The sequence below is a fragment of the Ambystoma mexicanum genome, chromosome 9 (assembly GCF_040938575.1).
Source record: "Ambystoma mexicanum isolate Mex_15411 chromosome 9, UKY_AmexF1_1, whole genome shotgun sequence".
Classification (NCBI taxonomy): Eukaryota; Metazoa; Chordata; class Amphibia; order Caudata; family Ambystomatidae; genus Ambystoma; species Ambystoma mexicanum.
Window position 1 is genome coordinate 582,352,820 of NC_090931.1, and position 1,103,312 is coordinate 583,456,131.

Here is a 1,103,312-nt window from a genome sequence, read left to right on the forward strand (position 1 = left end):
ATGACAGAGAAGGGATGAAAAACTGGCCATACATGCCAGGTGACTTTGAGATTGTATCAATGAGTAGGCATGTAGAAGGGTGTAACACGGCTCAGAAGTGGGTTGATGCAGTGCAGAACATGTGTATGTTACCCGCTATCTACATGAACAAGTACATTATGATGTTTATCAATAAACGTGAAGGCAGTGCAAGGGCAAATTCAGGCATCACGTGCAATGTGCATGCAATGGGTTGCATGGCTACAAGCAAACCCCCCTAAGTGAACATGCAGGGAGGCATTGTATGTCAGCGAAAGGGTGACCAGAGACCTGTGGATTGGCAGACAGTGTTGACTAGTGTCAATTGCATCATCTGAGTCAACTGACAACACAGCAGATGATGATGGGACAGTAAGCAGGACACATGATGAACCCTCAGTAGTACACCCATGTGTGCAGAAGCCACTACACCAGTTGAACAGAGTCAGTGGGCCTGAAACAGGGGAAGGCCTTTGCCCCACACAGACTGTGACACCCTAAACCTGTCTGTGATGCTGGACCTAGCCAGAGTGGGCATGGAATGGATGATCAAATGCCATGAAATGTAGCTCATCCTGGACACGTACTACAATGATCATCCTGTCAAGGACACATAGGGGCATGCATGGAATGCACATGGAGCATGAATGGGCTCATGTCCCTGCGGAGCATCTGCCATCTGCACAGTCCAAGTGAGACACCCTGCATGAAGGACAGAGGATGTACCCCACTGTATGTGTCTGGCAGGTTGGCTGGTGGACGTTTGCATGTACACAGGACCCTTGAACAGGCCATTGCAGTACGCCAACATGATGCACACCAGTGCCATGGTGAAATTGGGGGATGGGGGGATGGAGGGGTAAGGGAGCATGCCTACGTGGAGTACCCGCATGCAGGCAGAAGACACATGCATGTCAGTCATGCAATGACATAGTCCCAGTGCTGAGAGGAAAGACACCCCAGGCTACATGCAGAAGGGCCAGTGAGCTGGAACATGGACCGGAGGGGCAGCCGGGTGAGTAGCATGTGAATAGGGTGCAAGTGTGGCGATGTGGACAGTCCCTGTCTGCTACATGTCCAGCATCCTGCACAGCAGGCAAGCATCAGTGAAGCATTGCATGACTTGCACATGAGAACCATGTACACATGACATGTAGTGGCAGTCAAGCACAACACATCACACAAGCAAACCACACATGGCCTCGACAAACACGCAACAACACTCACTGGACGGGGCATCAAAGTCCAGCATCTCTCCCACTCCTTCGATCATTCCTGCCGGTATGAACTCTGCAGCGACCTGCTTGTGCGAAGTGAGGTCTTCCTCCTCAGGTAGTGGCCCACTGCCACTCACCAGAGTCATGTTGTAATTAGAGGCACGCTTCGCCTTAGTACTGCGTTTGAGGTCATCCCAACGCTTTTTGCACTTTTGAGCTGTGCGCACCTCATGGCCGAATGCACTCACACAATCCGCAACTTGCTTCCAGTGGGACATACGATGGGCAGCCGTACTTTGACAATTCGGCCCAACTAGCATATCATGGTTGTGGTCCCGCACGTTTTCCACAAGTCCACAAGGAAGTCTAGTTCCTGCTTGCAGAAAGGCTTCTTCCTCGACGTGCCGGAGGCCGGAGCTGTGTCTGGGGTCCCAGCCTCTACTGCAGGTGCAACCTCCTCCTCTTGGACAGTGGTCCAGACACTGGCTGGCAAATGCCGCCCTGATCAGTATGGGCTGTGGCGCTGGTGGATTGGACTGAGGGAGTGGCAGGTTTGTACAAGGACGGAAGCCCTGACTTGCGTCAGTGGCTGCTGGTTGCCCTGGAATGGACCCTGTGCAGCAACATCCACTGTACCAGGGTAATTGACCGGGACTGTCCTGGATGGTATACTCACAACCGGGATGGTGTCGGCTGCATCTGCCCATGCACTTGACAACACCCGGCTGGTCGGGGCAGCAAATGACATTACTGCCCAAGGGACAAGTGCCTCGGTCACGGCAGCCCTGCGTGCACTTACGGTGTGCCTCCTGACCTCCTGGAAATCTTCCAGGGACTCTTCAGGTGCCAACGCAGCCTGCGCTGGCAGACCCTGAGCCTGGATGGTGGAGTCCACAGCTGCACCTGCAGCTACCACTAGCCTTGGGCCCATGGCAGTCGATGAAACGGACAGCCGGGTCACATGGGCGCCAGTGCCAGATGCAAGAACTGCATCTCCCGGAGCTGCAGGGGGTGGTGGCATGACTGCAACAACATATGGCACAACATCGTGCCAAAGTGGCGCACCCCTGCCTCTTCCCCCTCTGCAGCCACCCTGGACACCCTGGAGTCCCCCTACTCCCTGGTCACCCCGGCCACATCCCTGACCATGCCTGCCACGTGAAGTATGCCGAGCTGAGGCGCCCCTCACCTTTCGTGGCCTCCCAGCCATGGCACCGATGTAGTAATACCGGCACAGATGTAGTAGTGCCAATGGGAGGTGTACACGACAAAAGTCCTGGGCAATTGGGGTGAAGATCATAACAGCACCCCTGTGCACCTGCAAGGCTGTATGTGACCCCGGTGATAAAGTGATAGGTCACGCAACGCTCAGGCACCGCAAAACTGCAGTAAAACTGTGTACGCAACCCCCGGTAGCCCACGTGTGTGGAATTAACCTCCCGCAGTACCCGGTGGCACCAAGGGACACGGAAAACACGTACGCGTGGGACACGCAGGCTACTATGACCTCAGAAATGGGTATGTGATACACAGGGGCATCCGCAGTGGGAAAAATAGCATGCGTGACTCACCGTCAGACTAGCGTGATAATGAAAAACATGCTAAGCCAATACCCCCGCCAAAAGAAGAGATACGTCCTTGATCCGCTTTTGAAGTTGTGATGGCGCGCGAAACAACACGAAGTAGCAACACACACGTCGGTCTCCACGAAAGGCACGTACAGCGAACTGCTGGACCCACTCACCTTTAACCCGTGCTGAGGGAAACGCCCGTGCGTGTCACTTCTCTTACACGCTTAGGCCCTTGCCTCAGATTACACGCATTAACAATCGTATGTGATTTTCTTGCACGTGCGGATGCCCCCGTGCTGAGGGAAACACCCGCGCGTATCACGTCACATAGGCGCTTACGCACTAAGGGCCTTTTTTCGTCAAATTACACACTGATGTGCACTTTTGTCACGTGCCAAATCACTCCGTATCAAGCTGGCCACGAGACAACACACGGAAGACCACGCTCCTGCCCAGAAGGCCATTTTCCTGCCCCCCCAGAGCCCTGAGCATGCTCTCACTTGCCATCTGCTGCTGCCTGCCTGTCTGCTGGCCACGTGCCCTGCTATTTGGTGCCTGCACGTCAGCCATCTGAAGGGGTCCAGTTGCTGTGCAGCCCAGCCCCATGACCCAGTTGCCCACCCACACCTGCCTCGGGGGTTGCCATGTCTGACACAACACCATCTGGCACCAGTGGCAACCCCCCAGCAGAGAGGCAGAGGGCTGCCAACTTCAGTGCCAATGAAGTTGGCATCCTGGTGGAGCAAGTCCTGGGGTATGATGATGCCCTCTTTGGAAGTTCACACGCCAACAATGAAGGATGGAAGGGGATCTGGAAGGACATTGTGGCTGCCATCAACGTGGAGTTGGTGGGAGCCCATGACATGCAACACGTCTGGAATCGCTGGGAGGACTTCAGGTCCAGGACCCTCAGCAAGGCCCGGCGCCTCTTGAATGCAGCAGATGCTGAGGGGTGCCAGGTCCGCCTTACCGACAACCAGATGAGAGTCCTGGAACGTATATGCCCAGCGCTCCACCTCCAGGTCCTTCAGAGGCAGACCCATCCGGAGTCGAGCGGTAAGTGTACATGCGTACTGATTGGACGCTGTGCATGTTGAGGTGTGCCAGGAGTGTGCAGGTTGGACATATGTCTTGAAAGGCCCATGTATGGATGTGTATGCACAGGGACATGAGCCTGCTGCATGTGAGTCCAGTCATGTGTGAGGCACATCAATGGTATATGTGTTCAAATGCATGGTGCCCAAATGCATGTGTGGGTGCACACATGTTTAGATTTCTGTGTATGTACTGTGGCATGGTTGTGGTGTGACATATGGATGCTGGTTCCACCTTCATGTATGTGCACAATGTACATGTGCGTGTGTGTGTATTTGACATGTGTGCCACTGTGATACACCATGGATGCATGTGACACCGACATGTAGGAGGCTGATTGGCAGATGTGACATGGATGCCGATGATTTCACTGCGACAGGTGGTGGAGATGTACAGATGCATGTAAGTCTGGTGGCATGTGTGCATGTGTTTGGCACTCCCCGTGTTGCATGTGACGTCAGACTAACCTTCGGATGCTCATGCTGTTGTACGTGTACGGATGGTGCTGCCTGCTGCAACATTCCTGTGAATTTGCGCATGTGTGTGGGTTCAAATGATATGTGTGTTGGGGAGTGTAATGCCATGTGTGAAGTTTGACAATGCCACTCATGTGCAACTGTCATGTGTGTATCAGACCATTGTACAGTGCCCTGATGCCTGTGTTCTGTCTCTCCCTGTCTGCAGCGTCAACTGATGAAGGGGGCAGAGATGGTGCTGTGGAGCACAGCGGCAGGGATCCCACCGCCAGTCGGAGACGCAAGGCCCAGCTCCCCTCCCAGGTTGTCATCTCGTCGGGGAGTGAGGAGTCTGGTGCTGCATGGCCGCAGCTGCCGAGGATAGGTCCAAGAGGCGGAGGTTGGAGGTGGACTCCTCGGCAGCAGAAGGGGCAGCTTAGACCCCACAGGGGCCTATGGAGGAAGATGGCACGGAGTCATCCAGGTCGGTGGGGGGTTTGGTTGAGGAGGAGGCTGTGGAAGGGCCACACACGGGGTCGGGAGGGGGGATTCTACTGGTGCTAGTGGTGCAGTCCAGGGGCAGGGACAGGAGGCAGCACAGGCAGCCGCGGAGGTGCCTGTGTGTAATCCTGTCCCCGATCCTGTGACTGCTTCATCCCACACCAGCAGGGAGGCCTTCGTCCAGACCCGTTTTCAAGGAGGGGATCCGCTAACAACAACTGGCCTTCCTCTCTCTGTGGACGTGGCAATCTGGGACTGTGCTGAGCCTGTCCTGGCTGGGGTGGTGTTGCGTCAACGTGGCATCCGGGATGACGTGCAGGGTTCTCGTGAGGACTCTGCACGTTTTTTCGTATGCCTCATTGACCATGTTGACCTACTAGGACGGGTCATCAGTGCTGGGTTCCTCCGTGTGCTTGACCTTCTACCGACGCCCTCCTCAACTGAACCCCCCATGCGCCAGTCGTCCTCCGTGCCATCTTCCTGGCCATGTATCACCTGGCCACCCTGTGGAGCTGACCCAGCGGCCATGCTGGTGGAGGACACATCCCTGCCACAGTCGGGAGTCGGAGGTCCAGCAGGGGTGGCTACCCCAACAACTGGACCCCAGCAGGAGGAGGACGTGCAGGCATCAACAGGCAGGGCACATGCAAGGCAGCAGCAGGCTCAAGGTGGGAGTGATGATGGCTCGGGGCCATCAACATCAGAGGGGCAGGCATCGGCCGTAGGGCAAGAGGACCCTGGATTGGGAGTGTCTTCCGTGTGGCAGCAGTTGGGCCAGCAAAAAGATGCAGAGCGGCGGCGGGCGGAAGAGGCATGGCTCACTATGGTCAGGGCGGAGAACTCCATGCGCAGGGCGTTGAGGCGGGCTGAGTGCCTCGAGGAAATTCGCAGGGAGCTGGAGGTGGACGTGGCTTTATCCCTGCAAGACCTTGGGGCCGGGGAACAGGCCCACCTCCAGGACATTGAACAGGAGTTCAATGATGCCCTGGCCCGGGAAATCAACAAGTGAGCCGTAGGACTTGCCCACCGCCATTGTATATAGTTCATTGTGTTAGGTTTCCTTTCTATTTTTCTTTCATTTGGGGCGCATGGACTATGCCCCACCTTTTTGTATATAGTTATTTATTAGGTAGGGTTTTTTGTAGGTTTCCTTTGGATTGTTGGGCTCATGGACCCTTGGATCTTTCTTTTGCAAATAGTTTTCGATGTGGATTTCATTTTCTTGGACCCATGGTGGAATACTTTGCTTTTTTTGAACTGTTATTTTTTTTATGGACAGTCCCATAGGAGCCATTTTACTTTGGATTTTATTTGTTTTTTTGGATCAATTTTGGAGTTCCAGACTTTGATTATTTCTTTTCATTATTGTGTGATTTGGTTTTATTCATTTCGTTGATTCTTCAATACACTTTTTTTCTTTACTTTACTTGTGTGGTCTTCTATCATTTGTTTTGTGCATGTCACAATGTTGTTTTCACAGTCATGTGTCACTGTTGTGTTGGTCTGAGGGACATGTATTCATGGGCATGCTGGTTATGTATTTTCTGTCATGACTTTGGGAATTCAATGTGGGGTGTTCGGACTGGGGTGGCCTGGGGTGGGATTTGGGTGGCCATAAGACCCATGGCTCTGGAGTGTGATGATGTGTCGGGTGGGGGGAACATGAGTCAGGGCCTGCTGGCAGGTGCCCGTCAATGGTGGGTGGGTGAGTGGGTGGGGGGACATGAGTCTGGGTCTGCTGGCAGGTGCCCGTCACCCCTGGGTGGGTGGGGGTGCAGGGGGAGATGAGTCAGGGCCTGCTGGTAGGTGTCCGTCACCCCTGGGTGGGTGGGGGTGCAGGGGGAGATGGGTCAGGGCCTGCTGGCAGGTGCCTGTCAATGGTGGGTGGGTGAGTGGGTGGGGGGACATGAGTTGGGGCCAGCTGGCAGGTGCCCCTCACTGCTGGGTGGGTGGGGGTCTAGGGGGACATGAGTCAGGGCCTGCTGGCAGGTGCCCGTCAATGGTGGGTGGGTGAGTGGGTGGGGGGACATGAGTCGGGGCCTGCTGGCAGGTGCCCGTCAATGGTGGGTGGGTGAGTGGGTGGGGGGACATGAGTTGGAGCCTGCTGGCAGGTGCCCATCACTAGTGGGCGGGTTGATGGGTGAGGGACATGAGTCGGGGCTCACAAGTGTGCTCACAAGTGCCTGGTGCCATGTGGGCTGCCTGCAGGGCATGGTGAGGGTTGTAGGGTAGTCCCCTGTGGTGTGGGCTGCCTGCAGGGCGTGGGGAGGGAGGAAACCGCACACCCGGGAGGGCCCATGATGCCAAATAGCATGTGAAACTCCCCGTGTACACCCCAAATACATGTACCTCGCTCGCACAGGGCCTATCGCGTGTGAAACTCCCTGCGTACCCCCCAAATACACGTACCCCATGCGCACAGGCCCTATCGCGTGTGAAACTCCCTGTGTACCCCCGAAATACACGTACCCTGCCCGCACAGTGCCTATCGCATGTGAAACTCCCTGCATACCCCCCAAATACACGTACCCTGCATGCGCCAGGCCCATCGCGTGTAAAACTCCCCGCGCATCCCTCGGAATACACGTACCCCGCTCGCATCAGGCCTATTGCATGTAAAACTCCCCGCGTACCCCCTAAATACACGTAGTCCGCTCGCACCAGGCCCATCGCGTGAAAAACTCCCCATGCACCCCTCAGAATACACGTACCCCGCTCGCACAGGCCTATCACGTGTGAAACTCCCCACGTACCTCCCAAATACACGTACCCCGCTCGAGCCAGGCCCATCGTGTGTAAATCCACCCTGCCCATGCCCCACAGGCAGCCCACACCACAGGGCGGACTTTTTCCATGCAATTTACCTGGCGCGAGCGGGGTACGTGTATTCTGAAGGGTGCGCAGGGAGTTTTACACACCTGACAGGCCTGGTGCGAGCGGGGTACGTGTATTCCGAGGGGTGCGCAGGGAGTTTTACATGCGATGGTCCTGGCGCGAGCGGGGTACGTGTATTCTGGGGCGTGTGCGGGGAGTTTTACACGTGTTTCCGTGGTTGGGGGGCTGTATGCTTGACAAGCAACCAATACAGACATTCATACCAAATTTTGCCGAGCCAGGTGCCAATTGGTATGTCCAGGGGTGATGTGATTTTAGACAGGTATTTTCCAAATCTCATCCTCTTCCTAGGTAATTCCTAATCCCAGGGTCATGGACACATTATACATATTAAATTCCCAAGCATTATCTCTTATTCTTTACCCGCAGCACTATGATGGTCTTCCACAGATGACTGTAAGGGAGGTATGGTATCACAAGTATGACACTGACACTGACACAAAAGTTACAAGTTTCAAAACCTTCATTGTATTCTTGGGGTTTCGAAATATAATGGGACTAGTTTCTATATCAAATAATAAAGAAAACACAGTCCTAGTGAGTTTATGTCAAATCAAAATGGCCTATACTAACAAAACCTAATGCCTGCCCTATCTCTTAAACAAAAAGTGTGTTAAGGTTAATGTGTATGCAAAGGAAAGTAAGTGGTATAACATAAAGGCTAAAGGTGGCTGAGTCAGCTCTCCTCCCCATGTTGGACAGCACAGAGTAAGGTGTCTCCCGTCAACATGATGACACACTCTTGCACATGTTATTTAAAAAAGGCAGTTCAAAACGTGGGACAAGGCCCGCTTAGCCTTCCATGTAAAGTCACTTATTCCAGTTTTCCAAAGGTTCTCTAACAGTTCAACAAAGGTTCATGTAGGTCTCCCTCTGTCGGGCTCGGACCTCTCAAGGCATCAATAGTTCACGTAGGTCTCCCTTGGTGGGGCTCGGACCTTTCAACCAAAATGTACCTGATTCAACATAGCTCTCCCCCAGCCAGGCTCGGACCTCACAATCACAGCACTTTTAGGGGTTCCCTTATCCAAGATTTATTCACAATTGTTAGGGGTTCCCTTCCCCCAACTTATTTAATGTTTCCAGTTTCCCTCAGTCGGGCTTGGACCTTTCACTGATTTCGAAGACTTTCGAATGTGCAAGGCTTTAATCAAAAACCTCTGCAAGACCACTTTGATTTCCAGTTCAGCTCTCCATTATGTTATTTGCCCCAGTGCCTCTTGGTATTGGTAGTTCTATACCACAATCAGAAAAGTTCAAAGAAATCTTCCTCTTAAAGCAATCACCTTTTAACTTCCCCTTTCATCTAATCAATTAATCTTGGCCATTGCGCATTTCAGAGTTTGTTCAATCTGCTACTTTATAACAAGACATCAAACATTTCGCTGAGACTTTCGAGTGGACTGGTTCCTTTCGTCAGACCACTCTGCTACTCCGTTTCACTGACTTCACAGTTATTGGTAACTTAAAGGTTCACTACCGGTTTGCTTTCTTTCATGCCTCATCAGCATGCACGCAACCGTCAATTGTGAGATACACTGTTGCGACTTCAATCTTTCCTTGACCCAAACTGGACTTTCATGTCTTTCACTAACTCCCTGGTTGTGTGCATTCCTTTCTTGTCTCTGCAGCTTTGATTCACGAGTCACGGTTGATACCACAGGCTTGGCTTCACCTCCCCAACTCTATTTTTCACCTGGGAGGGTCGCTGGCATCCTTGAAACACAATGCAGGTTTCTTTTTTTCTGGGACTTGGTTTTCTCCAAAAATTCTTCACGGTTTCCTGGAGGCAGCGACCTCCTGCAGGGATCTTCAGGGTTTTCCTACCCTTTGCTCTGGTCCCTCGATCGGTTGTCGTGCTCCAGTGGGTTCGCCTTAGCCCCAGAAAGATCTGCTCCTTCTTGTCTCTCACCTTGCTCAGAGTGTGTCTCTATGTACTGCCTTTTAGCCATGTGTGGGAGCTAATGGGTATCAGATGTATGTAATTAAGGTCAAGTGCCTGACTTTGCCTGATCTGATTAACGGGACACGTCCAATGAGATATGTAAGTGTTAGCCTCTTTACTCTCAGACGCCCTCTTCCTCACCCCAGTGTTTGTGTAAAAAGGGAGGGGAGTTGGGACGTTGGAGAATCCTATAAAATAGGATGTGGTATGGGCACGGAAAGAGGTGAATACTGCGTCTCACCATCGGTTGCCTCACCTCCCCTCCTGAAGATCCCTCACTGAGGTGATACTCCTGCACTGGTACACCCGAGGGTCTGGATCCAAAGGCGATGGCCGTGCCCTGGCCACCTGAGAGAGAGATCCCCAGGGACTAGCAAGTGAGACACTCTTTGGTTTCTCACATGACAAATTCTCTACAGCGTAAATTGAGCCCCCCATACAGCGGCAACATGGGGCCATTAAATTAAAAAAATGTGAACTCAAAAGAAAGGATTAACTTTAGGACCTGGATGTCCAGTGCTCGGGTCTCAATGATTTTAACCTTGTCATTCAACTAAATGTCAAAGTCCCCCACTAGGTCGCCCACACACCCCCTTGACATATGGGTCCTGGAAGGTAGTGTACACATGTTTATGGATTGAGGTCAATGACTAAGGGCCTCATTAAAAGTTTGGTGGCCTTTCAGAGATAAATCTGCTAAAATACCACCAAACGGATTTACCCTTGCTGCCACTTGGTCGAGCGGATTTACAGCTGGATTTCAAGTGGTGGTAGGTGGTGTTAGTCCTCATTTATTGGAGTCCATAAGACTCAATGGGGATTTCGGCGGAATTACCGCCAGTGGTAATTCTGTCAATTTTGTGAATTTTTGTCAGTAAAGCATGGGTTTACTTCCAGCTTTATGCTGGAGGTAAATCCTCCACTTCACCACCGAAGTTGTAGTAAAGCAGTGTGGTAATACGGCAGTAACAAAATGACGACACCGTTACCGACATTATTTGCTGCACCACCTACTTGTAATGAGCCCCTCCTGAGACTCTTGAAGACAAATTACAGGAGCATCCAGGAGAAACAATTGCGAGTCCGAATCCAAGATTTTGTTGGCAAGACCGTTATGTTCTGGGACATAATGTTTAAAACGGCAAGCCCTTACAGCAGGGGACCATTCAATAGGACAGCCCTCCCAACTACGACGAGGCTGGGGGTCAAGGATTGCAATACCAATTCGAGCCATCTTGTTACATTGGGACCTGCTACAACAGTTAAAGCTCCACACTCCTCAAATATAGCAGTATGCACAATAATAAGCTGCTAAGCTCTACGCAGGGGGCCTCATTATAAGTTTGCCGGTCCAGTAACAACGATGCCGGTAAGCTACCGGCACCGTTGTTACCGGACCGGAATACTCTTTGTTTTGTGAGCAGGTGCCTTTCCGTCCGCCAGGTCTGACCTTGCAGACCTTGACGGTAGCACCAGCACCATTAATGAATGGTGCCGGTGATAGAGTCCTCGCAATTCCCATTGAGTCCAATGGCACTCGAATGGGAATGGGGAGTAATTTTATCTGGCGCCCGGCAATGGGGAATTACCGGGACCGCCAGGGCTGTAATGCCCTAGTAAGTCCCCATTGCCGGGAGCAGGAAAAAAAATGACTCCGGCACGGCTGCCGTCGGAGTCATAATGAGGCCCAGGGTATCCAAAGCCATGGAAATGAAACTAGGTAAACAGTGTGAGTATAGGTGAAAGGAGTGCTTGCTAGGAGTCAGAAGTTGAAAGGAAGGGAAAAAAGAGGAAAGTTCGAGAGTTGAGGCATATCAATGTAACTGTAAGGGGGAAAGTACTAGTACGAACATGGCAACGGCCACATGTATCATGACTACTAAAAGAAAGCAAGACTCAGAAACCAAAAGAGAACGCAGGCAGTAGCTGAACAAAGCAGGTCTTTTTTATTATTTATTTATTTGTTTTATTTTTTTGTTGCAATTACTACTTTTCAAATACGAAAGTTTCTTTTAAAATTCAATGAGTTTTGTTTACAACAAATATTTTATGTTCAACCATAAAAACAAGCAGGTCTTCATTTTTATGAAATGAAGCAGGGAGATGGATTGGGCGATGAATAGGGGAATCCTGTTCCACAATGTGGGGGGAGGGATGTAGGGGTTAACGGGTTCCACCATGCAGAGGCGGCGACAGAGTATATTCTACCTCCCATCACAAAATGTCCGGAGCTGGAGACCTTGGCCAGAAGCTGGTCGGCAGATCGGGGATCTCTAGAGGGGCAATCCCGCTGAATCTTGGTCTCAAAGTCTCTGCACACTGGATCATGAGAAGATTTCAAAGCCAAACTACATCAAAATGGTGTGTGAAATGAAGGCCATTATTTTCCTGCACATTTCATCATTGAAGATCCAAATCCTTTCTTGCTACGGGGAGCGAATGTGAGCAAAGTACGCCAGGAGAAGTCAATGCACCTATTTACTGATGATGTATATGGTGCATGCTGAAATGCACAGATTGTGTGGAACACCGGCTGTGGGTGAGGCGTAGATTGCAACTACATCTGGTTTAGTGAGAGCCCTTAAGGTTAAATTGAATGCAACGGTGTCCTGGCAAAGGATTCCCTTCATGGCGCTTACTTGGAGATGGTAAGTAACGACATCCTGCTGCACCAACAGGCCGATGACACACAGCTATACCCCTCAACCGCATTGAAGACAGATCAAACACTCTCTTGCAACCTTTCAATCTTGGATGATGAGCCCATTCTAACAACGTATGACACCAAAAAATGTACTTTGTGCTCCTAGGCTATCCAGCCATACAACTGCACATCCTATCATGGCTATCCTGCATTAATCTTGTCTGGTTAACCCTGAAAATAGCTTGAGTGCAACATCTATTTTGATTTTGCAACCTCTCATTAAAAGAGTATATTGCCAAAAAAACAACACAACCTGGTGTCCACTATCTCTCTCACATGAGATACAAATCTTCCTCTCACTCCCTGACTTCAGTGCCACCATCCATTCCCTACTACTGTTGCACCTAGACAGAGCAGTGCACTCCTTTCAGGCATCTTGATCTCAACCTTTGTGCCACCCAAAGTAGTACAACCTGTCACACTAATCACCAGAATCAGAACGTTTGAGCAACTCTTTTTAGCTACCAGCTCCGACCATCTTCGAAACAGCCTGCATTACAATCAAGACAGTAATGACCCAAGCACGACCATACCTCGATAGAAAGCCCCCCATTTCCAAGGATCAGTGCAATTCTAGAAGTCACAGGGCCTCATTACGAGTTTGGAGGCAGTCATGGAGCTATTAGCTCCATGGCTGCCTCCATACCGGGCTCCAATACCGGGTTCCTGCAATGAGGAATTACCGGGTCATTCCGACATTGGAGGAACCGGTAATTCCTCCTTGCAGGAACCCATTCCCATTTGAGCCCCCATAGGGCTCAATGGGAATGGGGAGGGAGGTAATAACGGGCACATTACGAATGGCCCGTTATTAGCTCCCTCTTCCCCTCGCGGGACCCGCTAAGGAAACCTCGTAATCAGCGCTCCCTTAATGAAGGGTGCCGGTCCCGTACCGGCACCCTTCATTGCGGGAGCTCCAGGGTTATAATGAGGCCCACAATGTAGTCATGCGCTTTACCTGCACACCCCACGTTGGAAATCGGGTGTGCAGGCACACCTTAAATGACTCCTGCTGCCGATGGCCGCAGTGGCGTCTCTCTGAAAGCAGAGCCGGTCCATCCTTAGTCCCGTTCAGTGTCCTGCGCACTCATACCATGGGCGCTGCCATCTTGCCAGGAGGACAGCAGTACCGAGGTTCACTAGTGTGGCTCCGAGCATACGCAATGCAAGGCGTCCTAGCGTTGCTAGTACAACGCCCATTCGAGCCTTGTTCCCATGCCGCAGAATATTTAAGACGCTAGTGAAGCCTGCTCAGTGCGTCTCAATTTCTTCTGTTGTTCTGGATCTCTGTCAGTGGAGCGTTCCTCTGTTTACTACCGTTAGGAGTTATTTTCCGCCCTGACTTCTGTTGGTTCTCGTTTCCTTGAGACTCTTCTTGGGTTCTGTTTCCCCGTTGTCCAGACCTCTCTCCGTCTTTGTTTATCCGCCCTGCCATTCCACCTTCCATCTTGGCAACTCCTTCTCTTGCTCCCCTTCTGGGGTCCTGAATATTCAGTGGTTCTTCCAGCCAGTAACCATCTGGCTGTCAGCTGAGGTGTCCCAGTCCAGTGCTTTGCATTGTCTCTGAGCCACAGTAATCTACAGCATCGTGGTGTTATCCTGACCACCTTCACCAAGGATAGCAGGTTCAAGGTGCCAGCGTTCTGTAGTGCTGGACAGATTGAGGTGCCTACTCCCAACTTCTGAAACTGCAATGGAGGTGATACAAAAACTCCGGAATGAACTTCAGGTATTAACTTCGGATGTAGGTTATCTGCCCGTGAACGTTGTGTTCGCGGGTGGACTGCTCGCAGTGTAACTGCTCGGGTGCCCGTATTGACCGTTAAAAAAAAAACAGCGGCCTGAGCAATTTTTGTTCCCAATGTTATGGATGCGGGGGACACCCCTGCAACCCCCGAGGCCGAAGATACCGAACATGGGGAGCCGGGGACACCCCTGTAACCCACACTCTTCATGTTCAGTCATTTCAGACCCAAATTGATAGCAGAAATTCGAACTAATGGTAGTGACCGAATTCGGTCAAATCTGACATTCATTAAAATTGTTTCGATCAATTTGGGTAATACCTTAACTTTAGGTATTACGCCTAGATGCAGCAACATTAAAACAGGAGAACCAGACCCTGGGAGATACCATGTACCAGAACACTGTTGCTCCTTCATCAGAAGGTACTATCACTCATTATGGCACATTGAAGTATGGCAGAGACCTTCGTCTGGTGACAGAGTTATGCATTCATTGCCAAATCCAATGTGTGTTTGGCCTGTTGCATTTCTCCAGTGACACGGCCAAGAAAGGCTACATATTGAATAACATGGCAGGGAATACACTGGCATGGCTGGCCCCCTATGTGTCTATGGAGCACCCTGTTCTAGGCAATTCTGTTTGAAAAAGACTTTCTGGAGGCTTTTCAATCACCCAACTTGGCATCAAGTGGACAGAAGCGCCTGTTGGACATTTAGCAGGGGTCACAAGAAGTGATCCAATGTATTAGCTGATTCAGGTAACTGGGAGCCGAAACCCGCTGGACCAAAATACCTTGTTTAGATGCAGTCTTAGAGATAAAAACAAGGATGAGCTTTGTCCATGTCCCTGAGCCCGTTACTATACAGGCCATGATTGATATGGTTATCAAGATCAACCACATAGAGACGGGTGGAAAGACGCGCCTTGATTCCTCTAGTGCCAGGAACCAACCCCTACACTGCCTCCAGGGTCACCCTGGCAGATTGACCTAGTAGCCGAAGCCATGCAACTCGGGGCTGTTTGTAGTCACTTATCCAAAGGCGAGAAGTAGAGATGAAGAGCAAACTGATTGTGTTCATATTGTGGTGATTGCAGAAATTTCCTGAGTGACTGCCCTGTTCGATCCTCCACGCCAGGGGGAAACTAGTGGGCATGTTGTTCGATAGGAACTAGACAACAAGACAGCATGGTAAGGCTGTAGTTCCTGTAAGAGACCTACCATCCATGTCTCCACGTTTTCTGTTTGCTCACGGTTCACTGGCAAGCACAAAAGAGATATAAGAGCACACGGCTTTGATTGACTCTGGGGCATCTTTGGATGAGACCGACATCAAAAACACAGGGATTCCTCTTCATCAAAAGACACAAACCCCCTTGATCGAAAGTATTGATGGAACACCATTGGCCTCTACGGATATTCATCGTACCACAAGGTCTTTGCCCCTCCAGAAGACATTCCACTCTGCCCCCATCAACCATTCGATATCGAGATCTGCTAACAGCCCAATAAACCAGTTCCACGTGGCTGCATATACTCTTTAACTAACCAGGAGATGGAAGAATGGTGCAACTACACGCAGGATTGCCTATGCTGGGGGTACATATAAACCTTGCGATTGCCAGCCCATTTGGGGCTCCTCTCTTTTTCATTCCCAAAAAGGAGAGTGCATTAAGGCCATGCATTAATTATCGTCTCCTTAATGAGACAGATATCCTCGGCTCCTCATAAGGGACATATTAGACCACAGTCTATTTGGGAAGCAAGAATGTTTTCCAAGATTGACTTTTGATGGGCTTACCTTTTGATAGCTGTCCAGTTAAAGCATCAAATGAAAAAGGATCGAATGCAAAAGGATCGACACAATAGGGCCGAAAACAAAAGGATCAATTTTTTTTTTTATTATATATCTTTTTTTGGGTTTTCATATAGGTAAAAAATGGTTTTTACCAAAAAAACAGGGGTTGGGGGGGACCCCCCAAAAAACAAAAACAAATGTTACAAAAAAAAAAAAAAATCCGATCCTTTTGTTTTCAGTACTTTTGAGTCGATCCTTTGACCATTCGACCCTTTTTTTTGATCCGTTAACCTATAACCCTTTTGATACGCATCAAACATGTCTAAAGTGGCCAAGAATCCTCTCGGTTGGTCTCAGGCAAAACAAAAAGTGTACTCCATTTTACTGCATTGTAAGATGCATTGTACAACGATACAAAATTACCAAAAGTGATGACCAGTTACCAAAAGTGGCAACAAAGTGACAAGACTAGCGGAAACCGTGCTTCCCAACGGTGACGGCGTTGGGGACTTGACTGTTTCCCATGCAAATTGAGCAGAAGCCAGTGTAGTGAAGTTGAAGGCTTTGCTGCACTGTAAAAGGTTCAGGTCGAGATTCAGAAATAGAAGCAGGATGTTTGGGGGTCCATAAAAGTGGAGGGAAATGTGCTTTAAAGACATACTGCCATCATCTCTATAATAGCAAAATTGGCCCGCCCACTACCCGCCTACCTCCCACCCCGGTCAACTCTCTCTCCCAATGCAAACCTTCGCCTCCTTCTCATCGATCTCAGTCCAGGAGTTCCTCTCGCTCCTAGCACAAAGCTGCCCTTCAGGTTCACCGTGAGGACCGTTGCCCGCCAACTCTTCTCAAAAACATCCTAACATCAACCACTGTAGGCAGCACTGCATGCTCAATCCTTAAACAATCCCTCCATCGGGAATATTCCCGGAATCATTCAAAACCTCCTATATCAAACCCCTCCTCAAAGAACCCATGCTCAACCCTCTAGGTCCCTGAACTACAGAGGGCCAACAACTGTTTCATGGCCACACTCAAGGAATGAAACGCATACAAGCAACTTTGCAACTTCACCGAAACCAACAACCTTCTTGAGCCTGCCCAATCCAGATTCAGACCCCTCAGAGGAACTAAGTCCTCCCTGGTGTCCATCTGGGATTACTTAAAAAGAACAGCAGATGCAGAAGGATGCGCAGTATCTAATTCTCCTTGACCTTTCGGCCACCTTCGATACCATAGACCACAACATTCTCCTAGGTAGGCTACACTCTTCAGGAATAAAAGAAACTGCCCTCGCATGGATATCCTCCTTCATCTCTAATTGCTCACAAATCATGATCCTGCATCCTTTCCCCTCCCCATCCTGCCCAGTGCCGAAAGGGGTCCCTAAGGAGCATGCCTATCTCCCCTCCACTTCAATATCTATTTCATCCTACTTCCCGTACTCATTCGCTTCCACAACCTCACCTGCTACAATTATGCAGACGATACCCAGATCATCCACAAAATCCCAAAATCCCCAACCGTCCACATCTGTCATCATGCCTCTGGTGTATTGACCACTGGATGATGACCAACCACCTCATCCTCAACCCTGTGAAAACAGAAATGCTAGACTGTGGGAAAACAGTGCTCCATCCCCAACCTATTCCCTGGCTGCACTCTCTACGCCCTGCCCCTGCAACCTCCATTTCAGTGAAAAACCTTCGATGCACACTTGATCCAAATCTATCCCTTTCCCACCACATCAAATCTGTGTCCAGAACTTGGTTCATCCACCTAAGCATCCTCAGGCATATCTTCTATTAATTCACCTATCCACACTGAATCTCTGCCATCATCTGCATCATTCTCTCCCGATTAGACTATACAAACTGCCTCTATCTATGTGCACCAGTGTTCCAAGTTTGGAAACTCCAAAGAATCCAAATTACTGAGGGCCACCTGCTCATTGCCCTCCCTCTGAGAGAACACAACCTTACACTGAGAGTCCTTTACTGGCTCCCTATAGGTCGACAAACTACCTTTAAAGCCGTGTGCATTACTCATTGTGCTATCCAAAACTACGGTACAGAATTTCTCCAAGATAAACTTGCACACTACTGACCCTTCAGAACACTCAAATCCGAAGCAGCGTTTCTCCTAGTTATTGTTAGGCAGAGCTTGTATGCAGTACCCTTTGGGACCACTACACACAACTATGACTACAGGTGTAAGCAAAACCAACCTTTGGTATACGTCTGTACTACACAGTTTTTGGTAGGGAAGCTGAGCAGCCAGGCTTATATCAAGAGGGAATGTGAACTGTAAGGATGTTACACAGAGGTCTACAATCACACGTATTCAAATAAACTCTTATACTCAAGGTTTCTTGGTTAAACACTTATTAATTTATTCATCAGTCAGTTATAAAACATTCACTAGAAGGAGGCAATCTATATCACACAACAATATACTTCAGTACTTTACACGGTACAGGTCCGAGGCATTTATACTACTTTGAAGGAGGAGCAAAATGGCATTCAGAGTACTTTGAAGTAGGAGCAAAAAGGCATAGGTTAATAAAAACAAATATTACAGTTACTTTTAGACAGTGCAAATAGTTTTAGTTCACCAGAGGAGCCAATTCAATGCAATCGGTTAGGCCAAAGGCAATGGGCTAAAGTCTTGTATAGGATAAAGCAGTTCTGAAAGTTAAACAGAAAAGTCTTTGGCAAAGTTCTCAGAAGTAGTTCGGAAAAGAAAGACTGATATGTTGGGTCACAAGCTGTCTAGGCCTGCAAGTTGCAAAAGTTCCAAGCACTTTCGCAGTGAGAGTTAAGTTCTCTCAGTCGGGTTTTCACAGTACCTTACTATGAAGAAATAAATGCAGCTGAAGACTTCCGTTCCTGGCAGTTGCTGCAGATCTCGCTGTTCCTGAGCCCCAGTCGTGGGGACAAAAGGGAGGACGTCGGGGGACTCCTGCACTGCACTGGGACTGGTCAAAGCTGGCACTTGGCAAATCTTCAATTCCAGTAGCTGTAGTCAAGCACCCAAACTGGTGTCCCTCTCCCTGGTTATTCGGTTTCCTGCAGCACTCTCAGGAAAATACAATTGTCAGGCTCTGATGTAACTCCCTTCCCCTTCTCCTCACCTGCGAGATCTGAGGAATCGTCTTGGTACGTCTCTCTTGCCTCTCTGTGTTTATCTTCTTCCTGGTCTTTTTATCGTGCAAAAAGGGACGAGCTCCCTGGGATGCCACACTGTCGGTATATGATATAACCGGACAGGGGGGTCTCCCGGGAGCTGGTTCCGGAGCAGGGAAAAAGCCAAATGGCAGAAAAAACCCTGCTAGTTGGTTCCACGGTGTGTAGGTCGGTTGGAGGCGTATTCGGTTGAGTAGAGTCCGGATGAAAAGATACTTGGCATGCAGGAGATCTGGAGCTGATAATGGAGCAGATCCACGAGAGATTCCAACAAGAGAACTGAGAGGTAAGTTTGCCCAGAGAGGAGGAAACCCTGACCGGACAGCAAAAAGAGACGGGTAAGTAGCTGGGAAACACAGGAGGGGAAATACAAGATATCCGAGCGGGTAACAGGGCTGAAAGGAAGGGACGCGAGCAGCGTCAGGAGCAAGAGACTGAGAGACTCGGGAGAGAAGCAATAGCAGAAGGGAAGCGAAAACGAAGGATGAACAAACACAGAAGCGTTACCTTCGCGGAGCGTAGAAGGTGCAACGCGAGGAGGAAAGGATCGAACCTGCATAAATAGATGCGGCGGCCATCTTGGAGAACAACTAGAACGTTGAATCCGAACGGCCGCTGACGTAACGGAACCGCTAATGGCGCTTCCAGATGTCCCACAAACGCCGCCATGCGGAATGCATGACAACAATAAGCTCCGAGAATGGTATCCAGATGGCTTACGGGTCGAGTTAATTGGTCCCACCAACTCAAAGGGAGAAGTCGTCTTTGCAGGGCTTCTGTGTCAAGATGAATTTAGTGATTCGGACCTGCAGCAGGGCTTCACTGGGCAAACCAACTGTCCAGGAGTTGCAGCAGCCGTCCTCTTCAAGCTCGTCTTCGGTTCTTTCGTTCCAGTGGTCTGCCTTCCAAGCCAAGAGACCCGCCTTTTATCCAGTTTCCTCCCATTCATTCCAGCCTAGCTGCCAATCACCCAGCAGGGTGGCTGTCCTTGCCGGACAGTCAGCCAGCCAATCACACCAGAGTGCATTTGGGTCTCCTAGGAGACTACGCACAGGGAGTTTCGGGCACCTCCCTCACTTCCAGCCCACCCCAGACACTCGGGCGCCAGAGGCGGTCTTCAGTCCTGAAGCCCGCCAAAGGTGATGAAACAAAGGGACCAAACCTGGTTTGGCGCGCAGAGCAAAACTCTAGAAGGACCTGTCCACAAAGAAATGGTGAAAAAAGAAGACCGGGACCTGTTTAAACAAAGGGGGCTCAGGCGCCATCTTGAAAAACATAGCTCCCGCGATTTAACGCTAGCGGTGTTCGCAGTCGGGAAAAATCATGGTAGTTTGTTGTAAAAGCACTGCCACCAGCCATTTCAAGAGGAAAGGGTAGCATTTGACTGCTACATGAGTTTCTAGACACAGGGGATACTAGGTAACCCCTCCAGCATTCTATAGTAAAATAGGGTGTGCTGGGTCTAGGAATTTGATAAGACTAGTAAAGTCAAATTTACTTTACTTTCTCTGGGAAACAGTAGTTTATCCTGGAAGGCTTCCCTGTGCCACTGCACTGCCGCTGTGTGACACACATGAAAAGATGATGCCTATGGAGTTGGTTAGAGTCGATAACCAAAAGAAACAAACACAGAAAACACATAGAATTAAAAAGTACAAAGTCCCAAAGTTTATCAAAAGAGCTGGAGGGCTCTAAGGTGGGAGGAACTGGCACATTTTGAGAATTCTCTTTAACAGTTATCCCCGAATATAACTGCAGTGGCTGGGTGGATCCTCCTTCTCCCTCCAAGCTCCCACTATCTGGAACACTCTGCCTCTCCACATCTACAGCATCGACAACCACTTCACATTCACAAAGGCCTTCAAAACCTGGCCTTTACTTCCCGCTCTTGAAATTCATCTCCCATTCTATGCTTTGATTGCTCCTCGCACACAAGCACAAGCCCAGGCCCAACAAAACACCTACACCTTCATACCACTGCGGATGCTGGCAGCGTTCGCAGCAGCACACCATGATCGCACGTTGGATGGGGCCACTTTAAAGTGACTGGATGGAATGATCTTCCAGGTGGAGCACTAAAGGCAACAGCAACAGTGGGACCAATTGAATAAGGGACAGGCGTGGTCAGGTCATGCACTCAGTTGGATGGCTCTACCTAATTATTATGGGGCTTACCTAAACACTCAGAGCGCTCTACTCGTAGGTTTCACTAGGGGAGGAAGGGAAATGCACCAGCACAACTTGGGCTATTGGGCACAGAATGCACTTTAATGGCTTTGGGGGTAGGAATAGAGATGCACTAAAATGCACTTAGATGATTTTTTCTTTGGAGGACGTGAAACCATACCATTGATTTCAGGCCGAAGGTGTGAAGATCTATTTGATGCACTTACCTATTGCAATCCAGAATTCCACCAGCCAGGTCTGTCCAAAGGTAATATGTTAAGCCCACCAGAAGACACACTCGAACGACCAGTCTGTCGCCATGAGAGACCTAACAAAATTGACACTGCTGACAAATCCGTCTGAGTATAAGGTATATATGATCCACATCACATCCATGGAGACCTGCCACAAGCATGGCTCCCCATCCATCTCGGGAGGATAGCTCAGGGGCAACGTGCTCGCCTTGGAAGTAAGACAACACAGTGCACCACAGGTTCGAACCCCGGGTCCACGCTTAGAAACTTCTGGGTATTAAGCACGTTATAAATAACCTATCATATCATATCATATCCATGCACTCTAGAATGCAGATACGGCTATGACAAATCCAGTCTAACAGCTCACATAGCCGTCCGCACTAAAACCCCTTAAGTGCCTCAACACCCTTGCCATCAGTATACAGCGACAACCTATGTAAAAAATGTGGTCTAGCTAGGCACACATTGAATCACCTGCATTAGCACTCTATCTTAAACCACAAACAGCACTCACCCAGGTGCATGACCTCTGGGTTGCTTACCAGGTCTCAGCCAGGCCCCTAAATCCTAATCTGGCAGAATACAGACACGCATCTTAAAGTAAACTCTTAGAATGTTGACAACATGGACTTCTATCCCCCAGGGCGTTCCAACCACAAAGTGCATAGAGGACATACACATGTGGAAATGGCGCTATATAAATGACCAATACAATACAATGCTGACGACTGGAACACAGCATTCAAGACCCCACAGGGGGATTATGAGTATCTGATTAGGCCCTTTGCCCTTTATAATGCCCGAGGGGTACTCCAGCATTTCATGGATTCCGTATTCACTGACCTACTGTGGAAAACCATTTGGATCTATTTAGAGGACATCTGTCATGATGCCTACCCCCAGGCATCCGGACCAAGACCATCAGCCCCGGGAGCAGGCATCTAGACATTTAGTAAAACCTCAGCAGCCCCGGCTAGGGGCTATCTGGGTTCAGTCCTGGCGCATTAGACGCCAGGCTCATAGTAGAAATCAGTCTTGGCGCCTAAGGCGCCAGGCTCATAGTCATTACTTACCTCAGGCAGACCATGCTGCAAATGACTCCAATCCAACATGAAGCCTGAAAGGGACTATTTTTCTACAGGGACTATTTTTTACGCGGGTGTGGTTCTAGGGACTTCTTACCTGGGACTACTTTTGAGGCTATTTAAACCACGCCCAACCAGCAACACACGCTTCGCGTTATTCTGCATCCAGCAGCGTAATGCTCACTGTGCCTGCAGCCTGCATCCAGTCTTCTGCCACGCCCGCCTCGAATCCGGAGCTCCTAAAACAAAGAGGAAAGAAAGGGACAAGGTTAGAAAACTAACTTATTTCTATTCCACACCTGATTCTGGATCCATCTCGTCTCCGGACCTGTAAAGAACATCATTTCTGCACGCGCCACACCTCCAGCTGCAGCGCCGCGCCATACTCACCAGTCTTCACAGCATCCTTCGGGTCGGCGCTGCCGCCATCATTTCTTCGCCGAAGTTCGGCACCTAGGAGACAAAAGAAAACCACAAGGTTAGCCGAGGGAACCAACAAATATAATTCTCACCACCATAGACTTACCTGATTTACCACCGCAGGCATCCTTTTGTGACTCTCCATATTTTCACGTGCTGCATCTGTAAAGAGAGACAAAACAACACGTTTTCCACGTGCAACATTTACCGGACAGCGCCGGGTAATACAGACTCTTACCTGAGCGCCACCAGCTGCCACAAGAGCATCTTTTCACGAGCCAGCTGCAAGACAAGAAAGGAAGGGGGGAACAAGAGTGAACATCGGACATATTGAACTCTATGAACTTAATACTTACTGGTCCTCACCAGGAACCTTAGAGTCAATACTCTCCGGAACTCTCCTGAGCCTTCAAACCAGTGAAGTAACTGGAATCGACGCGCCCCTGCAAATCCACGCAGGATGGAGAGCTCATCTTTCAAGAATATAAGGAGAATATTTCTACGGGTTAAGCAGACAAGATTATGAGGGCAGATCCAGTCAGTGATCGCTACACTACGCTTCACGTGGGTGGAAACCGCAGCTGTCCGGGTCCGACCGACGCCCCTGTGGGAGCAAGGTGAGCGTAACAACATTCTGGTGTTCCCAGCCTGCCTCGAAGAAAATCAAAAACATGCATTGAAAGTGCTTGAAGGGCTCCTTTCCCACCATCTGTATGCCAAGAGTGAAGCATGTGAGTCTCCCAAGACTAGCAATGAATTTCTGGGATAACTAATAAGCAATGAATGGCTCCATATGGATTCAAAGAAGGTAATGGTGATTGAAGAATGGCCAAGTCCACATGATGTTAAATCTTTTCAATGCTTTCCAGGCTTTACCACTTTTTATTGACGTTTTATACCAAATTTTGCCCAGTTGCCAACCAACCTCACATATCTTTTACCCAAGGAACAGCATTCATCTGGGACAATCAAGAAGGAACTCCTGGAAGCCCCCATCCTCCAGCATCTGGATGAGACGCTGCCTTTAATCGCAGAAGATTCTGCATCTGCAGTCGGGGCTATTCTGTTGCAATTGGAGCCCTGCAAACCTCCAAGAACATCCTATTCTATAGTATTCCCCTCACTATGTACTAGTGAAAATTCACAATTACCGAGAAAGAATTACTAGCCGTAAAGGAACGGTCCCAAGAATGGAGACACCACCTCCTTGGCTGTGGCATCCTTTAGAGGTCCGGACAGATCACAGCACTCTTCACTTCATGCCATCCTTGACCTGCACCAGTAGCTGAAAGGCATGTTGGGCGCTCTTTTTCTCCAAGTTCCACCTTTTTTTATTTATTGAAGTGGGGCTTCTCTGCTGGTAGGCACGGTACAACGTTGTTACATCGACAGTCTTTTTTTATGGGTTTTTTTATCAAATTATTTTGGGCTTATTACAATGGGCTTGTGCCTAAACTCAGCGGACACTTCTGCGGTTTTCATGACCATCAGTTATCTAAAATGAGTATAGAGCGTAAGCATAAAAAAGGCAAAAGGAGCACGATTAACTTGTTCTAGCGTTGTTTTATATTTGTAGAGGAGCAGTTACATGCCTCTGCAGGAAATTCCGCCCCCCTGCCTCCTATATGTTGGAAGTCTTAGATCATGCCATGTTTGACACCAGCAGTTGTGCCAAAACCGCAGCGTATATTCGAAAAGAAGCTATCCATTGAGACAACCCTATCGAATGTATCCCCAAAGGGACGACAATCTGAGGGAGGAACTCCCCGAAGGAATCTGAAAAAGAGCAAAGAGAGAAGCTAGTGACGTCACAAGAGACATGTGTGACGTCCCGAAATATTGTCTGAAAAGGATGCATGGATCCTATAGAAACGAATGACGAAGTAAAGAGACAAGTGAACTTTTAAATACGAAGAACAAGATTACACGTGCACGAAGTGCTGCAGAGAATCAACCGTTCAATAATTATACAGACGTTGAAACACAAGGTAGAATTAGTCATCATATAAACTGGCTATGTGTAGTGAATAGAATGCAGGCGAAGCCGCCACTGTATAGAAGCTGGACATCGGTATCATGAATTTTAGTAAGCCAGGACCCATGAAGAAGAAAGGGAGAATTGTGTTGCAGCAAGAATAAGCTGAAATCGTGGAGTTGCATGGCGAGGCTGTCTGGCCTGGTATCACAACTGAAGTAGCCAAGGTCAGTTACCTATTCTTAAAAGGAGTAAACGTGCGAAGGATGAATCATATTTTGTTAAGGTGCAAGGAAAGAACATCAAGAGTGCCAAGATTTATTCATTTAAGACATTTGAAAACTGCAAAATTGACCAAATCGTGATCTCCTGTAAAAAAAAAAAAAAAAGGTGATGGCTGGAAGGTTTTGAATTAATCATAACCACGGGCAAAGCTCTCGGCAACCCTCCAGACCATCGTTTTTCAGCTTGCCAAGCCATTACAGAAGGGGAAAAACCATATGCAAATCAGGCTTGGTCCTACCCCAAAAGGGGCAGTCCATCCCGAACTGCTAGGTCATATCCCTTCTGCACAAGACCACAAGCATCCCCAGACATGTTTCAGCCTTGTTGGGCATCATCAGTGAGGAGTAGCTTGGGTCTCTAGGCCCGGCAGACTCGGGACCCAGGTCTGGGCATACCCGTGCCACTCGGGGTGACTTTAGCAAAACAGAAAGGTGATGGCTGGAAGGTTTTGAATTAATCATAACCACGGGCAAAGCTCTGGGCAACCCTCCAGACCATCGTTTTTCAGCCTGCCAAGCCATTACAGAAGGGGAAAAACCATATGCAAATCAGGCTTGGTCCTACCCCAAAAGGGGCAGTCCAGCCCAAACTGCTAGGTCACATCCCTTCTGCACGAGACCACAAGCATCCCCAGACATGTTTCAGCCTAGTTGTATATATTGTCCACCTGACAGTGGGCAGCCAATCACAATCCTAGTTCCTATGTAATGTATACTTAGATGTTCTGCTTAAGCCTATCACAATCCCTTGTAGGTTTTTCATTATTTGCCACGTAGTATGAAATCACCTTTGACGTATTTTTAGTATAAAGTCTATGTTTTGTGAAAAAATCGCTGAGAGAAATTGAGCGAACATCTGTTGATGTCTGTTGTAACTCCCTGTTTTAGATAATTGATAATAAAACAGTGCTTTGCCATCTTCCTGAGTTGGTTCGGTTATTTGTTGAGGGCATTGACTTTTGGCCATTTCCTAAGCACCCTTGTTAGTCACAGTGCATCTGTGGGCTATCACTAGCCTTGTGATCTCAGTCCTACACATGAAGTGGCCACAGGACATGGCCTGTGACCGTGACCCATGGCTGGGCATTCTAGTAACATTGGTGGGTCTGTAAGATACTAATAGCCCCTGGATGCAGTCTGAGATTTGTATGAGGGTTGTGAAGGGCGGGGGCAGTCTCTGGCCAAGTCTCAGACCTGGTCCTGCCCTGTGGGATGACCCATAGACCCACGGGCCATCCTATGGACCAGCAGGCTGAGCCACATATCCGCAAGCCGGGTCTGAGTACCCTACACAAGGTTTGCTGATTTTTCTTTTAATTAAGGGGAATATTGCACCCCCTTTTTGACCTCCTTGCTTTTGTCTAGGATTGGAGATAGTCCAGAGGACTACAAAAAGCCCCTTTTAAAATATATTGCAGCATGGGGTCAGCTGGACATTGCGAAAAGCCTGCAAAAAAGTGCCAGCCGTTGAAAAAAATGTTTTCTGGCTCCAAACCAATCTGAATTGTTGTTTTTCAATTTTCCAATCTAGTTTCTCCTTGTTAATATTTAAGGACTTTTTGCATGTTCACGAACACCATTTGGCCAATGAGGACCCTGAAAAGGGCCCTGTGGGTATTTTAGGCCAACCCTCATATCTCTATTGAGATTTTAGCAACTTTTGGCTACATTAAAAACAAACCGTTGAATAGATTTTCTCCAAACAAGCAAAAGCACGAATTTGGGTCCACTGCTCACGAAATTTTGGAGCAAATCTTACCAGTGGTTTTCGACTGCAGAATTTGTTCTGTGAAAAAATTGCTTGGGAAACACACGTTTTAGGACACCCTATACCTTTGCCCTCACAATATGCAATGTCACAAAACTTTCATAATATATAAGTAAAGGGGGATCTGGGAGTTTCTCGCTACCGCCCTATATCCAAGGTATGAGCCCAGGTATGATTCTCAACCAGAGTCTTTAGCTCACCATCCTTTCACAGAAGAGAAATTTCCACTACATATCAGTCTTTGTCCTGTCCATATTTCTCCTCTGTGAAAGATAGTGAGCTAAAGAATCTGGGTAAGACTCTCGTCACCGGGACTAATATCTGGCAGAGGGACTCCCAGGACCACCCTTGTTTTTTGCAAAACTTTCAAAAAACATTCAGATTTGGATGTATATTGCCTTTGGAAAGATTTGTGAGGGTGCATTAAATAGCACCAAGGATGTAAGCTTCTCAAAAAGTTATCTTACTATGGGGGGTGTAGGTTAACCTTAACGTGAAGGTCACTAAAGCGCACCGTGCCTGCTGGGCCTTGAGACCCAGGCTACTCCTCACTGATGAGGCCCAACAAGGCTGAAAAATGTCTGGGGATGCTTGTGGTCCCGTGCAGAAGGGATGTGCCCAAGCAGTTTGGGCGTGGCTGCCCCTCCTGGGGTGGGACCAAGCCTGATTTGCATTTGGTCTTTCCCCTTTTGTAATGGCTTGGCAGCCGAAGAACGATGGTCTGGATGGTTGCCCAGAGCTACGCCAGAGGTTAAGATGAATTCTAAACCATCCAGCCATCACCTCTTTGGTTTGCTGTAGTCACCCTGAGTGGGACGGGTATGCACAGACGTGGATCCCGTGCCTGCTTGGCTCTCAGACCCAAGCTACTCCTCACTGGTGAGGTCCTAGAAGGCTGAAACATGTCTGGGGATGCTTGTGGTCTTGCGCCTGAGGGAAGTGACCAAGCAGTTTTGGCTGGACTGCCCCTTTGGGGGTGGGACCAGGCCTGATTTGCATATGGTTTTTCCCCTTCTGTAATGGCTTGGCAGGCTGAAAAACGATGGTCTGAAGGGTTCCCCAGATCTTTGCCCGTGGTTATGATTAATTCAAAACCTTCCAACCATCACCTTTCTGTTTTGCTAAAGTCACCCCGAGTGGGACGGGTATGCCCAGACGTGGGTCCCGAGTCTGCGGGGCCTAGAGACCCAAGCTACTCCTCACTGATGACGCCCAACAAGGCTGAAACATGTCTGGGGATGCTTGTGGTCCCGTGCAGAAGGGATGTGACCAAGCAGTTCGGGCGTGGCTGCCCCTCCTGGGGTGGGACCAAGCCTGATTTACATATGGTCCTTCCCCTTTTGTAATGGCTTGGCAGGCGAAGGATGGTCTGAAGGGTTACCCAGAGCAATGCCAGAGGTTAAGATTAATTCTGAACCTTCCAGCCATCACCTCGTTGTTTTTTGCATAGCACCACAAGCCATGCCAAGCATACCTGACAGTGGGGACACTGAGCATGACCATGAATAGAGACACGGCACTAGATACATGGATGTAGGCGCAGCACAGTGCTGTGTGGGTTACATGTGATTTTAATGAATTCCAAAATAACCAATTCATTTTCTCGTTGTTTTTGAGGGGTGTCCCCCAAACCCCCTTTTTGTTTGCTCCTAATACTTTTCCCCCACCCCCAAAACCACTATTCCCACCCCTAACCCCTTTTTTAGTTTTTTCCAAATGTGTTATTTTGAAATTAGTTATTTTTGGTTGGTTGTAATGGGATTAGTTATTTTGTAATTCGTTATAATCACTGCCTACCGCCCGGGTGACATGCCATGGCACTGTGGGACGAGCAAGAGGCTGGGGGCATGGATGCAGGCCATGCAATGAATCCGTGTTCTGCCTTCAAGGTACTGTGGGCAGGAACACTGTCACTGAGCATGGCAGCTGGGACTTGCAGGCTGGTGTGCCCTGCTCTTTATATACTGTTGGCATGGCCATGCGCTGTGTGGGCACTGTGGGTATAGTGGGGAGGGTGTGTTAAATAGAGTGAATGATTTGATTTGAGTATGTATAGCAGTGAGTATGTGTAGCCACCTGAGGATTGCTAGATGTTTTGGACTGCAACTCCCATGATCTCTCTCGATTGACCATCCTGGCAAGGGTTGTTGGGAGTTGTAGTCCAAAACACCTGACGATCCAGTTGTTGCAGACCCCTGGTGTATAACGTGCAACAGTCGCCACATGCCCAATTGGCACAACTGTGCATATTTCCTGCAAAAATCTGGGCAGCCTTCCTGCTGGTCGAAACCTGTTTAGTACCGCAGGGTCCAAATGAAAGGCAAAGTGGTCTCGTAAAGCGCCCCGGGTCCATGTTGGCGGCCTTACTGCGTGTTCAGGCGCTAGACCAAATTTCTTCATCAATCAGAGGGATTTTTCTTTGCCCCGTGGAGGTTGATCTACCTAGAGGCGGAGGGCACGATGATGCGGGCACTTTGCGAACACTTTGCAGCCAGGCGGGTAGAGTACATTTCTAGCGCCGGGAGAATGCAGTGAACTCAGCGAGCGAAGTGGAGGGAGTGTGGGCAGGGGTTACGTGCTGGTCACTTGGTGGGAACGCATGGCACCCACGGGCATGGCTCCTGCGGGCAGGGGGCATCTTTGCCGGAAATCCTGTATGGGTCATGGCTGTTCTGGTCATTGGTGAAATCATGTGTGATGCACTTACTGGTGTCATTGATGATGTCATTGTTTATCTATAGGTCATAAGCAGTGATCTTCACGTGCTTTTTGGTTTTCTAGCATAGCCACAATGCCCTTCACCAGAAGATGCTTTTAGGGAAATGTGTACTCTTTCTATTAACTTAGCTTGTCATCAAAGCTTGGCAGAGGGCCTCAAATTCCCTTGACCAAAGATGTGTCATCCCCTTTCCTTACGAGTTCTATACATTGAATATTAGCGACGCCTGCTATTACAGCGCATAGAAGCGGGGAGCATCTGGCGCGGAGCCTTTATAGAGTACGCTGGTGAGTCCTCTCTCGCTCGCTCTCCTTTTCGCCCTACAATCAGCGCTTTCACTGAGCAGTGGCGCTTCTTGGCGGATCTTCTCGTGGTTGTTTGTCACCCTGCTCGTGCCTCCTCAGCTCCGCGTGCTGTGTCTCCCTGTAGCCGGCACAGCTCCGCGCCCAGCCGGACCCCCGCGGGTTCCACCGCGCTCCCCCGCTCCCCCCGTGGGCCATCTCATCACCAGCTGGTGGTGGGCATCCCCGCTTCTGGCAGGTGCGGATGCTGTCACCTGGGAGGAGAGCGCTGATTTAGTCTTCGCCCTTCCCGCGCGTGGGGTGATATCTGCGTGCTGGCGGCACTGGCGCTCTGCCGCCATTCGTGGGCACTGCCCTGTGCCTCGCTGCGCCCTGGCGTGATTCTCCAACTCCGCGCCCCTCGGGAGGGGTCCGGCTCCGCATTTCCTCTCTCTGTGACTTCTGGCTCTGCTCACAGGAGCGCTAGGATGTGCGGGAGGTGCGCGCCCCCCTTCCTGCCAGTGAGCACGCAGCAGAAGCAGCGGCGGCGGCAGCCTCCTGTATCCCGGCGCTCCACGCAGTGACTGCGCGGTCCCTGCGCGCCCCGCCGTGCGCCTTTCCCATGTGTGCGCATCCCTGAGCTCGCGGGGCTGCCGGGCTGTGCTGGGCATGCATGCCGGCGCCGGGGCCGGTACTAGTCGCCTGACCGCCGCAGCCTGGTGCCTGCACTCCCGGGCGCCGCGCGGCCGCCCCCTCTCCCCAGGATGCTGGGCTGCGTGGGCTGCTTCTGGGTGCTGCTCTCTTCCTGCCTGGTGGCCGTCTGCAGCTTCAGCTTCCTCTCCCCGGCCTGGATCGTGAAGGGGGGCAGCGCCCTGTACAACCGTGAGCCCGTCAGCTTCGGGCTGCTCTGGCACTGCCCCCACGGGCCCCTGGACCAGATCTACCACTGCTACACCTTCGGGGGGCTGGCCAGCTTCAACCGGATCCCGTCCAGCTCCTGGCAGGTAAGCCCTGGCTTCGGTGCGCTTTATTCTGGGTCCGAGCAGTGCTGAGAATGTGCATGGCCAAGTGCCAGTGATATTCGGAGAAGCGCGCAGTGCGCGTCCAGAGCTGAGTGCAAGCTCCGTTCACATACTACACGTGATATCCAGAGAGAATGTGAGAGCCGCAAGCCAGGCATGCAGATGGCATGTACAATGGGACATATGTGGAAAGAAACCTCTACATGTGTGGTGCTGAAGGACTGTGCGGTGGCGAGTGTCTGCCAACGTCTCAGGCATGTACAGAGAACCATACATGTACACTGCTATTCACCTTTACCTTGTCGAGCTTAACTGTGCCGAGTGCACGTGCAGCGTCAGTTCCATGCACAGCACCGAGCACCAGAGCGCAGGTACAGCGCCGATCACCAGTGCAGTGCTGAGCGCAGGTACAGCACCGGTCACCAGTGCAGTGCTGAGCGCAGGTACAGCACCGGTCACCAGTGCAGTGCTGAGCGCAGGTACAGCACCGGTCACCAGTGCAGTGCTGGGCGCAGGTACAGCGCCGAGTACCGGTGCAGCGCCGAGCACCCGTGCAGTGCAGAGCGCAGCTACAGTTTTAAAGATTAGCAGGTGTGCTGTAGCGCGGCGCATGCCAACGAACACCTGTGGGCGCTAAGGGGTCGATGGGGGCGGTGGGAGGATTGTGTTTTGTGGGTGATGGAAAAAAGGGGTACTATGGACAAGTAAGGAAGGAGTGAAGGGGCGGGGGATTACGCCCGTTCGCAGATACACTTCATCAGGTGCTGTGCCAAGTATACGTAGGCACCCTCGCCGAACCTGCCATTATCACGCACACCTTACACGGAAGCAGAAGTACGTACGCGTTACGCGGGCCCTGCCCTCATCATTCACACCTTGCACGCGTACATCAATGCCTTCCTCTGGGTTGGCGCACACGGGACGCGCGGAGCGCGCACTGATGGGAGAGTTGCTTCTCTGCCTTTCCGGGACGTTCGGCGCTGAGCACGTGCACAGCGCGGCATTAATGCGTACGCGGGTGCGTGTGCCATCCTGTACGGCCGTGGTGCGGTACTCCTTCAGTGCAGTGCCTTGGCGTGTGCAGAAAGTCAAAGCAGAAAAGGCGTGTAGAACTGCAATTCTACACTGCCGTGCTGTACACCGCTCGGCCGTGTACACTCCATTCATATACGTGTGAGTTTACATTGCCATGCTGGTGTATGCGCGAGACTGGGCAGTGCAGGGTATATGCACAGCACTTCAGAATGAACACTGCGTTATACTGCCCCCTGACCCCCATCTCCCGGCCAGCCCATGGGTACCTACCCATTGTTATATTCCAGTATGCACACACTGCTTCTGTAAGGTCAGGGGTGCAGCTTTAGCCGAGGCCAGGACACTAGAATCCCCCCCGCCCCCCCCCCTGTTCTTGGCGTATTCCCCAGTTGTACGTGCTGTGATGATGCGTCGGGGGTGTTACGCAATGCCATTTCCTAGTTACAACAAAGTGAACATGTACATGTGTTATAAATCGGCAGCGGCGATGAAAGGCGGAGCAATAGAAACCATCCGAAAATAGGATTTTCTTTCAGGTGAAGGGAAGCGTAAATCGAGCTACCAGAGGTGGTTTGCTAACGTGCGGAGCTGCCCCCTGTGCCCTGGGGCAGCACTGGCTCTTGTACATGGATTGTGCAGTGTAGTGTAGTGGGTGGGGTCTGGGGCAGCACTATTACATTGTGGATGTGATCTAGAGCTGCACTTTTACATGGTGGGTGTGGGCCAGGTTAGCACTTTAACACAGTGGGCGGAGTATAAGGAAGCACTTTCAAATGGTGGGTGCGGTCTAGGGCGGAAGGTTAACATTGTGTATGGGGACTAGGGCAGCATTTAACCATATTGGGCTTGATTTATGCAAAAGTGGGCATTTATCCCACAATTGCCATGTGTCGAGAACAGCCTGCGCACAGATAAAAAAATGCTCGTCCCACGTATTCATGGAATTAACTGTGCAAAGTAACCGTATCGCAAGTCGCTCCCGGAATGTCCCTGGCACGCCCCCACACAAAGCATAAACAGCCAGAACAGCAATTTTTGCATGCACTCCCAGGCGCGAATACAGGCACCCTTCAAAAAGTGTGTGGGGTGCTGGGGTCCCCCGCAAGCAGGCCTGCATCTCGGGGATCCTGCGCAGGGTCCCCCATAACTGGTGCCGGCCCCCTGACAACATGCGTATTCAAATTCATAACTCAGTTAAAACTCAGAAAATCTGAATGCAAACCCACTAAAACCGTTCCTGCACCATGCTACACTGCGTACACGCACACCTAAGTTAGATCGGAACCCCGATTGCGTACACGCACCCCTAAAACCCAAATTGCAACACACCTCCGCGCTCCGATTCCTATGCGCAAGTGTCTTTATTCCTGCCTTCCTGTGATGTAGAGATTGAGGGACTTGTGTGGCCATTTCCATGCCGGAAAGCTGCACGGGTGGTTCCATGAATACATGTAATTTGGCGCAATTGTAGGAGTGCAAGGGACTGCCTGCGGGCCGTCCCTCGACACGCCTACTTTTTTGCATTTTCTTCCCTATTTTCTGTGTTCTGCCCCCTTCCCAGCTCTCTGCACAAGCCACACCCACACTCTGCGTGGTGTCTCGTGCACAGGAACGCGATGGCTTGCAGAAACGTACTGAGCCTGCGCGAACTTCAAGCAAGTCTAGGAAAAGTCCTGCACATTCGATTCCATGAATCGACAAACAGGATTTCTCACGCAGTTTGGCGCGCATGTTCCCTATTTTCTGCACAATTAAGTCCAGGAATAGGGCCCATTGGGTGGAGTAGAACCTGCCCACCTGGTTGATGAAGAGCTGTTTTGCCTGCTTCACATGCTGTGTGTTGTCTAACAGGTGATATGGACTGTACTGCTACTTTTTAATGGTGGGTGTTCTCTATCCCACTTATTTTGACCCTCCTCATTGTATGCTGATGCCGCCACCAGTAACAGGAGCTTAGGCATACTGTATGTCTTTTCTAGCGCTTCTGTAACTATGATTTCTCACAAAGCACTTCTGTAACTAAGTAATCCTTCTTAACAGCGCGACGATGCCCGAGGGCAGCTGAGCGCTTTACAAATGTAAATAAATAAATAAATAGCGCAATACTGGTCCGTTTACATGGTGGGTCGGGTCTAGGGCAGCACTTTTCCATGTGGGTGTGGCCCATGTCAGCGCTTTAACATAGTGGATGCTGGCTAGGGCAGCCCTTCTACATGGTGTTTTCGGCCTAAGTCAGCAATTTAACATAGCGTGTGCGGTCTAGGGCAGCACTTTTGCATGGAGGTTGCGGTCTAGGGCAGCACTTTTAATATTATTTGTATTGTTATTATGTATATATAGCGCACACCTAGCTTGGGAGCAGCAGAGCACTGTACTGCAGGATTAGGGGGCTGCTAACAGGCAAGAGTGTTGAGGAGTAGTCAGTAACGCAGTACTATGTGGGTACACAACACAATTAACACAGTAGTGCGGTGTTGAGCTGCAGGCAGTCCCCCCATGTCTGGTGAGTAGCCCCGATGTCCAGGGTGTTACTCTAATAGCCAGGGTTTCTGCTTTTTCTGGAACAGGAGGGGGGCACTTTAACATAGTGTGTGTGGGGAGTCCCGGGTAACACTTTTACATGCTGTGTGCTGTCTACAGCAGCACTTTTACATGACGGGCAGAGTCTAGGGCAGAAATGTAACATAGTGGGTGGGGTCTGAGGCAGCCCCTATACATGGGGTTTGCGTACTAGGGTAGCACTTTTCAATGGTGGGTGCGCTGTAGGGCAGCACTTTAACATAGTGGGTGGGTTCTAGGGCAGCAGTTTCATATAGTGGGAGTGGTCTAAGGCTGCACTTGTACAAAGTGGGAGCTGTCTAGAGCAGCAATTTAACATGGTGGTTGGATTCTAAGGCAGCACTTATATATTGTGGTTGTTGTCTAAAGCAGCACTTTTACATGGTGGGCGTGGTCATGGTTAAAACGTAACATAGTGGGTGCAGTCTAGAGAAGAACGTTTACGAGGTGGTTTTGGTCTAGGGCAGCACTTTTACATTGTGGGTGATGTCTAGGGCAGCACTTTAACCTATGGAGTGGGGTCTAGGTCAGCAGTTTCATTTAGTAGGAGCGGTCTAGGGAAGCACTTTAACATAGTAGATGGGGTCGAGGGCACTTTTACAAAGTGGGCATGGTTAAAGTTAGCAGTTTAATGTAGAGGGTGCGGTCTAGAGAAGCACTTTTAAGTGGTAGTTTCAGTCTACATATCAACTTTACACGGTGGGTGTGGTCTATGGCAGCACTTTACCATAGTGGGTGGGGTCCAAGGGAGCATATTTCTATGAAGGTTGGGGACTAGGGAAGCACTTTTACATGGTAGGCGCGGTCTAGGTAAACATATTAACATAGTGGGAGGGGTTTAGGGCAGCACTTTTACGTAGAGAGGATGGCCTAATGCAGCACTTTCACATATCGGGTAGGGTCTAGGGGAGCACTTTCACATAATGATTGTGGTCTAGGGTAGCACTTTTACATGGTAAGCCGGGTCTAGGGCAGCACTTTCACACAGTAGGTGAACTCTAAGGCAGCAGTTTATGTAATGAGATTGGTCTAGGAAGGGACGTTTACATGGCCGGTGTGACCCTGTGCTGCACAGTTACATTATCATTATGGACTTGTCTATGGAAGGAATTGTATGTGGTGGGTTCACTTTAGTGTATTAGTTCTACTTTTAAACTCTTGGCGAGGCACAGTGAAGCACTTTTACATGGTGGGTGCTGTCTAGTGCCACACTTAACATGGTAAAAATTGACATGGCAGCTACGGTTTGGGGGCAGTATTGCTACTTTTAGTGTTAAGCCTTCCCTGCATCTTCTCTCTGCCTCCCTACTTTACACAGCAGGTGTAGTTTAGGGCAGTTTTGATACTTTTAGTGATGTGCCAAACTGTGCATCTTCTCTCCTCCTCCCTACTCTACATGGCAGTTTGGGGCAGTATTGCTGCTTTTAGTCTTGCGCATACCCCGCATCTTCTCTCCCCCTCCCTACTTTACATGGCAGTTGGGGGCAGTATTGCTATTTTTAGTCTTGGGCATACCTTGCATCTTCTCTCTCACCTCCATACTTTACATGGCAGTTGGGGGCAGTATTGCTATTTCTAGTCTTGGGCATACCCTGCATCTTCTCTCTCACCTCCTCACTACTTTACATGGCAGTTTGGGGCAGTATTGCTACTTTTAGTCTTGGGCATACCCTGCATCTTCTCTCATCCTCCCTACTTTATATGGCAGTTTGGGTCATTATTGCTATTTTTAATCTTGGGCATACCCTGCATCTTCTCTTCTCCTCCCTACTTTACATAGCAGGTGTAGTTTAGGGCAGTTTTGATACTTATAGTGATGTGCAAACTGTGCATCTTCTCTCGTCCTCCCTACTTTTCATGGTGGCTGCGGTTTAAGGCAGTATTGCTATTTTTAGTGATGTGCATACCCTGCATCTTCTCTCCTCCTCCCTACTTTACATGGCAGTTTGGGGCAGTATTGCCACTTTTGGTCTTGGGCATACCCTGCATCTTCTCTCCTCCTCACTACTTTACCTGTCAGTTTGTGGCAATATTGCTACTTTTAGTCCTCGGCATACCCAGCATCTTCTCTCCCCCTCCCTACTTTACATGGCAGTTTGTGGCAGTATTGCTACTTTTAGTCTTGGGCATACCCTGCATCTTCTCTCCTCCTCACTACTTTACATGGCAGATGTGTTCTATGGAAGTATTGCCACTTTTGGTGTTGGGCATGCCCCACTTCTTCTCTCCTCCTCACTACTTTACATGACAGTTTGGGGAAGTATTGCCACTTTTAGCGTTGCACATACTCTGCATCTTCTCTCCTCCTCACTACTTTATATGGTGGCTGCGGTTTAAGGCAGTATTGCTATTTTTAGTGATGTGCATACCCTGCATCTTCCCTCCTCCTCCCTACTTTACATGGCAGTTTGGGGCAGTATTGCTACTTTTAGTCTTGGGCATACCCTGCATCTTCTCTCCTCCTCACTACTGTACATGGCAGTTTGGGGCAGTATTGCTACATTCAGTCTTGGACATACCCTGCATCTTCTCTCCCCGTCACTACTTTACATGGCAGTTGGGGGCAGTATTGCTATTTTTAGTCTTGGGCATACCCTGCATCTTCTCTCTCACCTCCTCACTACTTTACATGGCAGTTTGGGGCAGTATTGCTACTTTTAGTGTTGGGCATACCCTGCATCTTCTCTCCTCCTCACTACTTTACATGGTAGTTCGGGGCAGTATTGCTATTATTCGTGATGTGCATACCCTGCATCTTCCCTCCTCCTCCCTACTTTACATGGCAGTTTGGGGCAGTATTGCTACTTTTAGTCTTGGGCATACCCTGCATCTTCTCTCCTCCTCACTACTTTACATGGCAGTTTGGGGCAGTATTGCTACATTTAGTCTTGGGCATACCATGCATCTTCTCTCCCCGTCACTACTTTACATTGCCAATGTGTTCTATGGCAGTATTGCCACTTTTGGTGTTGGACATATCCTGCTTCTTCTCTCGCCCTCCCTACTTTACATGGCAGTTGGGGGCAGTATTGTTATTTTTAGTCTTGGGCATACCCTGCATCTTCTCTCTCACCTCCTCACTACTTTACATGGCAGTTTGGGGCAGTATTGCTACTTTTAGTCTTGGGCATACCCTGCCTCTTCTCTCCTACTCCCTACTTTACATGGCAGTTTGGGTCATTATTGCTATTTTTAGTCTTGGGCATACCCTGCATCTTCTCTCCTCCTCCCTACTTTAAATAGCAGGTGTAGTTTAGGGCAGTTTTGATACTTATAGTGATGTGCAAACTGTGCATCTTCTCTCGTCCTCCCTACTTTTCATGGTGGCTGCGGTTTATGGCAGTATTGCTATTTTTAGTGATGTACATACCCTGCATCTTCTCTCCTCCTCCCTACTTTACATGGCAGTTTGGGGCAGTATTGCCACTTTTGGTCTTGGGCATACCCTGCATCTTCTCTCCTCCTCACTACTTTACATGGCAGTTTGGGGCAGTATTGCTACATTTAGTCTTGGGCATACCCTGCATCTTCTCTCCCCATCACTACTTTACATTGCTGATGTTTTCTATGGCAGTATTGCTCTTTTTGGTGTTGGACATACCCTGCATCTTCTCTCGCCCTCCCTACTTTACATGGCAGTTGGGGGCAGTATTGCTATTTTTAGTCTTGGGCATTCCCTGCATCTTCTCTCTCACCTCCTCACTACTTTACATGTCAGTTTTGGGCAGTATTGATACTTTTAGTGTTGGGCATACCATGCATCTTCTCTCCTTCTCACTACTTTGCATGGCAGTTTGGGGCAGTATTGCTACTTTTAGTCTTGGGCATACCCTGCATCTTCTCTCCTCCTCCCTACTTTACATGGCAGTTTGGGTCATTATTGCTACTTTTAGTCTTGGGCATACCCTGCATCTTCTCTCCCCCTCACTACTTTACATGGCAGTTTGGTGCAGTATTGCGACTTTTAGTCTTGGGCATACCCTGCATCTTCTCTCCTCACTACTTTACATGGCTGTTTGGGGCACTATTGTGACTTATAGTCTTGGGCATACCCTGCATCTTCTCTCCTCCTCACTACTTTACATGGCAGTTTGGGGCAATATTGCTACTTTTAGTCCTGGGCATGCCCTGCATCTTCTCTCCTCCTCCCTACTTTACATGGCTGTTTGGGGCAGTATTGCTACTTTTAGTGTTGGGCATACCCTGCATCTTCTCTCCTCCTCACTACTTTACATGGCAGTTTGGGGCAGTATTGCTATTTTTCGTGATGTGCATACCCTGCATCTTCCCTCCTCCTCCCTACTTTACATGGCAGTTTGGGGCAGTATTGCTACTTTTAGTCTTGGGCATACCCTGCATCTTCTCTCCTCCTCACTACTTTACATGGCAGCTTGGGGCAGTATTGCTACATTTAGTCTTGGGCATACCATGCATCTTCTCTCTCACCTCCTCACTACTTTACATTGCCAATGTGTTCTATGGCAGTATTGCCACTTTTGGTGTTGGACATACCCTGCATCTTCTCTCGCCCTCCCTACTTTACATGGCAGTTGGGGGCAGTATTGCTATTTTTAGTCTTGGGCATACCCTGCATCTTCTCTCTCACCTCCTCACTACTTTACATGGCAGTTTGGGGCAGTATTGCTACTTTTAGTCTTGGGCATACCCTGCATCTCCTCTCCTCCTCCCTACTTTACATGGCAGTTTGGGTCATTATTGCTATTTTTAGTCTTGGGCATACCCTGCATCTTCTCTCCTCCTCCCTACTTTAAATAGCAGGTGTAGTTTAGGGCAGTTTTGATACTTATAGTGATGTGCAAACTGTGCATCTTCTCTCGTCCTCCCTACTTTTCATAGTGGCTGCGGTTTATGGCAGTATTGCTATTTTTAGTGATGTGCATACCCTGCATCTTCTCTCCTCCTCCCTACTTTACATGGCAGTTTGGGGCAGTATTGCCACTTTTGGTCTTGGGCATACCCTGCATCTTCTCTCCTCCTCACTACTTTACATGGCAGTTTGGGGCAGTATTGCTACATTTAGTCTTGGGCATACCCTGCATCTTCTCTCCCCGTCACTACTTTACATTGCTGATGTGTTCTATGGCAGTATTGCCCTTTTTGGTGTTGGACATACCCTGCATCTTCTCTCGCCCTCCCTACTTTACATGGCAGTTGGGGGCAGTATTGCTATTTTTAGTCTTGGGCATTCCCTGCATCTTCTCTCCTCCTCCCTACTTTACATGGCAGTTTTGGGCAGTATTGATACTTTTAGTGTTGGGCATACCCTGCATCTCCTCTCCTCCTCACTACCTTGCATGGCAGTTTGGGGCAGTATTGCTACTTTTAGTCTTGGGCATACCCTGCATCTTCTCTCCTCCTCCCTACTTTACATGGCAGTTTGGGTCATTATTGCTACTTTTAGTCTTGGGCATACCCTGCATCTTCTCTCCTCCTCACTACTTTACATGGCAGTTTGGTGCAGTATTGCGACTTTTAGTCTTGGGCATACCCTGCATCTTCTCTCCTTCTCACTACTTTACATGGCTGTTTGGGGCACTATTGTGACTTATAGTCTTGGGCATACCCTGCATCTTCTCTCCTCCTCACTACTTTACATGGCAGTTTGGGGCAGTATTGCTACTTTTAGTCCTGGGCATGCCCTGCATCTTCTCTCCTCCTCCCTACTTTACATGGCAGTTTGGGGCAGTATTGCTACTTTTAGTCTTGGGTATACCCTGCATCTTCTCTCCCCATCCCTACTTTACATGGCAGTTTGGGGCAGTAGTGCTACCTTTAGTCTTGGGCATACCCTGGATCTTCTCTCCTCCTCACTACTTTACATTGCCGATGTGTTCTATGGCAGTATTGCCCTTTTTGGTGTTGGGCATACCCTGCATCTTCTCTCGCCCTCCCTACTTTACATGGCAGTTGGGGGCAGTATTGCTATTTCTATTCTTGGGCATACCCTGCATCTTCTCTCTCACCTCCTCACTACTTTACATGGCAGTTTTGGGCAGTATTGATACTTTTAGTGTTGGGCATACCCTGCATCTTCTCTCCTCCTCACTACTTTACATGGCAGTTTGGGGGCAGTATTGCTACTTTTAGTCTTGGGCATACCCTGCATCTTCTCTCCTCCTTACTACTTTACATGGCTGTTTGGGGCACTATTGTGACTTATCGTCTTGGGCATACCCTGCATCTTCTCTCCTCCTCACTACTTTACATGGCAGTTTGGGGCAGTATTGCTACTTTTAGTCCTGGGCATGCCCTGCATCTTCTCTCCTCCTCCCTACTTTACATGGCAGTTTGGGGCAGTATTGCTATTTTTAGTCTTGTGCATACCCTGCATCTTCTCTCCACCTCCCTACTTTACATGGAAGTTTGGAGCAGTATTGCTACTTTTAGTCTTGGGCATACCCTGCATCTTCTCTCCCCCTCCCTACTTTACATGGCAGTTTGGAGCAGTATTGCTACTTTTAGTCTTGGGCATACCCTGCATCTTCTCTCCCCTTCCCTACTTTACATGGCAGTTTGGAGCAGTATTGCTACTTTTAGTCTTGGGCATACCCTGCATCTTCTCTCCCCCTCCCTACTTTACATGGCAGTTTGGAGCAGTATTGCTACTTTTAGTCTTGGGCATACCCGGCATCTTCTCTCCCCCGCCCTACTTTACATGGCAGTTTGGGGCAGTATTGCGACTTTTAGTCTTGGGCATACCCTGCATCTTCTCTCCTCCTTACTACTTTACATGGCAGTTTGGGGCAGTATTGCTACTTTTAGTCCTGGGCATGCCCTGCATCTTCTCTCCTCCTCCCTACTTTACATGGCAGTTTGGGGCAGTATTGCTACTTTTAGTCTTGGGCGTACCCTGCATCTTCTCTCCCCCTCCCTACTTTACATGGCAGTTTGGGGCAGTAGTGCTACTTTTAGTCTTGGGCATACCCTGCATCTTCTCTCCTCCTCACTACTTTACATGGCAGTTTGGGGCAGTATTGCTACTTTTAGTCTTGCGCATACCCTGCATCTTCTCTCCTCCTCACTACTTTACTTTGCAGATGTGTTCTATGGCAGCATTGCCACTTTTGGTGTTGGGCATGCCCTGCTTCTTCTCTCCTCCTCACTACTTTACATGGTGGCTGCAGTTTAAGGCAGTATTGCTATTTTTAGTGATGTGCATACCCTGCATCTTCTCTCCTCCCTACTTTACATGGCAGTTTGGGGCAGTATTGCTACTTTTAGTCTTGGGCATACCCTGCATCTTCTTTCTTTCTCACTACTTTACATGGCAGTTTGGGTCATTATTGCTACTTTTAGTCTTGGGCATACCCTGCATCTTCTCTCCCCGTCACTACTTTACATTGCCGATGTGTTCTATGGCAGTATTGCCACTTTTAGTGTTGGGCATACCCTGCTTCTCTCTCCTACTCCCTAGCGTGCATTTACACGGGGCACATTTATACTAAAGATAATTATTTGACAATAGCCTGGGCATCGGCAAGGCCCCCTAAATGTTACCCTCATCTCCGCATGCAGAAACATCAATTTCTTTGCTCAATGGATAATGGAGGTAAGAAGCGGCAGCAAAACGTGCCCTGAAGCTGGCAGTCAGCAACACGTTTGGCACTACACAAAAATTCAAAATAATGAAACCACTGAAAAGCTTTTGGGCCGCATCACGAGTTGGGCGGTATCCCAGTGGTATTACCGCCGGGGCTAATAGTGTTACTGCCAAATACCCCGGCGCCATTAATGTCGGATCACGGGTTTGGAGCAATGGTAATTCCCTATTTCCCATTGGGCCCAATGTGGAATATTCGGCGCAACTACCGTCGGCGGTATTACTGCTCGGTAATTGCACCAAAAAACTGCAAATTCCCAGCGCATTTACCCCCAGCTCAGAGCTGGGGTTAAATGCAGCCAAATCCATGATTTGGCAGACCCTTAAATGCAGCGGTAATAGCGTTACCGCCTCATTTAAGGGTTACCTCCAAACTCGTGGGGTCAAGGCTTACATTGTGATGCTGCAAAGAGGCTGGGTGGCGATTCCCTGCAGGCAGCTTCCTTTCCGTGCGTGAGTGCAGTTGAGTGCAGGGTGTGGTCGGGCACGCAAATGCTGCCACAGGTTTCTGCTACACAATGTTCAAGCATGATTTCTCTGCTTTGGCCAAACCCACAGAATGAATTATGTGTGCTGGAGGATATTATATAAGCAATTATTAATGTTCAAAGTGTCACTGCAACTTCCCAGATCCACTCAGGGGTCCGTGAGGTGAGGGGGGCTGTGTGTGAATAGTTCTGAGGAATAGCAGGGCAGGACAGTGAAGCAGGGCCCCCAGAAACATTCGAACATTGGAATGCTGGCAGGCAGCTGGGAACAATGGGTCAGGAGAGGGCCTTAACTGCTGTTTTAGTCCTGGGCATGCCCCACATCTTCTCTCCTCCTCCCTACTTTACATGGCAGTTTGGGGCAGTATTGCTACTTTTAGTCTTGGGCATACCCTGCATCTTCTCTCCCCCTCCCTACTTTACATGGCAGTTTGGAGCAGTATTGCTACTTTTAGTCTTGGGCATACCCTGCATCTTCTCTCCCCCTCCCTACTTTACATGGCAGTTTGGAGCAGTATTGCTACTTTTAGTCTTGGGCATACCCGGCATCTTCTCTCCCCCTCCCTACTTTACATGGCAGTTTGGGGCAGTATTGCTACTTTTAGTCTTGGGCATACCCTGCATCTTCTCTCCACCTCCCTACTTTACATGGCAGTTTGGAGCAGTATTGCTACTTTTAGTCTTGGGCATACCCTGCATCTTCTCTCCCCCTCCCTACTTTACATGGCAGTTTGGAGCAGTATTGCTACTTTTAGTCTTGGGCATACCCTGCATCTTCTCTCCCCCTCCCTACTTTACATGGCAGTTTGGAGCAGTATTGCTACTTTTAGTCTTGGGCATACCCTGCATCTTCTCTCCCCCTCCCTACTTTACATGGCAGTTTGGAGCAGTATTGCTACTTTTAGTCTTGGGCATACCCGGCATCTTCTCTCCCCCTCCCTACTTTACATGGCAGTTTGGGGCAGTATTGCTACTTTTAGTCTTGGGCATACCCTGCATCTTCTCTCCACCTCCCTACTTTACATGGCAGTTTGGAGCAGTATTGCTACTTTTAGTCTTGGGCATACCCTGCATCTTCTCTCCCCCTCCCTACTTTACATGGCAGTTTGGAGCAGTATTGCTACTTTTAGTCTTGGGCATACCCTGCATCTTCTCTCCCCCTCCCTACTTTACATGGCAGTTTGGAGCAGTATTGCTACTTTTATTCTTGGGCATACCCGGCATCTTCTCTCCCCCTCCCTACTTTACATGGCAGTTTGGGGCAGTATTGCTACTTTTAGTCTTGGGCATACCCTGCATCTTTTCTCCCCGTCACTACTTTACCTTGCCGATGTGTTCTATGGCAGTATTGCCACTTTTAGTGTTGGGCATACCCTGCTTCTCTCTCCTACTCCCTAGGGTGCATTTACACGGGGCACATTTGTACTAAAGAGAATTATTTGACAATAGCCTGGGCATCGGCAAGGCCCCCTAAATGTTACCCTCATCTCCGCATGCAGAAACATCAATTTCTTTGCTCCATGGATAATGGAGGTAAGAGGCGGCAGCAAAACGTGCCCTGAAGCTGCCTGTCAGCAACACGTTTGGCACTATACAAATATTCAAAATAATGAAACCACTGAAAAGCTTTTGGGCCTCATCACGAGTTGGGCGGTATCCCAGCGGTATTACCGCTGGGGCTAATAGTGTTACTGCCAAATACCCTGGCGCTATTAATGTCGGATCACGGGTTTGGAGCAACGGTAATTCCCTATTCTCCATTGGGCCCAATGTGGAATATTCGGCGCAACTACCGTTGGCGGTATTACCGCTCGGTAATTGCACCAAAAAACTGCAAATTCCCAGCGCATTTACCCCCAGCTCAGAGCTGGGGGTAAATGCAGCCAAATACATGCTTTGGCAGACCCTTAAATGCAGCGGTAATAGCGTTACCACCCCATTTAAGGGTTACCGCCAAACTCGTGGGGTCAAGGCTTACATTGTGATGCTGCAAAGAGGCTGGGTGGGGATTCCCTGCAGGCAGCTTCCTTTCCGTGCGTGAGTGCAGTTGAGTGCAGGGTGTGGTCGGGCACACAAATGCTGCCACAGGTTTCTGCTACACAATGTTCAAGCATGATTTCGCTGTTTTGGCCAAACCCACAGAATGAATTATGTGTGCTGGAGGATATTATATAAGCAATTATTAAAGTTTAAAGTGTCACTGCAACTTCCCAGATCCACTCAGGGGTCCGTGAGGTGAGGGGGGCTGTGTGTGAATAGTTCTGAGGAATAGCAGGGCAGGACAGTGAAGCAGGGCCCCCAGAAACATTCGAACATTGGAATGCTGGCAGGCAGCTGGGAACAAAGGGTCAGGAGAGGGCCTTAACTGCTGTTATAAGGCCTGCTGTTTCTCTCCCAACATTCCACCTGAATTCTCAGTGTTTCCCTTAGTCAACAATCCACCTTAAAAATTCTCCCTCCAAAGCTCTAAGCACTTTCTTCACCTGTATTATTTAGTTTTTAACCTGTGCTTGCAATGAGAGCCCTGCTGGCACTTTGTGTGGGTGTGTGTGTGTGTGCGCGGAAGGGGTGGGGGTACTTGGGCCCAGAACTTGGGTGGGGGCTAATAACTCAGGTTACAGCTCAATTCTGAGCTGTAATGCCATGTTATTATAACTCTAGTCATCCCAGTCAAACCTGACCCACGGTTTCTTGTGCAGTGAAGATGCTAACAACAGCATTTAATGGTATATTTTTTTACAGAAACTTCAACTCCCATGACCACTTGTGCCTTGCTATGGTACCCACAGCCCCATCGCATGGGACTGTGTTTCTGAGGGCCTGGCAGCCTCTCCTGAACCCTGGAAGGTTGATTAACTCCAGTGTAGGGTCTCATCGGCATAAGGGGGGTGAAAGTTCATGACGTGTACACTGTGGTCCCACACAGCACAAACCACAGAGAATCCCCTTGCCACCCTGGATACAAGTCAACGTGCCCCCTGCCATTCTGGAAACATGAACTGAAACATGCGCACTGAACCCCCTGGACACAGAGGCAAAGCAGAAGCTACTACTTGGCTTGGTTTTAAAAGAGCTGCAACCTGTCCCTTGTTATTGAAATCATTTTTTTAAAGGGAAGGAAAAACTACAGGTGACCCCAAAAGCTGCGCCTCAAATAAGACTCTGCCGTGCTCCCAGTATCTTTCCCTCATCGACCCCCCTCGCCTACCGCACAACCCATGTTCCTCTCCTCGACCCCCTATCACTATTTCACTTGACCTCTAGAATGCACAATCTCTCTGCTACAAGTCTTCCTACACCACTGACCCCTTCATTAATTTTTCACTTTGTGTACCGTTTATGTTATTGTGTAAAGCGTTCTCGAAATACAAGTCATATACAAATACAAAATTCTTTGATTCTTATGACCCTCATCTTTCACTTCTTGCTGTCACAGAATCCTGGGTGTCTCCTCGTGACTCTGCTACATTAGCAGCTCTCCTCGCTGACCCTGGTACCTTCTCCCATGCTCCTCAACCGGGGATGTGAATACTATGCATCTTCTCTCCTGGATCTCCCCTCGTGACTTTGCTACATTAGCAGCTCTCCTCGCTGATCCTGGCACCTTCTCCCATGCTCCTTAAGCAGTTAGGAAGAGTAGCAGTGTGGGGTTCCTTATCACTAAGGCCCTCTACACTGCCCCTCTATCCGCCTTTGACATCAACTCTTCTGATTTTGAGTATGCCACTATTCAACTCCTCCCTCTCACACCTCTCACTGTTCTGGCTCTCTATCAACCACCTGGTCCTCTCAGCTTCTTTGTCACAGATCTGAACCTTCTCCTTGAGCTACTTCCCATCATGCCGAGGGACTTCACCCTGTGAAACCCTCTGCAACGACATGCCTCAAACCTAAATGCCTCCTATCCAACCACTCCTTCTACTCATTCCACACCAAAACTACCCACTCTCGTGAGAGCACTCTTGTCTTCCTCTCTAATTCACTCTCCTCCTCTGACCTCTCCATTGGCCCCTCTCCCTTTGATCACTCAATTGTTTGCTTTTAACATTTCAGTACCCCACCTTCTACTACTCATCTCCCCCGTTCAGTGACTAAGAATAAAGTCAGGCAGGACTTTCTTGCCCCTCACCTTGATAATGTGTGAGGACATCTCTGCTGTCTCTGACTCCATGCAGGCCTCTTGCATTGGCAGTGCTTTCTCTGACTTTCACTATGCACTTATGACTTAATTTGGCCAACACTTGCCTGCTCACAGATTCGCACCTATCTGTCCCCGTCTTAGCCTTAGATCACCTCTGAAATTCAGACCCTCAGAACAAACATGCGCCATGACCTACGATGCTGGCACAAATTACAAACACCTACCCTACTCCTAGCTTATACAAATTCCCTTGCTGCCCTAACCTCTGCACTGGTCTACTCCTCCTACTTCGTGAACCTAATCCCTTTGCAATAAGCCCCTGCAAACGTTCATCTACAATCCAACTTTGCTTGCACTTACCAAGCCAATACATATCTCTGCTTTTTCTTTCTCTCTCCTCGCTGCTTGTTTATACTTTAGTCTACAAATAAACATCAATGTATTTTTGCCTTGACAAAGCCCTAGCAGCGAAACCTACAACTAACCATTGTATTTGCTCTTGTGAAACATGATTAATCTAACTTGAAATGTTTGCTATTACACAATACCAGCACTTGCTTTCATGAACCATGTTTGTTGAGTACAATTAAGATCATACACAAAACTACTCAAATGTTGAAATTGAGTTTGTATCACACTTACGATATATAATTGAGCGATATAGACTGCCTATATCTTGTGAAGTAACCAGATTATTGAGTACGATTAAAAGACCTGTGAAATGTCTTAGGAAAACCACTACCAATGTTTGAATCAATTCAAGGAGTGATTTTAGGAGCACGTGCACTGGAATAGTGGTCTCCAATACCCAACTCTCCCTCCCTCTCTGCTAATGACTTTGTTCACTACTTTTCTTTTAAAACCTCTAAAATGTGTGACCCTCCTCTCTCTCAATCTCTCTCTCTCTCTCTCTCTCTCTCTCTCTCTCTCTCTCCCCAACCTGCCTTCGGTCCGCCACATCTCCTCTAGCTCTTCTTCCCTAACTCTCCTATTGAATTAGCACCCATCATCTGCAGTGCCAACCCATCATATGCTCCTATTGACCCTTTTGCTCCCCAAACATTCAAAGCCTTAGTCCCAATCACATACCCATATCTCTCTGAGGTCTTTAACTTCTCTCTGTCTGCTGGACTCTTCCCTGCCTCCTTCAAATGTGCAGCTTTCTTACCCCTATTGAAGAAACCCTCTGCTCACCCAAACGTCTCATAAAACTATCACCTGGTTTCCCTCCTTTCCTATTGTCCAAATGTTGCTGAGAGGATCGTCTTCGACCAGCTCACTAAATAGTTTTCAGGATAATGGCTTCGGATATCCACTTCAATGTGGCTTCTGTAGTAAGCACTCCAACAAGACTGCACTCATGCATGTCTCCAAATTCCTCTCTTATGCTCGCCACTCCAAACTCTCCTCTATACTCATTCTTTTGGGTTTTCTGACAGTTTCGACACTGTTGACCACTCCTCTCTCCTTCTCACTCTCCAGGACCTTGGGTTTTGCATATCTGCTCTTGACTGGATCACCTGGAAGGTCGATTCATTAAAATCTCTTGGGATTAGCAAACCTCTGACCTCACCCCTCCACCTGTCGGCATCCCCCAAAAATCAGTTCTGAGACCTCTGGTCTTCACCCTCTGTACCTCTGCCCTAGGAAGACTTACCTGATCCGTTGCCCTTCACTATCACATTTCTGCTGATGACGCTCGAATATTTTTCCTATTTCCCTCATTCACCCCCAGTCATCTTGGAATGGATTACGCACTGTCTCACTGCCATTCATCACTTGATGGCTCTCCGCTGCCTCATGCGGATCTCTTAAAAAATGGAAGTCATCTTTCTCCAGCTTCCAATGCCACCCCTACCCTAATCTCTCCAATCTGCTTCCCGCCTGACCTTCATGCATGCTCCCTCAGCCAAGGCTCGCAATCTCGAGGTCCTTTTTGATAGCGACACACAACTGCAACAATTCATCCCTACCACTGCCTCTGCTAACCTCCTCAACGTTGAGAAACTTGATCCTTTTGTCCCTAACCAAAGTCCTCAACTTTGCTACCTGCACTCTCTACAACCTACGCGGATCCTTCCCACGTCTTCCTACAGCCCACATGCTGGTTGGCTCTCCATGCACAGCCGCTCTCTTTTCAAGTTCCTTCTCCTAGTCTACAAAGCTATCAATGGTCTTGCCCCTCAGTACCTGTATGACTGTATCACATTGTACTCGCCATCTTGTTACCTCCGATCATCCTCCACACTCATCCTCACCACCACATACCCTGCCTGTGCTTCCTCTCACTTCCGCTCTTGCTCCCTTTTCACCCCGCTCTGCTGAAACCCATTGTCCATAACAATCAAAGCCAGCCCACCTCTGGATCTCATCAAAGCTCGGCTTAAACCTCACTTACATGCTAAAGAGGGAGCTCTCTCCTCCATCCAACTTACCTGACCCCATCACTGCCTCCAATTACGAGTAATAGTTTAACTTTGTACATTTAAATAGTACTCCTCTTTAGTTTGAGCCACTTGCCACCTTAGGGTAATGTTTCCTTATAATACTTATATTTTGTTGTTTGTTTTGTTTTGACTCTGGTATGTCCCACTTGTGTCACAGGTTTCCCCCATTCTCACCTGTTTTCGATGCTTGATGGACTCTTTAGGAGGAGTTTTCTTCCGTACGGTATGGGTCTTGTACAAGCCCGCTCGGCCGTCTTCGGCTTCCAGTGTTCGTTCAGCTTCAATGTCAGGGATCAATAGGAAACTCCAGGAAGTCCAGGATAAGGAGAAGGTGCACTCGGAGGCGGGTGCACGGAATCTGGGAAGAAGGCTGAATAAGAAGGAGAAAGGATAGTAGGGGAAAGCGGAGGATCCGGGAACCAGGAAACAACAGAGTTCCGCGAAGGCGAACTACGTAGCGCACGTCTAGCCACAGCTAACAGTAGTGTTGAGACGCGCAGGGCCGCAGGGGTGTGGCTAATTTATAGAACGTGCTGCATCGGACGTGAAGGCTGGTAAGCAGCGTTCTGTGCTTACGGCCATGTTGGAAGTACAACAGAGTGTAAGCCCCGATGCGTCAAGGACCAGGAGGCCCAGAAGGGGCGTGTCCGATGGTTCATGACAGCATGCCTCCTCCGAAAACCCGTCCCGCCGGGTTTGCTTGGGTGTATGAGATGGAACCTTCTGAGTAACCTGGGGGAATTTAAATTTGAGATAGGTTCCCACGTGCGTTCACTGTAAGGGTATCCTTTCCATCCTACCAAGTACTGGAGCTGACCACGTTTATATCTGGAGTCACATATCCTGGAGACTTCATATTCCAGTTGGTCATCGACAAGTACAGGATTGGGTCTGAGGTTAGTACGAGAGGTCTGGATGTATGGTTTCAGTAGAGACGTATCAAAAACTTGGTGAATTTTCTTCCATGAGTCTGGTAATTTGAGCCAAAAGGCCACTGGGTTAATGATTTCTTTAATGGGAAAAGGCCCATAATAACGGGGGGCCAGTTTATTTGGCCGTAGATGTCGGGGTGGTAGTTTCTAGGAGGGCCCTGGTCTTCTCTTGGAATCTGCATAATGCTTGCTATGAGTCTGTGCCCTTTCTAATTGTTCTTTTGCTTCTCTTTGAATATTGATGAGTGTTTCAATCCAGGAATCGACTGTAGGAACAGGTGTAGGATGTGGAAGGGTGGAAGGTAGCACTGAGGGATGAAATCCTTGACTGCAGAAAAAAGGGCTAGCCTTGACAGCCGAATGATCCGAATTGTGATAGGAGAATTCCGCCAGAGGTATCAGAAGCGACCAATCATCCTGGTCTTTGGTAGTGAAACAACGAAGATATTGTTCTAGGGTTTGATTTACACGTTCGGTAGCCCCATTAGTCTGTGGATGATACCCTGAAGAGAGGGCACGTTGTATTCCTAGTATTCGTCAAAGGTGTTTCCAAAATTGAGATATGTATTGCGGTCCTCTGTCTGATATGATCTTGGAAGGGAGTCCATGGAGTCTGAATATGTGTTCCAGGAAAATTCCAGCACGTTCTGAGGAAGAAGGTAGCTTGTATAATGGTGTGAAATGAGCCATATGAGTGAATACATCTATGCTGACCATTATAGTTGTATACCCCCTGGAAGGTGGTAGTTCTACAATGACATCCGTAGCAATAATTTCCCAGGGCCTCATTGGTAGTGTGGGCTGCAGTAGGAGCCCCGCCGGTCTCTTGTTATCATGTTTGTTTTGACTGCAAACTGCACAGGCTTGAATGTACAGTCGTACATCAGTCTTCATTCTCGGCCACCAAAACTGTCTTTGTATTAGATGAAGGGTGTTTGTGATGCCACGATGTCCGGAGTGAAGGGTATCGTGACAAAGGTTTATTATCCTTTGCTGTAGTTTCTGTGTGGTGATGACTAAACCTTTTTCCTTGAAAAGAAATCCATCCTTAGTTCTGAGATTCCATTGGTTCGTTCCTGAAAATTCTTTCCAAAGTTCAGAGGACTGTGTTTGTATCCGAACTTCGTCCAGGAGACTGATTGCTTGAGCTACGAATATCGTGTGTGGAAACATTTTAGGGAATGACTGGTCTTCAAGGGTTTTGTAGTCAGGACGTCGAGATAGGGCGTCTTTGTTCCAGGGACATGATGAATTTGGAACTGGTATTGGGCGAAGAAGAAGGCCCAACGGGCTTGACGGCTATTCCTACATTCCAGGGCCTGTAATACTTGAAGATTTCGATGGTCTGTGCAAACCTGGACAGGATGTTTTGCTCGAAGAAGTAAATGATGCAAATCTGTGAAGGCTTGACGGATGGCTAGCAGTTCCTTTTCTATAACAGAGTAATGGGTTTCACAGGGAGTTAATGTCCGTGAAAGATAAGCAATAGGATGTTCCAGCTTGTCGTCAAATTCCTGTTTTAGGACTTCTCCAATGGCATAGTTAGAGGTGTCTGTCTCCACTAGGAATGGCCGGTTAATGTCAGGTTGTGCCAGGATGGGAGCTTGTGTAAACCCTGTTTTTAACCGTTGGAAGGCCTCCTCTTGGGCTGATGTCCAATGAAAGGGAGTGTCTTTCTTCAACAAGGCAATGATCGGTTGGACTATCTCGGAAAAGGAAGGTATAAATTTCCTATAGAAGTTAGCCAAGCCCAGGAAAGACTGGATCTGTTTCACGGTGGTCAGACTTGGCCAAGATAGTATGGCCTTAACCTTGGATTGATCCATTCCAATACCTTCTGGGCTAAGGACGAATCCTAGATAGTGGATAGTAGAGACATGGAAAAGGAACTTCTCGGGTTTTGCCAGGAGCTTGTTTTCATATAGTCGCTGTAATGCTGCCTTAACATGTTCTTCATGCTTAAGAGGGTCCTTAGAGAATATTAAGATATCGTCCAGATACACGATAACGAAGAGGAACAGCCTGTCTGAAAACACCTGATCCATGAAGCGTTGGAAGACCGCTGGGGCATTTGCAAGTCCAAAGGGCAAGACCAAGTATTCAAAATGACCAAAGGGTGTTCTAAAGGCTGTCTTCCATTTGTCACCTTCTCTAATACGGATCAGATGGTAGGCACCTCTGAGATCCAATTTGGTGAATATTACGGCTCCTCTTACTGCTTCCAGGATATCTGAGATCAAGGGCAACGGATAGCGATCCTTAAGGGTGCACTGATTTAAACCTCGATAATCAAGACAAGGTCTGAGCTCATTGGTGTCTTTCTTAGGAACAAAAAACAGTGAGGCTCCCGCTGGGGATTTGGATGGTCCTATGGTGCCATTTTCAAGGTTAGTATCCAGATATTCACGGAGGGCCTTTTTCTCTGGTTCGGATAAAATGAACATTCTTCCAAAGGGAATCACAGCTGAAGGTTCGGTTTCAATAGCGCAGTCTTCTGGTCTATGAGGAGGTAAGGCTTGAACAATAGCAGAAGAGAACACATCAGAGTATTCCTGATAGACTTTAGGAACCCGGATGATGTTTGAGACTGTGAGTGGGCCTTGATGGTTTGCTGAAAGTCCTTCCGATGGTGTCGAAGCGTGGTCCAGGAGTAGGCAATGAGACATGCAATGCTCGGAACCCAGGAACAAGGAACATGCTGCCCAATTGATGTATGGATTGTGCCTTTGTAGCCAGGGCATTCCCAAAACCATTGGGTAATGGGTGGACTTTATGATGTCAAACTTTATCTTTTCTCGATGGTGGTTTATTGCGAGCTCAACTTCCTTGGTCTGAAGGGATATGGGTCCTGAAGAAAGAGGTCTCCCATCAATTGCTTCTTCAGGTTGCATAATATTCTGGGATTCGAAAGGAATATGGTGTTTAAAGACCCATTCTTGATCTATGAATATTACCATGGCCCCACAGTCCACCAACGCCAGAATGGGGTAGGTTTCCTTCTTGGATGGCGATAGAAGGGCCTGTAAAATGACCAGATTGTTTTGTCCAGGAGAGTTCAAGGATGGAATAGATGTGGAGCAAACATCTCTCTCCCGACACTGTGCTCCATCTAGGATCGGGAGCTGGCGTTTCCCGAACGCCGTGGAGGGGCTATAGGACACTCTCTCACTAAGTGTTTGTCCAAGGCACAATACATGCATAAGCCGATATGGATCCTTCGCAACCTTTCTTGAGGAGATATGGGTCCACGGAAGGCCCCTAGCTGCAAAGGTTCGGGTTTGTTACTAGGAACAGAAGCACATTCAGTTTTCGAGGAGGTCTCTATGGGGTTCTTCTGGAAGGGTAACTTGGTCTTCTTTTTCTCTGCCTTCCTTTCCTGGATGCGGAAATCAATCTGTACAGCGAGATCCATAAGGGGTTGGTATGAACTTGGGCGTGCCACTCTGACTAATTCATCCTTGATGTCTTCATTTAGTCCTCTTCGAAAGAGAGTGAAGCAGGCTTCAGAGGACCAGTCCGCTTCTTTAGCCAATTGCTTGAATCGTGTTACATACGTGAGCATGTCCTGGGAGCCCTGCTGGAAATCGAGTAAACGTTCCTGAGCACTATTGACCTGTTCTGGGTGGTCAAACATGGTTTTAAGGGCTGGAATGACTTTGTCGTAATGATCCGGGAGGGCATCTCCGGCATTAACTAATGGTGTGGCCCAGGTTAATGCATTCCCGGAAAGGTGCGAAATGATAAAGCCCATCTTAGCCCTGGGGGTAGAGAAATAATAGGGCTTAAAAGTAAAGTGGACCAAAGAGGAATCAAGGAATCCACAAAGGTTTTTTGCTGTCCCATCGTATTTGTCTACAATGCCGCCCAATAGTACACTTTCCTTCCTGGCAGAGTCGCGGGATAAGACTAATTGTTTTAACGAGGCATTCTCTGCCTTTAGGTTTTGTCCTTCGGTCGTTAGTTCTTGCATGCAGCGTACAAGTCCGCTCTGCCGTCTTCGGCTTCCAGTGTTCGTTTAGCTTCAATGTCCGGGATCAATAGGAAACTCCAGGAAGTCCAGGATAAGGAGAAGGTGCACTCGGAGGGGGGTGCACGGAATCCGGGAAGAAGGCTGAATAAGAAGGAGAAAGGATAGTAGGGGAAAGCGGAGGATCCGGGACCCAGGAAACAACAGAGTTCCGCGAAGGCGAACTACGTAGCACACGTCTAGCCACAGCTAACAGTAGCGTTGGGACGTGTGGGGCCGCGGGGGTGTGGCTAATTTATAGAACATGCTGCATCGGACGTGAAGGCTGGTAAGCAGCTTTCTGTGCTTACGGCCATGTTGGAAGTACAACAGAGTGTAAACCCCGACGCGTCAAGGACCAGGAGGCCCGGAGGCCCAGAAGGGGCGTGTCCAATGGTTCATGACAACTTGTTTACATCCTCATAAACTGACTCTCCACTTGCTCTCATCATTGTGCCAGGACACTGTGACCTTTTCTGCCGAGGAAATCCCATCTTGCCAGTTGTGAAAGAGCCCCTGTGACCCACCCACCACACGAGGCTGCCTAGGGCATGATATAATAGGTTATTTACAACGCGCTTAATACCCAGAGGTTTCTATGCGCGGACCCGGGGATCAAACCTGTGTTGCTCCATGTCGTTTTGCTTCCAAGTCAAGCACGTTGCCCCTGAGCTATCCTTCCACAGGGAGTCTGTAGTCTTTCCTAATGTCTCCTCTCGGTTTGGCTTTACAATTCTAACCGTAATAGGCGACCAAATAGGCCGTAGTGAACTCTGAAAAAGATGGGGCTTATTTAATCTCTTGGTTCGGGTTTAGTCCCCGAGTCCATTCATGGAAGGAGGCCAAGAGTGAGCTTAAGCAACGGTAGAGAGGTTGGTGGCACTGTGCGCCTCGACACGTGCCGCCACTTGGCTCCTGTTCCTTTATAACAATAGAAAAGGGACTGGAGCCCTCAGGACCTCAGACAGGACTTTCAAGTGGGAGTCATTTGCTCCCTATTTTTTGAAGGTGGGAGTAAAATGATTTGTCCCATCAAAAGAAGCAGAGTACACAGGGGCAGCTGGGGCACCTGCGTCCGCAGTGACGGGGCAGGAGTGGCTTTTTGCCCTCGTTGTGATCTGTTTGTTTTCATACACGTTTAAATAGTTTCATTGCAGTGCCATGCCATGAGACTATTCAAACGCTTACAAAAACAAACAAAAACTCGCATTGAACGCTGGCCGGCAGGGCTTTTGTTCCTCTCCTGCTGGGTGCAGGCAGGCTTCTGTTAGCAGGCCTCTTGCAAAATTAGCAATCGCTGCTCACTTCCAAGTGGGAAGGCTGCCTCTTCACCCCTTCAACCTTGATTGTGGGGACAGTGGACACGCCAATTTCCTAGCTTTGACATTTCGCATCTCACCTTATTTCCATTCTTACTTTCCGGACTTTTTTTTCTTTCTGAATCTTTTTTCTAGCCATCTCACCTGTCAACCATCCCTTTTTCTTTGCCTCTTTCATCTTCCTGCCAGCTCCCCACCGCCCCCATGATTTTGCTGCTGTTTCTCCTCGTTCTCATAAGCGGTTAGTTAGCCCACTATCTCCCGACTGTTTTAAACCAGAGGCCACTGATTTAAAGGCGAATAAGTTAGCTCTTCATGTTATGCACCTGCCGTGCAACGATGTGCGCAACCAGAAGGCGCCTAACAGAATGGCAGAGGATAATTAGAGAGAGAAATATGAGGAGGAGGGGAATGAAGGAAAGATGGGGAGGAAGGAAGAGAAAGACAGGGAGTGGGCAGGCGATAGAAATGTGTGGAGAGAGAGATGGGGGCAAGGGGGGAGGTGGAGACTGAGGGAATGTGAACCGGAGAGATGGAAGGAGCAAAGGGAAACTAAATTTAGTATTATAGGGATGGAGAGAGGGAGTGGCGAATGGGAAAAGATAGAGAGAGTTGCTACAAGGTATGCGATGGGAGGATGGAGGGATATTGGAAAGAGGAGTGAAACGGGGGAAGGGGTGAGTAATTTAGTAGATACTATGCCCCCATCCTATGCTGAGGCTGCAAGGATCCACCATCCAACCGGTGCAGCTGAACGGCGGGCCTTTGTAAACGCAAGGCCTCTCTGAGGCCCTCCTTGCAAGGAGGCTGAGAAAATGCCAAGCAATGGTTGTGCCGTTCACCCCAGCTCCCGAGGGACAGCCTCCCAGGGACAGCTTCACTGCCCTGCCATCTTTTCAGCTGAAATGGGCCCTGAGCCTTGGGGGGGTGGGAGTGGGAAGTTGCCACAAGCCCTCTGCCCCACGCCCAGTGTTTACAGAGCCTTGCTGCCGAGGAGGCACGTCAGGGGTGGACTACCACCCAAGTCTCCTCTAGCCTACAAACCGGCATCCTGGGGGGCACTGCACACACAGACCCCCGCTCCCCAGAGCGTCTAGACGGTTCGCGCAGAGGTCGGTAAGCTTGGCCGCCCTTCATGATCGCAGCACTTATTTCTAATCAGAAACCCAGTTAAATTATGTAAAGAGATGCAGGTCAATGCCTGGGGCTGGACGCACGGGCGGCTGTTTCTGAGTAATCATGCTCAGCGGTGGGAAGCTTGCACTGTGCAGGCTGGCTGAAGAAGGGCAGAGGGGCGGCGACCATGGTGTTCGCCCAGCCGGTGCCCTGCGTGCATGCATGCCTAGTGATGGCGCTCAGCCCGGCTAATACGCAGCGGAGCGCTGTACATGGAGGGAAGAGCGACCCAAGATTGTGCAAATGTCCCGTCTTTCTACACAGACCTCCCGCCCCCCTTCTCTCTCTCGCTCTCCAGAGACCCCCCTCCTCTCTCCTACGCGCTGTCTCTCCCCTTCTAGTTCTCTTTCTTTCTCTTTCTCTCTCTGTCCCACTCTGTCTCTCTCTTAATGTCGCACTCTAGAGACCTTCCACTCTCCCTCCCTCGGTCTCTCTCGTTGTCTCTCTCCATAGACCTCGTGATCTCTCTCCCTCCTGTCGTCTCACTTTGTACCTCTTCCTCTCTGTCTCCCTCTGCCCCTCTGTCTATCTCTCTGTCCCCCTCTGCACTCTCTCTCCCAGCTGCCTTTCTCTTCTCCTGTCTCTTTCTGTCTCTCTTCCCCTGCTCCCCTGCCTTACTCCCTCTCTCTGTTGCTTTTTGCCTGTCTGTTGCTCTGCCTATATCTCCCACTCCTGCTGTCTCTCTTCCTCTCTCTCTCTCTCTCTCTCTCTCGGTGTCTCTTCCTCTGTCTCTATGTGTCTCTCTTACTCTCTGTCTCCCCCCCTCTTTCTCCTTCTCTCTCTCTCTCTCTCTCTCTCTCTCTCTCTCTCTCTCTCTCTCTCTCTCTCTCTATCTCTCTCGCTCTCTCTCTCTCTCTCTCTCTCTCTCACTCCCACTGTCTCCCTCTGCCTCTATTCCTCTCGCTCTATCTACCTTTGTCTGCCTCTCTAGCTGTCTCTGTCCCCCCCCACTGTTCCCCCTCTCTCTCTTTCTCTCTCTCTCTCTCTCTCTCTCTCTTTCTCTCCCTCTTTCTTTCCCCCTCTTATTGCTGTAGTTGAAAGACACCTGGACCTGTGCCCTGTAGAATGGTATATCAGTTTTGAAACTCCTTGTAATTCAGAGCGAGCAATGTCATCAGTACAATTTCCTTGATTTTGGGTTACAAATATTAACATGGACAGAGTTGCTGCCTCCCAGCGCTTGCACACCGAGTCTCATAACTGAGTTATGCCCAAAGGTCAAAAGGGAAGAAACATTCACAAGGGGTTCCCATCAAATCTGCCCTGTGAGAGAACATGCAGCCTGTTCACCAGGCCTTCAAAGGCTCTCAGGGTGCTCAGGGTCCAGAGCTGGCCATGAGCCTCTGCGCCAGGGGGTTCTCGCCATGATAGCGTCCTTGATAGCGCCTAGTGCGCAGGCACTGGATTTCTTGCTTGACCTCAACTCCTCATTGACCTTCATGGTAAAGATGAGCACCAGTAGGTGGATCTCCAAACATCTGACCTATGTGCAGTGGTTAAGGTTCTTGGGTTGTCCACTTTGGCCACGCTACTCAATATGCTGCTACTAGATTGATCACTGGCACGCGTCGCTTGGACCCCATCGCACCGTCTGCCCATGGAAGCCAGGTGTATCTTCAAGGGGGCCTGCCTGTCTGCCATGGACAGCTGTCCATTTGAGCACCCCTCATGGGCAATACGATCTCTGGCAATTATGCGTTCACTGGCTGAGACGGCGAATTAGGAGCACGCACTCTTAAGAACTCTAACTTGACTTGACCCTCACCGTATTTTGGCAAGAGCTCAAAACCTTCATGTTCAAGAAATTGACTAGTGGTGAAGACTCCCCCACTCCCCCACTCAGTACCACTGGAAGAGATCTGTAGACATCTCTGAGTTAAGCTCCTCCTTCACAGCAAGGGCCATGCCGCCTCCACTCCCCATCAAAGCATCAAAGATGAGATTGGGTGATCACACCCCCCTTGTTTATTCTGCTAGTTGCTTGTAGATCCCTTACTGCCAAATTCCCCCCGCCCCCCACTACCTTGTATTGATCAGTTGCTTAGCCAAGCTAGGTCTGTGCTAAAAAAATACCCAAATCATTCTAATAATACAACCCTATTGCTGAGCACCCAGGTGCTCCTTGACTGACCGGTGGGCACCATTTATCCTCCGGTCCAGCATGTTTTATACCTCAAATTGGAATGAGCTTCTGAAGAGATCTCACCCGAGCACCTACATGTTATAAGAGATTTACATCGCACACTGCTGCCATTTTCATGATCTCAGGGCACTCCGGAGGATCTGAAAAGGAAGAAGGGATTGGGACGGTTAGTTAGTGGGATGGAGAGGGAGAGCGCAAGAGAGGTTTTGCCGTCGTGTTAGCCGCTTCCGTTCCGAAAAAATAGTTGCTGTGTGTTGGGATGGGTTTGGTATTCTTTGGGTGTGTGAGTGTGCCTGGGATTGGTAGCGTGTCTGTGGTGTAGTTTTCTGTGGAGGTTTAGTGTGTTGGGTTGAGTCGGGTGTTGTAGAGGGTGTGCAGTTTGCTGTGTGATTTCAAGTTCGTGCTGTGGTAGAGGTATAGTAGGGTTAGTGGTGGGAGTGGTTTGCACGTTCTTGTGGGTTATGTTGATTTGTCTAGGTTCAGATCCTTGTATGGTGCTTGCTGTTAATATGCTTTCCTTCGTCGAGCCAATCCAGATTGGGTTAGTTCTGCTTTGGTTGTTTTTGGTTGTTTTTGGCTTGTGGTGTCACTGGTAAGAATGCCAGAGTTTGAATGTGCGCTTAGCTCTCCAGGGACACAGGGGAGGAGGAGAACTGACCGGAAGGGGTGTTATGTTTCATGGATGAGTTTTGTTGGTGCTTCTGCTTGATGGTCAGTGTCTCACTGTTGAGACTTTGAAGAAAGAAGAAGCTACTAGTTTCAGTGTTCCCTACTGGCCTGCCCTCTGCTCCTCACAAACCCCATTACCATTCCCCCTCCCACGCATAATGCAAACCCTCAAACACATGCACCTGCTGTTTAAAAGAACGTTCAGTACACTGCCCTGAAGGGCACGTTTCAACTTCTTCCTACACTTTCATTTTAAAACTAAATAGATTTCTTTTTAAAATAATCATATAGGAACAGTAAAACCTAATTAAAAAAAGTAGAGGAGCACCGCTCCCAACCACTCCCGCCCACTTTGACCTCTGGTTATGGCAATTCAAAAAGTGAAATATCTTTAGGCAGGAAGCACCGCATACAACATAACCATCTAGACACCACACAGCCCCTCCACTGCCCTCACTCTAGAACATGACATTGGTGTGCTCTAGGAAGGTTACAGTTTACCCAATCAGCGTCATTACAGCGACTCCCATCCAAAAACGGTATCCAGTCTTCTGAACGTACCTTCATACATAGAATTCGAAAATAAAACCTCCTCATTTCCCCCCATCGCTCGAGATGTGGCCTGGTGCCAGGAGTTAAAAAATGAATTTGTCACCAAAACCACAGGCAATTGCCAATCGACAATCCTGCTGTAAAAGTACTCCTGCAGAAACCGAGGCATTGCACACCCCGATCACGGCCAATACCAATTTAACACTGCCTAAATTCGATTTCCAAACATGCTCAGAAGCTGAAATCCTCGCCGAGTTTCCCAACTCAAACCTACTTCGTGCTTAGGGGATATCTGCACTGCTAACATGTATAAGGAATCTTTAGACGTACTTGCCCCATGGATTACCAAGATGGTGAACATGTCCTTCAGGGATGGTGCAGTTCCATCCTCCCTGAAGGATGCTTGGATTATACCATTACTTGAGAGGATTACTCTGGACCCCTCACTGGTAAAAAAATTACCAGTCTATGACCAACGTCCCATTTCTTCTTAAAATCATAGACAGAGTGGCATACTTACAGCTGCAGGGATTCATAGAGAGTAACAAAATCCTAGGTACCCACAAATCGGGATTTAAAGCCCAGCATGGGACACAGACTGCATTATTGGACCTTAAATCCAACATAATCGACATTGTGGAAAAAGGTCATACATCACTCTTGATCTTATTGGACCTCTCAGCGGCCTTCAATCTCATTGATCATAACCTTCTGCAAGAGAGGCTGAAAGGCATTGCCAATTGTTCTCAGAGGGCCACCCAATGGATTGTATCATTCTTAGGCCAAATGGCTGTTGAAAATGCTCATGCCTCCCCTATTACCACCACCTGCAGAGTGCCACAGAGATAATGTCTCTCACCCACCTTGTTTAATGTCTACATCAGGCCTCTACATGACCTCCTGGACAACCTAGTTGTCCAATATTCAAATTATGCTGATGATGCCCAGGTGCTCCGGAAGTTGTCAGGTATTCATTCAGAAGACACCAAGGCCCTGAACAAGGTGTATACCGCAATTCCATCATGGATGACTTTAAACTCCCTGGCCCTTAACCAACGAAAAGACAGAGCTTCTCATCATTGCCTCCGGCCCTCTTCTAAAGAAATTAAACCCATCGTATACACACGCTCTCAGATTCCCGTAGCCGAATGAGTTAAGACACTGGGGGTGTTCCTGGACTCAGAACTATCCATGAAACAGCAGGTTTTGCACATATGTTTTTCTTGTGGCTATGTGACTAAACTACTACACCAAATCAGGCTCTACTTGTCAATTAACAACAGATCTTACTTGCTCATGGCCTCTTGAATTCCCGGCTCGACTATAGCAATAGTCTGCTTACTGGTACCTAACAAGCTAATCTACATCGCTTACAGACGACATAAAATGGACAATTAGAGCGATATATGGCCTGTCTAAACGAGACCATGTTACCTCGTTCAGAAAGACCTTGCATTGGTTGCCCATCAAACAGAGGATTACTCACAAGATACTGCCCCTAGCATATACATGCTTGAACATTGTTACTCTCCAATACCTGACCAATCGTTTTGTCATCATGCAGCCCACGCGTAAACTACGCTCTAATGACAATCATAAATTAGTACAACCACGTTTTAAACTGGCAAAATTTGTCAGTTTTGACGTATATGTACAACGGGAGTGTAACACCCTTCCTCTCTTCCTAAGGACATCCCAATCACTGACAGAATTCAAGAGAGCTACTAAAACGCACCTGCTCAACTCAGCTGACTGACACAGCTCCTCCACTTTTCTGCTTGCACCCATCTGACTGCGGAACCCCTGCTTGTGTTTGTTTTTTGTGTGCCCTGAGACCAGCGTGCATGTGGCCCGGTATACAAATTAAATAATAATAATAATAATAATAAAATAATATAATAATAATATAAAGTATGCACATCAGAAAGATCAAGTTGCAAAGATTTCTCTAAAACCTGCCCCCCTGCAATGTGACTCAGTGTCCCTGGGAACAAGGAAGTCGCTGCAGCAGGGAGTGGGCTTTAGGGATGGTAGTGCTATGCCTGGCCCTTTATTGGGTATCAGTGCGCATACCCAATAAAAGGGCTCGCCTGACGCACACCAAGCAGTGGACGAGCCGAGACCCAAGTAACAGCAACTGTGTCGCTATTTGGGTGTCGGGGGCACCGAGCAACACCGCAAACAATGGCGACGATGTGGTGAGATGCCTGTGTGCGACGCACAGCACGCCTGGCAACATTGTTGGCCTGATTGATCCACCTCAGCAGGCTGCTGTTTGGAGAGCGGTTGGGTGTTCGCCCCCCACCCGCAGAGCCGCGAGATGGCAGATCGAGGTCAGCAAGCCAGCGGTCATGCTGCAGGCGCAACGGTGAGTCTCCTGATGCCCTATTTGACTTGATTGAAAGCATTCAATGATCTGGATAGCCGGGGCTACTCCCCAGACTTTTTGGAAACTCCCAGACCACATTCACGTGGTCTGGCTTAAAAAAAACAAAGACAATAAGAAGAGGAAAAGGCCCTGATCAATCCACCTGTGCATAGTCTACTTTGCTTCAGGCTCATGTAGGGCCCAAGTGTCCTCGGCAGCAGCCCCAGTACCATAGATCTGGTCCAGGGAGATGGTCGCCGTCCCCTTCAACCGGGATCCCTTGTCCCATTCACGGAGTTCGACATCAGTGGGTCCCCGGCAAGTCTAGGGCCATGTGGTTGGAGCCGCTCAACATGTATTACGACGCAACTGGGGAACTGAGCAACCACGTGAAGAAGTCCACCCGCCTGTACTCAGCGAGCCCAGCAGTCCACAGAGTCTTTAAGACTCTCAGACCTGTAGATAAGATAACTCTTATGCAGCTGCCATGGGGGCGTTGGGTGAGTACTTCACCCCGATGGTTATCATCGACTACGAGAGGTTGGTTATGCCGTCAGCAAAGCAGAAGGAGGGTGAGAGTTTGGACAGTTTTCACTGGTGGATGTGACAGCTTGGTAATTTACTTCATTGAAATTACTTCGACAGCTTACTTCAAAATGTATTTTTTTTTATGGGTGTGGTCCCCCAAAAGTCCCCTTCCCGCTTCACAATAACCCTTACCCCAAACCCCTGTCCACCCCCTTTTTCCCCTTAATCCCCCCAAAAATTAATGTCGAAGTCAACTGTCGATGGAATTTCCTCGTAGTGACTTACTTCGGGGAAGCAACGCGACCGTACCTATATTTCAGGGCACCTTCGCTAGCGCTCCCTGGTTATGGAAACGAGGGAGCGCCAGCTCCGCCGTCTTTCAGTACTCGGCCCTTATGGTTTTCCTCTTTCTGAGACTGAGGCTAATCTTTTCACCACAATCGCTGAGAGGTTAATTAGTGTTCTGCATTCCCCCAAGCAGAGACTTCTCTCCTTCTTAAAGTGGCACTTTTTTTTCCCACAATGCCTATTTCCAATAATTGCCCCTCCCTACCCTCAGATAATGCGACGGTAACTTGGTTAGGATGCTGCATTTGTTTTACACTCATAGATTGATTACTTTGTTGATGGATGCACATACTTGGGAACTCCTAATAGGACTGATATGCACCCATGCTATCGCAGAGCACTCTTCCCCCACCGAACCCCACCTCCCCCCTTCCTCCCTGTGCTTGTAATATCTATTTCCTGCAATTCCATCCTCTTATCGCCCCCTCGCTCATTTTCTTTTCTCCAGCAGACTAAGGTCTGGGTACGCCTGGCAGAGGCACAATATGCCACTCTGCAGAGAACCCTAGGTGCTCTGACACCACACCACTAGTGGGGTGATTTAGCAGATTATAGAAGCATTTTAACATGACCTAAGATAGCATAAGCCTTTCCACAAGGGAAGATTGGTAACTGATCCCAAAATGAAGGCCCCATTCTGTCATAACAGATATAAAAGTGAAGAATATAAATATAATAAAATTAAGCATTAATACCCGATCCGGCAGGCTGGATCGCGTGGTAGCGGGCCGGGGCCCGAGTTAAATGCCTGAGCATAGCAAGGTCGCTTAATGAGGGCCACGAGCCGTTACCACCGGAACCAGTCCGCCGGAGAGGGTATTAATGCTATTAGCACCCCGGGCACCCAACCCGGTAACCCGGGGTGCTGATAGCATTGTATTTTGATTCAATGAACAGGACGCCTCACGGCGTCCCGGTCATTGAATCAAAATACTTCACTAAGATGGCCGCCATGGATCTGGAAGGCACGGTTACATGCGGCACTGAGATGAAGGGGTATATTGTGGCTCTCACATTGGCCAGGCGGGAAGCTGGGATGTAGAGACAACTCAGTCATTTTTCCACATCTCTTCCCTCGTGTTCAGGGGCCACCTGACAGAAAGGTTTCACAGGAATAAGTGCAATTGTACTTAGTATTAGCACCAGGACAAAAATAGGCCTAAGGAAAATAACTTGATAATTGAATGCATTTGTGTACCAGTGTAATGTTTGGCCTAGTGCTGAAAGGGAATTGTATTTGCACTAGGACAAACATTACACTGGGACAAAAAGTAAGTGAAAGAATATATATTTGCAGAAGGGCAATGTTTGCCCTAGTGGTAATACCATGCAAAGTTGCTCCTGCGCCGGTGCGCCAAGTTTCTGTTGGAAGGTCCCAATCTCACATGTAGCATGTATGGGCTATTCCTCCAGACTTTCACAGGTGGGCGTGATTCCCCATTTGGTCATACAGAAGTTCCTTGTGTGGCCCTCGGCCACCAGGACACATCTGAATGTAACTAGGGCAGCAGTGGTGATACATTGATCTCCCTTCTAGGCGCCCCGTTCATCGCTTGGGCTCATCCCCTAACATTTGACAAGCGACTCCCACCCAAGTGCAAGTCTTAACATTCGTGGAGTGCAATCAGAACAGGAGATGCACACCCCAGATTCCAAAACAATGTATATCAAGGTGGCATGGGACAGAATTCCACAAACTTGAAAGTGGCCCACCGATTTAGGGTGACTCAGTACGCTGAGGAACAGGCCTTCTTCTGTTGGGTAGCACTGCTGTTTAGTTTTGGGGCTTCTATAGAGAAAACATAATGATCTCTGAAGCCAGCACATGCCACACACATGTTCTCCATCACCACGAAGTTGAGTGGGGCTGACATTGATATATACAATTCTATCAGGAATATTTTATTACTTTAATGACAGCTAAGTGTCTTCTTGTAGGCCATTCCAATTTCTAGGACTATGTGTGCTTCACTCTTAGATGGAAACAACCCATTGTCTATAAGATTTGAGGAGTAAACGGATGAGGTTGCTGCTGCCGTGCCGCTCTTGGTGGGTTGGTGACTTAGAGGCAGAGAAAGGGATTTATTGGATCAACACGTTTTTAGTTTGTTTTGGGTATGAGAGTCGGTTGGTGGTAGTGCAGAGCCCCCCCATGGCAATCCTGTGTTTACGGGTAGATTTGGAGGACTGTGTAGTGTTCTTTTTTTGGTTTTAGTAGAATGAAGGTAGGGCTACTTGATGTGTGATGGACTAGACCTGCCAATGTGGTGTTTCTTGGCCAAGTACAGGGGGCGTCCTGTAGGAGTCCTTTCCAGACAACGAGGAGGGCATAGGTCTGAAGCATCTGGATCCCGTGCCACATAGACCAGCACGTCTGTCGCACAGAAGAAGCAGTTCGCTATGGTGGTGGGTTTGGAGTGTGTTGTTAGAGCGAGTCTTTTCAAGAACAGCCCCCAACAGACCATGTACAGTTCGTTTTTCAAGGGCCTGAAAGGAGTAGAAAAAACGAGCATACAGCTACAAACATGGCACTCCAACAGGCAAGCGCCAGGCAGACAGAGTGTTCATATCACTCTACGAACATACCATAATATGGAAACTTGTGATTGCGTGACCTAAGAGCCACTCTTTCCATGGTGGCCAGTGTTCCCATTTCAGGTAGCTAGTCTTCCATGTGGAGTGGCCACTTGCCTTTCTAGTTTCTTTGTACTGGTTTCCCAGTTGCCGAACCGTTGCCGATCCGCGTTCTATAGGCCTGGTACCTGAAGGCAGGTAAGGCCATAAGATAATTGAACGGGATTGTGTTCATGTCGAGACAAATGTATTTTCTGGGAACCAAGGTGATCCTATCCTTGATTTAACTGGAGAATATTTAATCTTAAAAAATCTTTAAAAAAAAATCTGAATTAAATATACCAGTGAAAGAGCTCGGTGTATTGGAAAGGTAACCCCTTTTTACCACAGTAGGATTCAGGATATATTTGTAAGTGGAAATCATTAAAAGGAACAGAGACTTGTAATTTTTTTGTTGTCAAATAAGCATGACTGTTCATACATTTAAAAAAAAGGATTTGGCATAGGTCTCTGAGAATTCTTTTGTTTAGAAGATATGCCAGTGGATTTAAATCCACCAAAACATTCAGTGGGTGTGGCTGCGATCGTACCCAGTACAAGCCTTGGGAAAGTGGCCGGAGCAAGGGGAGATGTCTTCACAACGCTGGATGCGGTCCCATCTCCAAAGACGGAGCTCAGATTCAAGGCCTAAAGATACTCTTCCGGAAAGCAGGTCATACACATGTCTGGCCATGTATGGAAAGCGATGTTGCTTCTACACCGAGGAGACCACTCGGCCACGGCACCCAGGAGAGTTGTTCCACAGCAGAAGCAGGTACATTCAGGTGACCATCTGAACATGGAGTGCCTGGTAAACGCTTAGGGTTTACAGCTTTGTGCCACAGGAGAAACAGTGCCTGGTTAAAAACATGCCTGTCACAAATTCTGTGTCAGGAGAAAATACTCCAGGTTTTAGAAACTACGCCAAAGAGAGATAATGACTATCAGATTTCCCTTACCAGGGAACTTGTCATCAGAATTCCCACCCTCCGAAACGAAATATAATTAGAATTGCTGCCAACATATGCCTGGGCAATGACGGCGTATGCCACGGTGAGGAAGATATGCATCTCGGTGCTGCTAATTATATGACTGTCCTCTTTCCTTATGCATGTGGGTCATTTTTATTGAGAGACATATTTTGCATACAACATGTCACACATACCATTAGGGAGCCAGTGTTTGGGCGAGAGAGGGAGCCCAAGAGTGGGAGCATAAGTACCAGGGAGGGAGGAAGGGAGGGCCCAGCCCACGGGAGGGATGCGGGGAAATGGAAGAGCAAGTCAGTGTGGAACAGGGAAGTAGCTGTCAAAAGAATCATCACATCAGAAATCTTTTAGTCCAAATTTGAAGCACCCTATGCCCCCTTTCGTTTTGTCTAAATGGGTATTATTTTATGTAACAAACACCCCGAATTCCCTGTGCCCACTGTGACTCAGTAGGTGATGTTCCCATGGCCTAAATGGCCTTGGTGGAGATTGACTATGCCCTGTGACTCTTCCCGTTATTGACTCTGGAGCAGCTCAGCCATGATTGTGACCAGTGGCTAGTCAATCATGCCCCTGTACAGCTTAAAAATGGGAACTGGCTTTGCACAATAGTGCCCAGTGGCTTTCCACCAATATTCTACTCCTCGGTGAGATGTACATCTCTGGAGCCGATTTTCGGCACGAGGCATCATGCCACAAGGAGGCATAGTCGACAGAACATAAATAATAGATTAATAAGAAAAGACCCACGTCTTAATCACTTCTGTGAATGAACAGTGGTCCCCTAGAGACTGAAGTAGAAGTGGGTTCCACAAAGTGTGGGCCAGAACTGAGAGGCCAGAAGTGAGACAGACAGACTGCTCTTGCATATCTAGGAATAGGAATTTCCACGAGGAGTAATCAGGTAGAATAACACCAGGGCCTACTGCCTGAGCATTCACACAAGAAGAGGAGGCGCCGGCCTCAAAGACTTTGCTAATGAGCGCTCCTGCTCCCGCTCCGTTATACTCAACGGCTCGCAGTTATGCCCAGTGGCTTAGGTCAATGATGCTATTGGCCTCTGATCAATTATGCCCTGGTGCAGCTCATGTATTCTCCACTGGAGCAATAGAAATCCCCACTCTGAGAGTTCTATTGCTATTAGTACCCCGGCACGTCGTACTGGGGTATTAATAGAATTTTTCCCAAGCTAAGAAACGGCGTTGAAACTCAACTTGAGAAAAAAAAGCTAGAAAAATGGCCGCCAGGGTTAGGGGAGAAAGGACTACTCATAGTTCCTTCTCCCTTTCCATGGCGGCGATTTAAACATTAGAGAAACATTTAAACAAACACAATGGCTGCTTTGGAACGGTATAAGGGACTACACATTACATTTCCATGGTGGCCGGGGGAGACAGGAAAAGAACTCTGTGGGACTCGGCGCTCCGAACAGTGAGTCTTTGCCTGCTAGGTAATAATGCTGTATAATCACTTCCCTATTTCAGTTATGGACAGTGGCGCAGTTATGGGCAGGTGCTTATCTTGTGCAGCTAAATTATGCCCATGGTCCTGCTATAATATACTGTGGTCCTCATTATGACCCTGGCGGAATGGGTTTAACGGCGCCGGTAGAGCCGCGGGTGCCGTTAAACCCATTGCGCCCTATTACGAGGTCCCCTTGCGGGACCCGCTTTGTACATGTGGTCAGACCAGATGTCCTTTGCGGGTCCCGCGAGGGGACCAGCATGCTAACAACGGGCCCGTCATTAACGGGCCTGTTGTTAGCATGTTCACCATTCCCATTGAGCCCTATGGGGGCTTGAATGGGAATGGGGATTGTCTGGGTCCAGGTTCCCTGAATGGGAAAATACCGGGCCCTCCAAAGTCGGAATGGCCTGGTATTTACCCATTCAGGGACCACGGATCCGGACCCGAGTTTGGAGGCAGCCATGGCCTTATTAAGGGCATGGCTGCCTCCAAACTCGTAATGAGGCCCTGTGTGTGTATGCTCAACTAGGCCCTTAGTGGGGCTTAGTTATAATCTTGAGGTCTACTCCATTATGCTCAGTGTCTCTGCTTAATAATGCTCTGTGGCTCTGCTCAGTTATGCCAAGTGTGTCTGCTTAATAGTGCTTGGCGGCTCTTCTCCATTATCCTCCAGATGAAATTGCAGCTGCCTGCACATGCTGAGGCCACCACCGCCAGAAGTCAGTGGCAGGCCTCACAGGGCTACTCTGTGCTCCACCTCGAAGTAGTCAGTATGAAGCTGCTCTGGAATCTTGGAGGATGGGGCAAGTGGTGGAAATGCTTCACAATGTGCCAGGAGGCCCATCCAATAGCCCTGACCGTCTAGCAATCTGTGCACAAACTGAAGTCTGCTGCGGCCGGTCAAGCAGAGCAAATCAGGGATCTGCAACCTTCGTCTCTCCAACTCTTTCACACTAGGATTCCCACGATCCCTCACCATACGTATGCTGAATACACCTGATGGGAGTTATAGCCCAAAACATCTGGTGAGCCAAAGATCGCAGACCCTTGCCCTAGGTTGTATTGGTTTGAGTTGCAGGCCGAGCCCAGCCACCCCCAGTTAACTACTAAAATCGAATGTGAACTAATTGATGCATACGTTTAAATGTAATTAGGGTGGACAGCAGCCCAAAAGCCACTGGGTACATTGACCTACTGAGAAATCTCCAGGTAGGGCTTAGTGCCAATCCAGGAACATTGAGGTCTTCCGACTGCAGATCTGTAGATGCTTTGAACTATGACTCCCATGATCCCTCACTATTGCCTATGCTGACTGGGGCTGATGGGATTTATTGCCCAATACATCTAGTATGATATGATATGGCATTTATAACGCACCTATACACAAGTGTTTCAAGGCATGACAAGGCAAGGGAGAGGAACAAAGGGAGGACAGACAGCAATCCTAATAGGCCAGGTTTCGCGCAAGTGCGGAAACACATTTGCAAACACTTGCACTAGGTTGTGTTAGTTAATTGGAGGCCTGGCCCTGGGCACACTCACTTTTTGGCAGCCCAGTCACTTCTTGTAATTTGATTTTAACTAACTGGCACGTCCGTTTAAATGTAATTAAGTTGGGCAGCAGTGCACCAGCTCCTTTGACCTACTGTGAAATCTCCCGTTATGTCAAACAGACAATCCAGGAACATGGGGGGTGTGCAAACTGCATCTCTCCAGATGTTTTGAACTATGATTCCCATGATGCCTCACCATTGACTATGCTGGCGAGGGTTAATGGGAACTGTAGGATCCAAACAAGAACCTGCACATTGCAGCCCCTATGTAGGAAGCCAGGCCTCCTGCTTTTACAGTCCATATCCTGATTACTTCAACAAAAATGGATGTTCCGTTAGTGAACATGCTTCTCCCTCACTGAACTCGCTCGGGCAGACAGTGGTACTGTTTTACGCACTCTGTTTAAGGGTCTTTAGATTTTGCCGAGAGATTCTGTCTAACTGCAATGTGATGCACATTTAAAGTGTTCTTATATAGCGCCCTTCTGCCAATAATGTGGGCCCTGCTGCACATGGCTCTGTAAGAAAGGATGGCAAGGTGCGTTAGTCGGATAGCACTTGTGGTGTGGATGAATGCAGGTAGGAAGTACCCAGTTACCTGTGTGCCGATATGAAAATCTCACTGTTGTCTGTGGTTGGTATGGACAGGGCAGGTTAGCCATACGAGCAGACCCCGGATTTTGAAGTGCAAATAATGACAGAATGGTTCTTTATAGAAGATGAATAAGGACTGAGCCTATTAAGTGCACTTGACCTGGTTGGTTGTCTAAAGGAGTGGGTAGTGTAAGGATGCAGGATTTTAGTGATGAAGAGTTCATTGAGGGATGAGAGGGAGTATTGGGGAGGAAGGGAGATAGGGTGTTGCTTCCTGGCTCCTGGTAGTAGATTTCACTGAGATTCAGGTGGGGACCAATGTTGCGCAGTATCCATCAATCCAACTGGATTCCCAATGATTGTAGTGCAAAGCCTTTTGCAATTGCTTGTCGAAAAAGTGGCCCATGTTTCTGGCCTCGAGCGTTCAGTAATCTGCAAGCAGGGTCTGCACTTCTCCCGAGTTGCTTGCGGCCATGTTTCCAGGGTTCTGCTTCACAGCTCGGGTGTTACATACAATGCTGTAAGTCTAGGCAGCTGCCAAAGGCACCACTAGCAGGAAGGGGCACATGGGGGGCAGGAACTAGAAACATGCACCAGACCTCTGCCCAGATGAAGGGACTGCCAGAATGGTTCTTCGCCTGGGATGGCATGAATCCTTGCACTTGTGGTGGTGCAAGCATGCTGTGTAACCATACAGACCTTCATCTTTCATTGGATGATGGTAGGGCAGGCAGAATGGCACCTCTCTGGATTTGTACGATAGGCTCTTCCAGTCTGCATGCTATAACTGTGTCTGCAAGACATTCCGCTGGCATTTTTAATATAATTTTGCAGGAGTTTGATGAAGGTGAAGACCATTGAGGTGCTGCTTATGAAGGATTGTACCGATGCAAGGGACTTGGCTGGTGTGAATGATTTGCCTAAGGCATTGTGTAAGAGTTACCATTTCTCTCTGACACAGGGGTGTTGTTATGTTACATTATGTTAATTAGAATCCATCAAGTGCATTGCTTGCCCCAATTTGAGGATCTGGGTGCAAGTATCCGTAGGCTAACAGGACAGCATTTGTTTAGATATATGACATGCACCATGTAGACAGGTGGGTCTTTTCTTCTGAAGATCAGATAGGTGGAAACAGTTCTATGTTTAGGTGGGATAGGGTTCCTGGTCATTTCTCCCAGGCAGTGCTTGATTCTACATCCTTCTGTGGTCGGGCTAGTTGTAGTACCAACGCAGTGCTTAGTTTTTAAATAAATAAGTGCAAGGGCCCAAATATTTTGCAGACCCTGAATGTGCCCGCATAGGGTCCCTGATGGCAGAGGCGCAGCAAACCCAGAGTCATACGGACACTGGCACATATGCATAGGCGTGCTAGCATACCCGCGGAACAAGTACGCTGCGCCGGCTAACTTGGCTGCCGGGCTTCTGCCCGAAACACATACCCAAACCACTCACCCTGCTCCCTCCGTGCTGCTAGTCGGTGAGGCTGGCTGGAGTACTTTCCTGGCATGAGCAGCCTGAGCTGTCACCTTCCAGCTCATTGTTATACATGAAACTGGACACCAAGCACAGCAGTACTGGGGAGGCTCACACTGTTGTTGTTTGTTGTGGAACTAAGACTGAATGAAATGTAAAAAAAGAAAGTTGCCAAAATACAATATCATAATTGATCTGAGTCTGAGACAACAAGTGCTGGTGCTCAGAAATAAGTGCTGGGGCTCAGCCCTGGCAAACACCCCCACAAATTAAGCACCGCCTCTAACCCACTAATGTGTGTGCTTGCCGCTGTCAGTTTGGCCCTCTTTGGGCAGGTGTCTCCAAGTTATCCAAAGTTTCCATGCCTGGAGACTGTAGTTCTTTGGCCAGTGATTGAAATTGCAGCAGAGAACTGTATCAGCTTTATCAAGTGTAGCCTAATTCTTGCGTGCATCCATTTTGAATACCAGATAGGTATTTCTAATAGAAGATTGCCTAATCAGCATCAACGAAACGCTGTTAGGATTTATTATTTGTGAATTTAAAAATATTATTTTTCTGTGTATTGGTTATGTAATAAGTGTTCTGTTTAGGTGTGTTTGTGATTTGCAAAGTCTACATTCCCTCCAGAGTGGTGTAGGTCCTTTCTGTTTGGTAGGGCAGTCCCTCTCATGTTGTAGCCTCTCCATGCAAATGACGCCTGTCTGCACTGGTTTGGCGCAGTGACTTTTTGTCATCTTGACTTGATTTCTTTGCTGCAAGTGTTCTCCTGGCTACCCTTGGATTGTCCATGAGGCTTCTAGATATGCAGCACAGATTCTCTTGGGGTATCTCTGTCCTGCACTGTACACTTGTGTAGCCTGCTTTCATTCCCTGAATGGGGTTGTGTTTTTAAGATCTTCTAGGACTCTGTCTGCCAGAGGTGTTGCTGGGGAGTGGGGGAGCTTGGGGGGCTATAGCCCTGGTTCTTTTGGCAGTAGCCCCGGATAGAAGCTCAGGGGCTACAATCAAAAGGCTAGCTAGTCCCGAGTCCCAACATTCCTGACATTGACGTAGCCCCAGATCTTTTCCAGACCTAGCAACACCCCTGTCTGCTGTGCTGCATGGTGACCTCCTGGTTATTTTAGCTTAGTTTCCTGGCTTGGTGGTTTCCTAAATGACTTTGATATGTCTGGGTATGAATGTCTACCTCATCCGAGTGTCACTTGGATGGACATTGGTTGGAATGCCACCATGTGGTTGTTTTGGCTTGGTTTCACACTTTGTTTTATGCTGAAGTCCTTTGAGTTCCTACAGTTGTTAGCTTTATTTTGGCTTTGTGTTTTCTTAGTGATATTGTTCTATTTTGGGCGGCTTTGTCACAGTTATGCCAGATGGGTTTGTGGTAGCTGTTCCACTGTGACTGCTGACCGATGGTTGTTTTAACAATAACTTATCTGCCTGGTTTGCATATGGAACTAGTGTTTCAAAATATAGCCTTAAAGATCAAGCAAGGGGTCATTATTGTGGGATAATGCCTGCAAATGTATGGCCTGAGACAAAGCTGATGGCCCTAAGTGGGGAAAGTGTCATTTTCCCAAGCAAAAATAAACCCTTCGCAAGGTCAAGGCGCTTAGCAGTAAAGGTTTTGCCGTTGTGGCGGTGAAGTAAATCATGTTAGTTCGATAATGGTTAAAGTACTCACAACATGTTAGTAAATTAAGTGTGGTTTCATTTTGTAATATTTAAATAACTAGGCTGTCCTTAGACAGTAAGCAATTTAAATGTACATTTGGTTGAACTGGAACAGTTTTAGCATGGGCTTGCATTAGATGCAATGTGAAAGTGATTGTTTTATCTTTCACTTGGTTGTGTTAAACTAGGCTGGCCTGTTTTATTGAAATACATCTTGCTAGGGAATTTCATTGCTGTTTCTTGAATGCAGAGAAATGCTTTATGTTGTTCTCTGACAGCTTCTGAAGTCACATGCCTGGACTGCAGTCAATACCAGTAGTTACTGACTGCATTTCGAACATTCAGATTAGTTGAGGGGAGATCAATAATGACTCCCATGTGCTAATGGGTTGTGTTTTTTCCATTACTCACGTCATCCACCAAGGGTTGTTGGTCGATGGCTGGACACTGCTTGGTACATTCTCAAAGGAAAAGAACTATGGCAAGGAAGGGGGACAAACTGGTAATGCCTTTTTCCCGACCCTACTGTGTGATGTATTTTCCACCAGTGTGTTGTTACTGTGCATCACCAAAAGGATTGTGGGTGATTGCTCATGTGCTTTATACTAATGGCAATGGGAGAGGTTACATTGTTATGTTAATTTAAAGGGCTCGTGAAGATGCCCTTACCCTTTCAAGTTAAGGAGTGTGACACGAAGAAGTTGGATTCGGAATAACACATCCTTATAGACTGAGGGAGGGGTCATTATCATAGGATAATGCCCTTCATCTTGTTCTCCTCGGGCCATGATTTTGGGAAGGGTAATTAGCCTAAGCTTTTCTTCTGCACTTATCAGACATACCCTGACTATTCTAGCACATGCCACTTGCTGGCTGCACGTCCACTGTTCATCACCTTTACTTATTTATTTTACTTATTATTTATTCTGTTTCTCTCCTCTGTTCCGCACTTCCCACTTCGCCCCCTTCCATGCACGTTCCCCCTTCTTCCCTTTTCCATGCACTTGCGCGTTCTCAATGTCGTTGGGCCTAGTAAGATCGTTGTTTTTGTTTCTCCCTTGTTCCCCTCCCTTTGCCTGGTCGCGCTCTGAAACACTTGTGTACGAGCGCGATACAAATAAAATATCATATCATATGCGATAATGAACGCTCCTGGATGTGGTTTTATTTTGTAGTATTTAAATAACCTGATAGTCTTAATAAGTTAAGCATTTTAATTGCAACTTGGGTGAACTGGAACAAGTTTAACATGAGCATGCATTAAGTGTCAGCTAAAAGTAAACCGTCTGTAAGAAAGTGAAAGCATTTTCCGAATGTTTTAGCTTTCTCTGTGTTAAATAGCATGCTGCAACACCAAAAAAGGTACTCCCAGAGAGGAAGAGCCTTGTTGAAAAATATCTTGCCTGGAAATTGCATTGCTGTTTTCATGTCTGCTCCTGAAGACAGAATGTTCAGAATGCAGGCAATATCAGAAGTTATTGACTGCACTGTAAAAATTCTGATTGACAGAGAGGAGGTCAATAATGATCACCATGTGCTAACAAGGATTATTGGTAAGAAATGAGAGCATCACAGTGAACACATTCTCTTGTATGTGTCGTTGGTGCTGTTTTGATAGAATTATGTTTACAGGTCTTTAGTTCCCTCTTGGCCTTAGTGCAAAGGCTTACAACCTATGACCCACAAGATGTTTGGGACTACAACTTCCCACCAGCCTTAGCCAGCATCGTACTTCCATCTTGAGAGTTACATGTTGAAAACCTCCGTGTGACCTCCTCGCGATCAGTGTTGGTGTCCTGCTCTCTGTTCTTCCATGGCTTGGAAGCTTGGCCCCTGCATTCCCAATCAGGCCATTATCAGGGGGAAACTGGAAAGTCTGACCTCAGCGGTGGCCGTGATGTATTATTACTGTCCATTTCCGGAGCAGAGTTCATGTCAGCCCTGGCACGCTCTGCGCGCGAGGCACGCAGGCCCTGCACGGATTCTCCTGCGCCACTGCTCTCACGCTCTATTTAACAATCCCTGCTCGGCTGCGAGCGCTGTGCAGGTGGTGTGTGGAGGGGGTGGGGGATCCTGGGAGCCGGGGGGGGGGGGGGGGGGCAGTGCTAGTGCACTGTGCATAGAAGTTACTGGCATTTAAATAAACACGTGCGCCGGAGAAGCAGAGGTGGGGTTGGATGAATTAAGAACAATATCGCCTCCGTTCCTACCACGTCAAGGGCCTGCTTGCTGCCACTCAGCCCTGCCTGCCGGTGACGTTCAATATTTCTTCACGCTGAACATGCTGACATTAGGCAGAAAAATAGCAAAATAGTGTGTTTGCTGCTTAACTGTGCTGGTCGGTGGGGAAACGGTGGTGGGTTGTTTGCAGAGAGCGATAACACCTGAAGTGCAAAAGAAAAGATAGGGGGGCAGGGGCGTATTGCACGAAATCTCTTTTGTGAGAGGTATTTTCCCCTAAAATGGAAGAAAATGGGGTAGAGGTCAGCAAAACTTTTGAACGTGTGTCAAAATTCGACGTAGTGAACGTGAATGCCCAGTGACATATTTAGGCTTTCTGTCGCCCTGGGTCCAAATAAGTGCATGTCCCTCAACCCCCAACTTTACTCCACCTGTGCCAAACTCTGCACCTTCACCAGATTCTGCCCCTCCAACAAACTCTGTCTGCGTTTCCAAACTACACTCTTTCACCCCCCTTCACTCACATTGTGTCCCCCGTTTTGGCTCTTGTAAAGTTATTGCTTCCTCTCAGTTAATAGAAGCCGGTCATCTTCTATGTGATGTTAGTTGAAAGAGTGTTTTTCAGTGGGCCTCATTAGGAGTGTTGCGGTAAGGCAACAACGGCGCCGGTAGTGCTACCGGTGCCGTTGTTACCTCACCGCAACATTCTGAGTATGCTCACGGTGCCACTCTGGACGCCCGGTCAGACCAGGTGTGCAGAGCAGCACCCGCGAGCAGACTAGGATGGTAGCAGCGGTACCGTTATTAACGGTACCGCTGCTACCATCCTCCCTATTCCCATTGAGCCCTATGGGGGCTCAAATGGGAATGGGGATGTACCGGGTCCGGGTCCCACGAATGGGAATTACCGGGCCCTCCAAGGTCGGAATTGCCCGGTAAATCCCCTTTTGCAGGAGACAGACCTGAGTTTGGGGGTAGCCATGCCCTTACTAAGGGCATGGCTACCTCCAAACTCGTAATCAGGCCCAGTGTGTCCTAAAGTGGAGTGCACTGGAGGTATTTGTTACGGCTCATTGTCTACATTCGGTTAAGTTCGAAAGCAATCTTTTAGAGGAAGCAATAAGAACATAAGCTGTCTGCCAACTGGACAAACGTGAGGGAAGGTTGGAATGAGGAATTCTGGTTTCAATGCTAATATCTGGTTTCTCTCACAAATTGCCTGCTGCCTATTTTTATTTTTTTATTTATTAAAGTGCGTTATTAGATGTCTTGCATCCTGTTTGCACTAACATATAGAAAACATGCATAAAATATACAAATTTAAAACACTTAACTCTATGAGAAGCACCGAGACTGGTCTGTAATATAAATGCAACATAACACAATTTCTACATCTGATCTTGTCAAATGTTAAAGTTTGCATATGAAATATATGCAAGTGGTACAGGCACATCTTATAAAAATGTTGAATAAAAAGAACTCAACCCGCTTCTAAAGGTTATAGCTCTGGTGTTAGCAGGGGGCGAAATGGAAATAAGGCATGTTACCTGCGGCAGCTGATGTACTGCCAATCCCTTGGGCTGGAACACCATTAAAATATGTCAACATCACAAGTGATCTTTGTAAACTCTGCCGGGCATACACACCTCAGTAGAGTAAAGACAGTTGGAAAGGGTTCTTGGAATCTTTGGCTGTGCTTTCTCATGGTGGAGTGATGGATAAGGGTGACCCTAAACCTTCATGTGTGGGAAGCAACAGCGTTTCTCGTAGCTGCACAATGCAGGCACCTTTTATGACAAATGAAGTGGTACATACTCTTTACATCGTTACTGTGTGTGTAATTGTTCAAAATACCCAACACTCCAAGAGCAAAACTGAGCAATGGATCTGGCGCTCTAGCACAATATTGCCTTTGTGGGTGTGGTTTAGGCTATGGGTCTTGCCAGCTTGCGTTTAAGGCAATTTAAAATGTTTCTTAACTCTGTGGAGTTGGTTGGACTGTACAATGCATAGGAACGCTTTGAGAAGTGTGGGTATACATATAGATGTGCTGCTGTCGTTTGAAGCACTGGTTCACAGTAAAATATAATTAATGTAAAGATGACATAAGCATCACAGTTATGCATTGTGTAACATACGTTGCAGTTGGTTCTCCCGGTAGTACTGAGCGTGTAGCAGAGTGCCATAAAAGACATATGATAAACCCAGAAGGGATGCCATTTGCCTGCTTAGCGCTGAGGCGCTTCTGTAAAGATGGCTGAATGGATATCTTTAGAGGACGTTTACAGCTGTGAAAGAGTGCATACCTTTGGCACACAGTTTTTGTTCTCACCCTTCTATGGCGTTGGGTATCCTTTCAGAGGTTTCTTGATGCACTTGTGCATTCAGATTTACTCTTCGCCATTTTAACTTCTTTATGATCTATTTCATGCTTGCAGCTTTTGGGCAGCCACAGACCTCTGAGATGTGGAGCCGGGGATGGAAATTAGTGCTTGCATCCGAACATCATTTTAGTGTCACCTGTGGGAACTCTGCGCTTGACTTAACCATAGGCATGCGTGTGATATTGTAAAATGGTGCTACATTTTTAGCCTTTACTTTTCTGAAGGGAAAACCCTAATTTTTTCAACTCTTTAAAAAATGCATGTTGTGTATTTGAATATAAAAGAGATTGCTTAACACATTGTATGTGTGTATTGATTAGAAAGAACTCCAAAGATAATGTGAATTGGCACCAATAAAACCAATGAGGTTTGGCTGATTTGCATATTAAAGAGCATTTTGGGACGATAAGAATGGCCAAAGAGCTTTATGTCAGTCATATAAGTCTGCGAGAGTTGTATGACTGAATCACAAAATACCTAAAGCATGCCTGGTTTGGTATGCTTTTCCTTTTGAATTTTCATTTAGATAAACAAAAGTCACCCTAACAATAAAGCTTTTCCAAATAACAACCATATATACAAGTTAGCTGTGAGATTAGAATGACTGCTAACAGTTCAAAATCACTCACAGTGTTGCATCAGCCAGACCTGGAGAAGGTTGTTCCTTTGGCAATATGCGACCCTAGGTCTGGGCCTAGTTGGCCTTGCTGTAAATACATCTATGGCCATGGATATTGGCAGCCTCTGGTGTTGTCTTGGAACAAACAGGCATTATGTGATTACCTCAGCATATTCTGTTCAACCCAGTTTTAAGACTCATTTATAGATTATTCCTGTTTAGATCAGTGTGGGTAACAGGTGTTATAATCAGCCCACTCAGTGGTCCTCGTTTAATGGTCCTCTGGTGGATAGAAGCTGCATTGGTCCTGTCAGAAGTTGACCTGTTCCATGTAGGATGCAGAAGGTACTTAACAGTGTTATTTGCATGCACTGGAAGATAACTTATCATTTAAGCTCTCTGTTTCTGCATTTGTGAGCAATTCTTGCCGGGGCGGTTCACTGCTTTATCTCTCTGAGTTTGATTTAAAAAGAAAACTATTATTGACACCTGATTATTCCGTCATGAGCCACAGCAGAACACTGCAATATCCTATATGTGTATACCTCAAACTCCAAGGGCATCTGCTCATTGGGGACTAGGCATGCACACAGCCCCATACAACCATGCTTCACCTCTGAGACCCTCCTTACTATTTGGGGGAAAGGCAATATTATCTCTGAAAACCCTGAAATGCTAATTCTGTGGCTCTTTGAATGAGTATATTTGGTTCATGGGTACAAAAACTTTTAAATTGGGATGAGTATTGTGAAAAATGACAGGAGATTAAGCCCCAGTGTGCATTATGTTGTTAGTGACTCAAGCTTATAACCATTTCATTGGAGACATATTTGTCATCTATATATCTCTGTGGTCATTCCTATGTTCCCAAAATGCTTTTTGACTTTATTCAAATCAGCAAACAACCCTCAATGGTGCATTTTGCCAAGTTACCCTTTTTCACTAGGTTTTTTCATGAGAGTATATTAGGAGTGTACCAAATGTACAATCTTGGAATGATAAACATAAAGCAAACATAATGTACAGTTATTCTAGGTTCTGATACTGTGATTTGCTCAGTAAGACAAGAGTAGCATTCATATTATGAGTACAGTATATACTGGAAGTGATCATTAGAAATGGACATTGCAAAGTTTTAAAAAGAGCCTGATAACAATGTTACTACAAGTAAACCATTTAATTTTGAATAGCTTCTATTACTGAGAATACACACCAAATGTCCTTCCTTCTTGGAAAGGTTTGCACTCAGATTAAAACCAATGAGCCGTTTCCTTCTGTGAGTTCCAAGTCAATGTTTCATTTTGCATGCCGGCTACTGATTGGATAGTGGTTATGCACTAACACTTATAATATACAAAAAGACAGAAAATAACAAACAGAATGTTCGACCCTGCAGCCTGGCCCACCCTGTCTCCTGCCCAAGTATATATGTACAATTTGCCCTCATTGTGATGATGGCATTCCTGATGGACACACAAAACATGAATATCTGTCTCCAAATGCCAGGCAGGATGCCCCTGTCACTGCTACTCTCATCCCATTTCAAACCACAAAAAAACACAGCAAATAATTCCCTCCCCATCCATCGGGATGTCTGTGTTATTTCTCAGGCTGCGTTGCTGTCAGGGAAGGCTGGGGTGACTCTAGCAAGTGGGAGAGAGAGAGAGATAGATAGAGAGAGAGAGAGAGAGAGAGAGAAAGAGAGAGAGAGAGAGAGAGAGAGAGAAAAGAAGAAGATACAGAAACAGACCTAGAGGCAGAGAAAGTGCGAGAAAGTGCAGAGAGCGAGCGAAAGAGAGCGAGAAGAGAAGAAGATACAGAAACAGACCTAGAGGGAGAGAAAGGGCGAGAAAGTGCAGAGAGCGAGCGAAAGAGTGTGAGAAGGAGAAGAGAGCGAGAGAGAGAGACAGACCATGAGGGAGAGAAAGTGTGAGAAAGTTAAGAGAGAGATGAAAGAGAGCGAGAAGAGAAGAAGATACAGAAACAGACCTAGAGGGAGAGAAAGGGCGAGAAAGTGCAGAGAGCGAGTGAAAGAGTGTGAGAAGGAGAAGAGAGCGAGAGAGACAGACCATGAGGGAGAGAAAGTTTAGAGAGAGATGAAAGAGAGCGAGAAGAGAAGAAGATACAGAAACAGACCTAGAGGGAGAGAAAGGGCGAGAAAGTGCAGAGAGCGAGCGAAAGAGTGTGAGAAGGAGAAGAGAGCGAGAGAGAGGGAGAGAAAGTGCAGAGAGAGATGAAAGAGAGCGAGAAGAAGAAAAGAGAGAGAGAGAGAGAGAGAGAGAGTGAGTGCTAGATCGGCATATGATACTCTGGGGACAGCTTGCCATTTTCTTTTATTTTCTAGCTCTGCAACCACATTTTGTGGAACCATGCCATCTGCCACCCACATAATAAGAGAGACCCCATGTAGAAGTGCAGCGCAACTACATTAACACACGTGGCATTCAGCTGACGAAGCAACCTCAACCTTGCAGCTTTTTGGGAAAAGCCCATGCTTCGGTGCAATTTTGGTTTAGTCCCTTGAGTGCACACACAGAGTTAACTCTTCGGACTCTTTTTAATGCAAGGACCCACGCGCAGTCCAAGAGGGAGTTTTTGGAAAGGAGTGGCTTCTGAAGATGCATTCCCACAAAAGTCTAGGAATTGCCTAAGGCCCTGCCTTCAAAACACCAGAAGAGAATTAGTAGAAGAGCTGAGATGGGGAGAGGTGGGGCGTACACAGGAAGTGATCATAGTGTTAGTGAAGACACGTTTCCTGGGAAGTCACTCTTCCATTTACCGGGGTTCTCCCATGTATACTGGGGGCTGATGATGCAACAGCTGGCAGTGGACTCGTTTGGGATCTGACAAATGAGAGTCCGTCCTCAAAAGAGTGCCCTTTGGGCCACCCAGCAATCTGGCCTACAGAACAGGAGGGTGTCCAGGGACTTTGGTCTTTTCAGGGGCTATTTCAGAGGCTCGCTTGGACCCAACTCTATCGCGATGCTCACTCTGTTTACTGCATGTGTCTGAAACGCACCTTTATCTGGCAGGGCCGCAGGATGTAGCACTTTCACAGTGCTTGGAAGTAGGGGGAAGTCAACATATTAGCGCTATGTAAACACCAAAGTAGACAGTCATTTACGAGCAGGAACTGTGCAGCGAGGTACATGTTCAGATATTTAAACTCCGTTTTGAAACATAATTGGACCTGTGGTCCCAATTCATGGAATATTTTGCATGGTGCTAAGTGACTTCGCACCTCTTTTGCACTAGTGCAAATAGACTTTTCACTGCAAAAATACACTTTGCACCGCTCTGTGAATCAGGTTGTTTGCTGGCAGTGCAAAGTCACTTTGCACCACGCTAAAATGTCCATGAATCGGGCCCTATATCTCACTTTTATTTTTGTAATTTGTGTCCCTTTGCTTTCGCATAATAAAAAAGTTTTAGGGGTTCAGAACTCATCTCTCTCTGCATAATGATCACCTTGTTCATTCTGTCACTGGAGAATACAATTATTTACTCAGTGCATCCCCACATCATGTAAAACCGGTTTGGGTCTATTTGACCTAAACCATTTGACCTAATGACATTTGATCTAATTTATTTGACCTTTTTTCGGTCTAAAATGTGGGGCAGACCCCGCAACCCTCACCCAACTTCCCCATAAACCTAATCTATACCCTACCGACCCATACATATTTTTAATTAAATTGACCAAAAAAAGGTAAAAACAATTCGATCAAATGTTTTAGGACAAATGTTTTTAGGTCAATTATGCTAATACCGTAAAACCAAATGGGTGGGTGAAAGGTTAACGATAACACTGCAGTGCTTTTTCACCCATGGTTATGAGATGCCCAGGTAAACACAAACTACGTTTAAGTGTGAATGCATAATACTTAACATACACTCCGCAGACAATTAAGAGGTTAACGGATGAGACATGGAGCACGAACCAGCCATGGGGATAGAAATAAAGAAAAGGACCGAGCTTGGGTCTCCTCTGCTGCAGAATATATTTGACCAGTGACCATAGATCTGTAAGCACTTTCCGCAAATCGCCAAGATATCTCTAGCAAGTGAATTGGGTGCTTAAGCGCTCCAAGGGGGAACCCATTCCAGCAGCCCAAACGTCAGTCACGCCACCTGGCCTGCAGCTTACCGGAACGGCCCCAGACAGGCCTTCAGAAGCATCGTGCACCTCGGGAGGATGCTCGAATACCCGATGGGCCAGTCCGCCACGGATCACAGTTGCACACACACAGGATCCCCAATTCCACAGGGGGCTGCAGGGTTGAGGATTCTCCTGGAAAACGAAACAGCGACGCGCAGCTGGAAAGAGAGTTCCACGGGGAGAGGTCTCCTTCATGTTCATAGAAGGACCCCTATACTGAAGGTGTGGACCCTTTACTCAAGGAGAGGACCCCTTTACTCAAGGAGAACCTGCTTCATATCACAGTTTCGTAACAGGTGAGGTATTCCTTTCATTAACCTCAGAAGAACCAAAGTTAGGGCCTTAGAACTCGTTAATGAGACACTACAACCAAGGCCGTAGCAGAAACCCCAGCAGCCTCTGCGGTTGAAGGGGCTCCCACTATAAAGGGCCACCCAAATAAGCCCAAGGCTTCTTCATGTCTTTGGGAGCCAGACACCCTTACATTTCACAGGTTCTATAACTGGGCAGCAGCTGAGACCAGATTATGTGGGATTGAAGGTGCAAGGGCATGGTTTGGAAATGCCTGAGCATTCATGATTTAGCTTATCAGGCTATTAGCTATGCATCCTCAAGGATGATTTCTGCCACTGATAGTACTCAGGTGCCACCCCAAAGCCTGAAACTCCTACGTGCTGATCAGTGAAGGCCCATCCACAGGCAGGACTCTGCCTGAATTGGTATGATTTGACCGCGGCATAATTGTTCCCAGCAGTTTTGACCATAGTCAATTTCGCGACAAACCCAATTTTGCAGCAGACAAAATCATACCAATCCATCCATGTCCCTCAATTCCTCCCCAATACATCCCCACCTCCCTCCCTCACCTCTCCCAATACATCCCCACCTACCTCCCCCACTTACCTTTCACCCACCGCTTTACATCTGAACCTGAGGCGTCAATTCCGTCCCAGCAGTGCAAGTCGGAACTCACACCACAGGGTCCCTTACTCTGCGTTTTTGTAAACACATTTTTTTAAAAGTCCCCCTCTTCCAATTTCCTGGAAGCGGGGGACTCCCCTAGCAACCCCTATTCCGCTTGTTTTGCTATAATGGAACTGTATGGCCTAAATTCGGTCAAATGGGCCGTATGGTCAAAAATAATCGTTCAAATTGACCACTATCCTCTACCCCACGCTGCAGGGAAAGTCTCCCTCTTCCTGGCATAACAAGCCATCCCAGAAAATGTGGCTGGCTCATTGGATCATGTAGTCTTGCTCACAACCAAACAGGAAGATTGGGAGCAGGCTCTGCTGCCAGTTGAGGCACTTAGTCCAATCTTCTCTTTTGATGTTTTTTTAGTTGCAATACTTCAGTTAAGGCACAACTGCTAAGTCTTCCGACTTTCTGGGTTATGAAATCTCTGCACTGTAGTCTGTCCCCATACTTATGTTTTTCTTTCTGTTTAGTCTTCTTTCAATTGAGTACTTGTAACCCCTTCCTGCAAAATACTTGGTGTGAGTTTTGTTTTATAGTTTTTGTTGGCATAAAAAAATACACTGAAAACAGGTACCAAGTTAAGAGAAGTTTGACTATTTCTGAATTCAACACATCTTTGCCACCATATCAGTTATTCTTTTTTAAACGCTTGTCAACAGTTTAATTTGAACTGCCAGCTAAACAGTGAGGGATGGTGAAGGGGGTGCATGGATGGGATAAGGTCCTGTCTGGTGGTCTGGTGTGTCAGAGGTTATGTGCACCTCAGCGTTGGGGTATCATTTGATGGGAGGAGGTGTGGGGAGTCTTTTGAGGGTCTGACTGTGTGTTCAGTGCAGTGATGCGCTATTTGGTTGCTTGTTGGCAGTTTGTTTGTTTGTTTGTTTATTATTTGTAATGCGCCAGAATACCCTAAGGTAACAGGGTGCAGCAGTTACATGAATTTGCGAAGCTTAGTTACAACCATAACGATATATACATACACAAGATCAATGTAATAAAAGCAGGTTTATATACATATATACAGGTTATCACAGGTGAATACAATATGTACAGAAGGCAAGAGTATGCAGGATTTAGGGACTCAGTATGTTAGAGAGCTTACGTCTTCAACCATGAAATAATCTTGGATCGGAAGTTTTGGTAAGGTAAGTCCATTCTGAGAGTTGGTGGTAGGGAGTTCCACAGTTTAGCTGCTTTCACTGGGAAGCTGTTGCCCCCTATAGCGGAGCGTTTGTAGTTGGGGACGGAGAGGCAGTCTCTATATGCTGTTCTTGTGGGTCTCAGGGAGGTCTGTCTATGAAATCTGTCGATCAGGTAAATAGGAGCAGCGTTATTGAGGGACTTGTAGGTAAGTGAAGCAGTTTTTAGGAGAATTTTGTCTTTAATAGGGAGCCAGTTGTTCTGTTGGCTGTATGCTGAGATATGATCTCTTCTGGAGATGCCCAGTGCTACTCTAAGAGCGTTATTTTGGAGAGTTTGTAATTTGCTAGTGGTGGCTTTGGAGGATCCAAGATAGAGGGCGTTGCAGTAGTCCAGACGGGACAGTATAAGGGCTCTGGCAAGGGTCAAGCAACTAGTGTCAGATAGAAAGGGTTTGGCTGCGCGGATCAATTTGCACGTGTAAGCCGTGGAAGAGGCTAATGAGTTCACCTGTCTATTGAAGGAGAAGTTAGAGTCCAAATAGAATCCCAATGGTTTGACTTCATGACCCACCCTGATACTGTTGCCATCGATCATGAAAGATGAATAGGCAGGGCTTAGTTTCTTTAGGCTGGCAGCAGTACCCAAGGTGATGAGTTCAGTTTTATCATCATTCAGGCATAGTCCATGTGTGGCCATCCATGCCTGGATGATGATGTACACTCTATTCACCAAGGCCAAATCCTTTCCATAATCTCCAGAAAGCGGAAGGAGGATCTGGGTATCATTTGCATAGTTAGTGTAGGTGATACCGAGATGATCCAAATCATCGAAAAGGGGCTTGGTAAATATATTGTACAGTGTGGGGGAGACACAGGATCCCTGTGGTATGCCACAGGTGATCCTGTGTCTGCTGCATCTGTAGGCGAAAAGACCCTCATGGTTCTGCCGTTAAGGAATGATCTGATCCATGTAATGGCCTCGGCAAAGAAGTAAGCTGATGTGTGTAGGTGTGTACATAGGACAGAGTGGTCAACCAGGTTGAATGCTGCAGAGAGGTCGAGGAGGAGGAGTAAGGCGGCTTGACCATTATCTCTGAGCAAGTCAATCTGTGTTTTAAGGTCAATGAGAGCCGTCTCAGTCCCATGTTGAGGACGGAAGCCTGACTGTCTGGCTCCTAGTAGATGATCTTCTTCCAAGTGTTTCTGTATTTGTACATAAGCAACCTTGTCCAAAACTTTTAGAAGGAATGGTATCGTCGTTATTGGTCTATAGTTTGTGGGAATGGCTGGGTCAAGTGTGTTTTTTTTTAGAAGAGGTAGTACCCAAGATTGTTTTAGATTGGTGGGGATGGAGCCGGTAGAAAAGGAGGCGTTGATTAACCTCGTGATGAAGGGGGAGAGGTCACGGGCGGCATCTTTAACGAGCTGTGCCGGGCACAAGTCTCCCTGACAGTTAGAGGGTTTCAAAGACAGGATGATTTTTTCAACTTCTAGTATGGTCACTTTGGAGAAATTGAAGCGGGTGGTTTCCCTTAAGGTCGGCTTTTCAGGTGGTTTGGACAGGTGGGGGTTGTTCAAGGAAGCTTTTTTGCCGGAGATTTTGTTTTGTAGTGTAGCAATCTTGTTAGCTAGGGCATTTTGGATTTCTGAACACCAATTCTTATTTTTAATGCAGGTATCTGGTGGTGCTATGGGGGTTTCTACTTCTTTAAGGATGGAGAATAATTCCTTCATGTTTGATTTGGCCTGGAAATACGGGAGTCAAAGGAAGTACATTTAGCTAGGAAGATTTCTTTTTGTACAGGGCCGCTAGTTTATTGAGTTCGATTTTATTGGCTAATGATGGGACATTTTTCCAAGTAGCCTCACAGTTTCTTTTTTGCTGTCTTAAGTTTTTAAGGAGTGGTGTATACCATTTGTTCAGGTGCATTTTGGGCTTGCTTGGTCTGAGTTTCAGAGGGGCAATTAGATCCAGTGAGGTGGACATAATATTATTGTATTCCTCGACCAAAGTCTCAGGATCCAGGTTGTCAGGGAGTGTGTTGAGTTTAGGGAGTAAGTTTGTGATAAGTCGCTCCACAGTGATACTCTTTTTGTTTATCGTGAGAGTGGGTGGAGCCCTACTGGTCGGCAAGGGTGGAGGTCTAGTGGTGGAAAGCGGTAATGATACCAGGTGGTGGTCAGTCCAGGCAAGTGGTGAGATGTCAGTAATGTTAGCTTGACAATTGTAGTCAGCTACCCAATCGAGTATTCTACCTTTAGCATGGGTGGATTCCATACTTCTTTGGGTAAACCCTAATTCTGTAAGAGTATTGAGCGTAGTGATGGAAAGTTGGTCTTCGGGGTCATTGAAACCCATGTTGAAGTCTCCAAGGGTGAGTACTTGAGTGGAGTTTTTAAGGTTGGTGGATAAGATGGTATTAATGTCCTCATCAAATGTCCCTATTGGGCCTGGAGGGCGATAGATCACATGGATGTTGAGAGTTTGGGCATTATTGAGGGGAACTTTGACTGAGAGTAGTTCGCAGGAGGGGACATTGATGGTGGCAGCTAATCTCATAGTAAGACTACATTTGTGGATAATGGCCAAACCTCCTCCTCTAGAGTTGGGTCGGTCTTGTCTCAGGATAGAATACTTTTCTGGGACTGCAAGCATGAGCATAGGGCCTGCTGCCGGATGAAGCCATGTCCCTGTGATAGCAAGGAGGTCAAGGTCTTCTTTAAGAATTAGGTCTGCAATTTCTGTTGTATGAGCTACTAATGATCTGGCGTTAATCAGGGCTCCCTTGATTTGGGGGCTCACTGTGGTTGTGGCAGTTATAGTGGGAGGGAATTCCTGTGTTATTTTGGTACTGCTCTGATTAGTGGGACTGTGTGGGGTTTAGGGTGGGAGTTTTTAGGTGAGCTAGGTTTAGGGGTATTTAGGCTGACAGTCGTGGATCTTAGTTTCTGTGCAGTAGGCAAAGAACGGGCGAGTGGCTCGTAGATTTTAGCTAGTCTAGCTCTAAGTCTTAAATTCCTGTCTATGGTGGGGCAGGGGGAACTAGTAGGTAGCACTAGATGTGGGTCATTTATAACTAAAGGTGAACTACTAGTGCAGTGGTTTAAGGGACATGGGAAATTGAGCCAGGATTCTTCAAGAGGGGGAGGCCTACAAGAGGCCGTTGCCTAAAGGGCAGTAGACCACACCCGCCAGGTATCCGTTTGCAGTGATCATCATTCTGCACCTCTTAGCTAAATCAATGTCTGGCAGGGGTCCACACTACACCTTTTTGTCCTGCATTGTGCTGCTCACCCCCACAAGGCATTACTTTAACTAAGAGATTCAGGGATCATGACCCTTAAACTCTGGGGGAGAGGGTGGTGATCCCTGCATCACTTTTTTGTTTATGGGATGCCTGGCGAGGGTTAACAACACCACCCCTTTTCTTCCTCAATGGTGGCACTGACCCCTGCCAGGTGTCCCTTTAACTAAGTGGTGCAGCAATGACTCCTGAGTGAGCGTTGCATCTCTTAGTAAACGGGACGCCTTGCAGAACCCATCACCACCATTATTTTTATTTTTTTAATTTATTTATAGCGTGCCGAAAGCCCGCAGGCATCAGGGCGCGCCAATTACACAATCATACAAATATAAAGGAACAGGACAATCAAGATCCCAGGAGGGCCCGGTGGAATTCTGGCAATCAATTACTTAAATAGAAATGTTTTTAATGCTCTGCGAAAAGACCTTGTGTTCTCGTCCAGTCTAAGCGCTAATGGAAGAGCATTCTAAAACTTAGCGGCACTGACTGGAAATGATCTACCTAATCCATTTGACCGTTTGTAACCAGGACAGTTGACCTGCGCCAGGTTAGAGGAGAGAAGTAACCTGTGAGGAGAATAGCGGGAGACTAAGGACTTTATATAGGGAGTGACTGTTCCGAAGAGACGACGATGCACAAGGGTGACGAACTTAAAGTCGTTGCGTTCTCACACCTCTAGCCAATGGAGCTCTCTCCTATGATTGGAGATATGATCTCTTCTCTGTATTCTGTTGATGATACACACGGCATCAATCTCGAATGTTTTGGCATTTTTTCAGACAGGAGTTAGAAGCACCAGTTAGCAAGGCGTTTCAATAATCCAGCCTTGAAAGCATAGTTGCTCGACCGATAGTGGCAGAGTTCTTTTCAGTGAGAAAGGTCTGTATGTTATTGAGCAGGGGAAGATAGTAATTCAAGTTCCTGCTAATCTGATTGACATAGACATCCACATTCAAGGAGGATTCCAAAAGGATGACCAGGGTTTTTAGCTTACTCCCACTGGGAGCCCGGAAATGAAAAACTCAGTTTTTCTACCATTGAGGCTTAACCAATTTCTGGTCATCCATGTCTCAATTTGATCAAAGGTGCCAAGAAGGTTGGTAAAGTCTAGAGCACGATCACCACTAATCTCTAGGACTAGCTGAGTGTCGTCAGCATAGTTTGTAAAAAATATACCTGAATCCTCAAGGAGTGTGCAGAGCGGTCTTAAATACAGGTTGAACAACACAGGGGAAAAGCAGGCCGCCTGAGGCACATCACAATTAATGGGGATGAGGGTGAGAAGGCTTCACCCTAATGAATTCTGGACACTCAGTCGGTGAGAAAGGACTGGATCCATCCAATAGCCTCCCTTGAGCAATTGCCCAGGTGTCCAAGTGTGCACAGGAGGTGATCGTGCAAATCGAATGCCACCGACAAATTTGAGTTAGACCAGAAAACCTGCTCTTCCACTATTCTTGATATTCAACATGTGGTTTGGAGACCGACCAGTGCCATTGCTGTGCTGTATGCTAGTCTGAACCCTGATTGCTTGTTGTGAAGGATGACATTCAATTCCATGAATGCTTGAAGTTGGGATGTAGCAAATGCATTGAGGAATTTTAAGAGAAAGTTGCAGTTTGTTATGGGCCTAAGGTTGATTGGGGCCCAGTACGGGCTTCGTAAGTAGGGGAGTTACCATAACCGCCTTGATTGAATTGGGAACAAAATTGTCCCGAAAGGATGAATTAAACAGGCACGTAAGGAATGGTGCAAATAGCTCCTTATGTTCCAGAATCATTTTGGGAGGGAGGATGCTTTCGGGACAGGAGGTAGGTTGCATGGTTGCTAGCATACTCCTCACGTCGCTAGTGGATATGGAGACAAAGGGCCTCATTAGGACCCTGGCAGACAGCCGTGCCTGTAATACTGGCTGCCACCAGAGTAGTTTTTTTTCTGGCGCCCTGGAATGGGCAATTACCAGGGTATTACAACCCCGGCAGACCCGGTAATTGCCCATTCCAGGGTGCCGGAAAAAAATTCTTCCCCGTTCCCATTTGAGCCCCATTGGGCTTAATGGGAATTTGGAAGCTGCTTGCACCAGCACCATTTGTGAATGGTGCCGGTGCATGCGTTATGCTGTGCTCGCGGGTGCCGCTCTGCCCGCCAGGTCCGACCTGGCAGGCAGAAAGACCACCGCGAGCACAACTCATAGTTTGCCGGTCTGGGAACTACGGTACTGGCAAGCTTACTCATTGAGTCCGGGTGCTTAAGGAAGTAAGCAAGTCAGCGTGTCTGGGAGATGTGAAGATACCAGCTTCTGCTGCTTGTTGTTTGGTTGTATCAGACTCGCCGTCTGTGATTTTGCTATGCTTTTGCTATTGCCAAGACTTAGATATGTTAGCCATAACAGAAACATGGTTGCATACTGCCTCTGGCCCTACTATCAGCCTAGCTGTACCGTCAGGTTACTCGATCTTAAGACAGGACAGATTAGCTAAAACAGGATGTGGGGTCGGACTCATTTTCAAAGATACCCTAGCCTTAAGACAGACTCCCACCACCGGGGAAGACACCACTGACATCCTCTCAGCCAAACGTACCCTCTCCCCTAAAGATACAGTAAACATTCATGTCATATATAGACCCCCAGGCCCTGTCAATAACATTGAAGGCATGGTCAACCATCTCCTTGGAAAAGACATCAAACAAACTTTTCAAAACACTGCTTCTAGGAGACCTAAACCTTGGATACAATGACAAACTTGACAAAGCAGCTACCACTCTTGCCAGAAACCTCAGAGATCTAGTATTCACACAGATAGCTACTGCCCCGACCCATAATAAAGGCTGTATCTTAGATTGGGTGGCAGATCACAACTGTGGCTCCACCATCAACTCCAACACAGCCCTCCCATGGTCTGATCACAACTGCCTTCAATTCTACATCCCCATATCCTTATACTCCAAACCACTTATACTCGCACCGGCCATGCTAGCCAGAAGTGCCAAAAAACTTACAGCAGACAATATACGTCCCTTTCTCAACAACCCCTGCCTAGCACCTCCTTTCTCCTCCGACCCCAACATTCTAGCAGAGATCTTCAACGACACCCTCACCCATGCCATCAACGCCGCAGCTCCTCTTGAAAACAAAAAAGAAAAAAAATTGTTTCACTCAAACTCATGGTTCACGGAGGACTTATTAAATCTACGCCAATGCAAGCGCCAAGCCCTCAAAACATAGCAGGCCAATCCCTGTGATGCCACCAAAGTAGACTTTCTTTATATTTCTAAAAAATACAAAAGTGCCATATTTAAGGCAAAGTCAGAAACCTACAATAAACGTATCATGGAAGCCAACTCCCACTCAAAAGAGCTTTTCACCATCTTTAAAGAGCTCACCGTCTCCCCAATCTGTACAGATGAGATTGTTAAGGATGAACCCTGGTGCAATAGCATCCAAACAGCGATGTTAAATAAAATAGACCTTCTTCAAAACAAAATAGCAGAACACATCAAGGCTATGCACCCCCAACAGACCCTCTCCATCAATACCTCTAAAGATAAGCACACCTCCAAATGTAATTTTTCACCAATCACCGAATCAGATGCTCTCCACATCCTCAAACAGCTAAAACCATCTCAATGCAAAGGCGATATATGCCCCCCCAACATCATTAAAGAGTGTGCGGCACCCCTCACACCGATCATCACAGCATTCATTAACACCTCATTCAAGACGGGCAAAGTCCCTGACAGCCTTAAAGAGGCGTGGGTGCGCCCGCTCTTAAAGAAACCAACCCTGGACCCTGCCCAACCTAACAACTACCGGCCCATTACAACGGTTCCATTTCTTCTAAAAATCTTAGATAAAGCTGCACACATGCAGATACAGTCCTACCTGGAAAACAACTCTGTCCTAGGTAAAAGGCAGTCCGGATTCCGCAAAGGTCATGGCACTGAAACCGCTTTACTAGATCTGAAGAACCAAATTACCCTAATTCTAGATAAAGGCAAGACGGTCTTCTGCTCCTCCTAGACCTCTCGGCGGAATTTGATTTAGTTGATCATGCCATCCTCACAAACCATCTAACTCAGGTCGCACATTTCTCCAAAGAAGCCACTAACTGGATCACCTCCTTTCTTGAAGCAAGAGTGATGAAAGTGTTTTCCAATATAGCTAACGCAGAGCCTACCACCATCAGGTATGGAGTCCCTCAGGGCTCATGCACGGCTCCTACCCTCTATAATCTTTTTACCAAACCTCTCTTTGATAAACTGGACGCACTTGGGATCACATACACCAACTATGCTGACGATACCCAAGTGCTCCTCCCGCTCACAGGACTCTACCATCAGGACGCAGCCACCCTCCAGAATATATACGCCACCATCCAAGTATGGATGGCCACGAACGGCCTATGTCTTAACGGAGATAAGACTGAATTCTCATCCTTGGTCAAAAATCCACTCTCACGACCCTCGACCCACTCTACACCAACTTCTGCATAGACAATTGTGTCATCCCAGTTCTACCTTCTGTTAAAACACTAGGAGTCCACATTGACGCCTCACTCTCCATGGACAAGCAAGTCAACTCCATTGTTTCTGCCTCCGCCATGAGCACTGAGCTCATTAATGCCATCAAACCTTTCCTAACCAAAGATAACTGCCTTTCTATTGCCTGAGCCACCATTGGAGCCAAACTAGATTATTGTAATGCGCTATTGGCTGGCACCTCCAACTCCAATCTCAATAAACTCCAAACAACACAGAATAATGCACTAAGAGCAGCTCTCAATATACCAAAAAGGGACCACATCGCGCAAGCCAGAAAGGCAGCACACTGGCTACCTGTCAAAGAGCGCATTACATTCAAAATACTTACCACCGCACACAAATCTATCAACCTGTCTGCACCCTCATATCTGTCTGATACGTTAGCCAGATCTCACTCCACCAGACCAACTAGGCAATGCCACACCAACCAACTTAGGGTCCCAGGCATCAAACGAGCTAGAGCAGGTGGAATAAGTTTCCCCTACATTGCCCCTAAGCTTTGGAACGCACTACCTAGCACGCTCAGAGCACAAACCTCTCTCACTGCCTTCCGAAAAAAAACTGAAAACCACCTTGTTTAACTAATTCTTCTTCCTTCGTGTCATTTACTCTCTTCTCCTCCTCTCCTGTAGCACCTACTCTTCTCTTGCAACTAAGTAATGACTTCACTGTATGTACAACAAGTCATTTTCATTTCTCTAACAAGCACCACGATGCCCTCCGGGCTGCCTGTGCGCTAAACAAATGCGAATAAATAAATAAATTTAGAAAATAAAATTCCTTGTGAGGACACTTGTGAGAATACTGTGACATCGTGAGGCCTGTGTGTCATTTGGCCTGCTGCCCTGTTAATCTGTGTACGGTGTACTGTGGAGATCCATTGGGTGGTGTTAATATACCCGCATCTCACTACCCGCATTATTAAGAACAGTTGGTGCCTTGGCATTTTGATTTTGATGCAAACCTCATATAGACTGCTTGCTGCTTGGTCCGTTGTACTTCCTTCTACTCAGGGGCGGTGAGATATGGGCAAGAGAAAAGATACCATGAGTCCTCCCCAGCCCGTGGGAGCAAGGCAGGGGGGTGCTAAAGAAGCTAAAAGGGAAGAGGATGAAGGAGAAGGGGGCACCCTCAGTGCTACTTTGGATTTTCTTTAACAGAAGGTAGCGGGGGAAGTGGATGAAAAAATCAAGACCACAGAAAGGGCCATATCATTGACATCATTGTCTTCCAGTGCTCCCCTGGTCTCCCACCCGCCCGACTACCAGAAATAGAAACCTGTTTGTTGGAGACTGTGGAAATAGTGGAGTCTGTGTTGACCTCTGCGGATAATCAGGGTGCTATTCTGGATCATAGTTCTATCTCTGATGACCTTCAGAATTCACGTAAGGCAGGTTGTGATGTTATTCCAAGTACCGGTGTATTCTCCCTGCTGGACTTTTGTGACTTGTCTTTTGGTCCCTCTGTTGGCCCAGATGCTGTAATGCCTGTGGGCCGAGGCGGGGAGGATGTGGTATATTAGAGGAGAACTGACCCGTTAGTGCCCTGAGTGAGTGATGGAGGAAGTGAAGTCAGTACAGATAGTACGGCCGTGGGGATGCCATTTTAGGGGGGTCGACCCAGATTAACGTTGCCCTTGGTGATCTATGAACGGGTCATGAAGACCTCTCCAAGAGTGTTAAGTGTGTGAGGGACTTTTGGGAACATTTTAAACCACATGTTTTTAATACATTGTCTATTCTGGATGACCATATGAGGTCACTTGCAAATGCTTTTAAGAAGGGTGCTGTGCAAGCGAGGGTGCCCATCCTGAAGCGTACCGAGACTGAGGGAGCCAATGGTTCTATCAGCCAGCGGGCCACTCAGCACACCTTAGTTACACCATTGGCCATCCTCCTCTTTATGCCAACTGTCCTGTCTTTTTGTTGTCTATTCGTGTATCTGTTCGCCCTGATGCTTGCGGGCTCCAGCATGGTATAAATCTATAAATAAATAATCAAATAATCTAAAGCCAACTGCTCTGTAAAGGTTGGTGTGATGGTCCATGATCCATCAATCTTATCAGGGCCCCCGGACAAGTGCTCTGAGAGCCATAAGAGCATGGGGCATAGCTCAGATCTGAAGGTGACTCAGACCGGTTTCAGCTGCTGCCTCTGGGGGCTTTACCTCTTGCCGCAGTCATTTTCAATGCTCCCTGGTTGCCAGCTGGTGTTCGTGAGGACTGCAGGTCTTTGATCGATAAATCAATTAATTGGATTAATTACAGTATATATGTTGGGCCTTGTAATACTCAATACTTGTTGATGGCCAGAAGGGTCCTCTGCGTGGGTGTTACCTGCAAACAGGTGGAAGGGGGCGGTATTGTTCTGACACTCGCCAAACCCTGTAGCTCAGGGCTAATTGTCTCTGGGAGATGCCGGGTATATGGAGGGTGTCAGTTCTGCATGAGCAGCGCGTCACGATTATTCTGTGAACCCTTCGTTATCGCTCAATAATCGCTTTGAGTGTCTGATGGAGATGGATGTATCGATTGACCATCACAATCCGTGTGTAGCTTGGGTAACACAATGTCAGGGGCTCATACCAGCTGCACTGCCCATCCTCCCGCTGATCTTTGCACAACCACAAACCTGGTGTTGCTCTCTCAGAACATAGCGGGGGCTGAGTTTCAGTTGGGCAATCCAGAGACTTTGACCCTTTTTGAGTCTGCTGGAGTGGTCGAAGTGTATGAAAAGAAGTAATGGAATCTATGTTCCCCACTGCATTGCCCTGCTCCCACAAACGCCATCGCCACACCCTCTGCCACGCTCAATACAACCCCCCCAAACAAATACGCTGCTGTTTAAGGGAACTTTTAGGGCAGTGCACTGAAGTGCAAGTTGCAACTGCTTCCTGCACTTTTCTTGTAAATCTAAACCATTCGGGAATGGTTACTTTTTTAAATCAAACTATAGGAACAGTAAAGTGTAATAAAACAAAGTAGAGGTGCGCTGTTCCAGACCGCTCCCACCCACTTCGACCACTGGTCTGCTGATATTATTCTATTGCAGGAAACCTGATCTTTGGATGATGTGATAATAGATTGGTTTGTCACTTATGGCGTTACAGCCCAGAAGAATTCCAGGGGCGTGGGTATGGTGGATTTGCAATTTTAGTGAAGACCAATTGGGTTAGTGCGTGGTATCCTTTGGAATGCTCATTCCCCTTTTTGCAGGTGGTCAGAATCCCTGGGAATGGTTGTGGTGATTTCTTGGTGATCCATTTTTACAACAGCCCGCATGCTCAGTTTGCTAGGGGCTGTTTGGAAGTCTTGTCGACTTTCTTGGGGGCTTTAGTTAAATTTGCTATGTTACATTCTCCCCCCTTTATATTAGGTGGAGATTTCAACGCTAAATTAGGGGGCGGACCGGATACTGGCTTGTATGATGTTCTGTAGGATGATATGGCTGGAATTCCATTACGATGCTGTCAGACCCCAGAGTGTGTTCTGAGGGACTAAGGTTTTGGCAACTCTTATATGATCATGGTTTTCGTTCTGCCAATGGCCGCTTTTCTGAGGACATACCAGGGAAATTCACCTTTTCCTCACCTGTGGGATGTTCAATGAATGATTACTTTTGTGTCTTGGTGAGATTCTGGGATTCAGGCATTGGATTCGGGGCGTGGGTGATATTTGTAGTGACTATTTCCCAATCAGGCTCATACTCACAGGCGGTAACAGTTGTAGGTTGTGAGGTAGGTCTTACCTCCCTGAATTTATTGTAGAAGGTCAGCAGCGTAGGTTGAAATGGCAGACCAATAATCATGACAAGTTTCTGAAAGACATAATTCGGGAGAATTGGCGTGAGTTGGATATACTGTTGGTAAAGCAGGATGCACAGGGACCAACTCTGTCAGCTTTTTCTACTGTAATGTCCAACCTGGCAGGTACTTGTACGACTATGGCTAGTGAATGGAGAAGACAGCCGCAGGAGACATGGTTTAATGCAGAAGGTACAAGAGCTAAATGCAATCTGCTTGCCAGATTGAAGGACCCTCTAGCTTCTACAAGGTATGTTGTTGGTGCTCAAAGACATTTCAAGATGGTTACTGGGGAAAGAAAATGTGAAATCGAAACAGAAGCCTGGGATGAATGTGTCGTTGCTTCTTCAAGGAATGATTCTAGACACTTTTGGGAGATCGCAAATAATGGTCGTTTCTAGAGATTTAAGCAGTATAGAGTGACTGTTACGGTCACAGACGAGGCATTGGTGGAGCATTTTAACTCCTTGTATAGTGCGGACCCTGAAGACATTCCCCATGAGTGGATCTTAGCTGGATTTGGGTGGAGCTCTTGGTGAATGGACCAATTTATCATTAGAGGAGATTCGAGCTGCCATAATCTGCCAGTCTATAAACAGGCCCAGGATCCAAGAATATTCCTGCTGACATGTTTTTTTGTGAGCCTGATCTTTGTGTCCCTCTTTTGACCGTGGGCTTTAATGCAATTTGTTCTGGGGTATGGTTCTGGTCTCTTGGTCCCAAGCTGTAATCCAACCGATCTATAAAAAGGGACCCAGGTCATCTCCAGCACCGTATAGGCCCATTTCTCTTATTGATTCGGTGTTCAAAATGTTTGGAATGGCCCTATTAAAGAGACTTGAAACCTGGGCCGAAAGTGTTAATATCCTTTCCCCAATCCAGCTTGCGTTTAGAAAGGAAGAGCCTATTTTGCTTGCCTTCATGGTTCTGGGCATGGTCAATCATGTGAAGCTTTGGCACATCCTCAGATCCTTGAATTAATTGTCCGATGGTTCTGATAGACTTGTTGGTTAAACTTCACAGTTCCACCAAGGCGTGTGTGATAAGTGCGGCACAAGGACGTTGCACAGAGCTTTTCTCTGTGGAGCAGGGGGTGCACTTGGTCTGTGTCCTTGCGCCCTTGTTATTCTGTTTGTATATTCATGGTTTGTATGTCCATTTGTTAAAATCAACCACAGACGTTGCAAGGGTCGGTAGTAGGGCACTTCCCCTGCTAGCAAATGTGGAAGACACAGTACTTCTGGCATGCACTCCTCATGCATTACAGCGGTTAATTGATGACTGTATCTCATTTATAGTTTTGCTAGATTTAAAAGCCAATATAGGTAATTTGGCAGTGATGATTTGCCATCGAGGAAGGTGTCCACCGCAGTTTCAATCTATTTGTAGCTGGGGAGAGCCGATACCTAGAGTTCACAGTATTTACTATCTTGGAGTGAGATTTGCCTCCAAAGTTAGCCCTGAACTGCATGTGTGTGTAAACAAACTTTGGAATTTAAGCAGGCCATTGGGGGAGTTGTTTCAGCAATGGGTATATTCAAGGTACAACCAGTTGATTTGACACTCAGAATTCATAATGGGAAGGCGGCCTCGGTCGCAAGATATGGTATGAACTTGTGGGGCTATGGAAATATAAATTCAATCCAGGTGGTCGGGAATGTTTTCTTCTAGAAGGTATTGGTACTTCTGGTTTCGGCAGCCAATTTTGTGGCTCATCTGGAATTGGGGTGTATGTTCATTAGCAACATAATTTCTTCCCAGACAGTATGCCATTGGCTCAGACTTTGGGGTAATGTAAATGCTGTTTTGACCCAGGAATTAATACAATTTCTGGAGAGCAAGGAATCTGAAAATCCCCTGGTTGAAGTTTGCTAAAGCCAAGTTGGCAGACGTCAACTTAGTTCATATGTTTCCCCCACCAGGTATTATTCCAGCTGACACTCTTGGAGTGCAAGCATCTGGTGGAGAAAAGAGAATCTGCAGAGATATTGAAAACAATCATTAGCACCCTGGCGGGCGGTGCCAGGCAATCAGGTGGCTAGGAACGTGGGCTTGAACCAATGTCTGCGTTCCTTGCTGCCTGACGGGCAGCTCACCCCACCGCCATCTTCCCCCCACCCTCCGCCCCCCTTTACATTTTTTTTACATCCTCCAACCCCCTACTTACCTTATTTTGGCAGCAGCAGGAGCCGCCGCATCCGCTCCTTCCCCTTGCCACCCACACGCCGCTATGGAAAATGAAGAGGGGCTCGTACGGAGCCCCCCTTTGCTTTCCATAGCGGGCATCTTGGTAAAGGATTGAACGAAGGAAAATCCTTTTTTTTTTTTCGCACCCCGGGTCACCGCTTAACTCACAGCCCTTGTTAATGAATCTTTGCTCGGGCTACTAACTTGGGCTGTGGGGCTGTTGCCCCCATTCCAGCCTTCGAACGGGGGCTTAACACCACAATAGAAGGCATATGTTTATTGCAGGGTCCGGACTTCAAAAGTATTTGTTATGTGCGGTAAACCCCTCTCGGTGCATTCTAATAACTAGGGCGTGTTTTAACTGTATTTTTCTGAGAGAGGTGGGGGCTGCCTGGTCCAATGATATCTTGAATCGCTCTTATCTGTTGTGTAACTCACCTAGAGAAGATCTGGCACGTTTCTTATTTTTTATCCTGCATATTCAAGATTCCGGGGGTCCACATGAAACCTGGTTTTGCGGAACCAGGGGTTTTTAGAGTTAGAACCTGCCCTCTTATATTTGCTGTGGGCTGACTCACCATGTGTGCGATGGGCACTTTTATCGCATTTAAAGAACGGTTTGAATTTGAGGAAGTGTATACTGAACTCATTGGAAATATGATCTATTATTCATTCAGTTTTATTTGTATATATGAACTTTGTTGTCATTTGTGTTTTATATCTGAAATGTATGTTTTTACTATTTAGGTTGTGATGCAAGTTTTTATGCAACAACATATGTTTTCGGAAAAAACATGAAAAATGGAAAAAAAACAATAGTAATTAAAAATTAGACAATAAAACTCAGTTAAAATCTTCACCCGCTGCCCCCCTAAGGTACAATTAGAACAGATGTGTTGACTTAGACCACATATCCATATTCATGGCCTCCCTTTCCCTATACCATGCATCTTATACAATCTCATTTTTTACGACTGCTTAAAAACTTTGCCCGGTGTATACAAATTGAGTATGGTTTTAACCATTCCTTCTCCTCCTAGTATTGCGGACAGATCAGGAGAAAGTGAGGCAGGCCCTCATCCACCCCCATGTGGCATTGGAATTTATGTGACATCTTCAGCCAGCTGGTCCTTTTAAGCAGGGGAAGTAAATTCAAACGGCCCAAATTACCAACTTCCTACCTGCAGGTGAGTTTAACTTAACAATAGGGCCTGGCCTTGCCTTAAAATTCTTCAGGTCTGTGTACATTGGAATAGATGGTAGAGATTAAATGTTTACTACATCAGACTTCAAGGTCTTTTTCCTAGTACAAGTTTGGATGTTTACCTTGGCTTCCTACAGAGTGCCCTTAACTGGGTTGTCCCTGTTCACTGTTATACACTCTACAAAAACAAAGAGGTGAAGCCTGGAAGGTTTAGAATTAATGTTAACCTCTGACATTGCTCTGGGCAACCCTCCAGACCATCGTTCTTCGCCTGCCAGGTCATTTCATAAGGGGAAAGACCACATGCAAATCAGGTTTGGTTTGACCCCAAAAAGGGCAGTCCAGTCCAAACTGCTAGGTCACATCCTTTCTCCAATGGACCACAAGCATCCCCAGACATGTGTTGGCCTTGTTGAGGGCACTGGACCCACATATGGGCAAACCCGTCCCACTCGGGGTGACAAAGCAAAAACAAAGAGGTGATGGCCTGAAGGTGTAGAATGGATCTTAACCTCTGGCATTGCTCTGGGCAACCCTCCAGACCATCGGTATATGCCTGCCAAGCCATTACAGAAGGGGAAAGACCATATGCAAATCATGGCTTGGTCCCACCCAAAACGGGAAGGCCAACCTGAACTGTTGGGTCACGTCCCTTCTGCAGGAGACCACAAGCATCCACAGCCATGTTTCGGCCTTGAACTCTGTGCCCCATGCAGGTGGTAGGATCTCAGAAGCCCTTATACCGCGAGCGCTGCCCTTTCGGCCTGATATTTGATGTGTATGGCCCATCTGCCATTCCTAAAGAACATGACGCCTAAATATAAGTAGGAATCTACTACCTTTATTCATACTCCTTTAATATTCCAGCCGCAGGATTTACATTGCCTGCCAAAAATCACAATTATTGTTTTATTTTTGTTTGTTCTTTTCTAGGAAGTTATTGGCATATGATAGTTCCTGCTTGAGACTACCAGGGGTTAATGCCAAAATCACTGCATCATCCGCATGCAATAGGGCACTGTACTCCACTTTCCCTAACCTGGGGAGGAGAAGCTTGCTGTCGGCCCTGCCGGGTCGAAGTCTGCCATAAACAGGATGAAGAACAATAGGGCTAAGGGAGGGCAAGTAATTAGATGCTTTATTTGGGCTATCAACTTTTGTGACATTAGCCCTAAAAGTCAGGGTAAGGAGGATTGAATTAGTATGATTGTAGAGTACATCAATGGAGATAAAGGTTCAAAACGCATCTGTATTTCCCATGACTTGGCATTGTAGGTGGTAATGCAATATGAATTAGCACACCGGAAGGGGCAGTTGGCCTCCCAGTCAATCAAGGAGAGTCAGTTGCTTCCCAGTCAATCATGGTAAAACCCAAATGGTAAAAACACTGACTGACCCCTTGTCTCCAATGCTTGAGGGGTGGATATCTCGTGCAGAAAACAGGAACATGTGCAACCTTTGGAGATGCAAATAGGTCCAACAGGAATTGATCAAACCTCATGCAGAGGTGATAGTATGTCTTTGGGTGAAGAGCCATCTCAGAAGATGGTGGACACAACCAAATTAGTTTATTTGCAGGTTATCTACTCCTTTGATGTAAACTTCAGTTACTCATAAGAGGTGCTCTTCCACCTAGATGTTTACGGTATGATACAATGATTGTGACCTGGATACCGTTGCTCCTTAGTGCTTTATGTCCACTATTGTAGTGTATTGTCTTTTTCGACTTTAATCAATTTTCCTTGAACCACTGATGAAAATGTTTGGAACTCCTGGAACACAGCCACCGATTCCTTCCAGTTCAATGATTTCTTGACATCTGTTGAAAGCCACATGTCCGCAATTGATTTCTCTTGAAAATACTGCCGTATCTGACACAAGCAGCAATGGGGATTGAGGGCACATCCTTGTTGCAGATTTTTCGGAATCACCCACAATTGAAGCTTGATCCTGAGTGGTTGGTGGATGTGGACTAACATCTTGAAACCATTCGGCTCTGTGATCCAATACCTGTGGAGGTGAACTCAGATCTGTTGGCCTTTCTTGATGAAAAGAGCATTCAAACGGCTTCTTATCTCAATGTTTGCTCCTTCGGAAGAATAACCATCCTTTATGCTATTGAAAGATAAACACCAGGTCTTGACGCAGGTTGATCTGTGACCATTTCCAGATGATGAGAAACCCTGATAACAAAAGTATGCAAAAAGTCCTTCTGTCATGTAATTGGATGCACCCGTGGGATGATAGGGTAAACTGCAATACGTCTTGGTGTAATGCATCTATCACCCTTGAGGCTGTCTTGTGGCCAAAGGATACAGCCATGAATTAAAAGTGATAACTGCCTACTGCAAATATTAGGTATTATTGCTGTAACCTCTTAATGGGAATATTGAAGTCTGCATCAACAAATCTAGGGAAGGCAACAAAATCCCACGCCCTTAAATTTTGATCCCGAATCAATTTGATTGTTATTAAGTGGTAATGCGATATTCATGTTAATTAATTCAAAATTGATGTATTTTCTGAGAATGTTTTTGTTAGTACGTCTGTGTTAGGCACCTTTTATCAATTTGTATTAATATTGTAATAACTATTTTTTATGTTTCTGAGGAATTTTGCCCTATTAACAATGACAATTGTCTAAGACTGTTATTAATATATTAACTGTAATTTTCACGAATTGTATTTTTGGTGGATTATAGCTATGATGATTTGTTTTTGTGTAAGGTTTACTCAGCTAAACCATTTAAAAAATACATTAAAAAAATTCCAGTTTGAGCTCATAAGTATGATTATTTGTAGAGATGCCATTTTATAATGAAATGTTGAGAAAAATGTGTTCACTTTGTTTCAATACAGCACCAGTCTAAAACTTCCTGAAGAAGATCTGGGGACAAAAATAATTATGGAATAATTATTTCCCATTCTTCTCTTAATGGCTCCTTTCACCTTAAGTTCTACGGCAATTTAAATAAAACTTGCCTTTTGTCTGAGTCTCTCAGCCACAAAGTTTCACTTGGAGGGGTGGAAAACTGGATTGTGTATACCAATATTAACAATAATTAAGAGCCATTGCACTGATCCTTAGCATAATCAGGATCTTTGATTCCTCGAATGTAGGTTGGCACTTTGTGGTGGCCTGTGCCATCCAATATTTTTCTATTGTCCTTAATTGGTTCCTCAATGGTAACTGAATGTGATGGTCTTGGTGTTATCCTGGTGGCGTATGTTCAAACACTCTATGCACCTATACTTCCAGCTGGTCCCCCAAACATGCAATGTCCAGCTCACAAAGTATAACCAAATGCATTCAGCGCTAATTATACTCGATGCTGTGTTTTGATTAATTGATTATTCAAAAGGATTGCCATGCTTATTGAACAATGAGTCTAACTACCCCGTTGGATTTCCGAGGCTTCCCTTTGATTTAATCCACACTATGGCAGCATTCCTGTGAACCATGGGTGTACACATGTGTTGCACATTAACACCACATTGACAAGCAACAACTGCAATACAGCAAGGGATGCTGAGAATTGAGACTAACAGTGTGCTTGAATGATTGATGTACACATATGTTGCACATTCGCACGAGGGGGGGAGTACTTTGCCAACCAGGTGAATGGCAACGCGGGCGAAAACTGCCATTCTCCCCATCCGCGTGCCTCCAGCCAAAAACGCACCATCTGCCGCCATTTTCTTCAAGGCCATGCCCCTCCTTGTCCTTTCCACCAGACCCCAAAACATCCAGTGCCACCTCTCCCCACCCACTTACTAGCTGGACTTGAGCGGCAGCTACAGTCCCAGTGCTCCATCCCTTCCTCAGCGCCTGCAACATACAAACGGAAAAGGGACTCTATTTACTACCGAGGGGCCCATCATGTTTTTTGTAATGGGATATTGGGCTCGCGCAATACGCATGGAGCCAATCTCCTGTAAAAATAAAAAACATATTTGCACCCCGGATGGAACCCCATGGAGAGAATTGCTATCGCCCCCTTGTCGGGGGGGAGTACCAGGCCCGAGCATTTGCTGAGGCCCTTGCTTCACTGTGGCATGCCTAAAGCTTAGGCTGGCGGGCCGTTACTGGCTTGGGTACGCCCCCCCACCCCTCGATGCGGGGTTCATTGCTATATTAACATCACATTGACAAGAAGTAAATGCATAATACAGCAAGTGACAGAGACAATTGAGTAACTATGTACTAGATTCCAATCATCTGTGACACATTATAGTAGGGAGGGAAGAGGTGCTTGGTGGTAGTCCACCGCTGTGCACATGTGAAAGGAAGTACAATTTACTCCATAATGTCTTCAAGTCTCAAGTGGGGGGGTGACTATGTTTAGGCATTGTCTAGCTAATGGCACAGGCTATCTTCAGGACAGACGCATTGTCTGTTTAAAGGTGTCGGCATGTTGAAAGACACTGATCAAACTAAACATTGGCCCTTCCGTTTGACCCATACCACAACACCCCAGAAGAATAGAATTTCACCTACAAGCCAAGGTGACACACGAGCTGCAGCTACTACTCGACAATGACATCATCGAGAGAGCAGAAGAACCCACCCCGTGGGTATCTCCACTAGTAGTTGTCCCCAAGGCGGACGGACGCCTCCGCGTCGACATGAGGATTCCGAACACAACCATGCAATGGGAGACACCCAGGACCAAACACAGAGGACATGCTGGTGAGACTCAATCAGGCCACCAGATTTTCGAAGTTTGATCTAAAGCAAGGCTACCACCAGCTTGTAATCAACCCTGAATCCAGACCCATAACAACATTTACGACACATGAAGGCCTCTTCTGCTATAAAAGACTGAATTTCGGAATTTCATCAGTGGCTGAAATTTTCCAAGAGACCATCCGAAGGCTGATCAGCCCAGAGACTAATGCCTTTAACTACAGCGACGACATCTTGGTCTTCGGGGTAACACAAGATCAACATGACGAAGCGCTGAAGCAGGTATGCCACATCCTCCAGGAACCCGGCCTTACATTCAACAGCCTCAAGTGTGAAGTCAACAAACGCAGCATGTGCTTCTTTGGGCACATTTTCTCAGACCAAGTCATCAGAACCGACCCTGACAAAATCAGCGCCATTGTCAACCTAACGAGCCCGAAAGACGTGCCCGAATTACGCTCATTCCTGGGCATGGCAGGATACTGTGCACAGTATCTCCTCCACTACGCGACACTCACCAGCCCCTTTACGACAACTGCTAAGGAAGGACCAACTGCTAAGGAAGGACCAACCATTCACCTGGGAGGAACAATGCCAACAAGCGATCTCTGCAATCAAGCAAGAACTGGTAACCAACCGCAGTGCTTCAATTAAAAATGTAAAGGTGTCTCTGTGCAGCCATTGACGCCCCCATGACCTATGCGGAAACTCTGTCTGCATCGAATACAAAGTCAAATACCAGCTCCTCCTGCTGGTTCATCTATTTGGGTACGGGCGAATCCCTATTACCTTTAATGGTGATATAAGGTTTTCTGAAATCTGCTAATACTGATTGTGTTATATATGAAGCATATGTTCTGGGAGATAGATGTGACCCTGCATAATTCTTCTATATGGTAGATTCTGACTTTTTATTCACTGGGCTCCTAACTGAGTCATCATCTGCAGACATAGAAAAGTGCCCTGTAAGGGTTGATACAATGGAATTCATTTGTAAAGCCTCTGACAAAGGCATAGCCTTACTCTGGTGGTGCTACACTACATTTGGACATGAAATGTGGCAACAAACACATTTTGTCTGGTACTCAAAATTACTTCTTGATGCCTTTAAGGAACATACCATCTTTCTAGGAGGGGTGCAATAACATGTTGTTAAATGGAGGCTTAATTCCACATGAAGTATGATGTTTTGAAGTAATTCACAAAGTAGCCTATTTTTACTATAATAACTGTGGAGGAACATAGCGCTCGTAACATCTTGATTTATAATGACCAATGCTCTTTACTATTCTAGATCCTATGCCCAACTTTGCCAATGAGATTGCTGACCCTATTCTAAGTAAGCTGGAATACAAATTGATCATCTCCATCCCAATTTAATTCAATGCCAAACATAAACAAATCTTCAATTGTAATTGGGAGAGCAATGTGCAGTCCTCATAGATTGAACATGGCAGAGCTTGCTGCCTGATCTTACAGAAAGGAATTCACTGTCAGCAAGTAGCAGGCTGACCGGCTGCCCTGGCATGCTCTGGAGGCAAACTAAAACACCAATTTGCCCACTTGATCTGTCTCTGAACTCTGAACTCACTAACTTTATTACTGCCTGATCCCCTCCCCACTGAAAGTCCCAGGTCTGCAAGCATCCTCCTTGTCAAATCTACACTTAGGGACTACTTTGCTCATGCGGATGACTCCATAGAAAGCTAGAGTATGAACAACCCTGAAAATAAATTATTCATGTCTGGACCTGCTGACCCAAGAGAGCCTATTTACTAAACCTAAAAATGTACCCACACCTAGAGCACTTCTTTGATCTTCCTATGAGTAAACTTAGATGACCATGAAGGGGCTCCTAAGTAGACTGCAAACAAATATTACCACCATAAGGTGCCCAGATCTATCGCTGTTATTCAAATATGTTATGCAAACGTTGATAGATTTGTGGGAAAGCACAGTGTGTGGTGTCAGAGAGCTGCACAATGGCAAGTATGCCCCATCGAAGTTCCCTATGGTCTTAGATAACAATGAAGTCCCCAAACGGTGTGGGAGAATGGCCACCAAGCTTCTACGGATCCATTAGGAACTCTGTCCTCTGTTTGCTTTCAGATGGAGAAGTCTGAAATCCTGCAACATGGATCAGCAGAATTGTTCCATACTCCAGGTAGATGATTAGGCATACAATCTTTCTCTCAAAAATATTAGGATCAAGAGGTTCAGCCGACACAATACCATTGAATAAAATACTCACTGATTGTTGATCATTTACACCATAGACATTAAAATACGCTCAACAGTTAATGGGGGTGGGGTGGGAAGCAGTGTGTTTGGGGGTGTACTGTGTTTCAGAGGGGGGTCAGAGGGGTGGGTTTGAGATAGTAAAGGAATGAGAGGTTGGGGCTCTAGGGCTCAAAAGAAGATGGAGGACACCCGGGGAGAGAGGGGGGAGCAGAGGCGTCCAAGAGAACACAGACAGCACTAATGTATTCCACTCGTGTTTCTGGCCATCTGATTGGTTCTATGCCCCCTTCCAGGAGAAGCAACATACCCTATGTGAGGCCTGTTACATTCCCACTGACGTTTGATTTTCACTGTTCGCTTCTTTGCTACATTTGTATGATGATTTGTGATGATGAACCACGACATGAGAAGATGTGCTTGTACTTCCACTAGGCAAGACTTCTGCTAGAGTCTTCTTATTAAAGGCCCAGCATTCCCCAGTCATTGTAATGTCCGCCAATGCTAACCAAAAAACTGATCAAGCTTTGTCCCAAAAGACATATGGCTCATCCACACATTAATCTCCTTGATAAACTGTGTATCATATTTCAACCATGCCTCATCTGAATATCTTTTGAATCTCCCCCCCCCCCAATAGAATATGGGTTTTGACCATACTTCTTCAGGACAACCCTTTTTGCATTTAAACTAGGATTGTTTACATTTGTATTTTATCCTCTACTCAATCCATATTCAGTTAGGAAAAGACATCGACATATTCATCCTTAGATTTCCTGTACTTTTCCTCAGTGTCACAGATGGCACAGAAGCACTACACGCTTTCATACAATCCAAGGGGTTTTATTATAGATGTTACAAAACTTTGTACACTATTGGTGCTAGTGTCGTCCCTCTCTCCTTCGTGACCCTTGGGATGTGGTCCATAGCCAAGATGTCTGTAACCCCTGGTTAGTACTACAGATCGGTAAACCCTACTGTCTGAACTCTTGATCTTAGCCTATACATGTTTTCCTTAAATGCAGGCTCACTGACTCCCTCAGGGACTTTCTCACCTTCCTTACTCTTGACACAGGTTAGTGTTCTAACGGCAAACAGGGATGTGTCTTGCAATTACTCTGTAAGATTTTCCTAGTCGCACACACGCCCATGGCCACCTGACCCTTCTAATCTTCCTACTTCCAATTCTTCTTGACTACTCCCCACCAACCTTCTGTCCTTCCGATCTTCCACTCTGCCTTCCTCTTGCCTCCACCCTTTCATGTTAACTCTTCTCCTCCCACTTCACTACAACTACTGCTCCTCCTCCTAACCCACTACCTCTCCTCCTTCTAAACCACTACCACTCCACCTCCTAAACCACTAATACTCCTCCTCCTACTATGACTCCTCTGCCTTCTAGTATCAATCCTCCTCCTACTATGACCACTCCTTCTCCTCTCACTAGTACTTCTCCTCCTCTCATGGCTACTACTACTCCTTCACTCACTACTACCACTACTCTCCTCCCACTATGACAGCTACTCCCCTCCACCCACTATTTCCCTTCCAATACTACTCTCCTCCTTTAACTACTACTCCCTTCTTCCCAGTCTACTACACAAACACCCTCCTTTCATCCAGTAACATTCACTTCACATCCACTCTTATACCAACTTCTATCCACATGCTACATAAACACACACACTCACTCTGCATGCAATACCCTTGCACTCACTAGGCCAATGGATCACCTTTCTTCAATAAACTCCTCCACCTTCTGCCGCTACTTCCTTCCTCCTGCTGCTCTCTTGGTCCACCTCAACTCCGCTGCTGATCTCACCTGGATACCCCATACTTACTGTTTCCTGCCCCCTGCTTAAATGTCCCACATCTATTCTGTTTGGCCAGCTCACCCTATGCAGTCCTGTTCTACTTTCATCCTGGGAGGTGTACGTGCAAGGGGTAGTCTTTACAAGGGGGCTAAGCCTGCCCGAAGGTGTTGTGGCTTAAAAAGTTGACTAAGCCCACATATTTTCTCTGTGCGGCTTGCTGCGTAAGAAAGGTAATCACAGGCCAGTACGGGCAATGATCAAGTTCGTAATTCAGGTTTTGCCTGTTAAGGAACATTTTCCATGGATGGTCAGTGTGAAAGACCAAAGAAATATCGAGGCTTAGTACCACAAAATGAAATACGCTAATCACGGGTCGAAAAGATACAAGTACCCTTTATTGTGTACAGATTCAAAGCAAACAGATCAAAACATTTCAGACGCGGTTTTCTGTGCAAGGCGAATGGGTTCAGGCCAATATTCATGGCAAGGCGGTATTATACGAATACAGTTTAACAAGTGTATGTTCCAACATTCCTTTGTGATCTAAGGTGCCAGCCCTGTGTGTGGGTGTCCACTGATGCTTCTGGGTGGCCCCACTCTGTTCCCATGAACGTCATATAGCCCTGTGGCTCTCTTTCTCCCTTCTCGGGCCACTCAGCATTGACTCAGCTGTGCTTGGGTCTCTTTGGTGCTGTGGCTGCCCCTGCTCGCCCAGGTTGCTGCCACATCTGGAATTTCGAGTTTCTTTTCTCCATTTTCTTGCATCTTGGTGGTCTCTGCAAATGGAAGAAAACACTGACGAGCATTTGAAGGTGGAGGCAAGACTGCAGACCATGGTCTGCAAACAGGCATACTGGTACCGGGATGGGGCAGGAGCTGGGGTTCTCTTGACTGCCATTTGCTCAGCCAGTCGTGGCTCTGGATTACTTTTTTGGTAGATCTTCGCCTTCCCCTCGTGACAAGGCCAGTCTATTGGCCTTGTGACACTCAGATTTAAAATACCTTGAGAAACGTCCATGTTTTTTGTATCTAACAAGGAAACTTCAAAAAGTTAAAAATGCAGTGGCAAGACTATTTCTCAAAATGAAGCGATTTGAACATATCACGCCATCAGTTTGTATTCTCCACTGGCTACAAATCAAAACGTGGTTAATTTGAAAACATTGTGCATTATCCATCATTCACAACATGGAGGGGGCCCTCTCTCCTTCAGAAGTAAATTTCAACACTACACTCCCTCCAGAAGACTAGGACTAGTCCATAACTTCAACAAGAAACAGCAACAACAATTCACTTTTTCCGTTCTGGACACAACACTGTGGAATGCCCTACCCAAATCTCTCCACCTGGAAGTGAACTACCTGACTTTCAGGAAAGAGCTGTAGACTTGGCTTTTTGGCCAACCACTCTGAAAGATATGAAAGATAATAGCAACCCAATGAAGATTCTACACCAGAAACTTGGACTACTTTAAGACAGACAATTTCAAAACTCTTCTCACTACAATCTGTGGGAATCCAATTTGATTGATGGAAACTCTGCTGCATGACATTGGTCTGCACCTAAATCTCAGTGAAATCTACCATCAGGAGCAGAAAGCAGACCGTAACTCTCCTCCTCCCCTACACTGCCTCTCATCCCTCAACTAACTTCACATAGCTAAAATCGTGCATCCTTCCATCACCCACACCTTTCAGATGACTGACCAGGCCTAGTGCACTTAACAGACTCAGACCCCATCCTATCTTCTATCAGCAACCATTCTGTCAATTTTTGCACTTCACAATCCGAGGGCTGCCCATATGGATAACCTGCCCGCTCTGTACCAACCACAAACAATATAGAGATTTTCATATTGGCACACAGGTAACAGGTATTTCCGACCGGCATCCATCAACACCACAGGTTTCTGCATCTGCCTTCCTCTATCCGACAAACACACCCTGCCCTCTTTTCTTACAGAGCCATGCACAGAGAGTCAAACAATGTTGGCAGAAGGGTGCTACGGAAGACCACTTTACATTTACATTTACTGTAATGGCATCGCAGTCAGAAAAGCATTGGTCTGGAGGTCTGCCCAGAGTAATGGCAGAGGTAATTATTAATTCAGAACCATCTAGCAATCAGCCTTCAGTTTTTGGAAATGTTTCAAATTGGTCTGTAAATGGAAGCAGAGGAGTGCCAGAAAAGGGAATTACCCAAAAAGACTGTATAAAAAATCCTGTATGGTAAATTGGTTCGAAATTTGGGCTGTATGAAAATCACATACAGCCTAAAAATATGAACATATTTACCATACAGTGCCATTGTAATGAACAAAGTGAGCATGAATTGCGGGGGTGCACCCTGCACTCTTATTCACTACAATGGCATCAGGGTTTGCCGGGGTGTCCCCTGCTTACCGATGAATAAAGTGAAAAAAGAAAAAGAAAAAACGGGACCCTGCGGGGCCGGTTCCCGTCAATGTAAGTGGAAGGAACAGGCATTGCAGGAGACCAGGCGATTTGGGGTTAAACAAGTGTACCCTTGTTCAACCTCCAACAGGAGACAGAGAGCGGCTTGGGAGAGCGTTGTGCATTAAATAATCTAAGTGTAGGGAGGTATAATTGGGAGATGGGGTAGGGGAGGTGTTCCCAAAATACATTTATGGGGAGAGGTGGCACACAGGCAAAATATATGTTTGCGGCAGAAATTATTTATTTAAATGTGTATTTTCAGTCAAAATGGTGGTTACAGTCATTTCGGCTGTGAACATTTCTGCCACAGTTAAACAAAAACAAATTCCCAGAAAAGTATATGGCATCACTGAGAAGAGCAGGTGGTGAGGCGTGTGTGCATCACAGTGTATATTACATAAGCTAATCTTCCTTGCTCGAAGTATTACTCTTTCTTGTCACATTTCTTACTTTAGAAGGCATCTGCCACCAAAACATTGGGCATCATTACGAGTCTGGCGGTAGCCGTGCCGGAAAAACTGACAGGCTGCTGCCGGTCCTGAAATACCATTCCGCCTCCGTGAATGCCGGAATCACCGGGGCATTACAACCCCGGTGACCCGGTAATTCCGGAGGCGGAATTCTGTAAATCCCCATTCCCATGGAGTCCCATAGGACTGCATGGGGATGGGGACAATGGAAACACTGGTTTCCGTCTATGACAGAGCCAGTGTTTCCATTTCCGCCTGCAGGCGGGTGGCGTTACTCCCACCAGGTCAGACCTGGCAGGAGTGACACTACCCGACAGCAGAACTCGGAATCAGCTGGTCTGGAAACAACGGTGGCAGCGGATTTATCGCCACCGTTGTTTCCGGACTGGCAGGGTCATGATGAGGCCCTTTGTGCTTTTTTCTAAGGAAATAACGTTTCCTAGTAGCTCTTCTTCCTTACTCTATAATTGGTGCTTTCTTCAACATCTCTTCTTGACCATACTACAGTCTATCGTGGCAGATTGATCAACTAAGAAATGTGGAGCTTGGGAAGCGTTGTAGGGATCTTACTATGTATGGGGGTTATAAAGTGCAAACCTGGCTGGCATGCAATGGAGTGTTGTACCAACAGGAAGGAGGCAGGGGGTTACAGGTAGGGTGCAGAGGTAGTAGAAGAGCGGGAAGGAATGTGGATCTTGGGAGGAGAGGGAGATTGCACAAAGGGAGAATTAGGGTTGAGCTGATCAATCAGCAATTGATAAGATGTTCTTTACAGAGTAAAATGGTCCGCTCCTTTCTGGAGTGTAGCATAGAGGGAGGCACTCGTAGTTGCATTGGTAACTTGTTTCGGAGACAGGGTGCATGACAAGAAAAAACCTGCTCCTTGATGTTTTCCCTCTTGCTTTTCTTTGTTTCCAGCCTGCTGATGTTGTGGATTTTGGTATTGTACTTGCCTCCGGAGATGGTGAGTTTTGCGGCCCAAGTGCTGTTTTGGTTGTGACTGCATTGTAGGTGATGCAGGCAGTCTTGAACATGATGGATGCTTGATGAGATAGCCAGTGCAGCTCTTTGATGATGTGGGGGGTGTGGTCAGGTTTTCTGAGTCCAGTGATGATGCGCGCTGCAGTCTGCTGGACAGGTTTCAAGAGGGGCTATGGTGGCATTCGGGGCTCCTGCGAGTAGGGTGTTGCCACCGGTGGGAAATGACCAGAGTGTGGTTGCTTGTTCTGAAACTCTGGGCAGCGATGGAAGGATTGACTTTGTGGACGTGGGTGCCATGCTGCTTGGGTATTCATGGTGAAGTGTGTCTGAATGAGGGGTCACAGGGAATAGGAAAGGCAAGGGATTTTGACTCAATGTGAGCCGAGGCATCAATCTGTCAAGCTTCATATTATTCAGCCAATTTTGGACGCGTGGCAACCTTGGTGGATTTTCCTAGGAGAATTAATTCACTCTTTGTAGATTTGAGCTTTAGGTAGGCATTTGACAACCGGCCTGGCGGAAGGGCAGACAGTGCTTGGGTCAATGGATGCCACTAATTCAATTGATCTTTAGGTCATGGTATGTGTCATCTGCATATTGCTGTATCTTGATGTTGGTGATGAGGAGCACTCCCCCCCCCCCATCTCCCAGAGGTTCCATACAGAGGTTGAAGATGGCACAGGACCAGATGGAACGGGTTACTGTGCGGTAATGAGATCTTTTGGGGGCCTATCTGGATGAGTTGGTCTCTGTTGGAGAAATATGAGGCAAACCACGGTTGAGGATATTAAGGAAGGCTTCCTTGTCAATGGTATCAAAAGCAGCAGAGAGTTCAAGGGGGCTGGGTAAGCAGTGGTCCCCGGTGTCCAGAATGTGTAGAGCACCATCAATAACTTGGACGGTGGTGGTGTCTGTGCTGCTTCGTTGTCGGAAACTACATTGGTATTGTGCTGAGTGATCCTTTCATGCATTTGGATGGTGGCAGTCTTCTCAGTCACTTTGCAGTGGGAGGGTAGACGCGTGATGGGCCAATAGTTGGCCAGGCCTTTCAGGTCGAGTGTAGGTTTCTTCAGCAGGGGGAGGATCTGTCCCATTTTCAGTGCATCTGGGACGGTCCCGTGTGCCAGGGATGTACTGATGATGTTAAGTAACGTGACTAGGAAGAGTAGGGCTTGGAGTAATGACAATTACCCCATTGAATTGGCGAATTAACCCCACTTCCCGCTGCCTTATTTACATTTGAAGGATTACCAAAATGTAGCTATAAACCAAACGGGCTCATCATGAAAAAAATTAGCCAGAAAGAGGAGTAGCATGCGAAGCACGCCACTTCACTACTGTAGAAAGTAATCTCCACTAAAATCTACAGATATTTCAAAACACAAAACAAAACCTTTTTGCCAAGCAAACCCAAAGGTCACTAGAGCTCCAAAGTTGCTCTGCGGAATTTGATCTGAATTGCTGCTGATCCTCACTCTATAATGCAAAACAAAAGTGTGAGCGGGAGACCACGTGTCTGGTTGACATGTATCTGGAAGCAAACCCCTACTTTCTCCTGTTCAGGAGGTAGCAACGCTATCCCTTACTAAAGGAGGAAAATACACTTCAGAGAGCAGGCGTGCATCTGATTAAGGACGCAGGGGATGGTCTCAAACTCTGTCTGGCAGATCCAAATGTCAGAAACAAAGACTCTGCCTTGAAGAGACACAATCTTAATAAAGCACAAGTGCCCATCTGACCTCCATTCTTGGGTCTCGGGAGGATAGCTCAGCAGGAACGTGCTCGCCTTGGAAGCAAGACGACAAGGAGCAACACTGGTTTGATCCCCAGGTCCGTGCTTAGAAACCTCTGTGTATTAAGCGCGTTATAAATAACCTATCATATCATATCATTATGCAGCCCATTCCCTCTGGATCACATCCTTAATATCGTGATCCATCAGCAGCCTGGAAAGTTTGGATCCCCAGTATTTATGTTGAATACTGGAAGTAGGTGGATCTCTCTGAGGGGGGGATTCTAGATTCTCCCTCAAGTGCTGTATGATGTCATTTAGCATGTATCTGCACCTCATCCCTTTACCATTTCCTAGTTCCTCATCTAAGGAAGAGAAGGACTATGATGATGATATTGAGGGAAACGATGATGAAGTGTCGGCATTCTAGAGTTCTGCTTTTTGTGAGCCCAGATCTCTGCAATCTGTCTTATCTAAAGTTTTGATCTTTTTGAAGGAGCTCTATGGGATCTTGTAGATCAACTCCCAGAATCCCTGGAGGCACGCGGCAAGCGCATGTCTCTTTTCAAGCATAAGATGGGACGGTGTGATGCTCTACCCCTTTACATTTTCCAAAGAAGGTCTGCATTTAAATTATACCGCAAAAGTTAGCAGAGAGGTGTTGCCAAACCATGTGCCATCACTGATGAGAACAGGTGCTGAGGCCATGCGTTGCTGAATAGACATATGGCCATGAGGCTTGCGTGCAGCTCACAGGTGTCGCAGAGTTGTGCTATTGTTGTCCTAGTCTACCAGGAAGAAAGGCACTGAACTATAACCCAGAGGGCCTTTTATAATTCTGACATCCTACCCAGCACCCTTAAGTCCTGCAGAACCCAAACTGCACTTACCACTTCTGCCTCTGCCAAACCTGGAAGCAGAGATGGCTCAATGGAGGTCAAAAGGGGCATGTTCTTTGGACCCGTGCATGAGGAGGGATCCCCCAAATGGTTGCGTGATCTAAAGAAGTCTGTGCCCATCTTTTACAAAACATAAATAACATGTAAGGATATATTATGGTACTGCTGGTACCTATACCTGCTGCCAGGCTATGGCAGACAAGTGCATTCTGCTCTGATCAATGCATCATGCAATGCTGTCAGTGGTGACTGTAGTACAAGCCGCTTGCGCGTTCAGTGTAGAGCAACTCCTGCAGCACCATCACATTTTGCGGTGCAGTAACCAAAGTTGAAATGCATTTTCATAAAGGTGAGTGACACAGTGGTTCAGAAGATAGCTCAGTGTGTTGAGCACTTATTAGAGAGCTCTGTGTTCAGATGTCAGATTATAGTACCACATTCTAGCAAGGCTGACTGAGCCTTTCTTATGTCTGAGGTTGATAATAAACCTGTGTGTACACATCCTTCAGTGATAGTAACATCTGGTGTGCTACACAACTGGATTCAGAGAACTCTAGTCATACAAAAATAGCATACCATCGGTATGGTGAAGGCCTAGTGCTCGGCTCGCCCAGGGAAGGGTTGCAAAAGCTGAGAAGCTATCCTCAAGGAAGAGTATACCGTAAGGTTGAGAAAATAATTAGGCGGCCTAAGCCAACACTGCAGAGCCAAAGTGATGCTTATATGCTGGCCTTGCCAGTGGACGATACAGTGATCCTGCACAAATCATCTAAGCTCGCTGTATCGTACTGTGTCATCAGTGAGAAGGTTTGTCTTCTCACATGCCAGTGGCATTGCATAGCCCATTGACTGATCTCTGTTTTTATGTAGGCTGCTTGATCAAATGTCACAGGCCTCTGGCGAGCATTGCGTCAGGTTGCTGATTTGACATTAAAACAATGGGGTTTTTTTTCATTCATTTTAAGGTCATATCAATTAACATTCTCTACTTGTGCACTTCCACTGATTTTTGGGACAATGAAGCTAGAATACTTCTCGCTTTGTATATCATGTTTCTGTAAATCATAAATAAGGCTTCCAGTATTAGGTTTCTACTGATTTCTACACATAAATACAGACAGAAATCAATCTGCTTTTGGTCAGTATTTATTTACAAAAATTGAAAAAAACGGAAAAACAGCTCTTTCTGTCTGGTTCTCTGTGATGTCACTCATACATTGCAGGCCAATTGCATAGCATATTGGCAGCAGGAAGAGTGTAAAAGTAGTAGAAAAAAAGTATTACAGTTCTTTAAATTGCTGACAGCATATATCTTAAGGCAGCAGCAGTCACAGGAGCAACCGTTTGTTCTTATGGAAAACATGCAGCTAGCATGTCTTTCCTACACGGCTGCATGTGTGCTTTAATAAATGCATTTTTATTGGAATAAATGCAGAAAAATACTGGTTGTGAATTATCTTTTTATAAGAAAAACATTAAATGTGGATAAATACAGATAAAAAGGGCAAAAAAGAAATGTGATAAATACAGATGGAAATGGCAGAAAAATAAATACCATAAAACCCGAAGCCTTAATCATAAATGACAATCGTGTGTGTGTGTGATGTTATTCAACACTTTAAAATACAATCGAAAAAGTTAAATGAGACCTTTTAAGGTCATATCAATTAACATTTTGTACTTGTGCACTTCCACTGATTTTTGGGACAATGAAGCTAGAATAATTCTCGCTTTATATATCATGCTTCTATAACGTTTTGTTTTTAAATATTGTCATATTGGATTATGTGATGTTTGTACTTTCCAAGTCAGTTCTACACAACAGTGTCATATTTTATCCATGAAAGTCCAACGCTCACACATATGTGCACCTTGCTGTGTGAAAAGGACCAGCAAGCAATGTGGGCAAGTGCAGAGATTGCAGATAGGTCTCAAATCCCAGCTTCACCTCTTAACCAACAAATGTGATCCTGGGCAAATCATTTCATCTCATAGTGCCTAACCTGTGAAAATTGCCAATCCCTGAACATGATGAGTTGTTTAGTTCTCTGGGTATGCTCTTCAAAAAAGGCCTTCCCTGCGATTGTACTGTGTATGGGGTTGCTTCACATATCACATGAGTGACCATTGACATATTGCACACACCACAAAGTCATGCGTGTCTTTACTCAACAATTGCAACCCAACTTGAAAATCATGCCCCCCTTGTAATCTCACTCTATGTCCAGGCAAGTACACCTTCCTGGTGGCTTCTAAACCATATGCACTATCTATGCCATGGTATGTGTGCCTTCCTCATAGCTTCCAATCTGTCTCCTGTAGCCATGTTTGAGCACTTTTACTTTCTGGGAGGCTGCTAATCAAACAGGTACTGTCTGTGCCCTGCAGCCTGTGTACTTTCCTTCCTCCTGACGGCTATTGTTAAAGCACAAGTCCCCTCGTGCTGGACTGCTAATATGGCCCCTGAAAGGCCCCTTTATTATTCTGATTCCAGCAAGTCTAAAGGGGGTAAGTCATACCTGCCTGTTCTCTGGTTTTATCCTGGCGACTCCAGGTTTTTGTGCTCTTCTCCGGGTCTCTAGGGAAGAGCGTTCCGGCCCTTCCAGTCACTATGGCCAAATCTCAATGTGATTGGCTACAAACAGACCGACAGTAGCCAATCAAATCGAGGTATGGGCAGATGAGCGTAAATCTCACTCCGATCGGTGAAATGTGTGCAGCACAGGTGGGCGGAGTCTTGGGGAAAAGGGGGCAGGGTGTCCGGTGACATCATCCTCCAGGTTTTTCTTTAGCAAATGTAGGCAGTTATGAGGCAAAGGGGCTCAAAGGGAGTACCCATGTTTATTTTGATTGGTGCAGGGCAGCATTCCAAGCTACAGGTTGTGATCGCAATGATTGGGGTGCCCCAAAATTCCTTAAGGTGGCCCATGCCTGGACGTTCTGCTTTCGAAAGTGATGCAACACTCGAAGCGGCGTGTGGAGGTTGTCCGACCAATTGCGCTCTTCCCTTGAACTACCCAGGGGTGGGGGCCGTCACATGAAGGTCACGTCAATGCTCCCAAATTGACATATCTGAACTGGTTTGCATTTGCATGCTGTGCAAAGCATGTGCGCGTCTGTGTCTGGCTGTGCCCCTCCTGACTGCCTGTGTGGATATGTGTGTGTGTGAATGCGTGCAGGTGTGCACACGTGAATGGGTGTGTGCTGGTGTGCACGCGGACGCGCACACGCACAGCTTATTATTACAGGTCTATGTACCAGTCGGGCTGCTTCCAACTCATGACGCTACGGATGCACCTGCAAAAGTGTGCGAAATGGGCACACGCTCAGACACGCATAATCGAGATATAGAAGTAGCACAGCTGTGCGAAATAGAAGTGATTTTGGCAGGACATTAAGCTGGAAATGTCGCCAAGGCGGGGGGTTGGAGGGGGGAGGGGTTGGCATGAGTGGATTTTTGATGTTAGACATGTCGCACCAAATGCAGCCCAGCTTTGGAGCACATCAAATGGGCCGACTCTCTCTTAAAAGGCTACCATTTGAGACTGGCCCAGTCGCTAAGTAGGCGAGCACAGCAGCATCTAATTAACATTTCATTAACCAAGGGTTTTACATCTCCTGATGGAGGCCAGGCTCGCGCCATTGATGTGCTAATTCTCGGCTTTCTCCCCTTTTTCCCTTCTCTTTCGCCTCCATCCATTACTGCATCATTAACGTCTGCTTCCTCCCCCCATTCCCAGACTTGGCCGCTCTGGAGAGCAACGCTGCCCCTCCTTTCTGATGCAGCCCAGCCCTTTGCCCCTCTCATCACTTCCTGGTAGAATTTGCTGTTTGTCTCTTCATAGAATAATTTCTTTTAGTTAAGGTAGCATGCGAGGATGGGGGTTGGCATCTGCGCCTCATTGTGTTACCAGTGTTGCCAGGTGCTGTAGTGTGCACTGGGGGACAGCACCCACTGCTTGTACAGAAGTGCGCTTTACTGGTACACACACACACACACACCTGCGATTTCTATCTTCAGGCTGAAAACAAAGGAGGTCACCCAATTAGTTGCACTCTCTGCCCAGGAAACCCAAGCCCATCCAAGCTGTACAGGTGCACAGCCACTAGACCCCAGCAGGGGCCTGTCAAATGCATCCTTCCTCTCAAACAATGACACCTCCAAACCTCTGCGGCAAGTTCTGGATCATACCTTCCCTGTAAAAACTAACCTGGGCTCGAATTTCAGGAAAGCAGGGATTTATGTTATGTTAAAGGTTCTTATACCGCGCACTGTTGCCACCTGAATGGTCTCTTGGCACTCTGGCGGATCTGTAAGGCAAGGAGGGAGGCAGCTAAGTTAGTAGGACTGAGCGGGAAAAAGACCAAGAGAGCTGTGATGTGCTGTTGACAGCTTCAGTTCGGTGACACCGCTCACTGAGCCTAGGTGTGTTTTTCGGATGGTAGCCGCCATGTGGTATTTGACGAGACTTAGGACCTGATTCACAGAAGCGTTTCATAATGTTGCAATCCCATAGAAAAACGCTCTGTAAATCAGGCTCTATGTGTTTGTTTCGTTGTGGTGTTTGAAAGCATTACCCACACGCATAGATCGAAAACTATCTTCTGACCATTGGCATTGTGGCATCTGCCAGTGCAGTGGCATAGACACTGCCTTCATCTAGATTGCCAACAGCCCGCTCCAAGCGAATGCCAGGAAGTGGGAAAAGAGGGGTTTGTGCTGTGCCAGCTACGCGCCTAGCGGTCTACCCTCTTTGAGCCGCGTCTATGTTGAATATTAGGCTCAGGCTGGGGGATAACCAAACTTGGGTCTGTGTTTGTGAAAAGTAAAGCAGAAAAAGGGACAAGAGAAGGTGGTATATGGTGGAATTGTAGCTGCAGGTAGAGCTGTGGGAGGGTGTGTAACTAGATCAGGAAGAGGGGGTGCATGGTTGTTCCTGCTTGCATGTGTGGGATCTCACAGGCAGTGGTTTGGGCGAGAGATGTTGGTGAAGAAGCAGGGCGACCTTGGTGAGCTACTGGTCTCGGTCACTGTTGGTCACACTTGCAGGTACTTGCTTGAAGTAAAAGGGGGATGCGTATACTTGCGAGATGGGCTCAAGATGTGCTCAAGTGATCCCTTGAAATGTGGAGGCCATTTTGCTATGGGATTGTATAGCTTTTTCCCCGACAATAAGCACAAGCTGTTACAGCCTGGGACTGCCATGAATGAAGCTGTTCATCCTGGCTGAGTCAAGAGTTGACTGTGTGAGTAGGTGAATAGTGGGAGAGGGAACATGGTGGCATTTCAACAATCCTTCACATGGCTGACAACGTGCGCGAACTGATCATTAGTGGCAAACCAGCCACTAACACATCACCGGCAACGTACTCCAACTGATCGACAATTGCAAACAGTGCCTTCTCCTTCTTGCTTCTTGGCATGTCTGCATAGACAATGTTAAGCTGGTAGTGCTGGACATCACAGCTAAATAAATGATCAAAAGCAAACTAGCCATCCAAGAAACTACTTACCCCATACTCCATACTCCAACTCACAGCAGTCCTAAGCCAGTCTTTATTGACATCACAGACAATCTTCTCCAAATGACAGACAACTGTAAACCAAACGTCATCATTAGCCTAGCCAATGACAAACTAGTACTTCTCCACATCACTGCCAATGTGCTTCCACTGATCATGAACGACAGCTAGGGCTTTAATTGGGCCGGGGAGCCTAGTAGTCTCCCAAAACTTTGATCAAGCCACGGTAGTGTTCCATTAGCTCCCACCACCCCTCAAGTAAGGAAAGCACCTTTCATTAGTTGTCCATACCGGGGATTCGAACCAAGCCCTGCCGGACATGTCAGTGTCAAGCACACTGTGCTATTCCGTTGCTGGAATTCTTTTCACATGCATCCTGTTACGGCTTTATGTTGTCAAGCAGTCTATTGAATGAAACAAAAGAAATCCTGCAACTACGAAATAGCACTGTGCTATTTCACAGGTGCTGGATTGATGTAACACTGGCTTGTCACTGGTGGGACTTAGGTTCGAATCTCCAGCACAGGCCAATAAAATAAAAAGTAACCCAACAGCCAGAAAAGCTCTTTTCTTTTTTTATTGTCACGTGGTGGGGACACTTCAGGCCACGCCCATCATTTAGGGCAAACGTCCTCTCTACAGCCACCCCTCGATTTCTCACTCCACTTAAAGCGCTGCCAACAGCCATCCTCAACACCATGACAACTTACTCCACCTTATCAATTTCAGCAAGTCAGTCCTCGTTGACATCAATTAAAACCTGCGACAGCTGACCAACAGCAACACGCTCTTCTCAACAACATAGGAACCTGTCTTGCTCACCCTCTGTCTGCAGCCTCTAGCATGCAATGAGCAAAGAAAATACCTGAAGACAGCAACACCCCCAAAATCATAACGGGGCACATTCTTTGCTCGCATATCGCAATTCCTACGTCTACAAAGGTAATGACGCATTTAATAAGTCATTGTGAGACCGCAGTGCACCCCATGTCTTTGTACGGCCAACAGCCCTGCTAAGAATCAGCAGACAAGACCTGGAAGTAATTCAAGGACACAAAGGGGTGAACTCGCCCTGCTGTAATGATGGCACCAAAAAGCATGAAGGTAGATTTAACAATACATGCCAGCATTATCAGTATAAAACACATACAGCCTCATTATGAGACCGGCGGTAGCCGTGCCGGTAAAACAGACATGGCTGCCGCCCGTATCATTTTTTTTCCAGCGCCGGGGAATAGGCATTATGGCCCCGGCCGACCCGCTAATTGCCCATTCCCGGGCGCCGGAAAATATTAGTCCCCATTCCCATTTGAGTCCCATTGGGCTCAATGGGAATGGGGAGGGCGGATGCACCGGCACTGTTCAGGAATGGTGCCAGTGCATCCGACATGGTCTGCTCGCGGGTGCCGGTCCGCCAGGTCAGACCTGGTGGGCGTAAAGGAAACTGCGAGCAGTACTCGTAATTTGCCGGTCCAGTAACAACGGTACCCGCAAGCTTAGCGCAACCATTCTTACTGGACCGGCAAACTCATAATGAAGCCCATAACCATGCTGCGTATGCTAGAAGAAAATCATGAAACTTGCCTGATGAACGTATGCCAGTTTAGCCAGAGTACAAAACATGTTCATGCTACTAGTGCCCAACATACATTATTCGGCCCGTCTCTATCATGCTGCTTATGCCCAAAGAAAACTATGAAGCTTGTCTCAAAATCATATGTCAGCATTGCCACCATGATACACGTTTTCATGCTGCTTGTTACTCCAGTTATGCCACATTTCACCCTCCCTGGCAAATCTCTGCTACCATTTTCCCATCACTGCCCAGTTCTACCCCTTTTGCCCACAATGCAGAGCTCTGTCCCAATGTGCACATCAGTGGTAAGTTCTGCTCCCGTGTTCTTGCATGGGCCAGTTGTGCCCAATTTGCCTCGCAGGCCCCCAGTAACTTGACCACTTGACAACTCGACATGCATCCCAAATCCTCTCACATGCGCATGTGCGCACACACACTCTTTTGTACATTTTTTTAAAAAAAGCTTACCTTTCTGCCTGGTCCCTTGACTCAACCTCACCTTTGGCTTATTCAGATCCAGGCCTGTTCTGGGAAACCTGAAACTGGGGAGTTGGGGAGTGGATTGACCACTTCCCTCTCTCTGTCCTGCTTCTATTGGTCCCCTAGGAGACTTTGAGAGCTCAGATTTAGAGACCCAACCTGTGCTTATGCTATCCAGTGATAATAGAAAATGCTATAACAGAAAAAAAACATCGGATATTTTTAAAAATAGATATGGGGTGGGTTAAGGGGGTAAAACGGGTGGGAATGAGTTTGGAGTTGGTTTGAGCACATAGAGAAACTGGGGGTTTGAGGGTTTCGATATTTTTTCACTGTTATTGTTTTCGCTGAAAATGCATCCTCTGTAATCACATAGAACCTTGAGCACCCAATACATGTTTGCCCTCCCACTGTGACACCACCATGCTCTTATGGTAGTTAAACGTACGTGTAAAGTCCATATGTGCTGCAAATTACACAGCTGTATACAGATTAAATCTGAAAAAAGTGAGTTTTTAACTAGCTCCTCAAATTGAAGACAGTCTTCAGTTTGCCGGATCGACTTTGTGTGCACATTCCCAAGGGAGGGGCCCAGCGATAAGAAGGCTCTGCCGCCTATCCTGCTTTGTTGGAAGCATTTGATAATTAACTTCCCAGTTTTTGAGAAATACTGGTATTTCTTGAAGAGGAATTCGAGGAATGCTGGCACAGTCTTGAAAGAGCTACAATACATTACATATGAGGTCATGAATGTAGAGTGCTACTCCGCTGGAAGCCTGTGTAAGGCACTCATGGCAGGTGATCTATGCCTATGTTTTAGAGGATTCAGTAGGACACCTGATGCAGACTCCTGAAGCCATTGAAGTCTTCTGAACAGATCTTGAAGACCAAGGTAAATCCCTTTGCTTTGCCTAGACATTATTGGCATCAGGTAATATCCCCACCAAAAATATTGCCGTATATATGGTAGTTTGGAACGGCAATAGGCGATATTTTTTGGGGTGATAACTTTTGGGGTTTTTGGGAGCGGGGGTTGCGGGGTGTCCGCCGCTCCTTTAAAAATAATGCAGAGGTTGCAGGGGTGCCCCCCGCAGGTTCCATGCCTTAATATTGCCGCAACAATATGGCGATGTTTTTGTATGGCGATATTTTTGCGGGGATATTAACACATGGAACCGACCTTATTGGTCTAGAGCCAATAACACTTTTACATGGAAGGCTTGAGACAAATAGGGAAAACATGTTTTATCATCTGGGAATGTAGAAAATAGAAAAGAAAAAAAAAACAGTCTTGACCACCACATGGGTGATCTTTGGGGAAAGAGAGAGATCACTACTCAGAACCATACCAAAGCTCTTTATTGGCGGAGATGTTAAAGGGCAATTGCCTAAGGTTAAATGCCAGAATAAGTTCAAATGTATCATAAACTCTGTTTTATGCGATTTGTCTTTAAAAAGATATCACCCATCAGGCCATCGGCAGTCATTTCAGCTGAGAACAGTGCTATCTCTAGGATAATCTGGGTTTCGTCCTTATGACTAAAAAAATGTCACAGTAAAATTTTGGGTCAGGGATACCAGGAGGTGAAGATAGATATAGTATATAAAGGGGGGAAAGGCAGATCCTTGGGGGGCAGTAGACTTCACCAGCGTGGGTTCCGAAGCATGGGAGCAAGCTGATCCTATGGTAAAAATTGGAAATAAAAGAAGTGACCCGTCAAGTACAGTGCCTTTAATTCCCAGATTTTTCATCTGGGTTGGGTGATCAAGGCTTAACGAATGACCATGTTGAAGGCCACTGCGAGGTCTACCAATACCTGGATTGCTTCTCAGCCTATATGAGCGATGGAGTACAGGGCATCCAAAGCTGCTATGAGCACTGATAAGTCCCTCTGCCGGGACGGAGCTTGGCCTGCTGAGAGTCCAGGAACTTGTTATTTTTCTGGGTAGGTTTAAAGTTTGGAAACCATTACAGATTCAAATATCTAAGCCTGAATCCTTGGCATCTAAAGAGGGCTTCTTCAATAGCGGAGTCAGAATACCTTCTTTTAATGCTTCCGGGAGAGTTGACTGATGCAGCGAAGAATTATTAAATGTTTGCTGGAGCTAGACTCAATGATGGCTCCTGCAGTAGTGGCAGATGTCTAGCACGAGGGGTGTCATTAGGCACACATGCAATGAACGGGCTGCAAAACAGCACAGTTCATCCACAAATGGAGACATAGACGTGCCTGCATGAGCTGTGATCTTAGCTTTCCTGTCCCCCTGACAATGGCACAGTCCAATTCCATTGAACAGACTGTATGCACAAGTACAGCATATTAGGAGAGACTGGAGACATGAGACAATGAATGCCCTGGAATCATCGCTCAAGTTTCTAAAATATCTCCTAATTATGAGTTGGTCTCACTTGGATTATTTACTGCATAGTTTTGCAAACATTGTTGGTCCATTTTATTTGTATTTGAATTTCTTTGACGCAATAAAATAATATATATATTTGTAATAACCGACTCTCAATCAGAAAATATTTTTTTATAAACTGGAATGTACCATTTCTCTGCAGGTAGAAATCTTTTTTGTTGTGTAGGTTATGAATCTAATAGAAGACATGGGGCCTCATTCTGATTCCGGCGGTAGCCGTGCCGGAAAAACCGGCAGGCTGCCGCCAGACCCGGAATGAATTACTGCCTCCAGACTTGCCGGATTTACCGGGGCATTGCAGCCCCGGTGGTCCGGTAATTCCGGAGGCGGAACAATGTTACTCCCAATTCCCATGGAGTTCCATAGGACTCCATGGGGATGGGGACCATGGAAACACCAGCACCGTAATTAACGGTGCCGGCGTTTCCATTTCCGTCTGCAGGCGGGTGGCGTTACTCTTGCCAGGTCAGACCTGGCTGGAGTAACACTACCCGCCTGCAGAACTCATAGTTAGCCGGTCCGGAAATGGTGCCGGTACGGTTTTACCAACACCGTTAAATCAGACCGGCTAACTTGTAATGAGGCCCATAGGCTTATAACAAGTTTGGCGGTGCAGGAAATAAAGTAGAGGTAATACCGTTTGCCTCAATGTTTCCCACAGCAAAAATCCCAGACTGCATAAAATGGGGATTTACATCATCAAACCACCACTTGTAATCTGGCAATATTACCGTTGAAGGTAATGCCTCCAGTGGTACTACCGCCTGACCAAGTGGCGGTATCGGTAATTCCATTTGCCGGTATTTCAGCAGATTTACTGCCAGAATACCAGCAAAATCGTGATGAGCCCCCATAGATACATCTATTCATTCAAAGAGTTAAATTGAGCACAGGTTTATCTCCCTATACCTAAATCTCATTTAATATTATTTACCGCTTGGAGTACATTCAAAGTACTGCACAGGGTAAACATGGGTTATTTACCATACACAGTGCAAACTATGTACCCCAGGTGGTTACTATTGCAATGTGAAGGCAACTCATAATTAGACCTCAATCAAGAAGCTAAAGTAGAGTCTCCTTGAAACAGGTAACAGGTCAAGGGGGGGTAGTGTAAAACACCTGTGATGGGGCTGTGGAATTTGAGCTCTGCCTGTGAATAGTCAGATGCCATTGGGCTGTGGGGTGTGAACACCCGGAGAGGGCTGGGAATAGGAGTGTGCCTCTCTCCCAAAGATAGGCAAGGAATGGCGCATAATGCAAGTCTATGCAAAAAGGATGAGCATACTCGTCCTTGGCACTTACGGGCTTAATTTCAGAGGCACAGGTGGGTGGGTGCCATTAGGCGTGTGGGAAGTTCCTGAATGGGAGGGTTCGAAGGCAATGGTTTTAGAGGGAGCGAAAAGGTTAATCATATTTTAACAGTGGAAGCCCGGTTGGCGGGGAGCCCATGAAGTGTTGGGGGACCAACAGAGTCTTCATGGGGGCTGCAGGGAGGTACCATCAGTGGACCATGAGGGGGTGGTGGGGACAAAGACCTACCGAGACACCCAGGGAAAGCTTTCTAGAAAACAAAGCAGCAAGAGATCTATGTCTACATATGCACCTTCACAAGAAGGACGACGCTGCTGCAGCGAACACCCGGCTGTATGCTAGATTCAGGATCATGGTGTCAGTCTCCCTTATGATTTTACCCATACAAGAAAAGCATCAAACAACACCCTAGAAGGGGGTCACAAAGACTAGACAGGGCCCAGCTTACTTAGCCCAATCATAGTTCTCCACTGGGGAGCAAAGGGAAAGGATCAAATCCCCTATCCCAGCAGTGGGGAAGGGCACAGCGAAGCAGTGTGGTGTAACCTGCTCTTTTCCTCATGTCTGTGCTGCGAGCATGTGAGCTGCTGGAATGCCTGTGGAATGTTGAGTTGTGGAATGTTGTTGTGTGATTCCCCGTGAGTGTTTCCTGGGCGTCAGTTGAGAGTTGAGCGGCCTGAGAGAGAGAGAGGGTGCCGATGGATGTCTCTGTATGTCTTTTACTTAATATACTTACCTGATACCTGTAACTTGGAAACTTGTAACTAGAACTGAAGTGATGAAGTTACTTACCCCAGAAACCAAGTGCAGTGTCATCTGTGGGGAAGCTGTCAATCAAACGTTGTACGACTGCCTGAGAGGTACTGGTGAGCATCCTGTGGCCACTTGGAGTTCCCCAATTGTGGCCGCAAGGCTTAAGGAACAGGACTTGCATTTGGGGGACAGGGGGTGGTGAGTGTCCAACGCTCCAACTACTCAAATGGCGACTGAAACACATAGCAAATTACAACAGATGAAGTCATTGTTAAAGTACACAACCAACAGAGGCCAATGCATGCACAAACCATCCCAGGCATTACACACCCATTCTCAAATAATGTGCATAGGAGAATCTTATACAGGCCTCGCATCACGTCACTTCGCACTACACATCACTGGAACCAACTGATATTTCATTTTAAATGGGTCAAGTTCTTGCAGGGACCCCCCAACGTCACCACCTGGACCCTCTATCACAGTCTGGCTGGCATGGAAGGACTTTAAAGTGGTTTCAGTGAGGATTGGTCCTGTTGAATATCACATTTGGGACAGTGAGGGGTTGTGTTCGTGGGAGTTCTTTCTCCTTGATTTGGTTTGGGATGGAGTGGTTGGTTTCAGTAATTTGTCTTGGTGAACTTAGAAATTCTGAAGTACTTATCTTCCTCTGTCTGTTTTGGTAAAGGTGGGATATATGTTGTAACCTGCTCTTTTCCTTATGTTTGTGCTGTGAGCATGTGCGCTGCTGGAATGCCTGTGGAATGTGGCGTTATGTACCTGTTCCACAGGCAACACAGGGGTTAACGGCCCGCAGCCACAGTGAACAGCCCGAGCAAAGCAGGTACATTAGGCCATTAGCATCCCGGGTTACCAAAGCGGCACCAGCGGTTCGAGCCCACATTCCTAGCCACCTGATTGGCTGACTACCCCACCTTGGGTGCTAATGTTGAGTTGTGGAAAGTTGTTGTGTGTTTCCCTGTGAGTGTTCCATGGGTGTCAGTTGAGGGTTGAGCTGCCTGAGAGAGAGAGGGTGCTGATGGGTGTCTTTGTATGTCTTTTACTTAATATACTTACCTGATACCTGTAACTTGGACATTTGGAACTAGAACTCAAGTGGAGAAGTTACTTACCCCAGCAACCAAGTGCAGTGTCATCTGTGAGAGATCCATCCCCTTTAACAGAGAGACAGCTCTATGGTGATAGAAAACAGGAGTGGTGTGGAGATAAAGGCAAAGGCCCACAATTTGGCAGCAGAAACTGAAGGAAGAGAATGGATGCTTGGGAAGAAAACACACGTAAAGGAGAAATTAATAATTTGAAATGTTCTAAAAAGAACTGGGCGTATTCCCTGGAAGCGTAACTTGGATGATCTTAACGTAGACTGGGCCTCCTGTTGCCTTAGTCTGATGTCCATGTCCCTTGTTGGCAATGCTGAAAGGTTACAGACATAACCAGTCATGTCGCTCCCAAGCCCTCTGAGCACGCTCCACAATTTGAGAAAAAAGTGACATCTGCAACAGCATACCCATCAGTCAAACTAAGACATTCATCACCAAGCAGCAACAATTCAAAAAAGCATGACAAGAGCCATTTCCCAAAGAGAAAACCCATACCATCTCGATGCATATGACTGCATGAGCTTCCTGTCCAAGCTAGCATCATCTACAAGACTCCGGTCTGTCTTTGACACTGGAACATTTACTCACTCCTACAGGTTCCGCACTTCGCTCCAGGACCATGTTCTCGCCCCCATTAGCATCCGGCAGGCGGGAGCCAGCCAATCAGTTGGCTAGAAACATAGACTTGAACCTTCGGTGTAAGCCCGCGTTCCAAGCCCCCTGAGGGCTAGCTCCCCTGCCACCACCTTCCCACCAACCCGTCCCATTTTTTTATTTGTAACCCCCCACTCGCAAACTTACCTTATTGTGGCTGCAGCGCCACTTGCAGACACAGACGGACCTTCCTCTATGCTCAGAACGGCCACCATGGAAAGGTAAGAGGGGCTCTGTACGGAGCCCCGCCTTCCCTTTTCATGGCACCCATGTTGGTAAAGGATTTTCCCTCGTACAACGGGACGCTGCGTGCGTCCCATTGTAGGAAGGAAAAACCTTTTTTTTAGCACCCCGGGTTGCCGCTTTGTTACGGTGCTAATGGCCTTAACACCCGATCCGGCCCACCGGATTGGGTGTTAACGCCACAGGAACTCAGGTGGTGGAATTCTATGAGCAACCCACACTAACAATCTCCAGGAAACAGTTTAAGCCCCACATATCCCTTCAGCCCTGAATAGCTAAAAAAGGATTTGAAAGGAAAGTCAAGTGTGTTTTTTCGATTTATTTTATTTGTTGGTAATTTAAAAGGCGCCAGCTGGGAACGCAGTCACTTGGTCGTGTCCATCTTGAATCTGTTTTGCTCCTGGGCGTGAGGCAGCTTAGGCAGGTAGTGTTTAGGCTGGGCAGGTGGAGTGCGGGGCCAGAGTTGCCACGGATATTTAGAACAGAACCTGCTTAAAGATGAAAATGATAAGCTATCAATTCTGTTGGTGTCCAACAGCGAGGATGATTTGGACTTGCTCGAGCATCGACAAGAAGTAGCGGGGATCACTGACAATTTCATTGGGGCGTTGATGGTTTTTCTCATTGGAGATACACTTGTTAACTACGCTGATGAGTTGCATAGCCCTCAGAGTACCCTTTCAGGGCACGCGCATGCGCAGTAGAGATGAACTACCTTCACTGACACATGCACCTGGATGTGTCGAGCCAAATGATAATGATACACCAGGACGTGTGGGCAAGGACAATTTGAGGTGTCGGGGTGGTCCAGTACCGGGGAGAGGAAAATTGGCTGCAATGAGATGCCACCTCCTTTCCTCCCTCGAATGAAATGTAATAACATAAAAACCTAGGTACCAGGTGGCACTCTGGCCTATCCATAACTAGCCAGGTCAATAGTTTGTAAAGCCATATAATGCCAACTGCACCAGCTAAAACCAATGGCACAGTTCATTGCTTGAGCTAATCAAGCTATGTGAGGGGTGGTCCAACATAACTCCGGGCCATGCTGTGCTTAGAGTCTATATGTGGCGACTACCAAACATGTGGCCTGTCTGCAAATTACTCTGAATGTAGCTGTTAAAATGAACTGAATTGCTCGCAGAGGCAATTTGCTGTCAGCACTGGAGCCCTCCAATGGCTGATGTCAGAATGGGAGCCCTCCAATGGCTGCTGTCAGTACTGGAGCCCTCCAATGGCTACTATTCAAGGCCAATCAATACAGGGTTTGCATTGGGATATCTCGCGTACAGATCCCGTGTCTGGTTCTGCACCTATGCGGCTGTCCTACAGCGAGATCGTCCACACCACACCCTACTCCCTCAAAGGATCCAAGCCAAGCGAGGTGGGGGGAAAAACCTGGGGCTTTATTGGGAAACTCAAGCAAAGGCCGTCATGTAAAGCCTAAACCATTTTCTATTTCCATAAGCTGTTGTTGTTTCTTGATTCTTTGCTCGTCGTGATCCCTGGGTTTTATGTTAGTTGGCCAGCCACACGTGACATGTCGCTGCGGAATGCAGTGCACTCTGTAAAGGCTCGCAGATGTGCGACAGAAAGTGAACACATTTAGGGGCTGATTCATGGAATTTGTGCGCCGAAAAACGGAGATTTGTGCGCCAATCTGCCCACAAATCCCCATTTCTTAAACAGGGATTTGCGGGCAGAATGGCGCACAAATCCCCGTTTTTCAGCGCACATTTAGGCAGAACGCAGCAGGCAGACATTGGGAGCAGGCAGCAGTAGTGCAAGAGACAAGCACACCTGAACAGAAGATGTACAGCAGCCACTTCCCTAAAATGTCTGCGCGTGGATAAGCCTTGTGCCCTGCCACGCCTCCCTGTGGCTATCAATGTGATCCAGTAGGCATTTAAAAAAAAAAAAGAAATGTTGTGGTATCTCTTTTATTTTGTTTGTTAAAGGTTACTTGTTAACCGAATAACAATAAAAACAAATTAAAATAAAAAAATTGAAAAATAAGGGAATGCACCAGGGGATGACAAAGCCGACTTCTGGCATGGCATGCTATCCAAATAGTATTCAAGTTCATTTATTTCCTATTGATTTCCATCTGTGACATTACAGGACACAATGTGTGGTCATTCTGGACACAGCTGAATCATTGGAACATTTAGTATGCCAGTGTCCTGCTCTGCATGAGGCAAGAACAACACACTTTGAAAACGCAACTCCAATTCTAAAACTTGTGGAACAGGATTTGTGCTGGTCTTTTCTAATATGTTCTGACAAAAGCACAATTCAGATAGCGCTGGTAAACATTTTGGAATCATTGAATTTAGGAAATGTCGCCACTTCTGGTGAAAAAATACAATAAACAAGAAGCATAGCATAAAGGTTAACAGTAAAAATTAAATCATGGACTGCTGTATTTTCAGCTAATTATAATATTGTATACATTGTCTTGTATGTGTTTTTTTATTTTGATTTGATGTATAAGTTGGCAACAATGAATTGTTTTCTAATAGGGCAATGATCATATAGAATGGAATGTTAGACACATAAATGTGTAATACACAGAATGGATTGTTAAATACATGTTGAAGTTTATTTCATATCATTCTATTTTATTAACTGCCTTTTCTGTTTTATGAATTGTACTTTTCCTTTTATAAATTGTATATTGAAACGCTGATTAATGTTAGCTAAATACAATTTAAAAAATGTGTGGTTTTATATTCACTTAATGCAATTTCCACCTGCTTTATGCAGTCACTTGTGCTATTATTAATCAATTTAATGATGGATGAAGGGCTGAGCAAATCCTGTCACGGGATTCGAACTGTTGAAGTACACTCTGGCCCCTTATCATAGGCAGAGAGCTTAACTCAGGCTGTCCAATTCCATGTCTGAGGGCCGGAATCCTGATGGGTTTTCAGGATATCCCTCATTAATATCCATGAGATAAATTTGTATACAATGATTCTAAATGTATGGAAACCTTTGCTCATGAATATTAATGGGAGATATCATGAATACCTGTTAGGATTTCAGCCCTCAAGGACTGGAGTTGGCATGAGCTAGCCATTGTAGTAAATAAAGAGACACAAATACATACCCACACAGAGAGACACCATACAATCAAACACACCACACATATATACAGAAAGCATCCTCAGAACTACACACAATCCCAGGCATGCCGGAAAATGGAGACGCTACGCACAAACGCAGATTGCCCACAAACATACACACACACACAGACCGCATCCAAGCCATGCACCACAGTATCATAAACACACGCTCCGCTGGCACAGGCGAAAGATACAGCACACACACAAGGACATACACGCGTAAGTAGACGCCCCTCTCTCCCTCTCTCTCTCTCCCTCTCTCGTTCTCTCTCTCCTTCACCCTCACACACACACACACATAAACAACATTTAGGGGAATTGTAAGTCTCCTATCTGTTTCATCACACTCTGGAAGACTTTATCTGTAGTTTTTCCCCTGACACACAGAATATCTTCAGGGAAATACAGACTTTTTCATTCCTGACTTTTTCTTCTTCAGAACATAAATTACTGAAACACTTGTCAGGAAGAAGAGTAGGGAGACACACATGAATTGTGAGTTCTTTGTGAATGTGCGTGGGTGCCTAGAGAGAAGTTAGAGTTAGGAAGGAAGAATGTATGAGAATCATGTTGCTTGTATATATAATAAGCACTAAATTGTAACAGCGTCACAAAGTCCAAGGCCGCATGTGCCCTTTATAAATGTAAAAAATAAATAATCAGACGAACTACATTTGACAAACATATCAGGTACTTTAACTTTTGCACTACTGTATCTGTCTAAATGTATGTTCATAGAGATGACGACATAGCGCCAAGAACTAGCATGGACCTGAACCTGATGCTGCGTGTTAGAGAGCAGAGCGGTCCCTAGTAGTATATCGATTTAAAGGGGCTGGATTTTGATAGTGCTGCTATCCCCCAGGGTGCCCCGATCTCAATGTTTAGGGTTTAGACGAGTTTGCTATATACACATCACTCCCCACCCCTCTGTCTGTATTAAAGTCGGCGGTCGCCACCCCTACAGTTAAGGTGAGTCGGAGTTACATACGAAATTGAAAAATTTGAATCGTATGATGGATTTGGCCAAAAATGTGCAGGCAGACAATTTTGTACGTCTGCCCCCGCACCTCCTCAAGACTGAAAAGTTTGGGAAAGATTATTTAAAAAATAAAAAAGTTAATAAGAAGACAAAAAAGGCACTTTCAGACTAGTCCCATTCATTTTCCCATAGACAAAAAAGTTACATTTTTCCTCGACCACACAACCAAAATCGCTGGATGGATTTGGACCAGGTTGGAAACAATTTGGACAAGAATCATTGACTCGCGATCCTTTTTTGGTTTGGGGCTATTTCGTCCAGTATTTTTTTTATTATTTGATGGCGAATGGTGTGCCCCTATCTAAATAATAAATAGCTTTATCAGCTGGGATGCATTGATTATCCGTGTGTTTAAACGGAAACAGCCACCATCTTATTTTTGCTCGATGCACATGATGGACGTAGTTATACTGCAGGGTATCGGAAAATAAAACGCAGAAAAAAGGGTTTTTCCCAAACCTTTTAAAACCGACCATAACTTTCTTGGTGTTGTGAAAACAAGACAGTTATGCTGATGAGTTAAAACAACATGGCGTTGGTACGCGGCCATTTTGGACACTAACTTTTAATCTGGCTAATAATGCATAGGCATTTGGCAGGCTTGGCGAGCTCAGCAGAATACGGGGACAACTTGGTAGTGAAGGCAGAGCAAGGTCACACAAATATTATTATCGAAGGAGCTCACTGCAGGGAATAGTTATGGTATTGTCCACTGAAGGACAAACTGGAAAGGGAGTCGGAGCACATTGCAGGTGCAGTGATAAGGAGTCCTGGGAATGAATGTGAGGAGAAGAGAGCTGGGGTTTTCCACTTCTGACTGTTTTTTTCCACTCTTTGCCACCTTCACTTATGATCTTCTCTTTGGCCGGGGGCAGCCATAAAGGAGGGAGGCGGGGAAAGGACCCCATAAGAATAAAGAGGCTTGTAAGCAGGAGAGCGGTCAGAACTTGGATCCCCGGGTGAAGTAGTCTTGCTGGAAGGGAGGATGCTCCCGTTATTGCACTTGATCTCTTTGCCTACCTGCTGTGGGACTAAGCAGTGTTGTAGTGGCCAAGATGAAGGTGTCTTCAGTAACAGCGCTGACAGTGACGTACATTCCTATCTATATTAAGTATACCAATGTATAGAGATATCTAAATTTGTCTCTGGTATAATAAATGGCCTATAACGAGCCTTTTATAATTATCTTCATTGTTTGTTATGAGTTTTATTTGTTGCCTATTTGAGTCCAATTGTTTATTGTGCGGTAATGGCCGGGAACTGGTAAGTCTGAGGTGTTTCTGAGGTGTCCCCAACGAGGGTCAGGTAAAAGCACAATAATGGCCAAATGCTCCAACCACAAGGCTGCCAGGACTATACTGCACTGATGATCCCTAATAAGGTTGAAACCAGGTACGTAGTTGCCCTGACAGCCTTGTAAATGTCTGTCTTGGGTTGATTAAGCTATGTATAAAGTAGCATTGCCCTCTAAGACAAAGACAATTTCATGAAGAAAAAGGTGTGCATTTGAGCTCATTTGCATACCCACAATGCCTTGGCGTTGTGGATCAGATCTGGAGGTGAACTTATAGCGATGGCTAGTTGTGGAATGTGTAACTTGCTTCAAATGGACTTTCCTACTTAAATATATATAAAACATATTTTTAAAGCTACAGTGATATCAGGGGTGAACCACGTTATAACCACGGATATCCCTGGGTAACGCAGGTTATCTGAAAACGTTTGAACTGTAACTCTGTCCTCTGACCAGCCCCAACACCCCACTTTCACATGGTGTCCTCTTGCCCCTCTCCACCTGTAGTCTGATACCATTTCATCCTTTTTCCTTCTTCAAATGGCTTTATTTGCACTTTTCATTTTCTGCTAATCCAGGTTACAACAGTGGTTATATCTCACATCGAGCAACAACAAAAAACGATGGCTTTTTAATTTATGTAAAGCCTTGCTCATGCACTGTGGGTCACATATATAGCTATCATTTTGGGAGAAGGGGATTTTCCCCTTCTCCGTCATATATTTTAGCAACTACTGGACAGAATAACCCCAGACCCCTCCCAGAAATTGGGTCAATGCTTTGCGCCCACGTTGTTTCGTACCTGGTCCAATTCTGTCTAGTATTAGGCCTTTTCTCCACAGGAAATGAATGGGAGTAGTTTTGCTTTCTTAATAACATTTTCATTTCACTTTGTTTAGTCCCTGTGTATGTGTGAGGGTAGTGTGTCCTGCATTCTCAGCACTTGAATTAAATCACTTAAACTGGATTTTTAACTTCTGTCGATGGCTCCACTTTGCTGTCATGATCAATACCTACAATGTTAGGATGCAAGGCAAACCAAACCAGATTAATGAGCAGGCAAACTGAACAATAACCTCACTTGAACTAAACTGTTTTTTGTTACAACTTTTTTTTATTGAATGTTCATATGGACATATACATAAAACGTCAAGGTGTGGGAACTGGGGGAAAAGTAACATGCACACAAGAAAAACGGAATACAATTCTAATAATCACATTATTATTATTTTTTTATTTATTATGCATGCTTAAAAAATAAACCTTTTACATTTCATTAAACATTAAATTACGTTTCATTATACATAGAATTACATTTCACATCATTTAGGTAACATAAAATAGATGACATGTAATCAAACAATCAATTATAATATTGAATTGGGCCTAAAGGAACTCTGGGCATTTAGTAATTCTTGTATAGATTATAAAGTGCGTGATGCACACAGTCTCCTAAATTTAGGGCGATTGTAGTTTACACAAAAATCCTAAAAAGAGTTAAGACAATTGGAACTTGTTTACCCTGCAGTATACATTGTCAGAATATTTCTCTTTCAATGGATAACAAGCAATATACTGTTGTTTAAACCCATGCGTTAAACAATTCAAGCTTACCCAGAAACCTAAGGACAGCTAAAACGACTGATAGCCGTTTACCCTCAAGAAACCTTTGCCAGAGGTTATATGATTCGACAAAGGACAAACTGTATACAAAGCTCTTAAAATGTAAAATACATAGAGGCATTAAAACCGGGAAGTACATGATCAAATGCTTGCGATTTTCAGTTTCGTTCAAATTGTTGCAAAACCGGCAGAAGACTAGGCGATTTGGCAATGGATTTTGTATGCACATAATTTCTTCAGTTTGTAATATGTTAAATCGAGATCTCATAAAGCTGGTACTTTGTTTAGTACGTGTTTCTGCTCAGTCCCGAAGTTACCGAAGAGTGAATATTTTTGTAGGGCAGAGCAGGTTACAATCCAATCATTCCAAATTAGGGAGTTTTAGCCCTTTTACGGTTGTGTAAGAGGACTTCAGTTGAGAGCTCTAGATCAGAAATCAGTTGCCTGCACTTATTTGCAAAAGCATAGACCATGTTGCCAGAAGTTTTAATAGCTATATAGAGTGCTAATATATATACAATGAATTAGGGTGAGGAAGTATAATTTTTCTATAAAGGAGCATTTGTTTCCATATGACCCTACTTTTCAGAGCCTGTAGTCCAAGTTCATGACATATAACCACTAGTGGTATGCAACTCAGTAAGAAAAGTGTTTTCCTCCAAATTAAAGCTTCCACATAGTCAGATTTTTCAAGGATTTAATGCGGCATGATTTCCAAGCCTTCAGAACCACTTTACCAATGAATACATTCATTGTTGGAAGCATAGAAAATTCGCTCGATTTCTTATTCTCTTTTATCATTTGGGTAGCTAGCATTACAGCTTTTCTTTTTAAATACTTCACCCCAGACCTTTTGTTTGGACGTGCAGTTAGCGGAAAACCCAAATACACCAGATTTTCCATGGTTTCAAGTTTGACGTTTCCTATTGAACACGTGTATTTTGTTTTTTTTAGTTCAAACGAGAAAACCTTATGATTTCTTTCTTTGTGGGTTGATACCTAAACATATTTTACCCATATAAGCACTAGAGGCATTAATCAGACACTGAGACCTATTGAAGTACAGTCACGCAAAATAAAGTCATCGGAGTAGGCCAACCAGGTAATTTTAACGTTACGAAGCTTGGGGGAAATACATGCTGCAATCTCTAAACACTCCTCAATTTCGGGGACATAAAGATCGAACAGTCAGGGGGCCAACATGCACCCCTGTCTTAGTCCTGTAAAGGTAGAGACTGTTTCTCTTACTACTGCCATATGACTCAAACTGACTTGAATTGTCGTACTGGAGTGCAAATGAATGATAATACTTAATAAGCCCTCTGGAATTCCCCATCTCGGTAACTTTGACCATAACAGGTGCCTGTGCTCCAAGTCAAATGCGGATGACAAATCTAGAGATACCATATTTGTTGGTAGTGAACCTCCAGACGGAGTTCTGTGAACAATTTATTATAAACTGGTTGCAACAGGTGCCTATGTTTCTACTTATTTTTGGACGACCAGTACTAAAGCTCCAGCTCTCAAGTTCCTTTAATGTCAAGGCCACAAAGATCTTACTGTCTGCATCTTTGACCGTGATTGGTCTACACATTTGTTCCCTTTTTTAAATATTGGAATGACATAGGAGAATTTCCGGGACAATGGTGTCCTATGATTAAAAAGAAGATAAAGAGTAGATGCCCAGATTTTAGGAGCCTGTTTGAATAGCTCATTTGATCATTAGTTGGGTTCCCCAGCTCCGTATCCACTAGGCTTGTTATTGATGTAGTCAATATCATCTAGCTCAAAATGTAGGCACCATTCATGATTCAAATTGACAGTATCATCCTTCTCTTACTTTCTTTACGCTCCATATAAATCTACAAAAAAGGTCAACCACACGTTATGGGATTCACTTGACTAATTACCTTCTGTTTCGCTAGAGCATTTATCAGTGTCTAGTTGGTCTCAGTTTTACCAGTAACATTTGATAACCTTGCCTCCCCATCTCTTTGCAGAAGCAAGTACCGATGTTGCTTACACCAACACTTATATTTTTGCTGCTCTTTCTTTACCAATACCTTTATGAAGGATGGATTGGCATGCCCACGCTTAGTGTTCCTAGTAGCCTTTCATAAATTCGTCTTATGTACATAAATGTCTTTGTCGAAAACATGAGGGTCCATGTGTAGACTTCATGATTCTAATGTTTTGCTCCACAACCTAGCATTCATTTTTTTCATGGTTTGAACCAAAGGTTCTTCAATTAATTGTCAGAGTCACAGTAAATAATTGTGTCTTGGACACAAGTTGAATTCAGATCGCTGGCAACTATTATATGTCTGGTTTAACCTCAGTATACCATTCTTTGAATAACATGGATATCTTATCCAAAAGTATATGACCCTGCTGCCAGTAGATGTTCAAGATCAGATATTATTCAACTGTAATGTTTTTGAAGGTTTGGGACAGAAAAACAACCATTGTACCCCCATCATTCTAAAACCACTCTTTTAATGCCCTACTCTTGATCCGCCCTGGCGACCCATCATTCTAGTAATCACATTATGAAAATGATGTAATATCCAGACTTCAATATCTAAATCCTGCCCATGTTTTCAGAATATCCACACATAATGCATTTTATTATAGTGAATTCTAATGGCAGTGATAAGACTGCCAGATGGTTACCCAACGGGCCCTTTTATCTCTGTCTTGAAAGCGACATAAAAGCCGTCAAAGCCTAGGCAAGTCGTGAGCCAGTTTTCTTGTAATAATATAAACATGTGGGGTTGTAAAAAGATACATAACTCAACATTATTAAGTAATTGCCTGTATCCACACGCATTCAAGAGTTACTTTTAACTTGCTCACAATTACTGAAGATGGCAAGAGTCCTGTGTCATATGGTACAAGTGAATGTAATCTACTATAAAAACAGGAACCACCACTGAATTAAATCAAGATGAGTGTGTAATACACAATGCTATCCTTAGTTCATATGCTATGTGGTCTTGTACCGTGCACTGTCGTCACTTGCATGGTCTTTTGGAGCTCTGGCGGAACTGCAATGGAAGGAGGGTTGTAAGGTTTGTTAGTTGGACTTAGAGGAAGGAGAGCAAGAGGGCTTTGGTGTGCTGTTGGCAGCTTCAGTTCGGAGAAAATTGGTCACTGAGCGTTGGTGCGTTATTTGGTTTGTAGCCGTCATGTGGTGTTGAGGTATGATTGTGCATGGGTGCTGTGTGTGTACTTGTGTTTGGTTTCGTGTTGGGTGTTGTGAAGTGTATGAGGTTTGTGGAGTGGTAGAGGTAGGGTTGTGTTTAGTTCCAAGTTTAGGGGTAAGTATGCAGAGTATTGAGCTTTTAGTGCATTTAATTAAGTGCAACACATCACATCTCCTATCCCCCTAACACAGTTAGTGTTCGGAAGGGGAGACGATAGTCCCAGACCCCAAACAGTTTTTTTATAATAACATATGTTTTATTGTTTTGCATATATAAGGTGAACAAATTACCGGACCTTAGGGTCAAACCTGGTCCTAAGTGACCATTTACGAACTTTCACGCGTGCACATAAAGCATAGGAACATAAAAGCAAAGCATAGAAATAACATACAAACATAAAGATTGGGTCTCGAAAAGTCTCTCATCTCTTATACCAGAGGTTGATCAGGCTTTCCCCTACGTTCAGTACTTTATGTCTCTCGCCTAAACAATTGCAGTACTCATTGCGCGTCTTCCCACCTCTGCCATATCTTATCAGCCTTCCTTGGATAACCTCTAGCGGTATATACTCTACGTTCCATCATAATGCACAAATTCACGTCTGTAATCTATTGTTTGTATTGAGGGACTATCGCTGAACCCACAGCCTCGCAATGTTCCTTTTGATTAGTGCTGTAGTCGTTGATAAAAACAGTTTCTCATATCTAGACAGATCTCCCCCCTCCTCCATCCCAAGCAGCAGTAGTTTTGGATCTCTGCATATCTCCCTCCCAAGTACACGTGAAAGTTCATTGCAGCATTGCTGCCAGTACCGTTGGATGTTGTCGCATTCCCATAATATATGAAAAAAGGTGCCTTCTTCCCTTTTGCATCGGATGCACTGCGGATCAGTAATTTTCCCCCACCTGTAGAGCGCCACTCTAGGGTAATATATCCTATGCAGTATTTTGAACTGTATAAGTCGGAGTCTGCCAGAGATTGTCACCTCCCGGGGGTACATGAGGGCCGTCACCCAGTCCTCTGATTGTATTGTTCCGAGATCTCTCTCCCATTTCAGTTTCAGGCTCGATAGTTTGGTCGTAGCAAAGGAGTTTATAACATTATGCATTGTGGATGCGATTTTAGTATCGATTCTTGCCTGAACTATGTTCCTCTCAAGAGGAGTGCTTTTAGGCATGTTTGCCAAATCTTGGAGATGAGCCCTCAATGCATGTTGTAATTGTGTATAGTGGTAGTGTTCGGTAAGTGGGAGGTGGAAAAGGGTTACTAGGGATTCAAAAGGCACCAGTTTACCTCCAGTGATGATGTCCCCTACTGTGTTGATCCCAAGAGTCGTCCAACTGTGCCATCTCAGAAGTTTGTTCACCTCAGGAAGATTCCTATTACCCCACAGCAGTTGTAGTGGGGTGATTATCGCCTCCCAGCCTACATATTTGTGCGCTGCTTTCCAGACCAGTGAGATATGTGACAGCATGGTTCGAGGGGATGTGAGGGTTGTTACATTGTAAAGGTGTTCAATCTGAGGCCTGCCTTGTTCTTCAGTGCTCAATGCTCTATTGTGTGGCAATGATTTGTCTCTGTGCAGCATATCGTTAACCACTGCCATTTTGCTGGCCCAGTAGTAGGACTGTAGGTGTGGAAGACCAATCCCTCCTTCCCACATGGAACGTTGGAGGGTACACAATGGAATACGGGGGTGTCCACTGCACCACAACAACCTTTTGAGTTTGCGTTCGATGTTTTGAAATTTCTTCTGGGGGATGTGTAACAGGGCATTTTGTAATATGTATAAGAAACGGGGCAGGGTCATCATTTTGAAGAGCGCTGATCTACCCAGCATGGTCAGCAGGAGGGAGACCCAGTGGCAGGTATCCTCTGTGAATCTAGCCGTGATCGGGTGAAGTTTTTTTTTCACATAGTCACTCAGGTTACTTGTGACTTGTATACCAAGGTACCGAAATTGATTTGTCACAATTCGATACAGACAGTTGTCTGGTACCACGATTTTTGATTTGTCGACTGGGAATAGTGTCGATTTGGACCAGTTGACCTGGAGTCCACTAAATGTCCCATATCTATTCAAGAGGTTCGTTGTCATAGTGCAGGAGTTATGCAGGTCTTTCAGGTAGATTAGTAGGTCATCCGCGTATGATATGATATTTTATTTTATTTATTTATTTTAGAAGGAGACCTTATCCTCCCAGGTGTCTGCCCAGCGGAAGCTGGTCCATGACGTTGATGTTTGCAACAACACCGTCAGGTGTTCACTAGCTAATGCAAATATTAATGCAGATAGGGGACACCCCTGTCTTGTCCCTTTTCCCAATTGAAAAGGCCTTGAGGGCCAACCATTAACCCTCATTTCTGCCTCAGGAGACTCATACAGCAATTGTACCCAACTCAGATATAGTGGTCGGAATCCCATGCGACATATTATTTCCCATATTGCCTCCCAGTGCACTGAATCAAATGCCTTTTCAAAATCTATTGCGAGTAACGCCAGGGGGCATTGTATGGTAGAAGCCTTTTCTAATGCTGAGTGTAGTCTATGGATGTTCATGAGGGTAGACCTCTTTGGCATACATCTGCATTGGTCAGGGTGAATCAGTGATGTTATAGTCTGTTGCAGTCTATTAGCAAGCACTTTTGCCAAGATTTTGGTCTCGCTATTAATAAGGGAGATTGGTCTATAAGAGCTGCAATGATCCGGCGGTTTGTCTGCTTTGGGAATCACTATTATTATGGCTCTTCGCAGGTCTGCAGGGAGGGCGCTCTGGGTTTTACAGTGTGAGAACATTCACAGCAGATGTGGAGCAATCACATTCGTTCCCAGTTTATGCCACATTTCTATTGGGAAGCCGTTTGGTCCAGGAGTTTTCTCGCTTTGAAGCTCCGACATGGCTGCTGCGATTTCCTCTTCTGTGATGTCTTTTTCTAAAAGGATCTGTTGTTCTATGCTGAGGGAGGGAAGTGTGACCCCATCCAGCACGAAACATCAATCAGTGTCGTAAGGGGTTGTATAAGTCTGCATAGTAGGAGGCGAAGACTTCTGCTATGTCACTGTCAGTTACCAGTGATTCTGAGTTTTCCGTTCTGATCATCCTTACTTGGCGACTACCCTCATCGCTCTTCTCCAACCATGCTAACATTTTGCCCGCTTTGTCACCCGTTTCATAGATTCTGGCTCTCGTCGTTCTATGGGCCTGCCTAGCACAGTCTAGTGCCACATTCTGGAGGTGTTTTTTGGGCTTGCATTAGTGTGCATTGGGTCTCAGTCTGGTCAAAGTTCAATTGATCTGTTTTGGCTCGTGTGACCGGTTGTTCCGCTTTGATCATGTTTTGCCGGTGTTTTTTCTTGTGTGCCGCAGTCCAAGAAATAATCTCACCCTGTAGTACCATTTTATATGCCTCCCACAGCACGCCCGGGTCGTCTACCGATCCGGTGTCCAGTTCAAAGTATGTCGTTGTAGCTAGTTGTACCTGTTCTATTAGCTCTGGGAAACCCAGATAGTAGTCATTTAGGCACCATGTGGGGGGAGGGCATGGTCTAGACGTGGTCGGCTCAATCATCAAAGGGGAATGACCTGATATACCTCGTGGTAGTAAGGTCGCCTTGGATGCCCTGTATATCTCTGGTGCTGGGAGGAAGAAGTAGTCCAGACGTGACAGTGAAGCATGCACCCTGGAGTGATATGAGTATTCCCTCACGCCCGGGTGAAGATCCCGCCACACATCACGTAGTCCTAATGCCGTGGCAAAAGTGGCTAATTTGGTGCAGATGGAGGGGTTTCTCCCCCTTAGGTGTGTACGGTCTGTTTCTACGTCCATAACTTTGTTGAAATCCCCACAGAAAATAATAGGGTCGGACTCATCTTCGGTGATTATGAGCGTAATATCCTCTGTTAGCGCAGGTAGTACTGCCGTGGTGGGTGTAGACCACTAGCATTAAAATAGTCTGGTTCCATAGTGACCCGGTGACATATGCAAATCTACCGCAAGTATCCTGTGTCAGTCCTGTAAGAATGAGGGGCAGTCTTTTATGTACCAGTACAAGGACGCCACGGGAACCCATGGTGAAGCCAGCATGTATTGCCTGTTTGTAATTGGTACATTTGAATAGATTACACATGGTACCGGCCAGGTGTGTCTCTGTCAGGAAGACTACATCCGGTGCGTGTCTATTTAAAAACTGTGTAACAAGTCGTCTTTTGATCCCCCCACCCAGCCCATTAACGTTCCAGGTCAGGATTCGGAGAGCTCTAGCTTCACTGTTTATGGGGACCATTCAATATGGTGAGTGGAACAGCGAGTATCTTCTTGCATACTGCACGAGGGTGCAGCCATGGTTGTTTTATCATGCCTAGGGTTCGTACAGTGTGCGTGAGAGCCTCTTTCCGGACCGAGAAGGTAACAAAACTATTAACCATTAACCAACCCATCCCCTGCCCTATACTCCACCCAACTAGAAGTATTTGTCGCCCGCATTATTCACAACAATTAATACCGGCCAAAGTGGCCAACAGCTAAACAAACCAGTTCTCCTCCTGGCGTGGCGTTCCTAGGACTCCACGTGGGGTGGGGGGGTGCACCTCCCTAGTGGCTGCCATAGTGTCTTCCGTCCTTGGGCAACTTGCAGCATTGTGTAATCTGTGCCAAATGAATGTCACTCAGTGTCACCCATCTTCTCGTCCTGTGGGTCCACCACTGGTTGCTGTGGCGGCAATGGGTCTCTCTCTAGTTGGGCTCGCGGGTTTCTTTGTCTGTTGTTTCTCAGAGTTCTCCAGTCTCCTTCAATGTAATTTTCTGCCCATCTCCAGGCCTCTTTTGGATCGGTGAAATGGACTGTTGTTCCATTATGATATATTTTAAGATGGGCCAGGAAGAGAAGGCCATATTTGACATTGAGGGCGTGCAGTTGTTTTTTTCAGGTGATCAAAAGTCTGCCTTGCTTTCTGGACCTCTCTTGTATACTCAGGGAAGAAAGCAATTCTGACGCCGTTGTACGTTAACGTACCCTTGGCTCTCGCTCTCCGAAGTAATGCGTCCCGATCTCTGTAATTAAGAAGTTTCGCTATGACAGTACGGGGAGGTGCCCCAGGGAACGGCTTTCTGGATTGGTATGCGGTGTGCCCTCTCGATCGAAAAAAACTTGGAGAAGGAGTCCGGTTAAAACATGTCCGTTAGCCACTGTTCAGGGAATATCTCCATGCTAGGCCCCTCTGTATTCTCAGGCAAGCCGAGGATCCAAACATTGTTGCGCCTAGATCGGCCTTTGCTTTCGTTCATTCTTTCAGTCAATGTTTTAAGTTCTGTTTTGACACAGGCGAGTTGTTGTTGCATTTCCCGTATACCATCTTCAGCATCGGAGATGTGCTGCTCTGCCTCCCCAGTGCGGGATGTCAGCTTTTGTAGGTTATGATGCAGGAGTGATGCGTCCATATGGTATATTGGTCCATCTTGTATTGTACAGCTTGCTTCTTAACTTTATCCTTGCCCATGGTAGCCGTGTTCACCATCCCTGTTACCAAGGTCGGGTAGTATTGATTGAAGCAGGTGCACCCAAGAGCACGCGCTCTTTCCCACAGCGCCCAGATCCCCATCGATATGCATGTTGGTTCAGAGTTGGTTGGACCTGCCAGTTATGTGTGGTAGAGCTGTTTCTTTATCTGGGATTGAGGATTTCCGGCAAGGTCATTTTCTCCAGGGTACTGGCGGGACAATTTTGTAGATCAGTAGACAATATTGTTCGAAGCAAGGTGGTCTTCTTGTGGTAGGCTGTACTCTGTAAGCTTTGTGGTCTCCTCCTGTCGGCCAACCTCTGCCAGATCTTTACATTGGTATCATTAACAGGAGCTTCGGCTGGGAGTAATCACACTGCTGTCGTGGGAGTGTGTTTGGTTAGGCTGTTAGGGTAGCGCTGGTTCTCATGTCGGCAACGGCTCCGTCAACAGCATGTGGCCTTTCCCGGTCCGGTACTTCCTCGGACTGCGGTGATCGCCGTGTCCGCAGTTCCTGGTCGCAGGTTTCAGGTAAGGTCTCAAGAGCCTGAGGCAGTGACGGTTCAGGTGGGTCCGGCACTTTCAGGGTGCAGGAATCAAATCTATGCCACGAGGGATGTGCAGCCAGGGCTAGAATCAGAGCATAGGCTCATAGCCCCTAAAGTTGCAATGGGTGTTGGGTAGCAGCGTCAAGTTGAATGTCTGTGGTACGACAGAGGCTACTTTCCGTGTTTCGAGCCAAGGCAGCAGTGTTCGGCCAGCGGATCCCGTATGGATTGGGGCCAGTTTGGCAGGTTCTTTTTGCGTTCTTGCGAGGTTAGGGCATCCAGGACCCACTCGGACCCGCCGACCACCGCAGAAGCTGCTGGAGTAATGGGGCTTTTGTGTCAGAGTTGGTTCCTTCTCCAGGCTATCCTGCGCTCTGTTTGGCTGGGTTCAATAGCAGGATGAGATATCGTTTCCTGCGCAAGGGTCTGTGCAGTTAGCTTGCTTTCTGGACAGGCTGTGGGGTTCCTGCAGACTGTTTATACTTTCCAGGTAAAATCTAGTGAGGCGTCTTTTGTAGCTCCACTATGTTCCTTCTCCCACACGTTTGCATACACAGTGCAGTGGGATCAGATTAGTTCTTCAGCGCTGGCACTAGTATTCACCGGAGCGCAGTGTTTGAAGCTGTGTCTTCCGCTTTGATGTTGGGGATGGTCTGTTGCCCGCTGCTGCCTTCCTCACTTGAAGGGAAGGGAGGAGGGGGTGCCTCTCTGGCAGCTCAGACCTGGGCCGCCCATGTCTAACTATCACAGGTGGCAGGGCAGCAGTCGAGTCGGCACAGCCGTGTGCGCAAACCCCCAGACAATCCCCCACGTCGCACTTGCCTTTAGTGTCCGTTCTCCGCCGTCGCACCTCCTCTTTTCCCTCTCGTTCTCCGCCGGTGCGGGTGTTGTCACCTGGGTGGAGGGCAGAAGGGGGCTCGGCTGGATCGAGTTCGTCTCCCCCTCTGGGCAGTCAGCCTCACCTCTGCAGCAGTTCTCTGCTGGAGCTCGGGGGCCAGCCGGCGGGGTTCCGAACACTGTGCGAGCTCACCGACTGACGTTTCCTCCAGTTGTGGTCATCAGACCTCCTATCCTGGGTCGATCCCGCGACAGGGTTAGATCTGATCTACAATGGATCAGTGGTCGCTCCACACCGGTACGAGCGCGTGTTCCAGTGCTCTGCCCATTAGGATGTATCTGCTTCGGGGCCGTCAGTTGTCTGCTACTCTCGGCTCGCCCCGTCCGCCATTTTGGTGGTTTGTGGTGTTTTCGGGCCAGAGCTTCCCACCAGCGAATCTCCCTCAGCAAAGCCGATCCTTCAGTTTCGGCTCAAGATCTGTCTCTATGCTTTATGCACCATCACTGCATGTGTTTCTTTACATAGTTTATGTTGCTTGGGCAGGATATTAAACAGGATGTTTAACGGCGGCCGCGGGAGCTCACAGACTTGACGTCCGCATTGTCTGCTAGCTGGTCAGGCCCCTCCCCCAAGCAGTTTTTAATGAGGCAAAGGCCCAGAAGTGTATGATAGGGGCTCAAAGTGGGTACAGGGGGAAGGGGTGGCAGCAGGGGCTATTGTGTGGGGAGGGTAGAGCATGTTGTGGGTTTAGAACACACAGGGAATTAGACACCATCTTAGGTATTAGCAGCCATATTGAAATAGAGGCCTAACGCTGCACTGCAGCCGGGACTGCAGACCTAGGCCACAAACATAGAAATAAGTGTAAAATAGGTGTTATTGTGGGCACTAGTGAGAAAAGCCAGAGCTGCAGAGATTCATAGACCTTTCATTGTTTCATGTTGCCAGCATTTCGTATCCAAGGAAGAATGTGCCCTGCAAGGCCCTGAGTGGGTTTAGAGCTCATTGCAAAAAGGTGATCACACGAAAAGGAGGGCACGATCTTCCGACCTCCCCCGTCTCAGCTCTAAGTAATAGCTCCCAGCTGCCCCGTCCCAAAATCTCAGCATTCCAAGGTACTAGTCGGTACCAAACCACCGACCATAAAGCTGTTAAGACCCCCCCAAAGAATGGACAGACTGCCTTCATCATGGGTCATGTGATTTGTGCTACAAGGCGCTGGGCGTTTAGGTGGTAAGCTTTGAAAGGGCGTCAACGTGTATTGAATCGAGTTAGGGTGTCCTCAATGTATCCTCTTAGCCCTTGCCTGCAGTACCTGGTGCACACTAGCTTAGAGATAATAAATGTATTGTTTTTCTTCACCTAAGGAGCAAGTAATTGTAGCCTCCCGCCTGATGAAGTAAAAGAAGAAGCCCATGTGGAAGAAGCTGGACAGACGGGGCTGGGACCAATGGCCTATTATCTCTTGAGGAGCAAGTAGCCTTTGTATAGGGTCACGCCAACCAGCCACTCGGATTTGTGCTGTATGTAACTACATCATTAATGATGCTGTATGCCTTCTTAAAGTATTGCTCATGCTGATTTTGCCAGAACGTTCTGCGGCAGCAGAGTGTTTTGCTGGTGCATCTCTATTTTTGTGGAAATAAACCTTGTTCTTCTTGCAAGAGGTGTGCTGGGCATTTTTCCCTAGTGAGTCGATATTTTTCTGGTGTGCGCGTTGAGGGGTTTCTCTACATTAGGTGCAACACTTTTCCTATCCCTAACAATCCATCTAAGTGCGACACATTTCCTATCCCCAGATATCCGTCTAAGTGCAACACCTTTCCTATCCCCAAAATACAGCTGGGGCTGACATGTTTCCTACCCCCCAACAATCCATCTTCGTGCTGCACATTTCCTACTCTCGGAATACAGCTAATTGCAACTAATTTTCTATCGCAGAAAATTCATAAGCGCAACACATTTCCTACCTGCAACAATCCATCTAAGTGCGACACATTTCCTAATTAAGCCTTTTAAAACGAAGGAGGGATCATTGTTGCAAGACCATACCCCCTCAAGATATTGCCTGATGCATAGCTGGGTGACATATATGGGGCATTACCTCAAGAGATAACGTTCAGCCTCATTATAAGTTGGGCTGTGAAGTAAAAATGCCGCAATAACACCGTTACTGCCTCATTACTGCATTGCCTTACAATGTGTTTGGGGGTAAGATGGTGGAAAAATCTCCAGCAAGAAGCTGGAAGTATTTCTGCCACCTTGCCACCCAAAATTGCGTTCTACGTTATTTTGCCGCAGGATTTTTCGTCGCAGGACTTTTCATCGCTGTTTTTTTATCGAAAAAAACTTGCTTTTAAATTTTTTTTGGGGGGGTTACACCCCAAACCCCCCCTTTTTTATTATTATTCCCTTTCACCCACAAATATTTATTTAATTTTTAAACCCCCCAAAAACAAAAAAAACGATTTTTTTTCGATAAAAAAACGGCGATGAAAAGTCCCGCAACGAAAAATCCTGCGGCAAAAGAACGGTATAACCCAAAATTGGACAATTTGGCGGCATTACCCCTGGTGAAATTCCCACTGGCGGTAGTACCGCAGAAATTCCCCATGGAGTGCTATGGACTCCAATTAATGGGGACTAAAACCGCCTACCACCACTTGTAATCCAGCGGTGATACCGCTGGACCAAGCGATGTTAACGGTAACACAGTTTGGTGGCATCTCAGTGGATTTACCACAGAGAAACCACCAAACCTATAATGAGGCCAAATGAAACCTGTCAAGGTCTAAAAGGCTTTTGATATTTAGTGGTAAAATAAAATAGTGTAAGGAATGTTGGCTGTTCGTCTGCTGCAAAAAGGAAATATTTGGAATAAAGTCACCAACAGAGATTATTCTTGACTGTATTCTGAGCATTCCCATTGGTTTAGAGAAGATCAGTAATGACGTTCATGTGGTAATAATGCATGCATTTAATGTAATATCCCACGTTTTGTCAGATATCCCCCACTCATGGCTAACACAGTAGTAAAGACATGATCAGTCAGGATACCACATGACTCATTTGGAGGTTATGAAGAAGGTTTGAGAAAAAAACACTAATTCATAAAGCAAAAGTTCACACATTAGACAAAAAATGTCAGTTAAGGAGTTTACAAAAATACAAATTCATTAATGATGCATAGGATTAACAATGTATGACAATTAGTGCTCAGGCTGGTCAAGCAGGTTGATCTACGGTGGCGGCGCCACTCTGTCTACCGGCGCAGCAGCGCATGGCTATAGCCACTCGTGTGGAGGGATGCAAATCTTGGCCAATCACACATGCGAGCCTGCAAGAACACAGTGCCTCAGGCAGGGGGTGGTGCTGGTAAGGCACAGCATATAGGAGGCTGCGGGGTGTTTTGCACGCAGAGCACCTGCATGTGACTTCTTGGGATCATCCCAATGGAGGAAGGACTCAGGAAGCACGGGGATTGACACCTTTCCTCCAACTTCATATTGGTTCATACCATGGAAGCCGAAAATAAGAAGCTACAGAAAGGACACAATTGAGGTCCAACGAAAAAAAGGTACGCGCGCGTGTGCGTGTGTGTCTGTGTGTGTGTGTGTGTCTGTGTGTGTCTGTGTGTGTGTCAATAAGAATGTATTTATTTGTTTATTTATTTCATTTCTTAAGCACACTAAGCCCGGAGGCATCAAGGAGCTGTTACAAGACCAGTTACACATACAAAAACAATCGTGAATTAAGGGTTAAGGGCATAGTCTAAGCATACGGTCATGTGCAGTTATGCAGTTATGCAAATAGCCACGTTTTCAGAGATTCCCCTAAAACCCAGTTTTCAGCACTCAAGACTGGGGGAGAGAGTTCCACTGCTTTGATGCAAAGGTCGGAAAGCTGGGGCTGCCAGCTTTGGATCATTTGTATTTCGGTTGCATATGTTTGTTGGGGTAGACTGCTCTGCGGGGTCTGTTGGAGTGATCTCTGGTGATTGTTTGGGCCAAGTATCAGGGAGAAGAGTTAGACAGACACCTATGTGTGATGGATAGTGTCTTGAAGATAATTTACTCTCTTATTGGGGGCCAGTGAACATTTTTGGGATATTGAAGATATTTGGGATAGTGAGAGCCACTCGGATAGCGTTGTACTGGATCACCTGTAGCTTTTCAATGGTACGGCAGGAGGTGCCTGCAAATAAGGTGTTACAATAATCAAACCTCCACTTGCACGTTCTGAATTCTCTAGTGTGTCTGCCTCTATCTTTCATTGTTGTATTTGCTTTTCATTCCCCTGTTCCCTCCGTGCTGCCCTGCGGGCGCTTTGAAACACAATTTACTTGATATATAAGCGCCTTACAAATGCACAATTTAAAAAAAAAAATAAAGCCTGGATCATATGATTGCACAAGCAATTGCAAAGGCAATTGTCCTTAGAGAGGAAGGATCTTGCAGCATTAATCCGTTTAGTCGTATGTATAGAGGAAGAGACAATAGCATTCACTTGGCACGTGAGTGAGAGGGTAGCATCTAGGGAAACACCAAGAGTTTTCACTGAAGATGAGAATGGTATTTGGAAGCCATCAATGCTCAAGGATGTGTATTGTACATTAAGATTCTTGATTAACGCTGGCGGCCCTACCAGGAGGAGATCATTCTTTTCATCATTTCAACAGAGGCGATGAGTGGCCATCGAGGTCTGGATTGTGGCATAGACATATTCTAGGTAGTTGCCGGACAAGGGGAAGTGGATTTGTGTGTCATCGGGAAGGTTGGTGTACAATATGCCAATAGGGTCCAGTAGATCGAAGAGGGAGTCTGTTGAATATGTTGTGAATGGTGGGAACACACAAGATCATTGGAGAACTCCGCAGAGGATAGGGGCAGGTGGGGCACAGCTATTCTCCGCAAAAACTCTCAAGGATCTTTCCTCAAGGAAAGATGCTATCCATGTGGTAGCTTCGGGTGAGAAATGTGCAGTGGCAGTCAGGTGTTGGCACAGGATCGGATAATCAGACAGGCCGAGAGAACAAGCAGGATGAGGAGGGCAGGTTTCCCCTCGTCTCTGATCTCGTCAAGCTGGTTCTTAAGGTCAAGCAGGGTGGATTCCATGCCATGGCCAGGCCGGAAGCCAGATTGTCGTGTGCCCAGGATGTGGTGGGCTTCCAGGAATTGTTGAATTTGGATGTATGCTGCTCTGTCCAGTATTTTTAATAAGAAAGACCAGTGGTGATAGGCCAATAGTTGTTAGGGGCTATAGGGTCGAGCAAAGGGTTTTTGATCAGAGGAAGAAACCATGCTTCTTTGTGGTTAGAACGGACTAGGCCAGAGGAGAAAGAGGCATTAATGGATTTCATGATGAACGGGATGAGTTCTTCTGCGCAGTCCTTAATGATGGATGCAGGGCAGATGTCGCCTTTACACCTGCAGGGTTTTAGGCTCTTTAGGATGGAGGCAGCTCCCATCTTGGAGACAGTACTGAAGTGAAACATAGAGCATTGGTTGGAGGTGTATGGAGCAATCACTGGAAGTTGGGTGGGCAAAGATACAGGGTGGATTTTTGTAGGATCTTTTTGTACAGGGTGTCGATTTTATTAGCATGGCTTTTTGGATGTTCAAGTACCAGACATCTTCATTGGTGATGATGGGGGGGTAGGGTGGGTAGCAGGGATATCTAATTCCCCCAGGATTGTGAAAATCTCTCTTGTATTGGATTTTGCACTGCCGATTCTCAAGTTATAGGAGGTCGATCTTGTCATTAGGATAGCTTGTCTATAGAGTTTCACAGCCATGGTGAATAGCATGTGTCTCTGGGTGTTTTGTTCTATCTAGCTTCAGTCAGGTGTTTATTTTTTCAAAGCTCATTGAGTTCAGGGGTGAACCAGGAATTAGAGTGTTTAGCCATTTTGGATTTTATGGGCACCAGTGGTGCGACAGTGTTCACTGCTGTGGTTAGAGTCCTACAGCATATGTTGGGGAGTATACTGGGATCGTAGGAATGAAGGTGTTGTGGTTGGAGTTCCTGTAGTAGAGGTGAAATACTATCCCTCATGAGTTAACGGGAGAGGCGGGCGGCCACTGGCAAGGCAGGCCGGACATGAGTGGTGAGTTTGGGGGGCAAAATGGTGCAGGACACAATGTGGTGGTCAGACCTGGGGCACAGGGAGTTTGCATGGATGGCCACCTGGCAATTAAGGTCTGCTACCCTGTCTAGTGTGTGACCCTTGATGTGTGTGGGGTTATGGACACAGTGTAGGAAGCCAAGGGCACTAAGTGAGTTGGCCAGGGTGGATGCGTTCAGGTCAGAAGGGTCATTCAGGCCAAGGTTCAGGCCCCCCAAAAGAATCGTTCTGAACGTAGGCTTGATATTGTTGCCCAGTATGTGCAGGAGATCCTCTTCAAATGTCTAGATCGGGTCAGGAGGTCGATAGACAATGAAGATGGTGATGGTGTCTGTGTGTGAAAGGGATAATGTGGCTGATAGTAGGCCGCAGTTCCCTGTCATAGGTACTGTAGTGATATAATGATGTTGAAACAATATGGAGGCAATGAAAGTGACACGTGGGAAAGACAGGAAGCAATTGGATAGCTCTAGGCAAATGAGACTGAAATGTGGGAAAACTGGGCTCAGTGTGGCAGTTATTGGGCCAAGAATAATTATAAAGGAGTAAAAACATGTGTACATTAGAGGGATTTGGGGTAAATGAGGTGGCAATGGGTAATTCTAGATTCAATGAGTGGCATGGAAAAACCTGGGGGAGGCAATGATGGTGACAAGAGGCAAATTAAGGGGAAATAGGGCCTTTTCTGGGGCAATGGGTTACATGGGACAGACAAGGCGCAATGAAAGTGATATGTGGGCAGGTCAGGGGGCACTGAGACAGGTTTGGGGGCAATGGGATAGCTATGGACAATTAGTGTGACATGGGGAACATTAAGAGCAACATGGCAGTTCCTGGGGCATGGAGTGTGATATGGGTAGACACTTGTAGTAAATTAAATGACATGGGACCAAAGAGAGGCATTGGGCAATACTGAGAACGACAGTGACATGGGGAAAAACAAGACAATGAGAGTATTATGGAGACAATGAGAAGATAATGGGCACTTTGTTGGGACAGTGAGAGTGACATGGTATGTCATGTTGTGTTATATTATTGGGGCAAAATGTGGGGTAATGAGCATACTATGTGGACAGATTGGCTGGCACTGGCACAGGCGCAGTTCTGAGGCAATAGCACAAAACTGAAGCAATAGGGCAGTTCTGGGGTCAATCAGTGTGACGTGGTGCAAAAATGGGCAATGAGAGAGACATGTAAGAAAGTTAGGTTTCAATGGGGCAGCTCTGGGGACAATGAGCAACATAGAGCCCAATTAGGAATACCGGACCGTAATGTGGCAATGAGGGTGACATGGTACAGAACCATGGACAGTTTATTTATTTATTTTTACTTTTGTAAAGCGCTCTACATCCATGGGCATCAAGGCACTGGTTACAAGATTAACAACAGAATGACGAACCAGGTGAAAGGTGAATTGGCTAGTGTCTTGAGGTGTTTACAGAAGGTCCAGTAAGATTGTTCTGATCTTAGTGTGGGAGGTAGTGAGTTCCATTTCTTGGTAGTGAGGACTGGGAAGCTCGTTCCTCCGGCTCTAGTTAGCCTGTACCTTGGTGTGATAAGACAGTGCGTGTGAGTACACTGGGTGGGTCTTGAAAATGTCACTTTTTTGATCTTTAGGGACAAGTAGATGGGGCAGAATTGGATTGGCATTTGTGGGTGATGGCTAGGCCTTTGAACAATGTGCTTATGTATGGGGAGCCAATGAGCATTTTTTCTGGCGGCAAATATGTGCTCTCACATTAGGATGTTTAAGGCAGCCCTGAGTGCATTGTTCTGAATGACCTGAAATTTGTTGATGCTGCGAGTGTAAGTCCCTGCCAATAGGTAGTTGAGTCTCGAACCGAGGAGCGTGCGGGTGATGTTGAGGCAGCTGCCGATGGAAAGGAAACAAAAGAAAAGGTCTACTGGCGTTAATTAGCTTTGTGGTGTGTGCAGCTGAGGAAGCAATGGCATTGGCACGCCGTGTTAGGGAAACGGTGGCATCTAGGTGCATGCTCATGGTCTTCACACTGCTGGATTCTGGAATAGAGAGGCCATTGATAGTGAAGGTGCTGTATGTCTTATCTAACTTGTTGAGTAGGGCTTGAGAGCCAACCAGGAGAATCTCAGTTTTGTTATCATTGAGGCAGAGGAGATGAGAGCCATCCGTGCCTGGACATGTTGGTATATTGTGTGCAGGGTGTCTGAGTCAGTAGCATAGTTTTCGGTCAGAGTGAGGAGGATCTCTGTGTCATCCATGTAATTGGCATAGGAGATGCCCAGGTCGTCCAGGTGGTCAAATAAATGCTTTGTAAAAATGTTGTAGAGTGATGGGAACACACGTGAGCTTTGGGGCATGCCGCAGATGACTTGGGATGGAGGGGCGGAGGAGTTACCTGCGAAGACTCTCATGGATCGTTCGGCCAGGGATATGGAGATCCAGGAGATAGCTTTTGGTGAGATGTTAGCCACCGAAGCAAGGTGCTGGCCCAAAATGTGGTGATCCACAAGGCGTTACATGAGGCCAATGAGGGGGCACAGGGATAGTTTTGGGAGCAGTGAGAGAGCCATATTTAAAATCCGACCACAGTGGTATGGGCATAGGGCAATTTTATGGGAAAGGAGAATGACGTCATGAATCAGGGTGCAGTGCGATGTTACATAGGGCAGTTCAAGGGCAATCAGGAGGCAATAGGACAGTTCTGGGGTAAAAGTAAACAACAGAGAGCAAACCAGGAGGCTGTGGGGAATGGCTCTGGACAGTTCTAGGCAACATGAGAGTGACATGGGGCAAATGAAGGAGCAATGTAATGTGACAAGGGGACATTCTGGAGGCAATGCACAGGTAACTTGACAAGGCGATTAACTGCAGTGAGCTTAACCCTGGAAAAACTGGTATGCCATTGTTGAGGCTGGCAACACTATTTTGTAGGGGTAGAATTATGCATTGCCCCAGAAACATATGATGTCGCTTTCAAAATCACCCCACCAGAGTTTCCCAATGAAAGTACATTATCATGCAGGCCTGATGATGTGTTTTGCTAGGGCAGCATCAGCGTAATTAAGAGTGGAATTAAACGTTTCAGGGCGCTGCGTAGATGCCAGCATGAGAATGTGTTCTCAGTAACCTTGGTTGCAAAATGCTTACTCCTAATTCTGATTGGTTTTTTAATATTCTGGCAGTACTGTTTTGTTGACTAGCACAGGAGCAGTGATATGCTTTGCACGATTACATGATACATCTCCTAGCACAATAGTTAAGAGAGATATGTTGTTTACTGCATTGTAATTTATGATTGCCGTTTATTCCAGTGTGGTAGAGGCACACCGTATCTGTCAATGCATCAGTTTCAAGGCGCACCATTTTCTGATTGGCATGCACATGATTTGCTGCAGTGGAATGCTGCTGTGCACTGTGGCATGAAGTATTGGAATACATCACCTGTTGCCCTACAGAACTGCCTGTAAATCCATTGGTTTTAAAAAATAAATAAATAATGTCACCAAAAATTGAGCTGGAAAATTGAACTGGAAAACATACCATTTCGCTCACTTAAAAAATCTTTGTGAGGACTACATCCCACAAATGCCACTGAGTGGGTCTGGACTTGTTCGCTCCAATTCATGGAACCATTTGCTCCCAGTACTTCAAAAATCAACAATCGAAACTGCCTCTTGACCAGAGATGTCCAACTACAGCCCTCGTGGCCTGGATCCATGTCAGATTTTCAGGATACCCCTCCTTAATATTCATGAGATAAATTTGCATACAAAGATTCTATTCTAAATGTATGCACATTTTGCTCATGAATATCAATGAGTGATATCCTGAAAACCTGTCAGGTTTCCGGCTTTCGTGGCCTGGAGTTGGATAAACCCTGCTCTAGACCCTGTGCTCCGATGTGCTTCCTCAAACACCTGATGCCCTTAAAAACATGCAATTTTTACATGTGCCTTTATATGTGTTTGGAATACCACGTTTGCCAGACAAAAACGCAAAAGGTGCAAAAGGTCCCCCGTGAGATCTTACATAGATGATAGTATTTTATGAAACTTATAATTTAGCCATATAGCGTCAAATTGGTCCCTTCCTCGGGCAGGCGCAGTGCAGCTGGAATAAAACCTTTATTTATAGGGAAGGGCACTGAGTGAAAAGTAAAAATGCATTGGGGGTACACAGGACACTAGGACACATGTTCCTCTGTGTGATGTACAGCTGATGTTTAGGGCAGGACGGTTTTAAGGGTCTTGTTAGAGTGCCGGGTCTTTGTTGGTTTCCTGATCTGGTGCTGATTGGTAGTGAGGTCGGATGGGTTGTGCTCTCCCTTGTGGGTCGGTAGGTGGTGGCAAAATGTGAAATTAGATTGTGAGCTGGACTTCAAATGAGTGCGGGAAGTGGTTGGAGATGTGGGGTGAAATGGAGGAAGCTTAAGAGACAGTCTTTCATGGAGGTGGAGTATAGAGATGGACGTCTGCAAGGTGAGGCAGGTAGAGGAAAGAAGATAGGTGAAGTCATTTATATAGTTATTGTATGACAGTGGTTAATGAGATGGCACAAGATGAGCGGGAGAGAGTGGGAGGTGTAGCAGTGGAGTGACCTTAGGTCTGGCATAATGTGTTCCATCATTCCAAGTCCAGCAAAAAGGAATTCTGCTGTGTTTTGGAAGTTTCTTAGTGAAAAAGTTCTGCATTCAGGACAAACCCAAATACATGATGGCAATTGATTTGTGGTTCTGGAGAAGGTCTATTGTCCCTAAGAATCTCAAGGCTTTTGACCACTTTGGATGTTTCCGGGCAAGCGCATATTTCTGTAAGCCAGGGTGTTGCTGCACATCCCTTCCATATGATATGATATATGATATGATATGGCATTTATAACGTGCCTATACACAAGTGTTTCAAGGTGCGACGAGGCAAGGGAGGGGAAACAGGGGGAAGACAGACAGCTGGGTGATGACTAGTTAGTTACTCGAAACAAAAGGAGAGCTGGGCAGTCCAGCCCTCCTTGTTTGAGTTCATAGAGATCAGGCAGCCCGCACTGCACGGTTACGCCTGCTGCTTGCAGCTGTCAGTACATCAGTTTAGAAAAAAGAACCCTCTACACGGGCTGCCTGAGGTGTTGGCTGGCTGGGGCTAGTCAGGGGTGGGCCCTGACTCGGGGGCCCTTTCTGGATATTGCCGGGGCTCAGCCCGGCTGGCCCCGGCCCACTTAAAGTCCTGCTCCTTCCTATAAATGTGATGTCTCTGTACAATGCAAGAGATCGCCATCACGTTTACCACTCCCCTTTCTCCCACACAGAGTCAGCAGTGCACCTCATCACTACTAACTGGGTTTGTTGTTGAGCCCCAATAGCTGTCGTTTCCTCTGTTCATGTCCCTCTCTGGCACAGCCTCTGCGCGACACTTCACACAGTCACATCGCCTCTCTTTGAATTATTCATAAACATTGAGAAGGGACTTCTCTTCTTCCCTGAACTTGACTGCTGTCATCGCCATGCTGGCTAGCTATCACGATAAGCCACAGAATGCCTCACTAGCTCTTCTGACCTGCAGCCCCTGAGAGATAGAAGCTTAAATGATGTGCCAGAAGGAAGCTCTGTTGATTCTTGTTTCTGTCGGACAAAAATATATAACATAAAGTGGTGCTAAATTTCACCAACACGGCAACATTTGCAGCTTTTATAGAACACGCCACTGGAGATCAATTTATCTCCACAGAGTGAGCTGTGGCGGTGTGTTCAGCACAAAGTAGAATTTGCCCGTGTTGCCTTCACCTCTGGCACACAATGCATCACGTTCATTGCACACAACCATTCTTCGCGTTGTGCGCCATTTTCTCCACGCATGGCTATTCCGCATGGCGCAGTGGCTGAAGCTGCGTTTTGCTTCACAGCTGCATCCTTGGGATATCACGGGAGGCCGAACGAGCTGAAATGGTGGAACGACACAGCATTAGGCTTTCTGGCCAACAGCAAAAGAAAAAGAGTGCCCCAAGTAACCACAGAATGGATGCCAGGCTAGTGAAGGTTGGTAAGGTTGCGCGGCTGCGGCAAGGTCAGTCATATGCCAGGTGGTTTTGCCACAGCCATGTGAGAGTCTGGATTACTGACTTGCAAGGAAGTCCCATTTCGGTGAAGGCCATTACTGTCAGCACACTGTCTACCTGGCTTAAAGATGCTCCCCGCCCCTTAGTCTGCAAAGTCTCTATTTAAAGGTGGCACCCCCTTCTAAGAATTCCCTTACCCATTTTGTGAGCAAAGAGAGACCTCTCCAGGGAATCAGAAAACGAGCGCCATGGGCTAGGCACGAACAGATGGACCCGGAAGGAGCTGCTCAGGCGACGCGCCTCGCGCAGTCAGCCCCAGATGGCGTGTGTCGCTTTAAAGTTTGTATTTCTCAGAAGCTGAAGCATGGTACACCCACCTATGTGCTGTCTGCCAAAAAAGTACAAAAATATGTGGTCCTGGGCCATCTGGATTTTGTTCTTCAATTACTTTTTATTTTTCCCAATCAAATCTTGGGAAAATGAAGACAGAACTGGTTTTGCTAAGCTGCAACTTCCGGCTATGCACAGATGCTTAGCACTTGCCCCAGGCCTAATCGAGTTTACATCACAAGGGGAAATGCAAAACAAAACACTAAGGCCTGATTCATGGAATTTTTAGCACGGTGCAAAGGGACTTTGCACTGCAAAAGTACGCTTTGCACCGCTCTGTGAATCAGGGTGTTTGTTGGCAGTGCAAAGACACTTTGGACCAGTTTAAAGTCACTTTGGACCAGTTTAAAGTCTCTTTGGACCAGTTTGCTCATATGAGAACTTCATTTGCGCATGAGCAATCCAGTCAGCACCAGTGCAGAATGAGGTGCATTTAATTTGCACTGCCGCTAATACCCTGAATCCATGAGGCAGTTTGTAATATTGGCACACAGCTGCCAATGGAGGACTGGCCTGTAGGGAACTCTGAAGATTTCACAGTAGGCCTCTGCACCATGGGCCTCTTTTGTGTTGTATTTCCAAATTTTTCCACAAGAAAAGGTTGTTGGGCTTGCTGAAAATGTGTAATCTGGGGCCACTTCGAAAATCATTTCCAGGGCCTCTTCTGGTTCCCAGTCCACCCCTGGCAGTGGCAGATGCACGAACCCGGTCACTGTCTGTCAGAGGCTGCTCGCTTCCATTTTCTGCCCCTGGCGGTCTCCACTTATGCTGTTAATGACCGTTTTTTGTCATGGGATTCAGTGCCTGAGGCCAGGGTCCGCCAACCTGATTGTGCCAGCCATCATTTGTATTCCTTTAGATCCTTCGCCACCATTTTCCTTTAACAACACAACCATTTTGTTGGGTTTGCTAGCTCGACGGGTTTCCATTTTGTTATGCTTGCTATCACTTAGACTGGCCAGGTTTTTGTAACTTGGAGAGGAGAACTTCTGATGAGCAGTTCCTCGGATTCACCAGTTGCCATAGTCAGAGTGTGTTCTTTCCTGACAAGTCACACCGACAATCGGGAAAGGCCTCCCCGAGCACCGGCCCAGTTGGTACCAGAGCCACCTCTTTTACTGAACAAAGCCCAAGTTACAACCTGGATAGTACGATTGTTCATCACGAGGTGCCAAGAGTCCCTAAATGTACTAGGGTGTACAAAGAGGTGCCTCTTCACTCTACCACAACCAGCTCCAAGTTTCTCTATTCTAAAGCTGCAGAGCGAGCCCTGAAGTGCTGACTGGAGAAACCTAAGACTGGAGAATACTGTCAGGTGACTGTCGGCTCTAAAACCGTTAGGAACTCCCATGTACTCTAGAAGCTTCCGGCTTCTGGCACACCTTGTCAGTGGATTATTTATGAAATTCTTGTGGATTTGTGTATTACTTATCCAATTACTCAGTTCTTTAATATAATTTCGTTTTCGATAAGAAGGTCGAAGAAATTGATTAATACGGTCTGTGACGCACCAGATAACAGCCGGCACTCAGCACAGTCTTCTCAGTTGGGTTGTCCTTGTCTCAAAGTTATGACCTTTCCCCAGGTCAAAGAGGAGCAAGACATGGCTGAAAAGCTCTTCTGATCCAGTGGCTTTAGTTGATGCCATGGCTGAAGTGGAAATGCATGCTGCTGTAACGACTCAACTTAACCAAATTTCCAACGAATAGAAAACCACATCACATTCAATTTAAGGAAATATTCAAATATCATATTACTGGGCTTAGGCATGGTGAGTTATATATATATATTTTTATTTTTATTTGATTTATTGTGTATTTAGTTATAAACCTTTACAGATAAATCCTTTATCATTATATCACATATATCAAAATACATTAAAACCAAATACAGAATATATCAGATACAATTTAAACATATCATATAACTACATACCATATTTCGTCTACCTTACTAAAAATACATGTCTTCATCATGAAATCCCTCATTTGCCCCTTACAACGAATCTATATTTAAAAATCCAATCAGAGTCTGCCACCCAAAATTGCCAATTGATTTCTAGCAGCTCACCATACTTGTATATCAGCTATCATCATCCCTCTACTATGGCCGGACACGCATCTCAACCAAAAGGCATCATACTTTATGTCTTCCAGCTGGGTCAGGAGTCGGGCATAATATTGCACATAGTAACATTCCATGGCTATACATGATGTTAAAAGATGTCTTATAGTTCCCACATAAGAGGTATCTCTACACAGGCGGCACACTCGATCTTCTTTCGGAACCCCATTCCACGCTCCAGTTATCGCTAATACTTTTAATCTGTTAGAATCATTGGGACCAATTTCTGTTTACAAACATTAAGAATTCCTAACAGACTATATCCAGCCGTACATTTTTCAAATGCTCTAATGGCTTTCATGGTAGAAAGGGCTTTTGTACATTTCTTACAGAAAACTATATCACAACAACCCTTCACTTCCACATCATACCCTAGATAGCAATAGTTCACCACTCTGTCTATGACACCTATACTACACTTAATCCCATGTCTATAAACACTCTTACGCCCAATTGCCATGAACTGTGTTTTTTTAGCATTCACTGTCGTTACGTTATTTTCTGCATACTCGATTGTGGCTTTGCACACTGACTTAAACCTGCATATGTGTTATCAAATATTATTAAGTCAACTGCATACCCAAGCCAGCCTATTTTACAGTTTCCTAGTTTAGGCTGCACTCCCCTTATCTCATCAACAGCATTTCCAAAATCTGAAAGACATAGGTTAAATCGGAGGGGGGCCACTTCACAACCTTTTCTGACTCCCCTCCGCATCGGTATAGGGTCTCTGACAGCTTGCCAAATTCATTTAATCTCACACAAGCCATATTATCCTCATGTAGCATTTGGCACACCGTTATCAGATGGCTGGGCGTTTCCATCTTCTGTCATTTGCGCCAAAGTTTATCTCTGCCTATCGTATCGAAGGCAGATGTAAAGTCTACATCCAAAATATAGAGCAGTAGATCATTCCTCATTTTTGCCTGCTCTATTAAAGTGTTAACAATTAATATATTGCTGTTGGTCGAACATCCCTTTCTAAAGCCGCATTGAAGACAGCTCAATATGCCATTGTCTTTAACCCAGTTATTTAGTTCATGTAAAATGAATGTAGCAAATATTTTACTAGCTGCGTCAGTCAGAGTCAGTAACCAATAATTAACCAGATAATTACGAGGTCCTTTTTTATATACAGATACTAGGTCTGCTATCTTCCAAAAATCAGGGATTTGTCCAACCTGCACAATTTGTTCAAAAGGGTAAATAAGATTTTTGCCCATAACGTAGGATTAGTATTTAATATTACATTAAAAAGACCGCCAAGTCCAGGGGCTCTTGATTGTTTTAACTTTTTTATTACATCTATGACAACATCATATCTGATTTCCACCCACAACTTCCTCTTTCCTTGATTAATGATATCTTCTCCACCCAACTTTGCAGATACATTTTTTTCCAAGTATCTTCATTTATACAATGTGCCATCTCCGGGTTTCATTTTTGTACGATAGCTTTATAGGTGGTGCGCAAATGCCTATTATCACCATCTATTAGTATCCTCACCATATTTTACCACGCCTTATTCTGGTCTGACGCCTTATATCTCTTAACCCAATTACTATAATATTTTTCACTCTCCTCCTATAAACCTGTTTCTCTTGCATATCACATTTGAAGGATGCTATATGGCTTATTTCACGTTGCATCTTTTCTTTTCTTCCCTAATCTTTCTATCAAAAATCTTCCCAGAATTTCTCCCATCTTTCAAGAATAGGCAATTCTTCATTGGTAGAACACGATATGAGATTATAGGCACGGGTAGTGTATCTCAGTGGCAGCGTGCTCATCTTTGAAGCAAGACGATGTAGAGCAACACAGGTTTGAATCCCGGGCCTGCGATTCGAAAATCTCTTCTGTATTAAGTGTGTTATAAAAGACCAATTATAATAATGAATATACAAGTCACTATTTAATTGGGGGCATTTAAGTCAAGATATTCATCATTGACTCTTACCATATATTTTTTTATTTCTTAGAGAATCACATCAGACCATCCCAATCTATTTTTCCTAGAATGTATGGCCACTCTACCAATATATCTTTTCACTTTATATTGCACTCATGTCTTCTACAAGATAAAGTCAATATGGCATGGTCACTAAAATCTGTGAAACCTACATTCAGTTTCTCCACATATAGCTTCATATACATATTCACATAGATGTAGTGTATAATAGAGGATCAGGCGCCACTACGCCATGTGTTAGCAGCTGGTATGTCACCGTTCATATTTCCATTTAGCCTTTTTAACTCCCAAGTCCTCAAAGAATTCCACCCATAACATTGCTTTCTTTGTTTTCTGGCATTGTTTAGTACATTCAGAGGGACTTTGATCATGATATCCACTTATCTTAGATTCCATAGAGGTCACATTTAGATCTCGTCCTATTAATAACCCATATTCCAAATTCGATTCATCCCAGTCACATACAACATTGTGAATCACATGTTGAATTTTCAACATTTCCTCTCATCCCGGAGGGTCATGCACATTCACCAACAAAATTCCTCCAAGTGATACATCTTCAACCTCTACTATCACAACATTATGGGGTTCCTTGGGGAGGTATATCTCTTTAGATTTTAGGCCATTTTTTACCATTATAGCCATACCACCAAAAGCTTGTCCCTTAACACCCTTCCTTGGATGCCTTAAATAGGAAGAATAACCATCCAGCCACGCATCTCGAACCAGCCAAGTCTCCTGAAGAATTAAGATATCAGCTTCTCATAGTAGTTCATTAGAACCATCACTCCGAATTAAATGTGCGTGGCCCCTTGTGTTCCAAGATTTTATGATTAAATTAGCTTAAGACTTTCTCATGATTGGTGGCAAGAAAGTGCAAAGCCAGTCTGAGCACAATTTCACAGTAGGATCACAACCTCCCATTTCCTGCTTATTGCATCCATTTGACTGAACCCAGTTTCCTTCATAGCAATATCAGAGCCCCCCCCTTTTTATCAATTATCACTAGCCCACTACTTCCTATATTTTTAACTGCTGGGCAATCAAGATCATATCCCCACTTCAGCAAAGATTTTGTATTAGATTGAATCAAACGGACCTCTTCTGACGAGCAGCAATGTGCTTGGGTCACCAATGGTGAACACTGTTTAACTTGCTTCACAAAGATGCAATCTTCACTTTTGATTACTCTTAGTACTGGGATGTGCCCCCAAAATATCCAGCAGACGACTGCGATTGATAGGTAACTTAGGATCACCAAAAAGGCTTATAATTGTGAATACCACAGGAGAGAAATTCACCAAAGGCCTACCGTCATTGTAATTCGTTATTTATAACGTGCTTAATACCCAGAGGTTTCTAAGCACGGACCTGGGCATCAAACCTGTGTTGCTCTGTGTCGTCTTGCTTTCAAAGTGAGCACGTTGCCCCTGAGCTATACACCCACCTATGCGCTTCCTTCATGGGATGTGATACAGTTTTTATTGACTCATGTTTATTTCTCTCACAAAGGGACTGTCATTCAAAAATTCCACTTACTCCATCTTGCATTTCCTCATTACTTATCTTATCCTCTCCAACTTTAGATTTAATTAACCAATTACCAATATTTCCATTTTTACCTGAATCCCTTTGTTCAATTCATGCTGCTCTTCTCCTTGCTTTTCTAGATCCTATGTGTTTTTTCCCATCATTTAATTTAAATTCACTTTTTCCTGAATATTCACTTCAACTAAGTTCTTCCGTTTTATTTGTTTTTGGTTTCTTTTTCTTTTTTTGTTGCAGAGTCATTCAAATCTCGCACCTCCCGTTCCTTTCATCCTTTGTTCTGCAGTGCTCCCATTTCCACAGAATTCACTATAGCCACATCCTGACTTAATACCACACAATTCCCAGCAGCATTGTCTGTTGTTTTTACTTTGATTCCTCTTATATAGATAATGTTTTGTAGCAACATCTTTAAAATAGTGGTGTGTTTCAGCACTTGTACATGTATTTTATGTGTCACTTAAAGTAAAAATGTTAACGCAAAGCTTGTGGTCGTATAGTGATCCTCCATGACATTCAAGGTATCACTACACGAAACTGCAGAACTTTGTTCATGTATGCTTCCAGTACGCAATACAGGACTACTAACTTTAGGGGTGTTTTGCGTATTTTCAACCAATCCAGATAAATGCGGCATACTAGATAATCTATCGTTGGCTATAAATTGAAGTTCCCCCAGCTCAATCACAGTTTTTTCACTTACAGGTGGTATACTTAAGATTTAGCAGGGAATTATTATTGTCAAGTACAGCCGTCGTACACCTAATAGGCCTTTTTAGATGTTAACAATAATAAGGGACAGAATGTACCAGAACCATATTAGGGACGGGAAAATAATCAGTAATCCTATCCTTTTTTAGCATCTAATACATTACAAACAATTGATTGTTCTTCTACTATTGTTGATTTATCCTTCGTCCCTACCACCTGCCTTTTCCCATTTTTCAACTTGTAATTTCTCTTACCAGATTTCCCAGACATTGTCACAAACTGGCTACAATAATACAATGGCCCTCATTACGAGGTGGGCGGTAAGGGATTACTGGCACCGGTAAGGGCACCGGTGCCGGTAATCCCTTACCGCGCTACTACGAGTTCCCTTTGCAGCTCCTCCCTTAACACCTGGTTTTTCCAGGCGTTAAGGACGGGACCCGCAAAGGGACTCTGGAGGTAATAACGGTACCGCAATTTGCGGTACCGTTAATAGTGCCTTCCCCATTCCCATTGAGCCCTATCGGGGCTCAAATGGTAATGGGGAAGGGCCCTGGTGAATGGGGAATTACCGGTCCCGCAAACATTGGAATGGACCGGTAATTGCTCCTTTCACCAGGGCGGAGTTCTGCAATAATTAACAAATCATCAAGAGTAGTTAACAGGTCTCGGGAGGATAGTTCAGGGGCAACATGCTTGCATTGGAAGCAAGATGACACAGAGCAACACAGGTTCGATCCCGGGTCCGCGCTTAGAAACCTCTGGGAATTAAGCGTGTTGTAAATAATCTATCATATCATATCACCATTCACAGACCCATGCTTAATAAGAAAGTAGTGTAATAACTGAATAATAGCTGAGTCAGAGATCTTCACTGTGGCAATTACTCCACATACTTTTCATATACCAACGGGTTCAAAATCCGACGCCCGCAGTCACCCCATGACAGGGACCTAACAGTCACCATATGCAGTAACCAAATCCTTGCACAAAGACATTTTTCTGCCAATATATTCCCAATGTCAGTTCGGCAATGCTGTTCTCCTTTATTTCCCTTTCACTGCTTTTAAATGAGCAATATTGACACTAAAGCCAAGATTTTCTCCATGGCAATAGCTCCGTAAACCTTTAGGTAAGTAAGGGTTTCAAAGGCCGAAGCTCACAGTCACCCCTGCAACGCGATCCTGACAATCTCTCCATACGGCAATCAAATCCCTACGTTGTAAAATTTCACTGATAGCACTCCCAATATCAGTCAGTTGGAACCTCTCCCATTTACAGTTATTTACTTTTCAGATTGAGAGTTGAGGTGTAAACACATCGTCACCCCTCTGCTTCCTTTTTTTCTTCAAAATTAAATACCAACGGCAATCAACAAGAGGCAGCTTCTGTACAAAAAGTGAGGCTTATTGAAGTTGCATACACTTACACAGAAGTGAGCCCCATAGCAGAGATATACAACTAGATAGCGGATACGGCAATGTGACCTATCCCCTTTCGACTCTCCACTTGTAAGCGCAGGTTCCACGGTCCGTCCCAGAAATGGTACACCTGCCCAAACTGATCCCAGCGGACCACAGCAGACCACACTCTGCTGCCTCACTCCATGTGGATTTGTTGTTTAAAAGCCTTATGATGCTCTGCCTCCTCTTTAGTAAACACGGTAGACAGACTCTCCAATGCTGCCAGCAGTCTGCAAGACACCACGGCAGTCCACAAACACTCTGCTGCCTCACTCCCTGCCACGCTCTGCGTGGATTTGCTGTTTAAAAGCCTCACAATGCTCCGCCTCCTTCTTAGTAAACATGGAAGTCAGACTCTCCAACGCCGCCAGCAGTCGGCAAGACACCACGGCAGACTAGACTCTGCTGCCTCACTCACTCCCTGCCTCCCTGCCACGCTCTGCGTGGATTTGCTGTTTAAAAGCCTCACAATGCTCCGCCTCCTTCTTAGTAAACATGGAAGTCAGACTCTCCAATGCCGCCAGCAGTCGGCAAGACACCACGGCAGACTAGACTCTGCTGCCTCACTCCGCGCCGCGCTCTGCGTGGATTTTCTGTTTAAAAGCCTTATGATACTCCGACTCCTCCTTATTAAACACGGTTGACAGACTCTCCAATGCCGCCAGCAGTCTGCAAGACACCATGCCAAGATTCGGTCAGGTGACCCACAACATCAACTGTGAAATGCAAATATCTGGTCACTTTGACCTGCAATTTACTCCGTCCTAGACTGAACAAACTAGGAATATAGGTCCACACAAACTGAAAGCATGGACAAACGGACCACATTACACACTTAGGGTCATTAATATAAATATGTGGGGTTTCATTGATCTGTTCATGTTTTCTGCAAATATCGAATGTCTAGTAGTCGAAATTCTGTCTTGAGTGTGCTGCACAGTTTACTAATTCCACTCGGCTCCTATTTGTTTTTAGGATTGTATATATGCAAAAAACAAGAGACTAATTTATGTTTTCCTTCAATTTGTTTGTTGATTATCAATGTTTTCTGTCACTGTATGTAAAAAAAAAATGAGGACAAAAACGATATCTCTCAGTACTAATTAAGAAAAAAAAAAGGAAAAAGGATTGAATAAAGAGAAAGGTAAAGACGGGCAAATAACAACCCTCCCCCTTGCCCCCCATAACATCTGTTTTGATAAAAGCTGGCGTGAGTATGCTTTTTCTTGCTGAGTTGAAAGTAAACATCCATTTACTGGCAATTATGTAAAATGATGCACCCTCGGTGCACAACAAATGAGTCTATTAGGACACCACACTTTTGTTATATAGACCACACTCTGCTGCCTCACTCTGTGCTGCACTCAGTGTGGATTTTCTGTTTAAAAGCCTTATGATGCTCTGCCTCCTTCTTAGTAAACATGGAAGTCAGACTCTCCAATGCCGCCAGCAGTCGGCAAGACACCACGGCAGACTAGACTCTGCTGCCTCACTCCGCGCCGCGCTCTGCGTGGATTTTCTGTTTAAAAGCCTTATGATACTCCGACTCCTCCTTATTAAACACGGTTGACAGACTCTCCAATGCCGCCAGCAGTCTGCAAGACACCATGCCAAGATTCGGTCAGGTGACCCACAACATCAACTGTGAAATGCAAATATCTGGTCACTTTGACCTGCAATTTACTCCGTCCTAGACTGAACAAACTAGGAATATAGGTCCACACAAACTGAAAGCATGGACAAACGGACCACATTACACACTTAGGGTCATTAATATAAATATGTGGGGTTTCATTGATCTGTTCATGTTTTCTGCACATATCGAATGTCTAGTAGTCGAAATTCTGTCTTGAGTGTGCTGCACAGTTTAGGAATTCAACTCGGCTCCTATTTGTTTTTAGGATTGTATATATGCAAAAAACAAGAGACTAATTTATGTTTTCCTTCAATTTGTTTGTTGATTATCAATGTTTTCTGTCACTGTATGTAAAAAAAAAATGAGGACAAAAACGATATCTCTCAGTACTAATTAAGAAAAAAAAAAGGAAAAAGGATTGAATAAAGAGAATGGTAAAGACGGGCAAATAACAACCCTCCCCCTTGCCCCCCATAACATCTGTTTTGATAAAAGCTGGCGTGAGTATGCTTTTTCTTGCTGAGTTGAAAGTAAACATCCATTTACTGGCAATTATGTAAAATGATGCACCCTCGGTGCACAACAAATGAGTCTATTAGGACACCACACTTTTGTTATATAGACCACACTCTGCTGCCTCACTCTGTGCGGCACTCAGTGTGGATTTTCTGTTTAAAAGCCTTATGATACTCCGCCTCATCCTTAGTAAACATGGTAGTCAGACTCTCCAACGCCGCCAGCAGTCTGCAAGACACCACGGCAGACCACACTCTGCTGCCTCACTCCACGTTATATTATCCAAGACTTTTTTGTGAACTTTACCTTTCCCCGGCATAGTAGTCTACCAATGGATCCAGAAATCATAAATCGGAATGAGTTAATACTTTATTGACTCGGATTTCTCCATTAAGTATTAATAATTAATAAAATCAAGAGCGTCACACATTAGACAAATTGATTTAAAAACATCACCCATTTAACAATCTTAAAATCAACCAAACCCACCCCCTACGATCAAAGCACAGCCCGTCTGCTTCCCACCCATATAACAGTGTCAAAACAACGTAGCCAAATTTAACTAAGTTGCCATATGTCTTGCACAGTGAAATAAGGCCGCTCTCACATAGTTACGCAGTTTGAAAATAAAATCCATGTCAGAGCAATTCACAATAAAGAACAAAGTCGCCTCAGAGTATGGGATATCATTTCTGATAAAAAAAAAGGGCTTTAACAGATCCTTCCGCAGGTGCAAATACCACTTGCAGATTATCAAGAAGTGGCACAAGTCCTCAGGCGCAGTCAATCCACAAAGACATTTTTTTAATGGGTCTCCCTTTCGCTGGTTAGTCCAAGCCGTTGGGGATGGACATTTAAACAAATCATTAAGTAAGTCTTTGACAGTCAGGTGATGGAATTTCACCCACACCTCCCCCAACTTCTGTGCTACCTCTCAATGAGGCAAACACACTCAGTGAACTCAGTGAGCGAGCTGCTCTCCAGTTCTCTTCCTGGTCCCCAGAGAGTGCTTTCCTTGTAAACACAGATTTTATCGCTAGCAAACTTGAATGATTCAGTGCACATGGAACCTCAACTCCACAGTTCCTCAATATTTTATAACCTTCGAAAAAACCACTTGTACTCAGGGCAAGGGGGTGATCTGACTAGTTCCTCTAAAATGTATTGCGTACTCGAGTTCTTGGGTTCTGCCTGGAAAATTTCAGAAAAAACCTAATTCTGGCCAGTGTCACAAATTTTGGCACCCCCAACTCCAAGCTAGGCGCACTGTTCAGCGTGCCCAGTGGGAGACCAGTTAACTTTTTTAGGATCCCATTCTGAATTACCTCCAATTTACCACACTTCAGGTGCCTCCAAAGTTCACTACCATACAACAAAACAGTCCTAACCTTGCTTTTGTACACCTCTAGGCACTTATTCAACATACGCCCGACGAACCTGTGGTCAAATCTAATCAAGCCGCCCAGCCTAATCCAGGTTTTCTCCTTGAACATATCCAGATGTTTCGTCCATTTCCCACTTCTTTCAAAGACTGCACCTCAATTTTCTGCCTGTTTAAAAACCAGGAATAGTTGATTTATTTTTACCTTTACCAAAGACCATGATTTTGGTTTTATTCATATTCATGTTTAGCTTATTAGTACTGAAATATTGTGTGGAGTAATCAAGACTATGCTGCAGCCCCCAGGTGTCTGATCTATTAGGGATTTCTCATCAGCAAATAATAAGGTTGCAAAGGGTATCTTTTCTAAATGTACGACCAGAGCAGTAAAGGGTTAAAATCTGCTTGAAATAAAATAAATAATAGTGGGGCCAAGCAACAGTCATGTTTTACACCTCAGTTTGTAGGGAACTCCTTTGTGGGAGGGCCCGCATTACTACCCCTGACTACTGCCACAGTGTTCGTGTAACTCTTTAAAATCAAGTTAAGAAGTTCAAGCAGGACCTTCATGTCCAGTCATTTCTGCCACACGCCCTCCCTGTTAACAGAGTTTAATGCTTTCTCCAAGTCCAGGAAGGCCAAGTATAACCTACCCCCACCCCATCAGCAGACAGTATTTCTCAATTAAAACATTTAAAATAAGACAATGATCATGGCTGAAAAACCACTCCTAAACCCAGCTTGCGCAGAGTGCAGCATATGATTAGAGCTCACCCATTCTTCCACTCTAGATTCAAGACATTTATTAAACATGTCCAACAATGAAATGGGGTGATAAAAGTGAGGATCATAAATAGAGTACAATTGTAGCATTTTTCCAGGAGAGCTGGATAACACCAGAACGAGAGATTGCATTAAAAAGTTTCACCAAAATATTTGTCCACCAATCAGGACCAATTAGAAATATTCTGGCTGCAGGCCATCCGGACCGGCAGCCTAACCTGCCGCAAGGGCCTTAACACATGGCAATATCTCCTCTTTGGAGAAAACAATGTGCCTCATTATAGGTTTGGCAGAAGCCTTGCCAGTAAAACCGGCAGGCTGCTGCTAAATTTGTGAACATTTCCGGCACCCATGAATGGACAATTACCGGGTCATTATGGCACTGCCAGAATCGGTAATTGCCCATTCGCGGGTGCCAGAATGAAATGATCCCAATTCCCATTGAGCCCAGTAGGGCTCAATGGGAATGGGGAGGACGGATGCACCAGCACCATTCAGAATGGTGCCGGTGCATCCGACATGCTCTGCTCGCGGGTGCCGATACGCCCGCCAGTTCAGACCTGGCGGGCGGGAAGGCACCCGCGAGCAGAACTCGTAGTTTGCCGGTCCGGGAACTACGGTACCGGCAAGCTTACCGGTACCGTAGTTCCCGGACCGGCAAACTTGTAATGACGCCCAATATCTGCTACACTGCCGTCTAAACTGGTGACGTCGCCCACAAAATCTGCAACAAACAGGATGCTAGAAAAATGAGACACCCACTTTTCATCGGGGATTACTCTTGTTGCATTTTCCTTCGGAGATTCAAATCCCTGAGCTACTAGCCTCCAAAAGAGGTTACAATATTTTGGGGAAATAGCTTTCTCCATCTGGTCTCATTGCTTCAGTGTGTGCACTCGCCCCTTCCGCATCAACAGTTTTTTATAATCATACTTGAGGGCATGTAACTGGCCCACACTTAAACCGCCACCCTTCACCCCATGGTATATTACCCCTTTCAGGTGCCTATATTCCTAATCAAACCATACTGCCCTTCTTGCTCCTTTCCTAGCATTATAGCTGTGTCTATGTTGACGGGTGTTACTTGTATTATTGCCAATGCTAACACTTTATAAATGTTAATTACATCCGTGCCACCCTCTGACAGAATGCTAAAGTCGGTAAGGACTGCCCCGATTCTAACTGAGGAGATAACATTGGCTCACTGCTCCTGCCTCAAGCGGCAAAAATACCCCTGGGCAGACACAATGCCCTCCCCTTCCTAGGTTAGAGGTTGGCGAGGATACTTGAACTCTTAGAGAAGTGGGAAGTGGTCACTATCCAACCGAGTGCCGACCTCAAAAATAGCATTCCAAGGAAACATGTAGCTATCAAACAAACAATAGTCAATTACTGATGTGCTCTTACCACATTGGAAGGTGTTCCTTGGTGGGCAATCTTCAGCACACCTTTCGTTCAGTTCCACAAGGTAAACTCCTTTCATTAGCTGATCCAGCGCCCTACCGCTACCATCAATTAGTTTATTTAGTTGCTTCCTAACTGGGATTACACACTGTTCTTCCAGCGGTTCTTCCTAGTCCTAGAATGTTTGCAATATTGGGCATGTAGATTTCACTAAATGGTCGACGACCATATCATTTACCAGTCCTAGCTCCCTTCTCAACAGATGTAGGCATTGCGAATGTTGTTTAATATATCCTGTTTTTGGTATTTGTGATGTAATGAGCTATGTCAGGGGTATTCAACTGTATTTAGGAAAAGCTTTAAAAATGTGGGCTATAATATATTAATTTATTCAGATTTGTAGACTGCGCAACAGCCCGACGGCATCGTGACGCATGTTACAGTGAGAGAACAGAGCTTAGTTACATGTAAAACAGACATAATTATTGTACATTTTATACAGGGCAGTTTACATAGGACGTATAGAGAGGTGAAAGCTGAGAAGGTGTGGGAGAGTTGTTAGTTGCAGATTTGTTAGTTTAAGAGGGCGGAAGCCTATCCCTCCTGCTTTAGCCCTGTTGATGCGTGGAACGGTGAGTTGATATTTATTTATAATGATTGTTTGCATTAAGGAGTTGGCTGCTGTTTATTTCGTTATATTGAAACTGGGCGGCTATGGACAGAGTTTATGGACAGGGTTCAGGCAGCTTTCCTTTTCTGCATTCACTGATGCATGGGGCCAGTCTGATTTCATTCCTATTTTGAAGGGTGCGGGGCGAATTTTTGGTCCAAAGTTCAGATGCTCCTGGAGAGGGTATCACTACATATTATCCCCACCAAAATATTGCCGTATATATGGTCGTCTGGAACGACCATAGGTGATATTTTTGGGAGGAATCATTTTTGGGGGTTTTGGGAACGGGGGTTGCGAGGGTTTCCCCGCTCCTTTAAAAATAATGCAGAGGTTGCAGGGGTGTCCCCCGCAGGTTCCATGCCTTAATATCGCCACAAAAATATGATGATATTTTTGTATGGCGATATTTTTGCAGGGATATTAACACATGGAACCCTTGAAAGGAGACCTTTCTTTAATTATAGAATCATACACACAGAGGTTCCCTGATTGCTAGTCTCATCAAAGAGCCCAGCAGAGGAAACCACCCTGTACCGTGATACAAGTCCCCCATGCCGCAGAGTGACATGCGTGGGAGACTGTATCTTCTCTGGGGATTTGACAGCTTCGGCCCCGGTACTGCTCTTCACCTTCACTACTGGTCCAGAAGATATCTTTGTGGCTGCAAGAGTTGTCCTCTTCCTGTGTCACCTTCACTCTTCGGGAAGGCCAAGCCCTTATGGGGCACCAGGTTTCAGCTACCACATTGCCATATCCAGCCAAAGCCTCAGATGCCAGTAGCCTGCAATAAAAGTATCCCTTTCAATATGATGATTAGGATGTCGCTGATCAACTTAGCGGCTATTGACATGTAGAGATGTTTCCAGAAGAATCAACACATAAACAAGACGTCACCACTGAAATGCATTACGTGTAATATTTTCTTACATGCTTCTTTTGTGGAAATCATGAACAGCTGATTTGATTTCATTTTTCGGTGGATTGACATGTCCAAACATAGTGATGAGGGACTCTTTCAAGTACCCCATTGAGCAGGTCCCCTCAGCCTGACTGCTCATGTTAGCTCTCACTCCAGCACCAGCCAGGACGGTTCTAACTCCAACACCGTTGGTGTCTACTGTGCCACATCACGCCACTCTCAAACCTATAACTATGTTGTATAATTCGGAGTCTCACCTGGAACCTGTTTCTCAGGGTCAGACTGATTAACAGGTGACTGGCTCCTTACCTAAGACCAGATTTTCCCACTCGATGCTAGATGATACGATGGTACTGATCATGGTTACTCAAAGTGTGGTCCTCCAGTTCTCTTAGACAACAACTCCCATGATCCTTCACCACTGACTTTGCTCGCTGGGGTGGATGCACGTTGAAGTGCAATCCATCTGGAGGGGCACATAATGGGCAACCATGGCATAGATGACACTTCTCTCTCTACTGCGATTGGGATCTGTGGTCCAGTTCTGCCCTTTCTTGTACCTCAGAGAACTGGAATACCTTTGGAGCAGAATGTGTGTAGGAGTGCGACTAAAAGCTGCAAAAAACATGTAATAATCATAATTTCCAATAGATTGTCAGGGTTTTGGAGAGCAAGGCACTGGAATGCGGGGAAAGATGCCCTACTCAAAATGGGATCCCATCAGGCGCACATGCTCTGGATAATCTTAGCCCAAATATTACTCTTCCTACTTTATCGAGCGAAATTATGCTAAATATTGTGGCACTTAAAGCCGGCAAACTCGCTCACCTCAGCATTTTAGCTAATTTGATTGCCATTCAATTTAACCAAGTTTGTTTTTAGCGCTTTGTTCCTCCTAGGAACAATATTCTTAGCTTTTTTGCCACACAATAGGGAATAAAGGAACACGCTTCAAGACACATCCAAATGTTCTTTTTATTAGTATGGAAATAAAAAAGGAATTTGTGATTTACCCTCATTTCTCTTTATTGACTAGGACATGTTCTAGGTATTTGGTTTGGATGTGTCTTTTTCTGGTATTTCATCTATCCAACAGTTTCAAGACACTCCTGTCTCAAGCCTCAGACAGCTTCTCATTATTGCAGTGATTTTCCTTTGCAAAATCTGTTTGGGGAACTACTCTTCTCTCAGCGCGGGCCCATGATTGTGATCTCTTCAGGCCAGGCACCTTCCTATACATTTCTTGGCATGAATGCCATTATTCTTACCTTCACATCCTTCCTCCCATTCTTCTGAGGCGGGGGTCTGCAACCTTTAGCTCTCCAGATGTTTTGGACATGCTCTGTAGGTATCCTCCCTTTCACTTCGCCTCGAATACTTCCCCTACACTTACTGAGTCTACCTTCACTTCGCCAGACATTTACTTTGTCATAAAGGCACTTTGTCATCCCTTCACTTCGTCTGCATATTCTCGTTGTGTAGGTGGCAACGCAATTGGTTAAGGTTGGCTAAAGGTTAGTGTTGGGGTCAACGGCTGGTGGGGAGTAGAATAAGGGGTAGAAAAGAAAGGACTGGGGAGGTACAGGGAGTCTCCCCCTGTAATGACAAAGCGAATGCTAGGAAAAGTGAAAGAGAGATGAAGTCTTGTAAATGTGACTAAGTGAACGCGTTGCAAAGTGAATGCGCACACACCCGCTAGATAAAGAGATACTGAAATGCGGCCGGTGGTAAAAATGCAATGATGGGTGACCCTCTGATTACCACTGGCGGATGGCAATTACGCCCGCAAGCAATTATGCAAAAAAATCTGCAGGGGCTGTAATGAGGCCCTTGGTGACTGGAATGAGCAGGGGTTCTTTCTCCAATAGAGGCGCCCACCTCCTCCGGGGGCTCCTGTCAGTGGAACGCTAGAAGTTGTTTCCGGCGGCTCCATTTTAGGCAACTGGTTCTTTGTTCTGTGCTAGCAGGTCCTCGCCTCTTTCTCCCATATTGGGGAGACCATTTTGTTTTTATCAGCTGGGGTTGGTTTACTGAGCATAGTCCCCTGGTTCCTGAGAAACTTGTCTATGGCCATGTGGAGGTGCTTAAAGCTGCTTTTGGCTCTAATAAGCTGTTTCCATTTGGAGACGTTGGTATGAAGTGTCCTTCTGAAGGGCTGCAGCATTTATTTTCTTCCGATTGGAAACTGCATCCATTGTGGGGGTATGAACATTGTTCCTTCTGTCCTGGCTCATTAGCTCTTTGAACCCAAGTCCACCAGCCACAGGAAAGGGGTAACTTGGCAGCCTGTCTACCTGACAGTGACTGTGCAGTGGATTAGTAAAACCCAGACTTTCTCTTCTTGCCCTTGTTGCACAGTTTTTCGTAAGGATAGTCTTCTTGGGCTCGATCATCCCTTTTTTCCTAAACGCCCTTCTGACCAATCAGAAGATATTTTTTGTACTCTCCGCCTTTCCCATTCGCTCCTCTGAAATATAGAGACCGTTTCATAATCTGGACCCCCATTGCGTCCCTCGATGTATACACCTGGACCACACAAAGTCTAGATTTTCCTCTAACAGCAGTGCGCCCCCATGGTGAATGCTCCCCTGTTAATCAAGCTTCGAAGGCGTCCATTGTTTCAAAATGGGTGCCTCGAATCAGGGAACGAGATACTGCGGCGTGTCTCTCTCACAGTCATTTGCAAGGAGGCATGGCCGCCATTTCAGGGAGTGGGTGGCAGCACGATGGGATGGGGTTCAGGGCTGCCAATCGGCTTTGGTCTCCCCTTGAGACATTTCTGTTTTGCTGTGAAAATACGGTCCACGGTCCTGCAAACACGGCATACCACGAGTTTTGAGCAACTGGGATTAAGCACTACCAGCACAACAGCCCAAGCAGTGAGCAAACCTTTTTTGTACAAGAAACGTGGGACTTATCACAGAAAATGGTGATCCCTACATCTACAAACCTACTGCCGGTTGGTGGAGACCACACTTGATTGGATCTTGTCGGCAATGGCCAGAGGCTCCTGCCGAAGAGGTGTCTGTTACTGGGAGGAGCTTCTGCCCCCCAAATGCCTGCAGACTGAGAGCAAGCTTCACATAACGCCAGGCTCAATCCCAGACTCTGCCATTTCCAGGTGCCAACTCAGAATTCTGTGGTTGGCAGTCATGTTAGAAAACACCCACCTTCAGTTTGTCAAAATATGGAGTTTCTTGCAGGGTTCGAGGGGGCAGTTTTCGCTGTTCACCGCAGGGGTGGACATAGATCTTGACTCCCAGGGGGCGGCCAGGCTTCCTCCAACCTACAGAGACCTTTCAATCTTGCGGTCCAGACCACCTGGCAGAAGTGACCAGGAGATGAGGGCTGGAACACAAAGCTCTTGAGCTGCCTTCCTTGCCAGCCTTGGCACCGTGGGATTACTTTCTGTAATCCCACTTCAGTCGAGCTACTACCCGGTGCCTCCATGCAGTGGATGGTAAATATTATGTGATAAAGTCTGGTATGTGACAGCACACATTGCCGATGTATACTATTTGGGAATGGAGTTTGCATATGTTAGGTTTATTTATACCACGCACCTCTACCACCATATACCAATGTTTGCCGCTTTTGAGGTATTTCCTCAACGATGTGAGGACTCCCTTTCTCATTGATAACACCACTGACCCTAAGTGGGCCCAAACTGAATCTCTTTGACTCGTGTTTGCAGATGGGCTGTCAGGATATGATTGTGCCCCTGCGTAATAAGGTATTACCCAAATTGGTTGTTCCAAATTGACCGTATGGTACAACTGGCCGAATTTGGCCAGTACCATTTGGTCGTTTTGAAACGACCAATTGGGGTAAACACTACCAAACATGGGGAGCAGGGGTTGCAGGGGTGTGGCATGCTCCCCATGTTTGGTAGTGATTGACTTTGGGGGTAGCTTCCGGAGGTCTGGAGATGGGGGACCAAAAAGAAAGAAAAACGGACCCTGCTGCCTCAGATCCAACCCGCGTAGGAGGGACGGATCCGACGCTGCAGGGTAACAACATCCCCGTATGGTGAAAAGGTAAGTAGGGGGTGGTTTTTTAAAATTAGGGCCATTTTGGCTGTGCGGCCGAATTTACCTCATTTACAAACAATTGTGCCACGGCCAAAACGTATACATCCTGTAATAATAATCTTCTTTTATATAGCGCTACGAACCCTCAGGCATCTGAGCGCTGCTTGTTACGAGCTCGGAAAGATGAAAGGCTGAGCGGGGCACTGCTTGGATTCAAACCTGGTTGGCAGGCTCTTCACAGATGTCAAAGTGAGCGTTCTCCTCGCTCTGCTACCTGACCGGCTGGTGCTGTAGATGCTGCTAGATACATCTACCCATCGCAGTGTTACCCACTTTAGATTCACAGATGGGTTAACATAGTAAAGTTGGTTAAGAGCCCACTGAAGAAGTCTTACCAGCCACAAGGTCACACTGTAGTGCAGTTGGCTTACCGTTTGAGGTAGATCCAACAATGAGTACAAGTGAGGCAACATAAGGGTTAAATACTGTTGCCTGTTACTAAGCAGCCAGAGCTTGGGCAGAAATGGGAGCTATATTTGGTCAGTATCTCACAATGCGTCCGATTCTCAAAAGATCACATCAAGATGCACTTTTTTCATTTGCATTAATTGCAGAAATGCACAGGTCACCTTATTCACAAAGGTAAGCTGCAAATTGCAGCGGGGGTGGACAGTAATGCAAAAATGCACCGGCGAGTCCCCTTACGTACATTGGCGGCGTGGCACATATTACTGGTTTCAAGCAATAACTCAGTTGCTGGGAGTGCATTTGAAAGAGTCACTGTGAAATGCACATTTCTATCACTGTTTGAGGGATAGAACATCAAGTGGGACAACGCTTTTCTTAAAAGAAAAATGTGCATGACACGGCCAGGAAAGACCCTGTCATGCAATGCTAATCTTCCTGCACCTGTTTTAAACAGGTGCAGGAGAAGGTCTATGTTTTCTGCACATTTTAAAGCACACCCCGGTTGTGAATTCGGGATGTGCTTTTAAACACACAGAAACGCCCCCTGATCTGTGCAAATGATTGAAAACGTGCATCTGGATACCCAGATGCCCTGAGTGGATTGGACTGCTGCTTTTTTGGTGCAAGGAAAGAAATGCATTGAGGCCAAGGAACATTTTGAGAATTTGGCCAGTATATCTGCATTGGATGAAAAGCAGATCTCACGCTCCACAGTGGAGGGACGTAGCACAGGCCAGATCTCACCCTCCTGTTTACTGTGGTTTCCCCGCTGGTGGAGGGAGGAGGTGCTGGGGCACGTGAACCCAAGGAGGTCATGTCTCTCACTGACTGATGAGCCATCAATTGCGAAGGTCACCAAGGTGGTTTTAATCAGTGTCCCGCAAATGGGGGCCCTGTCGAACAAGGGATGGGGAAGTCCGACATGAAGCTCAATTCTTTGGCTTCTAGTGAAATTGGGAGTTGCCTCATCAGGAATAGTGCACCTGTCACGTGACCGTTAGAGGCGCCAACGTACCAGGAAGCTTTGCAATTTCCTGATGGGAAGGCCATCCTTTACGTCACTGGCCTATGCAGCGAGGATTAGAATGTCCTGCACGCATTCGAGCCCCGTCAGAGGTGAGCAAGCCTGGAAGCCCATGCCACTGGTGGTGGTGGTGGGGGGAGGGTGGCTGCTTGAACATGCTTGCCCCTACCTGTCCGAGTGACCAGCTGTCACTCACTCTCCCATCGCATGCCTTGATAGGTGTCTTGCAGGTGAGCAATCCCTGGAAGGTATCTAAAAAAATAAAATAATGATTGCTAATGAACACATCTTTATTTTGATCACAAAATAAATGGAACACTGTCTTGATTCATTTTTTTTGTAAACAACTTTATTTCGGTGGCAGCATATGTAAACTGTTAAGCACATGAGACAATCCGTCCCTTATATAACATGGTATAAATTAGCAAACCCATTTCCCCTTCCATGCCCCATTTTCGGCTGCCCCCAGAAATCTGGAGTTCGAGGGCCATCACCGCCACTGGGCGAGGCGAGGGCCTCTCAGGTCCCAGGAATTTCGTCACTAACTGCGGTCTTCATTCATTTTTAATACTCGGATTTGGTTTTCTTCTAAAGCTGCAGCGACACCAAAAAAAGAATCGTAGCAAATGAAGCAATAGTCACAGCAAGTAAAAAGTACATGTTTGCGCTTCCGTCCCAACCTATTGCCAACAGGAGAAACATCGGCTAAAAGATCAGTTCATGTACTTGAAAATATAGAGATGTACCGCTATTGTTGTAAAAAACATAAGGAGACCATATTCCATCTTATGGTCGAATGTGCGGCTCTGAAAAGAATTAGAACGCGCTTTCTGAGCAGATTTTCTACAATGGGAAGGACAGACCTGGTTCTGGAAATTTGGTATAGGTTGCGTGGAGGCGATGAGGTTTTTCTGGCCGCAGCAGGACGAGCTTGGTTTGACGAACTCAAAGAAGTGATCGCCTTAAAGTTTCCCATCACTCGCCTCTTTTTTCCTCTTTTTTTTCCTTTTTTTTCTTTTTTTCTCTCTTCCTCTTTCCTTTTATAGATTTTTATATTATTATTAAATGATTATTTTATGGGTTGATATTATTTTGTTATTTTTGTAGAGATAATGAAGATGAAAGTATGATGTTTGCTTTAAAAATGATGAAAGTATTTAAGTTTTTTTAAATTATGTGATTGTTTATTATCTATGTTTTATTGCTGTTTTGTAATGGATATGTATAAATGTTCAAATATTGAACATAAACATAATAAAACAAATGATTTAAAAAAAAGTTCATATATTGATTTTTGTATCTAATGATTTCTATTTCCATCCTAAAAAAATCTAAATGCTGGGAGCCCAACTACCAAGAAGAGAAGTTGAGAAACAGTTAGCTCTGATTGTGGAAAGCAAATCCTGCTCTCACATCTTGCCAAACTCAGTATTGAGTAGAAAAAAAGTTTGCCCCTTATCCCCAAAAGTTTACAAACTTCAGAACGTTCACGTATCACAGAATGCAAATGAAACCCGGTAGGTGGCAAAGCACTTGCCTCTGACATGGGGTAAGCTTGAACCCTGGCAGGGCTGACCCTGCCCTTCTTCCGCTCTCTATAGTTGGGTATCAAGTTCCAGAGAAAATCCCAAAAATGAATTGCTAATAACTTTTGACTTGCATGACAGTTTAGGCTGAAGTTTGGTTTTAAATACAAATTTGTAAGGAAAGAGAATAAAGAAAAATGTGTCTTGACAGCTACAGTGAGGTGGAGGGTGGAAGGCCATGGTTTACAGGCCAGGGCCGAAGGTACAGGCTAGTTGGCCCGAAATAGATGGGGATCGTGTGCAGTGCCCATAATCGAAGACAATGGCTAGTGGCCCGGTAGTGTTTTCAAATATAGAGTGGGCACAGCGGAAGGCCGTGCTTAGTAGTGGGCTCAAAAGACATGGAAAGTGGCCACGGCCAAAGGTTATTGCGAGTGGGTTGGAAGTGTTTGAAAATATACAGTGGGCACGGCTGAAGGCCATGCTCAATGGCCAGGGCCTTTGGGCCCAAAAGAGAGGGGAAACATGTGAAGTGTCCATGGCTGAAGGCCATGGCTAGTGGCCCGGTAGTGTTTTAAAATATAGTTTTGGCATGGCCGAAGCTGTGCTCACTAGCCTAAAGGTCAAAGGCCCCCCTGGCTAGTGGGCTCCAAATGCATGGAAAGTTGGCCGTGGCCACCTAGTGGGTGTAAAATAAACCTATCGAGGGAACATATACAGTGGACCCGGCCGAAAGACATAGCTAGTGGCACATACAAAACAACTATGGTATAACAAAACCCTTGAAAGTCACTGAAAAAAGGTTAGTTAAAGTTTAGTTAAGCTGACCAGATTTATCGCAACAAAACCCCTGAAATTCAGCGGATGTGGGAAATTATGACAGGCTTAACTCGGCGCATTCTTGTTGCAAAGCTCATGAGCACATACATATTATAAGAGAAGGCAGTCATAATGAAATACAAATGACATTATGGGGGACATTAATGGGAACGTGCAGAGTATAGCCAGTCATAACTTCCCATATCCGCTGTACTAAAAGCGTTTTATTGCGATAAATCTGGTCAATTTAACTAAACTTTAATGTTTTTTCAGTGAATATATATAGACACAAACACACACACATTTAGAATGATAGATAGATAGATGGATAAAGAGAGAGAGCCCATTGAGACCAAATGTTTGGGGGGCTAATATATTTACATGAGGCCCCCTCCTTCCTTATAATCTCTGAGGCCTATTTTTGGGAGCCAGTGTATAATTGTAGTCATATAACACATGGGGCCAGTGACATTCTTCAAAAGCATGCTAGGATTTTAAGCCAAAAATGCACCTTTTTATTGGTAACTGTCAGCGCGGTAAGTCTGTGGCTGTGATTTGGTGTGTGGTTGGCTGCATCAGTTGCTATTGCATGGAGCATCTCTTTTTTCATTGCGTAATAATCCCATGTGAATTTGAGCGGTACTATGTTCGCAGTGTCTTTGAGGTGGAATTGGGCAGTGGGAACCTATAACATGAACTAGCCTAACATAAGATAATACAGCTTGAGGTAATTCATGGTTGTCATTTGCACTGTTGTGCAAGGTATGGCAAACATAACCATCTCAGATTCGTCTTACCTCCCACACTAACCCACATATCATCATGTCACACAACTCCAGCAATTAATAATTAATCAAACAATGCAGGTTTATATAATGGAAAGTAAACCGCCCCAAGACACGTGTCTACACTACTTTTCCCTAAACACTACACAAACACAACTCTTCACACTCTTCTTGAACACTGCTCTGCCAGACACCACAGAAAACCACACAATTTAGTGTATATTATTAACTTGGTGTGCACATTAACCACTACCCCAGGCAATTTGCTAAATAGCTAAAACATGCAATCCATTCAGAGCTCTGCCTTTTCAGATTTTCACACACCAACACTGCAACAAAGCATCATTGCCCTGCTCCCTTTACTCCTATGTCTGTCCCCTACCCCCCATCTCCTGCTCTTGCACATCCTGAAGCTGTAAGAGACAATGGGCCTCATTACGACTGTGGCGGCCACGGTATGAGCGTGCCGGTAAGGGACCCGCACCGTTCATACCGGGCCGCCGCATTACGAGTTCTGCAGCGGGTCCCGCTCTGTATGCCTGGCCAGACCAGACGTGCAGAGCGGCACCCGCTAGCAGAACAGGATGCTAACAACGTACCCGTAATTAACGGGTCCGTTGTTAGCATCCTCCTCATTCCTATTGAGACCTATGGGGGCTCAAATGGGAATGGGGACGTACCGGGTACGAGTCCCGCGAATGGGAATTACCGGGCCCGCAAAGGTCAGAATGGCCCGGTAATTCCCATTTTGCGGGACACAGACCCGAGTTTGGGGGTAGGCATGCCGCTAAAAACGGCATGGCTACCTCCAAACTCGTAATGAGGCCCAATGAAAATGGCAAAAATGGTGGTGGGCCTGAACCAAAAAAAATAGCATATGCCGGCGTAGCAAAAATGTGCAATCATTCTTTTATAGGACATACCCGGTGGTGACACTGACAAATGTTTATGGTAAACCGTCCTCTTCCCCAAAAATATAGAAAACGGGTACTTTTTACACTTACAAACGAGAAGATGTGATTCCTTGATTTTCAAGAAAAGGGGTGCTGTTTTTTCACCCTCTCCGTGTTTTTTGGTGTTTATGGTTAGGCAGACCTAAAGGCTTCCTGAGCTCTTTGCTGTCACCCCCCCTCCAAGCTGTAATTGGCCAGAGGAGGCGGCCTTCGCACCTTTTCCAGCGCTTTTTCCCTCGTTATGTGGGTTTGTCCCTTTAAGGCACATGAACCGGCACACTACCAGGGAAGGCTGCAAGGATCCTGTCTGGGTCTGCATCACTTCACCTCATCAAGGCTGAATAGAAGCCATGGGGCCTGAAACATTCCCCCCCCCGAACACCTACCAACACCGCAGGAGCAGCATGGACATCACAACACTGAAGGTAAGCCCTGATAGGCTTATAGCATGCCATTTATTAAACTGTTTTGAAAATCGTGCTACGATCACCCAGCAATTGCCAATGGACCTTTTATTTAAACATTTGCTGCAGCGAAATTGCCAAGCACTCTCTGCCAAAGGTGTTCATCCTTTGCAGAGGCAAGTTGTCGACTGAACACCAATTCCAGTTTGCCTTCTCCAAAATGGCTGCATCCTCCACGTGCAGTGTAGTCCATTTACTGCTGCTAAGCCCACCCAGCCAGCTGCCTCTTTGATTGGGCAGCCCAGCAAACAATACCCAATCTTGGGCGCCAGTAAGCGGATGCCAGCCTCCTCCACCAAGGCCCCTCTGTAAGGCTCCTGGACGGGTAACAGAGGGCCCCCACCTTAGTGCTCCTCCACAAACAATATTGCGGCCTCCTCTGCAGGTCCTGCTCTTGCTTGAACATGGAGCCCAGCACCTCCAGGCTCCCTTCTGCTGAAATGTGAGTGATGGCTGAACTGTCTTATTGCCTTCTCCACTTATCTCCTGGACCATAACTGTGCCAATCCTATTCTGCCTTTCTTTCTCGTCCCCTATTTTCTCTCACTTTACTCTGTGTACTGCAAAGGCAAATTCATTCAAGTTGTGCTTCTTCCTTTTCCATCTCGCATCCCTGTGTCCACCGTATTCATCTGTGTTCCTGTTTTAAAAACGTTAAAGCTGGGTGTGCTCTACATCTTGCATCCGTTTTGTGCACTGCATTGTGATTCTTTTAAAGTCATACCTAGGTGGGTGTGCGTTACATCTTGCATCCATTTTGTGCACTGCATTGGGACCCTTTTTAAAATCGTATCTATGTGGGTGTGCTTGTCACCTTGCATCCATTTTGTGCACTGCATTGTGATCCTTTTTAAAATCGTATCTAGGTGGGTGTGCTTTTCACCTTGCATCCATTTTGTGCACTGCATTGTTATCCTTTTTAAAATCGTATCTAGGTGGATGTGCTTTTCACCTTGCATTCATTGTGTGCCCTGCTGTGTGATCCTTTTTAAAATCATATCTAGGTGGCTGTGCTTTTAATCTTGCATCCGTTTTGTGCACTGCATTGTGATCCTTTTTTAAATTGTATCTAGGCGGGTGTGCTTTTCATCTTGCATACATTGTTTGCCTTGCATTGTGATCCTTTTTAATTCGTATCTAGGTGGGTGTGCTTTTAATCTTGCATCCGTTTTGTGCACTGCATTGTGATCCTTTTTAAAATTGTATCTAGGCGGGTGTGCTTTTCATCTTGCATTCATTGTGTACCTTGCATTGTGATCATTTTTAATTCGTATCTAGGTGGGTGTGCTTCTCATCTTGCATCGATTTTGTGCACTGCATTGTGATCCTTTTTAAAATTGAATCCTGCACCCCACCTACTGCTCTGCATTTGTACTTGTGCCCTCTTTAACTACTAGGCCACCTTGGAGTAAGTGCCAGGACTGTGCAGTGCAGCCCCCCCTTCTTTCCTTCTCTCATCTGTCCTCTCCCACTGAGATGGTGCTCTCCATCTCTCCTATCTTCTCTAACTGATACACTATCACCTATCTTCCCTCTCTCATGAAGTCTGGATGAAAAAAGCACAAAAAGGACATATTGGGTTCATATCCTGACCTTCCCATCACAGACACCTGCGTCAGCGCATCTTCCAGAGAGATCTTTACTGATATCCTCTTCTCTGTCCCCTCTCCAGACCTCTGGACTTCTCATCTTATCTCTACTTTCTCCCCTTTCTCATTCTCTCCCATGAATGGTGGCACCAAGTGGGAAGTCCTCATGGCGGTCTTCTTCCCATCATGCTGCATCATTAATATCTACCACACTGGCACTATACTGGTTCAGGGTCCTCAACCCAACCTCATACCCTTTGACCGGATCCTGCTGTCGCTCATTAAGTTTCTTCCTTCTCCTGCCTCTCTCCCTACCACTCTCTCTGCCCCTCAGCTCTGACTGGAGTACCACACCCCAGTACTCCACCTCAGAAAAACTTCAAAGGCAGAGACCGTCTCTACCTGGTGACTCTTAATGCCCACTCAGCCAACAAACACTCTGCTGAAATCTGCCTCCTTCTCGAAGACACTGACCTCGACATTCTCGCTCTCACCGAGACATGGTTCAGTGCTAGTGCAGTCATTGCACTTGGCTACCTGACGGCTTCAAGATGATTTCCAAGCAGCGACCTCACATCGCTGGCGATGGGGTTGCGTTAATCTTCCCGGAATGGGTGCCTTCTTCCATCTTATCCACCCAGCTCTACTCTTCCCTCCTCCACCTTGACCATTGCAACCATTTACCGTCTTCCAGACGGTACCTCCCTGTTCCTCTCTGAATGGGCTGATTTCTGCTCCTCCTTACTTTCAACCTCCTCCAATCTGCTCCTCTTGGGTGATTTCAACATCGAATTGGACTCTCCTTGCACAGTATCCACTCTTTTCATTGACCTCTGCACCTCTCTGTCACTCTCCATTCTCCCTTCTGGTTCAACCCACTCTGCTGGACACACGCTCATCCACTCTGACCGTCCTCTCTCATCTCCTCTGTTCTCCCTCTCTCTTGGTTAGACCACTCTCTTCTTTCCTCCCACCTGGGTTCCTTTGTGCCGCTGACAGCACCCCCTAAAGCCCGGCCAACCTCGTTCACGAACATCCGTCGGATGAAACACGATGGTCATATTCATTGATTAGTTGTTGTTTTGGAGTTGAAACAGTCCCATTCAAGAAAGGGAAGGAATGACCATCATGTGTATACACTATGCGATATATTTCACCTGTATAAAGGTCACACAAGTAACAAAAATGACTATGCAACAAATGTATCAGATTGAAATCCACTCATGTCACAATCACCCGTTTTTGTCACTTCTGCTATATGCAGTTCACTCCTCTCTACCACTGTAAAATTGTTAACTAAATCTACTGAGTTTAAGTTCATTTGCTTCACACCTATTCTATATTATTCAACTCTCGCATGCAATTCCCCCCGTATCTTTATGGGAAAGTGTTTATTCTGTTGCCGGGAGTTGACATTTTGATGTCAGTACCTGCGCTCGTTCCCACCTGCTACTATAACTTGCTAAAACACAGAACAGACTATCACTCAAGCTAGAAGGACACACTATTCTAATACTAGGTGAGAGCTAATGGGCAGACTGCTCGCCTTATACTTTTCACTTATCAACCTAATGTTCTAAAACCTAAGGCAGAACAGCTCATTACTTAAGCTAGTTACACAATCACATTTTCCTAATTATAGGTGAGAGATCTAGAAGTCGGTGTGCCTTGCATGGTAAGTGACATGTCTGACGCTGAACGCAATTCGATAAATTCGATTTATATATAAAAGAGTGCCACTTTCTGGGTAAGGCCTCCTTTTAAGTGCTGAGCATTTTGAGAATTCCCCGAACAAAATGGGTGTTGGAAAAAGACTACTTATTTATTTTCAGTTAAATAGCATGTTATTTATTATATGATATGTTTAAGTCTTGCCATGCTTTTACATTCTTAGCTGTATCAGAATATATGATAGGTAGGTATCTTTGGAGAGAGAGGGTTACAAATTGCTTCATCCTCCCAACCCTCTCACCAATCTCAATGCACGCACGCCTTCACGATTGTTAAAATGGTCTGGGAAGTTCCCAAAATTACACAGAGCATCTGGTGCCAGATAAAACCGGACACAATAACGAAAATTACAAAGTGCAAGGCAACACGCAGCTTTATTAACATCCAAAATAAAGCAGGGACAGCATGCAAGCATACAAATCCCGCGGCACTCTGAGCTCTCATACAAAACAGTGGTTTTTATGTTCAAAACACGTAATAACTGACATCATAACATAATCTTAGCGGCCAAAACCTATGGGCTGTGAGGATTGGTTAATAGGGAAGACTAACTATATATTTCTATAGGGGTTACATTTCTAAATTGGGTAATACTTGTCTGATTGCTCCACCTCTAAATTGATAACAGTAAAAACACAACATCATTATAATGATTTACTGGTTGGCATAATACATAATGGGCGGCATAGCATAGGGGTGTTGATTGGTTTCCAGGCTACTGACCAACCTTGGGCACCTGACAGGTCGTCAAGACATGAGCCAGACAGGAGTAATTGGGAGACGGGTCCACGGACTGCTTTCCTTTCAATTGAAGAAGATACCATCCCTCTTTTCTAGGCCATGAGCCAGAGTGACCCCTTTCTATTTAACCTTGTGAGGCGCCTCGTTTTTGGTAATATGTGTGAGGAGTGAGGCAAGTGTCTTATCTGTGTTTCTTGCTAATAAATAGACAGTGTTCTTAAATTATGGGTCATGTGTGATGAGACCACGTTTGGAAATATTTTACACTGCATTTATTAGTATTTTAGCTAATATTAGTTTTAATGTTTTGGTTTCGTTTACTACTGGGGATATGCTTGAGTTCTTCATGGAGTCTTTTTGACTTCTAATTCTCTCGTATCTGGCTGACAATAGTCGGTTTTGCTATTCTAGGCTTTTAATTAATTGGGGAGTAACTTTCTTACATCTTGGGAATCGTTATCTTGTGACATCTCTGTAGCGTTCAGACCCTCCCTAGTTTCTTGGTAACCTTGACTTGGGCTTTGAGCTACTGTCTGGACTCTTCACAGATCTGTATTGAAGCATTTTATATTCTCGTGTAACTTTGAGACCTTTAGTTTACTTAGAAGCCGTCTTGTGGCTTCCATTTTGGAAAAGATGGCTGCCCATTACTGTTGCGTTTCTATGTTAGTCAGCTATATTCGCTTATCGTTCATGTTGCATCCAGCTTATGCATTGTTTATATTAGTATTCTTCATGTTTTGTAGATGCTATGTTCATATTTTTCATGTATAAGTGCATATTTGACCTAATGTTCATTTTCTTCATGTTGATTTAATATTTCCTTCATGTCTAATGCATACACATGTATTGTTACATTGTGAGTTTGTTTATTCTCTACCTATTTAGCGCAGATTGGACTAATCTCCTGCTGTACGTGACTAGGATATGGGCGGTACAGAATCTTAAAGAAAAATTGGTGGCAATCTGCATTTTCAAGCATAAGGGTGTTGTAACAGACATTACTGGCTCCTTGTTTTCGGAAATAACGGAGGATAAAATTAAGTTTTAAAAACAAGGAAATGGGCGTTTTCAAAAAATGGGAAAAAGCATGGGTACAACTTTAGACTGAGAATGCCACCACCGGGAAGACAGCGCTCTGCCTGGCACAGGCACCTACAGCAGCAGGGGAGTAATTCAATGTTAGTTCATCTACAGTTAGTTTGCTATACAGAATTCGCTGGTGCCCTAACTTTCTGGTGAGAATATATATTCGTTTGTCAAATAGATTGATATGGAACGGAAGCAGGGTCAATGCTACGGGAATACTATTCTATGTGACTGCCCTCGTGCTACCAGCAGAACACTAGGGAACACCAAATTATCCCTAAAAATGTTAAAGCTGATCCATTGTTGGGGAGGCGTTTGTCAAAAATTGAAAACTGGATCACTGCTAGAGACTCATCATTTTTTAAGATAAAGCACCGTGCGATTACATTCTTTGCTAAAATCAGACCCTTTTGGTTAAGCAGTGAAGCCGGGATTGACATCACTCTGCAATTCAGGTACATAACCACATAACGTTTAAGTGCCAATTTATACAAATACTTGATTTTTGACTTTTAAGAACTACATTAGCACTTTTCTTATAAAACCTACTTGCAAAGTACACAGATCACATAGTGAGGAAGCCTGCCAATATGTGTAATGTTATATGTCTACAATTATGTGATAGTAATTTCCACTGAAAGCAGGGCAGTGAGCAGGTTATTCCTGGTGTAAGGAGTAGTGTGGTGGAGGAGGAGGGAGAGCCCACACAGTTATGCTATTCAATGCCAGCTTAAACCCTCGGTACCAGCACCTGAAGTGCATATTTGAGCCCCATGGCTGTTCCCACTGTACCCGTAGTTGCCTGGCTGCGAGGCTAGCCGGCTCACCTATAGTGTGGTAAATATGGACTCTAAACTGCAATAACTTGGCGAGTGCTCTACTATCCAAGTTGGAAATGGAAATGGAAACGTTTACAAATCCCTTACACATTTGTAGCATACTTGGTGCATTTATTGTCGTTTTGGCGATAGTGAAAAGAAAAGCAGCTTCTCCCCAAACTAGTACCCTTGTCTAGGGTAAGAAATGCAAGAGTGGTACACCCCATCTCCCTCCGAGCCCCAACGGCTCTGTTGCAGCACTGTCTGCCCAAACCTCCAAGTCACAGCCCAGCAGACTCTCAATACATTTTTGCGTGAGATGAAGGGCAAACGTGAACACAAAATGGAAATGGCTGAAATGGCTCTAAAAGAGACACAGCGTGATTTGTCTACCCTGTTGCTGGATATTTTAACAGCCAATTTGCTAGCAGAACCTTGCTCTGTGGTACCTTCAATTGCAAACTCTTTGAACGTGCCTTCTGAACACGATAGAGCTAACTCTACTGGCTCTATTTCCTTGGCAAAACAAAAGAGGTGATGGTTGGAAGGTTTTGAATTAATATGCACATCTGGAATTGCTCTGGGCAACCCAAGCTACTCCTCACTGATGAGGCCAAACAAGGCCGAAACATGTCTGGCGATGCTTGTGATATGATATGAGATGTAGGTTATTTATAACCGGTTAATACCCAGAGGATTCTAAGCGCGGACCCGGGGATCGAACCTGTGTTGCTTTGTGTCGTCTTGCTTCCAAGGCGAGCACATTGCTGCTGAGCTATCCTCCCGGGACCTTGTGGTCTTTTGCAGAAGGGATGTGACCTAGCAGTTCGGGCTGGACTGCCCCTTTTGGGGTGGGACCAAGCCTGATTTGCATATGGTCTTTCCCCTTCTGTAATGGCTTGGCAGGCGAGAAACGATGGGGTGGAGGGATGCCCAGAAGAATGCCAGAGGTTAAGTCATAGACTGAATACTCTAAACCTTCTAGCCATCCCCTCATTGTTTTTGCTCTATTTCCTTGGCAGCATCAATTATTGGAAACGTAACCCCTGCTACTGAGTCGATTTTGTGAACTACCCTCGTGCCAACTCTGGATCGAGCCTGCAAATCAACCTTTGATACAAAGAGTGGTGACTCCATCGAATGCAGAGGGCATAGTGGCTCATGAGATGAAACTGGACTCATGGAGAAATTACACAGCACAATGTCATTTCTACACGGCTTCGAGAAGTCTGTTTTAAATGTTTTGACCATTACGGATGACACTGTTAGAGGTGTATAAAAAGGAACATTGTCTCTGCTCAATTCCTATGGCTCACAATGTACTTTTTGAGGGCAAAGCTGTGGGGAAAGACGCTCCAAATCCAGTTGCCACTGCCAACCAGGTCCTTATGGCACCTTCTTAGTCCCTAGCCTCCACAGTCACTCAACACAGCCTCCCTCAAGGCTAACTGCGGCAGTGAGAGTCCATGGTTTTCCTCCTCATGATACCCTAACCCTGCCACCAGTGGCATTACCATTAGTTCGTGCCATTATTGGAGTGCCTCCAATCACAGAAAACCATCATTAATCGACTACTTCCTTAATCCACAAAACAACTCATTGGATTAATACCAGCCTGTTGGGTCAGCCTATTGGCTCAGGCTGTGATCATGGCACCTGGAGTGGGTTGGAAACTATGCCAAGAGTTGGGTTTGGGAGGGCGACTGCAGCGTGGTAACATTTTTCTGAGAACAGTGAGAAGGGAATGTGTCCAGGCAAAAGAAATTGCCCAGAACCCAACTACACTCTAAAGGAGAACCAAAAGGTTCACCATTTGCTTAAAAAACATCTGTTTCCTACAGTCACTGAGTGTGACAGAATCTTCCCTTTTTTGTTTATGTATTAAATGTGTATACAAATGTGCCTTGTGTTTGACATATGATTCTATTTTCACCTTTTAGTAAATTGTGAACCTTTTGTAAATACTTCATTGGATGCCGACTGTACAACAATTGAAACTAGGCATTCGTATTCAACTGTAATGGCTAATGTATCATCCTCGCTTCTCAAGCCAGTGCCTGCATTAACCCCTGATATTTCTAAGGGATGGTTTAATTAAGATTTTAGCCTAGCCAAGAGCAAAATATTGTGAGTTCTGAAAAACGAGCAGTAGCTTGATCAGCATATCAGAAAGATATGTTCCGCCATAAAAAGGAACAAGATAATATGGCCTGGCATGAACTCAAGCAAGCATCAGCAGAGCGCGACTCAAAAAGATTTCAGGAGTGGATATCCTGAGGTGCATGGAAGCCAATTGAGAGTTTTAGGGCTGCAGCCATATGGTCCCTGGGCTTGAGGCCAAGGATAAGTCTTGCCACCTTATTCTGGATTAGCTGGAGGGGTCATAGAGAGGAAGAGGGTAGATTCAGGAATAGGCTATTGCAGTAGTCTAGCCTAGCGAGAACCAGAGCTCTGCAGACATTGAGCTTCTGGGGAAAGTGAGAAAAGGGACATTTGTACTGCACTGTGGGCAAAGACAACATCATGAGTGTTCTTAAGTGGGGAAACTGACTACAAGTGTCTCAGACAGTATGAACATGTTTTCTTATGGGTAAAGCAAACATAGGTATGTGCTTAGATGGGGATACTGGCATGTGCAGCTAGCAGTGACATGTTCGGGTACAACCAGCATAAGCATGTTTACACTGGTTGAATACTGGCATATATTGTGGGCAAACGCATCATGAAAATGCTTTGAAAACTGTTACTGTAGACTATTGGTGACCTGGCTTCTATCAAATAGTTTCATGTGTTACCCTGCAAAACCGATTCTAAACTGTGTAGCTTTTTTACCCAATTTTCAAAGAAAGTGTAATGTAAAATTCATAATTTTAACCTATTGTTTTACAAATAAATTTAAAGGGGAGAACCCCTCCAAAGTTTCTTCTGAAGTTTGGGGCTCTCTTGATACACTGGCTCACTCATGTACATTATTGAGAAATGTTTACCCCCTTTGATTTAATCAGGCACGACTACTGTGTTGTGTATTGTGAAGGCACCATGAAGTAGACACAGACAACAGAGATGAAGTTTGGGCTCCAAATGTTTATTAAATGTAAAAAGGGTTGGAAAAGGGCATATCTTGCCCCCTGCTAAGGTGCAATTTCAACTACCTAAAGGAAAGTAAGGATAGTCTGTGTCAGGCAGTCCAAAGAAAACAGCTGACTTTGTCCAAATCCTACAATTGGCCTCACCTCTATTTACATACACTGTGTGGGATTCTCAACGTCAAAAGAAGAAGGACACGATTTATGGAATTTTTTGCACGATTCCAAGTGACTTTGCACTGCTGAAAAGTGACTTTGTACTGCCGACACAAACCCTGATTCATGGAAAGGTGCAGTGCAAAGTCAATGAAAAGTCATTATATAAGTCATTTTTGCAGTACAAAATGACTTTGCACTGACCTTGTACTGCAAAAATACACTTTGCACAGTTACATGAATTATGGTTTGTGTCAACAGTGCAAAGTGACTTTTCAGCAGTGCAAAGTCACCCTGAACCGTGCAAGAAATTCCATGAATCCGGCCCTAAGTGTTCAAAGTAAAAGTTCTGATCTTCTTACATCTCCTGGTTTTCCAAGGGGTTCCCTTCCCCGAGTCTAAAGCCTGTTCACAATGCCACGGGGCAGTTCCCTTGATCTAGCTTTCTGGTTCTTCTTCACAACACGATTTCCAGGGACACTTTCCTGCTCCTCTGAATTGGTTATTCTTCGCAAGTTTCACAACTACAGTGCCTTAATGCTTCACAGGTTTCTCAGCAAGTATTTTACATGTCTTTTCAATAGGTGGGTGTCCTCGGTCTATGCATAGTTGTTGGACCACACGGTCCACCCATTACAGGTTATGCAACTGATACACCTTACTTGTTTTGTCTTTACAATTGCTTGCTTGCCCACTTCTCATTTATTGCCACTTCATACACGTCTAGGGCTCTTCCCAACCTTTGGTTTCTCAAAGCACACAGTCCCAAATTACTATTGCCAATACTTTGTTCACACAGTTCCCAATTGCTCTTGCCAATGCTTGTTTCACACAGTTTCCAATGGCTCTTGCCAATGCTTGTTTCAGACAGTTCCCAATGGCTCTTGCCAATGCTTGTTTCACACAGTTTCCAATGGCTCTTCTCTGTGCTTGTTCTCTTAAATCACACAGTTTCAGAATGGCTCTTGTTAATGCTTGTTCACTTAGGTAAGACAGTTCCTTTATAACGTTATTTTCAGCAAAACCTCTTTCATTCATATCAGTATTTAAAAGTACTTGCTTTCACTCTCAAAGCGGTTACTTTTATCATCTTCTTGGCTTTCAATAACACTTTTGTAGTGTCAGCAATATCAGTAAAATAACTTTAACACTCTTCCAGCTCTGGCAATGCTGGTTCACATCTTCCACGTTGGTAACTTGCACATTATGCTGTCCCAACCTCTCCTTAGTCAACACATAATGTTCTCTTGCCTTTTACGGAAAAAAATTAAAGTCTTTCCTTCCTTTTATTTCCCAACAATGCTGGCATCAAAGATTCAGTCTTATTTTAAAGGAATGGTTCGTTCGCGAGCTCTCTTTCTACAGCAGAGCCATTTAACAATGTGTTGCCACTAGGTTGCTGTTCGTGTGTGAGTTCCTTTCTCTTGCAAATGTATTCAACAGTGTCACATTTACTCGTGTTTGTGTGCAAGACCACTCAGTGTTTCTTATGTCAGTGAAACTCACCAGTGCTGGCGCTTGCCTTTCAGGTCTACGCGAACCTTCCTGCACTCTTCTTCTGCCTTCGGGGTTCTTCAGCCTGCCCCATGGACACTCCGGCATTCCCACAATGCCCGGAGCTAATGAGCACTCTTCTTGGGGATCAATCGGATGGCTCTCTTTAGCCCTGCTTCCCGCTGCACCGACTGCATAACGGAGCTCCCGCTCCAGCGCCACTCATCGGACCCGACCCAACAAGCACAGGGGTCAGCGCCTCTGCGCGCCTTTCATCACAGAACGGTTTTTCACAGTTCCCTCTTCGCCACCCACTTTCTCGCCAGCTGCTTCCTTGCCAGCTACTTCCTCCATTTCTCTCTGCTTTAAGTGACCTCAGGTGTGAGTCATTTATTCCAATTGCCTGACTCTGGCCAAAGCTATTAGGTGGACTTGCCTGGTGGTTCCACCTGCATACCTCTTTATTCCTCTTCTTCGTCTCGGTACCAGAGTGTGTATGTATGAATGTCTATAGGAAAATAGGGGTCTGACCTACAGTACCCTGCAAAGACCTGGGGGATTGATGGAGCATCTTGAAAAGGAAATGGGGGATACAGCGTCTCACCCAAGGGTGCATCATCCCCACTCCCCAAGTCTCCTCCACCCAGGTGATCCTCCCTCGCATATCCACCCCAAGGGCAGGAACCAAAAGCGATGGCCTTTCCCGGGCCCCCTGGGAGGAGGCTACATGGGGGGAAAGAAGTGAGGACACCCTCAGATTCCTCACAGTATAAGGAAGAGATGTTTTCACCAGCTTTATAATTTTGCCACAAAACAGCAAGAGCATCCTCAAACTGAAGGGGATGTAAATATATGTATCTGTGTGAATTTGCATAGCACTATAACATAATGGTTATTAAGCATTCAGATTGTTCCATAGCACTATAGACAGAAAAGGTTGAAAGAGTGGTTGAGGAGTGAAACTGGAGCCATGATTTTGATGTTTATGCAGCTATGGCCATAAACATGTCTGCTCATAATTTTTCCTAAATTAATCCATCACCAAATAGATTATATATATAGTTTAACAGATAGCAATGTATAATTCCTGTTACCCTTTGCTGGCTTTCCCAGATGGCATAGCTGTCTTGTGATTTAAAGACTTTGGACTTCATCATAAATTGGGCAGTAATACAGCAGTAATTCAGCTGGGTGGAATTACTGTCACAGCTTTGGTGTCTGGCAGAATTTACAACTTGGCGGGAGCATGCACAGACCACTGGCCATAATGGTAATTCCGTCCAGCGGAATTACCACCCAAAAAGAGTTACCAATGGTAATTCTGCCTGGAATTGGTGGAATTACAGTTATCACTGCCAATTTTGGCAGTAATTCCACCAGCGGAATTACAGCTGGCGGAAATAGCATCATCACTGGAATGGGAAGCACAGTGGTGGCCATCTTGGAAAGTACAATCCACTGTGAATCTTCCATTTCCTATTGCCATCCAGACACCATACTCGTGAAAACTTGTAACAGAAGAGAAAGCTCAAGGTCCCTGAGATGAGGCTGCAAAAGTAGAAGTGTACGGTGGAGGAACGCCAGGTCTTAGTGAAGAAGGTAGTCTGTCACGGCGAGGAGTTATATGGCAGCAGGCAGCGCAGCACCTCTGGCCAGAGAAAGGCTGCCATCTGGTCCTCCATCAAAGACAAGGCGGTGGCAATGGGCATTGTCCCACGGGACTCTGAAGACTGTAGGAAGCGATGAAATGACCTAAAGGCCAGGATCTGCAGCCTCATTGCCAGACAGAGCAGAGAGATCCCAGCCACAGGAGGTGGCACTGAAGAGCCCCTCACCCAGACAAAGTGGGATGAGAAGGCCCACTCCATATTACACATGGAAGGGATTGAGGGAATTGGCAGTGCAGAAGTAAGAGCAGCACGTCAAGGGGATGGCGGTGAGTACATCAGTCCCCACCCCAATGTGAATGCACTGGACAAAGGCAGACATCCCCCAGCATAGAGGAGCACAATGGGCAGGAGAATGGGCAACCAGATGGCAATTAGTACAAAGGCACATTGACTACATGCATGTGCCAGGGAAGGTGGGATCATGTAGTAATGCACATGCCTTGTAGGGGAAATGTTCACATGAAGCCATGGAACCATGAGAAGCACCCATGTGTGCTGTGACAGTCCATGTTGCCAAGTGAACCTCCTGCACCACCACAAAACAGTCAATGTTGGCAGGCAAACAGGCAATGGCCACATGTATGCACTGTGTACACCCTCAACAGGCACTGCCAAGCAGTAGCTGTACTCATTGGCCTGAAAACAACCATGCCATCATACAAAAGGTGTGCAGGAAGTACAAACCTCATGTATGCAAGATGACTGACAGCATGTCATTATTCACTAAACAGGTGCACAATCGACTGAGGCTGAAGAGGCTGGGCCCTTCAGTGTCCAGGAAACCTCCACTGCAGGCAGTTCATTGACCTCCACCGATGCACAGGCCAGACGTGAGAGCAGAGGGACGAAGTGCAGGATAGAGGCAGCAAGGCGACACGAGAACACCACTGTGTCAGCTGTGCCAGGCGTGAAGACACCCACTGCCCCCACATTGGTGCCCAGTGGCCCATCCACCAGCCATGCAGATGGCGCAGCACATGCGGATGCAGGCGCACCCACAGCCACACCACAGCCGTCCTTTGTGGAGATTACCAAGGATGCCATACACATGCCAGCACCCATGGATCTGGTCCCTGACACCCACTCATCACCTGTGTGGGATGTACATCACCAGGGGCAGACACAGGCGGTGACTGCTCTCTGCATGAGGAGGAGGAAGACACAGGCTTCCTCTTGCCCTGCTTTAGGCCCATCCCTTCCGAGAGCCCACCACCAGTGCCACAGCACACTATGGCAGTGATACGAGTGAGGCTGGATGCCATGGAGCTGCGCCAGACTTCCATGGAACAACTGCAAAGGTGCAGCATCTGCAGGCAATGAGGGACTGCCTCTAGGGATCATACAGGAGGATTTCCAGCTCCCTCTGCCAGACCACTGCTGCCAGACACACTGAGATCATGTTAGCCTTTGCCGAGTCCCTGAGCTCCTGCATGCAGTTGACACTGGAGCACATCCAGGGCCTGGACTCTGAGCCCTCTACTTCTATCACTCCCATGGAGCGATCTGTGCCTAGCACCCCAAGGTGCTGCTCCATGCACCACCTGACATCAACAGTGCTTGAGCAGGCTGCCAAGGGCAAGAGGCCATGGAAGTAACATTACATGGCACTTTTTATAGATAGTCACAAGAGAGGTGGGTGGGGAGGGAAGGAGTGTTGGGGATGGTGTGTTGGGGACAGGGAGGTGGGTTGGGAGGGGGATTTGGGGATGGTGTGTTGGGGAGGGGGGAGGCGGGTGGGGAGGGAGTGTTGGCGATGGTGTGCTGGGGAGGGGGCGTTAGGTGGGAGGGAGTGTTGGGGATGGTGTGTTAGGGAGAGGGAACAGGTGGAGAAGGTGTGTTGGGAATGGTGTGTTGGGGAGGAGGGAGGAAGGTGGGGAGGGAGGTAGTGTTGGGGATTTAGGGGGTGGCTGGGAAGGGTGTGTTGAGGATAGTTTATTGAACACTTGAGTATTAAATTCTATTTCACTTGAAGCAATGCTAAGACATTCCTCGTTGTGTGCATGTGTTTTATTCATTACGTGGCTAAATACAGAGGTATGTAGCATGTGATTATCAATGTGATCAGTAAAAATTGTCTATTTGTTCTTGCCAAACCAGAGGTACATCCCTACCCTCCTCACGCTCACTGTGTGGCAACACTGCACCTCCAGGTAGTGAGTCTTCATCTTCTGGGGGTGGCATGTCCTCATCTGGGGGTAGGGGGACCTTTCGCCTGAGACAAATGTGCAGCATGGCACAGGCAACCTTCTCTGGCCTGTACATTAAGGTTTCTCTAGTCCAGTTTAGACACCGAAAACGGCCCTTCAACAGGCCAAAGGTCCGCCCAATCCACAACTTGGTCCTGACGTGTGCTTCAGTTGTAGGCCACCTCCTGTGGCGTACGTGGATTTCGCACAGGTGTCATCAGTATTGGTAGCTAGGGTTATCCAGAGTCACCTGCAAGGGCAAAAGGCTTAGGTGTCCGTCACAGTGCATTGTGGATGTGTTGCCTTTTCTAACTGCATGTTGATGGATACATGTGCATGCAGTTTTCAAGAATTGTCATACAACATGATTTACCATCACAGTACTTGAATGTGGAGTCATGCCCTATGGGGGAAAACATGCATTGTCGTGTTACACCATGAACACAGCTTACAGCCACCACTTTTCGCTTTAAGGGTCTGTAATTGGCATGGCAGAATGCATGTTGCCTGTGTGTTGCTATCACGCATGTGCCCTGATGTGTGATTAATTGTACTTCTGCAGGTTTGCATTGTCTGCCTCCGTTCCATTATGGCTTTGCATACTTGGTTACCAGAGTACATGGCATTGCCTTCTGCCAGTGTTCCATTGTCTTAGTGCAGTGTTGAACTGCGATATTCCATCTATAGGGATTTGTAATGTTGCAATGTTGCATTGTGGTTACCGTAGTCCTGTGTGTGTGTTGATTGCCTTTTGGGGCAATATGCATTGACAACCTACTACTGCATTGCCGGGCATGTCCTAGTACTGTGGATTGTTGGCTGTCATGTGCGGGGTGACAGGGCAGGTCCTGCATGTATGGGGCCTTCACAGGGCATACATTTTTCAGTTGTGGCAAGGTCCCCCCTCACATGTCTTTTCACTAGTGCTGCAAGATCAGTTTGTGTAATGGCACTTGTACTCACCTAATATCCATGTCTGTTCCCCTCTGTGCATCTCCATGCATGCAGGCAGTGTGCTGTTCCACAGGATCATGGCATTGTGTGTGGAACAGGGAAGCGGGCACAGCAGTGTACGATGACAAGTCCAGCAAAGGTCATTCATGGAGTGATACTGCTTCCAGTTGTGGTATACCTCTTAAAACCACCAACGCCACACGGGTGCAGTACAGAGTGGCAATTACGCTGGGCATGTGGGTTGCTGCATGGAAACTTGCCTTCGTGGCATTCACCTGTACCAGGGTGGTGGGCAAGGACATGTGCCAGGAGGCATGAAGCAGGAGTGCTTTCAGCACCTGCATGGGCCCATGTTAAAAAATGTGGGCTGGGACATGCCATGCAGCATGCCCACGGTGTGCTGGTAGGTGCCAGTTGCTAAGAAATGTAGGACCGACACAAGCTTCAGCAGTGGTGATTAGGTAGTTGTAATGTTTATCCTGCTCTGTGTCTGCATGGGTCGGGGTGACCAGCTCAGCAATGTTCTCGCTGCTCAGCCGGTACAGGATGATCAGCTGGTTATCAGTTAAGGCCCATGGTGAAGGCCTGACCCAGGCTATGTGCGCTCACCTTGCATGGCGTCTCCTGCTTCTCCTCCTGTCTGTGCCCTGTACCCTGTGCTGCTGTTCCAGCCTATGCAGCTCAATGTGCAGCAGGAGCAGCTGCATGTCCCAGTTCGCAACAGCTAGTGACAGCATGGTGTTGGAAAGTGTGTTTGGGGAAGGTGTGGGGCTTATGTACCCTTTCTGAGTGGATTGGGTGCACCTGTGGCTTAGTTTCCATCACCTGTATGCATTTACCTCAACCATTTAGGTAAAGGTTACTGCACTGTGTTTTTGGTGGAATTACCATGCATTTTCTGGCAGTATTTCAGGGGTATTTCAAGTTATAATAAAGCAGAGATACCGTTTTCAATCTTGCTGGTAATTCCGCTGGCGATATTTGCGCAAGGACTAATTCTGCCAGTTGTTGGTGTTAATTCCGCCAGTGGTATTTCCGCCAGGGCTAATTCCACAGGTTGAATTAACACAAACTCCTGATGCAGCGGTATCGTAAAAGGGGTGGTAATACCGTTACCGCCAACTTTACCGGATGCCATTGAACCCATAATAAGCTATTTATGATTTAACCTATGGAAATGGATTAAAATATGTATTTACTCTTTTTGTTTAATCCTCTCTTGGGCCAAATTGATAGAGCGTTTTCCAATGGGGTTTTGCCGTTATAAAAGGCTTCTGTGAATTAGGCCCAATGAGAGTTAATCTTGGGTTGTCTATGATGTCACTCAGAATTCAGATGTGAGATGCACCCCTTAGTTGACGTTTCCACTTACCTCACCCCAGAGCAACGAAAACATGAAAAATAAAATATGCTTTGCAGAGAAAATGTCATATCCCCGTGCTGTGATGGCATTGCAGTGGATTATGGATTCCACCTGCCTCTGCCATGACGTCACTGCAGGAGTTAGATGGCAGAAGACCCATTTCTCATAATGATTTTAGGTGTCTAAGGCTCTACTCGCATTGTCCAATGTCTGTGCAGATCTTGGAAAAACTGTGTGTGTATCACTTTGGAACCCTTCCCACTCACTGCAATTGCTGCAGTGTTTGATCAGCAGACTGCAAATGCCACGTGCATATGCAAATCAAATGTATGCAAAATCAGATCGCACGAGTAAATGGGTAGACGGGCTCTGAGCATTTTGTCGTTTAAAGCAATATTTGCTTTAATCCATCAGGAAAATCTGTTTGCTGCAATTATTCAAAGTTAAAAAGTGCTGGTCAGTAATCTGCAGGGGAGGATAATTACCAAAGGCATTGGTTCACACTGTCAGGAATGTGGGATGCGTGTTACGTTGTTGTGTAGGTTTCTTGCCCCTAGAACCACTGGAAGACATCATCTTCAAACATTAAAAAACATGACCTACTCAACATAATCTACAACCATTGGGAGCTATCCCCTATTGGAAAGCCTCTCCTAAAACCATTGATAGGCAACACCTACTATAACATCAATGAAATACATCAGCTACAACAAATGGAAGGCCTTGCCTATAACAGTTGGATGCATCTCCTACAACCACTTGAAGACATTGCATACCACCTAGGACATGTGACAAAGCCACCTCTGGAGAATACGTAGATTAGGACGAGGGAACTCCAAGAGCCAAGGAAAGCCACCTGCTTCGCAATGTGACCCCTGGCATTGTAATAGGGGGAATTCCTCGGAGCTGCTCCGGTCTCCCCACTGGCATGTTATCACCTGTCAAGACATTAATTTCATGAGGTTTTCGAGTGTACCTCAGTGCGCAAGCTCCAAAGTAGCTTGCGGAATGTCATCCAAAATGAAGCGGGAACTCACAAGAAAAGGAACATAAACAGAGCAGTCTGGTGCAACTTCGCTGTTAGCAAGTACAACAAATTGCAAAGGTACCATAGCACAATCATGCTTTGTCAGTCTAACAATTCTTCTTAACATATAGATAATCATTGCTTAGATTCACATTAGAAAAAGATCTTAAAAGACAAGATTGAAGATTGTCACCAAAATCCAATTCAATGATACCAATATTAAATAGTGTGATCTGATATTAAAACACCATTGTCAAATCCAGTCACTCATATGACAAACAATTGTTCCTAATTAGAACTAAAGTAAGTTCAATGTTATCCCAGCCAACGCATGTCTCGACCTCTGGGGTCTTTCTCAAGGCTGATTGTATTAGAAAGCCAAATATAATCATATATGTGGGAGGGGGAGCAAACATAGTACATTATACAAAAGCAACAGTGTTGTGCACATGTTACATTCATACCAAGATTATGTTGTATGATATTAGAGATCATTGCAGAAACAATAAATAATCCCATTTGCCAAAACGGATTAGAGGACCAAAATTAGAAAGGAAAGAAAGAGAAAGAAAAAAAGAAGCAAAAAAGGGATACATTATTACTGGTATTACCATTAAATAGCTAAGAGCAACAAACTCAGTAATTACCATAAGCCCTTCTTAGGTCTCTCTTACCCAACAAAAAAGTGTTGTGCTTCTTCTGTTTCAATTTGAAATTTTGTAGAAATGACACCGAATTATAATCCTGGTCTAGTGGCTTCTTGTGTAAACTTACTCTGTAAGAGGAAATTGGCAATGAGTTGTTGAATTGGGACATATGAATTTAGGTATTAACTAATCATGCTCTATTGTACAAGTAAAAGGTTCTTTAATTAACTATTGAATAGTGTTGAGCGCTTCTTAGAGAATAATATAGAAAATTGTAGTATAAATTCTTTCAGTCTTCAAGGTTATATCTAAAAGGGAGGCCAAGAAGTGACAATTGTTCAAAATCAGTGGCACCTTATTTGTTTGTTTGTTTTATTCGTATTTATATAGCGCACAACAGCCCGAGGACATCGTGGCACTTGTTACAGTACAAAACCTTAGTTTTTATCAATTAGTACAAAGGTTAGATAAAACTGTTGGGAGCTATCCCTTACCATTTATCTAGTGTTATGATCACTCAAGACTTCTTATTATAGCTGCACGGCGTAGAGTCTCCTGGACATATTTCAATAATTCAAGATCCAGTGATCTTATCTGGGAAAGAACCATAGAGAATTTGGGTTTCAGATTGAACCTTAACGATTGACTAAAGTAAGGTTACTGTACACTTACCTTATTTGGAAACTTACCAACAGCAAATAGGAGGATGGGTTCAGCCATGTCGTGCTCAGCTCAAACTGGTGTTCCGCGTGCAGGTTCGCGGACGCCATGTTTGTTTCAGGTTTATATTAGCGTAATAATGTCATGCGTGCATTGCAACATTGTTTTGATTCTAGTGCATAGTTCAATGTGTAAGGTCCCCCGAAAGTAACCCCACAATTATCATATTCGGTAGGTTGGATCCTTTATGGGTCATCCAACAAACATCAAGTCGTGGATGAAAAATAAGGCTCTGTTGTTTTATAGCACAGGTGTGCAGACTTCACCCCCAGGGTAATCTGCATGCTTATTGAGTGCTTGCCTGAATCTTATCAAGGAGAATTAAAGAGGGCCTCCTAGTTTGGCAACTCGTAATGGTTTCATGGCTTACCAGGAAAAGTGCTTCTTTTCCCTAAGATCTGTGTTGGCTCAAACAAAGTACCATAATGCACTGCTTCACTTGAAGCCCCAACACCAGGGAACATCATGGTGCTTCTCTGGGCCTCAGGGTGCACTCTTTTTCTCACACTCCCAGAATGCGATGAGTGCAGCCTGGGACGAAGTAGGCATATGTATTCCAAGTGTGATTTTTCTATCTATCTTACAGTGGAGTGAGGCTGGATTTGGCTTTTTGATATCCAATTTTTACTCACAGGAAACCTGACTGGGCAGACATGGGATGAAATCCATCTTTTTGTTTGCAGCCATGCCTGAATGTTTACTAACTACATGTCTTGGGGTCCAGCTGTTGTGAGAGACGCACTGCGAAGGGCGCATCCCAGTTGATACGTCGAGTGATAGTGCACCTCTGAAGACATTTCCCTATATATTACGTAGTGCCATTGATAGTCGCAATAGGGTACAATAAGGCCAATTCTCCTTGGCATCAATAGATTGATGCAACGAAATGCCACAATGCACTCTGTGTTTGAATAAGTTTTGTTCCAGGCTACCATCACTTTTACGCATTGTTTCCTCTGGGGGAAGCACCAGGGCACTTGAAGCCGCTCCCAACTCATGATATCACCAGGTTTGGCTGAAACAAAGAGGCTTTTTCAAAATTCCTCTTACTATTATGCAGAGAAAGAGTCAAGATGGTTTTTATTGATTCCCAGAATACTAATAAATGCAGGGTAGTCAGAAATATGAATAAATATATTGTAAGAAATATATTTAAGTGCAATTTTCAACGTATCCTCACAATGCAGGGCGGCTGGCTTTTGACTTGTATTAGGGAATGGTATATCCTGCCAACAGAGACATTACTTTCCTATCTGACTGCCAACAAGCTGTTCTGTTTTAGCAGGACTACAACTAAGTTCGTCATTTCTTCGTGAATATCACCTGACTGTAGTTCCAGCAGCGTAAAGCCCCCCGAACGGTGCCGCTACTGATAAGGTCCAGCGTCCTAACCTTCTATGTTTCAAACATAGTGCAGAAAACAGAGATTGCTTTGCCAATTGCATGGCACACAATGGATAGGGGATCACTGTTTGTGCCACCCAAGGGTACCAGGCAGATTCCACGTTTTGATGTTTTCGAATCCAATGCAGATGCAACGATGAGAGAGTATGTGTATCCAAGCTGGATGTATTGTAATACATATTTTGTGAAACCCAAGAGAAGCGCATTTACTCGGTGGTGTTATTGGTGGCATGTGTCTCATGGAACCATGCAGTGTTTGTGGGTATTGCCAGGGAGTTACATGTATGCTCAGTGGTATGCACCTGGATATCGTTCAAACATGTGTGTTTGTGTGTGTTGTGCTTCTTAGATACCTAGGAGCCGGGTCCTATATTCCACTTGGTTCTCTATGACCCCTTCTAGGCATCTAGTTCTAATGATCATAAAGGGATGGGTGGAACCAGGGAACTTAGCACAGACATGCAAGGGTGGGCAGTGACCACTATCAGGATTACAATGGTATGCCGTATCCTTTGGTTCCTGAAGACCTGCTTACTGGCCTTAGATGGATTGAGGGCCACAGAGGTGTAGCCCATTGCATCAATGACTTTGGGAAGGCCTGCAATGGTATGAGCTACCCTTTTGCACGTTTGATAGTGTAGGTAATGACAGTGGGAGTCAATGGGCTTCCAGTACTTGTCTATGCCCTAGCACTTGTAACACAAAATAGACAGTAGTTATGTAATTAGAACTAGTTATTCCTGGGTCTAAATCCCTATTAATAGTTTTCTAGCCCTATGTGTGAATATCTCATGCACCTGTACATGGTACAGTCATCCCTAGTTGGCGCTGGTGTGCCGCCTATAAGGGGTGTAGAGATTCTTGCCCTCAACTCTCTCACTACTTTTCTTACCCTAAAAAATATGTGCACATTGTATGGAGGTCAGTGTTCTTTTTTAATATAACTGCCCCAGTCTGTGTGTCTTATGCTCAAAAAAATCTTGGCAGGGTGGTCAAAGGTAAAAAATAGAAAATGATTTTCTATTAATCAGTGAATAGATTTCTACTGGTGAATGGAATTATAAAATGATGCATTGCTTACTCAAGCCCTCTCATCAGACGTATGTAGGGTCTCGGAGTTGTGGTCATCAGCCCTACAACTCTCAGTATGTCAACCGGTTTCGGCAGTGCTTATAAATGGCCGCCTTCTTCAGGACGGAGAATCTTGCATTCTCAGTAACAATATCATTTCTTCAAAAATCTCCACATCTTGGAGGCTTGGAGAGATTCTTCGGGATACCCACGGGCGTTCGAGCTTTTGTCTTGGTCCCTGTAGGGTTACAAAAGGTGAACAAAGGGGAACAGTGTAAGGGGAGTTTTTACTGGTTTAATGTTCTCTATGGGAACTTAACATACTCGGTGATGGTGGTGTTACCTCAGATATCACTCGGTGTGCTCCGAACGTATTGCTAATCTTGCTCGTTGCACCTATTCATTTGGTGACTTCCTGTATGGATCACCTATAAACAAGAGAATATGTGCTAATATGTAAAGCTCTGCGTCAGACTGTGTTGCAGATATAGCACAGATAGGGGCATACATATATATAGTTATTGCATTGCGGCACGTTACCTGTAGGGTAGAAATCCTTCCTAACAGGCTGTGTAGATGCTTGGTCTAAGTGCTGGGGTCAATTGTATCCAGTCCTTTTCTTTTCTGTGAAATGGAGACCATACAGGTCAGCTATTATATTTTTCAATATTCACAAAAAGAGGGTTTTAAATTTGCCATCTGGTTGTTGGCCAGCAAATAAATAAGTAAGTCATTCATGCACTTGCACTACTATGTAAAAATGATCTTAATTATTAGGATTTGGTGACCAAAACAACCCCTGTTGGTTCCTGGTGGCTATACAATATAGCCGTTCCCTACAGGTCTGCAGGGCCATGCTTATTACAGGATTATGATTCCGCGGTTAAGCATGCTGCAGACACTGTGCTGCATGCTCACAATCGTGTGCCTTTATGTGTTGCCAACAAGCGTATAGTAAACATCCTCATTTATGGACAAATAAAATGCCCCTGTTGTGTTACAAGGTTTGTGTAATGGTGCCCAAAGGGTCCTAGTTTTTCTTACCTCAGACTGCTTCGTAATCTGTCTCAACGGGCTCTCTCCGGATGGGCGATGTTTTGATTCGCCATCTTGGATTTCTAAGTTTACTTCCCGTGTCCTCGCGTGAACACATCTGGTGACGTGCAATGTGGGACTACACGTATTCTTGGACTTACTGGGAGTTGTAGTCAGCTAGTTCAATACATGATGATGTCATGGCTGTAGGACTACACAAACACTCAAGCATAATGGGGATTGTAGTTTGATGGTTGAATACATGGCGCTTTTAAGCCCTGTGTTGTTTACTTTGACACGAGATGCGTATTGCAATATAAAAACATTTTTTACGATGCATTGAGAAATCTGATGCTTTAATGGCAGGTACCAACACAGAGAAATCACATGGTCTCTCCCATATTGGATCGTGCGTGGATGTCACTGTCAGTTGCATATTCGTTCATCGCCTCTTGGAAATTGTAATTGGGAGAATTGTTCCTGTCCGTTACTGCAACTGATGATGTGCTCAGGGTCACATTTCACCTGGGAATGTGATGTGCACTTGCATAAATGAATGTGTCGCTATCAATTGTATATGAGCCCGGGGCTTGTTGGGAGTTGTAGTTGTAACAACTCTAGTGATGCCCTAGTCCTGACCGATACTACAATTAATGCTGCGCTCGAGGTTACGTTGGCTTGGGAGTGTGGTCTGCCAGGGTGCGTTGTAGGGTGGGTATAGTGGTGGTTATTCTGGAGGGAAGATGGCATAGTAAATAATTAATATTGCCCCTTCATGTGGATAATTGTGGTTCTTTCTTAATGGGCGCTGTTCGTGATTAGTGATGAGGAAACTGGTGCAGTCATAATATGTGCTGCTGGTTACTGTACAGCTAGGGTTTGCCAACAAATTTCTTCGTTCAGGCCATTTTTATGGCTTTGGAGTCTAAAAATCCACATTTGTTCCCTTCTTAACAGTAGTGCAGCTGTATTGCCTCCTCTTTTTGGGATGGTCACCTTTTCTAAAATTGTCCATGCTATTTCATTTTCTGAATGTCCCTTTGACAAGTAGTGCTCAACTAATGGAGCAGTACATCGTTTGGTTCTCATGTTTGATCTGTATTCACAGATCCGGGTTTTGATTGTTCTTGTCGTCATTCCAATGTACCTCATGTTGCACGGGCAATGGATCAAGTATACCACATTGGTGGTGTTGCAATTTGTAAAGGTCCTCTGTTCCCATGGGTATTTCCACCCAATATCTGCTGTTGTTGTACGCTTGGTCAGTTGGCATACGGAGCAGTTTCCACAGGCGGCATATCCCGACGTTCTCGGCATATTCCAGAGGGTGTTAGTCTCTGGTGGTTTCAATTCTTGATATGTGTGCACTAGGCTGAACTCACAGATTTGTCCTCCTTTTGATGGCAAAAAGTGGGGTTGATAGGTTGTTGTCATGTACATTTAACAGGTGCCATGCTTTTTGGATCTCTTTCTTCGGAAGGTTGACCACAGGAGAATGACTGAAGACTGCTGTGATGACATTCGCTTCCCTTTCCTTTCTCTCATGTTGTGTGAGGGTAATTTCTCTGGGTATATTCCTTGCCCTTTTGCAGGCTTGTCTTATGATTTTGTTAGGGTAGCGTCTTTCCCTCAAGTTGGATGTGAGTGTCTTCGCCTGTGTATCATATTCCATTTGGATTGTACAATTCCTCCTGAAATGCTGGAATTTTGTGCAAATGGGAGATTCTCCCTTAGAGTTCTTTGATGGAAACTGCAATATTCTATAAGGGAATTCCTGTCCGTGGCTTTTCGGAACACAGTCGTTTTGAAAGTGTGTCCTGTTCTTTTGATTTTGAGGTCAAGAAATGTAGCCTCAGTCTTACTTGCCTCATGGGTAAATTTCAGGAAAGGATCTAATACATTCACCCATCTGATGAAATCAGTTAAGGTATTTTCATCTCCTTCGAATAACATGAGGATGTCGTCTGTGTATCAACGCCAGCTTACAATGTTTTTCAAGTAGGGATTGTTTTCAGAGTATGTGTGTCTTTCCTCAAAGGAAGCAATATAAAGATTGGCCAGAGTGGGGACAAATGTTGCTCCCATAGCTGTCCCAGCTATTTTTTCATAATACGTGTCCTTTTTCAGGAATTTTTTTTGGGTTGCACGTCACCAGACTTGTTCACGCGAGGACACGGGAAATAAACTTAGAAATCCAAGATGGCGAATCAAAACATAGCCCATACGGAGACAGCCCGTTGAGACAGATTACGAAGCAGTCTGAGGTAAGAAAAAACTAGGACCCTTTGGGCACCGTTACACAAACCTTATAACACGGCAGGGGCATTTTATTTGTCCATAAATGAAGATGTTTACTATACGCTTGTTGCCAACACATAAAGGCACACGATTGTGAGCATGCGGCACACTATCTGCAGCATGCTTAACCGCGGAATCATAATCCTGTAATAAGCATGGCCCTGCAGACCTGTAGGGAACGGCTACATTGTAGAACCACTAGGAACCAACAGGGGTTGTTTTGGTCACCAAATCCTTATAATTAAGATCCCTTTTAGTTAGTAGTGCAAGTGCATGAAACTTAACAACCGCAACATGGAGAGACAGTGCGGAATCAGCATAATGAACCAGATTAGCAATCCATTCTCTCTCCTTATGAATGACTTACTTATTTATTTGCTGGCTAACAACCAGATGCCAAATTTAATACACTCTTTTTGTGAATATTGGAAAATATAATAGCTGACCTGTATGGTCTCCATTTCACAGAAAAGACCCAGAACAAAGAAGAGGACTGGATACAATTGACCCCAGCACTTAGACCAAGCATCTACACAGCCTGTTAGGAAGGATCCCTAACCTACAGGTAACGTGCCGCAATGCAATAACTATATATATGTATGCCCCTATCTGTGCTATATCTGCAACACAGTCTGACGCAGAGCTTTACATATTAGCACTTATTCTCTTGTTTATAGGTGGTCCATACAGGAAGTCAGCAAATGAATAGGTGTAACAAGCAAGATTAGCACTACGTTCGGAGCACACCGAGTGATATCCTTGGTAACACCACCATCACCGAGTATGCTAAGTTCCCATAGAGAAAATTGAACGAGTAAAAACTCCCTTAACACTATTCCCCTTTGTTCACCTTTTGTAACCCTATAGGGACCAAGACAAAAGCTGGAACGCCCGTGGGTATCCCAAAGAATCTCTCCAACCCTCCAAGATGTGGAGATTTTTGAAGAAATGATATTGTTACTGAGAATGCAAGATTCTCCGTCCTGAAGAAGGCGGCCATTTATAAGCACTGCCGAAACCGGTTGACATACTGAGAGTTGTAGGGTTGATGACCACAACTCCGAGACCCTACATACGTCTGATGAGAGGGCTCGAGTAAGCAATTCATCATTTTATAATTCCATCAATCAGTAGAAATCTATTCACTGATTAATATAAAATCCTTTTCTTTTTTTACCTTTGAGCACCCGGCCAAGATATTTTTAAGCATAAGACACACAGGGCCTCATCTCGAGTTGGGAGGTAATGCCGGCGCTATTAGCGCCGACGCTAATAGCCCTACCGCTAAACCCCCTGGCGCTATTAGCGCCGGATCACGGGTTTGGCGGAAGGGTTATTGCCCATTCCCCATTGGGCCCATTTGGGAATTCCTCAGTCCCCATTGGGCCCAATGGGGAAAATTCGCGCTATTACCGCCGGCGGTAATCGCGCCAAAAATCGGCAATTTTGCTGCGGATTGCCCCCAGCTCAGAGCTGGGGGGAAATCCGCCAAAGCCATGATCTGGCGGAACCTTAAATGCGACGGTAAAAGCGCTACCGCCGCATTTAAGGGTTACCACTAGACTCGTGATGAGGCTCACAGACTAGGGGCAGTAATATTAAAAAAGAACACTGACCTCCATGAAATGTGCACAGATTTTTTAAAGAAAGAAAAGTAGTGAGAGAGTTGACGGTTGATAGTGTGGCAATCATTTTGGAGGCATGTGTGATCCCATTTTCGATTTGGCATAGCATACTGCCTCACTATTTTACGGATAGTTGGCTTGGGGATGCCATGGGGACAGTGTTCTGAAAAGAAGTTTGTGTGTGGCACAAAAAAGGAACACTGTCATGAATTTTAGCAGAAGAGCAGGACCCGGCCGAAAGGAAAGCAAAGGGGAAATGTGCTAGTCTTTGAAACAAGACTACGCTGAGCAGCCGGGTTTGTTACCCAGTCCTAAGCTTAGGAGCTGGTCTCTGGCATCAAGTAGGTTGTAAGAAACCAATTTTACTAGGGCAGGGATTGCACTATATATTCTGATATTGGGCTCAAATTCCTTCCAGATAACTACACCAAGTCCTAGATGGTTGATATATCGAACCTGTAGGTGTTGAGTGCCTGTTAGTCATACTGACAGTAGGGGACAACCATGGTCTGGGTGCGATTGGGGCATTCGTTTCTGCTAAGTCTGTTTCTGGGCTACCTCATCCTCTTACTCTGCGTTCAGGACGAGTTTTGCAACTTAGTGGCCTCCTGTCGCATCCATGATGGGAATGGATTAGAGGACATTTCACCTTTTATTGTGCTAATGCATCTTTTTGCACTAGGGTGTAGGTGGTGTGTGCGGCTTTGCTTAGGCTGTTTGAATTATCCGTACTTCAGCATGCACAGTATAGTTTTTTCCTCACAATTACAGTAGATCTGCATGTGTCTTATTGTCTGTGGGCCCACGGTGTCTCCACATTCCCCCGGTGAATCGAGCACTGCTGCAGCAGGAAGGTGTTGATATTGAATTCCTGTTGTGTGTCCACCTGTGAGCCCGCATCAGCGGAATATGCAGAGGCAGAACCAGGACTGGACTGGGAACTAAAAGAGGCCCTGGAAATAAAGTTCAAAGTGGCCCTATATGACATATGTTCAGCAAGCCCAATGATTTTCCTATGAGAAAATTTGGAAATACCACAGAAAAGAGGCCCAGGGTGCAGAGGCTCTAAAAGGCCCTAAAGTTCCCTAAAGGCCAGTCCACCCCTGGGCAGAACACATCAAGATCTCTTGCCAAACCTGAACCGATTGGTGTCAGTTTCCCACTCTGTCTTTGCTCTTATCTTTTGATCAATTCACCTATTTGCCGTAGATGCTTTTACCTGTGTTCTTAATGGTGACCCTCACACCTTCTGTGGATGTCTGTTTCCGTGCATTTGATCGTTTACGAAAGAAACTGGGAGAGTAGAAGTGGGCAAGCGATTAAAGAGCTCACACTTTCTAGCTGAGCTCCAACAACACCCGCTCCTGACACTTGGAGTAAGAGGCAGACCAAATACACCATTGATGTACCCTTAATTCACATATGCGTAGAAAAAGAGGTGCTCAAATCCCAACTCCACGGAAGCGCTAGAAGCTGCGGGGTTCACAACCACCATTGCAATGCAATTAACCACAAGAACATGCGGGGTCAACACTGGGGTTTAAAGTAGCCTCAAACCTCTAAATGCAATGCACATTTACGTACATTGAACGTCAAACGAACACCATACAATCCTGGGTGAGCATGGGTGGTAGAATTACCAGGATATCTCTGGGCTTCCCAGGTTTGATTGGAATCACAATTTTGGGCAGAGTCCCAGAGGACTCTGCCAACCTGAAGGTGGGATTATATGTGGTTTAGGAGCGCAACTCTCACTGGTGGAAGCTGGTTATTACAAGCTTCACCCCAGCTCTATTCTCCGGTCTCTGATAGGGTCATGAGGAGCCTGGGCGAGGGCAGCTGTGAGTGGTTATAAAGCTTCAAGTGGAGATGCCATATCCTGAGAACAAAGCAGGTTCTGCAGTTCTGTGTCCATGTGGCCTGTCCCTCCTGATTTGCTCTTTGAATCTGACATTTTTGGAAATCAAGCGTCGCCACTCGTCAGCAGGCACTGACTGCAGGCGGAGTTCGTGTTTTTTCACTCTCTCAGATCAGCATTGGGACAAGTCATACTTGGTAAAGGGTAGAGGGTCCGACAAAAGTACCTGTGCGCTATAATGTTCACCTGAAGAAGTAGCTAAGGCATGGCCTGCTGTGGGTACACTTCCACAGAACCTACTCTAACAAGGTTCAGTTTTAGTATAATGCTCCAAATGGGTTGGGAGTGTAGTCAAACGCGCACTGCCATGAACATGTGTTACTACAAGGATTATAACGTGAAAGCTATAGTAACCGATACACCCATATTGTTTGCACAAATGTATTTGATCAAGTTCTGTAGAGCCGACACTTGTATCGACCAAACTGGTCGTTCTCAAGGCCCGATTTCTTGATAAAGTCGTGCGAAAAACATAGAGAAATGCTGTCACGCAAGGTGGAGTTACACGTCAATATATTTGCGAATAGCTATCGCAATTCAAAAGTACATCAGATTAGAATATCACATCTAATGTTGTGGTGTGTTGGAGATAAGTCAAAGTCTGAAATGAGATAAATCCCATCGGTAAAACAGTCCACTTGTAAGTTGCGCCGATCAGGGGGTCATGCCTCCAATGGCGTATTCCCTCGCATGGAAGTAAAAGGGATGAGCCCCACTGTCAAGGTTCCTGTGGGACTCATCCCTTTTACTTCCATTTATTTGAGAACGACCAGTTTCGTCGAAACACGTGTCGGCTGTACAGAACTTGATTAAATACATTTGTGCAAACAATATATGTGTATCAGTTACTATAGATTTCAGATTATAATCCTTGTAGCAACACATGTTCAGGGAAGTGCACGTTTGACTACACTCCCCGCCCATTTGGAGCATTGTGAGAAGTCATGGTGAAGAGTCTTGTGTTGGCTGGCAGAAAAGGTCAGAGTGGGAGAAATGTGGCACTGTAAAATGGGCCAACTCTGTCCTTGGATAGACGGGATACAATTGTTTTCCCTTGAACTTGTTCACTGTTACTCCTAGCCTTGTACTCAATCGCCGGCGAGGACAAGACAAGTCAAAGTGATCCCCCTTCCCAATAATACGTCCACCTCGGAACCATGTTCAAGAAGTGTAAGCTTAGGATGCCCTAAAGTAGTGGAAGGAATGGAACTTCCTGGGTGTGTCTTGGCCCCAAATCTACCATGCCACAGGTCCATAACATGGACATCCAGGCCTTGCTAAATGATAATAGGAACCATCATTATGACTAACATCCCTAACCTAGAGAAGAGGGAGCACCACAAGGCCCTCTAAAGCAGAGTTATGGAATGGCTAAATAAAAAACTGGGCCAAGGGATTATATAGGAACACAGGAGCTTGCACAGATTAAAAGGCTGGGAATACACGAATGGTTCCCTACAAAGGACGGCATCATCATAGGATGCAGGAACAGATGTTTGATTGATCTATTTTCTGAGGTGCAACAAAGTACCAAAATCTTGGATATATTATCCCTCCAAGACTTTGGACAACAATGTGGGTGACCAGTGTCGCCTGGCAATCTAGAGAGGTTCTAAAAGCCTCGTTTTTTTTACATTACCTATATTTTTGAGCTTTCTCACATTATTTTTACTTTGTTTTTAATTTTCTTTTATGCTGTCATGAAAGGGTCAAAGACCCAAAGGTGTGGATATAATCTAATCTAGGCAGAGTGGGAGGCAGTGTTGGTTTAGGAATAAAAAAAAACACGGGAAGGGGGAGGTGCTAAAATGCAACAACCTCCCAGAGAATTTAGGATTGCTGACCTTCATGTCCGGGCTCGGTGCAGAAAATGATTTGAACCCTGCGGGGCCAGTCTCAGTGAGTGCCTCTTGGAGCGCTGCACTCTTCCACACTGTCCCCGTTATCACTCTGTCTTTGAGTCCGATCTGCTGCCCTCTCTCCCACAGAATTATTCATTGATGTTGTCAAGACATTCCCCCCATTATTCTCCCACTCCCCTGCACATGGCTGACTGCATTTAAATGTTTAATAACATACTTTAGGCATTCACTTTAGGCCAGGGTCCTTCCCTGTTGGAAAGGAGGACGGGGTGGCGGGATTCAAGCCTGTGACGGCAGGTGGCAATCAGATCCCAGGGGTTAGCATGTAACCCCCAAATTCCCCACCAATGCCATTGATTCAAGAAAAGGTGTAAGTAAAAGAGACTATGATTATTGGGTTTTATGGACATCTTTTGTTGATTTATATGGTAATAGTTCATTGCCTGAATGATCAGCTAGTCTAGGTGAATACATATTTGTATTAGTGTTTGTCTTGTCTGCTGTAGTTAGTGAGTAGATGATTATTTGTTTAGTTATTGTGTTTGTTATTTATTATGTCTTGTTTCGTGTCAATATGTTGGGGAATTTGAATAATTGTTTTGTATAGGACTGATTATTATTAGAATATGCTTTATGACTCCATTGTATATAAGTTTCTTGACATTTTTTATGAGTATTTCATCAATTGATTACTTGGAGTATGGTGGTTTTTAATGGATGTATGTGTTAAGATATGCTATATTTCATGTTGATTTTGGTTGTATTACATCTGGCATGTACTTGTTTGAATAAGATAAATAAAGTTAATTTAAAAAAAAGAGACACTATGACCTTGTTAGTAAAGGAAACCAGTGGTGATGATGGAAATATGCTCTGTAAACCACCCCTGAATCCAGGACCGTATCAATATATTTCTCAGCCTGACCATTGCCAATATGGGTCTGGGCCTTCCAGGTGCCCTTGGTTCTCTTATGGTTGCCGGGATGCAGGTTTCCAAGCAAGATCGCCCTGGTCTGTGCCAATGCTGCCCCAAGGAGCGACGTGGACCTCTGGGAGAGCCGAACGTTAAGTGGGGTTTTAGGAGTTCAGCTGATGTTCCAGAAACACCTTCCCATTTGCCATCTGAGGGGGAGGGGCCACAGTGGACAAGACACAGTGGGCCTCATTGCGAATGTGGTGGAAAGGCAACAATGTCGCCGGTAGTGCTACCGGCGCCGTTGTTACTTCTCCGCCATATTACGAGTTCTACTTGCCGGTGCCGGACTGCACGCGTTATCTGACCAGGCGTGCAGACCGGCACCTGCGAGCAGAACTCGTGATTGCACCGGCACCGTTATTAACAGTGCCGGTGCAACCATGCTCCCGACCCCCATTCTTCCTTATGGAGCAGAATGGGGATCAGGAGGCCGGCCCTTACTTGCCCATGCATCTCGTAATGGGCCGGTAATAGCCGTTTCGCGGGTGCCGGGCCGGTAGCGAGTTTGGCGGTAGCCGTGCCCTTAATAAGGGCACGGCTACCACCAAGCATATAATGAGGCCCAGTGAATAAGCTACACAGATTGGTTGGGCGGATCTTGTGCCACACGTCTATTCTCCCACAGTCTCTTCTTCATTCTCCAATGCTTTCCATTAAGGGAACCCTGATAAGTAAGGAAGCTCTGAGGCACCACATCCTGTGTTAGGTTGTTTGTGTTTCATACTGTGCACATCACCAATGTAGTGGTTGTGAAGCGCTGAGCCATGTCTGTGTAGAGGCAAATTGTGACTCGGCCAGGGCGGCAGCCAGACTCTGATCCGTGGGGTGAAAAGGAAACGGGGCCAAGAAGATATAGGAAAGGGGAATAGTGAGAAAAGGCAGGGAATTAAAACTTACAGACTTAAAATCACAGCATGCAGAGAAACAATAAAATAAGGGTGGGTGATAGTGATCATTGGGATACAAGTATAGGTATTAGTGTTTTAAGCTGAAGAAAATGTAACCAGAAGCAGAGGCAAGTGCTTCCGTTATCGGCCAGAGCTTTCATGGGGGCCATTACTAGTGTGGTGGTGAAATTACGTTAAGTCATGTGCGCATATGTGTGGACCTTAAATGTGCTCAAGAGTTCTTAAGACAATTGAGTTTGAGTTATTGCACCTGTCTGTCTTTTCTGGCTCTCTTCTTGTGGTAGCTGAGTACGGTAGACCCTTAGAAGCTCATGTGATTCTGCACTTAAACGTGCTATTAGCATCCCACAATTGCTTAATAGCAACAATTCTAAAGAGAAATACAAGTGACTACTGGGTGCTCAAGTGCTGTGCCGCTCCTCTTTGCTGTGGTGTTTCACTTGTGTCTTTATTGGCAACCTGTGGCTCACCAGATGTTTTGGAATACAACTCTCATGATACCTCGCCATTGTAAATGCTGGCTCAGGATGATGGAAGTTGTAGTCCAAAACATCTGGCGAGCCAAGGTTGCAGACCTCGTAATGTATCAGGAAATGCCATACAGCACCCTGAATTGTGGTACTTGTAGGGTTCATTAACTCATTATAGACACGTGTAAGTGGAGATCTGTGGATCTGTTTGTATTTTTAGCTGTGTGGCTACGTTTGAGGTATTTAGATAAACACAGCTGTGACAGGCCGTGATTATGGGACTTGCTGTTCAGCCAGAGGAGACGTTTGCCCTCACTCAGCGCTCTCTCCAGCGATTTTATTTTGTATTATTATTTGCATTTTTTTTAAAGCGCCCACATAGCCAAGCGGGCATCGAGGCGCTGTTACGGGAATTGTTTTTTTTTTTTTTTTTGCATAATTGTTTTTGTCTTAGTTGCGTATTTATAACGTGCTTACCCAGAGGTTTCTAAGCGCGGACCCGGGGATCGAACCGTTGCTTCATGTCGTCTTGCCTCCAAGGCGAGCACGTTGCCAGCAGAACTCCTAGGATGGTGGTACGGTAGCAACGTTTGACGGTAGCGATACCAGCACCCATTGTTGCCTTACCGCCATACTTGTAACGAGGCCCAATTGACTATGCCATAAAACCATGGCCTGTAACGTGTGGCTGTCCAGATGTTTTGGACTACAACCCCCAATAGTCCCCAACATTGCATCTCACTGCAGAAGAATCATGGGCGTTATAGTTCAAAACATGCTTCGATCCACAGGTTCCAGACACCTGCCACAAAAATAAAGCTAAGCAAAAAAGTACTTGATGCATATAAGATGCAATGTAGGTCTGGAGCAAAAGAACAAGCCAATGCAATTTAGCACAACAATCCTAATTTACATCAATGTACACTAGCTCAAAGCAAAGTCACTTTTCACTGGTGTAAAGTGACTTTGCACTGCCAACAAACACCCTGGCCCTCATTAAAACACCAGCGCTAAACCATGGCGCTATTAGCACCATAGTTGGTGCCGGTGTTGTAACGGGTCCGCCATGGTTCAATGGGGAATTACCACCCCATTCCAAGGTTGGCGAGGCGGTAATTCCCCATTGAACCATTGCCCTTCCCCATTCCCATTTTCGCCCCATAGGGCTCTATGGGAATGGGGAAGGCGCTAAGTACGGTACCGTAAATTGCGGTACCATACTTAGCACCAAGGTCCCTTTGCGGGTCCCTAATTTAACGGCTGGTGTAGACCAGCCGTTAAGGTCGGGTCCCGCAAAGGGACCTCGTAATCAGGCGCTAATGGGTTAACGGCGCCGCAGCCTTTTACGGTGCCGTTAACCCATTAGCGCCAGGGTCGTAATGAGGCCCCCTGATTCAGAGAGCGGTGCAAAGTGTATTTTTGCAGTGCAAAGTGACTTTGTACTGACTGCACTGGTGCAAAGCCACTTTGCACTGCCAACAAACACCCTGATTCAGAGAGCGGTGCAACGTGTATTTTTGCAGTGCAACGTGACTTTATACTGACTGCACTGGTGCAAAGTCACTTTGCACTGAAAAAATACACTTTGCACTTGCATGAATCAGACCCAATAAGTAACTTGGCACTGGCAATTTCAGGGCCTTTCCATAATGGCAATCTACCACAGTGCAGGAACTTTACGCAAATGAATGGGGTGGACCGTGGACCCAAGACGTTCACCTTGCTGTAGGTGAACCCCCCACTTTCTATAACTACTAAGGGGCCAGATCTAAAGATAGCTGCCATCCCTCTGCCTCGCAAGCCCCTCTCATTCCAGGACCTGTCTTTGACTATCCATCCCCTCACTAACTTGCTCCCCATTCCTCTTCCTGTCTTACATTTCTGAGATCGACTGCCCACCCCAGACTGAAGCGGAACACCTACTAGTACCCGCCAACCTTTCTCCCCCCAACACCAGAACTCTTCACCTCTCCCAACAACCTACTTCTTAGGTCCACCAGCACCTGCTTACCCTTCCTCACTGCCAGGGCAGACATTGTTGGAAGAGGACTGTGCAGGATACTGTGGGGCTTCATCCCGGTTGCCCATACCCTAAGTGCTCTGATCACAATCACACCCAGAATCCAACTTTTTTTAAATTTATTTTTTTTAATGTTTATTTTATTGTGTTATGGTTCAAAAGCACCTCTCACAAATCAAACAAGTTTACACATAATCATCAGCAATCATAAATGTGCACACACGTACAAATACAGAGTTATAAAATCAATACATTCAAATATAATCAATTCATAAGCCTGAGAATTTATCGTCATCAAAAAGTTCATACAATCCCAAATAAGGTAACCATTTTTTTTTAAATCGTATTAAATTAATTTTATACACCCACATTTGCTCCCTCCAGTATTAGTTTCCGGGTTAACTTGGTATTTAAAATGATAAAGACCTCCAAATATTTACCCAAACACACTGACACAGAGAACATGGGCGGGTCCAATCTTTGCTCATCAACGCCTCTCATTTTGCATCTGGCTTCTCCCTCTTCCCCTAACTCCCCTCTTCTTTTCCAGAACCTAGCGTAGAGGCTACCAAAATGGCAGCATTTGCACTACCCAAGACCACAAAAGAAGATGGGCCTGATTCACAGAAGCGTTTTATAATGGTACACTTCCATTGGAAAACACTCTGTGAATCAGGCCCTATATTTTTTTTTCCTCTTTTTTTACTCCCACAATCTCTCAATGCCCTCTGTTTCCTCCACCTTCTGCGGTTCCCTCCCTTGCCAACTTTCCTTTCTTGCTTCCAAGCTCCTCACCCTGCCCACCTCCCAAGCCATATCAATCTGATGGTCAAAACATAGATCTGCCGGCTTATACGCCTGCTGCGGGCAACCGTAACCACGCCGGCTGCTGATTTTAATCCTAGTGAGGATGACTCCGCCTTTCATCCTTCTAATAGCTCTGCAAAAAGAGCATCAGAAGGCCCTGATATTATTGCACTTCTGTGTCTTTTAGACTCCCCGCTAAAGTCCCCAATTTTTGTAATTTTGTATTTGTACGAGTATTTATTTGAAGAACAGGGATGCCAATTTCGATCAGAAACGACTTACAATAACACATTTACAGGTGTCTGTGCAATAGCACAAAGATCAGAACAGGGGGTGAGCCCGTTTATGAGGGTGTAAAAACAAGTGGGGCATACCCGGGATCAAAACAAACAGAAAATAAATATATAATAAAAAAAGGTGACTTACAAAGTTAACATTAATCTAATTGGGCAAATGTTTCAATTTAAAGAGTACTATTTAAATATACAAAACTACATTATCAGTCATGACAGGAGGCAGTGTTGGGGTCAGGCTGCGAGGATGGGGGAGAGGGCAGAGGGAGTAGCCTCTTCAGCAAGTAGGGCTCCCTGTCTCCCCCACTCTTTCCTGAATGTTGTTGTGGGCAATGATGCAGGGCATCCCAAAAGCGAGGCAGGGTAACTGATGTTACCATCAGCAGCTGGGAGAGGGGCAGCCCCAACCTTATCTGTGCCTGCTCCTCTCCTCCCCCAGCTACAGAGACACGCAGTCTCTGCAGCACAAAGACATGGAAGGGTGAGGTGTGAACAGTCACATCACCCTTCCTCCAAACAGCAAGGTGCTAAGCACCATAAGGAAACCAACAGTCAGGCAGGGCCGAGGTTCAAAGACCTGCCCCCATCAGGGGGCCAGACAGTCGGCTATCCGGCCGGGGGCTGTGACAACAGCAGCCCCCACTACATACATAACCAAGACCCATGGCCTCCGTGGGTCCTATAAATAAGAGCAGCATGCTCTGAGCAAACACAATCTGTTTGTGGACCCTGAACGGGGACCCAAACAAACAGGAGGTTCACTGTTTACTCAGCGTCTTCCAAATCCTTTTTGCTTCTTTACCACAGAACCCTCCCACCCTCCAAAAAGGGAAGAACAAAAAGAAGTACAAGGCACTGTACGGTGCCCATAACAAGTCGTGGGACACAATAAGGCGCCACGGGTCAGAGGGAGTAACCTCAGTACCCGGTGCCCAAAAGTATGATACCATTATGATATGTGATATTGTGTATTGCCATAACCATATCTGTACAATAAAATCCTACGGCCTTTTATTGCCAACACTTGACACAAGTTGTGAGCCTTTTATTACGGGAGAGGGCATGGTGTTCGGCCAATACTAATGCATGCATATGGGTTCAGCAGTTATGTTTCTGTCTCACACCCACCGATGAACCGCACTTGAATGGCTCTCGTGTTGCACTTTTCCGCCCAGGCGCTACCCTCCCCTGTTTCTTTCATTTTTAAAAGATGTGATATCTCTCCAAGTGGGAGGGGAGTGGGCCAAAACGGGCCCCCTGATTGATCGCCTTAACGAGTGAAGTGGGAGACAAGGCTCCGGTCCTGGTGTCAGACCACAGAGCTAATAAAATAATTGATATAGGATTGTTGTTAATCTAAATTTATTGTGGGACGTAAAACGATATTTACTGCTCTGCAGTGAGACTATTAATTTGTTTGGGGATAAACAATTAATCTCTCTGGGAGTGGAAGCAGAAAATGCGACATATTTTATGCCCTTTCCTTCCTGGAATGGGTTGTCAGTGGCAGCGAAATCATTCTAAGTTACAGGAGAGCCGAGCAGTCACGATCAATAATGGCCTGTGGTGGAGGGCCTTAAGCGCTCTCGGGAGCTCCCTCTGCGTGGCTCCTTTCAATGGGGAATAGCATCTTTACTGCTCGTGTAGCAAATGCCACACACTAAGGGCCTAATTCATGGAAGTGTTTTATAATGGCGCGATGCCATAGGAAAACGTTCTGTGAATCAGGCCCTGAATTCTCCTTTGGCGCTTAAATAAATGCTAGAATTACCCTATAAAGGGCCTGATTCATGGAACTTTTAGCGCGGTGCAAATTGACTTTGCACTGCCAACAAACTGTTAATCAGGCTGTTGGTTGGCAGTGCAAAGTGACATTGCACAAGTGCAAAGTCACTTTGCACCAGGCAAAAAGTTCCATGAATCAGGCCCTTAATAGGGTAATTGAACAATGAACCTCCTGTTTGCCTGGGTCCCCGTTCAGGGTCCACAAACAGATTGTGTTTCCTCAGAGCATGCTGCTCTTATTTATAGGACCCATGGATGCCCTGGGTCTTTGTTATGTATGTAGTGGGGGTTGCTGTGTCCCAGCCCCCGGCCGGATAGCCGACTGTCTGGCCCCCTGATGGGGGCAGGTCTTTGAACCTGGGCTCTGCCTGACTGTTGGTTTCCTTATGGTGCTTAGCACCTTGCTGTTTGGAGGAAGGGTGAGGTGACTGTTCACACCTCACCCTTCCATGTCTTTTGTTTTTAATGACCCCAGCAGAATGCAAGGGATTGGCAGGCCTGCCAAAATCTAAACCTTACATCCTAACATTACTTGAAGGTTTTTGCAGTCACTCAACGTGCTGAGCTACCCTGTTAGCTGCTAAAGCATGGGAATATGGGAAGTAGGTCTATTGATTGTTTTTATTTTTATATTTTTTTATTCCTGAAATAACATTTTTGGGCCAAAAATTGTAGATGGTAAGTTGGGGCTAGGCAATATTGATGGGTGTGGAGTGGGTACAAAAACAATCACTAGACATACATCCGAAATATGTTGCAGGTGGCATTTATCATTTCTCTCAACTTATGGCACTGGCAAGTTTTCATCGTCTTTTGAATCGGATTCACACTCAAATCAAACCAAATGCCTTAGTAGCATTCAAAGGGAACACGCCCTCTTAAAAAATATCTGCATTGGTGTCTAAAAAATGCTTCACCACCAGGCGAAGGTGTTACCAGGTTGCGCTGTACACTTTTCTTAACATTTGTAAATCGGAAGCCCGCCAACCGTCGCCGTTCCCGAATGCTCCTGTCATCCGCGAGGGGACATGCTATACTGGCGCCTTCTCAGAGTTCAACATACAGGAGCCTCTCGATGGGCAGCCGCTGCTTCTGGAGGAATGCTCTTGTGGTTCTTCGGCCCCTCTGGAACTTTCTCAGGCCTCTCAGCAGCAGGGGGCTCTACGACTTTAATTGACACGCTATGGCGGCCGCACACCAGCAAATGTTCCTGTTCGCCCATTTACTGGATGCTGAAACCAGGCAATATGTTGTAACAATTCAAGCACTTAAGTAACCAACGCCGTGATACTCTCGGGTTTGGGTGCGTAACAAATACAATAAATAAATAAACAAATAAGACTGAAAGGAATTGCATGAGGAGGGAACTCAGCATTAATATGTCTGTCTGACAATTGGGAAACTTCCTGGTGGATCGCTCCAAGGTACATAACAATTATATGAGACAGTCTGTGAGAACAACATAACATCTACACTGGACCTCAAGTGAGATGTTCATGTAAAAGCTGCAAGCCTTTGACACATATGGGAAGTGCGGGAGACTGTCAGTTACTCTTAGCTAGTGAAGGAGAGTCTGGATTCTATTACTGGCATGGAGGCAAGTATTCTGCAACACCACTTTATTCTAAGCTTCACGGCAGTAAGAAAACATACACAAGTGCAAATCCCTGCGTTCCTCCTTTAGGGGCTGATTCTTGGAATTATTTGCGCCGAAAAACGGGGATTTGTGCGCCATTCTGCCACAAATCCCCATTTGTTAAACAGGGATTTGCGGGCAGAAAGGCGCACAAATCCCTGTTTTTCGGCACAAATAATTCCATGAATCAGCAGTCTTTTTTTCCAGTAACCAATCACCCAAGGTTTCCGCCTATAAGAACCTCCACCACCATAGTCCTTTTTTTCTCCTTCTTTAGAGACACCATCCAACGCTCTCCAGAGATGCCTACGGAAGTAAGAGCGGCAATGCCTGAACTGACCACCAGCATTGGCACCATTTTGAAGCACCACCTCCACCCTCAATAGAAGGATTGTCCACCCTAGAAACCGTCTGTCGAGAAAAAACAACATCATTGGCGTGAGCATAATCAGGGAGGGATAATACTTGCATCCATGCAAAAATTTGAATCCAGGCTCTCCATCACAAGCTAGGAGTAATCGAAGTTCTATGGCACGGCACAGAGGCTTCCTATTATGCACATACAAAACCCATCAGTCACAGCTCTGGCAGTGTGGAAAATAGGTTTTCAGTAAAAGCGATAGAAAGGGCCAGCATTAGATCAATCGGCTGCTGTAAGTATATCTTCTAGTCTAGCCCCTGCCCAAAAGGCCTTTAAGTCCACCCCCCAGCTGAATGTTCCCCAAAAAGGGGAAACATAACACCAGCTTTGTCCATGATCCAGCAAGCCCAAGGAGCCAGGGTGGGGGAGGATACTGGATGGAAGGGTTTCCTGAAAGAAAGAAACAATGGATCTGCAGACCCCCTAACCTCAAACGTCCTAGCCCCAAATACCCCGAGACACTAAACAAAGCATCATTGGGGAAAGTCTGTAAAAGAGATAACTCTCGAGCTAGGTTTAGTCTTGCAGTGAATATGAAACTACTCTCCCTCAGCGCAGAAGAATCGCCCTGAAATTCCCAAAGCACTGAGGTCCCAAAACCTCCTGAATGACACCAAACACACAAGCATGAACAATTTAGCTGCGAGTGCTTATGGGGATACATCCTTTTTGGGAGACATTCCCTAGACATGCAGAGCACCAGATTGACATTCCAAAGGCAAGAGCCTTTGAAGTGGGGGAGGAGGACAAAAGACCTGAATCCCCTTCAACAACCAGTAAACTAACTGGAAAGCCCTCCGCCAAAGCATGGCTGGGGGAAATAGCTGATCTGTAAGTGTGTATAGTGCCCAAACATAAGGGGTACCTGAATTTAATCCCTGGTCCTTCAGGTAATACCACAGAACAATATAACACAATGGACCAGTGGATAGAGGATGACACCAAACTCTCACTCACCAAATTCTTCACAACATTCTTTATATGTATTTTATTACAACCATTATTTTTTTTTCACATGATTCATTACAAAATTCACAAAGTTCAGAAATTTCTGCTCACATTCTTTCCCCCCTCATTCATTATCATTCAAAACTCACTTTGCAGCAATATGTCTTCATTTTACACAACCGACAGTATATCATCTGTCACTTTCCACAATTGTTTATTAACACAATATTTTGTTCCCTCTTTTCAATCTAGGTAACACAGTCTGTATGTTAATATTGCAACAGATTTTTCAGTTGACACGTGTTTTGGTTGTCAGGGCAGAACATCACCAATAATGTCCTTGTATTGATGCAACCTTCATCAGGACGAGAAACAAAGTAACAATTGTGTCTTGCTTCACATACACTGGGGTGAGCCACACCATCTAAAAAGATATGATAAAACCTGCGCCATCCATCGCTATACGTCACCCTCTCTGATTTTCTAATCACACTTAATGTGTCACAAAAGCAATTCTAATAAGTATTTGCCCCATCTGACTCACCTCCACATTTTATTCATGGGGGAGATCCAGATGAAGTGGACAAATCCCGACTCCATACAAAGAGTCAACCAATTTCTTGAGGTCTATCCTATAAAATAAGGAAAACTGGGTTATCTCATACGCAATACGTCTAGCTCAAATTTCTTAATCTCAATTGCAAAAAACTATTATACATAGCGTCCATTGCATACTCACTCTAGATCGAAACACACCCCCGTGACTATTACAGGTACACTTCTTCAATTATATTCTACATATAGCCGCACAATTCTCTCTCTTGGTGCGGTATGGGTTCCTTTTCTTCCCCTGCAATGTCAACATATCATCCTTACTATTTACTTCTTAGTATGGGAGTACCCTTATTGGCTTTTTAACCCCATTTGGTGTATGCTTATTGGTGTTAGTCAGAAAATGCCTGTCTTATTTTCTTGCAGATCAATCTTAAACATGTATGCTTCGCACACCAAATGTGCTGTCAATGCCGGGGACAAACGGGACAAAGTTCCTTGTCAGGCTCCAAAACCTTTTGTGCATGCCAAATCGAACGTTTCAAAATCTCCCGTGCACATTGTAGACTGCGCTATATGTCCCAAATATATGGACAACCCATGGTGGTCAATACAGCTATTCTGGATGCATATCACAACACTCATCAAATTTCCCGAATTGTTCGCCCTTCTTCATACACTACGGTGGTTCTCCCATCTGCATTGAATATGATAACACACCTTTGTGTACGGCACATCTATTCTATTCTAAACGCATATCAAGGTGCCGATAGACACAAGATTCTTTACAAATAATCCCCCCTTGTTTATTGCAGTGGCTCTCCCGCCTCCATTCAATAGATTAACTTCATCCCTCTAAATAGGAGATCACAATGTTTGATTCTCACACCCCTGAGTCTTCCCAGAGGCTCACACTCGTTCATATGTTTCAGCGGGATCCCCGCCCATATTACGTATACACATGTATAGAGTCACAGCGTTTTTCAAATAATTATGCCCGTCTACTGTACGCATGCTTTCTTTTATATTGGTTTTGTTACCTTATCACTGTGCTTCGTCATCTTCACTCGGTCGCGGGCGTGTTTACAACGCGTCCGCATCGCGTTTCTTCTACTTTAAATAAATGTCATGGTCATAGAAAGAGGACTTCTTTCTATTTGCTGTGATAGCACCAACACTCTTTCCTCGATCAGTCCTCCAGTGTACAAATCTTAAGTAAGAATTGCAAAAGCCACTGTTTTATAAATTAAGGCTACATATTTTGAATTGTACTTCGTTTTCTCATTTTTTCCAATTAATGTTAAATCAAAGGGCCGGCATGACTATACTCGTCATTCTTCTCCATCTTTATATTCGGTTTACTGTTTTACCTAGAGTTCTACTTGTCGGAAGAGAGGATAATTCCTATATTCAGCCTCCCACATACCAAAATTATATAGTATCCTCCCATTAGTTTGCCTATATTTCTCTCCCGATTCCCCAACTCATTCAGAAGACTCTGTAATTCAGAGGGGGCTCTACATTTCATACGTAATGATCTCATTCTCACATAATCCTCAGTGCCAGCTATTCCTGATCATGGAGCATCTTATCCTTTAATGATGAGCTGCTCAGTAAGTCCTCTATCTTTTCATAATAAGGTTGTTCCATTCCACAGAGATATTAAATCCCATTCGTACAGTGTCTTGGGTGTATATCCACCGTTGTTCTCTCTGATGTAATATTGTGGCCATATCACCTCCCCTGCTCAGTGGTCTAAAAGATTGTAACACAAACCACCTCAATTCTGTGTCTTTGTGACCAAGAAGTACAAAATGGTCTACCGAGGGCTAATCTGCCGCTCTGTTCCGTATACAGGATTGGTGCTCAGATATTCTTTGCCTCAACTCTCTGGTGGTTTTTCCTACGTACAATAAATCGCACGGGCACCTTATAATGTAGATCACATTTTTGGTGCTACATTTGGTATGATCTCTTAATTGCCATTTTATTTGTCCATAGTTAAACTCAGACCTTGTTTCCATGAGAGGGCAGGCCACACACTTCCCACATTTATGGTGGCCTAATATGGGTGGTAAGTCCCATTGATTAAGCACTGTTTGTTCTTTTGTGGTCTCTGGGTAAGTGTGGACTAATTTGTGTCTTAGATGTTGGCTTCTTTTAAAGGCAAACATGGGTTTTTTACAGAACTGACTGGTTGTTTTACTAAATTTCAATTCCGATTCACGATTTTTTTTTTTTTAACCTTTCTTTATTGGCATGGTGAGAGAACAGACAATCAACACAATGTACAGCATAAAAAGGGTATCAGATACATAGATGGTAATGCAATACATGGGAAATGCCAGCAAGGACAGATACACAATAGTTCAAATTTATGTGGCGCAACAATGGGTTAGTCTACTTCACTAGGAGGGGGGAGGATAGTAGTTCTAAGTCATCCTTGTTATTCAGATAGGTGCAAAATTCTGTCCATACATTCATGGGTCGAGAAGTCAGCGGGAGGGTATTGATATAGTCCTCCTCACACGCTTGAGTCCAGGTGAGGGCCCCCAACCACATCTCAAACGAAGGGGGGGATCGGCGCTTCCAACGTTGTAATATGCATTTTTTGGCTACTATGGTGGCAACATTCAGAAACCTAGACACCTTCCTCAATTCAGGGCTATCCCACAGGCCGAACAGTATAGCTAGGGGTTCTGGAGGGATATGGGACGCTGTAATGTCAGAGAAAACGTCAATTATGGCTTTCCAGTATGGGCCCAGTGCATCACAGGACCAGAACATATGAGTGTGATCTGCAGCAGGAGACTTGCATTTAGGGCAGGTGCGAGCCTGGGTATGTGCAAACCTATCAAGTCTTTGCGGTTTGTAGTATAATCTATTCAGGAGCTTGTATTGTATACACCTATGTCTGGCATTCAGAGAGGTGGTTCGGGTGTGTATGCACATTTTTTTTCCACACTGCGTCGGAGATGGGGAGGCCCAGCTCCTCACTCCACGTATCACGAGCCTTGAGTGGAACGTCCTTAGGGTCGGCCATCTGCAATTTGTACAGCGAGGACACTATCCCTCCAGCTCCAGCCGAGTTGGATATGTAGTGAATCTCAGGCGAGTCTGGGGGCTCATCAGGGTATGAGGGCCACCAGGCGCGGAACACCGCCCTCAACCTATAGTATTGTAGTAGTTCCAACGCAGTACCCAGGTGTCCGGGGTGCCACGTCTGCGGAGGGATTCAAGATTTTCTTAATCTCATTACTTATCGGATTAAAGGTTGTCACGCATACCAGTCGTTCCTCTTTGTTCTTTGTTCGAGGGGTCAAGCACACATCACCACTAGTGTTCGTGGCCCTCTAAAGGTTATCTTTCACTAATTTGTTCGGGTACCCCCTCTCCACTTATCTTTCGTTCAGGTGCAATGCATGTTTGCCAAACTTTTGCTTTTCAGTACAATTACGATGTATTCGTAAGAACTGCCTGTAGGGCACGTTTTGTCGTAACCCTACTGGGTGAAATCTCGAGTAATGCAAGAGCTTATTTTTGTTGGTGGGTTTCCTGCATAATGTGTCTCCAAATTATCTTCTATTTTTCTGATCAATAGATCTAGGAACCTCACCTCTGTCTTACTCCATTCAATGGTAAATTTAAATTGGTCATTACAGGTTCAACCATTCATGAAATTTCATCAGAGATTCGCGAGACGCCCTCCAGATGATGAAAACATCATCTATATATCTGTACCACCCCACCAGATGTTGACACAGTTCCAGATGTTGCTCTAGTTTATTGTTACTCCCAGATTTAAACTTTTCCTCGTAGTTAGCTATTAATAAATTCGCAGCATAGGGGGAAAATGACACCCCCATGCTGACTCCTCTCCGTTGTTTGTACAGCTGTTGTTTGTACAGGAAAACATTTTCAGTCATTGCTAACGGAGCACACTCAAGAATAAATCCTGTGGGTGGTATTAAAGGTATTGATCTTTTGTCCAAAAAGTCACCCAGTACTTCTAAGCACTCCATTTGTGGTATCGAAGTGTACAAGGATTCAACATCCATTGTAACTAGAATATCATCCAAGTTAACACTCATATTTTGTGTAATCCTTATCATGTTGGATGAATCTTTAACATAAGATGGCATCTGTCCCACAAACGGTTTTAAAAACTCCCACATACACAAATAATGGCTCAAACAGCGAGTCATTTGCAGAAACGATAGGTCTACCGGGGGGATTGAGTTTGTTTTTGTGAATTTATGGTAAAATATAGAAAGCCGCCTTCTTCGGATGCAATTTATTGAGGAACCAACCTTCTTCTTTACTAATCCACTCCTCATTCTTTGCATGATCGGTTAGGCTTTTGATTTCATCCAGGAGTCTCGAGATAGGGTGTCGGTCCAGTTTGATATATGACTCCCTGTCTCCCAATAACCACATGCATTCCTGTATGTCTTTACTTCCCAGCATCCACTTCTCCATACATTGACCTAGTCATTTTTACTTCTCTCCTCTTTAACGTCCCCTAGTATTCATTTCTTTATTAAAGGGTAGACCCCCTCTAACCCTTCTTTTTTAGCCCATATTCTATTCCCTGAGACCCTTGGCCCCAACCCTAAATTTTAGCTAACCTTAACCACATGCATTGCCACCTTCACAATGTGAAGATGCAGACAAAGTAGAGGCAAGAAGAAGTAAAAATGGTCCTACCATATCTCTTCATCGCCCTAAAAATCATCCTCCCAACCCAAAAATGACGTGCTTGCAGATCTTACCATGTACCTAGAAACGAAAAATGTACAAAACAGCAAACTGAGCGGTATACTCTACAAGGTCATTTACTCTAACAGCCTCCACCAAACGCTGCTTTACGTTGGAGCAACGCGCTCCCGTCACCAAGCAACACCCCGAGCAGTGTCTGCACGGTGCGGAAAATGTGTCTGGCTTTCTTACCATGGAGCAAACCGCTCCTGCAGCAAAGCGATTCCCCGGGCTGCAACAACCAAACGCAGAAAGGGTGTTTTATGCACACCAAGCATGAAGCTCAACCTGCACTTTTAAGCAAGTAATTATGCCCCAAAGACAGATACAAGGTAAGGCAAGCTACCTTCCAGAAGCCATGAATCAGTACGAAAAGAGGACAGACTATGGTAGAGCAGGTTGTAATAGGAGGGAAGCATGGGTGTTTGGATACTGGAACAAAGGACTAAAGGGGAATGCTGGGAATCGTAGTTTCGTACATTTTGTTACTTCTGTGGAGCATAGACTAAAGTGATGTTGCATAACAGGAAGCCTCTGAATCAATATACACTCAATATTATGTTTTCTCTTTCTGCTGTAAGATCCATTCCCGATGGAAAGAGATTTGTCACTAGTAGTAACTCTAACTCATATCAAGCAAGATGTATATGCAGTCCTGTTTAACCGTACACCAGAGAGTTTGCCTTTTCTCTGGGTCATGAACAATAGCTACACAAAGGTCTGGCTAGAGTACAGGCAGGTGAAGAGGTAAAGTTGGCCACTACATGGCCGGTGAGTTCTGGATCTCGGAAAATACCTCACCGTAGTTTCAAGAGGTGCAGAATAATATTTGTGAGGATTAGAATGAAGAGTTATTGAGCGCAAATGCCAATATCAAACATTGATTTCTGCACATGCTGCAATGCCTTCTGCATGCACACTGATACCTTGTCTGCTTGTGGGACAGGAGGGGATGGGGAGAACTGGATGGCCTGTGTAGGTTTATAGCTGATAAGAACTCCGAGGAGTCAAGGTGAACATGATTTCTTAGCTCCGGTTTAAGCGGGCCTTTCTCTGTTTTCCAAAGGTAGGATGGGTGGGTGGTTAGTGGTGAGAGTTGGTTCTTTTGATCCTAACAAGTTGCCAACAACTTTGATGTATCACTCTTCTTGGTGCTTTATGCATACATATAAATGCTTTACCTCCACTGGTTTCAGTGGAAGCACCCCTAAAAACAACTTCACTTCACCTACATTAAAGACCAAACTTTTTGAGAGGCATCCATTTTGACACCAAAAGTATAAGTTAAACCTAGACACAAAATAGGTATGAATGTGGAAGGCCAGTTTTTTTTATTTAGTGCTTAATTAATCTTTATAGACCTAGACAGAGGATGTACCGGAACTTGTGGGCCCTGAATGCTGAATTAAAGGCCTGAGTGCAGCAAGGATGTTTAATGAGATTCACATGGCAGTAACTCCTGGTTTGGTACGAAGGTGGCCCCATAAACCTATTATGTTCTGGGTTTTTGGTTTTATTTAAGACAGAAGGAAACAAGGTGGGAAATCTGCCTGGGGTCGTTGCTGGGAACTGGCTGGTTTGCGATGTGCTGAAGGGTGAGGGAGAGGTAAGTCTTGTTACACACCATGCCGGGCTGCGTCTGTCAGGCGCAGCCTGACATAGAAATGGAGCGGGGGCAGGAGCGTCAGTGTCAAGTTTGGTGCTGTGCCCAGTGGCAGATTTAAGGCAAAGGGCCCCGTGGGCAGCACCTGACAGGGTCCTAGGTGGGCGGGTCATGGAGGCGGAGCTTTCGGTGGGCGGAGTTAATTGTGGTAACAAGTGCACAATGGCAAACTTTAGGGACAAAAGCTATTTTTTATGAAGTTGTCTTTATTACAGTTACTTAGGGGTCAGTTACGCTCCAGTCGAGCTTTACCTTTCAGAAATTTGAATCTCTCTTGGACCCCTCCTGAAGCTCAAATGAATGACTTTCAACTTTGACCACAAACAGCAACATTTGAAAAAAGACAAAAGCAGATTTCTCTTTAGTTCATCAGTGTCCCGATTATGCTTCATTGGGGGGGGTGAAGGGTTGACAAAGCAGCAACCCACGGTATCAACTGCTGCACCGTGCGCATGATGCCTGTGTACACCCATTGAATCTCAACAGCAAGTTAGGGTGGCGAGTCACGTGTTTGATCCCTAAATAGTCACGTTTCACAGAGGCCCATCTATCCCCACAAGTCCACCCTTTCAGACACGGGTGTTGCTAGATTTGGAAAAGATCTGGGCTATGCTAATGTCGGGACTGTCTGGACTCGAGGCTAGCTAGCCTTTTGGTTGTAGCCTATGAGCTTCTACCTCTATGCAACAGATATATACGTGAGATGTGTTCTAGTTATATCAGGCGTGGCATTGCTTGTCTCGTGCCAATCATTTAAAACCAGATAGACTCAGCATATTGGTGCAAGATCCATGGTGGAAGAAAGGGGAGATGTGTTCTAGTTATATCAGGTATGGCATTGCCTGTCTTGTGCCAATCATTTCAAACCAGATTGGTGCAAGATCCATGGGGGAAGAAAGGGGAGGGGGCTGTGGAGTGAGGAGTGAAAGAGAGCAAGCTAGGTGGAAAGAAAAAGAAAAACAAACGGGGACAAAGAGTGCTTTTGAGGCGGATGGGAGGAGGGACGAGGGGAATACGATGAAAGGCGAGAGAGGTAATGATGGGTGCTAGAGAAGGGCGATGAGAAAGAGGAACAAGAGGGGCAAGTGAGAAGTGGGATGGAGGGATGAGAACAGAGGAGAAAGGAATAAGGAAAAACAGGGAGTCTAGGAGAGGAGTGAGAAAGATTATATAAAGTGAGTTAAGAGAAAGAAAGACAGAACATAGGATGGAAGAGGAAGTCGTGGGTAAAGGGGAAGGGCGATGGGGTGAGATAAGAATGCAGGTGAGAGGATTGTAGAGAAACAGATGAAAGAGATGGAGGGGAAGGGAGAAGAAGGCGGACAGGACGAGAAAGAAAGACAGAGAAACAAACACAGATAGAGAGACACAGAGGAAACAAGGTGGGCACCAGGTGGCTTCGCACTACTCTGGTCCATGAACTCCCCCTTTGAGCTGGGCCCAGAGCCTCTGACTCACTGTGCCAGGGACGGTCCCTGTGCCTGGCCACCGTTGGAACTGCCTCTGAATCAGGGCCGCAATAACCATAAGACAACTCTATAGAGTACTCTTCCCCAGCCAAGGCCTGGCCACGCAGCATATCAAACGGGCAGCCGTTACTACATCCAGCCCAGGGCACGCATTACAAATTAGACAACGAATCACAAAACTGACTGCGGAGGCCTTCCAGAAGTCACCGCACCAGGGGAGAGGCACCGAGAGGCCAAGCAGCGAATGGGTGGGAGGCCCTATGGCCGAGCACTGAGTAAGCAGAGAGGCTAGACTTCTCCCAGCGCCCCCAGAGAAGAAAGAACAATCACTGGATGGGCACTGACTGCACTGCTTTTAACACCTGGGCAAGCCCCATAGCTAAGCATCACCCACTGAAATCCGCTAATTCCGAAATTCCCCCACACAAAGAGGCCAAGTACGGAATGTGCGCGGTGGCTGCAGCTGCACACTTCCGTCAATAAAGAGGCCAAACACCTACGTGTCCCATTTGATCCCCACAGAAGTAGCTATCTCGAGGCCCAGCAAAGACAAACAGTCAAGGAGGCGGGCAGTTCAGGACACATCAGCCTAAACTCTACAATGAATTTAAAACGAAACGAAAACACACAGTTACACACCCCTTAGTTTGGGAAAGCACTGACGACATAAAAAATTGTAAATCTGCCATATCTCTCCTCCCTCTCAACCTGTCTCCCCTTCCACTCCTCATCCCTCCCTCCAGCACCATGAAACGGTTTACAGTGGCACAGCGCGGATTACACACCCCCTTTAAATAAATGCATCCATTTCCACGCAAAGGCCTGCAGACAAATGCTTAGAAACACTGGAAACAAAAAAAACACTGGAAATAAAAAAACACCATCCAGCCCCCAACCCACAATAGCCAAGCTTACCTGTTTTAGTAAGCAGCAGCAGCAGACCGCAAACACTGCTGGACGACAGCCTCCTTCGACTCGAGCAGCAGCACCTTCTCTTCTGCAGCTAGGCCCAGGCAATGGCGATTGGCGACTCCTTCCTCGTGGCACCACCACACCGGCACATAACACTGAGTCACCTGGCAGAGGCAGATCTAACGGTCTCCTTTCTTTCTCCCTTTCAATCCGGGCCAGTGTAGGGACGTCACGAGACGTGTCTACGTCACGGTTGTCTCTCAGGTACCACTACCTACACTGGCCCAGGATTGGAAGGGAGAAAGAAAGGAGACGGGACTCTGGAATGACGTCCAACAGAAAGGGCCCTGTGCTGCAAAGGGCCCCGTGCTGCGTGAAAGGGGCGGGGCCTGGCACTGGGGCCCGGTTGCCATTGGTCTGCCTGGCGCCCGTTAGATCCGCCTCTGGCTGTGCCTGGCAGATGCAGCCCCATGAACATTCAATGAAGCGGCTGGGTGGCGCAGTCATGTATACAGGTCACGTATGCCACGAGCATCCCGGGTTTAAGATAAGAAGAGGGGGTGGGCCAAGAATTTCAGGTGTGGCCCGGGCGAGCAGTTGAGTGGTGCTGGCAGCGGGGTCGCTGCAGCGCTCCAATGATGAGAGGGAGTACTGTGCTATGAATCCCACAGCCGCCCGGCATGGTAAGCGGCATAGCGGTACTGACAGCCGGGTTTGCAGGGGCACTCCTTTTGTAATGAGAGGAGTGTGCACTGTGAGCCCTGCTCTGACCATGGATCGGGACATGCTGCACTCTCCCCTGATTGAGCAATTTCCGGCTATACAAGTCTTCCGAGCCATGTCTCGGGAGCATAGCTCAGGGGCAACGTGCTCGCCTTGGAAGAAACAGAGCAACACAGATTCGATCCCGGGTCCGCGCTTAGAAACCTCTGGGTATTAAGGGCGTTATAAATAATCTATCATAACATCATGCTGTCTCGTATGACCCAGAAATTGTCTAATGGAGGGATGGCTTTCACTTCCCCAGAACGTAATACTCAGTATGGGCTCTCCCATTTTGGACCGACAAGGCAAATGTGGCCAAGGGCCAAAAGTCATCCATCAAGACTTATGGAAATTGCTCAGGTATGTAAGCTGAAAACATAGGTTTTTTAGTTTCATAAATTTCAACTTTCTCACTAGACCTCACTTTCTGTCGAAAACAGGAGGCACCTATGGTGCAAGTGTACAGTACTTGAAATTAACATTTGTATTATCAGCTGACAGTGTACCCTGAATCTCTGTGAACCACTACTCACAAATGTATTATTTTTTGTCATTGCCAATACGCCTAAAACCAAACTGCGCACCTCTAGAATCTTTCCATGGAGTCATTATACACAAGCACTGCATTGCCCAAGGTGTTATCCATTTCCAAAATGTTGCATTATTTACCAATGCCGTCCCCAACTAGGACAGGGGTGCAAGGAGAAATCAGAGTTACTGGAAACCCCTCATCCATGACAAAGGTCAGTGTTGGTATTTGGGAAACTGTCAAGGGTAATGCTGCCAAGGGAAGAGGTGTCATGGGAATTCAGTGGTCATGCTGGCTCGGGTGGGTGTTGAGGGGAGGAAGGAGGAAGTGTGGGGATGGCATCCATAGGCGTGCTCTTCTAATGAGCACTGGCAGTGCTCTTTGAGGGTGATAGTTGGAATTTATGGAAGGCAAGAGTAGAATGAAATTGAGTCAAAGCTACCCTAACCAAAGGCGTGACACAGGGTCACCAGGTTTGCAATGGAGCTAGATAGCTACTAGCTCAAATAGACAAAGAACAACCCTTAAGGATGCAGAAATGGCAAAAAGGTTTTTTTTTTATTTTACACTAACAGAGAACAGAACACAAAACAGTTCTACAAACTGCGCCTTGGCGCTGAAGATCTGCATTATTAGGCACATATTCTGGTCTGCATCTTTGTGAGTTAGTAGGCATAGTGACATACAGTGTATATTTCATGTATTGTTTTAAATGGCAATACATTTAACATTGTCTGAAAATTGTCGACACACAATTTTGTGTTTCTGGTTCGGTATAGATGGCTGAAAGCAGTGGCTGTATAAAATGGGGCAGCGCTGCTGTGAGATTATCGAACGGTCTTCAGGACAGTTGATTCAAGTCGGGTCAATGTAAAGGGAAAGGTCCACCTACAAGTAATAGGGGACTCAGTTCAAAGAGTGATGTCTGAGGAAGGATTTAAAAACTGCAAAAGTGGGGACCTACCATGTACAGGTAAGTGTGCGCCTTGGTCGTGGTTCTAGTGGTCCAGCAAGTTATTAGGCTGTCCGCAAAATTCAGAGGCCTGGAGCTGAATCGCGCGTATACAACGCATGCGCCACCGTAACAGTGACACCAGCACCTCCTAGATCACCCCCTGGCACTCACTTTATATTAGATCAAGTCTCTATCAGCACAACAACTTGTCACCACGCCAGATCTTCTTTTAACATTCTAACATTCAAATTGTCTTCCATCACTGTGGCCACCAGCCACCCCCTAATATAATTCTTATTTATTTATTGATTCAGCTCCAGGCCTCTGACTTTTGCAGACAGCCTTCCAGCCTAATAACTTGCTGGACCACTAGAACCACGACCAAGGCGCACACTTACCTGTACATGGTAGGTCCCCACTTTTGCAGTTTTTAAAACCTTCCTCAGACATCACTCATTGAACTGAGTCCCTTATTACTTAGGACATTTCCCTTTACATTGACCCGACTTGAATCAACTGTCCTGAAGACCGTTCGATAATCTCACAGCAGCGCTGCCCCATTTTATACAGCCACTGCTTTCAGCCATCTATACCGAACCAGAAACACAAAATTGTGTGTCGACAATTTTCAGACAATGTTAAATGTATTGCCATTTAAAACAATACATGAAATATACACTGTATGTCACTCTGCCTACTAACTCACAAAGATGCAGGCCAGAATATGTGCCTAATAATGCAGATCTTCAGCGCCAAGGCGCAGTTTGTAGAATTGTTTTGTGTTCTGTTCTCTGTTAGTGTAAAATAAAAAAAAACCTTTTTGCCATTTCTGCATCCTTAAGGGTTGTTTTTTGTCTATTTGAGCTAATAGCTATCTAGCTCCATTGCAAACCTGGTGACCCTGTGTCAGGCCTTTGGTTAGGGTAGCTTTGACTCAATTTCTCTCTCACTGTACCTCTCACCCTCTTGAGTGAAGCCCCCTTATAAAAAAAGAGGGTCCGCCCATTTATTTTCTCTCTTCCAGGCAAGAGTAGAAGTCATGGGTTGTTCTCCTGCCATTCTTCCTGGATGATGCAGTGTATGTGAAAAGATGTGACCCATGATATTGCCCCTGTGTTTCTCCCTGCTGCTTGATCCGTGCAACAAGTTCCTCCTGACTCTTCTGTACAGTTTATTTTAACAAGTGCACATTGTTCCTTTGACGACTCAAATGCTGCCTTTGGCTGCTGCACATATATCATTGACCATCCTCTGCATCCAGGTGCATGGAGGAAGACCTGAAGGCAGTGCTTAATTTGTAAATCCCTGGACGCTGAAGGCTTATCAGGAACCCTTATATTTGACATCAAAGGGTAGGAGAGAAAGAGGGTGGAGGTGTCCCAATCAGAAGGATCTCCGTCTTACTGGCATTATGGCAAAGATCGTTAGCTGCACACCATGCCTGGATGGCAGACAGTCAGGGATCAGGGAGGAGGAAGAGCAGGTTGTAGGGGGGAAGTGGGAAGGTACTCTGTGTGTCAACGGCATAACACTGGAAATGAGGGGAGAGGAGGAAATCAGGTGTGCAAGAGTGGCAACATAGATATTGAAGAGCCATGGTGATAGGATAGAGCCCTGGGGGATGCCACAGGTAGAGAGTGAGGTGATGGAGGAGAAAAGGCCCAATTGCAATGGGGAAGTTCGGTTAGCGAGGAAAGAGGTCAGCCAATCCAGTGTCCTTTCAGTGATGCCGATGAAGCTGGAATGGTTTACCGTATCAAGGGCAGAGGAGAGATCAAGGAGAATGAGAAATGCTGGAGAGTTGGAGTCGGAATTTGCAAGCATGGTTTCACCGGTGTTCAGGAGAGCGGTTTCTGTGCCTCTAGGTGCCCGGAATCCAGATTGGTGGTCATGAAGGCTATCAACAAGATAGGTATAGAGGGTCAGTTGGGGGGAGGACCAGCTTCTCCAAGAGTTTAAGCCGGAAGGGGGTAGTAAGGTAATAATTATCCAGGCAAAAGGGGTCAGCAGCTGGCTTTTTCTGGAGAGGGTGCACAAGGGAGTGCTTGAGGGATAGAGCGAAAAAGCCAGTGGCGAAGCAGTGGTTGCAGAAGTCAGCAAGAGCCGGGGTGAGAGAGGAGATGTTGTCCTTAATGGTTCTGTAGGAGCAACTTCATAGAGCCGACCACTTTAGAGACCTCATCAGGTGCAATGGGCAGGAGGGAGCAGAGTGAGGGGTGGAAGGAGAGGGGCCCAAGGAGGCAAGAGAGCGGATGGGTGAGTGGAGATGGGAGTGGAGGAGAGTGAGGACAAGATGTGCAGGGTTTATGATGTGAAATGGGAGGCCAAAGCGGTGCAGAGAGCCTGGGAATGAACGAGAGAGGTGGAGACTGCAGCAGGATAGGTGAGTTCCCTGCAGATTTTGAAAAGTTTGGCTGTGTTGTTAGTAGCTCCAGGGATGCAGGCTTGGATATGGGCCCACTTCTTGGAGCGGATAGAGAGGCAATATTGCCTTTGGAGCAGGCAGCAGGACAGTTTGTCAGAGGGTAAACAGAAGATCTGCCACTTCCGTTCAGCAACTCTGCACTTGCTTTTCAGAGATGCTAGATCAGAGTCGCACCAGCTGTTGTTCTTGGAGGTAGGTTTTAAGTGGCTCCTCGTGACAGGGGCAAGGGTGGCAAGGGGGTTGGAAATGGATATGTGCATGTTAGCAAGAACAGTATCGGAGGGAAAGTCATAAGGTGGGTTGGGGGATGAAGGTGGAGACGAAAGCAGCGACACATACGCTTCATAGGTCGGATGATGGTGAAGGAGGCTGGTAGTGCTGCAGGTGGCTCAGAGAGGGCCGAGGGAACCCAGGCGGGAGGAAAGAGACGTCAGACCAGGAAAAGGGGGTGGTGACTAGGTTAGAGATAGGGATGTCGCCAGAGATGAAGGCGTCCACAGTGTGACCAGCAGAGTAGTTTGGGTCGTAAGGAAGGAGAGAGAGAGGGAGCCACAGAGGACAGGAAACTGAGAGGTGGGTGATTCAAGGGAGTCGAGGTAGATGTTGAAGTCTCCAAGGAGGAGGAGTTTGGAGGAAGAGGTTGAGAGGCAGGAGGCAAGGCCGGCCCATTCAGAGAGGAAAAGGCGGAGAGAGGGTCAGGGGGCTTGTAGATAGTGGCGAGGATGAGAGAGAGAGAGAGAGAGAGAGAGAGAGAGAGAGAGAGAGAGAAAAGGCGAGACCCCAAGCCTACAGAGGAGGCATTCAAAAGAGGAGTAGGGTCAGTAGATATGATGGAGGCAGGGACCCACTCAGGGAAGATCAAGGCCACTCCACCTCCAGGCCTGTTGGGTGTGGGTTTGGAGAGGATTTTGTTGCCCTCAGGAAGGAGCGTGTCAAGAGCAGTGACAGAGCTGGCATTGAATCACGTCTCATTAAGGACAAGGACATCTAAGTCAAGTCTTTGAGAAGGATACAGATGTCAGAGGAATGTTTGAGACAGAATGAACATTCAGAGTAGCTAAGTGAAGCTGATTGCCACCTTTGAAGGATTTCCGGGGAAGGGTACACCCATGGGGTACTCCCATCAGTGGTATTGGAGAGGTGAGAGGAGAGGAAGAAGGAGTGGCAGGAGAAGGGAGGAAGCTCATGAAAGAGGGCAGGCGCCAGTCGAGAAAGAGAAGGGTAGGTTGAGAACCTTGGGCCATGATAGTGCCAATTTGATACACATTAATGATACAGCTAGAGGATGAGAAGTATGCCACAAATACTTCCGACCTAGTGCCACCATTAATGGGTGAGGAGGAGAAAGGGGAGAGAGTGGAGACCAGATGTGGGGGGGCTATAGGTCAGGAGAGGGGACAGAGAAGAGGATGTGCATAATATTCTTCCTGGAAGTGGCATTGACGTAGGTGTCAGCAATAAGTAGGCCTGGATTAGAGTCCAGGAAAGCTTTTTCAGTTTGTACCTTCTAGATTTTGTGAGAGAGGTAGGATAGGTGATGGAATAGCAGTTAGAATAGATGGGAGAGATAGAGAGTGCCATGGGAGTAGTGGAAGAGGGAGAGAGATAGACAGGGGAGCTGCACAAGGCATGAGAACTCACTAAGTGGCCAGGCAGCCGGGAAGGCACTGAGGTGTGCAATGGAAGACAATCAGTGCAAAAGCACAGATACAACAGAAAATGGAGGATGCACAGATTTAAAAGCGCACCTAAATTCGAATTTCCCCAGAAAGCACAGATACAGCACAAAATAGATGGTGCACAGATTTAAACGCGCACCTAAATTCCCAATTTCCCCAAAAAGCGCAGCTACAGCACAACATGGAGGATGCACATATTTAAAAGTGCACCTAAATTCGAATTTGCCACAAAGCACAGGTACCGCACAAAATGGAGGATGCACAGGTTTGAAGCAAACTTAGAGGGAAAATTTGAGTAAGGCACTAATAAGCAGCAGAAAGCAGGGAGTGCATTTACGGCAGATACACATATTAAGTGGTCAATAAGATCAGTATGCATTTAGGCTAGAGGGAAGGAAGGCAAGAATCAACATCAATCAGGCAGAGGGTTGTAGTGCAGGACAGTGTGGACCGGGGTGCTCACCGGTGCAAAGTAGAAGAAGATAGTTCATGGACATTTAATGTAAGGTAATGTAAGTTTGTTCGTTGGGCAATGTGGGCAAGTTTCTGGAGCGGCGGCATGGGCAGTGGCTCCGTCTAGCTCGAGACAGGGCCAGACAGGGGCCTTTATGTGGGCCTTCATGCTGGGGGCCAGCTCTCTCGCCTGCTGGCTCCCCGGTAGGCCCATATAGATACCGAGCTGGCCAATCAGGAGCGTTGTTGATCATACTCTATGGCAACCCTCAGAGGCACTCCAGTGCCGAGGATGAGGACGACCATTTCCAAAAGAAGAACGTGAGCCAAGGTGAATGAAGCCCACACGTGTGGCCGGCAGTGTAAAAGCAGGCAAACAACCAAATTGCTGCGCAACAAAACAAAGTGGTGTTCTGCTGCAGCAAGCACCTCAAAAGTCAACAAACACTGTGCCAGGTCCAAAAGGGCTTACCACCCGGGTGGGCACTTTGAAGTCCTCAAGCAGTCTGATGGCTCCGTTGGGTGTGTGAGGGAGAGGCAGCGACCACCATGCATCAGAAAAAGAAGAACAGTAAGGCTCAGAGACCAGACAGAGGCCTTTGTGTGGGCCTTCTTTAATCCTATTTGGATTATCACTGCGGCGAGGGAGATTTCTCCTGATGCACTCCTGATTCTTGAATCCTGGAATATCCTCCTATGATGAGGGAGATTACTCCTGAGGTTCTCTTGGCTTTTAGTTCTATTGTTATCACTTGTGTGATGAGAGAGATTACTCGAGAGGTTCTCTTCACTACAGGCAAGACAAATTAGAATAATAAATACATTTAAAACAATGCAGATAATACTAAAATGCTAGTGCATGGCATCTATGCAGCAACTATCATAAATCTGTTATAGCACGTGCATCACTTAATCCATACATGGAGGAGAGAAAAGTTCCAGAGGGGTCAACTCCTGAAGTGAGGCACGCTCAACTGCTAGGAGGACTGCCTTAGTCCACCTTCACAGTGGCGTACCGAGCAGGGGTTTCAGGGGGCAGCTTGCCCCCAAACCCCCCAGTGGCTCTTTTAAGGGCCAGGCGGGGCAATGAGGATGCCGAGCAGAAGCACAGTGTTCCTGCTCAGCACCCTAATTGTCCTGGCAAAAGGACACCTTGCCCCTTTGGGTGACAAATTGAGCGCCAGGCACACAGCGGCTCTCCAAGGGACCTGACACGTTGCTCTGTGTCAACAGAACATTAACATGGAAGCCATTAGGCAGTGATGGGAGGGAGGGGAGACTATTAGTAGGGACTTTAGTCCGTTAAGAAATGTGACTGGGGGTATTAACAGAAAATGTCTCTTTCATTGAACAACGTATTATTTAAACACATAAATTGCAAAGCAAAACCGTAATAAATATCTATATCAACTAAACCTGTGAAGATGTATTCAGTTGCTTAAATTGTCCACATGCTGGTTTCACCATTTAACCAAAGTGCGTGATCCTGGGAAAATCATTTAATTGCACTGTGTCTTATCTGCAGCTCTGTAAGTGATTCACTTCATACCTTATGTTAATATATCATGCTAGTATTCAAAATGCACACTGACTATAGAGTCACTCCATGTGTAAAAATAGTGCACTTTAGGTATTTTGCACCATATAGTTATTTGCAACTTGGTTTACCTATGGCTTACTTATGGCAACTTATTCTAAAGTCACTTCCATGGTGTCTCCAAGTATAAAAGACTGACAATGCTCCTTGCAATTACCTTTTCTGTGGAGTCACTTCTGTTGGTGTAATCAATTTGCAAATTAGGAGGTTTGCAAGTACATATGTGCTATTACTTGGCTAGACTGGCATTTTGGGGGCAGCCAGACTAGCTCTTTCTTACTGTGGCATGTTTTTTCTGGGCATCCCTTCTGGGAGAGCAGTGGTGCTGTGCACTCCTGCTCAGCCTGGCTGCCTGTACAACAGTGGTCTGGAGCAGGACACAGACAGCAGTGTGGCCATATACTCCTGCTCTGCACCCTCCATGCACAATGGGGTCAAAGCAGGAACCCACTCCAGGCCGTTGACTGCACTGCAGGCCCAATAAGAGGCAGAGCCAGATGTCCATGTCCCACTGTTATCTGAATGTTGCAGTGAGAGGGTATAGAGTCAAGTCATCATATGGGGTGCAGGAAAGATTGTGTGTCAGTTTAGCATTCATTTTCCAAAGTGCATTTGGGGGTTGGGGGGTAGTAGCAGGACTTTTTTTCATTGCTCGCCCCCCACTCTTGCAATGCTGGAAACTCCCCTGTCGTCTACCTCCCCTCGCTCTCAGAGTTCTCATGGATACCAGTTGGTTGAAGGAAATCCGAGGGGGTTTACTCTGGTTGACTCTGGAGACGAGGCACGCTCGACTACTCGTAGGACAGTCTTAGTCTGTCTCCCTCCCCTCACTCTAGAGGTAACTCGTCTTGACTCCAAGAACTTTTAATCAAACTGCCATGCTGAACACCAGGTACAAAAGGGTAAGAGTAGTCACTGGTAAATTGAAAAGACCCCAGGCATTGCCTGGCTTACCAGGGGCTCAGACCTTGTGCCAGGTCACAATCAAATTCCTCGTCCCATTAATTACTTCAAAAACACTCTTCTTCCTGCTGCGCAGAACGTTCCTTGCATCGCCTAACAGCCCTGCGGGACACACAACAGCTGCGCCCTTTGTCGTGTGCGGGGCTCACTGCTGTGGGCTCTCTACGCCCTCTTTGAGTCCAAGGGCCCGTGGCCTCAAAACGCCAGGACCGCAACACTCCAGCACAGGTCTTGGGGTGTACAACAGCCACACCCTTTGCTGTGCACAGGGTTCGACACTGCTGGCTCTATGCTCCCTCTGAGTCCAAAGGGGCGTGGCCTCAAAATCACGGGACCGCAACACTCCACCACGAGTCCTTCCGGTGGACAACAGCCACGCCTTTTGTCATGTGCAGGCCTTTCATGGTTGGCATCTCACATCACAGCACCACTCTATCAATGTGTTTTTTGCGTGGCATGGTCCACTTAGTGTAGAATGTTTTGGCCTCCATGTACGGATTAGTGCCTTAAACAGTGCAAGTCTTGATAAATTCCATGTTTAGTCCTTATCCAACAGTAATGTTGACACTTGAACTCACTCCCTGGGTTTTCAAGCACTACAAGGAGCATTGTTTACCTTGAGGACATTGGCTAAGAGCCCACAGCGGAGGAATTCCTTTCTACTTAGTGTGTAACGTAGGCACAGAATAAAGCCCTGGAAGGGTTTTCTGGAGCAACAAATAGAGAGAGGGGTTGAAGGTAAGCAGCAACCTTTACAGATGATGCAGTCAAGCAGTGACTCAGCATGCAATGGGGCAGTGGGGATTAGCACCTTCTAGAGCAGTCAATCAAAAATACCCTTGGTCGCTGCTGTGGGAGCGGGGAGGAAGAGCAGCGACGGGGTATGCTACTGCTGGCATCCACTGGAGAGAAGGAGCTGGGGGCAAAGACAGAAAAAACATCACAAGATGGTGGAGTTCCTGTGCAGGAGCCTGTAAAAAGGACCACCTTTCAACTTGCAACATACAGTCATGTACAATCACATACATGGCACGTACAGAACTATTTTCTGCATAGTGTTTATACGATTAGGGTCTACTGGAAAGTCAATGAAGTCAAGAGACTGTTGAAGTTGCAGAGCAGCAGGCAGTAGAAACAACCTGCACCTTACAAAGAATTATTAATAACGGGCCGAGGAGGCCGAACTTTTTGTTTCTAACCTAGTTTATTCAGTTTACAATACAAATACATAAGTTATAACTAGCAAACTTTCAAATATCGTCTTAAACAAACATTTATAAACACTGAACATTTTCAAGTAACCCCCCTCATTTTAAATGACCCCTGCAAAAAAAAGTATTAATAAAAAAACTATGGCCCTCATTATAACCCCAGATGTAGCCGTGCCTGTAAAACGCTGCAGTTGCTTTTTTTCCGCCACCCAGCAATGAGGAATTACCGGGCAATTCCGACAATGCCAGACCTGGTAATTCCTGCATTGCCGGGTGCCGGTGCCTTTCAGTCCCCATTCCCATTGAGCCCCATGGGATGGGGACGTCGGATGCACCGGCACCATTCAGAATGGTGCCGGTGCATCCGACATGCTGTGCTAGCGGTTGCCGCTCTGCCCGCCATGTGAGCACAGCTCGTAGTATGGCGGTCCGGGAACTACAGTACCGGCATGCTTACAATGAGGCCCCATTATTTGGAATTAATAATTTCAGTAAATCAGTGAAATAAACGTATCTCATCGTCCAGACTCCTCCAGTTGTTCTTTCCTTTAATTCTAATTCATTTCAAATCGTAATTCCGAAATCCGCTTAAAATGTAATCAAAAATATTTTGTTGCCATTGCAAGTTCATACCTACTCTTTCAACATTGCAAATGGAATACATTTCCTCTACACAGTTATCTCTAGATGGAATGATTGCCATTTTCCAGTTTTGCAGAATTATCCTTTTCGTCACCATCCAAGCTTTCAAGATCCAAGTTACTTGATGATACGGCAGATCCTCCACAAGTCAGTATCCTCGCCCAAAATTAGAGATCTAAAATCATGGTCTCTGTCTTCACCCATAACTTTATTCATCACCTCTGCAATCGCATGCCAAAATGCTTTTAATTTATAGCAATCCCATAGCATATGCTCAAGTGAACCTCTTGAATACCCACATCCCCAGCAAGTATCTGTCAGACCCAGACCTTGTCCGTGCATGTGTTCCGGTGTCCAATACACTCCATTTAGCAACTTCACCTGTCGGGCCATCTCACCAATGTTCAAGGACATCCTCCACAGGATAATTCTGCATAATCCCTCTCAACGAGTTGTCAACATTTCTTCCTGAAGGCAGAATGGTAAGAAGTGCCTTGCCATGAAGGCCGAACTTTAAAAGATGGCGTCCATTTCTTGCTGATGGAGGTACAATTTTTATCACTGGAGGGACTTAATTTTCTGAGTTTGTCAGTTCCCCTTAAAACCTTGGTTGCTTAGGATGAATCGAACAAGGGTACTGGGCAAATGTATGAGTGAGGCTATAGCTACAGCCACATCTCCTAGACCTAGACTACAGACTCCCTGCCCGAGCCATGCATCCGGTTTTAAGTACTTACTGTATACCTAGTATTTATTCTCGAAAAAAATCAATTTACGTGAATGAAGTCCTCATTTAATATCTCCAGGTGCTTGAGGTACAATTGGAGGCACATTTTTATCATTAATGTTTATGTTTTCTCGTGATGTGAAGCCATGTGGGTTTTTGGATTTTCTTAGTCAATCATCTAGTGAAACATAATTACTGAAAAAGTGAGAAGCTGTGAATAGTGCACAAAGAATGATTATAATTAAAACCAGAGAGAGGAAAAGGAATAATATTGAATAATGGATGATGTGGATTGAACCCGCAGCCCGCAAGTTGCTGAGTTTGCAGGCAAGTAGTCTAACCTCTGGTCCATCAATGCTCTGCAAGCGACTCTCGCCTGAGCCAATATGATCTACTTCCAGTCACAGAAGACTGCACACACTGTGGGCAGAGTATGCAAGTGCAGGCCTTGCTGGATGAAAAGGAGCCTCTTTGACTGACATGTAGGCACCCAGTAGTAAAAGGTTAAAAGCATCACTGCTGCATAAGCCATGCATCAGGGATATTTTGAGTCAAAATAGTAGTGATGTTTGTATTGTACATGAAATGGCTGTTTTGGGCAATAAAAAAAGCAATGTGTCCAAATGCCCCTCTCAATTTCATGATCCATTTATGGACAATATAAGTGCCGTTTCATGCAGGGAGGGGAAGCTGCTGGCCCAAGCAGTGGGAAATGGTCACCTGACCCCTATATCATAGATCCAGCGTAAGCGACAGAAAAAGGACATCAGGCACATCTTGGAGTTAAGAGCTCTCTTACACATGCATGCAGTGATGATCATTAATGTTGGTCATAACTGATTACTTGTGATCCCTCCGGACTCCACCTGCTCTTTCGTAATGCAAGATATCGGGCAGATCTGTGGGATCCTAGCCCCTTCACGCGCCTCTAAATTTGATGTGGGTAGAGACGCTGGCGGATCCTCCACAAGGAGTGGGGAAATGCACAGCGTTGATCTTCCACGCTGCGCTTCAGTCTGTGTAAGGAATCCACACAGAACTCACAGTTTGTCTTTGCAAGTGTTACCGTCGCCAGGCTAGTTTCGGCACTTCGCAAAAGGAGCAGGTTAGATTCACTGTATTCAAACACATTTGGTGTGGCTAGCCTGAAAACGTGAAGAGGATGCATCTTTTAAAGATTGGCATTTGAGAAGAGTGGCCTAAAAGGTTGTTCATTTCACCCACCTGACATGGTGGGATGTATTTGATTTCTTCGCAAATATTTCACCTAATGGAGATTTAAACAAATCCATTTCACTGAAAGACAAAATCTACTTTTTACTTTTTTAACGTTTTTTAAATAATGCATGGGGAGACCCCTGCAGCCCTCCCTAGCCTAACTTATACCCTTACTCCACACCATTATGCATTATAAATATACCATTTCCCCTACCATTTTTGGTGTAATAAATTTAGTGAAATCTCATTAGGTGAAATGGTATTCAAAGAAATCTACGGTAACAGGCATGGTGTAGGGTTTGCCCTGTTAGGAAGGAGGCCTAAATACAGGAGCAGATTTCACAGGAACGTCATTTAGGGATCGGCAGTGGTCTCCCTTGCGACCCCTGTGGTCTCCCTTGCTATTCCTATTTTTTTTTTAAAGGTTTTATAAAAAAAAATTAACAAATTGAAGCTCCTGTGCTGTAGACAAAGCCATGTGCCTCTTTTTTTCTAGAGTGGCTGGCTTTCTTGTTCAGGCTTCATTAAACAATACACAGGGTTCCACAAGTGTAACAATGTGACAAGTGTAGTCACACTAAATAAGAAAGAATAGGAATAACATACACTTTGTCTTTCTGGAATTGTATAGAGTCATTGCTGAACTCATTAAAGGTTTATTTCAGGCACACTTCAGGGGCGAGTACCTGATTTAGTTTGTTCTTAAACACTTCAAATTCAGAATGCAGGCAAAATACTCCAAAAAGCATTTAGAGTAGAATAAGCATTCATTCCTGACTATGTATTTTTCTTTTCGCAAGTTGCAGTTATAGCATGTTTTTTTCTCCCGATACATATGGTGATCCATTCTTGTATGAAATGTATAACACATTACAGTGATATTGTACCGATATTGTTCATAGTATCCTTAGAAACAATGCGATGTGTGACCACTTCCTGTTTTGTCAAGGGGTAAACGGTCCTGTTCCATCACTTCCCTCGATGTCACTTCAGGGTCGAGTAAAATGACACCACTTCCTGTGATGTCATCAAAGGTCAAGGGTCATGTGATGTCACTTCCGCTACGCATTTTGGTTAAATGACGTCCCTGTAATGCATTTATGTTCTAGACAGGGTATCTGTGTGCCATTGAGGACACCATGGGTACATTTAATAGCCAAACGCATGTGAGTCGTAGACTTTCCTTACCTTCTTTATCTAAAGTATCAGATTAAAGTGTCTTGTAAACAGAGAACCCAGGATGAAAGCATAGCACGGTTCCTATGGAGTCATACGATCACCATTAAAACAGAGTCATGGTTCACAGAGGACAGGCTGTGGTGGAGTTGACATGTAACACGAATGTCTTTAGGAATTTCCTGGATAGGCAGACATGATCTTCAAATGTGTGACATGAGCACAAGCAGAAGCTGAGGGATTGCACTGACGAGGAAAATGGCCAGAACACACCAACCTAATGCTACTAAGAGGCCAGGCAGTAACGGTGTCAACACACCAGGCCTGTTGCGTTCTCCCCCCTTGGATTTCTGATTGACTTTATTCCTGTTCTACACCCCTAGTCTCCCCCATCAAGGCCCAGAAGCCTAAAGTACAGGGCTATTGGAGATCTGGTTTGCCTGTCCGACGCTCTCCAAGGCATATTAATCTGCCATCGATGAAGCCATCACATTCGCGAGCACTGAACACGGATGCAGCCCGGGGATGATGCGCTCGAGGCTGGCAGGGCCCCCGCCCCTCGCCTGCCCGCTTCCCCCGTCATCTGTGCCAGCCGTTTAGCAAGGGCAGAGTGATGGATGCTTCATTTCCCTCAACATCTGGAGGGCGTTGCAGAGCCCGCAGCCCTGAGATGTTTCGGCTCCCAGCCAGTCGCAGTCCGGCTTTATTTGGGGCTAAGCTGATGTCGAGCAAATATCGGCTATTTTAATTCGATCAATCTTCACTTGTGTGTTTCTCTTGTTGGATATCTGAGTGTTTCCTGTGCCGTATCACATGTTGATGAAACGCTGCCTAAGACACCGTGAAAACACAGAATACAAACAACTACTCTGAATTTCGAAACATGCAGGAGAGAGTTGAGTAGGCACAGCGGAGCTATCCCCCTCTGTAACACACCACCTGGTGACATTTTCGTACCATTATTTTTACAATTAATTGCACAGACCATTTGATTATTTTGGAAGGAAATAGATCACTTTATTTAGAGTTAGCTTACGGGGGTGAGGGGCCCCAGCCTTGCCCTGGTGCTAAGCACATTTCCTCGTGGCCCTTTGCCCTTCCCCGGCTTCAACCAAACCGATGAACTGTCACTTCTGTTTAATGTCTGTCCGGGTGACCCAGTCACTTCCGGTTTTAGTTCTTCCGGGTCAAGCCCGTCTCTGGTAGCCTTTCTACCAGGATAACTCTCATACCCTTGTATGGAGCGAAAAAACCCTGGGCCACTGCAGTTGTTGAGGAGTCCAACTGTCCGCAAGGGTGTCAGTGTCCGTCGACCCCACCCTGGCTCCTGCAGCCAGCGGGTAATGCTCCCAGCAGCACCGAAGCGTGATTTCTCCCCAGCCAGGACCGCCCCATAACTCCACCCTGTGACAGCTAAAAGAAAACAATTAGGGACCATAGTACAACAAACCCTATACTGAAAGAAGAAAAAAACTGTTAATACAAAACATGCACAAACATGCAGACATCCTTTATTCTCTGGAGTGGGTGGGTGTCGTGTCCAGGCTGCCAAAGAGAGACCCCCTCTGTCGTGGCTGGGAATTTAAAGCCCCCCCAACCCCCAAGCCAGAATTTGGCCTCATCCGGCCTGTGAGGGAACACCATTTCCGTTTCCGGCTCCCTTGGAGGAGTGGAGGCGGAGCGGAAACAGGAAGACAGGGGGGCCACCCCGATATGCCTCCTTACCCTCTAGTGCCCCTGTGGGCTGGGGAATCTTCTTAGTGGAGCTAGCCCCCACTGTGGCCTCCCACCTCGTGACATTTTCATACCATTTGTTAGAAAATGTATTGCACAGACCATTCAGTTATTTTGGAAGAAAACCGATCACTTAATTCGGAGTCAGCTTATGGGTGGTTCCAGCCTCGCCCACGCCCAAAGGGGACCTAAGCAAATTTCCTGGTGGCCCTTTGCCATTTCTGGGCTTCAACCGAACCGGTGAACCCTCACTTCGGTTTAATGTCTTTCTGGGTGACCCAGTCACTTCTGGTTTTAGTTTTTCTGGGTCAAGCCCGCCTCTGGTAGCTCTTCTATCAGGATAACTCCCATACCTTGTCAGGAGTGAAACCCCCACGACGCTGCAATTGTTGAGGAGTCCAACTGTCCATGAGGGTGTCAGTGCCCGTCGACCCCACCCTGGCTCCTGCAGCCAGTGGGTAATGCTTGTGGCTAACATCCACAGCATGAGTCCTCCTCAGTCAGGACTGCCTTGTAACTCTGCCACGCTTTGGGGTGGCCCTCAAGTGACCCCCATTGCCATCACACCTTTAGCTTCCATATTCACCTTAGCCTCTTACTCACAAGCTGCTCTCTCCGAAGGGCCGCAAAAACATCTAGGAGAAAAACATTGTGGCCATGGTCTGATAAGTGCACCCCATCTTGTGCATCTATGGTGGTAACTCCCCCCACCCCCAGGTGGATCACCAAGACCCTGGGAGTCTCCGTCCTCCCCAAATGCCTTCGTACCACAGGCAGCAAGGCAGCCCATCGCATGCCTGGTACTCCCAGTCAAACCATCTCACTGTTCCTCAGCCCCACGTTGATGCCTCCCCAAGGCCATTGGTGAGCTCTTTTCTCTGCTCTTATGATAAAGGATTGCCTGATGAGCCAAACTTTACTGTTTTTTGGAGGCAATGAAACGTGTTAAACAACATCTAATATTGACAGGACATTTCACTTCCCCACATCGCCCTCAAACTTCCATCTCAACTGTAACGCACACATATTGCACACCTCTTGCGATATCGCGCAAGTCGTCATATTTACATCGCCATTATTCCTGTGAGACATCCCCTTGCTCCCAGCAGTAGCTTAACCAGCCTACCCCTGCGCCAAGGGTCACCCTTGTTTCTACACTACCCGGGCAAATATACAGTTTGCACCGGCCTGACCCCCATCTGCCCAACTTTTGTATTTCTGACACCAACATCCCTTGCTGAACGGCGGTCGTGGCTGCCACAATCCTAAATGAATGAGAAGACCAAACTTTCCCTTGAAACCCTGCCTTCTTTAAAGACGCTGCTAAGACTTTCCGGAACTGAAACAGGAGCCATCCTCATGGACTAATCGATATGGCCCTTTGGCCGGTCCACCCGCCAGGTTCTCGGAGAGCAGCTTGGGGGGCAACTATGCACATCCGTGGAACTGTTTGATGTTATATACTTCCCTTCCCCTTCCTGATTCGTCATGGACTTACTCACTGTGATCACCATTCTCTGGGTAGTGAAGCAAACATCGCCAAGCAACAGTGCCATCCCAGTCCTGTCCCCCTTACTGCACGCAACTAGCTCATTGAAAACGCCCCAGAAAAGGCAATTGCAAACTTTTCCCTGAACAGCACCACCTCAAAATCATTGTTATACACGTCGGGCATCACCCCCAGGAGCTTGGCCAATACCCTGAAAATATGGGCCGGTGGCCATTCCTTTTTGGCCACTCCAATTTCCCCCAGTCCTTGGGAGCCCGCCCCGCACCATGAAGCTTTTCGTGGTATCCTCCTGTCCACCTAGTTTGCTGTAAAAAGCCAATGCTGCCAGGTGAACTGCGGCCCAACTTCTGGCTTTATCCGTGTTGCCTGCCCATGACACAAACTCCTCCACCTGCGTTTCCAGTGAGTTAACTGTACACCCCCTCTCTGCAGATACCCCCAAGAAAGGACCATAGCTTTGCTGATACGTGGACCTTACTCCTGCAATGAACAAAAGCTCCCAGAGATCCCAGAATGTCTGGTCCATGACTCCAGTTGCCAACACTCCGCCCTCAACGATTCCCCTCTCTCCAGAGCCCGTGCGTGGACCTTCCGGAAACTTGTCCCACTGAAAATGAGAAAGAGCATCAGCAGTGGTGTTAGCAATCCCTTGAACATGCCGAGCCTAAAACTCAATGTTCTGATACAAGCATGTTTTTACCAATTTCCTCAGCAGACCCAAGACCACTAGACATGACCCGCTGTGCCAGCTGCCCCTCTAGGACCCCCTGCGTGGGTTTAGGCATCTGCTGATCATGCATCGAGCATTGAGGGCTGCAAATCGGTTTCTGAGCCGGTGTCAGATTAAAGCTCCCACCCATGACATTTCTCCTTCTGAGGTCGACAATGTGATCACCCGTAGATTGGGAAATATTAGCTATTACTGCATGACATGCTTAGAAGTGGGAGCCTAGGGCATGAAGAGCTTCATAAAATCATCTTTAATTGCATAATTGCATATAAAATGAGGGTATTACCCAAATTGTTCATTTACAATTGTTCGAATTATACAATTGTTCGAATAACAGGGGTCCGAATTGACCTTCTGCACAATTGACCATATGGTCATTTTTATATATATAATGGGTTGGGTTGGGTTGGGGTAATAGTAATATAAGGGGATCGGGTGGGGGGTTGCGCTGGGGGGATCCGGGAGGTTTCCCCCGCATATATATCCTAATTGACCATTTAAATTCGGTTAATTGTGCAGAAGGTCAATTGTTATTCGAACAATTGTCATTTGTGCAATTCGTAAACAATCAAAATGACAGCAGAGAGTCCAGCAGGGGCTTGACCTATTGCTGCAATCCCCCGCCCTTTCCGTTCCTCTCGGCCCTGTATCTTCCATTAGGAGTAAGTTAATAACTGTAAATGCATGGGGTACTTTAAATATCCACAATTGCCAAATACCTCCTAATTGTGAGTTTGAATCACGTGAGATGCTTACTAGGTGGGATACATGGAAAGTGCTGCATGGTGTAAATCAGTCTGCACACTTGTACATTTCCAGTGGAGGGGGATGAAATGTATGGCCTAATCTTTGATAATGTCAGGGGAAGTGGCATCACCTGGGGGGGGCATCATAGTGCCATGCCTGTGGGAGATGGTACTTGTTAGGCATTGCTTTTTAACGACACTCTGCTTTCCACCAAAACCAAAAAGAGATGGTTAGAAGGTTTTACGTTATGTTATTTGGCATTTATATAGCGCTCTATATATCATTGGTATGAACTCAATGCGCTTGTGGGTTGAACGCCCTCAGGGACCATAGTCCAAGTCAGTCGAGAGAGTAGGGTTTTATAGAGTGCTTGGGTGCACTCAATATTTGAGCAGCTGATGCGATTGCTTGATGGTAGCTACATCCTAACCGTAGGTGTGTTGGTATTGAGTAATCAGTTGAATGTGTGCAGTCTGGTGGTTGGTCTCTGAGACTGCATTAGGCCTGTGTAGGACGTTTATATGTGCACCTAGGCTGATTTTTTCGAGCGGTGTAGTTACGTTCTAGCAGGATTTAGAAGTGTTCATAGAGTAATGTTCCTATGTGAGCAGCTAGGCCAAAATTGATCGGGGTGTAGCTGTGCTCTATTGTGTGTTGGTGTAGAGTAAAGGGCGAGCATAGTGATAGGAGAGGTGAGTGTCTGGAATGGATGTTTTATTCTTACGAGTCCACTGTTCTGGATTACACTCATTCATTCAGGATAGCTGCGCTCAGTGGGAGATGGGACAGGGGGTAGATAGGCATGTGTAGTGGACTCAGGAAGCCGCTGGTTAGTGGTCCTATGTCTAGCGCCTGGGGGACGCTAAGGTTGTCATCAATGGTAACTGTTTTCTGATTCTGTCTTGGTGACATGTTAGTCACTTTCAGCGGTGTCATTGCTCAGTAACTTCTTGAACATTTGTCTGCAGGTTGTATTTACATTCTAATGTAATGATATTGAAATTGTGGTCCATGGTGTTGTAACATTTTAGCAGCCCTAGACAGTCTTAATCATGTTTACAGAAAGAGCCAGGCTTTTAGAGCTTTGCGGAAGGCCATGTAGTTTTGGGTGTGCCGAAATGTGTGGGGGGAGTGAGTTCCACAGTCTTGGTGCGTAGGTTGAGAAGGCGGATCCTCCAATCCTGGCTGAATTAGAGGTTGGAATCACTAGTAAGAGGGCAGTGCGTGATCCTAGGGTACATGAAGGGAGGTAGGGTTTAATCTTCTCTTGAAGGTAATTTGGGCCGGTCTTGTGCACTGCACGGTGGGTAACGCATAGGGTTTTGAAGGTCGCCCTTCGTCCTACAGGGAGCCAGTGAAGGATGCAGAGAGTGGGCGAGATGTGGTCTCTGTGTCCCAGGGCAAGAAGGAGTTTGGCAGCAGCGTTTTGGGTTCTTTGGAGTATGTTAAGTTGGTATGCCGCTGCTCCCAGGTATAAGGAGTTGGCATAGTCCAGTCACGACATAACAATGGACATTACAGCGGAGAGTCGGTTAGGGGAGGCGAGGTAAGGGAAAATGTGTCTAAGGAGTTTGAGGTGGAAGTGACAAGATTTTGATACATTATTGATCTGACGGGAGAGAGTTAGGTCTGAGTCTATACTGCAGCCAAGGCTTTTGACTGTTTTGGAGGGATGGGGGGTGCCAAGATAGGAGGGCCATGGGAGTGGTTGTGGGAGAAGGGCAGTTTTGCCGCACACCATGATTTCAGTTTTATCTGGGTTCAGAAGGAGGTGTTTGTTTTGTCACCCATCGGTCGATATCACTAAGGCAAGCTTCAAGGTCGATGCATGGGTTGGTGCTAGTTTTCAGAATTCTCAGGATAATTTGGGTATCATCGGCATAGTTGTAACAGAAGAGGTTGTGCGCACGGATGATTCCAGGCATTGTGGCCAGATAGAGGTTCAAAAGGAAAGCAGAGAGGCAGGCACCTTGGGGTACTCCAGTGTTCGTAGCACAAGCAGTTGAGACAACCGCAGAGAGGAAAGTGATTTGTTTGCTGTTGCTGAGGAAGGAGGCAATCAATTTGAATGCCAAACCACGGATTCCTAGGGAGTGGAGTTGGTCAAGGAAGGTAGAATGGTTAATGGTGTCAAAGGCTGCTGACAGATCAAGGAGAATCAGCGCTGAGTTTGCAGAGACCTTGAGATCATCCCAGATCAAGATTAGAGTGGTTTCTGTTCCTTGGCGCGGCTTGAAGCCTGATTGCGCAGGGTCGAGTAGGTTGTTGGATTATACAAAGTGGTAGAGCTGGGAGTATACAGCCCGATCAATGATTTTCACGAGAAATCTGGTGTTGGAGATCGGTCTGTAATTCTTAGTGTCAATGGGGTCGAGGGATGCCTCTTTTGGAAGGGGTTTAACGTGCGCTATTTTAATAGCCTCTGTAAAGGTGCCAGAGGTGAGGGAGTCCTTTAGTATGGACCTTGCAAGTTCTCCTGCATAAGTAGAGGAGAACATTTCTTTCAGAATTTCCTTCTCAAGCTATTCGCTCATCCACCTCCAACTCCATGCGGGTCAGACGCTTCTCCAAGCAACAAGTTGGTGTTAGATCTGTTTCTTCGGTCGGGGTCTCCCTCTGGAACAGCATCCCTGCATCCCTGAAATTTGAGGCGAAACATCTCCGGTTCTGGAAGCACCTCAAAACCTTTCTCTTTGCTTCTGCTTTTTCTCCTCCTCTCCCCTACTGACTTCCTGGCTGATACTGAAACTGCACTGGTTATCTGCCACCCTCTGATCTCGGGCCCATGTCCCCTCCCCTGCCAGATGCACTCCTGCACTACCTTCCTGGCAACCCCCGCACTTGGGGACTGTTGTTCTGTATCCCTACAGTCCCACAACCAGCACTTGACACCTGTTGTCTGCACTTACACTTGCACTTGCCTCCTGCTGGCCGTACTTTTACGTTATCTACCTTATTATCCCATGTATTGCACTGTCCGCTCCCTCCCCCCTCCGCACTTTCCTCCTCCCCTTCCCATGCACTTGCGTGATCTGAATGACACCTGGCCTAGTAGGATCGTTGTCTATCTTCCCTCTATTCCCCCTCCCTTGCCTCGTCGCGCCTTGAAACTCTAGTGTATAGGCACGTTATAAATGCCATATCATATCATATCATATCAGAAGAGAGGCAGGACAGGGGTTGAGGGGGGATCCAGAGGGTCTTCTGCCAGATAGTAGATCAAGGAACTTGTTTCTCGAGATCGGTTCCAAAAAGTCAAAGGGCCTCATTACAACCCAGGCGGTAAGTTCCGCCTGGGTTGAAAACTCTGTTTACACCATGGTGGATGGCGGATTTACCGCCCTATTCCAAGGTGAGTGGGGCGGTAAATCCCCATTCCCATTTACCCTTCCCCATTCCCATTTTTGCCCCATAGGGCATAATGGGAGTGGGGAAGCCGCTAATTACGGCACCGTAAATTACGGTGCCGTAATTAGCACCAAGGCGGGTTAGCGCCTTGCATTTTAACGCCTGCTAAAAGCAGGCGTTAAAATGGTAATCAGGTGTTCAGGGTTAACGGCGCCGATGGCGCCGTTAAACCCTTAACGCCTGGGTTGTAATGAGGCCCAAAGTGTGGCCTTGTGGCAGTCAGGTGACGGGATCAGGAGGGTTAGCGGGGAGCAGGGGGTGAGGGTGGAGAGTTTGGTTTTAAGGGTTGCCATCCTGTCAAGAGCAATGTTGTAGAAATGTTGTGTTTACGTGGGGGTGGTTTGAGTAGAGGTGCAAGTGGGTTTCACGAATTCGGATATGCTCTTGTGGAGTTCTTTGCTGCTGCTGCCACCATTCAGAATTCGTTTATTGTAATGAAGTTTATTATTTTAAATGAAGTCTAACAACTAGCATTGCTCTGAGCAACTTTTAAAACCACACACTGATGGCAGGATCAAGACGGGTGTGCAACGGGCCAGTTCCATTTTGTAACGTGGTAGACAGGCTATAAAATGATGGTATAGAAGGCTGCCCAGAGCAATGATAGTGGTCATGATTAATTCAAAGCTGTGCACCTATCACTTTTGCAGTGCCAAGAGGCAACTCGGATGGCGGAAATCATGCTATACGAAACCGAGTTACATTACATTGCGCTGCTCTTTGGTTTTACTCTATCTCCTTTAGAATTACAGTCCCCCTATACCAACTCTTGTTCATTCACCTATACATAAATAGGTAAGCCCACAGAATAGATCATTTCAATATAATTTGTAAGGTACCCCATTTGCTGCACCTACTGCAGCGATCTGTATGCAAGCTGTGGGTCACAAGCTTGCTTTCTGGATGAGCATTTAATGATGCTGAGGCTGGGAAAAGGAGTAACATGGAGTTCGCTCACACCCTCCTGTCTGGGGAGGGACAGGGAAGCAGCAAACAGCTCCCCTAAGGCATAAAGGTCACAGGGGAGCTTTCCCCATTCCCCCAGGAGGCACATGTTGTAACATCAGGCAGCATCCCCAGGTCCTGGATGGTAGGGGCACAGGGAGAAAAACTAAAGCAATGTATGAAAGGTAGCAAGCCTCAGGATCCTCAGAATTAGGCATGCACCCCCCAGGCCCAAGACCAGTGTGACCTCTCCACCAGCTCATTCACAAACTAATTAAATGTGACAGGAGCCTAAATGTCAGCACTTGCTGAGCTTCTCACAAGGATCAACTTGAGATGTCTGTAATATACATGTGTGATGACATCACCTACTCTTATTCATTGTTTAGAACAGTCATGAATCTCATTGATGTGCATGATGGAATTTAAAGTTACAGCCCCACAAAAATCTAAAGTTACTTCAACTAGTCTTTTTTTAAGTTTAGAGAGTGGTTTTACATTACAAATACGTCTTTTATCTATACGAGCTGGAATATTGTGTTATCAAGATGAACAGTGCAGCCTTTTGTTGAAGCATAAAGTAACAGAGGGCCTTTAACTATTACCCTATACCCTGAAACAGTCCTGCTTAAGCAAATAGTGTGTGACAGCTGGTGAGAATTTTACTCTGACACACTGATGTTCCTCCATCACACAGCTGGTGCTCCTGCTTTGTGTGCTCTCTGCTGAAATGTATCACTGTGGGCTGGGGCTAGAGAAAAACAGACAAAAGTTGAAGAACAACTATCCCTCTGCAAATACCTCCCACATCGAGCTCTCTGCTCCTCTACCTCCCCCAGGGTCAGTCGTTTCTCAAAGAAACAAGCTGGGAGTAGATCTCTGTCTTCGACTGGGACCCCTGTCTGGAACAGCCTCCCTGCCGCTCTAAAACTTGAGGAGAACCATCTCCAGTTCCGGAAGCACCTAAAGCCCTTTCGTCTTTGCTTCCGCCTTCACCCCCCCATTCCCCTTCTGATTCTGTTCTCCCTCGACACCATGCACCTGGCCACCCTCTGTTCTCCTGGCCCAGGTACCTGCTCACCCTGCCACCCTCATGCACTGCCTCCCGGCTACCCCTTGCACTGGGGTCTGTATCTTTACCCATACAGTCCCTCCCCCCATTTTCTTCCTGCACTTATCAGACCTACCCAGCCTGCTGCCTCAAACCCAGCACTTGCCACTTGCTGGCTGCACTACCATTGTTTGTTGCCTTTTTATTAATTAATTAATTATTTTTTAACCAAGGGGTGAACACATTTCATCCGACAGAAGAGACTTACACTGGCTGGTAGTGATTGAACAGATTACATTTAAGTCTATGTCTATCATCCACTGCTGCATCAGCGGGGTGGCTCCAGCTACCTGAAAGCTCTTATCTCCCAGTATGTACCAGGCAGACTTCTGCGCTCAGAAACTCTGGGTCAGATCACCTGCACAAGCTGCGGACGCTCTAATGGGCTGGGCAGATTCTTACCAGTAAGGGCTTCTAAAGTATGGAATGCTCTTCCAGTAGCTATTAAACTAGAAGGGCTATCTGTAAGTCCTTGAAGACCTCTCTTTTTAAATATATAGGCATTCTCCAGTAGGGGTTAAGCTTTCTGAGGCCATCATGTCCCATTAATACTTTTGTTTGTATACTGTCTATATGTTGTGTCCTGATGCCTGCAGGCTTCGGCGCATTACAAATAAATAAATAGATCTCATCATAATGCTCAAAGGTTAACACATTTCCAGATGTCCCTTCCTCCTTGGCAATGCAGCCTATTCTCCTAGAGAAGCATTTGGAATCTGAAGTGAGTGGACATACCTTACCAGTAATGATATTAATTGCATAGTAGCTTACGAGCTGTTGCCAGGTTCTCCTTCATTCGGACTCGAGATCCATGCTGTATGTTGTGTTCACAAAATCTCAGGTCTCTCCTGTGGTTATCGCTGTATCATCAGCAGGGGCACTGAATGCATGCTGTTTGTTCAGCTGGCTCCTGCTACTTGAGCAACAGTCCTGGGTGAACTTATTTGGTACAAACTCAAAATGCCTGCATTTCTGGGTGATGTAATTTCAAAACTTGCCCCACTGTCCTGCCCTTCCTCACATGGTCCTAAGTGATAATAATAAAAAGACCATGCTTTCAGGATCTCATTGAGGAAAAGTCAAAAGATGTTGTCTGGAGTTGCCCTAGTTCTTCATTTGTCATTCCCAAGGCAAAGGGGCTCCCAGCCCTTTTGGGTCCTGTGAGGTGCCAGAAGTAAGGCTCAGACACAAGGGTGGCATGTTTTTGGGTATAGACTTTTATTGATCAAAACAGATTGGGAAAAGGCCTCCCTATCAATCAATCTAAGAGGCGTTTCCCTGCCTCAAATGAAATAGTGAAAAATAGTCAGAATGTCCAAAATGAAAGTCTGTCCCAGTCATGTCCCCAAAAATCTATTTCTGTCCCTCACTCTATAAACTAACAAAATGGTGCAAGGGTGTTCTCACTCTAAAGAAAATAGAGTGTTTATTAAGCCAACATAAATGTTGGCAGCCAGTCACGTTTCCAAAAGCGTTCAAAACTATAATGTTCTAGAAATAATGTTCCATTGGTGGTTGCTCCTTTCCCCTATACTTCACAAGGATTACATGTCTTTTCTGTCTCTTTTCAGATAATACAAACCAGATTCACAGTTATCTTCCAGTTCCAGAGTTCTCAGACCATTTATGTCCAAACTCTCATGTAGGTGCAGGTCCCAGACTCATAATATACTGAAGCGCTTGGTTTACTCCCCTGCCAAGCAATTACTCCTTCACAGGCTGTCTTTCTTTCTCTCAATGTTGAACTGCTTGGTGTACTCTCCTGCCAATCAATAGGCCCTTCACAGGCTGTCTCTTTTTCTCGCATGGGGTCCCAGACTCTCTTATTCTAGATCTATTTAGGTTCTTGATTTTCGTATGGGTGCGGTCCCAGACACGCAGTAATGTCCCTTGATTATTTGGTTCACTTCACTGCCAAATGTACCACCTATTAATTCTGAGGGTCCCAGACCCTTATATCTTGCACTTTGTTTACATTTTCTAGCTCATCCCAGACCTCCAGCACCCCTTGAGCCGCCCACATACCTGACCATCTGGTCCATGTCTTCCAACTGGCGTTTCTCCAGTGCGAGGCCCAGGTGCTATTCGGGCTGCTTTCTTCGGTCGGCGCTGTCCCTAAAATCACTTCTTCTTGCTCAGGGTTTTGTCAGCACCAGCATTGCTTCTCTCGACGGCAGCTCCGCCAACAACACAGTGCCACTCAGGCTGCAGTCCCTGTGATATGCAGCTCCCAAGACCTTGCCAGACCTGGAGGGGTCCAAGGACAGCGGGTCCGACAGTCCCTCGTCCTTGGCCTGCCATCTTTCTTCTGTCCTCCTCCATGCACGGTGTCCCGCAGTTTGCCGGGTTGGCGTCTCTGCGGCTCAGCATTCCAGCTGACAGTTTCCAGTCTCTAGTCCAGTCTCTAGTCACAGCTACCTGGAGGGATTCTCCTCAGCCTATCAGATGTAGTTGATTTAAACTCCTGCGTTGGAATAGGGAATCCTCCTGGACCAATCGGATTCAATGTAGAACTAGACTGCTGTATAGCTGTGGCCTGGGCCCTCTAGCAGGCACCCCAATTATCAACAGAAAACACTTGGCCCATCAAAGACTCCCTGCTACAAGAACGGAAGACTCAGCCATGGGGCAAAGTTACTGCCTTTTATTAGCACAACAAAAGGACAGGGATTGCACCAGAAAAACAAGTATCCTCCGGAGCTCTCGTCTTCTAAGCATGTGTCACTCGCTGTTATCCCGGTCTGACACATACTGCGGTGTGAAGCATGTTCTTTGTGCCTATATGCAATAAATTAGTGCATGTTTGTGTAATCTTCATTAATGGATGAGTATGTACTTTATGTATAATGCGGCTGCATCGTGATATCAGTGATGCTGTCATTGATTTCTAGCTTTGCAGTCAATCGACTTGCTCGATCAATGTCACTTACACATCGTCCAAATCATTGATTGGGTATGGTCTGAACGGCTGTCTGACAGAATAACACTTCTCACACCTGCGATACATCGATGATTACGGTGATGGGCCTAAGAGTGAGTCACATCTGCCGTTTCTCTGCCTTCATGTTGAGAGTTGTGTGGGGTGCATGAAGGTAGGATTATGCCCACAACTACAATACCCCCACTGGTCGGCCTGTCGACCACACTACCTATACTACTCTCTTGGTTCATCTCACTGTAGAACGGTAATGGAGAAACACATACATACTAACCCTACTTAGAAGAATACCGTGTCCCTGTCTGTGGGAAAACTTTCCATAGGCGTCAGATGTTGTGCCGCCTATCTAGCAGGGATAGATGAGAAAGTACCCCTAACTGGCCTTCATTCATACAAATCAACTGTTAAAAAATAGTTATCAGATTAAGGTCAGTAAACATCACTCCTGTAGGGAGACACAAATACCAGGGGGGTCATTACGAGGTGGGCGGTAAGGGATTACCGGCACCAGTAAGGACGCCGGTAATCCCTTACCGCCCTACTACGAGGTCCCTTAGCGGGTTCCTTCCTTAACGCCTGCCTTTATCAGGCATTATGGAAGGGACCCATTAAGGGACTTCAGAGCTAATAACGGGCCCGCTAATAGCAGGCCCATTATTAGCTCCATCCCCATTCCCATTGAGCCCAATGGGAATGGAATGGTTCCTGGAATGGGGATTTACCGGGTCCTCCAAGGTCGGAATGATCCGGTAAGTTCCTATTCCGGGAACCCGGACCGGAATGCAGTAAGGGGGTAGCCATGGCGCTAATAGCGCCATAGCTACCTCCAACCTCGTAATGACCCCCCATATGTTCATGCCTCAAACTAAGCAACAGTGGCCTAACCTCATCACTGGACTTTCAGTCTAAGTTTTAATAGCCAGCTAGTTAGAGGTAGTGCCAATGACCTAAGACCTTATTCTGATTGAGGCAATAAAAGTTGCTCTGCTGTCAGAGCAATACAAGCTAGAAGCTAAAGAAACTATCTAGCTATAGAAAGAAGTTGTTTCGCTATAAGTGTCCTAATATTTTGTTTGTGGACATCTTCATGAACATGAGAGTCCTCATGTCAGGTGGGGTCGACCGGTTTCAACGATCAAGGTTGCTGTGATCATCTTCAACAGGACCCGTTGTATAATGTGTGTTGTCAATTCCGTCTGGAGACCAAAACTTGTTTATCCACAAGAAGAAAACGCCTATGTTTCCTAATGGGAAACATAAGGGTGAAAACACGGGATGAAACTATCCCCTGTTCCGTGCCACTAACAAAGTGGCTACGGTATTCATGTATGTGTACACCTTGCTTTATAATCAGTGCAATAATTGAAGGATGTCCAATATGTGTCGTTATAATAGCACTGTGTTCATGTTGGAAAGGAAAGGGGTGGGGCGTGGGGGGGATCTTTATCAATATATGGTCTAGTGTCCATGCTGCATGCAGTCACTACAGTCCTCTCTGCTGGTGGTGTTAACTTGCATGTCTTCAATTAGGCTGCCCGAGGACCAATGTTCCCTCTAATTATTTTTCTCTAAGTGCAGAACTGGTTGACTTTCATGCACACTTTATTTTCCATGTGAGCAACTCAGTAATGAGGTAAGCCACTTGTTGAGCATTTGTAGTTAGTGAGCTACCATCGCCGAAGTGAGTTTGGAATTGATTTCCCCTTCCCACCCACTGCATTTCTTCAGAAATCTATGTAAAAGGTGCATTTTACAACACATTTGTTCCAGACACATAGGCCAACAAAAATGTATATTTTATATGTAATTATCAAGAGAACATATCAACCTGTTCAAGACCTTAGGATCTCCCACAGTAGCTAGAAAAGCACTCCTGAGCAGAGAAAAATGTGCGCTTTATGGCATTGGAAAAACACTCATGTATATTACAAAAAAACAATATCGCTTTTCATGACTGACGTGGCTGTCAAAAAATCAGACAGGATACAATATTTGCAGATGCAATAATGGCGACAAAAAGGAATGTGTCAAAAACATGCCAGTAGGCATTCATGTGCCACTTCAATGAAGTAATTCAAGGGCCAGGAAAACATGCCTCTCATAATTTGTGTAAGGATGTTAATTGCACCGGAATAACTGCACCACAAAATATGACCATCAAAATTATGTGGCTTCTACTTAATATCCACATTACATTTCCTGTTAGTTATGACAACACTTACTCAGAACCAGCCTTACAGCAGTAGCATAGAAAGGAACGCTAATAATATATCTGCCCTATCTCAATAAACATTTGTAATATGCATAGAGTATCCCTGTTGGCAAAGCAAATTACTTTTGTACTTCCCGAAAAAAACATTTTACTGCAAGTAGGAAGCAAATTGTTATCAGAGCCTTGCTTGTAACCCCGACATAGGTAGTAAAATGGCAGGGCACATTATACAGCCTATAGTTTTGCCCTCCCTTCCTCACCACAACCTAGACACAATTCAACAAGAGCTTTACTGAGGTTTCTTATGGAGCCCTGTTGAAGAACATCATACACACGCCTTTTAGGTTAATATTATCAATGCCCACAGGAACAACAGCTTGAGTGCCTTATTCTGTAACTAGGGATCCTTCTGTAATTCATTGTTATCAGTTAAACAAGATGCAGGGGGATGCTAGAGCCAATAAATGCAGAACACATGTTTATATTGAAACTCCCTCAGTTGATAAGCATAGAAAGAAACAAAAGGTGCAGTTCTCTAGACTGATACTAAAGTTTCCTATCCTTTAGCAAAGAAACAACACATTTCCTTCACTGTACTGTACTGCCGAACAACTTTGAAAGTTACTGATTTGTTCATCACCGGCAAGGAGTGTTCTCCTGTGCCCTTGCACGCGTATCCCTCCCCAGCTCCTGTGCTAGCCTTCAATACTAATTGACAGAGCGCTGTAAAAAGTGAGGAAATGTAGCAGTAAAACAATCACTGGGATATTTGCATACCCATAATACTTTGCAATTATTTTGCAGTGCATACAAGATTGATTGCAACTTATCCCACCCTTATATATATTGTTAGATAGGATTATAAGACTGATAAGTGAAACTGCTTTGTATAGCGAGTGACAATATACTTTGTTACTGTCTATGCCCAATGCAACTCTTGGAAAGGATGCAGATTGTGTGAAAAGGATGCTATTATCTGAATATTTGTTGTCCTAATACTATAGACAAGTAAATGATACTTGCAGGCCAAGTAAATGATATTGCAACGTTGCGCTCACCTTATAGGGTAATGTTAGCAATGCTAAAGTTGGAGACGCTGAGCATGACATGTGTGCACTCGAAATCTGTAGCGAGCAAATTGATATTTGAGTTTTATAAGGCATTAGCTTGTAAGGGGACTATGTCAAAGCGCTTGCATGACATGTACTAAGACTAGGAAGCATGGGATGAGGTTACACATCCCAGTAGCCTGCTTACTTACAGTCAATGGCCCTCATTAGGACCCAGGCGTTAAGGGGTTTACGGCGCCGTAAACGGCGCCGACCCTTAACGCCTGATTCCAAGGTCCCTTTGCGGGATGGTGATTTTAACGCCTGCTTTTTGCAGGCGTTAAAACCCATGCCGCAAAGGGACCTTGTTGCTAATTACGCCACCGTAATTTACGGTGGCGTGATTAGCGCCTTTCCCCATTCCCATTATGCCCCATGGGGCAAAAATGGGAATGGGGAAGGGTAAAATGGGAAATGGGGATTTACCGCCCCACTCACCTTGGAATGGGGCGGTAAATCCGCCATCCACCATGGTGTAAACGTAGTTTACACCATGGTGGTAAGGGTACGACCCAGGCGGTAACTTACCGCCTGGGTCGTAATGAGGGCCAATATCTGATATTTTAGATGATAGTTGGGTTAATAGTGTGGGGATACTTTAATTATTATTATTATTAGATTATTTATTGAGTGCAGAACTAGCATCAGTAACTGAAGCGCTTTGCAATCATGGGGGGAAGAACACAGTGATGGAAGCAGAGAAAAAGGAAGTGGGAGCTAACAGAGGATGGCAAAGGCAGGCAATTTCCAGCAAGGGATCTACAAGCAACCAGGGCAGGAAACAGTGGGGAGCAGATCAGAGTCTCGGGTATGGTGGGAGTGGAGGGTGTATGGACCTATGTGTTACAAAGGAGCCTTTACTTGAAGAAGAGGAATGTCTGAAGCTCTTTCCTGAACTATAGCAGCAAAGGAGTGAGTTTGATGGTGGTTCTTCTCGTTCTCTCCTTCCAGCACTTTCGGAGTTCAAGTCTGCACATTTCCTTACTTCTGGTGGATCGCAGGCCTCCGGAGATGCTGTGTTCCTCAGTGAGGTAGCATGGACACCTTTGGGTTGTAGATGATGCAACAGGATTTGAAGTTGATACAGGCTTGCAGTGGGAGCCAGTGCAGTTAGAGGAGGGTTGGGTCGAATTTCCAGAGTCCTTTAATGAGTCATGCTGCAGCACGCAGGACACACCTCAGGGGTGCCAGGATAGTCGCTGGAAGGCCTCCAAAAGGGAACGTTTGATAGGGCAACATGAAAAACAGAAGGTCTGGTGCTTGAACATTATTAAAATTACAAACTACATAAAACAAGTGCATGTAGGTACAAGTCTAGTAACCTTTCACAGAGCTAAGAGAGGAAGAGTCCAGGTTCTCCAGTGATATCTAAATATGTTCTGGGTAGAGGTTAGAGTAAACGTGTGGTAAAGTAGAGTAATGGGTGGGGAGGGAACAGTATTTGGTTAATGTGTGCAACCATATCTTAGATTTTTCTGTTCATGAGCCACTTTTTCAGATTAGTTTTTACCTCTTATGGCTGCATTCGTTTTTTAGGTTTTAAATGTCACACTTGCATAGTAGGGTAATGGAAATGAGCTAAATCAGAATATCATGACTAGTTAGTTATTTTAAGAGAAAGTGTCAGGTAATGGCTGTGCCTTGTGCCTTACTAAATCTTTCTGCATAGGTGAAACTTGCCTATGTGCGCTTCTAAAAATCCTCTGAGTGGCATCCAGAAGGAAGCTGGGCAAGCGCACATGCACACAGCTTAGAGAGAACATTGCTGAGGACGTTTGTGAAGTGCTATTTTTGCCAAAGGTTATACCCAATACATCTCACATGCTAGCTGTGTTAGTCATAAAACAATAGGGTGATGCAGTGAAGCACTGTGTGGTCTGCATGAATCTGTTCTTGTGAATTAATAGTGATAATGGTGATGGTGAAAACGGCCTTCGACCTACCCGTGAGCCGATAGGCAGACTTCTGTCAGGAGGTGGCTGGTGTCAAGCAGAATGTTTTGAGACGCTGGTGCCATTGAATGGTATTTTTAAGGGATGCATGTAAAACAGACTGCTAAGTTTATGCATACAGTACCAGTCTAGATTATGATATATAGCTAATCTAGTCCTTACCTGCGTGTGTGAGCTTCACTCGTGCAGGGTAGTGAATACGCTTCTACGTTTGGTGCCTTCTATGTTCGCAGCCAGCTTGAATTGGATGGCCTGCTTGCCGTGCGGAGGACAGACTCCTACGGGCATAGTCAATAATTAGAATATGTCCCCAGAGTACTAAAGTGACTGCAAGTACTTTGAATCAGTGGTGTCGCAATGGAATCAGACCGTTACCTGGTATTGCCTTGAAAAGACAAGCCCATCATGTGATGGCCTCTGTCAGTGTCTGTCAGGATTTGTAGATTCAGGGATTAGGTTCACCTGTGTTCTCTTTCGTGGGGCTTTCTTGGAGTCCTTTCTTTTATGTGACTTCTGTTTGGTGCGGGTCTCATGAAGATAGGTGCAAGCCTCACTAGACGCCACCCTGCCTGAGAGAAGGACAATCAGGCAAGGTAACCCCAGGGAGACTGCCCAAATTGCAGGAAAACCCTCTGAGAGGGAATAAATACCTGCACCAGTAATGCGTGTGAGTCCTTTGTAGTAACGGGCAGCATCGTATCCAGAAGAGAGGAAGAATTACGACCACAACGAGGAGGCGTGATAAGTAATTCACCAAGAATTCAGACATGGACAGACCGGGGTCCAGGAAAGTGAGGAACAAGGAAGGAAGGGTGAGCAGGACAACAAAGCAAGGAAGAGAAGACTAGAGAGAGAGCAAAGCGCTGCGCAAGGTACTACTGCCGAACGCTGAGATGCATATTGCTCCGGTAACGCCGGCATTAGATCTGCAGTCAGCTGAAGAATTGCCGAGCGACTATACCACTCGACGCATATTGCATGGGAATAGGAGGCGGCCATGTTGCTGGTAAAAATGGCACCCACAAAGCGTGATTGAAGTCTCCAAGCAGACTAGAGAGACCTGGGGCAAAAAAGCATGACAGCGTCCTGTTGCCTCCATCATTGGCAAGAATTCATGTACAGGAAGAAGACACCATCATGGTGCAAACGCCTCCCTCCATGGCTGTGAGGAGGTCTAGAATGTATCTATTATGGAGGGCCATTAGTTTAACTGCTCTCAGTTCTCCCTTGATGGCGTTGAAACCCCTTGATGGATGATTTATTGTCTGCATCAGCTCCCAACGTGTAATCTGGAGCCATTTAGCATTTGTGCTTGTTTGTACTGCTGGAACGATAGATGCAAGAACATCTCAGTTTTGCTGAACAGCCTGTTCTCTGGTGGTATTGCATCCAATGCCGTTTCCATATCTGATGAGGCATAGTTCCCTCTTTTCACACTGGTCAACCCTACAGATCTCTTCTTTCTTTTGGTGGTATCCATTTTAGGAAAACCTTCAATTTATATGTGCTTCTGAGGCACTACTAATGCTGGGGTGTTCAGATGTACAAGTGAGCATATCCCCCACCAGTTGAGTGGCAGCTGCAAGCATGCCTTTGAACCGCAGGTCCAATAGTGGTCCATGAGCACTGCTGTTCTGACCTTTATGCTTGGTATCTTCAAAATCTGCTTGCATCTTTGACTTTCCCCAACCTCTATTTCACCATCATTGTGGAAACATAAAGCTGCTCCCTTGAGCGGTAAGATGGGTATGCGCCCTGCTTCATTTTCTACCCATGTGAGCAGTTTGGCACTTGATTCCCATTCCTTGAGGCACTTGTCATTTTCTTGCTGTACTACTTCCACTGGAACCATTATGAGAGCATGTGCTTTGCTCCCAACCACTCATTACTTGTCCATACACCAGCATCTGCAGTCTTTCCCAGCATCCGGGGATTCCTGCTATTTCTGTGGGTCTTGCTTTGGGACACTGTAACTCCCTCTGTGTCACTGTCTGTACTTCCCCCTTATGCGGACCCTCTGTGATATATTGTATACTTTTATCTGTATTACAGTATTGTCTAATATTTCCTCAGTCTTTATGCAGTTGTCTTTGTACGGGAATGTCTTCTTGGACATCCATCTCAGTGTAGCACGATTCCCTTGAAATCGTCCTTGTGCGGTGCAATACATGAGGCATTGTGCTGTTACTGCTAGAATTTCAGTTGCCACAAACATTCTGGATGCATTCATGGCATAGGGGATGAGCGAGCAGAAATAACAGCTCTTTTGTCATTTGTTTCCCCACTTTAGCCATGTGGTTTGGTATACAGGCCGAATCAGCTATATAGGTATTTACCTGGTTGAAATCTACTACTGTACTGCGCCTAACTGTTTTTACTTCCTTAGCAGTGCTTGTTGCCTGTCCAGATATGGCTTCCGTAACAGCATGAATCATGGTTATGTTAGTATGGGTCAGAGCTTGTGCTTGGGAAAACATCAACCTTCATAATACAGGGAGTGTAAGGAGGTAGAGAGAGCTGAAGGCACAAAACATTAACACAATATTACAAATTACATTTCCCATGTTGTTATCCTTGGCTGTTTCTTTGTGTTGGTCCAACAGGTTTGTGCAACTCACCTGAAAAGCCTGAGAAATGTGTTATTAACGTGGTAGTGCATGTTAGATTAAGCTCTACGCCTTTAATATTGGGTGAGTGCTGCGAATAGCAATCGCTCCCACACTATACGGATTCTTGAATCACCAAGCAGAGTAATAATAGACTGATTTCCACGTGTCAATAGTGGGTATGTATGTGCTACATAAAGCAGAGAGGCATAAAAAACACTTGTGGAGGAATCATACGTTCAGTTTATTTCTGTTTCACAAAGCGGATAAAGCATTCCTGAAATGAGTTACGTCTATTGAAGACCATATGGCACAGACAATTCTTACTTTCGCGACGAATACCTATTGTAAGAAAAAGAATGTGTGCCTAGGCAAGGTGTGCATATTGTCGTTCCCTAACTCTCTTACTCTGGACCATGTTATCCGCGGGTGTTGTTCTTCTTCTTTGCATTTATCTTCTTCTTGCATCAAATCATCTTCTTTTATACGGGAAGAGGTCATTTCAGCATGGCTTAGCGTTTCCAATGTAATTCCATGCTTTTTTTACCATTCAGTTTTACTGCATCGTCTGTGGCTTGCTCTACAGAATAGGGGCCCTCGAATCTCAGTTGAAACCAGGGCCTTACAAAATTTTGGAGTAGGACCGCATTCCAGGGATAAAGTGGTGGTTGCTTGAGGAGTATTTCACTTGTGACTGGGATGATATCTTCCTCACTGTTCTTTGACCTCTCCCCCTGCGCCTGCAGTTGACACAAAATAAAAAATGCATTAGCCATGAAAGAAGCCACATATTCGTACATTTCATTTCCAAGCACATTAGAGGTTGCACTTGCATCTTTCAATTCCTTAGTAGGAGGAGTCAGGGGTAGTCACATGTGCTGTCCTGTTACCACCTCATGGGGCGTTATGTGGTGGTTGGAACCGGAATGATTGCGCATTGCAAACAGAGCTAAGGGCAAACAGTAAATCCATCCCTTTTTAAAGTGGCTTTTATTTTTGAAATTTTTTTCTTTGAGCAGGGCATTGAGGTGTTCACACATTCCGTTCACTTGCAGGAGATAGGCACTGGCGAAATGTTGCTGTATCCCCAGTAGTGTTGTGATGTGCTCAAAAGTCTCATTCACAAAATGAATGCAGGACTTCACATACCACCCATCATGGGAATATCTCTCTAACAAGGATTTTTTCAGCCCTGAGGGCATCGGGGTATGAACAGAGACCAGCTTTGATCCATCAGGAGAAAGGGCACACAATCAGTATCATGTAGTATCGTCATAGTTGATGTGGAGGTGTTGGAGCGGCCCAATTAGATCAGGGTATAGCTCCTCTCACTAGACATAAAGTATGTCCTGCAGTGTACTTTTTAGAGGTAACACAGTTCTCCATAAACACAGCAATATGCTCTGCCATAATAGGACAGAACCAATCTTCCCCAAAGTGGGCAGAAAGTACCTTTTTACCCATGTGAGTAGGATAATGCAATTGTGTGAGTGCAATTTGCAATAATGCTGTTTGGAGTGCTAGCCTGCCTGTGCTTTCCTGTCACCAAAAAGCATCCATAGGGGATATTGAGCACCCCCTTCTTACCCATAATTCTTTCTCCTCTGTCAGAGCCCTTCCCTGAAACTCAATTATCTGTGTGACTGGTAACGTATTATAGCCTTCCCTTACAATCATATTGCGCACACAGATACATGTGTGATGGAGTATCGAAATCTGTTATTCCTGAAAAATATGCTGCACGCTTTGTTTCCGCATCTCCTGCTTCTTTGCCCCAGAAGACTGCATCCTAAAACCCTTGTGTGGGCGTGGCACGAGCGCTAGTGCTGCTGGGAGTTGATGCACATCTATGAGCCTGCCCAATAGGGGCATCTGCTGCACCAGTGTACCGCCAGCATGTCGTAAGCCCCTCCTCTGCCATTTGGACAACCCAGAGTGTACTGTAGATGTCACATAGGCTGAATTTGAATACACTGTACTTTCCTGATCCCTGTGCACTTCTAATGCCATTATGAGAGCCACTAATTCTGCTGCTTGCGCTGAGAAATGTGAAGGCAATCTCACACCGCTATTACTTCAGCTGTACCATCTGCTTTTAGTCACCACTGCCATCCCTGTATGCCTTTCCCCTGTTGTCTGATCTGTTGTTGATGACCCGTCAATATAGAGCACTTCACCCCCTCAAGTTACCTTTTCCCTCACCTTGGGACCATCATCATACTGTTCCATGTATGTAGTACAGTCATGTACATAGTCTACCTCTTCTACTGGTTCAGCAAAACATGTTGCTGGATTTACAGTCCTGCACCTCACTACCATGATTTTTGGATTTGAGATAATTACCTCATATCCAGTAGCTCTCTGCATAGTCAACATACTCATGGGTCTTTCGAGAATTGCAAACAGGGCATGCTCCATGTAAAGGGTGGTGCTACACCCCATAGTAATTCTCAGTGACTTCTCTACCGCGAATGCAGCAGCAGTCAGAGCTTGCTCACAGGGGTAATGTCCACTCACTACTGGGTCCAAACATCCACCATAAGAAGCTAATGGCTTGTGCCCTAAGGTGGTCCTCTGTGTGAGCACTACAGTCATCACTACTCCATTGGAGTGTGAGAACAAATAACATTCATCATAGTAGTATGTGATCCCTAGTACTGGAGCTGTGCATTTGCTTTCTTCAGCTATTCGAATACTTCCGTAATTTTGTTCATCCATACTAACTTACCATTCCCTCTCTGGGCCTCCCTCAGCCCACTTGACAAGTGTCTCGTATATGTGCTATAGTCAAACACCAAGGCTCTGCAGTAATTGCAAAGGCTCAAAAACTACTGCATTTCTCACACTGTCTATGGCATCAGCGTTCTACGGATCGCCTCAGACCTTTCTGGAGTCATGCTTTGCCCCTCTTGTGATATCAACTGCCCTATATATAGCACTTCCTTTTGGCAATATTCTAATTTTGCCTTGTTCACCTGGTAACCTTTTTCTGCCAACACTGTCAGCAAGTATACCAAGTCATTTTGATTTTGTTCCTCTGACTATGACTGTGTTCGCTATCTGTATATTTCCTAGGCCCTAGTGAAGATGGAAGGTGACTCACAGCACCCTTTTGGGGGCCTAGTGAATTTCCACTTCCGCTTTCTATATAGAAAAAGGGTAAAGTCCTGTGACTCTTCATGAAGTGGTATAGAAAAGAAGGCATTCTTCAAATCTACTACTGTGAAGTGTTTAGATTCCATTGGTATAGTGGACAGAATTGTCACTGGATTCAGAACTAGAGGAAATTCTGCCTCAACAATTTGGTTCATAGGACGTTAATCAGGATGAAACGCCATGATTCCTCTGTCGCCTTTTTCACTGAATTCACTGCGATGTTAAACTGCGATTCTGAAGGTAGAAAAATGCCTTGCTTCACTAATGTGGCGATCGTCTCATATATGCCCTCATCTACTTCCCACGATAGAGGATACTGTCTCGTCCTTGGTAAAATAGCTCCAGGTTTAAACTTTGGGCCTCATTACGAACCGGGCAGTAAGGGATTACTGGTACCGGTAAGGGCACCGGTACCGGTAATCCCTTACCGCCCTATTACGAGTTCCCTTTGCGGGTCCTCCCTTAACGCCTGGTTTTACCAGGCGTTAAGGACGGGACCCGCAAAGGGACTTTGGTGCTAATAATGGTACCGCAATTTGCGGTACCGTTATTAGCGCCTTCCCCATTCCCATTGAGCCCTATGGGGGCTCAAATGGGAATGGGGAAGGGCCCTGGTGAATGGGGAATTACCACCCCTGCCAACCTTGGAATGGGGCAGTAATAGCTCCATTCACCAGGGCGGAGTCGGTAAGGATTTGGAGGCAGCCATGGCACTAATAGCGCCATGGTTACCTCCAAACTCCTAATGAGGCCCTTTATCTTGACCGCTCCTATCGCTTTGAACAGACCCACGTCATAGCAACTATTGGTCCATAAAACACTGGGTAACCACCCTAAGTTTTCCTCGAGAAATGGTAGTGGCAGTTTTTGAAACACAGTCAATCTCTGTGCCACTTCCCTGTAATGTATTTCCAACAAATGTGTAATGCGCGTGTCAAACACCACTTTGCTATTTGATCAATCGCCTTCGAATAACTCTTCATCTGTAAAGTCAGTCAACCAGTATCCTTCCGCCACTGCAATTGCAGTCCTCCATGATCATCCTGTATCGTCAGTTTCATGCAAACCTATTCTCTTGTCTCTCACTATAACTGCCTTGAGTACTATTGGGATTACCTTTCCTTTTTTCTCATGTAAGGGAAATGCTGGTCTGAATAGGAAACCGTTGCGTATGCGTAGCAGCCTACACTGTATGCCTGGGAGCCATGCGATTAATACTTGCACCCTATATAAAAACAATTCAATGTTCACTGGCACCCCCACTGTACCATCTGGCAACAATAAGCTTGGATGTGTTCCCTCACATTCATCTAATGAATTCCTGTTGTCGTGCACATTATCCCTTGGTCTGTGAATGAAATGGTCATGTTAAGTCGACTCATCATGCCTCTACCCATTATATTCGCTGGTGTCTGTCGGGAATATAATAGTGGCATGGTCAGGCCATGTTCTCCTACAGAAAGTGGTAATTCATCAGTAAAAGGAATCAAATCGGTGGTCTCAGATGATCCCTGCGCAACCATTGCAATGCCTGACATTGGGTATCTCCCCTACCTAATACAGGACCTAGTTATCCCTGTTTCCACGAGAAAGGAAAAGGTCTTGTCACCTATAGTCACCCCTATACGTGGTTCCTCGGCCAGATTGGGTGTAACAGATAGGATTGAGCACATCAGGTCTGTCTGTGGGCTGTCTTATTGTGGATATAATAACATTCCCGTCCCAGTGAATGGGTTGCCCCCTACAAAAGTTTCTCCTCCCTTTCTCTGCATCAGTGTTCTTTAAAGAGCTGCTCGACTTTTAACCTCCTTTTTTCTTTCTATATCTGCAATTGCCTTTCTCGCTCTTATTCTGCTTTTCTCCTCGCTATGTCTCCTAGCTCTCTCTGTTTTCTTTTCTCTCTTTCTTCTTTCCCATGCTTCTGCTTGCTCCCTTTCTTTTCACAGTCTTTCACTCTCATCCTTTTCTTCCCTTTGCCTTCCATGCACTTCCTCCATGATCTCTGTCCATTCTTTAGCTTCCTCATCTGCGTCTTTGCTACTGGGTAATTCCTTCTCCACGTTCCCTGTCTCACTTGCTGTTTTCCCATCCAATTGAGCAATATCTGTGTGCCTATCCACTCGTTCAGTAGTATCAATTCTTGGCCTTCGATAAGCCATGTTATCCCCAAGTCATTCGTGTTTATCTCTGCTTGTATCTCGCTGCGCTCCCTACGTTCGCTTCTAATGTCTTGCGCTGCTTTACTAACTTGCCGTGCGCCATCAGGTGTGACTTCGCTGCTGTATTCTGGAGGTGCAAAAGTGGGATTGGTGTATCCTGCTGCTGCTTCATAGGGTAAACGGCCCTCTGTGTCGCGAGTCCATTCTGTCCTATACTTGCGTATTTTGTCTTGTTACCGGTGGAGGTTACTTGCACAAATTCTGAAGAGGTGTATCCCTCATTTTGTTACCTTTATATAACAATTTATCAATACTTACCTGACCTCAAATCGGGATTTTGATACATCCAGTTTTAATCAATACAATATAAAAAATATTTTCTTAGCCTCTCTGGCTCACCACCATAAACAGATGTGTGCTTCGTGCACCACACCTCTGCGGCTCTCCGCTCTAAAGACTTAACTCACAGCTGTACACGTAAGCTTCTCAAGCTCTGCCCAAATGGCACAACATTGCTTTGAAAACACAATCGGCAAACTATCCAAAAAGTTCTACCATGTTCTGTACACTTCAAATCCTATTAAACAACCTCACCAGTGACGTCACCAATACTGTAGAGGAAAAGGTTTCGAAACTCAATCTTTCCATAGATATATGTCCGCTTATAGACTGCGCCAAACACAACGTCAAACACAACATAACATATATACAGCCTCCTTCCTCTCTCCTAACAGGGAAATTCAATACATACTATGGTACTTTTTCTATAGTGTCGCCTTATAGAAATACACCTCTGTGAGGTAAATCAGGAAACCACCTTCTGCGATATAAGGTAGCTTCTTCCGCTAACCAATATACCCAGGTAAACCATTAAATAATCATCTATGAACCAAGCTAATTTGCCTAACTCACAGGGAAACCGTTATATATTTTTTCGGGGGGTTTTTCTTCAAGGTTTTTTCCTTTTTTCTTTTCTATCCACAATCTAAGCTGACTGTCTAAGCTGGCCACCAAAACTGACCGCCTAAAAAACAGGTATCCTTACATCAAACAAAAAACTTCAACAAGAGACACCAAGCAAACCTTTCCCCCCATTTGCAATATAGCTGAGCCTATACTTACACTCTGTGCTCCGCCGAGGTCTTTCGGATACCGACTCTCCCACAACCTGCCACTCTGCCGTCCGGTCTGGTAGGCTTCCCACGGGAAGCAGGCAGGAATTTTCCTCCAAAGGTGGCTCCTGTCGACATTCTCTTCATACACGCATGATTTTAGATATCAGCTACTGCGGGTCGCCACACAGCCCCTCAGGCATGCAGTGGGAAAAGACGCTTTCTCACTGAAAAATCCTAGTGGCCATTATGTGCTACCATTTTGTATATCTGTGGCTGGGGCCTTCTAGCAGCCACCCCAATTATCAGCCGAGAACACTTGGGTCCTCAAAGACTCCCCGCCACAATAACGGAAGACTCAGCCATGGGTCAAAGTTACTGCCTTTTATTAGCACAACAAAATGACATGGATCACACCAGAAAAACAAGTATCCTCTGGAGCTCTCATCTTCTAAGCATGTTTCACCCAGATTTATCGCGGTGTGATGCCACAAGTTCAGGTTCCATCCCAGAAACCTATCACACAAATACATTGGTCAGTTTGGGTAGGATTCATAGAGAAGATATACAGGTTAGTTCTACAATTGGATAGTCATATCTAGTGGCTCCTCCTAAGACCACCTCTACTAGTATCAATCTGCAATGTTGCAGGCCTCCAGAGTGACCATTGGCGCTTGCAACAAATTATATTCCCACATGAAAGGTGAAAACTGAATTGGGCAGAATGTGCCCTCCTATCCTTGGGACCCTGGACGGTTACCAGACTGAGTGTACCTTTTCAAAGCAATGGAAATTAACATGGAGGTGCAAAGCATTCCCTAATGTTGCCATCTCTGATCACCAAAGCCTGGGAGAGTGTGTTCAGTTAGCTGTTCGTGGGCAGCACTTGTAGCGTTTCCTCCTCTGGTTCTATGGGAACAGTCCTCTTCGTCTGCCTCAATTAAATGGGCATTGCCCTGTTTGGCTGGGTCACGTGTGTGGAGACCATGGAATGAAACTCTCCTGCTTGTACTTATGAGGATTTTAGCGATTTTATGCAGGTGGCTCATTGTCTTGGTAACTGGAACTTTTCTGTCTCCACTTGTCTTTGGTTGGGTGCCTTGTTTCTGCATGCCTCTGGCTGCGGCAATCCATTTCAGAGACACATAGCTTCCATATTATTCTTTATGGCTTCTTCATGTTAGTAACAGTCAAGCATGTGCAAGCTAAATATATGAATACTTTGCATATTGCAGTTTCAGTTTTGGAGAAGGAAGTAAATATAAAGAGATATGTATGTGTGCCCGTTTTCTTCCTATGTGAGTCATAAGCATGTGCTTCGTGCCTATATGCAATAAACTAATGCATGTTCGTGTAATCTTCATAAATGGATGAGTATGTACTTCATGTATAATGCGGCTATGCCATGATGTCAGTGATGACAGTGATGTCAGTGATGTCTCAATGTCACTGGGCCTAGTAAGATTGTTGTTTTTGTTTCTCCCCTGTACCCCCCCTCGCCTGGTTGCGCTCTGAAACACCTGTGAAACACCTGTGTACGAGCGCGATATAAATAAAATATAATATTATATCATATTGATTTATGGCTTTGCAGTCAGCCGACTTGCTCGATTGATGTAATTTCCACATCGTCCACATCATCGATTGAGTATGGTCTGAACGGCTGTCTGAGCGAATAACACTTCTCACACCCACGATACATTGATTATTAGAGTGATGGGCCTAAGAGTGAGGCACATCTGTCATTTATCTGCCTTTGTGATGAGAGTCATCTGGGGGGCATGAGGGTCAGATTTGGCCCCCCATCTACACTGTGCACCTCGGTTTTCTGGAGTGATCTTCATGCTCGCAGTGCTCTTTGTCGTCTCAGTACATTGTTTTAAAAATAATAAGTCTATGATGGTTTACTCTGCAGGAATGAGCTAGTTGGCTTGGGTCTACAATAACACATGATAATTGAATCAGGGAGGGGAACCTAATTCCTAAAAAGGGGTAAAAGGACTTACAGTGGACTTGTACTGTGTCTCCTGCAGATGATAGACCCCAGTCTTATAAGGGGATTCCCTTTCGAGAGTATGCCCCGCTGTGCACCACCCCTGGGGGATTATTGTACTGTGGCTGCACCACCTTGGCCACCTGGGAATGGTTTCCCCCTAAAGGAGAAGGGACAATATCCTCAGATTCACCACAGTCCCCACAAGGACCAGAAATCCAATAACCAGTGTTTTTAACCTACGGGTCCCTAATATCCACTTAGTTCTTCTATGTATGGGAATACACTTACGTTTGGTCCACTGCTCTTGTCCTGCTGTTATATTTTGGGAGTTTGTATGAATGCAACGGTTTCTCTATTGCACAAATATAGCTAGGAAGCTGTGAGTGATGAATGAGCAGGGGAAATTATGGTTGCATAAGGTTGGGGGAGGCCAGGGGTGGAGGGTCGACCGGGCCGAGTGATCAGAGACCGATCAGATGTTATTTGTAGAGTGTTGAGTTCCTTCCTTAAAAGCATGATAGAGGGAGCCATCCTGCTGTATATTGGTATGTTGTTCCAGAGTATATGTAGTATATGTAGCATGAGAAAGATTGATTCAATGTTCTCTTCTTCTATTTCTTATTTTACAGATCATCCATGTTGTTGCTTCTTGGGTTATATTGGACCATGGAGAAGATACGTTTCTCTGCCAGGTAGCAGACTTTCACATTGAAAGTTATGCAGCCTTGGTGGTATAGCCAGCGTTGCTCCACAAGGAGGTTCTAAAAAAATGTAGTCAGAAAAAGTAGTTTTAAAAATGTAGTCATTCTATACAAGCAATGTAAAGTGTGAAAATCTTTCAATAAACCAAAACAGCAGTAGGTCCACCCAAAGGTATTGCAAGCATTACAGACATAGCGTTTCAACTTAGCATGTTGGTTTTTGAAGTGTGGTTATTGAAAGATACCTGACCTTTTAGAAGGTACTGCTCAAAACATATGTACACAACAAAAATCACTTTATTCCAACAAAGTAATCACACATTAAAACACTTAAATTAAAGTGCTCATTGTGTTTCATCTGCATTTACAGCAAGTTTTTGAGATAGACACGCCCCTATATTGTTGTGTCTATGCAGTTGTCAAGGACAGATATGTGTACATGGTATAGAATATTTTGGCAATGACATCACATCTGTCCAAAATTCAGCACAGAGTCACATTCTTTGCGGTGGGGTATACGTCTCATCTCGATGGCTAATATGCCATCAACCATATATCAGCCAGTCAGCACACTGTGATTTGACCTTTTTATAGGGGACAGAATGGATGGTGTGTCCCGAATGTTCATTCTATGTATGCCCTTCATTTGGACAGAACAACATATTTAATATAATTAAATGAGTCCCCTTCTTAGCAATGTATTTGTTTGAATTTATTGGGACTGTAAATTGAATGTTTCATTTCCATTACATATTGGGCAATTCGTCCTCTGTTGTACTTTCAGCTTCTAGCTGTGGGAGCTCCTTGCTAATAACTGTGTCAAGAAATACCAATGAGCATAGGACACTGGGCCTCATTACACGGACGGCGGTGGACGAAGGTGCTATTAGCACCTTGGTCCATGCAGGTAAAATACCGGCACAGCCTTGGAGGAAAGGGGAATTACCGCCCTATTCCAAGGTTGGTGGGGCGGTAATTCCCCCTTCCCCCATTGCCCTCCCCATCCCCATTTTTGCCCCATACGGCATAATGGGAATGGGGAAGGTGCTAATTACGGCACCGCAAATTGCAGTACCGTAATTAGCTCCCTGGTCCCTTTGCGGGTTGATTTTTAATGCCTGCAAAAAGCAGGCGTTAAAGTCTCCAACCCGCAAAGGGACCTCGTAATCATGCGGTAAGGGTTAACGGTCACCGGTACCATTAACGGTGACCGTTAACCCTTACCGCCGTCCGTGTAATGAGGCCCACTGTCTTACCTATAGAACAATTGCATCAAAGGCTTCCTTCAACTCAAGCCTTGTCTGTCCTTTATTCAAACTTGGATGCCAAGCACCTACCCGAAGCTCAACACAACAGAAACAGAATACATTCCCCAATGACACCCCAACATGCAGTTGAAAGTGAAGAAATGGCCGAGTGGCATGAAGCGTGACGGATTCACATCTCAACTTTGCCATCAACTGTGACCTCTTGTTCAAAACATACATCGCCAAGAAGACCCAAAAAGCAGCTCACATTCATCTGCAAAGCCAAGCCTTTAATGTCTACCCTGCTCTTCCAAACACTTTTCTGAGCTCTGGTTATCTTCTGTGATGGATTGCCATTCGGCCAGGGCGTAGCAGCCCTGGCTGTTTTGATTGTTATTAATTTAATAAAATGATGCGGGTAATTCCATCTCTGAAAGGAAACTCTGCTCATCAGATTCCCCTTTCATAGTCACCATGCCAGCCGCATAGTGTGTACCTGTGCCCTCCTGCATCAGTATGCTGATCTGCAGTGCCTGCTCTACCAGTGGCACAGAGGAGGTCAGAGGTCACCATTGCCCTCTTGACTGCTGCAGTGGTAGCCAAGTCTCTGCAGCACAGGGGCTGCATGTAAGATATGCTGGAACAATGCTCTTCTGATCACAAAAGAATGTACAATAGATAAGAAATCAGATTTGGCAGGAAGCAGTGAGCTTCTTATAATGGTGTTAGTTTGAGGGACATCCTGACCGAGTTGTGGAGGAAAGTAAATGTAAGAGTCAGCGGGGACAATACTAATTGAACATACATAGATTAAGGACACCCAACATTGGACATTTTAAGTGAAGGTAGGCGGTACGGCCAGCTGTTCTCGGGATGTGACCATAATGGGTGAAGTGCTAGAGTGGAAGCAGAGGAAGTGAGGGACAGAGGCGGGTTAGAGGTGAGGGAAAAATATTAGCTAGCAGGCAGATGAGAGGTAGGTTAAGAGGATACCTCAGAGGCAAGAGCGTAGGCTTTTAGTCTAGTCTTGAATACATCTGTGTGGACTGTTTCTCTGATGTTTTGCGGAAGAGAATTCCATGAAAGTGGGGCAAGAAGAGAAAAAGAGCAAACGTGAGAGGAAGACAAGGGACGGCAAGGAGCCACAAGGGTAGTCAAGGAGGCAGAGCGGCGATTACAAGAAGGCTTGTAGATTTGGCTATAGGAGGATAGATGCAGAGGTGCCTTACCATGGATAGATTTGTGAACCAGAAGAAGACATTTAAATCTGGCCCTGTTTTGCCATTCAGCCATCCAGCCTGGTGACATTACGAGGATGTAGGTGTGAAGTGAAGGAGTTCAACTAGAGTCCTGGTAGCGAAGTTAATTATCTTGTCGAGAAGACAGAGTGCATAGTTGGGGAGACCAAAGAGGATACTGACACAGTAGTCCAGTTTAGAGAAGACAAGAGTGGTTAAGAGATGCTTGGCGGTCTTAAAATAAAGGAGGTGAATGATTTTCCGAATATTATAGTATATAGTAGAAGTAGTCCATGCAGGTGGCAGGATAAACCCCTAATATAAGTCATGCCTGAGTTAATGCATGGAGCATACCATTGGTCAAAAGAATTGCATCCACATCCAATTTGATATGACATTTGTCAGCAATGTAGGCCCAGTTCAGCTGTGCAAGGTTTATGTCTATTCTCCCAGACAAACTGGACCTTACCCTACTGGCAGGAATGTAGCCTGGGGAGATTGCCTCTCTTTGTTCCTTTGTAAGGGCAGTTACCATCCTTTCCCGGGGACAGCCACTCCAAACTGACCTTGGAACAGGAATCAAAGGGCACGCCCATTAACAAAAGGCTTGACCTCACACCAGGGTGCTGCATATTTAAAGGGCTTTGATCCCAGTGGGAAAGGGAAATGGCAGGATACTGTACAGGGAGAGCTCTGTACAGCTCAGGGAGATTTCCACCATCTTGTTTCCCTCTGCCTCTACTTCTTGTCCGCTCTACTTCCTCGAGGTGTGATGTCAGAAGGGAAACATCCACTTCTTTTAAGAACATGGATTGGACCCGTAAAGAGTGATAGCTTTTGTCAAATCACCTGTGGACTTTTACTTTTAAAAGAAGGGGTCTCACACCACTTCTTTGATACACTCTTGAACATAAACCTGATGAAGAATTCATTGGACCTCTGTTGGGAGAGTTGACCTCTCCAAAGTCCTCTGCCATTTAGGTGAAGACTGAGTGTTCAAAGAAGAGGTGAGCTCTGTCCCCTAACCACCTCCATGGACAATTGAGGATAACCTACTGCTGAGACAAGACCTGCCTCTCTGCCAGCCAGAACAGTGCCCAAGACCTCACCACGACGAAGGACTGCTGCGGTTATGGACCAGCCTCCCTATTGGAGAACGACAACAAAGACAAAAATGTATCCTTGAGCCCCTGGATTGACACTCACAGCATCCAGAGGACCTAGACAGACGGTAAACCTGCATTTTTTCCCATCAAATCCATTTGAGCCATGATTCGAGCCCGTTCGATGACTTCAAAACCTCCAGGGCCCTCAGAATCTGCTTTTTACACTATACCTCCTCAAATTGCCATCCCGCATGTTTGAACCTGATCACTTCCACACCATGCTAGCCGAGTACATTGTTGCCTCAGCTCGAACTACATGCTCATCATTTTATCTGCCACCTTCGAACCACCAGCATCTTCTCTGTGAAATACCATCGCTAGTCGAACCTACCCAGGTGGTTGATCGAGTCTTGATCATCGAACACATATTGACCAGCTCGAACCGAACAGCTTATCCGGTCTCTAGCATCTCCACCACCGAACCGACCGTCGAATCGACCCTGGTGGCCCTTATGATCTGCAGCTCCTCAAGATCTGATCGAAGCAATCCAGTGGAACAAAGCATCCAGTCTCCGGCATCCTAGCAGTCGAATCAGCTGTCGAACCAAGCTTGGTGACCCTTACAATTCATCCTTCTCAAACATCATGTTCGAAATGCAGCAAGCCCCTGTTCGAACCCAGCTCAACACCGTTCCATGTCTAGCACATTGTGACTGCTGCTCCCGAACCGCTGAACTGCACATTCGTACCAGTTTGGCGTCACACAGTGCCTGCTGAGCATGTCATTGCCCTGCTCGAATCTGAAGCTCGTTGTTGCACCCGCCGTCTTTCAACCTCCTCTTTGAACCACCAGTATCTTCACTGCAGATCTTCAGCAATTGACTATGGAGGATCCTTCGAACCTTGATCTTTGAATACCGTACTCGAGCCGTTCGACTTAAACCACACATCCACTCACCAGCAGCTTCACTGATGAACCAATACTGTAGCCCACCCAATCCACACCTCTTCGAACCACAAGCACTTCAGCTTGACCCCGCCTTGACACCTGCTCCCGGTCTGGAACACTGTTGTTGGCACAGTTAATCCCAATTTGAACTGTTGGAACAGCACCAACAAGCCTGGTTCAACGCTGTCAACCCACCTAGCAACCTAAGAAGGTCCTATTGACTCTTAACTGCCCCCTTGGTCCAGTTTTGTGCCCTAGAGATTGGTTAGGTAATTAATCCCTTTTTGCATCCAAGAAACATATATTTTTTAAAGAACTATGTGGTTTCTACTTGCCTTACACCTCTGATTCATTACTCAGAGCGCTGCATTGTGCTGTCTTTGCTTATTCTCTGTTCTTTCCTCGGGGGTGGGTTTTGTATAGTGTTTTTCTATTTTGTTATTTTGCAGATGTGTGTTTTATTAAAATATATTTTTATAGAACATTGTTTGGACATTCCTTGTATTTTGGACTGTTCTGATTTGCTGTTTGGGCCGCTACTGAATCACATTCACACGCTAATCACACACCTCTTAAGAGCATAGCCTTCCCTCTGCCCACGTTAGCACAAAAGGCAAAGGAGGTATATCTCTACACCATGCCTGTGTTATCTTTATGATTGTGTTGGTTCTTGGTTTGTAGCTGTGTGAGGGCTGAGTGGGCATTTTAGCCTCAAATCATCATTGAGCAGCTACACTGGCTAAACCTTCCTGCAGACATGATGTTCAAGGCAGCTTGCGTCACCCACAATGCTGACACAACCAAAACCCCACTCTACCTGACAGAGAAACTCACCATCTCTGGAGAACAATACAACACCATGCCCTAAACATAGCCAGGCCAGAAAGAAAGAACCGCAAGATGGAAAAACTAGTAAACATGCCTTTACCAAAGATTATAGCCCACTGTTGGTCTTTCCAATACCTGTCATTTGTAAAATTGTATGGCCTAGCACTATAATACGAGGTTGTTTGCATCAGAACATTGTGTAGCCCTTTGATTGGCCATTGATTAGTTTGGCCGTGCACCCATGGGTGCATGCAAAACGACGCACATTATGTTCAACTGACTTGCCAATAAAGTGCTTTGGTATACTGTCATGCAGCTTTGACACGGCTAGACGTGATGTAGGTTTGGGCTACGCTTGGAGTGGCCCATATGGCAATATTCAATGCTTAACCGGCTTAGCCATGCAAGTCTGTGCAGGCCAATTTTCGTTGCTAATAGTGGCTACTTTAATGATTTAGGGCCTCATTACGAGTCTGGTGCTGGTTTGTCGGTAAATCCGCAGAACTACAACCAAATTCAGTTACCATTACCGCCACTTGGTCCGGTGGAATTACCTATGGATTCCAAGTGGTGGTATGGCAGTGTTAGTCCCCATTTTTGGAGTCCATTGGACTCCACTGAGATTTCGACTGAATTTCTGCAGTCTGCAATTTCGCCTATTTGGCCAATTTTTTTCGGCAAGGCAGCAGAATTACATTCATCATTTTTCTGGTGTTTTTTCCTCTGCTTTACTACCAAAGTTGTAGTACAGTGGTGTGGTAATGCAGTAGTAACACTGTTTTTCCCGCACAACCGTACTTGTAATGAGGCTCTGTCCTGTTGATAGTTTTCATCAATGTAATTGGGCCATTTTGCCTTAAAATGCAACATTTCCAGAAACTCCCTAAACAAATGCGCCACTGGGTACCACCCAGTCGGCGATTTGTGTGAGTGGGCAGCTTTCTTTTGGTTGCCAGGGAACTATATTTTTGTGCCAGACCAACATTGGTCTCTTCTGTAGGCCTATGTGGTAGGGCCAACATTTCACAGTGTGTTCCCTCACAGTCCTGTCATGCAGCCTGCTTGCCCATGCTTTAAAACAGCAAGGCACTTGCAGCTCAGCATGATGTATCCATCATGCTACATAATTTACTCCCATTTGTTTGAACTGACAGCGGGGCTTCTGCACTAACTAAATTGAAGTAGAGAAAAGCTAGTTCTCACCTTTTCTGGTGCATGCTCCGTGATTAATCTTATGGGCTGCGGCCCCTGCCAGACACCCCCTTATTATTAATAAGCCGTCCGGAGCATCCATGCTCTCCGAGTGATCATCTCATCTCTGAACTGCCAGGGTGATGTATTATTTACTGCAAAGGAGAGAGCGGTTCTCCTCGCTTTAATCCCGCTGTGCTTTCCTTGTTTCGTCGGTCTCCCCTGAACGGTGGGAAGGGGGTGGTGAGCAAAGGTGGACTTAACATGGAGAGATTTCCAAGCAGGCGTGCCTGACATGTGACGGACCTTGCCCTGTTCCACTTCATCATGTATACGAAAACAACGGGTCGATACCTCGATTAGGCTAACAAAGTCATTTATTTTGCATATTTGCGAGCTTTCGTGGAATGTCTCCATTTCCTCAGGCAGAGATGAAATGAAGCATTTGAAAAACATCCCAGCATTGTACAAAGAACCATACCTGTCCTTTGTTGTGCCTGATTGACAGGGCGTCTCCAGAAGCAGAATCGCTATGAGTGACTGACTCTGCTCCAGCCCAATGGTTCTTTGAGAAGCACTGGCCTGTCACCATGGTTGTATCCAGTATTGCTGAAAAAGGGTTTGAGGCGTAAGGGGAATCGGAGAGGGGCAAAAAAAGTCCTGTTTTTTTTCTGATCGGGGAAATCAGTTCTCCCAATTTGTGGTCAAAGAACGTAGTAAAACCTAAGTAGCCATCTCAATGGGCGTCCATGTCCCAATCCAACAAAACCACTACAGTCTAGAGCAGTTGCAGGTGGGGAGTTTGTAAAATGGAGGGCTATAGAATATTTTCCTGAACTGAGTGCATGTGAACTAAACTAGTGAGGCTTTCGCCAGGTGTGCCCTATACACATTTTTGAAAATAATGGTTTGAAATCATGCATTTCACAGCAAAAATGTCATAAAAACTGTGTGACAGTTCACACTCTTCTCTGCAGGGGACACATGAAAAACTCCAATAGATGCCAGGCCACCAACTGCACTCAGAAGCACCTTGTAATGGGTGTTGATGCTGGCTGCCTCCCAAATCAAAACAGGAGGCCTCAACCCACAATATATGCTAGCAAAGAAGTTATCCCTAAACGAGGGCTGTTCCCCTTTCATACCTTTTGTGTGTGACAAAAGTAATGATGCACCATCATTGCCCCTGTAAAACACATTTTCACACTGCTAGTGCCCAAAAAAGGCCTGTCTCAACAATATATTCTCCCGCTGCCTTCCTTTCATGCTGCATGTGCCCAACTCAGACCCTGCAGTCTGACTTGATATATGCCCATGTTGACACAAGTCCTGCATCATGTCACTCACAGTACCCACAGACTGAACTTTAGCCCAGACACCTACATGCATCCACATATTTTCACAAGCACATCTGCACAAACACACAAGAAAACCGTTTTTTTTAAACATACCTTGTTTCTTTGTTATGAGTCTAAAAGTCAGGAATGATTAATAATGTCACACATCACATTGGAAAGCTTGATATCTCCTTAAACTGTCCAATACGTCTTAATAGGTTCAAGATTTAAGAAGAGCCCCAGAAGAGCATTTTGTGATAAACCAATCTGCTTGTAGTCATCGTTTGACAAAGGTATGAATAATGCACACAACATTTTCACATCAATCATCTGTAAAATTTAAGGAGTGCTGAGATTTCTTAGAGGAAAGGACTATGCCTGCATTGTTTGCTGTTTTATTTGCTAGTGACGCAGCTACACAAAAACATTGCGGGCAGAGATAGGCTGACGCCTCAAATGGTGTTTCTGTCTGTTGCTAGTTTATGGAGGATAGCATAGGGGCAACGCGCTGGTCTTGGAAGCAAGACCACGCAGAGCAACAGAGGTTCGAATCTCAGATCTGCGCTTAGAAACCGAACTCAGGTATGGTATTTGGCGCACTATAAAAAAAAGATTATATAAATAAATGAATGGTCCATGTCCATCTGCATTTACCATAACACCATGCAATATTGAGTGACACTACAATTGGAGTTTCTTTCAGGCGTCAGTGGGCAGCTAGAAGGGATGTCCTAGGCAACTGAATTGAAACCGTGGGTCCTGAATTTGTGCCATGTCACAGTGTCACCTGAAGTAGTATCAATTAGCCTAAAATCCTATAATATGGCACAACAAGGCATAACAGGTGGAGAAAGAATGTTTTTCATGGATATAAACAAATAATTGTAACCAACTGTGATGTTTCCAAAGCGAAAAAGTATGTCAATAGTTATTGGGTGGTTTGTTGGGGAAGACATGGAAACAATAACCACCTCAAAGTCATTCTACCTCCCACCCTAACAGACAACACATCTGGTAACAACTTCAACAATAAAACAACACAGATTTCACAATGCATACACCACTTGAAGACAAGCTTCTACACTAAACTTCCCTATGACCACATTAACCACAGATAGACCAGCAAATCTCTCTGCATTCCTGAAACACGACTCAGATAGATGCCACAGCCAACCAGAGAAACAATTGACATTAGCAACCGGGAATATACATTTACCATTGTTGCAGACAACTCTCAAAATGTCTACGTTTTCAGGCCTGAACATACTAACATTGCAACAAAGCAAACTTGCCTTGCTCCCCCTGGTCCTACATTGGTCCCCTACACCGCCTCTTGCAGATCATGAAGCTCCAATAAATTTGTCAAAATGGCAGATGTGTGATGCAAGACTAAGTAAGATACATGACAGGACACATAAAAGAGTTTCACTCATTCACTGATGGGGCAGTACTCTGGATGCCTCAAGCAGCTTTGGTTATTGGCAGCTACACAGGAGGGAATTAACATTGGTTCTGCTGCAGTCAGTCTGCTTCACTAGAATCTCTGGTGCACTGACTGGCTGCTGTATGCAGTGATATGGGACAGAGGGAGAGCCAATGCAAGAATAACACAAATCTAGGGGACTGTCTGAAGGGCCACAGACAGGGAAGCACAAGAATTGTATCCCTAAAATATTTAAGTCAGCCCAATCTTTTTCGGAGTATTGTGTACTTAATTACTTCTACGAACTCCAATTTGTTCAGTTATTGTGCAGTGATATTTAATCATTTGTCCCAGATCACCCATGTTGGTTAAGTAGAAAAGCCAGTTTTTTAACCCATGTTTTACTTGGTGCAAATATTTAAGTGTTGGCATTCAAGGACAGCAACAATTAATATTGTCTTTTAGTAATTACTTGCAAAATACACAGATCTCATAGTAAAGTGTAGAGAAGGAGCTAAGTACTCCCACCTCAACCATCTCGCCCACAGCACCTGTATGTTGGATGCCGGAGTGTGAAACACATGCAGTACCAGTGAAGATACTGATACCTAGGAGAATTTCGGAGGCAAGGTTCCCATTGAGAAAACCATACTTGCATACGAGACAATACAATGGTCATCTTTATGAAATTCCGGAAGAAACAGGATGGTTGAATGATGAAGAAGAATGGTGACATCACCACCACCATCATTTCGAGCAAAGTTGACGTATAGAGAAGAGATTCAGATACTAGAGAATGCAGACAATTCTATGAGGCATCAAGAAAGTATTGAGATAAATGACATTTTGGGACCAAGAAGAAGAAACTTATGCTGCAGACATAATGAAGATATCAAGCTATTTCACACATGTACACATGCAAAGAAACGCAAGCAGATGAAGTATTCTTAAAGGCTAGCTAAATAGTGAATAGATTGCGGCATGCGCCAATATGTACATATATATATTGGAGTCAGTAAAGGATGGATGTTCCCACTATGTACAATAGCAGTGCTGAGCAAAAGAAGGAAGGTCGCTTTTCCCAGTTTCCAAGCGTGGCACAGTTAGAAAACAAGTGAATTATAGGCAAAAACTCAGAAAGGCAAGGTTGGATGAGCCAAGAAACTAAGGCCATATCAGAATGGGGTGAGCTGACATTTGATACAAATCGTGTGAAAGAACGAAGCTCCTGTTCAGAAGGCATGGACAAAAACAAGCCATTAGAGGTCTATTAAAGAATAGTGTTTTAATACACTGAAAGCTCAATTTCATGGTCTTTATTCACGTGGGCAGAAGAAGTTGAACGAGCATGATGGTCACATCTAGGCACGAGGGCAGAGCGTGCCTTTACTCCCCTGAATTCCCCAGAGCAAAGAACATGTTCAAGGCCGAGTTAAAAGACCTAATTGACAGTGGACCACTGAGGTGATGATGGATGGATATGTTAATTGGTGGGAAGCTATGGTTAAGACTAGCTCATCGGCACCTGGACTCTCAGCCTGCGTACCGCCAACATAGGTTGGGAAGGGATTGACAGAGGTTGGAAAGTAACCAATGATAGAGGACCGCATGATCAAGGGTCCTATAGTTGTGTAGCCAATTGTCATATATTTAGTGACGTTCATAGTGACATATTTTAGGGAAGGGCTTAGTTGCCCCACCTGATGTTAAGAAATAAATCATTTTCTTCCACTGCCCTAAACAAGTATGGATCGTATACCTAGATGATCCTGGTAGAACCTATCACACTCACCATTAGGTTTTTGTAGTTTGCCACATAGGATGACGTTAGTAATATGCAGGTTAAACGTCACCTATGACAATTTTTTACTATAAAAATGTAATTTTTTATGAAATGCTTTTAGAAGTCTCGAGAGAGATTATGATGAGGGATGTCTGTTGATGTTCGTTGTACTCCCTGTTTTAGATAATTGAGATTAAAACAATATCTTCTGCCAACTACCTGAGTTGTTTCTATTATTGAGTTTTGAGTGAACTATGCATCCACCGTCCATCTCTAAGGTATTGCTAACCCATCTTAAAGGGCTGGGAGTAACCCCAGTTAGAAAGCCTCCTCAAAATATCTAAATCCTTATAGAAACATGTTAAGCCAAAGTATACAATTCAGGCTGTGTTTGCAAACTTTGAGTGGAAAACTACAAGTCCCAGAAAGAAAAATAATACAAGTCTATAAATAGCCTGTTTTACACAACTGTACATTTTGCACTTAAGACAAACACTAAGAACTTGTCTAATAAGTTCACAAGGTTATACAGATTGTCACAAATATCCAGCTTGCTGTTATGCATGGTGTAAAAAACATTGGACTATCCGCATAAAAGCAAACCCTTTTTGCGTATCAAGCTAGTGGATATCATACATATAATGTGTCTCTACAAGGAGCTCTATTGTATTACTAACTTTAATTGTGTTGGTAGCAGACACAGATCTCGGAAATGTCCCATCACTTTGCCAATTGACTAAATACACATGCCTAAGAATTGCCCTGCTGCCTAAAGAAACATTTTACATCAGTAATTGAGAGGCCGTTAAGAGAATTTCTCCTACTCATGGTGGCCCTGAAGGTGAGCAGATCCTTTCAACAAAGGCCCAAAATGGGACTGGAGTGGCTGTCCCATTATGTTAAACTGATGCCCATTAGCAGGGCGCTAGTCGAAACAAAGAAGTGTGAAGTCTGTGTTGCTCAAGACAGCACAGAACTATAAGGAATTGGCTGACACGGTGAGAGTTGTGATTTCTTTCAAGTTTATTACGGCCAGCCCGCCGGTACAGTCTCTCCCTCTGCCTCCGTCCTCTAACCGTAACTGCCGTCACTCGAACACTTTCGCTCTGGAACAATAACAAAGGGAAAATGTTCATGCGACGACGTTCTCATGAGCTTATATAATCTCTACACATCTTCCCCCGGTTCATAGACATAATTTCGAATACAAAATATTCGAAAGTCAAAAAGTCGAGAAAAAAAACGTCGAAAAAAAAAATGTCGAATTTTTTTTTAATGACGTTTTTTTTTCGAAATGGGGGGGTTCCCCCCCAACCCCCCCTTTTTTTATTTTTACCTATTTTTTTCACAGAAACTAGAGCCCAAAAAAAAATATCGAAAAAAAAAACAATTCGACATTTTTTTTTTCGACATTTTTGATTCGACTTTTTTGACTTTCGAAATTATGTTTTCGAAATTATGACTGGACACCATCTTCCCCCTTAGTAGAACCAACACAACATTTTATATTTAATTTAAACCTATGTGATTAGAATTAAATTTAAGATATATAGTTAATAACAATAGTTAATACAATTTCGAAAGAGAAATACTGATAACACACAGTAACAAATTTGAAAAGAATTGCTGATAACACAATAGAAAGTACTACATGCATAGGAAACACCAGTTCCTGAAACCCCTGCCCATGAGTATTGCACAAAGGAAAATTAGAAATCTTAAGACATATAGTCCTGACAGGCTTGGTCCTCGTTCTTTGGAGACAACTGAATCTATCACCTCCATACAATTTCTCACCCCAACCTCCGCTTTTATTCAACTCTCCTTTCTTCTCCACACCTTCACTCACACCATACGCCTTAGCAATTCTACCCTTTGACCACACTTCTCCACCTTCCAAAATCACCACACTCTTCCTTACAGCACTTATCCTTTTTGGCCCCATGTACTTACTTTCCAAACACGTGTTCACTAATCTAGGGTTTTTCCCATACACCATCTCACCAACTTTCCATTCACATTCCTTTACCTTTTCCCGAGCATCAAAACATTCCTTATTTTTCTCCTGGCTCATGCTGATAAGTCTCATGATCTGTTCTCTATCCACCCGAACCACTTTGGCCATCCCCAACCATCCCGGACACAATTTGGTCCCTGGTTCCCTTCCCTTCAGGGATGTGAACGGCGATACTCTGGTCACCGAATGCGGGGTAGTTATGTAATTCCAGGTCAACATGTTTAATATCTCTCTCCATGGCTGCTTCACTCTCATAGCCAATTGCAAACCCTCTTTCAAACATCAGTTGACCCTCCCCACAAGGCCATTGGCCCTAGGGTGATACAACACAATTTTGATATGTCTTATACCATAACTGCTAAGAAACCTCCTCATTGCTTCCAAAACAAATTGAACCCCATTATCCAAGGCAAGCTCAGTGGGCACGCCTTCTCTAAGGAATATTTTCTCCAAAAATGCAATTAGTTCTCTAGCTGTGACTTCCTTGACCGCTTCCCATTCGATCCATTTTGAATGGAAATCAACCAGCACAAACAGAAATCTCAAACCACTTCCCAAATCCATAATCGGACCCATGATGTCCACTGCAACTTTGGACCATGGTTGATCTGGAACTACATTGGGAACTAAAGGGGTCTCTCGTATTACTTTCGTTTTGTCACTTGTTTGAGAAACCATGCAGTCTTTCACCCATCTCTCAGCCATCTTGTCAATGCGTGGCCACCAATGGCTCTGACAAAGTTTTCTTTTAATTGCCCCTTCCTCTGGGTGTCCCTCATGGGCCAGTTCAATTAAACACGGTCTGATTGACTCTGGAGGAATTACACACCGCCCCCTCCTCAGTCTGTCCTTGTATATGTTTAACTCCTCCTTGACTTCCCACCATATATCAAACTTTCTATCCAAGTTCTTCTTTTGGGGCCATCCCTTCACCGTCCATTCTTTAATTAACTTTAGTTCTTCGTCAGCACGTTCTTCTTGCACCCACTTCTCCTGACTCACAGCACCTTCCACCTCCGCTACTACTGATTCATCCACTTCCATACCCTTGACGTTCGCAGTTTCTCTGATAGGCATCCTAGAAAGGCAATCTGCCACTACATTCTTTTTCCCAGGCAGAAAACTCAAATCAAAGTTATATCCCTGAAGACCTAGACCCCACGACTTATCCTAGGTGAGCCCAAGGCCCATCTCCCGCTCTCAAACAACTGCACTAGTGGTTTATGATATGAACGAATAACAAAACACCTGCCCCACAAAAAATACTTAAAGTGCATTGTGGCCCAGAACATGGCTAAGGTTTCCTTCTCAATAACTGAGTACTTAGACTTCGCCCCTCTTAAAGCCCTTGAAGCAAATGCAATAATTATTTCCTTGTTCTCTTTGTCATATTGCATTAAGGCTGCTCCCAGTCCCAACATGTTAGCATCCACTACCAAAACTGTTTTATCCATGGGATCAAATCTTCCAATAGAGGGCGCTTTACTTATAGCTTCTTAAATACTTTCAAAAGCCACACCACACTCCGGAGTCCACTCAAACTTGGACCCTTTTTTGAGTATCATTCTTATAGGAGAGGACACTATAGCAAAGTCTTTTACAAATCTATGGTTGTATTCGGCAAACCCAAGAAAGACCTCACTTGGTCTTTATCTGTCGGTACTGGTGCATCTTTTACTGCCTTCACTAAACTCCTCTTTGGTTTCACACCACACTCATCAATCTCATGTCCCAGATACTCCACTCGTCCAACCGCAATCTTACATGTATCTCTTCTCACCGTCAACCCAGCCTCAGACAATCTGCTCAACACTTGGGACAAAATCACATCATGTTCAGCTAAAGAACTCGCATAAATAAGCATGTCATCTTGGAATACCACAATATTTTCCACTCCCTCCATAACAGTGTCCAACACCCTTTGGAAAACAGCCACTGCCGAGGCAAGGCTGAACGGCATTCAACAATACTTAAAAGTACCAAAAGACGTTATAAATGCTGTGAGATGCTGGCAATCCTCCTTCAATGGAATCTGGTGATAGGCTTGAGAAAGGTCAATTACGGAGAACATCTTGGCATCCTTAAGCGTTGACAACTTGTCACCAATTATCGGCAAGGGATGTCTGTCTACGAGGATATTCCTATTGATGTCCCTCATGTCCACACAAAGCCTTATGCCCCCATTCGGTTTTGCTGCCACCACTACCAGCGACAACCATTCGGAGCTCTCACTTTCTTCTATGATCCCTTTCTGCAACAATGTTTCAATTTCTGTTTTTAGCTTTCCCCTCAAGTCATGAGTTATTGGTCTCAGTTTTTGCACCTTTGTAATTGCCCCTGCTTTCAAATGAATCTCATGTTCAAAACCTTTAAGCATCCCCAAGTCTCCTTGAAACACCATCGGAAATTCTTTCTCCCATTTGTCTTTAATCTCTGCAACTGAGACTGGTTCTTCCGCATTTGCTTGTATCCTAATTCCTAGTTTGCATTGTTCGCCCCACCCCAAAAGGGATGAGCCTTCTTGTGTCACATATACTTTTGAATCACAACTCCTACCTTTGTATTTGATAGCAGCTTGAAATTTCCCTAATACCTTGATCCTTACATTGCCATATGCATACGGTTCTATTGTGTACTCCTCCAATTCACCGAGTTCGCCTTGCAAACAGCCTTCATATGTTCTCCTTGACATCAGAGTCCAGGGTGAACAACTGTCTACCTTTAATGTCACCACCTTACCATTCATCAAAAACACATCGGTTGGCGCACTTCCCTTGTTGGATATCTCTGATATTTCCAATACATGCTTGTTCTGAGGACCATGGACAACTACTGAGCTCTCTTCTTGTTCTGGAATTCTTGCTCCAGACTCAATACTTTGTACTTGGCCTGATTCTCTACACACTCTTGCAAAATGTCCCTTCTTCTTGCATTTCAAACAAAAAATATTCCTTGCAGGACAAAATACACTCATGGAAATATGGTGATTGCTACCACATTTATAGCATTTAACCTCTTTATTTACATTCATTTTCTTGAATCCCCTCACTGCTGCCACTTCACCTTCTTGTCTATCGCCCTTCATGGTGGACATGTACTTTTGAGTCTGCTCCATGCCTCTGGCAGTCTCCACTGCCACCTCTAGAGACACATCTTCAGTCAGCAATCTTTCCTGTATCTTCATGTTATTTGTACAATGTACTAACTGGTCGCGTATAAGTGAATCAGTTAATGGTCCAAACTCACATGTATAACTCAGAGATCTCAAGGCTGCTATAAAGTTACCCACAGGCTCGTGGGAATCCTGTACCCTCTGAAAAAACTTGTGCTTTTCAAATGTTATGTTTTTCTTTGCCTCAAAGTGAATTTCTAACTTCCTTTCAGCTAGAGTATATTGGTCTATCTCTCCTTGACCCTCTTGTGGAGGTTGAGGTAATCCGTCATAGACACTACAACCTTCAGTGCCTAGATTGTGCAGGAATATTGCTTCTTTTCTTGCTGCAGCAAATTTGTCTCCACCAATTGCCACTAGGTAAATATCAAAGATTTTTTTCCATCTATCCCATCTTATAGGTGGAGCCCCTGGCTCAGAAAGGAAAGGTGGCGGCGGGGCCATGCTAGCGCAGCCATGATTAAGTTGCCAAATCACAGCTGCCAATGCTATGACAGATAATCCAGCATGCACAATTGTCAGAATTACTATTTCTACTTCAACAGTATTTGTGTCCACATGTGCCAATACTTCACTTGCTAGTGACTGAAGACAGTTCTTTTGAGACACTTCCTCACTCCTACACTATTTGTGTCTACTGGTGCCAATTCTTCAATTGCTTGTGACTGGAGACATTTCTTCTGAGACACTCTCTTAGAGCCTTATATTACTCTGGTTTGTTTACCTCCCGGGCTGATTGGCGGTAGGGCTTGTTTTTCCCTGTATAGGGGCTGAACCAATGAACTGTGTGGTATCAGCCTGACTAGAAGTCAGTTTCCCTTCCAGCGACACACTTGAGTGGACCGCCCCCCTTTAATGTCCATTTGCACACTCCTCGGCTCTCTGCCGCCCCTTCTCACCTTTATTGCTTGACACGATGAGGAGAGGATGAGCGGGTCTGAATGGTCGCAGCTACCAACGCTCACGTCGGTTGGGACAGGCGGACTGCTGGGGCCTTAGACAGCGTGCCTCACTCCGCCTCCTTTACTGCCGAGCCTGGGAGGACGGGAGACTCTGGAGCATACCGGTGGCCGTTAGCACGAAGTGCAGCTCACTACCGTTGCGGGCCCGCTCGGGGATCACCTCGTCACCATTATAAGGAATTGGCTGACACGGTGAGAGTTGTGATTTCTTTCAAGTTCATTATTATAATGTTCACAGTCTGGAAAAAATGCAGGTAATTCCGGGAAAACACAAGCTGGCCTGTGGGGGCAGTGATCGACCAGCAGGCCTGACCTGCTGGGAGTTCAGGCCCCTATTGGCAAATAAACGCTGAAACCACCGGCACCGGTGCTACCAGTGCTGGTAATTCTGGCAACCCGTTATTTCCAATGCCAGGATATCGAGCGGTTGAAATGGTAAGGTAGTTTTACCGGTATCCATCCCGGCAAAACTGTAATGACGGCCAGGGCCATAGTCTCAACTGTTTTGGCACTGGGAAACCAGCAGAACAGCCTTCTTTCTCAATAACAAACAAAGACATTGAATGCAGTCTGAAACTCATGTTCCCCAGATTTCAATCCTTCCTTTATTCCTCAGGTGGTAATTCCCGTTTAGTCACCACATATACACTTCGCACGCGAGTCCAGGGAGTAGCCCTGGCCTTGTAACACCACTCCCCAAGGGACAGCGTCAGAACCTTTCAACCTATTCCATTGAAATGGGCCCTGAGGTTCAAGGGGGCCCGAGCAGCTACCCCATGTTGGCGGTGTGATGACACAGAAACATATTCCTTTAATTCGAGACATTAAACGTGTGCAGCCAACATGTTACAGACTGTCTTTGATGGTGTCCTCAGGCCCTCAACTCTCTTTTGCAGTATCCAGCCAACGTACCTAGAACCTTGTCTTTTTATTCAGATTTTCCATTTTTATAGGCCACCAAACAAAAAGACAGATTTTGTTTGGCCAGTTATAGCCAGCCTACAACATTTTTCAAAATGGATTTCTTCAACCCCTACCCCTCTTGCAGGTTTTCTTCAGAATCAATACGTTTCCCCCCAAACCCTCCTGACTCAGCCCCGCTGCCTCCATCCCCACCCAAGACTCCCCTCAAGACTCCCCCTCAACTCAAACGCACACAAACACGAACACATAAAACACAAACACCCGTTTTGCCCCGTCGGCGCTTCCGGGTCCAGACCTGCCTGTCAGCTCCTTCGTGTGTGGCAGGGGCATAACAGTCTGATTTAGAAAGACCACTCTGTGCGCTCACAGAGTGGTCTTTATACGTCAGTCTTTTTGTCAATTGTTTTTTTAAAAACATTTATTTGACTTAAGACCGATTTCCTTCCATTAGCACCCTGCTGTCATAGAGCGAATAACAGCTTTTCAGCTGAGCTTTAGTTTTTGAGCCCCCTACTGGCTGACTGCCCCCATGATAATGTGCAGCTATTCATGACCCTGCTGCTTTCTTTTGCCTTTATTATAATGTAAACATCCCATTGCGCCTCCGACTGTTTGTCCCAGCTGTAAGCCAAGGGGGGCCCGAAAACATGTTCAAATGGGCTCCCACCAGCCCTTCCAAAATTATTATAACTGGCCATTGTATATTTTATAACTGAATAATTCTCCATTAATAACTCATCTCTGAACTTGGTCGATGGTCTGCTCTGGTGGCTCTCGATGGGTGGTGTCTGGGATGTTGTTGCTCACCTCCTGCTTCCTCCGAAGGAGTGTCCCTTACTTGCTTTCTCTCATCAGACATCATTCCGCTGGTCTCTGTGGGGTTATTGTTGTCGATGTTCAGCTCCTGTGCTCTATTTCCTATCTGCCCTGTGGGCACCAGCTGTACTTCCGGGTCCTGCTCCTCCTCCTGTTTGTTGTTGCTTGCAGTGTTCCCCTCTAGCCGTTTGAAGTCCGACACGTTCCCGGTCACCTGCGATTGGCCATTGAGGGCTGTGATCATTGATTCCTGTGCTTCCACCACTACCCATTGGTGAGTTTCGTATGGTAGCCATAGTATGAGCGGAGAATGTATATTACCTATCAAGACTTGATCGCCTGGTGTTAATGCCGCCGCCCCAGCTCCCCTCCTCACACTCTCTTCGGCATTGCCACATATCTGTTTCACTTGAGATCCTGGAACATCAACCTTTTGGGCAGGACGGATGTGAATGACTGCAGCCGGCCTTGGATGTAGCAACCCGTGAGCGCGTCTGCAGGTGCCACGGCCATTGAAGAGTGTTGTGTTGGTTTCATGTCATGTCGTCGACCCCCTTTTTTCCGACGGGTGTTTTGCCATGGGGGTCCCATCCAAAGCTCCTGTTAATTTAATTCTTTTTTAAATTTACCTTCCACCCAACCCTTTATTTAGCCTTTCCCAACCCCCTATCCCCAAAACATTTAGATGGGAATTTTTGGCAAAACTCCTCCGGCAAAACACCCGTCGAAAAAACAGGTGTTGGCAAAAGGACGCGATACCATGGTGTTTGACGATACTCATGTAGAAATGTGCTGTAGATTACCTGATGCCAGAGCAATGCAGAATCCTTTATTTTCTGTTCCCAGGAGCTTTTCAGATTCTCTGGGTTCACCGGCCCGTACTGGGGCCATTCTTTTGTGTTTAATGCCTCTGGCCTGTGTCAATGTTTAGAATTCGATTCCTTGAAATGTTGGGCCATTGTCTGACCTGGTGACCTTGGGGAGCCCATGGCATGCAAATATTTTGTCTAAGATTGGAAAGCAGTCTGTGCCACCGTTGATGACACAAATTCCACTTCTGGAAAGTGGAAAACCCGTTGATTAGAACTGTTGATCTGTGAGATTGCTACTGAAGTCTACACTGACGGCATGCCCTGGCGTCGCACTGTGGGCTGGTGGTTGTATGATTGGCTCTTTCATGAGTCTGTTGCCTGGCACCAAAGGCAATGTTTTACCATCTCATCTACTTTGGCTTCTAGGCTCGAAAGCCAAACCTTTTCGCGTGGTCAGGCTTTCACTTTAGGTGCCATGGTGGTTCCAATGGGCCTGTTAGAGAGCCTTATTGATGAGGAGAGGATGAGCGGGTCTGAATGGTCGCAGCTACCAACGCTCACGTCGGTTGGGACAGGCGGACTGCTGGGGCCTTAGACAGCGTGCCTCACTCCGCCTCCTTTACTGCCGAGCCTGGGAGGACGGGAGACTCTGGAGCATCCCGGTGGCCGTTAGCACGAAGTGCAGCTCACTACCGTTGCGGGCCCGCTCGGGGATCACCTCGTCACCATTATAAGGAATTGGCTGACACGGTGAGAGTTGTGATTTCTTTCAAGTTCATTATTATAATGTTCACAGTCTGGAAAAAATGCAGGAAATTCCGGGAAAACACAAGCTGGCCTGTGGGGGCAGTGATCGACCAGCAGGCCTGACCTGCTGGGAGTTCAGGCCCCTATTGGCAAATAAACGCTGAAACCACCGGCACCGGTGCTACCAGTGCTGGTAATTCTGGCAACCCGTTATTTCCAATGCCAGGATATCGAGCGGTTGAAATGGTAAGGTAGTTTTACCGGTATCCATCCCGGCAAAACTGTAATGACGGCCAGGGCCATAGTCTCAACTGTTTTGGCACTGGGAAACCAGCAGAACAGCCTTCTTTCTCAATAACAAACAAAGACATTGAATGCAGTCTGAAACTCATGTTCCCCAGATTTCAATCCTTCTTTTATTCCTCAGGTGGTAATTCCCGTTTAGTCACCACATATACACTTTGCACGCGAGTCCAGGGAGTAGCCCTGGCCTTGTAACACCACTCCCCAAGGGACAGCGTCAGAACCTTTCAACCTATTCCATTGAAATGGGCCCTGAGGTTCAAGGGGGCCCGAGCAGCTACCCCATGTTGGCGGTGTGATGACACAGAAACATATTCCTTTAATTCGAGACATTAAACGTGTGCAGCCAACATGTTACAGACTGTCTTTGATGGTGTCCTCAGGCCCTCAACTCTCTTTTGCAGTATCCAGCCAACGTACCTAGAACCTTGTCTTTTTATTCAGATTTTCCATTTTTATAGGCCACCAAACAAAAAGACAGATTTTGTTTGGCCAGTTATAGCCAGCCTACAACATTTTTCAAAATGGATTTCTTCAACCCCTACCCCTCTTGCAGGTTTTCTTCAGAATCAATACGTTTCCCCCCAAACCCTCCTGACTCAGCCCCGCTGCCTCCATCCCCACCCAAGACTCCCCTCAAGACTCCCCCTCAACTCAAACGCACACAAACACGAACACATAAAACACAAACACCCGTTTTGCCCCGTCGGCGCTTCCGGGTCCAGACCTGCCTGTCAGCTCCTTCGTGTGTGGCAGGGGCATAACAGTCTGATTTAGAAAGACCACTCTGTGCGCTCACAGAGTGGTCTTTATACGTCAGTCTTTTTGTCAATTGTTTTTTTAAAAACATTTATTTGACTTAAGACCGATTTCCCTCCATTAGCACCCTGCTGTCATAGAGCGAATAACAGCTTTTCAGCTGAGCTTTAGTTTTTGAGCCCCCTACTGGCTGACTGCCCCCATGATAATGTGCAGCTATTCATGACCCTGCTGCTTTCTTTTGCCTTTATTATAATGTAAACATCCCATTGCGCCTCCGACTGTTTGTCCCAGCTGTAAGCCAAGGGGGGCCCGAAAACATGTTCAAATGGGCTCCCACCAGCCCTTCCAAAATTATTATAACTGGCCATTGTATATTTTATAACTGAATAATTCTCCATTAATAACTCATCTCTGAACTTGGTCGATGGTCTGCTCTGGTGGCTCTCGATGGGTGGTGTCTGGGATGTTGTTGCTCACCTCCTGCTTCCTCCGAAGGAGTGTCCCTTACTTGCTTTCTCTCATCAGACATCATTCCGCTGGTCTCTGTGGGGTTATTGTTGTCGATGTTCAGCTCCTGTGCTCTATTTCCTATCTGCCCTGTGGGCACCAGCTGTACTTCCGGGTCCTGCTCCTCCTCCTGTTTGTTGTTGCTTGCAGTGTTCCCCTCTAGCCGTTTGAAGTCCGACACGTTCCCGGTCACCTGCGATTGGCCATTGAGGGCTGTGATCATTGATTCCTGTGCTTCCACCACTACCCATTGGTGAGTTTCGTATGGTAGCCATAGTATGAGCGGAGAATGTATATTACCTATCAAGACTTGATCGCCTGGTGTTAATGCCGCCGCCCCAGCTCCCCTCCTCACACTCTCTTCGGCATTGCCACATATCTGTTTCACTTGAGATCCTGGAACATCAACCTTTTGGGCAGGACGGATGTGAATGACTGCAGCCGGCCTTGGATGTAGCAACCCGTGAGCGCGTCTGCAGGTGCCACGGCCATTGAAGAGTGTTGTGTTGGTTTCATGTCATGTCGTCGACCCCCTTTTTTCCGACGGGTGTTTTGCCATGGGGGTCCCATCCAAAGCTCCTGTTAATTTAATTCTTTTTTAAATTTACCTTCCACCCAACCCTTTATTTAGCCTTTCCCAACCCCCTATCCCCAAAACATTTAGATGGGAATTTTTGGCAAAACTCCTCCGGCAAAACACCCGTCGAAAAAACAGGTGTTGGCAAAAGGACGCGATACCATGGTGTTTGACGATACTCATGTAGAAATGTGCTGTAGATTACCTGATGCCAGAGCAATGCAGAATCCTTTATTTTCTGTTCCCAGGAGCTTTTCAGATTCTCTGGGTTCACCGGCCCGTACTGGGGCCATTCTTTTGTGTTTAATGCCTCTGGCCTGTGTCAATGTTTAGAATTCGATTCCTTGAAATGTTGGGCCATTGTCTGACCTGGTGACCTTGGGGAGCCCATGGCATGCAAATATTTTGTCTAAGATTGGAAAGCAGTCTGTGCCACCGTTGATGACACAAATTCCACTTCTGGAAAGTGGAAAACCCGTTGATTAGAACTGTTGATCTGTGAGATTGCTACTGAAGTCTACACTGACGGCATGCCCTGGCGTCGCACTGTGGGCTGGTGGTTGTATGATTGGCTCTTTCATGAGTCTGTTGCCTGGCACCAAAGGCAATGTTTTACCATCTCATCTACTTTGGCTTCTAGGCTCGAAAGCCAAACCTTTTCGCGTGGTCAGGCTTTCACTTTAGGTGCCATGGTGGTTCCAATGGGCCTGTTAGAGAGCCTTATTGATGAGCACTACTGGTAATTCAATTTGTGAGTCTTGAGGCAAAAGGATTTCCAGGGCACATGTTGAGTCCTGGCGTATGCACACCCGGCATGTTTCTGTCGTGGCAGCCTCTGGGTTTAATGGGCATTGTTCTCTAGGCAGGCCACCTATTGTCCCAACAGCACTTCTTGTCGTGTTAGTTGTTGGCTGTCATCTCGTGCAGTGACTGCTACACTGAGATTGGTACAGTTGTGTTGGTGACGGCTTGCTTCTGCCATTTTTCCTCCGAACCGTCAACATGTATCTTAAAGAACGACAGGTGGCGGAGATAGCCTGCTGGGTTGCCACAGCCATGCTAGTAGCTCAGAATTATATCACAGGCCTGCAGCTGCAGTAGCCAGCTTTCTATTCTTACCCGTGGGCAGTGTGATGATCCTTGTTAATCAGTAACAGTGGATTGTGGTCTGTGGTTAAACGGGTCAGGCAAAGATGTGTATTGGGAAGTGTCCACACCCCCAGACCACTGCCAAAGCTTCCCTCTTGATTTCTGAGTGTTTATGTTCCATGGCCAGCAGGGCACGACTCGTGTAGACTATTGGTCATTATGGGGCTCATTACTAGTTTGGCGATATCCTGCTGTTCAATCTGCCGAGATACCACCAAACTGTATTACCACTACCGCCACTTGGTCTGGCAGAATTACCACTGCATTATAAGTGGCAGTGCCTGTGTTAGTCCTCCATTAATTTTGAGACAATAGGACTCTAAGGGGTATTACCACGGCAGTAATTCCGGAGCCAGTAATTGTGGCAAAATCAGCTCGAAAATTGACAGATTTACATACAGCTCATAGAGGTGAATCCTCCAACTTGCAAATTCTTAGTTGGCTGGTGTGATAATAGGCCGGTATACGTAAATGGCGGCAAGTTATTACCGCATCAGCCAACTATAACCTGTCATAGGCTTTGCTCTGACTTGCATCAGCTACTGTCATGGAATTTTATCTGGATCGAAAACACCATAATGGAGTTAGCCTTGGTTGCTTGGGACGCAGTATCTCCTGCACTGCACCTTTCAGTTATCAAAGGGTTGCCGTCAGTGTGGCCAGGGCTTGTATACATTGGGCCTCATTACGAGGTGGGCGGTAAGGGATTACCGGCACCGGTAAGGGCACCAGTGCCGGTAATCCCTTGCCGCCCTACTACGAGTTCCCTTTGCGGGTCCTTCCCTAACGCCTGGTTTTACCAGGAGTTAAGGACGGGACCCGCAAAGGGATACCGGGGTAAATAACGGTACCGCAATCTGCGGTACCGTTATTGCCGCCTTCCCCCTTCCCATTGAGCCCTATGGGGGCTCGAATGGGAATGGGGAATGGCTCTGGTGAATGGGGAATTACCGGTCCCTCCGACCTCGGAATGGACCAGTAATTGCTCCATCCACTAGACCGAAGTCGGTACAGTTCTAGAGGCAGCCATGGCACTAATGGCGCCATGGCTACCTCCAACCTCGTAATGAGGCCCATTGACTGCAAAGGTTGACCATGCTGATGAAGCTGTGAACTTCAAATTGATTCATCAGGGCTGGGGTGTCTTTTATATTTGTCACCTTGTGTGGGTCTTGAGAGCACCATTCAGCCTGGACACATGTCCAAAGAGTTCAAATTAGGTTCTTAGAAAAAGAAAATTCAAGAGGGTCACAGCTTGGTCTTTCAGTCCTTGGAGGATGTTTGTGACTCTCGACAGGAGTTCAGTGACCATGGCTGAGCACGGATCCTGGCGTGTTCTGAAGGCAACTGAACCAAGGAACAACAACAAAGATTACAAAGAAAAAAAGTACTTTGAATATTTTTGAAAAAGAGCATGAAAATAAGGGAAATAAATCTAAATAAAAGAAACATTGGAATTTAGAGAGATCTACACTCACAACAAGAAAGAATTCTAATTTATTATCTCTCCTGAAGAACCACGGGTACATACCATGGGGAAACACGTGTTGAGAGAAACAAAAGTGTATATAAGGAAGTCAATGGGCCTCATTACACGGATGGCGGAGAACCATGGCGCTATTAGCGCCATGGTTCATGCCGGTAAAATACCGGCACCGCCTTAGCGGAAAGGGGAATTACCGCCCCATTCCAAGGTTGGCGGGGCGGTAATCCCCCCTTCCACCATTGCCCTTCCCCATTCCCATTTTTGTCCCATAGGGCTCAATGGGAATGGGAAAGGCGCTAATTACGGTACGGCAAATTGCGGTACCGTAATTAGCTCCCTGGGTCCCTTTGCGGGTTGGTTTTTAACGTCTGCAAAAAGCAGGCGTTAAATCCCCCAACCCGCAAAGGGACCTCGTAGTAAGGCGGTAAGGATTTACCGGTACCGGTATTTTACCGGTACCGGTAAATCCTTACGCCATCCGTGTAATGAGGCCCAATGTATTGAAAGAAAAAATTGATAAATATGTGAATGGAAAATCAGAGTTGCATGAAAATTAATGCAAATGAGAAAATTCGAATTTGGACTTGCATGAAAGTCAATGCAATAGAGATAGAAATGGACAATTGTGTAATGAAAATATGAGCAAGAATACATGAAAAAATAAATAAAATGTGTTGAAAAACAACACATTTGTTATCCAAAAAAATGTTTTGTACCAGAAGCGCATCCCACAAAAGTGTTTTTTCAAAAAGAAAAGTGACCATGGCTGAGTAAACAAGAATATCGCTGCTTGCATTTATGTCACCTGAAAGGCAAGCCCCCACCCGTCAGATGATATGTTGATAATCTTTGCCAGGATGGGACACCCAAGGCACACCCCAAAGCCTCAGGCTTCTATATAGAAAGAGGCCGATGTGTGACAGAATCTGGTGGTACCCAGGTCTATTTTGGAGAGTAATTAAGCCCCCTGTAGATATGCACAAATACCCTCGAAGTTTGCCACTGGTTGGCATTCCCTACTTATGGCCTTGGTAGCTAGGCGCAAGTCGATGCATATTCTCACAGCCTATGGCTGCTTGGGCTTCTTCGTGATGACCATGGGTGCCATCCATGGCCTTGGACCGGACACCCGTTCAATGATTCCATCCCACTCCAGCTTGCGTTTCTCTAGTTACATTTGAGGACACACGTAATAAATCACTTGTTGGTGTTTGAGGACTACCAGTCGTAAGCTCTGGTTGTTGGAAGGAGCAGGTTTCAGATCTCCAATTCCTTTGACTAAGCAATTGAAGGTTATGAGTAGGGACACCACATCTACGTATGCTCCGTGGGCAAATGGTACCAGGTTTAATGTGTCCTTTCCAATGCTGTCACATAGAACTTTGCTAATTTTGATGACAACACACATGAGATGGGTGCTATAAACACACCTTTAAAAGGGAGGGGTGTCGTGCTTTCGGTGGTTGTAGTTTGGGCCTTGCTATAAATTTGGCAATGTTTATTTCAGACATTGCCATTTACTGATGCTCTGGTATCCACAATGACAGGCACGGGTGTACATCCCACCAGTATTTGGCAGCAAGATGGACGCGTTGTGGTAGTTGTAGCTCCGAAAACAGCAGAGACAAAGAATACTGCTTCCTCCTTGAGTTCTCCTATGCATCAATGACCAAGGGTGTGAGGACGATCTGGAGAGTGGCAACCCTGGCCGGCTGGATTCTGCCTCTGTTAACCTCGTGATGATGACCTGCACATGGCATCAGGGTGGTGAAGATGGTCACGTGTATTGCACACCATTCATTTCACCAGACAATCACCACTGTGGGGCCACGTAGCTCTGCATGAGCAACACACATTCATTTTATCCGCGTTGGCTTGGTGACAAATCACTTAATGACTAGAAATGACTTGAGAAGAGCCGTTAACAGCTGGCTCTCTACTTGTATTCCGATCAAGGTGATTTTCTTTTTGCTTTGAACAGGATTTGGGGAACAGAACAAACTAATCATGTCCCTGGTGCTTTCCTGCTCCGCTTCAATACAATTCATTTTTTAATGACAGAATGCATTATCATGCTGGTGTTAAACTAAAGGATTCCTATGGAATCTGCCTGACATTTCGCCTGGTAAAAGCAAGCATATTCCATGGCAAAACATGTTCAGGAATTTGGATATTGACAAAATGTCTGATTTCTAGTACTAAAACCAATATTGAACTCGCTAGGAGAAGATTGTGAAACAATATTTAAACAGAGGGAAGAATATTGTACGTTTAAGATTTTGAACTGCAGAGTTTGTTCCAATAATCCTTCTCCCAAAACAGGTAATATTTGTGGCATTGAACACAGGTGACTGGCTTTTAAATCTCTTTCAGATGTAGTACAATTCAAATCAGCCTAAGCATCTATAATGAAAACATTATTAAAGCAAATAAAGCGTCTCATATTCTGCATTTTCCTCTGCTGATAATATTTCCTAGTAATGTTTAAAAGAATTAGATGATGGGCATTGATTGAAAAGCTCTAATACGTTAATTGCGCCTTTATCTCTGCTTAACACACTGAAAACCTGTTAGCAATAAAACAGAGACTACCAAATTTGTACTTAGACTTGCTGGACTTACATTTTAGGAGTAATTAGAGCATCTTTATGGAAGGCCCTAAATGCCTACTCACCCATTTCCAATCAGAATGAGCAGAGATCATTTCAAAGTAAGGCTCACAAAAGGACCTGACCCTTCCTGAATGATCAAGTCCATTCTTCTTTTTCTTGCAAAGGATACTTCTTCTTTTATTAAAAGATCACTTCAGGTGTACTGCTCTTGTCACAAAAGCAGTCTGCAGTTCTTTCAATATTAGAAAAGAAAATTTAGAAATGGCAGACCTGGCCAGTTTTAGGTCCATTTCACACATATCATTCCTTGGGAAACTCATAGAATTTGTTGTGGCATATCAATTGCAATCCCATTTTGAATTGACCATTTTCTCTGCCCTGGGATGAGCACTGAGTCAGTTGTGCCCTTGGTGATCATGTCATTAAATGGATGGTCGATGGTGACAGGAGCAGACATTCTGGTTCTATTGGCCAACGGAGATGACTTTGATGCTGCAATCATGCCATCTCACTGGTTCGACTTCTTAGATACTTCGATTAGGCATCACTGGTCCCCTCTTAGGCTGGAGTCTTTCTTTTCCTTCAGATTGCACTCAGAGTAGAATTTTCAACATTTGAATGTTTGTTACATCAAGTTCCCTGCAGAGCAATATCTCCTCTACTCTTGAACCTGCACCTGTAGCCACTAGCTACACTGCTCCATTGCTATGACATTACATTTATATGTAATCAGATAAAACACAAACCATGCAATGCTGAAATGATATTGGACCCTCTACCTTTTCCAATGTTTCTCGCTGTATGTCCCAGCTACACCTGGATCCAAATTGACTCAAATGTAATGCTGTCAAACCTGTGCATTTAGCATCTTTTTCCAGAACCGGTCAACCAGGTCTGTAATCTTGGTATACTTATATACAAAAATACCACATGTAAATAAAGTAGGGGGCATGCGTTTTCTGCCACTAAGAAAAGCTATTATTTCTCTTCTCTGCATCAAGTCACTTTGGCAAACACATTTATCTCATCCACACTACATTTCTGAAACTCACCATACCACACACTTTAGGACATCCAACATACCATTCCCAAGATTTCACTGAAGCTACCAAGACATGCCCACACCAATCGTGCTCTTAAATACCTAGTGATTTCTCTCCAACCCCACTGACACCTTTCCAAATAACCAAAGTATGTGATGTGAAATGGGGCAAACAATCTTCCACTACACAAGCAGCCACCCTCAGGACCTCGGACCTATGCCTCACAGACTCTCCACAAGATAGATAAGCATTGCATAGTTTCAAAGCACCTTAAAAACCATTTTGTTACTTCATAAATCCCTATCCGTGAAATCATATCCTTTTAGCGGTTACAATCAGTCCAGTTGCTCCCAAGTGCCTCTTTGGTGGTGAAAGTCTGCCCTTTATAAGTTAATAAGATAGACAAATGGATAGACAAATAGATAGATAGATGGATAGATACATTATAGATAGATACATAGACAGTGGATTGAGTGATAATTTAAAACTGACATGCTTTATCTGAGGATTTACATTACATGCAGTGAGAACATTCGTCAGGGTTCAGAAAATATGCGGGCATTGGTACGTCATCCAAGAGGAGAGAACGTACAAGATGGCCGCCATAATAACACTGGACTAAGACAGACCATATAGTATAAGGACTTGAGTGATAATGGAACTATGGCTATTTATTAGCATCAAGGTGGGACTATGGGCCTCATTACACGGAAGGCGGTGAGCCATGGCGCTATTAGCGCCATGGCTCATGCCGGTAAAATACCGGCACCGCCTTGGCGGAAAGGGGATTTACCACCCCATTCCAAGGTTGGAGGGGCGGTAAATCCCCCTTCGGCCATTGCCCTTCCCCATTCCCATTTCTGCCCCATAGGGCTCTATGGGAATGGGGAAGGCGCTAATTACGGCACCGCAATTTTGCGGTGCCGTAATTAGCTCCGAGGTCCCTTAGCGGGTTGGTTTTTAACGCCTGCAAAAAGCAGGCGTTAAAGCACCAACCCGCTAAGGGACCTCGTAGTAAGGCGGTAATGGTTAACGGTCACCGTTACCATTAACGGTGGCCGTTAACCATTACCGCCTTCCGTGTAATGAGGCCCTATGTTTTAGAAGGTGGACATGAGGCAATGCCAATAAAGAAATAAGTTGGCTTTGATTAACACTGAGATATTTAATGTGTCAAATTGCCACTTTGCATACCTAATTGTATGTAGATATAAACTGAATTGAAAATTGATTGCAATTTATTTTTGTTTGCAGACTGTCTATTATACCTCGATAAAGGTCACAACACAAGTCTTTCCACATAATGTTGTGATGGACATAATGAGCAAGATTTGAAGTAGTGAACGCAGTGGTCAGCCATTTCATACGAGAGCAAGTATGGTAACCTAACAAGTTGAACGATAGGAGTGCAGGGAGCAACCCCATTGAAAGAATTCAGAATCTTGTCAGTGGGCATATTGATGGGCACCAGGTATTTCAAAAAAGTGATTTACTTTACATGGGATCTGTTAAATAATCTACACTTGAAGTTTTATTTTAAAAACACTGGATAGCCCATTGAAACAATTCCCCCTGGATCAAATTTCACTTTGAAAAAGTTGTCCTTCAAGGTCATAGCCAACTTCTGTCAATGAATGACCTGGCTTTTGTGGAAGCTCTGCAGCTGTTAAAGGACCTTCATTTGTCTTGGCAGGTTTGGAGTGCCTTCATAGCCTTACCATGCAGCTTCTGTGGTGGCTCAGCTGAAACTCCAGCCAATCAAATCACAGCTAACATTGATTAATATGACAGTGGCTTCTACTTACTGTGCTAGGTTTGGCCTGTATCTCTGGCTAATGTGCAAACAAGAGGGAGATGCATTGGTGATTCCCTACATATAAGGTACTCCCCTTCCTTAACTGGGGATTGCTTTCATTTACGATTTGAATAATTATGGGCTCCAAATAATGATTTCTAATGTGGCAATAAGCCACGAAACAGCGGCCCAATACCGCCCCAGGTAATTCCCCCGGGACCCATAGTTACAGACCTGAGCGTAGCGAGGGCCTTAACGAGGCCCTGGGGGCATTACCGCGGGTGGTATTGGGCCGCTCTCAAGGGGCTTATAGCCATTAGTACCCTGGCCCGTTAGACCGGGGTACTAATAGCATTTTCTCTGTTCCCAAACGCTGCTGCGTTTCGGAACAGAAATAAATAAATAAATAAATAAAGTCGAATAAAATGGCTGCCGGGAAAGGGAAAACATAGTCCATTTTCCCTTTCCATGGTGGCCATCGGGAGCAGACGCGCTGGGAACAGAAGTGTTCCCATCACGTTCGCTACTGTGAAAAGAAGAAAAAAGAAGGTAAGTGGGGTTGGGAGGGCGGGGGGGATAGTTTGCAGGGGATGGGGGTTGGAGGAAAAAAAAACGTACCTGAGTCCCCGGCAGGGGACGAAGGCAGCCTCCAGCCATGGGGAGGCTTGGAGCGGGGATTATAAAGAATAGTCTATGCAAATAACCCATACCTAGAAATGCCCGACTACCTACCTGGAAATTACGACACATCTAAAACACAGCGGAAAGACTCCTGTTCAGACTAGACAGGAGAGAACACATCACTCCAGCCCTGAGAAGACTGCACTGGCTTCCGGTAAAAAAAAATAATCAATGTCAAAGCTCTCCGCTTCGGCCATAGAGCATTAAACGGGCAGGAGGCTGAATTCCTTCAAACAACACCAGATACCAGCCAAGAAGAACTCTGAGATCAAGCAGCAACGTGTTCATAGAAACAAGCACTATGAGAAAACTAAATTCGGAGGAACAGCTTTCTCTATTCTGAGAGCCAAACTATGCCACTCGATTCCTAAATAAATCAGGATGACTGAGGACCATCTGATTTTTTGGAAACAGTTAACCACCTGGTTATTCAACACTACAGGGTAGAGGTGGACTAATAACAACCAGACAGCGACCACCCCTTTTGGGGGCATCACATCTCTTCCACAGAGGGCCCAAGCCAGTTGCCTGGGCATTTCAAACTTAAGTACTTATGATAGTGGATTCAGAGGACCTGTTTAATTAAATGCAGCAAGTGCTGTACCCCAGTTTATCAAGACAAATGCACAGCTTGAGAAAGATATGGATTTCCCAGACAACAATGTCTGCAATATCAGCTTTGCGCATCCTTTTTTCCACACCGGTACAAGCCCGACATTACCACACTATGTTCAGAAGCTGCACACTCCTCATGCCAGCGTGAAGGTGGGTGCCCCAACAAAGACGAATTACATATTTCCACTATGCCCAGTGGCTATCCACAACTAGATATCCCAAAACCCACGAACAATTTCCTACTCCAACACACACTGACCATACACGCCTCAGACAGCTAAAGAAAACCCACACACTAAAATGCGCCAAACCACACATCTCTCAAACCAACTCACAAACCCCCCTTCCCAACTAGCTAAAACACCTGGCATGTCAAACACTGGATGTCTCACATATGGCAACAATACGCTTCTGGTGTGTACACCCTTAGAAAACACACCCACATAATTGCCACTTACTACTGATTCTATACACATCAATAGCTGAGCACAACACCTGTCTTTTCCCCTCTCTCTGCCTTAACCAACCCACCCCGCTTTCCATTTCAGAACCACAGCAGTGTCTCGGATTATGTTATGTTATGTTGGTTTACACCAGTATAAATCAACATACCATAACATATTCCCAGCTGTCTTAATGTTAAGACTCAGGACATTGGAGATGTATGTAAATGCAAAGGGGCTAGGAAGTAATTCTTTCTCCACGATAAGTGTGTTGCAATGTCCATGGATGGTTAGCATGACAGGGTGATCCAGAGGTAGGTGGGGGGGCAGAAGAGCTTGTGTCAGTTGGCTTAGCTATCATGGTGGCAAGAGAGGAAATCAAACCTAGTGCATAGCCTTGAGCTTAGCTGGTGGGCAGGTAAATAGACAATAATTCACATTTGTTCTCCTCATTGCCTGCCTATTGTGATCTTGCAGTTAGTGTTTTCCACTCAAGCAGCTCTCCACGAGAAGTGCTGCTGCTGTGACTTCTCACTAGGAGCTCCTCTTTCTCATAGCTCATCAACAGCCTATCCTTGGGAAACAGAGCCCCAAAGCCTTTGTTGCAGCTCCATGTTACTCCAGAACTCGGCTTTAAGGCCTTGAACCTGCCCCTCATTTGATGGTTCTCTACACACTGCTAAGATCCAGATGACTGAAGCTTTGTTGATGATGCTATTTCCTATTCATTTCAATATTTTGTCTCCTGGGTATGGTGTACACACATATGGCTTTAAAATGGGCACAAGGAAAGGTTGTACTGTCCCCTTTCTAATTTAAAATAGGAAGAGTCAGAAAGGTGAAAATCTCTGTCGTTCGGACTGGCTCGCAGGGTGACAAACGTTGCACGCGTTACCTCAGTGGAATGGGAACATCATGCCAGAGAAGGGGAGGAAGAAGCTGTACCTCCTATCCCACTAATGGTCAGAGGAAGCAACCAAGCAGCTGTTCGAGTTGCCTCGGCTGAGAGAATGCAGCCAATGAATTTGGGTCACAAATGGGTAGGGGATAGTAGAAGGATGAGTGGAACACTCACCACAAATCACATAGGGCCTCATTACAAGTGTGCCGGTCTGGTAACAACGGTGCCGGTAAGCCTACCGGCACCGTTGTTACCAGACCGGCACACTAAGAGTCTGCAGGCGGGTGCCGTCCCGGCTGCCTGATCAGACCTGGTGGACGGGACGGTACCCGCTCGCAGACTTTTTTGGAAGCACCGGTGCTTCCATCTTCCCCATTCCCATTGAGTTCTATTGGACATAAATGGGAATGGAGATTAACATTTTTCCAGCGCCTGACTTCCAAGAACACCAGGGTCGTAATCCCCCAGTGTTTCCGGCAAGCCAGGCGCCGGAAAAATGTGCAAGTCCGGCAGCATCCTGCCGGTTTTACCGGCACGGCTACAGCCAACTTGTACTGAGGCCATGTGGGAAGCCATACCTAGGGGATCATTACAAGTTTGGAGGTAGCCATGGTGCTATTAGCGCCATGGCTGCCTCCAAACTCGTGTCCGGGTTCCTTGAATGGGGACTTACCGGGTCATTCCAACCTTGGAGTACCCAGTAAGTCCCCATTCAAAATACCCATCCCCATTCCCATTCGAGCCCCCATAGGGCTCAATGGGAATGGGGAGGGAGCTAATAATGGGCCAGTTAATAACAGGCCCGTTATTAGTTCCCTAGTCCCTTAGAGGCTCCCGCTAAGGGCGGCCAGTAAAAACCCGCTAAGGGACCTCGTAATGTGGCGGTAAGGGATTAACGGCACCGGCATCCTTACCGGTGCCGTTATCCCCTTACCGCGGCACTCGTAATGACCCCTTAGTCACTTGCAGCCTGAACTCCATCATCTCTTTTCTAGCTGCCATCACACAGGGTGCGATCAGAACCCTCTTGAGTACTTTGGGGGCAGCCGGCAAGTTTTGACATCGAATTCCAATGGAAGACAATTGTTAACTAGTTGATAGGCTTGAAACTGAGTGGAAATAGGTGTATCAGTAATGGAACAACTGTACAACCAATGGATCAAATTGTCCTAAGGTTACCAACAGTTTTGTGTTGTATTTTAGGTATTTATAAGGCCAATTCAACAAGGAATGGTATTCTTCTTGCAAATGAGATGCCACACACACTATGATGGCCTTTGCACATGGTTACTTTATTTGTGGTTTTAAGTGCAGTGTGCTGCTGTTTCAACCGACTCACGTGACACAAGAGTTAAGGTTCACAGATGTTTATTTGTTTGTCAGGATAGAGTTTTGGGAATGAGTGCCTCTAGGGTTTAGGGAATCGACTAAAATGAATCAGGATGTTCCCATTTGGGAGGTAAGGTGCAGGCTTGGCACAAAGCACGTAGAAGGTCCATGCTTGTCTCTAGGGCAGCGCCCAGCACACTCCTGGTCTCTTACATGGTCTCAGGGTATAACGCCTATCTGCTCCTTGGTTCTCCAACACAGTTTCAAGGGTGTAGAGCCTAGTTGCCTCTTGGTTCTCAAACATTTTCTGGGGTATAGTGCTTAGATGAGGAGGATAGCTTAGGGGCAACATGCTCGCCTTAGAAGCGAGACGACACGGAGCAACACAGGTTCGATCCCCTGGTCCGCACTTAGAAACCTCTGGGTATTAAGCACGTTATAAATAACCTATCATATCATATTATATCCAGTCACTATTTGTGATTAACTTAAAAGGTAGGTCATGATTACCTCCCACTGGTCTCCAGTCTTCAGGAATATAGTGCCCAGCCACCTGTATTAAATATCAAGACGCTTCCCATTCTGTATGGGATGCAGTGTCCCTCTCACTCTGTATAAGTGATATCCTACCCTTTTCAGTGTGTACAGCATATTTAGTTCCCCTCAGTGTGACCGCAAGTGCCTTCTACACAGGCAACAGCTTAACCTCTTTCCGCGTCCAAAGCTGCAATATGCTAGCCAGATGCGCGATCAACTGCCAGTGACGTGTTCCTCCAGGTACGTCCTCTTGCCAATGAGCCTTCCATCCTATATCCCCTGTCTGTTCCTGTCTGCTGCTCTTTCATTGTGATTTGCACTTCCTCATTTATAGGATTCTGGCTCTCGACTATATTTTGTGAACCTTGTGGATTAGGTAGTCTCCTTATCTTGATGCTTCCACATTTTCCATAGGTGGTTGTGGCGGGCTGACTTCATGCTGTACAGCAGCCCAGTCCCAAGTCTTTATATGCCTGGTCCCCCATCTTGGGACCAAGAGAAGGTTCCTGTCTCCATAATCAGGCTCTGCGGTCAGGCCTTGGCATTCTGCTTTTTGCTCCGCGATGCCTGCAGCTTCACTGAAATCCTCTGTCCACTGGCACATCTCCACACCTTTTCCTTCAGGTACACAGGATCCCACAGTGAGTGTTAGCTTTCTGCTTTTGTGTCCTGTAGCAATGCCTCTGCATTCCAGAATCCAGTAGGATCATGCAGGGGTCCCCTCCTCCATGCTGTGGTGCATCAGGGCTTCTTTGTTTCTTGTTCTTTTGAGTAAGGGTTTGTGTTTGGGCATCAGTCATCCACAAGGGTTCCTCCTGGCTGGATTGGTTTCCTCCTTCCAGGGTCCTGAGGTTTGATGACGTTGAAACCTAGTATCCTGCTTTTGGGTTGGCTGTCTCAGTGTCCACTCTTAGTTGAGGGGCATCTGTTACAATAACGTACTCTGTGAGATTTTGAATGAAGGGAAGGTATGCCTACTGGGGCTGCATTGACATTGAAGCATACAATCAGGACTAAAGTCCTAAAAAGAAAAGTAGGGGGACTCTGGCAAGCATTGGGAAGTGACGTCACAGTGCGTCAATGTGAAATATGCAAATTTCATTCAGTCTTGTCTTTCACGATAAAAAAAGAAACACACACATCAAAAGCATTTGCCAAGGTGACAGATTTTCATATTACCTTCTTGCTTGAGTATAAAGTGCATGCACCTTTTAAATCTGAGAATCTGTAACAAAACAAGTCTGTATCGAACGATGTCAATAGGAAACATTCTGCATCTTTACTGACAATGATTGTCGTGGTCTTGCTGGTAAGTGTCTCTGTTCAGAGGTGGGAGAACAGGGTTCAATTCCCGTCCAGAGTTAGAAACCCGACTGCAACCTGTTGTATTCTTTATTTATATAATTTCTTAAATACAAAGGGACGACAGTGTCCGCCCCCCTCTCAAAAAAGTGGGCGGACGACGTCCACCAGTGTGGTCCCTCGACTTGTGCATTGCATACAATCATGTACTAACAGGTGTTTTGTCTGAGTTTGTGGCAGAGGGTATTTCTGACATCATTAATCCAAGATGGCCGCTGTTACCATACTAATTTTGTTTTTGAGCTATAACTGCTTTCAGGGTAGTTCTATGAAAAATGTGCTAGGTAGGTTTTTGTTAAACATGATCTTGTAATGAAACTTTGTTCTACTTCTTCCTCTTCTTCATGGCTTGAGATAGATGGCTTTGGCTCACATAACTACACTCCATACAATCTTTTGCTTTGATCCATTGTTACCTTATGAATACATTGCTTGTAGCATTGTGAATGCCATGATGCTTTTTCATTTTTCAGTTCTTCAGGTTTTAAGTTGGCTAATCGCAGACTTATGTTCAAGTATGAATTATTGTTCCATTCAGATCTCTTCTTAATACACTCTAAAACATTTTCATAACATTTTGGATTAACCAGGGGAGATTTATTTCTTTGTTGACGTAAGATACACAAGGAAAATTCTGTTATCCATTTTCCTTTTTTGGTAGATGGTGGAAGTTCTACTTTTAAATGACTTTTGATATCTGGAGGTATTGACATTTTAAAAATATTGATTTTACTGGAAAATAGAATCAAATTTCACGCTTCAACTGCTCTTAAATAATTTTCAAATGTTCTTGCCAATTACCAGAACCTGTAACAAAATAGAAGGAAAAGTAAGTTAGAAATCATGAAAAACAAACTGCAAAAAAAGGAAACTTCTAAACAATAAGAGATATCAAATTCTTTTAAGGAATTTCTCAATTCAGTTTTTATGGTGAATAAAAAGGGCCTTAGAAATATGTGATAGGATACTCTGAAGGGAGTTATAGATCAAATTCTGATTCATAAATTGTAGCAGCGGCCATCTTGGATTAATGACGTCACACAGGTCTTCTGCCACAAATTCAGACAAAACACCTGGTAATAAATGATTATATGCTTCATTTGCAATTCTTCTGCGGTATACATAATTTCCCTTCATTCAAAATCAGACAGAATTACATATGCCCCTCAACTATCTTCTAAACCCATATTTAAAAAGGGAATAGCCCCAGGTGAACCACACTGATCCTGTTCTTCGTACTCTAACAGGAAAAGGGCCAGTGAGGGGATCTTTGGTTCCCCTACCCTGTGTTGCTTTGGGTATCTTGTGACTCAGGCCCGAAGGCTCTGGGTGGCCAGCTTCCCTGGACCACCACATTACTTCCATTGTTTGGAAAGAGGTCAAGTCTCCTACTTTGTCACAAGAGATACATGTGACATGCTTTGCTGCTTGACTAGCGTTGAAGCAAGAGATTGTACATTCATAATCTAAAGAACTTAATAAGTCATGATCTATCATGACGAACTACCTTTGATATCTACCAGACTCAGATGAAGGTGCAAGCTAAAATAAATGAACGATTCCCTGCAGTGCAATCATTCTACTTATGGCAGAACTCTGCCGGCCAATAACGCCTCCCATTCTGTGCTAGAGTACCCTGCAGTCTTTAATTAAGCCCCATGCTGGAATCCCCCAAAAGGCACAAGATCTCCCCATTTTACACTTGCTTCTAGTTCTAACCTTCACAGTGTGTCCCTTAGCCTCCTAGATGTGAATTTCTTAGTAGCTGAAACAATGTAGGACAGAAGCCAATGATGTTGAAGGGATCTGTTGTCACCATAATGAAGGTATTGACTGCATCATTAAACATAAAAATTACATACCAGCTGTGCCAAAAGGAGAAAAAAAAGGAAACGGAATGGCCCGGGGAAGCTCTTGTACACTGAAATATTTATTGCTGTGAATATTTTATAAAGAGGCTACCTCGGCAGGTCCATGGGCAGATTGCTAACTAGGCCACACGTCCCTTCCGGAGGAAAGTGAGGCGATGTCCGCGGTGTGAACATCACCGGCTGCAGCACATCTTTATATTGGCTGAGTGATTGATAAGTCTGCCATCAGTTAGATCAATGGATGGGAAGTCGCTGCCTTATGCGTTCGCTCCTGCCACGCGCATGGCCTGGTTTCCCTCATTTCTGGGTCACGGTGGGTTTGCTCGGATCCCTGGAGCTTTTTAGCTTGGGAGGGAGGTGTTGCTGTACGCGGAGCGGATCTGAAGGCCTAAGCGTATGTTTGTTTGTTGAGCGATGTCATTACCATAGCCATGAATTCTTGTCTACATGTAAAGCTACACTCCTTTAAAAAAGCAATGATGTGAAATTGAGTTGCTAAGTTGTATCAAACAAAAACACTGACAGAGATTGTAAATCTTTTGCATTCTTGAGCGTTCCTGTGATTTCGTTTTATTCTTTCTGACTTAATTGAGTACTTAATGATCAGACAAGGCTGGCCTGTTCCATAGGATCCAACAGTGCTGCGATTACCACCCGTGGGAGGATCCTATTACCTAAAGAATGAACAAACTTATATTACAAAGATGACAACTAAATGCCAAAAGGGTCGGCAGCCTTTCCATTAGAATACATTTAAAGCAGTTGGCTCTATACATTATCAATTCCTAGTGTTCCACATACAGGGGGAGTCTGCAGCCTGTGTCTCCCAAATGTTTTTTGACTATGACTCCCATGATCACTCTCCATTGACTGTTTTGGCTAAGGCTGATGGAAGTTGTGGTCCAAATCATCTGGAGAACCAAAGGTGGCACATTCTTCCTTTCCTAGTGTACCCACAGAAGGTGCTTGCCATTACCTCACTGGTGCTTTACCACTCGACTGCTCCAGTGGACTGCCTCAGACTAAATTTCCAAGACTGTAGTGAGATAGATCAAAACATGGCAGCCAGACCTGCCATTCATCGTCACCCATGGCATCACATCTCCCTAGCCTTGCACACACTGCACAGCTTCTTGTTGCCCCCAGGATCCAGTTCAAATCCCTCTGCATCACTCATTTAGACTTCCAGAGAAGTGGGCCTGAATACTTGAGCAAAACTCACTCAATATCAGTGAAGCCTCCATCGAAGAGCCGGCACAGCACGCCTACCCGCTGCACCACCTTTGAGGGAAAAACAAGCCGGGACAAACTGTTTCTTTCCAAGCTGCTGGGCTAAAAAACGAATTCCTCTTAGAATCCACAATATTCCTAGCCACTCGGTGTCTGAAAGGTTATCAAAATGTGTCTCTTTCTGAAGGAAGAAGGGCAACGTGAATTAGGAAGGCAGGCTACCAAAGAACCCAATACATAGAGTGCACATGACCTTCCTATAACAAGGCCATTTGGCCGGACAACCAGGATTGGTTTAAACACATTTTCTTACTTTACGTATTCACCCTACCAGAGAGAGGGGTGAACGGTTAAGCTCTCTGTCCTTGAGGTGTCATGAACTCTCCCTAGAAACGGCAGTACATCACCTATCTAAAAGAAACCACAAAATATATCTCCCCGTATGTGGTTACGCACTGAGATTCATGGCAGGAGCCCCTGCTCTGGCCACCAATTCACCCACTCAGAGACCGTGGACCAATGTACCACACACCCACTCAACACCATGACTGTTGTACCACCCACCCACTCAACACCATGACTGTTGTACCACCCACCCACTCAACACCATGACCGTTGTACCACCCACCCCGATTTTTCACTTCCACTTTGTCTATCTCCCAGGTGTCAACCTCCACCAGCCAATCACACAACTCTGTTACCCCACCTATAACTAATCACCCAATGTTTTTAGTGTCCCCACCATCAAATCACCCACCCCGTCTGTTGAACACCCAACCATATCTCATTCTCCCATCTACTCTTTGTTATCACTCACCTATCCCTTCTGTCATGCACACACCCCATCTGTTGCTCTCGTGCTCACCCACTCCCTTCCTGTTGTCCGACCCTCTGATTGGCTGCCCACAGCGTTTTTCACCCCTTACCACCCAATCACCCACCCCCCCATTGGTTGACCTGCCAACCCCACACCTGCCATCCATCCATCAACCACCTACCCTATCTGGTAGCCACCTTCCACATTTGTCTTCTCGTCACTCACCCGCTGCCTGCCTATGGCCCACATCCACCTGCCTGTTGTCCACCCAGCCTGTAACCCCTCACATCCATTTCTCCAACCTAATCTGTCACCGCACAGAAAACACTCATCCACACCATCAGTTGACCCACTAACCCCCTCTGTTTTGCCTCTATGCGTTTCCCCAGTGCCTACCCAACCCAACTTTGCTGCGATCATCATCCTACCCTATCGGTCACCATGCATACCTTTTTCTCTTAGACATCCTCACACCCACATCCACCTTCCCAATCTTTTTATCTCTCTTCTGTCACCCATCCATCCCAACTATCAATATCTGATTCCCCAATGTGTTGCCATCACCTACGCTCTGTCTGTTATGTCCAACCATCCAGTCACATATGTGGCATCAAATCTCCCCTGTCTGCTGCATCCAGATGCACACCTCGTCTGTCACTCCCACCCACCCGAACTACCAGTTGCCCTAATGACTCCTACTCCTACCACCCTTCCATCATGACGTTCCATTTCCATCACTAAACTGTTTCCCCACCCTCTGTCAGGCAGCCCACCCTCCCACTCCATTCCATGAGCTAGCCTACACAACCATACCTGCCACCTGCAAAACCACACCTGTCTCCCCACAACACAATCACCCACTCGCACATCTACCTTCTCCCACTCACACTACTTTGTTACCCCCACCCACCATTATGTCACCCATCGAAAAAACTGCTTCCCCATCCACCTATGCCATAGCCACCCTCATATTTATCACCACATCCCGTCAGTCACAACCCACTCCCATTAGTGACCACCACCACCCTCATCATCTCAGTTGCATTCAACCAATCATCGGTTGACTATCACATTCAACAATCCATGCATTTGTGTCCATCCACTTGGTTTACTGTGCTCCAACACACCATGTTAAGTCACCCACCCACCTCAATCAGCTGTTTCAAGCCACCTATCCAGTTATTTTCCCATACACTCCCTGTCTGTTGCCCTTGGTCTCCATAATTGCTGTTGCCCCAATGTCTGCCCAAACAACCCTTTGACAATTTCTGTAATTTTACCTACTCCCATCCTCTGTCTGTTGTTGCCTCTGTACCTTGTGTCTGGCTGCCCTTCAAATGTATCACTCACCCCAGTTGTCACACCCTCACCCAACCCCTCTCTATCACCTTACTTGCACATCCACCACTTGCCTCTGATAGGCAACAATCCATTGTCCCCACCCACCGCCTGTCAATTGCATTCTCCCACCATTTTCCAAGACAAATAGCATCTTTTTTTTAATACTTGATTCAACTATTTTAATAATTTTTACAAGTTTTGTGAGCCTTTTATGTTTGTTTTCCTCTCTTTGTTCTTTTAATTGGTTAAAAGTTTTTAGAAGGTCTTTCTCTGCTGAAGATGACATTTCCTTAAGTCTTGATTGATGTAGTTGTTCTGATTCCTATCCTCTTTCGGCAAGTTATTTGGTGTCCAGGTTGAGGCTTTCTATGAAATTTCCTACTGCAATCACCGGTTTGATGTCTTTTCCATTAATCAGGTACGTCCACCAGTATTCTTCGTCTAAGCTACAGAAGTACGTGAAAAGGTGACCGAGATGTGTTCTTCTGTTTGCCGATAGGTCTTGGCAGTTGAGAAGAAGATGTTTTAATGTTAGCATCATCTGTAGGCTCTGCGGACCAAACCACAAGGGGATAAAGCCAGGCCTGCCACTCCTTCAATCCAGGCACAGTGATCGGTACCATGTACAATATCTCACAGACTAGCACAACCAATCCAATGGTAATTCATCGCACTCAAAGTTATAAACAGTTTCCTGAGTGCTGGAATGGGTCTATGTGGTTAATTGCAGTGGCAATTGGGTATGTGCTTTATCTGGAGGGGAGAACTTAATAACCATTAGATGACAGCATTAGGATATCGGCGTAGCCGCTGGCATGGAGGGTGTGTGATAGAGTTAAGGATGTGAGCATTGGCAATGCTTAGTCACACTAATGTGGTACTAGGAGGCATGAAGATGCCATGTGGGGTGGGGTGTCAATGCATGTTGTGTATAGGTGTTCGGAGATGGGAGCCTGAATCGGTTACTTCGGAAAGGGGAGGGTGTTCGGGATTGATGAAGATATAAATTATTGGAGTTTAATGCTATACTGAGCTGTTTGAGTTTCAGTCTACAACTGATCTCGGAGTAGAGTTCATTGTTGTGTTGTTGCCCATCAGGACGTATCATGATTGTCGATTGATGTTGAGGTTTAATGGCTGAAGGGCAAGAGCACAGGAGACTGACCTAAGTCAGATCTGTATCACTCCATGACTCTGTGGCCGAAAATACCGAAGGCCAAAATACTGAATTTAAAATGCCACTTTTCGCTGCTTATATATGTGTGGGGTGGGTTAGGGTGATAATAAATATAGGGGGTATGGAGGAGGACTTTGGGGGGTCTTTTCCCAGGTATATGGGCAGCAAAATGGGCTTAAAGAAAATCAAATCAGCATTTTGGGCGTCGGCATTATTTTTCAAAGTGATCCAATAGATCTGGCAGATCTACCGAGTTTCTTGGTTGATTCTATGTGTGCAGTTGTAAGGAATGTGCTAGAGAAGCGGACCCAAAAGGATACCATCTCTGTTTCATACTGGTTTGTGAGGTCGATGTTCTCTTTGGTCTTTGCTCCTGTAGTTCTTTGGGGTCCAGGAATGTGGTGCTTATTTATGTTGTGAAATGCCAATGCGGTACGCCTTTTGAGGCGGCATCAGTGTTTATTGATATGATTGTTTCTGGGGGCTGTTTGTGTCTGATTTTAGGGCGGCTGTTGATTGAGATTGGCCTGAGCGATGTACCAGAAATCCGCAGCAATTTGCACGAGGCCACCCTAGGTGAGCAGATAGCAAGGTGACTATGCTGAGATGGCCGACAGGTGCACAATGTGAGACTTGAGCTTGCATACTACTTGGCATGGGAACACAGAAGGAGAGTCACTTGTTGCCTGAGCCAAGCTCAGATGGAAAAAACGAAAGTAAATCCAGGCAGAGGTGTAAACAGGGTAGGGCCTGAGCGGGCAAGGCCCATCCTAAATCAGTAGATGCCCACTCAGCAGTTCTGTGTGGGCATTTACAGATGTTTACGTCACGGCGGTGGGCCCAGCTACATTAGCTTCAGGCCCTACTAGTTAGACAATCCTGGCTACGCCTCTGAATTAAAGGGAATCATCCGCCCATTCCTTCAGTCATACTATTTTCAAAGCAGAGGAGGAAGGAAAGAGCAGGGGTCGATGAATAGATAAATCCCTGTTGCTCAGATGTGCTTATGCCTTCAACATGCAACTCACACCTAAATAAAATCGAATGATCTGGAACCGATTTGAGGGACCAGAAGTGATGTACCAACAGTAAACTGTTTTTGGCCACTGACGGGTTGGATCGGGGCTTATAACATACCCACCTCCCTCAGCTTTGCTCCGCATGACACCTAAGATGGCCACTGCCAGCCACCAATCACTGGTGCTGAAATTGAAGCACATGTGGTTTTCCAGACAGAGCCACAGCAGTGATGGTGGACAGAGCCAACAGTTTCATCGGCAAGGTCCATGGGACAAAAGAGACACCAACACAATACGACCACTGGTCCAGACACAGACCAGAAAGAACGGAACTGAAAGGATCACCTTATTGGTCTGGCGTGATTGGCGGCCTGTCCTGGCACAGTTGCCATCCAGTGGGGCGTCTAGTCGAGGAGCCCGATGACCAAAATGAGGCCTGAATATATGCTCGCACGGCGGAAACACGGTCCAGAGACAACAGGACTGGCTGCATCATCGTATCTATGCAGAGCGATTGGCAGACCAGTCCTGTTCCTGGCAACATTGAGTCGAGCGTGCAGTGAAGAAGACCTCTGCTGGACCCCAATACACCTAACAGGCTCAGACAGGCCCAGTTTTGAAAAAATGGGACTAGCTGGGTATTTTATCAGTGTGAAGCAATTGACAGATTTTCCCCGGATGTGGTGCCATCAAGTAGGGTAGGCAGTGGAGGAGCCCAGTGACCACAGTGAGGCCGGCGTCTTTGTCCACCTCGGCCCCAGCTGCAATACTTGTGAGCAGTCTGGGCCCTGTTTCGTAGATGGGCCATCATACTGGCTTGCAGGAGATGTGCTGGGAAAGTTGAAGTGCCCATACGCACCTGCCATTAATCTACTGAGATCGACGAACCTGAAGGCAAAGAAGCAGCCTCTAAATGGACTTTCAAAACAGTCAGGATATTGTACAAGTAACATATGAGCCATAGCAGACAGGCAGCCATACCTTTCTCAATCTGGCTGTCTACATTTCCTGTAACGGCAGTGGATTTGTAAGTGTGGCCTCACCATCTTGCATTCGTTTATTAGGCACAGCTAATATCATCTGCTGTCAATCACAGGGTCCTTCCATTGTCTGAAGCTAATTGGACCTGCTCCTTTCCGTTGGTGAGAGATCGATGTCAGCAACCAATCTCGGTTACAGCGCCGTAGGTTTTCCCCACACAAATCATCAAACCCACTTATGCCCTTCCTCAGATGAGGTGAAACGTGATTTTTGACAGTGCCCTGATAACCTACAATAAGCTTTGTTTGAGGTAACAGCCAGCGCCTTCCTTCAAAATGAAACCATCTAAAACCAAAGAATCAAACTCTTCCTACATACAAGAATTGCTGTATATGTCTAAAGAGGCCCAACATTACTCTGAAGGTATTCCAGGATTTCTTAAAAGCTTCTGATTTGGCTCACGCAACTAAAGGAGACATATCTAAAATGCTCCAGTAACTGAAACATGGCATCGTAACGGGAGGTTGGCTCCAGGCCAACGTGCTCGCCTTGGAAGCAAGACGACACGCAGCAACACAGTTTGATCCCCGGGTCCATGCTTAGAAACCTCTGGGTATTAAGTGTGTTATAAATACCCAATCATATCATATCATTGCAGCTTCTAAACAGGGACTTCAAGATTCCATTCGCTAATTGAAAAAAGAGTGGAATAATTGGAATCCACATTTTGAGAACACTCCTACACCGAATCAGAGTAGGAACAAAAGATTGGTCAATTGGAGGAAAGACCTCAGCAATCCAATGATCAGATGGAAGACAGCAAAAACAGAGGAGGGAAGGAGGGTATAAATTGACCAGTTTTATGCTGCAGGGATTAGGGAGAATGGAATTTTAAAATGGAATTTTAGAATCAGGCATTTAAGTTGGCATGTATATTGACACAGTTGACTAGGAATGGCGAATTTGTATTAATGTCAGTTGATGATGTTACATATGTAGTGGAGTATAGGAGTGGTTCTATGATGTATGTATGTTTTAGGACTACATTGTTTAGTACAGTTATTTAGTGCACCCTCTTTGTGTGATTTTGGGTGTAGTGAGTGCAGCATGTGGCACGTCGACGTGTGAGAAGTGAGTAGTACACCATGTGGGGTTGTTTCTGGGTGTAGCCATTGCACCAGTGCATGTTGTAAGCTTGTTGGGGTTGGAAGTGGTGTGCCATGTTGTATAGAAGCGGTTTGAGAATTAACATGTATTTTAATAATATTGTAATAATATTATACAGTATGCATTTTACTGTGCCCCTTTCCATTTTTAGGGGATGTCGTTTTTGGAGGAATTTGAAGTAGTGCCTGATCACCACTACTTTAAAATAAGTTTCATTTTCATGTAGAGTACATGGTTTTGGTATGGGAATGGCAGTGATGGGCGATGAATTGAAGTTGGAGTGATGGTAGTCGGTGTAGGGTGCCTATAACATGGTTGTGATATAGAGATGTATGTTGTGGAGTGTATGGATGTTGTGGAGTGAAGTATATTTTTATGTAATAGTTGACACCAGGTTAGGTATTTGTATGTTACTGCAGTAGTAATTATTACTTACACCCAGTAAGAGTAGGTGTTAAGTATATTGTTTGGGAGTTAATGACGTCAGGTAGTAGGTGTCTGTATGTTTTGTTGTAGTGGTTACTGACACCAGATAATGAGTTGGTGTTTGAGTTTTGTGGTTGTTGGACGTTCTTACATTTATTGGGCAGGAATTTAGACTTAGGAGCCCTTAAGTGTTTTGTAGTCGCAGATGCAGGACATTTAAGCAAGGTTGTGCAGGAGTAGTGTACTTGTAGTGACCCGTGCAGTAAATTAGTGTCATGGAGGTTTCTGCCATGTGGAGTTGTTTTGTCATGTGGAGGCTGTATTGTACTTCGGTGCATGGAGTTATCCCGTGTTTAGCTGTGGTGTTAGCACGGTTGTGGCAGATGGAGGAGGTGCACTGTAGTTTCGCCGGTTTATGGTTGCATCTGCTTATTCATAATAAGTATGGTTGTGTTGCCTGAACATGGAACTGACCACCTGTGTTTGAGTGACAGGTGAGGTTCCACGTGAACATGGGATTGGCCTCCTGTGTTGTGGTTTGACGTTGCTGATCTCTTGCAGTGGTGTTTGTGTTTTTTATGATCTGTGTGTAGTTAGTGATTTGTCTATGCTCTTTATTTTAATTGTTTCTCAGGGAAATGTGGTTGAGCTTTATTTATTTTATTTATTTATTTTAATTTTTGTAACGCGCCAACATGCCCGTGGGCCTCAGGGCGCACACAGAGACAAGACAAAGACAAACAGGCATGTAAGGCAGAAGGAGGAAAGAGTCAGAGGATTATTCCAAGTTGAAGAAGTGAGTTTTTATGGCACATTTCAACACTGTACAGCTCTGGATCTGCCGTATCCGGGCTGGAAGTGTGTTCCAAAGAAGAGGACCCTGAGCATCAAGAGTGGTACCTCCAAATTTGGCTGTCCTGAATTTGGGATGTTTGAGAATGATCACAGAGGAAGAGCGAAGGTTCCTCACATTAGGTTTAGTGCTAATACGGGCTGACAGATATGTGGGACTACTTATACTGAGGCATTTGTGGGTCGTAGTAAGCATCTTTAGGTTGTGGTGTGTGTGGTCTCCTGGTTGGTTTGTGGTTTGGTGGTTCTGTGGTTGTGGATGGTTGTGTTCTCAGGGCATTTAGTTGTTGGTGGCAACATGGCAGGATTTTGGTTTGTTGTTTGGTTGCTCAGTGTATTTGAGCAGGTTTGTGCTCAGGAGTGGCAGACCTGAGTCCCTGGTGTGGCAGGCCAGACCATAAGGATGTTATGTTTGGTTTTGATGGTTGTCAGTGTAGTTGAGGTTGCTGCTGTGTAGTAGTGTATACCCTTCTGTAGGTAGTACGTGCTTGGGTGCAGCAGACTCAAGGCCCTGGTGTGGCAGGCCAGGGCATAAGCAAGTATTAGTTTATTTTGGCTGTTACGTTTTCCTTTTGGGCAATATGTCAGTCTGGTTCTGAGTGGTTGTTAGGTTGAGTGTTGGATGGCCTTGTGTTGTTAGGGGAGGAGGTGTGTGGTATCATACATGCAAGTGAACTTGATGCTGCTGTGAGAATGTTGGATGGAATGTGGAATGTGTGTTGCTGGAGATTCCGGGAGTGACTGCTGGGCAGGACTTCAGCATGGGACTGTGAGCTGAGAAGATGCATACTCTTGTGTTCTGGTCTAAGCCTTAATTTGTAACTGAAGAATAAAATACATTTCCTGTTTTGTATTACCGTCTCCAGCCTAGTTCCTGTGTCCTAGTCCCATGCTGGATACTTAATTATCGAAGTGTGAAAACACCAAGGAATTCCAGCTGAGAAACCAGTTGATCGGATAGATTGAGAAAAGTCATGATGCATTTTGCACGTGGCTCCAAATGCATTACTTACATTTTTGCCAACTTTGTCCATCAACCCACAATGTTAAAGGTGAATGGCAGGGACGTCATTTCACCAAAATGCCAGGGGTGGTGGAAGTGACATCACACAACCCTCGACCTCTGATGACATCACAGGAAGTGATGTGATTTGATCCCACCCCGAAGTGATATCATGGGAAGCGATGGAAAACGACCTTTCACCCTACAACAAAACTACAAAAAATATGGTTACTATATCACTGTAAAGTGATATACATTTCATACAAGAATGGATCACCATATGTATCGTTAATATCACTGCGTATAGGCCCATATTCCCAAATCACTGTGAATGCAAGCAGACTTCTAAGGCCAAACGATAATGATGTGTTATTATATAGCACTTACGCTTAAGTGCTTCATAGATAACAATTATACATACAATATCACAAGATCATACAATATTATTATTATCACCCAAACTGTGTTGGTACTCATTTATCAACCTCATCAGGATGAAAGGCTGAGTTGACCTTGCTGGTAGTCGGACCTGCAACCTGCATATCAGATACACATTGCAGCAGACAGCGTTCAACCCACTGAGATATCTTACCAGCTACAGCCATCAGAAAACCAGTCACTCCAGAAAAAAAGAGCCACAAGCTGCTGGCCACAGCCCATCAAACTCAAGGTAAAAAAAAAAAGAAAATCCTTTAGAGGTAGCAAGGAAGACCACAGGGGTAGCAAGGGAGACCACAGGGGTCGCAGTTGCGACCCCTGGCGACCCCTAAATGACGTCCATGGTGAATGGCCTTCTATCCAGTCTGGTTCCCTTTCTAGAAGCATGAGGCAAAGATGTCTGTTATCCACATCAGTATTTCCATAGAGCCACTGGTTCAATCGGTCTACTTCAACAGGGAAATCCAGGTATCCTTAACTAACACTTCACAACATACAATAGCATTACTTGCCGATGACCTTCTGCTCCTTATCCAGAACACTACAGCTATGCTATCCCACAATGTTACCCCACTGGAGATCTTTGGCCAGGTTTCTGGTTTTAAATTTACTTACAAAATTCCATAATATTAACAAAGTCAGAGTTCTGTTAAGTTCACATGGGAATGCCATAAACTACAATAGTTGGGAAATGGCCTTGCTAAATGAAATTGGCTATTATATCAACATGATAGCCCTGAGATCTTAAAAACAATGAAAAAGGATTTCCGCTGATGGGCTGATCGAGAAGTGTCCTGGCGGGGTAGAATTCGAGCTGAAAATATGACTTTCTTACCAAACGTACTTTACTTATTTCATGTGATAGTCATTGAATTCCCAAAGTGAAGTATCCAAACTATACGAAAGCAGATGCTCCAGTAGGTGTGGGCAAGTACTCTCCCTACAGCCCTGAAGAAGACGTCATTGGCGACACAGGCCAATGGGGGACTGGTATGTCAAAAGTGACCTTATTTAGCCCAGTTACCATGGGCGCTTGACCGGTCGCTCATCCCTGTGGGACAAGCAGTGTATGGACTGTTAGGCAGAAACTTGTGCAGTTCCCTTAGGGACCACTGCAAAAAGTTTAAGACTACAGGTGTTAGCAGTAAACCCAATTGGTAGCAGTCTGTACCACCCAGATTTACCTGGTAGCTGCGGCTGAGCAGTCAGACTTCTCTCAAGAAGAGTTAGGCAGTACATAGAGCATACACAATAGGGCTAAAAATACAGTAGTACAAGCAAACACTGACCAGAGCTTTGGTATAAAAGTATATAGATTATTTATTTAAAAACACACTTGTAAAAATACACTGGCACTAATATGTCAAGCAAGTTCAAACACAGTCACTAGAAATATATACACATCCCTAATTAATTATTTGACAAGTCTAGGTTAGTACACCACTTATTTAGCAAAACAGAGGTGAGCGCGTAACCATAGATGGCCCTCCAATAATTATTTAAAAAGGAGAGAAAAGGCAGAAATAGGAAAAACACACAATACCAACACTTTTAAAGAACCTCAGCAAGTCAAGAAAGGCAGGGTCTACTGTAGCGCAAAAAGTTCATCTGCCAGGCCCACTCTTGGAGAGAGCAAGGCGGAATGTGCCCAAGATCACACAGTGGAAATGCACTAAAAGTCTTTGCAGTAAAGTCAAAAAGAGGTCGGATCAAGATAGACAGGTAATGTTAACGGGTCCGAGGTCACCCCAGGATAGAGAGTCAAGGATGTACGGGACACCTTGAACGGTCTGTTGCAAGGGAGACCAGGCGGGACACAGTACCTGAAATGGTGAGAAAGCTCCAGCGGGGGAAGTTGTTCCTGGCAGCGGGTGCAAGTCGGTGCTTCATCCAGGGGAAGAGAAGATCTCGACGTGGAGGAAAGCTGGAGATCGTTGCACTGCCAGGGAAGAAACCAGCCGTGGAGTTTCCCGGTTAAAAGGTACTACCCTTTTATTCGCGGTAGTGGTGAAGCGTGGCTATCCGGCCGCGAGGTGCTTGGCACGGGCGATTCGACCACGAGACGATACAGGAAGGCGAAAAAGGCGAACTGGTTGGTCCCACCAGCTCAAAGGGAAGAAGACTCTCCTGGAAGAAGATCTTCTCTGTCGTCGGGAAAGTGGTGAGTTTCATACAGCAGGGCTCCACCGGTGGTGTCGTCATTGTAGATGGCTCAGCTTCTCCCCTCTTCAGATTCTTTAGGTCCTGTGGCGACTTCTGAAGTTCCAGTCCCCAAAGCCCTGCTTTTATGCAGCAAAACCCCCATTCACCAGCCTAGCTGTCAATCAAACATGCTAAGTGGTGAGCCGGGCGGCTCACCACTGGGCCAATCACACAAGAGTGCGACTTGAGTTGCCAAGGCAACTCAGTCCAGGGTGCCTATTCCCCCCTCCCACACATCCTCTAGAGCCAGACACAGTGGGACCACTTTTGGAGGCTTCTGTGCAGAAGCCCGCCACAAGTGGAACAAAGGGCTCGACTTGGCTTGAAGTTACAGAGGCAAACACAAAAGCCATTTTAAAACCGAGTCCTGGCAAAAAGACCCAACCGGGGAATAAATATTAAATAAATAACCCGGCGGTATCTTTAAAATTGCACCAAAAAAGTGGTGCGTTTAAAATGAATGGGAAAATCCCATAGGAAATATTCCGGTGGAATATTTCGCGTGGTAACCACTGCCACCAGCCAGAAACTCGACAAGGGGGGACTGGACAGTGCCCCCTTGAAAAACATACCCAGGGGCAATCGAATTACCCCTACCAGTACTTCCACAATATGATGGTTTGTACTGGTTCTGTTCACAATTTAAGACTAGTAAAGTCAATGGTGACTTTACATGCCCTGGGAGACAGTAGTCAGTCCCAGCTATGGAGTCTATGTTTGGGGATCACTATGACACCCCTGTGTTACTGCACTGAAGGTGCTGTGTAACACACTTACCAAAAACACATGAAGCCCTATGGAGTAAAAGACCCCATAGCCCATAAAACACATTACAGTCAAAGGACATTCTCAAATCATGCCTAAGAGTGGGAGAAAAAGAGTCTCACTCTTAGCAGGAGGAAAAATTAAACCCCAAAAAATCCAGCAAAGCTGCTGGGGGACTCACTAGGTTTGGGAAATTAGCCTTTACGTACTTTACTTATTTCATGTGATAGTCATTGAATTCCCAAAGGGAAGTATCCAAACTATACGAAAGCAGATGCTCCAGTAGGTGAGGGCAAGTACTCTCCCTACAGTCCTGAAGAAGACGTCATTGGCGACACAGGCCAATGGGGGACTGGGATGTCAAAAGTTACCTTATTTAGCCCAGTTACCATGGGCGCTTGACCGGTCGCTCATCCCCGTGGGACAAGCAGTGTATGGACCTAGGGAAACCCTATTTGGTTTCTCCTTTAAAAGTTGTGCTGCCGGTCTCCAATAAATGGTTTTGACTTGTGCTGATCCACTTCCCTCGGCATTCTCTACCCTGAAATATGTGCATAAGGCAGCCAAGGACTACAACACCGCAACCATTACTTCCCCACCTGCCCCAATGTTAGGAAATGTAGACTTCACATCAGGGCTATTTCCAGCTGTCAGGCTCAAGTCCCACGCCACATTCAGACTTCTGCACATGGAGGGATTTCTTCTATCCCGCTGGGGTCATAACAGCTTTGTCTTTTCCAGCAATGGAATACCGTCTTCGAACACAGTCTGTTTGGTGGAAAGTGCAGGCGCGCCAGACTACCGGTCCATGTGGCACTGTCGCACATACATCATGAAATTAAATGAAATTAAATGATATTTTATTTATATCGCACTCGTACACAAGTGTTTCAGAGCATGACCAGGCAAAGGGAGTGGAACAAGGGAGAACAAAAACAACGATCATACTAGGCCCAGTGACATTGAGAACGCGCAAGTGCATGGAAAAGGGAAGAGGGGGAAAGTGCATGGAAGGGCGGAGAAGTGGAAAGTGCGGAACTGAGGAGAGAACGGAATAAATAATAAGTAAATTAAATAAATAAATAAAGGCGATAAACAGTGGTAGTGCAGTCAGCAGGTGGCATGTTCTAGGTTAGTCAGATAGGGTATATCCGATAAGTGCAGAAGAAAAGTGGGGGGGGCTGTATGGGTACAGATACAGGCCCCAGTGCAAGGGGTGGCCTGGAGATAGTGCAGGAGGGTGGCAGGGTGAGCAGGTACCTGGGCCCGAAGGAGAGAGGGTGGCCAGGTGCACAGTACCGAGAGAGAAAACAGATCAGTGGGGGAGAAGTGGGGCAAAGGCAGAAGCGAAGAGGAAGGTCTTGAGGTGCTCCCGGAACCAGGCTGTTCCAAAGGGAGGCCCCAGCTGAAGACAGAGATCTACCCCCAGCTCGTTTCTTTGTAAAACAACTGACCCTGTGGTAGTTAGAAGTGGAGGAGCGAAGGGCTCGAGAGGGGATGTATTTACAGAGGGATAGTTGAAGGTATTTTGGACCCAGGCCCCAGAAAGCCTTGTGGACAATGCAGAGGGTTTAAAATGTAATCCTTGCATCCACTGGGAGCCAATGAAGGGATTTCAGAGCTGGAGAGATACGATCCCAGGGCTTGAGGCCAAAGACAAGTCTCGCAGTCCTGTTCTGGCAAAAGAACATAGCTGCTCCTTATTCCCCATTTGAAGGGAGAAGTTCCAGGGTTGCGTCTTGCTACTGTTCCTCATGGCGGAGGCCCAACGTTTCTCTCCACAGATATTTCCAGTTCCTACAGTCTGAGTCTTCTCACCCAGCGCCATGTTCCGTGGAATGTTGTTGTTTCTCCGTTACTCTGTAGTGTTGGTTTGCCACCCCTTTTGGCTTGCAGTTTCACACTACCCACAATGCTCTGGAGCTGAGCGTCTAATGCTTTCCTCCCCTCAGCAGCCTGGCGCCTACCGCCCCTCTCTTGTTGGACATTTGGATTGGTATTGCCACGTCCTTGTCCAATGCCACTACTGCACCTACACACAGGGGGCCGAACTCTTTATATGCTGTACTGACTTCAATAAAACAAGTCCTTAACAAGTCTGGCATTCACCGTGCCTCTATGGAGAGCTGCAACATTGTTTTCTCCTGTCAGATAATCAAAAACAGCTTCAAAATATGCTTTCGGTGTTATCGCACTGCTTCAAGACGGATCGAGATGTTTGCCAGTGCACTTTCCTTCTGTTGGAGATGCTCTTTGGCCCAGGAAGCATTCTTCCACCGCATTTGGTGGATCGGTTACATGAGTCAGCCATTTTGGAAGGAAATCCTCTCCCACGTAAAAAAGGATTACTGGCGCGCATCCTTCCTTTGATGCGCAGACCATCCGCCTGGCAAATTAAGGCCCGGGTGGTGTCAATAACTCACCTTTTGGAAATGAGTCGTCTTATTATAGACCACATTGGAAAATACCCAGGGTTCCAGAGTCTGGAAAGGTGGGCTGGAGTTTGGCGTACGCTGGCCATTGATATCAGCCAGATTGAGGTGGCAAAATACATTTGGACTTGGAACCCCTTTATCGAATATGTGCTAAGTAATGACTTTTACCGGCAACGTCCCAAACCACCTCCTTTTATTCGTTTTTACTGCTGTAATTTAGATGAAGTCCCTGCAATTGAACCCCACTTTCTTAACTTGAATCACTTATGTAATGCAGTAAAGCTAGCCTAGTTCCTAAGAAATTATTGTAGTAATTAGGTCACATCTTTAGCTACTCTGTTACTGTTCCACTCTATTTTATTTTATGAATTCTATCGTTTTGTAGCTGTATATTATGAATTAAAATAACTGTCCAAAGTCTTGATGCTGGAATTTATTCTTCAAAAAATATAAAATACAAATACTTTAAACAGAGGCTTTTCACAAACATAACAATTGTGCAATGTAACTACATCAGATGCTGCCCCTGGCTGGGAGTCTCCTGTTGAGTATAGCTTTCATAAGCTTACATGCTCATTAGCACCCTGGTTTGAGCAGGGGCACCGGCCAATCCGATTCCCTTGAACGCAGACAAGAATCCACGGTGTTATTCTTCCGTGGCGGGCCGGTGCTTCTCCCCCTCTGTCATCTTCTTTTTCTCCTCAGTCACAGGCCCTGCTTTTCCTATTCTCTACCCCTCAAACTCTGCCCCCCACACCTACCCCAGCCTCACTTGCCAGACCTCCAACTCCTTCCTTTCTGGCTCTGCATTGCGGCCACGCACCATGGAACTAGAAAGGGGACAATGTCCCTTTTCTATTTTCGAGGCGTCTATTTTGGTATTGGTCCGTTTTTATGTGAAAGCGGTTTACCTATTAGCACCCTGTAGGGCGCCCACAGTGCTAATAGCTATCACTAACTTGCTTGCTGATGGACAGGGGAATATCCACCGCGAACACAGGGTGATAGCATGGGAATCTCCCGTAGATTAACATGGGTGCTGCCAGTATATGATGGTGCCATATTCAACGTGCCAAATTTGATGGGCCCTATTCAGCTTAATGACAGCACCACTTCAGGAACGAAGTATGGGTGCAAATGAAGACTGAGAGAACCACTCAGGGGTGGCCCTACCTACTCTCCAATAATTATGCTGGTGTGAGGTTAAGAGAGTTCTTTGGGTAGGAAAGTGTGTCTGAGTGCCAGAGTTGTCATGAAACGAGCGCTCCAGTGGTAGTGTACTTCCTTCCTCTCAAGAGCATTTTCTTTCTGCCTGTTTTGGCCCATACTGTCATTTAAACCAGGGTCATCTTTTTAAGCCCATAAATCTTTTCATTGGAGATGAGTAAATGTTTCCCACAAATGTGCGCGAGCAACTGAGCATAGCGGAGGAGCCCTAACCAACCAAGGAGGCTAAAAATCCATACAGTTTGCAATCCATTTTTACGCGTGAAAAAACCCACCGGATGCTAGGTCATCACAGGGCACAAGAGCATTTTCCAATGCATGTTCATTGTGAATTTGTCCAAAATATATGCCAGTGTAAGGAGACATGTTCATTCTGCATGTGCACGCATTATACGGCAAAAGAGGGCTCCACCTTAACACCTAGGTTCACAGCCCCTCCACCTCCCATCCAAGCTCAGACTGGGCAGTCTGCTCCCCTCCGTTTCATCCGCTTGTTGCTAATAGATCCCTTGCTGGCAAATTGCCCTCCTCGCCCTCCCTGCCCGGCCTGCTCTCCGTGCCCTCCCCTGTTGTCAGCTCCCGGTGCTCTTGCATTGAAACCTTTTGATCTGTTTCCCTCACAGTGTGCTTCCCCCTATGACATGTAAAACACTCTGTTGGTATCCGAATCTAGGGTTGCGCTAAGAAAATACCATCATAATCATAATCATAATATACTAGTATTGGAAGACAAGTCCATGCTGGCTGGACAATATCTGCCAGTCTGGCCATGTGAGAACACATGCATGATGGTTTTACCAATAATACCACTGTAAGAAGACCTGTCCATGCAAGCTGTGCTAATTTATGCCAGTGTTGCTATGTTAGAACACCCGTAGGTTCTTTTTGTTCATGATACCGGTAATTCTACAATAACATAATGTGTCCATTCTGGCTGTGCCAATATATGTATTCCTGTGTAAGAACACCCACATGTTTGTTTTGGTCATGAATTTGGAGGAACCACATTCTCATGTCTAATTGCCAATCTATGGAACAGAATCCCGAAGGAGATAAGAGCGACAGCTGACCACCTCACCTTTAGAAAATGTCTGAAATCCTGGCTATTCAACTTACAATGATTAGCATAAACCGGACACTGCCAGCAAAACCAACGGGGACCCGAGATAACCCAATAACAGTAGAAATTCCTGGTTCTACAAGCATCAACAGAAAAGCACAACCTCTAGCCTACTCCCTCTTCCCTTACTAACCTACCCAACCCACTCTCTTACAGAACCACATGAGCGCCAGGAGACCATGCCAATGGTGCGCGGTACAAGACATCTTAACATAACGTAACAAAGCAATGCTATTGCAAGAAAAAATGTCCATGCTGACGAAGCCAAATTCTACAAGGACCCATTTCTATTCAGCCAGCTGTTTAATGTCATTGCAAAGTGTGTATGTTATGCATCCGACCTGCAGCCCACTTCAACACCGTAAGACCTTACAGCTAAAGACATAACCATCATCACGTGCAGCAAATAATGAAGCCTACGTTAGTCTACTAGACAAATCGATGCGGCAGGGTTGCTTATCCGTAGTATGTCTGTACTGCCCATTACATGCGTTTCCTGACACTGGGGGGTGGGTGGGTCTAACAGGCAGCAGTTGATGGCAAATGACTCGTGAGCATACATGTATATTCAGTGTACCCTTATATAGTTACCTTGGCCCACACCTGCCCCGCCTGCTCGTCCTAATCTGTTTTGTTCCTATATGTGTGTCCTTGTGCTCTAATGCACACAGGCCTTGTCAACGCACATTATAAATAAAATTAAATAAATAAATACATACATTCAAAATATTTGCCAAAAATGCAAAAGCTCACGTTAACACTTTGATGGGCCAAAAGTATTTTACCCATGAATCCCACCACATACCATGGTTGATTGCTTATTTTGTGAATAAAAAATTAAACTAAATACTTAAAAATATGCTCAAGACTGTCTTCTTCTTTGGCAAGCAACAGAACGTGTTTTTTTAGCCACCATTTTTATCCACATGATGCTTAACAACAAGATGCATGGCTGTTTCAAACAATGAAAAAAGTGCCAGGCAATTATGCAAGTCTATGCAAAAAGGACAAGCATATTCGTCCTTGGCACGTAAGGGTTTAACGCAAGGGACTTTTCCTTCATGAGGTGACCCGAAGGAGAGCTCACAGGCACCTCAACTGGCCCTGTGCCACATATGAATAGTACATTATGCCTGCCTCCTTTCCCTCCATTCTGCAACCTGCAGTCCAACGTTATTTTTTTAATGATACATTTATTGATTTTACAACAAAAAGAAAAAAAACAGCCTAATAACCGAGGAGACCAGAACCAACAGCGACACACCATCATCTTGATACATGATTTGGAGGCATTGTACAAACCAACAGAGTCAGTAGATACTCAAGCGCAGCTTAATTAATCCTAGGCATTAAGCAAATATTGTACATGTGACGCCCACACCTCCGGAGGCGAGGGTACATTACTGATGAATGCTGTCTCCATGTCCTGGCAGTATATAGGCCTTGTCTGATGTCACGTGGCCTCAGCCCATCCAGTACATATTGTTTTCTATGCATTATGCTAGCTATCGCTCTGCTCGGCATAAGCTTCAATTACAGGTAAAGGATGCCAAAAAACAAACAATGCAGGACGAGCCACTGACACCGGGCATGGTAAGTAGGTAGTAGAAGGAAAGCAGCTGGCAAGTGGCCAATCTTTGCACAATTTTGGGATGTTAGGATTTTTAGTTCTTAACCCGTGGGAAACCAGAAAAAGTACAAGTCTCAGAATGCAAAGCTCTTTGCTCGCTATAATTCCAGAGCTGCATGGAATTGACAGACATAACATGAAAGTGTTGTCAAAACAAAAGGGGGCTAACATTTCGAGAAGTGAGGTGAAATTGATGAATTTCGCCTTATATTTCGCTCTTATTCATCCTTCATATAAACAGACTTCCAATTGACAAGAATGGAGCATGGAAAGCCTGAACATTTTTAATTTCCTGCACAATTGTTTTTTACTATTTGCAGCAAAATTACGAATATTTTGCAGTGAGAACTGGAATTATGGGTTAGGGCAAAATTCATGAATTTGATTGACTTTCCAATGCATTTCCTCAAATGTATTGCAGACTGGATTTCTTGGATTTCACCCACACCTACTTCCCAATCCTTACAGTCTTTTTGGAATTTCTTCACCTTTCTTTCAGGCTGCTCTAAGTGAAAGGTGAGCTACTCCACCAGCCCAGGCCTACATGCCCACATCACACTGAAAATACACTACTTGTAGTCCTACATTTGGAATGGAGATATTAAGCTTCACTTCTGAATAAGAAAGTAAGGTGATATGAGTCAAAACAATCTACTGAGGCAGAACATCTGAATCTGACATGGGATGAAGCAGGGGTGCAGCTCACCTGCATCTTCTTCAGAAGTTAATGTAAATGAAGAAGTGGTGTAATTGACTAAATGGGTCAGTATTGTGTTGACAAGACCAGCTTTGTTGGCCTTTAAAATGCTTTGACTCAGCATTTACATTACACGCAGAATGCTATTGTGTGGCTAATTAACCTGAGTTATATACCGCTGGCCAACATTACTAATTGGGAATTCGGATCATAATCACACCCACAAAGTCCCTGAATAAGATATGTCCCTGACAGGAGTTAACCATCCAATATACAGGCATTTGCAGTGTTTTGTTCCCCATATGCATATCGTGTTTTATCCCACTGGCTTATTTATAAGTATCACAGTGTTATACTTATCCTCTTGGTGGTGTTGGAGCGGGGTTAGGTGGGCGCTATCTAAGGTTTCTCTGGGCATTTCTTTTTCCAGAGAGGTTGGGAAACTGTGCAGGTTTTGTGCTGTCTTTTTGTTGGGGGTTCATGGCTGTTCCAGTGGACTTGTTCTTGTGCTATGTTGGATCTATTGGCGGACCTTGTTTCCTGGAAGTGGCATGATTGGTTTTTGGTGATGAGGACGGTCTTGGCATTCTGGCTGGCCTCTGATGCTTTGGGTGGTTAGATAGGGATGGTGGGCATTTTTTTGCAGTCCATTTTGTAAGTGAGACAGAAGGCCTAGAGGTGCATGTGCTTCTCTGTGTGGAGCCATTTTACTGTTTTAGTGCTGAAGGGACATGATACAACCAATTAACCCCAAACCTTTGTAGTTTGTGGAAAGTACGTTATGTATGGGTGCATCATGTCAGAATGTGTTCCCATTATAAGTAGGGCCAATTGACCTACAGATATTACACACACACACACACACACACACACACACACACACCCTCCACCCCCAGCAGCAGACACTGAATCCATTCACTGATTGTGGCACTGTGGTTTCCCTTCCTTGCATTTAGCATTGTACTGTATATTTTATCTGCATACTTCGCTGGATTGTCTTGCACTAATTGTGCAGATATGTATTTTCTATTGTCCTTTTGTGACCTTTAAGCGTGACTCATACTTACTTTGTCGAAGGGGTTCCTATGAAGATTTCCTATGCATTGCCAAATCGATTTGACATATGGTTTGGCACTTTGCAGATTCGTTTTCTAAAACACAGAATACTAGTTCCCTTTCGAAAGACAAGCAGGCAGAAAGATTAGCAAGCTTGTTTAAAAATAAAAGTGCCTAGATTGCAAACTGTTGACACATGCTCAAATCCTAGCTTCCCCAATCAACCAAGCACTGTGATCCTGGGCAAATCACTTGCATCATAGATTTGCTTTGTTATCCTTAGTTGCCAAAATTGGGATCACTTATAAGTGATTTGTGTAAATGTGCACAGCACAAAAAGACTCACCCATGCTTGGTTTAACAGACTTCAGTTTGGTTTCATAAGTAATAATATTGCATGTTTAATACAGTCTTAACACCCCCTAAATTACCTCTTTACCGAACTCATAACAATGTCAAATGTTACACATGGTTGTCTCTTCACATATTAGGGAATTAAATGACACTTAAATATCTGGTGTGTGGATGGAGTTGGTGGGAAAGAGGTTCTTGGAAAGTGGTGAGCTGAATTCTGGGTAGCTGGCATGAAAGAATATGATTAAGACTATGGGTATGTCATGCAAATTCTGGGAAAGGGAATGGAATATATGAAGTAACAGCAATCACAGTGATACATTGCCAGTGTTCCATTTTAATATATCTAATCAAGTGCTTTTTCCCAGCTCGCATGTTTTCCTTTTACGTTGAGAACACACAGTCCTATAGATAAGAGGTAAACAAGCCACTTTTACTCCCTAAAAGCTGGAATAGACTCATCAAATATAGGAAGCAAAACTATTCCTAAAATGGAATGGCAAAGAAAGGACAAGTATGAGTCAGCCACTTGTTTCCTCCCACACAGCTGCACAGGTATGTCTGGATCAGTGATGCAAGAAGAGCAGTGACACAGGAAGGAACCCTCATGTTACTAACACCTGACCGGAAGAGGAAGAATGTGAAGGTAAAATGGCATATCTTAACTTACAGGAAATGCTGGTATTGCCCTAATTGGTAGTTTCCAATTGACCCTATGGTAAATCTGGCCGAAATCGGCCAGTACCATTTAATCGTTTGGAAACGAACAATTTGGGAAATCACTACCAAACACAGGGAGAGGGGATTCCGGGGGTGTCCCCCGCTCCCCATGTTTGGTATTGATGGCCTTTGGTGGTAGCGGGGGTGTCCCCCGTTTCTGGAGATCTGGAGGCAGGGAAGGGGAAAAATAACAGAAAGAAAAGCGGACCCTGCAGCGTCAGATCCAACCCACGTAGGAGGGACAGATCTGATGCTGCAGGGTCAGAAACAAAGCAGATGGTGAAAAGGTAAGCAGGGGGTGCATGGGGGTGTATGAGGTTGTTGGGGGGGCTTGAGTTTTGGCAGATTTGGCCACGGCAAATTTGGTTTTGCGGCCGAATTGACCACGGACAATTCGGCCGCAAATAATTGTGTCACGGCCAAACCGTATACAACCGAAATTCTAGTTCCATAGAAGTATGGATGACAAAATTATATCTATTGTAGTCTTCAAATAGGTTTCACTTGATGATAGGATAACCCCATTGGAAGTGGGTATTGCTTTTTGTACTTGCTAAAAAATAATGTAACTCTCATCTTCAAAAAAAGGGAGAAAAACACTTGAACTCAAAATCTTATCTGGAACCCTACTACACAGCATTGAAATTGAAATTGGCAATTACCCTTCACGCCCACTAATATTACTAACTAGCTAAGTGCCCGGCGGATTGGGGATCTAATCATGCAAAATCACAGGAACTTCCCTACCAGTCCAGTGATAAACACTAAAGGTAGTTTGTTTTGTGGGAATCTTCCAGGGTCAGAGCCTGACTGCTGCAAGATGGCTGTTGTCTGCTGCATAAAGATGGACAGTCTATAGGGAAAACAGACCATCTGCAGACAGTTCCTCTGAAAGACTCCTTTGCAGAGACGTCTTTATGGGAGGCCAAAAGGGGCGCGTCACCCCCCACATGGATACCTGATGCAAAGACGTCTTTGCCCATTTTATTTAAATAATAAATAACATGCATGTCAGGATATTTCATAATGCGCTGCCAAGACTATACAGGCCGATTCATGGAATAAATGTGCGCCGAAAATCCCGGCGCAGAGGGGCCAATACGTGCGCTGCGCCGAAAATTAGCGAAAAGCGCAGGGAAACCAGCGCACGTCGATTCATGGAAGTCCGTGCGCAAGAAAAGCAGAGGACGTGCGCCGAAAAAGCGCGCGGCGCAGGCCGGCGCACAGGTCAACCAACGTCGTGCGCCACGGCCACTGCGCTATCACTCCGAGCGCAGCGCACAGCTCTAAAGTAGGCGGAACACAGGGCGGGACACTCGGAATGGGGAATAAAATGGGGCACAACACTCGGAATGGGGAAGAATGTGGGCGGCACGGGAAAGTATAGGAGGCAAGTGCGCGGAACGCCCACACGCTCGCATACAACACGTATTCATGGAATAGAATAGGGCAAAAAAGCGCACGCTCAAAGCAGCGCACAGGCACAAACAGGCACAAACACGACCGCCACAAGAAAGCAGGCGGTAGCGTCTCTGCGCCTGCAAGAAATGTGCGCTAAAAGGTGCGCCAACAAATAGCACCTATATACAGACATGATCAATGTCCAATACTGTGGCCCTCCAGGACAAATGACGTACAAAGGGGTACCCACAAACACAGACACGCGCTGAGAGAAAAAATAAACGTGTGCGTGCATACCGGGGTGCGCGGGAAGTTGCACACGCGATATGGCCGGGTACGTGGATTACAGGGGTGCGCGGGAAGTTCCACACGCGATATGGCCGGGTACGTGGATTGCAGGGGTGCGCGGGAAGTTCCACACGCGATATGGCCGGGTACGTGGATTTCAGGGGTGCGCGGGAAGTTCCACACGCGATATGGCCGGGTACGTGGATTACAGGGGTGCGCGGGAAGTTCCACACGCGATATGGCCGGGTACGTGGATTTCAGGGGTGCGCGGGAAGTTCCACACGCGATATGGCCGGGTACGTGGATTGCAGGGGTGCGCGGGAAGTTCCACACGCGATATGGCCGGGTACGTGGATTTCAGGGGTGCGCGGGAAGTTCCACACGCGATATGGCCGTGTACGTGGATTTCAGGGGTGCGCGGGAAGTTCCACACGCGATATGGCCGGGTACGTGGATTGCAGGGGTGCGCGGGAAGTCCCACACGCGATATGGCCGGGTACGTTGATTTCAGGGGTGCGCGGGAAGTTCCACACGCGATATGGCCGGGTACGTGGATTGCAGGGGTGCGCGGGAAGTTCCACACGCGATATGGCCGGGTACGTGGATTTCAGGGGTGCGCGGGAAGTTCCACACGCGATATGGCCGTGTACGTGGATTTCAGGGGTGCGCGGGAAGTTCCACACGCGATATGGCCGGGTACGTGGATTGCAGGGGTGCGCGGGAAGTCCCACACGCGATATGGCCGGGTACGTGGATTTCAGGGGTGCGCGGGAAGTTCCACACGCGATATGGCCGGGTACGTGGATTGCAGGGGTGCGCGGGAAGTCCCACACGCGATATGGCCGGGTACGTTGATTTCAGGGGTGCGCAGGAAGTTCCACACGCGATATGGCCGGGTACGTGGATTGCAGGGGTGCGCGGGAAGTTCCACACGCGATATGGCCGGGTACGTGGATTTCAGGGGTGCGCGGGAAGTTCCACACGCGATATGGCCGTGTACGTGGATTTCAGGGGTGCGCGGGAAGTTCCACACGCGATATGGCCGGGTACGTGGATTGCAGGGGTGCGCGGGAAGTCCCACACGCGATATGGCCGGGTACGTGGATTTCAGGGGTGCGCGGGAAGTTCCACACGCGATATGGCCGGGTACGTGGATTGCAGGGGTGCGCGGGAAGTTCCACACGCGATATGGCCGGGTACGTGGATTGCAGGGGTGCGCGGGAAGTTCCACACGCGATATGGCCGGGTACGTGGATTGCAGGGGTGCGCGGGAAGTTCCACACGCGATATGGCCGGGTACGTGGATTACAGGGGTGCGCGGGAAGTTCCACACGCGATATGGCCGGGTACGTGGATTTCAGGGGTGCGCGGGAAGTTCCACACGCGATATGGCCGGGTACGTGGATTGCAGGGGTGCGCGGGAAGTTCCACACGCGATATGGCCGGGTACGTGGATTTCAGGGGTGCGCGGGAAGTTCCACACGCGATATGGCCGTGTATGTGGATTTCAGGGGTGCGCGGGAAGTTCCACACGCGATATGGCCGGGTACGTGGATTGCAGGGGTGCGCGGGAAGTTCCACACGCGATATGGCCGGGTACGTTGATTTCAGGGGTGCGCGGGAAGTTCCACACGCGATATGGCCGGGTACGTGGATTGCAGGGGTGCGCGGGAAGTTCCACACGCGATATGGCCGGGTACGTGGATTTCAGGGGTGCGCGGGAAGTTCCACACGCGATATGGCCGTGTACGTGGATTTCAGGGGTGCGCGGGAAGTTCCACACGCGATATGGCCGGGTACGTGGATTTCAGGGGTGCGCGGGAAGTTCCACACGCGATATGGCCGGGTACGTGGATTACAGGGGTGCGCGGGAAGTTCCACACGCGATATGGCCGGGTACGTGGATTTCAGGGGTGCGCGGGAAGTTCCACACGCGATATGGCCGGGTACGTGGATTGCAGGGGTGCGCGGGAAGTTCCACACGCGATATGGCCGGGTACGTGGATTTCAGGGGTGCGCGGGAAGTTCCACACGCGATATGGCCGGGTACGTGGATTTCAGGGGTGCGCGGGAAGTTCCACACGCGATATGGCCGGGTACGTGGATTACAGGGGTGCGCGGGAAGTTCCACACGCGATATGGCCGGGTACGTGGATTTCAGGGGTGCGCGGGAAGTTCCACACGCGATATGGCCGGGTACGTGGATTGCAGGGGTGCGCGGGAAGTTCCACACGTGATATGGCCGGGTACGTGGATTTCAGGGGTGCGCGGGAAGTTCCACACGCGATATGGCCGTGTACGTGGATTTCAGGGGTGCGCGGGAAGTTCCACACGCGATATGGCCGGGTACGTGGATTGCAGGGGTGCGCGGGAAGTCCCACACGCGATATGGCCGGGTACGTTGATTTCAGGGGTGCGCGGGAAGTTCCACACGCGATATGGCCGGGTACGTGGATTGCAGGGGTGCGCGGGAAGTTCCACACGCGATATGGCCGGGTACGTGGATTTCAGGGGTGCGCGGGAAGTTCCACACGCGATATGGCCGTGTACGTGGATTGCAGGGGTGCGCGGGAAGTTCCACACGCGATATGGCCGGGTACGTGGATTGCAGGGGTGCGCGGGAAGTTCCACACGCGATATGGCCGGGTACGTGGATTGCAGGGGTGCGCGGGAAGTCCCACACGCGATATGGCTGTGTGCTCCCAGGCATTACCTGTACACCCTCCACGGCCCCTGCAGGCAGCACACACCACAGGGAACTACCCTGCACACCTGCTCATGTCTCCCACCACCCCCACCCCCCATCCACCAGGGACACCCTCCACCAGGCCCCCACCCATGTCTCCCACCACCCCCACCCCCCATCCACCAGGGACACCCTCCACCAGGCCCCCACCTATGTCTCCCACCACCCCCAGCACTGTGGGGAACCTGCCAGCAGGCCCCCACCCATGTCCAACCCATGTCTCCCACCACCCCCACCCCCAGCACTGTGGGGAACCTGCCAGCAGGCCCCCACCCATGTCCAACCCATGTCTCCCACCCCCCCCACCCCCAGCACTGTGGGGAACCTGCCAGCAGGCCCCCACCCATGTCCAACCCATGTCTCCCACCACCCCCACCCCCAGCACTGTGGGGAACCTGCCAGCAGGCCCCCACCCATGTCCAACCCATGTCTCCCACCACCCCCACCCCCAGCACTGTGGGGAACCTGCCAGCAGGCCCCCACCCATGTCCAACCCATGTCTCCCACCACCCCCACCCCCCATCCACCAGGGACACCCTCCACCAGGCCCCCACCCATGTCTCCCACCACCCCCAGCACTGTGGGGAACCTGCCAGCAGGCCCCCACCCATGTCCAACCCATGTCTCCCACCCCCCCCACCCCCAGCACTGTGGGGAACCTGCCAGCAGGCCCCCACCCATGTCCAACCCATGTCTCCCACCACCCCCAGCACTGTGGGGAACCTGCCAGCAGGCCCCCACCCATTTCCCCCTGGCCCCAGGTCCTGACGATACACAATCATGGCAGTAATGGCCAGCATACCCAGCACAAACACCCAGGCAAGGATTGCATGCACCCACATAGTGAATGCAATCACATGACACAACCCCAAAGGCAAGTATGCAAAAGAACACATGTCTGTCACACACACATACACAATGGGTGCAAGTGAATGTCAAAACCCATATCATGACATGTAAGAAACCAAAGAGAAAATAACACAAGTGTAAGATAATATAAAAATGTATTAAAAACACAAATCAAGTAAACCAATAAAACTTACAACTATGTGGCAAAGTAAATAAAAGGTCCATGTCCGAGAACAAAAATGATAAACCAAAAAACAAAGGATGAAAAAATAAATATAATTTGTCCAAAGCAAAACCATGTAGTAGGAAATCAAAGAAAAACCATTACGTCATGGTGTAAACAATAAAAAATTTAAAAAATGTATCTCCCAAAATAGATCAATATATACAGGAATGTTCCAGGGTCCATGAGCCCAACAGCACAAATGAAACCTAATACTAACTAATAAAATAAATATGTACAAAAAAGTGGCCATTGTCCGAGCGGTCCAAAATAATAAAAATAAATAAAGGAAACCTAGCACTAACTAACTACAAAACTATATACAAAGGCAGCGGGCTAGTCCTGCGGCTCACTTGGTGATGCTGGCCAGGGCATCCTCGAACTCCATGTCAATGTCCTGGAGGCGGGACTCTGTCCTGGCCCCGAGGTCTCGCAGGGACAACCCCATGTGCTCACCAAAATCCCTGCGAGCCTCCTCGAGGCACTCAGCCCGCCTCAATGCCCGATGCATGGAGATCTCCGCCCTGGCCATGGCGAGCCGCTCCTCTTCCGCCCGCTGCCGCTCCGCACCTATCCGCTGGCCAAACTCCTCCCACACGGAACACACCGCCATGCCAGGGTTGCCCTGCCCTCCGGCCGATGCCTGCCCCTCTGATCTTGATGGCCCTGAGCCATGATGCCTCCCACGTCGAGCCCGCTGCTGCCTCCGACGCCACTGCCTCTGCCAGCACGATGGCATCCAGGCTGATGGTAACCACCGACGCCGTCGTGCACGTGCCCTGCCCGATGATGCCGGCACATCTTCCATCTGCTGGGGTCCACTTGCTGTGTCGTCCACCCCTGCTGGACCTCCGACTCCCAACTGTGGCAGGGATGGGATCCCCACCGAGCTGGCTGCATTGGTCGGGGCAGGTCCACAGGGGGCCATGGTGGCATCTGGGCCGGAAGACGGCAAGGAGAACGACCGTTGGATAGCCTGCACAGAGGAGGAGAGGGCCGTCAGATTGGCCAACACATGCAGGAACCCCCCGAACATGGCCGATCCCAATTGGGCCACGTCGGCACGGTGCACTTCGTGATGACGTGCGTGCTCCTCCCGGGAAGCACGCACGTCATCACGAATCACAGCCGTGCGCATCGCGACCCCAATCAGGACCTGCTCCACGCGGCCAGGGGTTCCCACGGCCGCAGGTGGAGGGGAGTCAGTTGACATGGACATCCCCACTACCTGCGGACGGGCCTGGGACGGGGCATCCCTGCTGGTGCATGGTGGTGCACTCACAGGGTCAGGGACAGCGACATGCACAGGCACCTCCACGGTGACCTGTGCTGCCTCCTGCCCCTGGCCCTGGACTGCACCACTTGCACCAGCAGGGATGCTCCCACCAGGCCCCATGTGTGCACCAGTGTCGGCCTCCTCCTCCTCTGTGCAAACCACCAACCTGGATGGCTCCTCACCGTCTCCCGCCGTAGCAGGCCCCTGTGGGGGCTCACCCACCCCTTCCGCTGCAGCCGTGGGGGCATCCCCGCCGCCTTGCTCCACAGCGCCGTCTCCGCCCTCTTCTTCACTAGCCGCTGCGTAGAGGGAGACAAAGGACACAAGCATCAGGCTACTGTAAAATGGTCCCCTAGACAGGAAGCAATAGCAGATGAGCACCCCTGTCAAAGTACACTTCCATCATGTCCCTCCACAACACATGGGTCAGTCCAGGCAAAACACACACAGTAACAGGCATGGTGCATGCCATGCACATTTCCATGCATGTCCAATTGACTCTTGAAACATTCAATGATATGTGACTCACATGCATCATGGCTCATGCATATCACATGCACACACTTCACCTCAGTCACATCCATCTGGCCCCAAACACAACGAACACAGGCGAAACAAGGGTTAGTTGGGTGCGTCACAGAATCTGTGCATTGTCACACACATGTGTCATGCATCCATGGCATGCACAAGTCACAGACACGCAGGTCAGGCACACAGACATGGCTACCATATATGTACCTGGCATCAGCACCCATCCTTCACCCCCATCCATGTCCAGGTACAGAGACTGGCATGCTCTCATGTCCTAAATCTGCATAGGGCTCCCCATGCCACATTTCAACACATGCAACAACCATGTGGGTCACACATCACTGGTCGCACATGCATTACCATGATGTCCCTGCACACATACATGCATACATGGCCCATGGCACACATACAGGCAAGTATCATAGAACCAGCACACCGCAACATGCCCTGTCTCACACAGTAATGCTTGCACACTTACCGCTCAACTCCAGACGGGCCTCCCTCTCAAGGACCTGGGCGTGGAGCGCTGGGCGTACGCGTTCCAGGACCCTCTTCTGGATGGAACTCATGCGGCCCCGGCCCCCCTCCACGAGGCGCCGGGCCTTCACAAGGGTCCTGGACCTCAAGTCCTCCCAGCGCTTCTTGATCTTCTGGACGTTGCGGGTTGCCACCCCCTCCGCGTTGATGGCAACCACACAGTCGGCCCAGATCCTCTCCCGTCCTTCCTTGCTGGCGCGGGACGATCCAAAGAGGGCATCATACTGCCCCAGGACATGCTCCACCAGGACACCAAATTCGGTGGCAGTGAAGCTGGTGCCCCTCTGCCCCTCTGGCCTGGGGTTGCCACTGGTGCCAGATGTCGAAGTGCCCGACATGGAAACCCCAGAGGCAGGTGTGGGTGGGCAACTGGGTCCTGGGGCTGGGCTGTGGAGCGATGTAATCCCAGTTGGGAGTCTTCAGTTCCAGCAGGGGTGGACACAGCAACTGGACCCCTGCAGATGGCTGATGTGCAGGCACCAAATGGCAGGGCACGGTGGCAGCAGGCAGGCAGGCAGGCAGGCAGCAGCAGATAGCACGTGGGAGGCTGCTCAGGGCACTGGGGGGGCAGTAACTCGGCCTTCTGGGCAGGAGCGTGGTGTTCCGTGTGTTTTCGGGTGGCCAGCTTGATACGGAGTGATTTGGCACGTGAAATTCCTGCACGTCAGCGTGAAATCCGAGGAAAGGGCCTTAGCGCGTAAGTGCATCAGCACGCATACGCGATTCTATTGGACCAGAGTCCCTCACCGCGTAAGCGTAAGCGCGTCTGACGTGATCCGCACGGGCGTTCCCCACTCAGCACGTGATGACGGAGCACACGTGGAAATACTGCACGTCAGAGTGTCATCGCGTGTAATTGGCCAAAAGTGCGCGTACACGCGATTGGCCAATGTACGTGTATTACATCGCGTGTAATTGGCCAAAAGTGCGCGTACACGCGATTGGCCAATGTACGTGTATTACAGGGGTGCGCGGGCACTTACACACGCAAGTACGTCTGCGCACCTGTATGCCTGCTGCGTGGGAATTTCCACACGCTATTGGAGTGGGAACTAGATTCCAGGGGTGCGAGGGTCACACGCTCGCCTAGAACACGCACAAGGCATTAATTTGCGCACTTATCAATGAACAAGCCAGATGCCAGGATGAACATACCGTTCCTAGCAGCAGTGGCAGTGGGCTACCAAAGGAGGAGGAGGAGGAGAGTCAGGGCCAGAATATTCACACCCAGAACCAGCCTATTCGGGATGCCTGATGACCAGGTGTATGGGAGGTACAGGTTTCCAGCACACATCATACTGGACCTGGTCAGTGAGTGGGAGGATGACCTCACATCACCCACCCTGTGCTCCCAAGCACTCAGCCCCCTGCAGAAGGTCCTGAATGTACTGCACTTCTTGGCCACTGGATCCTTTCAGCGGACAAGTGCCATAGTGGGTGGTGTGTCACAGGCCACGCAGTCACGCTGCCTACACCAGGTCTTGAACATCATCACTGCACGGCCATCAGTCCGCAGGCACATATATCTCCCCAGGACTCATGCAGAAAGGCGGACGTGCATCCAGGAATTCTATGGTGTGGCTCAATTCCCCAAAGTGCTTGGTGCAATTGACTGCACACATGTGGCTCTACGTCCACCCAGGGCAACATAGCACATCTATAGAAACCGCAAGCACTGGCATTCCATCAACGTGCAAGTTGTATGCAATGCCAAGGGAATAATCACATCAGTATATGCCAACTATCCCGGGTCCACCCACGACAGCTTCATCTACAGAATGTCTACACTATGCCGGGACCTGGAGGCTGGCCAGCATGGAGATACATGGCTGCTTGGTGAGCATGAATGCCACTGCACATGCATGCATGTCAGATACTGGGTCATGACACAACACCACTAATGATACCCATCACCACCTCCGCAGGGGACAGTGCCTACCCTATCAGCCCCCACATGATGACCCCAATCCGGAACCCCACCACGCCACCCGAGGTAAGGTACAACACAGCCCACATTGCAACACGGGGCATAGTGGAGCGCACATTCGGAGTGCTGAAGTCACGCTTTCGCTCCCTTGACCGTTCTGGCGGGCAGCTGTTATATGCTCCCCGAATAGTGTGCAGGATCATAGTGGCAGCATGTGTCCTGCACAACGTTGCAACACGCCGGGGCCTGCCCGTGGACATGGTGGTGCCCCCACATCCACAACCACATGCACGCCCGCTGCGCATGGGAGGGGAAAGGGCACGGGGGTGGCAGCCCGTACGCAACTGGTGGCCAACTTCTTCACCTAGGAATCACAGTGCTGGCTAGTGCACACTGCTCTGGCACATACCATCGGACAATCAATGATGACACTACCTGACAATGTCACTAAATTACTCGACAATAAACTGTCAGATACACATCAGCCTGAGATTGTTAACATGGAAGTGTCACTATGTGTGCACCCCTACCTACACATACACCAGCAATGCATCACAACGAGAAGACACAACTCCATCAATCAAATATGCATTGCCACAGGCAATTCACTACATGACAACATTGCCATGTCAGCCATCCCCTTCACAGTCCCGCCACTGAGGACACCATGTCATGGTATGTGAGAGCAAACAAACTGGCCATCACAACATGACACCGGTGTCACAAATAGCAGTGCCCCAAATGGAACATAGCCGCACTTGAACAGCTAACCGCGCTGGAGCCACTGCTACACACCTGTGTAAGAGTAATTTCAATCAAATTACACACCAACCCACCCTGAAGCCCACCCAAACAAGACACAATGCATGTAATCAATGGTAGTCTCATTACCTGATTCTGCTGGTATGTCCTCACCGTCCAGATGTACAGTGATGGCGCCACGCAAAAGTGTCAGTGCACATCTACCGACATGTAGTCTGACTCCAGAGAGTATGCCCGTGTGAAGAACTGTGTGAAATACCTGCAAAACATGAGCAACATATGTAAGTAGAGGCACATATCAAACCATCATGCATAGTTAGGTGCAACAACAATGTACACTATGAATGTCTACACAGTATTGACTATGGACTGGCCAACAGCTCATGGGAGTCCAATGTCACCGTGTAATTTGCTGTCACTTGGGCACACCCTTTGCAAGCCCATGGAAAGGGAAGCAGGAGGGGTGTGGATGTCTGCTACCCAAGCATCGAAACCAAACTCAGGACAAGCCTGCATGTGCCCAGCCACAATACAGTGTATGCCCAGGTACCCACACAAGGCAACACTCTTGGAAAAGAAAAAAGAAAATTGAGAAAAAATGGCCATGAAAGGGCCGGCGGGGGGGGGGGCACCTATGAGGTCCGAGGACAGGATGCACGCCACAATCCACCTGTGTGGATCATGGGAAACTAAAACACCCCATAGGCTCGTGGCCCACACGGCTACTCTGTTGTGGGAGATGAGTCGCTATCGCTCTGGCCAGACCCTGCAGCTGACTCAGGAGGTGGGGGAGCTGCCTCAGAAGATGGTGTGACAATGGGAGGCAGCCCACGCAAAGCACGAGTTTGCTCCTCCATGGCTGCAAGCAGGCGGGTCTGGTAGTTCTGGTTCTGGGTTATAATCATGCGGAGGTCCCCATGCAGTAACTCCCGGGATGACCTGACCTCCGCACGAGTTGCCTGCATCTCGGCCGAGAGCGTCCGTGTCAGACGCTCCAGCTGCTCCTCTGTCCTTCTATGGGATGAAGCCTCAAGCTCTAACAGGGTCGACCTGAGGTGACGGAATTCTTCCCTCAGGCCTTCCCTGTGGCGCTGGGACTCCATGGAAAGTGATTCCCGCAGAGTCGCCAGTGCCGCCCGCCTGTCCTTGTTGGACGCCAACATATCCTCCCTGTGTGCCTGGCTGATGGACTCTGTAGCCTGCTCCAGTCGCTCCATCAGCCTTTCTGGGGGGACAATGGAAGTGGCCACCCTATCCATGGCCTGTGCAATCATCTCGGATGATGCTGCCTGTTGGTTGGCCATACCGTAGATGGATTGCTCCCAAGCGGTATTGCCAGGTGGCATACGGCCACCACGTTGACGGGCACCACACCTGCCTGGGGCAAGGCGGACTGCGCCTTGCTGTGCCGGCAAGGCCTCAGGCTGCAGGACTGCATTCCCTCTCTGATCTGCAGCCCCAGGAACAGGATCAGAGATTGTGTGGTGTGGCCCTGCATCCGTAACCACCGGAGGCTGAGCTGCCGACACTGACATCCCCATTGAGGGCAATGGCCCGGCTGCAGGTGGGTCGGACAGAGGAGATTCTCTCCCAAGAACACTCACCTGCGACTGCACATAGGTGTCATCCTCCGAGTCTACACCTGAATACTGCTCGGGGGAGGAACCCCCAGAGACACCCCTCGACAGCACGACCTGCAGCACTTGTGGGTTTTCACCCACAAACACACCACGTCCCTCACTTGTGGAAGGTCGGCCCGGGTTGCCCTCCTGGGACGGCTCAACCACCACATCCCCAGCATCAACAAGTGCTTCGTCCCCTGCAAAGACATGAAAGAGAAAAATGGAAACAGGCATTAGCACCATGGCATGCAACAAGGGCTGATGAACAACAGAGGCAGTAGTTCTACGACACATGTCCCACATGACTGGGAGACCTCCTATGCATTCACCATCACTGGGTCTGTAGGGGAGGCTCAGGGCATACAATGTACAGATTGGAGAGCAACGCCTGCTCACCATGCTGCCTAGCACTGCCATCACACATTGGCCGGTGATTGCCATGTCAAAGGCACATGCCATCACACACATGGCATGTGACATAGCAACCAAGTGAAGAGGGAGAGGAGGGCAACTTTTTTGGATTTCTACCACTCTGGTCCTGACATTGCATCATCACATCAATAAGTTGACATGTTGTACATGGATCTGCTAGTCCAAATTGGCCACGATGCACAGTGCCTTGTCTACATCAACAAAATGCAGTAAACAATGAGATTCCACCTCCCCATCACCTGTAAAGGAATCATATAGCATTCGTGAAGCACCGGTCCAGAAATGTATGAAGGTACAGCGGAGCACTGAGGGGTGGTGGGGCAGTAGGGGATGCCAGTCAACAATCCTACTGGTGCTGGTGTCATTCATGTCACGCAAGTGCAGGGGTGGGTGGCACAATGATGTGCAAGGGGAAGTGGCGGCTGGAAGTGCTGTACAAGGTAAGTAGGACTTAACGTCAAGGGCAGATGGTGTTAGGCGCAGACAAGTGCTGGGGGGGGTGGCCTATAGGGGTACAGAGACAATCATGCAGTGCTGTGGGCTCGGAGGGGACAGGGGAGGTACACACTGCATCTGGCTCGGCAAGGTCCTTGCAGATTTCTATCTGTCCTGCAGAGTTGTCACATGCCGCAGATATGTGCCCTTGGATTGGGGATCTCATCTTGGTGAAAAGGGTGAGGCGCTATTGCCTTTGGAGCATGTGGCAGGCCAGTTTGCCAGAGGATGAGCATGATGCAGGACATTCCCTCTCTGCCACCCGGCACCTGTGGTCTGGGTTCACATGATCCGAGTCATGCCAGGACTCTGCATTGGCATGGGGCTTCAGACAGGTGGTCATGACCGTGGCAAAGACATCCAGTGTACCTGACATAGAGTGGAGCATGGAGTGGGCCCTGTCAGGATGGGAGTGAGCCTAAGGGGGAGCTGGATGGGGGGGAGATTTTGGCAGCATGAGCCTCGACTGACACACACTTCATGGGTTGGAATACCAAGAAGGTGTGTGACAGTGGTGAGGGAGGCTTTGCCTCTGGTGTGGTGAGGGTGAGCTGGGAGGAGAGGAGAATGTGATCACTCCAGGAGAGAGGAGTGCAGAGATGGACGGAGAGGGGAAAGTCAGATGAGATCAGAGCATCAAGAGTGTGCCCTGCAGAATGAGTAGGGACAGACGGGAGTCTAGAGGGTGAGAGGGAGTTGCTGAGGTCACAGAAAGGTCACGTGGGGGGGTCAACAAGCATGCAGGTGGATGCGTACAGCAACAAGGAAGAGGATTTCTGTGTCTGGGGACATGAGTGAGGAGGAGAGGTGAGGACACTCAGAAAGGAAGTAGTACATTTGACCAGTTTTCCCAGACACAGTACGCACAGTTTGTGAATGTCAAGGTGTGGTAGAGGGAGACGTCACACAAGCCATTCCAGAGTGGAGTAGGTCTAAGTAGGAGTGACAGTGGCAGGAATACCCTCAGGGAAGCCAAGGGCACACCCCCCCTGCACAGTAGTGGCGGGCAAAGGAGAGGGTCTCCTGAACATCAGGTAGGAGTGTGTGAAGGATGCAGACAGAGCTGGCCGTCAGACATGTTTCCATGAGACCAAGGATGTCAAGGTGCATAACCTCATGTAAGTGACAGATATCGGAGGAATGCCTGATGCAGCCGCAGTGAAAGGAGTGTAATTGTGGAGGAGGTTGACAGCCTTGGAGGACTTACGGGGAGTGCTAGAGATCAGAGGTGCAGCATGTGTAGGAGTTGGAGTGGGAGGCGGAGAAGGATCATGGGAGGGTGCAGGGAGGCAGTGCAGGATTGATGAGGAGAAAGGAGGGGGGACAGCAGGAGAGGTAAGGAAGTTGATGAGATGTGGCTAGCATTTCTCAAGGAGAATGAGGTTGGCCTAAGGGCCTTGGACTGAGATGCTCCCATTACCATGCACATCAATTGTGGCCTCTGAGGATTGGAAGGAGGCCAGGAGTACACCCCAACGGGTCCCACCATTGATGGTGGAAGAGGAGCAAGGAGAGAGGACAGGGACCATGTGAAGGGTCTATGGGACAGGCAAAGGCATGTATGAGCAGATGTCAGTGAGAGTTGGCTTTGAGTAGGCTCAGATGCACTTGTCAGCAATAGGGTGGGTCGCATTGGAGGGCAGGGTGCCCTCATTTGACTGTTAGCAAGCAGGTGTCGTGAGTAGGGCACGATGGTCTGAACTGTAGAAGTCAGGGAAGATAGACCATGAAGAGCAGCATGGAGTGTGAGGGAATGGGGCTCGAAACCAGACGGTACCAAAGCACACAGGTAGGAGGTGGATGTCAAGGCAACATCCACAGTATGACAGCATGTTGGTTGGCATTTATATACAGAGGACGCATTAGCATGTGGTATCATTGCATGTCAGGCATGTGAAGATGAAACTTGATTGGCTGGGGGAAAGTATAGGAATGGTATGTAAGACATCAGATGAATAGACAGGGGAGTATGAGCAACAATGTAGTGACAAAATGACAATTCAAGGGCAACTTCCATGGTGTAGGGCCATATGTGCACTGTTGCCAGTTGGGATAGTGCTGTGGGCAGATGGTGTTGCACTGAACATACTGGATGAGGCACATGGGTGCCACTATCTACTCTGCCACACACCCCCTTGACAGGCACCCAACATGGATGCTTCACACACACACCATGCACATGGATAATACACACATGCATGTGCACTCACCGGATGATGCCTCGTAATCAGGGAGATCTCCCACACCTTGGAGTTGTCCCTCGGTGACGTAGGATCCAGCTACGGACTCGTGTGGTGTGAGTTCTATTTCCTGTGCTGGGGACCCACCTCCAGTCACCAAGGTTGCGGCATGACTTGAGGCCAGCTTATCCTTTGCCCTGCGCTTAAGGTCATTCCAGCGCTTCTGGCAATCACTAGCTGTGCGCCTCACTACTCCAAGGGCACTTATTCTGTCAGCAATGGTCTGCCAGTGTGCCTGGCGTCTGGCATGTGTGGTCTTGGACCCTGCAACGATGACCATTTCCCTATCATGATCTGACACATACTGAACAAGTGCATTCAGTTCGGCGTCTGTGAAGCTTGGCTTCCTTGATGGGCCGGACTGTGCAGCCGTGCCTGGGGAATCAGCCTGTGCCGGACGTGCACTCTTCCTCTTGCGCTTGGAAGGGGGTGGGGATCCAGAGTGTCCTACGCCGCTGTGGACACTAGGGGCAGGAGCCGTGGTGGACTCAGTACTGGGTGTGTGGGATTGCACACTCAGCATGGGAGTAGGTGCAGGCATTGGGGGTAGTGGGATGGGGTCAGGCCTGATCTGAGGTGCATGAACTAGGACCGACACAGTCTTGGCAGGGTGTATGAGAGGTGGGGTGGATGGAGCCACACCCTGGATACGGGGGCCAGCAGATGACCTATCTGGCATAGATGCGCGTGCCCTGATGACACCAATGTGCACCGGTGCACGTGCAGTGGACCTGCTGACCTGGATGTCAGCGATGGGATCACCCTCGGACAGGTCTGCTGCCACAATGGGCTGGTCCAACAAGGGCTGATCAGGGTTGGTATCAGCCACATGACCCTCAACTGGGGGGGGGGCATGGGTGTCCCTGACTGGTCCTCCAGACTGGGGGGGACAGGGGCACCCTGCAAGTCACAACCACGTCCCCTAGTGGATCCTCCACGGCCACCACGTGTGGCTCGGCCACCTTTGCCACCCTTACGGCTTGCACGCCTCCCAACCATGGCACTGATGTTATTGTGCGTATGGGAGTCGGTGTGCACAATTGTCCTGGGCAATTGGGTGTCAAAGGGGTTGGGTACCAGATGGTATTCGTACCCTAGTGCAGTGGCAAGGCTATATGACACCCCTGGGGAAAGATGACGGGTCACGCAACGCACAGGCACCCCAGAAAAGTTAAGGAACGTGCACAATACCCCTCCTAGACCACGTGTGCTGATGGAAAACCCTGCACTACGCTGTGGCATCCAGTAACACAATGAACGTATGCGTGTCACACGCAGCCTAGAATGACCTCTGAAGGGGTAGGCTACACACGGGGCAAGCACAGAAGTTAGATACGTGCGTGACTCACCGTCTGCCAGGTAAAAGAGCGTGAAAAATGAGCGCGTTTGGTTGGCAACACCCCCGCCAAAAGAAGATGTGTACGCTGTCTGAGGAGACAGGACAACAGTAGAAGGGGACACTGTTTGAGGGAACAGGCCCAGGTAAACCAGTACAAGAGGAAAAAGAGAAAAAGCTGTCAGAGGTAACAGGGAGTACGAACTGGAAACGCCGTGAAGTAAATCGCGTGTGAAACGACAAGAAGTACAGAATTCACCCACTCGCTCTCCACGAAAAGCACGTACAAGGAAATGGTGTTCAACACTACCTTATATACAGGCCCACACGTACAGCGTCACTTACGGCGTGTACGTGCTTGGCCCATGTTCACCAATCACACGCTTTGTCACTTCTGCGTGTGGATCCTTTTTCACCAATCACACGCTTTGACACTCCTGCGTGTAGCTCACTTTTCACCAATCACACGCTTTGTCACTCCTGCGTGTAGATCAATTTTCACCAATCACACGCTTTGTCACTCCTGCGTGTAGATCCATTTTCACCAATAACACGCTTTGACACTGCACGTGCAGGTAACTATAGACGCACATATGCTGGTGACGGGTTTTCGCGCGATTCGCTGAGTGTGGGGTTTTCACGTGCTAAATCACTCCCTATCAGGCTGTCCACGCGTCCAAACACGAAAGACCACGCTCCTGGCCAGGAGGCCGAATTACAGTCCCCCAGAGCCCTGAGCACGCTCCCACCTGCCATCTGCTGCTGCCTGACTGCCTGCTGGCCACGTGCCCCACAGTGCTGGTGGGTGGGGGTGGTGGGAGACATGGGTGGGGGCCTGGTGGAGGGTGCCCCTGGTGGATGGGGGGTGGGGGTGGTGGGAGACATGGGTGGGGGCCTGATGGCAGGTGCCCCTGCACTGCTGGGGGGTGGGGGTGGTGGGAGACATGGGTGGGGGCCTGGTGGAGGGTGCCCCTGGTGGATGGGGGTGCAGGGGGACATGATCAGGTGTGCAGGGTAGTCCCCTGTTTTGTGGGCTGCCTGCAGGGGCCGTGGAGGGTGTACAGGGTACACCTGTGAGGGCCCACCCAGCCTATTCGCGTGTGATAATTCCCACGCACCCCTGTGATACACGTACCCTGGCCAATCGCGTGTTCTACTTCACGCGTACCCCTGTAATACACGTTCCCTGGCCAATCGCGTGTTGAACTTCCCGCTACCCCTGTAATACACGCACCCTGGCTGTTCGCGTGTGATAATTCCCGCGTACCCCTGTGATACACGTTCCCTGGCCTATCGCGTGTTCTACTTCACGCGTACCCCTGTAATACACGTTCCCTGGCCAATCGCGTGTTGAACTTCCCGCTACCCCTGTTATACACGCACCCTGGCTGTTCGCGTGTGATAATTCCCGCGTACCCCTGTAATACACGTTCCCTGGCCTATCGCGTGTTCTACTTCACGCGTACCCCTGTAATACACGTACCCTGGCCAATCGCGTGTTGAACTTCCCGCTACCCCTGTAATACACGCACCCTGGCTGTTCGCGTGTGATGATTCCCGCGTACCCCTGTGATACACGTTCCCTGGCCTATCGCGTGTTCTACTTCACGCGTACCCCTGTAATACACGTTCCCTGGCTAATCGCGTGTTGAACTTCCCGCGTACCCCTGTAATACACGTACCCTGGCTAATCGCATGTTAAACTTCCCGCATACCCCTGTAATACACGTACCCTGGCTAATCGCGTGTATAACTTCACGCGTACCCCTGATATGCACGTTACCCGCTTTGCGTTCCTTGTTTGGCAGCCCTGTAAACTGGTCCAGGGTTAGCGCAGCCCTTTGCGATGATTTAGCGATTTTGATGGCTTTTCCTTGCGCGAGGGCGTTCTTGGGGGCGTTACTGGCGCTGCTGCAGGGTCGCTGCGATACTCTGCGCCACGGCTGGTTTGGGTGCCTAAAATCCATGAATACGCTGTGCGCCGGATTCGGTTTTGGCGCACGCGGCTGGCGCAGACTATCGCACGCGCACGCTGTGCGCCAGCCGCGTGCGCTACTTGTGCGCTGAATTCTATGAATTACCCTGTATAAAGTTGCTGCCTGGCTGTTGTTGACAAGCACAATTGTGCAAAACAAAAGAGGTGATGGCTGGAAGGTTTGGAATTAATCCTAACCGCTGGCATTGCTCTGGGCAACCCTCCAGACCATCGTTCTTTGCCTGCCAAGCCATTACAAAAGGGGAAAGACCATATGCAAATCAGGCATGGTCCCAATCCCAAAAGAGGCAAGCAAGCCCGAACTGCTTGGTCACATCCCTTCTACACGAGACCACAAGCATCCCCAAACACGGTCCGGCCTTGTTGGGCCTCATCAGTGAGGAGTAGATTGGGCCTCTAGGCCCACACGATCGGGGACCCATGTCTGGGCATACCCGTACCAGTCGGGGTGATTTAGGCAAAACAAAAAGAAACAAAAGAGGTGATGGCTGTAAGGTTAGGAATTAATCCTATCTGGGCGACCCTCCAGACCATCATCTTTCAGCCTACCAAGCCATTACAGACGGGGAAAGATCATATGCAATGGTCTGACAGTTGCCAGAGGTTTAAGATTAATTGTAAACCCTATAGACATCACCTCTTTACTTTGCATTGACAAGTACATTCCAATAATCATGTAATGCTTTCTTTGTATTTCCATGTCAGGTCTGCAAAATAGTGGGCCTCATTACAAGTCCTGATGTAACCGTGCCAGTAAAACTGGCAGGTTGCCGCCGGACTTGAAAATTTTATCGGCGCCTGGCTTGCTGAAAACACTGGGGCATTACAGCTCTGGCGGTCCAGGAAAATGTTAATCCCCATTCCCATAGAATCCAATAGGACTGGGAGTGGGGAACACAGAAGCACCGGCACCGTTAATAACTGTGCCGGTGCTTCTGTGTAACTGTGCGGGCGGGACGGCACCCATCTACAGACTAGTAGTGTGCCAGTCCGGTAACAAGCACACTTGTAATGAGGCCTGTGTATTATTTTAGTAGAAAGTCAAACATTCACAAATATTTGCACCTTCCTACAGGACAAGCACTGGAAATCAGTTTGGTCATGGGCAGAACCTGCACACCGGTCTCAAATCCCAGATTCACTCTGTAATTATGACCCTGGGCAACTCCATGTCACATCTGCAAGTCCCTAAATATTTCAAAATTGTCAGCCTCTAAGAGTGATTTATTTCTCAGGACACTCGCAAAAAATCATTTGCTCATAGTTTCACTGGCTGTAGTGTTGTTTCATACCCAACAGTGACCATTGATGTATCACACACAACAAAGTTATGTGTTTCTTTGCTCCCTATCAGCAACACCAGTGGAAAAACCATGTCCCTCTTCAAATCTCAGTCTATGCTATGGCATGTGCTCCTTCCTGGTAACTTCTCATCTGTATCAGCATCTTTGATATGGTATGTGTACCTTTCACGTTGCTTCTGATCTGTCTCCGGTATCTATGGTTGAACACCTCTATATTCTGTGAGGCTGCTAATCCAAGCTCTGTGTGCATGCTGGGGTATGCCTTCCTTTCTCATGCAGCTACTGATCTGTGCCCTGCATTTATACTATGGCCGGTCTACCTTCCTGGTGGCTGCTATTGTTCAACGTGCCCTGTACCTCTGCTAATACACCAGTACCCTGGTCGCGAAATGCCAATGCTGCCCTTGAAATGCCACCTGTTTATTGTTCTAATTCCAATAAGGATGAAGAGGACAGGGGGTCTTTAAGGGAATACCGTTGTTTATGCAGTGAAAAGTGATTATGCATCCCTTAATGAGTTTAGTTTGAGGGGACCCCCAATGCTGTCTGTGTTCCAGGCCCCAAAATTCCATAACTTGCTGGGTCTGACATTCACATGTCTAGCTGGGCACTGACTGACACGTGGATGCCCTTTCACTGTTGCATTTTAAGAGCCACCAGCCTGTAAGGGAATTTCCAGATTTTCTTACAGGCCATTCTGGCTGTGCTTCTCGTTATTCAGTTTTTGAGGAGGTGGATTTTGGTATCTAGAGGCAATCAGGGTCAGTGTATGCCAGCATTCGCCTCCAGGGCAAACTCTAATGCAGCCCCTGTGCGATTGCTGGGACCCTAGGAGGAGCCTGTGACCCCAGGGAGGGCACCCCCCCAACCCTCTATCCCTGGGAGCTATCACTATAAAACCGAGGCATTCTCTGAACCTGTTTGTGAATCCAGAAATGGGAACCAGAACTTTTTTGACAGAGTGGTTGGAAATTTGTATTATTTTTTATGTCAATGTTGTTTTGTATAGTGCTACAATGTGAGCTTCAAAGCACGTGGTGCTCGGGAATGGCTACAGAGTCAGTAGGGAACTGAACGTGACCCACATGAAGCAGATGGCCTTCAATATTTCCTCGCAACATTGTCTATACTTGGTACTGATCATTATGGGCCCGATTAATGGAACTTTTAGCGCGGTGCAAAGTGACTTGGCAGTGGTGCACACACACCCTGATTCACAGATGGGTGCAAAGTGTATTTCTGCAGTGCACTAGTGCAAAAATGGTGCAAAGTGACTTTGCACTGGTGCACACACACCCTGATTCACAGAGTGGTGCAAAGTGTATTTCTGCAATGCACTGGTGCAAAGTCACTTTGCGCTGCAAAAGTACACTTTGCACAGCTTTGTGAATCAGGATGTACGTTGGCAGTGCAGAGTCACTTTGCACAGCGCTAAATGTTCCATGAATCGGGCCCTATACCTCACAGAGGTACATGTGATGTGCGGGGACCCAGGAAGGCTACTGTGACATGTTGGGGAGCCTTACGTGCTATCAAGGAAAGGCCTCTATACATTGAATTACCTGGTTACCTGCGAGAACACTTAGGTGAGACGTTGGGGGGTTCAGGTCAATTGTAAATGAATGTCAGTGAGAAACCCATCTTTCCTTCTGATCTTCATGGGGGTGCCACTTCAACTACTTAGCCCTTCCCACTGAAGAATACATTTCTTCACCGAGAGTTACCAGAGGGTTAGGGTGTTCACACCCGGAGTGGATGCTTCAGATGGTAACGTAGCTCTGTGGGATAATGCGCCTGTGTATGATCTACATAACACAGGGTTTTGTCTCGGCGGAACCACTCAACCTTTAATCCTTCCAAGGTCGACAAAATGAGTGCCATTAATGTGAGCAGTAGTTGGGGATGGTGCTTTGGGCCATGGCATGTATACAAAAGTGTATTCTTGTCATAAAGCTCCCCCAAGATATGAAACCTTTCTGTGCCCTATGGGTGCCTTGGAGATTTATGATGTATTTCCCATGAATACCTGAGAAATTGAAAGAAAAAAAACATATTTTCATTATTTGTAAATATGGGGGCTCAAGAAAAGTATGTGTTACAACAAAATACCAGGTTATTTGAAGTCCAATGTTTTTGACTTGCCTAAATATACCACAGTTGGCATTGAGAGGTACTTTTTTACTCTCTGGAAAATCCTTTTTCTGCGAAGTTCCAAAAGTAGGGAGTAAAATACTCCCACGTGAAAATCGCCACTTGAAGCCCTGGACATAGTTATTAAATAGATCCGCGTCCTGGCTCCTTATCTGCCGCAGAACTCATGTTCATCGATATATGTAAAGCAACCACAAAACACAAATATGCCTGAATATAGCGACGCGAAAAGCTTAGGTGTACAAGATGTATGCCTTTTTCAGATCAGGTAAAACAATACAGCAGTATTGTGTAGCGCGCTTCCACCATTTTTGTAGGCCTCGCTTTGCATAATAGTAGAGCTCCTATGTGTGGCATCTCGTGCAGAGGGTGTGATCTGCACACATCAACAGACTGATAGGTGATTGTCGGTCTCTATATAGCCATGCACAGGGTCAGACTGGGACAAGAAATAGGGCCAGTCACCCAAAAAAAAGTGGCTCACCCACCGCCTCAAAAAAGTGGCCCACCACCCCTCGCCTCACGACCCTTGACCTCTGATGACATCACCAGAAGTGATGTCATTTGACTACAGCCCAAAGTGACATCCCGGAAAGCAATGAAACATGACCTTATACCCCTCGACAAAACAGGAAGTGGCATCAAATAGCATTGTTCCTAAGTGCACTAAATGACTGTGAATCCAAGGCCAAATGATAATATGTTATTGTATATCACTTACGCTTAAGCTCTTTTTTATAGAACAAATATGCATACAATATCACCCAACCTGGGTTGGTACGCATTTATCGACCTAAGAAGGATGAAAGGATTTTTGAAAAAAAAAACAATGACAAAAAATGTTTTTATTTCTCCCAAACTGGCCCAGGCATGGCCAGAAACCGGCCCCTACTCCCCAGGGACGATTTCGGCCCGGCCACGGGCCGAAAGGCAGAGGAGACAATCTGACCCTGGCCATGCAGCCACTGACCTCCACGTAACATGGATCAGTCAGGAACTAAATAAATAATACAAAATACGAAATATTACAGATTACCAGTGAAACCATACATTTGAAAACATACATTTGAAAACATACATATCAACACAGCACTGCAGGGGGCAGCAAGGAGCAGACCCCTGCTTATCCATCCCTCCTGCTATTATTTTCTTTTTTTGCTGGGACTAGTTGGTATGACGCTTATTTGCAGGAAAGACTTTGCCATTCTATTTTACTAAAAATGCTCGGAAACAATATTTTCCCCATTATTTCAAAAGTATATGTTCAAAGTAGGTGAAACATATTCACTAGGAAAAATACCTGTTTTCCCACTAACGTCGTTCCCCAATCCTACGTAAATCTAATGATCAGCCTGAAGTCCATTATTTTTCGGGTGGGAGTTCCCCACACCCCCACTGTCACAACTTCACCCAAGACGCCCTTCTTTTTTCAGCTTGGTTTCTCCCTCTCAGGCTTCTTTGTACACCTGTCACGTGACGGCACACGTACAACTCAAACTTATTGCGTTTATTGCAGCTTGGTTTACTTTGTCAATAAAGTTGTCTTTATTCAAATTCTTCCCGTTCCCAATTCCTGCAATCATTGTCCAAGAATTTAAAGCGAGGTGCTCCAATAGGATATTTTTGTACTGCAATACATGCTTGTGTTTTGTAAGACTAGTTCTGTCACTTTTCATTTCTATGTCTTTTGGAACCATAAGAAAGGACTGGTTTCAAAGTATTTTTACAGAGTGATGAAATACCCCCTACAGACACAACTAAGAAGTCTAAATGGCTCAGGATCACTCCACCACAGCCACAAATGTAGCTATAAGGCCACATGCCTTTTCCAAATGCAAACTCTATTATACAGAGTTCACTCTCTGAAAGGCACTACATGAATAGACACTCGTATAAATGTAGCCATCTTATTTCATTCTGAGTCTGCACAGTGGGGATAAAGGGACTCTCAGAGTACCATTCCAGCTGGAAGAGCCGTGGCCTGTGGTGCAGGCCTTTGCCCAGTCTCAGCTTGCCTTATAGTGGACACGGGTCCTTCAGTGCAGATGTGTCACGGTCTGGTTTGGTTTAGCTGGAGGAGCCGTGGCCCGTGGTGCAGGCCTTTGCCCAGTCTCAGCTCCCCTGTGTCATGGACACCGGTCCTTCAGTGCAGATGTGTCACGGTCTGGTTTGGCTTAGCTGGAGGAGCCCTGGCCCGTGGTGCAGGCCTTTGCCCAGTCTCAGATCCCCTGTGTCATGGACAACAGTCCTTCAATGCAGATGTGTCACGGTCTGGTTTGGCTTAGCTGGAGGAGCCATGGCCCGTGGTGCAGGCCTTTGCCCAGTCTCAGCTCCCCTGTGTCATGGACACCGGTCCTTCAGTGCAGATTTGTCACAGTCTGGTTTGGCTTAGCTGGAATAGCCGTGGCCTGTAGTGCAGGCCTTTGCCCAGTCTCAGCCCCAGGTGTCGTGGACACCGTTCCTTCAGTGCAGACTTGTCACGGTATGGTTTGGCTTAGCTTGAAGAGCCATGGCTTATGGTGCAGGCCTTTGCCCAGTATCAGCTCCCCTGTGTCATGGACACCGGTCCTTCAGTGCAGATGTGTCACGGTCTGGTTTGGCTTGGCTGGAGGAGCCATGGCCCGTGGTGCAGGCCTTTGCCCAGTCTCAGTTCCCCTGTGTCATGGACACCGGTCCTTCAGTGCAGATGTGTCACAGTCTGGTTTTGCTTAGCTGGAATAACCGTGGCCTGTGGTGCAGGCCTTTGCCCAGTCTCAGCCCCAGGTGTTGTGGACACCGTTCCTTCAGTGCAGACTTGTCACGGTATGGTTTGGCTTAGCTTGAAGAGCCATGGTTTATGGTGCAGGCCTTTGCCCAGTATCAGCTCCCCTGTGTCATGGACACCGGAACTTCAGTGCAGATGTGTCACGGTCTGGTTTGGCTTAGCTGGAGGAGCCATGGCCCGAGGTTCAGGCCTTTTCCCAGTCTCAGCTCCCCTGTATCATGGACAGCGGTCCTTCAGTACAGATTTGTCACAGTCTGGTTTTTACTTAGCTGGAAGATCCATGGCCAGAGGTGCAGGCATTTGCCCAGTCTCAGCTCTCTTGTATCTTGGACACTGGTCCTTCACTGCAGACCTGTCACGGTCTGGCTTGGCTTAGCTGCAAGCTCTGTGGCCACTGTTGCAGGTCTTTGCCCAGTCTCAGCTCCCCTGTATCATGGACACCGGTCCTTCACTGCAGATCTGTCACGGCCTGGCTTGGCCACTGTTGCAGGCCTTTGCCCAGTCTCAGCTCCCCTGTATCATGGACACCGGTCCTTCACTGCAGATCTGTCACGGCCTGGCTTGGCCACTGTTGCAGGCCTTTGCCCAGTCTCAGCTCCCCTGTATCATGGACACCGGTCCTTCACTGCAGATCTGTCACAGCCTGGCTTGGCTTAGCTGCAAGCTCTGTGGCCACTGTTGCAGGTCTTTGCCCAGTCTCAGCTCCCCTGTATCATGGACACCGGTCCTTCACTGCAGATCTGTCACGGTCTGGCTTGGCTTAGCTGCAAGCTCTGTGGCCACTGTTGCAGGCCTTTGCCCAGTCTCAGCTCCCATGTGTCATGGACACCGGCCCTTCACTGCAGATCTGTCACGGTCTGGCTTGGCTTAGCTGCAAGCTCTGTGGCCACTGTTGCAAGCCTTTGCCCAGTCTCAGCTCCCCTGTATCATGGGCACTGGTCTTTGAGTGTAGATTTGTCATGGTCTGGCTTGGCCACTGTTGCAGGCCTTTGCCCAGTCTCAGCTCCCCTGTGTCATGGGCACTGGTCTTTGAGTGTAGATTTGTCACGGTCTGGCTTGGCCACTGTTGCAGGCCTTTGCCCAGTCTCAGCTCCCCTGTATCATGGACACCGGTCATTGGCTTAGCTGGAAGAGCCGTAGCCCGTGGTGCAGGCCTTTGCCCAGTCTCAGCCCCAGGTGTCGTGGACACCGTTCCTTCAGTGCAGACTTGTCACGGTATGGTTTGACTTAGCTGGAAGATCCATGGCCAGAGGTGCAGGCATTTGCCCAGTCTCAGCTCTCCTGTATCATGGACACCGGTCATTGGCTTAGCTGGAAGAGCCGTGGCCCGTGGTGCAGGCCTTTGCCCAGTCTCAGCCCCAGGTGTCGTGGACACCGTTCCTTCAGTGCAGACGTGTCACGGTATGGTTTGGCTTAGCTGGAAGAGCCATGGCCCGTGGTGCAGGCCTTTGCCCAGTCTCAGCTCCTCTGTGTCATGGGCACTGGTCTTTGAGTGTAGATTTGTGACGGTCTGGCTTGGCTTGGTTTTAACTCGTTCACTTGTGCGTGCTCAGCCCTGATTCTCACTGGTCCTTGAGTTTGATGGCTTCTCCCCGACTTCGTCTGCTCTTATGATGGTATTTTATTCGAATCTTGATTTATAGCCCGGTCCTAGGAGAGGATTTTTTATTGGGTTGGTTTCTATGGCAACTGTAGTTGCCCATAAAGTAGATCTGAAAAAAAGAGAACAGATGTATTCGAGTGGTGGATTTTTAAGTAGCCCTGACATCCTGCTCGAAATCGCCCGGAACAGCTGAAAGCGACTGTAGAACACCCAAGTGACGCGTCTGGAGGACATGTGCCTGGCCAAGAAACCTCCCTTCCTTAAGCTTGCTCAGCAACACAGTGCTGAACATGGGGGAGGCTAGGGGGCGCATTTCAGAAATCCCCCCACTGACTGTAAAGGCCTTGCACTTGTGGATTGTGTCACCGCAGGTTGGTGCCATCTCGAAGGTGGTGTCTCCAAGGTGGAGGGCGTTGTTTCACATGTGAAATTGGAAGGAATTAGCCGGTCCCAAGTCTGGCATGTTACGAAAATCCTCGACATTGTGCTTGGCATATGTGGCTCAACCAGTGACCCTCTGGCAGCCAGAATTTTTAATTGAATTTATTGGTTATTTATAACGCGCTTAATACCCAGAGGTCTCTAAGTACTGACCCGAGGCTCGAACCCGTGTTGCTCTGTGTCCTCTTGGGTCCAAGGCAAGCACGTTGCCTCTGAGCTATCCTCTCGAAACTGTCCCTCAGGGAGGTATGCAGGGCTTTAAGTGGGGTAAGAAATCGAGGGGGGCTCATTTGGGGAGCGTGGCTTGTGGGAGGGGCGTGGCCTAAAATAGTACGCAAACCGTAAGATATGCACACAAATATATATAAATGTTATATATTTGTGTGCGTACCTTGCTATGGTTTGTGTACTTTGCAGGCCATCTTTTATAAATATCAGTTAAAATGATGGCTTGCAAAGTACACAAACCATAGTAAGGTACGCACACCAATATATAACATTTATATATATTTGTGTGCCTACCTTACGGTTTGCATAGTTTTCAGGTCATCTTTTTAAACATTTCGGGGTTTATAAAAGATGACTTGAAAATTCAAGCCATCTTTTATGAACCTCGAAATATTTAAAGGAATCCCCAGGTTCGCCGAGGGTTAAAGACGCCTCGGCGACCTGGGGAAACAAAGGGACAGTAACTGCCTCTGGTGACCCCTCGCGCGAGGGTTCACCAGAGGCAGGGTCGGATTGGCCCATAGGCCTTTCGGCCACACCTGGGGAGTGGGGGCGGGTTTCTGGCCATATCTGGGCCGGTTTAGAAGAAAAAAATTGAAAAGAAAAGACATTTTATTTTTCATTCTTTTTTTTTTCAAAAAGCCTTTCATCCCACTTAGGTCGATAAATGAGTACCAGCATAAGTTGGGTGATATTGTATGCATATTTGTTGTATAAAAAAGAGCTTAAGCGTAAGAGCTAAACAATAACATTATAATTTGGCCTTGGACGTCTGCTTGGATTCACAGTAATTTAGTGTACTTAGGAACAATGCTATTTGATGCCACTTCCTGTTTTGTCATAGGTTGTGTTTCATCGCTTCCCGGGATGTCACTTTGGGGTGGGGTCAAATGGCATCACTTCCGGTGATGTCATCAGAGGTCAAGGGTCGTGAGGCAAGGGGTGGGCCACTTTTTTGAGGCGAGGGGTGGGCCACTTTTATTTGGGTGACCGGGCCTATTTCTTGTCCCAGTCCGACCCTGACCAGAGGCAGTTAGCTTGACTGACGTAAGTGGCAGCCAGTCACAGCGTCAATGACTTCATGGCGGGCGCATCTCCCGTCTTGGCTGCGGCGGAATAATGTGTCCCGCCAATGTTGTTGCGGTGGGACCGGGGCCCCGGCAGGGCCCCAGCTCAGCCCCATTTTCGGCAGGCCCCGGACCACTTAAAGCACTGGAGGTATCTCAACAGTCTCCCCCTCACCCCTCAACATACTCTCAAACAGCCCTCAACAGACCTTAGTATAGCCACCAATAAACCAGTCATGTCGCCCTCACCCAACCTTCATCCAGCCCTCAAGAAGCACTCACGTTAACCACAACATTGAGGGGCAGCAGGCTGCCAAGACTTATTGTCATCTGAGTCTCGCATAATTCCCACAAGACCTCGGGGTCGCGAGGAGCTCTTCCCCGCACTCTCCTCCTCTCAGAACCACATGACACACCAGGTAAAGACAGGAGTTCCTTCTGTGAACCTTTATGTACAAATGGACTCAGTATCTGATTTCCCGCCTTCCCCAGCGCCACAGCTGCAATATTCACATTCCTGTATTGCTTCTTCATTAAACTCTGCCATCGAGGCCTGTATTTTTATTGGAGCTGGGCAAGCCCGGCGGGGCTCGGGCCGGCGTGAGCCCGCCTAGGGCTCAGACCTGACCCCCACTCGGGCCAGTGCCTGTCCAAAGCAGGAGCCGACCAAGAGCCCCACCGGGCGCTGACGCACTCGGATTAAAAAAATAAAAAAAAATAAAGAAGCGCTCGCCACTGTTACATCGCAGGCTGAAGGGGTGAGGCTGCGCAAGGGCCTCCCGCTAAACCCCTCCCAGCACAGCAAATAATGGGCTACTAAATCCCAAAAGGCACTGCATGCTAAAGATATGGCTTTGTCGACTGAATGTAGATTCTGTAAACTTGAGAATCATCCTGAGACTAGTGCTCATTTAATCTCGGAATGTATTTGTTTGGTAGACCTGGGAAAGAATTATTTTTTAACTATTTCAAAGAAAGACCTTTGCTAACAAAAGAACAACTGTGGCACGAGATTTTTAATGCTTCGTCCGTCTCATTGGTAATTGCAACTGTTAATTTTATTTTAAAACTGAATTTATGACAAATTAGTCTTGGTTGGTTTTTTAGTAACTGAATTTTAATCTAATTGTTGTAATTGATGTTTATATTCTGTGTTACTGAGTGTTTTTGTTAAAAGTTTCCTACTAATCCTATTTTACTTCTGAGGAAGTGCTTTGATGCTGAAACGGTATCATAATGCTTTATGTTAATTTAAGATAATATTGAAAAAGTTGATGTATCAACTAACACAATATGTTTCAATAAATAAAAAAAAGGCATTTTGCCTCTAGTGCACAGTCACGCCAACGGGCCGATACTTAAGTGTGCATGGCAATCACCTGGAGACAAAGCACCCTTGATTTGCAATCGGTCAAAAGGTGCCATGCGGGAGGCTGGAAACAACGTCCCAGTACCCCACTCTCTTCCTTTTTTTGGGCATTTCTTACCATTTTGCCTGCTCAGGCAAAATGAATAGAAATGCACAAAAACGAAAAAAAAATGAATGCAGCTCGGGTGGCCAGAGAGCAGCGGGCCGCGTTTATTTGTTTTAATTTTTGGCCATTTCTTTCCATTTTTGCCCAACTATGAAGAAAAAAAAATGCGACACTGATGGCGGCTTGGGTGCGCTTTGATCGTTGTCTGCATACAGCTGACATGCTGGCATTTACCTGGGCATAGGATCATGTTTAAGGTATACAGTAATATGGAGAGGAGAGGGTGAAGATCAGTGAGGTCTATGCCATAACATGCCTATTAACATTGAATTCTCCCAACACATACCAACTTTTATATAGAGATAACTTGCTACAGGCCAAGGCCTGGTAGGTTTCACAGCCAAAGTATTAATAGTTTTCTGCCTGATCAAAGAAAGGTTCAGTATTAGATGCATTAGAGCACAAAATGAAGGGGCAAGGTTTGACTGAGCGAAGAGAGAAGGGGTTGGGTAGTGTGACATTAGCATACGGGGTCTCCCACGGGATATTTACTTATCGCTCTGGGCTCGGCCCCTTGTGGACTCCTAGGGCCAGGCCTGACCCCCACGATCGGCCCTACTCATGGGTAGGTCCGATCCTGGGGCCCTACCCATGGGTAGGGCCCCCAGGATCAACTGACTGCGTGTCAAAGGTCAGTTGAGAAATGATCTCCCTGGACTGCGCTGTGGGGGGCTGAGAGAAAGGGGACCTGAGGGGATATCAGAAACTGCCAGGGAAGGGGAGGAAACAGGCGTTTCCATTCTCAGGAACACATCCACAGGAACGGATAAGTCCATAAGGACACGAGAAATAAGGATGAGAGATTCAATGGCGTCCTACTAACCGAGCAGCGTGTTTCAAGGACCAACAGGGCTGTCACGAGGGAGGGTGGGGTGGAGTGGGTGCATAAACCACCCCAAGTCTCACGCCCCCATTGGTCTCGCAGGGGGACCTACTGCCACGACTTTGTCAGCAAAGTTAATTCATTCACACTTACCTCTGAATATATGTGTGCTTTAATTTAAGGGGTGGGGGGCATTGCTGGCACCCTTAGGCTGGTATCCACTCCCTCGGCCATGAGCTCCTCTATTAACCTCCAGCAGCGCCATGGCAGGGTTCAGGCTGGCTACAAAAGCAGAGTAACTGCAGGTCCCATGATGCCCCTTCCTCAGCTGTGCCCTCTCGCCTCCTTTTCACCTGGACACTCGGCGGCCTGCGGCGCGCTTGCCCGACATGGACGGCCAGCTTCCTTCATTACCTCTGGCCTCATTCCTGTGGCCCCGCCCCCACCAACTACCTTGCCCATCTTTCAGGAGGAAGTGCCCTCAGAGGAGTTATTTTGTAGGTTAATGGCCAACAGATGGGTATGGTGGCAGAAGAGGGCATACAAGATTTATTTGGACAGGAGGGTACCTATAGTCTACACTATATACATATATGTATACATGTGCAAAACCAATATAAAGATTGGTATGGTGCAAGCAAGCTGCGTTAAAGCCACGTGATCATTGGCAATTAATTCATACCCCTGTCTCATTCTGATTCAGACATGCTAGTCTGAAGTAAGGTCTGTTCATATGTCAAGGAAGCAAAGCAGCATTTGGATGTGATCTTTTATACAGGCATGTCTGCAGTTGAATAAGAGTCAGAAGTCACACTTAAAGCAACACTAATTTAAGACAATGACATTATTCTTAGCCTGTTGTTGCCCCTTTCTCCCGACCCTGGTTCAAGCAAGGTTGCGCCCCTCTCGCCCTGAACCAGGGACAGTCCCCATGGGAACCACCACCCTCAACCTCCAGGGCGCGTGGATTGGGAGGGGCGTTCCACCTCGAAGCAAAATTGCTGATAAAGGAAAATGGGCTGCACCCTAAGTTCATAGATCACTAAGGGACACAGACACAAGAGGGAACTTTATAGGGATCCCAAAGGGGACCAAATAAAACTCTTCCTTTAACCTGTTCACCGGCTCTAGGATTCCCCTGACATGAGCACCCACTGACTGGGAACCTGCTACATCAGCTCACCTTTCCTCGGAGGGTCTCGGGGACGCTCAGGGTGAACCTGATGCAACAGACCCCTTACCTAACTCAGGTACCATCCAGATGGAATATGCGGCCAGGGGATGGCCTCTGTGGGTGGTTCCATCTCGCTAGGCAGCCTCGGGCAGGCCACCGCACTACCCTGCTATTTTATGCCACAGTACTTCCCCTCTAACCCCCCGTCTCAAGTTAACATTTATATAACTTTTTAATATCTTACCCTACTTAACACTTAACCCCTACTTAGCATTCTCGCCTGACACTTACCCCAAGTACTACGCTCCCCCTACATAACTGTTACCCTACATAACCGTAACTATATATATCCACATAGAACTACACATACACGCATTCACATACCACATAAATGCTATGTCACAATAGGCTGACTGCAGTGGCCAGTCAACCCCTTCACAGTTCCCTAAAGTCTGTCTCTGGTGCTGGCACACTGATGGCAGGTGGTAAGCTGGTGGACGAGCTAGCTGTGCAGAGCTGGAAGATAGTGCTGGTTTCAGGATAGCTGGGGCTCTGTCCTCCGGTGGCAACATGGCTGGGGCCTGGCCCCACTGTTCACTCTTCTGGTTGGCCCCGTCCTCCACATAGGAGCACCCACGATCACTGTGCTCCCCGCGCTCTCTAGAAGTCCTTGGTAGCCCTGTGCGAGTACGGCGGCCCGCCATGCTCACCGCTGGACCCCGCAATCCTGTATCATCTTCAGGGTGGGCCCCGTTGCCTGTAGTGCCCACCCGACTCATGGCCACACCCGCTGCCTTGTACCACTCTTTCGGGTGGGCCCTGTTGACTGGCTCACATTATATCAATATAACACTTATTGCATTGCTTAGAAACAGGAGGAATTTGTCATGACCCACTAGTAAACTTGATAATAGTAATGTTATATTTTGTTTCAAGAAGGGGCAGGGGACAGAAGGGGCGGTGGGTAAATACCGAATACATTTTTAATTTTAACAACATAGCTGGTTAAACAACATACTGTGTTGCCATGGATAACCATGCTAGATAAAAGCTCAACTCTGACATATACTGGCCTGCACTTTCTAAATGCGAATGTTGGGAGGGCTGCACCAGCCCTCGTCCTTCTGAGGTGTATATATTAAGTACCATTACATTTCGTAGTAATACCTATTTTTGCAGCTCTTAGAAGAAGGAGGATTCAGGACATGGAGCAATATACATAAAGATATGATAATGACAGCTATTCGGGCACAGTAGCGTCAACACGTGGAGCATGTTTGCACAGCTAGGCCTCAGAAACATAAAACAATCAAGTTGACTTTAGATTAGAAGCTCTGGGTCGGGTGCATCCAGTCTGCCTGGCCCATACAGACACACGCTACTCTCCATCTGTACCTTTGTGAATATAGCACATTGGGGAAAGCCAAAACACTAGTGAAAGGAGGAAGGCTTCTGGCAGGAAGTATTGTGAAGGAAAGAAAAAGGTTGTGAATCAGAGAGTCTATGGTGGACCCCAAAGAGAACTGCATTACCATAGCAAGAGCTATAACAGGGTCAAGACTAGACTACTGTAACGCCCTCTTCATGGGCATATCAGCAAAGAACATTGAAAAGCTACAGATCATCCAAAACAGCGTACTTTGTGCTGCTATGGGCATCCCCAAAAGGGAACACATAACTGCCGCCAGTAAACAGGTGCACTGGCTTCCGATCAAAGAGTGCGTCCTCTTGAAAGCCCTTGCTCTGACCCAGAAATGTGTCCATCAAACTGCCCCCACCCCCACCTCACCCAAAGAATACACTTGTCTGTATCCACAAGACCCACCAGAACGCCTTACTCGAACATGCTCACAGTGCCCAAATTAAGCCAGTCAGAGCAGGAGGCGCCAGCTTCCCTACCTAGCAGCCCTACAATGGAATGCCCTGCCGCCACCCCTTCCAGCTGAAAACTCACACATGGCCTTCCAGAAAGCAATGAAAACGCTACTCTTCACCTAATCATTGCCATCTACCACACCCATGCTATACTGCTACCACCTCCTGCATGACATGTACTGTGTCTACCTATAATGTGTAAATGTATATGTCAAAACTGTATCTCTATCACTCATGTAACCAAGCTCTTTACAAGTAACAGCGTCTCGATGCCTAAGGGCTGTTTGTGCGCTATTTAAATACAACAAATAAAACATAAAATGTGTGCGAGTGGATAGGAAGAGTATAGGGAGTGAGTGGGTGAGAGTAAGGAGCGTGAATGAGAGAGTGAAAGAGGTGTATGTGCAGAGAAGGGAGAGTAGAGTGGAGAGAGCAGTGGGGATTAGAGTGGAGAGCAGAGGGTGAGGAAAGTAGAGTGGAGATGGGAGTGGAGCGTAGAGTGGGGAGAGTATAACAGAAAGGAGAGTAGAGTAGAGAAGGGAGGCGAGAGGGGAGAGAAAGTGTGAGCATCAAGTGACAGAAGAGAGAGAGCCGGCAGACGACTGAAGGGAGGGATACAGAAAGTCTTAGCGCCTCTTAGTTTTCTGCCTGTTCTTCTTCAGCCGGCCACTTAGGAGTCCTTTTTGACCCCTTTCTTTCCTTCACCTCACATATCTCCAACACTGCATGATCTTATCGATTTAATTTCTTTGATATTAGAAAAGCTTGTTCTTTCCTCACTTTCCATGCTACTAAACTGTTGATCACCGCCCTCGTTTTCTCCCATCTTGATTATTGTTCCTGTCTTCTTCTTGGTCTCCTCGCTTCCCATTTGCCCCCCCCTTGCACACTATCTTTAACGCTACTGTTCGCACTCTTTGCTCTATTTCCCCTTGCTCTTCTATTTCCTCTGCTCTTCTTTCTTTTTGCTGGTTATCCTTCGAAGCTCGCCTTCAATTCCGTTTCCTTTGTATTACTTTTAAGCGGGTCCATGGGCTTGCACCAGGTTACCTCTGCTCCTTGGCTTCTATGTATATCCCCCCTGTCTTCTCTGCTCTCAATCCCAGTGCCTTCTATCTGGCCCTAAACCCCCTCGCGCCCTCGCGCCCCGTCCCATTTACATTCTTTTGGTCTTCTTGCTCCCAAGTTTTGTAATACCCTACCTCTACACATTCGGCTCATCCCTTCCCACTTTCTCTTTCGCACTACCCTCAAAACCATCTCCTCTCTTCTATGTCCTAATTCCCCTGCTTTTGGTTGAAATGTTTTGTTTGATGCATCGATTATTTGCACTGCTTTAACATTGCCTGTACGGCGCTTTGGCGAAAGGGCCATATAAATCCAATACTTTGCAATTACAAAGAGCTAGAGGGAGTAGTAAGATCAGGGAAGAGAGAGAGAGAGAATGAGAGAGCGAATGGGAGAGTGAGCGAGTTTGACATTGGCACCTTAACAATCATCCCGTCCTATTTCACAACCCTGGGGAGCATTAGGCTAGGCACCCTTAGACGAACCCCCAAGGGAGTCCAATAGATAAGGCTGATTGCCTTTAAGCCCTAATCTAAAGTTAGTATTAGATAGTAGGTGCTACCAATTGCTAGTTGGGAAATCAGGGGGTTAAGGACACCTGGGTTAGGATTGAAGGATACCACCAAAAAGATCAGGGATACCCCTGGTCCAGCATAATGCTCACAGTTAGTATGTACTTAAAGCTGAAAGCTACCATGCTTTGCTACAACCACCAGTGGGTGGCAAGAGAATATTCAGTTCTACGAGAGGGTATGCTTTGATTGCAGTTTCTAGCCCTGAAGACAGAGATTGCTCGGAAATACATTGGCTTCTGTACTGCATACTGCATTCTAAAAGATGAAATAAATATGGGATGAGTTTATTCATTATACTATGCAGAGAATATTGTTGAGACAACAAGGAATGCATCAATAGACATTAATTATAATGAATGTTTAAGTACATACTAATTGTGAGCATTAGGTTGGACCAAGGGGTTCCCTAGTTTCTGTCCTTGTGTTTAGGATTTCTTTACCTGGTTGCTCCAGACACACTGATTTACTGTCTGTATATAACAGATTTACCTACTGATATAACAAATTAACGTTCATAGTAGTGCCCACCTTCATCCTTTCTTTGGATGGAAGGATCCCACTGGAGGAGTAGTTAGGAAAGCCCATTAGAATATCAGCTCGCACCCTGGCCAGAGAAAACACAGTCATTTTGACAATTTCCAAAATAGAGTCGGGGAGTTATTGAAGACAGATATGAACACCGGTCTTCATTCCTGTGAACGCATATAAAAAACATGAACAGCTTGGTCGGGCCGGGCATGAGTAGTCGAGGTGAACTGTCTCAGCTATAGGTTGCCAAAGTGCCAATTCTACAGGCTGTGCTAAGGGACACAGTGTAAACCTATACAAGATTTTCTCACTGTGAGGCTGAAACCACATTTTGGGCACAGTTCTGGAGAAGAAGATACCCTTACTCCTCAAGGGATGCCGTTTTGGAGGACCCACCCCCATATGGGGATAAACCTTAAGCTCATAAACTAGTCAACCCTCACTTGGTGACACCAGACTTACTGCTGAGATTTGCTGTAGTCAGGAACTCCACCAGGGGTACTATGAGCTGCATTGTGCAATTCCCTCCCATTGCATGGCAGCCTGTGAAACAAAGGAAAGTTAGGATTTTACATGCTAGAACCTATGCTGCCATGACAATGGTCCTGGTACGGTTACATGTAATGTTGTCCCCGCAAAAATGTCTCCTGACAAAAATGACGCCTTTATTTAATTTTTTTTTTACAAGGGTACCAGGTGCCTTCCCCGCAACCTGTCCCCATACATAATGTCACCAATGGCTTCTCCCGGCGTCATTATATACGGGGACATTATGTATGGGGACATTATTACCTGATACCCCTGGTACTGCTTAAAACTGAGAGACATTGCCAAGTGCAACCTCTCTGGCTGGTTTAGGGCACAACGCAGTATTTGCACAGACCGCTATCTGGCTGGTACATTCACTGTTGCTTTTCTACAATATAGGCCCTGGAAGGGTTTAATATGCGGCTACAGTAATGCTTGATAGGTTCTTCTCATTGGTGACGGTGTCATTCCTTTTCTATTGGCATTGGAACACTTTGATGTGGGAGCACAGTCCTGTTTGTTGGACAAGGCTCCAATACTGTATGTTGGTTGTCTTTAGCATCAAGGCTTGGGCTGCAAGAGCTTATCATTGGCTGAAAAATAGGCCAGCACCTGTAGCGCTGCCCCTGCCATCCTTGCACCAGAATCTTTTTCAATATACGTGTAGCTAGGAGTGGCATTTGCACCTCGAAAGAAACAATACACACCCCTTAGCTGAAACCAGAGGTGTTGCTAGGGGGGGCTGAGGGGGCTATAGACCTGGGTCTTTTGGTTGTAACCCCGGATAGAAGCTCAGAGGTTACAACCCAAAAGGCTATAGCTAGCCACGAATCCCGCCAGTCCCGACATTAGCGTAGCCCCAGATATTTTCCAGACCTAGCAACACCCCTTACCTGAAACCATCCAAAAGGAACATGTGGAATTGGCTGTACACCTCAAGCATCTGCTCAAGGAAGTACCAGAGGAGGAATGCTAGCACCTCCCAAGAAACAATGTGTGCTCTTAGCAGAGATTGTCGAAAAGCACATGGGACGATGGCCACTCACAGCTTACGCGGCTGCTTGAAGGTCAATGGAAAGAGCAAGGCCAGCCCTCCTTGCACTGTTCCCACCTGCAAACCTTAAGAAGTCAACCCATGCCCACCAATCCCTGCTTGACACTCTGCCCATGTCTTCCGTTGCACCTCAGCATTCACTACCAACCATGCCTTGAACCCCAGCATCCTCAAATATCAATGATGGCTTGCATGTGGCAGTAAAATATTTATACTAAAAGAATACTTTAATACACATTAAAACAAATAAACTGTGTCTCTCTATCAGTGCTGGGGGCCATACTATTGTATTTTGCCGTTTGTATTGACGATCTATTGGTTAGTATTACTTCTATTATTATCATTGGCTGGGGCCTCCCTCTAGAACAGCCTCCCTGCCACTCTGAAACTTGAGGAGAACCATCTCCGGTTCCGGAAGCATCTCAAGACCTTCCTCTTTGCTTCTGCCTTCGCTTCTCATCTCCCCTGCTGATTTGCTCTGTCCCGGCACCATACACCTGGATTACCCTCTGACTTTCAGGCCTAGGTACCTGCTCACCCTGCCACCCACCCTCACTGCCTCCTGGCGATCCCTTGCACTGGGGTCTGTATCTGTAACCATACAGTCCCCACCTTTTTATCTGCACTTATCAGACACGCCGTGTCTGTTGCCTTATACCTGGCACTTGCCACTTGCCGGCTGCACTACCACTGTCTGTCGCTTTTTAATACTTATTTGTTTTATTTTTTGTCTGTTTTTCCTTTGCTCAGCACTTTCCACTTCACCCCCCCGTCCCATGAACTTTCCCCTCTCCCTCTTCCATGCACTTGAGCGTTCTCAATGTCACTGGGCCTAGTAAGATCGTTGTTTTTGTACTCCTCCCTTGCCTCGTCGCGCTCTGAAACACATGTGTACGAGCGCGATACACATAAAATATCAATATCAATATCAACATCATGCTTTTCCATATGTGTCAGCGTAATCTCTCCCCTGCCCAACCTCCCACCTCCAGCCTCACCACCATGATGGGGAGAGAAACATTCCATGACCAAAAGCCCTGTCGTCCCATTCCTCTTTCCTCTGCGCCACCCTCTTACCCCCAAAATGTCTCCAAAATAGGAATGACATACAGTATGTTGATGCCCTTTGACACATTTGGTGTATTTCATTAACGCAGCTGACTAAAAAACATAAGCAAGTCAATTACACATGTATTAAAATATACGCATCACGTATCCTTCGCTGTCCCATTTCTTTCAGCAACCACTGGTTGGACCTTTTTAGCATAAGCAAATGTTATGCAAGAAATGGTGCACACAAGTACCTCAAACCACAACTGTGTGATTCCATCCATTAGCTTAGCCATGCTGATGGGTTTAGGAACCCACTTCAATCAGCACTTGAGCTGTGCTTATACCACTTCAATCAAACCTGGATGCACCCAGGAGAGGTCCTGACCCAATGCAAGCCCTGGCTGTCCATTCATCCCGCAGCTGGTAATGTTTTTGATCACTGTCCTGTATTATTCTGAGTAGGTGGGTAGCCTGTGGATTATGTATTTTTACATGTGGGACCTGCCTGCACAGACACTGTGCTTCTTTAAGCTGCCTGGGGACCTCGTCCCATAACAAATGGCAAAGACTATGCTGGGGGATGCCCCCTCAAACATAGACTTTCACAGGATCATGCTGCTCTGGTTTACTAGACAGGTGCCCCCTCTTCCAAATGACGTTCTGTTGAGGTGTTCAAGCGTGAGGAACGTGTCATTTGCATGCAACACCCACTATTCCTTATTCACGTCACAGATCACAAAGAACGTCGAGTGGATTCCACAGGTGACATGAACCGGAGCTTCATTTTCCAGAGATGTATGAGGGCATATGCGCAATTACTGCGCAACTCAAATGGCGAGAAATGGCCCACCTGCTCATAACCAGCTACCAAGAAAATGCCATGCTCCTTCAAACAGTCTATCCGGGTACCGCTTGATGGGCAAGGGGTAGGAGTGTGACCAATACCTCAGGCTAACGGATAGGCAGAGACACAGAACTATCTCAGCAACTCACATTGTGGCTCCACACTTCCAGCCAGGAAGTTCTGCAGCTTCTCCCACATGTGAAGATGACTTGAAGGCTCTAGGGTTCTCTACTGGGCTTCATCCACCTTCCTGAAGCTCAGCCCTGATTTACGAGCCATCTAATCTCCTCTTACTTTCCTCCATGCCAATTGAAGGTCACTGCGTGACCTGAGGTCAATGTGTGCCTACAAGCTGTCCCCGTACCTGGCCCTTATGTGATCTTTAGACTACCATCCTCAACATTACAGAACATGCTCATTCCTACTTCCTGCCGTCCCAGAAAATGTGTGCTTAAGTTGTGTAAACACAAACATACCTCCAAAGCACAACAAACAGCATGCACTTCACTACAACGCAACAACAAAACAAACCACACAGAGCTGAAAAAAACACCTAGGCTCAGAAAACTGTGGTTAACCGAACTGAAGCTGCCACCAGCACATCAAAGCGCCCTTGCTCTTTCTGCCACTCTGTCCTACTAACTTGCCCTACCCCCTTGCAGAGACGCCAGAGCATCAGTGCACCACTCTCACCTGCTCTTTTGCGTCTGTATCCTGCGCTTGCAACAACACCAGCTTCACTGCCTCCTATTGCACCTTTAGCCTTTCCTGCTCCATCCACGTATTTCACACCTTCAGCCTCTCCTGCACCCCTTCCTCTCTTGCACCCCAGCCTCTCCTGCAGCTCTGGCTTCTCCTCTGCTCTTCTCCTGCTTGCTGGTCTGTTACTCCCATCTTCCACTGCGGCCGGTGCAATTGACAGCGTATGTGAGGTCTTTCTTCCACCCCCCCTGGGTTGCACTTGAATGAAGGATCTGCAGCTTTGTCCTGTAATTAACATGTGCATAAGACTGGTCAACTTCCATCCGAGCAGTTCTCTAAGCTGAATCATATGTTTGAATGCAGCAGTTCCGTGATGAGAAGACCAAGCCAACAAGAGGCGCGTCTGCCATCTTGGACTACTGTGCATGCCTCCAGAGTGGGGCTGGTGCAGCCTGCACAAAGCCAGCTTGGCTGCCCCTAGCTTACTCTTCTTTTATAGGTCTGGCACCCTCTGATCCATGTGCCCCTTGACCAGGGTGTTGGGGGTTTCCAGAGGGTCCTCCACACACCGTCCCCAGTCTCCACATAGCGGGTGGTGGTACCTGGATCCCTGATTTGTCCCCTCACACTTCAAAATGAGCAGGCACACAACATAATCACACAACCTCGATAGAACCCGAGAAAAACACGCCATTATTGTGTAGCACACAAACAATGCGTAGCAACACTGCAAAGAATGTCTTGCTTCGAGTTACAAACCCACCACCCCTCAGTACAAGGATCCTACGAAAATTAATAATGAATACATTTTTTTGGGATGGTGATTACCTTTTTTTGGCGGAGGGCAGCCCATTGGAGTCTATGGAGGTTAAACATGTACCTGGGAAGTGCGGTTTCTATCTAGCACCCCACAGTGGAGAAAAGGGAGGGGTTATTTTACTTTCTCTTTAGGCCTGTCTTCGATGTGGACCAAGAAATAAAGTTGCCAGACCCTGCTTCCCAAGACCACAGGTCTTTGTGTTGCGGCAAAGGGTGCATCACATGTCGGCCAATGTTAGACATTTCTATCACAGGTAATGTAGGTGCCAGGAACTGCCAGCCTGCCAACATCCACCAGATCAGCCGTTGAACTTCTAAGCCTCTTAAAAGCAGAGGCAGGACCACCAAAGGAATACAACCTTGCTTGGAAGTCTGAGGCTTCAAACGCTCAGAATACATGGTGGCCACTGCAGAATACCAAACAAGGGGGACACCTTGTTACATGTCATGCTATACTATATTGTACTAAGTGTCACACCGTACACTGAAGTCACAGCAAAGTTACAGATGACGTGTCATAAAACTTACTAAGAAATGAATAAGCAAGATATGGTGCAAATAAAAGACATCTGCCTTATTTGGGACAATTCACAATTCACACAGGAGACACACACCCACCCATTAGTTTCATATTAAAACCAAAAACACAAAATAACAAATCTTAGTTATTGTTTCTCCCATGTCTTCCCCATTAACTCCATGGATTATTTCATCTAGGTAGTACTGATGTGGTGACCAGGTTACTGATCCAGTATTGAACAAATTCATTTAGGGTGCATACTCCTATTCCTTACTTCATGGGTCAACAATCGGGACTGCCCTGACACAGTGGGCCTCATTACGACAGTGGCGGTAGAGTGATAACGGCGCCGGTAGTGTTGCCAGCACCGTTATCACTCTACCGCCACATTATGAGTTCTGCTTGCGGGGGCCGCTCTGCACGCCTGGTCAGACCAGTATGGTAGCAACGGTACCGTTATGAACGGTACCGCTGCTACCATCCTCCCCATTCCCAGTGAGTCCTATGGGGGCTCAAATGGGAATGGGGATGTACCGGCTCCGGGTCCCGCGAAAGGGAAATTACTGGGCCCTCCAATGTCAGAATGGCCCAGTAATTGCCCTTTCGTGGGACCCAGAGCCGGACCCGAGTTTGGGAGTAGCCATGCCCTTATTAAGGGTAGCCATGCCCTTATTAAGGGCATGGCTACCTCCAACCTCGTAATGAGGCAGTTCTTGGCAGAGTTAGACCTGTCTGTCTCGTTTTGCAAGACTTGTAACCAAGGATGTCATTTCACCAAAATGATAGTGGAAGTGACATCACACGACCCTTGACCGCTAATGAAATCACAGGAAGAGGTCATAGGACCTTGGTCCCTAATGACATCACGGGAGGTGATAGCACACGACCTATCATTCCTTGACAAAACAGGAAGTGGCATCATATAGCATTGTTCCTCAGTACACTAAGAAAATATGGTTAGGATATCACTGTAACATGATATACATTGCATACAAGAATGGATCAGAGTATGTAGAGTTAATATCAGTGTGTATAGGGCTGTATTACCAAATTACTGTGAATGTAAGTAGACGTCCAACACAAAAACCTGGACTATTGTACATCACCCTGGCTAAACTGTAAACAGACTGCTCTTTGCGGTTTAGGCTTCTACGAGATGCTCTGACATCCAGTGTCTGCCAGGTGTCTGGCCACAGACTGGAAACAGCAACTGATCAACACATGTCCAACTAGAACGATGGTCTGGAGGTTTGCCCAGAGCTATGCCAGTGGTTATGAATGATTTGAAACCTTCCAGCCATCACCTTTCTGTTTTGCTCATTTGGTCATTAACCAGATTTTCTTTGTGAGATGGGATAAAGAGGGAAGGATGTGTTGTAGGTTACAGTCATTGCAGGGATGTTTTGTTTTAAAATGTAAACAGCAGCATCAGCTCCATGGCATCACCGCTAGAATAAGGCCCATTTTATTATTTTCTTTGGTCCTTCATATCCTGCTTAATGCCAGCCTCTTCCAGCTTCTAAGCACTGAAACAGGAGCTGAACCCATGTTGTGCTGCATCCTCTTTTTCCTATAGCAAGTGCATTGCCCCTGAGCTATGCTTTTGGATATATATATATATATATATATATATATATATATATATATATATATATATATATATATATATATATATATATATATATATATATATATATATATATATATATATATATATATATATATACATATATATATATTTTGCTTGAGGAAGCAACAGATGGTTTATTTCAAGGTCAACTTCATGTAAATTCATTATCTCACCATGGGTCTATCTACAGTGTGCCAGCGATGCAGGTCTGGCAGATCTGGGTCAGGTCACACAGTGCCCAGGCAGGATTGGTGGCAGAAGCCACTGGGGCGCACCCCTCATCATAGGCCCAGTGACTCACTGGTTGTGCAGACAACGAGAAACACTGATGAGATTTCTGTTCATGCTGTTCTTTCACTGAGTACTGCAGGCTACTCCTACCAATCCCAGCTAGCTAGACCTAGCCCACATACCCTTCCTGTTGCTACAGTACTGGGTATGAGCTGCACAGACAGCCCTGCCTCTGAACCCAACCATTCAGGCATTCTTCACTAATGGAGTGCCAACCTGTTAGTGATGGCGGCTTCATGGTTTTCACTGCATCCCTGTTATTTCTTCAGCTAATGAGATCTATATTCCAGGTGAAAAAAGCTGTGGCACATTTAGCCGCATTTATAAATTGCCTTTTTCAGGTGCAACACAGATATCTGCTCTTAGCACTGTCTCTGTCCAGTGGCCCAGGGGTTGCAAGGACAGGGCTAGGGGTAGTAGTGAGGGAGCTAGGGATAGCAGCTGCTACCCCTGGCAAACCCCAAATGACGTACATGCTTATAACACTGGCTTTCAGCATGAGTTTCTGCCAGAGCCCCTCTTTTAGCTGGAACCGGCACAGCAGGATATAATGAGCTAGTGAGTCGTCTTGCTTCAAACCTCATCCACACTACTGTGGTTCTGGGGGCTTTCATCTGTAGAAACTGGCGGAAATCAGTAATTGGTGTTGGTGTGCCTTTGCACCCCAGGCTTTTTAAGAATTAGTACAGCATATATACTACTTAGGTATTCACGTCTCCCCATCATACTCTTTTTATGTAGAAAAAATACATGCTTTCTACTTCTTCATGGAATGCCATCAGATTATGGAAACATTTAACCAACTATAGATGCCACACTTCTAGTGATGGCCGTTCTCCAAACGCAGAGACACTGGGATGTTTTTTTTAACTTAATTTTCCTTCTCATTTTTTCTTCACACTATGAGGTGGGGACTTTGGCATAGCGGGGGGCCCTTATGATGGGAGGCGGGGGGCAAGATTCCAGAACAAAATGATTTCTTTCTGAAGTCCAAGTGCATTAACTCAAATTTCAGAAATAAATAATTCCTGTTGCGGTGTGAGATGGAGGCGCTTTGGCTCTTCCATCTCAAACCTCAAAGGAAATAAATAATTATTTCTTTTGCAGTGGGAGATGGAGGCGCTCCAGCTCCGAGAGCCTCCATCCTCCCTAAGCAAAGGAAAGAATTAATTATTTAATTTGCAGCACAAAATGGAGGCAATCCGGCTCCTCCATCTCACACAGCAAAGGAAATAATGATTTCCCTTGCAGCCCTCCGGCTCCTCCATCTAGAGACACAAAGAAAATAATTAATAATTTCCTTGGAGCTCGATGTAGATGTGCTCCTTCTCCACCATCTCATGGGGCAAAGGAAATATTAACTATTTCCTATGCGGCCCAAGATGGAGGCGCCCCGGCTCCACCACGCATGTCAGGAACCAGGAAGCTCTCCCATTTTGAGAGATTTATGGTTTATTTGTGCGCGGTGGAGCTCAGAGCTGGAAGCCTGCTGGAGAGGAGTGTCTGGGAAGCCATGGGATTGGCAACAGATAAGAAAAAAAGGGTGTTTATTATCTATGTAATGTGTGTGTATATGATGTATGGGTGGCTGGGTGCGTGTGTGAATGAGTGAGTGTATGATGCATGTAAATGAGGGAGCTATTGTTGTGTGATTATGTGTGCGCTTGTACTGGGCCCAGAAGCTGATTTGGGTGGGTTGGGGCAGAGCGGGCTAGAGGGTGGGGGGATGGGGGCTGGTGGGAGGGGGTGTGCACTGCTACTGCATTAATTGGCAGTCATGATAAAACCAAGCTTGATAAATGTTATTATGTGGCTAGACTGGCATTATGATGCAGTCAGTCTAGCCATTGCTTAATGTGGCATGACATTTTTTACTGTGTATCTACAATGAAGCAAGCATGGTAAGTGTTAATAGGAGGCTAGACTGTCAATATGCTGCAGCCAGTCTAGCCATTTCTTACTATGGCATGACATGTTTTACTTGGCATCTATAACAAATCAAGCATGATAAGCATTATTACGTGGCTAGACGGGCATTCCAGTGGAGCCCACTTAGCTATTTCTTTCTGTGGCATGACAGTTTTTACTGAGTATCTATAATAAACAAAGCATTGTACATGTTCTTATGTGTCTATACTTGCTTACATTGGACCCAGTTTGGACATGTTTTCTTATTGTGGCATGGCATTTTTAATGGCAAACCCAACAGGAGGATGTTCTTATGTTGGGTATTGGCATATATTGGCATATATTGGGAGAGCCTCCTTGGACTTGTTTTCTTATAGTATCATCGTTGCCATTATGCGCACAGTAAACATGAGTATGTTCTTATAATGGAATACTGGCATATATTGGTCCAGCCAGCATGGAAATGTATGGGCAGAGCCAGTGTGAACATGTTTTTTGTAATGGCATATGCTGTGGGGAAAGGCATGTAAATAGTTTAGGAAATGCTCCGGTCCACTGTTGGTGATTTGCATCTATTGAATTTGTTCATGTGTTATTCATAAAAACCAGTTGCAAACTGTCTGTCTTTTTCCCCAATTATTTTTACATAACGTGTGCTGCATAATGCATCATTTTATCCCATTATTATAAAAGATTCTCAGGGGAGAACCCTCCACCTGCATCCCTTTTCGTTAGTTTCAGATCAATCGCTACCCTCAATCACTCTTGCATACTTTTTGCAAAAATGTATGCCCTCAAATTAAATGATTCTTTACCGGCTAGTGAATTTGGGTGCCAGGCACCCGTGGCTGGTGAATTTGGGTGCCAGGCACCGCCCTCTTGTTTTTACATTAGGTGAAAGATTTAAGATTTGGTTAAAAAGTATATTTACACATTTCACCAAGCCCAGTGCGTGCATGCTCTTACAGCGGCATGATCATCATGGTCATTGCGCACAAGTAATGGTTCAGGCAAGCCCGGAGCATGGCGCATCTAATGCTTGGATGAGGAGCTTGGGGGGAGGACCCACGGCATAGCTGGCAGGGGTCCCCGGTTTTATGCCAGTGGGCAGGGGCATCATTCAATTTCTTAAGGCTTTACAAAATGAGCTGTAGCACTGTTCTCTTATTAGTGCTCTTGCGAGTACCCAATGGCCTGCATCCTTTGGGCTAGAATTCCACACAACCAGCCAAGGCTCCCAAGCAATTCGCCTCCTTAGAGTCGACTTCTGGGGTTGCACTTGTTCCTGAAACCTCCTTGCCAGTCGCCAAACAGTATTGCTAGACTTATTTTGCATCCGACGACGCTGAGGGTTTGCCAGGGTCCTGCTTCCACGTCTGGCTGCACAATGTAATATCCCCCATGTGATTTGAGCCTCGACGGTTGGGTATTTATGTGGGTGGCTCAGTGCTTGCTTGGATTAAAGGTGATCCCCAACTACGTGTAGCTCGATTTGTAGCCGACCTGGTAGGCACCATCTCCGTCTAGCCACCCCAGAAAAATAAAGATCTTGCTACTTCCCTTTTTTTTATGGTTACAATCAATAACCAAAGCTTATTCACATTTCAGGTCTGTTCCTTAAAACGCCCAGTTTGATGAACATGTGAAAGAAATGTCTTTAGAAACGTGACATCCTTACTACAAGGCCCTTAAAATACCTGGTGTCTCATTAAACAATGGTGGAAAGTCTTCAATATTTTTTCACTGCTTGCCTGGCTTCAAAGGAGGGCCCATTGGCTGTTATTTTGGTTCTCTGATGTTTCCCTGCACGCTGATTTCGCAGAAACTCGTTTTGCTGATTCTGGCTTCAGCTCTGCAGGGAAATGTCATTCCCCTCAGCACCGGTCACCCTCCCCTGTTATGTCCCAAAGCGCGGGACACCCCACCTGCGTACTCAACACCCCTGCATCCTCACACCCACATACATACACACATACGCACACCCATAGCCCTACCCAGGGCTTTAAGTGGGGTAAGAACTCGAGGGGGGGGGCTCGTTTGGGGGCGTGGCTTGTGGGGTGGGCGTGGCCTAACAAAGTAACCAAACCATAGTAAGGCACGCAAATAAATATATAAATGCATGCAAGCTTGTATATATTTGTATGCTTACCTTACTATGGTTTGTGTAGTATGCACGCCATCTTTTATAAACATAGAAATATATAACATATGTCTATGTTTATAAAAGATGGCTTGAAAAGTACACAGGCCATAGTAAGGTAAGCACATAAATATAAAAATGCATACATTTATATATTTGTTTTCGTGTCTTATTATGGTTTGTGTACTTCAAGATGGCTTGAAAAGTACACAAACCACAGTAAGGTATGCACACAAATATATGACATTTATATATTTGTATATTTGTGTGCATATCTTATGGTTTGTGTACTTTTCAAACCATCTTTTTTTTAAACATTTCTCTGTTTATAAAAGATGGGTTGAAAAGTACACAATTAGAGCCATCTTTTATAAAGCTTTGCCCGAAGCGTCTTTGTCCATCGGCAAAGCTTTATTAAAGATGGATTGAATTGTTTACTTTTCAACCCATTTTTTATAAAGACATAAACACATGAATATCCAGGTTTGCCGAGGGTGAAAGACGCCTTGGCGACCCGGGGAAACAAAGGGACTGTAAGTTCCTTTGAGGGGTCACCATAGGAATTTACAGTGACTGACGGAAGTGCCAGCCAGTCACAGCAACGCTGTGCCTGGATGGCATTTCCGTCAGCTCGCCTGACATTAAAATGGCGGGCGCATCTCCAGTCGCGACTGCAGCTGCGGCGGGATAATGCATTCCACCAATGTTGTGTGGGACCCCGGCATGGCCCCGGCCCAGCCTCACTTTTTGGAGACTGCCGGGGTCTGGCCCCGGCAGGCTCCAGTCCACTTAAATCACTGGCCCTACCCCGTCCCCTGCCCAAACCACCTCCTCACCACTTACGCCGCTGCAGCCACCAGCCCCACTTCCTGGATGCACTGTAAGCACATACATTGTTGCCCGACAGGCCGCTGTTCAGCAAAAGCGGGCTGTCGGGGAATTGCATGCAGCGGCAGCTCACCACACCATTTTCTTTATGGCGGGGTATTGTACTATAGACTTCGATACATGATGCAAATTTAATTAAAGTTGAACTTTTTAAGAGACAACTGTGTGGCCCTTGCTGCTTTCACTTAAAGTAAATCCAGGGGTTGCATGGGAATGTAGTGTAAAATGCCTAGTGCCAGGCTATTATGCAAGTCTATGCAAAAAGGACGAGCATACTCGCCCTTGGCACTTAAAGGGTTAAAGCCTCCTCCTTGCATCTGGGGAATCCACGCGGGTCAGCAGAATAGGTGCATGCATAATTGTCATTTCCTCTGCAACTGGAATGCTTTGCATCCCTTTTGCACTGCTTGCATGTGATTACGCAATTTATCACGTTGAAGGCTAAAAGCGAATCAATAAATAAACAATCAATTGGTATTGATTGCCGAGCCACCCTATGGCCTACTACTGGTGCTCAGAAAAATAACCCAAAGAAAGTCTTAGTTGATGAGAGTGGGCAGTTGCCAGAAACCCTGACAGCATTGGCTAAGTTTACACAGGGCACAGCATTACTTTAAAAGGTTCGGCCTGTGCCCTGCCTCAAGGTCTAAGATATTAGATTTACAAAAGGTAAAGAGGCCTTGAAGAAGAGCAGAATGCCTCCAAACCAGATGCGAGGACCTATTAGGAAGAAAACCAATATTATGTATTGGTTTAAGGAGGGGTTGTGATCAGGCTTGGACTGGCCCACCGAGCAATAAGGCAATGGCCGAAGGGCTGGCCCGACATTCTAGTTTGGGTCCGTATTTTCTGGTCAAAGTGACCATGTTTTTTGGGCCAAAGTGGGCCAATTTGTGTTACTTCGCTCGTTTTGGAAAATGTTAATAACCAAATATACTTTAACATGCACTATTTGCATTACATTGTACCAAAAACTCCCCCTTGCGTAGTTAGCACTCAAACCACTTTTTCATCGGTGCTCAGGACAAATTTATGCCCTAGTCCAACCCTGGTGGTGACTGCTTTTGAGCCAAAACCCCTGCGTGTACACTAGTTAGGTTATTTATAACGCACTTAATCCCCAGAGGTTTCTAAGCGAAGACCCAGGGATCGAACCTGTGGTGCTCTTTGTCGTCTTGTTTTCAAGGCGAGCTCGTTGCCCCTGAGCTATCCTCCCGAGTTGAGGAAATTGAATGAATTCAGGGAATGTCCTGGTGGTTAGGAGGTCACTTGCGCCATATCTCCAAAACCTGTTTGTAGGTGGAGCGATGAGGGCCTCAAAGCAATTCATAGAATAACGTTTTGGTTATGGAGTTGGGGGCTGAAGAGCAAGCGGCCTATGGGACCCCCGGAACTTCGGTGTCCCTTTGAGGGTGCTATTGAAATGTCGCAGGTGCTTTTGTCTGACCTTCTCACAGCACCAAGAGTTCATTTAAAGAACTGTAATAAGCTTTTGGGGGTTTAAGCCTTTTTACGTGTCTTTATTCAAACTGTAGCAACAAAAGAATAATTTCGTAATGTATACAGTGTTTAAGTTAAACTGCTCTAACTTTTAAGTGCTGTAATAATCAGTGTCACAGTTATTACCCACTTATGATACTCATTCGAGGAACCTTGGGAGGGTGAACCCGTGAAGGGCTGAGTAGGCATTTGCTGTGTATCGAACCCATGATGAACAGGATCCTTCTGGTTTTGTGTTTGTGCTGCCCCCCCCATCCTTGGCTCTGCTTTCTGCAGATTCCTGTAAGTTGATGTACACTTGAATGGAACATCTCCCCTCAGTCATACAAGCAGCCCGACAGATAACAGGTGAATCGGACACTTTTACTCCGTAAAAATAGGCAAATACTCCCAAAATAGAATAAGCATTGGCAATGCCAACAGTTTGGGCCTTTGACAAAACGGTTGGATTTGCCAGTGCGCGTTTTTAACAGGTCTTCAGTGAAGGGCACCAGAGTACTTGTAAATTCAGTGGCAGAAGGCAGATGTGTGAAAACATTTTTATTACACCAACTCCAATTAAGTAATTAACTCTCAGAATGCTTTGAAAAAACACTGGCAGCCACCTGAGTGGTAAAGTTTGGTTAAAGTGAGCTCACACGCTTCTGAGGAGGAGGTGTTTTGGGCGAGGAGGGGCAAGATCTGGGTGGGAATGGCTATGGGGATTAACATGGCCATGGGCAGTCAATAGGTAGGTACATAAACAAACAACACCTACAGGCTGTGTCTAAAAGGCATTGGATGGTCACTCCTATTGCTTTACTAAGGTGTGTACTGAGACGAGTTAGCTACATGTCCACTTGTTCAGGTTTTAAATTGGGCACTGGAAGACTTAATATTGAAGATAATGCTTCAGCATAACCTGCAAGACCCAATCCAGGTAAATCAGATACCAGTTTCCCTAAGGCAGCAGCTGCCCTCGTGGAAATTCCTAGGATAACTCCAATGGATAACTCTATGTGTGTTCCGGTGACAATCATTCTGGCATTATCGAGAAAGCCAAATCCTATGAAGGGTAATGCGTTGTGAAAGCCGACATGCATCTGCTGCCCGGAAGAAGGTGGTGCAACTTCCAGTTTTTCTTGAGCGATAGCGATGGACTCGCAGCAAGCAGCTTCGTTCCATGGCATGAAGGCTGTAAATGAAGTCCTGGGCACCCTGTCCAGTGTTCAGTGCTTTCATGGGCTCTTTCCGGGGATGTGTACCCAATGTTCGGTGTCCCCAGGCACCAGGGCCGCAGTCGACCTGGCTCCAGGGCAATAGATAGAGCATTGGTGTTGGAGGGGGAGTGAAACACCGGGGAAGAGAACAACTCGGTGAACGGAGACCTAGGATGCCTGCATCCTCCATTCAACCACGGGTACCTGGGGTTCACTGGAGTCAAATGACTTTACCAGGTGGAGCGGGGCAGCAGCACTGAAGAAGGGGGCTCTGTCAGGCAACAGGGCACACTGCTAGTCAGGGAGAGGCACTGCCAGGCAATGAGTGCAGCACTGCCAGTCTGCAAGGGATGCTGGCAATAAACACTGCATACTCCAAGTCAGCATATAACTCCTCGGGTCGTGATGGGTGCTGTGGCAGAGCGCTGCTCCTTCACAGGGCACCAAAGAACTAAGGAGACTGAAATGACCCCCAGTCAACAGCCCATGCTGGCTGCATAGAGGGCTTGTGCTGCAGCAGGCTTGCACACTGGCCATGCAGTGCTGAGGGCTCACACCAACTGCTCCGTTGCTGAAGTCATGCAGAGGGCTGGTGCCACTCTGGGTAGGTTCTTGTGGCAGCATGCTGCCTGCGTCAGTTAATTATTTGCTTTGTTGTCTTCCTTGCTGTAGCCGCACCACGAGCAGTCTCGCGGCCGCTGCATGTCCTTGGAAGCCCCCAAGTGAAACCCAGTTCTCGCTGCCAGTTACCCTCACACGTGTCTCGTTCAAGGAGTTGTCATTGTGTGAGGGGGAGACAGGACCCAAACAGGAGACTCCGGACAGCAAACAGTGGGCGTCTTCAGCACATTTCCCAGAAACATACCCGGCCTCATTCTCACCCTCCTATGCTAAACATTTAGGTTTGTCAAACCCTTAATTGAGGAAGTACATTTCACTCCACAAGCAGAAAACATGGATTCAATTTCTTAGCTGTGCAGATCCTCCTCAGAATATACCCAATCAGAAACGGTTGCATACAAAAATTATGAAATAAAACAAGCTCCCAAAATGCAAATGTCTTTAGCTATTTAAAAAAATATTATACTCACATGATTGAATGTATCATTTCATTTGGATGATGCACCTTTCCCATTCAAAGATGGCAGCTAGTTTTGGCTTGTTTCCAGGGGGCTTCCTTAGAGGCAGTCATCCAAGATGGCTGCCTCCGTGGAGGAGCTCATAGTACTGAGATGCCATAGGGATTAGCCATAGGGATTAGCATGGCTAGGAGCAGGGGATAGAAGGGATTAAAAAACAAATAACACCCAATACACTGTGAATCCCTCCTGAAATGTCATGTCCATTAGAAAAGCATTACAGACACTCATTCAAAGGCCATATTTGAAGCCCTTATGTTAAAGCTCTCATTTTAATGACAATAGTTTTGGCTTAAAGGTAGCGCTTTCAGCGCCACCTAATAGCCCAAACTAAAACCAGGGAGTAGAAATACCCTCAACAAAAAATAGGAAACAGACACATATGGTTCCTGTCCCCCTGTTTTCTCCCACACAGCTCAATGGTTATGTTTGGACCAATAATATAGGTTGACCCATCAGGAAACAAACTATTATGACAGCCTGACCTGAAGGAAAAAAGTGCAAAGAAAAATATGTTACAAAAACATGTTTGTTTTACAGTTAAAACATATTTTTACTCCCTTATCAAATACACCAACTAGGAATGGGACCTACTTTTATTACTTCCTAGAAAATAATTTTACCCTCAACTTTCAAAAAATAAGGAGTTCAAAATTTTATCTGGAGCACTGCACACAAGTACAAATATACTCAGGTTGTTTTGGTTCATTTATCAATAAGCTTTCATCACAGATTCTGTTAATTAAAAGAAAATTTATTTTATGCGCCCACCTTCATCGATAGGATGCATCTAGGTAACCAAACACTTGTGTTCCCTACACAGTTATGTAACCATAAAAATTACTGCATGAGTTTAGACATGTTATTGATATGATCTTGTTTTGCCTAAATTTGTTTGGTTCAACCGGCAATAAAACATTAAATAAAAAAAAGACTGCCTGATCTATGGACCTATAAAATTGTACTAATTATGTAACGCTACCGTGTAACCATTCAACCATTCTACAAGGCTGTAATAAGTAACTAATCACTGACGTTATTTTACCATACTATGCAACTATATGAGCATACTGGCTGCAAAGTGATTTGGTTTTTGGGTTTCAGAACCTATCGAGCGCATGCTCACTCACCTGAGGGTCTCCTGGTGATAGCTGCTCCCTCTAAAGAGTGAAGAAATGTAGGATGAGTTCATGGAGGCCATAGCAACATTTTCAGTGCGTTGAGAAGGATGATTACCAAATAATGGAGTAGATCCCAAAAGGCAGAGACTTCCAGAGCTTTGGTGACAGCGCTGAGACTGCCAAACTACCGTGCTTTTCGTACCTATGACAGGGGAACTAAAGCATGAGCAACCTTTGAAGATTTACTGAGATTAAATGGGAGGCTAGAATAGTGAAGGGCTTGGAGAATAATACAGGGGACCTTGAAATGAATATGACAATGGCCTGCAAGCCAGAGGAAATGGCCGATTATAAGGAGGTGGGCCATAGGAAATAAGGGCCCGGTCTCAAAAAGAATAAGGATGATGTGTCATTAGAAATAAGGATGATTTGTGAGGTGTGGGGTACAATGAATGAGGCTGACGACTGATGATTACGAAGGAGGAAAAAGGAATGAGGAAGAGAAAAAAGGTATACGTATGACATTTGAGGAGTGGGGCATGAGGAGAAAGGCGGGGACTAATGACTGGTGGATGAACAAGGTATGAGGAGAGGCAATATGGAATTAGAGTAACATGTAAGGAGTTAGGTATGAGGACTTAGGTGGATGATTGATAACCAAGGCAGAAGAGTAACAAATGAGTGATACACATTACGAATGACATGCGAGGAGTCAGGTCTGAGGAGAAGGGCAGATGTTTGATTACCAAAGAGAATGAATAGGGAATAAGGAAGAAGGATTAGGAACAGAAATTACATGTGAGGAGTGGGCCAGAGGAGAAAGGCAGGTGAATGACGACTAAGGAGGGTGAACAAGAAATGAGATGGGGCAATAAGGAATACAATTAACATGTACAGAGTTAGGTATGAGGACTAAGGTGGATGACTGATTGTAATTGTAATTGGTTATTTATAACGTGCTTAATACCCAGAGGTTTCTAAGTGCGCACCCGGGGATCGAACATGTGTTGCTTCCAAGGCGAGCGTGTTGCACCTGAGCTACCCTCCCTATGACCAAGGCAGGAGAATAAGGAATATGAATGATGTGTGTAGAGAGAGCTCTGAAAAATAAGTTGAATGGCTGATGACCAAAAAGAATGACTAAGGAATGAAGAGAAGGAATAAGAATCACATGTAAGGAGTGACATATGATAAATGGGGCAGATGACCAAGGAGAATTAATCAACAAGGAAAAAGAGGAGGAATACTGAATAGGAATGATCTGTGAGGGCTGAGGTACAAGAAGTAAGGCGGATGACTGGTGACTAAGAGGGATGAAGAAGGAATGAGGAGGAGCAATAAGGAATAATAGTTATGTGTGTGACGAGTGAGGTATGAAGACTAAGGCAGATGTCTAATGTCCTAGTAAGATGAACAAGGAATGTGGGGGAGGAATGAGAAATAGGAATTACCTGTGAGGAGTGAGGTATGAAGAGTAAGGTGGATGACTGATAACCAAGGAGGGTGAATAAGGAATAAGGAGGAGGAATAAGGAATAAGGGTTATGTGTGTGACGAGTGAGGCATGAAGGGTAAGGCAGATGACTAATGACTCTGTAAAATGAACAAAGAATGTGGAAGAGGAATGAGAAATAAGAATGACCTGTGAGGAGTGAGGTATGAAGAGTAAGGTGGATGACTGAAAACCAAGGAGGGTGAATAAGGAAAAAGGAGGAGGAATATGGAATAAGAATTATGTGTGAGAAAAGAGAGTGATCACGTACAATGTGTGACGCGAAATGACACGGGGTGACCAGGGTGAATGAGGTGTGGGGAGAAGTGAGGCATGGAGGCTGTAGAATGATTTCTAAGGACTAGAAGGGACACATTAGGAAGTAGGAGCAAAGAGAAGAAATTAGGATTTACTAAAATTAACGTTGTAAACTATGAAAATATATAGTTCTACTAACTACTTAACTGTATTAAGCAGCTAAGGCAGTCTGCCTCTGCAAAGAGAAGATCGGTTAATAGAAACCACAGTCACATGATTGGACCATGGCCACTTTTTGGGGTGAACTCTACGGAGAATTTCTAGCAGTTCACCTTGCCAGCTCCATCCCTTGAAACTCCCCCAGCCCGCCCCGCCTTCGAACTGCGATGAGAAGGAAGGCAGCGCCTCTTTCCTCGTCTCTGATTCCAACTGTGGGCCCTTTGCCGGTGCCACATATTGTCTAAGGCAAGCAGCCCCCCCCCTCCCCGCCCGCTACATTTCAATTAGGCCGCTTCCAGGTGTGAAGGTGAGCAGTAAGCAGAACCATTTTATGTGCCTGCCAAGCCACTGGAACACGGCAGAGGCCCCTAATGGGCCACGTGTTAGTTACATAAGGCCGCCAGGCATGTAATACATGTGCGATTATGAGCACGGCCTGAATACTAATCACCCTGGGGAGCAGGGGGGACCAAGTGACAGGGAACCGATGTTACAGTGGATGTGTGTGCTGTGTGTGGGGGAGGGAGGCGGGTCGAATAGAGAGTGAGAGCTGGAAACAACAGGGGCCCTGAGAGATTCGTGTCTATTTGAGGAGTACAAGAAATAGCAAAAGGACTCACAGCTTTATTTTCTGCCCCGTATTTTCAAGTGGCCACACACAAATCAGTACCAACTTCCTTTACTCATACCTGCCTAGTTTCTGGGTTTACCCCGGAGACTCTGGGTTTTTAGACTGTTCTCCGGGTTTCTAGGGACGAGCGTGGAGTCTCCGTCTCCGGGGTTTCCCGCAATCCAATGTAATACGCCCACGCCTCGATGTGATTGACTACAAACACACCGTTTGTGGCCAATCACATCGAGGTGTGGGCAGAAACAAAGGATCTGCGACAGATCTGAAGGCAGGCGCCCAGTTAACAGCATCTCCTGCACAGATGTGAAGAGAGTGACACACGCGCATACGCAAACAACACAAAATACTGGGGAATCCTCACATGGTGGCCACTACAACGCCCCAGGTTTGGACGGACAGTCCTGCTTTTTCACACCATGCCCCCTACTTCAAAATAGTAAAATGTCCCTGTTTTAGGCAAAGACTTAGAAGCTAAACTCGGAGTCTATGGCCTGTGGCTCTCCAGATGCCCTGGACCACAACTCCCATGATCCCTCACACCATTGACTAAGCTGACTGGGGCTAATTCATTTTTAGACTATATTACACCTGGAAACAGGGGCATAGACTTTTGGTTTTCCCCGACGGAACCGGGCGGGGGGGCGGGGGGCGAGGGCTAAAAAAAAAAAACGTTTCTATAGGGACTTTCATGAAAAAAGCCTTTACCAGGGGGTGCCCGGGCCCTGGAGCACCAGCGTACTGGATAGTTAATGGTTGCAGACCCCATTTTTGCATACATCATTATTAAAGCACTTCTCTGATAACAGGCTTTGTTCCAAGTGCAGCCAAATCATCCTACGAGGGACTTGCCATATAAACAGCTTATATTGCTGCCAAAAGACAGCAATATAAGCTGTTCAAAGACATATAACATGTGTCATCACGGGGCAATTACCTGTTTTAACCTGGCATTAAAAAAAATACTGAAATGAAGAAAGTTTTGATATACCAATCATTCTGTGTGTTTAGCCAATCTGAATGGTAACATTTTAGGGCTATGCCTTTAATGCTCCTTTTCAGTGTTTCATTTTTCAAAATGGACTTTTTTTGCTGTGGTAAATCTGGTCACCCTATCCATGCAGGAATCTATTTGGTTATGGGGCAAACCAATGACAACATATGGTCAAATTTCTATCACTGCTTCACAGGGTACCTCGGCCATCTTGTATAGTTCACAAACCGAGGTGCTACCTTATGAAACACCTTTCCATCAATAATAAAGTTGTACTAGTCAAATAGGTTCTCATGTCCTGGTTGTTAGTCTTAGCAGTGCACGGTGGTGGCACGAGTTATGGTTGCTTAGCTTACCATAACTGGCGAATTTCTAGGGTTTTTCGGTTTTACTTGTAACCATAACGTCCCTTCAACAATGTTTTTTCAGTGAATTTCATGGCTTTGTACCAGTGCAGGCTAATTCCCTACTACTTACTTATATCATACTTACCCCAATACAGCAACATTTTTGTCCAATTTGCAAAGTTTCATCTTAAAACTCTACCATCCTCCACCTTCTAGCATCATTTTTAACACTTCTATACACTTTTTGCAACGTTTTCCACTGTTTTTGTGTCTGTTAACGTTGGGGAACGTCTCCCGTCATCGCAGACTATCCAGACAGTGTCATGTGACCACATGCTCGCGCGCGGCATAATGACGTGTTCGCAAACGCGTCTGCTCTTCGCGAATGGGTCTGTGCTTCGTGAACAGTTCCGAACTGCATTTTCAGCTCATCTAGTAACTTTGAAGCTGAATATGTACACTTGCACAGCTCCTACACTTATTTTTACTCATTATCCATTAACAATCTAGCACACAGCACATACTTGGAAGAATATCAGCTAAACTTCTATTTATCTTTAAAATGGCATCAGCTACTGTCATCCCTCCTCCCGCAAGAGCCACCATCACCACCATCAGCTGGAGGACCTACACAACAAAATAAGCCCAGTACTTCAGAAAACAATGAAGAGGACCAAGAAGATGAGTTAGAGGAAGTGCCTACCTCAGGCACCCAGAGAGAATCATGGGTGGGGCAGTTCTTTACCACTGTTGGGAATGGACCAAAGGCTAAAGCTACCAAAGTGAAATGCACACTCAGTCGCAGACTATCTGCACAGTACTCCTATGGGACCACCTCCATGCGCCGCCACACCAAATCCAACCATTGCAATGCTCTCAGAAAGGTTGTTCCTTTTTTAGGAAGTAGTAGGCTGTCCTGCTCCACTTCATCTTCTTCAACCAATATTGTAACCACACTGCCTACTTATGTGGGACACAAAATCCCACCAGCTACCTTGCAAGTGAGAAAAGAGGCTGTTGATCCATATCTTTCAAAGACAACAGTACTCTGCATATACTGCAACACACAACTATGCAGGTGGAGCAATTTCTAAGTGCTTTTGAAGCTGTAATCAAGGAGCATGAGAAACACTACCCCCTACCTTAGATGTAACACACGCGCAACATCTTCCCCTGTCCACCTGCCCCTCCATATTTGTGGTTGGTGCCTCTTCCCTCATTTCCCTCCCCACCTTACTTTCTGACCTCTCCTGCAAAAAAAAGAAAAAAGAAAAAAAGAAACACCAATAAAAAAGGTTCCTTTCGGAACCACATTTCATAGTTCAAAAATAGAACTAATAAACATAATTGAATAGAATCCATCTACTTTACATTTCTCATTACAGTAGTTAGACTCAATAAGATTCTCCAACATTTCCATTAGCATTTTGTGTTATGCTAATGGGAATAATTGACATTTCTATACTAGAGAAAAATATAAAAGGACAGAAACTATTTTCTGTCCTAAATACCTTTCTCTAGCATACAATAAGGGCCATAATCAAAGGACCTTTATAACTATCTGCGGTCACCACAGTTCACTTTCCAGGCCACGGATCATTAAAAGGCACACCATCACACAGGGCAGCCATTCTACCTTTTTTAATTATATATTTGTTACACTCCCTCAATGTCTGCTTTCAAACAGTCACACATCCATCCACCAATCGCTTCCAGAAACTGTACATATAACCCTATAATCATATTAAGCTTCCACACACCAACTGCCACTTAACAATCTTCTACAAATCTTTTGCATCTGCATTTCCCTTATTAATCCAAAAAAATTTACACAGTGCTCCTGTAAATGCACATATGCATTGTGCAGTGAGAGAAGTGCATAAATAGAAGGAGCAATACGGATGGGCAAGTGCTCATGAGAACCCACGAGGGAAGTGCCAAGATAAGCCAAGGTAGGGTGCCACTGGCTAACTACTAGAGCAGAAGAGTCCCAAGGGTGGGATGCATCTTAACTGTAACACCCCTTTAACAACGTTTCTTCTGTCAATTTAATAGGTTTTTATAAGTGACATTTTTTCACAGTGTTACATCACTTTATATAAGTTAATAATTCCTCTTTTCATATATATATTTAAGAACTGTAAACCTCCTTTTAGAATCATATTTTTTGCAACACATACTTAGGTCTGTCGTTATCAGCAGCGCATGCTGGGGATGCCAATCATCGTTCAATTGCCTACATCATAAGGCTCCTCCATGACCCCAGCCGAACCAAACCACCCCTTTTATTCACTGCACCTACCCTGCATCCTAGCTCAGTGTCCACTATTTATTTTTAAATGTTTTTATTGGCATTTGTATAGTGCAGTAATGATTCACCTCTTGTTTACATCGCTACTCAGTAAGCGCCTGAGAGAATTTGGCATTAACAGTACCTTATACAACAATCAAAAGTAACCGATAGCTCAGTGTCCACCATACCCTAATAATGTAACCAATGGCCAGTGCTCATGGCCTACAGCCATGGCCAATCTCCAAATCCATGGGGCATAGGCTTCGGCCATGCCGCTTTCCCCAATAAGCAAATTAGAGTACATATTTGCATTTGCCAGTGGCCAGGCCCACTACCCAGACACCAAATGTATATCACTAGTTTTTCTACTTACATTCTTACACTTTGGAAAAATAAAACACACTACATGTTTCCAAAAACATGCTTTCAGGTCCTTGTTAATGCATGCCGTGCACGTTTGTTGTAATCTAGTCCACCGCTGCAGGCTATAATCGCAAGCAAAATATTTTTTTTTTAAACCTACCGCTTCGCCCAATGTCGCATGCCCCAATAAGCAAATTACAGTACACATTTCTCCTTGCTGACGGCCAGGCCCATTGTCCAGACACCAATATTCAATCACTGTGTTGTGTACTTATATTTTCACACTTTCAAAAAAATAAAATACAGGACATATTTGCAAAACCATGCTTTGAAGTTCATGCTAACCCTCCTTGTGCATATTTGCTACAATCCCATCCAGCATTTCAACCTGTATCCACAAGCAGACTTTCTTTTCCCCATTCAAACCTATCCCAATTTCGAAAAACATTAGCACATAGCCGGTCCCTGGCAGGTATGCCCACTTTAACCCCATTGCTATCCCTCGTGGTCATGGCCAGAAGCCAGATTGTCCGGGGCAGGGCATTAGGCCCTGATCCGGACAATCTGGCCACTGCCCATGTCCACAGGCTATACCTCAGTCAACAAAGGTATATCACTTTTTTTTGTACATACATTATGACACTTTTCAAAAAATAAAACACAGACACATTCGCAAAACCATGCTTTCCGGTCTTCGCCAATGATCCTTGCACGAGTGTGCTGTAAATCCGCCCATGTTTTATTTTTTGAAACGTGTCAAAATGTACCTACATATAATAGTCATATAATTTAGCCCCCATTCAAACTTTACACAAACATTCAAGGTTAGGTCTATAATTTTTCTGGAAACTTCTCTCTGCATTCGTCAAATGGCAACAAAGTTATAAGCCATCAAAAAATGTTGAGACCCCCCCTCTAATTTTGCCCCCCCTTGACAAAATCCCACTAAACTTTTCAAAAGCATTCATATCTATGGGCCTCATTACACGGTAGGCGGAGCGCCATGGCTCATGCCGGTAAAATACCGGCACCACCTTGGTGGAAAGGGGACTTACCGCCCCATTCCAAGGTTGGAGAGGCGGTAAATCCCCCTTCCACCATTGCCCTTCCCCATTCCCATTTCTGCCCCATAGGGCTCTATGGGAATGGGGAAGGCGCTAATTACGGCACCGCAATTTTGCGGTGCTGTAATTAGCTCCGAGGTCGCTTTGCGGGTTGGATTTTAACGCCTGCAAAAAGCAGGCGTTAAATCCCCCAACACGCAAAGGGACCTCGTAGTAAGGCGGTAAGGATTTACCGGTAACGGTATTTTACTGGTACCGGTAAATCCTTACCGCCATCTGTGTAATGAGGCCCTATGTCTAAAATCTTTTTGCAGATTCCATCAAATGACACCACATTTATAAGCCTTTAAAATATTTTGGGACCCCCCTCTACTTTTGTTCCCTCTTGGCAAAACAGCACCACACTTTGCAGAACCATTCAGGGACGGGTCAAGAATGAAATTCCAAAGTTTCATGCGGTTTCATTAAGTGGCGCCAACGTTATGAGCCATCCAAAAACTGCTTTTCAGCAACCCTGTAGTGCAGAAATAGGCATAGATGCCCCCGAACATCCCAGGTGTTCGCGAGCATCACAGCACTGCCCCGGACTTCAGGACTATTTGCTGACTTTGAGGTTGAAAAAGCACCCATATTTTGGGCTTTTTGAGGCCATATCCCATCCTCATTACCCCTCACCTGCCCAGAGATTGTTTCATTAGTTTGACAAGTGCAATGTTGTGTTTTTTAAAAATATCTTTTGACTGCGATGTTCGCGGACACCAGCCGCTGTCCGTTAATCCAACATGGCGTGCGCTTCCCCAAATCTGACGGACCTCACGTTTTTTATTGACCAATCTGCGGACGCGTCTGATGTCCGCGGACATCACGCCGCCCCTGGAGTAGTGTCCGCGGACCGAACAGGGAAGTCAGTCCGCGGACCGAACCCAGATATCACTAATACTTTTTAAGCTACTTTTTGGTTGTTTTAAAAAAAATTACTGGACGGATTTACACCAAATTTACAAAAGCAAGCTTTCGGGACCAAGCCACTGCTCCTGCCGCAAATTTGGTGAAAATCTGTCCAGCGGTTTGGGCTTGTAGGCATGAGGAATTGATTTTCCATTGTGTCTATGGGAAAAAACACACATTTTGGGACTCCCCTATAATTTTGACCCCTCCCCCACCCTGCACGAAACGTCACCAAACTTTGCGGAAACAATTGAACTTTTGCCTACCCAAGCAAGTACCAGAAAGTACTGCTTGACCATAGAACTCTCCTTTGCTTTACTGGATTAATTTGAAAACTTCACCAACCCTTCAATTTGGATTTGGACTATGTTCCCCATAAGGTGAACATTGCGCTAAGGACTTTATAGTAGCACTTTTGTGCTAAATATCTTTTCTTACATCCTGTTATTTGTTTGCTTAGGCTCTCTGCCACGTTATATAGGGTGAGTGCCTATTTAACCCTGAACGCGCGTGCACCACGCGCGCGCACCCAAGCAAGTACCAGAAAGTACTGCTTGGCCGCTTTGCTGCAGTGCTGCGTGCAGCTGCTTGGAACCACGTTTGAGTAGGTTCTATTATGTTAACTGCTTAATTGTCTGATACCTTGCCTTGAGCTGTATGTGATTTGGTTAAAACAGGCGTGTTTGCTGTGAGGAATGTTACATTGTTTGTATACCGTAAAATCGAACATGCCTGAATCTTCAGGTTTGTTGCTAAATACACCTTCAATTGTCACCAAGAAGGTAACATCCACATCTCGTACTTGAAGAAAAAATATTACCCTCACCCCAGTTCTAAGAACTCCACTCGCGAACAGAGACATTCGCTCCTTCTGTGCTAAGCGAAAGGAGTGCATGCCGGATGATTTACACCCAGAATCATGTAAGGAAACAATTCCATCCACCGTGCCCGATCTTACCATTCTGACAATAGCTCAAACGCCTAGAAAACACACAAGCAATGGTAAACATATGTCCCATGTGAATGAGCTTAGATGAAGTGTCGCCTGTATTGTCAGATAACAGATTATGGTGCCCCAGGCTCCATGGACACAACTATTCAATCGATTGCCGACTCCTTTCTACAACCCACACCACAGCGCTGCTTTCTGATCAATAATTCTGATAAGCCAACGGAAAATCTAGCCCTTATTGAAATTTCTTTAGCAGCTGTAAATACAACTGTTGCAAGTTTATTTAAATTATTTGAGTGCTTAGACATGAAAATTACACAACAATCCAGTCAGATACAACAAATACTTGACTGGATTGCAAAACTACCCGCAGACACTCACCATTCCAGGACTAGTGGCAATATGAGAGAAAATGAATGAGCAACTGAACCATTTTCCTTGTTGAAAGATCCAAATAGTGTAAATTCCATTACCAGAAGTAATGAACTTAAATGACTCATGGATTAGTTTAGATAGGAGCACAAACAAATCTCGGTCTAATGTCCGTGGTGACTCCACTGATGCCTTCCTCCAAAAGACAAGTCTTAGAAACCGTCCGAAACGGATTTTGACCAAACCAAAAGCGGCCCTCTCAGAAGGTGACTAGGCCAGTCCAGTCAGACAAAGCGATGCCCGTAGTGCCTTATCCAAATCAATCAATAAAGCAACCACAGCTGTCAACACCCTCACAGGCTCCATTCACAGTCATGATGATCCCAACTGGAACTCCTGTACTAGTGATGGCCGTGCACAGTCACAGTCACAAAGTGGCCGACGTTGATCCTCCACAAAAAACAACTCCACTGAATTATGAGCCCTTATGTGAGATAGTAAACCTAATTGAGAATTCATCAGCTGAGGCACACAGAATGGCGGAAATTCACCACAATCGTGCACCAGAAGTACAAGTAATTTTAGATCTGGAAATGAACTCAGGACAAACAAACAAAAATGTATTTGCAGAGGACAATACCTTACAAGATCGTATGACATCAATCAAAGCAGCAGTTGACACATATTTATTACAACATGTCACACAAGCTATGGTGGTTGAACCCCCTTTTCCTGTTATGGGAGAGGTAGTCTCCCAATCAATGAATGTCAATCGTCCCATAATGAAAGTAGCAGTGGACAATCCTCTATCAATTAATCAATCAAATTATTGTTTACGGTCTCAAAATTAATCTTGCCTTCGAGTTGTCTCTGCGTTAACAGCACCTCAAAATAGAAACTCGACTAAAAATGACATTGCTAAATTAAGTCGACAGGAAAATAAAAACAAAAATACTTTCAAAAATTGTCATTCATTGATTGTAAAATGCCGAGATGCTCCTTTCGAAAAATATGACCTATGTCGAACAAGTATATTGAACATCTTTCGTGATGTAGCCAATTTGGAAGACATATCCTCAAGTGATATTGATCAAATTGAATTTGTTTGTGACCAGAATTTGACCATTGTGTGACTATGGATTAAATCTGGCTTGGTCCTGAATTCAATTTGGAAAGCCAAAATGGACTTATTTAAGATGGGCTTCCTGGTTGCACAGGATCCAGAACGCCTGATTTATGAAAGAAAGTCATCCCTTGCGAGTAAAGAGACCCCAATTACAGAACTACAATGTCACCCCATTTGCTCATGCTCATATTGTGGCCCCACGTCTATTGCCCAACAAGAGAAATTGCATACCATGAAAGCATAACCATTAACTGAAAAAATTATAAACGCATCCTCTCTGGCCAGCTGGAACACTAGGGGACACACTCACTTGCAATGGGGCATAAATCATCCCGTAAATCAATTTGATATAGTGGCACTTCAGGAGACCTGGTTGCTGGTAGCTCCAGTGTGGGATGATCATGATGTCATTTTGCTACTAGCTATGGCTGCTCAAAGGGGGAGGCCCACCTCAGGCCTTTTGGTTGCGGTAAAAACAAGCAGAGGGTTGACCATAACTGAGTGGGACTCGCCAAACAATTTCACACAATTGGTTAAGATATCTAATTCCGCTCAATCCCTGGCACTAATTAATTTATACCGTAATCCAGCTGGCATTTCAGACGATACATTTTACAAAGATCTATCTAGGGTTTTGGAGATGATAACACTAGCTCATGATATCATGGCCACTGTTTTGGTAGGGGATTTGAATCTCGATTGTATGCGGCCGACAAAAGTACCACAAGCACACGACAAGGAAAGGTGGGTTAAGTTCGACGCGGATCATAATCTCCACATGGCAAATGGCTCCATAATAGGAGATATCCCACCTCATCACACGTGGGAAAGAGGCATGTTGAAATCGACCATAGACTATATCTACATGACCGATACCTTATTTCAAAAGTCCACCAAATTCGAAATAATACAACAGTCAGTGACCATCATCTTCTCACACTGTTTTGACAATGGGACCTTAAACTGCATGAAAAAAACCAACAGTGGTTTAATCAGACTCTGTTGGTTAATAATGTGAAAACCCGCTTCAGATGGTCTGATAACTCACTGGTCGCCCTAAATGAGGCAGTAAAAAATCTGAGTCTGACTGATCTCGAGTCCTATGTGGAGATCCTGCCCTCCTTTAGTAACATATATTTTGATAAAGGTGCATCTCGCTCTAACCATAATCGCAGGTTTGATTTACTTGTACAACAAACCAGAACTGTCTATAGGAGAGAGCTAAGATTAACTGCCAGACTCTCACCAAGCAAACGTGATCAGGCGCGAAGAACCATCAAGTGTAGGTATCGAAATTGGACTCGCACAAGAAAAGCCAAACTATTTCAAATTGATAGTGAGACTTTCATGAGCTCGGTACACAACAAAAATTCTGCCCAAGTGTGGGCCTTGCTTAGCAAAACATCGAATCAAACACAAGCAAGTGTTCAACTGAATGGAGTTTCTGAAGCCCTATGGCTTTACCACTTTTCACACCTATATGATGACGAGAATTGTGATAAATATAGGTATGAAAATCAATCTACAGTGGGGTGGAAGTTAGAATGCTCTGAATAAATAATAGAAGACTTCATGAATAAATCTTCATCCTCCCGTGCAGCAGGGTCGGATGGCTTGAGCAATTTTATGTTTAAACAAAACCCGACGAAGTGGGCTAGCATCCTTAACAATGTATTTGAACAAATCTTAAGCTCTAGAAAATTACCAACCTCGTGGAAATCATCTTTGATAGTACCAAGTTTCAAAAAAGTTAACCGGGGTGCACCTTCAAGCTACCGGCCAATCATCTTGCTAGATGCCCCAGGCAACATTTTCTCAAGATTACTCTTGAGAGATTTTGCCCGGTGGTCACAAACATGCAAGCAACGTGATCCGAATCAGACAGGTTTTGTTGCCGGATTGGGAGCTGCAGTAAAGCTCCTAACCCTTAATGCCCTTAAATCTCAAGCACAAACATCTAAACAACCGATCTATTTCACATTTGTCGACTTACACTCATCCTTCGTCTCACGAGTCAAGCTAATGAGAAAATTACTAAATGCAAATTGTCTGCCCACCTTATGCAAAATCATTTATTTATTTATTCAGATTTGTAGAGCGCACGTCAGCCCGGGGGCATCGTGGTGCTTGTTACAGACATATCTTGGTTACAAATAAAACAATACAATTAAAGCAATATTAACAAGGAATACAATTATTTACAGTGGAATATATGGTATATGTACAATATTAATGCAGTATAGTTACATGGATTTGCAGGGGTCACCTTAATGTGCAAGGAAAGAGGTCTTCAGTTTCCTACAAAAGATCGGGATGGAGTTTTCCGCTCTAATGTCTGCAGGGAGAGCGTTCCAGGTCTTGGCGGCAATGTAAGGGAAGCTTAGTCCACCAGCTTTGGCTTTTTTGATGCGTGGGATGCAGAGTAGGTTGGTGTATTGCGTCCTAGTCGGACGGGTGGAGGAGGGTTTGGAGATGGTCTCTGATAGACAGGACGGGGCGGAGAGAGAGAGGCATTTGTGGGTGAGGGTGAGGATTTTGAGTGTGATCCGTTCTTTAACCGGGAGCCATTGGGCTGAAAGTCTGGCATGGGAGATATGCTCTCTTCTTGGGATGCTGAGAGCGGCTCTGAGCGCATTGTTCTGTGTGACTTGGAGTCTGTTTAGGTTTTTTGCTGATGTGCCCGCTAGGAGGGCATTGCAATAGTCCAGTTTGGCTCCAATGGTTGCTCTGGCTATGGAGAGGCAGTTGGATTTGGAGAGGTAAGGCTTGATGGCGTTTATGAGTTTAGTGGTATGGGCAGATGAGGAGGTGATAGCGCTGACTTGTCTGTTCATGGATAGAGAGGAGTCTATGTATACTCCCAGAGTCTTTACCACTGTGGAGACGGGGATGAGGGAGTTGTCAATGGAGAAGTTAGCGTACAGTATGTCCAGTTTGTCTAGGGTGCTCCGTTGACCCAATATCATGATTTCCGTCTTGTCTCCATTTAGGCAGAGGCCGTTTACTGCCATCCAGGCCTGGATGATGGCGTAGATCGAGTGGAGTGCCTTTGCGTCGTCGTGGTAAGAACCTGAGAGGGGTAGAAGTACTTGTGTGTCGTCTGCATAGTTTGTGTATGTGATGCCGTAGGAGTCGAGTTTGTCAAAAAGAGGTTTAGTGAACAGGTTGTAGAGTGTGGGGGCAGTGCAAGAGCCTTGAGGGACTCCGCAGTGGATTGTTGTGGGAGTGGCGTTGGCGATGTCCGAGAAGAATTTCATGGCTCTACCCTCTAAGAAGGAGGTGACCCATAGAGCTGATTATTTAGAGAAGTTGGCAGAGTGTGTGAGGTCTTATGATCAACTAGATCGAAAGTGGACGAGAGGTCTAGCAGGAGCAAAAGAGCTGGCTTACCCTTGTCCATGATTTGGGTGATCTGATTTTTTAGATCCACCAGGGCTGTTTCTGTGACGTGTCCTTTCCGGGAGCCCGATTGCCTTGTTCCAAGGATGGAGTGGGTTTCCAGAAAGTGCACTTTCTTACACTCAGCTATTAAAATTAGGTCAGTGATAGGCCTTCTTTCTGCAGCAATAGTCACATCAAGAGGGTTGAAGCAAGAGTATATCCTTGCTTCGACCCTCTTCAACTTTTTCATACATGATGTGGCGCAGGCTTTTCTTCAGGTGTGTTCGGACTTGCCGAAAACGAACGGCTTTGCGACTAAGGCTTTGTGGTATGCGGATAATCTGGTTTTGATCTCGAAAACACTGACAGGCCTGCAACACCTCTTGACCGCCCTGAGTGCCTATCTAGATAACAATGAATTAGTCATCAATCTGAAGAAAACTCAGATAGTACTATATGCTCCAAGGTTATCTAACAGAGCTAAATTAGATTGGAGGTTTAATGATGTGAGCCTGGGGACTGTACCGACCTATCTCTATCTCAGTATATTATTTGAGGGAATGCCGCATGTAGACTCACAATTAAAAATGCTTGCACATAAATTAATCTCAACCATATCGCAGACACGGCTAATTCTATACAAATATGGCAAATTTTCAATCAAATCTGCCGTAATGTATTGGCGACAGAAAGTCATGCCAACGATCCTATGTGGTTTAGAGACTAAAAACATAATCTCAGCATTGTTTTTGAATAAATTAGAGGTGAGATTTTGGAGGGGCGTCCTTCATCTTCCACAATCCATACCAGGATCATGGCTGCAACATGAGTTGGGCCTTACCTCTTTGGTTGCAGAATATTATTGGCGATTATGTGCTCTATTTCGCAAATGTTTAAGCTATATATGAACCGATAACATCCTAGCAATGCTGTCCGCTTATATGCTATCGTCATCACATGTCTTTGTTCAAACGTGGTCAGTATGTATCCTCAAAACTTTGGCGAAGGCTGATGTGACCATTGACATTCTTATTACCAATCCAGACCGAGCCAAGGACAAGCTATATAGGTTGGATTGGATCAAAACAAGAAGATTATGGGCCTCATTACGACCCAGGCGCTAATGGGTTAACGGCGCCGTAAAAGGCTGCGGCACCGTTAACCTATTAGCGCCTAATTACGAGGTTCCTTTGCTGGACCCGACCTTAACGGTTGGTGTAGACCAGCCGTTAAAGTAGGGACCCGCAAAGGGACCTTGGCGCTAATTACGGTGCCGCAATTTGCGGCACCGTACTTAGCACCTTCCCCATTCCCATTGAGCCCTATGGGGCAAAAATGGGAATGGGGAAGGGCCAGGGAGGAAGGGGGAATTACCGCCCCGCCAACCTTGTAATGGGGTGGTAATTCCCCCTTTCTCCATGGCGGAGTCAGTAACTTACCGGCATGGACCATGGTGCTAATAGCACCATGGTCTTCCGCCAGGGTCGTAATGAGGCCCTATGTCTTACCTATAAGGACTTTCAGGCCTCTGCATTTGAACAGAAAAAACGTAAGGATTTAGAACCATATTTGTGCAGAGCACCGTTACCACAGCTGAGATCAGCGATTTTACATTTACGTTTTAATTTATATTTAACTCAAGATGTCTTGGCAAGAAGGAATCTTATTAATGCAAAAGATAACTACTGTAGATATTGTATTGACATATCTGTCAGAGAAACCCTAAAGCATGTAATAGTGGAATGCCCGGCCCTCATGAATTTGAGAGCAAACTTTTTCTGGAAACATATGACCTATTTTGGTCTGATGTCCCCATAAAATAGATGGCCAAACATTCTGACCACTAAAGTTATGAGCATTCGAGTTGCGACCTTTAATTTCATGAATGCTTTAAATGTAAGTGCTGCAACTGACTCTGTGGCTGTTTAGGGCTCATGAGAAAATGAGTTGCCTTTATGAGGATACTATGTATCAGCTTATTCACTACACAGCAGATCCTGGGGTAGCTTTCTAACAACCTCTGTATAGATAAATGACATCGATTGTCAGTAGTATAAGCACCATTGAACAACTACAGTCTTGTGTTGAAGCTTTTGTTTTAATATGGCTCTGTTTATTGTTATATGAATTTTATATGGACAACATGTTTTATATGTTTTATGTTCTTTGGGGTCTTCTTTTATTTCTCTTTTTTATCTCCTTCCTTTTCTACCTTTAGATTTATGATGCTGTGTACATTTGGAAATGTGTACATTTGGAAATGTAAATGTTTTGAAAAAGTTGAGTTCACTCAGCTAAATAAAAAACAAAACAAAAGAAAATAGAAACAATCTGATGGGGCCATATACTTTTGTTTGCAAAGTTTTGTGAGGGTTCATCTAGGGAGGGGCAAAGTTATAAGCTGTCCAAAAGAGTGCTCTTTGTATGGGTTGAGCAACTGAACCATAACTACAGGGCCGCTACCCCAGGCCCTTTAATATTTATATAAAGCAGGATATGTCTCTCCACAATTTCCTCCAAAATGAGAAAAAGAATGCGGGGAAGAGGGAAAATCATTTGCGATGTACTTAAGAGCCACGAGTTGAAACAAATGTTAAGATTTGTGGTGGCTAAATTAGGTATATTGGTAAAAATTATGCAGAGCTTTTTTTCTAATTAAGTGGGTATTTCTCTTGGTTTTCTTTCCTACGGATTTTAACCTTTTCTAGATGTGGTTTTTAATAATTGTTCAGTTTCACATACATTGCCAAAGGTTACAAGGTACAGCCTGTTTCAGATGTAGTCATGAAATAGGAAGACATTAAAAGCTTCTAGGAAGATTATGATCTGGAATCTCTTAAATAGTAGAAGAAAAAGACTGATATGAAATAAAATAAAAGCATCAGTTCCCGGATTACTGATGGATGGGCATTAGCACTTTAGGAATGCTGCTCGGCACCATGCACTTTAGCAATTTGCACTTTATCAATGCTGCTAGGCACTTTGCACTTTAGCAATATGCATGTTTTAGCTGGTCATTTTATAGACAGCGATGCACTATGCACCTTATTTTGCGAATGTATGATAATCAGTACTAAATCCGGGACAATATGATTAGGCAATAGTGGACAATTAACAAAGAGAATAAGTACTATATCCCTAGAAAATGAAATATGTGCAAAACCAAATGCAGAAATGAAATTAGAGTGACTTCTTTTTTCACTATGCACAGTATAATTATTAGGTAGCACATACAAAAATGAGCGAGATACCTAATGCACCCTTTTTCCAAATATAGGTCGGTAATCCATAGTCTAATTCGTACCTACACGTTTTGTACATAGTATGAAGAGAATTACAATGTGGTGTTAGGGATCGAAATTGTGTTAAATTACAATAGAGATATAATGCTATCAATTAAGGATGGTCAAACTTTCTCTGTATTTAAACAACATAGTGTGCTTTATGAAATGGTTTCTGCATTTATGAGATATCACAATGCCTGTAAAAAGTTCTGTGACAACATCACAAGATGGCGGAGTATTTGCAATGATTTCTGTATAAACAATGGTGCAAGCACTGAAAGAGAGGAGGGAGGATTAAGAAAAAAGCACAACAGTCCGCTTTCTATGGTAACCCAAGGCAATAGGTAGTGACTACTTAATGAAGGATGTTGATGCAATAATTATGTGATCAAGCCACCAGGAGTGGCGAAACGCGTCAGGTTTTTTTGTCTCCCTAATACATTTCTGGGTTATGACTGAACAATGATTTTTAATGAAATGATGGAATAAAGATATTTTTATTGACACATTGGTTGGACCGTGATGTTCGTGTTGCTATTTTTTCTCATTGGAAATCACGGTTTGTAAAGCTGTGAGTGCGATTTTTCTACACCGATGCAGTGCTTGGTGGTTCTTAGAATATATATATATATATATATATATATAGATCATGATCAACAAGAGAGCGTCAGTGACCATTTGACCATTTCACATTTCACTGATGCAACTTTATTTTGATTAAACACGCACACACACACACACACGCACGTACATAAGAATAGGTAATTTGAGCCAAGTCACACATGTCACAGCGCCAACCAGTAGCCATCAGTGGAAGTTCACCTTCAGTTCCCAAACTGAATTAACCCAAACGGTTAATTGAAGCACAATAGTCCATGATGTACGTCAAGGCACTATCCGCCCAAAAAAGATAAGGGAGGTAGCATAACGGATATTTTCACATATATCAACAATCCTAATATCATCACTTGTAAAAAACGAGGAGGAATAATACTCTGAAATAAGTCTGATAAACGTACTCGATTTAAAAAAACTACCATCACAAAAAAGACTTTGACTTCGGAGTGCCTTGATTTTGTTTTTAAAAGGAAGAGTCGTTACGTCAACTGCAGCCCTTGTTGCAACATGGAGTACAGCAATACTGCACACAGTCGCACACAGCGTGCATACCACGCCGGGTGCAGGCTTTAAGATGGACACTCCTCCAAGTGGATAAACACTGAAAGCAGACTGCACACAGCCGCACACCACAATGTATTGTAGGCTTGCAAATTATCTCAAATGCAAACCTTTCACTCAAGAAAATGATCTTTGTCTTATAGAGGGGGGCTATTTTATACATAGCATATTCATCCCAAGACAACTTGCAGGAATACAGACAACTGTACACAGACACCTGTGTGCATGCTCCACCCCTATTAGAGATCATTCTTGTGGCTGGTGCATTGGGGGATGCTTAGCAAACACCAGATGGAGGACAGCTTATTTTTCTCGAATAGACCCTCCTCAAGTCGATCAACTCATAAGCCATCCCGCCCAGTGGCTACTGAAGGTCTTGGAGGGAGTCAGAGCACAGAATTCTCAGTAGGATTTCTAGAGGGCCTGGCACAACACTGCCCTCTGATTGGTGGATGGAAGCATCAAAGCATCAAAGCAGCTGTCCCCACGGAGCTGGGAGGCAAAGCAGGCCAGACTCAAAGGCCCTGCTACAAGGCTCGCCATTCCTGTCCTTGCCTGTCCCAGCATGGCCTGTAATTGCCCCCACCCTGACCCCTTATGCATTGCCCACAAGCCAAAAGCTCAATTGTGCCCATCCGCTCATCCTTCAACCGATAAAGCCATCAACAGACTACCTGTGATGCGCCCCGCATACCCGCACAAGAAGGTAAGAAGAGAAAGAGCTAATGCTTCTATGCACAATTGTAAAGTCATTGCTCCGTATTTACACCTAGTCCCCATGCTGCCCCACAGGCCCATGCTTAACCTATTTCACACTTGTGCCTCTAACGCACAATGCTTCCCCCATCAACACCCGTTCACCTTGCCAGCACCTACACCCTTCCTGCCTCCTCTCCAAATGTACGTTGCCCAGACAGCCACTGTGCATGTGCACTACACACCCTCCCAAGTGCCCTTCATCTCAAACCAAGCTCATTAATTACATACCCACAGGATCATGGAGTCAATTTCCCATGGTGCCTCGGACGCAATTTCTCTCTGCTCCCAACCTCTGCCCTCACCCACTCCATTTCTCCCAGCACTCCACCTGGTCAGCAACCACGACACCCCCACATGTGCTGCACTCACCAGGCCCACACCGCTGCACATCACCAACGTGCACAACGCTAGCTCACCCATGCCAATTTCAGTACCCTTGTGCCCAAGTACACCAGCCCCTCCAACTATACGTCCAAGGTCACCAGTGCTGCCACTCATGCGCTCACGCTCACCAGTGCTGCCACTCATGCACCCAAGATCACCAGTGCCACCACTCATGCGCCCAAGCTCACCAGTGCTGCCAATCATGCGCCCACGCTCACAAGTACTGCCACTCATGCGCCCATGCTCACCAATGCCACCACAAGCCACTTCCCGCCAACCTCAACACACGGAATGCATTTGTGTGCCTCTGTACCCAAACAGGTTACTCTTCACCCAAAGCCCTCTACATCACCTAAGGAATCTGCTGCATAATGCAAAACTCCAAAGAAAGACCCCATGCACCTCCCCCAGTGAAATTCACCCTGATCAACGCCAGATCGGTCATTGCCTACGTCCTTGACATCCATGACCTAATAACCTCAAATGATATCGACTCTGGCCATTACTGAAGCCTGGCCCTGTCCTACTGCCGGCCCAACACTCTCCAATGCCATCCCTTCAGGTTATGCCCTACTCAGCAAAGACAGAACAGACAGGGGGGTAGTAATTTTATATAAGGACTCTATCCCACTCCACCAGATCTCCATCACCCACCTCCCTTCCTGTTCTAACCACTAAACTCACTACCTCGCCCAATCATTCCATAACATTGCTTCTCCTGTGCAGCCCCACCGGGTCCCTCTTCCACCTCCTCCAAGCCATAAGCATCACCCTCAAGCCTGATACCCAGCTCATAATTCCGGGAGTTCTTGAATCTTTGCTACAACGACCCGATAGATACACCTGCTTCCGCCTTGGCTAAAGCCTGTGCCGCCCTAGGCTGCACTCAATGGATTACAGACCCCATACAGTCCCAAGCTGCATACTCGATTGGCTACTCGATCATAACTGTAACACATCAATCACCTCTAACATCGCCTACTCGTGGACAGACCACCACGCTGTAACTTTCAACCTACCCATTCCACAGAAGCACACTGACCAGGCCACTGCCTACTCGTGGACAGACCACCACGCTGTAACTTTCAACCTACCCATTCCACAGAAGCACACTGACCAGGCCACTGCCTACTTTTGCACGAAGCACACGGACCCTCACAAGCAAGCGACTAATCCCGCTTCTCACAGCCAAGACACAGACAAACAATGATGTTGACTCCCTAGAAGACCAGTACCATTCCCTATTATTCATTGAGGTGGAATCCTTATCCCACCTCAGAATGCATAAAGAAAAAAACACTAACCGCAAAAACACATGGTATACCATACATATCTGCTCCCTACGAGCAAAAAAGAGAGCTGCAGAAACTATATGGCAGAAGGACCCAAGTGCCTCTAACAAAGCACTAGTCATAGGACAGTCTAACATATATAAACAATCTATACTAGCCACCAAGGCAGCCTCATACAACAGCAGAATATCAGAAGCCACCTCAATCTCATGTGAACTGTTCACCATCTCTGTGAACTCGAACCCCCTTCGACCATCAACAAAGTCAATACCTGGTGCAGCAACATTCAAGATGCCCTTACCAGAAAGATCTCACAATTATGATGCAAAATTAAGTTCAAAGCTCACAACTTTCCCATCAGCCACCTGGAAACCCCAGCTAATGTACCCCCGCACACTTACAGCTCTTCCAGTTCTCTGCCATCACCGAACTTGAGCTAGCCAACCTGGTGAAGGGCCTCAAGCCCTCACGGTGCAAAGGAGACATCTGTCCTGCCACCATAGTCAAACAATGCCTGGCACCACTTTCCCCCCTCATCACAACCATTGTGAAAGCCTCCTTTGCCTCCAACACTGTGCCCTCCTGTCTTATGGAATATTGGATCACCCCATTGTTAAAAAAAACCTTCACTGGATCCTGCCATCATCGATCCATCACCACCGTCCCATTCCTTCTGAACATCCTAGATAGAATTGCTTACACCCAAATGCAAGCCTTTCTGGAAGATCACTTCACCCTCAGCCCCCGCCAATCCGGCTTTCGCCCTGGTCACAGAACTGAAACGGCCCTCCTTGACCTCATGAATCAACTAGACAATGCCAATGATGCAGGAAAACTCTCCCTCCTTATGTTGCTTGATCTCTCTGCTGCATTCGATCTGGTAGATCATGAGACCATCTGCCATCACCTGTCATCAATCGCACACTTTTCCCCAGAAGCAACCAGTTGGGTTGCCTCCTTCCTCGAAAACAGAACCTTGCGAGTCTTTTCCCACAAGGCTCTTTCATCTCCCCTACACTCTATAATATTTATACAAAACCTGTGTTCGACTACCTGGACTCCCTGAGTATCTCCTTCACGAATTACGTGGATGACACTCAAATACTCATCCCCCTGACAGGCTCTTATGATTAGGACTGCACCATTGTAAATGCCATCTACGCAATCATCCAAACATGGATGGTCCAACACAGTCTATGTCTTAATGACGAGAAGACCGAGCTGCTCCTAGTTAGTCCCTCATCCCGTCTCTCAAACCTTGACACAGGTTAGCGGCTGTTCTCCATAGATGGCCACAATACCCCTGTCTCCAGATTAGTCAAAACATTGGGTATCTACCTTGACGCCTCTCTCAATATGACCCGCCAAATCAGCAACATCGCTTCTTCAACAGCCTACACAGCAAAACATATATGAGCAGGCAGACTTTTCTTATCCAACACCAACCGCCTCTCAGTTGCCTATGCTCTTGTGTTGTGCAAGTTAGGCTTCTGCTGCGCCCTACTTTCTGGGCCCTCAGACAAAAACCTAAACAGGCTCGAGGTCATTCAAAACAATGCCCTTAGAGCCGCCCTGTACTTGAACAAATCTGATCACATCTTAGAGTTAAGGTGCTCAGTCCACTGCCCCCCCCATTCGGGAAAGAATACAATTTAAAATCCTCACAATTACACACTGCTGACTAGCGAACAAAGCCGTGACTTACCTCATCCAGAGGATCAAGAAATACTCGCCAGCCAGACCACTCAGATCTTCCAGCAGCCAGTTACTACTCACAGCCAGATTAAGCCGGAGACGTGCTGGCAGCTCAAGCTTCCCCACTGCTGTGGCCAATCTCTGGAACAATCTCCCACCCTATTAACACCCTGAGGTGTCTTACCAACTCTTCAGAAAAAAAAATTAAAGACCCACTTGTTTAACTAATGGTTTGATTTGCTCCCACCCATGTAACTGTACCCATGCAATTAGCGCCCAGATGCCAGAGGGCTTGGTGCGTTGTTTCAAATGCTCAAATAAACAAATATATAAATAAATAGAAGGGGTGTCTAGAGGTTCTGACTCAATCAAAGCCATTTTATTTCCTTTTGACCCATGTCCTTTTTAACTGCCAAACCCCTTGCTGCCTTCATTAAAGTAAAACCCCATGGAGGAGATTGTATGCAGGTTCGATATCAGGGGCAGGATAAGAAAGCCCTGGACAGAGATCTCCCGGAACCTCATGTACTAATGAAATATAGGAGCCCACTATTGTTGGACCTGGCAGTGTATTGGATAAATAGAAAATCCACATACGATAAAGAGCCACATCGCTGTCAGGCAGCTTGTTCTATAATGACCGCATTCAATAAAATCTGTCGCTCACACTCCCCTGATTCCATCATGCCAAGAAATAAGGGGCAGCTAAACAGTTCTACATGTGTAATATGTCAGAGCAGAACACAGATAAGTTCTGGTGTTACCACAGGACTAGTAACGAGTGCCGGTACAGAAGCCACCACAGCACACTTGGGGGCTGGCCCATGGGGCAATAGGGAATTCCTGAATGGTTGCCCCAACCGACCAGTGTGGACTGGTTCTGTGGTCAAACGTGGGCAGGTTTGCTTGCATTACACTGGTTGTTTTGCCACAGTCCAGCACTGCCTTCTCCCTCTGCCCTGCAAGGGAATCACCCATAAATACAAAGATGGTGTAAGAAGGCCAGATAGACCAGGGTGTTTGGCTATCGGGAATCTGATCACAACTCCCACAGTTGAACAGACATATTCTTGGATGAATGCTAGCTATTGCTATACGCCATAGAGCTCAAGCTAAGAAGCCAGCCACTTCCTCCTAAGAGGGGAGGACTGGGCTGCAGCCTTAGGCTTTCAGGGGGGCTCTTTTCTCATGGCTTCTGGACGGCAGTCCCGGATCTAGAAAGGTTTGACTGGGCCATCGGAGAGACTTCGGCCCTCAGCTCAGCTTATGTTTTATTAAACGTCCTAAAATCCAAAGAACAGGCAACTATCATGTGTCGACTCCTTAAACGTCAGTCTAAACATAGGCTTGACAGCCCTCAAGTGACCGCTGAGGGCAGGACTGGCCTCCAAATTTGCCACAATCCTGCACTAGATGCTTCAAGCAAGTTTATTGTTGATCTTTGCTTTTGAAATGATTTCAGCCACAGCCACCATGGAATAAGCACAGCACGAGGGGCAATCCTTGAACCACTGATTCCAGAAAAGGTGTGGCACGAAATGAGGTTAGGCAAGGTAAGTATTTGCAAAAAATGCTCATGATAACATCTGGCCTAAATATCGACATGCAGCTGTTTAACTGTGGGCATCTGTGTGACTCATGTGCGCTTCAGCATCCCGAGTTAGCTTGTAGGGAGCATAGGGAACATACCCATTAGATGTGGGTAGAGTCAGTGGCATGATGTCACTGTTCTTCCCTCGCCCTGCCATCCGATTGCGGGCACTTCCTACATTTCACAGTCTAGCCATGACCCTTTGGCTCAAGGTGCTGCCCCTGGACACCTGAGCCACCACCTCTGAGTTGAGTCTAAGCAGGTCCAGCTGGGAAAGAGGTCTAGAATCTGCAGCTTTCCAGATGTTTTACACCCTAACTACTTGATCCCCCACAATTAACTATGCTAGCTAGGGTTGATGGGAGCTGTAGTCCAAAACATCTGGAGAGTCAAAGGTTGCACGCCCCTGATCTGAGGAGAAGGCATCATCTTCAAAGACAGGGAGAATGGTGATATCATAGGTTATTTATAACGCGCTTAATACCCAGAGGTTTCTAAGCGCGGACCCAGGGATTGAACCTGTGTTGCTCCATGTCGTCTTGTTTCCAAGGCGAGCATGTTGCCCGTGAGCTATCCTCCCGAGCCAGCACGCTTTCTGGTTCAATCTACGCTTTCCACTTTTGAAGGTTGGATTTGGCCTACGACTTCTGAATCACTTTAGTTATATACATACTGGAGATAGTCTGAGGTTCCTGAGTAAACACAACCTTTTTTAAATCAGAAACGCACTGGGTAGTTTAAATGGCTGCCTCCCCACAGTGTTCATGTATAAAGCAATACATATCAAAGTTGCTTGGCTGGAGGGAGCAATGGTATTTAGAAAGGAAGATGAATGCCATTCACTAAGCAGGGTCTGGTAGACTGCTCCTTAATCTTTTGTCAAAGCCTTTAATTGTTTAATGTTAATATGAAGCTAAGCCTGGATCTGGACGCCAATGACCTGGCCTATTGTTAATGATCCCTGTGCTCTTTTCTCTCTCTCTGCTACTCCAGACCAGTGCTGTCCTCTGCTCCGGTGGGTGCGCCCTTCTGGCCATCAGCTCCCTCTTGGCGATTATCACTGTGTTCCTTCCCAGCGGGCTCTGCGAGCGGAGGCTCTGCACCTTAGCTGGCTACATGCAGACGGCTGCAGGTAAGAAGCCATTTTTTATATGTGCAAGATCTTCGATATAAGTGTGTGAAATGGTTGTTTTCATGTATTTCCGAGACCAGAGATCCCATGCTGCCCCATGTCAGAGATGCGAGGTTCATCTAAGTCATGAGTTTTCTTTGCATTGTGGTACTTGTAGTTTGTGTTTTCTCGTTATAAAGACAGGAGTGCAAGTTTCTGAATGCCGAGAACATATCATGGACTACAAGAGCTTCTCACACTTGTTATAGGGTGGAGGATGATGTGAGAATCACAGATTCAGCAGAGAAGCCGTCCATGTCTTCATCTTCTGCTTGTGCCCTGCCTCTGGCTCATAAGATATTGATGCAAGGCTGCAGGGGCTGTGCAGCCTGTACGTACATCCATGCAGACGCATCCCCATGGCTCCTTGTCAGATGATAACAGCGTATCCATATCATTGTGTATCAGAGGGTCCTTCAAAGCATGGATAGTGGGAAACTTCACCTTTGTGAGTCTGGGGGCACCCGAGATCTTGAATTTATGAGAACGTGTCCTCTTTGTTTAGATGTCACCTATTTCATACATACATATATATACACTGACTCAAAGTCTAAGGCCTGTCGGGGTCCCATGTGTTAAAATCGCTACAAAAATTGCAGTTTACACAAAAAGTCGTGGCAAAAAGGCTGTGGTTTTGCCGCTGCAACCCATGTAAAGGATGCAGGGGACACCCCCGCAACCCCCAGACCCAATATACCATTTAAGCGGAGCGGGGGGACACCACCGCAACCCCTGCTCCGCTTAAATGGTATAACGGGGTACACCTTTACTGGGTCAAACCACAGCATTTTTGCCGCGATTATTTGCACAGCTGACATTACTGCATACACCTGTCGGAGGGTGAGGACGCAGCCCCTATTCCATAAGGGTCATCCCATGCATACTTAGCAATTGCAAATTTAAGATCTTGTAGCAAATGCTCCTACATTGCATCCGTCATTTGCACCCAGTTTTTAATGTCCATGGGGTTCATGATTTGATAATAGAGTGCACAGTGGTTATCCCAGATCCTTGGCCTTTTGAAGTCAAATATTCTATTTACAATGGAAGTATGCAACAATATCAACTTTAGCATCACATACTGTGCTTTCCAGATGAAAATATATACACCATAGATAAATAATTGGCTGTGATTTACAAAGTATTATCCAAATTTGCAGTACATTTTTGTTTATAACCTGAGCTTTGTTTGGCTATGATGAGTGTGGTAAGTCAGACTCAGGAGATAAACAAGAGGTTTCCAACAGGAAACAAGGCCTGTCCTGTCCCAAACATCTAAGGTGTTCTTTGCCATTTCTCAAAGGAAAATAACAAAAGGGTGCTTGTCAGGATGTCTTACAACAGCATTCAGTTCTCTGTCCAAACCTAATCTCCCCTAAATAATGTCCCTTACCACTAATACTAAGGGATTTTCTCTCCCCCTGGATGTGATGGCTGGTTTCTGACCCCCGCCCTAAATGTCTCTCTGGCCTTTCACAAGCCAAATGCCCGATTATACAGTGAAAGACAATCTCTCTTTAGTCTTCTTTTTTGGTGGCCCTCTTTCAGGCCATGTGCCTCATTGTACAGTTTTAAGTGTCTCCTTATTCTTCCTTTTCTCCTGAAAGAACAGCCTTTGAAACGTATAGTTGAGCTGTAGTTATTTAGCCTCGGAATACAGTTTCTCTCTGACCACTTAGGGTTTGCGTGCTTCTCTCTCCGTCTTGAGCTACTGATTCTCTCACCCCACCTGAGGATATTGTTTCCTTCTCTCCCTCTTAGGGGACTCACTTCTCATGTCCTGCTTTGCGACATTACCCTGCTTTGGGGTTCTGTTTCCTCTACCCGGCCTTGAGGTCTTGTTACTCTCACCTTACCCTGGGGTTTCTGGTTTCGTGCCCCAACTTGGGTTTTCCTCTCCCCCACCCCAGCTTGGGGTATCTCATCTACCACCCTGTCTTGGGGTCTCTTGTTTCTGTCTCTCAGCCCTTCTTGGGCTTTGGCCGGGTCTCCTCGCCCTCCTCCCTGTTCCCTGTGACAACCATGTACTTGGTTTGCTGTAGCAGTATTCTTTTGCCGGCCGGTCTCCTCGATTGGCAAGGAACGCTGTCTGAACTCCCGCTTGGTTCTCAGCGGGCGCTGGCTTGCCACATCTGGCGTGGTCTGGGCTTCTCCTCTCCTGCGGCTGAGTGTCTCCTTCTCTCTGCCGCATCGGAGAGAGCAGAGTTCTATGGGTTTTGTGGATCAGCAGCATAGCAAGCCTCCTGTGTCGGGATACCTCGTGGGTCTTTTCCTCTCACGAGAACGTCTCTTCTGACAGCTGACTCCAAAGGATGAGCTTCACCTCTGGTTTACTCTGCACAATTTCCTTTGCCTTCGATTGACTCTTCAGGACTTCCTCCCTTTGAGGCTGATTACACGGGAGGTTCTCTCTCCTTGTTGCTCATCCGTCCTCTTTATGCGTCAGGCTCAGCCCAGATTGGACAGCCTGTCGATTCTCTGGTTCACATAATGCTGGGATTCTTAAAGGATCTGAAGCCACACCAGCTATTTCAAAAGAGCCTACCACATATTTGCCCTGCTCAATCCTTATATGACCAGCTAACAAATGGAATTCTGTATTTGAAGGAGGATGAGTAAAAACCTGCTTAGGGATTCCTTGTCATCTAAGGGAGAGTCACCACCTGTGGGATCCCACTTGCCCTGTCCCCTCGGGGTATCAATACAAGCCGACTCACCTCCCTAGTCTCAAAGGGGGTGACTCTGCCTTTGGGCGAAGGGACACATTTCCTGGATATGTCACACGAGGTAGAAAAAGTTTGTGTTCCGCTGTGAAAATGTGTACTTTTGCAGCCTTCATTAACATGGAGGACACCTCCGGGGGGAAAGGCTTCAGTCAGACTGATTATAAGCAAGATATTTTTGGTTTGATTTGAAAATTCAAACATATTCGGCTTTTACTCCAATATCCCTGTAAATAGGAGATTCAGCAGGAGATTCAGCAAGAGCCAGGACCAGGTCCCCCTAGCTACCTTGATAGGGTAAACCCGATCCCTCAAATATAACTATTGGTTTTGAGTTGCATCTTCTGTCTAAAGCTTAATAAGCTTTTTTCTTTTTTTGTAAGATATCCTCATTTTTGCTGTACCCAATTCTATAAATAAATTAGGCATGGGGGGGTGGGTACTGTGTGTGGTTCACCTTTCCTCAAGATTTTATTCTCCTTTTATATAAGTTCAGGGGCACTTCGGCAGGTTTCTGCGGCAGCCACCCAAAAATTCATAATCAATGTCTGATTTCCGCTATTTCACCCTGGAAGCATGGTTTCCCTTGTTGTCCATCAATCAAGTTCTTTATTTGGTGTGGATGGTTTTACAGCCCCCGCCCCATCTTATTACTATGTATTTTTATGCCTTGGCTGCAGATAAGAATGATGTGTGCAATATTCCGGTCCTGTGTTTCAGACTGGGTGGAGTCAACTCAAAGTTTGCACTTTCTGAGATTGATCACATAAACACCATGGAGTTGTGTAATAGTAATACTTGATTGCAGAGCTTGGAAGCTACCAGGATAAGATAGATGGATGGATGGATGGATGGATGTATAGATAGATAGATAGATAGATAGATAGATAGATAGATAGATAGATAGATAGATAGATAGATAGCCCTATAGATAGATAGATAGGTAGATAGATAGATAGATAGATAGCCAGCCCTACAGATAGATAGATAGATAGATAGATAGATAGATAGATAGATAGATAGATAGATAGATAGATAGATAGATAGACAGACAGACAGACAGACAGACAGACAGACAGACAGACAGACGGACAGACAGACAATAGGAATCATTATGTGTGAGACTTATCTATAATGTTCTTGTTGAGTTGTAAGGATGTAAACAGTCATTTGTACTGTGTCAGCTGCAAGCGTAGTGGTCTTCCGCTACTGAGGCTTTTATTGGGCCTTAGTCTAAGGCAGAGGTATCCAGAAAATCTTATGCTGAGACTGAAACATTTTCTTGCTGGACCGTTCCAAATGCCAGAGCTACTTCTATTTTTTCTATTAAAAGCAGTCACTGTAAAGCCTTTTTAAAGAGTCTGGTGTCCCCACTGGATGTTCTCTAGCTGACCCCCATCCCAACCTCAGGGGGCCGTCCAAATAGTTTGAAGACCCCAGGCTATTAGGACTTGAGTCTGTGGTGCTAAGAAAAGAAAACGGGGAAGTAGGTGGGAAGCAGGTTTGGGCAGTGCTGCTGGGGTCATTCAGGTAGATCATCATGGCATTAAGGGCCGAATTCACAGAGCGATTTCCAATGGGATTGCACCACTATCAAACGCTTCTGTGACTCAGGCCCTAAGACTGTTATTTGAACTACCCTTTTAAGCTGAAGCCCAGGGGTTGCACCTCCTTGATGGCCACGGAAAGCCGCGGAGAGCCAAGCAACAGCAGCAGCTTGGCCTTGCAGCCTACCGCCCTGGCAGCAGCGGGCGATAATCACTCTCACAGCTCTGTGCCTGGGGATCCGGCACTGCACTGTTTAAGGAACCGCAAGTGACAGCAGGGATCTGTCTCAGGGAGCAATTAAAGCAATGTAAGTGATTAGGGGACGTGCAAAGGTTTTTCCGGGATTTCACCTGCCACGCCTTCTCGTTACCATTCTCTCGCGCTTCCTGACAAGCACTGCGGCTCTGTGTCGTGCAACAGCAGGAAGGCGTCTCTTTAAATTTGAAATCTTAGACCGATCTGCATTGTAAAATGAGAAACGCAGAGCTCTAAGGCCAGGGTCTGCAAGCTTTAGCTCGTCACATGTTTTGAACTACAACACTCATGATCCCTCACCATTGGTCTGCTGGCAGGAGCCAATGGGAGTGGTATCCTAAAACATCTGGAGAGAACATTTGCAGACCCCTGTGAAAGGCAATACCTCTAAAAATACTATCGTCTATGGATCCGGAAACGACCGGTAGGTATGGCTCCCTCCCTAATGATTTCAGTGAAGTGGCAATGCAACATGACACCATTCGCTAAACACCTAAACTCCTGGCCAGTAACTCGAGCTGAACAGGAGCCTGCAAGGGGCAGAGTGCAAGAGGCATCGTCTCTGCCTCAGGGTGCCATGGCAAAGCCCCCAAATGCATAACTTCTAAAGTGGTCCACCAACCGGGCAGGACCTCCATTCCACACACACACACACACACACAAACCTGAACAAGTCAAAATGAGTGGATCTGTGTGTGGGGAGTTCTTGCGTTATGCATCTACACTCGGTTCTAGTAGGGCAAGTGTTCCAGTAATGTACACCTAGGCCACTGCCTGTGACACCACCTGCAGAGTAACACTAGGGGTGACTTAATGTCCAGAAACACGTAATATCTGCTCTCATTGCAACAGGAAAATGGCGCCAAAGGGCCTTGGCCGTGGGCCACATATTTGCCTCTTGGTTTCAGAGAGACATGTATAGGTGGATGAGCAGACATCCAGATAATAGGGCTACCTCGGTACAACACTTGGGTTCATGGGGGGAACCTTCTGAAATGTTTCACCATGGAAAACCAGTCTCCTGGCAAGGCCTGGGGGCCACAATAAAGGAATGAAGATGAAACAGTCTTTACAGCAATATAGACCCAAGGCAAGCTCAGAAAGCAGACTGAAGAAGTGCAGGGAAGTCTCAGCGATATGACACTGGACTACACACGGGTATCTGGGGCGGCTTCAGCTGTATTGAAAAGGATGTATATTAATCAAGAGCCTAAGCGATATTGACAAATGAAAATTTAGTGGCTCACTTGATCAGACTAATGGGCTACTTATGGGTCCGCTGTGCCTCAGTAAGCGTTTTGTGCGCTGCCTTTTAATTTCTGCAGTCATCGCTATTTAACCTGAGATGTCCTGAGTCAACAGAATTGAATTCTGTTGGATACAATTGAAAGCAGGCTGACCACGGCTCTCTACTTCTGTTACCCTGTAGAACACCGCCTTGTATCTTTAGACTGCCAAATAGTGTCTGCAGGATTCAGGTAGCATGCTGCCAAAATTAAAGGCAAAAAAAAAAAAAAATCAATGATAGAATTCAGTCAATAACGAAAGTTGAATAGCAGTTCCGTTTTCAACTCTTTTGTACAATGCTTCCTCAATATGTACTGACCTTCAACACAACTGGCAGGGTCTGACTTGACATGCCATGTACAAAACCCACCAAATATCCAAATACCTGGTGCTGATTGCAAGACATTAGGAGAAAGAGCGTCTATTGAGAGCGAGCGAGAAGGCGGTGCATGAATGCAAGCACGTTGTCGACACTGTGCCGTTCGAAGTTTGCTGAAGCATGGTTTTGATTCATTCGCGCAAGAAAGAAGCTCTTTATACCAGAAGAATTTGAGTTATGCAGCCATCACTTAGATGATGTCTCATTGGCCTCAGCATACCACATGATTATATTTGATGACATTGCCATGTTGTCTGATCTCCCGTGGACGGCCTCTTCAGGTTTCTTCCCCATGGATTCGCCTGCTTTAGCCAGATTATTGGCTGTACAGTACTCATAGCTTCTGTGTGACGATGCCTGATTTGCATATGGTCTTTCTCATTGTGTAATGGCTTGGCAGGCGAAGAACGATGGTCTGGATGGTTGCCCAGAGCAATGCCAGAGGTTAATATTCATTCCAAACCTTCTAGCCATCACCTCTTTTGTTTTGTGTAAGTCACCCTGAGTGAGTCGGGTATGCCCAGAAGTGGGTCCTGTGCCTGCTGGACCTAGAGACGCAAGTTACTCCTCACTGATGAGGCCCAACAAGGCCGGAACGTGTTTGGGGATGCTTGTGGTCCTGTGCAGAAGGGATGTGACCAAGCAGTTCGGGCTGGACTGCCCCTTTTGGGGTGGGACCAAGCCTGATTTGCATATAATCTTTCCCCTTGTGTAATGGCTTGGCAGGTGAAGAACGATGGTCCGGAGGGTTGCCCAGAGCATTGCCAGAGGTTAGGATTAATTCCAAACCTTCCAGCCATCACCTCTTGGTTGTTTCTTGGATTTATGGAGCATGCATAGTAGGTGCTGCTCATAGAAAATAAAGCACGAATAAAGCTGAATTGCACTTCTTGAGTTTTCCAATCTCCTAGACATTATGAAAAGGATGCATTGGTGTTAACTTTCAATGGATAATTTACAAGGGAAAGCACCGGCAAAGCCAATAGCAGTGGTTTTGAAAAAGTAGATGGTTAGTGTTTGTTTGTCCTGCCTGGACTTTACCCTTGATATTTGCAAAGTCTGACCTACTGGCGTTGCCTATGCTTGTTATTGTTAGGATTAACCAGATGAATTGAACAGCAAGGCGTCTTAAAATGCCACCTAAGTTCCTTTCCTTTGACATCACCTCCCAAAGTGTGCGTTACGTTACAGTCCATGCACTTTTTATTTAGGACTCGCGCGCTGAAAGTGCGGAAGACACAACATGCACTTAATGCAGGGGTTATAAATGTAAACCGGGTATGTAAGATGTATGTAAGAGATGTAAGAGAATGCGGAATTACTGCATGTAAGAGATGGCGGAAGCTCGCTTTGTGGACTGACAGAGCAAGCTAACTTTGCCTTTTGTTGACTTAAAGGCAAAAGCAAAGCATTGCACCCAGGGCCTGAGTGTCAAAGAGGATCAGAGATCAGATGAGACCCGCCTCCTGTGGCTAGCTGTCATCTGACTCTCTTGTTCGTGTGTGAAGCCCTTTGGCATGGCAGGGCCCGCTTGCTGCCAGTAGCCGCCTCTCCCCACAGGGCGGCCTTCACGTGGCAGCATTTTGATCTGCTCAGAACAAGAGGAAAGCGGTTTGTTGCCAATATTCTGTTTCTGAGGCTGTTGGCGATGTAGAAACCTCGACTTTTGTTCGCTGGGGCTTTCTGTTCGATATGAAAAGTTACTTTTCATGTTGAAGCGCCGCTGAGTGCAATAGTGCCATTCTCGTAGACTTTTCAATAGTGTGAGGACTCATTATTTTCCAACTTTATAACACTGTGGATATACCACCTGAGTGTAGGTGGATAGCTCAGCGGAAATGTGCTCTCCTTGAAAGCAAGACGACACGGAGCAACACAGGTTTGATCCCCGAGTCCGCGCTTAGAAACCTCTGGGGATCAAGCGCGTTATAAATAACCAATCATATCATGTCATATCATGACCCATCAAACGCAAGCGCCTTCCTACTTCAACAGAACCCACCTTCCTGCAGATATAATAATACAACCAGGTAAGTGACATCCACATGTGAACGGATAAAGGATGTGCAGGTTCCAGCATGCACAGCTGTGCCCACCCGCTTCACACGGATGGTGCAGTGGAGATGTGCAGTGGAGATGGTCCATGGGTCTCCTGTAGATCCGGCCAATGAAGACCAGCCACTGTAAGTCAACCATACAGTGCCACTCCAGGCAGGATGAACTTCCGCAGGTGCATGCCCTGCAATGGGACCAGTGCTGCGTGCGGCAGAGTTCCCCTCATGCGCACGAACCCATACGTCCACGCAAATGAGGAGTCGTCCACATTCGGATGAGGTAGCAAGTGATCTCCACCCATGCATTTGGTATCACACAAACCCTTCTATAAAATCAAACCCTCTGGGTGCAGAAAAGTGATGTCATGTGTGAATATTGATAGGTTCGCCTCACTTTCTGCATCCATCCAGGCTATCTAGTAGGCCCCTAAGGGATGTTCATGTATCGCTGGAGCATGAGATAGTTCATGTAGTCCCCCTAAGGAGGCAGAGATAGGGCATCCAGGATCTTATATGTTTCCAGGTCATGGGGCTCGGTAATCACAGCATCCATTCACAACAACAAAAACCCTGAGGCTATAGATCCAAAATGCATGACAAGAGCTACAAAACCAGCCTTGCAATTCTAAGGAAAGCGCTACATCCTTTTAGTACGCACATGTGGTAACCCACAAAGAAGTCCTAGAAGACCCGATCAAAACCTTGAAGGCATCCCACTGTGCTTCAGCAGATTGCTTGTGGCAGCAGACGTCTGTACGTGAATATCTATTAGCACCCTGTGAGTGGGAGACGGCCAATCAGGAGGCTTGAAACGTGGGCTGATACTCCTGATCGAGTCCAAGTACCAAGCCGCCTGATCGCCGGCTCCCCAGCCTGCTATCTTCCCCACCTCCGCCGCCACAGTCATTTTTCCCCCCCAAGCCCCAACCCTTCTTCGCTTTGCTTCGGCCTTTAACTCGGTCTGCCAGACCGTTACCCCCGTTATAGACCAGACCGTGGAGCAGGGTAATAACCCCATACTAGAACCAACCAACGTCTCAGCCTTGCAACTCCCATGGTACTGCAGACGTCACCTTTGAGGGGATTCCCCCAACCTTGCTTACCAGGCGCCCTTGCTGATCCCCAGATGGTTACTGAATCAATGTGTATGTTAACCCTTCCACAACAAGTATCTATGCAAAAAAGTGAACCGTGCCTCATGTAAGTAAAATTCGCACTCCTGTAGCCTCCAGTGGCACATGTATGTAATTCCTGGACATGGGTTCTTTTCCAATTAAACTACATCTGTGCCCAAAAGAAAGATCGCATTTTTTGATTGGACCATGGTGTGGAATACCAGGATGGGAAGGTTACCATCCACACCACACTTGTGCCCTGTTATTTTGCAAAATATTTGGAGTATTTCCTAGTGCCACGTCTCCCCATCCTGTCTGATAAGGCGCTAGGAATCCGCATCAGCGGTTGGTGGCATTTAAATAACACATCAGTTTACAGGTCCAGGGCAAGCATACCCTTTCGTGAGGCTATTGATTTTCTCAGGTCTGGCATTGATCCCGACCGTGACATTTCGGGAACCTGTAATTAGTGACACGTTCATAGAAACAAGACAGCAACAAGACAGCCATCTGACGGAAACTGGCAAAGGATCAGGAGACTAATTGCGCGCAGGCCGCAGCGGGATTTCTCTAAATAACGTGAAACGCCTCTGCGGGGACAGGCGGCCCTTGCAGAGTGACTGCTGCTCAACCACTGATCTTGTTGAGAAAGACACTAAGAAGTCGCTCTCAAGAGAGTGACTGCATGTAATCTAGACCACAAATCCCGGCATTCTGAGATCGGAATGCATGGCCGGAAGTTGCGAGGGATGGGCAGTGTGGACAAGGAGAACTTCCTGATGCTGTCTAATGAAAATGGAATGGGCACACTGTTTTAGGAGGCACTTAAGTGGATCTACACAGGAGGAGCAAGTCAAGATAATTCCGGCACGGCCCATTAAACCAACAGAATAGCAATACAAGCAACAGGTAACAACAAAGGACCCTGCATTAAAGCGAAATTCATAATACATCTGTGTTAGGTCACTTCCCAGAGTGAAACTGACATAACAATACAGAGCATACCTTTAACATACTCATAAAATAGTATCAAGAATGACTACAGCTCTGCCATTTTCAGATAGTATTTCTGGCTCTGATCTGCATAGTACAAAAGTAGGCTGTGGAGAATCCATCTACTTGCTGGCAACCCTCAAGGCAGCGGTGACCCTCACCCTCGCATGGTAGAGGGTGAGCTGCATGGGAGCAGAGTAGCTACATCTGGAATGGAGAAACTTGACATTTTATTTCAAACAAGAACTGCATGCCTGTGTGAAGTCCCTGTCAAGGCTTGTATGGAACAATCATATTCAATGGACCCTAACACAATGCTATGGTTCGTTGTTTGTTGATTTTAACAGCTTGAGGTCTTGATATCGAGACAATGTATCCCATAAGTAAGGGAGCATAGGAAATAATGCCTGGGGTGGGGGGCTCGAACACCTGAGAACAGTACGGGCTAAGTTATAGGTTAGACGTTAGAGCAAAGAGAAGTCCTTAACACAGGGCCGTATTGCCGTTACTGGCTGGATCAGCCTACCGCCACAGTTATCATAGTGAATTAGTAAAGTGGACCACAGGTTATACCGGGGGACGCTGGCAGTGGCAGATTTAAGGCGCAGAGCCCAGTGGGCAAGTTTGATAGCAGGCTCTAGGTAGGCAGGACTTAGGGTCGATGCCTTTGGGCTGTAGTGCGCTATACAAATACAAATAAATAAATAAATAAGGGTGGGGGAAGTTAATGGCTATGACCAGTGCGAAGCTGATGAACTTTAGGGAAAAATGTTTCATGGGTTTAAATTTGTCTTTTTCTATAGTTGGAATGTGCTGTTTAAGGGTATGACCCTGGCTGGAAACAGCCTACTCAGCTCACCAGGTTTTGTTGACCTAATGATTTGCCCAGGATCACTCAATGGGATAGTGACATGAGTTTTAGGAGACATGTGTGACGTCACCCATCCGTGGAATAAGGATATATATATATATATATATATATATATATATATATATATATATATATATATATATATATATATGATGGAGACATTAAAACTCTCAAATAGACATTTCACAGAGAAATGCCCTTGAAAGTGGAGAAGGCTCCCAGATCTGAGGGCCTATGTAGTTCAAGTCGGACATCCGCTGTCCCGTTCATCCACTCATCCCTTCCAAAAATCACAGGCTGTCTCGTAACCCCATCCATAATGCTCTCCTCTCTTCTTCCATCCGCTCCCTTGCCGCCTTTCCTAAGCCTGCGCTCCTTTTACCTTCCATTCGCTACTGTCTTCCATCAGTCCCCAATCCCTCTCACCTTCCATCCATTCTCCTATTCCTCTTAAGAATAAACGATTGCCAAAGCATGAAAAATGAAAACTAGGCACCCCCTTCCCCTGAGCAAGAGTCTGAGGAGAGAATCCCAGCTACTCATGCCCTAACAATAGAATGTGTGCACTAATTGAGCTGCAGAAAATAGCAAAGACCCAAAGAGAAGGATAAAAAGTAGTGTGTACACATCCATCTGCCGACTTCCCCTTCCCATCTGCTCTCCCCTTCTCATTCCATTCACCCCCCTTCACTTTTGACCCTCCTGTCAACTTCCACCTGCACTGCCCCTTTACCACCATGCTGCATACCCCCCACCATGCCTTCCTGGCCTGGCTGGGGGGAATAGAGCATGATACCCCCCTCTCCTTGGTGAGGACTGAGCAATGAGGCCTCTGGCCCTGAGTCCATCCCAGCTTCTGCACGCTCCCAACAATGCCTCTCTGAACACTGTGGCTACTCCCAGCTGGCCGTGAAGAGGAGGTTTGGGTCCCAGCATCTAGTTGTGAAAGACAGACCCAACCCCCCAAGAATACTGCATCATAGAAAGGGATATTGTGTGGCTTAAGCAATGACATTTTGAAGCGCAAACGTGTATGTTTGTGGCATTTTGTGGCACATTATTAATTTAATTGTGGGTGTGACAGAGTTCTAGTATGCAGGACAGAGCCAGGGTGCAACAGCATTTGGAAATGTTACCAATATACTCACAGTCACATAGCCCGAGGGAAATATCTGCTACTTTGTATGGTGAATATGAAGGTTCACTGGATCAACACGAGTCTGTTGCACCATGATAGTGACTCTTTGAAATAGTGCACACTGTGAACACAATAACATCTAGGGGCACCTAATTATGAAGTGTAAAATACAGAGAGATTGCGTGATTTCCCCAGGATCACACACACCTAAGTTAAGTGAAGCCAGAATTTGAGTGTAGTCTGAAATGTAGGTATTTTACAAAATACCTTGTTTCCTTTAATTCTCCTCTTCGAGTTATATGCTTCCAGTCTACTTTTCATCTTGCTGTCCCTAAAGCCCCTTGTGTTCTTTGCGTTTTCGCTCTTTTTCTCTTTTCGCTCCATTTCACTGGAATTCCCTTCCTCTTACTATCTGTTCTTCTTATAACTATCAAATCTTCCATAACTGCCTGAAGGACCATTTTATGTCTTTACTTTCTGCTTCACAATCACATAATGTTTTTGTGCCAAAACCTGCTTTGTTAAATGTACAGCTTTTTCCATTTGTGTAAGCGCTTTGGCCAAAGCACATTTATAAGTTCAATAAATACAAATCTTCCCAGTTCAGGTTGTTTCAAATATGTGTTTATGTTTGGGTTTCAAAATAATATCCATTTTATTCGGATGATTTTTAAAAAGTCACATGATTAACCAATCTGACAATGTATATACATAATTGTAGAAACACAGTGATATGATATGATATCTCATTGATGACACGCCTGTACACAAGTGTTTCTAAGTGCAACAAGACAAGGGAGGGAAGACAGCGGGAGGACAAGACAAACAATCTTACTAGGTCTTGTGTCATTCAGATTGTGCAAGTGCGATGACTTAAAGTGCAGGGGGGAGTGCCAGGGAAAGGGAAGGGGAATGTGCAATCAGGGCAGCATTGCTCTAAGTAAGTTCAGGCAGGGCAGCGCAGGTCAGGGTAAGTGCCAGGAGGCAGGGGACTGTAGGGTTACAGTTACAGCCCCTAAGTGCACGGTAGGACCTGAGGCAGTGCAGGGGAGACTGATCGTGGAGGAGCCTGGTACCCAGTAAGACTCTGAGAGTAGCCAAGAAGCCAGTCAGTGTAGCAGACAGGTAGGTCAGCAGGAGATAGAGAGAGAAAGCAGAAGAGAAAAGGAAGGTCTTGAGCTGCTTCCGGAACCTCAGGTGGTCCGGCTCAAGTTTGAGACGATGGAGGCCTCTCTCTCTGCCTAGAGAAACGTCTGAACCTCAGAGCTTGACGTAGCTCAACAAAGGGCTTAGGAAGGAAGGTATTTTGGAAGAGAGCGTTGGATGTAGCGCGATGGTGATCAAAACAGTATGGGGTTATTTAATTTCGAATCCTAAAGTGCATAAAGCTTACACTTCTGTTTGCACTGTCTGCGATTTTGAGCAAAACAGCCTCTCTGTTCAATTTGGAGGTGAAATACCTGCTCTATGCAATTTTGATCAAAATGACCCCTCTGTGCAATTTTCATTGTTTCAAATAGGTCGCAGAAAAGTACATGGTAAAACACAAGCAAACTTCTCCCTTTTCCACTACATGTCTGTAAAAGTGTAAATGCCTCCCACAATTAACGATTGTGCGAGCCATGTACTATGGATTCCTTTGAAATGTGCCTGCTTCTACCAAGTGTAAAGTCCGGAGGATGCCATTGGAATCCATTGGTTTTCCACCAGCATAAAAGTACATGCTGGAGGAAAACCAAAGTGGAAGTGGCAGACAGACCTGGAAGAGCAGGCAACGTGTTAAGCCTGCAGTCCATAATCCTGCCAGGTGTACAAATGGGGCGGTGATTACTTTCACCACTCTTCAGAAAATGACTCGCTATAATTGTAGCTATATTTGCCCCATCGTGAATGAAGCCTACAAGTTTCAGCACACAAATTATTGTGAAACGACAGTTTCCCATAGACACAAAATGAGGTCAAAGGCCTGATAAGGTAATTCTCTTACACAGCGTGCTCTCTACCACCATCATTTCTAATCATTCAGCAATCACACTTGAATAGCATATGAAAATCATATACAATTCTAAGGATAAAGATACTTGTTCCCCTCACTTATCATTTCCTGTTGTAAAAGGTCAGCTGCTGAAACAAGTTCAAAAGAGAAGATGTCACTGGGAGGCCGTGTAAAGCATTGGCTGTTTGTCTTTGAGGTGAGAGAGACAAAGCAGGGGGGGCCCATGGGCATTTGCCCCATTTCCTTGAGCTTATGGCCCTTAGGGTATCGTGCATGCAATGGATGGGGATGCAGAATAACTCCGACACCAAATAATCAAACCAACTCAGGAAGATGGCAAATGTGTTGTTTTATCAACAATGATCTAAAACAGGGAGTTTAAAACGGACATCAACGGATGTTTGCTCGAGCTCTCAATGCATTTCTCAAAAAACATCCTTTTATGCAGAAAATACATCAGATGTGATGTCATACTACATGGCAAATAAAAAAAACGATGAGGAGTTGTGATAGGTTTAAGGGGAACATCTAAGTATGCTTTCTATAAGGGGTGGGATTGTGATTGGCTATCTTCTGTCAGGTGGACAACTCATGCTTACCTCTAAAACATGTAATCTTCAACACTATTAAGTACACAGTATATCATTGGCTCTCAAACTATAAGGCCCTTTGTTATACAGCCCTCTATAATTGGATGGCACGCTCATGCCATTCTGGAACATTCGGTTCACTATGCAGCACGTCAGCTCAGACCCAGGTGCCAGGTGGACTTGACTTTACCTCCCCACCCAATTAGCCCACCATCTCTCATCACCCATGCCTTCTGCCATGAATATTGTCTTTGAACTTGGCCTTGCAAAGTATCCTTGTCTCTGCAAATATATGGGAGTACAGGCTTTCATTATCGCTGTTCTAGAACCCCATGTTCAACTCTATTTCCATCCTTGGCTCACGTGACAGGAGACCACAATTTGGTCCATTTTGCAGCATTTAAATGACTTAAATGAATAAAACTTGGCTTGCTTGTTGTTGTTTCTTTGCACCTTAACAGGGGATGATTCCGCATCTCACGCTCACTGTCTTTAAGAATAGATAACCTGCCTTGGCTGCTTCAGCATTGACACCAGGCCTGGCAGCCTCGCCATTCGTTTCCACAAACTCAGCTAATTCTTGCTGCGACACAGTTCTCGCCATGGGTCCTTCATGACACCGATATCCAGTTTCTATACAATGGCGGTTTCGCCTGCTGTCTATTCACTACGTATAGCCAGCTTCTATGATCACTTAATCTACTTGCGTTACAGCATCTGTACAGGTATTGAACAGTTGCATTTTCTACAGTGATTCGCACACGTGCAATCTTCTTTTCGCATATGAAAATGTACTCGATTCTTAACTTTGTCATCAGATTCTGTAATGTCCATACATTCTCTTCAGCCACTATTCTCAGGGCGTCACACTCGTCTTTCGTGACGTCACCAGCTCCTCATTTTGCTCCTTTTCCATATTCCTTCTGGGAGTTCCTATCTCAGATTATCATCTCTTCGGGGATACATTTGTAGGATTTTCTTAGTGGGTACCTTCTTTCAAAGACTTGCTGCGGAATTGGCAAAAGCGCTGGTGTTAAGCATGCCACAATCTCAGGCTTCCAACATATCGGAGATCGGAGGGCGGAATTTCTTGCATAGACATGTAGCTGCTCCTCTGCATCTTAGTGTTAAATCCTCCTCTGGACGGTGGCAAGGGCATTCTCTTCACTCCTCTGGCACCCTGCAAGGCCTAAGGTCAGAGGAGCATTCGGCAGCGGGCGGGAATCACAAGTGAGAGCTTTTGCATATGCATGATTGTTTCCCTGCCCGCTCAGGTTTACTTAACCTTCCGTAGGCTTCCTGCGATGGCTGATTTCAAGGGGAGCGTTCAGTGGGGAATGGGCAGGAATCACTTTTGCATGCATCATTTGTGTGGGATTGAATACCAGCTCAGTTTACCTACAATTCTTTTACAACTAGCAGCACAGCATCAGGCCTTTCCAGATGCTGCTCTCTCAACCAGCCTACTCCTTTTCTGTTCCCTTTTAGGGAACACTACATGGGTGCCAGTCCCGCTAGGTGGTAAATGCATGCATGAAGAACTTCTGATTCCCTTAATTCAATTTTTCCAATGGATTCTGCAATTTTGGTACAGGCAGGAACTGTGATAGACTACCAAACACAGTGAAGTCAAGGCCCCTTGAAGGATAAGCGTCCTTCCGGCTCGCCGAAACGCAAGTGGGCATCCATATCCTTAGTTTGTTCTGATTGTTATTTCTTTCTGCATTATGGGAGCAGAAAACAATGAGCGAAAATAATTTGCTAAAACAATGCACGTTTCTCGTGCGATTTCTGGCCTCGAGAAGGAATCCCCAGCTTCTGATTTCAGCTCAGTGTCAGGCATTGCATTGGCTCAGCTCTGCAACTTTATGAAACTGGCAAAGACCTGTAATGCAACTTTTCAGGATGAAGCAGAGGAAACAAGGGGCATTCAGAGACGAAGGGACCATCAGCTCACTTGTTCAAGGCTTATTATTCTCTGCCATCCTCATGGAGCTGGCCTGGATATGAGGAAGTAGAACTGTAGGAAGAAATTGTGCAGCCATATCCTCAGGAATGGCCTACTCCTAGGGACATTTTACCTCTCCCAGAATCTAGGTTTTCCCACTGAAGAGGCGTAGCCTGCAGTTTGTCTCACTTATAGTGGTTTCTTAACTCAGTTTATTCCTCACGCTGTGTCGAAATGTATAGTTAACAAGATTAGTCCTAGATTCGTAGCCTCCATGTACCCATTAGCAAGACGAGAGGGAGAATTTCCTCAGTCGCTTCAGCTCTACTCTATGCTAACCAGCCGGTCAGGGTAAACCGCCATGGCAAGGGAAGAGGTTTCTACAAGTCACACTACTGGCAGGAGAGTTGATGCGGTGACCGCGAGCTACTATACAGGTAGAATCTTAATCTTTCGTATTTATTCAGTTTAGGCTGACCTGTCACTGCATAAGGTTTCAGAACCTTGACCTACGGGTATCCAGTGATAATGTCGCCATGAAAATGGCTGCAAGGCGCTGACACTTGCCTAAACATTCCCCCTCCACACAATCAAACATTTTCCCCAAATATTCTAGGATTGGAGGTAATAATGTATCATTATACCCCTCCTAGAATATTTGAGTAAAGAATTTGAGGGGGCAGGAAAAAAAAAGTAGGCGACTTTTACACAGCGACATTATTACATGGCACTGACCTACAATATGCTGGAGGGTTTGGGGTGTTTAGCGCTTCTTAAAAAGATGCAAATGCAGGTTCAGGTGTCGTCCAATTCATTTTTTGATATAGTTTGGTTTTCTGTCTTGGGTTCTGGGGTGTCTGCATCATCCACACATAATTGAAGGGCACTGCAGAGATTTAATATAAATAAATAGTAAATATTAATAGTGCACACAGGTTGCATAAGGCATTTTCTCTAGATGAAAATGGGACTAGATTTCCAGATAGATGCAGGGTGCTGTTTTGGTATGACAATATCACATGCACAACAATAAGGTCCATGCACTTTCGCAGGAAGACATAACACAGAAAAGATGGGAATGATGAACAGGAAGGCATCCTGAGCAGTGGACGTTTGTATTCAACATGCTTCGGCCAAAAGCCATTTGGTGCATCAGAATTACAAACATCAGAACCTAAAACCATGAAGCGAACACGGGCGAGAAACTGGAAACATAAACAATGTCATCACATATGTAGTAATCCTGGGCTGTGAGGTGTCATATGGAATCAGTATTTCCATTTAAAATTCATGAGAACAAGTCACGTGTATTAGGAAATAAGATTTAGGTCTACTTGGTTGAAAATATTTGACCTTTTCACATTTGACCAAATTTGTTTTGCTTGTTTTTTGGTCGAAAATGCAGGGACGCCAGATGCCCCTAAAAGAACCCTAGAATCCTATCAAGCCTGGGACCTCCCCCTTAATACATCCCCAAGACAATCTAGCTGTAGGATTAGGGCTCCCGAGTCACTTTTCCTCCGGCAACCATCCCACCTCTATCCACTTACCAACCCAAGCCACATATCAAGCCACAAGACCGCCCAGATCACCCTGTTATACCTAAAATCACAAACACAAAGCCAATAACCGTCACAATCCCAACTCTGCAAGGTGCTGCAAGTGGGCTACTGCCCCTGAGACCTAAACTCAAACAAACATCTACACCAACTTACTCCTAAAGACCGCAATATGCCATGATACAGAACAGGATGACGTGAAAGAAAAACATGAGAAGGAATAAACCAAATGGAATCACACCACGTCTCTCATCCATTAGACACAGTCACGATTGCGGAACACACTGCCACAAACATGGTGGGCAACAGAACAAACCTCATAAGATCAGAAAAGTCTCTATACCTAACATCGTATCTCGCGACTGACCACCCACTAGAACAGCTCAATACCACCAATGATGCTAGACGTACCAAAACATACCGGGACAATGCAGAAAAAGAAAAGAAACACCCAGACCGAATAAGAACAAAATCGACACCCTCACTCCAAATAGCACAAAAACGCATGGACACCTACATCAACCACAACAAAATATAGAAGAGGAACTGGAAGAAATCAGGAACTCAATACGTAATTTAGCAGACCTACTTACCGATGAAACAGACCCCACTGAACAACCATCACGCCCTGAGAGCAAAATGGAAGAAGACCAACGCGCTAATCACGAGACAAAGCCGATATTAAAAACTAAACTAAACCACGCCAAAAATATCCACTGCAATCTAATCAATGCAAGATCGATCTCCAAACATGCCACAGATATCCACGACCTACTGTGCAATGGCGGTATTGACATCACAGAAACATGTTTCGATGACAACTACCAAATCACACTCCACAGCTTCTCGCCCGACAACTTCAAGTGCTCACGGGTAAACAGGAAAGAAAAAAGACAATAGCATACAAGGAATTCCTGAAAATAAAAAAAGACAAACCACTAAACATCAAAAACTGTGAATCTGTAGTCCTTCACTTGACAGTGAAGCTCAAAACAAACCTCAAATTCATACTGGTTTACAGACCACCGACATACGATGCAATATTCATTGACACCTTCTAGAAGCCATCAAACATGAACACCTGATAATTCTTGCGGACTTCAACATTTGCTTTGAAGAAGAAAGCGCAAACTCACATAAATCGCTAGTCGAGCAACTCAAGACAATCAAACTACGTCAGATGGTTAAAGGAGCAACACATACACAGGGGCACATGCTTGACGCAATCTTCACCAACAAAAACCTTATCAACACTGCTCCACCAATACAGATACTCTGGAGCAACCACCTCATCATTCCATTTGTAGTCATTCTATCAACTAAAGTAGCCAAGGAGCCCCAAAAACTTGCGGCTATCATGAAAAGAAACTGGAAGACCGTCAAACGTAGCAACTTAATTGAATAACTGGTACTCACAAAACCATCAACCACTAACTTGGACGAAGCCGGTCTCGATGAAAAAATAGACCTATTTCATAAATCGATCCCCGAAACAATCAACAGCATCTCCAAGGAAAAATATTTCAACCCATCATGAAAGAGACCAATGGCAAAATGCTTTATTCACCTCCTCAGTGCCATAAAAAAGGAACAACAAGAAGCTGGAACTAGAATGGAGAACAAAATAAAACCAGGCAGAAAAAAATCACAATATCAACAACAAAACTGATCTTACAAAAAGAAATTCAAAAGGCCAAAAAGATATACTATGACAACCAAATCACCAAAGCCGCCAACACCCAAAAAAGAACTGTTCAACATCATAAATGAAATGAGGTACCCACCGGGATGCAACAACACTCTGGTACCCTCACATAAACTATGCAACAACCTTGCAGACCACTTCAAAACTAAAATCAGCGACATCCATCGAATCATACAAAGCAGACCAGTCAACTAAAACACACAACCCACACCGCCAACCGTGGAACCACAGAACAAACTCCAAAGCTTCCCCCAAATATCAGTAGAGAAATTTGTCAAGCTGGTCCTAATGGACAATGAGCTAACACTAGAACCACAAGTAAAAGCAATAATCAAGAAATGCTTCTTCCTCCTACACACGATAAAAAGGATCCTATCATTCCTCTCCATCACTCATAAAACACTTACCATTATCGCCCTCATCATGTCCAGGCTAGACTATGCCAACAGCCTATACCTTGTAATGCTGGAGCATCTGCTGAAGAAACTGCAACATACCCAAAATGCAGCAGACAGACTTCTCAAACTATCACGAAGAGACTACATCACCCCAGCGCTAAAAATATGAAACTGGCTCCCAATAAAACAACGAATCACGTTCAAAATGATGTGCATAATGCAAAGAGCAATCCATGGCCAAGGAGTAAAATTCATACAAAACAAAATAACCATTTACCTACCGACACTCTCACTCAAATGAAGCAACGACATCCACCTGGGACCAAAACCATACACACGAAAAAAACTTGGAGGATTGTCATTCTCCCACCTGGCAGCAAAAACTTGGAACACCATCCCGAAAGAAATACGCAATACGAAGGATCATCTTAAATTCAAGAAAATTACTTAAAACTTGGCTCTTCACCTCTAACCAGACGGAGAGGACTAGAAAAACAAAGACACCACTGGAAATAGAATGCGCCTCAACAAGCGCACATGGAAGGAAGAAGCAGGGGAGGGAGGGAGCCCAGTATATACCCACTCCCAAGAGACAAGCCACCACCATACGCAGAACCCGGCAAGCGATGCACCATAAAATGCCCCAGCACATAGCATGGGCAAAGACACTTAACACAGATGTCCAAAGCAACGAGTTAAGAAAAAGCCCCACTAAACCAACTGCTAAAACCTCAACTCTCTGCATACACTTGCATACACCTCTCAAACACTAAACAAACACAACCACATCTTTGTACAGCAATCTGCATGCACTTCACTGTACTGCAACATCAAAACAAACCACACATATAGTCCTGCACAACAGCACATGGGAGTCTACGCTCCGTAAATCGCACCCATGCTCAGCGAACGGTGCTAACCGAACTGAAGCAGTCAACAGGACTTCACAACTCTCGCTTTACCTCTTCCCGCTATGCCCTACTAACCCATCCTACCCTCTTACATCTCAGATCCGCCAGAGCGCCAGGGGACCACTCCGGTGGTGATAGTGTGCAGTATAAATGTATTTTAACATTAACATAGACATAGCCCAGCTGATCAAAAAACATGTAGGGACCCGGATTTTCACCCAGAGCCCAGTTGGATATCAAGATATAAAGAAGCAGTCCTAGACAGAGGGATCCCCACACACCAAGCTATGCCCTGGTGTCCTGTGTTCAGCAGCCCTTTTCTAGATAAGTAAAATAATAGCATTTCAATTTGTTTAGATCGTTTTTTCCATTAAGAGCCTAAATGACTGCCGAGGATAATGACGTCTATGGAATACAATGAATAACTTCCACAGGCTGTGGCTGGAGCCTGGAACTTGTAACATCTGTGATCACTGTGTGCAACTGCCTTCACAGATTAAAAGTTGGCTTTCAAGACACTCATGCAAAAAAAAAGCATCGTTGCATTAATGTCCCTGACGAGCTTCTTTTTCAAATTCTGCAGAGGAGTGTGATAGGCTTGCTATTTCATAAAGAATTCCAATCAATAGAATATTGCCCTTAGCAGTAACAAATGCAACACCAACTTTCCTACAATAAGCGAAACATTATTGTATGTTTTCCAACTACTTTGTTGTTGAAGAATTCATGCAGCATAATTTAAGGTGCTTTTAAACAAAAGCCATAAATCCAACCCAATGTTTAGTTGCATACATTTTATACTGAGACCATTTCTAATAACCTTGATTTCAGTGACCTCCTGAGGTTACATTGTAATTGAATAGCTATTTACAAAAATTCAAAACATGAAATAAATGCCTTTACCAAAGCTGGAAAGGGCATGCATATGTATTTTGACTTGGAAGAATGTAAAACAAGTAGTGGTGTTCAACATAAATACCATTAGCAATATAGTTTGTTCACTCTAAGTAGAGGGATTTAGAGAGACAGGCAGCATTGCATATCATTATGTGTGTCCCCAAATTCTGTGTTTGTAAAGAGTGAAATAAACCATCTTGCCTGTCTTCGATTTGTATGTATTATAGGATTTTCACTTCTGAAATAAAACATTGTAATCAAACAGTTTACTTCCTGTCTGGGAATGTGGGGTGGAGTTCTTCTGTTATAGAACAATTAAACAGGATGGTTCTCATCCCTCCAAGAACCAGAAACAGGTACTTGTGTGTTTTTTGTTGTGGGGTGGATTTTTAAAATGCCCTGAATGGTTGTCATTTAATTAAAATGTCCTACAGATCATAGAGAGCTAGCACCCTTACGCTCCCCTTTTTGGGTAATTACTGTTTGGATCATGATTTAAAAAGCATGGCACATTAATCCTCTAAGGATAACAACCATGTTTAGGCACAAATTATAAAACCTAAGAAAACATTCCAGTGCTGGGACTCTTCCCACTTTCAGACCAGGAGAAACCATTGTCAAGGGATGTCTTTATATGAAAAGGTGTATTTGTGGCTAGATATTCCATAGGGGCCCTAACAAATCGCTACCGACACATACTGCAAAAGGGGTGTAGCATTCCTTAAGATCTGGGAGTTGGTTAAGGAAGGCTTCCGGTAGAAGGCAGAATCAAAGTTTTTTCCAAGCGTATTGGACTCTCTCCATTTTGAATATGTGAAACCAGAGCTCGGTGCCACCGGGTTTTCCTTCCCCCCAAATCTATGTTTTAGACTCACCCATTGGCCAAAAGGCCTGCTGTAGAAAATGGCATTGCAAGATGTCATTTGATGGCTGCTTTGTTAAAGGGCCATCATTCCTGCATCCCAAAAGGAACACGCTCATTGAGTTTACTCCTGTGTCTGCCTGGTACCAAGGGCATCAGAGGAGGGTTCCTCTCATCAGCCTCTAATGAGTCATCCATTTCATGGAGGCAATGGACTTTATGGTGACTTGCTGAAAGGTTATTCGATGGATTCAATCCCTTGATTGTGTGACTTTAATGGATGTGAGGGCTGCATGTCTCTACCTTCCTGTGGCCAGAGTGCATGATAGAGTGCATGATAGAGTGCATGATAGATTTCTGAGATTTGTCAATGGCAAGATGTACGTCCAGTTCCATGCTCAGGCATTGATAAAGACATTTGCCTGATGGCGTTCACAAAAGTGTTAGCTTCCCTGTTGGTGATCAATCACGATAAAGGCATTCTTGTCCATCTGTACTTGGATAGCAGGCATACACCCGCCCCTCTTTGGAAAAGAGAAGGAATGTGTGATGGGGCCTCACTAAAAGAGTCACACTGACACCAACTGCAGTTCCAATGGTGGTTTTCTTTGCACTGATACGAAGCTTGTGGGCTAAATACAATGGGCAAACTAAAGGGGAAAAGGGGTTACAGGGAGGTTGGGCTCTAGGGGTGTCCCTCTCTAGCTCACCTCCCTTAGGTTACCGCCCCTAGTCAAGGCGTCCGTACTAGAGCTCGGGGACAACTACTATCTGTATTCTGTATGGGACTCTTGGTGGCTTTCCTGAGATGCTAGCGGTCTGGCTCCCTACGGGCCTTCTAGCTGTCCCTTTCCTAGCCCTTTGAGTGGTGTAAGGGTGTGCAGGGATGGTGCTTTCGTTTACGCTGTTTGAGTCAGCCAGCCAGCTGTCACGCACACTCCCACCGCGCCCTGCTACTCTGATGTCCCCATAGTGTTCTCCTCCCATCCACGCTACTGTTACTCAGGTGTTACTCTCCTCCGTCTTACCCCCACCCTAAGATGTTAGCATATTCCCACCTCTTACGTCCTCATTCTCTTCTCCTCCACTCACCAGTACCACTACCTCCTACTACCGCTTCTTCTTCTACCACCTTCCTCGGCTCTACTACCACTTCTCCCTCTCTCCCTCTTTTGACTACCACCACTGCAACAACCACTCGCTACTAACACTCCTCACTACCTCTACTTCTCCACAGCTACCACTACTCCCACCTCCACATACATCTACTACTACCTCTCCTTTACTCCTGCTCTAGCACTTCACTTGCTCCTCACACTCATGCACAAACAATCCACAGAACTCCTCTCTCCAACAACCTCCACACTCCTTCCATTCCATCCTCCACTGGTCTCTCGGTCATCCTCCTCCATCTCTTACCTCACCCTATTAAATCTCCACTAAACCATCCCCAGGCTACGTTTTAAATAATCCTCCACCTCCCAGAATTGGCCAACTAACCCTTAACAATCACTTACCTGCGCTGTGGGGTGTGACAGGGAAAGGGCTAGGGAGGCTTGAAAAGGGCTTTAAGCCCCTCCCCTTTTCCCACATGGCCCTGCCGCGTTCCCAATAATAAGTGTAGAGCAGTTTCTACGGGGGTGTTCTACCGACTGCTTGGACCTATATGGCGGTCCTTGTTAATTAAATAAAATGCCCGGTCGTTTAGTGAAATGGTCCTTTTGGTGTGCAAGTGCCAGCTGGGGCTGCCAGCAGGAGCTGCGCTTCTCTTTAGGCGTCCTAGCTTGCAGCTCTTCCCTGGTGTTTCTCTGCTCCTCCTCCACATCTGCGTCTCTTCAAGGCTGCCGCATACATTGTCCCACGGGTCAGCCGCCTCTGACACAGGGGCAGCTGGATCCTGTGTTGTGCTCCAAGCGGCCTGTTGACTGCTGTGTCAGGCGTCTCTCGCTCCATCTGACTGGGTCCTCCTCAGCTGCTCCAGCGTCCCATTGCCATCACATCGCCTCCAAGGCAAGTAAGGAGGGGATGGGAGAAGGTCCGCCCGCATGTACTTTGGCACCCCAGGCCCTGTCACAGATGACAAAGATGGGTGTGGACGATGTTTGATGCTCATTTCTTCCTTATCAACTGGAAGAAGTCTTCACTCTCCCTTTCTCAGGCTCCAACTTTTGCAGAGGCAAGATTTCAGGTTAGATGGGCACAAGCAAGCACGTTTTCAGCATTTTCCAAGGATTGCCTTAAAGTTTGGGGAGGCATGGTGGCCGCTTTTAGAGGACCTGGGCTGCTTATGTGTAGGTTGGTTCCCTACCCTATCAATGAACAATCTAAGATGTTGGCCCCAAAGGTCACAGCAGTATGAGGATCTGTTCCTGTAGCTTTCCGGAACAGGGAGGTTCTAAAGTGGTGGGGGGGCATCTGTTGAACTGACATAAATTGGTACTTCTATTTACATTTTACCCTTTGGTGTTAAGATCCAATTTGAGCAGAATTGGTTGGGGTGGTTCGCTGGATCTTCACACATGTCATGAGCTGTCACTCATCAAATTGGAGAGACATGGCAGCTGTCTTTCTGCCTCACTGTCACTTTTTTGCACATCAGAAGGGCGGACCTCTCTTCGTCAGAACTGACAACACTGTGACAAAGGCACATATCAAGAAACTAAGCTGGACTTGGCCAAGGGCTTTGGCACCTCTGATTCCATCATCCCATTCATAGTGTCTTGCCCAGAAAGTCTTTATACAGTTATGTGACAGGATGTTGTGGGTATTTTTCCCATTCGGGACAATGGCTTATTACAGGTTTCAATAAGAGGAGGCTTGGGGAATGGACATTCTGTGGTGTCCTTGGCCAGATCTTCTCTTGTAGGACTTTCTCCCCTTTCTCCCCATTGCAATATTTCTATGTAGATTAAGGAGAGAGGGCTCTCTGGTGATTGTAATAATCAGGTTTGGGCAGAGAATGTTCTTATTCCCTCCCCTCAGGCAGAGAGCTGTTTATCTGGTGTGGTGCTTTCCACTACCACTGAGTCCCCTCTAGGTACTTCTGCCGTCCTTACGCACTTACAGATGCCATTGACTTTTGTCATGGATGTTGAGATGGTTGACCTCAAGAAAGTAGATTTGTCATTGAGTTAGGCAATCTTGATCCAGGTCTCTCTCCGCACCTTCAGCCAAACGGCCTTGGCCATATTGGGCCTCCTTCCAGTCTTGGTGCAGTGAAAGGGTTTATCTTTCGTGGGACTGTGAGCCAATTTCTAAAAGGGTTTGATGGAGCTTTTCCCCGGACACTCTAAGATATCAACATAAGGCCAGTGAAGGGTTCCATCTTCCCTGAAGAAGACTTGATTCAATTACATGTTTATTGGACATCTCCTCAAAGGGTTCTCCCTTTTTTAAACTACAATTAGTACATTGCCCCTGCCTGTGGCTCTTTCCTTACTGATGTCCTACAAATCACCCTTTTTAACCTCTGTCTGACTGCCCCCTTAAGTTTTATTTATTTATTTTATTGGTCATTTGTAAGGTGCTTTATACAACAGAATTGTGTTTCAAAGCGCCACAAGGCTAAAGGGGAAGAGAACAGGGGGAAATAATAAGTGGCAAGAACCAAAGAGCAAAAGTAATGTATATACAGTTGTGGTACTACTAGGCCTTGTGGCATTCGGCCGTGCAAGTGCATTGATGAAAAGTGCAGGGGAGGGGGAAAAGAAGGGGGAGCAGAGGAGTGGACAAGTGCTGGAGGAGGGCCCAAGAGTGAAGTGCTAAAGGGAGCCAGGAGGGCCACCTCAGGCTAAGTGCTAGTACAGGCAGCTCTCAAGGGTGGTATGTGGAGCCACCAGGCAGGGGCCAGCAGGGCAATGCAGTGGGGGGAGGTTGCTGGTAATGACTGGGGGAAGAGCCTGAGAGCCTGAGGTGTTCATGAGAATCAGGCCACCTGTCGCAGTAGGGCGATTAGCAAGGAAGGGATAGAGGGAAAGAGGTCGAAAAGAGGAGAGTTTTGAGCAGTTTCCAGAACTTAAGGAGGTGCGGCTCAAACCCTTCCAAAGGGAGGCGCCAGCCGCAGCAAGAGATCTGCCACCCACTCTCTGCTTAGAGAAACGTTGTCGTTGGAGAATTTTAACTTGCACCCAATACATTAATCATGAATTTGTGTGAGGCGGGTATGTGATGGTAGTTACACCTTACTTTAGGATTGTCGCAGACCATATGGTCGTGAAAATGGGTCATGGATTATTCCCTATGGTGATATCATGATGTTACTATAATCAGGAGATCGTATTGCCTCACTTTGTTCCCCATCCGTCCTCTCCAAAGCAGAAACTCTGCATAACTCTATTTAAGGAGAGCTAGTTCTATTTGAGGAGGAATCTCTCATTCCAATGTAACCATATTTTTGTAAATTTCGGTCTGGCTGATAAGGCCCCGGCACCCTGACTGAGTAACTCTGCAAGATGGATGTGGTCTACCATTTGGGCTTCCGCTTCATCCGATATTGTTCACTACAGATTTGGATCTTGGTGACCCAAATGACTTGATGCTTGAATTTAAGTTTCTGAAAACGGATTTTCTTTTACATTTGGATTCAAATTGGCCCCAGACTTGCAGCTTGGTTTCCGTTACGGGAGTTTTCTGTGAGTGATCAAAGCGTGGTACTTGGGGGGTAACGTCATAATGCACAGAATGGAATGAGGAGGTAATGCCCCTATTACTCTATTACTTACTGGTCATCTCCATTCTTTTGCCTTTTTGTTCCTGGCTCCTCCCATCTCACGCTCCCTCCCCCCAGACTTGTCCTCTTGGATTTAATTATTTATTTAGCTGGGGTATGTGCAGGAGGAGGAGCAGGCAAAGGGGGCCTTTTTGTTGATTACTGTTAAGGTAAGGACTTGCTCATGGAACAGTTAATCCAGCTTTGTTGTAGGGCAAAGGGTTAGTGTTTGCCTGTCAGAGGTGACAGACTCACCTTATTATGTAAGTAATAGGACGAGAAAGAAATATTTAAAGTAATGAAGATTAGCGGTAAGTAACTTAGGCATTCACACATTAGCCTGTGCCGCATCTAGATAGGATTGTGAATGTTAGCATCTGGCACACTTAGATGGAACTTGAATGTTAGCATGTGCCACACTTAGAATTAAGAACATTAGCCTGCGCGGTATCTAGATAATATTGTGAAGGTTAGCGCGTGCTACACTTAGACGGAACTATGTAGGTCAGCAAGTGCTACACTTAGACAGAACTGTGAATGTCAGCAAGTTAAATGTCATATAACCCACTAACCAATATAAGCTCAAACTCTCTGCATACTTATCTCATTCAAAAAACACACAACCATCTCTTGCACAACAAGCTGCACACACTTCACCACACCGCAACAACACATAAGCCGCACCAAGAGCACACGCGGACTGACACCGATCCAATACTCACACCAAAGCTCAGCACCGGTGTTTACCGAGTTGAAGCTGCCAACAGTATACCACTCCTTTCACTATGCTACTCCCTCTTCACCTTACTAACACATCCCACCTTATTGTTTACAGAAGCGCCTGGGGGCCAATTCCGTTGGTGACGGTGCGCTATAAAAATACCATTAACATAACATAACATAACAGATAAACCTGAGTAATCATGTAGGTACTTCCGCATGCATCACATGCACCAGGCAAACACACACACGCGCGCACGCACGCATGCGCACTCGTGCGCACAGAGAGGATACACGAACATATATACAAATTCACGCATACAAAATTGAGTGATCAAATTCACTTCAGTACAAAAAGATTCATACAGACACACAAACCTCATATACCGATGCACAAACACACACGTACACATGTATTGTATATGCAGACAAAAAGATCAAAGATAGAAATACATGCACACAGATTAATACATTCCATAAACAATAGAAGCCTTCCTTTACAGAGCTGGGGGGCTGCTATCAGGCGTGTCCCCTTCACTGCCACTTTATTCTCTGACAAAGGCTGACCTGTTGGCTGTTGTTGGGCGAGAATTCCCTTGGCAGCTCTCCACGTCTTGCCGCTGATTGACATGTTGATGGGTGTGTGTGTGTGTGTGTGTGTGTGTGTTCCAAGGAAAGCAGAGTTCGGGGTGAATCCAAATATGCCGAGAATGACGAGTGGTATGAAGAGGGGATGCCAATGGTGGAGACGGGCACAATCCAACCTCTGTCCCCTGCCATGGTGAACCGTACTGGCAACACATCACTGTAAGACAAGTCACTGTCTCCAGTAAAGACGGGAGGGGAATGGGGTGGAGCGAAGCGTATAGCTGCACCATTTAGAAACTCTAAACGGCCACACATGCACTCATTGTGCAGTCGAAAGAGCTCCTCCTGCCTGCGTTATGGCCCAGGGCTGGGAGCAGCCCTCTTTCTGCTTCTATTGCTGCCTAGCCCCACCTCCTCCCCTAGACAGATCCAGTTGCCACGTGGTTGCCTAACGTACTAACAATACCCAACTGCCCCTGTAACATTTTATGCTAAGACCCCTTTGAGAAAAATGTATTGAAGCCAGGTTCTCCTTACCATAGGCGGTGGTTGGATGAGGGGGGATGAGGGGGGATGAATGTCTAAATATCACCTTCTCCTGGTTTTGAGGTGGCGGATTCATGTTGCATTTTTGACAAAGCCCGTCTTCTCGGGCTGCAGTAATACTTCATGGCGCCATGAACCCCTCCTGCCAGCAATTCAGTGTGAACCCCCGGCCTACCATGGCGGCACCCATGTGAGTGCAGAGAACAGCCATGCAACCCCCACTCCACCATTGCGACAACCCCCAATAAATGCAGGGGATACCTCCACAACTCCCATTCCATCTTTGCTCCTGTGTGTGTGGAGGACACCACACACACCTTCTAGCCCGACGCTGAATTCGACTCCCGCCCCCTCCTGCTTACCGGTACCACCGGCTCAATCACACCCTCTCGCAGTACCCACACCCTGTTCTTGCACCAGGCCTGCAAAATTAGCGCATTTACTAATATTGAGAGACCACCGTTCAGCAAAGGCAGGCTGCCGGAAATGAACATTCAGGAAAGGTATGCTGAAGGGGGGTGGCTGGTAGGACCCCCGCCTGCTGCTCAACCTGTTTACACCCCCTTTCCCTTTGTTTTCAGACTTCTCTATTCACCTCTGCCTTTCATTCATCCCTCCTTTTCTGGCACTTCGCTTTTCTCCCACGTCTTGGCAAGGCGTTCATTCCCTCCCCCTTCTTTTCTGTCTCTCCATTCTCCCGCCTACTATGTCTTCCTCTTCGTCACGCTCTCCTCCATCTCCTGCAATCTTCTCTGTACTTCCACCTGCCACTCCACTCTCTCCCGCCCGTTGTGGTTCCCCTATCTTTCCTTCTGTCAATCCCACTCTTTTTACTTAGCCATGAATTTTCTCCGCTAGGTCCTTCTTCATCTGTCTCTCTTCCCCCCCGCTGTTCTTTCTCTCCAAATTCATTGTGTTTCCTGATTAGTATGTTTAGTTTGTTGTTTTGAGATGTGAATGTATAGATGGTGTAGAGTGATTGCTGGAGTGACAGCGGTATGTTTGTGAATTTGACATGCAATGATTTGTATCGATTGGAGATAATTATGTATGGTCCGTGCCCTGTTCTGTAGCTTATGTTGTTAAACAAATGTGATTATTTTCATATATCACTATTACTTTGAATACATTCTCCAAGGACCCCAACATCCTCGCTGACATATACGGCTCCATGCTAAGGCGAGCAGTCGATTCCAAAGCCCCACTAACGGCAAGAAGAGAGAAACCCATCAGGCACTCTAACTCATGGTACACGCCAGAGCTACTTCAAGTTCGAAACAGCAAGCGTATCACCCCTCAAGCCTGGCAAAACACCCTGCTGAATCCTTGAAACTAGAATTCAACAGGTTATCCGCCAAGTACAAAAAGGCATTCACCCCAGCCAAAGCCGCTTCCTTTAACACCAGGATTGCTAACGCAAAATCAGACACCATGGACATTTCCTCTATCTTCATAGAACTAGAAGCCCCAGTCCCCACTGCGCAATCCCTTATCAAAGACGAAGCCTGGTGTACCAACATCCAATCAGCTCTGCTCAATAAAATAGACCTACAGCACAGCAAAATCCAAACCAATCAGAACAGCCTGACTACACCACATCACATAGTCACAACAAATACCCTGAAAACTTACACCCGGGATTTCCTCCTTTCACCTTCAGAGACGTCTCCAAACTCGAAGTTCTCAGTATACTGAAAAACCTTAAACCTTCAAAATGCAAAGAAGACGTCTGCCCAGCCACCACTATCAAGGACTGTGCAGCCACCCTTGCTCTCTTCTTAACCGCCTTTATGAATGCGACATTTGCGTCAGGACTCGACGTCTCTCGACTTAAGGAAGCCTGGATAAGACCACTCCTAAAAAAAAAAACTCTTGACCGCACTGCACCACACAATTACAGACCTATCACAACTGTCCCCTTCCTACTAAAATTTCTAGACAAGGCGGCATATCTACATGTCCAACACTTCCTCGAGACTAACCGCATCCTAAAACTACAGCATTCCGGCTTTCCGCACGGCCATGGCACAGAATCAGCACTGCTTGATTTAAAAAAACTGGCTGGACGAACTCAGGGGCAAAGGCAAGCCCGCCCTGCTCCTCCTCCTTGGCCTATCAGCTGCTTTTGACTTAGTGGACCACAAAACGCTCTGTCACCACTGATAATGTACGATGTTGATGCGAGCTCAGAGAGAGCATCGGCCTGAGGTTGAACACTTTCCACCTGGTAATTTGCAATATTAATAACATCAGCATTGTACCCCTACCCATAGCTGTGCAAACCCCTCTTGTGCATCAATATAGACAATATTAATGACACCAGCATCTTCAGTTTCATTAGTATAGATACAGGCCCCTGTTTCACTGACAACAATGCCAGCATCCTTAAGAAGTGCCTCGATGGATATATAACAGCTAGTAGCTGTAGCATCTGAAAACTCCCGGGGTGGCTGCCTGGTACTAAATTGTATCCCATCAAATGCAAAGCGGTCAGCAACACATCTAACTCACTCATTGTGTCACCATGGGTATCAGGAATAACACCTGGTTGTATACACCCCAAAACCCCCTCATTCGCTACCACCTCAGTGTCTTCCTGCAGAGGCGGTGCAAGCTCGCCTCAGTGAATAGATGGAGAATGAACAGATGAGTTGTTGACAGGTTTAACTGCTGCATTAGCTAGTTTTGCTCAAATGTTAACAACGGCAGAGCTGCCGGTATTATTCTCGCCTTCAAAACTACCAACAGTTACATTCTCAGAATTAGTTATTGGTGAAGTGCCTTCTAAACTAGCAGCAGTTACATTTGCAGAATTAGTTATTGGTGCAGCGCCTTCAAAACTAGCGGTTACATTCTCCGAATTAGTTATTGGTGCACCGTCTTCGTCGTTGCTAATCACAAACACATTGCTCGTAGCAGCCCCCAGATGCTTACATCTGTTTGTAGTTATCCGCCCTTCTTCTCGAGTGTAACACCATGGGCCTCAATACGAGTCAGGCGTTAAGGGTTTTACGGCGCCGTAAACGGCGCCAACCCTTAACGCCTGATTACAAGGTCCCTTTGCGGGATGGTGATTTTAACGCCTGCTTTTTGCAGGCGTTAAAAACCATGCCGCAAAGGGACCTTGGTGCTAAGTACGGTGCCGTAATTTGCGGCACCGTACTTAGCGCCTTCCCCATTCCCATTGAGCCCTATGGGGCAAAAATGGGAATGGGGAAGGGCCATGGCGGAAGGGGGAATTACCATTCCGCCAACATCGGAATGGGGTGGTAATGCCCCATTCCGCCATGGCGGAGTCGGAAAGTTACCGGCATGGACCATGGTGCTATTAGCACCATGGTCCATCCGCCAGGGTCGTAATGAGGCCCCATGTGTCTTTTTCTTGGGCCCTTTTTTACAGAGCCGCAGTCAGGACTCACAACCCTGTGGCTATCTCACAACATCATAATCATTCTCAACGTTGTGCTGTGATATTTTCTGCTTGGTGCATCCCGAATTTACACCACCACAATCCTGCTCTCGCTTCAGCGCCAGTCTGGCTGCAGCTGTAAACCCTTAAAGCAGGATTGCACTCCCACACCAGCGGCAGGTGTGCCTGAAGACACTGATAACATCGGGCCACCATGGCTGCCCTGACAAAAGAAGTTTGAGTGTTTAAATGCCCTGTTATACCCGCCGGAGCCATCGAGTGCACCGGTGTTAAGTGATCAACTTCATGGTTAGGGTTTGAAACCAGGCCTCCCCTTATAGCGCTCCAGGGTCGACAACGTGTTAAATGCACTATCCCTGTTGCCCGAGTATTTGAACTGTTAGAACACGAGTGGTGGTTTGTCTCACCAGGCCCCCAGTTAGGCATTCTTTTGTCAGACCATTTCCAAGACATTGGTTGTCACGATCCAATGCGGGAAGAGCACAGAAACCATAATACCCCACCTGAGTCTCAGACACTCGGTTGTCAGCTGTTGAGGCCCCCAATCCACCTGTGCCCATAGCCATATCAGAAGAACAACTCTGCCGCATTGGATTGATCAATCCAGCTGTGCCCCTTGCTTATCCGACAAAACCATGCAAGCCCATCCTTGGTCCCTCAAAACATCTGTGAATTGTTGAATCTGATGCACTAATCTCCATAAATCCAATGGGCGCCTGTTGCTGGGCTCCAAAGGCCATTTTTTAAGAGTCTGCCCTCTGTGCCAGCCATCTGTTGGGGTATATGATGTCACTAAACATACAAGAAAAATACAGAATCACAATAGAACATCTTTTATACAAAGAGCATCAGCGCTTAAGAATATTCACCAACAAATTAAAACACCGGCACTGTTAGCAATGGTGCCGGTGCTTCCATGAGCAGTCTGTCTACCGTAGCCGCAGCGCCCGGCAGCGTCAGACCTGTCTCGCACAGGGGCCACGGCAGAAAGACTCTGAGTTTGCCGATCTGGAAACAAGAGTGCCGGTGAGCTTACTGGCACCCTTGTTTCCGGACTGTAACACTCATAATGAAGCCCAATGCTAAGTTAAAAACTGTCTTTTAAATTGCAAGCACCCAATATCACACATCTAACTCAGAAATAACAAAGTACACATTTGCAGCTTGTAAAAATCGAGCCCTACCACTCTGATCTTCACTGCACACAGAAAATAGGCACAAATGTTTTTGTTTTTTACTGTTTTGCAGCCAGCGCCCAAACCGTGTCAATTGTGCAGCTTGTGTGCACAAAGCAAGCACTGCCATTTATACCGCTTTGCTTCCACACAAAAAATACAAGTTGTAGCACATATTTCAAAATACATAAAGAAACCAACACCAAATACAGCATGAACTGACACATTAACTTGAACTTAAGAGGAGCCAGTTTTAACACCAAACTCCTCTTTAAAAAATATTAACCAACAATATTGCAACTGTAACAACACAGTGTGTTGCAAAGAAACCAATTGTGTCCTAATACCAATTTTTTAAGAATCAACATTTACATCCGCTTCGATCTTGGCTGCAGTACTTCACCAAATGTGTGATCTCTGACACATGCTCAAACCCTGTCATGCACAACCGGCCAAACTATAAATCCACATTTCAGCACTGTTAATAATGAAACACTGCAAAAATGTAAAACGGTCACATATCTAACTCGCAATTAACAAAGCACACATTGCAGCTTTCACATATAGAAAATGAATCCAAACACTTTAATCCTTTCCTAGCACCAAGAGCACTTTGCTTGCACAAAACAAAATAATGTCAATTATAGCGCTTTGTCCAAGCCCTGAGTCTAAATTACAAATATTATATATTTTTGTTCTGGTTGGCCAACGAAATCAAAACAGGCGGCTCTAAAATGTTAACATCATGGACAATGGGAAAAAAGGAGCAACTAAAATCCATTGCCTGTTCTCACGAAGATCTGCTGTTAAGCTCACTCAAAGTAAAAAGAAAATTTAAAGGAACAGGATTGGATCATTACACAAGAGAAGGCTGAAAAGAACAAACTCCTGTCCCACTGACCATCTTTACAAAAGAAATATAACTATCCAGGGGCAATTTACAAAAAATGTCCAAGTAGACCATTGAGACAGCTCTTCATAAAAACAAGTTTAAATCTACTGCTGACAAATGAGATTTTACACATCAGAGGTATAAGCTCAACAAACATCTGCCGGCTGAGCAAAGGCGCGGAAGCAGTGGAATCAGTCCGACACCTACTTACATCATGTCCAGCACTACAAGGCATTAGACAATCTTATCTGGCAATCCTTCTGGAAACCTCTACATTCTGTGAGGAAGAGACTTGGTGGCCACGCCTAATAAGCGGAGAAAAAACTGCTTGGTCAATAGACACAGTAAAAATTTTGCAACACGCCTTTATGCTGATAGCGAAAATCGAAGGACTATGATAAAGTAAATGGCAAACGACTGAATGTAAAGAAAGAATGTTTTAAATAGTTTGTCTATGTTTTGTAAGGAGAAGTGTCATCTTTCGTTTTTGTTAAAATCAAATTGTTTTTGATAAATACAAATAAAAAAATAATAAAAAATACAAATTTTTTAAGAATCAACATTTACATCCGCTTCAATCTTGGCTGCAGTACTTCACCAAATGTGTGATATCTGACACACGCTCAAACCCTGTCATGCACAGCCGGCCAAAATATAAATCCACATTTCAGCACTGTTAATAATGAAACAGTGCAAAAATGTAAAATGGTCACATATCTAACTCGCAATTAACAAAGCACACATTGCAGCTTTCACATATAGAAAATGAGTCCAAACACTTTAAGCCTTTCCTAGCACCCAGAGCACCCTGCTTGCACAAAACAAAATAATGTCAATTATAGCGCTTTGTCCAAGCCCTGAGTCTAAATTACAAATATAGCTTTTATATTTTTGTTCTGGTTGATACATCAGAACAGTCAGCAACTGCTCGCAACCTCTATGATGTGAAACAACCCTCATAGAATTGCTTAAAACATAGCGCCACTCATTTAAAATGTAAAAGAGCGTTGTGACTAAATGTTACAGAAAATGCTCTTAATAAACTGCTCAAGATTTTAACACTGACATCTTAAGCCCTGTTAATACAGAGTTCGACCATAATAACATATTTAAAGGCCTAAATAAATTATCACAGAATTCTACAAATACTTTTTTAAACTACAAGCTTGTCATTAAATGCTTGCAGTTGTTTTCATTTGACAGTAAATACAACACACCTTTTTTACTTTCTTTCTGGGCATAATGTGCCTAAAAGAGACTAGGCCTTTATTCAGTCAAAAGCCTTCCAGGGGGTCCACTGGCCCAGGCTCTCAGATAACAGGCGTCCAGGCAAAGCTGCCGGCAGTTCAAGCCAATTATCCTCACCGCAGGGAATCAATCAGCAGGGCCTGGTGTTCAAAGCGATATTTCTGTTAGCTTCTAAACTCTGCTTTAAAACACTAAAGCCTACATTCAGTCTCATGATATTTCCTTATCAGTACCCCGCAGCTTGATATATTTGTGCACAAAGCAGGCCCATCCTTGTGCAAAATCTTTATCCATGACCATATAAATATATTTGGTTTATTTTGCAAAAATAGACCTTTATAATGAAACAAAAATTACCTAGCCACCTCTGACCAGTTATCGATAACAATATTGTGTATTGCAAGACCCTTCCCGATATGTTTCATCCACCTCTTCAGGCCTTATCAGGCCCGTCATCTGTCTTTTCTCCTGCACTCAGCGAAAATGTAAAAGTCTTGAGTTTGGCAGATAAAAAACCCTCCCCACAGCAGCTCTGTTTCACCATTGATCTACGTTGCCATTTCTCTCTGCGTGCCCCTGCAGCCCTTTTAATCAGCATTCTTTCTCAGAGAACCGGGCTGTGTGCACATACTGTACAGATCAGCAGCCTTTTGTGTAACTCTAGTGAAGACACTTTGCAATCTGTCATTTATATTTTGCCATAGCAATTGTTTGGACTTTTGTATAACTCTGTTAAAGACACTTTACCTATTAACAAACCACTTTGATTAGTTAAAAGAAGCATGCATTGTCAAACAAAATAGTTTGACTTTTGTATAGACACTGTGCCACATACTTTGCACTCTGTCATTTGTATTTTGGCTTGCTAGCCTCTATTGCGAGTCTATATAAAATCTAAACCAGTGTTACTAGGAGATTAAGTTAACTCAACTACAGAGGGTTATTTTTAGACCCCATTGATCATCTCGAGGAATGCTATAACCTCATCTATACTAAACACTTTATGGCCAGTTCATAACACATTGATATTCATTTTATATAAAAATGTATATCAAACATTTTTTAAATCATTATTTGTTTGGGTCAACATTATATAAAAATAATATATTCATTATATATAAACCAAATTAATTTGTATATACATTTTATCTTTTTTTAAAATTTACATTAATGTGTATATACATTTTTATAGAAAAAAGATTCATTTTATATTAATTGTTATATACATTTTGTATATTCAAAATGATTAATGTTTATATATATTTTCATATAAATGTGTAGATACATTTTATATAAAAAATATATCAAAATGTTTGGTGTAATTTTCCACTTCCTAGCACATTAAAGACTCAACAACTCTACAACGTCATTGCCGCGTCATGCCGCAAAACCCAAGTTTCAAGGTCCCTGTCTTCAGAGCTCACGTCACCCTCCATAGTCGACCAAGCAACATCACAACACGCTGCTCCCATGTTTACATCATTTTATATAACATTTATATTCACTTTATATCAAAAGGAATATAACTTATATCACTTGATATCAAATATATAGGTTTTATATAAAATCAATATAAAAATGTTGATATCTTTTTTATATAAAATGTATATTAAGTTTATATCCAAGCCGTATCAAACAGGATGGCAGGACTAAGGCCGGAAGCAGGTGGCATGTTCACCTGTCAAAACTTTGACTTGCAAAAAAGGGGCCCCCATTAACTACTGAAGGCTGTGGAGAAGGGAAGAGTGGATAAAGAGGAGGGAAGTGCCCAGGCTAGTGACACATTACCATGCATATGATGACTGTATTATGTATGTAAGGCATTAACTGGCATAACTTGACATTCCTGGGAGATGTTGATGATGCACTTGGAAAATTATGGCAGCAATTGGACAAGTGAGGCTGTACCCTACATATGGTCACTACACAAGGCATTAACTGACATTTGATGGCATTAGTGGGGGTTTTGAGGGCTGCACTTGGCATTTGATGGCATTGTCGGGACATGTGGCAATGTAACTTTCATTTGATAACTACACCAGGCATTTGAAGCATCAACTGGTATAATATGATATTACTGAAACATTCTTTTTTTTGTTATTTGTAATGCGTACTATACAGCAGAAATTGTGTTTCAATGTGCATCAAGACAATGAGGGACGATGGGATAGGGAAGAGGACGAAGGTATAAAACAAAAACAAAATGTTCTAAAAAAAAGGTCTTGAAACATGCAGAACATGCAAGAGAGCAGGAGAGAGGAGGAGGGGAAGTGCCAGAAGGTGGGTAGAGGAGAAGAGAACAAACAAAAACATTTTGACTAGGTTGTGAGATGATTTGGAACGTGCAAAAGCTGAACACGTAAAGGGGGTTAAGGGGAGGAAGGGAAGTGCAGGAGTGGGATGAAGGTGAGAGGTATAATAAGTGCAAAACAAGTTAGTGAGGCAGAAGTAGATAGTTGATAGTTGAGTGTTCAGCATGTAGAATGAAAAACAACCATTATGCAGGTACAGGTAGATAGAAAGCAGTACACAGTTAGGTTAAATGTACAGAATGGACTGGCCACGTATCATGATACGAGCCTAGCATCAGGCAACCAAGCCAGGTGGACTAGATGAAACAGAAATAAAAATTGGCAACACGCCTCTTGGAGCCAATGCAGATTAAAGCACTGCAAGTGAAATTCAGAATGGAGACAAAGGGCCTCATTACGAGTGCAGCGGTAAGGGGTTAACGGCACCAGTAACGATGCCGGTGCCGTTAACCCTCTACCACCGCATTCTGAGGTCCCTTAGCGGGTCCCATTAAGGCCAGCTGCCAAATAGTGGGCCCGTTATTAGCTCCTTCCCCATTCCCATTCCTATTGGGGCTCCAATGGGAATGGGGAATGGTTTTCAGAATGGGGATTTACCGGGTCCTCCAAGGTTGGAATGACCCGGTAAGTCCCCATTCCAACTACCCGGACACGGGTTTGGGGGCAGCCATGGCGCTAATAGACCCCCAAAGTTCTGAAGCAGGCATCAAAGTCACAGATAAAGTTGTGAGTGTGGCAAAAAAGGAACTGAATAAAGGGCAAAGCGATTCATGAGAAAACGCTGCAGAAGTCACGTGAATAGGGGGGGGGGGGGTAGGTGAACAGAATCCCAGATGTTACTAGCACAGGTAAAAGTCAGGCAGCAAGGAAAGAAACCGGCGGGAAGGGGGTCCAACCTTCCTTACCTTAAAGTGCCGAGATGAGCAGAAGCCGCCTCAGGATACGTTCAAAGGAGACAGCAGGGAAGTCCAGGGTAGTGAGACATCGGATCTCGACAAGCTGCCATAAGCCCCAGACAGGTCCAGACAGGCAAACAGACCTTTCATGTGGGCTTTAGATGTGAGGCCGCACCAGCTGCACCATCCGGCTCTGGTCCTAGTGAAAACAAAAAGGCGCTTTCCAGTCAATGGCGATGCTCTGCAGAAGCAGGCTGGGAAGTAAATCTGGCCTCTGAAGGGCTGACCGGGTGGCGGCTATGATGGTATTGAGCTCGAGTTCCTACACAATGCACCAGAGTATGAATGAATGAAATGAAATGAATGCCGGCAGTGACGGAAAAGCTTGCTTGCACTACTCGCTCAGCAAGAGCAAAGGGGAAAGAGAGCCCAGACCCAAGCTGCACTTGAGATATGATGTCACCACCTACACAGGTGAGACTGTGCCAAACATATGGTGATCCAAACACACATTTGCTGGCATAAGACGGGATATCTGAGACCTCTGTTCCTTACATATGATGACTATTTGAGGCATATGAGGCATTTGCTGGCACAAGCTGGCAATAATACAGCTTTTAGGCGGTGCACTTGGCATACATTAGCAGCAGTTGGGCAGGTCAGTCTTTACCTTATATATATCAACTATACCTGGCATGCAAGACTATAAATAACCAAGATAGAAGTGAAATAGCCTTCAGACTGCCGTAACAACTGTTATTTTTTAAATCATACAATTATTGTAGCTGTTTTATATTAACATCATAATGACTCCAGTTGTAGTTCTCTTTTCTCTCTTTCTTTCTTTCTTTCTTTCTTTCTTTCTTTCTTTCTTTCTTTCTTTGTTTCTTTCTTTCTTTCTTCTTTCTTTCTTTCTTTCTTTCTTTCTTTCTTTCTTTCTTTCTTTCTTTCTTTCTTTCTCTCGGACTCCAACTCTGTTTACCTATCCATGAGTTGTCTCCCCTAGGTCCTTCTTATCTCTCTTTTCTCTCTCCCTCCAACTCTCATTTCAATCTTTCTGTCCCGCTTTCTGTTCATTCATGTGTTGTTGTCTTTCTGTACTCTGCCTCCTTACAGTTCTATCGCCACTATCTCCTCACATTCCCTCTCCCCTGTAATGCCTCGCCCCTTCCTACTTCCAGTTCTATAACCCCTTCTGTGATGTCATCAGGGTCAGGGCTCAAGTGACATCACCTCCTGTGATGATGTCCGGTCAAAGTTAATGTGGTCTCAATTCATGTGACATCTTTTAGTCTGTGATATCCCTTTTACTATACCTGCCATTTTGGTCAATCGACATCACTAAATACATGTCAGAGAATTCAAATTAAGACCAGGAATATAGCAGGTGCTTAAACCTGCAAAGGGACCACTTGAAAGCTCTGCTCTTGCTTGTGACCCCCCCTTTCTTCTCAATCTATTTGTCTCGTCGATCTCTTTCTAGTTCTCTATTTTTTCTCCTACTCTTCCAAGGTTTCTCGCCTTCTCTCTCACTCCTGTTGCACTTCTCCCATCTCTTTCCCGCTTCCTCCAGCTTTCGCCAAACTTTCTCCCCTATATTGTGTCATCCCCCATTTGCGGTTGTCACCTCTGCGTTCTCTGTCTCGCCTATCTCCTCTCCTCCTCCATTCTGTTCTGTCTCCTCCTTCCTCACAACATTTAGCTCCTCTTTTTCTCACCAGTTCAGTATGTCCTCTCTCTTCCAGATCGCACATGTTCTCCTTCCTCGCATGCCACCACCATGTAGTCCTTTTCTTTTCTTTGCATTCTGTTACTTGTAGTTCTGCTTTCCATCAAGATGCAGAACTGCATGTCCTAGAATTCCAATTCAAATCAGCACTGGATGAGCTCATCATAACTGCCATGGGACGTGTAGCCCTTCTTTCCCTCACTGCATTTGTCTTTGTTCATTCTCCTTCCAGTAATCTCTCATCCCTCCACTACTAGTGTGTCCCTCCACACTCTCTAACTGCCATTGTGACTCTAGCCTCCATGTGCCTCGTGCTCCTTCCCCAAGCCCTGTTAGTGGTTTGCTCCCTCTCACTCTCTCTTTCTTGCGTTCTCACTCCCTGTTGTCGTGGCTCACCCTGTTCTCTTCCTCCGGTTGTGTCTTTTCTCTATTGCCATGTCTCTCATTGCAACCTTCTTCTCTCTCACTCTCCCTTGTGGTTCTCCACTCTTTCTCCTTGAACGTTTGTGCCTTTGACCTCTTTTCCTTATGTCTACCTTCCCTGTGACCATCAGACAACGGTGGCACTGAAAGTGAGACTGGATGTACAGCAGAGAAATAAGTGTACCCTATCACTGAATACATGCCAGCGAAAGTGTAACACCACACGCAGGGAAAATTACAATTATACATTGTTACCAGTAGAAAATACACCAGTTTAAATACTGTATCAGGATATAAAAGACATAGGGCCTCATTCCGAGGTTGGTGGTAGTCATGGCGCTATTGACTGCCACCAATAACGGTACTTTGTCCGGTTTGGTGCAATGGGGACTTACCGGTCTAGTCAGACTTTGGCGGGACCGGTAAGTCCCCATTCACCAAACAATTCCCCATTCCCATTTGAGCCCCCATAGGGCTCAATGAGAATGGGGAGGGCGCAAATAACGGGCCGGCGTATGCCAAGCCCGTTATTTGCGCCCAGGTCCCTTAACGGGTCCTGTCCTTAACACCTGGTCAGACCAGGCGTTAAGAAAGGGACCCGCTAAGGGACCTCGTAGTAGAGCGGTAAGGGATTACCGGCACCGTTCTCCTTACTGGTGCCCGGTATCCCTTACCGCCCTACTCGGAATGAGGCCCATAATTATTCCTGTGCTAGTCAATAGCCCACCAAAATTAATGTGCCAGAAAAGAAAAGAAAGTACGAATCGCTATTATACTCCAGAGTGCAATGTTCGAAATTGAGGGTAGCTGGTGGCTATTTAGCTCCTGCTTCTAGCCTATACGAGCCTGTTTAGCTTAAACCCAACTGTAACCAGGATCTAATTTTGGCTCACCAGGCCAACCGATGCTGAACAAACACATTTATGTGAATGTAACTCGGTGCATTTGGGACAATCTTTAAATAAACACTAGCACACATCTGTATGACATTTGAAGCATAAGAGGTCATAAATAATGGATATAATGATATGTTTGCCTTTTATGTGCAAGTTAGATTTGCGTCACGCTATGTACTAGCTCCTCGTTCCCCAGTGGTAGCTCCTGGTGACCAGTTACTGCTGGGTAACCAGGAGCTGCTTGCAGCTCGTGCTTATCCAATCCTAATTCTGAGCCCTGAGGGTGCTCTCCCCAGATGCAAGGGAAACTCCAATGTATATCTGAATACTCAAGTATTCCAGTCTGCTGTTATTAAAGTGATGGTCAAGGTGCAAATCTGCCAGTTGTGCTACTCAAATATGGTAATCTCAAAATTGCCAGAATGAACATCAAAATGCCAGCCTGAAAGCTTCACATTCCCATGGCTATTATTTTCATTGTCAAACCAATTTCACAATGTCGCCGTTTAGCAATCATGCCAGTTTCTACACAACCACCAAGCACCACCTAATAGCCCAAACTAAACAACAAACAACCTGACAACTGGGCAACATATCTCTTTCAACAACACTGGCATCAACCATACCTCAAAGCCAGACAGCCGTTCAGAATTTAAGGTCCTGATGAAGGCAAGAAGAGGGAGACACAAGAGGATTTTTAGATGGCAGTAATGTAGAATACCACAAGCTACCCTGGACACTAATAGTGATAGGAAGGTAGAGCTATTAGTCAGAGATTTAGATAATTGACCGAGCAAACTTCTGAGTATATTGCGTTTATCTGCTGAAGTGAAGGTGTTATTTTAGCTACCAGGTATAGAAGTGGGAAATTCCCATATTCGCAAGCCAGTTGCCTTTAGTCTCCAAGAAAGCAATACGCCAGAATGTTTGCTACAATCAAACAAAAAAACCTGGAACTAACCATTTTCCACTCAAGCAATAGAGCCATACTTAATAGTGTGGGAGTCAATGTTATTGTAGCATTAAGAACCTGTATGGTGGGTGAGCTTTGTTGGTAATGGCCGCCAGCCCAGCAAAAGCTGAGGGCCACTGCTGGCAAAGCCCACCCCCACAAACAAGTACTTAACATTGTTAGAAACCTGGACCACTACCCTAGGAGCTAATAATGTTTTTTTTTAAAGAAAATTGGCTTTGTGCTTATCACGCGTGCTCAATTGCCTCTAAAAATAGCCTACAATCTAAGATGGTTGACTGATGAATAGAAAAGGGGCACCATTCTGTTCCTATTTTCATTGGGGTACGGTGATCATCAAGAATGCAGAATCGAACCGAGAGTTATAGTCACGCAGGCAAGTGGGGAACGGGGTGGATTTTGGGGTGAGCTGGTGCCACAGACAAGTGCAAAAATGGGATTTAGGGTGAAGCTAAAAAAAATGGCAGCTCTGGGGAGAGGTGCTACTGGGGGGAATCGAAGACAGGCTTATACTTGGCCAATATGACCCAAGGATGGGGGCCATTACGGTTAGGTAATGCCCCCGGGGCCATAGTTAGAAGCCAAGCGAAGCAAGGTAAAGGCTGAGATAAAGGTTTTAAGGAGCAGGGACCCCCTCTGAGGGTCATATTGCCATTAGTACCCCAGCACGTCTTACCGGGGTACTAATTGCAATTTTTCTTGACTCAAGAATAAAAGGCAAAACAATTGGCCTGCCGGGGATCGGAGAGAAGGGACTACATGTAGTCCCATCTCCCTTACCATGGCAGCCATTAAAGTCAATGCAAAAAAAAGTTAACAAAAAAATGGCCACCTTGGAAAGAGAGATGGGACTACATGTAGTCCCTTCTCTCCGATCCCCGGCAGGCCAATTTCTTTGTCTTTTTTTCTTGAGTCAAGAAAAATTGCAATTAGTACCCCCTTCTCTGTTGAATATTTTAAAAACTACTGGATGGATTTATCTCCCACACCAGTCAAGACATTCAAGTCATTGCATTGTGCCTGAGTTCTTTCTTATTTGATCAAATCTGCCCAGCGGTATTTGCGCTACGGCTGTTCAAAAACTGCACTTTTCTCTATGGAAAAATGAATGGGCTGAAAATGGTGAAACTGTGGTATTTTGTTTCCTTAATAACAATTCCATATTAAAATGTTTTGTTGCCAGAATTTGCAGTTTAGAGTGTGTGTGACAAATATTTGGTTTTGAAAATGTCATCCCACTTTATCAGGCAAGTCAAAGGTTATTAGCAACAGAACTTTGGGAGATAATGGATGCTTTTACATTTCTGAAAATCCTGTCAGCCTCTCTTATGCATTCTGGAACACATATATAGGTATAATTTTGTGAGAAAGGGGCACCCCCTTCTCTATCAAATGTTTTAGCTACTACTGGATGGAATGACCCCAGACGCCTCCTGGAAATCGAATCAACGCTTCATGCACAAGTTGTTTTGTACTTGGTCCAATTCCGTCCAAAGCAGAATGTGGACTGTTTCTCTATGGGAAAAGTAATGGGAGTAGGCCAAAAACAGCATTTTCTTTGCTTTCTTAATAGTTTTTAAATTTTTTTACTTTCCCACAATTTCCAGTCTGGGGGGGGTGTTGGGGCGGGGAAGGGGGCTGTGACAAACCGTTTGTTTGGAAAATATCAGCCAAATCCATCATGCAATTCAAAAGTTATTAGCAATTCAAATTTCTGGTTTCCGATGGAACTTGATACTCACCTTAACTATAGTCCGGCGACTGCTGCACTATAACATATATATATTTATTAATCAATTCTACATTTGATTAGCTATACAGTATCAAAAATACAAAAACATTGAAACATATTCCCGTCCATTAAAAATCCATAAAAAAACAAGTATGGATAACAATCCCGGTAATATAAAACACAAATAGGGACTCCTGGAACCACACGGATCGGACACTGGATACCGTCACAGATGAGATCAACAAGCCTCCACCTAGTACCCTACCTAGGGTTACTTGCCAACCCGCTCCACCACGAGCCGCTGACAATCTCTCTTCTGCCTTGCTTAAGACTACGGTCGAAACGCGCGTCGGCTTGTTGTTTCACCACTCCTGGCACAAGATGCCACAATTGTCATGCTTTATCAAAAAAATTTAAAAAATCACCATGTACAACACCGCACGACTGAACTGTCATTACATTTCAACAATTAGCAATATTATCAAATATTGGACCTTCAAAACTGCCAGCGCCCACACCAAACAAGGTTTTGTCACCCCACCAAGTACCAAACCACTCGGGAACCCAAGAGTTTGGTTCCCAGACAAACCATGTGCCAGGCTGCAGGCAAGACCATTACCACCAATGAAACGTGTGCAGGGCATCGGCTGTCCTGACACTAAAACTCCAAACCCCTTGAAACTGTTTTAAAAGGATCCTTTTGAACATTTCAGGATCTTTCCTTGAAATCCATGGAGACCAGTGGCTATTCACGAGTCACTAAGCTTTCAAACTTTTTCAGCAGCACTTGGGAGCCCTACATACATTTAGTTTTTTAAATTTCCTGCAGGGAAAAGCAGTCATTACTTACCTCTTCTTTTTTCACTGACGATTCTGCCTGCTCTGATGATTTGACCAAGTAGAAAGACTACCTTCTGCTACGTATATTCAGCAGCAGGTTGTCTTTCTACTATGTCTACCCTGGGCTGGGTCTGTTGGGATGCTGCAGTATAGACACAGCAAAAGGTAGTCCTTTTACTACATCTAATCTGGGGAGGATCAGACGTAAGAATGGGTGAATCATGATCAGGAGGGCTTTTAAAAAATGTATAACAGTTTTTCTGCAATGCAGGTACCCGGATGTTCTCCCAAGTCTTTAACAGAAACATTAATAAATTAGTAGATTTGGCCCAGGCTCCGACCCACTCGTGCAAGAATTTAGGTGGCTTTGTAAAGCAAAAATACCCTCAATATTTAGGTTGATTGTCGGTCTGCCAAAATTATTTTCTTAGGCAAGCTAACGTGGTGTTTACAGCTCTAAATACTTGATAAAAAGTCCCTTTGTACATGCTCAAATATGCCATGAGTAATAGTATAAAGGACTTTTCACTGGAGCTTAAACCACCTCAAAAACATTCCCAAACAGGAGAGAGGATTGATTTTTGCACACTCAGCCCTGAACTCTCAATAGTAGTGCTTGTCAAAAGATTGTATTTACTGTATTTATTTATTTATTTATTACGTTGGTTATACGCCCACACCCGGAGGAAGGATGTTGGCCTTCAATTATCTATGCCACCGAAATCCCTTCTTTTTTAAAATTAGTGTTATCTTCACTCACTTCCATTCCTTTAGAGCATGGGTGCACAACATATGGCCCGCGGGCCAGTTGCGGCCCGCCATGCTCTTTTGTCCGGCCCGCGAGGCACAAAGACTTTCCTAATGGAGGGCAGCCCGCGGCCACCCTCCATTAGGAAAGTCTTTGTTGTCTTCCGGGCCGGACAAAACACTGGCCCTCATTGGCTCAGCACACACACACACCACGTCGCTCCTACGAGCCACGTAATGCGTGTGTGCTGCACCAATGGAGGGCCAGCACTACGGCTGGCGTGGTCCATAAGGCTTGATGCCGGAAGGCATTTCAGCCTTGGACCACGCCAGCCGTAGTACGATTCCAGCGTTCCAGCTTACCTGCCTTCCAGCACGTCTCCGGTAAGTGGTCTGTTTGTGTTTGTGTGTCGAGTTTGTTTTGCTTTATGTTTGTGTTTGTATGCTGAGAGGCGGGGGGTGGAAGGGGTGTCGGATGTGTATGAATGTTTGTATTTGAATGTATTTTGTGTGTATGTTGAGATGCGGGGGTGGGGGGTGTCGGATGTGTATGAATGTATGTATTTGAATGTATTTTGTGTGTATGTTGAGATGCGGGGGTGGGGGGAGTGTCGGATGTGTATGAATGTTTGTATTTGAATGTATTTTGTGTGTATGTTGAGATGCGGGGGTGGGGGTGTGTGTCGGATGTGTATGAATGTTTGTATTTGAATGTATTTTGTGTGTATGTTGAGATGCGGGGGTGGGGGTGTGTCGGATGTGTATGAATGTTTGTATTTGAATGTATTTTGTGTGTATGTTGAGATGCGGGGGTGGGGGGGTTGTCGGATGTGTATGAATGTTTGTATTTGAATGTGTTTTGTGTGCTGAGTTGGGGGTGGGGGTTCGAGTCTGTATGGGTTCATGTTTGTGTGTGTGCTGAGTTGGGGGGTGGGGGTTCGGGTCTGTATGGGTGCATGCTTGAGAGTGTGTGCTGAGTTGGGGGGTGGGGGGTTTGGAGTTGGGGGGTTCGGGTCTTTATGGGTGCATGTTTGTGTATGTGCTGAGTTGGGGGGTGGGAGTTTGGGTCTGTATGGGTGCTTGTTAGAGAGTGTGCTGATTTTCGGGTCTGTATGGGTGCATGTTTGTGTGTGTGCTGAGTTGGGGGGTGGGGGGTTCGGGTCTGTATGGGTGCATGCTTGAGAGTGTGCTGAGTTGGGGGGTGGGGGTTTGGGTCTGTATTGGTGCTGGTTTGTGTGTGCTGATTTGGGGGGTGGGGGTTTGGTTGGGGGTGAGGGAGCCATGGGGTGGGGGGTTTGGTTGGGGGTGAGGAGGCCATGAGGCATAGTGTTTGGTTGGGGGTGAGGGGGCCATGGGGCATAGTGTTTGGTTGGGGGTGAGGGACATGGGGCATAGTGTTAGGTTGGGGGTGAGGGGGCCATGGGGCATAGTGTTTGGTTGGGGTTGAGGGGGCCATAGGGCATTGTGTTTGGTTTGGGTGTAAGGGGGCCATGGGGCATAGTGTTTGGTTGGGGGTGAGGGACATGGGGCATTGTGTTTGGTTGGGTGTAAGGGGGCCATGGGGCATAGTGTTTGATTGGGGGTGAGGGACATGGGGCATAGTATTTGGTTGGGGGTGAGGGGGACACGGGGCATAGTGTTTGGTTGGGGGTGAGGGGGACATGGGGCATAGTGTTTGGTTGGGGGTGAGTGACATGGGGCATAGTGTTTGGTTGAGGGTGAGGGGGACATGGGGCATAGTGTTTGGTTGGGGGTGAGTGACGTGGGGCATAGTGTTTGGTTGGGGTGAGGGGGACATGGGGCATAGTGTTTGGTTGGGGTGAGTGACATGGGGCATAGTGTTTGGTTGGGGGTGAGGGGGCCATAGGGCATTGTGTTTGGTTTGGGTGTAAGGGGGCCATGGGGCATAGTGTTTGGTTGGGGGTGAGGGACATGGGGCATTGTGTTTGGTTGGGTGTAAGGGGGCCATGGGGCATAGTGTTTGGTTGGGGGTGAGGGACATGGGGCATAGTGTTTGGTTGGGGGTGAGGGGGCCATGGGGCATAGTGTTTGGTTGGGGGCGAGGGGGCCATAGGGCATTGTTTGGTTTGGGTGTAAGGGGGCCATGGGGCATAGTGTTTGGTTGGGGGTGAGGGGGCCATGGGGCATAGTGTTGCACTCCAAGAGTGAACCCAATAATAAAGCTAAAACAGGCACAGTTAGGAGATGTTCATCTTTGGCTTTTTGAGGAAACCTGACTCAACGAAGGCCATACTCCTCTTGGGCAACCCAAAGAGCAAACTGTAGCAGTCCAAAATAACGGCATGTCCAATCTAGGGTCAATAAAATATATATAAGTTAAACAGGCGAGATACAATAACTAAATAGAAATAAATTATAACAATGGAAAATGTGTAGTACAAAATGTAAGTTTGAAATGCAAATAAAAATCGTTACTCCTCAAAAATATTCTTTTTCCATGTGTTTAGTACAACTAGGGGGTTTAAAAAGCCTCCTGCCACGCCCCGCCTACCGCCCCGCCCACATTTACTTTTCGGCCCACTATAGCCCTCATGTAAGGTACTTTCGGCCCTCTGTCAAAATCAGTTGTGCACCCCTGCTTTAGAGATTTCCTCCCCTTCAAAAGTGGAGTTACAGCCCTCAATAGCACTTGGGGGAGTGATGCCTTCCAATCAGGATGCATTGAACACAGCGGTTAATGGTCATTAGTACCCGGCCGAGGGTCAATGAGCTTGTAAAATGCAAGCTTATTGTCCTTTACCTGGGCTTTGCCTGCCCAACAAGGCTCTGAGCCTAGCGGCGTCCAAAGTGCTTTCCGCGACTGCCCGCCATGGAAAGGGAGAAGGGACCACAAGTAGTCCCTTCGCCCCTTCAAAGGTGGCAATTTTTTGTTTACTTTTTTGCATTGGCTTTAATGGCTGCCATGGAAAGGGAGATGGGACTACATGTAGTCCCTTCTCTCCGATCCCCGGCAGGCCAATTTTTGTGCCTTTTTTTCTTGAGTGAAGAAAAATTGCAATTAGTACCCCAGTAAGATGTGCTGGGGTACTAATGGCAATATGACCCTCAGAGGGGGGCCCCTGCTCCTTAAAACCTTTATCTCAGCCTTGGTGCTTTTTACAGCAGAGAGACTGAACAAAGGATATAACCTTTGACTTGCTGGATGGATTTGGATGACATTTTGCAAACAATAAGTTTGTCATGAACCACACTAAACTAAACATTTTGGGAACAAATCATAAGAAAATGAAAAGGTTTTAAAGAAAACATAAACACACTGTTTTCAGTCTACTCACATTCATTTTCCCATAGAGAAAAAGTGCAGTTTTTGAACAGCTGTAGCATGAAAACTGCTTGGCAGATTTGGACTAATTGAGAAACAATTTGGGCACAAAGCATTGACTTAATGTCCTTGACTTATTTGGGGTAAATATAGCCAGTAGTTTTAAAAATATTTGACAGAGACATGGGGGTGCCCTGCTCCTTAAAACCTTTATCTCAGCTTTGGTGCTATTTACAGCAGAGAGGCTGAGCCGGGCTAATCACAATTGACTTGCTAGATGGATTTGGATGACATTTTACAAACAATAAGTTTGTCAAGAGCCCCACTAAGCTTGGCATTTTGGGAACAATTCACAAGAAACCGAAAACGTTATTAAGAAAACACAAAAATGCTGTTTTCAGTCTACTTGCATTCATTTTCCAATAAGACAAAGTGTCGTTTTTGAACAGCTGTAGCATGAAAATAGCTTGGCAGATTTGGACCAAATAAGAAACAATTTGGGCACAAAGCATTGATTTAATTTCCTTGACTGGTTTGGGGTAAATTCATCCAGAATTTTATAAAATATTTGACAGAGAATGGGGTGCCCCCTGCGCCTTAAAACCTTTATATCGGTTTTAATGCTTTCGAGCAGAGAGGCTGAGAGAGGCTAATCACTTTTGACTTGCTGGATCGATTTTTATGAAATTTTTTTAACCAATGTTTTGTCAAGGGCCCCCACAACTGGAAATTCTGGGAACAATTCCTAAAAAAATTTCAGCGTTATTAAGAAAACACAGAAACACTGTTTTCAGCTGTCTCAAACTCATTTTCCCAAAAGAGAAAATGTATATATTTTGAACAGCCGTACCTTGAAAACTGCTAGGCAGATTTGGACCAAATAAAAAAACGATTTGGGCACAAAGCATTGACTTAATTTCCTTGACTGGTTCGGGTAAATCTATCCAGTCGTTTTAAAATATTCGATAGAAACATGGGGTGCCTCACTATTCCTTAAAACCTTATATATATCGGCCGTGGTGCTTTGCAGCAAAGAGGCTGAGAGGCTTTTCATAAATGTGAGGGATATCTGCAATATTACAGAGAGAGAAGCCGCAAATGAAAGAAATCAAAACGCTGTATGGGGAAGGAAATAGGATGCCATCAAACTTTAGAATGAATTCCCATATGACCTTGCTGAGTCTAATAACGTTTTCGAATTCAGAAAGAGACTCAAAATTGTTCTGTTTATGTAGTCACTCTTATGGGTACACTGGTTGTTTTGAACCAGGGCGCTTAGATGGCCTAGCCATAGGTGCTATATAAATACCAGTAGCAATAGCAATCACGTCAGGCTAGAGGTTGGGAGTGTGAAAGGAGACTCCATGTGAAGTTGGGGATATGGGGGTTGGTTGAGGAGGCAGTTATGGGTAGAAGAATAGGTTGATCAGGGAAGAACTGCCAAAATCTCACGCGATTACAGTGGCAACGCAGCAAGACACACTCAGAAAACAAGGGATGTCGCACAAAGCGATGAATGATAGGCGATAATGGGAAAGGGTTAGTTTGACTCAAGTGAGGGGACCTAGAAAAAAGAAGGGAGACACATGTTGAGTGCCTGTGAGGACGTGGAAGACGTTTTAATTCTGAGCACTTGTTCCTGTTATCGCAGGAATTGACGAAATGCTGCTCTACCGCTGGACTTTCTGTTATTGGAAATGATTACTGTGACATTATCATGGGAACCAATTGTGGCAACATATACAGAGGCCATGGACAAAGGCCATGACTAGAGGGCCGCAAAGAAAGCTATTGGTGAAACATATATGGCCGTGGCCACTGGCCATGGCTAGTGGGCCACATAGAAACTTATTGGTGCAAAATATACAGTTGCTATGGCCGAAGGCATCTGTGATGTCATCACTGTGGCCATACACTGCACAACATGGGGCAAATACTTAAGGTAGACTTGCTTGAAATGCTATTGCTGAATTTCACAGGTTTTGTTGAGTTAAATCTGTCTGATCACCTTAACACTCCCTTGCCCAAGGATTTTTTCTACAAATATATATATATATATTCTCAGATCGAAAGCTAAGACTAAAACTACAACCATGGACCACATAGAAAAGACAACAACATCCTCAGAGAAGATCTGTGTGCAGACCCTCAAGTTTCAGTGATTGGCAAAGTCTTGAAGTAATGTGCCCCTCCACCCCAATTCAATCTGTAATAACTGAAGAAGAAGCTTGATCCCCAGTACTCTGCCTTTGTCATCGAGGGCATCCCAATCTCAGTTTCACAGTCTGTGAAGACAATTGGAGTGTACCTGGATGCCACACTCTCCCTCAAATGCCAAGTAAACTCCATCGCCACAACCAAGCTTATTAATGCAGCTATACCCTTTTTATCCACTGAGAGCTGCCTCACGATCGCCAACCTCCACAGTTTCAAGGCTTGACTATTGCAATTCGCTCTTTGCATGTACCTCAGAACTCAACATTAGGAAGATGCAGGTCATCCAGAACAATGCCCTCGGAGCAGCCCTGACCGTAACCAAACTCGAATACATCAGTGCAGCAAGAAGAAAGGCACATTGGCTCCCCATCCGTGAGAGGAGTATATTCAAGACACTATCAATCACTCACAGATGTCTATCACAAGAAGCCCTCCTTAGCTCTCTCAGAAAATTACGGGAGCTATCTCATTCAGACCCACAAGATCGGCTTATGCCCATCGCCTTGTTCAGCCTAAATTTAAACAGGCTAAAGCTGAGGTCCAAGCTTCCCAACCATTGCAGCTAAACAGTGGAACCTACTTCTGCCACCCTTACGAGTGGAAGGCTCCTATTGGGCTTTCCAGAAATCACAAAAAACTCTATTTGCAAAAACCTTTCACCATTGTTCCACCTAGTCCTTCCCTACCATTGTGTGTAGTGTGTTTTACACAAGGCATGTTCTGTTTTTTTTCTTTTTTGCAAGTAACTGGTCAAGCAAAAGCACCTTGATGCCCAAGGGCTTAGTGCGCTATAAAAATGGAAAATAAATAAATAAAACGGTTTGGGTCTCTCTCTCTCTCTCATTTTCTCTTTGTGTTTCTACCTCTACTTCTTGCTCTCCCTGCCACTATGTCTCTCACTCTCACTCCCACTATCTCACTCTCCCCCTCTTTTACATAGCAGCCTGCTTGGGGTTGGTAGACTTTCTCGGTGTTGTAGTGCTAGACCCAAGTGGGCTTGAAAAATGCCCTATCCAAAGGGAGGTTTGGAGTAATTAACTTAATTTTATTAGGAATTCCCATCATGCTACTCTACAAATTGTAGGCTACTTTCCAATACAATGCGGGTGCCTGTAATGTCAGAGAGGGGGTAATACAATAGAATGTCCTGTGAGTTGAAATGAACACTAGCAATGCTTCTCTGTCCTCAACAGGCCGTACCCCGTGGTTTCACCGACGGAAATCATTTCAAAGCAATTTACTTCGAAATGATTACTTACAAAATACTTCAAAAAATATATGGAGTTGTGGGTTTAGGGATACAAAGGGGGTGGGGAGGGGCTTGGGTAGGGGTAGTAGTGAAGGGGAAGATGGAGGTTTGGGGGACCCCCCGAATTTAAAAAAAATAAAAAATCAAAGTAAAGTTTTGCAGTACTTTCTCTGTAGTGATTTCCGTCGGTGAAATGACATGGAAGCCTCCAGGCAACCAGTACTAGTCTTCCACATCTACCTCTAACTAGGTCCCTATGTTCTGACTAGACCCAATTACCACCATCTCTGAAATTAGTTCATATGTAGAAAAATAGGAAATCACTGTCCCATCTCAGAACAGCACAGTTACTGCAAATGCCTGTTCATATGTCTAGACCAAGCCGACCTTCGTCTCCGGCAGTTAGTTCCAAATCCAGCAGCCAGACGCCACTTGCTGGCCTTAGACGCTGGAATCCCATGCTACTTTGACAGACACCTCCCGGCGCCGTTATAGTGTTGACATTGAGCTGGCAGGAACCGTCGAAACAGTGATGGTGTCTTCCGAGACTGTGATCAATCATATGTTGGCATGATTTTAGTGCTCCAATTTGCATGTGAATGTTAGTTTAGATAGCTGTAGAGTGCATTAGTAATCTTTGGGGTGCTGCGCTTGACTTCCTGATGGTTTTAAAGACTTGTTTACTGCTTTAGATGGATATTTTTGATGGCTAGTATTAGATTATTGCTCATAAATACATTGGAATACTAAAGGTGGTCGTGTTATCCTCAGTGCTGGAAATTGAAATGTTTCACTGTTGCATTCCACCAGCTACAAGGAGTGGAGGGGCGTGGGGTGTTGGAGGGATTGTTCTCACCCCAACCCCTATTCCACATAAGCATTTGCCTCTAGGAAGATTAATCGCAAACACCTAGAAAATAACCAGAGGGAGGAGCGTTTGCCATTATGCTGAAAGCAAAGTACAAAAGGTGCACATCATTTTAAATGGATCTGTGTGGTTTGGCCGTGGCAGAATTGTTTGCAGCAAAATTGACCGTAATCAATTATGCTGCAAATTCAATTTTACTGCGTACAAACTCTGCAAATCTCTGCCCTCCCATGCCCCGAATACATCCCTCAGCATCCCCCCACTTACTTTTTCCTCAGCCGCTGCCTCTCCTGACCCTGCAGCATCAGTTCCGTCCCTCTAACGCGGGTCAGATCTGACACCGCAGGGTTCCCTTTTCTTTACTTTTTCTTCTTTTTTTTTATCCCGCCTCCAATCTTCAGGAAGCGGGTGACACCCCTGCAACCCCCACAAGGCCAAAAATGCCGAACATGGGGAGCGGGGGACACCCCTGCAACTGCCCAAGGCCAAAATTCTGAATATGGGGAGCGGGGACACCCCCATAACCCCTCCTCCCCATATTCAGCATTTATTACCCAATTTGATCGAATGTTATCGATCCAATGGTACTGGCCGAATTCAGTCAGATGTACTGTTCGATCAATAAAATTCGATCAAATTGGGTAGTACCTTTAAAACTAAGAAGCTGAACTTAAATATGTACTGATTACCTGCAGAGTACAGCCTTCATATAGCTCATGATCAGTTGCCGAAGTGGCCCTGTGCGCATAAATGTTTCGACCCTGATCTAACGAAAGCACTAAAATAAATGCGAGGTGCAAATGGATTTCCCTGATCCGAGATCCGGGGAGAGATTTTTAGCTGGATCCCGGATCAAGGAAATCCGACCCAATAGCCAGCACTGTTTCTGCCAGTGAAGAACAAGATGTAAATGTTGGATTAATACTCCATAGTACCCCGTACACTTCTACATGTCACAACTAAAAGTGGGTATCTTTTCACCCCTAAAATGATATACCAGCAGGACTTGAACATTATTGGTAGGGAGTATTGATGTATGAGGGGTGAAGCGAAACTGTAAATTCAAAGCCTCAAAGCCACAGCACGTGAGTGGGTGCACTCAAAAGGTTGCTACCTTATTTTGGGCAGTGTATTTTTTTCTTTTGTAGCCATGTTTACACAAACTTCTCTTCTAAAGGAAGTGATAGCGCTGAAAACATTTTGCTTCAAAAACAGTACCAAATACAATAAAAAGAATTAAAAACACAGATTTGAAAATACTCTATATCAAGTACTCCAAGCCCCAAGCACTCTGAAAGCAAGCGGTAGAAACCATCTCTCAAGTTTGCATGCCCAATGTGTATTTTCCTGGTTGGTTGTTATGGTGCGAGGCGGCTGTTCTCTGTGTTCCTCCTCGTGTAATCCCTGCCTGTGCACGATGCAGAGCATCAGTCGGGACCTCCAATGTCGGTCTGATGCGCGTGCATGGCAGAGGGAGCAATGATGCTGCAACACTTGAATAGTGTGGCCTTTGCTATTGATACACTCTACACAGCTGTATCTTAGTGCAGAGGCGTTGCTGGGGGGTGGGGGGATGAGGGTTCTATTGCTCCCGGTCTTTTGGTTGTAGGCCTGGATAGAAGCCCAGGGACTAGAACCAAAATGCTAGCTGGCCCTGAGTCCCAACAGTCCCGACATTAGTTTAGCCCCTTATCTTTTCCAGACCCAGCAACACTCCTGTCTTAGTGAACGCTTGCTGGGCCAAGTTCTGCTATTAAAGATGTCGCCCATCACTGCCAGTTATTGTGCGGTGCGTGCAGCAGTTCTCCTTTGTCACGTCTTCTGGATTTTAGGTGGGGTAATAATGTGCTTGTAGTTAGTGAGGGTGGGCAACTCCCTGTGCTTTTGGCAGAAAACATGGTTTAAAACATGCGGTAAAAAATATTGGACCAATTGAACTTCGGTGAAAATACGCAGAACCTTTTAGCCTTTGAAGCAGTGAGCTTTTTGGTCTCCTTTAGAAGACACGTCTGATTTTTTAGTTTCTGCTGAGCTGTAGGGAAGACATGCTGTGGGTTGGCTTTCTACATTATGTAAGGACCGATACAGTATTTTTCAGTGTTCTTTCTGTGTAGACCAACCATCCAATCACTGATTAGTGTTTTCAGACTGTTAACCTCAACCTGCCCAAATCAGACGGCGGTTCCTTCCTCCTGCTGCTAAGAGTGCTCCTCACAGCTGACGGTCAACAGCTGCGCCGATATCACCTGTGACAGGCTAGAAACGTGATTGAAGAGGCTGTCAAACGTAGCGAGGTAATTTCCCTATCACAGCTCGGGATCAATTACTAGGCTGTACACTCTGGCGCAGCAGGACAGGGCCCGCCATTTTCTATTGAGGTGTGAAATCGAAACACGCCATCGTCTTCCTTCCATTTCCTTTCAAGCGTAGCTAGACGTGAAAACTCATCACCGCTGCTCTGACTTTGTAAATCAATGGATCACAGTGGTCAAACTGTTTATTTCCGCGTATCATGGACTTTCACACGAACCTTTCCAAATAGCAACGTGTCTTTCCTGCTTTTTATGACCATGAATTTGCCTCATAAATCATGCAGGCTAACTTCGTTACTAGTACTGTTTCTGTAAAGGTACTCGTCACAAATACAGTTTAAAGGAAAATGTCCCAGAATAAAAATGTCAAAATGATGCCAGTAGATTCGAGCATAAGTCAACATTCTGTGATATTATGTCAACACGGCCACCCTGTTTACTAACCTGGAAAGGCGGGATAAATGGGGAGCGTCACAATGTGCAACATGGTTGGACGTAGCCTACGCTTTGCAACCAGAAACCCGGTAGCCATCTTGGAAAGAAAATCCTTCGTACTCAATTAATTCAAGGCTCCATTGGTAATTCACCTAATACTCTAAAAACCTGTTGTTTCTTGGAAACCAAACCTTTTATTTGACATTCTTTGTTATGTGGTTCAGGGATGTCATTTGGGGGGTTGCCAGGGGTAGCATATGCTCCCCCTGACTTCCGCTCTGAAGCCCCTAAGCCTGTCCTTGTGACCCCTGGGCCACTGGACAAACAGCCGGTGCCAAGAGCAGATATATGTGTTGCACCTGAAAAAGGCGGTTGTAAATGCAGCTAAATGTGCCACAGCTTTTGTCACCTGGAATCCAGATCACGTTAGCTGGAGAAATAACAGGGATGCAGGAGAAACCATGAAGCCGCCATCAGTAACCGGTTGGCACTCCATTATCCATTAGTGAAGAATGCCTGAATGGCTGCGTTCAGAGGCGGGGCTGTCTGTGCAGCTCATACTCAGTACTGTAGTAATAGGAAGGGTATGGGGACTAAGTCTAGCTGGCTGGGAATGGGTAAGAGCATCCTGCAGCAATCAGTGACAGCACAGAATGAATGCAAATCTCATCAGTGTTTTTCATCTGCTTTTCACATCCAGTGAGCCACTGTGCCTGTGATGAGAGGGGTTTGACTCATCGTGGCTTCTGAAACCAACCCTACAGGGAAATTTCTTCTCTGTGAAAGGGACAGTGAGCTAAAGACTTAGTAGAGTCTCTCCCAGGGGTTACTCACCCAAGAACAGGTCATTGGGCTGTGTACGTGCTGGTAGAGAGATTCTCAGACCCCCCCCTTGTTTTGCATAAATTAACTTTGGGTCTCACCCTAAATTAAAAGGGTAATCCAGACGTGGACCCCTTGCTCACTGTTCTTAGAGAGGCGCAGCTTCACCTCACTGATGATGCCCAACAAGGCTGAAACACGTGTATGGGGTTGCTGTTGGTACTCTTGTTCAGGGGAGAATTGCCTAGTATTTCGTTGCTGGACTGCCCGAGGGCAGGACAAAGACTGATATGCAGGGAAATTTCTTCTCTGTGAAACGGACAGTGAACTAAAGACTTGGTAGAGTCTCTCCCAGGGGTTACTCACCCAAGAACAGGTCATTGGGCTGTGTTTGTGCTGGTAGAGAGATTCCCAGAACCCCCCTTGTTTTGCATAAATTAACTTTGGGTCTCACCCTAAGTTAAAAGGGTAATTCAGACGTGGACCCCTTGCTCACTGTTCTTAGAGAGGTGCAGCTTCACCTCACTGATGATGCCCAACAAGGCTGAAACACGTGAATGGGGTTGCTGTTGGTACTCTTGTTCAGGGGAGAATTGCCTAGTATTTCGGTGCTGGACTGCCCCTGGGCAGGACAAAGACTGATATGCAGGGAAATGTCTTCTCTGTGAAAGGGACAGTGAGCTAAAGACTTGGTAGAGTCTCTCCCAGGGGTTACTCACCCAAGAACAGGTCATTGGGCTGTGTTCGTGCTGGTAGAGAGATTCCCAGACCCCCCCTTGTTTTGCATAAATTAACTTTGGGTCTCACCTTAAGTTAAAAGGGTAATCCAGACGTGGACCCCTTGCTCACTGTTCTTAGAGAGGCGCAGCTTCACCTCACTGATGATGCCCAACAAGGCTGAAACACATGTATGGGGTTGCTATTGGTACTCTTGTTCAGGGGAGAATTGCCTAGTATTTCGATGCTGGACTGCCCCTGGGCAGGACAAAGACTGATATGCAGGGAAATTTCTACTCTGTGAAAGGGACAGTGAGCTAAAGACTTGGTAGAGTCTCTCCCAGGGGTTACTTACCCAAGAACAGGTCATTGTGCTGTGTTCGTGCTGGTAGAGATATTCCCAGACCCCCCTTTGTTCTGCCTGGGCACTGTGTGACCTGACCCAGATCTGCCAGACCTGCATCAAATGCACACTGTAGATAGACACAAGGTGAGATAATTAACTTGCATCACGTTGCCCTGCGCCTTTGAAAAAAAACATCTGTTGCTTCCTCAAGCAAAAAATATATACATTTGGAAGGATAGCTCAGGGGCAACACACTTGCTTTGAGAACAAGAGGATGCAGTGCAAGGTGGGTTTAGTTCCTGTTCCAGCAGGGACACCGACTTCTGGTTTTCCCGGGGGGTGACGGTGCACCCAAAAAAAAGATCCCAATTAAAGTATAGGGATTCTTACTCAGATTGCCTTTCCCCGTACGCAGATGCCATTTACTAGGGGGACCCGGGCCCTGGAGCACCAGCGCATGCGCTGCCCGTGTGTTCCAGTGCTTAGAAGCTGGACGAGGCTGGCATTAGGCAAGATATGAAGGACCAAAGAAAATAATAAAATGGGCCCTTTCTAGGGGTGATGTCATGGAGCTGCTGCTGTTAACATTTTCAAATAAAAAAAAAAACTGCAATGACTGTGACCTGTAACACATCCTTCCCCTCTATCTCCCATCTAACAAAAAAAAACCTGTGGGTTACTTACCAAATAAGTAAAACAGAAAGGTGATGCCTGTAAGGTTTCAAATCATTCATAACCACTGACACATCTCTAGGCAACCCTCCAGACCACCGTTTCTCAGCCTGCCAAGCCACTGCAGGACGGGAAAGACCATATGCAAATCAGGCTTGGTGCCAAAAGGGGCAGTCCATCCCAAACTGCTAGGCCACATCCCTTCTGTCCGAGACCACAAGCATCCCCAGACATGTTTCACCCTCATATGGCGTCATCAGTGAGGACTAGCCTAGGTCTGTAGGTCCAGCAGGTTTTTCTAGGGGTGATGTTGTGGAGCTGCTGCTGCTGTTTCCATTTTAAAATTTTTAAAAAACCTGCAATTACTGTGACCTGCATCCTTCCCCTCTATCACCCATCTAACTAAAGAAACTGTGGGTTACTTAGCAAATAAGCAAAACGGAAAGGTGATGTCTGGAAGGTTTGTTCATTCATAACCACTGGCACAGCTCTGAACAACCCTCCAGACCATCGTTTTTCTGGTTGGACTTGTGTTGATCAGTTGCTGTTTCCAGTCTGTGGCCAGACACTTGGCAGGCACTGGATGTCTGCACTTTGGTTAGGCCTCTTCGAGATGCTGTTTACAGTTTAGCCCGAGTGATGTACAATAGTCCAGGTTGTTATGTTGGACGTCTGCTTACATTCACAGTAATTTGGTAATATGGGTCTATACACACTGATATTAACGCTATATATGGGGATCCATTCTTGTATGAAATGTATATCATAGTACAGTGATATGGTAACCATATTTTTCTTAATGTACTGCGGAACAATACTATGTGATGCCACTTCCTGTTTTGTCAAGGGGTAAATTGTTGCGTGCCATCACTTCTCATGATGTCACTTGGAGGCGGGGCTAAATGGCATCACTTCCAGTGATGTCATCAGCAGTCAAGGGTCATGTGGTGTCACTTCAGCTACCTCTGGCATTTTGGTGAAATGACATCCCTGATCTGGTTGCTACCAACATTGTTTTTTTTCAGGAGGGAGCACTGCATAACGTTTCAGCAGAGACACTCTGAGCAAAATAGAATGTGGCGCTGCTTGCACACTTTGGCATAATGGAATTCAGCAGTATTATGCTAACATGGTATTATGGAACCCTGTACTGTTATGCTGTCAATATCATTGGCAGTGATTTGCATACCTTGTGTTTTGATAGCTTTACCTGCCAATGGTGTGAGTGCCCTTGCTTTTGGTTACAAAACGTATAAATTGCATGAGTACCTATGCTTTTGAGAGAAATACATGCTGTATGATAGCAATACTTGCCATATGATGTGAGTAGACGTGAGCTTGCAAAACCTTCCCTACTATGTGAGTACCAGAGTATATTGAAGCAATATCTGATGGTACACTCTGGGCATGATGCTGATAGCTGGAAAACAGTGTGAGTCACTGGGCATAAAATGGTAGTGGCTAACAAGTGCATGTAATGGGAGGATAGCTATGGGGAAACACATTTGTCTTATAAGCCAGACAACGCAAAGCAATGCAGGTTCAAACCCCGGTCCTGTCCTGTTACAAAAGGTTAATTAATGTATTAATTAATTACTGTGCAATGCCTATCCATTAGCCAGAACTATTGTTTTGATAGCAAGCCTTTCTCCTGCAGGGTTGTACATACAGATTTCTCCTTGGTAACATTAGTCATGTATTTTACAATACCCGGGATGTCCTCTTTCCTTGATTTGATCAAAGTGCTGTGTAATGTTTCTGCCAATGTCCTCTTTGGTGCAAGGGATACACATTGCACCTCTTTTATGCACCTCTTTTATCGTGTTTTTCTTACACGTACGGACACGTCGATATCTAACATGTGCTGGCATGCATTACTTCAATCCTGGTGAGGGTTCCACAATGCAAAGTGCCGGTATTATTTCCAAAAGTTTACTCTTGTCAGAGTCCTTGAAGAATCTCTGCCAGTTCCTTGCTCTGCCCTATCTCCTCAAAACAAGTTCTTGCACGGGCCTTTGAAGGACATTCCACCTTCGTTCAGTCCCAGGCGTCTCTCTCTCTCTCTCTCTCTCTCTCTCCCTCTCCCTTTGTCTCTCCCTCTCTCTCTCTCTCTCTCTCCATCTCCCTTTGTCTTTCATGCTCTCTCTCTCCCTCTCTCTCCCTTTGTCTCTCCCTCTCACTCTCTCTCTCTCTCTCCCTTTGTCTCTCATGCTCTCTCTCTCCCCCCCTCTCTCTCTCCCTTTGTCTCTCCCCCTCTCTCTCTCTCCATCTCCCGTTGTCTCTCTCTCCCCTCTCTGTCTCTCACTCCCTCTCTCTCTCCCTTTGTCTCTCCCTCTCACTCTCTCCCTTTGTCTCTCATGCTCTCTCTCGCTCTCCCCCCTCTTTCTCCCTCTCCCTTTGTCTCTGCCTCTCTCTCTCTCTCTGTCTCTCATGCTCTCTCTCTCTCTCACTCCTTCTCTCTCCCTCTCACTTTGTCTCTCAGGCTCTCTCTCTCTCTCTCCCTCTCTCTCCCTCTCCCATTGTCTCTCTCTCTCTCTCTCTCTCCCTCTCTCTCTGACTCCCTCTCTCTCTCCCTTTGTCTCTCATGCTCTCTCCCCCTCGTTCTCCCACTCCCTTTGTCTCTGCCTCTCCCTCTCCCCCTCTCCCTTTGTTTCTCATGCTCTCTCTCTCCCTAACTTAATCAGCAGTCACCTAGTTCAATAGGTTATACTCTCCATTCTTCACTGACAAAGGAAGTAGGCGTTGCTTCTTCCCGAAACGAACATCACGGTGCTATATTACCTTCTCTGAATAACGTTCAGTTTATATTGTGAAATTGTTTCTTCGGCTTAAAAAAAAATAATAATTTGAAAAATATGTCTTTCTACTTTCTATTGCCTTAGCCCCTGGTAAAAAAAAAAAAAAAGTACTAAAATAATCTCTAACCTTATCCCATGGACATAACATCGCTATATAATTATTCCATAGAAATAAAATCGCTATTGCATTATCCCGATAGCAAGGGACGTGTTCTATTCACAGTCCACTAGCAAGCGTGTTCTAAATGAAAGTAGTAATGTGAACTGGAGCCCAGAAAAGGCCCAAACAGCTAGGCATGCCCCTTAAACACGAAAACAGGAACACACACTGGAAAATCCAACAGTTTTGGCTTTGTGTAGGCATGGGATAGGCATTTTCCAAGCACTTCCACAAGATGGCAATAGTTGGCAAATGGTGTTAGTAACTTGGCATATTATAGACGTGCCTGGAAAGTGTGTATCTAATGCCTATACAAGAACGAAAACTCTTGGCTTTGTCAATGCTTGTTTTAACAGGAATCACGTACAAGCAACACATACAAGGACACTCATATCGCTTATAAATCAAGTGGCTGAGGACACATTTAGTTAAGACATTTTTATTCCACTGGGAACTGTTTTAAAACTGCAAGTAAGCCATTACATTTCCTCAGTCAACATTAATATTTTCACGTGCCAAAAGCAAGTAACAGTAAACTCAAAAAATGTAATACAATGAAAATAAAAAGTGTACCATCAGTGCTGGCGAGCAATAGGGCAATCAGGTAAGCAGGACAAATAGGGCGCCAATGGATTAGGGAAATGAAAAAGAAAAGAAAGAGAGCGAGAAAGAGAGAAGAAAATAAATAAATATTTCATAAAAACGTGCATTAGCAAAAACAGTAGATACAGTAAGGTCATGGTTCGAGGGCAACAGTATAATTAGAATGACATGGATGAGAGTGTATCGGGAAACGCATCTTAAGGGTATATTAGCCATATGAACCGATAGCTATGTGAACTTATCAGTGTCTCCAGACTGCTTGAAAATGGCCCTCTCATATGTGCAGTTAATAACTCCTCCACCCAATCATCGATACAGAAGGAAGTGGATGATTTCCATGCCCTTAGGATCATCTTCTTAGCAAGCATACAGCTCCGGAGCAGTCCGATTTTCTTACAAAATGGCACATTCTCTAACGAAGACATAGCCCCAAGAATCAAAAGGGAAGCTTTCCTTGCAAGAGTACAGTTCAACACCAGGCTCAACCTCTCACAGATCCCTTTCCAAAAATATCTGGTCCTCCTGCAAAACCAAAGTAAATGACTCAATGAACCCTTTGCCTGCTTGCATTCCAGCATTGGTCACTCTCTGAAAGGTGTCTCTTAAACATTTGTTCCGGAGTCCACTATGTCCTAAAGTGAATTTTTGTTTGAGAGGCCTTCAGACCCCAGTCCATGCTGACCAAACAGACATTAGTACAGCATCTCTGTCAGCAGCCTGGGTCAATTGACTCACCCAGTTCATCAGTCCAGACATAGGCAAGCTCAGAATCCCCTTTACGATTAGACATAAGAACACCATGTATAGTGGCAGCCGGATGATTTGCACATCCATAAAGTTCTAGTGCTGACCAGGCCACACTCTGCATTGTTGATGGCTGAGCAAGAACAATTTTTGCTTCAATGATTTCCCTTCGTTGCCTGTATTCCGCATAGGTGCAATCCCTTGAGTCAAAATCTTTGCACAGACGTGTGAAGGGAATCCATGTTCCGTTCTCAGACCGATCTTTGATGTATTGAATACCATCCAAGAACCAGGATGGCCAGACAATGACTTTCCCCTGTACAGTTAGAGCCGGGTTCAGCCAAGTAGAAGCATCTTGAAACAGGTACGGATCACTGCCCAGCTGTTGTGATACGCAGTGCGAACACTCACGCAAAAAGGCTGTCAGAGGATTCAACAGCTGAGATGGCCTCGAAACCGTTGACAACATGGCCTTTGGTTTCAGTTGAGATACACTATTAGATTCCAATTTGAATTAATCCTGCTAGTCCAAGTTCGTCCTCGCCACTCGACACAGATGCCTAACAGTAAATGCGAGATGATAGTCGAGGACATTCGGCAAATTCATACCACTCTGTTTCAGTGAGAGTTGTATCTTACATAGGGCTAACCTGGGTGGTTTGCCATTCCCATAAGAACTTCGGTATAACCGCATCGTGTTCCTTGAATATTCTTTTAGGCATCTTGAGTGGAAGCATTGAGAGGATATAGTTGACTCTTGGTGCCATGGTCATTTTGATGCAGTTAATTTGCCCCACAGGGAAAGTTTCAGAAGTGATCATCTGTCCACATGAGTTCTCAGCATGGGCATTATGGAGTCAAAGTTGATCTTAGGCAAAAACTTGACCTCCGGGCCAGTCCAAACACCCACGTAGTTCATCGTCCCTTGACAACAGTTAAACTCCATTTGGTCAAACATGCATCGCATACAAGTGTACCAATGATGATAAGTATCTCCATTTTGTTCCAATTGACCTTGTAACCAGAGAAGCACATGATGTTATCCAACAGATGAGTAATGCTAGATTCTGGGTGATACACTAGCACTAGTAAGTCATCTGTGTAAAGCCAGATCTTGTTAGGGCATACACACTTCCCAAGGGCGCAAATATTTTAATCGGCCCTCAGCATCACTGCTAACAGCTCCATTGCCAGAATAAACAGTAAAGGGGAAAGCGGACATCCTTGCCAAGTCCCTCTTCTCAACTGGAAGGAATTGGAAATTAGGCCATTAGTGAGCTATTGAAAGCCTTCTCTCCATCAAGAGAGACTGCCGCAACAGGAAGCGCCTGCTTACTACCTTCGTCAATTTTCAGGAGCAGTCGTTGCATATTATCTGCAACAGATCTTCCTGAGATAAAGCCCACCTAGATCTTGTGCACTAGTGATGGCACGTCTGACTCCAATCTTTTGGCTAGTAGTTTCGCTAACAGCTTACAATCCGTATTAATCAGGCTAATCGGTCTATGACTCGTACACCGTGTTGGAGACTTGTCTTTCTTCAACAGGACTGTCACCAAAGCATGCCTCATGGTATCTGGTAGCGATCCAGTTTCAAATGAAGTGGCAAATACATTGCATAGCAGATGAAGGGCACAATCCAGTAAGATCCGATAGAACTCAGCTGGCAAACCGTTGGTACCATGTGTATTGCCTACTCTTAGCATAGAAACTGCAGAGGGAATGTTTTGCAGTGATATTGAGGTTTCTAACGAGACAGCAAGGTCATCCGACAACCTAGGAACTGAAATATGATTCAAAAAGGATGTTGTGTCTGGCCCAGATGTTGACAGATTCATAGAGATGTTCATGAAACCCTCTAGATACTCCATTTATGTCCTTTTGACACATTATCAGGTTGTCAGATGCATCCCTCCCCTCTGTGATTTCCAGATGCATATTTCTCAAGTCTAGCCTGTTCATGTCATCTCTCAGCTCTTGATAGGCCCTATAGCTGTCTAGAACTGTCAGAAACCTCCCCCTCCGATCCAGAGGTTCTTGCCTCTACCTCCGTCATACGCCTCTCCAGGGTACTGACCTGTCCTGACAGATCTGAAGGGCAGCCTGGACATCTACCACATCATTAGCGACTTGCTTCAGGGGGGCAACAATATCTGAACTGCTTGGAGTTTCTTCACCAGAATCTTCTGTGATTTGTTTGGGTTCCTTGGAGAAGGTATTATCCGGTGTCTCGTTCTTCTTTTTGCCAGACGTAGTAGTAGCTGCAGTATGATTTCCCAAGTAAATCCGAAGGTCAGCCGGGTGGTGGGCAGAGGCTGCCTTCGCAAGCTGCTGCTTCTCCGGTGGACATTCTTAGAAAAATAATGCACCATCCCATTAAAAACACAGACCTGGCTCAAAGAGATCCGAGTGGGGAAGGGGCGCGGTATTCTGGGGGAGTGGGCAAGTGTCCAGTGGAAATGGTCATAGTGACTAGCAAAGCCATGCACAGTCAAAGGGTGGGTAAAAAGCCAAACAACACCCAAAGGTTGAATGTCTCTCCTCGCATCCGATCTCCCTCTCTCTCCTATATCACTTCTCAGTGCAACTGGAGTAATAACGGAAGATTAGCGCTACTCTTTAACGGAACCATACCACTTACAGATTTGGGGCCTAAGTCAATCAAACACCCACTTGAATCAACATCTCAATTCTCTCAGCGAGACCCAAAATCAAACAACCTACTGCAAAGAATGTGCTTCTCCGAGTGGCCACCTTAGTCTCTTCTGATGCAGATCAGAAGGCACCACTCATTGTCATTGTTCTCCATGCATCCAGACTTCCAGATCATGTACTTATCATGGATGAGCCACACACATTTCATTATTCTCAGAACGGCTGAAAACTCACCTGTTCTCACTGTCTTCCCCCGGCATCCACACGAACCACTAATGCTGCACCAGCATTTCTCGGCCACTACAGTAACCTCTGACAACGCCACACACTACCGCGGACCTTTCCATGGTCATATGATCTTACCCAAACACCACTGTGAAGAAGCCCACCTAACCTCTAGAAAGTAGCTAAAAACCTTCAACGACCTCCCCTCTTGAGATCACAGTTCACTAACCCCCGATTTACAAACCAACTTGCTTCATCCTCGCAATGAATGCCTCCTCAAACTAAGCGGGCACCCCCTCTTTCACTCCACCAAGTAACCTGCCATAATGAATCTGGAATAAGGTGGACCCCTACGCAACCCATGCTGGACCCCAAAACGACCACCAGAACATCTAACACGCTGACTAGATGCTTCACCATCTGACGCATACTAGCCAGACCCCAGGTCGCCCTACACGATTATGGTACCTCTCCCGACCCGCCACCCTAACCGCTTACGTATACCACCCCCAAATAACCAACCGCCCTTTAAAACCTCAACCTTCCACATTCAAACGTGCCTTACTGGCGGCCAACACCGGCCTAGTCGGCATCATAGGAATGATGACCCAAGCTCCTCTCTTCAACTCTACATCACACCCCATCACACATGTGGGGGCAACACCACCCTGAGGCCCCTTCATAACGTCCACCCCTTGGGCTCTTCCCTGTTGATTCCATATCTCCAAAGGACTTCACCAATCCCATGGAAGCATACTGACACACAGGAACCCGGTACTTCCGTCCTGCGCCCATCAACACCACAGGTTTTCACATCTGCCTCTCCTATTACCCCGTTAACAAGCCCCTGCCCTTCCCTCCTGCAGTGCCATGTGCAGCAATGCCATCAGGATTGGCAGAGGCATGCTGTACAAAACCACTCATTGATTATAAAGCTTTAATAGGAAAATATAGAGATATGTATAAAAGCAGAAAGGCATCATTACAATATACATTCAACAAATATTTCAAATGATTGAATACATGCATTAAATGTAAAGATGAAGTAAATGCATATCAATGTAACTAGTCAAATGCATGCAAGCAGCTTATTATGACAATGGTGTGCTATTTATAAAGTGCTCTCCCCAAAGCATGTTACATGGAACATATTTACATACAATATCACCCAACCCAAGTTGGTGCTCATTTGGGTTCACCTTGCCGGGATTCAAGCCTGCCACCTGCAGATCACACACAGATTGCAGCAGAGGGTGCTTAACCCGCTGAGCTATTTTACCAGCGTTATCATTATTATGAGACACATGCTAGTTAACCATTGGAGGAAGGGCAGGGTCTGAAGTGCTGGCAGATGGGTGGGTGCCGTGGTATATTGGAGTGAGGCACAGCTTGCCCCTGGCTTTCATGAGCAGCCTGCATGCAGTGGAGATGGCACGGGATGGTGATGCAGCCTCTCAGAAGTTACATAGCAACATTGGTTGAAAGGAAAGGAGCCACCTGCGGGCAGAGTGGTTCTTCGTCTTGACCTGGCTTAGAAGATGTCAAGAATGTACATTCAGGGATGAGAGAAGAGGAGCATGGCAGCTCCATCAGCATGCAGGTTGATGCAAATGTGACGCACTGCCTGCTGGGAGTGCTCGCAAATTGGCTAGAGGAGCACTGTCTATGTCTGCTGGTGGCAGCCGAAGGAGGGTTCCACCAGCCAGAAGCCGTCAATGAACACTTGGGGTGCCTGCTGGGGAGCATCTGTTGGTCGAGTGGTAGCTGTGTGGTGGTTGCGGAGCCTGAGGAGCTGGGCACTGGGTTGTTTACACAGTGCTTCTGTTCCCACCCTATGCCTCCCATCGATGTTCTCCCTACTGTTCCTTTGCTGACAGGCCTGGCTCCACGTTCCTTGCTGCTGCAGGTTTGCCATTCTGTAATGTTTTCTGGGCCCCAGCTTCCTATTGTAGGAGGGCTACTGAGGGCACCTGATGGCGCCTTCAAATTTCCCATTGGAATTCCCGGACCTGCTGGCATAGGATATCTGCCCCACTGCCACCTGAATAATGGACGTGACCTCCCTACTACCGAGACCCAGAAAATATATCTGGGCGACACCCATTGATTTGAATGCAGAAGATTCACCACACACATTTCATTGCAGAATAATCATTGCCAAGAAATTCACCTACACTATATCATTTAAAAAAAGGTACAGACATTAAGTTTTGGAAAGGGGATGCTGATGGTTATTGGTGGGGTGAGATTGGGGGCGAATGGAGGTCACAGGGGGTTTCCTTCTGCATGTTGCTGCTGCATTGAATCTAAGAACAGTGAAAATCCAAAAGTGAAACATTTGGGGATGAAAAAAATCAGGGCTAAAAACACATGGAATCATCAGGACTATGACTAATGTGTCCAACATTCAGCAGAAATGTTGTTGCCCATCCCTCCCTTTTAGTTTGGGCTATTAGGTGGCAGCGTCACCTATAAACGGAAACTATTGCATTAGAGTACAGATAGGGAGGGACACGCATGCTAATCCCTATGGCCATTCCCACCCAGTTGCTGCCCCTGCCTTCCCAAAACACCTCTTCAGGGAATGCTTTCAGCTTGCTGTAAACAAGCCCTACCATCAAACTTTGCATTCAAAGTGCCTGCCAGTATTTTGTTAAAGCAATCTTCTGGGAGTTAATGACTTAATTGGAGCTATAAACCAGCTACTGGTGTAATAACAATGTCTTCACTAGGTCTGCCTTCAGCAACTCAATTTATAAGCACTGTGCATCTCTTTCGCTGAAGTCCTGTTAAAAACAAGCATTGACAAAGCTAACAGTTGTGTATTGGTACTCAGCAATGCCAGGCACTGCTATTAGATGCCCAGGTACTCGCACCTGCTACCATCAATGGCCAGTTAATACTACTACAGCCGTGCCTAGCAAGTGCCTCTCCAATGCCCACACAAACGCCCAATCTGTTGGCATTGCCAATACTTGTTTTCTTTGTATTATCTCTGGAGAAGAGATGTATTTGGCTGTGACTACTTCAGAGCGCAGGAATGTCACTCTTTCACTCAGGGTTTCTTTTCTATTTCAGTAAATGTAAGCTTTTGCAATGCTCCTGCTGCCCAGCCACCTATTACACTCTATTGCATTCTATTTGAAATTTCCCATGACCAAGCATAGAGAGGCCCACTTGGTGTGACCGAATGCTCTTTAAGACCCTCATCACAGTCAACAATGTATAATGTTACCGGTATTTTGTATAGTACACACCTGTCATTGGTATAACCTTGGACCTTAGTTTATTTATTTTCTTGCTGCCCTGTCTCCATAAAGCTTGTGTAAAAGTCTGCCTAGTGCAGGGACATTGCCCATGTGGCAGTCACCATCCACATCTGCCTCACCCTGCATGGCCACATAATTTTCTACGGCATCATCACGTCTCTCAGCCACATCACACACCACATCTGCACCCTGCTCCACTTCAACATCACACTCCACCATATGCTCATCGCTAATCACATCTGCATCAATTCCACATCACCCTGTAGGTTTGCAAGACCATTCACAATTTCATCACTACTAATCTCCTTTGCAATTCACATTTGCACTCCCCACCACATATTAACCGACTTTCACGATATCACCCTACACCACCGCATCACACCCCATATACGTGTCACACTCCACATTCAAATCCCCCTCTGCTTTATTCATTGCCACACCTGCACCCTTCGTCACAACTGCATCTCCCTCCACACCCACAACATGTGCACCATCCGTTTACCTTTACACCACACCGCATTTCCCTTCAGAGCCCTCACGTCCTCGTAAACTGCACTCACCCAGCCACGCACACCACTGCTATGGGGACTACCCCATTGGAAACCCCAACCTGCGCCGTTAGCTGTCAGCGCCAAGAGGCCGTGCAAACGGCACATGCTGCGCTTTATAAATCCTGCACAGCCTAGCATCATATAGATATTACGTGGGCAGACATACACGCTCCTAGATTTACTTTATGAAGGCTCCCTCCTGAGGTGGACGTCGCAGTCTTGGAATCCCTGGCCCTCCTCAGAGCTCCTACCCGGGAACGCCTCATCCTTGCTCTGTTGACAAACGGGAATTCCTAAGCGCGGCCATTGTCTGGGCAGATATTAATAGCAGCATCGTGCCTCTGAAGAACAATAAGGGCCGCTGGCCCCTGCTCGCAAGCACGTGGGAACGCGCTCAGATGCTGCTGAAGTGCTGTGCTTGGAATGTCTGACCCCTGGAAACACCAGGACCGGAAGGGCTCGTCCTGCCCCGGAAGCCCAGTCCACTGTCGCGTCACGGATTTCGCTATGTTTAGCGATCCCGCTTCATGCGGCAAGGTTCATGCTCCCAGGCCATGAGTGGCCTCTGCTGCCTTTCAGTATATAGCCCCCACACTGATTCTTCCAGCTTCATAGCACTGTAGCAACAGGTGGTACTCTTAGCCAACTCAATGGTACAATTCATTTAATTAAATGGCAGGGAAGAGGTCGACACGCTGGAATTTCAGCTGGTGACTTTCAGGCTACACCCAGCTCTCTGTAGAAAGCACACGAACACGCCCAGCAGGTGACGTACTTTGTGACTTACGTTTCCAGATGCTTTTCGTTTATTTTTTATCACTGGGACAGTGGGCATCTTTCTCCAAGGTTGAGTTAGGTCGAAGGCCTCCAAATTGAAAAGGAAAACCACCCAGTCAAGCCAATAGAATCTACCATGATTTCCAGGTGCACCACATTGTTTTAAGGGTGTGAGCTAATTATACATGTCTAAATAAAGCATACAGCAGCAGAGACGGAAATGAAAGGAAAAGAAAGAGGTGGCACAAAGGGGAAAAGAATATGAGAAAAGGAAAGACAGAAAAATAAACAAGTAGTATGAGTCAGGAAAAAATACAGAAAAATTGGCCAGAGAGGGAGACAGATAAGAAAGACAGAGGCAGAAGGGGGAAAAGAAGGGATGTTTGCTGTTATTCTTGAAGAATAGACGTCCTGGAGGACCCCCAAATTTAGAAACATGAAAACCTAAGCTTAGATTAATTTATTTATTTAAATTTTTGTAACACGCCAACATGCCCGCAGGCCTCAGGGCGCACACAGAACAAGATGAAGACAAACAGGCATAAGAGGCAGAACAGTGGAAGAGTCAGAGGTAGCCAAAGCTTTGAGTGGGATAGGAAAAGGATGATTGGGTGCAAGAGAGAGTTTGGGGGTTAAAGCGGGTAACTTCAGCTTCACATAAGCCTAAGGAGTGTAACTAAGGAGGTGCGACCTATATAAATTAGGGGAGTGGCTTACTAGATGCAGACAGAATTCGTGCTTGAGTTGGTGCAGAGATGTGTACAACCTGCAGAGCAGAGGCGCCATCCCCAATTATTGCCTGCAATGGCGACAAATGAACTGTTCTGTTCCAGGCGTCTAATGGGTAGCCATGGGTACCGGGCAATAAGCCTTCTGTATTGCGTAGATGTCAAGGAACCTGCTGGAAGTCTGGAACCCCGCATCTACTGCCGGTGTTCGGCCCGACTACTACTCTCTGCTACCCTCTCGACTCCAATCATTCATCTGTGCCTCTTCTCAACTCCCCACTGCATTGCATGCCTGTTCTTGTGGGACTCCTGTGTCCCGCTCGGCTTCACTGTAGAGTCCACTTGTCTGATGGGCAATCTCATGCCACTTCTCTCTGCTTCGTAGTGACGTTTTTGTCTTTTCAGGCAGCCATCTTGGAGGAGACTTTCTTTTCAAATGTTAATGGATGCCTTTTGGTGTGTGAACTTGAAATTCCTCAAACATGCCACCAGCACCAACAGACAAGGTGCTAAAAGTAAAAGAGCTTCTGTCGGTGGGCAATGTCGGCAATTTTGGCCCTTTAGCCCTGCTTCACTGCCTTTGCCTTCATCTCAAGTCAATATATATCGGTCTTCCGGGCCCTTAATTGCAGGTATTGCCAACTTCGGAAGGAGGTTACCACTGAAAAAGAAAGCTATGGTGAAACACATGTGTATAGGCGCGTTATAAATGCCATATCGTATCATACCATATCCTATGGTGGCTGGTTTGCCTGATTCACGGATTTGCATGTAACTTGCACATCAAGTGTCGCTGTTAGTAAGATCGCTGATGCAATATATTTGGTACTTGCAGATACATTATTATTATTATTATTATTATTATTATTATTATTATTATTATTATTATTATTATTATTATTATTATTATTATAAGGGTAATTATTGAGCAAGGACATAGCTTCAGGAAGCAACTGATACTTACACATATCTGCAGGCTCTAGGTCCCAGTGAGAAGATTCGGGGGTCTTGCATTCAGCAAGTAATTGTGGACAGCGCTATAAATGTCCATATCTTCCCTGCAGTCAAAACAATCAATGTGGTGAAGATACGCCATACTGCAGAGCATATTTAGGATCTTATAGGGTGTCTAAAATGGCTGCTGGACTTGAAAGATTGCGATTAGTTCACCAGGACTACATAGCATAGTAGAAAATTCGTCCCCTGCCTTTTTGCACGTGTTGCCATCTAAAAGCCAAAGGAACGCACGTTTTTACTGTCATCATTGGCATTACAATGTGGCTGAGTTGAAAGTTTGATGCTAATAGTGAAGTATAACAGCACGTGGTGCATATATGCACACTGTGATCACAATTGTCTCTTGCACCTTTTATCCCACTACATGGCAATCATTTTGTCAATCTCAAAAGGGTATGGTTTTGTGTTATCCCTTTCCTTACATACATTTCAGGCTTTTTTCAAGCATTTTTGAAACCCACGTTACTGTATTGTATACATGCCCCAATGCTCCAACCATAAGGCTGTCAGGATTATACCACACTAATGATCCCCAATAAGGAATATAGCAGGTATGTAGTTGTCCTGACAGCATTGCAACATTTCTGTTTTGGTTTAATTAAGCTATGTGTAAAGTAGCATGCCCACTAAGACAAAGGTAATTTCCAGGAGAAAAGGGCTTGCATTGGGCTAATTTGCATACCCACAATGCCTTGCTGATGTGGCTCAGAACCTGAGGTGAACTTCCTGCAATGACTGCTAGGTGACGTTGTGGAATGTGTGACTTGGCTCAAATGGCTTATCCTACTTTCACATTTTTATTTCAAGCCTTTTTAAACCCACCATAACTGTCTTGGTGTGTTGTATTTGATACATCTAAAATTTCATACATGCAAGCCTATAATCTACTGAGCCAAATTACTCTAAGAGGAAATTACAGGCTAATGGACAACTTTGTAACAAGTGAATGAGTTAGTACATTTGTAATGTGTCTGTCAGAGCTGATCCTAATCTGTGGAATATCGTTTAGGGGATTCAGAATGAAAACTCAATGCATCAGAGTAACCAAAAAGATAGGTTTAATGTCATTTTTAGAAGGATGGTATTTATTGATTGTGTTCCCAATATGGCAAAACTTCAGTGTTTGGCATTTTGCAGCAATTATCCTCTTTCCGTTCAGAGTTTCATTGAAGAAGTGTAGTATTCAAAAAGCTCTTTCAAGTATTAGGCACCTGGCTGTGCAAGCACTCATAAAATAGCATTTGTCCTTTAAATGGGATTCTATCTTGACTACAGAGCATATGGATATTTCTCTTTGCCTCATAGACGGAATTGTGAAGGATGGTAAATTGTGAAGGCCTTGCCGTTTTGCCAGTAGGTATTCAGATAGTTCTCTATACAGCCCATCTCAGTAGCTGAGGGGTGAGTTAATCAGAGCTCCCACAACCGCTACCCATTGTTCTTTGGGAAGAAGATGCAGGATCCTCCTCTGCCCTTTTGAGGGTTGTCTAGAACCGCACAAAGGTTTTTGATCTATTGCTTGAAAAGTCTGACCACAGTAGGCATTCAATATGTGTGAAAATGTTGCCTGTAATAAAGTTGCAAAAAAGGTATTTTTAAAAACACAACAGTATAAGGCCTGTAACCCTAAATATGACCCAAACCTTTATCAAAACCTCCACAATCACCCTAATCCAATTCCTAACCTTTCCCAAACTCTACAACCCTTATTCAACTCTTAACTCTCACAGAACCTTTCAGTGCGCTAACGCATTTTATTTGCATGTGACTCAATAGAAAATATACAGAAAACGAACAGTGAACCTATCTCCAACCCCATCACCAGCTCGACAGAAATGATATAGCCCTCATCCTGATCCAAACCTTTGCTCTAATACTAACCTTAGCCTTACTCTAACTGCAACTCTACCACTTGCCCTAATGCTTACTTTACCCCTAACCACTAGGTTTACCCTAACCACTACCCTACGGCAACATCACCAGCCCTCTCCAACCGCCCTATCCCGTCTTCAACACTTACCCAAACCATTACTATCATCCTTATCCTTACCATAACCCCTACCCTAACATTTACCCTGACACTGAATCTATTCTATGGACTAACCAAACCCCAACATCTTCGCTCTAACCCTAACCCCTATCCTTACTATAACCCCTATCCTAACCCTAAACCAGACATTCAAAGCCCACTGAACCCTCCATAACCCTAACAATTACCATAGAAGAACTACATCTTTGGCTACTTTTCCGGCTGAATTTATTGACTACTTTTTTCACCACAACATAACTGTAGGCAGCAACAATGGGCCTCTTTAAGATGGATCAATGATATTGTATAGGTAATACATGTTCCCTGGGAAAGTGACGAGCACTCTGGGCTCTACTGGCTGAGGTCCAAGATAATGACCTAAATTCACCTAGTTCCACATACGGAGTATGATAAAAAAGGAAGGAAGTAAACTGGTTTATGTGTATATGCCACCAACTTTGCCAGCTGAGGCAAGGTGAGAGAGGAAACGGCCATGATCCATTGTATCAAAGCTGGTGGACAGGACCTGCAAAACCCACAACCTTTCCTTTCTATCACCCACCTCCATCAACAAATAATACATGAGTGTAATGGTTGCTGTTCCATTGCCATTATCCTCCTGAATCCCGTCTGTAAAGGGTGGAAAATCTTAATAGCTTCTAGGTGGTGTTGAATGACTGAACACGCCCATTTTTCTAGAAACTTTGCAATTGGTGGGATTTCTTCTATGGGTCTATAATTGAAGGTTTTTCATGAGTCAAAAGTGCTTTTGTGATGAGAAGAATGATTTGGGATCCCAAAGTAGGGGAGGGGCCAAGCCACCAGCAAGAGAGGTTAGAATAATTTGATACATTAATTCTGAGAGCATTTTTGCTTGGTGCACTAGTACCCACCCCGTTGTGGGTCATGTAGGTTTCCAAGGCATCATTAATACAAGGAAGTCCTCCGGTTTCGGCTCTTCTAGATCCAGCACAACACGCTTCCCCTAACCTACAACTAGATTAGATCATGCATCACCTCTCCCTGACATGGACCAGCCCAGTGTAGCATCCTGCCTGCCTCCCTCCGTCTCAACCTGCCTCTCTCTTTCGGGGCAGTTGGAGTGTTTTCGTTTCTGATACCATTTTAGTAATCAAGCTGTGTGGTGTTTTGAAAATCTTTCCACATAATGGAATTGCAAAATAGAAAGATAAAAAATTAGAATCCTTGAAAATCTCTGCTGGGCTCCCTCCCTTCACACACTGTGGAAGGTCTGCATGCTGCCTGTAATGTTTAACAGCCTATTGTGTCAGAATGCTGTTCATTCACCAAAGCCTGGTTTCGAGTCAGATGCTTTGGGGCAGGTACTAGGGGAAAAAAACACCAGGGGCCGATTCATGGAATTTTTTGCACGGTTCTGAGAGACTTTGCACTGCTGGAAAGTGACTTTGCACTACCGACACAAACCCTGATTACTTGGACTGTGCAAAGTGTATTTTTGCAGTGCAAAGTCCGTGCAATATCACTGCATAGCCATTTTTGCAGTAGGATACAATGGTGAACGAGTTGGAAGGATACCACTCGGCGGGCAAGAATACTTGTCTGAGGGACAAAACATCTGGGGCCCCGATTCATGGAATTTCTTGCACTGCTGAAAAGGGACTTTGCATAGTGCCATGAATCAGAGTTTGTGTCGGCAGTTCAAAGTCACTTTTCAGCAATGCAAAGGCACTTTGAAACGGGCAAAAAATTCCATGAATCGGGTCCCCAGATGTTTTGTCCCTCAGACAAGTATTCTTGCCCGCCGAGTGGCATCCTTCCAACCCGTTGACCATTGTATCCTAAGTCAGCATGGCATTGTGGCTTGGTACGGTGAGCCGGGATTTCGTTGCCAGCTTCCGCCTCCGCACTTAGGCAAGGAAAATGCCTGTGGTTGAGCCGCACCCTACGGAGTACTGCGTCAGCTCTTGAAATTTAAAATGTCATGTTACGCGGAACCCCAAGCCCTTTGGAAAAGAGGGGCGTTCCTACTAGCTCCATCACCACACTCGTCATAAGTGTCACACTCATCATTGCTACGCACAGTGCCCTGTAACTGTGTAAAGGAGCGGGTCAGGGAGCGAATATAAGGTAGGTCTTTATAGGAACCTGGGTGGTAGACGGGCAGAGGATAGGGTTTAAGATGGGTAGAATTGGGTGAGTAAGTAAGCCAATACAATGACTCCCTCGTGTTGGACGTGGCAGACAGATATCTATTGATTAAGGTAATCCCCCTCTACTCAAAATGCTGCTCATTGCATCCTCAAAGCATCCGGCTGATTACTTTGTTCTGCAAAACCCCCAACCCAACCCCACTCCGCGTAGATTTCTCTGCTATCCTCAACCTCTGCCATGAGAGCTTCTTCCTCAGGGCCTCCGCTCTCACCATGCTGCTCACTCTGATTGCTTTGAAAAGGTCTTGCATTGCAACCAACCATCATAGCAACGAGATGGCAAACTTAGAATTGTGCAGACTTGCTGCTAAAAAAAGAATTGAGCAAGAGGATACTAGACAGATTTTGAGATGTTGGCAACCGAACCGTGAAACACTTGTATATAGGCGCGTTATAAATGTCATATCATATCATATAACCTGTGTCAAAGTGTCTCACTCACTATGCCCGAAGCAAACATTGCTCATCTCTGGCTGCTTTCGAGATTCTCCCATAATCACATCTCAGAAGGCTGTGGCTGGTGTCCAAATTAAAAGTGGCGTGCTCCCTCCCCCCTCTGCACTTGCGCAATCTCAATGTCACATGGCCTAGTAAGATCGTTGTCTCTGTTGTCCCTCCGTTCCTCTCACTTGCCTCGTCGCGCCTAGAAACACTTGTGTATAGGCGCGTTATAAATGCCATATCATATCATATCGTCTATATATACTGTGGTCACTGGCTACTGACACCAAAGACCTTTGATGACTACAGATTTGCTGGTGGTAATAGCTCTTCCTTGAGGGGATCTGAAAAGGTCAGAGCTACATATACCCTCCAAGGGGTAACTGATGGCTCTCTGACGGCTTACTTGAAAACAAGCTCCATTGAGCTGTGATGTTTTAAGGGGGTCCAGGTGGCACGGGTTAGGCATTCCATTTATTAAATTGATTCTTTTGAGCCAGTAGAGTTGTGTAGTGGTCCCTGCTACAATAAAAATAAAAATATGATGTTTATGTGCTTCTGCGAATTTAATGTTGTCATTTACGGTAAGAGATAAATATATTAGGGGAGCAGGGGTACAAGCCAGGCAACCGTGGGGCCGTGTGGGGCTGGTGTGACCTCAACCACAACAGTGCATGGTGGAAATATGAAGGCTGCAAATGTCTTTCTTTACATGCCCAGAATCTATCATTCTGTGAATGTGAAAGGGTAACCTATTTTTACTAAAGGAGGAATGGGTATTGAAAAATCACCCATTATGCCGCATCTCAATTATACAGCTATTATTGTCTGTGTCACTCAGGGTGTGGGATGGAGCAGTACCGGGCAACTCTCCACTCCTTTGCCAAAGAGGAGGGCACCAGCGCCATAACATAGTTACAATACACTAGTCTAGTGCATCAGAAGGTGCTTTCTACGATTCCCATAACTGGGATTGCTTGGGACAGTAGCAGACAGAGAGTACAAAAGCCCAGCAGTGATGTCGTGATACTTACGCTCTTTTTTCAACTTCAGATTACTCCTCTGTGGTCAGAATATGTGATCGGGCCAGAGGGATAATGGGGGAATATAGGATCTATTTTGAAGAGCCCACTTGAGAATATTTGCGATTGTAATTACTCACTATTCTAATTTTTCTCTTTTCAGGGGATGGGGACAATTCACAAAGGAATCCATGTGTGCATGTAAAGTGCGATGGGTGCAGATTGCAGCTTTTACCGGTGGCAGGGCCCGTAAATATTTAGCACAAATAAGCGCAAGGGACTGAAAGTAGCGAGGGAGCCCAAACCAACCAACAGGGATTCTGGCTTCTCCCCATGACAACATTTTTTGAAAAACAAATCTGTTAAAATGATGCCTTTTACAGGCGTTTCTGTAAATAAAATGGCTAAAAAGTAGGAGTGTACCGAATAGTAAATTTACGTATTCGGCCGAATACCCAATAGCTGGATAGCTGGACAAGTAGTCGGCCGGACCGAATACGAAGCCGAATAGTTACCTTTTAATAAATAAAGTTATGGAGGCAAGAAAAATGCTTTGTAAATTAAATGTCACTTTAACATATGTATATCCATTCTTTATTCTGGATTTCTTTTCTTTTGTGTCTACGGAAAATTATTGTGTGAACCATTAAAGGAATATATTATTAGAAAATAAGCTGTTCAATAACAGCACTGTTTGTATTTTTGTGGATTCATAGGTGTTGCTTGTTGGGCAGGGCCCAAGTAACTAACACTAGCCCAAAAGTATTGTATGCAGGCATACAATCTCTGTGATGGGAGACCGGGATTTGTCTACTTGTACTTTCAAGTGGTACTTTTGGGCCTGCCCATCTTAAGCCTTCTGCCTCCAGCAAGGCACTGAAACACAAAAGGAGTGATTGCATCTATTAGCCCCCTGCTGACTGCTGAAGTGCTACTGAATAGAAAGCTTTGGGATGCTAAAGCCATGCATTCTACCTGTGCTACGGAGTGCAGATGAGGCATTTGAAAATGTTCTTTTCACTAATAGATAGTATTGTTCTCTCTTTTTCTGCTGGGTATGTTTGTGGTGTTTTGGGCCATGGTAAAAGAGATCAGCCAAAAACACAAAGGGGATGCTGAGGCCTCCACGGTTCTCGGCTGACCTATAGGGCAGGGACAGTGCTGATTTTCTGATCTTCAATTGGCATGTGCATTTTTATTGTACTTATTTGTTTCACTTATACATCCATTTGGTCCGATGTTTCTAAATCTCCTTGTCTTTGTTACACACATATCCCTCTTGTTAACTCTAATTTTGAGTGGAATATTTATGCTGCAACAGACAGGGCATTTTGGTTCCCAAAATATAGCCACATTCTTTAGTAACGTCTGTCACTGTTATTCAATTCAAAAGGACTCATTTTGGCAACATGAGAAAGTTGGAGGGCAGGAATTGTAATCTATGTTTTAATATTACAAGCACATCTATTCTGCAGGCACACGTCCCACTGAGCCATCTTTCTTGCTTTATAACCTTTGACTGCAGGCACACTGCATCCTGAGCTATTTTACTCACGGTTTGGAACTTACTGGGATCTTTGCAAAAGCTATATTAATCTACTTAATTATATAATATTGAATTGGTGGGATTGGAACCTGAAACTTTTAGATCTCACACAGGCCATCAACAAATCAATAAGCACCTAAAGAAAATACCATTTCCCAATAGTGACTTCATAATCTATTGTTGCAGATCAATGGATTTTAACTGCAGAATACATGGGAGACCAGAGAGACATAAACATATTGATAGTTTTGCTTTGGATCACCCTCGCCAGCGAATCACCAGATGAACATCTGCCTGTCATCACATGAAGGGCAGGGACTTTGTTTACTCTTTCACAACTCTGCTCTGCCAATACTCAAATCAAGAAATTGGCAGCATTTGTTTTATGATCCTTTTAAAGGGTAAACATGACATGCCTGAATGATGCCAGGCACACATTCAAAGCAGTACTTCATGTATTCTGTAGAGGAAGCTATTTGGCTTTGAGTGATAATTAATTAAAGTATTCAGCTGAAGCGGAATATCTCATTTTCAGTCAGAATTTGACTGAGTACTTACCCAAAGGTACACCCCTGGTGAAAAGCCAGACGGATTGCAATCGGTTTTCATAGGGTGAAGCATGAAAATGTGCAACAGATGCGAGTCCCCAACATTGCACAGGAGCATTTCCCAACATATTTTCATGATGCCTTTCCCCACAATATATGCCAGTATAAAAAACCCTTTCAGGCTGGCTGTGCCCATGCATTTCCATGCTGGCTGCACCTGTACATGCCAGTATTCCCTTAAGAACATACTCAAGTTTGCTATGTACATAATGCCAGTAATGATGCTACAGCAAAACATGCCCAAGTTGGATCTGCCAACAAATGCCAGTACATGAAATATTCCTGCTGTCTTTGGAATTAAAAATGCCATGCCACAATAACATGTCCAACATGTAATAACACCTTTTGTGTTTGCTTTGTCCTGAATGCCCAGTAGAACAATAGCATGCCACAGTAAGAAAAGGCTAGACCGGCTGCACCAAAATGCCATTCTATCCACGTAATAACACTTATCATGATTGCTTTATCATAGATGCCCAGTGAAAAATACCAAGGGACAGTAAGAAATGTGTTGTAGCTTAGGTTGTGGGTGCATTCTGCGTGAATAGGAAGGTGAGCAGAATGGAGTGAAGTCACCCTGAAGTGTTGGTGTGTGACTGGGCCAGTGTGTTCCAAATGTGGCAGTTTGAACTGAAGGCTGGCTGGACTAGATGTGCCATTGTCCTGTACTGTGTAACATAGGTGGAATAAACATACCTACCATCCTACCTGTGGTCTCTGGTGTGGTATGTTACAGGAAGAACCCCAGACCTTTTCACTGGCGAAGAGCTGTTGAGGAGGGGGCACCAGGTGGACAAGACACTGCCCTCCAGATGCCCACATCCATCCATAAGAGCCAGTCAGGACCAGGCTGAATGGTTGTGAGTTGTCTTGCCGGCTGGGCAGTGCAGACACAATATATGGAAGGTGCTGGCCGGTGGTCGGGTATAGGAGAGATGGCCCTGAGTGTGAGCGTGCAGGGGAGCGCATCCTGTGGCAAAGTGCCTGTAGCTAGCTATCCAGCAGAGTCAGCGTGTCACGATCCACCAGGAGTCGGGGACCCAGATGAGAAATGGTCACTGAGTCTGTGTGCCAGGCAGCACGGTCGCGGCTGTTAGCCTGTGCCGACAAGTGAGGGAGAATGGTGCAGGTGATGGAGGACGGCTCAGACAGCTTGCAGGCAGAATGGTTCGAGTGTTGGAGGACTGTCCGGATAGCTTGCGTTCCAGACAGCACAAGTGTTGGACGCTGAGCCATTTGAGTTTAGCCCTGACAGTTGGAGCCCACAGATATGTTCACATCCACGACTGTGGGCAAATAATGATGTTGTCCCATATGAGCAAGGACGTGTCATTGTGCCTCATGCACTGCCAGGTCATGGGAGGCGAAAGCCTTATGACGACGTCCGCTGAGGGTGCAGGCACATCAACACCAGCTGTGGAGTTTGTGGATTTTCTTCAGTTGAACGGGGCCCCAACAAACATTTCAGTGGGGTTGTGGATGGCCGGGGAACTCAAGAAAAAAGGACTTGTGCCTCCGAAACAGACTGTGCAGTGTGTAATTCATTGCTGGATGTTGGAAGAATCACTGGTGAGCCAGGCGTGTTATGTACCACATGTCTTGATTACTATGACTATTCGTATTGGGAGACTGAATTTTGGGTACTTTAATAAAATGCCAGGGACGTACATGTGGAAGAGGAGTAGTTAGGGCTGTTAGTTGTCTTCTTTTATATTGTGGCTTCGGGAGGGGCAGTTTTTGGTAGGCAGGTGAAGGCAAGTCCCTGATGCACGCACACCAGAAATAATACAACCCTCTAGTGAAAGAAGCCAAGAGATAGCTTGCAAGGATAACAAGGTTTAATTGTACAGAATACAAAATATCAGCAAAGGACTCCACTGCTCGAGAACGTTCTGACTCCAGACAGGTTGTTAGTGCCTTTTGAGAGGACACAGCGTCACTGACGACATCACATATAGGGTCTGAACCCGCACAAATGATTGGTAAGACATTATACATGATCCTGCTCCATAGCGAATGCCAGGCTACAATTGGTGCATTTCTTCAGCTGTCTGTCGATTCCCACATGGGTCAGCTGGGCTCATCTCATCATGCAGTGAAGGTCAGGTCTCTCATAAGTTACATTGTAAAAACTCTAACACTATGTTAAGCCTACTATTACATCACTGTGGCATGCACCTGGGTGGCTCGGGGACTGGTGCCAGGGGGAAGGGAGGAAGAAATACAGTTATACTGACCCACACATTCTATGCTTTGTTTATACCGCTGCTCTTGCACTCAAGGCGTCTATCCTTGTTTTGATCTATAATTCATCCCTCCCTGTACCTCGTGTTACAAAGGATGTATTTTATGCTGAGGGGTGAGACAGTCGCGCATGCTTAGATCTTTTATGGTCACTTGATTTATGGTAGGGGCTGGGGGTCATTTGCTATCATGGAATGCAGGAGTGTAGGGGTTGGGTCAGTGGTTTGGGCTGTGGCTCTGGGTTGGTTGGGTGGGGGTTAGAGGCTTGCTGGCAGCTTCGTTGTGATAAATGGGCACTGCGAGGAGCCTAGTGTTGTCTCACGGCCTTGCAGGGTGCATTCCTCCCAATGATACTAAGTGTTTGCAACAGTGAAGGGACAAGGGGGAAGGGAGGTTTCCGTGAGAACTGGTGGTGTGGACTCATTCTGCCTTAATGATCTGAGCATAGCCAAATCCTTCCAGGGAGCTCGATTAGAGCAGCGCGGCCATGCAAGCCTGTCCCTCTGCCCTAATTACAAAATGGCTTTTCTTTCTATCCGCCTTCTAAGGTTATGCATCTATTATTCGTGTTGCATTATATCTGCACCAAGTTTCATAGTGCGGCGGTTCTCTCCCTCCTTGTACACTACACAATCTCATATGGAAATCGCCTCACCTTAAAGCGCCTAGGGGGTGGGATAGACTCATTTACATCCCAATACCGGTTGATAGAGGGATGATGGTGTTTAAGGCCTGTTCTTTTATGACTGTCATTTTTGTGTTGTGGCCTCTTGGTGCAGGTCAGATCTCAATTTAGTACTTTTGGGGTTTATATGCATGATGATGTGGGGAGCGCAGTGTTGTAAAAAATAATTGTGCCAGGGTTATATGGATATGAGGGTATGGGATACTCTGAGTTATTTTATTTTGGGGTGGCCAGTGGCCAGGGACCTGAGGTTGTGGGAAGCACACAGGAGTTTGATGCACATCATTTCCTATTTACTGTTGGATTTGCGCTCAATGTGTTTTGTGATAATTGTTTTCCTTTCAGGGAGAAATGTGGACTTGTGGGTGCGAGGCAAGATGCATTGCTTTGTATACATTGGGGGACATTTGCATGTGAGGTACATGGTGCTATCGACTATTGGTTATAGACGGCACGTTTAAGATCTGTGTGAGGTACATTGTGTTATTGACTGTTGGCTACAGTCAGGGGTTCAAGGACCATGTGAGGTGCATGGTGCTATTGACCGTTGGTTACAGTCGGGGTGTTTAAGGACCATGTTGAGGTGCATGGTATTTTTCAGCTCGTGGTTACAGTTACGATTGTGGTGTTCAATCCTTTGCTTTCAGGTTGTGATCAGAACCTTGTGAGGTGCATGGTATCTGAAATCTTTTGGTTGTGTTATTCTTTTTTTTCCTGTTTTAAGGAAGCAGTGTAGTCGGTGTGTTACATTTTTACTGTAGCATGTTCAAGTGTAGCATGTAGCATGTTCAAGAGTAGCATTTAGACTAAAGCATGTTCATTGGTATTTTTCTCTGTAGCATTTTCACTGTCAGAGTGTAATGGTGCTAAGTATGCGTGTGTGTAAAGCATGGAGTGTTGTGATGAAGCATTCCCTCTTTCGCATGCATGCCAATTTTGCATGTGCGTTTTGGCTGTTTTGATTGCATCTTTAATAGCTAGGGAAGCACATCTGTGTTCTATCTTTGGATGGTTGTTTTCGGGCATCTCCAATTCATTGCCTTCTACAGTACTGTGTTTTTTCCTATTTGTTCCATGGGATGTTTTCCACATTTTTGGTTTGGTATGTGGTTCCTGCACAGTGGTGTCTGAGTGTTTATTTTGTGCTCGTCAGAAGTGTTTTTATCTGAGCTGCTGATATACCCATTTGGTGGGAAGTGTGTGCTTGGAGTTTCTTATTTGGTCTTCGTGCTGGTCACACATGGATCGTGCAATAGGTCTCATCAGTTGCTCTTGTGGGTTTTCACTTTTTGGTTATTAATGGAGGGAGATGTGTTGTAGCTTAAGTTAAGAGTGCATTCTGTATGGACAGGAAGGTGAGCAGAATGAAGTGATGTCATCCTGGAGTGTTGGTGTGTGACTGGGCCAGTGTGTTCCAAGTGTGATATGATATGATATGGCATTTAAAACACACCTATACACAAGTGTTTCAAGGCGCCACATGGCAAGGGAGGGGGAACAGAGGGAAGACAGAGACGGCAATCCTACTAGGCTAAGTGTCATTCAGATCCCACAAGTGCAGGGTAAGGGGGAAGAGGAAAAGTGCGGAGTGGGAGGGGGTGGGGACAGTGCAGTATAAGGGGTAGTAGAATAAATAAACAATAAGAGAAGTAGCGCCAGCTGGTGGCAAGTGCAAGGGTAAGTGCAGACATCAAGTGTCAAGTGCTGGTAGGGGACTGTAGAGATACAGAAAACAGTCCCCAAGTGCGGGGGTTGCCAGGGAGGCCGTGCAGGTGTCTAACTGGCGGCGGAGGGGACCTGTGCCCGAGATCAGATGGTCGCCAGGTAACCAGTACAGTTTCAGCCAGGAATTCAGCAGGGGAGAGGATAAGAGAAAGCAGAAGCAAAGAGGAAGGTTTTGAGGTGCTTCCGGAACCGGAGATGGTTCTCCTCAAGTTTGAGGGAGGCAGGGAGGCTGTTCCAGAAGGAGGCCCCAGCCGAAGAAAGAGATCTACCACCAACTTGTTGTTTGGAGAAGCGACTGACCCTGAGGGAGTTGGAGGTGGGTGAGGGAAGAGCTCGAGATGGAAGATATTTAGGAAGAGGGAGTTGAAGGTATTGAGGTCCCAGAAGGCCTTGTGGACAATGCAGAGGGTTTTGAACTTAATCCACGCAGCCACTGGGAGCCAGTGTAGAGATTTCAGTCCTGGAGAGATATACGATCCCTGGGCTTGAGGCCAAGGACAAGTCTCGCAGTCCTGTTCTGGATGAGTTGCAGAGGGTGGAGAGTAGAAGCAGGCAGATTTAGAAAGAGGCTGTTGCAATAGTGCAGCCTAGAGAGAACCAGAGCTCTGTTGACAGTGAGCTTCTGGGGGGAAGGAGTGGAAAGGAAGAATACCTCTGAGGAGGTGCAGCTGGTAGTGTGACTTCTAAGAGACGTCAGAGATGTGAGGAGAGAAGGAGAGTGTGGAGTCGAAGATGACCCCAAGGTTTTAAGCCTCTCAGGTGGGAGCAGGAAGAGGGACAAGAGAGGCCGGCCAGAGAGTGACAGGAAAGGAGGGAGCGGGTGTGCGATGAGGAGAATCTCAGTCTTACTGGCATTAAGACAAAGATCATTGGCGGCGCACCACTCCTGGATAGCAGACAGACAGTCAGAGATGAGAGATGGAGAAGAGGTGGCCAAAGGTAGCCTGAAAATGAGCTGAGTGTAATCTGCATAGCACTGAAAGTTGGGGCAGAGAGCATAGTGTTGGAACCGAAGGCTGGCTGGACTGGAGGTGCCAATGTCCTCTACCTTGTAACATAGATAGAATAAACAAATGTACCATCCTAGCTGTGGTCTCCAGCGTGGTATGTTACAGGAAGAACACCAAATATTTTCAAAATGGTAAGACTGGTCACAATACAATGCCAGTATAGCCATGTTAAAACACATCATCCTTGTTTTATCATAAATGCCCAGAAAAAAAATGAAATGTCACGCTACACAAAAAGACCAGTCTAGCCACACAGTAACACTTATCATGAATGGTAAGTGTTGTTATGTGACTAAACTGGACTGCATTACTGCAGCCAGTCTGGTTACCTTTTCTGACTCTCTATTTTTTTTACTCTGCATCAATGTTAAAGCAAACATGATGTTTGTTTTAACATTGATGCCCAGTAAAAAATGTCATGCTACAGTAAGAAAAGGGTAGAATGACTACATCAAAATGCCAATCTAGCCATGTAATAACACATCATGAATGATAAGTATTATTACCTGGCTAGACTGGGCTGCATTGCTGCGGCCAGTTTGGTTATGTTTTCTGCATCTGGCATGGCATTTATTACTGGGTATCAGTGTAAAGGCAAACATTATGAAATTCGCAGAGCCACACAACTCACCTAGCAAACGTTGCGATCCATTCAAGTTTACCCCTATCACTACAAGGGTAGTAGACGGAATCATGACCAGCCTAAAACCTTCAAGATGCCAAGGGGACATCTGTCTGGTGACAGTCATTAAAGAACAAGCTCGCTCCATTCATCACCTCTTTAATAAATGCCTCCTTTCAAGCATACACAGTCCCTAATAATCTAAAAGAGGCTTGGGTCATGCCCCTACTCAAAAATCCAAACCTTGATCTAAACATCCCCACTAACTACTGGCCAACAACTACAGTACCCTTCTTGTTGAAAATTCTAGACAGGGCAGCTTACCTTTAAATTCAAAGCATCTAGAATCTAACAATCTCTTAGGCCTTCTACAATCAGGGTTCAGACCAAGACGTGGCACTGAATCAGCCCTCATCGACTTAAAAATTCAAATGGATGAACTAAAAGATAAGGGCAATCTGGCCCCCTTCTTCTGCTTGACCTATCAGCGGCTTTTGATTGAGTCAATCACAAAATCCTCACTAATCCCCTGACAAAGGCTGCCTCCTTCTCCACAAAGGCCCCTTCATGGATACAATCCTTCCTCACGAATAGGACCAATGTGGGTATTCGCACCGGCGGCCTCAGCTGAACCTGAGGGACCCGCTCTGAGCGTCTGGTCAGACCAGACGTCCTTTGCGGGTCCCGCAAGGGGACCAGGGAGCTAATAACGTGCCCGTTAATAACAGGCCCGTTATTAGCTCCCTCCCCATACCCATTGAGCCCTATGGGGGCTCAAATGAGAATGGGGATGGGTTTTTTGAATGAGGAATTACCGGGTCCTCCAAGGTTGGAATGACCCGGTAATGCCTCATTCAAGGAACCCGGACCCAAGTTTGGAGGCAGCCATGCCCCCTCCAAACTCATAATGAGGCCCATTGTCTAAATGTTCCTAGTTTCAAATTACAAAAATCAGGGGGCATCAGCTTCCCAGTACTAGCGGCCAAACTGTGGAACTCCTTGCCTCTAGCATTAAGAGTTGAACCTTCCTTCGGAATTCTTAGAAGAAAGGTAAACACCTGGCTCTTTGCTCATGATGTTTAAAGGTGCCCGTTGCTTTACAATGACATATGTTGCCTGTAAAGGTGCCTTCTTCTGTAACACAAGGCTACTGTTCTTGATCGCTATATGCATGTAATGATTGTGTATTCTTGAAGCAATGCGCCCAGATACCTTCGGGTTAGGTGCGCTATATAAATAACTAAATAAATAAATTACATCATGATATTGATGCCCAGTGAAAAATGAACACCCTGCCCCAGCATTTTCAAATCAGAGGCCCGGTTTAGGGTGTGCAGGGAAAGGTGTGCCCCCAAATCAAAGGCCCCGACACCAACATTAATCGAGCATGCCTCTGCTCGATTAATTCCACAAATCAAAGGCCTGCTCACCAGCACAGCGAGCAGTGCATCGCTTGCTGGTGAGCAGGCCTATGAAATGGGGAGTCTCCATGCCCCTTTACTCCCAAATCAGAGCCCCTTTATCAGCCTTTTGATTCGGAGACGTGGGGAGAGGGGAGTGCATTTTTCATGCACCCATACATGCACACTCACACGTGTACCCTTACACATTCACTCTCTCATACACACTTGCACCCACACAAAATACACCCTTTCACTCATGCACACATTTTATTTCTTACCTGCTGCCCTGGCCCAGACTACACTCTGCTAGATCCTACAATGCTATCCTGCTCCCACACAACATGAACAGGAGCCTGAAAGTGGGAGTGCTTCCTGGTTCTTGCACATTCACACAGGAGCTGGAGTGTCCCATGGTGGATGACCCAACAGTTATGAATGTGTGGGGTGATGCAGGAGTGCCCCCTCACAAATTCAGAGCTGTAGCCTGCATCCCCAATGGGCCATGTAAGGCTCGGGAAGTGAAACGCCCTTGGTCTTGCATGTCCCATTGGGCATTCACACTGGGGTACGAACGGTCAAAGGGAAACTATGTTTCCCTTTGATAGTTCAAGGCAGCCCAAGATGTGCTCCCTCAGCTGCATTAAGAGGCTGAGGAAGCGCTTCATAGGAACAGCTTGTCCAAAGGGGTAGGTCGATGCCGGTCACCCATTTTGGCCGAACCACCACTGGCAGTGACCACCATTTAATCTAACAGCCGTGGTGCTGCTCAGAGAATCACACGTGTGCCATGCACAATTTGCACTTAGTGAACTTTCCCTGCCCAAATGGAGCCGGCTCATTCCCCCTCCCAGAAGGAGCTACATTGACTGCCAATATCAGCACCTATACCTATAATGTTTAAGAAGATTGTATCACATGCAGGGCAGTGAGTGGCAAGTCTAGCGCCTCCTCACCCGGCTGGGAACATCACCGTCCCTGGTGGCCAAAGCATTACCAGAAGTTACAACATTGTGGGACTCAAAGCATGAAGAAAGAACAAGGAAACCGTTTTTTTTCTGCTGCTGCCTGATGTACTGTGTCATAATATCACTCCTGAAATCTGCACGGTGGAGTGCATCTGACAGTTCAGGAAGCGTCTGAAGGCCACCCCCTGATTCCTCGGTTAGGTCGGTGAGTGTGATAGGCGGGCAGGCTCACGTGCACAATGCGGCCACACCACTTACAGCCTTCCTTATGTTTAATATTGCCTCTTGTACATCACCTCGTTGCTCTTTATATAATTCTTCTTCTTATTATTAGTCTATTTATTGAGCGCAAACCTAGCTTCCGGAAGCAACGGAGTGCTTTACAATCATACATACATGTATGCATTTTCCAGACAATAGGACATCATTAGTCACATGTACCTGGAAGTTAAAGTTAACACAGGAAGGCGGAAAGGGAAAAAAATGCTTTAGCATTTGTACCTGAAAATGGTGTCAAATTTTGGGATAGTGACGAAAGTTTGGGCCACATTGTTTAAAAAAGAAAAATGAATTGCCCAGGTCTCAAAACTGACCAAATAGAAAAAATCGCTAAAGGAGCAAGTGACTTGATATTTTTGGTGAATTAAATTATTCTATTTGCGCGCATATGGTGTCCCCATTTGAAATCACAGTCACTTTGCACCACCCTAAAAATTCCATGAATTAGGCCCTTAATTTGTATACACAAACTTGGTGTTTATATCCTTTTCAACTATTTTCTGCCAGAACTTGCACATTTTGTCAGCCACAAGATTGCCCACCACAAAATCCGTTGTAAATGTGTCCTTATGATCCACATTACGGGGTTGCCGGCACACTGTTTCCGCCGCCTGACTTCCCGGTCCCACTGGGATATTATGGCAGGCGGCGGGAATGGGGACATGGAATGGGGCGGCGGGAACCCGAAGCACCGTTGCTAATGGTGCCCGTGCTTCAGTGACAACCATGCTGGTAGGCAGGGGTGTTGCTAGGTCTGGAAAAGATCTGGGGCTAACCTAATGCTGGGACTGTCGAGCCTGTCGAACTTCGGAGCTAGCTACCCTTTCGGTTGTAGTCCCTGAGCTTTATCCGGGGCTACAACCAAAAGACCTGGGGCTATAGACCCCTCAGCCCCCGTAGCAACGCCTCTGCCGGTAGGGGACTGAAAACCTGGCAGGTCAGACCTGCCAGGAGATCCGTGGCCCCTACCGGCATTGTTGTAGTTTGGAGGTCCAGAAAGGGTGCTGGTGCGTTGCTACCGGCACCCTTATTTCCAGATCACCAAACTTACACTGAAGCCCATTGTGTTTTTGTTTTCCCGGCGAAAGATTACTACACTTTACATATTATTGCAGCTGAATTTAGAAGCTCTTGGGCCTCTATGCCCCCCAGAGGTACCACGGAAAGCAAGCTGCAGTGCAAGTTGTGAAGGAGGGAAAGCTTTTAATAAAGAGATAATAAGAATAGAAAAAAGGTCTGGTGTATCCGTGCAGTGCATTTGCAGTCTGCCTCCCCTGAAATGGCGACCCGGGGGATTGAAAATGAAGAGCGCAGTCGATGGCAGCTACTCTACAGTGGCCTGTGTGTGGGGCTCTCTCCACTTCCGGTTTGTCAGTTGTGTGAGCAGACAGCCTCTTGGAATGAACTGGGAACATGCAGCAGCAGTAGGCCTCGGCGTGATGCTTTTTTCTTGCTTTCGACCTATGGGGAGCGCCGCGGTATGGCTGAATTAGTAACCTCTATAGTCCTATCGCTCTCTTTGAATTTTAATGGAATAATTAGGCGATGAATGAGCAGAAAGCTCTAATTATGGAAAGAATCAGATAAAAAGCAATCAGCAGGCAGCCTGCTAGCGCCTATAACCCCACTAACGATGCTGCGTCCTACCCGGAAGACTCTTGGTACAGTGCTGATACACTAAAAACATGATAAAACTAATAGCCTTCTGCACAAAGCAGAAAAATCATCTCTGATGCCAGTGCAGTGTACTCATCCCAGATAGGAGCTGGGCAATGAAGGATAATGTAAATACACAAAATGACCCCTATTGGAACAATAAATGAAGAGTTCACCAATATACATTTTATATTATCTCGCGCCTTGAAACACGTGTGTATAGGCGCGTTATAAATATCATATCATATCAAGCTTGTAAGAGTTGCTTCATCTGAGGACATCATTTTCTGTCTAAAGTAAACAGTGGCTTGCCAGAACATTCAATGTCTGTTTCTGCTACAATATGTATTGTATTCCTTTAACTAAATAATACATTATAATATATTTATAGATGAGAATTAAAACAATATTTGCGTATAGAGGAAAAATGCACCGACACAAATTAAACAAATTTCATTAGACGAAAACAGTAGAAATCATCAAATATACAAAATAAAAAAACGACATTTATTTACACCATGCATGAAAGGAAAAAATGAAAAAGGAAATGATGCAAATCATTGATTTCCCGAATCCATAAATCTATGCGGGCAATAATAATCCTTATAAATCATTGAGCAATCGGGAGTGCAATAATACTGGTGATAATGCCCTTACTGGGAAGATTAAAGGCCCCATTACAAGTACAGTGGTGTGGATAAAAACAGCAGTAAAGTGGCGGTAATTACATCACTGCCAGTTTACTGACACATTGCCGCACCTCCATTCTACAAGTTTGGCAATGGGAAGATTTACCTACAGCCAAAAGCTGCAGGGAAATCTTTCACCTTACTGCCAAAAATCGGTAGAATTACCGTAGCAAAATTACCACTGGCAGTGATTCTGCCAAAATTCCTATGGAATCCTATGGACACCAAAAATTGGGAATTACACTGCCCTACCACCACTTGTAATCCAACACTCAATCTGCACGACCAAGTGGCGGTAACGGTAATCGAGTTTGGTGGTAATTTAGCAGATTTACTACCAAATTACCACCAAACTCGCAGTGAGGCCCTAAATCCATAACTTCCATACACGATTCTGCATCTGTATAATGATTTCCGTGCACTGCATTCACCAGTCTGCATGTCCTGGGTTCTGAACTTTAATCTACCTATCTATCTAGCAGAAAATCTGTTAGTATGTGTCTTATACAGTTCCCCTCTGTTCCACCAATCTGCACCAAATTATGCATAGTTACCTGCTAGGACCCTCTGGACATTACAGGCTACAAGACATTTGGACACCCGACCCCTTTCCCCAGATTTCAACACCTTCACACATGAGACCATGAGACGGTTGCCTGAAATCGGCGAAACATCAATGTGGTCGTAGAAGGACTGTACATAGCTTATTTTAAGCATCTCAACACAAGCAATAAAACAAAAGGTCTCTATGGGGCCTCAGAAACCACATTGCAAGGCTGTAGAACGCATTGTTTAAGAACAAAACAAAAGGTCTCTATGGGGCCTTAGAAACCACATTCCAAGGCTGTAGAACGCATTGTTTCAGATATATGTGCACAGCAACACACCACAACGCACTGCACCGCGCCAGGGTGAAGCGACAGGTGAGGAGAGCGCACAGAAGGTCCCAGTATGCTGCAGCACGCCAACTCTTGCCTACCCTCCATGTCTGCTCCGGGGTATGTCATCCAGCCACACACGCCCATTCTCAGTGTAGTTCATTTGCGAGTACAAAGCCCATCAAGGGATAAGTGACTCAGAACAGCGACGTACAGAATCATTGAAATTCAACAATTGATGAACGTCTTATCATGCCTTTCTACAGAACCCGTGCAGGTTTTTAAAATAAAACCTCAATGATGTATAATTGTAAACAGTTTTGCGAATATTTTCATGTCTAAGACAAAGGCCAAGGCCTAGGAAAAGAGGGTGGGAAGGACCAACCCATCAAGGCCTGCCTCTAAACGGGTGACTGTGTGGTGAGTTTGGGAGTTGGTCTGTAAGCCCAGGATAGGCTGAGTAGTGTGGGTTCACCTTGCTGCTCTTACCAGATCCCTACCTAGATAATAAATTACAGACAGCTCGTGTGTATGGAAAAATTGTAGGCCGTAGGCATTTTATTTTCTTACAGAAAATCCATCATAACAAATCATTAAATAGACATATGCTTTTGGGCACATTGTGTCCAGTTCCAAAGCCGCTCAAGGCTCCTTCTGAGTCTTTGTTATCCCTGAGCCTTTGTTCCTGGGCACAAGCCGCCTACGACGTTTCTTGGACCGTGAACCGAAAGAGTACTCAGCGTTCTTTTCTACTGCTTATTACTTCTTTTCTTGGACCGTGTACCGAAAGAGTACTCGGCATTCTTACTTCCACTTTTGCACCCTCTTTTTGTACCGCGTACCGAAGGAGTACTCGGCGTCCTGGCTCCTGCCTGCACACCCCCACCTCTTCCGTTTCTCTTGTAGGGTGGGTTGGGTGGCAACGTTTTTCCTTTCCCTCCTCCAGGTACCAAGAGCCTACCCGAGAGAGGTGGGCTCTTACCTGGTTCGTGCCGCCTCTCCTTTTCCAGGCTTACTTATACCCCCCGGCCTTTTGTTCCTTCCTGGGGGCGGCCGGGTTACCCCCTGACTTCCTGTTGTTATATTTCGCACCTTCCCAGGTGCCGTTTCCTGCCCTTCCTGGGCCTTTGTTTCTTGTGGCGCCATTCGGACGCCCCTCCTTACGATTTCGCGCCGTTTTCCCCCCACCCTGCGCCTAAACTCCCAGACCCTCTATCGTTCCGCATTTCATGCGGCCCGGGGCCTGGGTCATAGGCTGAGTAGTGTGGGTTCACGTTGCTGCTCTTACCAGATCCCTACCTAGATAATAAATTACAGACAACTCGTGTGTATGGAAAAATTGTAGGCCGTAGGCATTTTATTTTCTTACAGAAAATCCATCATAACAAATCATTACATAGACATATGCTTTTGGGCACATTGTGTCCAGTTCCGAAGCCGCTCAAGGCTCCTTCTGAGTCTTTGTTATCCCTGAGCCTTCGTTCCTGGGCACATGCTGCCACACCTGAGTGGGCGTCCTTTACGCCCGCTCAGGTCCCCCCCAAAAGCCCCTTACCTACAGCCTCGTGCCTGAAGTGCCCTAAAAATGTTATCGGAAAAAAACCCCATCCCAACCTTTGATAGGTGCACTCCATCTTGGTGAAACATGTCCGGGTTGCTCCGGTGTAAGCCATGTCTTATGAAATGTAGACCTGTACTCTTGCAGTACTTCTCTACTGATTTATTTAACTTCTTTCTCGCTATCTCAATTGCGTGTCTCTTTTGTGCTCCGTGCCAGATCCTTCTAGGTATTATTTCTGACATAAAAATCTCTGTCTTCCACCAGCTGCGAGCTAAGCTATGCAATGACTCACAGATCTTTCTTTGCAATTTGCCCCTGTTTGTGCTCACCAGATCGTTCCCCCCTAAATGTATAACCAGGTACTCGGGAGGTTCCCTGAAACCTATCAAGTCCAATAGCCTGTCGTGGATGTCCACCCAGTGCATCCCCGGGAGGCCCCACCATGACGTAATTGTGTTCCTGAAATGTAATCCTTGGTTCACTTCTTCCAGCCACCTGCCTGCCCGGGTCACAAAAGAGTGCCCCACTATCCAGGCCGATTTGTAGGGTCCGACCTCTGTGGAAACGGGGGAGATAAATATCATATCAGTTCCTCCCTTATGTATCTCTTAAAACATTGCGGCTTCCAACTCCCAATTCGTTTCACCCCCTTCGCTCCCAGGCCTCCCGCCCACGCGGAGGTTGCCTCCCCTATCCTGAACGAGTGTGTTGCAAACTCGGCTGGATCCCATCCCGCCTTTGCCACCGCTTCCTTCAATACCGCCTGAAACTGGTACCTGCTGAGTGCGCTGCCGTCCCTATGTATCAATAATTGCCCGTCAATTTCTGGTCGTAGATCTAAAAATCCCCTGGTGATGCATCTGGGACAGTGGTCCTTCTCTCTGATGCAATTGAGATCTATCGCTCTCCCCCTCCCTGCTTGATCTGTCTTGGATTTCCTTAGCATTATCAACATCCCTTTGTCGCCCATACTGATGTCTTTCCTTGCCAGGCTGTCTCCTGCCACCGTATTCCTGGCCACCAGTTCCCCTATTCTGAAAGCCCCATAATACGCTAGCGCAAATGCTGCCCTGAACAGCGCAGTTTCGTATGTGCTACTGCATATATTTGGTAACACTTTCAGTAACTTTATCAACTTCCCAAAATTGACCGTTCTTCTGCTATCTGGCTTCTTCCCCTCTAGCTTCGCCCATCCCCTCATCGCATATTTTATCTTATCACTGTTAGTCGGGTCCGGTATGCCCGCCACTTTTGCGGTGTATGCCACCGCCGCTATGTGCGCTGCTGCCCAGCTTTTCTTTTTACCTTTGGCAAATGCCCCTTCCAGAAATTCACAGATTTTTTCCGTCGATATTTTTTCCACCACTTTTACACCTGTTTCCAACAACACATCTTTTACACTCTTTGCGTACTGCTTACCCGTCTTGTATATCAGGGCATTCCTGGTCAGCTTGTCGATGACCCTTTCCTTTTTTTGCTCTTTGTCCACCACTTTTGAGTCGACCTTGAGGCCAACCGTGCTTTCCTTTCTAGTGCCTTCAACGGGACCCATGCCTTTCGTGGCGTGGGCGTCTTTTCCTCGTCGGCATTCGGTCTCTGCTCCCTGAATTTCTCCCACTGAAAACGAGAGATTGCATCAGCCACCACGTTTTCTTCCCCAGCGATATGCCTCGCTTTTATGCATGTATTTAACTTTAGGCTTTCCAGTGTGATTGCCCTCACCAATTCCAACACTATGCTGCATGATGCACTTCCCCTGTTTAACACATGAACTACTGCCATATTATTTCACCATACCGCCAACTCCTTATTGCCTAGCTCCTTCCCCCATGTGCATAACGTGACCCATATTGGGAAGAGCTCCAGTAGTGTTATGTTCTTTGTCCATTCCGCCCTCTGCCATGCTTCAGGCCACTCATCTGCACACCATTTTCTCCCCAGTATTGCTCCAAAACCAAAACCACTGGCTGCGTCAGTGAATAACACTCTTTTACCTTCCTCGTTCACTGGAGAGCGTCATATCACTGTACCCCTGAAGTTTTCCAAAAACTCGGCCCAGACTTCTAAATCTCTCTTGATTCCCCCTCCTAGCCTGACTCTGTGGTGCCCTTTGGTAGCACCTCTTGTCTTTAGCTCGATCCCTCTGTGGAACATCTTTCCCTGCGGTATGACTCTTCCTGCGAAGTTCAGTTTCCCTGCCAGTGCTTGCAATTCCTTCACGGTTGCTTTGTTTCTTCCTCGTAGCTCCTGTATCGTCTTGAGTAGCTCCGTCACTTTGTCCTCTGGGATCCGACACCTCCCCTTGTTCGAGTCGATCTCTATACCTAGAAATTGGATCACCTGTGTTGGTCCCGTCGTTTTCTCATCTGCCAGCGGAATGCCCCACTCACTCGTTATTTCTACGAATTTGTCCAGTGTATCTTGCACATGTCTGCCCCTTTGGGGCCGACAAATAAGAAGTCATCTAGGTAATGCACCATCATGGACTCCCTCATCTCCTGTGCCACTGCCCATTGTAAAAATGAACTCAACCTCTCGAAATATGCGCATGAGATGGCACACCCCATTGGGAGGCACTTGTCGATGAAGTATTCCCCGTCCCAATGCATACATAGCCATTTTTGTGATCCACTGTTGACTGGTAACAGGAGAAATGCCGATTTAATGTCTGCTTTCGCCATCCATGCCCCTTCCCCTGCTTTTCTGACCAATTCCACTGCCTCTTCGAAATCTGAATATGTTACTGTTGCTTCGCTCTGAGCGATGCCGTCATTCACCGAGGCCCCCGGGGGTAGGATAGGTGGTGTATCAACCTGTATTCCCCTTCTTCTTTCTTTGGCACCAACCCTAGCGGAGAGCACAAGAATTCTTCAAAGGGTAGGGCCATGAATGGGCCCTCCACCCTCCCTAGCTCTACTTCCTTCTTGATCTTCTTGGTCACTATCTCTCTGTTTTCCATTGCTGATTTCAGATTCCTCAGAATGTCTTGCGCTCCTTGGCCGGTGAACGGGATGTTGAACCCCTCCCTAAAGCCTCGCCTAATCTGCTCTGCCACTTCTTGATCGGGGTAATCTCGGAGCCACTTTTCCATTCTCTCGATTTTTACCGGCGTGGCCCCTTTCCTGCTCCAGTTCTCATTTCCGTGTCTCGTCTCTTCTGCCGCTCGGAGCTGCGGCCCTTGTGCACTTGGAACTGCTGTGGTCGCCTTTGCATCTCTCGCATTTGTGGCTGAATTTGCACTTCCAACCCCAGCTGCATGGTACCCCTTTTTCAAAGCTCCTGCATTGCCCTGGTTCTGTTCGCGCCGTACCCGGGCTCCCACTGCCCCCACCTTGTGTTGTTGGGGGCAGGCTGCTCTGCCATCCTCTCTGTGGCCCGTAATTTCCGCTCCGAAAACTCTGTTCCCTGTATCTGTCTTAACTGGAGTCGTATCTTCTGTTACTAGATCTATAATCTGTCTTGTAATCGCTCTGCCAGTACTGCCTTCTCTGCTGCCCACCTGTATTCCGCTCCTTGGAATCCCATTTTTCTTTCAGCACATTAAAAATGTAGAGGTTAAAGATTTCCTCGTCCCAGCCCATGTCCGGAAAGCAGTCCATCTCCTTTCTGAACTCATGGTCGTACTCCAGCCATGCGTCCCCTCCAAACGCTACGTGGACCTTCAGCACCCTCTGTGATAAGCAACTAGCGCTACCCCATCCTCCGGGAATTTCTGTAATATGATTGTCGATATTATGGTAAAGGCCGACATCCAATTATCGAAGTTCCTAACTACTGGCCCCTTTTTGAGTAAACTCTTTTCATCTTCCTTCATGTCTTCGACTGCTACATTCATCCCTCTTTTTTGGCAATCTAATAATGTAAATATATCGATCAATTCCTTTCTCCAAATTTTTTCCTTTACTTTGTCGTTTATGTACCAGGCCATTGCTTTCATTGACCTGCCCTGCGCGTCTTTACCCATGGTTGGCCTGCCATATTTCGTCATGAGTGGTGCCTCATTCTCTACCGCTGCCGCCGTTGTTGTTGCCCCTGCCCCTATGTTTGTACCTGCCGTCGCGCTTTGCAGCGTCGCTCCAATTGGCGCTCCCTGGGGCACTGGGACTACTGGTGTCCCCTGCGGCGTCGGGACCGGAACTTCCTTGGGCTCATCTGGTGCCCCCTGTGGGGTAGGGACCGGGGCCTCTTTGGGTTCCATCCCTGCCCCCCTTACCCCACTGCGCTTTTCCTTGCTCACCACTCCTTTCCACTTTACCCAAGCCTTTAGATGATCCCTTTCTTCATCCTCACTGCTGGATTCCTCTGAAGAATTTCCCAACCATTCTTCCCTGTTTTTCTTCCCCCCGTCTGCCCTTCCTGTCGTTAGTTCTGGGCGACTTACCCGAAACCGTGACGCAATTTTTTAACATTTTTACTATTTTATTCCCAACATTATTATTCACAGTACCTTTCTTTTTATCTTTCCTCTTTCTCTTGCTCATCGTCTCCGTCTCCTCCTCTGTTCTTCCTGGTTCTGCTCTCCCCCTCTTCTGTCCTTGTGGCACTTCTTCCTCGCCTTCACTGCTGCTGTGTTCGATGAACAGTAGGGGGGATGCTGTCTTCGCCCTTTCTTCTTTCTGCATTACTTCCAGTACCCATTGCGCTCCATACTCCTTCTCTGCTTTTCTTGCCCATTCTGAGAATTCTCGGGCCCTCTTCGCTCTCCCATCCGCCATCCTTCTTGTCTGAATTCTGTCGGTCGCTCTTCGGTTCGGCAACTGCAACGACTATCCCTCTCGTTCGCTCTGGTGCCGTTTCGGTTGCCACGTTATTCTCAAGCGCCGAACGCTGTATAAAATGCGTGAACCCGCAAGAGCTCCGCTTATTGAAGGGTTGAAAGCGCGTGAGCCCGCAAGAGCAAACGTTTTTCCTTTCCCTCCTCCAGGTACCAAGAGCCTACCCGAGAGAGGTGAGCTCTTACCTGGTTTGTGCCGCCTCTCCTTTTCCAGGCTTACTTATAGCCCCCCGGCCTTTTGTTCCTTCCTGGGGGCGGCCGGGTTACCCCCTGACTTCCTGTTGTTATATTTCGCACCTTCCCAGGTGCCGTTTCCTGCCCTTCCTGGGCCTTTGTTTCTTGTGGCGCCATTCGGACGCCCCTCCCTACGCTTTCGCGCCGTTTTCTCCCCACCCTGCGCCTAAACTCCCAGACCCTCTATAGTTCCGCATTTCATGCGGCCCGGGGCCTGGGTCAAAGGTTTTGGTAGATGCAAAAATGGTTCTCCTGAAACCCCCTGGAACCCTAGCAAGTACAACTAATATCAAATATGGGGTCCATAAGAATACCCGGTTCAGTGTGTAGTAACGAGGCAAAAACCTCAGACTCTTCTCTGTAGAAGATGCATAGCATATAGGTACAATCTCAGTTAACGAATAGGTGTAAAGCAGGTTGTTATAAAAATGTATATCGATTTATTGACAAAAAATATGTTAGTAAAAGTACAGATAACAAGAAATAGATAAACTAGTAAAGGTGGAACTAGCCTCAAAATAATAAGAAAAAACAACTTTATAATACAATATAATTGTTGCAGTCATGCATTCTCTTCGAGTGGTGGGGGTTGATGGTAGCTTCTCCTGAACACTCTGGGAAATTATAACACTCTACCTAGTATCGAGTCAATCATTTAGGCTATTATCAGTTGTGACTAGGTCCACAATACATTCTCTTAGATTTGTAAAACGATAGAGTGCTCACCGTCCAGAGGGTATGGGCCCCAGGAACAGTTAAAGCCACGAGTTCACCTATGCATTTTCATGGTCTTTGTTGGACCTTGTGGTGATTTAGCAACTGCTCAGTCAATGGGCCTGTTATGACTCTGGCGGTAGCCGTGCCGGTAAATATCGGCACGGCTGCACCGGAGTCATATGTTTTCCGGCACCAGGGAATGGGCAATTACTGGGGCATTACAGCCCCGGCGGACCCGGTAATTGGCCATTCCTGGGCGCCGGAAAATATTACTCCCCATTCCCATTTGAGTCGCATTGGACTCAATGGGAATGGGGAGGATGGATGCACCTGCACCATTCACAAATGGTGCCGGTGCATCCGTCAAGGTCTGCGAGCGGGTGTCTTTCCGCCCAAAAGGTCAGACCTGGCGGGGTGAAAGGCACCCGCTCGCAGAACTCATAGTTTTCCAGTCCGGAAACAACGGTACAGGCACGCTTATAATGACCCCCAATGAGTCCAAAGTATTGGCCACAAAAAGAAAGAGAATACACGGGCCATCCACAATGCCGCAACAGCATCATCAGCACATACACAGCCCTCTATCGAAAAGGTGCCTGTTGCAACTTCTCAGTCACTTGGAAGGGTGTGATGTACACATTTGGCTTCTAGGCTCTATGCAGAATCAAATATTAAAATGAGGGACAGCACCCAGACAACACAGTCAGAATCCAATGTGAGGGATGCTGCAAGATCACGCATTATGCAATAGCCAGCATAAGTGAAGACCTCCACAGGCACTATGAAGAGACACCAGGATCAGAAACCGGGTGAACGGCATACACTCTGCTAGGTAGACCTATGCACAGAGAAGACTTTGAGGGATCACCAATCTTGAGGTTGCTCCCATCGGATAGCACTTTAAGAGGGTTGTGGGGGATGCATGAGACAAGACTCCCTGCCCAGAGCAAGTAAGGTGAAGAATAAGGATTAGGTGGGCTCTCATAGGTAAGGTGGCTCTTGATATCGGAGGGGTGGGTCTGTACTCTAAGAGAGTACACCATGACCATGTCTCCTCACTAAAAGGCGGATCCAAGCCTAGAGGGATATCCATGCACAAACCTTCAGGATTCTGGCCTTCCACCATTGGATGAAGTATTCCCAGAGCAGCCTCACTGAACACGACTCAACTTCCTGAGGGGGTACCCTTATTATGGGGGAGTTGGGGGTGAGTATCTCAAAGGCGAGTAGCTAATAACACATCTCCAATTGAAAGCAAATATTACATCATGCAGGGATTTTCCACAGTAAAATAATCCCATGTTTCAGTCATACTGTTCTGAAATGACCAATGACATCGTGTCAAAATAGTCTTTCTAGGTTCTTTACCACCTGGACAGCAGTCATTTGTTGTTCTCGCTGTGGGAGGGCGCTCTAGGAAGCCAGCGAGGCGTTACTATTTGTCAGTAGTAGCTCGGGCGTTCTACTCGGATTGGTCTTAGTGACTTTTCCATCACTTGCCAGTAAAGGCAGAATTCCTTGAGACAAAGTACACACCGCTCATGGCCCATAAACACATTCCTTTCTGAGTTTGTTGAAGCAAGAACAAACATGTCAGCGTTACATACTTTAAACTGGGTGTTCTTGTTTTCTGAGGTCTTGAAACTTAAATAAGGTGACCTCACCATGTAATATGTAATGGCTGCCACCACCGTTTACAAACATCTGGCCTACAGTATATCTGAACTATTGGAACAGACGTTTTCATTCAATAACAAACGCCAGCACCTGCACTCAGTTTGTGCATTTTTTCATGGCTGCAGGAGAAAATTCTAGCAGGGAAAGAAAACACAGCTGAGGGTCAGTCAGCTGACACACATGTGCGGGTTTGGAGAATTAACGTGTCATGAGACAGCTGTCTCTATCATGGAAGGTAGCAGAGAGAGAGAGGGGTGGGCTGGATGACCTTGTTATCAATGGGGCAGAGCTGATCCTGGCTTTGGAGAGGATGGCATTGGAGGGGTGTAAGTCTTTATGGCACAGACATTCTGTTTTCGCGAGTTTGAGGATTTTTTTGCAAAGGGCCGGTCTTGATGCGAAGGAGCGGACATTTCTACAGCACTCATCGACCACCCGACCGTTTCTAGGCGCTATCGCACCTGTTACCAACGAAAACGGAGGTTGGGAGGAAACGAGTTGATCATCAAGCTAGCAGATGGAAATGTACAGCCTCCCTGACAGCTCGCGCACCGTTAATTTTCATGCAGGGATAATTAACTGCACTACATGCAACGGGACATGAATTCCCTTTCACCTTCCTGCGTCCTTTGCGCAGTTTCGAGCCCTGTGGCCTTTGAGTCTCTGGCTGCGACTCAGAGGAATGATTCATTTATGGACTTTCGCTCTTGTTTTTTTATGCATTTCCATGATTCTGAAGTGGGGCCAGACTAATCAGCTCTTCTGCAGGGGCCTGCACCACCCACCAAGCCGTCTTCCTCCCAACCCCGCGCCCCCTCCTTTGAAGAGTCAAATATTCTTCTGCTCTCATCTATTTCTGGGGGTTGAGCTCAGGGTTGTAGGGGTCTGTGCTTCTTCATTCCATGCCCCCGGACCATCTAACCCCAAAACAGGTAGAGCATGGGTGATGCACCAGAGTCCTGCATCCCCCGCTCCACCATATGCATACTGCAAGCACGGGGAGGATACACCAAGCCTTAGCATGTGCCCGTTAGATGGTCAGAAACCATAATGCCATGGCATCCCCTTCTGGCCTCTTGGCGGGGGAAGTGGGCTGTCAATGTCCCTAAAAATGATCACCGACTCATGAGAAGACTAATCTGAGAGCCCTTCACGCCGAAACATCTGCCCAGTTTTGGCTACCTAGCAACGAATGCAATCACATGCCCCGGACTAAGCTGTTTTGGGGCAGAGGTATTTACCAGAACATGTGTTTCTTCCAGTTGGGTCTTTCGCTCTTGTTTGAGTTGAGAGGGCTGGCTATTAAGGGCGTGGGCAATGCTGGGGAACTGGAAAGGTGGCTACAGCAAAACAACTGAGGTGATGGCGGGAAGGTTTAGAATGGATCGTAACCTCTGGCACAGCTCTGGGCAACCCTACAGACCATTGTGCTTCTTTTTTTGTTATAGTTTGTCTCCCTATGTGACAGAGGTTATGCCCAGACGTGGGTCCTTTTCTTGCTGCGCCATGGGGACCCAGGCTGCACCTCACTGATGAAGCCCAACAAGGCCGAAACATGTCTGGGGTTGCTTGTGTTTCTGTGCAGCGAGGACCTGGCCTAGCATTTGGGCTGGGCTGCTCCCATCGGTGGCAGTACATGACTGATTTGCATATGGCTGGACCCCTTTTACAATGGCGCAGACGGGCTAAAAAACGATGGCGTGGAAGGTTTCCCTGAGTTGTGCCAGTTCAGATTAATTCAAAACCTTCCACCCGTCACTTTTATTTTTTGGTTATAGGTTTTTTTATTTTGGTTATCGAACCGGAAAGGTGGGCAGCCATAAAACAACTCCCTCACTGGGGATCACGATACTACACAACATGGCTATCACAAGTAAAGACTAACTCGGGGTTTTTACTAGCCCTTAAATTCATGTGAAAACGTATTATCATTATTGTTAATAAGACCCATGACTATATAAACCCTGACCTGCTTAGCAGTTGGAAAGCGCGGGACTGAGCGAGGCGTTAATTGTGGGTCAGACCGTGTGGCTGTCAATCACAGATTCATCCAGCACCGAGCTCAATGTTAGCCCTGATTTGAACATTAGGTGGATGGATGAAAGGCTTCCCTGGGATAGGAATCTGTGACCTTCATTTTGAGTACCAAGTCTCTCCAGCAGTCTCGTAAATCAGATGGGAGGAAAAACTCGGGCGCCTCATCATTAATAATAGTTTAACTATTAGTGCTATGAAGCCTCAGGTATCTGAGCGCTGCTCATTATTACCACAACAACTGAAAACATATCCAAACAGCATGCCTGCATCTTCCCAGACTATGGTGCACTTAGACTGCCACCAACCACAACAACTGAACACATATCCAAACAGCATGCCTGCATCTTCCCAGACTATGGTGTACTTAGACTGCCCCCAAACACAACAACTAAAAAAAAAACAAACAGCATGCCTGCATCTTCCCAGACTATGGTGCACTTAGACTGCCACCAACCACAACAACTAAAAAACAAACAAACAGCATGCCTGCATCTTCCCAGACTATGGTGCACTTAGACTGCCACCAACCACAACAACTGAAAACATATCCAAACAGCATGCCTGCATCTCCACAGACTATGGTGCACTTAGAATGCCACCAAACACAACAACTAAACAAAAAAAAACAGCATGCCTGCATCTTACCAGACTATCCTTGCAGTTAGACTACCGCCAACCGCTTAGGCATAAGCGCTATATAAATGACAAATCATCAAATCATTATCACAACAACTGAAAACATATCTACACACCATACCTCCACCTTGCCAGTCTATGGTGCACTTAGACTGCCACCAACCACAACAACTGAACACATATCCAAACAGCATGCCTGCATCTTACCAGACTATGGTGCACTTAGTGTGCGACCAACCACAACAACTGAAAACATATCCAAACAGCATGCCTGCATCTTCCAAGACTATGGTGCACTTAGACTGCGTCCAACCACAACAACTGAAAACATATCCAAACAGCATGCCTGCATCTTCCCTGACTATGGTGCACTTAGACTACCACCAACCACAACAACTGAAATAATTAACCAAGGGAATTGCCAGAAATAAAAAATGGCCAAACATTGGAAACCTACCACAAATGATGACCAAAAAAGAGAATAAGAAACAAAATTCCTGGTTCATTGTGCTTGGAAGAGGCTCCCAGAGGATCATAACGAGAAAACACAAACTAGGGTGATGTACACTGCAAGTCAGAGGGAATACATTATTTTAATGGAGCAACTCAGTCAACATAATAACTAGTTGAATAACAGAGCACACCACAGAATCCCCGAAGAGTAGAGTCTATGGAAAAAGTCCCCTACAGGATCCAAAACCCTGAACCCATAAGGATGCATGGATGGCAAACAATGTGGACCAATATTGATTCTTAAATTGATGCCATGAGCAATATTATGGTAGCCGCCTGCAATTGATTCGCAGTACACAGCAGCTTTGAAATATCACTTGCTCAGAGAGAGAGGGTCGATAATCAACAACCTGCAGAGAGAAAAAGATGAGTCAAGTCATAAAGCTCCACCCTTCTTAAAAAGGAACCCTGTACCCCTTCTCTGAAATGGCACGGATACACCATAGCCACCTATGCAAGAAATCTTTAGAAAATTGACAGGAGTCCATAGAACGGAATTGGATATGTGGGACAACCTCATTGACATTCGAGAATGCATCTGAACCAGAAGCAAAAGAAAACATGCCTTTCCAGGAAATGCAATGTCCACCCTCTGAAGGTTTAAATGCAAAATGTCCTGCCGGGCACCGGGCTAGTGCACATGAGCCGTGGTTTCATTCCTTTGGATTTGTGTACCATGCTGCAATGACAGGTTTGAGAAATCTATGCAACAAATCATTCACCAATTGTTTAATTCTAGATCAATATTATTAATGATTTCCACTCTGTAGTTGGAGCTCCCTAGCGCAAATGTTGCAATCACTGAGTTGTTATCAATACCTCATTGGCATTGATTGATTTGGAGAACAACATTCCACCCTCCAAGACCCAAACCTCCTCTCTGCCGAGTTTGTCCACTGGTGATAGCTTTGCTCATGAACGTTCTGAATTTGATAGTGGCAGAGCAAAGGGCCCCCTATAGGGTGTGTGCCAGGACTGCAAACCAAACTAAAATCAAGAGTCTATATGCTCTGGGGTGTTGTTGTGAAGTTAGAGCTGTGTTCAAATAGAATGCTTGATTACACTTCCAGCCAGGCTTTAATTAGGTCTATGGAGTATTACCAAAAATGTGACATAGAGAGACATAAAACGTGTGCAAAATAACACAATCCCAGAGATGCAGGGGGGCGGGGGGATGGGTTAGGGGGCCGGCACCATGAATCCCCACTGGTGAGATACGTATGTTAACATGCACCTAGTATTTCAGTTTAAATATATATATATATATATATATGCATAAGAATAGTTTGAAGCAGTGCCAAATGCCAGGAGTATGCAATGTGCGGCACTTACGTCGCTTACGCCTATCTACTCGTTGCTGTTGTGCAGGTCTAAAAAAGCAGTACTTTAGCATCAAGTGTCACACATATTAGAATGTAGTTCTGCTCAATTTACCCTCCTCTGAATGTGAAAAGGTAGAGTAAGGACTGGGACAGGCACAGGTCTCAGAAACCCTAGTCCAGTCATGTGAGCCACAGACCCAGCCCTGAAACATGCACCCTTGTTCCCAGGAATAAATCGCGGCGCCCAGACCAAGCTGTAGTGAGTGACCACTCAAATGTACATCTGTGCTGTTGCCGCTTGCAAAATGAAAGAAGGATTAAGGAAAGCAGCAGCATAACGGCATAAGGGCCCACACAGTACATTCAATGCAAGTTCAAATTATTGTTGTCAAGATTTACAGAAGCCACTGAAAAGCAAATAGTTTTGCCCAATGGGGTAACCTAACTAACTAATAATAACTTTTTCATATTACTGATAATGTATACAGTGTCAAACATAAAAATATCTCAGCTGGCCAAAAACTATAAGGATTGGTAGTTATTCATACCATAGAGTGGGTGGGATTGGATCGGGGTAAGATAGGCAAGTCGTGTTGAGGTCAAGGGGAAGGTGGTTTGGGTATGTGAAAGAAAACAGCATTCTCGAGTCCGTTCTGATCATGTGCACTTACAGTGCAGTTGTGCCTTCATTTATGCCTGGTTGGTGGTATTGTTAGGCCGAGTAGGGTGGGTTAAGAGTCAGGCTATTGTTACATGTCCAGGTTATGCAGTCAGAGAATTCAGTTTAGTATTTCCTTGAATCTGGCTAGGCCACAGTTACATTTCAGGCCCGCTGGTCGTTTGTTCCACAGGACGGACCCTTCTGCTCATATCAGCTTGCAGTCTATTTTAGTTTTTTAGGCGCGGTTATAGGACTATTTATTGTAGAATCGGGCGATTTCCCATGATACTCTATATTCCACATTTAGCCAATTTAGGGAAATTAGCAAGGTTGGGATATGGTGTCTGAATTTTAGACCTAGGACCAATCTTTCTGAATTGTTCAGGGCAAATTATAGTTTTGCACTAGACACCTTGGGGAGTGTGGTAAGTCCCAGAAATGACACACACGATCCCAGATAAATGTGGTTCACAATGGGTGGATTTCTTTATTATTAGAACAATAAACATCGTTAGGGGGAGAACACTAAGTTCAAAAACGACTGTATTTTCTTCAAAGGTAAGTGGATCTTCACTTACTAGTAGACATTTTCAGGTGCATATGGGAAGTATGAACAAAACCGAGTTTATACAAAAATAACTAAAACTATTAACTCCTCTTTCAATCTTAAAAAGGGGATTCCAAACGCACTGCTTACAGGCAAATTGCCCTTCCAAGATCTGTTTATATACCTCCCAGGCATTTTTTATATCATTGCAATATAAATCACTTGGCCTCATTACAAGTATGGCGGTACGGTTAAAACAGTGCGCTACCTGCACCGTTGCTACCGTACTGCCATACTACAAGCTGTGCTCGTGAGTGCCTGTCAGCTCACCAGGTCTGACCTGGCGGGCAGAGCGGCACCCACAAGCACAGCAAGTCGGATGCACCGGCACCGTTGTAAACGCTGCTGGTGCATCCGACATCCCCATTCCCATTGAGCCCTATGGGGCTCAAATCGGAGGGGGACTGACAGGCACCGGCACCCGGCAATGGTGGAATTACCGGGTCTGGCAAAGTCGGAATACCCCAGTAATTCCTCTTTGCCGGGTGCCAGATTTTTTCACAAGTTTGGAGGTAGCCTTGCCGGTTTTACTGGCAAGGCTACCTCCAACCTCGTAATGAGGCCCACTATCTTGTTACTGAATTCTTAGTGTTATTCTTCAATGATAACTCAATGTCACGTTCATTACAGACCTAAATTAGTCAGCATAAATAGTTTTCTTATGTTCGCATATATCTTCAACATAAATTATTATTAATTTTTAATCAATTTATACTAAAGTAGGGGTAAGAGTGGAAGGGATGGTTACGGTGTATTGCACATCGATCGTCCCTGATTTCTGATATGGGATTGTATTTTTGGAGGAGGGGAACAATTCTTCAATAGAAACGATAGAAGGAAAAATTCTGAGATCCATATTAGGAGTGCCTCATGGTGTGCGGGTGGAAGCCCTAAGAGTGAAACGTGGGGTTTTATCACTCAGTTCTCTCTGGTTTATCGACAGGTGTAAAGTTTGGTGCACTATTACGCTAGCGGGGATGGACACTCTGTTATCCCTGATTGCTAAAACACCCTTGTCTGAGAAAAATTATTTTATAGCAAGACTTCGGGCTACTGTTCAGGAGCATCTGGTTGCGATTGACATGCTTAGGGCAGATCTGTTGCATGACCCACAAGCCTTGCCTCGCCTGAAAAGGAAAACAGCAATTTGGGATGTTGACAAGAGTTTATCTAGCCTACACTTGAAAAAGATGTATAAGAACTATGCTGGACAGAGTTTTACACCAAATCTCCCTTGCTCATATCTGCTTAAGCCCATTAATGTTCACCTCAGGCACTTTATTACCTACTTAACATTTGATATCTTTCCCACTAATGAGCACCTGCGCAGATGGAGAGGGACCTCACCACCTGAAAGGTTATGTAGAATGTGTAAGGGGACAATTGAAACAACAAGACATGTCCTCACTAGCTGCGCCAAGATGACTAGGTACTACTTACTATAAAGGGTATGAATTGAAGGGTAACCAAGATGTCTTTGTGTATTCTGATCAGTGGTGGAGCAAAATATATAGAGCCAGCTCCACAGTATTAACGGCAGGCACGTTTTATATTTGGAAGGAGATTCTGAAACAGATTAGCTTAAATCCCACGGTATAAGCATTGGGTTTGTTGACTGACATAGACTTTAAAAAAAGGGAAATGTATGTTAATTTTTAAGCCAGAGGTTTTCAGAAAATGTATATGTACAGGTATTTGGATTAATTGTAATCAGATATTTATGTATGTGTGTATACATTGTTTTTTTACTATTTTAGTGTTGCATAAGGTTGATTTTCAACCAATTCATAATAAACAAATAAAAAAGAAAAACATTGTTTTCATATTCCCATATATATCCAACGTAAATTATTATGACTTTTTCATCAATTTGAGTCAAAATTACATTCAAATCAAAGAAAAAATGACATTTTAGAAAACAAAATATAAAATTTCTTAGATTTTCTGATCCAAATATTCTTTAAAAACAGCACTTTCAAAGACTTAGTTATCAATTTCTATATCCGTAAATATTCTTCTCTGCGCGTTTTGGGTTCCAAGACTCATCTTCAGGAGTGACTGCCCTGCCTTCTTTCAAATATTGTAATTTAGGTATCCATCTCTTAAGTTATGCAACCAGTTCTCTTACATCAGCCCCCAATCTTATTAAAGGCCTTCCCTTATGTTCTTTATAGACCCTTCCTTTAATTGCCACTGGTCTCATGCCAATGTGCATGTTCCCTCTGACTAGTTCTTCAGTTCACAGGAATTTATTTATTATCACTTATTAATCTGTCAGGAAAGGGGTTGAAACTAACGCCCATAGGAATTAGGGAAATAGGGAAACAGCTACAAACAATAAGGGTGTGCGTAAAGCAAACAGTGTCAAGGGTGGGACAACACAAAGTGGGTTGTTCTCTATGTGTCCAACACCTCCAAGGATGAGTTTCCAAATCATAAACTTGTTAACCTGATCTTAAGAGTCCTTGGGCCTCATAATGAGTGGGCGGTCTCCTGGCAGTAAATCTGCCGGGGTACCATCCAACACAATAAGCGTTACCACAACTTGGTCCACCGCTATTAGCGGTGGATCACAAGTTGTGGCATGCGCAGTAAATCCTCATTTATTTTAAGTCCATGGGACTCAATGGGGCATTTTCAGCACAATTACTGTGGCAGTAACTGAAGCACAGTAATTGCACCGAAAATGGGTGGAAAGTCGGTGCATTCATTTCCAGCTCAGAGCTTTTACCACTCTGCCCAATTCCTGATGAAGCCTGTTGTATCTCAAGGGGAACCCTAGTATATAATTCAATGTTAAAAGAAGTGGCCAACACACATTTCCAAATCCTAATCTTAATGAGTACTCAGCATCCTAGCTACCCTATGCTATAACACAAATTGGTCTGAGGAATAGTGAACACAAAAGTTGACAAATCTTACTCTCAAATGGCCAATCCTAATCTAAGACAACCAAACAGAAAAGGTCCCCGTGGCTCTACCAAGGGTGACTCACAGTCTGGACCCTTCTTTGGTTTTCCGATTTCACAATAACTCTCATGACCCTCCCAGGTTTCTCTCAATTCAGTCTCACAGCTTTCTATCAGAGGTCTTTCCCAGACCTTAGGTTTCTCTGTATTTACTATAAGTCTCTCCCAGACCGTGGGCAGCTTTCATTTTAGGTACCTCCCAGACCTTGAGTTTCTCAGCTTTAACTTGTGGTCCCTCCCAGACCTTGGATTTCTTAACACTCACTTTAGGTCTCTCCCAGACACTGGGTTTTCTGAATTTACTTTAGGTCTCTTCCAGAGATTGGGTTTCTCAACATTCAGTTTAGTAACAATTGGTATCCCTCCCCCCACTCATTGAGGGTTCTTTTCATGTAGACTGTCCTGCTAGGCGTCTCTCCTCTTGCAATTCTCCAGGAAGTTCTTCAACGTCAGTTTTCCTTTTGGCTTCACTAATTGGCTCAGGGACCCATCTCTTAGTCTGCTACTTCCTTCATCATGCCCTCCAGTGGATTGGTTCTCTGGTATACCTTTCTCCAGACTAACTGCTGCAGAGCTGCTAAAACATATACTTACTCTTTGCAGGTAGAGGATTCTCTGTCTATCCTGGGACATACAGGAAGCTCATCAGCTTCCTTTCAATATTCCAACTTTTCCCCCCTTCCTAGGTTAGCCCTGTCTCTTTTATAGTGCTTCAGGTGTTCTAGTCACTGTATTTGCCCTTGGGATTGGCTGGGCCACCTTGAGGCTGTTTCAGACTTTTGGATTCACCCCTTGTTTGCACTTTTCGTATCCAGATTTCTTAATTTGTTTGAATGTCTCTCTCTGTAATGGATGGTGATTCCTTTCACCTTTCTATTTCACATCTTTATATGTGGCTTGTTGATCACCGCCATCTTGGATTCCATCTTGCTAGAGTTCAGGCATTTTCACTATTATGTGGTTTCTGGAGCGTAACACTTTTCGGTTCGCTGTCTATCTGTCCAACCTCTGAGATCGCAGTTGTTTCATTCCATTCTTGTATGAGTTTGGGAACTTCTTTTCTTATATCGCATTGTAATAAAGTCTGCCCCAGACACCATCCAGATATTAGAGAGTTTACACTCTCATACCATTATGCATGAGAGTTTTGTAGTACGTTTGTTCTTGAAATATCTCATGCTATGTTTCTGAGTGGCATTGAGGAAGGGATCTGCAACACCTCTGAGGATGTAATACTGTGTCTTAGAAGCAGTGCAGGGCCTGTCACATTCCACTCTTTTCACCCTCTGGGAGGCACATCGGGTAGCGGCTGGACCAATCCAGTGCCTAGCGACTTGCACCCCTCACCTGCTAAAATGGGGAGTTACTTCAACTCACCACAGTAGGCCATGAAGTATCCCATTGCAATAGTTCCATTTCAATATGACCAAGGCCTGGATACCTTCAATCGAGGAATTGAAGAATCATTTTGAACGCATGTAAATTGAGATGTGAATTTTGAGTGATTGAGTTGATCAAGGGAGTGAAATTGCTGAAAGAGTCAAAGGGAACTGCTCAGTTTAAAAAAAAAAATCTTTGTTGTGGATTGGGGCCCAAATACTACAGACCATGAAGTGTGTATGTGTTTAGGTCTGAGTTGCTCACGGGGTTTATTCAGTTTTGTCACTGTTTAGGGAGCAGGAGTTAGCAGGGAGTGTGTATGGCTGTGAAGTCTTTTGGGAAAGTGTTGTCTGGCCTATTTAAATGGATCATGCATGCCACGGTTATGCCTAGTGTGGCCTTGTGCCCTTTGTCTCATGCTCTGCAATGAGCTGGAAAAGCTGGCCTTTAAAAACAATCTCTTCCATCATGTAACAGATGTTATCTTTTTGGATCCATCATTTTAGGGAAGATGGATCATGCTTAGCACACTGGAAGCAGAAGAAGTCAGTCCAGTCAAACCACACCTGCATCTGCTCTCGCAGCTCATCGTGAGCCTAAGTCATTAATAGTTTCACATTGGCTGCTGCAGTTTCCTGCTTATCATAGTCATTGGACATTTGTATTGCCAGCTTCCTCTTTTATTTCCTTCTGCTAAAAGCAGCCTCAGTCTCTAGAATTGTGTTCTAGAGCCAATGCAAGCTTCCACCTTTATTCCCCTCTGCTTAAACCAGCCCCAGTCCCTAGAATGGTCTTCTAGAGCCAAGGGCAGCTTTTATTTCCTTCTGCTTAAAGCAGCCCCACTCCCTAGAATGGTCTTCTAGGGCCAATGCCAGCCTCTTCTTTTATTTCCTTCTGCTTAAAAGAGCCTCAGTCCCTAGAATGTTCTTCTTGAGCCAATGCCAGCTTCCACGTTTATTCCCCTCTGCTTAAACCAGCCCCAGTCCCTAGAATGGTCTTCTAGAGCCAAGGGCAGCTTCCTCTTTTATTTCCTTCTGATCAAAGCAGTCCCACTCCCTAGAATGGTCTTCTAGAGCCGAGGCCAGCTTCCTCTTTTAGTTACTTCTGCTTAAAGCAGCCTCAGTCCTTAGAATGGTCTTCTAGAGCCAAGACCAGCTTCCCCCTTTATTTCCCTCTGCGTAAAGCAGACTTGGTCCCTAGAATGGTCTTCTAGAGGCAAGGCCAGCTTCCTCTTTTATTTACCTCTGATAAAAGCAGCCCCACACCCTAGAAGGGTCTTCTAGAACCAAGACCAGCTTCCTCTTTAGTTACTTCTGCTTAAAGCAGCCTCAGTCTCTAGAATGGTCTTCTAAAGCCAATTCCATCTTCCACCTTTATTCCCCTCTGCTTAAACCAGCCCTAGTCCCTAGAATAGTATTCCAGAGCCAAGGCCAGCTTCCTCTTTTAGTTCCTTCTGCTTTAAGCACCCTCAGTCCCTAGAATAGCCTTCTAGAGCCAAGGCCAGCTTCCTCTTTTATTCCCCTCTGCTAAAAGCGGCCCCAGTCCCTGGAATAACCTTCTAGAGCCAAGGCCAGCTTCCTCTTTTAGTTCCTTCTGCTTAAAGCAGCCTCAGTCCCTAGAATGGTCTTCTAGAGCCAAGGCCAGCTTCCTCTTTTATTTCCCTCTGCTTAATGCGGCCTCAGTCCCTAGAATGGTCTTCTAGAGCCAAGGCCAGCTTCCTCCTTTAGGTACTTCTGCTTAAAGCAGCCTCAGTCCCAAGAATGGTCTTCTAGAGTCAATGCCAGCTTACTCTTTTAGTTCCTTCTGCTTAAAGCAGCCTCAGTCCCTTGAATGATCTTCTAGAGCCAAGGCCAGCTTCCTCTTTTATTTCCCTCTGCGTAACGCAACCTCAGTCTCTATAATGGTCTTCTAGAGAGCGCTTGCACCCAACTCTCTCTTTAAAATGGGTGACTCTATTCCACTTCTGCTGCAAGCAGCTGCATACAGGCACAGGAAGCACAAGAGAAGAAGGAGGCAAGACACAAGATTTGAACTGTCGTCAGGACATTTAGTTGAGTGTGCAGCTCCTTGATGAACTCAGCTCCAGGTGCAAAAGAAAAAGTGATCAATGAAACCGATCCAAGAGAGTCCAGGAGAAGGATATTCCCAGAACATCTGGAAGCCTCGGTGGTAATACGTATTGTGAGGAAGGCTGGGGGATTAGCGGGAAACCACAGCCCAGCTGCACCTCTCTCTGTGAACAAAGGGAGACTGCAAACCCCAAAACACTCCTGTTCAGTGCTTCATTGGAGGCAACTCCCAGGCCCCAGGTCCAACCACCACGTGGCACTAAGGGGCCCCGGTCTGCTGCCCCTGCGGGCGATGGGGGTAACACAACAGTTCTCTGCAGTACCCCTGACTCTGAATGCTCACAGAACCGGTGGTACCTACACCCCGTCCTGCTAGAGCACCTAATTTGATACTCCTGGCCCGGCCAGTAGACTCCTGTTGTGCATGAGTTAAAGGGAGGAATCACTTTCTGACATGCATAAAAGGCCCTTCAGTATGCAAAGCATGGGTCCGTAATCCTCTAGCCCAAATGGCACCAGAACACAATAGCAAAAAAGGGGTGACTACGTTTAGAAGCTAAAGCTATGTGCAACTATGTCAAAAATCACTCAACATTACTTGACCTATGACATGCCGAGGAAGAGGCACATGCAAACCTGCCCTCTGGAGTCCTGGTGTCTCTGAAGAAAGAACATTTGGTGAGGAGTAGAGCTAAACAAGAAGGACAACTTTCATTTAATCTTGGGAGGATAGCTCAGGGGCAACATGCTCGCCTTGGAAGCAAGATGACACAGAGCACCACAGGTTCGATCGCCGGGTCCACACTTAGAAACCTCTGGGTATTAAGCACATTATAAATAACCTATTATATCATTGAAGACATTTGGGTAAAATCGTTTTACTTATAGGGGTCAAGTGAGGGGGCTGTCTCTGGGGTGGGACTAGAAGGCAATGGACTTTGCCTTTGGTTCAGGCTCCGAAAGCCGCTGTGTTCACTTCTGCAGAATTGGCCCTTTTCTTTTTGTTGCAGTCAGAGCATCCATCAGGGAGACGAATGGCATTTGTCAGGTAATGGTGGCACAGTTTTATTTGCAAGAACTAAACTCATCAGCTGCAGACAGCCCATTAAACCTGATCATAAAATGGAGAGGCATTGGCAAGAGTCCTAATGGCCAGGCTGCCTGCCACAGGTTAAGTGTGCATTAGCCTTTGGTGGTATTTAAGCTTGGCTTCCACGAGGGGCATTGAAGAGTGTGAAGCGTATGGCTAGGAAATGGGAGTGTCTTTTGTCATAAAGCCATCCCGCGGCTCTGCTAATGCTGAGAGAGCGGAATGTTAAGGAGATACTTGCTGGGTGCACATGCCGCAAGGCTTACCGGGCAAGGGTGCATGACCTTCACATCTATTTTCTTTGAGTTCCATATTCTTGTGCACTCAACTAGTCTGTATAAGAGTGTGCCCTGGGGATGCATGGTAGGTTACGTTGATTTATACCGTTCACCACTGACATTTTCATCATCTCCAGGCACTCGTGTGGCTCTGCAAGAAAAAGTGGGTAGGGTTGGTTGGTGAGGGAGAGAGCAATAGGGGGAATGGTTTGCTCATCCATTGATGCATGCAGAACCAGGAGCAATTGGTGTCTGTGGGTGTGAGCTTTCCGGATGTGCTTTGTTTTGTGCACCGTGCTTGTTGTGCCTGAAAGGTCAGTGTCCAGTGTTTGACTTGTTTGTTGTCTGAGGTGGATGGGTTAGTAGCCTGGTTAGAGTGATGTGCGGTTTGCGTGTTTTTGTGGGTTCATCCACTAGCCCTCTGGGCATGTCTTGTAAGTGATGAGTGTGGGTTGTGTGGGATAGAAGACGTGGTTAGTGGGTTTTGGGTGATCTCTGGTTATTTGTGGTTATGTTATTGTTTTCTATTCTAAATGTGGCCCTTGTTTTCCTTGTTTCTGGTTTCTGGTTTGTAGAAGGATGCATAATGAATGCATAATGAATGCATAGATCGTATTGTAAGTCTGCAAGGCTATTTGACTGTCATCATTACACCCCCGTGCAGTGTCCTACATGCTCAGCATCTAGGATGTAAATGATTAAATAGCATTAATTGGGTCAATTGTTATTTGCAAAAATGCGGGGAAATGGAAACAAAAATATGAATGAAAACTACCTGCTGCTTTTATTGTTTATATTGGTATCCCGTTGTTGCAAAGACAGAAATTACATTGAAGAAGATATTTCAAAGTGATTACTTCGATTTACTTTGAAATACATATACGTAGTTGTGGAGTAAGAGGTTAAAAAGGGGGTGTGTAAGGGTTTGAGGTAAGGGTGGTAGTGAAGGGGAAGAGTGAGCATGTGGGGGAGACCCCCCAAAAAAAAACATTTTGAAGTACAATTTCAAAGTAATCACTTCGAAGTAAATGACAACAAAGTATTTGTTTTCCCGCTAGATAACTTGGAACCATTTAAGATGGGGCATGTATTATTTAGAAAACCAGGGGAGGGGCTGTTGATTTTAGTCAACCTTTAGCTGGATTAGGTGGTTGAAATCTGTTTAGAGCCTGTCCCTGCCGTATCCACACACAGCAATCGACCAATGAAAACCTATAACTGTAGTAGAGTGACCTCCTGTACTTTTAAACAAACCATGCCACTTTCCCTAAAGGGAGCCATTTTGTCTTGGGCTAACTGACTGCCACTGCTCACATGGATCAAGCTCAGTCACCAAGGAGTCAATGCAAGTGGAAGGGTTGACGGTCCCACCAGGCCCGCGGCTAGTTTTGTAAAACGATTCAGTACATATTTGCGCTGTCCTGAATAGGTATGGTGCATACAGAGAAAGGCATCCAAATAACAGACTGCCCAATCACATTCACTACCCACTGTGAAAAAGCAATGAACTGCTAAAAATAGTCACATGATACCAAACAGCCCATCTGAATGCACGATATGTCGAAGTGGAAACAAAGTTTCCAAAAATCATTTAGATATACACATTGTAACCTAAAAACAGACTCAATATCAGATTGTGCTTTCTGGGCCCCTGGCTCCAGATCCTAGGCCGTGTTCAATGCATACTCGAAAGATGTGTTCTTAACCGAATATAAAGCCTAACCACAGCATCATTAACTGACGCACCTTTGAAGGCTAAAAACCTGTGGATGACACAAAATATCGAGCCTAAGTCTGAGGAGGTTAAATCACAAAATCCAGGCAGAGACTAAGGAAACAAAATCCTGCTCAAAGACAGTTCCCACCTGATCTGTTCCTGGACCATTTACGGTTTGGCTCACATCAAAGTTTTGTCACAGAGCCGACCAATAACCTTGGCTGTAGGGAGAGCTTAATTTCTAAAGAAATAAGTGCCGCGGCTCAACTATTTTCTAACACGCCTGTGACACGTCAGGATGGGCAGCTCCCTGCCTACTGTTGCCACCACTCACGTCTGCTCCCCGTGCTGTCAACATGTATGGAGTTACATCTGCAACTCCTACCAGCTTATTTTGGTTGACGGATGCACTCAATACGGAAGATGTGTGATTTACAAATGCCAATCAACATACCCATAAAATAACATGCACCTCGTGTCTTGACATGAGACACATGTTTAAGTGTGTCTTTGAACACGATCATCATTTACATTTTGCTCTGATTCTATAGGTGTTTATTATGATATGATACTTTATTTATATAGTGCCTATTCACAATGGGCCTCCTTACGACCCTGGCGGTAGGGGGTTAACGGGGCCGGTAGAGCTGCCGGCCCTGTTAACCCCCTACCGCCTCATGACAAGGTCTGCTCGCGGGACCCGCTAGGGACGCCAGGTAAAACCAGGCGTTCTTAGCGGGTCCCGCGAGGAGACCGGGATGCTAACAACGGTCCTGTCATTAACGGGCCTGTTGTTAGCATCATCCCTATTCCCATTGAACCCTATGGGGGCTGAAATGGGAATGGGGATGTACCGGGTCCGGGTTCCTTGAATGGGGAAATACAGGGCCATTCCAACCTTGGAATGGCCCGGTATTTCCCCATTCAGGGAACCCGGACCCGGTTCCCGGTACCCGGAATGGGGGTAGCCATGGCGCAAAAAGCGGAATGGTTACCTCCAGGGTCGTAATGAGGCCCAATGTGTTTCAAAGCGCTTCAAGGCAAGGGAGCGAACAAGGGAAAATACAATGACATTCTTACAGGCCATGAACAGTAAGGATGTGAAAATAACCATCATACTTGGCCTGACATTTCAGATAGTGCAAGAGCTAAGACATAGATAAGGAAGGGAGGGGGAGAGTGGGAAGGAAATGGAAACAGACAGGCGACTACGTACTAGGACCATTTCTGGTAGAGCCAGAGAAAAACAAAAGGTGAGGGAGAGGGGTGCAAAAAGGGAGAGGAACAAAACAAGCGACTATCGTACTAGGCCTGATGACATTTCAAATAGTGCTGCGGGTGGGAGGGGGGATGCAGACGAGGTTGCTATAATACTATGTCCAGGGACAATTCTGATAGAGTAAGTGCACAGAAGAAAGTAAGGGGAGGAGGGGAGAAGATAAGAAAGGGGAGAAGAGGAGAGAACAGAGAGTAAGCAGTTAAAAAGTGTGCAGAAGCAAGAGGGGAGAGCAAATACAATTGTGACTGGCAGTTAAAATAAAAAAGTTGCCAGAACACCACATCATAATCAAACTGTATCTGAGACAATAGGTGCCGGGGCTCAGAAATAATAGCCAGGGTTGAGCCCTGGCAAACACCCCCACAGATTAAGAACTAACTGTAGGATTCCCTAACCCTTCCCTAAAACATCTCAGAAAACATAGATAACATATGATATGATATGATGTGGCATTTATAACGCGCCTGTACACTAGTTTTTCTAGGCACGACAGGTGCAGATAAGTAGAGATCACATAAATGTATAAGATAGGGAACCTATTGCTTGACATGTTCTGCTAGAACACTCCAACCAATATGGTCATCTTTTGGGATCCTTAGGACTCTGTCTCTTGGCACAGCTGAGTTCTTTACATGTGGGATGTGCAAAAACTGTTAACACATTCAGATCCGCACTGCTCGGGGTGGCCAGGTATGTGCATTTTTTTAAAATGCAAAACATGCAATGTTCTGCTCATTGGTCTGAAAAGAAACAGTAATTCACCATAGTAACTATTCTACTCCCAGTCCATAGTCCCCTTTTCCTCAAATTTATGGGAGTCAGTCCCACAGGCATGGGACAGAAGCTGTTTTGCACCGCAAAATCAAACTTTCTCTTTAAGAGGATAGTGCAAATGTAAGGGTGTGCCAACCCTGCGCATGACCCATCAGTCCTTTGCCTACTCTTTGCCTACTACTAACTATTGGGTGATTGGAGAAAAGGAGTCCATGTAGTGGGTTTAGTGTAGCCACTATGGCAGTAACTGTTTACTACTCCCACGTCCAGTCCTTTTTCTCCATGGGAGATTCAAAAGCATGAAGCACTCCAGGTGTTGGCTAATATGTATACCTTTGAAATTAGGTTCTGATAGGCAACCTGTACAATTCTCGCCTCTATTCTTGAACTTGCCTTGACGCAATAGGGCCTGCAGAAGGCTGAAGGAACTGTCCATGTGGCCTGCTGACTGATGGCATCCGCGGGGACCTTACTGTGAAAAGCGACAGCCATCATTTTTGCTCTTATGGACTGCCTGCAGAGCACTTGAGGGGGAAGACGTTTTGCAACTTATAACACTGGTTTATCCCTGCACACCCGCCATCTGGTAATCATTGCCTTGGATGCCTGGAACAAGGGGTTTGGGCACCAAACAAATAATACAATTTCCTGGTCTGCTTAGTTCTATCTAGATAAAATATCAAAGCTTTTCCCACATATAGGCAATGGAGAGAGGCCTCCCCTGGAGGCTGTGTTTAAAAAAAAAAGATAGGTAAAACCACCTCCTCACTGAAGTTGAATGACAAAACTACCTTTTGAAGAAAACACGATGAGGCTTCAGATCTACCTCACCTTTGTGGAAGTCAGTATATGGTTCTGTAGCCGATAGGTCTCGGGAGGATAGCTCAGGGGCAAAGTGCTCACCTTGGAAGCAAGACGACACAGAGCAACGCAGGTTCGATCACAGGGTCCACGCTTAGAAACCTCTGGGTATTAATAACCAATAACAATAACAATAAAAAGACAGAGTTTCACTGAGTCTTCTGGCAGATGTAACTGTAACAAACAGCGCTGCCTTCAACGTAAAAAGATTCATATCTGACGGGTCTAGAAGCTTGAATGGCTTATGCATCAATGCCATCAACACCAAATTGGGGTCCCTTACAGAATGAGCCCACTTTACTGAAAGATGTAATCTGATCCGGTCTTCCAAAGTCTTTGAACTATGGGATTTAAAGCCAAGAAGGAGAGATGGCCCAAGTTACGGTATGCTCCAGTTGACTCTAAAGAAGAAGGGCAGGAGTCAACTGAAAATTGTGAGGCTGCTAAGTGAGAAATAGAATCCCATCAATAGAATAAGTCAGATGATGTATCTGCTTCTTAAGGGCCCAGTAACAAAGCCTAGTCCACGTGTCTTTATATTGTGAATGGATCAAATGTTTCTGGATAGCTTGGATGATAGCCATGTTCTCTGCAGAAAGGAGCAGATGGCTCATCGTGAAATCCGCAGGGACCAGGCCCCTGAGCACATCGATTGGGAGGATGGATATAGAACTCTGTCCTGTTGTTGGAGAGCTGCCACCAACCGCCCGTCCGTCTGAAGCTACCTTGAGCTCTGGGAGCCAGAACCTGCATGACTTGGACTATCAAGATCATAGAACAACACTTGATCACTGCAAATTTGGAGAGCACCTTTGGATGGTGATGAGTCGGCAGAAACGCAGAAACAGACATATCCTTCCAGTCCAACAGGAGTGCATTGTCCAGTGACCCCTGACCCGCTTCTTGGTTTGAGGCATAAAAGGGGACTCTTGCTGTTGCTTCTTGTGATAAACAGATCCACAGATTGGAGCCTCCAAAACTGAAAAATCTGCAACAAGATGTTCTGCCTGATCTCCCACTTATGATTTCAGCAAAGACGTCTACTCAGTTGATCCCCCTCTGGTTGAGGTTGCCAACCAATGGAACTAACTTGAGGAAGATCCTGCTTGAAAGGGACACTGACAACTAAGCATTTGTCTGCGTGTATATTACTACAAAAAAACCTAGCTGGCTGCACACAAGTATTACACATCAGCACGAGCAACTGATTGTTAAAGGTACATGCTACCCGTAATTATACCGCCCATCCCCAGTGTGATCCCACATTGCCAGAACTTCTTGAACATACGCATTTAGGGCTTCGGACTAACTTCTTGCACAAATGTATGAGATCTTTATCTGAACATTTGGCTTTATTTCAACTTACTGCAGTATAACATCCATCTGATTCCCCTACCAGCCAGAGCATCTAGTTGAATAAGGTGTATTCCGCCCTTAACTATTCTGCCAATCTCCAGCTGCACCCACATCTGGACAGAATAACTGTCACATACTGCAATCCTACCACTTACAACCTAGCCTTAAGTCGTTTTCTAAACTGCGCCACCACAGCCAATACGACTTATCTCATTTGGAACTTAGCCATGCATTTATCTTATTTAACAACAGCCATCCTCATTATTTGCCATGTCCATTTGAACCTGTCTATAGTAGTAATCACCACAATCAATCATCCCTTAATACCCATGATGGACACACACATTAATCCCAGAGAGTCCCTCACCCGCTTGACCATGGCGCTTAGCCTCCCGCTATTAGTCCTTATACCACCTTCAAGATTCCAACCACCATGCCTTCACAACGACTCTAATAGCAAACAAAGCTTACCACCTCCAGGTACTTGCATCAACCCTAAAGCCCCAATCCTGACTAAGGGACCCCCTTACGACACCACAGCACCACTACACATATTTACACATCCTTGCTATACAAACAACCAGTTAGTTCAACCTACTACATCCACAGCACTGTCCACCTTACCATGCCCTTCGGTACTTAGAATTCCCAAGGAAATATAACGCCGCCATCATCAAAGGTACTACTCCTGGAACCTGCACTCCAGCCAACCTTGCTACCTCACACACTGCTGCTCCAGATCATAGCCAAAGACCTCAAAAGGGTAAAAATAACAATGCACCACCGCTAATCAAAGCTAACCTCATTAACGCCAGATTCCTACCAGCACACGCACTAGATATCGCGGACTTTATAACACTACACATCCTCGACTTCATCGCCATCACTGAGACTTGGCTACACGCAGCTTCAGGTCCCTCGCTTGCTCTCGCTATACCAGACAACTATTGCATCATCCGATGGACAGAGATCCTAATATCTCTAAAGGAGGAGGTATCACATTCATTCATAAAACTGCATTAGGCCTAAGAAACATCAATAACCAACCCATACCCTCAGCAGAATTACTAACTCTCAAACTAATCACCTCATCCACAACAACTATTACCATCCACCTTATTTACCGTCCACTAGGACCAACCACCACCTTTGAAAATGATATCACTCACCTGCTATCTACCAATACTAAAACTAACTCACAAATCATTATCCTGGGTGATTTCAACCTAGGTTTCCAAGACCCTAAAGACCTCAAAGCATGTACCCTTCAGAACACCATAACAGAACTAGGATTCACTCACCGTATAACAGAACCTACCCATCTTAAAGGTAGAACCCTTGATTGGTTAGCCGACCTAAACTGTAACATAGATATACTATCCAACACGCCCTGCACCTGGACTGACCACCAAATAATTTCGTTCAGTATTAAATAAACTTCGACACCTATCCCACAAAATAAAGCACCAGCCATGATGACTAGAAATAAACATAATCTCACCATTGAGAAACTAATACCATTACTTCAACCCATCATTAACCCTACCACAATGCTATCAGACCCCACGGCTCTGGTTGACCTGTACAATCACACCATCCTCAAAGCTATCAACACAATAGCACCACTTAAACTATGGAAATCCAAACATCGAGCTCACCTCAACAATTGGTACACCCTTCACCTTAAGTCTCTTAGGAAACTGAAAAGAACAGCTGAGGCACTTTGGAAAAGCACCCCATCTTTAGCAAATGAGGACTACTTCACGGCAGCCTCTTTCAACTACAAAGTAGCTATTGTCCAAGCAAAAAAAGATAACTAGAATGACTGTATCTGCAAAGCCAATTGCAACACTAAGGAACTCTTTAACATCTTGAAAGAGTTAGAATCACCTGCCCCACCTCCGGATACATGCACCAAAGACACTCTGTGGTGCACTAACATACAGAATGAACTCCAAGACAAAATTACCTTGCTCCAAAGCAAAATAGAAACAAAAGAAAAACTCTCATTACTAATATTGAGCCTTTGCAGAACCGAAAATCCTCATCCAGTAATGTACAGTCCCTATTTAACTTCACCCCCCTATCTATCAAAGAGGTTGGAACTATCATTCTTGAACTTAAACCGTCAAACTGTCAGGGCGATTCATGCCCACTCCTCTTTTTAAGGAGGCCGTAAAGGAATTGGCCCCTTTCATTACCTCTGTTATTAATGCGTCATTCAAATCCAGGACAGAACCCAACAACCTAAAAGATGCATTGGTACTCCCGCTACTAAAAAAAACATCCTTAGATCCCAACAATCCTTCAAACTACAGACCCATCAAGACGGTACCATTCTTGCTAAAAATGTTGGAGCGCACGGTGTATCTGCATATACAGCAATACCTTGACTCCAACAATTTTCTAGGCCTTAGACAGTCTGGATTCAAACCCAGACACGGAACAGAAACTGCACTGATCGACCTTAAGGCCCAAATCCAAACCTTGAAAGACAAGGGAAAATGTACCCTACTTCTCTTACTCCACCTATCAGCGGCATTTAATCTTGTGAACCCTAACATTTCATATAAACACCTTTCATCTGCTGCACACTTGTCCGACCAAGCAAACGTGTGGATAGAGTCTTTCCTCAACAATAGATCCATGATGGTCTTTGCACCCTCAGCCTCCGCCACACCTACACCAGTCACCTGTGGGGTCCCTCAAGGGTCTTGCGTGTCTCCTACTCTCTACAATGTATTCACCAAGCCACTACTTGATGATCTCAACTATCTAGGTGTCACCTATACAAACTATGCGGATAACACCCAAATACTCATCCCCATCACGGGTGACTACATTGTGGACAGTAAGATGCTCAATGACATTTACCTCACTATACAAGCCTGGATGGCGGAGCATGAGCTCTGTCTTAATGGTGATAAGACAGAGCTGCTCCTCTTGGGCTCTCCAGACAAGCTGAACAAATTGGATGAACTATTCACATCCTTCAACATAGATGGTAATATAATGAAAGTGTCCAAGGTTGTGAAAACCTTAGGAATCTACATCAATTCTGCCCTAACCTTAACAAGACAAACTAAAGCCCTGGCTTCCACCACTGCTTACACCTGTAAGCTCATAACGGCCTGCCGTCCCTACCTAACAACAGCCAACTGCATCACAATAGCAAGAGCACTTGTCCTCTCCAAGCTTGACTATTGTAACGCGCTGTACCTGGGCACCTCACAACAAAATGCAAGTTATGCAAAATAACACCGTCAGAGCAGCCTTGGTTATCCCTAGGAATCAACACATTTCTGAAACTAGGCACTCACTAAAATGGCTTAACATTAACCAAACAATTGCCTTGTCACTTATGCATAAGTGCTTATCCAACCAGGCTCCCACCTACCTCTCTAACACTATCTCCCGCCACACTTCTACAGGGCCCACCAGAGCAGCACAAATGTACTGTGTCAACATCCCACGCTTTAAGCATCAACAAGCAGGTGGGGTTTGGTTTCCCAGTCCTCACTACAAAGAAATGGAATGCCCCCCCTCTACATTTAAGAGAGGAACCTTCCCATCTCCACTTCCGAAAAAAAAGGTCAAAGTATGGCTCCATGAGCAAAACCTCAATTTGGTTGCATAATTACGAACTATCATGTATATATGCATGTAATTTCTTGTCTGCTATATAAATGCAACGCTACTTCATAATATGTTCTTATGTATATATGTAACCTTCTGTATCACCTGGTTGTATTGTGTGCCTTTATTCTCTGTTGGAACTTGTAAGCATAGCGCCCAGATGCCTCGGGCTTGGTGCGCGTTACAAATAAATAAACAAAACTAAACTAAACTAAACTGGCACAGGTGTGGGAACTGTGTGCACGCTACTTGTTGATATAGAACATGGGTCTGCAACCTGCAGTTCTCTAGATGTGTTGGACTACAACTCCCATGATGCCTCACCATTAGCTGTGCTGGCTAGAGCAAATGGGAGTTGTAGTCCAAAACATTGGAGAGCCAAAGGCTGCAGACCATGGAGAACATGAACATGGAGTTCGAACTGTCATGACCAGGAGCATCTTCCTCTAAATGACTGGAAGGGAGGTCAGCATAGTTGTAATATTTTCTGAGCAGGGAGTCTCCCAAAATGGAGACCCACACTCCAAATTGCCGTGTCCACCTTCCAGCGCCTCGGACAGAGGGAGGAAAAATAATGTGGTTGGATTGTCTCCATGCACCCTAGTTCCAAGAAGCAGATAAGTGCATCTGGATCGTCCTCATTATCAGGTTAGTAAAGAGCATGCATAAAACACACACAGCCATAAGGTCCAGAAGCCTCTAACACCAGCACGCCATTGTAACATGTCTGCGCTGGAACTGAACCACTGTCCATCTGATGTCTGAAATGCATTCCAGAATGGGAAGAACTTTGCCCTGCCGGAAATCCCATTGGAATCCAATGAAGGCCAGCTTTGAGGTAGGAGCCAAGGGGGACACCTTACGATAGATCTGGTATTCCACTGTTAAGAGGGTGTCCATCAGGACCTGGACCAAAGACTTGGCACCCTACACTAAGGAAGCCCGCCCTACTAAGATGTCCAAATAAGAGTTTGCGTGAATCCTTCTGAGATGCAAGTGGGCTCCATCAGCGTTCAGCAATTTCGTAAATAGCCCAGGGGTGCATTGAGGCTGAAGGGCAACACCTTGTATCGAAAGTGCAGACTGGCAATAAATAACCTCAGGAATGCTCTTTGGGGTTCCCAGATCAGGCTGTTCAAGTAAACATCTTTTAGAACCACTGAACAAAACCTGTCTTTCTGACAGAGAGCTCCCAGAATTTGGGCTGGTGTGGTCATCTTGAACTTTTCATTGGCAAGGAAGATATTGAAGGCAGATGTTCAAGAGAGCCCTCATGCCCCCCTTAGTTCACCTTTGGTAAAACCCAGGCCTATTTGGTTTAGGGTAACTGGGTCTATGATCCCCAGAAGGAGATTGTTTTTCACTCATCTAAAAGGGGTGTTAAACTGAGTTGGGACAGAGGAGAGATGTAACAAGATAAGGAAGGAATGAAACAAAATGGATATTCCTTGGTCAAAAATGGCCAGACCCAAGGATCTCGGATAGTGTGTGCCAGCAAGAGAGATGAAGAGACAATCTGAGCCCGGCTGGAGAGGGGGGCATCAGGTGCCACGTGACATTTGTTTTGTGGTCAGTGGAAAAGCAGGAGGCGGAGGAGCCCTTGGTTGAGGATCTGGTCTGCTTTCTTTTGTCACCGTTGGGAGAATGTTGGGGTTCCCATACTTTCGATCTTTCAATCTCAAAAACCCATGCCTGGAGTCTTGCCTTGGAAAGGAGGACCGCAGAACATCGTTAGTGCTGGACTTACTCAAAACCACCAGTGTTTTGGCTGTTTGTTTTGACATTTTCTTTTGGTTCTTCCATTGAGTAATTAATTAAAGAGTTTGAGGCTATCAAATGGTAGGTCCGCAATCTTGTGCACTTGCTGTGTATGCAGGTCACTCTTCTCATATCTGTTCCAAGGGCCATGCCCCGGCTAGATTTATCGATGTGGTGCACTGATGCGTCCAAAATGTACTTGGCGACTTGGTTGGCTTCAGGAAGCCTGGACCTGAGTGCTGCCTGCTTATCAACTGGAATGAAAGATTGAAAATCTTCTAACTTCTTCCAGCGTTTCAGATATCCGTCCACCTGCATGGCATCTGTATTTCCCTGCCTAAGTAGGAAGGAGTAGTAAGAGTATAATATGCGTCCAGAAGCCTCCAAATGTTTATGATCCTTGGTAAGAAGAGATGCTGAAGAAGAGGAGACCCTGGATCCTGCGGATTTGGCGTAAAGTGAAGTAGGCAGTTACCAACGAAGAATGAGGCTGCAGGTGTGAAGACAAGCAAGATTTGTATGATGTTAGTAGTCTATAGCAAGCCTCACTTTTTTGTTGATGGAAGGAATTGAGTGAGGTTTCTACCATAACTTTGCAGCCTTGTTTAGCCCGTTCTTCTGCATAGCCACGCCTGATCTGTGAGCGCCCTGAGCACTAAAACCTCTAACAGCACACCTTCCTCCATTGGGGACTTTCTGTGGAAAGAACCCCCAACAAATCTGAAGTACCCAGAAGCCTGCCATGTCTGCCTATGCGATGGTGTCCAAGAACCTATAACTTTAAATAGGATTGTGGGATATGCCGTAGGCCACTCTAGCTGATAGAAGCTGGGACAGGGGTTAAAGGTGATATGCCACACCGTAGGCAGCATAGGGATCAGAGAGATCATGTCCCACGAACTTGACATTGTTGCCATCTTCCCTGAGGATAAACCCATCAGAGAACCCTTCTTGGAAGACTCCCGGCCGATTGAGAAAAGACTATGGTGGTGAGTCACATTTCCTGTGTGCCATTTTGCACTCCTGTTGGGTGTAAATCTTGCGCAAATCAAAGCTGCCTTATTTCTTAGGGACAAACATGCTTTTGTTGTCCCACACAAAGCCATGCTTTACAGGCTTCTGAGGACCCTGAGTACAAGGGGTCGAAAGAGCCTCAGGTGTTGACCTGGAAGGTACAGGGATTGTACCCTCGGGCACCACGTCCCTGGTAGTTCTGGCCCCTTGCACGGTTGTCTCATCACAGGCCCTGGCCGACCCTCAGTGCATGCACTAGTCATAGTCACAACAGCATCAGGGACACCACTGGTGGGTCTTACAGAATCTGATGGACCCTTGTTGACTGTGAACATGTCTGGAAAAGAGTCGCTTCACCAGGATGCCCGAGGAAAGGAAAAGAGAACTAACCTTTCCTCTCCCAGTCCTTCTTCAATGTGCCTTGTTCCGTGCGATTAAGACATGAATATGGCAGGGGGGAGCTACCGAATAATTACTCCCAAAGCCTGGCCCTATGGCATAATGCCTGCAAACCTGGGGAGTAACAAGGGACTTGCCTGTTCCACCTGTGCTGTGGCCTGAGGCCTTCTCCACAGAGCATGTGGGTATCAGCTGCAGGGAAGCTCCCGCCTCAAGACCAGCAGGATGAAAAGTATCATCAACATTTCATGGATGGTGCGCTGGTGGTAGTGGCATGTCCAGGGAATGGCCTGCTGGGGGCACGTGCTACCCCTGGAATCTGATTGGCCACCCCAGGGGCCAGCCCATTATCCTGAAACTATGATCATTATGTGTGTGTGCGCTTGTACGTCATGCCACCCCTGCATATGTCAGTGCCCCACTTGGGCCGCTCCAGTCAAAAGAGTCTGGACATGCCACTGGCTGGTGGAGGGTGCGTGCACCCAACTGAATATAAAAAATGCCGTGAAAGAGAATGGCAACCTAAAAATAGTTCTGAGGTGAATTAGGAGTCTAGGCACATTCAGCAGGCAAAATGAGTGATGGGGGATGCCGGTGGGCAGAATCAACAGGAGCTTGGCATGTCCACATCCGACACGCACTTTCATGTGCACAATGCTCTTAAAGTTAAAGTGTGATTTTCAGGTGTAAAAAAAAGGCTCTGATGCAGTCACTGTGGGGCGCATTCCCATAACTATGGGGGAAAGGGACCAGGACATAGGATTAGGGCTATTGAAAATAAACAGACCCAGGGACATCATTTAGGGGTCGCCAGGGGTCCCCCTTGCTACCCCTGAGGTCTCCCTTGCAACCCTTGTGATCTCCCTTGCTACCCCTAAAAAAAAAGTTTAAAAAATATATATTTTATTTTTATTAAGCTGAGGCTCCTGGGCTATGGCCAGTAGCATGTGGCTCTATGTTTCTGGAGTGGCTGTTTTTCTGATAGACATAGCTGATAAGGTAGCTCAGTGGGTTGAGCACTCGCTGCTGCAAGGTGTGTGTGATCTGCAGGTTGCAGGTTCACCTCCTGGCAAGGTAAACTCAGCCTTTCAACCTGCTGAGGTTGATAAATTAGTACCAACAGAGGTTGGGTGATATTTTATGTATATTTGTTCTATATGACTATATGTATGTATATTTGGTCTATATTATTATGTACCACTTACACTTAAGCGTAAGTGCTACATAATACCTTATCTTTTGGCCTTGGACATCTGCTTGCACTCACAGTGATTTGGTAATATGGGCCTATACGCGCTGATATTAATAATACATTTAGTGATCCATTCTTGTATAAATGTATATCACTTTACAGTGATACCGTTATCATAATCTTTGAAGTGTACTTAGAAACAATGCTATGTGATGCCACGTTCTGTTTCTTCAAGGGGTGAAAGGTCGTGTTCCATCGCTTCCTGTCATGTCACTTCGGGGTAGGGTCAAATGCCACACTTCCTGTGATTTCATCAGAGGCCAAGGGTCGTGCGATGTCACTTCCGCTACCCCTGGCATTTTGGTGAAATGACGTCCCTGAACAGACCTCACTCTGCCTGCGAGATGCTCCAACCAACAATGAACTTCCTTCTGTCTCCAACTAAGGATTGGCATGTGGCCCACACCCTGAGGTCCATGAGCCTGGCAGGCTTGCTCAGTGCTTCTCGGAGCAGTGTGAATGGACTGATGCACCAGTGCTGGGGCAACCTCAAAAGGACAAGTAGTGGAACTCAGAGGCCTAAGAAGGATTTTGGTATGCAGGGCCACTCGGACTTTATGAGGCCTCGTGGATGCACAGGGCACAGGTTGAAGGCAGGAGCCAGGCTGAAGTAACACATAATGTGATATAGAGACCTCCCTGTGTGAACTCGGCCATTCAGGTCAAGGTTACAGCCTTATATCTTGTGAGAGGCAAGGTGGGTACTTTAGACCTTTCTTTCATATGGCATTTTTGCAGGTGGTTGATTGTAGGAAGGCCTTTTAAGGGAAAACCCTGGCTACCTTTGGCTAGCAGAGGAGAGAGGCTACCTATCTTTCCCCTAGCACATCCCATCAGAGTCTCCACATTTAGAACAGAAGTGGGCCGCGCAGTAGACAAGGGAAGATGACCAAAACGCTGGCCATACTCAGCAAGCCCAGCCCAGGCTCACCAGGTCCAGCCATACTCACCACATCCAGATCATACTGACCATGCCCAAGCTATACTCACCATGCCCAGGCCGTACTCACCATGTCCAGGCCCTACGCACCATGCCCACAGCATACAATGAGTTCTGTTGAGGCCTACTTAGCAGATCAGGCGGTTCTTTGTGTTATTTGATCGAGAATCCGTGCAAGGTTAGGTACGTGCTATACAAGCTGGACTGGATCTCGACTAGTGAGGGCTTGCATAATTATGCATCTTTGCACCGCCTGTCTGGTGATCACAATAAGTTGGACACGTTAGCCCCATTTCTTGCGATATACTCTGATAAGAGTATATGTAGGTTATTCCTCCGCTTTCGGTGGAATCTTGTACGGACCAAGGAGATGTTGGTACATACTCTCCTTTGCCCATGGAACCAGTCAATTGCAGATTTTGTGAGAACAGTGAAGAAAATTGCGCCAGGAAAAAACCTAGCCCAGCATTCTACTCATTTAACATCAAAGAGACTCCAATTACAGTATAAGAAAAAGTTAAGACAGTAGGCATTTATTTAGAGGCTTTATTGGGAGCTGAAGCCCAAGTAGCCTATCTTAAAAGAAACTGTGAATACCAGAAAAAACTCTTGAGAAAAATTAGACCACTGCTAAACCAACAAAACAGTATGAGAATTGCCAGGGCCACCATTTTTTCTCGGCTAGACTACGGAAACTCTTTACTACTGGGCGCAGGTAGTACATGTTTAAAACAGTGCCAAGTGATCCAAAATAACGCCATAAGAACCATAACTGGCAAAACTAAGAGAGAGCATATCACAGGTGACAGGAGATACTTACATTGGCTTGCCATAGGGGACCGTATCACATTAAAATCACTGACACCTGTTCACCGCTGTCTATTTGGAAATGCCCCTGCATACCTAAAGAAACAATTCAAGTGATATGAGCCAAGCCGTAACCTCAGATCAACAAACAAAGGCTTCCTACAAATCATGCAAGCCAAAAGGACAAAGGGACAAGGCAGGGCCTTATACTTCAAGAAAAAACTTAAGACTCTGCTCTTCAAATAAAGTTACCATCCCTGTCTACCATTGGAATCCGATGTCCCGTCCTCCACGTTGTCCTGTTACTATGTCCCTGTCTATATGGAATGTGCTCTGATGCCCGCGGGCTGCAGAGCTTTATAAATATATAAATAAATTAAATTAAACTTTAAAACATCTGTTATTGTTTTGCCTGGCTGTACAGGGCTTAGGGTTGAATTTTCTGAAACAATCTTGGTATTCTTTTTATTGGGGGATGAGGAAGGGGTATGAATTGTTGTTTGGCGGGAAGGACTACCTCTGCGTAGAAGCGGTAATAGGTTTTTTTAAATTTCTGAAGCTTGAATGTATTGACGTGTAATTGATCTTATTGTAATTAAGAAACCCACATGGTTTCTTATGTTAACTTTCTTTTTTGAATAAGTATGTTGTGTTTTGCTTTTTAAATTGTTAAAGGTTGAATTTTGTTTTAACCATATAACAATAAAAAAATAGTGTGCCCTATAAACAAGCTACCTCTTTGTGGTATAGCGAAACTCATGAACCGCAGATATTTGGTGCAACCCAACCCACCAATGAAAAATGTGTGATTTCCACCGCAAAAAAATGCCCTGATCAGAATCAAAACCACGGCTTGTTAAAAAAAAACACAGTATCGAAAGTGATGCAAAAGATTCCTCTCAAAATCAAATGCAGCAACAAAAGATCATCCCTGGCATAGCAATAGAACAAAACAGAAAAACCTTTTATATTCCTTGAAATGATTTCCCAGCTGTCACATTTGCAATCTAATGACACTTACACATAGGCAGACCTGTTCACAGAAGAATGTGTTAATTACAAACTAAATTTGACAGCCTTTTTCAATTTTTTCACTTTAGTTGTTTGTATAAAATTGATAACTTATCATTCAGAGTGTTGACCGAGTACAAGTTAATACCTTGAGTAGGTATTTCTTTATAATTTATGCTAGTTCTTCACTGCATCCAAGGCAGATGCAGATATTGTTTGTTTTTTCTGTTCTTCACTTTATTGTCACAAGATTGTTTAGATTTGTTTCAAACTGATTTATCTATTTCATCATTATGTTTCTTGTTTTTTTTAAAAAATGGACCCCTAAGATATAATCTTTAGGAAAATAAATTCTGCTTTTTTTATCATGAAAAAAAATAAATTTTTTGACCCCTAAAATATAATCTTCATGAAAATAAATTCTGCTTTTTTATCATCAGATTGTCTAGATTGCCTTCAGAGTTTTATAGAGCCATCAATGTGTTGTTTAAGTGATATCATTAAGATACACTCATTATTGACTTTTTTGTTCATAAATATTTACAATCCAATTATCAGCAGCTTGGAGCCTATTGTTTTTGTTTAGCTATAGTCCCACTCCACTGCTGTATTTGGGACACTCCCCTCTTTATCTGTCGTAAACCTTTGCAATCTAATCAGGTTTCCCCCACTGTAACATCAATTGGATAATATTTCCTCCAGACTGAGTGGGATACCTTACCGGCATTTGAAACAGTGGTCTGAGGACAGATCACCCCTTTGGAATCAAGTTTTGGGACACTGAACTAAAGAAAAGATTCCCATGATGAATGTCAGGCGTAATTTTGTCTTCTTGACAGAAACATATTGGGTCTTATTGAAAAACACAACAGATATTGTTTTGTAAATGTTGGACATATCTATTGTTGTGTTAATGAATATCAATGGTTAAAGGTGGTGTCTAGTTGCACATTTATGGTAATATGTGTCCATTATTTTGGCGCTTAACCTCTTTCCTTTCGGAATGGGACGGGATTACATCAAACCAGTGGGTTCTAAAAACTGTCGCCCACGGGTACTGTGTGAAATTAGCCTGACCGCCACAATCCATACTGCCCAGAGCACGACGCCTGACGCCAGACCATTTGTAAATCCTACTACATGAAGTAGAGGCCCCTCTGGGAAAGGACGCCATAGAAGCCGTCCCTATTCAGGTAAACGAGGGTATTTATTCAGTGTACTTCCTTGTACCCAAAAAGGACCTCACCATGCGCCCTGTGTTAGACTTGCGCCAGCAAACAAATTTGTCAAACCTCAAAAGTTTTGTATGGTAACCCTGCAGAAGGTAATCCCACTGTTGAAACATGGGGATTACATTGCAACACTGGACATGAAAGATGCATACTTTCATATTTCAATGTTACCAGCGGACAGAAAATATCTAAGGTTCATGATAGAGGACAGGCACTATTAATTCAAAGTACTCCCCTTCGGCATTGCAGTCAAGAAATGTTTCTTCCTCCTCCACACGGCAAGAAGAATCCTACCTTTCCTCTCCTTCACGCACAAAACACTCACTATCATTGCCCTCATCATGTCAAGAATCGACTATGTAAACAGCTTCTACCTCGGAATACCAGAATATGTCCTGAAGAAACTACAACAGATCCAAAATACCACAGCCAGACTACTCCTCAAACTATCCAGAAGAGATCACATCAGTCCAGCCCTAAAAACACTACACTGGCTCCCAGTAAAGCATTGCACCACCTTCAAAACAATGTGCATAACGCACAAGGCAATCTGTGGACAAGGAGCAGAATTCCTACAAAAGAAAATAACAATCTACAAGCCAACGAGACTCCCCAGGTCAAGCAACGAAATCTGCCTGTAACTAAAACCATACCTTAGGAAAAACCTTGGAGGCACCGCCTTCTATCACTTAGCCCCAAAAACCTGGATCAACATCCCAAAAGAAATAAGAAACACCAAAGATCACCTAAAATTCATAAAATTACTAAAAACCTGGCTCTTCAACACCAGACCCAAACTGAAAACCGAAACAACAGAAAGGAAAAGAATGACTAAACTGGAAAGGACACTGACAAGCTCCCAGAACTGACTGAGAAGCACCCACTGCACCTGGACGGGTGACGCCGGGTAGAGTAGAACACAGGCGACACTCATGGAGACAGAGTCAACAACCCCAGCCAATCCCAGCCAACATCTTCACTCGCCCCTAAGCTACTACTAGGCACCACCGTGTTGTGTAATTGTCGGGATATAACCAATCACCACACCAACTGAGTTGTGGACACGGCAGGTGCACTGACCATATAAGTGGGAAGGAAGGACAGGTGGGGTTGTGAGGGAGGCTGGTGGAGGTGGGAGCAAGATGTGAAAGGGACCTTGAATGCCGGACGGGCCCAGATCAGGCCAGAGGCACAGGGTGCCCCCCGCACCTCATCTGGAGAGATTACACAAGCCCAACACGTCAATTCAGGATAGAGATGCCAACTAACCAATTCCACTAACAATTTCCCCCTCTGCATACACCTCTCAAACTCCAAACCAAACACAACCACAAACCTACAGCACAACAAACCGCACAAACTTCACTACACTGCAACAACAAAACATGAAACACACATAGACTCGCACAACAGTACACGAAGACTACTGGCCGCAAACACCCCAGGCCCAGCCAACGGAGCCACCGGGCTGAGGCCGTCAACAGCACATCACTTCATTCTTTCACTTTTCCAGCTTCCTCCCACTAACTCACCCTCCATTCCTCTTTCAGAGCCGCCAGAGCGGCAGGGGGCCACTCCGGTGGTGATAGTGCGTGGCTCAAATGTCCTTTAACAGTAACATTGAAATGAAAAGGGTGAAATAAGAAATAAACTTTTTTGTATAAAGTGGAAATCATTTTTTATGAAAAGATATTTTATGTAGAAAAACAAGAATGTTTTATATTTAATATTTGATGAGTAACTAAATAAAATGTATATTTTTTGATACATAACACTTTAGTAAGTGTGTATGTTTACTATAACCAGATGTCATCTATGAGGAATGGATGATGTATGCGGTTGAATCCTTATTTGACAATACTGTACTAAGTTTGTCCCTAGACAGCGGAATCAATAGGTTTTTGCAATTGAACCTGGTTCATTAGGGACCCCCAGATTCACCTATATTAGATTGCTGGTCCCATTCAAACCATACATGAGGTGAATTAAGCTCTTTAGAGGTTTTCCTGATTCAAACAGATTCAAGTCACTTTAAGGCTCACCCACACCCAGCCGATGTGTCCGAAACTCTTTGCATTGTCTGCCATGAAAGGCAAGCTCCTCGCGTTGTAAACATCCCCGTTCAGTGTGAGGCGAACCATAGAGGATGGGCCCTCAGTGGTGTCTCCACAGGGTAGTACTCCCTTTGTGTTTGCCTATGATGGTGCAGGCTGCTTCCCCTTCTTATTTTAGCCAGTGTGTCAAAGGAAGGTTAGGCCCTGCAAGCCTGTAAGATATTTTGGAAGGCTGGATTAATAAAACCTACAGCTTTTAAAATCGCCCACAACGATTGTCTTGCAGGTTTTGTTCTATTGGTTGTGTGGGCTGGGGGCTGGAGGGGCGGTCATTCCTGAGTTTTCACCACCAGATGGGCCTGATGATTTACAAAGCGTTTTTTCAATGGGATCTTGCCATTGAAAAACGTTTTGTAAATCAGTCCCTGTGTGTGTCCTTGCAGCCTAGGCTTCTCTCCCATTTTGTTTGCGCCATGGTTTTCTTTCTGTCTGTCCATTCGAACTTATTTCAAGCCCTGCCCTCACACTGTCTGCAAATGGTGCACGTGTACACAGATGCACCAATACTAATGAGATGGCGTGGTGGGGGGAGAGGGGCTAGTACACCGTTCATGTATCTGTTGAGTCCGTACATGTTAGATAAAATGGATGCTTAAAACGATGACATTCTTGGCTCCATAGCATCCAAAGGCCACAGTCTACTTCATATAGTTATGAAGAAATACTCTATTTCTCTATTAAATTACAGCAGCTAAGAGCTCCTCAAACATATGGGAATCGTATTTCCTTATTTTGACATAGGAAACATTCCCCCAATGAAATCCCATATTGGATAGTTGATTGCATAGGGTGGTGCTAAAGGGTGACAACTTATTTTCCCTTAAAATGTAGCCCACCAGTTATCCGTTAATTCATGTGTTTCTGACGCCATATTTATCTTCCCTTTCCTCTGTTTTTTAACGGCAGTTGGCAGGAAAACGTCGGCCTAGCTTTCCCGCGAGTCCTCCGAGGCAGCTGATTAGCTTCTCGGGCTAAGTGGAGCGAAGATCTTAACTGAATTTCATGCCTCCTGAAGCAATTTTCTACCGCTACTTCCCTCTTTATTGACCCATCCATCTGTACCAAACTCGGCGCAGAGCGGGGACAGGGAATAGAGAGGCCGCAGACAAGGCCCAACTGACAAGGCTCAGAACCTGTCACGCTCTTTTGCCGCAAGGCCTCAAACCTAGCGAGCATTCCATTTGCTGCGATGGTGGGCAGCCATTAGTGAACCGTGCCCATTGAAGCCCAGCCAAACCACGCAGCAGAGAGCAGGTTGCCCCACTCAAGCAAGTGTATTTATCTATTCTAGTGGCCTCTGAATAAGTTGGACCTGCAGGCTGCTCGGCTGGGATGACCAGTAGATGTGACTATATTCTTTGTTTAATGGCCCCTCTTTCAAGGGTCTTCGTGTCATGGGAGTATGCAGTGCATAGAGCTGCTAGTTCCAACGGAGAGTCACATGGCAAGGGTCATGCATACTGTGTGTATGCAATTGTTGCTATAGTGGCTAGTCGTATTGAGAGTGCTGAAACCAAGCCACAAAAGCAAGGACTGGCTGAAGGTGCTACACGTGACACAGAGGCGCTTAGCAGCTATGTAAACGGGACTGACAACATGTCAAAATGTAGTCAATAAGGTGCAGCAGGCGGTACTGGGAGATAACGGCCCACAACTGGAGGAAACAGGCCCAGGGGACGTAAGCACCGTTAGCAAGGTTTGTGGGCAGTTACCAGCCTGTATGCCCTGCTGTGCAGTGGATTGGCATTTGTAAATAGGCATAATGTCGGCGCGATTTATTTTTGGAACAAAGGAACAGTTCGTGTGGATAGCGCAATCCATTTCTTCTCAAATAAAAATGCAAACAATATGGCCACCGTGGAAATAGCAAAGTGTGCTGTGGAGACCCTTTTCCATTTCCATGGTCAGCCACTATGCATGCAGGAAGATGGGGAGCCAACATCAAACATAAGCAGGTTTGATGGAAGTTCGGCGTAGGCAGGGCAAAAGGGTGTGGTGAGGGATGTGGGGACAGCGTTTGAGGAAGAGGCAGAAAGTGCGAGCAGTGATCTGGGAGCGATGTACATGGAGGTTAGCAGACGGAGGCACCAGCAGCCAGCATGGAACGTAGGATTTCACCGGTAACTAAACTCTGCATTCCTCTCAGTTTGATTGGTTACACCTTCAGCCATGGTGCTAGAAAAAGATATGATTTTCATAGCATTTTATTTCACGCTATCTACTTTTTTTGAAAATCTATCATTTACAGAATTAGGTCATAGCAGTGAATTGGAGGTCCTGAATCACATGGCTTTACCCATAATTCACATGTTTTGAATCCACTAGCAAATGAGAAATACGATTCATACTGTTAAGTAAAACGTATGTGCATGGTGTCATACATGTATTTGAGATGATACTTATGAATATTATAATTTATGAACAAGGGAAATGATTGTATAAGGTGAAAAAGTAAATGCTGTGGTCCCCTTCCACTTCTCTTCTGACCTTTCCCAGTGAAATGGGTGTTTGGTGAGCAGGCCCAGCTGAAGATGTGTGGGGGTCCATTTGAACATGACAGTTGGGTCTCCCTTGCTTAGCGCATAACACAGTCTGAGGCACCCATGGGGTGAATATATTATAATGGAGATAAAGAAATACAGCTGGGGGTTAACCGCTGCTGATTATGAGGAGCGGCCAGCCAGCAGGGAGCTGGAACACTAATGCCCTTATTCACAGAGGGGTTTCCATTATAAAAAACTTCTGTGAATTAGGCCCTAAAAGTCCACTGAAAAGCTATACTTGTCAGCAAGTGGCTGATGTGGAGAAATCAGTGTTAAAAGGCAATGAGGTGCTGATACTTCTGTATACCCCGAGGGAAGTGACAGCCGGAAGGCCTGCAGCAAATGCAGCTTGTAAGGCGAGCGCTGAAAAGCGTACATTGTAAGCCCCGGAACAAAAGTAATAAACAAAATAATATATTGCTGTGTTTTAAGACTGCTCACTGGCAACATGGAGCCAGTTGCTGCTCCCCCGCCCCGAGCTCAAGGCCCGTGTTAACTGAAAAACTTTAAAGGCCCTGACACCGTCCCTGTTGGTGTGGACTACGTGCCGGGGCACCTATAGCATTACGCTTGTGATGTATGGAAGGGGTGACTTGCAAAAGTCACGTTGGATTTGGATGGAAGCTAGATTACTATGGTAGGTTTCCACAACTAACCCGTTGTAATCACAATGCATACAAAAGCATGGATCACAAGCATCTACAAGGGACAATGATGTATAGCAGATAAAGAAAACAAGGGCTCTCCTTGTGACTTGGGAAAGTATATATGTGGTTGTGAGTTCTGCATATATTTTCAAATTATCCTGCAAAAGAAGTTGGAGGGAGACAATAAAACATGTATAGCTAGGTAAGTGTGGTGAAATGAAGAGTGCAGTTGATGATGGACATGGGTGTGTGTGTAGTTCCGCTCATGAGCACGCGGTATAAGCCTGCAGCGCTTGATCTTGTGTTTTGTTATTAACATAGAATAGGTTCTAAAGAAAGATATGCATTGGTCTGGTCTAGCAGTTGTAGTGTATAGGAGCAACTCTGCAGGTTTCACTTTAGATCACTTCCCTTCAGTTGCTTGACAAGGACACCAGACCAGCAGAGGAGCGAATGTTACATATAAAGCTTTTATAGTCTCTATTAAAGAGTACACTTTGAATGGAAACTATTGTACGGTGCTAAAGAAGAATTGGTTCACAGTTTTCCTTGGCGTAAAGAAAAAGGCTGATCTAGTGAAGCAATCTAAAAGAATACATAAAAACATTTGACCGATTTTTGAAACTGATCGATATGGAAGAACTATTGCTTGAAAATGCGGATGCCCCTCCCCAGTATTGAACACCTGAAAATTCAATATAAGTGGGCCTATAGTGGAGGAACAATTTTCAGACCTCCGCTTTAAAAGGCTTTGGTCATACTCTCAGAGAAGCAGGCTTGAGGAATATCCCCAGAATGGTGGGGCTATAGGGGTAGTGCTAAGGGGGCGCTCCTCTTCTTATCACTGCTAGTCTTTGAAGATGGTAGCATTATGCCAACCAATAAGTCACTCTCGTCACTGAGTGATATCCCACAACTGAGAGCAAAGTTCATGAAAATATGTTCAAAGCAGTGCCGGCGGTCGAGTGTTTTCAATAGGGAGCCATGACATGGCACACTTCCCTTACACTTTCTACGAACAATTGGATCAATAATTTACAATGGGTTCTGTTCTGTAGCATGGACACATTCCAGCAGATGACAAGGCATCAGCAGTACGTATAAATGGTGTACACAGCATTTTCTGAATGCCAGTGCCTAGAGCATTTCCATATTTGTGTTGGCTTGCCCAATAATGCCAGTACTGTAAGAAGACACCCATGATGGCATTTCCCAATAAGGCCAGTTCTGCCAACTCTTGTAAGAATGTACTTCTTTTGGCTTTGCCCAAAAAATGCCATTATGGTAGGAACACAACCATGGTTGTTTTGCCCAATAAGACCAGTACTTCCTGCAACTGTAAGAACACACTTCTCTTGGGTGTGTCCAATAATGCCAGTACAGTAACTGTTAAATAACAATGGCTTTGGCTGTACCCAACAAAACCAGTATCGACCAGTCACTGTAAGTACTGTTCTTGCCTTTGCCTAGCAAGGCTAGTACTGCCAGCCACAGCAAAAAAATACTTATCTTAGGTTTGCCGGATATGCCAGTACTGTAAGAACACACTTGCCTTGGCTACACCACCTAAAGCCAGTACTCCAAGACACTGCAAGAACACACTCGTCTTAGCTTTGCCCAATAATGCCAGTAATGTGTAATTGTAAGAAATATCTTGGCTTTTCCCAATAAAGCTACTAATGCAGAGCTGTAGGAACACGTGCTTTGGCGTTGCCCAATTCAGATAATATTGCAACTGTAAGGCAATTACTGCCACCCACTGTTAGAACACCCCCATTCCTGACATTTGGAAAGAATCTAAATATTTGTTTAGAAAGTAATCCATTGGTATTATGGAGCGAGGGAAAGGTGCTTACTCCGTAAATAATGTTTTTTAAGGGAAAGGTTGCTCTTTTAGTACCCAGAGGGTCTAGATCTAGAAGATTGGCAGGGCAGCACCTTAAATCCCTTGGAGACAGTGCTGTTGGAGGTCAAATTGGACGCAATACAATCACCTGTGCAGAAAAAATCCATGGGCAGATGCAGGCAGGGGGTGCATAAGGGAGAGGAAAAAGGCTTTCACGCCATGTCCGTGCACTTGCAATTCCCCTGGTGAAATAGTGAAACTATGTAGGCAGAGCTCTAGGCTCTTAGCTGGATTGATATTGGCAATGCACATGGCATTTATGCCAGAGCTATTGAGCATACTCTTGCATCAAAATTCTCATTGTAACAACTGATTGGAAAAAAGAGTAATAGCAGTATATGTTTGTGTTAGATGGGGTGCTAAAGGCGTGTGACAAAATAACTACTGCTTTGCAAAGCACAGGGATGAGCAGTGTCTAAATCACCTACTTAGCCCCACACTACTTCAAAACCAGCAGTGATCTCGATCATGAAGGTGAAATTGGCACAGCCTGACAGGTATACCTCCTTTGTCTCTTTTGGTAATGTGGGCCAAGAGTAGGTTCTAATCTTCATGAGGGGTGTGAGCCGAAAATAGTAGCAACCCAAACAGCTTTATTACAATGGATCTAAAATACAATCATGTCCAATGAAGGTGCTAGAAAAAAAGGAACTTTAATAAAAATAATCCAATATAGTCAACTAATTAAAAACACTCAAAACCCACCCCTGTAAAAGATACACAGAGATAGCAGAACATGTGTGAAAAGGCACCCACACTCTGAGTTGGTTGGCAGGGGTGTTCAGTGAAGAGTCTTTGCAGCAATGTCGTTTGTTCAAGGATATGTCTTTGGAAGGTATAGAAGTGGGGCATAAAAGTCGGTATGGACCTTTACAGTGGAGCAAGCGGACAGGGTATCTTCAAAATACCTTAGTTCTTGTCTTTAGGTGCACAAGATTGTCTAGCCAGGCTTCTAGGTGCTTCACTGTGGTCAAGCTGCTGTCAATATGTTTCCAGTCATGCATTCCCACTGGCGAGTGGTTTGATGTGTGGGCTCCCATTGGGTCGAGTCAGTTATTGTGATGGCCAAATCGATGGCTTCCAATGGTTTTGGACGCGGTCGAGTGGGCGATAATACAATGCTTCTGCTGGGTCGAGTTGGTGTGCAAATCAGCTGCCTCCGTGGAGTCGAGCCAGTAATTGGGGGGACCCTCCACGGAAATGGGTCGAGCTGGTATTTGGATGGTTTCAAGTGCAGCAAGTGGTTCAAAGTTTTGCAGATTCCCAAACACAGCACTGCAGGTCCTCGGGTGGCTCGCAATGGATTGCGCATGGCCAATTCGGCTCACAAATGTCTTGGGGAAGTGACACAGGGCCCAAGCAGGTTCTGGACGTCTTGGTTGCTGCAGGGCAGTGGGGGCAATCCACGGTTTCCAGGACAAAGTGTATCCTTCAGTTCTGCGCTTCCGCTCCAGGAAGTTGGATGGCATCTACAGGGGGCCCTCCACCTCCAGCGCAGGAGCCTAGTTCCAGTGCAACAGCCAACAGAGAGGCCTTGGTCCACACAGTTCAACCCACTGTTACTTGGGGATGGTAATGGAGCAGAGCTTTCCTGTGCCTTGGACGCTTCTGTATTTGCCTCTCTGGTAGAGGACAGCTGTCTGAAATGTACATGTGATCTTTGAATCTGTTCTGTGCCACTGCAGGTCTGGTGCAGAGGGTGCCTGTAGCCTATCATAGCAAAGGCGCATGTTTGCAGTAAAATGTTGGCATGGAGCAATTATGAAAGGGGGTCTGATTCTTCCCTTTCAGGAACAGAATTACCTGCATCATTTTAATATAATGTAAACATAATGAAAGCTTGGGTTATCCAACCCTCACTAGATGACCATTCTGTCACAGGGTGAGCCTTTTCTCGCTGAGCATGCAATGTATCGAGGAATTGGATGAAGTTGGCTTAGCCTTGCAGTTTTTGTGTTGACAGATAAAAGGCATGGTTATAGTAATGACACAAAGTTTTGTCATAAATTATAAGTGCATGGCAACAAAAAATACATTCCCATGAGGCACAGACCCTTCTCGTGCACCTGTTACACATGGTTTCTCAATTAATGCTTGGCAATACCCAGTAAAAGTGGGCAACAGCTAATTGGATATAGGCTTTCCAAAAGGAGGCAGGCTCAGTGACTTTGAAGAGACAATTATTAGAACAGTATTCACTTTAGCAAAGCAATGTTATTGCAAGGTACAGGACCTATCATGTCAGTGGAAGAAAAAGAAGATTTGGATGAGGCTTTCCCATCCAGTACAAATTTGACAGGGCAGTGTATGAAGGCAGCAGAACACACTTGTACTTTGAGTCAGCTAGTTATAAATACATAAAAATGAACATATATATATATATATTTTATTTTTTATTTTTTTTTACAGGGTCTTCGGTAGCGACCCTGCGACCCTATAGTAATGGTTAAGTCGCTCGTCCCATAGGAAGAGCAATTTTTGGGTGGCTTATGTTCCATGAATTCTCACAAACCTTTGCAAAAAAGGTTTTCAGCCAACTCTGAATAAAGATTTTGTCAACGAGGGGGACAGTTATGTTGGGGGTCCCAAAACATTTGAAACTCGGGTAGACATGAATGTAAATAAATGTTGCTATCAGCTACAGCCCAATCAGCTGGATGGATTAGCCTGCATGAGGAGCTGCAGCCTCATCCTGAAAGCGTGCTTCTGCAAATATGGTGTTAATCCATCCAGTAGCTTTTTTAAAAAGGCAAAGAAGTAGGTAAAACAAATTGTGATATCTCCATCCGGTCCGCATACTCACTTTCTGATTTAGTGTCCGCAGACGCCTGTGGACCAATCAGAGAGCTGTTTAATGTTCGTGGACATTGTACACGGCCGCTCATTGGTCAACTGAGAAATGTGAGGTGCGTCAAAACCTTTAAAATGGACCACAGGTTTGATTCACGAACTTCGCCCATTGTCTGCGAACATTGCGGTAAAAACATATTCAGAAACACATTACACTTGTCAAACAAATGAGAACATCTCTAGGGAGGTGAGGGTCGATAAGGATAGGGTGGCATATGTCCAGAAAAAGCAAATAATCAGGTGTTTTTATTGCCTCCGATGTCCACGAACATCTCACAGGACATCCATGCATATGTGTGCATTACAGGCAGTAGTCGAAGTGTACGAAAAGAAGTAGTGGAACTATGTTCCCTACTGGTCTGCACCACTCCCCACACACCCCATTGCCACCCACCCCTCCCACGCACAATACAAAATCATAAACACATGTGCTTGCTGGTTAGGGGAACGTTCAGTGTAGTGCACTGTAAGTGCAAGTTTCAACTTCTTCCTACACTTTTATTTTAAAACTAAACCATTCTGGATCGGTTTCTTTTTAAAATAAAAGTATAGGAACAGTACCACTTAAATTAAAGAAGTATAGGAGCACTGTTCTTAGACAGTTTATAACGCTGGCACAGTTCAACGAAACAGCATGACATTGTGCAATATAAATGTAGAGCCAACATTGAATGTTGTTCAAAGTTTGGTGCCGTTTCGTCAAGAGGGGGGCAAAATTTGAGGGGGGGTCCCAACATTTTTGGATAGCTTATAACTTTGTTGCTTTTTGACAAATCTGCAAAAAAAGATTAAAGACACAACTTTTAATATTTGTGCAAAATATGAAGGGATTTTGTCAAGAGGGGACAAAATTATAGAGGGGTCGCAAAATGTTCAAAATCGGGATAGGCTTAAATGTCCAAGTGCTGGATCGATTTTCAGGAAACTTGTGCGAGGAGCATTGGCATGGACCGGAAAGCATGCTTTTGGAAATATGTCCTGTGTTTCATTTGTTCCAAAGTGTCAAAATGTAGGTACAAAAAATAGTGATATAACTTTGGTGCCTGGGCAGTAGGCGTAACCCCAGGCAAGGACAGATGTCTACACTGATTAGCTTTTTTGCCGAAGCCCATGCCCCATGGATTGTGTACACTGGCTGTGGCAGCAAGCCATGAACATTGGCAATTTGTCGCATAATGGGGGTATAGTGGACAATGGACTAGGATACAGGCTAGGTGCAGTGGACAACGGGGTGGTTTATTGGGGCTGGGGCCATAGTCGATCCTCATGCCCTATGCAATTAAATCATGACTTGCATCCCCAGCTTGCGCTGCTGAAAATGACACACATCATTATGTGCTGCACAATAGGTTTGTTAAAAGAGGTTTAGTCCTTTCATATATGTTAAAAGAGGAATTATTAATAACTTATGTAAAGTGCTGTAACATCATGAAACATTTTCACTTATAAAAACCATTGAAATTCAGTGACAAAACATTGTTCAAAGGAGGTTATGGTTAAGTTGCACTAATAAAAACCTATGAAATTCACTGAAAAAACATTGTTAAAGGGATGTTATTGTTCACTTCCTATTCCCGCGATAATCCATTTCGATTATGCCAATTCCTGCTGTAGTATAACTATGTTCCGATCCCTGTGATAGTTGAAAGAAAGATCGAAAATGTAAAACTCTTCCCCGTCCTCACAGGCACTCATCATGTGCCTCCCTCCTCTTTTCATGGGTCTCCCCACTCTTCCTAATTGCTTTTTCCCTCCCTAACCCTCTCCCATTACCCCATCACTCTTCAGTTCGTGTGACGTAGTTTCTTTTCTGGACGTATCTTGTGTCATTGCCGCAGTAAGCTTGCGAGATTCCACTGATAAACCAAAAGCGTTCTACCCGTAACCGGCTTCCCAACTTCACATGGTGTCTCTTTCCCTCTCTTCACCTCTAGCCTCATGCAATTGCATCTTTTTTCTTCCTCCAAATTGCTTTTTCCGCAGCTTTTATTCTTGTCTTCCCCCGGTATTATCGTGGGAATCGCTGGCATAGAGCCAAAACAAAATGGCAGGTTTTCATTTCTGAAAAGTCTCTCTGTTGCAATGCACCATGGGGGATATAAAAAGGTTTTGTGAGCAGAGCACACACCCTTCTCTGTCAAATCTTTCAAAACTATGGGATGGTTTAACCCCAAACAAGTCAAGGTAATTAAGTTAACAGTTTGTGCCCAAGTGGTTCCTTATTTCCTATTTGGTCCAAATCTGCCCATTGGTTTTCATGCTATGGGTATTCAAAAATTGCACATTTTCTCTACGGCAAGATGAATAGGAGTAGGTAAAAAACATTGTTTTTATATTTTCATAATAACTTTTTAATTTTTTAACAAATCTTTCCAAATTGGCAAACCTTTCTTTTCTGGAAATTTCATCCAATTCCGTATAGCAAATCAAAAGTGATTAGCAATAGAATTTTTTGAAAAGTCTATGTACACAGGCTTCACCTTAACTGTAGCCGCCCTATATTATGTACATTGCTTTTCCAACGCACATTGAGTTTGTGGTTTTACCATGAGTCACCAATTGGGAAGTAGCAACAAATGCACAGTTAGGGTGATCTTAAAAAATAGACGTTTATTCACAGGTGGGGTAGAGGGTGCCGTTGGGGAAATGGGGACAGAGTTGGCTGTTTCATGTAAAAAATAATTGTGCCAATCAAATAATAATGTATTTCTTATGTAGCGCTACACACCGGTCGGTCTCGGGGGCTGAAACAACAGAAGACATTATTATCCCAAATTAGTACCCGGCGGACGTGCGTCCACAGGATACACTTAACGTGATTGGCTCATTTTTAAGCCATACCACGGTGTAATCCTGTGGATGCATGTACATGCCTGGGTTTGATCCCGGCGGGGGGCATGGTTGCCCCTTAACCAATGAGGAGGCTTGAAATGGGGCAATCCCCGCTCCGAGCCTCCCCATGGTTGGAGGCTGCCTTCATCCTCCGCTGGGGACTCAGCTAAGTTTTCTTTTTTCTCCAACCCTCTCCCCTGCAAACTATCCCCTCCACTCCCTCCCAACCCCACTTACCTTCTCTTTTCTTCTTTTCTCAGGAGTGAACGCGCTGGGAACACTTCTGTTCGCAGCGTGTCTGCTCCCGATGGCCACCATGGAAAGGGAAAATGGACTACGTTTTCCCTTTCCCGATAGCCATTTTATTTATTTTTTATTTTTTTTTTGTTCCGAAACGTGGCAGCGTTTCGGAACAGAAAAAAATGCCATTAGTACCCCGGTCTAATGGGGCGGGGTACCAATGGAAACAAGCCCCTTGACGGCGGGCCAATACCACCCACGGTAATGCCCCCGGGGCCCATAACTATGGGCCCCGGGGGCATTAACTGGGGCAGTATTGGCCCGCCGTCTCGTGGCTTATTGCCGCAAAGTGGTACTCAATTTATTGACCTTAGAAGGATGAAAGGCTAAGATGACCCAGCAGGAATTCAAACCTACCACAGAAGGCTGCAAACAGTTATCAGGTGCGAAGGGTTAGCATGCTTTGCTAGCGGACCGACAAATGAACTGCACATCATATTGACAGACTCATTTAGTGAATGATAAACAGTTGTAGCTCATGTAACAGTAGGGTGTAGACATTTTGTCCAAAAGCACACACTTAGTCGCTGGACACCCACCTCAAAACAACGAATTCCTAGAGGCGTGTCATAGTTGCTCTATGATCCTGGTGAACTGATTGAGCTCTTGTAGGATGATCAGAAATTCCTCAGGTAAAGCTCAGTTTGCGCCACGTGTGTATACATGCCTATCTTGTTTCTGTAGCCTAAAATGCAAAGGAAAATCTGTCTCAGCACCGTATATAAGCATCTGAAGAACCGAAACATCTTTTCAGGAAAAGACTAGCTAGGGCCTCATTATGTGTTTGACAGTATTCTGGTGGTAAATCTGCCAGAATACCACCAAATGGAATTACAGTTACCATCACTAGGTCCGACAAATTTACCGCTGTATTGCAAGTGGTGGTAGGTGGTGCAAGGCCCCATTTTCTGGCGTCCATAGGACTCTGTGGGGATTTTGGTGGCATTACCACTGGCGCTAATACTGCCGATTTTGCCTATAGTGTGGCAATGCAGTAATGTGGCTGAAACTGAATTACCACCACATTACCACTGTTTTTTTTATCACTCCGCTCTACTTGTAATGAGGCCCCAGAGTTCCTTGTAAAGTGCTCACAGAAAACAGGCCCTACCTTCTCTGACACCCCTTTCATGTTTTCGTTTAAAGTTGGAGTGCCCGGTAGTGAGATGCCCGTGTTGCAGGTGGGGATTCTAGGCTCTTATTGACCCTTCTCACGGCCATGCCCTTGGATGTCGATTGCACTGTCTAGGATGCGCGTGACAGACAGAGTGACATACGAGGCTGTCCAACAAGCCGTCTCCATTTTAATTTCCTCGCCTGATTAATGCTGTGGCGATCCCTGTGGACCTGTAAGCATATGGCAAGCACTGCTCGGGCGACTAATCTTTGGAGTTATTGCCTGGACCAGGAGAAGGCATATTAGGCTGCATTCAGGCTGCATTCGCGGAACCCATCCTTTCCACACCAGAAAGGCAGTGGTTTATCAGAGGAGTCCGGTGGTAGTGGTTGAATAGAGACTGCATCAGTAACTTCTATGTGATGCTCTGGTAAGTAGAACTACAGCCATCTGCAAGATCTTTTTGTCTTTGTTTTAATCCCCACCTTATATAGTGCCCAGCCACTATGAATGGGCTCCATCCTGTTTGATTAGCCAAAATTTCATGCACCAAGTCTTCGGATCCATCGGTCGTGCAGGGGTTTTGGTCAAACTGGGATAAAATGTTCCCATGTACACTATTGGCTGAGATGCTGTGACATTGAGCCATTCAGATTGCAAGAATTCATCAGCTACTCTGTTTGGTTGCAATACACTAAATTCCACCCAATGCTTGCCTATCTAGGCCACCCTCCTCAGCCAGCAAAAAGTAGGGTGTAATACAGTGAATAGTCATATTAGAATTGAGAAGCAGAAAGTGCTGATTTCATCCCGTTGTCGTAAACTACAGTTGCCTCTACTAAAAAAAGGAGTGTTATTGTTTTTCTTTTTTTTAAATCCTGTTTCCATGACGCTTAACAACAGTCCTCTAGAACATCTGGAATTTGAGTCTCTAGCATAGTAACCCCAAATTCAAATATGTGGCAGTCTCTACTTTTTTGCCTCTCTGTCTGAATTTCTGGCCATGCTGGAGGAGGACTTCCATAAACCGGCAAATGCAATAATACAGCAGGGATATGAGGCTCCTTACACCCTGTGCAGTAAACAGGACTTAACAAGACATAGTGGCACTGTCCCAGACACAACTCTGTGCTTCTGAGTGGTCTCAACCTATTCTTCAATGAGCATTTAGAAGACCCAGTACTGGAGCCTGCATTCAGAAACTGCCGAAGCCTCACATACAGACTTGCAGTTGTTCAAATTGGTATACATGTCCTGCATTCTACAGACATCTCTTTATTAGGGTGAATATTGTGACCAATCAAAACAGAAGAGTCCATTATTCGCTTAAAGGGTTTTCTTAATGAACCACTATAACACATGTTTAACATTTAAAATTGTGGACATTATGTTGTTCCCATAATGCTCTTTGCTTTTATGGGTTCTGTATAGAGATGCTGTGTTGCCATTCTTTCTCCATGACATTGTTGGATTTGGCAATCCGTATCATGTAAGTATACACATTGCTGCCTTGTTGCTTCTACCCAACCATAACCTTCAGTTACTTCTCTTTGCAATTACTCCACAAGACGAACCTCCACTTAGACCGCCATCACCCTGGACACATGTCAATGCAGGGAGCCACCCATGCACGAGCCTAGATGGGGTGGTTCCTGTGTTTGCTATGTGGAGTAGTGCATTACGGAGGAAAAAGTGAGAAATTCATCTTTAAGGTTCCAATTCTATTGCACACACATTTGGACCAGGTTCTTCAGGTTACAAATACATCTCTCTATTAAACCATTCATCTCTGGATGACATAGAGAAGTGCGTTTTTGCACAATTTTTAAGGCCTTGAAAACATCTTATCTCTCTAAAAGAACAGCTCACTGTTATTGGCTACTGTTTCTTCAGGAAAACCCTCACTTCCTCCGATGTCTTCCTCACATTTGTTGAGTTTCTTAATTTTATGGGTGGCCTATGGCAGTTTTCTGCCACCTGGTGGCAGATTCAAAGGTGTTATCGGAAACAGCCAGCTACTGCAAACTTATCACTACACTGAAAGACCACACAGGTACGCACCTCATTTTACACATCACCATCCACCTGGGGTCACAAACATCTTCCCTTAACTTGCACTGGGTGCCATTTCTATCAGGTTGTCCTTTGTGTGCTGCAGCAATAAATTGGTGTTTAATTGCTTGTGGTGGTACAATTTTATCACTTCACACACGGCATCCCCGCTTTATACTTGGTTGCGCACACACTTTACTCAAAACTTGCAACTCACCACGCAGGCACCATTCAGTTCAGGTCACCAACCCTTATAGCAATAGCGATTTGCCTTGTCCAGGACACAATACTTGAATTGTGCCTCTTCCAAAACTCTTTAGCAGGCAGTCCAGGTTCCCTTAGCCATAATGTCTCGGAAAACTCCTGTTCATCCACCCGTATGACCCCACATTCCTCATTATCCACGCACACCACGTTACTCATGGGAAGATGTAATAGGAAGTCACCTTCAAAGTTGTTAAGTTATGTTATGTTATCGGAACTTGTTAAGCGCACGTTCGCCAACGGCATGATGGCGCTGGAGGCAAGAAGCAGAATCCATCAAACTGCAGGCTTTTAAAACAGTAACGTTTTCAGTTTTCGCCGGAAGCCAAGATGATCAACAGTACTGCTCAACGAAAGTGGAAGTTTGTTCCATGCTTAGCGGCCACCATGGAGATGGCACATCCTCCTGACCGGGACAGCCCAAACCATGGAACAACTATAAAGAGGGCTGATTGAGAAGGTAGAGATAGAGTGGGAGAGTAGTGCACACATTTGGCTTGCAGATACTCTGTTCCAATACAGTAGAAGGCATTGATGAAATGGATGGATGGATGGAATGGATGGAATGGATGGATGGATGGATCAAAGTTACCCTTACCAGATACATATTCAACTCAGAACTGGAACAGTTGCCTTTTAGCTACCAGTCTCAATAATCTGGAAGACAAGTCTCTCCTGCATCCCTCTGAAAGTACGTGCACCAAGAGAGTGTGATCAGTACACATTATGAAAGTCTTACCCCACAGATACATTTTGAAATATTCCACCCCAACTGCACGTCAGGGCATCCCTTTCAATTACGGGATGATTCCGCTCACTAGCGGTCAATATCCTTAAAGCACACACCAGTGTCCTCAGCTCACTTCCCAAGGGCTGGCTCGGCAGAGTTAACCCCAATCCATAAACACTGACATCAGAGGGAGCTTGCATGTCTTTCCCACATCACACTCACACTGGAGACACAAGTTTTAAATGTCTCTGTTCATTTGGGCGCTCTAGCGAGCTTGCAGCCAAGATGGCCGTTTCCGCTGGAGCTCTGCCTCTTCCTCTGGTGGCCAGCACTGTACCCGCCATACAAACCATCAATCCTTGTGGCGGGGCACACACACAGAAGTGCCATCCACCATATGTTCGAGTTTGGGCTTAACCAATTGCCGGCATGGGCCCCGAGGGCGATGAGAAACCTGCGCGAGCACGCTCTGCTGGAGGCGCCTCGACAGCCATGCTGAAGAGCGCCGCCGCCACTTAGCCCTGGTAACCACCAAAGATCGGATTGGCTGGGCCACTGGCAGGGAATTGGTCCTGGTGTCGGGGGCTCCTGACTTGGCAGCAGAGGAGCTAACACACGAGCACTAAGCACTGCGCCAAAGCCGGGCCGCAGTCAAAAAACAACTGGTGGCTGCATTCCCGTGGAGCCTGGACCCTTGCGGCGGCCGGTGTGAGGCGCATTGGAGGGGAGATGGCTCCCCCGCCTGGTGCCGTGGGTGGTGCTGGCCAGGATTGCGAAGGGAAACCTGGTGATATCAAGGGTAGAAGAGCTGGCAAGCAAGCACCAACCCTGGTGCCGCAGCCGGGACGCAGCAGGAGATCTGGGACCCACTCTGCTGTAAACCAACTGGCGGCTGCACTCCTCTGGAGTCTGGACCCCTGTGGTGGCCCTTGAGCAGCACACTGGAGGAGAGGTGGCTCCCCCGCCTAGTGAGGTGAGTGGTGCCGACCGGGACTTAGGGGGGGAGCTCTGTGATATTGGTGACTGAGGGCCCCCATGGGCGGAAGGGGGCCTCTAGCTTCCCCCATGTCTCAGCCGGTGAGCCAGAGGGGCCTCCCCGCAAGCTTCTATACTTGTGGTCACCTCTGGTGTTCGTCCACGTACCACACTGCGTTATACAGGGGGCTTCCGCAACACTTGTGTCTTCACCACATGCAACTGGCCCCCGGATCAGCAGCAAAGCATACAAAAGCCCTGGGGAGTCCAGTGGACTTCCTAAGCCCTGAAATAATAGTGTGCTGACGTTGCGGTAACACACGGCTGGCTGAAAGCTGTTACTGTTGGACTGGTGGTGATCACCCTACACACTCTCAACAACAGAAGGTGTCAGGATTGGAGACCCAAGTGGTGGTGAGGGGTACGGTGCTGTGCATTGTTGGCTCATAGGGGACGGTACACACAGACAGAGGTTAGACATTAGAACTGCACCTTTGCTAAACTCCAGAACATACTGGAGTGCCCCCCCACCCCCCAAAGCGACAAGATCTATCACAGTGATATTACTGGCTCAACTAGTCCCACATCCATGCACCTGGGACACTCTGCATGCCTATTGATGAACTCTTGCATGGAAGGCATGACCCAGTGTGACTCGGTGCGACCACCAGCAGGAATCTGCAGCAGAACTTGTTTTGAGACGAGGGAGTCTTGGACCACAAGTTACCACAGCTCCTAGAACATAATACTGATCCTGAGGCTGGACTATGACATACTGCCGCGACGGCCGAGACTGTGAGTGAGCCCTTTGGGACATCAGCGGCTGTGACCCCCTCTCCTGCCATCAGGAATTAGCTACCCTCCGCCCCATAATCTAGCTGGCCGGCTTTACTCGTCAATCCCAATCATCTGGACCACTTGCATTCAGGGAGATATCACCAGAGACAGGAGAGACCATCTTCTCGACAATGCTGGACCTGCAGTGGGGGGTGCCCTGACCTCCCCTGCTGGTGTAGACCCCAGTGGGCAATGCCACTGCAGACACCCATTTCCTGGAAGGAGTGCAGAGCCCCCTTGGACATTGAACTGTGGAGCACTGAAAGTGGTACTGTATGGCAAAGGGTAACAAGAGGCAATCCTGTTTGTCAGTCTCCAAAAAGGAGGATCTGGGCTGTGGAGGAGAGAAGATGCTGACACCCCGTGGCACCCTGGACAGGCCAAACCAGGTTGGCTGAGATGAAGCCACCTTGAAAGCTGCTGAGGGCACACCTGTATCGGAGCTTAGCCTAGTACTAGCTGAAATGAGGTCCGGCTTCGCATCCATTAATACGAAACTTGACGGAATGGCATACAAGGTCGACTGCATGCAGGAACAAATCAAGATGAGAATGGTTGAATATCTGAGGTAGAACACAGAGTGGGGGCCCTGGAAGATACCAGTGTAGAGCTGACACAGGCGATCTGTTCACTGTAAAGGGAGGTCACTGCAATTAAAGAGAAGAACGAAGACCTGGAGGAGAGATCTCATAGAAATAACATCTGAGTGGTGGGAGTTCCGGGGTCAGTCCCACAGCAAAACATGGAGATCTTCATGGAAAAGTTAATCCAAGAAGTCCTACAGGCACTCCCGTTGTCATCACAATTCTTGGTTGAAAGGGTGGATCTATTGTCGCAGGTGGCCCCAATGCCGGGCCAGAACCCCCTTCTGATAATAGCTTGCTTACTTAACTACAGGGACTGTGACACGGTTCTTCGCAGAGCCAGAGAGCTTGCAGACCTACAATATGATAACACCTGGATGTCCTTTTACTCTGACTTCACCCCATCAAGACAGAAGGCACCCCTCTCTTTCCTGAAGGCAAAACGTGCACTCTGCGACCGCAGGTTACAATACGCTATGCTATATCCATCAAAACTGCCTCTGCTACACGAAGGAAAGGCACACTTTTTTACTCACCCCCCGGGCAGTGTATGACTTCCTAGAGGCTCTGTTGAAGGAGTGAGAGGATATTCGAACCATGGCCAAGTGATTATATCTTAGTAATTGTCTGAGATTGAATACTGACGAGAGTGGGGAAAGATCGACCCTGGCAGACTGAGACTGTTGTGGACCCGGCAGTCCTAATACTGATATGAGTAGTTGTTTGATTCTGGTGGGTTATAGATATGCTGGACCATGTAACGAATCAGTCCAGTTGCTGAGCAATAATGTCACTGTAAAGGCCTCCCTGTGCAGCAGATGAGGCAGGCTGGCCCCTTGGGTGGTGGAGTCTGGCGCACCTGGGCTGTGCCCATGCTAGTCTGCATGTTGGGGATGGGATGGGGGGTGGATCATTCTACTGCTAGTTGGGGTGGGCAGTGTGGGTGGGGAGGGTGCATTGGGTGGCAAGATGTTGGGAGTTCATTTTTCAAAATGTTTCACATCTCTTGAGTTTAGATTTCACTCTGGGGTGTATGGAGGCAGGACTAGTCTGTCCAGAACAATTTGGGGCCTATGGCTAATTGCAAGATACTAAACTGGAATGTGCAAGGGCTAAAAAACACATGTAAGGCCTGTAAGGTGATTCAGTATTGTGAAAGACATGGAGCCAAGGTGGTTCTCCTACAGGAGACCCACCTAGTTGGTGGGGGAATGAGGGGGTCGTCAGATCCTGGGGGGCTTGTAAATATTACACCTCCAACTCTAAATATTCGGCAGGGGTCATGACACTCATTCACAAGTCACTCCAGTTTCATACCATGGAAACAGTGATCAACCCAATGAGGAGGTTTGTGATTGTTTCGGGGTGCTGGGGGCAAATGCTGGTGACATTTGTCAATATCTATGGCCCTAATGTGGATGACCCCTCTTTCTTAGAGTCACTAATATCCAGGTGTCACAAATACCTCCATATCAAAATGGTGTGGGCGGGGAATCTCAATGCCATTCTAGACCAAGTGAGAGATAGATCAGCTTGTGGAATTCGCCTGCTATCTCAGGCAGATGAGATGGTGCGGAGGTGCATGTCTGAGTTGGAGTTGAGGGATGTGTGGAGGTTGCTCCGTTGGAGGGTAGGAAACACTTGTTCCACTCATCTGTCCATAATACCTCCTCGCGCCTAGACTACATGCTAGTGAGCCCACCCCTGGTGCGTAGAACGATCGATTGTATCCTTCTCCCATGAACGCTGTCTGACCATTTGCCTGTCCTCTGGTGCCTAACCGTGAGTGGTGAGGGTACCCCTCAGCCCTTCTGGAGATTCAAGGCCACAGCCCTATCTGATACAGTATTCCGGAGTGAAGTGCTTAGCCTCGCCAAGGCATGCTTTCAAGAAAACTTGTGTTTGGTTCCCACAATGAGTTCCACATGGGAGGAATTCAAGGTAGTCCTGCAGGAGGGATGTCTGTCCCTGGAATTGGGAATGTTGAAGACAGTACTGAAGACAACTAACCGAAGTACAACTGGAAATTAAGGGCTGTGAGAGTGGGGTTGAGGAGGAGGGGTGTGCCGAATCCAGAGCCGGTTTGAGGGATGGAATGGACCGCTTCGATAACCTAGCCAAACGTGAGATTAAATACCTGGCGCGCCCAGCAATGGCTCGTCGATATGGAGGGGAAGGCCGGCATGGTAGATTGTTGGCAGCAATGATCCGACGCGAGAGGGGGGCGACAGATATAGCCGCTGTGCGTGCTGAGGACGATGCTGTGGTGGTAAAACCAGATGCCATTCTCGACACCTTTCGTCAATACTACAAGCAGGTATATGCATCTTGGGGGTCACTACCCACGGGGGAACTAGAAAGATATATTAGCGAAGCATCCCTGCCTGTGCTACAGCAAGAGGCAGTCGAGGCGCTGACTAAGTCTATTGCACATAATGATATCCTACTGGCAATACAAGCCTTACCTTGTACCAAAGTGCCTGGCACGGATGGTATAATGGTGGAATTTTACAAGGAGTTTTCCCCGAGGTAGTTAAACATCTACTGGATGTGTGGGAGGAGGCGATGAAGGTGGAGAACCCCCCCCACTATGCGAGAGGCAGTGGTCACTCTGATCTTGAAGCCCAAGAAGGACCCACTTGTGCGCCTGTAACCACCCTATTTATCTGCTGAACCTAGATACTAAAATCTTTGCTAAGCTGCTTGCAAATTGACTGCTCCCATATGTCAAAACCATTGTCCATGTCTACCAGTCTGGCTTTACTCCTGCGTGATCCCCCTCACTGAATCTGCACAGGCTCTTTGCCATCCTGGCCCAGATTGACCCCATGGTACAGGCAACAGCAAAGCTAGTTGACACAGAGAAAGCAGTCGAATGGAGCTACCTGTTTGAGGTACTGCGACAGATGGGCATCCCAGAATACAATTTAATGGCGGTATGTCTGCTGTACGCCTTCAGCTTGGATCGTGGGACCAGACAGGCATACCCCCTATCGCCACTGCTGTTCGCAATCGCAATTGAGCCATTGGCAGTCTGGCTACATACGTTCCATCTGGCAAGGGGCCTAGCACTGGGAGGGGCTAGAGAATTAGTGTACGCGGATGACGCAATTCTGTATTTCAAAGACCCAGTGAATAATTTGCAACCATTGTCTCAGGAGATAGCACAGTTCAGTCAGGCCTCGGGCCTTAGCATGAACTGGTCAAAGTCGATCTTGTTCCCACTAAATGAGTGTACTGTTAAGCCCCTTGATACTGGAGGCAACAGATAGGAGCAGACATCAGTCACATACTTAGGAGTACGGGTAAGATGCAATGTCCCAACGTTATTGGAGAACAACCACATAAGATACCTGCATGCTCTGAAGTCCAGGGTAGAGGGATGGTGCAAACTCCCCCTTTCACTACTGGGCCGGATCGCGGTCCCCAAGATGACAGTGGTCCCCAAACTACTTTACATTTTCCAAAACATCCCTGTGTGGTCGGGAGTCAGCTATTTCGCTGAGTTGAAGGCCCAGCTCGTTAAGGCCCCCCCCCCAAGTTAGCTGGGACACTTTGGTGCTCCCCTTGGAATGTGGAGGCGTCGATGCACCATACGTGGAGTTGTATTTTGCATCCTTATGGATGCCGGGTGCCCCTACTATCCTCCCGTACGCATAGAAAAATGCTTGGTGCACCCTTATGCTCTACAAGGGATACTGGTGTCGAGAAGAGTGTCGGATAAATGCAAATTAGACCCAGTAGCATGCACAGTGCACACATGGAACAGAGTCCTGAAGCGATTGCGGGTTGATATCCCCTTTGACCCGGCCCTTCAGCTTTGGAATGTTGAGTGCCTGCCACCAACATGTGACGAAGCTGTGGCTCTGGAGTGGCAGGAAGTGGGGATTGAACATATGGCTGATGTATACCTGAGGGAATATTTGTATCACAGGAGCAATTTTCTGCTAAGATGGGTGCAGGGTTCTGATGTAGACTACAGTATTTCAGATGCCGGGCTGCCTTTCAAGAGTGGTCCCTGTCGTTCCCTTATATGCCTCCTGCATTCCCACTGCTAAAATACCTACTAGGATCTTCCTCTGCGAGATGGCTGGTCTAAGCAGTTTATGGGCTAATCCAACGCGATTCCACCATAAAGACCTTGAGGTGTAGATGACGATGGGAGGAAGATACCGGGGTCCAATTTACAGACAGACATTGGACAATGCTTTGTGAGCGTACACATAGCAGCGCATTTAACACACAGCTACAGTTGATCCAATTCAAGACCCTGCACAAAATGTACCTAGCCCATCTCACCTTCATCTGTTTAATCACACCATGGTGGGCAGGTGCCAAAGATGTAATGCTGAATCGGCTGACTACATTCATATGTTATAGCTATGCCCAAGGCTGCATGACCTCTGGGGAGAAGTGATTAAGACAGTCTCCAATGTGCTGGGCTGTGAAGTACCCTGCAAACTGTTGTGCTATATGTTTGGCTGGCTCCCTGGGTTATCTAAGCAGAGCTGGAAACTGTTAACAACATGCATGATAGTCGCGAGGAGATGTATTCTGTTGTGATGGACTGGCTCAACCCCTCCTGGAATCTAGAGCTGGCTCCGGGACCTGGTTTGGCTCAGTGATTCCGATAAAGAGTATAGTCCTCTATGTGAGCAGCAGAATAGACCCAAGAATATATGGGTCCTTTTGTGTCCTACTTGCTGGCTCAACGTCCTGAGTCGGAATTGGGGGTTTCACTGACTGCACCGCAGGCAATGGATTTTAGTGTAAGCCAATCAGGAGAAAGTAATGCTGCCTCTCTGTGTGCTTCATGAACAAGACCTGCCCCCTCCTGGAATCCAGACCTGGCCCGGGATCTGGTTTGGCTCAGTAATTCCGATAAAGAACTTCTATGTGAGCATCAGAATAGACCCGAGAATATATGGGGTCCTTTTGTGTCCTACCTGCTGGCTCAATACCCTGTTTCGAAACTGGGGGTGTCACTGACTGCACCGCCACCAATGGATTTGAGTGTAAGCCAATCAGGAGAAAGCAATGCTGTGTCACTGTGTGCTTCATGAACAAGACCTGCCCCATCAAATTATACATTACCTGTTTAATTTTGCTGTTTCTTTGCTGGTACCTTGCTTATGTTGAAAAACCATTGCTGTGCCCCAGCGCATTAATGTACTGTTGAGTGGTGTTGAGACATGAATCTCTTAATAAAGAAAGTTTTAAAAAAAAGTCTCTGTTCATTTGTACTTGCACGTTCTGAATGTCACAAGGTCTAGTAGGACCATTGTCTTTGTTTTCCTATTTATTAATTGTCAGTTCCATGATTTGTATGCTTCCTTGTTCCCTCCCCTTTTGCTTTGTGGCACTTCGAAACACTACCTTGTATAAGCACCATACAAATAACCAATAAATAAACAAATAAATACATTTCACTAAGGCAGTATTCTGCTTTATCATTCTATGCATACTCGACCTTATTCTTTAATAAATGCCTACAGAGTTCTATTTTATGTGCAAAACACTCAACACATCATGCATACAATTCTCCCAACCCCAAGAAAGATCTTAATTGCTCAGCATCACTTGGATTGGGTGCTCCCTCTGTGGCTTCAAGTAGCTTAGTCTTAGGCTGGTTCCAGCTCTTGATATTGTGTGCCCCAATTATTCTTCAACTACCCCTATATTACACTTGTCAAGTCCCTGGGTCATCCTACTGTCATTCAAAATCTTGCTCACTTGATCTAGGGCTGAATAATGCACTTTCTTGGTTCTACCATAGTCGAGAATATCATCCGGGAATGATACTGCACTTTGTATGTCTTTTAAGAGGTTAAACATAAGCCACTAAAAAACTGATGCTGCATTTGCCTATCCAGAAGGAAGTCACTTAAATCGGAAAAGACCATCCTGCATGATAAATGCCATTATGGCCATTAATGAGTCATGGAAATGCACCTGATAATAGGCACTAGCCTTGTCTAACATATAGAAAACACTTGCCTCACACAGTAAAGTCAATACCGCCTCCAAATTCAAAATAAAGGGTGACAATCAGCCACAATATACTCATTGACACTCCACAGCTTGACACATTGCCTGGGCTTACCATCTGTTTGTTGTGCTAAGAACACAGGTGATACCCACTCTGTACATTTAAGTGGTTTGATCACTTAACCCATAACCATGCCACTAAACAATTCTTTGAACTCCTTCTGCACAGTAATGAGCACTCTGCACCCCTTGCTCCTGATGGGAATATCATCCTTACTCCGGACAATTATATGCACAAATACTTTGATAAATGCTAATACCTCTCTGAACTCACAGTGGTATTTTGATTTCATCTCCTCCATTGGGTTCTCTCCCACACCCAGTACTTTGACAGTTTCACCAGGACGTACTTTTAACCCAAGTTGACCCTGGTGGATCCACCTTAAAATAAAAGCTCCATTAATATCCGAATAAACCTTTGTTTCTGTTGTTTGATATTTATATAACTGAGGACACATAGTAGATACCCTACAATGTCAATCCTGCCTCCACCCTACTACCCCTGGGTGCAATGTCTGACCCACACATGCAACTCATGCTAGAAATCTAGAACTGTTAACTGCCAGGCTATTATGTAAGTCTATGCAAAAAAGGACAAGCATACTCGTCCTTGGCACTTAAGGGCTTAAACCCCAATATGGCATATTTAGAGCAAGAATCTTCCATAACATCCTTCGGCAAACCAATGACCAAAACAGCGCACCAGGCTTTGTAATGTTCTTCCCCATGCCTCAACTGAAGTATCATCAACACATAATCATCTATCCCCAATGCACCTTGAGCTATATCCCCACACACCACATTCACTCTACCACATTCACACATATGGCCCATTTTTGCAAAATGCCCACACCTTTTACGGATTAAGCACACTTTACGTATAGCTGGGCACATCCTAAAATTCATCAGGTCGTTGGGGCTGCCAAATCTAAAGCAGTTTCCTTTTTGGCTGAATTCTGTTTTTGCATCTGCAGTAAAATCTCTTGTATCTGTGTACCCATGAGATGTCAGGTGATACAGTACATTAAGAATCCTTGTTTTCGCTATCCAACACTTTTATGTTTGCTTGTGTATCTTCAATTCCTCTGATAAGCTCTATTGTGGTTGTCAAGTCTGGATTTGTTCTTGCACATAGCCACTCCCTTATTATGTTGTTGTAGGCATGCATGAATGATTGGTCCCTCAAACCCTGCTCTGCTATTATATGCTTTATCTCACATTTGGAATCCAGAGTACTTAGCACTTCCATGTAGTCATCACTCCTTTGTACGGCTGGTGATTTGTCAAATAGAAATCAAATGTTTTCATGACAATGTTAACCTAATCTCCAAATATCTTCCCCAGTCTCTGTATTTGTACAGCATATGAAGTCTTGTCTTCTTCTTCGTTGCCCACAGGTAAGCGTTTCATAACTCAAACAGCCTCAAAAACCCAGCGGTTCCTGGGTTTGCCAAGAAAGTCGTTGGCAGTACTGCAGTGTTTTTAGAAACCTGTTGGTGCCTCACCCCTTCAACCTCTTCAACCACCATGATGCCCCACTGAGATGTGCACACTAGTGATAAAATTTCAAATTGGAAATTGAAGAGGGTGAAGCACTGTAGAGCCCAGTAGACATCTGGACAGAACACTTAGCATGCATAAAGCAGTCCTGAAGACTGATGTGGAAGCAGAAACAAAGTAAAACACCAGTGATGATGAATCTTGAGCTCTTGCCCACTTATCCCTGTGTAAGGACCACAGAAAAAAGAAGAAGGCTTCAAGGGTTTATTTAGGAGGTGAGAGGCTGTCTGAAGTAAATGCCACAGAATCTCTGTCTCCCCAATGTTCCACACTAGTACCTTGTACAGAAGCAATGTAACTAGTAAACACAACAACAAGAAGTAATAAAGTGTGACTCATTGTTTGTGAAGCAGTTGTAAACTGAGCTGGACCACTAGCTCTGCATTAGAGTGGTTACACCCACAGATGTCTGTTTTTAGGCACTACCTATTTTATTTTAGCAGAGAACGAAGAACGATTTCTGACAGCCCAATGTGGAGAGTGAGGAAAAATATGCTTGTTTGTCCAGCGTGCCTCAGGCTGTGATCCAAAATTACCAACCCTCTTCATGCTGGATAGCAGCAACAAGAACAATCTGCTTGCCAGCTCTTCATTTTTGCTTAGTGATGAGTGGAAGATTGGTTTTGCCCCCAAGCTGCCAGATTAGATGAGGTGTTACTGTTTTCCCTGCTTTGCCCTTGCTTTGTAATCTATAAAATAATCCTCTGATAAACATAAATCAGAAGCGTCAAAACATCAAAACCGCATATAACTATGACTGCGACTGAAATTCCCTTTGGAATGCAATTAATGCAATTGCACGAATATTAACTGTGGCACAAGTTTCAACAAAGACAAACAGTTCCAGCTCAGTATGGATGTTTTGAAAATACTTGCTAACAATTAGGTTTAAACTTTATTATCCCCTTCTTGATCAGAGCTTGTTGTTTTTTTCAGTGCTACAATCGACCCATATATATGTAATCTAGACCTGAATTAATGTCCTTTCTGAAAAATACATGGATCATTGCCTGTTGCTACAGCAGGATAAGTTACAGCGACTAGCCTGACCTTTCTGAATTCATTGGGAATATTTGTAAATTGAATCTTTGCAGCCTAGAGTGGCAAGCATAACAACCACTTTCAGTGTATCCATATGTACATCAAAAGGGTATCTGTTTGCCCTAGATTGGCTTGAATTCTGTCACATTATCAGAAAGATGCTTTTCCTCCCGCATAATGTACTTCACATACTTTGACTATAAACAGCAAGCAATACTGGCAAAACAAAATACATGCAGCTCCTCTGAGTCTGATGCAAAGACACCAGTCAGCAAGTTCTCCCTCTTTAACACTTGCAAAATCCAAACCAGCCAGAAGCTGAAGACCCTTCGTCACTAGAAATCCTTCTCCAAAAAAAGTCTAATAAAAAGTCTAACACTAATAAATTAATCTCTGACTTTGCGTTGATTTTGAAAGAACTGGATAAGATCAGCATGAGGGGCAATGATACTGAAATATAAATTCAAGACAATGCCAAAGCTCTAGAGGAGAGTAGACCATCTGTAGTTGTGATGCAATCATTGCGATGGATCATGACATCAGAAATTGCAATTACAATCTCCACATTTTTTTTTTATTTTTTTTTTTTAACTTCTGTTTATTAGGTTTACAATACAGTAGTTTTACATAGGGTCAAACTAACATTGCAGTATTCATTTTCAAATGAAAGTCATGAGCAAACCATTTAAACCAAATCCAATAATAAAATCAACCATGCAAAACGTATCTAAATGAACCCCGCTAAATCTCACATTTTTGACTTGACAGAAGATGTTAATGGCTTGATTGTATAGGCTATTTGGAGAAATGAATAAAGAATGTGCTAAAAATGAAATTCTATGTTCCATTCAAATGGATAAAGCTCATCGTATTCCTTCCCCGAAAAACCTGGTCAGACCTCTACAGGGATGATGATATTAAAGGACTTTTTTCAACACCATCTCATCCAAATTAGAAAAGTAATCAGAGAAATTGCTAACCTTATGATCAATGGGTCTAAAATATTCCTTTGTCAAGATTTCATCAGATAAATTGTTCAAGTAGGAAACCTTTTCCTAGAGTTTCATCCTAGACCGCTGCTATAAATTCCCTTGAAGATTCTTCAGTAATGGGACTCACACCAAATGACACCTACAGCACCTTACTGGCTTGAGTGATCTTTGAAAGTTCTTTGACCACTGTTATCCTCAATAAATGGAGTTCCCAGTGGATCCAGTGTAACTGCTTCTCGAATGTGAAATATCCTTTAACCATGCATAATACTTCTAGATATATCCATTGCTGCCTTCAAAGGAAGAGGTGCCATTACTAAAATTATATCCAGTTGATAGATAGCCTACAATAATTCTGAAATGTTATGAAAATGGTTATAGTTTTCTTTCATTCTTTTTAGCCATGTTATCAACCTCTACAATATATTTTCCCTTGTAGTGGTTTAGTCAATTTTATCGGATGTCCTATGCCATGCTAATTTGCATTGTTGCCATGCTTTTAATGGGGTTGGATGTCGGTGTGCTGCTTTTTTCACACAAATGTAAATCGATTCCTATACCATGTTTGCTTTGTTATTTTCTATGTTATACATATTCAATTGATTGCCTGCTTACTTGTTAAATACTACTCTAACATATTCTTGATGGGTTTGTGAGGTTTGAGGAAACTCAGGTTTTTTCTAGACCTAGACCTGGTAAATGCTACTATGATATGTTTGCAATAATTTCACCTACCCTTGTAACGTATATTTGATTATTCTGGCTTCTTAGGTTAAGAATGTATCCGCAAATGCCAAGGGTCAACATTATTCTGCCAAGAGACAGAAGATCATTGTTTCTTTCAACAACACACAATGATATTATGCTCATGAAAGAGATACATCTGAGATCAGATGAAGACAAAAGGTTCACATTCAGGTTCACATTTCTCAAGAAAAGGGGTTGGAAACTCTATAGTAGTCAAATGGGTGATAAGGTTTTAGACTGGAACCATGATAATGATGGAAGAATTGCAAATGCAAAGATGTCTTGTCCTAACCTAAATATATCTATCATTAATATTTATGGACTCGCAACACTATTCTGGGATTTTATAGCCCAAACTATTCTTGAGGTTAATAGTTTTCACACACCATACTATGGGGTAGTTTTAATATGATGAGAGTTCCAAACCTTAATAGATTGTCTTAATCTAAAGTTCCTAGAACCCAATAAGATTTTAGAAACATGTTAAAAACAACTAGAATGTCAAATGCTAGGTTTCTAAAATGTCCTTCAAGTGAAGAAGTTTCCTTGTCTTCCTTGCCACATAATTCAGATTCCAGACAGGATTATATGTTAGTAACCCCCTTGTTATGTAACATAATATCTGACACAGAAATTTGACTAATTTGTATTTCAGATCATGCTGCAATTTAAACTTTAATAATGTCTTCTAGCAGCTGGAGAATAAACACAGAAAATGTTGTGTCTGATGGAAATAAGATCTTATGTTGGAAAGCATAGCACCTTTATTCAGTCTACTATCCCAAATGAAATGAGCCATTGTCGTGGCTATGTGGGGAACTGCCTTTGAAAATGTGGTTGGCTTTAAAAACCTAAACATCTAATCTCATACTCAAATCATTATATAAGGAGATATTGAGAGTTGAAAGACTATATATTTCTTCAAGAGGCTCTACATATAGATGAAGTCAAGAACCTAACATATGTATCTAATCATATATTAGGTTTTTAAAACAAAGCTTTTTATTTACGTGCTTTTGCTATTAGAAAAGCCTTTTGCATAAATACCATTTAGTTACTTTAAAAGCATTCATTATATAAACATTACATTCATTACAAAAGTAAAGGTGTGTTCAACTAACACATTTACAATACAAAGCATATTTTTAAAATATCAATCCCTAAAAGTATCCTAAAATTGTTTTATATTCTAAAAACAATTAAGTCCACATTTGTTAAAAGGCCTTTACAGCATGCCATAACCATCAGTTCATCATAGCAATGTGAGGTAGATCAGTTGAGTTAGTATTAATGTATGCAATTGACCTTTATATATTTATCAGTTATAAAGGCATAGTTACTCTTTTACAAATATAATATACTCCCCATGTTATCACCAAAGAACTGACAGAGTATATCGCTGCCCAAAATTGGTCTTGGGAGATAAATGTTAAGTCTCTTATATTAAGTAACAAATCTCGATATATTATTAAAAAGAAAGCTGAACATTTATTGGCAGCTGACATGTCTGCAAGGCTTTTGTCAATTATCTTCAATTAAAGATAAGCAAAATTCAGGTTCCACCTTCTTAAATCGCTGAAAAGGGTGCTCACGTGAACAGGTTCAATACTGTGGCAATTATATGAAAATGTACACAGTGAGCCAGTTCCCCCTTCTGATGACGTAATTATATCCTATTAACTAAGAGGGTAATTTTATACAAACTATAGGACAACCTGGTCAATACAACTTTCTTAAAGGCCTTTTGCTGTTTGAAAATACATGACTGCTTTGTGAGTTGTCTTTGCTGAGATTGGTAAAACTACTTCTTGGTTTGATGGCCTTGGATTCATAAAAGGCCCATGTACCATGAACCTTTCTTCTCAATGCCCTTGTAAGATGATTTAATTCGGCGACATCAAGTGTGGGGCAATTTTCCACCCAAATCAAATCAGGTGCATACAATTTTGATTTTAACCAAGTCCTTTATATGAACCTTGGACACACCAGTCCAACAGTATCAAGTCCCTCCAGCTTACCTACCGTTTTGAGACAAGAAATACACAAGTCTGCAGAGCAGGTTTATTTATTAGGAATACAAACAATCAAACCATTTAATGATCAATACACTGGTCCGTTCAATTGTTAATTTTGCATTTCATTTGGATATATACTTTTATGAAAGCATCCATGTCACCACATGTACATTTGATTTACCTAAGTGCACATTCACCATGGCTTGAAAAGTGAATGAGGGTTCAGGACAAAGCTCTCATTTTATAGAAAACAAAATAAAATCAGAACATCACTGTCCATCTAAATCAAATCTCTCTACTTTTCATTTATTAAAATAAATACCTACTTTTTTCTCAATGGATATGTCAGAGTTTCAAACAACACTTTAGAAAAATCAATTTAAAGACAGGCTGCTTGACATGCATGTAAATCGCCTGCAAAAAGAAAAATGTTGATTCAACATATATGTTTGCTAGATTCACTTCAATAGCGTTTCTATTGTGTTAATGTGTAAAAGGTGTGTATTTGTCATTTTTCAATGGGTAATTTAAAGTGGTAAAAACGGGTGACAGCTAAAAACCCTTTGCCCTTTTCCTTGAGTGGTTTAGACCCAATAATAGAACTGTGCTAGGTAATATAATCAGGGAATTACTTAAATTACATTGTTTAAATATGAGTGTACAAAGTGAGGTATTATTTTGCTCCCAGTCTGTTTTTGGCCATTGCTCAGAAGGGGAATCAGGCATCTTCTTATATACACACCATGTGGGGTCTATTTTTATCAAATCCAAAGTTTCCAGAAATACTTACACTTCTGAAATATTTAGTAATTTCCCAGGATATATAGTCACCTCATATACCCACACCCCTTAGTACTTTCACAAATAAGAGGGGCTGGGATTTAATCTATTCCCTGTTAGAGTATACCTCCCCTGAGAATTATATTTCCCCTTGGCATTATATTCACATAGGAATTTCTTTTGGCTGTCTCACAGACAGGCGGACACCCTCTCAAGGACTGGTTTAATTATCCCCCCTCTAATAACAGGTGGGCATCAGTCAGCAAGATGGGTCAGCTTCCACAGCCTGGGTTCTCACCTTTTACATTGGGCTTGTCTGCGTCCTTTTTCACTGAGGAAGGTCTGGGGTTGCATTCCTGGTAAGCCTCTCTCACAGAGGTCTGCCAGCAATCCAAAATGAATCCAAAGGAAAACACCTATTCTATTTGGCTTTCTGTTGTTGCCAATTCCTCTTTCTATCCCCTTCGTTCATTCAGTCTGTTAGTCAGTTTATGGGTTTGTACTTTTATATATTAGAAACCACTCACATTAGAGGTGTGCATTAATTAGTCAGTCTATGTGATTAGACAGTGTTCCGAAAGTGACATCACACTAAACCATCCCCTTTGTATTAATTGGACATAATAATAAAAACGGCAGTCTAACAAGAGTAACACTCTAGCCCAGTTTCCCTCCCATTTGATGTAATGTCATCTTGGATATTTTACATTAAAGAATTGTCATTTTTTAAAACATTATGTTCCACTAGTTTGTCAGATTGCTCTCAATCAGTCGAATCAACTGATACTAGTCTCATCTCAGCACGACATGTGATGTACCTTTGACAGGTGTTTGCTTTTTATTCCCTGTTACATTCACATAAATATTCTATTCCCAGCTCAGAATATTGGCCTTGCCGGCATCCAGGATATATGGATCACTGATGTGTGACTTTCTGTGCAAAAATATCTACATTTATGTAATTTGCATAATTAAAAGAATTCCACAGAAATATTGTTTAACATTCACCTGATAGGTTTTCACTGTGAATTTATTTTAAAGTTGCTATGACACTCCTAACAAAAAATTGTCATGAAAACATGGCCTAATATGCACGCTTTAGAGAAGCACTTATTTTCCTTATTTAACTACATATTAAATAATAGTTGCATTCCCTGGCAAATGCCATATGGTGTCAGTGGATTGAGGCTCAGATCTGAGCCATTTATGACACTTGGGAGTCCTGGCTGTCATGGTACTATTGTCAGAAGTGTCTTTAAAATTTGGCTGCTCAGAGCCCAAATGTTGATGCAGGACTCAGTCTCTTTAGTAATTATACCAATTGGTCAACACAAATGCCAGACTTTGTCTCTGCAAGCGTAATGGAAGGACATTTTGATGAAAGTTGCTGATAATCTGGGCAAGTAACTACACTGCAAGCCCAGTTTTAAGAATATCATTTTTCTATATAATTCTTGGATAGCCCCAGTGACAAAAGGAAACTGTTAATGGGCATCATTTGGTTTATCAACAAGACCTGCATCTCAGAACAAAGTGAGCATTTGGTTATTTGGTGGGAGAACTCTGTCATAAGGTTTACCATCCAGATTCCATGCCTTAGTTTAAGTTCTTTTGGGAAATCCCCTCTTCAGTACTGTTGTTCGGGTCAGAGAAAATGCTATTTTAATTCATAGCCAATGTTGCTGGATTCATGTACAAGAGTAACATAAAACATCACTTTCATTTCCACATTTCCAATTTATAATTTGTTCTTAAAGTCTCAGCATGTTTCATGAGAAGGGTGATGAGAAGGGTGATTCTCAGACCTGTAAAGAAGAACACAGAAATAATGTGGGCCTCAATTTGATTTCTATAACATGCTGTGCCTTTTTATCCCAGATTAACCTTTCACCATGTAATACAGATTGCTGTATACTTGCATATTACTGGATAGAGTAATTTAGGCCTTGTGACTGCTGTGACCAAATACACTTTTGTTGTAGATGGTCTTCTGACATCACAACATTTCTCCAAACTTGTTTCTTTCCCATGCTTTACTCAGAATGCAGTTATATTTATTTTATATGTGGGATTTTGATTTGCATCGTTTCCATTTGTATAGATTGTCCTACACACTGAAATACTTTGGTTTTACTAAGTTTTATGTTTACATGGTTATATCCTTGTAAACAGACCCGGAATCCTGTACCTTCTAGACACGATTCCTTTCTCTGCCCTATCAGAAATCCCAGAAGTCACTTTTACTTTAAAAACAACAGACCAATATTCCAAATAATATAGGGAGTAAAGATACAATTAAAAAAGTAAAAAATCGATACATGGGTGCCTGTCCCATGCTTCCGCACACACAGCTCAACAGATATGGTACGATCAATGGTACCAGCAGATCAGTTCCAAAGGAAGGAGCTCCACAATTCTTGATACGTCATATGAAGAGGAGCATCAAGATAAAATGCAACATTTAACCTGCATGAATTACTAGGTGCAAAAAAGTCTGAATTACAAAAATATATCTGTTTAGAGTTATATCATTTTACCCACCTATAAATATACATAACTTAAAAAGATATAGAGTAACATCCTCCCACTGCTAAATCTTACTTGCCTCCTATTATTTTGATATCCTCCTATATGCTCCTTTGTCCTTAACATTTTATTCATGCCTATTCAGTAGTTTTTGGCTACTAATGAGATAAAACTCAACTTGATTTTTCTTCTAACCAAATGTGAGGCTACAGTCAGTATATGTGCTCGGATACAAAGAATCATGTGTGCCTGCTGCTTGGGATGGTGTAATTTGGCCTGCCTCCGGCCAGAACTCATATATAACAACGGAAAGTACACCACCTCCCTAGCACATGGCAAGATAAGTATTGATATTTAAAAGAAGAATCTATTTTGACCAGATATGTCTAAATGCTGGTATATAGCTTTTATTTTGATTATGATACCATGTAAGAAATGCCACTCACAATCCATATAATACAAAGATAAACACTCAATTGTACTCCATCCTAAACCATTATGTGACGGTTATATAGATTATGTCACCCTCAACACTTGTTGGCACAAGGGCAACAGCAATGTAGAGATGTTTGAAAAGATGTACAGATATTAATTGATGAACATGTTGTAAATCTTTTGCGAATGATATATTTTTTGGCAATAGATTCTTCATTTAAATATGAATACTTATCCTGCCATGCGCAAGGGAGGTGACGTATTTTCTGTTGATTTTTCTTCTAGCCCATTAATGTACCAGATATGACACGCCCACAATAATATTTCGAGAGTCACCAAGGATATTAAATATCTTAACATTTTCATTACTAACACACTACAGGAGACTATTAAATGAAACACATAAACATCTCATGGCACATCAAAAGCCGATGGTGTTTACTTTCCTGAGGTTATTGGATCTCAAAAAGGATCTGAACTGTTGGATGTATTTGGAATACTATTAACCCTTTGTGCCCTTCAAAAAAATTGAGACAATGTTTTATCTTTTTCTGGGTGAGATGGACAGATATGCTCAGCTCACTGATGTGCTTTCCAGGTGTATCAAAAGTTGAATCATTCATTACCTTTCCAGCGCTTCTGTCGTATTGTCATCCATGCTAAGAAAATGTTTGTTTAAATCCTTAGATTCACCTACAATTGTTTGGATTGATGGGTTGGGTACAGGTGTAGATCCCTCTACTTGGAAACAAGTAGAAAACAGGTCAGTGCAGTGCTCTTCTTTAGCAATCTTCTGCCATTCGTTATTGACCTCGCTGTGTGCGGCTCCATAAGAAAAGAGCAAGGAGTTGTTAGTGAGATAGCAGGACAGGCAGATGTGAAACTTGTGGTGTGGATGGGTGCAGGTCTGAAAAACCTGGGTCCTTTGTGCTGGAATGACAGTATTGAAATGTCATAGACCATTGTGGCTATGTTATCTGGAAGGGAGAGCCCAGGATCTAAGAGGGTGACTAACTGTGTTTGGGTAATATTACATGCTTATGTGGAAGGTGTGGGGGGGGGTGTACTAGGACTAACTAAGGGAGCATAATCATAGCTCAATTTTGTTCCTATGGTATCGGCTAGGCCTGTGGCAGTGTCTTTGGAGGATGTGCTTGTGTAGTGTAAGGTGATGAGAGATTTTAGTGGGAAGTAGAGGGGAGAAGGCAAACCGGGGTATGAATGGCGGTGGGAGATAAATTACGGTGGGTGCCCTCGACGGAGTGTGTTCCTGCTGGTCAAGGGGATAAAGAGGGTTTTCAGTGTGAAGTCCGACCAAAATGAGCTTGTTTTCTGATAGGGAATTGTTGTGATGTGCTTCGTTTTGGTGTGGTGAGATCTGGAAGGAATGTGTTGTGTAGTGCTTGGGATGGATGTAGAAGCTGGTGATGCAAGAGAGAATATTGGGTGTGACTGAGAAATTATGTATGTGCGAGTGAGACAATGTGTGCTGATAAAGTTCTAGAGACAGGCAGTTGGAGAGCCCCTGCCTGGGTGATGGGAGCAGGGTGGATATCTATGTATTATCTTAATGTAACTCACTGAAGCTGTAATAAAGGAGCTGTTCTAGAACCTACCTGTGAGCCTGGTGATCTTACATTATTTCACTGGCGACGAGGATGGTTTCCTGAAAGATTGGACACTGACCTATGTGCAAAGAAGAGAAGCTTAAGCTGACCAATCTGCTGCAGGGGATCCAGTGAAGAAGAGAGAGGGACCACTGCCCCCACAAGTATCTCCCATCACCCAGGGCAAAGAAAGCAGAGGGCTGCAGGAGATCCAAAGGGTAAATGCAGAATACCCTGCACGAAGAACAAGGGGAGCTGTAGCCCTAAACAGAGGGGCAGTTGCAGGTGACCCCAAGGGTAAAGAAGTCCCCAGTGCAAGACTGAGGGCACTGCAGAAGACCCAGGGCGAAGAAAGGGAGAGCTGGACCCATAATTATTAACCTGTGTGAAGAGAGGCGGGAGCTTTGCTATGCTCGTGTCCTATAAGGAGAAAGACCCTAGGCAATGAGGGGTGTTTTGTTGTTAAGCAGTTCAAGGGTCTGTGTGAAGTTGAGACCCAGAAGGAGGTGAGAAGTGCACAACCACCCGGTGTAAAGTACCAGGGCCAAATAAAGATGCTGTGTCTCGGTAGATGGATTGCTATAGTGCCATTGAACAACTAAGAGGGGCAAAGAACAGAGTTTTCTAATACTGTCATGAATGGTCCTAAGCTGCCAACTGTGTTGGATGTCTTACCTCTCTGAGATGTCCGTGTGATGCGTAGAGACAGTTCGTTAGCAGGAGTTCTTAGCTGCTGGCCTGTCGTGGAAGAATTGGTGACGTCACATTGGTTAGAGAGGGAGACGGGGATCGTGTGGAGTACAAGCCGCCCAACATTCTGTAGAGAAACGCCAATGCCAGCATGTCATCACTCCCTTAGTGTTAGAATAAGGGACCCTACAGCGTCCGTGTATGTTACGGTGATGCAGCGCAGAACACAGGAAGATGTAGAGGCTGAGCAAGAGCGCACATTCAGTGCGATAAGGACCTTTTGTACTTGGCAGGAGTGAGAATTTGGCCACAATGTGGCTGGGAAGCAGCTTGTTAGTGCTTGGTTGGAGCGCTGCAGAGAAGGGGGAATTTGTTTCTGGTTGTGCCCTGTGAAGAGCCTTACAGGCACATCGAGAGTGAAGGGGATCAAGGTTGACGAGATTGATTGGCGTGTACCTCATCTGAAAGGATTTGTTTGAGCATATGTCTCACCAGTGCAACACGTTTTCAGGAAATAGAAAGCCAAAGTAATGTGCTTTAAATTGTGTACTAGGTAGGGAGCTAATGATATTGCAACATGGTTACAAAGGTGCAAGCAACGTATTATTATCTGTGTGAGTGCAATCAAACATGTTTATTAAGAGATGTTGTGGGTATATTAATAACAGGTGGCCAATGTAAACGGCAAAAGTGAGTGAATGTGCTAAAATAACCTGTTTGAGGAATTGCAGTTTAGGGTTTGAGTTCAGTTTATGGACTTTTAGAACTATGTTTTGAACTATAATAAAATGGAGATTGTCATAGTGAGAGTATTTTTGAGTTTTGAGAAGTTGGAGAGAATGAGCTAAAATCAACTCTTTTGAGGAATTGCAGCTAAAGAGTATTAAGTCCCTCCCACCTGGTGCCTTCCTGGGTGCCGCTCTTTTTCCCTACTTAAGGAGCCCTCCAGCCTCTTTTCCTTTGCAGATGGCGAGCAGGTTCAAGTGGATCTAGGTCACCTGGCCTAAGCACCACCCACCTTCTTAGCCCTGCCTCTTCCTTCCTGCTCTTAACTCTTAGATCAAGGGCATCTCTCGCCCGGACGTCCGAAACAAAGGGCAGACAAAGAGAAAGGCAATTCCTGTTTGGACCTGTTCCGACCAAGAGGATCCAGGGCCCAAACCCCTGCTCAGATAGCAGGTAAGCATGCACCAACATGTGTTTACTCCCTCTGTCCCCACAGGCCATCCCCAACCCTCTGGTCCCCCTGTGATGTTCCCTTGTGCCCCCCTTCTTGCACACAGGTGTTGCCTGTTTTGGTTGATTCTTCTACCCTGCTTCCCCTCCACCCCCCTCCAGCCTACTTCTGCGGGAGTCTGTCCTGATACATTCTGGTTTCACCATCACCGTCTTGTGGCCAATGCTGGATTTGACTTTTATGGACTTGATTGATTCACGGTGTGTCACCCTTTCTTATGGTGGCCCTGACTCATGCTGTTCGCATTTTCATCTTGTATCCAGGCTTGCAACATTTTGTGTTACTACTGACCTCTGCAATTGTATTCACTCTCCCCTCTTGCTTCTCCACTCTCTTTGACTGCTTACTCTCTGTTCTCTCCTCCTCTCCCTTTGTTCCTTTTCCTATCTTCTCCCCTCCTCCCCTTACTCCTTCTATACACTTACTCTATCAGAATTGTCCCTGGACTTAGTATGATAGCAACCTCGTCTGTCTCCTCCCCTTACCTTTACTTGTTCCCCCACCCCTCCAGCACTATCTGAAATCTCGTCAGGCCTAGTACGATAGTCGCTTGTTTTCTTCCTCCCCCCTTTCTGCACCCCTCTCCCTCACCTTTTGTTTTCTCCGGCTCTACCAGAAATGTTGTCAGGCCTAGGATGGTAGTCATCTGTCTGTTTCCATTTCCTTCCCACTCTCCCCCTCGATTCCTTATCTATGTCTTAGCGCTTGCACTATCTGAAATGTCGTCAGGCCAAGTACGATAGTTAATTTCACATTCTTAGTGTTCATGGCCTGTAAGAATGTCATTGTATTTTCCCTTGTTCCCTCCCTTGCCTAGAAGCGCTTTGAAACACATTGTATATAGGCACTATATAAATAAACTATAATATCATATCATATCATATCATTATTTCATGGACTTTTATCAAGGTATTTTAAAATGTTAAGGGTCGTGCTGTGTAGAGAATATTCAACACGGATGGATGAGTGTTGAATGTTTGAGTGTTTCCATGTCTAGTACTGCCATGGTGAATGGGAGAAGTGAGTTTGTGTAGATAGGGGTGTGTGTGTGCCTTCCATGCACACAGCAAGTGGTTTTGCAATGTTTATGTGCTAACCAGAGTAGGTGTGTTTGCCTTCTGTGCAATGTGTATGTACTAACGAATGTAGAAAGGATTAACCTGCTTGAGGAATTTCAGGTTAAGGGCTTCAAGCCAGCCATGGACTCTTCGAAAAAAGCTTTTAATGTTTATAGCTGCATGTTGATACAGTTTGACATACTGTGGAGCTGGGAGTTTGGGAAAGCGATGATTCTTGAATTTCTAACATATTCTAGTATTGCCATATCTTTGGTAAGTGTGGGGCTGTCTGTACCACGAAGCTGGGTGTGGCATGGTGGTTTTCAGACCACACTTGTGTTGTCAATCTGCCATGGAAAGTGCTCCAGTATCTTCAGAGTGGCACCGCTCATTTAAAAAGGTATGTGTGCAGTTGAAGTAGAGAAAGCGGGTGCGTCCTCCGACTGTGATCTCAAAAGAACTTGAGGTAGAGATAGAAGATGGGTTGAAGTGAAGTATTGTTTGCTTAACCCGAGTAGAGAAAGTGGGTGCGTCCTCCGCATTAAGAGTTGCACCTCTCGTGAAAAAGGTGCAAAATGAGAGTTGTGCAATGTGAGTTTGATGTCTTGTCATACATGTTGTAGTGCTCTAGGGAGGCGAGTTATTTGGTGAAAGGTGCTTACTTGCTTTGCAGGAGGGTAAAGACATATGGCTTCCACTTGCCTTTGTGTTCTTGTATAGTAGTTGGTGCCGCCCCATCTCATTTCACAAGTTCCATGTGCACCCAGCATGTGGCTGACATCGCAAGTGGTGAATGTGTGATGTGTATGTGTGATGGATGTTTGCTGTATGTGAAGAAGGATGCTGTGTTGTGATGTGCTTCGTTGTGTTGTGGTGAGATCTGGAAGGAAGGGAGATGTGTTGTACAGTGCTTGGGATGGATGTAGAAACTGGTGATGCAAGAGAGAATGTTGGGTGTGACTGAGAGAATGTTTAGATGAGAGTGAGAGAATGTGTGCTGATAAGGTTCTAGAGAAAGGCAGTGGGAGGGCCCCTGCCTGGGTGATGGGAGCCAGTGGTTATCTTTGTATTTTCTTAATATAACTGACTGCAGCTGTAAATAAAGGAACCTACCTCTGCGCGTGAGGATCTTACATTATTTCAGAAATCTATCTGATATTCAAATATTGAGTTAATTAACCCCACAGTCTTTTCTCACATACTTCTTTATTTTTCAAGACACGCTATGGTTGCCTTGTAAGCGCTATGAGAAGATGTGTATTCCCTTGCTCACTTGTTGGTATTGTAACTCATGTACTGGATCACAAATACACATGCTCTTCGAATGTGCAGCCCTTCCTGACTTCTGGAATTAAACTGTCAATATTTATTTAAAGGCACACAAAGCTCCTCTAAATACAAATGGATGCATACCGAATTACTATGACTCATACTTTTTTATTAAATATTGTACTAATGTTTTTATAACTTATTTTCCTGCGCATCGTGACCTGTGGTCGTTCGGATTCTGTTTGTTGATTACTCCCATTTAGTTTTATGACTGATTCATATACTTTTCTTCCTGCCCGTGATCTGTCTAATGTCTCGTGTCTCTGTGGTATTTCTCTTGTGTGTATATGTGATCCACGCCCTGATGCTTGTCGAGTTACCGTCGTGCGATAAAACAATCTAAAAATAAAATAAAATGTAATCTTGACTTATTTTTTATTGCAACATCATACCGATGTTTCTCTGCCTTCTTGAGTAATGTATCTTCTTTGTTTTTTTTAAAGATCAACAAAAACATACAGGAAAATCATGATCATGAAACATAGTTCATAGCATAGGCAGTGAGACAATGAATTGCATTTTCTATGTACATTCTTGGGACCACAGCAAATTGGAAAAGGCTTTAATTTATTTCGGAAGCTCTGTTGTGAGTTTGATGAGAGGCAGCCTAAATGTTGCCTTCTAGATGGTATATCCCGCCAGTTTCATTTAAATTTAACAGAAGAATTATTGTCCAGTATCTTTGTCATAGCCCGCTTAGGATTGTTATCCTTTGACTAATTAAGGCAGCTTATTGAACTAAGTGCTTACACAGACATTGTGCAAACTGCTTGCATAGGTTTAAATCTTGGCAGAGTTGACTCAACCCTTCATCCTTCAGAGGGTGGCAAAGTGAATACCATAAAAATGGATCATAACAGCACATATTAATCTAAAATAAAGTGAGATCAACAGCACTATGTATCTCAGTAGTTAATACACTTCTGATATTGCTAGGGTCAGCCACACATAAGGTTATTCTGCAGGATCTATTTTATCCAAGGTGGATCTGTGCAAATTGCTACTCCATTTTAGTACAGTATGCTCAAACAATAAGTACAAAAACAGAAACAAAGATAGCAGATGCTATCTATATTCATATTATTATAAGACATCAAATGCCAAGTATCTTGTTAATTATATGACATGGTTTTGAGAGTCCATGATAATCTTGTTTTGTCTCCAAATTAGTAAAAAGAAGGTTCTCCATGATTTTTGTAGGAATTCTCCCGCCAATGTTTTTCCAACACATGTTTCAACCACAGGTCCTTGTCAAGGCAGTCAATTTGAGCTTGGATTAGTGATTTTGTGATTGCTTCTGATGAAAGGGTTGAAATCGATTTTCAATAATGGTACATTACATTCTGTAGAATTACTTTTATAAATCACGAGTGACAAAGGTTTAAGGTATTGATACCACGATATGTCATTGAAATATTTCCCAAAATCCAAATAAAGGTTCACTAATGGGTGATTGTCAGTGAGTCGTCTCACAGTTAGGTTAAAATATTACAAATAGATAGGTTCCTCCATACATGTATATTTATGTAAAGGGAGGAAATGCATCCATGCTGTTTTCAGCTTACATACCTGGCGTTCCTCGCAAATTTACATTGAATAACTGTAGTGCCCGTAAACAGGAGACGAGGAGGGTAAATTGAGATTAAGGGGCTGATTCATGGAATTACTAGCACTTAAAAACGGGGATTTGTGCGCCATTCTGCCCGCAAATCCCTATTTGTTAAACAGGGATTTGCGGGCAGAATGGCGCACAAATCCCCATATTTCTGTGCAAATAATTCCATGAATCAGCCCCTAAATATTTATTAATATAGAATAACTCATAATGTCTTAAAGGTATCAGTGTAAGGGCCTCTGCCGTCCACTTCCTCTCTCTCCTCTCAACCGTCTCTCTTCCTTCTCACGTTCCACATTCCAAAACTCTCGCCACGATACCACACACCCTCCTTTCTTCACAAAGATCCTTCTTCCTCCTACTATTTGTATTCTCCCAAATATTTCGGTCTTTGGTATCTTTTTCCACTCTTACACCTTGACAACTCTGCATTTGAATTACAAGGAAAGGAAATACCATCCACTCGACATTTTACATTATCACACTCTGTTCCCTCTACTTGAGATATTCCATTTTCCCACTCCTCACCCATAGACACTTTTTTTAAATACGTTCTTAACCTTCATCAGTCTTGACCATTTACACCCTTCTTACCTGAGTGTTACAGGTAATTTAATTCTGGCTCAATCCCGTACTTGAGGAAATGCACCATCCTTCACACTAGACCTGTCATACAACATTTTGTTTATGGGCTGTTTCTTCTTTATCCTCTCTCCCCTCATCATTCACCTTGATCTCAGTGGTGTTAACCTTCCCCAACCATCCTGCGAAAAGCATAGAGTTTGCTTTTCTGCCTCTGCTGAATTTGAAAGACAAGATGCCCGTAGTGCTATGTGATGTAAACCTGTGGGCTAACATGGTCTCCCTAACTACATTCTTGTAATCTCTCCCATTTGTCTATGCCTACCATTTTAATTCATTGATCACTTTGTTGAATCGTTCGACAACTCCATTTGTTTGGGCATATATATAGCACTTGTACGATGCACAGTGGCAAGATCTTTAAAATACTTTTCCAGCTCTCACAATCTGAATTGTGACCCATTATCCGTCATTACTACATTGGGATACCCTTCACGACCACACAATTCTGCAAGGAATTCAATCACTATCCTTGCATTCACATGTGGTGTCATCATTATTTCTGTCTATCTAGTCAAAAGATCTATCCCCACTAAACATTAAGTCTGGACCCATCACACCATGTGCCTGAGTGTGTCGAATCTAGGTGCATTTTTCCACTGCTATGTGTGTCAAATCGAGTTGCATTTTTCCACTGATGTGTTTCACATCTGGGTGATGTTTTCCACTGCTGTGTGTTTTAAATCTAGGTGCCTTTTCCACTGCTGTGTGTCCCAAATCTAGGTGCAGTTTTCCACTGCTGTGTGTTTCAAATCTTAGTGCATTTCCAATACTTTGGGCCTCATCACGAGCCTGGCGGTAACCCTTAAATGCGGCGTTAGCGCTATTACCGCTGCATTTAAGGGTCTGCCAGATCCGCGGCGAAATTGCTGATTTTCTGCCCAATTACCGCCGGTGGGAAATCCGCCGGCAGTAATAGCACACATTTTCCCCATTGGGACCAATGGGGAATGAGGAATTCCCAAAGGGGCCCAATGGGGAATGGGCAATAAACCTTCCACCAAACCCGTGATCCAGCGCTAATAGCGCCTGGGGATTTGGCGGTAGGGCTATTAGCACCAGCGCTAATAGCGCCAGCGTTACTGCCCAACTCATGGTGAGGCCCTTTGTGTTAGCAACCTCTAGCCATGCACTATACCTAGAATACTCAGCCATCCGCTGCACCTGAAAGCTTCAGACACGCACAGCACTTAAGAGGAAGGCCTGATTTCAATGCTTGTGTCTCTGTGTTCTTGGAGTATCCAGCCACGTATTGCAGGAATTATTCAAAATGTGCATTGACCTTGATGGATCAACCTATCCAGAAGCCTGTAATCCATGAGCAATACCAAATCATGTAGACAGAGGGATGGTAGACAGACGATCTGTAATGCCTTGGTCCTGTACTGCACTAACATGACCATAGCATTGTTACATCACTCAGCAGCCCTAGCCATGTCCGAACCTAGATTATTCTACATTCCCCTTCACCTGGAAGCTACTAGCCTCATACAGCAGGTGGGAGGTGGCCTAACATAGCATTGCTTGGAGTACTATGCCGGGGAAGGTATGACCATGTATTGAAGCTAGAGCTGAGTTCATACTAGAAGTAGAGGTTCCTGACGCACCAGGCGCCTATAAAGAGGAGCATATTTATTTATTTACTAATTTATTTAGTACATTTATAAGAAGCGCACATAACCCAAGGGCATCTAGGCGCTGGTTACAGAAGAGGAAAGAAAGGAGTGGAGAGGTATGGGAGAAAAGCAGGAAAGTTAGTTGAAAAGGAAGGTTTTTAGATGATTCCTGAAGGCGTAGTAGGAGATGGGAGCTCGTTCCAGAGAGCTGGTGCCCGGGCTAGAAAACCTGCCCCTCCAGCTCTTTTCCTGTTGAATCTTGGTATGATAAGACAGTTTTTGTAGGCTGATCTGACCGGTCTAGTTGAAGAGTATTTTTGATTGTGTCAGTGAGGTATTGGGGTGCCTCATTGGTGATGCATCTGTGGGTGATTGAAAGCACTTTAAACTTAATTCTGTCCTTAACCGGAAGCCAATGGGCACACTTTCTAGCCTCCGATAGGTGAGCATGTCTGCCAATGTCAAGTGCAGTTCAGAGGGCATTGTTTAGAGTTTGTGCAAGTGTTTTCCTGATGTACCGCAGAGTAGGGATTTGCAGTAGTCAAGTTTGGATCCTATTAGGGCCCAGGCCATCTCAAGGCAGTTCTGGGTGCAGAGGAAAGGTTTGCTAGCTTTGGTAAGTTTAGTAGCATACCCTGAGGAGGAGGCGATGTGGTTGATGTAGTGAGTCATGGTGAGTGAAAAATCCAGGTAAACGCCTATTATAGGGATATTAATCAGGGGTGTTGCTAGGTCTGGAAAAGTTCACGGGCTATGCTCATTTTGGGACCGTCGGGACTGGGGGCTAGCTAGCCTTTTTGGTTGTAACCCCTGAGATTCTATTCAGGGCTACAACCAAAAGACCAGGGTCTATAGCCCCTTCCGTCCCCCCTAGCAATGCCTCTGCGCCTATAGTTTTGACAGAGGTTGCTACCAGTATCTTGTGGCCATCAATGGTGAATGTTTTGTAAGCCTCATGCAGTTTGGCCAGGCGGGTAGGGGGGCCGGTGATGAGGAGCTCAGTTTTCTCATCACTGAGGCAAAGACTGTGTGCGGCCATCCAGGATTGGATGGATCCGTAGATTGTGTTAATGCAGAGGGAATCCGTGGGATGTTCGCCAGTGAGAGGCATGACGATTTGCGTGTCTTCGGCATAGTTGGTATATGAGATGCCGAGGACATCCAGGTGGGCGATAAGCAAAATCCTTGAGTTACGCTGCAGGAAGTGGGGTGGGGGTTGTGGCAGCCTCCCCAGAGAAGACTCTGGATGATCTGTTGGCCATATGATATGATATGATATGATATGATATGATATGATTATTTATAACGTGCTTAATACCCAGAGGTTTCTAAGCGCAGACCCAGGGATCGAACCTGTGGTGCTCCGTGTCGTCTTGCTTCCAAGGGGAGCACGTTGCCCCTGAGCTATCCTCTCGAGGCGTTGTCTTTGGAGATGGAAAGAGGAGGGGAGAAGGGGGTCTCTAATTCCTTGAGGATAGAGAACAATTTTCGGGAGCTAGAGGGGGCTTTGGATATTCTCTCTTGTTTTAGGTGGCTGCTTTGGATGTTAGGATAGATTGTTTGTAATTGAGGGATATGTTGGAGAGGAGAGCTTTATTGGCTGTGGTTGGCTCATTGCGGCAGGCGGCTTCCGCTGCTCTTTTGGAGGCTCTAATGGAGCTCAGGCTAGGGGTGAACCAAGAGTTGAGGTGTGCTGTGTTTTGGCTTTCTTAGCTTTGAGGCGGGGATAGGTGGTTGATGGTTGTGTATAGAAGGGAATTGTAATGCTCCACTAGAGTCGTGGTATCTGACGTGGGAGGGATAGGTTGGTTGAGGAGAGGAATCGGGCAATCGCAGGTGAGGTTTTGTGAGCTGCAGGCCATGATGAGGGCAGTGCTAGCTGCTGGCTTAGTAGGTGCAGCGTGTGTGGGTATAGAGAAAGCAAAGGTATGGTGGTGAGACCATGGGCATGGGTGGCTAGAGAAGACTTTGACATTGCTATTGTGGTCGACAATCCGGGTCTAGGATGCAGCCATGGGTGTGCATGGGTTGTGTGATGTGTTGGATGGAACCTACGGCTTCCGATGAGTTAGATAGGGTAGGTGCATTCTACTGGAGATGGATAGGGTGGTGGTGCTGAGGTCATACTCAAAGGTGTGGGTTGGGTCTGGTGGTCGATAGATGAGGTGAATGGTGGTTGTGGCTGTATATGAGCAGGTCAGTTTAGCTGAAAGAGTTCAGTTTGGAGGGGTGGTGGATTTGATGGCGTGCAGTAGGAGTGAGTACTTGAAGGTGAGGGTGACTCCCGAGCATTTTTTGGCCGTTCTATCACTGCGTAACATGGAATAGACAGTGGGATTGCTATGGATAACAGCGGACCAGATGGAGTGAGCCATGTTTCAGTGAGGGCCAGGAGGTCAAGGTTTTCATCTGTAATGAGGTTGAAGATCTCTTGTGCATGGGCCGTAAGGGATCTAGTGTTCAGGAGGGTGCACTGGAGGGCGGTTGCCAAGGGATATGTCAAAGAAGTCACTGGGCCTTTCAGGACATGGAGGGTGTGAGGAGATGAGGTAAGGCATGCATCCATGGGTGGGACATGGCCAGGGCTTGTGCAGAGTTGGAGAAAGGTGTTGCGCAACCAATGCTTGGTGGGATGGCATTGAGGTGGGGGGGATGGAATGCCAGGTGGGCAGGCCATTCTGTCAGGGTGTGAGGGCGTGTACTCCTATGAGGTGGGCCAGTCCTACCACTTTGGGAGTCCTTGTAGGGTTGTGCAGGCATGACTAGGGTGGAAGCTGCCGAATTCAGCTGGGAGAGATCTGAGACGTAACAGGAGGGCATGCATTTGATGGATTGTTCATGCAAGCAGGTGATATGGGCACTCTGGGCATGGGCTGCAGCAGTGGGCACTGCTGGGTGTGAATGGGCAGAGTAGTGCTGGCGGTCCTGTCAGGGATCGTGGAGGGGGTGTCCCAAGCCATAGAGCATTGCTGCAAGATCTACGAGGAGGACAGCAGGGCTTAATGTAGCTTGTGGTTGTGGTGGAAAATCTATGTGGGTTATTGGCAATACATGGTTGGCCTTTTGGTGGTGGAAGGGAGCGAGTTGCAGCTGTGGGGTGGTGCAGCTCATATAAAACAGGGAGGAATAGTTTGGCTGGTGGGAGGCAGCATAAAGAAGTATCTGCCTGTGTTGATCTGCCAGGCAGTGGGCAGTGATCAGTTGATTTTTCAGACTGGAGGGTGGTTGGAGGGAGTCGCGTGATAGGGAAGGGAGGGGTCAGTAGCGGCAACACTCGCAAGACCTTATCTGAGTGTGGTAGGTGTGGGAGAACTCTCAGTGGTTTTGTGGGTGGCGAGTCGGCAATGGTCCCAGCAAGAGTAGTGGGTATCCGGTAATAATGTCCCTAAATATATATGGTCGTCATACCTAATATCACCGGGAAAAGTTTGTGGTGACATTATATAGGTGACCATATATATATATAGGGACACGGGGAGCGGTTGTTGCGGGTGTGTCCCCCACTCCCTTTGAAAAATAAAAAGGTTTTGGGGGTTTACAGGGGTGTCCCCCACATGTTCCACGTAATAATGTCTCTGCAAAAAAAGGGCATTGTTCCGCAACATTTTTGCGGGCACATTATCATATGGAACCGAGAAGTGGAGGCAAGTGGTAGAGTCAGAAACCAAAATGGGCATAGAGGGGGAGAAAAGGGTTGAGTCTTGGGAGGTGATCAGAACAACCTGATAGCATAGTGGCGAGAGACATTTGACTAGAAGCCCTAGCGTACATATGAGATGTAACGGCAGGCTTACCATCTGTAGTAGGCCAGGCGATGGGAGGAGAGCAAGACATTGTGCATCCAGGCATCGCCGGCTGAGACCGGCAGAGACATACACACAGCCTTGACTTCGGGCCGGCTGGATGGTATGCTGGGAGATAGGGCAGGCATCATCTTCTCCTTCTTATACCCCTACAGAAATGGCAGCAGCCATCTTAAGGAGATGCACTGGCTCCAGTGTGCAACCAAGTGTGTTGCTAATGTTGCATCTAGGCATGGGTAGTTTGCTGGTCCCTGGATGGAGAACAGGACAGGCAGAGACACATACACACGGCCTTGACTCCAGGACGTCGGGATAGTCAATTTGGTAGGCACAGGAAGACAGGGAGAGGGACGCCTCTTCCAACCCCACTGGTGATCACACATACCTCCCACTACCCTGAGTCTCCGCTCAGCACCTACAACACACTGGGCCTCATCACGAATCTGGCAGTAACCCTTAAATGCGGTGGTAGCGCTATTACTACCACATTTAAGGGTCTGCCAGATCATGGCTATGGTAGATTTCCCCCCAGCTCTGAGCTGGGGGGAAATCCGTGGTAAAATTGCCTATTTTCGGTGCGATTACCGCTGGTGGGAAATCCGCCAGCGGTAATAGCGTGAATTTTCCCCATTGGGCCCAATGGGGAATGAGGAATTCCCGAATAGGCCCAATGGGGAATAGGCAATAACCCTTCCACCAAACCCGTGATCCGGCGCTAATAGCGCCGGGGGTTTGGCGGTAGGGCTATTAGCGCCGGCGCTAATGGCGCCGGTGTTACCGTCCAACTCGTGATGAGGCCCACTAACTAGAATGCAGCTAACCCTCACGATAAATTCAGTCTAGCTACACACATAATAATTTACCACCTTGCACACCCCAACGACTTTTAGAATGCAGCTAGCCCTCACAATAAATTTGGCCTAGCTGCACACAATCTCACATACTAGCACCACCTCAACAAGAATGCAGCTACCCCCATGACAGTTCAGGCCAGCTGCACACATACTGCCTGTCTCACATACCCTGCACACTACTTCCAGCAGTAGAATGCAGTTATCCACTGCGAGAATTCAGTCTAGCTGCACACATACATAGTGCACACACGCACTATTTACTGCTCTGACTGAATTGCACAATCTGGCTCCACTGACCTGGACTTTGGTCCCAGAGGGCGTTCAACCTACAGCGTGTTGAGACCATACCAATGGTGAAAGGCGCTATTCAAATGCCCGTTTACATAACATAACATATCGGGTCAACAACATTCATTCCTCATTTTTCCCATGGTTTCCCAGGGATGTCTTTTACTGGCATTGGACATTTCACACTCACACACACTTTATCACTGCCTGTTTCATAAAGGATACAATTCCTCATGGCTCTCTAAATCTGTAGATCAGATCCCAGCCACCAGTAATCGTTCCTGATTGTCTGTTTTGTCTTCACTATTCCTTGATGACCTTCATGCCCTAGATCAATCAACCATTGTCGTATTCCTTCAGGAGGTACAATCGTGTCTCCTCTCATTAGTACAATGTTCTTAACATCCTTTTTGTTCGAACAACACCTCCATGTTAATTTCTTTGAGTACTTTCTTACTTAGTGTCCCATCGGTTAAGTGCTTCATAATTGTGACCATTTTATTGTCTTTTTCCAAAGCCTCTTTCCATTCCCCTTCCGTAACTGATGTCCATATTACCTCCAAGTCTGTTTCTTTCTCTTCTTCTTCATTAGTTGTCATTCTAGACAAACATTCAGCTGCATCCTTTTATTTACACCCGGTATATAAGTCATATACTAAGTCATACTCTTGTAGTCTAGACACCCATTTCTGTATACTCGCCGAAACTTTTGTGTATTTGGCAAAATCCTGGGGAAACTTTGAATAGTATTCTGCCCTCCCTAGAAATGTCCATACTTGATCTCTAGTAGTCTGGGTAGACGTTTTCACAATGGTCTCTGCAAGTTCTTTCTTGGGCAATATACCTTTTTCAGAGATAAGATGTCCAAGGTATTTACTCTCCTGTCTATTGATCTTGCCCTTCTCATTGCTCAAAGTCATCCTTGCAGCATACAACTTCTTTTGTGCCCCATTGAGCCTCTTGTCGTGTTCTTCTATGTTTTCTACATACACAATAAAATCGTCCTGGAAGAACACAATGCTGTCATCACCATCAGAGAACACTGAGGATGCGGAAAGGGGCCCAAACGGCATTCTCCAGTACTGGTACAACCCCACTGGTGTTATAAACGCTGTCAGGTTCCTGATTCTTTGTGAAGTTTCGCTTGATGGTAGGCAGAAGTGAGATCAAGAGTTGAAAATACTTTTGCTGGACCCATGGTTGATATCAACTCTTTATTTGGCAAGGGATGTCTCTCCAAGACAACGAAATTATTGAGTTCTCTCTTGTCGACGAAAATCCTTAATTTTCCAGAAGCCTTCTTCACCACCACCAGCGGTTATGTGATATGATAGGTTATTTATAACACGCTTAATACCCAGAGGTTTCTAAGCGCGGACCCGGGGATCGAACCTGTGTTGCTCCGTGTCGTGTTGCTTCCACGCCGAGCACGTTGCCCCTGAGCTAACCTCCCGGTGACACCCATTCTGAGGCATCTATACTTTCTATAATTCCTTGACCTTCCAATTTATTAAGCTTTGTCTTCAACTGTTCCGTCATGGAGTTTTTGAGCAACTGGTCTAAAACCCTGCTTTAATTTGATCTGGTGTGTAAATCCTCTCAAACAGCCTGTGTTGTCTTGAAATACTTGTTCCTGTATCTGTTTCATATCTTGTATATCACTCTCTATTGAAAGTGCAGCATCCTTTGCCTTCGGGTCGAGTTTCACTTCTAACTTTTCTGATGGGCCCAACTTAAAGGTGGCATTGACCATTTTCTTAACACATATATTTTTCCAGTAGCTTCTCTCCTTTTAAATTGTAGTGTGGCTTGAAACCACCTATCTAATTCTATCTGTACTCCACCATATGACTTTAGATGTATGTCAACTTCATGTAAGTACTTTTGTCTGAATTTACCCTTCCAAGCAATTTCTGGCAGCAAAGTATATTTGACTCTGGATTCGATCATCATCACAATCAGTGCTTTATTAATGGAAAGTGTTGCTTTAGGGCTTTCCAGATCCTCCTCATCGTCCCTGACTGTAGATATGCATTCATCTACGTCATCATCATTATCATTGTATATTTTATTTATCTGGTTTGTTTAAAGTGTTCCTGCTCCTGCAGCACCAAGCTAGGTGGCCTCTTCCATTAGAGCTGGGCAAGCTGGGTTGTTGGCCCATTGGGACATGCTGTTACATCTGTATCATCATCTTGGCTGACCCTTAGCCTTCATTGAAAACGTTCCTCTTCCCTTCAGATTGTCAAATCTGGGTATATTCCTTTTGTAATTTGTGTCCTCGGGGTCCATGTCCTTCCCTGCTGCCCAATGAGGTGGAAACATTTTTAGGGAGACTTGTGGTCTTGTGCAGAAGGGCTGTGACCTAGCAGTTCAGACTGGCCTGCCCGTTTTGGGGTGGGACCAAGCCTGATTTGCATACAGTCTTTCTGCTTTTGCAATGGCTTGGCAGGCAAAGAACAGTGGTGTCTGGAGGGTTGCCCAGAGCAATGCCAGAGATTAGGATTCATTTTAAACCTTCCAGCCATCACGTCTTTTGTTTTGGTGAAATTCCCAATGGGAGATATTATCTTTGTTGACCCACTAAATGTGACTGCCACGGTCTCCAGAACTACTTTAATTGTTGTTTCCTTAATTCTGCATTCCAGCATTTTAACACATCTTTCTGTGTGTTCAGCTTCTTTGGCTATCCATAAAACAGTGTAGAATGGTGGGTCATCCTCCGCATACAGTTTTTCTCTGACTTTTCTATTCCTGCACTTTAGCATGAGTTGGTCTCTTGGTCTCTCTCTTTGAGTTGGTGGCTAAAATTGCACAATCTGTCTCATTTTCTTAATGTTGTGATATATTTTCCCACATTCTCCCCTTCTTCTTGTACTCTTTTTTCCGAATTTGTAACATTCCAATATGGTACTGATCTTCTTTTCATAATGACTATTCATTTTCTTAACACCCTTCTCATATTTATTCAAGTTTAGGCACTCTCTTTCAGGAAGATCAGAAAGGTCCTCACATTTTTCTTGTCCTGCCAAACCAAGTGTACTAGTAGTGGCTTTTTTCTGTCTACACTATAATTAGTAAAAGCGAACCCCATTTTACAGGGGTGTTGCTAAAATACAGGGGACCCATAATCAACATAAACCAGAGTAAATGCACCCCTCTAGGGAATCAAAAGCCATGAGTCTGTCTTGGAGATGATGACAAGACTTTTAATCTTTACAGATCATGAGGATTGGGGAAATGGCAGAGGACTCTGCCATTTGAGGCCAGTATTCTGTCGTCGTCGCTGGCTCCCTCCAAGGTCCTCTGGATACTTTGCTGTGCCTGGGGCTTAAATACCCTTCACTTGGTCACTGGATACCAGCAGAGCTTCTCCAAACTTGTTCTTCTTGCCATACAAGGCATGCTGCAGAGGCTCCAGTGTTGCATGGCCAGGTTCCGTTTTGGACAATCTACATAACAGTATGCTGAATATGCAAGAATAGTTTGTCGCTCTTGTTTAGCATAATTTACTATGTTATAAATATTCATGCATAAACACATCTTCCCGCCATTCTCTCAACATTAACTCCATAAAATTATATTTGATGTGGTTCAATAACTTCTACAGAAAAACACTTTTCTAATACTATGCCGTGCTGATTCTAAGTCTCCATTGGCCAGTGATTGACAGAACCAGTTGATCATCCACTTCGTTCTCTCTTCCAGCCTTAGACTCAGTGATGCAAAACCACACACGAGCTCTGCGATCTGTTCTTAGCGCAAGCACATTTCTCTTTGGCAGAGAGCCTGCTCTCTACCGTGTGCTTTGACATTTGATTTTTAAAACTACACAGAATAACATTTCCACGTATTTTTCAACTAATTTATTTGTACATTATATTTTAAATATTACCGATCTTATATATAGTGACTGGCAATGCCTGTCTGTGATTATTTTGCATGAAAAAAGCTTTCTCAGTGCTGTAGTGCTTAGAAGTCTTGACTAATTGTAAAGCGCTTGAGGGGTGCAGCAAGGCACTTGCCAAAGGCACCCGCTCCTCCCCAACATTAGTGCCACATATGACAATTGCATAATGCTCAAAGGATTTGAGCCATCTTTTCCATGGCACCATGTGTTACCCGACTTCTGGGAGAAACATTGTGAGAGGAGGAACACACAGCATAATCACCTGGCCACCTGCTCCGCTGTGATAGTTCATGGTTGTTCTTCTGTTATAAAGAACCAACACAGACTGTGTATCTCCTGTTTACATATATAAGTATATTTATCATGTTTCCTCAATTATGCAACTATAAACAGAGTAGAACGTTGGCCAAAATGCTGGACATGTACTTCCATGCTGTATTTATTACTCTGCACACTTTATTGTTCCTGTAGACTGCTGGCAATCATGGCACGGCAGCGTATACTTGTGTATAGCAACAGGACAGCCGAAACTGACATGTACCTTGTAACCTGTTTTGTGCTGCAGCGCAGACACTTTGTTTATATAGTTGCTAGGCAATGGCACATCCTCAGCGGATGTAACACGTCTTGCATGCTGTCAGTGATCCCAATGCGAGTGCACAGCAACCGTCTCTGTGAGAGACAGCACTCCTGGTCACTCATCGCCAAATCTGTAGCACCTGTAAACAGGATACGAGGAGGGTAAATTGAGATCAAATATATATTAATATAGAATAACTCATAATGTCTTAAAAGTATCTATGTAAGAAGCTCTGCCGTCCTCCCGAACCCTTGTCACGATACCACAGTAACATCACATATTATTACAGCATTTAGAAGCAGAACAAATCAGGCATAACATACTATATAAAAACTGAAACTATTTTCAGTAGGGCTTGAGTGAAGGACGTGCATACGATTTATTAATCAAGTGTCTGAAGGCACACTTGGTTAACCATCAAAAACAAAAGGGAGGTACAAGGGAATTCAAAGCCTGCACTTAACATACCCTCACATAGCTTCAAAACCTTTATTTACAAACAACTAGTGTTAGGGGGCTGTTCACTCTATTGCATGGTGATTGGCACGAAAACAGAAAGCGAAGGTTTTGGGAGAACCTGAAGCTTCAATCAATCACATGAAGCAGAAATATACAAAAAAAATATCAATTTATTAGTTACAAAAATCACAATCTTAAAAAACTGCAGTTCAATTGCCAATTTATACAATGTAAACAACTAGCCATTGCTCAATGAAAGGGTAAATTCCACAGTGCACAAATGTAGCAGACAGTAGTTATATGTTGTGGGCTACTGGTATCCAGCTCTCAAACTACTTATACTGAGAAAGTGTCTTGTGCTGTGCAAGTTCAAACAATCAAACACATCAACACTCCAATCACACTGATTCACATTCACTCCTACTCATTCTAACTCTCATCAACAACTCCAACATGTTTCTTTCCGATATGGTCTGTGTAAATTTGTCGGAAATTCATCAGGGGACTGTCTGTGAAAGAACTAAGTGCACTGTTATTCAGAAACAGCTATTTAAAAACCAAACAAACTCATTAAAAAGACTGCATCCCAAAACATTTTTTTCCAACAACAATGAATGTGTCAATATATTTTGGACCTCTGTAGCTCAAGATAGTGTTAGAGATTACAGTAGGCCCATCAGTATTCTCTTTGCAACCAGCGATCGTGGGCATCACCTGCAATGGGACAGACATTGGTATAATTGTCCAGATATCTACTGAGTTGGCTATTTAATAGGTCAACGATGCACAGTTCTATATTAATTAGTTATGGCATACAATAGTGGAGATATCAATTCTCTAGCTGGCATGGTCGAAGCAACAAAAAGCAGTAGTTTGTATAAAACATAAATGTCATATTAAGATGTTCAAAGTAGACAATCATTGAGTACAGTCATGACATGAGGCAGGGAAGAACCCTTTTATAATCAATAAGCATTTCTGAGATCGTCCAGCATACTATCTTAGGGGGATGCAGCTCAGAGCCCTTATTCCATAGATGCATAGTGATCTGCGGCTTACCGGTAATCAGAGAGTTGGTAGCTCGAATTTAGGCATTGGGTTCAAACGAGTCGGTTCTTCCTGTCATCAGGTATGGGTCATGGCTCTCTGTGGTCTGTATTCAGAGCACGTGCGGTGATGGTTTTATGTACTTGACCCAGTTCTGTGTCAAATATCTGTAACGGAATAGTAAGGACCGTCACCGTTTTTGCTCACGAAAAAGTTTATAGGGAACTAGTGTTGATGACTCAACTAGATACCCATATTTCTAGAGTCTGAGAGGTTAAATAAATATGACCCTGGTTCATGGTTCAAGAGAAACAGTATTCATTACCTTTTTTTTAACGGTTTTTGCGTTATAGTCCAATGTCAGGAAAATAACGGCTTTAGGAGGTCGCGTGTGAGGGTAGCTGGGTACTGGATCCGGAACGTTAGGGGTGGATTCCTGTCAAGGGAATATGAAGCAAGAAGGTAACTGCTATAGGTTGATTTCCAGTTTGAGTTTGAAAAGTGACAGAGAATCGAATACCCCTAAACTGAGTATTTTCAGAGCAGGATGGCCAGAGATTAACAGTGTTATCTGAATGGGTGAGTGTCAGAAATGCCTAGTGCTGGTCGTTTCTCATCAGGTTCGAGGTGTGGAGTCCCTCCACCAGGTATAGTGGGTTACTCTCTTGTCCCCATTGCTTTAATAAATGTGAATCTGGGCAATCGATCTATAGGTAGTGGTGTTGAGAGTAGCACTGCCGGGGTGGGAGAACTAGGTGTTAGAGATAAAGTGTCGTAGCTAGTCGAGAAATCCTCCCTGCTGTAGCTGGCAGTGAAGAAAAGCCGAGCGCTTACCCGCGATCCGTTAGGTCCAGAAACCGTGCGTCATTTGCAATCCTCCAAGGGTAAGCCGTGTCTAATCAAATGACCATGTATTGACTTTAAGTACAAAACCTGGTGTTGGCAGTCCATTCCTATTGGTCCATCGTGTTGTGACTGAGTGAACCGCGATACATATTTGCTGATTGCCAGGTGGAGGCAATTAAATGTGAAATACAGAGCAGCTGTATGGGCCGGTAGACGCAAAAAGGTGAACTGGTTACATATTTCAATGCAATACGTCACCATCCCGTAGGCGTTATAGATTTAGAAAAGACTGGCTCTAATTCCATAACCATTATGTATAAATGGTGATGGACAGATGCCAGCTATTACATGCTGAAAAAGGTGTACAGCATACAATCTATCCCCCCCCCGTGTGTTACCGGGCAGGGCCTCTGGTGTAACATAACTAGAAACCACATGTTGGTTCATGATCTTGGCAATTGTGGTACAACTACGTTCTGACAGGTTCAGCTACTAAGGTGTGGGCCATGGGTCCAGTCTCATTAATTGAGCCAATCAACTTTCTCGTTGAGGCCGGTCACAGCACTCTTAGTTAGAAAAATGAGTTGTTGTTCTTTGCGTAGAAGCGTAATCTTGTCTCTGTTAATGTCCATGCTTGGAATTAGTTTGTATATTACTGACCATTTGAAATCGTCAGGAGCATGTATCTTTTCTATCCAATGGTCCACCACTGAGGCGTTTGCAGTGTGGTTTTTCAAGCAACTTTTGTGTTCTCCAATTCTCAGTTTGACTTTCCTGTCTGTTTTCCCTATATAAATCATATTGCAAGGACACCAAATTGCATATATGACCATGGATGAGTTACAGTTTGTATGTAAGTTCGGTTTCCAAGGGAATTGTAGTCCTAGGTCCACTTCTGTGCTTTTGGACGTGAAACGGCAGTAGGTGCATTGCCACAGGGAAATGGCACTGTTCTGTCGCAAGCCATGTTTATGGCACCACTAGCATATGTATAGATGCAACTAAGCCATTAACTGGAAGAAGACTGCTTTAGAATACCACTGACAGGCATCTGACGAACAAAGTTCGATATTACTGCTTGACAAGACTAGCTCAACGAGGATGGGTGTGTTTTCGGTAGCTAGGGGCAGCAAGTCAGTGGGAATGGTAATAGTGATGAGCATGGCCATGGGCAGTCAATGGGTAGACAAGTAACCTACAAGCTCTCTGTCCATCCTCATAGCCCATCTCCCACCTAGCTGTATTCCAATACGATAGTTTCGGGTCATAGGGGCCACCTAATAGGACATAGGTCTCAACCTCTGGAGTCAGAAAGGCGAGTGAGAAAAAACAATTCCGTTTTAGGCGGGTGAGAGTCCATTGAAGAGAATGGACAGATAAACAGTTTGGCGGGTGTGTGAACACTTTCTCTAGCGGGTGACACCCGCAAAAAAAGGGTGAGTTGAGAGGTATGGTAGGCACAAATAAAAAATAAAGTCAGGTATCGCTTAGTACCGCATGTCTTTCCAGATTTAAGAAGAAAAGGCCCCCACTTGATGTTGCTTGAGGGGCTTTAATGTCCTGTCAAAGTAGAGGCAGAGCTTGCGCCTGAGGGAACGAGCAAGCGGGGGCTTGAAGGGAAAAGGCGCCGCTTGTGCACAGATGTTCCCATGACCTTGACTCGCAGGCGCGCGGCAGCCACATCAGTTTTCTTCCCGGTGGATCTATACATCTCGCGAGTGTCAATAAAATCCAGCGTGGTATTGGCATCACGTCGGCGTGGCGGCCATGGCTCTGCATGGCAATTGCGTCGGCGGACGTGCGGCTTATGGTTTATGAACCGGCGCACTGACTGTGCCTTCGCATACGAGTCCTGCATCTGAAGCTTGGGCGTCAGGCTGCAAACAAGCTGCCTGCCCTCTCCTGTCAGATTCACAGGAAGCGGCGCGGGCGACAAGTATCAGTAATAGCATTAGTTTTAAGGCATTGTTTAATTTAGGAGTCGGAACAGTAAGACTACAGTATTCAAAGCAGCCGCACTATTACATGTGGGTATTTATCAATACTACTGCTCCCCATTGAAAGCATCAAGACATACGTGTTCACTCATAATCCGCCTGAATTTAGCAGTTTCATTTTTGCAAGTACTAAAGACCCGAAACCATTACTGTTCCTTCCACCTTTCTCAGATATGCAGTCCTTGTTTGCCTGATTCCAGAAAAAATACCACCTGTGGTAAATTACCCCTCACCACTTTAAAGCGGCTCCAGGTGGTAATGTAATGACAACAGACTCAGTCCTGCCTTGAGTAGCAACACTGTAACATATAGTTGCCTGCGGGCTCGATAACTGCGCTTGCCAAACTGAGGGCATTTTGAAAACTGGTGCTCTCACTTACTTCCTGATAGGGTCCAACACCTCCAAGATGGCAGCCGGACAACATCTGATGGCCTTGCAATAGATACTTTGATTCTTTAGACTAGGTTCGGGAAGAACCATAGACGGATTAGGCACCACAGCTCCCAAGTGATCATCTGAGCACTGGCTCCTAAGGAGGCGCTAGCTAGCTGTGAAGAACATGCCCTTCGTGCTCTGCTAACCGAATCCTGCCATGAGCAACCACATGGCAAAATCCTTTGGGCCGGCTCTCCTAATAGCAAACTTGCCTGGCTGACAGCATTTCAAAATGTGTGCTCCTCCCTTTGTTACCCGAAGGGTCATACGCTAGGATGATGGTGGCAGGCAAACAGCTAACGGCTTCAGGGTAGAGCGAAGCGTCTGTAGAGTGCATTCTACTACTGTCAGAAAGAGCTTCAGCCGGATTTGGTGTCGTAGCACTTAGTCAATATGGCCACCCATCTAACCTTTCTCCCCCCGGGTGGACATTGCCAGGCAGCTAAGCGATGGAAGGATGGCAAAAGAGAGCCTCTTAGCCTCTTCACCAAGTCCACCCTTCCCTCCACCTGATCACCAGCTGTGCCCCAAGATGGCGACCTTGAACATTCCAGGTTCCACTTGAACTGTGTAAGGTTCCACTTTTCACTACCCAACCCACATCAACGGTTCCCACTTTGGTCCGCTTCCTATATGATATGATAGGTTATTTATAACGTGCTTAATACCCAGAGGTTTCTAAGCGCCGACCTGGGGATCGAACCTGTGTTGCTCCCTGTCATCTTGCTTCCAAGGCAAGCACATTGCAGCTGAGCTATCCACCTACATTCAGGTTTCTTTGCCTCCCCTCTGGTCCTTAAGTCATGTCCTGTTGCTGGCCTTTACCTTCCTGCCTCCTCTTCTTGCTTGTCCCCTCCCTGGTCCAGAAGTACCTCTTCTTTGAGGGCTGACGTCTGATTCCTGTTGGTGCTGCTTCATATGTCCTTACCACTTTCACTCCCACTTTCAGCTCTTCCAGGGTTCTACCTCACACGCCCTAGCACTCCACTCTTTGCTTCCACTCTTGGTAAGTCACTTGCTGTTTGTCTTGATCCCTTCCGGTGCTCCCACAGGAGCAACCTTTTAGCGACCAGCTGTAGCCGACTCTTGGATGCAGTGAGATAAGGCCACTGATAGGAACAGAGGACAGATGCTGTCCCCAGGGGTTCAGACCCGAGGTTGAGGAAAGCCCCCAAAGGGGGAAAAACCTCACTCTGCCGTGATGGTGAATCAGAAAATATATAAGTTCCAAGCCGACTCAAGGGCACAGAGAACATATCATGCAGCTCCGGAGGACGGATGAAGGCAGGATCCAAAGTAAGGCAGGCCAGAAGATCGCCTGAGGGACAGGGTAGAAGCCCAGCAACAGCAAAGAAGCATGGAGGACCAGGAGGCGAGACACAAGGAGGGAAAAGGAAGGAAAGCCTAGGAAGTAACATGTAGCAAAGAGCAAGTAAAACAGAGCACCAGTGCAACTTTAAGTTGCGTTACACCGCCTTATCTGTTCCACGGGTTTAAATCTGTGAGACTGGCGTGCTGGTGATGTGCGGCTCTATCTTGACATTGGCATGTCATGCAAACGGCCGTAGTGTTTGGATGAGGCATGCAATGCTTGTAGCATTGCCACAATTACTACGACGTGGCAGCAGCTTTGTATTCTATCACAACCATGTCCAACTTGGGTATGCCCTGCTCGTTTCTGACCCTACCATTGCCGGCCCACCAGTGGTGGATGCATCATTGTGCTTCACGCGAGCATGGAACCCTGGCTTGTGGCAGACCATGTCATCCATTGCTACTGCTTCTGTCTAGTCCGCTGCGATGGCCCCAGGCCAATTAGCCATGCCTTGGTTTAAATCTGTAGTCTGCCCCAGAGCCTGCCCCTAAGGTCTGCCCTTATGGATCTGAGAGTAGGATAGCTTTACACCAACACAACTTCTCATTATTACCTCTAAAGCTGCAATTTTGACTCAGCAGAATCGGGATCTACTCTGTGAGAGTGGAGTCAGTCTTGGCCACAACTGTATGGTATATGATGTGTCTGGGTCAGGTAAGTGAACAAGGAGCAGGAACCAGACCGACCCAGGTAAGTTTGTTTGTTTGTTTGATTGAAATTAATTATGCGCGCCAGACCCGAGGGTATCAGGGCGCGAGCAGTAAGGAGTCATACAGCTTAGTACAAAGGATACAGTAGTTACAAATCGATACAATGGTTACAGATAATTGCAAAAAGTGATGGCAAAGCCTCTATGCTAGAATTGCTAGTGTATGATACATAGGTAGTGGTAGGTAGAGGAATAAGCAAAACAGTATGCAGGAGAAAAATACAAGTATTTATACATGTGTCCGAGATGTACAGGTTCATACATTGGTGTTCCCAAGGAGCCAAGTGATCATGTTTTGTCTAAATTTGGTAAAGGTTTGGTCCATTCTAAGTGTGGTGGGTAATGAATTCCAGAGTTGGGCTGCTTTAACTGGGAAACTGGTACCCCCAATCGTGGATAGCTTGAAACAAGGCACTTGAAGGCAATTAGAGTTAACTTGTCTTGTGGGTCTGGTTGAGGGTTTTATGGGGAATCTTTCTGATAGGTAGCGTGGTGCCTTGTTATTTAGCCAGTGCAAAAAGGTGAGACAGACAGTTTTCAGTTTCATTTTCTCCAGAGTGGAAAGGCACTTACAATTCCTTCTAGTTTCAGAGATGTGTTCTTTTTTAGAAATATTAAGTGCAGCTCTGAGGGCGTTATTTTGGAATATCCGAATCTTGTTGGTGATGTGTTTATTAGCTCCTATGTATAGTGCATTACAGTAGTCTAGTCTAGATAAGATGAGGGCTCTAGCTAAAGTTAAACAACTGTTGGAGGAGAGGAATTGTTTGCCGGCTCTTATTAACTTGCATGTATATGCTATGGAGGAGGCTAGAGAGTTTACCTGTTTAGAGAATGTGAGGGTGAAGTCTAAGTAAAAACCTAATGTTTTTACTTCTTTGGCAACCTTGGTAAGGTTTCCATCAATGGTGAATGCTGAGTAGTTTGTGGCAAGTCTGGTCAGAAGAAAAGTGGATCCCAGGATGAGAAGCTCTGTTTTGTCATCGTCCAGACAGAGGCCGTGGGTGGCCATCCATGTCTGAACGATGCTGTTAACACTATTCACCAGTGCAGAGTCCTTGCAGTGGTCACCGGTGAGGGGTAGGAGGATCTGGGTAATTAGTGTAGGTGATACCCAGATGGTCCAGCTCGTCAAACAGTGGCTTGGTGAATATTCGGTGTTCGGTGACGAGTTCAGTCTACCGCTGATCTCGCTGTGTGTGGCTGTCAAAGAGGAGCTGCTGCTACTACGGACCTCTATTCTCTACTGCCGCTTTAATTCTTGGACTTGCCTTCAAATACCACGTGGGGGCGTGGAGCGCGGCGCGGAGTTCGGTGACGAGTTCTACCGCAGTCCGCCGCGCGTCCGCCGCTGCACACTCTGTTTCTTTCTCCTGGTTTCCTGACATATTCCGTTTATCAGTTTAAGTGTTGGAAGCGTTGGAAGCCTAAAATAGCATGGTGACGGCAAAGGAGGGTCCACAGACCCGTCAGAAATCACTGTTTTCCTAAAGAAAAGTGCCGTCAAGTCTTCCTAAGGAGGTAAGCCCTGTTGCCTTGGCGGAGTCAAATGTACAAAATGACTTAATTGAGGTTGTTACTGAGAACGGCATGGAGGTGGTCACTTGCTTGGAAAAAGGCTCGGTACCTTCGTTAGCCACATTGTCCCTAACATCATTGGGCCCCCTTCGAAAGGCGAAAGACTGCCCCAGCGGCTTAGGTAATCAATGGGGAAGTCCCGACACCTGTCCTGTTGAACTGGCCCCGGCATTCTCTCCCTCAGTGTATGTTGATGCTAGTGATGTCGCGCAGACATCTCCATTCGAATTGACTGATTCCGATTTGTTGGCAATTAATTTGCCTAACGTTTTAACACAGGATAAGGAACTGCTTAAAACCCCATTGATTGACATTCAAAGTGCTGGTAAGCCTGTTGCCTCTTCGCTCTTTTTACTGTCTGTTGGGGGTGAAAACACTCTAGAGGCACATGGACCCACAAATGCCAAAAGTAGTGAATCTGAAATAAATATGCAATCGAGCGAGGGTGAGCTTTCTGAGCCTTTGCCAGTAACGGTGCAAATTTCTACCAACCTTTCAGCTCGAGAAGCACGGCTGACTGCCCGCCTGAAAGCAGATTTTTTAGCCACCTATGAACACCTGAATGCCAGCTTCTTACATAACCATACCATGCATAAAAACAAGTTAGAAATAAAGAGAAATCGGCGTTCAGCGAGCCTACTCCATAATTCCATTGACAGATCTGAAACTTCGTTGTTGTCTGGCTTAAATGACTCCTCCCATCAAACTTCTCGCGAAAGCACTGAGTTATCAGGTACTAAAGAAGTTGAAATAAGAGCTCTAACGAGTATTCCAGCTGCGGATGACCTGTCAAAAGAGAACATCGCGATGCCCAGCTTGGCAAAGACGGCCTCTGAGTCTGCAAGAGCCCATCAACCATCGAAAAGCTCCATGTCTACGGCTGCAGGTATCCAAATACACAATAACGTCTTGGCCGCAACTTCAATTGCATTACTTCCATTTATGAAACTCTACGAATCCTTACATGATGCAGTAAGCGATCAAATGTCACTGCTTGTAGCTGTCAATGCAAAAATCTCAAGTCTAGAAAGTTTCTCTAATTCGATTACATCAAGACTTGACAATGAAGCTGAAACATCTGCAAAATGGCAAAATAGATTAAGTGACCTTGCCCGTCAGTCAAACAGTGACAATTCTGCACTAACGGATGCAGTAATCGAGTGCACAAAGTGGATGCGCCACAACACGTCTGAAACTACGAGACCAGGATGCGAAAGGCACCATGTTCCACCCTGTCAAACTAACTTGGCTAAAGAATCACCTTTGGAGGCCGGTCAGGCATACCAGAAGCGCCACGAGACCTCAGGTGGTCCTGACTGCAGCGTTGCTGTGGGGTGCCCAACTTCCGAAAAAGGAGCCTCTTCCTTGCAGGCAAAGAGTCTGGCGGCGAGCTCAAAGAGTGATTGCCTCCTGCCTGCTGGGGTATCAATTCATAATCCTCAGGAGGCAGTCCCAGTTATTGCTGGAGATGGAGTTGCCCCGTCTGTGCTGCTAGATGCGGATACTCAGTCGGAAAAAGGTGTAGTGGAACGAGATCTAAGAAATTTAACGGAAATACTCTCCTTTGGGATCTTTCACAAGCCCACAGTGCTGGAGAAAGTGAGTGAAAAGCGAACCCAGGAAAAGAAAAAAAAGTCTTGCGGTGTAAAATCTTCTCAAAATCGTTCAACTCAGAAACAATTAGCCAAACGTGCCCACACATCGTGTAAGAAAAAATTCATACGGAATCTATCAACACCACCGCCTCCTTCCCTGTTTAATCGGCCGGCGAAAGAATTGGAGGTTCAACTGAAACCCAAACTTGATCTGGTGAAAAAGTTGACATCCCAACCAAATGCCAAAAGAGCAAGAGAAGCCTCAAACAGCGACAACGATCGAAGCTCTGATGCCTCACTAGAGCTATGTGAGTACTCAACATACTCAGTAGACGATGATGACATCGACGAGGGCGACGATACTGCAGCAGTAATAAACTCGGAACCTGAAAAAATTGGCAAAGAAATTAAGCCGCGGTCGGGTGACTCAAACAAGTCTTTACCCCGTCCAGGCGTGCAAGCAATAAAACAATTTCCAAGGGCACTCCCAATATCAATCGCCATTAAGGAGAGCAAAGGGTCGAACTTGAACAAAGGAGGGATGGCTGAACTCCCAATTCCACTGTGGGGAAAATTAAATCCAAAACTAACAAGAGCACAAGCTGAAAAACTTGAAAAAAGTGCAAACATGTCTAGCAAAAATCGAATTGAAGGATCATTTAAAGGTCTATGGAAAATCCAAATTAAAAATGCCATGCCAGAACAGAAAGAAGTAAACTTGAACCGAAAGAACATTCTAAAACTGCTGCAGTGTATCCCAACGCTGCGCGCAACAAAATCTGAAGACATTGCAGTTGTAGAATATATGTCTGAGGATTTTTCGGACTGGGTAAACTTACATCTAAATTCTAGATCTCTCAGGGTGGCCGTATTGGATGCTGCGGATGACTTCATGTTTTTCGGTTTTGAAGTAATAAGTGTAGATGCTCGCGATGAGGTTAATCCACACCCGTCGCCAGTGGAACAAACCGAAAATGAAAAAAGAAGGCAAGCACTGTGGGCCCACGTGAGCATTAAACACACGCCTTGTTCAAGAGATGTAAAACAACAGGACTATTAGCTAAGAGTGGACATTACTGAAGGTAACCATCAGCTTTTATCCTGGAACACTCGTGGCTTCACACATCTGTTTGATGGAAAGTGGCAATTTCCGATGCAATTGTCAATGATATGTTTACAAGAAACTTGGATGCGCGTATGCCCTGCGTGTGATGGCTATACAGTCTTCCTGAACCCTGCAGGAAAGAATCTATTTGGTCGTCCCTTTGCTGTTTGGTCACAATGATCAAAAATAACATCGATTGGACAATTGTATCCTCTAAAAATCTTAATATGTTCGTGCAAGCAACAAAAATTCAGAATACACGATCTTCATCCACCCGTAGTCACGTGATACTGATCGTCAACATCTATTGGAATACAGCAATGATTTTTCAATCTAATTTCATTGGAGCTGTATTGGCGGCGGTGGACGAGTGCCTATTAGCTTCTGAAGATCCGGAAATCATAATATGTGGTGACTTTAACTATGCTTGGCTAAATAACCCAATGGCAAAATCCACTGCAGCTGGCTCAATGATCAATGGTAGATTGAATGATCGTGGAGATCGATGGTTAAAGGAGATGGCAATAAGAGAGTGCTCAATGCTGAACGGATCCACCCGGGGTGATATTCCCCCAGGTTTTACATGGAAGCGAGGCGTGAGTAAAAAGACTCTCGACTATATCTTGGTGTCCAGAAATTTCTTATCAAAAGTCACTTCACTCGAAATAAAAAAGACAAAAAAGGGTGATCACGATGCAATGCTGTTAAACTTGGAAAAAGCAACAAAATCTGCTTCACTCAAGTATCACGAGAGTGTAACTATAAATAATAGAGCAAATAGGCTGCGCTTGAGTGCACCTCAGCTGTTAACGTTGACAAGTAATCTCGAGAAAGCAACCTCAACAACTTCAAGGATAAACTACCCTTTGCTACTACACTACTTCAAAGCGAGGAACACCAATCACAAGGGGTCTGCGATTGAAGTAAAACACCCTTTTAATGCAACAATAAGTAATGAAAAGAAAAAACTTTGCGATGATATAAGGCTCCTGAAAAAAGTTTATCCAGGAAGTGCAATCACGAAAATAAAATCTAGACGCCAGCAATATCAAAACTGGATTAAATCTTTCAATTTGTTGCGTGTGCAGAATCAAGCTGAACAGATGCTAAAACTGATCATATTAAAGGACAGCAGACACATTTGGGAGATCATCAATACTGGCAGCTTAAATCATACTTACTCAATGTCGAATGGTGTGGATGGGGCCAGTTGGGTCGCTCACTTTTCAGATGTTTTTGATGACCACAACTGCATTATGGTTCCAACATTATCTCTAACTACTGCAAAATGGAACGTGGCAGATTCCGCTGAAGACATCAAATGGGCAATTACGAAGCTAAAGTCTTCCAGGGCAGCAGGCCCTGATGGAATTTCCAATGTGATGCTGAAAACCCATAAAACTCTATGGGCCAATATGATGAGCTCTCTGTTTGAAAGAATTTTGTATGAAAAAACCCTGCTGGACTCATGGTTAAGGGCAGTGGTGGTGCCAATATTCAAAAAGGGCAATCAGGATGATCCCAACAACTATCGCCTGATTGCCCTGTTGGATACAATTGGCAAGGTCTTTGGTTCCTTCCTCCAAAAGCATCTGGCAAATTGGGCAAAAGAGGCTGCTGTGAGTGATCCTCGGCAAACAGGTTTTACCAAAGGAGTAGGAGTCGAGTTAAATCTGGTCCTCCTAAACTGTTTAAAACTCGAGACCCTGAAGAGGAAGAAAATGTTGTACTTTGCCTTTATAGATCTGAGTAAGGCTTTTGACAGCATTAACCGTAACCTCCTATGGAAAAACCTAAATGACTGGAATTGCCCAAGTGACTTGTTGGTGCCCCTTATTGCTCTACACTCTAAGACGTCCTTTAGAGTAAGGCTAAATCAGCAGGGTGATCTGTCAGACGAAATTCATACGAAAATGGGCGTGAAGCAAGGCCGCCCGCTTGCTGCACAACTATTTAAACTCTTCATTTCAGACTTATCATTGGCTTTAAAAGACCTAAGGATCTTTCCGCCGACAGTAAACGGGCAAAAAATAAGCTGGGTCATCTATGCAGACGACATCGTTCTCATGGACTCCACTCCTATTCGGCTACAGAGATTGTTAAAGGCGCTTCAAAACTACTGCCTGCAAAATGACTTACGAATAAATTCCACAAAGTCGAAGATAATAGTGTTTGGTCAAGGAATGCCAGTGCGATCTCAAAAATTTCACTGGCAAATAATGGAAGAACAACTTGAGATATCGAATAGTATCAGACACCTAGGCGTTCCATTCAATAATTCCATTCGTGAGTGGGATTGGACACAAGACCTGTTGGCCCGGATGCAAATGTTTGCACTTCTAGGTGCTAAATTGCACGCAGCATATGGCACATTTTCCTTTAAGCCAATATTAACATTCTACCTCCAAAAGGTGACGCCCGCAATAACCTTTGGGAGTGAATCTGGCTGGAATATCCCCCAGGATCTGTGGAACAAGCTTGAGGGGAAATTCTGGCGAAAAGTCCTAAGCCTGCCAAAAAACTCCTCATTGGCTGCGATACGATATGAGCTCTGTATTGAATCACTCTACGGTGCAGTCCTGTGGAAATCAATCTCCGCCCTGAGGAAAATGATGCTGGAGCCCCCTGCAAACCATATGAAATCATGCACACAGTCTCAGAGCACCCTTCTGCCGGTTTAGTAAATAAGTGGAAGGATAAGTTGCTTTGTATACTACACAATGCTGATGTGTCTCTTGAGACCGTAATCCTGCGCCCACAAGTGGCAAAAAAGAAAATTCCCCAACAAAATTGGATAACTAATGAAGAGAGTAGAAACAAATTGGCTTCTTCCTTAGACCTCGGTTGCGCCTTAAATAAACTGGACGCTCTGCCAAAATATCTGGATAGATTCCCTTCGAGTTACCATAGGAATATGTTCCTACGATTACGTCTCAATCTCTATAAAACCAAAGAGATACTTGTAAGGAGGCGTGAGATACCTGAACAGGACGCTCGATGTCGTTTTTGTAGCCAAGCGACAGAATCCTTACTGCACCTAATCATTGACTGTGAGGTGATTGGCGCCCAGCGCTCCCTACACTTAGCTCATTTTCATGGGCGTAATTTTAGGGGGTACGGGGGTGTTTGTCCCCGCCAACTTTCATGGCACACTATTTTGTCCCCATTCATTTGAATGTGGCACCTTTTCTTCAGAGGTCATGTCCCCCCCAACATTTTCAGCAAAGTTTCTCCACTGCTCATTTTGCTCCTTTATCTGGAAACATGGATGCATGGTGGCGCTATGTGATTGGAGGTTTCAACACTCAATTAACCTGTGCAATTATAAATTTCATGGACGCTTTGGGGTTATCCAACCTAGAGGGCCTGGCCTGAGATATGTGGATCCTTGGGATCTCTTGTTTTTAGACTCTGTGATGAACTGTAACTTAAAGTTTGTCTTTCCTTTTGTATAAACTGATGTTACATAAAAAAAATATATATATATGTTATACAGGGTTGGGGAGACGCAAGAGCCCTGAGGCAGCCCGCAAGTAATGGGGATGGGGTCCACGGCTGCAGATGGTGAGAAGGCTCTCATTGTTCAGTCACTAAGGAAGGATTGTTTCCATATTATGGCCTCACTGGAAAAGTGGGCGGCTGAGTCCAGGTAGGTACATAGGAGGTTGTGGTCCACCAAGTCGAAGCCGCCGACAGGTCCAGGAGGAGAAGTTGTGCAAGCTTACCAGTGTCTCTTAAATTGTCTATTTGGGTTTTAAGATCAATAAGAGCAGTTTCTGTGCCGTGTAATGGCCGGAAACCAGATTGACGGGAGCCTAATAGTTGGTTGAGTTCTAGGAAGTTCTGGATTTGGATGTATGCTACCTTGTCTAGAATCTTGAGTAGGAAAGGTACTGTGGTGATGGGCCTGTAGTTGGTCAGTATAGCGGGGTCTAGGGTGTGTTTTTTAAGAAGTGGAAGAACCCAAGATTGTTTAAGATTGCTGGGTATTGTGCCGGATGTGAAGGAGGCATTAATGAGTTTGGTAATGAAAGGTGCCAGATCCCTTGCAGCATTTTTGATAAATTGTGCTGGGCATTGGTCACCTTTACAGTTCGATGGTTTAAGACCCAGGATAACTTTCTAGACCTCTGTAATAGAGACTTTGGAGAAATGAAATTGGGTGACGTGAATATTGTTAGTCAGAGTTGTTTTGATAGGTGGTGGCGCCGTTGCAGTAAGTGACGCTTTTTTTAGTGCAATTTTATTTTGCAGGTTAGCCACTTTGTTGGCTAGTGCATGCTGAATTTCAGTGCACCATTTTTTATCTTTGACACAGTTGTCTTGGGCTATGATGGGATTTTCTAATTCTTTTAGAATTGTGAAGAGTTCCTTCATGCTGGATTTAGCTTGCGTAATTCTGGCATTGTAGGTATCTTGTTTGGGCAGCAGTATGTCCTTCTTGTATTGGGATGAGATTTTAGTTAGCAAAAGAACAGGATGCTTTATTTCTTCTTAGTTACAGGTTACATAAGTTAAAGGTGGGAGAGTAGGCTACTAGCATCCATCCTGGTTCCCGTCTAAGCCCCAAGTCTCCTAACTGCCTTTCATGGACCCCCCATAGTTCCCCAGGTTCCAACATACCTCATCACATTCCATGAGGCCTACCCCTGCATTCACATATACACTTACAATAACATTACAACAATATACATCCCGTCCCGCTGCTCATGTCTGGTTACCCCGCCCTGCTTTCTCCACCAGGCATTACACCTTATAAACCTAAGAGGTCCATGCATTAGGAGAGCCCCTGGATGACTTTACTGTCTCTGTTGTCCTCTTCTATGCCTAGCATTGCATTCTGTTCTGGGTTCAGCATCTATGATGTAGGTGGCTCATGCTGATACGCTCTAAATAACCTGATTAAACTGGGCCCCTATTCCTCTTCCACTAAGTGGGCCCCCTCTGCCCTATGTGTGAACCTGCCCTAAAGCACTATTCCCTGTGATGCAATATCACAGCTGTGCTCCCTCCCTACACCTCCTCTAATGCTAGGTGTGGTCTAGTAGATTCTTTCCCAACCCTTAGTAAGGATATTGGGACCCATCTCCCACTTGGGTCAGGATACCCCACCTGAGTGTGCTGTCTGTTCAGTCCTGTCCTGCATGCCAGAGAGAAAGATTCCTTGTCTCACCTTCGAGCTAACCTCCCACAAAGTATTTCCACCTCAATAAATCTCACTCCAAACCTACATACCATCACTGGGGCCACCCCTCGGCCTGAACCTAGACTAACATCGCCCTCTCTAAAACCTAACACCACCTCAATGGATTCGAGTGCAAATAATAAAAGTATCTCCATCAATGTGAACAACCGCCATGTGGGACCCACTAAGGGACAAGGGAGCTAATAACGGGCCCGCAATTAGCAGGCCCGTTATTAGCTCCATCCCCATTCCCATTGAGCCCTATGGGGGCTCGAATGGGAATGGGGAATGGTTCTCGGAATGGGGATTTACCGGGTCCTCCAAGGTTGGAATGACCCGGTAAGTCCCTATTTCAAGAACCTGAACCCGGAATGCGGTAAGGGGGTAGCCATGGTGGCTAATAGCACTATGGCTACCTCCTACCTCGTAATGAGGCCCATAGTGCTTATGAATCGAGTGGCTGAAGGCAGACCTGGATTAGCCATTTTTATTGCACCAGTAGCATGTTTACTGCTCGAAATAAGTCATTAAATCTCAGAAGACTGCTTTGAGAAAACACTGGCAAACACTTTGGGCCTCATTACAACTGAGGCGGAACGGATTAACGGGCTCCGCTAAAGGAGGCAGACCCGTTAAACCTGTTACGCCTAATTACAAGCTCCCCTCGCGGGACCCGGTAAAGAACGCTAGGTCAAACCAGGCGTTCTTACCGGGTCCCGCGAGGGGAAGAGGGAGCAAACAAGGGGCCGCTCGTAATCAGCCCGTTGTTTGCTCCCTCTCCCATTCCCATTGAGCCCTATAGGGGCTCAAATGGGAATGGGGAAGGTTCCGGGTTCCTGCAGGGAGGAATTACCGGGCCCTCCGAACTCGGAATGGCCCAGTAATTCCCCATTCAGGGAACCCGGACCCGATTTTGGCGGCAGCCATGCCGTCAATAGCGGCATGGCTACCGCCGAAGTCATAATGAAGCCCTTTGAATGCAAAGATTGATGGTAAGGCTTGATTAAAGTGAGCTCAAAGAATTCCTCTTAGTGGGCTTTTGGGTGGGGAGGGGTTGGATCTAGGTGGGAATGGGTATAGGGATTAACATGGGTGTGGGCATTCAATGGGTGGACAATTAACCAAACAACACCTTCAAGCTTTGTGTTCCTCCTCATATGCCATTTCTACCTATGTGTACTCTAATGCTATAGCGTTGGCTTATAGGTGGCACTGCCACCTAATAGCCCATACTAAAAAGGTGATATTTCATGCCAAATAACATCAGATCTGGGCCTAGTTATCATTGCTTGCCACCACCTTGCTCAGGCCCACTTTTCCTTAAGGAATTGGTGGAGCTTATAACTGAGGCAGGTGCCCCTCTGTTAATATCCTGGTAATGGGAGACACAAGTACCTGGAATCAAGTTAAAGAAAACTGCTACACACAAGCTAATGGACACCAGTTATAAGCTTTGTTCCACCCCATGAAGACAAAGTAATTCCAACTACTCTCCAATGTTCTATACAATCCCACTCAGTCCCTACACACGTAAGCCTCACTGGTGCAAGCCTTCAAAGGAAGACCCACCTGGGGGGAAGGGGGTGTGGGGGAGGGCAGAAAGAACACATAACAGACATCCAGCTCAGTTTGGGAGTGTGGGTTGTAGGGGGCTCATGTTCGGTGGAGGATGAAAGGTGATGAAGGACCAATAGACTACAGAAGTGGAAAGGGCCTGGAGAGCTGGTGGCAGAGGAGAGAGTTAGGAGGAGTTGAGAGCTGAAGTTGTGAGGAAGGCGATTGTTACATAAGGAGTGGAGTAGAAGAAGGACAAAGAGCTGGTGACAACAAAGAGACTAGTAACAGGAGAAGAGAGTAAAGAGTATGAGGTGGTAGCAGCCCAAGAGGTGGCCAGATTTGGAGCCTACAGTTGGCAAGTAACAGTGAAAAAGGGGGAGAAGATATGAGGGGAAATAACAACAGAGAAAAATATAAGAATTGGGAGGTGCTGAATCTGAATGAAGGACAGAACTCTGTGGAGGAGAAGGACTCCCCAGGAATCATAGGATTGGAGAGTGAGAAAGGCAGTGGGGAAATTCAGGGCCTAGCCAGTTTAGCCAGCCAGAACAGGCAGGTTCCAGTGTTATGTTATGTTATTTAGCATTTATATAGCGCCTTATGTACCATCGGAATGATCTCAAGGTGCTGGTAGGTTGAACGCCCTTCGGAACCGAAGTTCAGGTCAGTATAGAGATACAGAGAGATTCATAGGTGCATGTGAGCACCGGATATGTGTGCAGCAGGTGCAGCGTTCGTGTGATAGCTGCTTCATAGCAGTAGGTGTGGTGGTTGGTTGGGAGATCAAGAGTATGTGTTCGGTCTGGCAGGTTGTTATCCAGACCGATTCTGGCTGTGTTAGACCTGTGGAGAGTGCGTCACCAGCTGTGTTTATTTAGGATGATGTGGAGTATGAGGCAAGTGATGGTATGATAACAGCTATACCGAATGGTGTCATACTATTGCTGTGTTCTAGTTGAGTGACGGTGTGAAGAAGAGAGTAAGCGTGGAGATGTGATATGGTGGTTTACCTTAGGTGCTTGTGAACGAGCACACTCCAATAGTTCCATGCACTCCAACCGTTCCATGTACTCCACGCCGTTCCATGCGCTCCAAGCCGTTCCATGCACTCCAAGCCGTTTCATGCACTCCAAGCTGCTCCATGCACTCCAAGCCATTCTATTCACTCCAAGCCGTTCCATGCACTCCAAGCCGTTCCATGCACCCTGTTTCACCCATTCTCTCCACATACGTCATCAGCTCATCTACACACATCATCCGTTCAACCACCTACTTCGTCCATTCCACCTACTTCACCTGTTTCATCCACACATTTCTTCTGTTCCACCCACTTCACACCTTCCATTCACTTCACCCGTTCTACCCACTTCATACGTTCCACCGACTTCACACTTTCTACCCACTTCACACGTTCTACCTACTTCACCCGTTCCACCCACTTCACCCGTTCCACCTACTTACTCCATCGGTTAATACACCTATTTCATCCGCACACTTCTTTTGTTTCATCCACTTCACCCGTTCCACCCACTCCATCTGTTCCACCCACTCCACCCATTCCACCAGGTTCATCCGTTCCACCCACATACTTCCCCGTTCCAGCCCCATACTTCACCCATTCCAATTCCATACGTTACCCGTTCCAACTGTATACTTCACCCGTTCCAACCGTATACTCCACCTGTTCCAACTGTATACTCCACCCGTTCCAACCATATAGTCCACCCGTTCCAACCTTATACTTCACCCGTTCCATCCACATACATCCACAGTGGGTTAGGTCAGACCTAGAAAGACAAAGACATTGGGATCAGGATCAAGACCATGCCAGAGAGAGTACAGTCAGTTTAGAGAGGGAAGAGGGAAGACTCCTTAAAGGACCTCCCTGCTTACAAAGACTGGCAGAAGCGTTCGTCTAGGTGTACACGACTCTGAATGACTGAACCGAGAACCAACAGAAAAATGGTTTGGGCACACTCTGAACTGACAATGCCAGAGAAGGCGGGGGTGGCACATCCTCCCAGGGACTGTAGCGACTGAAGTGGCAGCGGGTTCATAAATCCGGTGACCCTACAACAACATTAGAGGAGCAGAGGTGGTGCAACTTCATGGGGACTCTAATGCCCGGCACTTTGACTCCGAAAGGTCAAGGGGCAGGACAACCACCTTAATGTGAGAGATACTTATCCAGAGAGGACAATGGTTCTATTATAATGTTTATTTTGTTTGGGAAGTCCCTGTTATCTTTGGTTGGTCCACAGTCTACATAATCACTAATAAACCCTATGGAAGGAAACCCTGTGGTGGTGGTTGCCTTCTTGGTTCCTGCTGTCCTATGTGACACAGGGTATAAATCAAAATGAGTTGTCACTACCTAAAGTGTTGGTCTGCTGAGGTCCCTTAACATTCTGGAGATGAGGTAGAAGTGACAAGAGCATCAGGGTTCCTTTAACTAGAATTGATGAATGCTATGGTTTATATTATGTTATTTGCCATACACTTTACATTCTAACCCATGCAGGTTTCTTTAATTTGGAAATCCTTCAAATGTGTGTTTCTACAATGGCAATAATAGCACCAGAAGTATTTACCACAGGCGATAATGCAATACCCCTCACTGTAATGCGTAATCACAACACTGCCTGGATTACCATCCAATGGAGCCATTATCTCAGTGAGGCAGTGGCACCACATCACTTACCCCACTCCGCAGTTGCATGTCCACTGCAATACTACTATCACAGTGAAGGAATTACCTTTCCATTGTATTAAATAATTCGTATTAGGGTATACAGTTTCTTTCCAAATATTAATTCTCCAGATTTTCACCAGTGTCACGCTTCAATTGATATATGGCATTTTCCAGATTTCCACCAGTGCCACGCTTCAATCAACGTAGGGCATTCTCCAGATGTCCACCTGTGTCATACTCCAATCAATGTTGGGCATTCTCCAAATTTCCACCAGTGTCACGCTTCAATCAAGGTTGGGCATTCTATAGATTTACACCAGTGTCACACTTAATCAATGTAGGGCATTATCTAGATTTCCACCAGTGTCACGTTTCAAACAAGGTTTGACATTCTCCCGATTCCACCAGTGTCATGCTTCAATCAAGGTTAGGCATTCTCAAGATTTCCACCAGTGTCATGCTTCAATCAACGTAGAGCCTTCTCCAGATTTCCACCAGGGTCACGCTTCAATAAAGGTTGGACATTCCCCAGATTTCCACCAGTGTCACACTTCAATCAATGTTGAGCATTCTCTAGATTTCCACCAGTGTCACGCTTCAATCAAGGTTAGGCATTCTCCAGATTTCCACCAGTGTTACACTTCAACTAATTTTGGGCATTCTACATATTTCAACCAGTGTCATGCTTCAATCAAGGTTAGGCATTCTCCAGATTTCCACCAGTGTCACAAAGTTAGGCATTCTCCAGATTTCCACCAGTGTTACGCTTTAACTAATGTTGGGCATTCTCCAATTTTTCACCAGTGTCACGCTTCAAGACACATAGAAGCTAAGGATCATGCATTGGTTTATTGTGCCGCAAGCAAAGTTTGATTTTTAATAAGTCCTGTTCCTTACACTGAGGCCAGATTTGACATGTTAAGGACCTTCTACCAGAGTAACAACACAGAGTGGAAGGAACTACTGTGATATTGAACATGGCCTCTAACATGGGCATGTGTGTGGAATTCTCCTGTGTACTGATCATGCGCCCATAACCAACCACCTCATTGCGCATGCCCAGTACAAGCGTCAGCAAACATCATCCTTTGGATCGATTCCCCATACATAATAACCTTTCCTGAAATTTGCCATGTAGGTGCAGTTCAATGCATGCACTTCACAGACACGTGCCTCCTTCTCCAGCCGTGGTACTGTGCACCCCGTTTCACCTTGTGGCAGTCCATAGGTGACATACACCGTTCCAAAGCCGGAGGCGAATTGTTGCACAAGGTCTGTGCGTTTCTGAAATCCGACTCGAGACTGACACACAAATCACTATCATACTCTCCATGGTCGTTTGCTCAGTAGAACAGGCCACCCTTTTCTTGACCATAACCATTAACCAGTTCTCCCTCTTCTAAGGGCAGGGGCTGGCTCACTTGTTTATCACCTCTTGCCCAGCCCCCTAACCAGTCACATGTGGCACTGTTTCCTGCATGCCCAGTGGGTGCCTTAGAGAGAAGATACGCGTCTGCGTTCCTCATCCACAGTGTACATTCCTGATAATCTTAGTTACACCCTTCAATTCTGCAGCGTTTCCACGTAGAATACCTATAGCCCTGTAACATCTTCCAGAGCGATGTTGCCTATGCGGGTGTATTGCTCATATCTCATCAGAGCGGACGTTGTAGTCTCTGGCACACAGCCTGTTCATGTCAATACCTCACCCCATAAAGCAGCTTCTTATTCTTAAAAGGCTTCCTTCACACCCTTTATTTATTTGTTTTTATTTATTACATTTGTGTAACACCCAGAGCCAGAGGTATCACAGCGTTTGTACAGAAAAACATGAGTTAAATCAAAGGTAGAGATACAGATTGGCATTAGTCAGATATATAATCAAGTTTTCATAGGTTTTCCGAAAGTCAGACAAGAGTGGTCATTCCTGATGTTAGGTGGCAGAGCGTTCGAGAGAGGCACAAAAGCTCATGCCTCCCGGCATGTCACTGTGATCCATCTTTGGAATTCTGCTCAGGTTCCATTCAGAACCCACAGACTTCATTGTGTGTTTGCATATGGGTTCCCTATTCAATGTAAATGCAAGGGTGTATTATGTTTAGAATTGTGTTATCATTTTGTCATTCTCTTGTTGTAGTGAACAAATGTGAGCCTTTAAAATGTGTAAAATAAAACCTTGAAATTACAGGTCAATATTGTTGCTGAACACTCAAATCTTTTAAAATATTAAACAAGATGATTTTAACAAGGTTCGAGAATTGGGTGGAAGAAAATGGTATACTGTCCTCGAAACAGATTGGGTTCAAAGAGAATTTAAGAACTAGGCCTCTGTTGCTTAGTCTGTACTTGATACTTACTAAGTCTTTATTTAAAAAAGGAAAGAAATTTGACCACGCTCATGGACATAGCGACAGCATAGCTGCCAAGCTTTCCAGTTCCATGCGGAATCTTTGAGCAAGTCCTGTTTTTTTTGTACGCACTGCATACTAGGGCCACCCTTGCAATGGCAAAAAGGAAACTACAAGTTCCAGCATGCAATTGGAAGCCCAAACCAGACTGGCTAGAGTTGTCACACATGGAACTGGGAAACCTGGCAGGGAGGCAACAGCTATTGACTCAGTTGATAGGTCCAACAAACTTTGGCTGATTTTCATTTCTATGGGGATCTCTGAGGACGTTTTGAGTGTCATTTCCATCAGGACAATATGACGGTTGTCCATTGTGGTGGCCTGATTGCATGTCCATTTGCCGTTAAAGCAGGTGTCAGTCAAGGTTGCGTGTTGGCACCAATGTTTTTTAATTTACTTACTAATGCATTGAACTCTGCTTCAATGTCAGTTGGCACAGAGGTTCCTAATTAAATAAATAAATAATATTTTTTATCTGTTTTCCTAGAATGGATACGTTCTCATTGCGATTTTGGCATATGCTGATGACGCCATTTAATATCAAGAATCCCAACGGTCACTGCAGAAATGAATTGATAAATATGTTGAAGTCATGGCTGGTTTCGGTCTGATTATTGCGATAAAAATCTGTGGTGCTACCTTTTCGTCCAGGGCCCAACATTGTGCGACTGAATACTTTGTCAACTGTGAGCAGCTGCCAAAAGTAACGAGCCTTGGCCATGTAGTTTTGACACTTACTTCTAATGTAAATGGGTGAGAGGATATGATTAAAATGGCTCTGAAAATGTCCCAGAACATTTGGGGCATTGATCGTGTTGAAGTGCACAATCATTCTCGACCAATAAAAACTATGCTGTGGTAGTAAAGAGCAAAGGCTAAGGCTGTTGTACTATACGGGGCAGGTTAAAGGGGATGGCAAATTGGTTCTCACAGTAACTGGGAAACAAATGTAGACATATCTTTGGCCTCCCCTTGTCAAATGAGAAATTATATCGTGCCTCCTATTGCAACGAATATATATATATGGGCCTACGCCCAGCTGATTATAAGCCACTTGCGAAGAAATCCGTGTTGCAAGGTCCTGACCTTAGAATCAATGTAAGCCACCATTTTAGGTCAATCCGCCATTTTAGGTTCGCGCTGTATAGTCACCCTGTGAGTTAAAATGGTGGACAATGTCATTCCGAAATACAACATGGCCGCCTTGACCTCTGTGTGTAATTAATATGTAACTTGCCTGCAGGCCACTTGTTGGGGTCGTGAACTGAGACCTTGTCCTTCGTTGACCTGTGTGTAAAGGATTACTTGCGCCAATGAAACTAATCAGCGAGCATATGTTAAGAACAATGTATTCAAATACTGAACTGAGAACACTTGTTTAACTACATTGTATTCATGTTTGAGAAGACCTGTATGAGAAGTCCCAAAATACACAGTTGCCGTGTAGGCTTGTTGACGTATGTATTAAAGGCAAACTAGTTGCATGTGGATATTCGAACTCGGCATGAACCCTAGATCAGTAATGTATTAGAGGAATATTAACCCGAAGTAGGGTTGGACATCATGTTCGCAAATGGTATAAAAGAGCAACAAATTCTAATGTACAGCGTCTCTCACTGAACACAATGAACCACGCTGGAGTTCGTTGTGTTGTACTGAGGGCCGATAGCTATCTGTTACTTTTCTTGGAAAACTGTTCAGTATAAAATAAAGTTCTTTTGTATGTTCCTTTGAAACGCGTGTTCAGTGTATTTCCTTTTGGGGTACTCAGCCTTGATATTTTGATTTTGTTTTCACACCCTAATCTGTCCCACCTGTTCACACACAACCTGACCTAGCTCATAAAGAAGATGATTTGATCCCAGGGACTCTATTTTTATAAAATCTGGGGTAATCAAAAATGCAGCTTTATCCTTTCATATTTTGGCAACTAGAGGGGTGTTGTGTTTATAGAATAGAGGAGTAGCAGTGCCTATCAACTAATCTTGCCCTTGAAAGAATCTCGCTCCTGGTTGAGATTGTTGAGATGTTGAGATTGGTGTCCGTTGGCTTAAAGATCGGCAACGTCTAACTAATAGCTAGATTTAATGATCTGCCCGTTATTGCTGTGATCGGGCAAAGGCAGAGTGATCATCAGGAAGCATATTTTTTGTATCAAATTTGTTTGCAAATGGCTTTTTTGTCCAGTCTATAGGGACTTTAGAAAAACTAACATTGTTAAAATTTTAAAACATTTGTAATTTCCATCATATCATCCGGCACTGCTGCTCTTACTTTCTAGTCATCCCTTTCTGCAACCTGGGCCTTGTTGGCTTTTAAGAGAGTAGCCCTATGTTTTAGGAAAATGTTACATCCACTAATAGGACTGATTTTTACGGTCATTCAATTTTGATAAGATTATTTTTAGTGTATCATTGTTTATGCAAAATATTGCATTGTAACGTTGAGAATATGTCTTGTTTGGTGGCTATTAATGTTATGTTATGTCTTGTTTTGCAGTTTTGTAGGCAGTTGATGCCCAAAATAAAACTGATTGGCAGTTATAGTAAACAATGCCTTAAAGTGGGCACCTGTCTAAGGCTTGAAGATGAGAGATCCCAAAGTAAAGAGCAAATAGTAGAAAAGAAGCAGAGAGAAAGCGATACGTCCTGCAGGCACATCAGAAAATGTAATACATAAGTACAGATGAGAAGTAACCAAAGCAGTGAATCGGGTGGGAGATTGCAAATAAGGTAAGCATGTTGCACTCCAACCGGGGAGAACATAGAATTGCCTCTTAAGTTCCCCCAGTGATAGGCGGACTCTAGCCTTCTGAAGAATTTATTGTTACAATACCTCACACACTTTTAGCTTAGAAAAAGTAGAAGCTGATGTTGACTTCTAGGTCTGACCCCTAAGTTAGAAATAAGGAAGCAATCGAAAAAAGCTAACAACTTGCATGGGTGTGGCCCTAAATGAACGTAAACAGGGACGAAACCCAGTGTTAGCAAAACTGATAAATGCAAAGCTTTTCATTAATATCAAGCATTATTGGTTTTCATAGCATTGCAGTAATCATCAGTGACATCTTGGATAATAGCATTTGAGAAGGAATTTGAAAGAAAGTTTCTAATTCGAATAATAATGTAATAGATTTTAATACATCAACTTGTGCAAGATTGCATTGTAACCAAAAACACAAGTATAAAAATAAAAAAAATAAAACAATGCAATTGACTACATATAGATATCTAAATTAGCCCACAGTATGAGCCCTCAAATTTACTCCTCTGGGTAGCTATTTTAGAACAAATCCTTGGCACTCTGCAGCAGTTATTACAAAGTAACAAGAATATATAAAGGACTGGAAATCTTGTATTGTTCAGCTGAGGCTATATCCCATCTGAAAGGAAAGAGAGGACCACATCATATAACTGCACAGAGCAGTAGACAATAATACTCTCTGGAGAGTGATAGATCCAGGTATGCCTTTCATTTTCAGTTATATTCCCTTCTATGTAGTGCAGGGATACAGTATGTTCCTGTGTGCCCATTCTCAATTGCTCCCAATCTTGAACTGTAATCTCACATATCATGTTGCATATTGGTGTAAATAAAATCCGGTGTGAAGACTGAGGTCCAAGTATGGCCCTCATGACCCCCACACCACTCCCAGCCCAAAGATCAATGTATCACAGATATGAGGAATGTTACTCTCTCAAACAGCCATACAAACCATACCAAATTGATGATATGGAGGAGATGGAGATGTCGTCAATCGCACATGTCGACTGACCGCAAATCGAGAAACCAATGACATCATCACTGACATCACGATATAGGTGCACTTAGACATGAAGTACATAGGCATCCATTCACGAAGGTACACAAACATACATTAGCTTGCTGCATATAGACACAAAAAACATGTTTATCACTCACACAGATAGATGACTGGCACACAGACATATCTCTATATATATCTAGGTCCTTCGCCAAAGCTGAACCGCAAGAGGCCAAAGTATACATATACCTAGCTTGCATATGCATGATTGCCACTAACATGGAAAGCCATAAGGACAAATATGGAAGCTATAGGCCCACTGAGGGAATGAGAATGGGGAGACAAACTTTGAATGCATGGAAGGGCTGAAAAGATCGCTGCAGCCAGCAGCAAGCAGACACGATGCACCTCACCCAAGGACGAGTGGAGACGGAAAGTTCCCGGCTACCAAGACAATACACCACTTGCAAGACATACCAGCTAAAATCCTCATAATTACAAGCAGGAGAACTCCATTTCATGGTCTCAACCAATGTGGCCTAGCAGAGCAAGACCATGCTTTTTCACTTAAGGTAGACAGAGAGAAGCTGTTCCCATCAAATGAGAGGTGGAAAGATACAAGTGTTGCACAGGAATGAACAAGTGCATGCACTCTCTCAGGCTTAGGTGATCAGAGATGGAAAAAATTAGGGAACACAAAGCACCTTCATGTTAATTCCCATTGCCTTGGGAAGGTACACCCAGTCTGGTAACTGTCCAGGGTCCCATGGCCGGGAGTACACATTCTGCCCAATCCAGAGTCACCTTTCACGTGAAGACATAATATGTTGAAGGTGCCAATAGTCTCCCCATAACCCTGCAACTTTGTAGATTTTTACATGTAGAGGTGGTCCCAGGAGGAGTCACAAGATATGGCTACCCAATAGTATAACTAACCCTTATAGAATACATATGTGTTTAGCCTAAACTGACCAATCTGCATGCCTGATTGGTTTCGGGGATGGAACCTGGTTTTGTAAGGTCACTCCTGGATAAAACAGGGTGACACACGTTCAGAAGACAACAGATCTGGAGAATGTAGGTTTTTCTAGTGTGATCCCTGTCATTATGTTAGATAATAAAGACAGTAAACTTTGTCTTATGGCTGAGTCTTCCATTATTGCGGTAGGGAGTTTTGATGGGCCCGAGTGTCTCTCTGATGGTAATTGGGGTGACTGCTAGAGAGCCCCTGCCGCTCCTTTACAGGTGGATTGTCCATGTCAAAGCATCCTTTGAGACAATTAATGCTACTCACTGGATCGTGAAGCCTTGGACTCGATAAACCTTCGAACAGGGAAATTGTCATCTCCAGGGAAATTTGAACCCTAATTGGAATGGTGCCTATTAATTGGACAGCGCAAGAACCTGGTGTTAATAAGATTTCATTGTATTAAATTAAACACAGTATTATGTAGCTGGAAGGGTTCAGGGATTAAGAGTTATTTTTGTCCCTTTGGTCCAATGGAATTAGAATCACTTGTTCAATTTCTATTCTTTTTCCCGCCTACAAATTAATTTGTAAAAGAACGTTAATACATGTGCTGAAGCAAAGAGGGTTCTCTCAATTTAGGCCCGTCTTGTCTTAGTGCCTCATAATGCAAGATCAGACTATAACATGGGCATTGGAACAATATACCAAAGGGGCACTGAGTATTAGGAAAAGCTCCATGACGGGCCACTGTAGGCTGTAAAAAGAATGTATACAGGTTTTTTAAATATACAGGTTTTTTAAATACATACATATGTATTACAGTTTATATTGATTCATTAGATTTTATGATTAAATCCTATATAATGGGCATTCATTGAATTGACTTTTTTATGTAGCATATTAATATAATATTTTTTATTTTTTTATTTATTTGCAATAATATACATTTAACCACATTTTAGCTAATCATTTTAGCGTACAACAGGGAAGCATACTATTTATCTCCATAGGCTTTTGATCTGTTTGTGATCCAAATACCAGCTAAAGCACTCGAACAGCCCCAAAAGCTCCCCGCGATCTGCAAAAGAAACTGGAATACCATCAAAAGTAGTAACTTAAAAGAGCTACTGGAATCCTCGAAACCATCAACCGGAAACCTGGACAGAACCAACATATACAAAAAAGCAGACCTAATCCAGAAATGGATCGCCAAAACAATAGAAAGCATCTCCCCGGAAAAATCCTTCATCCTATCACAAAAGAAAGCATTGGCAAGCTGGTTTGCACTGCAATTGAATACAATGAAAAAACCAAACTGAAAACTTGAACTAGAATGGAGGAAAAACTATGACCAGGCAAAAAGAATATACTATCACAAACAAATCTGAGCATACAAAAAGGAAATTCTCAAAGCCAAAAGAAATTCTACCATAACCGAATCACAAAAGCCACAAACACCCAGAAAGAACTATTCATCATTGTAAATGAGATGAGAAACCCACCTGGATGCAACAACACACTGGCAACTTTACAAAAACTATGCAACAACCTTGCAGACCACTTTAAAAATAAAACCACGGAGATACATCGGATCGTACAAAGCAGACCAATCAACCAGACCGTGCACCATGCCACACCTACCATGGAACCACAGAACAAGCTGCAAAGTTTCACCCAATATCAGGAGAGGGATTTGGCAAGCTGGTGAAACATAGCAACAAAGCAGGCTCCCCAATGGACCCCTGCCCACCGGACATATATAAATCAATCCTTACACAGGGCATGCCATTGGAATGCCACAGAAACCTCTTCAACCAATCGCTCTCAATGGGCAGAGTACCGCAGGCCTTCAAATCTGCATACATCAAACCACTCCTCAAGGATACTACGGGCGATGTGGAAGACCTCTCTAACTACAGACCGATAGCAAACATTCCCTATCCGGCAAAACTGCTAGAGACTTAAGTTTACAAACAAACACTGGAACACATCGAAAACTACCAACTGCTGGACCAGGCACAAGTCGGCTTCAGACACATGAAAGGGACCGAGACAGTGTGTCTGTCTATCTGGGATGACCTAAAGACCAGCGTAGATTCTATCACAAGCTCGGTACTTATACTACTTGACCTCTCTTCAGTGTTTGACACAGTCAGCCACAACATCCTCATCAAGAGACTGTAAGAAATAGGGATAACCGACACACTGCTGCTCTGGAATAAAACATTCCTATCTGAAAGAACAGAAACAGTATGGATAAAATCATTCAAATCTGTGCCAAGGGACACCACCTGTGGAGTACGACAAGTATCCTCCCTATTCCCACTCCTCTTCAACATCTACATGACTCCACTAATCAACCAATCAAAAGGTACGGCATCACTTGCTACAACTATGCAGCTGACACCAAAATCATCTACAAATTCGAAGATGTACTAGAGGAGAACACAACAACGCTAGTAGAGTGCCTCAAAGAACTCTACAAAGGGAAGAAAACAAACAGGCTCAAAGTCAACCCGGGCAAGACAGAAATCATGATTAAATCCAAAAACCAGGGAAGCAACCAGTACATCCAATGGCCCACAGAACTAGGAACAGCGCCCACGCCATCAAAAACTTTGGAATCCTAATGGATAACGAGCTTACCCTAGAGCGACAAGTAAATGCAATAATCAAGAAATGCTTCTTCCACTTGCACACGATCAAAAAGATTCTACCATTCCTCTCCTTCAGGCACAAAACACTGGCCATCATCTCCCTCATCATCTCCAGGATAGACTACGCCAGCAGCATATATCTTGCAATGCCGGATTATCTACTGAAGAACTACAGAATGCAGTGGGCAGACTTCTCCCCAAACTTTCACGAAGGAACCACATCACTCCAGCGCTAAAGATGCTACATTGGCTGCCAGTCAAAAAATGAATCGCATTCAAAACAATGTGCATAAAATACAGAGCAATCCACGGCCAAGGAGCAGAATTCTTACAAAAGAAAATAACCATTTACCAGCCAACCATAACACTCAGATCAAGCAATGACATCTGCCTGGAACTGAAACCATACACAAGGAAAAAACCTGGTGGATCAGCCTTATCTTGCCTAGCTGCAAACAATTGGAACTCCCTCCCGAGAGAAATACGAAATATGAAGGACCATCTAGAATTCAGAAAAATCCTAAAAACCTGGTTCTTCAACTCAGAACTGGACGAAAACGAATGAGCAACACCCATACCCCTCGGAATGAACACAGAAATGGCAAGACGGAGGACTAGACTGAACCACAAAAGAGTGCAAGGAGGGGGAGAGAAATCCGACTGGGAGGAAGACCTGGTGCACCTGTTCCCATGGAGGGCCTTACCAGAGGCATGAGAGACAGATGGGAGGGTCCTAGGTTTAACCACAGTCAGAGGGCACTAGAGTTGAAGGGGAAAGAGTGGTGAATGGATAAACCATGGGGCCCAGGAAAGAGGTGTCGCCCCTCAAGAGGCCCAGGGAGGCGGTGGGGACTGCACACCAGGATATGCCAGGGGACTAAGCGGTGTAGAATCCATTAGCCTGAACACTCGGGGTGGAGGAGGCATCACCACTAAACAGGCCTGCTGACAAGCCACAACTCTACACAGAATATAGGAGGGAGACCCACCTAGCACACCACAATGCACAACACTGGCGAGGACACGTGTCATATGTGGCCAAAGCGGAAGGGGTAGAATCGAGCACTAACCAATTCACTAAAAAACTCATCCCTCTGCTTACATCTCTCAAACTCTAAACAAAACACAGCTAACCCTATACAGCCCAACAAACCACACGCAGTTCACTACACTGCAACAACAAAACAAACCACACATATCCTCGCACAACAGCACATGACAAATGCTGACTGAAAAATCACAACTACGCTTAGCAAACAGTTTAAACCGAACTGAAGCTGCCAACAGCATATCAAAGCTCTCTTACGCTTTCTCCCTCTCAGTTCTACTAACCTACTCTACCCTCTTGCTTTCCAGATCCGCCAGAGTGCCAGGGGACCGCTGAGGTTGTGATAGTGCGTGGTACAAATATTTAACATAACATAACTTTATGTTTACGATTGTTGTAATCACAATTGAATAAACTTTACTTGACTGGAATTGCTGCCCAGACTGAATTGCTGTCCATTTTGAATTAGTCATACCTCCAAAGTTGTCATCTACAAATGTGTACTGTTCTGACATATTGCTCTCTGAGCTGTTTTTCTTTTTGAACTATCTATGGCCTTTTCTGTTTTGTCACCCATGGCTGAGTCTGTACACCACACCCTGACATTTCCTTTGATTGTAGTCTATTTCCCAGATTCTGAGACCCCATTTTTCAATTCTGTGCACCAAAGCCCATTGGCCAAAAAATCTATTTTTATTTTTTATTTTTTATTTTCTAATTTTATTGTTTTGGTGAATGTACAGTAACCTTAACAAAAAGGAAAAATAATAATTTTTGTCAACCTTACTTAAAATACAAATTACAAAAGGTAAAAACATCAGAGCTTATATGTCACATCAATTCATAAGACAATTCTTACAATCAATTTTCAAAAATAACACAATTTCCCCTTTTAAAATTAATTTCTTATTTCCAATTTCTTAGCTACAGCAATTTCAATTGTATGAAAAATTGACAACTGCTATAGATAATGACGTACAGGAACCACTCAACAGCCAATTCCAAAAATACTGACCTTCAACAGAGTCAGTACTGTGCACAAATGTACTAAAATATTGTATCTGAAGAAAATTAAACTCTGAGCATTCTAGAATGAAATGTTCTAGCATTTCCGTTTTGGTCACATCCTGACAGTAACAACAATATGCTGAGTCACTGGGCAAAACCTTTCTTATATCGAAAATGTCCCTAGTTGGGATTACTTTAAAACGAAATCTCATTAAAAATAAGTAGGATAAGAATTTAGAGGGTGATTCTTTTTAAAAATAAGTATCTAAGATTCCCTGCTTCTTTTGTTCAGTTCTCAATTGTGCGAACAATAGACTTCTATGTATATTTTCTACCATAGAAATCCAAACGCTTTCATAGATTACCTTTTTAATCAAACAAGGGGTATCAATAAGTATTTCCTTAGATAAGTGCAATTCATCTAAAATGATCGTACATTGATTCACAAAATTCATAAGGGCAGTTTCCCTCTCTTCAAAGTTAATTCATTTAAATCTACATAGAAAAGAGCTCACCACAGGTACCAATATTTTCCGATAAAAAAACAGCAATCTCCATTTGGCAACAGCCAACATGGATCTAATTCCTAATTCAGAGCGGATAATAAACGCTGGCACACAGTTTGGACTTTTAAGTGGCCATAACCTGGCTTCAATATTTTCAATATACTCCAACATAGGATGTTGCAACAACTTCACTCCCTAAATCACTTTTGGCATGACGTTCTGCTTGAAGTATTTAAGAAGGGGCTCCAGAGAAAATGTCCTATATGCATTATTTACTTTAGACATATGGGCGGCCAACATGTCCACCTTATGTTTGAAATTTTCCCAGATGTGTAATATATTGGGAATGCTACTAATAGGGAATCCCATATAGAGCAACCTGTCTATTATCTACAATTTACATGTATTTAGATACCATGAGTACTTGGGCAGTTAAATTGAGGATCTAATTACAAATACATGTGTCTTTATTGTATTTATTTCTAATTGATTATCCATCGCATTGTTATTGAACGTATTCAGAAGCATTTGGAGCCTGATTTAAGTTCTATCAATGATCATAAAGTAATCTGCAAAAGCGAGACATGCGATACTGAGAATATGATTTATGGGGACATGAAGGCGGCTGCCTCTAAGCACTCACTGATGTCTGAGACATAAAGGTTAAAGAGGCAGGGTGCTAAAATGCAACCCTGCCTCAAACCCCTGTGTGTCAATATTTACCTAGACAAAGAGCCCCTATAAGCCAGGCGCACCTGGATATTAGAACGATAATGTCAAACGATGATTATACTTAGCAACGCTGCCGGTATTCCCCAGCGTGCTAATTTAGCGCACAATAGGTTTCGATCAACCATATCAAATGCAGCAGATAAGTTGATGGTGGCAACATAGGTTTCTTTCCTTTGCCAGAGCTCCCAACTATTTTCCTGCATGCAACGAATGAAAAAAAGATTTAGGTTTGTGGCAACATAGGTTTTTTTCCTTTGCCAGAGCTCCCAATTATTTTCCTGCATGCAACGAATTAAAAAAACATTTAGGTTGCAGCAAACCGGAAACCCATTTGATTCTTAACTAGCCTACCAGTTTTGATGGTCCAACATACCAAATCCTTTAATACTAGGGCAGCAAAAACTTTTCCATCAGCGTCTAAGATGCTTATGGTTCTATATTTTATGGGTTCCAATCCCTCTTAAAGATAGGAATTACATGGCCTGTTTCCTAGCTCTTAGGCAGTACCCGCTGCTCAAGTATCTGTTTAAATAAATAATATAAGCAAGTCGCCCAATAATCAACATCTAACTTAAATAAAACATTTGCGAGCTGATTTGGGCCGACTGCTCGAGAGGGGCTTGCTTTATTTCAGCTTTTTCTATGTCCTCTCTCTCAAAGTTTACATGCCAATCTGTACCCAAGATTTCTTTAGGGACTATGAAACCACACTCACTCTCCATATATGTCTCACTAAAATGATTAACCCACGTGTCTTCCAATACCGGATTAAATTGTTTCCTTACCTGGCACACTTCCATCCGATGTATACATTCCCAAAAGTTAGTGTCTGCCTTCTTAGTAAGGACTTCCAACATTTCTTCGCCATCACGCTGGTATAAATTATATCCATGTTGCCTAGTCCAATTTCTATAAGACTTCTCTGCCTTTTTTATCTGTGCCAATTTGGTTTGTGAGTCTTCTTGCCGAAAAATATATTTGAATAAAATCTGATTTTTGTTACTACGAAACAAGGAATATGAGTCACACATTTGGAGAGGTTGCAAATATCTGTGATTTCCGTGTAATACCACTATTCTCTTGTCTGGGATTGGGAACAGAGGCTTATTTTCTGCTGGAGTGAGCTCCGTCACGGCTGTTGATGGTTGGAGAAAAATTGCTGATAAGCGTTTTATGGGCTGGCATCGTGTTGGGTCGTGCACATCTCTTCCGTTCCTCGGGGTTGGTAGGTACATTCTTTGGTTCCAATCAGAATTAATTAAGCATTGAGAGACAGAATCTGGAGGATGTGCGAAGGCTGCTGTGACATTGAAAAATGAACAGTGAGATAATCAAGACAAGAGCATGAAAGAATAGCTAATCAGCTCCTCGGTTGCTGCCTTACTCGTGCATAGAGTATTCAGACATCCCTGAGGGCAGTCAGTCAAAAAGGAAATTGGGTGAAGCAAGCCTCTGTCTGACTTCTCAATTCCACTGAGCACAAAGTACAGACAAGAGAATTTGTGTCTGTTTTTTGGTGTATTTTCTTATTATAGATGCGTTTGTGTCATTGTGGGCTCTTTTTCTGCCTTCTCATGTCCTTGCTTGTTACAAAAGAGTATCCGAAGGTTGTGCAGCCTCTGAACGCATGCATATTTGCCCCTCTCTCTCTCTCTCTCTCTCTCTCTCTGTGACTTGCAAATAGTGCATTTGTACAACGATTTCACAGGGATGCGTGTATACGTGTATTATGTTTTAATTGCACTGTCTGAGCATATCTCAAATAGAGATTTGGATAGGCTCAAAATCCGATGTTCACCCATAATGATGCCACCACTGCCTCCTAAACCTGCTGATCAGGTACTTTTGATATGAGGAGAGGCATGCAGGAAAGGGGTGGCGTGAGGGGTGCAGTGGGTGGAGGCAGAGGGTGCAAGAAGCAAGCAGTTTACTCGGAATGCAGGCTTTTACTGCTAAGTAAAGTTAGTGATATTTGCTCACACTCACTAGGCTATCAGACATTGTTTGACTTGTTGCCGAAATTGGTAAGATATAATCAAATGCAATCACTAACAATACTATACAGTTATTTGAGAATTCGTGTGGAGAATGCCAGTGGATTTTAAATAATTCATTATAAATCATAGCTATAAAGAAATGATCAAACTAGCATACCCTTCCAAAAAGATCAGTGAGCGTGTTCTTCATTGGCTAAAGTAAAGTCTAAATTACATGTCTCTAAACATTGAAGTGTAAATACAAAACAAAGTCTCCACGTGCATGTGCAAGTAAGCACACCGGAGTGGAGAAAAATATTACATGTTGCAGAAGGGGGGATTCTGTAAGGTGAATCTGCACACACACATTCTTTGCACAGGCACGTTCTCTCACCTGCAGACTTTGCGGCATTGGCCATGCCACACAAGTGGCTGCTGCATCCCAGAGTGCACCCCTGATTAATAAAGGGAGGCGCTCTGGAATGCAGCAGCTCCTGACTCTGTTTACTCTGCCCATGGTCCTCCATGTTGAAGAACAGGTGCTGTGAAAAGTGAAATGCAGAGAGGGTTAGCTATTGACCCCACCCAGCATTTCGAAATCCGTGGTAAAACGTATCTATCAGTTACCCAATTTAAATACCCCACCCCACACCTCCTTCGGTGACACAACCCCCTTTCAGGAGAAGGAAGCTATTCCCACATACCAGAGTTAAGGCTGTAGTCCCTCTAATAACATCTTAGATTCCTTTCAACCTGGATTTTGTGAAGGTCATGGGCCGAGTCAGCATTGCTTCGCATCTGGCAGGGCGCTCTAGCTACACCACTTCATAACAAAAAGCACTCTAATCTGTCGGTTAGGTCTCTCGTCCATCTTTGTTATGATAAACCATGAGTACTGGTGATCAGGATTAGTGCTCCTTCTTGGCCACCTACTGGGGGGACTTCCTTCCTGGCCACAAGATCACAGCAGGTTGTAAGCGTCTCTTTACAACCATGTCAGATCCGTTCTTCTCTTACTCTCTTCCCAATACTCTCTGTTATCCTCCCTTGTTATTAACGTAGCCTTTGTGTCCTCCCTCTGTTCCAAGATATTCAACAATTCAATTTCCCATACCACCCTCACGCTCTCACTCAGATGCTGATCCATCAAAACAGCTTTCTGAGAGTGACCAATGTTGTAAAGTCATCTGGCAAAAGCTGGTCTCAGTTCAATCATGGAAAAATGAGATGTTCCTGCTGTGGCCTCCCAATGTTAGTAAGAAACTGCATTTTACCAGCTGACACATCTGGGCACATTATACGCCTACCACCCGTACAAGATAGAGCCATGGTTGATGGGGATCTGGGTAACTCCTGACTCGACTTACCTACCATCACCATAACCGCTAGACGAAAATGTGGCGGATCAATTAGGACCACCTAAACTGAGTCATGTCTCTGTGGGCCGAAGATCTTTGCATTGGCTGGGATTAGTTTAAAAATCCTGTGCCTTCTTCACAGATGAAGCCAAGACCCAGGAGTTAGTGGCGGGCCCTTCTTCAGGCACGGCTCTCCGGACTCCTCTTTTCTGGCCTCCATATCTTGGGCCTTTTCCCATTCCAGTGTCGACTACGAAGGCTATGGGAGTACAAATGTCAGCTTCTCTTTCTGCCGAAAATCTGATTAGTGCTGTGTGCCAGAATGGCTATTTCCAGCTAAAAATCTTGCGCAAGTTCTTTCCATTTATACCTGCCCAGTTTATGGCGCCAGTGGTTGCTTCTCTTGTTTTGCCCTCTTTGGCCTACGGCAACTCTTTTTACTTGACACAGCCTGCCCATCTGATTCGGCATCTTCAGGTTCTGAAAAGTTCTGCAAGTAGAGCAGCCATTTTGACATCTATGCATTCTCATACTACCCGCGTACTTCACCTTCTGCACTGGCTTCCTGCGAATAAGTGCATTCATGTTAAATCCCTTTGTCTGGTCTATTGCGCTTTTTTTGGTACTGGTGCAGAATACTTGCAAGCTAAATTCCGCCCCTACCTTACGGCCTGGGCTCTTCCTTCTGCGGAGCCCTGTCTGGTCCTGATTCCACGCGTTAAATAGTCTAGCATCGGAGGGTGAGCGTTCTCTATAGCAGCTGCTAGACTTTGGAACTCTCTCCCGCTGTCGCTCCATACTACGGGGAACCATCTGTCATTTAGGCAGTCTCTGAAGTCTGATTTTTTTAGTGATTTTTGGCTTCTCTTCCTGGTTGTCCACCACTTGCCTGCTTTTAGCACCAAGATGCCTCTGTGCGGATATTGTGCTCTACAAATGTTCTTAACATAACACGACATAACATAAGAGATGCATATGGAGGGCCACACCTGGTTACATAACCAATATGTAAATAAATATTCTCCTGCTGCCAGAGCCCTCAGATGCTGAACTTCTCATGGTACCTTGCATAAAATGTTCCATCTGGGTCTCTCACTGGTTTTCTATGGGTTCCTTTAACATAGGAATAACCTACCAGTCCACATGAGGCTTTGGTCTAGTCATCTCTGGCTTCAAAAATCATCTCAGATCCCATCTCTTTGACAACTGCTGGTGCTCCAATAGCTTGGGATTGGCTTGCTCTTATTCCTCAGCATTGATGATCAGCGCCAAGAGGCATTACGTGACGCAGTGTGGAGCTATAAAATGATCCCACTCACTAGGGTAGGGCAATTGGTCAAATTCGTTTGAAATGCCAGTGCGGCTGGTGTACTGTTCGACACATGTCTGACATGGGTTGTGACTAACTGCACCCCAATTTCACTGACCTTTCAGAGTAAATGCCTGGTCTTTGCGTGAGGTCCCATTTTCTCAGTAAATTAACAGCTTGCCTCTGTGAAAAGCTAATGCCAGCGGCTGACAAGCTAACCCTGTAGTTATGATAGCCGCACTGGCACTGCATGAAAATGAAATACCTCGTAATGTGGTCGTTCCTCCTTGAGAGCAGAAGAAGAATCTTAAAAGCGCCACACACGCTCCTCCAGCAGCACAGAAAGCTGCATCTCTGCATTTTAAACGCGAGGGCAGATACACCCCCAAAATGGTATGGTCCATAAGCCGAGGTCTATTCATGAGGCGTCTTTAGAACGAGCAGCAAATGGGTTCCCGCGCAAAAAATGCATTTAATCAAATTGCTAATGGCAAGTGTCACTGTCGGTGGCAGTCAGAAGCCATTCCTCACCTGAACGTCAGGGTAACAAGCACTGAGTCCAGGGACTTTTTTTTATTTTTTTTTATTGCCGTCTTTCTGGGAAGCGTTTCTCCTCTCCCAGCGGAAATTGGATTTTGCAGCGCTGAGAGGATTTGTGTGCTTTGTGCAGATAGCCGCTTTGAATGATAAAATGTAAAGCTGTTTACAGAGTGGCTGTAAAGTCTGCTGTGGCAGACCTGCAGACCGGCAGTGCTGTCCCATGTCCAGGGTTGGACACCAACACCAAAATAGTGCTGGGCGCCAATAAGAAAAGTGGCCTACATTCTCGCACTGTAATTTGTGATGTTTCACAGCACACGGGGCAAGGCAACATTGGTGCGAAAGGGTGCCTTTTAATTCACATTAGGCTAGCCCATGAACATTTGTTAAAACATTCAGCTGTACTGTCTTCAAAGTTGCCCACATAGGCCAAAAAGAACGGCTCACATTGGTTTGTGGGGCAGCGCCTTGGAGCAGGGTCGGACTGGCACAAGAATTAAGCCGGACACCCAAGAGAAAGTGGCCCACCCCCCCTCAAAAAAGTGGCCCACCCCTCGCGACCCTTGACCTCAATTGACCCATCCCAAAGTGACATCATGGGAAGCGATGAAACACGACCTATCACCCCTTGACAAAACAGGAAGTGGCATCAAATAGCATTATCCCTAAGTACACTACGAAAAATATGGTTATAATTTCACTAATGTGATAAACATTTCATGCAAGAATGGATCACCAAATGTATCATTAATATCTGTGTGTATAGACCCTTATTGTCAAATAACTGTGAATGCAAGCAGACGTTCAAGGCCAAATGATTAAATGTTATTGTAAAGCACTTACGCTTAAGCTCTTTTTTATAGAACACATTTGCATGCAATATCTCCCAACCTGTGTTGGTTTTCATTTATCGAGCTCAGAAGGATGAAAGGCTGAGATGGCCTTGCTGGGATTTGAACCTACAAATCAAACACACATCGCAGCAGTGAGCACTCAACCCACTGAGCTATCATATCGGCTATAGTAAAATTAGCAATTATTCTGTAGCAGATACCATTAAACAGGTAAATGAGATTTAACAGCAGACCAGTGAAGTTCATCTGCAGGTCTGGTGCTAAATTGGTCGCATGTCATGCTTGCTTGCATCTACTTTCAGGCTTCAGAGGTTGGCAAAATAGGGAAAGCAGCGCACTCACAGGAAATCCCATACTCTGAGCACTTGTTACCTCATATGGTATGAGGTAATGAGTGCTCAGAGTATGCAAACAAACATCCTGAACAGCATGCCAGGGAGATGGGAAAGATAGACACATTATAACAAAGCATTCATTGTGGAACAATGAAGTCAATGGCCACTTGATGTGCTGTGGTCAAATATTTCTACACTGTACAGAATCTTTTAGGCACAAGGATTTTGTGAAGTGACCGAGGACAGAGATGGAATGTCTTGTGATGACCGTAACAGAGACAACAGCAGAAAAATAACATGCTATTACTGCAACTTGCAAAAAAGCAAAATACATAGTCCGAAATTGATGCATATTCTACCTTACAATTGGTTGTTTATCACTAATACAACAGCACAGCTCAGGTTGGCTGGACAATTCGTACCCAAAGTCTTCTTAACCTTAGCTACCAGGGCCAGGCTCCTTGAATCTCTCTGAGGCGCCTGTGGGTGGCTGTGGGGGTCTGGGCCAGCCGGCTGCTGGGCTGGCTGCCTGTGTGCCCTGGACCCATGGGCTGGCCTCAGCCTGGCTGCTGCACTGCTGGCTGGCTGCTGCTGTGGTCCTCCATCCTCGTGTCTGTGTACGGGCCACGGCTCTCCCTCTCTGTGCTGCCCATGGGTGGCCAAAATCATGCTCCAGCAGCAGGGTCAGAGGCCCAAATGTCCTCAGACAGTCACGTGGTGTGACGTGAGTCTTGGCGGCATGGAGTCTGTGTCGGCGGCTGCTGCAGCCGCATTTTCATTGGCCCAATGGCCCGCCTGTTGTTCCGGCAGCCCCCAGGCACAATAAGTTGCTTTCAACTTTGCAAAGTGCAAGAAATGTGTTGCTTCCTGCAAAGTTGAAAGCAACTTAATGTGCGCGCCGGTGCTGCTGTGCCATGTGCCCAGCTAGGCCCAGCCCAGCCTTGCAGGCAGCCTCCAGGCTCCAGCATGCCCTGCTGCCCATACCCAAATGCAAATAAAAGGGTTGTTTTTAGCACCCATTCCATCACCTTCTAAGTGATCAACTTGCGACTCCAGACGTCCCAGCGGAGAGGCGACTGAGCATCTTTTACTTTGCAATGAAAATGCTTAATGCTGTAGATTGCCTTGCGAGGCCAGCGTGTGTGGCATATAATGGTTGCCAGTGGCACACAGTACATATTGAAAATCAGCCTCCTGCTAACCCATTCACGCTTGTAGTGTCGTCTGTAGGGCCAGTGAGTAGATTATCAATGCTCTCTTGATGGCAGCGCGGTACAATTTATACTTTCAACTTCTCAATGGCACATCATGGATTGGTCCAGGCTGGATTATAAGCAAACACTCTGCACCCATATATCCTATGTTAATGTTCACACCAGAAGCATGTGATAGATTCTTGGGCACGTGGAAACACTGTTAATACTACTCCAACATCTTTTCCTCACATTATCTTGCAAACATTGATGAAATACATAAAAGCTGTGTTTCATTGGAATGTTGGGCAGTCTTAAGTAAATTGCTTGATTTACTGTATCTGCAATAAAGCCAGCGTCACAGGAGACACGTTGCGCCTCATTAAGCCCACTTACAAACTCTTCTCAATTGGTTGTGTGGCATTGTGTTTTGTTGCAGTGCATTATGTTTTATTACGCAGTTGTGTGCAATGTATTTTATGTAATATGGCATGATAATATGTGGTGGATTATGTGTATTATGCTATGCTGTATTTTTGTATGTTATTTTCTATTGTGTTATGTAGCATTGTGTGATGTGTTCTGTAGAGTTACGCCACAGGTGTTAGTTTACTTAGTTTGAACACTGGCCAGCTGCCGGCGCCCTGGAGTTGCGGCACAGTGACAGCTGCCGGCTCAACTGTGTCCCCACCCCTCAACTTTGCATGCTGCAGCAGCATGTGAATGATGCATGCATCCTAATTTATGAGGCACACGTCATGCATGCAAATCAATCATCAAAGCAAAGTAAGATGTGTCACCTTGCTTTGATGAATTATGCTATTGCAGAAGCTTTTTTTTGCTTTACATTTTTTTTTCAAACCTCCCCAGGCGTGGGCAGAAACCTGGCCCCCATGGACTACACATGATTTCGGCCCGGCCACAGGCCAAGTGGCCGATGGGCCAATCGACCCTGCCTTAAGTCCAAGACTTAAAATGTACAAACTGCTTCTGTACTTGAGAATGAATTCCATTAGTCATCGCCTTTAGAATGTTCAGGAAAAATAAGAAACATTTCCAAAAATGGCAACCTCTTGAAAACCTATGTGTTTAGGAGTAGCCTAAATACATAGTCTGAGTGCTTATCATAGTTTAAGATTGGATGTTATTTGCACGTGCAATTTGAATCACCTTACAAATAGTACTTGACTTCAGATTGTAATGACTGGAAAGGGACACATGCACTTTTATATTCATATTGGGGTTGTAGAAGCGGTCAGGGGAATATTATCAGCCTCCCGGTGTACAGGCAAGAGGTACTGGGCCCTGGAAATCCCCTACACCAAGAACGGAAGACCCAGCCATAGAACAAAGTTCAGCTGTCTTTATTACGCATTGAAATGGCAGGTATTGCAGTATGAACAACGTAACATTCTCCACACTCACTCTGTGTCTAGCCCGTTGTCATCTTGTTTTGTTCACTAATTATGTCACAAAATGTAGTTACATCACGAAACCCTAACGTGGACTGGGATAGGTTGGTAAGGTGAGCTACATAAACCTTTCTATAGGTGTTAGTGCACCCATTGGGTAAACATATCTGGTGGCTCCTCCTGGGACCACCTCCAAAAGCATCACATACAAAGTTACAGATTAGTGAAATGTGGTTGGCCAGTGCAAAGTTGTATAAACTCATTGGAGTAGGTGAATAGGGATTGGACAGACAGGGTCTTCTCTGCCTTGGAGCTTTGGACAGGTACCAGGCCAAGTGCAACACTTAAGATAGTGGGAACGACTCAGAAGATACTGTGTGTTCCCAATAATTTACCTTCCCCGATCTCTTGTGCGTGAGACAGACATTTGTCTTTGTGCCTGTGCTACATTTGTATCTCCCTGTATTCAGTCGGTGGGAACAGCAATCTCTACCTAGCTCCAATGAATAAGCAGTGGAACACTTGTGTATAGGCACGTTACAAATGCCATATCATATCATATAATTGTCCACCATGTTCAGGTCACATGTGTAAGGACCAAGAAACCGCTCTCTTCTGTCTGTAATTATGAGGCTTTTCTGCTTTGGCTTCTTGTAAGTGGCCAATTGTTTTGGCTTATCTGGGAATGTTCCTTTCCCCTGTGTCCTTGGTTATCGGTGCACAACTGTGCTGGAAGCCTGCTCTGTCAGGTTCAGCTGGATCAGTCTATCAGCTTTCTCTGTGTCTTGAATTCTCAAAGCCTCTCCCATTCACTCCAACGTACCTATGTTGTACATCTTTATTTGCATGCTGCCCCGTTAGTTGCTTTGAGCTTCAGCAAGCTGTCCATATGTATTCTTATGCATCTTGCGGTTTTCTGCTTAGCAAAATGTTTATGTGTCTGTCCTCTATGTGAGTCATAGGCATTTGCTTTGTGTCTATCAGCAATAAATTAAAATGTCTGCGTAGCTTCGTGCAGGAATGCATATGTGCTTCATGTCTAACACATATATGTCATGATGTCAGTCACGACATCATCAGCTCCATGTGACTGCAGTTAGTCGACTTGCTCTATAGAATGCCGGCTCTTCTCTTGTGTGACGTTGTCAGGTTTTGGTCTGAATGGCTGCCTGAGTGAATAGCATCTCTCACACCTGCAATACATCATCGATGCAGAGGAGGAGGGGGTCACAAGCGAAGTACATCTCTTGTTTCTCTGTTGATGGGCTGAGAGCGGGATAGGTGAAACAAGGGCAATGTTAAGGTCCCCCTCTTCAGTGTTTATTTGAGAGAGAAAACAGCACTTTGAACGCAAGCACTGTAATAAAGGGCAGGGAGTGCAATCCATTTCTGCTACTTCGCAAGTTTGAATCCTGGCAGGATCAACTAAGCCCTTCATTTTTCTAATGTTGATAAATTGAGTAATAGTAGACTGGGTAATAACAGCTTTTATTACACCGTTTAGAAGCGGGAGGAATCCAACTATATGAAAACCTGAATTATGATTGTTATAGTGTAGGAGTGGTGACATTTGGATGTAGCATGAATGACGTGATTGAGGGGAAAACTGGGAACATGGGACCTGGATAGTAAAGACTCACATTTCAATAATATTTATTGTTTACAAGAAGGTAGAAGTGTGGGCAGGGTAGAGAAACACGGGGTAGGACTACTGTACATCTCAGGTGCCATTACCTGAGATAGAATGTGCTCAGGGCTCAAGTCGAGAATACACGCGGGGGACGGAGTCCACCCACTTTATTCAGAGGGTGGACTCAGTACCCCCACCTAAAATGAGAAACATTGAATGACCTCTTTAAATTCAGGAATTAAAGATGACCTCGGGGGTCAAACCACAGTCGTCAGGTTTGTGGGCTTGAGACTTCACCACTGCACTATATAACCTGATGAAAAATAACAACCAACTAAAGGTGAAATGTCGCATTTCAGTACTGCAAGTTCCAAGGAACGTTTGTATTGGTTCTTGGAGTTTAGAACATGCACACCTTCTAATGTTTTCAAAAACACTATAAGAGGAAAATATCCTCGCTTGGTTTTATCTGTGTGTTGATTTTATGAAAGGCACATTCCATTCGTCCTGTGCAATTTGGGTGGTTATGCAAAGCCATTTTAATGAAATGTGCATATTTCACCTTGATATGCTAAGTTCTGGCAACATCACATCCAATTGCATTTGTTAGAGTCCCCCACTTAAATTTTTAGGACTTGACCTCTGGATGTGCTTCTTGAGCATGATCTTGAAGGCCAGTATTGTGGTTATGCTCTTGATAGGAGGCTGTGACATCTTGACAGGGCTGGCTAAAGATGTTTCCCGGTTCCTGGGGGCCCATTTCAACATGATGTTTGGGGGTCTCCCCTTGCTTAGAGTGGATAAAAACAGTGTGATGCCCCCGTGGGATACATACATTATAATGGATACAAAGAAATAGAGATAAGGAACTAATGACCAGCAGATTATCACAAGACAGCCATCCAGCATGTAGCTGAAAGATTAAATGTTCACTTAAAAGCTATTATTCCTTCTTTGTCAACAAGGGACTGATGTAGAGAAATGGATGCAAAAAGGTAAATAATTGATAAGAACACTTGTGTATACCCTGAGGGAGGACACAGCCTGAAGGCCGCCAGTAAAGTGCACATTTAAAGCCCTGAAAGGAATATATTGGCGTGTCATAAAACTGAAAACTTCCAACATGGTGGCTGTTGCTGGTGGCCCCCCTGAGGCTCAGGGAACCTTTCAATTGAAAGAGTGGAAAGTTCCTGATGCTGTCCCTGTCCTGTTCTGTGTTTGCCCTGCCCCAAATACTTAAAGGTGGGGCCACACAAGCAACTGAGCAAGGCTAATCCACACCTGCCACACACAGTAAGGTTCCTGTTTCGAAGAATACATGTGTGTATTTACGCTTCATGGTACCTCAAGGGAAGGGGGACCAGACAAGTGATCTTTCACATGCCTGGGAAGCGTTCAGATCCGCCTGTGCAGGTGGAAAGTAAAGAGGTCAAGCGCTAAGATGATCAAGTGCGAAGTATTCAGACACGTGTAGTAAGTGTAAGGTCCTGCCAGAGGAAGGGACCAGGAGAGGGAGTTGGTCGGAAAGAAAAGGAGCAGGAAGAAGGTGAAAGCAGAAAGCCCAGACGTTCCCAGGCAGAGAGGAGATTGCAGGAACCAACATAGAAAGGGAAACAGGGAAAGGTCATGCAAATTACTTTTTAAAAGAAGTATCTTAAGCCTTTTATAAACATAGATGATTTTATTCCATCTTTAAATCCTGAGTGCAGCGCGTGCAGTTTTCAGAGTTCTTGCTCCAAGTGTCTTTCTCCAAAAAGGCAAGCAGGAAAGTTATTTGCTTAGGAGCATTTGACTAGACTTGGTTGACCGTAGATTTAAAATGTTTGTTTTGGGTAGGCAGGTCCGCAGTCCTAGAAGACTTTGTGGATGATACACTTTGAACTTTATGCAGGCAGACACCAGAAGCCAATATGGAGATGATAAGGCTAGAGTTATGGGATATCCGGGTTTAAGCCAAACCATCAGCCGGGATATCTTGTGTGATGGTTACGTTAACCCCAAAATGTTGAAAATAAATATACTTATGGTTTAATTGTTCACTTTTGGGTTGTACCAAAATTTCATACATCCCAAAATGTCAAACAGTTATACCATGCTATCCCATTATAGTGAACAGTGTAAGCGGGGTTGCGGGTGTCCCTACCCCCGCTCCCATTGTTCGCTATAATGGGATTGGGGATACAGGGGTGTCCTCCGCTTTCGTTAAAGGGAAAGCAGGTAGGGGAAAATAAAGTTTTCAGCCAAAAAGTAAAAGGACTCTACAGCGCCAGTTCACATCCACTAAGTGAAGGGAACTGGCCTCGCAGGGAGACAGGGGAGTCAGTGGCACACTTCCATCGTTAGACTTTTGAGCAGCCCCAGGAACAGACAATTGCAGAAATCACGTCATTTTGTGACTGAACCCTGACAGGTTCAAGAAACGGAGAATCCACTTGGATCTGGAAATGGGATCTACTGGTGATTTCCTGTACTTGTGGATAACAAGACAGCACACTTTTGTCAATCAAATATAACAATTCACTCAGGGATGTCATTTCACCAAAATGCCTGGGGTAGAGGAAGTGACATCACATGACCCTTAACCTTTGTTGACATCACATGAAGAGATGTCATTTGACCCCCACCCCCAAATGACATCACAGAAAGTGATGGCACACAACTTTCACCCCTTGACAAAACAGGAAGTGGCATCACATATCATTGTTCCTCAGTACACTAAGAAAATATGGTTATGATAGCACTGTAAAACGATATATATTTCATATAAGAACGGATCACCATTTGTAGCCTTAATATCAGTGTGTATAGGCCCATATTACTGAATTACTGTGAATGTAAGCAGACATCCAACACAACAACCTGGACTATTGTACATCACTCGGGCCAAACTGTAAACAGACAGAGCATCTCGAAGAGGCCTTAACCCCAAAGCGCAGACATCCAGTGCCTGCCAAGTGTCTGGCCACAGACTCGAAACAGCCACTGAGCACCACAAGTCCATCCAGAAAAACTATGGTCTGGAGGGTTGTCCAGAGCTGTGCCAGTGGTTATGAATGATTTGAAACCTTCCAGCTATCACATTTCTCTTTTGCTTATTTGTTAAGTAACCCCCAGTTTTCTTTGGTTAGATGGGAGATAGAGGGGAAGGATGGGTTTTAGGTCACAGTAATTACAGGGTTTTTTATTTTAAAATGTAAACAGCAGCTCCACAACATCACTCCTAGCCTTCTGTGCAGACATACCTAGGCTGTTCCTCACTGATGATGCCCAATGAGGCTGAAACACGTCTGGGGATGCTTGTGGTCTTGTGCTTGGGGGCAGTTCAGTCAGATTGCCTAGCAGTTCGGACTGAACTGCCCCTTTTGGGGTGGGACCAAGCTTGATTTGCATATGGTCATTCCCCTTCTGTAGTGGCTTGGCAGGCTGAAAAACGATTGCCTGGAGGGTTGCCCAGAGCTGTGCCAGTGGTTATGAATGATTTGAAACCTTCTAGCTATCACCTTTCTAGTTTGCTTTTTTGGTAACTAACACACATTTATTTTTGTTTGATGGGAGACAGAGGCGAAGGATGTGTTGCAGGTCACAGTGATTGCAGGGTTTTTAATTTTAAAACATAAACATCAGCAGCAGTTCCATGACATCACACCTAGAAAAAGTCAATTGTATTATTTTCCTTGGTCCTTTATATCTTGCTTAGTGCCAGACTCCTCCAGCTTCTAATAACTGGAATAGGAACTGAACTCATGTTGCACTGCATCCTCTTGTTTGCAAAGCAAGTGCGTTGCCCCTGAGCTATCCTTCCAAATATATATATTCTCTGCTTGAGAAATCAACAGATGATTTATTTCAAATGTGCAGGGCAACTTCATGTCAATTAATGATCTCACCCTGTGTCTATCTACAGTGTGCCTGTGATGCAGGTCTGGCAGATCTGTGTCAGGACACACAGTGCCCAGGCAGGAGTGGTGGCAGAAGCTACTGGGGCACACACATCTCATCACAGACCCAGTGGCTCACTGGATGTGCAAAGCAGACAGCGAGAAACACTGATGAGATTCACGTTCATGCTGTGCTGTCACTGAGTACTGCAGGCTGCTCTTACCCGTTCCCAGCCAGCTAGACCTAGCCCCATAGCCTTCCTGTTGCTACCGTACTGGGTATGAGCTGCACAGACATCTCCGCCTCTGAACCCAACCATTCAGGTATTTTTCACTAATGGAGTGCCAACCTTTTAGTGATGGTGGCTTCTTGGTTTTTCCTGCATTCCTTTTATTTCTTCAGCTAATGAGATCTAGATTCCAGGTGAAAAAAGCTGTGGCACATTTAGCTGCATTTACAATCGCCTTTTTCAGATGCAACACAGATATCTGCTCTTGGTACTGCCTCTTTGTCCAGTGGCCCAGGGGTAGCAAGGGCAGGTCTAGGGATAGCAGAGGAGGAGCCAGGGTAGCAGCTGCTACCCCTGTCAATCCATAAAATAATGTCCCTGAATTCACTGCCTATACTTTGCTTTTACACTTTTATAAATTTGTAAACATCAGTGTCAATGAGAGCTGTCATTTTTTGTATTCTGATATTTTAATCTTATAATTTAGATAACATACTAAAAATGATTTAAACATTCCTACAGGAGTGAAAATTAATATGTACACTGCACCAAAATTGAAAATAAGAAAACCAACAGGTTTTCTTTGTTTCTGCAAAGTTACTAATCCTACATCCATAAATGGATTACACTCAAATATAATACAGTAAGCACAACGCAATTAATGTCTATTCATCAGAGGGTTGGCTTATGTTAATTGTGGAAAAAACTGTTTACTTTTAAAGGTTGTCCAACTCCAGGCCTCGAGGGCCGGAAACATGTCGAATTTTAAGGATACCCGTCATTAATATTCTTGCGATAGATGTTCATGCAATGATTCTGAATGTATGGACACTTTTTTCTCAGGAATATTAATGGGGGATGTCCTGAAATCCTGTCAGGTTGCAGGCTCTCGAGGCCAGTAGTTGGACAACCATGTGAAAAATATTTGTTATTGGTCCTACTTTGTCACAATAACATATCATGTTATGGGGCAAAGAGGTACCCCTTACCCTTTGGGTAATGGTGTATTTGCCTTACCCCCTCCATGATAAAATATAATGGACTTAGTATCAGCATTGTATTCAAAGGGATTGATTCTGGAAGAGTCACTTATATGCATAGAAAGAGAAAAGGAAGACATTAGTCACAAAGTTATTCTATTATTTAGGATCATAAAATGTAACCAGATTTGCAAAATTGCATTAGCTAGAATAAGAAGGATTAGAGATTAACTGTATCCTTCCAAGATTTCTTATATTCATGAATTTAAGTTGTTCTCCAAAAATAAAGTGCTGCAGTGCGGCTACAAAAAAATTATGAAATACATTCTTTATGTATAATTTGGATGAATTCCTATCAAACAGACAAATATGTTATGGTAGTTCAATGATTTCTAGAAGAATAAACGGGCAAGGATTCCCGTTCTTACATGTATGACTAATGTCTGTACTAGCGTCCTCCCGTGTGTCGCATCCATGTGGGATGCTTTAGTTTAGGGTGCCATCTGGTGTGCTCGTTATTTATATTGTGAATGTATCATTTTGTATGACGTCATCACATAATGCGTGTGTGCATCCCCATTCGTGTTGCCTAGCAAAGGTTGCACAACCACGTAGTGGCTTACCCTTAATCGCCATTTTGTGTACTACATTATTTATCTCATGTGTGCTTTAACAATCTGGCATCAACAAGTAGCACATTAATCCGCCATTGCAGTGGCACTAGTTTCAAGATAACTATTGTGTTATATTATAGTCTAAGGATCCTATTAAGTGACATCCTTGCATTGATCAAGAGGAAGGTAGACAAGAATGTATTATTATTTGAGCAATAAGCACCGAGTAGGGGGTGCATTACCACTTCAGGTAATGCCCCGGGGCCCATAGTTACAGGCCTGAGTGAAGCGATGGCCTTAACGAAGGCCCCGGGGCATTACCTGAAGTGGTAATGCCCGGTTTATAGTGATTGTTTCGAAACAAAAGTTTCGAATCACTAAAGCCTCGAAACAAAAGTTTCGAAAACAAAAGCTTTGACAAGCTATTGTTAACATGCAAATGTGCATTTCTATCAAAACCAATCCGTCGACAATACACATGGACTGGTTTCAATAGAAATGCACTTTTACATGTTAAAAGTAGCATTTCAATGCTTTTTTGTAAATTTAAAACGTTACATGGAGCTGTCCAGTGCTGAAATTTCTGCACTGGCCAGCCCCTTGTTACGTTTTAGAGTTTTTGTGTATATTGGGGGTTCCCCCCAATCCCCCCAACCCCCACGCCACCCCTCCCACCCCCCAACCCTAATCTAAGCCCCAACCCTAACCCTAAACCCTAGCACTTGCCCCAACCCTAACCCTAACCCCAATGTAACCCTTAAACTAACCCAAACCCCAACCCTGACCCTATTTTAACACTTAAACTAACTCTAGCCCCAACCCTAACCCCACCCTCAACCCTAACCCTAAGCCCTAACCCCAACCCTAACCCTACCCGAACTTTAACCCCTAAACTAACCCAAGCCCCAACCCCAACCCTATTTTAACACTTAAACTAACCCTAGCCCCAACCCTAACCCCAACCCTAACCCCAAACTCTAACCCAACCCTAACCCTAATTTAACCCCCCAATGTAACCCTTAAACTAACCCAAACCCCAACCCTACCCCGAACCCTGGCCCCAGCCCTGCACTAATACTTACCTTCATTTAGATACTATATTCAAATTTATTTTTCGGAAGAATATCTTTTTGAAAGAATGGCTTTTCGAAAAAAAGATGTATTCTCAAGATTTACATTCGTAACTTTGGGCTTCGAAAAAATGACTGGATACCGTAATGCCCCCATGTGAGGGGCTTAGTGCTATTAGTATCCCGACCCGTAAGACTGGGGTACTAAAAACATTTTTGCTTCTGTTCCGAAACGCTCTGGCAATTCAGAACAGGAAAAATAAAGGTAAAAAAATGTCTACGGCGAAGGGAAAATGAAGTCAGTTTTCCCTTTCCATGGCGTCCATTGTAAAAGTAAACTAAGAAATTGCCCGCCATGGAAACAGGAGAAGGGACTACACGTAGTCCGTTCTCTCTTTCCAGGGTGCCCATTAAAAAAACTAAATAAAAAAATGGCCTTCATAAAAAGGAATAAGGGACTACGTGTACCTGTCGCAGATCGGGAGCGGACGTGCTGGGGACAGAAGTGTTCCCTGCACGTCTGCTCCTGAAATGGACTGAAAAGAAGGTAAGTGGGGGTGGGTGGTGGGGAGTGAATTCTGTGGATGAGGAGGAGGGAGGGGAGAGGTGGAGGACCACACTTACCTCGTTTCCGGGCGGGGGAAGATGGCAGCCTCCCGCCACAAGGAGGGTCAGAGTGGGGGGATTAACACTGGTAATGCCCCCGTTCCAAGCATCCTCATTGGCTTAGAGGCTGCCCCCCCCCACTCCTCCCCATCGGGTACTAATAATGCTGTAAAATAGTTTGTGTTTTACACAAATGGAACAATTCATTTTCATTTGAATGTGTCATTAAACTTTCTGTGAACCAATTAAACTTGCATTTCTAAAATATAATGCACACATTAACATTGGTACTAATGCATATTCCTAAAAGCCTTGAATATGTAGAGTTCAACTTCAAATAATTCTTCTTTTTAATTAAGTCCCTCTATGAAAGAGTTAAAGGCATTCAGTGTCTCCCTTTCTTTTAGATTTGAGCAATTTCTCAATCACTGTCTCTCTTAATTCCTTTTCTGAGAGTGAATCTTCCAGAAAATGGTCAGTGATTTTACTGGATGTGGTGCTCATTCTTAGTCTCAAGCAATTAATCACCAATAAATCACATTTTATGAATTGCAATTAAAATGAAATCTATGTTCCCAACTTTTCTTTTTATATTCAGAATATGTTGATTGTGAAGTTGATAAACACTGGCCTCGTGGGAAATGTCCATAGATTTGTGGCAAACCCATTATATTGCGAGCATAGGCATGTGTGATACAATTTATGTTTTAACGAGATGCTGCTTGATACTTTTGCCTTTTAAAAAAAAAACAAATAAAAGTTTCTTGTCAGCCTGTTACAGTTTTCCAATACCGTTTGATGATGTGTCACGTTTAGTACACATTTGACTAAAGGTGGTAAGACAAGTCATTTTATTTGTGGTGTGGGCTTTTTAAAAAACGTATAACAAAGTTTCTCTATGTATATATTTTTCCCTCTTCTGTGCATCAGTGATACATGTTTTTGGATATCCTCTATCTGTAATTTATAGCTGAAGTTTCCTTCCTTTATGTATGCCTTCAGAATAAACTTTATAGTTCCTCTTATGTCTCAAAAAGAGTCCCAGCCGCCGTGCCACTGTATCCGTAATGAACAGGCCGGCACTATTGTACTTGAGTCACATGACACAACAGCATCGTGACGTCTTTGCGTCCTTCACCGTACATCACCCTGATACTTGCGAGCGACCTCACCAGTTAGCTGAGTGGTGCACACTCTAAGTCACCACAAAGGTTCTGAAATTTAGTCTACTGGCTAACCTTAAACCCAATATTCAGTCAGTCCCTACCGGGAGACTGTATTGTGTAATTTGTTTTGCCTTGCTGGTCACTTGTCACAAGGCTCACCCTGGTCCAACCATCTGAGCTCAGAACTCGAGGGGTTGAGTGTGTCCCCATCAGTATCGTCACTGTGATGCTTGCAGAGTCTACCTGACAGCAAATATGTTCAATGTAGGCCATGGATTACCTCACCACACCAACGCGCTAAGCGGAGTGCACACTAGGCCTTCAAAAAGGTTTTACAAAGGTTACAGAAAGGTTCTCAATGTAGGTGTTATAACGGACCTTTCACTCATTATAGTCAGTCTGTAGTGGGTGAGTGTACTGTGTACTTCATTTGTCTTGCTGGTTAAGCATCACTTGACTCACTATAATACAGCCATTTTGAGTTCGGAATCCCCAAAGGAGATAGATGTGTCCCCATAATATCGAAACCCGGTCAATATTAAGCCTTAATATCACAACTGTTGTGCTTACAGTGAATATAACAACGCCCCCACGTGCAGGACTGGTATTTTTCTCCAGGGACTGTCCACGTGAAATCATTCTCAGCGTGTTTGTTTTTCACTAAATACTCCACCTTTGGGCTGCAGTCTTTTTTGTGCGAATGCACGACTTGTGCTCAATGATGCGTTTCTTTACGGGTCTTTTAGTCATGTCAATATAGTGTAACCAACAAGGACATGTAATCAGATGAATACCGTTAATCGTGTTGCAAGTTAGTGAAGGATGTTTGCACCCCGGGTGTGTGGCATCCTATATCAACTGATAACTACGCCTAGTTTTCCTCATATGGGGCACAGTCCACATGCACTATGCTCACTGGGTTTGGATGTAGACCAAAGGGTCTGTTGTTTGTGTACATCTTGGCATTTCGATAGGACTGTACCAGAGAGTCTCATAGATCTTTCCGTCGCTTGATGGCAAACCTCGGGCACGGAATGGGCATTTTGCCCATATTCAGTATAGGCCACCGCTTTTTAATCTCTCTCTTTATAACGTTAAAGGGATGGTCTAGTAAAAAATTTTATTTAAAAAATAGATAGGCCACATAAAAAAAAATATACTAGCATCCTCCGTTTTAAAACTTCCTATGTAAAATTTTGAGCTATTCAAGCTCAAAATTCGAAAAAGCAAGCACAGGGGCGCTGCCATTTTGTGAAATGGAGGCTCTCCTGTGCTGGCTTTTGCTTTTGCGGCACTAATGAAGGAAAAGCCAGCCAGCTGTAGTAAACAAAGTCTACCGCTGGGTGGCTTTCCCTTCATTAGTGCCGGGACTCTGAGGACGCGGACCGGAGACCAGAGCAGGAAAGCTGCAGCTGAATCTCGGTAAGTACTATTTATTTTTTTTACAAAAAATAAGCACTAGCTGCGGTTTTTTTTCTAAGTTTTCCGGGCTGGAGGAGCCCGGAAAACTTAGAAATAAAACCGCAGCTTTAAAAAAGTTGTATTTATGTTTGCGGTCGCTTTTGAAGCGACCGCAAACATAAATACAACGTTATTGTGTTGGAAAACGCTGCGGTTTTAAAACCGCAGCGTTTTCCAACACAACCGCGTGTGTTTCTGCCTGCTGTGGCTATCACTTTGGGTCTCCGGTGCTCCCGCACCGGAGACCCAAAGTGATAGCCACAGCAGGCAGAAACACACGCGGTTATGTTTACATGCCGCGTAGTGTTTCTACCTGCAGCTGATTTCCCATTTGGGGCTCTCGGGCTCGCCGTGGGGAGCCCGAGAGCCCCAAATGGAAAAGCAGATTCAGGCAGACACAACGCGGTTGTGTTGGAAAACGCTGCGGTTTTAAAACCGCAGCGTTTTCCAACACAATAACGTTGTATTTATGTTTGCGGTCGCTTCAAAAGCGACCGCAAATATAAATACTACGTTTTTAAAGCTGCAGTTTTATTTCTAAGTTTTCCGGGCTCCTCCAGCCGAGAAAAGTTAGAAAAAAAAACGCAGCTAGTGCTTGTTTTTTGTAAAAAAAATAAATAGCACTTACCGATATTCAGCTGCAGCTTTCCTGCTCTGGTCTCCGGTCCGCGTCCTCCGAGTCCCGGCACTAATGAAGGGAAAGCCACCCAGCGGTAGACTTTGTTTACTACAGCTGGCTGGCTTTTCCTTCATTAGTGCCGCAAAAGCAAAAGCCAGCACAGGAGGGCCTCCATTTCACAAAATGGCGGCGCCCCTGTGCTTGCTTTTTCGAATTTTGAGCTTGAATAGCTCAAAATTTTACATAGGAAGTTTTAAAACGGAGGATGCTAGTATATTTTTTTTATGTGGCCTATCTATTTTTTAAATAAAATGTTTTACTAGACCATCCCTTTAACTAAGGGTGAATTACTCACTACGGCTGTGATTTGGTTGCTTAGATGTTGGTCTCTTTTCTTCTCTCAGGGTTACATCTTAAGGTTTGTTCTTAGCTCTTTTGCAAGCTTGTCAGTGAAATTTGCTAGGGTACCCTCACGATTGGATACAAAGGAAAAGACCATGCACCTTTTTGTGAAATTCCTGGATATCCGAACAATTTCTTCTATATCTAAGGAACTGCTGAAAGGGCAAGTTGTCTCTCAAATTTTTAGGCTGATAACTGCTAATTGTAATTGCACACACAGCCTGCCATGTGAGCCTGAACAATGGATCCCTGTGAGGTCTGCCTGCATAAAGCTGTTGCACGAAGCTGGAGAACCTCATAGTGTTCTACAGAATTTGCGCAATCATAACAGGAAAGTCCATGCCGGCTCAAATGCCACAGCATTTGGTTGGCGGAGGGGGAAGGAAGGCAGTGAAAATGCAAGTTGCGTTCAGTTCCTCCTCTCTGCCATACACATAAATGAAAATGTGCCTGGCATGAATGAAAGGCGTAACAACCTTACTCAAAGCATTTACGCCTTTCATTCACATTACACCACTTTACAAAATGATCTCCATAACGACGTTTTTCGCAACAATAGGTGCAGTGGCGGAATAAACATGCAAAATATCCCGTGTCTATCTAACATATGCAGAAGCCAACCGCTTTTGTGGAAACCATAGGCATGTGGTTGTCAGAGGATCAACTCAAATTCTAGGATTCATAACGGTTTTACTCTGCATGGCCATTAGCTACTATTTGTATTTCTAAATGCTGTCTCTTGTTGCTTTGATGTCAAGGCAGAGGATTTTGGCTTTCATAATCAACCTGTGAATACCCATGGACAATGGACTCTCGCTAGAACCACAAGTCAACGCAATAGCAAACAAATGCTTCTGCCTCCTGTGATTAATTAGAGGGATCCTACCCTACCTCTCCTTCCCACACAGAACCCTCGAAATCATCTCCATAGTATTATCAACAATCGTCGAAGTGGTCAGCCTCCACCATGGAATGCCACAGTGGCTCACAAAAAAATTCCAATGCATCCAGAACACTACAGCAAGGATACTCCTGAGACTAAACAGAAGAGACCACATCACACGTGCCCTGAGCCTACACTGGCATCCAGTAAAACAAATAATAATTTCAAAGCCATCTGCATCGCTCACAAATTGTTACATGGACAAGAAGTCAAATTCCTCCAAGCCAAAATCAACCACTACCAACCAGAAAGAAAAATAAAATCAAGCAACGACCTCCAAATTGAAACAAAACACTATGCAAAAAGGGCTTTTGGAGGAACCACATTCTTGTGCCTAATCGCCAATCTATGGAACTCAAACACAAAGAAGGTAAGAACAACGGAAGACCAACTCACCTTCAGAAAATGACTGGCCATTCAACTCACCGTGATTAGCACAAAAATGGGCACCTCCCACAATATCACCACAAACCTGAGACAAAAAACTGACAGTATGGATCCTGGAACCAACAACAAAACAAACACACCGTATTAACCACTAACCATCCCAGCTCCTCGCCAGCATACCCCACATTAACTAATGGGCCAGCCCATCCTCAAACAAACACACAACTCACACAATCACCTACAGACCAAACTGCTGCAAACAAACAACCCAGACACTGGACTTTGACCCTTCCGGACACAATGATGCCAGTGCACACAATCCAAACACACTCAGAATGCCAACATGCGCAGACACCAGTTTCTGCTGGTTCTACAAGCCCCAACAGAAGAGCAGAACCTCTATCCTATCCCTCTTTCCTCACTAACCCACCCAAACAACTTTCTTACAAAGCTACATTAGCGCCTGTTGGAGACTATGCAAATGGTAATGGTGTGCGGTATAAATCAACTTAACATAACATAACATCAACTGCCATGACATCATGACAAGCAGATGCAGCATTTACCTCGCTTCCCGGGTGCCCTTGGACTGGAGGAAAGTAGAGGAAGCTGGCAAAAGAAACTGTGCTTCCTCTCTCACAATGTGAGTCATGCTTCTGTTTGGCAAAGCTCTGGCTTCCACGCTGACAGGGGCTGTTCTGACTTTCTCAGCATCAGTTGCACAGCTACCTCTCCTGCAGGGCGCACTCTTGAAAGGGTGAGTGGTGGTGGAGTTGACGGATGTCAGTCTAGGTGAAAAGAGGCCAAATTATGGCTGGAAGGGCACCGTACATGAAGGTGGGTTGCAGGAGCCTTGGTAAATGTTTATTTTGGCGTGGTGGAGGGACAAGAATACATATGAGGGAGGTGGGGGCAGAATGCAGGTTGGCAGGGATATTCTTCCTCTTGGTTGCTGAGGAGCAAAGTACCCAAGGGGAGTGCTGGAGGCGGGATGACCGTATTAGTTTGGGAAATTTTTATGTTTGACATAGTTAATTCCTGCCTCTTCTCTACGCCCCCTGCAGTGCGTATGCAAAGGAAACAGCACAGAGAGTACAAAAGGAATGTGGGGGTGTGGTCATATACAACACAAAATTAAAGATGGGTAGCTATCATCTCTGAGGTATAATTCACTATGTGGTTCTGGGTGATGTCAAGGACAAATCCAGCTTGATTATTTGCCTATCAGATGACCCCTTGAACTTCTAGGTGGAAAATAACCCTGTAGTTGACAGCTACCCATCTATATTTCTATATATTTTTAAGCTAGGTTGATCTACCCTGTAGTACATTTTGGGCAGGTAACATGTTCAGTGATAAATGTTTTGTTGTCAGCCTGAGAATTCCTGGCAACATTGATAAGTTATCATCGCCAGATCATTATAACAAGAGCATGACACCTAAGAAGGACACGTAACAAATCCAAATAAGAAACACAGCGGAGCACACATGGTGGGGACTATTATGTATTCGTGGGTACATTACAGTAAACTGCTGGTGTGGGCTTTTAGAATGTTATCTGATGGATGGCTACTCTGAAGTCTGATAGTTTTGTGCGGCCAGAATAAGCTATATCAAAGAATGAGCTGTGTGGGTTGACATAGACATGTGGATCAAAGGCTGAGAGTGAGGCGGAAGTCCCAAGATTTATCATGCACTGAGCATTGCATGCGCACCTTCTTTAAAATATGCAAAAAGAAATTCTTTATTATTCAACAGCCCCTTCATGCGACACTCCTGCCACGGGATTTATTAAGTTGCGACAGTGGCAGGAAAGATTAAAAAGGAAATACCAAGGGCTGACGAAAAAGAAGGCAGTGCTCTCAAGGGAATTCATTACTGCAAGCGAAGAAGGTGAACTAAGAAAAGAGTTCAAGTTCATTAAAAGTTTCAAGAAGAATTACTAGTCATTTAGTAGTAGTATTAAACCTTTATTCGACATGAAGTCATCTGGTTACATTATATAAAATACATTAAAATCACACAGTCAATTATCAATTCGTTTAAGAAAGCTTTTCTCTGAGACATTCAGGGCTCAGTGGAGATCGTGTCAAGCTTCCAAGGAGGAATTCTGCCACCAAAGCTTCCGGAACAGACACGTCCTTGGGAATTTCCAAAGGACACTGTGGCATCCATCCTTACTGAGATGTACATTCAGTGGAACATGGAATGCACCTGATTCCATGTTCCATAGCAGTCAGTTGAGAACGAGCCGATGGGGCTTAAAGAGGCTAATAAACATTACACCGTCTGCCTGCTTTCCTTCTACTGTGTTTGTGGTGAAAAGCCCAGTCCTCACGCGGAGCGGACACACGGAGTTGGCTCGCTGAGGTGCGAGCAGTCAACTGCAGTCTACTGAGGCTAGGAGGTAAGGCGGTATGAACTTGCAAACAGAGCCCTTGCTCCCCTTGCTCTCTAGACAGGAACCTGCCACAGTAAATCCTGAACTTTCCTCTGCTCATCCCCAAGTGAAAAGTCCATCTGGCAGGGTATTAAGGAGCAAATACCTTTGCCTAGAAAAGCAGAAGGATCTCCACAAAGTGTACACGGCAAGAAAAAAACGTGGGACAAATGTCAATTCTGGCATTACTCCATTGGAAAAAATGACATCTTCGCGTTCCTTGGTGCCCCCGCCTCCAACAATTCCTAGCCCCTTTGAACACCCCCTTGAAAATCCGACCCGTAAGGTCGGGAGTTCCCGAACTGCATCCAGTGTACCAAATGACATTTTGTATGAAGCTCTGGAGGGTGAAACGGGTGAAAACTCGGAGGAGGACTCTATGAATTCTACTAGCATTTCTTGTGAAACACTCGATTCTTTGGCTCCGGTACATCCGGTACACTCCGAGCCTTCTGCCTTTAACTCGCATAGTTTTCCTCACTCCCACTCATCTCCGAACTCACCTGGAGGCCAACTTGCCGAGGACCGGCGTGGAGATGGCCTTTGCCCCGCAGCCGCTCCGGTGCTGGAGCTTGAGAGCCCGTCTCCTCGTTCGAGCACCCCGCCGTCGGCCGTAGGCGTCCCGCGGGCCTCCGCCGTGGCGAGTGAGAGCGAGCCTTGCGGAGTCGGAAGACCCCTCGAGTCAAACCTCAGCTCGCGGGCCGCCTTGCCGACAGCGGGCTCTTCAGTGCCTCTCTCTCCATCAGTGAGAGTGAGAGCGCCGGGGCTTCCTGCCTCTAACATCGAGGATCTCGGTCATTCGGGCCGCCAGTCGCTTCCACAGGCGGAGGCTCTTGCCTCTCAGGCACAGTCCGTGTCAATCATCAGTGACAGAGATGCAGAGCTCCTCTCTGCTGCCATCTCTCGGCAAAGCCAAGTATCTGGAAAACAGATCGACTCGGCGTCTAAATCCACCTGTTCACCTGAAAATGGGTCCCTGGATGTGGCCTCGGACCGTCAAATGGTGGTAAATACACCAAATGCGGCGATAAGTGAGCTTATTGCTCAGAAGAGAGGTATTGCAATGGCCCTATTGAAAAAAAGAGCATCATCAAGAAGGATCGAAAAGGAGTTGGGGGAGCATCCAGACCACGGTCTCCCCCAAGTAAAAAGTACTACTCATCAGAAACAAAAAAAATGCGACTCAGTGAAATCAACTTTCCCGAACTTTCCGTCATCGCACACTTTTAAATAATTTTTTTCAAAACAATCAAAGAAGACGTTAGAAACAGACACCAAACTTTCCGATGCAGAAATGCTCGATGTCCCGTTGGAAGTATCTTCAGCCCTGATACAAAAAGGAAAAGTAGTGGCCAATGACCGGAATGTAGCAGACGTCCAGGGCGGGCTGTTAGATACTTCATCTTCCATCAGTCGGTGTGATAGGGAAGTGCAAGGTAACATGGCTAACCCTTGTCGAGCCGGCGCCAGATCAGAGGCAATAAACCTGCTTGACTTGGATGTGCCTTCCCACCGATCGGAGAGAGGTGTTCTGGGGAATAATTTATTAATGCCATCAACCATTCCCCCTTCAATGATTGAAATGAATCAAAGAAACCTACCATCCTCAACGTTGGCCCAACTGGACTTAAGAAATAAGCCCCTTCTCAAAGTGGCCCAACCGGTGCCGATGACACAGGGGAAACAAACAACTCTATCGGACTTTCCATCCGCAAAGCAGTCTCTGTATAATGACTCCCCCAAAGACACCTCAACACCGATGAGATACAGAAGACCCAATGACATGGTAGGTCAGCTACCCAAAGACACACCAACAAAAAAACCCGACTTAGTCACAATCATGTCGGCTATAACAGTGGGCCTCGCGCCCTTTGTGAAATTGTATGAATCAATTAACGACTCAATGAAGGATTCAGTAACTCTTGTCTCAACATTAAATGCTAAAGTAACAGTTTTGGAAGGTTTCATCACGGCTTTAAGCCAGCAGAATGCTGAGAAAGAAAGACAATGGGACACAAAGCTCAATCCTTAATTACCACAATAACCATCGCAAGCAACTCTGGAGAAAACAAACATAAATGCCAGCCAGAGCACTCGCCTCTGTTTAATCTAAAGGCCATTCAAACAAAATGCGTAAAGGCCAACCAACCTGAAAAATACCAGCGACCAAAGTACATGCCACAAACTGGCAAAAAACAAAGGAAACTCAAAAAGTGCCATTGATCTTTAAAATCCCCAAAGCAACTGCTCCAATTCAGGAAAAGATCTTAACCACGCACATGGCGCCCCAACCATCAGTAAGCCACAATTTAGAAACTGAACAAATCATAATTGAACTTGACAACTCTAAGTCAACTGAACTGGGTTCAATTGGGAATTCGTCACTTCTCGACCTTTCCGTCCATTTGAACGACGAAGAACAGCACTCAGAGTTAAATACAAATGATGAAGACAAACTTCAAACGGCGTGCAATTCCTCGCCCTCAGAAATAAACAGAACAAAAATCTCTATGTGTAAAGGGGGGGAAAAAGCAGCAGCGGGTCTATCTGAAAAAGAACAAATTCCTCGGCCCAAACAACATGAAAACTCCTCACAAATGACAAAAACCGGAAGCTGTGACAATAAGGTACCTTCAGAGCCTAGTCTTCGATCAGAACCCAAGGTAACACCAAATCGAGTCTACAAAATGCAACAACTTGTACCGGGGAAAAACTTCCTAGTCTTGAACAGAAAGACGGTTCTGGAAATCTTAAATAGCATACAAGCACTAAAATTTGTAAGAAATGGGGATTTGGCATTAGTTGAACCGTATAACAGAGGTGGGAAGGCGAAATCCTACCTTCATGTGAAAAATCCTCTGGTCCTAACATGCAAAGATGACGTAACCTTGGCCTTAAATCAAATGGGCTTTTTGCTGGATGAAATTACAACGTCAGAATTACGGGATAAGATTCTCCCACACGTAAGTAACGCGACGGCAAAGCAGCCAAATACTGCAGATCGGTCAGTAGACAACAGAAGAGTCGCTTTCAGGGAAAAACCCGAAGCTGGCAGGGGGAGATTTAGATCGAGACTCCATTCGTCTAACAACAATACAAACTACCGAAAAGTGCAACATGAAGGAAATTGGAGCTCAAACAACAGACGGGTGAACAATCACAGGCGTCCAGAGGGCACGGATGAAAGTGCTGAGTGGGCTCATAACAAAAAACGTGAACCGTCGGGGCCCTGGAGATGGTTAAAAAAGGTGCTAAATCCAAACGCACAAAATTAACAACTAAAAGATCCAGAGACATCAATCGCTCCTCTACCATTGGAATGCTCCTGCAAAAAAAAGAGCTTTATGTGTTCTTGGAACACGAGGGGTCACGATCACCTGACCAAGCCAGACGCCTTCGACTTAAGCTGCTTCGACATAATCTGTCTTCAGGAGACATGGCTTACGGAACTACCAGTGCTTGACGGATATGATACATACATATCACCAGCAGTAAAAGGTCTATTTGGAAGACCTTCTTCAGGTCTCCTAACGGCAGTCAAAATTGGATCGGCAATTACTATTAGAAAGAAAGTGGCTGAATCGTATAATTGTTAGCTCTATTAGCTGAATGGCTCCACATAGAAACATCATTGAGCAGTGAAACGAAATCGAATCTTGCAATCATCAATGTCTATTGGAATCCGCAGAGAATAAGCAACATTGAATTCTGTGATAACATCGCGGAAACCATAGATAAATTCCTTTTTGAAGAGGCAACAGACTGCATTATAATCTGCGGCGATTTGAACGCCAGAGTCGACCAATTTCCTGCTACGTCCTATCTCTGCCCCTCTGCTGTGAGAGGTGGGCTGTGGTCAGACTTTATGGATTCGAGAAAATTTTACAATGTTGCATTAGCTCGAGGCCATCTCCCCCGAATTCCAACTTGGGAACGAGCCGAAACGTCAGCAACTTTGGACCACATTTACACTTCTTACTCTTTTCTTCCGTTTGCTGACTCTTTCGAGGTATACAGAACTCAATTTAGTGATCACAATCCTTCAGTAATGACCTTTGAATCCGCTCCAACTACTAAGCAAGTATATCCATTTGACGTAGAAGTAACACGAAAGTCGTCTCAAATCCAACTCACAGCGACTAACATCAAGGAAATTATCAAGAAAGTTGATGTATTAAGTACAACTTCCACGGATCAAATGAATAGACCAAACTATATGCCCTTGCTACTGCCCTATATGAAAGAAAAAGGTCGGTGTACCCGTCCCAAAAGAAAAAGGGTACATGTGTACGATGTCGAACTGGTTTTGAAGCGTAAACAAATGCGCAAATTGAACCGCTTGGCGAAAGTTACCAAAAACCAGGAACTAATGGATTCTGCTAAAGCGGCGACAATATCATATAAATCTTGGTTGAGACAGCATAAATCAGCAATGTACCAGAACAACTCAGAGCAAATGTTGAAGACATTAGCAACGAAAAATCCAAGAGAATTCTGGACCCTGATCAATGATAAAAATGACGAAACAAACAACCAACTTGTGAATGCCGTATCAGAGCAGGCGTGGATAACCTTCTTTTCAGCCCAATTCGCCCCTGTTTCGCAAACTTCTAGAAACTCTCTATGTTGTATCCCATCGTCTTGGGAAGATCTGGCAGACCATGACGAAATCTTGGCGACAATCTTGAAATTAAAGACTTCTAGGGCACCTGGCCCCGACGGTCTAACTAACGTAGACCTTAAGCAACATCCAGAGGAATGGGCCTCCCTAATTACACAAATTCTCGAGCAATGTACAATCACTAGGCAAATACCCAAATCATGGACTGAGGCGATAATAGTACCTATTTTTAAAAAGGGAAATAGAGAAAGTCCAGCAAATTACCGCCCCATCGCCCTCCTTGACATCATGGGAAAGATCTTTGCTACTTTTTTATTAACTAGATTCCACAATTGGGCGAGACTGGCGCCATGTTTAGACAAATTTCAAACGGGCTTTGTCAAGAACGCAAGCACCAGTATCAACATCCTTATTCTGAACATCATAAAGGAAAATGTAAAGAACGGTGCTCCAACAGTTCACATTGCGTTTATTGACTTAACACAAGCATTTGACAAGATAAACCGTCAAAAGATGTGGGCGAAACTAACAACGTGGAATTGTCCGGCAAAGATCTTAGGCCCGGTGATTGCTTTACATACGGACACCAGACTTAGAGTACGCCTAAATCAGCAAGGGATGTTATCAGAACAATTTCCATCAGAGCGTGGCGTAAAACAGGGCTTTCCGCTCGCCCTGGCTCTATTTATCGCCTATATAGGAGACTTTCAGCATACACAACCAGCGATCAGAGCTTTCCCGCCCAAAGTGGGTAACACAGCAATATCCAGACTGTTATATGCTGACGATCTGATCCTTATGGATCAAACCCAAATTGGTCTCCAACGCCAGCTTACGAACTTGGCCAATTATATCAGTGAAAACGACTTGGAGATAAACATTCATAAGTCAAAAATATTGACGATGGGGAAAAGCCGTCAAGCAACCACAGCTCAAGGCCATTGGTATTTGAACAACACAAAAGTCGAAACCGTGTCTACTATAAAATATTTGGGAATTATGATAGAGTCAAAAAGGTCAGAAAATGCGACCCACTCAGCACTATGGTTAAAGATCAAAAGCCTGACAACCCAAATGAAATTAGTAGATCGAAAATATGGTAAATTTTCGCTTCTCCCAGCGATCCAATTCTACAAACAAAAGGTAGTGCCATCAATAATCTACGGAATGGACGCTGCGTTGAACATCGACCATACCATATGGACGAAGCTGGAAGGCTACTTGTGGAAAGCGGTGCTTTGGTCTGCCGAAATCTTCTTCAATTGCAGCGGTTAGACGCAAATTGGGCTTACTGTCATTGCAAGCATCAGTTGATCAAAGTCGGATGCAACTTTATCGGAAAATTATTCTTCCAGATACCCTCCCAATTTGCAAACTGGTACAGATCGAGCTCAGCCAAGGACGTTGTAGAGCACTAAACCATTGGTCTCAAAAACTTACAAAAATACTAGTAGATCTGGCTTGTTCAGTAGAAGATCTTATTGAGAACCCAAACAGAATCAAGGAAGATTGGATCAAAACTGGAGAATTAACAACAGGAAACACACTCCTGGCTCATTTACCAGCTACAACAAATAAACTTAATCAACCAATGAGCTACTGCATAAAATTTCCCAACAAAAGAATGCAGAAAACCTTCATGAAAATAAGATTCAACCAACTACCAACGCAAGAAATTATAGCAATTCGTACGAAAACTAAAGTAAAAACCTATAGATTCTGTTCAAACCCAGAAACAGTGGAAACTCTAAGACATTTACTCATGACCTGCCCCAGAACCGCGTTTCTGCGGGAAGCCTACTTGCTCCCTTTGTTCTACGACGTATCACTACGAGAGGAAAACACATGGTGGTGCCGTCTGATTGCCGGAGACAGAACTCGGTGGTCGATAGCGACTGTAAAGATTTTAGAAGCAGCTCTGACTTTAAACTAGAATCTACAATCCATTCAAGCGTGACTCAATGAACTCAATGATCCTTTGTTTTTGGTCAAGTGTTAGTTTTCTGGTTATTTACGCTTCTTTTTCTTTTTATCTTTTTTCAAAATTGCTGATTCTTTTCTACTTATATCTAATGTGTTTTTCTTACTGTTTATTAACGTCTTGTAAAAATCAAATGTTTTTGATTATACACAATAAAAAAATAAATTTAAAAAAAATTACACCGTCTTACTTTTGTGGAGCAGCTTTATTACACTGGCAACGAGTGAGTAACAGAGTGTGGCGCCCCACCGAGTAGCCACATTGCCATCTGTGTGTAGCTGGTAGCCAATTGTGTCCCATGGTCGTGATGATTGGAGCTGTTGCTCGTTTGGCGTAGGGATCAGTTGCTGCACTGGGCAGGGAATCTGCTGGTCTGACCAGCAACATAAGTAGAAATGATTAAGCGGTTTCTTTCAGCCCCCTCAGCTATGCCCGTGTCCACTTTACGTTAGGCACGAGCTTGGGAAAAAGCACCCAACAGCGTGCGGGCATGCAGAGAGTGACATGAGGGAGAGAACTTTACCAGCATGTGGGTTGCTACGCAACGGATGATGCTGGTGCCGAAGACAATTGGTGCAGTGCAAAGTCAAGGGTTGTCTCTATAGACAATACCTAAACTAGGGAAGCGCAATCATCTGTGCGTGCGTGCGCTCCAACAGATGCCTGAAAGAAACATTCTTTCCAATTGAATCATTACAAACTGCTGTTAAAGTGTCTGTTATTGACTGATGAAACACAAGTATCGATCATTACTTTATGTAAAAGTGTCACAAAAGTGATATTGGAAATGATACAGGCATGGAAATAAAGAGGATATATATTAGGCACAATAAAGAAACTAAGGAAGGTGCATAAGGGAAAAACTGAAACATGATTGAACATAACAAAATTTCACAAATACACCAACAGGAACACCAACTGTGATTAGTTTATTCAAGGGGTTCCAGCCCCCAATTTATTTCTTGAGATACAGGGCAAAGTTCAAGTGCCATGGAAGAGGTGGAAGAAAGAAACGGTCGGTTTAACTACTATGTGCAGGTGGTTTGTGGCCTGAATTATTCAAGTGAGCGCAAGAAATCCCTGTTGATACATTGCCATGGCAATTACGTCCAAGAACAATTTGAAAATCCTCTGGCTCTGAGTTAAGCTGAGTCAGAAGGTCTTTCTGGTTATAAAATGTGTACAACGATGTTGGACAAACATTGGGATACAAGGGTCAGCATTGTGCTGGAGAGATACCATTTTGGGAAGTGGCTACAGGAACAGGGAGAGACAATTGAACAATACATCACCACATTCAAGGGTCTTGCCACAACATGTGAATTTGGGTGTACAATGGGGGAGTGAGATCAGTTTATGTTGGAATTCAAGGATGGGAAAGTGAGAGAAGCATTGTGGTTGAAAGGTAACCGTCCTTAGATGAAGTTCTCAGAGTCACCAAAGAAGTGGAACACACTAGCAAGTGTGTGAAGGAGCTGGAAAAAAGGGGTGACACTGACATAAAAATAGTGAGCCGTCTCCCTCATGAGAAATCTTAGTTGTTCAAGCAAAGAAGAATGAAAAGAAGAAACTGATTGTGCGGAAGAAGTCATTTTGCAAAGATAAGAATGAGGGGGAAGAAGTAAAAATGTGTTTTCGCTGTGACAGTTTGTTTCATCTGACCAACTGTGTCAAATGTTCAGGATTGAAGGCACTGCGCAAGAGATGTAACCGAAATGGTCATTTGGCCTTATGGGGGTCTGATCATAGGAATCAGACATACAGTCATAACACGACAGATAGAGACATTACTTAAAGACAAAATCATTGCGGTGGAATTAGAGGGTTTAAGTGGAGCCTCCATCGAAAGAATTCTTGTAATTAACTTGTATAGTCCGCCAGGAGGTAATGCCGCAGAGGCCATACAGGAAGCCATTCACGCGTTGCTAGCTTCATGGTCACTGAGACCCGGCAACAAATTGGTAGTCATCTCCGGGGATCTCAATTGCCACATTAAAGGATTCGTGAGCAGCCCATTATGGGACTATGTTGGCTGAATTTTATCAATAAATGGGAGATGATCAACGGCAAAACTCACAGCGATAATCCAGGAAATTATACATGGCACAATGGGAGAGCTAAACGTACTTTAGGCTACGTATTTGTAAGCCCTGAGATGGCCTTGAATGTAATCTATATGAAGATTAACTCAAACGAGTGGAGCGACCATTGCTCACTCACTTTGACATTCAAGGTCGGCTGCCCTGAATTGAAAATTAAGCCCTTGGGGAACTTGGCAGTCAACCACACTGGTACACAAATTCGATGGTCTGATAAAAACATCAACACAGCAGCCCGCACAGCTCAATCTCTGCATTCCAGCGATCTTTGTCAGTTTCAAACCATGACCTTAAATGACATTGAACACTGGATCACGTCATTCTCCTCAACACATGCTACATCTACTTGCATGATAGCTAAAGACGGCAAGCCACCTGAAATCTATGACAAAACCATTAGAGATCCGAAAAGGATCCTTAGAGCTGCAATTCGACGGGCAAAAAAATCAGTTTATCACCTAGTACCTGCTATTCCACCTGTAGGGCCCTGAAAAATAAGTATAGAGCCTGGGTCAAATCAAAAAGAACTTCTCAAAAGCATAAGCGGTGGCAGAATATGGTGCAGGTCATATGCTCTAAAAACTGTAGAAGTATATGGTCCTTGCTTGGGCAAGCTAGGGGGTGTGGCAAAATCGCTATGATCAATCCTATAGGAGTAAAACAATGGACGGACTTTCTAACTAGCCGTAATATCCCTCACAGTGAGGTGGGGCAGCCTGCAGTGAAAATGACGCCATGGATATCTCCCTTTAGCACCACAACTGACCATCTAAGCCTTAAAATTAAAAATCTCAAGTCCTCACGTGCACCTGGACCCAATGGTCTAGCAAATGTAGTACTGAAAAGCAAACCTGAGTTTTAGGCTAATCTGCTGAAAATTCTATTTGAAAAAGTACTGGCTGAGGGTAGGATCCCTAAGTCTTGGCAAATCGCCTTTCTCGTTCCATTCTTCAAGAAAGGCAATAAGAAGGATCCCCGAAATTTCAGATTGTTATCTATGCTTGATTGCACTGGTAAAATGTTTGTGTCACTACTCCTTGAGAAACTGGAGGACTGGGCTGCTAAAGCCGCGATATTCAATTGTTTTCACAGTGGCTTCAGGAAAGGATACTCTACGATACATAACATCATTATCTTCGATATCCTACGATGAAGGCCATTAAGATTGGTAATCCACCCCTATACGCCCTGTTTGTCGACTTCCGGGCAGCCTTCGATTCAGTCCGGAGAGAAAAACTATGGGCCAAATTAGAACTACTGGGCTGCCCCATATACTTTTGTACTACCTAAACTACTTCACGAAGGCAATTATGTGGCACTTAGGTTAGATAGTCAGGGGAATATGACAGCTGCAATCCCTCAGAACTGAGGAGTCAAGCAGGGCTGTGTCAGAGCTCCATTCTTATACAATCTATTCACATATGACCTTCCGATCATTTTAACCCCTGAACATAATTGTCCTCCAGCTGTCGGTATGGCCAACTGTCCGGTACTAGCCTATGCCGACGACCTTATAATTATGGACCATACATTTAGTGGGCTCCGAAGATCAGCTATGAAACTATGGGAGTATGCAGAGAGTAACAATCTGGTAATTAACCAGGAGAAAACCCAGTTAATGGTATTCTCTGGCAGAAAGATTGCCCGTCCCCGACTCATAGTGCATGAAATCGAAATGAAATACATGCAACAATACAGGTATTTAGGTGTCGAAGTGGAAGCAAAGAGCGTATATAATTCATGCGTTCAATCACGCAAAACGAGGGCCGCTCAAATAACATCATTGATAAGCCAATTTTCAAATAAAAACTGCGGCTTTAGTTTATGTGGTATCCGCCAACTGTATACATAGGTTTTGGCTCCTATGGTAGTATATGGCCTAGAGGCATTACTACTGATGGATTTGAGTTGGTTACAAGTGGTTGAAGGAAAATTCTGGCAGAGAATATTACGCCTTCCCCAATCTATACCGATGGCGATAATCAGACTGGAGGTGGGATTATCCTCTTTAAAATCTATCGTTCTGAAAAAGAGAACAGAACTGTACTTAAGGATGAGCAACAACCCAGAGAATAATCTTATGAGAGTTATTTACTGCGAAATCTCCAAAGAAGCAACCAATTGCCACCTCAAAAAAAACTGAAATTTACTTGAAGGAAATATGCTGGACCATCAGAGGTGACAGATTCAGTCATCCTTCAAAAATAGCTCTGTCAAAAAAGGTCGATCTTTGGGACTGGCTTGAAAATTATGAACACCTTGGGAAACTCCATAATTATCAATATATTCATTATATGCTCTATACATTTAAACAAATGCAGAATTACCCAAACCTCTGTCCTTCAAGCAAGCTTAGATGATTCATACTTTTATTGAGAATGGATATCCTACCAGTCCTGACAAATAGGAGTATACATAGTGATCGGCCCCCCTTGGAAAGATTCTGTTGTGTATGTAAAGATGGAGGAACTAAAGAAACTGCAAAACACCTACTGATAGAGTGTGTAAACATGGCAGATATTTACTTATTATGCTATAGTAATCATGTACCTGACTTGGAATCCATCAGAGAACCTATGTTTTGGCAACGTCTCATTAATTCCTAAAGCTTTAAGGTATTAATTGCTATGTTCAACGTCTGGCTAAAAATAGAAAGACTCTTGGGCATCACCATCAGAACTCATCCAACAATATGGATCTCCCCCCTACCCAAGTAGAAAGTGATATCAACTACTGGGCAAAGAGGAATCAGGGAAAGGAGCATGGACCCAAAGTAACTTTGGTTGAGATGATAATGGACGCATGATACCCCAAGTTAGTAGGCTCACTGTATAATGACAAATGGCAAAACTATACTTAAGGAAGGATGTTAATGTCTTTCCTATTTTGTTATAGGCTATTAGTTCCATTCGTATTGCCGGACTGTACATCGGGATCTTAAATTAGGAGGTACTTAGAAATGTGAGTTTTCCATATATCTAATGTTTTTTTTTACCTTAAATATGTTTGATATTTTCTTTTCTTCTTTTTATTTGCTTTGGTATTTGAAATATTAATGTTTATGTATTCAAAATAATTTGTAAACATGTGTAAAGTTTAATTATAAACTGTATCACATTATTAATAAAATTGTTAAAAATTGTCATTTGGCAACTATCGACGGCCCACAACACAACTACGGGTCAGTGGGTCTAGATCAGAACACATACACATATCCAGTGGTACTAGGCAGGGTTGTCCGCTTTCTCCCCTGGTATTTGCCCTGTCAATGGAACCATTTGCAGCCAGATTCAGACAAAATGAGGATATAAAAGGGTTATCAGTGGGAGGCCACGAATATAAAATCGCACTATATGCAGATAATGTGTTAATCACCGCAACATCCTTAGAAAAATCCCTGCGAGCGCTATGGGAAGAAATTGGTGAATTTGGTAGCCTGACGGGTTTTCAGGTGAACCTGTCCAATTCCGCAGCCCTAGATATCAACCTCACCGTACAAGAGAAAGAATCGCTAACTCCCTTATTGTCAATCCCATGGGCTAAAGGGGCTATTGAATATCTCAGGGTACAAATAACTAGAGACCCTTCACGGTTATACTCTAGCAACATCCCACAACTCATTTGCAGCCTGCAGGATGACCTTAAGAGGTGGAAACAGCAGGAGATCTCTTGGTTTGGGCGAATCACAGCTATCAAAATGAACCTAATTCCCAGATGGCTCTACCACTGCACAGCATTACCCATACAGATCCCGGGCCCAGCTCTAACAGCTTTGCAAAACAAAATTCTAGACTTCGTCTGGGGGGGGACCCAGAATTAGCAAACAAATCATGCTAAAAGGGAAGACACAGGGAGGGCTGGGAGTTCCGGATCTAGCTAGATACACCCTAGCTGCCCAATTATCGCATACATTCTCTTGGGTGTAAGAATCAGACCCCCCGAAATGGAGGCAAATCAAAGAATTCTGGTGTCGGTTCCATTATCAGACCTCCCACACCTACCAAATAAAAAACCGTAGGTTAACAGCGGCCCCTTAGTGGCCATGGCAGTCATGAGCCAGTGTTGGAAAGCTGCTTCCCGGAGGTGGGGGATTTGTGGTTCTGTGGGTCCGTTAACCCCTATCTGGAATAACCCCAACTTCTCGCCGGGTAGGCGCCTGTGAGAGCTCCAGCCCTGGATAGAAGGCGGGTTAAGTAAAACCAGTGTTTTCCTAGAGGAGGGGACCCCCGTCACTTTTGAGAGATGAAAAGCAAAATTTAGGGTAGGGGAACGGGAAAGATTCCATTATGCCCAGATCAGGCATTGGATGTCTAGTAGGCTAATTCGAGAAAAATGCGCTAGAAGCTTAACGGCTCTCAAGCTCGCTTTAACTACACCAATTAGCAGGGTTAGGATCTCCACTATTTACCGCCTCCTAGACAGATCGGACCCGAGGAAAAAAGAAAGATTCATGCTGGAGTGGGAAAAAGACATAGGCCGTGAAATAGAGGTTGAAGAGTGGGGAAAAATATGGACGAGATTGCACAAAAGCTCTCAATGCGTCACAAATAGGGAAGGGGGATATAAGTTATGTTATAGATACTATATGACCCCAGTCCAAATTCAGAAGGCCAATCCAAGTGCTTCTGGTGTTTGTTGGCGTGGCTGCCCAGCTCCCGGATCACTGTTCCACATGGTATGGGAATGTCTGAAGGCTGAAATGTATTGGAGAGAAATACTAAAACACATTAAAGATATCACTGGACTCTTCTTACCCTGGGATCCGGGGATCGTCCTACTGGGGGAAACAGGAAACGGCACATACCCAATGTGAGGGCATAGATCCAGTCTATGCACTCACCTGCTCTTAGCAGCAAAGATCGCAATGGCCAAAGTATGGAAAGATGAAGGGGGCCCATCAATAGCGTTGTGGTGGTTCAAATGTTGGGACATAGCAGTAGCCGAGAAAATTGCGGCTATCTGAGCAGGTGCCCGTTTTTTGATTTTGCGGCTAAATTCCCAACCCTTACGAGGAGGCCCCCACTCACCAGATGGCTACAGTGCAGCCCGCTCTACTGAACAATGTGCCACACCTAAGAAAAGCCGAAAGCAGGAAAACTAGCGCTGGATGGGGCCTGAACGGTTTTAAAATGGACAACCACAGAGTTATGAAGCTGTTAGCTGTCCCTGGAATTGACAAACACCTTAGGAAATAGGTCAACATGTTATGTCTCGCGCTCGTTGCTACACTGTTGTTTGTGTATTGAATTGTAAAATTTAATAAAATGTTTTTTTGAAAAATTGTCATTTGACCAATTGTTGCAGGAGCAAGGTAGAATCTACTGACTATTTGAGTGAGCTGTGTGAGGAGGTAGAATAATCAAAATATATGATTGATGAAATGATGGATGCAATAATGTCAATGCAGGACAATGATGCAGATACTGAGAAGCCCATGGCACAGATACGTCTTCAAGGAATAACAGTAGGCATGGTCATAGACTCAGGTGCCAAGAACACTCTCATGCCGTAGATGATTTTTGACAGATTGTGGAAAGGGAAGGTGTCACTGGAAAGGATAGACATCCTGTTGCACATGGAGGGAAACGTTTTGAACTGATAGGATAGTTTTGGGCTGCCATGCAGTTCAAGGGACGCTCAGGAAATGAAAAAGTGTATGTTTCAAACAAAGGAAGTGCTCCACTTCTTAGTTGGTCTCTACAGAAGAGGCTCAATATTAAATTGGATGCGAAGGCTGAAGAAGCTGTGCTTATGGTTGGAAGTGAACAAGGTCGCACTAGCGTGTTTAATGCACCATCGGGAATAGGAGAGGAAGTAGTGAGACACAAGGTGTTCAGAAATGAGTTGGAGTGCCTCAAAGACTTTGAGCACAGAGTAAGGATGAAGCAGAATGCTGAGGAGCATTCCAATTGCTGTAAGGAGTGAGGTTCAGAAATAATTATTACTCATGGAGAAGCAGGGCGGTAAAGAGAGATTGGATTCGGCGGAATGGTGTTTGTCTTTGGCGCTGGTAAGACAACCTAATGGGAAACTCAGGCTGTACAATTACTTGACGGCAGGCAATAGATGTGTAGTGCCTGACAGACATCCTTTTCCTAATATCACAGAAATGCTGTGAACTAATGGAGAAGCTGAGTGGAAGTCGGCATAGTATCAACTTAAGCTACAGCCATCATCCAAGAACTTCACTGCTTTCATTACACCTGAAGATCTATTTCAATGTGTGCGCATACCATTCAGTTTGGTCTGAGCAGCTGCTGTGTTTTGGCGCTATTGTACGTGGCTCTGAAGCTCTGAGATGAACAGAACTTTTGAAATCTTCTAAGTAAAATAGTACTTGCTATACCTGGGGTATCATAGTTGCTTCAGCGCTCTATCTTTCTCCCTGCCTGTGCTCTCTTTCTCTCCTTCTTCCTCTGATTCTCTCTCTCTCTCTCTCTCTCTCTTTCTCTCTTTCTCTCACTGTTGGAGAGAGATGCATGGTCTGGTGCATTTTTGCTAGAGCTACACCATCGGTTGCTGACAGCAGCAAAAACCAGAGGGGGGGGGGAACAGAGGCATGGATATCTTGGAGCAGAGAGTTCTGTGTTTTTTATGGTGGTTAAAAGTAGAATGAGAGCAGCAGTGACAGAGGCATCCCCTGAGGTGGGCAGTGACCTGCTACCTGGAGACAAACATTTTAATTAAGTGTGCTGTGCCAGGATGTCGCATCTCACTGAGGGCTCATTGTCCATACAGCTGAGGGGTCACATATAGGCTCAACTAGAGTGATGGAGTTCTGTTTGACCTTGTAAAGGGTGTGAGGGGTCAAAAATGAGAGTCAGACACAAAGTTGTAGTATTCTCATCATCAGACATTTGTATTAAACTGAAATGAGTTGGATAAATGCCTCTCTAACCTTATCCTAAATAAGAGATTCCCTTCCTAGGAAAGTAAAACTAAAGGTCAGTCAGTGTCAAGTCGTTAGAAATGTAGAAATCGTCCTTGTGTCCAAACCATTCTAATCTGACCCTCACAATAGAAACACACAACTAGGGGGTGCAAGGAAATGTCTCTCACCTATGTTTAGTAAAAACATGTTTATAATCAAAATATATAGATATATCCAACAAAAGGTATTTTCCAAGGAGAAAACCTGGAATCCAGACGGTGGTTCCCTTCTTCTGGATATTTAGGTAGGATGGCAAAAGTGTCTCTTTCAAACAACATTTTCTTGGTATCAAAAATGAGTCTCTTTGTCCTTTGGTTCTTTATATTACATTCAGGAAGCTGTTGTTCAAACAATGCATTCCGGGACATCCAACGCTTCCTTGGTTTCTTTATACTGGATTCCCAAAGTTACTGGATTCACAAAGTTCCTATTCATATAATAAATTCCACAATAGGTTTGTGTAACTTCTATTGCACTTTGGCAGATTGCCTGGTGTACTCCTTTACCAGGAAACCTCTTGTGAACTCTTCAGATCTCCTGGTATACTCCCCTGTCAGATATCTTGTCACAGTATTAAAAGTCTTTGTACAACTTAAAGTGCCTGGTGTTTCTACCTCCAAGGACTTCTTTCGTGTGCTTCTCAGATTTCCTGGTAGACTTCACTGCCAGGTATTTTGTAGCATGGTTAAAATTTCCTCTACAACTTTGATGGAACATCTAACCCTCTTCCAGGAATCCTTTTATGGGTTCTTCAGATCCCCTGGTATACTCCCCTGCCAAGTATCTTCCAACAGTTTTAGACTTTCTTTACAGCTTTGGTGGCTTGCCTGGTATAAACCTCTGTCAGAACTCCTCTTCTGTGCTCTTCAGACCATCTTGTATACTTTCCTGTCAGTTTCAAAATTCTTCATATAGTTGGTTGTCAAGACTTCTCTTATGGACTTCCTAGATCCTCTGGCATACTTCCCTGCCATGTATCTTGTCACATACTTTATACAACTTTGGTGGATTACCAGGTATACTCCCCTGCCAGGGATCCTTCTCTGGGGTCCTGCAGATCCCCTGATACACTTCCCTGCCAGGTATCTTTCCCCAAATATCAACTGCCTTGTGTATTCCTTTTACCAGGACTTCTTATTGATTTCACAGTCCTTTTCACTATGCCACAGCGGTATCACCTTTGTTGTGTTTCAATATGTTTACCTAGGGTACCACTTGCTTCAGCTTAACCCCACATTGACATCTCATGCATAGGTATTTGTTAAAGTTTTGTTACTGCACTTTTTCTTGTTGTTATTCAAATATTCTTTTCAGGTGTTGTTGCTGCACTTTATGTTGTCAGTATTCAAATATTCTTCCTTTTGTGCACTGCTTTAACATTGGGTTTTGTCTGTTTTAAACTGCCTTTGAACATTGCCCATAATAGCAATCTCACATAATTTATTTACTTGATTGCATGTGTGTCGGAACACCCCCAGGTCCCCAAAGATCTGGACAGACTCACTGGTAGTTGGCAGCATCTCTGACCTATGGTGTGCCCCTGTGGTGAAGCTTCCCCCCCCCCTGGATGGCTTCCTCCATGATGCAGACATTTCTCCAGCGTTTCCTGTGGCTTGGAAAGGAGAATGCTGCTTCCCAGCACGACCGTACCTCCAGGAGCTCCGCTACCGCTCCCAGTGCTCAGACGGTCCTTCAAGTGTGCCTACTGCCTCTCTCCTTCCTTCACGCCACGCCGGTATGTGTGACTAACGTTCCCGAGCCGCATCATGGATGTGCCCGTTCTCTCTCTATGCTTTCTCCGGCACGTTCCCCACCGTTCTGCTACTGTGTTGAGTGTGAACGTCATTTTTAAATGTCCTGCGCATTGTGGTTCAGCCAAACAACTAGTTTGCACATTAGGTTTTGAGTTTCTCTCAATTTGCATCAATTCCTTCCTCCTCTTCCTCGCCTCACTACTTGAGGCTTTATGGGAACTGAAGTCCATAGATGTTATTGGATTTCTAAAAGAACGCTGCTTAAAAATGTTATATAGCAAAACATCAGCAACAGTAGATGTTATTTGTGTGTTGTGAATGTTTAAGGTATAGGTGAGATTTTGTCTAGAGTGACATAAAGGAAGGGGTTTCTGTTTTTTACAATAGGCAAGATTTGTTGGATGACAACAAGCCATCAAAAACTTGGATATTATAAGGTCTTCAGGAGGAAGGGAAAAATACTGAGTCTCATCTGATGGAGTCACCACCTCCACGACAGCTGTCTTCTCCCTTGTGATCCGCCCTCATCTATCCACCCCCAGGGTCAGGATCGGGTAGCGGCTGCTGTCCCCTAGCCACATGGGAGGAGGTCACTGCCGGGGAATCAGTGATGTCTCCACCAGATTCATCACAAGGTCCTGAGGCCAAGCTTCATGGTTCAGAACTCAATTTGTTTGTTTCTATTTTTTGGTCAATATTAGTGTCTGTGAATACTGTAACAAATGTGGCAGTCCAGAAGCACGTCCAACTGATCAGGGCCTGCATGCTAAATTAAACATTGCCATTGTGCTCACAGAAGAAACAAAGCATCAGTTAGAGAGACAAAGAGGTGTGTCTTCACAGCCAAAGACACTTTAAAAAAGGAAAATATTTAATTGGACTAACATAGTAAACCAGCCCTTTTTTCAACTGTACAATGTTAATTTCTAATGATCACTTCCAGTATGAATTGTAGTAAAGAAAGGACTGTTGATTCCTTATTGGGTGAGGGGCGCACACCTGATCCTAACTGAGATTACCATGCAACACAGTGATATTCTCCTTTTAGTGCTTCCAAGCCTCAGGCTCTCTCCAGAAAGGCAGTTTCTGGTGTTGTACTCTGTACCAAGGGTATGAGTGTTTGAAATTCTGGTCCTTGTAGTTTCAGTGGTAGGCTGTTGGCAACCATTACTACATGTGGTCTGACCTCAGTATGGCGTGGAGGGAATAGCCCGTAGTGCAGTATTCCTCTGTCAGTTGCAGTAGCCCTAGTGCTGCCCTTCAGGAGTCTGGTTCTCCAGAGGAAAAGGTTGCTTGGGGAGTGAGGGGGCACACACCGGTTCCCAAACAAGAATAACTTGCAACTCTGTGAAATTCTCCTCTACCACTTTCAAGGCATGTGGTCTCTTCAGTAAGGAAGATTCAGATAGATGTTGCAATATATACTACTTGCATGAGTGTGGAATGCTGGTCTTTGTAGTTGCAGCATTGGGTTGTTGGGAACCAACACTACCACATTATTTCTAGTAGTTTGACCTTAGTGCAGGCAACCAATAAGTTGAAACTACTGCTTTGGATTTATCAGGGAAATGCAGCAGTCAGTCAGATGAAAGCATTAACTGAGGTCAAATAGGATGTCTGCAATGTTCCCCCAGCCACTTCTGACATAGGGTGTGGATGTGGAAAATAGATTTGCCAGGTTCTTACAGCAGCCTAAACGTATAAACTCTAATTAACTTTCTCCATGTTAAAGCAAGCAGGAGCATTAAATGTACCAAATGTCCAAATGTCGCCCTTCCTACCAGGCATAACGGGGATGTGATGTGTTGCACCGTGTTTTTTCCACCATGTCACTCACGATATGTCAAGAAATATGTACAACCATGACCTGTATCTCTATGTACACACATTGCATGTACGAGTAACCACTTGCTTGGCATTTATACGTGTTTGTTAAATGATGCACGGTGGTATTAACAAGTAATGTGAAAATGTTTACAGTATGGTTACCATGACAACGAGAAAAATGTACTTCAATACCCAATAGACATTATAATACTTGAATACATCAGGACAATGTCCCAAATTGTTTTTATTAATTTTTTGGAGCTCCTGGAGGCCCCCAGTCCCTTTTTTGTCAAGTCGCGGCATCAAAATCCATTCTAAAATGGCCGCCGATATAAATAGACACCGGAGACCTAGCAACGGCGTTAGTGCGGAGCTTTTTCCTTGCTGCACGCCACCCACGAGCGTCTAAGCCACAGAGGTATGCAATGAACGAACGCTCGTTTACACCGTGTCAGAAACGGACCTTAACAACAGATCTATTTACTAACTACATGCCCTCCCTTTAGGACACCATCTCCTGGCAAGGCGAGCATTTTTTCATACTCGAGAGACCGAAGCCCCAATTTAGAGGTAAGCTGAACCAAATGATTAGCATTTACCTATACTTTCACATAGCTCTATTATGTTTGCTGTTGCGAGTTTCCAAGAGAAATTATTTGGAGGTGACTTTATTAATAACATGTCACTCCCTGGGAGGCGTGGCTACGAGGGCCATGTAGGAGGACGCGATCTGGAGGAGCTCCCGAGATCCTGAAATGATCCTGGTGAAATAGTGCATAACAACGTGCCTATGACTGCTGAAAACCCACATGTGGTTGTGTGAACGGCCTGACTGTGCTTGGTGAACTTTTGAAAGGCGTGGGAGGAACGGTGGTGGAGTTTTGTGCGAAAAAGATAAGGAGCGCCGGAGACGGAAGATGAATCAAAATGGCCGATCAATGACCGGAACAAAGGATGGAGCAGGCCGCACGATGGTCGGGCGTTAGGAGCGAACTGTGTGCGCATTTGTAACTTGCACAGAACGCAGGTCCTTGGGCCATGTCTAATAGAACAGTGAGACCGAAGGCGAAGCAGCCCATGCTGGACGACTTCGCCAAGACGCCCCCTGGTCCGGAAAGTTCCAAGAGCAAGGATAAGTCGCCCACGGGCGGCATGCCTGCAACGGGTACTAACCAAGAGGTCCTGGCTGCGATTGCGGACTTGAAGGCGACCTGGGAGGCTAAGCTTGAACTGGCCGTAACTGAGTTGAAAACGGCATTGGACCTTAAGGTCGGTGAGGTGCAGGAGGGGGTGAACTTACTCCGACAGGACGTCAGGTCCCTGGCGGAGCGCACTGAGACCCTCGAGAAAGAGGTGAGCCCGAACACCAGGGATTATGCCTCCCATAAGGCCGAATTGCATGCCCTGGTGCAGAGAGTGGGCAACTTGGAGAACAGGGCTGAGGAGGCGGCCCGACGGAATAACATTCGAATCGTGGGCCTGCCAGAAGGACCGGAGGGCCACGATCCAACGGAGTTCATCAAATCTATGCTGTTGCAGGAGATACCCGGAGGAGCCTTATCTCAAGGATTCGTAGTGGAACGTGCGCATAGAGCTCTAACAAGGAGGCCGCTGCCGGGAAACCCACCTAGGCCACTAATTGCCAAAATCCTTAATTACTGGGACCGGGAGATGATACTAGAACACTTCCGCAACCATGGAACGATTACACGAGGAGCGGCAAACATAACTGCCTACCCGGACTATACCCTGACTGTGCAGCTTAGCAGCATGAACTTTGGGACGGTAAAGCGGAGATTGAGAGAGGCGGGCTACAAATACATGTTGCTGTACCCGGCGAAATTGAAGGTTTTTCCCAAACACAAGACTTTGTTTTTCGAGACTCCGGAGGACGCCATGGGATGACTCAACGCGCAGGGATGTCCCCAGGAGCCTGACGCTCGGACGGGAAGAGGAGATGGAGGAGATAAGTAGTGCACGAGGAGGGTGCTACAAGATGGCGCGGAATAGGTCTCTGGGACTTGATTATAGTCATTTGAGCGGCCTTAAGCAGAGAAGGTCAGACTGTTGCACAATATATTATGAGCACTGTGACTATTACTGTATTTAGGGGAGCCTTGCGGAGCGGATCTCTTTACCCCAGTTAGTAACTTTAGTTAAGTGGCCATTAGGGCGACTTCACCCTACTGAGCTCTGGGCATTGTTTGGTGCTTGCAGGGCTAGATGTGGGGGTGCCTGAGTTCCATGGATGGAGCTGGGCAGCAGTTGGGGAGTGTGGTGTTGGGGAAGGGATGGGGGAGTTTGGGGTATGTATAGTTATGGGGAGTTCGAGTTTGTACATGAGGCTACAAGAAAAAACCAGAGGGCTGTATCTGTATTGCGTGGGTAGGTGGGGTTTGCTGCACGGAAGGGGGGAGGAATTTATGAGCTAGGGGGGATCGTAACATGGAATGTCAGGGGACTCAACAGTTACTTAAAGAGGAACAAGGTCATGATGTATTTGAAAAGACAGAAGATTGATATTGCACTGTTGCAGGAGACGCATCTGACTCGGGAAAAGTTGGAACTGGTGGGGAATAAGTGGAGAGGTATTGTAGTGGGCTCTCTGTATTCTGCCTACGCTAGGGGAGTGTTGGTCTTGGTGGCACCGCACGTTCCGCTCCAACTTACACAAGAGGTGGTGGATAGAGAGGGGGGATGGTCATATTGAAGGCACTGGTGGAAAATAGGGAGGTGTGCATTACCCAGAGCGCGGATACCGACGTGGCGCCTCCGGCTGAGGCACTCAAGGATCCGGTCTTCAGAGAGGATATCAGGGACGAGATCACACATTATTTCGAAGAGAACGCTGGCAGTGTGGATTCGGCGGGCACGCTCTGGGAAGCCTTTAAGGTGGTATTGCGGGGTGCTGCCATTTCTAAATCAAAGGGCCTGCAGGGTGGGGTCCTAGTGGAGTTAGGGGGAGCTGAGGATGAACTGGAACGGGAACTCAATAGGGGAGGGGGAGATGCAGAGCCAGTACTTAATCTACAGCAATGGTGTGCGGAACTTTGGGGAAGGCTCTGCAACCTCAATTATAAGAAGTATGTTGAGAGACAGCATGCAGGTGGGGATAAAACAGGCCGTCTCTTGGCGTGGTTATACAAGGGGGAAACCCCTAGGTCCTCGATTAGGACGATAACCAGAGAGGATGGGGAGGTAGCGAACACCCAAGAAGGAGTCAATGAGGCATTTTTAGATTATTACAGGGCACTATATGAGGACAAAGGGGGGGCAGCCGAGAGGAGATAAGGGAAACTTTAAGAGATATGGGATCATCTAAGATTAGTGCCGAAGAGAGAGAGGAGCTGGATGCACCGATTACTTTGGAGGAACTGGAGGAGGTGGTGAGGCAGCTGCCCATCAGTAAGACCCCGGGTGCGGACGTGCTCCCTAGCGAATTTTATAAAGCATATAGAGAGGAGGTACTCCCCCCCATGCTAGAAATGCTTAATGAATCGTTTGAGGTGGGCCGGTTGCCGGAATCGCTTGGAGAAGCGATAATAATACCGCTCCCTAAGCCCAACAAACCAGGGCATAGCTGCGGCTCCTATAGGCCCTTGTCAATGCTGAACCAGGACGGCAAGATATTGACGGTGGTCCTGGCTAATAGATTGCAGAGAGTTATTAGTAAATTGATACACCCGGACCAAACAGGTTATGTCCTCAACAGAAATATAACCCACAACCATAGGCGTCTCCACCGGGTGATTGAATGGGGGAGCGAGAGCGAGGGTGAAATGGCGGTTGTGTCCCTAGATGCAGTCAAAGCTTTCGACTCAGTCAGGTGGTCATGGTTGCTGGAAGCCCTGAAGGAATACGGGATGGGGCCTGGTTATGTTAGGTGGGCGAAGTTGCTGTACAGTGAGCCGCTAGCTAGGGTACGCACAGGAGCGGTGATATCCGAGAGGTGGCAGCTTAGCAGAGGCACCAGACAAGGGTGCCCCTGGTCCCCGATGTTATATATTCTGGCCCTCGAGCCCCTGGCAGTGTACCTTCGGCAACAATATGACATGATAGGCATTGAGGTAGGGGGAGAGAAACACCTAATATCTCTGTATGCCGACGATTTGCTATTATATTTGAAATATCCGGAGGAAAATCTTCAGTATATTCTGGAGGTAATGGAAAGGTATGCAGAACTGTCTGGCATAGCGGTGAACCCCCAAAAATCGAGCATATTCCCATTCGGTAGCTACAGAGGAACCCTTCCGGAGCGGTTGCCAGTGTTGCCATGGGCGGTTGGTTCCTTCCGCTACCTCGGCATAGATGTGTATCACACGATAGAGGAGGATCATTTGCATAACACTGAGGTGGCGGTGGGAAAAATCTGTACAAACATGAAGTTTTGGGAGAAGTTGGCGTTGGCGATGATGGGACGGGGAGCGATGCTCAAAATGGTGGTTCTGCTCAGGCTTTTACATTTTTTCAGCAATATCCCGTACATGATACCTAAGAAGTTTTTTGCCAAGCTGAGTAGTATGTGCAGAGACTTCCTATGGCATGGCACTCGGAATAGAGTGGCGCTATGGAAGTTGCAGAATTTCCATGAAAAGGGGGGTATTAAGCTGCCTAATTTTGAGGCCTATTATGTGGCTGGTCAGTTGCAATGTGTGGTCAAATGGCTCTCTGACGAGGTAACTCCCGAATTTAGGCTGTTTGGACAGGGACTGCACTCCGTTCTACCTGAAGGAAATTATTTGGTTGCCTAGGTCAGAAATGAAGGAGCGCCTATGAATGATGTTGATGGGGTGGAAGATGTGGCATAGAGTATGTCGAATGATGGAGGACCCGTACCCGTGTTCCCCGCAGGTCCCATTGATTGATTTGGCAGGGGGAGACAAACAATTAAGGATGATAATCAGGACCTACTGGGAGTCGGTCGGGCTGGTCACATTGGGGGATGTCTGGCAAGAGGGAGCCATTACAGATTTTGAAGGACTAGGGGAAGAGGCGGGCTTGCATAGGGGCCAGTATGTCACGTACCTAAGGCTGGTGTAGAATATTCGTAAAATCTGGCCTGAGACTGTATTGGCGGAGGAACCAGACGCCACTATGAGGACAATATATGATATATCAGAAGGGGGCATGAGATCTCCAGATTGTATGAAATGGTGATGACCCGGGTTGGGAAGGAATTGACTCATTTGAGGTTAGATTGGGAAACAGAGGTGGGAGCACAGATGGAGGATGGGATGTGGGAGCGTGCTATGGGATACCACAAGAGGGTGTCAAGAAATGCCAGATTACAACAAATACAGTTGTATATAACGCACAGAGCTTACATGACCCCCGATGAGTATATCGAAATTTGCAAATGCGGGACGAGAAGCGTGCCCAAAATGCGATAAGGAAAATGCTGATATGACCCACATGTTTTGGTCTTGCCCAGTGATTGAGAGTTTCTGGGGAGAAGTGGCGCAAAAACTAGTGGACAAAGGGGTCACGCTCATTATAGATACGGCTTGGGCCTGCCTGTTGGGAGCGTTTCCCGGGCCACGGAAACTTAAACATGTCGGGAAATTGAAGGACTTGGCATATGTGCTCGCAAAATGAAGGATTGCCATGGTATGGAAGCAGTGCCATAAGCCACGAGTGGAGGTATGGTGGCGGGAATTACAGAAATGGGCGGAGGATGAAACGGTGGTATGGCAGGAGGCATGTGGCATATGTGGGGAAGAAGAAGTGGGTACCCTGATGGCATGGAGAGTATTAATAGCAGGACTGTTTGGAACAATAACGGACTCTGCAGCCTCGGAAAGAGGCGATACCCTGCCACACGCAGCAGATGCGGAATGAGAAGGACAAACAAGCTCTTGAGGGGGGAGGGATTGGGGGAGCAGTGGTCTTGACTAATTGATGTTCATGTGATTGTTGCAAAAAGAGCTGCCAGTTTGGTTTGTATTGTTTGTTTGTTTTAAAAAATAATAAAAGCTGTTTAAAAAAAAAAAAAAACATGTCACTCCCTCCATGTTTTCTGGCAATAGGAGCCCAGTGTGTCCTCCACAGATGAGATTGGGTCCCCATCAGAGTGCCTGTTGCTATTTACTCCCATAGGTAAGCTGTGTTCTGTTTAATTCACATAACGCAGTTCATGATTAGTTCAGTATTAAGTGATGTAAACTTAAGCACTCCCCTGATAACATTCTCCCTGTGCCTTCCACAGCACTCAAAGAACATCCTATTCATACAGTACCCCGTCCTGAAAAAGGCTGTGTTAGATATGAGGCACATCAAGCCCACATAGACGGATGAAACACCTCGGTGTAGACACACCTTTTAACTGCAGTGTATCATCGCTGCTCCCCGAAAGAAGATTTTTGTCACTCATTGTGTTGTTCTTTGTCACAAATGTTCACTTGTTCTCCATACAATACTGTCTTTTAGATAACGACAGTAAAGGACTCACACCTTTTCTAATGCACAAGCAATTGTATCTCTGATTTTGTTATGCCCTTGTGTTTTTTCCCCCTGTATGTCTGGTATAAAACACCCAGTGATGTTGTAACATTGTACCCCATTTTTATGTTGATCCATGCAACTTTATATAAAATCAAGAATTTATCATACTTTGGTACAACTGATTGTGAGTTTTTTTCAAAAACTCCTATGGTGACAGGAAAAAGGAGAGTGCTTGAGCAAAAAATAACCCGACCTATTCAATTGTATCCTTGTTTCTTTACCCATCACATGACATAACATGACACTGAGGAAGATTCAAAGGTCTGACCAAGGTGGATCCAAGGAAATGCTTTGGGTCCTTAAGCAAATACAAGCCCAGGGCTTCGGTTAAAAAAAAACGTTGGTAAGCATGACATTATTGATTTTAAAAAAAAAAAGAAAAAACTTATTTTAGCTTGCTTTCCATGGAGAGATTGGATAAAATTGTCAGATTGGGACTTCTGACAAACAACCTCTTGGAAACATTGTTGGGGGCCCTAGGGAAGTGAGCAGAAGGGCTATGCAATCCGTGTCTTTTTGGTAAGGCTTCCACATGCTCATGCTCACCATGACACTGTGGAAGACTCAATGTTCTGACCAATGCGAAGCCAACCACCTGCTTTGGGTCCTAGGGTTTTGGTTAAAGAAAGATGTTGGTATTCTATGTAATATCGATGAACTCCCCGTCCCCTCTGTCCCTGAAATAAATCAAAGATGTTTTAGCTCGCTTTCTGGAAGCTGTTGCAAAACATTGGCAAATGTGGACTTCTGACATACAACCAATCCCAAACATTGTTAAGGGCCCTAGGGAAGTATGGAGAAGGGCGTTGCTATCTGTGTTTTCTTGGTAGGGCTTTAACATGTTCATGCTCAACATGACATTGTGGAAGACTCAATAGTCTGACAAAAGTGAATCAAATGACATGCTTCTGGTCCTTAAGGACTCTCCTCAGAAGTGCAAGCCTAGAGTTTGGTCAGGTAAAATAAATACAATAAAAAATAAATCGGAAGGCACCAGTTGTTTCAAAGGATGAGCCATCACTCCCCGACCAAAAAGTACCCACATGTTCCTCGATCTGGCCAAGAGAGATAATGCTTCTTAATCGAATGAGGAATGGCACCTCTTAACGAAAGGAAACAGCAGGGCAGAGTGAACGAAGGTGCGAGGGGTGGAATTGCTTCCCTTTGAAGACCCAAGGTGTTGGCCCACAAAAGAGCAGCCATTTCATTTTAAAATCAGTCAACCCAAGAGAAGCTGAAGATGAGTCTGGAGCAGAGTGTGTATGTGTGTGTGGTGTGTGTGTGTGCAGGTGTGATGTTTTCCTATGTGCCTGTACTAAGCTATATTATTGATGCCCAGACCTATTTTGAAGTGCTACACTGATTTAGGTTTGGTATACTACACTGTTTTATGTTATGCTACGCCATGTCATGAAACATGTTTGTAATGTCTTGCTCTGCCGGGTTCAAAGTGTTAATTTCCAAAGTCTAAATGCATGTTAACTAGAATCTACCTGAGTGTTACTGTATGTACTAATTCACTCCTTTTGAGGGTGGGGGAAGAATATGATGTCAGTTTCTTTTTATTCAAGCTGGTTAGGTCATTTTATATTATGTTGAGTTTTCATTATAATATTTTGCTTTGAATTTCGAATGTTCAAGTCCTTTTAAAGCAGCCATAAGACACCAGGTAGCAACCCCCTAAACACACCAAAAAAACGGAATGTTGACCTGGAATTCTAATCTGTTAACTAGACCATATGCTCCTGTTTTGACCTTACAATCGCTTGATGCCCTCTATTAACAGTACACAGTAACTGCAGCAAAGGGTGAGAAGGCCAGTCAAAGGCTGGATTATGTAAATGAACTCCCATAAACGCCAAGCCTCAGCCTAACAGGATTCCTCCCTCACACACTAATATAACCATTACCTTGATGGCCCTAGCAGGACACTGCAGCCTCCAGGAAGACCCGACTGGGCCTTCTGTTCCCAAGGATGCTATGGTCAAATTGCCACCCTCGGTTAAATGTGCCCATATTTCCATCCAGCTTTGCCACACAAAGACCCTGGCCATCCGCCCACGCATCCAATAATTAAGAAGAAGAAGAAGAAGACCCTGGCCATTTGTGGCTGTTCGGGACATAGGGAAATAAATAGATGGGCTTTGAACACTGTGCTTTCATCGGCATGGTTTTCTACGTGCCTTGGCTCACCATGACACTGTGGAAGGCTCAAAGTCGGCTAAAAGCTCCTTGTGCACAAGCCTAGGGTTTTGGTAACCATGACATAAATGAGAAAAACAAATAATTTTAGGGGTTTTTGCTTGCATTTCAGGGATCTTTTGCAAACTTGGCAAATTTGGATTTCTTACATAAAACCCTTCCCAAATGTTATTAGGGGCTCAGGGAATGAACCGTAAAGGCTTTGTCACATGTGTTTTCTTGGGCATGGCTTCAACATGCCTGGGCTCACCATTCAGTGAGTAATTGTCAGACATACGCCCTTCCGCAGAGAATACCTCCTCTACAGCTATTTCTCCTCTTGGAGCTGCGCCCCATAGAATAAAGTTGAGTCCCACAATACACTTGGTCTAATTTTACACATGGCTCTGTTACCTTTTCCTTCTTATGCCTTCCTGTGCAGCTTATCTATCCCTCACCCTCATCCCAACTATCTATCCAACTTTACTTCTCCCTACTGCTACTGAATGCTCTATCATACTCCTCCTTTGCCTCTCTTGACAGGCAAAGCATTTCCAAACCATAAACTATGGGAGGAGGCGATATACAAATGCAAGCTAAAATAACATCACAGGCATCCTTAAAGGGGGACAAACGGGGACAATTGTCTCCCCCTCTACTGGCTACTTCACACCACCATCCCCTTATTGGTGGCCTGTCCCACACACCCCTATGGCAAATAACTATTTCCAGGAGTCTTAAAGGTGCTCCTTTGGCCAGCCTTCACTCGCTCGTTTGAAGGTTCGATTTACTAAGCCTCTGTTCTTTCGTCTGGGCTGAATGGGACACCACGGGAATCAATGGCCCATCACTGTTAAAAGCAGGTTTCCTAAATGCTGGGCACACTATTGATTTCCAAATTGGCAGCTTAGTGCGAAGAGTGTCAGGCAGTTGGGTATGAGATGCTGCATCTGTGTTACTTTTATTTTGGGTGGAAGAAGTTCTGTCTACACTGCTTGCTGGCTGAAAAGAGGCATTGCCCATCAAGGACTCAAAACGCTCTCACAGCGCGGAGCGCGCAGAGTGTGAAGAGTGTCAGGCATTTGGGCAGGAGACGCCGCATCTGCTGTGTTACTTTTGTTTTTTGGTGAAAGAAGGTCTGTCTGCACTATTTGCTGGCAAAAAGAGGCATTACCCATCAAGGAATCAAAACGCTCACACAGCACAGAGTGCCCAGAGTGTGAAAAGTGTCAGGTAATTGGGCAGTTTGACTGGCGAGGAGCTGTGAGGCACAGTGGAAGACTGTCCTTCTCCCGTGAGGTATAGTTGCTGGTGGGGCCCGGAGGACATAAGGTGAGAGACGAGTGTTGTCATTACCAGGGGGGGGCATGCACATTTCTTATGTATGACTTGAGAAGCTCGAAAAAAAAGCCAAAATAATGCCGAAGCCAAGGCGTGACTCACTTTCATTCCTTCAATAAGCAATCGCCCTACCTCTACCGTCCTCACCCTTATCCCTGAGGGAGGGTCCCTCAGCTACAGGGGCCAATGCAGAAAAGGGGCCTTCCATCGGATCTAAGCATTCAGGAAGCAAGCCCCTTAAGGACAACGCGGGAAAAGAAACAGCAATAACAACAATAACAAAATTAACTCCTTTTGCAAACCACTAACAACAGAATGAATACCTTCGTTATCCCTGTATCAGGTAAGTGGTGGCAGCAAGCTCATAAGTGAGCCTAGGGAACAGGCCCAGTTGCCTCCTCAGTTCACGGGGTAAACAACAGCTACATCCAATGATGCATGTTAAGCGTTTTGGACTATACATAAGAGCAATCGGGTCACGAGAAAGGTTCTTGTGAGAGTACGCAGGATTTATTGGGAGTCCCAATGAACGAACTAGAAACTTTTTTTTATCTTCCTTCACGTCCACTCTGGCTCCCGTTTCCCCTAGAAGGTTGTCTGCAATGCTTACACAGGTGGGCAGTCGGCTTACTAAAGGCACAGGTGTAGCCTTGCACTGGCCAATTAAGGAAATTAACCAAGTTTTATGCACCCTTGTGAACTTGTCTAAGGGGCACAAAATGGAATCAAGGAACCACACGCTATTACTCAAATCCTTGTTATTCCAGTTCAACGATATAGGAGTGCATAAGAAATTAAAAGACTTCCTGAGTAACAATGCAGCCCCGAACCCAGTCAAGCTGGTCAATGTTAATGGAACAATATTGATTAATCACGAGGAAAGAAATGACTACAGAGTCAAAATGCCCAGGGTATAAGAAGAAGAGGTTCAAATATTTCATCCTGACATTATAAAGGGAACCGCTGTCAGCTAAAACTAAGATTAATCTCATGCAAAAGCATCACAATGCTCCCATGACGGGCATTAGGGATACGGACCTTGAGTGTACGGAATTGTTATTGGGGAATCGGCCTTTGCAGAGAGCATGGACAAATCATTGGTGGAGCTGACAGGAGAGACAGGTTTGGGAGCTTCTGGGAGAGCTGTCAATGCTTCGAAGGAAAAAGAAGAGCAGGTCACCCTCCTGCCTCCTTGAGTAAAACAGGGTAAAAACATCCGGGAAAAGCTAAAGCTAAAACAAAGTGGTGTGAGGAGAAAAAGGAGAAAAATAAGCCCAGAGCAAAGCAACCTCTCAACTACTCAAGTAAGTTCGTGCGAACCATGTCGAGGCAACCCTTAGTAATCACAGCCCTTAGAAGAGCTCCACAGAACATGGCTATCATGAAGGAAGTCGGATAAAGTGTATCAGAACGAGGAGATTGAGGGAGAGACCGTCTGTGGCACATTGCAACAACAACTGATAGTAAATCTAAATGGACCTCACTTAGTTCAACCTGTGGACTCGTCGTCCGTGCAATATGCTGGTGAAGCGCAGGAGGCAAGCAGCAGTGCCTCAATGGACGTGAGAGAATGCTGTCTGGGTAAGACGTCCAGAACCATCAGATTTGAATGCCCATCCACCAAGGAAGACCGGGACTCCATGGCAACAGGGTCCTCATTTCAGCCTGGGCTCTGTACGCTTGGAGACCCTAGGAGAATCACCATGTATGGACCAACCTTTGGCTCTTTAAAGAACAGAGTGCACGATAGCCAACCTAAGGTTTACTGACCCAGCAGGTGGTGCAGGTGTGATGGCTTTGAGAGCAGATAGTTGGGTGACCGGCAAACAAGCAACACACAGATATTCACGAATGGTAGGCAACAGTCAAACCCACAAAATAGGTACAGCTAACTCTATAAACTAGAAATGTAATGTCTGCTTGTCATATAACCATTCAGGCTTAAACTTTAAGCAGAATGCAGTCAAATTGGGCCTCATTAAAAGTATGCCAGCGTGAAAATAACGTGCCGACAATAACGTTTACTGCCACGTTTCCGCACCGGCATACTACAAGTTTGGTGATGAGAGACTGGATTTACCTGTAGCTCTGAGCTGCAGGTAAATGCAGTTCTATGGAATTCTATGGGACTCCATGGAATGGGAAATACCAGCACTTATCGCCATTTGTAATCTGATGGTAACTCTGGCAGATCAAGTGGCAGTAACAGTATTACCATTAGGTGGTATCCCGCTGGATTTACCAGTGGGGTACCACCAAACCGGTAATGAGGCTCTTAGTGATGTTGAGAAGTATGCATTACTAGTCACGACTTAGCCTCACATTTTAAACAGAGAGTGTTTGCAACAATTACAAGTTAAACAAGAAATGTTTTTTTGTTTTGTTTTAACATGACATGAACATTTTAGTGTCCATTTCATGGGCTGCAAAGTGCAGCATGGCATTTAACCGCAGGATGTGATTTCAGACCAACAACCTCTACACTATTTCACAAATATATATATAGAATCATTGCAATTAAAAATCGATTATTAAAAAAATAAGTTTCAAGCCGTATAGTCACTCATTGCATTTAAATGCGTGCAGAGCATGTATCTGCTGTTTACATTTCTATGGTTTACTATGTTCGTTTTCCCTCTTATAATTTATTCCACCAAGTCTTATTAGACTTTAGCAACTTCTATTTAAATACCTCTAAAGCACAACATTATTTGATTGTGTGCATAGCATTATTGTGTTCATTATGATTAATTATACTTTTTAACATGAAACAGACTTTTGATCTCCCTCTCAGTTAGACAATGTTGTTTTGTGCTAGGCTTTGCTTCGAATTGCTAAACTCAGTTATTTTTGGTACGCTACTCTGTTATTTTTGGTATGCTACTCTATGTTATTTTCGGTATGCTACTCTATGTTATTTTTGGTATGCTACTCTATGTTCAGTTGTGCTATGCCATCAGGCCTTGCAAATTATTAAAAATCCCACTAGACCTGCAGGGCGAGTTCCTTAGTTTATATAATCGACCTAAGAGAAATGCACTTGCTCCAAGGTGACTAGTGACAAAATATTTACCAGAGTTTTTTGTAAAATGGTGCATGTCGCCATAAGCACACTATATTATATATTTGGTGCAATGCTGCCAAGCATGCACAGTGAAACTTGCATTTGCCAGTTTCTGCAAACAAAGTGTGTTTGTAGTAACTGCAAAATAAGTTTGTAACATCCCCATACTCGCCAGCAAGGTCTAATATCCTGCAAATGATGCTCGCCCTTCATAAAAACTACTTGCCAATGCTAGTGGGCTAGAAGATATTGCGAGACCCACCATGTTATGCTAAGTCATAGGGATATGTTATGATATGTTATCTTATAATACTACATTGTTATTTAGTGTCATTTGGTGTCATGTTATGTTACGTCACATCATGTTATGTCATGTAGCTGTGTCTAAGCGCTCCCAGTTTTGGCCCGATAGCAGACTTGACAGATAGCGGAACGCAATACCTTATTACTCTTCCCCACATCTAGGGGTCTGGGCGCCACCAATCGCAAGACACTCCACAGGTTGACCTCCTTCTAGTCCAGATGACCTTCACACGCTCTAGAAGCCAAACAAGCACTTTGCAACAGTTACAGGGAGATATTTGGCCTGCCAAAAAACACCCACATAGATAAAGACACTTAAAGTGGGACTTAGTCCATCTAAAGGAATACAATGCCCAAATGTACAACTGAAAATGTTGACCAAAAGCGTCTTCCTTCTCCCCATCAACTTATTTCAAGATACAGCGAATGGCGAGCACACTTTCCCACTAGTTGTTCAGACATTTTATTTACTTCCTGTACTGGGTGCTCATAGTTCCTTAGCATTACTGGTGTCTCCCCAAGCAGACTTGGAACTGCCTTAATCCAGCAGCTTTCCATGAAAAGAGCAGGGTTTGCAGCATCTCTTAGTTTCCTTCTGGTTTCACGTTTCAACCAAATTACACACTTTTAATGCAAGGAGGTAACTGCAGCACAGGAATGGAGTTTGGGGAGGAGCAGCACATGAAGATGATTCACATGGGAGTCTAGCACTGGCTAATGAGGGATACTGTCCTCTTAAAGCCATTGGAACCCAAAAGGAAACAGGCAGGAAAAAACGGGATGAGAAAAAAGCTAATAAATGGTGTTTGAAATGTTTGATGAAGCAATAAATATATATTTGTTTCCCACAGGAATTGGTCAATGAGAATATAACATGGTTTTATTTGTCCTATGAACTTAATTATATATTTCAATTTATGGATTGATAGTTATATTTCTCAAATGTGTTAATCCAGGAACAGTAGTGAAATGTATTTTCTAAATGGATTGGAATACACCTATTTGTACTTTGCATAAAAGATAATATATAAAAGGAAAGCAGTAACATAAGCAGGGCTGCTAATAGTAGAGCATGAACGTGGAGTGGTGGCCGGTTGTGAACTTACAAATCAAATCCCATTCTCATTTAAGGGTTTTCTCAGTACCTCCCAGGTACTCCGACAATAGAGAAGGGCATTTGGTGGCAGATGAGGAGCAGTTTCTAATGCTCCTTTTTATTTGGTACGGCTGTCTGAAACGGGCCTTATTTTGACTTGATTGTATGTTGCAGAGTCTCAAAACTCTTGTAAGTGTAGGGTGTAATCAAAGGCCCCGAACCAACAGAACACCATGTGAAAAAGGCCTACCTGTCATTACCAAAGGAAAAGCAGCATTTAAATTCACAAAGGCAGAAGAAATTCAAAGATCCCTTTCACATGAAAAACAGGATTTTTAAACACTGACACCGAAACGGCTTTGCACGTGTGTTTGCAAGTTAAAGCAAGACATGAAACAAATGTTTCCCTGCAAACATAAAGATGTCAGGGAAAAGACATGGTGCATGTAAACAAGATGTAATGTATATTATGATTCACATGCAAAATAGCGGCAACAAGGGAAAAGAAAAAACATTGTTCTATGGGTCACATGAAGATTTCATTTAGGCCCAAGACAGACCCTGTGGGCACACTTCACAAAGAAGTCCCCCACTGCAAGCCTGGTGTTTACATCCCCCCCAGCTATATACAAGTGCAATAAAGTGTGTCCTGCTAAGGGTGTTTAAAACCAAGTGTCCACCAGACTTGCTGTCTCTAAGGGCAGTTCTGAGAAGGCCAAATGCTCTGGCTGGTGCATGCACGGAATGTAGAGGAAGGTGTGAGCACAGGGGCTACAATCATAGCTGAAACTGGAAGGAAAGAAATACAGGAACATAGAAGCTTTTCAGATCAAAAGGTGGTCCCCTTTAGATAAGAAGACAGGATGCCAGATGTCTGCAGTGGGGATCTCTGTGTAGCAAATGTATCCCCCATTTACGATCTGCACCCTACACCTCAAACAACAAAGAGACTAATAAAAACACTGGCCCAGAGAGGCAAATGGCGCAGGAGACAGGAGACCTTCTATTTGCATATCCCAAAAATGTACTATTAATTTAAAAGGACTATTATAACTTCAGCCTTTTTCTCAGCAACCATAAGTTGGAATTTCTTGATTTGTGTGTCAATTTATAGGTTATGTCCAGGTGATTTTGGTGATATAAAATTCCTCCACCTGCATCTTTGGGAATTGTAATGGCCATCTAAAATGGGTTTCTTGCTGCTTTTAATATGTCCAGAATGTGAGAGTTGACGTGCTGGGGCAGGGTAAAATTAGGAATGTGGGGAATAAGTTGCATGTTCCTAATGATTATGTTTTTTGTAAAAACGTCTGAAAATTGCCAAACGGCCATGCAACATGGTGCGGACCCAGCTATTGTTTTATTAATTTCCCCCTGATTAGCTTAGTCTGAAAATATATATATTAGTTTTTGACAAATAGCTACTTTTTGCCAAACATTCGACATTAGAACAAATGGGGATTACAAATGGGAATTGCCATATGTCTGCTCCAAACTCCTAAACCAATCCTTAGCGATGAGCTAGATTTAGGAGGAGAGAAAGCAGGGTAACTGTCCAATAATATTTCTGAGAACTCTTGCAGGGTACTCCCCAAGATTGTAAACTTTATGAACTTGATGGTGTCATCACTGCTATATAAAGTGGATGCACTATAAGGAAGGGAGAGATGCTGAAACTTACCATCTGACATCCACAAGGACTCACCATAGGAGATTGCATCTGGGTGGAGCTGTCTATTGCTGCTGTCTCTTGCTGGGAGGCCTAAAAAAGCTGACTAGACTGCATGTTGAAGAGCTGGGGGCCATCGTTGAGAGTGGAGTGACCTTACCCCTGACTTATCTTTCCAGAGGGTCCTGAAATGCAGCTGGCATTCCTCAACTTTAAACAGAGGTTCCAATGTAAGTAGAGTTGAGCCCTTTGTAACCACAAGGTGGGGGAATCTGTTGGCCTTAAATCCTTTCCCTTTATTGTGGGTGGGGGGGACAAAACTATGTTGATACTTAGCCTATTTAACTAAAAATATCAATGTAATTAATTCCTCTTGGCAGAGTACTACGGGGAGATTTTTGTTAAAATTCGAAATTAACAAAGCTCATTCCCGGTGCGCGCTGGAAACTATAGACTGTAATTTAATTGGGCAATCTTTCTGTTCAGCTTCCCCCACAGAGGCCTTTAAGAGGAGGGGTATCAGAAATCCACGTTTCTCAAATCATCCCAATGTTTACCATCCAGCTTCCCCAATACAGGCCTTTCAGTGGAGGGGGTCTGATATCCCAAATTCCTAAATCATTCCAATTTTTCTGTCAGACTTCCACAATGCTAACCAAAATATGGGGGTCTGAAGAATCCACTGCCAAATCACCCTGTGTTTATTTTAAGGAAAAGGTGTGGGTGAACTCATAATTGCCATAAGCATGTGTCCAAATTTGTAAACCTAAACTGCTAGCCTTTTAAGCGTGAAGGAAAATCAAAAGTGAACAGCATTGCATACGCAATTGTTTTTATTTATTGATCAGTTTAATTATTTCTTGAAGTGAAATTTGTAGAAGATAAAGAATTGTTATGTGTGTTCTTTTCATCCCACTTGTGTGATTTATTTATGTTGATAGAAGTGTATTGTGTTGTGCCACGGATGAAGTGGTGTTTGACATTTTAGTGCGATTTTCTTAACATCTAATTCAAAAAAACATAAATATATTTCCTGTACACCGGCCTGGATCTTGGCTAATTGATAGCTCAGGGGGAGGGATACAAGGGGTAATAGATGAATTGGAGTTAGGGCTGAATAAAAGAACTGACATTAAGGGCCTCATTACAAGTGAGGCAGAACGGGTTAACGAGACCCGCTAAAGGAGGCGGACCCGTTAAACCCGTTCCACCTCATTACAAGCTCCCCTCGCGGGACCCGGTAAGTAATGCCTGGTCAAACCAGGCGTGCTTACCGGGTCCCGCGAGGGGAAGAGGGAGCAAACAATGGGCCGCTCGTAATCGGCCCGTTGTTTGCTCCCTCCCCCATTCCCATCAGCCCTATCGGAGCTGAAATGGAAATGGGGAAGGTCTGGGCCCGGGTTCTTGGAGGGAGGAATTACCGGGCCCTCCGAACTCGGAATGGCCCGGTAATTCCCCATTCTGGGAACCCGGACCTGATTTTGGCGGGTGCCGCCAATAGTGGCATGGCTACCGCCAAAATCGTAATGAGGCCCTAACTGTTATTGTGTAACACTTAGCTTGGGCAGGGAAAGAACTCCCTGTGTTGAGGGTGGCCTCTCAATAAACCGTTAAATAATCAGCAATAACTCAGAATGTTAGAGCTATATAAAAAACTCCATCAAATAAAGGTACGGGGAATTGTGTTTAAGCTTCTTTTTTTAATTAGTGAGGCTGTACACTGGGGTCTGCATTGGCATATAAATAGTAAATGTAAACATACAAACACACAAATAACTTCTACAGCATTTTCAAAGTACACACACAATTTCTGCCTGAACCTCAGACTTCTCCTCAGGTGCCAGCCTCGCTCCCGCTCCACAAGCCAACCACTATAATGATCAGGAATTTGTGCCCAGTAGTAGTTTTCCACCTGTTGGTTTTTTGGGCTCCTAAATTGGGGAAAAGTACCATGCAGGGATTGGTCCCAGAGAAAAGTAAAAACCATTCAGGACAATAACTGCCCTTTACAAGGAATTGCATAATCATCCAAGAATTAAGGTTTTAATTACAATCCACCTAGAATATTGCCTTCTGCTGTTTTTGCTTAGGTGCACTTTCCAATCAGAATATTGTAATTTCATTGTGCTGTATGTAATCCTGATTTTTGTGTGCATGACAAAGTAAAATATCCCTGCAAGTAAAACCCTGTTGGGAGAATTAGCTTGCAAACGCAAAGCTTCTCAAGGAACAAAGAGTGAAGAATTTGGGAACCCTCTTTATGCTTATGAATTTCTTATGAATTGCAGAAATAGGTAAATGCTTTAAATGAAATGGCTGTAAAATTAATTGCATTGCTGGTCTGCGTTCTTCCAAACAGTCAATGTCATAGGAATTCAAGCCCAAGGAGGGATTATAGCAAACAAGAATGCACAGTTTGCATTCCCCTGCCCTACATATCATACTGAGAGCTCCCAAGATGTACCATGCAAGGCATGTGTACAGAAATTCGTCCAGGGTGTATATCTTTGCATGATGGCATTTCTTATCCTGCTTTTATCATGGCAAAAGCAAAACTGCAAGATACGACTGAATGATCTATCCATGGCTAATATGGGCGAATTTAAGAGCTCTGTAGGCTCATTACAAGGCTGGCGGTGCAGGAGAAAATTGCGGTTATTTCGTTACTGCCACTTTTCCAGTACCGCCAAATTACACGTTTTGCACAATTAACACTGGCGGAATAACAGAGTGACAATTCCGCTGATTTTTTTAGGAAAATTGGAGGATTTACCTCCAGCTTGATGCGGGAGGTAAATCCACTTTTCCTCCCAAAAAATCAGAATTGCCACTCGGTAATTCTGCCAGTGGCAATTCTGCCAAAAATCCCCAGTGGAGTTCTATCATAAATGGGGACTGACACTGCCTTACCAACACTTTTAATGCCATGATAACCCCAGAGGGCCAGGTGGTGGTAACAGTAATTACTTTTGCCAGTATTCTAGCAGATTCACCGCCGGAATACCACCAAACTCTTAATGATGCACCTGGTTTTAAGGTTCATTGCTAGTGTTCAAGTAGTCTCAGACGCTAGGAACATGCCATTTCTGTGGGTCTTAACTTCTCCCGTTGAGTCGGTGCTGGAAATCCAGCCATCGAGGGAGTTATTACTACGTGCACAGCCTACAAGAGCTGCTGCTCTTCCAGAGTGTTTTGCAAACAACAAGTCCCACGATGACCAACCAGGCAATTTTCTGAAGTGCAGGAGCACAGGGTTCAAACTGAACACGCTGCTTTTGACAGACTCGGGAGGAAAGCGGATAAATGCACAACTCAGTGGCGTGTGGCCTAATTTTAGCATGAACAAGCCAAGGAAATAAATGGTTGCTATTCTTAGCCAGTGTTTGTGCAAGAGAGTTCCCTAGAGCAACAAACATCCTTTTCTTAGGGGGCCACTCGCAGTACATTTGTGCAATGTGTGGACAATCTGGGGCTAGATTACATAAATTGCTCCTGGTCCAGTGTGATCGATTTTCATTTGCTAGGGGAAAACCTCCTGAGTCTTTTCAAAATTTCAGGCGCTCAAGTGAAGGGATGCTGCAATAAAATCATGTCTCCTAGTCAGTCTTACTTTTATAAAGTGTTCTGTGTTTTAAAACTTGAAGTCCGAGATCTTTTTACCGAGGTAAGCCTTCCAGGCGATTGGATTCATAGCAGAATCCCTGACATCCATATAGACACCCATATAAATCTTCCTGCTGTCCAATATTTGTTTATAATCAAAACATTTCATGGGTGGAATATTATGAATTAATCACAACCACTGTTATTGCTCTTCCACACCATTGTGCCTTATTACGAGGTTGGAGGTAGCCTTGGTAAAACCAGCAAGGCTACCTCCAAACTCATGAAAAAATCCGGCACCCGGCAATGAGGAATTACCAGGGTATTCCGACTTTGCCGGACCCGTAATTCCTCCATTGCCGGGTGCCGGTGCCTGTCAGTCCCCATTCCCAATAGGGCTCAAATGGGAATGGGGACGTCGGATGCCCCCGTCACCGTTTACAACGGTGCCGGTGCATCCAACTTGCTGTGCTCGCGGGTGCCGCTCTGCCCGCCAGGTCAGACATGGCGGGCTGACAGGCATCCACGAACACAGCTCATAGTATGGCGGTACGGTAGCAACGATGCCGGTAGCGCTACCGGCACCATTGTCACCGTACCGCCATACTTGTATTTTAGACTGCCTGCTCCATTGCAGAAGGGGACCAGCCATGTGCAAATTAGTCTTGATCCTTCGTCCAATGGGATCAGTCCAGTGCAAACTGCTAGGCAACATCCCCCCTGATGTCTGGGGTTGCTTGTGGTCTCGTGGAGAAGGGATGTGACCAAGCAGTCTAGCTGGACTACCCCCTTTTTCGTGGGTACAAGCCAGATTTGCATATGGTTTTTCCCCTTTCTGTAATTGCATGGCAGGCTGAAGAACAACGCTCTGGGGGTTTCTCAAAACTCTGTCAGAGGTTCTGATTAATTCAAAACCTACCAGCCATCACTGCATTTGTTTTTTTTTATAGTGCACTATTAATTTGACAACTGTTAGACACCTAACAGGTAAGTTACATATAGCAGGAAAAATATGCACATGCCTTGCTGAAAGCAGCATGCATGCACTAGCCTTTAAATGCCTACTGGCTGAAGGCAAAAGACATACAGGTGCCAATTTGCAACCCTGATGTTAGTAGCACTAAAGCAACCAGTGAGAGAGAGTATATTATCACTTATAATGTATTGCAAAGCTCAACACTGCTAAGCAGAATGGGCCTCTTTTGAAAAGTACAGCCGCCATGGTAAATATATGTATTTTGTTCTGTCTCATACAGGTTGCCAGTCCCCAAGCAGCTTCTTAGTTTGATGCTTGGCACGTGCCATCTTGGATATACTTTTTCTAACGTGCACACGATAATATATAAGCCACATGATTACTTCCATTGGCACCAACAATGTCCTCTTACAACTGATGGAAGTGTGCAACCATCCCACACATTAGATTATTGGCAGAACTATAAATGGAGGGTATGGTGGGTGCAGAGAAAGAAGTTATGATCAATTTGGATTTTACTTTTTTGTTACCAAGCATTGGCTCACTTCCATTGGCTCTTCAAATGATGCTAATTGTTTCTGGGGAGGATGTTCCACTCCTAACCAAATGTCCTGTGGCTTCAGTCACACCAAGTAAACCGTTAGTTCTGCTTCAAGTGAGGATTTACACCTACCAAAATGGCTGACGGGGTTGGGGGGTTGAATTCTAAGGATTGGGCTGAACCATGTACAGAATGGTAGAGCCTGCTTTGCAGGACGTTGCTCTGAAACCCAAGGTAATTAGCAAGAGAGCCTTTTTTCTCCTGGAGACCGGACAGGGGCGTAGCTGAGGCAGCCACAGAGAAAAGATTCTGGGACGCCTGGTTCAACCTTCTTGAATATTAACGTTAATGCATTGCTCTGCCCCAAAGTGACTTCCTGTGAACAAGGGTCTCTCGAATATTCAGTAGAAGTGGGTGGATTTTTTTTTTGTAGAAGTCGTTCCTATCAGATTCTAAGAGCAGGCTTGAAAATGCAGCAATCCCATGCTAGGATTGTATCATGAATGCAGTGTGAGCCCACCACTCTGAGGACTCCTGTTAGAGCTGTTGACATTGGGCTAAATGTACTTATTGGAGAATAGAGAGACACCTTTTCTTCAACACTGTCTGGGGAACTGAGAGGCACCAGCTTGAAGACATTTGAAGGCTTACTGCATTAAAGCATCCTTTGTCCAGGGCACTGCACTACCATGAGGGGATATGATGTAACTCTATATAATTCACTGGCTTGGGAGGTGCAGAGGAGGGCTCCATCTTTTATTGGGTTACTTACTGGTCATCCAACACCCTTTAAAGTCCAAGGGCATTTCCCTGCACACTGCTGTTACTCAGCATCTTATCAAGAAGAATATGAGCCTGTTTTGAGACAGGAAGTCACATTCGTACCCTGTTTGAGATGCCTTCTGTACCCTGAGCCCTCCTAGACCTGAGGAGCGTGGACGATGTGCCCATTGGGACGTCCTGATTCAAAGACTTCCCAGCAGATTGAGCATTTCTAAGCCTAGACTGAATGTTCAATCTCTGCTGCAAAGGGAAGCAGCAAGAAGAAGACCTGCTTGACAATGTTAACCCTTCTAAAAGAGACAAAGGTAGTGGACTTGTGGACTAGGTGGCCCTCACTCATGTGCTCTAGGTACCCTAGCCTCATGCCCTTACCTTGGGCCCTAAAGACTGTTTTCCTTACCTTGCCTAAAGAAATGTCACAGTGTTGTGTTTCAAATATTGCCTTATATTTGATATCCCACTTGCTATACAATTCCAGGTTTATTTCGGTCAGCCTATAGTGTATTATAATCTTTTTGCACTTGTCAGATGGTGAGAATGCAATTATTGGACTGATAAATCAACCTAATTATTTTTGCAAAACATCCTTGCACCCATGCACAATTGCCCAGCGACGGAGTAGAACTGGCTGTCATCAATGTTATTTATGTTATCTACCCCTGGCATACAATCTGTTTTGGGCATTTACTCCGACTCACTCTCTGACATTTGGCAGTACATCTTAGGATGCTTAGCATCCAGGGGTCCCTTTTCAGAACCTCGAACATTATGATTCAGCAGGAAGCAAGGGAAGGGCTGGGTTTTGAAAAGAAAGGACCCTGAAAATCCACCATCAGTGGGTAGACATGCAGGGATGGCAAGCGTGAAGCAAGTAGTGGAGGACCGGCTGTGCAAGGCCGGATCTAGATGTGGTGTCATACTGGGCAACTGATAGTCTGGGCTGCAGCAAGGTTTATTCATTTATTTATTTATGTATTTATATATTTGTATAGCGCTCCTAACCCCGAGGCATCTGGGCACACTGTTAACAGGTACAGTGAGATTTAAGCAGCAGTGGTTAGATAAGTACAGTTACATCATAGATACAGAATACAAGTGCAATTGTAATAGGAGCGAGATAACAATACTAAGCAGAGTAGAGTATACAGAAAGATTGCAAGGGTCCAAGCATTTATAGGGAGTGAGGAAGGTGCATTTACCGCTCTTGTGAGAAGAGCCACATTTTTAGGCTTTTTCTAAAGGTCCAGAAGGAGGGTTCGGTTCTAAGTGATAGAGGTAGACTGTTCCATAGTTTAGCGGCTACCACTTGGAAGCTACTGCCCCCTGCTTTCTGTCGTTTGTATATGGGAATAGTGTGTAGATGCGCATGAATTGAGCGTGTTGGCCAGTTAGTTTTGTGTTTTGTAAATGTAATAGCAAGATACTTAGGAGCTGCGTTGGATAGGCATTTGTGCATCAGGGGGAGGGTTTTGAAGGAGATTCGATCCTGCACTGGCAGCGAATGGGCATTCTGTCTTGCCGTAGTGATATGATTTCTTTAGGGATATTAAGGACTGCTCTTAAGGCATTGTTTTAAATCACTTGGAGTTTTTTTAGGTTGCGGATGTTAGTGCCTGCGTAGAGGGCATTGCAGTAGTCTAGTCTGTATAAAATAAGGGCGCTGGCAAGGGTGGTATAGCTGTCTGATGACCGGAAAGGTCTGCAGGCATTAATGAGTAGGCTAGGCTGCCGCAGAAGCCGTAGCATTGACTTGTCTAGTTAGCGGGAGAGCAAAGTCAAGGTAAACGCCTAAGGTTTTCACTTCTTTTGAGACTTTGATAGTGATGCCGTCAATAGCGAAGGATTTGAAGTGGTCGTCTAGTTTATTCAGGCAGTTTTGAGAACGTATGTGGATTAGCTCAGTTTTTTCATCATTTAGGCATAAGCCATGAATAGCCATCCAAGCCTGGATAGTTTGTTAAATTTAATTTAGTAGTTTAGCGTCTGTGTCGTAGGTGCCTGTAGTGGGTATGTGGATTTGGGCGTCGTCAGCATTGTTAGTGTAGGTAACACGCAAGTTGTCCAGATGGTCAAATATTGGTTTCGTAAAGACATTATAAAGTGTAGGGGAAACGCAGGATCCTTGTGGTACTCCAGGGGAGACTGGTGCAGGCTCTGCTGCTGCGGTAGTGGCAAATACCCTCATAGTTCTTTTGGATAGGAAGGACTGTATCCAAAGAATGGCTTTTGTTGAATAGTGGGCCGAGAAAGCAAGATGTTTGCAAAGAATATTGTGGTTGACTAGGTTGAAGGCCGCTGAGAGGTCTAATGAGAGGAGGAGAGCAAGGTTGCCCTTGTCTTTAATCTCGTCCATTTGAATTTTTAGATCTAAAAGGGCTGATTCAGTACTATGTCCTGGCCAGAAACCTTATTGGCAGAGGCCAAGAAGGTTATTCGTTTCTTGGTGGTTTTGGATTTGCAGGCAGGCTGCCCGGTCCAATATTTTTAGTAGAAATGGTTCTGTTGTTATGGGACGATAGTTAGTCAGGATGTTAGGATCTAAGGTGGGTTTTCTGAGCAGCGAGAGGACCCACGGATCTTTAAGATTGGTTGGGACAGTGCTTTTTCAAAAGAGGCATTTATTAGTGATGTAATGAAAGGAGTAAGTTCAGCCATGCAGTCTTTAATAAGTGAGGCTGGGCAGATGTCTTCTTGACATCTCGATGGTTTGAGACTCAAGATGATTTTTGATACTTCGGACATGGAAACTGGGGCAAATTCGAATTGAGTATTGGAGTTCTGGGTGTTATAGGTAGGCGCCTGAATGTATAGGTCAGGTGTTAGAGTCCACCTTTTTAATTCAATTATTTATTGTAATAGGGTGATTTTGTCCAGGAGGGCTTTTTAAATGTCATTGCACCAGGCCATATCTTTGAGGCCAGATTCTTGTGGTGGCACTGGAGATTCTAATCCTCGTAAGATAGAAAACAGCTCTTTGGTTCCAGAGTTGGCTTTGGTGATTCTTTCATTGTAGGTGGCACTTTTATTTTGGATGATGGCCTAGTTGTATTTTTTGGAGGCGACAGTAAAGCTCTCTTTGTTGGAATCATTAAGACATTTTTTCCAGTTTGGCGCGGCTATTCTCTTGGTGCTGCGCATAGTTTTGAGGTTAGGGGTGCACCATGAGTTTAGGTGGGCAAGTGGTTTGGATTTGCGCATGCTCAGGGGGGCTACTTTGTTAATGGCATCAAGGAGGGTTTGGTTATGTAGCTCTACCATAGTGGATGGGTCAGTGCTGGAGTTATATATGAAATCAGTGATATGGTGCATCAAGGGTAGTAGTTTCTCAGCTGTGATATTGCATGTATTTCTAGTGAGGGCAGCTGGTGCTAAGGTTGAGGAGGTGTCTATGTTGAGGTTCTGCTGGATGGTGAAGGAAATGTGATGGTCGGACCAATGACTTAGTTAAGATCTACCAGCCAGTCCATGGTTCTACCTTTGATGTGTGTGGGGTTGACACGGTGCGAGAGACCTAGTACTGTAAAAATGTTGGCTACAGCTAGGGCGTTGTCGATGGTGGGATTGTTAAAGTCATAGATTTAGATCTCCCAGCAATTTGATTTGAGAGCATGGCTTAGTATTCCAGCCGAGATGTTGTGCCACATCTTCCTCGAAGGAGGATTTCGGACCTGGTGGTCTGTAAATGAGATGGAGGGTCAAGGTGAGGGAGGCGGTAAGTGATAGTTTAATAGAAAGTAGTTCACCTGAAGGGAATGACTGATTTGGTATTTCTCTTATGCAGAGTTGGTTTTTGGCGATGAATGCTACTCCTCTTCCCTTAGGACCTTCTCTATCTGTCCTGAAGATAGTGTCATTTTCAGGGATGGCCAGTGAGAGGGCTGTGCCAGCTGCTGCTTGGAGCTAGGTTTCAGTGATAGCTAAGAAGTCTAGGTTGTCTGAGGTGATGAGGACAGCTATATGTAACACATGTGCTGGGAGCAATCTTGCATTGATGAGAGCACCCTTAATTATGGAAGTTTCAGAGTTTGTATTCTCTCTAGGTGGCAAGTTAACTTCAGAGTTTGGAATATGCGCTGAGGCTGCAAGACTGGTAGAGTTAGGTGTAATGGCTAAGGCTGATGGTTGGGGAAGGGAGTTAAGTGCCTTGACAAAGTCATTAACGTTCAATGAAGTAGCAGGATGGCTACCGCTAGTAGCCATTAGGTTAGGGGTAGTGTCCCTCAAGCTGCAATAGGTGATTGGTGGTGGAGGTTGGCGAACATTCCTTGTGTTGTGGTGGTAGGCTCTTAAGTTAGGGTGTGTATTTTTCCAGGTGGTCGCTTGTAGTTGAGGGCCATTGCAAGCATATGGCAAGTCAAGACCTTAGTCTGAGGTTCCTGGTGCCCAGTGGGCAAGGATGAGTAGTGCTTGCCATGCTTGTGAAGTGGGCGGTTCCGGAGGATCAGAGGCATGAGTTGGCCCGAGCTGTGTGAGTGTTTAGGTAGTCTATTGGCTATGGAGATGTCATGCTGCGTGTAAGGAATGGACGCATGTGGGTGGGATGGCATGCAAGTCTGGGAGGTTGGTAGACATTTTTAGAGTTATGATGTGTTTAGGGGTGGGTCTGTCATAGTGAGAAGGGGTGGTGCTGCCGGTCCTTCGTTTCTGGATATCCATCTCCAGATAGATCCAGGCCTAACTAGAGCTGGGATTTGTGGTTGTAGCAGTGCCTAGTAGCAGGAACCTGTGAGGCGGTTACAAGGTGCAGCAGGTAGGCACTCTTGTGCCATCTAACTAGCATTGAGAGTCTAATTGTGGATTATCTCGGGGGCATGATAGGGAGATTAATTGCATAAGTGGCCCATCAACAACCAAGTCTGCATGTTCAGGGACATTACAATTTATGCTACGGCGTGTGTTTTCCTGCTGGCATTTTGGTGCAAGTCAGCTAGTGGGTGGCTGAGAGTGGATCAAAGCAGGCCCGTCTGACCGCCGGTAGGTACTGACGCTGTTACTCTAATCAAATAAATGGGCGACTGCGGCAGTATAGTCTAGTCACTTGGAGATATATGTCTAAAAAGAGGACAAAAATCAAAGCATTACCGTCATTATAGATGTGAGACAAAAGGGGGCAGCAGCAAGCAATACAGTATGGGCCATTTGAAATGCAGATGAGTAGTGGGCACTGCAGTATAGACAATTTAAGATACAGATCTACATATAGTGCACACATCAATGTAATACTGGCACTATAGATGTGGGACAAGTGAGGGTAATAGCAAACAATACAGAGAGGCAAATTGAGGTGCAGAAGGAGTCGAGGCAGCTAAATACAGTGAAGACACTTAGTGATCAGGAGGTAGGCAACAAGAATAATGCAATATTGGCACTTTTATGTGCTGACCGTGTAGGTGACAGTGTAAAGCAGTACGGTACAAAGGTATTTTACAGTGAGGCAGTGTAAGGACACTGAATGGCAGTGCACATAGGCACTTCTTGAGTACAAAGCAACACAGGATACAGTACACACATGCACAAATGGGTGTTGATCAGAGCCATAAGAACAATTGGGGTTACAGCGCAATGAGAAGATACAGGAAAGTTTGAGATCATATGCGTAGTGGCGGTCAGAGACTAGGTGCCATGTATCCTTGCTATAGTGCGTGCAAATTCTTACTGTTGTTCAGTTGAGGTAATGCAGGCAGACACCATAGGCTTGCAGCTCCTGCAGCCACGGACAGGCATAGGCAGAGGCATCTACAATGGGGCCTTTGAATGCAGAGGCCCTCTTACACCTGCCAGACTTGCTATTGGCTCTTAGAGGACAACAGAGGCCAATCACTGTGGAGCGGTAGCAGGATAGGTAGCGCATAGGACATCTCACCAGAGGCAAAACAATTCCACCATTTTGGAGTTGTTTATTGGTTGCAGCCTTCGGTGTATTGTAGGTGATCTCAGGCAAGTGAGGAATAGGGTTGCAAAAACAGGGCTCAGTATCCAGGATGATCGAGGAGGCAGGGCCTGATAATTATTGAAGCACAGTGCAATACTGGCAATCGAGCAGTGATTATGGCAGGCCAATTATCATTAAAATTATATTGGTGGTGTGGACCCAGCAAAGCCCACAAGACTTACCGAGTGGGTGGCTGGGCCATGTTGCTCCTGCAGCGCATGATGGAGTTGGAGGCTCCTGCCCGCCGGAAATATAGCTGCTGTGAAGAGTAGGTGTAGACTGAAGATCAGGGCCCAGACAGGGGCCTTGGAAACGGGGCCTTTGAATGCAGGAGCCGGTTTACGCCTGCCTGCCTTGCTATTGGCTCTTAGAGGACAACAGAGGCCTATCACTGTGGAGCGGTAGCAGGATAGGTAGCGCATAGGACATCTCACCAGAGGCAAAATGATTCTGCCATTTTGGCGTTGTTTATTGATTGCACCCTTCGGTGTTTTGTAGGTGATCTCAGGAATGTGAGGAAAAGGGTTGCAAAAACAGGGCTCGGTATCCAGGATGATCGAGGAGGCAGAGCCTGATAATTATTGCAACACAGTGCAATACTGGCAATCAAGCCGCGATTAAGGCAGGCCAGTTACCATTCAAATTATATTGGTGGTGTGAACCCTGCAAAGCCCACGGCACTTACCGAGTGGGTGGCTGGGCCACGCTGCTCATGCAGCGCATGATGGAGTTGTGGGCTCCTGCCCACCCGATGTAGCTGCTGTGAAGAGTAGGTGTAGGTTGAAATAGGTTTTATAAACTGACAGTAAAATATTACCAATGCAATGCCTGCCCCTGTTTTGCCACAACAGTGCTATCCCCTACGTTTGTGCTTAGTTTGTCTGTGTGGTATAGCAATGCTATCCCACTTTGTGTTTGTACTGCTTCTCCTCGGTTTAGTGTATTTGGGGATTTCTCCTTCCATTTCGTACAGGTGGATTAGCTCTATATCTCCCTTTGCATGCCTATCGCTTTCTCCCCATTTGGGACAGAAGCGATATCTGTCTTCTATTAGGCTTAACATTGCTGGCCTTCCTGCATTTGGTACAGAAGTGTTCTCTCAAGATTTAGTTTGGTGCAGCACTAGTATCTCTTCTGTACATCTCCTGGTGTTTCTCCAACAGATTATTCAGTGTCACTGTGTCTTTGTTACTGCAATGCTAACTTTCCTGTGTTGGTACTGTCTATCTTCTGGTATCTGTCTTTTGTACAACACCGAAATCTCTTCCCTATGTGGCATTGCAGTGTCATCTCTCCTGCATATTGCAGTGTTTTTCGGTATTTCATACAGCAGTGTCTGCTGCTTATTGCTTGGCGTTTTGTTAAATAAATGCTTAGACTGTGCCCATCACCACCATAATTGTCTCATGGCGTTGAGACTTAACCGAATTGTGGTGTATTGTACTCTCACAAGAGCTATACCAGACAATGTTCTGTTGGAGGAAGGAAAGAGATGGTGAATAAGATAAACAGAAATATGATAGAAACAACAACTGGAAAGGTACAATCTAGCTCAATTGGGGGTGTTTGATTTTAGCGATAGTGGTGCATATCTTATCATTGGTAGTCGAGCAAATAGATGTTAATCAGGAAAATAATTAATAAAACATGCTCGTGAAGTTGAACAATTTTTGGTCATGGTAATTCCTATTACAAATCATTGTATGGTACTAGAGTTAGTGTACGGTTGTGTGATGGACTTTCTAAGAAACGAGCTGGGGGTAGATCTCTGTCTTCGGCTGGGGCCTCCCTCTGGAACAGCCTCCCTGCCACTCTAAAACTTGAGGAGAACCATCTCTGGTTCCGGAAGCACCTCAAGACATTCCTCTTTTCTTCTGCCTTCGCTCCCCCTCTACCCTGCTGATCTGTTCTCTATTGGCACCGTGCACCTGGCCACCCTCTGTCTTTTGGACCCAGGTACCTGCTCATCCTGCCACCCTCCCGCACTGCCTCCGGGCCACCCCTTGCACTGGGGTCTGTGTCTGTATCTGTACCCATACAGCCCCCCTTTATCTTCCTGCACTTATCAGACCTACCCTGTCTGCTGCCTTAAACCTAGCACGTGCAAATTGCTGGCTGCATTACCACTGTTTGTTGCCTTTATTATTTATTTATTGTTATTTATCTGTTTCTCCTCTGCTTCGCATTTTCCACCTCTCCCCCCTTCCATGCACTTTTCCCCTACCCCTCTCCCATGCACTTGTGTACGAGCGCGATAGAAATAAAATATCAATCAATCAATCAAATGTGCTCAAATGTGCCATTGAAGTGTGGTGGTTTCTTCACCTAATAACGTTTTTAAAATGTAATTCCCTGAAAACCTGGAAGGATAATCTGGTTGTGCCAAGTCAAACAACAGAAGTACCTCCACCAAGACTGGCCTTGTAAAGGTAGACGAGGGGAATTAAAAGGGATGTAGAGAGGGGGAAGAACAGGTCATTTGAAACTTCCAAGCAGGCTATATTCTTGCACTTGATGAGGGTGTGCTTTAAAGATCATGTTAGGTGGTGTGAGTAAGATCTAGAGCAGTAAGTGTGAATAGGCCCCCCAAATCCTAGTAGTATGTACCCATCTTTCCAAAGGGTGTTCAACTGCATTGGAGGAAATCTCATCCATTTCATCACATCTCCTACTACCAGTGAGTACACAACTACTATGGATGATGTAGATAATTGTAGCCAATTTAATTATCCTTCCAAACTACAAAATAGGTATTCTTACTGTGCCGAACAATCAAGTATGCAATATTGGCACATTGGCACAGATGCTACACTCGTGTGCTACTCTTGCACTTTGTTTATTTTCTCTCTGTGTTTGGTATGTAAGTGGTATCTCTCCTGCCCATTATCTTTTGTTTCTCCACCATGGTGTTGATTATCAGCAAATGTCCAATTGTCCTAATAATGTGTGCTGTGTCACTGTTCTGAGCATTTCCTGAACTACTGTTGCTGTAGGCAAGTGGTCAAAATGGAACTGTGTGCGGGGATGAGATGTCCGTGTACCTCACTCTCTTTCCAAATAGGCGTATTGTAGTTCACCTCATCGCCTTTTGCTAGTGTTACCTTCTATTCCATACACAACTTTGATATCCTTGGCCTGTCATACAGCTTTCTGTTCTCAACTTCACTGTTTGGTTTTTAATGTGGTGTACCTCCTGCCTGTTCTATTTGAGACAAAACAGAATCACAAATCTCACTCCTGTTAGCAGACTCTGCAGGGAGGCAAAGTATTGAATTATCCAGTGTCACACACTTGTGCAAATGGCAGAGGCAGACAATACGAATTGCACGCCACATACCAGATCAGACATCTTACAATGAGCTCGCCTCTCGCATACGTGTGCAAATATAGTGTGTAATGGTGCTCTGTGTGGAACACTCATATAGGTGTTGAGCACTGATTTCAGGCTCCACCGCCCTACACCATTGACGGCTCCAAATCCACAGCCTTAATTCCCACAAGCTCATGAGACGAATGAGTTCACAGAATGTGCTAGATGAGATAACTCACTCCTTCCACCTGTTTTCCAGTTGATAACTGTCTCCCGTTCATACAGACGTGTTCTATCATAATTAGCAAAATGTTACACTATACTTCTAACCGCTTTCTCGATCCACAACTCAAGGAGCCAGCTAGCACTCTAAGATGGTGTCTTACTTGAATGACAGCAACATATCTAGCGAGTGAGTTTATTTTCTTTCTCTATGGGCAAACCAAGAGAAAACGAATCTTTTTACTGAGGGTTCTGGGTAGCAATATTAATGTTCAAGACATTTTTTATGTTATCCTGCTTCACTTATTCCTCATTGATCTGTCTGCCCCTAAGCATCCTCCATTCACAAAAAGTATCATTTGGTCGACTTCAGATAAAAGTAAAAGTGTGTATCCCAATTTTAGAATCGTGAGGGATAATGCCAACAGCGCAGGTAGCAGAACAAACACAAAAGAACCCCACATCTGATCTCACAATATTTGGTAGAATGAAAAAGCTATGGAGCTAGTTGAAACAAAAACTACCTAAAACTAGTTAAAGTAGTTTAAACTAGTAAAACTAGTTAAAATTAGCTAAAACTAAAAGAGGGCACCTGACTATTGTTGGAACTAGGAACAAGCTGGACAGGGCATGTAACTGAGAAGAAACACAAAAAAGAACTTCACGTCTAATCTCACATTAGTTGATATAATTAAAAAGATATGCAGCTAGCTAGTAGTGCAAGGTGTCCTTGCTTGTACTTCAATCTTAAAATAGATAGTTCATTCAAAGGTATGTATTAAAAATGGTATAAACTGCTCTTTTTTTGTAAAACATCTAACCAATGTACTAAATGTATGCCTTCTTGACAAAACCAAATAAAAATCACTGTACAAAAACAAAATATTTTTAAAACAGGAAACATTCACATAAAGAAACACAAACTTAATACGAGAAGACGAACTGGGAAGAGGAGAGACTATTTAAATCAATTAAGTCAGTGTTGGATTATTTCTATCCCAGTATATCCATGATACTATCTGAAAAGGTTATAACAGGTTTCAACCTCTGTGTGTGTGTGGGACCTTCTTTAGGAGCAGAACCAAGGTGTGACCAGAGACACAGGACCTCATACATGAGACTGCTCTATATATTATATACATTAGCAGCCAGTCAATCCCTTTTTCCTAAACCTCTGTGTACAGGATGGCTCTCAATACAATTGTGGGACACAGGATGCATCACTCATTGGTTGTCCAATGAATCATTTCTTCATGGTAGGGGCTTTCATAGCAGCTATTGTTGTATGGTTACACATGTATATGTTTAGCAGTCTTCCGTGGCATCCGTGGAAGGAGAGAGGATAGGCTCTCATGCAGAAAATCTTTTCTTAATGGAGGGTAGAACGGCTGACAGGTATCTGAACACCACAGAGTTAGCTCCTCGGATGAATAGAATGGACATTAAAAAAGGAGTATGCACTGGCAACTAGCTCCAACTATAAACTATATTGTTCTGCTTTTTCTTCCTACCAGCTGACGTGAGATCAGTCGTTGGGGTCCTTGTGTGTTTGCTCTCATTTAGTCGTCTTAACCTCATACGCACTGATGTCCCTGTCTGTAGTTTTGCCATTTTTGCAAATTGAATGTTTATACTATACTAGGGAAGCTCTTTGGCAAAGACGGAACGGGAATAAATAATTCATCAAAACATAGATAGAGAAAATACAAAGTTGTATACAAGAGTTAGGTATAACATTGCCCTAGAAAACAAAGGATATTGAATCATGGCATTCATTCTTCCTTCTACCCTATGAGGGATTGTTGGATGTGGAAGGATACACTGATGAAGAATGTAGCTTTTCTGTGTGGGAAAACTAGTGACAAATGTCAACGATATTGTTTCCAAGATAAATTCTAAAATGCTGCCCAAATCAAACAGAAATTCTAAGGAACCCTGAAAAGTCACAGAGAACGCTTTAGCCAGAGGCTTTTAACAGTGGCATTCAAATAACTGGTCGGCCCAACTGATTAACCTTACGAGGTGACTATTGGCCTTCATGGTTACGGTTCTGTTGTTTCCTTGCTTTATTTGAAGACTAATCATTGGCCCTCTAATGAAGCATCCAGACTCTCAATACCATTACAAGCCAATCAGTTATTTCAGAACAAACTCCTTGGGCCTCATTACGACCCTGGCGGAAGACCATGGTGCTATCAGCACCATGGTCCATGCAGGTAAGTTACCGACTCCGCCATGGAGAAAGTGGGAATTACCACCCCATTACAAGGTTGGTGGGGCGGTAATTCCCCCTTCCTCCATGGCCCTTCCGCATTCCCATTTTTGCCCCATAGGGCTCAATGGGAATGGGGAAGGCGCTAAGTACGGTGCCTCAAATTGCGGCACCGTACTTAGCACCAAGGTCCCTTTGCGGGTCCCTACTTTAACGGCTGGTAAAACCAGCCATTAAGGTCGGGTCCCACAAAGGGACCTCGTAATTAGGCGCTAATAGGTTAACGGCGCCCCGGCTTTTAAGGCGCCGTTAACCCATTAGCGCCTGGGTCGTAATGAGGCCTTTAGTGCCTTAACCATCTGGTGGACATTGATTTCTTGCTTTGGTTCTAAATACAGAAAATTGTAACATTGCATGTTCTGTGGGGGTTAGCCGCTATCTGACATCTATGGAGGCCCTGTAGTGCAATCAATTGTGATAGGTCATGTTGCCTAACCTTGTGCTGTGTGTTGAAGGCCCCACCAACTACTTTGGCCTTAAGACTGGAATCATGTTCCTAAGGAATTGTCAACAACCTGTTCTTATTGCTGTAGACTTATTTTACGCATCCTGAGTGGAAAACTGGAAGACGCAAATACAAAGTAATGCAAGCCTGAAAATCAACTATTTTTCACCACTGTACTTTCAGCGCTTTAAAGCACACACATTCAAATAAGTTGTCTAACAAGATCTCTTGGGCATAAAGAGTCTTTGTCACAAACGTTCAGCTCGTTGATGTACGTGATGTTAACAACATCTTGGTATTGAAATAAGAGCAACCTTCTTTTTAATGTCAAGCTAGTAAACTCATGGACATAAACACATCTTTCAAAGGGAGCTTTTATTTTGTTACTTTACCTGTCTTGAAAGTAAACACAGATTTGTTAGGAAACTGAAGCTGTGTGGGGTCGTCTGATTGGAAATGTCCCATCACAGTGCCAATTGCCTAAACATCCACACATATAAACGCTGCTCCTTACAACAAAAGAAATGTGTTTGTGAGGTTATTAATGTACTATGCAGCCACAGATGGGTGGTGGGGGGCATTGGGGGGGGGGAGGGAGTGTGTGTGTGTGTGTGTGTGTGTGTGTGTGTGTGTGTGTGTGTGTGTAAGCATGACCGTGACGTGGGTAAAGGAAAAGTGTCTATGAAAAGCAATACGCCCAATTATGAGTGCATGTTAGGACAAATGCGTGGAGAGCCAAGCGCTGCACACTGTTCTATAATCTGAGCCACGGCGATGCGAAATTTGCCTTTGGTTCAGCCAGTTAACAGAAAATGTGTATCCAAGGTTTTAAAGGCACACATTTCAAAAAACATGAACTAGTGGTACAATGTTATGTTATCTTGCATTTGTTTGGCGCCTACTGCCATAGTTCAAGGCATTGAAGGGCTTTTGCCTGTCAGCGAGGCAAAGGGGGAGTATAATAGAAGATTCAGTAGTGGCAGCAAGGAGAAAAGTCGGGTAGATAGTAGAAATGAGGGCGAGGGATAGATAAGGTGCTCAGGAAGGCATAGGAAGGAAAAGGTGGAAGAGGAAGGAAAAGGTGGAAGAGCTATGCGTACAATTGGACCAGAATTATCGTGAGACTCAATTGTATTCGATGGGGCACAGAGCCAAGAGGAGCGATAGCTGGAGAAGAGATGTTTGCTGTGCCAGGGGGTATGTCTGGAATGTACTCACTGACTGGTAAGCTGAGGCATGTTGAAGCCATGCTCACAAAAACAAAGGCGGCAAAGCCATTCTACTTACTTCCCTGGGCCCAAACAACATGTGGGTGGGGTTGCATGACAGAAATCTGAATTTGCCAATTTTTGCAACAGCTCCCTGAAAAGCAGGCAAAACACCCTCACATGCTTTGGTTTCCTCTTTTATTTATGTCATGGTTACCAAAACCCTGGGATTGTGCGCGAAGTGCTTAAGAACGGCAAGCCTGTCTACAGCTTATCTGTGGTTAGACTTCAAGCCTTCCGCAGTGTCATGGTGAACCCATGCATTTAAAAACCAAACCCAAGAAGAAACAGGGCTTGATTTACAGAGTGCTTTGCTATGGGATTGTGCCATTATAAAACCCTTCTGTGAATTAGGCCCTAAATGTGCACAACCCTTCTATTCATTCCCCTAAGCCCCAAATAACCAGCTCTATAGATGGAAAACGTGAAAGAACTATGGGCACATTTAACTGAGGGTGGGATTTCAACCACGGTTTCCTTGGGAGCAGAAGCATCTGTCTGGCCTTCCTAGGGGTTCCTGAGTCTTGCTAGGACCTTCAAGGTAATTGTGATATTGGTGTCTTAGGCAGGAATCCTCTTAGGGTGATGTTGGGCACTTATGGGAGTTAATTTGCATAATCCAGCTTTTGTCTAGCCTGCTTACCCTGGGCTGCAGTTACTGTGTCCTGTTAATAGAGGGCATCATTTGAAAGTTAGGTAAAAACATGGGTGTATGATCTAGTTAACAGATAAGATTTCCTAAACTACCTTTCTAGTTTTTCTTTCTTTTTTTGCATGTTTAGGGGATTGCTACCTGCCGGTTTATGGCAGCTTTAAAGGTGCTTGAAAATTAGACATTGAAAGCAAACCATTATAATGAAACTTCAATACAACATAATATAACATGACCTATCTGGCTAGTATAAAAGGAAATCCATATTATATTCTCCCCCACCATCTCCTAAATGTTTGAACGAGTACATACAGTAGCACTCATGTGCGTTCTAGTTAACATACATTTACCTTTGGGAAATGAGCACAATGATCGCAACAAAATAAGACATCACACAACATGTTTTTACAGCTTAAAACATGACATGGCATAGCATAACACATTGTAGGATACCCAATCTAACTGAGTGTAGCATTTCAAAAACAGAAATGGCATAGATGATGTAGCTCAAGTGCAGGTGCATACTAAAATATGCCACTGCTGGGCATCCCTGAACAAATAATGATGCAACCCAGCTGAAACACCACCACAAAAACGTGTCACACCCAAAAAGACATAAAACACGTGCACAGACACTCTCTCACTCTGCTCCAGACTCACAGTTTCTGGGTTTGATATGATATGACAGGTTATTTATAACAACCAGGGGTTTCTAAGCGTGAACCCGGGGATCGAATCTCTGGTGCTCCATGTCATCTTGCTTCCAAAGCAAGCACGCTGCCCCTCAGCTATCCTTTCGAGACAATGGCTTCAATGATGTACCAATGGCTTCTTTCACACTTCCACCTCAATCAGGCAGGGCTTGTGGCCATCCCCAGCTGTGACCGGGCACTGGCCTGAAATAAGGGTCAGGCCAGAGCCCCTGTTATGACCTGTGCCGACTGGAATCTCGACAGGCTCGGCAGCGTAGTCATCAGTGAGGGTATATGGTGATCTACCCTAAAATGTGTAACAATAAAACCCCAAATACTCTCATACAGCATCAAGAGGCCGCTCAAAATTAGGTGAAGCCATGCTTTATTCGTCCCAATTAAATTTCATTGCGTTATTGTTTACAGCTAATTGCAAATACATGCGCCAACTAAAGTCGAAGGTACCCTTTCAAAAAAGGTTTACTTCACGCAATACCACAGCTAGTGCACATTATTCCCAATGGTACATCATGTAAGCACGTGTTTCCAAACGTATTTTCCATGCTCGCTCTTATGCGGATTCAAAGGTCAATGTTTGCTTTGAGTAGCTGCCTGCCTCGGAGGGAAGTTGGTTCCTGGTGTCCGGCGCGCGCACGTGTCTTTTTTAGAAAACTGTTCCAGAAGCGCGACGGTGGGCAGATTTCTTATCTCCACTCCAGTTAGCAGCCAAGGGAGCAACACTGTCATTACAAACAGGCCCCTGCGGTATTCAGACTCCGAGTCCGTGATTTATTGGGAACTCGCTGAAAGAGCGCGCCGGGCGGCTGGGATATTTATTCATGAGGGCTCAGCGTGGAAGCGGATCCGTTCTCCAGCCGCTGAATGCGTCTGGTGCATCAGCAGAGTGCTTATTATTCCTGTGCCCAACAATAAGGTATTGGCATCCTTCTCGTCGCGCCGCCTTTTCTTTGAGATGTGATCAGAAGTAAATGGCACGAGGACGGCTGTGCGGCGGCTGGATTGCTGCAAGGCAAAGCAGCTACGCCACAGCCAGAAGAAAAACATTCTGTGAGAAAATGGAGCCTCAGAGTCCATCTGCACGTGTATCAGGGAGAGAACGCAACCTTCGCAGTTGGAGAAGATTAGGCTGCTCGCTTGTGACACAACGTTCCAAGGGGCTTCGTGATTGACAAGTATACATCTTTTTTTTATTTATTTAGTATATGGTGACATTTTAAACTAGTAAAGTCGCGCATGAACGGATACAGTAACAGAGTTTGCTTTACACCTAGCACACAGAAGGAGCTTGCTCACCTCGAGGTGCTTGGGCATTAGTGCCGGTGGACGTTGTCGAACTGGCATTGCTGGGGCTTAAAAACACTCCATGGCAGTGCCAGTCCACTCAGCTGACCGTCACAGGGAACTGGATATTTAGATGTTGGACGCACATCTAGCGAAGCTGAGCAAGAACTTCTGCCAAGGTCTGGATCAGAACACGAACCATCTGATCAAGAGACTCACTGCAAACCCCTTCAACCGCTACCCGCGGCCTATCACAGCAAAGACCCTGTGAAATCAGCCCTACTGTGACAAGTCCACACAGACCAAGAAGAATCCTAACCCACGACTACATACTGAACACGACAAGATGGAGTAATGAGGCTCAAGCCTCCGGATCCAAAAATCACAGCTGATGGATAAAATCTATGAGCAGCAAAAAGACAGACAGCCAGTTCACTCCCACTGTCTGTCCACATAATGAAACCAAAGGGCTATTATTTTAAGAAGGAGATTACATTGAAATGATCCTAAACTCGCTGCCCAGGACAGAGAGGGAGAAACCATAGACAACAAACAGTGGTGGACCATTTTGGAGGGATGAGAAATTGTGACAGGGACTCTTAACTAGTCACACAAAGGGGCGGGGCCTTAGCAGTGTTGAACATGTCCAAAAGAGTGAAGAAGCGGCCTAAAGAAGTGTACAAACAGAAAGTTCACATGTGGTGTGGCCTATGTAACGAAGCACATGCCCCAACACTATCTTTGTCATTTAGTAAATTCCTACTTAAATATTATCTTCTAGTAGAGTACAACAAATCGAAGTACAAAGCTGGCAAAATATAAGAAATCATAGAAGAAGCAAGTTTGTAACAGGAAAGCATGATTCAGAGAAACAAGAAAGGGACAGACAGGGCCCTACAACAGCTGCAGTGGCGTGCAAGTGGCCCACAGATCTCAGCAAGAAGCATCGAACCTTCTGCAATACCTTTACACCTTTCCTCACAACTCATCAGAAATCGACAGGCATCTTATGCAGGGGCTGCTTTCCCCAAACAATACACAACATTTTGGTGCAGGGCGTAGTCACTTTAGGCAAGGGGTCCCTGCCCCAAAAAATTCAAAACAAAAGTGGGGCATCAGGTGGCATTGGCAAGGGCCACTTGCCCCAAACACCACAACACAAAATTTAATGGAACACAAGGGAGTACAAGTATTTAATTAAAAACGTGGTTGCGGACAGGCTATGTGGCCACCTACCCTTTCCTGATGCCTAATATGGAAAAGCATACCAGTATGGCTCGGTAGCTCCTGCTTCCCTCAGTCAGTCTAGCAATCCCTGGTCTGTCCCGCCTCCCAGTTGCATCTGGAAGTACCCAGGCTGTGAGTCCAATGTAGTGCCTGGCCTAGTGTGTTGCCAGATGCTCTTTTCCCACGCCAGATCCCAGTGAACATCATCACCAAAGAGCAGTCTAGCAGAGAAAGAGTGCAGTGAGACTCACCTAGAGGCTGGGCGGGTGGTGCACCTGGCGCTCTGGGGCTGATTGGGTGTGGGGCTGCCACAGAGCTGTCTTAGGCAGGAAGTCTGTAGTAATGAAAATGGTGTATAATCTAGAGGGATGTTCACCTTTTGATGTTGTGAACGACTGCCAGACTCCAGGTCCCTTGTCTGTTGGAGCACACGCACAGGATAAATTGGGTCAGGTGCTGGGCTGGTTGGTAGTCAGTGTGGGAGTGAGAGGAGCCTCAGCTCCTGAGCAGTTTCTGGAAACTGCCAGCGCTCTGCACTGGTTAGACCCGACCCACTTAAAGCCCTGCGCTTACGGATGCAATTTGAGCGGAAGACAGGCTTTGGCATCTACTATTGTGCTCGCTATATCACTGGCTCACCTACAGATCGCTACAGATTACCAATGTCCAAAGGCCTGTTGATTCATGTTAGAGCATTTTGGAATCAGGATTTTCTTGATCTAATTTTGTAAAAACTCGATTAAAATGACAAAGAGAAGGGAACTGGGCAATTTGGAAAACTCAGTGCCTGAGTGAAACATGCATGGACAGTCAACTTTGGTGATGTGGGAACGATGGGTGAGGTCTACATTTGGGGCTCAAAGACTTTTAACACACATGAAAAATCAAAAGACCAGTTGATGGCCGGCGCCCTGGACTAGGCCATGCATACCTTGAACTGAATCCCCCATATGAAAAGTCCCTATACATGCGGGTGAGACTGGGAACTCTTCCAGTGGTAGGATTTACACACACCTGGAAAGAATCATCCTCAGACCTATGTGTGATGTGCGGGGAAAAGACTGAATCAATGGTACATTTTTTGTTGACGTGTGAAAAAACAAAGCATTTGCGCCATATGTTCCTGAGGCCAGTATTTAGGGAAGCAGGGGTGACAAATACAAGAACAGCAATTTTATTTTTGCAACAGAGCACCCTACTGCATGTAGTTTACGCTGTGGCCTGATGCACACATAGGCCTGGGTTACTGAGAAAGAAGATGTTGAATTTTGTAATGACAAAGTAATTGGGTTATAATTAGCACAGAGGCTGCGAGCTGGGCTCTCCTCTGCGCTGTCTTTTTAAAAGATTATCTGTTGGCTTAAGTTATGTTTTATACACTGTCAACTGTGATTCCCTTTATATTAATTTTATGTACTGTATTGTATGTATGTATTGGCTTGAAGATTTTAAATCGAAAAAAGTGTGTTGAATGACTGACATGAAAAATCTTGTTCTAAAAGCATTGTAGCACCTTTACTTTCGGCTCAGGGCATGCAAGATGACATGGAACAACTACCACAAATCCAGAATAGACTCGCTTTCTTAACATTAGGATTACGGCCGATCCATTCTGGCTTGAGGAGTAAAAGGGTGAGTAGTGGCTAAACCACCTGCTCATCCCTGAAACTTCTAGAAAACAATAGTGAAAACAATAGTGAAAACAATAGTGAACCCAATCATAAAGGTGAAGCATACACAGTTAAAAGGTAACATGAGCCGAGGGAAGGCTATACCCTCAAGAGGGGTGTCAATGTAAGTGGCAGCCCAGACAGCAAACTACAACAGTCCAAAATTAAGGAAATGTCCAACCAAGGTTCTATAAAAAATACATATGCTTTAATAAACACACCATCAGCAATAATAACTGAATAGAAAAACCCTACACTTAGCCCACCCCTGAGGAAATAACACAGAATATGCAAAGATAGCAAGGTGCAGCACTCAGGGTAATGACTCCGGAGTGAAAGGCTAGAAAACCACAATGCTCTTAAAAGGATATATTCTCGTGTGCAAAAGGGACCTAGCCAATCTCTAGAGTCCAAAAAAGGACCAAGGGTGTAGTTATCAGTCAATAATACCCTCTGTGGTGCTTGGGGGTTTAACAGCATCAAACCAGACTTCTCTGTACTATTCATGTGGTTCGAATCAGGCTCAAATACGTTGGTCACGTTGTTCCAGACAGGGAGCAGGTGTCGAGCTGTGGTCAGGCTGATCTTCATTGCGGTTTCGAGGAAATGTGGATTTTGAGGGCCACGAGGTTCAGATCGACAGTTGGCTTGACATCGAAGATGCTGGCAACTTTATAATAATAATAATAGTTGTAATTTTATAACGTGCTTAATACTGGAGCAAGTTTCTAATCGTAGGCCCAGGATTCAACCTGTGTTGCTATGCGTTGTCTTGCTTCCGAGACAAATGCGTTTCCCATGAGCTATCCTTCCGGCCTCTATTGGAGTCAGGAGGCTCTGGTGTGACTTTTGAAAGTCACGATACGATGGGTCCTTTAGGGTCTGGTCAACTGTTGATGAAGATCGCCAATGAAGATGGTGATGGTTTGATAAGTGATATGAAGGCAGCGGATGCAACGATGAGCTTCAAGTTCAAGCCTAGAAAACAACATGGTCAGCTGGAGCAGTGTGCCGGTAAACTGGCTCGAGAGTGCAGAAGAGCGGATCGAAGATTGGTCGATTGCGAAGGGCAGCTCCGAAAGATCCTGTTGGTTCGAACTGGGTCAAATGGCTCGAATCAAAGCTTGCAGCGATTTGATGGCAAAAGCACAGGGATCTTTTCTGTCTCGACCCTCAGGTTGCTATGAGTCCAAATGCAGGGGCTCAAGAATAAGATTTGTTCTTGTTCTCAGGCTCCCAACACAGGGGAGGCTGGAACACACCTGCAGGGTGCAGTTATGTCCTGGGTACCGGGGAGGCTGGCAGAGAGGCATGGCTTGCTCTAGAAGCAGGTCACTCCCAATGTGCCCTCTGGATAGGTGGGGAGCAGAGCTCGCCTCTGCCTTGGACACCCAGTCTTCACTCTAAACAGAGGGGATTGGAGAGTCAACTCTCCCAACAGAGGTTCCCAAAAGAGGTTAAATTAATTCTTCCTTAGATGTTTGATTCAAAGTGAATCAAACAAGGAGTGTGAGACACCTTAATTTAAAGGCAAATGTCTACAGGTGATTGGACTAACGGAAACCTCCTTTAGGGGTCAAATTCCTGTCCTTAGGACAAGTGAACTTGGCCTTGTGTCATCGTTCCCAAAGTGCTTTGTGTTAAAGGGGAAGGAAGAGAGATATAGAGAGAAAACAAGATGGTAGAACATTCCTCCAGCTGACCGGAGGTTTAAATGCAGCCTCTGCATTGAAGTGACTTGGCTGTCACAACGGCTATCAAATGGGCACCTTTGACCCGTGAACCTGCTTTGTGCTACTGGAGAGCAGGCGCTGTAGATCAGAATACTGATCTAGCAGGACCCAGGTGTACACTATGCTTTTGGCATGGAGTTTATGAAAGGGAGATCTGATTAAAAGATTAGCCTTCCTGAGATGGAATTACCTGTATGATTTAAAAAAAAATAACAGGGCTTCTACAACCTTAAAGCAGTACTCATTTGAACCGCTTAACTCAAGGTACATATGCGATAACCAAAATTAGAAATGATAGTCAACATTGTGTTTCACTGATGTCGTTCTTGCGACCGTCGACATTATGTGGAAATGATTCTTGGAATGCCTGGTAGTGTATGCAAAGATCAGGCATGGGCCTGACTAACTTCTGATGTTTCAGTCTCTCATTGTTTAACTACTGTGCCATCCTCTGGATACACAGATGCCTACTTGATAAGCAATCTCAGAGTGTGATACAATGATAGCTCATAATTCATACAATAGGGTGTGTGAGTCTTTTATGTACTAAGCTACGTCTCTCAATTATGCTGTTATTTTATATGGTATGTTAATTAAAATGAACACTATGACAAATCTGACAATTGTGATATAAAATTGCATTTAAAAAATAGAAAAAAACATAAAAACCTGCACTCTGTACCCAATGTTCAGCGCAAATACTCAAGTTCTGTAGGAGGTTCCTCTTGATGCAAGGCTGCAGACACAAACACATGATGGTTCAACTTACTTTGTAAGTACACATGCGCTGCACCTAGTGAGATACCTTCTTACTTTGAGAAATTGTAGGAGAGTATAGATAGAAAGGTCTTGCAGTCCAAGGTCTGCATAACTCTGGCAGAGGGAACCATAAATCACCCTATAGATCAAACCCAGCGTTGTTAGACTACTACAGTGGTAACTGGCACAGTATGTAATATACCATACAATAGTAATCCCACCTAAATTCATAAACCGAGGGTAACTTCAGAGCCACTAGGCAGAGGATTTGAGAGCCAGCCTACACCCCTGGTACAAAGCAAAATGTACAGCCTATGCCAAGGCCTCATGAATCAGCCAGCTGCATTCCCTAATATTAAAATGACGTCTGACAGGAGCCAGCTGTCAGTGCAGAGAGCAGTTTGTCACATCACGTCTTTTTCCCTCATTCTTATTTCCCACTAAAACAAGCATTAGCAATGCCAATAGCTTTGAGGTTCTTTGCATTTATGCATTTATAGGCACCAGGGTGCATGGAGGAGAGTGCAAAGTTTTAAAGGAGGATGCGACAAGGGTGTTCAGGTGTTCAAGAGAGTGAGAAGGTAAATAGAGCAAGGGAAGAAGCCATTAATAGAAGTTGCCATCGATGATGAGCAAGAGGAAAAATAAGCGAGAAAGGGTCACAGAGGGTAAGTCATAAAGCAAGAGTGTGAGAGGAAGGATGAGAGGGGGTAGAGAAAGGAGGTAAGGTAGGTGGGTGGTGGAATATAGGGTATTGGTTGGGTGGGGCTAGAGAGTTAGAGGGGGTAGGTGTGCGCGGGTGGGGGTAGAGTAGAGAGAGGGGGAAGGATGGTTGGTGCTAGAGAGAGGGGGTCGAGTGGGATTGGATAGAGAGAGGGGGTAGGGTGGGTGGATGGCCATAGAGAGGGAAAGCTGGGGTAGAGAGAGTGAGGGTAGGGTGGGTTGGAGTGGTTAGAGAGTGTGGGGGTCCAAAATGAGATAGAAAGTTAAAAGAGGAATCGAAATATGTTATGTTAAAGGTTCTTATACCAGACGGTATTGCCACACTGGTTTCTTGGCGCTCTCGAGCATATGTAAAGCAAGGAAGGAGGTTGGTTAGTACGAGGTCGGTTTGACCTCCTTTAGGGGTCAAATTCCTGTCCTTAGGACAAGTGAACTTGGCCTTGTGTCATCGTTCCCAAAGTGCTTTGTGTTAAAGGGGAAGGAAGAGAGATATAGAGAGAAAACAAGATGGTAGAACATTCCTCCAGCTGACCGGAGGTTTAAATGCAGCCTCTGCATTGAAGTGACTTGGCTGTCACAACGGCTATCAAATGGGCACCTTTGACCCATGAACCTGCTTTGTGCTACTGGAGAGCAGGCGCTGTAGATCAGAATACTGATCTAGCAGGACCCAGGTGTACACTATGCTTTTGGCATGGAGTTTATGAAAGGGAGATCTGATTAAAAGATTAGCCTTCCTGAGATGGAATTACCTGTATGATTTAAAAAAAATAACAGGGCTTCTACAACCTTAAAGCAGTACTCATTTGAACCGCTTAACTCAAGGTACATATGCGATAACCAAAATTAGAAATGATAGTGAACATTGTGTTTCACTGATGTCGTTCTTGCGACCGTCGACATTATGTGGAAATGATTCTTGGAATGCCTGGTAGTGTATGCAAAGATCAGGCATGGGCCTGACTAACTTCTGATGTTTCAGTCTCTCATTGTTTAACTACTGTGCCATCCTCTGGATACACAGATGCCTACTTGATAAGCAATCTCAGAGTGTGATACAATGATAGCTCATAATTCATACAATAGGGTGTGTGAGTCTTTTATGTACTAAGCTACGTCTCTCAATTATGCTGTTATTTTATATGGTATGTTAATTAAAATGAACACTATGACAAATCTGACAATTGTGATATAAAATTGCATTTAAAAAATAGAAAAAAACATAAAAACCTGCACTCTGTACCCAAAGTTCAGCGCAAATACTCAAGTTCTGTAGGAGGTTCCTCTTGATGCAAGGCTGCAGACACAAACACATGATGGTTCAACTTACTTTGTAAGTACACATGCGCTGCACCTAGTGAGATACCTTCTTACTTTGAGAAATTGTAGGAGAGTATAGATAGAAAGGTCTTGCAGTCCAAGGTCTGCATAACTCTGGCAGAGGGAACCATAAATCACCCTATAGATCAAACTCAGCGTTGTTAGACTACTACAGTGGTAACTGGCACAGTATGTAATATACCATACAATAGTAATCCCACCTAAATTCATAAACCGAGGGTAACTTCAGAGCCACTAGGCAGAGGATTTGAGAGCCAGCCTACACCCCTGGTACAAAGCAAAATGTACAGCCTATGCCAAGGCCTCATGAATCAGCCAGCTGCATTCCCTAATATCAAAATGACGTCTGACAGGAGCCAGCTGTCAGTGCAGAGAGCAGTTTGTCACATCACGTCTTTTTCCCTCATTCTTATTTCCCACTAAAACAAGCATTAGCAATGCCAATAGTTTTGAGGTTCTTTGCATTTATGCATTTATAGGCACCAGGGTGCATGGAGGAGAGTGCAAAGTTTTAAAGGAGGATGCGACAAGGGTGTTCAGGTGTTCAAGAGAGTGAGAAGGTAAATAGAGCAAGGGAAGAAGCCATTAATAGAAGCTGCCATCGATGATGAGCAAGAGGAAAAATAAGCGAGAAAGGGTGACAGAGGGTAAGTCATAAAGCAAGAGTGTGAGAGGAAGGATGAGAGGGGGTAGAGAAAGGAGGTAAGGTAGGTGGGTGGTGGAATATAGGGTATTGGTTGGGTGGGGCTAGAGAGTTAGAGGGGGTAGGTGTGCGCGGGTGGGGGTAGAGTAGAGAGAGGGGGAAGGATGGTTGGTGCTAGAGAGAGGGGGTCGAGTGGGATTGGATAGAGAGAGGGGGTAGGGTGGGTGGATGGCCATAGAGAGGGAAAGCTGGGGTAGAGAGAGTGAGGGTAGGGTGGGTTGGAGTGGTTAGAGAGAGTGGGGGTCCAAAATGAGATAGAAAGTTAAAAGAGGAATCGAAATATGTTATGTTATGTTAAAGGTTCTTATACCAGACGGTATTGCCACACTGGTTTCTTGGCGCTCTCAAGCATATGTAAAGCAAGGAAGGAGGTCGGTTAGTACGACTGAGTGGGAAAAAGAGCAAGAGAGTTGTGATGTCCTGTTGGCAGCTTCAGTACGGCAGACACTGTTCACTGAGGATAGGTGTGTAGCCATTGTGTGGTGTTGGGCAAAACTATGCGTGTTTTGTTTCGTTGTTGTGGTGTTGTGAAGTGTGTGCATTTTTTTGGGCTGTAGAGGTATGACTGTGTTTATTTCAGAGTTTTGAGAAGGTGTATGCTGATGGTTGAGTTTTTAGTAGGGATAGTTAGTGGCAGTAGATTTCCTTAGATGGGCTAAGTGCAGGACAGAGTTCTGCACCGTACAGTACAACAAGATAGCCAATTTGGTCCTGGCACACTGTATATGAAGGGCAGGTTGGACTGCGCCACAGCCGTGTGTACTCACAAATTTACAGAGAGCATTGCTAGTTCTTTCGAGTGTTGCCTCTGCTCTCTCATTTTGGCTAGCCCTGGAACCTTAATCGAGAACCTCAGGCCTAGGTAATCATACTCTGATTCCTGTTTGAGCAATATGTCCCCAATTTATACCCTTAAACTAGGAGTTTTCTTCCTCTTCGAAATAAAGACCCTGGGGGTCATTCCGAGTAGGCGGTAAGGGTTGACGGTCACTGGTAACGAGACCGGTGCCGTTAAACACTTACCGCCCTATTCCGAGTTCCCTTTGCGGGTTGGTACTTAACGCCTGCTTTTTGCAGGCATTAAAAAACGAACCCGCAAAGGGACCTTGGAGGTAATTACGGTACCGTAATTTACGGTACCGTAATTACCTCCTTCCCCATTCCCATTGAGCCCTATGGGGGCAAAAATGGGAATGGGGAAGGGCCCATGGTGAATGGGGAATTACTGCCCCGCTAACCTTGGAATGGGGCGGTAATTCCGCCATTCACCATGGTGGAGTCGGAAAAATACCGGCGTCAACCCAGGCGCTAATAGCGCCTTGGTTAACGCCAGGGTCGGAATGAGGCCCCATGAGTTTAGATTTAGTCAGATTAATTTCTAGGCCAGTATCCAGGTAGGACAGGTTAAATAATTTGCATTAATTGTGGAGGCCAGACATGGGGCCTCATTACAACCCTGGCGTTAAGGGATTAACGGCGCCGTAAAAGGCTGCGGCGCCGTTAAACCCTTAACGCCAGATTCACACTTTAACGCCTGCTTTTTGCAGGCGTTAAAGTCCAACCCGCTAAGGGACCTTGGTGCTAATTACGGCAATAATTTACGGTGCCGTAATTAGCGGCTTCCCCATTCCCATTGAGCCCTATGGGCCAAAAATGGGGAAGGGGCCATGGTGAATGGGGATTTACCGCCCCGCCAACCTTGGAATGGGGCGGTAAATCCGCCATCCACCATGGCGGAATCCGGCATGGACCATGGTGCTAATAGCACCATGGTCCAACGCCAGGGTTGTAATGAGGCCCATGGTCAAACAAATAAGTACTGTGTCATCCGCAAACAATAAGAGTTGTATCGCGCAGATTTGGACCTCCTGTGGGGACCTTGTCTAAGATACTAAATAGGGCATTTATAAAGAGATAAAACAGTATTCAGGCGAGGAAGCAGGCCTGGCGTACAACCTTCTGAATCGGACCTGCCAGCATCCATTGAACAGCTGCTGTATTATTCGTCGATACAGAGATAATAGCACTCAGCAGCGGCAGTGGTAAACCTATTTCAGCAAGTCTTTCCCACAGTCTGCTGCACGGAACGCCATCGAAGGCAGCTTTAAGATCTACAAAGCAGGCATGTAAGTTGATCGTTCTTAGGAAATATATTTTTGTAAGGGCAGGTGGAATCTAAAACATGAAACACTGAAAGCCGACCTGTTGATGATCAATGGCCTTGAATTCTTAGCAAACAGCCGAGGAGTACTGTCGTGTATGTTTTCAGTGCTGAGTCTAAGAGAGATATAGTTCTGTAGTGTACTACATCTTCCCTACCACCTTTTGTATAGATTATTATTATTTCTGCCCTTAACCATGTGTTTGGGACTATAGCAGCATTTGCTATTAAATTAAATATCTTTAAGAAGAACGGACCCCAGATAACTATTTCACTCTTGTAGAAAACTGCAGAGAATTTATATAGCCCAAATGATTTGCTGTTGTTTTGCGACTATACGGCAATCTGAATTTCTTTCAGAGAAAATACTAAGAAGAAGAAAAAGTACCATATTCATTATTGTTGAACATATTGCTCACTCTCTTCAATATATCTTTTTTCTATGTCAGTACATGTCACGTCCTGTCCTTTATTCAACAGCTAGCTCAGATACCACTGTCAACTCATTATCTGAGATCCAATTCCTGCCGACCACAACCAAGATACGATTTACTGAGTCCATCGTCAGCCTTTGCTAAGGCCGTGTTGCATGCTTGGGAGAAGGGTGGTCACCACTAAGTGACCTCAACTGACAACCAGTTTATGTACCAACGGCCAGGCTCACTCATAGTTAGACTTGTGTGAACTCCCCTGCAAAGATCATCACAGATGGGCCCCTTACACTGCAGCAGGGAAATCATCAGAGGGATTGTTCACACTTAAATGGCAGCCTAAATGTTTTTTCCTGGAGCATAGCATGGTTGGCAAAAATGCTGGTTGGTGAAATTTGCAAAACCTACCTCAAAGGTTAGGATGTCATCATGCTCAAACAGGCCTGGCTGTGTAAGATCCTTATATATAAGGTAATGTCTCCTGTTACACAGAAGCAATCAAATCTAAAAAGGGTAGAGGTTTGAGGGTTAACATGACTGGGTCTCATTGGTCTTAGACTTAATTCTGAATCAAATGCCCCTAAAATCGAGAGCTGAAGAAGGAATTCAATCCATTGATTCATTCATAATCAAAGCCTGTGGCGAGATAAGGATATGCTCCAGATGCTTCAAGATATGGTGAACAGTCAAACATTAACATCCAATGCCAAAGGGTATAATCGTTCCATATTGTTCATTAGAGCACCAGAGGATTGTCTCTGCTATTGTGATTAGCCAATAAGCGGGCTATACAAGTTGGTATTGCTTGTAGATTGTTCAAGCATAATCTGGATGCAAACCCAGAAGCACCATTTAGCTGACAAAGTGCTGCCATTATCTGGAGCAGCTAAACGGCCCCAAATGGCAAAAGAAAAAGTCTGGAGCTTCCGCCGGCCCGAAGGAGAAAGAAGTGAGTATCATCCGCAAAAGGAAGCATGCGCCCATGTTTATGCCCTCCCTGATTTATACGTGTAAAAATGCATAAAACAGACACTCCCCGGACAGGGAATAAGGCACAAAAGAGCAGGCTGCGAGAGTTCAAGGAAAGGTTTATCTAGATCTCTGAGAGTGCTCTGACCACATCAAGGTTACAGCACATTTATATAGGCATATTGGCATATCTAACATATGATGCTACGTTGGACCCGGATTGGTCAGCCAGGGTGGTGTCTTAGGTGTGGGCATCATCTCTTCCTCCGGGTTGGTTGCTTGGTTGGCGGGAGGATTGACGTCAGACATCTGTGCTCCGGATGGGTGAAGGTCAGGTTGCTGTGAAACACGGTGGTCACCATCTAAGTTAAGAAAATACATTCTAAATAATGCATGCACTAAATAATGGTTGATCAAAAGACCCTCAGTAGTTTACCATGTCATTGTACAAATCACACAGGTATCTATGTCATGCATAACATTTGGGTCATACAGGTCACAGGTTTAGGGGTCTTGACCACTATAATACTCTCATTGAACTGTGGGGTTAGTCTCACAAGAATCTCAGGTATGTGGCATTTGTTAGTGTTGGGCATGATATACTGCAGCAGGGGTCTAATGTTAGTTGAGGTTATGTTGGGTGGGCTTCATAGCATGGTCAGCAGTCTGGCACATGAAAGGAATATCTTGCAGGGACACAGGGGTAGAATGGCAATAGGTTTCAACTGGCGAGGCTAAGAGGGCAAGGACACTTTTGTGGAGATGGACGAGCTATGTGCTCGGCTCATGTTGGTTCACATGCAGGACAGTGATCTCAGAGGAAAAGAGATGTGTTACATTTATTATTTGTTGCAAGCGTCTCCGGCTTCAGCATGAGAATGTAGCTGCAGTGTTTTCCAGTCCGAGTGGGGACGAGGGTGGGGGCCATGTGCTCCGGGCTGCTGCAGCGGGAAAGGGAGAGAGGCATTTTGTACTATCGCAGTGAGGCCTGGTCACCAAGATTGAGTCGAAAGGGGGTACAAAAAATGGATGCCCCATGTCCTGCTCAGTGATCCTACGCGAATGTATCCCAAAGTTAACATTGCATAAGGGCGAGGGGTATACCCACCACTGGAGGCACTTGGTCCAAGTTTTGTACTGAGAAGTGATGGTAGAGAGGGGCCCATTGGCCCCTCGCTCCCACACACCCACAAGGAGATTGCAATAGCGCCATAAGCCGGCAGAGTTGCTGGAATATAAACAGGTTGCCCTCCAGCCGGTCCAGGCATGTTAAAGAAAAAAGGCCAGATCAAAGGCACAAACACGCGAGCAATCCCAGCTTCCGTGAAGTACACTCTTCCTGAGAGGCTGCACCTCAATGCCCTAACCCTCCTCTCCACACAGGCCGGAATGGGGACCATCAACTTTGACCTTCAGGAAAACTACCATATAGATGATCCGCTAGCAGGTGAAGACGTCAATGAGAAGCCACCTAATACTGAAATAGCCCCGCAAGTGAGAAAAACCTAATAGGTATATGATTGTTACAGACAAAAGCCCTCATTATAAGTTTGCCAGTCCGGAAATAAGGTACCGGTCAAAACATTACTGACACCTTTTCCAGACCGGCAAACTACAAGTCTGTCGATAGGGGCAGTGAACTACCGGCAGGCCTGACCTGTAGCTAGTTCAAGCCTATGGGAATCCACAGGAATGGGAACTTACTGTTCTCACCCGCTCGTAATATCCCAGTTTTACCGGGATATCAGGCCGCAGAAACGGTAGCACCGGCGGCCTCCTGCAATCTCAGTATGAGGGCCAAAGACTTACATTTTCTGGAAATAAATAAATGTGAACACAACACACAGGACGCCACAAAATGGATGACAAAACAACTTTAAAAGTTGGCTCGCAGGAAATAAACTACCGGCTAGAAATCAAAATCAGCCTGTAACAATTACACCTTAAATACATTTCCTATTTTATGTTTTGCCCCAAATTGTCACTACCCCAAACTACAACCACCACTCCTCAAATTAATTCAATTTTTAGCCAATGTATAATTGAAATTTAGTGGAAATGTGTAATTGCACCTTAAATAAATGTGTCTGTTTTTAGCCCCACCCTCACTTTTTTGATATTTCTTCAGTATTGAAGAGTGAGGGGTGCACTAATGGCTTTGTAGACCTTGCCCTGGGCTGGACTAGTATTTATGGGCCTGTATACTTTGTTAAATACTCCCACTGCTCTCAGGCCTTTCAACTCGGTCTTCAGGGCCCATAACACCCAGAAAGGCACCCAGGCTAGCCTCAAAAACTTAATTATAACCCTTGGAATGGCCATTTGGAAATCTGTGGGCCCAATCAATTGGAAGAGCCTGCTGATTGTTCAGAATGCCACATTCAAAGGCTACCAGAAGTGCAGAACGCACCTGAGTAAAGTCCTGCCGACCATCCAGGTGAATTTTTGTACTGTCAACAGGCCCTGCCTACACACTTACAGTCAATTCCCCACACCAGGGATTCATTTTTTGAAATTGGCTCCTTGCCTAAAATGGCTGCCCGATATCCGGCATTGTTTGTATTTCGTTGCTAGGCAATGTGAAACGCTCATACAGATCGTACATCTGCCGGCACGCGGAAGCTGGACCGACACAGAGAAGGCCCGCATGAAAAGGCCCTGTTTGCAGTGCCGCACTTCCACTTGACTCCAGAACGTGGAGAGGGCAGGAGCCCTCTTCCAAAATCATCTGCCTGCTCAACTCGAGCTGCGACCCTTGCCCCTTGCTGCAGGAGCAGCGAGGCCTCTTCCGGCCTCCCTATCACATTCCGTGAATAAGGTGAGCACTATTGTGCAGTCCCACACACCACCTGGCACCGAGATCCGCAGAAGGAGATCATATCCACGCTGCATACTTTGATACATTTTTTAAATTGGCTCTTTGCCTAAGATGACCGCCCGATATCCGGCATTGTTTTTATTTCGTTGCTAGGCAACGTGAAACGCTCATACAGAGCGTACATCTGCCGGCAGGTGGAAGCCGGCCCAACACAGAGAAGGCCTGCATAAAAAGGCCCTTTTTGCATCCTGTTCGCAGACAGGTTGCAGCCTGCGGCAGTCCATCATCTCCCTCGCCAAATACATCCTGCATTCTGATCTATACACAAGGGTGATTCCCTAGCGCTTCGCTGCCCCGACACGAGTGCCTCCAGCCATCCACAGTGTGCACCCCGGTACTTGTACTTGGACCACAACGCCCAAAGTACTGTATATGATCCACGGCGTCACCTAGGAGGTTACCTACCTCAAACCCGATCTACTTACCGACCACTGGACAACAGTCAGATGCTAACTCTTCAACCTGAGTTAAGTCGCCACACTTAACTGGAAGGTGAGCTCTCAATTGTCGCCCTTCGCCATATACCGGCAACTCTATAGGATTTTGTAAACCTAAATCATTGTTGACATTTTCTTCTTATGGATTACTGCCCATTATTGATGCGCACTCTGCCCAACCCATCGCCTGCTCCCCTTACATTGCATTGATAGTCTGTTATATTCGTTAGGGGGTCGTCACGACCATTGAGTTTCTCTTTCCGTTTGTGGCCCTACCAGTGTACGTTTGGCCACCAGTACTGTTAATTTGTAATGTATTGTGCCCTTTATCCTTGTCAATTTGAAATACACTGTGCCGCATTCTCCTTGCTAATTTGAGAAGTACTGCGTTATCCGTGTTATAGATGCTAATTTTAAATATCGTGCATCATACTTTCGAGCAGTTAGCTATTTCTACGTTACCCTCTTGTCAACTGTGCATTCCTAAACACAGCACGATAGACCGACTGTTATACTATTGTGCACTACTCCCCATACTAAATGAGTAATGTACTGTATTTCTACATCGCCTCTATACAAAATGAAATGCTAGACTGACTAATTCCAAACCATGCTCCTAGTAATGTGTTGTGGATGACCTTTAGAAGTGACAACTGCTATTATAAGTGACCTAGGACTACCTTAGCCTCACTCTTAAAGAGAATATAGTCATGTCAGGCAGGCTACTCGTTACTATGTTCCCACTCTGTATTGTACAAAACTGTCTACCATGTACAGGAAGCCCCTTCATCAGCTATAGAAATAGCCTCACTAGACTGGGCTGCTACTGGCATCATCCCATCCCCTGCCCCATTCCATTCCTACCATCCACCTTATTGGTTGCGCCCACTCAGCTCTATGCCCACACCCTTAGAACCACCTGAGGTCATAATAATCCAGAGCTCCCAAACACATACTAAATACTATGGATGCCCCACATACTTATCCCATTCAGGGTAACACTAGACTGTATCGTTTAAGATTACGTACCAAAGTATGCCCTCACCACCACAACTCAGTCACAGCTACGCCTGATCAGCCCAAGCCCAAACCCTACCCTCTCAACAAATATCTCAAGAATCCGGAGGTAGTGATCACCAAACAATCTTCCAGCGTCCCTGCTGCACAGATTCCGACTACCCCTACTACATCTGAAATTGTGTCTCCAGTTAACGTTAAAGGTGCCCTTATCCACGCCCGGTCTCTAGGAGCCCACACCATTGAGATTCAAGACCTCATTATTGAACAACATTTGGACATCCTACTAGTCACAGAATCCTGGCTTCATCAAGCATCTGGAGCGCAGCTAGCTCTCGCCATACTACCAGAGTATAGCATACTCAGAACCGACAGATCCAATACTCAAGGAAGCGTTGTAGCCATTATAGCCAAGACTAATTTATAATTAAGATCTTGCCCCGTCGAAGATATAGAAAGTTACGAACTCCTAATAGTCAATTCACAATTAATAAGAAAACTACTGTTAACTTTGTGCTGATCTACAGATCGCCCAATACTAACACCCATCCAGACCAATATATACCTTTGTTATTAGCCCCGCTCATCCCCTATCCTCAGCAAAGCCTTAGAAACTAACCTGGTCACAAATAATAAACCAGGCCTCCTGGCAGACACTTAACATAAGTGTCTCACCTCCACTATTGACTCATTAGCAGCCCTAACAACTAAAACACGATGTGCTGATAAACGAACATGCTTCTGGTTCAATGACGAGTTAGTATCGCTGAGGCGAACTAAACGTTCTCTTGAACACACCCATAAATAATTGCCCACCACAGAATCCGCTATTGCCTTCAAAGCTGCACACAAAACATACAAAGCGGCAATTATCAACCAGAAAGCGAACGCTTATAACACCCGCATTAGTAATGCATCGTTGGACTCAAAAGAGCTCTTCTCCATTCTCAGAGAATTGGAAAACTCTACCCCAGTCACCTCCCCAGCTAACTCTAGCAAAGAATGGTGCACCACTATTCAAGATGCCCTAGCATCCAAAATTGCCTTGCTACAAAATAAAATAGTCACTAAAAGAAAAATATTAGCTGGAAAAAATATCCCAGACAACTCTTTCATAAAATCTAATAATAATACTAACCCACTATTCCACTTCACCCCAGTGACCCAAAAACTAGTGACTAACACATCTCCAAACTTAAAGCCTCCAACTGCAAAGGGTATAAATGCCCAGCCCACTTAGTTAAACTATGTGCTTCTACCCTCACACCTATTATAACCAATTCCGTCAATGCGTCCTTTAACACTAACATGGTCCCGGCCAGCATTAAAGAAGCTTGGGTCATCCCTCTTCTAAAAAGAACAACCCTTGACCCAACTGTACCCACGAACTACCAACCAATAACCACGGTCCCGTTCTTGCTTAAAAACATAAATAAATAGCATACTCACAAATCCAAGCCCATCTCGAACAAAACCAGCTCCTTGGAGCCAGACAATCTGGATTCAAGCCTAACCATAGTACGGAAACGGCACTCCTTGACCGGAAAATCCAGATGGACACCATCAGAGACTCAGGGATACTTTGCATACTACTGCTATTGGACCTTTCTGCAGCTTTCGACCTTGTGTATCACAATAAACTATGTACTACCGTAGCTAATGATTTTAGATTTTCTAAAAATGCCACTCTTTGGGTGAAATCCTCCCTAGCCGAACGCACGCCCACAGTCTCTATCAGTAAAGAAGCTGCTGATCCTATACCAGTACCCATTGGGGGAACTCCAAGGGTCATGTTTCTCACCGATATACAAAGCTTCTCTTCTCAGCATTAGACGACATTGGTGTCATCTACACCAATTTCACAAATGACACCCAGATCCTCATACCAATCCCAGGAAACTATGACCAGGACAACCTGACCATCAACAAAATCTATGCTATTATCCAAAACTAGATGGCCCTGAACAGTCTTTGCCTTAACGCTGAGAAGACAGATTTTCATTGTGGGATCCCAAACCAAAATAGGCGCCCTCCATTCAGACTACTCCTCAATTAACATTGATGACACACTGATTCCAGTATTTAAACAAGTAAAAACCTTAGGAGTGTACCTAGATGCCAACCTTACCATGACTAAACTCATAAGCACACTCTTGTCATCCACAGCGCATACATCTAAACTGATTGCCTTAAACCGCCAGTTCCTCACTCCTACTAACTGCATTACTTTGGCTAGGGCCCTGATACTGTCGAAGCTGGATTATTGGAATGCCGTATTACTAGGGACATCCATCACTAATCTCAACAAATTACAATTAATGCAAAATAAAGCATTACGTGCTGCCCTAGGTATAAAAAGTCCGACCACATCTCTCATATCAAGAGGGAGACCCACTGGCTACCCATCAAGGCCAGAATCATATTTAAAACATTATGTGTCACCCACAAATGCATCGCCAAAAAAGCCCATATCTATACGAATAACGCCATACACAAAAAAGAATCCATCAGAACGCTTAGATCCAACAATAACTTGCTCCTTGTGGTCCCTCGCTACAAAAGTACTAGAGCAGGGGCTAGCCGTTTCCAAGCTATGGCCCCTAAACACTGGAACCCCCTCCCATTAAGCATTAAACACGAGGAATCCTTTCATGGCTTCAAAAAACTGTTAAAAACCTGGTTATTTAACCAATTTTAACTAACTGACACAATGATCAATATCAGTCAGCCTCCCAAGGTCTAGAAAGAAGACTACCCAACGGAGGTTCCATCCACAACATGTAAATATTTTATGACTTCTGCTTTGTTTCATCCGTTGTATGCTAAAAATCTATGCATCAATGTCTTTGTAACACTGTCCACCCATATGTATGTACTTCAATATTCCAAATCAATGCCAAAGATGTCTGTAACTACGCTGTGATACCCCAGGGTCTGGCCGTGCAACAAATGTAATAAATAAATACAAATAAATAAACTGCCCATGCAGATTTAAAATGCAACAAGACTCCCCAGTCCCTGCTAATGTCAATATCAAAAGCAGACTGGGCTTTAGCCCCAGAAAGTATAGAACCCGAATCTGCCTCTTAAAGAGACCTGTAAAGGTCTTACTTCCATGCACTATGTACGCCGTTTTGACTTCTTTGTTCTTTCGCATGAAAGAGCAACACGGGTTATAATAGCTTGTAGACCCCATTCTCAGGCCCTGCCAGGCGTTATGGGACTGGAATCTTTGTTAAACACCCTTGCTGCTCTCTGGCTCTTAGCACAGGCTTCAGGGGCCCATAGCCTCCAGTAGGGCCCTTGTGGGGGTAGGCAGGGGATCTATAAAGGTTAATTATATTCCTTGGAATGTTTTTGTGCAGTCACGCCATTGGACAATCTGCAGGATATATGACCTGGTATAGGTTGCAAACTCGTATAGCGTGCAGTTTCTCTAGCATGCAGCATTCCAATAATACCAGCAAAAATAAGCGCTCTCGCAACCACCTCCCTGCCACCGCCCACGCATATTCATGTACTTGTGAAGGTCAGTGCACACCCATATTAATTTTAATACCAAAAGCAGGGCATGCAGCGAGCAGTATGGGCCTGTAAATCATGCTGAATGCCCTTGTCGATTTGGGTCTTTATAACGTTCAGTTCAGCCCTCAGTCCAAACATATAAAGCTTAAATATATCCTATTGAATGTTCAAAGAACATTCTCATAGTGCAGTCCAGCCAAACTGCTTGGTCACATCCCTTTTGCACGAGAGCCCAAGCATCCCCAGACATGTTTCGGCCACATTGGAACTCATCAGTGAGAAGTAGCTTAGGTCTGTAGGCCCAGCAGGCTCGGGACCCACGTCTTGGCATACCCGTCCCACATGGGATTCGGGCTACAATTCCTGATTTGAAAATGGTCTTTCCTCTTTTGTAATGGCTTGGCAGGCTAAAGGATGCTGGTTTTGAGGGTTGCCCAGTGCTGTGCCTGAGGTTGAGATTAATTCTAAACCTTCCAGCCATCACCTTTACCTGAAGGACGCTACACATATTGTGTAGCTCGTTGAGGTCTGTTATGGTGCGTTTGTGCATTATGTTAGCGTAGAGTGGGGTGGTCTGTGAGATGACATCTTTGCTTCAAGCATGGATATGTGCTGTGATCTGCATCAATGTGTGCACGTCAATATGTGCTTCATGTGCTTTATGGTCGTCCCGGACATTATTTTGGTGTTGACTGTTAAATTATGCAGTAAAATGTGATGTAAATTATGGAGGGAGACTGAAAAAGTTTAAAGGGTGCAATGTGGACAAAAGGAGCAGATTGTGTGAGCGAATAATTGTGAACAAATATGGTGCAAATGGCAGAGACCAAGTATCATAGTTCAAGAAGCAGGTAGCAAACATCAGTGTATTTTTCAAAAGATCAAATATCAAGTTGCAAATAGCAACAAATACCATGGTCTGAATGACAGGGATAAAATATGACGGTATGAATAGCAGGAAGCAAATATCACAATTCACTGTATCCAGGAGCAAATATCACAATCTGCTTACCGGGGAACAAACTTCATGGTGCGAGAAAGATCACATTTCATTAAACCAAGGAAACTGTTACACTTTAAATAGCGAGTATATATATATCACAGTTCACTTAGCAAACGAAAAATATCACTGGGTGAATAGCATTCAAGAAACTTGACTGTGCAAGTAGCAGGGAGCAAATATCACAGTGCACTTCACCAAGAAGCAAATATCATGACCCAACCTTTAAAAAAATGTGCAGGGTGTGGGTAAACTAGAAAACACACATCACCCTTAGCCAGTGATCTTCACCAGCGGCCTGGGTAAGGAAGGGTACCCACAGGACTCTCAGGTTGTAGGAAGAGGACTGGAATCATGTAATCTACCCTCCTCCAACCAGTGCGCAATGTCCGTAGGGTTTGTGGAAGAGAGTTGGTGAGAGGAAGCTTAGGCTGAGACAGGACATAAATAAAGGCCCACAAAAAGGTAATCAAAACTTGGAATTGTAGAAAGCAGTAAAGTCTCCACTAACCCGGGCTCCAGTGGGTTCAAAATCTCATCATTGGAGGAACAAAAGAGCAACTTTCCATTGAAAGTTGGGGCCGGGAGGATATCTCAGGGGCAACGTATCTGTCTTGGAAGCCAAACAAAGCATAGCAACACAGATTCGAAGCCGGTCTCGTGTTCGTTATAAAAGAACAATCATAATTATAAACGAAAGATCCAAAACTCGAGCCTGTACCTTTGGAGTGTGATAAGATAAGACGGGTTGTCCACACCTTCTCAGCCTGACCGTAGGAAGTGCTTAAGTTTTGATAGGGTAAAACCTTGCCATCTGAAGCTCTGTTAAGGAACTCTTCCCTGTCCCTCTCGGGAATAACGTTTGTGATGGAATCAGGATCCTCCCACATCGGAGAAGCACAGAGAGTCGCCACTGCCTTCAAGTCGGATTGCCCAAGAGCAGGAGCCAGAGCCAAGTTAAGGTTGAACTTCTTGCACGGGAACTCTAAACATGCTTCTTCCTTACCCATTGCATAAGGAAACATGCATCACTATGCCAGAGGATGAGGAAAAACAGAAAAGCTAATTTGCTAGGAGGCGTTCTATGTTTATTATACTAAAGTTTGGAAAAGAATTGTAAGACTCATATCTGTCCAAGCTTCTGCTGCTAAAGAAATTATTACGTCCTGCTCCTTAATACAAGATCACTGCTGCTCTCAGTTGGTCAACACAGGACCAAACACCCCGGAGTAGCAGATTGTTAAAAAGTGTAATTCATTTTTAACCCTAGTTTATTCAAGCATTTTTAAATCATATCATTAAACCTTCTTGCATTCTCCTCCGCGATAGTATCAGTTGCCTCTGTGTCAGTCTGATTGTTAGGTCATATTGCAGCACAGCTGGTACCGGATTTGAAACAGAAGTGGAAAAAAGAGGGTGCCAGAGCCAGAGGCATGAGGCTGAAATAAATCAAAAAGTTGAAAGGGTATGAGGAACCTTTTGTGGGAGACCGCCATGTGAGCCTCAGCACCTTGCATTCATTTGTAGTTCAACACAAATGTTGCATGGATATGGGAATAAAACAGAGAAAAAAGTTCCTCTACTCCGTTTGGCAATAGGCAAAATTACATTTTCCATATATTCCCATGCGCCACAAGAAGTAAAGTCGAACAGAAAAAGGTTTTTATTTGTATGTGATTGCTTTTTTCAAAACTTCGCCCTTTGTGATGACACGTGTTTCGGCGTCTCTGCGCCTTTTTCAAATCAGGGCTATTATGAACAAAAAGTTTCAATAATTGTAAAGCCTTTTCAAATGTCTAGCCAATTAAAAACAAATCAATTGTGTTACATTGCACATGTTATTCAACAAAAGGATATTAATGCAATGTTGTCACCCACAAGACCACAACAAATTGGGAGTAAGAGTTATAGGTCACATTGTGGTTTAAACCATCATAGTGCACATGTTTATTCCAAGCCCATTCCATGGGTTGAGTCACAGTAGTCATGTAAATGAGAATCAAAATCAATAATGGCCCAAAAACAAAGAAGAAGGGGTGGGGAGCGGGATGGATGTTTGGGGGATAAAGTTTGAGAAAGCAAAACACAAGATACATTGAACAAAATAAATGGGACGAAAAAGATAAAAAGTTCCATGAGAATAAATAATTGTATATCTCTCAATTAGTACAATATATTTTTCTCTGAGTGATGACACTCACTCTTACCCAATATCCATATTCTGTTTCATTTCGTGGGTTAAATCCCTTCTGTTAAGTTAAAAGAACATAATGTCAAGATAATCCTTCTGTTCTCCCAGTAACCAGATTGCCCAATTGTTCTATGCGTTGGTATGGTCTCAATTATGTTCTTAATCCTTTCTAACGTGTTCTGTTCATTCGAAAATGTAATATACTTGTTAGTTTTTGTACTGCTTTGCAAACCATTTATATTTTTAAGAAATTTGCATTAGATGTGTAAATTACATTGCGATAACATGTCTTTCTTAATGCCTGTGTTTGTTTTAAATGAGTCAGTAAGTTGCTCTGTACACACGCATTTCGTTCATTGTTAATTATGATATTTTGTGCCCTAGTGGGCCTCATGGCGTTGTGTCTTACCTCAAATCAATCACATTCACGTCATACTGGCTTCCGTATGTGTTCGCAATCGAGCAGCTAATCTGTTATGAGGAAATGTTTGCCGTATGTTACTATAGAAACGTTTGGTAGTCCTGCTTTAGTGTTTACTGCAGCATGACAACAAACATTGAAAAATGTGTTGCACATTGCTCCTTTCCTTCCTACTCTGTCCCCTGCCGGAGTCACAGTTCCACTAGTTTTTGGTACACTTCTATCGCTGACTGGAGTTCGGGTATAAGAAAATTTGTCAGAATGCGTGTGTGCATTTTAGTCAAATTGAAGTTAGGTAGGGGTGGTCAGGTCCGACTAGCTCCCCATGTCAGGCAGGCATGTGGATGGGTGCTTTGAAAGATAAGAGAACGAGCGAGAGAAGTAAAAGTCGTTGGCAAAGGCGTATGATTGCAGATATGTGAAGGAGAGTAGACTTATCTTTGGATGAACTTCCATAAGTATGGAGTGAGATACGTACCCGTCCAAAGTTGCTGGCTTCTTGGATTCGTATCAGTTGCATGGACTCACCTCCTGTGTTCTACTGGACATTGTTATTCAGGATAATTCTTAATGCTTACTGTCCGGTGAATATATGGGAGTTAATTCCTTTCCTGATCACCCTGGGGTGAATTTCTAGCTCAAGAGGATAGGGAATTCAGGGTGCTGGGGCGGGGGGGGGGTGATAGCCAAGTCTTGAGGGCCCTCTGGAAGGCCGGGTGGTCTTCTTTGTGTCGGATGCTAAGCAGCACTGGGTTCCAGATAGTAGGGCTTGGACAATGAAGGTGGAGCATCCCATTCTGGTTGATTTAAAAGAGGGGATCAGAGAGAAGTGCCTGAACGCAGGTTTCTATTGGGATGGTAGTGGGTGATTTTCTGTTGAAGGAATGTTGGGTCTGTCTTGCGTAGGGCCCGGTGAGTGATGCCTATGGCTTTGAAAGCATCAGCAGAGAAAATGCTATCCAATGGTAAAGAGAGACTGTTGACAACTTGTTTCGTTGGGTTGGGGAAGGCCTCAGGAATGCAGGAAGAAAGGCCAGGAACCAGTAAAGCCCCTCTGTTGCTCATAAGCTTTTCTGGCTCCTGCCCCACAAATGTTATGGTATTTCCCTCAATCACAACCTTTCTCTGACGTGTAAAGTGAAACCAAAATCTTAGGTACGATATTTCCCTTTAGAATTTGACTTTACGTGATTCATATGAGTGACACGGTGGACTACCTGGGCACCAAGCCCACACAGTAAGTGGCAAGTTATATGAGTTGCAGGCGAGAGTGCTTCTCAGCTGCAGACACCTGTTCTGAATTGCTTGAGCTGCATCAAACGCAATGCAGCAGAGGCCAATTCACTTGTTAACTGTGAAAGGAAAATGGAAGAATTATTAGAAACTTTATCTTATTTCTATAATTTCAAAAGAAAGCTGTGCAAGGACAAACGAGACTGGGCTGCTCGGTTTCACGGCATCAACAAAGCAGGTTCTACTTTACACGAGTCAGCGAACAAAAGGAATAGATGTTGGATGTGCATCGGGTGCGCAGGGACGTCATTTAGGTGTCAACAGGGGTCGCACTTGCGACCCCTGAGGTCTCCCTTGCCACCCCTGTGGTTTGCTACCCCTAAAAAAACATAAACACTTTTTTTTCCTTTTTAAAAAAAAAAATAAATTGAGGCTACTGAACTATGGCCAGCAGCATGTGGCTCTTTGTTTCTGGAGTGGCTGCTTTTCTGATAGCTATAGCCGTTAGGATAGCTCATTTGGTTGAGCGCTCCCTGCTGCAAAGTGTGTGTGATCTGCAGGTTGCATGTTCGACTCCAGGCAAGATCAATTCAGCCTTTCATCCTGCTGAGGTTGATAAATGAGTACCAGAACAGGTTGAGTAATATATATTTGTTCTATATGAAGCGCTTAAGCGTAAGTGCTATATAATAACACATCATTATCGTTTGGTCTTGGACGTCTGCTTGCATCCACAGTAATTTGGTAATATGGGCCTATACGCGCTGATAGTAATGATACATATGGTGATCCATTCTTGTATAAATGTATATCACTTTACAGTGATATCATAACCATATTTTTCGTAGTGTACTTAGACACAATGCTGTGATGCCACTTCCTGTTTTGTCAAGGGTTAAAAGGTCAGGTTCCATCGTTTCCCGTGATGTCACTTTGAGGTGGGGTAAAATGACATCTCTTCCTGTGATGTCATCAGAGGTCAAGGGTTGTGTGACGTCAATTCCGCTACCCTTGGCATTTTGGTGAAATGACATCCATTACGTGTGCGTGGTACAGAGTGCATGCCAGGAATGAAAACAGCTTCCAGGATCGTTTCCATTTTGACTATTGGTGTAGCTGCATATTGAATTCGCTGAAAACAGGCAAAAAGCAGATACATTGTTGATGAAAGCAACACTATTAAGGATAGCTGTCAAATTTCCCGTTCCATGCGTGACTCCTCAAGGCAGTCCTGTCTTTTCCCACTGCATGCTGGGACTTGTAGGCCCAGCCTTACAATGGGACTACCAAACTAAAGTTCCAACATACAATTGGAAACAAAAACCAGGACTGGCTCGAGGTGTCACGCATGGAACAGGGAAATCTAGTACGAGAGATTAAATATGTGTTTCATAGAAAATCGAAACTAGAAGAATTGCCCTTTACGTGAATTAATTGTACTATCTTAAACCATTAACAATGTGCATTGTGCAGACGCAGAAAGTGCAACCGTTAATCTGTGAGAAACATGCATGGGTGGACTGGCCTATATGGAACTCTGGAGAATTTCCAGTAGGCCTCTGCCTTTTGTGTGGTGAACTATTTTATTTCCACATTTTCTCATAGGAAAGGGATTGGGCTTACTCAAAATGTGTAATATGGGGCCACTCTGAAAATGATTTCCAGGGCCTCGTTTGGTTCCCAGCCTACCCCTGAAAGCATGTACCCTTCTCAACTACTTTTCATGAGAATAATGTTTGGTTTGCATGAACCTGCTTGCATCAGGGGACAACAGAATGTAGACTGCAAATGTTTGCACAAATGCCAGGAACCCTGGTGCCTGGGCACGGATGTGTTTGGTCAAAGACGAGAGCAATACATTTGGAGGCGTGACGTCGTCAGTTGAAGTATCTCACCCACAAATACACCCTTATCATTTTGAAAAAGCACTTAATCAGTGGAGCAAATGGACACTGACACTTTTTGCGTTACATACGATAGTCAGAAATAGAAGTGCGAAAGAACAGCATAAAACCTCACACACAACTCTAGGCAGCGCCTAATGTTGACAGAAAATGTCCTGTCACTGCGTCCGCCTAGTAGCCGGCACCTAATGCAGCGTGGGCTTTCGACATTTCGTCAAGCCCCACGAAAGGAGTTTCTTTGTTTTGCAAATGTCTATGCTATTATTCAGCTGTTTCTTTGAATTGAGGGATTGTGCGTTTTTGGTGAAGAAAAGTCATCGGGGGTCAAGAGCTGGGAAGGGCAAACCTCTTGCACAATTCAAAGCTTCATTCTCGCGTCTCCCAGGGTTTCCCTTTCCCACAAGAAAAAATGCAGGTTCCAGAGCCAGCTGCAGCCTGCAAATAGATTCTAGAAGCTCCCAGGTTTCCATCCTTGCTTAGGACATTTATTATACAATTATAAAGGAGTGGGAACTGAGTGGCGCTTTCTGTCTGCCACCCTTTTGCAACAAAAATGTGGTAAATAATTATTAGACCAGGGCTTGGCATTGGCTGGAAATAACTGCAGGTCAAACTGCGCTGCTTCACACTGCAACGGGGACTTGAGATAATCTCTTACTGCCGGCTGCATAGATAATGTGCATTAGACATGCATTATGATAAGCAGGAAGCACACCAATGGGAGGAGTTGTGCTTGACTTACATAAATACGCGATATAAAATATCTAAACCCCATATGAAAATGCTGATAGGAAGATTTTAGGACCTTTTACCATTCTTCGAATTAAAAATTGCAAAAATCCAGGAGGCCACAGTAGCAATCCATAACCACCCCCTATCGTGCCCATCCGTTTTATGGTGTTTTGTGTACAGGTATGGTGATCTGTATTTAGGGCTGTAGCTTCAGAAGGGGTGTGTGGGGTGTTCCACCCCTTCAATGCTTACTCATTTGTTGGGTTCAGAGGGCCCAGTAGGGTCTGAAGCTGCGAGTTGGGGCCCCAACTACCAGTGCTGGGCTTCTGCCGATCAAGTATGGCTTCATTCGGGAGAGGTGTGAATTACAGCTCTATTGAGGCGATAGGCCCCGGGGTGACGGGCCCACCCTGTAGGTAACAGCCCGTCACCCAAGTTAAGAGCCCAGGCACAGAGAGGGTCCCTTAACGAGGGTGGTGGGCCGTTACCTACAGGGTGGTCCCAGCCACCGAGGGTCATATCGCCATAAGCACAGTGTAGATCCTTGCATGGGTGCTAATGTTTTAAAGAACGCCGTCCAACGCTGCACAGTGCCTTCAGCCATGAAGTACGTTTTCCATGTCATCAACATTGAAGAGGGGACTGCCTGATGAAAGGCACGGTGCGGAGACGGGCGTCGAGATAAAGGTACGTTTTACAAAATAAATCAAAAAACATTGGTACCCGTGTAGCGATCTTTCTCTTTCTGTGGGGTGTCGTCCCCGCAATTATATTAGTTGGGCAAATGGTAAGGAAATCTAGGAATCTGGCAATTGTTCCCTGCTCTGCGCTACCACTGGGTACACAGAAACACTCAGCACTGGTACATTCGCTGCTTGCTTGGCTGCCAGATATACAGCAGCGTTACTGTCGGGGACCATGGGCCTCATTACAAGTATGGTGGTAAGGCAACAACGGTGCTGGTAGTGCTACCGGCACAGTTGCTACTGTACCGCCATACTACGGGTTCTCCTTGCCGGTGCCCTTGCAGCCACCAGGTCTGACCTGGTGGCCGTACCGGCACCCGCAAGCTGAACAGGACTGTAGCACCGGTACCATCATTAACGGTACCGGTGCTACCACCTTCCCCATTCCCATACAGCCCTATGAGGCCGAATGGGGATGGGGAGTCCCTTATTGCCGGCACCCGCGAATGGGCAATTACTGGGTCCGCCGACCTCGGCATGACCCGGTAATCGCCCATTCGCGGGTGCCGGTAAAATCATGGGTTCCAGCGGCAGCCGTGCCTTTTTTACAGGCACGGCTACCGCCAGACCCGTAATGAGAGCCCATGTCTGTATCATTAGTATGGGCAGTGCATTTCACCACTGCTGTCAAGAATGGTAGGGATAGTGTGTCAATTAGTTTGTCTAACAGTGCTGCAAGTAGTACCAGCGAACCATCAGCTCTCCTAAATCCCCTCCTCTTCCTCCATGCCAGGTCTTCGTGAACCATGGTGGTGACGTAAGCCGAGTCAGAATAGATGGTGACTCAGCACCCTTGAGATGCTAAAAATGCCTCAATGAGTGCAATAAGTTCTGCTGCTTGGGTCAAATAGTGCGTAGGTAATCTCTTCTGCACCAATACCTCGTATACTCTGTCCACCAGGTGCAATACTGCCGCTCCTGTTAGACTCAACCCTGAACTCTGATCGATAGTTGCTGACCAATCAACAAAAAGCACTTTCCACCTTCAAGGCGGCTATCCCTTGCCTTCGAGATTTCATCCTCCTCCCCCTCTAATGACACACAGTTGTGTGCTACCAGGTCTTCCTCTGTGCACTGCTCTGTTAGAAAGGTGGCAGAATTCACAGTTTAACACCTCACAATATGAATGTGAGGACTGGACAGGATTATTTCACACATGGACGCCCGCTGCATGGTCAAGGTTGACTTGGACCACTCGAAAATCGCGAATACCGCATGTTCCACGTACAGAGTTACAGAGCACCCCATAACAATTGTGGAGCTCTTTTCAATTGTAAATGCTACTGCAGCAAGTGCTTGTTCGCATAGGAACTGGCCATGCATTACAGAATCTAGCAGCCTGCTGTAGTAGACCTATGCCTTGTGGCCCATGGTGCTCTTTTGTGTGAGTACTGCAGTCATCAATTGGCCATTTGAATGGGAAGAGCTAGAACTCTTGGGTGTAATCAGGGGAGGCCAGCACTGGGGCCGTGGAGATCACTTTCTTTAGAGTGTTAGAATTGGCGAGCATGTCCTCCGTTCATGCAATCTTATGGTCATTCTTTTGGGCCTCTTTAAGGCCCTGTAGCAGGGGCCTGGTGCACGTTGCATGTTCTAGGACCCATGCCTTATAGTAATTACACAACCCTAAAAATGTTTGCATCTTTTTGACAGTTTGGGGCTGAGGAGTGCTGCGCACTGAAGCAACACGATCATGTATAATCTTCTTTCCATGAACAGATATCAACTGACCCAAATAGAGCACTTCTTGGAAACAATATTGCAACTTTGTCTTATCTACCTTGTACCCCTTGTATGCCAGTAGCTGTAGGAAGGTGATATAATCCTTCCTCCACTGTTGTTCACTATCGATGCACACCAGCAAATCCTCAGCATACTGAATGATGGTACTGGGCACTTGGATATTCCCTAAGTCAGCGTGTAAAATCCTGTTGAAGATGCTGGGGGACTCACAGTGCCCCTGAGGTAATCTGATGTGCTTGAAATGGATTCCCCCATGTGTAAATGTGGTGAGGTACTGTGAATCGGTGCAGGGGTATGGAGAAGAAGGCATTTTTAAGATCTACCACAGTGCTTAGTATCATTGCAATGTTTGGAACTACAAGAAATTCTTCCGTGTTCAGTGGTATCCCGAATGCTCTCCTCAGCTCCTTTGGAGAGCGATACTGCTTAGCTTGGGGCAACACTGCACCTGGCTTCAGTGTTATTCTAACCAGTGCCACCCCCCCTGCATAATCCCTATATCACAGGCGTTAGTTGTCCATAACCTTTCTGGTAGTTGCTCTAAGTCACTCTCAGTAAATGGGGCAGGGTGACAAGGGCCATCAATTATTATTATTATTATTTGTTTATTTGTAGAGCGCAGAACTGCTCGCAAGCATCGGGGCGCTTACATGAAGACGTAGACAAATAGTGAGAACGAACAGTATACAGGACGATTCATTACATATAAGGGTTGTCCATCAGAGGTCGTAATCAAGGAACATTGTACCTTCCGGTAGGGTACCATACTGTCACAAGGGATACAAATTACTAACACAGTTTCTCCATTGTCATCCCTGTCCTCAAACAACTCTGAATCTGTCACTTCCTTGACAGGCGCAGTTGGGTCAATACACAGCACGGTCTGCCATTCACACCCTTGAATATCTGTGCCAGCCACAACAATCCTTTTGGCCGAAACAACCAGGCCCTGTAAATCTAGGGAAAATTATTTTACCTGCCACAAGCGCTGGAGTTTTCACAGGTCTCAAAATGAAATCTGATGGAAACCGCCAACAAGCCTTGCCAATCTGGGGTACCACATCAAGCAATACTGTTATTCCACAGACAAACATGTCTGGGTCTATGAGGATTCTGCGGACCACCACCTCTCCTCCTCGAGCCTGAATGATGACCATTGCCCTTAAAGTACACATAACTGTGGCGGTGCAAACCACCCCTCGGTCCTTAAAGGAGATAGTCATGTTCAGCTTGCTCAACAGATCCCATTCCAACAGATTGATAGGGGGGCCTCTGAGTATAGTAAAGGTGAACGCACCACTTTCCCTCCTGTTTTGATAGCTACCTCTTCTCTGTAGGGAATCGTGGCGACAGACGTAGAGAATTCTTGCGTGTCGAGAGTTTCACCTGATAGCAGGAAGTTTCCTTCACTGATGCATGATTTAATGGCACCTGTATCGGCCATAAGTATGAATTGCTTATTACCTATCTCAGCACCCACCAGGGGTTCCTCGTAAAGGTGGGTATTCATGGACACAGCTTTCTGTGGGCTCTCCTTATCAGGATACATATTAGTATCCGGGAACGTGAAGGCGTTTCCTCCCATGACACTAACCACTTGGTAAGGTGCTACAGTTCCATTCGGCAATGAGTTGGGTGCAGGCATCTGGCCTCTGTACAAGGTGTTCTGCTGGGCCACTTGTGGTTGCAAACCAGGCAGCGCTTGGGCTTGCATATGTGGGGGGATTGGGGGCAACTGGGTGTATGCCTGATGTATTTCATAAGGTATGGAGGTGAACCTGGGCGGCTGTGGTAGTGTTGGCGCAGGTTGATTGTATGCATTATACCCTGCTTCCCCTGCCTGCTTCTGCATTCTTTTGCAAAATATCCCCATTTCCTACAGCTCTAACACTGCGATGGTCCAATACCACCTTGGGTCCCATATGCCACCCCACTGCTGCTTTCCTTAACCTGGCCAAAACGCCACTACCCTTACATCTGCGCGAGCTGAAGCCTGCTCTGCTGAGTTCACATCAGTGTTCGCCATCACCGCCCTTTCCACTGCTATTTTAGCTAACTTCTGTATTTTTGCTTCCTCCTACTTCAACCTTTGAGCTGTTTCCTTTTCTCATTCTTTAATCCTTTGCAAAGGTGTATTATTATTGTCTGAATCTCGGCCCACCCCTTCGCCTCTATGCCCACTATCTTGTCAAGCGCTTTATGAACTTCCTTGGCCATCCTCTTTTAATAAAAAAAATAAAAAAGAGGAACTGATCGGTCCCACTGATCACCCATCTCTGCTTGACACATCTCCCGCACTTTTAAAATGTATTGAGCGGCATCTTCATTGTCCCCCATTGTGCACTGCATTATGGATTGTAAGTCAGGCGTATTGGGGTAAGCCCATTGCAGTGCATCCCACACTTGTGCCCTAATATTGTTGAATGGTGCCTCACCGTGCGCATCATCATCTAGTTTTACTCCAGGGTACCCCTCCTTCAGCTGCACATACCCGGCCTGGTCCCCCACAATTGCAACAAGTAACCTTTTCATGTCTCCCACCGCCAAAGGAATTACAGATGTCTGTTTCTCGAAGGCTTATATCCACTTCTCAGCCCCAGCAGTAAGGGACGGGAGCAGATTGATCAAATTGTTTTTATCCATCTGCGCCCGTGGCACATCATTCACCCTCCCAGGTCCCTTGTGTATTAAAGGCTTTTGTTTGCCTAGTCCTCACCACGCTCTCTGCTCGCTACTTCCCTTTTTCCTTGCCACTGCTCCCCCGTCCAAACCTTCTTCTCAATTGCTTGCTCCAAAAACGTTCTACCAATAGTGTAATTTCTGGTGCCCCTTGTGCCTGACCTCCCTTGTCCTCGAATTCTTCCACACTGTCCCAGTCTCCTTCCTGTACCTCTTGTTGTGTCTCTCTGTCTGATCTCACTGTCCCATAACCTACACTCTCCGCCCCTTGATCTCTACTCCTGTACTTCTCGACACGCACATCCTTAATAGCAGCGCTATCCAGTCTAAACAAAATGTCTCCAGGCCGCCACTCGACCAACCCACCCACCGGTTTGTGGTTTGCTCTCCCCTTCTTTTACTGCCCTCAACCGGGCCAACTCTGCTTGCGTTGCCTTCAATGCCTCCTCTAACTCTTTTTCTGATTTGGTCTCCCGCTGTATAATGCTTGGGGTTGGTCGATATGGGGGTGGAGCGGTGGCAGACGGGGGCACATATGTTGGGTTGGTGTATCCTGGGGCTGGGCTGCGGTGAGTGGATAAGCGCTTCTCTAGGCACAGGCCGAGGTGCTTCCTCTGGCGCTGTTGGGATGACTATATTTGAGGGGGCACTATCTTTGCATCAGGGCATACCCCCGGCGGTATTCTCTATATCCTCCACCATTTTCCACAGGTGTAAAATCGCTTTTCATTTCTGAAGCTGTTTACCCTCATACTTAGCAGTTAGAAATGTGCTCATGGGCTCTAAAATCTCCCTATTATTAGTACTGTGCTCTGGCCAGTGAAGGGCATTCCCCGTTGGCAGGAACATCATTTGGAGGTCAAGAGGGGGCGCAACTGCAACCCCTGAGGTTTCCCTTGCTACCCCTGTGGTCACCCTTGCTACCCCTAAAAATAAATTTAAAAAGAAAATATATATATATATATATTTTACATTGAAGCTCCTGGGCTGTGGCCAGTGCCATGTTGTTCTGTTTCTGGAGAGGTTGGAGTTTATGTTGAGGCCTCTTAAAAAAAAATCAGGGGTTTCCACAAGTGTAAGACTTTGAGCAGCAAAGAATAGGAATAACACATCATTTGTCTTTCTGGGATTCTATACAATAATTGCTAGACTCATTAAAGAGGTGAAAGGTCATGTTCTATCGCTTCCGATGATGTCACTTCAGGGTGGGGTCAAATGATACCACTTCCTGTGATTTTGTCAGAGGTCAAGGGACATGTGATGCAATTGCCGCTACCCCTGGCATTTTGGTGAAATGACGTCCCTGCCCCTTGGGTCTCTACCAACCACTGTTTGTGCTACTTCTCTATCTTGTCCCGTACCAGACAAAAAACCCAACCACATACTTGAGCAAATTGTCCCGTGATTACGTGTTTTGTACCAACTGTCTATATGTTAGCGCCCTGATGCTTGCGAGCGACTGGCGCTATATAAATAAATAAATAAATAAATATACTCCAGCAGAGTCATTTTCCCCATATTAACACTGGTATATTCAAAAGAAGCTTCTAGTTGTACGTCCCACACAGTGTTATTGTAACCACCACTATCAATCCTCTGTTCCCACCTCCCGGTCGCCCCCGTTCACGTCCATCATCCCCTTTTCACTCACTCCCACCCTTCACACACCGCACACTCATACTATTTTCACCGGCCCTTCCTTGACCTCCACCAAGTTCACAATAATAGCTCAATAAACTAAAACAATAAACTAAAATAATAAGCTAAAACAACAACCACTACATTTCCTCATTCCCCCACCCGTAATATATTGGGCGCAGGAAGCCAAGCAATCTAATTACACAGAGCTCCTACCATTGTATCCTCCTTATCACAGTAAAAAATTGCACAACCTTCTGCCCTTACTCGGAAAGGATCCCACACTCCCTTTTTCCTCCTCGTAATTGCCTTAATAATAATAATAATAATAATAATAATAATATTTATTATTATTAGTAATAATAATAATAATATAAAGAATACAAAAACCGTCACGTGGCCTTTTCACACTCTCCCGTTACCCACACACACACTTCACTTCCCCACTCACTCTTACCCCTTTTGTTGTTGCTCGCGAAAGGTGTACTTACATTTGCGCATTCACCCGAGTTCCTCCATCACAGGGTCCCAACAACGGCCTGCACTCTCCTAGGAGCCACGCCCCACTTCAAAGAGCAGGCAGGAATTCTGCAAAATGGCTCCTGTGCACCACTGTGGGTTGCATGTTTCGGACTGGTCACTGTAGGTGGGCACGGTCACTCCAGAGATGCGGCTTGGAAGCCTCTATCTTCGCGGGTGTTGCTGGGGTCATGTTGGGGGTCACCAAAAATGTAGAGAAGCCCCTCATATCTGATACCAGAAAAAATACAACCCAAGGCCCAGCACAGTTCTTGCAAGGAAAACTAAGCTTTATTTCCATAGAAAATTGAAATGTGCCAGAAAAGAACTCTACTGCCATGGAACGTTCTGGTAAAATCAGTACGAACACCACTTTATGAAGGCATACAGCGTCATCAGTGATGTAAATTACATAATGTGCAAAGCCGCATGGCTGGTTGGTTGAGACCCTATAAATAGTCTACCTGCTCCATAGAGGATACAAGGCCTTTGGTCCCAGCCCCTTCTGTCCATCTTCTTCTACGTGGGCTTCTCCTTGTGCATCATCATGCATAAAGCAGCAACTGATTGGCATTTATGTGAAGAAAAACAATACTGGCTCTATCTAGACATGGACTAAGACGATACTTCGAGGCCATTCATTCTAACAAACTACAGCTCAATTCCAGACACGTTGGTGCCCAAGCAAATTTTCCCACCCTTGTTTTAGCTATGCTGTTTTATCCCTCCAGGCACCTCGCTGCACAAATCACGCAAACCTATGGTGAAGGGAACTGATGCCTATTTTCATATCTTTTCTGATCGACTCAGGGTTTAACAGTTTTATGGTTGGTGGTCTGGGACTGACTGGTATCTCGGAATGCTGTGGGTCTTGGGCCTCAGGCTTTCGAATGCTATTACTTAGAGCTGGGACAGGAAGGGTCAGAGGCCCGTGCCCGCCTTCTCGTTGGATTGCTTTTTGCAGTGAGCTCTCAAATCCATCGCAGCCTTGCAGTGCGCATTCGTTGTGGGATAAGAGATGTTGGCAACATGAGACAATGAAGGGCCTATGAATCTCTGCAACTCTGGCCTTTCTTACTGATGCCCAAGCTACAACCTATTCCCGTTTGTATACACTTTACTTCTATGTGTGTGGTTAGGGCCTGCGGCTCTGGCTTCAGCACAAAACTAGGCCTCGATTCCAACATGGCTACTACTATCTAAGAAGGCGTTTAATTCCCCATGTATACTTGGGCACAGTGTGCACCACCCTCCCCGCGCTATGGCCCCTAATGACACCCTCTTCCCCCCAGCAACCTCCCCTAACCCCTACTGCACACTCCCAGGCCCCTGTTTCATCCAGAGGCATTGGGGTGTCTGGATGGTCGTCCCTCCTTCCCAACAGATGTCAGAACAGTTCCCAGGTTATGCAGGTGGTGTATCCAACAATGGCTGTGTGCCAATATATCTTCCAGGTATGTGGCTACATATTTTTGATGTCTATGGAATAGGCGGTCCATTAAAGGTTGGAAGGTTGTTGGGGCTACATGCAACTTAAAGGGAACACCATAAACTGGTATAAGCTTCAGGAGTGGCAAAGGCAGTTTTCCCTTTGTCTTCACTTTGAAGCGGTGCGGGGTTTTCCAGAGGCCCTTAGTTAGGTCATTTGTACTGATATATTGGGCAGGTGCTAGATGACCCAGAAAATCATGTGTACACGCATCAGCATGTTACCATATGCAGAAATGCTGTTCAATTCCTGGAAATCTATGCAAAACCATTGGGATTTGGCACCAGGACGATGGGTGAGCATTAGTGGCTTTCCAAGGAGTCTATTATCCCTGGGTGATGATTTATTTTACCACAGCTGATCCTATGGCCTCAGGGATGCAATAGGGATGTAGGTGTACCACAGTGTTAGGTTTGGGTCTCATCTTGTGTTCCATAATTGTGGTCCTCTCTGGGATGTGTGTGAACACTTCCGGGTGGGAATGAAGCAGCGTCCGAAGCTCTCTCGCCTGGGTTTCTATGAAGGATGCGCTGAACTTGAGACTGCACAGAGTCACGACCCACATACCTTTAGGGCATTTCCCTGGTTCAAACGAATTAGTACCAACCTTGCGATTGGCTCCTTCCACTTCTTTAGTAGGTTTCCAAAGTCTCTGAAAGATCAGATTCCTACCTTTGTTTTGTAGGCTTTTAGATGGGACTGTGTTTGCAGTGAGCATGCGTGGTAAATGCTCCAAATCCACACCATTCGTAATCAGGTTGATTTACTGCCAGACTGAGTGGCGATAACTGTAACAAAGCTTGACAGAATTTCTGTGGAGAAAACACTGCCAAACTCGTAATCAGGCCATAAATACGGATCTCTTCAAACTCTCCATCTTGGAGCTCTTCATGAAGGCATCACAACACCAATAATTTAACAAAGCCTCCTTGGTTCGTAACACTGGTTTCTGGGTGCACAGCGTTTTGAGATTGTTTGTCTCAAAAAGTGGCAGATGAGCCTTGGTTGAGGGTGCTATTTTTAATACCCAAAATGTTATGGTGATTGCTGTGGGGGGCCGGGCCATGAGCACACGGGCTGTCCTCATCAATGCACCCAGCATAATCTTCAAGTACCGGTGTTGCGGGCTGGCTCCCGGGCACACAGGCCAGCCCGATGGTTGCTAGGGGCACTCAGCATACAATTACAGTTGCTGTGGTCACACGACTGACACCAGTTGCGGGGAATCCCTGGGCTCGCAACTGGGTTGTGGTCACCCATTAGTCCAGTGGGCAAAAATGTGGAAAATTGTGTTTTTCTGAAGCGTAACAACAGAGGTTTGCCTCCTTGAAGACTCAACAAAACCTTTTTTTTGCATACTGCAGGTTGGCACTAACCAGGGCTTTGAAGTACTGTGATGGTAAAAGGCATAGCTGGGCTTCACTGTGCCTCAAGTCATTCCCCTGGTCTGTTTCTTTGATGTCTTAACTTTTATTATTGTTTTGGGGCAGACACAAGCATGAAATGGAGAGTCCCAATGGTCCCCTTCCCTGACAAGTCACAGCTCACTGGGAAAGGGCCATTAGCATACCAAAGCACCTAATTCTGTGTATTCTACACAGTAAATGTGTACATCACATAAGCCTGAAACAGTGTAATGCATGCACACTTTCACATTTTATTCAGACGATGCTTGTGTGAAACAAATCTATGTGATGTGAAGACAAGTAGGGCAATACACAGAGATGTCTGGTTGTCTTGTGCAGTTAAGACATTTTCAAACATCAGGGTTTTGTAATTGTTTACAGACTCCTTCATTTCGGGAATAAGGGGCGTTTCAAATTAATGTTAGAAACAAGGAAAGGGGGTGTTTTATAAAAATGAGGACGAGCATGTGTACAACTCTAAACTGAGAGTGCCTACACAGGGCTAGGGTAGCAAGACCGTGATCACACGATATCAGCCTGCAGGTGCAATAATGGCATACAGAAACAGAATTGGGAGGTGCCAACATTTATTAGGTGGCGTCTTAAAGTTGGAGTTTTGGAGGATTGGGAGATTTGTGGAAGCATCCTGACGGTTATGGAGAGATATTTTGAAGAGAATGAAGGGTCGACAGACTTCAGGATGGTGTGGGATAGTTTTAAGGCTGTATTAAGACGGGAATTTATAAGTAAATTTGCCCACTTGAAGATTAAGCATTTGAATGAATTGAAATGTATGGAAAATAGGCTTTCGGATTTGCAACGAATATATGCGCAATCAGGGATGGTTACGGATAAAGAGGAGATGTTACAGGCTCGGAGATTGTTATCTAGTAAGAATGACCTATTGACTGCGATGGGTATTTTCTATACGAAACAAAAATTCTGGGAATGTGGAGATAAGAGTGGGAAAATGCTTGCTAGTAGGTTGAAGGGTATGATGGATAAACCTTTTGTACAAAATCTTGTTGATGAACATGGTGATGTGGTAATGAAAAATATTGATATTTGTAAATGTTTTAAAGGATTTTATGAGAAATTGTATTCAGAGGATGTGTTCCCATCTCAGGTGGAATTGGAAATTTTTTTTGTGGAATTGGATCTTCCTAAATTGTCATTGGAGGAAAGCAGAGATTTAGAAACGGATATTGAGTGGATGACGTCTTACTGGCTATTAAGCAGCTAGGAGTGGAAATTTGAGACTTATTTGGCTCCTATCTTATGTAGGTTGTTTAATCTGTTTATACATGAGGGTGATCTGTGCCAGTCGATGTGTGAAGCAATGATTACCTTGTTACCGAAAGAGGGGAAGGATCGGAAGAATTGTAACAATTATCGTCCCATTTCATTACTAAATGTGGATGTGAAGATATTTGCTATGATCATGGCTAATAGATTGGAAAAATACATGGGGAAATTGATTCATACATCCCAAGTTTATGCGGGATAGATTTGGTTATAATAATATCAGAACTTTGGTTGATATCATGAGTTTGAAACAGGAGGATCTATCGGATGTGGCCTTAATTTTTATGGATGCTGAGAAAGCTTTTGATAGAGTGAGTTGGAGATTTTTGCAGTTTGCAATGAGGCAGATGGGATTTGGGAATACATTTCTAGGGATAATTAGTTGTCTTCAGGGTGGTGACAAGGCTAGGATTTGGGTAAATGGTGTTTTGTCTGAAGCTTTTGGGCTGACTAGGGGAACTAGGCAGGGATGCCCGTTGTCACCCTACTTGTTCAATCTTGCATTGGAGCCATTGTTGGCGTATATACGTGGAGAGCGAAGAATTAGGGGCCTGGAATTTGGTAATGTGGAAGTTAAAGTCCTTTCGTATGCAGATGACATGATGGTGGTTCTTGCCGATCCTGAGCGAGGTAGAGTGGTCTTGAAAGATATCTTTGATAGGATGAGTGGGTTATCGGGACATAAAATTAATTGGGACAAAACAGAGGTGTTTCCAATTGCTAGTACTTGTGTGCGTGGTTACTTTTTGGATTGGCAGTGTAAATGGACTACGTCCCATGTGAAGTATTTGGGTGTTTATCTGACTAAGGATGTCAAAAAAATGGTGGAATTTAATGTAGGTAAATCGGTGGCTGCCTTGAGTAAGGATATTAGAAGATGGGAAAGATTACCGATGGGGATTTGGGCTAAAGTCAACGCTATTAAGATGACTCTTTTTTCAAAGATACTTTATGTTGTGCAATCTTTGCCTCTGAAATTTTCAAAAAGGATACTGGCTAGTATAGACCGTGTTCTTCAGAACTTTCTGTGGGGAGATAAAAAGAGACCTAAGATTCCTAAGTTTATTTTGACACGTAGTACTAAAAATGGGCGTTTTGGGTACCCAGTCTTGGAAAGCTACTATAGAGGGTTTATTTTGAAAAAAGCTGCGTATTATTTTTCTGTGGGGAATGGGCCAGAACCCTTGTGGGTGCTTATTAAAAGGTATACATTGAATGGTTTTCCGTTGCATGCTGTTACCTTGATGGGATGTCTGCCGGGGAGGGGTAGTAGACTTCCAACTATTGCGGTGTCTAAAGAGGTTTTGGTGTGGTGGTTGAGTCTCTTTCAAGGGAACTTGTACTTACACTACGGAGCGTCTATTTGGCTTAACCCGAGTTTACAATTTGCCAATAAATCCTTTTGTTGGAGAAGTTGGGTCTCGAAAGGGATTTTATGTATCAGAGATGTGGTGCGTGATGGCGTATATTATCATTCGAGGAGTTGCAGAGGACGTTTCATTTGGTAGGGAGAGAACGGAATAGATTCGTGAAATTGAAAGCTCTATTGAGTGAAAGGTTGGCAATGCTGTCAGGTTCCTTGGAAGTAGTATCGGCGGGTGGTCAGATTCTTTTGTCATCGCCGCGAATGGTATGCACTTATACCAGCTTGATGCCGATATGTTCTAAGGATGTTGATGCTGACAGGAAAGTATTGGAGAGGTGGAAACAGGAGTTGGGCTGTGATATTACGGAAAAGGAGTGGGAATTTATGTGGAATGTAGGTTATAGGAGTAGGTTGGACCTCAGGTTGAGATTGATTCATTTGAAAGTGTTAGGGCATCTGTATTGGACTCCATTGCGTATGTATACGTTGGGATTGATTGCTGATGACTTGTGTTGGGGGTGTGGGAAGGAGAAGGGAACGTTGATCCATATGTTATGGTATTGTCCTCGGGTGTTAGAATTTTGGGTGGAGATATTAGATAGGCTGGAGGCAATCTTGTCCGTACGTTTTCCCAGGATGCCTATGCAGGTGTTGCTGTTGTCGGTAGGGGGCGTTGTGCGGTTGCTCGTCAATATGGACAATTGGTTGATAAAGCACTTGTGGTTGCAGTGAAAAAAATACTGATGGTGTGGAAGACGAAGAAGAAGCCCAGAGTGGAGAATTGGATTAATGATTTGTTGGTATTGTCAAACTATGAACGGGTGATGTTTGTGAGACAAGGAAAGGAAAATAAGTATCAAGATCTTTGGAAACCATTTACAGATCTATATGGTGAATGTGTATCTGAGGATTAGTTGTTTCTATTGGATCCGACTCTCCGATTTATTTATGTGTATCAGTTGAGGATTCCCCCCTGTTTTGTTTTTGTTCTGTTTTATGTAGTCTGTGTGTGGTCTTTATGTCTTTGTAATGTTCTATGTTGCGTTATTTATTATTATATATGTTTTTTATTTTTTTTATTAAATTATTTTGGATTAGGTATCTTATTTTGTGAATAATACAAAATGTGTCTTGTATTATCAGAAATGTTTCAATTTTTATCCATGATTTGGACTTTTTTTTTCCTTCTGTACCTATGAAACACTGAGTGTTATGTTTAATACTCTGTTTGACCTTTTGGTGATGTATGTTTATTGAAAATCTTGAAAATAAAGTAATAAAAAAAATAAAGTGGTGGTCCTGCTGTAAAAAAAAAGAAAAAGAAACAGAAGTGCCATTTATGGAGTCAATCACTGTTCTGATGCACGTGCCAGCTGAGGCTCCTTTTATTGATAGTCAGTCATGACGAAGAGATGACACATATTCTCAAAGAGGACAACACCACAGTGATATGTTATTTTAGTGACAGTGAAAAATGGTGCATAGAAGGGAGTGCGCCTTCCCTGGGTTCATTAATAGTAGTATTCACTTATCTGAATTGGCATAGCCTGGCAGCAGAACTTCATGTTGACCGCTACTCATTAGTCAGTCGTTTTGTAAAGGTTTGAGATAAGAGTTAATAAGTTCAAATGCACCTGGGCTGCTTCTATGCTGAAAGGAATTCCAATGAGATTTGTGTATGATTTAGATTGATACAAAACATAGCACCGCCGTCCTTAAAGAAAACATATTGGAAGGATAAGCAGAGAAGCTAAATAGGTTGCACCTAGAATCTTGAGAATCGATCACAACTAAGAAAGATCACAATTTAGGAAACAGCCCACTAGAATTGTGCTATATGAAACTGTATGAAATTGTATGGAAACTCTTAATCGGCCTACAACCGGCATTACCAAATACGTATATAGCTTATTTGCCTAACTGTTTGGAAATTTATGGAAAGCACTGTATGGAATTATATGAAAAGCACTATACACTCTAATTATATATGGATGCTTAAGAGAGGATCAGTTAACACACTGGCAACAAATACTAGATGTAATGATTACTTGCCTTCAACAGGCCTCAATTGACATTGGGGGTCATTCGGAGGTTGGCGGTAAGGAATTACCGGCACCGGTAAGGGTGCCGATGCCGGTAATCTCTTACCTCCGTATTCCGAGGTCCCTTTGCGGGTCCTTCCTTACCTCCTGATTTTAGCAGGAGTTAAGTACGGGACCTACAAAGGTACCTCGGAGGTAATTACGGTACCGTAATTTACGGTGCCGTAATTACCTCCTTCCCCATTCCCATTGAGCCATATGGGGCAGAAATGGGAATGGGGAAGGGCAAAAGGTGAATGGGGAATTACCGGTCCTCCAACCCTGGAATGGACGGGTAATTACTCCATTCAGCATGCCGGATTTGGGACGGTTTTGGAGGCAACCATGTAGCTAATTACTCCATGGTTAACTCCAAACCCGGAATGAGGCCCATTATCTAATACGAAAAGAGCTAATACTGTAAATAAACCTGTAAATTATGAATTGTCTTGTATACAGATGCAATAAACTGTCCATGTGCCTCGAAAAAGCCCAGGTAAGGGCCAAACATTAGCACGTGCTTCCTAAAAGGAGTAATGTTGGCACCACGTATATGTTATTTTAGGTTATGTTTTATAATAAAGTCATTTTCAGTACACCTACATAGCTCAAGAGATTTTTTATTTTGATTGTTTCGTATTTATTTGCCTTGGGGCTTATTTTAAACAGGTCGCAACATTGCCTGGAAAAGCTGTGTAACAACTAAATCATATTAAATAAATAAATAAAAACATTGCCTGGATTTGGGAAAACGTTAGGAGGTAAAATGTGTGCATGTTTTTCTATATCTGTACCATTTTAAAGTTTGATAAGAGCAGGCATAGTCTGGCAGCTGGCATGCTTTTTCATGATGGCCGCCATTACTGATTACAGTTCGGCCTGCATGTGCACACAGCTGGGATATGTCTGCTTATCTGCATTTATCGGATGTAGGAACATACACCCTGGATCCCCCGTAGTCCCGTGCCTACATTCGCTCTAAGCAGATAATCAGCAGAATATGTCAAAATAGACCAAAGATGCAAACGCGGACAGGGTCTTTGAACCGAATTTTCAGGTAGATTTAAAATTAAGCTGTTCCATGCAAGACTGTATTCTTCTGACAAAACCTATTTTGAGCATTTTGATAACGTATGCGAGTGAATTATTAATAGTTCAACCAAGCAGTGAATGAGGGGATGCAGAGATCTTTTAGATGAAAGCTAGAAATCATAAAACAAAACATAACATTGTATTAGAAAATTATAATAGTACATGTGATTGACATAAAAGTGGGAACATTAGTAGAACCTACTATTAAAACATGGGTAAAAGATGCTGAAGAGCAGCTGATGTGATTCTTTTCCAATCACACATTAAACAAGATACCCATATTGTAGAGGGACAGAAGAGTGATGGCTTCTTTTCCTGTACATTACCATAGAAACCTTGAGACAACAGAATGGTCAATCCTTCATCCTTTATTTGAGCTCATCATAATTTTAGATATTTGCTTGGCTGTACTTCATTCTATATTAAAGACCATCAAAAGGGCAAAAATTGGTAGATTATTCATTCAAAATTTTGGCCAGTATACAACACATGGGTCCATCAACATGTTTGACCAATTGTCATATAAATATTCAGACTTTCTATAAGAAGTGGTGACTGATAATGTATGCGGTATGTAGGCTCATTCTAGGCTCATTTATAAAAGGCAAAATACTGACCATTCATCCCTCAAATATTCAGGTCATGTGTTATTGAATAATTGTAGAGTTTGTATTCAGAGAACTGTAAAAGGTTTTACTGACTCTTAGTGCATTTAATATTTGGGCCAATTCTAAGTGGAATCTCTGACTAATTGTTTTATATTTGAATAATTTGAAAGAGAATTACTTCCTAAGCAACCGTTCAAAATTAAGATTAATCATGAGGGGAATTATTGTCTGAATTACCTCCCAATATCTTAGCCCTTCGTATGGGGAATTACTGACCAGTACTCAGTTAAATATTAGGAACAACCTTAGGGCTAATTACTGACTGATCAGCCAACACTTATCCAAATGCATTCAAATAATCAGCCTATCTTAAAATTATCCATTGGACAAATGTCGATTCTATATCCAAGCACATTGCAGTAAGATTTTACTAAGCACGTTCCATTAAATATAGAGGCCATTGTAAAATGAACTACTGAATGATAGTCCATTTACAATTCAGGTTAATTATAAGATGACTTACTAGGAGGTAATTCATTCTATATCCATGTGCAGCAGAAGAGAAATGCACTAAGAAATCATTTTATATACATGAGAGTCAGGAAGCGAATTACTGAATGTTCTCCTATCACATAGCCAGGAATACATCAGGAGGATTGCAAGTTATGTCAATGATCGGGGATCGGAATTACAGAGAGTTCTTGTTCAATGCTAGATTTGACTGACATATTTGACTATACGTTTATTTTGCCTTTTCGTACAAGGAAGGGCTTTCCTTGGAACAGGAGCATAAGGCATTTATCTATTATCTCTTTCGCCAGAGGATAGAAAAGAGTAAGCCATGAAAAGAAAGGAGCAGAGGGTGCCGGTGGGGATATTTATGCAAATGATATGACTCTTGCAATAGTTCAGCATGTGTTACTCACAATTAAAGCTCTCCCACCAGACCTGGAATAGGAAAAACATTAAGTTAATTTATTCTAATGAAAGCTATTGGCATGTTGAAAGGAGTACATCCAACCAGCCTCTCTGTGTAGTTGTGCAGGGTCACTGATCTCCACAGACTGGATTACATTTACAATAAATGTGGCAAGCTGTTTTATTAAATCCACAGAGTTAAGTTAAAATTGCATACATAACGTTTCATTTGAACACGTACACATAATTTGCCTCTCTTGCAAGCAGGTATACTCCTTGTCCACATAATCTTTGCAATTGCAGCACTGGCATTAAAGTTTATAAGCTTGAGTCACTGCTGCCCACTGACACTCGGAGTGATCTTGGTGCAGGTTGGACTGGCCTACAGGGAACTCTGGAGATTTCCCAGTAGGCCTCTGCACCATGGGCCTCTTTTGTGTGGTAACCTATTTTATTTCCACATTTTCTCATAGGAAAAGGGTTGGGCTTGCTGAACATGTGTAAAATGGGGCCACTTTGACTATTATTTCCAGGGCATTTGTGTTATCTGAAATTCAACTGCACTGCTGATATGAAGCAGTATGCATAAACATGATTGTAATGTTCTGCCAAATGACTCATGACCTTGAGTACACAACTTGTGTGAAAATAGTGCAAGACTTGGAGAAGGCAATTTCTAAGACAGATGGAGCCATCTTTCTTAATGAGTCCAAATAACCATGGGTGGTGAGATGGAATGCATAAGGCTGAGCAGGGAGCATTCCAAGCATAGTACGCCATGTCTCCACTGCATAAACCCATCATGATAATGTTGAAGGCCAGCCAATTTCTTCTATCCTCTATACGCCTCCAGACACCCTCAGAGTTCTCCTTTATGTGAATGCAGGTGTAGAAAGGTGGATACTGGAATACAAGGGTGATAACCTGGCCTACACAATGCAAACACAGAGAATCAATTAATGTTTGCCAGTGATTTTAAAAGGCAGAGTAACACTGAGCATGTTAATGTGTATAACCAATCTATGGGCCTTATTACACGGAATGCGGTAAACCATGGTGCAATTAGCACCATGGTTGCCGCCGGTACCATACCGGTACCACCATGGAGAAAAGGGGAATTACCACCCTATTCCAAGGTTGGCGGGGCGGTAATCCCCCTTTTCTCCATGGCCCTTCCCCGTTCCCATTTTTGCCCCATAGGGCTCATTGGGAATGGGGAAGGGGCTAATTACGGTACCGCAAATTCCGATACCATGATTAGCACCAAGGTCCCTTTGCGGGTCCCAACTTTAACGGCTGGTCTACACCAGCCGTTAAGGTCAGGTCCCGCAAAGGGACCTCGTAGTAAGGTGGTAAGGGTTTACCGGTACCGGTGCCCTTACCGGTACCGGTAAACCCTTACCACCTACTGTGTAATGAGGCCCTATGACTGAGAGCAAGGATTCGTCCAAGATCACACACTATACAAATCTATACAATTTGATGTTTTATTTTATGATTCCTGACTACAACCATAGGCTGTGAACACCTTTCAAGTTTTCAGCTGTTTCAAAATAATGGTGATGCGATTTTATATCAATTCTGTTGGTCACAAAACGAACTAGATGAAGCAAACATGGTTTTCTACAGACTGAATCCCTTACCATGCAAGCATGAGAGACATTGGCTAAATCTGCTCCATGCCTTCTTTGCATGGATTGCCCCTTCCTTCCCACTTTTGTGCCGGAAAACATTAGCATTCCTGACGAGACCGCCCATCCACGTGTCCCTGCGACAGGGCGCATACATAGGGTAAAGTTGGCCACATAAAAAGCATGCCATGCGGATGGCAAAGCCCAGCACAAATGGCATTTCATAGGCACTTGTTTGCAGGGGGTTTTTTACTATTCCACAAAAGAAACTTGCAAAGGGTTTGATTTTAAAGAACATCCATATTGCTGTTTTCTCCCTCTAAAAGGTGAGCAGTATTATTTACAGGGCCACTTCCCAGCAACTAGCCTGCTGACTAATTCACTAGAAAGCCCTTTCACCGAGGGTTTGAAAAGAAGCAATTTGGTTTACAATAAGGCCGCGATTACGGCCTTGGCCGAGATAATGAACTTAGAATCACTCTCATTAAAATCTACCCTATCATGGGAAAGCTCACTAGAGCTGTTGATTTGATAATGGTGAGCATCAAGAAATCAAGTGATTGTAAATGCCAAGGAATTGTTTGAAAGTAGTGCGGCGCTGATGGGTGCCTTTGTCCTGACCTGGCTGTCTAAAAGTCTGGTCTTAATATTCATCTGGGACAAACGTCATTGATATGCACTCTACAGCACTGCCTGGTCTCCTCATTATCTGCTTCTCTTTCTTTACTCGGTGGGGAGTTTTACTCACAGTTAATCCTTCACATTGCAATCTCCTGTTCTCTATTAACACGGAGCTCGGGTCTTAGACTAAGCTCCCCTGTCCCCTTATTAACCCCGTTACCGTGCCAGCCTGCCCGCTGCAGTTCTTTTTACTGGTGCAGCAGAATTTCAGTCCCGTCGCGAATGAAAATCTGGGCTGAGTTTCGCCTCTGAATGCATCTTACTTAAACCTTAAAATCCCAAATTCAAAGCTAGGTGGAAATGAATTGGCTTTTTAGGGATTAGGGACATACCATGCAAAGCGAGAACCTGTCGGTCCTGCTGGGCCGACCGTCAACTAGAAGGCTGGCAAATTTTCCTGTAAAACCAAACAACATTGTTTCCACTTGTCAAATTCTGTTTTCTTCTATTTAGCTTCCATTATGAAACAGCTATCGGTCTGTTGTTCTTTTTCTCAGGATTTGTACAAGAAAATTCATCAAACACGTGTTAATATCTTTGGCGAGCTTTATAAAACAAGGTTAGTACAAGTAGAAAACAGGCAAGCAACAATGAACACGATTTGCATAGAAGAAAAACATTGTTTAAGGACTGGACGTAAATCCTTGAAAATGCATTTAATTTAATTTCTTAATTTGTATAGCGCCGTTCACCATGGGTTTGGTCCCAACGCACTAGAGGTTGAAAGCCACAGAGCCTTGCAGAGCCTGACATCTGGATCCATACCTGACCAAGTTATTTAATGTAGTCCTCAAACACAATGCTGTTCCCTCCTAATGGACCCAAACCGAGATAGTTCCCATTCATAAAAAGGGAGCTAGAGAATCGCCGGAAAATTATCAACCAATTTCGGTACTGGATACAAGGGGCAAAATGTATGCCAAAGCGATTCTCACCCATCTCGAATCCTAGATCTCTGACAACCACATAATCAACCATCGCCAGGCTGGGTTCTGTGGCGACCTGAGCATAGTCGAACCAAGCCTGCGGCTGAGATTGATGTGTGATAAATATGCTGCTGTCCTTAGGAAAATGAGTGTCCATGCTATAATCTTTGACCTTCGGACATCATTTGATACGGTGCCCAGGAGCCGGCTGTTGGAGGTTCTTCATGATCTAACTATTCTGCCGAACGCTGTCCAGAACTTATATTCAGAGAATGCAGCTGTTGTATGATAGGGCACTAATGGAATTACTTGAAAAAGGAGTACGACACTGGTGCGTACTTGCTCCTAAGTTATTCTGTATTATTAATAAACGGCATGATAGATGAGCTGTTGGCCTCTCAGTCTGAATACCCCGTCGCTAGCAGGAGATAAAATCCCTGCCCTATTGTTTGCTGACAATGCCATCTTACTATCGTTAAAACCTACTGGCACTGAAGCAACTAGGGATATTTGTGCATTTTTGCAAGAATAATGGCCTTGCTCTTCACGTCGGAAAGACTTAATCCCTAACTTTTAATTCACAACCTAGTAGTAAGTCAAAAGGTCTAACGATAGAGCTGGATGAGGGCCACATAAAACAGGGTGAATTTTACGATTACTTGGGATAAGGGTTACGTCGTCCTGAAGCTGGGTATGCACTTGGATAAAGCAAGGGTCACATTGGCAAGGTATAGCGGTTCACTATCGTGTTTTACTGCCGAGCAAGGTAATGGTGCAGTCCGTGTCTCCCTTGAGGCTTATAAAACCCAAGCCGGGGATGCTATTTATGGGGCAGAATTATGGGGGCAATCAAATATTAATTATTTATTCATTGTGTAAAGTAAGTATTTCAGGAACATCCTAGGAATACCCCACAACAGCCACAACATACCCATATATTTAGAAACAGGTATGCAAAATACTGAATGTATTTGCTGATTGCGGCCTGCCTATTACTGGATGCGATTATGGTCGAATGACTAATTGCTCATATATAAAGAAGCTCTGATGGATGTTTTTTCCCAGGCAGGGGGACTCTCATTGCCCTGTTTCATCCATGTTAAGGAGTTGTTATACAGTTTGGGCCTTGTGGAGTTTTGGATTATCCAAGCACTATAACCAACTCTCTTAAAGCAGCGATCAAGGCAGCATCCCTACTAAAGGCTGACTGTGATATTTGCACCAAGGTAACTGAATCATCGCCTCCAACACAGTATTGGAGCATAAAGGCTAATGAGGGTTATGAGGCTTACTTGGACTGCGTAAATCCAAAATATGAAAGAGGGGTTTTCATGAAATTACGTTTTGCGACCCTACCGACTGCGAGCCTATGACATAAATGGAACAATAACGTATCCTCATCCTGTCTGCTGTGTGGTTGTACGAATTAAAATATGGTCCATTTCATACTGTGATGTCTTGCCACACTGCCATTGAGAAAATGCTTCTTAAGGCCATTAGTGGAGGCCCGAGGTTGCCGTACGATTGTTGAGGCTATGTTAGGGAGAATTCTAATTTCTGTGCTAATTCCCTTAACCTTAGAGACCCCCAGCTCTTTTCTTGGACTTTGGAACTTTTAATTATTATCCTGGAGTGAGGAAGACCTTTTTCTCACTCTTGTGTATTTTTGATCTGATTTAGACTCTGTGTTTCTTTGTTTTTGGACAAACAAACTCCATAGGCATCTACTTTTGTATTGTGACACACAGCACCTTCAGTGCAGTGTCAGAGAGAAGTCTCTTGGATTTCTCATAATATTTATATACCTTCTCTTGGGTGAACTATTGTTCCCAAGAGCAGTAAAGTGTAATTGGCTTTACTTGCCTGTTTTTCCTATGTAGGTCCAGTACACCCCATTTTATTGGAAGTGCTGGGGGTTACTTAGTAGCCCCTTTTCCTACTTACTCATGTAACATTTTGTATGTTACCCTCACTACTTTAAATGGCTGGTGGCAGTGGTTTAACTTTCCTATGATTGTGTGTTTCTACCGCAGGCTGAATCCTCAGCTGCAGTAGTGCACCCATGGGTGCTCATTTTGTTAAAATGGCCCTGGTCATCTTTTTGCACCATTTCTTGGTTGTGAGGTCTTTCTTGGGTTTTACTCTGCGTGCCAAACAAGGTTTAATCTTTTCTTCATTTTGCCAATGGGTGGCTTCAGTGCTCAAACCCGCCTCTGGCTCCAGTGTGTCTGGAAGGCAGGAAGCAAGTGAGGTGCCTGAAATTTCCTGTCCTTAGTCTTCTTGGTTACCTGAATGCACCCAGTGCTGATGGGCTGACTGGCTGTCCTTGCAGGACGGCCAAACTGCTGTGTGAGTGACAGCTAGGCTATGCATGAATGGGAGAAACCTGCATAAAAGTTGAGGCTTCTTGAACTGAAGGCAGAGTCGACCACTGGATGAAACATCTGACAAAGGAATCTGGAACAGCACCCTCCTGGACAGTTGAACTGCCCGGTGAAGCCGTGCTGCAGTGCTGATGCTCCAACTGCGAATCAACTAGAGAAGCCCCGGAATGGATAACTTCTTCCCTTGGGTTGGTGGGACCAACTAACCTCAAAACGAAATTTGCTGGAGGACCTTCCCCAACTCGCTGTACTTTTTTGCTGCTGCTGGAACCGGGTGCCAGGGGTCGAGAAATCCATAGTCGAGTGCATCGTCTTTAAGCCGGACCGAAGCTCCAGGAAGATCCTGAGGACCCTCCCTAAGTAGGACGACCCAAGTCCGAGTCACCTCACCAGAATGCTCGACTCCAGAAGCAAGGGAAGTCCATCAAGTGTCCAAGAACCGCGCTGGTGCTATTTGCCATTTGCTGAAACCGTGAAGTACTGCTGAACTGAAAATAAACTGAAAAGAGCCCACGACTGAGGGCAAGGAACCCAGGATCTGAAAGACTGCAACCAAAACAGAAGTCAGATGGATCCTCTTCTTCAAACCTAAGGTACAGTCTTGACTAAGGGTGACCTACCTCTTTTGTCTGTAGCTTGCATTATTTCAGTTGAGACTTGCAGCAGGTGCTTTTTGCACAGTTGATCTCAGCTCTGACTTTCACAAGCCTAACAGCTTTTTTTACAGTGATTTCTTTTCAACTCTCTAACATTGTGCAAGACTTTTGTGCTATCTAAAGAAGTGTCTCAGCTCCATAGACATTTGTCAAATTGACCTTGGTTGTCCTGGCTCCAGACTCTTCTGACACATTGACTTTGATTCTAACTGTCCCTCATTGGTGGTGCATAAGTTTAACTTGTATTGCTGGGAATGATTTAATCTAGACTTGATTGGGAGATTGAAAAGTTCTCAAATGCTCTGAGAACTTGTTAACCTTTTTTCTTCCTAACCTTTTCCTTTTTTACAACCTCAGAATGTACTAAGTACAAAAAGAGATATATAAATGCCAATACTGTCCTATCAATTGAAGTCACCTTAGGGTGTAGGAAGTGTGTGGGGGGCATCCCGAAAGGGATTTGCTTAACCTAAATCTGAGAAAGTGTTATGAATTGTATTTTGATTGTTGCATATTGCATTTTTTAAAGAAGGCTTATTTAAAACTGACTGTTAAATAAACAAATAATTATTTTACTAGGAAACCTTGAGTGTTTGTGTTATTTCGATACTTGTATGTGTGGATTTAGATACTAAAGCTCTACAGCTCACATTTACCCCTCTTGAGATAAGTCTGGCTACTCAGTCACTCTACCAACTTGTGTAGTACAGACCTATACCAATAGGCGGGTTACCTAATACCAAGAGGACAAGACTGGTGTAGACTCCAACAGCGTTATTGCATACAATCTTGCCTAACAGGCTATGACTGTTTGCATTAACTCTAGTGATGTGCTTGCAGTATATGCTACTTGCTAATACCTTGTGTGGGGCCTGGAGGGTAAGAAAGAAGAATATACAGATGAATTGATAATGATGCATGTTATCTTATGAATTAGCTGGGGAGCAATTTGTTTATACTTGCTTTTTTATCTTTATATGTTGTTTCTCTTTTTTCATACTTACCATTTCAATGTATTATTATATGATGAAATGTTGGCTGTTATGACACTTGTTGAAATAAAGCATTATGAAATGAAATGATATTGTCATGTTTTTATTTGCTCATAAAATCTCTCCCCAATAGGTTAAGTGGTGTCTTGCAGGAGTATAATAATGGCATGGACACATCGTCTATCGGTAAAGCATCATTAAAAGGAACCATAGTTTTCACCCCAGAAAATCCTTGTGCATTCATGGCAATGCATGACATTGGGAATCTTCCCTCTTTGACACAAGATCGAGTCACCCCTGTATCTACTAAGAAGGAAAATGTTTTGTCACCTATGGTTACCCCGATCCTCAGTTTCTCTTATGGGTCTGGTGCAATTGATAGGATAGAACACATCAAGTCTGTCTGTGGGCTGTCCTGTAGTGGATATATGACAGTCTTGTGCAAGTGAAAAGGTTCACACCCACTACTCTAGGTTAGGGTGCTTGTGGAAATATGCTCACGTTCGACGGTGCCACTGCGTTCTGTTGTGCTACTGCCTGTGTCTGCATTGGTGTGTGCTGCATTTGCTTTGGAGCTTGTTGTGTTTGCATCATTGCTTGGTTTGTTCGGAGTGGTATCCCCTGTTGCGTTGGCTGTGTTCATGGTGCTTGTGCTTGATACAGCTTGTGATCTTGGGCATAATATTCAGGTTGCTCTGTGCTATATGGTGGGGGTATGCTGTCCCCGTCTTGGATCTTCTGCTTGTCAGTTCTGTTGAATACCTCCCGTGCTTCTGCATTGGCGTGAAATGTGTCCCATCTTCCCACATGTCCAACATTGCTGTTGCTATACCCCAAATCTAGGTTTCCCTCATTAAATCCTCCTTCTTGCGGAGCTTGAAAACCAAATCCCCTGCCTCTGGTTGAAAACCCTCTTCCGCATGTGAAATAAATATACTGGGCCTCATTAGGACCCTGGCGGTAAGGGGTTTGCGCCAGCGTTAGCTGCGCCGACCCCTTACCGCCAACTACGAGTTCCCATAGCGCCATGGTCATTTTTCCGCCCGCTTTTTGCGGGCGTAAAAATCCATGGCGCTATGGGACCTTGGTGTTAATTACGCCACCGTAATTTACGGTGGCGTAATTAACTCCTTCCCCACTCCCATTATACCCTATGGGGCCGAAATGGGAATGGGGAAGGGTAAATGGGTCAATGGGGACTTACCGCCCCGCCGACCTCGGAATGGGGCGGTAAGTCCACCATCCGCCATGGCGTAAACGGACTTTACGCCATGGCCGGAAAGTCCGTCGATGGCGGAAAAAATCCGCCAGGGTCGTAATGAGGGCCACTCTCCCCTTCCTGCAAAATTCCAGTTCACTGCTGTCTGTACCTGCTGTGTCCTTTGTACATTAAAATCGTCCCCTCCACTGGTCAATACGCCTCCTTCCAATGAAAATGTTGACAATTTCTTCTGAACTAACTGTGCTTTGCCAATCTTCCTGTCCTCAACTTTGTCTTTCTCTTGTTTTAACCGACAATGATGAACAATTGTCAGTTGTATTTTGGCCTCATGGCTTTGCTTCCATTCCCACAATCTTTCTCAATTGTCTTTGCACTTCCTTGGGAAGCCCCTGGAATAAAACATAAAATGTGATTTTAAAAAGTATATTTGCATTCCACGGTTCTCTAGTTTCTAACTGCCATTTCTCCTGAATATCCTGAATATAAGCCATCAGATCTTCGTCCGCTCTCATTTTACGAGTCATGATTGCGCTCGTCTCTGACTAATCTGGGTGCTGAACCCTAAGTGCTCCCCATATTTCAGCTCAACAGTTATTGAAAGGTGCTCCGTGATGGTTAGTATTCTGTGCCATCACCCCAGGATATCCCCCCTCTTCCAAATGTCATCTGATTGCTTTTTATGTCACCTGCTGCTAGAGTAATTATAGCTGCCATTCTCACTAGTTCATAAATCCATTTGCTTGCCCCTGATGTAAGCAACAGCAATTTACAAATTAAATGATTTTTGCCCATTTGTGGCAACAGAATATATTGCGGCAGTTCTCCCCCTTTCTCTAAGAAGGGGAACTGTGTAAACCCAGCCCCCTGTCTGAGTGCAGCTGCACCCTTTGTCTTTGGTATCTATCATACTAATGCTCTTCCATCCTGGTCTGTTCACATATGGTGTTCTCTCTTCTAAACTGTTTGGGCATCTGGGATATTCTACGGGCTCTGGCCTCCTCACTGGTTCTTCCAAATCTCACCACACTATCTCTTTCCCTATCCCCATGTTTGTATAAGGAGCGTGTGCAGCCTCCTTTGCTCCACTTTCCTCACTCTCTTCATCTTCTAACATAGTGTTGTCACTGTCATCAACTTCACTGTCTTTTCTGCCTTCAAAATCTAGTCTTCCTTTCCCCATCTTGCAGAGACCCTCCTCTACTCCCCTTTATACTGCTGGGACCATCCCTTCTGCTCCTATACAGATTGCCAACCCTACTTCATTTGGCCGCTTCCTCTCCTTCACCTGGAAGAGTATGCTTTTTAAGTATCTCATCCACTTCCTTGCAGCTTCTCTCTAAGCTCCTCTCTCTCTCTCTCTGTTGTTGTTTCCTGTCTCTCTCTCTCTCTCTCCCTCCCTCTCTCTCTCTCTCTCTCTCTCTCTCTCTGGATGTGATCGTACGCCCCCTAATAACATCATACACTTCTTTTCGTCATGTTTCCCTGCTTCTTACCATCTCTCATTATCTCCCTCTTTCCCTCTCTTCCTCCTTTTGCTTTTCTCTTTCCCTTTCTGGACCTCTTTGTCTATCCCTTTCTCTTCTTCTCATCTCTTCTCCCTTTGTCTGCTTCTAGCTTCTTTTCTCTCTTTTTCTTCTTCATCCCTTCTTTCTTTCTCTCTATTCTGCTTTCTTTCTCCTCCTGTTCGTTTTCTCTTCTTCTTTCTCCTGCCTTTCTCTATCTTCCCTTTACCTTTCTTTAAAATCATCCATGCATTATCTGTCCTCCTACCCATATATTCAATTCAATCACTTTGTTGCCCTGCCTGCCACTTTCCCTCTGGACTTCCTCTACAGCTTCTATCAGTTTTTCTTGTAAGCCATGGCACTCGTCATATTGTACACGTGTAGACACTGATCTTTGCTTACTTATTTTTTCTCCACTTATAATGTCTTCACTACTGTACCTGGGGGGTGGGGGCATATGTGGGATTAGTGTACCCAGCCGCTGCTTTTAATGCTTATAATGGATATGATCTCTGTGCTTTCAAAGATGGATCACTGTTCTGCCCCTTTTGTGTGTGGCTCCTCCATCTCTTCCACATACATTTTCCACAGTTCCAGAATGGCTAATCGATTCTGTAACTGTGTTTCTTTATACACAACATGTAAATAAGTGCACATGTGTTACAGTACTGACTTCGAGGTAGTGCCTTGCTGCGACCAGGGCATAAATATTTTGCCTGCAGTGTCCCGCACCCACTGAGTGTGATATTTAAGGCTTTTATCCTTATACGGGGGTAATACTTTACGCAGGTGAATAATGGGAATGTCTCCCATGACAATGCGTCACACCAATACCAATACTTAACACATTTTATTTCTATTCTCACTCACCCTCTTTTACCTCCCTTTCATACCCTTCCCCAATAATACTTCTCTTGTATTTAATACTTCTGCGTCTTTCTGTGAGACCACACCTCCTGCATCACCCAATGTTTCAGAGTGGCACCACAAAATGCTGCTCGCGCTCTGAATAGCTCCACCTTGCTGTTCACACCAAACCTTCTGAATGACACCATAACCATCACTCATGCTCTGAGCAGCCCCATCTCGCTGCTCCCACACCAGACCACACTCCTCAGTCCACAACACAACTTCACTTCCGCCACACAATATATACCAGTGCGCAGAGGCTGGTGCCAGCAATTACTACACAAATTAGTACACTACAACTGTCTTTTCAACTCCTGGTGAGGTATCCTTCACTTATTATTACCCCATAACGAGGTGTGCCACGTGATCTTTTATGACCCTTGTCAGAAAATATTTTTTAATCATGTATTTCTTTATATCATCACAATCCCCAATATAAACAATCCCATAATATACAAACATTCCTCCCCGCCCCCATTTTGCCAGAACGATGTCATATTTACATCTGTGGATCAGCTGAGGGTTTTCCGTGTCAGGTCCCCCCTATCAGCCTCACGACCCTTCATGCCCCACAAAGCGGCCTGCATTGACCGTACAGGACAGTCTACAAAATGTGCTCTTGTCGACCTCTCTGTACTGTGTGTAATCCCGTTCTCAACAGGTTGCCTGCGCAGCCTCCAGGAAAGCGGCAGGGATCCCCTTACAGTCCGACAACGCTAGTGAACCATCCTCTGCTACCATCTGTTGAGATGGCCTGGGAAGTCCACAAATTTACACAGAGGTTCTGGACCCAGATCAAACCGGACTCAATAACGGAAATAGACAAAGTGAAAGGCAAAACCCAGCTTTATTACCATCCAAAAATACAGGAACAGCATGCAAGCAAAAATTCTTGACACTCTCGACATGCTTATGAAAAAAAACAGTTTTTAATTTCGATAATCGTCATAACTGGCATGGTACTGTAATCTTAGTTACCAAAACCTGGGGTATGGGGATTGGATAATAGTGGTGACTAGATATACATTTGATCTACTGAGTGAGGAACTTCTTGAGTGGGGATCTCATAAGGTGTACTCTCGCGACCCGTATGTTAGTGCTATTAAGGTTGGCAATGGTTTTCTTATTTTATTATTTTATTCTTGTGTCGCAAGGATGTAGGTCAACACGGAGACACAGAGTTCCTCAGCTCCGTTTGTAAAGTAAGCAGTAGTTTGTTTGTGCCTACACCTCTTTGCGCCAAATTTCTGTTGTAAATGAATAAAAGTACGTAGTCAAGTTTCTTCAAGTATATTTTCTTAATTTATTTGATATATGTTCTGCCCATATGGATGACACGTGTTTCGGCGTTTCATTGGCGCCTTTTTCAAATCCGGGTTGAATGCAAGCGTAACATGTAATAAAACAAAACACAAAATATAACATATGAAATAGCATTTTAGCTTATTTTGTAACACATTTAGTAGTTAGAATAGTGACTTAGGCTGTGTAGTATATCCTTTTAGCATTCTCAAATTGCATGAACACCTAAAAGTGCAACACCTCTTAGTTACCTCAAATGGTTAAAAATAAATCCATTACAGTGACTATGTTAGTTTTTTAAAATTAAATTTGTGCAATCCGAAAAAGAAGTAAGTATGGGATGGCATGGACCTAACAATTTTTGGCTGTCAGAAAAGCATGTAAATTTGTTTTCTTACCCTTATTGAATGTAGTGCGAATCTCCCTTTCCTTATTTCCAGGAATTCCTTACCGCCCTACTACGAGGTCCCTTTGCTGGTCCCTACCGTAACGGCTGGTTTTATCAGCCGTTAAGGATGGGACCCGCAAAGGGACCTTGGAGGCAATTACGGTACCGCAATTTGCAGTACCGTAATTGCCGCCTTCCCTATTCCCATAGAGCCCTATGGGGGCTCAAATGGGAATGGGGAAGGGCCAATGGTGAATGGGGAATTACGGCCCCGCCAACCTTGGAATGGGACGGTAATTCCACCATTCACCATGGCGGGATCAGTAAATTACTGGCGGCAACCAGGGCGCTAATAACGCCATGGTTACCGCCTTCCGTGTAATGAGGCCCAATGAGTTTGTCATAAGCACTACAAAACATTTATTTTTTAAACAATGAAAAAATTGTTTCATATTACACAAAACAATGAACCAATTGTTACATATCATGCCAACAATTGCTTGCTTGGTACAATATGTAATGGGCGGCCTAACTTCAAGGGTTTTGATTGGTTGGCTTTCTACTGACCATCCTTGGAAAACTGACAGGTCATCAAGACATGAGTCAGATTGGAGTAGGAGGAGAGAGCTCCATGGACTGCTTTCCATTCAATTAAAGAAGATACCATCCCTCATTCATAGGCCATGAGCCAGGGTGATCCCTTTGTATTTGGCCTTGTGTGACATCTTGTGTTTGGAGATACATGCAAGGAGTCAATCAGGTGTCTTATCTGTGTTTGTTACAAATGAATAGACAGTGTTCTTCAAATATGGCCACATGTGATGAGACAGTGTTTGTAATTATTTCAACCTGTATTTATTAGGAATTTAGTTAATCTTAATGTGAGTGTTATGGTTTCTTTCCCCACTGGGGACACTCTTGAGCAATTCTTCATGGGTTCTTTTGGCTTATAATTGTCCTGCACCTGGCATGTATTGTGACAACGTTAATTTAGTTTATTAGTTCGATCTTCAGCTTTCTATTGTGTTCATCTTCTGCTGCACCTGCCTGGGATAAGAGTGTTACAGTTGTGTCATTGAGTAATGTTTTTCATCTGTACAACATTGATGTGGGGAAAGGGGCAGAAGCTATGAATGATGTATTCATCTCCTTCTAAACAAAGGGTCACAGAGGCAGTGCTTTGGGCCACACAGGAATTGCCAGGGGTCAAAGTTGCTACCCCTACCAATCCTCAAATGACATCCATGTTAACGCTCTAGCTCATGAAGTTAAATTAACTCTCAACCAATAACAATCTACAGTTACTCATGTCGCGTGAGGCGTATATAAACATTCAATTGAAGTCAAAACTACAAGCAGATATTGTCTCACCTCAGATGTTCATTCGTTTTATTTTACTTCGGCCGAGCCATAAAAAAAAACATGCTCTTCGTTAAAGGGTGCTGCGGCCATGTCTTAATAAGGACATAATATGATAAAAGTCAATACAACATACATTAAAACCAACAGTTGACACAGCCTATGCAGACCTCAAATAAAAGTAAATTGTATTACTCACAACTTTTGTTCTATAGTTGCTAAGCTCCTGTCTGCCTACAGACAAGGGAACACTTACAATACAAGTATAATAAAAAACACTATAGACATAAAATGAAGGTGAAAGGAACCCTAGTAATTCAAGTCATTTATTCTACTCTAGGATGACAACTAGCAGTTTGCATCTTTAGTATCGCAGACCTGTTACTCCGAGCCCTGCATAAGTAATTACACACAATCGACCGCCGGAGGAATTTGGCACAGACTTTCCACCTCAATGATTGTTTGAACTTGTCTAGCCAATAATAGGGACTTTTAGAATCGAACCCTAAAATCCTTCTAACCGTCGCACATTAGGAGGGCATGCACAGTGCTTTCAGATATTGCCCCACATACTGGGCACGCTACCTCCCCTCTAGTGCTCCATTTACTCATCCAGCTTCTAATGGCTAAGATTCCTAGATGTCATTTGATATATAAGGCCCTTGTAAACTTGGGCTGCACCACATATAAATAGGTTTCATAGACAAATGTGGACTGGCAAACCCAATAATCCATGGCTCTTGAATTTGCACAAACATCAGACAGAATGTTCTACTCTACTTTGACCGTCAATGCTTTTTCACTAGTGCCCTTGATGGGGAATGTATTTATTCTGGTTCAGCCCAGAGGCCTGTCAGCCCCAGGTCTGCCAGTTGCATCTTAATATGCTGGAACCAGGGAAGCACAGTGCCCCCTGGCTGACTCAGCAGGTCTAACACTGCTTCCCTATAATTTGATAGGTTTTCGGTTGACCACAGCCTTACCCAATGTAAGAGGGGCTTAGAGCTACATTGCACGTCTATTCTCTCCAAGTCCAATGCTAAAAAACATGCACGCTAGGAGCACTTCTTGGCAGACCTAGTACCTGCTTGATAAACTGCCAAGGAGCCACAGTTTTCATGCCCCCAGAACTCTGCCCCAAACAGTGCAGCCTACGTGGCCTGTACTTTATAGGCCTTCAACAGCACCCTGATGGGTCCATATGCATGGTCATGACAAAAGCTGGATAATGCTCTAGAGTGCCTCTTTAGGGATCCACCAGTACTCAGATACCCAAATGTAATGATGCACCAATACTGTCCAAATAGCCCCCCTCATCCAAGTGAGGTTAACAGTATAACCACTTTACTCATGTGCTTCCTGTGAAAAGTGGTTGAAATTTACTATATTAATCACTCTACACAAAGCACCTCAAAGTGCACACAATGTGATACATTATATCTAATAGCCTCCAAATAATATCAACAATCACCTACCAGACCTTCTAACTGTAATTCTAAACAGCCTGTATTCTATTGGTATGGCTCAACACCTAAGCAATCAGAAGTAAAGGTTTTTCAGTAAATCATTCTGCATAATCTATCTTAGCGTAGGAGAAAGTTTGGAATTGAACATTATATGTATTCCCCTTGCATATTACTGCCTTATAATATTGAGGTGATAATGCAAACGGCCATGTTTAAACAACTGTGTCTTGCTTGCGCGATGTGAGGCTTTGAGCTTTACTGTGCATGACTTTGCAATGAAGGTTCTTCACCGAGTGTGTAGCTATGCTCGCCTTCACTTCTCTTGCTTCTGACGTGTATCCCTTTTGGCATATGTAAGTGTGATTTAGGCTCCCGCTTTCTTAGGAAAAGCGGCTTTAGCAGATGGAGGTCATCATACTCAAAGTGTTCTCGCCTGCCTCAAAGTGTTTGTCTCTCTCTGAGGAGTATATTCAACTTCACTAAATGTATCATGTTATGCTGTCCTCCCTGATAACAATGTCTAACATCTAAGAACGCAGCTGATATCAAAGACTTGTATAGTGGGGCTTTGTACCCTGCTAGCATGATTGTTTCAGTATGATTCCTTGCCCTGTCTGGACCACCCCTTCCAATGAAATGCATGTGCTCCTTTGGGTATAACAGAACGGTGCACAGAGGGAGGGGAGTTTTCACTTGTGTCGAAGTCTCATAGTGTTGGTGGTTTGTTTTGTTCTGTTATTCACATTCTACTAATAAATTGTTCACCACTCCATCATAATAGTCTGTGGTCATTTTTCCACATTACCGAACACTTTGCCACAAATTTTACAACTATAGCCATTTCTACTCACCTAATGGAGCACCATCTGTTTCCAACCTCACTCTCATAAGACATCAACCTATTGCGCACAGCAGGCCGCTATATATAGCGTTTCAAATCACGTCATAAGCACTACTACAAAAATAAAAAAAATGCTCACTTTTGTAGCTCCTTATATCCCATGCCATATCTAACCAGCGTTGATTGTTAAAAGAATTCTAATTAATTGTGCAAAGAAGTGTACTATAAATATTTGCAGGTGCCACCAGATGTGCTACTTGTGCCTGCATAGGGTGTACAAGAGACTCAATGTAAAGAGTGTATGTGCCGTTGGAGTCATTCCACGGCTTCTGACCCCCAACCTTTGCGTGTCAGATACCGTAGGTCCCCTGCCTATTCGGATATCTCATTTTGCCAACCTTCCTGGGTGGCCACAAGGCTACACTTGGCTGAGCGGTGACTGACTCAGACCATTTGTGGCATTTGATGATAAGCATTAAATAGAGGGCTAAGACTGTGTCAAAATAACATGGCATCATGCAGGACGAGAGCCCCTGATTCCAAAAGGAGTAGTACTGTATCACAGACATTAAATAATACAAATACAAAAACACCTGTAACACCTGGGCTTGATTGTTTTTGACTCCTTAAAGCCTGAGGTAACAGTCGTGCATTCAATTATGTTGGTAAACCTGGTACACACATTCTGATTGCGTATAGTGCGCATATAGTAGCAAATGATAGATCCTTCTGTCCACCTTCTAAGAGTCTACTTCAGTGGGAACCATCCCTTTTTTAATGAAGAGAATGACATTGCCTCATGAGGTTGTAGCATCAGAGATGATGACTGATATTTAGGGAGCTGGAGTATATGGTGCCTGGTAGAATGTGTGATAAAATCACCTTTCCGAGCCCCCCCCCCCATGTCCCCATTCATGTTGCACCTCTTGCTGGCTGAAGGAGAAAATCCAGCCTATCTATAGTTCAGGGAGTCTGACTAGAGCATGGCTCATATAGAGTTGGCTCCAATCACCTCACCAAGGTCCCAGGAGTACTCATCACTTCAAGTTGACTGAGAGGCTAGACAAACCTCTTCTCCAGACACGAACGCTAATCCTAATAATCCCACTAGCACCTACAATGATTTTTGGAAATCCAGGAGCATAACTGGGAGTGCTAGCACAAGCAGGCCACATTCCGACAGTGAGCCGTGTATGCACTTTGCTAGTGGCTCTTAGATGGAGGAAACACATTGATCTGAACCTGCAATGCCGCTCCCTGGGGAAGCCGAAACTGACAGCAAGCACAGAACTACTGCGCCGGACCGAAAGAACACTTCCATTTGACACTAAGAGGGCTGATGGCGGATTGAAGTCCTTGGCCAGGACGAGGCAAGACCCAATTGAGATTAAAACACTGATAAAGAGAATAGGCATGCAGAGCTTGGGGGAAACCCACTACACTGGAGAAAGTGGGCAGGGAGACAAGGCAGACCCAATCACAAGACAAATTGGGAAAATGGATAGCAAAACACCATAGACCTCATGGGCTAATCAGTGTAATCAATATCACTCTAAAATCAACAGGCTGCTGCAAAGTGTTTGTCGGGCCAGCATACCTACTAGCTGGGAAGACCAGAAGTCATAGTGAAGAAGGTAACAGCCTTGCCTCATTGCTTCTTGAAACACTTGCGTGTTTGGGTGCATTACAAATGCCATATCATATCATATCCCAAGACCACATCTCAGGCACCAGCAGAGACCAGGCCTAATAACAGAGGATTAGATGAAATTCTGTTGAGGGCTATATCTCAGGCAGCAGTAAAGATGAGACACAATAGAGGAGGCGATTCCAATAGCCTCCTGAGGGCTATATCTCAGACACTGACAGAGACAAAAGAAGAGAGAAAGAGGGCTAGAGCGCAGAGGCTGGCTGAAACCAAGAACAAAAAAGTAAGATTTATGCTAGCCTAACAAGGGCTATATCTCAGACATTGGGAACAGCCAGGCACCAAGAAAAAGAAATCCCAGAGCCTGTTAAGGGCTGGTAGCCTTGGCTGAGGTGGCACCCTGTGGCTGAGGGGTGAGAATTTCACAGACTAACATAAGGAACTATGAAGTCAAAAAGCAAGGTGGATGTTATATTCCTGATACGGTTTGTTAGAAAAAGGAACCATGAAGGGACTAGGTAGCCCATTAGGTAGGATGTTGCAACACTTTATGTCACCCCATCTGGACACCCTTAGTGATAGCTTTATGTTGTTTAGGGGATCAAACAGAAGCAAATGGGACAGCTGGCCCGAGGAACCCACTCCGGACCCGTTATTACAGGAGATGTACGAGCTAGCGGACGGATGGAAACCGGTAACCTGGCTCTACAGCCGATTGATGGACAAACCTAACCCCAAAGGCATAGCACTCAAGGAGAGATGGGAAATGGACCTGGGCATCACACTAACCGACAAAGAATGGGAAAGAATTGCCCAAGTCCGAAATGAGAGAGCGCCCTAGGATGATGATGCTGGGGTGGCAGATGTGGCGTCGGGCGTGCCGGATGATGGAGAACCCATTTCCATGCTCCCCGCAGGTGCCGCTAGTCGCGTTGGCAGAGGATGATAGGCAGTTAAGGGCGATTATCAGGACCCATTGGGAATCGGTGGGGCTGGTGACGTTAGGAACGTCTGGCAGGTGGGGACCATTCTGGACTTTGAGGCCCTTGGGGAGCAAACAGGCTTGCATGCGGGCCAGTACATCACATACCACAAAATTGTGCAGAGAATTCGGGAAACGTGGCCTGAAACTGTATTAGAAGGAGAGTCAGATGCCACTATGGAGGCAATATATGATATATCGGATGGGGGGCATGAGATTTCTAGGTTGTATGAGATGGTGATGTCTAAGGTTGGGAAGGACTTGACGCACTTGAGGCTAGATTGGGAGACAGAAGTGGGAACCCCGATGGAGGATGGGATGTGGGAACGGGCAGTGGGATACCATAAGAAGGTGTCAAGGAATGCCAGACTAAAACAAATACAACTATATATTACACCCAGAGCCTATATGACACCTATGAGGATATCCAAGTTCGAGAACGCTGGGCGACAAATGTGACGAGGAGAACGCTGATATGACACATATGTTTTGGTCATGCCCAGTAATTGAGCGTTTCTGGGGTGAAGTGGCACGAAAGCTAGCAGAGAAAGGGGTCCCGTTAATCATAGATACAGCTTGGGCCTGTTTGCTGGGAGGGTTCCCCAGATCATCAAAACTTAAGCATGTCGGTAAACTGAAGGATCTGGCATATGTGCTTGCTAAACGAAGGATTGCCATCGGATGGAAGTCTTGTCACAGGCCACGGGTGGAGGTGTGGTGGAAGGAGTTACAGAAATAGGCAGAGGCGGAAACGATGGTATGGCAAGAGTCGAACACTGTAGGGGGGGAGGAAGAGACAGGGACCCTGATGGCATGGAAATCATTAATAGCGGAATTGTTTGGAGTAATACAAGATTGGACAGAATCTAAAGGAAGCGAGACCCTGCCGCATGCGGTGGATACAGAGAACAATGAACAGACAGGCTCATGAAAGGGGATGGGGGGGGGAATCAGTGACCAAGATTAAGAATTAATATGATTATTTTGTTGCAAAATGCACTGCGTGTTTGGTTGTATTGTTGTTTTGTTTGATTAAAATTAATAAAATTGTTTTAAAAAAAAAATTATACTTCAAATGGCAAATGACAGAATACTCTTCCAAATATTTAACTCATTGAATTATCAAAGGAATGTAAATGCTCACCACACTTTTGGCATGGTACAGTCAGAAATTTTAGATGAACACTGGTACATGCTTTGACCAAGAAAAGGCCAATTTGTGTCTGTTTACATCCATTTAATAAAACCTACAGAGGGTACTGAAAAAAAAAAAAAAGAATGGGAAAGAATTTTATTGTACCCAAAAGAGGTGTCCCGCAACGCCAGGTTCAGGCAGATACAACTGAATACCCTATATAGGACGTACATGACCCCACAGCGAGTGGCTAAATTCAACAGGAAAGTCTCACCGAATTGCCCCTGGTGCGGCAGCGACACAGCCGACATGATCCACATGTTTTGGACCTGCAACAGGGTAAAGACACTCTGGTCCAGAGTTAGGCAGACCTGCACAACTGCTGGCATAACCAGATACGAGTGGTACCCGAAAGTCTGCTTATTAGGAGCTCACCCCAAAATAAGCAAATACAGACACGTAGTCAAACTGATGGACCTATCCTGCATCCTTGCGAAAAGAAATATAACTATGGCCTAAAAGTCCCCAGGGGGCCCGAGATATGAACGTTGGATTAAGGAACTAGAAAGGTGGTCCGAGGCAGAGACCAGAGCATGGCAGGAAGGGGCCAACTATGGAACAGACGAAGCAAACAACACCTTTGAATTGTGGAAGGCCCTCCTGAGAGATGTGCCCTTTACTGCAGACCACAAACCCCCCTGAAGAGAACCCCAGAAGCAACATAATGCCAGTTAGAGGTTCACCTAAACTTCCAAAGACGCCCGACTTGCCCCAACCTCGGCACCCAAACTCACAAATTCACCTACCTCTGCCCTTGTATAGACACTGAAGATACCACAACTCCTAATGAAGACTGTTTTTTGTTTGTTTAACACCTCATTTTTTGTTAAATGTTAACTATATTTAAATGCTAATAAAATACTTTAAAAAAAAAAATGTTGTTTAGGGGATAATTTCTCTAGTCCAGGGAAAACGAGAAAGACCTAGCCCTGCCATTAAGTACCCCGTTGACGTGTTATCCATCCTGATAGCTTTAGTATATTGTTGCCTCTTGTGCTTCATTTCGAACCCTAGTCCATGTATGTGTTTATCAAGCCCAAGCTGGTGTTTTAAATTAAGGCATTGAACTGCATTTCTCGCTGGTGTGTTTATTTCTATTTGTATTTATTGGTCACTTATTAGGCGCTAATACAATTATCAAAACTGTTTTAAAGTGCCCACAGGACAAACAGGGTGGGGACAGGGGACAATGAATCACAGGAAGGATACATAATTACATTAATAGTACAAACAAATAATGAGAATAAAAGCATGGGGGATGAACCGACTATGCCTTGTGAGTGTTCAGAATGTGTAAGTGCAGAAGGGGGAGGGATAAGGTGCTTTAATGCTCATGGAGACGTGCTCAGGGTAATTGCTAAGAGGAGAAGAACATAAGTGCAATCAGCGATGAGTGGGTGAGCCAAGTGAGTGCAGTAGAACGTGCAGTAGAAAGACAGCAGCTGGGATGAGAGATGTGGGGGTCAGGGCTGTGAGGACACATAGGGGCCCTACACATCAGTCACGCTGCTGTAAGATTAGCAGGGAAGAGAGAAGGAGAAGGAGGAGGTAAAGAGAAAGGCCTTGAGGCTTTTTCAGAACTTAAGGAGGTCATGCTCAAGACGCAGACAGAGAGGGAGGCTGTTCTACAGGAGGGAGCCAGCCGAAGGAAAGTGATTGCCCACCAGCTCTCTGTTTGGCAAAGCGCTTAACACGCAGAGAGTTGGTGCCGGAGGAACGGAAGAGTCTAGATGGAGAGTATTTGGTCAGGAAGCATTGAAGATAAAGTGGTCCCAGGCCCCAGATAACCTTGTGTATGATACAGAGGGATTTGAATTTAATCCATGATGAGACTGGGAGCCAGTGAAGGCTTTGTAGGGCAGGAGAGATGCGGTTTCTGGGCTTGATTCCAAGGATAAGTCTTGCTGCCCTATTCTGGTTCAGCAGGAGGGGTTGCAGGATGGATGAAAGAAGATTAAGGAGACAGATACTGCAGTAGTCTATCCTGGAGAGAACCAGAGCACAGATAACATTGATTCTCTGGGGGCAGGTGAGGAAGGATAGTGTCCCTTTGAGAAGGAGCAGCTGAAAGTGGCACTTCTTGACAATGTCCTGAATATGAGGGATGAAGGAAAGGGAGGAGTCGAAGATGGCTCAGAGATTCCTAGCTACAGTGGAGGTGGCAGGAGGGGGTGCATGAATGAAGGCCAGAGTGCAGGGAAGATGTATGGTGCAGGGGACCCAATAGTGAGAATCTCTGTTTTGCTGGCATGGAGGCAGATGTCATTGGCAGTGCACCAGACCTGGATGGCGGAGAGGCAGTCAGGGATGAAGGAGGGTGCAAGAGCATCAGTGGGAATTTTGAAGAAAAGTTGTGTATCGTCAGCATAGCTCCGGAAGTTGGGGGAGAACGAGGAAATGAGTTGTGCCAGCAGAGAAGGTATATGTTAAAAGAGAAAATTATTTGTGTCAGCAGAGAAAGGTATATGTCAATCAGTCAGTCAAAAATTTTATTCGGATGCAAAGATTCATTAAACATGCAGAAGAAACAACATTACAAACATCCAAGAAATATCCAATTTCATATAAATATTTCCTTAAAAAACATGTACAAAAAAAACCATAACATACATTAGTAAATCTGATCAAGATAGAAATATTATGAGATAGCACCAAACCACTGTTCCAATGTTCCATTCCTTAAAAAAATATTTATTACTATGGAAGCACATCCCCTTCCATTCCACCATTGCATTAAGAGCCTCCATCTCCCTGGAGCCTCATCAACCCCTTTCTGAAGTACATTGCTCTCTTCAAAAAGGAGAGCAATGCCCAGGCAGTATAGACAGAGTCGGCACTCAAAAGAAAGATGAGTGCTGCTTTATAGTTGTGGATCTCTGCCTTCTTTAGGGCCGGTAACAATGTTGCTCTCCGTATCCCTGCATAACAAATGCAAAACGATAATACATGTGCCAGATCTTCACGCTGATTTCCACACACCAGGCACCTAGCAGAGTCTGGAAACCCTTTCCATTTTGCTGTGTTCCCTTGCAGAAGGAGGCAATCAAACCTTTCCCTAGTAATTGACCACCTGTCTTTTTTATGGAAGCCCCAGGTTAGGTATGGTTGAATCGCAGAGGGCCTACTGATCATCGTGTGTAATTGGACAGATTTATTTCCATACTCTAAGAGTATCCTTTTCCTCGTGACAGCCTCACCCAGCTCCGATTTATAACTCTTCCCCTCAGCCTTTGTTACTAGTACATCAGGCGGAAAAAGAGTACTAAGGTTGGCCTCCCCAAAGGTATATGTTAAAAAGCCAGGGTGAAAGAATGGAACCCTGGGGTACGCCACAGGTAGCAGAGGAAGAGTCGAGGAGAAAGGACCCAGAATGGTTTTGGAGGAACTGTCAGTTAGAAAGGAAGTAAGCCAGTCCAGTGCCTGCTCCGAGATGCCAAGGGTGCCATGGAGCCTTTTATGAGGATGGAATGATTTACTGTGTCAAATGCAAAAGAGTGGTCAAGAAGAATGAGGACAGCAGGGGAATTGGAGTCAAGAGATGCAAACATTTCTTCACGGGTGTACAGAAGAGCAGTTTCCGTGCGTCTTTATGCTCGGAATCCAGACTGGTAGTCATGGAGAGCGCCAACAAGTTCGGTATGAGAGTTGAGTTGTTGGAGAGTCAGCTTCTCAAGCAGTTTTCCCAGTAAGGGGGTGATGGAAATGGGGCAGTAGTTGGTTGGGTGGGAAGGGTCTCCAGAGGGTTTTTTAAGGAGGGTGCACCTAACGGAGTGCTTGAGGGAGGATGGAAAAGAACCAGTAGCAAAGGAATGGTTGCAGAGATCAGCCAGAGCAGGGTGAGAGAGACTATATTTTCCTTGATGTTTCTGGAGGAGCAAGGAGCAACTTGTTTGGACGAGACCTTCATGGAGTTGACAACTCTGGTGACTTCTTCAAGTGAGACAGGAGTGAAGTAAAGGAAGGAGAAAGAAGGAGGGTGAATGGAGAGGGGGGTCAGAGGGTAGTGTAGGGTTGGGAGAGTGCGTCACAAGGCTGTTCAGTATGTCCTGGGTTTTGGAAGTGAAGTGAGAGGCGAGTGCATTGCATAGGACCTGAGAAGGAGTTGGGGCAGAGGATGCTGCTGATGGGTGGCAAGTTCCCTGCAGATTTTGAAGAGTGCAGCTGTGTTGTTGGACGCATTGAACTCTCGTACCTGACGGTGTGCTCTTTTTTGGGCACGGATGGAGAGTTTGTAGTGTCTCTGGATCAGGCGGCAGGCCAGTTTGTCAGAGGGTGAGCCTGAAGTGTGCCACTTCTGTTCAGTAGCCCTGCAATTACGCTTTTGGTGTGCAAGAACGGAATCGTACCAGGTGTTACGATTGGAGGCAGGTTTCAGGCAGATCCTCATAACTAGCACAAGGATTTCAAGGGTGTTGTTGATGGACAGATAGAAGTTTTTGAGGACATAATCAGCTGAAACATCTGTGTTGGGTGGGAAAGGAGAATGCAGGTGGAGGAGAAGGCGGCAGCTGACACTCGTTTCATCGGACGGATGTTCGTGAACGAGGATGGCAGCGCTTTAGGAGGAGTTGGCACAGGGCCATAGGGGCCCAAGTGTGAGGTGAGGAGAGAGTGGTCAGACCAGGAGAGAGGGGTGGCCAGGGGAGAGGAGAGAGTGAGGTTGGAATGGGTGATGGCATCTAGAGTGTGTCCAGCAGAATGGGTAGGCCCAGAGGGAAGAATGGAGAGGGATATGGAGGAGCCATGTGATAATGTCCCCTCAAAAAGTTTGCCATGCAAGAATGGCGCAGTTTTTATGCGGAGACATTATCATAAGGGACATGCGGGGGACATCCCTGCAACACCTGACATTTTCTTTTTTTAAAGGGAGCGGGGAACACCCCCGCTCTCATTTACCCCATATATGGTCCCCATATATAATGTCACCTATGCCGTTTCCTGGATACTGTATGTATGGTGACATTATATACAGGGGCAATATTACCTGATACCCAGCAGAGGTCAGTGAAGAGGGTGGTTGTTGTGCAAGGGGAGTCTAGGTGGATGTTGAAGTCACCTAGCAGTAGCAGGTTGGAGGTGGTTGAGGGTAGGGAGGAACAGAAAGCTGCCCACTCATAAAGGAAAAAAGGAGAAGTGCCAGGGGGCTGATATTTGGTAGCAATGGCCAAGGTGGAGGAAGTAGAGATGAGCAATTTGCACACTAGGCTCTCACATGATGAATACTGCTGAGTGGGTAGGATGGTAGAAGGAATCCACTCTGGGAAGATTAAGGCAACTCCACCGCCAGCACGGCGGGGTCGAGGTTTAGAGGTGATCTTATAGCCGTCGGGAGGAGTGAGTCAAAGGAAGTTATCGAGCTGGCATTTGAAACAAGTTTCTGTGAGTGCAAGTATGTCTAGGTCAGTGTCTCTAAGGACAAAGCAGATGTCAGCAGTATGTTTGATAGCTGAGCATGCATTGAGGGTTGCCAGATGGAGACGGTCGCTGCCTTTGAATGTTTTTTGCGATGGAGTGTCGGGCGTCGGGCCTCTGTCTGGGGGGTGGAGTGGAGGGGGAAGAGGATCAGGGACAGGGGAAGGAGGGAAGTTGATGAGAGAAGGCAGGAGCCAGTCAAATAGGAGGAGGTTGGCCTGAGGGCCTTTGAACCAGGATTGTGCCCGTGATGTAAACATTGATACAGCAGCGAGTAGAGAAGAAGCCCGCAAGGAGGACTTCCCACTTGGTGCCGCTGTTAATGGAAGTTGAAGAATAAGGTGGGAGAGTGGCATTGAGGTGAGAGGTCCATAGGTCAGGAGATGGTACGGAAAAGAGTATGTCAGTGAAGATTTCTCTTGAGGATGCACTGAAACAGGTGTCTGCGATTGGTAGGCCTGGGTTAGCAGCAAGGATGTCTTTTTATGCTTTTTCCGTCCAGATTTAGTGAGAGAGGGAGGATAGGTGATGGTGTAGCAGTTGTAGAATATAGGGGAGATGGAGAGTGCCATATCGGAACGAGGGTGGAAGAGAGAGGGAGAGCGAAAGTGAAATGTGAGGTGGGCGTGAGTATGCTGCAAGGCATGGTTCTGAACCTGATACACTTGGCACAATAGGCCAGAAGGGTATTAGGTGTAAGATCAAAGAAGTAGGAAAGAGGCACAGGTACTTTTAAATGCACGAAAGAGGCACAGCTAAAAACGATTTTCACACAAACAGGTACTTTCAGTGCAGTAGAGGGGCACAGCTAAAAACTTTTTTCACACAAACAAGGAGTATCTATGCAGGAGGGGCACAGCTAAAAACGATTTTCACACAAACAGGTAAAGTCTTGGAGGAATGGCACAGGAAGTAAAGCACAGCAATAAAGTAGTTGGTGTCAGTGAGAATGAGTCACAGTGAGAGAAGGGAGAATGCAGAGTCACCAAAGAGCATGGGGCATCTAGAAGGTGGATGACTTGAGAGGTAGAGGAAATGAGTTCAGTCGAGCCGTGGCAGCCACCAATTAGCAGTACTCACATGATTGCACGAGTAGGGCAGATACAGTCAAGAGCAACATTGAATGTAATATACATTTGAGGTGCATTTTCACTGGAGTCATCAGGGGGCTGGCCAGGCACTGACAGGAACGGACAGTGCCTTAGAATGGGCCTTTGAATAGGGTGTCAGCTAAAGCCTGCCGGATCCCTGGTAGGTTAGATGTAGGGAAGGCAGCCAATCAAGATGAGGGAGGCAGTGATGAGGAGCTTGAGGTGCCTTCTCAGTGATTCAAGAAGGTGGCAGCAACAAAGGCACATATATCAGAGATCACCCCAGCAAGCAGTGAACGCTGGCCCATGTGCAGGAAAATGCACATAAAAGCAACGCTGTGGCTGGCATGCTTAAAAGGGGCATTTATGAAATAAAGAGCGATTTCTTGTTTTTTTCAAAAATAATCCGATTTTTTAAAAAATCACTTTCTTTTTTCATAACTCTCCTACCACATGAAGTATGAAGTGCAGTAAAGGCAGTCAGGCAGGCAGGGAAACTTCAGGAACGACGTTGCAGCATTCAGGTCTTCAGTGAGGGCTGGCAAGTTCTGCTTATTCTTCACCACAGTTGTGGTGCTTGCCTGATAAAGACATATAAACCTATGCACCCAGAACCAGACTATGATGTCCATTGTAAAGGACAGCTCATAAAACATTTGTCTACTAGCATGGCAGTATCTCTAAGATTATTTCTTGGTGGCTGATGCATGTCCTTCAATCAATTTGCACATTCAGTGTTTGTGTGACTGAATCTGCAAAATCCAACGCTGCTCTCAAGCATTTTTTCAATATCCTGTTTAAAGGGAACCTGTAGGTCCTCTATTCCACAGCCTTTCTGTAAACAGTGAATAACCAAAGGTGATTTTATTTCTTTTCAGCGACATTACCTGTGTTCTATGATCTCTTTTTAGATTAGTCTTATTTCCACCCCCTATGTACTGGATGGCACAGGGACAGGTAATTGCATATCATACTGGAGTTAAAAAAAAAACATTTGTACCAATGGGGTGAGTAATCCCTGACACACCAGTTCTTACCAGGGTGTGAGGGAGAAAACACTGCAATTCCCACAGGGTGTCTCTGTACTGCATGCATGCCCCACAGCCCTGTTTGTCGCTCTGAAAGTTCAAGTAGTGTGGTGTTTTCAGCAGCAGATCCCTTATTACACATGACTGCTTGAAGGCAAACCTGGGTTTCAGTAGCATCTGTCTACCCACATCCTGTTGATAGTTTTCCATGAATTGTAAAATCCCTTGCAAATGTATTTCCAGAAGCCAGGATATTATCTATTGGTACATTCTTGGGTTATTTCTTGGACCTCCTAAACAGTTTGTTCTTGTATCCCCTTTCAAAGACCCTGCCTGCTAGCGCAGTAGCCTGTGCTTTGTACTCCTCCACTATGGAGCAATGGCTCCGATACCTGCTCAAATAGTCATAAGAGAGCATTAGGGTGGTAGCTGGTGGAATATAGGAGAGAGCTGTGGGCCATATGGTTGGAGAGGTCAACAATGATATTCACGCTTTCTCCATTTGATTGGAACAACGCCAAAAAGCGTATTAAGAGGTCCCTCTATTCATGAGTGTACTTGAGAAATTGATGTTGTCCCTTCAGCCAACGAAAGTACACAGACATTCCTGCAGACTATTCCAAATCACCAATACGTCATTGATGCATCTCATCCAATGAATGTTGATGTTCCTGTTTGGTTTACTGCATTATATAAATAGTCCATTCCAAATTGTTCACATAGTTACTGGGACATTTAAAGCCCCCGTTGCTGCGCCAGATGTACTTCACAAATCAGCAATGCTTGTTCTACTACTCTTAGTGTTTCACCTTGTAGAATGTTGGTGTATATGCAGCTATGTCCATAGTGACACATATGACCTTATTAATATCCAGACTAGGTCCACACTGTTCAAGAGGTTGAAGACTGATGTAGTGTCTCTTCATTTCACCAAGGAAATACATATTTCAAGAGTGGATCCATCACTGACTCAATCCCAATACAAAAGGTCTTTCTGGAAGTGGGCCAATGTCATTATGAATTTTGGGAAGGCTGTGGAACATTGGCACAAGGTGGTGTTTTGGTTTCCGAAATTCAGACCCTTTCCTTATGACCTGACCTTCTGTGTGGGCATCATCAATGGTGTGAGCAATCTGTTGTATGGATTCTGTACTAGGAGTTCATAACCTTTTCGATCTGAGGTCTGCATCATATTCAGTGGTGTTCATGAGGTCCGTTGCACCACCTTTGTTTGTTGGATTAATGACCAGAGAAGTGTCTTGCTGAAGAAGTTTCAGTGATGTCTTCTCAGCTGTAGTCTTGTTAAAAAATAGTTCCTGGTATTTGTTTTACATAAGTGCAAGATCTTTAAGGACTGCATCTCCTAATGCCTGTGAGCCCTGTTAATATTTACAGCATACGCCACATCCGGGCTGCATCAGTCAGCATTCAGACAAACATAGTGTTATGGCCACCTAAGAAGCTTAGAGGAATTAGATTATCAAGTAAGTGAGGGCACTACAGTAAGATTGGGGTTAGGAAGTTCTGGAGTGGGAACGTGCCGTCTTTACATTGGGCCTCATTACACGGACGGCGGTAAGGGTTAACGGTCACCGTTAATGGCAACGGTGACCGTTAACCCTTACCGCCGTACTACGAGGTCCCTTTGCGGGTTGGAGGATTTAACACCTGCTTCTTGCAGGCGTTAAAATCCAACCCGCTAAGGGACCTCGGAGCTAATTACTGCACCGCAAAATTGCGGTGCCGTAATTAGCGCCTTCCCCAGTCCCATAGAGCCCTATGGGGCAGAAATGGGAATGGGGAAGGGCAATGGCGGAAAGGGGATTTACCGCCCCTCCAACCTTGGAATGGGGCGGTAAATCCCCTTTCCGCCAAGGCGGTGCCGGTATTTTACCGGCATGAGCCATGGCGCTAATAGCGCCATGGCTCACCGCCTACCGTGTAATGAGGCCCATTGTGTCTGACAGCTCCTGCAAATGTACAGCAGGCCTAAAACATTCAAGTGCCTTAAGAGCTGGTATGTATTGCAAACTTTTAACCATGCAAAAAAATCTCCTCTGCATTAAACCACATTGCCAATTGAGTGGGTAGACAAAGATAAAACATCACATAGTCCTAAATCACCAGAGATGATTACTCCACGGGTGATATGTGGTGCCATTCTTGTTTATAGAATAGCATGAGGATGGTCAAAGGTGGCAATACAGTAGAGCCTAACAGACTAGCAGAGTGAATCACTACACATGAGCAGTCCAGCAAACTTCTCGAAGATGCTGAAGGAGAGGACAGAGTGTGGTATTTGAAGACTTATGCCATTGTTTATCAGTGCACAGAATAATTTGTTTCTCAGTCATAATTTCGGGAGAGTACCTAGGGGCAGATTGTTGAGATTGCTTTTTTGTAGAACAAAGTGAAGTGAGGGAATTGGCCTGAGCTGATAGGGCACGTCTTTAAACTCAAGCTACACCTCGTGGAAAAGGCCCAATAAAGTTGTAACTTGTCTGCGGTTGCTTGTGGTCACGTGGAAAAGGGATGTGGCCTAGTGGTTTGGGCTGGCCTGACCCTTTTTGGGTGGGACGAAGCCTGACCTGCACATAGACTTTACCTTTTTGTAATGCATGGAAAGCTGAAAGAATATGGTCTGAGGATAGCCCAGAGCTCTGCCAAAGGCTTTTGCATGATTCAGAACCCTCCTGCCATCACTCTTCTGTATTGTAGCAGGAGCAGGACATCAGGTGACAGGAGGAGGGTCTGAGAAGCTTGCAGGTAGGAGGAGAATATCAAGTGGCAGGAGTGACTGAGGTAGTAGCAGGAGGGGGAGATCAGGTGACAGGAGGAGAGTCTAAGGAAGTGGTAGGAGGGAAGTTGGAGGGGAGTCTGAGATAGTGGTAGGAGGAGTACAAAAGGTATCCAGACAAAAATTTGAGGAGATCACAGAATGAGAATATGAGGTGGTGAAAGAAGAGAACACACAGGTGGTAGATGGGAAGCAGGATAATCTAGCCATGTCTGGTTAGCCTGGAACTAGCCAAAAGAGGAAAGAACAAGAGGGCACGCATTGCCCAAGGCAGCGGCTAGTATGAGGCCCTAATCTGAAGGGGCAGAACCCATGGGAGTAAGAGGAATGAGTACATGCCATGGCACAGAGGAGGGTCAGAACCAGGTTGGAGGCAGAAAAGAGCTACACAGGGTAGAAGTAACGGTAGGGAGGTGAACAGATCTTTGAAACCTCTTATGAGGAAACTGGTGTTGGAACACCTAGAAGGCCCTCTGTAACAATTGAAGCAAAATGTCACCTACTCTTACAATTTGAAGCGGGTACCCGGGCGCATCTGCAAATCCTGAAAGAGAGAGAAGGGGTGATCCCATCTCCACAGCCAAATAACAACGATTTAATAAAAGAACACAAATGGAATAATGATCCATGTCTAGCAAGACGACAGATTTGATTGAAGTGATGTTTCCCAGAAGGTGCATTACACTGTATGCATTTTCCTATGTGTGTAATTCTTTTCATTAGGTAGGCGCATTGGGCCTCATTCCGAGTATGGCGGTAAGGGATAGCGGCCACCGGTAACGTGACCGGTGGGCGGTGATCCCTTACCGCCATACTCCGAGTTCCCTTTGCGCCCTCGCCCTTAACGCCTGCTTTGAGCAGGTGTTAAACTCGAGGGCGCAAAGGGGCCTCCAAGCCAATAACGGTGACCGTAATGAACGGTCACCGTTATTTGCATCTTCCCCATTCCCATTGAGCCCTATGGGGGCTCATTTGGGAATGGGGAAGAGCCTTGGTGAATGGGGAATTACCGCCCCGCCAACCTTGGAATGGGGTGGTAATTCCGCCATCCACCAAGGCGCTGCCGGTCCGGGTACGGCGTCAACCAAGGCGTTGATAGCGCCATTGGTTAGCGCCGTACTCGGAATGAGGCCTATTGTGTTTCTGTGAATTTTACTTTTACGTTTAAAACACAACATTTCTGACAGAGCATATTTTGCTCACTGGCATGTATTAATGAAGATTACAGCGGACCTGCAGTTGCACCTTTAATATATGATGGCTTGTCTACATTTGAGACACTGGATATTTGATATTGCAACTAAGAAATATGGCTTACTTTCATGAAGAATGGAGGGATACAATATATATTTCATTGCTCTTTACATGAAGCATTTATCTTGAGGTTCTGATGTGTATTTGTACAAGGGATATTATGTTTTGTTCACACTCCAATAATTATCGGAAGTTCTATATCAGATCTATACTACATCTTGGTCTATTTTATGTGGCATTTCGGTTGGTATTGCTATATTTATTCTCACCGTATCTCACAGTTGCTGTCAGCCAAAGCAATGCTATTTATGGACAGTGAGAATATATGTACACTTTGTTTAATTTCCTTTTGATTTTCAATTGTGTCCTTCGTAGGTTATCTGGCTCACCAACAAGGTATTGGGCATTTCTTTAATGTCTTTTTCAGTAGATGGGAGTGTCTGTTTTAATATCTATCTTAGGCCTACTGTGTATATATATATGCTTTTTCGGGGTGGTTTTACTGGGAGTGTGTTTCTACACGCACTACTGGATGTAGTGTCAGGAGCCTTAGAAGTGGGTGTAGGGGTGTAGTAGTCATAGTTGTGGGGATAGGTTCTCGAGCCGTATTTATTCTTGCTGGCATGATAGTACGTGTGCCTGCTGTTTGTGCCATGCACTCTGTGTTGTCGAGGATGTGGGTGGGTAGGATGGGTGAGGGTGAGGTGCTCTTTGCCAAGGTCACTTGTGGATACAGTTATACCTGGAGGTCATGAGTTGGAGGCATATGTTTTAGATGCAGAATTGTATGGCTTGGTTTGTGTGTTTGCATTGAAATACGTAATTGCACTTTGAATTGTGTACTCACCATGTACTGAAGGCGAGGCATTCACCGAAACAATCTGGCTCAGAGGAAATCAGATTTGGGTCTTGGGATTTTTCAGTGCTTCAAGAACTCTGAAGTGCATGGGAGTCTGGAAGGAGACATTGGCATTTTGTTATTAACACTTCCTATTTGTTAAAGGCTTCCATGTTTCGTTTGACTTGTTTCAATATTAATAGTTTGTCACTTACCCTTATTGGATTCGAATTATTCTCTCGACGTGTTTGTTTAAATTTGACCGCGCCCTTGCGGCGCTAAGCCCTGTGGAGCAAAGGGCTGTGATTCTGTTTCGCTGTTTAGCTGGCGAGCGGAGAGCGGTGCCCTTGATGACCGCGAACTCAGGACCACAAACCAGGAGGAAAACGCTTCAGCATCGGCGGATGCTAAATCCGTGGACAGCAATGAAAGCGGCGATCGGCTCCCAAATGGCAAAGGTAAGCGAGCGGGGTGACGGGCACTCTGACCTTGTGGAAGCGAATGTGCTGTCTAAGCCTCTTATAGTTTCACTTTCACCCACGCACCCCAAGCCTGCTGCCACAAATCTAACAACGCCCGCAAACTTGCTTTTGGTAGCAGTCGAAGCAAATGACATTACTAAACCGGATGAAGTAAACATCACAAACAAAGCACCCGCCACTCACCTCCAACAACAGTCACATGATCTTCGCGAAGAGCAGCCTTGGGTTATTAACCCAACTCCCTCTTCCTCCCCCGTTCGTTCTCCTGAACGCCTGCCAGCGGCAGCTTTGCCATTTGGTGAATCTATGAAGCAGAACGAGCACGTTGGCTGCAAGGGGATTTCTACAGCACCTACTCTAGTTGCACAGCCTCCCACCCCACTTCTGCGGGACAATAAAACGTACACAATTCCTTTGGCAAATAGTCCTGAAGTCTTCTACTCGCCCTTTGACGTGACTGATGTCGAAATGATTGAAGCCGAACCCCCAATTGCAAACACTTCGGCTGAACATCGCCCGCTTCATACAGACACTTCAATTGTTGCCTCCCCAGTCGACTCCTAACATCCGGCAGGAGTGAAAAACTACCTATTTCTACCAACATGTCCGCAATATTGGTTTCACCAACTCGCCTGTTGCTAAATGACGAACCTTTAAACTCAAACTTCATAATAAACACTAGCAAACTATGTGGACCACCTGGCACCCGCACTTCAACGGAATGTTCTACTCCGAATTTAACGCCTTTAGTGTCAAGGAAACAGCCTCAGAACATTCTTAGACTTGCACCCAACGTGAACAGTGATAATGAACCTTTAATACCTGCTAATCATCAAGAATGTGATGCGCTTGAATTAAGCTCAAAAGGCCAAAATAATGGTCAATCCAAGGAAATTCAAACTGAGCTACTTCTCAAGTCCAACAAGTCATATATTGCAGGGAAAAACGTTAATATCAGAAAAAATAGTACAAGTCTCAGTATTGAAGGACGTGAAGCGCGCCTGCTGGCACAACTAGACGCTGACTATGCCTCTGCAAAACAAAGGCTGCTGACTTACTACGTCCAACGTCATCAAACTTGTCCTCGGCCAATGTCACAGCTCAATCCATTCGAATCAGTTGACTTGGTCTTTCAGGGAAACCCTCCTCGGCAAGACCATTTGACAACAAATGTCGATGGCGCTGTTCTGAGCAGCCACTTCCCTGGTATTGTTGATGGAGAGCCCGCATTAAATAATAATATGTCTTCAAATAAAAGTGTGGCAGAAGGTCCCCGATTACCTAACTTGGCATTCACAAGCACTCCTCAAGTCCGTTCCTTCTTGTCGAAGAAACACTTGTCTGATCACTCGAAAAAAGTCCATTCAAGCGCTCAAGTTTCATCGCACGAGGAGACTTCCTCGAGTTCACACTCCTGTGCCGATGGCTCCTCATCGTCATCTCAGAAATCCAGTCTTTCGGCTGCAGCTGCCACTCATCTGTACAACAATGTGCTTGCTGCGACCTGAATGGCGATGATTCCCTTCACAAAACTTTACGAATCACTTCATGATGCCTTAAAAGATCAGACAGCTCTAATTGCAGTTCTATCTGATAAAATGGTGAAAATAGAAAATTTCAACAACTTTCTTAAAAATCAGATCTCGAGAGAAGCCGATCTTACGACTCGGTGGCAGGATAGCCTGACTGATCTAGCCGCACGTCACCACTGTCAAAACGACACCCTGTCGGAAGGACACTTGGAAGCCCTCAAGTGGATGCGGCATAATGTCGATGCTGTCTTTTCCAACTCAGTACTGCAACACCCATCAACCGCTAAAGTGCTAGAACTCCTAACAACAGAGTCTTCTACAGAAAGTGGGACAAACGATCTTCTAAACTCAGCAGCCGGGCAAAATCCTAGCTCGGAAAATACTCTCTTGGCATCCTCGAGTGTGTCTCAAAATGGGCAACTTAATCACCCAATCCTGATTTCTACTCTGACAGGGTTGCATCTTAATGACCCCAACAAAATTTGAAAACAAGTAAGGACAACACTGAAAAGGAAACTACTACTCCATGTAAGACTCTAAAAGGAGCCGCTTCTGATGCGGTACAGCCTGCAGCAATTCTTCCAAAAGATAAGAATCAGGGCTCAGTTCCGCAGTGTGCGTCAAACTCATTTGGTATTTTCACGGGAGCTGTGAAATCAATAACTTTTTCTCTTCCTGATCCTTCAGCCAAAACATTAAAAACTGTGAAGAGCTTACGGGCCGTCAGCAAGCCAAATCTCACACGTCCACATGTTGCAACTGACAAATCGAAAGTAAAAAAAAAATTTATCAGAAACTTACCATCACCGACAAAGTTGGGTTTGTTCACACGAACAACCAAACCCGGTGAGGATGAGGCTAAAGCCTCTGCCATTTCAGCGAAAGGTGTAAGACCAACTTGTGCACCGGCCCACTCCTCAACTAAAAGACGAAGAATTGAGTCTGCAAGTGAGACAGTCGAGAGTCTTGATAGTATCCCTGAAATAGATCTCTGCAATCTTTCTACCTATTCCGACCAGGAAGATCTACTTGAGAGACACAGCGTGAGTGTAAATGATGTTACACACTCTCTTCCACCGGATGTTCAGGGTCTGTCTAAACCTACAACAAATCGAAGGTCCGTGCCAGCGGTTTCGCCCCCTCATTATGGAAACGAATCTCTTAGCGTGCGTGATCATCTTGTGCACTCAAATGATCATTCATCAAAATGGAATCCTAAATGTACCAAAAATCAACAAAGTAAGAAGGTGCATTATGTATCCAGAGCTCACCAAAACCTCTCTTCCTCTTCAACTGCACAAATTGGGAAATTACGTCTTCAAAATATTCAAGACGATGATAATGATGTCAATCTTAATCGTGCAAACGTGACGAGATTACTTAAATGCATTCCAACACTACGCACAATCGAATCAGCTGACATTAAGATTGTCGAATACCCAACAGAACACACGGCAGATCAGGTCATTCTGCACATTGCTTCTGCTTCTGTTCGAAATACTATGATGCGTGCCTCTGACGAGTTATTGGCTTTTGGTTCTGATATTTCGATTGAACCCTTGGTACACACAAAGAGTTCCAATACTCGTCCCTTTTCGCTCTCATCTAAGGCTGACGCCTGCATAAGCTGTAAGGAGCTAAGGCAGTCACTTGCCGAAATCTCATCAAGACATAGGGCCTCATTACACGGACGGCGGTAAGGGTTAACGGTCACCGTTAATGGCAACGGTGACCGTTAACTATTACCGCCGTACTACGAGGTCCCTTTGCGGGTTGGAGGATTTAACGCCTGCTTCTTGCAGGCGTTAAAATCCAACCCGCTAAGGGACCTCGGAGCTAATTACGGCACCGCAAAATTGCGGTGGCGTAATTAGTGCCTTCCCCATTTCCATAGAGCCCTATGGGGCAGAAATGGGAATGGGGAAGGGCAATGGCGGAAAGGGGATTTACCGCCCTCCAACCTTGGAATGGGGCGGTAAATCCCCTTTCCGCCAAGGCGGTGCCGGTATTTTACCGGCATGAGCCATGGCGCTAATAGCGCCATGGCTCACCGCCTACCGTGTAATGAGGCCCATAATCAAAATCTCCAGAACAGCCGCAAGTCAACATGGGATGATCAAAAACCTTGCTCCCGAAACAGGAGACAATAGCCATGATCAACTGGTCGTGAACCTTGGTGCGAGTTCCTATCATGGAACACGAGAGGGTTCACGCATCTCTTCAACATCTTTGAAGCTGACCTCCAGCATGTGGTTATAATCTGTTTACAAGAAACGTGGCTTGTCGAGGCTCCAACGAGAGATGGCTTTGAAGTTCATCTGAACCCCGCTGTAAAAAATTCACAAGGCCGCCCTTATTCTGGGCTACTAATTATGACCAAAGTTACTAATCAATGGAAAACTCTGGAAGTCTCAAATCCAAATTCTTTTATTCAGGGGATTCATATGCAATCTACTCAAGGCCTCATAGAAGAGCGGCAAAACCTTCTGGTCATTAATGGATACTGGAATCCTCACAAAATTAGCACTGTTATGTTTTTGAAGGCCATTACTAGCCTCATAGACAACGCTGTTATAAAATACAGAAATCTATCGATAATCTGCTGTGGGGATTTGAACTGCACCTGGTTTGGCTTTCATCCTACTCGACAAGTATACCTACCTCTAGCCGAACACGAGCTGTCATGCCGAAGTAAGGCATGGACGAAGGCACTACAAAATCGAAATTGCCATTTGGTGAACGGAAATGTCAAAGGAGACGACCCTCCATCTGCAACCTGGCATCGTGATACTTCTCATAGTATCCTGGATTACTTTTGGGTGTCTCAAAATATGGTGGACAAGATAACTAACTTGAATGTTGACAAAATGCGTAATAGTGATCACGACCTCTTACGCCTCGCGTGCACTCTGGAGTGGGCACTCCCTGAAGGACATTATGAAATTCCTATCTTAGTCAATGCAGGGGGCAATCGCTTATGAATAAACGGTCCAAAACTCCATTCTCTGAGTGATCAGCTTTACAATCTCTATGCAGATCAAAATGTCAACTATGCGCCTCTGGTCAGCAATATGATGTCCACCACCGTCGCAGCTAGATCAATGGGAATGTTTCATAAATACGTATCAAGCACAATCATTTCTGCGCAAAAGAAAACGATGAGAGCTGACATAAGACTGTTGAAAAGGCTCTTAAGATCTTCCACAATGGCTGAGAAGCTCAGAAAAGAAATTAAACAAAGGTGTCAGGTGTACCGCAACTGGTTGAAATTGCACAAAATAATCATTCATCAAAACAAAGCCAAAGCAATGATGAAAATATTAGTAACCAAAAACACCCGTCAGATATGGGACATCTTAAACGCTGGTAACTCTCGATGCTCGGCGCACCTATCCAACGAAATAAACAGTGCAACTTGGGCAGAGCACTTCTCTGAAGTGTACCAGTTGCCAAAAAAAGAATGCCACCTAGACACAAAGTTTTCTGGTGCCGTTTGGGAGGTGACGATGTCTGCTCTCGAAATAGAGAAAACGATCAAGACCCTGAAGAACTCTCATGCCGCAGGTCCTGACATGATTACTAACATCATGCTGAAAAAATATGCCCGGCAATGGGCCATCTTGATCGAAGCTTTGTTAAAAACGATACAAACAACAAAGCTAATGCCTGACTCATGGCTGGAGGCAATCGTGGTTCCAATATTCAAGCGGGGCAATCGAGCGACTCCAACCAACTATCGCCCGATTGCCCTACTTGATACTATTGGAAACATTTTGGGTTTGTGTCTACGTCAAAAACTCGAAGCATGGGCTTCAAATGCAGGGATTCTAGACATTAGACAAACAGGATTCACCAAGGGAGTAGGTGTCGAAGTCAATCTACTCATTCTAACTATTCTAAAGCTGGAAACCTTGAGGACAGGGAAAAAATTATTCCTTGCCTTTATCGATCTACGTCAAGCTTTTGATATGATCAATCGCGAATTGCTGTGGACAAAACTACAAAACTGGAATTGCCCGAGATCCATATTGGAGCCGATACAAGCCTTACATTCTGGTACATCAATTCAAGTACGGCTAAACAACCAAGGCGATTTGTCATAAAAAATTCCTACATATAGGGGTGTGAAGCAAGGCTGCCCTTTGGCAGCTGAGCTCTTTAAGCTCTTTATTGCAGATGTTCCAGCTTGCTTGAACCAGGTCCAGTGTTTTTCTCCAAAAATCAACAACACTCCGATAAAATGCATAGCATATGCGGATGACCTTGTCTTAATTGATCATACCCAGATCGGTCTTCAACGGCTGCTGAGTAATTTCAGCGATTATTTAAAACAAAATGACCTGAAACTGAATGTTGACAAAACTAAGATAATGGCTATCGGTATAACAACATCTCGGAAAGACAAAGCCTTTAAATGGACCATCGAAAACAACATCCTGTCAACAGTGAAGTCCATTCGCTACCTTGGCGTCATGTTTAAATAACTCCATTAACGAACATCACTGGAGGCAAGACTTGATTGCACGGATGAATCAGTTTGCAATTCAAGGGGCCAAGATAAACAGTGAATATGGAAAATTTAGTTTGTCTCCAGTTTTGATATTTTATGTCCAAAAGGTAATTCCAGCAATCACTTTTGGTGCAGAGGACGGATGGAATTTGGACGCACAGATATGGCATAAACTTGAAGCAATATTCTGGAGGCGCGTCTTAAGACTCCCAAACTATGTATCCATCACTGCGATCCGTTACGAGTTACCTTTGAATTCCCTACACTCTGTTGTAATCTGGAAATCTCTGACCGCCTGGAGGAAAATGTGCGTAGCTGCACCGTGCCCCGCTTACCAAATCTTGGCTGCGAAACATGAAGTTGCCAACAATCAACTGTTTTGCGCCTGGAAATCAGCCTTGGCCATCCACCTAAATAGTGCCGACATACCAATTGACGACTTAATTAATTTGCCACAGTTGGCAAAGAATAAATTTGAAAATTGGTCTTGGATTTGCAACTCCGAACTTCGAAGCAAACTGAAATCCACGTTGAAATCAGAAACTAGTGTGCATAAATTGAATAAACCTTGTCGATATCTAGTAAAATGTCCAAGTTCACAATATCGTGAAAAGTTTTAGAAGTTTCGGCTAAATGCCATTCAGACTAAAGAAATGCTGTGGCAACGCAGAAACAAGGACACTGTAGACAACATATGCCAATTCTGTTGCAATGCCACAGAAACGTCTCACCATCTAGTAACAGCATGCGCAGGGGTGAACATCCAGCGACAATGCCATCTTGGGAAATACGCTCCACTTGACGACGACACGGCCAATTGGTGGGGCCGTGTAATTTCTGGACATGATATCCAACTAACATGTGCTGTCGTCAATTTTCTGGACTCTATTCTCTTGAGCCCCGAGGCGTAATTAATAAATTAACTAATCAACTAATTTTCTTCTTTTCGGCATTGGCATTCATAAAATTGTTATATGAGTTTATGCTCCAAGTTTCTCAACTATAGTCCAAAGATTCAACTTAATTTTATTTATTTTGATATCCGGACTGATCTTTGTATGACCATGTAATCTTCTGGTATGAACACATGTTAGTTATGAGGTGGAAACCTTGACGCATGTGATTGCTCGTACATCTAGTTGGCCGGTTGTAGACGTTTCTTAGATGTACAGGCTCGTTTTCTATGTAACAAAAGTTGTGGTTGACCAACTTTTCTTTTAAGTTGTGATACTACAGCTGAAGTTTCAATAAAAAAAAAATAAAAAAAAATAAAAAAATTATTCTCTTTTCTTTACCTTAGTAGTTGTTTCAGTAGTATCTGTTCTATTGTAGTGATACCAACTTGTTAAGGAATTAAGATTTCTTAGTTTGTAATGTATACCTACCAACCTTATCTGTAATTAGGTCGGATACAAGGGTGTTGCAGTGCTACTTTAAATACAGCGTTCCACTTTTAAAATGGCATGTTTATTACTGAAATGTAGTGTATGTGATGTGTCGGTGTGTGTTTTCATACACCGGGTGGTGACTGTGACGTGAGTCTTTTGAAATATTACATCAGGTAGCATGAGTAGGATGTTTTGGTATATTTGTAATATTCTGTTCAAGTAGTCCATATGGGTTTTAAAACTGCATGTTAGTAAATCAAATTTGGTTAGTGGTTATGTTGTTTTGGTGTGTTTTCTAATATTCTAGGCAACTGTAAAGTATGTCTTATAAAATTGCACATTAGACAATCTGGGTGGGATGTTTCAGTGTGTATTTTAGTGCACTGCACAGCTTTGATTTCTTTCCTTTGAAAGTGTACATTAGTCAATCACATTCGGTCATGTGTTCTTGTGTTTGGTCGGGGTGTCATTCAATCCAGGGGATTGCTCAGAGGATTTCATGACAGCTGCTAACAGATTTATTGGTGCATTCAATGCATAATTTGGTTAGCACGCCTGATGTTTTGTTGTAGTTTTTAATACAGTGTTCAACCTTTGAAATGAGTTAGTGCAGTCGAGCACGTATTGAAGGAAAGTATGAGATTTTACTGTAGTGTTGGGATGTTTAGGTGTGTTTTGACTTAAGTCATGCAATTGACTTCTGTGGCGTTTACATTGTGCTTGGATGAAGTTGAGTTATTGCTGGAGGATGGCTCTGAGGGATCACTGTCATTAGCTAATGGGTGTTTCAGTGTGTTTTTGATGCACTCTGAAACCAACGTTTCAACTTGGATTTTTTTGTGTGGTTGTGCATGAGTGATGTTGTTGACTTATACATTTTTGATGGCGTGCATGCAGAAATTGGACCATGGTAGCGTTTTGCACAAGTGATTTTTAAGTCAAGCATTATCTATGATGAGGTGTATTCATGATATTTTGAAAATTGAGATGTAGGCCTAACAAGAACATACGTTCAACCTACCAGCCTCTGTATTACAGAAGCAGGCTCTCTGTGTTAGACATCCTGTCAAATAAATAGAGAAAGCAGTATGTTTTAATGTTCGATTTGTGAATTATGCAAATGTGAGTGGGAACATGTGTGTGGTTGTGTGTCTATGTCTTGCCTTGAAACGTAGAAACCAAATTGCAGCCTTTGTGTGGAAAAGGCAGGCGAGTAACTGGATGGTAGTAGGTTGTTCTAAAGTTCTTCTTATGCTTTTGATGCTGCCTACATTTGTGTTTCGCTGCTCTGAAGGCTGCACAGAGCTTATTACAGAAATTCAATGAATGATGCAGACACTTCTGTCAGGCTCCAAATGATTGTTTATTAATTCTTAGAAATTGAAATGTCTGTTATTTTCACAGATTCATAACATTTTGGTGTTCCAAAAAAATACGTGTAATGTCCTCAACACGTTTTTCCCCACCTTAAATCAGGTGGTTCATCACGAGGTAAATTAAGTTTTTCAATTCGTGATATGGGCGTTCTTGTCAAATGATTGTTGGGTCTTTTCAAAAAAGCTTGAATGATCCTCAATTGTTTAGGTCAAATGATAGTTGTCTAACGATTTTCTTGAGGAATAGGGCAGTTCCTGGATTTCTCCTGATGCCTGTAGCAGCTGCTGGATGCGGTTATCGCCTTGCTGGGACTGCTCTAAGGCGGTAACCTGATTTAAGGTGGGGAAACACGTGTTGAGGACATTACACATATTTTTTTGAGAACCCCAAAATGTTATGAATATGTGAAAATAACAGACATTTCAATTTCTAAGAAATTATAAACAATCATTTGGAGCGCCTGACAGAAGTGTCTGCATAATTCATTGTATGTCTTTCTTTGGTATGAACATCAAACTTAAGTTTTGATTGTGCATATAGCATGCCTAGTGGGTCTTCATGTGTCTCTCTGTGGGTGTTCGGAGGGGTTGTTGCTCATTCCGATATCCTCACAGTGGCCTGTGATTAAGTGTGGGTGTGGCTGTATGCATAGTATGGATACGCATGTGCATGGATGTGTGATTTGTTACATCATTACAAACATCTTGTGATTTGTTTTATGCCTTGATTGAATGTTATAAAATGGTAAACCAATTTGGTTGCACCATGCATTCCTTTTCTTGTTTAAACAGAATGGATGTTTGCAGAGTTAGGCTGTTCTACGGTATCTAGTGTGTGTGTGTTTGTTTGAGTATGCGTTTTGTGTGATGTGGATGATTGTATGCATTGCGCAATACACCCATGAATTCCTTCTGTTCCTCCAACCTTACTACATACATCTTCCATGTCTTAGTGGTGGTTGTGGATGTTTTCTTGTGTTGAGTGCTGCAAATTCAATTTCATTTGGCCCTCTGTCATTACTGCGCATTGGCTTCATCCTGGGTGTACTGCTTATGGGCGGTTTTTAGTGTTGAGTTGTAGGGAGTTGATTTAGTTTGTCCTTCCAAACTTCCTGGTCTTGCGCAGACAAGATGTATGCCAGATGTGGTTATTATCCAACTCAATGACACCCACATTTTTTAACCTCAGAATGGCTCCAGGCTCAGTGGGCAATGTTTCGATACAAACAATTGACCAGCATATTAGCCATTGATATTAGCTACTGATTCTCAACCCACTGAGCTCGCTTTACAAGCTAAATGTAAAGCAGGAGTTGTAGAATATGGCATTCTTTAATCCTATTTCTTGGTTGGTGGAAGTGTCGATAATTCTAAATCATTGCTTTTATTGCCTCGTAAACCGTTGCCATTATCATAAAGTTATTGACAAACAAATAATCCACTTGATAGATACCAAGCAGCAAATACACATTATATGTATGCCACATTAACCAGGATATATGCACCCGTGAGACAATTCTATTCTTCCAATGAAGTATCAGAATATATGTAACCACAATCTTTTTCGACATCCGTAACAATCTGACATAAGCCATAGATATGCCAAAAGAGAGTGCCTACTGTGAGGAGCCCTGGTCTACACACATTTGTCAACCACGCGCAGACGCGCCGACACAGATATCATACACACATATGCACACAGTATTAGCTGATGAGCAGAGTCACGGGAAAACCTATTTTCCACGTGTCCACTGAGCAGATACAGCACGAGCGGCTGCAGTGATCTGGGACAAATGTGAGGGTTTTTTAATTATTCAGTTGATCTGTCCCAAGTTACACTCCCTCTCCATGCCCACTGCTAATTAGTTCTGCCGAATTATTTTGTAGCTCATAGACCATTAGATAAATATAGACAGGCACATTATGTTTTTTTATTTTTTATTATTATTGTTAGGGTATTTATTGAGCGCAAATCTAGCTTCGGGGAAGCAACTGAGCGCTTTACACTCCTGGGGGAAGAAGAACGTGAAGGAAGCATAGAACCAATAAGAGTATAGCTAACAATAAGGGAGGAGGGCGGCTTTTTATGTAGCAGAATCACAATTGCTGCATGAACAAGCATTTGGGGATGGGGTAAACAAGCAGACAAACAGAATTTTGCACGTATAGGAAAAAAGTGTGTCTATACATTTCTCCACATGGAGTCACTAACTTTTGAATGCCTGGGTTCCCCCATGTGGTTACCTACTCATAGGTTGGGGTGTGCATTTTATTCACTCTCCATTAGTAATTAGGAGGCATGGGCAAAAAATGCAACGCCACGAGAAAGGAGCCTGTGGTGACCTGGGCAGTGTCTAGAGCAGTGGTCTTCAAACTTTTTTGGCCAGGGCCCCCCTGAGCAAAATTTGGGCAGGTCGGGACCCCCCAGAAATGCCAAATGGACAGTATATATTGCGCGCCGTCACCTGCTCCCATCAAAGTCGCTGGGCTCCCTCATCCCACTCCTACCCAGTCGCTGGTCTCTCCCCACCCCATCACACACCCAGGGCTCTCCCCACTCTGCTCCCATCACTATCCCATGGTTCCCGCCCATTGTGCTCCCACCATAGTCCCTCGGTTCCCCCATCCCGTTCCCAACACAGTCTGAGGGCCAGTGGCGGCTGGTGAATCTTTTTTAAGTGGAGGGGCATTAAGGGGAGGTTCGGGGGGGTTTCCCCCTGTGAATTTTTTTTTAAATAATAGGTTAAAATGTTGCATTGTAGAGCATACTTTTAACAAAAAATGGGTAAATAGCCAAACAGTTTGCAATTGTTGCTGGGAGTCCAGGGGGCAGGCATTGATATTTTATTTCTATCGCGCTCGTACACAAGTGTTTCAGAGCGTGACAAGGCAAGGGAGGGGAACAGAGGAGAATAAAACAGCGATCTTACTAGGCCCAGTGACATTGAGAACGCGCAAGTGTGAGGGGAAAAGTGCATGGAAGGGGGGAGAAGTGGAAAGTGCGAAGCAGAGGAGAAACAGATAAATAACAATAAATAAATAATAAAGGCAACAAACAGTGGTAGTGCAGCCAGCAATTTGCAAGTGCTACGTTTAAGGCAGCAGACAGGGTAGGTCTGATAAGTGCAGGAAGAAAGATGGTTGTCCTCAAGTTTTAGAGTGGCAGGGCGCTGTTCCAGAGGGAGGCCCCAGCCGAAGACGGAGATCTACCCCCAGCTCGTTTCTTTGATAAACGACTGACCCTGAGGGAGTTGGAGGTAGAGGAGTGAAGAGCTCGAGAGGGGAGGTATTTGCGGAGGAATAGCTGAAGGTATTTTGGACCCAGGCCCCAGAAAGCCTTGTGGACAAGGCAGAGGGTTTTGAATGATAGATGTCTGGTAAAAAGATACCATCCCTGTCCCCTGGGCCCCACTGGTCCTAACACAATGAACATGATTATGTGTATATGCAAGGCGCTGCACATTCATACAGCAATCACTCTATCATTCACATGAGCATCCATCACCATACACTCACTCATAACGCATCCATACACATGTTTAAATAAAAACAATGAACATAAACGTACCTTCTGCATTGGCCTGTGTGTGGGTGCTGAAACGGCCTGCTCCAGCTGCTCTGTACGTATGTGCGAGGAGGCGCAGGAGCTCCCCCTCGGACATACAGACATGCAGTGCCCCAGCCAGCATTTCCAATGAGCTATGCAATGCTGGCAAAGCAAAACGCCCCAGCACTTGCATGGCTCAGTGAGCATGTGCGGCTGGGGAACTAAACTGAACTGTCAAAGGGAAACAGTGTTTCCCTTTGACAGTTCAGCCAGCCCAGGAGCACTCCATTAGCTGGATAAAGCAGCTGAGGGAGTGCTCACTGTTTCACTGGGCTGGCTCCTTAGCTCCTCCATAATGGGTGAGGGGCCACTGGGTGGGCGCCTCTTGCCATTATGGATGAGCCGCCAGGCTCGGACAGGCCTATAGGGCAATGCCTGTACCAAAAATGTAAAATGCTAGTTTGGGCCAATCAAAATGGGCCACCATTTTGGCCAATGTGGACCATTTTGATGAGTTACTTAACTATGCAGTTAGTAATGTTGACCATTGTTGCTGAATATATCACAATTTACTTACATTTTAACACAAAGCACCCCTTTGGGTACTATTGAAACAGTGGGCTTCATAACTACTCTGGCGGTAGCTGTGCCGGTAAAACCGGCACGGCTGCCACTGGAGTTGCATCCGGGTCTGGCACCCGCGAATGGGCAATTACTAGGTCATGCCGAGTTAGGCGGACATGATAATTGCCCTTTCGAAGGTGCCGGTAGATCCCCATTCCCATTTGAGCCCCATATGGCTCAAATGGGAATGGGGAGCTCGGATGCACCGGCACCGTTAATAACGGTGCTGGTGCATCCGACGAGCTGAGGTCAGACCTGGCGGGGGCTGTCAAGCACCCACGAGCACAACTCTTACTATGGCGGAACGGTAGCAACGGTGCCGGTAGCTTACCAGCACCGTTGTTACTGGTCCGCCATAGTAGTAATGAGGCCCAGTCTGTGACTAAAGGAATGAATATCCATTTACAACTGTGGGCCACTTTTTCATTGTTGCCTGAGACAGTTTCATGCTTCAGCCCGCCCATGTGGGCCACCCCTGCCCATTTCTTCCAATCTAAAAAAAAAAAAAAAAAAAAATCTTTTTTCATGCTGAGCTCTCAGGGCCCCCCTGGGATGCACCCGCGGACCCCTAGGACCCCTAGGATCCCCTAGTTTGAATACCACTGGTCTAGAGGGTCACTGACCCCATCCAATTATGAAGTGACCTTACAGCTGCCTGAAGGCCTTAGATCAGCATTCATATCAACGAGCAGTATCGATTCCGTGGCATGGCTAGAGTCGAATGAGTATGGTACCGCACAGAAGACACACTTTTCTTGGTAGAGAAATCAGTAAGGCTTTCTCCCAGTGAGCAAGTGCACTTATATTGGGCCTCATTACAACAGTGGTGGTACAGTGATAACAGCAACGGTAGTGCTGCCGGCACCTTTATCACTGTACAGCCACATTACAAGTGCTGCTCGCGGGTGCCGCTCTGCACGCCTGGTTAGACCAGGTTAGACCAGGCGTGCAGAGCGGCACCCGCAAGCAGAACTGGATGGTAGCAATGGTTTATAGTCATTTGGTCGAAAACAAAAATGTCGAACGTCATAATGTCAAATTTTTTTTTCAATACGTTTTTTTTCTCGAAATGGGGGGGTTCCCCCCCAAACCCCCTTTTTTATTTTTTTTTATTTTACCAATTTTTTATACTTACCAAACCCAAAAAAGACATATAAATAAAAAAATAATAGATTCAATTTTTTTTTCTGACATTTTTTTTCCGACATTTTTGTCATTCGACTTTTTATTTTCGACATTATGACTGCACACCGGTCGCAATGGTACTGTTATGAACGGTACCGCTGCTACCATCCTCCCCATTCCCATTGAGCCCTATGGGGCCTCAAATGGGAATGGGGACGTACAGGCTCCAGGTCCCATGAGAGGGGAATTACTGGGTCCCGCCATGGTCCGAATGGCCCAGTAATTCCCCTTTCGAGGGATCCGGAGTCGGATCCAAGTTTGGGGATAGCCATGCCGGTATAAACAGCATGGTTACTTCCAACCACGTAATGAAGCCCATGCTAAACAGCACCCAATCCCCGGACACTAGTGATCTGTTTTACTTTCATACACCTACTTGAGACTCAACTTGAACCTCAACCTGCACCTGCTGGGCTGGTGTCATTGGTCGCCTTTCTGCACACGCATGGCTAGTGCCTGCCGTTATACTCCAGTCTGTGCTCTTGGAATGGGTCACTGTTGTCCTACAGTGACGGCTGGCCAACTCCGTAAATCATCCTCCATGTGATTTCATTAAGTGCACGTCAGCCTTCAAGAGTGTGAATTACAGCTGTGCATTTGAACTGTCACGCCTAAATGCATGTCCCGCTTTTGCACCCTCTCGTTACAGGCGTGTAGATGTTATTGTTTTTGGATATCATCCATCAGAGACACTGACAATGCTAGTCTAATTTGTTTTTTTGCTTCAGACTAGGTTAAGGGAATGTGATTTGTCCGCCGGCAATAACATATCAGGCTTTGGAGAATGTCTCCGTATGTCCTTTTTCTTTGCACTCATATATGGACAAATCATGTATATTCAAATCCTGTGACATGGAAACAAACATACCATTTACATCACCAAGTGGGAAAACCTTAATCTGGGTAATGAGGGAGTCCTTTGTGGCTGGTGGTGCAATAGACCCAACCAGCATGTAAATATATTGAACAAAAGCTAGCTTTATTTGAGGCCCTTTTGTCCCGGCATCATGCAAGTGACGGACTGTCCTGGTGAAGGCTGTGAATAAAGTGTCCTTCCCAATTTTACCAGGTTAAAAATGATGCTTAGATGAGAGAATCTCTCCCTTGAAAATAGCTGTGGACTATGGGCGGGGAATTCCGAGTCATCCAACAGAGAAACTCCATGAGCCCAAAGCATATAACCAGGCTGTCTAAACTTTTTAATTTTATTTTAACAGACTGGTTTTGTGCCCTTTCTTGTCCTATTTGCCACGCCCTGGCAATGCTTGTAGCACCTTCTTATTGCCACTTGAGGTGTTAACAATGTGATCATGATTATTGACCTAAGGGGTGCTTAAATCACGGTTATAGGGTACTGTGCTGCTATAATTGCCTCTTTCATAGTCTATAAGGCTCAAATAAAGGGTGTGTTTTTCCTAGGCAATGTCAGTGTAGGGGAGTGTGGTGTGATATCATAATAAGACTCTTGAGGTGATCTGTGCAACAGCACCAGACCTTATCAGTCAGATTTTGATTGTCTAATGAAGATAGGGGAATATTACATCGAGTGGTACAGAGTTGTGGGCTGTACCTTTTTGTGAATTAGAGGTGTCTATATTCTAAAAACACTTAGAGCCTGTAGTGGCCATATCCACCATCCATCTCTAGCTGGCCCTTTTCCTGTGATCCTTGAATGTATGTTAGAGTGTTGCCCTTTGCATAATATTGTTTTAGTCTGATCAGTGACACTGCTGTCTTCATAATCCAAAGACATCCATCAATCACACGCAAATGTTAAGGTTTTACAAAACACACTTTAACAATAAAGATTACCCCTGCTAACTGCGCAGGGAGTATTAATTCTATTAAAGACTAGGAGGCGAGCATTATGCTTCAACTTCTTTAATTTACCACTCTTCAGCAGTTTCAACAAAACTCAAAAAGCCATAACAAAACACTGAAAACCGTCTGAACAGACTTTTCTTCTTTTAAACTACAACTCCCATAGTCTCTGTAGTCCATCTCCTTCCATGCTTAGCTTATGACCATATCCTGACCGTGAGATCCTCCTCTCTTTTACTTGCTCTGAAAGTCACACTGAAAACTCCACTCTATGTCCTGCAACCGGCAATGACTTGAACTGATCCAAACGAATGTCGAACTTCCTCGACTCAGGCGACTACGTCTGCTAGTCGCTCACTTCAACTGTTCTTCTGCTCCTCTCCTAGAGATAATAGAAAGCAGAAAAAATCAGGGTGGCGTACATGTATTGCAGATATCAATCATATTAACATCACATACGATTATCCTATTCCCTGTACAATACATATCCTTGGGTGGGAATTTAATGCTCGCCTCCTAGTCTTTAATAGAATTAATACTCCCTGCGCAGTTAGCAGGGGTAATCTTTATTCTATGACAAGACTGGAGGCGAGCATTATGCTTGTTCAAAGCTCCCCAACACTGTGACCGCTAAATTCTCGGTCGGTTTAAAATAGAATTCTTTAAATGTTCGATCATTCGACCAATCTGCTGCTATCGTGATATCTCTAAGGGACACTCCTATCCTAAAAGCTTTAGATGCCGTAGCTCCTCGCACTGAGTGCGCTCCGTACTTCCCCACATCAATGCCTACTGCCTGCATAATTTCTCTAACCCACCTGGCAATAGTCGCTGTGGCTACTCCTTTAAAAGGCTTCCTGCGCGCTATAAGCAATTGCTGAACATTCGCTGCTCTAAATTCTGCAGTCCTGCTTTCATACTCTTTTACACAGCGCGCTACGCACCATTTAGGTCTACTCGGGAAATATGGGTAGTGCACGGAGGATGTCCCCGTCTTAGTTCTACCCACTATCGAGAAAGTTACGCCCTCTGGTCCGGAAGCCTTTCTACCTATATCTAGGGCTCTCACGTCTGACACGCGTTTACAGGAAACTAGACACAATAACGTTGCCAACTTTCCTGATAACTGTCTCAGCGATAAATATCTGTTTCCGGCCAACTGGCCAATAACTAGAGCACTGCTCGTACATCCCAGACTACCTTATAACAAGGCTCTGGAGGAACTTTAAATTTGTCTCCTCTAATAAGCCGAACTACTGCTGGATGCTCTCCTGTCGGCACACCCTCGATAGTGAGGTGTACTGCTGATATGGCGGACCTGTACACTCCTATGGTGCGGAACGCCCGGCCCCCTTGTAGCAATTGGCCTAGAAAATTCAAAATCATCACTACAGGTGCAGAAATGGGATGAACACCTCTCCCTCTGCACCAGCTAGTCCATTTGGCCCAAGCCCCATCGTAGCTCCTTCTCGTGGACGGGGCCCAGGATTCTGCAATGAGCTGTGCAGCCTGCACCGAAATGCCTGGCAGCGCCCAACGTCTCCTGATATCCTGCACGTGATGAGCGGGAGAGTCCCCTTCACTCTCAGAGGATGATATGACCCAACTGGGTCCGTGAGCAAGTGCTGTCCTTCCAGGAGGATTCTCGGGTAGTGTGGACCTCCGCTCCATTCTTGCAGAAACGCATCTGTCCCTTGAGCTCCCGGGTCCAGCCTCCAGCTGAAATATTCTGCTGTCTGAGCGTTCAACCGGGATGCAAACAGGTCTATGTGCATTGGTCCCCATCTCTCGGTCATCCTCCGAAATACTGCTGGATCCAGCCTCCAATCGCTGGAATCCGAGAGGTAGCGCGAGTTCCAGTCCGCTATTACGTTCAGCGATCCCGGAAGGTACTCTGCTGTGACCAATGTCTCTGATTGTAGGCAGTGATGCCAAAAATCCTTTGCTAGCTTGGCTAACATTCTGGACCTGGTGCCGCCTAGGTGATTTATGTAACGCAATGCCGAAATGTTGTCCACCTTCAGTAGGACGCACAACCTCATCTTCCCCTTCATGAAGGCTCTGATTCCAAAGGATCCTGCCAATAATTCTAGGCAATTTATGTGTAACCGGAGCTCCTCCTCGCTCCATTTCCCTCCTGTCTGGAGATCTCTGCACCGAGCACCCAAACCAAAACGCTTGGCGTCTGATTCTATAATGAGATCTGGCTTGTCTCCGAAAATGGCACGACCATTCCAGGCGTCCATATTCTTCAACCACCATTCCAGTTCCGTTCTGGATTCCTGATCTAATGGTACTAATTGATGATACCTCAAGCCTTGCTGCAGATGTCTTATCTTCAACCTTTGCAGCGCTTGATAATGTAAAGGCCCTGGAAATATGGCCTGAATAGAAGATGCCAACAGCCCCACGATCCTCGCTAGTGTTCGGAGGGATACAACTAGCTTTTGTAGACACCCTTTCAATTCTCTTTTGATGTCGCAAATCTTCTGGGCTGGAAGTTCGAGCGTAGCTTTCCTGGTGTCCAGGATGAAACCTAGGAAGTCCAGTCGTTGCGCTGGCTCGGCATCTGACTTCTCTACGTTCACCGGGAATCCTAGGGATGTCAACAGTTCCTGCACCCAACTCGTCTGGTACTTTGGGGACTCTCTATCTTCGGCTAGGAGCAGATGATAGTCCAGATAGATGATCAGTCTTATCCCTTTCTCTCTTATTGCCGCCGCTACCGGCTTCATTATCTTGGTAAAAGCCCAAGGCGCCAAGGCTTGTCCCAAGGGCATAGTCCTGAACTGCCAGAGCTGTCCTTTCCAGCGAAAAGCTAGGAAAGTTCTGAACTCTTCTGCTACCGGTATCATTAGGTAGGCATCCTTGAGATCTAATCTCGTCAGCCAATCTTTCTCTCTGAGCGAATCTCGGAGTTGATGGACGCCCTCCATCTTGAAATGTCGGTATACTATCCAACTGTTCAGTTCTTTCAGATTTATAACTGGACGCACTTTCTCTTTTCTGTGCACGAGAAACATATTGCTTACAAATTCGGGGTCTCTGGGGCACTTTTCTATGGCGTTCTTCGCCGCTAGTAGGTCTAACGCCTGATCCAGGAGCTTCTGCTCTGCGCACCCCAACTGCTGTTGGTGTGGTCTGTGTTCCTGAACGGGCGGTTGAACGAATTCTAGGCTCATACCCGCAACCGTTTGTATTACCCGGGCGTCGCTGGAAAGCTTGCGCCAGTTTCTCAAAAACATGCCAGTTCTCCCCCCTAACGGGGGATAATCTGCTGCTCTCACCTTGCGTGAAACCTTGACCACGACCGGATCCTCTTCCTCTGCGACCCCTCGGGAAGCGTCCTCTGGACGGGAAGAAGGAGTCCTGCTGCCTATTCTCCCAGTATTGGGCTCTGGGGTTCTGGGGCTTTCTTCCTCCCCGATTGTGAACAGTCGAGCGACCCCTGTGGCGACTGGTCCCTCCAAAAACCCGGTTAGGGAAAATCTTTTGGATGGAAGCCTGCACCTTCCCCAAGGACGTGCAGGTGCCTACAAAGTGGCCCATTTCCTTGCCGAAGGTCTCCCTGAAGAGGAGTCCTTGCGCCGCCTCTCCGGCTTCGTACGAGGCTAGAACACTAAGCTTCTCGTCGATCTTCAATAATAGACCTCCCCGGCGCTTGGAAGCAATGGCACAGTTCGCATTCCCGAGAAGGCATGCCGCTCTCTGTGCCCAACCTGCTAGGGCGTCGGGGTCCACTTCTTCACCTGTATCCCTGGTCCTCTCCGCCAGGTCCATGATCTTTGTGAGTGGCCCGGCCAGGTCTAGCACCTTCTCCTGGCAACTCCTCCAAGATCTATCAATCCCTTTACGGGGGGTCCTTGCTTGTTTTCGAAATGAAAGTTAGCATTTTGGTGTCCAACTCTGGTGTCTCGGCCACTCTCGCTGGGAGACCCGGTCACAGACACTCTGCTCGTAGCCTCTGACTGACCTCCTTGTCTAGCGCTTTCCTGAGTCTCTTGGTCAAATATTGGGCTACTCTCGGAGAGGGTTGCCAGTCCGATGATCTCGGATTCCAGATGCTGTCTGGATCGAACATCCCTTCTTCCTCCTCTTCGAGGTGTTTCTCCCTCCGCTGGGTTTGCACTTCTTTCTCTTCTCTCAGTTCCTCTTCATCCTGAGAGGGAGGTTCTCCATCCTCCGGATCCTCTTCCGAGCCTGGGTTCTCATCTCCATCATACTCTTCCCCTGGAGTGGGGGTCGTGAGGTCCGGCACTGTCTGACGTCGCAAATATGCTTCTCGGAGCTTTGCGAAGGTGTCGACGACCTCTGGGGCCTTCTCTTTTTCCACTTCCAAAGGGTCCTGGGGGTCAAGAGGGGCTTTCCTCTTACGGGCCTTAATACTCCCCTGTGACCCTTTCTCTGAGGGTTCTGTGGGCATGCGATCAGTCCGTATGGTGCTCTCTGCTGGCTTTTGTAGCATGGCGTCTAAAGACTCCAGCCTGTCTTGCAGAGGTCTGACTCATAAAGCCACTGCATCTATCAGTGAGTTCCCCAGCACCTCTTTGAAGCTGGCCGCCAGGTCTGATGGCTGCTCTTCCTCGCTCCACTCAAACTCCGACATATCGAGGATGCTGTGTGCCTCTGATACCTGTAAAGGTGTAGCTGCACGCCCCTTTCACTCAGATGCTTTTGACAGGACAGAGGCTGTATTGCCTCTTTATTCTTCCTCCCATCTATTTAATGACAAAATTCTTTCTTTTTCCTTTTTTTTTTTACTATCTTTTGTGGCTGCACCGGACTGTCTATTACTCCTGTGTGCCTGGGCTAGGCGAATTTCCTTGTTGGGCCCTACTGTGATGGGCACTGTGTCCTCAGCAGGCAAAGAGCCTCTGTCTGTTCTCTGCTGCACCTGCACTCCGAGTGCTGGAGCCAGCTGGCTTCCAACGTTCAGGAGCGCTCCTCTTTATTGTCTATTTTGACTGTATTCAGTCAACGCTACTCGTGTAGCACTCTTTCTTCGCCACCGGGCCCGGCGATCCACAACTCTCCGCTTCGTTCTGTGTCGCAGTGAGCACGCGATGCGGAAATGAAGCGGAGGTAAAGCCCCTCCTTTCCAAGGGAGGGGGCCGGGGATCCTTGCGGTCCCTGCGCGCGGCGGCCTGCCTGGCTCCTTTACGGCACTGACCGCTCTCCCCTACCGCTGCCTTCCCTGCCTCATCCGAGGGCTGGCGCTTCGAGGTACTGCGACCCACGTCGCTGTAGGCTTCCACAGCACCGGCTCGCCCCCCGGGAGTGCCGGTCATATGGCACGGGGAGCTGCGCCGTGCGAAGCCTTCGCTGCGCAAGCGAAAGTAACGATAAGAGAAAACGAAACGGAAACGGGATACTAGCGCATGAACACGCGAACACGCTTTCTCAAAAGGGATATAAATATCTTAAACTGTAACGTTTCTCCTACTCTCCTCAGTCGCAACACTTCACTGAATAAATGCACAAACTAATCCTATGCAATGCTGCTAAAACCTACATCACAATAGAGAGGTTCATAAAGTAGTACTTATCTGTTTGAAGAGCAGTAAAAGAAGAGGAGGAGCTCAGGGACAGGATATGGTCATAAACTGAGCATGGAAGGAGATGGACTACAGAGACTAAGGGAGTTGTAGTTTAAAAGAAGAAAAGTCTGTTCAGGCGGTTTTCAGTGTTTTGTTATGGTTTTTTGAGTTTTGTTGAAACTGCTGAAGAGAGGTAAATTAAAGAAGTTGAAGCATAATGCTCGCCTCCAGTCTTGTCATAGAATTACCTGAAAATCTTGCATTTCTTTTTTCAATGGTGAGTATTCTACATTAAAATCTAATCACTCCTAAAATCACAGCTTCTTCAAGTGAGTTGTTTTGTCTCCCTGTCATTCTGTAAAATAAACCCCTTTCAACACAAAAGCACTAAGGCTTACATAGGATTGGTGGCTCTGACCCAACCAATGGTCAGTTCAGGAAAGACCTCTGACCATGCAAACGGGGTCTCTTAGCTTGTAATAACTAGCATTCTAAATACCTGGGTTGCGCCAGACGTCAATTCGATCAACTCAAACAGAATGCAGCAGTAGAAGAACGCCCCTTCCAAAAAAAGCTTTCAAGACGTTCTGAGAGGCAACATCTACTCAAGCTCCAATGTGACGAATGGTCAACAGCTATCTTTCAGCTATACGACAGTGCAGATATCACTGCTGCACTGCACCGTGTTTCTCTCCTTTTTGTGTCTTAGTTAGAATTGATGATATGGAAAAATATAGTTATGGGGAGGAGGTTAGTCCTAGTTCAAGCGCTTTCTGGTCTTACTAACATTTACATGCAACCCCCTTGTGTCGTTGGCCAGTTACGGTTCTGTCTTCTGGCATATACTTACGGTGGTGCACAGCTGAACAGGGTTGTATCGAGGTTACATATGCATGCAGGTGCATGCACAAGTAGGACTTTGGAGTCACCATGAGGTGTATGGGTACCAGCAAGTTCGGAATAAAATGGAATCAGAACATTAAAAGAAGGAACATCTTTAAGAACATTTCCAAACAAAACTCCTAGAGACCTACTAGCAGTGGTCTTCAAACTGAGGCGGGACCCCGTTGCCCAAAGGATGTCCAGGGAAGCTGTGAGGCTCTCTCAAATGGGAGTACGGTGACTGCTTTTAATAGAAAATATAAGCGGATATGGAATCTGGCCAGGCCAGAAACATTTTTACTCCACAGTTTGAATACCACTGGACAGTCAGTGCCCAACATTCATTCCCTATTAGGGCCAGGGGATGTTTGAAAGACATCATGCTTGCAAAATAGGCTTCATTGCAGGTTGTGTTTGCTACCCTGTAGAAAGCTTTGTAGCGTAGAAGACAATTATGCACCTTAAGGTACAGAGAAAAATGTACCCACATTAAGAATTCCCACAATAAACAAATGGAGCCATTTTGTCAAATGTCCCATGCATTTCCTGTTCAAAACTGTGGGACTGTATGCATCCAACTCTGGTCTGTGCTAAAAAAGGTAATAGCTCAAGCCTTCCCCTATGAACTTAACAGGTGCCAGAATAAATGTGTGCAAGCCCCACCCCCATAAATACCCCTGGGACTGACGCAACATTGAATGACTGAGCAAATTCCAACCACTCAATGCCAATCGATATAAAAAATGGTGATGATAAACATACAACAAAACGGTTGGGTGACGGGACGTAGTCAAATGAGAGAACATGGGGCAGAAAGACATTGGCCCTCATTATTAGTTTGCCGGTATCCCGCTGGTAATTCCAGCGGGATACCAGCAAACGGACCTACTGTTACCGGCGCCTAAAATGCTGCAATTACCCGCACATTACAGGTGCCGGCAATGGTAGGTAAAGCCCCATTCTACAGAGTCCATTGGACCAGTGCAGTAATACTAGCTGTCTTTTTGCCAGTGGGGGCCTGAATTACCTCTAGCTCTTGACTGGAGGCAAATCAGTTAACTCCACTAGCACACTTGTAGCGTGGCGGTGTGGGAAAAGTGGTGGTAACAGAATTACTGCCACTTTTTTCTTGCGCTGCCAAGCTTGTAATGAGGCCTATTGTGCTGTGAGAGATAGGGGCTTGGAGATATCAAGGTGAGAAAAGAAAGGTAAGGAAGCAAAGCAGAGCAGGTCAGAGAGAATGGACGGGAGACTGAAAATGGTTGGACATGACTAAACATGGGGTGCCTTCCCATGCCCCCTTTTAGTTAGAATCAAAGTGTCAACGCTAATATAATGTACCAAATAGTTTGATTGATGAATATTATTCTCTTCATTATTTAAAATACCTGGGGACAAAAGGATGATGAGGGAGCGGAGGAAACAAGGTAGTTCTCCATGATGAAGATTGGAGTGTATTGAGTTCCAGAGGGTGTGGGCTTGGACAACAAAGTGACAACCTCCCAGCCATTGTTTTGAGAATATTGCTACCTGCTGGAAGAAAAAGGCTGAGGATCTGAGTGTTCTTGCTGGCTGACAGGTCCTTATGAGGTTTTTGAAGAATATGGGGCCGGGGAATTTGATAGCTCTGTGGGTCAGGCAGAGGAGCTTGAATTTGATTCAGGAGGCACTAGGGAGCGAATAAGGGTAAGCAAGAGATATGGGTCATGAGACTTGAGATTAAAAATCAGCAGAGTGGCTTTGTTGTGGACGGATTGAAGTTTTGAGAGGGGGGCTTGTGAGAGGCCTGAATAGAGAGAATAGGTATAGTCAATAATAGATAGTATAATTGTCCCGATCAAAGAAGCTCTGAGGATGATGCAGAAGAAAGGTGTGATTTAGTTAGCTGGTTGTTCTAGTTGTGCATGGACAGGTTATGGTGAAAGTGGAATCCTAAAATCCAGACTGACTTGAAGCAGGAAGGCATGGAGCCTAGTGAAGGAGGCCGGACAAGAGAGCAGAGGGTTGCGGGGTGCAGAGGATTAAGATTTCAAATTTTTCATCATTATGGTTGAGATTACTGAAGTGCATCCATCCATAGAGGGATTCAAATGGCTAGCTTGGAAGAACGAGGTTGGCATCCGCAGAGCTTTTACCTCTTCCTAGCTGTTCAGTGTCGTCAGTATACATTTGAAAGTTGTGACAAAATGATTTGAGTATCTCTGTGAAAGGCTTCTTGTTGGCGTGGAAGAGTATCGGATATAGTGATGAACCTTGGGGAATGCTCGAGTTGAGGTTGGAGCAAAGAGATAAATGGGGTCCAAGTTTAGTTTGTTTGAATCTGTCAGAGGGAAAGGATTTCAGCCAGGTGAGTGCCTTGTCTGTGATCCTGAACTAGTCCTGGAGACAGAAGAGGATGGTGGAATTATCAACAGTGTCAACACTACCAAGAGACCAAGGAGGCAAAGGAGGATGAGGATAACTGGTTGGTTTATTTTTCTTCAAGGAGGTGTTCTCTGATGCCCAGTAGGGCTGTCTCAGTATGGTGGGAGGATGAGAAGCCTGATTGGTGGCAGTCCAGAAGTTACCCTTTCCCCATCCAGTCTTGGTGCTGTTTGATGACTAGTTTCTCTATTTTTCTAATCCTAGGGAAGCTAGAGATTTGACAGTAATAGGAAGAGGTTGATGGATTCAGTAAAGGCTTCTTTATCAGCGGTCCACAAGTATATGTTTTAGAGGCTGTGGAAAGGAGCCCTCTAGAAAAACATACTGATGATTATTGATAGGTTGTGAGAAAGGTGTCCAGTTTAGGGAGTCGATGCCAGTCAAGGTTCGTTTGGGAAGTCGAAATAAGCTATTGTCTTGATAGCCTTTATAATGTCATTGGTGTGGAAAGGCCAGAAGTTGGTGAACTGACATGAGTTGGCAAGGCGAGGTAATAAAGAGAAGCACAGAGATTGAAAGGAGGCTATTTTAGATTTTAGGAATTCACTTGATTGGATTGTGGTAGACTTTGAACAAGGCTACAGTTTTGTTTGTGTTACTATTAGTAGCCTGTGAAAAGTAAGCCTATTCTCTGATAATGAATCATTTGAGGACTCTCTGGTGATTGTGGCATTCCTTTTTTTCAGCCAGGGAACTGAATTTCTTTCAGCGACTTTTGAGTCACTGATATTGTCTTCTAATTTGAAGGAGCTCGATTAAGGCCCATTTGTTATGAGATTGAGAAGGGTTCTTCAGGCTTCTTAGCTATGGGAGGAACAAGGTAGTGAAAGAATTCAATGAGGGTAGATATGTGTTTAACATATCTACCCTCTAACATATCACTGGAGTTCATATGTAGAGAGGAAGAGTCAAAGTGAGAGAAGTCGGAGGAAAATGCAGGGCAAACAGTGGCTTTGGCTAGTTTGGGAAGAAAAGGTGAAAGGTAATAAGACAGTGGTCTGACCAGGTGATGGGTGTACTAAAGAATGGATTAATGGAGAGGCCATGTGTAATGACTAGGTTCATAGAAAGTGATTGGGCCACAAGTGTGCTACGTGAAGTTGAGGTTGTTGAAGTAGTTAAGACATGACATACATTACACATCTCAACATGACACATTATGACATGTCATAAAGTAAGCTCCGATTTTCTTGTTGTAGGCAAGCATGACATTCTCAGTAAGCTCCCAGTAGGACAGTTATAGAAGGCTACCATTTTAACATTCACCAGTACGCTTGATATTCCAGTTCCCAGAAAGCTTAACATTCTCTGTTAGCTCCCAGTTGGTCATTTCCTTTGAGCTCCTACTTTGGCATTCACACAATTCTTGACATTCCCAGTAAGCTCCCAATTTGACATTAACAGTAATATTACAATTCACAGCAAGCCCCCAGTTGGACATTGCCAGCACGCTAGTTTACACAATTCCAGTACTCTGATCTAACAAATTTCACATCAGCCCGAACTATGAAGGAGAGCAAGCTACTCTTGGACAGACCCTGCTTGCAAAGTCTAAACTGAACAAGACATAGTGCATATGCCTATGCCTCATAGAATGTAAAGGCAAGCACTGTGGTGAGGCTCAAGACCCGTCACATGCAGATAAGGCATTTAAAATACTCAAGTATGAATATGATTGTCTAAGATGCCATATAGTGGCAATGTTGTTACTGCGTGCATCTAATAAACCACAATGTTAAGCAAATTAGCTATTATGTTTGTGCTGTTTTTAGCTAAATATTTTGCTCACCACTTTATTCAATATCCCCATGTTGAAGCTGTGCTCACAAAGACACACATATTATATAGCAGCTTATATAACCATCTTGGTGCACTTATTTTTTATGATCAGACTGCCATTAGAATATGAATTTGCCAAACAGCTGAACCCTCTGCTACAATAAAATTATAATCTGCAAGAAACAAGCATTGGTAACATATCAGTTTTGGCTTTTGCATAGGCATGGGATAGGCATTGTCCAGGCAATGCCATAATGGAACTAAGTGGCCATTAGATGGAAGCTGGCACATGGTCAGAGTACTGAGACGATTCACGAGGTATCACTACTTCTCCCCAAGAGGAAAACCTTTCCCATGAGGCTAGGGAGATGCAGCAGCTACACAATAGTTCCCCTTGGGTGGGTTTAATGCGGGAGAACCTCATGGAGAGGGACTCACCCTCTGGGGATAAGGACAATTACTTAGGGTATAACCCGTTGGCCAGAGTCACAACCCAACCTTTCCTAACCCCCCCTTTGAATGTCAAACAACTTCCTTGAGAGTAGACACATGTATTTCTGTAGTGTAGGACAGAGGTCTTCAAACTCTGGGGCGCGCCTCCCCAGGGGGGCGCGGCCGCATCCCAGTGGGGGCGCGAGAGCCCAGCATGAAATGTAAAAAAGACGACTTTTCTAAAAAAAAATAATATATTTTTAGATTGGAGGAAATGGCCAGAGGCAGCTAACATGGTCAGCCTGGACCATAAAACGGCCAATGGCACCAATGAAAAAGTGTCCAGCAGTTGCAAATGGATATTCAGTCCTTTAGTCACATACTGAATAGTACCCAAGGGGGTGATTTTTGTGCAAATGTAAACAAATTGTGATATTTAAAGAATATTTATTCAGTAACAATGGTCAAAACTACTAGCTGCATAGTGAAGTAACTCCTCAAACTGGCCCACATTGGCCAATAAAGTGGACCATTTTGACTGGCCTACACTTGCATTTTGCATTTTTGGTATGGTCATCGCCCTATTGCCCTATAGGCCAGTCCAAGCCTGGCGGCTCATCCATAATGGGTGAGTCCACCCACTGGCCCCCTCACCCATTATGGAGGAGGCGAGGAACTAGCCCAGTGAAACACTGAGCACTCCCACAGCTGCTTTTTCCAGCTGGGGGAGTGCTCCTGGGCTGGCTGAACTGTCAAAGGGAAACACTGTTTGTCTTTGATAGTTCAGTTCCCCAGCCGCACATGATCACTGAGCCATGCAACGCCGGGGGCGTTTTGTTTCGCCAGCCTTGCATAGCTCATTGGAAATGCTGGCTGGGGCACTGCATGTATGTGCGAGGGGGTGCTACTGCACCTCCTTGCACATACGGGCAGAGCAACCTTGACCGAGGGCATTTTAGCAACCGCGCGCAGGCCGCTGCAGAAGGTACGTTTATGGTGATTTTATTTTTTATTTAAATATGTGTATGGATGCGTGTATGCTTGTGTTATGGGACTGTGGTGGGAGCAAGATGGGGGGGAGCACTGGGATAGTGGTGGGAGCAGGGTGGGGAGAGCCCACGGTCTGTACTGGGAGTAGGGTGCGGTGACGGCACGCAAAAGTTCATAGCCATTTCTACATACTGTCCATCTGGCACTTTGGGGGGGGTACGGCCTGCCCAAATTTTGCTCTGGGGGGGCCCCGACCTGCCCAAATTTTGCTCAGGGGGTGCCGAGGCCAAAAAAGTTTGAAGACCACTGGTGTAGGAGAAACAGCCCCAATAGAAGGTACCAGGACGAAGAATTTCAGCTCTGCATGTGAGTGAAGCATTCACTGTCCTTCGAAAACGTATGCATGCAGAAAATATCCGTGCTGCAGCGTATACTGTGTCTCTACTGTCGTGCAAAGAAAGATTGCACTATTCCTGCTCATGCTGTTTCTGTGAAAGGAAATTCTGCACTCTGGTTGAGCCTTTTTTGTGCTATGAAATCTTGACAAAACTGTGTGTCTGTGTGTGTGAAGTAAGTTTGCTCCTCTCACTATCTGTTCTGTCTGCGCGAAGGAAGCATGCACTGCTGTAGACTATGCTGCGAATTTTCTGTTTACAAGTGTCACCTTCGGATGCTTCCTTGATTTGTTCTGTGTAAAGCTACCTTTGACTTCTTCTGTCCATGCTCTGCTTATTCCTTGTGCATCGGATGCGTGTACTGATAGCACTAACCAGCTCTCTGTGAACAAATCTTTCACTGCAAAGCCAATGATTTAGCTATTCTAAATATGTGAAGGAATCTTGCAGTGCTATTAGCTATATTGTACGTGTTTTGTGTATGTGAGGGAAACGTGCTCTGTTTCTGCCCACCCTCTACCTTTCCTGTGTGGGGGGGGGGAGTTTGAGCGGCTACTCCCGTACTGTACATAATTGGTGTGTCAAGTAAGCCTGTAAGGTTGCTATGAATGCAAAAGTCCTGTGTGTCTATCATGCGCCGTGTTTAATATATTTTAGCTTAACTGGAGCAAGACATGTGGCATGTTACGTAATCACTAAATCAAATGGAGTCAGATTAGATATCATTAGTTTAATGTAATTTTAATGCAATCCAAAAGAATAAATCAGATAAACCGCCCGCCTACACGTGTTTCGACCCATACGAGTCTTTCTCAAGGTTAATGGAGTAGGTAATTCCTACTAACACATTAACATTGTAGTTATCCTGGTGATAATGTACCAAAGTCGTACTGTGTATCGTGGGTTTGCCATGTTTATTCTCTAGCTAAAAGTATGCTGTTTTCCAAGTTGGTGGAAATGATGAGATTGAAAGATTGCAATATTCGTCAATTCTTAAGGTTATACTCAGGTTCGGTAAAGGCTCTCCACGAATTTTAGGGTTAGTGGAGCCAATTCCAACTATGCAACTTGACTTACATACTGAAGAAGTGTTCACGACGTGCTCAGCCATTCTCTGGTGTCCCACGGTAATAAATACATAACAGTCACGTGTTCTGGTACATTTAAGCTCAAGTATAGTGAAGATGGTGCGCGATAGAAACACAAGACTTTTACTAACTTATGTGGTGACACAAGGGGGTTCCCACCCACTCCCTGTGTGCAGGCAGCAAAGACGGGTCTACTATTGATATATTTACTTTCTCCAGGTGCAGTTAGAGGGGCGTGACGTATGTGCCCTTCCCATACTGTATCACTGCAATGTATGCAGGTTTGTAAAACAGCAGAGAGCCTTTCATGCTGCCATGTTTGGCCGTGGGGTGTTTGCGGGTAAAATGACCAGTGACGACTGGTGAATTTTTTTATTGGAGGGGCGTAACCATTTCCCATGAATATGCTTGCGTGCCCGAGTGTAACAAGAGAGCCTGAGCCCAGCCAGGGGACTTTGGGGAGGTTCTACACACTGAGAAAAATATTTAAATAATGGGTTAAAAAGGTGCATTTTACAGTACACTTTCTGTGAATAATTGAGTAAAATTAATTACAGTATACAATCAGTTTTGTATGGGAAATATGGTGAAAGGATCAATGAGATTCTGGGGGTAATTCATGGATTATTTGCGTTAAAAAAAAAACGGGATTTGTGTGCCATTCTGCCCGCAAATCCCTGTTTAACAAATGGGGATTTGCAGGCAGAATGGTGCACAAATCCCGTTTTTTTTGGTGCAAATAATCCATGAATTACCCCCTCTAAGTCACCAACAGTGCACCGGAGCATTTTCCAATACATTGGGCCTCATTATGAGTATGGCGGTATGGTAACAACGGGCACCTGTGAGCACAACTCGTGGATGCACAGGAACCGGTCTGAACGGTGCAGGTGCATCTATGCTCCCTATTCCCAGTCAGCCCTATCGGGCGGAATGGGGATGGGGAGTGCGTTCACACCGGCACCCGCAAATGGGCAATTACCGATCCGCCGAACTCGCAATGGACAGGTAACTGCCCATTCGTGGGTGCTGGCCCCGGATGCAACTCCAGCATCAGCCGTGCCAGTACCAGGGTTGTAATGAGGCCCATTGTATGATGCCTTTGCCCACTATATGCTAGTGTAAAGAAACATTTTTAAGCTGACTGTGCCCATATATGTCCATGCTGGCTGCACCAATATATGCCAGTATTTCCACATAAGAACATACTCTTTTTTAATATGCCCATAATGCCAGGTATGAAACTATAAGAAACCATATCCATATCCTGGCTGGCTCTGCCAATATAAGCCACTAACCCCACATAAGAACATACTCCTGTTGGGTTTGCCCTAAACAACAGTAAAAAATAAAACCATGCCATAGTAAGAAAAACTGCCCAGACTTATTTATTTTTATTGTATTTATTGGACATTTGTATGGCGCCTGTACACAGGTTTTCTAGGTTCCACAAGACAAAAGGGGGTGGGGCATGGAAAATCATAAGAATACAACAACAAAGAAACAGTTATATTGGTCTTGTGACAATCTTACTGTGCAAGTGCGTGAACGAGGTGATAAGTGCAAGGGGAGGGGGTAGAGGGAGCACTGCAGAAGTGGGGTGCCCCCATGAGTGGGGGCGGACAAGTGCTGGTTGGGCTGAGGCGGCAAGTGCCAGGGGAAAGGGAGGGGGTGCAGTCGACAGGAGGACTAAGTTAGGATAGTCTGGGAAAGGGAGCCCAAGGGCAAGTGCTGGCAGAGGGTGCTGGGAGGACTGGTGTGGGGTGGTCTGGCCCTTGTATGATTCTGAAGGGAGCAGGCCCCAGTCCAGCAGCACATGAAGAGTTAGCACAGGAGGGGGAGAGGGAAGGAAGAGGAGTAAAGGAAGATCTTGAGACGTTTCCGGAACTTAAGAAGATCCGCTTTAAGTATGAGGGGGGGAAGGCTGTTCCAGAGGGAAGCGCCAGTGAGGAGAGTGATCTACCTCCTACACTCTGCTTGTTGCACAAATATAGGCCACTATGGCCACATAAGAACACCCATGTTGGCTTTGCCGTCAAGACACCATAAGAAAACACTTCTTTGCGGACTACTGAAATGCCCCTCTCCCCCATGAAAGAACATTTGTTATGCTTGCTTTGTCCTTAATATCAGTATAAAATGCCATGACAAATGTCTTTGGTAGCTGCAAAAAAAGACTACATGTGAGAACATTCATCATGTTGGCTTTGCCCTTAACACGTGTATAGAATGCCATACCATAGTAAGAAAACTTGTCTTCACTAGCTACTTGTCCTCCTATATGTAAGAACAATCATCATGGTGGCCTTGCACTTAAAGCCAGCATAGAATGCCATGCCATAATAAGAAAACATATCTCTGCTGGCTACACAAATGCCCACCTCCCCTAACCGTATGTAAGAACGCCTACCTCAGCTTTGCCCTTAATGCAAGTATAGAATGCTATGCCATAGTAAGAAAGCATTCCGTTGCTAGCTACACAAATGCCCCCCATATAAGAACAACCATCATGTTGGCTTTGCCCTTAAAGCTAGTATAGAATGCCAGGCCATAGCAAAAGAACAGTTCTTTGCTGCCAACACAAATGCAGATGCGCCCCACCCCGCATGTGAGCCCACTTATCATGTTGACTCTGTCCGTGTGTCTGAAATTTAACAAAACAGAAAGGTGATGGCTGGAAAGTTTTGAATTAATCATAACCACGGGCAAAGCTCTGGGCAACCCTCCAGACCATCGTTTTTCAGCCTGCCAAGCCATTACAGAAAAGGAAAAACCATTTGCAAATCCGTCTTGGTCCTACCCCAAAAGGGGCAGTCCAGCCCAAACTGCTAGGTCACATCCCTTCTGCACGAGACCACAAGCATCCCCAGACATGTTTCAGCCTTGTTGGGCGTCATCAGTGAGGAGTAGCTTGGGTCTCTAGGCCCAGCAGACTCGGGACCCACGTCTGGGCATACCCGTCCCACTCGGGGTGACTTTAACAAAACAGAAAGGTGATGGCTGGAAGGTTTTGAATTAATCATAACCACGGGCAAAGCTCTGGGCAACCCTCCAGACCATCGTTTTTCAGCCTGCCAAGCCATTACAGAAGGGGAAAAACCATATGCAAATCAGTCTTGGTCCTACCCCAAAAGGGGCAGTCGAGCCCGAACTGCTAGGTCACATCCCTTCTGCACGAGACCACAAGCATCCCCAGACATGTTTCAGCCTTGTTGGGCGTCATCAGTGAGGAGTAGCTTGGGTCTCTAGGCCCGGCAGACTCGGGACCCACGTCTGGGCATACCCGTCCCACTCAGGGTGACTTTAACAAAACAGAAAGGTGATGGCTCGAAGGTTTTGAATTAATCATAACCACGGGCAAAGCTCTGGGCAACCCTCCAGACCATCGTTTTTCAGCCTGCCAAGCCATTACAGAAGGGGAAAAACCATATGCAAATCAGTCTTGGTCCTACCCCAAAAGGGGCAGTCCAGCCCGAACTGCTAGGTCACATCCCTTCTGCACGAGACCACAAGCATCCCCAGACATGTTTCAGCCTTGTTGGGCGTCATCAGTGAGGAGTAGCTTGGGTCTCTAGGCCCGGCAGACTCGGGAGCCACGTCTGGGCATACCCGTCCCACTAGGGGTGACTTTAACAAAAAAGAAAGGTGATGGCTGGAAGGTTTTGAATTAATCATAACCACGGGCAAAGCTCTGGGCAACCCTCCAGACCATCGTTTTTCAGCCTGCCAAGCCATTACAGAAGGGGACTCCCTACTGATGAGGTCCAACCAGACCGAAACACGTGTCTGGGGATGCTGTTGGTACTCTTGTTCAGAGGAGAATTGCCTAGCATTTCGGTGCTGGACTGCCCCAGGGCAGGACAAAGACTGATATGTTTGGGATATTTCTTCTCTGTGAAAGATAGTGAGCTGAAGACTCTGGGTAAGTCTCTCGTAACCAGGACTAATGTCTGGCAGAGAGACTCCCAGGACCCCCCTTGCAATTTGCGTGTGTCTGAAATGCCATTCACCAGTAAGAAAAAATGCCCCTTGTCTGAGTGCGACAACTCTTCCCCCCGGAATGCCAACATGGCCTTTCAACTATTTTTAGTTGAAATGGGCCCAGGGCTCTGGGGTGCCCCGGGCGGCTGTCCTGAGTTTACAGACTGATGACACAGAAACATACTCCTTTAATTTGGTACATTAAACGTGCAAAGCACGCACATTACAGGTTGCTTTTGCTGGCGGCCTCAGGCCATCAACTCACTCTGCTAGTCTCCAGATATGTTCTTTGCACCTCGTTGCCTTTTTATTCATGTTTCCCCGAAATTAGCAACCTGCTGTCAAAGAGCGATGAATAGCTTTTCAGCAGCCATGTAGTGTTTCAGCCCCCTGCAGGCTGCCCGACCCGTGATAATTGATCACATATAAATTCACAGGTCGCAGTAATTATGCCCAAATGCTGTTATTATATTATTTATATTTCCGTTAGCTATTTTTCCTTTTATCAGAATTGTGCAGCTACTCCTGTGCCACTCATACATACTTCCTATGTAAGTATGTAGTGTATAATGACCAAACTTTTATGAAAATGATCACAGGTGTGCTGCTAGTATACATTTAATGAAGATACATATTCTATAATGATATAATATTATATACATTCGCTAATCTCTGGGAGGATGCATCAGAGAATCTATATAATATCGTATTATTATAGAATTTGTGTTTTCATTAAATCTGTACTGGCATCGCACCTTTGGGCTTATTATAATGTAAACACCCCAGGGGCGCCTCGGACTGTTTTTCCCAACTATAAGGCAAGGTGGGCCCTAAACATCATGTTAAAATGGGCCCTCTTCAACCCCAGCTCATCTTCAGCCTGTCTGCTGCCCCCATCCTGGCATGTACATAAACATCCATACCCATTCATCACAAAAACAGCCATGCACCCATACAGCCCCACACATATTTCCCAGTTATACACTCACACAGTCAGCAGCATCCATTCATTCATTCTCATATTTACCAGCATTCACTCGCACATTACTCATTCATACATTCACGCAATCAGCAGCATTCATTCACCTCATGTTCAACAGCATTCATTCACTTGTACATTCCCCATCAAGAAACGTATGCAATCAGCAGCATTCACTCAGCAATCTTCTACATTCATTCACACGCATGTTTACAAGCATTACACCCTCACTCACGTACATGCACGCATACTTAAACACTTGCAAATGTTGACCTGTTTATCGACTTGGCTCCAGGGTCCTGCTCATTCCACAGCTGCTCTGGAAAGCCCTCACTGCAAAGCCCCTCCGGGCGGGAAACAGGGAGAAGTGGCAATCAAACACCGCTCCCTGCTTCCTGGTGCCTCAAGAGCAGAGCCAAGTGGCAGGGATTGGCCGCCTCAGACCCTCCTAATCCACAGTAGGGGCACTCCCTGGACTTTTTGAGGGTGCAGTCCCCTAGGTAGTATGGCCAGTGGGCAATTCAAGGCTGCGGAAGCAAAACACCCTGGCCTTGCATGGTGTATTGCCCATTTGCAGCTGGGTTATTGCATCCAAGGGGAAACCTCGTTTCCCCACAACACTGCCAACCCATGAGCGCTCCCCCAACTGCACGCTATAGCTGTGGGAGCATGATGGGGAGGGTCGTCAACCCATCGCCCATTATAGTGAAGCAGTCCTCTGAAAATAGCCTTTTACCTAGGGAATCAGATATCCCTGAACCAGCCCAGCAAGGAGAAACCCCGTGTGGTACCCCAATAAGGCAGTCTCCAAGACCAGTGCGCCAATAATACCCTCACCCCATGCAGCAATTAATCCTGTGGGGTCCGAGAGTAGCTGGTAGCATTTATATTGCATACCTCTCCCCATCCCTTGCATGCCAGAATAAGATGGGCTATGCAGACTAGTTCTAGCTGTGGCCATGACCTGGTGTTCCATTGCTTTGAAGAGATGTCTGGAATGAGAAAGCACAACTGGTGAGAACAGTAATCACTCGCTTTGGGACACACACCTGGTACGCAAATATGAAGTGGTGGTTGCTTTGCTGGCATAATCTAGACCATTAAATGCTCTGCTGTAAGGGGTATCAGCCTGATTTATCCAATATCCATCTTTTCCAAAATCCAACATCAGCAAGCTTCTGGCTACAGAGAGTTCCAGCTGAATGTGGTGGTGATTTCAGTGTCACTCTAGTGCGGGCGGAAGAACTGTGTTCCTGAACACCTGTGGATACATTGCTGAACTAGTGGGTGACAATACGAATGAGGAATAAAGGCAATAGTTTGCATTGAACCTGGCCAGATACCCGTGACAAGATGACAGGAGGAAAGGCGACGAAGAACAACCAGCAGACCAAGTAAGATACATTCATGCAATCAATGCCACCTGACATTGTCACCAAGCATCAGAATACCTCCAACCATGATGCTCGTGCACTATAACATTCTGCAGGGCATTCAAGAGCCTTGCTGGCCCCAGAATAAAAGATTGGGGAGGTGGGCGTGGGAAAGTCCTTTCTCCAACATGACTTCCATCCAGAGGTGTGGCCAGTATTGTTTAACACGTAGGGCTTGAAGCTAACGTAGTTGGGCCCACCCCAGTAACATTAACATCTGTAAATAGCCACACAGCACTGATGAGTGGGATTTTTTTAGATTTCGGGTGGGCCTTGCCCGCTCAGGATCTAGCCTGTCTACGCCTTTGCTTCCAGCATGATGAAAGAGAGGCTAAAAGCGACAGAATTGAAGGTTACTGAATAGTAGGGGTAGAAAAGACCCTTCACACCCGAAGGTCCAAAACACTGAAGAGTGGAGGCCTTCATCACTGGATCACTTCAAACGTCTGTTGAAAACACACTTTTTCATAAAGTTCTGTTTCTTTTGGTCTTTGTTGCATATATGCTTGTCTCCTTATTGGAGTATGTCTTTGTGTTTATATGCGCCCCTCTATGCTCATGGGCCGTTGGGCCGTGTTATAAAAAAAATAAATAAGAGAAGAACAGAAGATGGGGAGGATCTCTCGTGTACATATCATGTCTGGGTGGTAGGCCTGCCTGAGCCAGAGCCAAAAAGGGACCCAACTGGCGAGCCACTGAGAGAGATAATAGCTTAAGTTCACAACAATTATGCTGATTTTGGGGAGGAGCACTGGCTGGCATGGGGGCTGAACAGGGTTCGAGGAGAGTAGCTGGAAGTGGGTGGGCGGTGTTGGACAACTCGCTTTGTGTAGCGGTACACTCTTGTGGGTCTTCTGTTAATACGAGACTGGAATTTACAGAAATCTTCTCTAAGTACCATGCCTCTGAGCAGCATAGATGTGGGAGAATCGAAGGAACATGACATAGGCCCTCATTACGACCCTGGCGTTGGACCATGGTGCTATTAGCACCATGGTCCATGCCGGTCTCCGTCATGGTGGATGGCGGAATTACCACCCCCATCACAAGATTGGCGGGGGCGGTAATTCCCCATTCACCATTTGCCCTTCCCCATTCCCATTTTGCCCCATAGGGCATAATGGGAATGGGGAAGGCGATAATTACGGCACCGCTAATAGCAGTTGCCGTAATTATCGCCAAGGTCCCTTTGCGGCACCCACTTGAACGGCTGGTCTACACCAGCCGTTAAGTACGGGTCCCGCAAAGGGACCTTGTAATCAGGCGCTAATGGTTTAACAGCGCCGCCGCCTTTTACGGCGCCATTAAACCATTAGCGCCTGGGTCGTAATGAGGGCCATAGAGAAGTTATTCAATGATTCTGATAGCCATGTGTTATTCTCTTTCCGTTGTGGTTAAAATGTGTTTAGTTGGGCTTCTTTTTAGCATGGTGGATGTAGAAAAATGTTTGTTTTGGATTGTTGTGCTGGCTACTTCAGGGCTGAGTTAGCTGAGGTATTGTTTGCTGCTGTTGCAAGGTGTCACTTCTTGGGTAAGTATATTGGTCGTACCTCTAACCTTTTCAGTGTACAGATTTCAGTGTACAGATTGTGTTCCCATTTACATTTCGGCAGTGCTCCAATGGTGTACATTAAAATGTGGTATGTTTCTTCAAATTATTTAATCATAGAAGACATACGTTGGAGGGTGGGTCTCAACGCATGCTGACCTGGATAGTGCCCTGGTACGCAGGTACGAGAACCGGTGGGCAGGGCTGGGTCAAGATGGCGGGTACAATTTGGGGTCGGTTTTTATTTCTCATTCACAGTATTATGTTGCAGCAGAATGCAAGTGAAAGAACTGGTATTGTTGGCATTAATGGTGTGTGTGTACATCCGTATCAAGTGATCTGAATGTCGTGGCCTGCAATGTTAGAGGACTGCAAACTATCTAAAGCATTATAGAACTTGTTCACTCCTGTGCAGATCTGAAATCTAGCTGGCCTTCTACAGGAAACACAGCCGCTCCCTGGAGAAATCTCTAAACTTGAGAGAAGGTGGGGTGGGAGAATTATGGTGGTTAATGGTACCTCTTTTTCCAATTATATGAGCAGTGTCTTGGTTTGGGTGGCCAGGGAGGTTCTGTTTGGTTCCATTGGTGGATGCTACGGTGGGGAGAACCAGAACAGCCTATTCATATTAGTGCAGGGTGTGCTAAGTGGACAGCCTATATATCTATTCTAAATATGTAAGCACACAAGTGTCCCTGATGCTTCTTTGTTTGAAATGCTGGCGCTCAAGGGTACAAGGTACATGGGCTCATGATATCATGGGAAGCTGATTTTAATTGCCCGCTGGGCAATCTTGCTATCCACACCTCTGCACCCTCAGGCGCATTTTCCCTTACCTCTCCTACCAGCACAGAGTCACAGCAATAATGGACATTGTCCTCTCCCGCCTAGACTACGCTAATTACCTTTACCTGTGGGCCCCTGCATACAGGGGTGTTGCTAGGTCTGGAAAAGATTAGGGGCTAAGCTAATCTTGGGACAGGCGGGACTCGGGGCTAGCTAACATTTTGGTTGTAGCACCTGAGCTTCTATCCGGGGCTACAACCAAAAGACCCGGGGCTATAGCCCCCTTAGCCACCCCCTAGCAACGCCTCTGCCTGCATATCAACTCAGAAAGTTCCAACGGTCCAAACCACTGCAGCTAGGCTACTTCTGGCCTTGACGCGAGAGAGCACATCACACCTGCCATTCGTGTCCTCCACTGGCTCCCTGTCGGGCGACAGGCCACTGTCAAAGCCATGTGCATCACCCACCATGCCCTGCACAAGAAAGGCCCAGAATATCTTGACCATCAACTCACTTGTTGCCAACCCAATAGAAACCTACGATCCTGCACAGCACTCCTTCTTGTGATCCCTCCATTCAAATCGACTAGAATACGAGGATCCTCCTTTTCCGTCCAACAATCTGGAACTCAATTCCCCTTAGCATCCGCTGCTTACAGAATCATCTTGCCTTCCACAAGGCCGTTAAGACACGCCCCCCCTCCACACCCTGACAAACCCATGACACCTCCGTTGTGTAACCCATGATCAGATAGGCCGAGGCAGCTATGAACCCCTTTGCACAACACCTCTGAAGTTAGAATGCAGCTATTTCCCACGACAAAAATGTGGTCCAGCTTGACACATAATCAGTATCCTGCACTCGCATACTCTCCCAACAACCTCATAGCAAACATCCACAAGCCAGCTCGATATGGGTCGCTAGCAGAGACTTGACCAACCCTACCCACCTTCGTTTTGGCTAAAATGCACACACGCATTCTAAACTCCTCTTACAAATCTCCCATACCTTGGATGTTGGTTCCCCGGTGGCATTCACCGACAGCACTTTTAGGCCATACTAATGGGAAAAGGTGCTATAGGAATGACAAGACAGCTAGAGGTGTCAGGAATCATTCTAGGAAATCTCTGAAAATGGCTATGCACCAGTTAGACTTATTAGATGTATAGAAACCTTTGCACCTGGCCAGATCCATAGAGGATCCTTTCACGTTTAAATGTAAAATTAGATCCTAATTTGTAGGATGTAGATTCTAAGGATTTTTCTAAGATATTGCTTCTTATGATTCAGGAGTTCTTGCCTCAGTTGGCTTAAGCAAGATCCGGTGGGATTCGTGCAGGTCCACACCACATTAGGCAACCTTAGGACAGTAATACAAATAATTAGATAGTCAGCAGATTAAGTAGTAGCATCCATAGATATTGAAATGATTTTGATTCCATTAGATTCCTTCTTGTTTTGTAACCATAAGCCATGAATTGTGGTCACTTATTCCGGAGCTTCATCCATTTGCTTTACACCAAACCCAATGCTAGATTTAAGACAAAGTAACCTTGAACGCTAGGAGGTGGAGAGCAGCAACAGGCAGGGTTGGCCCCTCCCCATGCTTTCTGCATTGGATATAAAACCTCTAGCAAATACATTAAGGCAAGGATTAGTGGGTATAGGGATCTCTGTCTTATGAATAGAGCTATTTTGGCACCATATTCAGAGAGATTACTTTTATTGCTTAAGGACCTTAGAATAGATAATTTCAGCTAACTCACCACATCACCACCCAGTATCCATCCCTGGAAGTTCCTCTCCAATTCACAGCCCCTGCACAATGCATTTTATGTATGAAAATGAGCTCAAAAGCATGCTTTGAACTGGAGAAGAACTTGCAGGGATGGTTTCTAATGGGACCTGGGGCATGTGTGGCTTGTTAGCTGAAATGGCCTATTCTACTCTTACATTTTAGGGAGCAAGGCTTTTTCATGCTTTGTTAAACCCAGCATTACCATGCCGTGTTTAAGGACCAAGGTTGTTCTGTTGTTGATACAGTGCAGATAATAGAGTTTTGGTCTATGTTCTTAGTTATGGACTATCTTTTCCCACTTGGGAGGTAAGCACATTTTTCTCAGGATGTGAGCCTTCTTCCATTGGAACCAATCAAATGTAAATACTTAGGGACGCAAATATATCATGAATTGTCAGATCAATTCCAACACATTGTTGGTTGAGACATTCCTGGAATTTTTCATTCAATTGACTTTTGATTTAGACTTTGGCTTTCCATCTTTGGGTCTATGAATATCTCCAAAATGGTGGTGCTGCCAAGGCTATTAAATGTTTTTGTAGGTGCATCAGCTTTTATTCCTGCTGCTATTTTCAAAGAGATTGAATAGTTCCTGTTTAGATTGTTATGGCTCCAGGATAGACGACCATTGGCTCTAAAAGTATTTTTTTAAATTCGAAGATGGTATCATAGTGATTCCTGATTTTGAATGTTATTTTTTGATATCCCAATCTTAATTTGTAATGCAATGCTTATTGTAAGACCTATCATCAGAGTGTTTCATACCTGGATCCTGTCATTTCGCCTTCTGAATGGGATTTCCTACTCAGCAGAGTTTAGCTGGGTGTCAGCTGTCCTGGCTACCTACTTTCATTAGGCTGGTGGCTATGGCCCAAGGTTTTTCAATTACACTTGAATGTACTAGGATATGCCTCTTATGGAAGTTAGCTACATTCCGCTGCGCCAGCAAGGGAGGACGATGTTGGGTCTTTGCAGAGGGCAATGTGACGAAGCAGAAGGTTTGTTTGGCCCAAGGGGGTCCCTAACATTTGACAAAATGCAAGCTGACTTTCAGATTCTGAGAGGCCACTTTTTTTTGCAATTTGCAAGACTCTCTAAGGCAACAACAGATTGTTGGTCGGGGTTCCCTTCCAAGATTAGGGTTTTACGCCTGTTTGAATCAATCCTATCATAGTGTATGCTAACGCAAGTGGTCTTGCATCTCAGAGCTGTAATTACATAGATACCATATGACAGCCACTGAATTGTAAGGAGAAATGAGAAGCTGGCATTAGTAGCGAATGTACAGGGTCATAATGGAGGAATATCTATCTGATAGTCAAGAACATTTCTCAGAATAGCCATTTCAGAGAAATTCAACATTTCATCCAGGACTTATGTCACGCCACTAATCAAAAATAGACTAGATAACACCTTCTCGAGTGGGTCCCCGAAATGTATGAGCAGAAATATCTCTTTTTTACATCAGCATTGAATTCATACAGGAGTGGCTGGCTTTTTCGAATGAGATGTCAATGTGGCTAGAGGGTCACTGGTGGAAAACAACTGTTAGATCCTGACTTGCACCTGCTAAGGGTCATTCCCCACAAATAGAACAGTAGTCAGTCAGTACGTTTTATTCGGCAAATTTGCCTTTAGCACACACATACAAATACATCATAAAAATGAATTACATAAAACAATTAAATATCACTTCATGGTAGACATCAATATAAAATATACAGTTCATAAAATATCATCATTATAGTGCCTGCTGAAAACTAAAAGTCAACATGGATTAATCAATTGACTTGAGGCAACATCTTACGCAACCAAGCACGATAGATACATTTGGCTACAAAGTATACATAATTTACTACAGCCATAGATTTACATTGGTTAATCGCTTCTTGCATGGTTTTCACGGATGCCTTTGTGAGTAGTGGTAACAAATAAATCTTCCTCGAATCACAGTAGCACTCACAAAAGAGCAAAACATGAGTAACAGGTTCATCCCTAAACCACATTTTGGACAGCTTTCAGTATCGCTACACCTCCATCCACTTGAGAAGGCTGCAACCTGCAGTGTACCAGTTCTAGACTCCAGAAAATAGGGTATAGGTCCAGGTATCCCTCTCGACCTAAAACTGGTTTCGTGGAGAGATATCCCAGCCCTACTTTCAGGTTCAGACATGAGGCAATGAGAGAACAATAAAGGAGTGGGATAATTAATCTTGTAGCTGGTTTCCACCCTCATCTAAATCACATGCTATGTAGCTCAAGGAGAATGAAGGTTGGGGAACCACTGAGCAGGATATACTTGAAGAAGCTTGAGGGGTATGTGGACATTTCCATGGATTGTTGTTATTGCTTAAGGCAATTGTTTGTCATCCTGACACTTATCAGCCTTGATCTGTATGTTTTGGGCCTTATATGATCGGTGCATTTGGAGGAATTGTAGGCTCCTGTCTTCTGTTCTCTAAAATTTAATTTACAGAAATGAGTTCCAATGGTAGCTATTATGTATTACATTCTCCCCTGTACAACTGCTAATCATTAATTTGTTAGATTCCAGTCAGGTGTATTTGTTTTTCTTTTCTTCGAACGGACAGCTACTTAGATATGCAATGTTGCAGTATCAACATGTATGTCTGATGGAAGTGGTAAAATAAATGTTATTTTATAAAGTTTTATATGCAACATTTATATGCAACAATCACCACCACAGTGGCATTACAGAGCCAGTACCGAGTCTGATAAATTGGTCTATCATGCCCCCACCCAGGGAAACCAGAAAAGGATACACAGCACTAACAAATTGGGACAATATGATATAATTGAGGTAGAGGTGATGCGATTATATCAGTGTTTTTATTATTATTGTTAGTGTATTTATTGAGTGCTGACCTAGCTTTGGGAGGCAACAGAGCACTTTACAAGTCATGGGAGGAAGAACACAGTGCGGAAAGCAGAGATACAAGGGAGCTGGGAGCTAACTACAGGGTGGGGAGGGTAATTTGACAGCATGGGATCTTCATGCAACTAGGGGAGGAGACAGCAGCTCACCCAGTCTCAGTTTAGGTGGGGAGGGTTTGGGGTCTATTACTTGATCAACACTTGTTTGAATTGTTTTGCCTCTATTTTATTTGCTAGAATTTCCCTCCGAAATGTAGATGGTAAGTTGTGGTTAGAAAATATTGGTGGAGGTGGCTAGGTAGGAGCAGTGGCACGGGTCTCCCCCGCTTTATTCGGTAAAACATTGGAATAAAGAAATTCAAGCAAAACAAATTCAACAACAACAAAATATGATCAGTATACATACATCCAGTGGGAAGTGTGTGACGAAGTAAGTGTTAGGGAGGATCCATTCCTTGAAGATGTGGGTGTTGTAATGGTAGACAGTGAAACAACGGAAGTGCTGATCTAGAAGGAGCCGGATTAAGACATCAAATGGTAATAAGCCATTTTCAGTAATGATGGTTTACAGTACCTTGGAAGGAAGTACTAGAATTAGTGGAAGCATTGTTGTGAGGTGGCCTAGAGATGTTCTTGGAAAGCCCTTGAAGTGTGGAGGCCAAATATGCAAGCTCAATAAACATACATTTTGGGGAAAAAACATTGTATTCACTCCCTCACTCTCTCTCCACATACTCTCATTCTCTCTAACGCTCTCTCTTCTTGCACCCACACTCTCTTGCCCCACACCCTCTGTCTTCTCGCACCCTCTCACTCCTCACAGCAGCCCTTTCTATCCTGACAATCACACCAGTACTCTTTCCGTTTATACCTGCACAATCTCTCTTCTTGGCTTGTACCCTTATTATGTGTCTCACCCTTGTTGAACGGAAAATTATATCGCGCCTCCTATACTGTTTGAATATATGTATATTGGCCTACACAAAGCTGCTCCACTTGCAAGGAAATCCGCGTTGCAAGGTCTTGACCTTAGACCAGTGTAAGCCGCCATTTTAGACCTATCTGCCATTTTAGATTCTCCCTCTAAAGTCACCCTGTGTTCTAAGATGGTGGACAATGTCATTCCGAATGTAACATGGCCATCTTGACCTCTGTGTATAAACTAATGTATAACTTGCCTGCAGGCTACATGTTGGGGTCATGAACTGAGACCTTGTCCTTCGCTGACCTGTGAGTTGAGGATTACTTGCGCCAACAAAGCTAATTTACGAGCATATGTTAAACACAATGTATTCAAATACTGAAATGTGAACACTTGCTTGACTACATTGTATAAAACTGTTTAAGAAGGTTTAACATGAAATCCTAAAATATACTGTTGCCATTGAGGCTTGTTAGTGAATACATTAAAGGTAAACCCTAAATGTACAGATGTACGAACTCGGCACGAACCCTAGATCCGTAATGTATTAACTTATATTAACTGGGAAATGGGTTGAACGTCGTGATTTTGAGGGTATGAAGAGTGTGACTATTCTAATGTACAGTCCCACTCACTGAGCACACTGAACCAAGTTGGAGTTCACTGTGTTGTACTGAGGGCAGATCTGTTGCTTTGTCCTTTGAAACTGTTCAGTATAAAATAAAGATCTTTTATATGTTCCTTTGTAACCCGCGTTTGGTGTATTTCGTTTTGGGGTACTCAGCCTCGATATCTTCTTTTTGTTTTCACAGTTGGTGCCCGAATAGGGACCCTCAAGATTGATGCCAGATCATCGAAGGTTGACCCAAGCTATCGGACCGGGATCGGACGGTATGACAAAATAAAGGGGCCCCTTTCTGAAAGAGACGCCACACCTCAGCAGCGCTGCATGACCCGATCCCTGGACGATGAGCTTGTGGTCTGAGACGGCATCTTGACGAGGGTCCAGGCAGATTTGCTGAAATTGCCAAACACAAGTGAGATCAGTTAGAAAAGAATCTTTGTAATCCGATCGGACCTCCTTAGGATTGATCAAGTGAGTCGTGACCCGATTCTTAAGTATCCTGATAATTTGTTTTGGTGCATTGTATCTGCAAATACAAATATTGACCAGGTAACACCAATATTTTGATATGCCTGGGAATTTGTCTACCAGCTTCAGGGCATTATTCCGCAGTGATAGGCAATCTTTGGAATTTAGCTGTCCGGCACCACAGGAGGGGTCGCCGGCTTGTACTATGTACTGTAAGCATGGCATTGGTAGTATAGTGTTTAATGATATTTGGCACAGACAAACCAGACATGCTTCCGAACCTCAGTGGCCGATCAATGGTAGTTTTGAAATCCCTCGCATTGAGTATTTAGAATCTATTTTATTAAAGAAAAAGGCTAGACCTGCAGCATTCGATGTTTTACAGAATTGGAACAAAGAAGCTTTGTCACAGCTTAAGAGTAGAGAAAAAAATGTGCGCCATCATAAAACGAACGTTGAAAAAGCGTTGTTATATGACCAAGATAAACCGTCTGAATCGGCTAGGAATATGGATAGGGCTTTCTCACTTGGCATCCAGAAAATTTATCCTTCTAAAGACTTTCATGTTTCTGACGAAGTTATTGACAAATTGTTAAATGAACGAAGGCCTGGTGCCTCTGCGCCACCTCCGTATGTTCCTCTTCCTGCTGCTTTGCCTCTTCCTGCTGTTAGTCCTGCTCTTCCTGCTGTTGTTCCTGTTGTTCCTGCTCCTCCTAATGTTCCTCTTTCTCCAGTCGTTGTTCCTCCACCTGTTCCTCCGCCTCTTCCTATTGCACCAGTGGCAGTACCTCCATTGAATTTGCCCGCTCTCCCTCTTCCAAGTGGTCCTACACCGCTTGTAGTCGATCAGGGAGAGGGATTGAGGGTTGTCACTCGTAATACTGTACCTCCAGAGACAAAACGGAAGTTGATTGCATGGGCTAAGCATTGTATGGAGAGAGATGATGGAGCTAATGTTTTTGCCACACTTTCTAATATGGACAATTTTCCTGAGAAAAATGTTTTTATTGAGGGATTAGGGATTCACTTATGTGTAATGTGGGACGGACTAAACAATACAGATCTCCCACAAGGATTGAGGGATCTGAACACCTTAGCTCTTTCTAGAGACACTGTGGAGAAAGTACAAGAGCATGTTGAGAGGATATTTGAGTATAGGAAGGAGTTGGAAAGATTACAGAATGAGGATGACGATGAAGATAGTATGTATGTACAGAAATGGTTCCTTCCGTGTCGTAAATCGATATCCAAAGAATCACGAATTTGTACGAAAGATGCGATTAGATGGATTTCAGACATATCGATAACTGTATATGACACATATAGTCAGTATACGCTAGAAATGCAGAGAAAAGTGATACAGGTAATGGTAGAGTACCGGCAGGATGAATGTGTGAAAAGAAAGATTTGTTGTCCCACAGAATTATTGAGTATTTATAAGAGAGCTTTTTCACTTGACACTTCTTTGACTGCTTTAGCGCTCGACTTGGCTCTGTTGCTTAGTAAGCGTTCAGAGTTGCCTACTTCTCAGTTGCCTATGAGAGAGGTTCCTCCAACATTTTTCCCGAAAGTTGAGATTGCAGCTAATATTGCAGCAGGTACACCTGCTCGAGAAATTCCTGCACATTATGTGTCACAGTTCGTTCACGTCCTGTTCTCAAGACAGGAAGTAAACACCATTAGACAATCTATTCCCGACATTAGGAAAAATCTGACAGGATTCTATAAAGAAATGGAGTCTGTCTTGCAATTCTCAGTATTTACCTTAGGTGATATTGATCTGTTGTTTCCTGTACTCCTGCCCGTAGATTTGTGGAAACAAGTTAGGACTATAGATGATGTAGCAGGGTTAGGAGATACATGGGCTACATAATTAGACTCGATGTAGAAAGGCCAGCTGGCGAGAGACCGCCTCAGGTGATACTAACTTTACCTGACAGAATTATTGCGAAATTGAAAACCATAATTCCCAAAAAGAGAAATATTTGGGACAAGCTTACGGCCTGTGTCCAAGGGGAGTTTGAGGGTGCTACCGAGTTCTTTAATCGGTTCGAACAGGTATTCACGGATTTCAGTGGACAAGACTTAGGCACAGAGTCTGGGAAAAGATTATTTGTTTACAAATTTGTGCATGGATTGTTGCCTGACATCCAGTCGCAAATTATGTCTTCTGAGAGTGCTTGGCAAGCGAGGTCTCAATCAGAAGTACTGCACATGGTACAGTACTATGAGAATCATGTCAATAATGAAAAAGAAAGAGTCGAAAAAAGAAAAGGTGATTTGAAGACAAAAGTATTGTTGCAGCAAATTGTTAGGGGCCCTAGAGGGGATAGTTCGCAGATTAGAGGTCAATATGTTCCACAAGGAAATGTGCCCTTGGGTCCTGTAAATATTAACCAGTGTGCCTATTGTTGGCAAGAGGGTCATTGGCATGCACAATGCCCGATCCTTCATCAAAGGTCAAATAATGTATTTGGAAACATGGGTAGACGATCCAGAGGTCGCCCGGGTGTAGGGGGCCCTGGTAGAAGCCATTTTGCATAGGATCCACAGCAACCTTTTTCACAGGATAATCAGGTACCAAGTGTGGATACTAGAAACATATTCGACCATCCTTCTGCTGCTTACCTCTCTGAAGAACTTCCTTTTGATGACATTCTGTTTCGTTAGGATTGCCCGAAGCAGGGTTTGGAACCAACGCCTATTCCCGTTAATCAGAAAGGTCCCTACGTTGAGATGATAGTGGGAAATAGGAAACATCTATTCTTGATAGATACAGGGGCACAGAAGTGTTCCATTGATCATTCTCGGGGTCCAAACATTCCACTGTCAGGGCAAACCAATGTTTCTGTAGGATTTTCTAGCACACCAGTTGTTTGTCCAGTTTGTTCGCCGGTACCTATTTCTTTGGGTCCCTTTATGGACCACTGTCCATTCCTTTTGACTTCGAATTGTGGAGAGAATTTGCTGGGTTTGAATCTCTTGAAGGAATTAAATGCGGTAATTCATTGTTCTTCTGACGGAGTGCGTTTGACGATTTCACCACAGCAACTTTCTGTCTCTCAATTCTTGACTAGACCTTTGCCGCCAGAATTCAGTGATGTGCCAGAAAGTTTATGGGCAATTGACTACAATAATTTTGGTGTTTTACAGATCTAGCCCGTTAAAATAGTCTTGAAACATGGAGTAAAGCTGCCACGTATTCCACAATATAAGATTTCAGTCGAGGGTGAACAAGCTTTGAAATGCATTGTTTCCGATTTTGTGCATCGAGGGGTGATTGAGGAAATTGCAGGTAGTTTGTTCAATAGTCCAATTTTGCCCATGTACAAAAAAGGCGATAATGCAATTCCATTTAATTTCATAATTGATCTACGTGCCATCAATAAGGTCGTCGCTCCACAATTTTCAATTGTGCCTGATGTGACGATGATATTAACTATGATTCCGGCTTCAGCTACTTACTTTAGTGTTGTGGATCTGAAGAATGCTTTCTTTACTATTCCTATACACATGGACAGTAGATACTTGTTCGCGTTCACCTTAGGGGGACGCTCGTTCACCTTAACCCAAGCACCGCAAGGTTACACAGAAAGTCCTAGCATTTATAGTAGCGCTTTGAAAGAGTAACTTGATACCCTTGAGTTGCCCTCTACTTGTACACTGCTTCAGTATGTTGAGGACTTGCTTTTGGCTGCCGATTCTGAGAGCGCTTGTAAGGAAGGCACTGTGTTATTACTTATACATCTGGCTAAATATGGACACAAAGCTTTGCTTAAAAAATTCCAATATTGTTGTCAGGAGGTCACCTATTTAGGCTATCTCCTGTCAAAGGGGGGAAGAAGATTGACACCTGAACGTATAAAACACATTTCTGGCATGTCTGTCCCAAATACGCAGAAAGAAGTTAGAGCCTTGATAGGAATGGCTTCTTACTGTAGGTTATGGATCCCGAACTTCTCACTAGTGATTAAGCCGATGTTGGCTTTGACGAAGAAGAGCATTTCTTCACCACTGCCATGGAACATGGAGCACCAGCAAGCATTTGATCAGCTCAAGACTTCATTGAGCTCGGCACCGGTTTTGGGCACACCAAACTATGAAAAGCCCTTTGTGTTGTTTGTGCATGAATGTGATGTATGTGCTTTGGCTTTATTAACGCAGGAACATGGAGGGAAGAATAGGCCATGCGGTTACTTTTCTTCCGCCCTTGATCCTGCAGCATGTGCTTTGCCAAGATGTTTGCAAGCTGTCGCTGCTGCTGCTGTGTCTGTAAAGCAGAGTGAGGGAATGGTCCTAGGCCATCCTCTAACCCTGATGGTGCCTCACTCTGTAGATGTTCTATTGAACAGAACTCAAACGCAACACCTCACTTCCGCACGGTTGACGAGATATGAATTGATATTGTTTGCTCCCCACATACAAATTAGGAGGTGTTGTATTCTTAATCCGGCTGAACTTTCCTGCAAGGTACTGCTTGCAGTGACAAAGAGACACATGACTCTCTGTACACTACCGAACAAGAGACAAAGGGTAGAATTGATCTAAAGGACACTCCTTTGAATAATCCACAAGGGGAGCTGTTTTGCGATGGCTCCTGCTTTAAACTTCTGGATGGTACATCCACAGCTGCTTATGCAATCACTACATTAAGCACGGTCGTGGAAACCAAGAGAATCACGCATAACTCTGCACAGGCCGCAGAGATTATAGCATTGACCCGAGCTTGTGAACTTTCCGAACCGCTTACAGTAAACATATACACTGATAGTCAGTATGCCTTTGGGGTGGTTCACAATTTTGGTAGACTTTGGTCAGAAAGCGGGTTCTTAATTTTGCACGGTACAAAGATTCAGCATGGCTCCCTAGTAGTACAACTGCTCTCAGCGCTTGCACTTCCCACTCAGTTAGCTGTCATAAAGTGTGCAGCACATCAAAAGATTGTAGATGATATGGGAAAAGGAACGCTTTCGCTGATCAGATAGCCAAACAAACTGCCACCAACCTTTCTACAGAGATGTACATTTCAAGGGAGACTGTAAATGCCTATGCAATGGATGAGGGTGTTGACTCTGTAAAGGACATCCAAGCCAATGCCACACTAGAAGAATCCAAGAGATGGGCAGAGGGCTTGGGGAAACTCGATGATGATGGGTGTTGGGTGGACGTAGTTGAAGGAAAATGTCTACTTCCTGACGCATACGTAATGATGATGGTCGTCATGGCTCATGGCCCTACCCATATATGTGCCCGGAAGCTTACACAAATGTTGGAAAAAGTTTGGACAAATGACAACATTTCTAAAATAGCTGAGCGTATATGTTCAGAATTGCATGATCTGCTTACAGCACAATGTGGGAAAGGGAATATCAACTCTCAAGGGAAGTTTTGGTCCATCTTCTATCCCCTTTGAGGTTATTCACTTTGATTTTATCGAAATGGAACGGTATAATAACTTGAAATATGTGTTAGTTGTCATCTGTGCTTTTAGCAAATGGGTTGAGGCTTGTCCTGTCAAGGATGCTACAGCTATGACTGCTGCAAAAACTATGTTAAAAGAGTATTTTCCTAGGTTTGGGCTACCAAGAGTCATCTGGTCGGACAATGGTCCACATTTTGTCGCTGCTGTAATTCTGCAGATTTGTACGGCATTACAAATCGACAAACGGTTCCATTCGGCCAGACACGCTCAGTCAGAGTGCCGGACTAGTAGAAAGACACAACGGCATCATCAAGAACAAACTCGCTAAGACATGTGCCGGCACCAAACTAAAATAGCCGGACGTCTTACCGATCGTGTTACTAGCTATGCGTACAGCCCCTCAAACTAAGACTGGGCTCTCTCCATTTGAGGTGGTAATGGGGAGACCTGCTAGTATCTAGAACCTTCCAAAATGTCATTCTTTGAGAAATGTTGAAAATGTACTTCTTTCAGATTACTGTAGCCAGTTGACTAAAAACCTGTATTTGATTTATCACCAGGTCCGAGAGGCTTTACCTGTACGATATGAGGGCCCAGGTCATAGCATCCGGCCTGGAGACTGGGTATTAACAAAGGCATTTGAATGATCCTCTTGCCTTGCACCTCGGTGGCGGGTCCCGTTCCAGGTCCTGCTGGTCACACAGACTGCGGCACGTGTTGCAGGCAGAAAAAATTGGATCCAGGCGACGCATGTCAAGAGACTTCCACACCCTGTGCCACAGGATACAGAAGAAACAGAACCCCTCACCAATAATGCAATCAATGATTCCGAAGCAGTAAACAGCAACAAGAGTGCATCAGAGTCTCTCTCTGAGCCCGTGAGGCCTGGGGAACCAGCCATTTTGTCTCCACACTCTCCAAAAGTTTCGTTTCCAGAAATTGTTGTTCGGGATCTTGCATCTTCACTTGCTGTTGATACGTCGCCTCCAACGGGAAGTGACAACACATTGTTCTCGGATCAATCAGTACCGGGGGTAAAGAGGCACAATTTGCGTCCAAGAAAATAGACTTACGGCACGGTTCGGCTGTGCACACGAAGAAGAAAGGAAAATCATCAAGGGCTTGCTTTTTGCCCAAGTAATTGTTTGAAAAAAAGGGGATTTTGTTGGCTAGGGTTGTGGAAGGACTAAGAAGTCGCTCGGCCAGGAGGTCGCCAGCAAAATAACATTGGGGTTTTTTCCGTTGAAGACTGCAATGCCTGCAACCGCTACCGCTCGTACAGGACTGATAAATGATTGTGTGACCAGCAGTGCGAATGGACAAATTGTTTGGGCAACGAAAACGTACTGCTGTCTTTTTATAATGTCAATTGGTTTTATAATAGTAACTGTGTTAAGTTTTTGGTACCTGGAAGAAGTGCATCCATTCGAAACCTTGTTACCAACTGAAAATGTACCCACTGTCCCTACTCCTTTTGTGCATTTGCATACTTTATCTCCTAGAGACTCTCAGCATAGACAGAGATACTATAACAACACATTATTACTTATTATGAATGCTACACATGCCATTTTTAATAAGTCCAACTGTTGGGTCTGTTCACATTTACCGCAACACGGGGATAAGGGGCTAGGTTGGTATATTCATCCTTTACCTTTGACAACTGCATGTTATGCTTCTCTTGGAGCACTATTATTTGGCTGATGGAACGATAGCATCTCAGGTAACTTTGATGGTACTAATTTGAATAGTTTTGAGAAACGCGTTCTTACGCCCTTGGGATGCTGGCTTTTCACGAATAGGAGCAAGCTCAACGTTGCTTCTATTAGGCCTTCTGATAGACTGTCTCATCCTTTTTAATATTTGATCTCTTTTAAGATGGCTCCTATAGGCAATAAGGATGCCATACCTCCATCTTACACTGTTAACCATAGCCCCGATTCAGTTTCTTTCTGCATACAGAGGAATGGTACTCAGTCAATGGGAAATTTTAAAGGTTGTGCCAACGTTGCGAATTTCACTGGGGAAGACAGACCTTTGTATGTAGGCGAACCTGTCTACTTTGTTTGCGGTAATGTAGCATGTCCATGGTTACCCAGGGATTGGCAGGGAACTTTGTCATGATCTCTGCTTCCAAAAGATCAGGATTTGCCCGACTCCCTTGGAAGCAGACCCATAACCCCGGTTCCGAGTGCCAGCCAGTCCCAATTGGGACCTTTTGGACCCTGTCCTGGCGCCAGTGGCACCAGGCTCATAAAGATGCCCAGTCCCAGCGCTGGAAGCGCCGGGCTCATAATGCTTGGGTGGACTTACCTGCAGCAGACCATGCTGCTTACTTACCTGCCAGTTGAGCTCCTGATCCTCTTCTGTTTGGGACTACTTTTCCTGTTGGGTGGGGCAGGAACCACTCCCTAGGTTCAGAACACTGGAACTCTTCTGGAAAGCAGGAACTCTTTTCTCACCTAGGCGAGGCTGTGGAAGGAGACACCTAAGCACTACAGGAGGCTATTTAAACCACACCCGATGGATGAATCTTGCTTTGCGTTATTCTGCATTCTCTGCAGCAGAACGCTCATCGTGTCTTCTGCTTCTGATCCTGGGCCTAAGGGAACAAAGGCTTACCATCCTGGAATCCAGTCTTCAGCAGCACCTGTAAAGACAAAGAAAGAACAGGTTAGCACTACGGTCTTCAGTGGCAGCGCATCTCTTACCTGGTCCATCGGCTGTCACCAACGCCTCGCGCTGCATTCCGGCATCTGAAAGACAAAGGCTTACCTACTCTTCGCATGCTCCGGAGGTCTTCGCACTGCATTCCGGCATCTGAAAGACAAAAGCTTACCAGCTCTTCGCACGCTCCGGAGGCCTTCGGCGCTGCATCCCGCATCTGAAAGACAAAAGAAGGTGCGTTTAAAGACATTGGGCAACTTTATTACTCACGTGCCATTACTCCTTCCCATGCCGAATCCAGTGGGTATTCCAGCACCCTTCAGCTTCTCTAAAGCTCCGAACTTGTACCTGCAAGATAAAAGGGACAGTTAGTGCGCATCGTGAAGCAGGCTACAAGCGCTTACTTACGTGCTTCCAGGCGCTTCTATTCCTCACGCGGGTTCGATCCTCAACTCTCATCAGCCCGCCATCTTCCATCGCCGGAACCCTGCAAAACAGGAGATATCATTACAAAAGACTTTTAAGACGTTTGAAGTGCCCAGAACTTACCGTTCGTGCAGTTAATGACGGACAGCAGTCCTCTGAGGTCAAGAGGCCTGCACCCTTATCCAGTGAAGAAACTGGTTACGGCACCCTGCCCCGAGGCAGATGGAGAGCTCGGCGTTCACTTACCTAAGGTGAGGGCGTTAACCTTTGGGGTTCTACAGGAGAAGAGAAAGGGAAGAGGAGAGAGGCACCCAATAACCCCAGTTCAATAATCCCATATTTTCTATCTGCAGACATCTTACTCTTCGAGTCAGACATACAGTGCACAGAGGTCCAGCCCAAAGAGCCAACCGGGTGTTACACATCACCTTTGAAGATACGGCATTCACCCAGTCAAGACCGGCGCCTCTGCGGGAATCAGGTGAGCGTTACAAACTTGTTATTTAGGCATCTTGTTACCCGGGGTATTCATAGCCATTACTGTAGAGGTTTCAAAGGCTCGTCCACGACGGGATGAGAATGGTGACACTCCAGCACAGGTTCTGGGAGATGTAGCGAAATCCTTCGTGCCATTTTGGAGACAAATAGCAAACTTTGAAGACATCAGGAGATTAGCGAGAGTACTAGAGAGAACCATCAAACGGACCACACACATGCTCTATAATATGACATTAGAACAGAAAGCAATAAGATTAGTAGCACTTCAGAACCGGATGGCATTAGATGTCATTCTGGCTGAACGTGGTGGAGTGTGTAAATTAGTGGGGTCCGCTTGCTATGTTTTCGTGCCAGATTCCTCCCCAACTATCTTCAAGGCAATACAGAATCTGCATGTCCTTAGTTCAGAAGTGCATGTTCCCGAGGCAAACTGGGATCTTAGTGCTTGGTTCTGGGACTTCTTGCGATCTTGGAGTTGGAAGGTGCTTTCGGTCTTGCTGATCATTTTAGGGATTCTGTTGTTTCTTTGTTGCTGTATACAGTGTTTACCTAGTATATGTTCGATGGGTATACACGCATTTCACCGCAGTATTTTTCATCGCGTGTTTTTTCATCGCTTTTTTTAATTCGAAAAAAAACTCATCTTTTTTTTTTTTGGGGGGGTTAAAAAATTAAATATATGGTTGTGGGTGTGAGGGAACAAAAAAAAAAACAAGGGGGGCTAGAGGGGGTAACCCCCCCCCAAAAAAAAAAATGAGTTTTTCGTAAAAAAAAACGCGATGAAAAATACTGCGGTTTAATAATGTAGAACCGTTCGCTGCTATGGGGATGTTGCGCACAGGCGATAGGTACAATGGGACACAAGGAATACGCCCCAGATAAGAGTTCCAAACAATATGTGCTGGAAGAGATTCAGCGATTCAAGGTGCATGGATGTTGAGACGTGGAGTTGTTCGTAAAGGGACCAGTAGTGCTTGGCATAGGCCAAAATGAGGGTTTGTCGAAAGGAAAATTATATCGCGCCTCCTATACTGTATGAATATATGTATATTAGCCTATGACAAGCTGTTTATAAACCACTTGCGAGGAATTCCTCGTTGCAAGGTCTTGACCTTAGACCAGTGTAAGCCGCCATTTTAGATCTATCTGCCTTTTTAGATTCTCCCTCTAAAGTCACCCTGTGTTCTAAGATGGTGGACAATGTCATTCTGAATGTAACATGGCCATCTTGACCTCTGTGTATAAACTAATGTATAACTTGCCTGCAGTCTACGTGTTGGGGTCCTGAACTGAGACCTTGTCCTTCGCTGACCTGTGTGTAGAGGATTACTTGCACCAGCAAAGCTAATCCACGAGCATATGTTAAACACAATGTATTCAAATACTGAAATGTGAACACTTGCTTGACTACATTGTATAAAACTGTTTAAGAAGGTTTAACATGAAATCCTAAGATATACTGTTGCCATTGAGTCTTGTTAAAGGTAAACCCTAAATGTACAGAAGTACGAACTCGGCACGAACCCTAGATCCGTAATGTGTTAACTTATATTAACTGGGAAATGGGTTGAATGTCGTGATTTCAAGGGTATAAAGAGTGTGACTATTCTAATGTACAGTCCCACTCACTGAGCACACCGAACCGAGCTGTGTTGTACTGAGGGCCGATAGCTATCTGTTGCTTTGTCCTTTGAAACTGTTCAGTATAAAATAAAGATCCTTTGTATGTTCCTTTGTAACCCGCGTTTGGTGTATTTACTTTTGGGGTACTCAGCCTCGATATCTTCTTTTTGTGTTCACACCCTCGCAATGCTATTGTGGCGTGCATGTCCTCTACCACCCTCCTCACATCTTCTCTCACTCTGGCTTGCAGTTTACTTACTCTCTCATCTTTCCTCTCTCACACCCCGATCTCTCTTACCCACCAGCAGTCAACCTCTCTCGCTTACATCCCGTCTTGCTCACCCTTGCTGGCACCATCTCTCACTGACCTCCTCACTTGCTAGAACCTTCACTCTGTCATTCTTTGTTCCTCTCTTGTCACTCTTCAATGTATCCATTGTCACATTCTCCCTCTGCTCCTAGCAACCAAATGCCTATAAGTGCAATGGCCAACAGCAAACAGCAAAAACTTTGGTTTTGCCAATACTTGTTGCTAAAATGTACTTTCTCTAGCTGCCTATAAAAGACAAGCTTCAAGTTCTGGGTGCAGTCAATGGCATGTTCCTGGTTCAGGAGATGAGAACACCTGCACCAAGTCTTTAGAGGGAGCCCTCTGACCCCCACCCAAAGCGTGTGGGCCCCACATACACACTCACAGAGTGGCATATGAGCCTGCCATTGTGCAGGCGTATCAGCAAATAGTGTTGCCAGCACAAGGCAGACTTTGCATAATCTGGACAGTCCATGCCATGCCCAGGGACCCAGTACTATATTATGTAATTTCCACAAGACAGTGAAGCAACTGAGCAGGAATTCTTGACAGGAAAGAAGGCGACCATAGGAAAAAGAGCTAATTAAGGAGCCAATAATTAAAAATTGCAAACTTAACTTCTGATATCGTATAAGGTAAATAGTTTGGCAAAAAAATAGATTTAACCTACAGAGCTTTTGGGCCTGGCCCCAAAGCAAATATACGAGTCGGTCAGCTGCTCAGTGATGAGTGCTTGCTGCTGTGATGTCTCTTCTGTGCGCCTATTGTATTTTATCGTTTCATTTGTGGTGGAAAAGGTTTAACTGAAAAGACATTTCTGTTTCAGAAGATCCATGACACGGTTAGGCTCCCTATAGTTATGCGGTGGGGGTAAAATACAAATGTCCTTGAAAGCTAGCGGCTTCCTCGCGGATAACGGGGTGATTAATCGAGCATTTCTTCTTGCCAGAGGTGGCTTTCAAGTGTGAGTGAATACATGGTCGTGCTTCCCTCCCCGCAGCCATCAGCACTAAAGATCATGGCTGTGGTGATAGGAAAGAGTAGGATGCAATCCCATCAGAAGGTCAAGGCACCCAAAACATCTTTGCCCGTGAGGGGACTGTCTTGATAATATTTTTTACAATCGAGCCAGAAGACAAATGAATAAAGGTGACATAATGGAGGCACATGCAGTGCTGTGCTCGGGAGCGATAACCTTATCCCACGCGTCCTTACTATGGCTGCCAAGGGTGAGGGCAGTAGATTATGTTCTTCTGGCGTCTTTGTCTGCAAGCTGACTCGCCAAACGAAAGGGTTGCAAACGTGCACTGGCTTCCTTCACCAAAACCCAGAAAATGAATGCAGAAAAGTCATTTTATACCCAGATACAAGCCTTTTTGTTGGTTTTATTTATTTCACTGGTATGCGCCCCAGGCATGGTGAATAACATCATCTTTAGAAGCTCAAATCAGTACATTTTATTCCAAAGAATCAATAATTATCAACAAAAAAGCATAGGCAATGCCAAATGTTCTGGAGTTTGTATACACATTGTATAGACATACACCAGCTGTTCACCATTTGCCAGCTGTTGCCATTGTATACCAAGCCACTGCCGTCAATTGCTCTGGCACTAACTCCAGTTAACACAATCATAAATAAATGCATGACTAATATTGCAATAATGTCTTGCCGATTGCTTTCAAAGGACAAGGGTGTCCCACTTTTGCCAGGTTTTGCTATTAAAAGCTTAGGTACTCACTCCATTACCAGAGACTGACATCAAATGCCCAAGTACTCACATCACTGATACCATATTATGAAGCTTGAGTGGAATGTGAAAACAAGCCCCCATGCTAAATCACAACTTCACACTACATACTGTAAGGACACACTCTGCTCTCCCCTAGCCTGGATGATGGCAGGTGGGGGGTGAACGTACTTCAAAGCATTCCGCAGGCTGCCTTGCATGCAGTCCGATACACACAACACTAATGGTTGGAATGCAGTACTTAGTCCAGTGTATCTGATCAGTCTGACAGCACATACCTGACAACAGTTACCAATGTGTGGCCGCTCACAACAAACAACCACAACTAAAGCCTACGCGTATTGATGTAGAAATACACACCTTATAGTCTCACTCTCTTTTGCAGGCAACAGAGCAACCAAGCAGCTGAGCAGGGACACGTGGAGACAAAAAAGAATCACTAATGAGCAGACGGGGTAGACATATGCTGCTTCCAATTCCAAAAACAAGCTAAATAAAAAATATGAAATGACAAACTAACAATAAGCTGGTAGCTTCTTTAGTGGATGGATGAGAGAAGATTTGTTTAGCACCAAGAGATGAAACCCTGCCTAGGTTATTGTTTACATTCAAACAAGGTTAACTAATTAGCAGTGATCAATGCGAATCTTAAACACATTTCATGTCATATATGAGTTAAACACTTGGTGGGCCCCACCGTAAAGATCTGCGTAAATGCAAATTTCATTAGTGGATTGAAATATAAATGGTGTTTTAATGTCCAATTGATATACATAGCGAGCTGGCAGTTGTTTCGACCTCTAAAAGTTCCTCATAAGGGTTGTAAACGTAATGTGAGAGAAAGAAAATGTCCTCTCTGCATTCTAGGTGGAATTTTTCACAATCGTTTTTTTGTTTCTTTATTCATTTGTAATGCACACAAACCTGAGGGTATCAGGGCGCAGAGGTTACAAGAAAATTCACAGCTTAATTTACAGGAAATAAGTTACACATGGCAAACAGATATGGAACAACAGTACAAGTACAGGTGACAAATATGAATCGATCCGCCCAAAGATGAGCGCACGAGCAAGGCGTGCTATGTAAGAGCATAATGTCAGTATCAGACGGTCAGTGTAGCAGGAGATATGGAGGCCAGGCCTAATGATCTGTAGACTTGAGCCAGTTAATACAGTTCAGTCTCAAGCTCTAAATGTTTCACTTTAGGTCTGTGATCGCTGCTAGAATTTACTCTCCAACCACCTTTGTTAGAGTTCTCTTGGTAAACCGCACAGTGTGCACACACTCCAAAAATGACTTCTCACTTTCTGGGTTTGTACTCAGAAAATTACAAATGGATCAAGAAATGATCGTAGCTGGTTGGCTTTGATATCATGCAGTTAATCCTCCTTCTGGAATTGCTGGTTCTGGAATGCTATTAAGAGTGTGTTTGTTAGGCACACTCGCTTTGTGTTCAGGAACACGAGTTCTCCCGCTGCGTTTCGAATCCGATTTGTGGGAGAACAAGCCTGTAGACCCGCAACCTGAGAGCAGGATCAAGTGGCCCATTTTTTTGTCTCAAAGGATCAGCATATCCCCCGTATTTATAACGGTTTATTTACTCAGGTTTTTACATTAGATATTGTACTAGAACACATGCATATTTTAATCGTAGTTTGGTGACTTGCCTTTTTCAGATATGCATTGTCTATTGCGCCGTTTCCTTCTTTCAAAGTAAAATGTACTTGTTTTTCATAACACATTTCTATAATGGTTCCTTGTATTTGGTCTTTATGATTTAACGGGCGATTTGGTGCTTTTTAGGCCAGCTTTACTGAACACAGATAACTTTGCATACACCATTGTACATTGGCATAGAACTAAAGAGGGATGGGAGGACATCTACTATGCTGCCAAACTGAAAACGCGTACACCAGGAAACATAGACTCAATCATGGCTCATCAATCTGAATAGATGTATCACCAAGGCTGATGTTACGAAAGTAGGGATGTGACCAATAGAATACGAAGCAGTTTACCTCAAAAGCACAGTGCTGAAGAACAGAAGTTACAGGTAAGCAACTTACTGCTTCTCCAGCATTGGATGCTTAATAGATTAACATGCTTTGAATAGAATAAAAAGCAGTTTACCTCAAATATACAGTGGTGCAAAGGATACAGGCCTACCTTACTGGAACAAGCGCTGTATAACCGCTCTTCGGACTCTGGTCTGCGTTGCGACATGTCCACAGTATTGCCTTGTAAACATGTGGGATACTGGGCAGGTAGCAGCTCAGCAAATGTCTGTTAGCGGGACTCTCGCCCAGAACCAGCCGACGCCCCTGTCGTCCTTTTTGCATGGGCGTGTACAGGTACCTTAAGAGGTCTTTTAGCTTCATCATGGCATCTTGAAATCGCTGATGTCATCCATCTGACTATGCCGTGCTTCAATATAGCTTTTCCCTCCTGGCCCTCTACTGGCCCCTTCCCTCTCTCCTCCTCCTTTCTCCTCTTTCTCTCTGACAACACCCAACAATGTTTCTAGGCAAGTCCGATCTATGAAAGTGTCTTCCAAACAGGTGCTCCACTGCTCCTCCAGAACCATCAAAGACCACATGACACCCTCGCTCCAGCCTTGGCCGATTCTGCAATCACTCTTTTGCCACAACTTGTGTCCTTTCTCTCCACCACCGCTCTCTACACATGTGTTGTTCCCCAGGGCTCTATCCTCTCACCCTGGCTCTTCAATGTCTACCTTGCCCCTTTGGCCCACCTGATCTCTACCTTCTCAAACCTTCAGTGTTATGTGGATTACACTCAGCTCTCTTTCAAGCTCCTCTCAGCCTCCTCTCCTCTCTCGCTCATTGCCAACTGTCTATCCGCAATTCAGGATTGGTGCACCTCCAACGATCTCTGCCTTAATGCAAGTAAAACGGAGATCCTTTCAATTGGGACACTTGCTCCCGCTTTGCCTCTCTCACTCTGGCCACCCTCCTTGGGCCCTCTTCCTTTGCATTTCTGTGAGGCAAAAAACCTTGGTGTTATCTTCGATTCCACACTCTCCTTCTCTCTGCACATCACAAACCTTGCCAAGAAGGCCCACTACCAGCTGCACCTCCTCAGATGTATTCTTCCTTTTCTTACTTTCCCCCTGAAGCTCCAGAGCCCTGGTTCTCTCTAGGCTGGACTATGCAACAGCCTCTTTCTCAACCTGCCTTCCTCTACTCTCGCCCAATGCAACAAATCCAGAACATGACTGCAAGACTTATCCTTGGCCTCAAGCCAAGGGCATATCTTTTCAGCCCTGAAATCTCTCCACTGGCTCCCGGTGGCTGCAAGGATCAAGTTCAAGACCCTCTGCATCGTCCACAAGGCTTTCTGGGACCGAAGCCCGCACTACATCCAACTCTCTCTTCAAAAATACCTTCCTTCTTGAGCCCTTCGCTCGGCTACCTCCGACTCCCTGAGGGTCAGACACTTCCCCAGGCAGAGTGGGGGGTAGATCTCTCTCCTCTGCATGTACCTTCCCTCTGGAATGGCCATCCTGCCCCTCTGAAACTTGAGCCGGACCATCTGAAGTTCTGAAAGCTGCTCAAGACCTTCCTTTTCTCCTCTGCGTTCTCTCTCTCTCTCTCCCCCCTGCTGACCGCTTTGCCTGCTGCATTGACTTGTTGCTTGTGTACCCCCAGTGTCTCACTGGGTACCAGGTTCCTCTATGATCAGTCTCATCCTGCACTGCCTCAGGGTCTACTGCGCACGTAGGGTCTCTAACTGTAACCTCTACATCCCCGCACCTCCTGCAGTTGCCCAGAGACACACTCCCCTGGCTACACTCATTCAGTGCATTGATGCCCTGATTGCACCTCCCCTTCCCTCTCCCTGGCACACCGCCCCTCTGCCTTCACCCTGCACATTTGTGCTGTTGCACTTGCACAATCTGAATGACACAAGACCTAGTAAGATTGTTTGTCTTGTCCTCCCATTGTTCTTCCGTCCCTTGTCCTGTTGTGCCTAGAAATACTTGTGTACAGGCGTGTTATAAATGACATATCCTATCGCTTTTTGTAGGGCCTAAATGCTACAAACAGTTGTGTGGTATCCAAGACTGACTTTGCCCTATCCGGGTTTGGGATTTTGTTGCCCTTTTAACGTCTAATGAGTGTAATGCCACCTCCGCCGGTGACGTTGCCTTTTGAAAAAAGGTAGGTAACACGATAGTGGAGTTTACGTGGAAATCTCTGGGCACCTTTGGAATGAAGTGCGGCTTTGTTTTACGGATCACTCTGTCTTTTCCAAACCAAAGGTGCAGATAATTGACTGCTAGAGCCTGGAGCTCTGATATTCTTCTGAATAAGGTGATTGCCACCAAGAAAGACAAATTCCACGGGACATACTTTATATGTGTTGTAGCTAGAGGTTCAAACAGTGACTTCATGAGCCCAGCTAACACTGTATTGAGACTCCACTCAGGAGGAGCTTTCTTTGCCGGTGGGAAAGTCCTGAAAAGCCCTTTGATGAAGTTCTAACAGCAGAGGGGCATGCCTCCTCCTGTTGTATCCCTCCTGTTGTATCTGGAGATAACTGCTAAGTGAACTTGGATAGATGTGTGTGATAGTCCCCCTTGTGCCATGCTTAATAGATATGGCAGAAGGCAGTGAGGCTCCACCTCTAGAGGGTGCAGATGTTATTGAGCGCATCATTTGCAAAACTGGGCCCAGTTGTGTTTTTAGACCTGTTGGTAGAGACCGCTATAGTCACCTGCAGGATTTGCCTGCATTCGTCTGGTATTTCTAAGTGTCTAAATTTTGCGAAGTCAGGAGCCACACCATGAGTTTGAGTGACCGCAGGTCGTGAAGAAGAATGTGTCCTCTGTTCTGTGAAAGCAGGTCAGGAGCTGCCACCGGTGGAATTGGGTGCTCATGCGACATCTGCATTAGGTTGAGTACCACGTTTGTTGAGACCACGCTGGAGCAGTGAGGATGAGGTGGCAGTGATACATCTTCATCATTTGGACAACCCAGCGGATCACTGGTATTGGGGGTGGGGGATGCATAAGCAAACAGGCCCTTTCATGACATTGCAAAGGCTTCCCCCAACAAGCCCGCCTGTGGAAGTCCATTGGCGAAGAACATGCACTTGGTGTTTTGCTGTGTTGTGGACAGATCCGTCTGTGGTTTGCACAATAATTTAAACACTTTTATGAGCGCTTGCATAATTCCTATTCGTGGCATTGTCTGCTTGCTGTGTTGTGGCTGTCTGCAATTGTGTTCTGGACACCTGGTAGTTGAAAACCTTGTATGCAGATGTGGTTGGTGGTTGTGCACTGGCACAGTTGCTGTACCTGCTGTGACAGTATCCTGGACTGTGTACTCCCTTGTTTCCTTACATAATACATGTTAGGTGTGTGGTCATTATTCTTACCATCATTCCCCGTAGTATGGATAGGAATGAATGAAGTGCGACCTACAGATTTTGATGTGTAGGCACGCATTTTCTTTGGTCCATTGACCTTTCACACATAGCTGGTTGACATGGCCTTACCATCCTAATAGGGATGCGTCCGTCACCAAGGTCATTTGATGTGGTGTTTCCTGTAACGACATGCTCTTCGTTATGTTGCGAGGTATCATCCACCATTTCAACCATTGGACTAACTGCACTGTTACCTGGACCATGTCTTTCCAGCTTCCCTCCATCTGTCATCCATGAACCCTTGCAGTGGTCTCATGTGCATCCGGCAGTATGGGATTAGGGGTATGCATGATGACATCGTCCCCAGCAATTGCATACACTTTCTGATGGAAAGCCACATTCCTAGTTTGAATGTGGTCATTATAACCATGATCGTTTGGGCTCTAACCTGCAATGGGCGTACTAACGCATCTGTAGTGGAGAACATTTCTCACAAGAAACCAGTTGCATGGAGGGTCGTATATAGGATTTTTTGTAGTTGATTGTGAATCCGAGCTGTGTTAAAATCTCCAGAGTCTGTGTCAGCGAGTCTGACACTACATTGAATGTGGCTCCCCTCAGTAGTCAGTCGTCTAAGTAAGGATATATGTGGTGACCCTGCCTTCGCAGGCATGCCACTACTGGTGCCAGGCATTTCGTGAAGGTCCTGGGAGCAGACCTGAGACCGAATGGTAGTACTCTGAATTGGTAGTGGTGGTTTCCTACCACAAACAACAGGTACTTTCTGTGTGGCTTGTGCACTCGGACATGAAAGTACAAATCCTATAAATCCAACTAAGCTAGGAAGTCGTTCATTTGCACTGACGTATTGTGAGCATTTTGAACTTTTGTCCCTTGATAAACTTGTTGAGAGCTCTTAGGTCGAGAATCGGCCTCCATTTACTGTCTGGTATTTTTACGACAAAGTAATGCGAGTAAAGCCATGTGCCTTGGCTTTGTAGCAGCACTTTTTGTATAGCTCATTTGTTGAGCATTATTTGAGCCTCGACCTGGAGGATTCTTAAATGGGGTTGCGCCAGGTGTTTTGGGACCATAGTTGGTCTTTTGGGGGAGAATTCCAGGATATGTCTGTGTCGATTATGGCAGAAACCTAGTTGTCTGTTTTAATGTGTTGCCACTCCTCCTGGTGATGTTGGAGGTTTCCTCTGGCCTGTGTCTGAGCTGTCTCTCCTTCATTTTGCAAACCATGACTGCTTAGGTTGTCTTCCTCTTTGGGGTGAGAAAGATGCCCTGAGCCTTTGTGTATTTTGGTAGTCTTCAGAGTAGCCTTGGTAGCTTTTTCTATACCCCTGTGAGAAGCAAGAGATGCTTTGGTAGGACTTGCACCCTGTAGTGGAGTCCGCTGAGCGACCCAATGCTGCCCGGAAGGGACAAAAAGTCCTTCTTGCCTGCAGGGATGTTAACGACCTTGGCGTTTCAGTGTCCGTTTTTACAAGCTTTAAGGCCTTGTATATATTTTGGGGCCAAACAACTAGTCTCCATCAAACAGCATATCCAGAACTTTGCTTTGCGCCTCTGGGCAGAAGTCCATGTAGCGCAGCCATCCTCGTCGTCGGAGGACCACCCCATTACCTATTTTTGTGAATCCTGTCTATGCAATGTCTCCTGCAATATTTTTATTGTGGTTGGAGGATTCTTCTCATTCATAATAGATGGCCATAACCTGCTTCCTTTTTTCTCAGGTAAGTACTCTAAACAGGTGCCATTCTGTGCCACATTTCCCTGCAATATCTATCCACAACTGCTAGTGCGTTGGTTGCTTTTACTGTTGTTGCTCCAATGGCCAAGACTTTTTTGCTGAATGCATGCTTTTTTCCTCCTTCATTCTCTGGTGGAACGGAGCATTTGTGTGAGCTTTTCTTCCCACTGCCGCTGACGCCACCAAATCTGATGTAGGTTTTGCCTTAAGGCATTTGGGCTTTGAGTTGGGTGCTCTAAACCTTTTCTCCAGCCGCCTTGTAATGCCGCTTCTGAAAATGGTTTCTTCATGATGAAAGGGCCTTCTTCACATCAGTGAGATAATATAGGAATGGAAATTATGAATTTCCTGCGTTTGTGAATCAGGTCAAATAAGAAGCAGTACCTCTTGTCTTCAGTGGGCGTGAGGCCAAGCTCTTCACAAACTTTAGTGATCATTGTATGGAATGCCCCCATCTCGTCAGGCAGAGATTGCTTGGCTGCTTGCTTTGCCACAGCGTGCTTGGGGACATTATCAGTGTCCCAGTCATTGTCTCTGAGAGATGCAGATGTTGTTGAGTCTGTGTTCTTTGCACCATTGTCTGTGCCTGAGTGCAACAATTTACTCTATTCCTAGTCTTCCTGTGTGGGTGGTAATGAGCGCTCCCTTTCGTACTCTGGTCATTTTGCTCAGGCTGTCTTGATCTTGGCGAAGAAGACCATAATGTGGATAATGTCGACCTTTGCTGTGGTGACTTTGACCATTATCTGCGCCACTTAGGCAGTAAATCCACTTCCCTATGCGGGGTGGGCAGTGGCACCTGCGGGGTTGGCAGATGTTTGTCTAGTTGAGCCACCAGGTTTTGTAAAGACAAAGGCACCTGTCTAAAGAGCAGCATTTGTGGGTCTATGCTGGGGCCTGGAATAGACACTGGAAATGGTCCAGGTACAGGCATCTGTGGTTCCAGCAGTGGCACCAACAGTGGCTGCAGTGGCGTGTTGTGGTGCTCCTCTTCTTTAATGGTAACTGTGTCCGTTCCATCGGTATAACAGATTCTTATGAATCAGAAAATCTTAGGGAGTTACTTTGTTCAGAATTCTAGTGGATGTGGTGCTCTAGTGGCTGAGCTAGCATCAGAACAGAGATTGGTTATAGATCTGGTGAGATTGGTTGGGGAGAGCGTAGCTTCTGTTGCCCTTTATCCTTATTTTGTGACTGGAAGGCCTTTTCCATTTAACATTTGGTTGCTGTTGACGGAGTGTCTGTTGGGGGCTTGTTCGTGTTTGTTTCATAGACAGGTGCTGTTCCCGTGAATGACTTCCCATTCTTTGGTGGCATACCTTTTTGCTTGTTTCTTGACTCTGTCGATGATCCTCGCGACAAATGGTGGTGAGACGTGACTGCTGTTATTGGTAGTTTTAAAACTATCGTAATTTACTTTTCTATCATCGATGAGTGACTCGTGGGTGGTCCGCGAATGGGCGATGTCTTGTCTTGTTTTCCTGTTGACAGTGTCTTATATTTGTCTCCCATTGACAAACTCATCGACAGTCTTGCTGTCTTCACCCCTTGGGTACTCATCGATGGGCAAACCATTGACAGGCCGAATTTCCATCGTCTGTATTCCGTGGATGGCCATCGATGGGCCTCTCGTCGACGAGTCGTGACCACCCGATGACAGGGCCTTCCCCTTGGTTGATTTATGTGTCTTTGTCGACGGTACCTTGGCTTAGACAGAGTTTATAACGGAGTGGGGCCTGAAAAGAGTAAATGGGAATGTGCAGGAGACATTCCGAGTGTGTGGACATGGTACCGTAAGGATAGTAACAGCACGATTGACTATATATATCTGACCGAATTTACTAATGAAATTGGGCTCTTTTCCTGTTGTGAGGAACAACTTGAGAGATCATGCATGTCTTAAGTTGAAAATACAACTATTCAAGATTAATTCCAATTGGGTGAACACTGACTGGTCTTGAGGTAAAAAGCTCCAATAGAAGAATTGCATAGCCGTGTACTTTGCATGAAACATTCAATTAATGTTTGGAAAAACATTCTTTCTTAATTGTTCTATTAAGTTGACCCCAGGAAATTATAACAAATACATTTAAAAAATCAAGCAGGAAATTGGTTTGATTTGGCACCAATTATTGGTCAGGCCACAACTAATTCAAAGGTGATATTCATTTGACCCAATAGTACAAAGTATGAAGAGAAAGTTAAGATCTATTAATCGGTCATTGGAGTGTATTTGGGGGAAAATCATCCTGATGTTGGAGAAGAGGCAATGAAATTAAAAGAGCACTATAAGAATTGGATACAATTGTATAGAATATAATTAAATCGAAAAAAATAGTTCAAACAACAGCAACATCTTTTGGCAGCTGATAAATACCCTGGGACTGACTAATATGAAACACAGATACATTGTATCACTGAGGATGTGTGGTGTCGTTTCATGCGGAAAGGTTTAATACACATGTATGCAGTATCATGATACAATTCGATGTGGTGAAGTTGCAGTATTGGAATAGGCAAATTGTGGTTGAAGCGATAGAAAAATTGATAATTAAAGCAAACAAATCTAGAGCTATGGGCACCGATTGGTGGGGCATATTGTCTTTGAAGGCAAACCCTAGGTTGTGGTCAGGAATATTGGGCGACCTCTTTGCAGCTATAAATTATACTGGCCTACTTCCTAAATCGTGACATCAGAGCTACATCGTACCTATTTACAAGAAAGTCCCTAAAGATAACCCACAGAGCTTTCCTCCAATAGCAATGCTGGATTCTTGCAGTAAAATCTATGCAACCCTGGTATTGCAAGATCTTGAAGCGTGGGTTGGGGAATTAGACATCATCCCCAAATTCCAAACAGGTTTTAAATCAGGACTTGGATGTACACAAAATGGCCTTATAATAAGAATATTGCTGCAGTAAACTTTTGAAAACTCAGGCCATATTCTCTATGTGGCACGCATCAATCTCAGTTCAGCATTTGATTAGGTTGGTCAGAGCCTTTTGTGGAATAATATTTGAGAGGGGCATCCCGAAGAGACTGTTGAAAATCTTGATTGCCCTTCATGGCGATGCCACTATACAAATGAGATTCAAATAGCCAGGTCATGTACCCAGGGAGATAGGTACATCCTTGGGGTTGTGGCAGGGGTGCGTATTAGCTCTACGCCTCATCAATTTGTATTTTCCAGCCTTGTTTGATCAGCTAGCAGATATAAGATCTTTTCCGTCTAAAATTCGTAGCCTAAGTGTGAGAATGCTAACCTTTGCTGATGACATAATGATTTTTGATAAAAACCCAAATTAGGCTTTCGAGGTCCCTGGCTGCATTTGAACAGTATATAAAAACTAACGGCCTAAAAATAAATGCTGCTAAATCATTGATAATGGTATGTAGTCCAACTTCATGATCATAATGGCCAGTGGAGAAGGTAGATGTACGCTCCTACCTGTTTGCTCATGTAGAATATGGATAAAGGCAGTGTCTTTGTATACCAAAACAAATTCCAAGATACCGAGCTACAAAGCAGTTTCTTCCTTTTTTCAAAAAATATGCTCAAGTCAATGGGCCTCATTACGACTCAGGCGGTAAGGGTTTTACGGCGGCGTAAACAGCGCCGACCCTTACCGCCTGAGTACGAGGTCCCTTAGCGCCATGGCGGACTTAACACCTGCTTTTAGCAGGTGTTAAAATCCATGGCGCTAAGGGACCATGGAGTTAATTACGCCACCGTAATTTACGGTGGCGTAATTAACGCCTTCCCCACTCCCATTATGCCCTATGGGGCAAAATGGGAATGGGGAAGGGAAAATGGGAAAATGGGGATTTACCGCCCCGCCAAGGTTGGAATGGGGCGGTAAGTCCGCCTACCACCATGGCGTAAACGTAGTTTACGCCATGGTGGTAAAGTCACGGCCCAGGCGGTAACTTACCGCCTGGGTCGTAATGAGGCCCAATATCTTACTAGAGTAACCCAATCATATTCGCAACATGTAAATGAGGACGTGAGGATGGTTGTTATTTACCTACAACAGACCACCCACTTGGAGCTGCAGAATGTATCCTGTCACTCATTTACTAGCAATGTTCAGGTTTGAAATAAGCTTTACATACTTTAATGTAAGTCCCTGACTCCTCTTTTATTCTTCTTGAAGACTAAGCTGACACAATGAGTCGGTCCAAACGCTTAAACAATTTTCGAAGGGATCTCAAAATCATAGCAAACGTATCTGACAATTCACCCGTTGTATCGCATGGCTAAAATGACTGCAGATTACGGTTTACATACTGTGAAAAAGCACGTAGAAATGTCTTGGAAGGAGATTTATAATAAAAAAAAGACAAAAAGGTAATAATATATTTTGGAATGTTGTTAGCATCTGTTGCTGGGGTGGGGGTGTTGATTGGGCGATGGGGCATCGCTAATCTCGTGGCTTTAATTTTTACAGACACCGGCGGCTGCAAATGGAAGAAGGGTGGGGGATGCAAGAGAGAGAGAGAGAGATGTGAGAGATAATTATGTTCCTTATTACCTGCAGTGCACCTGATTTATAGCACGCCAGGAATGGCAGCGGGAAACGAGCAATGTTAGTCTCGAGTTCCTTCCCCGTGAGCCAATAGCAGCGAACACAATTGTTTGCCGAAGGGGATCTTTCAACGCGTCCGGGGAACTTGATGGATAGAAACAGCTGCTTTTGACCTGATCAGGTGTTTATTAGAAAGCAGGAATTCCAGTGGTTTAGACTATTTCCAGTTAATACTAGTCTGCCGCTGCCAGCAGCTAGAAGGGGGAGTGTGTCCCATAAAATTGGAAAAAGATGGATGCGTTAATCTGAGCAACTCGGAAAGGGATGTATGGTCATTTGGGCTTTATAGGCTTGTTTTTATGGCTGCATTCTAGATAAAAAAAGCAATTTCGATGTGCACTCTAATCACCTCCTGCAATTTATGTAAAATATGCTATTTCCGAACGAGCAGCCGTGGATGTAATAATCCATGGGTTGCACTCACTGTAAAGCGCCACAGTATGACAGAGGCGTCCAGGCAGATCAAGCCTTCATTCCTCAACGTTAAACCCAGCTGACACCGGCCATTGGCGTGCCAATCTATAAAAGTCCTGCGCATCACCCGCAGACAGCGCCATCAAGAAATGCCGCCTGACTGAGCAATAAGAATTAAGTTAATATTCTCCATCCTTTCCGACAAAATGGTAGCCATTCCTTTCAAGTAAATGAATGCAAAGCCAGATCAAGAGGCTTAAAGAATTAAATGCATTGTGGAAGGGAATTAGAGAACTATCTATATCAGTGTGGCATTACCGTTAGCCAAATGGTTGCTGTCTTCATTGCTGCATGTTTAAATGCAATGAACTTGAAATGTACTGAATGGAAGGTGCTAGAAACTGATTTCTCAAAATGATTCAGGTGGCGCAACAACGTAAGCAGCTCGGAAATGTACCACAAGTAGAGAGAGATAGAAGAGAAGAAAGACCCAAGTTGGACCTAGGAAGGTCGATCAGTCAGAAAGGAGGTCAACTAGGCAAAGGCCTGACCAGAGATGCCCAGGTTGTCTCAGGCACAATTGAGCAGGATGGAGTGGTTTACCGTGTCAAAAAGAGGAAAGATCAAGGAGAATGAGGACAGAAGGAAGGTTAAAGTCAAGATTGGAGAGCAAGTCTTCGCAGGTGTTCAGAAGAGCAGTTTCGTGCTTCTGGCTGCTCTGAAGCCAAACTGGTGGTCATGGAGGTAACCAACAGATTCAGTTTGTAGATGAAGCTGGGAGATGGCCAGCTTTTCAAGGAGTTTGTCCAGGTAAGGAGAGATGGAGATCAGGAGATAGTTTGCCATAGGGGAAGGATTGGCAGAAGGCTTCTTAAGAAGGGGGTGCACAAGGAGGTGCTTAAGGGGGAGGGGAAGGTTCCAGTGGAAAAAGAGTGATTGCAGAAATTGGCCCAGGCTGGAGAAAGGTGTCAATGTAGTCCTTAATAGTTCTGGGGAGCAGGGGAGCACCTGCTTTGACAAGACTTTCTTAGATTGGACTTGTCTAGAAACATTGTCGGGAGTGAACAGGGGGGAGGAGGAGAAAGGAAGAGGAGAAGCGGACGGAGAGGGGCCTGGAATAGTAGAGGGAGTGGAAGAGGAGGTAGAGGAAGAGAGACTGGGCAGGATGTCCTGAGCTTTAGTGGTGAAATGAGATGCCAAGGCCATGCAAAGGGCCTGGGAGGTAACAGGAGAGGTAGAGACTATTAGCTCTACTTAGGGAATCAAGCAGAACTATGATAATAAACAATTACCACATAGATAGTTCATCCAAAATTGAAAGGCTGAAGCTCACTAACCTGAATAGAAGATCTTGACTGCGAGGATAATAAGAATTCCCCTAAAAATGCTGCACCCCTCCTTCCTGGAAAACAGAAGTAAAAAAGGAGGAGTACTCTCAGGGAAACTCTCTGGGGAAGAAAACCCTGTCCTGGACTGAAATGGAGCTGCAGAGTAGAAATATCTTCAGATCCAGGAGCCGGACTGGATAAGATGTCGACCTATATCTTCCTGGAGAATGGGAAGTTGATGTAAAGCTGTTCCACCCTCTGCAGTAAGAGTGAAGAAAGAGAGAGAAAGTTAAGGCAGTGAAGGCAACTCAGATAGAAAAACAGGATTCAGTAACTAGCCTCGTACCCAGATGGAAGGGAAAGCTTAGCAGTAGATAGCTAACAGCCTGGCTCTAGGACCCTGTGTGATTCCGCTTTCTGGAGAAAGAGAGAGGACTCCAAGGATTAGGGAACCAGGGGATACATATGGATATGTTGCCAGGAAAAGGAAGTATCCGAAGTTTACTCACGGAAGAATCTGGAATCAGTTTGAGAAAAGAGCAGACTTTGCCTGAGCGACGTATAGAAGCCTGGTTGAGCTCTCCTGCTATCGGAAGGTAAGACACGTTAGAACGGGAAATACTGAAACAAACAACTGAGGAATGAATGTTGCAGTTCCTACCTAGCTTTAGCAAGCGGGGCAAGGCGACAGTGTTTCAAGAGGAGAGGAGCCCGAATGAAGTCAGAAAGGGGCGGTTCTTGATTAATCAGGAAGCGGGAGTTATCGGAGAACATGGAATTCGAATCTGAATGGAGCTTTGCACGCCTAATGGAGAGTGATTCCGTTCTAAAGAAAAAGAGATTAGGTTAACAGACAGTTTTACATGAAGGGAGCAAAATTCCCTAGGTATCGTAAACTTACGAAGCGTCTGACTGAGGAGTAGCGACGCATTGGACTGCTGCTACGCGACAGCTATATGCGGTCATTTGATCTTCTTCCGTCCTTCGGAATGAACGTGGAAAGACTGCACCTACTGTTGCAGATCGGCTTGGGGATAGTTGACAGTAGAGAATGGCAATTTCTGTGTTTGTGCCAAAATGACCATTTTCTATAGTAAGATGTAACAGAGACTGCAGCAGGATTGGCCGAGTTGTTAGAGGCCACAGAGACACAGGCTTGGATTTAGGCTCTATTCTTAGAGAGGACAGAGAGTCTGCATTGCCTTTGGAGCAAGCGGCAAACCATTTTGTCAGAGGATGTGCTTGATGACCTCCACTTCCTCTCTGCCACCCTACACTTGCGCTTAAGGGTGGCGAGGTCAGAATCATACCAAAAGTTGTATTTGGATGCAGGCTTCAACCGGATCCTCATGACACAGGCAAGAACATCAAGAGTATTAGAGATAGAGAGATGAAGGTTGGAAAGGGCTGTGTCAGAGTGTGTCAGCCAAAGGTGTAGGAGGAGGAGGGAAAGTAGTGGCGAAAGCCTCCACTGATCACATGCTTCATGGCCCAGATGACCGAGAAGGTGGGTGGTAGTGCTGGGAACCACTTAGCCTGAGGGGCAGAGAGCGACAGGTGAGAGGAGAGAAGACAGTGGTCAGTCCAAGAGACAGGAGTAGTGAGGGGGTTGGAAAGGAGGAGGTCTGAGGAGATCAGAACATCCAGGGTATGCCTTGCAGAGTGAGTCGGGCCAGAGGGTAGAATAGAGGGAGAGAGTCTTAGAGGTTGACAAAGAGCCAGAGGAGGCGCTAGGAGAATCCAAGTAGATGTTAACGTCTCAGAGGAGAAGTTGAGAGGTATAGGTAAGGAGGGAGGAGATGAGGTCAGCCCACTTGGAGAGGAAGAGGGCGGCCTGGCCAGGCAGCCTGTAGATGGTGGCCACAGTGAGCGAGAGGTCTGGAGAAATAGAGAACCTGCAGACCAGGCATTCAAAGGAGGAGTAGGCCTGCGTAGGGATGACAGAAGCATGGATCCACTCCAGGAACATCTTGTAGCCATCAGCGAGGAGTGTCAAAACTCGTGACGGAGCTGGCCATGAACCAAGACTCAGTGAGACCGAGTACATCCAAATCAAGCCTTTCCAGTAGACGGCAGATGTCTGATGAGTGTTTGACAGTGGAACGAGAGTTAAGAGTAGTGACGTGGAACAGATTGCCACCTTTGAAAGACTTCCGTGGAGGGGTACAGGCATGAGATACGCTCTGCGGAAGTAATAGAGGCGCCCAAGAATGGGCAGAGGTGGAAGGGTACTCAAAGAGGAAGAACAGAGTGCCAGAGAGGTGGCAGAAGGAAGAGAAGGCAGAGCAGCCAGAGAAGCAGCGGAGGTGGCAGAGGTGGCAGAGTGGCCAAAGAAACAGCAGAGGGTGCTAGAGAAGTGACAGAGGAAGGAGGCGCCAGAGAGGGGTCAATATAAGTGCCATTACTGATAATATTTTTTTAATTCTGGTATTGGTTTTTCAGTTCTGGATGTTTACAGTGTCTCAAAATGATATGAGCAACTGCAAGACGTCATGTTAGTGTTGTACAAAACCCTGAATTAAATAAGATGAGAGTATTGCTCCACAATCTCGATGTTTCTATTAATTTACTGAATGTTCAGAAAATAATGGTGGAGAGGTCACCTAGGAACTATATGATGGACAGTGACTATAGCATGTTGGGAAATGTGATGAACTCAAGTCACTCCCTTCAACCCAGGATGCATCTCTGTAGCCCTGAGTAGTCGGCCTACCACGGTTCTAGGACCAGAGCTGCAAATCTACTGACTGAGTTACATGGGGATAATCCAGAGACCCCTTTAGGCATAGGAGCTTTGTCCTGATTTGAATAATCTTAAATCGAATCTGACAAATATTTATTTGTTCTCTGGGAAGTGTCATAATGCCTGGATGCAAGTTGACAACTGAAATGTCCCCCTTTTGCCAGGATGGAAGGCAAATATGTAGCCAGGAAGATCCAAGCCACCCAAAAGCCTAAAGATCCTGAAAAATGTCCCTTTAATGTATTAGAAACGAGCTATCAGAGTTTCATCTTAACTGATAAGGCAGGCTGCACGCATCAGATACATTTTGGCGCCTACATGGGAATATGAGGTCCACAGTGGAGATGTTCCTTTACCTGGATGAATGGCTAACAAAATCAGCCTCAAGAAGACAAGCAGCCCACAGTGTCAAGCAAACAATGCACGCACACCACACTAGGGTTCTCTAACAACGTTTCAAATTCCGCAACTATCTCTTCACAAACAGCCAGATCCATAGGAGCGGACCTCGATACATCTATCCCCTGAATAGGGCCAGCCGCTGAACAAATTGCTTCACTAGTACATCTATAGAATGGTTCATAGCAGCAAATACGGCCACGGTTTAACGATACCAGTCCCTTCTGGGCATGTTGTCCTCAAGTATATTGTTAATCCCAAACTGCAGACTAAGGATGCATCCTATTCAGGAGGAGTTAGATCATCAGTGGACACATGCCACAGGCTTCTGAAAAGATGTCATTTGCCTGAGTCAGCCTTTCCACCAGGCACTACACTAGTGGCACAATGAGATGAATCGTTTGCAGGGCATGCCATTTCAACCACCACCGTCAACCCTCATCCTCAGGACGGATGCCTCACTCACAAGGTGGGTAGCGCATTTGGGCAATTTACAAGCAAAAGGGACTTGGTCATCAGCACAATCTGCCCTGCACATGAATGGCCTGGCGCTACGACCTATCAGATGGATCCTGAAGTCGTTCCAATCGGTCGTCAAAGGACAAGTAATAACAGTGCAGATGAACAACACAACGTTCATGCACTAGACCAACAAGCAGGGAGGCACAAGATCGGTTCAGCTATTGGCAGAGGCAAAGGAACTGTGGGAATCCCACAATCAAAGTTTGCCCAGCGTCAGTTAAAACTGAGAGTCTGAGGATAAGGGTGTTTCTTGCATGATATGTATAGGTCATTCATCAGTTAAGATGTGAAGGAATACTTTGATGTTTACTTTCATAAAACACAAGCCAGTGGTCAACGCTTTTCATTCATATTTGTTTTTATGTTTGCACTTTCAGTGGCCTTTGGCACCATTTATAATGGGGGTCAATCCACATGCCTAGGACTTTTCAGTAATTGGGGAAACTGTTTCTTTCATCCAGGGCAGCACACTACTGCAGTCCCTGGATTCCTTTTTCTGACCAATGAGTCATGCGGTCCGGAGTTCGGCTGGATTGATTCGCATCCCCCTATTGTTTAATGCATGTTTTAAACTACCATGCGCTATCATCTTGAGGGGCGATTTGCAGTGTCATCAGTATGCATACGAGACACAGCCCTGCAATCCTTCACCATCCATCTGGCTGAAGTCATCACAAGGAAGGGTAGAAATTGCTTGAAACTGAATCCAATCAAGATAGAAATAATGTCTGAGATTCTGGCAGATGCTTGCTGTTGGGAGAGGGAATGTGCAGGCTGCCATTAATTAATTGTGTGCATACACTATCTGTTTCCCAAGTGTGCAATATCTGAATCCAGTTTGACCTTGAAGCCTTAACATGCATGCAAATACTGCTGGGGTGATAAAGGCGAGTTATTTTATCGGGGTACAGTAATTAGGTTTGTGACCCTTTATGTTGCCTACTGGCTTAGATTCATTGATCCAAGCTTTTGTGTCAACTCAACTTGCCTATAGAAAGGAACGAAATGCATTGCTTCTTTTGTGTCTAAAATGGAAACACGAGTGCTATATGATGCATTTTGTGCGATCTGCACTAGCTACTGTACACCTGCTCTAATGTTGTCCTTTTGCATATCTGTATACCCCATAGCATGATGCGTGGCTCTGACAGTTGATATTTTCTAGATCCATGCTGTAACCCTTCCACGTGGCCCTGCACTTGTAGAATGTCACTTCGCACTTACTGTAACAAGCGCCTAGTTTTGTTAGCTGCAATAAATGTATAAATAAATAATTGCTTTCCATGTGAGATACAAATTGGCTGTTATAGCTTTCATAATTACGAGGAGAAAAAAACACTTTATTTGCAGACCAAGGCGGTGTGCCAAATTTCAAATAATATACACAACCTAAACTCCTCAGGGGAGAGTTGCCTTGTTGCGCTAAACGCTATACTCGATGGTTGCTCCTTCTCGAGTACCGCTCAAGAGGCTTGAAAGACACTGCCCTTACCCCTGCTAAGATGCTCATAGACTTTGTCCCTAATGCTGTCTCATTGTAAGATCATTTTTCAAAATGATTTCTTATTAATCAATCTTCAGTTTTGAACTCCTCTTGTGGAGAGACAGATCTTCCCAGGAACTCCAAGGTGCAACACTAGCCCCTTGAAACTTCCTGGGCCAAACAGATTATTTTCAAAGGGGTATTGCACCTTGCCTGCTATTTGTAATCCACCACAATGGATAGTGTCTGGAACACTGCTTCCTGCTCTGGAGATATAGTCCATTTGTTCACTGTGATGGTCAGCATGCCCTGTTCACTCTCCGTGTGGTCTTTTACATCCTGGACCCTCACCTGGTCTTCCTTCCTTATAAGGGAATTAGTTACTGTGTGAATTATCCTGTAATATTTTAATGGTTTTATAATCTTTGTGTGTATTGTTCCATTTTGTACAAATTTGTTAAAGTCTATTTTGCCAAACAAAAATACAAATAAAACAAATAAAAATATAAGTGAAATAGTGCCCTTCCCACACAATTATGGGATATAGTGTCCTTCCCACACAGTACTTGTCCTTGCTTCTTTCCCTCTAAGAGTTATAATGCCATTCTCACCAGGAGGAATATGGTGCCCTTCCCACCAGGCAGACTCAGTAGGATTAAGGGAGCCAGGTTTCAAATTTTCTACTCAGGAATTTCCATTGATGCAAAACTTGTTGTCACAGGAGCTTCTGCGTTCTTCACAACTTACCCATTCTGGGCCCTGTCCCCCTCTTAAGTATTCCTAGCATACACTTTCTCCTGCACCTTTTTTCCTGGTTTCCCCAGACTTTGGCAGGCTCCTGTGTGTTTAATTCTCGTCTTCTAGTCAGTTCTCCTGCTTCCACCGATGCACTCTCCATTACTACACACCTTACCACACTTTCGTAGCCCAACTTACTCTTTCCTTTCCTACGTTTTGACTGGTTCCTTTCAGTTCTTGGTTGTATCATGTTTCTAGATTAGTTCTCGTGGTTCCTCCTCCCGCTTGCTCTGAGCTGCCCAAGCCTTCAAAATGGCCGTCCGCCATTTGTAACACAGGTGGAAGTTCCGTCTTCCGCTGATATCCGTATTAAGTCCTTGATCGCTCTGCCTCTGCTGTACTGCCAGTTGATGGTTTTTGCTGTGGCACTTTATTCATAACTATATTTGCTGGTGTTTCCTCCATTTTTGAGCTTGCCGTTAAGTCCACATTTTTCTCTTCTCGTTCAGCTCACTGGTGGATGTTTTGCTGCAGTGGTTCCTCTCTGCAGACGCAGAACTTCTTCTATAGCTGCTTTCTTTAACAATTTGAACGCCTCCATCTTGAGCTGGTATAAGTGAGGCAGAGTTGCCTTTTGTGGAGATGATCTTGGTAGTGACCTTATGAATTCCAATGTGTTGCATTTTGCCACCATCTCCAGCACCTACTTGTCTGATGTGATTTTCCACCAGTGCTGTGCATAACGGCTGACCCTTCCTCCCACTGGGGTGCTGTATGGGAAGGGGTTCACGGAGAAGTCAGTCCTGATTGGACATCTGGGGCTGCAATTGTCACAAGCCCCATCTGCCCCTTTGTGCTCTGTACTTTGTGGAGGATTGCTAGTACCTCGAGCAGGGTGAATGCGCCAACGTTGACCTGTGGGTAGTGTACCCTCTATTTGATGACTGCCTGAATTTTCCTGCGCCTCCTGCAAAGGAGCGAAATGGTCTGCACTCTTTGTCCTTCAGAGAGCTAATTGACCTTTCTGTGCTGTGTCAGTCTTTATTCCTTTTAGATGGTCATTGATCTTTTTTCCAAACAGCTCTTGACCATCAACCAACATGTGTAGAATTTGTGCCTGAACCTCTGGGCAGAAGTTGGTACTCTCCATCCAGACCTGGCCTCTGAGAATGGAACCATGGCTCATCTGCCTAAACCCCACCTCTGCTGCATCTGCTACTGAGTCTATCATGTTGTCCGACGTAGATTCCGCATCTTTGACAATAACTTTAGCTTCATCTTGCAGATCAGCAGGCAGGTGTTCCATTAATGTGTTCTTCTTGTGCCAGAGTTCTCTGTAATAGCGAGTCGTCATAGCCAGAGCATTCGCTGTTCTGATTCATAGTGAAACAGAAGCTGATACCTTTCTGCCGATTGCCTCCAACTTTCTGCTTCCTTATCTGAGGAGCTGTAAGAGGAGATGCCGGATTAGCTAGCTTTCTCCTGGTCGCCACTGTTATAACTGAGCCTGGCTTCAGATGACCTCAGAGGCACAGAGGTGCACTATCAGGAGCTTTATATTTCTTCTCTAGATAAGCTGTCATAACTGGTGTGGACAATGGGCTTTAAAGTATGGTATCACCTGTTTCCCAAATGGTTTCCTGTATTGGTATTGTGGTGGTCGTCCTTCTTCTCTTCTCACTGTGCTCGTAGAACAGACTTTTTCTCTTCGTTTGACACTTGTAGACCAAACATTTGTGCCGCCTTGTTTATTAATTTGTGGACCGAGGCTTTGTCGTCAGGCAGGGAAGACCCATCAAGAGAGTCCTACTTCTTCGGTATGGTGATGACATAATCATCCCATTCGTCCACATCATTCAGTGGTGAATCCTGTGAAAGCTCCACTTCGTCTGGTTCCTCTGCCGGTGCCCCCTCAGTGGAAAACTCATGCTATGGGTCTCCTATTCGGTCCTCCCATGAATAGGGATCCTCTGTTGCGACCGTGGAGCATACCCTTATTGATGCTGGAGGTGAGATACTCCTTGGTCTCTTGTGCGGCAGCACTGCTACCAGGTCTGATACACTGAAGCTTGCTCTTGATGAGGTTGAAGGAGAAGGACGTCTCTGCTTATGAACTGTGGTCTAATGGCGGTGCTCTCGCCCTCTGTGGTAGCCTGCGGTCTTGTGGTAATCTCTGTTGAGCGAGTTGCGGCCTTGTGATAATTTCCATTGAGCAAGTATTCCTCCTCCTTTGAAACTCTGACAGAATATTTAGCAGTGGCTGAATGCGTGCAGGTTGGAACATATTCACTGTATCCTTTGGCACTTCTGAGTGTGGTTGCCAAGGGGGGCTATTCACCTTTGGTACTGTTTTTGTCCTGTGCTATTTTATATAAGAAAATTCTTCTTGTAAAATAATGTCTGGCAGCTCTGACATCTCCTTTATTGTGGAGAGATACATTCTGCTGCTCCTGGATGGCTGTGGGATTAGTGGGACTTCTTAGTCTTTTTCCACGGACGGGCGATGGTCAGTCGATGAGCGGAAAGTAGATGAGTGCTTGCTGGTGGATGAAGCTTTCTCCGTGGACGATGTTAGGCCCGTATATGAGTGTTTGGTCTTGAACAACTCTTTTTCGGTACAAGGTGGCCTTTCTGTCAGCAAGTGCATGTTCATGGACGGTCCCTTTGTGGATGGTCCTGCCGTTGAGGATGTCTGGTCTTGATGTTTTCACGACGGTGTCCGCGTCAACGAAGAGTCCGTCGATGATACTCCTGCAGGTGATTTGGCAGCTGAGAATGGAACAGTGGACAACCTGTCTGTGGACGAAATATGCCCCACTGATGTACCTATCGTGGAGGAGCTTGTGGACGCCTTGGATGAGGTTTTGCTTGCCGGTTGGTGTTTCGTCGATGACGATTGGCTTGCCGTGCATTTATGGTACTTCTTGGCACTAGATGTTGCCCCCTTGATGACTTTCAAGCCTGGTCTTGGTCTTGTGGGGTGGTGTCATGCCCCTTTCTACTGTGGAAGCTTTCTTCTTTTTAGTAACATGCTTCTCAGTGGTTCTGCAGAGAGAGGCTGGGGCAGTGCTGATGGATTCCTCATCTGAAGAATGGCACCAGTTTTCCTCTAAATAAAGAAGAAGTCTCCTGTGCCTGTCCTGGAGTGGTGTCTTTGTGAAAGTTTGTCATATTTCACAAGCCTCAGTGTCATGAAGGTGCAGGCAATAGATGCACTCCTGCACTCCTGTTGAGGGTCCCTTAGAAAAACGTTTTCCTTCTTACATCCAGTGCAATCCTTAAAGAGTATTTTCTTGACTTTTGAAGTATCTTCCCTGCATACCTCAGCCATGGCCACAAGGAGCCTGGTGAAAATATTGTATTCATCGATTTCTCAGTCCTGGCTACTAACTAGCAAATGAAAAACCGACTGACTGGAGTGGGTCCCATTCTTCCAAAAAAAGAGTGAAGATAGTTTTTAAAGTTAACAATTTTTCAGTTCAAAAGAAAACAAGTGTCCCAGAGCTCTGAAGATTCCCTTAGTCAAATATACTGCAGTGATTAATCTTAAGATGGCTGCCTGGGGTGGAGATAAAGCCCTGCCACCTCATTGGTGCGGAGGCTAAGGACCAAAATGAGGTGGATAGGTCGCACAATGAGAAGCCTCTAAAGCTTTATTAGCAATGTTCATTGCTTTATATGTGATATTTACATACCAGGGATTCCCAGTCTGATGATGGGGAATAATTCAGGCATGCAAATCTATGAAAGATCCAATGCTGGAGAAATGTGGAGTTTACCTAATTTACACTAATAATGTATGCTACAGCTTTCTTTAACCTTTGATGAAACGTAAGTACACATCTAGTATATCATGGATGTTATCAGTGAAGTCTTGAATTATATAATTTGTAATGTAATCTCTGATGTATTGGGTGAAATCATGGCTAGTGGAGTGGCTGTAAGGAATTGTCATCTGGCCATGGTGTAGAAGCCCTTTCTATTTTTATTTATAAAACTATGCAGGTAATTCTATCTCAGAGAGGGTGATCTGCTAACCAGATACCCCATTCATAAGCTGCATGGCAAAAGGATTGGGGCATGTGTCCTACTGCATCAGTCTCCTGTTCTGCAGAACCTGCTCGCTAGTTGCACAGAGCAGATTCAGAGGTCAGAGGTGCCCTTTTGGCAGCTGCAGTGACAGCCAAGTCACTTCAGCATTGAGGCTGCAATTAAAGCTGTGCCTCTGTTCCAAATCCACATAGTTATGAGCAATTATTATTCTGGTGGCAGTTTAATATTTAAACATAAAGCCATACCTGACTTTAAGGTATGGTGGATAGTAATTCACTTGGGAGGACGGTTAACATCTCTATACAGGGAGACAGCCATTAAGCAGGGGATTTCCTGGGAAACCAGCTTCAAAGGGTACTTCCTACACAAAAGAACACCAGTGTGTTGCATACAAGGGGCCTTTGATGCTATCAGCCTGAGAAGGGGTGGGGTTAGTGTAGACAGAGGAAGCTCAGCACAAGTGAGGAAACAATCCACCATCTTTTTTTTCTCAGTACCTCTTCTGCCTGTCCCCTCCCCTTCTGTTAACACAAAGCACTTTGGTTATGATGTCAGGGGGTAAATACCACTTACCTCCATGACAAGGATTGCGCCCCTTAAAGCAGGCTGGCTTTTGTCCAATTACCTGTGGACTTTCGTCAATAAATGAAGGGGTCATGCACTCCTTCTTTGATTCCTCTCTGAACTTCAACCAATCAAGAAGAATCTTTTGGACCCTGCCAGGCGGGCAGTCTTTTCAAAAGTACTCCAGTTGTGAGGTAAAGGCAGTTGATCCAAGGCAAAGGCAAGCTCTGCTTCCTAAGCATCCCTTGGGCATTGTGGGTGACTGGCAGCTGGAGTAAGACCAGCTCTCTGCCAGCTACAAAGGTACCGAAGTCCTCACAGGTCGTGAAGGACTTCGGCAGGTTTTTGACACCCCAGTTCTTTTTTATGGAGAATGATAACAAGGACCTATCTCCTCCCTGTGTTCCTGGATTGGGCAACAACACATCAGCCTGAGAGCCAAATCAGCCAGGATCTTGGTGTTTCTCCCAGTTGAACTACTTCAAGCCTAGTTTCAACTCTGTTAGAAAGATTTGGACCACCTGGATCAAATGCTGCTGCCTTTAGCACTCTCTTGATCTTCGAACTGCTTGCACAGTGCCAAGAAGCCTGGTATAAAGCAGTTGAATCGTCAAGAAGAGCAAGAAGTTATTATTGACTCTTAACTGCTCCCTGCAACATCATTGTGCCCCAGAGTATGTTTAGGTCACTTTTAATCCTTTTTTGCACAAGAACATATCGTTTATGAACATTGTGGTTATGGATTGCCTTTCACCCCTGTCTCATTACCGGGTGTGCTGCATCTTTCTATCTCTTGAATATTCTTTGTTCTTTTCACATGGGTGTATTTTGTAGTGTATTCTATTCAGTTGTTTTGCATATGGTGTGTTTTATTAATGTGTGTACACATTTTTATAGAACCTTGATTGGACATTCCTTTATTTTGGACCATTGTACTTTGCTGCTTGGGTTGCTACTATTTCTCTTTCACACCCCTCTTGAGAATATAGCCTGCCCTCGGCCCACATTAACACAGTAGCAAAGGAGGTATACCTCTTCCCTGTGCCTGTTTCACCTTAAAGATTGTGATCACTCTTGTTTTGTAGACGTGTGAGGCCTGGGTAGGCGGTACAGGCACTACTCATCCTTGTTCTCCTACAGGGCAGAAGTCATTTCATCATAGTACTGATATATGGCAAACTTTCAAAACAAATATTTATCCAAGCTGCCCACACCCCTCACACAAACTGAAACCTTTGGGAACAATATGTTATAAAATGAAAAAGTTATTAAGAAAACAAAACACAACACTTTCACAGTTTTCAGCCCATTCATTTTCCCATAGAGAAAAGGTGCAGTTTTTGAACAGCCGTGAAAGACCAAATGAGAAACAACCTGGGCACAAAGCGTTGACTTATATTTCTAGACTGCTTTGTGGGTAAATCTATCCAGTAGTTTTTAAAATATTTGACAGAGAAGAGGGTGGCCCTGCACATTAAAACCTTTCTTTCAGCCTTGCTGCTTTTTACAGCAGAGTAGGATTAGCAAGGTTTATAATTTTTGACTTGGTGGAATAAACTGGAAATTCTGGGAACAAGCGTTATAATTTAAGAAAGTTATTAAGAAAACATAACAGCTCTGTTTTCAGCCTACTCACATTCATTTTCCCATAGAGAAAAGGACAGTTTTTGAACAGCGGTAGCGTGAAAACAGCTTGGTAGACTTGGAACGAATAATAAACAATATAAGTACAAAGTGTTGACTTAATTTCCTCAACTGATTTGGGGTAAATCCATCCAGAGAACGGGTTTCCCCCTGCGCCTTAAAACCTTTAGATCAGTATTGGTGCTTTGCAGCAGAGAGGCTGATAGAGGCTAACAACATTTTAATTGCTGGATGGATTTGAATAAGATTTTCTAAACTAAGGGAGTGTCAAGCGCCTCACCAAACTGGAAATGTTGGGAAAAAAGTAAACAAAAATGAAAAAGTTATTAAGAATGGTGTGAATAGTGTAAAGTTGCCACAACATGTATAGTGGCCACAGCTGAAGCACGTGGCCACCTAGGGGGTCCAAAGAAACATATTAGGGGAAGATATACAGTGGACACAGCATAAGGCTATGGCTAGTGGCCGGTAAAAAAACGATGGTATAAGAAAACCTAGAAAATCATTGACAAAACCTTAGTTAAGTTGACCAGATTTGAGCAAAAACAAACTTGAAATTCAGCGGATGTGGGAAGTCATGACCAGCTTAACCCAAACCCAAAGCCCATGAGCACATGCATATTATAAGAGAAGGGATTCCAAATGACATACAAAATCCTATTATGTGGGGCATGGCATTATGGGGGACATCAACAGTAGTGCGCTGAGTGAAGCTGGTTATGACTTCCCACATACGCTGAATTTCAAGGGTTTCATAGATCTGTTAGAGAGGAACGATGAAATCCAGGCAGTTGCTTCTGAAGAAAAGTGAGAAGTGCAGATTCTCTGCCATGTCCAGGCCGGAATCCGGATTGACAAAGACCCAAGAAGTTGGTGGTCTCCAAATAAGATTGGATTTGTAGATAAGCTGCTCTGTCCAGAATTTTAAGGAGGAATGGCACAGTAGCAATTGGGAGGTAGTTTGTAGGGGTATTAGAGTCTAGTATAATTTTTTTTAACAACGGTAGGACCCAAGCAGCTTTCAGGCGGGCTGGAACTGAGCTAGAGGCAAAAGAGGAGTTGATGAGCGAAGAGATGAATGGAGCAAATGGTTCAGCGCAGTCTTTGATTACAGTGGCTTTGACTCCTTTTATAATTTTGATTACCTCCGTTTCTAAGATTGGCTTGAAGTGAAAAGTGAGAATGGTGTGTTGTTGGGGGTGGAGTGGTGGGGGGGAAGGGTTTTGGATCAGTTGAGGCAAATAACGTTTCTTTAGTGAGATCTTCTTTTGGAAGCATGATATTTTGTCAATTAATACATTTTGTAAATGAGTGCACCAGAGGGTGTTTTTGGTGCATTTGTCAGTAGAGGTATTGGAGACTCTAATAATTGTGGTATTGCAAAGTGTTCACAATTGGACGAGTTGGCTTTGTTGATTCGGTCATTGTAAGTATTACTTTTGGCTTGGAATGTGTCCTACTTGTAGGTTTTGGAAGAGGAGGAGGAATGCAACTGTGCTGTTCTTTGATGCTTTTTTCTTGTATGATATCCAGTTCCTGATGGAAAAGAAGGGAGTAGTTTCTTACCTGTAACTCCATTTCTCCAGCGTTGGTATCTTTCATGGATTCACATGCTTAGAATATCCCCCGTCGTCAGACTGGGAACCCTCGGTACACATATATAGTCGTTTTCTATAGGAAAAAACTTCCGACACTTGTGTGTCCTATCCACATCTACGTCCTCTCCGGGGCCGTCCACGCAAGTCCCGTTGGACGTAATGGTATAAAAGGCCCCGCCCCCGCGGGTCCCGTCAGATTTCGGCCCCTAGAAAGTAGAAAAAGGGAAACCTGCTTATGCACATATATTGCACATTGCAATCCGGCGAGGCTGGAGGGCGCATGTGAATCCATGAAAGATACCAACGCTGGAGAAATGGAGTTACAGGTAAGAAACTACTCCCTTCTCCAGCATTGGATCTTTCATGGATTCACATGCTTAGAATAGATTGTATAGCAGTATCATTGAAGACGGAGGTGAGAATGCAATGTAACTTACTTTTACAAGAAACACTCTCAGTCCAATATGTATATACATATATATGTGTGTAAGCAGCAACATATTTTCAGATATAAACATATTCATAATACATAAATAAGATCAAGGAAACAAACATAGGCAAGGTAAGAGACAACAGCTTCACCGTATTTGGCTTACCTCATTGAAACAGACGGCGCAGCACTGCCCTTCCCATCTGTACCTCATCCGCTTGCTGCCTTTCCAGGCAGTAATGGCGTGTAAACGTGTGTGGAACAGACCATGCCGCCGCCTGGCAGATGTCTGTTAGAGGAATTCCAGCCCATAGAGCCGCGGAGGAGGCTGTCGATCTCGTGGAATGGGCTCTAGGGTACTCTTGTAGGGGTCTCCCGGCCTTGAAGTGACTAAAAGTAATCGCCGAAGAGACCCATCGAGCCAGCCCTTGCTTGGAAATTGCCCTTCCTCTCACCGACGGGCCATAGGCAATGAACAGCTGTCTGGTAGTTCTGATATCCTGCGTCCTTTGCAGGTAAAATTTTAACGCCCTTTTGACATCCAGAGTATGAAGGGCTTTTTCAGCCGTCGACGACGGGGACGCAAAGAAAGTAGGAAGGACCAGGGTCGAGTGCTTGTGATAGACTGTCGGCACTTTCGGGATGAAAGTAGGGTTAGTTGATAAAATTACTTTGTCCTTAAAGAATCTCATATACGGAGGATCTATGACCAATGCCTGTAATTCCGACATTCTTCTAGCCGATGTAATGGCAATTAAGAAAGCCAGTTTCCACGATAGGAACTGCATGGATGAAGAGGACATTGGCTCAAACGGAGGCTTCATTAAGGCAGCCAACACCACATTTAAACTCCACGACGGTGGGAACCGTTTCGTAGGGGGGAAAGTTCTAAAGAGACCCCTCATGAAATGTTTCACCAGTCTGTCACTGAATAATGGTGAAGACTGTCTCCTCCTCGTAAACCTTGAAACGGCCGCCAAGTGTACTTTGATGGACGATGATGACAGCCCACTCTCAGCTAGGTGAAGAAGATACGGAAGAATTTGTTCAGGGGTTACTTCTAAAGGCTGAATTTCGTGTTGGGTTTGACACCACGTACAGAACCTTCGCCATTTGTATATGTATGATTTGTTAGTCGAAGGGGCCCTAGCCGCCTGTAGAATTCTCCGGCAATCCGATGAGACTTTCAAGCTGCCAAACTCTGAGAAGTCAGGAGCCATGCTGTTAAGTTGAGGCTGTCCGGATTGTGATGCCACACCGTTCCCTTGTCCCTGGACAGTAGGTTCGGCACTTTCTGGAGAGTTATAGGCCGTTCCAACGACAGATGTAGGAGGTCGGAAAACCATGGTTGTCTCGGCCAGTACGGGGCCACTAGAATGACCCGGCATTTGTACCTGAGAATCCCCTGGATTGTCCTCCGTATAAGGGGGAACGGAGGGAAAGCGTACAGGAATTTGTCCGTCCAAGGAAACAAGAACGCTTCCCCCAGGGATCCTTTTTGAGGCCATCTGCTCGCGAACTGATCGCATTTCCTGTTTTCTTTCGTTGCGAAGAGGTCGATTGAGGGGGTCCCCCACCTTCCGAAGATTATTTGTATCTGACCGGTGTCCAGCTCCCACTCGTGTATTTGAGCCATTGTCCTGCTCAGGGAATCCGCTTGCACATTCTTCACACCCGGGAGATGGTAAGCCACTAAGGATATGTTGTGTTTCAACGCCCAATGCCAGATCTTTTGCGCTTCCGCTGAGAGGGTCCTGGATCTGGTGCCACCTTGCTTTATCAAGTAGAACATGGCTGTCGTGTTGTCTGTCAGCACTCTTACTCTTGATCCTTTGATATGTGGAAGGAATGATTTCAAGGCCCATTTCACTGCCCTCAGTTCCAGCACGTTGATGTGTAGGTGCGATTCGGTCGAAGACCATCTGCCCTGGGTTTGATGATCGTTCATGTGTGCACCCCAGCCCGTCAGGGAGGCATCCGTGATGATGGTGTTCTGAAATTCCGGCTCTTGTAGAGGAACCCCTCTGTCCAGGTTGTGAAAGATTTTCCACCATTGGAGGGATCTGATGACACCCTCGTCGTCGACGAGGATCCTGTCTGACCACCGGCCAGTGGCCTGCTTCCATCTGTCCGACAGGAATTCCTGTAGAGGCCTCATGAATAATCGGCAGTTCGCTACTAGGTGGATGCACGAAGCCATGGAACCCAGGATTGCCACATATTTTCTCACAGAAAATGTGCTCTGTAGGCGAAGTTGACTCGTCAGTTGTTCGATCTTCAATATTCTGTCTAGGGACGGTTTCACTATTCCCGAGTGGGTTTCGAATTGAGCTCCCAAGAACTTCAAGCTCCTTGAGGGCTTTAGAGAAGACTTTTCGAAGTTCACTGCGAACCCCAATCGTTGCAGAAGTTGTAAGGTAGCTTGTACGCTGTTGTTGGTCGACGCTGGGGAGGATCCCCTCACAAGCCAGTCGTCGAGGTACGGGTATACATGATGCCCTCTCTTTCGCAGCCAGGCTGCCACGGGTGCTAAACATTTTGTAAACGTTCTTGGGGAGGACTTTAGACCAAATGGGAGCACCGCAAATTGGTAGTGTGTCTGACCTACCATGAACCTCAGAAACCTCCTGTGTTTTTGACACACCGGAATGTGGAAGTAGGCATCCTGTAGATCTAGTGAAGCCATAAAATCGTCCTTTTGGACGGATTTGATCACCTCCTGCAGTGTAAGCATTTTGAATTTTTGACTCTGTAGGGTCTTGTTGAGGTCTCGCAGGTCGAGAATAGGGCGCCATTTTCCGTTGGGCTTCTTTACCACAAAACACTGTGAGTATACCCCTAGGCCTTTCTGCGATGCAGGGACTAATTCGATGGCGCCTTTCTGTAACATGAGTGTTACTTCCTGCCGCAAGATGTTTAGATGTGGCTGGAATAGGTGTATTGGTGGACATTTTGGAGGTTTGCATTTGAATAGTAGGGAATGCCCGTACCTCACTGTGTCCAAAACCCACTGATCTGTTGTGATGGACTCCCATTCCTCGATGCAGCTTGACACTCTTCCTCCCAGAACGGTACGCTTCCCGTCATTGCTGGTCTTTCTGCTTGCTAGTCGACGGCGAATAAGTTGGTCGTCTCTTGGAAGACTGGAAGTTTCTGCGCCGGTTTGAGGTCTGAGAGGCGCGTCTATATCCCTGGGAAGGATACGCTGATCTACCAAAAGATCTATCCCTGGTCGCTGAGAATCTTGAGTTTTCAGATGCTCCTCTAAAGGGACGAAAAGAACGAAAAGGCTTACCGCTCTGGAGCGAACCCAACGAGCGTGCTGTATCTGAGTCCTCCTTCATGCCCTTCAAGGCCTCATCCACCTTTTCTCCGAAAAGAAGATCACCTTCAAAGGGCATGTTCAAGACTTTATACTGTACTTCGGGTCTGAAGTTGGTGCACTTAAGCCAAGCCTGGCGTCTTAGAACAACTCCGTTATTTATTTGTTTAAAACCCGAATCTGCCAGGTCCACCGCTATATTAATAGCATGATTCGATGCTTCTTCGCCTTCTCGAACCAGGGACATCGCCGTTCTTCTATGTTCTTCCGGGAGGTGGTCCAGGATAGGTGCCAGTCTGTGCCACATCTCCCTGTCATATCTGGCCACAATCGCCAGGGAGTTAGCTGCTTTCACCGTCGAGGCCCCCACAGAAAGAACCTTCTTTCCAAACACGTCCTGGCGCCTCGCCTCGTTATCTGGAGGGGTAGAACATTTATGTTGGGCCTTTGCTTTTCTCGTCGCCGCTGATGACACCACCGAGTCCGGTGTAGGTTGAGACTAAAGACACTTCGGTGTAGCGTCTGGGACTTTAAATTTCTTTTCAATGCGGCCTTTGACAGCCGGCTCAGAAAATGGGTGACGCATGGTTTGAACACCTTCTTTCCAGACATGGTCTAAAATGGGTATTGAAAATATTGAGCGTCTACTCTTGCCCATATGGTCAAAGAGAAAACAGTCCTTTTTCTCCTCCTGCTGGACCAGGCCAAACTCCTTGCACGCTTTTTCCATCATAGAATGAAAGGCACCTATATCGTCCGGTGGCGACGGGTGAGTAGGACTCTTGGATGTTTCCATTTCCACATCCGACACCCAAGATGGATCCCTAGATGGTGAGAGGGATATATTTGACACTGACCCGTGGTCAGATAGGGAGTCCGAAAGCTCACCTTCCTCCTGGACCGCTGGAGTAGTTGGAACCCCGATCGACTTGGTCGGGCGGTGTGAAGGGCCGGGCTCGTCGACGGGGGGTGTCGACGGTATAGGTGGAAGCCTTTCGTCCACCGATTTCAGCAGCGAGTGCAAAGAGGACAGTACCTCCATGGACAGGGTCGCCTGAGAGCTTGGAGGCTGGGTAAACACCTGAGAGCAGGTTGCTCCTGCTGGAAACCTGGCTCGTAGACCGAGGTCCTCCGGGCTCACAATTCTGAAGCCGTTGTCTTCTTTCGAGGCAATCGACGCTGCCTGTTCCTGTAGCAATGTGTCAGGCAACCCCACATCAAATACTTCTGGTCTCCAAGCCAGAACTTCCGTCGACGAGGACATCGTCGTCGAGGTTGTCGCTGGGTTGACGACGGGTGAAATCGACTGCGTCAGAGGCAGTGAGGACACCGACTGGATCGTCGTCGTTGGGCCTGCAGGTGGTTTAGGCGGTCCCGCCTTCACAGCGCTCTCCCTGCATTTCTCTGAATCTCTACTCGTGGCTGATCTGTGTTGATCGCCCGTGGAGGATTTAGGCCTCTCCTTTCCTTTCTTCAACGAAGTTGACGAAGATGTCTTTCTTGAGTCTTTAGCAGAATCCTTAGAAGAGTGACTTCGTGGAACGTCCTTTTCCACAGGTCGTGACTTCTTAGCCGGAGGCTCCGACGAAGTTGAGCGCCGAGGAGCTCCTGATGTTTTCGCCGAGGCCACGCTGCGCACAGAGCCCACCTCAGACTGAGGGTACGCTCCCGCACCGTCATTTAACCAGGATACCAGTCGTCGGTTTCGATCCTTCAGGGTTTTCTGGGAAAAACCCTTACATATTTCACACTGGTCTGCCGAGTGGTGAGGGTGGAGGCAATAAATACAGTCTAAATGGCCGTCCCCCTCATAAACCTTCTTCAATCCGCACGTGGCACACGGGCGAAATAGAGGTTTTCCCGACATTCCGATAAAACTCCCAAACTCACAGGAGTTCGACAATTTGACAAATTCTAGCAGTAGAGACTACGCGAGGAGATCCCACTATCTTTGGAGACGGTTGAAACCTGACGGGACCCGCGGGGACGGGGCCTTTTATACCATTACGTCCAACGGGGCTTGCGTGTCGGAAGTTTTTTCCTATAGAAAACGACTATATATGTGTACCGAGGGATCCCAGTCTGACGACGGGGGATATTCTAAGCATGTGAATCCATGAAAGATCCAATGCTGGAGAAACAAACATTGTAAATTCAAAGCTTGGTGCTCATAAAAGAGTCTGGATAATAACTAGAAGTAAGCTGAGGTAGAGGAGGAAGGAAGAGTAATATAGTCTAAGCAGGAAGTTTTTAAAAATGTTGAATATAAGTGGATCCATAACTTGTATGTATTGCTAAGGGTTTGAAATGAACTTACAAAAGAATACCTACTCAAATAAAATGTAAATAAAATGTAAAACACCATGTCATCTGGAAAGCTTTTTGATGTTAGGCCAAAGGTGCGTAGGCTCAGCTGCAGTCTCACAAGAAAATCCAACGGATAGCACAAGGTCTAGGCCCATAGGTAGTTTATCTCTCAAAGGCCCACAAGCAGCCTGAACTAATAGGCCCACAAGCAGCAATAAGGCGTAAAAACGAATAGCTAATTCTCCCTGAGTTAAAGGAAGTTTGCTTTCAGATTCAGATGAAACCATATACAAGAGAACTGTTACTGACCACACTAAATGGCATCTATGTCTCTGCTCCACCAACTACCCCATCGGCAGTCTACCTTCATTCCTTTAACAGAATTTATCAGACAAAACATTTTCCAACATGAATGTTTCAGACTGTCGGTCTTGGAATGATAACCTTCTATCAGAAAATAATTTCTATATTTATGTATGTGTTGATAATGTGCTTTTCTGAGTAAGACAAGTGCAACATTTTAACTACAGGGAATTTGGTGGCTCACTATCATCCCAACTTTGCATGATCAACCTTGTCAGCACCATGAAAGTTCAGTACACAAAGCCTGGATGAAACACACCACAGCCACTGTGCAATTCATGATTGCATATGTGTAAAGCTAAAATGGTATTATTAGTGTATCCCCGTGCTTTGGGAGCACTTAATATTCAATGTGGGAATAACAGAGTGATGGAAGCAGAGAAACAAGGGAGTAGGGATCTAACCACAGGGCAGGGGGTGGGGGTTTGGGCAGGCAATTTGTCAGCAAGGGATCTACAAGCAGCCAGGAGATGACACATTGGGGGGCAGATCACCCAGACTCAGGTAAGCTAAGGGTTACGGAAGATGAGGGTCTTGAGCTTCTTCCTGGACTGTAGAAGTGAGGTGGTGAGTCTGATGGGGGGTAGAATGAGAAGTCCTGTCTTCTGGTTCTTTCCTTCCTGCACTGTAGAGGTCAAGTATGCTCATGCCCTTACTTCTGGTGGATCGTAGGCCTCTGGAGGTGCTTTGCTTCTCAGTGAGGCAGCTTGGTGACTTCAGGGTAACAGCCTTGTAGATGATACAGGCTTGCACCAGGAGCAAGTGTCGTTCAGTGAGAGTGACGGTGATGTGGTCAAATTTGGGGAGTCCTTCGATGAGTCTTGCAGCAGCATGCAGGACACATCTCAGAGGCACCAGGGTAGGTTTTGGAAGGCATTCCAAAAGTACATTTATTTTATTTATGTATAGGACATTTGTAAGGCGCTTATACACAAGTGTTTCCAGGTGCTAAAAGACAAAAAAGGGGGATGGGGGATGGGGAAAAACAACAGTAACGGTCGTACTAGGTCTTGTGGCATTCCTACTTTGCAGGTGCAGTGAAAATGTGCAAGGGAGGGTGGAGGACGGGGTAGGGCTGAGGATGGTGAAGGGGGGGAGAGGGGAAAAAGGGCAGGAGAGGGAGGCCCAGGGGTCTGAGCAAGTGCTGAGTGGGGCCAGAAGGGTAAGTGAAGGGGAAGTGCAAGTGCTGAGGGGGGCCAGAAGGGCAAGTGCTGGGGAAATGTGTGAAGGAAAAGGTGTCAGGATAGTCCTGGAACGGAGCCCAGGGTTAAGTGCTGGTATGGATACTGCAGGACTGGACAAGGAGGGCCTGGCCCCTGTGAGACTCATAAGGGACCAGGCACCAATCGTAGCTGCAGAGGGACAATTAGCAACGCAGGTGAGGAAAGAAGGATGAGGAGAAAAGGAAAGTCTTGCGAGGTTTCCGCTACTTAAGAAGATACGGCTTGAGCATATGGCCCTTTGGGTCTCCTGCATGCAATGGATGAGGGTGCAGAATAACTCTGACACCAAATAATCAAACCAACTCCTGAAGATGGCAAAGGCTCTGTTTTTAATAACAATTATCTAAAACAGGGAGTTACAACAGACATCAACCGACGTTCGCTCGAGCTCTCAATGCATTTCTCATAAAAACATTCTTATATACAAAAAATACATCAGCAGTGATGTCATACTACGTGGCAAATGAGAAAAACCTATGAGAGATTGTGATACGCTTAAGGGGAACATCTAAGTATATTTTCTATATGGGTTGGGATTGTGATTGGATATCTACTGTCAGGTGGACAACTTATGCCTACCTCTAAAAACATGTCATCTTTAACACTATTAAGTACACAGTATATCATTGGTTCTCAAACTATAAGGCCCTTCATTATATGGTCCTCTACAATTGGTTGGCACGCTCATGCCAGTCTGGAACACTCGGGTTAACTTAGCAGCATGTAACCTCATACCCAGGTGCCAGGTGGACTTGACTTTACCTCCCCACCCAATTAGCCTGACATCTTTTATCAGCCAAGTCTTCTGCCATGCAGATTGTCTTTGAACTTGGCCTTGCAAAGTATTTTCATCTGTGGGAATATATGGGAGTGCAGGCTTTCACTATCGTTGTTGTAGAACTCCATGCTCAACTCTACTTCCATCCTTGGTTCACGTGACAGGAGACCACGATTTGGTCCAGTTTGCAGCATTTAAATTTCTTAAATGAATAAAACTTGACATGCTTGGTGTTCTTTCTTTATACCTTAACAAGGGATGATTCAGCTTCACACGTTCACTGCCTTCAATAATAGATAACCGACATTGACTGCTTCTGTTTTTGATACCAGGCCAAACAGCTCTGCCATTCGTTTCCACAATCTCAGCTTATTCTTGCTGCAACACAGCTCTCGGCCTTTCCTCTCTATGGGCCCTGGCTTACTAATTCATGACATCGATGTCTAGGTTCAATACAATGGCGGCTTTGCCTACATACTATTCACTACATATAGCCAGCTTCTATGATCACTTAGTCTACTTGCATTTCAGCATCTGTACAATCATTGAGCAGTTGCATTTTCTGCAGTGCTTCGCACGTGTGCAATCTTTTTTTCATATGAAAGTTTACTCGATTCTTAACTTCATCATCAGTTTCTGTAAGATCCATGCATTTTCTTCAGCCAGTATTCTCAGGGATTCATGCCCATCTTTCGTGACGTCACTAGCTCCTCTTTCTCTCTTTTTCATATTCCTTCGGGGAGTTCCTCCCTCAGATTGTTGTCTCTTCGGGGATCGATTTGATAAGGTTTTATCAGAGGATATCTTCTCTCAAACACTCGCTGCAGAATCGGCACACATGCAGGTGTCAAGCATGGCACAATCTCAGGCTTCCAACATATAGGAGGTAGGGGGGTGGGATTTGCTGCATAGGCTTGTAACTGCTCATCTACATTCCCCCCTCTGGTCGAGTTATCGACCACCTCCTCAGTTGTCTCCACACCTTGATACTTTTTCTTGAAAAGTGCTTCTTCGGAGTCCAAATCTTTATTACCCCCGTCAGGGTGTCTGCTGATTTAACATGTTCATCCACACTCCAGGTTATGTGGTTACACTGTCCATTCGGATTACAATAGACCCATCATCCTACATACTTCTTATGATTCTTTGGATATAGCAACTTTGTTCCTTCAGGTGCTACGATTCTGGCATCTTCATCATTAAATTCCTTGGGTTTAAATCCAGATTCGACATTGATCATGATCTTCATTCCTACTGCTTTCTTTGCTGTCAATTATTATCTTGATCATACAGAATCCAAACATCACCATGACCAATATTGCTCCAAGAATCTTGAATATGTTTGCCATCCAGTGCGGAATCGATGAGAATATGGAGGCAAGCCAACTGTCATTTATAATGTCCTCAGTCTCGTCTTACATCTTGTTATGCAGGTTCATTAGCAATATTATGGCCTCTGTCAGGGACTAATTCTCGTCATCGTGAGAAGGTGTGAATGTGCAACATGATGGCCCAATTCTGGCGCAAACTCCTCCTTCCATCGCTGTGATCATCTCAAGGACATATCTGTTCTGCAGGGTCATTAGTCGTATTGCCCTCAGCTCTTCTTTTATAGCATTGAATCCCTTTATGGTGGTGTTGATTGTCTGCAGAAGCTCCCATCTCATAATTTGCAACCATTTGGCATTGGCCATCGTCTGGATCCCAGGCATGAATATAGTCATAAATATTGAAGTAGTCTTACTAAATAATCTGTGTTGATAAGGAATGGAGTTCAATGCTTCTATTGACTTGGCTGAGAAGTAATTTTCTCTTCTGCTTCGATTGAGAAATTCAAGCGATCGTCTTTTCCTTAAATGGGCATCTACTTTTGGAAATTCTACAATGTTCAGGTCACTCTGAGGAATCACTAATGCTGGAACATGGATAAGCACCAAGGAACACGTTCCTCCCCAATCCTTGGGCAGCTTCAAGTAGGCTCTAGGCCCACAAGCCCAATATCGATCCATCAGGATGGTTGTCCCTGTTTCCACCCTGGAAACGTCAACTGTAGTTTTGCAGCCTTTGGTTTCCCCCATATGCTTCTTTCTATGCTTCTTTCCATGTCTTCAGAAGCACACTGTCACATTCACCAATGGGACCACAATCATTGGAACTGATTTCTCTTCTACTCATGTCAGTAGTTTGGCATACACCGCCCATGACTTCAAACATCCAATGTTCACTCACTGCACCTGTTGCACATATTCTGGCTTCAGCAGATGAGCTGCACAGGACATCAGTCCTCCTTCCCATCCCTTCTTGGACTTCACTCGTCCATAGACTAAGACTTGAGTTTGCTCCCAACATCCAGGCAATCCAGCTGTTTCTGTTATACCAGGGCAATCCATTCTCTTCATGTCTTCAATTACTTCCTCTTCCTGTCCTGCTGCAGGATACCCAAGCATATTGCTCTGCCATCCAGGCTCCTTTCCCATCTGTGTAGTCTTGATATAATCATGCTGAAATGGAAACTACCATTTCGATTTCCATCGTAAAGTGATCCAACTTCCCTGAAATTGTACTCTGGTCATACATGCTCAAAGATGAATGAAGCAGCTGGCATCGTTTTCTGGAACTTTTCTGGAAATGAATGTTCACACTGTATTCATGGCGTAGGGAATGAGAGAACAGACGTAGCAACTCTCCTTAGATGTCTTCTCCCCTACTTCCCTCATGTGTTGATACCACATGGTATTACCCAATTATGCTGCTTCAACTAGATAAGTATTTATCCCCTCATTATCTTCCTCTGCATCTCTCCTGTTTCTTTTAGAAGCCTTGTACTACTCATAAAGTATATCAAAGGAAGTTCCCATAGTTGGAAGAACCACAGGAACCTCTACCTCAGTGGGAGTACTAACATGATAGAGACTGTGAAAAATGAGAAACCAAATGAAAAAGAGAGTAATCGAACAGGCATATATTATGCACAAAAACATAGGCATCCACTTTTAGCGCCATCCGGGTACTTGTTGCACTTGTTCATTCTCTAGAACCGTGCCGTCTTCTACATTTCACATCTTTAATACAATCCTCAAATTTCTTTATACGTGCAACGGTAAAATGTTCTCATTTATGACGATAAGAAGTTGTCTTATCACAGGGCCATTTTTAGGATCCTATAAAAAAGTGTGAATATCAACATCTCTTCTGACAAGAGTAGGACAAGCTTGAAGTATAAACACAAAAACAGCAAACACAAGTCGATGAACATCACTGTCGGTAAGTACCATATGTTTAACTGCTTAGAACAAGTATTCACCATGAAATGAATCTGGATACTGATCTTGTTTCCAATTTCTGATCAAGAACTGACATCTAGGCATAATTTTAATACGTCAATGTATTTCTAAAGATCATTTTGGCCTACTGAAATTTGCTGCAAGTCTTTTCACTCCTGCTGAAATACCTATAAGGAGTGCCCTTTTAAATTTCAGTCCAAGATAAAATCTGTATCATCCACTGGTAGTTGCTTCATCGTCCTTCTTCTTCGTCATCGATTGATCCTGCACATGCTGAAATTCTTCTTCTTGTCTTGCTTCTGGATCAGCAACGGTGGGAGGGCGGGTCTCACCTTTATAGGCTTTTACATCCCATAAGTGAAGCCAAGCTCGTCTTCCTTGGACCTTTACAGCTGAAGGGGTTATATTCTCAACGGGACGATTAAAACGTGGCTCATGCCACTTTCTAGTAAAATTCTTAATGAGAACCAGGGCTCCAACATATTACTTAGGTGCTGATTGTGGTTGAAGTGGGTTGGTTGTTGAATTGTCTTCTTCTGTGTTTTGAGACCAACTCCCCCTTGCGCTTGGCTTGATCTGAAATGAGAGAGATGCTAGAGGCCATACATGTCAACTAGTCATGCAATTCATCACCTAAAGTTTTAGATACACTCTGGGCATCACTTCCACTCCTAGATGGAGGTGTAAGAGGCATTCTCATTTGCCGCCCTGTCACTAGTTCGTCAGGGGTGAGGTGATGTTGTGATCCTGGCTGATTTCGAAGGGCATATAAAGCGAGGGGTAGGCAGTACAGCCATCCCTTCTTCAAAGTCAATTTAATCTTGGCAATCCTTTCTTTAAGGAGGCCGTTGAGTCTCTCACATTTCTAATTCGCTTGCTGGTGATAAGCAGACGAAAACCTGTGCTTTATAGTCAATAGAAGCCCTATTTGTTCAAATAGCTCATTAACAAAATGAGGCCATTGTCGGATCTCAGCACTTCACACACCCCATCTCGGGAAAACTTTGCTCACTAAAACCATTGCTGCACAAGTGGCATCAGGATGTGTACACAGACCTGCCTCGGTCCACCGAGAGAAGGGACACACCACCACTAATAGATACCAATATCCATTACATGCTTGCAGCATATCGACATAGTTGATATGTAGATGCTGAAACAGACCATTCGGTCAAGGTATTACCCCTCTAATTGTTCTCAGTGTATGCCCATCAGTAAACCTTCGACACACAATGTATTAAACCATAAATAGTGCAACGTGCTCGAATACATTCGGAATAAACTAGTCTTCCGCAATAGTAGCAGGAAGACTCTCCCTAGTTACATATGCGGGGTAATGCAGCTGTTCAAGCTCAATCTTTAATAATGCTATTGGCATCACCGGTTTTCCAGTGCTCTCCTGTCGTCATAACACTTCTGTGGGGGATAAAGAACACCTCTTCCATTTCCACAATTCCTGCTCTTCCTGTGGTGCACTCCCTTGAACATCCATTAGTTGCGTTATAGACAATTTATTAAACCCTTCTTGCCCTAACATGGTTTTAACTACTTTTTCTTTAATATTTTCAGTATCAAAACTCGAAATATCTGGAGAATATGCAACCCTTTTGGCTTCTTCGTCTGCGGCTTTGTTCTTGCAAGAGATAAAATCTATTCGCTTCGTGAGCACTGCACATTTAACGACCGCTATGGCCACTGGGAGTTGTAGTGCCTTAATAAGCCTGTCCAGTAAGGATGTGTGCTGCACTAGAGTGCCGTCCGCATGGAGGTAGCCACTCATCTTCCAACTTACTAAACCTGTGTGTACGGTTGACGTCACATAGTCAGAGTCAGTGTACACCGTCACTTCCTGCCCTTTGTGTTTCTTGAGCGCGACAATATGCGTTACAAATTCTGCTGCTTGAGCTGATGAGCTGAAAAGAGAGACAGTAGTCTTGCACTTGCTACAACTTCAAATTCTCCATTTAATCTGTGTCTCACTACCACTGCGCCTGAATGCCTTTCCCCACTAGTCTGATTAATTTTCGAAGAACCATCAATAAAGAGAATTTTCCCTCCTCCCAAAGCATTTTCCTTCACTCAGGGTATATCACCATAAAATTGATCATAATTAACACAGTCATGTACGTGATTGCCTTCTTCTATTGGCTCAGCTATGAACATGGCAGGATTCACTATTTTACATCTTACAACCTTAATTGTTGGTTTCGAAATCATAGGTTGAAGCTCTTTGGGATGTCAATGTGCCTTTGGGTTTCTCTAAAATAGCAAATAGAGCATGCTCCACGAAAAGGTTCATAGAGCAAACCATAACAATACTTGTAGACTTCTCAATTGCGAACGTGTCAGCTGGCAAAGATTGTTCGCAAGTAAAATGTCCTCTCATAACTGGGTCTAAAATCCCACTGTAATGCGCTAAAGGCTTGTACCCCAATGTAGTTCTCTGCGTAAGCACTTCTGTTGTGACTTTCCCATTTGTGTGCGAAAACAAATAAAATTCCTCAGCATAATTGGGAATTCCTAAAACAGTGGCTATACAAATTGCTTTTTTCAGCTCCTCAAATGCTTCCTCCATTTCTTCACTCCATTCTATTTTTACTTTATCCACTTGTGCTTTCTTTAAAGCTTGCAAAAGGGGTCTTGTGTGTGTACTGTAATCATACACCAAGGCTCTAACATAGTTGCATTGCCCCAAAAACAGTTGCATCTGTTTCATTGTATTTGGGTTAGAGGTTTTCATAATCGCCTCAGCTCTTTCAGGTGTCACCTTCTTTCCTTCATGTGAAATCAGCTGTGCTATGTTTAACACCTCTTCTTGGCAGTATTGTAACATCTCCCTGTCTACATTATATCCCTTATCTGCTAGAATAATCAACTGAATATAATCTTGTCTGCAGTCATCTTCTGTGGTGCTACAAATTAAAATGTCATCAATGTATTGTATCAACGCACTCTTAAGATCAATATTGCCTAAATCCATCTGTAGGAACGCTTCGCAGCGCCACTTGCCCTGTGAATGCCAGTATAAATTTGCCCAGATTTGAATAGTGTATTCCTGGAGTGGCGCACACTATTCCTTGATCGGAAATGAAATCCTCATGTTCAGTTTTGTCATCATACGCTTCCCAAAATGTTAACCAACATCTGTTGTGAATATAGCAAAGGAACAGACATGTCACACTCTCCTTTAGAGATTGGTAATTCATTAGTAAAAGAAACTCAACTCGCAGCTCCAGAGAACCCTTGAGCATTCATGGCAATTCCTGACATTGGATATTTTCCATCTCGTATACATGAAAGAGTAGCTCCAGTGTATACTATAAAAGAAAAAGATTTGCCTCCTGTCACATCGACCCTTGATTCCTCTTGGGGGTCTGGTGTCATAGATAGTACTGAACACATCAAGTCACCCTGTGAGCGGTCCAATTGTGGGTACAGGCTCATTCCTGTTCCTGTGAAAGGATTTCCTACCACAGTGACACCTGCTATTCTGGGTGTCAGCACGTGTCCTGTGTTTGCATACTGCTGTGTCTGGATTCATTTGCATTCGCTCTTGTTGCTGTACCTGCTGTACTTGCGGCGCTTGTGTCTGATACAATGTGTGATCTTGGGTGAACCCTTCTCTAGTTTGTGTACTATTTGGTGGAAGATAAGTTGTCCCCCCTCTTGAAAATTGGCCATTGTGTACATTCCCTTGGTTTCCACATACACGTGCAATGTGCCCTGTCATCCCAAAAGTCCAAAATACTGGGGGTGCCCATCTGACAAGTCCCCCTTGGTTATATCCTCCCTGGGTACTCTGATTCTCATTCTGGTTATTCTGAAACCCACCTTGATTATTTTGAAATCCACCTCCTCTTCCTCTATAGTCCATACCTCTGCCTTGTGGCACAAACCCATATCCACCTTGATCCATTGGGCGCTCATAACTCATCTGTGATGCACCCATTGCTTCCTGCATTCCCAATCCTTCTCCACTTGTCAATACCGCCCCTTCTCTGGCAAATGTAGACAACATTTTTTTAACTAACTTGGCTTCCTCGATTTTCCTAGTCTCATCTTTCTTCCTATTTTTCTCTTGCAACATCCGACAATGATGTACTATCGTCAGCTGTATCTCAGTCCACAGTTACATTTCACCCCACTTGTTTCTTCATCTGTCTCTGTACTTACTCAGGCTACCCCTGGCATAAAATGTGGTAAAATAATGCCACCGTCTTTTGCCACGGCTCACGAGTTTCAAGTTGTCATTTCTCCTGAATATCCTAAATGTAAGCAATAGGATCTTCATCTTCCTTCATCTTACGTGTCATAATTGTACCCATACCTGATGTATCAGGGTACTTTACCCTGAGAGCCCTCCACACATCTGCTCTAGAATTATTAAACGGTGCTCCGTCATGCGCTGTATTTTGTGCTGTCACTCTTGAATATCCTGCTCTCCTCCATAAGTCATCAGCTATTTCCCCAAGAATAGCTGCTAGGAGAACTTTTATGTCCCCTATGGCCAACGTGTTTCTTCCTGTAATTTTTTCTAATTCATATATCCATTTCCCAGCACCCGAAGTACAACTCAGGAGCGTACACCTTAAATTATCCTTGTCCATCTGCGGCCATGTGATAAACTGTGGTCTTGCTCCCCCTTTTTCCAATAAGAGAAACTGCATAAACCCTGCCCCACAGTCAGATCCTACTATTAGTCTATCCATACCAGGTATGATCGTCCCTGTCTGTCTCCTTGTCGGTAACAACCTTAAAATACTCACATATGGCGGTCTTTCTTCCTTCTCACTATATGATCGTCCTCTGTGACGCCCTGGATATGCTATGAGATTTGGCGTCCTATCTTTAGGTTGTTCCAGATCCGACCATCTTACTTCTTTTTACATTTGCAGGCTTCCTTCAGGGGCACACGCACTCCCTCCTCCTACCTCAAGGGTAGATTCTCTTTCCTCATCTGATATGTCTTGTGCCCTATTAGTGTGACTATTATCTTCCTCACCTTTATCTAAGTTCAATCTGCTTAAGGACAATGCTCTACGTTCGCAACTGAACTAATTTTCTACTTCGCTTTGTGATTGAAATGCTAGGAATTGATCCCTCTTCCCTCGACTTCCATACTTGCTACCTTCCTTGAATTCTTGATAGACCTTATCAAACTTTTCTCAGATGCTTTCCACATCAAATCTTTTTTCCTCTAACACAACTCTAGATGCCCCTGGTGTTGCTTCCTTTATTGGAAGGAACTCTTCCATTCTATCCCATCGTATTTCTGGGCTGGCCCCTACTGGTTCCTTATGAATGAGACTGGTAACAAGACCCCGTTGTCTTCTTTTTCATTCTATTTCTTCATCTAGTTCTCTTCATTTTCCCGCATACCTTCCAATTCTTTCTTCCTCTTGCCTTTGTTCTTCTCTTCGTACTTCTTCCCTTCTTTCCTCTTCTTCCATTTGGCTCTGTAATCTTTTGTCCCTTGGTCTTTGCGCTTCATCCTCTTCTATCTTCCTTTCTCTTCTATACCTCTCTTAGATCGCTCTATCTATTGTCATACTTTCTTTGTTCTTCTGCCAGTTCTTCTTTTTTCTGTTGCTCCTCCTGATATATCTGTTCCCAATGCTGCCTGATCTTCCTCCTCTGCTCATCTTCTTTCAATCTCTTCTCTCGTTCCTTATCTTTCCTTTCTTGTTCGTCCTTTTCTTCTCTTTGTCTAACTTCCTCAATGCTTTTCCCATTTATTTTAAGTAATATCTGTCCACCCATCCACTCGTTCTGCACAAGCGCTATCTCGTTATCCTTCTCTCCTTTCCATATCTTAATCTCCTTTTCTATTTCTGTCAACAGATTCGACCGCTCACTCCTTTCTCCTTTGTCTTGTATGATCTTATAGATATCTTCTTTTCTCTTATTCTCCTCTTATTCTCCTCTGGACTATCATCACTACTGTAAATGGGAGGTTTGTATATTGGATTACTATACCCCGTCACCGCTTTCAACTACTTTAAAGCAAACAACCCTATTTCTTCCGTACTTGCACCTTTTACATCGGGTGAAGCAAGTGGAGCTGAAGGCTCAACACCTTCCTCCTTACGCTGACTAAACATCCACTCCTCAGGTGGAGGGTCTTCTCTTTCTTCCTAGCACATTTTCAAGAGCTCTAGAATCGCTAATCTTTTCTCTAATTTCTTCCCAGTGTACGCAGCGTGCAAGTATGTAGTCATGTGTTGGAATAACGCTTTTGACAATGATCCCCTTGTGGCCATGGCATGAACATTTCATCTGCCGTGGCTTTCACCCATTCTGCACTACACTGTTTGAGCTTGGGCATGTGCTTTGGTAATGTTTTACATAAGTGCATAAGCAGAGTGTCTTCCATGATGACAAGTCTCAATTGATTGTCGATACTTACAAGACTGTTAAATAAATGTTACACTTTGCTTAAATCACCCCTTTTTCAACGCCTTTAAAACAACAAATATGAGCATGCATGATCAATCGCTGCTCAAGCCACTAATTTCTTAATTGACTATCTCTACCTTTTTGATTGGTACCAATCACCTTGTTAGGCTCAATCACTATTGCTCCTCAACTTTGTTCAATTTCTTGACAACTTTATCGCTCTTCAATATTTTTGCTCAACAAACAGCATACAGACTAGTCGACTTTACATATCAGTAAACACTGTCATCACCGTTTTCTCTCTCACCTTTACTTATACCCTTTACAGGGTTTGAGAAGTCACTGTACGTAAACTTGTGTACGTGGTATATGTTTCTATTCTATCCCTGTTGGGATTTGAAACATTGCCTTCTGAAACTCCCTTGAGCCAGGACTCTAGGCGCTACCTTTTCTTCACACAATATTTCCTGTAACTTAAATATTATCACAATCTCATCCCCTTCATTTGCCATTCCCCTTAGTCTACTCACCATTCATTCGTTAATCTACTCGACTCCGGTATCGACTCCTCCTCTAATCCGGCCACTTCGCCTTCCGTCCGCAGAGCGCCCATGGAAACCGGGTAGGGATTTCATCAAATGAGGAATTGCCCACAGTCCCAGTTCTTCTTGCAAGTTTATTTCTTTTGGCTGCTCCCTAAAGGAAACCCCGCGATCATCCGGCTAATGACGGAGGATGCCCGGTCGTCCGAAACTCTGGAGACAAACTAATTTGGATCTTTTCCAACCATCCACACCGCTACCACGTGAGCATATGGCCCTTTGGGTATCGGGCATGCAATGGATGGGGATGCAGAATAACTCTGACACCAAATAATCTAACCAACTCAGGAAGATGGCAAAGGTTCTATTTTGATAACAATTATCTAAAACCGGGAGTTACAACGGACATCAACGGACATACGCTCGAGCTCTCAATGCATTTCTCATAAAAAACATTCTTATATACAAAAATACGTCAGCAGGGTGCAATACTACGTGACAAATGAGAATAACATACGAGGGATTATGATACGCTTAAGGAGAACATCGAAGTATACTTTCTATACGGGTTGGGATTGTGATTGGATATCTACTGTCACGTGGACAATTTATGCCTACCTCTAAAAACATGCAATCTTTAACACTATTAAGTACAGAGTATATCATTGGTTCTCAAACTATAAGGCCCCTCGTTATATGACCCTCTACAATTGGTTGGCACGCTCATGCCAGTCTGGAACATTTGGTTCACTTAGCAGCACATAAGCTCATACCCAGGTGCCAGGAGGTGGACTTGACTTTACCTCCCCGCCCAATTAGCCCGACATCTCTCATCACCCAAGTCTTCTGCCATGCAGATTGTCTTTGAACTTGGCCTTGCAAAGTATTCTCGTCTGTGCGAATATATGGGAATGCAGGCTTTCACTATCGTTCCAGAACTCCATGCTCAACTCTATTTCCATCCTTGGTTCACGTGACAGGATACCACGATTTGGTCCAATTTGCAGCATTTAAATGTCTTAAATAAATAATACTTGGCACGCTTGGTGTTCTTTCTCTGCACCTTAACAAGGGATGATTCAGCTTTACACGTTCACTGCCTCCAAGAATAGATAAACGACCATGGCTGCTTCTGTTTTTGATACCAGACCAAACAGCTTTGCCATTCGTTTCCACGAAATCAGCTTATTCTTGCTGCAGCACAGTTATCAGCCTTTCCCCTCCATGGGTCCTGGCTTACAAATTAATTACACCGATGTCTAGTTTCCATACAATGGAGGCTTTGCCTGCATACTATTCACTACATATGGCCAGCTTCTATGATCACTCAATCTGCTTGCGTTTCAGCATCTGTACAATCATTGTACTGTTGCATATTCTGCAGTGATTCACCAACGTGCAATGTTCTTCTTTCATATGAAAGTTTACTCAATTATTAACTTCGTCATCAGTTTCTGTAAGATCCGTGCATTTTCTTCAGCCAGTATTCTCAGGGAGTCACGCTCGTCTTTCGTGACGTCACCAGCTCATCTTTCTCTCTTTTTCATAGTCCTTCAGGGAGTTCCTCCCTCACATTGTCATCTCTTCGGGGATACATTTGATAAGATTTCCTCAGGGGATATCTTCTCTCAAACACTTGCTGTGGAATTGGCACACATGCAGGTGTCAAGTTTAGCACAAGCTCTGGATTCCAACATATAGGCGGTAGGGGGCAGGATTTCCTGCAGAGGCAATTAACTGCTTCTCTACAGGCTCAAGTCTGGAGGGGCGGGGAGGCCATTCCAGATGGAGGTTCCTGCCGAGGAAAGGGATCAACCTCCCACTCTCTGCTTGGAAAAGCGTTTGACCTGCAAAGAGTTAGAGCTAGAGGACCAAAGAACTTTAGCAGGGATGTATGTGGCGAGAGAAAGCTGGATGTAGAGAATTCCCAGGTGGGTCCATCCAGGTGGGAGAGTACCAAGGCTTGGACAGGAGACCTGAAGTTGTTTCCTGGGATGAAGAGCTTGATTTTCTGAAGAAGAGAAAGTTGGTACCAAGTGATTAGTGTCTTTGTTGTTGTGTTCTGTTTGAAGGAGCAGTGTCTGTCATTGTCAAACCCAAGGAACTTGCCACAGGTGGGTAGCTGGGGTGTGAAGCACTTGAGGAGCACAGCAGAGAGCTAGGTCTGGATGTCAAGGTGTTCGTTGTTGTTGGTCAGTAGTAGGAATTCAGTCTTGGTGGGATTGAGCTTCAGGAAAGCACTAGACATCCATGATTCAGTCATTGTCAGACAGGCCTTGAGCCTGTGGATGTTTGGAGGATATCTTGTGGCAGAGCTGCATGTCATCTGTGAATGGGTGAATGTGGATGCTGTGTGTTGCAATCAAGGTTCCAAGTGGTTCCAAGTAAAGATTGAAGATCACAAGGGATAGGATGGATACTTGGGGGACTCCAAAGGTGTTGGGTAAAGTTAGTGGTCAGGAGGAATATATGATTTCAAAGTGGTGGCAATTAGCATGGATTGAAGAGTTGCATTATATATTATTTATTTATTTATTTATACATGGTTTAAAATAAACTTTTACAAACACAAAAGAATCACGTCACATAATTAGCTACTAAAAAAAATCTCAGTTACAATCAAGCATTTTAAAATACAATTAAAATCCTTTCCATAAAAACACAAAAAAATCATATGATCTACTTCCTATAAAATATCTAGTATACTCTATGAAGTATAAAAATGAAAGATCTGTACAAACCTCACTACAGCGAGCTTTGGTGCCACAGACTTCCCATTCAGCATATTCCTCCACTAATTCTCAGTATCAACATATGCTAAACTGTAAACACATTTCTCTAAATGTATAACATGCCAGGATAATAGCGAAGGACATATTAAAAGCAAGTGATGCAAATTGTCTTTCATATGCAGGTTTTTGTAAAATCTACAAAATGCGCCATCTCTGGTGGGAAGTGGTTCCTAATACATATGATCTTGTTCATTAGGAGGCCATTTAACCTAAAGCGCCTGTACATGTTTCTACAGGAACGATGAGGAAAACTCCTCAAGTACCCCTCCATAATGCCCACCCTTTTATGACCAATACTTAGGGGGTATACAGGGGAGACTTAACCAATGTTTCTCTTGTGGAGATCCAATCACTGCGTCAGTTAATTTCTTTCACTTTCATAGGATTAGAGAGTAACATATCAACCGTTATGTCCATTGTTAACAGAGGCTTTGCTGGGGGGGCTAAGAGGGCTATAACCCTGTATCCTTTGGTTGTAGGCCCTGATAGAAGCTCTAGGGCTACAACCAAAAGGCTAGCTAACACCGAGACCTGACAGTTCTGACATTAGCATAGCCCCAGATCGTTTCCAGGCATAGCAACACCCTGGATTTTTAATAATAGCTTTGTGCAATGTTCATCAAACTCTCTCAGCGGATTGTCTTGATGTGTCCCTAATTAAATCTGCATAAAGTAGATGTAAAGGAGTGCTTAAAAACGCATAGTACAGAGCTAGTGTTCCACCAGACTCTGCTCCTCAGAGACTGCAACCCTAATTCATGGTGGACAACATCTATGGCGACACTTTGTGGAATAAAGTAGAAACCTCTTTGCCAAATAACAACTGCATAGTGTTATGTTGTGACTTCTTGTCTCTTGCCTTCCTTAGGTGCAAGAAGGGTGAGATGCCTGTTATACCCTGTAGGTGTGCCTGAGTATATCTGATGATGTCATGCTGTGATGTCACTGAGAGAATGTTCTGCCAAATGCTTGGAATGTTTATATGTGTTCATTTGAAGGTCTGTGTTCCAACCTTAGGCAGTTAGAATGATTCAGCTTGGGTTGTGGGAGCCAGTGGGCTCATCAAGAACTCCTGCTTTACTTAATACCCTAAGCTCCTATCCTTCACTGTAACCTGAACTGTTATACCTGAAGACTTAGATAAAGGAACATACAACCTCACCTGCTGCCTCAACAAGCGTACTTTTAAAAAAATAGTGATCCAGTTCATCCAATAACCATATTGGTAAAATTTCTAGCCCATATGTACATTTTTGGACCACCTTTGCGAAATACAATTTTAAAACCGGGAGCATAGAAAATGTGCCCCATTTTGCATCTACCTTATGCATTTGCGCGGCAAGCATCACTGCCTTTTGCTGTATAAAGTTCAGGTAGAAAGTTTTAGAAGCATGTGCTAAAATTGGGTAAACTAAATACAACATATTTTCCTTAAAAGACAATCTACTTTCATACCATATACAATTATTTATTTTTTCCCTTTTACAGAATTTCATTACAGCCATTTTGTTTGGGTTGATCCTTAATTTGTTTTCTTCTATAAATACAACAAAGGCATTTATTAATCTTTGCAGGCCTATTGGTGTGCGATCAAACAGGGTAAAATAATCCTTGTATGACAACCATGGCATTCGCAGCCCCCTATTTTTGGCGCTATAAAAGAGGAATTTAGCAGGAATTGACCAATGTCAGCGATATACAAATTAAAAAAAACAGAGGGCAAAAATGCACCCCAGTCGAAATCCATTCCTTGAAAGAATTGGTTTAGACATTGCTCCCTCATTATTGAGCCTAACTTGCACCAATGTTCGTTCGTGCATATATATCAAGATGTTTAAAAGGCCCATCGGTAGGACCCATCTCTTTAGTTTGGCCCAGAACATACTGCGGTCATCCAAATCAAAGGCCATAGATAGGTCGATTGACACAGCATAAACCGAGCTTCCCTGCTCTCGCCAAGCTAGTTTTTGTAAACATGACATTAGATAGCCCCCACAATCTGTTCCCACCTGCCTTCTGAATCAGGTTTGAAATGTATGTAAAATGCCATTCTTCAAACTCCAATCCTCTATTTTCTCCAAGATCAGCATATTTTAGAATCTGCATCTAGTAGGGTGATAGGTTGATAGTTAGTAGTGGACGTTTTCTCACCTTTTTAATAGATGGGAATGACAAATGATGTCTTCCACGAGGCTGGAGTAGTCATAGAGCCCAAATAAAATGATCATGATGTTAGCCCAAACCCCCAGGGCCTGTCTGAAGATTTTATTTGAAAGAAGATTTGCCCACCACCCGGCACCCCTGCACCCGAGAGGAACAAGCCATACCAATCATTCTTTCAATATCTTGAACTGAAAAATCAAGCAACACTTTTCGGGGGCCAGAGTTTCCCATCCGGCATCCTCCTCCTCCTGTTTCCCATATAGTTGACCAAAATGCTTCGCCCACACCTCCTCGGAAATGGGATTTAATTGCACCCCCACCTGATTCAACTCCACTGCATTGATCAGGGACCAGAAATTAGACTCTTTTCTCCCATTAATTATGGCCAACATTACCTCACCATCCTGTTGGTATAGCTGATGCCGGTAGGCTATAATACAGTTCAATTTTTGTTTTACTTTCTCACTATGCAGAGTATTTTCCTCCTCCTTAAATTGTAGTTTTTTAGGTCACGTATCGCCTTCCGACTTGCATGTTTAAGGCCCTGAGTATAAGAATCAAATCTCTGGGTATGAGACACCCCCGAAGCATTGGTGGCACAACCTTTATGCAAAGAGGCAATATCCAGCTGAATGGCAGAGTTTATAGCCCTAGCAGAATATTCATTAATCTTGGATTCATAGGGACATTGTGCAAACTGGTGAGCTATAAACAGATTAAATCTATTTATATTCACATCATGCCATTTTAGTCATTTAAGGCTGGAATTTACTTTTAGGATGCTCATTCCCTTCCTAGGATTAGACTGCTATCTACCCCTAAATACAGACACCAACATATTATGGTCACTTGTCTTTTTGTCAATAATCTCAAAATCTACAGCGTGATCTAACAACATCTTGCTTATAAAGACGTAGCAAATCACTGACAGGGAGTTACCCCTGTTCCATGTTGGGTGGTCATGCCTGTTTCCTACGAACTCTTCATTCAACATACTCAGGCCCCAAACCTCCAGCAACCAGAGCCATTGAGCACCCTTTATGTATTATGATGTTGTACATTACATATGATATTCAAATGCATTATATTCTTTTAAAATTTCACAATCAGGATTATATCTAAAAGTTTGTCTTTGGTTGGCCTATGGCAGTGTGCAGGGAATGCATGTTACCTCATTTTGGGAACTTTTCTTTCTTCTTCCAAGGTAGTATTTGAACCAGCTGCAGATGATCTTGCTGAGCCCCATTCAGCAATATCGATTGGTAGTTAGTGTCTTGTGGTCTACTGAGTCGGATGTTGCTGAGAGGTCAAGGAGAACCAAGAGGCAAGAATGGCCATCATCAAGGATTTTAAGGGCTTTGTCAATCACCCTAATGTTAGCTGTTTCTGTGCTTCATCTGGGTCTGAAGCCAGATTGATAGGACTGAAGGAGCTTGTTGGCTTCAATGTTTTGGAGGAGTTGCATGGCTAATGGTTTGTCACAGATCTTACCTAGAAAGGGAGGATGGGTGAAGGGTCGGTAGTTGCTGAGGTCATCAGGGTTCAGTGTTGGCTTCTTGAGAAGTGGGAGGATTTCTCTGGTCTTGAGGATTGAGGAGAAGGTTTCTTGAGTTAGGGAGCTGTTGATGATTGATGATGATGATCAGGTAAAGGATGTTGCCCACATACAATGTGGCCTTGAGGGATGCTAGGATGGGAGTGAGGTCTTCCATAGTGAGTGTCTTGAAAGTTGTCCGAATAGTTGTGGGTTTGAAAAATGGGTGTGTAGTGTGTTGTCAGATGTGGCATTGGTGTCTATGTGTTGGCGGATCATGCTCATCTTGTTGATTAAGAAAGAGTTGATGACAGTGGATTGAGTGTGGTATGGGTGGGTTAGGCAGAGGGCTGATGTAGTGCTTGATAGCTTTGAAGAGGGCTGTACTTGCTTTGTTGGCCGTGGCCATGGTGTTTTAGTAGTAGTTGGTTCTGGTAGTGGTAATCAGTCATCTGCGTGTAGCACAGAGTTTCTTGAGCAGGGTGAGATCGGATGCGCTGCAGGATTTTTGCCAAGTCTTTTTTTGTTTTCTTATGGTTTATTTTTTTAAGTTGACTTCTGGAGTGTATCAGGGTGCAGAACATTTAGACTTGAGGATGTGTTGTTTCATTGGGGCATGGTGGCTAATGTTGGATGTGAGGGTGGCATTGAGTTCTTAGGGAAGCTAGTCACAGTTCTGGTTCATCAGAGATAGGCCAGCCCATGTTAGGTGGAGCTTGGCAAGGTATTTCTGCGAAGTTCTTGAACAATCTGAAGGCTTGTTTGCTGGGTTTCCAATGTGTTTGCTTGACTGGTATGGTGTGACTATTGTCAAAGGGGATTGCCAGATGGTCGAGAGGGATTGGAGAGCTGTGATGGAGGGTGGGCAGGTGATGATGATGAGGTTGAGAATATTACCTTTCCTGTGAGTTAGGTCTTTTGAGTGCTGTGTTAGGTTCTGAGTGTCGAGTAGGCAGTGGAGATCTCCCTTCCTTCATTGACTTGGTTGCTACGGATGTTGATTGATGTTTCAGAGGAAGATGTTTTTGGTATGCATGAGAGACCCAGTGGTGATCAATTAAGTTTCACTCACCAGAATGACTAACGTACTCCTAGTCCATAGTCTGCTTTCCTCCATCCTGTATGTGTGTCCCTCGAGATGGACAGGAACGGAACTTCTTTTCCACCAGAAAAAGACATTTCCCCTTTCAATTTACTGGCATGCCGGGGCACAGCCCGGGGAGTGAAGGCTCCCTTAACTCCGCCCCCCGGCACCATACCTCAGTCCCCATTTGACGCGCTGGCTGTATTACATGTTAACAAACCTACTGGTCTTGTTATAGGGAGATTGATGGTGGGACATATGGAGGAAAGAGGACTATGGACTAGGATTATGTTAGTCACTCCGGTGAGTAACACTTAATTACTCCTACATCCCGTCCCCTTTCCTCCATCCTGTATGGGCGATTACAACTAACACAACGCCCTGGGGACAAGAGCCTGACCATCTAGGCAAATAGATTACGCAGCACTGCTTGGCCACATGCTGCATCAGCCTTGGCACTGGTATCCAAGCAGTAGTGCTTGCAAAAAGCCAAAGGCGTGGCCCATGTTGCTGCCCTGCTGATCACCTGCCAAGGTACGTGGTACTGGAAGGCGACTGCGGTCGCCTTATCTCTTACTGCATGCGTATGCATGCCCGGCAGCGGATCCTTACATTGTGCCTTGTATACCTCCTAGATCGCTGCTTTCAGCCATCGAGGTATGGATGCCTTGGAGGCCTGCTGCCCAGGCCTAAAGCCTCCGAATGTTACAAACAGTGCGTCCATCTTGCGGATGCCCTTTGTTCTGTCTAGATAAAATTTCAACGCCCTCCTGACATCCAGGCAGTGAAGCGTTTTCTCTGCATCTTCCTTGGGGTCTGGGAAGAATGTGGGGAGCACAATCTCCTCGTTGATATGGAAACCACCTTAGGACGAAATTTAGGGTGTGGGCGGAGCACAACCTTGTTGTCCTTGTGAAATCTAGTGTATGGCTCTGAGGCGACTAACGCCTGGATCTTGCGTACTCTGCGAACTGATGTAGGCCCAACCTGAAGGGCTGTCTTTAGTGTGAAGAACTTAATGTCTGCCATGGCCATGGGTTCAAATGGTTCATGTGCTATAGCACTTAGGACTACATTCAGGTGCCTAACGGGATGAGGGCGCTTGACCAGGGGGTACAGCCTGTTCAGTCCCGTGAGGTGTTTCTTTACTACAGGATTGGCCAAAGACAGGACGAGAGAGTCAGAGTTCCTATATGCACCGATAGCGGCCAGATATACGTTCTGCAGGTATGAACCTGGATGCCAGACTTGGTGAGGTAGGCAGAAAATGACAAGACTTGGTCGGGGTGCATGTCAGTGGGTTCACACCATGTTCCTTAGCCCAAAATCAGAATCGTGTCCATTTGCTTTTATACCGCTTGCATGTAAGCTGATTCCTGGCATTTTGAATGATCTCCAGATTGTCGCTGGACAACTGAAGGTGCTGGAGAGTTAGCTGCTCAGGAATCAGGCTGCTAAAGCTAGCCTCTCTGGTGAGGGGTCTAGCAGTGTGCCTCCCTGCTGTGCTAGTAGAGGGGGAGTAGAATATCTGGCTGAAGAGACATCTGCCTCAGGTACGAAACCAGGGGTGCGCCGGACTTCGAGGCGCCACAAGGATAATCCTGAGGTTCCTGGAATTCCTGATCTTGCTCACTACCTTGTGCATGAGCAGTGTGGGAGGGAATGGATAAGCCAACATCCCGTCCCAGGGAATCTGGAGTGCGACCCCTCGAGGGTTGCATCCCCTTCCTCCCCAGGACGCGAACTGTTGACATGTCCGATTCTGTGCTGTCGCAAACAGGTCTGTTGTTGGGTGACCCCATCTGCTGACCACTTCCTGGAGGACTATCCCGTTCAGTTGCCACTCGTAATTGTCGGCGGCCAGGCGACTGAGCCTCTCTGCTTCCAGGTTGGACTCTCCTGGGAGGTGGACCACCGAGAGCCACTTTTTCTGGCTGATTTCCAGGGTCAACGCCCACAATTCCAGGGATCTGGTACCCCCCTGTTTGTTGATTTAGAACATGCAGGTTGTGTTGTCTGTCTGGATGCACACTGACCTGCTACCTGATGGTCGGTTGAAAAGACCTCAGTACCAACTGTATAGCCATAAGCTCCAGCCAGTTGATGTGATTCTGCCTGTCGTTCGCGGTCCAGAGGCTCTGCACAGAGTGCACTCCCACGGTGGCTCCCCACCCATGGAGTGAGGAATCTGTGGTAATTGTGTACTTTATGGTGGTGGACGGAAGGGTCTGCCCACCATAATGTTCCCTTCCTGTTGCCACCATCTTAGGTCGTGGTCCAGGTGTTAAGAGATGGAGAGTGGGGCCCACAGATGCCGATTCCAGATCCCAAGAATCAGTGAAATGCAACTGGAGCCTCCTCATGCGTAGCTTTGTGTATGGGACCAAATGGAGACATGCTGCCAGTACGCCCAGAAGGTGTTGATACCACCAGGCTGCGGTGATTGACCTGCTGCAGAAACGGGAGACTGCAGATCGAATCGCTGTCACCTTGTCCCCGGTGGGGAAAACCCTCTGCTGCTGTGTGTCCCACAGCAGGCCTAAAAACACTAGCGTCTGCGTAGGAAAGAGCTGAGACTTTTGATAGATGATTGAGAAACCCCTCTGACCTGTGGAGGGCCTCCACCACATCCTTCAGCCTTGTGAAGACTCTCAGAGCTGAGTTTAGCGCAAACGGCAGCACATTGTACTGAAAATGCGGGTCCATGACCCGGAACCTGAGGACGGCCTAGTGAGGCTGCACAATGGGAACATGGAGATACTTGTCCTTTAGGTCCAGGGAACACGTCCAGTCTCCCCCACACAGTGTCTCAACAATGAGCGCTGGCATGACCATCTTTAACTTCTGCAAGAGTAGGTAAAGGTTCAGTGAAGACAGATCCAACACCACACGTGAGGGTCGCCCATACTGGATGGAGGAAAGGGGATGGGACGTAGGAGTAAATCCGTGAAATCTTTGATGAAGGAGATGTTGGGCTTGGGTGGTCTGTAGATGAGGTGAAAACTGACTATGTCAGTTGGGGTGAGCGGGAAGTGGCAGGTAAGGTTTTCGAAAGAGCCAATTGTGGCGACATCCAGTTGAGTGCATGACCATGATAGCCTGTGAACGGTGGTGAGGCCTCTGCCAACATTTTTGGACGGTCATGTTGTAGATTTCTGTACCTGTTGGGAGTGAGCACTTCTAAGATATGGGTAGAGGTGGATGGCATCCAGGTCTCAGCAATGAAAATGGCATCCAAGTCATGTGCGGTGATGAGGTCAGTGATGGCTACTCCATAGTTGATTGATAAGCAGACATTGGCGAGCATCAGCTTTCATGTAGTGGTGGATGATGGAGTTCCGAAGGGGTCTATGGGGATGCAGGTGAGGTTGCTGTGATGCACTGTCCATGATATTACTGGTGAATTCGTGTTTGGCAATGAGTGGTGATGGTTGAAATGGGCTGTTGGGAGTGAGGAACAAAACACATATTCCAGGGAACCTACCCAATGTTAGTGGAGCAGGGATTCTGGTCCTGAGTTCTTGAGGTCCAAATATGAATTGCCCTTTTCTCTGAATGCCTTTCTCTCCGAACACCCGGGCGAGAGGTGGCCTTGAACTGAGAGTTAGGAAAGGAAAGGAAGGGGCAGGGCTAAGCAGGTGGGTGGGGCTTAGGTCAGATGATGAAGATCCACTTGCACCTGCCAAACAACTGCAAATCAAAAGTTGCTGGAGGGTTGGTTAAGAAGGGAAAAGGGCGGAAAAACACAAAGGCACCAAAAGATTTGGAATGATTTACAGGTGGATAGGGTTTATGTCATGTGACCAAGGTCCATTTGCATGTGCTCACCATCTGCAAAGGAAAAGATGATGGATGGTTGTTTAAGTAGGGGAAAGGGGCGGCAAAACAAGAAGGCGCCAAAGGTGTACTGTGGTTGACAGGGGGTGGGGCTTAGGTCGCATGACCCAGATCCACTTGCACCTGCTTACCGACTGCAAAGGAAAAGAGGCTGGTGAGCTGCTTAAATTGGAAAAAAAAGTGGCAAAACGAGAAGACACCAAAAGATTAGCAGTGTACTTTAGCAAGGAAGATATGACAAAAAACACATGCCCAACACAAGAATATCCAACATGCAGCCTCAACTCAACATACTACCAACCATCCCATGGTGAGGAGCATTAAAGTGACAAACCACCAAGATGCTACAATGGGCCCTCTTAATGACAGAGACTATTTCTGATGCGGCAGACAATTAATTACATCATAGGCATGCAAATAATATGTGTAATTGAGGAGAGAACATGTGACAGTATAGACATACCCAACATAGGCACATCTAACATGCAGCCCCAACACAGCACATCAAGCTCCCAACCCTGCCACTTGGACAGGCGAAAAGAAGGTACATTTCCCATGTGACATGCTCTGCCTTTCCAAAGGAATTAAATGTAACATTACACTGACATGGTTGTCACATGCTACGTGGGTATGGTATGTGGCGCATGAACACACGACCATGAGGTAAATGAAACATGCCAACTTCCGGTTTTTATACTAATTGCATTTGAAATGCTGTCGGTACTGAATCAAATCAAGCAATATGCCCTTGTTTATAATGCCAGAGTGCCTGGTAATCACACAGTATTGCTGCATGGTCTTTCTTAAAGCATCAGAGCTAGAACGAATCAAGTTGCTTGTGACTATAGGCTCTAAAGAACAGCTATTTATTCTTGTGTGCGCTTGGCATAACCTCGTTCTTTTTCGAAGGGTTGTTTGTCAGCAAAGCAGTAAACTGTGAACATCACAAGCGGAAATAAAACTTAGGATTGTAAATTATGTTACAAGCGCATCTTAAATACTAATAGATAAAAATGTTGTCTCAAATTAAAATAAGAACACTGAAGGGAAAATGGGTTTATTTCGGCCCCAAAAGTCAAATTGTCTTTTTCTATTAAAGGTTTTTATTAGGTTTCAGACATTTGTAAAATATATATAATTAAGGGTTACATGGATAAAGTGGAAACCACAAATATCTCGACATAGGTATATTGCTGTTAAATGTTCATAGAATATCTAATTGTGTCCGGGCGCAGGCTGACAAAATGAAATTGATTTGAAGAAATATGCTGGAAGAAGGTTAGTAGTTGAAATCGTACATTTTTATTGTAAAGGTAGGAATGGGTGGGAAAGAGCGGGGATCAAGAGTGGGATTTTCCTGTGTAAACAAGCAAACAGTGAGGGTCTGCGTGAAGCTTGCATGGTCTCAGTTCTCTCCCGTTGTCAGTGTGTGGTCTTCAATGTCTGGGTTGTCCACTGCGATGCTTCAGTTGGTCTTCAAGGGCCCTCTATATCTGTAGGAAAAACCTGAGCCTCTTGTCAGGACGTGGTCCTTTCTTTTTCTACTATACACATCACTTGCTTGAGCCGTTTCGCATGTAGTAAGCTGCCGAATGTTTTTCAATATATATCTTTTTTTTTATATTGCCCCACTCGCCCACAGGCTTTTCGTTTTATACACAGTTAAACTATAAAGATTGGTGCAACATTGCCGTACAGTGTCTCCAGCAGTTCTCAATGTTTCTCATACCAGTAGTCTTGATCAGTTTTGTGCTTTAAGTCGGGGCACGAAACAGTCCAACAATGTGTGAACATACTAGGCTTCTACACATGCTCAGTGTAACATGGAGCCTATAACCTTTACATTCATTAACTAAGGGCTGCTTTTGCTTGTGTGGATGGTCAAACGCTTTGTCGGACCTTAGATCCAATGGAGTTGATAGAGCTTTATTCGTCATGGCAATGAAACAGTCGTCCATTACAAGGTGGGAGAAGAGTCCACCAAACAATTCAAGTGTAAGTGTAATGTGAGGCTGGAGCGTTTATGACACTCAAGGGTCGGGATCAAGGAATTGCCCTGCTTGCCTACGATGATGAAACTGTTTGATTGATGCCAATGTAAAAACATCTTGATCAGTATGTACATGTGGATGCAGCTAACTGTAAATTACTGGCAATAGGGGCTGGTTCTAAACCCAAAAAAACAATGTGAAATGGGAATGTAAACCTCAATTGAGTAAATGAATTTGCATACTTGGAAGTACGGTTTAACCAAACACTGGCTTGGACCAATGCGATCTCTGCTAAGTCACAGCAAATGAGATATTTAGAATTGCATCGTACTTTAGTCTGTATGTCTTTCAGCCAATAATACAGGTATACAGAGCAAACGCAGTTGCTAATGACTGGTATGCTGCATAACTGACATCCATTGCAAACATTGACATGATGCAGCAGAAATACATTTTTTTTTAATGGAAGCTTTTAGGGGGGATCTCCTCAACATCAACCCATATTGCACAACATCTAACAGGTGTGCAATATGTATTATATATATTACAGGTTGTCACACATTTTTTGGGGTAATGTTGTGGGGAAATGATGTACCTGACCTATTAAATGGATTTTCATAGATGTGTGTAAGGCAACCAATGCTGGCTAATACACCATTGTTGTGGTAATTGCAGAAGAAACTTGCACACCTGGGACCGTAAATCTGGTACATTAACCCTCTAGTAAATCCCAGAGAAAATGGGAAATACTTATGATAAAAACATTCCACGATAACCCTGGGGTGCAAATAAAATTAATGACCTGTTCTTCAGGGTATACCGGATGATAACAGCCCAGGGGCCACGTTAGAGACGGTGGGCTGCTACTACCTGGCACAGACATCAGAACATGCCATTATTACTTATTTATAACATTGGAATGTTGGCGGCCCATTGTAAACAACAGGTCAGAAGAGGGACTTAAACATTGTTACTACAAGTCCTTGTTCTTCTCTCCCAACATTCTGCATTACTGTTCAGAGTCTCCCTTACCAACATTCCTACTTGACAATGCTCACTTCGTGACTTCAAGTGCCTTCTCCAACTTATTTCTTTTACTTTGTACCTGTTTTTGAAACTTTGCCTCATCGTGACATAATAGGCATGGGGGAGGTGTAAAAAGTGCTATTTATTTATTTATTTATTGCATTTATTGACAGCGTCCAGACCCAGAGGCATCACAGCGCTAGTACAGCTTAGGAAAGAAAACAAACTGAAAAGTAAACAGGCAAGGTAAGGAGGATTCATAGATAGCACCAGCTTGTAGTCTTATTCATATCTGTTGGACAGCAAGTGTTTAGTCTTTCTAAAGGTTAAGTAAGATGGTTCTTCTTGGATGTAGAGGGGAAGTGTGTTACACAGTGCGGGAAATGTGACAGTAAACCTAACCCCTCTGGCTCTTTCTGGTGCATCTTGGTGTGGCTAAGGCCAGGCAGGTGGTGGTGGATCGCAGGCAGCAAGTTGTATATCTTTTGGAGATGTGCTGGCTGAGGAAGGCAGGTGCAATGTTATGTATGCATCAGAGACTTATCCATAAGATCTTGAACTCGATTGCAGGCTTTTACTGGCAGCCAGTGGGCCTCCCATCTTGCTTCAGAGATGTGGGTCAGTTTGCTTTAAGCCCCAGGCAGCCCGAAGGGCATTGTTTTGAATCAGTTGGCATTCAGATACATTTTTTGGTGGAAGTGCCCAAGAGAATGGCATTGCAATAATCTAATTTGCAGCCAACGTTGGCTCTGGTAAGGGTGAGGCAATTGTCAGAGGGAAAATATTTTCTGCTCAGGTTAATGAGATAAGTGGTGTACGCTGCTGATTGGGCAAGGGCCTTAACATGTTTGTGCATAGATAGTTCTGCATCAAGGTAAACGCCCAGGGTTTTCACATGACTGGAGACAACAGTGATATTGCCATCGATGGAGAAGGATGTGAATGCTGGGTCCAAGCGTTTAAGCCGATATGAGGCTCCTACAATGAGGAGCTCCGTTTTCTCATCGTTCAGGTAGAGATGATGTTCAGCCATCCAGGCCTGAATGATGCTTGAGACATGGTCGATGTTAGTGGGGTCTAGGGCTTAATTCTCAGTGACGTTCAGCAAGATTTGAGTGTTGTCAGCAAAGTTTGCGTAGAGAATCTCAAGATCGTGCAGGTGGTCAAAAAGGGGTTTAGTGTATATACTGTAGAGGGTGGGTGAAATGCAGGACCCCTGAGGGACAACGTAAGGAACAGGAATGGAGTCGGCAGCTTCAGAACTGGTGAAGACGCCAGTGGAGCGCACACTAAGAAAGGATTTGATTCAATTGGCGGCTTCTCTGGAGAAGTTGAACTTAGTGGTGAATTGCTGACACAGAATGTCATGGTCGACAACATCGAAGGCTGCATAGAGGTCAAATAGGAGGAGGATGGGGAGTTGTCCAGAGTCACAAATACCATCAAGCTGGATCTTGTGGACAAGGAGGGCAGCCTCCATACTGTGCCCAGATCTAAAGCCAGATTGGCGTGAGCCAAGACGACTGTTGTTTTCCAGGTGGGCTTGGATTTGGGTGTATGCAGTGCAGTCAAGAACTTTGAGAAGGCATGATACAGTTGTGATGGGACGGTAGTTGGATGGGAGGGGTGACCCAGGATTCTTTAATGGCTAAAGGGATATAACTAGAGCCAAAGGAGGCATTAATGAATTTGGAGATGATGGGTGCAAGGGGCTCAGAGCACATTTTGATGATGTGGGAGGGGCAGAGGTAGCCTTTGCAGTTTGATGGTTTCAGGTGCTGCATGATGGATTGGATGTCAGAGAGAGAGACTGGGGTGAAGTGGAAAGGAGGAGGGGTAGTGATGGTAAGTTCTTCTCGGAGAAGAGCAGATACATATTTCACAATATTTCACAGATAGCATGGTCTTCTTAAGAATGGCTTTGTTTCTCAGATTGACAGTTTTGTTGGTCAGTGCTGATTGGACAGTTGTACACCATGTTTTGTCCTTAGGGAAACTGACGATGGGAGGTGCTGGGGATTCAAGTTCTTTGAAAAATCTGAAGAGCTCCGTGGTGTTGGAGCTAGCCTCCCTGATTCCGGTATTGTAACTGCTGTATTTAGTGGTAATGATGGCTGTTTTATAGGTTTTAGCCACGGAGAGGAAAGCTTCTTTGAGTGCTATTGAAGGGTTCTTCCACCAGTGATCTTCTTGGGCCTGTTTTTGTCTGTGTAGCGTGAAACATTCTTCAGTAAACCAACTGTGATTAGTGAGTTCTTTTTGGAGTGTGGTTTTGAGAGATGCGTGGAGGTCTAGTGTGTGTAATAGAATGGTGTTGTAGGCAGTAAGAATGGCTTCAGGGTCGTTACTGTCAGGCAGTGTTGCGAGGAAAGAGGAGATGGTGGGTTCAAGCAGTTCCATAGTGAGTTTACAAGTGTGTCTCGAAGTTATGAGGAGGCGATTGGTGTCTGTAAACACTCTCACAGACTCCAGTGGTAAAAGCAAATGGATCAAGGAGTGATCTGTCGAAGGAACAGGGTCAATGACAGCAACCGTGATGGGTGTGTTAAGGTGCAAGATCCAATCAAGGATCCGGCCTTTGACATGAGTGGGGGTTCTAACGGCTTGGGCAAAGTTCATCTCTTGTAATGTAGCGGCGAGGGCTGGGGCCTTCATGTCAGCAGTGTCATTAAAGCCAAGACTAAAGTCTCAGAGTAGTAACAATTTAGTGTTAAGTTTGATAAGTGGCGTGAGGAGAAGAGGGATGTCAGTATCCGGGGAATTGAGGTGATTGATTGGGCTGGCGCTAGAGGAGGAGGATGTTGATGGTGGTTTGGGGGATTGGTTCCAGTTTGGTAAGCAGGAGTTTGTTATCTTCATTATGTGCCTGTGCAGTTAACTGCTGTTAAGGCCACTCGCCAAGGGTTGTGATACCACAGTAATAGTATTTATATAAGTCGGATGTATGTCCATTGCAAGCTGGGCAAGGGCACAGCCTGACTTCCACTGCCTGCCCTTCCTCATCTAAAATGCTGTCCTTCTGACTCACAGTGGAATAATAAACGTCACAGCAGTTATACCCTCCCAGCCAAATTGTGAGGTTGTCCAAATGAGTATATATGGTTCAGAGTTCCAAACACTTTAAAGGCCCGCACAAGGCAATTCCCTGCCGCCCGCACCCCCTAGAAAAGAGGCCTTGAATGTGGGACCCAAGAGAGTGGGGAGTTGGGGTTTAGGGGGGCATTTCACTCTAAACGTGCAGCAGGAACCTCTGAGAGATTAAAATTCTGAGAGGCTGCACTGCCAGAGGCCTGGCTAGGATTTGTCTGCTTGCCCTCGACAATGATCTATGCCTCACAGCCAAGAAAGCACAAACGACCAGGAAGATGAAGGTCCATTCACACCTGTAAGTCACACTTACTCAAGCACACTCAAGCAGGCTGCCTAAAACTATTTTCTTAAACCTAAAATCACAAAGTTGCTTTCTGTAATTTTAAATATGTTTAGTTTTTGTGTAAATATAGCATCTATTTACATCATGATTAGTAAAATGCTTAACTATATCAAACAATAAATGACCCATGATGTTGCTTGCACACAAATTTCTGCAGAAGGTGCATCTATCGACTTGGGGCCCTTACAAATTTTATTGAAAATATATATTCTGCTGCATTAACAACTTAAGTATGAGTGAAAAAATAAGGTTGGTAATGACAAAAATGTAATTCTGGAGGGGAGGAGAGTAAAATCAATAAGTGATAGATGCAAGGATTTCAATTAAACATTACCACTATCATTGCTCTGCACGACATTCTATGTCATAATTATTTAGTATGTCTGTGCATTACAGAGGGGGACAAGCCATTAGCAAAGGACTCTTGATTCTACCACCAAAAGGTACAGTTCAGTCTTAATTGCTAGGCCATGTACCATCTACACTGCAACACAAGCAACCACAGGCATTTTTAGGCCTTGTGGTCTAGCAGTCTAACAGTTTGGGTAGGCCTGATCACATTAGTGTCAGGGCCAAGGCTGATTTGCAGACAATGTTATGGAAGGCTGGCCAGAGCAAAGCCAGTGGTTATGATTGATTCTGAGACTTAGATCTATCCTTTTTTAGTTTTGCCTACTAAGTGTAAGCCTGAATACTTGCAGTGGACCACTGATACGATGGAGACAGGATGTGAGGAGAAGCACACATCCTATGGGCGCGGTTGGTCATTTACCCACCCAATGACTAGCAATGGCTATGTGAATGCTTATGCCATTACTACCAACTACCTCCCCCTCACCGCCAACACGTACCTTTTGGGAACTCTTTCAGCTAGCTCAGTCACAAACCAACACCAATATTTGTGTTGTATAGGACCTGCCAGTTTTATATCTAAGCATTGTTTTGAGTGTTTAATTACTCATCTGAATGTAAATGAGCTCCTGGTGTGATAAAAAAAAAAGCTGATTTTATAAGTAATATCTGTGTCAATGACCCTGTTCCTTGGACTGAACTCCTAAAGCAAGTAATCGCAAAGCCAGCAGTGTTGGTTTATGTATAGGTATTAGACAGACATTAGCCAGGCAATGACATCATATTCCCAGGTACTCTTTCCGGACAGCGTTATGGGCTATATATCTCTGGATTCATTCCACTAGTAATACTAAGGGTCCCCAATTAGATTTTCACTGAACATAACCAGTATGGGAAGAACCCTGTGGTAGCAGTACCTCTTTTATGTTTTCCAGTTTCCAAGCTGTTCCCATCTTATGGCCAGGTGGTACCTCTATGGCAGTGCCTGGCAAATGCCTATCCATGCCAAATGAAAGCTGAAGCTGTTGGCTTTACCAATGCATGTTGATTGCCGTTTGTCTCCCTAAGTGAAAGTGTATATGCCCAGATGTGGGTGCCTTGTTTGCTATGCCTAGGGAATACAGCTGCAGCTCACCTGTTTGCTCCAACAAGGCCCTACATGAAAATGACAAGGCTAGGATGGCAGGTATGGACTAGTTTCAGATCTTCTTCTCATGCACACTTGCCAGTGGGGTTCGGGTAGGCCAATTATCTCCGGGTGCAGATCTATATTGGAACCTCTGTGTAAGTTTGTCGATTGCTTCTTGAAACCGATCAGTGTGACCACGGAATCGTACATTAGGGACACAATGCATGGCATTCAGCTCTTTGAAAATCTGGACTTTGATCCACAGAAACAAATCCTGGTGACCCTGGACATCAAGTCGCTATACACTAGCTTTCCACAACAGGCAGCCATTGACTGTGTTTATGAACATCTCATCACAACCTGGGTATCACTGGTCAGGCTCTGGCGTGGCTGACTTCTTTCCTTTCCAATCGACCCTCCCAGGTCCAACTTGGGTCCTTCCTCTCTGACGTCTTCTTCTCCACTTGTGGTGTTCCCCAGGGATCTAATCTCTCTCCCTGTCTTTTCAACCAGTACCTGTCACTCCTTGCCCATTGCATCGCCGCCCTCTGCCCCAACTTTCAGTGCTATGCGGACGATACCCAGCTCATTTTCAGGCTACCCTCGGCCTCCTCCTCTCCTTCCCTCATCTCTGACTGTCTGTCTGCTATCCAGGAATGGTGTGCCGCCAATGACCTCTGCCTTAATGCCAGTAAGACTGAGATTCTACTCATTGGCACACCCACTCCCTCCTTCCCTTCAGCTCTCTGGCCGGTCTCTCTTGGCCCTCTTCCTACTCCTACCTGCAAGGCTAAAAACCTCGGGGTCATCTTCGACTCTACACTCTCCTTCTCTCTTCACATATCTGACGTCTCTAAGAAGTCACACTACCAGCTGCACCTCCTCAGAGGTATTCTTCCCTTCCTCGCCTTCCCCCAGAAGCTCACTGTCTCCCGAGCCCTGGTTCTCTCGAAGCTGGACTACTCTAACAGCCTCTATCTTAATCTGCCTGCCTCCACTCTCCGCCCTCTGCAACTCATCCAGAACAGAACTGCGAGACTTGTCCTTGGCCTCAAGCCCAGGGACTGTATCTCTCCAGGACTGAAATCTCTACACTGGCTCCCAGTGGCTGCAAGGATTAAGTTCAAAACCCTCTGCATTATCCACAAGGCCTTCTGGGGCCTGGGGCCAAAATACCTTCAACTCTCTCTCCCTAAATATCTTCCTTCCCGAGCCCTTCGCTCATCCGTCCAACTCCTCAGGGTCAGCCGCTTCTCAAAGCAACGAGCTGGGGGTAGATCCCTCTCCGCGGCAGGGGCCTCCCTCTGGAACAGCTTTCCTGCCTCCCTGAAACTTGAGGAGAACCATCTCCGGTTCCGGAAGCACCTCAAAACCTTCCTCTTTGCTTCTGCTTTCTCTGTCCCTCTCCCCTGCTAAATTCTACACTGAAATTGCACTGAATCTGCAACTGGGCCACTCTCACCGACCTCGGTCCTGGGCCCAGCCACTCTCCACTTGCACTGCCTCCCTGGCATCGCATCCCCTGCACTGCGGGACTGTCTCTGTATCCCTACAGCCCCCCCTTCCCAGCACTTGCCTGCACTTACCTTGCACTTGCCACCAGCTGGCCCTATTTATTTATTTATTTTTATTCTACTTACTTGTACTGCACTTCCCCCTCCCCTTGCACTTTTCCCTTTCCCTACCCCTGCACTTGCGCGGTCTGAATGATACCTGGCCTAATGGGATCGTTGTCTGTCTTCCCCTTGTCCCCCCCCCTGCCTCGTCGCTCCTTGAAACACTTGTGTATCGGCGCGTTACAAATGCCATATCATATCATATCATATCATGCACAGACACGAGCCCCTCCGGAATTTATCATTGAAGTCATGACTTTGGCCTTGTGTAAAAATGTAATGTGTTTAACAAGCAGTTTTACTTACAAACGAAGTGGACACCTATGGGGACAACATTTGCCCCAAGTTAGGCCATTCTATTTATGGCAACTTTCGAGCGAAGATTTGTGTTGAATCAGACCAACACTTGGCGGGGCAATATTAAACAATGGCGTCGTTACATAGACGATGTGATCTGCCTTTGGGAAGGTTCGGAGGAATCATTGAAAGATTTTTTCTTTTGGCTGAACACATGCAGCGCTGACATTCAGTTTACAATGGAACACAGCAACTCTCCAATTCATTTTTTAGATCTGACAATTGGACATGACAAAGGGAAACTGGTTTGTAACACTTTCCGTAAACCAATGGATCGGAACACCTTATTGCATCTTGACAGCGACCATCCACAACATATAACGGAGAACCTACCGTACGGGCAATTTCTGAGGATCCACAGGAATTGTACCTCACTTGATGACTTCTACCATAATGCTACACTCTTGAGCGGCAGGTTACGGCAGAGGGGCTACCCTAAAAAATTGGTTTCTCAATCCTGGAAACAAGCCCGTTTTACCTGCCAAGATTCACTGCTTACCCCCAAAACACCAAATAAAGAGGAAGACCAAATCACGTGCGTGGTCACTCATGGGCAACATGTCTTTGACATCAAAAAGATAATCCACAAATACTGGCCAATAGTCAAACTCTGGTTACCAAACCAACAAAAACCAAGGTTTGCATTCAAGAGGGCCCGCAACCTAAGGGAATACCTGGTTCACTCAATGTACACCGAGGAGACAATCCAGGGAAGTCTATGGAACCTCTGCCCATTGACAGGACATTACTCTTGCGGGTCCTGCTCGGTTTGTCAGTTTACCAGGAAAACACAACACTTCCAAATGGGAGAGAGAACATGGACCCTGAAAGATGTATCCAACTGCAAAACCAACCAAGTTGTGTATTGCATCGAGTGTCCCTGTCAGTTAAGGTATGTGAGCCAAACAATGTGCAGTGTTGGCATTCAGATTTCAGAACACCGTTTGAGGATCCGATGCAAAAACCTCACCTCCCCTCTAGTACAACACTACATTGAGAATCGGCATAGCCCTCAAGATCTTAAATGGTGGGTCCTCGAACGTGTTCGAACTGGATCCAACATTCAAGGCTGATTAGTAGACCTGGAATGTAGATGGATACACAGGATAGTCTTGGTGTCCCAGGGGCTGAATGAACAGTTTCTCCCTTATCACTGATTACGGCACCAGTCCAGAACCACGCCCAACTTTTATACAACATCATTGACGATAGCGTCCAACACATGTTGGCCCATAGGGGAGTGCCCCCCCCTGTGTTGGAGATCTACGCACAACACACTTTGGGCTGGCAGAAATATTCCCGGCCATTCTTGATCCCTTCCTCTGCCTGCCCCCTTTGTAAGCATGCGTTGCACCATTTTTGCAGAGAAATATGCATAGTACGTAACTACCTGCCACGTGTGAGGGGTCTGAACAAGCACGTACTGGAGTTGTGGAACCCAGACATTTTCAGTCTCTCATGTGTTTACAGTACACCCGCTGCAACAGTACTGGGCGGGGTATGCAGATCGGGAGGAAAGATATGCCGCTTCTGTGGATGGTACCATTGCAGGATAAGACATTTAGCTTTTTAACTTTTTTTACCTCTACTATATGCTGATAACTCTGTGGGCTGGCAATTAGTCTTCCGCATTCTCAAAACAGAACACTCAACCAGGCGGAACACACCGGCATTCCTGATTGGCTGGACTGCACACACCCAGGCTGACGCAGGGGACTGACCGATAAGCCATTGGTTTGCCGTTCAGTGCTGCGGGCTCCCATTTCCGTGTCTGCAACGTCACACCCAATCAGGTCTCAGGCATTCAAATGCCCGGATTGGAGACGGAGACACACCTTTAGTTAAGTGGCAGCTCGACCAGCACACAATCACAGTTTGACTTTCACACTGGACGTGGATTCTCCCGACACGGCTCTACAGCACGTGAGGGAACTGCGGATCCTAACGGGGAGACATACAGTTCGGGGCCAGCACCCGGGACTGATCTCCCCTGCACTCTGCGACATATGCACAAAGGTAAATACTCCCAGCACGTATGCCTTGACCTATAGGGGTTCTCTCCACAAGGTCTGGCGGACGCACAAGTCCTCAATTATAGAATGTCCTACCTGCAATATTGAGGACATTCATTAAATCCTGCCTCTCAAATTGTGCATGCAGATAGAGGATTCGTAGTGCCCACGAATAAGATGACCTCATAACTTACCATCGCACAACACATGGGACAATCGATCCTGCCCAGGAGTGTTGAATAACAGAAGGGACACAATACATATGCCCTTTTAAGATAATTTTTCATGATTATTATTATTTGTTAACACACTAATAGATAGGAGTTATACATTTTCGGTACTCACAGTACTCTCACCCACTCTGGGAAGAGGAGTACCTGACCAGACGTATTCCCCTCTCTCTCTCTTTTAGGGGAATTTGGATGAAGTGGAGATCCATTACCTCTGTCCCGCCCACCGTTGCTACTCTGGCATTTGTAGCTTTGAGTAGCCAGGGGGAGCTCACATTTGAGTGGCGGCCTGATTTGCAAGCAGCCTCTGTGTTGGGAGGCATGGTCCTACAGAGAACACCTATAGGAGATCTTTGGTGAGTTCATATATTTATGATGAACTCCCACCACGGGATGTCAGAGGCAGTATTCTCCTCCCTGACCTCCACTCTGCCAATGAAACGATCAGTTCATATCCTAAAATAATGATCTTTTCTGTCTTCATCACTGTATGAAAATATTACTAGATGCCTTGAAGTGTCCATGAAGGAAACACGTGATATTCAAAGGAGATTTTTTTCTCTTTTTGTCTATAGGGGTCGTGTCTTTTCACCCTGAAGAAGCGGCCATCACGAACAGCTATGAGTTACATTGGTTCGGTTGAAATTATTTTATAATTGCTTTGCTGCCGAAACGCATCTTGTCGAAATGGGAATACAAACAACTACTCTAGGGTTGGCAAACTGGGACTCTTAGAGATATGGCCAACATTAACTTGATGGTTGCATTCTAGTCTCACCCCCTGCAGCGTCAGCATATTCTTTTTAGAATTCTTATTATAACACATACATGTTAACTTGAAATGTGGCATATTCTTTTCAGAATTCTTATTATAACAAATACATGTCAACTTGAAATGTACTTCAGTTTCTAGACACACCGTTGGCATAATCTTCTCAGAATTCTTATTACAACTAACATATGTCAACTTAATATGTACCTCGGTTTCTAGACACATTTTGTGTGATTTATGTGGCATTACCAGTTCCGAATATAGGTTTCTTTATCACTATGAATATATGTTAAATTGATGTGTACACTTACTGTTTGCTGTTTCTTTTGAGAACTGATCCAGTTTAGGAGCCAGTTTAGCCCCTCCCTTTTTTTTGTGTCAACACTTCTTTTTTCAAGCAAGCTTTGTTATTTGTCTAAATGTATATTTCTTTCAATACAATTATTTGAACTCAGTATGCAGCCCACATATGTGTGTTTCTTTCCGGACAGCGTTATGGGCTATATATCTCTGGATTCATTCCACTAGTAATACTAAGGGTCCCCAATTAGATTTTCACTGAACATAACCAGTATGGGAAGAACCCTTCTATGTTTGATAGTTTCCCAGCTGTTCCCATTTTATGGCCAGGTGGTACCTTTATGGCAGTGCCTGGTAAATGCCTATCCATGCCAAATCGAAAACCGAAGCTGTTGGCTTTGCCAATGCATGTTGATTGCAGTTTGTCTCCCTAAGTGAAAGTGTATATGTCCAGATGTGGGTGCCTTGTTTCCTATGCCTAGGGAATACAGCTGCACCTCACTGGTTTGCTCCAACAAGGCCCTACATGAAAATGACATGGCTAGGATGGCAAGTATGAACTAGTTTCAGATCTTCTTCTCATGCACACTTGCCAGTGGGGTTCAGACATAAATAGAATGTATCTTTGTCTGCGTGAAAGCCTAGTCTACTCTGCCAGAACCTTTCATGATTCAAACTGGTAAGTACTGAATTGATAACGTCATACTGTTTGAATAACTTAACAGAATAATACATCATGTGTTTTGTGGGTCTTGTTTGGAAAGTATGATGTAAATCATGGGTGCTGGGTGTTGATGTTGGAAATTATTTTCTGTGGGGCCCCACTTGTAATGGGTGGGGTAGTGGGTTGGGAGGATTGTTACCACTCCCCCCCCAGCCTCCCGATTAAACATTTGCCTCTCAGAAGATTAATCATGAACATCTAGAAAATAACACAAGAGAAGAGCATTTTCTTTAATGTTGTGGGCAAAGTATAAAAGGTGTACATCTTTTAAAACTGAGAAACAGTATTTAAATATGTCCTAAAGAGTGCAATCAGAGATGGATTTAATATTTGGACCGTTCCCTCTGCTCTGTCTCTCTCCCCTCAAACACAAACAGCCAGGGATACACAGGCCCCCCCAGTGAGGACTTATACTTTTAATGTGTCTCAGAGGAAAATTATTTACAAGAGGAAGTGATAAGAGATGCGAAATGGTTACTGGCAGTGACCATTGTTGTGGCACCTTTTTCTTAAAATTATGTGTGTGACTGTTGTGTGATTAGAAATTAAGGAGAAGCAGAACAAGTTGTGTGAAACAATGCCCTTGTCATGCATTTCATTTCACTTTGTGTCTTATTAGATTTCTTTTAAATTCTCATTAATTTCCATGCTGGAGCTTTTAGGCTTACACTCAGGATGGGGAAAATAAAACTACAATCATAGCGGGTCATTTTCCAAGTCAAGCGGAGAGGGAAACGTGGCGCTAAAAGCATTTATCACCACTTTTTATGTACTGCAGGACTTTTTATGATGTGGCAGGCGAAGTTGGAGAGCAGATTGGACATAAGAAGTTTGCCTGCTCTTACAGGTCCCCCTGCCAAATCTGATTGGTTTTCAACCAGCATGTATGTTTATGTTCGTGCAAAACCAATGGATTCCTACGGAATCTGCCTGACTTTTACACACTGGTAAATGCAGGCAGATTCCAAAAGAAACCATTGTGGATGGCTCCCACAATCGTTAATTGTCAGAGGGATTTACTCTTTTCCAGACATATAGTGGAAAAGTGAAGATCAAAGGCGACATTTACCAGTGTTTTATGCTTTAATTTATCAGTACTTGGTGCAAACAATTACTATTGCATGGAGAGGCCCTTTTGTAAACAACTGTAAACAAGAGTAGTGCAATTTATGATTTAAATCAAAATGATTCCCTTACTCTTTTTCATCAACACGTTTCCACAATGAAGACATTGTCAGGTTGGTTTATCATGTGACTTTTTAAAGTAATTGTGTAAAATTAAGTATTATTTTAGATATTCAAAACCAAACTTCAACACATACTTGTACCAACTTGAGCTTGGAAGATGCATGGTCAAGTATCTAAATGTCAAGCTTGTCTCAAATTCTGGCATTACCGCTTAACCAAAGTGTATAATCCTGGGCAAGTCATTTCATTACACTGTCCCTTACCTGTCAAAATTAGGTGCCTCGAGATGTGATTCAGTTCACAGTAAAAGCTATTTAAAAAAAAGCCTCACTCACAGTTTAATAGATGGGCAGGGCATGTGTAAGGACCTGCCAAGAACACACACACCTTTCTTTGAAAATATCAGGAACATGTATTGAACAAAATTGTGAAATTCAATAGCAAATCATGGACAATTGCATATTTTATAACCATTATGTAAACAGTATGTAGCAGACAATGATGTACAGGGGCATAACAGGGGAGCAAGGGCCTTTCCTCCCTGCCAAGCCCCACCGGGAGCAATACCAGGAAGCTGGAAACCCCTCAACCTGCACTGTCTGCCTCCTGTTCCCACCACCAACCCCTAACCCTGGCTCTCTCTCCTGCATGCTAGCACTCCCTCGTGCACTCAACTTAATTAAAATGTTCTTAAAAAATGCAACAAAAAAATAAAATGTTGTATTTCGAAATGTAGTTTTGTAAGAAACAAGATGTCCTATTCCTTGCTACAGTATTCTGGAGGGGGGACTGTCTTTTACAACAAGATGGCGGGACCACAAGCACCTCCTTCGGGGCCTGCTGGGAGAAGCCATGGTATCCAGGGTGGCGTTGTTGAGCGCAGACCGTCTGAGATGGAACAAAGACTGCCAGCCTTGCTGCTCAGTTCTCGCAGAGGTGGAAGCAGCATCACCCTTGATTCTCCTAAGCCAGGACAAGAAAGTCACGGTGGGTGTTTCTGGGGTAGGTGGGGTTGGAGGTAAATGGGAATGGTGGTCAGAGGGAGCTGAAGGAAGGTGACTGGGGAGGTGAAAGGTGAAGGGGAAGTGGATAACTGTATATAATAGAAAGGGGAGAGCAGATGGCAGTGGAAGATAGGGAGATGATGCAACACTATTTTCCTTGTTTCTCTTGTGCTCTGTACTGTTTTTTTTATAGAGTGGTGCAAATGTATTTTTGTCTGGATCTGGGAAGACCTTTTATTCTGGATCAGAGATCTGGGAAATCTGGATTAATGCCAGCCCTTTGTTTAGGGTACTCATACACCCACACACAATTGAAATTGGGCCCCGCTTATCACAAAACTGGCCCACCCAGATTAACATTCCTAGAGCCGGGTCTGAGTGCCAAGCAGAAACTCTCTGCGAGGCAAGAATAATCCAAAAAAGGAGGTTCTACATGACTGCCTGACTGAACCCAGCATCAGTTCTGCTACATATGTTCATGCAGTAATGCTTGCAGAAAGTGGAAAATGAGGCCTGCGCTGCTGCCTTCGCAATGATGTCCCATGGAACATGTCTTTGAAAAGCTACAGCTGATGCTTTGTTCTTGACTGCATGAGCATGTAGACCTTTGGAATGGATATCGTCTGAAGGAATTAGGTTTCCATAATGCACACCACTATCCAGTGGGCAATGAATGCTTTGGAGGTTGAAGTGCCTGGTTTTGCTGTTTTATATGTATAGAAGAGGTAGTCAACCTTCCTGTCCATATATAATTTAGTGCCCTCCTAATGTCAAGGCAGTGCAAAACACATTCTGCTTGGGAGTGAGAGTTTGGGAAAAAACACAGCTAGCAATATGTCTTGGTTGATGTGTAATGAAGATAGCACTTTCAGAAGAAATTTAGGATGAGTAAGTCTTCACCGGTCACGCCACGCACCTCATATATTGGCTGGACTGCAGTTCATCTTTCTTTTCAGGTACTGTTGTTGCCATTAGCATTTTTACCTGTCTGCACTGCACGTGTCATCACGCTGCGCACGGCTTCTAGGTCGACTTTATTTTTGATTCCCTGGATTTCTACTGTTCAGGAATTTCTTTGTGTAACTTACCAGTGTCAGTAGGTAACACACTGTATGACTGCGTGTGTGAGTGGCAGAGAGCAAAGCACTCTCAGGTCTGCAAGGAACTGGAAGTAGTTTTCTCGAATTACATTTCCCAGAACCCCTAGGGTTCTTCTTGATTGTTCAGGCGCTTCAGCGCCGGCGCTTCTGGGTCGCTTCGGTCTTCACCGGTCATCGCCGCAGCTCGCCGGCTCGTGGGCAAACTCTGCGTCCAGCAGACGCCTCCTCCTCTAAGTAAGTTGTTTATGCACGTCGCTTTGCTTTATCATGTGCTTAAAGAAAACACTGTGCAAGTCAAATTTGAACTCCAAGATTGCACCCTTGTTGGTGCTCTCTCTCTCCCTTCTTAACACGCGCTCGCTATACAAGCAGGGTGTGGAAATCTCAGACCTAACTAAAGAGCTCAAGCCCGACTTCTTTGGCATAACTGAAACATGGCTCAACCCTGAGCTTAGCACCCAAGCTACTCTTTCCACGCCCGACGACTACACTCTTTTCAGAGCTGATCGTTTGCTGGGGAAAGGTGGTGGAGTGGCTCTGATGTGTATATCAAGCCTCGAATGTTATGAGATTCCCCATACCTCTCCGGAAGGCTGCGAGAGTTTATGGGTGAAAATAAAAACCTCCCCACACACCACTCTAAATATACTAACAATCTATTGCCCACCTAAAACCATGCCCCTATTCGAAGAACAGTTAAGCGATCTACTGGCCCAGATCTGTACCACTAAAGGCCCAATTATCATTATGGGTGATTTCAATCACTGGGCTAACAACCAGCAGGACAAAGCAGGCACTAAGCTGATGGATACCATCACCTCTCTTGGCCTTACTCAGTGGATGAAGTCTCCTAAGCAAAATAGGGGTCACACTCTGGATTGGCTTCTGTCCCAAAATGCCAATATTTCTAATATTTCAGCCACACTATGCATCTGGTCTGACCATTTTCTTATTCAAGCCAAGATTTCACTACCATCCCCTCCTCTAAAACCCAACGCCCACCTACGTATACAGAAAATGTCTCGCAATCTGAAGAATCTAAAAGCTTCTAATTTTACCACACTGCTGTCTTCTAAACTTCAACCCCTCGATAACTTCACGGTATCCTCTGAACTTATCAACCACTTGTCTAACAACATCAAAGAAACAGTAAACGATCTTGCCCCACTGAAAATGAAGACAATAAAGACTGAAACCATAAAGAACACCTGGTTCACCAATGAAATTCTTGTAGCCAGACAAGAAAAAAGAGCACTCGAAAGAGCCTGGAGGAAGGCTCCTAACGACAATACACAAGCTAATTACAAAAAATCCATCCTTAATTATAAAAAACTCATCACAGAAGCAAAGGCCACTCATTACAATGCAAGAATAGTGAATGCTCAATCTAATACAGGGGAGCTTTTTAAAATCCTAGCAGAATTCCAAAGTCAGCCCCTAATCACTCACAACATTATCAAGGACAATAAATGGTGTCAGAGTATTCATGAAGCTTTTTCACTCAAGATTGACTTTCACAAGGAAAAAATAAAAAAAGCCCTAGGCAATGTAACATCCATGCAAAACATTACTGACACCACTTCGCCCAGCAACTCTGAAAACGATATTCCTCAATTCTCCTTTAAACACTATACTGAAGATGAAGTATTTAAAATCATAAAAGACCTCAAAGACACGTCCTGTCCTGCGGATGACTGTCCCACAAGCACTCTTAAAGAGTCTTTAGAACTCTGGTTCCATGGATCACTAAACTGGTTAATCTCTCTTTTGATGAGGGTCTGGTGTCGGAACTGTTAAAGTTGGCATGGATCACACCCTTGTTGAAAAAGGAGAACCTCGATCCAGCGAATAACGACAATTACAGGCCCATTACCAACGTGCCTTATGTTCTTAAAATAATCGATAAACTGGCCTACTTACAGCTACAGGCCCATGTCGAAAAATATAATATCCTGGGCACCCATCAGTCGGGCTATAGGGCACGTCACAGGACTGAGACAGCTATGCTAGATCTCAAATCTACCTTAGCTAGCATAGCTGATAATAATCAAGCTGCCCTGCTCATGTTACTTGACCTCTCCGCAGCCATTGACCTAGTTGATCACAGCTTACTGGTGTCAAGGCTCGGAGAGGTCGCCAAGTGCTCCGCAAATGCATCCAGATGGATTGCCTCCTTTCTGGGTCCCAGAATGGTAAGAGTTTTCGTGGGCGATAGCCAATCTGCTCCAATTTCTCAGACATGCGGAGTTCCGCAGGGCTCCTGTCTTTCGCCCTTGCTCTTCAATCTATATATTCGTCCCCTTCTTGACCTCTTAAACAAACTAGGCGTAGAATATACGAACTACGCCGATGACACTCAGGTGGTTATACAGCTGAGTGGCCTATATAGCAGCGATTCTGCAACCATCAACAAAATATATAAAGCTATACAAGATTGGATGGCCTGCAACTCTCTTGCCCTTAATGATAAAAAAACTGAAATCCTCATCGTGGCATCTAAAAACATTAGGGCGAAACTAGATCCCGACTATGCTAGCTTCCATATTGCTGACAACACCATTCTCGTCCAGAAGAAGGTCAAGACTTTGGGAGTTGTTCTCGACGAAGATCTGTCAATGAAATTTCACGTTTCCAGCATTAAATCAAGCTGTGGTCTCATAAATAAGAGAATAGGGTACATTCGCCCATTCATGTCACAAGAGAACTGCGCTCTTCTTTCCACCGCACTAATTAATTCTAAACTGGATTACTGTAACAGCCTCCTTGCGGGCACCACAGCTCTCAATATCCAATCATTACAAGTGGCTCAGAACAATGCTTTGCGCAATATTTTCATTCAGTCCCGTCGCACACACATTTGCAATTTCAGGAAAAAACTTCATTGGCTCCCTGTCAAACATCGGATAACCCATAAGATATTAACCACGACCCATAAATGCCTTAGTCTCAGCAGTCCCACCTACCTGTCAGACCGCATAAGCATTAAGCCAAACGTCAGGAACCTTCAGTCATCCTCGGCTATTATTCTCAAACAGTCAAAAACTAGGACAGCTAAATTTGGAGGTACTACTCTTGACGCACAGGGACCTCTACTATGGAATAAACTTCCAGCCCAGATGCGGCAGATACAGAACTACACCGTATTCAAACGCGCCGTAAAAACATACTTTTTCAACATGGAATAAATTCTTTGACTTATCTCCTTCTCTGCTCTATACTGGTTACTCTATATGTTTGTCTGTCCTGTTAAGTTTCTATGTGTGCCCTGAGGCCTACGGGCATGTTGGCGTGTTACAAGAATTAAAATATTTAAATAAATAAATAAATGACTAATTTGTCCTTATTGAAGGTAGTGTAGGATTCAGAGGCCAGCAGTGATTGAATTTCACTGTTGCATCTGGAAAATTTAACAGCCACTAAGAAAGCCATTTTCCAGGTGACAAATGTCATATCTGACAAGGCCATGAGCTCAAATGGTTTGTGTGAGATAGCCACCAGGATCAAGTTCAAATCCCACACAGGGTGAGGTGCTCTATCTGGGGGGAGTACCTCCTCAGAAGACCCTCAAAATAGCATCAAACAACCAGGTTGGACGATAAAAAAAACAACATTCATGCAGAGCTCCTGTATGCACCTATCATGGCGCAATACATCTTTCAAGATTCAACTTGTATACCAGAGTAGCTAAATGCAACAAAAAAGAAAGCACTTGATCAAGGGAGCACCTTAAAGGGTTGACGTTTTTTCTTTTATTATGGCATCTCCTTTGGTACTGACAGCGCTTGGAAGGCTTCCAAGTTGCCTAAATGAGCTTTAAATTGTCCTGCGAAAGACTCAAATGACCTAATGTCAACTCTTAAGGAACCAGCTACCAAGCTAAGTGATTGTGGGGATGGGAGATGCCCCCTCTGTCCATGTTACGAAAGAATCTCTGGAAAGACTAGGAGATACATCAGCCCTTCCTATGTGAGCAGCATCAGGTTTGAGAACCACTTCTTGACTAGCCAGTATAGAGGTTTGGGGATCAGAGATGCACGGTGCATGGAAGCCCAATTGGAGATTAGTCTCTGGTTAAGGAGAATGGGAGGAAACACGTACAGACTCCATTAGCACTAGAGTATCTGAAATGCATGCTCCTGTGAAAGATGGCCAGACCCTATCTTGAAGCAAAGGACCTGCGGTTTGCATTGCTCTATGAGAAAACAAGCCTAGCGGTATGCCTCAAAACAGGAAGACAGCCTGTAGCACTGAGGTGTGTAATTAGCATTCTTGGTTGAATTGGGATAGTCTGCTCAGTGTCTCTGTATCTGTCAAAGCAGTACCTTTCCGGGGAATTCTCAACACAGAGGCTAAACAAATGAGCGGTCTGATTCCAACTGACAGTTCAACTTACTGGGTGGCACCAAGTCTACTCCCTTCTGCTGCCTCGTGGCTTCAATCTGGGAGTGGACCGTTTACCAAGAGATCTCTTTCAAAGCAGTACACCTCTCGGGAATTCTCAGCACAGAGGCAGAACAAATGAGCAGATTGACACATTACATTTACAAATGGGGGGTCAACCAGACAGTGCTCATTACATTCTTTCACCTCTATGGTGGATCTATTTGAGACATTCACAACCAGAGGATGCCTCTCTTTGTGGCCCACAAAGGCGATAGTCAGAATTCGAGGGGTATGTACCGGTGCTATATTCTCTCATCAGTTCGATTCCAAGAGTTCTTCTGAAGTTTGAGGAGACCAAGAACTCCACTCTCATCTTAATAGCTCTGTTCTGGCCAACTCGTTTTTGGTTCTCAAACCTGATGAGGCTACGCTTAGACGGTCTCATTCAATTGCTGAACTGTCATAATCTCCTTCACCAACAAATGGGCAGGACCCTCCATGCTTCCCTTCAATTAATGAGGATTGCAGCCTGGTTGCCGAAGAGCTAGCAAGGGGACATGTAGGCATTTTCCAGACAACATGGACATCATAAAGGAAGCTAGGAAATAATTCACGAGCCCCTGTACATAGTAAGTTGATGGCACCGGGCAGTGCACCACTGCATCATTCCACTTTTCTTTCAGTAAACTACGTTCTTTCTTTCTTTCGTTTCCAATCTGGCAGCTTCCCATATTTTGGTTGTGTCCTGCTACTCTTATCTGGCAGCCTTTGGAGCCTACTGTAACTCACATGATATGTCCTTCTCAACATCTAACCCAGTAGTGAGAAGACATTTGGAAGACTTACTTAAGTTGTATCCTGCGATCAAGAGACCTAATCATATATCGGACTTCGCTCAGGCACATAAGCCTTTCAAACCTATATCATCCAGGGACGTGGCCAGCAGCCGGAGCATGAGCACACAGCTATCCGGAGCTCCCAGCCGCCTGTCTAAATCCTGCCTTTTTGGATGAAATTCATGGCCCAGGACTAAGCCCTGGCACTGGCCTGGAGGACCTTAGGGGCATGATCTTGTGGGGTGAAGCTCTGGTGGGGAACGCTGGGTCTCGCTGGCAGCAGGAGACCCAAGGTTTCATAATGGCCACTGACACAGGAGAGAGCTGCTGGGGCTGACCCGGAGAGCCTGGGCTGCCGAGGAGGGCACATTCATGAATCCTGGATCGTGGAGAAGGGGCAACTTGTAAGCCGACACATGGACGCAACGAAAAAAAGGAGCGAGCACCCATCAGGGGAGCAGCCGATGTGTGTGGATGTGCCCTGGCAGGCAGACGAGAGATGCAGCGCTTGCCAGTGAGGAAGAGGTTGGAGCAGCAGCGTCCGGCCCGAGGCGGCCACAGAGCGAGTACAACTTGTGGAATGCAGAACTCCGAGAGGTCCGACACTCAGGGGGGGCCCAGGGCACACACTCCCCGGTACAACAGCAAATAGTAGCGATCAGTGCGAGGAGCCCCTACAGTTAAGAGGTTGTGAAGGAATCTGCAGTGGTCTCAGCTGGTGGATTGGAGGCCTAGAAAAGGATAATGGCCTAGGAGTCCTGGTCTTGGCTTTCGAAGAGAGGCAGAGCAGAGCATTGCCTCTTCATTTTTGGAATCACCGGCCACATCTCCCCTGGGGTCAGGGGAGATAGAGTGGTGAGGTAGCCCCGAGTTAAGAGCTCTGGTGAGAGAGTTGAGTGCCCTGAGGCCTGGTGGGGAAGCCTGTCTGGGGACCCCAGGAGCAGTGCAGTGGAGTGGGGGCTGTACATCTAAGAACCCTTGGACACATCTCACCATGTTGATCAAAGTAAGGAGCTAGGGGGAATGCTGGAAGGAGGTGGGGTGTGGTCCCCCTAAAGTAGAAGCTCCGGGGGGAGAGGTGGGTTTTCTTACCCCACATTTCAGAAGAGGGAGGAGATTTCAGATTGCTGGGGGGCACTGGTCTGAGGGCCAGGCCGGTCAGCACTGGTGACAATGGTAAAAGGCTAACAGGGGATGGACAAGTGCGCAGACCCCAAATGCAGACAATAGAAGCATAAGGAGGCAGGCCAACTGTCAGAGGGCTTTGCTGTGGGGGTCCGGAAGGAGTGATCCTGGATGCCCTAATGGAGCCCATCAAAGTCACCAAAGCTTTCCTTGAGGGGGGTATTAAAGAAGTGGGGGTGGATGTGTCCCATGTCAGGGCAGACCAGCGGAAGTTGCATGAAAGGGTCAGAGAAGTGGAACAGAGATGGAGTATGGTGGAGGATGACCTGCAACATTCAAGAACCAGGTAGCAGGCCTGGTGGGAGCAACTAGGACATTGGAGGCAAGAGCGGAGGATGCCGAAGTTTGTTGCAGGCGTTGCATAATTCGGTTGGTAGGGGTCCCCGAGATGGAGGAAGGGCCCAGCGTGGAGCTATTTGTAGAACATCTTATCCTAGAGACTTCACATGTGAAGGGACTATAAATTCTTTCCAGTTGAACGGGTGCAAAGGGTGACGAGTAGGACACCGCCACATGGGGGGCCACTGAGGGCGATAGTAGCCAAAATTCTGAATTTTAGGGACAGGGATGCTATCCTGCAGGTGTCCCAAAAGATTGGTTACTATGAGGTGGGCAATACGAAATTGGGAGGGGGAGGTGGTTGGATTTAGGGAGGGAGGGTGGGCAGTTTGGAGGATTACTGTTGAATTGGTTAGTCAAGCAGATAGTTGGGGCACGTTTGCTCAGTTCGATGGGGTTTGTAGTTTGGCTTGCAGTGCAGACTGAGACAGTTTTCACGGTACAGTTTGGATGCAAGATCGGGGGGGATTTGTGAGGATGGACTTATTGCTGATCCAGCATGGGGGGTGATTGCCTGAAGATTGGGACTTGGAATGTCTGAGATTTAGGCAACCGGCTTAATTGCCTGTGAGTGAGAGAGTTCCTGAGGCAACATGGGGTTCAGCTGGCCATGCTGCAAGAGACCCACATGGTGTGAAAGGATTTGGACTTGAGGCGGTGGCGGGGACGGTAATGGTGACATCCTACTCATCATATGCTAGAAGGGTCCAGAACTGCGAGGCCTGGATGGCCTGTGCAGGTGGATAAGGACGGTGGTGCTCATTGGTACATTGGAGGGGAGGGATCTCTGAGTGGTCAACTCCTATGCACAAAACGTGGATGATAAAGATTACTTCCTGTCGGTATTGATCATGGTGTGGGGAGGCACTGGCAGGGGCTGTTCATATGTGGCCATGGGAATTTCAACTGTCTCCTGGACCTGAAATTGGATAGTACAGGGAAGACGGGTCTACTGAAGCAGCAGGCATCGTCGTCAATGCGGAGGATAGTTGGGGACCTGGATTTGGTGGAGCTGTGGCGAGAGTCGCATGGACAGGAGCGGGGCAATTTCCTATTTTTTCAGGAGTGCACGGTTCCTACTACTGTCTCGATTATATATTTGTGGGGGCAGAGCATTTTCATGCTTTTGGTAATACGGAATACTTGGGGAGAGTCATTTCCAATCACTTGCCCTTGGTAACGCAATTGGAGGGATTGCAGCGGAGGTCACCAATGCAGCTATGGCGCCTACCTGCTACAGCCTTGGAGGACATGGCATTCGGGGACACGTTATGGGAGGAGATTATTACGTTTTTTGACATTAATTACGGATCTGTGAAGGAAGCAGGGACCCTGTGGGATGCCTTCAAGGTTACGATCAGATGGGTCTGTATATCCAAACCAGAGTTAGAAGGACACTGCAGGAGACACTGCAGAAGACAGAGGTGACAGTGTCAGAACTGGAGAAAGACATGGTGGAGGGGCAGCGGACAGGGGTAGAATTGGCAAGGGTGCTCATTTCCCAGCGCATGACTCATTGGGGCTCTTTATTAGTTGGGCAATATCCTAGCGGTAAATCAGCCGGGATACCGCCCAATGCAATTACTGTTACCGCAACTTGGTCTAGCATTATTAGCACTGGATCCCAAGTTGCGGTAGTGGTGTAAGTCCCCTTTTTTTAGTCCATAGGACTCAATGGGGCATTTTCAGTGCGATTAACGCAGTGGTAATTTTGCTGCAGTAATTGTGCCGAAAATGGGTCGAAAGTTGGCGGATTTACCTCCAGCTCAGAGTTGGAGGTGAATCCTCCTAGTTTCCTGTAATGCAGCTGTAATGTGGCTATAATAGCGTTCCCGCCACATTTTTACTGCACTGCCCAACCCATGATGAGACTCATTATCGAAGTTTGATAGGAGTCGGCAGGTTGTGCGTATTCATGGTGAAGGGGATAAGGCTGGGAGGCTGTTAGCCTGGTTGATCTGTCGGGAGCAACCTGGGCATACTATAACACAGATTAGACCGGATTCTGGAGACCTTGTCCGTACTCTCACGAGGGTATTAATGAGGCATTTAGAATGTTCTATCAATCACTGTGCACTAGTGAGGGCAAATACTCTGCAGCAGATGCGGATGAATTGCTGAACTTGATTCAGCTGCCGTTCCTGGCCAGGGGCCTTAGGGAGAGGCTGGAGGGGTTTATTGAGGAATCTGACATAAACGGTGTGCTTCAATCCATGCGGAAGTTAGGTCACCTGGCAGGGATGGCTTCCCAGGTGAGTTTTATTGCAAGTATGCTGATCTCCTAGTCCCCGACTTAAGAAAGTGTACGATGAGGACTTTGAGTCAGGTGTTCTCCCAGGCTCAATGAGGTAGGTGGTTATTTCTGTCCTGTTAAAGGAATGGAAAGACCCCATGGACTGCACATCCTACCACCCTATTTCATTATTAAATGTTGATGCAAAAATATTAGGTAATTGGCTGGCTACCAGATTGTCCAGGATTGGTACACCCCGACCAGTGCAGATTTATAGGGGGACAAAATACTATGATGAATTTATGCCGCTTGCATCATGTAATGGAACAGATTAAAGCTTCTAAAGGGGAGATGGTACTGGCTTCCTTTGATTCAATGGAGGCATTTGACTCTCTGGAGTAGGAATGACTGCTAAGGGTTCTAGGGGCCTTTGGATTTGGTAACAACATTTGCCAGTGCTTACAGCTCTTATACAATAGGCCGATGGCGAGATGGAGGACAAACAATTGTGTATCACTGCCGTGGACGTTGGGTAGAGGACACATTTGTGTATAATACGGGCTCGGTGTTGTTGGGAATAGGGGACACAGTCCAATTTTGGAAAAAGCTACCTATATCACTGATGGGGAAGGTAGTGCTGTATAAAATGATCATACTTCCAAGGCTTCTTTACTACTTCACCAATATCCCTTAAGGCATGAAGAAGGTGTTTTTTTAAGATGTTGGATTAACAGGTTGGTGAAATGTTGTGGAATGCGGGTAGGAGGAGGTTCTCGCTGGTGACTTTGTGGTTTCCACGCCTGTAGGGGGTCCTCAATCTGCCAAACTACGAGTGGTACTTCATGGCTTCACATTTGCAGGTGATATTAGTGTGGTCAGACACGAGGGGGGAATTGCTGACAGGCCTGCTGGAAGCCTTCCTGGCTCATCGGAAAGTGAAAGACCGGTTCTGGGGCACGGTAAGAGGGAAAGGGGCCACTAATGTATTTCAAGTGGTACGGGCAACTTGGAAGAAGCTTCTAGGGAAGCTGCAGGTGACAGGGCCATTTAGCGCTGACATGCCATTTAGTGTGGACCCGAGACTTTTGGCGGCGATAGGGCAGGTGGGGTTCTCTGGTCTGCAGGACAGAGGGTGTTGACGGTGGGGGATTTGTTTGAGGGTGGGACACTGATGTCTTTTGAGGAGTGAAGGGTTCGATATGGTATCTCAAATGGGCAGTTCCTTACATATGGGACGGTGACCAGACGATTGGCTGCCATATGGAAAGATATTCCAGAGGAGCCAAGTCTGAGCCTGCTGATGCAGGTGCTATTCACACAGGAGGGAGGGTGGCTAAGATTTCCCAAATTTACCAGGCAATACGGGATGCATTTCTCTCAAGGGAGCTGGCAGTCAAGAGTATGTGACAGGAGGATATGGCAGACTACATTACGGGGACTGAATCAGTAAAAATATGGGGAAAAGTCAGGAAAGTCTTGAGGAACGCCAGGTTCAAACTTATTCAATGTAACGTTTTACATTGGGTTTATGTGACCCCAGTCAAACTGCATGCAATGAATAACACCTTAAGTCAGGATTGTCCCAGATGTGGGATTGGGCTGGCAGGGACCTGGCACATGCTATGTGGATGCTTGGTAGTTGCACACTACTGGCAGGCAGTGATTTCTAAGGTTAACGATTCACTTCTCTCCAGCTTTGAGTGCAACTAGAGATCTGACGCTAGGTTTGTACAGGCTGCACAATCTCTCCTCTAACCAGTTGAGAGTGTCCTCCAACCGAGTTTTCTACATGCAATGAAATCTCACATAAGTATGGAGGAAAGAGGACTTGACATAACAGTAAAAAGTAGTTACCCGCTGAAGACACTGTACTCTTAGTCCACAGTTTCCATTCCTCCATATGACCCACCCTAGGTCCCACATAAATCATTTAGTTAGTAAGCAGCCGACAAGCAGGCAAAGGACTGAAGGGCGAAGCTGGTGAGCAGGGTCAAAGTTGGTCATGCATGCCCTACGCCAGCACGCAGTGGCGTGTACTTACATCAAATGGAAAGTATTCTTTTGCGATTCAAGAAAGGTTGTGGTCCTGCTCCATGCAACAAACCCCTATCAGTATGAATATGGCAGGAAGGGGCTATGGGCCAGGAGTACAGTAGTAACTACATTGAGTAACTGTTTCTTTCTCAGTACTTGTGCTGTTTCGAAAACAAGTCTTTTGAATGCTCACATGAACTGCTTTAGTAGACATACTACGTGCTCCACTGAAAGATTAATTTAGTTTTCAAGTACCTAGATCCACAAATATTGCATATCCCCATTGCAAGACCTTGTATGTCATTGTTTCTCCAGGTAAAACAGGCTGTTTTGTTGTCCATGCAGTGTGACGAACTCCCATGTTTGGGGTTAATAGATGTGACTTGGGTGGCCAAGGAGGCTCGGTGCCACCACCCTCTCGTGATGTAAGGCTCAGAGGAGTTAAATGGAGGACACCAGACTCCTGAGTCCATTTCTAACATATGGTGCTCATCCAGTTACCCCAATACTGCCCGGCTGTCCCACCTTCCAAAGCCCCTATGTCTGACCCAGGCTTGTGAGCCTTTGTTCCTAAAGGACCTATATAGCACATGCCTTCACTGGAACTATGGCAGTATCAGAGGAAAGGGTGCCTATCCTGCTTTGAGGATTTTCTTTGAGAATCTGCTTGTCGCATGCCCACAATCATCAACACATTGCAGGCAAAGGCAGCCGGATCCCCATGGGAGCAAGAGAATGTGGGATCCTACAACCCAGCACAGTGAAACATACAGCAATGGTTCAATATGCAATTTGTCACCCATTTCCTTGTCCAGGCCTGTAAGCTCAGAAGAGGAGTGTTTGAAGACATAGTGGAGGCATTGAGCACTGGACTCACAATGGCTGTGAGGAAGATTGCTGGTAACAAGAGCAACGAGTATGGGACTGCCAAAATAATGGATGGCCTGCAGAAGAGTTTGGTCCACAGAGCCACCCAGGCATGTGCTGACCAACCAGGAGTGGCTGCTAAAAGAATATGAATTCAGGGAGCCAATTCCCACACCGAGTTTGTTGGGCTATGCAGGTAAGCGTGGTGCAGTAGTTCCGATTCCCAGGGCCGGGTCCACGCTGGTACAAAATAGCTCAGAATTCCGTGGCAATTTAGTGTGGCGAGGAGAGGAACGTGGAGCGAGAGAAAAGAGATCAAGCACAAGGGGAGAAAAGGAAGATTAGCAGACAGAAGAGGAAGGAAGAGAGGAGTGGAAATACCTGGAGTGGGAGATACAGAGAGGGTAGGCAGAGGGGGAAGAACAGAGGGTGAGAGTATGAAGGAGGAAAAACAGGTACAGAAGTGGAGGAAGCTGAGAAGCAAGGGACATCAGAGGAGGAGATTGATAGCGAAGGGCACAATTGGAAGGAGGAAATTAAGTCAGTAGAGACAGAAGGAGCCAAGAAGGAAGAGAGAGAAATAACAACAGGAAAGGAGGAAATTGGAGAAAAGTGTGGGAGGAAAAGGAGGAGGAGAAGGGTCGGAAAGCATCAGGCTGAAAGAGAGAAAGTGGAAGGAGAGGGCTGAAAAACAAGGGTGTGTAGAGGGCCTGATTATGATTTGATATGATATGAAGTGTACAGGCGATTTATAAATGCCACAAGTGTTTCTAGGTGCGACAAGAAAATGAAGGGGAAACAAAGGGAGTACAAAATAACGATCTTACTAGACATGGTGTAATTCAGATCATACAAGTGCATACACTTTTTCTCATATGCTGATGACACACCGTTTCTCTTTTGACTCAATGTCCCATTTTCTGACCCCCCGATTCCCACAAACTGAAAGACTGTTTATCCGCCGTTGGAAATTGGATGGCCAACAACTGGCTTAAGCTCAACAGAGACAAAACAGAGGTCTTACTGGTTGGGTCTAATAATACTGGACAATCTTGGTCTTATGAGTACTGTACTGGCCCATCTCCTTCGGCCCATGCCCTGAACTTACCCCAGCAGTTAAGAGCCTTGTGATTAAAGTCATGTCCTCAGGCTCCAGAGGGGCCCAAATCTCTGCTGTTTGCCAGCTTGGATACATCAAACTGAAAGTATTTTAAAAAGTTGTACCCTTTCTTCCATCTGAAGCTAGGATGAAAATTGTAACTACATCCATTATGGGATCCCTTGACTATTTTAATGGCATTTATCTAGGCCAACCTGAGGCTCTATTGCAACGTCTTCAGATTCTCCAAAACTCAGCTGCTCGCATCGCTCTGGGAGCTCCCAGACTTACACATTCTCAAGACTTACTCCACAGTCTTCATTGGCTCCCTATTAGGAGTCGAGTTAAGTTCAAAATCCTTTGCCTTGTTCACTGTGTCATCCATAACAAGGGGGCTGAATTTCTACAATCTAGGCTTGTGCCCTACAATCCACGTAGACACCTTCGCTCGGCTAACCAATCGTTATTGAGCATTCCTAGATTTCGCAGGGCCAGAGCTGGAGGAAGATACTTAACTGTTCATGCCCACATGCTCTGGAACGCACTTCCACTTGAACTTCGGAACACTCCAGAATACTTTCCTTTTTGAAAAAGCTTGAAAACCCATCTGTTTTAGTCCTGCAGGCTTTTGAAGTTGCCTCCCTCATCCACTCCTTAGCGCCTTGATGCCTTTCCATCTTTGTATGGGCTCTATAAATATACATCCAACACAATACAATACAAGAGGGAAGGTAAGAAGTGCCAGGGGGAGGGGAAGGGGGAAGTGCAGTTAACTAACAAGTTCATCCAGGGGGTGGCTCATAAGTGCAAAAGAAGCGGCTGTAGGGTTGCAGATACAGACCCTTAAGTGGTGGGGAGCCCGGAGGCAGTGCAAGGGCAACTGGACATGCAGGAGCCTGGGCCCGAGTTCAGAGGGTGACCAGGTAACCAGTGCACGGAGCAGTCAGGTGCATTAGCAGGGGAGAGGAAGAGAGAAAGCGGAAGCGAAAAGGAAGGTCTTGAGTTGCTTCTGGAACTGGAGGTGGTTCTGCTCAAGTTTGAGAGAGGCATGGAGGCTGTTCCAGAGGGAGGCCCCAGCCGAGGAGATGGATCTGCCCCCAACTCTCTGCTTGGAGAAGTGCCTGACCCTCAGAGAGTTGGAGGTGGATGAGCATGAGAAAGAAGATGTTTGAAGAGAAAGTTGGAGGTAGAGCGGTTCCAGGCCCCAGAAAGCCTTATGGACAATGCAGAGGGTCTTGAAGTTGATCCTTGCAGCAACAGGGGGCCATTGAAGAGATTTCAGACCTGTAGAGATACGATCCCTGGGCTTGAGGCCAAGGACAAGTCATGCAGTGCTGTTCTGGATAGGTTGTAAAGGTCGAAGAGTAGAGGCAGGAAGATTTAGAAAGAAGATGTTGCAATAGTTCAGCGTAGAGATAGTGAGGACCAGTGCTCTGGAGACAATGAGCTTCTGGGGAAAGTGGGAAAAGGAAGAATGCCTCTGAGGAGGTGCAGCTGATAGTTTGACTTCTTAGAGACCTCAGGAATGTGAGGAGAGAAGGAGAGGGTGGAGTCAAACATGACAACAAGGGTCTTAGCCTCACAGGAAGGAGCAGGAAGAGGGCCCAGAGTGGGCGGCAAGAGGGAGAGAGGGAAGGAGGGCAGCGGGTGTCCCAGTGAGGAGGATCTCAATCTCACTGGCATTAAGACAGATATCATTGGTGGCATACCATTCCTGATTTGCGGCCAGACAGTCTGGTATGAGTAAAGAAGCAGATGTGGCTGAAGGGAGCCAGAGAGAGAGCTTTGTGTCATCCACATAACATTGAAAATTGGAGCAGAAAGTAGCAATGCTGTGGGCAAGAGGTGCAAGGGAGAGAGGTAAGACCCTTGCGGAACACCACAACTAGAGAGAGAGATAGAAGGGAGCAAAGATTCCAGTCGGACCTGAGTGGGTCAGTTGGTGAGAAAGGAGGTCAACCAGGCCAGGGCCTAATCAGTAATACCAAGGTTGTCACAGAGGCGATTGAGCAGGATAGCATGGTTGACTGTGTCAAGAGCAGAGGATAGATCGAGGAGAATGAGGACAGAAGGGAGATTAGACTTAGGATTGGAGAGCAAGTCTTCACAGGTGTTCAGGCGAGCAGTTTCTGTACTTCTGGCAGCTCTGAAGCGAGACTGGTGGTTATGGAGGCAACCAACAGATTCAGTATGTAGATTAAGCTGGGAGATGGCCAGCTTTTCCAAGAGTTTGCCCAGGAAAGGAGCGATGGAGATCGGGCGATAGTTAGCCAGAGAGGAAGGAACAGCCGAGGGCTTCTTTAGAAGGGGGTACACAAGAGAGTGCTTAAGGGGGAGGGAAAAGTTCCAGTGGCAAAGGAGTGATTGCAGAAATCGGCCAAGGTTGGAGCAAGGGTGTCGATGTGGTCCTTGATGGTTCTGGATGAGCAGGGGAGAACCTGCTTTGACAAGACTATCATAGATCAGACTTGTCAAGAAACATCTTCAGGGGTGAACAGGGGAAAGGAGGACAAAGGAGGAGTAGACAGCCTCAGATGGGCCAGGAGTGCTAGAGGTAGAGGAAGAGAGGATGGAGAGGATGTCCTGAGTTTTAGTATTGAAATGAGAGGCCAATGCCATGCAGATGACCTGGGATGGAACAGGAGAGGTAGAAACTGCAGAAGGATTGGCCAACTCCTTGCAGATTTTGAAAACTTTGGCTGAGCTGTTAGATGCCCCAGAGAGGCGGGCTTGAATGTAGGCTCTCTTCTTAGAGAGGAAAGAGAGTCTGTACTGCCTTTGGAGCAGGTAGCAGGCCAGTTTGTCAGGGGGTGCGCCTGATGCCCTCCACTTCCTCTCCGCCACCCTACACTTGCGTTTAAGGGCTGCAAGGTTGGAATCGTATCCAGAGTTGCACTTGGATTTGGGCTTCAAGTGGATACTCGTGAGGGGCAAGGACATCCAGAGTGTTAGAGATAGAGAGATGAAGGTCACAGAAGGCTGTGCCAGGGTGTGAGTCAGCCAAAGGGGCAGAAAGAGGAGAGACAGTAGTGGCAAAAGCCTCAACTGACACACACTTCATCGGTCGGATGACAGAGAAGTTAGGTGGCAGCACTGCAGTTGGATTGACCTGCAGGGATTGTTGTGTGTTGTTGAGGAGGAACCAGGGTGATCAACAGCAGTAGGGAAGAGCAGAGATGAGGCCAGAGGACAGTGTAGTTGTGCAGAGGGGTTAATTGTACAGGGTATTTGTCAACCTATACCTGGTGTAGACAGTGGCAGAGTCTGCCACCAGCACCTTGGGAGCTGTGCCAGGCCATCTCTGGGATTACCGAAGTATGATTCCACCTTACTCAGGTGTTGAACTGTGGTCAAGAAGCCAACGCCCATTGAGCCCAGACAGGTGAACCTTCGGATCAGGCAACAACTGAGCAACCACTTGGACAAGACAAGAAAGACGTGTAGGCAGTACTAAAATCCCACAGACAGTGAATGTCATATTTAACCACCAAGAGGCAGAGCCAAAGGCAGACTGATGGAGCACAGTCCTTAAACAAGCTTGAATTGCTCACCATTGGTTACTTTGGGTATTCCCTGTTCTTACATCATCCAGTCCATTATAAAGCTTTGGTATCCCCCAGGATGAGACACAGTCAATCAACTAACTGAACAACCCTGAGCACCAGAATGAATCAACCTTTTGTGTACATTTTCTTGTTTGATGGCTGCCCTAGATAAGCATTCAGTTACGAATAGCAGATCATCTCCCCCAGCAACCATATTGGAAGATGCATACCCCATGTCGATCCTTGCTAATGGAAGCTGTTAAAACTCACAAAAATCTTTGTGTGAAACATAGCACAGTTTGTGTTGTAATATTGCTATTAAAGGGGAGTAAAACAACCTGAGAGCATTCAACAAAACAAATAGTTCAGATTGGAGAAGTAAATAAGATGTTTTCAAAAGTGGAGATTGCTTTGTGGCGAGTTGGTTATAAGGACATCAGCAAATGGAAATTATAAAATTAACGAAATACTTATTACTAATTGTTTCTGTAATAAAGCCGATACACACTCCAGGTAGGCACTAACATGCATTTATTTGACAAGTTACAAAGCAGAAAAAAACAGCACATCCACCCTGACCTTGATCACCAACTGTAATGTCACTGAAACAAAAACATTCTACCACTCTACTAGCATAGACCATATTCCATCTTGATGTTCCACATTCCACAGGAGAACAACATTGCAACAGTTTCACAATATCTCATGGGCATACATCTATGGGTTATTTCTTTATACTTCAATTTTCCTTGAAACTTCTCTCAGTCTTTGGCTGACCTCTAATTCCTCTTTGGGGAATGGGGGCAGGGGGTGATTGTTCTCTCTAGTCAGGTCATTGAGTTGGAATTGTCCATCTACCTACAGTATCACACCAGGATGTTTGTGCTCATCACACTCACCCACACACAGGGAAGTTTAACACCAGAGGGAAAATTTAACACCACAACTCCCATTTGGCAGTGCACGTACACTCGAACGCACTGCCCTCTTGATCCTGATTCTCTTTGGGATCCCTAACCATTGAGGAGTTTAATGACCAGGGCACCACACTGTTACTTCTTGGTTCTCTATGGTTTCATCATTTGTGGGGAGTGCCAGAACCATAACTCCCATGAGTTAGTATGCTTGGACGAGCAACACCCTGAACTCTTGTTCTTGGCTCTCTTTGGATTCACCAGTCATTGGGGAGTGCCAGAAGCACAACCTTCATATAGGGTTGATGGACTGGCGGTGCACCACACTCCTCTCCTGCTTCATGATTTTCTAAAGGCTTAACCCCATCATGTTCTGCAGTTAGACAGGCAGCATATCACTCTCCTGCTGCTTGTTTCACTTTGTGCTTAACTCATTGGAGAGTGGTAGAACTACAAATCCCATCATGTAGTGAATGTAAACAGGTGGATCACTAAGTTGTTGTTTGTTCTATTTGAGCTTAACATTCGCTAAGGAGTGATAGGATCCCAATACCTATCAGGTAGTGTACTTGGACTAGTATCACCCTGCTTTCTCGCTGCCTAGTTCTCTGTGGGTTTACTTTATTTTGAGCAGTAATAGAACCAAACGACCATCAAATTTTGCACTTAAACCTGTAGTGCACAACACTCTTGCTGCTTGGTTTTCTTTTGGCTTAACATTAATCGAGGAAAAGTAATATCACAACACCTGTCATCTAGTACACTTGGAGTAGTAGTGCACCAGTCTGTTGCTGCTAAATTCACTTTGGTTTATCATTCGTCAGGAAGCTCATCTCAGGTAGTGAACTTGTAACCACAGAGTGATGGGTGGAAGGTTTTGAATGAATCTGAATCACTCGCATTACTCTGGCCAACCTTTCACATCACTGTTTTTAGCCCATCTGCATCATTGCAAAAGGGATCCAGCCATATGCAAATCAGTCAACTTGGGCCAGGAGCGCAACACTCATTTGCTGCTTGGTTCTCCTTAGACCGAATATTCATTAGGACAGGCTAGCACCACAACCCCATGAGGCAGTGCATTTAGACTGTCAGGACACCACGTGGTCTTTTATATATTTTCTTTACTTTCCCTCAACTTTGCTCTTCTCTAAGTCATCTTTCGTTAGGCCGCTTAACATTAGGTGGGGAGTGACAGTGCCCTCCATTTTTCTCTGGGTCAGACTTTGTTCAGAGACTGCTCAGATTCTCAGCATGCCATATGCCTTTCACTAAGTTCTCATTCTCTATGCAGCTCAGCATTCACTGGGGAGTGAATGAACCACAACTCCCAGCACGTAACCTGTTTTCTACATCTACACTTTGTTTCATCGACTTTACTTAGACTGTCAGAGTACCATATGCACTTTTAATAGGGCCCAGTAACAGTTGGAGAGGGATGGAACAACAACTCCCACTGGGAACATCACCTGTTGACCACATTTGCACCAGATTATAGTCCACAGTTGTTTGGATCCTCTTCACTGGGGCCTGTCTTCCATCACGTCCATGGCCATGTTTTCAGATGTACACTTTTTCCTGGTTTGTGGAGTTTTTAGCTGTATTTCTCCCTTTGCCATGGCTTGGACTCCCTGCTCAAGCTGTCTCAATGCTTTTTCTTTTCCACCCCAGCTCCTCCTCTTCTGTCAGGGGCCAGCGACTGAGCACTACACACTTCCCTCTGGTATGCACCTCACCATTGGCTCTCTCAGCCTCCTCCACTACATTCGGGCTCAGGCGGCTCATCTCTGCGCCCTTCTCTCTCTCTGGGATCTAATCTGCTGCTGCCGACCTCTCTCCAGACCGGCTTCTGCTTCTTTCTGCCTCACCATGTATGGTTTCCTATGGGCAGGTTGCTTATTGAACCTGTGCAAAGTTGCTCCTCCAGTCAACTGATGTGTAAAAGAAGGAAAAAAACTCTGGTAGCCATTTGGCCATTCTGGTAAAGTCACTTCATCACACAACATTGTGTTTGTGGGGTTATTGTAGTAAGCACCACCACTCACTAACCTGCGAGCATAGCCCTCTACTAGATATTACTCAGGACACCTTATTGGTGCATGAATGAACAGTCTCAAGTTAAAGCAGATATTACAGCAAATTGAACAAGAGTGTGGGAGCCCATCTACTAAGAATGAACATGGGTCAAATACCCTGTTGTATGCCATTTCTTCCACTCAGGACCACTTCTACAACCAAGTTTTATCTCACTGCACCCTTCACAGAGGAGAAATATCAATTTCCATATCAGTGTGGTCCCACCCACACGAGCAGTCCAGCACCAAAATGCTAGGCAATTCTCCTCTGAACAAGAGTACCATCAGCAATCCCGGACACGTGTTTCTGCCTTGTTGGGCCTCCTCAGTGAGGTGCAGATGAGCCTCTCAGGCACAGTGAGCAAGATGTTCACGTCTGTATTATCCTTGGTTACTTAGGGTGAAACCCCAAGTTTTACAAAGAGTGTGGGATATTACAGCAGCAAATAGAAGTTTCGAAACATATTAGATGGATCTCAATGTCATATTGTGGATTTTTCAGCTACTTTGAATAGCAACACCAGCATCAAACCTCTTTGTTTAATGCCTTATATTAGTAAATAAATACATATTCCGACAGATGAAACATCAGAATAAATGTGTCCCCCAAATCTGTAATGGAATAGAATCAACGAAAATCCATACGTAAAATAGAATGTTGTAACCAAAAATAATCTAAAATATGACTGATCACTTAATACATTTCATCCTAGACCAATCAGACCATTACAAGTGGAGGGACTAAGCATTCCCCGTCAAAAGAAGTCAAACAGCCCCAGAAGGTCATCATTCAGGATCCCTGTACTAGGTGCCTGATCAACAAATAGTAGCTTTAAAAAGGTTAAAGAGCCTTCTATGCAGAGGTTTTCAGTCTTCACATGAGCAGGACCAGCCTCTTCCTTTGTAAGTGCGAGCACCATACACCAACATATTATCAACATGGTATAGGGACTGTGGGTCCACACTCCCACTGAGATATTTGTCAGAAGACTCTCCACGCATATTTAAACAATGAAGTGGAAGCGAGTGACACTCATTAACCCCAGACAGTGAAGGGAAATAATGAACATAGGTTAAACTATATGCATAAACATGAACCCAAAGAAAATACATTACATGCAGAAACCCAAAATAAATAGTGTCTATGAAAAAATACTTCATAGACAAGTCACTTGACTTAAGGAAACATAGTTCTACTTTTGTAACGTATGAGGTGACACACAGGAAGGAGATTGAAAATGAATCTGTAAGGCAGGAACGTATGCTAGCATGATGGACTGTTTTCATATTTGTTTGCGTATTGGACACAATCTGTGGCCCTTGTCACACTGTGGTTCTGATGCAAGTAGCTGGCAACAGTGGGGAACTGGCCTGCAGGGAACTTTGGATTTTTCCCAGTGGGCCTATGCAGTTTACTTTCCTGTGGGTAGTCTGTTTGTTATCTTCTCATACCTTCTGTCCCAGTCACCCCAACACCCATTTATTTCCATCTTTTTGCATTCCCATCTCTTTGAAGCAAAGAATATGTCGTAAAAGCTCATTGTATGTTATTCCTCACTTCTAACAAATGTTAAGTCAGTTGCGTTATGTTTAACTACTAGTGAATCACTATATAGGGGCAAAAGTGTTGTACAATTCACTATTTAGACCCATTTTCCTAAATGTTCTTGAACCTGCTATGACATAGAGTCACATTCCTGATGTTAAAGACGTGCACCAGATAAGCAAATGGCAGCTGAGGGTCACCGAGGTCTCCCCTGGATAATGCTCAACTTTTCTTACTCTAGCCCTCCAAATGTTTGTTGCTCTGTCCTGCAACGCTTCCCCTACTGTACCAAAATAATGCGATGTTTCATCAAAGAAAGCAGGCAGTATAGAGTGTCAAAAGTAAAGGCCCCCGAAACACAAATGTAATTTCCGTCTGACAAATATGCTCTGTCTTTTGTGATAAGTTGCATTTCCACAAAGTAACCAATCAGTGAAGCCCAGTGATTAGCGTTGTATAATAAATACACTGTAGTCATAGTCATGAAGTGTTACAGTTTTAAACGTTTAAAAAATAGGCAATTGAACGATGTTTAGATACCAGAGCAATGGGTGCAATGAACTACATGTAAGGAACCTCAAATGGGCTAGATCACTAAATTAAATTAATTGTTTGTTTTTATGCATGTATATAAGGTATTTATAGAGCACAGATCTACCTATAAAGCAACAGAGTTCCATATATGAGGTCAATTTTACCGAAGGAAGGTCATAGGTGGGGAGCACGAGAGTACCTAAAACATGAGGACTTGCTTGAATAGCAAGGGACAAGGTCTTCAGTTCTTACCTGCATAGTGCAAGCATCCATACATCTGCAGTCAGCATATCAGACATTATTATTATCACCTTTACCTCACAGAGCCTTTCCTCACCCCTCTGAGAGGGTCCTAGACCCCCACCCAGCAGCAGCTGTGGTAGGCATATGCCTCTCACTGTGCATCAGAAGAGAGAGTAGGCAGCACACCCCTGCAGTGGGAGGCTACTCTGACTCATCTACATAAAACTGATTTACTAATGTCAAATATATTTTATTGATGGTCCACTGCTTAAACCTTCTACTAACCCCTTTCTTATCACAACATGCACCTTATACAGTATGTCAGTAAGCAGTACTTTAAATAGATGCCCCACACTTCACATATGTGCTTTACTGTTTTGTTTCTCATTAATGAACACACAAGGAATGTTATTACACTCTCTTGTATAGTGTAATTTGTTATGAGAAATAAATAGTACAGAAACATTGCTACGAATATTGTAACTACACATTACATACCGGATATGCAATACGTTATCAATGAATATGCATCTATCATTGTCATTGCCTCTATGTCTACTTAAGACCAGACAACCATTTCAGAAGCATGAAAGCCACTTCAAAAGCAACTGACGAGGATTGGCTACCAGGGGGGGCAGAGGCAACCATGCTCCGTTACTACTGCCCCGAAAGATAGACTGAGCCCCCATTTTCCGGACCCCCCCCCCCGTGGAAATAAAGCAAATTCCTGTTGTGGGAATACTCCCCCTCTGTGTGGGAGAAATCCCAAAGAAAATCGGAATCCGAAACCCCCTGGAATTAAAGAAAAAAGCTAAGACCCCACAGACACAGGAAACCGAAAGTGAAATCTCTCTTGCACAAACGTGCAGGAGGACACTCTAGTCCGGAGGGCAGGCCTCACGGCGCCGCGACCGTGCCTCCTGAGAACGGCACATCCCCACAACCCTGGGATACGAGGAATGCACGGCAAAGAGCTAGGCTACCAGACAGACTAAAGAGGTGAAGGCTTCTGACGGAGCTGCTGTCCCGACCGGAGACCTGCCCTCAGAGTGACTGGTGCTGGGGGACCACTGCTGGAACAGCCGCGGCCACTCTCTGCACCTGAACACCCTGGAGGACGCGCCGCGCAGCAAGGATCTGGCACAAACGAGAGCTACCGCCGAGACCCCCACTCCGAAGAGAGCCTGCACCTTGGGCACGGCTGACTGCCCGTGCATCTGCGTACCCCTCACTTTCTGCGGTTGTGGCACATGTGCTCTGGAGGTTCCCCCCTCCACCACCGGAACGTGAATCAGGCCTCTCCGGCCCAGAGTCCGCTACCCATCAGGCACCAAAGGATATACTGGTGCCCCCTGGCCTCCGTTTCCCCACAGACCCCCCCCCCGGATACCACAGAAACCAACTGCGGAGAGTCAGGACACTCTCATATCACCCACTGACTCCCCGTGCACTTGGAGGAGAACCTGGAACCGTCAGTGCCTACACAAGCCCCTGCAGACGCTGCTCCCCCACAAGGGGTGACCCAGATGGAAGAAAAGCGGACCAGGAAGTAACGAAGAAGTGCACAGCTCATCTGCAGAAGGCCATGGCCCCACGGAACTTACAAAGAAACCAAAACACTGCATTACGCATAAGAAGCTCTCACTCCAACAACATAAGGAGGAGGGAAACCAACAGGGAGCGAACAAGTGAACCCAATTGCTATCACATAGCGTAGCTGTTTGCGCATTTAGGCGCCCCTCATCCTACGTGGCTGCGGCATCTGTGACCCTGTGGACCCCCTACCCCCACCGAAACGTGAGCCGCGCCTCACCAACCCAGAGGCTGTGGCTCCAGCAAGCGTTAGAAGATATACAGGTGTCCCCCCGCCTCCGTCCCCCCCTGGACCTCACAGAAAGCAACCGCGAAGAGCCTGGCAGCTCTCAGCCATTCACTGTCACACCATGCGGAGGAGCACCTGAACCCTTTGTGCTCGCCAAAACCACTGCAGACATTGTTCCCCCACAAGGTGCAACCCGGGTAGAGGAAAGGTCGACCAGGAGGTAATTAAGAAGTATACAGCCTGGCTTCAGAAGGCTCTGACCCCACGGGACCTCCACAGAGATCAAAACACTGCAACACACATAAGTGACTCTCACTTAACAGCATAAGGAGACGGGAAACCGACAGAGAGCAAACAAGTGAGCCCAACCAAAAGACACTGAAAAAAGGCTAAACTCTTGAACAACACCCCAGAGTGAGACATTAAAGAGCCAACTACACGAACATAAATTGGTGAGAGTGACAGTGCACCCAGCAAGAAACACACCGCACTACCCTTGAAAAAGACCCCACGAAGGACCTAGTTCTATTGAACTCAGAGGAATACGACACCACCTCAACTAAACCTCCAATGTAGATACAATCCTACAGGTCCGCACAAAGCCCACAGCGTTCTATCAAAGCCACCCCCCAAAGGCTATATGAGCGTAAAACAAAAATTGGCCCCGTTCGCTTACACCTCCATACCTAGTGGAACAGATAAAACCATCATGGCGGCCAGTAACACCACAGGAAACGAACTGGCGGCCACTAAAGGAGACATTGCACCCCTATTGGGGGAAATTAAAAATATGGGTGCTAATATAGGAGGCAAGATAGACAAGATCACGCAAAGACTGGACAACATGGAAGAAAGACTTGAAAGACTGGAGAATAACCAGGCATTCATTGACACCCTTCAAGCGCAACTCGACCAGAGGATGACAGAACTAGAACAACGAGAAGAAGACTTCAAGCTCAAGCTCGATGACTTGGAAAATAGAGAAAGACGGAGCAATATACGCATTTTTGGGATTCCAGAATGCGAAGGTGAAACTGAAACCGACCTGAGGACAACACTTCATGACATAATCAAGCTCTTGGCCGCAGACAATGCTATAGACGAGCCCATAACTGAACGAATCCACAGGGCCGGTAGCCCCCCCAGGCGGTACAAGATCGGTTCTTGCCCGATTTCATCGCTTCCAGGACAAGGCCAGGGTGCTCGAGAAGGCCAGAAGGAGTGAGACTATCACTTTAGGAGGCACTCAAATCTCAATGTACCAAGATCTATCCTCTCTTACACTAGCCCTCAGGCGGATGTGTGCCCTCACGAAGCGATTGAAGGAAAAGAACATTCGGTATAGGTGGGGCTACCCCTTTTCCCTCTCATTTGAATACGAGGGAACCAAGATCAGACTGAGATCTGAAAAAGAAATCAAGCCTGCTTCTCCGAGCTAATTGGCCCCCAGGAAGAAGGATGCAGCCAAGAGGAATCGAGGCGGGAGGACCGAGAATGGCGCATTCAAGGCCCTAGGAGAAAACGTGTGAAAGGTTCAAGAAAATATCGAAGAGGTAACCTCTCCCCGGAAGGGGACAACTGAACACTCACGAACTTGGTAAGACAGAATTTAACCTGCTGTTGAAAATGTGACTAGCGTGAGATGCCAAGTCAAGAACACTAACACAGTCGCAACAAGGGCACCCAGAGGGGACGCTGGGGGGGGGCTCAATTGAAACTGTGATGTTACATTTAGTCAAGGGGCGTAAAGTAACGACCCCCACAGGTGGTTCGATGCAGGTCTGGTGCAGCCATCCGGGCTTGATCGAGTGCCATCAACTGGGAAGGGGAAGGGGAGCGGAGGGGGGAGGAGCTAAAAGGGGTTGGGGGTGGGTTCGAAGCAACGCCATTAGTAATTCGAAGTACTCGATGCAGTGTGAAATTCAATGGGAAAACGCAACATAGGTCATGTAACAGAGGCTATTTCCTCACAGAAACAACCAATGTTAACAAACACTAAGGCAAGAGGGAGGGATTCCCTGAGGGTGGGGACACTTAATGTAAAAGGACTCAACTCACCAACCAAGAGATCACTTGTGGCCAGAGAATTCCGGAGGTCCGAAATGGATATTCTCCTATTACAGGAGACAAAATACGCGAAGGGGGAAGAGCGGCTAATCCTCGGGAAACGTGGTGGGATGGAGTTCTGGGGTTCTGGCCCACTCAGAAAAGGAGGTGTGGGAATCCTTGTTAGAAAAGGTATAGACTTTGTGGAGACCAGGACATGGTCCGACGTAGAGGGGCGAGCCCTATTAGTAACAGGAAGCATAGGCAAAGTAAATTTGATGATTGCAACACTCTACTCTCCCAATACAGGACACATTAGATTCCTTACCAAAACGATTCCCAAAATACTGCTGGAAGCCTCAGGTCACATCATATTAGGAGGTGACTTTAATCAGTGGGCAGACCCAGTCAAAGATAGAAAACCTGACAACCCAGACACGAGACACCACATTAGAGGTGATTGTGCAAAATTCGCAGAAATATATTAAATAAAAGACGTATGGCGGGAAACACACCCAAACGACCAAGGTTATATTTTCTTTTCCACCCCCCACAATACATGTACCTGAATAGACTACATATACTTATCCAAAGATCTGGCCGAGACCACAACACACTCGGAGATCACCCCGATCACATGGTCAGACCATGATATGGTGCTGGCAGAAATTCTGTGGGAAAACCTACGGCCCAAGGGGGGGGAAAATGGCGATGTAATGAGAGCCTCTGGAAAGATGCAGTCTTCAAGACAGAAATGGAGTCCGAAATTAATGAATACCTCAAAATAAATAACACTGGTGAAGTTTCCAAGCAGATAGTCTGGGAGGCGGGGAAAACCACTTGGAGGGGGATCTTGATAAGAGAAGGGTCGTCTAAGAAGAGAGAGCGAAAAATCATTGAACATAAGCTAAGAACCGATATTTGCCAACTGGAGGATGAGATTAGGAGGGTTGCGGAAATTGACCATGATAAAATCAGCGAAGCAAAGAGGAAAAGGGAGGAATTGAAACTAATTGAACATGAGCAGATAGTGCGTAAACTCAGATTCCTAAAACAAAAGTTTTATGAAAAAGGAGACAAGGCAGACGCATTGTTGGCCGCCAGGCTCCGAGAGCAGAGGGCAGAGCGAAAAGTATTAGAAATAAATTAGGACAACCCTCCCATGACAGATACCCCCCCAGCATCCCAGAATGTTTCGCTAACTTCTATGAGACCCTATACTCCTCTGAAACAAACCCTGACCAATCAGAAACAGAGGCCTACTTGTCCTCAATTAACATGCCCAATATACCGAGTCTAGACTCAGAGCTGCTAGAATCCCCAATATCCGAACAAGAAATACAAGACGCAATAAAGAGACTAACCATATGCAAATCCCCAGGTGAAGACGGCTACACGGCCGGATTCTATAAAACCTTTAGTACGCAACGAACGCCATTCATGACAGAACTCTTTAATGAAATATTAGAGACAGGGAAAGCACCAGATTCCTTCAACCGCGCACTGATTACAGTGATTCCCAAAGACGGGAGAGACCCCAAAAAGTGTGGATCATATCGCCCTATCTCTCTACTCAACCTGGACGCAAAAAATCTACATGAGGGTCTTGGTCGCCAGATTAGAGACATTAATGCCTCAAATCATACACCCCAACCAGGTTGGATTCATTCTTGGGAGACAGGGAGCAGACACTATGCGCAAAACACTGCACCTCATTCATACATCCCATACCATGCTTAATGAACCAGCCCTCCTCTCAATCGATGCGGAGAAAGCCTTTGACAGAGTAGAGTGGGGATTTCTGAGAGCAGTTCTGTGTAAAATAAGTGTAGGCTCAAAGTTTAGAAGGGCAATACATGAGGTATATACGACCCCCAAGGCATCCGTATTTGTGAACGGAGAATACTCCAGATGGTTCAAACTAGAACGCGGAACCCGACAGGGATGCCCCCTCTCTGCAATCCTTTTTGCACTCTCTCCAGAACCCCTGGCACAGGCAATGAGAGATGACCTCATAGTAGAAGGTATCCACCTGGGAACGACAGAGTACAAGGTAGCTCTCTATGCCGACGACATACTCTTGCACATCACTAACCGCGCAGCATCCATTCCCTCCTGTTAGAAAGATACGGTCAACTCTCAGGGTACAAAGTAAATAAAACAAAATCCATACTCTTTCCCCTGCAGGGACAGAAGGAGGAAAATGAAACCAAATTCTCCTCACCGGGCATTAAGATTGAACACACAAATCTAAAATATCTACGTATACAGATCACCAAAGACTTGGCTGATCTATACGAAGCCAACTTCCCCCCCCTCCTACAGCGATTTTCTGCCGACCTAGCTAGATGGAATAAATTGACGATATGCTGGTTGGGGCGACTCTATGCTGTCAAAATGGTATGCCTCCCCCGGTTTTTGTATCCCTTCCAAATGTTACCTGTCAAGATGCCAAAAAGCTTCTTTTCCGAGTCCAAGCAAACCATCTTGAAATTCCTTTGGCAGGGGAAGAAAGCAAGGATTTCACATGACACTCTGACACTTCCCAAAGAAAAGGGTGGAGTAGAGCTCCCCAGCTTCGCATTCTAATCCTTCACCTACGTAATTGCAAAGATACCCAATGGGTCCACATGGACAATCACTATCTTTCACCAGCTACATTCTCAGAATGTCTCTGGTCCCCCAAGAAAAGGCTTCAGCGTAGACTCAAAGACCACCCAATGTTGTGCACGATATGGGATATCTGGAAAAAGGGTAAAGCCATGAATAAAATTACCACATGGCCATCCCTCCTTGTATAAAGAACTGATAGAAGCAGGAGTAGGAACTACGGAACCGCTAAGAGGCAAATGGGAAAGGGATCTAGGCGAACAGATTAGCCCAGAGGTGTGGGGAACAATATGTAAAGCAGCAACACAGACATCCATTTCCAATCAATATAAGTTACATGCAATTAAACTGTTACACATGTGGCAATACGATCCCCTTAGGCTCTCTAAAATGTACCAAACGGCAAGTCCAAGATGCTGGCGGGAATGCAGGGAAAAAGCTGATTATTGGCACATGTGGTAGGGGTGTCCTCGAATAAGGGTGTTTTGGGATGAGGTCCTGGGCTGGATCAAGGAAATAGATGGCATCTCCAGAGTGGCAGATCCTCACCTTATATTGTTTGGCCTTCAGAAAGACGAGGACGACTGGATCAGGGTTAGAGGTCTGGCCCCACAACTACTATTAGCTGCCCGAGCTATACTTGTGACAAAATGGAAATCCAAAGCAGCCCCTAATAAAAATGAATGGAAAATATTGCCTCCAACATATGTTTAATGGAACTGAAAACTGCATCGCTACACAGGAGATCATCACAATGTGAAGCCCTATGGATGGACTTTACAAACAAATACCTCTCGAGTGAACCAAATGACAGACTAACCGATACCCAAGAGGGCAATTTAAATGGACACAACTAATGGAGTATGTGCTAAGTTTACGAACAACCGCCGCAAGGGAAATACCTATATCCATGGAACTATGACTCACCATTGACACATACTGCACAGACTCTGAGAATGTGTGCTCAACCTACAGGGGGCATGGAGGAGGGGAGAGGGAAAAGGGAAAGTCATGTTGAATTAAAGTAGCAAGATGGCAAGAAATGTATGAAAAGTATCCACATGACCCTTCTGCGGTCTCTGATCTTGCTCTGTAACCACGAGTGTGTAATTGTTTAAATGTAATGTGACTTAACATGAAAAAACTCAATAAAACCATTTTTTAAAAAAGAAAAGCAACTGACTACGTCATTAGTTTTCACTAGACCACTCCTCTTTCCCAATGTGATATTAAAGATGGGTAAAACAGGCCCTTATATTCATTGCTGTCCTCAGAGGGTAAGGAGATGAGAGCTGGAGGCTGTATGCCTGGAGGCTTGTGGTCTGCACTTTACAAGAATAATCAAATAATTATATAAAGTCCAATTGGAAAAACCACCTATCAAAATCGCCATGGTCTCTTAGCAAAAAGAAACCAAAATAGGTATTAATGCCCCAAAAAGATTTAGTGTCAATTGGAATTAACCATGGTGCAAACAGCATCCAATTAAGAATAAAATATGTGCATTGATGCTGAGCTTTATAGCTATAGGTAGGAATTATTCTCGATTAAGGTCAGTCCAAAACAGCAGTTCTGCTAGAAAATAGCAGCTCTACTCAAAAGCAAAAAACAAAGTCTTTCTAAGACTCAGAAGCCCAAAAATGCAATTTAAGAGACTTCAAAATCCAGGCAGAAAAAGGAGGGATAATCCCCATCCCCTCTTCATTGGCTTACATGGAGAGTGGTTCCTGCCTGCTATCAGGGCCTTCTAGCATTGTTTGCCTTCTGTCTCGCTCTGTCAGCTCTGCGAACAGCACTCCTTCTTTGTGTGCCCCCAAACGAAGTCCGCTTATTATAGCATTGGGGCATTGTTTACTTAAGCCATCTCCTCCCCTTAGCAAGTTGCTGAATAATCTCTTACTCAAGGCCTTAGCAAATTGCTGAATAATCTCTTACTCATGGCGTTAGCAAGTTGCTTCGTACCATGTTGCTAAATTATCTCTAAACCCCATCAGGTTTTGCAGTTTTGTAGTCCATTGCAGTCTTTAGGACATTGTTATTGTTAACAGGAACATTTAGGAATATTTACTAAAACAAACAGGAACAATTGGAACACTTCCCAGACCATTGGAGTGCAGCCTAGAAGTATTGTTATTGTAATGTTCCAAAACAATAGATACGTCTGGCATAAAGCCCAGACATTCAAACTGAACAAAAAAAATCTCTGTTCATAATTGTTAATATATGCTCACTGCCTGAATATATTGCAATGCATTTCACTATGTACTTGCCTGAAGGCTACACGGCTTCAGATATTGCACAATCATTATGCCCTAAGCATGGCTAAAACTAAAGTTACATGTAAAATTTCCAAACACAGAAAACCTGGGCACACATCTTGAAAGTGCAATAATATGATAGAAAATACAGCTTTGGTGAAAAGCGCTTCAAAGTTGTTCTATAGAAGAAACATATCCCCCACAGCAGAGGAATATAACCTAGGAAACGTTAAATGATAGCCAAGCATTCCATCCTAACACAAGACATCCTCAGGCCATTTTTTACAAAGTATAACTCTACACATTTAAAGGAAAAACATTCTACTTCCTGTTCTGATATCATTAAACATGTGTTCATAGACAGCAAGAGTATCCTAACTATCATGCTATAATCACAGCGCCATCTTGAAAGTTGCAAAAGAACATGTATATGATACATAGCGCATACACTAATAACACGTGATAGCATACTAAGTGTCAAGAAGCATGCTAGTGTATGACATCCTTTGTGCGCACTTGCCCTCTTTGGTTATTTTTTACTGACAAAATATTAAGTAATACAGCTGCAGTCCATATTGTGTCTTGTCAGTAGTCTTTTATTAATCTTGTCCTTATTTCAACACGTGTTTCAACCATTTGGTCTTTCTCAACAAAGGGCTCAAACATTTTTCACGAGCAATTCCTCTCTCCACAATTCACATTTATTAGGATTATTTCTTTACTTCACTGTTGCCTGAGTTCCTTATTTCATCCTTGAGCTGCCTCCGTGTTACCGCAAGGCAAGCTGCGCCAGCATGCTGTGTGGCCTGTTTTCAGACACAATACGGATGGAGCTAAATTACTTAATATTTTGTTAGTAAAAAATAACCAAAGAGGGCAGGCGCGCACAAAGGATGTCATACACTAAAATGTTCTAAATGAATGAGGTATGGGGACACCACAGTACATCCCGTGACGTGACAGCTCAACTACTGCAATATAACCTATTGGTAAGCGCAGAGGTGACATCATCAAACCCCACTTGTCAAGAAACATGCTTTAAGGAGTAGAATGAAAACTCTATAATGAAAATTAGATAGTAAAGAGCAAACATGCAAGGACATAATTATTACAAAAATAAAATATTGCACATCGTAAAAATATAAAGTGCAATCACATTTCTAGGTAAAAAAAGACAAAACACAAAGCAATACACATAATTCCAAGCACATGGATAAAGAGCTAATGCTGAAGAGTAGTAAACATCATAAAATCCATGTGTATATAGATAAGAGATATACTAGCATAAATAAAGCAAGAGCTAAAATATCCAATTAACATATTTAGCAAGCAAGATGCCCTCATAATTTCATTTTCTACATCAAAAATAAATCTACACATCATCAATCAATTCATCAAATATAAGAAACTTGTTAATGAAATGTATCAAAAGTTAAAAAGGTGCAGGTATAAACATCATGAATTTTTTTGTAAAGTAGGAGCATAATATCAGTACAGGAAGACATGTAGTTCTTCATCAGCATTTTGACCTTTAAGTTTCATGGCATCAGATTTAACAATCAATTTGGACTCTAATTGTTGTAACTTAAATTCCAGATTTCGCTTTCTGGCATGCTCAGGTTAAATGGGTTAAAGTCGGAAATGTTTGGAACCAAATTACACCCTGGATGATTTTAAAATGTCATTGCTGAAAGGCAACATTAGGACAGAACACGCACAAAAACATGAAAAGACATGCATGAAGACTTTCAGTAGACTTAAAAATGGTTTAAATAGACATCGTGGCTTCATGAGTAACTACCCAAATTCCCATTCTTTGCACCCATAGAGAACCAGAGGTCAACACAGATAGACCTGTTTTTTCCTATAACATGTTCTATGGCTCTTTACTGACACTTGACTGGCCCATCCCCAGTCCCATCTGCTTCTCTGATTCAATGTTATGCTGGACTTATTCCTGCCCAAGCCCTACCAGCTTTTTAAAAGCCCTGCCCCATAAGATTCCCAGAGGCTTGTTAGTGCTCTTGTTTCACGGTATACAGATTACCCTGCCCCCACCCGGATGTAGAGCAGCACACTCTCAAAACAGCAGTATCCTTTTCACATCAGCCTTCACAAGCCCAAGAGCCAACACATGACTAATGGTTCCCCATCCTTATTGGCCTTCTGGGAGAACAATACTGAAAATGTGGCAAACAGCCTGAATAATTTTCTAAATACAAGTGACTTGCTGCATTTACTGTCCCAAGCTTAAACATAGGTGGGCAAAAGGCTTAGTGGAGATGGACATGCACATGACTATGGCCCTCATTACGACCCAGGCGGTAAGTTGCCGCCTGGGTCGTACCCTTACCACCATGGTGTAAACTATGTTTACACCATGGTGGATGGTGGATTTACCGCCCCATTCCAAGGTGAGTGGGGCGGTAAATCCCCATTCCCATTTTTGCCCCATAGGGCGTAATGGGAATGGGGAAAGGCGCTAATTACGCTACCGTAAATTATGGTGGCGCAATTAGCACCAAGGTCCCTTTGCGGCATGGGTTTTAACGCCTGCAAAAAGCAGGCGTTAAAATCACCATCCCGCAAAGGGACCTTGGAATCAGGCGTTAAGGGTCGGCGCCGTTTACGGCGCCGTAAACTCCTTAACGCCTGGGTCCTAATGAGGGCCTATGTCTAAAACATATTGGTCTTCAGTAGGTAGGCACATGCTGTGACTGGCACTACCCCATTCCTTCATGCCACTTTGAGAGCAGCCCACCACTGTTTTTTGTGTGGTTTATTTTCTCTTCCATGTCATTTTCAGTGCCCCACTTAAATCTTTGTGACTGAAATGCATGGAGGGCGGGGGGACTCCTGAAGTTCAAAACCCCGTGTGAAGGAAACCAATCACAAGCAGACAGAAACAGATACGATATTCCAGAGGTGAATCCTTGGCCCGCCCTTCTATTCCAAAACCCCTTTATGTTCCTATGCCTGATAAAGTGATTTGAAAATTACAAAAGTTTGCAAATAAATGACATTGTTAGCCTAACTGAGGTATCATCTTGTTATCTTTTTCGGAGCAAAAAAATAAAAATAAATATACATGCATATGTATATATTCACTGAAATAACCTTGTTAAATGGACGTTATGGTTAAGTTGCACTGATAAAAACCTATGAAATTCCCTGAAAAACGTTGTTAAAAGGGACGTTATAGTTACAAGTAAAACCAAAAAACCTCATAAATTCAACAGTTATGGTTAGCTAAGCAACCCTAACTTGTGTCACCACCGCGCACTGCTAAGATAACACCCAGGACATGAAATATGACATCACAAATGTCATAGATTTGCTCCCCCTCGATGAAACCTCACCAGACTTTGCAGCAACAATCCGAGGGGGGCCCTTATACGTTGCTTGCAAAGTTTGGGGAGGATTTGTACAGGGGGGGCAAAGTGATAAGCCGCGCAAAAAGTGCTCTTCCTAAGGGTTGAGCAACTTAACAATAACTATACTCCCACTACTGCAGGCCTTGTAATATATATATATATATATATATATATATATATATACATTTCAACACACATCCTTACGGTTCATATGTAGTATACTCACACAACTTGAAAGGAAGATTGCTCACAGCACTCCACTGATTGTTGTACAGTTCATGTTATTTTTTTCTCAATAAAAAGCTACAGAAACAAAGAGGAGCAAAGTAACTTATGGAAAAATCGCCACACGTTCCACACCAGCCAGGGCTTTTGTCAGGCTAGTGATAAAATGTTCTCTTTAGCGTTCCATTTTAAAACAACATGTCGGAAATCAGCATAGTAGATAGTGACAACATAGAAAAGGCACTAGTCTGTCTAGGATGGTTACTTCAGACTCCAACATTTGAGTGCCATCTTGGAAAGGTGTTGAATGCACCTACTTATAATGTATTGTATGGAAACCAACTCTTATTAACCACACATAACACAGTCTGAAATGCGGCATATCCAACCACCAAACAGTACTTTTGAAATAACGATATAAGGTGCAATATAATGCAAAAAATCTAGACTCAATTATCAGCCTCAACAAAATACAAGGTGGACCACAAATAAAACAGGAAGCAACATAGTTTAGAGCAGGGGATTTCAGGAGCTAAGTCAGCTTAATAAAACTCACCGTAAATACAGTCTGAGTTTGAAATAACCAATTATTGAGTTCATTGGGCACCAATTGCATCATTGCAGAAACAAGTTAATTGAAACTAAACAGCAAGAGAATTACATTTCAGTACTTGATGTAAGTAATCTAGTTCCACAAAATACAAAAGGCAGTAGATACAACAGAAAACAAAGCAAACAAATCAAATCAAAATTTCTGCACAAGTGTGTCAATGTATTTATTTTTTTTGGCACAGCAGTGCAGCCCTTGAGTAGCCACACCCTTGTATGTTATGCAAGCTGATGTAAAGATGAGATCCGGGGCCGATATTGGTAACGAACATAGCAATTAGTTTAGCTGTGGCGTGAGTCCTATTTATTGAATGTAGAGCAGCATTTGAAATAGATATGATGTACAAAGGAAACAATACAGAAGGCTGAGGCAATCCCTGGGAAGGGTGTTTTTACAATCGGATCAAAATATCAGAGTTTGAGTAACTAGTTGGTGAAGGAGCAGAGTGATGGGACATACACTTGGCACTGGACAAGGGAACAGACAAAGTACAAAATACATTACCTAGAGCCATGGCAGCTGGTAATATCATATTTTCATATTTACAAGTTCAGCATAGGAGTGGGGTCCACACGGGGGGCAGTGGTTGGTTTGAACAAGGGAAGGGAGAATACCTCTCCTGGCCATCTGCTGGTATGTTGACTTAAGTGTTCAACTGTCAATTGATGGTGATCTACTGGTTTGAGGTAGGCGAGGGATTGCACGGCTGTCCACTACTGGGGTCGGGGGGAGCAGTGTTAGTGGGTACAAGGCCATGTGGCACTTTTTTGCTTTGTGACGTTTGAAGGAGAGGTTGCTGTCAATGATGAAAAGCCTAGTGATTTGGTGCTTGGGACTAGTTGCAGCAAATTGAATGAAGATAATTATTGTATAAAAGCACTTTAAACAAATAACTAATGTATTCTTTTTGTATATTTGAAATGCATTTAAAAAAGGCTAAATGCTAATGCAAAGTTGTTTTTTTCCTCCACAGTGTTTATCATGGCTTCGGGATTACTGGTGTACCCTTTTGGTCTGAACTCTGCTACTGTGAAAACATACTGTGAGAATTCAAGCATCTATTATGCTGGGGACTGCCAAATTGGATGGGGGTACATGTTGGCGATTGTTGGAGTCATGCTGGCAGTCTTTCTACCATTCTTTGCAAAATATGCACCAAAAGACAATATATCACCAACTCCAATACCTACCATTTTATAGTCTTGTACTGATGCTTAACTGGAGAACTTTCATGTCTTAAAGCAAGGACACGCCGTGTTGGAATTATGTATTTTTAGCTTCACCACTAAACCTAAATATCAAGTTTCCAAAGCTCAAAAGTGCATTCATCGTCTTCCTTTTGCATGACAAGATAATGACCTGGGATACTGATATAATTACAGTATTAGTCTTGGACAAATGCTGGATTTCAATGGCTTTTCCCTCCGTCAGTTTCTCTTCGAGATTTCTGCCTACCTCTTAAATAATGTCTTTTTTAACTTTAAAAAGCAAGACTTTTTTTTACAAACCTCGATTTACTTTTTACTCATACCCCGATTTTTTCTTTCCTTGTGTAAACTCGATTATTGCCAACCAGCAATGATCAATATCTACAGCAACACTTGTATTGGTCAAGCAGTGAACAAATCTGCAATTAACATTCCTAAATGTTTGTATATACAGTTCAAATGTTTTTGTTTTTTTAGACTTAATCAAAAGTGTTCTCTAGGCGGCACGGTAAAAAGAAGAGAAAGCAGGGTGGATTTTTGTGCCCTGCAAAATGAATAGCTCTACATTGGATGAACCATCCTCTCAAGTGGATAAGAGAAACATGCCTTACATCCTTCGACCCAGTGCTGAAAATTGTATTTACTCTACACGTTGTAGTGATGGTTTTCTGAAAAGTTGACTTGAGCCATATACATTTGTGAATTATTGAGGCTAAATCAGATACAATAAATGTTACTTGTGATAATTTGTTGTGATATACCTGAACAGGAGCAGTACTCTGTATCACTTTTTTGCAGAAATGCAGTATAAACAATGTCCTCACCAGTAAACTGTGGGAAAACATGCATTTTTACTGTGGATTGTAAGTAGGATTATGAATTGTATGCCCGCTTGGATTTTCATCTCCTCGCACTGAGAGAAGTGTGTGAAAACAGTGCCAATGGCTCCATATACTCTAACTATATACGGTCATACGGCCATACACAACAATGACATTTTTCCAATATTTAATCAAATATAGGAACGTCAGTAAATAGTGAGAAATAGACCTTAGTTAACTGAACACTTTTAATGGTTAATGGTTTGCATGCAGTTTAATTAGGTATACAAAAGTTACTTTTTTAAAACAAAATCTAGCATAGTATAGACTTTCCCTATAATATATTTATGAAAATAACACGTGGTGAAAGTGGCAATCCCTTATTTACCATAGGTTGATAGTGTAAACAAATGTACATTTCTCTCACGCAGTAAAATACCATGATCTATGTAATGCATTTATGTGACATTTGATAAAACTAGCCATACAATTATGATATTTTGTGACCCCCAATGGCACCAACATTTCACACAAATGCACCATTTGCCTTAAAAAAAATACACTAATCAGGTTCAGATTTTAGCCGGCTAATATTTTAAGGACACATTTTTCCTTCAAAATAATAAAATGTTTGCATAAAACTTAAACAGATCTGTTTATGCTTAAAATTTATTTTCCTAGTAAAACTACTGTATCGAATATGTTTTAGGAGTGAATCCTCATGGTCATCATGTTTCATTTGTAATAAATCAATATTCAGATTTCAGATGAAAGAATGCCCTTCTCATAATTTATTGATGGCTCTGCACATTGGCGTCATTGTGTTCCTTTCATTCATTAACTTCACATTAATCCATATGTACTAGAATAGGAAGTAGAAAACCATGGGACTAACGACCAAAGGAAAACACATTTTCCCCTATAACTGTTAGTAAAATATAAGAATCACTTATGCTGTTTTTTTTGTGTGCAAAATAAGCGTTTGATGATTTTTGGTTAAATGTCTTTCATGGAAATGGTAAATTGCAATAGACTACAGCACTGCATAGACTGGTATGTTATAGCAAAACATGAAAACACGTAAAGGGGTGCTTACAAGGGATAGGAAAAGTCTTAAGCTGATGGCAAAAAAGTGCATTGTCTGAGATAAAGCTCATTTGAACATGCAGAGTGTTCCATAGGCAGGCTCCCTTTACAGAAAATGAACTACCGCCGAAACGAGTCAGTTGAAATTCAGGGATTAACACCATGCTCTGAAAGGCTGATCTAAGTGCCCTACTTGACACATAAGGTATACATCTTTTTGAAGAAATTTTGGACCTTGGGAACAAAGAACCTTGTGGATAGGAAGAGTACCCTAAAATGCACTGTTAAGACAGCCACTGGGCCCATGCAACAAGACTGACTCAAATCTAATGTGTACAAGTGTTAAGATGGGATTGTGCAAAATGTTGGGGCCAAAATAGCACAAAAGGTAAATTAAGTGTTCCTTGTAAGCTCTTGAGCTAACCCTATGCTGGAGTCAGTGTCCACTTTAGTAAATTTCTCAGTGCCGGTTTCCTTGGGGAAGCCCCAAATCCCCTACAAAGTCCATTCCTACAGTGTCTAGAAGTGATGGGGGGAATATACCCTATTCTGAGGTAGTCCCTAGCCATCAACTACCAACTGACAGAGTCCTTAGTTAAGGATAGTCTCCTTCCTGGGTATGCCAATGTGGATGGAGCAAGGCCATTGGGTAACAGAGTGTGGGCGGTTGGCTGACAAGCCAGTCTATTTATTGAGTGCTCTATAGCCTCAGATTGTCCTGCCTTTTTTCTGCACACACCACAAGCTCATGCGGCCTCCCACTTTGGGATCCTCCCCTTGAGATGGGATACTGACCACCAAACCCTGTGCCTCTCCTTCTGGGTTTGCAACCACTGATGCTTTCCATCTCCCCCTAGAGTACTTCACCTCCCCTGTGGGCCCTTCACTAGACTTCCACCTCCTCCAACATATCTCTCTCCCAACTACTTGCACCTCTCTGATGGCAGATGTCTCCTTTCTAATGTTATTTCACCTCCTCGATCAATCGTGCCACCTCCTTTTCACATTCTCTAACCTTCTCCTTCAACTTTCAGGGATCCTCCTACAACCTACTGACCCTCTCCTTGACCTTGGCAGCCCCCTCCAACAACACTGCCACCTCCTTCTTAAATTCATTATCCTCCTACTTAAATTCATTCTACAACCTCCTCCTTAAGTTCCACAACTTCCTCCAATACCTTTACCACCTCCCTTTTAACTCTGTCTATTCTACTCCCTTCCTCTAACCAGATGGTAATCCCTGCTCCAATCCATCTCTTCCTCCCACCTCCAACAACTCACTTGCTTCACTCATCATTTCTTAATCTCCTCCAAACCACTTGATGTTAATCCTCCCCCCTACAATGTTCTCTCCCCTACCTCCTTCCTGATGCTGCAAACAAATTCTCTCTCCGCCCCATTACGTGCCTCTAATATGTTGCCAGTTTTTCATGACCCTCTGCTCATCCAGCCTTCTCATCTCTCCTCCAAATCGTTCCTTCTCCAACAGTCTCCAAATGTCATCTGAACTCCTCTCCAACAAACCACAAACTGACTGTGTTTGGAGCTTGTCTTCAAGGTAACAGACTACAGAACTGATTGTTGCAGATTGCTCCACTGTGATTGGAGCTTCCTTACTTCAGGTCCCCTGGCGGTGGGCTCAAAGAGGCAGAAGCTGTAAAAGATGGGGCAGCCATCTTGTTTTCCACTAATGTGCCCAGCACTTCCTGTCTGCCTCTTGCTTGCGGCTCAAAATCCCTGTCTGATTCTACAGTTTTCCCTCCTCTTGGAGTAGCTATTGGCCTTTTCCTGTTTTCCACAGGTTGGTCTGTTTTCGAAAAGCTCCTGCGGGATGGAGGGGGGCTGTATAATGCCTTCTTCTCCTTTTTTTTAATACGGGATTGGGGGGCACCTTCTCCCCTCTTCGGGATAAAAGCTGGGGAATCACCTCAACTATCTTCCCCGCACTTTGAAATGCCCTTCTGTGGGTTGGCCTGCTACCCCCTAGAGTACTCCAGACCCTATAATGATGAGGGTTGTCTCGTGATCTTGTCCAGGTTTTCCATTTGGAAAACAGGGGGATTATGGGAGATGTAGTCCCCACCCCCCTTCTTAGTCTATGGGTACATCATGGGCGACCTGGTTGGGGAAGTATTCATTGGTGTTGTACCCTTCTGGCCCTTGCTGAGAACTCCCACCAATGGTCTCTTTCATTAAACCGTGGTTGCCTTATCTGGATCCAGACCAGGTTTTCACTTGGACCCAGTAGGTAATTCTAGCAGTGGTATTGTTTTCTCCCATTCTTTCCCCTACTGACCTAGAAAATTGGCAATAGGGTGCTATCTGGTGGAGCAGTGACTACCATGAGAGCCATTTTACTGTCTCCCTGCTATGAGGAGGGTGTGCTGCAGAGGTGACCCAGAGGATTTTAAGATCACCCAGATAAACACCCTTCAATACCAGCAGGGGACCTTGTTTCATCACCCTCTCCTTAACTGACAGCCAGTGCAGGTCATGCAGGGATGGAGATACATGATCCCCATGGCTCAGATTAGTTAAGAATTAGGCCAAAGTATTTTTACCAGTCTGATGTCTGTGTAGAACTGTGGAAGGTAGACCCAAATGAATAGAGTTCCAGTACTGTGAACGACTAGATATACACGTATGAATTAACTGTTCCGTATGGCTAAAAAAATATCCGGGAACCATAGTAATGAAAGAAAGTAAACTGCAGAAACCTAACTGATATGTTGTGTTAAATAAAATGAAGAAGTAATGAAGACACCAGGATTACACACCTATGGGTGGACATTGCCTAAAGAGGTGGGCCATAAGATAGAAAACAAGTATTCCTCAGGCAATGTGTGGATCATTCAGTCTACATATGCCACAGAGCAAAACATCTTTCTTGGATGGATTACATTTCAGGAGCTTTTGGTTCAATCACCACACAAGTTCAATGCAGCTTCTGTATGCCTCCAGTGTGGGACCCCAGGTCTTCACCTAAGCAGAAAACAACCTGCGTATCACTGGCATGCATGTAGAAAGTCACGCTGTGTTACTGAATCATATAAGCTGGAAGCTTCATTTATAATTAAACAAAATGGGAGTTTAAGAGGACCACAGCGGCACTCACAATAAATTGGATCCAAGGTTTAGTCAGAAGGAGGAAGAGCCACTACTTGTGAGATCACAGTCAATAAATAGGATTGACTGACCAAAAGGTGTAGGTGTACATGTGGAAACTAACAATACAAAACAAAACAAATAAAAATAATTAGTTTCCGAATTGTGACAGGTTCCAATAAACACTATGCTGTTAACATTTCACACCTCGCAAGATTTGACAGGTTAGGATGTAGCAGGTTGGTGTGATCTCCCACACGAATTATAATAGTGTTGTTTTAATATTGATGGATCCTTGATCACAATAGCAATGGGAATTATTGAATGAGTACATAAAAACGTATTATTTAATGTAAGCTCTCATAGATTCTTAAATTACTTTCATAAAGGAAAACTCAGTAGATAAGCCACCATAGAAAGAGAATTAAGATAAATGAAGTAGGACAGAAAGAGCTTTTAGTTAACAGGTTGGATGCACGTTCTGTTGAACCAGTGTATTAACAAAACAATGATGTCTGGAATTATTAATTGACACAGTGATGAGAACGAAAGTTAGTTGGCATATTAAAGACAATGGGCCTCATTACGACTCAGGCGGTAAGGGGTTTACGCCGGCGTAAACAGCGCCGACCCTTACCGCCTGAGTACGAGGTCCCTTAGCGCCATGGCGGATTTAACACCTGCTTTTAGCAGGTGTTAAAATCCATGGCGCTAAGGGACCATGGAGTTAATTACGCCACCGTAATTTACGGCGGCGTAATTAGCGCCTTCCCCACTCCCGTTGTGCCCTATGGGGCAAAAATGGGAATGGGGAAGGGAAAATGGGAAATGGGGATTTACCGCCCCACTCACCTTGGAATGGGGCGGTAAATCCGACATCCACCATGGTGTAAACATAGTTTACACCATGGTGGTAAAGTTGGTGCACTTAGCACCAAGGTTGTAATGACCGCCAATACGAAGGATATTAAGAATAACATCAATGATGTAGGGGCAGAAATGTACTGGTGTCTGAGTCTCCTTAATGACAATTAGTTTGCATAATGGATTTGAGAAGGGTATGCAGTTGAGTTGAGGTGGGGGTTCGGCTGGGGTTACGGGAAGTAAGGTTTGGGGGAGTGCAGAGAACTGATGGGTAATATGCAGAATCAGTGTTCTTCACGGAGCGGGTCAAAATAGATTTGGGGTTTATTTTTCATTATCCTAATATTGCAAGTTCTTTTTTATTGATTCTATCTCCTAAACGTTGAGGTGCCAGGAACATGGTGTTCTATAAGAAACAAGATCTTAACTTCTAATACATGTTCTTACCAAAGAAGAATCCCTCTCAGAGAATAAGTATCATTAATGGAATAAAGATGAACATATCTGTGCTGCAAGACTTGCTGTGTTCGATGCTGCAAGCAATATCAATCTTGCAGAAGTAACTACATAAGCCACAAAAGTCGAATGGATTGAGAATCAAGTTAAAGTTACTGCTTGCAGTGACTTGTGCACCCCTAGTCTATAATCCCTTTCCTCTTTTGCATGCTCCCCACCCCAGCCATCAGTCTTTTCAAGAATGGGAGAGATTGGACTCCAATTAAGGGGGATTGGGTGGCAGGAGGTTGCATATGAAGGAAAGGGGACTAAGCACGAGCAGTACTTTCTACATCCTGTCCCCTTTCCTCCATACGCATGGGAGCTTAAAAAGTACCACAATAAAAGGGGAGGATGGAATATTACTAACCCACACAATAAATCTCAGCATCTCACAAAATTTCCAAGCACATTTTAGTAGCTGCTTTTCCAATTCGGGCATCTAATCTTTTGTTGGCATTAAATGAATAGTCCGTGCGTAATGAATGCCAAGAAACCGATGTGGCCTCCCTTTCAATGAGCAGGCAAGCTCTTATGGGATGGTGTGCTGCTGTGACTTTAGCATTCTAGGATGCAGGACGCAATTCATTAGCCACAGTGAACACGTTCAAGCCTGGGATAGTGCAATTACAAGTGACGACCAGAAGCTCTAAAGATTGAAAATGTTAAATATGCTCCAGGTAAAACCTGTGGGCTCTATCCACATCCAAACTGTGTAGATTCCAAGTCAGCCTCTGTCTGTCTGGAAAAAATACATGGAGAATAATCACCTCATTGATGTGAAATTCCGATACAACTTTGAGAGGAAGGCTGAATGCGTACTCAGCACAGTATTGTCTTTGAAAATGTTAGGTAAAGCTACTTGCAGCAGAGAGCCTATACCTCATTGATGTGATGTGCAGCACTCATTGCAAGTAGAAAATAAATGTTTCACGTCACCAGCTGAACCAGAGATGCGAGAACTGCATTCAGACGCCAATGTGGAAGAGGGGATCTGACGACCTGCCAAGTGAGATAAAATGGGAAATCACATGTTTTAAAGAGGTTTTTTTCGAATAGAAAATGTTTGTCCATGGACAAATAATATAATCTTGTCCACTTGCACTTGTATTGTGCCCTTACTGATTCTTTCCTGCCTGCCTCAAAGATATCTAAATTCTCCTAAGAAAAGCCCAAGGGCTGAAAAATTACTCAGGAACCAGGCGGCTAAGGTCTTAGACCAGGGGATAGATGAAGAATCAGCCCTGCTTTTCCCAAAAGAACCTCCAGCTCCTGAAGATCCGAGAAACAAGGCCTGTTTCGTCAAAAAGGAGCTATCAAAAGGAGATTGCAGATCTGACTGCACCAACGTTTGCCCTCCACTTTTGCCAGAAGGGAGTGAAGAAGGAGACACATATTTTCATTTCTATTTTACTTATAAAGCTCCAAAGCCCTCAGGCATCAAGCGCTGAAGCAAGAAGAGAAAAGAAAAACAGAAACAAAGATTGAACAGATTCCCTCAAGCAAACAGCCTGGTCTTAATCAGTTTCCTGAAGATGGAGTGATTTTCTTCATTCCGGAGTGATTCAGGAAGCTCATTCCATGCTTGTGCAACCCAAACCGGGAAGGAGCGACCATAACCCCAAGCTCATCTAAATTGATTGACCTTCAGTGTTCATGCTTTTGCTGAGCGAAGGTTCCTTGTGGGGTGGTAGATCTCTACTTTCTCTTTGAGATATTAGGGAGCCGACCCGAAAATGCACTTGTGTCCCAAGGTCAGCATCTTGAAATGCACTCTGGCTACCACTGGAAGCCAATGCAGCTCCCTACAGGAACCATACGATGTGCTATATGTACTGCTTCATTTTGTACTTTATGTAGTCTCTGTATAGCATCCTTACTGGCAGCCCCTAGCAAGGAGTTAAAATAATCTAGGCGTGGTAGAGGAATTGGCTGTCTCAGGGGAGGATCAATGGTTCTCCAAAACTGTTCATCCTCAGGTCCTTCGTTGATGCATCAAGTGGGCATTTCTTGGTAGCCTGCTTGACAAATCACAGAACAGGAAACTCCACGTAGTTCACATGTTGAACTAAAGCCAGCGACGACTCCAATTTATGTGGAGCTTGACTCGTATTGAGCCAATCTGCTTGAACATTGAACTTCCCTGCTAGGTGTGTTGTTACTGGAAACATATTGGTGTTTAAACACCACAGCCAAAGGTCAATGGCTAGGGGATTTAGGGGCGGAGATCTTTTTCCCTCCAAGTTTGTTAATTAAAGCATGGCATTGCTGTTGACCACGAGAATTAATACTGCAGTCAGCAATACAGGGAAGAAATGTGTCCTTTAACATGAGTTTATTTATGTAATTCTCTCTGTCCGGGGACCTCATAAGTTGTGAACCCCCAGGCCTCTGCCCGCCCTGTCAAAGAGAAATCCATAAATACAAAAAAGCTAGCAGGCGCCCCACTCTAGAAAGAACATGGCATGATAACCTGTTCAGTGGTTTGTAACCACTTTTTAGAGTTCGCAGCCATCTGCTTTTTTGCTCACTGTACCTTTCATAGATGGGAAATATCCATTTGCATATCAGTCTTTGTCTGGCCAACATGGGCAGTCCAGCACCGAAATGCTATGGCAATTCCCTTCTGAACAAGAGTGCCAACAGAAACCCCATACATGTGTTTCAGCCTTGTTGGGCCTCATCATTGAGGTGGAGCTGTGCCTCTCTGAGCACAGTGAGCAGGGAGTCCATGTCTGGTTGCCCCCAGGTAACTTAGGGGGACCAATCCCAAGTTCCTTCCAAAAATACAAAAAAGGTAGCAGGCGCCCCTCTCTTGAAAGAACACAGCATGATAACCTGTTCAGTGGTTTGTAACCACAAAGAGAAATCCATCCAAATGGTAACTGGGAGGTCGGAAGTAATGAAAAGGACTCCTTAAATGTTGTTTCAACCAAGCTTGCATGTTATGTTTCAAATGTTTCCTCATTTATCATTTTGGTGCGTTGCATAATGTTCACATGTGTAAACATGCAATTTGCATATTTGTGTGATGACACGTTTCATTGTTGCCGTTTGCATTTCTAGGTACAAGCATTGCATCATATTTTTATTTGCAGTTTACTGGCTGCCTCACGTGTGACTCCCATTGCCAAATGAGCTCAAATAATGGTAGTCATAAAAGTAGACATAATAAACTGGTATAACTTTCAGGCCCTGTTGGACTGAATGGTAGTTATTTGAGCTGACACATATTTTGGCTATACATCAAAATGCCCTAGTAAAGGCAGTCCAGTTGTATTTTCAATGTATTAATCCACAATTCCGATAGGCCTTTCTGCATTCGGTCTGACAGCTACTAGGCATCCGTTCTACATTCTGTTACTGAAAATGCCCAGGTGGACTGCAGTCCAGCCTTCTCTACATTTTGGTGAAGAGGCACATTTTGCATGGACTTTGGCATTACAGCTGTCTAATATTGGAGGAAAGCCATAGCATATCACACAGATGTCAGATAAATATCACTATGGCCACAGAATCTTTGTACATTACTGTCCTTCTGATATCAGTGAAAGATTAGGAACTTGATAAGAAGACTGGCAACCTGGTATTTTTGTTATAAAAACCTCTGAGTTTTGGAAAGATAGGTAATCATTGGAAACTGCAGGAAAGGTGACTGTAGCGAGATATGACACCAGAGAAGCAGAGCCTCATCGAAAAGGAAATAACAGGGATGGATGTTCCATGCCAAAGGATAGTTTGGGCAGAAAGTCAGGTGGAAGAGGAATGTAATTACCAGGTTACTCACCATAGTGACCACCTTACTCTTAGTCCATAGTCCCCTTTCCTCCATACTTGTGGGACATCTCTCCGTCGTGTGGGACGGGACCGGAGCACTTTGTAAAAAGCATCCAAATTTTTCCAAAAATGTGTCCCTCCTCTCTTTCCTGCGCGGGGCCTGGCACACGGCCGTAACCCCGCCCACCTTGGCTCCGCCCCGCATATCGCCCATCAGTCCTTTTCTATCGCAGGGTCAAAGACCCATTAGCAATAACAGAGGAACCTTATTAGAGGGGACGGCGGGCGGGCGTATGGAGGAAAGGGGACTATGGACTAGGAGTAAGGTGGTCACTACGGTGAGTAAACTGGTAATACTCCTACATCCCGTCCCCTTTCCTCCATACTTATGGGAGATTCCCAAGCACTCCTTACAGGAACTATGGGTGGATGGAAATACCCCTTACTGAAACAGGTTCTTTAGCACAGCTTGACCAAACTGAGCGTCAGCTCTAGAGCTCATATCGAGGCAGTAATGCTTACAGAAAGCAGATGGGGAGGCCCAAGTAGATGCCTTAGCGATGGACTCCCATGCAACATATTTCTGAAAAGCAACCGCGGCTGCCTTGCCCCGCACCAGGTGTGCATGGATACCTTTAGGAGGTTTCAGCTTTTGGACAGTGGAAGACTCCGTGATGCAGGCGGCAACCCATCTGGAAATAGATGCCTTAGACGCCGGCCTGCCCTGAGGGTTACCGAAGGTCACAAAAAGTTGAGAAGAACTCCGAAGCTCGGAAGTCCTGTCCAGGTAGAACTTAAGAGCTCTTCGGACGTCAAGACAGTGTAGAACCCTTTCAGCCTCTGAGGCAGGGTTTGGAAAAAAGACCGGAAGGGAGATCGACTGATTCAGATGGAATTCGGTCACTACCTTCGGTAGGAAAGCCGGGTTTGTCCGAAGGACTACCTTATCCTTGTGAAAGACCAAGAAAGGATGCTCCACCGACAATGCCTGGAGCTCACTCACTTTCCTCGCTGACGTAATGGCGACCAGAAAGGACACTTTCCAGGACACGTACTTGAGGTCAACCGTAGCCATTGGCTCAAAGGGTTTATGGCACAGCGCCGTCAGGACTACATTTAGATCCCAAGGCGGGTGCGGACTACGAACTGGAGGGTAGAGGCGTGTCAAGCCAGCAAAATGTCTCTTCACCACCGGGTTAGTTAGAGAATAAGAACACAGGTCTGTAGAAAGGTAAACGGAAACCGCTGAGAGATAAGTCCTGCAAGACAGAACATGAACCCCTGACTCTGCTAGGGAGGATACGAAGGACAGCACTGTGTCAATCGTGGCCACCCTCGGATCCAACTCTTTCTCCAAACACCAATGACAGAACCTGAGCCATTTACTCTTGTAGTGAGATCTGGTCGAGGGTTTCCTGGCTGCCTGGATAATGCGCATGTTATCCGCAAACAAACTCAAAGGCTCTAAAGACTTGAACCCAGGCACCATGCCACCAAGCTGAGCGATTGTGGGGTGGGGCGCCACATCTGTTGTTCCCCTTGGTGAAGAAGATCGGGAGTTACTGGTAACCCGATCAGCGGATACACCAACAGGTGTTAAAGTTCTGAGAACCAAAACCTGGCCGGCCACCACGGGGCTATCAGAAGAAGAGAACAGGTCACAGAGTTCTTCAACTTCCAAATTGCTCGATGAACTAGAGGCAGAGGCGGGAAGGCGTAAGCTCTCATGTTGTGCCATGGAATCTCGAGAGCATCCCCCCGAGAGCAGGCTTCCAGCCCCCCTCTGGAGGTGTACTGAGGAAGCTTCTTGTTTGCCGCCGTGGCGAAGAGGTCCACCTCCGTTGTGCCCCAACGCGAGAAAATCCATGAGAGGACCTCCGCCTTCAACTCCCACTCGTAGCTGACCACTGTCCGCCGGCTGAGGACATCTGCTGTCACAGTCAGCTGGCCCGGGATGTACACTGCAAACAGCCAGACCCCATGAAGCACGGTCCCCTCCCAAATCTGGATCGACAGGTCCACTAGGGGGGGAGACTTTGTTCCCCCTTGCTTGTTTATGTAATACATTGATACCACATTGTCCGTTCTTATGCGGACCACCTTGTTGACAATTAGCAGTCTGAACGCCTTGAGCGCCAGAAACATTGCCAGAAGCTCCAAATGATTTATGTGCATGAGCTTGTCCTGAGGTGACCAGAGGTGCGAGACCTGAAGAAGATCTAACGTCGCACCCCACCCCAAAAGGGAGGAGCCCGTCGGGATCGTCACCATGGGGGCTGGGTCCTGAAACCCTGCGCCCACTGACAGGTTGCTGAGAGATGACCACCAGTCCAGGTCCACTCTCATGCAATCCGGAATCATTATCCGCTTGAAATCCAGGTGCACAGCCTGACGCCAGGAACTCCGAAGAGCCATCTGGGTCTGTCTCATTTTGAGACGAGCAAGAGGAAGAGCCAGTACACATGAGGCCATGAGGCCCAGAAGCCTCTGGAACCACCAGGCCGACATGCTCTCCGACTGCGCAAACATCTGACACGTGGCCAACAGATCTGCCATTCTGTCCCCGGTCAGATACACTCTGCAGTCGAGTGTGTTCCAACGAAAACCCAGGAAGATCAGGTCCTGTGAGACCGTCATGGAGGATTTCCGCCAGTTCACCAACAGCCCAAGATGGAACAAGAGCTGAAGGAGAGACTGGAGGTTGCCCGCTGCTGCCAATGGACAAGGGCTGCGTAAGAGCCAGTCATCCAAATAAGGATACACATGGATACCCTGGAGACGAAGCTAGGCCGCAACCACCGACATCATCTTCATGAAGACACGCGGCGCTGAGCTGAGGATAAAAGGAAGCACCCGAAACTGGAAGTGTTCCTCTCCCAAAGAGAACCGGAGGTATCTCCTGTGTGGATTCCAAATCAGGATATGCATGTACGCATCCTTAAGATCCACCACGCTGAGCCAATCGCCCATCTGCAAAGAGGAGCAAATCTGTCCGGGCGTGATCATCTTGAATTTCTCTTGGGGTAGGAAAAGATTGAACTGGGAAAGGTCTAGGATGGTGCGCACTGCGCAGGCCAGCCTGGTTGGGTTTGGGCACCGTAAACAGCCGGGAGTAGAAGCCCTCCCCTCGCTCCCCAAGGGGAACAGGTTCCACAGCTCTGAGGTCCAGAGGTTTCTGAACCTCGGCCTTGAGGGAGGGTGAGCCCGACAGCTGAAAAGGAGGGTTGAGGGGTGGGGTAGGGGGTAAAGGTAAGCGGAAGCCCGCTCGAGCGACTGACAAGACCCATCTGTCTTCTGTGATGGTCTGCCAGGCCTCCCAATGAGACGCAATCCGTCCTCCCACCGGGGTCTCGTGCGAGCGCGGAAAACCCTCATTTGGGAGGCTTATCAGTGGCAGTGCCACCTGAACCTGATGAGGAGGCTGAGGAGCGGGAGAAAAACAGAGTACGCTGTTGTCTACGGCGGTTATTCCCCGCAGGAGTATCCACTCTGCGAGATTTGCGGTCGAGGAAGCCCCTAAAACCAGAGGAAGGTCGACTTTGTGACAAAGGTCTCTGGGATTTGAAAGGAGCCTTAACCAGAACAGACAATGATTTAGCCGTCTAAGTGCTATCCTTGGTTTCGGGGAGCTCTACATCAGTAGAGGAGTGAAAAAGCTCCTTACCATCGAATGGAAGGTCCAGTACCTTGTCTTGCACTTCCTTCGAAAACTTACTGGCATGCAGCCACGCTTGCCGCGAGGTATCAACCCCAAGCATCAGGCCCCGAGCCGAGGTGTCTACGTGGTGAGCCGCAGCCTCCAGGAGATCCTGGGCCAAGACCCTGGCATCGGAAAGGCCACCTCTGAAGTCTTCCAACTTCTCGACCGGAATGTGCTCCTCAAACTCCGACAGACCTTTCCACATCCGCATGTTAGCTCCCGCCAAAATCAATTCTGCATTGGCCTGCCTGAGCTGCAAGGCCGAATTGGCAAAGATGTTCCTCCCTAAGGAGTCCAGGAGCTTGTCCTCCTTTCCCAAGACCTGAGTAGCTGTCGTGGAAGAGGATGCTGCAGGTCTGGATTGCAACGTAGCTGCAGCCACCACTGTGGAGGAGGGAGGCGGACAAGACGACAAGGCCACTTCTTCCGAAGAATGCAGCCTGTACCTCGCGTCAATCTTTTTATTGACAAAAAGTCCCGATGTGTGGCTTTTCCCAGACTCTTCGGACCTCGGCCAGAACGTCCTTCTGCAGGAACAGGCCAGTACGCTCCAAGGGAGACAAGGTGAACGCCCCAGAAAGCACGCCCTCCTGCAGAGCGGGTGCCTCGGGCACCGGAACATCTAAGAAACTCATCATGTCCAGTACCCGCTCATGAAAGACTCTGATAGAGCGGGGAAGGTCCTCGTTGTCCTGATCGCCTTGAGGGTCATCTGACAGGTCAGGATCCTGCTGAGCCATGTTAGGCACTGCCTTGTCCACTGGGGACAATGGTGGCAAAGGCGGAAGAGCAGGGGGAGGCACCACGGGCAAGGGAGGCGCCGGCGGAACCACCGGAGGAACAGGTGGAGCCGGAGGCGCAGGTGGACATATCTCCTTGAAAAGCCCTTTGAAATATTCCCTCATGGGGTCGGTGCGCATAAGCGCTTGAAATTTACCGAAAAAGGCGTCCTCAGGAGATTGTTTCGGAACCTGAGGAGGCCTCTCATGAGGTGGACAAATCCAGGGATGTAACGGAGAAGGGTGCCACACCGGCCCCTCCACCGACGTATCCACATAAATCAAAGGAGCCACCCCCGCGGGCAATGAAACATTGTGCTGAAGAGGCATCCAATCATAAACCGGCCGGTAAGGATGTGCACAAGGGACCTTAGGTTCACCCAAAGGACCGAACCCTACACCAGAGGCCGATGGCGTAGTTGTAGGAGTAGTACCTAAAATGGCCACCATGGTCGTGGCGGGAACGGCCACCATTTTGTCCTCATCTGAGGGGAACTGCGGCACGTGAGGAAGTGAGGCAGGGGTCCCCGTCGATGGATCAGGGGTCTTAATTTTAGCCTTATCGTAAGGAACCTCAGCAGAGCCGGTACTATGAGGCCTGGAATGTTTCTGCGACATACCAACCGCCAACTGAGCCTTCGAAGGAAGGGCCTTGGCACTGCCGGTAAAAGAAGAACCTTGCTTCTTTGCCCCCTCAACAGATCTGGTGTCACCACAAGAGCAGGAACGGTGAGCAACCGCTTTCACCGACAGGGCCTTGCCCAGCCACTCAGAACTGTTGGTAGCCTTAGCCTCTGTATGAGGGACCTCGGACCTAGGCCCGGTAATAGCCTTATCGGCACGGGCCTCGAACATCCGTTCGGTGACCACAAGCCCAGCCAAGGCCTCGGGGCGCACCCCGGTTTTGTTTTTGCGGGAAGCCGAAAGAGAGGCCTCAGAGCAAGCTCCGGTACCACATGACTCAGTAGAACTGGGCCTACAAACAGCTCCCACAGGAGGGGCCTCAAAGCGTACTCCGGTGTACACAGGCCCCTTTACGGAGACCCTCGGAGAAAACTCTGGTAGAAATATTAGGCCCGACAGGCACCTCAGGGCGAACCCCAGTAACAGAGCGATCAACGCCCCTCCCAGCCCGAGAGGAACCTGGAAAGGTATCCCCCGGTCGGGGTGCTCTGAAAAGTAAAGAACCGGGCGTTTCTTCTTCTCGTCGATGAACGCCTGAAAATGAGAAGGAAGAGTTTGTCGGAACACCTCCTCCCACCGCTCCAACCGACGTTGAAGTGCCCGGACCGAAAGGGAGTCACAGTAAAAACAGGAGTCCCAACAGTGATCCGGACCCAAACACTCTAAACAAAGAGGATGGGGATCCGCCCTCGCGAAGCGACGGTGACACGATGAACAGTCTGGAAAATCTAATTTAAAAGACACGGGCCCTCATTAGGACCCAGGCGTTAAGGGGTTTACGGCGCCGTAAACGGCGCCGACCCTTAACGCCTGATTCCAAGGTCCCTTTGCGGGATGGTGATTTTAACGCCTGCAAAAAGCTTTAACGCCTGCTTTTTGCAGGCGTTAAAACCCATGCCGCAAAGGGACCTTGGTGCTAATTACGCCACCGTAATTTACGGTGGCGTAATTAGCGCCTTCCCAATTCCCATTATGCCCTATGGGGCAAAAATGGGAATGGGGAAGGGTAAAATGGGAAATGGGGATTTACCGCCCCACTCACCTTGGAATGGGGCGGTAAATCTGCCAACCACCATGGCGTAAACATAGTTTACGCCATGGTGGTAAGGGTACGACCCAGGCGGTAACTTACCGCCTGGGTCGTAATGAGGCCCATAGACAGACTAGTAAACGAACACTAGCGAGAGCCAGAGAGGAAAACAGGGAACAAAATCTTCTGAGGATGCAAGTGCGTCCAGCCCCGATCGTGCAGAGAAAAGGACTGATGGGCGATGTGCGGGGCAGAGCCAAGGTGGGCGGGGTTACAGCCGTGTGCCGGGCCCCACGCAGGAAAGAGAGGAGGGACACATTTTTGGAAAAGTTTGGATGCTTTTTACAAAGTGCTCTGGTCCCGTCCCACAGGACGGAGAGATGTCCCACAAGTATGGAGAAAAAGGGACGGGACGTAGGAGTATGTTTTTCTGCATATGGATTTTTATCCTTGCGGGACAGCTTCTAGGCAGAGAGCATTACTTTGGCTATTTTGGATGTGTGTTCAGGAAATTCATTGTTAGGACACTCGTCAGAGAGCTTTACCTGCAGCTTCACACTATAAGCTAACTGCCAGGGATGTGCCAGTGTGCGAGGGATGTGCCACTTGAAACAAAAAGAAAATGTTCCCATGTGTGAGTAAAAGCATGCCATCCTGAGATGATATTTGTTACACATGTTGTGGTTGGCTTTATAAGCAGACATTTTTATTCTTGAATGTATATAATTTCCTTAGGATGTGTTCCCATTTGGACGTGAGCGTGTGCACATACTTCTTTACGTGGCGTGTCATGCAAAGCGTCTCGCTGGCGCTGCGTACCTGCTCTGCATTGCAGTCGCTGAAACGAAGAGGCCAGACTACTGATGATAGTAAGGTGATGTTGAAAATGCAGAGCGGGAAACCAACCCAATGCTTCCCTGAAAGACAGTGAAGCGGTGAATCAGCTCACTGCCCTGACCTTTGTGACATAAGGACAGTGCAATCCTTGATAGGGATGGCCACTTGGGATACCTAATGGCCAAGGGTAGATGATTTGGAGAGCAGACTCACAGATGAAGACTTGTGGTGAAGATTATGCTCCAGAGTGTGGCACCCCAAGGAATGGTGGAGACCGGGACCACACCGAAGTACCACAGGCCGACAACCTAAACTAAAGGCAAGCTTACAGACAGCAAGGAGGCAGGATGAAGAAAGCCTAAGTATAAGGTGGAGACAGGGACCAGGTTGGACGAACGGGACAGGAAGGAAAGGGACCGGAAGGGAACCCAGAGTTGCAGACAGGTGCAGACAGGTGGAAAGAAGGCAGGCTCAAAAGAGCAAGATAACCTAGAGCGGGCAAGGGGTTGCAGGAAAAACAAAACGTAAAACATTGCAGAAAACCCAGCTGTTAACTACAATGAACAATTCAATCATTCATCAACATACATTCTCATACATACGTGTACATCCAACAATAAATACACAAAAGTTTGTTTAATATGTGGAAAAAAGCTTCTTCAAATAACATGAAAAAAATGTGATTAAAAATTTAAGAACATGACCTTGCCAAAACTCTGTACGAGATGTGTGTTACAAACTTAAAATATTAAATAAAAGTATTTGAAAAATCTCTGCACAAGAAAATGAAACATTATCCCCAGGCATGCCCTTAGGCCTTTGTGGAGTAATTGATGTCACAGCCATTTTATGATCACATCAAAATACTCAAGTTCTGGGTCAATGTTACAAACATCTGAATGTTAAATGTGAGTGTTGGGAACAATTAAATGGCCACCAAACCCATTGTGCATTCTGTACTTAGTGTTTCAAGCATATAACATTTTTATAACAGACCTTTTGTCAAATATAAAGATCTGAAGTCATTCTTATGTCCCCGAAAATGTGTTTTGATTTTGTAGAAAGTAGCCAAGAACTTCATCGGTTCTCATTTCCTTCTTCCCCATTTTCATGGGAGTATTTAAAAAGATTACAAGAGGAGTATACCAGACTGTCCACCTTGAAATTATAACTTTCTCTTCAGAAAACAATTTGTATTCGTATTGAGGTTTTCATAATGTGATTTACTCTTTAAGACAAACGTAACATTCGTATAATGATTACAATTTATATTGGAAGTGATCATAAAGCACATTGGAACTTTAAAAAGAGCCAATTTACAATTTTATTAGAATTAGTTTCCTTTTGTCACTAGCCGTTTTTGCACAAATACATATCTCCCACCCCACACCCACCCCAAAGATATCGCTTTGTTTCCCCTCGGGTTGTGCAGCTCTCAACAACGGCTGTGGTGGATGTAGCAAAAGCAACAATGGCCCTCATTACGACCCAGGCGGTAAGTTACCGCCTGGGTCGTACCCTTACCACCATGGCGTAAACTATGTTTACGCCATGGTGGTTGGCGGATTTACCGCCCCATTCCAAGGTGAGTGGGGCGGTAAATCCCCATTTCCCATTTTACCCTTCCCCATTCCCATTTTCGCCCCATAGGGCATAATGGGAATGGGGAAAGGCGATAATTACGGCACCGTAAATTACGGTGCCGTAATTATCGCCAAGGTCCCTTTGCGGCATGGATTTTAACGGCTGCAAAAAAGCAGCCGTTAAAAGCCATCCCGCAAAGGGAACCTTGTAATCAGGCGTTAAGGGTCGGTGCCGTTTACGGCGCCATAAACCCCTTAACGCCTGAGTCAGAATGAGGGCCAATGTGACTCTCACCAAAACAGAAAGAGACAGGCACATAGAGTGAGTGTGTGTGTGTGTGTGTGTGTGTGTGTGTGTGTGTGTGTGTGTGTGTGTGTGAGAGAGAGAGAGAAAGAGAAAGAAAGAGAGAGAGAGAGAGACAGAGAGAGAGAGAGAGAGAGAGAGGGAGGGGGGAGGGGCAAGAGTGCTAGACCGACATATGGTATGCTGGGTACAGCTTGTTACTGCTGATAATGAGAGCAGTATATTCTAACTGGTTGTGGGTTTTAAATGTAATAACAAATAGACTACTCTAAATTGTGAAAGGGGGCATCCTTTTTAGAATAATGTTTACACTAGTGTCTAAGGGCCTCATTACGACCCAGGCGGTAAGTTACCGCCTGGGCCGTTACTTTACCACCATGGCGTAAACTACGTTTACGCCATGGTGGTTGACGGACTTACCGCCCCATTCCGAGGTTGGCGGGGCGGTAAATCCCCAATCCCCATTTACCCTTCCCCATTCCCATTTTTTCCCCATAGGGCATAATGGGAGTGGGGAAGGCGTTAATTACGCCACCGTAAATTACGGTGGCGTAATTAACTCCATGGTCCCTTAGCGCCATGGATTTTAACACCTGCTAAAAGCAGGTGTTAAATCCGCCATGGCGCTAAGGGACCTCGTACTCAGGCGGTAAGGGTCGGCGCTGTTTACGCCGGCGTAAACCCCTTACCGCCTGAGTCGTAATGAGGCCCTAAGTGTTTCTATGAGTACTAGAGGTTAGCACATGACATAAACTAATATTGTCTGGCAAATAAGAACCTGGTACGGGAACAGAGTGATAGGTCTCCCTTAGCTGAATACAGAGAATCCACCTAACTCCCTATAAAGCTCTTTGCTAAGTAGCTCTACCACGAGGCCACACTCCTCTCCAGTCTTGCAACACATTATGCCGTCTACGGTGTTTATTTGTCTGGCTACATGTTACAATACAAATTATGCCAGCTAGTACGCTTAACTTGGTGCTTAACAATTAGAGCTTACTAATGAAATCCATTCATTGGGTCACTAAATGGGGTGCAATCTCACACAAAGATAAGAATGTACAGGATAAAAAGATACAGAACCTAGACAGACAGAGAGTATGGCACAGCTGACTACAAATACTTACGAATCTATATTTGTAGATAGGTGGTTGCATATGGCGGTATATATCAACCAAATAACTTCACAATGACTGGTACAGCTAGGAAAATTGTCAGGAGAAATCATGTTTCATTAAAATAAAAAACTTGCAGCTGGGTGAACATCATATTGGAAATCGTACACGAGGCATGACTTTTAACAGCGAAAATACATGCCATATATGTATCCTGAATTTGGATTACTTACTTATCAACCATATGGTGACACATAAACACCTCTCCAGGTGCAAGTGTATTGATGAATCGGAGGCTAGTGATAGGAGGGAACAAGTAACCTATGATATCAGGGATAGTAATGCCTTTCTAAAAGAAGAAACTGCTAAACGAAGTAAACAGATTAGCACCACTTAATAAAAGTAATAAAGAAGAGGAAAAAAAAAACAATTTAGTCATATAATGGCAACCACTTATACATCGCTAGGCCATGAACATTTGGGTAGGAAGGCAGGGCAAAAAACAAGGAAAGACAGGAAAAAGAATATGTAATATAAATGGGTAGCTTTTGATGGGCAATCAGATAAGGGTAGAGCTCTCTTATATGCTTGATGAAGGGTGGGCCAGCAGTGAACATCTACCCACCATAGAGAAATACTATGTGACTTGTCATACAGTGGACATTGATCAGCAAATATACCAGACTAGGGAATTGGGTTAACAAATACGATATTAATACATATGTACAGGTTTTCCAAAAATAAACAAGTAGGGTCTGAGATAAACTGAATGTTGTTAGGATAGTTACTCTCCATAGTAGTTTACAGCGCTGGCAAAACTTAAAACAAATTGCCACTTGTAGAACTAAAGTGTTCAAAAAGAATGTTCTGCCACTGATCAGTAAGTCAGTGGGCAGATGTCTCATAGGAGAATGCACACAACAGCTGGTGAGCTCCAAGTTCATGGGTTTAAGGGGTTCCCAAAGTTTATTTCTCAAAGTTCCCGGCGTCTGTTCTGCTTATTTCTCAGTGCCAGGTTTTAAGGGTTCCTAGACCCTGTTTCCCACAGTTCTCCGGTTTGTTTCTCCTTCGTTCTGAGTCTAAGGAGTTGGCGCCGTATTTGGGAGCCTGTGGGTGGATTCTATAAGTGGGGCGGTGAGGGGCAGGATTACAGGATGGGTTTGAGCCAGAGTGTAGAGGACGAGCCAAGTACCCCCACTCCACCTGCCCCGCCCTACATTACCTGAAACGTATGAACCAAAGTATGTGACGTATACTGAACAGTCAAACCAGCAAAGAGAAGAGCGTGGACTCTGTGCAGTACCCCTAAGAGTACCTATACTTAACAGAATATGGGAGGTAAAGTACCCATTGAGGAAACCATACTTGCATCCAAGATAATATGATGGCCATTTGAACGAGATTCCTGAAGAAGCAAAGAAACTAAATGACAAAGATGAATGGTGAGGTCAAATAAAGTTGAATCAACACCTATATAAAAGATGAACCAGACCAGAGGGACAGACGATTTATAAAGAGCAAAGAAGTACTAAGGATAAGGGATATCTTGGGATCAAGATGACAAAACCTATGCCACAAACCTGATGAAGATATTTAGATAGTTTAAACGTGTACAGATGCAATGAAACGCAAGCAGCAAAGCAATCATGAAGCTAGCCACATGCTTTTAAATAGATTAGACCGTGGCAAGCGCCAACATATGCATATATACCTTAATAGATACATATGAACAAATAAAGAATGAATGTTTCGGCTACTTATTTAAGCAGTACTGAACAAGCAAGAAGGCCTCATTCATTGTCGCAGTTGAGAAAAGCAATTGAATTAAACAGAATAAAGGCTCAGTTAAGGAGTTGACTGAGCCAAGAAAGCCAAGGACTTATCAAACTGGAGTTGGCTGACATTGGATACAATTAACCTGAAAGAACAGAGGCTCCTGTTCAGAAAGGTCAAGCAAAAACAAAAGACGTCAGAGGACTATTGAGAGTAAAATCAAATACATGAAAAGGCTAAATTTCATGGTGTCTAGCCATGTGATATAGGGAGGTTGGACAAGTGAGATGACCACACCTACGCACGGAAGCAGGATAGTGCCCATACTCCTTATAAATTCTCAGAGAACAGCACAAACTCAAGGCCAACTTCAAAGTACTAATTGACACTGGATCATTGAGGTGATGAGGGATGATATTTTAATTGGAGTTAAGCTTTTATCAAGACGAGCTTATCCGCAGCTGGTTGTTCAGTCTGCATGCTGCTAACGTAGGTAGGAAAACTACTGACGGGGGTCAGAGCCAACCAGTTGTATGGGACCACGTAGTTGGGGGTAATATAGTATGTGTAGCCAATGAGACATCGTACATTTAGTGACGTTCATAGTGCCCATTTTGAAGGGAGGGCTTAGTCGCCCCACCTGATGTTGACTATCCAATGACTTCTTTCTGTTACTCTATACAGATATAGAAACTATGCTTAGTTACTCACTTAGAATCAATCCCACTTCCCGAGAGGTTTTAGTAGTTTACCACATAGAATGACGTTGGTAATGATACAAGTCAGCACGTCAGTGATTACCACTTTTGGGTACAAAAGCCCAGCTTTTTAATGAAATAGTTAAGAGTCATAGTATCTAGCGATTGCTGATGTTCATTGTACTCCCTGTTTTAAGATATTTGACTTTAAAACAGATGAGTTTTGCCTAACTATTTGTGTTGTCTTGATCATTGATGTATGAATAAAATCTGTATCCCCATCTATCTCCAGGGTACCGCTACTCATTTTAAAGGGCTGTAAGCCTCCAGTTCACTTGGTAGCAGATATTGATGGTTAGATAAGATACCATCGGCCGACGACATAAGTAATTTTGAGTCTCGCCAATATCGCACAACCTTTGCTATTCGGCTGACAGGACGTGAAGCTCCCCGTAGAAGTGGTTATAATAGGTAAACTCCTTGCAAGGGACGGTTTGACGGAACCTCTATTTTAAGATAGAAACCCACATCCCACATATACGTGAAGCAGATCGGAACGCAGCTCGAAGAGGCGGTAACGAAAGCAGTGATCCCGAGGGTCCGAAGATGAAAAACATGCGAACAGTGAGTGAATAGACCAAAGAGTGAGGCTAAGCGATGCATTCACAGTGAATAACAAAGAGTAACGGAGGGAGGCGGGTTAAAATATAACGCAAGAGTAAGAGTCTAATATATATGTATATGGGAAATAAGATATTGACGAGAGTGGCTGAGCAAAATATGAGGAAGAAGTTTCGTGAGTGTGGCCACGCTATGAGGATACGCCCTGTTCCTGGGCTTTAAAGAGTGCTAGCAGAAGCTTCAATTCAGAGCCCCTTATGCGGGACATATAGAAGATGAAATTGGTTAAAGACAATTTTAAAGGAATTAGCTTAAGTTCCAAATCAAGCAGATTGTAGAGGGTAAGACGAGTCTTAAGGAAAAGACTGTGCGTAGTATATGTGTGCGGTCAAGTTTGTCTGTCTGTTTTATGTGATTGAAAGAGCTGTAATGACGTTAGAGTTGAAAGAAGAAAATGTTATGTAGAGAAGAAGTGTGAAGTTGAGACGCAAAGATTGATTGTTTAAAGATTAAACTTTGATGATTGTTTTTTTAGCAAGATTAAAGTAAAACATTATTTTGTGATGGATTGGAGCTTGCAACGATTGGTGCATGCTCATAAGTGCATTTTTGAAAAAGACATCAATTTTAAACTGTGATTAAAGCATAAGCAAGGGTTAGCAAAAAGAAAAGTGAAGGTTAAGAATGGAAGAAGTTACTCCATTAGTGCACCTTTGCAAACAGCTACTGAAACATGCGCTTAAACTTAAACAATACAGTGCAGAGTGGGTTAAAGGAACAGCTGACAAAATGTTTATGCCATGGCCACAAGGCGGGTTATTATTGAGAGCAGTTTTGCAGCACATGACGACATATTTGCATGCTGCGTACATAGAAAAAAGTTAAAAAAGTGCCTAGCGAGTCTAGAACTTTGGAAAATGTATGAACATGAGAAGGAGGAGGAGCCTCCTTTAGATTGCTTACTCAATATATGCAAAGAGGGGGATGAAGAGCCTTCTGCTCCGCCCGCCCCGTCTGAAATAAAAGACAAAACTAAGAGTGACTAAGGGTTATACCCATTAAGGGAACTTAAAGCAGCGATAATCTAGCAATCCATCATATGTGTCACCTACGCAAAGTAGTGACGAGGGCCCAGAGAAAGATACCGAGAAAGATGTAACTGCCAAAGTCCCGAGGGACAAGCAGAGAAGCGACAAGGAGAGACGTAAACAAGCAAGTACATCTCTAACTACGAGGAGAGAAATAAAGAAATGAAAAGGAGACAAGGATAAAACTAATGAGATAGCTTTCTTACAGAACGAATGGATGGGAGGTAAGATTTTGCTTAAACTTCATGTCAAAAGTATCGACGAAGTAAGACAAACGGGAGATCAAGACGAGCAAGATAGGAAAGACAAAGAAAGGGAGGAACGATTAAAAGAGGAAGGATCAAAAAGGAAAGATAGACAAAGACGAGAACACTTATATCAAGATGAGCAAGCTAACAAGCAGAAGAGAGCAGAAGATCAAAGAAAATGTGACATTAGAAAGAGAACAGCTGATTAACAGGAAAGGCTAGGAAGGAAAAGAATAGAAGATGAGGGACAGGAAAGGATAAGAGAGAAAAGAAAACAGAGACGAATGGATGAAGAAATACGAAGGACATAGTAATGAAGGAATATGAAAAAGAAAGAGGAATTTAGAGTGAGAGAAGAAGCGAGAAAAAACAGAGAAGTCGATGACGACATGGAACGCAAACAAAGGCAGAGAGCACGTGATCTTGAGTATTTGGAAAGGGAAGTGAGAAATCCCAATTCACGGGTAGCATGGGAAGATATAGAGGAATTCTTTCCCGAAAACCAACCGAGTCGTTATCAGACTCGTCTGGTATAAATCTATAAGACGAGTTTGGCTCGTGGAGTATTGGGGAAACGACTGATAAAGTTTACCGCGAAATGCAAACCCAGAAATAATCACAGGGGAAGGGAAAAAATGATCGTCTCGAGAGCACTCAGTTGTATGACACACAGGCAGCCTTCTGTACTGCGAGCCACAAGGAGCTGTCTTTCAACAGACTGACATTAAATAGAGATGATGATGAGAGAAGTTGTACGAGTTGGGCACAAGAAGTGTCAGGCGAAGAAAGGGAAACCTTCCTGAGGGAAGAGAGAAGTGATATCTGTGATCCAGAGGGATATTCACCTTTGGATAAAGGAGTGAGATGATCAGATTTAAAAATACCTATGTCTAAGGCACCAGAGCCACAGACACAGTCAGACCGACATAAAGGGCAACCCCATGGTCAGAGGGGGAAGTTCCTGCCTTATGTAAGCAGGTTAAGATCATTGCCAGGTAGACGGCAATGTGGGAATATTACCCCGGCAGTAGATAGACAAATGATGAGAGATGAGAAGGGGTTTGGAGAGTCACAGTTCCCCTTGTTAGAAAAGGGAGGGGCCAGGCTGCAATATATACCATGGCCCTAGATGGACAGGAAAAATTTAAAATGTAAGCTCCCGAATTTAACTTCCGGCACTGGAAAATGGATACATGAGTTAGAAAATATGACGTGAGGGAATACATTAGCTCTACAGGATATTAAAGATCTTCTGATCAAAATACTTGGTGAGAAAGCTGATGACGTATGGACACGGGCAGGTTACCCTGAACAGGGATTGATGGGTCACAGTAACCCACAAGGAAATTTTTTTCACATTGGTTCCTCTCGCTCGTTGCAGTATAAACAGGATAGCTCTTGAGGGTAGTTCTTGGGTCAAGAACGGTTATTTTGAAGCCCAAATCATGATTATTGGAGAATCACTCCTCGAGGGTCAGTGCTGGTCCAATATGGCTTTAGAAAGATGTAAAAGTTATGATGAACAATATGTGAAAGATCTGTGGAAAAAGCATCAGGCCTTGGAGGGTCAAGCGAAGAAACATCTAATATAAGCAAATGGGATGAGTTGAGCCAGTTAAAAAAAAGACTTATAAGGACTGAACTTCATGCTGAAATATCTCCACAATGGTACCCTGCCTGGGGCTGGTTGTAAGTAATGAACCAAGGCTTTTTTTGGACGATAAAAACTTTATTATAAAGTGGAGCTATATAGCCAACAAGTGTGGTAGAGACTGGGTCATCTTGATAATAGACACGGCCACCGAAATGGCTGAGAAGATCCTAATTGATTTAAAAACCTTGGAAGAAGAGATTCAAAAAGCCGTCCCTTTGGAACTCTACGAAAAAAGATTGGACACACTCCTATTGGAGATGACAACCTTCAAAGAAGACACACTAAGGGGAAGAGTCCGTAGGATGAACTGGGATTTAACTAACTTTACCCACGAAAAGGCTTTTGCCTATACCCAGGAAAACTACAATCAGACAGGACAAAATGATCAATCAACCGGAGGGAGCAAAAAGGTGACATTCAAAAACACATCTTTTAGCTCAAGCAATGGCAGTCAAAATGGTGACTCATACTCAAATCGGGACGACGTAATAGATCCCACGTAGAAAACGGAATTATAGAGGCAGGAGTATGCCAAATCGTGGTAGTCAACAAAATCGGGGCAATATGCAACAACAACCTTTTTTAGAGGTAGGCCAGGACGAATGGGGCTTCGAACCACGTGTAACATGAAGCATGCAAGCATTGTGGTAAATCTTTCGGATTATTCACCTACATCTACTGAATTCTCAATGCTTGAAAAAGGAATGGGTTTTGTCACGACTAACTACCATCATAGATTTACCTTCCGTCAAGAATTTGCCCAGTTCATGCGCAAGATCCATTGGTTCCAACATTTCCAAGGAACAGAATACAAACCCGAGAAATCCGACTCAGGGTTACAGAACAAATCTGTAGTTTTTGTACCCACTGCGTTGCAGAGCACGGAGGATAAGGCCTATGAGAACTGTGTCCTACATGATTTGGGTAAATTAGAGCTTAACCTAACTAATCGGAACACCTATAATATCACCAGCAAAAAAGAAGAAGAGGCAATGAAAAATCTCCTAAACAATGAACTAATAGTCATTCGCAAAGCAGACAAAGGGGGAGCAATTGTCGTACAGAATCGCGATGACTACATAATAGAGTGCAATAGACAACTTTTAGATCTCAGTTACTATAAACTTCTCAATCAAGACCCTACGCCCGCATTACAAAGCCCGATTAACAACAAAGTGGACAAAGCGAAGCAAAGAGGATGGATCACCAAAAAAGAGGCAGATTACCTCAAAAAGGATAAACCGCGCATACCCCCAATTCTATACACTTCCTAAAATTCATAAATCCATGTCAAAACCGCCAGGGCGTCCAATCATTTCCGGGGTCAATTCAGTATTAGAACCCCTATCTAAATTTGCAGATACTTTTCTCCAACCAATGGTTCGTAAAATGGCATCTTACGTTCAAGACACCACACAAATAATAAAATAAATGGAAGGACTACCCTTTGATCCCAATACTGAAATCCTGCTAGGGCTAGATGTGGTAGCACTCTACACCAGCATCCCGCAGAGGATATCCATTGAAATGCTGGAAGAGAAACTCCTTTCTGATCATGAAGTTGGTTCTACACCCATCTCCTTTATCCTCTGGTGTGCGGAAATGAGCTTAGTTGAAAACTACTTCCACTTCAATGGTGAATTCTTTCAGCAAATACATGGCACGACCATGGGAGCTACCCTAGCTCCCAGTGTAGCTAACTTGTTTATGGAAGCTTTCGAAACTAACAACATCATGAAACCCACAAATCCCTTCTTTAAACACATATGTATCTGGCAAAGGTATATCGACGATATCCTTGTTATCTGGTCTGGCCCGGAAACAACTCTTGAAGAGTTTCTGGTATGGATCAACAGCCAAAACAGATACCTAAAATTCACATCCAATCATAGTCCTCGTGAACTTATATTCCTGGACATTACCATTACGTTAGATCCCATCAAGAACTGTGTTTTTGTCAAACCCTACAACAAGCCAACAGATAGAAACTCGTTGCTGCACTATAGCAGCTCTCATCCTAAACTTGTAAGGGATAACCTCCCTTTGGGCCAATTTTTGAGGCTCAAAAGGAACAGTTCCAAGAAGGATGATTTCAACGAAGAAGCTGTCAAGATGCAGAATAAGCTACACCAAAGAGGCTAGCCACAAAAGATAGTTAAAAAGGCCCTTAAAAGAGCTAACAACAACAATCGGGAGTAATTATTGGAATATAAAGAACATTCCGCCACCAAGAAAGATCCCAAAATAATCTTTGTTAACGCCTTCAGCAATTTGTCAAATGACATCAAGAAGATAGTTTTGAAAAATTGGTCAATTTTGGAAAAAGGAGAGACAACGGTACCTAGACCTGTTGTTGCGTTCAAACGCAGTAAAAAATTTGAAAGAACAGGTGACCAGGAATGATGTACTACTAAGACCCAAATCTACAACAAGCCTGTCCCAGTTATGGGGCCTTCCGAAAATCGTGGGCCATTATCCATGTGGACAGTGCGTTTATTGTAAACATACCACAAAAAGTACAGAAGTAGATATAGGGTTGAAATCCAAATGGCAACAGAAAGCGCATACGAATTGTAATTCCAGTTTGGTGGTGTATGCCGTTTGGTGCCCATGTGAAAAAATCTATGTGGGGAAAACGGACGGAAAGGTGAAGCTCCGCATTGGCGAACACAAAAGCTGCCTAAAAAATCGAACCAGGAATGCACCCATGGTAGAACATTGGATGGAATACGAACACACATTAGAAGATCTGAAATGGACAGTGCTCTATAAATTGACCCCTAGTATGGATTCCAACAGAGACAAAACGATCCTTTTAAAAAAGAACAACAACTCATTTTTTTAACTATTAGTTCGAGGACTGGGCTCAATGAGAAAACAGATTGGAATCTGTAAACTACTGCATCAGAAACAAATTATAACTAGTAGAGTCTAAATCATACGTGACTGATCGCTAGTGTGTGAATGGCTGACGTATTTCCATTTCGTAATGAAGGTCGTCCCACAAGTACAGAGATAGCACGGGCGAGTGTGGTTTGCCGTGAGAAAGGAGGAGCATTTCCTATCTTAATGACTACCTATCCAACTACTGGTACTAGCGTGATACGTCTTCTCCATACATCACGCGGCCGCTCAAATCACGTGACACGAGAGACATTCATAGACACATCTTTCTAGGTATATTTATCACGTGATTCATTACATACTTTGGCAACGGCACCGTGAGCACAGACGGAGAATCACCGGTGGCAGTACATGAAACAGTAAGACCTAGAGCATGGCTATACTAGTTAGCCTAATTCAAAGCCTGCAACTCTTAAGCAAGCCAAACACAGACGTTCACCTAGTCTGATGGAGTGTTGTAGTTAATGAGCCATTACCGCTGTCAGTTTCCCTCTCATGCCTGTATAGTGCCAGGGGTTTTAAGCTCCAACTTATGGCAGCTTAAGCCACGTTAAAGTTTCTATCAGCAGAGATGTTTAGGAGAGTGGTTTTCTTTTTATCATTTGCGGGCATTAATTGCACCTCGTGCTGATATTATTCACAGACCAACAAACGGCATTGGCAGCATTTTGACGACTTGCGAATACAGGAAAAGCTATTGACCAGCTGTCCTGGGCCCGCCCGATGTAAGCCCCAACGCTCTCAATTTGATGGGAATTGAGAGGAGATGACTCTCTACCCCGCGTGCCTATAGTTGCAAAAAAAGAGTGGTAAGCAGTCTACTCCATCATGATTACGAATGTTTCCTACGGCTGCCGAATTTATTGACAGAGATACATTCTGTCTCCCCCTTGTTCCACTACTGCAGAATAATCAAGGGTGTTCCTCGCAACTTGTGACTGTCGTTTACATAGAGTCCAATAACTACCAACTTGGATGATTTGTTCTACACACCGTTGTGAACCTCCATTTCTTGATGTAAGTGATGATTTTGATGCGAGAATTCAGCATTATAGTGTAAATTTGCACCGCTAACAGCTGTGTCTTTGTACCTACTCCCGCTTTGGGGAGTTTTTCTTTGGAGTAATGTAGCAGATTGAATACCATAATGCATACTAGTGTCACGTAAAGAGGTTTCCATTCACCTAATCTTGTTCTAGGTAGCACTTTGAATAGTGTTTCCTATCCATCCTCTGCAATGCTGTCAGACTGTATGTGCAGACACCTATCTAGTGTTACCGTCTTCTTGTTCCTTTTTAGACCACGTCTAGTGATAAAATTGCCAGCTTAGACAGTTTATCATTTATTGACCACTATGTAGCAATTGGGTCATACTCTAATGTTCATTTCTTTCCATTAAATAGAGAATGAATAAACAGGGCACTACTTACCCTCTACCCTGATTTGTTCCCTTTTCAGATATGGAGTCCCTTCCCTGCTGTTGAGTCCCAAACTCCTTTTTGGATCATTTATCGGACAAGAAGAGTTTTTTGGATTACCAATATACTTGTTCATGTGCTTATAGCTACTGCATTTGTTACTGTGTTTTTCACATGCTGGTAGTCGTATTGTTCTGAGTTTAAGGATTAACTCATGTTATGTATCCTCACCAACATCAGTAATTGGTGTTTTTGGTTCTGGTAGACGGTAGACTACCCCTGAAGAATTTCTGTTTATTTTTTGTTTACACACACATTCAGAAAGAAACATGTTGGGAAAATGATGAATGTATGAATGAGAAGAACAAGTTACTTCTTACCTTGTAACGTTATTTCGACGGGATGTTCCTCCGACGTATTCCTTATCTTTGATAATACGTTTCCAGCTTGCTGGCCTCGAAAAAAAATTCTGTAGAGGGCGCTGTGCGTCGACGTCCGCCGAGTCGATGTCCCTCGACGGCCACCGTATTGGCGCTGACGTCTCCATGCCCATAAATAGCCACGCGCTGCGTCCGTTGCTCAGTTCCGTTTTGTAGCATAAGAAAAGTCATGCCTGAATTGGTTATTGACCTTGAAGGAGCGTAAGCTGCAACCACAAGGGAAGTATTACTGCGGGGATGGATAGGAGGGGCGATAAGGAATACGTCGGAGGAACATCCCGTCGAAAGAACGTTACAAGGTAAGAAGTAACTTGTTCTTCGAAGGGATTGTGTCCTCCGACGTATTCCTTATCTTTGATAGACTCCCATAGCAGCGGCATGTAATTGGAGGTGGGAGTAAGTATGTTATGTATCCCGTTAGGGATGGACCGAATGTAATACAGCCTTGCCAAATCTTGTCTCTTGACTAGTGGAGGAATTCAGGTTGTAGAATTTTGTGAATGTATGTGCGGACGACCATGTGGCAGCCGCACATATGTCTCTGACTGGTACCCCTCTATGGAGAGCCGAAGAGACTGCGATACCCCTGGTTGAATGAGCCCTAAGATTTTGGGGTGGCTCTTTCCCTGCCATTTTGTAACATTCCAGAATGGCCAAAATAATCCACCTGGAAATGGTTTGTTTTGTTATGGGTAGTCCCAACTTGTGACCTGAGTATCCTACAAACAGTTGGTCTGCTTGCCTGATCCTAGCCATTCTGCTGATGTAAAAGCTGAGAGCTCGCCTTGGGTCCAGCCTATGTAGCCTTTCTTCCTCTTTCCCCGGATGAGGAGGAGGGTAGAACGAAGGTAAGGTAATTTTCTGAGTAATATGAAATTCAGAAACCACCTTTGGGAGGAAATTAGGCTTCACCTGTAGGACAACTTTGTCCTTGTGGAAAATTGTATGTGGGGGTTTACAGCAGAGAGCTTGTAGCTCGCTCACCCTCCTAGCAGATGTTAGTGCTACCAATAGGACAGTTTTAAGTGTGAGAAATCTCAGCGAACAAGAGTGAAGTGGTTCAAATGGAGTGCCCATTAGGAAGTTTAAGACTAAATTTAAGTCCCATAAGGGAACCTGGAATGGTTTTGGAGGATAAACATTAGTTAATCCCTTGAGAAATTGTATCACTAGAGGTAGTTTGAAATACGATGGTTCCTCCGCAGTACGCTTGAAGATAGAAAGCGCTGCAAGATTGCCTTTTACCGTGCCAACTTGAAGGCCTGAGTTTGCCAAGTAGAGTAGAAACGATAACACCGTTGGTGTACCACATGAAAAAGGGTCGATATTCTCTTCCCTACACCAGCTGCAAAATTTGTTCCAACGGCAGCGGTATAAAGACTTTGTTGCTGGCCTTCTGGCCGAAAGCAACACCTCCATGACGTCATCAGGGAGATCCCAATCCTTGTACCTCACCCTTTCAGAAGCCAAGCGTGAAGGTTGAGGGTTCTGGTGTCTGGATGGAGAACCTGCCCTCCCTTCTGCGAGAGAAGATTCTCTTTGAGTGGAAGACGGATTGGAGGGCAGATGGACATATCTAGAAGGTCTGGGTACCACGTTCTCCTGGCCCAGTCTGGGGCAATTAGGATCATGGTTTTCTGGAATCTTCTCAACCTCCTGATCATTTGAGGAATAACAGGGACTGGTGGGAACGCGTAAAGGAGTGGAAACTCCCAGTCCACTACGAACGTGTCTCCTAGAGCTCCTCTCGGGGAAATTCCCTTGAACAGAACAGATCGCACTTCCTGTTGGTGCTTGTGGCGAACAGATCCACCTGAGGGGTTCCCCAAAGGGCAAAGATCTCTTCAAGGACTTCCTGAGCTAGCTCCCACTCGTGGGAGACTGTGCTCTGCCTGCTCAGAGCATCCGCTGTCAAGTTCTTCTCCCCGGCTAGGTTGACTGCCGATAGAGAGATTCCTTCCCGAATTGCCCAAAACCAAAGCTGCATTGCCTCTCTGCACAGTGGCAGCGATCCTACGCCTCCTCTTTTGTTGAGGTAGTGCATGGCCACCGTGTTGTCCGTCATTATCAGGACATTTCTCCCCTGTACTGATGGCAGGAAATCTTTCAGCGCTAGTCTGATCGCTCTCAGCTCCAATAGGTTGATGTGTAGTCTGGACTCCGATGGAAACCAACGACCGCTGATGGTCAAGTCGTTGGCATGGGCTCCCCACCCCGTGAGTGAGGCGTCTGTGACTACTGTTATCTCCGGCCATGGTTGCCAAAACAGTTCTTCTTTCAAGATGTTCCCTGGATAGGCCCATCATTGAAGGTCGCGGGCTACTTTGTCCGGAATCCGGAGGAGATCTGTCATTCTCCCTGAGAATTGCGACCACTGAGTTCTCAGTGCCCACTGAAGGGATCTCATTCTCAGGCAAGCTTCTGGCACAAGGAAGATGCAGGATGCCATGAGGCCTAGCAGCCTCAAAAAGTCGAAGGCTGGGAGACATTGGGCATTTTGAAACATGTTGAGCATCTGCAGAATATCTTGAGCCCTCACCTCTGGAGGCGAGGCTTTTCCCAGGGAAGTGTCCAGGACCGCTCCTATGAATTGGAGTCTCCGTGATGGTATCATCTGTGACTTCTTTAAATTGAGGGAGAAGCCCAGTTTGTGAAGGAAGTGGCAGACATAATCTAGCTGGATCTGAGCTTGTTCCGAAGATACAGCCCTGATCAGCCAATCATCCAGGTAGGGGTAGACGTGGATCCCTTCCCTCCTTAGGCTCGCAGCCACTACCGACATTAGCTTGGTGAAGACCCTCGGGACGGAGGTCAGCCCAAATGGCAGAACTCGAAATTGATAATGAGAGTCGCCAATTGCGAACCTCAGGTATTTCCTGTGTTTGAGATGGATAGGCACATGGAAATAAGCATCCTGAAGGTCCAGGGATACCAGCCAGTCCTGGAGCTGGAGGGCCTGAAGGATCTGAGAGAAAAGTACCATCTTGAACTTGTCCTTCCTGAGCAACTTGTTCAATTCTCGTAAGTCCAGGATGGGTCTCAGTCCTCTGTCCTTCTTTGGTATAAGAAAGTAGGGGGAGTACCAGCCCTTGTTCCTGTCTGCTACAGGTACCGGTTCTATGGCACCTTTCTTTAGCAGGTCTATAATTTCCTGCAAGAGGAGCGGATCTGGAACTTTTAGAGAGCTGTGCCCCGGTGGATGACTCTGAGGGACGTGTAGAAAGGGTAGGCAGTAACCCTGGGCAACTGTCTCCAATGCCCAAGCATCTGACGTTATAGCCTGCCATTCCGTCAGATGGTGAGTTAACCTGCCCCCTACAGGTGTCTTGTGTGGAAAGACCTCAGAGTGGTTTGGGGGCGGCTGATGCAGATGCCGAGGGTAAAGAGGCACCTGCTGCTGCTGCGGCCTTAGTACCTTTGACCCGTCCACCTCAGGTGGATCTCCTTTGGCCTCTTTGAGCCGGCTGTTCTCTGCCTTTCCTGAATGCGGAATAACAGCGAAAGGGCTTTCCCCTTCCAGAAGTTCCTGAGAGGCGAAAAGGAGTTTGGCGGATTGCAGCTCCTAACGATTTTGCCGCTGCTTTAGATGTTTGCAACTTTTCCAGACTGTCATCAGCCTTCTTTCCGAATAATGAAGAGCCGTCAAAGGGCATATTCAAAAGTCTGGCCTGTACATCTGGAGCAAAGCCAGACTTTCGCAACCACGCAGGCCTGCGGATTGTTGTACTTGCCGCCATGGCCCTGCTGATACTGTCAGCGGAATCGATGCCTGTTTGAAGTGACTCGCACATGCCATCCTTGCCATCTTTAATAATGTTAAGGAAGGCTTCCTTTTCCTCTGCTTCGGGTATGCAGTCAGCCGCTGATGAAGCACACTCCCACAGTGTGTGACTGAACCTGGCGAGCGTACAGGTGGCGTTGATGGACTTCAACGCCATACTACAAGCAGAGAAGACTTTCTTCGCCATAGAATCGTACCTCTTGTCATCTCTATCCTGTGGGACAGTAGGGCAAGCGGTCCTACTGCTAGATGAAGTTGCCGCTTGGACCACCAGGCTCTCTGGAGTCGGGTGTTTTGATAAGTATTCAGGGTCACCAGCCGCTACCCTATACTTGGCTGAAAATCTTTTATTGACCGCAGGGATAACTTCAGGAGTTTCCCAATTAGATGTAATTTTCCTTTGTAAAGCTGCATGGAAGGGGACCACAGGATCCTCCTGTGGACCTTTGTCTAATATGCCTGTCAGGTCATCCTGTTGAAAAACAGGCGAAGGCGCAGACCAACCCATAAATTCAAGAATTCTTGCCATAAGGGTCCTATAGGGTGTTACGGCATGTTCTCCTGGGTCTGGCTTAACAAATTCCACTTCTGGGGAAGTGTCCAGCCCACTTGCCTCATGTAGTGACTCCTGTAGGTCCTTCAACCTTCTTTCCTCAGAGGTGAAATCCTCTGAAACAGGTAGTGTGGTCCTCTGCAACCCAAAGGTTTCCTGGTCAGAATCTTCCCCCTCTTCATAAATTGAAGATAGTCCAGGGTACTCTGACCTCTGAAATGGTGTAAAACCCATCTCCAAGGCAGAAGGAGCCAAACTCGTCATTATTGGGCGAGAAACCGTTGATGTCGTCGACGCCGATGTGACAGGCTTCGAAGGCGCCGAGAACGGCGTCGGGAAAACTGGAAGAGGTCTCGAAGAACTCGAGAGGATCAGGATCCTACTCGAGGATGTCGACGACGGTCTTGGCGTCATGCCGGAGGCCCTTGGAATGACCATTGGCGTAGCCATGGTCTTTTCTTTCATCAGCGTCGATGTTGGCGTCGACGATGGCGTTGAGCCGATCGACCGATGCGTCGAAGAACCCTTCGACAACGGCGTCGATGGCGCCGATTCATGCGTCGACGGAATCTTCAACGACGGCGTCGAAGACGGTGCCTTCATACCCGATGGCCTGTGGCGCTCTCGGGTGGAATGTTTCGCCGGGTGCTGTGACTCGCGGTGTTTTGATTTTTTGGGTTTTTCACCCAGGGTATCACCCTCAGCTGTCTTCGAGGGGGTCAAGGCCGCTTTCTCGAAGACGCTTAACATTTTCTTTCTGAATTCCTCCCACTCAGCCTGAGAGCTGTGTTTTGTGGGACAGGAAACCTTTTCTGGGGAAACAGAAGACGACGAGGAAGGGGATCTTCGACGTGTCTTCTTTGAGTGTCTTGATCTCGATGAATGGTGGTAGCTACTTCGAGATCTAGATTGGGAATGTTTTCAACGGCGAGGAGACGAATGCCTCGACTCAGCCGAAGAAAGCTTCGAGGAGGTTTTGACTGACTTACCTCTCTCGAGCTTCCCCTTGCGCTCCTTCAAGGGTTTCGTCGTCATGGACATGCAGTCCTCACACTCCGAACAATGATGCTCGGCTCCCAAGCACCACAAGCAGATCCTGTGTGGATCTGTTATCGACATTTTTTTACCACAGTCTGGACATTTCTTGAAGCCGAATCGCGGTGTCGTCGGTTCCGATGAAGATGCCATCGAGAACGAGTTGGTATTTATACAAGTAGATATAGAGGGTTATCCTGACTGAACTGAGCAACGACGTTGCGAGGCCCCACGAAGCACGGAAAAACGGAACTTAGCAACGGACGCAACGAGTGGCTATTTATGGGCATGGTGACCTCGGCGCCGATACGGTGTCCGTCGAGGGACATCGACTCGGCAGACGTCGACGCGCAGCGCCCTCTACAGAAAGAATTTCCGAGGCCAGCAAGCTGGAAACGTATTATCAAAGATAAGGAATACGTCGGAGGACACAATCCCTTGGAATGTCTGAATTTGAATTAGAATGAATGTAGTGAGTGATTAGATTGATTTGAGTGACATTTACACAACACTACCCCGGAGTGACCTCACTCTATATTTATTCCTGGTTTTCACTTGATTTATTACTATTAATTTTTAGTATCTTTGGTGATTACACTATATATATTTTTTCTATCTGTTCTGCTGTTTTACCTCCATTCTGTGAAGAGGTACATGGTACTAGCACTTGCACTTTATACCAGTTTTCTGGTTGTTGTTGTTTTTAATGATGACTATGAAGTAATTCAAAGTTTTTTAATGATGACAATTAGTAAATGAGATATATTTTTTTCATAAACATGTTTGGAATACAATTAATAATGGGTGACTAACACCGCAGGTATTGGGACACAAATCGAAAAGGGACCAATTTAAGCCCCTTGGCACTGTTTTGTTTACGGATTTAGGTTTTTCCTAAAAATATAGAGGTTGTGCCAAGATGAAGGCCCATATTCCTCTTACCTCTCCTTAGGTGTTCTGTTGTTACCCTGGTGTGACTACAGTCAACATCGCGCATGATGGAGCGCCATTTAATAACTGTAGAGCAGCAATTTGGAAAGTGCTTCGAGTGCTATAACCGGACACATCCGATATGGGAGCTATAATGACAAGAAAAATGAAAGAGGGAGAGGATCCATTGCTTTACATTCAAAGTTTTCAAAGCGCTTGGACACTTGAAACTCGCGAGACTTGGGGGAAGTCTATACCTGTATTTTACCATATATTAGGCCAAGGGCTGCCAGAGCAGGTACAGAAGAAGCTCAAGAAATTAGTGGGTATAGAAGCCAAACTGTGGTCGGAAATTCAGTTAACCATTGCGCATTATTGCAGAATCCTGCAAGAAAAGAATCGCAAAAAGGATGATACGCGAAAAGGTGAGGAAGCAAAATTAGTTCAGAAAAAACTGTCCAAGTATGCCATTGAAGGGGCAATGATAACTAGCGTAGGTGGATCAAATTTGCAGCAGGTTGTAAACATGCCACAGATAAATAACCAAAGACAGTTTGATCAGACAAATAATGGATATGCTCCACAAGGAAGGGGATATTGAGGTAGAGGTTGGCAAGGTAATAAAGGGAAGAATAATCAGGGAGGTTTTCAGAATGTGCAACAAGGGTTTCAGAATGCGCAACAAATTAATCTGAATATGCAATACGGGCAGACCACCGCCCATATGTTGGACATGTGGAATGACAGGGCATATGGCTCAAATGTGTAGAAGCCAAGGGATGGCGCATAAAGATCTGTTTTATAGACAGGGAATTCCAAATCCACCTACATATTGGCACAAGAACGGAAATGGAGTACCCCTGTACTCTGTGCAGTACCCCTAAGAGTACCTATACTTAACAGAATATGGGAGGTAAAGTACCCATTGAGGAAACCATACCTGCATCCAAGACAATATGATGGCCATTTGAACGAGATTCCTGAAGAAGCAAAGAAACTAAATGACAAAGACGAATGGTGATGTCATATAAAGTTGAATCGACACCTATATAAAAGATGAACCAGACCAGAGAGACAGACGATTTATAAAGAGCAAAGAAGTACTAAGGATAAGGGATTCTTGGGATCAAGATGACAAAACTTATGCCACAAACCTGATGAAGATATTTAGATAGTTTAAATGTGTACAGACGCAATGAAACGCAAGCAGCAAAGCAATCATGAAGCTAGCCACATGCTTTTAAATAGATTAGACCGTGGCAAGCGCCATCATATGCATATATACCTTAATAGATACATATGAACAAATAAAGAATGAATGTTTTGGCTACGTATATAAGCAGACTGAACAAGGAAGAAGGCCTCATTCAGTGTCGCAGTTGAGAAAAGCAATTGAATTAAACAGAATAAAGGCTCAGTTAAGGAGATGACTGAGCCAAGAAAGCCAAGGTCATATCAAACTGGAGTTGGCTGACATTGGATACAATTAACCTGAAAGAACAGAGGCTCCTGTTCAGAAAGGTCCAGCAAAAACAAAAGACGTCAGAGGACTATTGAGAGTAAAATCAAATACATGAAAAGGCTAAATTTCATGGTGTCTAGTCATGTGATAGAGGGAGGTTGGACAAGTGAGATGATCACACCTACGCACGGAAGCAGGATAGTGCCCATACTCCTTATAAATTCTCAGAGAACAGCACAAACTCAAGGCCAACTTCAAAGTACCAATTGACACTGGATCATTGAGGTGATGACGGAAGATATTTTAATTGGAGTTAAGCTTTTATCAAGACGAGCTTATCCGCAGCTGGTTGTTCAGTCTGCATGCTGCTAACGTAGGAAGGAAAACTACTGACCGGGGTCAGAGCCAACCAGTTGTAGGGGACCACGTAGTTGGGGGTAATATAGTATGTGTAGCCAATGAGACATTGTACATTTAGTGACGTTCAAAGTGCCCATTTTGAAGGGAGGGCTTAGTCGCCCCACCTGATGTTGACTATCCAATGACTTCTTTCTGTTACTCTATACAGATATAGAAACTATGCTTAGTTACTCACTTAGAATCAATCCCACTTCCCGATAGGTTTTAGTAGTTTACCACGTAGGATGACGTTGGTAATGACGCAAGTCAGCACGTCAGTGATTAACACTTTTGGGTACAAAAGCCCAGCTTTTTTATGAAATAGTTAAGAGTCATAGTATCGAGCCATTGCTGATGTTCATTGTACTCCCTGTTTTAAGATATTTGACATTAAAACAGACGAGTTTTGCCTAACTATTTGTGTTGTCTTGATCATTGATGTATGAATAAAATCTGCATCCCCATCTATCTCCAGGGTACCGCTACTCATCTAAAAGGGCTGTAAGCCTCCAGTTCACTTGGTAGCAGATATTGATGGTTAGATAAGATACCGTCGGCCGTCGACATAAGTAATTTTGAGTCTCGCCAATATCGCACGACCTTTGCTATTCGGCTGACAGGATGTGAAGCTCCCCGTAGAAGTGGTTATAATAGGTAAACTCCTTGCAAGGGACGGTTTGACGGGACCCCTATTTTAAGATAGAAACCCACATCCCACATCTACGTGCAGCAGATCGGAAAGCAACACGAAGAGGCGGTAATGAAAGCGGTGATCCCGGGGGTCCGAAGACGAAAAACATGCGAACGGTGAGTGAATAGACCAAAGAGTGAGGCTAAGCAATGCATTCACAGTGAATAACAAAGAGTAATGGAGGGAGGCGGGTTAAAATATAACGCAAGAGTAAGAGTCTAATATATATATGTATGTGGGAAATAAGATATTGACTTGAGAGTGGCTGAGCAAAATATGAGGAAGAAGATTTGTGAGTGTGGCCACGCTATGAGGATACGCCCTGTTCCTGGGCTTTAAAGAGTGCTAGCAGAAGCTTCAATTCAGAGCCCCTTATGCGGGACATATAGAAGACGAAATTGGTTAAAGACAATTTTAAAGGAATTAGCTTCAGTTCCAAATCAAGCAGATTGTAGAGGGTAAGATGAGTGTTAAGGAAAAGACTGTGCGTAGTATATGTGGGCGGTCAAGTTTGTCTGTCTGTTTTATGTGATTGAAAGAGCTGTAATGACGTTAGAGTTGAACGAAGAAAATTTATGCAGAGAAGAAGTGTGAAGTTGAGACGTAAAGATTGATTCTTTAAAGATTAAACTTTGATGATTGTTTTTTTAGCAAGATTAAAGTAAAAAATTATTTTGTGATGGATTGGAGCTTGCAACGATTGGTGCTCGCTCATAAGTGCATTTTTGAAAAAGATATCCATTTTAAACTGTGATTAAAGCATAAGCAAGGGTTAGCAAAAAGAAAAGTGAAGGTTAAGAATGGAAGAAGTTACTCCATTAGTGCACCTTTGCAAACAGCTACTGAAACTACGCTTAAACATGCGCTTAAACTTAAACAATACAGTGCAGAGTGGGGTAAAGGAACAGCTGACAAAATGTTTATGCCATGGCCACAAGGCGGGTTATTATTGAGAGCAGTTTTGCAGCACATGACGACATATTTGCATGCAGCGTACATAGAAAAAAGTTAGAAAAGCGTCTAGCAAGTCTAGAACTTTGGAAAATGTATGAACATGAGAAGGAGGAGGAGCCTCCTTTAGATTGCTTACTCAATATATGCAAAGAGGGGGGTGAAGAGCCTTCTGCTCCGCCCGCCCCGTCTGAAATAAAAGACGAAACTAAGAGTGACTAAGGGTTATACCCATTAAGGGAACTTAAAGCAGCGATAATATAGCAATCCATCATATGTGTCACCTACGCAAAGTAGTGACGAGGGCCCAGAGAAAGATACAGAGAAAGATGTAACCGCCAAAGTCCCGAGGGACAAGGAGAGATGCGACAAGGAGAGAAGTGAACAAGCAAGTACATCTCTAACTACGAGAGAAATAAAGAAATGAAAAGGAGACAAGGATAAAACTAATGAGATAGCTTTCTTACAGGACGAATGGATGGGAGGTCAGATTTTGCTTAAACTTGATGTCAAAAGTATCGACGAAGTAAGACAAACGGGAGATCAAGACGAGCAAGATAGGAAAGACAAAGAAAGGGAGGAACGATTAAAAGAGGAAGGATCAAAAAGGAAAGATAGACAAAGACGAGAACACTTATATCAAGATGAGCAAGCTAACAAGCAGAAGAGAGCAGAAGATCAAAGAAAACGTGACATTAGAAAGAGAACAGCTGATTAACAGGAAAGGCTAGGAAGGAAAAGAATAGAAGATGAGGAACAGGAAAGGATAAGAGAGAAAAGAAAACAGAGACGAAGGGATGAAGAAATACGAAGGACATATTAATGAAGGAATATGAAAAAGAAAGAGGAATTTAGAGTGAGAGAAGAAGCGAGAAAAAACAGAGAAGTCGATGACGACATGGAACGCAAAGAAAGGCAGAGAGCACGTGATCTTGAGTATTTGGAAAGGGAAGTGAGAAATCCCAATTCACGGGTAGCATGGGAAGATATAGAGGAATTCTTTTCCGAAAACAAATCGACTCGTTATCAGACTCGTCTAGCATAAATCTATAAGACGAGTTTGACTCGTGGAGTATTGGGGAAACGACTGATAAAGTTTACCACGAAATGCAAACCCAGAAATAATCACAGGGGAAGGGAAAAAATTATCGTCTCGAGAGCACTCAGTTGTCTGACATACAGGAAGCCTCCTGTACTGCGAGAAACAAGGAGCTGTCTTTCAACAGACTGGCATTAAATAGAGATGATGATGAGAGAAGTTGCACGAGTTGGGCACAAGAAGTGTCAGGCGAAGAAAGGGAAACCTTCCTGAGGGAAGAGAGAAGTGATATCTGTGATCCAGAGGGATATTCGCCTTTGGATAAAGGAGTGAGATGATCAGATTTAAAAATACCTATGTCTAAGGCACCAGAGCCACAGACACAGTCAGACCGACATAAAGGGCAACCCCATGGTCAGAGGTGGAAGTTCCTGCCTTATGTAAGCAGGTTAAGATCATTGCCAGGTAGACGGCGATGTGGGAATATTACCCCGGCAGTAGATAGACAAATGATGAGAGATGAGAATGAGTTTGGAGCATCACAGTTCCCCTTGTTAGAAAATGGAGGGGCCAGGCTGCAATATATACCATGGCCCCAGATGGACAGGAAAAATTTAACTTCCGGCACTGGAAAATGGATACATGAGTTAGAAAATATGACGTGAGGGAATACATTAGCTCTACAGGATATTAAAGGTCTTCTGATCAAAATACTTGGTGAAAAAGCTGATGACGTATGGACACGGGCAGGTTACCCTGAACAGGGATTGATGGGTCACAGTAACCCACGAGGACATTTTTTTCACACTGGTTCCTCTCGCTCGTTGCAGTATATACAGGGTAGCTCTTGAGGGTAGTTCTTGGGTCAAGAATGGTTATTTTGCAGCCCAAATTACGATTTTTGGAGAATCACTCCTCGAGGGTCAGTGCTGGTCCAATATGGCTTTAGAAAGATGTAAAAGTTATGATGAACAATATGTGAAAGATCTGTTGGAAAAAGCATCAGGCCTTGGAGGGTCAAGCGAAGAAACATCTAATATAATCAAATGGGATGAGTTGAGCCAGTTAAAAAAAGACTTATAAGGACTGAACTTCATGGGTCAATCATGCTGGAATATCTCTGCAATGGTACCCTGCCACAAGTGCTGGTTGTAAGGAATGAACCGAGGCTTTTTTTGGACAATAAAAACTTTATTATACAGTGGAGCTATATAGGCAACAAGTGTGGTAGAGACTGGGTCATCTTGATAATAGACACGGCCACCGAAATGACTGAGAAGATCCTAATTGATTTAAAAACCTTGGAAGAAGAGATTCAAAAAGCCGTCCCTTTGGAACTCTACAAAAAAAGATTGGACACACTCCTATTGGAGATGACAACCTTCAAAGAAGACACACTAAGGGAAAGAGTCCGTAGGATGAACCGGGATTTAACTAACTTTACCCACGAAAAGGCTTTTGCCTATACCCAGGAAAACTACAATCAGACAGGACAAAATGATCAATCAACCGGAGGGAGCAAAAAGGTGGCATTCAAAAACACATCTTTTAGCTCTAGCGATGGCAGTCAAAATGGTGACTCATACTCAAATCGGGGACGACCTAATAGACGCCCCGTGGAAAACGGAATTATAGAGGCAGGAGTATGCCAAATCACAGTAGTCAACAAAATCGGGGCAATATGCAACAACAACCTTTTTTAGAGGTAGGCCAGGACGAATGGGGCTTCGAACCACGCGTAACACGAAGCATGCAAGCATTGTGGTAAATCTTTCGGATTATTCACCTAAATCTACTGAATTCTCAATGCTTGAAAAAGGAATGGGTTTTGTCTCGACTAACTACCATCATAGATTTACCTTCAGTCAAGAATTTGCCCAGTTCATGCGCAAGAGCCATTGGTTCCAACATTTCCAAGGAACAGAATACGAACCCGAGAAATCCGACTCAGGGTTACAGAACAAATCTGTATTTTGTGTACCCACTGCGTTGCAGAGCGCAGAGGCTAAGGCCTATGAGAACTGTGTCCCACATGATTTGGGTAAATTAGAGCTTAACCTAACTAATCGGAACAACACCTATAATAACACTAGCAAAAAAGAAGAAGAAGCAATGAAAAATCTCCTAAACAATGAACTAATAGTCATTCGCAAAGTAGACAAAGGGGGAGCAATTGACGTACAGAATCGCGATGACTACATAATAGAGTGCAATAGACAACCTTTAGATCTCAGTTGCTATAAACTTCTCAATCAAGACCCTATGCCCGCATTACAAAGCCTGATTAACAACAAAGTGGACAAAGCGCAGCAAAGAGGATGGATCACCAAAAAAGAGGCATATTACCTCAAAAAGGATAAACGGCGCATACCCTAATTCTATACACTTTCTAAAATTCATAAATCCATGGCAAAACCGCCAGGGCGTCCAATCGTTTCCGGGGTCAATTCAGTATTAGAACCCCTATCTAAATTTGCAGATACTTTTCTCCAACCAATGGTTCGTAAAATGGCATCTTACGTTCAAGACACCACACAAATAATAAAAGAAATGGAAGGACTACCCTTTGATCCCAATACTGAAATCCTGCTAGGGCTAGATGTGGTAGCACTCTACACCAGCATCCCGCAGAGGATATCCATTGAAATGCTGGAAGAGAAACTCCTTTCTGATCATGAAGTTGGTTCTACACCCATCTACTTTATCCTCTGGTGTGCGGAAATGAGCTTAGTTGAAAACTACTTCCACTTCAATGGTGAATTCTTTCAGCAAATACATGGCACGGCCATGGGAGCTACCCAAGCTCCCAGTGTAGCTATCCTGTTTATGGAAGCTTTCGAAACTAACAACATCATGAAACCCACGAATCCCTTCTTTAAACACATACGTATCTGGCGAAGGTATATCGACGATATCCTTGTTATCTGGTCTGGCCCGGAAACAACTGTTGAAGAGTTTCTGGTATGGATCAACAGCCAAAACAGATACCTAAAATTCATATCCAATCATAGTCCTTGTGAACTTATATTCCTGGACATTACCATTACGGTAGATCCCATCAGGAACTGTGTTTTTGTCAAACCCTACAATAAGCCAACAGACAGAAACTCGTTGCTGTACTATAGTAGCTCTCATCCTAAACATGTAAGGGATAACCTCCCTTTGGGCCAATTTTTGAGGCTCAAAAGGAACAGTTCCAAGAAGGATGATTTCAACGAAGAAGCTGTCAAGATGCAGAATAAGCTACACCAAAGAGGCTATCCACAAAAGATAGTTAAAAAGGCCCTCAAAAGAGCTAAGAACAACAATCGGGAGTCATTATTGGAATATAAAGAACATGCCGCCACCAAGAAAGATCCCAAAATAATCTTTGTTAACACCTTCAGCAATTTGTTAAATGACATAAAGAAGATAGTTTTGAAAATTGGTCAATTTTGGAAAAAGGAGAGACACCGGTACCTAGACCTGTTGTTGCGTTCAAACGCAGTAAAAATTTGAAAGAACAGGTGACCAGGAATAATGTACTACTAAGACCCAAATCTACAACGAGCCTGTCCCAGTTATGGGGTCTTACTAAAATCGTGGGCCATTATCCATGTGGACAGTGCGTTTATTGTAAACATACCACAAAAAGTACAGAAGTAGATATAGGGTTGAAATCCAAATGGCAACAGAAAGCGCATACGAATTGTAATTCCAGTTTGGTGGTGTATGCCGTTTGGTGCCCAGGTGAAAAAATCTATGTGGGGAAAACAGACTGGAAGGTGAAGCTCTGCATTAGCGAACACAAAAGCTGCCTAAAAAAATCGAACCAGGAATGCACCCATGGTCGAACATTAGATAGAATACCAACACACATTAGAAGATCTGAAATGGACAGTGCTCTATATATTGACCCCTAGTATGGATTCCAACAGAGACAAAACCATCCTTTTAAAAAAATAACAACAACTCATTTTTTAACTAATAGTTCCAGGACTGGGCTCAATGAGAAAACAGATTTGAATCTGTAAACTACTGCATCAGAAACGAATTATAACTATTAGAGTCTAAATCATACCGTGACTGATCGCTAGTGTGCGAATGGCTGACGGATTTCCATTTCTTAATGAGGGTCGTCCCACAAGTACAGAGATAGCACGGGCGAGTGTGGTTTGCCTTGAGAAAGGAGGAGCATTTCCTATCTTAATGACTATCCAACTATTGGTACTAGGGTGATACGTCATCTCCATACGTCACGCGGCCGCTCAAATCACGTGACACGAGAGACGTTCAAAGACACGTCTTTCTAGGTATATTTATCACGTGATTCATTACATACTTTGGCAATGGCACCGTGAGCACAGACGGAGAATCACCGGTGGCAGTACATGAAACGGTAAGACCTAGAGCACGGCTATATGTGTTAGCTTAATGCAAAGCCTGCAACTCTTAAGCGAGCCAAACACGGACGTTCACCTAGTCTGATGGAGTGTCGTAGTTAATGAGCCATTACCGCTGTCAGTTTCCCTCTCATGCGTGTATAGTGCCAGGGGTTTTAAGCTCCAACTTATGGCAGCTGAAGCCACGTTAAAGTTTCTATCAGCAGAGATGTTTAGGAGAGTGGTTTTCTTTTTATCATTTGCGGGCATCAATTGCACCTCGTGCTGATATTATTCACAGACCAACAAACGGCATTGGCAGCAATTTGGCGACTTGCAAATACAGGAAAAGCTATTGACCATCTGTCCTGGGCCCGCCCGATGTAAGCCCCAACGCTCTCAATATGACGGGAATTGACAGGAGATGACTCTCTACCCCACGTGACTATAGTTGCAAAAAAAGAGTGGTAAGCAGTCTACTCCATCATGATTACAAATGTTTCCTACGGCTGCAGAATTTATTGACAGAGATACATTCTGTCTCCCCCTTGTTCCTCTACTGCAGAATAACCATGGGTGTTCCTCGCAACTTGTGACTGTCGTTACATAGAGTCCAATAACTACCAACTTGGAAGATTTGTTCTACACACCGTTGTGAAACTCCATTTCTTGATGTAAGTCATGATTTTGATGCGAGAATTCAGCATTATAGTGTAAATTTGCACCGATAACAGCTGTGTCTTTGTACCTACTCCCGCTTTGGGGAGTTTTTCTTTGGAGTAATGTAGCAGATTGAATACCATACTGCATACAAGTGTCGCGTAAAGAGGTTTCCATTCACCTAATCTTGTTCTAGGTAGCACTTTGAATAGTGTTTCCTATCCATCCTCTGCAATGCTGTCAGACTGTATGTGCAGACACCTATCTAGTGTTACCGTCTTCTTGGTCCTTTTTAGACCACGTTTAGTGATAAAATTGCCAGTTTAGATAGTTTATCATTTATTGACCACTATGCAGCAATTGGGTCATACTCTAATGTTAATTTCTTTCCATTAAATAGAAAATGAATAAACAGGGCACTACTTACCCTCTACCCTGATTTGTTCCCTTTTCAGATATGGAGTCCCTTCCCTGCTGTTGAGTCCCAAACTCCTTTTTGGATCATTTATCGGACAAGAAGAGTTTTTTGGATTACCAATACACTTGTACATGTGCTTATAGCTACTGCATTTGTTACTGTGTTTTTCACATGCTGGTAGTGGTATTGTTCTGAGTTTAAGGATTAGCTCATGTTATGTATCCTCACCAACATCAGTAATTGGTGTTTTTGGTTCTGGTAGACGGCAGACTACCCCTGAAGAATATCTGTTATTTTTTTGTTTACACACACGTTCAGAAAGAAACATGTTGGGAAAATGATGAATGTATGAATGAGAATGTCAGAATTTGAATTAGAATGAATGTAGTGAGCGATTAGGTTGATTTGAGTGACATTTACACAACACTACCCCGGAGTGACCCCACTCTTTATTTACTCCTGGTTTTCACTTGATTTATTACTATTAATTTTTGGTATCTTTGGTGATTACTCTATATATATTTTTTCTATCCGTTCTGCTGTTTTACCTCCATTCTGTGAAGAGGTACATGGTACTAGCACTTGCACTTTATACCAGTTTTCTGGTTGTTGTTGTTTTTAATGATGACTATGAAGTAATTCAAAGTTTTTAAATGATGACAATTAATAAATGAGATATATTTTTTTCATAAACATGTTTGGAATCCAATTAATAATGGGTGACTAACACCGCAGGTATTGGGACACAAATCGAAAAGGGACCAACTTAAGCCCCTTGGCACTGTTTTGTTTACGGATTTAGGTGTTTCCTAAAAATATAGAGGTTGTGCCAAGAAGAAAGCCCATATTCCTCTTACCTCTCCTTAGATGTTCTGTTGTTACCCTGGTGTGACTACAGTCAACATCGCGCATGATGGAGCGCCATTTAATAACTGTAGAGCAGCAATTTGGAAAGTGCTTCGAGTGCTATATCCGGACACATCCGATATGGGAGCTATAATGACAAGAAAAATGAAAGAGGGAGAGGATCCATTGCTTGACATTCAAAGTTTTCAAAACGCTTGGACACTTGAAACTCGCGAGACTTGGGGGAAGTCTATACCTGTATTTTACCATATATTAGGCCAAGGGCTGCCAGAGCAGGTACAGAAGAAGCTCAAGAAATTAGTGGGTATAGAAGCCAAACTGTGGTTGGAAATTCAGTTAACCATTGCGCATTATTGCAGACTCCTGCAAGAAAAGAATCGCAAAAAGGATGATACGCGAAAAGGTGAGGAAGCAAAATTAGTTCAGAAAAAACTGTCCAAGTATGCCATTGAAGGGGCAATGATAACTAGCGTAGGTGGATCAAATTTGCAGCAGGTTGTAAACATGCCACAGATAAATAACCAAAGACAGTTTGATCAGACAAATAATGGATATGCTCCACAAGGAAGGGGATATTGAGGTAGAGGTTGGCAAGGTAATAAAGGGAAGAATAATCAGGGAGGTTTTCAGAATGTGCAACAAGGGTTTCAGAATGCGCAACAAATTAATCCGAATATGCAATACGGGCAGATGGGGAGACCACCGCCCATATGTTGGACATGTGGAATGACAGGGCACATGGCTCAAATGTGTAGAAGCCAAGGGATGGGGCATAAAGATTTGTTTTATAGATAGGGAATTCCAAATCCACCTGCATATTCGCAGCAGAACAGAAATGGATGTGCGCAAGGTCAAACCATGCAGCAGCAAGCGCTGAGAATGCAGCAAGGCTTGCAATCACAGAAAATGACAGGTAATCAACCGCAGCGACAATCTCAGCAATCTCTTATGCAACTTCAGCAGAACACGAACACAGAACCGCAAATGATGCATAGAATAGGAGGTGTCACTGTTTATGGAGGAAATCCATTCACGAGTGATGGAGTGAGACTGTACCCGAAATAGGACAGCTCACTGGAAGACCTGATGTGTTCAGTCCTATCCGTAATGCAGAATCCCCATGAGGAACCGAGGATAGACGTAAATATAGGCGGCAAAGCTTTTTCCTTCTTAGTGGACACGTGTGCAACATGCTTGTGTATACGTGAGGGCAAATTATCAATGTCTGGCAATGCGATGAATATTCAGGGATTTACAGGATCAACAAGTTGTGTTTCTTTCACAGAAGAATTACCAGTCTCCATAGGAGAGTACAATATGAAGGTACCATTGCTTTATTCGAGACAAACACCTGTCAACATATTAGGACGAGATTTAATGACAAAAATGAATATGACCATTTCGTTCACAGACGAAAGCATAATATGCTCAACACCGGTAATGCACTACTTAAACGTGTGCAAAATGATTATGGCATTCACAGGGCAAATAGCACCTAGAGCGATACCGCTCGAACCCGAGGTGTTCTATTTTGGGATACGTATTCTGTTAACATGGCTGCCAGGCCTAGTACGCAGGAACATGAGAATACCAGATGAGTTTCTATTCAGGGATCAGATACCCATGAACGCAGAGGAAGGACACATTTTTCCCTTAGACATAGAAGCAGCTATAGTCCGAGGCAATATGGCTTTGCTTGATGCAAATGATGATAAAGGTAGACAATGGAGCACACTAATTGCCATTGAGGAAGGCTGCAGAGTGACTGACGTCACTGATGAGGAATTGTTTGGAGATGATCTATCTGACAATTTTGTAATATATGAAATGTGCATTACTTACTGGGTAAAGACAATTAAGAGAGACGTTACACAGAGAATGATGATAGCAAAGAAGTGTCCTGAATATTTTGATGAAGATATGGCAAAAGAACAAGTTACTTACCAACTGTAACGTTCTTTCGATTGGATGTTCCTCCCACGTATTCCTCATTTTAGATAGACTACCAAAGCAGTTTTGGAATGGAAGTGGGAGAACAGAAATGTTAGTCATGCACAGAATGGAGTACTGATTTAGTGAACAGACCTCCTTGAGAAGAAGTCGAATCTAGAGCATAATGTTTTATAAAAGTGTGCATGGATGACCATGTGGCTCCTGCGCAAATATCTTGCACAGGGACAACCCTCTGAAGTGCTGTTGAAGTTGCCATGCCCCTGGTTGAATGAGCCCTCAGCCCATCTGAAGGATCTTTACCAGCCAATCTATAACATTCAGTTATAGCCAAAATTATCCATCTAGATAATGTTTGTTTAGTTACAGCTAGTCCCAATTTACGACCAGTGTATCCCACAAAAAGTTGGACCCACTTACATAGTTTTGCCAATCTTGATAGATAGACGCTAAGAGCTCTTCTAGGATCAAATCTATGTAGCCTTTCCTCTTCCTTGCTTGTGCAAGGAGAAGGGTAGAAAGTAGGAAGTGTTATTTTTTGTGACAGATGAAAATTTGAGACAATTGTTGGCACGCAAGAGGGTTTTACTCTAAGGACTACTTTATCTTTATAAAAGATGGTGTGGGGAGGAATGCTAGAAAGTGCCTGCAACTCACTGACCCTGCGGGCTGATGTCATTGCCACAAGAAGTATTGTTTTAAAAGTAAGGAGCCTTAATCGACAAGAATGTAAAGGCTCAAATGGAATGCTTGTGAGGAACGTTAGTACCAAGTTTAAATCCCACACAGGAACTTGGAAAGGTACTGGAGGAAACACATTATTTAGACCGTTTAAGAATTGAGTTATTAAAGGTATCTTGAAGCAGGATTCTTCCTCTGAGGAGCGCTTAAAAATGGATAGCGCTGCTAATTATCCTTTTATCGTGCTAACCTGGAACCCCAGATTAGCCAAGTGTAACAGAAAAGAGAATATTGTGGGAATATTACACTGAAACGGGTCCACATTCTTATCTCGGGACCAGTTACTGAACTTATTCCAACAACACCGATACAGAGATTTAGTTGCTGGCCTTCTGGCTGAAAGCAAGATCTCCATGACATCATCCAGAAGGTCCCAATCCTTGTATCTCAACCTCTCAGAAGCCATGCGTGAAGGTTGAGTGTGTTGACCTCTGGATGAAGAATGTGACCTTTCACTTGCGAGAGAACATCCAATCCGGGGCAATTAGGATCATGGTTTTCCTGAACTTTCTCAATCTCCTGATTACCTGAGGGATCACAGAGAGTGGAGGGAATGCATACAGAAGTGGAAAATCCCATTCCACCACAAATGTGTCCCACAGAGCTCCTCTCGGGGGAAAATCCCTTGAGCAGTACCATTTGCACTTCCTGTTGACCCTGGCCACGAACAAATCTGCTTGCGGGATTCCCCAAAGGGCGAAGATCTCTTGAAGGACTTCCTAAGCTAGTTCCCACTTGTGGGAGACTGTGCTCTGCCAGCTCAGAGGGTCCGCCGTTGTGTGCTGCTCTCCGGCTAGATGAACCGCTGACAGAGAGATCCCTTCTTGTATTGCCCAGAACCAGAGCTGCATTGCTTCTCTGCACAGTGGCAGGGACCCTAATCCTCCTCTCTTGTTGAGGTAGTAAATGGCCACCATGTTGTCCGTCATTATGAGGACTTGCTTTCCCAATAAAGAGGGCAGGAAGAACTTCAGCGCTAGTCTGATTGCCCTCAGCTCCAAAAGGTTGATGTGTAGTTTGGACTCCGATGGAGACCAACAACCGCTGATTGTCAACTCGTTGGTTTGAGCTCCCCACCCCGTGAGTGAGAAGTCCGTTACTACTGTTATCTCCGGCCATGGTTGCCAAAAAGATTCTCCCTGACGATATGTTCCCTGCAAGCCCACCATTGCAGATCCTGTGCTACTCTGGATGGAACTTGCAATAGATCTGACATTTCCCCTGAAAATTGGGACCATTGAGTCCTGAGCGCCCATTGAAGGGATCTCATCCTCAATCTGGCTCTGGCACCAGAAAAATGCAGGATGCCATGAGACCGAGCAACCTGATAAAATCAAAGTCTGGTAGATACTGGGCATTCTGGAATTGTATTACCATCTGCAGAATGTGTTGAGCTCTCTCTTCGGGAGGCGAGGCTTTGCCTGAACAAGTATCCAGGACTGCTCCGATAAACTGGAGTTTCTGTGATGGTATCATGTTTGACTTTTTGAAATTCAGAGAAAACCCTAGTTTGTGAAGGAAGTGGCAAGTCTTGGACAGATGTTCCTCGGCTTGTTCTGGAGAACGTGCCCTGGTCATCCAATCGTCCAGATAGGGATAGACATGAATCCCCCCTCTCCTGAGACTCGCTGCCACCACCACCATCAACTTGGTGAAAACTCTTGGGGCGGAGGTCAACCCGAATGGCAGAACCCGAAACTGATAGTGAGAATTTCCAATCACGAACCTAAGGTACTTTCTGTGCTTGAGATGGAATGGCACATGAAAGTAAGCATCCTGAAGGTCTAATGATACCAACCAGTCCTGGAGTTGGAGAGCCCGAAGGATCTGAGAAAGTGTGACCATCTTGAACTTGTCCTGAGGAACTTGTTCAAGTTTCTAAAGTCCAAGATGGGTCTCAGTCCTCCGTCATTCTTTGGCATGAGGAAATATGGGGAATACTAACCCTTGTTCTCTCCGCTACAGGTCCATGTTCTATTGCACCTTTCTGTAGCAGGGTTAAACCTTCCTGCAACAGGAGCGGATCTGGATATTTGATAGAGTGGTATCCCGGTGGGTGATTCTGAGGTTTCTTTTGAAAAGGAAGGCAGTAACCTTGGGATACTGTTTCCAGTGCCCAAGCATCTAAAGTAATGCCCGCCATTCTTTCAGATGCTGTGAGATCCTGCCTCTCACTGGGGTCTTGTGGGTCAAAACCTCCGAGTGGTTTGGCGGCAGCTGCAGCAGCAGCTGAAGGGACAGATGCCGCTGGTGGGGCAGTTCTATCATTTTTTCCTCGCCCCAAGGCAATTTCCTTTGCCCTCTTTGACTGGCCTGTCCCCTCCCTTTCCCAAATGAGGAATAAATCGAAAGGTACGACCCCTCCAGGAAGATGACCCTGTGTAGGGGCATTGTTGAGGTTGTCGTATAGCGGCACTGAGTGATTTTGCCGCCGCTTTTGAGGTCTGCAGCTTCTCCAAACTTTCATCCACCTTGCTGCCAAACAACCTCGAGCCGTCAAATGCCATATTAAGAAGCCTGGATTGCACATCCGGTGCAAAACCTGACTTTCTTAGCCACGCAAATCTGCGTAGCACCGTACTAGATGCCATGGACCTACTGATACTGTCAGCTGTGTCCAAACCTGATTGAAGGCATTCCCCCGAAGCCTCCTTTCCATCCCTTACTATGGATAGGAACCCTTCACGTTCCTCACCTTCCGGGATGCGTTCAGCTGCCGCTGACATGCAGTCCCACAGGGTATATGTAAATCTTGCCTGCGGTGTGGGCCGCACACCCTAATAGCCCGTTAGGATTCTTTGAATTTTATGCTATCTTGGTATTCCAATAAAGAGATTTGTTTAATATGTGAGTTTTCCAATTTATTCATTAATCTTCAAAAGGTTATTATCATTGCTTCTCTATAAGCAAAACATCATCATGATGGCCAATGCATTTCGGACTAACTAGTCCTTCATCGGGGCCTTGTCTAATCGACATCGTGGTCCAATTAACAAAAAACATCCATATTAATTGGGTTATGAACATGATCAAAAATACATTGAATTAAGTAAAACATGACAAGTCAAAAGTGCAAAACATTATAAATCAGAAATATACATTGTAACAAAACAGAGTACACACATACATAGATACAAGACATGCACGAGCAAAAGAGAAAAGAGAAAAGAAAAAGAAGACAAAATATGCATAATACGTCATCATTAGACATGTCTTACACCATGCTGTACAATATATCCATCATTTCTAACATGTGTTTATCACTTTGTCAAATACCGCATTTCATGTTTGTGATGGTGTGTATGCACTGATATCTACATGTACTTCATGCAAGAGTAATCATGCTTCCCGAGTGGTTGTGTGCACATATTCATCGTGATAGAAATAATGTCCGCATTAGTGACGTGATGTTGAATACTGGAACCGTGAGTGAGCGTAATACGGAAAAAGTGATTCTGTCATACGACTATTCTCTGACCTTTAGCGATGTTGTTTGTTGACATGATTTCTTGCGTTCAAAAAAGCAGCGAGGCCGCTGTAGTTCGATTTAGAGCGTACACCTGTACACATAATATTGTTACTAAACTAGCATTCATTCTGGATGCACAGACTGGAATGACCATGTGTTCGGATAGTTTCACGTACCTTATGTGTCTCTCTGAACCGTCTGATGCTGACTAACTCTCGTTTGCTGTACGCTGGCTAAGTGAACACGGTGCTGCGCTGTGAATACGAGGCTCTGGTTGCTGTGGTGACTAACTCACTCAATATGGATGCTTGACCATACTAAGGTGCCATCTTGTGAGGGGCACTCAGATAATTCAAGGTTTAACGTTACCTTCCAGTCCCGAATGAGATACTGCATAGTGTTGGGATGTCTAAAAATGTAAGTGTGAAAATCACATTACTAATCAAAAAAAAGGGAAAGAAATGTATTGTCATATCTGGAGAGAGTAACTTCAATACGGACCACAGTGCGAATGCGCCACGGATCACACTGAACCCATGAAAGAGATCAGAAAAAAGAGGACGAATGGGCAATGTGCAAGTCAGAGGAAAGTCTGGACTGCACAGAGTCCATTAAACACAAAAATGAATGTAAATGCTGGTCAAAAGTACGGTGGTGTACCTGGTGTGTAGTATCTTTAAATGTGGTTACGTTATACACATATAAAAGCAAAATTACACAATGGATTAAAAACCAGAAACAGAAAGTGATCAAGATCAAATATGGAATATATCTCGCAGGTAAGATCATGAGAGCACACATGTGCATAACAGAAACTGGTAATTAAACTTAAAAGTCATTAACTTTACAAGAAGCAGTTCAAATCAAATTCCTCGTTCATTCCTCTGGGTACTAATGTGTCCAACCGGTCTATCCAATATGCCTCTCTCTGTTGGCGTCTTCTTTTAGGGTCAATACCTGGTTGATTGAAATTCAATAGGTCTAGTAATCGAAACCTTAATTGTGCTACTGTATGCTTTTGCTGATTAAAGTGTCTAGCAACTGCTGAGTTTATGTTCTTGTTGCGTATGCAGGACTTATGTTCATTCATTTGGATTTTTTACTTGCGTACCGTTTTTCCTACATAGTATAGACAGTATGTAACAGTAACATCAAGGGAACCACTGTATCACATCCCCCTTCTGGAGAAAAAATTCCACTAAGATGTTTTGGCACATGCAATACTGAGAACTGTGTTTACTGAATACGCTGCCCATGCGGTCTATACTATGTAGGAGAAACTGGACGCATGTTAAAAATCCGAATGAATGAACATAAGTCCTGCATACGCAACAAGAACATAAACTCAGCAGTTGCTAGACACTTTAATCAGCAAAACCATACAGTAGCACAATTAAGGTTTCAATTACTAGAGGTATTGAATTTCAATCAACCAGGTATTGACCCTAAAAGGAGACGCCAACAGAGAGAGGCATATTGGATAGACCGGTTGGACACATTAGTACCCAGAGGAATGAACGAGGAATTTGATTTGAACTGCTTCTTGTAAAGTTAATGACTTTTAAGTTTAATTACCAGTTTCTGTTATGCACATGTGTGCTCTCATGATCTTACCTGCGAGATATATTCCATATTTGATCTTGATCACTTTCTGTTTCTGGTTTTTAATCCATTGTGTAATTTTGCTTTTATATGTGTATAACGTAACCACATTTAAAGATACTACACACCAGGTACACCACCATACTTTTGACCAGCATTTACATTAGTTTTTGTGTTTAATGGACTCTGTGCAGTCCAGACATTCCTCTGACTTGCACATTGCCCATTCGTCCTCTTTTTTCCAAGCTCTTTCATGGGTTCAGTGTGATCCGTGGCGCATTCGCACTGCGGTCCTTACTGAAGTTACTCACTCCAGATATGACAATACATTTCTTTCCCTTTTTTTTGATTAGTAACGTGATTTTCACACTTACATTTTTAGACATCCCAACACTATGCAGTATCTCATTCGGGACTGGAAGGAAACGTTAGACTGTAAATTATCTGAGTGCCCCTCACAAGATGGCGCCTTAGTATGGTCAAGCATCCATATTGAGTGAGTTAGTCACCACAGCAACCGGAGCCTCGTATTCACAGCGCGGCACCGTGTTCACTTAGCCAGCATACAGCAAACGAGAGTTAGTCAGCATCAGACGGTTCAGAGAGACACATAAGGTACGTGAAACTACCCGAAGACATGGTCATTCCAGTCTGTGCATCCAGAATGAATGCTAGTTTAGTAACAATATGTTATGTGTACAGGTGTATGCTCTAAATCGAACTACAGCGGCCTCGCCGCTATTTGGAACGCAAGAAATCATGTCAACAAACAACATCGCTAAAGGTCAGAGAATAGTCGTATGACAGAATCACTTTTTCCGTATTGCGCTCACTCACGGTTCCAGTATTCAACATCACGTCACTAATACTGACATTATTTCGTACTTTTGACTAGCATTTACATCAGTTTTTGTGTTTAATGGACTCTGTGCAGTCCAGACATTCCTCTGACTTGCACATTGCCCATTCGTCCTCTTTTTTCCAAGCTCTTTCATGGGATCAGTGTGATCCGTGGCGCATTCGCACTGCGGTCCGTACTGAAGTTACTCACTCCAGATATGACAATACATTTCTTTCCCTTTTTTTTGATTAGTAACATGATTTTCACACTTACATTTTTAGACATCCCAACACTATGCAGTATCTCATTCGGGACTGGAAGGAAACGTTAGACTGTAAATTATCTGAGTGCTCCTCACAAGATGGCGCCTTAGTATGGTCAAGCATCCATATTGAGTGAGTTAGTCACCACAGCAACCGGAGCCTCGTATTCACAGCGCGGCACCGTGTTCACTTAGCCAGCATACAGCAAACGAGAGTTAGTCAGCATCAGACGGTTCAGAGAGACACATAAGGTACGTGAAACTACCCGAAGACATGGTCATTCCAGTCTGTGCATCCAGAATGAATGCTAGTTTAGTAACAATATGTTATGTGTACAGGTGTATGCTCTAAATCGAACTACAGCGGCCTCGCTGCTATTTGGAACGCAAGAAATCATGTCAACAAACAACATCGCTAAAGGTCAGAGAATAGTCGTATGACAGAATCACTTTTTCCGTATTGCGCTCACTCACGGTTCCAGTATTCAACATCACGTCACTAATACTGACATTATTTCTATCATGATGAATATGTGCACACAACCACTCGGGAAGCATGATTACTCTTGCATGAAGCACATCTGGATATCAGTGCATACACACCATCACAAACATGAGATGTGGTATTTGACAAAGTGATAAACACATGTTAGAAATGATGGCTATATTGTACAGCATGGTGTAAGACATGTCTAATGATGACTTATTATGCATATTTGTCTTATTTTTCTTTTCTCTTTTCTCTTTTGCTCGTGCATGTCTTGTATCTATGTATGTGGGTACCCTGTTTTGTTACAATGTATATTTCTGATTTATAATGTTTTGCACTTTTGACTTGTCATGTTTTACTTAATTCAATGTATTTTTGATCATGTTCATAACCCAATTAATATGGATGTTTTTTTTTAATTGGACCACGATGTCGATTAGACAAGGCCCCGATGAAGGACTAGTTAGTCCGAAATGCATTGGCCATCATGATGATGTTTTACTTATAGAGAAGCAATGATAATAACCTTTTGAAGATTAATGAATAAATTGGAAAACTCACATATTAAACAAATCTGTTTATTGGAATACCAAGATAGCATAAAATTCAAAGAATCCCAACGGGATATTAGGGTGTGCAGCCCACACCGTAGGCAACATTGCCTAGGTCCTTTTTTCAGGTAGTTTACATTTTTTGTGCGGTCACACGGTAGCACAAGTTAGTGGGCTGCACCCCACAAACAACATTGGAGTACTCATTATCTGCTTCAAGATTTAGTTAATTAGCAGTGCCCGCTGAATCCCTATCTGTTCTCTATATGTAAATCTTGCCTGGGTGCAAGATACATTTGTGGATTTTAAAGCCATGCTCCCTGACGTAAAAATATTTCTGGACCATGCATCAACCTTTCTATCATCCCTAACCGGTTGGAATTGAAGGGTATACTGCCTTTCTAATAGAGGTAGCTGCTTGAACTACCAGACTTTCCGGAGTTGGATGCTTACTTAAGTATTCTGGATCTGAAGGACAGGGTCTATATTTTGACACAAATTTCTTATTTACTGTGGGAATATTTTCAGGGTTTTCCCATGCAGTATTAACCTTCCTTTGTAAGGCTACTTGAAAAGGAAGTATGGGGTCTTGCTGAGGTCCCCCTGACAGGATGTCAGTCATGTCATTAGCTTGATAGACAGTTGAATTCCTACTTCATCACATGAATTCAGTTACTCTGTTCATCAATTTTCTATAACCTGCATCAGCATGTTCTGCTGGGTCAGGTTTTTCAAACTCAGCGCGGATTCTGGCATAGAGGCAATACCGAGGAATAAGGAGCTAAAAGATACAAGCACATTGAGCATTGTATGAAAACAAGAAAAAAGGATAAAATAAGAAGGGAAAACCATAAGAAAAATATATATAGGAATCAGAAAGTGAGCTAACTATCTATAATACCAACAAGAAAAAATAATTTTAGTATCTCTCCTGATGGACCACAGTAACAAACTGTGGGGAAACACGTGTTGAGGGAATCAAAACTTAGAGAAATGAATTCAAAAACATGGAATGAAAGTAATAATCTAAAGCCTGAGTTGTATGAAAGTCAATGCAATTGAGAAAAAATTGACAATTATAAGAGAGAAATAAATTTGTATACAAGGAATGAAAATTGAATATTGAAACCCTGAATATCGAAACCCAGAGTAGCATGAAAGTTAATGCAATTGAGAAAATGTATAGCTTGAATTGCATGAAAATTAATGCAATTGAGAAAGAAACTGTCAATTGTGCAATGAAAATATGAGCAAGAACACACTAAAGAATAAATTAACTTTTTCGAAAAATTAATAATTTGGTGTCTACATTGTTTATACCAGAAGCGCAACCCACTACAGTGCCTTTCCAAGAGTAAACATATCCATAATATTGCTGCAGTCGCTATATAAGCACCAAAAAAAGGTGCAGATTCTGGTTAAATCCATTATTTCTTTTAGCACACATTAGATATCGCTGAATTAGGAAAACAAAGCCGACAAGGACTGCAATCTGGTAAACAAACAAGAATTTTTCAAACTCATATTCTGGAGAAGTATCCAGACCACTTGCTGATTGCAAGCACTCATATATGTCTTGCATCTTAGACTGAGGATCAACTAACTTGCCTTGTACCAAATTTAACCCCAGCAGATGAAACCTCTTCTTCTGCAGATGACTCTCCTTCGTATATGGATGACATGGTCCTAAAAAAAGTCATGCCTGATTTCTGGATGAAAAACCTATTCAGGTGGAATAGGCTTTAACATTGGTGTTGATTTTGCCATTGGAATGGGCGTAGACGTCGACAAAAACGTTGATGGCTTCGATGTCGAAGCCACTACCTTCGATATTGTTGAGGTAATTTTTGATGCCTTCGAAGAAATCGTCAATCCCGTCGAAGGAGTTGTTGAGACCATCGACACCGTCGAAGGAGCCTTCAATACCGTCGACTGTGCACTCGATGTAACCTTTTTAGGTTGTGTCATCGACACCTTGTGCTCGACCGCCTTCGATAGAGACTTCAAGGACATTTTAGATGAAGACTTCGATGAAGTATGAGAATCTGATGCCATTTTCTTGAGTTCTACCTCTGATTTATGCACCGGTAGGTTATTTCAATGAGGTGTCTGGGAAGACTCCCTGGATGATAACCTCGATAATTTCTTGTCGAATTTTCTCATCTTAGATCTTCCCCTGTCACTTCTTTTGTGAGCAGGGGCATGGTCTTCGTCACACTTTTTTGAGGGGGTCTGGTGGACGTTCTCAACATTTTTTAACATAGATGGTATGAAAGCTTCCCATTTTCTAGGGGAGTCATGTCTCGACGGACATGTTATGACTTCCTCAGACGACGTCGAGGAAGGGGAAGAGGGAGATCGGCGTTGTCTTTTCTTTTCCTTTTTAGAGGACGAAGAAGAGGACTTCCTGGACCTACTCCTCGACCTAGATTTTTTATGACGTTTTACTGAAGACTCAGCCAGGTCTTTTCTCCCCCTCGAAGAAGACTTTGATGATTCCTCCCCCACCACCAGTTTACCTCTTCGTTCTTTTAAGGCCTTATGGGTCATCGACTGACAAGAACCGCAGTCATCTATACCGTGGTTGGAACCGAAGCACCAGAGGCCATTCCGATGGGGATCAGTTAGCGACATATTTCTCCCACACTTCTGGCATTTCTTAAATCCAGTCTCTGGTGTGGAAGGACTAGATGAAGACGACATTATCGTATGAACTGAAGAGTCGATTATATCAATCCAAAGCGAAGCTAATGGAAAAACGGAACTGAGGCCAATGGGTGCGCTGGAGGCATTTATACAGTGGATGACGTTGGAGCTCTATGGATGCCGCCGAGGGACATCAACGCCGCAGCCTCGAGTGGAGCGACCTCTGGTGGACAGAGAAAACATTTCCGAAGCCGCAAAGCTGAAGGTAAGGATATATCTAAGATGAGGAATATGTGGGAAGACAAAATCCATTCAAAGTGCCAGTTTCATTATGGACCACTGGCCCCTATGACGTAAGCTTACTGAAAGGGGTTGGGGAAGTGAAGAATAAATTGAAACCAGGAGCAATTTTACTTCGAGCATGGCAATATCCCATGTCTTGAGAGGCAGATGAAGGCATTTTCAAGATGATTTCCGGCATAATGGAGCAAGGTATCTTAGTGACGTCAGAGTCATCATGTAATAGGTCAGTTTATCCTATCAAGAAATCTAAGTGGGGGTGTCTTTGAGACTAATACAAGACCTTTGCCCAATAAACCAAATTGTAGAGGCCGAGTTCCCTTTAGTCCCGAACCTGTCTACATTTCTATTATATATATGATATTTCACAGTGATCGACTTGAAAACTGTGTTTTTCTCGAATCCCATTGCGCAAGGACTCACAAGATTTGACATGATTTACTTTTAGACAAGTGTGATTAAAAAGCACAAGGCTGCCCCAGGGGTACTGTGAATCCCCATCAATTTTCAACAGAGTCCTCCAGATGGACTTGAGCAATATTGCCTTAGAAAGTGTTTTGCTGTAATACGTAGATGACATTTTAGTTTACGGCACCACAGAGGAAGATTGATGATTATACTTGCTGACAAAGGATATAAGGTTAACAAGGAAAAATTACAATATTGTCAACAAGAAGTGTTGTATATAGGCCAATTGATTTCATATGAGGGAAAGAAGGCCACTCCTCAAAGAGCTGAGGCCATTTTAAAACAGCCAAGCCACACACGATAAAACAAAAGCTGAGTTTTCTAGGTTTATGCAATTATGTCAGGGCATGGGTCTTTGACTACAGTTCGTATACAAGGCCTGTCTTACAGGCAACACAAGAAAAAATTGTGTGGATTGTGGAAATGGAAGAAGGGTTTGATGAATTGAAAAAAGCAATTTGCAGAGCCCCAGATCTAGGGAACTCCAATTATGCAGAGGAATTATTTTAATTCTCGCATGCAGATGGTACTTTTATGACAGCAGTACTCACACAGAGAACCACATTGGGGTACAAGCCCCTTGCATATTACAGTGGAATTTTGGACCCAGTAATGAGAGGTCACTTTCCAAGCGAACAAAGTTTGGCAGCCGCTGGTTCACCATAGAGAAAATAACAAACATAAGTGATGGGATGTTCTATGTTGTTATTTGTTGAACACGCACTATTTGCTATTCTGGAAAAACCGAAAGGCACGCTGACTTCTCAAAGGGCTTCTGCCTATGAGGTAGTCATATCAAATCCAGCAATTAAAGTATTTCGATGTAAAGTTGTGAACCCGGCTATGTTTATAGCTGAGCCAATCACAGAAGGAGAACCTATACACGATTGTGCAAACTATGAAGAGTTCTGTGATGAGCTCCCTAGAATAAAGGAGAATGTACTCACAGGGGGAGAGATTGTTTTCATTGACGGGTCCTCAGGGATTGATCAAAATGATGGACAAAGATATACAGGTGCTGTGGTAGTGAAACATTTGGCAAGTGGAGAATTTCGAGTGCTCATGAGTACTCGATTGATTTCTCATTATTCAGCGCAAGCTGCAGAATTATTGCTTTGATACTCACAGTCGAGAATCACGCAGACCAGGAAGTAACAGTGTACAGCGACTCTGCCTACGTAACATCGACAGTGCACACAGGATTAGCACGCTGGAAAAGGAGGGGCTACCTCTGAGCACACGGCACGCCAGTGCAGCACACAGTCTTATTGGACAGGCTCATTAAGGCACTACAACTCCCAGTGGGCATAGCAGTCATTAAATGCACAGCTCATACGAAAGGGACAGATTTTATCTTGCACAGAAATCAAGCAGCAGACGCTGAAGTGAAGCGCGTAGCAAATACAGATACGGGGATGATGAATATTGAAACCGTTGATGTAAATGAAAGAATGAATGTGATGATGACTGTGGTTGAAGGATACAATCATACCCCTAAAACACAGATAGTGGAGCACCAAGGGGAGGCACCACAAGAGGAAAAGAATTTGTGGAAGCGAAGAGGGTGTTCTTTAAACTCCTCTGAAGCATTCTGGTAACACGACAGCACTGGTAAACCGGTGATGCCTTTGGCCTTATTAAGGGTGTCGCTAAAGAGCGACACTACACAGCGCATACTACTAGGGAGAATCTTGCTGTAACCATTGCTGAGGATTGGTTCATACCGAACCTAATGGAGCATGTTGCATTTTTTATGGTAAATTGTATTATTTGCCAACAATTCATGGCTGGGCATACACTGCACATAGTGAGGGGAGTCATCCCAAGACCTAATGGCCCTTTTTAGCACTTGCATATCGACTATGTCGACATGATACAAGTATGTAATGGATACAGATACCTATTTGTTGTAGTGTGTCCTTTTTCTATATGGATAGAGGCGGGTCCATAAACACACCCAGACTCTACCTGTGCAGCCAAGTTCTTAGTATGAGAGGTGTTTCCTAGATGGGGAGTGTGCGAGGTAATGAGATCAGATAATGGAACTCATTTTGGTAACACAGTTTCTGAGCAAATTACCTCGTTGCTTGGTATAAAACATGCGTTTTCTTTGGCTTATCATCTGCAAGGAAATGTGATCTGTGAAAAGCTCATGGGCCTGTTAAAGGAAAGAATAGCCAAGTTGAAGCTAACTTTGAAAATAGGGTTGTTGCATTGCCTACCACTGCCATTATATGCATTGAGGAACCAACCAGGTTCTGACCACCATTTTACGCTGCATGAAATAATAACGGGAATACGAATGAGAACACCCTTAATGCCTCCATCCCGAGTTAGAAGTGATGCTCAACCAATGTCAGAAATGTAGGGCTTGAATCGCAAAACTATTTGAACTGTATGACTTCCAGATTTTCTGTAATTTCTGGACAGTTGCAGAAACAATGGAGTAAGACAGTACAGAACACAGAAGGAGATGCATCAACAACCCAGCATGCTGAATTTCAACTTCCAAACTTTACCCAGGAGATACAGTCTTAGTTCGTAACCACACAAGGAAAAAGTGGGATGAGCCCCGTTTCAACTGTCCTTTAGTCGTTGAGGACATAAGGCCATCTGCTGTCGAATTGCAGGGTAGGCGTGCTTGGATCTTCCTGGGGAACATCAAAATCTACTCTGGTGAAACCCCTCTGCCTGCACCCTACCGCAAAGAAGCTACAATCATCAGGGAAGAACCACAGCATGTGCAGACGAGATCTATGACAAGGAAGAAGGACGCATAACCTGACAAGTGGAAAGAAAAGAACCCTTTAGTTGGACTGTGGCTTGATTTTGGATGCTCCCTTTTGATCTATAAAAAAAAGGGGTAAAAGGACATATTCAAACACTCTGTGCATCCTAGTTGCAGAGTAAAGGAAGATCTGCATGCTTAAAAGCCACTGTAGCTCATTGACTTTTAGACTGAGGCATGTTTAAGCCTTGATAAGAAATAAGAATATGCCAGATTCTATCGTGGACACAGCAATTGGAAGAGGGTACAGTACCCCGACTCCTTCTACACAGAGTTCTTATTTGGTTCTACTCATGGTGTTACCCAGTAATGACCTTTCTACGCACATACTTGCTTATTTTGAGTTGGTGTTACGCTCTTATCAAACGTTGGTGGGGAGAACTTGCGGCATTCCAGATTATATTCAAAATCCTGACAATAAAAAGCTCATAAGAAGATTGCTCATAATCATCACTGAAGAATTTTTGAAGTTGCCCGAGTACAGTGAGGAAAACACAAATGACCTTATCAACCGACACAGCACATAGACTGGTCAGTGTGGTGTTCTTTCGTCTAATTGAAGAATACCCGCATCTTGTTGGAAGACACACAGATGTGGTAACCTTCCTGAGAGATACAAGAAACATTGCAAACTTGAATGTAATCCTGAAAGGAATTATTATCCAGGTGGCAATCTATTCTGAAAGAAATCACCGAGTGGGCTAAAAACATTTCTCTGAAGGACAGATCGAGGAAGAAAGTAAAACGCAAAACATTTGTTCATGCTGACAGGGAAGCAACATGTCATCTGGACTGAAGCAGATTCGAGGTATCGATTGGGAACTGATAAATGAAGGAGATTTCATAGAGGCTTGCAGAGGACATTTTTCTTCACGATAAAGGAACATGCGCATCTCGGCTGTTGAAAAAACTGGTTCCAGAAAGAGAGAGGAAGTTGTTTCTTAAAAAGCATCCAGAAAGCAAATAGTTGATCAAGGACGAATGTTGGATGAAGACAACAGCTTCCAGAAACAATCTAACATGCAAAGCTTGTTTTTCCTTCCTTAGCATCAAATGATCGAGATGGGGAACCTGAATAGTAACATTGTATTGCCCCCTGAGAACAGACGCACACATTGTCCACGAAGTAGGTGCTGCAAACTTACAAATCACTGCATCATCTACACATGTATTATATTCATACTTATATTGCTCTCACTGACAGTGAGAACTGCATTTTATATAGGAGCGCATGATGCAAGGACTCCTGTATAGGTTTCTGAGCAAAAACGGAAAAATAAACGTTACAACTACAAGGCAGCCAAGACCCTACATAGTTATTCCTCTCCCAAGAAAAAATGGGAAGATACCTGAACTTGAAATGGATGTTATTAGTAACAAATCACACACATCACTTGGGTGAGAAATTGCGTTTGAATGCCGGAGACAGGGTCGGCAGACAAAGCCAAATAAGGGGTTAATAAAGGTTGGGCCAACACAGACAATATATGAAGCTATACCTGGTCCAGTGACAAGAAACCCAAGCACAAGTGCCACAGAAAAATCACGTGCAGAGATGATAGCAGAATCTATATGGCCGTTTTTAGCTGTTTCCAGAAAAAGACAGATGGATAAAGAAAGACTTGCTGAACTTTCATCTACGCAGGGAACCCAGATGGATGTACCTGAAAACAAACCAGCCAGAAGAAGCTATGTTGATGCATTTAGAACTGTAGGGATAGACAATTACATAAAGAGTTTGAGAAACAAAAGAAGCACCCAAGAAGATAATTATGAACTGAATGATTATCTGGACAGCACAGCACACTTGGGAAATAACATATGGTACCAACACATGAAAAAAGTTGGAAGAAGGACACCAGAAGGGAATAGTTTCTTACCTGTAACTCCATTTCTCCAGCAGTGGTAACTTTCATGGATTCACATGCTTAGAATATTCCCCGTCGTCAGACTGGGACCCCTCAGTACACATATATAGCCTTTTCCTATAGGAAAACTTCCGACACTTTTGTGTCCTATCTACATCCTTTTGGGGCCCGCATGCACAGGCCCCATAGGACGTCGCGGTATAAAAGCCCCGCCCCCGCAGCTCCCTTCAGATTTCGGCCACTCCAAAGTAGGAAGGGTTAAACCTATCAAGCATATACATTGCATCCTGGGGAGGCTGGCAGGCGCATGTGAATCCATGAAAGATACCAATGCTGGAGAAATGGAGTAACAGGTAAGAAACTATTCCCTTCTCCAGCATTGGATCTTTCATGAATTCACATGCTTAGAATAGATTTTATAGCAGTAAACTGGAAGACGGTGGTGATAATGCAATGCTACATACATCCACAAAAAATACATAATGCATAGGTACACAAGAAATAAGTTTACCCATATATCTGTACCTCCATAAAGCATACGGTTACCAACAGGTAGAAAAAACTCTCCACAGTGCAGAGCTTACCTTATTGAAACAGATGGCGCAGGACTGCTCTTCCCATCTGCACCTCGTCCGCATGCTGCCTCGCAAGGCAGTAATGGCGGGTAAACGTGTGGGGCACCGACCATGCCGCACCCTGGCATATGTCCTTTAGCGGAATTCCTGCCCATAATGCTGCTGAAGAGGACGTTGATCTTGTAGAATGGGCTCTAGGGTGCCCTTGCAGCGGCCTTCCGGCCTTGGAGTGACAAAACGCAATCGCTGACGAGACCCACCGAGCCAGTCCCTGCTTAGAAATTGCATTTCCTCTCGTCGACGGACCATACACGATGAACAGTTGTCGAGTAGACCTGAGTTCTCGTGTACGATGTAGGTGAAATTTTAGGGCCCCCTTAACGTCCAAGGTAATAAGAGCTTTTTCCGCTGCCGATGATGGGGTCGCGAAAAAAGTAGGGAGGACAATGGACAAGTGTTTGTGATACACTGTAGGAACTTTCGGAACGAAAGTAGGATTAGTTGCCAGAACCACCTTGTCTTTAAAGAATCTTAGGTATGGAGGGTCTACGACCAACGCTTGCAGTTCCGAGATTCTCCTAGCTGACGTGATAGCTATTAAGAACGCCAACTTCCACGATTCGAATTTCATGGCCGAGGTGGCCATAGGCTCGAAGGGTGGTTTCATTAAGCCTGCCAGCACTATGTTGAGACTCCATGTTGGTGGAAAACGTTTTATTGGGGGAAAAGTTCGAAATAAACCCCTCATGAAGTGTTTCACTAACCTGTCGCTGAATAAAGGAGACGACAGTCTCTTCCTCGTGAACCTAGAGATGGCCACCAGGTGCACTTTTATCGATGTAAAAGATAAACCCCCCTCTGCCAAGTGAAGCAGATAAGGCAGAACCTGCTCCGGAGTCACCCTTAACTGGTGTAGTCCTTGTTGTCCTCGACACCACTCACAGAACCTTTGCCACTTATAGGTGTAAGATTTGTTGGTAGAAGGGGCCCGAGCCGCTTGCAGAATTTTTGGCAATCCTCCGAAACGTCTAAGGTACCAAATTCTGAAAAGTCAGGAGCCAGGCTGTGAGGTTGAGACTGTCCGGGTCGTGATGCCACACCGTACCTTTGTCCCGGGACAGCAGGTTCGGGACCCTCGGAAACGCTATTGGTTGTTCCAGCGACAAGTGAAGCAGGTCGGAAAACCACAGTTGCCTCGGCCAGTACAGTGCCACTAGAATTACCCGGCAACTGTACCTGCGAATCCACTGCACCGTCCTCCGTATGAGGGGGAACGGAGGAAAAGCGTAAAGGAACTTGTCCGTGCATGGGAAGGAGAACGCCTCCCCCATGGAACCCTCCTGAGGCCATCTGCTTGTGAATTGCTCGCATTCTGTTACGCTCACCTGGTTCCCACGGGGGCGTCGACCGGAACTGGGCCGCTGTTGTTTCCACCAGCGTGACGTGTAGCGCCGAGATGACTGACTGGACTGGCCCGCTCAGCCTAGTTTGTCTGGCTCGCAGGAATATTCTTCTGCAAAGGAGAAGAGGAATTAACCACCCGTGGAATCGAGTGTCAACCCACCTTCCCAACTCCCGTTGTCTTCCCACAGATCTCTCTTGATGTCCCCTCCTTAGTCTCACCTGATGGTTTGGAAGGATGAGCTCTCCATCCTGCGTCGACCGCAGGGGCGCGTTGATGACCAGTTACTTCACTGGCGTAGAGGAATTGGTGAGTTCCAGTATTGACTCTAAAGTCCAATTGTTCATAAGAGTTCAAATGTCTGATCTTCACTCTGTCCGATTCCTTGCAGGTCCACTCGAAGATTTCCAAATGGCAATTGGTAAGATTCAGGTAAGTCTATTGTGGTTTTCCCCTTAGGGGCCGGGGTACGGCGATGAAGCAGAGTTGACTGTGCCGACCCGAGATGAGGTGAGACCCTTGTGGTAAATCAGGTAAGTTTTGTGGGGGGTAACTTGTATTGTCTTTGCTTTCTCCCCTTAGGGGCCGGGGTACGGCGATGAAGCAGAGTTGACTGCGCCGACCCGAGATGAGGTGAGTACCCCCCGTGGTAAATCAGGTAAGTCCTTGGGGGTAGCTTGTATAGCCTTAGAGAGTCCCCTTGCTCACTTTGCTGTCTTTGTCTCCTTAGGTGTCGGAGGGCGGCCGCGAGATGGAGAGAGCGTGATGGAATGCTGAAGTACCGCCAAGCAGGTGAGTTCAGCGCGGCGCCGTAGGAATGCGAAGCGATGCTTCAAAGACTTCTGTCTTTCAGCTCCGTGGCGAAATGGATCAGGATTCAGATAAGGATTAAAGTTAAAACTCCTGTTCTAACCTTTATCCTTCTTTTCTTCTTGTTTCAGGAGTCCCAGGACTGAAGCGGGCGTGGCTGAAGACTGGAGCTGCTGAAAACACGGTGAGCGTTACGCTGCAGCAAGCAGAATAACGCGAAGCACGTGTGGCTGTCCGGGCGTGGTTTAAATAGCCTTGGAAGAAGATCCAGCTAAGTATTCTTCCCCAGCCCCACCCAAGTAACAAAATAGTCCCTTCAGTAAAATAGTCCCTCCTAAGCCTCATTTGGCTTAAGTCTTCATGCAGCATGGTCTGCCTCAGGTGAGTATGCAGCATGGTCTGCTTCAGGTAAGTTATCAATAATGAGCCTGGCGCCCATGGCGCCAGGACTGACTTTATCTTTATGAGCCTAGCGCCATAGGCGCCAGGACTGCACCCAAACAGCCCCTAACTGGGGCTTTTGGGCATGCTCCAAGTGGCATGATTCCTGCTTCCGGGGCTGCTGGGCCTGGTCTGGTCTTCCGGGGGCAGGCATCATGACACATTTCTTGTTTTCCTTCGTTGCGAAGACATCCAGTGGGGGGTGACCCCATTTCTCGAAAACTTTCGTCAGCTGAACTGTGTCCATTTCCCATTCGTGTATCTGGGCCATCCTTCTGCTGAGGGAATCCGCCTGCGAGTTCCTCACTCCCGGGAGATGGTGAGCCACGATGGATATCTCGTGCTTTAATGCCCAATGCCACACTTTCTGGGCCTCTATGGAAAGGGTCCTGGATCGAGTCCCCCCTTGTTTTCTCACATAAAACATGGCCATCGTATTGTCCGTCAGCACTCGTACTCTCGATCCCTTGATGTGTGGTAGGAACGCCTTCAAGGCCCATCGCACTGCTCTGAGCTCTAACACGTTGATGTGCAGGAGTGACTCCATTTGAGACCAACGACCTTGCGTTTGAAGAGTGCCCATGTGAGCTCCCCAGCCGGTTAGAGACGCATCCGTGACTATGGTTAGCTGGTACTCCGGCTCCTGTAGGGGTACACCACTGTTCAGGTTGTGGAAAATCTGCCACCACGGAAGAGTCCGAAGCAGTTTGTCGCCGTCGATGATTATCTTGTCTGACTGCGATCCTTGGGCCTGTGTCCACCGGTCCACCAGGAACTCCTGAACTGGCCTCATGAATAGGCGACAGTTGGCCACCAGATGGATGCAGGATGCCATGGCCCCTAGGACCGAAACGTATTTTCTCACTGAAAGCTTGGTGTTTCGCCGTAGTCGACCCGTCAGTTGATTGAGTTTTTGAGATTCTGTCGAGGGAAGGCTTCACTAGCCCCGACTGGGTTTCAAACTGTGCCCCCAGGAACACCAACGTTCTCGATGGCATCAACGAGGATTTTTCGAAGTTTATGGCGAATCCCAGTTGTTGTAGAAGCTGCATGGTGGCTTCCAAACTTGTGTTGGTCGACGCTGGGGAGGATCCCCTTACCAGCCAGTCGTCGAGATATGGGTATACATGGTGGCCCTGCCTTCTTAGCCAGGCCGCTACTGGGGCCAGGCATTTCGTTAACGTTTCTGGGGGAGGTTTTGAGCCCAAAGGGAAGAACCGTGAACTGTTAGTGAGTCCGCCCTATCACAAACCTCAGGAACTTCCTGTGCTTCCGACATATTGGAATATGGAAGTACGCGTCCTGCAAATCCAGGGACTCCAGAAAATCCCCTTCTTGAACGGCTCGGATCACTTCCTGGAGCGTGAGCATTTTGAATTTTAAGCTCTTTAAGGACTTGTTGAGATCGCTTAAGTCTAGAATGGGATGCCATTTTCCGTTTGGCTTTTTCACGACGAAGTATCTTGAGTAAACCCCTTGACCTTTCTGTGATGCTGGAACTAATTCTATCGCACCTTTTGCTAACATGAGTGTTACCTCCTGTTGCAGTACCCTCAGATGGGATTGAGCGACGAACACAGGTGGAATGTGCGGAGGGCTGCGCTTGAATTGTAGAGAATGTCCGTTCCTTATTGTGTCCAGCACCCATTGATCTGTCGTTATTCGTTCCCATTCGTCAACATAGGCTGATACTCTTCCTCCCAGAACGGTGTGCTCGTCATTGCTGATCTTTGTTTTGCTTCTCTCTCGACGACGACGGATAGGATGGTCTCTTCCTGGAGGTCTGGAAGTTCCGGCATCGGTTTGCTGCTTGACAAGCACGCCTGTATCCCTGGGAGGGGTACGCCGACCTACTGAAGGATCTGTCTCCTGACGCAGAGAATCTGGAATTACCTGAAGCCCCTCTAAAGGGACGAAAAGACTGGTAGCTTTGGCCACTCTGGAGGGCACCCAATGAACGTGCCGTGTCAGAGTCCTCTTTCCTTCCCTTCAGGGCCTCATCTACTTTCTCTCCGAATAGAAGGTCTCCCTCAAAGGGCATATCTAATACTTTGTATTGTACCTAACACGACCCCATTATTGACTTGTTTGAAGCCCGATTCAGCGAGGTCCACCGCGATGTTTATTGCGTGATTGGAGGCTTCCTCACCCTCTCTGACGAGTAACATCGCCGCCTTAGTATGCTCTTCCGGGAGATGATCCAGCAATGGAGCCATCCTGTTCCAAATTTCTCTGTCGTATCTGGCTATAATATCCAGAGAGTTTGCAGCCTTTACTGTAGTTGCTCCCACAGATAGCACTTTTTTGCCGAAGGCATCCTGACGTCTTGCCTCGTTTTTAGGCGAAGTCGTGCACTTGAGCTGGGCCTTAGCTTTCCTCGCCACTGCCGCCGACACCACCGATTCAGGCGTTGGTTGGGAGGATAAGCACTTGGGGGTAGACTCTGGAGCCTTACATTTTTTCTCAAGGCGACCTTTTACCGCCGGTTCCGAAAAGGGGTGACGCATTGTCTGCAAACCCTCCTTCCACACATGATCTAGGATGGGTATTGAAAACACTGACCTCCTTCTCTTACCCATGTGGTCGAAAAGAAAACAGTCCTTTTTCTGTTCCTCCTGGGACAAACCGAATTCCTTACACGCCTTCTCCATCATAGAATGGAATGATGCAGTATCATCCGGGGGGGGGGCGGCTGAGCCGGGCTCCTTGGGGTTTCTAATTCCACCTCTGACTCCCAGGCTGGATCCCTGGAGGGGGATGAGGAGATATCCGACATGGCTCCTCTGTCAGACACCGATTCTGGCAGCTCACCTTCCTCTTGGGGTGCCGGTGGTGCTGAGACTGGCGTGCGTAAGTGAGTCGGTGGACGGGACGGGCCCGGCTCGTCGACGGGTGACTGTGGCAGGTTTACCTGAGGTAGCCTCTGGTCCAACGACTTTAATAAAGACTGAAGCGTGGACAGAACCTCCAACGACAAAACAGATTGAGGATTGAGAAGAGGAGCAGACACCGGAACTCCGGATCCCCTCGTCGACGACTTGTCAACCGCTCGTAGCCCGAGGTCTGCCGGGCCAGCTATTCCCCCGCTCTCGTCCTCTCCCGAGGACAGCAACACTGCCTGTTCCTGCAGTAAAGTATCCGGAGGGATCGGATCGAAAACTTCAGGCTTCCAGGCTTCCTGTAGAACCTGCGTCGACGAGGCCACCGTCGCTGTCGTTGTCGGAGGGACGGTAGATACCACGTGCGTCAGTGGTAGGGAGGAGGCCGATGACTGGACCGCCGTCGACGACGGTGGCTTGGCAGGTGGATTAGGCGGTCCTGCCTTTTCTGCACTTGGCCTGCTTTTACCCGACTCTTGACTCGTGGTCGATCTATGGTGATCGCCCGAGGAGGATTTCGGCCTTTCCTTGTCATGCTTTTTGACGAAGATGAGGATTTTCTCGTCGAAGATTCTTTAGCTTAATGACTGCGAGATGACTCTTTCTCCGCCGGTCGAGATTTCTTCGCCGGTGGTTCCGACGATACAGCGCGGTGTGATGTTTTTGCCGATTGTGTGGAGCCTCCCTCCGAAGGGGGGAATGCCCCTGCTCCATCATTCAACCATGCCACCAGCCGCCTACTTCGGTCTTTGAGAGTCTTTTGAGAAAACCCTTTGCATATGTCACAGTTATCAGCCGAATGATGAGGGTGGAGACAGTATATACAATCCATATGTCCATCCCCCACGTAAACTTTTTTCAGGCCGCACGTCGCGCACGGACGGAACCTCGCCTTTCCCGACATAAAGGAAAAATTCACCTAACTCCAACTTCAAGTACACAACCTTGTACAAAATAGTAAGACGACGCAAGGAGATCCCACTACTTTGGAGACGGCTGAAATCTGAAGGGAGCCGCGGGGGCGGGGCTTTTATACCGCAACGTCCTACGGGGCATGCGTATGCGGGCCCCAAAAGGACGTAGATAGGACACAAAAGTGTCGAAAGTTTTCCAATAGGAAAAGGCTATATATGTGTACCGAGGGGTCCCAGTCTGACGACGGGGAATATTCTAAGCATGTGAATCCATGAAAGATCCAATGCTGGAGAAGAAGAATGCTTTGTATGTGCACTCCTACCATACAGCATGGGGAAGTCAAAGATCTTCATAGCAATTGAAATAGATGTCCTAACTGCACACTGTATAGTGCACCTAGCCTTCTGTAGTACGAGAGGCCAGTTCATGGGTCGAAAAGCCTCTCTCAAATGGGCAACTGAAGGACCAGATCCAAATGAAGATGACTATGTTCAAGACATAAAGACAAGAAACAATGCTAAGACAAAGAACATTGTGATCAGATATGAGAAACCTGGAGTAAAAGGAACGGGAATAAGAAGAGAATTGAATAACAAACTGATAGTTCCAGGACACTCAACAGAAGACATCTGCAGATGGAAAACAGAGGACAGACGCAGATTTGGGGAACTGTCCTATCACCAGATGGCTGGGAAGAGGGAGTAGTAATCTGCAGAGACTGGGTAATAATGGGTCACTACCAACCAACAATCGAGAATGCACAGATGTCGTGTAAACCATTATGGCCAAAACTTGCTAAGCTACTGACATGGGTCGAAGACAGAGGAGGACCCTTGCAGATAGTACCGATGGAAAGTTGTGAATGATGCTTCAGAAATAATGGTACAAGAAAAATGGGAGGGAATTAGAATTGTGAACAAATCTTCAATGCACCAGGAATGAATATCGGAACAGTAGTAATTATGGATCATTATTGGGCTTGTGGATCCAAGGCCTACATAAGACTGCCCAAAGATTGCGGAGGAATATGCACATTGGTGAATGTCCATGTTCCTGCATTGGTGATTCCTAAAAGTGACCTGAACATTGATAGCTTCCCGAAAGCAGATGCACATCTGAGGAAGAAGAGATCTGTGGAGCTGATAAAGCGAATAAAGAGAGAGAACTACTTTTCAGCCAAATCAATAGAAGCCTTTGACTCTATCCTGTATGAGCATAGACTGTTCAGCCAGACTTCTTCAGTGTTCACGTTGATCTTCATGCCAAGGATCCAGGTTGGAGCAAATACCAAGTGGCTTCATATCACCAGATGGGAATTGCTAAAGACGAGTAATACTACCATCAAGGGATTCAATGCAATCAGAGAAAAATTGAGAGCTGTAAGGTTGATGACCCTGCAGAACAGATATGTTCTAGACATGATTACAGCTATGTATGGAGGAGTTTGTGCCAAAATCGGAGAATCATGTTGCACATGTATACCATCTCATGATGACGCGAATTTGACAGAGGCCAGAGACATGCTGACGAAGCTCCATGGCCAGATGATAGAAGAGGTGGAAGACATTGGTGATGACAGCTGGTTTGAATCACTCTTCTCGTGGGTTCCACAGTGGATGGCAGATATGTTCAAATTTCTTGGAGCTTTGTTATTATTAGTAATGCTTGGCTTCTGTGTGATCAAGATAATACTCTTGCAATGCAAGAAGACAGCAAAGAAAGCCATAGGGATGAAAATTATGACTGAGGTTGAACCAGGATGGAAGCCTAAAGATCTAACTGATGAAGAAATCAGAGATTTTGTGAAGGCTAGTATCCACGCACCTTAGGGAACAAAGTTCCTGTATCCAAAAGACCATAAGAAGTTTGTGGGAAGATGGATCTATTGCAGTCCAAGTGGACAGTGCATGCTCATGACATGGAACAAAGGGTATCATGTATTAATATTGCCACATATTGGTCGCCGTAAATCATATCGCCGGGAAAATGTTGTGGCAATATTATTTAAGGCGACCATATATGTGGCAATAGGGGCAAAAAAAATAATTAAAAAAAAAAAATAAATAAATAAAAATAATTTGGGGTTTGCGGGGGTGTCCCCCGCATGGTCCATGCAATAATGTCGACACAAAAAATGACAATTTTTCGGCGATATTTTTGTATGGCGATATTTTTGTGGCAACATTATTACATGGAACCGAACAAAGATGAGCATGTGAAATCAGTCGATGCCTGAAGGGAGTCATGAAAATATATGCCCCTAAGAGGCATTTCTTCAGACCAGGATGTGAGAGTGGTCAATAAATCACCCAGAGGGGGGAGTGTAGAGGAGGAGCCATGGACCCCCACTCCACCTGTCCCACCTACATTACCTGAAATGTATGAACCAAAGTATGTGATGTATACTGAACAGTTAAACAAGCAAAGAAAAGAGCGTGGACTCTGTGCAGTACCCCTAAGAGCACCTATACCTAAGAGACTATGAGAGGTAAAGTACCCATTGAGGAAACCATACCTGCATCCAAGACAATATGATGTTCATTTGAACGAGATTCCTGAAGAAGCAAAGAAACTAAAGACAAAGATGAATGGTGACATCATATAAAGTTGAATCGACACCTATATAAAAGTAAACCAGACCAGAGAGGCAGACGATTTATAAAGAACAAAGAAGTACTAAGGATAAGTGACATGTTGGGATCAAGATGACAAGACTTATGCCACAAACCTGATGAAGATATTTAGATAGTTTAAACGTGTACAGATGCAATGAAACACAAGCAGCAAAGCAATCATGAAGCTAGCCACATGCTTTTAAATAGAATAGACAGCGGCAAGCGCCAACATATACATTTATACCTCAATAGATACTTATGAACAAATAAAGGATGAATGTTTCCGCTACATATACCAGCAGTACTGAGCAAGCAAAAAGGCCTCATTCAGTGTCGCAGTTGAGAAAAGCAATTGAATTAAACAGAATAAAAGCTCAGCTAAGGAGCTGACTGAGCCAAGAAAGCTAAGGTCTTATCAAACTGGAGTTGGCTGCTATTGGATACAATTAACGTGAAAGAACAGAGACTCCTGTTCAGAAGGTCAAGCAAAAACAAAAGACTTCAGAGGACTATTGAGAGTAAAATCAAATACAGGAAAAGGCTACATTTCATGGTGTCCAGTCATGTGATAGAGGGAGCTTGGACAAGTGAGATGATCACACCTACGCACGGAAGCCAGATAGTGCCCATACTCCTTAAAAATTCTCCGAAAACAGCATAAGCTCAAGGCCAACTTCGAAGTACTAATTGACACTGGACCATTGAGGTGATGATGGATGATATTTTAATTGGAGGGAAGCTGGTATCATTGAGGTGATGATGGATGATATTTTAATTGGAGGGAAGCTGGTATCAAGACGAGCTTATCCGCAGCTGGTTGTTCAGTCTGCGTGCTGCTAAAGTAGGTAGGAAAACTACTGATGGGTCAGAGCCAACCAATTTTAGGGGACCACATAGTTGGGGGTCCTATAGTATGTGTAGCCAATGAGACGTCATTAACTTAGTGATATTCATAGTGGCCATTTTGAAGGTAGGGCTTAGTAACTGTTACGCTCACCTGGTATCCACGGAGGCGCCACACGATACTGGATGGAGGTCTAAGCGCTATCCCGGACCCCTCTCTGCTTGGTTGTGCCAGACTTTGGGTAGCACCTATAAAAGGAGAATGGAGGTTTCAGATACTGGTTCTGTGATGGGTGGACTCCCACCTCCCTCTGGTCCAAATCCCCTCCCTTGGGGTTATTGCTCACCTTAGGTTTTTTAGCGTTGAACTCTCCATCCTGCATCTCTGTGCAGGGGCGCGTGGTTGGTGCGGGCGTTCCGTGGACCTAGTTGCTTCACTGGTCCGTGTGCCCTTATGTTGGGTCCAGACCGGCTGTGACTCCGATTCTGCTTGCTGTCTTACAAGTGAGTTATAATGTCTTTTCCGTCTTTATACAGTCTCTTTCCTTCCCTCCATTTTCTCTGTCTTCTCGGCGTCTTGCTCCACTGTGCTGTTCCCTAACAATGTCTCTTTTTGTTTTCACGGGGATGGTTGCGATCTCGGAGATGCCGCGCCAATGGCGAAGACCACGGTGAGTTACTGATGCGCGGAGCGATGCGCTGTTTATTGGTGTTAATTGCTAACCTGTGTTCTCTTCTCTTTGTACAGGTTGTGGTGATGTTCCGGAGTGATGAGCGATCGAAGCGCTGCTTGCCCAGGTAAGTGCCTTGTTAATGCTGACCTTGTTCCTTCTCCCTTGCAGGTTGCAGTGAAACCCGGAGATGGGCTAGGTAAGAGAAGCGCAAGATGGATTCAAGACCAGTTACTTCACAGGTAAGTGTTCTTGATCGCTAATGCTGTTCTTTTTCTTCCAGGTTATTAATGGAATTCGGATCTAGGGCTTCAGGATCGAGCCGCCGGAGAAGCAGATGAGCAGGAGCCGGACATGGTGAGCCTTACGCTGCAGGAGTTCAGAATAACACGAAGCGGGTTCTGCTGTTTGGGTGTGGCTTAAATAGCCCAGGTTAAGTAGTTCTAGGCCAAGCAGTTCCGGCCCCAGCCACACCCAAAACACTAGATGGCTTGGTTCTAAAGAACTGAGCTGTGTAATAGGCCTCCATGTTGGATTAAGGTCCAAAACTGGTATTGCTTTATTCCTGATAATGAGCCTGGCGCCAAAGGCATCAGGACTGATGTATGTTTCTGATGGAGGTTTAACGCCCTTGGGGCCAGTGTGAAGGGATTTAGCCCCAAAGCTGCCAGGGGGCTGTTATACCTGAGGGGTTCAGGGGCATGGATCGTGACAGCACTCCCCCCTAAGGCCCCTCTCAAGGAATTTCCTCCGTCAGGCCCTGGTTTGGTCGGATGGTTCCGATGAATTCGTCTTACCAGGCGTGGCGCATGGACGTGCTCGCTAGGCTCCCATGTCCTGTCCTGAGGGCCCTATCCCTTCCAGTCCACGAAGTAATATAACTTGGACCTGGTGAGTTTAGAATCTAGGATGTCCTTGACTTCAAATTCGGGTTCTCTGTTAACCAGTACCGGATTTGGTGGTGTTTTGACCCGAGTTCCAGGCTGTACAGGTTTTAAGAGCGACACGTGGAATACGGGATGAATCTGCATATTTGGTGGTAAAGCTAGTGTTACTGCCACAGGATTTATAATAGCTTTGATGGTATAGGGCCCTAGATATCTGGGACGAAATGTTTGAGTTCCTCTTATAGGCATGTGCCGAGACGCCAACCAGACTTCCTCTCCGAATTGGTAGTCTGAGGCTTTTCTTCGGTGCTGATCAGAGAATCTTTTCTGTCTTTCTTTGGCTTGGATCAAGTGTTCTGCTGCCTTTTTGAAGGCTTGAGTGATGGCCGTATGTAAAGTCTTCACCGCAGGCATTTCCAAGGCCATTGTCATGATGCCTGCCCCCGGAAGACCAGACCAGGCCCAGCAGCCCCGGAAGCAGGCATCATGCCACTTGGAGCATGCCCAAAAGCCCCAGTTAGGGGCTGTTTGGGTGCAGTCCTGGCACCTATGGCACCAGGCTCATAAAGATAAAGTCAGTCCTGGCGCCATGGGCGCCAGGCTCATTATTGATAACTTACCTGAAGCAGACCATGCTGCATACTCACCTGAGGCAGACCATGCTGCATGAAGACTCAAGCCAAATGAGGCTTAGGAGGGACTATTTTACTGAAGGGACTATTTTGTTACTTGGGTGGGGCTGTGGAAGAATACTTACCTGGATCTTCTTCCAAGGCTATTTAAACCACGCCCGGACAGCCACACGTGCGTCGCGTTATTCTGCTTGCTACAGCGTAACACTCACCGTGTTTTCAGCAGCTCCAGTCTTCAGCCACGCCCGCTTCAGTCCTGGGACTCCTGAAACAAGAAGAAAAGAAGGATAAAGGTTAGAACAGGAGTTTTAACTTTAATCCTTACCTGAATCCTGATCCATTTCGCCACGGAGCTGAAAGACAGAAGTCTTTGAAGCATCACTTCGCATTCCTACGGCGCCGCGCTGAACTCACCTGCTTGGCGGTACTTCAGCATTCCATCATGCTCTCTCCATCTCGCGGCCGCCCTCCGACACCCAAGGAGACAAAGACAGCAAGGTGAGCAAGGGGACTCTCTAAGGCTATACAAGCTACCCCCAAGGACTTACCTGATTTACCACGGGGGGTACTCACCTCATCTCGGGTCGGCGCAGTTAACTCTGCTTCATCGCCGTACCACGGCCCCTAAAGGGAAAACCACAATAGACTTACCTGAATCTTACCAATTGCCATTTGGAAATCTTCGAGTGGATTAATCGGCAACCTGCAAGGAATCGGACAGAGTGAAGATCAGACATTTGAACTCTTATGAACAATTGGACTTTAGAGTCAATACTGGAACTCACCGATTCCTCTACGCCAGTGAAGTAACTGGTCATCAACGCGCCCCTGCGGTCTACGCAGGATGGGGAGCTCATCCTTCCAAATCATCAGGTGAGACTAATGAGGGGACATCAAGAGTGATCTGTGGGAAGACAACGGGAGTGGGAAAGGTGGGTTGACACTCAATTCCACGGGTGGTTAATTCCTCTTCTCCTTTGCAGAAGAATATTCCTGCGAGCCAGACAAACTAGGCTGAGTGGGCCAGTCCAGTCAGTCATCTCGGCGCTACACGTCACGCTGGTGGAAACAACAGCGGCCCAGTTCCGGTCGACGCCCCCGTGGGAACCAGGTGAGCGTAACAGAACGCGAAGCCTACCCACAAATACCCACCTGGGCGTCATGGAGACCTCGGAAACTGATCAGTTGGCCCAATTATTAGGGGAATTAAGGGCCAAAGTGCATTCCGCCCGCCAAGAAACCAATGCCCTCAGGAGGGAACTGATAGTGTCAAAAGAACGAACTGATGAGTTGGCCAGACAACTATTACAGAGCCAGGCTGGACAAACACCTCTACCAGGACTTGGGGCAAGTCCAGCTCCTGTACCATCGAGTAACCCAGTGCAGATAAATTTACCTGGAGCCGTTCCTTTGGCTCCGCCTGAACGCTTTGCCGAAGACCCAAAAGGGTTTGCAACATTCATGAATCAATGCCGCTTGCACTTTTTATGTAGACCTGGAGCTTTCCCAAACGATCAGGCCAAGGTAGCCTTTGTACTGTCATATCTCAGCGGCAGTGCGGCGGATTGGTCCATTCCACTAGTTAACCAGGATGACCCGATTCTTTGAGATTTCCAGGGTTTTTGAACAAGCATGGAAAGACTATTCGCCCGACACTCCCGAGGACAGGCTTTGGACAACGAACTTTTATCCCTACGTCAAGGTAACCTGGATATTTTATCTTACATTACAACTTTCAATAGATTAGTAGTGGAAACCGAATGGCCTGAAGCCAAGCGAATCACATTATTCCATCGAGGACTTCGGGGAGAACTCAAAGATGTTTTGGCCCAAATCGTGAACCCGCCTCAAGACTGTGCTGAATATATGGATCTAGTGGTCCAGCTCGATCACAGACTTAAAACCAGGAAGGCTGACCGAACCAAGTTTGAGAACAGGGTGTTGGTTAAAACCCACGTAAGCTCCAAGGGAGTAGATGTCTCAGAACCTATGCAAATCGGGGGGGTTAAAGGACCCTTAACCCAGAAGGAAAGAGATAGAAGACGGCAACTGCAATTATGTTTATATTGCGGAACTACTGGTCATTTTCTTCAGAACTGCCCTGTAAAACCACCCAAGAAAGTTATAGGAGCAGCAGACGAAAACCATGTGAAATCTGACTCGGGAAACGACCACGCCCGGCAAGCGTAGAGGTCCGCTTGCCGAGCTTAAAGAAGGACACTCTGACCTCGCATTTCACCATACCCATGGACCTTGTAGATCCAGTGCAGCCATCACGCATGCACGCGGTAAAGGCATACGTAGACAGTGGAGCCATAGGAAATTACTTGGACTGGGAATTGGCTACCAGGATGAATCTATCTCTCACCCGCAAGACCACGGCCGATGTTGTCACCACTGTAGATGGACCGGAAATTGCCTCTGGACCCGTAACTCATTCCACTGCAGAGATGACATTGCTGAGTCAAGATGGGCATCGAGAGGCTATGGTGTTTGACTTAATCAAGGCCCCACAGTTTCAGATGATACTGGGGATACCTTGGTTGGAAAAACATAATCCCTGTATTGATTGGCGAGAGAAGCGACTAACCTTCCCAGAATGTGCTCACACCTGCTACCCAAGGAAAACTCAAAACTCAGTCCTGGCCCCAGTAATTCCAGTAGCCATACAATTACCTGTTGAATACCAAAACTTTCAGGATGTCTTCCAAAAGGAACAAGCAAACACCTTACCACCTCACAGATCATATGATTGTCAAATAGATCTTGTACCTGGAGCACAACCACCTTGCAGCAGAATCTATGCCCTTACGGAACCCGAAAATCTCCATTTGCGCCAGTACCTAGACCAGTACCTTGCTAATGGCTTCATTCGCCCGTCCAAGTCCCCTGCATCTTCAGCTTTGTTTTTCGTACCGAAAAAGGAAGGCGACCTTAGAACATGTATAGACTACCGCGCACTGAATCAGATAATCATCAAGAATCGATACCCACTGCCTTTGATCCCAGAACTACTAGACCAGGTGAAGGACGCTTGCATATACACGAAACTAGACCTTCGGGGGGCATATCATCTGGTACGTGTCAAAGAGGGTGACTAATGGAAGACTGCTTTTCGCACCAAGTACGGACTATTTGAGTACCAGGTGATGCCCTTCTGACTATGCAATGCACCAGCAGCCTTCCAGTTCTTCATGAACGATGTCCTCCGAGAGCTTATCGACGTTTGTGTGGTCGTTTACATCAACGACATCTTAGTATACTCTTTATCAGAATCTGAGCATGTAAAACACGTCCGAGCAGTCCTAGAGAAGCTACGCCAGCATAAATTATATGCTAAACTGGAAAAGTGCATCTTCCACACTACGGAAGTGGAATTCCTTGGATTTATTCTGACCCCGAGAGGAATCCGGATGGATACACGAAAAGTGGATGCCATTCTTAATTGGCCTTCGCCAAGTTCTATCAAAGGAGTTCAAAGCATGCTTGGCTTTGCCAATTTCTACCGCAGGTTTATCCCAGACTTCTCGCACATTGTACATCCCATTACGACGCTATTGCGAAAAAACAAACGCTTTGTGTGGACAGAGGAAGCCGAGGACGCCTTCCAAGAGTTAAAAGCTAAATTCACATCTGCTCCCATATTAAGACACCCACGCCCCGAGCTTCCCTACATAGTGGAAACAGATGCATCCAGTTCAGCCATGGGAGCAGTCCTTTCCCAAAAGGATCCCGAAACTAACCAGCTTCACCCAGTGGTGTTTTGGTCAAGAAAATGTTCAGCCCCCGAATTAAACTATGCCATAACCGACAAGGAGCTGCTGGCCATCAAGTCCGCCTTCAAGGCTTGGCGGCACTATCTACTGGGTGCCAGAGATACCATCACGGTCATCACCGATCACCGCAACTTACAATACCTAAAGACAGCCAAAGCCCAATCTTCGCGCCAACTCCGTTGGGCATTGTTCTTCGCCGAGTTTGATTTTGTAATAACCCATCGACCAGGTTGTAAGAATGGTAAAGCATAGGCCTTGTCCCGGATTGGAATGGGAGAAGCAGAAATAACTTTAGAACCTGTACCCATAATTCCGGAACAGAGAATGCTTGGCCTGACATCCATACAGACACTGGAGGACATTCAAAACAAGATCCACCAACTCTTTGATTCCGTTGCCCTACAGGACTGGGCAAAGAAAGGTCCAGAGTAGTCTGTCATCGATGATTTACCTTATTACCAAGGCCGGCTATTTTTACCGCAAAAAGAACTACAGGAACTTGTCATTTCCCATTACCATGACACCTTAATAGAAGGGCATCCGGGTATTGCAAAAACCGAAGCTAAAATTAGGAAGCAATTTTGGTGGCCCACCTGGCGAAAGGATGTCAAGTCATTTGTCATGTCTTGTGGCATTTGCGCACAAAATAAAAGGCAAAAGAAAAAACCTGCTGGATTATTGCAACCATTAGACATACCACCTACCCCTTGGCATACCTTGTCATTAGACATTATCACGGATTTACCCCGTACCAAGGTTACAATACCATTCTAGTTATTGTAGATCTTTTTTCTAAAATGGCCCACTTCATTCCTTTAAAAGGGATACCTTCAGCTTCAATCCTGGCCAAGGAATTCCTTGAAAATGTTGTCCACCTGCATGGCTTTCCTTCAGTGTTAATTTCAGATCGGGGCAGTCAATTCATTTCACATTTTTGGAGGAAATGCTGCCAACTGGCACAAATTGATGTTAGGCTTTCGACCAGTCACCACCCTCAGACCGACGGTCAAATGGAGAGGACCAACCAGACTCTTGAACAGTACCTCCGTTGTATGCTACATCAGTCTGAGGGGAACTGGAAAGAAATTCTGTGGATCGCAGAGTATGCGTACAATAATTCTGTACACTCAGGAACTGGACAAAGTCCTTTTTTTACCATTTATGGGCACCATCCTGGAACCTCGGATTTGGACTCACCCCAGCATTTAGAGATGCCCGCAGTGGACCATCTCCACGCTGTTATTACACAAGCCTTTAAAGAAGCAACCATTCATTTGCAAAAGGCTAAGGAAAAATAAAAAAAGGATGCGGATCAGCACAGAAGTGAAGCTCCTCAATCCCAAATAGGGGACCAAGTATGGTTAGCCACTAAGCACTTACCACTCAAAGGGACTCAGACCTTTAACCCCATGTATTTGGGACCTTTTTCTGTCAAGGCAATTATTAACCCAGTGGCTGTCAAGTTGGACCTACCTGCTCATATGCGAATCCATCCCATCTTCGACGTGTCTCTTTTGAAGCCAGTGCAACCAGGAACTAGGCTAACCACTCTACCTGAACCTATCCTCATAGACGGGGAGCCCGAGTTCGAAGTCAAGAATATTTTGGACTCAAAAAGAGTGAGATCAAAATTCTTTTACCTAATTGACTGGAAAGGTTATGGTCCGCAGGAAAGGTCTTGGGAACCTAGTGACCACGTGCATGCACCTCGTTTAGTGAAGAGGTTCCATCGGGAATTTCCAGACAAACCACGGCCAAGGGGGAGAACGACTTTAGGAGGGGCCTTGAGGGGGAGTGCTGTCATGATGCCTGCCCCCGGAAGACCAGGCCCAGCAGCCCCGGAAGCAGGCATCATGCCACTTGGAGCATGCCCAAAAGCCCCAGTTAGGGGCTGTTTGGGTGCAGTCCTGGCGCCTATGGCGCCAGGCTCAAAAAGATAAAGTCAGTCCTGGCGCCATGGGCGCAGGCTCATTTTTGATAACTTACCTGAAGCAGACCATGCTGCATACTCACCTGAGGCAGACCATGCTGCATGAAGACTCAAGCCAAATGAGGCTTAGGAGGGACTATTTTACCGAAGGGACTATTTTGTTACTTGGGTGGGGCTGTGGAAGAATACTTACCTGGATCTTCTTCCAAGACTATTTAAACCACGCCCGGACAGCCACACGTGCTTCACGTTATTCTGCTTGCTGCAGCGTAACGCTCACCGTGTTTTCAGCAGCTTCAGTCTTCAGCCACGCCCGCTTCAGTCCTGGGACTCCTGAAACAAGAAGAAAAGAAGGATAAAGGTTAGAACAGGAGTTTTAACTTTAATCCTTACCTGAATCCTGATCCATTTCGCCACGGAGCTGAAAGACAGAAGTCTTTGAAGCATCACTTTGCATTCCTACGGCGCCGCGCTGAACTCACCTGCTTGGCGGTACTTCAGCATTTCATCACGCGCTCTCCATCTCGCGGCCGCCCTCCGACACCTAAGGAGACAAAGACAACAAGGTGAACAAGGGGACTCTCTAAGGCTGTACAAGCTACCCCCAAGGACTTACCTGATTTACCACGGGGGGTACTCACCTCATCAGTCAACTCTGCTTCATCGCCGTACCCCGGCCCCTAAGGGGAAAACCACAATATACTTACCTGAATCTTACCAATTGCCATTTGGAAATCTTCAAGTGGATTAATCGGCAACCTGCAAGGAATCGGACAGAGTGAAGATCAGACATTTGAACTCTTATGAACAATTGGACTTTAGAGTCAATACTGGAACTCACTGATTCCTCTACGCCAGTGAAGTAACTGGTCATCAACACGCCCCTGCGGTCGATGCAGAATGGAGAGCTCATCCTTCCAAACCATCAGGTGAGACTAAGGAGGGGACATCAAGAGTGATCTGTGGGAAGACAACGGGAGTGGGGAAGGTGGGTTGACACTCAATTCCACGGGTGGTTAATTCCTCTTCTCCTTTGCAGAAGAATACTCCTGCGAGCCAGACAAACTAGGCTGAGCGGGCCAGTCCAGTCAGTCATCTCGGCGCTACACGTCACACTGGTGGAAACAACAGCGGCCCAGTTCCGGTCGACACCCCCGTGGGAACCAGGTGAGCGGAACAGCCATGGGGGTATCTAATTCGGAAGTACGTGGGTGCTTTCCATATACGGTATAGAATGGACTCTGTCCGGTGCTGGTGTGTAGTGAGAGGCTGTAGGCATATTCGGCTATCCACAGCACATCCTTCCAGCTTTCCTCCACTTGATGTAACATGCACCGTAGGTATTGCTCTAGTGTGATTCGTCCGCTCCGTTTGGCCATCAGTTTGGGGATGGTGACTAGTGGACAGACGAATATCGATTTGGGCAATTGCACAACTCTTCCGCCAGAAGTTAGACATGAACTGACTCCCTCAGTCAGAAATCAGGACAGAGGGGAAATCGCATGATTTGCTCTAAAAACACCTTTGCCAGACTGCATGCGTTTGGTAGACCCTTAAGCGGAATGAAATGGGCCATTTTAGAGAATAGGTCAACAACCACAAGGATAGTGTTGAACCCTTGACAGGGAGGCAGATCTGTCATGAAATCGAGGGAGAGTGTGTGCCAAGGTGCAGGTGGAATTTCCAGAGGTTGAAGAAGGCCCGCAGGTCTTTGTTTCTGGGATTTATTCTGTGCACAAATGCCACATGACAGAATAAACTGCGTAATGTCCTTTCACCAGGGCGGCCATCAATAATTTATTTTCACCTTGGCTAGGGTCTTGGCAATTCCTGGATATCCTTCTATCAGGGGGTCGTGATAACCAGAAATTACTTGTTCTTGTAGTGCCTTATTCGGTAGATATAAACGCCCTTTGAAATACGGGAGTTGGTGCTTTGTTGTGTAATGTTCACCTTGAGTGGTCCAGTCTTGTAGAACCTTGGTGTTCATTAGGAGCCGAATTTCCTTTTGGAGTTCGTCCAGAGATAACGTTGTTGTAAGTCCTAGTAGTTTGTCACCTGGAATAATGGCCACTGAGTCTGGGGTTGAATATACGTTCTCATCAATACCCATGCGGGATAGGGCGTCAGCTTTTCCATTCTGGACTCCAGGTCGGTACGTGATTATGTAATCATATTCTGTGAAGAATAAAGCCCATTGGAGTTGACGGGATGATTGAGCCTTTGCCGTCTTGATGTATTGTAGGTTGCGATGGTCGGAGATTACTGTGATGGTATGTCTGGCGCCTAGGAGGTAATGCCGCCAAGCCTTAAAGGCTACCTTGATCGCTAGGAGTTCCTTGTCTTTTATTGCATAGTTAAGTTCAGGTGTAGTACATTTTTGCTACCAAAAGGCCACAGGATGTAACTGGCCTGTTTCGGGATCCCTTTGGGAAAGAACAGCCCCCATTGCCATGCTGGAGTCATCTGTTTCCACTACATATGGGAGATCTGGGCGGGGGTGTCGCAGCACCGGGGCTGAGTTAAATCTTTTCTTGAGTTCCTGGAAGGCCTTCTCTGCCTCTTCTGTCCATTGGAACAGTTTGTTGTTTTTAAGTAATAAAGAAGTGATCGGGTGCACAATCGGGGAGAAACCTGGGATGAATCGGCGATAAAAGTTTGCAAAGCCGGGCATACTTTGGACACCTTTGACTGAAGACGGTGATGACCAGCTAAGGATGGCGTCTACTTTGTGCATATCCATCCGGACACCTCTGGGAGTGAGGACAAAACCAAGGAACTCGACTTTGGTGACATGGAAGGAGCATTTTTCAAGTTTGGCGTATAGCTGGTGCTGTCAGAGTTTTGCAAGGACGGAGCGAATGTGCCTGACATGGTCCTGTTTAGAAGAGTACACCAAGATGCCGTTGATGTAAACTAGGGCACATACTTCGATCAATTCCCGTAGTACATTGTTCATGAAGTACTGGAATGCGGCGGGAGCGTTGCAAAGCCCAAAGGGCATCACCTGATATTCGTACAGCCCATACTTAGTATGAAAGGCGGTCTTCCATTTGTCTCCTTTCTTTACACGCACAAGATGTTATGCCCCCTTGAGGTCCAATTTGGTGTAAATTTGGGCATCCTTGACTTGGTCCAACAGTTCTGGGATAAGGGGTAGAGGATAACAGTTTTTAACTGTTACCTGGTTTAGTGCGCGGTAGTCGATGCACATTCTCAAGTCCCCCTCCTTCTTGGATACGAAGAATAGGGGCGAGACTGCCGGGGATTTGGACGGGCGGATAAAACTGTTTACCAGGTATTGGTCCAGATATGATTTCAAGTGGAGATCTTCAGGTTCGATGAGTGCATAAATTCGACTACACAGGATTTGTGCACCAGGTACGAGATCGATCTTACAGTCACATGGCCTGTGAGAGGGTAAGGTATCAGCCTGTTCTTTTTGGAAAACGTCTTGGAAATCGTGGTATTCGCTTGGTAGTGTACTTGTTACACCTAGTACCAATGCCTCTTTATCTTGGAAAGGTGTCTCTCGGTCAGACGACGGCATTACCACTTGGTAGCAGGCATGAGCACACTCATTGGAGAAGGCTAATTTCTTGGCTCGCCAGTCGATGTTAGGATTGTGAGCCACCAACCACGGCATCCCTAGAATCAGCCGGAACTGAGGGGCTTTGATAAGGTCAAAGGCAATGGCTTCCTGATGTCCGTCTTGGCACAGAAGGATCAATTCTGCTGTGTGTTGAGTTACAGGACCAGAAGCTATCTCTGTGTCGACGACAGTGGTGACCTTCTCAGTTGTCGTTTTCTGACAGAGGCGAAGCCCCATCCTTGTTGTCAGGCCGTGGTCTATGTAGTTACCAACGGCTCCACTGTCTATGTATTTCTCCACAGCATGCATCCGAGACGGTTGTTGGTGACTAATCAAAATCACAGGCAGCGCAAGGTGTGAGGTCTGTGGCTCTTTTCCTTCGCTCGACAAACGGACCTCTATGCTTGCCGGGCCTGGAAGTTTTCCGACTCTTGTTCTCCTCCTTCTTTCTCTGTTGCTCCAACTGTTATCCTAGGGGGTTTTACGGGACATTCTCTGAGGACGTGATCTGATTTCCCGCAGTACAGGCATAATTGCTGTTGTCTCCTTTTGTCTCTTTCGGTCTTGGTTAATGGGCTCCCTACCTCCCCAATTCTCTGTTCTGGCTCGATCTGTCCTTTGATCTTGCAGCCTGTGCTCTAGCTGCACCACTAGGTTGCTGAACTCTGCACAGTCTTTTGGCGGGTTTACCACCTGAGCTAGGACGTCTTTCAATTCCCCCCGCAATCCTTGATGGAATGACATTGTTCGTTTCTCCTCAGGCCACCCAGTTTCAACGACAAGTCTGTTAAAAGTGGCGATACATGTTAACAAATCTTGGCTGCCTTGGCGGAGGGACAGAAGTTCGTTATCCAGTGCTTGGCCCTGGGTATGTCGGGCGAACAGCTTCTCCATCTCCTGTTGAAACCCCCTGAAATCCCGCAGGAGTGGGTCATCCTGGCTTACTAACGGTATGGACCAATCCGCGGCACTGCCACTCAGATATGACAGAATGAAGGCAACCCGCGACTGATCTTTAGGAAAGGCACCGGGTCTACAAAGAAAATGGAGGCGGCACTAGTTCATGAATACTGCATATTTTCTTGGGTCCCCCGTAAAACGTTCCGGTGGGGCCAAAGGAACTGCCCCAGGGAGGACCACCTGCACTGGATTGACGGATGTGGCTGGAACCGATGGAATACTTCCTCGCTTTGGAGCAATTATTTGGCTAGTTCATCAGTGTGGTCCTTGGTGACAATCAACTCCCTCCTAAGGGCGTTGGTTTCTTGCCGGACGGAGTGCACCTCGGCCCGTAATTCTTCCAGTAACTGGGCTAGTTGGTCAGTCTCTGATGTTTCCATGATGCCCAGGTGGATGTTTTAATTGAGGCTTCGCATTCTGTTACACTCACCTGGTATCCATGGGGTGGCCACACAATACTGGATGGAGGTCTAAGCGCTATCCCGGACCCCTCTCTGCTTGGTTATGTGCCAGACGTTGGGTAGCGCCTATAACAGGAGAATGGAGGTTTCAGATACTGGTTCTGTGATGGGTGGACTCCCACCTCCCTCTGATCAAAATCCCCTCCCTTGGGGTTATTGTTCACCTTAGGTTTCTGTGCGTTGAACTCTCCATCCTGCGTCTCTGTGCAGGGGTGTGTGGTTGGTGCGGGCGTTCCGTGGACCTAGTTGCTTCACTAGTCCATGTACCCTTATGTCGGGTCCAGACCGGCTGTGACTCCGACTCTGCTTGCTGTCTTCCAGGTGAGTTACAATGGGCCTCATTACACGGATGGCGGTAAGGATTTACCAGTACCGGTAAAATACCGGTACCGGTAAATCCTTACCGCCTTACTACGAGGTCCCTTTGCGGGTTGGGGGATTTAACGCCTGCTTTTTGCAGGCGTTAAATCCAACCCGCAAAGGGACCTCGGAGCTAATTACGGCACCGCAAAATTGCGGTGCCGTAATTAGCGCCTACCCCATTCCCATAGAGCCCTATGGGGCAGAAATGGGAATGGGGAAGGGCAATGGTGGAAGGGGGATTTACCGCCCCTCCAACCTTGGAATGGGGCGGTAAATCCCCTTTCCACCAAGGCGGTGCCGGTATTTTACCGGCATGAGCCATGGCGCTAATAGCGCTAATAGCGCCATGGCTCACCGCCTACCGTGTAATGAGGCCCAATGTCTTTTCCGTCTTTATTCTGTCTCTTTCTTTCCCAACGTTTTCTCTGTCTTCTCTGCATCTTGCTCCACTACGCTGGTCCCTAACAATGTCTCTTTTTGTTTTCACAGGGATGGTTGCGATCTCGGAGTTGCCACGCTGATGGCGAAGACCACAGTGAGTTATTGATGCACACAGCGCTGCGCTGTTTATTGGTGTTAATTGCTAACCTGTGTTCTCTTCTCTTCTTTGTACAGGTTGCGGTGATGTTCCGGAGTGATGAGCGATCGAAGCGCTGCTTGCCCAGGTAAGTGTTTTGTTAATGCTGACCTTGTTCCTTCTCCCCTGCATGTTGCAGTGAAACCCGGAGATGGGCAAGATAAGCGAAGGGCGGGGTGCTGCCAGGACTCGCTGCTTGCCCAGGTAAGAATTGTTATGAATGCTGTCCTTGTTTCTTTACCTTTTCAGGTTGCGGCGAACTCCGGAGATGGGCGAGTTAGGCGAAGCGCAGGATGGATTCAAGGCCTGTTACTTCACAGGTAAGTGTTCTTGCTCTCTAATGCTGTTCTTGTTCTTCCAAGTTATTAATGGAATCCAGATCTAGGGCTTCAGGATCGGGCCACCGGAGAAGCAGATGAGCAGTAGCTGGACACAGTGAGCGTTACGCTACACGAGTGCAGAATAACGCGAAGCGTGTTCTGCTGTTTGGGTGTGGTTTAAATAGCCTAGGTAAAGAAGTTCCAGGCCCGGTCACAAACAAAACACTAGACCGCATGGCTTGGTTCTAAAGAACTGAGCTGTGTAATAGGCTTCCATGTTGGGTTAAGGTCCAAAACTGGTATTGCTTTATTCCTGATAATGAGCCTGGCGCCAAAGGCGCCAGGACTGACTCCATGTATATTTCTGATGGAGTTTTAAGGCCCTTGGGGCCAGTGTGAAGGGCTTTAGCCCCACTGCTGCCAGTGGGCGGGTATAACTGAGGGGGTCAGGGGCATGGATCGTGACATCGTCCTCATCGACAATGCTGTTATAAGTCGACAAGTTCATCAAGTCCTCAGGAGTTATCTCATCATCACTCTCCAATGAAGGCTGATTTCTATGATTAGCACCAATTTCGGCATCTTTAGCTTCCGAATGTTTGGTTGGTGCCTGAGCTTCACGAGGAGGGTTGTGAGACTTTTGTTCAATATTTTGAATTGTTGATATTTCTAAAGAATTTGGATGAGTTCTTCGCATTCATATTTTTTTGTTTGGGCATGTTTTTAGTTTTTCTTTTACATTTCCCTTGTTTAGTTGAGTGTTCCAACATTTTTGGTCAATTAGAATTTACTTTTTTTGTCTTCTCAAATATTGAATATGTTTCATTAGCTATTGTTGGGGGATTCTCACCTTGTGGATTCACAATTCCCGGATCTGTATTCATACCTTCCGCATTTGCAGAAGTCGATGGTATAGCCTCTTGTAATGTACCTGAAGGCTTTTCAAAGGGCTGTGGAACATCAGCTTTAGCCATCTCTAGCGTCAGTTGTGCGGTCACCTGTTCATTAAGGAGCACTGGCTCATCATTTATTAGGATGGCACCCACGGCCAGTGACCGGTAAGAACTCCCACACTTATCGCTATCCTTAGGCTGGTTAGGTGACGACTTGGAGCTGATGTTTCTCACAGGACTTGTTCCGCTGTTTTCCGTACAAGCCTTTTGTCTTTCTATTTGAGTGTGTACCACGTCCCAGCTCGATTGGTCAGTTTTATCTCTTGTCACCTGTTCTTTTTTTAACATTGCCAACGTTTCACGCGCGACCTCCGCGAGTAGGCTTTTGTCTTCACCATTATTTTTTAGCATATTTTTTCAGCATGGTGAATGAGATATCATTTTAATTATTAATGGATGAATTTTGATGGCTCATTTCAAGTAAATTACTTTGCAACTTTGTAATGTAAATGTTCAGAAGAGCTAACAAAGTGTTTCGATCTCTGTAGTTTTCATTGAGCTGTTCATATAACTTTGTCAAAGGCGCAACTGCAATGCACGTACCAGACATGAGGTTTGGCTTGAGCTTGTTTACCACCCTTTCTATCATTTCTGACATATATGGATTGTCTTTAAGAGCCCCAGGCTGCATTTGAATTTTGTGTGATTGGGGCCGTCTTGGTTTAGTATAATGCCTCCACCCAGTTTACCATCAAAGGAGGAAGACGACTCTTCAGTCGAGGATAGTTGATCATTTGTTTGACAGTTTTTGTTCGGATTAGCCGCCCCCCTGGAGGCTAAGCCTTTCTGCTGCAATTTATTCATTGGATTCACTTGTCTTTTCTGCGATGAGCAGATCTCCACCTCTGGGCTGGAGTCAACTGTCCGTCTTTTCGAGGGCTGACCTTTTCTCTCTTGGATGGCAGGCTCTTCAATCCTACTGTTCTTTGGTCCATCCAAACTTTCCTGATTCTCAGGGGTCTGATCTCTTTCTATATTGCTTTCTTTCATCAAGGCCGACATCTGCCTTTCAATGTTGTACACTGTTACAAGGGCCTTTGAATTAGAGGAAACCTTTGCGTTCATGAGTGCCAGATCTTTAATGAGTTGATCAGCAACAGCAATTGAGTCTCGTTGATTTTTGGCGTGAGGCGAGGTACGGTCTCCATTATTCATTAAATTGTTCACTTCATCTGTGATGACCCAGCAGTATGCCTCCGTGGATGGCAGAACTGAGCCTCTGCATGGCACTTGTGGATGAATAGCAGAATGTGTCTTGTCGTTATCTGGCCTTAATCCATCTGCATCATTGCTGGTAGGAGGTTCCATGATGTTTCTACCAGAATCAGGTGAGTTTGTTTTTGTGTTGCAAGATTCTCTTCTTAATGAAGGATTTAAGCACCCGTGGCCGGCCTCGTCACCATCAGTCGTAAAGATGAAGTTAAAATTGTGGTTACTGCTTGTCATTTTTTTGGAGAGCCCATGTTCCAGAGTACTAGCAATAAACTCATCGGGAAACACTTCATTTGTAAGTACATCAGCACGAGGGGCAGAACCTCCACACCTCTCAACGACTCTCCAGGCGAGTATCCTCAGCTGGGGTATTATGTTCTCCACACTTTCCTCCTGTTGACTCGACGTTTGCCAATGTGAACTGGGGGAAAACAGAAATAAAAGGTGCAGGGACAGAACGCCTCTCCAGAGAGGACCACGGCTCGGAGAAACACATTGCAACGCCTCCAGTACAGCTTTCATTCAAGTTGTAATGCAGAATTTTATTTGGAAGAGTTATATGACATGCTCCAACAGCACTCTTACCCCTTGGGCAGTTTTTATCCAATAGTGCTATTGCATCCAAGCTTAGAGGTAGGGCACCAGAGCAAGTGGCTCCAGAGTCACCTGTATTATGTCTATATTGTGGCTCAGAACTGTTTGTATTTGAAGTAGCTGACGGCTGACTTGCCTGCAGTGTTTCGACGTTCAAATTACAGCTCAGATTATTTGCGTGCTTCTCCTGCACAAGCTTCACTTCCAAAACACTGCTATTGACAAGTGAGTCACCATTGGAATTGTGTATTACAGTGTGCATATTTTTCTGCAAACACGCCTACTCACTTACTTGTCTAGGCAAATAGCAGAGCACTGGCTTCTCGACCGTCTCCCCCGGCAATGTTGGAGGGGGAGATCCCAGAGATGTATTGCAACACTTCAGCTGGGCACGGGTTGCCGCCAGTTCTTTTTGCCATGTCCCTGGTCCTGCACAACCCACACAGAACACAAGGAACACTCCTGCCACTCTTCGTGACGCTCCGCGTCTGAGTGTGTATTTTGAAATCAAGTCTCCTCCTCATCAACCACAATGGAAAAAACACTGTTTCTCGCTTGCCTCAAACAGTGTGCCAAACACAGGGAACACTCTTTCCACACTCCACGGCGCTCCGCGTCTGAGTGTGCATTTTGAAATCCAGTCTCCTCCTCCTCAACCACAATTGAAAAAGTGCTCCTTCTCGGTCGCCTCAAGCAGTGTGCCGAACACAGGGAACACTCCTGCCACACTCCGCCTGCATCCTTTTTCCACTCGGTCTGTAACTGGTTTGTGATGACCAGTTACTGCTACAGCTCTGCATATGACTATGCCTTCTTCCCAGCCATCTGGACAAAGTACTGTTCCCCAGATCTGCATCTGGCCTCTTTCCTTGCATCCTTGGCAATTGAGCTTCCTATTTATTTCCCATCAGATTCCTGCTCCCTTCATGCCAGGCTGTTCGTATCTTATCACATGATCTCTGCTGTGTGCTCTTTCTCTTGTCTTTAAATCCTGAACATAATCATCTTCTTCTGGAGCCAACCATTCCGTCACCCATACCAAAGATGCTGTTCGACCCCGGAATCGACCTCTTGTATGACAAGTCAGGCAATGAGCAATGAGCTGTGGCGCCATGAGTTGAAGATCTGACGATGAACTGAAGATCTTGCCAGCAATGGGTTCCCACCGCCAGGAGTCACTGCGTGACGGTTGACAATGAAAAGATGATTGAATTTCTTCCAAAACAGCAACAAAATAAACAAACGATTTTCGAGGAGCGAAGCACGACGACTCCTTACACTAGACACGTACTGTAAAACCTAAAGATGGCCACAAGGGGTGGAGTTTAGGAGGATGAGTGTTATTGGCTGGTGGGGGGGGGGTATGACCCAAAGGACACTGATATGCTACAGAGGAGTCGAGCAGTGTGCAGTTTTAACTTACAAAGGATTCCCAGCCTGATGAAGGGGAATATTTATGAACATGTGAATCCATACAAGACTCCATGCTGGAGAAGTAGCGCCCAACACTGGTTGTTAGAGAACACACTTTTTGCATAAAGAGAACAGAGATACAGGGAGATAGTAATACCCCAAATAATAATAATAGCAGGTTTTTGTAAGCAGCTTCGTGTTGGACCGCTGCAGCTTCTAAGTACTGCAATAATAACTGTAATTATTACCCGATTCAATGGTACTGAATGTATCAAGCTCTGTAGGATGAAAGGCTGAGTAAGTGCTGCCGGGATTTGAGCTTGCTAAGCACAGACTGGACCCATAACAGAGGCGAGTATGTACCTCTTTGACCCTCTTGAGTGGGGAATAGGGAATCAGAACTCGGGTCTTCAAGATCCACAGCAGAGGACACCACTCTCAGAAATCGGTGACTTTACATATGTCACTGGTGTAGGAACTATCACATATGGCCTTGGCCTTCTTACAACATCTAACTGCATAAGTCACTGGAGTGGGAAGTATTAAAGGGACTCCTTCCTTTTTGTGACCAATAAAGTAAACAGTGTGGATCAATAGGAGCAGAAAGACAATAATAAATGCTGAACATGCATACATTATACACCAATACATCAGACCCGACCATCGGTGTCTCTACACACGTTGTTGAGTTTGCTCACTTTCTGAAATTGCATTATGTTCAATAGACCACATTATGCGTGTTATTACATTTTAAGGAAGGAAAAACCTTTTCAATCAGGCAGCCTCGCTAAATGCTCAGGCAGCTACCAAATTTGCTCAATTATTGCTATAAATCTTGTAATCGCAGGGCCATTTTTAGGATCCTGCACAAAAGTGCGTACATCAGTGCTATGCCCAACAAGAGTAGGATAAACTCTGAGTATAAAAATTAAGACAGCGAGAAGGAGTCTATGGACATCGACATCAGACAGGACCATGTGTCTGACAAAGAGAAACTCTGTGAGGAACGAATCAGGGAACTGCTCCCTTTTCCAGTCGTCAAAAATAAAATCAAGATCTGGCATTTTTCATCACATCAGCACTTTCTAAAGTCCAATTTTGACGAACTCCTGTGGCTGAAGAACAGTTATTTTTGCAGTCCTGCTAAAATATCTATAAAGACTGTCCAGTAAAGCCACAGTGCAAATACACACTTGCATTTATTTAATCAATAGTCTATGCGTCCTTCTTCCTTGTCATCGATCGAGTCTGCATGTGCTGAACTGATTATTCTTGACTTGCTTATGAATCAGGTCTGGGTGTGACAGTCTCATCGGCATATGGTTTCACATCGCTGAAGTGAATCCAGGAACGTCTTTCTTGCACTTTTACTTCAGATGCAGTGATATCCTCCCTAACAAATGGACCAATAAATCTGGGCTCATGCCACTTCCTAGTGAAGTTGTGGATTAGAACCAAATGTTCCTGGAAGAGTTTAGGTACAGGAAGTTCTTTAGATCCGGTTGCTGAATGGTCTTCATCGGTGTCCTGAGACCGACACCCCTTCCGCTTGAGTTGATCTGAAATGACAGAGATACTAGCGGTCATACATGTCAAATACGCACGTACACCATTTCCTAACAATTCTGCAGTTGTCTGGGCATCACTTCTACTCCTCGTTGGGGGTGACAGGGGCATTTTAATTTGACTTCCTGTAACTAGCTCATGGGGCGTGGGGCATCAGAGGTGGTGGTCTAACCCAACTGGATTCCTTAGTGCATATAATGCAAGGGGTAGGCAATACAGCCATCCCTTCTTCCGTGTCAATTTGAGTTTTGCTATTCTTTCCTTGAAAAGAATGTTGAGTCTCTCACATATCCCGTTTGCTTGCAGGTGATAAGCAGAAGAAAACATATTTTTAATATTAAGCAATAAACTGATCCGCTCGATTACCTCATTCACAAAATGAGGACCATTGTCGAATCTCAACACCTCACATATCCCCCATCTAGGAAAAATGTCTCGGACTAAGAACTTTGCAGTGCAACTGGCATCAGGATGTGTGCATGGATCAGCTTCAATCCATCTTGAAAAAGGACACACCACCACTATCATATACCTATATTCACTACATACTTTCAGCATATCAACAGTCAATATTTAAATGCTGAAAAGGACCATTCAGAGGAGGAATCACTCTTCTAATTGTTTTCGCAATGCGTGCCCAGCAGTAAACTTTTGCATAAGATGTAATTTACTATATAAAAAGCAACGTGTTCTAACAGGTTCGGTACGAACCAGTCCTCTGCAATAGATGCTGCAAGGCTCTCGCTAGTTACATGTGCAGGGTAGTGCAGTTGTTCTAGCACCACCCTTAATAAGGCTACAGGCATCACTGGCTTTCCAGTAGTATCCTGCTGCCACAATGCTTCAGAGGGCGATAAAGAATACTCCCTCTGTGTCCACAGCTCATTCTCCTCTTGTGGAGCACTGCCTTGGACTTCCATCAACTGTGTTCCAGACAAATGATTAAACCCTTCATAATCATTTGTCTGGAACACAGTTGATGGAAGCCCAAGGAAATCATAATCGTGACCATCTTTTCTGTCACATCTGGAGTATCAAAACTTGAAATATCAGGTGAATGAATATCCAACCATTTTGGCCTCTTTGTCTGCTGCTTCTTTTCAACAGGAGATAACATCAGCCCTCCTAGTATGTGCTGCGCATTTAACTATTGCAATGGCTACTGGGAGTTGTAGTGCCTTAATAAGCCTGTCCAATAATGCAGCGTGCTGCACTGGAGTGCCATCCGCTCGGAGGTAGCCCCTTCTTTTCCAACATGCTAGCCTTGTATGTACGGTTGACATCACATAGGCGGAGACCCTGTACACCGTCACTTCCTGTCCTTCGTGTTTCTCGAGCGCTGCAATAAGCGCCACCAATTCTGCAGCCTGTGCTGAAAAGTGAGACAGTAGACTTGCACTTGCTACAACTTCGAATTCCCCATTAGCTCTGTGCCTTACTATTGCTGAATCTGAATGCCTTTCTCCATCAGCTTGATACATTTTTGAAGACCCATCAATAAAGAGAACCTCCTCCCCTGCCAGAGCATTCTCTTTTACACTTGGAATCTTGTCATAAAATTCTTCATAATTGGAGCAAACATGCACTTGCTCATCCGCTACCAAATGTTCGGCTGCAAATGTGGCAGGGTTCACTATTTTACACCTGACTATTTTGATTGCTGGATTCGATATGGCCACTTCATAAGCAGAAGCTCTCCGGGACATCAGTGTACCCTTAGGTTTCTCCAAAACAGCAGAGCATACTCAACAAATAAAGTCATAGAACACCCCATCAAAATACTTGTAGACTGCTCAATAGCGAACGGGGCTGTTGCCAGTGATTGTTCACAAGGAAAGTACCCTCTCATAACTGGATCTAGAATCTCACTATAATACACTAGAGAATTATACCCTAGTGTGGTCCTTTGTGTAAGCACTGCTGTCATAACTGTTCAATTCCTGTGCGAAAACAGAAAAAACTCCTCAGAATAATTTTTTATTTCAAAAACTGGAGCTGTACAAATTGCCTTTTTCAACTCTTCAAGCCCTTCTTCCATTTTCTCAGTCCATTCTATTTTCTCTTTGTTCACCTGTGCTTTCTTAAGGGCCTGCTAAAGGGGTCTCGTGTATGAACTATAATCAAATAGCCATGCTCTAACATAGTTACACAATCCCAAAAACTGCTGTACTGGCTTTATCGTGTGTGGTTTTGGTGTTTTCATGATCGCCTCAGCTCTTTCAGGTGCAATTTTCTTTCCCTTGTGCGAAATGAACTGACCTATGTACAACACCTCTTCCTGACAATATTGTAATTTCTCTTTGACTACTTTATATCCCTTGTCTGCTAGGATAGTCATTAATCAAATTCAGCCTTGTCTGTACTCTTCTTCTGTCCTGCTACAGACTAAAATGTCATCTACGTACTGCAGCACAATATTTGGCAAATCAATATTACTTAGGTGCATCTGCAGGACTCTATTAAAGATTGATGGAGACTCACAATAACCTTGGGGCAAACGGGTGCTTTTCAGCTTAGTCTGACGAAACATGAAAGACGTAAGATCTTGAGAATCCTTATGCAACAGGATTGAGAAAAATACATTTGTCAAGTCAATCACTGTGAAATAACATGCCTCAATGGGAATACTACATAGAATCGTTGCAGGGTTTGGAACTAAAAGAAACTCTGTTTCTACAATCTGGTTAATTGGTCTCATGTCCTGAATTAAATGCCACAACCACCACTTCGATTTCTTCACAGGATACACCGTTGTATTACATGGTGACTCTGACTTCACCAAGATGCCTTGTTCCATCATGGCTGATATAGTCTTAAAAATACCCTGGTCCGCCTTTTGAGACATCGGGTACTGCCTTGCTAGAGGTAAAATTCCTCCTGGTTTCAGCTTAATCTTATCTTCTCCTACCCCCCTCAATATGCGTACGTCATATGGGCCTGTAGTCCATGAAGAGGTTGGAACTTTTTCCATCTCCTCATCAAAGAATGCTGGACGCTGTCGTACTATCATCATTCGCTGTGGGACCTCCTTTCTTTCTATTCTGATCCAATATGTAATGTTCATTATGAATAATACTTCGTCATCTGACGGATCGTCCTTAAACATATCCTCATCAGTAACGTCAGTCAATCTGTACCCTTCCCCAATGGCAATTACCGTTCTCCATGGCCTGCCCTCATCATCGGTTCGTTCGAGCATGGCCAATTCCCATCGCACTATGGATGCCTGTAATTCTAGGGGAATATTCTGTCCCCCCTTTCCATCCATAGGTACTTGTGGCCTAAACAGGAATTCGTCAGGTATCCTCATAATTTTGCCCACCAAGCCAGGTTGCTGTGTCAACAAAATGCATACCCCATAGTGAAAGACTTCTTGCTCTAATGGCATTCCACGCAAAGCAATTTGCCCTGTAAACACCATGATAAATTTGCTCACATTTAAATAATGTATTCCTGGCATGGAATACACTATGCCTTCATCAGTGAAGGAAATTGTCATATTTAGCTTTATCATTAAGTCTTGGCTCAGAATATTAACTGGTGTCTGTCTCGAATGCAATAATAGAACAGACATGTCACACTCTCCTATGGAGACTGGTAATTTATCAGTAAAAGGAACTTTACTTGTAGCTCCAGAGAAGCCTTGCGCCTTCATGGCCTTTCCTGATAACGAAAATGTTCCTTCTCGTATACATGAGGGAGTTGCCCCAGTACCTCCTATGGTAACATCAACCCTTGGTTCCTCTTGAGGATAGGGTGTCACTGATAGTACTGAACACATCAGGTCACCCTGTGAGCTGTCCTATTGTGGGTACATACTTATCCCCATGCCTGTAAAAGGACTTCCTCCCATGACATTGACACCCCCTACTCTAGGAGTCAACAACTGTCCCGTGTTTGCACTCTGCTGTATTTGCATGGGTGCGTGCTGTGACTGCCCTTGTGGCAGATTCAATGGTGCTTGCTATGGCTGCAAAGCCTATTGCGTTTCCAGCGCATGTGCTTAATACACTGTCGGATCTTGGGCAAACCGGTCCGTATTTTTTTAACTATATGCTGGAGGATAAGCTGTCCCCCCTCTCGAGAATAGCCCATTCTGTACATATCCTTGGCTCCCACATGTTTGTGCAATGTGCCCTGTCATTCCACATGTCTAACATACAGGAAGGAGCCTTCTGATCTGCCCTCCTTGAATATTTTGACTATCATTCTACATATTCTGAAACCCACCTTGGTTGCTCTGAAAGCCACCTTGATTATTCTGGAAGCCCCCTCTTCCCCTGATTCCCATTTCTCTGCCTCGCAGAGTATACACACTTCCTCCTTGATCCGATTGGCGTTGAATATTCGCCTGTGACATACCCACTGCTTGCTGCGTTCCTAACCCCTCTCTGCTCGTCAATACCACTCCTTCTATGGCATACTTTGACAATTTCTTCTGAACTAACTTGGCTTCCTCAAGTTTTCTAGCATCCTCCTTCTTTTTTCTCTTGCAACAACCGGCAATGATGCACAATAGTCAACTGTATCTCTGCCCATGGCTTTGCTTCCAGTCCCACTAATTTCTTGAGATGCCTCTGGACTTAATTGCACCCATATCTGACATATCAGGGTACTGTACCCTGAGCGCTTTCCAAACAGCCGCTCTGCAATTATTAAACGGCACTGCCTCATGAGCTGTGTTCTGTGCTGTAACAATTGAATAACCTGCTCTCCTCCTGTCATCTTCTCTAACTCATAAATCCACTTGCCTGCACCCGCTGTTAAACTGGGAAGTTTACATCTTAAATGATCCATATCCATCTGGGGCCAGGGGTTATACTGCGGTCTGACCCCTCCTTTCTCCAATAAGGGGAATTGCAAAATCCCAAATCCGCAATCGGCTCACATCGTCTGCCTATCCATAGTGGGGCAATGGTTCGTAATCACCTTCTTCCTGGCAATGACCTCAACCTGTTCACGTATGGTGCCAATTCCCCCATCTCACTATGTGATCGTCCTTTAGATCGCTCTGGGTATGCCATAGGTTCTGTTGTCTTCCTTTAGGTTGGTCTAAATCCGAACATCTCACTTCTTTGTCTGTCTGCGAACATCCATCAGGACCGCATGCACTTGCTCCCTCCTCCCCACGGAAGGTTTCTCTGTCTTCATCTGACATATCTAGTCCCCAACGGGTGTGCCTTTCATCTTTGTCATCTCTGTTTAATGTCAGCCTGTCCAAAGACAAGGTTCTGTGCTCGAGACTAAACAGGCTTCTTTCTTTGCCTCGTGAATGAGCAACTAGAGATCTATCTTCCTTTCCCTTGCTTCTTGATTCACTTTTTGTCCTCACCTCCTGATAAGCTTTATCAATCCTATTTCTGATACACCCTATCTCAAAATTCCCATCTAGGTTTACCCTAGACAGTGCTGGCATTGCTTCTTGCGACGGGAGAAACTCCTCAATGTCGCACCATGATATTACTGGACTTGGTTCTATCAGCTCTTTCTCAATGTGATCAATGCTGCATGCCCTCTGTCTACTTTTTTGCTCCATTTCTTTGTCAAATTCCCTTAGTTTCTTCGCTTCCCATCTAACCCTTTCCTCCTCCTATCTTTTCTCTTCCTTTCTTTCGTTTGCTCTACGCACCTCTTCGTCCCTCCATCTTTGCATTCTTTTATCTCTTAATTTCTGTTCTTCCTTCTCTTCTCTCTTCTTTTCTAGCCTGCCTCGTTCTTTGATTGCTCTCTGCCTGTTATCATATTTTCTTTGCTCCTCTGCTCTTTGTTCCTTTCTAAGCTGCTCCTCCTGATACATCTGCTCTCGTCTTTGTCTACTCTTCCTTTTATACTCATCCTCTTTCAATCGTTTCTCTCATTCCCTGTCTTTTTTATCCTGTTTGTCTTGACCTTCTCCTTGCCTTACTTCCTCAATACTCTTCCCATCAAGCTTGAGCAGTATCTGTCCACCCACCCATCCATTCTGTACAAGTGCTATCTCGTCAGCTTTGTCTTTTTCTCCTTTCCATCTTTTAATATCCCGTTCTATATCTAGGGTCACACTTGGTCGTTCACTTTTCTATTTGTCTTGTAAGACCTTAGAGATCACCTCTTTCTCTGGAGTCCTTTCTGGGATCTCGTCACTGATATAAGCAGACGGTTCATGTATCGGATTACTATATCCTGTTGCCACTTTTAATTCCCTCAATGGATGCACTCCTTCATCTTTTATACCATAGCCATTTACCTCAGGCATGGTAAGGGGGGCAGAAGGCTCAACACCTTCCTCCCTACACTGGTTAAGCATCCAGTCCTCAGGAGGCAGATCTTCTGGTTCCTCCTGGTACATATTCCAAACCTCTAAACTAGCTAACCTTTTCTCCAATTTCTTTCCTGTGTACACACCGTGCAAGAAAGTGGTCATGTGTTGCAAAACCACTTTTGACAGCGATCCCCTTGTGGCCATGGCAAGAACATTTAATCTGCTGTACCATTACCCCATTCTGCACTGTACTGTTTAAGCTTGGGTGTGTGTTTTGGCAGTTGCTTACAAAGATGCATCAGTGGAGTAACATCCCCCATTGTGACAAGTCTCAATTGACTGTCAATACTTACTGTTATTTTACAAAGAAATATGTTTCAGAAAAATAACAAATATGAGCGTGCACGAGGAGCTGCCGCTCAAGCCTCTACCTCACACTTTACTCCAATCTACCTGTTCGGTTGGCGCCGACAATGACTAAATAGATAGATTTTAACCTCAATCTCTACTTAACACAACCTATCGTTTGTCGCTCATCGACACGTCACTTTTTCAATACATAAAATACACAAACAAACTAGTCGCCCTCAACATGTATTTACTCAGCGCTCCTCTCTGCTATCACTCGCCCCTAAATTACTGTGATAGGAGTTTGAGTTATTCCATCTCATAGATCACTTTCCTCAATCTACTCACCATTCGCCTTTCGGCTCCTCGCACTCGGGATCATCTCCTCCTCCCATCGGCCACCATCGCCTTCGGTCCGCTCAGCGTCTGTGGAAACTAGGAGGGATTTTGTGAAAAAGGGGCCCGTCCCACCTGTATCTTCTTATCTTGCATGAACTTCTATATCAGTCGGTCTCCACAGGAAGCCTTGTGATCCTCCAGCTAAATGGTAGAGGATGCCCGATAATCCAAAAATCTTAAATACCTAGTAGGTCGATGGATCGAAATCATCATCTGCTACCACGTGAACCCAAGCTTGGGGGTCCTTTAAGATGAGGTAGCAGTATCTGAGATGGATGGGGATGCAGATACTACTCGTACATCAATAATCAAACCGACTCAGGAAGTTGGCAATATACAATTTTCTAAAACAGGGAGTTACAACGACCATCAACGAACGCTCGCTCGATTTCTCTCAAAAAACTTTATGAAAAAACATAACTTTTATACCAAAAATGTGTCACTATTGACGTCATACTACGCAGCAAAATAAGAAAACCTACTAGGGAATATGATAGGCTCAAATGGAACATCTAAATATACTTTCTTTATTGGTTTGGGTTGTGATTGGGGCTCTAAGGTCAGGTGGGCAACTAAGCCCATCCCAAGTGCAAGTCATCTTCCGTGTCATGAAAATATACAACATCCCTTTGGATTCTCAAACTATAGGGCTCTGTACTATGTGGCCCTCTACAATTGGTTGGCACGCTTGTAACCTTCTGGAAAATTCCAAGCCAGTACCCCAGGTGCTGGGAGGGTTGGGCTGGTCATGCCTCCCCACCCAATAACCCCACATTCATCATCACTCTTGCGGTCTGTCTTTCAATTAAGACTTTGAACTTGGCCTTTTAGAGGCTCACTATTCTTGAGAATGAAAGGGAGTGTAAGCTTGGCCTTATCTTCTGGTTTCAGTGTAGCTCGACCCAAAGTCTATTTTCATCTGACCATGTGACTGTAGACCACATTTTGAGCTCCTTCGTTGCATTTAATAAAATTAAACGAAGAAAACCTGTCACTTCTAGTGTTTTTCCATTACACCTCAAACAAGATCTTAGCTTGCTTCTCATGTTCATGTATCTTTTTAAGCAGACACTCAGGCTCTCGGCGGCCCCGACTCTTGACATTGGGCCAGCCAAGCCTTTCTCGAATCTTCCTTCACCATCAGCTATTCTATTCAACTGCGCCACACTTTAAGTCCTTTGATTCACAGCGTTCAAGTTTGCTAAAGTGCGTTGTGGAACATCCAGATTCTATACTTTCCTAAATATACATTGGCGCATCGCCTGCAGTCTATTCTATGTAGCCAGCCTAATGATTGCTTCGTCTACTTGCAATACTGCATCAGTACAACTGTAAAATGACTTGCATTTCCTTAAGTACTTCTCCACACATGCAATCTTCATTTAGATCCTGAAATGTTGCTTACTTGGATACTTTGTCACCAGATTCTCTATTTGGTCCATATTCTTTCTTAATTGACATCTCTTCTGGATGGGTCATTTCCACTTCATGTGATGTCACCAGTCTTCTTTCTCATTCATTCTCACACTTCTTCCGGAATTTCCTCCAGCAGACCGTTATTTCTTTGCGCATGCATATAGGGTTTTCTCAATGGATACCTTGCTTCAAGGATTCTTTGCGGTATAGGTATTATCATTGGCTTTGCGCATGTCGCAATTTCCGATTCCCAACATATTGGCAACATGGCGGCGGGGCTCGTGGTAGAGGTACTTGGCTCCTCCTCTACAGAACTGCTCATGGCTCCCCTGACTTACGACAATGACATCAAGAGCATGTGGGACTCGCAGGAGGAAATAACTCTGGACGACTTGTTCCAGAAGGGGTATTTGCCTCACTTGAGGACTTTAAGGCCAAACTGGGGAACAGCCCGACCAGACCATTCCGAGACTACCTTTCATGGACACATGGGGAAACATGGACAGCTGAATGATTTTATATGCATTAAAAATGGCAGAACACCCAGTCATAAAAAAAGTATTAACATTTGCCAATTGGTGTTTTACTATACCTCAGTGTTTATAATAAACCAAATGTATGTCTCTCTATGTACATGGCTGGTCAAGAATGTAACATCTCTACTGTTGTGTTAAATAACATATTTAATTAGGCATTGTTGCAATACTTTAGTATCAGACGTTTTGGGGGACTTCATTATTCTCTTTGGATGATCTGATTGCTGCAGCAATAATAATTGTTGTCACTCAATTGGTGTTCGCCTTCATCAAATAATCACCTATCACCAGGATAATTACATTCCAACTTTTAGCCAATAAAATGTTATAGCTTTTCATACATTTTATACAGATGTGAACATCAACATATAATGGTCGACATCAACATATAATGACAACAATAAATATTGTAACTCTTTCGAAATCCCATCCCACTTTTCCCACGCCTCCGCCCTCCCCTTTTCAGTAGATATTATTCCAGACCAAGCTGGTATTTTCTCGTTTCCTCATGCACTGCACACACTCCTTCTCTTAACCGGTGGGACCCCAATGCAGAGGGCCTCATTAAGACTTTGGCAGTAGCCATGCCCTTAATAAGGGCATGGCTGCCACTAAAACCGGGTCTGGGTTCCCTGAATGGGGAATTACCGGGCCATTCCGAGTTTGGAGGGCCCGGTAATTCCTCCTACAGGGAACCCAGGCCCGGACCTTCCCCATTCCCATATGAGCCCCCATAGGGTTCAATGGGAATGGGTGCAGGGAGCTAACAACCGGCCGATTATGACCGGCCCGTTGTTAGCTCCCTGGTCCCCTCGCGGGACCCGGTAAGGACGTCTGGTAAAACCAGACGTCCGCATCGGGTCCCACGAGGGAACCTCGTAATGAGGCAGAATGGGTTTAACGGGTCCGCCACCATTAGCGGCACCCGTCAAACCATTCCACCAGGGTCGTAATGAGGCCCAGAGTCTTTTAACTTTACAAAATTAGATTATTTGTTATTTTGCACAAGTCTCTTATTTTCCCTCACCATATCTTTATAAGGCTGTGGTTTCTGCCTCCCTTCATGAGGTCTCTTTCCCATCTCTATTCCCCTGTATCCCAAGTTCCCATGTTTCCATTCCATTTCTATGATATTATCTTTTTCCTGTATTCACTCTGGTAATGTTTCCTTTTGGTTTAACTTTTGTGCTTTCCTAATCCATTCAGTTTTACTCAGAGGGTCCCTCTTCTTCCATTTCTGCCCTATACAAGCCCTCGCAGCTAGGAGCAAATGTTGTTTCATGTGTGGTATTTTTCTTCTCTATCTTCTCTCCCCAATAACTTTATCCTGTGTAATTTGTATTGTAATAATCCTGATATTTTGTGTGCCCTTTCACATATCTGCAAACATACTTCCTTTGTCATGGGACTTTTTAATTCCTTAACCAAAGTTCCCATAACTTAACTGCTGCATCCACCCAAGAGTTCCTTATACAGGCATAGATGGCTGATATTAAGCCTGTATTACACCGAGCGCCATCTAATACCAGTTCAAATTTTATCAAGGAACACAAGACGTTAGCTTTTCACTTTTCCTGCGACTTCAACTGCAAGTAAGGAAGAATTGCAAGATTCCTCATTCCTAATTCGGTCTCTAATATGTTAATATTGGGGAATGTTTGGGCCCTCCACAACTGTCCTGTCCTTACTCCTACGTCCCGTCCCCTTTCCTCCATACTGTATGGGTGTCCCTCACTAGGAGCAGGAACATAGTCTTTTTCACCAGAAAAATCTTCTTCCCCTTTAAATTTAGTTGCGCACTGGGGCGTGGCCTTGGGAGCAGCGCTCCCTTGACTCTGCCCACCAGCACCACACCCCAGTCCTCTTTTCCGTATCGATAGGAGTGGACCTCTTTCAACTGAGTTGTGGTTGAGGACCTTTTTTCCTCGTAATTCCATGCTATCCGAACTTCCCCAGGGATATTTTTCCCTTCATTCTATCTGTACTAGCCACTCTCTTTGTTTCGGAGATATAAATACTTCGTCCTCCGGTGCCTACGCCCCTCCCCGGCACATGCCGGCGCAGCGGGCTTTAGCAGGTGCCCGGCCTGCGACGGATCCTTTCCAATGGCAGACCCGCATGCCTCGGTGAAGACCGCGGCTGGGACGGCTGCTCGGCATGCAACTCACTTACTCCCCGGTCACTAAAGAACCGGCTGGCCAGGTAGAGAGAGCTGAAAGACCAAACTGAAGGTAGAAGGATCAAAACCAAATACCTTTAAAACCCATTCAAAGAATGCCCACTGTACCCTGTTATACGCTGTCTCTGTGCCAATTGAGAGAACCAATGGGTGTTCTTCTATTTCCTCAACAAAGTCCATAAAGTTAATTGTTTTGCAGACCTTATCTGTCCCCTGGTGCACTGGTCCAAACATGGCTTGGTCCGGGTGGATCAAGCCTAACAGGGCTTCATTTAATCGGGAAACTAGTATGTTTGTTAAGATTTTCACACTGACATTAAGTAATGAAATTGGGCTGAATGAGGCACAGTCCTTTGGTACGTTTCACTCTTTCTGAATAACAGATCTAATGTACTTCAGGTATGTGTCTGGGACATTTATTTCCTTCAAGGACTGAATTTTATACTTCTACTTGTCTAGGTGCCAGTAGGTAAAAAATGTTTTATAGAATTGTGTACAGCAGCTGGCTCATTTCCCTAATCACCTTCCTAATCTCAAACTCCATTATAGGCTCTTACAAGTTTAGTCAGCTTTACTGCTCCAGGTATTCTGTTATTGCCCTTTCTTGGTCTTGGGATCCACTACAGTAGAGCCTTAGCTCAGGGAGAACGCGTCTGTCTTGGAAGCAAGGCAGCGCAACACAGGTTCGACTCCTGATCCCGCTCTTGGAAACCAATCTCTGGTATTATACACGTTACAAAAGAACAATTATAATAATAAAAAGAACAATTATAATGTCATAGTATTCTGCGAGGCTCTCTTCTGTTTGCATAGAGCTTACTTTTTTCATCCCCAGTCCGTCTATGATTTATACCACCCTCTTTCCAACGCTTGTTTCATCAACATGTGTGCTAATAAAGTATCTGCATTGTCCTCTTTTTCATAGACCTTTTGCTTAAGGCCATTTCCAGGCAGACAGCATTGAGGAGGCTGCTGGTCACGGGACCAGGCCCTGCCACTCAGTTGCGCCACCCACCACCAGTTTTCACGCCTTCCTTTCCTTTGTAGTAGGTGAGCATGATCAAGTAGATCTTGATCAGGTGACCTAAAGCTCACCCACCTGCTTAGCCCTGCCCCTTTGTTTTCTCTCTTAACCCTTAGATCAAGGTCGTCTTCCGCCCAGGTATCCAAAGCGAAGGGCAGATGAGGAAACAGCCAATCCCTGTTTTGATCTGTTCGGACTGAGAGAACCCAGTACCAGAGACCCTGTACCTCTAACACAAGGGAAGCTCCCCCCAATATGTGTCTCACCCCTCTTTCCCGTCAGCCAATACCTACCATTACCACTCATCGTTAAACATGCCTCTCACCAGCAACATCATGGGCACCGCATTGCAGTATTCTCAGCCGTGCCACCAAAGACCCCATCAGCACTCTATCATTCACCAATAAATGACCAATGTCTGCTCAGCAACCAACCATAAAGCAGGCATTGATGACCTCATCACCATGTATGATTTGGGGGCCATCTTCATTACGGAGACCTGGATGACAACCACCCCCACTCACATCCTAGATGTCCTCTTCCCCAAAAGCTACAGAAGTCTACAAAAAGACAGTCAAAATGAGATCAGTGTATGCCTTGCCATCATTCACAAGGCATCATGCCATGCACCCAACTGGACTTGCCACCATTGGCTCGTTCGAAAAGCATTTCCTGCCACTTTCTGCACTCCTCAATGGGCAAAGCCACTTTTCACCTCATCTACAGACCACCCAAGCCCAAAATCTCCTTCATTGAAGACTTTAAGGACTTGGGGGATCATTACGAGTTTGGTGGTATCTCAGCAGTACATCCATCGAGATACCACCAAACTGTAATACTGTAACCGCTGTTAAGATGGATTTCTAAACTCTGACCTGCTGGGTAGAAGTTTAGGAGGCCACCCTAATTTAGTAGAACAGGGGAACCTTCTGGACAAGCCAGACCAATCACGGTAGCATGGCAGGCGGTCAAGACTAAGGGCCGCATTAGAAGGTTGGAGGTAATGGAAAAACGATGCCGGTAAGGGATTACCGGCACCGCATACCACTCCGGGCTATTCCGACTCAAGAACCGGTATTAGCGGCACCGCTGATACCGTGGCCCCCCTACCGGCATGTGCGTGGGCACGCGGCCCTTCGGTCCGGCAATACCGGGATGCCGCTAACAGGAGGACATCACAGGTCAGGGGGACATGCAAATACCAGCATCATGAAGGCGGTAATAAGGGATACTGGGATGCCAGCAATACCGGCATCGCGAACCACCCACAAACAGCTATGTGCAGTGTTCTCAACTGCCACAGGTGCACACAATCAGCACAGGTGGAGGCAATGAAGTCTGGCCCAGCACAAAAGGAGCACACCCACACACCACACCCCTTTCCACACCAAAATGATTCCACTTGTAGAAGCAATACTGGGGCTAGGGGACATGCTTGCATTGCTACACCAGCAACAACAACAACAACAACAACAACAACAGGCACCACAGAAGGAGGAGAAGGAGGATGAGAGAGGACCAGCAAGCCCCACCAGTGCAGCCAGTGGTACCACGCAGGCAGCCCCCAATCCCTCGCATCAGAGCCAATCCATTCAACCTAACCCCTGAGCAGATCCACACCCTGTACCGTCCAGACCGGGACACCATCACCACCACTGTGGACATGATACATGACAACATTGTCAGCATGATTGAAATACGCACCGCCATCCCACCTCTACTGAAGGTAGTGTCTGTGCTCCACTTCCTGGCCACAGGCACCTTCCAGCACACAGTGGGGCAAATGCATGGTATATCACAACCCTTGTTTTCTCGAATGCTGAACCAAGTGCTGGATGCCCTCCTGAAGCACTAGAGGAACTACATATCCCTACCATGGACTGCCCAGGAGATCTTTGACACGAAAGTTGGCTTCCATGTACTGGCAGGCATGCCAAATTGTATTGGTGCACTTGACTGCACCCATGTGGAATTGGTGGTCCTGCATGCAACGGAGGTGGTGTACCGCAACCGTAAGCTATATCACTCCATCAATGTACAGATGGTATGTGACTACAGCAGGAACATCACACATTGTTGTGCCCGATTTCCCGGATCAACTCATGACTCAATGGACCTGCACAACTCCACGCTACCATGCTACATGGAGCGACATGCAGGACGACGTGCCTGGCTGCTTGGTAAATTGCATGACAGGCACATGGCAGTGTAATGGGGAGAGAGATGCACACACCACCATGGTGTAATTTTTGTGGTGACTGCACAATGTCCACATCCCAAAACACTGTGCCCCAAAGCATCCCAAACTGAACATGAGAACCAATCCCCATAGCAATGATGGAAGCTGCACACCAAGCACAACATTCCGAACTTCTACCACCCCAGATCCTACAACACGTCCACCACCCATCATCAGTCCTCACCCTCCATAACACAATCCAGCAACAAGCTGTGAGTATGCACAATGTAAATGTCTGCAGCAAATCGCTACACAGGATAAGCATCCATGAGAGTACACAAATCAAAACCACCAAGGGAATCCACTGCTTGTCACAGGGCCACCACCACAGTAGCGCAGCATGTCACCATGGGAATAATAACCGCTGAATGTCAAATAATGCTGAGACTACTGCCAATGCTGCCAGTAAGTAAATCATACTGAACACTACACATATTTAAAACAAACACAGTGGTATGCGTCCACAGTGCATGAGCAACATCAAGGCAGTGTACACTGTGTATCATCTTGAAGACGCAATCCACACCATAAGACCATGGCACAGCACACATTGTGGCAAGGTAAAATGTGTGCATACAACCAGGGACATGTGCATGTGTACCACAAATATCTGCAGGCATGTGTGATAAGTACAGCTGTCCATCATGATTTGACTGACACATACCTTATTTTGCACCCATGCAGGTTATAGTGGCTATCCCTTGAAGACGTGGCTCCTCACCCCTTTCCAGAACCCGCAAAACAGGCACGAAGAGGACTACAATCCTGCCCATACCCGTACCCGTATGATCATCGAGCAGACCTTTGGTCTGTTGAAGGCACGTTTTCGCTGTCTCAGCCGGTTGGGTGGGGCACTCCTCTACAAGCATGAGAAGGTGGCCAAGATCATCAAGGCATGTGTCATGCTGCACAACATGTGCTTCCGATGGAACGTGCTCCTGCCCCTGACATTGAACAGCAACCACCAGGTGATGATGAAGATGAAGAAGATGTGGGCGTACATCATCGCGGTGGTGATGCACAGGAGGGGCGTGCCGTGTGCCAGTCTGTGATTGGCCAATATTTCTGAGACACATGGGTGCAGAGGGTGCCATGAAAGTGGGACTGAGGGCACTGGGTGTGGGAGTACGTGTACACTATGCACTGTAAACCAATAAATTACACATACACAATAAGGAATGCCCACTCAAGTATTTTTTCAGGTACACAACGGGTGTATTAAACTGTAAAAAGTAAAAAGCGCTCATACCCTCCACCTCTAACACTCCCCCTCCCCTACAACTCCCCCAAACACCCTCTCCACCTCCCCCCACAACTCCCCCACACACCCTCTCCCACGTCCCCCTCCCCCCACAACTCCCCCACACGCCCTCTCCCCCTGCCCCACAACTCCCCCACACATGGTGTTTTATCGAATGCTGTAGGTTGCAGCATCAATTGCCATAATCAGGCTGCCCGTGCTACTTTTTCCCACTTCCCCAGGTGGTGCCGGCATCCCTGAGCACTGCAAGGTGCGCTCAGACCGGCGAAGTGGGGTGGTCTGAGTGGAGCTCGAGGAGGAGGCCATGCCTGCTTGCTCCAGTCTTGGGGCAGGACGCTCTACCTCCAAGGCATCCGCTATTCGGGAAAGGACCTGCCTTATAAAGACAACTCCTCGCATATGCGAGTTGTGCTCATCTCAATGGCCTGTCTCAAAGATGTGTGTTGTCCCGGCCCTCCTGCCTTGCCTGGGCACCGTCCGATACAAACTGTCTGACAAGCCCTGTCAGCTCCTCCTGGCATTGCTCTGTGTGTGCCATTTGCTGCACCCCATCCCGGACACCAGTGGAGGTGGATGTTGCATGTGGCAAGTGTCCCATATTATGTGGCTCCACTGTGGGGCTCCAGCTCCCTTGCCCTGGCTCCCCTCCAGACTGTTCCTGTGTGCTGTCATTGATAGTGCTGAAGGTGTGATGGGGGGAGAGGGGTGTGCTAGGTAAGTCTGATGACTCATCCTCCACAGGGACACACACCTGGCCTTGGCTCTGTACATCCTCATCACTCTGGGTGACGTGGCTGCCGCATCCCCGACAGAGCTGTTGGTAGCTGAAAGGACACCTTCAGCCACTGGCTCCTGTGCAGTGGGCACAGCAGTTGTGGCCGCACCAGTGACGTAGCATCCTCTGGTGCCTTCCCCTTCTGTGGCAGTTGTGGTTTGCTTGGGCCTTTTGATGTAGAATGCCTGTTGCCTTCTTCCCTGCCCCTTGCCTTCTTCCTAGGAGTTGCTGCCTGCGCCGCTGAGTCCCGGCCCCTGCTGTCAGGATCTGAGCCTGTGGGGGACCGAGAGAGGGACGGCATCAGTGATGGTTCTACATGCATCATGCATACATTGGTATTATTGCTGTTCTACACATTAGAGAGGATTAGGTATTGGAGTTTTGACATTCAGGTTGGGCGGAGCATGCAGGCATATGTCAGGTTAACACATGTTTGAGGTGGTGTATGCAGTGTGACATGCTTTTTTGTTGTGGACTGCGTGCAGTGTGAAAAATGCCATTTCCATGTTTGTGAGATGTTTCTCAGGTATGGCATTGGCGTGCTGCATGCATGTGGATGTCTCAATGCTGAGGACTACATCTATGCAGGGATGTGTCCATGTGTCTGTAATGGGCCATGCATTGCCTCATGGCACGGTCACATTGGTGAACTATCATCATACTTTGCATTAGGACACTCACCTCCATCTGTCGATGACGTGGCGCCATGTTCCATCTCGCTCAATCCTTCAATCGACTCAATGCTGATAGTGCTGGTGCAGGTTTCCTCCCAGCGGCTGAGTTTAATTAGAGAGCTAGGGCCACCGCCAGTAGCCAGGCCATGGCTCCGGTTGGCCAACATGATGTTACGCACTCTGAGGCGCAGGTCGTCCCAACGTTTACGCACATCCTTCACTGTGCGGGGTGGGTGTTCCCAACTGGGCTCACTTTATGGGCTACTAGTTCCCAGATCTCTTTTTTCTTGAGCTGGGCTGCTCTCTTGAGGTCATTTGAGAAGACCACCTCAGCATTTTCAGCCAGCCTGTCTGCTAGCATTGTGAGCTCGTCCTATGTGAACCGCTCCTTACGCTGCCGTGATTCCCCTTTCTTCACTGCCTTTGGCATGATGCTGGTGGAGTAGATGTTTTTCTTCTGTCGGAATGAGGCTCCAGGTCCTGTGCAGTGAGGATGGCAATAGATTGTGTTTTTAAAGATGGCCGCCGTGCCCTTTCCCGTTCCGGCGCAATGACGTTACTTCTGGTTCCGCGATTTGGGGTGACTGCTAATAGCGCTGGCCGCTATTAGCGGTGACCGCTAATGCCATATCCTTTGATGCCGGGCCCGTTATTTAGAGGTGGACGGCGGCGGTAGTGCTGACTGTGCTTCCCATGAAGCCGCTAAGGGGCTTTTTTGGGACTTTAGCGACATGCCGGTAATGTCTTTACTGGCATGCTGCTACGTTCATGCACGCAAACTCGTAATGGGCAACTTTTAGCAGCCTCTTTCCTACACAGACACAGTATTTGCTCCATGCCGGTAAAAACAGTTTTTTACCTCCAACCTCGTAATGAGGCCCTAAGTCTCAGAAGGGGTGAGGGTGATCGGAAGGCCACAATGAGCACACACAGTAAAACTCCACAGAATTTGTTTAGACAAGTGTATATAAAAATACATAAATATTTATTATAGGCCTTAATAATTAAACATGAATAAAACACAGTAAGATAAAACAGTTACCACACACGCCTTTCACTATTTAACATATATACAGTTATGTTTTCCTTAATGCGGTAAAGGGGAAAACACAGCCACAACCGGTAACATAAGGGTAGGTTAACACAAATATAGCATTAGGAAGTTCCTCAGAATCGATCCCTTACTTAAGCAGTGCAGCCCTATGAAGTGGGGAGCCTTGTGCTCAAAAGTACATTGGTGCATTGAAAATACACAGTCGTACGTAATGAGAGAAAGCTGGTCCTCTTCAGGGAGTTTAGCATTTCAGGAAGGGGCTTGAGGTGATGAAGAACAGTGTCCTACTATTCGAAGAGGGTCTACCCTTGCAGGCAGATCGACTTTTGAGTTTCGGGAATAGCTAGGGAGCACAGGCTAGCCCAGCTAAGGTGAATATGTTTTTAGGGATTCTCGTGCGTAAAGAAGAATGGCTGTGCCAGGGGGCCACCGGTAAGTGATGCAAGTACTCACCGACCCTCGACACAGTCCGGGCCAGGCCACTTGTAGGTTTAAACTCTGCAGTTACACATAGCACCGGCTCTCAGCAGCTGCAGGAGGGGATGATTGAAGCCTTTTCTCAGCTCTCGATGAAGAAAAGAGGACAGTTCCAGTGCAGCACGTCTCAGGACACAGGGGGGCAGAAAGGCAAGGCTCTTACAATGACCGTCACCACAGCAGGGCGAGACGGTGACTGCAAATGCTTGCAGCATGGCGCATTCTCCTATATCGCGACACAGAGGAGCAAGGACTATTGGCGGAAGAGGGCCAAGGACCACAAGAGAGCGATTCCCCAAGTTTTGAGTTTCAAATCGGGATGGCAGCGCTCCTATGCGATACCCCGGGTTTGAGCTGGTCAAATCGCTGGATGTCCCAGAACATTTCCGATGAGGCTCTTTTGGAGGGTAATCAGGAGGTGCAGAGAGTAGTTGTTCCCACTTCCCCAAAGGGTCGAAGCACCCTTGCAGGCCTTCAGTGATCGATGCAAAAAAGGGGTCCAAATGGAAAACAGTGGGCACAGGGTGCCAATCCTTCCAGCACGTCTTCAGCGATTCCACGGGTCTGCTTTAGCATTTCAGGATACTTGGCTCCTTCTGGAGTTCGGAGAGAACTTCAGTTGATCGACCTGGAATAGATGAAGAGCCCCTTCTCTAAGATTAGTTTCACGCTGAAATCTGGGATAACCAAAAGAAGATCTGGTTTCTTGCATGCATGCCAGACGTGGGCCAATTAGGCCTACGGTGGTTCCAGTCATTCAGGCATGCCAGATATACTGGCACCATTAGTGTCGATTGGGACCAGACAGTCCAATCCTCTTCTTGGGCACTAGCACACGCGAAATGCAGGAGCCCTTGAAAGTTGCAGTTTTCGTGAGAGACTGTGTGTCCAAATAAGGAATTCCCAGGTCTGCTCAACCAGGGAAAAGGCAAAGGAACAAAATGGTCAAACGCGCGGCCATTTTCAGCACTGGCCAAAGTCTTGAGCCAAACATGGTAAACGCGATATGGTTCATTAAAAATAAGTAAAAATACTATAAAAGTAAACTGCTGCCACCAGTTCGTCCTAGGCACACTTGTACAATCACACAAAAATCCTTAGAGTGTGTCTAGGGCCATAAAACGAAAGGACTCCTCTGCGCAGTACTGTAAGGTACTTGGCACATAGATAAACAGTTACCTAGAAATGGCAACATAGTCAAAGACTAAGGGAAAAATAGTTTCCCAGTACTGACAGTCTGAAGGACGTGTCCGTTTCCCCATAACAGATGAGCAAAAGCCCAGAGAAGTGCAGCTGGAGGCTGTGCTCCACTGAAAAAAGTCAGATTAGGTTAGCCAAGCAAAAGCAAAAAGTTTGGGGGGGTCCATAAATAGAGGGAAAATTGCATCTAAGGGAAATCTTTCCAAACAACCGTCATTTGGTCCGGCAGTTTTACCCCCAGACCGCAAGTGGCAGTGGGCGTGTTAGTTCTCATTTAATTGGAGTCAATAGGTCTCCATGGGGGATTTTGGCAACATTTCCGCTGTGGTAATTCCACTGAAATTTAGGGGAAAGGTGGCGGGTTTACCTCCAGCTCATAGTTGGAGGTGAGTCCTCCAACTTTAAACCAAACCCATAGTTGGGCGGTACAGTAATGCGGCATTAACGCTATTACCACTGCATCTTCCCCTGAGACTTCAACATACCTGGCAACCGAGCAAACAAAGCAATGATAGAAGATCTCTGCTGCGTACTCAACTCTCTGAACTTTACACAGCACACAGAAGACCCAACTCACAGGAAAGGTAATATCCTCAACCTTATTATCACTGCCCTAACAGACCAACATCTCAGCTCTCCAATCCTGCTTGACTAGTCAGACCATCTGGCAATCCCCTTCAACATTAGTCACACCACACCAGTTAAGAAAGCCCATCAGAAATCCAGCAAACAAACCTTCTACTCTTTCTGGAACTTCCCAGTGGAGGCTCTTACAGAAGCCTGCACCAAACTCCACTGCACAGGGGCTAATCTACCTCTGACGAACCAGGACTGCAACTCACTTCTCAAAGAGTCCCTCCCTCACAGTCACAACCAACATCAACCACCATGCCCCAGTGAAATAACACACCATCAAGATTAAACCTTCCACACTTTGGTACACTCAAGAACTCAACTTCAACAAATGAACCATCAGAAAACAAGAAGACTTTGAAAAAATCCTGCAGCACACCCAACCTCGCCCTGCTCAAGAAACTCTGTGCTACACGCAGACGACTGATCACCATTGCCAAGGCCAACACTACCAAAACACCATAACCAAGGCCAGCAATAAAAGAAGAGCCCTCTCAAAGTCATCAACCTCCTGACCGATCCAACTATTCTGCACTGGATCAAAAGATACACTACCATCAACTCTTTCTTCATAAACAAGATCCGCACGATCTGCCAATGCTACAACTGACAGCACACTACTCATCCCATCTCCCAAAACCACAACTACCTGGACAATTTTCAAAACACTCAATATGGAAGACCTCACTGTCACTCTAGCATCCCTCAAGGCCAAATCGTATGCAGACGATATCCTCCCTGCTTCTTTACTCAAGACCCTTCCGACTGAAGTACACCTCCCTTACCTGGAAATCATCAACAACTACCTAACTCAAGGCAACTTTCTTTCGACCCTCAAGACTGGTCAACTCCTCCCGCTTCTCAAAAAACCATCACTGAACTCTGACGACCTCAGCAACTACTACCCCACCACTCATCTTCCCTTTTTAGGTAAGATCCCTGAGAAGGAAGTAGTCTTGCAACTCCTCTAACAGATCTGAGCCGAAATCCTCCTTCAGTACAACCAATCTGGCTTGAGACCCAGATGCAGCACAGAAATGACTACTTTCAAGGTGATGCCCTTAAAATCCTTGATGATGCATATCCTTGCTTCCTGGTTCTCCTTAACTGCTCAGCAGCATTTGACCCAGTAGACCACCAGACAGTCACCGACAATCTCTAGTACCACACCGGGATCAGCAATATCATCTTCAGCTGGTTCAAATCGTACCTTGCTAATCGCCACAACTGTGTACAAATGGATTCCCCCAGATCATCAACTCTACCAATCACCTGTGTAATTCAGCAAGGATCCATCCTTACCCCTGTGATCTTCAATCTTTACATGGAACCACCTTGCTCCACACAACAATCACATCCACCACTATGAAGATGGCATGCAGCTCTACCTCAAGATATCCTACCACAAAAATATCCACAGACTCAAGGCCTGCCCTTCATTGATTCAGTTGATGTCCAGTGCCCACCTGAAGCTCAGCCCCTCCAAGACTGAATTCCTACTGCTGACCAATAACACAGAACACCAAGACATCCAGACATAGCTCTCTGCTGTGTACCACAAGGGCTTCAGACCCTAGTTGGCCACCTGCCCCTTGGGTTCGACATCGATAGACAGCTCTTCTTCAAACAGCACATATCAAGGAAGACACAAAATGACTTGATACCAACATTCTCTCCTGTGGAAATACAAGCCTTTCATCCCAGAACACAATATCAGATCTCCTGTCCAAGCCTTGATCCTCTCCCACCTGGATGGTGGCAATGCCCTTCTGGAAGGCCTTCCGACGACTACATTTTCCCTCCTGTGAATTGTCCTGCATGCAGCACGACTCATCAAAGGACTCTGCAGATTCTGCACTGGCTCCCACTGCAAGCCTGTATCTTCTTCATATCCTGCTGTATTATCTACAGGGATGTTACCTAGAAGTCTCCAAACTACCTCACTGTGAAACTCAGCATCTCTGAATGCCTATTATCTACTAGAAGAAAGGACATGTGCAGACTTGAACTCCGCCAGTGCAGGTAGACAAGAACGAGAAGACAGGCCTTCTCTGTCTACACCTTAAGACCCTGGAACACCCTCCCCGTCAACATCAGACTCACCCCATCGCTTGCATAGTTCCGGAAGGAGTTCAAGATCCTCCTCTCTTCAAGGAGTGGATCCTCCGTAACAACCAGGTCCACATACCCTCCACTGCCCGTCCCACCTGAGGCTGGCTGATATGATCCCCATTGTTTCCGCGCCTGGTTGCTTGTAGATCCATTGTTCCCCTGTTGTTAGCTCCTGCTCCTTTATTTCTCTGATTCCCTCAACATATTCTTCCTCTATGATTGTAAAGCACTGTTTCTTCCCAAAGATAGGGCTGTATTCAATAAATACCATTACAATAATAATAAGGCACATCACTTTGAAATGTGTCTCAGCCATCAGTAACTTTTAATTACTACCTATTTTCTCTTATCAATTGCCCTACGTCTGGATTCATTGCATTTTGGGCATGCCATTCCTTTTCCATCTCTTCTATGTCCTTCCATAGCTAGTTATCTTCAGTTTCTTTCTTTTTGACCCTTTAGTGATAATTAGTCCTCTACATACTGGCTTACCAGCTATCATATCGCTTTCGGGGAGACTTCCTTCATTACTCTTAATTCAAAATAGTTCTCTGTTTCTTATGAAAGTTCGTAAGATTGGGTGTCTCACCAAAACACCCCATATTGCTATTACCCCATTTCTTTCTCCTCTCTGGGGAGCTTTAAAGACGTCACTAACAGGTAAGGGTCTGACCACAGGGTAAGGACCTCTTTAGCGCTTCCAATCAGGTGTTTGTCGGACTCATCGAATAACACCAAATCTATTCTAAAGTCACTCGAAAGTAAACGTGAAAAGTATGTATAAATGTTCTCATGTCCCCTGACAACGTTCAAAGAGTCATCGCACCCATATTTTGCAATATTAGATTAAATGGGCTTTTTCTCTATCTCTTTCACATTGTCCCTTTCCCCCTGATCAGGAATCTATCTCTGACCGGCTTCATTTGTTACGCTCACCTGGTATCCACAGGGACGCCACCCAGCTGGGTTTGCCCTGATGTGGTCTGCGGGGAAGGTTCTGCCTGAAAATACAGGAGGACTGTGTTCAAGACTGACCGACTGGGGTAAGTATCCTCCCTCCATCCCCGTATGATTTCAGTCCCTCTGGCGCCCTCTCCTCACCTTGTGGTAGAATTAGGCGTGCTCTCCATCTTGCCTTCTTTGCAGGGGCGCGTTGTCTTTCTTGGGCGAATGCGGTCCAGTTACTTCACTGACGCCAGCCCGTTTGATATTGTTCAGGTAGGTCTTATTGCTGTTCTTTAGTATTGTTGCTATCCTGCATGCCTTTCTTTGTTTAATATGTCTCTTTTTCTCCCTTAGGTATGCAGAGCTTCAGCGCGGTGAACTGGCTTGGTTGAGCCCCGCTGGTAAATGATGGCGCATTAAGAGCACTATGATGCGGTAAGTGAGCACTATGCACAGCGCTGTGAAGTCTTGCCTTTGCTAACCTGTGTTTTTCTTCCTTGTAGGTCGCAGTGTTCTTCAGCACGAGTGGAATGTCTGGAGTGGTGCCAGCTGAAAGGCGACCAGCCAGGTAAGCCTTTTGAGCAGTTCGTAATTTGTAAACGTCTCTACTGCTTTCTTTAATGTTGCCTCTATCTTCCTCTTTTAGGTCGTTCTGTCCGGGAGGTGTGCAGATTTGAGGAAGCTGTTCTCAGTAGCTGCAAGAGTTTAAAGATGAAGACTGCAGGTAAGATGCTGCTGCTAATGATGTTCCTTTTGTCTCCTTACATGTTCTGCTTCTCCGAGGTTCGAGGGAATAGCTGGTCACGGTGAGCATCACACTGCAAGCTGCAAAGTAACGCGAAGCGTGTTGTCTTGCTCGGGTGTGGTTTCAATAGCCCCAACAAAATAGTCCAGGTAAAGTAGTCCCTAGGCTACCACACCCAAAACACTAGACCGCATATCTTGGTTCTTAGGAACCAAGCTATGTGGATGACCCCATGTTGGCTGATAATACAATAAAGTAGTTCCCAAGCACATTGTTTTTCATGGTGTATGAGCCTGGCGTCATAGGCGCCAGGACTGGCCCCATGAAGGCTTTTGAAGAGGATGCCAGGCTCTAGAGGCCCGAGTCCTGACTCCACCTGGCAAATGGGTTTGCCAAAGGGGGTTTTGGGCGAGGTTCGTGACAACATTCCCTTATTAAAATCTCCTCCCAAAATCTTGTGCTCATCTTACCAGCTGTCACATTTCTCCATGACCTTTTTTGCAAATTCCTGTTGGCCATGGGTAGGGGCGTAACATGTATCTATGGTATATTTGCCAGATTTGTAATGACCTTTAATCCTTTAAACCTTTAATCATCAAGTACCTATTATCTAGAGCTCTTGGTAGCTTCACCTCTGTCACCCTCAGCTCCTTTGCTATGATTATAACTAATCACTCTTTCATTGTTTACTGCGAGGCCTAGAATGTCTTACCTATTCCTATACCTCAGAACTTTTTTTCCTCTGCTTCCTTATAGTGTGTTTCTGGATCCAGAAGGAGCTGGAGACAGAATCCTCTAAATTCCAACACCAGCACTGACCTGTGTATTTAAACTCCAATCATTCAGAGAAGCAATCTCCCAACCCATTGAATCCTTATCCTTATAGTTATTTGTCATAGAATTTATTTTCTTTGCATTGTTTCTAACCTCTTGCTGCAAAGTGACCTATGTGTCTTGTGACTCTCTTTCTCTGTTCTGTATAGCCACCTATTTAGTTCTTGCCTCTAAGGACTCCTTTGGTTTCCCTACCCTAGCTGACAACCTTCCATCCTGCTTTTTCCCTTCCCTAATCCTGCCTTTTGCCTCTACCTCACTCCCTCTCTTAAGCTTCTTTTGGGGAAAATCCCAAGTCCCTTTCCCCAGTGCACCTTAATCTTCCATTTTCTTCCCCAGTCTCTGTTTTACTATCCACTGGTTTCAGTAGGAAGAGACTACCCAATCTGTATCTCTACTTCTGGGCATACCAAGTTTAAGATCCCCATTCACTCCTTCTCTAGCCCCTTCTTTTTTCCCTCCCTTATTTCAATGGCCTCTCCTCCTTCTGTAGTCCATCCCCTTCTTTAGGGTAACAATCCATCTCTTAATCCCCCTCATCAGCTCATTTAACAATCCTCACAGGTGAGTCACTTCTTCTTCTAGTCCATTATCTTGTCAACTTAAGTTGATGGGTCCCAGACCATTTATTGCTCGCCAGTTTTCCCTTCATCTCTGTTCGCACCATCAAGTTTCTTTCAGCTCCTATTCGTTGTATGCTAATGGGGAGTTCACTTTCCACATCTTCCTTCAGCCAAGTATAAGGCATCAATTTTCTGGATTCCAGCATTTTAATTCTGTTTACTTGTTCATTCCTCCTCTCGACCGTTCTATGCTGGGGCTGGTCCATCCCATCCCTTCTTTGGAAGCTTGGCCCAACAGCTTTGCAGTGGCCTGCACAATGTCTTCACAATCTCTCAACATGCAGTTTTCATTTACTACTTTAAACGCCAGGCTGAACTGGTACAACCATCTATACTTTATTTGGTTCTGTTGAAGCCTGATCGTAAATAGTCTACATTCCCTGTGCTTTGCTAGGGTAAAAGAGGATAGGCCTTACAAAATTAATACGTTATGCCCTTCAAATTCTAAAGATCTGACATCTCTGAATTCCCTCAATATTTTCTTCTTTACCTTATACTCTTGTCACTGTATCACAATGGTGTACGTGCCCTCCTCCTGTTGGCCAGCTCTGGGTGCATGCTCCATTCTAATTTGTACAGCCCCTTCGTCTTCAAGCGAAATGTCTACAAGTTGCTGAATTTCACTTTCTGAGGTCTTGTTTAACTTTTCCAGTTGCCTACAGAAATTGTAAATTGCATCCCCTCTCGTGGTTTTCTACATTGTCAAGTTTGAACAGTAGCTCATTGTTTTGCTTCTCTGAGTTGGTAAACCTTTTTTTCATACTTTAACTTCAACAAATCTGCTGAAAGTTGATTGTTTCCTAAAGCTTCAACTCTCTCTTCCACTATCTCCATGTTCCCTCTTGATTCAGGTATTGATGTATGTAGCTCTGTTCTCATTGCTTTTAACTCACCCACTATGTCCCTAATACTTGTTTTGTGGCTTGGTCTCGTACTTTCATCCAAAGGGATCACCATGTTTAGTCTGTAATGTTAATTTCTTCCACTCTGCAAACTTATTACATTTCTCCTTCCAGTCACTGGAGAGAACCTCACTAAACATTCAGAGGGGGGTGGGGATCTTTTTGTTTTTAGCTGCAGGATGAGACTTAAAGGAGGTGCTCCTTGAGTCGCTCTTAAATTGCCTACTTCTCATACAACAGGCTACCTGGCTTCTTATCCAGGCCAAGTGCAAGCCACAGGCTGCCACAGCTGCTGTCATGGAGGACCTTCAATTGTTGTCCCACTCTGGTGCTCCTCTGGACATCTCCCTTCACAGCCATCACCCTGCTCTCCGTTGCTCAGCGTTTCCAGTTGAGGAGTTATCTCATCCTTGACCGGCTCACTCCCTGCTCTGTTTGGCTGCATCCACCTGTCAAAACAGGGAAAGCCGGCTTTTCATTCACCAGTGGACACATGCGGCCTCAGAGTTAACCATGCAGGGCATTCTTATTGCCCTGATTGTTCCAATGTGATCGGGGAGGCACCACTGTCTTGGTCCGTTTGTGTTGATGATGCTCTCTGTTCTATCCCATGGCTTCCCTCGCTGTTTTAGGTCGCAACTTCCATTTGCAGCAAAACATACAGATCATTTTTAATTACTCATAAGCAGGACAATAGATAAGTCGCCCACATAACAAGGACGTGGGAGGCGCGAGGATGGGCAAGGCCCAATCATTACCTCAAACTGCTTTGATACCTTGGCAGGTATGGAGGAATTGGAATGACTACCGACTCCTGAGGTAGGAATTTGAATTGCTCGGGGTCGGTGGCAGGACTCCCAAACTCACCAGTACCTGGGGAGGCTAACCCTTGCAGCACGACACAGCCCGAGCAAAGCCCAGACCCCATGGTTACCTTTCTTAGTTGGAACATTGTAGGAGCAGCGTCAAAATTACAAAGGAGGGATGTAGTGTTGTATATGATGAGATATGACATGATACACCTCCAGGAAACTTGGGCCACAGTTCCTGTGCGCCTGGACGGATATGTTTCATTCTCAAGTCCAGCGTGCAAGAACAACAGAGGGCGCTGCTATTGGGGAATGGCAATCCTGATTAAATCCTCATTAAATTGTCATATTAAGGAAAGGGAACTGAAACTCTCCACTATCCAACATGTTGTAGTGACACCTGAGCGGGGATACAAACTACAGTTGGTTTATTTGTATAATAGCCCACATGCCTGAGAAACATTTTTTTAAATTTGGTGAGCGGACAAACGTTAGTGGTTTTGGGAGTGGATTTCAATGTGAAATTAGGTAATGGGATCCCCACAGATCTGTCTGATGTGGGAGAAGACTTTGCATATGGGATTTCCCGCCCAGAGATGTCCGATAATAAAATGTGTTCAAGGGGCCTGCAGTTAAACACGTGGTTCATTGAGTGGGGATTTTGCTCCCTGAACGGACGTGTACACTTAGACGTACCGGGTAAGATCACATTTAAAGGCAAACAGGGCACCTCAACAATCGATTATTTTTGTATGCACGTCCAACACTGGCACTTAATTATCAAATTTGCGATTGTGGAGGAAATTGGCAGCGATAATTTCCCGCTGAAGCTGGTCTTAAAACAGGAACATCTCGACAACCCCACTGTTGCCCACCCACAACTAGATTTATGCGAAATAAACCCACAATGCAAACATAGGGTAATATGGGCAAAAGTGCGACCCGGAATTGGTCCGATACAGAGCAGTGAATATAAACTTTGATCATATCATAAGTATTCTAGGTCATGATATCGAGCCAGACCAAATCATACTCGCCTCTGAAAGACTTTGGAGGTATCTGACAGATCTATTTCAGAGGGACTTCAGTAAGGCAAAGGAAAACTAATTAGCTGGTTTGAGGATAGATGCAGGGCGCACAGAGCACACTGAAGGGAGCCCTATGCAATAAGGACAGTACTAGGGGGTATCATCAGGGCAAGGGCAACCTACAAAAAGTCAGTAGAAAACAGGGAAACTCAGTTGGAGAATGCAGCGTGGGAAACATTTCTTCGGCCGCATCCAACAAGGGGGGTCATTACGAGTTTGGAGGCAGCCATGGTGCTATTAGCACCATGGCTGCCTCCAAACCCAGGTCTGGTGTCTCTGAATGGGAACTTACTGGGTCATTCCAACCTTGGAGGACCCGGTAAGTCCCCATTCAGAAAACCAATTCCCATTCCCATTTGAGCCCTCATAGGGCTCAATGGGAATGGGGAAGGAGTTAATAACGGGCCTGCAAATTGCGGGCCCGTTATTAGCTCCATGGTCCCTTAACGGGTCCCGCTAAGAACGGCTGGTCAGACCAGCCGTTCCTGGTGGGACCCGCTAAGGGACCTTGGAATATGGCGGTAGGGGGTTAACGGCACCGGCATCCTTACCGGTGCCGTTAACCCCCTACCGCCATACTCGGAATGAGGCCCAAGGACTCTAAGAAATTGTGGAACTTTGTTGCAGGTGGACCAGTAAATAAGAGGGGAAGGACACATAGGGGAAATCACGTGGATGCTTAAACCTGTCTAGACCATTTTACGCCCCTGTTTAAGGGCTAGGTAGTCGGATACGAGGGCGGCGATCAGTGTTCTACACTGCATCTGACTTTGAAAGAGGTGGAAACCGCAGTCAAGCAACACACAAAACTGCGCACCAGGCCAATGCAGTCTCAACAGATTTATTCAAAGGGGAATTGGAATTGTGGGTTCCACTGCTGACAGTTTGCTTTAACTCATACCTGGAGTCAGGAGCATATCCACAATCGTGGAAAAGCGCCATCATATACCCCATATTAAAATAAAAGGGGTGATCCGCGCAGTCCCCTGGCTTACAGGCCCATTTCTTTGTTGGCCACCTCATTCAAGGTCTTCGGACGTGCTGTCCTGCAACACCTAGAGGAATGGATATCTCAAAGCCAAATTCTCTCAGAAACCCAATATGGCTTTAGGCCAGGTTTGGGTACTCGGGAAAAGCATTGAATTTATATCTGGTTGGGGCACCCTCCATTTTTGCAAGGGGTGAACCGATTTATCTGGCATTCATGGACCTGAGCACAGCCTTTGACAGAGTGGACAGGGCCAAGCTATGGCAGGTGCTCGGGTCCATGGGATGCCCGGCTGAGTTGATAAAAGTACTGCAATTCATCCATGAGCATACTAGAGCATGTGATTGTTTTGGGGAGCAGGGGCAATGCAGGGGCTAGTTTGAGGTAGCCTTGGGAGTGTGCTATGGTTGTGTCATAGCCCCTTTATTATTTGCTTTATACATTAACGGCCTAAATAGAGCATTGATGGAATCAAATGCAGCTTTCCCTACGGTGGGCACTAAAACCCTGCCTGTAGTGACGTATGCAGACAACACACCCGCCCTCACCCCAAAAGTCCTAAATCGGTTGATAGATGTGTACACCGAATTCGTGTCGGATTTGAAGTTAACAGGAAACACTAGTAAATCAGCAGTGATGGCATGTTCCCGAAGGGGAGGCAATAAAATCAAAATGCGTAACATGACAAGTAATGGTGCCATTATTCCACGGGTGACCAAATTTGATTACCTGGGCATTTGCTTCACTGAAAATTGCCGGGGGCTGTCTCATATACAGAAACAGAGTATGAAATTGAAACAGACTCTGGGGGGCATCTCGTACTTCAGGGCCATGTGCCAGAGTCAACCAATAAACCTAATTTTGGAAAATCTACAGAGTCCAAGCTAAAGCTAAAAAATTATTGGGCCTCCCTTGTTCCGTCCAGAATTATGCAGTACATACTGAGTTACATACTGAGCTGGGTATTACCCAGATAGAGGATGATTGGTACATGGCACCGCTGTTGCATTGGCTAACATTATGGTCAAACCCAAGAGCCAGCCTTACCCATAGTATTATTAAAGGCCTAATGAGGGGATCTTTATGGCAAAAAATACCATGGCTGAATTTCATTTTATTTTAAACTGTCTATCACAGCTGAATGTTTTAAGTCTGCTCTGCTCAGACTATCTACTATCTATCGTTGAGTCTAACGCTTATAAGCAAGTGTCCCACTCTAGTTCTCTCAAATCGGGAGACATCCGGGTTTCTAAATGACTCAAATAGAAAACATGTGTTAATCACACAACCAGATGCAATTCAAATCTACCAGCTGTATAGCAACAAAGTGATAGACCGCTGGGCATTGACCAGGGTACGTTTTAATCTTTTGTGGCTCAGGGATAACACAAAGAATTGCTTGGGCTACGAGCAGCCTTTAGGTTGTCCAGGGTGCAGTGCAGACAAGGAAGACTTGCTACATTTTGTTTTATTGTGCCCATTTTACCAAGACATTAGAAAGAAGACCATTGCCCCTTTATTGAGAGAGGCCAATTTTAATCAATGTCGACCTGCTTTGAACTTATTATTACGTGCTTATTCAATTGCTGTCGCATGTGGGTGCTTGGAATTCTTAAGAAAGTCTTGGAACAGAGGGAAACACTTGGTGCACGATCAATTTAACTTTTAATGTTTTTTGATGTCGCTATTTACATAACTTTAACATTTTGTTTTCATACCTTTTGCTTGACACTATATACTGTTGTATTTTGTGTGCTGTGGTTTATGGATTCTTATGAATTAACTTTGACTGATTGAGATATTATGGATAGTTTTCATTATGGACAATTTTCCAATGCTCCTGCAATTATTGAAAGTCCTCCTGGTCCAACAGAAAATCTGTTTCGACTACAGCAAGCAGTACAATCAAATGAAAAACTGCTGCACATGTGCCTGGAAATGGTGTGTGTTTCATTGGCTTCTCAAATTTCATAAGAGTTCACACTTAACCTCGCCATGCAGTGCCTTTTCCCTGTGGCCCTTCTTGACTGTATTTCTTCTGTTATGCCTTGTACAACAAGCGTGCTGCCTCTCTGTGCACAAGCTTTTTCTCCTGACTGCCTTTCCTCATCTTCCATGTCCCTAGTCTCCCCACCAAATTCTTCATCCTCATTTCTTTCATTGTCCCCTTTGTGATAGCCTTTCTCTTAAAAAGTACATCTATGTCTACTTGAGCCATTTCTCTGTTTTCTCTTCTGCAAATCAGTATATCACATAGGCACCCACAACAAGAACCAAACAATTCCATGCCCCAAAAGATGTCATACTACTAAGATGCAAAGGCTTACAATGCTTCCTATAACACTGACCTTTTCCTACCTCCCTTTCCCATGTTTTGCTTCATTAACGTATCCCATAGTTCATCCTGTAGTGGGACTCATCTGACACTCTCACTTGGGATTTCCAGCATTAATATGCTTGTTAGTTGCTTTCTCTGTGACATTTAATGCTTTCTCTGACAACATATGCCTCCACGTCTCAAGAGATCATTTCAGTACATGGCGAATCTGTCACCTAGCCATATCCTACAGTTTATGATATCTTAAATTAAACTGCCTTCAATTAAATTCTCCTCTATCCGCTATCTACTTTTCATACTATTTCATCATAAGCCAAGGCATGCTTGCTGGAAGTTCAGGAATCCAATCTTCCACAATTATAACCCCTCTCCACCATACCTTATCAGTTTGTCTTACCCTGTTTTTCCTTTTGTTGGTACCCCCTTTTTGTTTCCTCTACCGCTTCCCCTTTTCACCCCCTTTGCAGATTATGGTCTGGAACCCCCCGGCAGGGGCACAATGCACCTCTTTTCGGATAGCCTTATATGCTCTGAGACTACTGTGATGTGATTTGGCACAATATAAAAACTTTGTAACATAACATAGCATAACATGTATCTACATTTGGAGTTTTTGCCGAGCCGAAATATGCAGTGCTATTTAAATGCTCCTGTTTGTTTCTCTTCCCCTTATTTCTTTCCAGTCCTTTGATACCGTATGGACCCCGACACTCAATAGAACAAAAGCCTTGAGTGAAGTGAGGGGTCAACAAATTGTCTAGCATTTCGGTTGATCATGCTCCTGGCATGAATTTATACTTGTTTTTAGATTTGTGTCACTACTCATATGCATTGGTATACCAGGTAAATAATGACAGAGGATCGTTCCACATCCAGTGCTGCATGCAGTCTTTACAACATTTCTAATTCAGCAATTGGCCAATCACTAAAATCAATAATAGAATTCAGCTCGATCATGCCAGGGCTATTATTTGACATACAGTAATTTATATATGTAGCTTTCTTGTGAATTCTAGTCTGACTTTAGCCAGAATTCACAGAGGTGGAAAAATAAAGATGCAGTCCTAGGACATATTGTTCATTCCATATCAATTTTTGATACAACAGGGTAATTAGACATGACTCAGGTTGAAAAGAGAAGGAGCTAAGCTTCAGGATTCTACACACAAAAAATACAGGAAAGAATCTAAAACAAAAATGGCCATGAAGAGTGATGCTTAAATGTCCACATTTGCATTGCCCACCAGGGAACAAGCTAAAATATGATAGAGAGTATACTAATATGACACCCAGTTAAAGGTATACCGGGCATACCTAGTTTGATGACAAGGAATTGTTCAAACAATCATATCGATATAATAAGGATCCAATGTTGGGAAAGGTACTTTGTTTAATTCCCAAAGCAAGACAGAAAATGATCGTAAAACATTTAGACAATGTGAAGTCTGTTTTCAGACGTTCCAGCAAACTACAGCATTTATCCAAACACATAAATCTCTGTATTATTTTCTAGATAGCCCAGGGAAGAATTGCTGCACCTGAAATGTATACAGGTTGGCATTTATAGTGCTGTGAATATGTGTGGGTTTATGCAATATTCCTAACTTGATGCTTGACAATAAGCATATTCGGAATCTAGGTTCATTTTCACAACTGATGGCTCATACTATCGTAGTCATTAAAACACATAGAGCAAATGAAGAAATGTTTTACGGCTTAAAATAATGAAAAGTGATACATGAACACATTTTGGGAAACTTTATTACCATTCAACAAAATGTACTGACACTATAATGTCGTGGACAAACATTCCTATACTCATACGAGTAAAATACATTGATATAGTTGGTAAGTATGCTAAATAGTAATGCCACCCCAATGCCGCCTCTTGTATCTAAAACAGTGGCTTGTAACAAGATGTGTTTGTACCATTGCTTTCGAAAACAAATGTCCAACACTTTACATTTCTTTTACAAAATATCATAGAGAGTTATATTCGAATAAAGTAATCAAAACTAAACATGACATTTCTTTACAATACTAGCTTTAAGCGTGTCTGATGCAGCAAGCTGGGAAGGGGCGTATTTTGGAGAATATATGAACATCTGCATAGGAATATTAAACATAACATTTTCCTCTAAATCTTTATGTGTACTTTGCTGAAAACATATAACATGAAACGCAATGAATCACACAGAAATTACAGCAAACAAATGTGTGTTGTAAGTTCTATTGCAAATACTTGGATTTAACAGTACAAACCAAGCAAAGTGGTGTTGCAATCATATAAAGCTTTACAAAACATATTTAGCTTCTGAACACAACATTTGTTTTACATATGTCCTGCTGTGTTATGCTAATTTAGAAACTGGGGAGCACAGGAGATAGAAGAATTATTTTGTATTTCTAAATGCATACACATAAGCAAAGTCACAGATCTATACCCATCAATGTCCACTGTGTTTGTGTCAATAGCCATTGTCTCCTACCAAGTTTGACTGCAATCGGAATCAAATATACATCAGATGTAAAATCATAGCATGTAAATCAATGTGGAGGGGCATTGTTGAACAAGCCTGATAAAGATTCTAAAGGTTCAGGTAGAACAAGAGGTCGGTAGCATGCCAGATGTGTATAAAGGAGAGACCAGTTTATGACAATTGTTTATACCTCAACCGGAATTAACATTGTACTGTTTCATCCCAAAAGCTCGACCAGGTACTCCATGTTAATTATCCAAAAAGATTTTTGAAAGGAAATGGGGAAAGCTCTGGAAACAGCATGGCAGGAGGCTCTTCACATTCTGTCCAACTCCAGAGACAAAATATCACCCTAACAATTATAAATCTAGTCATTAAGTGAAAAATATATTGTTCTTATTTTAAGACATTAACAAATATTGAGAAGTTTAAAATATTTTGGGTATGGTAATATCAACCATATCACGCTTCCCAAGGACTGTCACAGCAGGCCAAAAAATATCCTCAACAAAAAGGTGTACGGCATGGCTCTTAAAGTCTCAATGAATAGCTTAATTAAATCATTGAAAACTCAAAATAGCTGTTCTTGGGGTGTGGGTAAAGTCTACAGATCATATCAGACACCTACAACTAATGACTATATCACACAAATACTTGCTCACATGCATTTGGATTTGTTTTGCAAAATATTCAATTGGCACTAGATCCCCCAATGCCTAATTGAGTCCTGGTTACGGCGTGTCTCTGTTATGCAGGCTAGGTGGTGATGATGCTGTAAAACTGAGGGCATGCTTCAATGAGACACAGTCTACAAATGAGTTTGCATTTGCCTGCATACTCCTTAGGGTCGGAGCATCTTTACATGCAATATATACAGTATAACCAAGTTGAAACTGGATAAGATAGAGTACGAAAAATCATAGGTGCAGCTGTAGTGGCAGGTTGCCTTATTCTCACCAAACTAAACATATACAAGGTCAGGTATCTATTAGGCCCAACAACATCTCCCCATAAGACTTTGAGGTATGCTCCCCTAGAGGAATGAGAATTTATCAAGGAGAACACAGTGCCTGAGAGCAGCCACCAAGTATGTGACATACTGGCAAGTCAACCTTTACAGGTTATCTGGGTGTACTCTTGGCTTCAGTCACGCCGTACTCAGGGTGTACTAACAACTGCACATCTAACATACTGTTACAAAAGGTGAGATTGAAAACTAAATATCTGCAGTTGCAACTGAGAATCTCAACAGAGACCTCCCAGATGACTCATTATTTAACAGTAGCAAGAAGTAGATTTTAAAAAGTCCAACAAGAACTGAGGTAAAATGTAAATCTTAAGTTGAAACATCTACAGCACATGGGTAAAATTAAGGACACTAATAAAAACAGCCGTTCCCTTTCAAAAGGAGACATTGGAATTGATTGGAAAATTATAAAACCAAATGCTTCCAGTTACTAAGACTGGAGGTAGCACGTCTTTAAATAGCAATAATGCATGCCTTGCTCAGGTTAGGCCTGATGGTAGTATTACCACCCATATCTGGTATTGTTCTGTTTGACCTATTGGTACCTTGTGCTAGAGGGCATGGGAAGTACACTCTCAATGCAAAAAAAGCCTATTCTCTGCTGGATGTATGATTGGTTGTGCCAGGCATTCCAAAACCTCTAGGCATTTTTGACAGACATTGTGTAGCTTGTTACTTCCCCAGTGACATGAAAGTAACTGATGTTATCAGATCAGAGAAACTGATAAGATGTAACATTAACTAGTAG

General features: G+C 45.3%; 1 protein-coding gene and 1 pseudogene across 2 annotated transcripts; one reads left to right on the forward strand and one right to left on the reverse strand.

Annotated features, from left to right (window-relative positions):
* The first annotated feature begins 30,140 nt into the window (after positions 1-30,140).
* Positions 30,141-971,429, forward strand: LOC138488307 (LHFPL tetraspan subfamily member 7 protein-like). 2 transcript variants are annotated; one of them, XR_011274633.1, is made up of 4 exons: positions 30,141-31,087; positions 419,080-419,218; positions 933,367-933,580; positions 970,449-970,582. XR_011274633.1 is itself a non-coding variant. In XM_069615191.1 (3 exons), exons 1-3 carry the CDS (start codon positions 30,848-30,850, stop codon positions 970,673-970,675), a joined length of 606 nt encoding a protein of 201 aa, XP_069471292.1. In that variant the 5' UTR covers positions 30,153-30,847; the 3' UTR covers positions 970,676-971,429. The 2 variants fall into 2 exon arrangements, 1 of the variants encoding a protein (XP_069471292.1); XM_069615191.1 differs by lacking the exon at positions 933,367-933,580 and having other exon boundaries at positions 30,153-31,087; positions 970,449-971,429.
* LOC138489532 (transmembrane protein 65 pseudogene) lies at positions 316,575-391,318 on the reverse strand (annotated as a pseudogene).
* Positions 971,430-1,103,312: the final 131,883 nt, after the last annotated feature.

What these genes read in the sequence shown, in the direction of transcription:
- LOC138488307 (XM_069615191.1), top strand. Translation starts at nt 30,848, where the DNA reads ATGCTGGGCTGCGTGGGCTGCTTCTGGGTGCTGCTCTCTTCCTGCCTG. An exon ending in TCCCGTCCAGCTCCTGGCAG is followed by an intron (nt 31,088 to 419,079) that starts GTAAGCCCTGGC and finishes CTGCTACTCCAG; the next exon opens with ACCAGTGCTGTCCTCTGCTC. An exon ending in CTACATGCAGACGGCTGCAG is followed by an intron (nt 419,219 to 970,448) that starts GTAAGAAGCCAT and finishes TTTCCTCCACAG; the next exon opens with TGTTTATCATGGCTTCGGGA.